At 39.0% G+C, this 1,050,396-nt stretch overlaps 3 protein-coding genes and 2 long non-coding RNA genes across 17 annotated transcripts in view; 2 read left to right on the forward strand and 3 right to left on the reverse strand.

The window, feature by feature from the left end:
• Nucleotides 1–23,355: 23,355 nt before the first annotated feature.
• On the reverse strand, nt 23,356–101,667 carry C2CD5 (C2 calcium dependent domain containing 5). 5 transcript variants are annotated; one of them, XM_067306086.1, is made up of 29 exons: nt 101,368–101,667; nt 101,067–101,182; nt 97,004–97,090; nt 95,032–95,203; nt 92,484–92,579; nt 91,751–91,906; nt 89,054–89,252; nt 85,487–85,638; nt 82,843–83,037; nt 80,258–80,343; nt 74,295–74,403; nt 56,973–57,087; nt 54,801–54,989; nt 52,893–53,084; nt 49,731–49,917; nt 48,453–48,617; nt 47,959–48,099; nt 44,827–44,890; nt 41,480–41,541; nt 40,357–40,455; nt 39,854–39,943; nt 38,964–39,051; nt 37,763–37,849; nt 30,230–30,280; nt 29,412–29,465; nt 29,122–29,223; nt 28,076–28,266; nt 25,500–25,646; nt 23,356–24,879 (listed from the first exon to the last, which is right to left on the reverse strand). In XM_067306086.1, the coding sequence occupies exons 2-29, from the start codon at nt 101,154–101,156 to the stop codon at nt 24,748–24,750; spliced, it is 3,498 nt and encodes a 1,165-aa protein (XP_067162187.1). In that variant the 5' UTR covers nt 101,157–101,182; nt 101,368–101,667; the 3' UTR covers nt 23,356–24,747. The 5 variants fall into 5 exon arrangements, with proteins under 5 accessions (XP_067162187.1, XP_067162202.1, XP_067162196.1 ...); XM_067306101.1 differs by having other exon boundaries at nt 54,894–54,989; nt 101,368–101,666; XM_067306095.1 differs by having other exon boundaries at nt 54,861–54,989; nt 101,368–101,666.
• A 1,014-nt stretch (nt 101,668–102,681) lies between these two features.
• Nucleotides 102,682–109,725, forward strand: LOC136991149 (uncharacterized). 2 transcript variants are annotated; one of them, XR_010883191.1, is made up of 4 exons: nt 102,682–102,952; nt 104,347–104,508; nt 105,095–105,328; nt 109,100–109,725. It is a non-coding gene; the product is annotated as an uncharacterized lncRNA (long non-coding RNA). The 2 variants fall into 2 exon arrangements; XR_010883190.1 differs by lacking the exon at nt 109,100–109,725 and having other exon boundaries at nt 105,095–105,465.
• Nucleotides 109,726–126,912: 17,187 nt separating this feature from the next.
• On the forward strand, nt 126,913–163,966 carry ETNK1 (ethanolamine kinase 1). Of its 2 annotated transcripts, none has more exons than XM_067306126.1 (8): nt 126,913–127,167; nt 140,768–141,027; nt 141,838–141,978; nt 143,480–143,622; nt 150,238–150,321; nt 151,668–151,828; nt 155,623–155,696; nt 156,937–163,966. In XM_067306126.1, exons 1-8 carry the CDS (start codon nt 127,012–127,014, stop codon nt 157,007–157,009), a joined length of 1,092 nt encoding a protein of 363 aa, XP_067162227.1. In that variant the 5' UTR covers nt 126,913–127,011; the 3' UTR covers nt 157,010–163,966. The 2 variants fall into 2 exon arrangements, with proteins under 2 accessions (XP_067162227.1, XP_067162236.1); XM_067306135.1 differs by having other exon boundaries at nt 126,913–127,155.
• A 260,448-nt stretch (nt 163,967–424,414) lies between these two features.
• On the reverse strand, nt 424,415–911,786 carry SOX5 (SRY-box transcription factor 5). 5 transcript variants are annotated; one of them, XM_067306169.1, is made up of 16 exons: nt 911,723–911,786; nt 878,573–878,635; nt 679,969–680,200; nt 646,862–647,072; nt 585,998–586,084; nt 571,938–572,110; nt 569,319–569,387; nt 523,353–523,473; nt 510,162–510,247; nt 480,671–480,817; nt 457,119–457,296; nt 452,027–452,199; nt 436,265–436,373; nt 435,189–435,362; nt 428,504–428,720; nt 424,415–425,137 (listed from the first exon to the last, which is right to left on the reverse strand). In XM_067306169.1, exons 3-16 carry the CDS (start codon nt 680,197–680,199, stop codon nt 424,834–424,836), a joined length of 2,280 nt encoding a protein of 759 aa, XP_067162270.1. In that variant the 5' UTR covers nt 680,200; nt 878,573–878,635; nt 911,723–911,786; the 3' UTR covers nt 424,415–424,833. The 5 variants fall into 5 exon arrangements, with proteins under 5 accessions (XP_067162270.1, XP_067162264.1, XP_067162245.1 ...); XM_067306163.1 differs by lacking the exons at nt 452,027–452,199; nt 457,119–457,296; nt 480,671–480,817; XM_067306144.1 differs by lacking the exons at nt 452,027–452,199; nt 457,119–457,296; nt 480,671–480,817 and having other exon boundaries at nt 523,353–523,476.
• A 122,697-nt stretch (nt 911,787–1,034,483) lies between these two features.
• Nucleotides 1,034,484–1,050,396, reverse strand: part of LOC106488683 (uncharacterized) — a 37,912-nt gene continuing 21,999 nt past the window's right edge. For all 3 annotated transcript variants that reach the window (XR_010885799.1, XR_010885800.1, XR_001293268.1), the window contains exons 2-4: nt 1,037,484–1,037,581; nt 1,035,488–1,035,642; nt 1,034,484–1,035,369 (exon numbers count right to left, since the gene is read on the reverse strand). This is a non-coding gene — a long non-coding RNA (uncharacterized lncRNA). The remainder of the gene's footprint in view (nt 1,035,370–1,035,487; nt 1,035,643–1,037,483; nt 1,037,582–1,050,396) is intronic.

A 1,050,396-nucleotide genomic window follows, 5' to 3' on the forward strand; every position in this document is an offset into this window, starting at 1 on the left:
TCACCTCCCCGGCCCCAGGGCGTCGCCCCCCCGGCGGTGCATCCTCCCTCCAGGCAGCTGGGGATTTTCCCCCTGTTTTATTTCCCGGCCGGGACCCCGGGCTGGGCCCGTCGCTGCCGTCTCTCACCCGACAGCTTCCCCCGTGCTCAGCGCTGGGTTCACATCGCCAGCCAGAGCACGCTCCCCTGCCACCCAGTTATTTCTGTATTTCTGGGTAAATGGGCAGTCTGATGGGTTGGGCAAGCCTCAAAGGAGAACACGGTCCAGCAGGCAGCACCTTTACCCAGGCAGCGTCTTTGCAGTTGCCTCAATGCATTCCCCTTGGTTTGGTTTGATCTTTAAGGAAAACATACTGGGGGCTGCGTCCACAGGCTTCCCACCTGCAGACCGCTGCCCGTCCTCTCAGGGTGGCCGTGCCACCAGCGTTGCCTTCCGGACTCGGCGGCCAGAGCATCGCCGCCTGGACACCCCACGTGTGATTGTTTTGTGCAAACAGAGCGACTTCAGCAGTAGAAAGCCCCTCGCGACAGTAATCAGAGAGACTGCAACGCATGAGAGGAGTGTTCAAGGCCTCTCAGAGAAAGGATCTGAGAGGCAGTCTCCTGTTTCAGGGCTCAGGGTCTAGTCCTTGGCTGTTGCGTAAATGGCAAGATCAGCTTGGACTGGTACCATCTGTTTGCCTTTAGCATCTCCAAACACATCTATCAGACCACCTGAGAAATGCTGCAAATTCCCACATACTCCTGCTAGGGTTTTCGTATGGGTTAGTAGCCAGCAACTTTCCAGACTTTCAGTTTCATGTTCACACAGAGAGTTGGTACTTCAGGTACTTTCAGGGTTGAGGGACAGGTTTGAGCGCTTTAAACTTGGGAAAACCAAGGTAGCAAGGAACCATTTACAACCTTTCAAGGAAAAGAGCAGCCTCTGCCTAAACAGAGGTATGTTAGCACAATACATCTTTTAGTGAGGTGTCTACTATGCCGTCTAATGGGGAGGGAAATACCGCCTCGCCAATCTGCTAAAATCATCTGAAGCACAGTGATAAAATTCAATACTTAGTTGCCTAGCAAAGGACAGCAAAAGAAAAATCTGTGGTTTAACATTCTTGCCATAGCAATGATTCAATTAAGCAACTTTGACTTTAACCATCCCAAATTTCAGGGTTCTTTCTCTGAATATCCAGAACTTCCCCTGGATTAATGATGAATGAAGTTCGGAAAAAAGTTTTGGGTGAAGGAAGGAAAGCAAGAAGGAACTAGTTTAATATGTCCTGACCATAAGGTAGCAATAAAATAATCCTAAATAATAGCTTGCTATCTTTACAGCATTTTCAGCTAGAGGTCCCAAACAGATAACACTTAGTTTTTGGTAAAATATAAGCTTGAAAATCTCAGTGCACTTTCAGTGCTTGAGAGAAGGAAGAATATTCTCTCTTCTGTAGTGTATTGCCATGTAAAAATATACTCTGACAAAAAGAATATTAGCAAGATGATGTCTAATGAATAAAAAATGTGAGACACATAATTGCATAAAAAACCACTGTTTTCATTCCTGCTTTACACACTAGAGCTGTCTAGAGCATTAGAGCTGTTTTCTATGAACAAAATTGGAAAAGAAATTGAGTAATGCATTTTGGCCAACCTCAGAAAAAAAGTATTTTGACCAGAATAAATATTTTCATCCTTCCCAAGCAAACCTATACCTTTTGGTGAGAAAACTATTTACCAACAGTAAAATAAAACAGAATTTATTCAGTCACCTCTATTAAAAACAAACTGAAACTATTCAATCTCTAGAGAGAGTAATTCAAAATGTAGTTAGCTAGGACTCAGTAAAAATGATTAAAATGTGCAAAACTGTATCCCAAATTAAATTCTATCACTCTGCTCCCCTCTAGCTGAGAACAGAGACAAATCAGAGTCTCAGTGCTACTTGGGAAAAAGGAAAGGGAAAAAGAACAAAGAGAAGGAGAAATGACTGTTGTTCTTTATCCAAAATGATTGAGATGAAGGATATAGAAATAAAACTGATAAAACTATTTGTTAATCTCTTCAATAATGTAATCCCTCCCTAAGTAACATAGGGAGGGGTTATTTGTTTAAAGCAGGATTTTTGGTCTTGTGCACCGAAACACACGATTTGGGGATTTTTTTTTTTTTATTTGTGAATCAATGAGATATTCCTAAGCCTTTCCTCTTGTTTTTCTGAATATATTGCAGCATCAAGCCCCCAGGCTGTTCACTGAATTTATAACAATCCACGGCCTGTCTAGTGCAATGGCCATAACTCTGTCACCATTTCCTGCCTACAAGGAGCCAGATGGATCAACACAGAGATGAGGCAGAGCTTATGTTGCTGTGCACATGTCATGGAGAACTGAAAATGCCTGGCCTCATTCTGCTCTCATACAGGTGGAAATCACAGATATGCCAGCGCAAGTGCAAACCCAAGTCTTTTGCCCTTATAGTCAAATCCATTTCTATACTGTATTTTCAGTCTCTTTCCTTTCCCTCTGTGAGTGAGCCCCAAAGAGAAGCGCACCAGTGCTTTATGTTGAGGATAACAGTTGCAGGTGGAGAATAAACTGAAGGTAAGAGTAAACTGCTAAACATAACTATTGCTTGTAAGCAAATGGCCTTAAGTATTTCAATGACAGTTTGCCATCATTGAGAAGATATAGTGATCAACAAGCCATAATGTCTTTAAATGAATAGAAACACTGAAATTCAGCTATGAGACATCTCTGTTGCCCTCCGTTTTAGTGAGAACTTGAGTGGTGAGATCTAATCTCATCTCCATGATTTTGGTCCCAAGTAAGATCCATAACTAGAAAGGCTAACTATTCTGGACACGGTTGATATGCAGCCCTACTTCAGCAAAAAAATTGTTATTGAGAGATGCCTGTAAAAAGAAGCACAGAGAAAAGCAATGAGTGAGAACACTGAACAAAAAGAATTTCAAACAACCGAAAGAAATAGTGTTATTATCCACTCATCAGAAAGAAAGCATAGTGGTATGATTATGCTGGATTTCCTGGGCTCACTGTAAATGTCGCACGAGACCTTTTCTCCAATTTTCCACTACCTGTTTGTTTGCTGCAACTGTACAAACTGTACAGCCATACAAAGACTTTTTCATTCATAGCATGTACCTACTTGAGCTATCTGTATGCCTGCCTGCCAGCTTTGCATTTCCCTGTCTGCCCCTGAGGGTGGAGCTGATACTCTGCTCAGTTACTTTGCACTGCGATTCTATCTGAGAAAGCGGTGCTGAGGAGGTCAGAGCAAAGACCTTTTCCTAGGGTTATAGAATAACACCTCCTCTTTCCCTTACCTCCAACCCAAAGCACATATGAAGAACAGAGCTGCATCCTTCCAAAAATCCAATTGTTGTCTGCTTTCATTGATAGGATCTTGTACTCCTACACGCATCTTTTGGTACCTAGACTGTGCCTCATTTCAGCCCTCTCCCGCCCTCCAAAGTAATGGGACTTTTCCTCTTCACTTCAACATCCCACTCATTTTCTACTCTGCAGATTTTAGCACAGCAGTTGCATTGGAATCAGCTTTTAGGCTGTAACATCCTTTCAGTTTATGAAAATGCTGTCATGTCATATATTTGCAAGGTAAATTGTTATTTTCTGATTGCACCCTGTCACCACCTGACTAAAATAATTTGCTTTATTCTGTGCCCTCAATTCTGTGAGTATTTCATGCTCCAATAGCACAGTCTATGTGAAGTTTGGATTTGTTTTAAGGGAGAAGGGTTACAGTTGGTATTTAGTGTATAATGGCAGCCCTTATTCCTAACTGCAGTAAATACTCCGTGCTCATTTTGTGTTTTGGCCAAATGTTCAACAGCAAAATGTTCAGAAATCCTCATCTGTATTAGATATTATTTTAAGTCAGCTTTTGCATGGTGTCACCACTCTGTATTTCTGTTACTGAAATATTACCATATGTTACACATTAACTGCACATTACCCAATAACAAGGTAGAAAACCGGCAAGTAAAAACGTGCAGGCATAAGTAACATGGAATGTATCCAGCCATTGACCACAGACGCTTTGCTTTTAGGTTTTGCATTGAAAGAAGTTTTTCTGATAAAACAAAAGAGCACAGACAATTTTTGACAACTTTGCCATCATTGCTTTATATCGTTACAGCATCACTAGGAGACCTATAAAGACAAGACTTCTTTTCTGCAGCACTGGCTTCAGAATATCTCTTTAGCAGATCTTAATATAAGCAAAAGTGCCTATGAAAGACATGGATGGGCAGGAGAATCAGTGAAGTGAAGATAAAGAAGCACAGTGAAATTCTGAGTGCACTTGCTGCCATGTGCACTACAGAAAATTCCCTTTCAAAAACAGCATATATCCATTCACAGTACACATCCAAATCTTCCTTTCACACCCAGAATACAATTACTCCCACAGTTGGTATAGTTTTAGCCAGTAGTAGTGGATGCATCCATAAAGCACAATAAGTTTAATATAATCCTTAAAGTGTTTGACCTTAAGTGTAACTGAGTCCAATAGGTCGGCCTATTGTAACAAAGGGAAAGAAATCAGTTTCCAGCCCAAACCACTATAGCATTTATTACCGAAAAGCATCAGAGCCTAGGAGAACCATTATAAAGTATACTTCCTCCAAACTGAGAGATCAGTTGCAAACAATAGCTATAAAGGTGTAGAGGAAGAGAATTATGATGCACACATAAACAAACATTACTGGAGCTAGATATGTTCAGCAGCCTCTCTGAATCCTCCCATAGGGAAAACTAATTATGAGCATGCTGTAGTGAACCTGAACTCCTATACTGCTGTAGGAATTGTCCTTATTAGTCAAAGCAATCTGCATTGAAGTTAAGGGGTTAGTCACAAGGGCCAGGGCTACTCTGAAGAGTAGGGGCTTGCTGGATTTGTGCTAATTTTGCGTTAGGACTGTCACACCAAAAGCATTGTGGCTGGAGGGGGCCTGTTTTGTTATATACTGTTTAAAACAGAAATAAAACATGCATAAAAGTAACAATGGCACTGCATACACAAATGTGCATACACATGCACAGAGACTTCAAGCAAATCTTGTAAGCAAGTAGGTGCTTACCTTACTAGTGGAGTTACTTTTCCTTTGGGACTCAGATGGATTCTGACCTCGTGTCTGACATTTGCTGAAATTTTGATCTGTGCAGTTGCTGTCAGGAAGGCATTATTCATAATTTAGCATTGTTTAAGAATGCCTGTTCCTGAGAAGGTCACGTCTGGTATAGAGAGGGACATAATAAATTTGATCTTGCAAGAAGTAATCCCTCTAGACTAGGATGAAGCATACAGAAAAAAAGTGGAGGAAAGGAAGAAGCACGCTGATATTGTTGCTGTTTCTTTTTTTCCTGTAACAAATGATCTTTAGCTATTGTTAGGAAGAAACATGAAGTTGTGTGAACCACAAGAAGTCCTTCACTGCTTCTGAGACCAGCTGAGAATTAACAGGAGGTCTAGATTACATGATTTGTTCTATTCTCCACCTCTAAGGGAAAAACAGGGTGATGCAGAAATGTGCTTAAAGAGGAGTTTCAGCAGGGATGGCTGCAACCCTCAAAGCCTAGATAGCTTGAGCATCTAAGAGGAAGCCTCACAGCTGCTCTCACCATTCATGGCTTCCTCTGGCAGGCACTTGGACCCCAAGCAGACTCTGTTGCCCTGTAGTGTGCAGGATCATGGGTAAAACCAGATCCAGCTTGCAGGGACAAATGAAAACCTGACTTAAAATGGAGAACAGGGCAAAGCATCAGGAAATTAAATAGCCTGGCTAGATGAGACTTCAGATACACAAAGAGTGCAGAAACTGCTGAGTTCTATGCTGAGTTAGGGTTGCATGTAAAATTTCCATTAGTGAAGTCTTCCATTAGCCCTTCCATTTGCCCATTGATTTAGGGCAAACTTTACATGCTGTCCTCAGAATAGTTTTCCAGATATACTAATTGGAACATACTTGCATATAGGAACAATATGCATACAGTAACTTTTATATACATTACTTATGAACCAGTACTTCTCTAGCATTTTTTAAGTAAGGCTCAAGGGGGTTTTTTTCAAAAGAAAGTTATCATTAACATTTGTCCCCATTTAACAGGGTAAACAGAGGCAGAGACCTGAAATGATCAGACTGATGACTGAGCTAGATTTATAACAGAGGCTTCTTGAAGCCCAGTGCAATAGGACACCTAATAGAGACAACTTCATTTATTACTTGAAAGTCCTGTATTCACTGACAGCTAATACTAGAGAAGAACTGCAGAATTTTTATGGATATTTTTACAGGCCTCTAAAGTTATGCAGTATCACTTCATCTTGACCCAGACAATTCAAAGTTCTGTTAAGGAGCAAAGGATGAAGAAAATTTGTTTCTTCACATATATAATCAAAATAAGAGCAAAGCTTGGCACAGAGACTGTCCATCAAAGGACAGAGGTGACGTTAGAACAAATTAAAGTATTATTCTCTGTTCTGAGTGACAACACAAAGCACAACTGAAAGAAGACAGAAGCATCCTGTGACTTACTAAGGTTTCTGAGGCAAGACAGCCTCATACAGAAGTCTGCAGTATTGCCCACGGAGCATGTCAACATTCATCACTAAAATTCCTAGCAAACAAGAACTTCGGAGCCATCACTAGAGCAACATGCACATTGCTTTGCTGAGCTTCAGCTGTGTTTAGCAGCCTCAGATCATAGTAGTTCTTTCACAGTTGTCAATTAATAATGTGATTCCCCCAATGCTACCCAGATTATATAGACTCTGGATGCACAGTCATCTTTAATTCTGGAACTCTGCCTAATATATTTTTCTCAAGTTACTCAAATGTGACTCCTTTTAAAGAAAATTAAGGACCACATTTTCAATCTGTTGCAAGGTTAGTTCTGCATAACATTTTAAAAACAAGGAAAGAACAGTTTCCTCCCTTGAGAAGAAACAGAGGAGATGGATTACTTTGTCTTACAAAGTGTCACTCTGTGACGTCTGTCATCTAGAAGGCAAGTTTCACAAGATGTTAATTCAACCAGATGGTGATATAGAGTCTAATAGATAACATAAGTTGGCTGGGAACATAAATATCAACAAACCCTTTTTGCAGACACAACATACTTTTCAACCTAGTATTGACTTGTAGGAGATGTGATGTCAAACAATTTAACTTACATTTTATCATTGCTGCACCAAGAATCATTTTTTGGGCTCAGAGGGAATAGCAAACAGTTGGCCATAGACCAGAACTGAAGCAAAGAGCAAAATCTTTGACTGGAATTAAACAGGCGCCTGTTAATGTGCCCCTTACACCAAGATGACAAGTGCAATTGTACCATCATTAACATGATCTCTGCTGAATTGGAAGGGCCAAAATATAGTTAAGTATGGAAAACACATAGCCCGAATACCAAACAATCCAGATAGATAACTCCTTATTGAGTGTCATTCAAAAACAGTTCTTAAAATAAATGAAGTCCTCATCTGCTTCATAAGATGTCTTCTGTAGACCTGAAGATTCAAATGGATCTCATATCCCTGAAAAGTGCTTGCAAAAGCCACATTGTGAAGTTCCACATGTTCCTGCATAAAATCTGCTCCACAAACAAATACTTGACTAGTTCTTTTGCCTAACTACTATACTCAGTTTAAGGCACAAAAAGGAATGAAGGTGACTACCCAAGAGGTCTGTGTATTAATACCTATCTTAAGTAGCTTAGAAAAATATCACAGAAAGATAAACTTGACTGATAAGGTTAAGTAACTTGATTTTCATTTTCATTCTTCTCCATGTCCCTCCGTTGTAGCTGAGGTAGACACAATTGCTCAACCATGAGGAAGTCTGATTCCCAGCCTACCAGTGTTTGGAAAAGCATTGGAATTTAGGCCACTTAACCAAACTGTATGAAACCACTAAAGCTTTTGATGTCAGGCCACCACAAAGCTCTAAATTCCTTGAAAGCTATTATTTATAATTATTGTAACCACAGACTGAAAAAAAAAAAGATGGAGCTTCCTTTCTAGAACTGTGCCTTTCCAAAGAAGGAAATGAAAATGAAAGCATTCTCTCTGAATCCTTAAACGGTAGTTGCCTCGAGCCTGCGGGTATAAAAGTGAAAGAGCTTGTGATTCCAAGTAAGCAAAGAGTCGAAACAAAGAAACTCCCATGTTCTGCAAGATAGAAGGCGGGTTTCTTGAGCCAGTGCTGATGTCTCTAAATATTTGTCTTCAACTTCCTCTTAGTTTGAATTCAGTTTAGATTTGAGTCCTGTTACTTGGTCATGAGTATAAAATAACCAGAAGCTCTCATAATTTTTATAGTAGCTGTTTGTTGGTGATTTTGATGGTGTCTATACTGGCTGTGGGTACCGATCATCACATACTTCCTGTTCCCAAACAAGAGAGAAAAGGTGAATATGTCAGAGAGGTTTTATTACATTATCAATTGTTAGGGTGAGCTCCCAGTTCCGGTGGCTGTGGTTTATAAGAGCCAACACAGGAAATGCTGTGCAGGATTGGTGAAACCTGTCCTTGGACAAGCTCAGTGCTTAGAGGTACAAGCCACCAAAAGGGGCTTAGTGACTGAAGTGGTGTGCTGACTGTGTGCTAACTCTTGGCTCAGAGGAGAATTTTATCTTAACGGTCCCAGTTGTCATAGCTTTGTTACAATAAGCAGTGCTCAACACTGTGATGTCCCACTAATGGCAGTGCAACCATTTCCAGAGGGTGATACGGCTGCGTACAAATCCAGATGGCATCTTCCATCTGAAGAAAAGGAGAGTAACAGAAAAGTTTTTTTATAGGAAAAGGTACTCATGCACCAGAGATTTGTGACAAACTTGAAAGCCTCTCTTCTGCAGCAAAAAGAAAAACATAGCTCTACCCACATGTAGTTATATACTGTGGATCCAGCTGTCAAAATACTTCCCACAGTTGAAACCTGGAGGAGAGGCATACACTTTATTGCTGCTTAGATGTATTACTGAAACAAATAATATGCTGTATTTTGCAGTTACAGTAATTATAAATGTCAAACATCTGCAAAGTCTGCATGTTTTTCTTCTGCAAACTTTCAAAATCCGTAAATGCTGAATAAGCAGATAATTTCTCTGATGGAAAGTTGGGAGTTTTGTTTTTTATATATTAGGGATTTTATAAAGATAAGTCAATTCTTGGAGGATGAACAGGAAATGAATGTGTATGACCAGCTAAGTAGATCTTCAAAAACATTCAACATCAGCACAAAACTGGTCTAATACAGGATGCTCTAATCATTGTGGTTGGATTCCTTATGATTGCTAGGTTTGGAACAAGGATAAGGGCTACAGTCTGGCAAAATTTCAGTCCTAGGATTTAACTGAAGGCTTTGCTATTGTCTTGGATAGCATGTTAATCTAGATTACTTCAGGTATTATTTAACTTTCTGCATGACATAAATCAGAGAAACAGATACACTTGGGGGTTTTTTGTGTCATTTTCTGCTCAGTGACTCTAAATTTTTGAGTGACCAACTCAAAATTTTCCCAACATGTCTCTAATTTCAGTGACTCATTTTATGATTATGCAACCTGAGACATCCTTGGGAGTCAGATTTCCAGAGGGGTTAATTACCTACAACTCAAATGATTCATAGTACCTCTAAAATATCATTCCAAAACATAAGAAGAGTACATTAAACCCAGAAAAATTCAGCAAGACATCCGAACTGACTACCCATCAACCCCTTTAATGAAACAAGGCTCCTGTGGACCAGACCCTACCAAGCCTATTACCTAATTTCATAAGGAACAGAAACATATCTTACAGATTGGAAAAAAATAATTGAGGAGCTTGTAGGGTTTAAATTGATTTCCAATGTGTCTATTAGGTCCTATATAAATATCTTCTTTCTCCCAACTCATAACTTCGAAGAACACAGTGAGAAATTCAGCATTTAGCATATTTACAGCTTCTCCCCTGACAAGGTTGACCCAATTCTATTCATTAATTCAGGAACATTACTCCTGGGATGATATTGTCATCAAATAGCCCTCAGGAGCACCAGGGAGTCCTGGGAACTAAACTGCAATGTAGTGTAAGCACTCAAGGACTATAAAATGGTATACCAATCTATTCATTTATCTCAATTTTGTATGATAATATGAATTAGCCCAAGCATAAGCTGTTTTAAGCATTTCAAAAAGAAAGTATTATGATATCACTCACTGCTTTTAATCACAATTTTGACTGTTTTATTTGCTTCTGTGTTGTCTCTGTAGCTGACTTGTCTTTAATTGGCAATGTCTTCCTTAAAGTCCATAATCTGGATTTCATGTGCAGCATGTCTCTGTCTCAGTTACTCTGTAAGCGATCCAGTTGTGTCTTTCAAGATGATTGCTGTATAATCATCAAATGTTAGCTAGTCTTTTATCAGTGAAAGAGCCATGAAATCAGGCTCATATCTTCGCATCTTTAGGTAAGAATTCCCACAGCAACAATATGCATGCCCATGTCGGAGTGTGCTCGTACATGTTACAATTATACATATCCAGAAATAACACATATAGGTTTGATACCCATCGATAAACTGGAGAGCTAAGGAAGAAAATAGATTTTATAAATATTTCACTGCCTCATTCTTCCATTGCACAGCTAAGACTAATGAAATTTTCAAAAGGTTCCTAAATCCCACAAATGCTAGTTCTCCAGTCTTTTATGTCCCGGATGATTTTGAAAATTTATGGCTAAGATCTCACTACTCTTTGAAGTTATATCAGTTCCTGGTTATTGCTCCTCCTTGTTATAGCCATACATGCTTTTCTCTGTGTTCTGTGTGACCCCATGTTCTTTTTCCTAAATCAGTAGCCTAAAGACCCTTCCAAGCCTTCAGGTGTCTTCAGCCCCCACTTATCTACTACAGTAGTAGTGTTTTCTAGGAACTGAGGAATATTTTTGGACGTTATGCCAGAGAACAGTCAGAAATATTTGTATTAAAGAGTCAGAGCTAATATAATATGAGAATTTCTTGAGGAAAAAATAAGCATAGCTGGTAAAGTGCAACAGAAGTGGAATTGTATATTTGATTTCCTCTTCTCTTCAGAGGTTATAGTTTTCTTTCCTCCTGGTGCCTCATTCCCCCTCATTCTGATAATCTGTAAATTACTTTATTCTGAGATATTTCCTGTGAGTTCTGGGTATTTCATTGGCTGCCAATTCAGTCTTCTGATTCTGGCACTTGTATTTGTATTTAGGCAACATAATGAAAATTAATATCATAATTATACCATTCAAGCAAATCATATGAATTAAATCTGTGTCTAGCCAGCCAAAAATATCTTTGGTTGTCATTGGAGTGTAGATTTTTTTGTCCTCAAGTAGAATCACAAGACAGTAGAAAATTGTCTCCTGTATGATTACGTTGCATAGACAATTTCTCTGCAAAGGGAGGGCAACGCTCAAACTGGTCTCCTTTTTAAATACCGTCTTTTAATTTTCCTGTTATTTCTGGTGACATATTTGCTCTGATTTCCTTGAAGCCCCTACAGAAAAATGTGACACAGTTCACTTTCAACAAACTTCTAAACAAAACAAGCTGTCAAAACCAGACCCCCATTCTGAATTGCAGAGATACCGCGCCGGGTAAGGCCCCATCATCTAACCAAGGCCAAGCAAATGCTGCGGTGAAATGGGCAGTCTTGCAGTGGAGACAAGGGAAATAGGAACCCTGTACTTCCTTGTTCATGCCTTCATTAGAAATAGTGTAGAAAACTTCTTTTGTACTTGCTCCATTGTGATAGCCATTTTGACCAAACCTTAGTGATCTTGTGTTTCATTACAGTATGAAGAACTTGCATGTTTCCTTAAATATGTGCATCATACTATAGCTTTTATTGTGATGTTTCATTAACTGGGCTTGAACCTTGCTACTAAACCCAGTCAAAAAACCTCACATAAAGGCTTCAAAAGAAGAGAGACTGATTGCAATAGCAGCTGACTTGTCACTTAAAAAGAAATATATATTCTGCACTATTCTCACTTTATATCAATTGAAAACTCTCTCATGGTGGGTATTTGAGAACTGCTGGCCATGTAAGTTTTTAATAGAATGAACTGCAGAGAAATTAATGACACATTGTTTGGGGGGTTTTTTGTTGTTTTTTCCCCCTCACACATTGGCTGTTTGGTATCAAATAAATCTATGGTTAAAGCACTGAAATCATTAATCACTCTAAGCTGCTAATGTCAGACTTCCTAATGTCTTGGGCAACTTCTTTGAAAAGTCTCAAATCATTTTCTATCAAAGAAGTTTCTCCCTTAAGTACAGCCAGGGAGCTCAAGAGATCAGCTGTTTATCCCATATACCTTTCTAATTGTAAGAAGTAATGACTTTGTGGTTCATTAAATGAGACGGTGTAATTGTTTTACTGCAGAATATCAGAAGACTTTATTTATGGACATGTATTTCAAATAATATTTTTGCTGAGATCTGAGCAACTTCTGTCCAGACTATTTCCACATGCCAATTTAACGTAAATGATTTGGACACTGATTTAATTGCTGTAGTACAGAACTCTTATTTCAGAAGGGCCTATTTTTAAATCTAAAGTATATAATGAGTTCAGACAAATCATAATAAACCTTTCTTCCTAAGACAGGAACAACTACATTGGGTTTCATGCCAGTCTAATTACGTTATTAAAAAAATGTCATTTTATTTACTGACAAGGCCACTGTAAAAAACAATGTCTGTTTCTAGCCATATATAATAAAGTCCATTACTTCCAGCCAAAAGTTACCAGAACACAAGTCAGAAGCAGCAGTTCAGACTAGAGTGAATATTTGGGAAGAAGTACCTTTTTCTTAGTTCAAAACTGAATCCATGTAAATCTACAGAGCATGGAATTCTAGGAGTAAAAAGCATCTCAGGAAGTCATCCAATTCATGCCCTGCACAAAGGCACACATGTTAAGTCCTGAAAGTTGCTTATCTAACAAGTTCTCAAAGACATTTAGTGGAGGATAACGCTAACCTCCCCAGGCAACGTGCCAGAGCTTTCTGCTCCTCATGACTGCAGGAACAGCCGTGTGCGCAGTCTACTTCTTTCCTGTTACCCTTTAAGCCCGTTACTTCCTGTGCTATCTGTTATGGATGGAGTGAAGGTTGTTAGCCAGTTCTCTCTATTTCACTAACTCCAGTTGATCAACCTTTTCTTGTAGGTCACATTTGCTGAAATTCAGAGTTCTCTGCTCTATTGGGCCCATGTTTCTTGAAGAGCAGCACTCCAAAATAGGCACAATACTCCTGTTGAGCTATGAGCAAAGCCAGAGCTACTGCTTAGGTGTGTCACAGGCTATTCTCTTTGTACGTTCCCATGTGGCATTTGTCTTCTCATCAACAGCGTGATGTTATTGACTCACATTTAGTCTGTGATCCAAAGTAAACCCCAGATTATTTTCCATAGGTATGCTTGCTACCTAAGTCTAGTCATATGCTGCCTCTAATAGACATTTCTTGCTGGAAACAACATTGCGGTCATATCCTGCCAGAATACTTCTTGCACCTGGAGATGCAAGGGAAAGCAGGAGCCCCAGGTGTTAACTTTGTGGAGTGGCACACATAAATCTTTCTGTGCCAGTGTACAAGCTAACTACAGAGTGGATGCAATTATAGATGGGTTTCATGTTTACAGACCGATCCTTAAGAGCTGGAACACTGCCAAATCTCCAGACACTCTATGAGTACATGGTCCAAAACAGATATTTCACTGGCCTGGTCAGCGAGCAGCATTTGATGGAAGAGAGAATAAATATGCTCAAGACCTGCTATGGGGCAAATTCAGGAGTGAGCCTTCAGGCATTTGTTCTGCCCGGACTGAATTAGGCGTACTCAACGCACAACAGGGTTTGCCTGTAAGTTACATACATGTACGTGCATGTGTGAAGAACTGTTGCCTAATCACACTGTGCATTTTGTAGGCAGTGGCTGGAGCACTCATTACTGCTACAGCCAAAAAGCGCTGTGTGCAGAGGTGTGAGAAGGCACATAAATAACCTTCTGCATTTAAGATGGAAACATACTATGGACACACACACAGAATATATGTCCATCAAAGACACTTATGCACATTAAAAGATTTGTTCATCGACTTCTAGAAACAAAACCTAGAAACAATGCCTAGACTTAAATCAGGCAGGGTGCTTTCTTCAGGCACAGTTGTCCACCTGGATCTTCATTCATGAGAAAATCTGGCCACTCTTCTTCAAGTAGCAGTAGTAAAAGTATGATTACATTTCACAGCGACAAAAAAGCAAAAAACTAGACATTGCTCAGTGACGTTTTACACAGTGAGACCGTGAGTCCAAGGCATGGAAGCGTAATGTGGATATCCTCAGACCATCAGCCATGTCTTTTATTTTAGTAAAACATAGTTACTCACAAAGTAGGAGTCAAGAGTTTCAATCTCATGAGTCACTCTTGTTGCCCCTAAAGAGGGACAACAATCTAGATCTTTGCAGAGTGACTCAAGCCTTACTGATGAGAAGTTTCACATGAGAGTGAGACACTACTGTATTGACTGCTGAAAATACACACTATTACACTGTATTTTCAGTATTTCTCACTTAGTTTTGTTGAGGAGTTGTTATTCATCTGTCTCTCCCATCAGTTATTTTCCATTCATTTTTTTGTTGGTAGACACTCAACTTTCCCTGTTTTTCCTATCTATATTTATTGTCCTATTTATTTATTGCATCTCTTGCCTTTGCCTTCTTTATCTCAGCCTCTCTTCCATTATCATCACTATCCCAGCCTCTCTTCTTCTGCAATGACAATAGGAAAATAATCTGGAAACCCAGAAGATATCTAACTCTTCCTGTGTCATAAGATGGCTGCAGATGTGCTCTGTTGCTATTTGTGGAGACTGTCAAAAACTATGACAGTATTGGAAACAAAAGAGCATTGCACCTTTGACAAATGATACCCTGACACTGTCAGGAGAAGCTGCCATTTGAAAGCATCGTTGCTCAGTTTCAGTCTCTTCACACAGCCTCCGAGTAAGTTTAGCGATTAATATATGTAAAATTCTGACAATTTGAAAGCCTGTTTACAGCTTTCTAGCGCAATGAAGAGATCCCTCCAGACCAGCATATTGTGATCATCCTGCACACAGCACTTTAACGGGTAAAGTAAATAGGTAACTGAGCATGTGGTACACAATGTAAAGGCAGGATGGGATCACTAGGGAAGACAGAAGAGGAAGGTTATGACAATTTGATAACAAGCGACTCTGATTTCACCTCTCAACCATTTTCACTCATGCAAATAGCACCAACCCTTGGACCGAAGCCAAAGTATAAATAGCTCTGCAATTTCAGAAAAAGCTTGAAAATTGAATTATAGCTCTGCAATGCAGATAGCTCTGCTGTCCTGTGAGCGGGGTGAACAGGATCTGCAATTTCTGAACTTAAACAAAAGGCTTGTCTCCTCTGTGCACAGCAAAAGCAGATTGAGCGCATGCACCACCGCTGACCTGTAATCAACCAAACCCTTCAGAGACAGGGCAAGGACAGAAGGAAGCGGGTAGCGCAGCCCGCGATAGGATCCTGGGAAAGGAAGGTGCCGGTTAGGGAGAGGGTATGAGACTGCCTGGGCGGAGAAGGGAGGCAGGAAGAGGAGGGGTTGGTATCTAGACATGCTTTCACTTACTTTTCGATCTTTTAGAGTGCAAACCAGAACAGAATGTTCTCTCTTCAAAACTTAGAGTGCTCATTTGCTTTCCCACACAACTTAAGAGCTCTTCAGAGGTGACTATCCACTTAAAAGATTGCAATTACCCTGCTGTTTCCAAAATCTCACAAGATTTCCAGGTGGAGACTCTCTTTGATTGAAGTATTGTAAGCATCTGATTTTAACAAAATAAAACAAATTAGAATAACTGAACACCCCAGCTCCTCCCCTCCCTGCAATTTAAGGGCAAATTTCTGTACACATTAATGAAGCTGCTTTCTCAACCAGAATAAAGGTGTGTGATTTAATGTGAATGTGCACATTTATACTAAATACTTGCAAGTCAATTGAAATGTGAAGCCTGTTTCCAAAATCACATTAACAATTTAAGACTCCAACTACTATTCAGCAATTTGCCCACTGACTGATATATGAGCAAATTCATATCTAACATCATTAACTAACTCTGTTTGTGAAGACTAAGGTCCATTTTTCAGGCAATGTATTCATTAAGGACCTACAATGACAACAGACCCCGTACCATAGAAATCTATGTTCAGTCAGTTCCTATTTTTAGCACCATATTCACATGCACAGTATTTTAATAAAACCTGAGTGAGACCTGGTTCTGTCACCAGCCCTTACTATGACCTTGGCAAACTGCTTCACACCTCTCTGTCTCAGTTACTTCACCTGTAAAGTGCCAAAATGATACCAACCTGTTCTGTAAAATACTAGAGATATACCAGTGAAAAGGGTTGTCTTGTGATGTCATTTGTAATGAAGAGGAACACCAGTCTGGCTTACTCTTGTACCAAGCACAGTTTATATAGATGACTTCTCAAAAGCCTGGGAAGAAAGCTAGATTGTTTGTGGAATAAAGAGCCCAGAAATAGGGAATGTTTCTCTGTTGCCTGAAGCCTTCATTGTGTATTTCTCATACGCACTAGACTTATCACCACTGATCTAGGTTACACAGTTCTGAAAGGAAAGAGTGTTTCATGTTTAAATTCAGTTCTTTATCCTGTTTTACCTTATTTCTCCTTTGTAGAATAAACAGTGCTTTCTCCTATCTAACAAAACTACAAATTTGCCATGGCAAGAAAGCTTTCCTTGCCATGCAGCCAAGTGACTCAAGTCTTGACACAGCCCCTCAATCCATAGGGGCTGCTGTAGCATGGTTATTCGTGATGTGTCTCCCTGTAAAATTCTGTTACGTCGGAGTTCCAGCCATCCTTCTCTGAACACTGAAAAGGAACTAAGTGCTCTCCATAAACTTCACAATAGTGACATGACATCACACTCTTCACAACTGCTTATCATTCCCTGATTTTGTCTTGCTTATATTTTCATGTATCTGCCTTCCAGTCCTTTCAGTAAGCTGCTAGCAAGATGTGTGCAGGACTATCTTTCAGTCTAACGAAAGTCAACCAGAGCTTCAAGATGTTTCATTTCCAAGCTAGTTCTAATATTGGCCAAACATCAAGAAAATACCTGTTTGGTTTCATTTGGGGAAAGAGCAGCAATCAACTAATTTCAAGCCATTCAGTAGCAAGTGTTTGCTCTCACTTAGCACCTTTCATCTATGCATATCAGAGTTCTTTCCAATTTCACAAAACAGAAGACTAACAAGGCAGAAAAGCAAGCTGGTCAGTTTTCAACCAGCTCTGAAAGCAAGCTCCCGGGAGGAAGGAAAAACAAACAACAACAAAAAGTAGGATGTTATTCCAAACCTGAGGATACGTTCCTAAAGTATCAGGCAGGCTGGGGCTCTAACTTGAAGACATATCTCTCTCCAAGTTACTTCATACACACCTCCAACATTAGTTTGGCTGGCTTAGCAAGCACTACATGTCTCTTGAAGCAATGAGGGTTAGCAAGCTGTGGAGAGAATCAGCCAACAGTAAGTGCACCTGCAGATGCTTTTCCTCAGCCTGCTGCCATCATTCACCAGAGGAGGGGATGGCTGTCCAAGCCATCAATGTTGCCCAGCCACCTGAACAGCCTGGCACAGACATGGCTTCACTGCTGCTACTGAGAGAAGCAGTGCAGCTCCTGAAGAAGAGTGGCTTTAACAGCAGCTGCTACCACTTTTTTCTAATAAAGGGTGATACCACTTGATTTGTTCACAACACTGATGTGAAGGTTTTAAAGGAGGTTAGTGGCACTTTTGAGGACTGCAGCTAGGAGCAGGGCTTGTTCACTCTACCCATCTTCAGTGCGTCCCTGCTCCCCTGTTGATTTGTGGACAGGGACTTGTCCACTTCAAAGTGCCAGCCACCACATAACATAGGACCTGAACTCATCCTCCTGCCCAACTTCTCTAGGACAGGGAAATCCCAACCCCAGCACTCACTCCTCCTCACCCATAGGACCAGCCCCGACACAGAGATCAGTTAAGCAGGTGTTGGTGACTGAAGAGTGCCACAAGTTGTGGAGGAGAAAGATGCACAGCACACCTCTGACCTCTTTCTCAATCCTACGGGGATGAAGACTGTAGAGGTAGAAAAGACTTTCTCTAGCAAAAATCTGAGAAGGCAGAGGCTTACAAGAGCTAGAAATGTCAAAACACAAGACTAGAGACAGAAATACTGAGGCATACGAAGACCTCATTTTATGTACATTTACAATCATGGTACTATCAGGGCATCAATGTATTATTATTCATCATTGTCCTTTAACCCTTCAATGCTCTGTTCTGCCAGGCAGCTGACATAATCAGGCCCTGATCCCCACCATAGTTTCCAGAATAGCAGCTATGCAGGTAGGCTCACAGATGGATCGTGAGCTGCTCAGAAGTCTGGAAGAAGGGCTTCAAAACACATTAGCAGCTTCTGCAGCAAACAGGACTAGATCATTCTTGGCTGAAGAAAAGAGCAGTGATGACAGGATGGTCATCACTGAGCAAGTAGGTGCCAGACTGAGAAACATCATTTTGATTCCTCAAGTCAAGAGGAAGCAGCATTTCATTAGCTCCTATCCTCCAACAGCTCTTCTCAGAGTGGGGCAAAATTCCTGTGATAAAGCAGCAATGTTAGACCCACAAATATCTCAAATGATACTGTTTGTCACCCCAAATCTGGAAGTCCCATTCCAAATCTGGAAGTAGAGAGTAGAGTAGCTTGCATTTTACTGCTCCTCTGTTTCAGCAACAACTTCCATGATTTTCCCATAGTCAAAACTACATGTTATTATGTCATGACTAAAGAGGTAAGTCATTAACTAACCAGGGGCCTTTGGTACCTATACAAGGCAGTATGATTTTCAGCCATTCTGAGCTCAGTAAGGAACGTGAATCAACTTAAGTTGTAGGCCCATAGCTCCTTGCAAGTGTTTTCTGCACTAATATCTTAAAATTTTAGCTAATGTGTTTTAGCTTTCCTTTCCTTAACTCCTACATCTAGAGAAGGGTTACATATTAACACAAGAAACAGAGCTGCTCACTAATGTCCACCAAACGTGCTGAAGGATACACATAGAACCCCTGGAAAAGAAATATGGAAATGCTTTCCATGGTGTTTCCCTTTGGTTTCAATTGCTTCTTTAGGCAGTTTCTGGGGTACGATCTCCTAACTGTAGCATGGTGCAGGGCTTTCTTACCTTTCGTTCACTTATTCTTTCAAATCACCATATCCACTCCTATTCATTTTGCAGTGTTTTTGATTTTCATTCTCTGCTTTGTCAGCAGGGCTCAGGAAACAGTACACACTGCTTGATCTGTCCCTTTGATGTGTCTTCAAGCAAAAAAACAAACAAAAAACCCCCCAAAGAACCCAGAAGCCAACCAACAATCTACTTGATTTAGCAAATCTAGAATCTGCTTGCCAAGTCACCTTAGGGTTAAGTGAAGCATGGAAAAGTATCCTTCTTTCCAGCGTTATATAGAAAACATCTCAGTGGCAACACAAACAGTTGCTTCCTGATACTGAGGATAGCTGAGATCAAGTAGAAAACACCCCAAGTCGATTAAGAGCAATTAATGTGAAACCTATTAGAAGAGGCCTAACCATACCAAATCCATGTACTCTAGAACTAGTAAAACCAATATTAGGTCTTAAACTCCTGCCTTAGTGAAATTAAGGATCTACACAGTAGACTTCTCCTCTGTAAAGCCTTCCAAGATGCTAGCCACTTCACCCTTTGCTACCCACCCCAGCAATGGGTCTTCTCTCTCATGAAGACCTAACAGCTCTGTCTCACCTCTTTCCCTAAGGGAATACTCTCTTTTTCTCTGTAGGGTAGTTGCAAGCAGCATGCTTGCCTCACCAGCAAACCAAGAACAGGATTTAATGCCTGCTTGAATCTTTTGTCTGTCAACTACACGCAAAGAATAAACACTTTACAAAGCTGCAAAATCATTTAACCTAATGACAAAGCAGGTGTCGAATCAGGACCTCTGAATTCCAGTTCTGACTACTGCACTGCAACTAGCAGGCACAAAATCTCTTATCTGGCTTTCCTTGCATCTCCACGTAACATCCTCAGAGTTCTTTTTTCCTAATTCGTGTTTTTCACACAAGCTTTATATATTTTATTTAAATAATAAAACGGATTTTTCCACGTCAAAACAAACTAAATACCATTGCCTGGCTCTAACTAGAATGAGCTATCCACCCAGTAGCAGATTTTCCTTGCTGTAAGTAGCACAGTAAAAGAAATTTTAGCGATGCTTTACTTTTTTATCCATTTTTGGAAACTGAAAATAATTTTGGCAATCATGTAAATTTTCCTTTTATCTGGAAACCTGCATTATTTCAGTCAGGGTTATAAAACCTGATTTCCTTTTTCTATTGGGAATGATTGTGCAGCTGAAATTAAAGTTTAGTAAAGGCAAATTTTGCTTTACCTTCTCAAATAATTCCCTGAAGTTACTGTTTTATGTTTATATGATCCTTTTTTAGTCTGAGAAATGTATTTGGCATGATCTTCCAAATGACTGTTCATTTGCATACACCTATCCCTTTCAGCTTCTTTACACTTGAAAGAAGAAACTGAACAATCAAACTTATGTAAGCATATAACTCCCTACAGGTTACATTTATCTAGCTGGACCAGTTAGGAAATTCTAAATCCCAACTAATAGCTGTTAAAAACTGTATTTGTCCTTTCTGGAATAATGATTAGAGAAGAATTAACATTTCTAGATGAGAAAGCTTTTCCTCTATATTTAATGAAAAACACTGAGAGTAGAAGAAAATGTGATTTTTTTTTTAAACAGCTGGAAATGAAATGATAGTATTAATGTTATTTCCATAGAAGCCACAAAAAAATCAAGACCAGCTACTTTATTGTGCTACTTATACCATACTGTGATCCTGAATCCTTACGCTGGGAACAACTTTTCATGCCAGATCCAAGACCTTCTGAAGCTATTAATATATTGCTATCAGCTTCAAAGGGAAAAGATTTGCCTTCCAAATAATCACGAGAGCTACAATTGCTTACAATTGATTTCATCTGTGGCAGTTTTGGTTACAACAGCTACAGAATTTAGAAAAACAATTAACTGTACAGGCATACCTCGTTTTATTGCGCTTTGCTTTATTGTACTTTGCAGATACTGCTTTTTTTACAAATTGAAGGTTTGTGGCAACCCTGCATCGAGCAAGTCTATCAGTGCCATTTTTCCAACATCATGTGCTCACTTCATGTCTCTGGGTCACATTTTGGTAATTCTTGAAATATTTCTAACTTTTTCATTATTATTATATCTGTCATGGTGATCTGTGATCAGTGATCTTGGATGTTACTATTGTAATAGTTTTGGGGTGCCACAAACTGCGCCCACATAAGATGGTGAACTTAATCGATAAATGTTGTGTGTGTTCTGACTGCTCCACCAACCAGCCGTTCCCCCGTCTCTCTCCCTCTCCTCGAGCCTCCCTGTTCCCTGAGACACAACAATAGTGAAATTAGGCCAATTAATAACCCTACAATGGCCTCTAAGTGTTCAAGTGAAGGGAAGAGTCGCATGTCCCTCACTTGAAATCAAAAGCTAGAAATGATGAAGCTTAGTGAGGAAGGCACGTTGAAAGCCGAGAGAGGCCGAAAGCGAGGCCTCTTGTGCCAGTTAGCCAAGTTGTGAATGCAAAGGAAAAGTCCTTGAAGGAAATTCAAAGTGCTACTCCAGTGAACTAACCAATGATAAGAATGTGAAACAGCCTTATTGCTGATATGGAGAAAGTTTTAGGGGTCTGGAGAGAAGATCCAACCAGCCACAACATTCCCTTAAGCCAAAGCCTAATCCAGAGCAAGGCCCTAACTCTCTTCAATTCTGTGAAGGCTGAGAGAAGTGAGGAAGCTGCAGAAAAAGTTTGAAGCTAGCAGAGGTTGGTTCATGAGGTTTAAAGAAAGAAGTTGTCTCCATAACATCGAAGTGCAAGGTGAAGCAGCAAGTGCTGATATAGAAGCCGCAGTAAGTTATCCAGAAGATCTAGCTAAGAGAATCGATGAAGGGGGCTACACTAAACAACAGATTTGCAATGTAGACCAAACAGCCTTCTATTGGAAGAAGATGCCATCTAGGACTTTCAGAGAGGAGAAGTCAATGCCTGGCTTCAAAGGACAGGCTGACTCTCTTGTTAGGGGCTAATGCAGCTGGTGACTTGAAGCTGAAGCCAATGCTCATTTACCTTTCCGAAAATCCGAGGGCCCTTAAGAATTAGGCTAAATCTACTCTGCCTGCGCTCTATAAATGGAACAACAAAGCCTGGATGGCAGCACATCTGTTACAACATGGTTTACTGAATATTTTAAGCCCACTGTTGAGACCTAGTGCTCAGAAAAAAAGATGCCTTTCAAAATATTACTGCTCATTGACAATGCACCTGGTCACCCAAGAGCTCTGATGGAGATGTATAACGACATTAATGTTTTCAGGCCTGCTAACACAACATCCATTCTGCAGCCCATGGATCAAGGAGTCATTTTGACTTTCAAGTCTTATTATTTAAGAAATACATTTCGTAATGCTATAGTTGTCATAGATAGTGATTCCTCTGATGGATCTGGGCAAAGTAAATTGAAAATCTTCGGGAAAGGATTCACCATTCTAGATGCTATTAAGAACATTCGTGATTCATGGGAGGAGGTCAAAATGTCAACATTAACAGGAGTTTGGAATAAGCTGATTCCAACCCTCATGGATGACTTTGATGGGTTCTTATTTTAAGAAATTGTCACAGCTGCCCCAACCTTCAGCAACCACCACCCTGATCAGTCAGCAGCCATCAACATCGAGGCAAGACCCTCCATCAGCAAAAAGATTATGACTCGCTGAAGGCTCAGATGATGGTTAGCATTTTTTAGCAATAAAGTGTTTTTAATTATGTACATTGGTTTTTTAGACATAATGCTATTGCACACTTAATAGACTACAGTATAGTGTAAACATAACTTTTATATGCACTGGGAAACCAAAACATTTGTGTGACTCGCTTTATTGCAACATTTACTTTATTGCAGTGGTCTGAAACTGAACCCGCAACATCTCTGAGGTATGCCTATATTAGTAGAGTGCTCTGGTAAGCACCTAATTCAAGCACTTTAAATATAAAGACAATTAATGAAGTCTGACTTTCAAATAAGCATGTCATAATACTCTATACAAAAAAAAAAGTTCCTCTGAGAAGGGGGGCACGACATCTTTAATATGCATCCAGTATACACATTTAACTATTACAACATATATAAAAAGCAAGAAATTTTATACAGAAATTTATTGTGCAAAGAATGATTTTCATGCTAATTTACAATGAAATAATTGGATTTAACAAATAATCATGCCATTGCTTAATTTCAGCACTAAGCAGAGTATTTACATTCAAGTTTACATATTTGTTCAAGTTCCATATATGATGCTGTCAGAATTAAGTAAGAATGCATCTTCAAATCAAATGTTAGCATTTTTGTGTTAACTATCAATGTCTTTCAGAGATTTGCTGGAAATGAAAACTTGTCCTTCCTTGCAGTACCCTCATTTCCCAGTTACAGTATAGGAAAAGAAAAACAACTTCCAGAAATGAACATCACAAACATACTTTAGCCCCTATTAGCCAGGCTTTTCCAACTTGCTAAATAGAAAGGAAGCTGGATTACATCTTTGTATAAGTGACTTACAGAGAACCTTGTTTATGTCACCCTTGCAAGAGGATTGTGCCCTAAGAAAAGAAAATCAGCCTCAAGACAATTTTCGCAGAATCTTCCCCCCCCCCCAAAAAAAAAGAAAAAGGAAAAAAAAAATTATAAACACTGAAATGAATTTTTTTTTAATAATAGCACCTAACCCACATTAAAAAAAAAAAAGAAAAAACCAACTTACTTTCACCATATGGATTATTACAATACAGCATCATTGTCCAGCAACTTTAAAAAAATGCTTTAAAACAGAAAATATTCAGTAGTTCACAAACAGCTGAAAAACTTTTTTAGTTTGCAGAAATTCAAACTGTGATATTTTTGGTGCTTCTTCTTCTTCTCCTCCTCCAAACTCTATGATCTAAGACAAGTTCAGACTTCATTCCACTTTTTATTAACCTGTCCACAAATCTCTTGGTCTTTCAACAGTGGCTGCTAATACAGGCTTTTCAATTATCTTCCCTTTTTATTTTTTTATTTTAATGATTTCAAAATTAATTAATACAATAAGCAAACTCAGAGACTGTTCTGAATTATAGCTCATCCTGGTCCTGTAGAACAGTTTAAAAATGCAACAGCATTTTTATTTACTTTCATAGTTCCATTTGCTGTCTACTATTTTAATCTATACTTCCATATCAGTGTTTCATCTTCTGTTTGTATTTCAAAGGGGCCTGTAATAATAAAAGAAGAATCAGAGCATCCCTGTCAATACCCTGCCCTGATTATTACATAAAGTTGAAAGACAAAGTGCAGCGATTGTCTTTGATTTTGGTCATTAATGTTGTGGAGAGATACTGATTTTGAAGATGCAGACCTAAAATTCCCACATTTTAAACAATCTTTATATTTGCCAGAGACTATTCCACTTTTTCTGACTTCATGTTGTGACATCTCCTCCAGAATTTGTGGGTTGAGAAACAGCTGTAGAAGGCTGTACTGGTAACATTTCTAACTCAGATTCACGTACAAAGATGACTGCATCTCCACTTACGTTTATTAAACACTGGGCCTGAAACAAAAAAAGGACAAGATGCAGTTACCAAACATTAAATATTTTATTATATATTTTACAATGTTTATTTATAGTCGCTAGATATAGCTACATAGCTAGTAGAAAAGTGGACAGAGATCACAGATAGACATGCAAAGAGACTCTTGTAAGACCACCACAAATGAAATATCTGGGTATCTACACTTCCCTTCACTACTGCTTTGAAAACATTTTATATACCCAAAAGACAAGAATTAGTTGCCTGCCTTATTAATAACTTTTCTCCCTTTAGAGCCAAAATAGAGCATTTTATATAAGCAACTCCACATAAGGATGAAAATACTAACATCACAACATTAGGAGAGCTAAATAAATCAGCACTACCATTTCCTGTAATTTACTTCAGTTCAGTGAATTTAGTATTTTTACCCATTTAGGTATTTAAGATGTATATTGGCATTTTCATGTTAATACAGGGGTTAAAATGCTCTCCATTTCTTTAAACAAACATTATGAAGAGAGATCCAAAAGTGGTGTGCAGACCCAGCTCTACAGCTGTTTTATATATTTATATATATATAACATGTACTTGTATCATCCTAATCATAACAGCACTATTATTTCATATCACAGTTTACCTGATTTTTGTTTGGGTTCTCCATGAAAACACACTGCTTCATTATGTATGAGACAACTGCATTCCCCCCTAAAGCTGCCACATGAGCTCTCACCATTGCAAACACTTCAGCAATAAAAGCATGGAGAAAACCACTGACACCACCCTCCTAAAATGGAAGAAAATACACAATACAAAAATATGTTATGTAAGCATCACTACAAGATGCTGAATACCTTTTTTGCATTTTATCAGTTGAATATTCCAGTGAGTCCTAACAGAACATGTACAGAACTTAAACACTACTCTCCAAGGAATACAGAAACACTGTTTAATGGGTTACTGTTAAAAATCAGATCAATGGAACTTACTATGCGAATAAAAGAAAAACTAGGTTATTCATTTTTGACTGCTATTTGCAGTCATTATATTACATATACCCACCCATACTTTTCAGACATTCCTACACCTTTGCAGGAGCATACAGTATTCCAGTGACAATTGTTTAATGCTATTTTCTTTCATCAGGGAGGATATTGTCCATTTTTTTGAAAACCGGGAGGCAGGTACAGCATAATTTCTAGTGAATTGAGGATTAAAAGGGATTTAACTTCCAGGAAATGACTGGTAGAGACTGCCCATCACCTTTGGTCAGTGTGACTTCATATCTGCTAATGACTGTCATTAGTTTTCAACCTCCACTGTAAAGAAATGAACCTTTGAAATATAACAGAGCCCAACTCTCTGCTCTGTCCCTTGCCAAGCAAGCTATTAAGAGTTTTCACTCCATGAAGCCCAACAGAACTTCTAGCCATCATGCTTTGTTATTGTTTTGACTTGACTGTGCTTGTGGGGGATTTTTGCTTGTTTGGCTATGAACTGGATGATTCAAATTGGAGTGAAGGGCGGAGAAAGAAAACAATGAAGTAAAGTTTTTCACAGACTGTCCTTATGAAAGAACATGAGCAACCATTTGTGGGGAAAAAAAAACAGGAAGGACTGAAGAAAGAAACTGATGGAACAGAGCTCACTACTGGATCCAAAGATCTGTAAAATTTCAACATGAAATTGAAAGGCAAGACCAGTAGACTTCCCACTTATGTGTGCCACTGGAGCAAATGAGTCAAGCAGTTAGAAGAAGCAACATAACTATGCTAAACTTGAACAAGTACAGGCTGCCCTGATCACTACTGGAAAGAGTATAATCCACCCTGAACAGACAGATAAAGAGATTAGGAGCCAGAAAACCATATCTTGGATGAAGATTAACAAATAAAAGGGCAAATATAATTTCATCAATGCATAAAGCACAAATGAAGTCAACTGCAGCCAGAACCCAAAATGTCAATATGAGTTTATCACTCCATATGCAATGTAGATTTTGTCAAAGTGTTTGAACAGTTACAGAAACTGGTGAAAAAAATTCAGTAATGTTATAAATCCAACACAAAATTTAATAAAGATTACAGATATCCAAATGTGAACTACAGAACCTAAAAGCAATGGATAAATTAGACTTAAAAGTGCCATTAATTTTTGAAGCACAGTGTCTTATATATACTTGTACTTATGAAAGTGTTCACAGGGCCTCAAACTTCTGTAAATTACTATAACCGAAATTACTATACAAATGCTAATTATTTTTCTGTAGAATATGAAATAAATTGCTCAAGTTGGATATAATTACCACTGTGTTTTGACTTTGTTATGGCCTCAGGGCAATACTGTGCAACTAGTATTAAAACTGGCTTGTGACCTAGCCTATGTAGCTGAAATAGATTTAAACTAGCTGCCCTAGGTGCTGAAAATAGCACACTGACAGCATCACAGACATGGCACAGGCTTCCCAACTTCATGGAGGACCTGAATAAATACTTGAGCAACCTACATCTGCTGAGATCTATCAGAGTTACAAAATTCTCATATCAGCATTTAATTGGTATCTACAGAAACTGCAGTTAGAACAGTAACTACCATGTAACCATTTCCCAGGTTGTATCATATACCCTTTTGAAAATGTCATTTTCACAGATTGCTCACATTAAAAGAGGCCATAATTTGCAAGATCCAAACAAGAAGTTTGTCTGATAAAAGTTTCTACAGAGAGCTACTTAACCCATTTTTATGAAGGCTGATCATTTTTATTAAATCTGCTATGTAATTTTATCAATGTGCAATTAGCAGCACCAGCACACCAGCTTCAGCCCTGGCAAGCCAGACAAGAGGTGCATTCCATTTCTGTGAATAGAAACTGTGGCAGAAGGATGCAGCTACTTCCCAAAATGACAGGAAAATGGTAAGGAACATATCTCAGATTTCTGCATGCTCAGGGCAATATTTATTGTCCAGATCAGGACTGGAGTTCATCATTTGAGTATCACTAGCTACCTGCTGCTGAGAAGGCACAAAATGTCAAAAGCAGTTCTTTTAGGACAAAAGCAGCACAACAGTCCCCTACTCCTCATTCAGCACCTAGCCGCAAGTCATAAAGCCTCAATTCTCTTGTGCCATACCTCAATTCAAACCTTTGCAGATACTAGATTATGTATTTTGCTTTGTTTATTAACAAAAAGTGCCAATCTCTGACATGCTGCTCACCTCACGCAAAGAAGTGGTTTCTCGTATAAAAAACATGTTGATTATCCCAAGATATTTGGTTATTTTCGCCCCAGGTATAAAAGAAAGAGGTGTCATCTTAACAACTGAGACGGTGGAATTGGTGCATGATGGAACAGAACGGTGCCGTAAGTGTCCCTCAGCCAATGGACTTGCTTTATCAAGTGAAGCAGCTAAAAAAAGGTAGAAAAGAAAGAAAAGAAAGTAACTACCACATAAGATTAATTACTTTTTCTTAAAACACAACACCTCTTCTTTATGGTTTCCAAATAGCTTGGTGACAACATTCAGCTGCCTGTGATGCTCAGCCATACCATGTGAGAAAGGAAATTATCATGCAATGCATGCAAAAGGAGACAAAAAGCTGAAATGGAATTTATTTGGAAGAGTGGCATTCCTGCAAAAGAAAACACTGAGGCGAGTAGCTGTACATACAACAATCAGTTATAAGGTGAAGGTAAAGAAAAAAGTGCCAACATTTTGAAATACATATTCTGCTGGAGGAACAAATTATTATAAGGAGAGTGTGAAAGTTGTTGTGTTTCCCCAGTGCAGCATTTTCCATTAAAACAGATATTAATCTCTGCTAATTTAAGCAAGATAGTCAGACCTGTGGCCAAAGAACTGCTGAAGAATAACTCACCACTTGCTAATTTAGTGACCATTGCCTTGACTGTCACCTTGGTGATTGCCTCCTGTTTCTCACCAATAATTTTCCAAGATCATACATACACCTACATCCATGCAGTGTATGTTACATAATTAGTAGCCGTACACATTTATCAATAACTAATTTTTACTAAGTGAACAGTGAACAGAAATACTGTATTTTGCTCTTTATGATACTAAGCTCATAATCTCTATATTAGCTTACACAGACATTAAGAATGTCTGCAGTTTTCACACTCAGATATTCATTCTACATTTGATCTGCAATACTATTGCTGGGCAGAGAACTCCACTATTCACCACTGGGAAATCAGAGATATGTCTCAGATCATCATAACGTGGTAGAAACAGCCGCCTACTTGTCTTAATTGATCCGCGCCTTATGGTCTGAGCTTTCAGTTTAATGAGCTCTATCCAGCTGTTGCATCTGTCTGCAAAGGAACTGTAATCAATTGACGTTGCTGAAAACACAGACAGAAAAACAAAAGAAAAAACAAAGAAAAAAATATGGATGATGTCTCTTGCTCATCTCAATGCTCCTTCTGAGGAAGCAATTATCTGTGTCTGAGAGAGAATGAACATCCCTTTCCAGGTCTGTTTAAAGGAAAAGTTACAGTATGGGTTTGGACACTTGTCCAAAGCAGTGTACCGATTTCTGGTGATGTCACATCTGTGAACCAACTGCCTGACTGGGACTTCATCACTGAAAAAACACGCAAATACAGTCATTAACACCTTATGCTTTTCTTTTTTTTCAGTCTGATGTTAGGTATTAAATTCTGGTTTCTGTAAGTTTATTTATGCCTTGTTTAATTTTATTTTGCACTGCTATTCTTTTTTTTCATAAAGAGCTGCAGACCATGAATTAAACCTCCTAACCACTGTTATCAATAACTAACCTACACACCAAAAAAAAGTTTGGGGGATTAGGATAAGGGTCACAAGCTGAAACAACACCTCAGTTTTAAATGGGGAAGTATTTTCCTTAAAAAATGCCATCTTCCTTCCCCCAACCTCTCCCACCCCTAACCCTCAAATTATCATGACAATGAAAACTAGAGTTGTTTCTGCTATGGCTTTTTAGTTGCATGGGTGTTTGCATATCTTTAAAAAAAGATTTGAAAACACCATTTCTTCATTATCCTGAAGAAACAAAAGGAACACATGCTATCTTCAAATTAAGACAAGATATTAAAAGCAAAAAAGCTCTCTCTCAAGAAACTGATTTTCTGTCAGATAAAGTGATAACAATATTATCTGACAGAGAGATGCTTATTATTAACAAACCTGAATTTTGCAATTAAAAAAAAAAATCAAAATACCATGATATCAATAAGCCACATCAGAGCATGCATTCTCAGTTAACTAGTAAACACTTCCTGGATTAAGACACATCCAAAAAGAGTATACCAATATCCCAAGAATGCTCATTCTGTTCTGGCATATGGCTAAATTAGGTGAACTCACCTCTCTGTGTAGCAGGAATACCTGTGTGGGAACTCGCACCCTCCAGGACCTCTGATAAGACAAAACAAATTCCACTCAGGTAACATACAAGCACCATTAATTGTAGAGTTTAGTAGTATGTGGCAACAGTTTTCTTCTTACAAACAATTTTAAAGAGTAAAATATCAGAAAAAAATCTTCTGTGTATATTATGCTAAGTAATCTAACTTGGTAGCACATTATAAATTGGTATAAATTAACTTTATTAAATCTGTCTTGCAAATTAAAATGAGATCATTTGCTACTACAGAGTTTTGTAAAGCAGTTAAGATACCAATTAAAGTAGATTGGTTTAAAAAAATAGCTCTGACTGAAGAATATCTGTATAATTAAATACAGCTGTAAAAGTAGTAAGATACAAATAACAGAGCTCAAAAAACCTAATGTGTACTTTACATGATAAGTTTCAATGGGGCTGGGGAAAAAATACATCATTTATATACATATACATACATTATATGTATGTGTGTGTGTGCGTGTGTGTGCACGCCTGTGTGCCTGCACGCGCAACAGAGATTTTTCTTTTTAAACAGGAGCTAGGTGAGTAAGACTGTATGTTCCAGATGTCAAAAAAACTTCCAAGTTTATTTGAAATAATTAAACCACTGCCTGTTTTTTTTTTTTTAATCCTCCCATCCATTACCAAAAACAAAGATTTTCGGGATGTGGGGAAAAATTGAGTTTAATTATGATTTCCCTTTGAATACAAAGCAACAGATAAGCTCTCAGCTTAGCTGTTCCTGAAACAGGAAGAAAGAGCAAGACCAAAATCATAAATCAGGCTTCCAATTATCCTTCTTTTTATAAGTAGTACACTCCATCAAGTCTACACTGGTCTTGGCACACTTCCCAATTCTACATTCAAAAGCATACAAACAATCATATAGAGCCATCACTTCCAGTAGTACATTTACTGTCATCACCCCTGACAGTAGACAATGAAGGTTGCTAGAAATAATGGCCCTATGAAGACTGTTCTTCCCACTATTCTGGTAGTTTGCATGAGAGAGATGAATTTATGGTCTGTTACTACAGTGTGCAGTTACAGAAACTGGGTCTCAATCTGACTTTTGGCTTTTCACCTTTTAGTAACTCTTAAAATACTACTTTAATGTAAAAATAAATGTCAGCTATATTGTGCCATGAGTTACTATTTAACCTTACAATAATTACTTTTTCCATTTTCTAGCATGATAACAGATTAGACTTCCAAAATGATCAGAACTTAAGACTATTTGTCATGGTAAAAATTGAGAAGCAGTGAACATAAAAGATCCTACTTGCAATGATGGGGTGTAATGAAAACTGATGACTGGGAAACCACTTTTCCTATTTGTGTCTTGAAGATATGCAAATATGCTGAGTCTCTATGAAACACAGGACGGATTTTTCCCATCCAACTTTAGATGTCAACTCATTCTTGCTCCCTTTATGAGGGGAGACAGATTTTTAGGGCACAATACACCTGATCCTAAGATTAATGTTTCTTGTAGGATAAGCTGTACTGTGTCCTAGTAATATGCATTTTTCTCCATTGGCTATAACAGGAATCAAGACAACTAGATCAGAAGTAAATAAGCACTTTTGCTCACATCAATCCCACTCATAGTGAAATATTAACTTGTTAGTTCTCAGGTGTCTTCAGAAAGCTTGGTTTTATTACTAATTGCAATTAGAGCACCAGCAGCATCATTGCCTGGTTGCTCGAGTCTGAATACATGAGCATACCCTTAACTTACTGCAAGGCCTCTAAAATTGCTACAAGTTGAGAAAAGTCCTAACAATGATTTGCTGCTGGTGTATGCCTCCTTGCCTTTGAAGGTTCTAAGGCTATCTGCAAACATGAAAAATTAACACACTGCATTAATTTACTGAGAGATTTTTAAAAAAAAAAAAAGAAAGAAAAAAAACCCCTTTGACTTAATTTGTAGATACTGCTACTTAAAAAAAATTTGGATCATGTCATCCAGGCTTCAAATTGCAACAACAGTCTTTAACATACAATGGGAATCACTTCAAAACAAGAAGTTGAAGATTACTCCTCTCTTGAAACTTGCCATCAAGAGTAGGCAAAAAAAGTGAAGCCACCCATAATACTACTAGCTTCTTTCATTTCATGGTTAAAAACTTAAAATTTACTTTAAATATCATTTCTAGATATTGATAATACCAAATAATTTTCAAAATTCAACCCCAAACCTGCTCTGAATCAGTTAAAAAAAACTAGAGATAAAACTATTAACATTAGAATAACTGCTTATTCTTCATGCATTTGGAAGCCTGCTGTTTTCATTTTCTGGGAGATTTTGCTGAGTATATGCATGCTTTCAGTGAGAGCCACTGCTGAAGTTATTTCACTTGTTTGACATAAGCTAGGACAAAATGATGGATACACAGAAATGAGGCCATATCCTTGATGAAAAGGAAGTGGGGGAGTGGAGAAGCAGGGAAGCTCCCAGGAGAGAAATCTATCACATCAGTAGTTATATGGGCTTGACTCTACATTTCAGCACATTATTTATGCTTTTGAGAAAATGGTGACAAAAGTGAAACAATAGTGATTCTTAACAGTTAACCCTGGAGGAGTTTAATATTGTAAAGAAAAGCCACCTTCTGCCCCCAGCCCAAGGTGCTTTGCTTATCAGTCTACTTAAAAAAAAAAAAAAAAAAAAAAAAAGCAGACCCACCTTTAAGAAGTATGGCAAAGATATTTCACAGGCCTATTTTTAACACTGAAAAAGGGTCTTTAATCCAGTTTCTTTCATGATGTTTTAAGTCAATATTTTGTTAGAATTTCTTGTGAAAAAATACAAAGAAGGTTAAAATGAGGATATTTCACCAAATAAAAAGCAGTTTGTTTTTAAAACCTTGTTTTGCATTTCATCACCTCTGACAGCTGCAATACTAACATGGAGTTCCAACAAAATCAAGTGAGATACTGGATGTCAGAGCAGTCCATTTATTAAATTGTGAGATCAAGTAATTAAAAACAAAACAAAACAAAGACAAAAAAAGCCCCCCCAAAACACCAACAGTGACTCATAGAACTTGCTGCTAACATCAATTTGCAGTTTCCTTGCACTCCTTTCTCTGCTGAGAGATCTTCACCAGAACTTCCTTTCAAAATGATTCATGTTTTAACAGAAATATGTTAATTTTCTAACCAAAAACTATCAGTACCATGGAAAACATACTCTCTGAAGAAGTTGCAACCATTAACAACCCTCCAAACACTAAAAATCTTTACAGAATTATTATACTGCTTCAAACTCCACCGGCCAATTATTTGAAACTGACACTTAAAACATGTTAATTGTTCTTTTAACTATAGACAGAAGAAAGTAACAAGAATGAAAATCTTTACTCTGACTCTAGTCATCTATTTTGTTGGATGCTTCCATGCTTCCTATTAACTCTAGTATCTTCCAAGACATTTCCCATGGATTCATGTCCTTGAACTACACCAGTGCAATCCTTAACCATGTCTGAAGGATTTGCAACATCAGAATCCACCTTATCTATAGAATGTCTACTGCTCTCTGACTGTCACTGTATTTCACTAGATGGTTGACCTATGCTGTAGTTTCCTACTGATCTTTGCTATTAATTCAGCAGGCTCTTATTCACTCCTTGTTCCTTTCTCTGCCCCATCTCCCTCCCTTCTAGCTTTCTCATACATACTCAGGCCTTGACCTCTAGGATTAAAACTGTTTTTAATAGTTTACCTATTACAGTAAGTGGTTTTATTATACTTGCATCTGGTTTCACACATTTTCTGGTCAATCCTCTGTATAATTTGATATTAGCAGCAGAGCAAAAAACATTTTATGGCATGCAAGCTTACCCTAACATCAAAAACAATTATTTAACAGGCTATTGGGAGACATCCAATGCTTCTCAGCACACATCATATTTGTCTCTTACTCTATACTTATTTACACACACAAGAAGAGTTCTCTGATTACAGATGGCTTTATAAACATTTTTTTTTCCTTCCCTAAAAAGAGAGAAAAGCAAAGCTCACTAAGGTAAACTCAACTACAAACAGTCCATTTGGATGCACCACAGTTTGCCCCTCTACTTTCTGCTTATATTACAGTCATGTCAGAAACTAAGATGCCAACAATATGTTACAATTTTCTCCCTCTCTTCCTATCTATACCTGGAACATGCAAATAACATTCTACTGTTAAGTACCATCAAACTTAGTATGTTCCAAGATCATATTGCTTTGGCAGTACATAAGATTTTCTGATAGAAAAAGCAACCAAACATGATAGCTTCTCTCTGTTTACTTATTCAAAAGTTATCACATGCATCTCATCTATCGCAAGGGTTTTATGGACACTTTTAAAAATTGGAGAACTTGAACTCTCTCTCTACATTTGCAGCTTAATCATGTTTAAAGTCTTACTGAGCTGCACTTGAGCTCATGCTCATCAACAAATAATATCAATAATATAATACAAAAATCAAATACCAACAAATAATGATTTCCACAGTTGTAAGGACTGACAACTAGCCCAGTAAAAGCATCAATCTTAAGTCCGTTATAAACGATGAAACTTCTCCAGTTACACTGTAGTAATTGGAGAAGTATGTACAATAGTATATACTATACTATATATTAGTATATAGTATATATTATAGTGTGTGGATACACACACACACTATGGTGTATATATACACACACACACACTATACAGTAACAATAATATCAATAAACTGTATCAAATTCACAGTAGTAGTTTTATTTAATTATATATATCTCAGTACAACATACAAGTCTTATCTAAATGCTACAGTGCACGCATGTAATCTATTTTTAAGTTTTCTATTCCTTTGAAAGTGTTTTGAAAAGCCTTTTTGCAGTACAGAAGTAAGGAAGTAAAGCAAAATTTATCTTCCTCTTTTCATGTCCCTGCCTGTTGGCCACAGCTTTAACAGCTGTAGTAAACACAAAATCCCCCAACTTACATTCTCAATGCTTTACAGCAGTGTCTTAGGGAGTGCTAAAATCCTTTAACCCTTCCAGTCTTCCTCAGGGCCCTGACAACATGCAGGCATATGAGGAAGGAAAAGGAGATTCTAGAAGTTCTTCCCCAGGCTGCTACCAAAAAACCAAAACCTCATTCCACTGTTAGGTTTCCACTTCTCAAAAAAAAAAAAAAAAAAAAAAAAAAAAAGGAACAGGACAGGACCGCAAAACTTGTAATGCCACCAGATGTGAGCAAGGCTCCCTAAAAAAAGGCTCATTCTTCAGGCTCCTAACACACAAGCTCAGCTCACGTAATAACATGTATCATCTATAAAGTACTTGCGCTTCTCCACACCAGCATGTGGGTGCGATGCCCTTTCACAGCAGTATTGAACAAGATAAGCAAGTGCTTAAAAATGAAATCAGATACATGAAGTGCTGCCAAATGCAAAAATGAGAGCAGAAAAACAAACCAAAGAACTTAACAAACAAAAAATATTCAGTAAACTAACGGTCCTAAGAATCTTACATTTTGATTTATATTTACAACAGAGTCAAAAAAACCAAAACTGTTTAGATAAAAACATGACTTTCCCATCCCACTATTTTTTTCCCCCTTTCCTTAGTATGTGATTTTAAAATGAGATAATATATAAAAATTAAAAACAACTAAGTGAACATTAACCTTTCACATTTTTACTTCTGGGACGGTAAGAGCAGCTTGTTAACTAAAGCTCATTACAGTACAAGGTTGTGTACAAATATTTAAAAGATAATAATCTTACAGAAAATTAAGTAAAATAAGGAGATCAATAGATTAAACAAGCTGCTACATAACCGTAACTACATTGAAGTCTCAGTGTCTACTTGTAAAGAAATGACTGGTGAAATAATTACCCAGGCAAAAGCCTCCAGTGATGTACAATACAGCAAGAAACGTGAAGAAAACTGGGAAAAGTGATATATATGAACAGACTACCCTCTACTGGTCAGTACCTATTATACAAATAGCATAGTGAAAAGACATTAAAGGCTTTCTTATGCTGAAGACAAATGAGACTGACATTTTTACTGACAATTCTAAATAAAATACCTGAAGCCTACAAAGCACCTCTTGGTTTGAAGATTTTACAGAAGTGTACAGATTCTTCATTTTATACAGAACTAAGACTGAGCCAAATGTTAAAATAACATAACATTACCTTTGAAGACTAGCTTCTTGCTATTTAAGTGACAAAATACTTTACTACTTTCTCAACCATAACCAATAGGCTTGAAGAAGAAAACAAAAGCAGAAAGACTGCTATACAGGGGAATAACAATAGAATTTGCCATAATATGATAGCACATGTTCACTTTTTGCATACTAAATACCCAATCTCAATATTACAGCATAATTGTAGAGCACTGAATACTGGACTCCAGGACTTCAAAGCCAAGTACTCCCTGCCTCAGTAAAAGAGAAAGTATAAATTTTGAAGCATCATTACTGCAAAAAACTTTCTTCTCTGGTACTCAAAGGGAAAGTTTATCTTGGTCAGAGTTCATAGATCTTTTCAAAAATGGAAAGGTTAACATTATGATAGTGTGACCAATTAAAAATTAAGTACACACAAATACACAAAATAAATATTTACAAAACAATGAGAATATTCTCGCTGAAATTAAACTGACCCCCGAAAATACAAGTAAATATGGTAGAAACCTTCCTTTAATAGAATTCATGCAGTCGGCAAAAGAGGAAGCTCTTTAACCATTCAGTAAAGAAAATTTTCAATAATCTACACTTACTAAATTTCCTTTATCACTAGCCATTTTACCAGATAAATTATCCAACAATGCAGAAGGAAGTAAAGACAGCTGATTACAATGAATGACCATCTGATTTTTAATATACTCATACAAGAATTGTGATAACTATTCTAGAAATGCAGCTTTACCTCAGGTAAAATAAAGCAGCTGTTTAACAGCTAGAAGTACTGCATGACTCAAGCTATTTCTCAGGTAAAAGTTTAGGCTCCTTTCAGTTCAAAAAACCTGCATGCAATTTTGTGCAGATGAACAGCTAATGTTTGTTAGATAAAATATTTCTCACCATGAGAACTATGATATGAATTATTTGAGGCTGGCTGTACATGGAGTTAATTTATACAGGCTATTTACACACGAAAAGCAGTGTGAGGCAAGCCTAATTATAAAATAATTCCTAATTCTGTAAGTTAAATGCCACCCAACACCCAGTGGCCTTTTTATGTCATTTTCAATACACTAAATGCAACAAAAGATAAAGAACTACAGGGAACTTGCAAGAGAAGATAAAAAGAAAGGTTAGTCAACCCCTCTTACCTAACTCCTGAAAATTTTGATTTAAGGACAGACCATTTCCATTACACTGAAGGTAGCACAGAATACTAAAGCATATGAAAGTATAGATATTTTAAAGCTACCGTAACAATGAAAGAGCAGTACTCAAAACTGGTGAAGAGCAGAGCTCAATGTTCTTTCATTTAACCAACCTTTAGCTGGTGAGAATGGTTGAGAGGCAAGGGGATCAGAGTAAAGTTCCAACGGAAATTGTAGCTGTTCTTCATTGTCTGTAGATGCTTCAACCAAGAAAACATACCACATTGATAATTAATTCCCCAAACAAGATCTGCCAATAATAACAAGCATTGCAGATTTAATTTAGTCAGGTCTGACTGGAACAGATTTATTCAGCATAAGCATATAGTGACATAGTTCTGTATGAACAGTTAGATGTCTAACAAATCCAGCTACAAAATTGGTTGAACAGACCTGTGTTCCACTTACTAGGATTTGATTTAATACCTTAAGAAAAAATATTAAGCCAATTCACATAGTTTACATTTGACTCTCCAGTCAGATCTGAGTTAGCTGGTGTTAAAGTAGAAAGTAACATTTATTTCACATCAGAGAAAACACAATGCATTGTTACTATTGAACAGGGTAAGATACAACCAATATTTTAGAAGCATATCACACTGTGCTCTACTACTTAATCCCATTCTTTAGAATGCAGTATTTTCCAAACTATTTGTCTAAATTCCTTTCAGATATGCAGATTACATACATACTTTTCTAGCACAAGACGGTGCTTTATTAGCAGGATAACACACACACATTGCAGTAGTCTCTTCTATTCCCTCCACAATGCTATATGCTTCACTGAGCTCCAAAAATACAACTGATCTACTTAAGGTTTTTGGGGGCTTTTTTTGTATTATAAATAATTTATTTTCTCCCTTCCTGAAGTAAGGGCAGAATGTGCTACTTATAAGCACAAGTATTCTCTAATGACTACATTGCGTGTTTCAAAATGAAGTGAAAATGTGATCATCTATTAGGCTATTAAGTCTTTAGAGAAAAATATTCAAGGAAAGATAGTGGAATAAGGAAATACCAAGCACCTCTTTCATGTTACTGTAAGTTGTTTAAGTACAAGCACATACAGGTTTAAGTGATCCTGCCACAGGACACACACATGAACTCTGAAAATCTTATCCAACTCTGCTATGAGTCTATGTTTTTACAGAACTTCCCTGTGAAAATGTCCATATTTAACTGAAATTAAATTGTAGAATCATTAGAAACACTCTCTCTCTCTCTTTTGATATATAAAAATACACACACACACACACACACACACACACACACACACACACAATCTTTTAACGTTACATGCCTCACTACATTTACCTCTTTGCTGTGATTTTTCTGTAGGGGTTTTATTAGCTTGTAATGCTTGATTTTTGTCAAAAGTAATTGCAACAGCTGTGACTGTGATCTGTAAATAAGAAATACATGGCCTATTAGTTCAAATAAAATTTCTCTTGTGCAATCTCCGAAAAGATTTTTGCAAAAAACAAGTTTTCTACAGAAAAGCAATGAAAAAATAATCTAAGTAGAAATATTAAAAACCCTTCATAGCAGAGCATAGCAACTAATACTAAGGTCAGTTGTTAAAAACATATACCTGACAGTGTTTGTCCCAAGCTTATGATTTTGTTCATCAATTCTTATATTCTTGGTGTAATGACCAAAAAAAAAAAAAAAAAATTATTTCTCACTATATCTGTAAGACAGATAAAAAATTTTTTTTTAACTGATCACAGAAATGATGCTGTATTTGTACAGAAAACATTTTCTTTAAAAATCAGGAAGTATATGACATCCTTTTGAAACCAAAAGAAAAATTCAGACAGTTATGATGGTATCATTCTTAGAATCTGGTATGCCGTACTGTGGCATATATATTATGTCCTAATATATTGCATATGTACTTTTTCTCCCTCATTTACAAGATATGTGGTAAAACCTTTACAGATATCTAGTCTTTTAGTTTCATGCCTTACTAAGATAATGGCATTTCATGAGCACAGTGTCTCTTAATACCATGTAGTCCCATGATTCTCAAAACTGATGACTCAATAGGTCACCCTTTTTCTTCATCGAACATCATGGCCTTAAGTTTTTCTTCAGAATTCACCAGACATACTAGTAACACAATCCTAGCCTAGTTTACTCACAACAGCAAATGTTAATTAAAGGCCACACTAGCACATCTACATGCTGAAATACAGAATTACCTGAACTAATTCATCCTCTGGAAGAGCAACTGTAAAATTTACATGACAAAGGCAGCAGGGAATCATAGATCGTAGTTTAAAATATAAGCTCTGTTGAAGAGAAGACATCATTTGGGTTACTCTAAGAAACGTATGGGTTATTTCAGAGAAATTTAAGAGCAGAATTCTTTTCACAGTAGAAAGCATCTAACCATACTAATATCTCTCAAAGAAGAATTAGAGGCATAAGAATTCATAGCAGAACGTAATCTACTCTGTGCAGTAGTCTTTTTATTGCTGTTTCTAGAGTGCACTACCAGTCAAAGGACTCATTCTGATTCAAAAAGCTTTGAAAATTCTTATATATTAATTTGAGTCTATCCTTAAAGCAGGTTACAGACATAGTGCAAAATAAAGTCTAATTCTGAGAAGTAATTATGAAGCAAATGTTATTTTCAGTATAGTCTGATTTGACTTTGCTTCCATTTGAATGATTTAAAATATGTTTGAAATAAGACTCTTACCTTCAACAGATTCTCACAGAGATCATTAAAGTTCTTATTAAGTGTTTGATTTGTCAGGTTTATGTTGCTTAATCTGGATACTCTTACTGCTGTGAACATCTGAATTAAAACAAACACACTGATTTTTTTTGCCCCCAAATATGTCTATATGTTACATGAAAAACAAAACAAATTTATGAAGAAGATAACTCGTAACACGGTTAAGAAAAATGAGAGAGATGGAAAGAAAAGGAAAAAAAAACTGTAGTAACAGTCAAATACAATGCTGATGAATCATGAGATTTTACAAATAAAAGGAAACATCCAAAGAATTTTTATGAATTAGTGTATATGAATACATGAAAAAGGTGATTAAGTAAATACAAAATACTGTATTTCCTTTTATTTGCCTCATAAAGGAGACATTCTATCCTGCTACATCTATACATAATTTTCAACAGCAGTAACAAAATATAAGTTGTGTACAATAATGTAGACATCAATGGAATGTTATATATAGATACACAAGCAATCCAAGCAACCTAAGAGTATGCTGTGCTGATGCAGTCATACTGTTTTCAGACCCAAGCTGTACCTCTGCGCAGCATGCTATTGCATTGTGCCAGTGAAGTGTGAAAGCTCACTTCTATTTGACTCTCTCTATATGACACACTGTTGTATTGTACAAGCCTGACTGAATGCTGAAAACTTTATTATAAAGGGAATTTCTGTTTCCTCCAGTTGGATTTATTTAATTCTTATTTATGTTAACATATTAATGTAATCATATTCACCATCTCATACTAAGTAACTAATTCAATAATCTGTTTCTTTTAAGAGGCTCTGACATCTAGCTAGGCTCTTAAAAATGCCTGATAACTTAAAATTCATATTTATTGCAATTATTTTGTAATTTTCTTATTTTTTTGTAGAGTTCTATGTTACATAACAGCATTTAAAAAACACAAAGAAACAGGCCCTCATAATAATTTTTAACTAAAGTACTACTTATATTCCTATCACAATATAGTATCCTTTTTAATTTATCTTTCAAATTGAGTATCTCTAGTATTTATTGAAATTGGTACAGAATAGTTCAAAACAATTTGGAAATAAGGCTTTTATTTTCTCTAAATAACCTTACTTGAATATCGGAAGTCCAGTTATTTATACCAGGCATAATTTCTGTGTTGCAACTGTAAAAACCTGTGAAGAAAATATTTGTGAAAATTTATGTTGAACAATGAAATATCAAAAAACTTTTTAAAAAGCATATGCAACCCTCCCTGGAAGTTTTGCAAATATTTTTCCACATATGTTTATAAAAACAGAAATAAAATAAACGAACATACTAAAAAAATACAGCACCTGAAGAATACAATATAACATACAAAAGAAATGCATATTTTCTGTTATTAATATTGCAGTGAAAAATGGATAGGAAAGATGGAACTCACCAATTCTAAAAAAATACTGTAATTCACTACAGAATTTTTATTATGAGTATTTCTTGGACTGCCAAAAAGCAAGACCAGAAGTATCATCAGATTGAGGGATATGACAGAGACTACAATTGCATGAAATGCAACAGTGACAGGAGACCTCAGTCACTCCCCATGGAGAACGGGTAACTGTCATGTCAATTGATGCTTAGACGAACTGGTGAGTTACACTCCCTGACCGATTCATGGAAGAGCTCGTCACAGAAACCACAAAAGGAGAAGAATCTCCCAATTTGGTCCTGAGCAGGGATAAGGGCATGAAGATTATCAGCTCTGATCAAGGTACACTAAGCATTCTTGTAAGAAGGGCAAACACCAACAATCTACTATGTTGTGCTTAGTTTCAAATAGAAAAAACTAAGTACAAATGAGGAAGCTTATTGAAAAGAAACTCATAGGAGAAACTAAACAGCCTAACTCTTGACAGGCAACAAAGATATTTTAAAGATAACACATTAGAGACTGACAGCAAATACACAGCACTTAGTAAAAGAAACTTGAAAAGACCAAAGTGTAATGACTGAACAGCAAGGTAAGGGAAGTCAGAAGCAACAAAAAAGGCAACCTTGAAAAACTGAACATAAATCTAAACGAGCACAGAAGAGATAAAAATCCAGTAGGGTATATGTAAATACAGTAAGCTAGAAAAGAATTTGTGGAGCAACTTGCAAAAGGATAAATATGAATAAATCTTCTTTCACAACATCAAAAGCCGGTATCCTGTTGAAGCGTTAAGCAAGATATATAAATAATATTCAGAGAAGGTAAGATGATAGCAGAAAACCTGCAATTTTTGCATCTATGTTCACCATAGTAGTAGATGTTTCCACAATGGTGGAAAAATAGTCCCTTGTTTATTTTCATCAGAGAATCAGTCTAAGTAAACGTGTCTGAAGATGATGTTACTGAACAAATAGGCAGAAAAACAAATAAACATTCACATAAACATCAGGAAATGCAAAGATGAAATAGCTGACTAAGTGGCGTTGAACTCTTAAAAATACCTCACCACCAGAGAACAGGATCCTCTAATCCTCTGGCAGTAAGGTGGTTTTAAGTAACTCAAATCTACTAATTTGCCCAGTGCACATACCAGTATCACCGGTCTGTAGAAGCTGTTTTAGAAAAAGGAATTAGTGGGCAGATGGAGAAAGAACACACTGTAGAGGAGAGATACAACTTTTGCAAACAGAAGCCATGGCTCACACACCTACTGGAGTTCTCTGAAGAAATCAACAAGCAGGTAGACAAAAGGTACGTGATATAAGCTACTTGGACAACTAAGACAAGAACATTCGTCCAGGACTCTAAGATAAAAGCTAACATACCAAAGGGTAGAACGGACGACCACTGAATGGATATATAATTGATTAAAAGACTGTAAACTGAGGGTAAGAATAAACGGACAGTTTTCACAGTGTAGTATCTAACTTAGGTCCATATGCTTAAACATATTCATAGCTTATGTGGAAGAGGGGATAAAATGAGGTGACTGTTTGCTGATGGCATTAAGTTAGCGTAGGAAAAGCAAACTGCAACAGGATCTTACAATGAATAACAAGAAGATAACAGATGAAATTCAATATAGATAAAGTGATGCATGCAGAGAACCATAACATCACATATACAATGATAGGCTCTGTGTTGACTATAATCAATGAGGAATAAAAGATTTGGCGTTAACAATAGATAACATAAAAAAGATTGATAGGGAACAAATGTTCACTGTTCTTTCCAAGATAAGAAGTGGAAATACAAAACAAAATAAGTTGGTGGTTGATACGTTTCTTATATTCTATATACTGATGTGGTTCTTATATAGGTGGGAGTCCTGACGCAAAACTCTACAAACACTAAAAGCACAGATGGGTTCAAAACACAAACAGACAAATGCACAAAAAGGTTTGCCAAAGCTATTATTTACAAAGACAATATCCTTCCTTCAGGACACTGTTGAACTACAAACTGTTAAGAGATTATCCTGAACAACTAAGTTTGTGTCTTCCTCTTAAAAAAAAAAAAACAATAAGCATTCTTGTCTGATACGTATCAGCAAGCAGACATTGAGTGAGAGGGATCTGTGCTTTGATTCAGTACACCTATATGCTGGATTCTTAAATAATTGTTAAATGCAGACAACCAAATGGACACCTTACAAAATTCTATTGCCAGTGATACAGTCCCAACTTTTGTATTGTATCAAAGTAAAAAGACATTAATTTCAAGTCTGACCACTGAATTTTGAAAATTTATTTATTTTTAATCAGTTTTATGTTCTCAAGTTGTGACACTGTTATTATGAATCTGTAAAAAGTTGAAGAAATTATGTTACTTTCTTGCCTGCTACAGAATATGACCAATACTGACTTGGATGAAAATGTTGCAGGTGATTTAAGAACTCCATCTCATTTTGAACTTTGCCTTCTCAACAGCAAAGACCAGAAATCCAGCGAAAGAAAAATACAAACGTGTCTCATGAACAAGAGCACTAGACAGGCAAATTGCTCACTTAAAATAACATTCTTGGAATAAAACATCAATGTGTCACATTACGTGGCTAAAAACACTTGAGCAACAGACTACTCTCCATACTTCCACTTTCAGTGACCCTTAAACCTACAAATCAGCCATTCAGAATCTAAAAAACTTCAGAAACCGATATTCAAGTAAAAAAGATCCAATTGCTTTAACTTGTTATACCTATATGAAGTAACAACAAATTTGCAACAACAGTACAAATCAGTAAACTACATGTCACCCAAATTCCTTTGTTGCCCCAGTGTTCAATAAGCAACAATCCCCCCAAAAGGCTTAATAACTTGTTTTTCCACAGGTATAATTGACAAAGAAAATTTTTTTTACAAGAAAATTTTTACTGTAATTCTCTAACAAAGCACTTTACAGTTCTATTCTGTCCAATATGTTGTAAACAGAAAAGTTTAGAGCCTACCGTATAAATCAGCACAAAAAAAAATTTTTTTAATTATACCTGAAGGTGGTGGAACATCCGTCAGTAGAGAATGTACATCTTCCATTGCATCTGTATCATCAATCTGGAAAAAGCAATAATTGATAAAAATCATACTACTGTTCTAGTTAAGTCTCAGAAATATTTAAATATTTATGTTATCAAGAGATCTGGCAGCAAAGTCGAATTTTTAAAAATGGGTTCTATTAACCAGACTTCTGAATCCTAGCTAGCTGCCTAAATGACTTCCTTTGAATTATTGCATGCTTACCACTTGGAAAAAATAAAAAGTTTCCTTAATTAAAACAAAAATAAAGCAACATGCACAGATCACACAGGAACTGCACATGTTAAAGTTCTCTCTTTTTATCATTATTGTCTTTTAACAACCTAAAACGCTGAACAGGGTTTCGCACAACTGTAGCTTTTTTCAACTAAGTGCCTTTGGCTATTAGAGCTCTCATAAGGTCTGTATTTTACTGACTGGATCGTCCTCGCCTCTTACAGTGGCGGAAAAAAAATCTTTCCTGAACTTTAAACCCTTGCTTGGTATAAACAGCAGAAAATCAAATGGAAAAAAGCATTATTAGTTTTAGGTTATTAGTTTTTCCTATTTAAATAATCTCTACCCCAATCCAATATTTAAAGACTTTTGTTATTTTAGATCAGACCAAGAGCATGTCTGCCCTGGTACCTTTTGTAAATATTTTTGTGTATGTATCACCAGATTCATTTTGCTTTACTGATCTGCAAGAGATCCAAATTTACCTCTACTTTCCAACATTTTTGTATCAAGTTTTTTTTGAAATTCTTTATATTTTAATTCCAGTATTAGAAAGTTCTCTGTAAGGTATCATTTCTGTTTATCTCTCTCCTTCTCCTTCTCTTTAAAAAAGAGAAAGGAGATCTTAAAAAAAAAAACAAAACAAAAAACAGAGAATTTACTTTGCATAATTGCCCTTCTAGCATCTCATAGCATTTTCTCAGCACATTAATCTTTAGCCCTTTTTCTTACATATTTTCAGTGAATAATGATTTGGTTCTTGAGAGGTCAGAGTCAGGAGCTCCATTAGAGCTCCTGAAATATTGCTTCTCTGTACTCAATTTCTTAACAAGGGAGACAGTAGTAGTAAGTGGTTATACTAGTCGATCACTTTCATAGATGGAAAATCCTTTTTTCTATAAATGAAAACTGGATTACCAGAACACAAGGACACATATTCTAGAACAGATGCACTCACATGATGTAAACCAGTAAATGTGGTCCCTAAATTCAGGGTTATTCATCTTCCAAATATCAGATCTTATTTTCCTTGCTAACTTGGAGTTTAAAGTATTCTCTCCTGTGCACTTAGGTTTTTCTCTTCCATGTGGAAATTTCCCTACCCTCAAACACATATACCACAGAAAATAAATAACATAGAGGGAAGAATTCCCCAAAACTAAAAAAACAAAACAACCCACCCACCCAAAACCCAGCAACAACCTCTGCTTGCTCTATATAATGCAGTTCTTAATTAGCTGACCTTTCATTAGAATGTATCAACCTTCTTTATAAGGCAATCTGACATAAAATAGAAGAAGTATGCTTAACTTTTTTTATTGCTATCCCTCTCCTATTTGACAGACTTTGGAAGCAATATGGAGGCTGGGCCCATGTTTCTCTCAGATTTTTTCAAAACTTGTACAGAAAGTCTCTTCCAATACCACAGTCTTTGCATTTTTTTATTCCTTGAAAAACATACTATTTTTGACAGAGGCATTAGAACCTTTTGTATTTACAGAAATATCCTTTGATTGGCTCATCCATTTCAATGCTGTTTGTCAGACAGTATCTTTCACCATGTTTGTTTGGGGGATAAAATTTCACTCCTGCTAGTCTACACAGATGTTTGGGGTTTTTTTAATTGTTAAGACCAGACACAATAACTACTTAATTAAAACAGCTCTCATTGCTTTTTAATTTAAGAGTTAACTACTATCAAAGTTTTTTACCGACTTCATAATTTGCTTTCTTTGATCCTAGTATACTTGCAATGCATTGGAGACTAAAAATTTACTCAAAGAGCAGAAGCATCAACCAAACTCAATGTATTATTCCAACCTCTCCCAGCTGCTCTTTTTTCTAGTCCCCTTTCTTACCCAACTGCATTTTCAAATGAATTGCTATTACAGTGCTCTCTTTCTCTCTCTCACTCTCCCTATCAACAACCTTTCTTTCCAGATTATTTTCTGTGAAGATACTGATTTCTGGAACTTAACATAAGGGAAGATCTTGACTGTACCTCACGATACAATTACAGGCTGTAATTTCATTCAGTTCTTTCCTTTCTTTTCTTTTTCTTAGTCTAGGACAGGTCTTTAAAAATTTTATCTACAAGAATAAGATCAAAACTCTAGCTTTCTTTGGTATCTGCTCCTTTCCTTGAAAATAGTACAATCTTAAAACCTTGCCTTGGAATTTGAGTGAAGAAAGAGGTAAAAGAAATCTATGTTCATTCTATATTTGTTGCTTTTTTTCTAGTTGTTGTAGAAAGAAATGGAGGGTATGCTTCTGTAAAGTTTTAAAATTTGTAACTCAGAAAGGTGTTGGCTAAAATTCAGAAAAGAAAAAAAAGGGTTTTTTTTATGTGGTCTCTTGACATATGTATTTTCCTGAATGTGTTTTGAATCCTATCAGTTTTAGAAACAAATAATTCTGAATATCCAAGTGTTACAATAAGAGCTTTGAAACAGGAAGAATACGCAAGCTTTTTCTTTGCTACCTGTAAAATGTGACAACACAAAATGCTGAGGTTTACATAAATATTTAAGCCTTGGGTCAGCCATAACTGTCGCTTTTTCTAAAATAGACAGAAAAGCATTTTGTACCAGCTTATTATTCTAGATACTGCTACATATTGACGAATATCAGGGCAATCTCTTTTCAGATATTGTCCCTAGGCATAGAATAGCTATGCTTTAATTAATCAGAATGAGAAAAACGGAGACAATGCAATATCTAATTTTTAACAGTTTCTACTGATACAATATGGAAACACATATATAATTTAGAAACTGTTTGTGGAAGTAAGAAAGAAACCCCTTCTATGCTTTTTACAAATGTTTCAGGAAAAAAGAAGTATGAACATGAGTACTGAAAACATTCATCACCTCCAAGACAAAAGCATCCTTTTTGCCATGTGAAAGGTCTAGCTCTGTAACTTCATCAGAGCTTTCTGACTGAGATCTTAACAGCCTGGAACGTTGCCTGGGCTCTGGAATGGGAGACCCAATGATCTCTTCAGGTAGCTCCTAAAAACAGTATCATAATAAAATTAACAGTTGTTCTACAGAGTTCATAAATCATTTGAGTTTTAAGCAATTTGCTTATAGTCCTAAGAGGCAGATCACTCTGAAAATAATTTTTATAGAGAAACAATATAGACAGTTTTGGACATTGTCCAAATATAGAGAAGCATTTGCATATGTGGATGAAGACAGCTGAGAATTCCAGGTAAGCTCATGAAGAACAGTGAAAAGTATATCTATCTTTATTAAAAAACTATGTTCTGAATGATTCAATCAGTAAGAATTCAAGTGTATACGCACATAGAAAGTGTATGTGTGTTTGACTTTATTTTCAAAAATAAAAAAGCTTTACTTACTGGAGGACTGATCTCATAAAGCTCCTTGTTTTTTGCTATTGTATCATTTATCTTTTTCTGCATGTGAGATATATGCTGTTCATAGGTGCCATCATTTGGAGTTTTCCCCGCGATCTGAATACCACCAGGTGTTGGCAAAGCTGCTAGATACACACCTGTTGCAGACTTAAAAAATAATGATAAAAAAACCACTACACTCTTCAGCATCTTCATATCTCTTATTTTAGCATGTACTTCTACTATTTTCATATAGTTTCAGTAGTGCTTAAGCTATAGTGGACAGCATTATGATGTATATATTTACAGCCTGATCTATTCCATGGTAAATTAATTCTTCTTTACTAACAGTGCAAGACGCTATGCTTTTAAAACATACTTTCTCTCCTTCTCATGGCTCTTTTCTACAACGGGTCTTTATATATAAAGTTCCAGTTAAATATGAATTAAAAACTCTGCTCTCTTCTAAAGTGTTCTGAATTTAGCTTCAGATTCAAAATGAAATACATTGCTACAGGTCCTGGCTCTAGGATATTTTGCATAGTTAAGCAACAGTTTCATGGTTTCACAGATTTAAGATTTGTCCAATCCATTTAGAGTATCACTGAAGTTGTGACAGTCCAATACATATTTACAGAAAGCAGATCATCAGTTCAGATAAGAGGTAGCCACTCAATCTTACCCAAGCACCCTCTTTACTCATTGAAGAAGAAAGCACCATACTTTACTATCCTAACCCCACATGACAGAATGAGGTTAGAAAATATTCTTAATAAACATCTCCTAACTATCTCTAGGACACTTTCAATCTATCATTTATTTCTTCACTGCCATCAAAGAAGAGGCAACAGGTCTTCCTCTTGTTGGCAATTTACCAAAACATTTACCGAGAAACTTAACTGGCAAATATCTTATTTTTCATGAGAATGAAATGAAACTTAAGAAACAGAGATCTCTATGACATGACTTTTAAAGAATATAATCATTTTCCTACAACATATGCCATTAAGCCATTTTAAACTTTTTCCCCGCCTCATCCTCTTTCTAATAACCTTGTCCTCTAACACAGTTTCAAGAGGATCCAATCTGCTTTTTCTGGTGCTGAAAGATAATCTCTTCTGCTTTGTCAATAGTTAGATATCTCATTCTTTTCCATCACCTCACTTACTCTTGAAACGACATGTTAATATCTCTAGTTACTCTGAATTCCACACTTGTCTTTGTGACCTGAAAAAATACTGTAAGAAAGCAAAAGAATCCCAAGATTAAAACCATACTTACTGCCAACCCCATTAGCATATTTTCACCCACAGTGATTTGTATCCTCAGCCCAAACAGAGCGTTCATTCCTCTGAGTTTAAGTTTATTCATCAGTTGGGTGTGCACTTCGTATTCCATAAATGGCAAGAGATTACTGATAGATGTTGCATTTGCTTCAGCTTGAGCTTTCTTCTTTAGACGGCATAACCTAACAATACGGAACAGAGTATGACATTAGCAGATAAAGATTTAACTGACTGTTGAAGATTGAAAGTGATCACAAAACATTTGATTTATTCTCATTGTATAATATAATACAATTTTTTTTTTGGTTAAGTATTTTAAAATCCTGTAAAAAACTGAAGTAAATTCTTCACAGGCAAATCAACAGTAAGCCTCAATAACTATAATCTGATCTTCATTTTAAACAGGAATGTGTATTTAAATTAACAACAAAAAAGTTTAACATTCAACTTATTAAAAAAAATACAGTCTTCATTAATATTCAAAAGCATTCCCTATCAAAGTAGAATACAAAAATTGGAAATACTGTATACTTTTCCCCCCCCCACTGAATAAAATCATATCTCCTTCCTTAAAGTACACTTAAGGATTGTTACCAGACAAACAACATGCATCAAACAGGTGTTTTTTTTCTTTAACGGTCTAACACCACCAAAAAATTATGCAACGTAAAGAAGTTATCTACAGATTCTGGATAGCCAAATACCTAGTAGAAGTGTTAAATATATTTAATCATCTATCATACAGCAGCAACTGTTAAAAATTATCTCAACTAACTTTTGACAAAGCAAATACTGAAGACAAACCAGATTTCTTTGCAAGTCCTCTGATAATCATTTAACAAATCTCCTCCCCCCTCCCGTATTTACTCCTGCCAAAGTAAAAAAAGATTATTTCAAGAGACAGTTACTGTGACTCCAGTGAGTTACCCCTTTTCAACTGAGCTACAGTAACTGATTATGTGTATTCTTCAAGATTGCTGCAGATATAAAATAAAACATGTTATTTCTTTACAGTTTGCAGCTTAACAATTACTCTTCTTTGAGACTGTCTTCTCTGAAAATTTGTAGCTTCAGCTTTTCTTCTAATAAGGCCCCAAAAGCAAATATTTCATCTGCTTCTGCACACATCGTATGTGCTTTAGTTACAAGCACAGGAAGTTACGGTTATTGGTAGAACTTTAAGAATTTCTATTAATACACTTATTCAAGGCACAACAGAGAATAAAGGGGGAAAAAAAAAAGAAAGGAAACCTGAGTGCCCTCACAGCTCAGACACTAACATTGTTAAATATATTTATCTTTAATGTACAAAAAAGTACATAGGAATTCCATCTCTGCCCAGATTATGTTACTCATATTCCACTCTTCTGGTTTAGTCCAATAAACTGAAATTAAACCCTGCACCAGTGTAATGATTCCTTTCTTTGAACAAGAAGTTTTCATTCAAAAAGAGCAAATGACAATTATAAATTTTACTGATATGAATAGACAATGGCTTCTTCAAAGGAAGAACAATTCACATTCAAATTTATTATAATAAACAGTCAAAAGAATTTATTACATGATCAAGAAAATGTAGTAATTCCCTCAATCCTAACAAATCCATCTCAAAAGTTATTCTAGCTACCACTTCAGGGTTTGTTTTCTGTGGGATCTTTTTTTTTTTTTGGGGGGGGGGGGGGGAGGGCAGGTAGAGGAAGCAAGATGTTTCAGGAATCAGCTCAAAGAAACTGTGACATCAGCAAGCACTCTAAAGACAGACCAGGCACTGCCCTGCGACACTAAAAGACAATTCCTACAGTGATGCTGGACAGAGCTTAATAATACTGAAAATACCATAGGAGGACTAGAGAACTCATCTACCATAGCTCCAGTATTTCCCCTCCAGCAGAACTCAGGAAATGATAATCATAGGATTACAAGAAAACTCATGTTGGAAGGGACCTCATGAGGTTTCTAGACCAACCTCCTGGTCAGAGCAGGGTCAGCTGACATCAGACCAAGCTGCTCAGGGCTTTACCCAGTTAGATCTTTAAAATCCCAAGGATGAAGACTGCAGAGCTTCTTGGGGCAACCTGCCCCACTGCATGAATATCCTCATGGGGAAGAAGTTTTTCTTTATATCCAGCCTGAACCTCTCTTGTTTCAACTTATGTCCATTGTCTCTTTTCCTCCCACCACGTACTTCTGTGAAGACCATGGCTTCATCTTTGCCATAACCTCCTTGAAAGGACAGGCAGGCTGCTATTAGATCCCCCTGAAGCCCTCCTTTCTCCAGCTGAAGAAGTCCAGCTCCCACAGCCTCTCCTCCCAGAGCGGGTCCTCCAACCTTCTGACGATACTGGTGGCCCTCTGCTGAGCTTGCTCTAGTTTACTGATGTCTGTCTTGTCCTAGGAGGGGGACAAGACTGGACAGGTATCATACTGACTTGTCTCCCTCAATTTGACATCATCAGTAGACTGGACGAGAGCCCATCATCCCCTCAAAGTCACTGATTAAGATATGCCACAAGATAGGTTCCACTGTAGACCCCTGCAGTACTCCACTTGTCACAGGCATCCAGGTAGATTATGAACTATAAAAATCACAATCCTCTAAGCCCAACCATCCAACTGGTTATTTACCACGTAGCTGGCCACACATACAGACTGAATAGCTAACCACTCCTTTCCCACTGCAAATCTTTGTATTCCCTTTTCAGAATTCATCAAGGACCACAGCATAAGCTGAACACAGCTGACAATTCTATGGACATGACATTCAGTCATGGACACCAGCACAGAATTAGCATAACTGACTTAAACAGTTTACTGAGTTTCCAACTGAGTAACTGTAACTGATGTTAGCAGTCCCAAAGAGCAAGGTAAAGCATGAAATGTCTTTCACCAAAGCAGACAAAATACAGGAATTTCAACAGGCATTTAAAAAAACAAAACAAAACAAAAAAACCACACAGAACTGGATCAAAGTTACCAAATGTTCATCAATGGAAGTGGCACACAACACAGTGGGAGGAGAAGGCTGAGTTTCTAACGCACTTTCTTCAACTCCTAGCCATTCAAAAATCAAAATTCAACATTTGGTATCTTATTGGATTTTAGCAACAGGAATTCGTTCAAAGATCTCCAAAATACTTCTAAGAAAATATACTGATACCTGGCTTGAATAAGACATCCCTTCCCAATAACGATGGCCTCTACAGGGAGATCAATTGTAGTGAAAAGGACATCGGGAACCTTTTGCTTCCTGCAGTTGTAACAATACGTGAGGTGGGCAGGGAATGGCATGTTCAGTTCATCATATGGTATATGACAAAATCCACAACCTGATGGTGAAGTTTCTTCAATCCTAAAAATACATTATGGAGAACACATTTAAAACATCTGCAATGTATTAACAAGAATCAATATGCACACAAGTGTATAAACACCTACAGATAACTACTTAAATCATACATTACAGCTACACTCTATTCCATTACACCTATGCCACAGGTTATTTGATTATATCAATTCAAAAAGAATGAGATTGCACACTACTAGCTAAAACGGTATACATAAAATCTGCGTTGAAACCCATTATACAGGGGTCAAGAAACAAGTGCATATAATGGTCAATTATTTATGTAAGTCTAAAACACTACTGTGCTGGCTTTAGGTTCTATGATTATGACTTTCAAAAAGTAGTCCACAGTACCCCAGTTTTGGAGAGAAATTGCTGTACCAAATACAATACAAATTCTTACACGGACTGTACCCAAAAACCTACACAAACCTAATCAGGAGAATATAAACAACAAAACAGCCATCCTACTGAGAAACAGTACAATATATGTTAACATCATAAAAAGGAAGAACAGCAAGACAATTTCCTAAGCTGTGGTATTAGGTGAAACTTGTTATTCATTTAGAACTAAGATCTCCCTTCCCCCAAGAAACATCCAGGAAAAACTGCTCTAAAAATACTAATAAGGAAAGTATTGGCTAACTGCATGCTGCAAATTTATTTTGCTCCACACAAACAATTCTTCCCAGTGAATTCTGAAGAGATGTTCAAACAAATCTCAGACTTGGAAATCTAGGTATCATAGACTTTGGGAAACATATTTTGTCTGAAATACGTGCTTAGTTTATTTGGCTGTTTTATCTTCCTTTAGCACTCCTAATCTATGTCAAGATTTTTAGCAGCACTGAAATACATATTTTGATTTAAAAAAAAAAAAAAATCTTTCCATGATGAACATGACTTCTTTCTCTCCAGCTTTTTTTTTTTTTCTCCTTTGAAAGGACATAAAGTGATATGTTGAGTTCGGAAACAAACATTTTTTTTTGGGGCTACAGTTTTGAAGAGGCTATCTACAGGATAAATAATGGCCACTTGCTAACGTAAATAAGAAACAATACTGTGTTGACAGGGTATTATGGAATAGTAATAAAAGTGTTGTGTAGTAAATAGCCTTACTTATGACTGTAATAGTCCCTTGAAATATATGATGATTATCCTGAGGAATGCATAATAAATTATCTAACTATTTTTTCCCCAAAATAACCATTTGTCAAAACTCTTTCCTCAAATTTTGTTTGCAAAAGCTGAAACAAAGGGAGGTAACAGGACACTTCATGTTTTTCCTTTTGTTTCATGGTTTTATTAATAAACTTAAATTAAAATATATATCTTGGCTAAAAATACAGCAACGTCTTTGTTTTACAACCATGGTACATTATCTTCCATACAGCTGTTAAATAGTGTATAAAGCAGTTCACATTATAGCCACAGCAACATTTGGCTTATGTAATTTATCATACATCCGTCTTTTTTTTCAATAGGGTGCTAGAAAGGTGAGAAAGATACCTGAAGAGTGGCAAAGGAGGGAGGGGAAAAAAAAAAAAAAAGGAGTTATAATCTGTGGTTAGTAGTCAAATGTGTTACCTTATTCAGACTGTTAGAAATAAAAACAGAATATCTAATTTGGTGCAGAGTTCCATTACTTCTGTTGTTGTTGTTGTTAGTGAAAAGCAGTAAAGTGGTTGGTCCCGCATCCTGCACTGTAACACTGTAACCTACCCTAATAGAGAAGAACTATCTTGGCTCTGAGGAAAAAAATCAACCTCTCCCTTCTCTGACCCTATGGAAAAGAAGCCAGGCTGCCATGACAACCTTTGTTCCAAACAGCCTTCCATGGTGCCATCCTGAAGAAACCTAGGGTTCAGTACAGCTGCTGTGCCAGACGCGGACAAAATACAGACCTCTTCACTATAAGAGAAAAGAATTACAAAGTGAATTCCTGCTACTTAGTGCTACTTTTCTTTTACTTAAAACTATTAAATTAAAAGGCTTGTTCAAAAGTCTCAATTTTGTGCATTTGTGCAATTTTATCTATTAAACCTCACAAAACTGCTCTCTTGAGGTATTTAAACTATTATATAAGAAACAGATGCAGGACGACTAAACAGCTTTGCCCAAGGCTATAAATAATATGCTATAATATCAGCACCTAACCAGGTTTAAGAAAGATTTTGAATACTACAGCTGCTAATGCTAAGAAATTCAACCAATCAACAAAAGCAAAGAAACAGAAAAAAAACAAGGCATAATTGTTTACCAAAATAAATTGGAAGTTGAAAGCCTCATCATCTTATAAACATTCACTCTCAAAATGAAGTTACAATACAACACTGACAAGGTTGCTTCTTGAAGGATAAAAAGAAGCAAAACAGTAAAATTTAAGTATGAGTAACAATTATAATGATTCATATAGCATGTAAAGTAATTGACATTATTCCTGATTTAGGAGAATTAAATTTCTCACAATGGCAAAGTGTGATCACAAAGCACTTAGTATTTCTAAAACTGCTAAATATGAAACAGATCTATAATATTCAATACTTAAAATACTACATTGAAAAAGGCATGAAGAAACCATTTCCTCCATTTTCTAGAATGATACATTTGCCTTTTTTTTTTTACTTGTCATCTCTCTCCAGACTCCTTTTTCACAGATAACATCTGGCAGGCCAGTACTTATTGACAGATCCTTGCTCTTTAAGCATGGAATCAGGCTGAACTGAAAAATAAGCATGGGAACCCCAATACACTATACCATCAATGATCAAATACTACCACACTAAACTTCTAAAGAAAAATCAAAGTGTGAAATCTCCTAGTAACTGGCTGCTATGTATATTCTGTACTTTTTTTTACCATATTATGGCAGGTTTTTTTGTTATTTTAACACATTATGTGGTTTTTTTTGTTTGTTTGTTTTTAACCAAAGCAAAGTAACAAATGTGAAGGAGCAATAGATGTGAAGCAATGAACTCTGTGGCTTTCAGACTGATCCTTTCTGGTTATCTTACTACTTTACCAATGGATTAAGAAACAGATTTCTTTCTGGAGCTGGAAAGATACAACCTTCTTTGAAGCAGGGAGAAAGAGAAGTAATTAGATGAATCCCAAATAATTTCTCCCAACCTCCAAGCCTCTCACAAAGTTTGCCATTAAGCCACTAAAATAAAGAACAAAATTTTTTTAGCCAAAGAGAATGGAGTAAGACACTGGCATTTTGGCCTGAGTGGGATGCAGGGCTAGGAAACTTAACTTCTCTCTAACACTCAATCTCAGAAAGACTACTGCAGGGCTGCAGTGTAACACATTGAATAGTACTGTAGTACTGAAAGATAAAAATAATTACTAGAAAAAAATTACAAGACTAAAATTTACAATAAAGTATTCTTGATCTAGCAGGCAGTATATTCTCCCTTAACTAACAATTAATACGTTCCTAGTAAAGAGCTTGTGTTTTAAGTTTGAAGCTTATTGTTTAAGTTCTGGACTGCCAGTTGTTACCAGGTAATAAAAGTGCAACATACATTTTTATGAACAATCTAAGTATTTAGTCAGATAAGGTTTAGAAAACTTTATAGATAAATTAATATTACTATAAAAGCAAATATGTTCATCAGAAAGTTAGAAATTGATAGCTACTAAAAATTTTGGTGTTCATTAAAAAATACAAAACCAATAAAAACCAAAAACACATTAACAAAAAGAAATGTGACACCCTGTTTAACCCTTTAAATACAATACTGAAATCTAAGCAAGTTACTTTAACAAACTCTCCAAAGTAGGTAAATTACACAGTATTACATTTGTGCTGAAATATTTCACCATTTTTAATCCACTGAAGATGAAATAAATTGTCTGTGGCATTTAGAAAATCAAAACATCATGATTTACCAAATGCTAGTTGATTCACTGTAGCCCACTACAGCGTGACAACCCAATGCCTTGGCATGGGATTTTATTTCTTGTCTGATTTCTGCCCACCACGCATCTCGTGTCTCTGGTTCATCTGAAAGACAAAGTATAAATCAGTTCCATACTATGTCAACATAAAGTTTCATGCAATTAATCTGAAAGGATACTGTGTTTGGTGGAACTTTTCATATTTAAGTACTTTGATGTATCTTGCAACTTTTTCCTTCTTAACTACTGCACCTCAAGTATTGAGCAAACACCAACTGGGTGATTCCATTAATTGTCTTGTTTATCACCAATGAAACAAATCACTGCATTCTTCTTGTTGTCCATGTGACAGCTGACACCAAAATACTGTAGATAGCATTCCAAACTTTACCCACTTGAAGACCATACTGTCAGCTTTCCAACAACATGAGAGCAGCATATAACTCCCAATACAGCACCACAGATCTTTTGTAATATCAAAAAAATTAGTAGTAGTCGAAACAATGAAGTAGTATTTGTATTAATAAAGTGATATTCTACTTCAGTATACATATGACATCCTTGAAATAACTACTTTCAATAGGAAAAACTGTTCAGGTTCTTGCTTAACCAAAATTTAAAAATATTTGTTAAAGAAAAATATTTGTAATGTTTGTGAAACGTAGCTTTGTGATCCTTAAAGCTGCAGTTTCAGTATTGCTGACTTACAGAAACCATAAGTATTTGAAAGTACTTCTACTTTAATAGCATTAAGAGGTACAAGATGTGTGTGGACTTTGTATTTGTCAATGCTTTTTTGGTTCGGTATCCTGCACAACTGCACATTTTTTTCCAAAAAGGATTCTGTATCTAATTATCTTTATTGTCTTTTAAGTAGACCTTAAATACTGAAATATATGGATTTCCTGAATTAAAAATTCAAAAATGCAATCAAGAGCGCTACTAAATAAGTTTGTGCAATCCACTTATTTCAACTGTTTAGCATTTAGTTACATGGAACTAAAGCTCTTGTCTTACAAGCTTTCTACATATGAAGTCAACAGGTATTAAGAGTTTGTAAAGTGTTTCTTCTTTCAAAATGGTGCAGCTATACCAATGAACTTAATTAGAAACTATGTTAGTTGTCAATACATAAAATAAAGGAAAAACAATAACAAACAGTAGGCACTCTGATGCTACAAAGGGATCTGAGTAGAAAAAGTCTTATACAATTCCCCTGAAATCAAATGAATTTCATATGGATATAAACTTCTACTCATTTAGATCTCCTTGCAGGATCATAATTTGAAATACCAATCTCAAAAAATGAGATTTACTGGGAACTGTTTTTGTAGTACCTGCAGTATTTATAAATATAGCATATGATAACTATGTATCATACACTAGGTCCTCTGAAAACATGACCAACAAAAAATGAGAAATGCAGCTATAAAAACATTTTGAAATTTACTGAGACAAAAGTATTGTAGGACCAGATGTATTCACTCAGGAGTTTACCTAAGCTTTCAATTTGGAGCTGAGTTTTCGTCTTTCTAAAGAAATTAATGATCATTTTCTATTAATAAAATAACAGAGATATATTCAAATATACCTAACTTTAAATGTTAATGCACGTGTAGTCATAGCATCGTATTGACTAACAACATCCTTGTCCTTGCTGGGGTTGCAGCAGCAGACAGCCAGGGCACAGGTAGACATTTATCTAACCTTTGCTCTAAGAAATATACACTCAACAGAAAAAACTACAGCATAGCTCTTTGGAAGGTTCTCCACAATCAAGACAAAAATATACACATTAAGACACAAAACAGACTAGGGATCTTTATGGATTGTATCAATGATGTTCCGTTATATCCAAGTTCACCCTCAGCAGGTTTCAATGCACTAATAGTAAAATCTCTAGGCACTACACTTTGCTGTTTCTCAAAGCAAAAACACTGTTTAAACACTTTCACTTGTTGGGAAAACCAATTGCTCAAGGTTAAATACACTAATCCTGACTCACATGGTGGATGACCTACTATCTTGCACTTCTCAGCTTTCAAAAGCTGAGAACTGTGCACAAGTAGTCCATCATATGGTGGGGTTCCCAAGTTCAGCTACAAGAACCACTTGTGGTACACACAGTAAAGGAAAGTGGGAGGCAAAATATCTTCTCTTTTGCGTGTGCAACACTGCATCTGAACAGAAGCTGTCATTGCTGCTGCCAGTTAATGGCAGTAGTGGTAGGTAAACAGAGGAATTTTGGAAACCCCTGTTTTAAGGCAAAGGCCACAAACATCTGACAAAAGGGAGAGCTGCATGGAAGATTCAAGACCACAGGCACATTCTGTAAATGCTATCGCTAACTTTTCATGGTGAAAGGGTTATGGATCTCAGGAGGAATTCCTCCTTCCCAATCCAATCACAGACAAGAAGTTTGATTATCAATATGTTTGTCTCTCTGTAATAGAAAAGTGTAAAACCTTAAAAGTAGTAAGAGACAGTGGTTCACTGTGACTCTCAACAACTCTTGTTCAGTTAGACTGGACCACAGGCAGCTGGCTAAAATCAATGATGGAACAGCCCCACACATTTTTGCATTCCACGGGGCCGGGGGGCGGGGACTGCGAAGAAGTAACTGGAGTTTCACCATCTTTTTCCAGACAGATACTGATGCAAAGGAAAGCCAATTTTACTGAATCATCAGTTTCCATTCACACTTTTAAGTGTAAGCATTTGGCAAAAATTACTCCTACTAGTCACTAACGACCCTTTTAAGACAGAAAGGGCAAAAGAAACGTGAAGTTGAGACCACGGAGTTGAAAGTGAACTACAGGTGAAGGGACTTGAGATGAAGAGGGAAAGTGCTGTGAAATAAAGAACAACATTACAACAATAACACGAAACTAAAAAGGAATGTGGCCACAGTAAAAACTGAAACTGAATGAAATACTGAAAAGGAATGAAAATACTGAAAGGGAACGGAAATGGTGGAGATAGTAGTGACGGGTCCCAACCTCAATGCAAATACATAACTTTCCTCCACAAAGAATTTATAATGTAAATCAAAGTTTAGGAACAAGTTTCCAAGAGAGTTAACACAATTTTCTCACCTAATCTACCTACAAAGCACATTATTATAAGGGAAACACATATTGTTGTGAGGTTGCTCAACACTATGTCTTGCTCAAGCAACATTTAACCCTTCATTCTTTCTGAGAGTCCGGTCAACATCAGGATTAAGAAAACCTAAAGTTATGGATCATTTTCATTCTTATTAAAGATAAAAACAATTTTACAGCCATTGTCTTCAGCGTTAACAGCATCAGGCCTAATATAGTTCAAAAAATCCAACAAATTCTCACTGCACAAGTTCAAAGGTTTCTATAAAAGTCATGCATAAACATGTGCTTGTAAAGCAGAGCGGCTCCTCTGCTTTAAACATTGTGACATTGAGTATTTTTTTCTTCCAGAAAGAGGCCAAGTAATATGAATCAATATGTTTATAAATAAATACTGTACATTCACACACAGTTTACACACTTACCTTTGCATATTAAAATACAAAATGATTGTCTACAATCAAAATCAAACACCGTGACATTGCAATAATAAATTGATACAAAACACTGAATGCAGTGCAATGTGTAGCATTCGTATTCTTCTGACAAATATTTTCACAAGCAGCCTTTTTTGACACGAGCCACACAATTCCACATGGGGAAGCCATTGTAGCATTACAAGTTTAGTAAAGCTAGGGATTTACATAAACAATTAGAGGAGTTAGGGAAGCAGGATGGCATGTGTCCAGTACACTCCATGAGGGTGTCTGTTGTTGTTTTTGGCTAAGGCAAAAGCTTAAGAACTACAGGTTTGCAAAGCAGATTCAGCAGACAGTAGCCAGAAACGGTGGGTATTTTGGCGCATGCTTGGATCAGGTGACAGTACAGACTGAAAACTATGGCAGCTCACTGAAATGGTTACAGAAAGTAATGGCCCTGGATTCTAGGTGGAAGCAAAAAGGCAAGCATACATAGCACTCAATCACAAGCTTTTCTAGCAAATCTACTGAGTAGTTTATAGCAGGGATTATCTAAAACTTTAAGCAAAAAAGTTTGCAAAAATTACACTGCTATTAAGTGCCCTTTATTGAAACCCAAAGACTGAATATTAAACCTACTTTTATTACATTTCAAAATTGACATGATATTTATAACAAAGTGGAAGCAAAGCATACTGTTTCTAGAGCCAAAGACTTAAGAAACAATGTTGTGAACAGTACAGTATTCTATAAAAATCGTGCCAACTCAAACCTCCTCCAACTGAAAATTTCCAAACTTGCTTTTATTGAAGAGTTTTAGAAGATACAAACAGCAATCATTGTTGTAAAGTACTTATCTTGCATCCCAAATGTTCTTTTGGTCAGTTCCATACACCAGCAATTCAGAACCTACCTCTTTCCTTCAAATTAAAGATTGATCTCTACCAGGCTGTACTGTCACTGGGACAAAATCCTGCCCATAACTTTCACCTGGAGATAACACTAGACACTGTAAACATTTTCTGATTCACAAGAAGCAATAACCAAGGTTATTTGCTAGAGGTTCTCTTGTTCAGGACCTTTTAAGACTTAGCCAGAATCTGGCTAGCTCCCTACAGGTTTTTAAAACTTGAAGAAAAATTACAAAGAATGATCTCTTGATTATTCGGATTGCACTTAAGAGTTATTATATCAGAACTGAATCCCTAGATATCCAGAAACAGTTACTCTGGAAAAGAAATTGTATGATTCATTTTCAACCTATTTTAATATTGAAGTTTAGTGAATATTTACCACGTAACATTCTGAAATGAGGAGGACAGACATACTACAAAGATTATCTTAATCAACAATGAGCAACTCTTTGTTCTGGTGTCTCAAAAAATGGCAGTGGAAACAGCAACACTCGTCTTCAAATTCAGTCTATGAGTCTTTCACTAGGCACAGACATAATCCACCCTGCATATAGAGCAGGCCTCGATAATCATATCTACAATAAACTCGAAGTTGCAAGAGTGGTCGCAGTTTATTCTGCTTTGATACTGCAAATAGAGCTTCACTATCTCCATTCTCAGATCTTCTCCATCAAGACCTATTAGTCAAGCTTAACATTGTGAATTTGGACAGAAGGCATTATATTCCAAACATGATCCAAATAAGTCTGCCCCTGCCCCTCTCTTCTTTTTAATCAGTAACAACTATTGTTTGAAGTTGCTTACAAAACAGCAGAAAGATTAAAAAGTGCCTTTTTTTTATTTTGTATTTAAGAGACATCTTTGTTATGTTTACAACCACACAGACCTTCATGTTTAATTTGATCCTCTCTGGTTATTCCATGAATAATGAAACTACCTATCATCATTCTAAAATATTTAGCAATTAAAATAGGTGTACAAAAAGCCCAGTCCTCTCAGCTGTAAACCCAAATATACACATAGAACGTGCGTAGTGCTAACTAACCTTACAATAGACCAATAAAAATCTAAAACTTTCCCAAGATAATCAAAGCCACTTCAGATTTTAAAAAATAACTCCTTATCTTCATCCTCAAAACTAAAAGATGTGAAAATGATAACCCCACTTATGATAGGGAAACTGAAGGTGGTAGTTTTAATTTGATAAATCCAAATAATCTAACATACACTAAATCACTAAAAAAAAAGCACTGCAAACACACCAAAGAGAAAAAGGTATGCTCATTCCTACAAAGCTTAAACTACAGATAAAACATCCAGTCTAGAGAATGGGATTTTGTCACTGCTCTTCTGTCATATAAGATGAGGTCAGAGAGCATCTCACTTTTCAAACCCAAACTGCTGAACAAGCTAAACAATAAGAAAGATTTTTGATACTGAAGAACAAATTCTTTAGTTACTGAAGAAGCAGCATTAAGAAAATCTAGGATTAAAACCATATCCAGCCTTCACGCTTTTTCAGGATGAGTTATTTCAGCTGACTGATTCAACACAAAACCATTTATTTGCAGGGTCAGTTTTCTGTTGGGCCAACCAGGCAAAGTGACTCACTTTGCAACTACATGATCACTAGACAGCTGCAAGAGCTCATGGCAGAAACGGGACAGAACAGCAGGATCACTTTTTAGTGGCAGCTCACTATTGAGGAGTGTTAGCTTCAATATGAAGATAATTCTCAAGACGGGGAGAAAGCGAAGTATTTCTCTTAGTAACACTCCCATCGCAACCACTGAATTGTTTTCCTATAATCCAAATTCCAAACAGCACTGAACCCTGTATCACTGTTGAAAGGCTACAGAATACTGTTTTTCTTACAAAAGAAATAAAAATGTTGCTTTAAGTATGAAACAATTAACAGTATCTTCATAATTTCTATATTTCTGATATGGGTGAATGTATTTGTAAATTAGACAAATACATGGAATCATACTTCCATTAAGTAATTCTATAATGGATCAGGAGATGTTTTAACTATCTCATCCCTAAAACTGAATTGTAACTTCTAATTCAAAGTTTGGCTTTTGAAATCCTACCTCAACCTCCAATCAGTTCCAACTCCCTCAGCCTTATATTCCTATCAGCCTTATATTCTCCACAGCTCCAAGCCCTGAGATGTTCCACTGCATTTGTTCCTAATCTCAACTAAATACTACTTGAACAGTTTAAATGCTCAGACACCTACAGATTAGCATCTTCTAAGCCTTATGACTGACACCATGAAACACAAGGTAGTTCATATAGTTCACTGTGTGACATAACACCTGTGACCTAAACTAATTAAACTTTGTAAATCTAAACAGAATGTCCTAGATGAAAGTAACTTCTTGGATACTGGTACTGGGGAAGAAAAAAAAAAACTCCATTTTCTACAGATGTTGTATCAGTCACACATTGCAAGTTACATATCTGTTTGATCTTAGAAATAAGCAAAAATCACTTGGACAGACCACTGCAAAATTTGATCTAGTCTAAATATTACAAGAGATCTTTGAGGGAATAGTTTTCTGTAAACTGACGCTGGTTCAACTAAACCTGCTGACAATACCACCAGCATTAACTACAGAGACATAACAGGAATACATCCTATAATTTTTGTTTTTAATCATAGATGATAGTCCGATAAGAACAGTGCTAGCTGCAAAAAAGATCTAAACTTCACCTTATTTGTTTAGCATCAAGAAAGTTCAAAAACACTGACTGGACATGAACAAATTTTAAATCCCACAAATTCATTTGGCAGATATTAAGATAGGTGCCAGGCTTAAATACATAACTTTTTTGTCACTCCTGCTTTTAGTTATTATTTAAATCAGTCATTCATCTTATAATGGTAAAGTCCCCACAGCCCTGCATACGGTTCCTCTAACAGTAAAATGAGTGAAACACAAAGAAGATATGGGAATCTGCTTTCATGGATCCTATTACAGTGTCGAGGGCAAAGCCTCCTGCTTCAGAGAGCCGGCAGGTAATGAAGAAACTACTTATTCTATCTTCTATCTGTTGCTTTGTTGTCTAGGCACAATACATACAATTAATTTTAAAACATGAGCAATCTTCAAAAGATATCTTTAAAGGACAGCAATCAAGGGGCTACTACCCAAAGCTGGAGCTACTATGCTGTGACAAGACACTGTCTTCTAAATATTACCTAGTGTATCTATCTTGTAACTAGTATAACAAAATGAATTACACATATGTTTTGAAGTTTTAAGCCCAACTAGCTGGACACCTTAGAACAAACAAGAAGCATATTCTTAGATCTAACACAACTCTTGGAAGAAACATACAGAATTTCAAACGCAAGAGGATTCATCTTCTCAACACCAAACACAGATGTTCATAGACAAAATAATTTGCGCACCAGTCAGCACGAAAGGGGCAAGCTACCTCACTGTGTAAGAAAATGAGATGAATTCATTTGGCAGGAATTTATACTGCCTCTGCATTTCCTATTCATGTTTACACCGCTCAGGCTTTTAACTGTTATATTCAGAGCCTCTACATTCATTATTTCTATACAGTCACAACTCTATTTTGTTTTAAGACAAAACAGTAAGAGAATCCTCTCTAAACTCCTGGATCCAGTAACTAATTAACAGGAGCCTTTTCTTCAGGTCCCTTTGGAGTGAGTTCAGGACCTCAATGAGAACATATTACGAGAGCCAAAAGAACTCAAATCCTTTAAAAAACACTGAAAAATATTACTGCAAAAGGCTAAAGAAACTGCATTGTCTAGTAGAATCATACCAACAAACTAAATCACAAAAAAAAATATTTTAACTATGGTATTTCTTGATGAGAAACATGGGGTACTGAAGAACTTGCTTCATAAAGTTGTATAAGAATATGCTTACATTATACATAACCTGATGAAGAAAAAAAAACAGGTGAAACAAAAAATAGGGCAGACAGACTTAACACAGAAGGAAAATCTGTTGTGCCTAATTCAACTCAGATAATGGATCTTGTCCATTAAGGTTAATTCTATAATACTGTTAAAATCAATTAGAGCTTGTGTTATCTGCCACTTAATTCCAGTTTTCTAAAATACCATCAGCAGATATTTTACAACTACACGTTTACCTGTATTTCTGTAGTATTTAGGAATGTGTCCCTTCAACTGGAATCATTCTAGTTCTTTTCTAACACAACAATATACTTTGGGCCACATCAAAATTACAATTATCTCTATACATCCAAGTGGCAGATCATAAGGCTGACCCAAATTCATTGAAATCAGTGAAGGAAATTATATCAACAAAATGATTTTAGCAGAGCCCCATACTTTGAAATCAGGAGAAGTAACATGCAAGAAAAACAATCTTCTGCAAGACCAAGGTTCTTTCTCTTATGTACTAATTACTCAAAACCAAACTGCAGTGGTGGAATAAGCAACAGCTTTATTGGAGCTTTTGTTCAGTGAAAAGTCTATGATGGTTCTCGCACCATTTGTCAAATTTTAGGGAGATTTTTCAATCAACAAACAGATTAAATAGAATTACTTATTATTAGGCAAAAAATTTTAAAATGAAGACTTTAAATGCTGAGTTTATTAATTTATGAATTCCAAAGGAAATTTATGAATACTGTTCTACACTAACAGTAATCAACACTTGCCCAGTTACATAAACATCTACTTAAAACTCCCTAAATGGAAAATAATGCATGGTAACACACACACACGACTTCATTAATTTAAGGGTGCATATGCTTCAAACTGAAACAAAAATATTCAAACATCACTCACATTAACCATAAAAATAGAAAGGGAATATTCAGTCCTCTGGGATGTCGCCTGAAAAAGTAGAGTAAAATACTACTGGAAAACCTCACATACTAATAAACCATAAAATGCAGGGATCCATTCAAGCACCATAAAGCTTTCATTATGCCTCACTCTATTCAGACAACACTCTGAGAGCTGCTTTAACATCCCATTACTGTATCAACCCATGCTGAGATCCTAAAAGCTGAATTTGGAGATTTTTCAAGGAAAGGCTAGACATGAGGCTTAAAATTTTGCATTTACTACTAGTTTGGAAAGATAGCCTCTTTAGATACTACTGAAGACATTCTGACATCTTCTATTACATTTAAGTACATTACCATTATATCCCAGATAGCAACAGGAAGCTTAATTTGCACATTCGGTGTAAGTTTGCATTTCTGTGAAAGAAAAGTGTTCAGTTATAGAACCAAAACATGTCCAAGCTTTCCTCTTCCATTTCTTCATACATAAAACTAGAGTTCTGGAGAATTCTGCACTTCAAGTATTGGGGTATCAAACTAGGGTATCAAGGAGCTCAGGGAATTTTATTAACAATCTTTTCTCATTCCATGTTTCTGACTACTGGAGCTGAAGAGCTGCTGTTGGAGCAGCTCCCTGAATGAAGAGGTTAAAAATGTAATTATTTGTGATTATTTGCAATTATTTGTTCTTACGGTGTAAGAAGACCGTATACATTATTGCTATGGGGTGGATGAAGAGCGAGTCGAGAGCTTATGGGGAAGGATTAAAGGGCAGGCTAGCATGGGTGACACTGTTGTGGGTGTTTACTACAGGCCACCTGATCAGGAAGAGGAAGTCGATGAGGCCTTCTACAGACAGCTGGAAGTAGCTTCACGATCCCAGGCCCTGGTTCTTATGGGGGACTTCAACCACCCTGATATCTGCTGGAAAGACAACACAGCTAGGCACAAACAGTCCTGGAGGTTCCTGCAGAGCGTTGGTGACAACTTCTTGACACAGGTGGTGGAGGAGCCAACAAGGAGAGGTGTGCTGCTGGACCTCGTACTAACAAACAAAGAAGGACTGGCAGAAGATGCGAAGGTTGGGGGCAGCCTTGGCTGCAGTGACCATGAGATGGTGGAGTTCAGGATCCTGCGAGGAGGAGGCAGGGCACTAAGTAGGATCGCAACCCTGGAGTTTAAGAGAGCAACCTTTGGCCTCTTCAGGGACATACTTGGAGGAATCCCACGGGTTAGGGCCCTAGAAGGAAGGGGCATTCAAGAGAGCTGGTTAATATTCAAACATCACTTCCTCCAGGCTCAAGAGCAGTGCATCCCTATGAGTAAGAAGTCAAGCAAAGGAGGTAGGAGACCTGCATGGATGAGCAAGGAGCTCCTGGCAAAACTCAACCAGAAGGAGGAAGTATACAGAAAGTGGAAAGGGGGACAGGTCACTTGGGAGGAATATAGGAATGTTGTCAGAGTATGCAGGGATGCGACGAAGAAGGCTAAGGCCCATTTGGAATTAAATCTGGCTAGAGATGTCAAGGACAGCAAGAAGGGCTTCTTCAAATACATCAGTAGCAAGAGGAAGACTAGGGAAAATGTGGGCCCTTTGCTGAATGGGGTGGGTGCCCTGGTGACAAAGAATGCAGAGAAGGCAGAATTACTGAATGCCTTCTTTGCTTCAGTCTTTACTGCTCAGGCCAGCCCTCAGGAATCCCAGACCCTGGAGGCAAGAGAGAAAGTCTGGAGAAAGGAAGACTTTCCCTTGGTCAAGGAGGATCGGTTTAGAGATCATTTAAGCAAACTTGGCACCCACAAGTCCATGAGCCCTGATGGGATGCACCCACGAGTGCTGAGGGAGCTGGCAGATGTTATTGCTAAGCCACTCTCCGTCATCTTTGAAAGGTCATGGAGAACAGGAGAGGTGCCTGAAGACTGGAAGAAAGCCAATGTCACCCCAGTCTTCAAAAAGGGCAAGAAGGAGCACCCAGGGAACTACAGGCCAGTCAGCCGTGATCACCTCCATCCCTGGAAAGGTGATGGAGCAGCTCATCCTGGAGGCCATCTCCAAGCATGTGGAGGACGAGAAGGTGATCAGGAGTAGTCAGCATGGCTTCACCAAGGGGAAATCATGCTGAACCAATCTGATAGCCTTCTATGATGGAATGACTGGCTGGGTAGATGAGGGGAGAGCAGTGGATGTTGTCTACCTAGACCTCAGCAAGGCCTTCGACACTGTCTCCCATAACATCCTCATAGGCAAGGTCAGGAAGTGTGGTTTAGATGAGTGGACAGTGAGGTGGATTGAGAACTGGCTGAATGGCAGAGCTCAGAGAGTTGTGATCAGTGGCACAGAGTCTAGTTGGAGACCTGTAGCTAGTGGTGTCCCCCAGGGGTCAGTACTGGGTCCAGTCTTGTTCAACTTCTTCATCAATGACCTGGATGAAGGGACAGAGTGCACCCTCAGCAAGTTTGCTGACGATACAAAACTGGAAGGAGTGACTGATACCCCAGAGGGCTGTGCTGCCATTCAGAGAGACCTGGACAGGCTGGAGAGGTGGGCGGAGAGGAACCTCATGAAGTTCAACAAAGGCAAGTGCAGGGTCCTGCACCTAGGGAGGAATAACCCCATGCACCAGTACAGGTTGGGAGTTGGCCTGCTGGAAAGCAGCTCTGCCGAGAAGGACCTGGGAGTGCGGGGGGACACCAAGTTAAGCATGAGGCAGCAATGTGCCCTTGTGGCCAAGAAGGCCAATGGTATCCTGGGGTGCATCAGGAAGAGTGTTGCCAGCAGGTCCAGGGAGGTGATTCTCCCCCTCTACTCAGCCCTGGTGAGGCCACATCTGGAGTACTGTGTCCAGTTCTGGGCTCCCCAGTACAAGAGGGATGTGGCACTACTGGAGCAAGTCCAGCGAAGGGCCACAAAGATGATTAGGGGACTGGAGCATCTCTCTTATGAGGAAAGGCTGAGAGAGCTGGGCCTGTTTAGCCTGGAGAAGAGAAGGCTGAGAGGGGATCTTAATATATACAAATATCTTAAGGGAGGGTGTCAAGGGGATGGAGCCAGACTCTTTTCAGTGGTGCCCAGTGACAGGACGCGAGGCAATGGGCACAAACTGAAACACAGACACTTCCATCTGAACATGAGGAAAACCTTTTTCACTGTGAGGGTGACAGAGCACTGGAACAGGTTGCCCAGAGAGGTTGTGGAGTCTCTTTCTCTGGAGATATTCAAAACCCGCCTGGACGCAATCCTGTGCAAAGTGCTCTAGGTGACCCTGCTTGAGCAGGGGGGTTGGACCAGATGATCTCCAGAGGTCCCTTCCAACCTCAACCATTCCGTGATTCTGTGATGAAACAGCAGTATGCAAAAGCAGCCTCTACTTCACAAGTTCCTTACACTTGCTAAATAACCTTCCTTCCCTGCATTTATTCTCAAGGCAAGACTTTGGCAAAGGTCCAGTCTCCTGGATACAGAACTCCTTTCAGATTTTTATACTTAGAGTACATCTTTAACAGCCTTTTTCAGAAACAGGACCGTAGCATTTCTTCCACTGTATTATGTTCCCTCTTTTCTATGAATTTAAGCTCTTGACTATCTACTTTTATTTTGCATTCTTCTTGATCATCACCTTTTTATAATTGCTTTACAAAAACATTTAAAGAATTTTGCCAAACTCTTTTTGTCATTGAAAGCAATTCCAGAAGTTTAAGCAGTTTCTTTTCTGTCTATTCTCTTCCCTTCTTCACCAAATAAAGTTAGTCTCTACTTTGGCATGTGATTTTCTGGCATCCTCAAATCACAGTTCACTCTCCGCAATTTTTCACCACCATCAGAAGGTCTTGTTGCATCTTACACTCAATTAAACAAGTCCACTTGCCAAAGGTAAAAGAAAAAAATAATAATAATAATCTTCAGATGTTACACAAGTTTGTCAGCAAACAAAAGATACCTGAATGCTTTCAAAAAGGAAAATAGTTTTAGCCTATTTACAGTTGGGAATATAGCCTTGCTAAGATGAACGGAATGTAATGATATAGTATTGTTCCCCTTAGACTGTATATATCCCTGTTCTCTTTCAGGCCAAGTATTATTAGCTGGCACATCACAGAGCTGGCAGGAAAGCTCTAAAGAGGGGAGATGAACAGAAATCTGCTTGGGCTTTTCAATGGTAATGAACCTGACAGCATAGTCATTCTTACAATCTAAGAACTGGATTAGCTTCTATGTAATTTGCAACTCTACTACAAAATTCACAATCCATCACAGGTCACTGATATAGTGACCGATCTACTGCCCTCCTTTTTTCTTGATATAGTAACACACCTAGCACTGCAAAAGAAACATACTTCCAGGCATATGAGCATGCCCTACTTAGTCCCTGCCCAGCAGGATAAATAGCAAAACCGTTACTAGAGAGCTCCTGACACATATGGAAGAAGAAGCAGGATTTTCTACAATAGGCAAGAGAAACACATACAGTTCTTAAAAGGGCATTAACTCTAAAATTAGTATATGATTTAGGCCTATTTACTCCAGAAGTTCTATATAACAACCACCTCTGGGTATAGCTGCATGCAATACAGATATGCATTCTTCTTCCTGTTTATCTCTAAACAATCTAGGTTACTGCCTTGGATAATCTGTCAAGGAATGAATTCACAATTTCTCCTTAGCTTTCTGTGGCTTACATTTCTGAATCACTTTCTAGCCTAGCTCAATATGTTTAGTGCCTGTACACATTTCATTTAGGCAACTATTCTAATAAAATTCTTCCATGGTAACATCCTCCTAGAAACTAGCTCAAAAAAGTAACAATTAAGTCAAACTTTTTGAAGTACCATACAAAATGCAAAAATTCTTCATTTAATATCTTGGAACAGGCTACGCTACACCAGTAATCTGAGAATTTCATAATACTATTCTTACACGGAAAGCAAAAATAAATTTAAAAGATTATAATAATTTAGGAAAGCAAATAAAATCCACAAAAACATAAAGCCTCAAAACTGTAATATTCCAGGACCAACAGGGATCTCAGTATAGAAAAGAATAAGGATACAAAAATGAGCCAAAGGTTTCATCTACTACCTGTGACTGAACTATTTGTAAACTGGAAAATATATAGAGACAATTTAAATTGAAGTTTAGAGAACAGCTGTTCAACTTCCAGAGACAACTGATACACAGATGCATTGCAGCAGAGAAGTAACAGGAAGGAAATTTTGTTTTGGGAAGAAATAAACCCCTACAGGTCACCTTTACATCCTTTCACTGGGTCAGCTTTAAAAACATCAGTAGTCGGCAAGCTCTACTGGCTTGCATATTCTACACAGAGAAGTTAAGTCTTTGTTTCTTCCAAGGTATCTTATGTTTCCAGAGGGAAAGGAAAAAAAATTGCCTTTATTTTCCCCCTTCCTGAAAAGGCCAGTACTTTATATAGCTTTTATGGGGACTCCATCATCAGCTCTTCCATTCTCTCTGCAGCTGTACACAGAAGTTACACACTTTGGTCCCTAAGACTGTGCAAAAATAGAACACGGGGGCTTTTTCGAGTTAGGTTTTAAAGTGATTTAGAAGTTCAAATAATAACATGGAAGTCCTGCAAGCTAATGTATTTCACAATACAAGATTTATGAACCAAGACACCCTGGACTACATATACCACTCTTCTTTCATAATAGATTGTTCTCCTCATCTGTTTTTTGTTCTCTCAGTCCATCTTTATGTCTGTTATTTAGAACAAACATGTTTATTGATTTCCTGAAATTATCAGAAGTATGGCTATTACTGAAGTGTAAGTTCATGAAAAAAAACACACCTGACAGCATCCCACTTGTATAAATGAGAATCTATTCTCTTTCCCTAAACTATTTGTTTTGCAGACACTGAGCTGAAAGCTACTAAGTAATAATCATCTGAATATTCAGCTTTCCAGATTGATATTAAATTATTCTTAATAATGCTATTTTATACTAAAACAATGTTTTACAATTTTAAAGGAAGCCTTTAAAAACATTAAAGCAAATAAGACACTGAGGTATTTGATAGTTTAACAGATTTAAATTTGAAGTATTAACCTAATATTATTCTACAGCATTTCTAAGAACTTCACTGAGCTGCCATAATTTCTGTCAGCATATGTAGTACTGAATGACTAGTAAAATACCTGAATTGAAACTATTCCAGTCTAGCAGTTTGTATGATCTTGTGTTACCCATAATTCCGACAAAGGCTGAGTTCAAAACAGCAAATTAGTAGATCAGTTATAGGAGCAGAATAGTGGGGGGGGGAGAAAAAAAAAAAAAAAACTACCAACAAGAACACAACTGACAACACCACTCCACAGGAACTGTAAAGACACAGACAGCAGAGTTAATAAGAGGCTGAAATAGAAAGGGAAAAAGGAGCATGCTATAGCAAACTAGCACTAGGCGTGATCAAAGTGTACAGTATACAGCAATTACCGTATTATTCATTGGTTTTCAAACAACTCCTTAAAGTGTTCTTTCCTCCTCTATATTTTCCTATTTATTTACTTGCCAGTTTATGTCTCCTTTAATATTTTACAGACTTGACTCAATTGGTTAGTAAGATCACCACTATACCAGAATGTTTTTCTACTTCTTCCCCTTCCATCCCATAACCATGACCTTTTATTCTCTTTTTTTTGTTTTTGTTACTGTTTTGCAATATACTGAGTTGAAGTATCATGCATCTTACATTCACTTGTCAGGAGCAATCTAAAAATTCTACAAAAGTGCTGCAAAGAGCCACTTAATTGTGCAAATACACATATGCATCTCTTATTTCTTATCTTGCTTTCAGTCAGTTGGTAAAAATAAAAGAGGGCATAATGCAAGAAATTATTTTGGCAAACTTCTGAGCATAACTGACATCTTTTTAATTTTTTCTTAAATATATTTACAATACAGTAAACTTAGTATATAACATAGAAGTTACCTGTATCAGATTCATGCCAAAATACAGAAAGCTTAAGAGGACTTTGTGGCAAAGAAATACACATATGAATTATGTCTGGACATTTCTCTTAATCTTCTCTTCATTGCAGGGTCAAGAATAAAAGTTCAGAAGTAGGAAAAAAGAACAATACTATGTATTCGGATGTTTTAAAAATCCCTTAAAGTAGTTTTCTTGAATTAAGTCTGGGATTTTATTCCATGTTCTCTCTCAGTTTATTGAGTCTTTAGATCAGCAACAATTTAACTGGTTGCAGAACTGCTTGCAGGAAGAATAAATAAATGGAAAAAAATTAAAATAGTTTTCTAAAAAGATGCATTTGCACAAACTTTATTACTCCTGGCTAGTGCATGCAAAACCACTACAGGTGTTACTTTTTTCTCTCACCTGCCCATGTTTTAAGAGTACTAATTAACTCCAACTTTCTCCAGAGTATCCCTCGCCACTTGTTCCAGTAAATATAACAAAGATTTCAGAGTCAAAAATAACTTAATTCTGATGTCAGAACTAGGACATGCAAAACATGCATGTTTCAGTACTGGAGTTCTCAAGTAAATACTAAACAAAAAATCTTAAAGCAGTGTTCTATATATGTTATTAAATAAAAATAGAAACAAAGTTGTAAAGTTTTTTTTTTTTTTCCAAATGAGGTTAAAAACACGTATTGAGCTAAACTGTAGTGATTAGTCCTTAAGGATTGCAAGGAGCTGAAAATTAGAAAACATTTGTAGTTAAGATCAAGTATTTCATCTTGCTTCTGTTCTAATGGAAAGCTTGTATCAAATTTTAATATTAAGTAGTGGTCAAAAAATAACCAACCTCTTGATAATTCAAAAATAATTTTTGGTGCAAAGTTACTGGATTCAAAGTATTTTATTCTCATTAACTTGCTAGAAAGTTCTCACTAAAAACATACTCTCTGAAAGACTAATATTTTTCAAGCTGAAATGCCTGTCTGAAAAAGATTGCCTTCAATATACACTGTTAGCAGAAGTTTTTATAATATATAAATATTTTAATAGATATAACATTTCAAGACTAGAAATACAGGGACATTGTGATAAGACTCGACTTGGGAAAAATTTATTTTGTTAACGTACCAGGATTGTGAATGCGATCCAAGAGCTTCACAGAACGTGCACTGACAACACCACCAACATGGACAAGGAAGCCTGGTGGAAAGGCCGTCAAGGTAAAAAATGGAAATTCCTGTTATGATTAAAAACAAACATCAAATGACTGCTTAAAAAACACTGCTGACTGCCAAAAAACATGCAGTGAATTGAAAATCTCCTCAAAATTCAAGCAAAGCAGTTACATGAGGCTAAATGTCCTTCAGGCTTACCAAGCACTATGTAACCATATGTTTTCATATACTCAACACAACGTAATAAAAGCAGTATTCTACAATGTAAGAATACTTTTCCCCCATAGATTTGCAGCTCAAGAGGACAGTAATTAATAATCCAAACCTTGTATGTTAGCATTAACAAAGCCCCTATTAGTCCATTTTTAAGATGGCAGCTAAACAACAATTTTACTTTCATCAGCTGATACAAAATAAAATAACATTTTTCTACATTTTCTAGGGCTGTTAAAGCTGACGGTAGGTTGATCCTGAAGAACAGAGTAAAGCTAACTGCAATTTTGCAGGAATGATGCGTTATTATATAAAAGCATACCTAAAAAAGCTGGCACACTGATCTGCTAGTGTCATAAGCTCTAAATGTAACCAGTAATTATCCATTTTCTAGAATAAAGCATAAGTCTTTGAAACCTGATTTTAAGTTCTTAATCAAATTGAGGAAATTCACCTCCAATTTCATTTCCATAAATGAGTTTTACCAATCCTTAATGAAGGAGAAGAATCAATACTCAAGTTTCAGCAACTGTTCAAAAACACAGTTCATCCAAGAAACAGAGTAAAAAACAACAGTCCTTCTTCAGGACAAACATGGTGAGAAAAACCCTTCATATTCAAAGGTAGTGGGCCCAGAATTGGGAGATTTTATTTTGCATTTCTACAGAGATGTTCTATTAACTAATAAATATTACAGCATACTTATGGGGGAAAGGCAACAGATTTATGTTTGGCAATTCTGAATGCATGGGGCAAAAAAAAAAAAAAAAAAAAAATCATGCAGTCACGGTGGGTACAGTTATGATGACTGGTTAAATGGAAAAAATAAACATCATAATTTTATATGGGAGAAAGTGCAGAATAGATTCCTTTCTCACATACTTAAGGCACTTGCAACAGCATATCATTCAACTGAGCTTCTATCCAGACAGCATACATGCTGCAGAGAAGATGATCATGTTTCTTCCAGCAATACATGACATAAAACGCCCTCTTTACAAACTAAAGCTCAATATGGATTAAACCCCCCCCAAAACAAAAAACAAAAACACCTTCAGAGGGTGTAACCCCTTGAGAGGTTACTGGAACTCTCACAACGTCCTACAAACACTTTGCCAAGAATTTTGTTGGATTTTAATTTTTAAGTCTGGAAACCAAATGAAGAGACAAACTTTGAAATCAGTAACAATAGTATGGACAAATATAAGCAAAAAACAAATAATAAAATAATAAAAAAATACTGCAGTCATGCCTTATGAAGCAATTAAAAAGCAGGAAGATTTCATCATAGGACTCTGCAAACCTGCTTGGCTAATCTGTCTTCAGGAGCACAGAAAGATCTCTAGAGAGGGCTAGGGAAAAGATGCCACCAGAAGGTTCCACCAGATCACAAAGTGCTTTTCAAATTACCAGAGCAGCCAGAAAGTCCTGACTACAACACAGCCTAGACTCCTTCTCTGTATGTCTCTCGTGACAAAAAAAGGAAAAATTCCAGTATATCATCACTTTGTTAGAACCCGCTTTCATTCCAGCTTTATAGATAAGCTTTAAGAGATTCACAAGTATACTGATATTTTTCCCTGTGTAAATCTATCGCACTCATTTAAATTAACATAAATGTTTGATCAGTCCCCTGAATACAGTTATCCCACATTAATGACATTAAAAATTAATAATTAGCTTTTCCAGAACTATAGAAATCAATAGTTTACTGCATATGCAATCTTAAATTACATTAAGCCTATACTACATTTATATACAAGTGTGTGTGTGTATATATATATATATATATATATTATATATTTATATTACACTGAAGCAATATGTAGTGAAAAATCAAAGCAAAAGATACGTCATGCTCTAAAGAATAACCAAATCTCATGCTTTTTAATCTGTCTGGAAATTCAGAAGTTACTTCTGTTTTTAATGCATTTTTGTAAGTCTGTGTACTGAAAAAATTTTAACATATTCAAACTTCCACTCCGCCTATATTTCCTATATTACAAACTACAAATAAAATTTTAAAGTAATAAATATGGTTTTGTCCCAACCAATATACTCAGACATATGGATAATTGCAAGTCTATATTATGAGATATGCTTAAATTAGACCTAAACTCTATTGGAATGATTTGGATATTGGTATTGGATATTGATATTGGAGCCACATACACAGTGTAGATAACTGACTTACTGAACCTCTGCTCTTACTCCATTAAGAACGTCTCTTTCATTCTGACACAGAGGGAATTTCGTCACTATGCATGGCGGATACCGCAGTGTGGCTTTTCCTCCCCACTTTTTTAAATCATTAGATATTTTTTTATTGTTTGCAAATACAAGTTCATCCTCAACTATGTGTGGTACTCTGTAATACTTCCAAATTTTAAAGCTATACTTATCGCATGGAAAATAGAATCTGTAAGAACCAGATGCAGTATTTCTATGCTACAGTTTTCTTCTATTCCTGCAATTTGCAATGGACTATCTTTAAAACAAAACAAAGAAAGCATAAAATAATCCCCATATTTCAGAAGACATGATAATCTGAATTTTAAAAATGTGCCACTGAAAACAGTCAATCATTTTACCAATGCCAATTCACTATGTCATCTCAGAGTCACTGACTGCAAAGATTCTGAAAGAACTGTCACTGGTTTAATTCTTGTAACAACGTAGGTATAACTGCCATTTGCAGAAAGTTTGGTAAGGTTGCAAAAAAGTCTACATTTGTTTAATACAATACTTAAAAATATTTGTGTTTACACATACATGTATTGCTAGTATTCTTTTTTAATTGCATTTTATACAAATACACACAAAATAATGAAAAAGCACATGGAACAAGGCTATACACACATTTCTTTTGGCGTTAGTGCCATCTTAAGCAATTCTCAGTCTCCCGCCTACCCAATTATTCATTCCCATCACTGCACCACTCCCTCAGATAATGCTTATAATGTTCAGATATGTTGATAGAGCTTTATGGGGTGAATCAAACAAGCAACTGATCCATATTAAAATATTATTAATTTTCTGGTTGAATTATTTTTTTTCATAACACATTCACTGAACCATCTCATGGGGTGACCAAACAATTATTTAATTGTTTTTCCAGCTGAACTGAGAGGATGGGCTTTTAGTAATAAGAAGTCGCTGGAAAGAAGAGATGCTTAAGTCAGCATTTCAGCCAAAAGAATCATACACAGAACTGCATTCTGACACAACAGCTCTCTAGCAGTGCTCTTCAGAGATGGAGATCAATGCATATACATTTTGAAAAGGAAGCAGTAAAGACTCTCTCAAGCACTTGCAGAATGCAAACACGGGAAAAAAAATAGCATTTGTCCAAGCTGAGGTCAGAGATACAAAATACAATTAAGAGCAGCATTTGGACATTTGTACAAAAACATAAGGCTAATTTTTCACCATTAAAGTAAGCTCAAATTTGCCCAATAACAGGGATATAATAAATATATTTATAGTTAAAAATATAGTCCAAGATAGCTGTGCTATAGTTACAACTACTATCAATATGCATATTGCAAATTGCTAAAAATATATTAATATAAAATGTAATGTGCATATGAGTTTTCCAAGGCTGGTGTATTTTTTCAGGAAAAAATTTAGCAAGGTTACCCTTACAACAAAATCTGTTATGATTTATAATTTGCGTTAAAAGTGATACACCAAAACCACACACTATTAAAAAAAAACTAAGGGAATGTCCAGTTAAAGGAATCATTTGTAATGTCATAACAGTATAATATACCCAAATATCTGAACGTAAGTCTCAAAAGAACTTACTGTATTTCTAATATCATGAAAATGCAATATACATTTCAAATTTATTCCTTCTTATGTTTTCCTAAACAAATGCTACCCTAGTACAGACAGATACTTAAAGTGCACTATTTATGTGCATAATATTAAAACAGACAAGTTATATTATGAACTCCAAAGACATTTTGAGCTAAATGTCTCTCTCCCTGCATCCTTGTTATTCATTCTAGTTAAGTAACTGAAAGAGAAGTAACTGTAGCAAAAGAAATATCCAGTATGAAATTTTCAGAAAAGCATTATGACCACATTTTCGGTATCAATTACAGTCCACATGCTTTGCAATGACATCATTATCTTAACATTAATAACAGATCCAATATGTTTCCAACCCATTTTACCATATTTTCTTCACGAGGCAATATAAGGTCTTAACAGAACAAGATGCAAAACATTCAAGCTCTAAAAATACCTTAAGTGTTCTTACTTTACAAATTTTAAATGTTTTTAGAAAGCTTTCTAAAGAAATAACAGATTTGCCATGAAATGTCTAAAATGCTAGCAGAGACAAGGGTACACAGAGAAAAGAATCTTTTTAAAGTGTAGGCTTATTTTCAAACTAAAACATTAAAAGCAAAAAGCCATGGATTTCTATTTAAAGAGAAATTAAAATTTTAATTGAAATGTACAAACATGCGAAATATTAGTTATGACAAAATATGCCAATTTGATAACGGTCTTTAAAAAAAGGCAGAACAAAAATATAAAAACCCTGCATGAACAAGATTGCAAAGAAATCTGTCAAAACATTACAAAAAAACAGAAACTTCAAATGATTGTTCAAAAATTAGAAATCCTCAATACAAGAAAAAAGGGCTACAAAGAAGTCACAATGTTTTGGAACATACCCGCCTTCTACAGAACCTATGAGGCGATCCTCCCTTAGCAATGGATAACACAAAAAATAAAAAGAGAATCATCCACTTACTCAAAACAGTAGTTATTCACTTATATTTCACAGATGTAGCTGATTTTGTTTTCAAAAATACATGTAGCTCTAAGTAAGTAGTTCAGATAGAGAGAAATTCTAATTAAATTAAAATTTCCAAAGGGCAACACATCCAAATTTCTTCCTTCAAGGGACTTCACTAATAACAACATTTTGACAACAACAGTATATTTTATTTATTTTTATATAAATATATATCAAGGAAACATTCCAAAATTAACAGCACTGTTTTTACTGTGCATCTATCCACTGTAGACTGACAAAATAAAAATAGATGGTGTTTCTTAATCTCGCAGAGGTTCTTCTAAAAATCTGTAACCCTTTAAAGCCCTTTTATTGTTTCAGAATCTTTTTTTTTTTTTTTTTTTTTTTTTTTTTTTTTAAGAGTCATACATAGACTACATGCACACAGTTTCATGTAACAGAATCCAGGCTGAATTATGCTACCAATTTTATTTTTTCAAAACTAAAAGTTTTCTCAACTATAAATGGAATTTTCACCTTGTTTAAAGCTACTGCAATATTTCTCAGTTCTAGTTCTATAAAATTTAATTAAATACAAGCTGGTAAAGTATTAAACTGACACGTGCATCAGTAATTTACAAAGACTAAATAACAGTAATTTTTGCTACAACTGTTTCTTACACTACCAGCTATAATCATTGGAGTGCTGTGAACATTACACTTATTTGCTCCACTCTTTTCTCAACGCTTTAGTAATGTAATAAACTTCAGTATCATTTGTATATAAAAAAGGCTATTAAATGTTCAACATATGCAGACGCAAAAGCCAGACATAGAAGTTATGCCTATTTTTCAAATAGGCTAACAAGAAACATTTACCTTACTAAAAACTAAATTTTCACTTTAGTAAATCAGAAATATAAGTATAAAATACTTCATGTATGCCTTACCCTTTGTTCCAGAGCTGACTGAGTCTGTTGTCTTAAAAGAGTTTTAAATGGCCCCCCTTCTTTTCCAGCACTCCCACTGCCCATTCCTGAAGAGTATCAGTACAAATAACATCCAAAGAAACATATGTTATAATCTGTATCAAACTTGGATTTAAAGATACACAAAATCACGATTGAAAACACAGTCAAACTATCAAAAAAAATTTAGGTTTTGTAATGAAAGTCCTGAGCATCACAGTTTAAGGTTTTTTTTGTTTGTTTTTTTTTGTTTTTTTTTTTTAAACACAACTAGCAGTGCTGTTAAGCTTTATGGATTTGGGCAAAAAAAATCCTGATCCAAGATCTTTTTTGTGCTGCCAATGTGAAGTAAAAAACTTCAATACAAAGCATTAGAAACTTGGTCTTGCAACTCTTACTTATAACATATAGCTTGATTTATTTTTTTTTGCCACTATTGGGAATTTTTGTCTATGATTTCAATAAATAAAGATCCACCTTCTCTGTTTTTCCACAGGAAGTTCCTGCACAATCAGAGTTTCAGCCCTTATGAAAAAGTATTGCAAGTCACCATTAGATTCCACACTGCTGAACAATCTCTCTTATCCAGATTCTTCTACAGTTAGGTACATCTTTCTACCTACATTATCAGTTAAAAAAAAAAAAAAAAAAACCTATCTTTTCAAGAGTTTCATAGCCACTAAATCCTCTTCCTAATCACTGGGAGAAGGCTGTACACATAATTTCAGTAGAAGCTTTATACTGCATGATTGGGACTAAACATAAAATTGCAAAAGTAACGTACATCTTTTGATTTGAAAAGTAAACTCAAAAAAAATTTTTTTTTTCCTTTAACATCCATGCAATGAAATATTCACTCATCTGTTCCATTCAGATCAGCTAAGGACTACTGCTAAGCATTTAAAACTGCCACATTTATTTCATTACTATATTTTCACACATACAACCTGCAGGGTATCTGTAAATAAAAACAAGAAATGAACTCTGATTTAGAGTAATATGGGTAATATGGGGGGATTTTTATCCCATCTCTGATCTTACTACCCTATTCCCAGTACTTCCACCAGTTGTCTTCTCCCTTTCTTTCACAACTTTTACTCCTTCCCCCAATATGGAAGCTTCTCTAAAGAGCTGGGAAGTTTATCAGATACACAGTCATATTTGCTACAGAAGGATCTGTTATCAGGGAGCTATACTTTTAAGGGGGTGTGGCGAGATGCAGGTTATATGTATGACAATACGGTATTTCTCTATGGTTACAAATAACAAAAATAAAAAATAAAAAAAACACATACCAAGATTGTGTTTTTCCTAAAATAAACACAATGCTGGCGAATCAGAATTTCTGGAAAGCATTTCATGCCTAAAAACATACTATCATTGGCATTTCTTGTATCTAAAGCCATCGGTGCTAATTTGACAAAGCAAAAACAAACACTTAAGTTATCTAGGAAAGCACTAAGAAAAGCAAAGAACAAAGAACCAAAGAAGTGTCAGGAGCAAGATGTAATACAGACACACCACAATGCAAACAGTTATAAATGAAAACAAGATTTTTTCCAAAAACTATAACTAATTTCATATAACAGTTCCTTGCTAGTTTCCTTTCTCTTCTGATTAAGCATCTAGTAAACATGAGTGAGATTTTATATGTAAACAGGAATTTATTTGTTTGTTTTTAACCAAACACAGGGAAAACTGGAAATAATACTGGACTTTATGTATGTTAATTAATTCCTAACATTTTCAAAAATGACTAACTATCATTACCATATATAAATATATATATATAAATATTGTAATTGTTATCAAATATTTTTAGCTGTTCTTGGATAAGGAAACAAAAAATTAGCATCTGGATAGTCCCATTAGACAAGATTAAATTAGTTTCTATTATTTGGTATTGATTCTAAATATCATTTTCGGGACTATATAACATTAAATACAGACAAGCATGGCATAAATACTGGATGTGAAAAACTCAAAAAAACCCCAAAACAATTAAAACAGTTTCTACAGAAAAAGAAAAGTAGTAGTATCAACTATTTAATTTAAACTTATGAAAATAATGCATGTCAGTGAAATGGAAAAGGAGGCAGTACAAATACAAAGTTTGTATGGACTCAGTTTGAAACACATTAAAGAGCAGAGTTGCTAGCCATCTGATGGCCAGATTTCAATAATTATGAATGAATTAATGAGCAAGTGCTTGTTCCATGCAAAATACAGGAACAAACTGAAGGGAATGGGGGGGGGGGAGGAGTTATTTTAGTCCAATTACCAATATGAAAGGAAATTTTGATATGGAAGCAAGAAAGTTCAGTAGGATAAACTACATATTTGTTTCAAATCCTGTAAGACAAGAAGTTCAGAAGCTGTTAAAAGCCTCTGGAGCACAGGTAAGAGGTGGTATGAATAGTCATGTAGCCAGCAGTTTTCAGAGGTTAATTTACCAAAAAAAAAAGGGGGGGGGGTTATAGAAGGCTGTGTGCTAAATGCCCCCTCATCAAATAACAACAACATTTTCTTAAAAGTCCATTTAAAAGGCCATAATACATTGATCCTACCAGAAGCAGCCAGAAGCAGCTCTTCAGTGAAAGAAACACTTTTCCTCAGAACAACTGGGCTGACATGGCTAGAATGTAGCAGGTTAAGGCTAGACCCCAAGAGGAGGAGACAGGACTTTTTAAGATGTGGGGAATCACAAGAGAGTGTAGGGGAGCTGGGAAACAGGAAAATCCTAGGTCCCTGGGGGGAAGGTGCTGTGAAGGAAAGTAACAGAGACAAAAAGATGTAGATTCAGAAGATGACTAAAGAAACGGAAGAAATCAAAATGAAGCAAATACAAAAAAAAAAAAAAAAAATTATCCAAATGAACCAACACTTACTGCTAAATCATTTCTCAGCATAGAAAGAAATGGAATGACAATACAGTTCCACAATGTGAGTGAGAAGCATGTTATCACAAATCATGAAGCAGCTGTTTTGAAATTTATTAGTTTTATTAAAAAGTCATGGTAAGCTAACATGTATTTTAGATTTGATACAAAATTTTAAAATAAATACTATGGAATAAAAGCTAAGTAACATATTCTTCTCACACACTTAACCTGATTGTTTTCCTTAATTAGATGTAAAAAGTTCTCTTTTCTGGAAAATAAGTCATGAATTTAAGTTATGCTTTTTAGAGTCTTGCATCTTGTAAATTATAAATTCACATATAAAAAAAAAAAAGGAGTTCCCATCTCAATTTCCTCCACACATATACTACTTCACGTATTACCTTGTTAAAATATGTAATGCTTTTTTTTTTTTGGTCAGTCTAGTATTTCTGTTAGTTTGCAGTGGCATAAAATATATCAATATTCACAGAAGAAATCTAACTCCAAACCAAAACAAGCTTTCTCAGCACAGAAAAATTTCCCCTCAAATTTAGACCAGATGTAGACCAGAATGGATAATGCAATCACAACTGAATTTTATAAAAGAAACTAAGGTAATATTCTCCTGATTTGGAACTACTGAAGACAAAATGCTTAAGAAGATCCAAATTTCAGTCTCTTCTATTCAGTTACTCATATTATGAAATTGTGGTATCTGTGCTCTTTTTCCAGCTTAGTCTCCATCTCATAAGCATGTAAATATAATAGCTATCTGACAAGAAATGAGGAGGAATATTGCATACTGAAAAAAAAATTAATTTAAAAAAAAAATCAGAAAATATTTGACTTTTCACATCACCTGAGTAACAGATTATCTCAAATTTGATAATGTTTTGTGTGTTACATCAGAAGTTTGATATACTTTCTTTAAACTAACATAACCAACTTTCACACGGAGATATTCCAACTTAGAAACAGTCTTTAGGACAGGACTTCAGGACCTTTAGATTTAGAGATGACCATTTACATTGCATTTAAATACTTTACAGAGCAGGATCCTTACCATGAAAATCTGGTCAAATGAAAGAAACACATTTTCAAGTACTCAGTAAAACAAACATATGAATTAATGGTATAAGCATCCAGTTTTAATTTTACATCCTTAAAACTCATGACCACCACAGGTTTTCCGCAAAACTGTCATCAATTACACAAAAGGGAAAAAAAAGTTGGTTTTGTTTTTTGGTTTTTCTTGTTTGTTTGTTTTAAGAGGATAGAGAAGATGTTACTGAGAAAGACAGCTTCCTAACTGGGAACATTTGTCAATGAAATGTTGAAGAATAACAACCTGGGTAAACTATAACTGCATTCAAATGCAACATTTAACTTCTCTGCTTGGAAAAATTCTTGAAAGAGGTGCTATCAGGTAAAGTTATCAGGATCAAATTTAATATACTTTAAAATTGTCATGAATAGATGGAGACAAGAATGTTCTGAGCTTCATATACCACAATTTAAAATACCATTTAAGAAGTAAGCCAATTTTTACAAACAATATTGCAACATATTTTGCCCTAGAGTGGAAAAACTCAAGGTACTGAGTATATAACAGAAAATAAACAGAATACAACTCTGAGTTGTGCTGACATTATCACTGACACGATTCAAACCATAAATTAAAAATCTAAAGGAGGGGAGAAGGAAAAAAAAATAAGTTAAAAAAATTATGATAAACCAATGGATAAAGAAAAACGCTTTCAGAAGATGTTCTGAGTATAATTTAAGTTACTTTCAAAATGTATACTGTGTACTTAAAGCCATTCCGTATACTAAGAAAATTAAACAGACAGCAGACGATACATTTCTAATATCACATTTGCAAAAAGGAGTTAAAAAAAAAAATCACAGAGATATGTATATAAAGATACACTTATAGTATAATAAATTAGGCTTGAAGGTTACATAGTAAGATCCCTCTCTCTCTCTTAACATATTATGGTGAGAAATAAATTCCCATAGTTTGTAATATGAAGTGGAGGAAATAAGAAAGAGACAATTGCTTAGGACTCCCTTAATACTTTGAGATGTCGTATTTCAGCTTGGATACAGTTGTGTTACGAATGTCATTTAATGCTATCCATAATAGTGGACATATAGACAAGTCATAAGTTATCAGCCTAAAGAAAGTCTTTAAAGCTCTAGTTGTGCTATCTGAAGTCTCCAATTTCCACATCACTGATAACTTAAATGCCAAAAAGCAAAAGGGGGTCAAATGAAAATATAAAGAGAGAAACACAAATTAACCAAAAAGTGGGTGGAAGCGCCTTACCAGTTTTGGGTGTCAAACTCAAATCTGTGTCAGAAGAAGAGGACTGTCGACTGTAGGACTTGGAAGGTGAAAAGGAATAGGTTTGGTTTTTCAGAGGGGTGGAGGGTCCTGATGAATGAGTATTGGGATTGGGATCTTCATTGAAGGGAATCCTGCCAGAAGAAGGTGGAAACATATTCAGTAATCCTGTGCCAAAGGACCTGGCTGACAGCAGCATGATCCAAACACCAGGATGGGATTGGGGCAGGGCCAGCAGCTATTCCTTAAGTGCAAGACTGGGGATGAGGCCATAGGCAAAGAAATGCTGTTTACCCATTCAGCATTCTATTGCTAAATGCTGTAAATCTACAATGAAACAATTAAGCCAAATGGAAGGCATGAGATGTGACCAAAAAATTATATATATGCAAAAGAAAAATTAAAAACACTTTATGGCTTAAAAATCCGATCAAATGCACAATGCTTTGAGTTAGTTTAATAAAGAAAATAATGATCTCAAATTATATTTGTGTTTATACATATTCATACATTTATGTATATACACACATATTTTTTTAAAAAGTTTCCTTATCCTATAGCATCAGCAGCATGCCACAGCTAAAAACAGCAAAGAAGAAACCCTTTTTGGGAACAACTATATTGACAGAGTTTACTTATGCACAGAATGACTTACCTGCTCTCCAGAACTATCTCTTCCACAAGTGGCACATACTCTTCCTATAACCATTTTAAAACTTAAGTACCATATCTGAATTAAGATTAAAAACAATTATGAACTCCAATCAAAACACTTCCCTCAGTAGCTGTAGAAATAACTAATGTTACCCAGATTTACCAACTTTTTTTGTTTTGTTTTTTTAATGTGCTACTTACTAAAAGAAAAAAAGAGAAGAGTGTGGCTTTGTGGAAGAGACTCTGAGGATACACTCATTTCCAAGAAACTATTGCCTTTGTTTCAGCAGCTGAACACAGTAGTTCTTCACTGACAATAGAAGGAGTCTCCATGAGAAAATGAAGGAGAAAAGATGGGTGGTACCTGCCTACACTGCCTGCCTGCCTGCACTTTGCGACCACTGTGCCTGTGGCCTGCCTCTCCCCAGCTCTTGAGTCTGAGCAGTCTCGTACCAGTGTAGATGAGAGTGGGAACAGACACAGAGAAGTTCTGAGTAAGTCGTGAGCCAGTAGCAGTGTGAATTGGGCTGTTGTGAGTCGAGCGGCATCCATGGCTTGGCGGATGAACCAGCGGAGACCTGAGAGAATTTGCAGCCAAGGTGGAAGAAAAGAAAACAATACATACAACAGGTTGCAAAGTTATGTTATAAATGATCTCAGGGAGGTTTAGCTAGAGGAGATATCTTATTTTAAGCAGACACTAAGAACTAACTCCTAGCATGCAAGAGTCCAGAGGGGGGGAGGGGAGAGGGGACAGAGCGCACGAGGGGACAGAGCGCACGAGGGGACAGAGCGCACGAGGGGACAGAGCGAGACCGAGACCGAGACAGAGGGGGGGGGGGGGGACCGAGACGGAGAGAGGGGGCGGAGACAGAGACAGGGGGGGAGGGGGCGGAGACAGAGACAGGGGGGGAGGGGGCGGAGACAGAGACAGGGGGGGAGGGGGCGGAGACAGAGACAGGGGGGAGGGGGCGGAGACAGAGACAGGGGGGGAGGGGGCGGAGACAGAGACAGGGGGGGAGGGGGCGGAGACAGAGACGGGGGGGGAGGGGGCGGAGACAGAGACGGGGGGGAGGGGGCGGAGACAGAGACAGGGGGGAGGGGGCGGAGACAGAGACAGGGGGGAGGGGGCGGAGACAGAGACGGGGGGGAGGGGGCGGAGACAGAGACAGGGGGGGAGGGGGCGGAGACAGAGACAGGGGGGGAGGGGGCGAGACAGAGACGGGGGGGAGGGGGCGAGACAGAGACGGGGGGGAGGGGGCGAGACAGAGACGGGGGGGAGGGGGGAGACAGAGACAGGGGGGGAGGGGGGAGACAGAGACAGGGGGGGAGGGGGGAGACAGAGACAGGGGGGGAGGGGGGGAGACAGAGGGGGGGAGGGGGGGAGACAGAGGGGGGGAGGGGGGGAGCCGGGGGGGGGAGGGGGGAGCCGGGGGGGGAGGGGGGGAGCCGGGGGGGGGGAGGGGGGGAGAGCGAGCGGGGGAGGGGGGGAGAGCGAGCGGGGGAGGGGGGGAGAGCGAGCGGGGGAGGGGGGGAGAGCGAGCGGGGGAGGGGGGGAGAGCGAGCGGGGGAGGGGGGGAGAGCGAGCGGGGGAGGGGGACAGACAGAGAGACAAACAGAGAGAGAGAGAGCTCTTTGGCAACAGGGCATCAAGTCAGTAAAGCCAATAATAAGTGTTAGCTGACTTTGCTGGCTTTGAGATACATTCTCACTTTTTGGACAGAAGGATAATGATTCTATCTATATTCACCACCAAGCTACTGAACATGGATAATTTGGGTGGTGGAGAGAAATTTCCACATTCTGCTCCAGAGTGAACGCTACTGATTTAGGAATACTTTAAGTTGGTGGTTACCAGGTCCACTTCATACTTTATTCCTACTGTGATTTTAATGCTGCATTGTGTCCAGAAGCTCTTTTGATGGTAGACTTTTAGAATCAAGACAAATTAAGCAAACATATGATTTGAAATAGAAACCAGTAATTTTGAGAAGTCAGAGCATACTGCTTCCTGCTCTACAAAAATGTTTTATTACCTTCATGATACAACAGTTTAAGTTAATAAAGTTGACTAATCAAAATAATACCTCTGGAAACATTACACAAGAAGTATGCTTTTTGGTTCTGTTTTATCCTTCTGGAAATTGGCTATCTCTATCAAACAGAAAATAAATAATTTGTCCAAGCAACGATGTAGTAACCATTTAGAGACTGAAAGCATTTGACTGTTTATTTCTGTACACATTAAAAATATGTATTCAAACTGTGTTTGGTGCTGCTGTAAGAGAACATGAAATTGTACTTCTCATCATGCAAAGTTTTCCGTGCAAGCATATTCTAGTCCTATTTGTGTTATTTTGCAATGGTAAAAAGCAAAGCACACAAGAAAAGTTGAGAATACTTCAGAGTCATTCTCTAAACCACTGAACTGTCTGAATTTAAATGTAAATTTATCTTTTCTTAAATGCTCAGCATTAGCAGTCAAATGTGACAATATCAAAACTGGAAAGTCTTGTACAGAAGGTATTTCATAAGAAGTCCTCACAAACAAAAATGCTTATCATACAAACACAGAGTCAAGGCAGAACTAGTTATTAGCTAGGAAACTGGTGGATCACAACCCAGTAATGTGCAATACCTCTGCTGTATAAACAGAAGAAAGTTACACTGTCATGTTAAGTTTTACCATTGCAGCTTCTTAAGAAATAACATAAGTAATCCAGCTTAAAACATTTCAAAGTTGTGGAATATAAACTGAGTTGCGGACAAATAAAACTGCAAACGAAAAACAAATTCGGGGGGGGGGGGGAATCACACTGGTTATGTAAAACCAAATGAGTATGAAAAGAAGAGAGATGAAACTTGTTCCCCTACAAACTATTAATTCATACTTACTCCTTCATTTCTTTGGATGGGGAGTTACATGCAGGTAGGAATGCTGATGTGTTACTTAATTTATCCAAGGTACAGGCTGTTCCTATGGCTCGTACTACTAGTCCAGACTCTCCTTCCAAATCAAAACACTGCAAATAACCAACAACAGCATTTCCTCTCATTTCAAGTACCTTCAAGCCAATCTTCCTTTGCAGTTCACCTATAAAACAGAAGGTAAAGAGCTCATAACTGTAGTAAACTACTTTCACTGTATCATTTTGTGGACTTTCTCCTCTCTGTTTTTGGAATTACAGAGTCAATAAAACTGCTAATAGATCCAATTTTACATAATTATGCCAAGTTGTTGGTCACAACCTCTGCTTCCTATTACATTATGTGATGTTGCCTTAGTTGCATAGCTTTTTGTTTTCAAATCTGTTTTAATTGCAACAATATATTTTTTTCAGAAATGTTCTTTCTGCTTTTAGTTTCATTAGTTTTTTTCCTTTTCCTACTATTTAAAGGAAGAGAAAGAGATGGTCAAGATGTATGTTGGAACACAGAAGTTTCTAAATACTCCTTTATATAGTTCAGACCAATGGGGAAAGGCATATATCATTTTTTCATTTAAAAAACTCTTAAAACTTAAGCATATTTCAGCCTAAACCCATGCTTTTAATTCTTTTACCATATTAAGCAACATGAATGGAAAACTCATACATGAGCAAAATGACACCCAACACCTGTCTACTATTTTTCCATTTCTCTATTAACTGCACACACGAGACTGCAAAATTAACTATAAGAAAGACAATGGCCTGCCACAGATGCTTACTTAGCAGAATGTTCTAACTTTTTTTTTTTTTTTTGAAGTTCATTGATCCATGCAGCTAGATAGCCTTGATATATTAGGTGCAAAATAAAAAATAAAAATAAAAAAATTCTTTTTTGATAAAAATGAAGGATTTCCAAAATCCGCTTTAGCAAACTGAAAAAGCTTCGCTACCACAGAGGATAGCCTAACAGTGCCAATGTCAATGATGTTAAGATATCAAGTGGAATGAAACAATCATTGCTGCATTCTAAAAGCTTGCTTTTATCCTTACCAGAACAGGGGTCCTATTGCAAGATACTTAACTACAGGCTGAAATTCTGCATGTACTGGTCTTTGAAAATGTCCAAGGTGGTAGAATATGAAAGTTTCTAGTTGAGTGAAAGGAGCTGAAAATTGCTACATATTTCATTTAAGCCAAGGTCATAACCAAATTCTTTTTAAGTATACAATACATAATATGACAGAGAGATCTATAAAGTAGCCTGTGAACATGTTGTAAATCATATATCTCAGCACAGAAATTATGGAACAATGCTCTTTCTCAGAATCCATAGCAATGGAAGACTGGCTCCCCACTTCCCCAGTCATTCTCAGAAAGTTGCAGATTTCTTCAGAAGAAGCCACCAGTAACAATGATTGCAATGTGAAGCATTACACAGTATGAAACAGTACAATGAGGTTTTTTGGGTTTTTTTTTTAATCACTACCATGACTAAAACCATTATTAATTAAAAAAACTAGCAGAACATTTTCCATGTGTGCTATTTTATTCATTTTCACCATTTACACAAGAGATATGCAAATGTTAATCCTATAAACTAACATAGCAGAGGAGCTATATCAGCAACTTACTAAAAGCTAGCTCGCATCATTTATGACTATTGATTTTTCATGTTTTTTCCCCAAAATGTGCTGTCTTCCTCCCAGTGGAGATACCTAACACCAAGTAACATCTCCATGCTCTCTTTTACATTACCTCACTTACTAAAGATGTCCGTACATGTCCACAAAGCCCAACTTACTTTTGCTTTTAGTAATCTTCCTTAAAACATAAACAACATCTACAAGAAACCGGACAACATCAAGAGCTCATTAGAGAGCTGAAAACACTGCCTATCATTCTAATGGCTATCATTTCATCATTTCCTTGTATTCCTTACATGATCAATATTGTCCACCTCTATCAACTGGTTGTTTCTCGCCTTAGTCTGTAAGTCCTCTAGTGTAGGGGCCTTTTGTTCTGCTCTACTGGCACCTGAAACATTGGGATCTTCATTCACGACTAGTGTTTATAAACATTACGGCAATACAAAGAAATCTGTGAAGATTTTTGATACCAACTGCAATTCTAATAACCGGTCTCCTCAGGAATTACAGATCTGTCCTACAGAATCAATGCAAGCATACAGATGTATGCTTGAGAAACAACGAACCAATCTCGACTCTGAAAAGATGGGATGAGTAAATTCTATTAGATTGAATCTGAGATGGTGCTTACATATGTTTGGTCACATATTCAAAGCAGTGCAAAGGATGGTGGAGTTGTTTATGTTGTTAGTTATTAGGAGCAAAATTCTAGTAATACACCTCAGATGGGTTAAAAAGAACATCTTTAGAAGAGCTCCACAGGCTTCCTTGACCTTGCTAAAAATAACCAACAGATTCAGTAAGCAGCAGCATGGCCTCACCAAGGCAAAAAAAGAATCAGCAATACTGACCATCAGTTAGGACAAAGAATCTTCAGAAACAGAATACAATGTGAACTGAAAAAATAAACATAGTTAATACCAAAATTCATATACAATCTCATCATAAATAATTTATTAAAAAGATAGATATTTTAAATTAGCAGCAATTACAACTACAGCCTACATGTTTAATACCTGACATTAGTGAAATGAGTCTTTGTCTAGCCTCATTTGATGCCCGTGGTGTACGAATTCGGTCTATCCACTGGTATTCTGGGTCTTCATTAACTACAAGTTCTTCCACAAATCCATGAATTATTACTGCTCTGTAACACTTGGGAATAGATGTAGCTGTTTAAAAAAAAAAAAAAAAAAAAAAGTAAGGATGTAAAGTATAAGTCAAAGAGCCAAGAATTCAAAGAAAATTTTAAAATTACACCTAAAAAGTGATGTGACTGATTCCAGAAAGTAATCCATACAGTTTTCTTTCTATCAGAATCCAGACATACCCAAGCAGTTTTGTTCTGGGAGACCCCTGAACACTGATAACTGTCCAGTGTATCACTTACAGCTCCGTTTCAACACATACCATTATGAAACCTTTTCACTTGTGCCTCTTGAACAGAATACATATAGAAAGTAACTTAATGCGCATACACATCATGCACTGAAGTGCAACTCCAGAAAGAAAAGAAAAAATAAATCAATTACCTAAATTTTGTGAGATATAAAGAGCAGAAATTAAATTAATCAAAAACAAACAAACAAACAAAAACCTTATATATATTTGCCATAGGCTTCAATGTAATCTGCCCCGGGGCCTACGCAGCGGGCTGGTGAGAGGAGAGAAACTGACAGAACAGGAAAGGAAGAAAAGAAGAAAAAAGCAAAAGCTTCCTGTTCAAATAAACTTTTTTCCTCTACTTACTGCAAAAAAATTTGACTCCACAGGATGACTGCCTAAATCTGTTCAAATCATTGAAGAGATCTACTTTCACCACCACATTGATCTCCCCACGTATACCTATAAATAAATAAAAAAAAACCACAAAAAATGAGAAGCTGTACCAGAAATCAATACAAAACTAACTCTTAATTATTCCCTATTAACTAATGCACTTTCTATTACCAATGACTTATTTTTTCTCCACAGAATGTATATTCCTGCCAGAACAGCCTGTTTCAATTTGCAGTTCACGTATCAATTCTAGCCCAGGCCAGAGGAGCGGGAAGACACTTCCTTGCCTTTCAGGTCTACTGCAGGGATACCCTCTCATAAGAGGAAATGAGAGGAAGCTTCTAGTCCTGCCAACGGCCTCCAAGGCAAGAGCAGCCTTTGAGCCAAAAGCCCTGCATGCAACGTTCCTCAAATACCTGCTGCCCCAAATAGGATTTTAGAGGAAGGATGGGATCGGGAAAAGAGAAGCCATCAGCCTCCTGCAATAGTAGTGGCCTCTGCTCCAGTAAGCAAGTATTCCTTCTGCTCTCTTGCCCTGCATCATCAATACAGCAAGGGTATAAAATCTAAGGACTTGGACACTGTCCCAAGATATCCTAAGCACAAAAGGGCTGAGGTACTAATTGACAAGGCACCTTAAACTGGAGTCCTGTCCACAACACAAAGCTTTAACCAACATCAAAAAGTTTTTACATTTTTCTCCCTCAAATAGTTTTGAGATCACAGTAAAGCTGCTCTCTGAAGTTCACTCTAATGAACAAATTTAAGGTTCTTTTGAGTACCACAGAGCAGGCACAGTAAATGTTTATAAAATACTCTTTCCATGAGAAGAAATACATAAAGTAAGGTACAACAGACTTTTCAGATAAAGCTTAATTTTTTGACCATAATTAAATCTTGTTAGTAAAGAAATATTTCTTCAAAATACAGCCAGTCCTCTTCGAGTTTATTATGTTTCTATCCTGAGCTCTCTCCTTTTTCCCCCACCCAGTAACAAGAAACATTTCATGTTACATTATTATAGATTCTGACATATTGAGGACTAAGCTTCTTGATGAGTCTGATCTCTAGTGACTTCAGCGGCCTTTACCACCTAAACATCCAATACTCGATAGCAAAAAAGTGAACAAAAGTATTTGTTTCGTAGATTGTCTCTGATGTTATTGCAATAAAGTCACCTAGATCTATCTTCCAAACTGTCAGTAGAAAGAAGCATTCATTTACTATAATAGGAACTACATCAGGTTCATGTATTTTCACAAACAACCATGGTAAAGTGCAAAAAGCCTTTTTCTTTTTCAAAATAAAAATTTATAAGCATTGTGCAGATTTTTTAACGAAGTGTCAGTTTCTGTCTGGCAAGAATCAAGGTAATTAGAATCTACTGATATGAACATGGAAATATAAGAATTCTTCTATTTAAATAGAAGAGAAACTGTGAAATGCAAGCATACCTAGAAAAACACACAGAAATTTAATTTCTCTCTGATACAGAAGTTGTACATATTCTAAGACAATACAGTGTTCATCTAGATTAACTTTAAAAGAAAATGTATGCTATGAAAAAAAGTATATGATAGGAAAATGTGGATAGAATAAAAGTAAAAAAAATACATGCAGCACTTCTCAAAAAAAGTTGTCAATATAACTGTTATAACAGATTCAAAATATTTTTCTATTTATGATGATCATACAGTAAATACCATTAATGCTCTCCCAACAATAATTTCTAATTAGCTTTTAATATAGTTAAATCATTGAGTTTACATTGGATAAGAAACTAGGGTGTTAATTACAGCCAAACAGATGTTCTGTAATAAGGTACTCAAGAAGTTAACTTGCTGTGAACTGACCTTGACCCTCTGGGATGAAAGCTCAGCTTCATTAAAATCAGAAGTATCACTAACTTCACCTTCTCATACCTTCAAAATATTTTGAAGAATTCTATCTAGGACTGTGAGTATTTTCTTAAGGGAAAAGGAGTGTCATGCTGTACTTTATATTGAAGATTTGTCACATCCTATCCCTCCATCTCAAGTGAAGCTTGTCTAGCATACCACAAGGGCACACCCCAAGTGACTTCAGCAAGAGTATATTCTTTAAGTAAACACACAGTAATTGGAAAAATATGTTTTTGGTTTTTTTTACCTGAATTTTGCAATAATTTTAAATACTACATGAAGACTTTTTCCATTTGTCACAAGTTCTATGAAAAGCATTCTGCAAAGCATTATTCTAAACTACTGAATTCTCATGCCAGAAATTTTAGACATCGTTCCTATATAATTGCTATTAAAATAGAAAAGAAAAATTATCCTAAAAGTATAACTTGTGACTGATTTTTAAATTGCACTCTTACTAAAAATCTAATATGGAAAAAAGCACCAAAAAGGTAGCATTCTACCTACCAAGGCTATATTATTACAAATTTCTGAAGACAGTTTAAAGAAACGAACATTTTAAGAAGTAGATTACATCTCAAACAACATTGTTTTACTTTTAAATTAGCAAGCCTTACCATGGATGGTATCATATATGGGAAACCATCCCGATATAACTGTGGCTGCTTCACTATAAAGCAAAGGATCAATATCTATGTACACTTTGCCAATGGCATCATTAGCACTGTACGTATCATGATCAAGAACTGTGATCTGGAGAGGTTCGTCTTGTAGTTCTTCATCATCTACCTAGAAACAAATGTTGACATGGAATTTGAATATAAAAAAGAAAACACAAGGAAACACTGCTGAAAAACAAATGCAAGAAGATATGAGTTAGTTATCTACAGTAACAAGACACAGATAAATCTGTAATTTTTATTTCCTGTATCTAAACAATGCATTCACTGATTTTGATTTTACCCTTCACAGAGTGATAAGAGCCTGGAACCAGAAGTTATCACCGGGAGAAAAACAGAAAAGCAAGATTATAGTGATTACACATTTTAAAATTCCATGTGATTTCTCTTTTAGGCACACTCTCTACATTGTCTATCCATCCCAAAGACATTTAATACAACCCATCACAAAAAATAAAAAATAAAATAAATAAATAATTTCATACATGCACTTTCCTAAATAAATGCAATTATCCATCTTCAGATACTTCAACTATATTTTTAGAAGAACATACAACTTTTTGTGCTGAAATTCACAAACCAAGAATCAGGTTTGCCAAACGTAATGGGATAACTCATGTAAGCGTCTGCAGAATTTTAACATGTAGTCTTGCAAACTGATCAAAATGAACACACGCACACACTTACGATGTCTTAAGCAGTTACTGTTTTTCCACTCTTTGAAATGTGGAATTCTGATTTTTTTTTTTCAATGTTGCTGTTTGGCTCTTTTCTTTCCCAAATCCATTTTTCCATGCAAAAAGATAGAATTTTGAGACTTCTGTTATTGTCAAACAAACTCTTTCTGTATGAACAGAGTCAACCCTCCACACATATCAGCTAATTCTTCCCCCCTCCCAAAAAGAAGAAGCCAGGAATTGAAAGATAAAAATGAAAAGTAAGTGAACTTTCATATCACAGTACTATTCTCTTAATGAGGCATTCCATGTTGATTAACAATCTGCCTCACTTTACTATTTTATACATTGTCTAAAATATTTTTAACATTACCAGCTATTATCACTCACTACATGTACATATATTACAAACATGTTTATACTGTCATATTATCTTAGACCACTATACAAGATAACTCAGTACTATACATTCAAATGTTTTAAAAATTCACTCCAAATACCATTGCACAGTCTTTTTCTTAACCTTTTTATTTTGGCACTAATGTAATAACAAAAAACAAACAAACAAAAAAATCAATATGTAAATACTTGTTCAGGGCAGAATGTCAAAGGGCAGCTATGATACTGCTATATTCAGTTCATTAAAATTAACCAATCAGCTTCTGGAAAGGAACAAGCAATTACAGGAAAATGCCAAGCACCCTCATTATTACGCAGCAAAAGGGAAAAGAAGGTGTCGATAAATGCTGTCCTAAATCTTTGTGGTTTTTTTTTTTTTTAAACAAAATTTCCCTGTTTTCCTTTGTTAAATACATTACTGTTCTAACTAAATATTCCAACCATATTCCAAAAACCAACTAACTTTCCTTACGCAAAATTACTCCTTTAAAAAAGCAAACATACCATACTTATATCAGAGGGCCTAATGGATAATGTTTTTTCCCCATTTTTACCTCTACCTTTTCTAGTATTACCCAGTATTCTGTTTGAGTTGGATCCAATCTGGCAAGTTTTTATCTATACAAACAGTCATAAAAAAAGCCAATGAGACACCTCTAGCAATCAAAGCCTAACTTTAGGCAAGTTTCCTGAAAAGGTTTCATGCATATTTAAACAATAACAGCCTCACTTTTCAAAACTCACATTTTCTCCTTGAAACAAAGTTAATTCACTAAGGGCATCTAAACCAGAGTGTCCCTATAATTACAGGTGATCATGTAAAGAATACTTACTTCAAATTTAAACCATTCAGAATTCCACTGAGGATTGAGTGATTTGGGATACACATCTGTCTTAAATGTCGTATTTCCAAATTTTACCTAAAAATACAAGCATTCAATTATAAAACATTAATAAATAAATTTAGAAAACTGAGTTACCCATATTAAATCTGTATGTGCAAATAATTCAAATATATATTTCAATAATATCAAGGAATCCTTTTCTTCTCAGTGAGAGTGGCTTTCTGAATCAACTCGTAACTGTTTCTATATATCATCAAAACTTCTAAAAAATTTTTTCTCTCCAACTACTTTTAAATTTGTTTTTTTTCACTTTATAGTTAAAACTATGGCTTTTTTCAGCTACTGACAGTCCCTTGGTATGCTCTCTTTGCTGTTGCTTGCTTTAGTTTTAGAAATATTTTAAGCAAAAGAATCCCTGACTATACTTGACTATTGATAGTTTAAGTGCAATAGCTGTGTCCCTAGGATTTCTAAATCGGCTTTACTGACAAGTTATAAAACAAATTCAGAACTAAAATGGCAACATTACTAAATAGATTTCTTAAAATATACTGTGTCCACAGACTCACACTACACAATAACCGAAGCTGCAGTCTTGATACACTGGATGCATATCGCTAAATTCACAGCAGCAAAGAAAGCACCTTTTTAATTTCCATCCCCTTTTTATCATATAGAAAATTCCAAAAAGCAGATAGACAAAGAAGCCAGAAGGAATATATATGTACTTTTTAATAAAGAGGCCACACACTGAAAATTAAGTATTCTACATACTTCTATTGATTAATGCAGATTCAACTTCAGAATATTCTATTTCAGGAACTTGGTCGCCATAGGAGTCTATTTCAAGACCACTACAATTGTTTAAAAAAAGGTGAAACACAGTTTCTGGGATGTTCCATATTCCAAGGAACCATGCTGTATAAATGAAAGAGCCTTTATTTCATTGTAGCTTTCATTCCAAACCACTTTTGCACACCAGTAGCTCTGTGAATCTTATCTCTCAAAATAACTAGTACTTCAACTCATACCAAAATGAACAAATACCCGACGGTAGGTTTTTGAGTTCATTTGAGATTCTTAAGAATATAATGAGTAGGCTAATTTTAAAGAAATGCTGCACTTATGATTTCTACCCCTAAAATCAGACAGTTGTGGATTTTGAAGACAGCTTTCTTTTTAAGTTTAAATAGATTTTGGAGATTAAATTTAGGCTTAGCTTTTGAAAACTATCTAGCATTTTTTTAATATTTTTATTCAAAAAGTATAAAATAAACATTTCAGATGTTTTAGTTATACGATGATTATTTTGCATAGGCACAAAGCCAAAATGTAGAGATTCTGTACATGCTTATGTACATCCAGTTAATTCAAGAAGCCTGAAGTGTCGAAAAACTGGGTCATAAGTTCACACTGAGCACAACCAACTAACAAAAACCTGAGGCCTTCAATATGACTCAATGAACAGTAATCCTTTTGGAAAATAAAGTATCTTCTAAGTAATCTTTGAAGTTAAAAGCCAGGGTGGTACAAAAACACAGGATTTAGGAAAGAATTAGCTAGCTATCGAAAAGTGTATGCAGCCTCTATGTGGATAAAGAAAGCTAACAGCACAGCTACTTAGAATTTGTACCACTATACAAAGCAGTATAATAAAGGGATACTGATGCTAGTTTTAACTGAGCTACCTCATATACCAGGAGCAGCCAACATGCAGTAGCCCAGAGCTCCACCTAGACTAATTTTGCATGTTATCTAGCAGAGTAAATTAGTTCCCTTGGAGCCCTAGGCAGCTACAACTAAACTTCTCCAGCAGTTTAGCCAGTCCATTAAAGATAGTACAGGTAATCATGCACTACACTGCAGCCTGCTATTCAAATTTAGAAGCACAGTTGCAGAGAATAATTTGCGCCAAACCATACATTTTTCTGCTGGCAAAATCCAAATTATGCATAACCTGAGCCAAGCAAGAGCTCCAAATTCTTTCCTTCCCTTTTTAATTCTAGATTTATATTAAAATATCTAATGTAGAAATTAAAGGTTAGTAACCAACCAGTACATTAACATTACAAAATATTTTCACTGGAAAAAAAAAATTAAAAGCAGAAGTAAAGTTTTTCAGTAACCATACACACATAAATAAAACCACAATTTCAAGATCAGTTTATTTTGACATAAACCTCACCTGCTGCCTCACCTACTCCCCATGTGGAAAGGGTGGTCCCCACCCTTTGAATATTTTTGCAAGTAGTGGTCCTAAAAGCAAGGCCCCATCTATGTATTTCTTCTGCCTTATTTGTGCCAAAACATTCATGAAGCTGCACAGTAAACCAGATAAGCAAATTGATCCTGGTGAAAAATAACTTTTTTTTTTTTTGGGGGGGGGGGGGGGGGAGACTAAGTTAGTGTTTAACCAGATGAATTTCCTGATCCCTTTTGCTACACAGCTACTCACACTGCAGGGTTTTCATAGATGGTGCAGGGCTGGGAACAAGTGGCCAAAAGGAGAGGAGAGACAGGTTCCTCTCAATACAGCATAAAAAACAGGCCAAATGAAACTCATCAGAGAACAGTATTTCCTATTCCTGTTTTCCTTGTCTGCCTTTTCATCAAATTTAAAATTACAAGAGAAGCTGTTTATAAATTAAACCTACTGAAACATTTGAAGCCAAACATTGTAATGCAAAGGTAAATCATTTTCACTTAATTAATACAATAGAATAATTAGGTACTATTTCAGCTCCATTAAAGACCATATCAAAAATGTATTTTTTCTTTATTAATTATCGTCCCACTAATTAATGCACGTAGTGTCTAACATCAACCAAATTTTAAGCAACAAACTAAATCAGGAATAACATGCCCAAAATCTATTCTGAGATCAATAGTAACAGACTTTTCAAATTACATAGTTCTAGAAAGACATTATATTTTCCTGCCTTAAATCCAGTATTATGCTAATCTCAATTATTATTTGCAGTATAGGCTTGTATTTTTATAATATCTCATTTTTTAATCTCCTTGTTCCTTCTTAAGGTATGATCTCCGAATCTATGGTATTTTATTGAAATTGTTCTAAATTATTTACATTGCAAATATTGAACCATAAAACAGAAGGATCATGTCAATTCATTTTACAATCCCTTGCTGAGAAACTCCTTATATACTGCCTGTTAGCTATATACAGATTGGTTAACATTAGTTACTTCCAGTACAATAAAGTGATTTAAACATGCGATTAAGGATTTGTCCTCAACAAGAATTCTCTTTCAAATAAATTTAATATTTTAAATAAAAATATGAATATTGACCTTGAAAGTGAAGCCTGTAGAACCACTCTGCACTTCATATATTGAGAGAAACAAGCGACTTAAACATGTTTTTACTACTTCTCCATTCTGCTTATAACACATCTATTGAATCCTGAAATGGATTCCATTCGGCTAGCTTGACAGCAAGAGCTGTTCACTAACCATCTTCATCAGAGAGAGGCTTTAAAAAAAAAAAGGGGTATTTCTAAAATGCTATTCTGATTTTCTATACTCTTGTGTTTAAAAAATAAAAATAAAAATCACACAACTGTAAACCAGAAAAAGCTTAGAAAAAATATCAGCAGACATGGACTCGGAGAGTCCCTTGCCATTTCTGCAGTCGCTTTTCAGATCAGGGGAACACCGGGAATGCTAACCCAGCTAGCATCGGCAAGGGACAGCCTACCTCCCCCCACTCAAAAGCGACGCAACCAACGGTAGCGGTTTACCATTAGCGGTAACGGCACGAAGCGCATCCCAGAAAGGGCCTGCTCAGGGCAGCGAGCAGCCCTGGGAGGCAGGTACGTGACCGGTGCAGCAGCCGTCACCGCAGCGCGGCCGGCCGGCCGGCGGGGGACGACCTGCGCGCAGGGAAGGGCAGGGCCGCGCCGTGCCGCAGGTGCGCAGCCGCCGCCCGCGGGACCGGCACGGCAGGTGCGCGGGGCCGGAGGCGCTTGGCGGCGGCGAGCACGCCCTCCCGCGGGGCACGGCACGGCACGGCGCCCCTCCCTCCCGCAAACCTCCACAAAGGCGTCGGTCAAGTCGCTGGCGCGATCCATCACTGGCAAATGGCGCCCTGCCACAATCTTGACCTTCAGCTTCCCCGGCATGTTCCTCCGCCGCCGCCTCCCGCCGGCTGCGAGGAGAAAACAACAGCGGGTGTCCCATGCGGGGGCGGGGGAGGAACGCGCGCATGCGCCGAGCAACAGTCCGCGGCTGCCCGCCCATGGCCTGCGCCGCCGCTGCAATAACCGCGGGGCACGCGCGGCGTGACGCAACGCGCCGGGGAGGGAACAGCCTTTGGGCGCATGCGCTACTCACCAGGTCGCTGCTGCAATCGGGCCGGCCAAACGCGCCTAGGGAGCGGCAGGGGTGGAAGCAAGCTGTCCTCCTCCGCCTCCCACCGGCCGCAGGGTCCTGCGGCGCCGCACCGTCCCCGGTGCCGGTGTCGCCCCGCCCCGCGTCAAAATGGCGCCGCGGGCTCGGAGGCCCAGCTGGGAGTCGAACACCGACTCCTCGATGGGTGCCGTGCCAGCGCCGCGGCGGTCCCGTGGAAGGAAAGTGAGGGTGCCTGAGCGCCGAGTCATCGATTCTTGGGGCGGCCGCGGTCTGGGGCGGTCCTCCCGCGTGTGCCGCCGCCCTTCGGGGCCGGCGCGCCCGCCGCGAGGGACCGCTGTCCTCGGCGCCCCGGGCCCCGCCGCCGCCTGTCTGCCGCAAGCGGGGCCTCGGCCCTGCGCCGGGCCAGGGCGGGCCGCGAGCGGCGCCCGCGGAGGCAGGCGGCGGTGGCGTTGGCTCGCGGCCGTTGCGTCTGTGGGGAAGGCGAGGGAAGAGATGCGGTCCGGGGCCTGAGGGCGTGCGGAGGGGAGCGGAGAGCTCCAGGCAGCCCTCGGTGCGCCGCGCGTGGGCATCTCTGAGTGCCCCGGGGGAGACCCCTGCAGAGGACTTAAACCAAACAAAACCCGGGGGGAGGAGTGGGGGGGGGTTGGGGTTTTTGTTTGTTTAATCGGAAAGCAAATATTTAAAGTACTCTGAGGGATTAAGAAAAGATTAAATAGAACCTAGTTATCAGAAACAGGATTTTTGTATGGTTCATGTAACTGGGTTTTGGCTTTTTTCATTCCTGAAAAGCTCTTTATTTAGGAAATAGTGCTAGCTGGAAATAAGAAGTTTGGGGAAAAGAAAAGGGACAATTGCATCAGGTGTGTGCGTGTGTGTATTGGTGGAAGCTTCTGGGATTATGAAACCAGCCCGCATTAGAATCAGCAGGTTGTGGGTCATATCTCTGGAGTGGAGGAGTACAAAAAACCCTGAGTATTTTGATTATGCAGTCCGCAGATGTTGAGCTGAATACTAGATCTGGTTGGATTATTTCCCCCTCTCTTCTAATCTTACAAAAAGACTAAATAATGTTATGGATTTGGCCATGACATTGTAAATATGAACCATATGAACAGAGTGTGATAGTCTGTGGCATAGCAAATGAATGTATAGAGGATCTTAGGCTACTTGTCCTCAAACGAACTGCATTCAGCTTCATTAATACAGTATTTCCCCTCACTAACTTGCTTTGAAGTTATCTTAATAACAATTTATATTGTTGGTAATATCCATCATACCTGAGCAAATTATAAACAAGCTAGATGCATAGTTCCTCCTCCATCCTAGACTGGAGTGATGGAATGAGGCTATTTCTAAGGCAGGGTAGGAATAAAGAGTAAAGATCCAGGGAGGGAATCAAAACCAGGGAACATATTGCTAATGTAGGAATTAGTAATTCCTATGTTAGCATTTTAGTTTGGACCAGAAACATGCTTTTGAACGGAATCTGCTGATCTCACCTACTTAATAGATTGTGGCTCATGTCATGGAGCAATCCCAGAGCATATGAACTGGATATTCCTTTTGGGTAAGATTGAACTGAAAAATATGCTGTAACAACACATCTAATACATTCCAGCTGCTCAAGGGCATTCAGTCCATGGCAGTAAATTAAGCTAGCCTGAAATTAAATCCCCTGAAATGTGTGTCGATTGTGTGGATGCTGGGTCCTCAGCTCCATTTCACCCTAAAGATCTGCCATCAGTCAACTACATTACTTGCTAACATAGTCAATTGCGTCTTAACTTTCCTATTAGAATAGAAAGTTACCTGCAGAAGGTTGTGATGACAAGAAAATGTTCTCTGTTGCATTGTTTGGCCTTTGTTATGTGATGGTACACTACTTTATGCCCCAAGATGTAGGGAGTGTAAAATCAGTTCTTGAATATATACAAGAAGGAAGAAAAAACAAAATTTGTCATGTTCCTTATGCAGTAGAACATCCACTTGTCTTCTCTTGCTACTAAATTACAATTGAACAAATCTTAGGAAATTGTGCAGTTATTGTGATCTTACTATATGTCTTGTGATATGTTGCATATTTTTTGTTTCAGCTTATGAAGTGATGTGAATACATTAAAATTTTGGCTTTAATTTGAAAGAAAGCAAGTTTTTAGCACTTTGAGGCAGAAACAATTGGAAGTATCTTGTACATTATAAACACATAAGGATACACACGTACAACTATGTGTTAAGATATACAGTATTCCCCACTGCTGTCTACACTTCTAGGAAGTTATGCACCAAGGAGTGGTTTCTGGGTCATCAATCAAGAGATGTAAATGGCTCATGTCCACATTGCTTGCTCACACCATTCATCTGTTTTCCATGTTCATGCTGGGTACCATCTCAGGCTTGTTACTGATGCCACTTTGTTTTCCAAAATGGGGCTAAGCAGGCTGCTACTCATTGCTTGAGCTGGGAGTGGAGGGAAAAAACATTGTTGCAGAACCTGAATGAAACTCCTGATAACAGCTTGTTTAACCATCACAGGTTTGTGACATTGTATTAGGATATAAACTTTTTTTGCTATCCACACCTTACCAGTTGTAAAGAGGTCTGCAGCTCAGGGAACTTCAGGGACCAGGTGTAATATGTCTACCACATAAAATTACATGATATACCTGCATGACTAGCACTGGATCCAGAAGCTCTAAATGGAGAGTGCTGTCCTCAGTGGTCTTTGCCAGGGGAACTACCATTCACCACTGAGTATCTGCCTAGCCTGTTCTAGGCAGCAGTGTTGCTTTTGGAAGCCTCCCTGTACCTACCATAGAAGAGAAGACAAGTCTGTAGTGGGCGTGATTGTGGTGGAGGTTGTTTACCCATGAGTGGCCGACACCACAAACTTCATAGAGTTGCAGGTCTTTGCTGTGGATGTATTCCCAGCTGGGGCCACTGACAGGATTTGTGTCTTCCCAGGGCCCTCAAGAGCACACACATTAATAGCAGACCACTACAGAGGAATCACAAATGGAAACGTGTTTGTGATGCCAGGGTCTTCCTAAACCCTTTTCTAGTCAGGCACGGACTCCTTGAGCCAGACCAAGATTTTGATGTTGGATCGCAGCCAAGGATGGAGAGGTAGACATGTCTTCTGTGTGCCTTTCTTTGTCACATCAGATGCTGCTCACGCAATCTTACCTAGCAATAAGAGAAAACTCATATGTGGTCATAGAGAGAAAACTCGGTACAATGTATACACTTCAACTGGGTCCCACATTTCAGTATGATCCATGTGTGGAATACATATTCAGCTGGCTGGCTGATGGTAAATGCTGAGTAACAAGCTGTCCCCAGCATCCCCACCTGCTGTTGCTTTACCTCTGAAAATGCTAGAGAGCCGTTCCGTTTAGAGCAGTCACAGCATTCTTGCTATAATAAAATTTAAATTGTTTCAAAATAATACAGAAGAAAAACTTTATATACTTCTAAAAAAGGCTGACTATCTGGAACAGTATGTGATACGCACCAGTAATATATGTGGTAGTCCTCTGTGAACATAAAATAAATTTCTGTAAATTATGCTAAAACCTTATCTTTCCAATAAATTCTACCTTGTTACTTATATTAAATTTAAAAATTTTAAAGGAATCTTAAATCTAAGTTTTTATGTCTTTTTAAAATTCTGTCATTAGCTCTTCTGTTCTTGTTTTCTTCCCTTCAATAGAAAAGCTACTGTGACAAGTTCTACAGCACTGAACAAAAAAATGGAGCTCTCTGTTGTTCTCCAAGGATCAGACAGCATGACTGACTAATGGCTACTTAATACATGGAATACCTGACTGAATATATTCCTTTGTTAAATGAGATAGCTGCAATTTGGGACAGGCCGTTGACAATTCAAGTATTATTGTGCCAGATGCTTGCTGAAAAGGAAGCATTCAAGAGAACACCTAACACAGTAAGCTCTTCCAGGCAGATTTGGGTAAACCTGTATCACTCCTGATTCTTAAAGACCTTGATTCTTAATCTTCCCAGGCAATTCACTTCAATACTTTTTATTCTCAAACTTATTTAAAAGGTTTTTCTAATGTTTAAACTGAATCTTTTGTGCTAAAATACAAATGTTTGTTTGTTTTTTCCCCTTGTCTTATTTACTGAACCTGGAGAACAGATTAGAACACTTTAGAAACATGAAATGAGCCTTACTGGATTAGACTGGTAATAACTGATACATATGCTTTTAGGTAAGCTTTTTTTAAAAAAAAAAAAATCCACAGCATCCAGGGCCAATGAGATCCACAGATCAACTACTTGCTTTGGGAAAGTTTATCTTTTCTCCTTTTTGTTTTGAACTTATCTGATTTCATTTGTGGACCCCTGTCTCTTATAAGAGAGAATGAATAATTGTTCCCTTTCAACTTTTACTCCTGCAATAGTTTTTTATGTACTGAAGGACTTATCTAAATCTTTTTTTTTTTTAGCTGTTTAAAATCAGTAGCTTTAATTTTTCCAATCTTTCTTCATCGATCTTTGTTGATGTCTCTGAACATTCTCTTGTTTTTCTCTGAAGACTGTGAACAGGCCACAGTTTTTCTTGAAATGTAGTATCCCAAACTGGAAACAAGTGTTCCAGTGAAGTTTTACCAGTGTTGGATAGTGAACATGCCTCTCTCTGTCTGGGATAATGAAATACAGGGACTGGTGCAATACATACTTGTTTCACTAAAATTTGTGTCAAAAGATTTTTGCAAAGAAAATTTTAGCAGTCAAAAAGACCAGAAACATGAAGAACGCTTGTTTTGGAGAACCAGTTCAAATCTGTTTCTTAGATTCTTGGAAGGATCAATTAGATATGATTTAATGCTCTAAGAAACCTGCTTGGTATTATACCTGTCTTAGGGCTAAGGGCTTTCTTTACTGACAGGATAAGACCTGTCTTCCCATAAATTAGCATGTGACTTAACACATTTCATCCCAATAGTGTTCCAGTTCTTAGGGCCAGAAGGGAGTTATGGAAAGGTAGAAGGTGAAAGTTTAGTCAAAGCCTTTGAATATATATATATAAACTGTGTAAGGCATCTAAAACAAGCATTAGATTTCTCTCTATTTAGGCAAATGATGTTTAATATAATGAATACGCTTAAAATTGAAGCTTTAGTATGTACTTTCTCAGTAATATGCACACCAGAAGTCCAGAGGAAATGCCATGAAGACATGTATTTTCATCATAAGGGCAAAAACTATGCGAGAAACTGACTTGGTGCTTTAGCATTTTGTCTCTTGCTAAATTTTCCCCTTCTGCTTTAAAGTGATGTTTCAGCAGGTCATGACAATAGAAGTCCATGTTTCAGAAAGATAACAAGCGTGACATGCTTGAACAGCAGTGTTATCTTATTTGACAAGATATTGTCATGTATCCTAATGCATTGTAACCCAGCTTCTACAAACCAAGAATGCTGCTGATTATAATATAAAAGACAACTTGTGTGGAACAATGAGTGTCATAAAAATAGGAGTGTTATGAGTGGGGAAGCTGAGAGCTTTTTACCATCTAAGTGCAGAGACGTGTATCCTTTCTTTCCCAAGTGTTGTGAGTATTACAGGGTTTTGTTTTGTGTTATGTTTTCTGCTTAACTGCTAGCTAAGTATATGCTTTGATTTCCAACAAAGAGGGATTTTCTTTGTGACAGATATGCATGTTGAACCCTTAGACTAGAAACTGATACTCTAAAGAACAGGTCTTCTCCCTAAATTTAGGCTGCTGACCCTTCCCGTTAGGGTATGTTTCAATATTAGCTTACTAGGCTTCTTTAAGATACAGATTAGAAGGTTGTAGCATAAACCTTCCCCAGGTTACAATGTGGTTTGAAATGTGGTGGGCTGTGTCTCAACTGTTGGTAAGAGTGCTTTTGGATTATATCACATTAAGCTGATTCAGATTAAAATGAATGAAAGCTTACTGAAACACACCGAAGAGACTTTCGTCAGGAGTCTAAAAATACTTAGTGTATCTGCTTTTGCTTATTAGCATTCACAGAAGATACTAGTTCCATTTCTGCTTCAGTTATTGTGCTAAGCAATCTCCATAACAGCAGCCTCTGCTAAACATTATCAACAGGAAAAACCATGCAGTGGTAGTTCTTGGTTTCTGGAAAAATCCCAGCATTTCTCAGAAAACCTGGGTGTTTCAAAAAAATCTGGCTGAAAGCTATGGGCCAGCAATCTGAAAATATATTTTAATAATGCTCACAGGGATCCTCCTATATTGACTGATACATATATATCACTATATATATCACTATATACGAAAATAAATAAATATATATATAGTGTGTGTGTGTATATACATACACACACACACACATATATATATATAAAGGAACTCTGCTATCCCAGAAGAAAAACCTTACATCTGCTCTGCCTGTATATATGCTGTGCTTTGTGCCCACTCCAAGGATTTAGATGGGGGCAAAATCATGATCACTACTATTCAGTATTTTTTCTTTATGTGTTTGATATGGCATTGGAACCCCTAATCCCTCTCATCAGATCAGAAGACAGGGAGTGAAATCCTGTCTCAATAAAATCAGGAGGGTGAAACCTCATCTTACTGAAATGAATAATTAGCTTTGCTATGAACTCTTGGGGGAATAAGATTTCATTGCTGAGGTTTCCAAGCTACACTGGAGACATTCACTCTAGTTACCCTGTTTAAACAAAAGATGAAGAGCACTTTTAATATCTATTGCTATCTACATGAACAAATTCCTGATACCGTAAGGCTCTTCCATATAGCAGGCAATGATATAGAAAGGATGGAAGTCTAAGTCAGACAAATTAAAACAGGAAATATGTGCACATGACTTGCAGAAAGGTGAGTTATCTTTGAAGATATCAAAGATATGTATTTTGAATTGCTCATAATCTTAAGTCATTGGGAGCACTTAGAATCTGTAGGTCCATCACTAAGACTGTTTTGTGCTGATGTATGGATAAGAGCAAAAGAAAAGACACACGGCTTTGATAAGAGAGGCGCTACATGAAGGAGGAAAGTGACTGTGGGCAGCTTCCAGTCCTCCGTTATTGTCATCTCACTGCCAGGGCAGGTCCCTACATGTTTATAAATCCCCCTAAACAAGGGAAAGCAAGCCTGGAGACAGCTCCAGAAGAAGGCCTTGAAGGCAGGCAATAAACAGTGCCTAGTAGCTGAGCCAAAAGGTTTATTCGGACTCTCAGCTACTTGGGGAGAATGTCATGGGCACAGTTTTGCTAATTTTATCCTGCTTTGCCTAAAGCTACCTCTCTCAATAATGCTTTTTTAATCTTGATATGATAGTTATCAGGTAAAATTCAGATGGTAATAATGAATGATTTCCCTTATGGAATTAAAGTATGTGATATAAGTAATAGTATACACTGATGGTTTACTTATGTCCTGAATCCATTCAAAGTAGTTCCCAGGCTAAAGGAACTAGGAAAATAAGTTGAACTGGGGATAAAATGGTCGATTCCTTTACATTATACAGGAACTGAATACAGAATTTATTGGACTTCAGAAGGAAGGCAGTATCTTGGAATTAATATTTGAAGTTGAAGATTGTCAGGAAATTTAAATAGTGTGCTAGTGATACAACAGGATATTTGCACATTTATCTGGATTTGACTATAACATGTATGAAAACTTATCCAATAAATTCCAATAATATTCTAAAATATTATTCCCATACAGGTCAACTGAATTGAATAAACCCCTGTCTTTTGAAGAAAAATAGAAGCCAAGAATTATTCTCAAATCTTGCATTAAGGAAGAAGAATAAGCCCCATAATTTCTCAGACCAAAAATTATATTTCTGAATTGTTTAGGTACATTCATTTCCTGGATAACAAATGAAGATATCCCCTTTGGACCCAAAGAATAGTACGCTGAAGTGATCTCAACGTTTTATTCTTTTGAATGTAAGGTCTTTCAAATAGTCCACTGGAGTCAGTGGCAATCTTCTATTGACTTAAGCAGTTTGGGATTTGGCCCATATCAAGCAGTTCATAAATACAGAAGGCCATTAAAATATTCCATTTCATGCTATTATTGAAATATTTGAAAGTCTCAATTTCCATACAGAGTTAAAAGAAAGTGGATAAAATAAATATGTGTTAACATGGGAATGTACGCAATTACCTACCAAGGGAATCAAACAACTGGATCTGATGTCGTGTTCTCAGCTAGTAATTGGATATCATTTATCTTTTTTACAGTTCTTTAAGGGAAATAACATTACATATAACTTTGTACATTTTATGAGCAATGAGTGGCAATGGCATAACTGGGATATAAGTTCACAGAGATTGCAGCAGAATCTTGTGTACACATGCGGTAGCAAAGATATTTAGTTACAAACAGTACAATAATAATAGCTATTAAGAATGCTTCACATTTACAAAGCCCTAGTTGATTAGTCAACACCTAGTTAATAATTTAATTAAGTGTAATTATCAGCTACAGTATTTATATCATTAGACGATAATTAGACATTCAGTGGTGCTTTCAACATTTCTGCCCTTTCTCCTTTCAGGGTTGAGTCAAAGAAACGAAACATAACTGCAATTGCAATATGCATTGGACTTGCATAGTTATTAAAACAGTTATGTTTCCTGTTTTTTTCTTTCTTCTGATTAACATTGTTGGCATTTTGTCTTCCTTTTTCCTGTGCAAATAAAATAAATAGATTTTTTTATTTATTTCCTATCCCAAAAGATTGAGATATTAATAAACATGCATTTTTATGTATTGAAATTGCTGTCAGGATCAAAGATGATGGTCCTGAAATTTCAAAGTGGGCTAGTGTTTGTAAAAGCTGTGGTCTGTGTAATTTGTCTTGTCAACAGCTATGGCACAGGCAGCAAGAGTACATGCATACTCCTCAGCCAATTGGTCTTTGTCTCAGAGGAGACTATCTTAAGTGTAGTAACTACATAAAATATATATAGAGTAGTCTTCATGATCCTTCACCAGATATGCAAGTTATTTCATGGTGCATTAAAGAGATTAAATCGGATCACAAGCAAAACAATAAATCCTTGTTTTCTAAAACTTAAAATGAACGCACTTCTTAAGAACTTTTGCTTTTGATGCTTTTGCTTTCTTGTGTTCCATTTGGAATATGCATGATGTGAGCTATTAAACATAAAAATAACTATACATTGAAGTTTTGTTGAATATATAAAAAGTACAAATTCATAAAGCAAACTCACCAAGTTTTGCTTTCAGCAGCATGCAAGGCCTTGTGTTTAGCTTCATACAGGCATGGAATGCAAGTTTGTATCTACACTGATACTCATTTGCTGTCAAAACATCTGAAACAGAGGGGTTCACATTGTTTATTTTAGGTGTTTAACTTTCATGCCAAGCCAGAGGAGACTCCTGATCTGAATTCTCTTTCCCCACTTAGTACATAGGGAGTATAAAAACTAAGCTCTCAACTCAGGCTGGTGAAGTTAGAAGTTTAAACTTGAAACCCAAAATAATACCCCTGTAATTCACTTTCCTTTTTATTTTATTTTTTATCAATTTGTTGTGAAAAGTGTTCTATGGCTGTAGAAAATATCAACGAAGCTCAACTTAACAGAAGGGTTGTGACATATCATGTGAAGAAAGTAGGAAAAACTGTGATTGCTATGATAGGAAGCACTTCACAAGCTAGATGGAAAAACTTTCTCTCCAGGCTCTCAGTGTTAGGGGGAAAAGGTGAACTAATAGAACAAACTGGCCCCTTCTTATCCAGACTCAGACGATATGAGAGGGCAAAAAAACCCAACTAGAAGTTGCAAGTTCATGTTGTATTTTCTCCTTTTGAGTGTGGGGTGGGGTGGGGTGGGGTGGGGTGGGGTGGGATGTGGTGTGGTGTGGTGTGGTAGAACTGTGCTTGCTGCTATAAGATTTAGCAGTCCATACTAGGGAGCAGATTTAGGTGGTCTTTGAGATTAAGCTTATGTTTCATATGAAGATTGACAGAAGTCCAAAGTAGAAAAGATTCTTCTTATCTGTTGCTGATGGGTTATTGAGGTGATCAGGGTGACTGCTTCTAACAAAGTGTCCTATTCCCATACATATTCCTGCTTCCCCTAGGGGTCAAGGAGGAAGTCTCCAGTCAAAGAGAAAGCATAGAAGCTCGGCACCTGCAGGAGAGCTACAACCACACAAAGCACACTTTTCCAAAATATTCCAATTTATGTATAGCCCTGGCTGCATACAACTATATTATATAGAATGGAAAGGAGAGAAGGTGGATGGCCTTAGTACTGGCCCATTAGAGTTATTGTGAATTAATCCAGTTCACTCCCTTGATTACTGGCCATTGAGTCAAACTCTTTATATTCTCTGCTTACCACCTTACTTCTTAAGTGGAAACTCTTGTACAGTAAAACCTGGCTATAAGCATAACTAAAGAAGGATGCTGAGCTCTGTCATCTTGTGCTTTTTCTCTGTGTACTATCATAATTCATTCCCAACAAAGTTGTGTTCAATGCTGCATTTGACCCTGTTAACTGCAATTTATAGAGCTCTTGAAATATGAGGGCAGTGTCTCCAAACTGCTTTCAAAGTACAAAAAATTCTCATTTATCAGACTTGTTCTGCCCTTTCTTTGCTTTTATGTACAGGAGAGTTATGATCATCACCTTGGACTGTCTTGATAGCAGCTGAGAGAGATATTGCTTTGATTTTATTAGAAAAGATGATTATGAACAGCCCAACTCCAGAAGCATATGCTAAGTGCATAACTTAATTATACTTCTTAATAATTTTGTGAGTCAACCGAGCATCTTTGGATGTGCAAAAGTTGAACACAGACTCAGGGAGCAGCGAGAGCAGCCCACTTTGCAAGGGCAGGCAAGCCAGGAGCTGGGGGCACAGCACGGCAGGTAGGAGCAGTGGCGGCAGCAGCCCCAAGGGCGCAGGCCCGCAGCACCCAAACAAGGGGAGCAGAGCGGGTCCAGCCACCAGGTGGGTCCGTGGCCACAAGGCAGGGCCAAGGCCATGCCAGGAAGACAAGGTGGCAAGGTGGTGATGTGCGCGCTGCGAGGCTGGACACAGCCAACCTGCCACAGCTCTCAGGCAAGGGCTGAGGACAGGGCCTGGGCAAATTCTGCTAAAATTAAAAGTAAATTCATATTTAACACAAAATAAGGAGAAACTACTGAATTTTTAAAAAGTAGCCCCCCCCCCAAAAAGAAATATTGCTCTCTACAGTGGTCCAGAAGAGTTTTCAACTATGCATATATGTTACAGTCATCCCATAAGAACTATATCCTACAGTTAAGGCCCTTGGAGGAAGAAGGATCTCTGATACCTGGTCATTACTAAATTTAGGGAGTGAGAACAGACCTGCCTTGGCAAATCTTAACAGTCTGAAAGAGGCAAGCTGAGATAAGAATACTCCAGCACATCCATCTATATATAATAAAGATGATAATGAATGTTATAATATTATTTATCGATTTATTAATAATAAAATACTAATTTTGTGTTTTAATTTTACAGCATCAGTCTTAAGATAACTCACAAATGATCTTCAGCAGTATGAAAATCGACTATTTTTCCTGATTTTATTGACGTGACTCCTGAACACTCTACCCAACAGACAAAGGCATGCTAGATTGATATAACAAACTTTCAAAGACAACATAAGTATCCATGTAATAGTTTACAAAGATAACTAATTCAAGAATCCGTTGCAAAATACAGCTGTGACCTGTGTGAAGACAAGGCCTTGAATTTTTTACAGCCTAATTCTAATACACCCTCTGAATCCAAAGAGTTAATCACTATTATCTTTAGTATCATATTTTATCTGTGGCCTTCCTTTCCAGTGATTTTTCATTTATGTCTGAGATTATCTCAATACACTATGTAAGTTTCAGTGCTTTAGGTCAGATTGAGCGTTTCAGCCTTCACTTCATTTTGGAGGATTGTTTTGAAATTAAGACAGACCTCATATTATTTTAACCTTGTTATTGTCTGTTTGTGTGGGGAAGCAGCATGATAACATTGATTTTCAAGTTTAAAAAAGCACTAACCATGTCAGATAACATTTGAAACATTTTCCTTGTGATATCTCCTGTTTAAGATCTTGTGTTATAAACACATGCACCTAAGTGCTTGGTTTTGGTTTTTGTCATTGGTTTGGTTTGAGTCACTGAGATATGGCAAAGCATGGACTATCTTAATAGATTAGTTATACTGCAGATGGCCTATTAAAACTAATCCATAGCCACAGATATAGTACTAGAAATTGGTGTGGTTAGATTTCTCGTAGTCTAAAAGCACAGTTGGTGGCTTAGGGTGAAACTCTGTTAGAAAAATACTGCTTGTTCTCTGCAGGCAGTAATTCTTAGGCATACGTTATTAGATGTTTGAAATGCACATGTATCAGATGTTATTGTCATGTATTCTGATATTCATCTGCACCTGAAGGTGCTCCTGAATTCTTAGGTGGGTGTCTTAGATCGGAGTGTGGATGAGGCTGAAGCAAAATCCATTTAAGACCGATGCTACTAAGCTAGGGGAACCAATAGAAAAGTGTGGAAAGTATGATGACTCCACTTGTAATTTTAAATATTTAACGGTCACTTGTAATTCACTTTTTGCAAGACTTTTCTTTGGATCATCAGCGAGTGTTTGATAAGCATTTGAAGTTGTGTCTATGGACAGCTTTTGTCATCTGCATGCAGCAATGAGCAAACAGCTTTTTCCTTCAGATGCAACCTTTGCAGCTACAGTCTTTTCCAGGTTCAGACTGAGACTTCATTATCAGAGCATGCTGTTACATTTAAAATCAATCTGTGATATTGAAAGACTCCCAGTGGAGAGGGAACTTTCAGCTCATAGACCAGTTATGCCTTCATTTTATGTTCTTGGTGGCTATACACATTTTTTCACACAATTACTTAAAACTACCCTGGTGCGTGTTAAAATGTGATCCTTACTCAGAGCTGTATTAACTGGTGATGCCTAAATTGTGATGAACCAAATCAGGTAGCTGATGCAGCTGAAAAGTAATCTGGAAAGAGTGATAGTGTTTTAGCCACATCAGATCATCATATGATACCAAAACTCAAAATTGGAGGTTGGTTGGATCTAGACTGGGTCATGCTTCTGTGCATCTTTTCTCATTCCAAACTGCCACAACTGAAAACAGCAGGACACTAAATTTAAAGTACAGCTAGCTAGCTAGCTGTTGTTCTCCACCTCCCTCTCTGATCAGAATAAACTCACTGGGAGTGTCTGATATTTCTTAAAGATGATATGCTATCAAACTTTAAAAAGTGCATTCCTTTTCATTCAGTATCAAACAGAACAAAGGTATCAAGTTTCTTGTAACTAAACTAAGCCTGTTGATCATTTCAGAGGATAATATATAGCTAGTTAACTTGTAGATAAACTCATTCTTTCTTTTTTTTTCTGGATTAAAAGGGTACATTTTGGGAAGCAGTTAGGTACATGCATAAAATGTACTGTAGCTTTAAAAAAGCAACCACTATGAAATATCCCTCTTGCTTAGGTTCAGAAAAAGATCAGTTGCTTAAACTTAATAATAAAATCAAGCTTGGACTTAAATTCAAAGACAATTCTTGTCCCTAATACTCCTACTTGAAGGCTGTTTGAGAATCTCATTGCATAGTTAGAAATTTCTAACTACAACGTCAATAGCAGCTTTTGCCTCTTTTATGCATACCAATATTGTCTTTTAGCCTAAAGAGCTCTTTTTCCTTCAGGGTGTATCTGCCCTAATGTTTTTGTAAAGGATGGTTCTGTCCATACACAGCTTTTCTTTCACTAGATAGGATGAGCCAAGCTCTTCTGGACTCCTCTTATAAGAGACTATGGGTCACCATCTGCCTAATCATGTTGTTATGCTTTATCCATACCTGTTTCAGTTCTGAACATATGGGACCAGAATTGTGCACAGTACTTCAGATGAGATCTCAACAGTGCTTTTATAAAACCCCTAATTCCTAATCTCTTCTGGGGCTACCTTGCTTGATACATTCTAGGATTCCTTTTGCCTTTTTTAGCAACCACATCATATTTGTCACTCAGTCAGACAAGATTATAAAAAAACAGAATAATGCCCTATCAGGGTGCAATTATAAAAACAGAGGAATAGAAGCTAAAAACTAGTATATGTGTGTTCCATGCTTGCAGCACCGTTGAAACACAGTTAGGTTTGTATATAAAATGACACTGAGAATTATACAGAATCCTCTAAGGACCTGGATTTCCTCAGCAGCCAGTGAAGGGCTGGGAAGCTCATTAAGGGAGAAGAAACGTTCAGTGGCAGAACTCTCTCTTTCTCTCTGATCTCCACGCTGACATTCAGAAGCATGTGTGCTGAATGCTTAATGTAGAAACAAATTCAAATTCTTAAGGTGCACTTGGCTTAGAAATTCAAAATGTACTAAAACATTTATATATGACTACATGAATGTTGTAGTACAATCAGTATATATTTCTACACACTTTTGAATATATATATAATACGAGTTGCTTTCACTATGAATGACCCTTTGTTTGTTTGCAGGCCTTATGGTTTTGCACCAAAGTCACCAAAAAATAATCTGATATCAGATGATACCAGTGATCCACTGTCCTATTGTCAGAAGTATCCAAGAACCAAAGGCTTCCAAAATTAAAAAAAAGTAAAAAAGGCTCTAATATTCACTAAGCAATATGCAATGCTGCACCTAAAATAAAGTTTGGAAGAAAAAATTCCCTCCTGTCTTTTAGACCATTGAGTTTACACCCAACAAGAATAAGATTTAATTGCCCTTATCTTAATTATCCTTATCTTGCCATGTGCTGTACCTGCAGGTATTATTATCAACCATAAAATTATTCAGCCACAGAATTTAACTAACTGCCCAAAGCAGTGTTTTCCACAGACCTATAACAGTTAAAAATGCTCTCCTTTGTTTATTTTAAATTCACTGGACATAAGTTTTATTGGAGTGAATTCCATGTTTTCCTGATAAGAGACATAAAAGTAATAATTATGTTTTTCAGAAAAAAAAGAATTCCATAGACTATGTTTATAGAAACTGCTTATCTTATTCTTGACCTGCTTGTACTGCATTCACTCACCTTGTGTCCACATGGAAACACATTTTGATTATATAAAACAGGAATTTATTTCAGGGTTCTGTAAAATTGGGTCAAAGATGTAGGAAGTGTATCTCCATAGCTACTTCTGTGGCCATTTCAGCTGTTTCTTGAACTTTGAGCCTAAGCTTCTCTACCATGCAGCTTTTCTGTTATTTACTGTTTTGTGCTTAAAATTAAGAATGGTTCCTGATTCAGTATTCAAAACCCAAACTTATAATAACTATGTTTCATAATTACTAACCTTTTTCTGATCCTGTTTGCTGATCACACCTCTTTCAAGGACAGCATCAAAAATGCACTGGGTCCTTGTATTTGCATTCTGTGATCCTTCACCATATGAAATTCAGCTTTTTCCTAGACTCTCTTCACCAGGTAAAACCTCTTATATTTGAGCTTTTCTTTCTCAGAGAAGCCTCTCTCTTTTTATGAAAACACCTACTGAATTATTAGGATCAGATCTGAACAACTAGCTGAGGAAAGAATGCTGAAAAACACCACAAAAAAAACCACAGTAGAAATATGTTGGAGAATAGCAGAAGTCCAGCAAAGTTCTGGATGCTAAGTTATAAGTTTGCTTTATAAAAGAGTAAGCAAGGGAGATGGTACTGTAGGAATAAATTTTTTCTGCCAAAGGTTTGGCTTCTGGCACTGACCTTCATGTAAACACATGATTAAGAAGAACTTTTTTTCAAACACTATGAAAGGTATGGTTGAGGAAAAGTAAATACATGACTGACAGGAAGTGAACTGCAACTAAGCCATGACCTCAAATTAATCAAAGTGTTTTAAAGATTCTTTTTTAAGGGTTCTGAAGGATCAAATGTCTGGGTTTATTCTACTTTAATCATGACAGAGTCTGGTCCATGTGTGGTACTGGCTTGTAAGACAGGATCTGGTTGGGGCTGTGGCAGAGCTGTTTTGGTGACCCCTGAAGGATCACATAGAAGTTGACCTTAAGCCCTCGAGCTGATTACTTCAAACAACTTAACTGAGCAAAGCAAAGCAAGACAATGGTTTTTGAACCAGAACTGACTATCACAGAGGAGCAATCTCATGAGTTCCACATGTCCACCCCTAAGGATCTGTGGATGATATTGCAGATGTTTTTATAAATACACAATTTAGGACAATTAATCCATGTGATTGTAGGGGCAATCAGTCTACCTTTAAAATATTCTTTGGGTATTTCTGTTTTCATATACTCATTGTGTTTGTCTACAGATTAAAGTTTCCTGTTCCCAAAGACCTTTAAATTACTGCCAGTGGGAAAAAAATACTTGTAAAGATAACCAGGGTGTTCAACTTTCATGGTAGAATAAGGTTTTAGAAATGTTTTATTCATTTGTTCATCTTAAAGAGACCAAGAGACAGTTTTTAGCATGGCTCATAGTGATACATTTGATTAAATGATCAATAACTTTATATTAAGGAATTCCTACTGTTTATTTCCAACGTAGGCAGTTGATGTTGTTGCCAGAAAGATCATTTCTCATTAAAAAAAAAATAGGAGGAACAATGATTATCAGGAAAATCTATTAGAATGTAAACTACATCAAGAAAAACTCAAGAAATCTCCCAAGTTCCCTTCTTATTGCATTACAATATTACTTGTAACAGACGTTCTGAAAAGCTGCTGACTCCTTTGTTTACTGTAAGCATTCTTTTAATTCTGTGAATTAAATAAATACATGGTTACAAAGTATGAGAACATGACTTTTGATCACAGAAGAGGGAGTTAGATCAGAAAAAAATCATTCTCCTGAGAAGTAACACCTGAAAAATATCTTTCAATACAATAAAAAAAAGACAAAATGAGTGATAATTAACAGAGCTAGTTGACACGATGTTCTTTAAAAGTAAGTTAAAGATGAACATCAGTTGGAGGCAGGATATCAAATATCAGTAGAGTGAACAGTGGGAAACCTTCCACTGGGTGAAAGGGATAAAAAGAAGAAAAACAAGTCTCAGCCTCTCAGCTGACTAAGCTCCCATCGTACTCAAAACACAGCCAATTGTAGTGAATACCAGAGAAAACAGTATCTTCTAAATAAAAATGCTACTAACTTAGATACTTAAAAGTCAAAATGAAAGTTTAAACCTCTGAACAAGACAGAAGATATATGGATCACAGAAATGAAACAAAATGTTGCGGTTGCAATGTGCTTGCAAAAGAGTCTCTGCTGTGTTCTGGGCGAACTGTGGTCTTTACAGATTGTGGGCTGGGAGGCCCAGTTAACAAAGAAATGCAAAATTCCAGCCCATGAGAAAGAACAAGAGGCAACGCTCCTCACCTCTGCTGCTACAGAGAGAGGGGGATGGAGCAGGAATGCTTATTCTTTTCCTTTTCACATGTTAAAAGTTTTGCAGATTCAGACAAGCCAGAAAAGTTGTCAGCTCTTCAAGTGTAAAGACTGCAGCAGTAAATCTGTTGTACGAACTGAAATATTTTAAGGAAATATGAGAAAGAAGAATTTAGGAAAGCCGGTAATGATTAACAGTATGTGTGTTTACACTGCAGTGAGGCTTCCAGTTCTCTTTCTAGGTGTTTTGATAAAAGTCTTAAACTCAGAATTCCACTTGCACTGTGACCTCCTAGTAAGACAGGGTGTTCCTGTATTAGCAACTTTCCTTATCCTCCTCCTCAGTGACCCTCCTGCTTATTATTTGTTGTCTATGTTGGCAGGACCCAGGCTAACAATTCTCCTCCTCTCCCTTCCTCTCTGCCTCTGACTGAACTCCACAGCCCAATACGAGGAAGACAGAGGCTTTGGCAAAAGCTGGCCCTTTTACTCTTGGTATGTTTGTTGGAGTTTTATTGTTCTTTCCTTAATACATAGTTTTATTATCTCTAAACTTTAAATTTAATTGAATTACTGCTTTAAGCTCTCCCTGAACAGAAATACAAATGAAGCTGACTAATTCTGTAATTTCCCATGCTTAGCAGCAGATGCAAACAGAGAAGACTGTAAAAGACATCTGCAGTCTGCGTGCAAGTCTCAGGTTGTTGGGAGGCAGTCTTCTCTTTCGCCCACTATACTTCTTTGGCAAACCCTCTCATCTCTGAGATTCCCAGCATCAGGAGTAAATACAGTCTGTAGGACAAATAATGAAATAAACAATTAAAACCAAAAAAATCCATAGGACTTTCAAAAGCATGATGAGAAGATGGTGTCCTATAGCTTGTAGGTTCAGAATGGAAATACGAGCCTGCCTCTCTGGAAGTAAGATTTGCTTCTCCCATGCCTCCTTGAAAGCCGGTTGTCTTGCTCCACAGTGGGACCAGTGGGGACACTGCCAGGGCCCTGTGGGCACCCCCAGCCCTGCCTCTCCCTGCCCAGCCCCGGGCCTCCCCCAGCCCCAGCCCCATCTCAACCCAGCCTGGGGCCATCAGTCCCTGACCTGCAGCTCCACAGCAGTGCCAGCTCCAGCCCTGCCTTGGCCCTGCTCAGCCATGGGCCCCCCTGACTCCCACCCCAACCCTCAGCCCCAGCTGACCCCGGTGCCCTGCTCCCTCGGGGCGGGGGACAGTCCCTGGCCATGAGGTCCAGCCCTGCCCCGCTGGGAGCCCCCCAGCACCAGCCCGGAGGTGCCCCCAGCCCATGCGGTGCCCCAAGGTGTACGCAGCCATCTGCACCACAGCTGACTGGGCCTGGGGAGAAGGGAGGGCAATAAAAGAGCTCGACTGTGAACTTTAATCCAAGCTAATGTGAGCATTCAGGTGTAGCCTGTTTCACTTTATTTTGCTCCCAATGAAGTAAATGGCAGTTTTACTAATGACTGCAGTGGAAGCTGAAATATGTTTTTGAAAGTTCTACTCTTCAGGCATAACTGATGTTAGTTAGACTGTACTAGTCCATAACATATACAACCAAGGAAACCCACTACAAAGCATAAGGCTGCAAGGAATCAGGAATTAGCTATAAACAAGAGGCAATAAAAAATAACCAGAAAGAAGGCATATAGATAGTAGAACAAAAAGAAGAGATCCAGGAAAGGAAAACGACTGAAGAATCACGGACAAATCTGGGGTGACGTTGCTTGTTCCTTGGACACAACACAAGTCCTTTGTAGAGGAGCTATTTAAAGATCTGTTATGTACTTCCACTATAGCAGTAGGAAAGGACCAAAGCATGAGGGCACTACAGGAGAAAAAAGGAATGAGAGGGCAAAATCAGGGAAAAGGAGGCAGAGTTTGGTTATCTTGAGCAGAGGATACCAAACTATAATATGCTAATCAGTTTGAATCCAGAGAAGTTAGGATTATGCACCTTTCTAAACTGAAGGGACTTCTCCTCCCCGGCAGAGACGTTGCAAAAAGTAAGCCCCAAAGCAACCAAGTATAGAGGCAAACAACAAGTAAATTACTTCTTATGCAGCAAGAGCATGGATGAAAGCTTAGCTCTACCTTCCTTTATTTTGGTAAGAAATAAGTGATTTTTTTCTCTATTCATTAATCCTCAAAGTTATAGGACTTTCAACTATCTCGGGGATTTCGAGTTGCTGTGAAGCTCTGAAGTGCCCTGCTTCTAAACTTGTTAAGGGAGGACAGATGCAGAGTTTGGTCACATGAGCCTTCATTCCTTAGGAAACAGGCTATAAACAAGGATGGAAGTAAGGCGTAGAGAAAACATGCAAACAGGGACACCTAAGAGAGCATCCAGCTTGGTCTCTACTGGACACACAGGCCCAGATATGCAAGCTGGTTAGAACAGTTAAAGGAAGAAAGGCTGCAGTGTTATTGCCCCACAGAGCCCTTGCGGTTTTCCATCAAGCTGATGCAAATGGATTAGTTAGAAGGGTAAGAAAGTAGCATAATTTCTATGATTCTTCTGTTCTTCCTGATATTGTCAACAAGAGGGTCACCTGGAGTAATTTTTTTGTGAGACAGACACCTATGCCGACCTAGTAATTTCTTCTCCCACTGACACAGAATAAAAACAACTTTGTTCTTTCCTTTCCCTCACTCCTCTCCTCTCTCCTCTTTGCCACCCTATTTTGCCTTTCCACCTTCTTTCTTTATTACTGGTTCAGGCTGAATGCGAATTGAGTCATTTGTATATAATAATCATACTCTCAGTCTCTCAAGATTCTATCACATTTTTTGTTTTAATTTAGCTCAGCTAATTCTATACACATTTTATTTATTTTAATTTAGTTCAGCTAACTCTCCCCCATGCTTTTTAAACTACGACAATAGATTAGAGATTTCACTAGGGAATACAGAATAAAAACATAAAAACAGGGAAAAAATCTTTTAGGCTTCTTTTACAAGCTTACATAAAACTAAAATGCACATTTGATGTTTTCTTTGTTCACAGAGAATGTTTCAAATTACTAAAGTTTATAACTTTTCTTCATAGCAGGATGTTTGATTAGTCAATATGTTAGGAAATATAAACTTCAAGAAGATATAAAAGTCATTCAACTCCTCTTTTATTACTGTAGATGAATTTATTCTTGCATGCAAGGCATTCTAAATCTGCTTACGTAGACTCTCTTTGGCTACTTACACAATGTGCGTACTTGTTGCCCTTGAGAAAGCTTCGGGATATGGGAAACCATTGGATGTGTGTACAGGTCAAGTTTAGTTACGGATCAGTTAACTTGTAATTACTCCTCATATTTTAAAATACAAATATTTCTAGTAAAATAAATGCAAATGCTGGTCTTAATCCTGATTTTGTGCTACTTCATTTAACCGCCATTTTTGAGTAGTATTATTGGTAGGAAATTTTTCTATTCTTTCCTTATACCCAAAGGCTATCATCCTTTATAAATAACCAAAAAACAAATATGCAATTTAGCCCCACCAGAATGGAAAAATCACACAACTCCTTACTGAACTGCTCTTATTAATTTAGCACCTGCTTAAGCATAAGCATGTATTTGGTCCTACTGATTTAGGCAGGTTTTGTTTCTTTGCTGAACTGACATTAATTTAAGTGCATGTCTAAGTGCTTTGCTTCTGCTTCGTTAAGGCCAGATTTCCTGACTTTTGCAGGATGTGTCATTGAAGAACTATTCACAGCGGTTTAGCCTGCACTTCATGGACTCACAGCCAGGGACAGAACAGAGGGAAAATGTCTGTGGATTTATCTGAAGTGACCTTGGAGGTAACCAAGCCTATTGTGTCAGATGTCCAGACTTCCACTAGAAACTTCTACGGTTTCCAGGAGAAACCCTGAAAGAGCTGAAAACCACTAAACTATTTCACATGTATTCACATCTGTTATAGTGATGACATTATGCACAGCACCACTCACATACTGGAAAAAAATAGGGGTAAGATAGTAAGAAACTAGGTTATCCTATGGAATGTGTCAAATGACTGTCACTAATTGCTAGGCTACTAAAAAATTAAGTCGTAAAACTGCAAAGAGCATTGAGGGTTTTAGTCTGCTATCATACATGGCTTTCAAAAATATACTTGAAAAAGCTATAATCTATTATTCTGTCAAGCACCTTCCAAAAGAAATGGGTTTTCACCATTTAAACAATGTACCAAGCAGCATCTATCTTAGAGACATTTATAAACTGTTAAGACTTTTATAAAATAATACATTTCAAGCTAGTATTCACCAAGATTAAAATGAAATCTGTTTACAGAGCACAATAAACATATGATAGAACTATCAACTTTCTGTGTTGCGAGTTGCAGCTGGTAAATTAATATGGATGCTAGGGTACCAGGCACTTTAAAAATCAATATAATAAATAAATATAGGAGTTGAATAACAGTTTAACAGTGTGTGTACAGAGATGTGATTCATCTTGACACAAAAAACACATGCTGGATAATCAACAGAGATGACATTCTTTAAAGCACTGAAGAAAGGTTGTGATTAAAGGACTGGACTGGAAGTCAAAAATTATTTCCAGACCCACTGACTGACTGGTCTAATGGCAGGTTTTAACCTTCTTATGACTCAGTTTTTGTATTTGTAAGTTTAGGACAATATAAAGACAGCATTTTGAGACTCTCAGGCATGCAAACTATTATTAAAATTAATTATGGCTAGAAGGGGTACACTTTCCAATTTTTAGTCACATTTATGCACTGAGTTCTTCTGAAGCAATTACTGAATTACTGGGTTTTAGAAAGCAGCCAGGAGAACTGCATCTGGGAAGTTAAAACTGGTTCAGAGCCTAACGCTTCTCTTTCTTTAGTTTTATTTTTTAAGAGCTTATAAGGCTTCTAGCACTAACCTAAAGGCAAGGTGAAGAACACAGGAGTAAATGAAATGGCAACAACCTAGTTTCTGATTAGCAGGAGAAGAAGGAAAAGAGAACGGCAATATAGCAAGTATAAGCAGGTCAAACAGGCTGTATGTAGTCAATATTGAGATTGCTTGTTGAGAGTGCAGGCCTGGGAAAGAACTAAAGCACAGTGTTTTTTTTAAATTCCATGTTGCATAAATCCATAAGGTCAGCCTTAGGATGACTTTGATTCAGTATAGTGTATCTAAAAAAATATCAAGCATTAAAAGAAAAGGCATTCTATTCATTCCCAAACTCCTACTTCATGCAACATCAGGTCTTTTTGGAACAAGCCTACAGCTGACCTGAACATCTAGCAGCCTGTGAGGACCCCATTAGACCTTAGTAATAAATTTCACAGTTTGCAGGGTGTGGATGTTAGAAAAACACTAAGAAGAAAGAATTTGTTCTTGGAAACTTTGAGAAAGAGTCCCAGGCTTCAGAAAATGTCTTCTGGGGCTTGATTTGGACACAGCAAATACTCACGGGAACAGGAAACAAAAGGCGAAGAGGGGCAGAAACAGGGCTAATAGCCAGCTATAACTTTTATTGAACTGTTTTAACACTGGAATGAAGAATTTCCCATGCATCATGAGGACAAACAAGAAGGGCATGTCTTTATGCTATGAGCAGAAAAGATGAAGGTGCTTCTGCCTAAGCATTCTTCCTTCTTTCATCTGTTAGATAAATATTTATCAGGCAGAAGTTCAGTTCCCTTAATTCCCAAACAATCTAAGCACCATGACTGCTCCAACATTCCTCCTTCTGCTTAAAATGTATTCACAGTCAACTTCTGGAAATTTAGCGAGACTTTGGTAAGTTTGCAAGGCTTCTCAGAGTCAACAACTAAAAGCAGCAGGGCTTCTGACAGGAGTAAGTGTTATGTTCAGCATTAGCAAGCTTGATCTCTGTTTAGACCAGTTCTTGTTGAATTTAGCATGTGGAAGCCAGAGCATTCAACCTTTGACATTTTCTTCTAACAAAAATGTCACTTTGCCTTAATCCATAAATAAGTCTTAGCTTATCATCTACCAAACTGCCTGAGCAGAAGTCAGGCACCATGTATTGCATGCTTGATCAGATTGAGTGATATCAAGTCACTATGGTAATACTAACTTTTAAGACTGAGCATGTATAAATATGAAATCTCTAAGTATGTTTAAAGAAATCTTTTTTATAATAAAAAAGAGTTTAAACATGAGGACAAATTTTAAGAGTTTAAAGAAGACAAAGAAGAGAAAGTGGAGTGGAATAATGGAAGAAATAGGGAAGTCCAAATAGGTGAGAGAGAAAAAAAGATTTAAAAGAAGTGGTAAGTTAGTGTATAAAAAGACAGAAGCAATATCACAGAATAGAGGGTTATAGCACCTTCAGTAGTTTCTTGTAAGGAACAGATTTAAATAAAGGTAAGCATATTATCATTAGAAATGTACTCAAGCTATACCATTTAGATCTGGAATTTTTATATTTGTGACTCTAAAATTGGATTCAGACCCCCATATTCTTACCATTTTAAACTTTGTTGGAAAAGGCTATTTATATAGAGTATTTACACTAATAACACTAACCCAAAAATGTTATATTTTCATGTCAACACAGCAGAAGGAAATTTTGTTTATTGAATGCCCACAAAGACAGATTCCTTGCTCTAAAGATTTTACACACTAGAGAAGGATCAAAATGACTGTCCAGGTGGAAGAGAATACAAGATAGTGATAACGAAGAGAGAAAAAAAAGATTTAAGAAGGAAACGACTTGAGAAATTGTTGACAAAGAGACTGTTCCAAATGTTGAATGCTGTCTGAGGTGACAGGCATGCAGGCAGGTGTATGGTGAAGAAATATTAGGGTAAGGTGAGGTGTTCAACAGAAATAGCAGGAATAGTGACAATATACATAGTCAGGTTATGCAAAACCCTTCAGTCACAGCAAGACTGCATTTCTTGCTAAAAGAGTTTCACAAGTAGATGGTAGTGCGTGAAGTGGAAAGGTTACTAACACAATGTAATCTTGGGAAGGAACATGTATGAAATTAATGAGAACTAAAACTGTAGAACTAGCTGCTTCCCTCACTGCATCATTCAATTTGAATGTATGTTATGCCAAATTCCCCTGACCTGCGTCTATTTAGAGTAAAAACTCTTTAGGGCAGAGACATGTACAATTACTCTGTTTGCATAGGTGCCCAATTCTTGTGCCTTAGGCTAACTAATAAACCTGCTTTATAACAGAGGTGCTGCTTGAATCTCCAGTGTTTCCTAGCTAAGATCACAGAATGTGCTGGGAATATTATGAGTAATATCGAAATACTCCCAAAATATCAGGATCATTAGTTCTACTTTTTTTCTAGATTAGTAAAATGCTATATTTTGGTAGAGTTTGACTTTTCTGGCAGAAAATAAGAATTCAAACTACCCCACAAAGCCTGGAAAAAACAAACAAACAAACAAACAAGGTTTACAAGATAAAACTCAAGGAAAAAAAAAAGGAAAGAGAATGACTCTTCCATACAGCTAATGCAAAGGATGATATTTCTGAGGATGTTTAAAACACGGTAGATGCATAGCACTCCACTTTATTTTATTATTATTACTATTATTTTTAGTTCTAGAGGACTACAAATGATCTCACAAGGAACGCCGGTGGAAACTGTGGAAAGCGAGTGGAGGGAGGTGGTGAGCAGGTACATAACCTGTAGGGGATTTACCAAAAAAAAAAAAAAAAGCTTACGAAGGTTGTCACAGAAATTATAAAGGCAAAAAATTAACCGCGGCAGCAGATACCTCGGAGACTGGCTGAAAGCAGCCTCTCGCCCCGCAGGGCCCCGCGGCAGCTGCCCGCTGCATTCCTTCACGCCGCGGGGCCCGCCCGTCGCCCCCGCCGCAGCAGCAGCGAGGAGCTTTTTATTAATCGTTTCCTCGGTGCCTCGCGAGCCTGGGGGGGGCGGGCGGGGGAGCAGCACCGCCGCCGGCCCCGCTCCCGGGCGCGGCGGGCAGGTGAGGGGCGGCGGAGGCTCAGCGTGGAGCGCGCCGGGGGCAGGGCGCCGGCAGGCCCCGCCCGCTCTCCCAGGCTGCTCCGCGCCGCAATCCGGGGAGGGGAGGGGGGATCGGGGAGGTGGAGCCGCTTTATCGAGAGCCGAAGTGGAAATTTCCCCCTCAGTTGCCGGCTTCACTGCTGAGGAGACGCCCGCGCGAGCTGCCCGCCCCTGTCTCGTCGCGCCCCGCCGCCATGGCCAACTACATCCACGTCCCGCCCGGCTCCCCGGAGGTGCCCAAGCTGGACATCACTGTCAGTGAGCGGGAGGGGCCCGGCTACCGCCAGGGCGCCCTGCAGCTCCTGCGCCGCCTGCGGCCCCACTGGAGACCCGAGGAGGTGACGCTGCAGGTACCGACCCGGTGGGGGAGGCTGGGCACGGCGCGGCGCGGGGCCTGGGCCCGGCTCTCCGGCGGGGGATGCAGCAGCCCGAGCCCCGGGGAGGGAAGGGGGGAGGGCGGGCGGCCATTGTGCGGGGGAGCCGCTGCCTCGCTTCCTTCCCCTCCCCCTCCCCGCTCGCCTGCTCCATGCAGCCCCCTGCGCTGAGCCCCATTTGCTAGGCAGCCTGGCGGCGGGGCGTGTCGGCGCGCAGCATCCCCTGCCCCCTCCCGGCCCTCCTCTTTCCCCGCCGCGCTCTTTCCTCTTCCTCATCCTTTCATGTTCTCCGCGCTGAAACTTGGCTCCCCGTCTCAGGGGGAGGGGAGGAGGGAGCCTCCCCCCCCCCACCCCGCTCTCGCCTCGCTTCCCCTCCGTCCTGGCGCGCGCGCGATGCCCGCTGCCGCCGTGCCGGCCCGGGAGCCGAAGGCTGCGGTGCTGGCGAGGGAGGGGAGGGCAAGGTCCCCGTGAGGTCTCGCCTGGCTGGCTCGATGCCGAGCAGGGGATTTCATGAAGCGAAGGGGAAATCTCCTCCTTCTCCCCGGGGGCAGAGACAGCCGGAGGAGGAGGCGGCGGCGGTCGGCTGCGCCGGCGATGCGCTTCGTGCGCCGCCGTTGTGCGGCGGGTGGGGGGAGGGGGCGGCCGCCGAGGTAACGGCCGCCGCCGTGCCGCGCCGGGCTGCGGCTCGCCGCCCCTGGGCGCCGCGGGCCCTGGCGGGCTCTCCCGACGCCTTCACGTGTAATAAATAAATAAAACCAAAAGCCATACATTCGCTTCATTTTTTTTCTTAATCTGACGCTATCTCAGCGTAATAAGTATCTGCTCCGTTAACGTCCTTGCTTAAAATCTTGAATATATTCGAGAGTATCACGGCTTGTGCTCTGGCGTTTAGCTAGGTGAGCAGTTATTGATGTTTATGATGAATCATCTGCTTGAGGACTGGTTGCTTTTCTGCTTTTAGAATATATTTAACCTAGCCCCGTACGAATCTTCAGTAAATTTAGCTGACAAAAATAGCAGTAGAGTTACAGCCTATGTATATTTGAGCATTTTATTATATGTTTTTAAACTGTATTACTCAAAAGTTATTAATATGCAGAAGTGTCTTATTTTAGCGAAGTTCGCTGAAGACAGCTTTGCCAGGACCTAATTTTTATAGAAAAACTGAACATATTGTGGCAATAGAACATAAATTGACAGGAATGTTCTGAAGTTTCCTGGTAGTGGAAGGAGTCTGACATATATAAATCCAGTCAGTATAAAAATGAAGCTAACATCTTCTTCCAAGTAATTTCCTTGAGGGCCACAGGCATAATTTACGTTCGCTCCCGACATACTCCCAACACACATGAGACATTATTCTTCGGGGAGGGAATGTTTTCTCTTGAGGTACAATGAAAATAGCTTTACAACAGTTTAATACCTTGTGCAGTATAAAGGATACTAAACAGAGATGTCAGAATGTATATATTTTTGTTCTTATAATTGTATGATGAAGGTAGTTCTTAACAGGATTTTTTTTTTTTCTTTCTTTCGTACAGAAAAACTAATAAATGAAACTGAAACCTTTTCCCTTAAGGAGGGCTGACCTTAACCTTTTGGGAGAGTTCTAATAGGTTAAAAAAAAATGGTACTTCCTTCTTCCACCACCCTGTTTTGAAAGAAGCAATTAACAGAATAAAAACCGCTGGTACTATTCATGTGGAACATGGGCAAAGTGCTCTTGACTGGTCCTGCAATAATAAAGTAATAAACTGCTGTCTGTGGTTAGGAATTTGTGTCTAAAAATTACCAGAAGTTTGTTTTGACCAAGTTACTTTAACTTTCTATTATTCACTTTTCTTCATTTTTTTTCCTCTTCTGTGCCTTTTGTGCAACGGAAGAGCGTTCTATTCAAGAAGCTCTTCATTAGCTTTTTATTTTTAGTCTATTTTTAAACTGCTGTGTACAAGTAATAAACAAGAATGCATGTGGTTTGAAACTAGTTTTATCCCCACCATCACTGTTGTAATGTGTTAGTTACGCACACCTCACATACAGTAAGATGCTGAAATGAAAGATTACCATTTTTGTTAAGACGTGGGGAAACAGAAGGTGTACCTTGAATTTTTCTCATTAAAGGTCCATACATTTAGGAGGGAGATGAAAATGAGAATCATGCGTTGTGTGGAAAATATGCTCGACTAATCTGAAACAGCAGCACCATAGCAAAGTAGATTAAGAACCTTGTTAGGTGAAAAGAACTGCTTATGAATATGGACTTCTTCTGTTGAATTCTGCACTTAGGTACCTTTGCTCTTAGTACTCCTTGGGTCAAAACAATTAGTAAGAAGATGAAGAGCCCAGAGGTTGACTTATAAAAGTTAATTATCTTGCAAAAATTTACTGTTATGTGTGTGTGCCAGCTTGTTTAGTCAGCTAAATAGTTCTGAAACAGTGTAGTTAAAAACTCTTCTGGTTAATCTTCACTTCTTGTAAGGTTTGTAAGTTAAAGTATATTAATATATCTTAAAAAATTTATGGTTTTTAAATCATAACATAGAATGTACCTGTAGGGCAGAGGATTAAAGTCATTTAAATCATCAGTGCTTAAATTAGCATTTTGCTGCAGCATTTATTAGAGAAACGATAGAATCCCCATTGCCTAATACTTGTTGCATCACAACCAGTGTTACTGTAACGTATCTCCTCTATCTCTAATTATATGTGAATATTATCACTACAGAACAGTACAGATACTCAAGTTATGTTATATTGGTAAGGAGAAAAAAATTTTTGCTGTCTAAATGCTGATCTTCATGTAGTTACTTTGTGTTATTGTCATCTAAGGATATACTAGGAACCATGTAGAACTGAGTGTTCTATTTTTACCTCTTACATTTTTGAGGCTTGCTTTCTTCTACTTTACAGTAATACAAACCAATATAATAAAAAAACTATGCCTTTTGCACTAGTGAGTTCTGCTCTGTGCTATCTGATTTTAGCCACAGGATCATAGACTTAATTTTGGTTGGAATGGATCTCTGAAGGCCTCTATTCCAACCTCCTGCTCAAAGCTCACTGCTTGCTTAGCTCAGAAGTTGGTTGCAGTGAATACAGGGAAAAGTTTTACAGATTTCATAAAAATAGATGCCCTTCAAAACTCAGTGGTATTCATTGTTGAACCCTGTTCTGGATTAGCGAACAGTTTAAACTGTGACAGTGGATGTTCTAGTATCTTCTGGCCAATTCATTATTAAGTAGATAGATACAAAACCTTTTATTAATCCTTACTGTCATAAAGAGGTTTTATCAGCCTTCCTAACATAAGAATGCAATCACAATTTGGAATCTTTGTTGCCTATCTTGAGGTTTGTGGGTTGTTGGGGTTTTTTTGTTTGTTTGTTTGTTTTTAATTTTTGTCTCTTATGGAGGTTTATCTGTGTTAGTACCTGAAGGAAGATCAGTGTTTGGTTCTAATACTGAAATGTTGACGATTGCTTCAGCCCATGCAAACCCAGGATTCTCTTATGCCATGACCTATTCCACATCTTGTAGATCTGTTCATAATGAAGAATTCCTTAAAGTTCAGTATATTATTCCACACTTGCCACTCTGTAGTTTAGTGTTACAAAACAGGAAAAAATAATTTGTATTTCTGTCCCTGTTGAAGTGATCTTTAATGTTTAACATTGAGAATAAGTAAAGTACGGCTGTTCTTACTAGTGAAGAGGCTTAATAGTAATTACTTACACATTGATTATTTGGATAGACTATCATGATATCTTAAATGCCTAAAATTCAGCTACATAATCATTCAGGAATCTAAAATGATAAAAATGACATTTTAGAAAACAGTAGTATTTGCCCAAATCTGAGGTGGGGAAGGAAAAATAGAAGAGTTTTGCAAAGGAGATCAAATTCTTCAATACAGCTTCCCCCCCCCGGGCAAGCTCCTGTAGAACTGTGTTCCAGATTATCTCCAAATAAGTGTTAGTGCTTTTTTTTTTTTTTTTCCTGGAAATAGTGGGACCTTGCTTTTTCTCTTGTGCTCTTTGTTACCAAGATATACATGTCTACATGTCTTAGCATTTATCAGTGTTTTGTGTGACTATAAGTACTGTTGCAGCTTTTTACTATTCTTTACAAGAACTTATTCCTGCAGTTACGGATTGTGATCATATAAGACAGGACCATGCTTATAAAGGTTTGTACTCTCACCAACAAAACAACATTACTCCTCCTTTTTTACTAGCGTGGGTCTTGGTATTTTCTTCCACGATCTGAGGCTAGGTTCAGGTTAATCTCACGGGAAACTGAAGCATTAAATAGTAACTTTTTATTTTGTATCTTAATGTTATTACATTTACAAGAGTTTTTTTTTTTAATTGCTTAGCTGTTTTTAGGACAGCGAAAAGTAGTTACTACCTAAAAGGCAAGGACTGTGACTTCAATATGCTAATCTGTGAAGAAGTCACAGATTGATGTGCTGAAGTAATAGATATATCTAAATAGAAAAGTGCTGAATGGAGAGAAAAAAAAAATCTAGAGTTTTGGAACAGACTGCCTTGCGGCTGCATTGTGAAAAAAATGCTATTTGAAGTCCACCTTGAATGCAATGTCACGATGAATGGGAAATTTAGGCAGTAATAAATGTCTTTTGAGGCTGATTAGCTTCTCCATTCTGATTATCTGATGAAGCTTGATAATCAGCAGTAGTAAAGGAGGTTTTGTGATATGAGAGGGTGGGGCAGCAATCATACATGTTGTGAAGTCTTAGGTAACCATGTGCCACATCACAGTGCATGATATCATCTGTTTGTGTGTGCCCTGGTGTGGTGTTTGGATTGATGGCTGACTCTAATTAGAGATGATCGATATGTGCTCAGACACAGCTTGTGACCTGGCTATGTAATGGTGTATAACTTATGCTATAGACTTGTAACATTGGAAAGCAAGATGGCTGTGTTAAGATGTTCCTTTTTTTTTTTTTAATTCTATTTCATTTTCACATGGCCTCTAACAGGAAGAGCAGCAAATTAGTTCTTGGAGTTGTTAGAATAAAATTTTAGACTCCTTTGAAGTCAGTGTCATTTTACAGATTTAACTGTGTTTTAATGAGTATCACAATGTCTGTAGAAAGATGTAAAACAATTCACCACTTTACAGGTCTTAAACTAGTTTCCTGATGTTGACTGTGCTTTCTTAGATAGGAGAATATTCTCCACAAGGAGGATGGAAAATACTTAATTTCTGTTTGGAGGTTTCTTCTGTCATAAACAAAAAAAACTTTCTCATCTTGTCACGCATTTAGATCAGAACCAGCCCTTTCAAGGGATGACATCATATCTATATATAGCATTTTATAATAGACTACTTGGATCTATTTTTAAATGGTCTTTGTATTGAGAATATGGAGAATGTGAAATCTAAGCTAAGAGTTTTCCAAAAAAAGAAAAATACTGAATTTTTCTTTGAGGCTGCACAGTTGGCAGCTTGGTAACAAAAAATGTTTAAGTAATACTGTTTTGCTTGGTTAGTAGTCATGTTGCTTTCTCCATTCTGCTGGTATGGCTATGTGCTGTGAGAGTTCAGTGGAAGACTGGTAGTTCAACCTGTGTCCTAATTTATCCTAGAATGGTGCTGTTAATTTACTGGCTTCCTTTTAGCCTCCGTGCTCTTAACACCAAGCAGTGCCAATTCATGATTATCTGACCACCAAAATCATGTAGACATTGGCTTTCAACTGTCAAGTGTAATGATCCAGAGGATACAGCACCAGAGTCTGGGGATCTTTGCATGACAGTTTTCTCATAAGCCAAGGTGAATATGTGAGAATTTTCTTAAGACCTACACTTTCCATTTGTCATACTCTCCTTTTTTTAAGGATAGCTACAAAAGGAAAAGGTGGAAAAATAACTAGCCTTGTTCCAAGAATTAGGTTCTTGGGAGATGTATGCTTGTGGGTGAGCCTGTATAGACTGTACTCTTCCAGAAAAGGTAAAGTATCATTTTACAATACAAACTTTAAAGAAGTGTAATGCTTGCAAAATTTTAAGAAGAATGCATTAAAAGTTTCCCATTCCGTTCTAGAGACCTTAATGTGCAGTCTGGTATGCAGAAACAAAATCGGGGAAACTGCTGCTTATTTATGCTAAAACTTCCCTATTCTGTTTCTCCAGTAGTACAGTACTGCTTTCATTGTTTCTCTTCCTATGGTTGTAACTGCCAGTTTATAAGACAATCAGCTTGGTTTCACACCTCTTCTGTGGGTGATAAGTGCTCTCTACTTTGCCCCTGTGACACAGTATTTCTCCCTGTTCTTGCTTGATCCATATGATCATAATTTGGTTTTCATAATTTTGAACACCTGGAGCAATAGGATCAGATACAAGTTTTTTTTATAACTGTTTAGTTATGAGATGGGGACATACCCATCACTTATCATTTTCAGGAATCTAATAACATGGCCAATGCTGTAAGAGTGCTTTTTTTGAGTCCACTTAATCTCAAAGATGCTTCACACCTTGGTTGAGGTTTCTCTGCTCTTCCTGGACTCGCTTGGTCTTTCTTGTTTCTACCATCTCTGCTTTCTGTGACTGCATTTGTGTAACTCATTCTTATTTACAGTTTTCTCACCTTTAGTCTGTATTTTGGTAAATGGTTTATATTTGTTCCCAAAGCCTACAAGGCCTTGATTTCAAACTTAATCTCCTCCTGTATCTCTCATCTGGATTGCAGGTCAGTGTAATATTATTTTGAGAAATGTTGTTAAAATGTGGATATAGCTTAGCCTCACTTCACCTGGAAGTATTTATCACATTGTGATAAGTAAATATTTAAATATTTTTCCAGATTACAAGAGTACCAAAACCTTGCTGCTGAATTGACTTATGCATTTCATCGTGTTCTTCACTTCTGTTGGTTATCTGTATTTCTCATTTCCAGAATTTTCTGCCTGCTATTCATAACATCCTGTAGTTTCTTCTGTATTCTTCCATGTGGCCTTGCAGAGTTTACTGATTATCTTTTCTTGTCCCTCTAGTGAGAGCTTGCTCTCTATTTATGCTGCTCTGCTGATGCTTTTATTATAGAATCACTGTTTTGCTCTAGTGCATCTCAGTTTTAACTTTCAGGCAAGACATTTTAAGCTGATTCTTCAAATACGGCACTTTCAAAGAAAGGTGCTTTGAATGAAAGAATAAAGTGAGTATTAGGTTTATGTCTTATATGAGTAGACAACATTAAATGCTTTTTCATAATGGATGATGGAAGTTGTCTATTCTGAATAATATTATTAAAAAAGTAAGCTAACTCTTCTGCCTTTTTAAGAAGCAATAAATAAAAGGCTCCTGGGTGTAAATAATTACTTAAAGCAGCATGTTACAAGTAGATGTCAATAAGAAGTAGCGTTCCGAAATTATCAGGTGAGGGAGTCCAATTTCCTTGCTGTAAATTTTATTTATTAACACTAATGAGACTTGTTTTGAGAGACTAATAGACTTGTGCAGTATGACAAACTGTGCAGTGGCCAGAAGTGTGTCTGTCTAACAATACAAGCAAATCGAGTTCATATTGCTTCTTTTTTTGTCAGTACTACTTATGCCCATGTTTTTTGGGCTGTCACTGTTTCTGATGAACACAGACCTTGGCCTTTTATGTAATGCCATTCTGTACAGGGGGAAAAGCAAGCTTCTTTTGAGGGCTGTTTAGTAAGACTTTGACAATGGTAGCAGAAATTCCCGTGATTTGGAGTGGTACCATTGTATGCTGGGAATTGTTCCCCCTCACTTGTTTTCCCTCTTTGCCATCAGAACACAGTGGACTTCAGATTGGGGGTGAGTCTAATGCTTAGGGGTTCTGATCCTTCTTCAACAGATTTTGACTTTTCTATGTCAATCCTGCAATGACAGGATAGGAACTTTAATGCTGCATCTCAGCAGTTTTCATATAACTATGGCAAACTAGATGTTTTCAGCTTCCATAACATGTTTCCTAATATTCAATAAATAACACCCCTCCCCCCTTGTTTTCACTTCCTTCCCCAAAACTATGCCATCCTAATGAACATCCTATTTCCTCTCATTCATGCCTATGATGGGACAGTGCTACTTAGACTAGCTGTCTTTTCAGAAGACTGTATCTGCTTTTTCTTATTAAGTTGTATGTGTGTGCTAGAACTTCATACAGTGTTTGAGATACTGTCAGAAACCTTATGTTCAGTTCCAAGCAACTTTTCTTTTAAAGAAAATATTTAAAGTTTGCACTCAACACTTAGATGCTTTAAGATTAGTTGGATTCTCAAATTTGGGTTCTTGGTAGTCTTAAAAACTATTTTTATATATGCTGTTCCTCAATAGTTTTATAGTGCTTAAGTATTCAGTTTTTTCTAGAATGTTTGTCCTGCGTACTTGATTTCTCAGGACTTGAGTGCAACTTCTTATTTACCTGTTCTGTTTCCTGTCTCCTGTTTCATTAATAGGATTAACTCCACTGCTACCTTCCTGCGTTACAGTTGCAAAAATTATTTTTGTTCCTCTCTTTAGTCAGGTGTTTGTTCTTAAGATGTGTTGACAGTGATCATGTTCATTTGATATGCAAGTGAGTTCATACAATCCTTTTAATGGTGGCATTCATTGTGTTTCTGAATGTGACCTGTTTATTTTATCCAGTTGAATAGGAGTGGAAAAACAGTGGAATAGTTTTGGTAACTTTTGCTGCTCAGGGCAGCAAAACAGTGGCCAGAAACTGAGCTGCTGCTCCTGGGTTTCAGGTGTGTCTGTTTTAGATTTTGATAAGGCATTCCAAAATAAGAACGCTGTACAGCAAATTTGATTTTCTGTCCTGGACTCTGTGCCCAGTTTCAGACTCTGCTGGTTCAAATATTGTCGTATTTTTAATGGCTTTATCTAGACTATTGGCCCAGATGTTGGCATACCTATACAAGACAGAAAAGATTGGAATGGAGTCCAGACATGACCCTGAATACTGTGAAAATGGGTGAGGGGGGAAGAAAAAGGCACTGTTCCAGAGCTAGATACATGGTTGCTCAGGCAACCTATATTGACACCAGCTGTGTGAAATGCTTTGGCAGTAATAGGTCCTGAATGCATTTGTGCGGAGTTACCTCTCAGAGGGTTTTCTTTGGTATAAGGTTGATCTGCTTTTGCACCAAAGATGTGTTTGTTAGAGATTCGATGTGTAATATGCTTCAAGGTACATTGTTGGACAAATCAGGGCCTACCTCTGGGCAAAGTGCTCTTTATTCTGAAAAACATCAACTCTTTAAACTAAAGGTCTTCACCCTAATTCTGCACATCTATTGTATGTATTGATGCCAGTAAGCAAGTGCTCCCACTTCTTTTTTTTTTTAAAGCACTTAGGCATGTGCTTGAGTAAGTTGCCTTAATTGGATGCTAGCTAAGAACATAAGGTGTATACTTCCAATCTTGGTGGTTTCTGAGAAGCAGATGACTCTAGATTTTGATGGTGAACTCTTCCAACTTTCTTGAGAGTTAACAATTCTGTTTTTTGCAAAAATGTGTGGGAACGGTACTTATACATTTGTTTGCTGCTATATTATACACTAAGGAAGGGGAGTTATGAATAGATGCATCATAATATGAAGGTGTAATTTATGACTTCACATAAGCCACCCCTGAAACACACTTAAATACTGTATTTGGTTACAGAAGGTAACATTCTTCAAGCACATCATCCTTATCTTGATGTAACATGCTGTATTGCAATAACATGCTTACATACTTAGAGAAAACTTAAAATGTCTGCATGTGTGTCAAGCAAAAAGATAGGGTAGTGTTAGAGTACAGTTGTATTCACTTTAATATGAAAACCTGGAGGTATGATGCTAAAAGGTACAGTTTTCTTCTTACAGTTGCAATAGTTAACATTGTACCAATTTAAAATTAATATTAGCTGTTGTGAAAACTGTGTTGAAGGCAAAGATTCTTTATTACTTGTCTCTTATTCTGGCTCTGTGCACCGTCACATGCTTATCTTTCATAAAAGATGATGATTGTGTGAAGGACTAAAAGATGTTTTCATCCAGTCTCTAGTTTAGCATGTGGAAATTACAAGTCTGTTTTAACTTCTGTTTTAGTGAAAATGACATGTGAAGATTTATCAGTGAAAGTTCACTAGTACCTTTCACTGCTAATTTTGAGTGTCTAGGGACATTTAGGGAACTTGGAAAATTCCTAGTCAAATTAATGGAATCAGAATCAATAAATCCTCTTGTTGGCTGTAAACAAGGTAACTATAGATTGATGTAGTGAAAGACGTATGTACTGAAACTGTCTATTAAGAGGCGATAGCGTTAATGGAATTAGCTGTTTTGATAAATATTTAGGAGCTGTTTTCTTTCAAAATTTTCCTTTTCAAAAAATCTCAAACCTTGTAACCTGATTCTGTTGATATAATTACTTCAAGTAAAATAATGCTATAGATGTTAACGCATCAGTTGTGACTTCTGGAACAGGCAAGTACTTTTTGTCCACACTTCTGTATAGTATTTGGTTGCTCCATAAATATGAAAGCATTGGTTCTTGCATTAAAACGTGCATTAAAACTTGTGTGGAATGGCTTTCCCAAAAGAAGACCTCTAGTTTTTATTTTAAGATAATAGCTTGCAATAAAACTTGCCCCTAAATTGTAAAGTCTTAATTTTGAGTGAATCATATAAGCAGGGTTATTTGAATTTAAGGTTGTCTTGTGTAGATGAAAAGTAAATGATCTATTGAACCTCTTTCTGCAAGACTGAGTGTTCTTAAAGGTTTAAGCAAATAGAGTGCCTTCATATTCTCTGCCTTTCTGTGTCTCTCTTCAGGGACCTTGAACTCTCTCTTGTTACTGTGCTGACAAATATAGCTCTCCCTACCCTTTTCTGCATCTATTATGGAGCATGTTCACCTCATCACATACGATATTGGGGAAAGTAAGACATAATAGCCAAAATAGAGACTTCACAGTGGAAGATGCTGTCTCTTTTCCTAAATGGAGAGACTTAACCTAGTTTCAGAATTTTTTTCTTTAGCATTTAAAAATTGCTCCTTATGTTTGATTTCTTGCAAATGAGCTTGTCAGTTGTGTTTGAATCATGGTGGTGGTGATTTTTTTCTTCAAAATAAAGCCACCTCTTGGGGGGAAAAAAAGAAAACCACAAAAAATGTCAGAGTTTTTGACTTTACTATTTGACTTTGGAAAAAAAAATTGCATCCTAAAGGACAAAGGTGTGTGTAGAGACATTGCCTGTTGTTGATGTGTATTTTAATAAAAGACAAAAAAAATACTCTTTCATTAGGCTTTAGTATGAAGTCTGAAATGCAACAGAATTCTTACCTTTGTCAGTGTTCTTGTTTTGGGTCTGGCTTCCACCTTGAGAGAAGAAAGAGAGGAAGGATGAGTGAAGAGATATCAGATAATGAGGAATTCAAGTTGTTGTCATTGAAAAATTAGTATTTTCATTCTGATAAAACACGTTTCAATATTGGGCTGCTTTTCTCACTTTTGTTACAGTTATGAATTAAAGTTATTGTCCCCAGAGCCTTCAGGTTGCCTTTAAATAAAAGCTACTTGCAGTATTAACAACATTGGGCACCTATGTAGTTTGAAAAAGGGCTAGTAAAGGTTATCAGAACACATCTCCATTTGTCTCTTGTGCATGTGCCAAAAAAGCCTGAATGAGAATTAATGATAAAGAAAGGCATTAAGTTAAAGTTGTAAGATACCCATCTGAGGGAAGATTGTTTATCTTTAGATATGTGCATTAACCAACTTGAAGCTACTTTCTGCTGCTCACCTATTTTAGTGCAGGGTCCTGAAAGGAGGCTTTGTTTTCTGTGAGGGTTTATTTTTTTAATTAAGTTTTAATTAAGGTTTTGGGGTCAACAGAGTGGGAAAAGAGGCATGCTAGGACTGTAATTAAAACACAGTAAACCCTAAAAAAAATTCTGCTTGAGTACAAGTTATAGTTGCTATGGGAACCATAACTTTAAATCATTTACCTCATGCATTTAAATCTGCGGCAGTCTTGCAAGAGGCTGTTCAGGAGTTATGAAAACCTTGGCATTCTCACTTTTCATGTAGCTTGTCCCTGAAAGTAGGTTTGTCACCTGACAGTGGTTAATGCCTTACCCCGAGTCACTTCAGTTTTTAAGAGTTCATGCATCCAGCCTTGCTACTGGAGCTGGTTCTGAGATTGTGCTTATTTTCACAGAATTCTCTTGTAACCCAAACAAGCCTGGGACAAAATACTACCTGATGTCTTAAAAGCTCAGCTATCAAGTTTATAAGCATTCAGTCTGGGCTGACAGGGTGCAAAGAGTTTGAAAGCACCAAATCTGATTTATTTTTCTGAACTGTAAAACTGTCCCAGATTGCAGGAGAGAACTGCTGTATTGCTCTTGCAGGTACAGAGTGCATATAGAAATGCTTTAAAAAATGTGGTTCTGCACATGCAGCCCATTAACTCATCCTGTATGCTTGTCTGGTGGCATCTCCTGGAGTGAAACCTGTTTATTGACTATTTAGTCCCCTGTCATCAAAGCCGAAAGAAGAAGTTTGATTGTTTTTTCCATAGCTGGGAAGCTGTAGCCTCCATACCTCCATTATTGTTTAGAAGGCAACAAATAGCTAGTCATTAGATTTAAATATAATGCCCAATTAATGTTCTTATTTTTGTGAAGAGTTGTTTGCTTCACTTTCAGCTTATTCAGTCATCAGTGAATAGTCTGATCACTGAGGCAAAGTAAATTGCAGGGCTTTAAAAACTGCTTTTCAATGTTTTTTAATGATAAGGACTCAGAATACTTGTTTGTCTTTTGAACATCATGTACCAGTTGTGAAGTGAAATGGCAGAAAACTAAGTCTTTCCTGAAACTCTTAAATTTGGAATGATGTCTGAGGCTGAAGACTGGGGTCTTGTTCTTGAAGTACTTTCTCAGATTTGTAGAGGAGCCAGAGTAAGTGACTTCAGGAGTTGTCATTCTCAAACAGTAGAATCTCAAGGCCAGTGGGAAGATAACCACTGAACTTGAACTGAGTTTCTGATCTGAATTCTGGCTTTTAAAAGGAGTAGCTTAGAACTCCAGAAATACCTTTTATACTTGTACATTGATCAGCAGATGCTGAAGTTCTCAAGTGCATCAAAACTGTCTTAGTTTTCATGTGGTGTGTATCAGCGCCAGGCAGGTTTTCCTACCTATTTTGGATACAGGATTACTGCTTTGTTGGGGCTTTTATTTCGGCCATTTTAATACACCAGTTTCGGAGTGCTTATATGAAAACTTATTTTATAATAATGAGCTTTCAGTTGCTGACTTTTGCATAAGTATATCTGTATTTCACTGTAGCGTGCTTTCCTGTCTTTCTTGTCCACCTTCATGTGTTACATGGAAAACCTTTGAAATTTTCTCCATGTTTTTTCTGTATTGCAAAGATTTCTTCTGTTAATTCTCAGTCTAGTAAACATCTGTGTTTTGTGAGCCTGCAAGAATAACCCTGCATTCTTTTCCCTCTCCTGCACATCCAAAATATAAATGCAGAACTAAGTAGCTTATGCATTATTTTTACTTTTCAGCTGTTCACTGATGGAATCACCAATAAACTTATTGGCTGCTACGTGGGTGACATAACGGATGATGTGGTTCTAGTTAGAATCTATGGAAATAAGACCGAGCTCCTAGTAGATCGAGATGAGGAGGTGAAGAGTTTCCGTGTGTTGCAGGCCCATGGCTGTGCCCCTCAACTATACTGTACTTTCAATAATGGCCTATGCTATGAGTTCATGCAGGGGGAAGCACTGGATCCAGAACATGTATGCAATCCAGATATTTTCAGGTAAGATTGTTATTTTATTGAGTTCTGCGATGCATTTATGGGGTTCTGTCAGGCCCAGATGATCTCAAAGTCAGTTTGAGAGTAGACAGAAAACAACTTACTGCAGGTTATAGTAGTATTTAATGCTCTTACTATATGACAGCTCATTATCCTCTAATCTAGTTAATCATGGTATTTCAGTTCTGAAAATATGCGGTCTTCTGGGGAAGCAGCAAGGTTCATGTTAGAGTTGGTTTTATTCCAAGATGTTTATTAACACTTGCATGTTACCATCAGGAAATTTATTTATTTAACATGGTGCATGGTTCAGCATAGGGGGCTGTATTTGATTAAAGTGAATCCTAGCTCTTGGTTCCTAGTATGCTCTGTTTTGTGTGAATAGATTCAAAATAGTCTTCCATTGAGACTTAATTTTTTTAAGGTATCAGTGGTGAACAGAAAATGTCTTAAGACTTGGCGTTTCATACATGAACTGAAATGTATTTGGTGCCCAAAAGCTGCAGCAAATTTGAGTCAACTCTTCTAAAGATATACAAGTTGAAGAATAGACTGTAAATACAGGTCAAGTGCATACTGTAACTGAACTAATTCTCTCTTCCCCCTGCCACACTTTTTAGTAGTGCTATTAAAGACCTTTGAGTCTTGCAGGAGGCTGTTTGTTGTGCTTCCATACGACTGGTCTTATGCATATCCTCCTTGGATTCACTGTTGTGCATATTGTTGTCTCCTCTTTTTGCTAGTAAAAGATATGGTAAGGACTCTCCCATCTATTGCAAATGTAACATTAAATTAAACTTTTTATTTTTTTAGACTGATTGCCAGACAGCTTGCTAAAATCCATACTATTCATGCACACAATGGATGGATCCCTAAATCTAACCTCTGGCTAAAGATGGGGAAATACTTTTCTCTTATACCCACCGAATTTACAGATGAGGAAGTAAATAAAAGGTAGATATTTCATTATCAGCTTTTCTGACTGACTCTGACCCTTCTTACTTCATACCAGGGCAAGGGATAGAAGAATTTTTATGACATAGTTTGAGTTATCACTTAAGGTTGAAAGTGTGTAAGAGTTTGGGTTTTTACTGTACTCTTAAGTAGCTTATAAATGTAAAATATGACAAGAAGAGACTTCTAATTCACTTGGTGTAGTGTGTGTGTATCTATATCTATATATCTCCATATAGTGCTTTTGTTGATTCGACACTTCATAATACATTGTGGTAGTTTTGTTTATTGTTCATAAAGAGCCAAGGCTCAGTGAAGGTGGTACTTAGGTAGGTGTGTCTGACAGCTTAGAATCTCCCATCTCCCCAAAGGCATAGAGCCATTTGTCCGGGAATAAATATTGAAAGCATGCTGTTTGTTTTTTGGGGTTGCAGTTCCTTCTAACCTGCCTCTGTTAGCTGTTCTGTGTTATTTGTTCAATTTATAGACTTTCTTATCGAAAAACTGAGATGATATAAAGTTAATGAAAGGTTGATTTGGATGATGAGAGATGCTTCCAAAGTGTTTTCCAGAAGAGGAGAAAAAGAGTCTGTGCAGTCAGATCTTTTCTGTTGTAGAATACAAATAACGGCTTCACTTGGGTTTGGGGTTTTTGAAACCATCCCCCCCCCCCCCCCCCCCCCCGGTCACTGGGAGGTTGGGATAAGAGGAACAACAATACTGGGAGCAGTGTTTAACCTAAATAAAGGTTCTGTGCTGTAATCCAAAGCTTGAGTTGAAGACATCCTTTTCAGGGAGGAAAGGGAAATCAAAGTTAAAAGATATAATTTGGAAGTGTTTGTACAGTATTGTCAAATTTCATACCTCTCAATTAGCAGATTCCAGCTTAAAACAATCTTAAAAACTTCTTTAAGAATATTGATGCCAGTTGCCCTATTTGCTGCATTTTAATTAATGCAACTTTGCTAGTGTATTCCTTATTTGATTTTCTTCTACTAGATAAAATTCTCAAGAAAACTGAAAAATTTGAGCAACTAATTGAAAATCTGAAACATAAAATAGCTACTTGAGTATTTGCTGTACTAGAGGAAAAAATGATACTCTTATTTGTATAGATACATGTAGTATTTAATCACTGTTATGTATTCTATTTGAAGAAAATAATGTAATGTTTTAAGCATTAAGTGAATGAAAATCATGCTACATCCGTTTTAATATATAGTCTTTGAAAATGTGCAGGATTGCGCTCAGTCCTGCTTCTGAGTTTTGGACTACTATTGTTTATAGCACAGACAATCTTCAGAGAATAACTTTTGGGTGGGGAGAGGGGAATAATTGTCATAATTTGACTGAAGGGTGGCAGGGGAAATAGTGCCTAGTTTGAGAGAAGGTGTATTGCATTTTTGGAAATAAGAGGGTAGAGGATAATAATAAAGTTATTTCACTGCAACTGTTTGCTGCGGAGCACCATACTAAATATTAATGTCTTATACCTAAAAAGGTTTTTGAGTGACATTCCAAGTCCTCAAGTCCTTCAGGAAGAGATGGCCTGGATGAAGGAAAGACTGTCAAATTTAGGATCGCCAGTGGTACTCTGTCACAATGACCTCTTGTGTAAGAATATTATTTACAACAAGAAACGAGGTAGGTATTGAACATAGCAGTAAGTATTGGTTTATTTTGCTTTGTTCTGTGGTTGTATTTGCTAAGTTGGTAATGTCATTTTACTGATGGCAACAAGTGAACTCATTTTGGCATTTTAAAATTCAGTATAATGGTAGCAGTATCTCTGTAAATGATTATTTGCCTAATTAGCTAATTCTCATCTATATGCTAGTGTATAAAGAAAAATCTTGGAGTTCTTGCTTTTTCCTTAATGAATTTGTTAATATATAGCCTGCCTGTATGACTGAAGGCTTCAAAGTATGTAATTGTTTACAGTAATTCTATTCTAGTGTGCAAAGTTTCTGGGGGGCGGGGAGGGAGGGGAGGATCATGCAAGCATAGAAAATAACCTGAAGATGGTATCTCCTATTTATCTGTGTATTGTTCTGGTTTGTCAGATTGTGTTGTTGCCAAGGAAGAGATTTACATGATGAAGTATCTTAGTGGTACTTAGCACTACATTCAGTGGTTCAATTTTTATTCTGTATGAGGTACATGGACATCTTAATGTTGAAAATTTCTCTTGTAAATATATGCTTGCTTTAAACTGTTGTAGACAGTACACATCTTGGCAAAGGTGAATTATGTTTTTGTTATAGTAAATTGAACTCATAAAATGATCCATTTTTATTAAAGATGCCTTAGACAGATGCTTTTTAGTTTCTGTTGAAACCCACAGTATCTTTTATTACTTGGTTTTAGTGGTTTGAGGTTCGGTTACTAAATGAAGCAGTTAAATGGGGTATTAAAACAAAAACGCAAAGCAAACTTATGACACTGAAATTGACGTGGTGCAGTAAAAATGCTTACTTTTCTAGCTTACCTGCACAACTTTTCTCCCATTTCAAATATCCAAGCTCAGCTGAGTGCAACAAATTCATCCGATAGGTATTCAAGACCTTCTTTAGAAACGAGGATGACATGTTCTTTTTAGTAGCTTTGTACGTGTTTGTAACAGTTTGGTGATCAGTTTGCCATTTAAACTAAAGTTGTGTGAAGTAAATGACTTTGGATGGAACTGTTCTTCCTCAGTCAACATTGGTCTTTTGAGCTCTTCAGCTTTTGTGCTTTAAGTTCCAAATAAAAATTAACAAAGAAAATGCTGGAGTTGGTTCTCATATGAAAATTGTCTGTGTGTGTATAACCGCTATCTGCATCAGATATACACTGAATGCATGACAGACACACACACAGACACATGCTCCTCTTTCATATCTTGTAAGCTTCCATCTGAGCAACTCCATTTTTGAAGGGAATTGCTAGTACTTCTAGTTATATGGGTCCTGTTATACCTGTACAATGTGATTACCATCAGTATTAAATTCTAGAGAATTCAATAAAAAATTTTAGTGGTTTTATTTAGGTCCAAGGGTAGATTACAGTTCTACTTAGTTTAAAAAAAAAAAAAAAACAGCTTGTGTTCTTAGACATATTGGAGTTGCAGTTTTTTAGTACCAAAAATAAATTCATTGTTACTGTGGGGTGGTGGTTGTTGTTGTTGTTTTTTAATACTGAAATTACCTTGGTTTTTAGCATTCCAGATCAAGTCCACTGAGGTAAAAGTCATTTTTTTTATGGTCACTTTTCATAGTAGAACCATTCTTCAAAGTAAAATAAAACAAGAGGAGTTCCTTTAAAAGGCTCACTGTCATGGTCAATAGGTCTAAAATTCCTACTTTTAAAACAAATGATATATGCTTTTCTTTTTGTAAACAGAATGGAGAAAAAACAATGCCAGCAGTGCTTCACTTATGAGCAATCCTACAATAACCAGTGTGTGAGTGTTTAGTGTTTGGGGACAGGGTGGGGAGGAGGGAGGTATGTAAAGCACTTTGGCCTGAAGCTAGCTGTAAATGACTGGGAAAAAGACTTGGAAATATAAAGTAGGTAGATTGTTAAACTTACATGCTTGAATGTTGCACGTGTATACTGTACTGTAAAACTTCTGCAATCCAGGTCCACCAGGTGCCATTTCTATAGTAACCAAACCTCAATGCCATTTGTAGAATATTTGTCTTGTGAAAGCTGTTTCTTGTACTGCGCTTCTTACAGAGCAAAGACTACCCTTCTGTCTGTTAGTACAATCTTAAGATGAGGAATATTATTTATGAAGTGGAAACTCAGCTTTAACTTTAAGTGTACATAAACAGAATTCAAACAGTTCCTGTTTAGCAAAGGAAAAGTTTGTATTGGTGTACAAGTAACTTTGCAAGAGCAGAAAATGCAATCTTTAAAGATGCACTTCACCATTAGGTATGACTTCTAACTGTATAAAGTTAGTTTTGGTGTTGCTGAGATCTTACTAAATTTATTCAATTCATCTAGAAAGGTTCCTGTGTATGAGAAAGATCTTGGTGACCCTAAGCTGGAGTTGAGGAGAGAAAAATCAGTATTCTAGATTAACTACTCATTTTTTTTCTCTCCCTTTTACTTGGTAAAATTTGATCAAAGCAGGTAGTGTTCATATGTTTTTTTAGAGGCTGGCAGAAACAAAATAACTCATTTATTGGTTTTAACAACACTTCATCCATTATGTTGTTTGTGAATGCTTACGACTAGGCATGGAAAAGCTACAGACTGTCAACAGATAAAAGAACTCTGGGCCAGTGAAGATACAATGATTCTGGCTTGTCCCCATGCTTTGCTTTAGATTTGTCCTCCAGATTAAGTTCATGTTAAGTTGCAAGAAAAATCATAATTGTGCCACATAATTGTTTTTAAGAAGAATCAGTCTTGTGTCCTTAAGCTATTTTTATAAGGCTGGAATAGCATATTGAGTGCTGCCTCCATTTAGTGGAGTGTGTCACTCATCTGATTTGAATTCGTTCATGCTGTGGCTCAGAGAACTGTGCCTCTTGCTGCTTTGTTAATGTCCGTTTTAAGTCACGCAGGATATGAAAACTTGCAAGTGTTACTTAACATAACTTATGAGTGTGAATTACTTTTCAAAGAAAATTCAGAGCTTCATGTTGCTCTTAATTACGATTTGAACATCAAAATAGTCTGCTTGCTGCTTGGTATTTTTTGTTTATAGACCTTGTGATGTTCTTCAAGCTTTTTTAAACTTGTGCTGGGAGTTTTGAAAGATACCTGATGTCTTAAGAGTATTCAAATACTTGCTATTCAATAAGACCAAGTATCAGTAGGGTTTTTTTTGTCTATATCTGTATGTGCTCTTTTTAAATGTATTAACATCATCTGCCAGGAAGTTAAGCGTGTAGGTAGATGGCTGGTTTTGTTTTGTTTATTCCCTCTGCCTACCCAATGTTTTCTATGATCTTTGGTAGGAGTCTGTGGGTGCTCAGTGCTTCTGAAGACTGAGGTATGTTTAAGGCTTCTGGTTTTGATCTGAAAACCTATGTTATTTTGCAAAGGTATATCGGGTATTTATAGCTAAAATTATTCTTTGAGTATGTGGCCCGTTTGTGTATTTTTAAATATGTTCATAGCATAGATGATTCTCTTAATGAAGCTGTGTTGTAGGGCCTGATTGGCTTACCTCATGAGCAGGATAGGAGAGAACTTGGGATATGTGATTCTCTTGTGACAACTACAGCTAGCACTTGCACATGGAAAGTGTTTAACTTGCTAAACCATTGAAAGTGAAGAGCAGCTAGAAAGAGGGGTCTCATCACCTCCCTACCTTTCAGTTCCCTGAAGAGATCCAGCAGATGCCCTCTTGATTACTTCTTTTGATATATTTAAAAATTGGATTTCAGATGTAAAGCACAATGTGGCTTCTGTTTTGTATCTTTGTGTAGTGTTCATACATTACATTGTATGTTGTCTACAGTAGTAGATCACTTAGTAAAAGAAATTCTTTTCAACTTAAAATGTTCAAACATTCTTGATATCTTTATTACTGTTCATGACAATAGCTTGTCCAGAGAGATGAGAGAGTGTAGTTTTAACTACTCTTTGACTTCAATAAAATAAATATGCTTTTATTAGTGTCTGTTGTTGGTCTGCCTGCTCCTGGTGATGTCGGTCGAATATAACAAATTCTTTATACTGCTATAAAACAAAAGCTACTTGATTAACTACTAGTGTAAACCATATCTCTTAGAAGTAGCTTTCCTGTATGAATTACAGTAAGTCTTAAAAGTAACGTCTAATGCTGTGGACACTTTGACATTTAATGCAAAGTTTCTCCTGTTTCTCCTAAAACAAGGTAGCTGAGATATGTACACAAAAAACTTGCGGAGTGACAGACTTAAAGTTTTTGCTTTCTTTGTGGAAGAAAGACTTGTGCATCTTTAATCTGTTTCGTGCCACAATTTAAATTTAAGGTTGAGTTCCACAGTAGCATGGTTCTGAAAGAGATCAGTAAAAATGCAGGACTTTTTCACTTTAAAGTTTTGTCTTATCAAATGTGAGTTTGCCCAATTTTCTTCATCTGCTACAGATTAGGTATGCCATTGTTGCTGCCTTGTGGCGGCGTGCACCGTGCTACTTAAACGCACTGCCTGGAGGTTTGTCACATCACTTGTTTGCATGCTCCTCCCCATAGGAGAGTGCAGAGCCTGGTAACAGCCTCATCTGTACCTTGTTATATTCAATTTATTATTTTATAATATAATTAACTATATCTGGAAATAAGATCTAAAGGCTAGCTGTATTTAAAAAAACGTACTGACACTACAGATATGTTCAAGATGAAATTTGGGCATTAAAGTAATTTATTTAAAGTATATTTTACATTGATATTTTGCAGACAGACTTTTACAACTGCAATGTTTATATTTTATATGGGAGAGAAAAACTCTGAATACAAGCAATATTAAATGATTGGGGAGGGGGTTAGTAGTTCAGTTGTGTAGCAGAATGGTAACCAGGGTTGGGCTGTGCATTTTTACTGGCTTGTAACTTACAGATGTTTGTTTAAAACAAACAAACAAAAACTAAAGAACCACTAAGAAGCACAAAAACATGCAAGTATATGAACGTGTCAGTCAAGTAGCAGGAGAAGTTAATCTGTGACTGTATCGTAAGATCTTGGCTGCAGCTGTTGTAAAATTGCTTTAGTGTTCTAGAGAACCTGAATTATGTACTGCCAACAAGATTTTCCTGGGAGCAGCTTGCTACTTTGCAGGTCAGTCCCATGTTGGTTTGTCAGAGCCTAATATGTTTAACCTCATAAGCTTGGTACACAGTCCTCTGTTTCTGTGGAGGAAAGGGTAAACTCAGAGTTGGAGGATTGTGACTAAGTGATTTTGTTCATGTTGTGGGGTTTAATTTCCATTTTAAGTGCTTACGTAAGAAGATGGATACATATAAAAACATGAAAAACATTAATGGGGTAGTGTTTCAAACATGATGAAGATGATGAACCACATAGATATGACAAACTAACACAGTTGTCCTGTGATAACTTGCTTGGGACACTTGTCTGTGGCAAAGCTATTGTATCTGGTATGTGCAATATCCATAAATCTTTTTAGCAAGTACTATATTAGAGATTTATAATCCTTACAGTCCAGGAAATAGCTAATGTAGTTCAACTTTATTCTTGCTTTTTCCACCTGGAAATCTGGTGGTTAGCATTACTATCTGTAAGACGTTTTAAGTCACGTAAATAAGGTTATTCATTGTAATAGAAGGAGTATATGTTTTTATTGAATAAATACGCAGATAGTCAGTAGAAGTAAAGTGTAGAGAGGGAGTAGTGCAAACTATGAAAGCTGTTCCTTTCAGCATAGCAGTGGGAAATACAAGATTTCTAGTTTGATTTACATTTTAAATTTCTATTATAAACAACTCTTAAGTTACCCCTCATTTCCCTTTCTGATGTTTTTAGTAATTTCACTGTGTTTCCCTTGGAATGCAAGACACTTAGTTTAATTATTCCAACTTGTTGATGTATTGACAATTTGCTGTGATACAGACCTTCCTGAGGAGGTTCAAGGCTGTACTACCTTGTATGAAGCACTTTCCCCTGCTTCCCTGTAGGTAAACACTGTATAGTGTAAAAGTTAGTAATTTGGAAGCATTTGGGGCGGCATGTTGCTGCTTTAACAGTTCTTTCTTACATAAAACTACCTAGATTCAAACACTGCAGCATTTCCTGTCACTTTCTTTTGACTAATTTAAGTCAACTAAAAAACAACAAAGCAAGACTATTCTTAAATTGTAAGTACTGTTGGGGGGATAATACCAACAAGTTACAACATGTTAATCCACCTTGGTTACACGCTTGTGAGAAAATAAACAGGGCTGTTACTTAAGTTGGGAAAAATTACTTTATTTCTACATAAAGTTTAAGTAAAGGATCCTCTATGGTGTTTCTTATTTTGAAGGGAACGGATGCCCTCATGTGGTAAAAGTTAAAATTGAACTTCTTCTATTCATAGTTTAAAAATAGAATATTGTAAGCTCCAGGTAATTATTTAAGAGCTTTCTTTAATGAATGTTCAAGATAATCTTGTATCACAAAATTCACAGCCTTACCCTGGAATGTCTGAGTACACACAACTGAGCACAAATAAGACAGTGTGTTTTGTTTTGTTTTCTTCAAAATTTCAAAGGCACCAAAGGATTAGGGCTGTGACTTCTTTGATGTGGACTCTGATGTTGCTGTTGTTGTCTCTCACATAGGTGATGTACAGTTCATAGACTATGAGTACTCTGGATACAACTACTTGGCTTATGACATTGGGAATCACTTCAATGAATTTGCAGGTAAAACTTGGATTTCCAAGGTAAAGGTCAACTTAGTAACAAAACAGTTCTCACTCCTGTACTTCACACGCCCTGTGTGCATATCTATCTATCTATATCTATATGTGTAGCTGTTCCTCTGACAGAATCAGAACGTATTAATGTCCTTCCTGCAGGCTGGTTATGCCCTTTGAATTTTTTTAAATGAAGTTCTTTACAAAATGTATTTCAAAATTTTTGATTTTTCATCTGGGACCTCTTCAAAGTCCAAGTAAGCCTTTAAGGACTAAGTACCATAAGAAGATTCTGCACACAAATAAGAAAAATATATTTTTTTGCTTCTGCAGAACAATTGTACTGGATGAGTAGAGAGTGGCAAAGGTCAAGCACAAATCTGTGGATTTTTTTGTTTGTTTGTTTTCCTCAGGAAAGAGTTCAAGTGTTAGAGGCCTACAGTGTTCATAAAATAGTATTTTATGCCTCATATAACACTACTGCTGACACATGCACATATTAAGCACAATGCTCCTGAGAAAGCACGTAGTGTACAGCACATATGTGGAAGGTGATATAATGGGAGGGAGACGAAGGGGGTCCCTGAGGGAGGGAGAGAAAGTGTGGCTAAAGCAGATTATTGAAAACAGAACAGTTTTTATCCAGCTGTGTAGACAAGATGTACTCTCAAATCCTCTGGGCAAAATAGCCAGTGGGCGTGAACTTTGATCCAGGATTGGGAGTCCTGGCAGACTATACATGGCCTGTGGTTGGGCATCACCAGTTAGGTAGATTTGGAGCTATATGCTGTAAAAGAAAAATAGGACCAAAAAGCTAGTTATAGAGATAAGACTTCTAATGCTACCAATACCCCGTGGAAGGGAGGGTAGACTTTTCGTAAAGCTTCTGTCTTGGAAATATGAGCTTAATTGGTGACAATGTGTATGTAATTGGATTCAACTTTGGATAATGTTGCATATAAGTCCATTTTCATACAAAATGCATTAATATTTGACATCTGTGGGAGGGCTTTTGGTTCACAGTGCAGATGCTTTTTCCTGAGGCCTCCCTCGACATTAAACTTGCTGAATTTCAAAGTATAAATAGAATATGTGTGTGGCTGAAAATATATACAGGATAATTCTTACTAAGTTGAATCCTGTGTGAGAAATTCTTTCCAACCTGTAACTAATAAAATCAGCTCAGAGTAAAAATACAGATACTTATGTTTGTCCACATTAATCTGTGTGTGGGGAGAGAATAGTTGACTATTGTGGTTCTGTGGTGCGTGGATGTGTGTGGTGTGTGGGTTTTTTTTGTTGTTTTAAGATGCTCTGAAATCCTGACAGGGATTTTTTTTTTTCTTTTTCTAGGAGTAAATGAGGTAGACTACAGCCTCTATCCCAACAGAGAATTACAGGAACAATGGCTGAGATCTTACCTTGAGGCCTACAAAGAATACAAAGGGTTTGGTACAGAAGTCAGTGAGAAGGAGGTTGAAGTTCTTTATGTTCAAGTCAATCAGTTTGCACTGGTAAATAACAATTTGTAAATTAAAATGTATCAAATGCTATAGAGAAGCCTGCTACTTTATAGACAAATGTAATTGCCAGTTTCTTATTCAAAGTGCTGTAGTATATGAAGAAAAACTTCTGTAGCCTGTTTTATTTAAATTTTGAGCTTTCTTTTTACTCTTGCTTTTCAGGTAACACCATGCCTATTCCTCAAATGCTGTTTACGTATGCATTAAGTGGTCACTCAAATCCGTTTTATCTCTAGCAGAAAGATAATGTTAGGTCACATATGGTTATATCTTATGACTTCATTTTCTAGGCAAAGTCATTTTTGACCGGTTTAAATGAGAATGTGTAGTCTTGATGCAGCAGACCTCTATTTACTCTGTGTGATTGTCTGTTTCCTTCTGCTCCCCCTTGACCTTTCTCCTAAGGCTGATTTTCCTTGAAAAGGCTCAGGTCAAGCATTAGTTCCGTGTGGTCAGATAGGCTGCCATTCCCCATTGTCAGAGAGAAAATTAAGTGGTATCTTGTGCCTTGATGGCTATCTAAATTAGCCAGTGAAGGTATTATGAGTGGCAAGTTCTCAACACCTCCAGTCCAGCTGATCCTTGTACTAAAAAAAAAAAAGGGGGGGGGTGGAGAACAAGGTGTGAATTGATCATTTTCACAGATTGGAAGTTGGGTTTTCTAGATTTTCTTCTTCTAACATGACTGCCAAAGGACCTCCCTTGTCTCACATTTTCCAGACCATCAGTTATACCAATACTGCTCCTTCACATAAAATTTGCTAATTCATTTTTTAGATTATTTCACATATGGAGTGTGTAGTATGTGTCTCCTTTGTGCTAAGCTTTTTAAGAAGCAATAGGATTTGGGTTTTTTAATGCTGGGTGACTGGATTTTAGACTAAGAGCACGATACTTTTTGCTTTTTAACTTTCTAGACCTCAGAGTTTATGGCAGAAAGTAGCAAGTAACTTTGCCTCAGAATTTTGATGGTGTGTTATGATACTTCTGTAGAATATTTCAAGCAAAGGGTGCAATCAGTATTTGGAAACAAGTGGAGATGAACTTTTACCAAGTATTTTCATCAGCTGTTCATTGGACAGATCCCTAAGTTGTCCAGAGCTCTTTGGTGGGTCTGCGTTGAACTTATAGTAGTAAGGAGACAGAAGAGGAAGGCAGTGATTCATAAAGACCTATAACACTTATGAATTTAAAAGCCTTTTTATTTATTTATTTTTTTTTAAGAGTAAAACTAAGATGCTTACTTTTCTAAAGATAATTTGGTCACCTTTGAGTCTTTCAGTACTGCCTCAACTCCTCTGCCTGAAGTGTCTTGACAGGCAGGGAGTTGCTTCCAGGCTTGGTTTTAGTCACTTCAGTGATTTAAATTGCAGCAAAAGTGCATGTGTGCTGTCTTGTTGTTCCTAGGAAGTTTTGTCTTTCCGTAGCCTGAGGCCTGGCTGTGTGAGTCCACTCCCTGCTCCTCCTGTCTTGTGTTCTAGAAGGTCTCTCCTCTCTGCTGTCAGTCTGTCAGCTGCAGACTCTGGATCTAAAGCCTTTGCTCCCTTGTTCCTTCCCTTTGAAAGGGCTGAGCATGTTCAGTTTTGATCCTTCTTCGGAGAATTCCACCCGATTTCGGTGCCTTGTCTTTTAGGGAAAAAAACAACATCCAGCAACAGTCAGATGTAGTTTATGAACAATAACTCAAACAGGTGTGGCATTTAATCATTGAATGCCCCCATTATGTATATACTGTTAGAAGTAATTTTAAGATGCCTCCTCTTTTTCAGGAGTTACTTAAAAGGTTGTATCTCTGCATTATTTCCAAAGCTACTTTATTATTTTGTTAGTTTTCCAGCTAATCCTGATCTTGCTTTGCATGGGAGATGTAACATGAAGTGTTATGGCAAAACTACCTTTTACCCAGCAGCTAGATAGTAAAAAGCAAAACAAGATAAAACTAAAGGATAAAATGCCAGACTATGTCTAGGACGACTACGGCTAAGCCAAATTGGCCTTATTTCAGTCCTCTTTCTGACTATCCAAGTATACTGTAGTTAACATAATGCCTTTAGTTTTCTGGCAAAAAGCTAATGGTTGCAGTGAGCAAATATTTGATTTCTAGCAAGATGATTTACTAAATAAGTCTTTACTTTAGAAAATACCAGCTTGTTTGCCATTACTCTGTTAATCTGTATTACCAACTGTTACTGTAAAATTCAGCTGTCCCATTCACTTAGGAAAGTTAGATTTGCAATTATTTAGGCTGGTGGTCTGTTTTATATATTTAGCGTTGTTTGTCAGTTCTAAACTATGGTCATGCTAATGTTTAAGAGGATAGAGTTCTGTTTAGAACTAGACCTCACATGGTGTACAAATACTGCCAAACACAAGATATAATGTTATTTAAAGTGGGAGGCTTTATTGAGGGGAAAATAAACTAAAATTAATGAATGCCGGTGTAAAACTACAAACTGCTTACCATCGGGTGAAGTTATCAAAATTAAAGGTGGAGAAGAGAGATCCACACATCCATATAATAATTGCAGTTTAAGGTGTTTTCAGGCATGTGTGCATGCATATATGTTGTATGCCTCTGGTAAAGACACGTGTAAGTACAGTGCTGTTACATGCAAGCTTTGGGAAGCAATTTAGGTAATTACTGTAAGCAGCTATTTACAGAACAGAAGTCTGAAATGTATCATGTGTAATGTGGGTGGTCCAGAAATTAAATGCATCTTTCACAAGGAGATTATCTGGCTTATGGCCGTTGTGCGTATACATGTGTATACGTGTGTGTGTATGTGTATACGTGTGTGTGTGTGTATACGTGTGTGTATTACATGAACGATATGGTTATTAATATACTTCAATAAACACTGGAACATGCATGTATATGCAGGTGTGTGTATATATACACATATATACACGTGTGTATATATACACACATATACACACATGTATCTACACATATGTATATGTGTGTATATATACATATGTGTATATACACACATGTATATGTGTAGATACATGTGTGTATATGTGTGTGTATATGTATACACGTGTATATATGTGTATATATATACACACACACCTGCATATACATGCATGTTCCAGTGTTTATTGAAGTATATTAATAACCATAACGTTCATATAACCCATAGTTTCAATCTGAAACTGAACAAAGGGGCTATGTATTTGGATTGGAAAAGCAAGTAAGGTTGGAGCAGATAAGAAATTTTTGTAAATGCTGATGACTTAGAGGTTCTCTTACACAGCTACGGATTGTATTTGTCTGTCCAAGTCAGTAGTGAAGGTGTAATCAAAGGATGTAAGGTGTAAATCTAAGGGTGTACTCAAAGAATTGGAAGGAGCTTTTATCTGTATGTATACATACATGTGCACAGGTGTGCACACACACACACACGCACACGAGTTGAATGTGTGTAGAATAATATTAGTAAAAGTTCTTTAATTGATAGCAGTGGAAATGAAATAGAATTATTCCTATGCACTTTCTAACACAATGTGTATAACTGCACAACACTATACTTGATTGATGACTATTTTACAAATACAATATCTTGGAAAATAAACTTGGGGAGTCAGGAGACCTATGGAGATAATCTGATTGCCAGTAATGAAATCTGTAATGCTTACTGAAAATGTTTTGGTAAACATATCAGACTTGCAAAAAGATTTTTTTTTTGATAGTTCTCCTGTAGATAATTTTTTTAGTCTCAATGTTAGAATATATGTTTGTTTTTATATAATGCTAATCTGTTGTTACTAACTTTTTCCTTTAGGCGTCCCACTTCTTTTGGGGATTGTGGGCTCTAATTCAAGCCAAATATTCTACCATTGACTTTGATTTCTTAGGGTAAGTATGCTTGCTACATATAGACACTTTTTTTCTGTTAGTGAATTTCATAGAATCACAGAAGAGTTGAGGTTGGAAGGAACTTCTGCAAATCATGTAGTCCAGCACCCCAGCTATCAGAAACTACTACCTCTGAGCAGCAGACCTGATCTACATGATCCTACTGGGTGGGAGTGTTTTTTAAGAGAAAAATTTGAAGATACCAAGATGATAAAAGCTGTCTGCTTTTTGTTACTGAAAGTTCTCTAGTTTAGTATGTGCCTTTGGGCTAAAACATACAGTGTAACATGCCAAAGAACTTTGAGTGGATTAAACCTGTTTTGTAGGTATTGTTTGCATTGGATAGACAAAAGCACAGAAGCCAAGTAAGTTGGTCAGTGTGGTGTAGTGGTGTAGTGTCTGTCAGACACAAGAGCTGTGTTTCCAACCCCAAAAATCAGGAGACCAAGCTCTCATACAAAAGAGCTTCTTTGTGCTGCATAGGATATTGATTTGAGAAATTCCTACCCTTTTCCTTTTTAAGGAATCTCCATAATGCCAATGAATACTTGGTTCTATTTTGAGAGACACTGGTTGATGGTTCTGTTTCAAGTGAATGTGTGTCTTGGCATATCTTTTCTTACATTCTTTCACCACAACAAACAGGAATTTATCCATTGGGGACTGGAAGAGGTGATTAAAATTAATCACCTTCGCTGAGTATAAGACTTTGCTTCAGCTTAGAATTTTTTTGCATTAATGACTGAGGCAGGTTATTAGGCTTAGTTGTGTTATGTCATTTTGTAAATGAGTTAGTATAGAAAGCTGATTTCCCAACCACCCCCACCCCAGCTCTGTGACTAATCAGTCTCAGGTAGAAGTACTTGTTAGTAACCACTAGGTGGCAGAAAAAAACAAGGTAAAGCACAGTGTGGTAGAAAACAAAAAACTTTGTTGCAGTTTTGGAACAAGTTTTGAAACAACATTCTTGAAATAAACAAGCTCAGGCTTTGGGGAAGTGCAGCTGTCCATTCACCACCTCTGATAACCCCTGAACCATAACCCTTCTGCAAACTGGAGCAAGCTGGGAGGGTGTTCTGAGGATTTACCATAATATGGTTGCTCTGTTCTTAATTTTTTCCTTCAGCAGCTGCTCCGGAAGGTGCTGGGTTAGGTGGACTTCTGATTAGTCCTAGTATGGCTCCATTTATGTAAGGAATTATCTGCTCTTACCTTAATCTCTCTGTCTCCCTTTGATTAGGTATGCAATTGTTCGTTTTAACCAGTATTTCAAAATGAAGCTGGAGGTCATGACATTAACTCTTCCTGAGTAATGAAGAGGAAGAAGCTTACCAAGTGGATAGACAACCCCCAAATCTTCTGAGAACAGATACTGGAAAAAAGCTAAACATTTGTTAAAGTTCTGTAATGCTCACTTGGTGGTTCTTGCTTTATAAATAATGCCTCTAAACAGTCCTTCAATGTTAAATTTAATATGAAGAGCATACCTACTGCTGTTGATATAAAATGGATTAGAAACTTGCTAAATCTATAAAAGGTTGTAGAAATGTCAATTTAATCCTTTTTTGTAATTTAACATATGTTGTATGTGAATTATTTATTATAAGTTTAACATGATTCCATTGCTGCTTTCATCAGTTTTTGTAAAAGTTGGGTGCAGACAGTGAAGTTGTTCCAAAGGATTTGTTTAACAACTTATTTTATTGAAGTTGAGTTAACTTATATTAGAGAACTACATGGTCAGAGAATATTAATCTGTTAGATCTATACAAGCAAAATATCAGTGATAATATACTCTTAAGATACTGATGACCTGTATGCAGTAATTGGGGAAAAAGGCTAGGAGGATCAAAAAAAAAGAGTAGCTTTCCATCTCGCGGTACTTCTCTGTTTTGTAAGAATCAACCTGTTTGCTGAAATGGTAAATAACATTTTGATTTTCCTTCTTGGTGTGTTAAGCTGTAGAAATGTGAAAGTTCTGTGGCCGTCAGATTCTTTGAGAATGTGAACCGTCACAGTGTTAGATGGGAAATGTACCATCTTTAACTTTTGTGGGAAAGCTGCTTGTTTGTTAAGAGTACTTAAAAAAAAAAAAAAAAAAAAAAAAAAAAAAAAAAGACCACTCTTCCAAAATCTGTATTCCATTTTGAAACTTGATTCAGAAATGAACACTATTCTGGTCTCTGTATTTGATGTACTTCAGCAGTATCGAACAGAACGGACTATTGAACTGAAGATTAGTAAACAGAGATCCTGTTGCACTGGGGAGCAAGACACTTAGTTTTACAGTTCATGTATTGCTGACGTCTTTCCTTCTGCTTTGTCATCTTTTAACCTTGGATCCTAGTCTTAAATGCTTGGTCTTGTAGTTGCAGGTTCTGGTATGTTCTGTTTTTTCGTCTGTGGTAGCAAATTACTTTTCAAAGTCTCCAGTTCAAAAGATAGTATGGAAGTGTATAAGATTTGAACAATGGAGCTTTGATCATCACACATTTAATATTTTCTTGTCTCTTAAAGCTATTATACCAAGAATGATCTGGATTACAAAATGTGAATTGAAAGGAAAATGTTTACTTAGCAAAATAATGTATAAGTTTAGGAGTGGAAAAGAGGCTTTAAATCTCAAAAAAAAACAAACAAAAACCAACCCAACAATGCAGTGTGGAGTTGGGCAGGCATATACTGAACCCTGATTATACTCTGAAAAACTTTGCACTTTGGTCACTTAAGTGCCCACATGTACAAAGTCTGTGTGTGTGCATGTACACATGTAAACACAAACTTACCTGAAGAGTAAATATTGTGGGGAGCCTTTTGTACAGACTCCAGCAAAAGTATTTATTCAAAATTGCTTTAGAGCACATTGTCATATGTGTGTGTACATATACATATGTATACATATATGGATATGTATACATATGTGTGTATATATACACATGCATACATCTGTGCTTTACAAAAGCTTGGACTGATTCAGGACAAAGAAAGCAATTGATGTGAATGAAAAATTTTCACCTTGAAAGACCATTTTGAATGGCATTCTGTTATTTTACAAAAGCAAGATTTGGGTTTTTTTGTTGTTTTTTTTTCTTCCCCCCTCTTAACTGGTTTATATTCATCTCTGAATGTCTCCAATTTTTTATTTCCTTCAGTCAAAACCTTGAAAGTATAATAAAAATGGGAGAATTTGGATTTTTTCTAACTTGAAATTGGGTAACAGTTTTCTTTTAGCATTTGTTAGTTGGAAGCTACTATATTGGGCAAATTCTCTTGGTAGTTAAATAGAAACAAATAGGTAAAACTGACATATTTTCCTTCTGTAGCAGTCATCAAGGATGTTGCTAGAGCTCATGAAACAGCACTGAAGACACTTATTTTCTGTTTTTTCTCCCTGTAGATGTGATCGGCAAACTCACATTGAGTAAATCCTTGCTTTCTTGGTAGTCCATTTTAAGTTCAGCAAGATCTCTTTGGAAGTAAATTTGATAAAGAGTTTTAGAACTCAATTACTGTTTTCTTCAAGTGGTGACTTTATTTCTGGCAGTATTGCTTTGTATTCATAAAATACTTGAAAGAGGCTGTGAAATTCACATAGTCTTGGGAAATCCAACACTGAGAGATGCTGTCTAGCTTTCCCAACAGTTGGTGATCCATATTCCCTCTTCAAGTACCAGTACTATTTAAGTTTGGAGTTAGTGTAATTTTTCCAGTAGTATTTTGTTTATATAGCATAAGTAGCAATAACTCTGTAAGAGTGGAAACTTGCTCCTGCAGAACCAAAGCTCTTCATGAGTGCGGCTCATCTCATTTTGTGGAGTTGTTGTGTTCCACTGAATCCCATAAAAGCACTTTGAAGCAGACAGTAAATACTGCAAGCTTTTCCTGAGCCACTTTGAAGAAGCACAAGGATTATCACAAGTTACAGTGGTCAACTTTGCAGTACTGATGGAGGCTTTCATGTTGCATGTTGAAATTCATTTTACACACTTAAATACTGCTTTGCATCAGCTTTCTTTCAAGACAAATACAGATTAAAACAATTCCTGATAAAAGTTGTTCTGAGGAAATACTGTAAAACACCATCCAGACTGAAATGCCAGTTACCTTGAGTCTTGCTCCACATCAGTTTTAGCCAGTAGCACTCAGGTATTCTTGCTTCCTAAAGAATATCTGCAGATGTGTTAAGTTTGAAGCGGTAGCTTGCAATAGCATTGCAGGATATAAGCTAGCTTGAAACTGTGAATACAGGACATCCTGAATGTAAGTTAGGTACTAAAGCACCAAACTAGAGAACGTGTACTTGTTTCAGTTCATTTATCTCAGTCTTTTTATAGCAACTTTAAGATACTTGGAGGACAAAAGAAATGACTGAGCTCTAGAAACATCCCTTAGTAGTTCTGACTGTGACTTGCCAAGAAGATACTCTGTTGCCTTTATGTTAAGCTAAGGTCATGAATGCCAAAATTAATAATTCTTTCTGTAGTTAAACCTATATTGTAAATATGAAGAGGATTGTTAGTTAATGGCATTCATGCATAAATAGCATCAAGTCAATAGACCATAGTGGCCTGGTTGCTTTTGTAAAGCAGAACAGTGTGAATTTTTTTCTTCTCATTTCTGCAGTCAGATCTGGTTAATCTGTGTCTAATTTCTTAAAGCGTTTAAGCATTAACGATTTCTAAATGATAACTAATCTGATCTCACATAACTTTAAATTCCTTCATTTACAGTTCTTAATTTGCATTTTAAAAGGAATTATCAGATTCACATTAACCGGGTCTGACTGTATATGTATATACAACAGTGTAAATAGCCATTTGTAAATTAGTGTGAATTGTACTGTATCTTGCATTTATGGACTCATGTATTGCATTGTATTCTCTCCTATTTTGTAGAAATTTTGATGTAAAGAAGAAATCTAACTCTGTGTGCTGACTTCTTTTGTTAACTTGACAGACCATAATAGCTTTATGTTAAGGTATCCATTTATAGCCTTGGGCATCCAATGTCATCTTTTTCATTAGCTTTTTTTAACATCATGCTCTTGGGAATGATTCTGCGAATAAAGGAATTTATACAGTGATAAGATTAAGAGAAAGTCTGTTCTAATATTAGAGCAAACTAAATATCAGGGGTACATGTAGTACCTGTGGTATAGGGAAGGCTGTTAAAATTGTTTGCTTACTAAACCTCCAGAAATTTCCTATATATCCTTGAATGTTGGTGACTTCTAAACTGAAACATGTAGAACTGAAGCACTCTTTTAAGGAGTGTGCTCCTGTGGTGAAAGCAATTGAATTAATTATGATAGAAGTCTCCTGACTTAAATGTTTTTAGTGGATATAGCCTTATAATAGGATTAGCTACTAACTTTTAAATGCTTATAATAAAACCTCAGATCAATAAAATAGTTCTGCTGGCCATTTTCCTCAGCACTAGAACTATTGGTAATCTCTTTAGACTATTTGAAACTTATCCGAGGTATTCCTCCTCCTCCTCCTCCTCCTCTTCTCCTCCCCCCCCCCCCCAAAAAAAAAGGACAAAACCAGCCCCAGTTCATTAGGGGGAGCATGTTAGGACTATTAACCTTGGAATATAAAAGCTTCTTTCCAGATCTGATCATCATTATCTACTTTCTTTGATTAAAATGGTCTTCTACTTTATTAATATATGAATTCTGAAAAGAAGTTTCTTTTGTTGTAGGAAGTCTGTTTCAGAAGAGACCTTTAACTTGAAGTGAAGCATAGACAGTTGCTTTCCCTAAATGCCAGATTAGATATTGTTGCCTTTCACTGCCTGTTTTTAAACTCCGTAGTGTTCTTCAGGCTGTTACTCAGTTCTTGTTCACTGCTGTGTTTAATGTTGCTGGAAAATACTGGTGCGCAAATCTCATTGTCCATCTGGCAAATTGATCTTGGTGCAGTTCGTACGTTCTGTCAGTTTACCTGCGCCTGAGGAACAGGACGCATGCTTATCAGGGCAGACACTTAAAGTTACAAGGGTTCTGGAAAGTAAGTTTCTGTCATAGAATTATTAGTCAAGGGGATGGATCGGCTCAGTAAAAATAAGTAAAAGTAAATAAGTCACATGGAAGTTCAAGTTAAGGTTTTCATGTGACAAGGTATTGGATATGCTTTCTGTTTACTTGCATAGTTTAAGGACGAGCAAATTGGAAAGAAAGAAAGAGCTTGTTTCAAAATGAAGTTGAGGTTTCTTTTAAAGCGGTTGGTAGATAACAAAAGCTTACAAAATATCCCTACCGCTCCTACTGAAAGAGATCTTAAAATTAGGTAACTACTTTGATTATGCTTCCCCCCCCCCCCCCTTCCTTTTAATATAACGATCTGGATTATAATCTCTTGTTTGGGGTAGTCTTCCCTGTAGCTTGTAGAAAAGGTTGACTACGTCCTATCTGTCTGAGTGGGAGGTGGCTGTCTCTTGATGGGTTTTAATGTTTTTGTATTGTTTAATATGTTCTTAGCTGCCTTTTGAGGTGTGCTGGAATACTAAAGTATTGGAATTAGCTATTGTCTCCTGTCATCTCTTCCGCACCAGGCAGGTTGTAATTATAGTAGCATTTGATCAGGCTTTCACTTAATACAAGGCTGGTGTTGTGCAGTCCTGCAGCTGATTTTCCCCCCCCCCCCCCTTCTTTTTAGTACAGTAGGCTGAATGCCAGTTATATTCACTGGTTGTGAAAGATAGGAAAAGCCAAGACCTTGGTCTTGTGCAAGGTAGGTATTCTGCTAGCCAACCACTCAGCTTAAAGAAAGAGGCTCTCTGCAGTGGGAAACTGCCCAAGCGCAGATGCCACATTTCAGAATAAACCAACCTCTGTGGCCTATAGAGCTGTGGAATGGAAAGGAAGATGTAAATTGTTTGCATTTGCCAGTTGTATGGTGCTGCTTTTAAGTGATGTGGTGAGACACTGGTAATAGCATTGTCTGTTTTTTTTTAAGTGATTTTTCAAAGGACCCAATCCATAAAGTTTAAGTCACTGTGACTAGGAAACCAGCCAGCTTGGGGGGAGAGAGAAGAAACATTCTAAAATTTTACTTAAAAAAAAAAGAAATAAAAAAAAAATCTGTGTGCAGTTGACTAATTTGCTGTACTTCAAGTGTGTGTTTGGCTTTTTTCGTGTTTAACCATGTAGGTGTTCTTGCACCAGATTCTTTGACAATAATGAGTTGTTTTATTCTTTCTTAAGTGTCAAAAACTGACTGAAATGGGCCTGCAGTTACAGAGTAGTCTGAACTTAGAACAGATGACTGTGGTTACCAGACTTCATGGAAATTAAAAGTTGGGTGGAAGTTTAGAAAGCACACAAGTTACTTGAAATGTAATAAAAAATAAATGCTGAAATAACTTGAGGTACTGCACCAGTCTGACCTGTTTTTGTGGTATTGCAACTGCATTTTTTTTCCTGTGTTGAAGCTTTTTTCACACAGCAAAGATCCATGCGAAACACAAGCTGCAAACCAACTGTGGAGGAGAAATGTGAAAAATGTTATACACAATGCTGTAAAATGCAGAATAAACTGGAAAAAGTAGATGATTCTAAGCTTTTGGTGGTAGTAGTTTTTAAGTATTATCAAAAATGGTAGGTGTGTAAAGTCTTTAGTGTGTGAAAGCTTGCTTTTTTGTTTTTTGTTTATTGTAGAAATGTTCCTTTTAACATTTGTATCGCAAATGTAGTCTGTGGTAGTATAAAGCTGCTTTGTACACAAGTGCTCTGAATAGTCTCAGCACTGAGAATGTATTCAATCTTTCTTAAACATGACTTAAGTAGATGCATTGGTTCTGTCTCAAGCCTCTTAATCCAGCTATCTAAAACCCTTTAAATACTTGCAGAAACAGGGCCATATTATATTAGGGATATATTCCATTTTCTGTCTTTTCACTGCATATTTTTTTGGAGGGGAGGGGTGTTTGCTTTTTCTTTGTTGTTGTTGTTGTTGGTTTTTTTTTAACATTTGAGTTCATTTATGTCCTGTGAATAAAATAAGTCTGATTTAAAAATAAGCCTTTATCATCTTCCAACACTGTCATCCCTCCAAAGACCCCATGACCCTTCTTGTATGGTATGGAGTTTAGCTGCATCATTTGTCATTTGGAGTGAATTGTATTTCTTTTGAACTAAATGTTGAAGCTATATTATAATAAGGCCGCCTACCACTGATTAAATGAAGTAATGTATCTTTCAAAGAGATTTATATTATGTAAATAATTTAAAGCTGCAACAATAAAGTTGGTTTCTAACTGCACTGTTAGCATATATTGTGATGACTTTGCTTTCCGCAGATTTAAATAGAATAGTTCAGTTTTCTTAAAGACTTTGTATTTCTATCAAAATAAATACCTTTTTCCAGGGTTAACAACACATCTATAAATAAAATACTTTGTGCCAGTATTTGGCTTGTAGAAAGTTAACGTCTTTGTTTTTCCTATTAAATGTAGACTTGGTTATTAGCAGCTAAAATTTAAAGGCTGAGAGACAGGGACTAGATGAAATACAGCTGTTGGTAGGGTTTACTGCTTTTAAGAAATTGAAGAAAAGTATATGAAAAGTTTGGGCTAGCGCACAGTATTTTTTGTGCACGTTAAGAGCTGTGTTAAATTCACAGAACCCATTTTACAGGCTGATCCATTATACTGAAGAAAGGCTCTGCATTTGGTGCTGGTGGCACAGTATTAGAAATTTGTTTTGGGGTTTAACTGAGATGTTAAAATGTGTGTCAGTAAAATTTTGTTTCCTGTATCTCATTTGTACACCTTAAGGAGAATGACTTCACCAAGATCCAGATTTTGCTTGGGATTGAGTTATCCCTGTGCAACTGCTCACAGTAAATATATTGAGGAAAACTTGTCTCCAAGTCTGCCCTCCTTTATTACCTGCCATGCTTGTCACTGGAAATAGGACTTTTCTGCACGCATTAAATACAAATTTTTGTTATTATTAGTCTTGTTTCCTAGTGGGCTTGATTTAAAAAGTACAAGAGTTTATGTGTATATCCAATAAGGGACAGATAAAACAAGCAAATAGAGCAAAACCTTAAATTTATGCTAAGTGCAAGTACAGACTAATCTTGGGTCTAAGAAAAAACATGACCCAGCATTGTGGGAGACTGGAGACTTTCATCTTTGCTTTAGTAGGTTTTTATTTATAATAATTCCTTGTGAATTTGTATAGCCTCCACCTTTTAACTTGCTGATTGTTTTCTGTAAGTGCAATGATCAATGGTAATGCTCTATATGCACAATTTCTGTGGTCTGAGGGTCTCTAGTGCTGCCAGCCTCACTGCCTCCCATTGACCTAAAAACAGGGCTTATTATTTCCATGGGGCTTTTTGCAGCCAAAATACTATTTCTGTGAAAAAATGGGTAAGTCAAAGACTAGTTTTCCTATTTAATAGAAAATACACAAACTGTGACCAGAGTTAAAGGTTTACTTGTCCCTACTGAATTGGTCATTAGAACCAAGAGCCAGTGTTTCTATGATTTCCTCTTCTGAAAGCCTCAGAACTTTCCCTACATGCTAAGTTGTGGCTGGTCTTTGCTCACTGTGAACAGGAGATCTCTTGTGCTGATGGACTAACCTATCATAACATGGAATCTTTTTCCCAGGTAAAATCACTTCATTCACAACTTGACCTCATTTTCGCAGAAAATGCAGAGCAAGCCTTTACTGAGTTAGAAGTTGTCAGTGGGAAGTAATAAAGAAATGTTTGTAGGCCAGTTCAGGAAGTATGGTTTTGAATAGGGCATTTTCCTTGAGATACAGAGCAAACTGCAGACATGTAATAAGTAAGACAATGATGTGTAGTGGACTTCAATACATATTCCATTTAAACATCAATTATATAAAGTGTGCTCTCGTAGTATTAAAAAAAAAAAAGTGTTCCCTGGGTGAAATCAAAATAGCACATTTACCCTTAATGACAATAGAAATTATACAGGATGCATATAGAATTATGTAGGATATATTAAATAGAAGACTGTATTCCTATTAGCACTACAGAGTCCAGTAGTGTGAGAGTGAACTGGAATCTAAGTGCATTGACACATGTAGACTACCTACAGTCTACTTTAAGAATCTGCACTTGCTACCAAGCAGAAGGTGCGAGCTCTCTTTAAAGTCCCCACAGTTTGCTTGTATTGTTGGCAAGCAGAGGCAAAACCATTCTTTCATCAGAAGCTGGCTTTGAGGCAGTAAGTGTGAACCTCTTGTTGCGTACTCTTTTAAGTCTTCCCTGAGTCTCTAGGCTTAAGCTGCTAAACATGACTTGTTTCCTTTCTATTAACTTGGAGGTCATCTTCATCCCACCTTTTTGCAGTGCTATTTAGAATAAAGCTGCTTGTCAGTGGGTTTTTCTCCCCCCTTTTTAGGAATGTGAAAAGAGCAATGCATAGATTTCTTCAAATGCTAGCAGTGACTTAAGAAGTCAAAGGTGTTGTCTACTTCGGATGACTTGTTGACTAATGGGCAAGTCAGAAGCACAGCTCTTACTTTGTTGTGGTTCCTTTCTGTTGATACCTTTATTCCTCTGTGCTGTGTGAAACAAAAAAGGATGGCAAACGCCAGCACTTACCCGCAGGTGGCAATGGAGCTGCAGACTGTGTCTCATTGTTCAAGAAGCTTTTCAAGACAGCATATTTTTGTAGTACAACATGTCATACATTGAGTTAAACAGGAAAAAGGGTATTCTTTTATCTCTCAATGAGTTGCAGCCAAGATCTGTAATTGCCTTGCTCTTAATGTTGCGTAACTGTTAGCAAGACTCAAGCCAAGCATTAATGAATTTCATCAGAACTTCATTTTTTAATGAGCATCATTAATCGTTAGTCATGCGTGCTACAACCCACACTTCTCTAAAGTGGGTGTTTGCCAATTGTGTTGCACTATAAAAACAGCAGTATATTTTCCCCAGATTTCATCAGTAAAATAACAACAAGAAAAGACTGTGGAGGGAGGAAAACCTCATTTATTTGACTTTTTAAATGCTTGAGATGCTCTCTGAAAGTTGGTCTGAAGCATTGGCTTGTGAGCAGCTGCTGCCCCGCTTCCTCTCTGGACTGACATAATAATGTTCTCGTGCGGACGGGTGCGAAATGAAACGGGTCTCACACATAAATCTTAGCATTGCTCCAAACCATAGTTTTGCTCCAGCCTGTTAAGGTGGAATCACTGGGCTTTCACGGACTCTTGTTACAAGCTTCCTGAAGTTTTTCAGGCAATACTTTTTTTTTTTCAGGCTAGGAAAAGTGGTGAATAGCTTTAGCTGCTGTAATCGCCTTGATCAAGTCTTTATTCTTTGGGGTTCTGGATCTGGACCTTTCTAAAAGCTGAACAAGGAATGCCGGGTCCCGACTGTCCCAGCATGCCTATCCTGATTTAGCAATTCAGGTAACTAGTCAGAGTGGTGTTTTGCCTGCACCAAAACATCTTGCAGCCCATTTGTACTTCCTCTGCAATCAAGTGAAGCTGACTAGCTTATACAGATGGGTAAATTAAGTTGTCATGTGGATGTCAGACTGTATTAGGGCTTCTTGAGAAACAAAAGCTTTTTGCTGTTGTGTATACTAGGGATAGCATGACTAATCATAACACCAGCCTAAATAGTGCAATTTCTCACTGCAGATACTGATTTGTACCAAGATTTTAGAAGCAGGTTAAAACAAACAAAATTAATTGTAATGCAGCTAATAACAATACTGCACCGTGAGGAAATGGTCTTTTCTGCATCTTATGCACTAGCCAAGAAAATACATTCCCCTGTTCTTAACTACATACATACAAATGTTTGTGGTTACAGTGGACGGGTTGTCTAAGTTACTGATGTATAGAGGGAAATGTGAAAGAGGAGATCTTCATTTGCAGGGGATCATAAAGAAGAGTGTGCTGCTGTAAGGAAAGAGGAGAAAGTGCCACAGAGAGAGAGGAGAAAGATGAGGAGAATGATATGGAGGAAGAAGAGAATACAGAGGAGGGAAAGACTGTAAAAAAAAAAAGAAAAGCTATTAATGAAAAAAGTGTACTGACATGGGGGAAAGTGGAGAGCTCACACAGAAAATGCAGGAATGAACGAAAGGGAGCAGCCAAAATGGGATGGGGTGGGGAGAGATAATAAATAGAGTGACAAGAATAAATCAGAGCTTTGCTGGAGCTAATCGGTTTGCAGCAGAGAAAAAGCATCACCACCTGTCAGTGGTGCCCAGGGACAGGATGAACAGCAATGGGCACAAACTGAAACACAGACAATTCCATTCAAACACGAGAAAACAGTTCTTTACTGTGTGGATAGTTGAATGCTGGAACAGGTGCCCAGAGAGGCTGTGGAGTCTCCATCCTTGGAGATACTCGAAATCTGACTGTACACGGTCCTGGGCAACCTGATTTAGGTGACTCTGCTTGAGCAGGGGGGTTGGACCAGGTGTTCTCCAGAGGCCCATTCCAACCTCAGCTATTCTGTGATTCTATGAAAAAATGAAGACCTCTTTATGAAGGTGCCATCTTTAATTTAATTTATTTTATTGTTTCTCTGGCGTGTATTTTTGAATGCAATAATGATTTTGGATACCTTTATGTTTGGACGCCAACTTGGAGATCTATCAGTTTTCAGGGTGTTTTTTTCCATGGTGTCCCAAAACCACAGGTCTACTTGCAAGATCTGAGCTTCGTGTTTTGTAAATGTATTTATTCATTAGACATAGGGAAGCTACACTTCAACTGCTTAGGATTCTGTAGATCAAAAAATTGAGAGGAAAAACATGGAAAAAAAACATTTCCCATTAGAGCATGCCTTAGACCTTCTGTGGGGTGATATTTATGTGGTGCTGACATGAATCTGAAGATTTCTGCCCAACTTCTACTTATCCCAGCTGATTATTGAAAAGTTTGAGGAGAAATAGTAATGCAAAAACGTTATCTCATGGGCCACCTCAAAAAAATACAAAAGACTTTGGGATACAAAAGTTTATCTCAATGTTTAGTTGGTCTCACTTGTGGCACAGAGTGGCATTGCAGGATCTCTTTGGCCCATTTTCTATGCCTAAGACAGCAAAGCTGCTGCAGTTGACTTAATGGGCTGTGAACCAGAAAGACTGATTTTAATAAGGTTCTGGTTAATGCCTATCAAGCTGTGTATGTGTGCGTGGTGGGGGAGCTGTAAATATTTCTCCTCACTTTGTTTAACCTGGTCTGCAACAAGGGAGGCCAGAGAAGAAGGGGGGGGGGGCGGGGAGATGGCTGAGCAATTCAAATTACAAGAAAAAAAAATATGGATTGCATCAATGAATTGGTGAGACCAAGGCTGCTGCAATTATTTTTTGTGCCAAGTTTTTGTAAGTCATGTCATTCAGTAGCCTGAATTAGGGCTGCCTCACTTGAAAACTACATGCTCGTGTTAGGATATTGCAATTTGAGAATCACTATGAGTGCCAAAAATAAGTGGTATTTTAAACTTTGCCACTGAGTAATATTATTGTTACTGTGTTATGTCTCATAATGCTGGACCAAATGGGATATTACTGCTGATTCAAATCTTCCTTTGTGCTGTGAACAGATATGCATATATATCAGCTGAATTCACTAGCAGACATATATATCTGTCTGAGCAAGTGATTCAATGTTACACCTTGCTGTGCTACTAACCTGTTAACTAACCTGTTTTGGACCAATCTTTTTGTTTTCTCCATTTCTCTTTTCCTGCCATCTTTTGTGTATTTAGATTATCTAGGTCCTATATTTGTATACGAACAGACAATGGCAGGAGTCCCCTCTGTCAGAGACACAAACAGTGAATAATGATTTATAAACAAAATCAAAAGCTACTATTTCCGCAACTAAAAAAAGCAAATCCTTTCCTTTATATTTCTGTATAACAAATATAACACATAAAATTAATGCAAACAATATCAACATACTATACCTGTAAATTAGGCCTATTTATATAGAATAGAATGTATATTATTCTATATGCTGCACTATTACAATATATAATGTCCATTATTATATATTATATATATTTTATAATATGATGTATATTAAAATAGCATATAATTAAATAAATGCATTAACCCCCTCCAAGTAAAATAATCAAAGACTTCTAAAACTGCAAAGCGTGTTTAGATTTTGTGAGCTGAAAGTATCAGAAGCTGATATATGGTGTTCTAACATTGTATCAGTTATTAGACTTAGTTCTGAACAATGTTCTACTAAAAAAATCAGTCCTAACCAGTATCTGTCATGTGTACATTAAATGGAGCAAAAAGCCAGCTGGCTGGCAAATGTAGTTTCCTTGCCATGGGAGATGATCTGAAATTGCAAAATGTTATCTTACTGTCATATTGTTCTACAAAGAAACACATGACATAAAATAATTCCATTTCTTCAAATAATTCAATATTTTAATATATAATATTCAAGTCATGGATGGCAGATAATATCTCTTAGTAGCAGTTTCTGTTCTAAATGTTGACTATATTTTTTAAATACAGCAGCAGAAGAACAAACATTATCTATGCTACAAATGAGCTTAGACATCCAAGCTGTTTTGCTTTTTACTTTGTGTATATATATACACACACAGCAAAAGAGACAGTCTTCCACCCAAGGACCATACAACAGCTTTAAAAGTAAAAGAAGGTCATATTCCTATTTTACAAGTAAAGAGGAACATAATAGAAATATAAATTACAAACCAAGCTTCACACAGTGAGTTTTGTAGCAAAAACAGGAATTAAACCCAGATATTAAATTGATTAAGTTTTTTTTAAAATACATGTTTTTCTTTCCCGAGAAAATGGTGCTCACTGAGACTGAAATCTTTCTACAAATGTGCTCTGTTCGCTGAAAATTTCCTGAGATCTAGGGCAATGGGAGAGGCACAGATGAAGTCCCTTCTCTTGAATCAGGAAGGAAAGCAGGTATCTAACTTGCATCTCAATGATCTCCTTACCATCAGGTCAGTTATTCTGTAATGGGTATCTCTTCTTCCTACCCCTAATGGTTAAAAAGTCAGTTTTGTTACAGTTAGTACCAAAACTCTGAAAGTTGGAAATGTTTGTGCAACATTATTTCCAGGACAGTATTTTAACTCTGGACACCCACCTTCTACCAATGTTGATGATATTGATAACAAATTCATGATTTTCGACGTAATTTAAGAATCACTGACAATTTCCCGGATATCTTCAGATTAGCTACCATGTGCAAAAACCTAAAAAGTAGATTCACACCATTTTAAGTGTGGTAGGTATTAATAGACTGCTTACTCTGATTTTTTTCCATAATTCTGGCCATATACATTTTTTCCTGCTAGCCTGAGCCAAGTGACTTGTGACTTCAGTAAACCAGCCAGCCTTGATTTAAAGAGCACCTGGAATGGAGAGCTCACCTCCTTGACAGGTCCCATGTTCCTATGGTCAGTCAGACTCGCTGTTAAAACTGTTGCCTCATTTCCCCTCTGAATTTGTCTGCCTTCAATTCCTTGTTATAACTTTCTCTGCTTAAAAAAAAGAAAAAAAAGGCCCTTTTTAACCTTTTTTTTTTCCAGTGCCCTTTCAATCTTCTTTTTGACAGGCTAAACTGACTGAACTATCATATATTAGCTTATAAATACATTTCTCATAGCACTTTTCTGTGCCTAGCGGTACTGGGCACCATATTCCTCTGTTGCTTCCCTCTTTGTATCCTACTAGCTTCTCCCTGGCGTTCACTTAGTGGTTAGTTATTTATCGATTATAAATTGTAAATCCACTTCAGAGTCCCTGCAGGGGACCAAGGCAGGGTTCCCATTTCAGTAGCAGAGTCTACATTGCTTTTGGATCACCGGTTTCCCAAGGTGATCCTGACCACATTGTGATGGCCCTGGCTGCTCTGCCAAACTCCTTATTACCTTGAAATTTGTCAAAAGTGCTTTTATATTCATTTCAGGATCACAGACGGTAATATTGAATAGCACTGGGCCATGAACCAATCCCTTCCACCATATATCTGACACACAGTCATAATTCACCACTAACAACTAATTTTTTTTGAGATCTGTGAGTTAGCCAGTTTTTAATTAGAGCTCACTGAAACAATTCTTCTGTAAAAAGAATTCTGTTTGTCAAAATCCAAATGTTTTGCGAGAATGTGTCAGTTCTGACAAATATTTTTAACAAGAAAAAGTCAAAACATTTCATTTTTACTTTCTTGATTTATTTTAATAATATTAAAACATTTTGTTTTGATATAAGATAAAAATTGTTTTGACTTTATCATGTTTTCATTTCATGTTCTTTCTATATTAAAATACCTTTAACATGCTTTGTATTTAATATACCAGCTAACACATCATATTTAACATAAAAGAAAAGCTCAAATGAAATGAGGAGACTTTATCCAAATGAAATGAGTTCCAAACCAGCTTGGGGACTATTGTTTAATCCATGAATGATTTTGAAGTTACAACATTTGCTCTGATTTGGAAACCATTTCAATCCCCCTCTCCATATCCCAGAATTTTCCGCAAGATGAGTTGGTGTTCTTGATCCATTTAAAGCCTGCTCCATAAGTGTTGAGAAGTAAGAGTGTTTTAATTATAATGTTAGTATCATTGCCTTACCTATTGAAGTGAACCCATCTCATCACTGACCAGGGTGGAAGCTGCTGCGAGTGCAGGCTCACTCCAAAAAGTCCCAAAGGGAGCTTTTGGGAGTGGCTTGTTTTCAGGCAGAGCATTTCCCTGACCCGGCTTGCGGCACGGCCACAAAAACCAACACATGGGAATGGGCTGGTACTGGAAAGAAGACCAGGGCTACACTGGTTGCTGTGCTCAGCAGCTCCCTGATGTCTGCACCGATGCCCAGCTGCGAGGTGCGGGAAGGTGGATCCTGGTGTGCTGTAGAGCCCAGGGCAAGTCTTGTCCTTCCTCAGTCTTTGCCCTGGTGGGCATTAACAGCATGATTTGCCACAGTCTGGCATGGCAAAACTGCTTTTCCACATTGCCTATGGCTGGAGTGGCAGAGAAGAAGGAAAAAAAGAGATAATCAGTTTAATGGATGGGGAATGGAGATTGCAAGAGGGTCATGGATGGAAGGAACACCGGGAAAGGGGAAAGTATGAAAGATGAAGGCACCAAGGAAAAGAAAGTTAATCGTTAGGAAAAAATGACATATATGAACAAAAATACAAACAAGGGTTATTGTTTTCCTTTGCAGCTAATTAATTTATTAGAAACTTATCATGGAAGCAGAGGAGAAGATCTGTGCTGACCCAACAGTCAGGTGCATTTATGTAAGACAAGATGCATCCCTTGGGCCTCTGGGAAGTCGCTTACATGGCCACAGATGCAGTGAAATTGCACATTATGCTCTTGGGTCTGTCATCTCTTCCACAGTAAATCTCCATGGTGGGCATGCCAGAATGAAGCTGTTCTGGATGAAACTGATAGAAACCTTCTAAAAAGGTCAAAGATCTTTCTTTTTTGTAGAGTTCAAAATAACACAGTAACTTCCAAGTAGGACACAGGTAGTGAAACTGTGGGCCAAAGTGTCCCTGGCAAAAAATTCCCCACGTGCACACCCATCATATGTAGGATACAAAAATGCTGAAACATGCTATCGGCATCTCAACGTACCTCACATATCTGGATAAACCTGTATGTATCTAAGGAACAAACAGAAGACTTGCAAATCTGTAGGCATTTCCAAATGCCATGGCCTTCCCTTGACCTAGAGAACAGATAACATTTATCATTTTGAAGTTTATACATGCGTAAACTGTGGCACAAGAGGTAGGTGGTTTGCCAAAGCTCGTGCCATGAAAGAATACAAATTGAAAGACAAATTCTGGTGGAAGCCGGTGGCAAAAGTCCAGGGGATGTGAGGCAGCCCCGGCTTGCCAGACGTCTGTTCAGGGCCTTCCTCCCTGGGTGTCCTCCCTCCCTATAGAGCTAATGGAGCGCACAAATTGTTATAACAAAGGGCCTGGTCTTCAACCACCGAGCTGCAGTGAAATCGCGGGACACTGGCAGAGTTTATACCAGCTCTCCTATACCTGTCCTTTCAGGTCCAGCGCTCCAGGCTTCATGGAGGCGGCTGGGTACCGGGGTTTTTGGGGGAGAATTAGGGCAGAATAGGCCAGAGGAAGCACAAAATGTTCATTTGCACTCTCATCCCAACCCCAAAACTGGCATCCTTACCCAAACAACGCAGTGGATCTTGTCAGACAATGTAAAAATAGACCTTCAGGCAGTATCCTGTGTTTTCTTGCAGATTTTGGCTCAAGCGTAGGTTCTTTATTTCAGCCTCTCCTTCCCCTGCCATTCCTCTTTGGCTCCCCTCCTGCCATCCCCACCACAGCCTGGTTCAATACCTGCCCGTGCACAAGCGCGTAATCCCATTGCTCGGCCCGTGCTGGCTGGTGGCGTCCAAGCCTGTCCCGGCACAGCTGGTGCTGGCAGGCAGCCGCCCACAGCCTCCCACGTGTGGCCAGCATGGAATCGGGCAATTGCTAGAAAAATCATGTTAAGCCTGTTTCCCCCTCAGGCCCTGCCGCTGCAGCAAAAGAAGGCTGCAAGGATCACGTTTGTTTTAATGCCAGCAGGTCATAGGTAGGCTTTGAGGCAAGCCCCTCTGCGACTAGTGGGCAGGTGCCTAAATTGCACTGTGTTGTAATTTCTGCCGCACATGGTCATGACATAAAGAGTAAGTAGTAATAATAGAACTAATAGAAAAATACTCATAAAACTTCCTTTCCCCTCCTACTTGTGTGTAGAAAAACAACCACTTGGTCAAAATGGGAAATGTGATGAAATGGATGTTCCTGTGGGAAATGTTTCAGTTCCCTATCAGGTACAAAGACTTGTATCTGATACTGTTTTGGTTTTCCTCAGAAAAATATATTTACTGAGGAAGGTGCTTTTCATTAAACAATTTCTTTCCAAAATACAGCTAAACTTTAAAACTTTTTAATAATAGCCATCAATTATCTAAGCTGGTGGAATATTTGGCTAAAAAACTCAAGTGCTATTTTCAGCTGGAATGTTTTAATTTTACATGTGCAAACTCTTATGGTTGAGATATTGGACAAGAAAATTCAAGAAAAAACATTGCAACGAAATTATCTTTCCTGCCAAAATTTTTCATGGAAAAAAAAAAAGAGTCTTTTACCACGTACATGTAATAGTAGTCCCCATGTAGCAGAAAGTTATGTTATACCCAGCAATATACTTTCCTTACTGTACAGTTGTGATGTTACTGGCAATGACTAGTCTCACTAGAACTGAAAGTCCCTTTCTCCATCTGTACAACTGAGAGGCCACCTCTTTGGGAGTAATTGTCTTAACCCAGGATACTTTCAAAATGCAAACACTTAGTGCTCCTAAACTCTTTGCGGGCTCAGATACTTAGATTTAAAGTGCCATTTTCCTTCATTAAGTAACTACTTAATTAAACACAAAAAAATCTCTTCTAATCAGTGCATCTTCTCTCTCTTATTCTGAGTCACATTCTGAGTGACAAAAATTTATTTTTATTGCCTTTTCTCTCATTAACGGTGCAAAGAAATAGTAGCTGTGACTGATCTAGATGTTCTTTTGCATCAGGAAGAGAATTTTTACTGAACTTTACTCTATTTCTTCCATGCAAACTCAATAAAGCAAGTTTTTAATAGAGGACCTAATTTTGCCTGAAGAAGCTTTAATGCCAGTGATGCATAAAGAAGATGCTTTGCTTTACAGCAGTCTGGCAAAAAAGAACACTGTTCTTTTCAAACTAAATCTTACAGAGACAGACAAAAAGACACCTCAGAATACTTCCTGCTTGAGTTGTCTCCCCTAAGCAATATCTAGCACACAAATGAAAAAGTAAAGAAAAGAGCAAAATAAAAAAAAATTCAACCTAAAACAAACAAACTGCTCAGGTAACAATCTATACTGAAGAAATATATAAGAAAGGAAATACAAGCAGCAGGACAACTTCAACCTCTAGAGATATTACATGTCTGGAATGCATGTGCATTACCCAGTTTGTGCTTTGTCCTCACTACAATGTGAACACATAGATATGATTTTCTTCTTTTACTCAGGAAAAACATGTAAAGAGGACACAGTTCTATAGTTAGGGCTCCATGGGTAGCCATGACATCACTCATTTCGTTAGTCTATCAGGAGACCCAAGAGTCAGCCTGTGGAGATCATCGCTGTCTATCAATCAATCAATCAGTTGCATTTTTAGAAATTGTGCTTCTGCTGCCTTTAAGCATGTTGAACCTGTCTTAAGAAAACAAAAAAATGTGGAACAGTAATATAGAACTAATGCTAAACAGAAACCCTGTCAGATACCCCCTAAGGTTTCTGGGCAATTTAAGAATAAAACCAGTAGTTTCAAATGGACATGAAAGACAGAAGTTACAAGTCAGAGGATATTTTCAGTTTAATTGACCGGAGATGTTGACTACACTTGTATACGGGACACTGCTATTGTAAGAGATATGAATATACAACCATACAACCAGGAGCATTCACCAAGCAGTGTCAAACTGGGGAAGAGCTTTTTTTTTTTTTTTTTTTAATAAAACGAGTGTACATAATTGCATGTTTAAAACAAAGTCTCTGGTTCCTTGCAGCTTTCTGAGTTACATCAGAGGTGCAGCTCAAATATATATCCCTTCAACCAAATCTTTTCTACAAATCGCTCATGGTTAGTCAAGTATGAGCACAGATAAACCATCCTGTGAGCTGTGGCGCATAAATCCTAGGGCTGTAAATCCACTGTACATCCATGTGTGTGTTGGAGAGCTGGGTGGATATAGCAGCTTGTTCCTGAAAGTATGCTCACATACACAGCGCCCTGCACCCAAGCATTGGGGCTCCTCAGCTTGGGCACAGTGTTTTGCATGCTGAATTACTAACGCTGTGCAGACCTCACCTGGTCCCAGCAATACTAGCCAGGTATAAGAGAGGTCAGAGAGCTGCAATCTTAGCAAAAGGAACCTCACTGCAAATCCTCATGCCATTTACTGTACATCTCTTCTGATACCTTCACTGAATATGGCTTGCCTTGGTATTGGCAATATTGGATATTGGCTGATGTCCACCATAGAAAATGGGTTTGATACACTTGAATGGCTGCATCTGCCTGAGGTAAGGTTGAAAGCCAGCTTTCATCTATAACTCACTTTGTCTCAAATGTCTCTAACCTTCTCAAGCTTCCATCATTTGGACTGAAATTTTCCACACCAGCTCTGGGTCCAAAGGTAATTATAAATGGTTAAAGACTGTTACACTCAAAGAAAGGAGAAAAAAATCTGTGTAATTTTTTAAGATTAAAGACAAGATTACTTTTACAATGGATAACTCTGTTCTCTGGGGAACACTACATTTTTCCTCCTCTCCATACTGACTTTTCTGGAGTTACATTTTTCATTGTTGTTCACTGCTTGTTCAAAGAGATGATTGGTTCAGGGTGCTCAGTTCAAACTGCTCTAAGAGAAGACAGGGCTTAGGACTAAAACCTGAGGAGGACTGGCTGCCCCCTCCCAGCTTCTGAAACATTTAGACAGGAATCTTTTTTTGGTACTTAATTTAAGATTTGAGTCTGAATATGCTTTTCAAATTAAGCTTTTATTCTACTTTACATAAGCTAATAATGGTTTGTGTCCTGCAATGGCTTGAACCACCTGTGGTAGGACTGTGCTGGGCTAATACTTCGCTGTATTCATTTCCTTATGTGGCGTATTCACATTTCTTACCTGTCACCCACATGCGGCTTTTAACGGGAAGTGTCCAGGGCAGCTGAGATCCTCCCTAAGTGTGTATAGCAAGCTGCACGGTGAGGTCCCTTCCCAATTATTCCTCTTAGCAGTTGTGGTTGAAAATCATTCACAAACACAACCAGAAATAAAACGGTCTGATATCTTTCTGTACTGGCTGGTGCTGGGTGCTAACTAATTGCTGTTGCCTCACGTGCTCTTTTAACTCCCACGATAAGTCACTGCTTCCTCTGCTTTACTGGGGTCATCTCAGTGGCTTTTTGTCCGGTCTCAGGATACTGATAGTAAGATTGTTCATGACACAGACATCAGATGTCTAGTCCCTCCTTTTCACTTAGGATGTTTTTTTAACAGACTCTGTGCTAGACTGCTTCAGATTGGAGCCAAAGAGCATCTTCTAAAAAGTCTTTTACAAACCTGTACTGTTTGCTCCTGTAACAAATACCTATTTAGTCAGATTGTCAAATTAAAAATTAATTGCCTAATCTGATTATTAAAGTTTATTAGGAATTTTCTGATGGAAAATGCAATATTAATTTTTTTAGGAATATATTAATATTTCAGGAGAGGTTGAAGAACATCAAAATATGATTTTAGCTGATTCAGTTCAAGTGAAAATAGTCCATGCATAATACTTTATTAGACTTACAAAGAGCACATAATTTTTCATCATGTAATAAAAAACTGAACTACATTTCTCTGTCAGCATATTGTTTTACTGGAGATGCTTAGACTCTCTCCTATTCTATGAGAAGGGCTCCCTGGAGGATCACATCTCCCACAATATATTGAATAATTCCCTGTGACCAAGCCAGATGAGGCAACACAGGAATGTAGGTCTCATGAGGATAATAGAGAAACCGTGCTCCTGAATGACTCTCATAAAGCCAGTGTGCCACAAAAGGCAAATATTGAATACACTGAATGAAGCATTACAGGTCAGTTTAATACACTAAAACAAAACAATCGATTTGGAGAATGTCAGAACAATTAGTATTTTTCTTTGAAGACCTAAAAGTACTGGGATTTTCTCAGGTACTTGCATTCTACATGTCTGTCAGCTTTATTCTGATTTGGACTGAAATACTGAGAAGTGCAACTCACTCAGCCTTGTTTGATCGTTCTCCCCAATACCTTTGCCCTGACAGATAGGTTCCTAGTAGCCTTTATTCTTGAACTCCATGTAACTGCTTTCATGGGCTTGATTGACATGATTTTTTTCCATATTTCCCCATGTGCTACTTCAGGCCCAGAATCAGAATTTTCAATAGGGATGTCAATTTGTTTTTATTAGAAACCATTTCTTTTTCTCACAGTAAGTTGTTGTTTGCTATTTCCTGCAACAGTGTTAGCAATCTTTCTCGTGAAGTGAGGATTTACCAAAATCTTTGTACAGCTGAGAGATACAAGACACACAGCGGACCCTAAGGAGGCACAGGGAGAGGTAGTTCTGGGAGTGAGTCGCAGGTAGGAGGTATCAAGATTTTCCCAAGGGGTCCTGCAAGATAGAGCCAGACATACAGCTGGGGCTTAGGACAGTCTGACAGATGATCATCTGAGCAGCCCCTGCAGGCTCATTTAGGAACATTAGGATAGCAATATTGCATCAGACCAAAAGACACTTTCTGCCTACTGTGGATGTGTAAAAAAGGAGTGTAAGAAGGGGGCTAATACATAGTGAAACCTACCCCTTCCCTGTGGCTCAGGGACTTTCTGAGCTGGAGACTTGAGGCTTTGTGTTCAGCAGCCCTTTATAGATTTTCCTGCATGAATTTGTCAAATTACTTTTTAAACCAACTTATACTTTTGGCATCCAGAGCATCTATACTTGAGCTGAATTATGTGCCACATGAACAAGTGTTTCCTCTGCTCATTCCAGTTCTGCTGCAAGGTAAATTCATTTCATGTCTTCTAGGTCTGAGGGGCTGAGAAGCAGCTATGAACCTGTTGCTCTTCTCTGCACCTGCCAATATTTTGAAGTCTTAGTTCTCTCTTTTCCAGGCTGGGGAGTCCTGTGTTCCCTGCACAGATGCTGGTCCATAACTCTGATAATCTCTATTGCCCTATCCTTTCTATATCCCATGCATCATTTTTCAGATGAATGACAAGAACTGCAAGCAGATGTGCACACAGGGCACACAGTGCACTTAGGCTTTCTGCTGTGTTTGCTCTTCCTTCCCTACTAATTCCCAGTGTCCTATTTGCCTTTTGGATGATTGTGGAGCATGGACTTGACATTCCCATGGCATTATCCACAATGACTCCAACATCTTTCCTGAGTGGTAATTACTGACTCCATGCCCAAGTGCAGTTCTTTGCTGTTCTTGGTGTTTGCTTTTCCTGGCTACCTTATCACCTATTCACCCAATAACTTTCTCCCACAGATGGGTCTTTGGATTTCCGAGAAACCGTCTGTGCCAAATAGTTCTGCTGCTGGCTTGTGACACAGTCCCAGCGTGGGAGTTGCGCTTGAACGCTTTGGGAGCTTGAGCTGGCTACCGCTGCCCTACAAGAAGTTTCCACTCTGTGCTTAGTTTTGAAATGAGCTGCACTGATTCTCAAATATCTCTTAATCCAACTCCTCAGCACCTCAGACTTCTTGCACTTCTCCACTGCTACCTCCTCGTGCTTGGGTGAGAAGATCCTTTACAGGCTTCTATGTTTTGCCCCCTTTGAAAAAGTGTGGCTGTTTCTATTTTGTATTTTCTTAGGCCTGAGCCCTTTGTGGCATGTATCAGAAAGCCGGCTTACTTACATTCCTTGCTCGCCTAGTTAAGCTTAGCCAGGATTCAAAACTCAATCTGGAACAGAACTGAACTTTGACATTTTCTTTTCCAACTGCTTTGCTGAGTTCAAAATGCCACACTACAGTGCACACGAATTCCAGAATAGAGCTTCTTTCTTCTAACCCTCAAGAAGAGACTTTATCAACACAAGGGAAAACTGCACTATTTGTAAAATTTCTCTTTCCATCTGCCAGGGTAAAATACTCCACAAACCCCTCTGCTCAGCTGACCACTCTACTCCTAAAGGAACAGCACATGCACCCTGACAGCTACCTGGGCAGAGGGAACAAAAGTCATTGAACCCACATATGAAAGAATATGTCTGAACTGTCCACATCCATTGGTCTTCTCAAATACATAGTACTTTAACATCTCAGTAATCAAAACTCTGTTTATCTTATACTATGACATGATTGCTGAAAGGAAGGCACTGGAGCGCTGTGCCAGGATTCACTGATGAAGAAGTCTCTTCCAGTATAACATTTGCTGTTATTACCTGCCATGGCAGCACTTTGATGCATATGGAAAGGACAACGATGATTTTGTGCTGTGGCCTCTTTTTTTTTCCTTTTTTTTTAAAAAAAAAGGAAAAAAACCCAGCATCCACAGGATTGTGTGGTTTTAATCAACAGAGTCTTAGATTTCATGCTACTTTTCACTGTACCCACTATTGAAGGCACAAGGTACAAGATACTGAGGATCTTACACCATGTATTTCAACCTATGTGCAAAACCAGTCTCACTGAAAGAACGTGAAAGTAGGAACAATTAATTTACTGCAACTAGTAATGTTAAGAATTCTCCTCTAAGCGTTCAGCTTATGATGTGTCCCAGCTATTGTTGCTTTCCCACATTCTAAAAACAATATAACAGTCTTTCTTCATGTTAAGCACAATAACGGTGTGACATTGCCATGACTAGGAGCAATTGTTAAACAGATCTCCTTATTATATATAATTACCTCACTGTCTAAGCAAGCAGCCACACAGAGAAGCTTAATTTTTCTTAAATTTAATTGAAACCCGACAATATTGCAAACTCTCAGAATACTGTAGCAAAAGGGCTCGGTATTCATAAAGTAATTTGTTGCTAATTTTGTTCAGTGCTTTAAAAGGCTGCTGGAAGTAGGGGACCACAAAAGCAAATATACTGCTCTAAGCTGGAATTTTTATCACTTTCTAAATGACACAGTGAATGACAGGGAAAAGCTGCACGATAGTGGCTGAGTGGGTATTGATGGCTGCTGTGGTGCTAAATGATGCATTGGCACTGAAATGTAGTGAAAGAACAAATCATCAGTGACTTTTCCATTTTATTCTTTCAGTAAGAAAAACCTACATCAAGAATTGCAAAACCTGAATTAGATTTGTTAAAAAAAATTAACTAAAGGAAACACACAGCAGACAAGCACGGTCGTGTGCCCACGCTCTCTCACCCATAGCTGCATTGGCGCAATAGGGGGGGGCTCTGAAAAGTGCAAGAACAGAATTGTGGAGATCCAGCTTGTGCTTTTAAAAAACCTGACAAACTCCGGCGTGTGGCTGGAATACTGGGGGAGGAGGTGGAAAGAGGAAGAGCATTCCTTATGCCCACCTTTGTACACCCAGTTTTGGTGCCCATACTAAAAAGCTAGTCTGCCTCAAAAATGAATGGGGACAGACTCCTCTAGCTGCTTGTGCAGAGCAGCTACCTCTGAGCTGCGCTGTCCAAAGCAGACTGAATGCATATGCATAATACGTAACATGCATAGTATGCAATACGCATAGTACCTGCTATTTTGTCTAATGGTGGGGCAGTGAACTGGGGACCTCCCAGGACATGGTGCAAGTATTTCTCCCATTCAAGTTCATACACTTCCAGTCCGAGAGGTGTGACGATCTACCTTCCCTGTGGTATAGGTACGCAGAGACATGTAACTCAAGCCAACCCGGCGCTACCAGCGTGCGCACTGGGCTTTGTGGGTCAAGCCCCTGGGCCTGCCAAGTTGTGATGCATTAACAGCACACAGTGTGCATAAAGTAGGTGGATCTTGACAAACCTAGACTTCTCTCTGAGCCGCGGGACTTGTAAATAATCTCAGCTACGGGGGCGGGCTGAGCAGCTGGGTGATTTGGAAATTCCTGACAACGCATGTCCCTTGGCTGGCAGGGCTGAGCTCACTTCCTGTTAAAACCACAGCCGCTGTGCTCCAAAAATATGAGATGTATAGGATTAGAAAGGAGATGACCTCACTGACGAGAGCTGGACTCCACCCTCCTTCCTCCATGGGGGGTGACAGCTGCAGTGCAAACAACTGCAAGTCCCCAGCACCCCAATGAGGTCTGGACACCATCAGTGACCTCATAGGCTTATTATTGCTTCTTACTTCACTTGCATTTTTTCACTTGCGTTTTTCACTTACCCATCCAATATTTTAATTCTCTCAGTATTTCTAAAGCTACCCTCGGGTCCTATTATCAGCAAAGAACAGGGGAACTAAGAATAATTTTGCTTGCACTGCTAGGGTAGAGGTGAGCCCTTGGCAGCAGAGATGTTTGTAGTTCTATTAATATAAAAAATTACTTAAAAAAAAAAGGCAATCGGAGCTCATATGTCCTAAACAAAATGAGAGTTAGTATGTAACACCCTTTGTCCAAACAGGTCTGTTTCCTGGCAAATCTTTGAGTAGACATGACAGCTCACTGTGAGAATGGTCAGAGACCAAAAGTAGAAGACGTTAAGAGCCAAAAAAATCCAGCAGTCCCAATGTACTACACTGTTCCTTGGGGCAGCTAAAGCAATGCGTCTGAAGGAACCCAAGGAACAGCACTGATGCAACGCCTACGCTGCTAGTAGCAGCAGGCTGAAAGATGAAACTGAATATGTTCAAGCTGAGCTGGAGCTGCCGGTGCTCTTTGGAGGAGGACAGCTTGGACAACCTTGGGGCGCACTCAGCCAACAAGAAGTCATGGAAATAACCACATACAGAGAAAAGGAATTTTTGTGGCACAGCTGTGACTAGAGAAAGTGATTTTAGAAATCGCTAGCTTCTACAGGGTATCCTGTTTTAATTTGACACAGTTAACTTACGTCCTCACAACAGGATTTAAGAGTATGTGTTTATAAGAGTGAATAGGCATCTACAGCTGGGGTGGGTCAAATGAACCTTTCATAAATAAATCATTATAGTTGCTCTAGTAGCATGTAGCAGCTTAGAAATGCCATGTTTTGCTTTAAAGAGCTACACAGTTAAGGAAGCCATTGACAACCCAGGGATGCGTGAACTAGCTGCATTAATAAAGAAATACTTAGTGTGTTTAGTCAAGTAAGCTCACATCAGAGCAATATACGTAAAGTCTGTGCTTTCACACCTCTCTGTTGGTTATGTGGGAATTGTATCTCTGCATTTGTGAGAGTGTGTGCATTTCTGAAAAACTAGGCATGCATTCATATGAAACTTCTGGGTTTTGCTTGTTTTGTATGTTTTTAACAACTTTTTACACAGTATGTTTTCTTGGTCACACACTTAAATGGAGGCAGGGGCAGATTTACCTTGAAGGTGAGACAAGTTTTTTGCCACATGGTTAATACCATGCAGTAAAGTGGCAGGTGAATTTGCGTATGGCTGCAATATAGCCCTGAAGAGGTCCTGGCAGGGAAGAGAAGAGAGCTAGAGCATTTAGGGACTACAGCTGTGCCTCCTTTACTTGTTTCCTAGAGAATTTATCGTTGCAGGAATCTGTGTCTGTAACCAGCAAGCTGATTCAGTACGCAAAATAAAAATGAGTCAAAGGTATTGGATGACAGTATTATCTTCTTGGCTTCAACACGAGGCAGTCTTGACTCTAAGACAACCTTCACTTTCCAGAAAAGAGAATAAATAAGGTCATATATAAATTAAAAATTGACCCCACCCCCACCCCACAGACCCACCTCTGTGGGTGGATTCTCGGCTGTATTTCTGGGCTCACAGGGCTCTTGGTTATTAGTGTTTGTTCAGCTGTGCTATCTGACTGTGCATATACTCTGTATGGTAGCAGGCCTGAAATGGTTAATAAAGGACTTGTTGCCTCCAGACCACTACTCAGAAAGCAGTTGTGGGAGCCCAGGTGGAAGGAGGACATCAGGGGGAGGAGCTGCAGCTTCCCCTGGGGAATTTTAGATATTCAGGCTGAGAGGGGTTGTGAGAGGTAGTGGTGAGAAAGGAAGGAGAGGTTTTTCTGTAGGCTGTAGCGTGGTTTCTGACCTAGAGGAGCAATAAAGGTAAAAGAAAAATTAACATGAATTTCTGCTCTCTTAGAGAGGGCATGCAGCTCCAGAAGTGAAGAGACCCTGTTCTTGATTTCTCCTCTGTGGACCCTGAGATAGGGTATTGCCCACTCCCTGTGGTGTTGGGTGTACATCATCCCAAATGGACACCACCTGTGGGACCAGCAAGAAGCTGGAGCTTGGCTGCAGATTGGGATATCCACCCATGAGCACTTGCTGCTGAAATCAGCTCTTTCAATGTTTCTACCTGGAGCACCTCCTCAAAAAACTTGTGCCCCATTTCCCAAAAGAGAACAACACTGTGAAGCTCCAAATGACTGCTCAGGGTGATCTCAGACAATGTGCATGTTTGGCTGTTGCTCTGCTTCCCCAGAGGTGATGAACCATGAGGGCTGCTGCCTAGGCAAGATGTCAGGTCTTGGAGATGCTGCTTTATCTGCTTGCATGCTAGGACGGAAAGGAAGAAGCAGCAGGAGGCACAAACATGTCAATCAGTGAGCAGCGTAGGAATATCATTAAGCAGAAGAGGTTAAAAATAGGATTTTGCAATCTAGCGAGCGGAAATATCAACCAGATGGCAGAGGAAGGAAAGAGACATTATTCCCACCCTCTAGGTAAGGATTTTTTTGTTAAATCATTAAGTATCAGAAAACTGAAGAAGAAAAAGGCATACAACCTTGTGCCAGCAGGATGCAGTGGGTTGGCATGATTTATGAGACTGTGAGCTTTCTGAGACAAGGAATGTCTCTTTATTCTTAGCACTATGGAATCATAATGTGAATAGGGCTTGTAGGAGCTGCAGTGATACAATGAAATGTGGTGAAAGAGATGTGAGAAGAAGCAAATGTTTTCTGCCTTTTGGGTCTGGGGTATTGTGTTTACCTTGTATGCCAGCTGAGCAGCAGCGGAGGAGGCAAATGATGACTTTTGGCTCGTGTGGGTCTTGTGCTTAGATGCAAATCTTTGTTTTTTCACCTGAGGCATATAGGTAGCTTCCTGGCCAATTACTGAGAAGTCCAGTCTGCTTAACTTTCAGAATCGGGTTCATTTTGCTTTGTGTAGTGGTATGTCATAGATGTTGACTTATGCTGCCAGAGGGCACTCATGGAGTAGTTTGGATCTTTCACCTCAGCTCACTACCGACAAAAGGGCCAGACCTAAGGCATGCACCTTTGCCTCTCCTTCCCACTGTCCTGCTGCCCCTTCCCATCCTTGTCCCCACTCCTGGCCTTGTGGTCCCATCTTCTGGCTGTACTTCTTCCCTTAACCCAATAGCAAGCTGATCCAAAACACTCTCATGGGACAAGGTTCATTTTGTCATCTAGGCAAATTCTGGTTTGAATTAAACTTCTCAGGTGACATTTTGGACCTAACTTTTAGCTAAAGTAAATCCTAGGAGTAAGGATGAGCTTAACGTAATGGGAAGTGGTGGAAAAAGGCAACAACTATGTATTAACTATTCATCATAGAGATACTTCTCTGTTCTCCTTAAATAAGTATGAAATAACATATTGTCATGATGTAAACTGCTGAAATAATGGGGGAGAAGTCTATTTTGGAACTCATTAGTTGTGGAAAAGGGTCGCAGTCAGAAACAGCATGATAAATTAGGTTATATTTTGAACATACTTCTTTTAATTCATAATGGATTCACTTTATACAAGTGAAGCTGTACAGCTGTGTGTGAAAAGGTGCTCTGATGAAATGAGTGTTGCCTAATGGAATCAATACAAAATATCTGATATTAATTTTCCAGCTACTAAGACAGAAAATTGTGGAAGGAGGAGGGATCCTCTTGCAGATGGGCAAACCCTATGACTCCCTCTGTTATCCCCCACTTAAAAGCTATCAATTTAGAGCTGTCCTGTGTATTGCCCTGTGAATTGAACAAGCCTTTTCAGTCTTTAATTAAGGGTGACAAACTCTTTGAACATCACAGCATTCATCTGTTCATGTGTGGAAAGCCTGGTGTAACAAAAGAATTTAATCAAACTACAAGCCTAATAAAGACTACATTGCCTGAACTAAATGATGTTATTGCTGCTGCAGCTCATAGTTTTACATTTAAAAAAGCGGGTCAGAGTGTTCATTCATCTTGATTAGCAATGCCAACCTAATTACTTCTGGAGGAAACAGTAATTAGCTGGAGTCTCACCTCATTAATCATGACATTCTTCTAGCAGACTATTTTTATCTGATAAATGGCTTGGATTGGAACAAGGTGTATATTTGAATTCTAGTTAATTGTACACAGCTTGCTGCATAACATTTCACATTTTTATCATTTAACTGCTTCCTTCCTGTGAACCTCTCAGCCATTTTTGCACACTGTTCATTTCGAATGAAAGGTGAATGACCCACTAAGATATGTCAGCTTTAATTATGGATAGAAGTAGCTGAAGGTATGTTCCAGCAGCAGTGAAATGATGGAGTCCCTGCCTGCACAGGAGACTAAAGGAACCTTTTTGTGCAATGGTAGCTGTGCGTTGGACGCCTGCCCAAAGACCGATGCTGGTTACGGCCCAGCCCAAGACTTTCAAAGGGGACTAATGATTTAACACATCCCTTACTTCTTAAAGCCATGTTCTTGGCAGTGTCTCCATTTAGGCATGTCAAAATCAGGCGACCTAAATTACCTGTCACTTTTGATAGTGTTGACTATTAGTTAGTTTCAAGATCTATTTTTTAGCAGTGTAATAGGTAAATGTAAGACTTTAAAACTTTTCTTAAAAAAAAAAAATTGTGCTTATTACTTTTACAAAAAATGATTGCTTTATTTATCTGAACTGGAAGCCTCCATCCCAGGTTCTTTATTCTAACTGAACTACCAGGTTCTAACTTTTTAGTGAGGATGATTGAGTGCATCAGTCTGGGAATGTCAGACTTTCAGAGGTATTAAATTAAATGGATCTTCAGCTACGTGCCTCTGAAACTAAGGTCCAGGGTATCTATATTATTAGACTACCATGAAGAAGGTTGTCCTGCATAAATCAATGTTTTATCCTTTTTATATGCTTAACTAAAGGATTTAAGTTTTCCTTATTGACCATCTATTGTTTTTACAAGCAGTGTGTTAATCTGAAACAATGAAAAGTGGTTAACAGGAGGGGAAAAACAAAAATAAAAGTTAATCTGCCATTTTTAGATAACAAATATTGTTAGGATTATACTTAGCATTAGTTGTATGCAGTGCTTTACACTCTCAAAGCATGCAAATAGTAACAGTATCTTTTCACTTGCTTTGAATAACTAGAGTGTGGGTTGTTTTTTTTTTCCAAAATTGATCTATTTTCTTGAAGTAGCTTACAGCTCCATGATGAAATAAATTCCTTCTTGCTAATAAAAATGGAAACTATTAGCTATTCTTGAGTACTTCCTGGAAGAATTTTACACTATAGCTACTCCACTGGCTGAGCTTCAACCCAGCAGTTATTGTGATAGTGTTAGAGCTTGCCGATACAGGAACCAAATATTGATGACAATTATTGGAAATCATCAAGTTATTTTCATTTTAACCATTTCAAAAGGAACTGTAGTCTGCATTTTTATGCAAATGTGCTTTAAAACAAAATTTCAGTTCTCATTCTCTTTCAGCTCCCTCTTTTCAACTACAAAAAGAAAAGGGAAAATCTAGGAGGGTAAAATCCAGTGTTGTTCCCCTGCCCTTCCCCCTCTCCAAAAGCTCTAAAACTGAGTAATTTCTTCGTAGAAACAAGTTAAATGCATGTTTTCCTCCCAGAAAAATAACTGTGCAAGAGAATTTTTATTCTAAAATAGCTGGAAAAATGACAAGCAGCTTCACACAGTCCTGATAAGGCAAGAAACTTCTTAACTTCTCTAGCAGGAGAACCTTTTGCCCATGCTCTTTGTAAATGTCAAGGATCTGCAGAAAACGATATACTTGACAAAAAAAAAGCCACTTACATGTAGTATGTATTTGTGAACATTAAAATTATTAGTTTAACGTCTGTTTCAATAATTGGTATTGTTTCTAATGGTTAACTCTGCAGTGATTAGGGTCCGATATGCCCTAGGCCAATATCTTTGATTGTAGGTTCTGGTTACAGTGTTATGCTAGTGGCAGTACTTGTCAGATGCATGAGTTTTGCTAATGAGCATATACTTATAAATTAATACAACCTTAGAAAATCTCTAATGAAAATCATAGACTTGTTTGCCTGCATATTACTTGAGTAGATACCATTAATATCTCATGGCATCAGTCATAGATCACTTCTAGATGATTCTGCACATCTAGAGAAAATTACTTTCCAACTTCTGATAGGTTAGGAGGAATTTATGCTCAGTTTTTAATACTTAAGTAGTACTTTTCTTCTGAGACCTCAAAGGAATTTATAAACAATTAAGCCTCTCTTGCTCTTCCTCTGTTAGAGGTTGGCATTACTGTGTCCAGCTTAGGGGAAGAATTGAAACATAAGTTGGTTGAGGACAACTCTTTCAAAAAAGGGTTAATTATGTGTGGGTTTAAGTATGTAGGCCTCAGAATAACAAATCTTGTCTACAGCTAGAGATCAAAAACTTTGAGTGTCATCAGTTTGAGCTTTGTGACTTGCCAAGTGAGTCAAGTGCAGAGCCGAGATCAGAACCCCAAAGTCCCTATTATCAACTCTGGTTCCTCAACTGTGATGAACCAAGTCAAACTTACCTCTTGCTTTTGGCCTCTCTTTAATTAAATTTCTTATGATTTCTTCTGGCAGTGGTGCTTTTGATCAAAGGGCCGAGACTATTCCTTACCCTGAAATCCATGGCAAAGGGAACCAAAGCTCAGTTGCGTTTCATTTACAAGTGCTGCAGAGAGATGGAGAGTGGCCAGCTGCTCGGTTTCCCAGCCCTCAAGACTTAGGTGGTCCGAGGTGTAGCTGAAATGCCAGACCACTGGTGCCAAGGTGCAGCTGCGTGTGGTGTGAGTGGAGACAGCATCTCTGCTTCCGTGGCCTTGGGGGCACCTCGGGGAGGGATGAGCCATGGAAAAGCAGCCAGTGGGCCAGATTCCACCCCCCCCCCCCCCACCTTGTGGGGCGGGGGCATTTCTTGCCTGCCACGGCACCTCAGCTGCTCTCTGATTGTGCTGTTTTAGTTCCTTGTAATTTATGTCTTGGTTTCCTTCTGGGAGAATAAAATGCTCCCACTGCCCTTGTAATCTGCCGGTCATAGGAAACAAATGCCATTTTTAACATATGTTATATGGACATTGTAGAAGCTTTTTCATCTATCTTGTCCCACTGTTACTTGTTACTGCATTTATAGCATGTCACTTAAAATCTGTGGTCCCAGGCACAGGTGTTGCTGGCTCCCATAAGCTCTTACCCTGGATCAACTGGAGCTTGCCTTGAAAGGCTTTTCAGAAAGCGCGGGGAAAATCTTTAATAATTAAACTCAATGGCAAACTCCACAACAATATTCAGAGCTGCTACTGCTTAGTGACCAAAAGAGAAAAACAAATGCAGATGTTTCTAGCTAGTGTGAGAGAAGGAATAAATCTGGGCCTATATGCAAGGGTAAGGGACTTGGGTGGCATAATTCATAGCACTGTCTATACCATCTGATAGCTCTGTCCTTCTAGCTAAAATTGACTACATGACAATGAAGGGATCCCTGCAAGTCTCTTCCTCTAAGCCCAATCCCATAGCTGAACAAAAAGCCAACAGAAACTAAAGCAAATTTGAAATTTTCTTTTATTTATTTATTTTTTACAATTGTTCTGCTTTTTCTAGCTGCATAAGGAAGGTGGACAAATCACAGTATTGTGAGCAACTGGTGTGTGGGGAAATTTTTTTCTAAAAAATCTCTACGTAGAGGCAGGTTGACTGTACATTTAAAAATGTGGATGTCCTTCAGGTATATTCATGCACTGGCATGACTATAATCAGACTTTCAGTATAAGACACCTTTCTCAAAAGACAGGTTATGCGATAGTTTTGCTTGCTGAAGACTTAACTCAGGTCTCTTAGTTTTGTATTGGTTTGAAGTTATCTAACCCACCTCAGAAAATACACATAGTAAAATGAATATTTTAAAACTTTCTAACACATTTTAAAATAAAATCTAAGGCACAACCTTATGATTGAAAGATTAAATTCTTTCCTAGCCAGTGAAAATAGACTAAAAAAAAATGAAACTATTTTAAGCGCAGTGTTGGCTGTACTAGACAATTTTAGTTAGGTCTGTGTCTCAGTCTTGTCAGAGATTAGCACAGTCCAGAAGGCTGCAGTCAGTACGCCGGAAAATTATAACAGCAGGGGTGATAAAAAAAAAAAAAGTATTAAAATTAATAGAAAGCCAATGTCTATAAATAAAATGAGGCAGTAAAAGTGTACCTGGAATCTAGAAGTAAGATAAAACTTGGAAAATTGTCATAAATGAAATACAGAAGAAACCCTCAAGGACAGAACCCAGTCCTACTGAATGTAATGGGAATTTTGCCACTACTATCTTTCAGGCCAGGATTTCTTCATAAAGAATATGTCCCCAACTGGCACATGTTGTTGCAGTTTGGTTTTCCATGGAATTATGACATTTCTGTAACAACAAAGAAAGGACTCGGTTCGAGGCCCTGCACCTTCTGCAATCCTTCATGTCAATGTGAAGAAGCTGTTTCACTGATCAAATTTTTTTTAAAGTGGGCCTAGCCATGGATACAGATAAAACCAAGTATCACTGCCTCCCCATGTCAGCTCTTGCCTTTGGACTGTAACATTCCTTCCCAAATTTTTAAAAATAGCTGGATTGCTTTGAAAAAAAAAAACAGACAAAAAACCCCCACCCTGAGATACCCTTGTTGCCTTGATGGTTTTCACCTGTAACTGGAAAAAAAAACCTAGTCTAAGCTTTGAATGCTTCTTACTTTTATTTTTCCTCTTATAATATTATATGTTTGCTTGCTTCTGTATTGGGGTTTTAAAGACATTTTTGCAAAGACTTTGCAGGTGATGTCTGTCTTGTAAACCACTTGTGGTGTCTAAATTTCAAAAACACTGCCACAAAGGAATATCCACGTTGCTTGAAATAGCCTCATCCATGATCAGGTCCTTGCAGCATACATCCTTAGGAAACCAAAGAGGTCTCCGCCCTAAAGATTTTTATAGTCTAAACCCAAGAGAAGAGACATGGAAGTGTCTAAAGAGCTTGCGGGGCAAAAAGATTCCATATTGATGAGTTTAGATTAATTGTGGTCTCAGCTGAGTAAGAAGTGACTGTTTTTTATGTAATGACTTTTGAGAAAATGCAACAGCTTAAGAAAAGAAAATTTTCAATCCCAGTTTGTGAGACTGTGAAGATGAACTAATTACTTCCAGTTTCTGGAGCTGCACCACTGTACCAAGGACCAATAGAGTAGTCTCACATCAGACGTGATTCCTGAAGGGCATGTTGTTGTACCATAAATCACTAGGGAAATTCCTGCTAATTGTTTCTCTTTCTAATAGTATATCTTGGCTCCAGCTTTTTTTTTCCTCTGTGAGGCAATGCATATTTTCAGTCTATCCAGGAAAGGTAAGGAAATAGTCCTTCTGCGTTCTTGATTTGCCTCATATGCAAAATGATCCTCTATGTCTTTTCTTTCTGACTTAAAAGTACCTCAGAGCCAGTGCCATACTTCTGAATTTTGGCTTGATTTGGTTATTCTGTTAATTTGTAGAGAGTATACTGTAATTATTCTTTGCCCCAGGGGTTTGTTTGTACTGAGTCACTGAAGTTGAATAGCCCTTCCTTATGCATATTTTCTTTGCAGATATAATTTGCTCGCTTGATTTATTAGTGTATTTATGCTACTTATGTTTGATCTTGATTATGAAAAGGTGCTCAGTGTTGCCCTGAGTTATAGATAATGCCTGGCATCCATTAACCAGTCTAAATTAAAGTGTAATTTTAAACTGATCTAATAAGTGGGTGGAAGAGGTGTTGTAGGTTGGAGTGGTCCAAATGAACACCTTTTGCTTGGGATTTAGCATGCCAAAGACCATGCACAAGAGCAGTAGTCTTGTGTAGTTTGGTTAGCTATTGCTAACTTGGTTGCTTTTGACTGTGTGTGCATGTTTTGGATCAAAATAGTACTAGGTATGGAATGAGGGGCAAAGGAGAAGATCTGAAATAAAACATAGTTTAATCGACACTTTCCTACAGGGCTTTGCACTTGTTCAGTTAAACTGGTTTGCAGAAGGTGGTCTGAGGCTGACTCGTACTGAAATCCAAAAACAAATTTGCCCTGGTGAACATGACCTTTTTTTTTTTCCTTGTAGTAATGCTGCCTCACGCGGCCTTGGCTTCCTTACATGCCTGGAACAGCAGGAAACAAGAGGAGCAAAAATGAGAATCAGGCTCAGCATATATAGATTTGTATATCTTTGTACACATCGGTATATCTCAATCTTTGTGTGCAATGCACATATGATTTTGAAGTGTCAGTTTGACTACAGGTAACATTCAATAATCTCTTCTTATTCCCATTTAAAATCTGGCTTAATTAAAATGTACAGAGTGTTCCCACAATGAGTATTGTTTCTAAGCTGTGTGTCTTTTTCGAATTCCCAATGTAAATAATCCTGTAAATAGGTAATTAAAGCCATCTGCTTCTTGGTAGACCAGTTACCTTTGCAGCAGCATTTGCATTCTTCCCCCTTTAACTTAGGGAATTAAACTGCCATAAATTCTTTCTTTAGTGGATGAGCTATTACAAAAAAAAATGCTTGTGGCACATAATTCATCAAGAAGAAAAGATACTTTCTTTTAAATTTTCCTTCCAAACAAACTATTGTCCTTCATGGCCACACAAAAAAAATTGTGCTGTCAGGAGATGGACATATCCTAAACCTTTAAGCCAGTGTGAGATACTTAAAATATTGCTGATACTGTATGTGATTTTTATATTCCTCCTTTTCTATGAAAACTTTTTTGTGTGTCATTTTGGGTTGGTATTCATGTCTATGGATCTACTTTGAGCTAAGGATCTGATCCAGTTTTCTTACATCTACTTTGCAGAAGAGCAAGCTAAAAGTCAGCTCTTAAAATCCATGTTACAAGTAGATAGAAGTACAATTCGGCCTCTTGGTAACCTCTTTCTAAGTAAGAGAGAATGAGCTTATCTTGCAGCACTGTCCCTGATACCATTATGCCTACAGGGAGAAGGTTTTAATGCCTTGAGACAGCTGCAGGTATCTGTAATACTGCCCAGAGGTAGTTGCTGAGACCCTCAAAGAAATGTGTGCTCATTAGCAAGAATCTGTAGACCTGGAAGCACACTGTGCTTAGTGGACATGCTGGTCTTGAGGAAGAGCTAGTTGTTGGGGATTAACTCCAGTATCTCTGCAAATCACTGAGCTGTGTTGCTAGTAAAATAACATTTTATTTCTCTGGTTAGACTAGGTATGACTTGGGTTGTATGGCAGGGGTTAGTCAAGGAGACCAGAACCCATATCCTTATCAGATGGATTAGCTGTGGCCAGGCTAAGGGAATCAGGAACAGAAGTAAGACACAGGACTCCTTTCTCCTCCTTTCTTGAAGGCCTTGCTGCTGCTGCCCTAGTTACCGTTGCCTCATGGTTCAAGGGAAGAGCTATGGAGGAGAGCTCAGGTTGCCTGCCCCTTGGGAGGTGGGAAACTAAGTCAAGGAGGAGACAAGAAGGGACTTCTCAATGCTCTAGGGAGGATCTCTGAAGCAGCCTGGCAGAAGGGACCTGTACTCTTTGAGAGAGGGCTGTAAATTACTTTCTCCCAACAGCAAAGGAGACATAATATATTCTTTAAGTTGTCTCCATATTATTTCAAGCTAGTGCAATGGTATGCCCATTTGAAAGTCTTGATCCAGCCCTTGTAAACTTATATATGTTATCTCCATGATAGGAGAAACATTGTTCCCTTTTTCTCTGCCTTCAAAATAGTCAGTTCAGTGCTGATTAGTTGCTTGTAAATTCTGGATGGACAAATACTGATGACATTGCCATATTCCCTCTAATGGGTATGGTTAAGAAGCTGCGTCTGTTTAAATGAGAGAGGAGGCTGCTTGTCATCACAACCCATGCTGAAATCTGGTAATTAATCTTCATTATCTCAACAGCACTTCCTGAATCCCTTCTTCACAACTGAGTCCAATGCACTTCCAACCACAAAGAAAAGCTATTTGAGCTTTTTGCTCATTTGCCTTCTTCCAGAGAACCAAGCAAGCAGGATTATTGCAACATTTGCTATTTAGAGGGCTTCTTTTGAAACTGAAAGAAAGAGGAGCAACTATGTTCTGTTGACTTTGAGTTTCCTTTAAAGTCCAAGGTGAATCCTGTGGGTGAAAGGAGTTGATTATGCATAGGTATGTTCTGATAAATAATTCATTGTGACTTTGGGGAGGCAACAGTGGAAAACAAGTTTCAAATGCCCCTGAGATTTAGGAATACCATGAATCACAAATGGTTGAGGTTGGAAGGGACCTCTGGTGACTGTCTAGTCCAACCCCCCCACTCAAAGCAGGGTCAACTAGAGCAGGTTGCTCAGGACCAGGCTGGGTTTGAATATCTCCAAGGCTGGAGATTCCACAACCTGTTCCAGTGTCTGGGCACCCATACAGTAGAGAAGTGTGTGTTTTTTGTTTTTTTTTTTTTTAATATTTAAATTGAATTTCTTGTGCCAATTGTCTCTTGCCCTTTCACTAGATACTATTGAGAAGAGTTTGACTCCATTTTCTTTTTTCCTTTCCATCAGATATTTATATACACGGATGAGATCCCTCTGAGTCTTCTGCTCTATAGACTGAATGGTCCCAGCTCTCTCAGCCTCTCATCATATGAGAGACGCTTCAATCCCTTAATCACCCTTATGGCACTTTGGTGGACTTGCTCCAGTATATCCATGTGTCTCTTGTACTGGGAAGCCCAGCACTGGACCCAGCACTCCAGATGCAGCCTCACCAATGCTGAGTAGAGGGGAAGGATCACCTCCCTTGACCTGCTGGAAACGCTTTGCCTAACGCAGCTGAGAAGGCTGTTGGCCACCTTTGCTGCAAAGGTGCGCTGCTGGCTTATGGTCAACTTGTCCACCAGGACCTCAGGTTCTTCTTTGAAGATCTGCTCTCCAGGTGGTCAGCCCCCAGCCTGGACTGGTGTATGAGGTTATTCCTCCCCAGGGTGCAGGACATGGCGTTTCCCTTTGCTGAACTTTTAGATTCCTGTCAGCCAAATTCTCCAGCCTGTCCAGGTCCCTCTGAGTGATGGTACAACCATCTGGTGTATCAGTCACTCCTTCCAGTTTTATATCACCTGAAAGTCTTCTTGGGGTGCACTCTGTAGCATTATCTAGGCCATGAATACAGATTTTAAACAGCATTGGCCCCAGTATTGACCCCTGGGGTATAGTGCTAGTGACTGGCCTCCAGTTGGACTTGGTGCTGCTGATCACAACCCTCTGCACCTGGCAGCTCAACCAGTTTTCAGTCCACCTCATTGTCCATTTATCTAGCCTGCACTTCATCAGTTTGTCTATAAGGATACTATGGGAGACACTGTCAAAAGGCTTATGAAGAGGAAACATTCTTCTTTTTCATTCAACATGTTCCCTTTAAAAAAAAAAAAAAGGAAAAGGCTGGTTTTTTACAAAAAGCAGAAACAGCCCACTTTACCCAAGTAAAGATTGGAGTACCTAGACTCTGAATAAGCTAAGAGAGCTAATATTTATGAGAGGGAATATCTTCCAAGGGGGGATTGGATAGGATGGCTGCAAGAGGAGAAGCACACCACTCTGACATATGATCTAAAACTTATTTACTTGGATAGAGATTCTAACATTTTTAACCTTCTACACACACTGCACACTCACATGATTTGGAGCCCCTGCCAGTTTAGACCCAGGGGACATCATGAACCCATGGGAGCAGGACTCTTGCTCCAGCTGGTTTATGTGTTGGTCCCAGCTCGTGCCCTGGCTTCCACACGTAAGCAGGTCCACCTTGGGATTGGGCTTCTGTGTGGGACATCTGTTGATGCTTCCCCTTTGCTTCATGGAACAAAGCCCCATTGCTTTCTGTAAAAGAGCATTGGCATAAGCCACCAATGGCTTTGCTAATTATGTAGCCACAGGCCAAACCCTGTTACTTTCTCCATGTCTAAGGTCATATAAGGTTCCTCCACAGGTTTTATCACCCTTTGGTTGCTGGCCCCACGTGTGTAACAAAAAGTACAAAGTTACCAACACTTTGCTATGAAAGTTAGTCTACTCATTTTGTTTTCCAGATCATAGCAGGTTAATCTAGTCAGCTAGAGCCTGTTAGATGTAGTTAAGGTCTCATTTGTTCAGGTGGTGCTTTCAGGTAGGCTATGCCCCATCACAGTCTGTAAGCCAGGATGTGCAGTTGTTGTGCCTATGGTGTCTTTAGATGCAGAGTGGTAAAATCTGGAAGGTCATCTTCCAGAGTTAGATACTTACCAAAAGAAGATTTATGTGGCAGAGATGGTAAAGTATGAAATATTCCATGCATGGATTCAATGATAGTGCTATGTGCGCACCTGAAATACTGCAGTGTTAGTGGAATCCTCCTTATCTCAATAAGGACTGGAGTGTCTTGATTTTTCTTTTGCTTGTTTATTTCTGCAGTCAAGCCAGGATTTTGTTATTAATGTGCTGGGTCACCTTGGCCCATGCCCCTTCACATTGCCTTTGTTTCTGCATCCGTAAACTGGAGATATTGATGATGCCTGCTTTTATAAAGTCTGAGATCTGTGTATTAATAGGTGCTATTAAAGCACTAGGTATTATTACTTTTATTATTTTAGAGACATCTACTTATACAGCAAGCAATACTTAGCATGACATGCTCTGGTTTTAATTATTTTGTGCTGTAGTTTGTTACTGGTACATTTCACAGATGTTTCTGTTTTTATTCAATACATACTTAAGACACCTAAAATGTGATAGTAGGTAAACACCTCTAGTAAAAGAACTTAGTACTGTTACTTATGGATGTTGTCTTAGGATGAAAACATAGCCAGGCAGGCTGAATATTCATAGTCTTAATCCTGAGTTAGTTAAACATTCTTTTAAATTAAAAAGAAAGGAGTGGGGAAAAAAAAGAAAAAAAGAAATTGTAAGGTTAACTATTTCTATTAAATAATGAAGCCCCTAACAACCTTTTTACGGTCTTATACAGTTGCATCATTGAGAGCGTTTTCTAATGACTGAGCCATTAATCCAGCATTGTACAATAAACATTGCACATGCTTTTTTGGTTATGACCAATTGAAATTAGAATTACACTTCATGTAGGTAATACAAAAATAGCCTCTGGATTTGCATTTTAAGAGCTTGTTCATGGTTGTTGGGGTTTTTTTTTTTTTTTGGTCTAGTCTTTCTGTTCCACATTCTATTTTCCATAATCATAGGATGTCTTGCAGGCACCTGGCATTTCATTTAAAGAAACCTGATCTTCCTCAACTCCAGTGGTTATAGTTTAGCTTAGAAATGGGTGGAAAGAAACATCAGAAGCATTTTTGCTTTTTGAGTTTGGAGGGTTGTTTTTTAACACTAACAGGGAGAGTGACTTGCAAAGAATTTTGGAATTTTGCCCTGCAGGACAGGTGCATCGTGAGCCTTTGTAGCACTGAGCTCCTACATAAGCATGCTTTTTGGACCCAAGGCTGCAAAGTGAGTTTTGCCCAGGAAGAATACTAGAGCAAAGTTTTTCTTCCATCACTGAATTTAGTACCAGGTGATAAAGCTGTGTAAGAACCCCCTGCCCAATTTGACCTGCTACCTGCTGCTCAGGCTTTGTGCCCACACGTGGAAGGGGCAGTTGGAGGGTGGGAGAGAGAGGAAAGCCAGTGCAGAGCTGAGCTGGCTGAGAGGCTGTAGTGAGCAAGTACAGATCATTTGATAATTATTTTCAGCCCTTGAAAGATGGGAAGAGGAAAGTAATTTTTTTCCCTGGGCTTTTAGTATCCATTTCCTAGAAGACTTGAATTAGGAGGTAATACCTCTTACTGGCAGTACAGATAAAATATGTATAGTGGGGGAGTGAAGGGATTCCTGCAGTGCTCTCCAGATGAGCACCACCTCATGCTGGAGAAGGTGTGACTCTAGGAAAGAGAAGGCAGTTCAGGTGGATGCCGGGTGCTGGAGGTGTGATATAAAAGAAAATACAGTTCTTGATTAACAGGGAGAAGTGTGCATGCACTCATGCTCTCACACATGCAGAGAAAATGAACATCTTGATTTTCTTAGGCCTGGTAGCATCTTCCTTGTATATTCAAAATTGAGATATCACTGGAAAAGAGATGAAGGATTTGGCTACCTTAAGGGTATTAAGAGGAGCAATTAGTTCATAAAACGCTCTGAAGATGAAAGTTTGTCTATAAATGCTACATCCATTATTATTTCCAGCAAGAATGCTGTTGAGATTGCTATTCTGATTGAGAGCCAGATCTTCAGCTGGTATAAATTAGCATAGCTACATGGTTTCCAGTGAAGCTACTTTGATTTGCATTCACTGAAGATCTGGCTCCCTTGATTCAGTGATGCTACAAACTTCCTTTATATGATTCCTGTTTAAAGATATTTTTCCCTTGTATACATAGCCAAAGGGTTTGTTTTCTTAGTGTACACACACAAAAATGTGGGCCAAATTCTGCCTTTCTGTTACCTCACTGTGAATCACAGTCATTGCATTGCTGTCAGTGAATTTTATCTGATATCCAGCTGTGTAGCTGAAAAGAGTTTGATCCTGTTTGTCTGTAGAGTTCCCAGTGTAGGCTTCTGCAAATACTATTTTTGCCTTGTGATCAGGGAGCTGGATTCTCAGGATTCATGCATTGGTGTAGTTCCCCTGATTACAATGGAGCTGAACCTATTTACACCAAACTTGCGTAAAGATCCTTGGTATTATCTTATAAACATAAGTGATCTAGTTTTATAACTAGAAATGGGATAAATTAAGATCTTAGAAGGGAGAGTTCTGACCTCTTTGAGTGAATTGCATGGTAAACTCACTGGTTTAAATTGTATTGTCTTGTGTATGTGAGAGAAAGACACTTTTTCTGACAGTTCATATTCAACATAATTTTCCGCTAAGGAGGCTTCAGCAGCTTGCCAGGGTTGTCACACGCCTTGATGTCTTTGAACTTCTTCCTTGGAAGCTGCTGAAATCCTTCATGCAACTGCTCCACTTGGGCATAATCCAGGAAGCTCTTTCTCCAGCTGCTTTGGTTTATTATGTATCAGCTCCCAGAATTTAAGATCACAAGTCAAGCAAAAAGACTAAATGTAAATGCATACAGAACAGCCGGCATGCTCCAAGTGTGTGCTCCAGGAAGCCCCCCTGACCTGTTCTCAATGTTAGCGTTCACCAAGTTGCTTTCAAGACTCCTGGGATTATGACAGTCAGTGATAACAGGCCACCAAATGTCATGCTGCCTTTTTATAAAACAAACAAAAAAAAGCAGTAAAAACCCCATCCTTTTCCTCTATATGCATTGTAGGGGGAGAGGAGCCTGTTTCAGATATCCTACTTCACAAGCTAGAAGTGAAGCTAAAATATTAAAATGAAGCTAACATATTAAAAATAAGAAAATGGTAAGACTGAGGTCCATCACAGTAAGAAACACATCTCTGATACTAATAGACTACCCCTAATATTGCTTTCAGCCATGCATACCCCTTCATACTCTTTGGATATTTTTCTCTCCTGCAAATCCAGGACATTCAAGCTTATCAATGTTTCCTTACGGGAGGGAAGCTCCTTCTTTCAATCCAGTAAGAAAATCGGTATTTTATTTTGATAGCAGAACGTTCAGGTAAAGAAATACAATTGAGGTAAACAGGGTTTATCCAGATTAGGAAAGGGTCTCTACTGCAGTAGCTATGCTATGGTGGCTATATATGTCCAGCCATTACTGCTACTAGTAATGCAGCAGGTGTTTTTCTGCCAGACTACTACATCTTTCACCCATCAGCCTCCAGGTCCCAGCAGTTGGATCTGCCCCAGCTTTGTCACCTGAGATAGAGGTTTGTCGGGTGCTTTTTTTGTTTGTTGTGGTTGTTGCCCATCCCTCCCTTCACAGTGCTGTGTTGTGGTATCAGCCAGGTGAAAAAGAAATAGTTGAGAGGGATGGTATTGGTTCTTCATTGTACCTGGGATCCAAGACTAAGGTATTGTAGACAACTGCAATGGAAAGGCTAAAGTTGGTTTGAATGGTGAATGAATGGGAAGTCTGCGTATGGAGGCACTAGCAGGGACACACAGCAGGAAAAGGGCCTTCCAAACGCATGTGTTCATGGCACTCAGATTAACGAGTTATCGGGGTACCACCTCATCTGCCTACAGTTTCACAGGACACCTGGACCTGGAGCCAGAGAACTGTGAACAAATCCTGTTGACCCACAGAAGTGGGACAGGATGGAGACACTGATGACTATCTTCTCCAGAAGGGTGCAAAAAAGGCACAAACCCTGCATGTGGTTACTAATGTAAGAAGAGCACAGGAGACATGAGGAGGGCTTGGCAACCACTGTCCAATGTCCTCTCTGCCATCACAACAGATCCTGGAACAAAAATCTAGACACAAGCATTGTAGTGCCTGATGGCTGGCTGGACTTCTTGGTCACTGCACGTGCTCTGGTGCGTATCTGCTTAGGTGTTGATGCACCATTGCAGCAACACTTCTTATAGCAGGAGGAGCAGCAGGAATGGAACATGTCAGGATTGCAGAGCTCCAGGACTCCAGCTCAGTCCAGCAAAGCAGTTAGGTGGATGCCTACTTTCACAGAAGTGAATAATCACAATTAATTAAGCAAATGTTAAGTGCTTCCCTGAGATGTGGCCTGAAATCAAATACACTTTCTTTCTGAAGCATGTTCTCTTTTATTTATTTTTATTCTGTCATGATTTGATGACAATGTTTGAAAAACAGCCAATCCTCTATAATTCAAATTCAAACTCAGCAATCCTAGTGTTTTTTGCTTTTTGTTCTTTTTTTTTTTTTTCCTCTCAAGGCAGGGGGTAGGAAGAATCTTTAAGATGCTATTTAAGAAAAATAAGAATTCTTCAGAAAAGAAGGAAAGTTTTTATCTTTTCACAGCTCAGGAAAGATGTCAGATTTATGTGGATAATCAAGCATCTTCTCCACACTTTTCTGAAGAATATGATTGCCTCTTTTAGTAACATCTAAACACTTTATGACTTGAAGAGTTATTGTCAAGTTTTCATATGTATCATGAGGAAGCTTAAGAGAACTAGCCTTGAACTATATATATATATTTTATATGAGAAGTTGTACAGTTTAGTTATACTAAAGTCAGTGGACCCTGATTGTGCTCTCCAGTGAATGGCATTCCAAATGCAACTGACAGAAGGAACTAGTGATGTATAATCCTTGCAAAAAATCCTATTTCATTATTGCACGGAGTTGGAGACCCTTGCATGTACTGAATTTTTTCCTTGTCATATAGTAAGTGAAACGGATTTATCTTTGGTAAATGCCCACTTTGGTATTTTCTAACTTGAAATTTTATCCCTTGGATATTGAAATTTTATATGGGACATCTCTGCATCCTAGTCTGACCTCCAGACTATTGCAGTTCTGCTGTGTGGAGGAGCCCACATATAAATTGTGTGCCTCCTGCATACTCTAGCTTCCTATATGCCACCTGTAATGGCTTTAGAAATACTAGGCAGTACTGGCTCAGAAGAACTGACATGAAGAAAGTGTGATCAGAGACAGAAGAGCAGCAGCAGTGTCTTCATGGTGGGTGGTGCAAGTCCTGTCTGCATGGGGATGTCCTCCAATGGTGAGGGAAGATATTTGCACTTACCTCTGGAAATGGAACATAGACAGAGAAGTCAAAGATACAATAGGATTGAACAAGTCCATTTCTATCTTTCTGAAACAGGGAGCATAATAAAGTGCTAATCCTGACTCCACTGAAGTCAAGGAGAGCTTTGCCATTCTCTTCTGTTGCAGCCAGATTTCATCCTTTCTGTATATTTGACTGACAACATTTTCTTTGAGACATCTATATTCACAGTTACAAGTCTGGATAGGTAGCTCATATGTTGCTAAACACTTTAAATTTTCACACTTATTTTTGCAGTCATAAAAGGCCTCCCTTCAGTTTTGGAAATAGAAACTGACATTTTGATACCCAAGGGAAGCATAAGAAATGCTACTTAGAATTTGGAAATTTGAACTTCTTTGCAGAAGATCCTGTTCATCATTTATTGCAGCTTGGATAGACCATTTTGGTCTACTTGACAGCTAGGATCAAGAGCAGTAGAGCTGAATGTTTGAATGTAGCAGGCTAAAAAGTCACTTATCAGCTAAATCCCTCTGTTCAATGTGCTTGTCCAGTGAGAGCGGAGAGCAGATTTGGCATCTAGGGATGCTGAAGCTGTTCCATCATTTCTGACTTTGGTATTTTCATCTTTGATCTGATGAAAAGGTTTTGCCCTTGGATAAATCATATCTTACTGCTAGCTTCAGTGGTTCTCATTCTCAGTGTCTGTTGATGTTCCCTTTTTGTTTCTGGTTGCAGTTGTTCAGCTCCTTTGTTACAATTATGTTTGTAGTGTTTATGGAACTGAATTCTCTTCTTGTCTTGTAACTAATAGTGCTCAAGCCCATATGGTAATGTAGATGTGCTAGTTATTGCTTCCCCCCCATTTTACTTCACAAGTTAAGGCCATCCCCCACATCTTCCTCTTCTCAAATTATGCTTAAGCACATTCCGTACCACAAGTGTGAGGACTTTGTAAGCCATTTATATTTATGATAGACAACACAATGTAGCATATGAGCACAGGTTCTGAACACGTGAATACCCACACTTTTCCCAATTCTACAACTGACTTTATTGCATCTTGGACAATTTTAGGGTCTCTGTCATGATTTTTGCTTTTGTAGAAATAACCCTTTAGTCTACAAGCCACCCAAGGTGCTATAAGCATTTCTATATATAATTATACACTAATTTCAATATGTAAAGACAGAGTGCACCAGTCATAGAGGTTTATCTTCTGGTGTACTTTCCTTAACTTTAAGACAACTTGTATATTGTTACTGAACTTCATTATTAGTGGGTTGAAACTTTTTCTTTTTTCTTATGCTCTGCTAAAGTATTTATTTTAAAGCATAGATTTATTTGAATGAGAGACCTGGAATTAATTTGTTCAACATCTATTTAGGCAAATCAGGATTCAGACCTTTTCCTGTACTTAACTGTGGGGAGGTTAATACACATTTTAGTTGTTGGCTTTGTTTTCTGAGTTTTTATTTTTTTCATGTTGCTCCACCTTTGGACTCTGGCTGAAGGGTTCCAAATATAAAGAAAAAAGCTGTTTTAAGGTTGCTTTGCTTATATTCCTTGGTAGAGAGGCTCCAGGGAGCAGGCATTATGGCCCTATTTTTGTTGTTTTCAAATAATTCAGAATTAACCTCAGAACTTTTGGTGCCAGTTCTGCATGGAGGGCTCTGAGTTATGAGGATCAAAAACTAACTGTTGACATTTCATTTACTTTTGCTTCTTTGTCATCTGGTAAAGTTGTGTGTGGGTTTTTTTTTTTTTTTTCTCCTCCTCTTCACTTCCAATATGCTTTTACCTGTGCTTATGTGACTGAGCCTTTTCCTGCATGTGGTTGGAAGAATAACTAAAAAGTATTATGCTGATGTTGTTAATTAAGGCAGTTGTTTCCAGGGACGCATTGGGAGTATTCTCTTGCTGTTGTCCACTGCAGATGAGATGGTCTTTCGGGATACAACTTCTCCCTGTTTCTAGCTGGGAGAGCAAATGCTCACCATGAGTCTTGCGCACCATAGGTGTCTTAATGAAGCTTTCTGTGTGTTCGTGAGGTCATTATTCCTTCTGTAGGGTAATCATTAGGTAAAACTGTATCTGGGAGTCAGAAAGACTGGTCTTTAGATGACAACAGAGAATGAAGCTCATGCTTCCTGATTATTGAAGGACGCAGAATCCATTACCGTAAAGATCTGTTACCTAGGAATAGGGCTAGAGTGGGCTAATAAATAAATAAATAAACAAACAAAAGAATTATGTTAACTGAAAGTAGTTGTAATCAGTGCTTATCTTTTTCTCTTTTGGCCTGAGCCTGAAGGAGTGGTCCTGTACATAGTTTTTTTTCCCCCATAAGACAAGCAAATTTTGATTTGTGTCAGCCTTGCCAATGGGTAGCGTTCTGCTCCCTGGCTTGCAAAAATGTTATGCAAAACACTTCCTGTTTTCTGCCTAGCTCTAGTTCTGATCTGGAGAAAACTTTTTGCAGTTTTTGTCTGAGGAATTCAAACAGCTTCCCAGCATGCTTTTATGACCTGCTGAATAGATAGAGACTTGGAAGCAAAAATGGATTTAAACTGTGCTTTGGGGAATCTTGTTTTACATAATTTTTTCAGCTTAGTTTTGCCTAAGCTTAAATAATAAATTTAGTGATGTGCTTTCCAGAGTTTTTCACTGCTTAGATCTTCTATTGGCTGCTGTTGGTGGCAATGCACTCCCCATTTCTAACAGCCGCTTGCAGGTCCAGCACTCAAAAAATGAGGCACTCACTCACAAAAAGGTCATTTTGAAAATAGGCACTTAGTCACTGAGAGAGTTAGGACTATCGGGGTGTGTGTGTGCGCGTGTGTCTATATGTGTATGTGTGTCCTTAAAGAATTCACTGGCTTTTCCTCTATCCCTGTAAAGCGATTTTCCATGATAGAGTAATTCTAGCCCTGCTTGAACAAGAAGTACTGAAAATCGCAGTCTCATAAGAAGTGAAGGTTTGCAAAATTTCTCTGTTGATTACCAGAACAGAGCCGTTGTTTAGAATATGTTTTATTATGTTTTTAGATAGGTATTTAGGAGGGGAGGAACTTTTTTGCTTTGACCAGCAGTCACCCATTGCAGTGTCCAGCCATGGCAGGGACAAGAACCAGATATTTCAGCAGATGATTGCAGAAACTCTCTTAGAGACAGCTGTTGAGTAGTCATGGCCATAAGAGAAACTGTCTCTTCATCCTTTTCTCTGGGTGATGGATGGCATAAACCACTAGAGCTTACCTTTATCTAACTTCTTAACTTTTTGGCCTCAGTAACACTGGTGGCAATGAGTTCCACAGAATAATTAAGTATTTTCTTTTATTTACTCTACTGTCTGGGGGACTTGCCAAACTGAACTGAACACGTGGTTTAGCCTCATGTGAGACCTCTCTGATAGAGGTGATACACTGACTAGTTTTGTTGAGAGGCCTTTAGCTACAGCTACACCGGGGTAAGTTGTGAGGCTATCCAAGTCAGTCAGAAGTTCAGAGAAAATAAGCTGTTAAAAGTTCTTCAGGATTAGTATGAATCCCAGGCTGAAATTAGGATTTGGGAGCAGTGCAAATGATTTCAGGTTGAAAATGAAAGAGGGAAAAGGTAGCATGAGCTGCAGTGGGGGATATGGTATGGATTTCCACAGCTGTTCTCCACCTTATTGGAGGTTAGCCCTTTTGTGTTATTTTATAACTTAATTATACAGTTGACCTACTAAGCCCGAGTGGCCGGCTGGAGTTGGTATATGGATTCTGAAAGTTAAAACAGCCTGCACATTAGTTTTATGGTAATGGGCCAGAGAAGAGGAGTTTGGGGGGAGGCAGGGCAACTAATACAGAGGGTGTGGGTTGCCTTTACACCTCTGTTCTTTCCTCCAGCTCCCTAGCGTGTCAATTATGCCATTGCAGAGTCCCTTGCAGTGATTTGCATATCACTAGGAGGATATAAATACTTCAAAAGAAGTCTAGCTCATTCCACTTTACCGATCACTCCCAAATTTGGCCCTCTGAATCCTTCTGCAGAGCTTTGATTTGTAAGAAGGGCTGCTGGAAAGGGGCTAGCTCTCGCTTACTGCCGAAACCACCCCCTGTGTGTTGCACAGCACGGCAGAGTAATAACTCTTGGTGGCTAAAAGTGGGTGGGGGGGCAATGCTTTTCACCAAATCTACTAAATCTATTGCTGTGACATGCTGTGACAACCCTTTTTGGAAATAGATGCACACTGACATATGCTAATCCTACAAGTCGCTTTGCTCTTTATGACAGGTTGTAGCCATTCTGCCCCATTTTAATCTTTTTGAGCATCTCCGTTTATGATTTTAATGGTATGTTACTAGGGCTAGGAATCTGACTCCTGTAAAACGGTGAACATCCACACCTGGCCTGCGCTTTCGCTCAAAGGCCGCTGTCAGGAGAGAGCAGTGTCGCAAGCTGCTTGAATACAAATAGCCCCTCTCAGCCCTGCTTGGCTAGTGATAGGGGTCCTCGTAGGGGCCGGGGTGGCCTAATGGCTCAGGCATTAGGCTAAATACAGCTGTTCAAAGGTAGTGCTTAAGTGACGGGCATGATGGATTAGCAAGAATCAGCAGAGTGAGTAGAGATGTTTCCCAAAAGTTCTTGGGACAGGTTTTGGCTAACACCTTGGCCTAATGTCCTTTCACAAATAAATTGTGAAAGCATTGCAAAGGGAGTGGGTTGCTGTCCTTGGGAACGATTTTCAGCAGCGTGTCAGAAGCTGCAAACAAATCTCGGAGCTTAGAGCAGACAGACTCCATTTGAGAGCAATATAACAACAAGTGATAAATCAGAAATTATAATCTATGTCAGAAATCGTAATCCATGCCGCTGCCTGGTGAGCGGCCTCTGGGACCCTATAAAATTGCTTTCAAAATGTTACATGAGAAAAATCATAGCTCAGACTTGCCGGTGTAAGAAGGTTGCCTTAGAAATTATGAGATTCTTTAAAATAATGAGTATGGCATTTTCCTTATTTTGAACTTGAGGTATTACTTTTCATAGTAGATTAGCATCTTCCCATTAAAACTTCTGGCAGAGGGATGAGATCGAGGTTTGCTTTATTTTTTTGGTTTTTGTCCCGCCTCCTTGCCCTGCTGAGTCTCTCACAGTGTCACATAATACAAGAGCTGGGGCTTTAGGATGGAAACTCCCTATACTGTAAGATTCATTTATAAAATTGCAAGATCAGGGAACAGTTTGAAGTCCTACGAGACAAAAACTTAACTCTTATTTTGTGTAGATTCCTCCAAAGAGGCTCCTCTACTGGTATATATGTTATGCTTCAGTTTTTGCTGGTGCATTTTTAGTTTTTAAAGTGCTGATATTTTTCTAAGGTCACTATAGCCTGTTGTAGAAATGCTAGGTTGGAGTTAAAGTGAAACTTGGGGGCTGGCAGCAAAGCAACTGTCAGACAGCAGCCTGACTTCTGGCTGCTTGGAAAGACCCCTATTTCACTGTCTTTATTGTTCATGCAACTCTCTATCTACAAGTCGGATTTACTTAATTTCAGCTTTCTAGCATCCAGTCAAAGCTAGTCACCTGGATTCCCTCTGTAGTTAATGGGAAGAGATAAGTACCTCCAGACAGTGTTTTATTTTGGAAAGGTGAGATAAATCAGCTTTTGGAGATGCATATCCCTCCCTATTGATGACAGAGGAGCCCTAGAGAGACTGCTTGGACTAGATGTCTACCTTCAGATTGTTGAAGTTAGGCAGGATGTTTACTACCCATCTTGCATGTTTTTTGAATTGCACTCGCTAGCTATGGACTGATGGAAAGGGAAACAGGGACTCTAATTTGATATGTCAAAAAAACATAGGCTTGGAGTGAAACTTCAGGCATTTCTGCCAAGCAAGCTGGGAAGTGACCATGAGCAACGGCAGCTTTGGAGAGGCAATGGATGGTGGCCCCATTACCATGTTGCCAGCTGTGATGGGAGGCAGCTGGTGATGGCTCATGCGTGGTGCTGCGGTCCGGTCCCCACAGGTGCCTGGCCGCGTCACCCCCTGGGATGTCACCTCAGCACCCTGAAGGTGTGCACCCTGGCGGTCAGGTATTGGTGACTGTGGTAGCCTGGGGGTCACTGAGCCGCTTTGTTTTTTTTCTCAGCGAAGAAATAAACATGGACTTTTCTTGAGAATACAATAAGATCAGAATACATAGAAAAGTAAGTGTGTGAATATGTAAAGATTACTACTGTATATACATCTGCTACCATTCACTCTTATGGTTGGAAGATTATCAGCTCTATATCCCCTGACATCATACAGTAGAAAGAAAATTTTCACACATTATCTTTTCACGTATTCTTTTTATCATCAGGACCTCTGTAAGCCAACAAAGCTGCTGGGAAACGGATACAGTTTCTTTACAACTTCTATGTATTATTCTGCAGTCATAGGAAACGGGAAAAAAAAAATGTGAAAAACAGGAATGTATTAAAGACTGCTCCTTCACTTTATTAACATTAAAGCAAGTGTAACTGCTCTGCAGAATGTGGAAAAAAAATAGAGCTCTACCATCTTGCAGCATCCAATAATGCTTTTTATTTCTACCTAATTTAAATGGATACTGAAAGAAAAATTCCAGAGGTGTGGGGCTTGCTTTTTTTTTTTTTCCTTTTTTTTTGGGGGGGGGGTTACAAAAGGCTAAAGAATTCTTAAAAATGAGAGTGAGTCTGAAAAGGCTGGATCTTAGACCATTTAAAACTGGATTTTCAAAAAGAATTTAATGCAAGAGGAATGCATGTCTTCCCACTTATATAATTGTGGATTACAAAGACTCCAAAAGTGTCCATTCTGAAATAAGTAAATTACTCTTGCATTACATTTAATAGTGTATAAGTATCTAATGTGGCTGGCAAGAGAGGTATATAAAAATGAACTCTTTATCAATAATCAAATTTCAAGATTCTATTAATAATATACTAGCCAAGATCACTACTGTTTCTTTGTAATTAAAATTCTTAAGTAATGTTAAATGATGTCGATGACTGCACGATTTAACACGATTTTCTTTGCACATTTTCTGTAGTACCAAAAGCTAATGCAGCAGTGAGTATTTCTAGGAAATAAAAGCAAACCAGTAGCTATGGGTAAAAATACCCACTAGATGTCACTACTAACCTGGCAAAACAGCTGCCACTACCAAGCTTCTAGACAGCATGCTATTAATTTATAATAAAAGGTATCTGACAGCTTTATTCTGATGAATTATGGGAATCCAAAGGATAATTCCAAGTCTTTGGTTTATAAATTGTCATTGATTTTAATGTTCTTTGTAAAGTTGTGGCACGCAACAAATTTTCCTGCCAAAAGCTGTTAAATAAATAGTCATCCTTTGCTCTGAATAGTACATTGAACTTGTTAGAGTGATGAGCAGAATGAATTGATGGTTATCCATAAACCATTTATGACAGAATGCACAGCAGCAATTCAAATAATTATTGAATGCATTTATTATAGTTTTTTTTTTTTTTTTAAATGCTCAACTGAACTGAGAGGAGCAGGCGCAGGTAATAGAGAGTAGCATTTCCTCACAGTTCTTTGCCTGACACTTTGTCTTGAGTGACACATGGCAAGAGCTGTGGCAGGGTTTCTGCAAGGCACATCTGCCTCCTCCCTGCAGTTGTTTTATTTCTCAATGTATGAGATCTGGCTTTATAAAAGTATTTTTCACGCCCTCCAGAAACGGAGAGCTATTGTAAAGACAAGCTTATTTTCCTTTTCAAGCATTAACTACAAACTCTTGTATTTTCATGAAAAGCTTAAAAAATGCATATAATATTTTCAGTTAATTTTAAACTTGGATTTGCGTATTTTGGATACTATTCTGTGGAGCCACAGCTGTGGAAGGTATACGTTTTGCTATGTAATGTCCATCCTTAAACAAGACAACCACATAAAATTACCTTTAAAAAAAATCCAAACCTTTCCCTAGATCTGAGATCTGAAGTGAGATCAGATTCTTTTTAGAGACTTAAACAGCTAACAAAGTGTGCGAGTGGTTTGGACGTGGAAGGACTGAAAGACTGTTTCTAAAACAAAAATCAAGTTGCTTATATGATACTGCTAGCCAAAAATAGTAAGTGGAGGTGCTAGAAATCTTGCAAGTAAGCCTTGTAAAGTTTGCAGCACCATTTTGTAGAGTCAAGGACAGATCCCCAGATTATATAAATCGATATAGCTCAGATTTTGGAAAAATAAAAATTCAGTTTACAGCAGCTGAACGCAGGGAGCTAAGTAGGTTTTATCAGCTCACTCAAGCTTCATGTCCACATGCTGGTATGCTTGCTTAAAAGAAGTAAAACCTTGAACTTTGAGATTTACATGTCTGTTTTCTAAAATAATGGTAAGCTTTCAGTTTATATGTGGAAAACCAGATGAAGCAAAGTTCTCACCTGATACTTTTTGCTTCTTGCAAAAACAGAACAGAACAAGGAATTTCCTGGGTTCTGCCTATTCACAGACATGCTAGTTACAGATGCATGACATCAGGCTTATATTTGAATATATTTTGTCCGAGAAGCTGCCACAATGTGAATAAAGTGTACGTGTTTTTTAAAGGAGGTATAACGAAAAGGTGGGAACACAAAGAAAGAAACAGCTAGAAAGTTTTTGTACAGCTGACTCCCACTGTCAGCTTCTCTGGAAGCATTGTGGTCTGACATATAAACACTGTGTTTACCAACATTTCAAAATGCAGCCTATAATCTGTGTACACTTGTTATTTTAATAATGCTTTTGATTGCAAGCTGCAGACAAACAGACAAATGTTTGAGTATAGGCTACACAGTGTGGCTCATAGGTACAGACAGATGCCGACGCACTTCAAAAGCTTTTGGTTGTATAGATTCAAAATGCGCTTGGATTTAAGTTCTGCCAGACTAAAGCAGCGAGGGAACGAGATTTGTCAGGATACATTTATGCAGATTTTTAGTGCATGGGAGGGATGGTAATTATGTGCTAAAACTGAAGGCAGCACCTTTTCCCAGCATGGATCCTTGTCGTGGCGCAGGGCAGGTACCCAGGGCGCTGGAGGTGTCGCAGTGCCAGGGAAGAGGAGATGCTTCATTTTGGGGGGAAAAAAGGGGGAAAATTTGCGCTAACACCGAACACACTGCCAGTAATTCCTCTGTGCTCAGGACTGCAACAGAGGGTAGGTTTGTGCAAGCCCTTGCTAAAATCCCTGCTAGAAAGCGCAGCCGATTCTCCCAGTTTAACATCTGAAAGCTAAATAAACGACACGTTGAAATCTGTCGACATCGAAGCAATATTAGCCAAACAAACAAAACCCCCAAAAGCAGGCAGGTTGAGTGAGACGCGATTTCTGGAATCTCCATCTCTGAGGGCTGCTTGGAAGTATTAGATCTCACTTCGCTGTGCAGCTTTTAAAGGGAACGGCTCGTGCAAGATCTGCCAGTGGTGTAAATCATCCCAGCATCTTTCAGACTAGTGGAGCTGGGATGATTTACTCTGGCTGATGCTCTGGTCCTCTGAATATAGCCAGATTTGTCCGTGTGTCTCACAAGTTCAGGGGGAAAAAAAGGAGATTAAAATCTCTCTCCACACATTTTTCCCATTGCGTGTGGAAAAAAGGAGGGGGGGAAAATGTAAGAAAAGAAACGACCAAAAACTTGAAAAAAATGCTCCACGCAATTTTTATGGGGCCTCTGAGGACCTTGAATTTTTAAGTAATCTTTTTTGATGATTTTAGGCAGACCATTAAGCTGAGGATAAAAGTCCCTCTGTTCAATATCTGGATACATTAAGCATTAGGCTTAAAATTTACAGCTTTCATTTTGACAAGGAAAATGGCACATTTGGTCTCAAGTGCTACCTTGAACTGTTTTTCAACATTAAGACAGGTTGTCAGTCCGAGGGGAGGAGGTCTGTGCACCAGTGGCAGCTGCTGCTGCTCTTGCTGTGTGTGCATGCAGGGATAGAAAGATGCGGCATTGCTGCCCGTCAAGAGCTGCAAGTTGAGAATGCTTTGTTTTTCTAAAGAAAAAAATTATGCTGATCCAGGGGAAGACAGAAAGCAAAGGGGGTGTCACTTCTGACTGCAAAAGGAGTGCTTCATCCAAATATTTGAAAGAATCAAAGACAGAGGAAGACGGAAAATCAAGAATCATATTTCCGAGAAAGCTTTGGGGATTAGAGTAATGAGGAGTTTGACTTCCAGCTTCCCTGGTGCCATTATTCCAAAATTATTTTCTCCTCCCAATATTTGTGAGGATATTTTACCAAGCAGCAACTGCTTTCAATTTTCTCTGAAAAAGAGAGAAAAGCAGACACATTTATTGGAGGCATCTTCTGCTTGCTAATCAGGAAGATTCAGTAAGATCTGAATAGGAATCTGAGGGGGATACATCCATGACATTAATTCAAAGCACAACTACATACAGCTGTTTTTAATAGCATTTTGTATGGGCAGAGAAGCAGTTTGGGCCGTTCAGTAGTGAAGGATCACATTTGCTGTCTATAGGCACGTAGACACTTCTTTCGAGGTTTACCGAGGCTAGTAGGCACTTTTGGTTTGGAGGATTATTACTGACTTGAATGATTTCAGTGATTTTACTGCAGGGATTTGGGGTTGTGACCATTTCACACAATGGTAAGCACTTGCAAGATCATGTATTCGTCTTTGGAAAGGCACAGGACTGTCTCAATTAAGATGTATACCTACCTCACTTAAAGGTGGCAAGCCAGATTTGCTGGACTACATCACAGTACTCAATGATGCCTTTCCATTTTAGCAAGACAAGTTCTGAAGTGAGTTTCCAAAATTTCTAGTTAATTGATGGTAGTGGGCAAGAAGAAAAAACTACTCCAAGAAGAGATTAGCTTTTTTTTGCCTTGCTGCAGTAAGAGGGTTTCAGGGAACAGAAGTTAATCCATTGATTGACCTTCATCCAAATGAAAGTAGAACTGGAAAGTAAAATAACAGTAAAAAAAGTGTCTCTGGGATTTTCCCGTGTGAGCAGAACTAGCAACAACTGCCAGCATATATGTCCTGGTAATGGTCACAACTCCTAGGGGAAAAGCGTTGTACTAACCACAGCCAGAGTATCTCGGAAAGATCTGAAGTACCTACAAAACTACATCCTATCTAGCTGCAGGAGACAACACATGATTAGTCTGTGTAAAAGCAAGAAGCATATGACTGGTTTGCTGGCATTAGTCTGCTTTTATTGTTCCTGTTTTTATTAACTTCAAGTGTCTTGTGATATATCTGATACTTGAAAAGAAGGACAGCAAACAAAAGGAGTTGTTGTTTGTTTATTTGTGTTTTAAAAATCTTTTTCTTGGAGGCAGTGAAATATTAACTCAGCGCAAGTACAGTAGGCTGTTGTCTGTGATTCTTCACACAGTCAAGAGAGAGCTGACCTACCACCACAAATACCACTCACATGTTTTTCAGAGACATTAAATAGGAAAATATCATCTCTCAAGTCACAAGAGAGCTGAGAAAGCGAGCCATAACAGGGTCAATTAAACAGGCTTAATTATAATGGAACTTGTGAGCACTTGCCACGCTTTGGGTTCAGGCTTGCAGCTGGATTCAGGCTTGTAGACTAGGTCAGTCTTATAAATATTTCCATGCAAAAACTGTTTTGATGATCAATAACTCAGAGTAAAGAACACTATCACTTTGTTTCAGTAATTTCTAAAAGTGGACAGAAAATACCTAGACGTTTTAAAATCAGCCACACTTGATGAGCTTCTTCCTGGGCTGCTTAACGTAGTGAACTGAAGTCATCCCAGAGCTGACAATGGTTTGTCTTTGAGAGCTATGAATGAGGCACCAAAGCACTGCAAAAGGCATATGTTGTGTCAGCATTTGCATGGGAGGAGTAAAAATAGCTAGGGAATTTTAATCATGTCATCTTAGCTTCAGTTCCCCCCCCAAAATTCTGGAATAAGTAGTCGGTCAAATGCTTTGTAAGCACAGAGAAGTTAACAAGATGAATAGTGACCAAATGGATTTGTGGAGAACAAATCATGTCAAACCAATCTAATTTCCTTTTGTGAGAGGGTATCAGATCTTGTGGATAGAGGAAAAGCAGCAGATATCATATTTTCGGTTTAGTTAGGCTTTTGACATTGTCTCTTATGACATTTAAGCAGGGGAAACCTAATATTGGCGAAATTACTGTAGATTGGGCACAAAATCAATTAGAAAACTGAATACAGAGAGTTATTAGGGGGTTGCTGTCAAAATAAAAGGATGGATTGAGGGTGTTCTGCAGAAGTCTGTCCTGGGTTCGGTACTATTCAATATTTCAGTTACAATCTGGGTAACGAAACAGAGAGTATGCTTATTAAATTCCCAGTCAACATGATGCTAGGAGAGACTGAAAGGACATTGGAGAACTGTATTAAAATTAAAAAAAAAAATGAACAAAATTGAGAAATAGTTTAAAAAAAATAAAATGCAATTTGATAGGAAGAAATGCAAGTATCATACTCAAGCTTGTATAACCAGCTGCAGAAGTACAGGGTGGGGAGCAAAGCCTTAGACAGCAGTTCTGTAGAAGAGGATCGGCGATGTACAGTAGAGCAAAAGCCAAACATGAGTCAACAGTGTCATGCTCTTGTGAAAATGGCAAACATCATACTGGGATATATAAACAGGGGCATGGCCTACATGACCCATGAAATACTCCTGCTTTATTTAGCATCAGTAAGACTTCAGCTTTAAGGCTGCATCTGATTTTGGGTAGTGCAGTCCAAGAAAGTTGTGGACCGACTGGAGAAATTCCACAAGAGAACAGTGGTAGTGATCGGAGGTCCAGGAAATGTGACCTGTGAAGGAAGAGTAAAATAAATCTCTTTTAGGGCAGAGAAGAGAGAACTGAGGGGGGAATGATGACTGCATGCAACTACATAAAAGCTGTTGCAAAGAGAAGGAGAGTAGTGCCATCTCCATGTTCAAAATGGCTAAGACAAAAAATAACGGGTATAACTTGCAGCAAGAAAAACTGTGGTTAAATGCTAGGCAACTTTGGAAACTTTAGGCAAACTTTAGGAAACTTTGTAACAGCAAGGGTTGTGGAGGGCCTGGGGAGCTTGGGGAAACACTGTTGTTCTGTCTCTTATAGAAGGTTTGGCAAATATCTACCAGGAACCATACAAAAGGAGTAGATCCTGCCTTGGAACAGGAAAAGGGGCAAGGTGACCCCACAAGGTCACTTTCAGCTCTTTGAAATTGAGCATGGTATGTTCAGAAAATTCAGAATTTGGGTTAAATAAAAAGAAATCAAAGGTATGGAGAAAGAAGAATATGCTCTGAGGACAATGACGATGATCAAAGGTTCTGGGGAAATAGCAGAGAAGGAGAGGACAGCTTAATAGGTGTCACTGTGGCTCTAACTCAGTTGGAGTTTTCCAAGGGTGGCCAAGATTTCACCCTATGTCAGTTATTTCTGTAACCCAGGAGCCCAAGCAATATTACAGCTTTTTTAGAAGGAAACAGTTCTCATATCAAGCTACCACTGCTGAATTCACTTTCTGTTAACATGAGTTGAAATGTAAGTAACCTTTTCTCTCTGAGTCTATCCATTCTTTAGATGCATACAGGTTCATAATCCTCTTTTTGTTAAGTAGAATGTACCAGACTGAGCTTAGCTGACTTCAATATATTACTGTTATATGTGGGATGGAGTAATGCTCGTTTTGCTTTTTCTTAATCTTCTCCCACAAATAATGTTTTCATTTCTTTTTAATTTTCATGTTGCAGTTGTATAGCAGCTGTGTTGTACCAGTCCTTCCTTTGCTTTTTCATAGTCTGTGAATCTTCATTGATTTCATAGAGAGCTAGCTTCTAATCACTATCTTACACCAAAAAGCCAGATGACTGTGGAACACCTGAGGTAGCCAACAGTAAAAGAGATGGGAAGGGGGCAAGTCTCTGATCAGAGACTGAAGAAACAGGCAGGAAAGCTCCCTCTAACATTGATAATACAGCAGTTAGGGGTGCTGGGGGAGTTCAGGGAGGATGGATATCAGAAGTGGCCTGGTTTGCGTGCTCCTCCTAAACAACATCATCTTGATAAGACAGTCACTGAGCATGCTCAAGAAGATCTGAATCTCAGCATCTCTTTTAATTGCAAATAATGAAGACATAAAGGTGAATCTCCTACAGCCCAGCAGTAGAGCTGTGAGGCTATTAAACAACTCCATATATTAAAATTTAACAGCCATGGGACTATATGTATATGTGCAAGCAGTCAACTTTTCTATGGCCTAAGAAATCCTGAATCTGTTTATCCAAGTTGTCCTAAGTGGCTTGATTTGTTCAGTATGCTCTGAGGACAGCTACTAGACTGGGACCTCAACATGACATAGGAATGCTCACTGACAAAGACTGGTGACTACAAATTTAGGTAAAAGCTAAACAGCAATGAGATTTCAGTCACACCTAGTTGTTGGGCATTTTAGTTTTAGGAAAGAATCACCTTTGGATTGAATCACTTGAGGATGACCCAGTTAGATCTCCTAGTTCACCTCAAAGAAAGCAGTAGACTTTTACCATGTAGGGCTTGTAAATCAGGGGAGAAGTGACATGTAAGATACATATGCACAGGGGACTAACAATAGTCTTTTATTCCCATAAAAATCCTTTACTCTGGCAGGACTGTAGCTAACAGCACAGTTTGGATGTTTCTATGTGTTTGAGCTTTATGCATTTGAATATTGCAGAATGGAAAAAAAAAATACATGAAACAGTAGTGATGTTTCCTGCAGTAGTGGTCACAGGTCTGACCTGTGCTTTGGTAATGAACAGTGACAGAAAAAAGAAAGTCCCTATTCAGAGGAGGGTAAGATTTAAAACAAGCTCCTAAATTCTCTTTTTTCAAAAGCGATTCATGCACTTAGGAACCTACAGTCCGTTGAATTTCAAGCCACTTTTGAAAGCAGGATGGAGAATCCAAAGTCACCGGGATTATCATTTATGAATGTATTGCAAGCAGTGGGAATTAGCCTCCTGCAATCCCTTTAAAGGTATGTGTTTAGTTGTCTGGAAGTCTTTATTTGCCATCCAATTCCAGACTGACTTTCACAGGAGAATAAAATAAGAGAGGATGTTAGACAGCAGAGGAGCATAGCTCAGGGCCCTAAATCACCAAAATCTGTGATGCAGTACAAAAAGTATGAGTAGTCACTACTGTCCACCTACCTGTGCTTTACAATTTGACAGTTTCCTTCTAGCCCCTGTAACAGAAGTGGTCCTTGCAGGGGATGCAACAGGAGACATGGGAAGAGCATTCCAGAGCTCCAGGGGTATTTCAAAGGAAAAGGTGAGCCTCAAGAGCAGGAGAAGACATTAAAACTGGCAGAACTGGTAAACTAAACAGATTGTAAGGAAGGAGGAATAAGAAAACGCTAGGACCTGAAGGATCAGGATTTTTGAAGTGCGGGTCCCCATAACAGTATTTTTACTATAATGTAAAGGGGAGGAAATAAGAGAAAAGCAGGTGGTTGTAAGTGAGAATGGACATAAAGGCAGCAACAGAAAGGGAGAGTCAGCTTTTTCTTGGGAAAGGAAGAAAGTGAGAAGATGAGATTTTACCTAGAGGTGATTGTTTTGAGATGGAACAAGAATCCTAGAAAATGAAAGAAAAGGAGGAGAGGAACTTGGAAAAGAAGGGACATTATGGGAAAGTCAAGAAGAGGGGAATTCAGGGCTGAAAAAGCGCTGTTTGAAACATGCAAGTTAAAATGGTCAACACACAACTCAGTGAAACAGTCGGTCCTTGTCTACCTTCTCAGGCATTTAAATATGCCATTAAACACATTTGTAAATGCCTTTCCAGCATACTGACACTGTTGTCTCTTCATTTGATGAACTGAACTGCCGTGAGTTTTCTAAAATTTGACCGATATCAGATTTCTGAAGCCAGAGAATAAATATCTGTCTCACTTACAAACATGCCAGCTTGTCAGACTGTTATTACAGCAACCAGCATGAAACCGTGTTGCTTTTCAGGGGATGTGTTTGCTGTACAGAGCTCCAGCAACTCTAGACATGACAGCAGAAGCAACAGCACATAGCCCTGTAACTTGCATTTGGATGAAGTTACCAGACTGAGCAAACCATTGTAAATTGAATCTGAATAATTTTGTTTGTCTGCTTTTCTCTGTGACTTTACTTTTTTATGGTTTCATTTAATAGGATATATTTGTGCATAGGGCAGAAAGTTGGGGTCTGCTGAAGAAGTTTTAGTGAGCTGACCATCAGTGCTAAATAGCAAAGAAAAATTATTTCCAAAGCAAAATGCATTTTCATAAGAAAATAGACAGGAACCTGGAGGAAATGAAGAGTTTACTAAGGTTGTGGAATAGGAAAGAGAGGGAAAGATACCTAGAGTAAAGGATGATTTGTTTGTAGTGTTTTGCAGTAGATAAGTCTAAAGTGTGGGAAACTGAAATTTTTAGAGGCTGTGGCCTTAACTAGTGAGAAATCATTGTTACACAGGCCAAGAAGTTTAGAAGACCAATATTAAATGATGCAGGTCTCCATCAGAATGATTAGTTTAACTCCAGGTGATTATATGAGAAACATACAACCGTATGTATTGTAACTAAATAAGTTTTACAGTATAATTCTGGGGTGTTAGAAGAAATATTCATTTATTTTATCTACATGTGAACTAAAGAAACAAGATTATATTATCCATGGTGATTCAGTCAAAAGGCCTCAATGGAAAGCAATAATGGTGACTCCTCTACTGTCCTCTTCCAGTCACTAAGCAGCTCTAACTCTCCACAGGTGTGACATGGTCCTTCAAATAAATCTGAGTTTTAAATATTATGATGGGATTTTCAAAGAAATTGCAGGAGTTAGGCAGTCATAATGCAAAGAAGTTAAAGACCATGACTCCTTTGAAATTCCCAACCTCACACTTAAAGCTAGCTGTTGTTTCATTCATTTAAAATACTAGAGGAGAATTTGTGAATCTGGATACCACACCGCACCATTAGGCTATCAATCAGAACCATTTGCTTGTCTCTATTTCTGCCCACTAATGGAAGATCTGGGCTACTGGGTATCTTTTGGGGAGGTCTTTCATTAGGCCTATCACTTTTTATTTTGCACTGTATTGTTGTTGGTGCTTTGCTTTTTTTTTTTTTAAACTGATGTTTTATCTTTAATATTGCCTATGTCATTGCCTGAGGGACATGGGAAATATTTCTTCTGATGCAAATGATAGCAGCAAAGATAACAGATTTTACTGTAAGGAATACATTTAATGATTCAGAGCCTCTCCCAGGTCAATTTAGTGCCTTATTGGTGGGTGCAAAGTGCGATTAGGATATCTGATTTAATTCTATTTACAACGGCTGGTGTTGATGCATTCAGAAGCTGGGGTGCCAGCTTTTCCCTAGGAGAGAGGTGGATCTGTATATATATGCATGTTTCTTTTTGACTGAGTGAGAATATCAATGCACTGCTTTTAGCTTTTGAACTGCAATAGCAGAGGAACCTTAAATAAAGCAGGCCCTTTGCTGGCTGGGTTACAGCCACTGCTGCTGGAACCATGATTTGCCTAGACAATAGCAAGGAGGAAAAGAAGGAGCTCCTGTAGCAGGAGTAAAAGAGAAGTGAGTGAAGAGATGGGTCTAATTTGATCCAGAAAAGACTCCTAGGTAATTTTTTTCTCAAGAAATTGATTACTGACAAGCTGGTACACATGCTGGGTGAGACAAAAGTGTCAGAGAGGACCTACTGTCATTAAGGGGATACTGGGAGAAAGCCCCAGTACAAAAATTATGTAGAACAGGAAAAGGAGATAACTGTGAAGACTCTGAAGGAGTCCACAGAGACTGCACCGTGGTAGGGAGCAACAAGCTTACCTGGATGAGTTCAACACTTAGGTGCTCCTCATTTTCCACAAATTCAGCTGTGTTTTATGGCACATTTATGATTCATTCTTCCTGGGGGTTGATGTCTACATTGATTGCTCCAAAATCTTGGTTACGATAGAGAGTATTCTAGGCTCTGTTTTCTATCTTTACACCCCTACATGCAGTAAATGTTGCTAAATCAGGTCTCTTGTTAGGGAGCAGAAGCAACAAACAGGTAGGTTTATAAGTTTTACAGGTGGGTTACAGGTCAGCCTTGGTATCATATTGCCCATATTTCTTCTCACCGTTCAGCATACCTTTTTTTCCATTTTCCCTTGAGTGTAAAATATTTAAGGGACTTTTTCTCTTCAGGTAAGTTGAACACTGTAATATCATTTCTGTTCATGGACCAGTGAACACTCCAGCTTGTCAGTATTCAAATTATTATCAAACTGTTTAGTACCTGTCTAATTAAAACAGAACTCACTTGCTGATCTCTTCATGCTAAAGCAAATTAAATCCTAATAGGAAAAGTGATATATCACTTAGATCAAAAGAAAATGAATAACAATAACATAACCACCTCTTTTCTACTTTTTTTTTTCTAGCTTTTTTTTTTCCTTTTTCTGGAAGTGGGGGAGGGAAATGGCAGGCAATTCCTGTTTTTAGATAAAAACATATGTATTGCTGTAATCTTCATACAGTTCCCAGTACTAGCAAAATTCCTGCATTTTGCTGTACTGAGATGGAAATTTCAGCAGAGGAAGGGGAGGATATTATGAGGAAAGGAGCATGGGGAGAAGAGGAGGAGGTGATGGACAGGGGATGAGAGCATACTTGAGAAAGTGAACACATCCCTAGGACGTTTAGAGCTAAATGAAGAGTTTTTGCGATTGCACCGTTGGCTGCAGGAGGGCCGATGCTCCACTGAATTCTCTGATCCTTTTGTTTTGCTTCATTAAATTTTTCAAGTGTCTTAGGGGAGGGGGCTGTCCTAGTCTGATACTCTTGGGTTATTGGTAAAAATAGACTAGAAAATATCTCCTTGTTTTCAGTCTATCTGAATAAATCTTCCAAGAGGAGAATGGTCTGTTCTTCTTCTATTAACAAAGGGACCACTTGTCTTGGGGTATTGACTTGTTCTATGAGTCCTTCAATTCTTTTTCCTTCCCTTTTTTTTTTTTTTCCTCCTCTCCCTTCCCCTGACCCTTCCTCTCACTGAGTTGTAGCACACTTGCCTCTGGCTAGGAATATTAACGAGGGTTTCTTTTCAAGAGCTTATGCAGATTCCACTCTGTGAATCAGCTGGCAAGAGATGCTGTCCAAGTAACTTACCCAGAGTAGTGCCCAGGGGCAGAGTGTGTTAGTGCATGGCATGCCTCATTCCCTGGCCTGAAAATAAAAGGTCAAAGAGTCGACTTTCAGTGTGGGGTGCCTTGTATGGTAGGGATGGCTCTGAGAGAGCTCTTCATATGGCAAAGGTTATTTAAATAACTATAAATTAGGAATGGATGCTAAAAATGTAAATTTGTGTCAGGATGGGGGAATGGGTGGCTCAGGTGTTTCATTATTAGCTGCATGAGCCTTTTCCTTTTGCTAGTTCAGATCTACTCCAGGTCAGAAGAGACACCGAACATAAAAACTGTCTGAGCAGGTTTCGCTAGCCAGCATGAAATGAATTTAGTGGGCTAAAGGGGAGAGCATTTCCCAGTAGAAGTCTTCTGACCACATTGCAACCTTCCATTGCTAGGCAACTTTGATCAGTGAAAATTTACAAAATCCTGAGCAGATTAGGTCTCAGAAACAGGGCACTCCATTCTCCTGGAACAGATGGGCCACCTGGAGTGAGGGGTGTCATCGTAGCAAGGTGGCTATATACAGAAATGCATACTGCTGATGTATAAATTTTTGTCTGTTTTTTAATGACTTAAAACCATGCTTACTCTCCTCCTCTGGATCCTTATTCACCTGTAACCTTGTCCTGGTTTTCTTGGTGGTTCAGTGCATGAGTTTTTATGTTCCAGGAGAGGCCTTTTCTCAAGTGGGGGGTTCTGCCAGCATGCTGGTGTCATTCAGCCCCCTGATTACACAAAAATTCTGAAAGAGCAAATGCTTATATAATAACGCTCTGGGAAACCTTTTTTAAAGTTGGGTCAAATCTGATTCTATGTTATGGGGCAGTTTAAACTGTCTCTGGGAATCCTTGTCACTGGGATCCTTGTCACTGGGAAGGGAGGTCAGGGATAATTTGACTACAAAAAACAGGTAAAATTTTGCCTGTACAAATAAGAGTCCAAAATAGCATGTATTAAACTGAACTGTCATGATGTATTTTACTTATAAAATGTAGCCAAGATCCTTGTTCAAACCAGCATTCTTGAAGGATTTACATTTTGTGTCCTGGGCAGGATTACGATGAAAAGCATCACTCTTTTTGCAGCAGTTTGGTATTTTTAATGGTTAGTTCTGGTGAAAATGGAAAAATTACAGAGAGAGATTTCTCTACAGGTAGGATCGCAGAAAAGCATTAAGTCTGAACTGGACTGCAAGTGCTAGAGTTTCTTGGTTTACTTTTTTTCTTTTTTCCCCTGGTGTCTGTGAATTCTGATCTAAACTCTTTACTCTGTTCCTGGGCCTAGGATGCAAAGACTTCTCCAACTTGTGTAAGGTTTTCAGAAAGCTGATAGACACATTCCTTCTTTACAGTGTTGGAAAGAGAGAAATGATGATCCAAGGGCTGGAGTACTTGGCAGGAATGTGGAAAACTAAGCTTCAGTTCCTTGTTCTGCCACAGTTTCCTGTGCAACTTCAGGCAAGTTGCTTAACTTCTTTATGCTGCTGTTCCTGTAAAATTAAGGTAATAAGATAAACAGGCATGTTTTGAGAATATATGTAAAGCTTTTGACAGGAGTTGATTGATATCAGCAAGACCCAGGCTTAAATTTAAGGAGATTTGTACTAATATATTGAAACTACACTGAAATTGGGAAAAATTAAATTTCTGTGGCTCAGTGAGTTAATTTTTTCCACTCACAAACATGAGTCATTGCTTAAAATACAGTATTATTTGGAAGAGAGAAAATAAAACTCCAACAAACTTTGTATGCCAGTGGGGGAAGCTATTGCCTTCCATTTGGGGAACCACTCCCCAGGATTCACACAAAATTAATTGGCCTAAATCTCATTACACTCTTTACACAGTTACCAAATTTCCTCTGCTTACATGACATGAGTCCTCTTTTAACAGAAATGTGTCTTGGGTGTTATGAAACAATACATGCAAAGCCGAAACATTTTAGGCTTGTCCATGGCTCTTTTTCACTGTTTCTGCCCCACTTTGCTGGCCAGCAGCACAGGGCTTCTCCAGTTTTGGACCACTTTTGCTCTGGTGTTGCTCCCCAGGGCTTTGCAGTTGCATTGGGGCTTAGCTACCTCCCCTGCCTATCCACGGTGAAGGCTTTGCAGTTGGATACTAGGGTCTTAAGGTCATCCAGCTTTAACTAGGGCAAGTATCTGGATGACTTTTTTGTTTCTTGTCCTGGTAGAGTGCTCTTTGGCAAGTCACTTAGCTTCTCTTGTCTGTTTCTGCATTTCTAAAATAGGGGCAAGGTACCCTTTTTGCAGTATTTCACAGTGCTTTGTTAAGCTCTTGAAGATGTTCTACTGTCCCCTGATTCCAGAAATTAAAACTGTTATCTTCAACTTTTTAATAGAATTTACCAGCTAGCCTGGATAGAAACTGCTTTGAAAATATTAAATATTATTCAACATATTCTGTAACAATACCAGGAGTGGAGGGTGAGTTTTTCAAAAGCCTTTAGTGTTCGCCTAATTTTTTATCCTTCTCACTTCTGTGGGAGCAGAGCTAAACCAACAGAGAACTGATTACACTAAGGAAAAAGGGTCCTTGGATTCTAGTTATTTTAGGTAGAGGGTATTACATACAAATGCAAACAAAGTGACTAAGAAACATGATAGGAGTACAGTGCAGCATGTAAACCTTAGATGCCTACTAGACAGGTGGAGATTAAACATATAAGTCGTTAGATGATGGAAAAATATCATGGATTTAACTAGCCCTTCCAAGAGCCTTTTCTGATGTTGTTGTACTTGAAAACCTTAATTTTCCTTCCCCAGCTCAGTACTTGGTTCTGTATGGAAAATTGTTTCTCTATTCCTACCCTAAATTCTTCGGTCCAAGATTCAGTTACTCTTTGTGGAGCACCAGAAGCATCTCAACTGAAAGGCACTTTTGTAGGTGCTAAGGATTTTAGCTGTCAGCGTAACATACCAGAATGAAATTACTCTAAAAATATTTCTTACATGATGTAAGTTTGCTGTAACTGATCATGACATTCAGGTCTCTCAAGTTATTGTTACTTTCTTCCACTTTGCTGAAAAGCAGTAAAAGGAAAAATGATCACTGTGATGTCTGGTAACATTTAGGGATCGTATTTTATTTTGATTCACACCCTAACGTCAATTAATGTCAGTTGAATCACACAGGTTAGAGATGGAAAACACCTATTAGATAATGGCAGGGCATGGCTGTTCCCCCAACATATTTTCAAGTGCTTCGTCTCATCTAGTTTTAAATTACTCAAGCAATTGAGGTGTCTCTAGGGAAACTATTCCACAGTCTAACGTCCCTTGCCATTAAGAAATATTTCTTCCCATTCAGACTAAATTTTTCCTTTGCTTGTTTTTGCCACACTGCTGCTAGTTCACCCCTTGCTGTTGATAAACTATTCCTGTTCCTCATAGGTGTTTACTCTTTTCAGGCTCCAGTCAGTAATTAACCCTTCCCATCCTTGTTTATTATATGTCCATATTCCTACCTACTTTTCTTTCCTTTTATTTCACCTTGTAGTTCATCCCCTCCAGTTCTGGGGCCTCTTTCTGACATGGTTATTGTAGGAGCAACCTCACCAGTGCCCTGTAAAGACAAACTATTGTGGTCTGTGGTGAGATGCCGTTTTGATCCACGTTGGTATTTTTTGTTCCCTTATCACTGCTGAATGTAGGCTCTGATTGATCATAAGCTTAAGTATCTTGATGTATTGTTGTTAGGAATATGTGAGCAAGAATAAATGTTTCAGAGTGTATGGAAGAAGCAGGGCTGGTGACTCAAAATATACAGTTGAGGATAGGAACATGATAGACATCTTTACAGTATTTTTCACTGAAAAAAAGTCAGACCATTTGAAACAAGTCAATTACGGAAAACTTCAAATGTTCTTGTGAAAGAATGAAGCATCTTATACTCATTTATAGTTGGAAAAATAATTATGCAGAGACCTCTGTCAGTGCTTGGAAAGAGACTTTGAATACTAGGTGGCCAATTGTTTGCAGGCCAAACTTGACAGTTGTTTCAGCCTGGACACCCCAAACTCATTTGCCTGAAATTGTCTGTGCAGGCCTCTGCTCTGACCAATCCTTTTTTTGGGGAGCTGCTGTCATGCACGCACCAACCATTTAACTGGGGAAGACTTTACTGAGCTCTCCTGTTGCATTTAGTCACTGGCTTGTAATGCACACCTTTAATTCTTTCCTATTAACTGTTTAAAATGCAACTCGCCTCCAAATTTAGGGCTGGAATTCTGAACTAATCATTATGGAGATTAAAAGAGAATGTGGTTGGCCTCTGAAATGACAGTTAAAGCTTAACAGCAGGTTAGGGCTAATTTTTATTAATCTTCTCTTTTATGTTTTTGTTAATGAAGGATAAATGTTTGGGAGTCATATTACTTAGTTCCTCAGATCACATAGGAGATTAGTTCTTAGACAACTGACTTTTAAAAAAAATCTAAGATGAAAAAAGAATTACAGAAATTGTTCTTTCTAGCTTTTCTCATGGTAAAAAAGATTTTTTTCTTTCTTTTTTTCTCTCGCTCCCTTTTTCTCTCTCCCTCGCTCCTTCTCTCTCTCTCTGTCTTTCTCAGTGTGCAAGTTTTTTTCTGGTACCAAGTAACAGATTTTATACTGGCCTTAAATTATTAAGCCTGGGTAAATGCCAATATATATTCTGTGCTAGCCTTTCTGTTTCCTTAAGTATGCAGAACTCTACTGAATTAAAGGAGAAATGATTATTTACACTAACAAAAAGGAAACTCTTTAGCTTTTTTAAAAAAACTTTTATTCATAGTAATGGTTAGCAATTGGAACATTTCTAAGGAGGGTCCCAAATAGTGGTGCAAAGCCCCGAGCCTGCGTTGGTGATCGTGCCACATGTTCCCATGGGCGCTCCGAAGTCTGGGCACAGACCCTGTGCTGGGGTGTGGAGAGCCAACTGCTCGACCGCTCAGTGGGAGACAGCCCCACGGCAGCTCCGTCACGGAGCTGGGCTTGAAGGACTTGCGCCTTTTCTGAGCAGCTGCACAATGAAATTCTGCTTTGAGACTGGGGACTGGAAAGAGTGGAAAAGGGTATGAAGCTGTGTGTCCTACTCATGCACGGAACGAAGAGCACTTTTGCTTTTTTATCCTCTTACTGGACCTTGGAAATGGTCTGGGAAAGTGTGCATTTATAGTGAGAGGTGACTACTGGGGTTGAATACTTTCAGTTTATTTGGTGAAAGAAAAGCAAATGTTTTTTCATGAATTTGAGTCTCTGTCTGAATGCAGGTACCTGCAAGCAGATCTTTATGCCCAGCAAAACTCTTACAACTAATGTAGTGTTTTGTTCTTTGTTGTGGTTAATTTAGGAAGAGCGTTTCATGACTCTTAACGATATTAACTTCAGCTAAAAGCTAAATTAACCATGAATTGGAGGCTCAGACATAGTGAATGAACTTTGGATAAATATTTCCACTTCTAGTTTATGTCCTGGGCCTAAAGCCATCTCTGGTCTCTATAGATTTGCCCATCACTGGTTGCTATGTTTCAGAATTAATAGGTCTTAAATTATGTTCACTGGCCTGACTTTCTGGACCTGATTTTTGACTCAGGCAGGTATCACTATGTGCAGTTCCATTAACTTCAATAATGTAGAGTAAATGGAGAAAGAATTCACTTCATCTCCTGCTCTTGGTTTGCGCTTCACGTACTCCATGTGCTGTGTAGAGGCTAGATCTAAATTCTGCATCAAGGCCCTCTTGTTTCTGTGGCACCCTGGGGAATCCTGTGATAAAATGGGAATTCTGTGGCAGCTACAAATAAATTCAGGTTCAGTTCCTTTTTACTGAATTAAATATGTACATGAATAATACAATTGGTACAGTAATCCTTGTAATTTACATTATCAAATGCAATTTTTTATGTATCCCCCTACATTTTCAACATGTCACAAAACTCTCTTATGATAATGTATGTGTACACTGTAAAAGTTTTCAGCACAAAAACTCAGGACACACTTTAGATTCATTGCATCCTATTTGTGAGATAATTTAGGTTTTGGACACCCGGCACATATGCTCTTACCGTCTTTAATTTGCTTTAAGCCAAACGCAGCTTGTTTGGCCCTGCATGAATTGACAAAATCTGAATGTTCCAGCTGCAATGTTCAATACTGTGTCTTGAATCAACATATTTTCTAATCATTCCTGCAGGTGAAAATAGTTAACGTTGACATTTAAATAGCCATTCTTCAGTTCTAGACTTAATATTGTCTATATTTTGGGATTCTTTCAGAGATGGTTGATGAAGTATTGTGCGCTATGTAGTGTAGCACAGCATGATGTTTGATACCATAGAAGCCCCAAGTCAGGGCAGAGCTTGTTCCAGCGAGTGACCCATGCATAAGAATGTTTCTGACAGAAAGTTTGTATGGAAAAGAGAAGCAATGAGAAATGTAGTGACTTGTTCAAACAACAGTTGACTTGCAGAGCTCACGGTTTCAGCGGCTTTCAACATCCAGTAGAGTGACATACTCCTTCTTGGAAGGTAGTTCCCACTCCCAGGTTTTTAAGGAAAGGTGACGTGTCCTTCACAGCTATTTAGTTAGGGACAATCCCAGAATGTCTTTTGCAGTGCTGAAATTGCAAAATATGTAGGAACATGCTTACAAGTTACAGCAGCAAGGTATATCTGCATATTTCCTACTGGAACAGACACTTCTTATCTACTGAGCCGGTGGGTGGCGAGCTAATTAATTAAATCTTTCCAGGGCTTCATAATGGGGTCTATCATTTTCTTTCTGGTTAATAAAGAAAATGGTGTAAGTCACAAAAAATTCAGCTGGAGACCTCTGGAGATGAAAGCAAAGTTCTGCGTCCTCCTTTAATGTCAACATGAATTCAGTGAAGCACAAAAGCAGAACATGCCAGTCACCGCAAGATACTCAGTGTTTTGCCTTGACCTTGTATAATATTAGACAAGTGCCATTCTCATCCTCATTCTTGTGCCAGGGCAAATTACCCATGTAAGTCTCATTCTTTTAAATTTTCTAGTCTCATAGAAGCTAAAGCTGTACAAGTCTGGTCATGTCATTTGGTTCATTTTTTTTCAGTGTGAATAGTGGTTTTAGTGGAGAACATGGTCCTCATGTAAAGAAAACAGCCTCTTTTTTGATGTTTCAAATTTTTAATATCTTTAAATGTTTTAATAAATTTTTAATAAATTTTAAAAATATCTTTAATCACTAGGTTTAGGTTTAGAGAATGAGTATAGATGGAGTTTTAAACTTGGCGCATCCAATCAGAAAGCAGAAAAGGAATATTGTTTGGTGTATATATCAGGGATGTGTATATGAGGGTGTTTATATCACAGCCAGGATATCGAGGTCCCTGCACTGGTGTTGTCGCTTAGTCACTGGCTCTGTACATATAGCTAGTTTAGGCAGCTGTCTCTCATTTACATGAGGTAGAAATCTTTATGACTGGGGGCAAATTCAGGCTTAGGCTAAGTGGGTGGAACTTCCTATGGTTTCAGCAGGAGTGCCCCTTTCCTACACCTGCATGAATTTTTTCCTTGGGGAGGAAGTTTTGGCAGAGAGTTGCAAAATTGTTTTTCTCTAAACAGAATCTTGTATAACATTTTACACTTTTTTCCTGACGTAAAAGGTTCTACTAGACAATGATACTGGCAGGACTTGCTTACACAGATGCTATTGGTAGTTTAGATAAACAGTAACACCTAGGATGCCAGATGTTGTGATTCATCCCTAGTGCTTGCCAAACTGTAATTCATATTATGTTAGGGGCTACTGTTTTTTTTATTTTTCAGTCCACTAGAAGTCTAATTGACTCTCCCTCCACCTCTTTTTCCCCCTCTCTCCCTACTCCTTCCTCCTCTCATTTACTCCTCTTCCACCTGCATTAGTGCTCACTTTGGCCCAAAGCGTGGAGAAATTCTATAGGTCATCCAGGGATCAGGTACTTTCGACCGGAGTAGTCCCATTTTACTTGATGTTTACTTGATGGTGTCCAAATCATTTTCCATTTTCCTATTGAGAGGTGGGTGAGGGGAATAGCAGAAAGCCTTTGCCAAGAAGCACTCTGTGGTGGATACTAAAATAAGTCAGGTAGCAGATGTCCAATCCAAACTTTGGTGGGTAATTAGCTGATTCAATATCCAAAAGAAGCAGGTAATTGTTGTGATTTGTGGATCCTCTGCCAGGGCAGATACTTTACAGCTTGCAGATATTTCTCTAATGAGGGAGGATATCGTGAGCTCTGAGCAGTAAAACACTGTTTTCTTAGTATTCAAAAAGAATGGCTGTTTTTTTCTTTAGGGATGTTCTTGGCATAGACTGTTCTTGTTCTTTTCTTTGTTATTTCTTGGAAGTCTTCTGAAAACTATTGATGCAGTATGCAAATTCAATGCAGGAAATGTAATGCTATATAAGTGTAATTGGCCTTTTACTCAAAGGAGTTTTTATTCCTTCTTGTATATTTTACTCCTTTCTTAAAAAAAAAAAAGGAGAGAGGGAGAAAAGGATGAAGTTTAAACACAATTATATATTTCTTTGAAAAAAAGTCATAGGAAGACACTATAAAGATCAGACTATAAAAAGAAATTGAGGAACTAGAGAACCACTAATAAAAACAAAAACATGGATATTGCAGAAAACGCATAGAACGGGGCTGTTTGGGGAAGAAAAAAAGTGTGTCTCACTGTTGACATTCTAAGAGAACTAGACACGGAAAGGAGAGAATGGAAAACAAGAGTGAAGCTCTGAAACCATCTCTCCTCTCTTCCTTTCTTTTCAGTGTCATTTCATAAGTGCTGGGGGGAGAGGGAGAAGTGAGGGGAAGGGGGCCAGGAAACCTAGCAACCAGAATACTACAGATGCAAACACCTCAGAAATGTGCAGCTCTTACAAAAGTTTAACAGGGTAGATTCACTCCTTGCATTCCCCCGCAAAGCAGAGCAGTGTAGGCTCACAGCAGTGTCGTGAGCCTTGATTTCCTCCATTTCCTACAGCTGAAATTCATTGTTTCTGCATTTGCGGTATTTTGATTACAGAGTTGCCCGTGCAGTGTTGGGGAATGCGAAAATGGCATTTTTAATAAGGGGAGATAGCTTGAGTGTAGTTATTTTGAAGAAACAGCTGGGGCAGAGCATGAGAGCGAGAACGAACGGTTTGTACTGCGCATTAGCATTTGGATTCTTTTTTATACTGTCTCAAGATTTCCTTTTCCCTTCCAAATCCCATTTACTTTCTTCCACCTCCTTTTTTTTTTGCCTGTGAGCCTCTGCTTATTGTTTTCTTTGAAAACAAAAGGCTTGACGGAAATCATGAGTAACTCCACTGAAGTCGATGGACTTTCTGCAGTGTAAGAGATCAAATTTCCTTTGCTCTTCATTGTGCCTGTTCAGTTTGCCCCATTTGTTGCTGTCCTCCCCGATCCCCATATTCCCTCCTGAATTACTTCCTTCCCCTTTCTTTCTCTTTTTCTTTTTCTCAGTATTTTGCTGCTTGTATCTCTTCTCCTTACTGCCAATACAACTGACAAGCTTCCAGTCACTGACAGGAGGAGCATTTTACAGCAGAACCAAAACCCAGCCCCCCAAAAGAGCCCACAAATGAAACTGTGACCATCATAAGCACCAGTGGCCGTGAAAGTGCCTGTTATTCAATGTGGGGGACTCGGAAGGGAAACCTTGAGCCAGAGCTCACCACTGCACTGTAACTTGACACATCTTGCCCCTATAATTTCTTTCCCAGTGCCGGTACTTTTAGTAATGGAGTGATAACATATTGTTGCCTGTAACTGCATAGAAGAAGAAGCTGAGCTACACATGCAGTGAAAATGGACACTGTAATTGCTGCTTACTCTGAACAGGGCTACAACTGTACCCATATAAAGGAAGAGACAATAGCAGATTTACATGCAAATCATTCCAGTTCAGTGTGAATGTTGGTTTACTGAAGCTAATAAGAGTTCAGCAGATTGTAACAGAGAATAATGGAAGAAATCTCTCCTGGAATGATAAAATTGAAATCTGCTATAAGCCTTTTTAGGTTATGTAAACAATGTCTGTCATACTGCTAAACTCCTCACATAATCTTCCAATCTGAATCCTAAAATTCCTGCTAGAACCCAACCCTGCATTTCAGTCATAACAATGCTTTTATGTTCTCTAATTGTATAAAAGTACAAAAAGCATGGCACTTCTGTGATTACACAAATTAATCCAGATATTTTATGCAAGTCACTCATCTAATGCCAGGTAAAAAAGAGCTAAGTTATTAAGAGTACAGTGCAGTAGAATTAGATTATTCTCGAAAGGATGAATGATCCAAAAAAAGGAAGAGGAATTTTAGCTGAAATGCTCCACTTCCCTTTGTTTTGAACCATTCTATTGCAAACAAACTCTTATAAAAAGCTAATTTTGCCTTCAAGAACAAAGCAACAGCATTGTTAGAAGCTGTCTGTTCTCCTGGCTTTCCTGCCCCCTATGTAGAAAGGTCTTCCACATGTCACTCACAGGAGGTCAAAAAATTACTGCGCTTTGCCTAAACCAACAGTAAAATGATAATATTACAGTTAAGAAACATTGTGGACAACATTAAAGTCTAACAGGACTGAGGAGAAGGGAGCAGACTGAAATGAGATTAAACCCAGGTGTGGGTTTAGACTCAGCCATGCTTTTGTCTTCTGACATGCTCTTGCTATTTGACAAAAGCTTTTCACTCTTTCTATTCTGAGTGGCTGTGAAAGAGAAGTTGAAGATTAACCACAGCACAGTTGACATGTTGAAGGCACAATACCTCCCAAATTGGTTCAGTTGCTGTGAACTGTGAAATGCTTAGAGCATTTAATTCAGCCCGGGATCCAGCAGCATAATTTTGACAAAGCAAAGGTAAAATTTGGGGTTCCTTTTTGATTTTCAGAATGTAGAAAATGAGGGAAAAAATGTTCTGGGTAACTACAGGGTAAGCATAGTTAATGCTTTAAGAGGAAGGGGAGAAAAAGAATGATTCAGGTTTTTGTGTGTTATTTTCCCCGAAAGGTGAATCTTTCCATTACTCGCCTTTTATGCAGAAAGTAGTTTTCAAACTGTGATCCACAAAAACACTCTAAAGGCATCAGTGGGACAGAAAAACTTGCAAACAAGCTGTACAAAGCATGCAAGTTTTGGATCCGTGGGAGAGGAGAAGAAAAGGGGGGCTTTCTGAAGAACCATTTTATTGACAAACTTTGTCAATAAAGTCTGAGGCAGCAGGAGGAAAGCCAGAGTGCTGATACGGGGGAGCAATTCCCTGCTCCTACAGCTCAACCATGGGCAAGAAGTGTGTTTTGCAACCATGTCGGGTTAGCTGCAGCTTTCTGGGTTCGCTCGTTATCATTCCCTGCAAAATGTGCCAAAAAGCAGGACAAGACTATGCTGAAGATATTTTCTAGGTTACAAGCATGGATTGTCTCCACACCAAACGCAAAACCAAACCTTATTAAAGTGTGTGTGTACCCGTAGTCAAGTCTTAGTGTGGTTTCACAAGCCCTGACAATCTTTCTCACATAGATTGACTCTTTGAAGTTGCAGGGTAGCTGATAGATATTTCTGTGTACACAGTTATTCTGCGCATGATGAGTGTGATTACTGCCTGGATACACTGTTTGCATTTTACAGTGCCATGTATAGGATTTGCAAAGCCCAGACTATGTCATGCACAGCCAAAGTCCAAATAAACTTTGGTTTCTCGTTTCCCGAAGCAGCAGCTTTGACAATAGGAAAAACAATTGCTTAGAAACAGTATACACTTTCTAAAAGATGTGCTGACCTACAAAAGAATATATTTCTTAAAGTTTACACTGTTTTTACAATGCTTTTGATATTTTACGCAAGCTGTCATCTAATGGAAATAATGACCTCAGGGACATGTGTTTATCTTGGTTTTAGCCCACTTAAAATACATTTAGCCTTTAGCTTTTCCTTAGGCCAAAACCACATCAAATGGGCCAAAGATGGAATAAACACACACATACACTCCTGAGGTCATTATCACTTCATTGTAGTTTTGCAGAAGAAAAGGAAAACAAACTCTGTCTTTTTGCCTTACTTTTGAGACTCAACATGCCCAAGTGATGGTGTATACACCCTTTTATAAATGTTTTCTTTTTAGAGATGTGCTTTGCTTCTCTTTTTACCCTGCCACATATTAATTGTAAATCTTTTTTGTTAATGTTTTAAATTAATCTTTAAAATATTGAGGAGCTGGTGTTGCAGAAGTTAGAACAGTAGTTGCCAGAGTACAGTATTAATAACTGGCGTTCTCCACAAACGGAGATTTTCACAAATGGAAACATTTTAAGAATAAGTGTTTAATGAGTTAACATTGAGACTCTACTCCTTTAATGAACAGAGTCCTGGAATATTAGTAGGTTATAGATGGGGTTTTGTCTGTGAAACAGTGAATGAATTTTGCACCCCAATGCTATCAGGTGGTTACTGACCAGTACAATACATACAGCCTGATGCTGCTACTCTTGCTCTCCAAAAAATGGTAATTGCAATCAAACTGTTCCCTGCCAATTTCCTGTGGGGAGAAGGGTTACTTTTTTTTCTAGAACCCTATTTTTAACATGAATATCATATAGTTTACAGCTATCATCTTCTGACCTATTAACTAAGGACTACAAGTGATAAGAAAATTTTACTAGTACTTTCACAAGCTTTAGTTTGCTTCCTAAGCTTTAGTTTGATCTTTAATGGAGACTGATTTAGGGGAAGAAGAAAAGATTTCTCTCTGAAGCATGCAACTTAAAAACAACCCCCCAAAATATTAGCCCTGTTGAAATAATTGGCAATCTTTTTCATTTATTTAATACAGCGAGGACTTCATCCTAAACCCAAAAGACACTTGGATTTGATGCTGTAAAATAGGAGAAATTTGTGGAAAGTTTCAGACCTTGTCTCAGCAAAGCCATCAGGCACAAGCTGAACTACCATTTACTTCAATGGAAATGAATTTCAAAAGGGCTGGGCTCAAGCACACACTTAAGGTTAATCATATGTTTAAGTGATTTCCTGTTTTGGAGGTTTAAAGATGGAAATAGGATATTTTGAATTCTGGGAAGGGAAGGTGACCCTGGCAGCTGTGCTTTGAATGGAAAGGATGTGTTGTGTGCACATGTATATTACTGCCACTCATGGCTGAGGCAAACTAAGTATCTTCAAAAACTTAGGGTTGAGAAGGACAGTAAGTTACCAATTCATAAGCAGATAAGCCATGTGGCCAAAAGCTGCATGCAGGTAGGAAGGTCTTCTCCAGAGCACATGGTAGCCAAGAGTTCCCTGGACCAGAATCACCACAAGGTTGCACTTAGTGTAATCCCATTAGCTTTGATGAAGTATAAACCAGTAGCAAATACATCAGTTGGTTTCTCTTGCTGGTAACCACTTATCAAAAAAGAATGCTATTTTCAAAAGGATTTACTAAGAGATCCAAACAGCTGTCTGTACTGGTCTGTATATGCAGCTACAGGGCTTTCTCACTGCTCTTGAGGCAATGCCAGGGTTTAGGCAGTTCCTTTGGGCTTCAATCCTTCTTTCTAGGTGTTATAGTCTGATAAACTCTTTCCTGTATTGTCTTAACCTCAGATCTATTATCTGTCAGTTTCTCTACTGACAATATTTTGACCGTAAAAATAATTCCTTGAGAGCTAATATCCATCTCAGTTACTAGCCTTAATTAAATTCAAAGTCTTCATGTTCATCACAGAGATGCTGGTATCAGGTAACGGGTGATCTGTGAAGTACAGATAGCAAATGTATGCAGAACAGCGCTTACCGACAGACTTGGAGGGAAAACCTCCGATTCCTTCCAAGAACCAGCTGACATATACTTCTTAATTAAAAAAAGGAAGCCATAGTACTGATATCACCTTTTTACTTGTAGCAGACTAAAGTCATCCCAGAGCCCCTCCAGAAGCCCCCTAGACCGCTTGCATCCCGCTGTGGTGCCCTTCGTGTAGGCGTTGGGGAGGTTAAAGCCCTGAAGCACTAGGGTCAGTAAGCTGAAGACCTCAGGTTGTTCAAAGCCCCCTTGACCCCGAGCCATCACCCCCGTGGTGTCCCCCACTCCTGCCCCTTTGCTTTCCACCCCTCGCTTAAGCGTGGGTTGCAGCCCCCAGCCCCCCATGTTCCTGTGGCAAAGCCCTCCCAGCCGGGCTGGCCAGCTGGACCATGAAAGCACAATGGTGGCACAAAAAAGCAGGATTCATCAGTGAGGTACAAAAAAGAGAAAGGAGAGAATACAGAGTGTAGATAAAGCTGAAGAGGGAAAATGAAGACTCAGCCCGCACAGCTGCTTGTAGCTGTGGGAGGGTTTGAAAATGACTTTACACGTCGGATTCATTTTAATTTCTAAAGTACAGTGTTTCTGGCAACACTTATTTTTAGTTTGAAATTTTGTTTAACAGTTTTCGAGATTGGGCAGTGTAATAATTTAGCAGCCCTTATGTGAAAGAGAGAAGGCTGCAGCTTCTGTACCAGTTTTAATATTTGTTTACCATTTGAGTTTTGTGACAGGCCAACATTTAAGCATGCTATTTTCTGTCATTTTGCCACCTTCCCTTTATTTACTTATTTTTGATCTGTGAAAGCATAATAAATATTGCTTGCTATTTAGAATCTGGAGATTAGAATTGAATTTTCTTTGAGAATAGAGTTGAATTTACCCGAAACACTGGTGAAGAAACTGGGCTGGGGATGGTTAGAGAGTATACTTTCTAGAGAGGTGACCAGTATTTCCTTATTCTTCATTAAGAAACATTCTAAGAACAATTTTTTTCATAGTATTTTAGCATAAGTATCTCTAGTCTAAAAGAAAAAGGGAAGTAAGAATTATTATTATTCTGTAATAATTAGAGACTTGTCAATAAACCAAATAAAGTAGATAAATTTTTCAAATGTCAAGAGAATTTGAGGGCTGATTGTCCCAATTTGGAAGATGAGTGAAACTTTAGTATGTTGCATTTTATCTGAGCCACATGGTTTGGTTTCTCTAAAACCAAATTTTGAGAACACTGTTTTTTTGTCTCAACCTTAATAGGTTATTTACATAGAACCACCTAAAACTTTGACAACAAAACCTGAAATCACACATCGATACAATCTTGAATCTCAACCCAAATGCTTGAAAGTATTTACAAGCTATAAAGCATGGCATATCTTTGCTTTTGGTCACATAATTCCAGGTGAGACCAGGTGACCTTCATGAGTAGGAAATTAGTTTTCTTCATGATTTTTTAAATCAAAATTCAAAGTAAAATTCAGGAGTGTGAAGTCAACTAAAAAACTGATATTGAAGTGATATTTACACAGCTCCCTGGGATGATCTGAAACCAGAATTGCTCAGAACTGTGTTTGAGAAAACTAATGATGGGGTCTTTAATGGCTACCAGACACATTCCCATACAGACAGTGAAAAACCCACAAGACCATTTCTTGCCTTTGTTTCATTATTTGTTTCATTTTTTCCCTTGACGTATGTTTTTGTGGCAGTGATTACCATGTTGTCACTTCTCTTTGATTTCAGTGCTTTATAAGAGCTCACCTACAGGCCATCTCTGCTTTCTCTCAAAGAGCAGCTCATTACCCTTACATCCAAGTCCTGTTGTAAGCTATTTCTGCCACAAACGAACAAATAAGTATAAGCAAGCACAGTAGTGTGTTCTGGCAGGATTACAGTACCTGGTAACAGGCTAGATCAGTGCACATCAATTATCTCTTATACAATATTTAACCATAGCTATGAAATCATTAGGTACAAAATTTAGTTCCAGAGCTCACAGAGAAAGTTGTTTGGAGCGGCAAACCCAGGTTTTGGTTTGTGGCCTGTGACTGAAAATTTCATTCCCTCTTCCTCACAGGGAAACTCTTTCCCGGCACGCAGAAGGGAATGATCATCCATGAAAGATCTTACTTTAATTTTCATGATTTTATGAATATGAATTTTTACTGCCATATGGTTTTCCACAAGGCAGTCCACATCTTTAACACGAAGATCATCTGGCACCTTTAATCTTCTTTAGGGATACATTTTCAAAGATTCACTCAGGGATTTCACTGCATGGCCTATGCAGAGTCAATAGGATCTGTACAGTTAGATCAGCTTGCTGCTTTTGAAAATCTGCCGCTTAGTGTTTTAAACTATGCTGTCTCATTACACAGCAATGAAAAGGATTTTTCTGATACCTTGTTGCGCTAACAGACCTGGGGTTTTGTGTGTTTTTGTTTTTACTGCATCGCCTTTTGATTAGCTGCCTGTTTCTTGTTAAGCAATAACAGGAAAACATTTCTTCAGGATTTTTTTTTCAGCTCCAGTCTCCTTCTCTGTGCCAGTACAAGAGAGAGAATTTAAAGAAGATCTGTCCTGTGAAACTGTTATCTCTTTGATTAACATTCAAAATTCTGCTGCTTGTTTTATCAAATTAATGTGACTTTGAAGAAGGGAAAAAGGCAATGCTGATTTGTAATAATAGATTTTAATTAGGATGAGTGTTTGAGTTGCAGGAGTCTGTCCCGCGCGCATTTTCAGATCTCTCATCATCCCCCTGTCAGAACGCTAATTACCACCCTTACAGATCAACTCATATTTTGAAGATATCACAAAATATATCATGAAAATGCTCCTTTTTAATTGCATCTTTACACCCCCTACTACATGGTTTCTATTGCCGTCGCTATTCCTCCATTGCTGTTTCTGCGTTTTCACTTCCTTTGCTATGGAGGAGCCTGTCTGGTTACCTTTGGAAGCGGAGATGTGTTTTAAGCCTCTCTGTGCTGTGCTCTTCCCAGCTCCCAGCAGCATTCACACTGCCAGGCTCCCCGTGCAATGCCTGGCACGCAGTGAGGCAGGAGATCGGTATAACCCAGCCTTGACAGGGGCTGTCTCCAGAAATCCTGTCCATATCTGACCGTGTTGTCCCAGCCCTGCTCTGCTGCTTTTGGAGCAGTGTCTGCTGTCACAGCTGGGCTTGCTGTGCCTGTCCGCAGGGCTGCTCCCTGCACAGGCAGCGCGGTTGCACGAAGCTCTCCACTTCTGCATGTGTGCTGCTGTTCACATCTGTCCATCATGTAGGGCCAGCTGGTTGCAGAGCAAAGTAGACAAGTGTCTTCATTTCTTGAGAGATTTTAACCTCCGTGTATACATTTAGTGCTCTGCAAGCACACCTATTGACACTACAGTATCTGTAGGGTTTTTTTTATATTCTTCCTGCAACTTGAATCTGCATGTTAGATGGAGAAACTTGTTATTTAACCCAGTCTTCACCTGAGGTCCAAAAGCTGTGACGATGTTCATACTGCCAACTGTCTCTAGTTTCAGAGTTGGGTGAGATGAACCAAGATAAACGCCCATAATTTTCTTAGCAAAAGTTTCACCAGAATCAGGAGGGTAATGCTACACTAGGTCACACTTATTTTCAGCAGTACAGAATAGAAATTAACATTGCTAGATGAAACCTTAATTTCTTTTCAAAGGCCCACAAGGATGTCTAAAAGAAGTGATATTATTGGCTTAATCTGATACTTGTCTACAGTGCTATGACAAGCATAACCTGATGGTAAATGGGAATATGCTGTCCATGCTACAGTGCAGAATCCTTAACTCTGGAAAATATGACCAGCAGGTTGGTCAGGCTCTCCAGCTTCTTTTTGTTAAGGGCTGAAGAGAGTACAGATTCTCTATCTCTGAACTTGTTTCCCAATTAAAAACCTTTAAAATAAGGCTGAATGTAGAAAATGCTTAACATCCACTTTCTGAAAGGCAGACTTCTTTTAGTGGGCCAGACAAAAGCTGAAGGATTGCAAATATTAGAAAAACTTGATGGCAGAATTTTTTTTTTACTTTATCATCAGTGGTCACATAATGTAAAACTATACCTACTTGAAAAGTCTAGGACCATATCATTAATCTAATCAATAGGAAACTAGGAAATTTACATTAAAAAAAAATAAAGCGAATTTTCAAAATGTATTGTAGAATTTCATGATAAATGTTTAGATATTATAAACAATTATAAATGCCTGAAGGAAATATATAGTTATAGTGGTTACCTTTTGAACATATTTTATTGGTGGTGGGTTTTGTTTTGCTTTTAAAGCCTAGCTAATGTTGCTGCTGAAATATTCATGCTGTAGTTTCAATATCTAAACAAAACTTTGAAGGATTTTAGCTGCAAACTTGGTTATGGAAAATCTTGCTTTTTCTGCTGGAAGGGTATTCATCGTAGAAGCATGTCAAATGTTTCTATTTTTTCATACAAAAAAAGAGCACATCTCGGTGTACATTTCTTTCTAGCCACACAGGTAGTGCTCTGCTTAGGAGCCCAAACCGTGGTGCAGCTGCCGATGAAGCTCTGTGTTGAGTAGGGAGCAAGTGGGAGCTTTCTGAAGCCGCACAGGGGATGGGGGATGCACGCGGTCCCAGGGGGTCCCCACTCAGCACTCCTGAGCTCCTGGCTCTTACTGGGGTACTTGGCTTCGGGGAGGAGGATGAGGGCCGCAGGACTTATGTTATGCTCCTGTGTATGCCTTGCTCACCAGTCTTCTATGCACTGGCCGCGGCAGCTTGAAAACATCTACAGAGCATCCCAAAAGGAAGAAACTGAAAACAGAGATTTAGAGAAAACAGTACTGACAAACTTTGTTATTTAAGACAGGAAAAGGTCTTTATTTCATAGTGTGCATATATACAAACTAACCCAGGTACACATTAATGATTTACAAAACCTGTTACCAGTTTCCCTTCCATGGTTTTTGACTTGATATATTTCTCAGGTCCAGGGACCATCGTTTTCTGTATTTAATTCTCAGTGAAATCAACAGGACTACCATGGGCTTTGCTAAGCATTTGTCATGCCCACAATAAACGCCTTAGTAAAAATGTTCGTCTTCCTTTAACATACGTTTTACTTCAGTTTTGTATAGTCATCTAATATTTGCAAAGCTTCTTACGAAAACAATGTGCTTTCCCAGGGAGTTGCATTTTGTTATCTAGAGGTGAAGTTTTTCTCTGAATTACAGTTCCAGTTACCTACCACAGTACTCTAGTAATCCAGAACAGTATCAGTTCTGTACATTTAATTCCTCATGCTGAGTATCCTATTGGTGAAGGTGATTTTTCAATGTAGAGAAAATAAAATATTATAATTTTCTTTGGTTATTTCTAACAGTCTATAAAAAGTGCTTAAAAAGTGGCCTATAAAGTTTTAATTAACTTGTTTTATTACGTATTGAAATGTTGCAAATGTTTCATTTGCTTTGGTCTTTTGACAATCTACATTTTCTGTGCCTTAAATGACATCATCGAGCTGCCTAGACAGTTAAATGTGTTTTGATTCATACTGAAAATTTTCCTTTCTGTCTCTATCAATTTGGTTATCTGAATATCTTTTATATAACAAGAAAATTTTATAGTAGAACATTTATTGGATTTTTCCTGGAACCTTAGTTAAGAGGGAGTCAGGACTGTACGGTTTTGGTGTCTTGGCGATAATAGTGATTTCAGCCATTATGCCTAGCCACCAGGAAGCAAACAATACATTAACTTTTTAAGTGCTGGCAGCCCTAAAGGGCTTGCCGTTTCCAGTATTTTCTCATAGCCTGCTGGAGAGATAGAGGAGTAGGGAAGGAAATTGTCCATCCAAGTAAATTAGCAACTCTGAAAGGTCAGAGTGAGTCAGGTAAAGTGCAATTTTTCACAGAAAGAAAGGAGGATTTAAAAACCTTATTCTAGGGGAAAAGATTGTAAGAAGGACAGGAAATGGCACAAGATTTGAATCTTGAGATAAGGTTGTAAGAGGAGATTAGAAAAACGGATAAAATGTCATAGGCAAAGAACAGCAATAAGAGTGTCTAACATACATTTTGGAATTGGCATGGTATCAAATTTATGTTGGATGGCAGGTTCATGTGCTAACATGGTCAGCTATTTCATTTGAACTGGTAACTAGAAAGTGGCAGTGACCACACCGCTTTTCCTTGCAAATATGTGATGTCTTTGTAAAGGTTGCTTGCGTGTGAACTTCTTACCACATATTCTTATTCTGTATGATCCTCTTACTACAGGATCTGTGCAACCCTGATGATTCTTGGACTTTTGTCAGTGTGTGTAATCACTAGTTCTTATGAGAGTGTGATTCAGATTTCCACATACCCTTTGCAAATGGATGCAATCTATGGACTAATTCTGCTAGCTTACCTGAAGTCTGGATTTGGCAAGCAGGAGTTACTCCATAGACTTCAGTGGACTTGGCATCATTTCTGGAGTGCTAATGATGACCATGAAAATATATATAAATATATATATACATATACATGGTTTTTAAGGGGGTAATACTGACTCGCTTCCTGGAGGACATTACACAGAGTCCCTTATATAACTTCCCCAGAGAAGCAGTTTTTCGTGAATAGTCAGTTACTGAACTAGAATGCAGAATTGCTCACTATAAATTGAAAAATTGGCAGACTCTAGTGGTGATGATCTATGTGCACCACCAGCCAAGGCAGAGGAAGTGCACTCTAAATTCTTGGCTTTAGAGGAAGTCAAAAGCTCTAGCTAACACGGAAGCTTGAATTCAGGAAATGTCAATCAAAATTTCCTCGATGAAAACTACAAGATGGCCATTGAAATTGTTCATGGCACCTTTTTGTCCAAACCAAACTGTTTTCCATTTTCTCTATTTTCAAGGCAAACAATATATTTCACAACAGATTTGAGTAGTCATTCATTCATATAGACTGCTCAAATAATTTCACATTGTGAACTGAGGTGCTAGTCTTGTTTTGTAAATACCAATACAGAGACAGCTCACTATGACAGTAGACTATATGAACAGTACCAAGCACTTTAAATGTGCCCAACTGTAACACCTGTAACACTGCTTCTCTAGGAAAGTAGCTCTGAGGCAGAAAGGAGCCAGGTACAGCTTATGAAGAAGTAATATTCTTATTTAGTTGTTTCTCTACCAGATTTATGTGTCTCTTGATGAAATGCGGGGGTGCAACTTGGAGAAGAGGGAAGTATAGTTTCCTCTCAGCGCTTCAAAGCCTTCATTCTTCTGCAATGGTTGTTTTATTAGAGCTATACTTTGTGGCAAAACAGGCCAGCAGAGGTGCTTTTCACTGAATGAGTAAATAAACTGATAAGCAAGAATACAGTTTGTCCTTTTATTGTAGTATTTTCTGAGTGCCTTGTTGGATTAAATCCTACATGAACTTTAAAATTAAAATACAGTGCTACAGTTCCCAGTAAGAAGTTCCTGTGCAAACATTTATTATTTTAGTGGATGTAACTGCAAAGTGAAAGTCTTGAGTCCTGAGTCTTTGGGGACATTTCTGAAATCTTTAGTGCATCTCCAGAAGGTTGATGTGTATGTCAAAATACTGAAGTTAATACCTATGCTGAATACCAGACAGGATTTAATAGATATGATAAGGCAATGTGTGCTTCATCATGTATTAAAGAAGGAAATGTACTGCTAATACACGTTGAACAAGAGTCCATTCAATTTTTCTGTCTCCCACTAACAAAAAGTAAATGCATTATTTATTCTTTAATCCTTCTTTCCAAAGGGTTTTTCTATCTTCTGTAAAATTTTTGTCCATTCACATTTTTCATTGACTGAAAAAAAGGCCTTGCCTACGTTTAGTTTAAAGAGTCAAAAACATTCACTGAAGTCAACAGAATTACAACAAAGATGCATGATCCCCTTACAAGTTGTTAGTTTTTTCTGTTATCCCATTTGACTATATTGATTGCACCCATTTATGGATGTTCTTATTAAATAAAAAGATATCCTTAATTTTAGAGTCTTAAATAAGAGGTAGAACTAGCTGTGCTTCAGATTTAAACATTTATCAGATTTAAACATTTTTGTCTTCAGATAGCTTCAGAGTTTTAAATGTATTATCAAATGATTCTCCAATTCACTGATTTCGAAGTTCTCTTATTGAGAAAACTTTCTACCCATTTGTGTTACTCTGTTCCTTTGGGATTTTCGGAGGAAGTTTAGAAGGGGGATGCTTCACAAACTCAGAGGTGAACTGGAAAGCTCCAGGTATTAAATGAAGCAAAATGTCTGATTTTGGCTCTCTTTTTCATATAGTGTAAGATATTACACAGATGGTACTGGACATTAGCCAAACTGGCTATTGCTCAAGTCCCTCCGGTGGATGCTGGCGGTGTATCTCTAGGATGCTATTCTTTCTGTCTCTTTTTCTCTTCCACATTCTGGGCCTTTCTCCCCTGCTCAACTGTTTTTTTGGCAGAGCACATCCAACATAATTAATAATATTGTTTGTGTCATGCCTAAATTTTTACTTTCATCAGGCTTTTCGTCTTTTGGAAGGTCTCATGTCTATCCAGTGGCTTTCCTGGGCAAACCTCTCTGCCAAGAAGAAAACTTTGTGCCGCTACTTGCCCACAGAACTGCTTACTTTGTTAGAAAGGGTCGGAAGGGCATTTCTAACACCCAGCTATTCAAGAAGCTGATTTGTGCCAAGAGGGTGCCATGAAACTGCAGCAAACCTGAATTCAGTTTTATGAACTACAGTTTTGGACTTCCAGGCTTTTAAGGAACTTGTTTCTAGACACCTTTTGTAGCCTCTGACTGCATTATACTCTTGCCTCCTAGACTGACTGATTAATAAACATCATTTGGGACTTTGGAAGTTAGCTTCTATTTGGCAAAAAAAAAAAGAAAAGAAAAAAGGTGACATGGATCCAGTGTATTTTCTTAGCATGACTACCCTATATATAAAATGTAAGGAAGAGTCTGATCCTCTGGACAGAAGCAGTACACTCAGCTCACAGATGGTTTTCCTCTTGCCAAAGCCTCAGGCTACACATCTTTCCCTTCTCCTACCAGACCAGTGCTGCCTGTCTTACCCGGCTTTCTCTCCAGAATCCGTGCAGGCCATGTGAAAAAACAGCATATCTGGTGATTGTTCACATAGCAGGATTTGAAGCTTGGGAAACCCTATTAGATTCGCACGCCCTCCGATTCACCTATTTGTTCTCAGAAAGAGGGCCCTTTCCCTGTACAGAGGTGCAGCACTGATGTACCTCCTTATTTAGGTAGGCCTAGGAGTCCCTACGCTGCCAAGAAAACCTCAAAGTGCCAAAGTTATTTTCTATGAGCATCATTCATCCCTTTAAGAGAGGGGACAGTTGGAATATTCAGGAGCAGTTGACACATTGCCAGTATTTTTGCCTATATGACTTTTTGACCTGAGAATCAACACAGAATTAGTTGTTTTGCAATAAAAACATCTCTATTCCAGAAAGTTCTTGGCACAGTATCTTGATTTTATTTATGGCTTTATACTGAGTTGGACTGTTTTACTCTTGTAACTTTGGAATTATTTTTATCTGTTTGTTTCATTGTAAAATGTCTAAGTTACTAGATAAGTGATGGGTAAATATTATTATTATAGATTCTTGTATATTTCTGAGTGCAAACTTGAACTTGCACTTGACAAAGAACGTTTTGTTCTACCCTTTTATTCTATTTGTTGGTATTTTCCATATATAGAAAATTTGAAAGACCAGTTAACTCTTAGTTATAAAGCCAATGTCACTGAATTATAAGCATACTAGCAGATACAGATAGTTCTACAATTGTAATGACTCATTCAAATCCTTTGCCTGTGTGAGATGTTTGATATGTGAGGTAGCTTAGATAAAATAAATCTTCCAAAACTTCAGGTAGGTTTTGGTAGAAGTTCAGAAATGCGCATGCAAATGCTGTTTTCAATAGTGCCTACAGCCATATCTCTGGGCAATGGGTAAAGAGGATGAGGACCTTATTTGGAGGCATTTATGCCACCTGAACTTAATAGGTCCATATACCTGGGGGCACTGTGGGCAGTCTGTGGGTATATTACTTACATTGCCCTAGATCAGTAAGTTCTGGCCTTTTTCAGCATTTTTTCTTCTGAAAAAGGCATCTATTTCTCAATATTCTTCAGCCCATCATCTCCTTCACTAGAACTGCATGCAAACCACCCATGAAGCCAAGAAGGTGCATAGTCAGTGGGGTGCACCTTGCGCAATCACCAAGGGGTGGCTCTGCTCCCAGCACCGCTCTTGAATGTGTTGTCCTAGGGATCTGACATAAAGACAGATCAGAGCATAATGTGGTAAAAATCTCATGGAGTTTTCAGAATTATTTTGTCAGACCGAAGTTTAATTGGTCTAACTGCACCGTGGTTGTCTCAGGGAACCCCCCAAAGCTGTTGCAGGCTAGGGTGTCACCAGTCAGCAGCACGTGTTACCCTGCGGTGTCACCATGCCCTTGTGGCTTAATCGTCACCTTTGTCAGGAGATACATAGATGAATAGAAATTCTGTATTCTAAATACAGAATCCCCTAAATCTTTGTTTAGGAGTACCTCAGACATGGCCAAACCTTTCTCTGAAGGCAAAAATATTGTGCTGGCTTTTATGAATTTTTTTATCAAAACTTTCTACAGGGGCCTCAGCAGAAGGCATTTCTTTGTGTTTTTCCTGGAAAGCTGAACAGTGTGTTAGCATATGAACCCCAAATACAGTCTGGATTTGACTTTGGTTACCTTGGACAAGTTTTCAAGGTTGAATTTGCTAAAAATAGTGACACCTAACATTACCTGAATATAATTCATGCTGTTCATTTTACTAGTAACCAAGGGAGAGATACAGGGAAGTTATTGCCCCTCTGTTACACAATAATTCAGTGCAACTAGAAAATCTGTTATTTAGGAGATAATTTTAGTTTGCCGTTGAGGTTACAAGGCAATAAATGGCTCCTTGCTGTATTCTCAGAGTTTACCCAGCACATTTATGAGGCCATTTATTGCCCAGTGTACTTAGAACCAAGTTAAATTATCACTACTGTATCAAATCGACATTTTAAAAAACCCTTTTTTCATTCATACCTTTCTTTATTTCTTTTATTTCTCTTTGCCTGCCCCTGCAACTATCAGAAATAGCAAAGAGCTTACTCCCTCCTTGCTGCTTTTTCAATAGAATTAAAACAAATCATATCAAAAGAGCAAAACATTTTGCATGTTAATTGCTGCTGGATTTTATTAGTTCCTTGATTCTAATTGGTTAAAATTTTGTAGGTTTTCTTTTCCTTAGGGGAAAAAATGTGCTCTTGCTACAATCAATTTTGTTAAAAGGATAATTAATTGCTGTAGTATATAAAGTGAAGTGGTTCACTTACTAAAATACTCTGTTTTGGATCATAACCAACTTATAAAATCCTATTTATATGAAAATCATCCAAACTTAAGATTCTCTCATATTACTGGAAAATAATATTCTAACAGTTCACACACCTTTGCTTTCTCTCAACTTAGATAAACACTGACACAGTGCAGGCAGGGTTGTGGGGGGGGTTCAGAACTGTATCATACAAAAAGTTTTTTTTATAGTTCAAAAGATATATTCTCTATATATTTTTTTTTACTGTGTGGCATGACCTTATCAGATTTATATGTGTGTTTGTGTTCAGCATGTATACCCCTAACAGAGACCATAGATTTGCTCCTTGTTTTGTATGTCTTTTATGAGGATTATCTGACACATACGTATCTAACATATCCAATTGGTATCCAAAACATAACCAGTCTTGACAGGTTTTATGAACAAGAGACACAGAGCGAACTATCAGCTCTGTCCAAATCACAGAGCTGAGTATGTGGCCTCTGCCACCCTCTGGGGCTAGGAGAGACCTGGCAGCCAGGAATCCTGGGTGTTTTAATTGCGTTTTAATTGTTAAGATGGAGACTGGGACAGCTGGAAAGCTGTACTGCATGGACATGGGAGTGCCAGGATCCCCCACTGCAGAAGCAGAGGGAAGTACGAAGCACATAATGTAGAGCAAGTCTTGTGGTCTGTGATAGATTTTCCTGTAGAGTCCTGGCTCATGTGTCCAGACTCCTTTCCTCCTGGAGTCTCCTGGACTCCTCTACCTGGGTGCGGACACCAATGTCACCTGTGGCAGAGCGCAGTGTACCTACTGAATCTTGCCCTCGCTGAGGAGCCCCTCTCCAGATGTCTTTTTGTTAACATCATCCTGCAGTGTATCCAGCACTGTTGTTTAATTTCTCCCAGCCATCCTCTGAGGTTTCCTGTGAAGCAACTCATGCAGTAATTGTGATGGGCATTGTGCCAGTGCCCTGGTAGTATTGCAGGGCTTTGGCTTTGCGTGCATGCCGCCAAAGCTATCAGGCACTGATGGGATCACCGTGCTCTAACAGTCATGGTACCAGTTTCATGTGTTGCTCTGCCTCTGGCCCAGCTCATGGTCCGGGGCTCCTGCGCTCCTTCCCTTCTCTTCCACCACCTCTTCTCTTCCTCCACCCACCCAGCATCTCTCCTTCTCCTCAGCAACGTGTTAAAGCTGAGAAGAGCTCTGGGAGGTCCCTGGGTCCCATGAAGTGGATAAGAAAGCTGCGCTGAGCTGGCAGGACCTAGGTAGCAGGGAAGTGAAAGTCCTAGTAGCCACAGTGGAAAGAAATCCTAGAAAGGCCAGTCCACCTCTAGCAAGGTATCGTGATCTTTCGTGTGAGGGGATAAGCAGGAAGAAAGACAGTTACAGCCTCTTATCTGTAATGTTTCCTGTGGTATCAGTATTGTGAAGGATTCAGCTGGGACCAGCTGTCACGAGCCCCTAAATCTTTGTTTAGGAGTACCTCAGACATGGCCAAACCTTTCTCTGAAGGCAAAAATGTTGTGCTGGCTTTTATGAATTTTTTTATCAAAACTTTCACTTTTACTTGGATGTAAAAAAAAATTTCCTCCTTCTACTCTTCCTACTCCTACTAAATAGTTCACATTTGTAAATGATTACAGCAGAGCTGCAGCTGAATCCATACCTCCTTAGATCCCCCCACCCTCTTTTAAAGCAGGTCTTAGCTGAGTTGGATGATGCTGGTCTTGACTTTTGCAATATACCCCTGACATCCAGTAAGTACTGGAATCTAATTTGTAAAAATAGGTGCTTTTTTTAACTCTGATATTTAAAGTAACATGCTATTTATAATTACACATCAGGTGGAAATAAGAATCAGGCACAGGCTTTCAGCTACTTTAATGCAGAATGTAGAAGTCCTTTCCGATAGGATCTCATGATGAGGTGTTTCAGTAACACCTTCCCCATTTCCAGATGCTGCCTCTATGGTCACTCATGATTACAGATGTATTCTGAGGTGCCCATTTCTTTTTGTAAGACCATAGTGACTTAAAAACAGTAAATTTGCCTTTGCAGTTTGTAGACTGCAACAAACATAATGTTAAACAGATGTGATTTAATTTTGAACATCATTGACGCACCACTGGGAAATGTTCCTATTGTGAATATGTTTTTGTCAAATACTCTAACCATTAAAGTGCTCACAGAAACAGCTAATGTGAACTGTCTGTGTTCACAGGGAATAAACTGAAAACACAGCAAGCATGATATGTTGGTAGGTGATACCATCTCTATTTTAGTAATGCTGCCCTGCTAATATCAGATGTACACTCTATAACACTTCTATGCAATATACACTGCTTTAATCACAGTATTTGATTTGGAGACGTGTTAGCTATTATGTTATCTCATTAGGTTGCAATATAACTTTAGCAACAGTGCAAGTTTATGTGAAATGTGATTTTTTTTTTTTTTTTTAAGGAAGTGAATAAATTCTGACTTCTAGATGATTCACTGAAGGGAACAGGGGGCTTTGTCTGCCATGGTTAGCAACCACTACTTCTCCATTTTCCTTATCTCCTGGAGAAAAAAAGACTTTCTCTTAAACACCTCAACTGTAAGTAAAGTCGTTTCTTATCTTATAAAGATCATTGAAAAAAAGACAGTATGAATATTCAAGAAGATATATTCAATAATTGTTTTTAAACTTTTACAGCAGAATATTCCATAAATTTCGCCAAGTGATATCAATGAAACTGTTAGAGAAGTTCAAAAAATACTTGTTAGAAACTTTTATTTCTTCACAGTGTCATTATGAAGAGACGAAAAAAGGAAAACAGTGACTGTGATTTAGGAAGTAACTTTAGAGGATTGCATATACAAGGTGAGGGTTATTCTCATGATTGTTAACAAAGATTGTATTGATACAGAGAGATTATTGTTGATATTATTGTATAAGAATAAATTGGTGTTTCTTGGATATCAGTTCAATCCTGACTGTCAGTTCAAGGATTATGTTAATGGTACTAGATTTCTCCTTTGGCAGCTTCTTTATGGTAGCAGCCAAGGAGAATCTGGGGTGCTGGTGGTTGTCTTCTTCAGCACAGGACTGCCTGCGAGGGAGATGCTTGAGTCAGTGCTCATGTAGTACTCGTTGCAGCAGGGACAGAAGATGTTTTTCATTGGTTGCAAAATGGAGTCGGCAAACTGAGAGGAGAAGCCGTTTCAGAACGGTTTACCTTCAGAGCCACATGAACTTTCATGTCTCAGAGTCATTCCCAACAGCTGCTGTGTTGTTAGCACCAAAACGTAAGTGTTATCACGGACCCTACTGCAGGCCCTACTGAAAGAGCAACCTAATGATTACTCATAGTAATCCATTGATTTATGTGATATTTTACAGAAGAAGAAAGAAGACCTAAGGCAAAGTCTTTGTAATAGTGCTTTAAAATATACCCACTAGGGTTGCTTCAGATCCTTTTCTGGGACCATAAAGAAGGGATTGTCATTTGCAGAAAACTGGTGTAGCTCTGCTGTTAGTTACATTATGTCAGTCTTGCAGTATCCCATTGTTCCTAGTTTTGGGGAATGGGATATTCTCAGAAATGTTCACCAGATTTTGGATACGTGAATCACCCAAAGAGCGAACAAAAGATCTTTAGAATTCCTGAAGGAGGGGCAGGCAGGGGAGCCATTATAACTGCTGCGTACTTCAGTTACTATTTTATTTCTTAAAAAACGGGTGTGATTAAGAGAAAGCAAAATTGCATGAAGGCTTTCAATAGCCAGCTGTGGTGGGGAGGTTGCATTCCAGAACACAGGCATGGATTTTTTGTCATGTCCCTGTACTCTGTAATTAAATTTTCATTGAATGGCTGAGTCTGACTATTATAATGCAGTCACTTAAAGCTCTCGCGTGTAATTCATTAGAACAATAATGAGTTTCAATGAACAGGCTCCCCACCAGTGATGAACTCTTAGTGGTTTCTGTGAAAAAAATTCATTTGAGAGAGTGGCAGAGAGAAGACAGGCCGTGGTATGCTCTGTGTACACCTATGTATAAATAATAAACATATTTTGGGAAAATGTAAAATGCTGCAGCATTTTGCAAGGTCATTGGGAGTGCAGTTTCTCTGCATACCAGTATTTTAAAACAGGAACTGTCTCAGCAGTCAAGCTCTTTACATTTGTGAATATATTATTCACCTGTAGGATTATAGGAGTACCTTTCAGTCCATAACTGACTTTGAGCTCTAAACAATGACTACTAGTGAGTAGCTGTGCTATGTAATTGGTTATCTTGGTTGCATAACACTGTTTCTGCTTTCTGCTTGGGTGATATAAAGAGCTTTCAAGATGGCCACCAAATGCCTCCAGTGCAGTCATTTTAAAATATTCTTGCTCCTTGTACAAAAAACCAAAACTGTCTTGAGAAGCTTTTGCAGAAAGTGAGAGAAGTGTGGTGCAAATACCGTCAGTGCTATCTCACAGGCAGTATCTGAGCAGGTGCTTGCAGGTCTCCCAGCCTTGGTGCATTCAGCACCTGAGGTACACGCAGAACTGCATACAAGGTAGTGGTTTCCGTACAAGTCAGCAGTTTCTTTGCTTTCCTGGTGGGAAATGGAGGGAAAAGAAATGATAGATAAAACCTGGAATATTGAACCCTATATTTAGAGGGACTGGATCAGTTCCCTGTGCTAGCGTCTGTCCCCAAAAGATTTAGCTCGTGTCCAGGACCAAAACCAGAAAGGGCCTATTATCTGATTACAGTTTCAATGTAGATATTACTTCATTACGTCCTGTTAATGATTGCTAGCTTTCGGCACAAGACAGTGAACATGCAATAAATGATGGTCCTGCAGACGGTCATATAGAAACGGGAGCTGTGTTACCACAAGACAAAGGAAAGGAAGCATCTGAGGCAACTTTTTAAACACCTCTCTGTCTTGCACAGAATTGCACTATTAGTTTGTGCCATGTGTGCTGGAAGTTTCATGCTACTACTTTAAAAAGTCTGGAGCGCTAAAATAATAGGTAACTTTCTAAAACTAGTATTGCTGGTACTGCAGCCAACTTGGGACATTCCTAATTTCATATTCTGACAGATAAAGATGAATTGATCACTGAACTAGATGGTTGCCTAGGTGCAAGCAATCATGATCTAATTTTATTTGTTTTGTGCAAACAGTATTATATTCTTGGTGCTTTAAAAAGGCCAATTTCCCAAAGTGGAAAACAATCATGAGCAAAAATGAGTGGGAGGAAAAATTTAAACACAAGAATGTGCATGATAATTAGGAATTGTTTAAGAATGCTTTATTAGATGCCAAAAAAACCCAGCTCTGCAATCAAGAAAGGTTTCTATGGTTGAAAAAAAATCCTGTTAAAGAGGGAGGTGAAGACAGTTGCAAAACACCCCAGAAAAAAACAAAAAAACCTACAAAACAACAGCATGTAGCAAAAGAAAAAAGGGGAAGCTGATCACAAACCAACATTTAGGAAATACAAAAAACTGATAGAGAAAACTAAATACATCAATATAAAGACTCTGTGGCCAACAGGTCACCAAAAATAGGAAAGAATTTTTAAAGTACATGAAGAACAAATTAAAACTGGTATATGCCCAATATTGGATGAGGATGAAGATATTTTCTAGCAATATACATAAAGATGTGATCAATAAATATAATATAATTGGAAAGAAGCAAGATGATATGTTAGTATTTTAGCATGCTACTGAAATACTTTGAGTTCCTGTAGCTAATATTTAGGCAATTAAACAGCAATGGTTTAAATGAAATGTTTTGAAATCTTCAGAACTGAGTAAGTTAATGCCAAGTCTGTTAAAAGAATTGGCCAAGGAGGCATTTTAAAGCATGATTGTCGACACTGAATTAATCTTTGAAGATGGGAAAAATTCCAGGGTATTGGAAAAAAGGTGATGTTGTTCCAGTATTTAAAAAGAATAAATTGGAATATTTAATCAGGGCAGTTAACCAGATAGTGATCCTGGAAAAAATGTGGAAAGATTGAAATATGACATTAGCATTAAAGAGTTAATGATAGGAGCCTAATTGCTGCCAGTTAGAATCATTTTTTATATGAAAAGGTTTTGTGAAGCATACCTGATGTAGTCTTCAGATAGAATCACTAGCTTAGTTGTATATTAATATAATTTAGCTGTATTGATATAATAAAGGTTATTGTAAGGTAATTGTCATAGTCCTGCAGGAAAAAAAAATCAAAAAAGCCATATTAAGTTAATTAAATTAATTACATTCTTATTAAATTAATTGCAAAACTTATTAAATTGTCTCAAAAGTAATTATAAATGGTAATCATCAGCTAAAGACGACATTTATAAGGACATATCTGACTAGTGAGTATCTTTTGTCCAGAAAACATAAAACAACTCTTGGCTGAAATTGTTAATAATACAAATGTTTGTGAAGTTAAATGCTGTAATGGAGCATGTCACCTGTTACACAGGGGTCTGGATTGCTCGGTGTAATGGGCACATTTAAATAAACACACCTTTTAGCACAGCTAAGTATATGTTCATTTGACCAAAACAAATGCAAACCATGTTTACAATTTAAGGATTTGTATACAGGATACAACAGTAATGAAAAGTCTTTAGAATTAATAATTGAAAATTAGCTCCTAGTATGAGACTTGAGTAAAGAGGGCAAAATGATCTTTGGCTGCATGAGCAGACCGTGATGTAGGAGCAGGAATGTAAAATTTCATTGTATTGGAATTAGTGAGACTATTTAAAGAAAACTGTGTTGAGCTGGAACGCTGCAGAATTGGAAGAAGTTCAAAAAGTGAGCATGCCTTTTGGTGAGAAACTTCAGAAGCATTAACTATTAGGTTATTTGAGACAAGGTTAGAGGTGATTGTTGGCTCTAAGCACTGGCATGAGGAAAAGACTTTTTCTAGGAGATAGCTGCTTAATCTAGCACAACAAAACAAAGAAATCACCAAAAGGTACTGTAAGATCTGGTAGCTAGAAAATTCAAGCCTATAACAGGCAGATTCTTAAAGTAGAGGATCAGCCATTGGAACAATGTATGTGAAGACATGATATTTCTTCATCACCTGAAGCTTTTCAGTCAAGGATGATTCTTTATAAATGTTACACTAATAGCTACAGATAGATACAGATTATACTTAAAGTTTACTGAACAAGTTTCTATGATCTGCCCGGTGCCAGAGGTTATAAGGGTATTTTCTGTCCACAAAAAGATATCTCCTACACTGCATCCTAAAAGATTTGACTGTTGATTGTTCCAAATGTTCTTATGGAAGACAGATCCTAGCATGAGCTTTGTACTAATTTAGGTTGAACTAAAAAGTCCTATCAAAACTCAACCCCTCCATCCAAATGTTGATCAATCCAAGTCCATCTGTAGTTGAAATCATACAAAGACTGTATTTTCTTCTCCATTATTATACTTAGAAAGTATACACTGTCTGTCTGTATTATACTTGTGTATATATACTTAAAAAGAGGTGTTCTGGAAACCATTTACAAAACCCAGAAGTTTTATGGATCATACAAACCTCGGAACAGCAATGCATATTCTTATATGAAATTAAATGGATCTCTTTCTATTATTTGTCTAGTACACATCTTTTCTATGTATATAACTTCAGTGACAGTCATGACCTTCAGCTTAGAACTTCAGCCCACCAAAATGAGGAAGCTGTTAGACAAAATTTCCTTTTGAGGTTTTTCTGTGGGTAGAAGAAAGAAAGAGAAGCAAGACAGACTTGTTTGCTTTCTCTCCCTTTATCCAGGAGGTGCTCTGATACTGCGACTGTGTAAGAAGCTATTTAATCGGGAAAAGGCACAGATGGGTTTCTCTAGTTGTATGTGCCTATGGAGTATGTGTCTGTGACCCGTGTAGAGGCAGTTAAGCTGATGCTGGAAGAAACTACTTGCTCCTGAGGTATCAGAAGTCTAGATGACGAAGCACACAGGTACACAGTCGTGGCCAGCTATGCCTGTACAGATATGGGGTACGTTCTTCCGCACAGAGCTTCACGATAATGGCTCTGCTGTTTGCTGCCAAAGGGAGTTCATCAAGAGCTGTTTCAGGTGCCCCTGCACAGTGCTTGCCTTAGTTATATCTTAAGCTTTCTGGAATGAGGAAGTTGTTTTTTTCACAGTGGACCATTCTACAACATATGCATTTTTCGGGATTGAGAGTGATATTGGAGTCAAGTGAAAGAAACCTAATGGTTTGGTGATAAGAATGGTATTTCAGTTTAATATTTTCTCCCTGTACAATAGTTTTTCATTTGACTGCAACAGTATACTTTGAGTTTACTTTCCTCAGACGGAACATGATTTTATCACGACTTGCCTGTGCAGTGCAAATCTTGCATTCTCCTCTGAATTTCCTTGGAAGCGATGTGGTATACAACTGCCAGCAGGGATTCTCCTGCAATCTTGGTTTCCACCACTCTCACCAGTGCATTTATTTGCAGTTATAACAGGTGCTTCATCTGGCAACCAGTCACACACTTCTCTATGACTGTGGCAAAAGCCCACTACCATACAGATGTGTATGCGTTAAACTTTTAAGTCATTGTGTATATATACTGTCCTCTTTCTAGCCTTCCCCACTTTGGTCTTCCCCTGTCTTTCAGTTATTGCCATATTCATTTAAACCTTGGTCTTACAAATAGAAAATTCATGCTGAATTTGGGGAGTGGGTGTTTGCAAGCGGCATCTGTCTTATGCATACTTATTAACAAGACTGAGACTGTAGATGACAAAACCCTTAAACTCATGCCCACCTTTTGTCAGGTGCTAAAAACATCTAAGTCGCTGGGCATGTGCCAAAATGATGGGACTGAACTTGCTCACTCAGGTGGTCCCTTGTAGTTCCTATGAAGTCAAGGGGACAAAGACTCTTGCCTAAAATTAGCCGTGTGTTTAGATGCTTTGTTGAACTGAGGACTGAAATTTTGATCAGTTAGGGGAATCAATTTGTCATTATTTATAATTTGTAGTGTTTCATGAGTCTTTATGCATCTGCAGTGCATCTCTAAGAAATAACAATAAATACAATACTGTCTCTGTTGGGTGCCTGTATATTCATTAGAGATGGGTCTGATGTAATCTCCATTATTTTAGAAAAGTATAGAAGCAGATGAAGAGCTATAGGCCCAGGATTTCTGATCTATTTGTTGAAGAGAAAATCTGTACTTTTCTTAGTAAAGTCAAAAAATAAGATGAGCAACCAAAAACTTTTTTGTGCTTAATTTGCATAGATGTTATAAAACCAAAGACTTGAGAACTAAAGCTCCGTTTTAGGAATTCCTTCTTTAATTTTCTGTCAAATATATCTTTTGATAATGTTCAGAGAGCTTTTAAACTATTTTATTTTCCTTTCAGGTCAATGTTAGGTTTGCTTAGTGGTCAGCTTTCTAAGCTATTGCACTTCCCATTTAAATGTGAACATAAAGATCATTACACTGCAATTGGCACGCACCAGGGTTCCCTGATATTCTACCACCAATTGAGATTTTAGGGATTTTGAGCCATTCAGGGGTTGAGGAGAAACCCAAAGAAGTCGTTTTATCTAGCTGAAGATAACTGATTTTTTTCCACAGGAAAGGTAAATGAAACGTATGTATTTTGCATAATGAAACAGATGACAAACTGGGCAAGCTGATCTATTAATGAGCTTCCTGTAAAGCGAGAATGCGGGAGAATGAGCAAGTAGCAGGAGGAATCACTCTGATCTTAAAATTTTAACAGCTACCTTTAATCAAACCATCTTCTAGGATATATGAATTCTTCAACTCCCTCTAATGGTCAGTATTATTTGAGTTAAAAAAGGCTTTGTAAGGTTAAAACCTAAACTTAATTACAAGCAACTTATTCAGTTATGCAATACTATTATTTGGAGGAAAACTTACCAGTGAGATGTTAAAGTACTCTGATTTAGATGTGGCAGGTTGCAATGCTAAGAGAGAGATGCAGCTGTGAAACAGTGAATGTGATTGATCTGGCTGCACAAAATACTTCCATTTCTGCCTTCTTTGAGTGTTTGTTTTGTTTGTGACACTACTTAGCCATTCACTTTACTAAAAGTCGCCTAAAAAACTGAGCCAAAGTACGCTGGAAGGGATGGGGGTCTTTCCCATGACTCAAATGGGCTTTAAATCAGGTCTGTATCAGTTTAGCTTGTAAGTTTGTACTTTGTGAGCGCTCTTGCAGAAACCTTCTTAAATGTTGGGGCTGGTTTATTTGGGTTGGCAGATTTGGGCATGGTGCCTTTTCTCCTGCTAGGCCAGCGTAAGGCTGCATACTCAGGGCATACGTGTTCACCATTGCATGGTGGGTGTGTGGATGTGCAAGGATGCCTGCAAAGCAGCTGCTGTCAGCCTTACTGAGCCACCACAGCCAGCAGGAGCTCCATGCCAGCTTGGTCCCTTTTGATTTCACAGGGACCTGGCACTTCAGAGGAGGGGTTTGCTGGCAGATGTATACCAGAAGCTGATTATAAACTTTTTCTCATCTAGGGCCTGGGGGTCTCAGTCGGGCTAGGATCCCACTGCACTCTGTGCTGTACAAATACATGGCAAATGACAGGTATTACCGTTGAGAACTTACAGCATTTAAATAGCCATGCTGCTGCCATCCCTATGGCCTCCAAGCACCTTCTAGAAAATAAAGCTATCAAGCTGATAAATCTAATCCTCAGCTTCCCTTGGGGGTGTGGGGAGATCTGATATCTGGAAATTGTTGATGCAGAAGTTAAATCCAAATATGAGTGTGTTGTCATGATTGGAAATAGAGACATTGGAGAGCTTGATTTTTTTTTTTTTTTAATTATACAACCAAATTAAGTGACAAATAATGAAACGCGTAACAATGATCAGCACCGTCAAAATACTTCACAATATGTTGCTATCAAGTCAGCTATTAGTCTGTCCAAAGAAGCAGTGTGAAAGGAAAATAGAAGACAAGAAATGCAGAAAGAAGTCAGTCAATACTGTTTGTTCTGTACAGCTATAGGCTATGTTGGCTGCCATCTTCAACGCAGATGTGGCTGCATGAATCCTCCACGAATATCTTGGATTATTTGGGTTGCTATATGGTCTATATATTATTCCTTTTAGCCCTCTGTTTTTTACACCTATGAGATCTTCTGTCTTATTTATGGCAATGCTAAAGGCCCAGAGTTCTCAATGGCACCCAAGCCTGTGTTCGGCTCTGCATGTTCAGATGGCCGAAAAAAAAGTGGCTTAGTCACAGTTGTTCAGCAACCACAAATTCCTGTTCCCCATTTCTCTGCAAGCGATGGCTCATGTCCTGCTGTTGGAGTGAGCAGGAGATGAGCCATCACTCTAGCAAGGAGCATGACGTTCCTCTCGACTGGGGCAGGAGTCTAAGGAAGCAGGGCAGGGCGCACAGTTGTGGAAGTTAGTGACAGCAAAGAGGGACAGAACCAGGAAGCCCAGTTGTGTTTGACATTATACCTTTTTGGCTGTATGCCAGTGAGCTTTGATTTAAGTACTTTGCTGTTGGGAGAAGAGCTAGCTAGATTATTTCTTCCATTTAGAAAGAAAAAGAGCAGTGGACACGGTAGGATGTCTCTCTCTATGAAAACAGCTGCTCTGTTGGAGCCCTTGCATAAGGCAAAAAGAGGGGAAGATTTTGGTTATGCATCTTCCTAGCATGAGTTTTTGAGCATTTTGACAGGATGTAGAATGTTTAAAAGCTCATGTTTTGTTCTTAGAGCATCTTGAAAACAAATCAATACCTTTGAATTTCAAAAAAATGGCATATAGAGGATAAAACAAGAGTATTTCTCCACCTCCTATGTAAACGCATACATACATACATATACACTCTTGAGTTATCGAGTTAAATATTAAGCTTAAAAATTCAATGCTGAAGTGGTATGACTGCAAAGGGAGGTGGTCACATTTAAAATTTGGATATGTTCCTATATTTTGTTAAAATAGCACACCTTTCATTCTTTTAGCTTAGACATAATTCTTTGCATGTACATATGAAGTTTGAATTAAGATTAAAGTGAAGATTAGGCAAATAGGATGTAATATATAGAATTTATAGTATTGCCTGACACTATACTGCACAATATTTTGAAAATCAAGTCCTAGAAAAGTGTGTAAAACATGTTAGTCCTAGTTAGTATTCTAAGAATTCAGTAGTGAATTTTAGAAAATTAATTTAATATTTAGAATATTGTTTTTTACAATATGGTGATAGGCTGTGTTAGGGAAAGAAGGAGAGTTAGTATCAGGTCAATAGGGAAAAGTAGTTGCTCAGAGGGACTTGATATTTCAACACATTTTAATTCACTTGTTGCATTCAGAAGACATGGTAATTTTTGCTTCTTGGTCCATTTTCCATTCAGAAAAAGAGGCAGATTGTGAATAGTTTCTAGTATTTGGATTACGGCGTTGTTTTTTTCTCCAAGACATTACACTTTTCCTGACCGAAGAGGAAACAACAATTAAAAATGGTTTTTAGTATTAGAAAACAAAAAGCCATGATCCTTTTTGCAGTACCCAATAACCAAAAATTGGTTCAGTTAATGAATATGCCTTAAAAAATGCAATACTAACTTGAACAATAGATGCTCCTGTGCACTGTAAAGGAATTATAACATCTTTAACAAAATTATGAGGGATAGAAAGTTAGCTGGCCCTGTCCAGAATTCATACTATTGTTAGGGCGGATTTGGAGAAATACTGTTCATGATTAACGTGGACAGTAACATGGATCATAATCAGCTGAATTAGCTGAAGTTTGATTACGCTTAGCCAGAAATGTGCTATGCAATGTGAACATGACTTTTCCATATCTATAACAATGAAGTCATGGTCATGCCATGTGTGTTGTCCTCACACAAAAGGGAATACCTTCCCTACTCAGATGTCTTTCAGTGCTTACTTCAGAAAACACACAGTCAACTAAGCAAATTTCAGAAAAGGTCAGCTTGTGATTCCCTTTAAGGGTTTTTTTTTTCCCTTCGGTTGTTTTTTTAAGTTTGCTTTAAGCTTCTAAATTCCTGCTCCCCACAGAAAATCAACCGTGTTTGGTCATTTTTTTTTCCGAGTGAATCTTATGTCTGTACACTTACATACACTCAAATATTCTCATTAGAGAATTATTATTTTTAGAATTATAATGCAAATTGAATCTCAGATTGGTCTGAGCCTCCAGCATAGCTGCATATTAAATGAAATGCCTCTACTTGCAGTACTGCATTTGAATATATCTTATGCTTTGTATGTGTTTAATTCTGCACGTGGAAGACCTTTTTGCTTGAAGGTGAAAGGAAATCAATTTTCACAGTGATTCCTCCATTAAAGACAGATGTATCAGAGGTCGTTCTTGATCCATATGCTGTCATTGTTTATTCATGGGGGGTAAGGTAGTTCTTAAGTTAGGAGAGAAATTTTCCATTAGGACTTAATGCAGCAGCTCAAGACATAAAAGCCTGATGTATTAGTGCACTCTGGGAAAGTGGGGAATTTAAGTCATTACAGAATCACAGAAAGGTCTTGGGGGCCTCTGTCACAATGACTTGGTGTCATCTAAGGTAAAATGGAAAGCAATTGTCCAGAGGAAGAACAAAAGAAATGAAACTCCAGTTACCAGTCTATACTGTTTACACAAAGACCCAACATTAATGGAAAGTGCAGATGAGGGACTCTGGCTCAGCTCAGCCTTTGAACCTCAGTGGGAGCAATTCTGTTTTTAAAGTCTGTATTTTTCTTTTTTCTCTCCATTCTTCCTTTAGATCTTGGTGTTTTGTTTTTATGCTTGCAGAAAAATAAAAAAGCTACAACAATTCTTGCCCATCTACAGGGAATAGAACACAGGTCATAGACCAAGGAACTATATTACAAAATTACTGCTGAATCTCACCACAATTAGTTAATTAAATAACTGAAATGAAATAAATAAGGCAGAACTTGCTGCAAGGTTTCTAAAGAAGAAATCTTGCAGCTAGCAGTGACTTTGAAGTTTGACTTCTTCTTCTTCTTCTTCTTCTTCTTCTTATTATTATTATTATTATTATTATTCTGTGCTGATGTGCTGGTGTTCTGAGTCCATGACCTATGTGCAGACCCTTGAGGATGTCAGAGATCTGAGAGCCATTGTTGTGAGTGTGTTCATTAGGCATGAAGAAAAGGATACTGATCTAAATGCAACAGAATGTCGAACCTCTCCAGATTTTGTTGTTGTTAAGGACAGAGCAAAACAACCATCCAGAACTGATAAATTTCTGCACTTCATTTTTACAGAGTAAAATTAAATGTCTCTGCTGAATTAGTTTGCTGAAAAATTCAGAAAACAGCTGAATTATTTTGAATTTGATGGCAATAATATTAAAAAAACACAGAAATGAAAAAATTCTTACTCAAAGATAAGGGTTCTAATCCTGCTCTCAGAAAAGTTCATTTCAAAACCAAAACCATTTCAGTGAAACACAGACTGGACCTAATTACTCTTGGTGTTTATAATGGCACTTTTCAAACTGCTTTGCAAATACTCAATATTGTACGGTAACTTATCTGGAAGGAGTCCCTAGGTAAAATCGTACAGCATTGTTACTGGTATTTCTGCTAATTTTCTTGTAGTGCAGTTGGCCTCAGAAATCCCTTTTTTGTTAGGCATAATACACACATATAATTATAGACAACATGCCTCAGAGGACTTAAAATCTAAGTGGATGTAACAGAGGGAGTAAGATTATCCCTAGATTATAGCTATAAATGTGAGATACAGAGCGAGTGAGACCCTCCCAGGCAAAATAATGTGTGAGATCACCACCCACAGTCCTCAGAGGTATTTATTTAGGTGTTCAGCTTACATTGGGATAAATGGGAATGAGGTGTCGTTTGAGTATCAGGTAGCAGACCTAAGAACACATGGCTAGTCAGGGGGAGAAAGAGGTCACTGTGCCTTGGATCTTGTATTAACACGTGGACTTACCCAAAGCTCCATCTGAGCAACCCAGCTCCCAAATAAGCCACATTTCTTTGGTCTGGAGCAATTTTAGCCAATTAAGGAAAATTTCCTTAAATTTTTAAACTACGTGATATGCATCATAAGCATGGATATTTGTATATCTTTCTAACTTGCTGTCTCCTAACTCTTTGGATGCACTTATTTCTTATGGTGCTCATTTAAAAATAAAATAAAATAAAAATTACTCAATGTAAACAAATGAAGAGGAAGTGTGGGTCTTCAGTAAGCTTTACTTGAACAGAAGGTAGGAAACATTAGTATCGATGCATACCAGGACTTGCTAGCAAAGCACAACTAAATTTAGCAGCCAGTGATATTGATTTGATTAAAAATGGTTTAAGACTTGTAAATGTCACTGGAACTTAGCAAAATGAACATTATTAAATCCTTCTGGTGATGGGGAAAACTAACAAAGGGATTTGCAGTGGTTTCTGTAATTAATTGCTCTGTCATGATTTATATTAACTTACAGTACAACTCCATTAGCTCAGACCTGTCATCTCTGCTCAAGGAACCACCAAGTAATCACTACCACATTAAAGAATAAATTAGTTTTTGGCTTGGAGCCTAGCTGTAGAATGTTTCATTTGTGTCTGCTGTAGACATATGTACCTAATAAAGTTGGGAAGAATGAGTTAAAGTACGTGTATATCAAAGTTGGCTGACTGTATTTTAGAGATGACACGATCAGCATTGTTCATTAGGCCTAATGAATCACTTAATTTCAGTTGCCTGCCTCCTGTTTTGGTGAACACCTTTTGATGAACTATAAAGCAGGAGATGACTGAAAATAGGTAGGTCTCCTGAGATCCTCCTTCCTTCACATTCTGCGGCCTGTGGTTGTAGTAATAACATCATATGGTTTTTGTTAACACTTCATTACCCTGGACTTGGATAAATTATTCGCTTGCTTCTTCCCCAGTTGCAGACACATGGGTGAAGCCAAAGTCTTAGCTACTACTTACAGTAGATTATGGGATTTGTGAGGTTCTGTCAAATCGTCTCTGACTTTGATAGTCTGAAGATGTTTTAAGTGGGTTTTCTGTTGGTGTGTTACAGCTTGCTCAAGAAAATGTTTTACATTTCCAAGCATGCTGTAATGGTCTTAGGAGTCTGCATGCTAAGCCTTTAACTGCTTTCTCTTTTTTCCCTGGGTCCTGGATAAACTCCTTCAGCACCCTGGAGGCATTTCGGTGCATGTCCAGCAAGGCAGCACTGGTACTTTAAACATGTGGCTGGCTTTTCTACTGAAGTGTCATGTGGATAAACAAGCATTGTGGGCAGACTTCATGACTTGTGAATGTGCATCATGTGTAAACCCTCAAAGGGTTTGTTGTGCCCTTGAAGCTTTCAGCCTTTCAACTAGCTACTGAAATTCAAAATGTATCCTTTATTAGCTCTGTTTGAACTTGTGCATTATTCCTTCTCTCTAACCAGCAATGGAAGCCACACTGTCAACCTTACTGTTTTTACTGTTTCCTGGTATTTATGAGGTGTTGCATGGGTCTCAGTTCTCCTCCTACTGACCTCAATGAGAATGTTGCACTTGGAGCCAAAATAAGGACCCATGCATCAAAAGTGAGCAGGACATGCTTCCACTACCCAATGACAAATACAACCAGGTCCTAGACACTCTTGGAGCTAGGAATATGTCAGACCTAAGCTAGTAAAGAAGAGTTAATAAGCCTCAAAGCAAGCCAGACCCAAGAGAACTGCCTGAATTAATGTGCCTGAATATGCAGATTAGGAGAAGGAGATGAGTCAGCATGGCAACCTAAGCAGAGGGAATAAACTGGCTGGACAGCAGAGATGTGGGCTATTAAGTGGGCTATTTTGATGAAGTGTCAGGGACACAATTGACAGCTTGGAGTGATGTTGCATTCCTCATGATCAGCTGCAACTTGAGATAGTTACAGCTGCAGTAGGGTCAGCTGCAGGGTGCACATACACCGAGAGTGCTTCTAAAATATGCAACATTTTCACAGGTTCTACTGGACACTGATTATAGGTAATTTTAAATAATTATATATTTTTTATTGATGGTAATTTCCTAGTGTCCTGGAGAAAAAGCGAAAGCCATCCTGGCATGTTCGCAGAAGTGGTCAGGGCACAGATTGCCCTGAGCCCTCCATCTGGTGATTCCAACTCAAGGACAGGAGTGCGAGTTTCATACTTCTTTGCTACTGAGGAATCTTTCCCATCCCTAACCATATTCATCAGATAACTGCAATAAAACTTTTTTTTTTTTTGGTGTCAGCACATTTATCAGATCTCTTGGCATGTTGACTGCCATGGCTTTATTTGAATGCCATAGCACAAGCATTAGGTTCAGTGGCAAGAGACACTGTCATTTGTAGTGTCCCAGACTGCTAATCTTTAAATATTGTCACATCAGCCAGCTCTTTTCTACACATGCCATCATGACTGGCAGTGCCAATCTACTATTTATGTGGATTACATTCAAACCATCTGTTTTAAAATAATAGTAATGATCTCTTGAATAGAAATATATATGTTGACGTAAAAGTACAAGGCAGTACTAGAAAAGCATTACAGAATGGATGGGCATTAATTTGCAAATGTTCAGTGATGGAAGAAGTGTAATATCTATTAAGTAGTCCCAGGAGGAAGAGAAAAACAGGCCAATCATGCCCCCCCATTATTCTGTTGGGCATAACTTGGATCAGAATTTGTCCCAGTGTTCGCAGACATGCCTAGTTTTATTTTCCAACTCAGAGCTAGTGGGAGTTATTTGAAGTAGAGCAGTTCAGATCTTAATATCCCCCACAAACTTGCAAAAAGCGCAGACCACTATCCAAACTTTGTGGTTTGGCCTCACATTTCTTATGCAAGTTTTCAAAACTAGCCATGAACTGAGGAAGTGCCTTTGTACAAACTAGATGGAAAGTGGGAGGTAGAAAAGCTCAAGAGAATATCAGTTGTCAGGAGATTTCAGTATGTCCTGGATTCAGTGGGGATAGAAAATCTGTGACAATACTCTTTCTTTTAAAGATAGATCTAAACCTCCAGCTACAAATCTAGTCTTCTAGACTTCTGGCTCAGACCCATCAGAAAATATTTTAGCGCTTCCCTTCCTTGTGCCAGGCAAAATCAGGCACTGTTGTCTAATTTGCATTTCCAAAGAACCTATAACTGTAGTCTCTGCAGTGAGTGTTGAAGTGCAGAGACATATAAAAACAATTTTTTTACAAATCTCAGAAAATATCATGATCAAGTTTAGGTCAGTTCTTATTTTATCTGAACACACTCATTGCTTAAGCCAACATGGTTTTTGGCTGTACTTTTCTATTGCTAAAGCTAGCTGTTTAAGTTCAGGAGCATATTTGCCAAGTTAGTGTCTGGTATGATCATAATAAGCCAAAGGGGTATTTTCTCCTTTTAGATAACTTCCATTAACATCAGAGCACCTCAGTCCTTCAAGTCTAGGGAAGCTTTGCTTAAATAAGGACTAAATGATGGCTGCAGACAGTTTGTGGTAATTTATAATTGTTTAGGCTGTCTAAGAAAGTGAGTGCTCTTGGGTGCACTATTGGAAGGAGCCTATGCTGGGTAGCCCACTCCCCCTCTTCAGTGGCCATTTCTGCCACCTGGAGAGGTTTCCTGCTAGAGCAGGAGGGACAACAGCCTAAGGTCATTTGCCACCTTCTCTAGGACCTACTTTTTTTCTCTTGTGGCTGCACTGGGAGAAGAGGAAGGCAGTAAGAGAGAGAGAGAGAGAGAGGGCCAATAGGTACTGAGGGTTTCTAATACGCAAAGTTGAGGTCTGTCTTATCTTACGCTCCTGAGAGGTTTCTCTTTTGATGCATGATTGCTTGTCAAGCCTGCTCCACTTTTATCTTCCCACCTCCCTGCGAAAATATTGGTGGAGATCATGCCAGTCTTGTAGCTAAGATCCACGTGAAATTAACAGGGCCATTTGCACAATTGTTTAGGACTCTGTATATATGGGCATTTGGCAAAATCTTGCAAGACTGATTCATGTTTTCAGGCTGTCCTTCACAATCATGAGGATTGAAACTGAGGAAAATGACGCTCACGTGAGAGTCATTGAAATGACTAAACCTGTTGAAATGGCTGTGCTTTTGACTCCAAGCCATAAGCACAGTCCCTCACTAGGTTTCCTGGTTTAAGCGTAAGCTCTCTTACGTCACCTGTCCATGGGGAAAACCCCAGAGCTCTCCCAAGGTTCAGAAAACTCTGTGCTAATCATCTGGTCAAACCAAAGTTGTCTTTAATCTTAACAGCCGGAACAAAAAATATCATAGTAAAGTATCTATACACACATCTGTTTTACCTATTGCTCTGGAAACAAGTGATTTAGTTTGTTCTCTGGGTCTCTCGTTTGCATTGTTTTGCCCATCCAAGTCTTTTGTTGTAGTCTCTCCCTCAGCGGTCTTGCTCCAGTTTCAGCAGTTACCAGTACTGAACCAATGTGATGTTGAATAGTGTAGCTAGTGGCAAAATTTCAAAGTGAATAACATTTGCATTGCCATAAGTGTTGCTAGATGGGACTATAGAAAGCTTTTGCCCCTTTCATACATGCTAGCTCCTGAATCTTTGCAAGCAACGCAGTAACAAATGAACAGCACATATAATCTTAGTAAATTATTACATCTTTCACTTTCAGATTTTAGCATACGCAGGAACTGTTCTTACAGGCAGAATAATTGATATTAATGTTGCTATTATAAATTATTATTCTGCAATCATTCCCTTTAAGAATGGGCTGCTGATTTATGCTTTCTATATAGGCATGAGTTTTTTTAAATGGAAAACAGTCAATGCAAGTCAGTCAGGTCTTGAACGTATAAATTTAATCACTCATCATGCAATAATTGATAATCTCACACATAAATATGTCATATTAGCTATTCAAAGATGCAAACTACATATGTCAAAAGAAATAGAATCCACACTGAGGGTTTAAAAAATTAATAAAGATTTTAAGTGTTCCACAATGATCCTACAGTCCAATAAAATCCTCGGCCATAACCTGATACTAGGTCCTTTTCACTTTAGAAATTGCTCATTAATGGAGCTTAGTAGTTTTCATTACATGATACAGAAATATATCATGGATCTTGTTAGATGCTTCCTCCCTTCCAAGACCAGTACCCTAATAAGTCTGAAATGAAGACGTTGCCACTTGCCCAGACCTCTGCCCTACACTTCAGACCTTTCATGAATTTACATGGTGTCTCCACCTTCCCTGTTTTGCTTCTTAAAACCAAGCTTCATTCCTAAGAAAATCAAATTTGTATGTCTTCTCAATGCATTCCTTTTGCCTTCCCCTATTCCCCCAACTGTTTCTCCAGACCTGCTTCATGGGCAGAAGCAATTTACTGTCCTTAATTAAATGTATGGATCTGTTAATTGTCTAAACATCATCAGAGGAGCTCAGCATCTAGGGAGCTCAGAGGACATGGTGCACAGTTCCAGACTAGCAGAGATGAAGTGGTGTATTCACACGACTTGGCCCAGTGCATTTTGGAAAGCAGTATTTCCAGCAGCAACATTAATTAACTTGACACAGCACTACTCTATTGCATCAACACTGCTCCAGTGCTGGATTTGGCTCAGGGTCTTAACACTTGCTATTGAACAGTCAAGGTAACCTTAATATTTCTCACCTCCAGCCAGTGGTCCAGCTTCATGGTAGTACACCTTCTTTCGTAAGGGGTCTGAATTAGGTATTATTGCCCAGACCCAACCATTGCAACCACATACTATTCCTGAAGCATTTTCATGTGCTGAGTACCCCAATTTCTGAGGGTGTCAATACCTATCAATTCTTTAAGGAACCGATCTTCTGTTCTTTCCCCTGCAAAGATGCAGATCTCTGCCAGAAGGGACTGCCAACCAAATTAGAAAAAACAACTGGGGTTGAATGCTTAAATCCAGCATTTCCAAACTTCAAACTAAACAGAGGACAAAAGCTGTAGATCATCCAAACACTCCTGAGCTTTGTGGAGGTATTTTTGCAGTGTTCTACCAGAGACTGTCAGATCAGATATTTTTGGACTTGATCTTGGAAAAATGAACTTAAAAAAATATTATAGTAACCCCGGACAGAAGCCTAAAGCTAAAATAACTGGGAACACTATGGCAAGGAGGCCTTTTAATGGTGTGTTTTACATTGCTTTATATGGATAATCTTTGGCTGGTAGAGTACAAGGAGGAAAAAAAAGTTGACACTGAGAGGCATGTACAGAATCAAAGCACAAAATCTCCACAGAGCAGCTCAGAAAAAAGCTACAAGTAGTTTGGCAAGTGATAGGGCAGTAAAGCTGTGGCAAAATTATGTGAGATGATGTCTGGAAGACTGAAGGGAAATTGGTGAGCTGGGAGAAGCCGTGCCATTCCAAGAGCAGCAGCAAACAGAGAGACAATGGTACTGGGAAATATTACAATATGTTTGAGAGACTGCGGCTGCTTCTGCTGCATGGAAAATAGTAGCTGTCTGGGAAAGAGATCTGTGAGTGGAGGGTAAAGGGCAGGAGACTGAGAGAGTTGTAGCCAACAAAGATAAACTGACACTTATGGTATTGTGGGAGCTATTGAACCAAGCAGGCTGCAGCAGAGCAGGGAAAAACTCTGTGTTGATCAGGCTGCATCCTAGGATACAGAAAGAAATATGTATTCATTCTCAAATATGCAAGAAACTGCATGCATTGAAAATTATACACTTGATCTTGGTTACTTTTGTTTGAGGGAGGTGGGGTGAGCCATGGCAGCAGGAGCTCTTTTTTCCCCCTTAAATGTTGCCACGGTGGGCAGCAATAGCACTGGCTGGGATCTGTGCAGGGACAGGCTGGACACCCTACTTTGGGGTATGATGTGCGTTTTACCCGTGCCCCTGGGCCAGCTGACAGAGGAAGACAGGAGTGTCTTAGGGAAACGCACATGCAGTACTGTAATTGTAGTGTTTTCATCACAATGTGCCTTTTTTTTTTTCTCTCTCTCTCTTTTTCCCTAGTGCTTTTATCAAAAACGACCACGCTCTTTACTAGCAGAAGAATGAGGGCATTCATGTTGCATGATACGCGCCAACATTTTGTGAGATGGTTTTCTTGTGTGCAGTATCTCCATCATCTAAAGTGCTGCAAGTCAGAACAGAAAACTGACCTATTTCGGGGCTGACTTGAAAGTCATGAGTGTTTTACAACATTAGTTACCTCAGGTTTTTTTTTTGTCTTCTTTGTGTGTACTTTTCAACAGACACATAGATCACTCTTGTAGCCTTCTCCTCTTTTGGGGGCTAAAAATCTAGCGTTTTTAACAACGAAAGTTTAGATCCTTCTATCACCCCATGACTCCAGGATTTAGAGCTCGAAGTTTTATGGTATCTAAAGCCTTGGTGGCAAAGCACATGCGTGTCCCTGGGCCTCTCCCTGTGCCCAGAGGCCCCTCCAGACCGGCAGGAAGGCGATGGCTGAGCTCTGCCCCACTGGGCTGCAGGTGTCGGGGCTGCGTCGTGGTGCTAATGGTGGGGCACGCCAGCACCCACGCCTCCTGTATGCGGCCAGGGCATTCGTGCCTGGCCTTGTCGTGGCAATAATTCCATGTTTCCAAAACTTGGTTTTGGTTTGCCCCCCCCCCCCCCCCCCCCCCCCCCCGTTTGACAGTAAGGATGAGTGGGCTCGAGTGACTCATACTGCTTGTCCCCTTCATCTGTAGATGTGCGGTTCTTGTAGGACGTAGTGCTGATCCTGAATGACAAAACTCATGTAACCTAAAGAATGTTTTTTCCCCTCAAATTCCAGCAAAGGCTTGCCTTTCCCTTTGGGTCCTGGCTAGCCCTCTTGCCACCTCGCCCCTGCCGAGGCTGCTTTCTGGGCCTGGACCCCCTTGTTGGGGAAGGGCTGCTCCCCATGGAAGTCTGGGGAGGGCAGCGGAGCCCCCTCTCGGGGCTGCTGCATGGCCCATTTGTGACACAAGAGGGAAAGTGCTCAGCACGAAGATAGGGGATGGCGAGGGGCTGGCAGCGGTACCAGGAGAGGCGGCAGGGGGGTGGGGATGGTTTTGGGTGAAGATGGCCACCGCCCCCGCGTTTGGGGTGATGCCCGCACCAGGGGCAGCCCCGGAAAGCCACGAGCCCACATGGGCAGGGCTTTAATTTCGGCTGTGTGGGTGCAAATCCTGCTGAAGCCGGGGGGGTTGCTGGGGATCGCGCCAGCGCTAGTGAGGCTGAACTCCACCTCGTGGCGTTGGCAGGCCGCTAGGGACAAAGGCAAAGCCCCACGTGGCCGGCAAGAGCCTGGCTGCGGCCGCCTGCCTAAGTCTACTGTACATGGGGCTGTAAAACATATCTTGTCAGGAAACTTGTAGCAAGCTGTGGGACAACTTGGCACCGGCTGCTGGAGTGGAAAATATTAACAGCCTGCAAGAAAGCCTGGCTTGCGCTGCGGCGGGGGAAAAGCGGCAACCAGCGGGGAGAAAGCCAGCGCGGGAAACTCCCGCGCGCCTCCACCAGCCGCCCGCTCTGGCGCGATAGGTGCTCAGCTCGGCGCGACTGTGACTTTGGCCCCGCTAAAGGTGCCCTTTGGCTGTGTTTGTACCCAGACGCTGACTCACCCACTTGGCTGGATCCTCTCCAAAAAACTTAATATCATCTTTACTTTTATAATCTGACCTAGAAACAGAAGGTTTGGTTTATTCTGTTCTCCCTCCAAGGCCAAATGCTTTAGACTTATACAAACCTTAGAAGTCAACTATTTGAGTTATTTGGCTCTTTTTGTTCTGTTACCCATCACTCATGATTATTATTGCAGTTTTGCTGGTTGGGGGTGCCTCTGTCAGTATAAAACTGTTAATTTATGGATAATTCAAGACAAGAAGAATTTTTAAAGTCCTCATGTGATCCAGTGCTTCATAAGTACTTAAGAAATACCTTCAAAGCGCATAATATGCATATTAATGCCATTCCATAATCTCTTTCTGCTCCAAAGTGTAGCAGTTCTACCTACATCATTTTCACATAGTCTTCCAAAAAAGAAAAATCTTAGTTAAGAACTTTATTAAGATCATCTTCATGTTTTCCATACACCGTCAATGTACAATAACATTATAATGTAACATTAGACACAAAAACACATACTTGAAAATTAGAAAATTTTCGTGCTGAGGTTAAAAAATAATAATAATAAAAATAACCCAACAACTAGAAATTGTTAATAGGAAAGTTGGGACACTGATTTAACAAAAAAAAAAATTGTCTGGTATAGTCACCTGATATGCTAACACGAACTTTAACAGTATTTGTAATTCTAGCCTAATTACGATTTTTTTAGGTAATGCTAATAGGCATTGAGCCAATAACTTCATTTATCTGAGTGGAACACTACAATTATCCAATGTATATTATAATCTCTCTTAGCATCAAATAAGAGACTAAGGGGAAAAAGTCAAGCCTGGCGTGCTGCTGTACCCCAGTAACCACTGGCTGCTAAACCAGTTACTTACAGATGTTTTGCACTTTCCTGGACCGTGGATCATATCCATCATAAGGCCTACTGATGAGGTGGGGCACCAAGGTGTGCAGGCACTTGTGGTATCTGTCTCATTTTGCATGTGGTATAACCCACACCTGAGGGTCTAGACCACAGAGAAGCAGCAGGGCTGGGATGATAACCACCTCTGAGCCTCTGTAGCTTGCAGTTTGTCCCTTTGGAAAACAGAGCTGTAGATACATATTCATTTTGCAAACATCTGTGTGGTTAATATGTTATGGACTTCCCAGCTGCTTGGGAGGCTGCCTACCAGCTGGACCTTCTCACTCCCGCAGACCTGCCTGGAGAAGCCGATGTGCAAGTGCACCCTGGCCAGCCTCAGTGCAAATTCAGCAAGGTCAGCTCAAGCTATCCTCAGCAGCAGATTAAACTAATCCGTCTAATTCTGTGCTGAAAAAAATGAGAAATGCTCATATGTTCCCTTCCACTGGATCTGCGGTGGAGTTGGTAATCACCAGAAAAATAATGGCAACAAGCAGCTAGGGAGCATTAATGTCTTAAGCGTCATTGACAGTGATAAACTGACTGTATATCCACAGCCTAAGCATGCTCTGTGCAGCAGCCTGTATGTAGTAGTGACTCTCTGGTCTCCGAGTACACAGTTTAATGTGGATTTCGCCACTTGCCTCCTCCACCTGCTCCTTTGCACCCTCCTGCCTTAGATATCAGGACTCTTGTCAGAGGTCAGGAACACAACAGTCAGCTTCCTCCTTGCTCTTCTGCTGACGTGTGTATAGATTAAATAATACAAATGCATGTCCTTCACCAGTCAGACTTTTTCACTCACACAGAACTGAGATTACAGACTATGGAAGTGAAAAAACAATAATCTCCATTACTATTTTCAGTGATAAGAACTTATGAATAAGGATCGGGTCATATTTTATTAGTTCTGAATGGTCTGAGAACCTGTCTTAATGTACTGCCAAACAACCACACTTCTTTATCAGGCATTTTTGCAGATTCAAGACAATTTTCATTGATTTGTTTGATTGGTTTGGTTCAGTCCACAAGACTGCAATGAACCAAGAACAACTCACACATGTGGCTAGCTGTATACATGTGGTTAGTCTACTTGAAATTAAGGGTAGTATTTAACTTCTGTGTCTAATCATTTCCACAGTGGTGTTTATACTTGTTTTCTTTCTAGTAATTATGGACTAACAGATCAGTTATAGTTTGGAAATCAAATTCTCAGAATAGTGCTAAAGAGATTTAGAATTTCCTTAAGTCCAAATTTTAAAATCTGTTATGAATTTGTATCTCAATAAAAGAGGAAAAATTATCTGACAAAAACGTGCCCAAACTACCTAGATAGTAGAAATAAGCACAAAGCCTAAAAAGAATGAAAGAAAGCAGTGAGCAGCAAAGAAAACTATATCTTAAAGGTCAGGAGTTATATCGATAAAGCAAGAATTGCCGGAAGTAAAGCTACAGTATGCTTTGCAAAGTATATTAAAACAAACAGCTAGAGGTTTTTTCAGGCATATAAACAGAATAAGACTAAGGGAAGACAAAACAGAAGTACTCCACAGTAGAATGGGATAAAGCTGAAAAATAGAGTAAGCAAGGTCCCGAAAGGGAGATAAAAAATTTGGCTTTTCCCAGTCACATAATAATGTTGAGTATGGAAGGCAAAGGCGGGTCAGCCAATGGGAACAAAGAAATGGAAATGGAGATTATCACAAGCAAGGTAACAACAAAACTCAAAGAGCTTAATTCATTCAAATCTTGGGGTACCCGATAACTTCTACTCCAGCACTCTGAAGGAATGGCCATTGATTCCTCATGTGTCGTGACAAAAAAAGCCACCAAGTCAGGATAAGTCAAGAGAATAGCTATATCCATATTTAAGAATTGGAAAAAGATTATCTGGGCAATTACAGACCTAGGAGTCTGACATCAGTTGTGGATTGGGCTTTAAAACAAATTTTGTAGAAGATAGTAAAGGTAAGGAAATAAATAGAAAATGAGATAAATACAGCATGGGTTTTCAAAAAATAGATTATGCTAGATTAAACTGAGAGCTTTTTTTGATAATATAACTGGTCTTCTAAGCAAAGGAAATGTGGTAGATTCAATCCACCTGGACTGGTATTTAATACTGCAGTAAGTAATTATGGCTGCATTAAAATTGTTTAATCATTTGTTCAACAGGAGAAAGGAGGATAAACAAAAGAACTATAGATTAAAAGAACTGAATATGGAATTTATTACAGCAAAGACAAGAAGGAGGGGTACAAGCTGAGGGAAATTATTAATGGAGTTCCTCTACAAGTGTTCAGCTGATTTTATTAAATAATGCTGGTATAAAATGTGACAACGAAACTTGTTGATGGAAAAAACATTTGTAGTGCCTTTTCAAAACAAAAGAAGACAGAAATATCTTACAGCCAGAACTGGATCCTGAAGTGTTTGGGCGTAGGGAGGGAATAAAGCTGAATGCTAGAAAATGTATGATCATACACAGTGTCCTAGCTGTCAGCTGGAAATGACTATGGATTACAATTGTCCGTGGTATCCTGACTGATCACAGGAGACCTACAGGCCACCAGTATGATGAGTTTATGGAAAGGACAAATCTGGTATTAATATGTAGTAAGAGAGGTATTCTCCACAGGAACAGCAAAGTATTTGTGCTGCTGCAGAGGCCCTGGGGAGTCCCCATCTGGAATACCCCACACTGTCCTAATAAAACTCTGGTCACGTGTACTCAAGAAAGACTAACTCCAAACTAGAGCAGGTGCAGAGAAGGATGGTCAGGCAAGCTGACACCCTACCTTAAAAGACTAAAAGACCCTGGTCTTTTTGTTTAGAGAAATGAAGGCCAAGCAGAGAGATTTCTTTCTCATCAAGCCATCAGGAAGCCTAATGGCAGGGAGAAAAAAGAAATGTGTCAACTAACACACAGTGTTAGCACACAGAGTTGGTATATAAACTGACCATGGCTAAGTGCCTTAAAGAAATGTGAGGATGACAAAGAAATGCCAGGACAAGGAAGCTCGTAGGTATTAATAAGGAGAGGTATCCAAAGTTGCTGTGCTATTTAACTGTTGAGTCTGGAGGGACTGGAAAGCATCCAGCAGCTTTTCAAAGAATACCCTATAGTCCCAGGGTCTTTTGAAAGGAGGTTTGTTATCTTTCCTGTCTTCCAGTCTTTGCTTAGAGGAAGCTCTTTTTTCTCCTTTGCCAAAGTCCTCACCACTTCTTGTTATGTGAAAAAAATAAGCAAAAATGTGTAATTCACCACCTCCTTAGAAGCAAAAATGTAGACCTAAGTGTGATTCAGTAGATAAGACCTGGCTGGAGAAAATCCTCTATTTTCTTGTTTGTTTTCATTTAAGATGTAAATATTTTAAGTAGGTGGTTTTGATTTATTTACATTTTTTTAATTAAAAGAAAATTACAGATAAAAGATGCTATAGCAATCATCTTCCTACAAAAGCAAAATATTGCAATGCAATTAAAAGGACTCCTCAAATTATAATTAGATTTGAAATTTAATTATGACTAGAATACTTCATCCCTATGCACAACTGACACCTTATTGATATATAACCTTTATTGTAATTTTATTACATTTCTACTGAGATCTTAATCTATGGACTAAATAAGATCATCAGATTTCTGCAAAGACTTAGATTTAGGTGTAGAAAGCAAAACAATATTTTCTTCTATATATTATAGTGTAGTTCTTTATTTGCATGTTTCTGTTGGAGCAAATGCCTCATTCTTTACTCAGGCTCAGCTCCTCCAGACAAAGAGAATTGGCCCCTTGTGTTCAATAACTGCAATACTTTGCCTTCAGCTATAAACTGTAAAAAAAGGAACAAATGCCAGCTGAGATGAAACTGGTTTAGCTCCTTTTTTACCTAACCTGTTACCATTTGGCTTGCTGCCTCCTGTGGCTAAACCTTATTGTGGTAATGTGTCTGTATCTGCTCCACGCACATCTTTCTTGCTCAGCTTTTTCAAATCCATATATACTTTCTTTAATCATCTCCACACATGAGATCTTGCGTTCATTGTCAAATGTGTCTTCTGCTAGGAAGAGCAGTGCAAGCTGTAGCATAGACCACTCTTAGTTGTTTTTTTTGACTGTATCTTCTAATTTTGCTCAGAACTTTATCCATTTTACAGATTATTCTGCTGTTAACTGTTAAAGCAGAGAAAAGGGCCTTGGCGATTAATCAGAGGTCCAGTTTGGACAACTGAAAACACAGCATGAAAGGATATTTCTTCTTCTCAAAAGTAAAACAGTCAGACCAGCTTCCCTGGATTTGAGTAGCCCCTGAAGGAAAGCATGCTGTTAAATGGAAGAAATTATAATTCTGGTGCCTGCTTGTAGCTCTTCACTAATAATTTACAATTCATTTTAACATCCTTATCAGCCTTTGAGTTGATATTTACCTTATTTTTATAGAAGACTATGTTCATTTTAATAGAAAATGTTGGAAGTGTCTATTAAATAACATTCAGCTATGAATTCTGGAGTAAATACAGATGTACATATTCATTAAACAACCACCCAAATCAAAACATGTCTGCAAAACATGAAGTAAAATAGGCCTGATTGATAGGCTGAAATTTATAAGCCTTTTTCCCTCAGTTGAGTTTAGTATTGATTAATAGTACTTGGAAACAAAGACCACGGCTAACCACCTGGTTTGGTCAGTCTGATTTTGGATGGGTTATATCATCTTCATTGAGGGGTACTTTGGAGCGTGTCTTTGTGTGAACAGGTCCACATATGCCAGGTTTAGGATGGTAACCACAGTCATGGAGATGTGGAAGAATGGGCCTCAGGTTAGATAATCACATGAATGGGAGCTACCTGCAGGGTACAGCCATTTCTCATTTACTTGTGCAAATATTTGTGCCACTGCCCCGAATTAGTACTGTAAACCTTACTATCTAGAATAGAGTTGGTAAGCAAAGACTTTAGCATATTGGGTATAAATTATTCAATTGTATCATCTCTCAATTTGTAGTAAAAGTTATCCACTAACTTTCAGCTGTTACTCCTAGATGTTAGTATTTCTTATGCTTGCCACAGACAATGTAATGCTGACAAGTCAGTCAGTGTAGGAGTTACATGACACTGAATGTGCTAGAAAATTGTTGATATGATTAACACAAATCATTTCTTGACATTTAGCTCATCAGATATGATACCTGTGGTACGTCCTAATAGATTTGTATTTATTTCTATGTACAGATTTCTATTATAGTGCTATCATTCTGTGTTTCCTATGTAGGCTAAACAACTACCAAAAAGTATCAATTGTGTTTTCGGTTTGTCGACTCATATGGACTCAAGAGTGAAATATAAGTGAAATATATTTGTTTTCAGCAGTAAATCTGAAAGCATTTTACATAGACGGATTATACTTTTGTTATCCATTCACAAACTGAGGAACATAAGACAAGGACCACCACCTGGCAAGTCCATGGCAGAACAGAAAGAAGTCTGAAGCAGTCTTCTTTCAGCAGTCTGAGTGCTCAGGACCGTGCTCTCCTGGGTTATTATTGCAATCTTCTGCTTAGGAGCTATGTAACAACTGCACTGGTAGTGATAATAGCTCTATTCCAAGGATATTTGGGGCAATTACCACTTGGGAAAAAACAGCTTCACATATAGTTGTACGAAGAAACTTGTTAAGAAAGTTATTAAGCCTGAGTAGAAAGAAATCACAGGAGAGTTGGCTAAAGAGCCATTAGGTCTTGTAGCGAATCCACTGTGGGCCACTGCAGAATGAATCCCAGGAATACACTTTCCATTACTGTACTTTGTCTAGGACCTAAGCAATGGCTCTGCTCCCTTTGAAAAACTCTTCAGGTGTCTGTTAAGCTTGTCTCACTATTGGGAAATTCTCCGACATAAAAGCAAAGTTGTCCTTCCCGTTCCTTCATCTTTTTTGCACCGTGGTGGGTAGGCATCAATATAAGACTCTGGATGAGAACTGAGGATAGCACAGCTTCAGTTAGCCCCATTTGTTTACTCTGTGTTCAAGACCGCCATGTCTCCATGGAAGTAGCCTATCTTGAATGGGAGGAGTGACAGAAGGAGCATTTGGGATATTGTTTTAGACAGAGCCTCATTTAAAGATTGGCAAGTTGCCCTTCTGAGGGGACTGTCAAAACACCGGGCCTGAGCTACTCTCGTGTTATATTTTAGAATGATTTATAAGAACTAAAAACATAAAACTTCCTATTACTCAGTTTAACTGATGGAAGGATGACCAAGTTTAGTATTGTTATAAGCTGACACAAATTAATTCATTTCAGCTTTAGTGTCGTTATATATCTGCAGTGAAATAGGCTATAAGGTTTTTAAATTACTTTAAACCAAAATCCAGATTTTTCAAATTTTCAACATGTTATTGAAGATTAGGTACGGACGTAAAAGTCATCATATACCTTTTACACCGAGGACTTCAAGTTTACAAACGGTTACGGACTGTAATTCATGGATGTGCATGCTAATCTCTTCATACTTGGATTAGTTTGTCTGGCCATCTCAAATTCTCGTTAATCTCTTTCTCTCTACAGTAATCCAGAAAGCAGAAGCAATACAAATGTATTTTGGGTGACCAACCACTCTAAATATGAATAGCGAACAGTCAAGAGTAATAGGCTCACCAAAAAGCCCCAAGAACATAGGCTGAAATACCTTTTTTCACAACTTATTCATCAGGCAGGATCAAATAACAAACACATTAATGAAAAATCAGTCAGTGGCAATTTGCAAACAGAAGAAAGAGTGACATTTACCAAACACATTATTTGCTAGAGAGAGTTCTCTCTGCTCTGTGCAGGAAGTGTATTGGTCTGTCCTTTGGCTTGATCTGACTCAAGGGCCACGTCTAAACTGTCAATTAAAATAGGCCAAAATGCCAGTGGGGAATGGTCCTGCCACGTGCTATTTCATAAATTGTACCTAGGTATCATCTGGGAGGCACTAGCTGTTGTGGGCCAAAGCTGTGCCAGGGAGTGTGCTAACAGCAGGGCATGTTGCGTGCTTGTGTTTCAAAGATGCCTTTGCCCTGTTTTATTTCCTCGCAGAGATGCAGCCTTGGTGACCACAGAACAGTTTATTTCTGATTAGCAAGTTGTTCTTAATCACAGGCAGTCAATGCAGGAGAGGCTTCTTTTCAACCCAGCCAATGTAACCCAGTTGTTCTTGCAATCTTCCCCTTGACTTCCTGTATGAAAAGCAGTTTTTTGGATAAAGAGAAAGAGTTGACGGTTTAATCTCTGACTCACCCTGCCTTTTGAATTCCTATTGCATCTGATAACACCTGTGCACTTAGCTTTACCTTGCCTTATAAAACATTCTCAAAAATGTCATTTCAGTCATCCATACTGCAGTGCAGAAACCAAGTCCACAAAAAAAGTAGCCTTATTGCCCATAGACAGGAGTTTAATCCAAAGTGGCCAGCCCACCTTCCGGTTAGTGTGCTAGCCATTGCAAACATTACCCTGTGTTTATTTAAATACCTTCAATAATCTCTTCTCAGACCTGTTGCTGGATCTTTATTATAATATCTACTTTCTAATTTGAGATAACCAACCATTTGAAATGATGCTATAGTAACCCTGTTGTGCTGCCCTAATTATAACCTATTTGTGTTTTCTCTGTTTTGTCCAAATTGCTCAAAAATTAATGAGCTTTCCTTTCAAAGATAATGTATTGACCCTATTTTAGTCATGGTTTTGGCCTGCCACATTGGTCTTTTCAAGGTAACCTTGATATTGTTGTAGACATACATTATAATTTTTTATGCTGCAACTATCTATATTGATTTGACTGTGGCCTTTGATCCAATAAATCACAACATATTGCTATCTAAGTTTCCCTCAATTTGGCTGAGTTTAACTACAGTAGAATGGTTCTCTGGCTACATTAGAGAGCAAACACCAGTCATTTTGTTTAATGGTGTTGAATCCGAGGTGAAAATGTTACATGCGAAGTTACCTCAGGAGCTAATTAGAGGGCTTTTACTTTTGCAGTTTTTATTAATGACCTGTAGATGCTGTATAGTTCATGAAATATTCTGTACATCTACATGCTGATGATGTGACCTTGTACACAGTAAGAGCACAGATAAGGTATCAGACCTTGACTGTTCTAACTGAGAATTTATGGAGTGATTTTCACAATTTAAAGATACAGTTTTCTGCTGAAATAAATTGGTTTAAGATCTTGGAAAAATATAAAACATAATTAGAGAGGAGGCCTCTTACACTATAAACAGCGCTAGGTGAACTGGTCTGGAAAATGGTAAGATTTCCGTCACCTCAGGAAAGAAATCAGTCACTGAAAAAGCCACAGCTATTTTCTGCCCTCCTCAAAGAAAATATTGATAAAACTGGAAAGATCGAGACCTCAGTGTTCCCAAAGACTGCAGTTCTTGGGGATCTAAGAATCTCTCTCAGCCTGCTGCTTGGAGAGTAGTTACTACACAATAAATATCTAAATGTAAACTCAGTTAAAACTCAGCAGTACAGCGCTCAGGCTCACTTATTTCTCAGGTTTCAAAATGTTCAAATAATTTAATCCTATGTCCAACAGCTAGCTGGGACAGGAATTCTAATCCTGGAACAGCAAGGGTAAAAAAGTGCAACCATGTTACATCTGCACTGGCCAGAATAACCTGTGCCCTGCAGATTGCGGGCTGGATTGTGCAGAGAGTCTCTGACCAGTGGAAGGTTCCAATACAGAGTCTCTGGCCACCCCCACCATTTGAACAGAGCACAACTGTGGACAGCCAGATCATATACTTGCTCATTGGTTCAGTCAGGAAGTGCTGCACAGTCGGGTCAAGATAGTAGGTGTTCAGCATAGGTCTAGCTACTCATAATGAACAGCATGGTAAGGGTAATATTGGTCCAAATTCAGCTCCAAAATATAATGCTGTAATCATAATAGCCTAAGTAGCCTCAGCTGGGAAGAAATGGTCTATGCCTTAGATTAGAATTTGTTTTATGGCATTTATGGCATGGTATCCAATGAGAATACAATTCAGCTATTTTGAAATCAGTGGAAATTTTGCTGTTGACTTTAGGGTTCAATGCTCTGCTTAAACATACCCATTTTGTGCCATTTCAGATATTCGAGGTTATTCTATTAGGCTTCCAGCTGCCTTTACAAAAGGAGGTGGGAGCATACGTCATACACTTCCCTCTGACATCTTTGATAAGCCAGTGCATCTCAAATGGCAGTGGTGATGATGGGTTAGCCCAATAAGTGATTTATTTGCAAAAAATATTAGGAGGACCAAGTAGTCAAAGCATATATTCAAAATGAATAAGAGAGAATGGTAAAGGGGATTGCTGTGACTTGTAACCTTCCTGATAGATGTTTTTTAAGTTGTATCTTCCTTTTCCTCCCATTGCATAAATTACATTAACCAAAGGTCAATGACGAATCAGGCCTGAACTTGGCCTGGCGCTGTTCACAATTCTAGCAACAGTTATGATCATGCTCTTGAAAAGCCAACCATGTGTTTGCAAAGCTGTTTTGAAAGCAGCCCCATTTCAGTTTTTTTTCTTCTTGGAATATAGAAACCCACAATGGCAGCATTATCACTATTAGACTATTCTGTTTGCAGAACTGCTGATAATTTAGTTTGTCTTCTTGAAATGTTTTCATTGTTACTGTTTTCAAACAGTAACATCATAAAAGCATCCTTGGTGACAAAAACAATAGTCTTGCAACCTTGGCCTAAACTGCAAGTTCACCAATTACATAGCTACGTCAGGATCACATACTGCTTGATTCTTGTGTTTGAAGACTAAGAGGAACGTCATTTTTTGAAACTCACTGGAAGCTGGGTCATTCTTTAATTCTGCTGATGATCTTGTCCATGAGCAAATCACTTAACCATGCCAGATTCATTCCCCTCTCCTCTTTCTATCTTCCCTCCCCCCTGCTCCTCCAGATTCTCAGTGGGTAAAATACTTGCCTCACTGGATTGCTGAGAGAATTATTTTATTTTTGATAGTGTCTGAAATTTAGCACATGCGTACTTTTTCCTTTGGCGTTTGGAACCTCGGGTTGCATTTTCTGGCTAAACAATTTAAGACAGTGCATCTTTTAATGATACTTTTCAGTGGAATTTCTGTTCCAATGACAATTAGGCAGTTCTGAGAGTCATATTAAATAGCTGCTTGTACAAGCGTGTAGTCGTAATGGAAGGAAGTCTTTATTTAAAAAACAGTATGCCGGTTGATATCTTCTCCAACTCATCAGTGGAGGAATCCTTAACTTTCTCATGTCTCCCAGGCCACCTGCACTCTATATAAAGATATACCTCTTTATACATATTTCAGGATTCCTGCTATAGGAAGTTTTAAAGGTTAAACAGGCAGGAGTAAGAAAGACACACTAGATAGCAGCACATGTAAGGCAATACTTGTGGAAAGAGAGGATGTCAGCCTAACAACAGTCCTCTCTTTCCCATTGACAAAAGAGCTCAACTTCTAATATTTTCAAATTGCTCAGCAGTGCTAGACTTGTCCTTGACTTCTTCCTGCTTCCTCTCCATTATCACTACTGGAAGACTGCAGTTTTACTTATTGACATGAACCTGGCCACACAATCTTGTGTGACTTCCAGGTGGCAATTCAACTCCAAACCATGAGAACTCCACCACAAAAAAAGTTTTTAAAATTTTTTTTTATTCCAGGAAAGTCATACCTTGTCATATTGTCAATAACAATTTTCAAGAGCTCAAGAGGGTGAAAACTACTTCTTCATTTCTTTCTTTAGTTCTTTCCCAGAGCTGCTGTCATAAACAGAAAAAAAAAGAAGAAAAAGAAAAAGAAAAAAGAAAAAAGAGGGAGAGAGAGAGAGGAAAAAATAAGTTGAGGAAGTGGTGTAGACATAGAAGAAAAAGAGGGAGGGAGAAAAAGAGAAGAGAAGGATGTAAATGCAGAAGTCAAATACATAGCCAAAATGACCTGGAGTAGAGGGTCCTCTGAACAATGTGGTACTAGCTCTTGAGAAAGATACTACGCTATAAGAGCTGAGACGGATCAGTGCGCTTCAGGAATAGTGTGTCTGGTTGTTCTCATAACAATGCTATCCTTGTGTAGCTCCCCTTTTCATCGTTATTTACTATAGGGTGTACAGCAGATCCTAAAAGCCCTGTCCTGGACAAAGACTCTAAGTGCCATATAGATCTATGAAAAAGCAGCCTTTGCTCCAAAAGCTGTTCAATGTTAAGTATAAGGCTCCAGTCACATGACTGAGTCACAATGGTCTAACAAGCTGCCATGATGACTCGCTGCATACCTACTCTTAGCTTTCGTAATATAAACTTATTACCTTAAACCGATTTCACTGAGGTTTAAGTTAATGCATTTTAACTTGCAATGTGCTGTGGGCTAAAACTATGCAAATGACTACCTGGGCTCAGCTAACATGTGTTACTCATTAAGCTGCGGCAATTTGATTATGCATCTGAGCCCAAGACAAGAGACAACCTATGGCTGCAGACATAACTGAGGGTATTTCAAGGAAACCAGCGACAATATTGGTCAGCATGGTATGGTGATCTCAGCACACCATTAATTTAACCATTGACAAGGTTGTATAGATTTCATGGAGGAGGAATGTTTTAAGGAGGAGTTTGAAGAACGCTGAAATAATATTTATTCAGATGACCATGAAAAACTTTTGCTTTGAAGAGTGTGAGGAGAACCTGTGGGACAAATCGTCAAAGAATTTGTTTGAAATTTTAATAGGCTAGACAGGAGTAAACATCTCATTAATGAAGGAGAGATGATAGGAAGTGTGAGTGAGATCAGCTATGAGGTTGCTTTAAAATAATGACAAGTAGTTTGTTTTTGATGTAATAGGGAAAGGATGCCAACAGATGCATGTGAAAAGAGGAGTGAAATGGTTAAAAGAAACAGGTTAGAAAATAATTTTTGCCAGGCGTGTTCTTAATGGACATGAGGATGATTGCTTTTGTCAAGGCCAGAGAAAAGAATGTTGCAGTAATCAAGATGTGCAGTGATTAGTGGATAGAAAGAGCTATATATTAGAGCTGTTACGCAGAAAGAATCTACAAGATAGAGACATAGCCCAAAGGGGTGGTTTTAGAGAGATATTCAGGTCTAGGATGAAACCATCTAATGAAAGTATAAGTTTACAGGTAAAGTATAGATTTGTATTTATGTTGGCTGTCCCACAAATGCTAATAAATCTTAGTTTAATATGCAACAGCTACTCAAACCTACTCAAACCTGCTCAAACCTGAGTTTTGCCTCTGAAGAAGAGCCTGTGATTTTTTTTTTTTTTGCTTCCTTTGTCTTTTATAAACATCTGTTTCTCTTTTTATCATAAATTACAAGGAGCTTTTCTTGCTGCTACTTTAATTCGATATCAGTCTTGTTGTGCTAATCACATGGTGGGCATAGCAATGCTAACTACCAGAGGTGTAACCCTCTGAGCATGGGTGAGTGCAGGGTCACGCTTAGGTAGACGTAACCTGAACAAATCATGCTTTGAACTGATGCTTGCAGAAAGTCTCTTCTCCCACCAAGCTACGGTGTCGCGGGCTTGGCAGGATGCATAGGGCATGTGCCCTGCATACTACACTTGCACGACACATGCAGTCCACAGAGTAGCAGACCATGATAACTATAGATGCACAGAGCCTGCGTGCTGTGGTTACTGCTTATCAGTTGACCCTGACCTACTATTGCCTGGATAAGCATTTAAAATAATGGTACATCTATTGTTCCAAGTGAGAGTGTGAGGCCAAGAGGGGGGAAATTCGAGGAGGAAGAGGCACAGGACTGGGAAGAAGGGCAGTGGAACTGGCGGGGGGAACTGGGGAGGTGGCAGGAAGAGTGGGGAAGGATGGGGAACATGAGGTTTTGAGTGAGATGGTACAGACCCCAGGTGGGGAAACCAAGCTGAAGATGGGCTTTGGTTGGCTCCCAGATGAGGAAACTATTTTTTACTTTTCAAAGAAACAGTCAAAGTTCTGCCTCCAAAACCTGTTCAGCATTCTGCCGGTCTCTATCTGGCCCTAAGGGAAGGGTAAGGCACGGAAATACAAACCATGCCAGGACCAGGGCCACAGAGCGTGTGGCTGAGGTTTCTCAGCTCTCCAGATCCGCAGCCAAAAGCCAGTCACACCAAGGTTTTGATCCAGCTCGGCATTTTTTGTTCTCAAGGTGCTCAATGTGGGTATTCACATAAATGCTTTTTAAAATGCATTTTGATTTCACTTACACTTCTTTGGAAGAAATTGTATGGAGAGGCTTATGCAGTATTCATTAATCTGAAAGTTACTGCCAGTTCCCTTCCTGTGAAGCTCACCAAAACTCACAAGGACAAGCCATGCCTCTTCATTTGTTGTCCTAGACACTTATGACTGGAATGTTTTTAAACATTCAAACCTTAACTTTCCTTGACTTAAGGACCCATGAACATGCAGAAATCATCCTTAAAAGAGCAGCTGGAAAAGGAACAGTTTTAGATAGCGCTGCTGACAAGCTCATCTTCCCAGAACTGTAATAAAACCAGCAAAGAGGCCAGGGTAGGAAGTAATTTCAACACAGACACAGAAGTGCTGTGGAATGTTCAAAACTGCTGAAATTCTGTGAAAAAGGGAAATTTAAAAAATATCTTAAAATTTTGCAATTAAATGAAACAAAGATTTAGTTCGCTAGAATATTATCATTAACAATGATATGAGTATCATGTTCAGTGTGGATCACTTTGCACAAGTCAGACAAGCAGGATTTCAGCCCATGGGGGTGAAAAACAAACTGTAATAACCATAAAAAGGTAGAAGGCTACTTATTTATAGACATGCATATTTGAAATGCAACAAAAAGTTCCAGTGCAAACTCAGTAGACAGGCTTCAAACACCCAAAATGCCCAGCTCTAAGTTGTTTCTGAATTATAGTGAGTCCTAAAGAGGGTCTAAAACCAATTAACTTCTCTCTCTCTCTCTTTTTTCTTTCTTTTTTTTTTTTTTTTACTACTTTATGCTTTAAAAATGACCAGAGAGATCTCTTTGAAAATATATTACCCCCCAAAATATACTCCTGGAATTAAACCATTTGTGAGAAGCTTCAGCCTGGAGCAAAATTTAATGGCTGAGCTATAAACACTGAAAACTATCATAAATGGGTTCATAAAGAAACACCAACTGACCCTGAACCCGAGGAGGTCTAGCAAGCTCCACAGTAATAAACACAGGGCCTAGTTAATTTTCACTTAAGGGGTGTATGACATTTGAGTAAGATGTGGTTACTTTATGTTCACTTTCACCACATATTTCCAATAGATATAAATGACAGAGGGGGATACTGCAGTCAAGAGGTCTACTGTAAGTTACGGCTAGTCCTGAATAAGGTTATAAACTCCTTAAGCCAGGGATTTTGCTTTTTCATGTGTTTGTAAGGTGCCTAACACAACTGGGCAGTGAGGCCCTGTTTATCTATATTTCCTACTTCTATACCTCTTCTAGACTGGAAATAGATACTGTGGGATGCATACATGGCTCGTTTCCAGAGCAGTTACATCAAAACATGCGAACCGCTGTTACAGCTGCTTTCACTGCTTTACTGTTCATTCCAGGGGAACTGCCAAAAATCTGGACCATGCTCTATGCTTACCTGCTTAATTGCTTTAAGTTAAATGTAACCTTTTTTAAAAAATATCCATAATTTGAATTAATTACAAATAGCAGTATACTCACTCACTCTCTCTAGAAATATATATGTTACCTATATGGAAATCTTCTATTCATGTGTTTATCTGTCTCTGTTTAATGCATATAAAAACATGTGCATTCATGAGGCAGAAATATCCTTCATTTGTATTCACTCAGACATTATGCCTGCTGTTGTAACACACTTCTTTACACCTCAAGCTGCTTCTGCTGTTAGTGGCTTCAGGACCAGTATTTCATCTAGAAGAAAGAGGCAAAACCTGTTCCAGGTCATTGCCTCCTCTTGGCCAGTGAGGGATGCTCTTGCACTAAAAGACATACATGCAAGGACTTTAAGTCTCATCCTCTCTCCCTTCTTCACCACCCCTCTCTCCTTAACCTCCCTCCTCTCGCCTTCCAACCTCAGACATTGTTGGCCTTCAGGCTAGATCTCCCAGTATAACTAAGATAGACCTTCAAAAAAGATCCCATTTTTCAAGCTTCCTACACTTATTTTTAAATTCTTCATCTGAGAATTGGTCAGAATTAGTTCCAAAAACAGGCAGAAAGGAAAGTGAAGAAGGAAAGGCAGATGTTTGTCAAGACTATATTTAGGAAGCTGTTGCTTAAATGTGAAAATCAGTTATACTTTAACTATGACTGAGAAACACAAAAGGCATATTCTTTCCTCTACATGTGTTTGCAGAACACTTCTCTTTTCTTCACCTGCAATAATGAAATGTTCCTTTACGCTCTGCCTCTGTTTGGTTATCAGTAATGTATTGTGGGTCTAACAATGGCATCTGTTTTCACAATACTTTGTGGAATAATGCCATTCATCCCCATGGAATCATTGGTTCATAAAGGTATTGATGAAAGGTGGGATAGATTTACACAACTTTTCAGCATAATATTGCTATTGTTCACTGCTAGGGCATGCATAACCATTGGCCTTTAGTGTAAACAGCTCAGCCGCTGAGTTTAGTGATTACTAAAAGGGGTCTGTTTGAGGTGGGTATTTCTAGTTCTTTGATATATGACTCATTAAACCCACTCTATTTAAGTATTGTTTACAGTGCTTGCTGTGCTGGTGGCTTGCATCTGAGTACTTGTATTTAATTTGAAAGGTATTTGCCTACACTTAGAAGAAGTCTTTAAGTGCCTAAATCACTCTTACATTTTTCATTATAAACCATTGGCAGAGGGGTGGGAAGGATCTGGGAGTTTATTACAACAAGAAAAATGACCTTTTGTCTCTACAGACTTGTCTCTGAACTCACTAACCTTCTGTCAACTGAAAGCACACAGTAGGATAATAGTCTCCTCTCAATTTCTCCAGCTTTTGTCCTCCCCAAAACGCAAGGGTTGACATTGCTCCTCAGTGCTTGTCTTGCTAATATGAGGCAGTGCTTGGAAAGATAACTACACAGCATTGTCATGTGCTAAATTTATTACATATCCTAGAGTTTATATTAACTTTTATGCTCTGACAACTGTGTTCAAATTATCTAAATTATAGATTGCCATTTTTTAAAATGTGTTGTGATTACACAGACCCATTGCTTCTCCAACATTTTACGCTCACAACCAAAACTGCTCAGATCATGATGGTGCTATAACACACAAATCCATTTAATTGGTACCTTGCTGAAATACACTCCTCCATCTCTGGCACGATTGCTGTGGAACAGAGCACGCACCATTGATTTCGTTCACCCCAATCAATGGGTAAATGGCACACCTAGTCAGTTTTAAGTGGCACACTTGTTGTCTATATTTTATTCACAATGGTTAACAACTATGAATCAATGTTTGCTACCGTAAACTTCTGTTAGCCTGGCTTTTACTAGTTTCATGCTGCTACTTTACTCAGCTACAGCTTTAACTTTGACATTGCAGTCACTCACTCTTTTTTATAGGTTTAAAAAGTAATCTAGTGTTTAGGACAGTGAGTAAAATAACAAATGAAGGGAAGCTGGAATGGTTGAAGACAAAGATTAAAAAGTATGTGCTGAGTTTTTGTTCAGTTTCTCTCTGTCCTTCACTGTGGCCAGGTTACTGAGGTATATTTGGTCTTGACATACATACCTCCTTTGACCCTGAGTCTGAGTTTAAGGCTGTCAGGATGAAGTCCCAGAGGAGTGCTCCTGCTTGGGAAATCTTTGCAAGAGAAATTTTCTGCAGCAATTGCTGTGTTATTCCCTGGTTCAGAGACTATATCCAGGTGCAAGAGAGATGACACCATCCTGGCATCCTCTGGAGCCCTGGAACATGCCCAACTTCTTCATTTATAGCCTACATCTTGCCTGTGGGCTGAGACCAGGTCTCTGTCCTCTCTTTTCTCCTTCAGACATGCTCTCTCCTACTGCTCTGTTGCTTTCAGGATTTGGGGTCACTGAGCTGTAGGTATTCTCAGAGCATGGATCACAGGCAAATTTTATCTTACACCTTCAGCAGTTCTTTCTATCAGTCTGTAAAACAGAGAAGATATTTCTTGCAAGAGTGTTGTAGAACATTTATAGTCACTGGATAAAAGGGGTGTCATAGATTCAAAATATTGTCTACTAGTATTTTATATTCCTGAATACTGTATAGATTTTAGTAAATTTGACTGTTCCTTAATTGATGTGAGTTTGTTTACTAGACAGACAATTTAACATTTCTCCTTTATGCTGTCCTTTATGTTGTTCATATGAAATGAGCATATTTGTATTTTTATGGCAGCTTCCTCCCTTCCCCCAAAATTGTATTTTCTCCCCTGAAAATTTTTATCAGCTTTAAAGAGTTAGATGTCATTAATACTATTTTTATATAACTGTATGAGCACTTTTATTATTGTGACTTACTGTTATGACTGTACACAAAGGCCACTGTTTAGGTAACTTGGGAATAACCTGTTGAAACCTTAGCTAATAACTCAAATGCCTCTGACAAATTTGTCAGCATGCATTAATTGTTGTTCAGGAGAATTGTTAGCCATACAGAACACAACATTTAGCAGAACATTCAGAAGATAAAGCCAGGAGGGAGGACTCATCTCCAAAACTAGTTTATGGATCCATGCCACAAAATCTACAAATTTTTCAAGCCCTTCTGTAAACTGGAATTTTATCTATCATCACTAGCTTAAGTTACATATTTGCTGAAGATAATGTACAGTGACGTTGTTACAAAGGCAGTACTTTTTAACAGAGATGAATCACTTTTTTACATTGCATCTCTTGTGCGCTAGCCACAGGCGGGACACTGTGTGAGTGCGTGTTTGACACCTGCACCCTGTGAAGGAGCACTCCAAAGTGGTCAATGGACTATCCCCATTAATTCACTCTTAATGCTGGATTTTCTCTCTTTCCCACTTTACCTATCCTGGGACTTTTCAGCAACTTGGGATTAGTATAGTGTTGATAAAACTCTGAGACAGGTTTCCAGGTTGCTTCAAAGCTATAGAATAAGTCTTAAATATTTATTATTTTTATAGCCAGAAATAGTTGAAGCAGTTTGGACAACATTTTTTCATTAGAACATACCAAAACTCATGGAAGTTCGAAGGTTTCTCAGGGGCAGACTGTAAATTTTAATGAAGCCCAGGTAAAATTTTGGCTTGGATATCCTTCTGGGCTGTTTGTTTTTCTTTTAATTTTGCAAGTTCTGTCCTGTGCTCCTCACCAGCCTGCTTCTGAGTCAGGAATTCCAGACTTCCCAGGATCTGCTGCTCCTTCTCATAGAAAAATATGCATTTTCTTGAGTTTTGTTTCAAATTTGTATAGGAAAGAAATATTGAATTCTCAAATCCTATGTGAAGTAGATTTACCATTCTGTGGTCATTTCTAATTATTACTCTTTATAGGTACAGTACATGTTTCTTAATACTATTGAAACAAAGGTTAGGAAACAAAAACATGATACGATTAATAGCAGCAGTGGGGGAGTCCAAATCCAGTAGTCTGATAGATCCAGGTCAACATTTCGCTCCTCATCATGTCACAGCCACTGACTGCACAACGGCAGTCTCTGTCCCAAAGAGCTTGCAGCAAGAGTCTAAGGCAAGAGTAGGGGGGACACACCTAGCACAGGTAGACACCACAGATGTTTCAGAATTATTGCAGAGTAAGCAATGCACAGAAAATATCTGTTACCAGTAGATGTTCACAGAATCATTTTTATTCTTCAGATAGTTGTCTGGTTTGTGTTATGTAGCTTTCTCTAGCTTCCGGGTGGAAAAGTAGATAAGTGGTAAAAGTATATCTAGACATTTCCTGTTCATCAGCTCTTGTAGCCATTTTATTGGAAGGTGAGACATAGGAGGTTGACTTCCCCCAACAGCAAAGGATCAGCAGAATCTGGCATCCAAGACTTACAGTTTCTTGCTCTCACATCAAGGTGCACTTCCTTAAAAGACATTTTCTTCATGATTTCATGTTTTGTCCAGAGACATCAAAAGCACCTGTATGATGTACTTTCAGAGTGTAAGCAAGACAGCATAGTAGCTGATGTTCCTTCTTGTGAACATCAGCAAGAAGCCAATGAGCTCTTGAGCTCCACTCTCTAAGAGAGGAAATGCCTTTGTTAGTGTTGTGGCTCATCTGCTCTGCAGGGGTAGTGGGGTCTGGCCATCCTGCAGTGTATTCTGGGCGCAGAATAGATCCTAAATCTGTTCCGTGATTGCCTACAGTGGCAAGAGATTGGTGCTTGATAATCCTTGATAACTCTGGGGACCCCTTTCAGATCCATATACCTATATTCCTAGTGGGTTTGTGTTTGCAGTTCCCTTATACTGCCAGAAAAGAGCAAACATCTTGCTCTCATGCAAATGATAGATCAAAACTCGTCTCTATGCTGGTTTGTGTCATTCTTTTACTTTATTTTTCCATGGCATTCCCTTTTATTTTTGTTTTGCTACCACTGAATAATATGCAGCACCACAGCTCTGGCACAGAGAACCTGATGAAAGTGAACATATAAGAAAAATATTAGTGGCCTGCTCTCTTCATTGCAGAGGTAATGGCCATTGACATTAATGGGAATTATGCATGTGTGGAAGAGGAGCATGGCCCCTTTACTTAATAGAGCCCTTAATATGTTTTAGTGAGCCATGGTGGTGTTCTAAATATCATGAAACCCAAAGGAGATAGAGAAAACAGCCTCTGGCACTGATGAGCTGGATTCATTGCTCTGAGGTGGATGGCTTTTCAGGAATATCCCGGTTTCTTCTCCACTGGAAATAGTTGTGCATGCACAACTCGTGGACATGAAAGAGGAAAAAGTAAAGAGAGTGGACAGAAAATTGAGAAAGGAAATAAAGAGCAATCCAAGTTGTCAGATGTGAGATTATCACATAAAACACAAATTCCAAAATTAAATGTTATACTCACATGTATATATATATATAATTTTACACACGCAGTATTTTTGTCTGCCTTTTATTATAATTCTAGTCTAGCCCTGCTTTACACTATGTTCTGTTTTATGAAAGTAAAATGTGAAAATCTACTGATAAGCCAAAATAATAAAAACTTTATGGCATGTTAGGGCTATTTTTTTATTATTATTTTTTAACCTTGATCGTGTTATAATAGTGAACATATGTATCCTTGGCCTTAATCACCTTGTCGAGTTAAACTGTATATTCAACTTCATTTACATGACATATGATCTAATGCTGGAGAACAACAATACCATTGTAGTGCTAATTGAAAACTGTGAGCTGAGAGCCAGAAGAAACCACTGGTCTGATTGCTGAGGGTCCCAGGGAAAGGGATTTATTCCCACACCTGCAGTTGGTCCATAACACTAACATTGTTACCAACATCTGGGTCTAATCAGCACAGAGGCCTTGATATGCTGCTCCTGTGGCACATAAATTTAGCATTATATTCATTTTAAAGGCCCCCTCTTTCAGTTTTTTAAGGACAAGATAGATTCATGGCTCCATAGAGTCTAACAAAGTAGAAACCACAAACAGAGTAAGTTACTGCCAGGTTTCTTAGACCATACCTACCTAGTATATGCCACTTAAATAATGGAATTTTATGCTCAGTTCTGGTTTTCAAAAATGCATCTCCATAGAATGCAAAGTTCAGCTGAAAAACTATATTTAAGGTAAAAAGTAAATACCCCGCCAGTTTGCATATATCAGTTTTTATTGTGACATCTAAGATATATCAGCCACATACACAGTGGTGATAGTTCAGGTAGTTCAAAGAAAAAAGTGCAGCTCTGTAGATTGGTGTCTGACCCCAAGCCCGGTGAGAGAAGGCTGCATTAGCTAACACTGTGTTTTGGGGAAAGGGTACTGTACTCTTTCCAAATGGTGGCTGCAGCTCAGAGCAGCACACTTTCAATCATCGTCCACACTTTGGATCTCAAGTTCACTTGTATAATTAAAGAAAAGTATCTATGGTACAAGCTCCTGAATATGACATTATGCATACGAAGGACGGTAGGGAACACAAAGGCAGGATGCTGCTGATGCTCCTGTGGGATCTCACCTGGGTGCTGCTTAATTCCCTCCTCACATACGTGATAACCCTGGTACTCTTGAGCTCCAAGAGATGATCTGGTGCACTGGGTGCTCTTTGGGCATGCAAGAAAACTGTGTCTCCTTTCCAACTCGGCTTCTGTGACTGTACCCTGTGCCTTGGTTTCCTAAATTTGAAATTCAGTTTGCCTCACAAGCTACTGGGAAGCTAAAGCCCCATTTCTAAAGATCATGAAGGTATCCAGATCAAATGGAAATTGTACACAGAAAGAGGGTAAAAACAGAGGACTGGAATCTAGGCTGCCTAGTCCAAAGAGCAAAATTTAATTCTTCATTTGTTGAGGATAACCAATGATTATTTTTGCTAATGCATCCCTTGGCTGTCTCTGTAACTATCTAGCTAACTGGCTGTTTGCCTTTGAATCTTCATGTATTTTCCTGGAAAGTCTATACAAACAATGGGGCTGATACAGATACCATTAAAGAAGGTGGCTATTTTTTTCTGACATTTTTCACTCTCTACATATCTTTAATATCTGTAAATGGTGAATATAATTACATAGAGAAATTTTGTTTTCATTTCCAGAAATTCATGACTTTTGATCCTACTTCTGGCACTGATCTTTTGTAGCAGCAGGCAGTTCGTTTAACTGTTGCCTTGCTTACCTACTGTGCCTTTTAGAGATAAATGATTATGTGAGGGCTGTTTACTTATGGTTTCAAGACATAAAAATGCCACAGGAGTATAATGGATCCTTAACACTGTACCACTCACTAAAGTGTAATTATATCACTTGGCCAAAATGCTGGGTTTCACCTTGGTCACTGTACTCTCAAGAAGAATGTCCATTTCATGATAAGAGTTATCATAGTGGCACAAAATGTGTTGTTTTGTAATCTCTGCAGTCTGCTCAATTCCAGTGGGGTAGGACAGTGTAAGAGAGAGGAATTTCCTTTTTTTTACAAATAACTCCTGGTGGAATTTTAAAACTGAGGAGTCATAACTTAAGAAGAGAAGATGGCAAAGGAGATATTAACATGCTGAACCAGATTCTCAGCTACCATAAATCCATGTAGCGCTATTAATTTTGGTAGAACTGCATTTCATCTCCCTTGAGGATAAGGTGCAGTATTTATGGTATGACTGAAAAATCTGTCGCTTGATTTACCATAGAAATATATTCTGGTGCTAGCAAATGGTTTTGGTAGTACGCCAGTTTGCTAGCTTTGAAGGATTTCCAGTTGCCAAAGGGGATTTTTTGCACCCGCTGCTGCCCCCCCCTGCCAGCTACGTTTCCACGAGTCAGTAGAGGATTTGTGCCATTCTCCGTTCAGGGGCATCACCTGGTTGTCGGCTTTGTCATGGTTTGGCATAGCACTGTGACCCCGCATGCCCAGGACCTGCAGAGTTTCACCCCAGGCAGCTGGAAAGAGACAGCCTGTGGGGGTTGGGGAGGATGCTTAAGGGAGAACCGTAGGGTAGGGCTGTTAGAGATGTCCAATTTGTACCATTTCTCATTCTTATTTCACTTGTCGCCACAAGAGTCAATCCCTGCTGTACCATTTTTCTGTTCCCCTGACCAACTTTGTGGCTAGAACGAGAAATTTGAATTTCAATACCTGTGGTCTAACCACAGCTCCCATACACAGGAAAACCTCCCACACTGTCAATGAAAGACACTGCAGGAGGAAGAAATAAGATTGGGGTTCCTCAATATCTGTGTGAAAGGCTCTCTCTGCAGCTGTTTGGGCTTTTTGACTTCTCTGCATTGCTGTTATTGAAAGTGGTGCACAAATGAATTAAATGCTGTTTATTGTAATAATTGACTGGTCAATTTTGGTAGGCCATTCCTCAGAAGTTGCTGTTATAAACGGGGGAAATCCAGCAAAGTTGCAAAACTGAAAAGGTCGGGGCAACGCAACTGGCTGATGAAGCTTTATTAACACAACATCTGAGCTACTCAGAGATCTCACATTTGTGCTGAACACAATAAAAATGGCATAAGCACACAACCAAGTCGTATAACTGTATGACCACTGCTTAGACATCATATAGTCCTGGCTTATATTTCAAATACTTTACAAGCACATTATTAAAAGGGTATTGTGTCTGACCTTATTGCATACTCTTCATGATGATGCAAGTAAGATATGACAGCTGTGTTAAAGAAATGTAAAAGGATAATCAGACCATGGAGAAGGTGTCTCACATCATTCCATGATTTTAAAGCAAAGCCCAAAGGTGTTGTGTTGTAAGTACAAAAAAAGAATTAAGCTTATGCCATCAGAACTTTCTGATCATTCAGTCATGTTTATTTTAATGTGTGAAATGCAAAAATATGATCAAATACTAAATATGTTGTTATTTTAATCAAAATATCTTACTTCATTTTTTATAGTCCCCTCTAATGTGGTACCAGCAGATCTAATGAGCTGTTTCGGGTTTTTTGCATTTCAAAGCATGACCTAAAAATTAGGATATTTCTTTCATCCAGGATCATTTTGCTGAAAAACACACAACTTTTCAAATATTAACATATATTTGATGTGGAAATGGACACTGGACATGTCACAACGAATGAAATGTCTTTATTGTAAAATGCAGCCATAAAATGAACAGAAAGTCACAAATATTATTCCGATACTTTCTTAAAGCACTTACGATGGTAATCTGCAGCTAAGCCCCAGTTCTGCAAGTCATAATATTGATGTCAATGAGAGTCTGCTGGGCACAGTAATATACCCACATGGTGTTGATTGCAGACTTGGAGACATTTCCCTGTGGTGTTTTCTAGAAATCACCTTTTTTTCATTATAATGAACTTATCCAACTTTTTTTTTATATTCTGTTTATGAATCATTCACAAACTGAGGCTAGTTTCTGTGACTGTATTTGCTATTTGCAAAAAAGCAAAGTAAGTTCATGAACTTTCTAGAAAAAGCTCATGTAAAGGCATGTCTGCCTATGTGATGTCCCCAAGTTACACATTCCAGTTATCTATTATGGCCAGATCTTCAAAGCTACTGGAGTCATTGTGAAAACGTTCACAGTTTGCATATATCGTCCTTTGTATTAAGAAATATGACACAGCTCATTAGAACCTGCTACTATCACCTCTTGAACCTTGAAGATCAGAGCCTCTGTGTTGCACTACTCCGATGGTTCACCTAAAACATGACTTGGCTGCTTTTCCCTCAGTGGATGACTGAAACATTTCAAGAATCAAAGTTAGGAACAGCAAGAAAATCAAGACCGCAGTGTGAATATCCAAGGCACCCAGCTCTTGTTAAATACTGTGATGACTGGGCACCCAGTTCCTCTAAGGTTTGGAAAATCCTAGTCACACTAATGATTGTTGCAAAAGGCCTTTCTTAGATTCCAAAAATAAGACAAAGAAAAGCAAATTACAGAAGTGTTTGGAAGTGAATGTTAAGTGGTATGAATATGAGCCAAATTCAGATATTCAGATACATGTTCAGAAACAGTTTTTGAAGGTATTTAGCCACTTCTAAACTTTTAATAAAAAGGATATCTACATCTGTATCTGTTCCATACAGTTAAATACCCATTGTATTTCAAAAGATCATAAAATTCTTGCATTGCATACCACTATTTTATTAACTACAAAAATATTTTTTTCTCAAGTATTCCAGCAGTTTTTGGAATACAGAAAATGACAATTTGTCTTAATTTGCAGTGTGAGTCTTCTTCAGAATTCCCTGCTTTCACACAGAACAGGTGATTAAAGGCTGAAAGACCATAATGAATCAGATCCACACTATATGATTTTTGTATTCCTCGCTTGGAATTGTGTGTAATGTATAAGTGATGGCTGATCTAATATATTGATAAGAACAGAAGAAAGCAAATGTTTCCACGTGATAATAATTTTTAAATGTGTTTTGCACTACCTCAAAGAGCCCATGCATCAGAGCTTTCATTAGGGCGGATTATAGCAAATGTTGCATTGCCAGCTTATTACGTAGTGGTTTTACTTGCGTCATATGTTTAATTACCACATTAAATCATGGTTTCTAGACATCGATTCACAGCAGCATTCTTCTCTGAAATCTCATCCTTTTTTTTTTTTTTTTTTGCCGTATAACCAATAGCAAAAAGATCTTCTCCTTTTTCGTTTGTAATCTAAATTCCAATTTTGTGTTTGTAACAGTATCCCTGCCTAGCGCAGCAACTCACTACTTGCAAGAGCACAGAAGGAAAAGTCCTTTTTTCCTTGAATGTGCATATTCCTGGTGGAGCTTAAAAACTTCCATAAATCAATAAAGTAATTGCTGCATAATGACCTATTGTTGGTGAGCGTGCCCAGAATGATGTCATTGGGGGGTAATGGAGCTACTGAATCAAAAAAATGGCAGCTGTTTCCAATTTATTTGAGAGTCAGTTGGACAGAAAATTAAATAAACACATAGACAAGCAGGACAAGGGCAAGTCCTTGCATTATTCTTATGATAGTTTTAATTCAATCGCAGAAGTCAGCAGGCAGCTGATATTGTGGCCCAGAGTTTCAGTAATTGCCTGTCTCCTATCTCGGTTGGACTGCACATGCTCATTTCATCATTTTAAGCTTTTGTGACTTGGATTAAAAAAAAAAAAAAAAAAAGACCAATGAAACAAAGATGAAACTTAGCTCTTTTTTCTCCCGTGCTCCCCTTCTGCCCTCCCTTTGCGGCATAGCAGGCTATCTAGGAGATGTATTAATAGAGAGAAATTTTCATTTCTTCCTCCATCTGCCTCTATGGGGCCTCTACCCTCCTTTCCCTAGGATACGAAGGAGAGTTTTCCTTTTTTTTAATCACTTGTATGTCCTTTGGGAAGCCCCCTAAAGTTTCATATTCGCTGGGGAGAAAAAAAAATGCCACCCGGCTTCACACTCTCTTCTCCACTGTGAATAACAGCTTTGATGTGCTCCTTTGAAGTTCCTGGCTCGAGGCTGCATTAGGAAAGCATCAAATGCAGCCCCGGCAGCGCGTGTGGCAGCCGAGAGCCTGCAGCGCGCGCACGCACTGGGCGTCGGGGGCGCCTCACAGCCGTGGGGCAGCCGAGCGTGGGGGGCAGAGCCACAGGGCTCCCTCAGTGCATACTCCCTTCTCTTGCAGCCCCTCTTCCCATCTCCTGCTGGTAATGCCTTGGGAACACGTCAACATCCTTGGCATTTCCCATGTCGTGCAGCTTCTTGTGACACCCCTGCATCCTTTAGGAGTCCAGCTATAGGTCACGGAGTGGGAACATCACATCTGATTCCAATCATACTCTGGGAAAATTTGGGTTTGGTTCTCTATTTAGTAATTCTGGGGAATATTGCTCAAAATATTGCTGTGTTAAAATAATCAAAGTGATTCCCTTGGACAGTAAAAGAAGTTGGGATCCTTGATCATTTATTTGACATGCAATGAGAATTAAAATGTTTATTCCTTATATTTTGGGTTCTTTGTATGACAGTCTTCACATTTTTAACCCAAGCATAGGTTTTAAAAATCCCTGTTCTTTCTTTACTTACAGATGGATCCTTTTATTATTATTATTATTATTATTATTATCTGTATCTGCACAACCAGACACAGTGAAGTTGATATTTGTTTCCAAGATGGAGAAATGCTTTTCCATATTTGCCATCACAGATCTCTTAAGATCAGACATCTCTTTGATTATTTTAAATGTATTTTGTGTGCTTCATAATTTCCTTGCTGAATACCTTATGTTACATGTTACTTTATAAATCAATATATAATAGCAATAATTAAAAGGGTGTTTTGTAGTAGGGAGCTGGATGAAAAAATAGGTTATTCCATTAACCTTTTACCTATGGAGACCAGAATTTCAAATCTGTGTTGGGTCACAAGAGCAAATCAGTTGGTCTCTTGTGAACTTTAGTCCACATCACTAACCACTGCATCGCTTCTGATAGTTCCTCATGATTGACAGCTTTAGTCTGGAAGAATAACAGATCTTCTGCAGCTTGTAAGGCTGAGATGCAATGGCAGAGCCAGCATATCCGCCTACTGTGCCTTGTTCTCTGAAGAACCATTTGTGAAGAAAACTTTCCAATGCATTTTATCACCCCATAAACCATGAATAAGCACATCTAATATTTTACTTCAAAATTTTCATTGACAAAAATTGCGCAAGTAGGAAAAGTTTTTTGTCCCCCCCCACCCAATAAAGTAATTCTCAGAGAGTACAAAAAGTGTATGAAAAGAAAACTAAGGGGTGAGTTGATGCTTCTGTATACCCAAAGGTAGGCAACCTTGATACATGTTAGTAAAGCGCTGTTCATTCTATCAAAGATATGGCTGATTATATAAACTAATGAACAGACATTTGGATTATTAGTGCTCTCATCTCTTTCCTTTCTGCTTCCTCCTTTTTTTGTCCATCAGTTGTTGCTGAAATTCAGTTGTCTATACTCTGAGAAAGTCTGAATGGCCAAATGAGTTATAAATGAAATAAATACTGAATATTCACGGCTGAAAGTGCCATAGCACAATAGCATTTTTACTCTGAAACCAGTTTTAAGCCCACAAAGACAAATTGTTAACTGGAATCCCAGTTTTAAGATGGACTTAGAAATAGCCAGAAAGTAGCAAGAATTTTTGAAGAATGGTTTTTATGCTAGGGAAACTGGGTTTCTACTGTCTGATTTCTTGTTTTACATGAAAATAATTGAAAACATAAAATATTTCTATTATTTATGTCATCTGAAGACCAACACAACTTTTTTTTTTTTTAAATTGAAAGAATTCTAAAAAGCAAATTTTGACCAAGACGTTTCAGCCATACCTACTTGGAACAGTACTCGCTATCAATTCTTATTCTCTCCTGTAGTTTCTCAGCTTTTAGTCCACTAAAATGCACTGGGTTCCTATTTTGTGTGGTAGGCAAGACTACTTTTGTTGAACAAAGGTTTTTCTGGTATTTGAGGTAATTATCCACTAAGATACTACTTTCGTTTACCTTGAACTTGGCAGCTATGTGTATGAACCTTTACAGATGGTGCTTCCTTAGTTTTAAGAATTTGTGTGAAGTTTCTTTTCATGAATTCCCTGAATTCTCTGAATTTTTTACTTTTTGTGTTAGCATCACATTTTCCTATTGAGAAGTACATTAAGAAATGCAGTAGGCAGAAATACTTATGATGGAGGTCCATGAAACACTACAATATTCAAAACAACTTCCTTTGTCTGAAGGTCTAATGTTCTTGTACCAAGTAGAAAGGGCAGAGTTAGGTCCTGCTATAATGACTGCATGTACTGCTGATCGTAACAAAAGACATACAGTGCTTATCATTGACACAGGCAAAAGATGACCCACATTTTCCTCTGTTCTATCCCTGGCATACAGATTTCGTAGACCACTTTACAGCTGCTTCTTGGTGAACACCGTATTTTCTTTATTATTGACTGTTTTGTATCTGGACAAGTTTATACTTGGTTTGAAATTGGGAAAATTAGTAAAATATCATTAATACAATAACTTCAGTGTGTTCTAAACCTCTTTCCTTCTGTTTGTAGTTTCTATTTTGGAAGTGTTACAGTTGCCTTGGAGGGGGGCTTCCAAAGACCCTGCTTTATGTTTTATGTTGCTGGCCACCTTAATGACAATCTTAATCACCATATAAAATCAATAAAAATAGTCTCTGTACCTTTCCATTCTCAGCATCAGAACTCTGTCTGGAATAAAGATACTGAGTTGTTTATTTGGAAGGGGAGTCTGGGTATGTTGTGGGAGGCTTGAAAAAGGCTGAGCAGGGAAGCGGAAGGAGAAGTAAGTATTCAGATTCAAGGACAAAAGTTGCTAGAAGAGAAAAGATTTTAGGAGTCAGAGAACAAGTGTGAGTAGGAAGCTAATCTGCTGCATTGCCACAAATAGTTGTCTTCATGAGGAACCAGTCCTGGTTTGCAAACATTCGGTATTCTCCCAGTATCACCCAGAACACCTTATATGAAACAAACATCTCTTAGAGAGGAAAGACTTTCTCAGAAGGAAGTTTTGCAGCATTCCTTAAGATGGCCAGGTACTAGATAACATTTGACTTTCCCTGGAAAATGGCTTCATAAGCAGGCATTACTGGAATATATTCTGTCCCCAGTTCTCATATTGTTCTGTGCCTTGTGGTCCGCGTTGCTGCAGAGCAATGCGCCTGCCACTTTGGTTCAGAAATCAAAATTCGTTCATATGGACGTGAGTCATACTTTTGAAGACTGAGACTGAAGCATTAAATAGGCATTAGAAACTGATTGAAGGTGCCAGAGGTATTACAGAACAGACCTGGCATTGCCTGTAACGTGGAGAAGGTAGGCAGCTTCTTTCCTTTCCTAGAGAAAGTACTGTGTTGCTTTCATTTTCAGCTTCAGTTGCAACACATGATAGTAACTTAAAGACAGGTGATGCAATTGTCTCCCAGGGCCTGGTCTAAAGCCTTCAAACTCCTCAACCACGTTGAAGGTATTTCTGGATACTTGATCTCCAGGCTTTGCTGAGAAGCAAATGTGCCCTGTGGCTTCAGACTTCCCCATAAGTGGGGAAATAAGCGCCTTCACTAAAGACATCATCCTGATTAGCTGTTCAGAGCACCTTCCTGTCTAAGCAACATGTCCCCAGTCTTGAGTAAATCCAGCTCTGTTTTGTGTCACCCTCCAAACTTGACTGTCAGGCCCCAAGGATGACTGAACTTGCTGATGGCTCCTTTCATATGTATTTCACCAGTCAGGGGAAACTGGAAATGGAGCAGTAATTAGACAGATATATAAAACTGAGTGCTGAGTAAATTATTACATTTTTCAAAGAGTTTGGTGGGTATTTCCAAGTATGCTTCTGACAGAAGCACGAACTTTTTCCCCTAGTAATGAATGTAGTTGCTTGCTGGCTTTTATCAGGCACATGGGTGTATAGGTGGCAGTTGTAACATTTTTCAGTGTTTTTAATATTTTTCAAAACTTGAGCTTTGTGCTAGGGCCCACATTCAGCCACATGTGGTTGGGCAGACAATACATTTGTTTGCAGCTGGCATTTTCTTTCCCAGTTAGTTCCATATGTATTCAGCTGATCTAATCAGTGAAGTACAGAGACAGCTTTTCACAACAGTTGATATTTGGGTCTATCATGTTGGTTTTGCAGTCTAGATTGATTAACTGGTTCCTTGTGTGAAATAGGTCTGCTGCCTTGATTGCAGAAGAGTACGAGGTTCAGTTTGTGTCCTTTCTGTGTGGTGCTGTAAGTGTTGGTCCTGAATCTAGTGGTGGAATTCAGAGTGCTTTTCATCACACTAGAGTTGTCTATACATAAGGTTTTTTTATTGCAGTTTACCTGTGAATTTTGTCTTTTTGTCACGGCTGATTATTTTCCTTCCAGGTTAAAAATGTGTACATTTAAACCAAAGTCTCTCTTTGATTTAAAATTATAAATCCTGCGTGTGAGATTTCCCATTTGTTTGTGAGCCTTGCCAACATTTTGCTGAAGAACTTGTGAAAAGTAAGGGAGTGCTGTTTTGCATAAAGACAGGCCCATTTGCAGGGGGTGACTCCAGAACCAAAGCTGCTTGTAAAGCCTTTTAACAGTAGCTTCATTTTCAGATGAAATTGAAACAGAAATAAAATGTACTCCTTCAAGAAGAAACCCTGTAGATTAGTGATCGGCAGCATTATTGGCAATGTGAAAAAGGCATAGCAACATCATGAAATTCTGTGATACTATTACATATTGGAGACAAAAGCCCAGAGAAATTTTGAAAGTCCAGTGCTGGTGCTGGGGATCTTGCTCTCTTTCTCTCCTTGGCCTCTAGGCAGCTTCATGTAGTGGCTCTGCCCAGCAATCCTTACCCTGGCACTAGAGCAGATGTGACACTGGGGATCTGGGACCTCCTTGTGCTGTGCCTTCCTGTTGGGGTTTGAGATCCCTTGTACTTGCCCAAACTCTACTCCAGGTGTCTCCTTGAACCTACAGCTGCCCTATAGTGGATGTATGCGACAGCACTGCTCTGCTCCAGCACACTCATGAAGAGAGGGAGCCGTGCTGTTGGCTGGAAGAAGGAATGGGAAGAGGCTCCTGCAGCTCCTCTGCTCTCCTCCTTCCTGGAGCAGGAAAACTCTGCAGGTAGCACTGTCCCAATCCCCAGGAAGAGACAGAGGAAAGAGGAGGAGGCAGAGGAGCCCACAAGGATGGCTTTGTAGGTATTGTAGTTTTGCAGCTAGCATGGTTTGACATGGCTTGGCATCATGTATGCTCAGAATCACATATGCCTGCGGTGCCAGTATATTGGCCATTACCTTTAGTAAGGTGGAGAAAAGTCGCCAGAGATTTTCAGTATCAGTAAAAATTTAGGGACTCCCTCCCCTCCCACTAAGGAGAAAGAGAAATGGGGGTGTAGTGCAATGTGGCATGAAGGCAGTCGGGACTCTCTCTCCTTTCCCACCGCCGGGAAACCAAAATGCCATGGCATCACTATGGGTAATGGGAGAGGCTGCTTTGGAAAGAGGATACCAAGCCAAAATCTCCTGCTGACATTAGGGAGCCAAGGGTCTTCTAAATGTTTGATAAAGACCTCAGAGAAAATTAGAGCTAGAGAAAAGCCCCTGGGACTCCTGTCCTGACAGAAAGACTGTGATACTCAGAAGCATCTGAATTTCTGACTCAGGCAGGAGCCAGGAGCGGGTGAGGTGTACCTGGATCACTTTCTGCACCTTAGTACCTTTTCCATCCAGGTATATACGTATCTGTGGAAACAGATTCCCAATCAGATACGCACATCGGATTGGGGCAACTGGCAAGCAAACATTCAGCACACTAATTTTAATCAGCTATAAACTAATTGGAATGGAAATGGGGCCGATTCACTGTTTTTAACAGACATTTCCTACAGGTCTTCAGGTTGGGATTTTTCATTTCCTTTCTAGTTCTGTATGTTCCTCGACTTCTTAGGATTACAGCATCTCTTCCACTACTGTAAGCAGGTTACACCTATAAAGTTTATTGAGCAAATAAAGACCTACAATCAAAATGTAGCCAAGACAAGGAATATTTCAAAAACTGGTATGAAACTTATCTTTATGGATAGCCATGATAAACTCAAGCATACCATTTAAAGCCTTTCATTATGAGTTAAAAATAGTCAAATTTCCTTGAAAAAACATTTTAGGAGTAATACTCCATGTGATCACCCCACATATGATACATCATCCTGAAGTTTCAAACATGCTTTGGTTGAAATTTTAACAGCTCTGCTTCAGAAATGCTAAACAGCAAATACTCTTTCCAGAAATACCATCCACTATAAACCTGTCAAGCTATTACTTAGCCATTAACCTTTCTCGATGAAATTGTAATAGTGCTGTTTAAAAGAATGCTGAACAACAAAAACATTTCACTAATATATAACAGATGGATACCGTATCCAGAAATATTTGTACTGTAAACTAAAGCGCTTAGCAGTTTTACACCGAGAGGTCAGAGATGGGCAGGAAACAGTTTTCCCATCCCACAAGTATTCTAGTTTTCATATTTTCCTTCTCTGATGAATACACAGAATATTAAAGAACCTGGAGTTTCTCATAATAGAGTAAACAAAGATTAATTTTTCTAGTTTTTTGTTTGTTTTTTAAACCAAGCACATTTTGCACTTATCTGACATATCTTCCCTGCATGTTGTATATTTGTTATTTAACACATCTTTCTTGGGGGCAACATCCTTATAGGGCTTTAGATTCAAGTCAATAGGTTTTCTTTTTCATCTCAGTCTCCTTGACTTAAATCCATTTTCCTAGCAGGTTAAAAGAGCAAAAGAAAGTGTTATAGCAAAACTGTGACCTAACTGAAATACAGATTCCATATGTCACATACCTTTTATAACTCTCTATATGTGAGAATAACTGATTTTTCCATCCTGTTTACACGGCTGATTTCACTGTTGGACTCGGTCCTGGGTGTAACCTTTATTTTTAAATAAATGAAGTTTGGGAAAACTTATAGCTGCTGATTTCCAACCAGTTATAGGTATGGGAGGGGGACACATACATTTGGAAAATCTTTGTGAAGATGTGTTTTTTTCCATCTTCTATAATAGTTATACCCTTGGCTTTAACTGGCAGTCATGTTGCTATAAAAGGATGGAGTATGTTTTCAAACAATTTCTTAGTTTAATATAGCTGGGCACTTCTTGTGAAATGTGGCTTCAGTTGAAAAAAAGTACACTGTGTCTTCCATTTAGGAACTAGTAGACACCCTGTTAAAAGATTATGTCACTGAGGCTGAAGATTTGGATGCAATAAAGAACAAGCTATTATCATATGAATATCTGTAATATGAGAAAATAGTACATTTTATGATTTATTTTTAATAACTATGAAGCAATATGTTTTCAGAAAATTGTGATTTGGTGGGATGGAAGCAGAAACCTTGTGTTCAAAAAATGTTTCATCCTTCTATTATGAGAATTTGATGTAGCCAAGATGTTTTAGCAATGATTTTCTACCATTGGCACTTTGTGCAAATTATCTTTCCTGATTGACAAATACATGGAAGAGTAATACGTTGCCTTGAAATTTATGTCTTTTTTTGTGAACTATCATGATAATTTCCTCTCCAGATTTCTGACCAAGGCTTTGGAATAACCAAAGTATAATTTCTTGTAAATTTTAGTTCTTCTAAAAGAAGAACTATAACTCTTCTATGCCTCTTCTTCATGAGGCATAACTTCTAACTTCACGAGCACTGAAATGATGAAGGAAAAGATGTTGTGCTTTTCTGTTAAATAAGGTCTATAAATAAAGATGGGTATCTTTGTAAGTCTATCTATATGTACATAGATAAGTGTTTGGCTTCATTTGTATCTTATATATTTTTATTCAGTAACTACAGGGTAAAATTATATGGCTATTATTATACAGACAGTCAGTCTAGCTTTCCTCAATAATCCTAAAATGAACCAACTCATATTAGGCCAACTAACATTTTTGTGTAAAAGGGTTGCCTCTATTATTTATTACTTGTGGAGTTAATTAATTGTAGGTAGGTAATCCAGTTAATGTCATTCTCTGAATAGTCTATTTTCAACTTTTTTTCCCCAAATTTGTTTTCTCAGAGGGAAAAACATTGGAAATGGCCGGAAAGAATGTTCAGGATTTTAAGGTAACAGCAGACCTGGCTACATTCTTTCAAAGGTTGAAAATGTAATTATGATTTTTTTTAAATCTGTGAAATGAGTCCTTTTTTTAATCTGTGATTCTTTTTTCTATTCTTTCGAATGGCTTTGGATTTAGTGTTCAGAGTGAAATTTCTTTGAACTAGCAAAACCAAAGAATATCATAGCTATAATCTTAAAAAAAAAGTCTGGAAAAATACTTTTTTCCAGGAAAAAAGCTATTCAGAAATATTTTTTTCCCTCCTTGACTCAAATATCCTTTCCAAAATTCCTTTTGATACCATTTAAAATTAAATTCAAACTGGTTTTTTTTTCTGAGGTTATCTTACTTCAGTAAGGACTGTTCTATATGATGAACCTACGCAGGAAAAAGCAGTGATACAATTTTAAAGCTGAAAGCTATTCCACAGTAGCTCTTATTTTTTATTATTTTATAAGAGATGCACGCTCTCATTTCACAATAAAAGTACCCCTGGCAGAAACACTTAATTCACTTTGATGTATTTTAATCTTCTTTGTTCTTGATACTGCACAGTAGCTGTGTCCACACAGGCAGGCAGTGCAAGGCAGCTATTTCACAATAACAGCCAAGCAACAAATATTTGGGCTGTGTGTTTGTGTGGACTCACTCTGAGATTACTGTGACTCAGAAGCCCTCTTAGCTTTTGTTATCACTGCAAAATTACCTGGTTTATGTTAAGTAAAAATTAGATAATCCTGCTGAAGGAAGCTTCCATTTTGTTTTGACATTATTTATAGTCTCTTCCTCAATTTTGGAGTGGAATCTTTATGTGTGAGCGGGAAATGTTTCTTTTCTGTAAAAATGTTCTCAACTATCTCTAAGCTTTGCTAACAAGTTGAGGCAGTATTTTCTGCCATTTCAGAGGTATTGTGCTGTGACTTGTTAGGCTCCTACGTTACAGCATTCAGCCAGGTGAAATTCCATAGAAATATCACTATATCATATCTTCCCCGCTTTACCTCCCGAAAGTGACGTTTTCAAATCTCTCCAAGAGTGAATTCCTCAATCCCTGCATCGCCCCCTCCCGCGGTCAGTGCCAAGCCTCGCGTCCCCATCTCTGCCCGGTCCGTGGCCATTGTTCCCTGGGGTCCCCAGGCCTCACCTTGCCTCCTCTCACCTCTCTGCAGTGTCTGCAGGTACCGTTTTCCCTAAGACCAGGCAGCCCCTCCAAGAAAACAACTATTTATGGAGAGCAAAAGCCATTTGGAAAATGGTTCATGAGAACAATAATCCTGGTCCCCGCGGACGCCTGGTCTTCCCGAGAGCTCGCCCTCCCCTCAGTGTGGGGCCAGGCCCCGCTGCCGGGGCCAGGAAATAGCACTCACTCTTGCAAGCGCTTTTCCCAAGAGAGATTTTTTTATCTCTTTGTCTATGAGTTTCCAGAATGAGGAGAACAACTGCATCATGATGGCTGGGGTAAACAAGGAGGGAAGCGGTTGCTGGTGATTGTGCCCTCAATATTTATTAGGAGGTTGCTTATCTCAAGCTAATTGTGTTGCTTCCTTGCTTGCTTTTCTCCCCTAGCTTTCTGTTAAGATAGAAGTATACATTTATACAGGGAAGTTTACAGTTATTTTCCCCTACTTCCCTAACAAAACATTAACAAAATGTTAACGCAGCGTGATACATAAAATTGCCAGTAGTTGCAGGCTTTTAATCTGATGTTGTAACAGATATTGGTCCTACCAATTCCAGCTAATTTGCACTTTGCATGTTTCCAGTATTTATGAACACAGGGAATGCTGTGTCTTTCTATCCCAGTGGATAAGGTCCCACACTAAACCCATACTGAAACACATGCCCATGCCCTGTATCATAATTGAATCATCAACAGCGGTTTTAACTGTTCCTGGCCAGCCTTGTTACCTATGTTAATCTGGATGTTAGCCTTAGAAGGGCTCAAATTCTTGAATGTGGGTCACTTTTACAGCAAGTTTTCTTTGTGAGTCAAGAGTGAAGTGCACAATCTCTCTAAAGCAGCATGGATTGCTAATTCCTTTTTTTTTTTCATGTACATATATCATTTCTCTCTCTTGCTTGCAAGTGCGTACACACAGAGACACTGTAAGCTTTTTATAGTTAATAGGGCCCTCGGCATTTTTAAGCCTTAGTCTTGACTAGACTAATTTGTTTTATTCTGCTTTCCTTCTGTTGTAGTTTGGTAAGCGTTTGAGTTTAGTTTAAGTGAAGTTTCTTGTGATCATTCTGCATGAAGGGCACCACAGAAGTACCACAAGAATGATTGAAATGATTGAATGAATATACTCCTCCCTGCTGTGTTCTCCTCTTCTCTGGTATTTAAAAGGAAGGGGGATGGATAGCTTTGTAGAAGGTATTTGGACTGCATATTTTTGTTGCGTTGCCTTGCTATCATTTCTGTACTTCAGCATCAAAACATTTAACTAAGAGAGTCATCATGAAACATCTCCTATCTGTTATTTTGCAGCTTGTTTTTAAAATGGAGAGAAGCAAAAGCAAAGATACCAGGCATATTTGTAATGCTCTTTCTCAATACACCTTTGTGGTAGGCCACCACTCTCTGACAGGGGAGGGCAAAGACCAAGGGAGATCAGTCAAGTCTTCCTGTAGCTCCCCAAGCTCAGTGAAGATTGTGGCTTGGGAAAGGTATTTATTTGTACCTTCATATGCCAAGGAACCAACCACAGGAGGCTGAGCAGGGCTGTAGGAATGAGAGGCTGCCTCTGTGGCATACATGGAGCGAGGAGAATAAGCAAGTGGGCTCTCATTTAGTACCCTGAAGGAGGTAAGTATTAACTTGATTGCAACATGTGAGAACTCACTATGAAATACTATGTACAACTGAGGTCAACCACATTAAAGCAAGATGACCTCAATACAGAGGCAGGTTCAGAGAAGGGCTACTAGGAGGGAAGCAGAGAGCCTATCTTCGAGATGATACTAAAATCCACCTGGCTTTTTTAACATAGCAAAGGGGTATTTATAAATATATGACGATGGCAAATCCCAGGGTGGGAGAAGAGCTAGTTAAACTAAATGTCAAAGATTAAATGTGTTTAACCAGTCATGAAAACTGTAGAAAGCTAGAAAATAAAAGAAGTTTTTCAAACATTAAATTAGTGAGGTTCTGAACAGCACTTCCAGAGGTGTAGTGGGAGTAAAAGTGGAACTACTTGTAAAACACAGTTCAGTTAATCTATATGTAAGAGATTATGTGATTGCTTATGATAGCTGGATGGTCGTCTGGCCTTGATCGCTCAAGAGGTCCTTTCCAATCTTACATTAATAGATACATAAAAGAAATATATTTCATAGAAAAATAGCTCCACCTGGAGTAGTAGAACAAATGGGACATTCACATTTATTGATAGCTTCTGCAATCTTTATCCATAAAATGTGAACTGTTACAATTATGCTCTGAATATTATTAACTCTGATTAAAAATTATGTCCAAAACATTTATGACTAAGTGAGCACCTCTGGATTTCTTCTGGCATCAGTCATACTGTTGTAGATTGTTATCTCATCTGAGTTCATAAATGGAGCGATTTGGGGTGGGGCTTGAAGTTGGATAATGGACATAAAGAATTGCCAAGTGAATTTTTGACCTGTCTTCTGAATCACTAATAAGCAAATGTTTTGCTGAACAAATGATATCATTGGATCTTGGCAACTGCCAAGAAGGCACATTTCCAAGTAAGACATAAAATGGACTTCTGTTTTTTTTTTCCTAGTTATAAAAATCAAGGGGTGCTTGGACATCTTACCAAGATGACCAGATTCTGTTATACGAAATGATATTCTGCATATATTCCTGTAATTTCAACTGAGCAAGGAATTTCTCTGTTCACTTTTCCTAAGCTAGTATTCTCAGGATTTTTCGACTGGTGAGCCTTTATAATGGACTTCTCAGCCTTTATAATGCCAAGTGCTTGCCTATATTAAACACACTTTTCAGTCTTAAAATAACACAGGAGCAACTATGTGTCTGTATGCTACTTGTACACCACTTATTCAGACCTTTAGATTCACTGTTATAAAGCTATTGTGTTGCATTGCTGGCACTATTAAGTGATGATTATTTTCTTCCCCAATATGGCTACACTTTGTGATTGACTGCAATATTCAGTGATTTCGTACTGTTAAAGATTTTTACTATTTTTGTATACAGATATGTATTTTGTATCTTTATTCTTTTATTTTCATAAATGTGATCGTTCACTGTTATTATCATTGTTGTTGATACTACACCAAGGAATTAAGGGGCATCCTTGGGATTGCTCACAAATAGAGTCTGCTTCATTTGTGGTCATTCCTACCTTGGTAGGAAGGGCCGTTTTTGTTGCTGGGTATTGTTTGTGTTCTTGGACAGACTGAGCGTAACTGCATAAAGAAGCGCAAGTCACAGTTGGGTCCTCAGATCTTTGATGAGCTAAAAAAGAAAAGGTAGGGAAAGTTTCTGGTGTTAATGAGCCAGGTCTGTAAGAGTCAAGAATGTTTAGTACATCTTTTAAATCTTCTTTTCCAGGCTACTTGATCAGGCTTGGCCAAATGTATCACTGGTAGAAATATTAGGCTATTGTAATACCAGAGGCTGTGGTCAGATGTAAAATTAATTTTCTCTCACCACATTCAGACAAAGTAATTCTGTATGATGCATGTGTATATTTTTCCTGCCACAAAGGGTGAGGCCAAATCCTTGTCTGGCTTACTTAATAGCCTCTATTAGATAGGTTTTGTGTGGTCCTCTCTATGAAGGTGTGGTCACATACCAGTCATCCAGTCACAAACCAGTCAGTCTTATTCTGCTATGCATGCAAAGCTGCAGACCATCATTCTTGTAATGTAGTTAACTATGTTATTAAGCAGTGTGTGCTGTTACATAGTCACTGATGTTTCAGGCAGCCACATATGCATTTGATAGACTTCCCCATCTTTCTTCTCTTCATCCCTCTTATTTAGCACAGATCTTGTTGCAAAATGCTAATATGCATACAGGAACCAACCTGGGAAGTGCTTAGTTGAACCTGAAGATGAGTCTGTGCCTGATCAGGACTCAGAATAATGTAAAGGGATCTCTCAGGGTGAGGGATGTTACACAAATGCAAGGTATTAATGCATTACCAAGCTTTGTTAAAATTCGTGCTTCTAAGACAATGACATTTAAAAATGAAAGTGCAATGCTGTATAGTTAAGTCTAATTCTTATTTCCCAACCAGCATTTAAAAGTGCATTGATTTGAAGGACGCATATTTCTCAGTAAGCATATTTTATTAAAGAAAAAAAAACTCTGACTGAGAGCAGGCTGGTTCTAGAAAGATAATCATGGACCACCCAGGCATAGTTTTTACAAGGCCCAATTTACTAAGGAATGCCAGAATGTTATCTCCTGGGGTTATCAAGGAAGAAATTAGTGTCTGTGCACTAGAGGCTGTTTGTAAAGCTATAACTCTGAAAGAAAGAAGAAGAGGGAAAAAGGGATGGTAAATTAATATCATTATATTTAAACTATGATTCTCCATTACTGTTGCCAAAATCTTTTATGGAAAGTGCAGTGTTACAAATAAAAATGCAGACAGTAGAAAAAGCCACACTACTATAACTACACCCATATGGCATGTTGCAGTATAGATTTTACTGAAAAAAGAAAAAAAACACAGAAACTGAACAATATAAGTGGCAAAGCTTATACTTCTGTAAAGATATATGCTAAGAACCAGCTATCCAAACAACTAGATGTAGATGTTGATGAGGTAGCTGACAGTCGTGTTGCACAAATGCTACTTAAACAGTATTACAGAATAAGAACAGAAGTGGCCTTTTAAAAATGCACAGTGCTGAAGTAGGGAAGCAGGCAATGTAGGAGAACAGAAGGAATTTCTTGCTGCTGCTTTTTACTTGCAGCAGTGGCTTCTCTGATTAAATTTTACTGGCTTTCATGTTGCAATAATGCTGACAAAGAGCCAGAGAGGGTATTTATTATTTTTGTTTGGAGCTGATTTGTTTTTTATTTATAAATACAAATTCCATCATTTGTAAATATAGGGTACTCCAGAGGAAAGGGCTATTGCATGCAGGGATCACACTCAAGGAGTGGGGCTTCTGGTGGAGGACTGTTATCTTCCTACCTTGTACGCCAGGAGAAAACACCTCTGGCTCTCCCTGTGCCCCTCACATCGGGGTAAGGAAACTTGCCTTCATTTTTCAGAAAAATGCAGAAAATTCAGCCTTTAACTGGGGATAAAAAGTACTTCACAGGAGACTGGCACTGTCTCCTAGGAGTGACTTCCACCACTCATGTGCCCACCACCAGCCAAGCTTCTCCAAAAAACTTCCTTTTGGGTACAGAGGGTTCCTGGAAACTTTGCAATGTGAGGGTGATTGGCTGAAAAAGTTATGAGTGATAGGGAACGAGGGGATTCTCACGGCAACTCCTTGGAAGCGTTAACTATAGTTGTCACTAGCGTCCCAGCTATGATGTATGGCCCTCTCTTATCCCATGAGCTGGGAGTGCTGACACAGTAATAACAGCATACAAGCACCTGTATTGAACTTCTTTGAAACTAGCAATTATTGAGCATCATCCAGTAAGTTTCGCAAGGAATGCTTCCCTAAAGTCCCAGCACCCAGTAAAAAAAATCACAATCCAAGCCAAAAAAATCAACCCCCAGACCAGATTATGCCTCTTCAATCACCATTCAGTTTAAAACATTCATTACAGAGAATATAGCCAGGTACAAGGGCGCGCACAGAACATTCTCCTAGCTGCAATAGCCTCTACCAAGGTTTTATTGCTACCCTGTGCAGAGTTAAGAATAAAAAAAGAAAAAGAAAAAAAAATTCCACGGCAACAAACTTACAGAACATAGGGATCAGTCTCATTAAGGAAGAAAGGGGAACTTTATGAAATATATTTACAGAAAAAGAAGGCGAGAAAAGGAAGAAAAGAGTACTGTACCAGCTCCACTAGGGAAATAAAAGAGACGGCCAGCCTTATACCAACAGAAAGAGGCATAGAATTACTAGAAAAACAACTATAAAGACATCGTAAATCAAACAGCATAGAGTTTAGAACATCAAAAAAGCAGAAATTTTCATCTATTATTAATTATGATAAAAAATTCTATCTCAGAATATTTTACACAGCAGCTGTTGCCAAGAAAATCTACATCTTCTTGAGCTGAAAAACTTTAAAATCAGAAGCAAATCTTTGAGTAGCTAGTGGAGATAGCATAGACATTAACACAGTATTTCAGTGTCTTCTTTCCATTTTCTAGTCTATTAAAAATACAAATATGAAATACAAAAACAATTTTAATTTTATTTTGATACTACTTAAACATTTAGCTGAGCCCCAATATCTTTGTGTCTATTGTGTGTGTGTGTGTGTGTGTGTGTGTGTGTGTGTGTGATGAAAATCCAGTCATCTCTCTGAAATTGAATTATGGCTGTTAATCCATATGGATTAGTAGTTCTAAAAAACAATTTAGCTGTTGTTTTATGTTTTTTCTTGTAGTAAATGAGACAAGGTTGAGACCATTTTTGAAGATAGTGCCAGAGTTAGGATGCGCCAGATTAGCTCCCTCCTGAAGCCTGTAAACCCAAACCCTAACAGTTAACCTACTGTGACAAAATTGCTATCATTAGCGTCCTATTAATGTGTGTGGATTTTCATATGTTTTAAGGAGCTGGTTCTGCACTTGGGTCCGTAAGTACAGATGCTTGCCTACATTTTCCTCAGCAAGATTTTGACCAAGGACAGGACTGAAGTTTGTATGGCCCTATTGGTATGGTTTGAGACCTCAGCCTCTGTCATCCACTGCATCTCTTTACACATTTTGTGGTGTATATTAGTTTAGACTACAAGTTCCTTGAGGCAGGAACCACATCACTGTTTCTGCGTTTTAAGTTTTAGAATAGTGGCAACACTTACAGTAATGAAATTGCCTCGTTCCTTGTTTCTTCCCAGACCAAGCTTCAAATAGCTGAAATAAAGATACAGAAATATAGCTGAAACTTTCCATGCTACTCTCTCAGCGTGTTTCAGTTTGGGCTAAAAGGATCAGTTTTAATATCAGGAGATATTCTGGCCTCCATGTACATTCAGTGCCTAGTCTCTCTTCAGGGAATAATTTATAGTCATTTAAGTGACAAATTACAGTTCTTGAAAATAGTTCTTATTTGTCTAAATAAAAAATAAGGCTTACAGAAAGGTTATTAAAAACTAACTCGATAAAACAGAATGCTCCAGTTGATGGGTGGGAGGAGAATTTTCAGGGGAAATACCAGTTACAGCAAACAGCAATAGCCAAGTCAACTTTCATGGTTAGGATTTGTCAACAGTGTAACACATTTGCATCAGTCAGGAAAGTCATCGAAGCTGTTCATTTGGAAGAATTGCAGGCTCTTGTTCTTGAAGCAGCAGCAAAATGACAACCTATAAAATGCTTGCAAAGAGTTGAAAGGAAACATTTCAGGCACTGCCTGGAAAACGTGTGACTAAGGCTGTGAGAATAATTGTTTTTTTCAGCTAGAGTGCCGAATCTAAAAAAGAGGGGGGAAAAATAAGTTAGAATCAAACCAAATGGAACTTCATTTTTTGTTTTTCTTGCCAAAATGGAAATCTGAAAACATTTATTTAGTGTAAAATGCAAACATACATTCCACTTCATCCAAAACAAAAATGTTCATTTTGAAGCATGAGGAAGGGAAGTAAAAAAAATGAAAGGCTAGTTTTTTCAAGGTTTTCAGAGGAGGCAGTGCTTTTCACCTAGCGATTGATGTGTAGTTTGTTATATATAGCCAAGGCCATTATTCGAATGGTGACCCCCCAGCTTATTATGTGACCTCCTCATAGGAACAGAGAGCACAAACCAGGCTTTTGCAGGGGCAAAAGGGTCTTCCCCAGGCATCTCTGTGCCAGAACACAGCAGACAGAAGTTGAGTTTCCTCCCATACCTGATGCAAACCTCAATGTCCTACAAGCGTGCCTGCTTCATCTGGCTGTCGGCTGTTGTGGAAATGAGTGCTCTCAATGCCCTGTTTTTGTGGCTGTTCCTTTTTGTCTCAGCGATTGTCTGGAGCAGGAAACTGAACTCAGCTGCCCCAGCCACCAGGCTAAAAAGCCATTTTCTCCATCTCCCTCTCTTGCGCTTTGCCACAGTGACTATTTAAGCACTTCATGACACTTCAGGTTCGTAATAAAATAGAACAGCTCTCTCAAGAAGGATTTAGAGCCACTTCCCTGAATATCCTACAGAGATATGGCAAGGGCACAGGCATAAGTGGCAGATCAAGTTCTCTGTCGACTCTATCCAGAGGCAGGTTAGTTCTCAGATGTGTTGGATCTACTATTTGTGTGCTGCACACATGGTAGACATATGTGCAGTGAAACAGGATGAATGGGATTTATTCTGCCAGTACAAGACATCTGCACTGTAGGTCCCACCCAGCCTGGGACTTGTACTAAGATTTCTTTCCTAGAATCACAGGCAGGGATACAGGAGCTCTAGACCGGGCAAGAGCCCACAGACTGTGCCAGCTCGTGACTGAGGACCTGATTCAGTGTCTGCTGGAGTCTGCAGAATCACAGAGTAATTCCGTTTGGAAGTGACCTAGGGAGGTCCCTAGCCTGATCTCCCGATCAAAGCAGAGTCAGCTATGAAATCAGACTAGGTTGCTCAGAGTGTTATCCTGTCAGGTCTTGAAAACACCCAAGGAAGGAAATGTTAAATGGAAAAGGATGAAAATGCCTCTTTGGACAGCCTGTTCCACCACCTGACTGTCCTCATGGAAAGAATTTTTTTCTTATATCCAGTCTGAATCTCTCCTGCTTCATGTCATGTCTGTTGTTTCCTGTCCTCCCACTATGGACCACTGAAGAACCTGGCTCCACCTTCCCCATAACCTCCTTGTACGTACTGGGGGGCTGCTGTTAGGTCTCCTGAAGCGCTCTCTTCTCCAGGCTGAACCAGCCCAGTTATTGCAACCTCTCCTCACAGGGCAGGTGCTCCAGGCCCCAACTGTCCTGGTGGCCTTCTGCTGAACTTGTACCAGTTTATCAACAGCTATCCTTATTTAAGGGGGCCCCAAAGTGGACACTGGTATTCCAGATGTGGTCTAATGAGTGAGATGATCCCTTTCTGCAACCTACTGCCTGTGCCCCTGCTCATACAGCCCAGGTGGCTGTTGGCTGTCTCTGCTGCCAGGGCCACTGCTGGCTCATGCTCAACTCGCTGCCCAACAAGGTCCCCAGGGCTTTTTCTGCAGAGCTGCTCCCCAGCAGTCAGGCCACAGCCTGTGTTGTTGCAGGGACTCTTCCTTCCCAGGGGCAGAGCTCTGCATTCACCCTTGCTGAATTTCATTAAGATCCCACTGGCCCATTCCTCTGGCCTGTCTGGGTTCCTCTGGATGGCAGCCCCTGCCCTCAAGTGTATTGAGTGGTCCCCCCAGATTGGTGCCATTGTCAGACTTGATGAGAGTGCAGTCCATCATGTCCTCCAGATCATTAATAAAAGTATTAAACAGGCCAGGTCCCATTGTAGACCTCTGTGGTACTCCATTTGTCACAGGCGGCCCAACCATCCAACCAGTTTTTTACTCATCTAGTTGTCCACCCATTCAGACACTGCTCTCTCCTCGTCCACAGATGCAGTCATTTTATCATAGAAGGCAATCAAGTTGGTCAGGCATGACTGGTAAATGAATGCTGACTGAAGTTTCTTTACTCAACTAGGCAAGATGTAGCAAGGTAAGCAGAGAAAAGAAAGGTAGAAAAAGAGGAAGTGGTTTGGCCTATACCTCACAGAAGATGAGTTGTACAACCAAGAATAAAACTCAAGGCTTCTTAAGTCTCAGTCCAGTCCCTGACCTAAATTATGTGTCTCTCTATTTTTTAACTGAAGTTAACATTTAGAAAAGTATTTAACAGATGAAAGGAAAAAACAAAACCTGGACCACATGACAGGTCCCCACAGACAACCAACAGCCAACAGGACATATTTTGAGAACTGTTGTGTTAAGCCAAATTCAGCTATGATTTGACTGGAATCTCTCTTAGAAATAAGTGTGTCCCTTTTACCTGGGGACAAAGTTTGGCCTTGGCATTTCCTAGCCCACAAATAGCTTAGGAGCTTTCAAAATTATGCTCATGTTAGGATAATAAGAAAGAATAAAAGGATCTATTTTGCTGGTAGTACGGAGAATGAAGTGTGTTGTGTGTGATTGCCTACAAATATTTGAGAGAGAGCTTGATGATATGTGTACAAGCAAATTTTAGCTTTAATCCCTGAAAGTTCAAGGCCGTGATCTCTTTGCTAGTGAAAGCACGAGATCAACAGTTCAGAGAGGCAGAAGAGGCAATATTCTCAAAGCACTCCAGTGCCAGATTTTCTAGTGCTTGGTACCCACAAGCAGAGCCATGTTTTGCCCAGACAATTTTCTATGAGAGTTGTGGTCTCATGTGTGAGAAAAATTTGCCCCATTTTCTTGGCTCTGTTGAAAAATCTGACCACTTGTTTTGTTGTCTAAATACAGGCTTTGATTGCTGTCTAGACAGAGGCTTTGATTTGTGGAGGGGTATTCTTGAAAATCTATCCTATGGAGAAAGCTGAAAACTGATGTCAGGAGGATGCAACGCATTAGGTGGTGCAGACAAAATGTAAGTTTATACAGAGATGTAATTTACATCGGAGAGTAGTGCTGCTTTCCAGAAGAACAGGATAGCAACGGTCCCAAGGGAGTCTAAGCTCCTGCTTGAATGCAGTTTTCAAGGAGGTATTCCAGAACTGTTGAGTTTCATGCATGGGCAGTAACGGCCGACCCATTCAACCACTGGGCCCATTGTGAAGCTACAGTCAAAGAGACAGAGGAATTGCAGTTAGACATTTCCTAGGAGGTGGACCGCTTGGGCAATGGATCCTCTGAAGTCTAAGGAAGAATTTATGTTCAATTTAGTATGCTATGACTTCATGCCTACCATCTATCTTTTAAATCTTTGGTATCGTTACTGTTCTTTTGTAGCAGTTCTCAAGTAGTTCAGAACTTAGCTGCAAACCAGGTCAGATGAGTGTGCTCACATTTTTGTACCATTATTCAAAGATCATGGGAACCTCCAAGGTATGCAAAATTTGCCTGAAACTCTTACAGACTCCCTGTACCATTGGCTAATAGCAACATGCTGCATCAAACCATGATGCTCCAGACTGTTTCCAAAGCTTTTGAAAATTGAGCCATGCTGCACTAAGAGAAAAGTAATTGTGCTTCTCCTGCTAAACCACTATATGTTGTTAAATACACACCCATTTTAATGTATTCATCTTCCATGACCCATTGTTAGCTTTTCATACCCCACAAGGGGATATGGCTCAGACTTTAGGAAACAATGATGTGCTGTGACTCATGTGCTTAAACCTTTTATTCATTATTTTCCATCATTCAGTTCGACCAGTTATTATTTTTTTGCTTGGCATTATTCATAATTGAATAAATAGTAATTTATGATGGGTTAACCCATAAAAAATTCAGAGGTTTGAGTGGCTTTCAGTAGACATCTCAAACCTAGTTACTGCTATAGGAAAGACAGGAAAACAGGATCTGCAGATTATGCGTACAAACCAAGAGCGGACTTGATTGCAGTAGGAATGGAAATTTGAAAATGAGTTTGCTAATTCCTCCCACCCACATAGAAATGCAAGTTTCTACATCTTTCCTTCTTACCTTCTTTTTCTTGGGAATGAGGCAGAGAGACAATATAAGGAAAAAGAAGGAAAGAAAAGTTGGAGAGGAGGAAAATTGGAAACTGTAATACAAAAAAAAAACAAACAAAAAACACAAGAGAAATGATCTTGATATTTCAAATCTGGCCTAACCAAGAAGCCTTAGGAATGTCAGGTGTCAGTCTGTTCTTGCAAAAATTCCAGCTCAGTCTGAAGAAGAAGAATCAGCTTTTTAAATTTAAGAGCACTAGGACAGGTCATGTCCTACCTCTCTGTGTGCGAAATTTCATTGCTACTGGGTTGCAGAAGGTGTAAGTCAACCAAAAACTTGGCCCACTTTTTTGATGATAAACCAAAGCTTTCTATGATCCTGTCATTGCTGTAGAAAGAAAAGATTGGAATGGGTTTCATACCACCCATGTAAACTTGCAGCAAAACTCAAGGGTTTGGTTAAATCGTAAGCCTGTTCGCAATAGCATTTTTTATTGTGCAAAACAGCATTTTGCACTGAATTCTATAGCTTCCTATAAATAGGCCCATTTCAAAAATTTTCATTAACTCTGAATTTGGCTTTATTCCTACTATTTAATACTGTTTTATGTAGTGTTTAAAGACTAGCTAGGTCAGAGATCCAATCCATACTGTGCAGTTATATAGTAAGCTACTGTGCTTCCCATATGTAGATTCATACAATGATTTAGGTCAGAGGGGACCTCTGGAGGCCACCTAGTCAAATACGCTGCTCAAAGCAGATCCAGTTAGAGCAGGTTGCTCAGGGTCATGTCCAGCTGAATATCTCCAAGAATGGAGATGTTATAGTCTTTCTGCTCCAATGGTTGATCACCCTCAGCATGAAAAATTTTTTCCTTATATGTAAATGGAATTTCCCATATTCCAGCTTGTGTCTGATGAGTCTTGTCCTATCACTGTGCACAGCTGAGAAGAGTCTGGCTCATTTTTAAAATGTCTAGAATCAGAAAAATGGCCAGAATCAGGAAAATGGATGTAGTAAAAACAGAAAAGCCACCTGTTACCTAATGAATCCTGCACGTAAAATTGATTGAAAATCCATTGGAATCAACAGCAAAACTTTTGCTGATCTCAGAAGGCTGAAATTTCCTGCAGTCACATTTCTGGCAAAAGGGAGTGGTTTCTTTTTTTCTTTTTTAATTATATAAATTCTGTAGCCTGAAAGTAGCTATGAAAAATGTGCTGGATTCTAATTTTGTATTTTGACCCTTTCTCATCATCAATGCATGTATGAACATGAGTGTAAAAATCAGAAAGAACCTGATCTGAAATTCAAAACCGCTAGCAAGTATGAGTTGCTAATAAAAGATAGATGTGTAGAAAGAGGATTTTTTGTTATGAAGTCTCTAAAATAGAATGAATGTGTCTCCCCCCATCGTCACTGTTAGCAGCACCTTTCCTTTATTGTAGCCACCTCTGGGGTAGCTTTCATTTCATTATCCTAAATCCCCTCATCATGCAGAAATTGTTTCATGCACCTGGCAGAAGTTCCTAAATAACAGTTTGTGCTGTGGGAAATTATTAAGAGAAAATATAATTTGATCAGATTACTATTTTGCCTATCAAAGAAATTAAATATGATTGTCAGATCATTGAGCCATTCCCATTGCAAGTGGATATGGTCCCAGCAGAGAATGTCTCTGATTTTCAGATGATGGTGCATTTGCAAGGAAGAGCACTATAGGACTCTCTTTGGGGAATCTGGGGAGCCTCACAGGCTGGTAGAGGAAGAGGGCTGTGGCGTGGGAGGAGGGGAGAGAGGGCTGGACAGCCATCGGGGAAGCCTTTTGGCAGTTCAGTGAGGAGTATGCAAGTAGTGCCCCATCTTTCTTTGCATACTCCAGCACTCCCCTCAAGCAAGGCAAGGCAGTGAATCTTGTCTTTGCCTTGTGGCTCATGTAATTTTCTTCTTCACTTTCTATTTCTGTCCTGATTTTACTGTATCTTTGCTCAGTTTTAATGCTCACTTTTTTAAACTTTCGCTGTGGAGGTGCTGGGCATGTAGGACCACTGCTTCTCAGGGTGAACCTGCCCCCTCTTTGCCTGGTCCTACTCACAAACACAGAGGGACACTGGGGAGAGCAGACTCATTGCTAAGCCCACTCTCCTCCTGTCACAGAGATGTCTGAGGTGTTAATCGTCATGTTCTTTTGATCTGAGTAATGATAATAGGTTGTTTTTCAATATTGTTTCTGGGTCATTAATATGTATTCTGTCTGCTCCTTTTTCTTTTTTTTTTTCCAGTAAACCCTTTGATGCTACCTTCGTAGCCTCTCTTCTGCTGCAGGCCTAACTTTGGTTTTTCCACCATTCATTGTTTTCCTCTGTGTCTCATGTTCTCACCCCGTTACAGCCACTTGGCTGCTATAGCCAGGGCTAATGCATCATCCTGTTTTATTTCAGAGGAGCAATCCAAGCAACAGCACCTTCTTCTGCAACCTTGCTCTGTGTAGTACACCAAGTCAGCTATGACCAGGCAGCACAGAGGAAGGCCTAGAAATAATCCTGGTATCTCAGGTGGTGTCTTACTGTTTTTACATTCTCTGTGAAATACTGTCCCAGACAAGAATCAGGGACGGTGCAGCAGCCAGGGCGAAAGGGTTTGAGACCCTAGCTATAAAGACAGCTGTGAAAGCTAGATGCCAGGTGCAGTGGGGCTTTCATAGGATGTGCCAGGTCTATTGCACCCATGCAGCACAGCGGATCTCTTGCATGTGCAGGGGACTGTAAGTGGCACATAAGGTAGACCCCGCACTCCCTGTTACGTGATGCAGGTCCTTTAGGACATGCTCAGCATGTGAGACGCCCACGTCCTCCTGGCTTATTCAGGTAACCCTGTCAAAGCAGGTGACAGCGTGCAGAATAAAAAATGAGACCATCGCTAGTAGCCAAAATTGCCTTTTTGGCATACATGCTTCTCCCTACAATTAGTATTGGATAAGCCATCCTTCACTATACATCTTTCACATCCTTTAATGTACTAACGCTCGCTCAGTGTTGTTTCTGGGCATACTTAAATAGTACCCTGTTAAAGGATGAAATGATAACTATCTAGCTTTAAAGGCTGCTTGGGATGAAAAGAGCATTAGATCATTTGATTGTTATTTTTCTTTTGAACACATCCTCCTACTCACCACCCTGTGGGCATCTATACTCTCTTTTGTTGAAGTTGTTTCTGTTAATATGATTTTGTGTGCTTTGGGGCATTTCAGTGTTCTTGTTGATCTTTTTTTCCCCCTGTTTTCAGTTCTGTACCCTCTCCATATTTTTGTGGTATATTTGCCAAAGCTGTAGGTTACACCCATGTTTCATTTTGTTGTTTTTGTCATGTATTCACCAACTGAGCTCAGAGGAAAGATTTGTTTTTTAGTAAAATCTGGGGACTTCTTGTTTTTTGTCTTATAATAATTTTATAGTTTTGTTGACGAGGGCACAAGAAAATTGAATGACTTGTTCATGGTCACACAGTGAGTTATTGCTTCTGTAAAATAAGAATTTAACTCAAGCTGCCATAGTTTGCATCTCCTTGTTTCAACCATTAGAGAAACACAGCTCTTCCATAATTTGTCACAGATCTAAATGAAAATTTTTTTTTTACATCACCTGTTTCTGTGGCGCCAAATAATTTTCACAGGCATAGATATTGACCACACTGTGAGATAGATTATAACAATATGAAATTCTCAGATAAATCAGAAAGTGTAGATTCCTGGCCTCCAAAATAAGTCTAGACCCATGAGACCCAGCTCTGCTCCAGTTCAGGATTCATTTGGGAGAAAATTGTGAGACAACAAAGGAAGGGGATCTGAGGATCTGGAAGTTTTGAAGTATCTTAATTATCTTAAACTGTCACATCTCGTCATGGCCCAAGACCACAGTTCCTGCTTGTGGCGCAGGCTGGAGCTGCTATCTGCACGCAGACCCCTGGATCCACCTCCTCTGGGGCTGCGGAAAGCTGAGCCCTGAAGGGAGAGGGAGCTCACTAGTGATTGCTACTTCAATACTATGAATTAAACAGCAAATAAAAAAGCAACACAGTCTGCAGAAACAAAGAAACTCTGTAGAAACAGAAACCTTAGGAGTTTACAAAATAAGCAGGGAGAACAGGGTGGGAAACATTCCCAGTATTCCCCCTATTCCATCATATTACTCTCTGGGAATTCAATCACAGAAAAAGTAAGAATAACTGACTTCAGGCATAAAAGGCTATTGAGCAAGAGACATTATTTCCCTGGGAAAATGTCTTTTCACTGATCTACTGACAACCTGGCTCTATTTAAGAGTCCTCTAGCAATTTCCAGTGATGGGTCTGCTTTTGGTACAAAATGACAGTAGGTTTGTCCTTCTCAGTTAACTTTCATGGACCCATTGACTCTCAGGGGTCCACAAACCACAATGTCTTCTTCAAAGGGACCCCAGGGAGACTAGCCACCTCCGTGAAACTTTGGCCCTTGCAGCTACCTCCTACAGCTGCTGAACCCAGCACTTCTGATTACCATTTCCAAGTCTCAACCAAAAGATACTTACAATGTTTAACAATGAAATCCTTAAAAATAAATGGAGAAGAGTATCAATGTACCTGAGCTGTTTTTATGGGCTGAAAAACGTTCAAAGGCTCCTCCAAGAATCAAAGTCACATCTCCTGGTGGTGAAGAAATGTAGGGAGGCAAGACAAAGAAATTAGAATATGGAAGGAGATATAACAGAATTATCATGGGCCAAATGAAAGACTAATTTAAGTCCTATTTATAGACAGTGGGTAACATTCAAATTTCACTTCATCTTCTTTAAGCCTTTTACTCACTAATTCTTTGAAAGGAAGGCTAATTAAGGAAAGGATCCACTTGGCAACTTATTAGTTTTAAAATCTTTCTTCTTTACAGCTTTGGTCACTATTGCTTCCATAGTCTTTTGGAAATTTTTCTTCAACTTATTGAAGAGACTTCAGTTGCCTCAAACCTTTTTATTTTAGCTCATTTAAATATATCAGTCAGTTTCAAGACTTGATAAAGATGAATGCAATTAAGCTTAGAGGCCTCATAGGTGTTAGGCAAAGAGCTTTTATTTTGACATGGCGGTAGAGCCAAATTAAAAGAATAAATATCTGGTAACTCTCTGAAAGTAGGAATGTGGGAATTTCTGCCTGTAATTAATTTTGTATGGGGATTGCAATGACTTACATTTACATCCAACAAAGAATACTAAAGAACTGATGTGACAGTTTGTGTGTGCGAGAGTATATTTGTGAGTGTATATAATGTAATACTGTAATGTGCCGATATATGTTCTATCATTAAGATTGCTACTGAGCTTCCATTGTCTCTATCCACCACTTCGATATGTCAAAGAAATGAGTACCAGCAACAAAATCAGTAGACAAGCTAAGCCCAGCATGCACTTTTCCAGCCAAACGTGAGGTCAGCTGAAATGGCAGATCCTGAATTATCATATTACACAAGATAATAGCTCTGTGAAGTAGGCTTTCCAATAACCAATCCCAAATTGCTTTATGAGGCAGGTAGTAAATATTATACCCATACCAAAAGAGAAACCAAAACACCAGGTAGAAGGAGAATCTATGATCTCTCCAGTCCGAGGCCAGTGTTCATACCAGCCTGGGAGGTCATACTGCCTCAGCATCCCCCAAGCAAAAACAGAAGTCTGGTGACTGTTTGTGCATTCTTGGCCACATCAGAAGGAGAAAAAAGCAGCAAAGCGGATTGAGACGAGGGGAACAGATTGCCCTGTAGAAGAGAGAGAGAGCTCCATCACTGAACTTCTTTAACTGAGGTTTGAGGAACAGGAGCAGAGCTGATTTGAATAAACTGTGATTTTTAAAGTTAAGAGATTTTTGAAAAGCAAACCACAAAATGGCACTCATGAACAGGGGGAAGTGGCAGACGTGGCAGATGTCATTGGATGGAGATCTAAATTTTCCTGTCTTTTTAGAAATAATGTCTCCAGCAGTTTGGCTAGGATAAAACAGAATGAGAGTGGTCTTTTTTTTAGATTTTTCTTTGGAAATAAAGGAAACAGTTTCCTCAAGAAAAATATGTTTTCTTGACAAAATCTGGTTAGAATTTGCAATATAAAATAATAATTAGCAAGCCTCTCACCCCATTGGAAGATGTGATAAGATCAGGAATTCTCACCAAACTTGTGTATGAACATCTGTCCCTTAATAAGCCTAAATAGGATCATGAAGAGACCTGGAGTCTGACTTGGTGTTTAATTTTTCTGCTTCTTAGGCATTTCAAGTTGCTGGTGATCCAGCCTTAGCTTGTTGAGGATAAAGGCTTGCAGAAGAGGAGGGGCTGTCTGGGCCCTGAAGAGCGTCCTAAGGCTAAATTGCAGTTCATTAGCATTCACACAATTTGTTAAGCACGTAGCACAATTATTATGGGAACATAGCTGTACTGCCCAGCAACTGCAGAGGAGAGGACTGAAAGAGGGGATGCATGTGCTTTCTTCTTTACTGTGCTGCTAACTAGCTCTGTGAGTGGGGGTCGGATCAATTCTTTTCTGCACCTCAAGTCCTCTAAGCCTGGCTCTCCTGACGTATAAACAAATTTGCAGCATTGTGTCTGCACTAATATCAATAAAATTACATCTGACCCAGTCCCCTGTGAATGTGCATACATTTCAGAGCTCTGTTGATACTGGGGCTAATGGCATTTGCCCACTTTTACACAGGTTCATTGAGGTCCATGAATGAAAGGCACTATAGAAGTGATGTGTCATAAGAAGCACAAAAGCAGTACAAAGCGTTAGGATTGCTTCAATCTGCTGTTTGACTTCTCACTGGCTTTAGCCTTGATTTTACTATTTAGCAACTCAGTGTGTAACAGATACATGAAAACTTAGGGAGGGAGGTTGTTGGACCGGAGTGTGGAGCAGAGCTGACCTTGAATAAGACATGCAAGCTCTGCGGAGGGCATACAAATGTGTTACACTGTATAATATGCAGAAAGGTCTTGAGGTCTCTCCCCTCTCTTTAAACATCAAAGAAGGGATAATGTATTTTCATCCTTCAACATTAAACGTTCTGTTATAGACTTGGCAAAGGAGGAGAATCGTCTCTGGGATCCACTGCCACAGGAGGTCACAGAGTCAAATAGTGTGGCTGGATGTGAAAAAGGAGAAGAATAATTTTGTGACCAGTAATAAAATGAGTAGCTACACATGCTAAAATAATGATAGGGCCATAACCTGAATGCAGCAAGAGTCAGGAAGGAATTCCCTGCTACACCATGGGGAAGCGTTGCACGCGTAGCCTGGTGGATTTGGGGGGTGAGGAGGCGGGGTCACCTTGCCCTGTGGTAGCAGATAAATCGGACTTGATGGACAACTTCACATTTCTGAGAATATTGTTTTCAAAGTGGGAGAGTGCAGGAGAAATTAAGAAGCCCTGGTAAAGTTTTACTATGCTGATGTCTCTGGGGATGCTGTTTGTTAGAAATAGGGAAGCGGAAGTGAAATCTCAGCTTTATGAGTTTTATGAAAGAGGGGTTTGATTTATGTCATAGTCAAGGAAGAAAAGGGTGGAAAGATTAGTTTTTCATAAGAGAATTGAAATGAGAGGGAGAGGTGGTGAAACAGAAATACGGATTTGCTGCTTTAGAAAGAGAGGCTTCAGTAAAAAAGGTTGCTGCCCAGTCATGTAGAGCTGTGAACAGGACCTGAGTGCTAAATAAGCAGAGATGAAACCATCAGGCACTTTGCTGAGTATGGCAAGGAGACTGTTTTGTCACTTGAGGCAGGGTGGTGGCCATGAGCATTGAAGCAGGCAATGTTGTTCTGTTGCTCCAAACTACATTCCAAACAAAGCTTTTCTATTGTTTTCTTTCCGGACCTGTTGGCAATAAATCTAGCTGCTTCATGTCCTGACATAATAATGATCAGATCTTCTCTTTGTGCTCCAGTCAGTTTTTTCCTTTCCAGTGGGATTCAGTATTAGATATTTTATCAATGTGATATTGTTGCTATACATTTTTAGACCTTAATTTCTTGGAAGAGTGCCTCCAAGAGCTGTAACATTCTGTAATTGTTCAGCACACCTGTTTCCAAATACCTCAGTGTGAAACTATTTGTTTTTTCCTGTGAGAAGACTATAGTACAAGTTCTGTTAAGTCTTTGACACCTAGCCAAAAAATACACCATTCATTTAAACTTGAGCATTAAAGGCTCTATTCACACACACACAAAATAGGATATTTCACACTTTTTCAGTCCAGCATTGCCTTAGGTAGCTATGGGATGATGTACTGAAACTGAGTACATAGAAGATGTGAGTAAATGAATATTATATATATTACATTATAATATTTCTATATAAATTTATAAAAATTAACAACATGAAGTATGAAAGCAAGATTGCGGTCTTAAGCCTCTACGTTAGGGAGTGCAAAGAAGAATAAATTTTCTTTTGGTGAGGAATACTAGAATGACCATAGTGGTTTAATGTCTGGGAAAGATCACACGGTATAATCTCCCCCATCACAAGGTACGTCCTACTGTATAGGCTGTAGAGTAGTGCTAGCATTTCCACTAAGTGCCAGACTTACTCTTCATCTAACAGAGAGTTCCTTTCATACTTTTATGCAGATTGTGAAGTTTTTAGATCCTCCCATGCAAAATATTTCATTTAAACATAAGATGGTTGTTAGTAGTAGTAATATTCATAAAGTTATCCAGCCTTTCCAATATTCAGTCATGCTGTTTTTTTTTATCAACTCCTGATATAACAGAAGAAGAAGAAAACCTGTATCTGAGAGGTTTACCATTACAGTTTTCCCAGTGTTAGGCATGCTGATGGCCAAAGGACATAAAAGGGGTTAAATACCTGCCTATATCTGCTCCTTCAGCATGGAGAAAAACGTGAGCTAATTGGCTACCAATGTTGCTTAATTGCAGAAGTTATTAGTGCAGCCGAAGCTAAACCAGGTTGCATTCTAAATGTGCTTGTTAAACACATGTATTTCTTCTGGCTGGGAGGGTGGCTATGTGTATATGATGCATATTTATATATGCCCTGAAGCTCATCCTCTTCTATAGGATAGATGGCTTGTAAGCCATCCTAAACCCAGTTACTTCACCCTGTGGAAAGTAGTTTTTTCCCTACGTTCAGTAAGCATATTTCAGTCACTTCTTGAAGACATCAAAGGTAAAAGGAACGAGGGGCTGTGGATCTTCTGTCTTCTTAGAACATAGGCATTCTAATGTTCAGTGCACAGAGAGCACATGCATATATATATATATATAGCATCACTTGAAGTGACCTTTCTTTTAGATTAAGAATGGCAAAGGAAAAAAAATGAAAGAAAGAGCAAATGTAAAACCTCTGTGGAAGAATACTTGGTAAGTATACATCTCCTTTTGCAGTCCACATTGAGCTTTTAGAATAAAATGGCTTCCCAGCTGAATGGAAATATAGAGTACAATATGCACACCAAAAGGTGTCCCAATCTGAGAGCTATATACACCTTTCTTTACACATAAAAAGAATCAGCTCAGGCCATGATCCAGGGTTAATATCCAGAAATGCAATTGAACAGCCCACCCTGATTTGGGTTGTATCCTGTACAAATTTTTAGAATGATCCTAATAAATGTCTGTCTGACAGCTAGACTTAATTCTCAGGTGTTGGTAAATTCAGGACACCCCCCAAACATTGTAGCATAACCTCGCTTAAGATTCTGGCTTTTCCACAAAACTTCAGCTTGTATTTTCTATTTATTTAAAGTAGTGTAGTTGGTTTGGGTTACAGAGGAAACCACAGAGAACTTGAATTGAGTGTAACCAATATGGAGTTGAGCTTTAAGAGAGATTAGAATGTATTTTGCATTTCTATCAGTGAGGATTTAGCTCAGAGGATCAGTATTTTAAAAATATCTCCATTGATAACAAGGTCATATCTTTTATAAGAAATTAGAGGGAGGATCACAGGCTTGTATAACATATTGCGCCTGGAGTTATTTTATGATACAAGAAGCTGGGGGAAGGGCGGATGTGAGACACCATGCATTTATTTTTTTGACTAACCAAGAAGGAGTCAAGCTCATGGAAAATGTAAGAGGGAACCAGACTCGGAGGTCTCAGGGCGAAGGTTTGAAAGACCTTGACAGCCCAAAAGGGACAGTCTGTTTCGAATGGGTGCGCTGCAGCCAGCCCCGGGATGCAGTTAATTTTTCAGAACTAATTCTTCCGTTTCCATTTCTGCACCCAGAGGAGACTCAGATACTCATAGAAAGTGTGTACTTATTAGACCCAATGCACATTTTTGCTCTGTTCTGCCATATATTTTAACCCATCCTAAAATACTGTGAGGTTAGAAAATACAAATTTGTTCCAAATAGCATGCATTTCAAATACAAGCTCATTCCAAATAGCATGCGTTTCACAGCAGTGTTTTTCGGGAACAGTCCTTCCCAAACAAATCTCCAGTAGGACGGAAACCATTTAGCAGTGATTAAAGCCAGTGTGCATTCTGTAAAAGGGTCCTGTGGCTGCTTCTATAAGGTCAGTGAGAAAGTAAGAGGAAAGCAGAAACCTCTTCATTATTCTGTATAGACTTATCATGGCTCACAAACCAAAATGCTGCTAGAGATATTTTCTGATCCTCTGTTGTGTATACCTCTGTTTTTTAAATAAATGCAAAATCCACAGCTGGAAAGAATGCAGTTTCCAAAATAAGAAAAATAAAAGTTTAGATTCTTTACTTTAAAAAAAAAAGTAAGACTCTTGAAAAGTTTTGGTACGAAGGTGATGAAAACTGAAGTCATTTGTTTAGCCCCAGCACAGGTATGGTACCGCTCCAAGAACGTACCTCACTTCTGAGTTGGAAGGACCACCTGTAGGGATGAAAGGGCACCTCAGGACCCGGGTCCGCTCAGTCCTTGGCTTCCACACTGAGCATTACTGTATGGGTGCCAGGGAATGCCAGTCAGGCTAGTGGTTTTTATGATGTGGACAGACATCCAGCAGGGAATTGACTAAATTAATATTGTTTTAATAAAATTCTCCTGGTATATAAAACTCTACTAAAAACTTACAGTGCTACAGAATGACCACTTTGAGTCTTGATGTGTCTGTGGAGAAATGAATGTTAGCACAATAGGAAAAAAGCTGCAGTTGTGCTGAAAATCTATTCAGCCTGGGATCAGATCTTTGCGCTATACCTTTATCAGATAAAACATATATAAATGTAATGTTCTTTTACACTGAAGCAGAGAATTTCTTATAGGAGAACAGCTCATTAACAAATGACAATACTTTATGATGCAGTAGAAGATGGAAAAAACCCCCAACAAGTAGTAGAGTGAGTGGGATAAAAAAAAAGATTCTTCCCAATCCCTGAAACAAGTATGTGTGCTCTGCAGCATGGGATTTGCTTGACTTTAATTTACCCAGCATAACTATGAAAATTGGTTATAGGGAATGCTTTCCTCCCTTGTGATACAGAGTTTAAAACTATTTCAGCATTCTACTCAATTAGCTTCCAGTAATCATAAATAGTAATATGTAGCATTTTTCAGCTTCAATTTATTTAGTAAACAATCATTCCTGTATCCCAGTGTGATATGGGTATCATTATATGCAGTAGGGAAACTGAGGCATAGCAGTTGTTGTCCCAGAGGGAAAAAATCTTGGAATAGAATCAGAATTTAATGCTAATCCCTCTACCCTAATTCCCTCTGAAAAGCACTGATTAAAACAACACAACAAGATTTGAGCATTTTACTGCGATGGCACTGAATTGATTTAAATTCCATTGTTCCAACTGGATGCCTCCACAACTTTAGTCAGATCACCAAATTTAGCCCTGCTGTGAGCTTGTGCAACTCCCACATAAGTCAATGGGAGTTATGGCTGGGTTATACCAGGCCTAGACTTGGCAGCGAGAAAACATCTCTCATGATAATGAAGCAAACTGATTTCGAATGAATGCTAAAAATTCCTGGCAAACTAACATTTCTCTCCTCCTGCCAAGCGTCATCAACATTATTTTTTGGGGTGGATTCGAATCTCAGAGAGCAGAGTTTTCCATTACATGCTCCTAATTGTTAAAAATTGGGTCTGTTATAACGCTTGAGAACTAGTCTGTTTAGCTGTACTCGTTACCATAACACCAGGGTGAAATATTGCTTCTTTCTCAGCTGGTTAAGCCACAGTGTACAGTAGCAGCCGGCCCAGCAATGTCAAGGCATTAGACGGAGGCAAAGCAAACCACAGTCAACAGAATGAATGGAACAATTCACACTATTGTACATAGATATAGAGGTTAAACCCAAACACATGAAAAAGTGATGCTGGAAGCACTTGGGAACAGCTGGGCCAGATGAATAACTCAATTGGATGCCATGAGGAACAAATTAAACAACTGACTGGAGACCAGGCTGCTCCTGTGACAGACACTTTAATCAGGAAGTCAAAAGCTGATTGACAAGATGAAAAGCTGGATGACATGAAAAATGGAAACAGAAGGAATAACACAAGAAAAGGGCACCCTGGGTCAGCATGCTGACAAAAATAATCAAGTACGACAGGCCATAATCCAATCTTCGAATGTTTGGCATGGTGCTAGTTATGAGAGTCTGCAGCCAAGAGGAAAGAAAACTATTATTAAGTGAAGGAAATTATCTGCCTTTCTAGACTCACTAGTATGTGTTCACCAGAGATTCGCTTTCTACCCACAATACATTTTATATATATATATATACACACTAGAAATAGCTTATGTTGAATAATATGAAATAAAATTAAAACAAATCATTTATGTAGAAATAAAGTAGTTTTGTAGCAATATTAAAATAAGTCATTGCTTTTCAAAAATCTACAGCTAAACAGGTGTTGACACTGAGTAGGTGTGAAAAGTGGAGACTATTGAAGTATACAGGCTTTTTTTCCAACAACTAAACATAAAGCTATTCCTTTCTAGTTTTCTATAGGAATCAGTTCTGACTAAGCTTTGAGACAGGTTGTGTCTGCTGCTACATCTGCAAAATGGAGGGAAATTTGAAATGCCTTTGTTTTGTACACTTAAGACGAAGTTCTGCTTTAACAGTTTGGTTACCCACCCACCAAAACTGAGCAGCAGGAGTGTGATAATTGAAGGTAGAATTTAGCCTTTCATTCACTGAAAACACAGTTCCTTAGAAGAGCAGCATCTTGAAGTTAATGTCCTAAATTCATGATTTGCTACCTAAAAAGGTAGCCCCTTTTTTCGAAAGCACTGAATAGCTCAGGTCAAAGAGGAATTTCCAGGTGCTCGGTACTTTTGGAAATCAGGTTACTTGTGAACCTTGTTTAGGGTCCCCATCTGGAGATGGATTTTATTGAGTGTTATAGGAGGTATACGAAGAGAAATTCTGCTGTACACAGGGCAAATCCAAACGAGTTTATTCAAGTATGAGAGGAGAATTTGGTCACAGCTCCAGCATGACCCATTCCAAAACCATAACGGAGGGAGATTCCAGGGGGGAATATTGTATCCCAAACTATAACGTAAAAAAGGAGGAACCAGAGGTAGGAGTGTGTGGCCTTGGCAAGCAGAACTTGTGTACCTCAGGTACTTGCATGCATCACTGTACAGAAAGGCTTGTGCATTGGCAAATAAAGTAGCATTGACCACAGTAGGGCATGCCGTACTAGGCTTTTACTGTTGTTTCAGCTTCATGCCTTCTGTCAGAAAGGCATAATATGTTGTCTACTAATCAAGCTGCTGAAATGACTTTTTGTTGCTGAAGTGCTGTTTTTTTAAATGCAATATTAAAATAATACCCTGAATGTGAGGCTGAATATGGAGCACTTTCTGCTAGAAAGATAGTTACCAGTAAAACCACCCCACCACCACCAAAAAATGGAAAAAGAAAAGAAATTCTGAAGAAGAGATTAACTGCCACTCTACTTATGCATAGGACTTTTTTTCCTATCCTCTTCTACTTCTCTTGCTTCTGTGTTTGTTTGGGATTTATGTTTTGTGTTTGTGGCTTTTCGTGTCTTGGATTATCATCTCTATCTTTTCCTTTACTTTCCTCCCTTTGACACCAGGTTTCTGTTTCAGTAAGAGCACGGACCCAGTAACTGTTTTCATTGCCTCCCCATTTGTTTGTTTTCCTAAACAGTAACAACAATTACCAGAAAAACAACAAGTCCTCTACTGGTGTTTAACTGTACCCGGGTTGATGTTTACCACGAACAGTGGTGTATAAAAGTTCCTGAAAGTCCAAAAACTGCTTTTGAAAGAGAAAATTGGTGTTTCAGAGGGCGTGGTAGATTAAATGTTTTCTGTTTTCTTCCTTATCTTTTCCTGCCTTTTCCCTGATGTCTGCCTTTATGATGTCTTTAAGACTTTCTATTCTTGCTTTTCCTGTAACGTGTTGCAGAGGCAGGACATGCTGTGCTCCCCTCTAGGAACTCTGTATTTGTTCTTTTCCTGTTTTACTGTTCTCTTACTTGAAGATAAAGGTCATCCCAACAGGAAGCATGGTATATGCTTGCTGCTGGTGTAGGTAGAACTTATGATAAATGAGCTTTATTCTTGATTTAAATTCTAGTAGTCAGATGTTTTCGCTTTAAAGAGTCCCACTGTACTTGAGACAAGTTGTTTTCCTTTCTGGATGAAGAAATCAAAGACTAGGGAATGAATAAGCTGTTTGCCCCCAGAAACAGATCTCACATCTCATGGCCATAGTGTAGAAGAAGGGATTGTGATATATTGTGCCGTATCTGTCCTGCTCTGAAGATGAGCAAGATTAAAGGAAACTGTAGGAAGGCTCTGGAAAGCAGGATTTATCATCCTGTAGCATATCCTCAGGAGTTAAACATTGCAAATCTCTAAACAAAAACTACGTAAAATTATCCCAGCCAAAGGGCTGGTGAGTATATGCTATAACAAACAATTTTTCATTGCCTGGACAGGGGGCAGAATGTCAAACTCCTATTTCCTATGTTTTTTTGGCTTATCAGTCCTGTAGCCTGAACCAGCATGAAATACATTTAAAAAAAAATTAAAGGGTCTGTATGTATGTGTGTGTGTATGCATGCATGTGTGTATGCATGTGCACTTGAGATATAAGGAGGGAAGGTAACTGTAAAGTTTTTCTGAGGATTCATCCAGACCTTGTTCACAAAAAAGAAAAGGCTCCTGACAATCATGAATTCAGCTTAGGTCAGACAGCTAGTTGTTCCCAGTTACAAAGAGGTATTTTATACAGGTGCTACATTCCAATATTTTTAGTTTTTGAATAATTTTTAGTATATTAAAGACAATAATTTCTTAGTATATGATATTTTAAAGTAATTTCCAAAAGGAGATGGGAGTTTATATTAAATTTTGGTTTATAATATATTTGCTAAAATGTATGCTTCACATACTTTTCCAAATAAGCTGTATAAAGGATATGGATATAGATCCTACGACAATCCAGTTTCAGTCCAGAAATGAAGTCACTGGAACATGGCCTGAATGCAGATGGGACCAGAGGGGTGACCAGGGAGCCGGGAGACAAAACAGTGCTGAAAGGACACAGAATCTGTGCCTAGATCAGATTAGCACTGAGCTCACAACCAGCTGGGTTACCAGCAGGCCACAGTTGTTCACACAATGAGCAGGTGAAAATGCGATGGTCAGGGAAGAGATGAGGTGTCAGAGCGGCACAGCCCTCTGCATCTTTCCTTTGATTTACAGGTGTTAGGGGCAGAATCACCAAGTCTAACTTAGCTGATGTGTAATGAAAAACATTCTAGAGATCGACAGTTGCTGAAGTGAAAAAACAGGACTATCATCCTCCAAGCATAGAGATATCATTTGATATTTTATGGGGTTTTTTTTACATTAAAACAAATAAAAGTCATGTATAGTAGTATGTATTAAGAGGTCGATGGAGATCTTTTGGCAATGGACTTGTTAGAAGTTGAAGTTTTGTGTAATCATGCTTAATTATGAAAGATCTCTCTCTCTATTTATATATCTATCTGTCTATAGATCTTTGTTTACATTAGGCAGTTATTAATATTGACCATGCATGATGAAAATGGATGCAGGAAGGCATATGTTTTATCCACTAACAAAATGCAGCCATCTCTTTGTTAGGATCTGTTCACAGCAGGACTGATCCATAGCTCTCACACAGCTTAGATGTGAAATACAAAAGTGTGTGCTATCAAAGCTAAAGGAAATATGGGTAGCCATTGCCAGTAGCAGTGCCTCTGACCCCCATCCCAAACACTTACATGTCAGACTTCCTAGAATCTCCAAAAGACCTGAATCAACTGATATGCAGAAGACTCCCTTAACCAGGGTCAAGTAGGTACAAGGAAGCAAAGAGACATAGGTTTTGCATAATAATCACATACATTGCTTCTCTGTCTTTGGTAACAAAAGAAATATATCCATGCACATGCTTCACCACCTCTGGCCCTTTCCCATGACAGGATATCCTTTAAGCTGAAGCTAGCATTGCCTAGCTTTTCTATGGCAGTGCATTATTTGTGGATTGAGGTACCTTGACTCTCGTTTTGCATGTTTCAACCTTAGACTTGAAGGTCTGCTTTTTAATCTGCCTGATCTATCTGTCTGTCTTGCACAGCCTTTGACTTGTGAGGCATTTATTTAAAAGCCACCCTCACCACTTGGATATCTTTGTTCCGCTGCTGCTAACTATCACAAGCACAAAATAGCTAGTCCACTATCCAAAGAACACTCCCTAATGACATCTTGTTGTTCCTTTCTTACCCATGCATGTCCGTGGTAGGTCAAAGCCTGGATAGTTTTCAGACTGACAGCCTCATAATATCAACCATGATTCATAAGCTGCATGATTACAGATCTCCCTCCCTAAACATTGCAACCATTACAAAATGATTTTGAAACTCCTAGCAACGCTATCACTTTGAACTCACCCATCTGCTTATTAGCTAGACACAGATCTGCCTAACTTGAGAAATCAAAGAAAAGGCAGGATGGTCCAGGATTTAGGACTCTCTGCTTGGCTTAAAATACTGTGACCTTTAGCAGGTCACTTCAAAGTGGATGCACAAAAGAGCTCAACCAACATAGCGTCCAACTGCAAGTTAATATAATGGGATCTACAATCCTGTGTTAGGTCCCTAGGTTGCCCGTGCAGTACTGCCTGTGCTCTGCATGAGAAGTGTTAGGTGTTTGAGGGCAGGAACCACAAATGTCAGCTTGTGGGGCTGGGAAAAATCTAACCTAAGTATTGTGGAGGAGTGGATCCCATACTCAGCTGTGCTACCTCAGGAGTTCAGTTCAAGGTAAGAGCAGGACACCCACCTTGGCCGACATTTGCCCCCAAATGCTCTCCAAGGGCGAGGTGTGGGGACATCTTCCACCCAAGGGAATGCAGGAGCGCTGCTAGGCCATCGTGGTGAGAACAGCACCTGGCGGTGGCAAGCCTAGCTCTGTTCCTCCTGGACCCGAACCCACCAGAGCACTAACCACCAGGTTACCCCAGACTCCAGGGTCTGAAATACTCCTATTGAAAATGTTTCACTTGGGTTGGAATAATTAAATGTTAATTGGCCAGAGAAAGTGAGAGAATAAGTATGACTTCATAGTCCAGTAATTATGGCACCCCTGAGGAGGAAGAAATCTGGGTTCCAGTCCTTGCTCTAATGCCTATTTCATATTTCTTTAATGTATGTGTGTATATATAATATGAAATGTACTGATATAATATGGTATAATCTAATGATGTAACATTAAATGGCCATTATAGCAGGGACAAAACCTAGGTCTTCCCCCTTGGGGAATGCTCTAATCACAAAGCAATGGAGTCAGGCTTATTCTCTCACTTGTACTCTCCCTGGCCCAATGAATACTTCATTATTCCAAGCACACTGAATTGCTTCAAAACAGGTTTGTAAAAGCCCTCCTTGTGTATATGATGTGGTCTCACAGTTCGAGAATTCACACAGGGAGATGTGGGTTCAAATCTTCTCAAACAGAGGGCAGACTTAAACCCGAAACTACTAAAGCCTTTGTGAATACCCCTAGCTGACCTACAGGGTCTTTGGAGGGGGTCAGACCAGTTTTTCTTCTGGCTGTTCTGTGTGGGCGGGTTGGGGAGGGTTGATCCAGGAGGACTGCTCTGAAAAGACATTCCAGTTCAAAGCTCCTTGGGAAAGACGAGGTATCCTTTGGCTGCTGGTCCCATAGTGGACCTGGCTACTTGCCACTGGGAAAGCTTTGGGAGTTCTGGGAAAGTCTGAAACAGGCTTTCAGATACTTAGAAAAGTTACTGAGAAAAAGTAGGCACTCTGTGTGCCTTTAAACTAAGTAAGGAGTAGTCGCTGTGGAGAAATTTAGTGGATAGAGACTTCATCATTCACAGAAGCAACGAGGCAAGATTTGTGTAGCTAAATCCTCTTGTAGGTCTGCCATTATGCCATGGACAGACATCAGTTTAGCAAACAACAGCAGTGCTTCAAGAAATTGCCATCACTCACCTGTTTGCTTTTATCCTGTGCTGGTATTACTACCCTCACAGGTTTGCTGGGACATTGGTTTCTGTGAGCAGTTCTTGACCTAGAACAGGCAAAATTCATCTTATATAGCTTAGAGAAGTGGTTCCAGATAATGTTGCCTTCTGTTTCCAGGAGCAGTTCCCTTCTGTGCTTAAGGGCCATAGATGGTGTGAAGAAGCAGCAGTCTGACAGTGGTGACTTTTGGATTTGGTGTGTTTGGGAGCAGCTGGGGTATGGTAAAACATCATTCCTCTGGGAAGACAGTCTGTCTGGAGCATTACTATATTGGTACCTTGGTACCTCACATGCAAAACATAATAGGTTTTTAAATTTATTTTACTTCTGAGGGGTGTTAGAATAAGTACTCTGAGACTCCTATAGTAATAATGGAGACCAATTTTAAAGAGGAAAATGGATTATAAAATAGTTTGAGATGCTGTGGAAGGAAACATTTTTTTATTCTGAATGGTTTGTATTTCGTGGAGGCTTGTGTCCTCTGTATAGAACAGGCACCACAGAGGCATCAGTAGGACAAGCTTTCACTGCCTAAATTGCCAACATGATTCAAACATTTTGTCTAGTAATCCCTCCTAAAATGCTAAAAATAGTTCAGTATATTGTTTTTTTCTGCCGAGATGCCTGCTTATTGCCAATTGTTGCTGCAGACAAGTATCTAGCGAGAGCAGGGATAACAGAGCTGCTTGTTTCAGACAGGCTCCCAGAAACCACCAAATGATTAAGATTTTCAGTCACTTTGAACCAATGACCTGCTACCCATGAATGAGAAGAAGGTACCTGGCATAGCTGCCATGGAAGAGCTCCCCTTGTGAATGCGCTGTTCTGAAATAGGCATGACTTTAGTCCAGAATAATGACTCTACCTGTGATTACTCTGGAAGAGCTAAATATAGCAGAAGAGGTGAGTAGTCTCAACAACCCTGTAAAGTCAAGGTCCTAAATGAAAAAAATCTCTCCCTCTCTGAACTTGCTTTTAATAGATGCTTTGTCTCATTAAAATCAAGAAGCATGTGGCCATTGATTTCAATAAAGGACTTGGTGTTTTGCCTGTATTGTGAATTAGCAGCAGCAAAAATTCTGGCTGATAGAGAATGGTTACAGCAAATGTAACTGACTCTAAAACAATGATTCCTGCATTATTTTAAGCATTTGCTGTAATTATTTTATAGTCTTTGAATCTCAGCGGAGGCTGGATGAAACATATGGCACAAGAGTGAGATAAGAAATACTCCGAAGGTGATATGCTTGCTAGCTTAATGAGGAGCTTTGAAAAGCTGCTGTTGTTACTCTAGCTGCAACTTCTCTATACAAAGGATTTTCTCATTCATGTTCTGCTTACAGTAGATCACTGGGAAAACCTGTGTTTGTTTAAGCCAAAAGTTTCAGAAATTGTTTCTGCTTTTAGAGGACCAACTTGAGATACCTTGGGCCTGACTTTGAAAGGTGCTGAGACCCCGCCACCCCCCCAGGCCCCTGCTATCCAGTATGAGCAGTGGGTGCTAAGACCCTCAAAAGATAGTTATTACTTGAACACTTACCTCTGTACGCACATACAGTGAAATAGCAATATTGAGAATCCATTGTAACTTTTGAGAATTTGGCAAAAAACAAGCAAGAATTGCTTAGCAATATCAGGCCCACATTCTATTTTGCTTTACTCTCCAAAATGTTCTGAACACATAAGGAAGAAGTCCTTTAGTTCTGAAAACAGATTTCTTAATTATCCACTGCAGTGGAGTCACCATTTAATTAGTTCAGAGAAAAGTAACACTAGATAGCTCAGGAGAATGAATGCAAGATTTAAATTACAGGGGCCAGGGATGTAGGAAGGCAAAGGAAGTGACCTGAATTGAAATTTTGGCCAGGACAGCTAAAGCTAACAGCCCTTTTCTTGTGAAAAAATACCACAGGACTTCTAATTGCCATTGTTGGGAGGTGGGTGATGGGATGAAGTACTCATAATCCATCTCTCTTAGCACTGTGCGAAGGCAGAGGTTCAGTACTGACTCAGGCATTACAGCATCAGTCAGCACTCGAGGCTCTATATGCCAGCCTGGCAGACCATTCTCTCTTGCTTCAAACTGTCAACAAGAAATATGCGTTACTGTGCTTGAAAAGTTTTTGCAGAAAATTACACATAGTGCAACACCCATTGGGAATGCAGCTTAACCAGAAGATGTGGAATACTGGCTTTGCTGGGCAAAGGTGTCATGACCAACAATGTGTTTAGGAACGGTGGTTATGGAACATTTACCTCCCTTGGTAAAAGCCTGACACTAAATCTGTAACTTTTTCGTGACACTGGAAATATGTCAGGAGTGAAGACAGGATCAGTGAATGTTTTGCCTTTTCTCTCCAGGTCGGAGAAATGTTGCTGCCCTGGCTTCCAGAAGAAAACTTTTGCCAAAGTTTTGAATCAAGCAGAGGTTCACACTTGTCAGCACAGCTTGTTTCTGTATGCCTGGGAGGGAATATTTATGAAAACATCACTTCAGCAATTTTCAAGTTTTAGGAGAGCCTAAAAGTTACTCAAGCAGTTCAAGAGGCTTTTTGAACTTGTGCAGCTACACAAGACCTCTGTGTGTGTTTTTCTTTTAGTACAAATTTGTCAATTGATTAGTTCATCAGATAGTATGGTCTAGCATACGCATTCTTAAACATTTTCTTAGCATGAACCACCCCTACCAGACAAAAATGTAAAAGCCACTTCCTCCCACAGCAGTTGCTTACATGGAAAAGGAACATTAGGAAAGTATTTAAGGTATTTTTAGCTGCCTTTTAATGCAGTTTAGAAGCTGGAAACAAGGAGCACTGTGGTCTAGCTATAAGATGCTGGGAGCTGATGTATAGCTACGCAGCTGCAAATAGGTGGAGATGGCCAATATCCTTAGGCAAGTATCATCTCCAGTTATTCACTGCCAGAGCGGTTTCCAAGCAGTGAGGCAGACCTCATCAGGGGAGAGTGAGCACATTGCAGCGGGCATGCGGTGTGGGCTCAGGCGGCCACGCTGTGTCTCCTGCCAGGATGAGTCGGGTGCCTTGGCCCCAGCTCCCGGGGCAGAGCAGGGTGCCGGCTTGCCTGGGAGGGCCTCTGCATGGCCTGTGTGGGTGCATCCGGTCTGTCTCAGCTCCAGAGCTATTGGAGCAGACAGCAGAGCTGGCAGGAGTGGGAAGGAGGTGACAAGAATCCCAGGGAGGAGGGACAGGTGAAGAGGCAATAGCGGTGGCATCTGTAGAGCCAGGGAGGAAAGGATCGAGCCGGCTGGACTGAGCAAGCCATGCAATTTTTTTCAAGTGATGCCTAGCTTTAACTCACTCATCTGTGAATAATTGGGGTCTGAAAGGTTAGCAGTAGCAAAATCTTGGTTTTACTAGTAAACAGAAGTGATCTGAATATATACATGGAGAAGAAAGGTAGAAGAGAAATCCCCAAATACTTCACAAAAATAGGAAACTGACTTACACATTTATCTGAATGCCACTAGCCACCTCCACATCTTCCCCAACACTTCGTCCCATCCATAGCAAAACAGTAGAAGATGACAGAAGGCAAAAAGATCCCGTGGAAACAGAAAATGGGTATTACATTAACAAAATGTAATTACCCATGTCAGAACGGACTTATAAGGCCATGGGTAGTTTTCTCAGTTCTCACCAGAGCAGCTGTGACGTCCTTTTTACAAGGTGGCCAACTCTTGCTGCATTGTATCGCATCTCAGCACATTGTGGAATTCAGTTAAAATTTTGAAGTTAATTTCTAGTTAATTCCTAACATGTTGGGAGAAAAGCTCAGAGTGGTGATGGAGTAATCCCAATAGCCTACCCAGCATGTATTATTCCTTTTTTGTTAAATCTTATGAGTTTTGAGATCAGCTGTCTAAGCTGGAGGAGGCTGAGGTTGTCTTTTTTGAATACATGGGGTTGGCAATACTTTTAGAAGATGCAAGTGCTTTTGTTTTTCTATTCTTCTCAAAGGCAGTATTTCTAGAAGCCTGGCATTTAATCCACCCACATCAGATGTTGCTGAGAGTATTGTTATTTAAGCTTCCTAGCACAGCCCAAGGGATTTTGATTCAAATAAAACTCACAAGAAATATTATTATTTACTAAATCACCAGCACCCCTTATTGCAACACCAAGGGGTATTCCAGAGTCTCATCACCAGCTTAGCTTTTGAGCCCAGATATGATGGCAGCATGTTGTGTTAATGTTCTCAGCTATGTTATGTCTGCCTTACTGCTTGTGGTCAAACATTATAGGTATCACTGCTCTGTCAAACCTATTTATTCCATCCAGTCTGCATGCAGTGCTTGAAAGAGTGAAGCCACAAACACTGAATATTAACATAGGCCTTCTATCAAGAGGGGAAAGTTATACCTTCCAGAACCTGCATCTGCAGGCTTTTCCCATTAAAGTGTTCTATCTTTTTCAAAGAAAAAGTTATTTTTCAAGTGTTCTCTTTCAAAATGAGGTGAAGGCTGAAAGTTCTTGAAGGACCTGCTACAAGGTCTTTACAAAGAGACTTTTCTGGGGTTTTCTCTGACAATACTCCTTGTAGAAGGGAAGCACGGTCTAGCAACAGCTCTTATGTTATTACAAGTATGTTATGATTGTAAACTCTGGTGATGAAGCTATAGGACTTGATAGATCAGAAACTTCTATCAATCTGCAATAGCTCTTTCCATGGCTGTCTGAAAATGGCATCAACATAAATTGGATAGGGAGGGTGGGATCACATATTCCAACAAGTTAAATTTGTCAGTCTGTAATGCACATAAATGACATAAAATATAATTGCTTTTGAATTTGGGCCCCTTCAGGCTTCATGTTGATTGAAGAAAAAAGAACCAGATGTTTCTTCAGCAGGAATCACAGAGGCAAGATAAATATTCTCTGGTCCATGACATTTTATAGAGTTTCCAAAAGAAACCAATTCATTATTTAATTATTGGGTGTGTTGATCATGTAAAATATAATTGGCCCAGGGCAAACAGCAGTACAACCCTGGGAGCTGGCTGATGGAGTTTGTATAATATACTTTTTGCCAACTTTTTTTTCTGCTGTGAAAACATTGTAAGATGAATTAATGCTACCTAATCTTTCTTCCAGTGTTTCAGAAGTAAAAAAGGCCCAAAATACAGACTTTCCTCCTTGCTGATCACCACCTTGCACTAGCAAGTAATTTAGAGACAGAAGAGCTAGTAGCAAGCATAAATATTGTGATAGGAAAGGATAGCTTTGTTTAGCTAACATCACTTTAAAGAAAAGGCAATCTGTTTAAAACAGTCACATTTAATCCTCAGCTCTGTGATGAATTCCTCATGGTACAAACAGCAAAGAACCAATTCTTTCCCTGTTAGCACCGGTGGGGTGGGTCTGGAAAAAAGAATGCAATACAGAGTTTACTGGGACATTGTGCAGTTCTAAGTAAGTGAACTAATTGAGTTGAATTATATTAATAAGGGTGAAGCTTACATAGAGTTTTCCTTTACAATGTTTTATAAGCAAATATACAAAGAATAATATATAATTTCTTTAAATCAGCAGCTACTTCTTAAATAATATCTGTTGTTTTCCAAGCTTTCTCTGTGTCTATGGATGTTCCTGTACTTATTCTGTGGTAGCTATTTTCCTGTTAAGAGGCAGGAAGTAATTGAAATGAGGATTGAAAAAAATTCATGACTCATGTCCTCATGACTCTTCCATCTTAGCTTTCTTTTGTGCTTGTTCAGCAGCTTCTGACATCTGGGAAGGGCACATTACTTTCACAGTGTTTTCAGGCAGACTGCGGGGGGGAAAGCCCACTTGTCCAGACATTAGAGAAAGAAAATCCAGAGAGAAAACAGAAACTATGATCCTAGCAAAAAACAGTTGTTTCAGATTGTAGGGATTTTCTTCTCCTTGCCATTCTTACCATAAATATCCTAAGGACTCTTTCTTTTTGCGGTCAGAGGTCATGTTGTAACCTCCCTTTTTGTCCAGTCTCCCCAGATCCAATGCTTCTCGCTAAGTGAGATTCATTCTGCAATAAGATGGTGTGCCATCAACAAAGCCACAAGTACTAGAAAAAGAAACAGCAGTCTCCACTAAGAAAATGATTGAGTTCTGAACTCCTGTAAAGAAAAACAAAAACTGTATCTGCGTGACTTTGGCCCACTGGTGTCCCTTCTTAAAATAATCTGATGGCCTATTCCTAAATTAAACAAACTTCCCCAGAAGTCAGGTATAAATGGACATCTGTATCCAAAACAAATCTGGGAGGTTTGTTAGCAGAGGACTTCAGCAAGGAGGAGGCTGAAGGCAAGGGGTTAGACTGACTGGGAGCCTAGATACCCAACTACAATTTTAGGGCATGAGTCCACAATCTAGACCCTTGAAATCCCTATTTATTACTGGAGTATACACCTGTACTTGTCCCTTGACTCCTAGAGTTGAGCATGTTGATGGCAGAGGTTTAAGGCACAAGTTTCTCCTCTGCATTTGCTATGGGGTGATTGGTAAATCTCATCGGCAGTCTCCTCGCGGTTCCTACCCTTTGCCGTCCAGGCGCCGTTGGGAGCAGTGGGTTCCCTTCGGTGTCAGGGCACCCAGGAGCTGGACGAACTGATGTTGAGCCTAACTCCCGTTCACAAAGCGAGCCTAGGTACCCTAGCCTTACTCACATATGCTCCTTTCTTCTGTTGTCTTAATAACACAGGATCGCCTTGACTGTGAATATGCAAGTAAAATGTTTTCAGTGTATGAGCTCTTTCAGGTTACATTAAAAAATGAAGTTCTTCCTTCCACAAGACTGAACTTTATTCTGCGTCTAAAATAGCTTTCATTGGCTGTGCAAATAAAATGTTTCCAGTGTAGCAGCTCTTTCAGAATGTATAAACAAGATGGAATTCTGTCTTCTAGATGACTGAATTTTATTCTCCGCCTAAAATGGCTATCATTGACTACATCATCTGCAGCTATATTGAGGAAGGAACTGCTCTCCGTTTCACCCTATATATCATCTTACAGTGACATTTTCTTAGCTGGGAATTGCTTGGTGATTTGCCAGCAGACAAATCAGCTCAGGAAAAGGGATAAATTGATCACATTCATCCAGCTCTGGAGGTAAAACCCAGATCTCAGCCAGAGCTCTGCTCACATTAAAAACCTGCTTGTCCACCTGGTAAAAATGTGTCTGAGGAGAAAAGGATATGAGAGTGGAGACAAAAATATAATCCATATTACTATAATTAATCTCCCTCCTTAAATTATAGGTCCAGCAGAAGATATTATTTATGAGTTTTGAGCAGTAGTTCATGGCATTGGGCCAGCTTTCTTCTTTTCTACATATCTTTCTTCTGAAACCTCAAAGAAATGGCACTGAGTTTACTAACTACATGTCTTTCTGTAGAACTGGTCAGTAGGCATGGAGCCAGACAGAAATAATAACTGTCTAAAGTCATTTAACTGAAAGTGAAAGTTAATTCAACCTGTTTGGGGGTAAAAGCAAAGTATATCAGCTTTAAAACTGTAGGTGTTGTTACAATTCACAAATAATCATTTTTCAGTCAGTCTATGGTCACTAAAATTCACTTAAATTAATAAAAAGGGCAGTAATTTGAATGAGAATGTTTACCATGAGTTTTAGCTGCACCTGGCCAGCCTTGCGATACTTTAAATTGAATCAAATGATCATGCTTAATAGTCAATGCTTCCAAGACACTTTGCAGATGTACCTCATTATTACCAGTCCTTGCTAAGGCAGCTAAAACTCATTGTCTCCAATTGACATGTGAGTAAACTGAGGCACACTGAAGTTCACTGATTTGTGTGCAGGCATTTAGAGATGCTGAAGCAGAGATATTTCTGGAAGGCAGCAATTCCTAGACTTCACAACTATTGGTAAAGTTCAGTAATATTAGTAGATCTCGAATTATTTTATGCAGGAGTCAGTTCCATCATCTCCAGTTTCCAAGTGTGGAAACTGAGGCACCGTACAAGAAAAAGACAGGACTAAAATCACCATGCAGTTCTGTGATATAGGCAAGCCAGGCCCTGAACACAGGTTTCCCAAATCTCAGCTCAATACTCTGTCAACATTTCTTCTCTGACTCTTGGAAACTCTTTTAGCTGAGAGATTAATATGCTTTTTGGGGAAAGTTCAGCATACAGAACTTGCACAGTCTCAGCAAAGCTTTAAATCTTATCCTGTTGCAGTAGTCAGAGGAACAGTGATTTTCCATTGGTTAAAAGGTTGACTTGCAAAACAGCCTGGTGGAAATAATGGTTCTGATTCTTCATTTTGCTAATGCTGGTGCGTGGGGGTTAGCTGCAACTCTACTGACTCCAGGGGAGTCTCACTGGTGTAAAGTCACCATAGCAGAGGATCAGGTCCCAGTGCATTCAGTAAAACAAACTGATAACAACCACCAAATCAACACTGCTTCATTCTTTGACAAATTAAGCAAGGAATCTATTTAAACTGGGAATTAAAAGAAGCTATTAAAACATTCCCTCTGGTATTTTTATTCTGTTTACTCATGAGACCTGGCTCATGCCCCTCCGATTCACATTGAGTCCATATTTGGAGAACTCTGCACTCGTTAGCATACTTACACTCAGGCAAATTTTAGATTTTTTTTGTATACACAGTGTGCTTTTCTTATTATTATTTTTCTTTTTTCTTAAACAATTTAAATCAGAAGGTTGCCCCTTTCATCTGGCTTTCAAAACATGACCAAAAAGGGATCTAACTGCTTTATTCAATTAGTTGAAACTAACATTTCTCTTGTATTTGTTATTGCTTACTGGTCATCACATTCCAGTCCACATGTCTTCTCTTAAAAAGAAAAAAGAAGTCTCTGCTGTTCTCAAGTTGCAGTGGGGTGCGGGAACCTCAAAAGTTTGGATTTGGGTTAGTTCAAATAAACAGTCCAAAGTCTGGATGCTTTTGTGAGACACAGGCCTGCAGAAATAGGCTGCAAATCTTGAGAGAGATTACTGGAAATCGCTTCAGATTTCCAGTACTTCCCGTTAAGATCCGAGGGGACACTACACCCATAGCAGCCTTTTTTGCCTGGTGGAGCTTCTACCTCTGGTCAAAAAAAACCCTAAAAATTCTCTGGGATTTCTTCCTTTGGTGTGGGATTTCTTCCTCTGGTGTGACGACTCCTTCAGTAACCTCAATGTTTTGACTGTCAATGCCTAATCCAAGTCATTCACACCTCTAAAAGACACCAGAACATTATTCAACCTAAATAAATTTGGCGTTAAAATTAATAGGATTCCTTAAGTGCTAGGCAGACCAAGGGGTATGTGTTCAAGGCTATAGTGACAGCAGTGCGAGGGGCGCATTGCTCTGCAGGCAGGAAGGGGGATTATGGACCCGGCCAGCGGCCATCTCCACAGGCAACATCTGCCCAGCCTGCCTCTGCCCTGGCTGTGCTGGCAGCCAAAAATGTTTTTGGGGCCACAGCTGGCAGACGTTGCACAGGACTGCGTTTACCTTCAATGGCAGATGGTGGCTGGCTGTCAGCCACCCCCATGCAATGTGAAGGGCCATGTAGGCAGGGGGGACCTGCGGGTCTCCGGCCAGTGGGACAAGGTGCAGCCCCACTAGCACCAGTATAAAACCCTGCCTGCCATCAGTACCTGAGACACTGGGAGGAGGGGTTGTGCTAGGAGAGCCCAGCATGGGGGCTTACCTTACCCAGAGTGCTTCATAACTCTGCACCAAATGCTACCCGGGTGAGGGACAAGGAAGAGGGGCAAGCTGTCACCCTCTCCAGGAGCCATCAAGCCTTGTGATAGCATGGGTGCAAGCACATCTCACTGATGCATTTATTAACAGAAACTGTTCTGTTACTTCCCTTCACAAAGATATTAATGTCTTCTGCACCTTCGCGTGGCTGTCACCTAACCCTAGAGGCACTTCAGGTCTGGAGGCACTTCTCTTTTCACCACTGGCATTCTGACCTCTAAATCTGTTTTCTGCTCAGGCCCAGAAGCTCCTCAGTGTGGACTGGGCTGAGCACCTGAGTGTTTAGTCCCTTCCTAAATTCAGTTTGAGTGCCTGTTGCAGGTGTGCACAGGCAGGTGATCCCAGAAAAAAGATACAGAGGCAGATTCAGTGCACAACACAGACATGGAGGCTGCTTTCTCATGAAATGCAAGTAAAGGAGTCCCCCCTCCTCCTTCCGTTCCCTGGGACAGGACTTAGAGCAGTCCATCATGGTGTGGGAAACATTTTCATTTTGCTGCTACTCTTAAGGGATTCAAGCCCACAGCTCCCTCTTCTGAGGAGAGGTCCTGACCTATCATTATCAGGGACACATTTGTGGGCAGTTTAAAGACATTCAGGGAATAATAAAAAAAATAAAAATAACTGAGAAACAGAGAATGACTGTGAATAAGCATTATATTTTATATATATATTTATGTATTTATATGTATCTATCAAAAAGAATAAGATTATATATGAAAATATTGCCCCAAGTTTGGAAGGAACAAGTCCTTGCTCATGGGAATATTTCTTTACTTATTCAATAGTAGACAAATTATTATTGGAAAAATGCTTATGGAGTCATCTAGCAGGGACAGGAATTCAGTAGCTCATATCTGGTTGTCTAGAGAGCTTAAGCCCTTCCCTCCCTCTCTGAATTTGTAGCCCAAGTGATCTCCAATTACATGCAACAGTAGTAAAATGCCAACACGGTGGAGCTGAGGATTTCTTCTCACCCCCAAATACCCCATAGTCCAGGAGCCAGAGTGCTCTCTCGGCCCGTAGAGATGTGAATCCCTCAAATCTACAGGAAGAGGCTGTTTGGAGCTGACCCCACTTCTCCCGCTCTCCCAGTCTAACCACTAAAGAGTGATGACACCTCCTTCCCCTTCACTGGTGTTTGGCAGGAATGTCTCCCCCAGCCCCTGTTTCGGATGAACAGGCTGGAGTGTGTGCCCACCTCCCGCGCAGGGAGCCAGGTGGTGATTTAGGAGGGGAAGGAGGTGCTTGCAGGTGTGTTGCTGCCTTCTGCCTGCCATACACAGCAGTCCCCAGTAGCTCCTCTTGAAGTCCATCAGCAGATACTGGAAAAAAAGAAGAAAGGTGGACATTGTGACCAACCTAGTTCTTCTGATGGGCCTTTGCAAGTAGCCCAGTCTTTAGGCTCCTTTGAAAATACTATCTGAAGTTTCCTAGCTTTTTGGGGGGAGGGGGGGTTTGAGAGCAGAATTTGACCTCTAGAATTTTTACTATTGTTCAGTTTAACTTTTATATCTGCAGGCAAGAGGAGTTTGCATAGCTGTCAGAAAAGTATCTTTCATTTATTTATTTATATATCAAACAAATTTAAGCTGATATGTACAGGGGAGTCCTCGTTTATGTGGTTTGATTGTGTGTAGAAATACATACAAGCAACCCACCTCATCCATATCATTAATATAAGGTAGCACTACACTTAATCCAAGCAAGGAATGTACATATCATATTTTCAGATGTGTTCTAACAGCCTTTACAGTTAAGGTTGTTACAGCTTAGACCAGTTATTTAATTTCATACTTATCTGCTACGATTAAGGTAGTCTCCAATTGTCTCACAATTTTGAGTGTTTTTTACTCAGATTGTTCTTTTTGTTCTGCAGAAAGGGTTTATGACTTCTCATAAGGCAAATGGTTTCCCTTGACTCAACCCGCTGCAGTCAAGAAGGAAAATGCCCACAGTATTCATATCCTGCCAATTAGGAAAAGAGGAGAGAGGCTGTGACTTGCCCAATGTCGTACAGAACATTTCTGACAGAGCAAGACACGAATTGAGGCCTTTTGAATTTAGACTTGCCAACTGGGGCAAGCTGAACCACTTTCTTCCTTCCCTTTTACTTCTTTTTTCTGTGATTTATAGACTAATTATTTTTCTTTAATAGATTGTGCAGCATAACTTGATAGGCATTGTTTTGAAAGTGTCTAAAGTAATGTAAATGACTCAGAAAGATTCAAAATGTTATTTGGGAAGAGAAGAAAAGAGATAGCAAAAGAGGTTGGAGATGCAGCAGTAGATCCGCTTGTCACGCTGACTGTCTCTGGAGTGCACGAGAAAGATGTGGCTCGTGGAAGATGCTTTTTCTACAACCTGGCACCTGAATGTCATCCAAAGAGGGAGAGAGGGAGTCAGACACTGAGATAAATTGTCTCTCTGCCACATCCATCCTTTATCGGTTAGTTGCTGAAAGCAGAGCAGGCGTGTAAGAGTGAAAAATCATGGGGGGGAGTAGAAAAGAGTTAAACACCAGCCAGCAAAAATCTTCCTCGTTTCTTCATGCTTTCCCTCTCCCCTTCCTGCCTTTCCTCTTCAAAAAGTTCAGAGAAACATCTCCAAGGGCAGAATTTAAAACTTAAAACAGAAGTAAGTAAAGTGTGATCAAAAACTGACAAAAATTTTTCCTTGTAGGAAGTGAAACAGGCAAAATCGTACAGGCAGACAGTAGTGCAAAAAGGCTGCTTGTGCTTGTGCACCCCATCCTCACAGCATCAAGTTGTATTGCCAAAAGTCCATCTTACTGTGTGTGGCGTGCTACTGTTTTTTGCATTTATTTTCCTGGGAACTCTGCTGTGTTGTGGGATGCTCACAACAGTCCACATAAATCATGAGGAGCTAAGGTGAATTCTCCAGACTCATTTTCCATTCCTTCATCCCATTTACAAAGCTGCTTAAGCTCAGGTTTATAAAAGATCTTAGCTTTCCAAAGATACAATAGACATCTAATGGAAACTAGGCTAAACACCCAGTTTCCATGGTTTTCAGTGGAAGATAGGCATCCACTGGCCTGCTTGTTTCCATAAATCTGTCTAGACATTTACTTGCACTTTTAGGCATGCACAGTATGTAAATTTTGTCCTTAATAACCTGTGAACTTAAATATCAAAGGGAATCAAGCAGATGCTTTTAATGTGCTACCTACTGCAGGTAAAAATAAACAAACAGGGAAAGCAGTAAAGTTCAGAGTATAGTTAGGAAATGTTTTTAATTGAGTGGTTCCCCACATGTGGTCCAGGAATCCTGGCCTGTTTCACCAAAACCGTTCCCTAACTTAATGTTATAAAAGTGAAAGGGGCCATACTCCAATTGTATGTAGCAAGCATCGCCTCTTTCCTTTGTATTTAGGTAATGCCATAATGCAAACAGGCTTTGCATCCTTGACTGGAGCACAGAAGCACTGTCATATTACTGCTGTTCCTACCGTTACTGCTACCTCTAAGTGAAGTCTCCCCGTCAATGCCTGAGCACCAGCTCCTACATTGTTGAGAATTGTGCTATGCCTCAGAGGAGCCGACCAATATACAGCATATAAAATGTAGATTTGCCTGATAAGGTGACAGGAAAAAAAAAATCAAATCCCTAATAAGATCACTTTCAGAGCTTTAGTACAGCAGAAAACAGTGATTTCAAAACAAAACCTCAATTAAGGATAAAAATTATTCTGAAAATAATACCATATTTACATGGGAAATATGCAAAATATCATCATGCAATTCTTAATCAACCAGAGAGCTGTCAGACACACAAAAATAAGTTAATTCTGCTGTTAATATTGCTGCACATTATAAATATTAATTGAATGCCATTCAACATCAGTTTCATTATTGTTTAGCCACTGTTTTACCTCCCCTCCCACCTTTTAAATTGTCAAATAATTGGCTTTCTTCTGCTCACATCTGTTCTCTTAAAGTGGATTAATGTGGAAAAGAAAGATCATATAAAATAACAGAATGGACCAAATAATTATGTTTCTAAACACACTGCAAGATTGCCCTTTTTACCTAAGTTTGATAAACCATGAACCAAAGCTTTGGACTGCTGGCCAGCCTCAGTCTGGCATTAGGCATACTGCCACACTGAGGAGAGGATGTGTCATCCTGCACACCTACTGTGTATCATGGGCTCTCTGACCAAAATTCATGAAATGCCTGAAGAAAACTGACAGACTGCCTGTGGGAGAAACTGTCTGGTTTTCTCATTAGCAAGAGCTAAAGGGTCTGTATCAGGGCCTTTCATGTGGTAAAAAGAACTCATTAATTGCTTAATTCTGTAGTTGCTATTTATGTCATTATTTTTTAATATTCTCAATTCTGACACTGGGGCAAATTCTAGTCTTAGTTAAATTAATCAGTTAATAGTAAATTTGAAAAGTGGCTTGGTTTCACTATTGTTCTTTTGGATTTCTTCTAATTAGAATCAAAGTCTAGTCTATTTTAGGGTTTCTTCCCCATTATCACAAGTGCATGTATCTCTTTTTATGTGTATGCAGTATTACATTGTAGCGCAAATGGCCTTGTGGGCATTAGTGACTTCATACTGGCGATAGATTGTGAGGCTGATAAATATAATATCCATTTTACACATATGAAAATGCAAGTACCTAGACAGTAACTTAACACACTAGAGGGCACCACACTGAGTCCAGGCAGAGCCTGGATACAGCAAGCCCAGGATACCAGGCCTTGCTGTAATCATCAGACACGTTTTCTTCATTATTGGACTTTATTAGATCCTTGGTAGAAATAGTTACATAGGCCAGCCTTGTACAGACATAAACAGTATTGGTCCTATTTCAAGTGTGTACAAAACATCATGTTTCAGGTTATGTATGTTTTCATATCATTGAGAAATCCAGTCATTTCTTCACCTTGAAAAGTTGATGTACGTGTAGCATTTCAGTCAGTGATCCTTACACCTCTGGGGACCTAAACCAAAGCACTGAAAAAGACTGGACAAGGAAAGATCAGCCTCATGCAAGCCAGCCGGTGTGAAACGGCACAAGGCTTGGTCCCCCACCTCCATTCCAGGAGAGATTTCACTTCAGAATTAGAATCCATTCCTTATATATGGTGGGAAACCAGGACACACAGAGCATCCTTTTGTTTTCCAATTGTTTTTCCAATTGTACTCTGTAGTCTGGAAAGATGTGATACATCCCAGAAGATATGAAAGGTTGATCAGATGTTTTTTCTTATTAAATGCTCAAAAAGGGAAGGTGTCTTGGTATGTCTACACACATTTTGCCATTGTTTTTGATATTATTGCATCATCTGGTCAGCACTGGTCATTAAGCAGAATTTCATGCATGCCTGGAACAGAATATTATGACTCTTTCCAGTCCCTCATCAAATTTCTACTACTCCACCTTCCTACTTCCCATTGGTTGGGAAGACCATTTTAAAACCTTACTAAAAAGCATGCAAAACTTCAGCAGAAAAGTTGCAGGTTTTTAATCTTTTACCTTCACCTTATCAAATAGAGTTTGCTGAGCTGAGGCACATGACTGATCCTCGTTTCCAGCTCAGCAGACACTGCTCCATGCAATCATTTTCTGCATAATTACAGGATCACAGAATAGTTGGAGTTGGAAGATGCCTCTCCACTGCTCAAGGGGGGTCACCTAGAGCAGGTTTCCCAGCACCATGTTCAGACAGCTTTTGAATATCTCCAAGGATGGAGACTCCACAACCTCTCTGGGCAACCTGTTCCAGTGCTTAGTCACTCTCACAGTAAAAGTTTTCTCTTCTCTTCTCTTCAGATCGAATACATATTCCAAGAGGACCTGTGTTAGGAGGAAGGAGTATTCCCCCCTGCAGTATGCAGGGGACCAGATGGGACAGATGTTCACCATTCCAACCTAGACTTTTCTATTATTCTGATGATTTTACTGAACAAACCACCCCTTTGAGAGTGTTACTACAGCTTCAGAGGTGTTTAACTACCCAGAGATTTTGGGTTTAGTATGGCTAAAAGTATGGCTTCAAAGTATAGCTTCGCACTGTATGATTCCTAAACATCTCTTGTGGTCAGCATTAATGATCATGTATTTTGATGATGGATGAACAACCTGGCTATTAGTGGACTCTGTTTTAGTGGAGAAAGAAAAATCAAGAATTGAAAATTACAGCCAGTCAAATGTAGATTAGAACAGAAGAGTTAATCTATAGTAAGAGGAAAATTAACCAAATAGTAAGGCATATAATAGGCTCTATATTGTTTGATATGTTGATATTTGATATGTTGATATTGATACATTGATATATTGATATATTAATATTGATATCTGATATGTTGATATTGACATGTTGATAACATATTGATATGTTTTGGGGATAGGACTGGCTATACCTTTTACAGATAATATCCTCTAACTAAATGCACGTTATTGAGTACCATACAAGAGTAACTAGATGAAAACATGATATCAACAAGTGATCTTGTTGTCCCTTGCCCCCTTCAGAACCATGAAGTGATCTTGTCTTTGCTTTATGCAGCCAAAAATGGAGACTGAGGCATATTTACACATAGTAATTTGCAGTGGTTTTGCTTTTAATTAATTCTTTTGCCTCAATTCTCTCATCATTATTATAAAGTATATGGAAGTAGTATAGAGACAAAGGCTAAGATCTCCAGGCTTAATGAAATGGCTTCTCTGGAAGAGCAGGTGATCCTTTCCATAGTCTCTTTCAATGGGTGCTGGGGTACAGCACCCATTTCAGCAGGTTTCTTTGCTTGTTCTGCTCCTGTTGTAAGGCAGCACCAGAATCTCACTGCTCACATGGTTAATAATTTCTCTTTTTGAGACCAAAATTATTCAGGTCAGATTATAGCAACTCTTTACTGTATCAGTTTTATCATTTACCTAATGAGCTCTTTCCCTCCTAGTATTTATCCTCAGATGTAGGCAGAAAGGAGTCGTCTCCCTCACAGAACTATTTTGCAAGGCAAAAAGAACCAAGATCTTAGTCTCTGTTCATATGATGCATTCTTCATTTCCCTGATCTTCCTGGCAGTCCTTCTTTGCATGTGCTTTAGTTCTTCTTTGCAGACCTTTGATGGCCAAGAGATTTGCTCTGCATCCCAGATGGAGCCTCACCAATGCCTTCTACAATGGCAATGATAATTCTCTGTCTGTCCTGGAAATGCCTCCTCTGAGACACCCAGTGATCACGTTTTTTCACTGTCCATTGCCCCTTCAGATGTTGTCCCTCCCAACCTACTGATTTTCTTACAAGTTGGGATAGGATTTCATGGTGGGAGCAACTCTTTGTTAGGAGGACAATAAACACCAGCATATTGTTTTATGTGATTGTCAAGGTTCAGCACAATAACAGACTCTGGCAAGACTGAAAGTGAACAACTTATATTTCTTTAATATAATGCAGGCCAGAATGTGCTTGGAAAGGTGAGTACAAGAGAAGGAAGACAGGGTACAGTCAGTGCCTGTGCTACAATCTGGTTAACAAATGTTTTATATGGGAGAAACTGGGAGGTACAGGAACTGATGGAAGCTTGGGCCAGGCTGGTTATCTTGCCTCCTGAATTGTCAACTCTTGCCTGAATGAGATTATTGTTTTAAGCACAGGTGGATATGGATGGCTGCTTCAGGGAGGAAAGAGCTATGCTAAGCAGTGGTGTATGTTGTGTGCAAAATGGTATTAGCATGCATTAGACCTGACTGAATCATAGTGCCTTTGCTCACTTTTGCTCTACATGAGCAATGATACAGCACTTTCAGAAAGCAGTTTAAAACACAAAAAGGTATTTCTTAAATGTATTAATGTATTTGTCTGCTTGGCATTCACTGCACAGCTCCCTGTGCAGGGTGCACAGTGGTTGTAAGGATTAGAGGTCCATGTGACCAATGTGTCTGTCAGTAGCCAACTGAGAACTTCTTATATTTTTAAATAAATCAAAGCAAGAAGAGGAAAACTGTGGTTAATGCGACAAAGATAAATGCTGCAGAAGTCACACAGCTCTTGTTGTGCGTTCTACCACAGCACAACACCACCTCACGCACGCTTTTCTCTTCTTTGGCTTGTGCTCCCTCCTCCAAGACATAAAGGATGTGCAAACAGGCCAAGGTAACTGCAGCGGTCCCCTTAGCAGCCAGCATATCCAAGTGCTGGCCAGCAGGTGCATGCCCAGCACAGAGACTTTCAGCTGTGCCCTGCACTTCTTCTGTGAGGTGCAGAGGTCAGGCATGCTGGTGTGCGCCTGGGAAGGCTCCCCAGAAGCAAGCACCAGCAGGTTTCTTCTTGACAATTTGCTGAAAAAGCCTGTTATAGGAGACATGTTAGGGATGAGGTTGGGGAGGGGATGTATCACTTATTAACTGCAGTAAGTAGCACTGAGAAATATCCAGGCAAGGAAATTTAGGAAGTTGCCAGCAACCTAGAGACCCCACATAGCAGTGTAGACTTCGCTGGGGTAAAAAGTCCTCTCCTGAGGTCCATCATTTTCTCAGGGCTTCTGTATTCACCAAAGTGCAGCGTAGATATCTTGTGTTCCTTTTTATCATGTAGACAAGCTATCAAATGCCTATGAAAGACATAAAAAGCAATAAACAAAAATGAAAGCTAAAATAAGATGCTTATTTAAACCTTCCATGTACAAATCATTGTTGATAGGATTCAGATCTCTTTCAGATGTGAGGTGCTGGAGTATTGGTTTTGTTTTTGCTTCCTCCTGTCCCACAGGTGTGAACCTCTGCAGATGAGCTGGTCTAAAGCCGATGGAGGGGGGATATGGCACTTATCCCAACAAAGCCTGGCAAGGCTTGCGAAATGCCACTTCCCTCATAGAGGCAGCCTGAGTGGGAACGGCTGGCGGCGAGGATCCCAAGACCTGATGTCACAGCCTGCCCTTTTAAAGCGTCAGGATGTGCCGTGTGCCTTCTCCGCAGCACTGTTCTCAGACACAAAGTATGCCCAATGCTGGCCTGGGAGCCATAATTGGAGTCATGAAGCAAGAAAATTAAAAGATTCCAGGACCAGGCTTAGAATGTTTTTCTTTGCTGAGACATATCGTTTATCTCCATTGCTCATGGCAGGGGAGGGGGGGAAAGCCTTCGTGGGATCGCCATAAAGTCACATGAAGCAATAAATAAAAAACTGTTGATGTGCTGGGAAACTCCATTCTTTCAACTCCCAATTAAGGACAATGATATTTTATTTTGCTAGCTCTAGCTCTTTTTATTTCTCGCCATCACACACTTTTCAGCAATATTTGCAAAAACTTTGTAGCAATATTGCTACAAATACATATTTAAGATTTGATTACTCATTCTCATCCACTAACATGTGCCAGACATGCAGCCTACTCTAACAGATTACTGTTCTTAAAGTTGTTACAGGAAGGTTAAATAAAATGTTACTTTTATGACACTGAATATCTTTATGATGTTTTAGTTAAATCATAAGCTGTTTGGTGATGCCACAGATGTGTCAGGTATTAAAATCAGACTGGCAAAATGCCATCAGTCCTTTACTCAATGTATCATGTCTCTGATCTTTTAAGCACCAATCATTTGCTCTACTGCACCTCAGGAGCACAGGCCCGCCACACTTCCTTCTGCATATTTGAGGACACAACGCAAAATCACTAATTTAGTTCAAATCTGAAGTATAAGGAAAAGGTAGGTACCACCCCAGAATGGCAAATGAGGGTAAATATAGTCCATGGAAAAAAATAATAATAATGTAAAATAAAATACTGCTTTTGGCTTCTAAGGCTAAAGTAATACCATGAAAAGAACGACTGATGCTGCAATGATAATATGAGAACAGGAACACTCAGATATCAGGAAATGCAGATTAAAGAGGGGGAAGGAAAGTTCAAAATCTTGGTTCTGCATCACTGAGCTTATTCTTTAAAATACCACTAGAGCCGGACAGAGATTTTGGGCAGGATGTTTTGACATATTTTTAGTGAAAATTTCATATTTAAATAAAAGGAACACCAGGATGAAATGTTTGCAGATATTTTATTCTATTTTCCAGCTGCTCTTGTTCTTGCTGTTAAAAATTATAAATTAATGTTTAGTTGACACACTCTAAGTGAAAACAGGATTTATTTTAAAATTGTATAGGCAAGAAACTATAATGCAAACACTCTAAGGAGATTTAGGTCTCACTAAGCTTTGCAGAGTAATTCAGGTATAATGGAAACTATCTTATTTTAAATATTTTGAAATCTTAATTTTTTTAGAATTGCTATCTATTTTGCAACACATTGGAATGTTTCAGGAGATGAAAGCATCCATTTTTTAAATCATTCACATTTGTGTGCCAACATATGTTTTTTCAAGACTCAGAGGAAACCATGGGCTGAAGCTGGCCAGATATTTAAAAAGCCATGTTAGGGAGGTACCAATGAACTGGAAAATGTGTTTTGATGTATGCTATTTTGAGAATATATGAGAGCAGCATAAGACTTGCCAGTGTAAGTATAGACTTTAAAGGTATTCTGCACCCACTTGCAGCCCTCTTCACTTGACATACTGTGTGTGAAGTGGTCTCAGTATGGATTAAAGTCAAGTCAAAAATATTTATTTGCCATCCTTAACTTAATTACATATGTTGTGTTGCCTTCAAATATTTATGATTGACTCATAGTACATACTTTCCTTAGCCAGAATAATATAGAAACATACTTTAAGTAAAAAGTTGGAACAAGTCACTTAGAGATGCATTTTCTACCTGCTGCATGGAAGTTACACCCAAATCTCTCATTAATGTTAATGCCACCTGTGCAGCTAACTCTTCACCCATGCCCCATAAATCTGTTTTTAAGGCTCCAGAAAGGATGAAAGATGCCTCACTTTTATAGGACTCTTACCAAATTTAAAGTACTGAAGCAGAGCAAGAGTAATCACGCTTTGTGTTTCAGAGTAGAAGAAAATTGCCTCATGGCCTGGAGAAGAGACTTACTTTTTTGCTTTCTCTTGCAAACTAGGAAAGGAGATGTAATTTGGGTACAGTCTGAGGGGTAAGTGAGTGCCAAAGTCTGTGTTGTTAGCGGGAGCTTTACCTGAATGAAGACACTACAGAAATGTAAACTATTTCTGGATAAATAATGGCTTATGTATTTGCCGATTATGTAGCCAAATCGATACCCAAGTTACTAGTAGCAGCAAAGGAATCATATATCTGTTTTCACAGAGGATCTTTACATTTAAGTAAAATTAAGGAAGAGAATGACAGAGAAAAATCCGGTAACAAGGTGTTAACATTGAATGGAAACTGCTTGGGTGTAACAAAGCATATGCATTTTGAGATTCTGGCAAGACCTGAAATTTAAGTTTGGGAATGATCAAGTAACTAACTTTTCCAGTATGGAAACAAGTATTTGTCATTTTGATCTATTAAATGCAGGAAGACAGATTCAGAGTTTTCTTCTAAAGGTGAGTCTTCTTTTTTTTCAGTTCAGTGTGTTGCCTTAACTCGGAATTTGCTAATTCAAAAAAATCGCAATAAACCGCTGATACAGGTTTGGCCAAGTCCGTTTCCAGCATCTCTGTTGAAGCTTCATGAGTGCTTACAATCACTTCGCAGCATTTGACACAATGCAAATTATACAGCATACACACAAAGGGAAGTCTTCCTCAGTACAGTCACTTCTCCGTGCCTGTCAGTATGTAACTTATACCGACATATTTAACCATTCTCCCAGGACAGTTCCTTGATTCAGAGAGATACTTTCTCTCCAAAGAAAATGAGAGTGATCTCAGGCACAATCTGGTCATCCAGCATTTTGCAAGTGCTCCTGTATGTGTCACCACTTAGAAATTATTTTTGACATAGGACTGGGTTTCTTGAAAAATTTTCAAAGTTGCTGCTATGATAAGAATTTCTCATCCAAATTTTGTACAAAACATATGCCCTTTTCTTGTATATTGAGTTTATGCTTCATTACACCTTGACTACATGCAAAGGTTATAATCAGGAGCCCCTCTAACACTGAGGGCAACAGGGTCTGACCCCCCCAGGACTTTACAGCCTCTGACTCAGAGCCTTATGTTGCTCTTTTTGGGGGTGCAGAGGCACATGTGCCCATGCTGAGCCCAGCACCGCAGCACAGGGGAGAGGGGAGGACACGGTGCCTGTGCAGGAGCCCTGTGTGTAGAGCAGGGAATCTACTCCTCTCCTCTTTTAGTCCCTCTGAGTTTAAATAATGCTAACCTTTGCAAAGGTTATATCCTGACGTATGACTGTCAGTGCTTTTATATGAATATAACTTAATCTAAACTAAGCATTAACCTTGTGCAACTATTTTGGTTGATACCCAGATCTCCTACATGGAATACATACAACTAGTAAGTCTCTGTGCATAGAGCAAACTTTAGTGATTTTGTCTTCTCTTTATTATTTACCATTTTGATTATCTTTTGCTTTGACTTTGCTGTAGTAAATCCCGTTTAAAATAGCTAAAATGCTGGAACATCAACGTGAAGCTCCACAATATACAGGAGAGAACTTGTGGCTTCTCCATTTTTATTTGTGTTGCTTCTCCATTAAGTTCTGTGCCCATAGACCTTGTGAGCTTGTATTAAATCTCACAATTTTCCCAAACTAATTTCAAAAAAGAAAAACATAAAGAACGAGATGCCATGTTTAGTTAACTTTGAAGCATAATCTGTTGCTTTTTCAGAAGGGGCAAATAACTGCTTCTTGCTCTAATGTGACAAAGACGCATATCCATAGCTTCCATTACAATGACAAAAAGGAGATGAGGAGAGGTAAGGCTGCTGAAGCGGGCATCTTTTGTCATTTGCAAGCAAATTTTCTCAATTTTCAGCAACTCTCACTGCATTATTAACTAGCAAAGCTTTAGCAAAGCCACAGCTATAACAAATAATACTTTGTGTACTCAAAGCCTTTCATCCAAGACTATCAAAGCACTTCCGAGAGGAGGGCACTGTTGCTCCCAGAACAAAGATGAGGAAACCGAGGCACACAATTTATGTAGCTTGATCTTGACTATAATGTAAGCTCAACCACCGATTGAAGAAACTTGGGTGTTTTGGTTTCTGGTCTACTCAGTATATCTACATGGTGTAACATTATTTACATACTAAGACTACTATGCAGATTTAGGGCTTGCTGAGTGTCTAACATAGTATATAATGAATAGGAAATTATGTGATGAAATACAAATAGTGGATGCAATAATAAATGATAGATAATTATGTATAACAGATTTGATCATTTATTGCTACAGGATGTCAGTAATAAAAATCATTATGAAAAGCTAATCAACTTTATAATTCACAAACCAGAAGATAATAGCTAGCTATTATTTATTTTCATGTTTTGTTATTAATTTTCTATTGTTATCTTCATGCAGAACACAACATTACACACAAAGCTATTTTTTCTATTTAAAAAATGCCCTTGAATTTCAGGTAGGTACATGGTTATTTAATCATACCAAACAGAGTGAATTCTATTTTTCAGAATAAAAGAAAACATTGAAATAAGGAAAAGGGAGGGGAGGGAGAAGAAATAAAGGAGCAAAAATGGTCAATAAGAAAATGAATAGAAGGGTAAAACAATGTGATATGTAGTATTTCATTGTCTTCCAAAGATCATTTGCACTATGAATTAGGGAATTAGGTTTGCATTTTTGCTTTGATCCCTTTAAACTGCTTTGGTCAAAATTAAACTTACAGTTACCTTAGCTCTACCTTACAAAGTCAATATGCTTTACACACATCTTTTTGTAAGTGAGAAATCTCATCTAAAATCTCTGCAGCTTCTATAGGGCTCTTTAGACAGCTGTCCAAAGCTGGCAGCTGAGTCATAAATTTGGGTCAAAAGAGCAGTTGTGTTTCTTCCACCTCTGCAACTCTAAATTTTTTTGGTTAAACTTCAGTATCATCAATCTAACAAGGGCCTTTTCTTCTTTTTTTATGCTCGCAGACAGCTTTTGTAACAGAATTTTTCAAACAGAACTTTTAATTAACTGTAATTTATAGCTAATATGACTAATAAAATGGTGTGAATTTATCCAGAGAGCTGCCATTTTATATTAAACATCTCTGCTTGACCATAAACACTTGGATATGAACTTGAGATCTATGAATGAAACAGCAGCTAACAGTGCAGATCTGCCCTATATTGGCTTGAGTCACCTGATTACGTAGCTTTTGCTTTAGAGTGCTTCAAGTGAAAAATGTATTGGTTACAAAATTTGGAAAGTTTTCCCATTTATGATAGAAATCCTATTAAAATTAATCACCCTTTTCATTTAAAAGTCTGATAAAAATTTAAAGCATGAAAATGCTATGCTACATTTAAACTATCATTCAGTTAGCTCATTAATGAGATCAAAAGTTACCACTTTTGTGACACTTGATCATTTGAAAGCATGTCAAGAGCTTAAATCAAAGACCTTTCATATGCAGTACATTTCAATGGAAATAGTCATATTTGAGCCAAAGCCAACACCTTTTCTCTCAAACCAGTGCATTTGTCCAGAAAATAAAATGCTGAATGGAACAGGAACTAATTCTTCATCCCAAAGCCATAAGCGCTCGGCACAACGAATATATGGCCCCAAAGTTATACACAGTTTAACACTAGCACACCTGGCGTACAATTTCTAATCAGATCTGGTTTTATAAAGAGATTGGAGCGCTCTTTCTCTTACATAGCACGTTTACCATCCTGCAAAGTGGTCATCATTATAGGAATAGTAGATGGTGGTCTCACCATTTATGAGGAGCAATTGGAGGTGACTAATAAAAATTTTCCTAATTAAGTGGTAATAATAACTTTGTACTTCATTGTCAAATACCTTATTTCTGTTATCTCTTTCCTATTTTGTCAGATCTCTGTGAAAGTCTCACTCTATTCCCCATTTAAATTGCATTAATGACTATGGAACAATTTCTACTCCGCTTTGAAATGTTCTTTATTTATTGATTAAGCGGTAGTTCAGTAGCTTAAAATGTGTAGAGGTGCCAAACTCTGACCCAGGTGAGTACTGGTGTTGCACTGGTGTGAATACCTTTTAACAACACTCTAAAATAAAGAATAGTCTTTTCTTTTCTTTTCTTTTCTTTTCTTTTCTTTTCTTTTCTTTTCTTTTCTTTTCTTTTTTTTTTGTGTCAATTTGCAGGTTATTCCACTGTCAGTGACTTATCAGTTTGCCTGAGCGCAGTGTGCGTGGGTTTGCATATATGCACAAACATGGGTTTGGTTGTTATATAGGACTGCTGCACGTCCACTCCACAGTCAGTGGGACCCTTAAGCCAGGTTATACACAAGCAGCAATCTGGGGAGATTCTCTCCTTTGCACTGACCTGTTAGGGTAAAAAGAGGGTAGCTTGAAAAGAAATAATGTGATTTTTCAATCTGTTTTGATTCAATCAATGAATGAATCAATGTGGTTTTTCAATCTGTAAAAAAATCGTTACTCCTTTCTGTCATAAGTATGCACTGAAGCATTATTCATTGTCTGCAGGCTTGAATGAAAGGCTCTAAGTACACAAAGTCTTTTGAAGCAATGCAAAATTCCATTTCTGGGAAAAATTACAGAGCACTTAACTAAAGGCACGCAAGTATGAAGAACCAGTTCACATCCTTTAAAAAAACCCACAAAACTACAGAATTGATGAGATCTCCCTAAAATCATACCATCACCTTGGTTTCTCTCTGGAGCACCTTGCAAAGAACAAACTTTGCAGCTGACTTCTAAAATGCAGGCACATACCAGAGCCATGTTGTTCAGTACATTTGTTTATCTTGGGTTCAGTTGATATGTTGCAGAAATGTGTTAGACCCTTAATCCCAGTAGGAAACTGAAACTGTGAGAAAGACAAAGTCTGGCTGACCCCCTACAAGAACAAGCAGCAAATCCTGCTGAGAAACAGCAGTAGCAAAAACAGAGGGTATTACCAGAGAGTTTTGTCTTGGAGGATGACAACTGTTTAAAAAATGCAATGACTGAAGGAGTAATTCTTCTACACCCTCCCACTTTGTCTGTATTAAGCATGTAACAAATGGTGAATTGAAATCTATACTGGTAATAGTGTCAATGAGGGATCAGGATTATACATGATACTTCCTCAATTTGTTATGCCTCATTAGCATTGTGGCTTATTAAACAGAACGACACAGTTCCCAGGCATTCCCTCATGGCCTGTCCTGATGGATAATGGAAATAAAGAAAGGAAAGGCACGGGTGACACACTGCTCTCACAACATTTATCAGGGGCATAGTTAGCTGGGTTAGGTATGCTTCACATTCTCTATCAGAGTCACATATTGATCTGAATTAATAGTTGCGCTCACTTGGTGCTTTTCCAAGGAGCACCCCATGTGGAAGGTGCTGTGGTGCTAATGAACACACAAGTTTATTCTCTGCAAAAATATTTATGGTGCCGTGAGAAAAAGCAACAAACATGGTCTTTGCATCGCACATTCAACCCCCCCTCAGTTTAAGCTGTTCCCACTGACCTGGTTTCACTGTAGGCAAAATTCTACTGGCAAGTAAATTAAAGGGATATATTTGTCTTATCTGAGCTTAAACTTTAAGTAGACCACCTAAATGAACATTTTAAAAGAAGGGGGGTGGTTTGCAGTTCGCATGGAATCCAGATTTCATTTCTGTAGCATGTCTTTGACACACCTTGGCAAATGATCTAAATACCAGTCTCAATACACAAAATTTTCGCTCAGAGGAAGTCCAGATTTTGGGAGAAATGGCAAGTCTAGTAAGAGTCCAGGGACTACAGTCCTTAATCAGACAGAATGATGTTGAAAACTAACTTGGGGTATGTTTACAACTAATTTGGACTAGGCTTCTCTCCAAATTGGAACCTTAATTTTCTGACCACCTGAACTGCTCTGACTCCCTCCCAAGGCTTTGGAGGACTATCTCTGCTTGGAAACTCACCAGGAGAAGGATGCTGGTCCAGACTTGGCCTTCCTAGGAGAGCATCAGCAACCTCGCACAGAAACTCTAGCAAGCAATACGTTGCACTTGTCCACCTATTTCTGCCTCCCAGCTGAGATTAATGCCCGACTGTGTGAACGTTTCTACAGTTTAGCCCAAACTGCCTTCGTACGAGCATCGCTCCAGCTGTCTGGATCAGCTGGCAGATGGCTTCAAAATCTTCTCACTTCCTATCTGCTGCCTCTCAGCTGAGAAGTGTGTTTGATTGTATCCTAATTTAGGAGGGATGAGACCTTTACTTAGGGCTGGGCCAGACATGCAGTTGATAGGTAAAGGTCTTGGGAGCCACCAAAAATAAGGTTTGGTATTGGTTCTTCCTTGATATTAAGTGTGCTAGAAGATGCATGATTTTACGTCTCTGATTTTTAAAATGTTAGCTAAAGTGACTAGCACAGGCAAAATAGCAAGCTAGCACAAGGTTTTCTATTTGAACTCAGTAGTTTAAAGTAGCTTGCTTTGTAGTGAGTTAAACCACCTTCAGAAAGCATACTTTCCCTCCTAGTTTGCACTGTGGTGTGGGTGTTTTTATAACAAGTCACAAAGCAAAGGATGGAGGTTTAGGAGCATGGAAATTTTGTCAGCATTTTCAAGATTTTGAGAGAACAGTAATTTGAAACTGATAAGGTTAAAATGAGTGGGAGGGGAAGAAAACCCTATAAAAAAACAGATTCATAATTAATGCTAGGTACCGGTAGACACCTTATAAGAGGAAAAAAAAAGTGGTAAGCAGTTTTTGCCTTTAGCTGTCAAAGAGGCAAAGAGCAAGATAGGTCTGAAATCCACTTTGAAGCAATGGGAATCAACCAAAAAAAGAAACTCTCATCCATCGGCAAAGAGGCTCTAAGGTAGAGAATGGAAATAAATTGAATGTATGTGAAAAGTGGACACACAAAGAATCTGTGCTCAGGCTCTTCAGCATGGTTGTCTTATACTGTACCCTTTCAGTGCTTCTGAATTTCACCTACAATTTTTTAACAACTAGGAAAGTTATGGTGTGTCCTACTGTTCTCTGTGAGATCTCAGCGCTGATAAGATGATACAAATGTCGATACTATTACCTGTTCCTCTCTTGCATGAGAAAAGAAAATGAATACTGGGAAATGGCCTTCATATCAGTGAAAAGAGTTTGGCATTTGGGAAATAGCACCTATGAAGAAAGCTAGGTCTAAAAGCTTATTGAAACGCATATGTATATTTATTGTCTGGCTGTGTGAGAGCAGAGATGAACCTCAAACAGATGCACAATTGTATCTCCATAGTCTTTTGGGCATGCCGCTTCTTTTCAGCGACTTAGCAAAGGCTAACATAGCCACCTCTCCCACCTCATGCGAGTTTTGTTGAAGCACCAGAAAGCTTGAGGTACTTTCAACAGTTCAGCTGATTTACTCACACTAGGATTAGTAAACCTTTTGATGCCGACAACGCCTGTAACCCTGAATTTATGTGGGGGATATTATTATTTCTGGGGGTAGAGTATTTGCAGTCTTCCCTTCAAGACACCTTAAAGCAACATTTGAATGTTCCTGATGTAGCAAACAACTGCTCTGCTTCTTGGCACCAATGATATTCCATAAGTTAGTCTGTCAGCAATTGGTCTGTGACTACATAGTCTGAATTGCAAAGTTTTAAAAAAGGCAATTAACACAAAATAACTAAAGTCAGTGAATGCAGACAGTGAAAAAATCTTTATTGTGCTAAAATCATCATTCAGAGCCAGTTCTAAAAGTAGCAAGAATAGCATTAAATGTATATCTATATATCTTTTTAACCTTTATACAGACAGCAGGAGCACTGCAAGCTGAATTTGCATTTCATAGTGGGAAACAAAACCATCCCACAAAGATATGATAAATCATCAGAAGAACGATGAGGTGCCCTGACACATGCATATGTTTTTCTAAAAATCACACAGAATGAAAATCCGAGACATGCCACCCAGTCTCCGTCTCAAAGGTTTATTAACCATGACCAGGCCTGATTACATCAAGCACAGTTTCACTGAAATTTGAAAAAATTACTTTTTTTTCTATCAATATCTCCCCATTCCTTTTTTTCTGTTGTTGTTTTTAGACAATTAACTGACCTAGTTTTCAAACCACAATAATTATAAGCCAGTCTTTGTTAGACAGGTGCAATGGCAACACAAATCTACTTCCAGTGATGTTTTGATTACAGTAGGGGTGAAAAGGCCTCCATTCCAGCAAACCGTGTCCTGTAAGTGGATTATTCATTCTGGTTCAACTTTGTTGACTTCAATGAACATACAGCAGATATAAATTTGGCCAAGTAAGTCTTTTAAGAGGGACCAGATGAAAATTTTTCGTAGAAATGTTGTTTTGACAGAAGAAGCAATTTCTACAAAAGAAACATAAACTGAAAAAAATTCCAAGTGAAAATTTTGATTCACTAAAAAAGTCTATTTTTCCCACAGAAAACCAAAACAAAACATTTCATTTTGGCTTTGTTTGACCCAAATTAGAGTATTTGGGGGTTTTTAAAACTGAGCCAGATTGTTTTAAATCAACTGACTTGGCATAAAACTGCATTTTCTACTGATGTATTTACTCTGCCAATCATAGTTTCAGTCCCCCATTTTTTTGGGGCCAGCCTCTCTAGAAGACCACATATTCTATAAAATAATAAACTGATTTCACTGACACATGGCTTGGCTACAAGATAATTAATTCTCAGTAAGCGAGGATATGAATTTACAGTGTACTAGCTATGCTGCACTGACTCTCCATATGGACATCCTAATTGCATTGTGGCTTACTCTATCTAAAGCACATTAAGGATATGACTATGCAGACTTGTTACTGGGAAGAAAGTGAGGATAAGGGTTTACTACTCTCCTACGGCATTAGCTGCTCTGCTTGAATTGCCTTGGTGAGCAGTCCTTTCTTGCAGTAAAGCGAGATAGCACTGAGTGTCCAAGCTGGACTTATTGCAGGCTGCTTAATATGCTGCAGATTCACATCCTGACTTACTGTCCCTTAACTGGCCTCTTCAGTTAAGTGCTGAATCGTGTGATGCATCATACTCCAAATCTTCACAGAATCTTATTTGCTCTGCTGACTCTGAATTCCCTTCTGTGTGGCAGCATATGGATGAGAGATTTCTATACAGTCGTGCCTTGTCAAGATGTGATTCAGTATGCTGTCGCCGCCAGTATTTTCACAGTTTATCAGCATGTACCGCATGAGGGCCATATTCACCACTAGTGACCTTCAGTCCTTGCTGTGATTTGATCCCAAGTACGACACTAATGTCAAAACCGTTTTGAGCAAACCTCAAAATGGAACTATTTAGGTAATTCAGTCTGGATACTGTACACTAGCTGACAGTAATCCCGGCTTCACAGATACCCTGGTTTCCAGCTATGTTGATGCAGGGAGATAGTAATACCAGCAGGTTTGGTAGGAGGCATGTATCAAAACAAGCTCACTCCTTTCGCTGATACAAACACGGCAATAGATGCTCACACTCTTAGTGCCAGGTTAGATGCTCCTGCAACAGTTGGTATTTGGCTATTTGAGTGGTTTGTGCTGCTGAAACTACCTTACTCCACCATTTCTCTGGGGAGGGAGGAGAAGGTCATCACACAGGCTGAACCCAGCTGATTTGTACAAGTCATACCATCAGGTATTAGTCATAGCTGTTACTGAATTATTTCAGCTTCTGGTGTCTGCTTTGTCAATAGGAAGTCTCACAGGAGGATTTCTTGTGATATTTCCACAAAGGTTAGTTTTTAACCAGGCCTAACCTATCCTGACATGGACTTCATTGCCACTGAAGCCTGGAGGAGCTGGGACTGGACAGCTCAGTGGTACTGGAAAGGGGGACAGACCGCCTCTAAACCACATTTGTAAGCAGAGGAGTAACAAAGCCCAGCTTCCTAAACATCTGTGCCCCCTCCCCTCATCTCCAGGAGCTGTCCCCTATTATCCAAAATGCTCCAGGTCTCCTGCATCCGCTCCGCTCTGTGCCACAAGGACCGCATTTCTCTCCCATAATCCATACATGGTTTCCTTTCTTGTGCCCAGACATATGTAATATCCACAATTACTTCCAGGTCTCCTCCCTTTTGTTTTTTTCCCTGCCAATCAAAGGACAGTAGGCATTGCACCTAGTTTGCAGCAGGATTTGCCAATGCATGTATTGCTGTTTGTCTCGTTAGTCACTGTCTCTTGGTGGCCAAACGGCACGGAAAAGGAAAGTGCTCACATCATCTGGCAGTCAGCAATGGCTGCTTTCTGCCACCGCTGATTTTTCACTATTTCAAGATCTTTAAGACTTTTGTCAGATTAGGCTGACAGTAGGTAACATGTCCAAAACTTATGGGGGAAAGACGTGGGGGTAGTGACAGACAAACAGCTGCACAGATTCATATACGGGACAATGTGATAAGCCCCATTTTCTTTGAAAATCAGACCTAAAGTTTCCAAGATTTTATTTATTCCACATGAGTTTTTTTCTTGCATGCTAGGCAGTTTTAAAAGTTTGTACATACATCCATGGCATTTTTATTTCTAGCCATGGATTTAAATATACTATCCACATAAGGCAAATGGACAACTTTCACATGGAAATGTATTTACAATGAGTGACCAGCCTAAACATACAGTCGGACCCAAACAAATATGAATTTGCAAGGTGCTTTAAATCTAAAATTAGGTCTGAATTTTAAATATATGTATGTGTGTGTGAGTGTGTGTATATATATATCTATATTCATAAAATGACAGTAGATCTTATCTATGCATGTGTGTGTGTGTATATACATGCATAGATAAGATCTACTGTCAAGTTTTGAATAACATAAAGCAGCATTTCCAAACTTTGGGACAGCAGCCTGGTATTGAAAGAAGAAACTGCAGCCAAATTCCTCAGCATCAATTCATCTCAGACTTAGGCCATCTAAAGCATGCAGCATTATGCTGAAGTGATACAATCAGATATAGTCATTTGATACAGCAAAGACTTACTACCAAATCTGAAGTTTTCTGCTGTAAGTTGATCCTTTTAGTTGAAATGGATTATAATGTTATGTTGTTTTATGGAAATAATTTACACAGTGAATATTGCACTTAGGGTTTGAAGCAAGAGATTCTTAGATAAATTAAAATCCTTTTTTTCTTGTAAAATGTAGCTCTTCAGTTTGTCAGCCTGAGGAGAAAAAAGGAGTCTCTAGGAATTAATTTCTAATGCACTTGAAGAAATTTCTGTTCATGATTCATTCATAGAGAAAGAAACAGTGAAAACCTTTTTCCACATCAACTTGCAACTCCATTCATATTTATCAACCAGTTCTTAATCCATTTAATCCAGCCAGAGTGCCTGTGAAAAGGAGAGAGGTATAGTGTGAAATGTGACAGCCACCAGAGCAGCAGGAGGAAACTGTTATTTCATACCCATCGTTCCCCATTGCAATAGTTTTGCGACTCCCAGGGCGAGATGGGGTAGGAGCCTGTGTGGCAGCAGTTCCCAGGGAGCTTGTTTCCGCGTGAAGCAGCCCCTCGGCACTTTCTACGCCGCATCCACCGCAATTTTTCTGCCACAGCTGCTGACGCAAAATCAGGCTCTGTGCCTTCGGGGGAAGGCAGGGGGTAGGCGGAGGGTGGGGAAGGCGAGAGCAGGGCTTTGTGTGGGTGCTTGGAGCTGGGAAGAATTTGCTCATATTAATTCTTTTTGCTGAATGTTGCTACTTTCACTAGCTTTTGGCTTTGGAGGTCCAAGAGAATAGCTTTGTTCCTGTGCCTGTACCACAGCCCTTTACCATGATACATCTGTACAGATCAGTTCAAAGGACGGTCTGGGTGTGAGCAAGGGCCAGCAGCAGGTTTTGCATTTTGCAGATGTGTATACATGAAGCACTGACATTAAAGATGTGTTTGAATCATGAGCCCCCATCTCAAGCCGTAATGCTTCTACGCTCAAGTCGGTGTTCTGTGCTTCAATGTCATTGCAGGGTACCTTCTAGTGTCTTAACCATACTCTGTATTTTCTTGGCCCCAAATGTGTGAAAAAATTTGGGTCGGGTTTCTTTGATGGGGAGGTGAATTTCATCTTGTAAGAGGGGAAAAGCTGAATCTTATTCTGATAATATTAATAATGGAAACTCATTAAATTTGGATGCTTGCAGCAGAATTTTAGATGACGTGTTAAATTCCCCAAGCCAGGAGAGGAAAGAGAGGAAAAAAAAAAAAAAAAGACTTGTTCTCAACCATCCAGATTCTAGTCGTGGTTAAAATCTGGAGTTGATAAATGCTTATCACAACATTACAGAATCTTTCAGAATATAGGACGTGATAGTTGTAGAAGGTCATGAAGTTCAGGGGAAGAAGTTCTACTTTTTTTTTTTTAATTTGATTTGCCCAGCATCCAACCCAACAGCAGGATTCCCTGCTTTCTGCTGAGGCTACAAACTGAGGAAACCAAGATTAATGCTTTGGCCCTGCCTATACCGGTCATCTGCTCAGTGCACTGGATCCCTTTGCTCTTCTGCTGGCCCTGCGCGGTTGAGGAGGAGAAGACTCATGGATCACCAGGCAGAGGGAAAGTCATCACTGCTTCTTCCCCGCCCTGTTCTCCAGCACAAACCCAGTGAGCGGTGAAGACAAGAGATTAAAACAGAAACTTCTCTTCATGCAAGTGTGCAATGTTTAATGTTGTTTTTCGTATAGCTATATGTAAATTCCATGTAAATTTGCCTTCAAGCTTTTCAGTGACCTAACATAGGCAGATCTTTGCTCCTTGTTTCAGTGCTTATATTTTACTAAACATAGAGGGAATATTAGTTCATCCAAATTCTCTATCAGCTGATTCTAGTGCACAGTTAAATTTTGTTTTACATATAAGCAAAAAAGATACAGATTGCTTGGAAATTTTCACCTGGGTTTCTCTTCAGCCAGTATAAAAAGGCTCAGGTGCAAACCATTGCTTGCAGCAGAAGGAGTCTGATTACAGGTTCTCTTGACTTATTTCAGTTAGCTATCCTAATACAATCCCTCACTGAACATTTCTGATCTTCAAGGTGTTGCATTTGCAATAAAGCGATAGAGTCAAGAGGAGGTATCTTTGCTTGCCAGATTAAAGAAACTAATTAGATTAGGGTTTTTTTTTTTTTAGTGCTTAAAAAACAAGAAGTGGGTGTTAGTACCATGTCATGCTACAAAACGTCAACATGGTGACCCCATTTAATTATTTTCTTCATTCACAGTTCCTAGATCTGCAAGACTTCTTGCATTTCACAGAGACAATGGACTACTCCAAAGACAAAAGATGATATTTAAAAAGAAAATAACTAATTAGATATCAAAGCTTTATTTAAAAAAATGCTCATTGGAAAAACAGTGAGAGATTTTCTCAGAAACAAACAGGAAGTTTATCCTATTAACTGTGCACTTCTCCTTTATGTATTCACCCAGTATCTAGTCATTTCATCCACGAGCCAGGCTAGGTTGCATCAAAAGGGGGCAAAGTCTGAGTCAGGGATGTGTATTTGTATGGTTTAGTAGACTTTTTTTTATATATGTGGCAACTTTTTGGTATGAATATTTTTCCCAGGATGATTATTGACATGAAAATTGGATACCACAGTATCAATCATTCTGTATGTCTGCTACCACTGCTCCTACTTCCATAATGTGGCTGAATTTTTGTTTGCAATACATATTTTTCATTGTAGTTCTGAAGCAAAGGTAGCAAGACCTAGAAAATAAGAAGGTACCAGTCACTGCCTTTCTGAGCAAGCACATACAACATGTATAATTCAAAAATTTAGTAAGACCCAAATGACAATCCACTATCATTTTAGGGCATAAAATCATGGAATAATTTTCTGCAATATTCAAGTTATGGTCATGGCAAAAACCTACAGGATGGCAAAGTACCACATCTATTATCAGAATTCTGCAGCATGGCTACAGGGAAAATTTCTTGCATGTTATTACATCGGAAGAACAAAACAGCAGCTCCCTGATACAGAAGACACTTCTAGGAAATCACCAAGGAAAGCTCCAAATGGAGGAAAACATAAAGTGAATAGTATCTTTTTTCAGAAAACAAATAAACAAAATATTACAAGTGCTTGAGACTAAGGACTTGTGAAGTGCTGGTTAAGTGTAATGCACTACATGCAGATTCAAAAGTGCAAAATGCTACCAGATAGATAGAAGATGATGGATCTTTGCTCTTGTCAGCAGAGAGACAGTGACTACAGAAAATCATTATCTCCCAAATTGTTACTGTGAAGTGTAAATAAAGCAAAAATAGCAACACTGAAGACTGTAATATTTGTTGACCAAAATTCTGAATGTTTGGAAACCAGCAACAGAAGATTCAACCAAGAAGCACCTTCATCATGAACTAGAAGCAGAGTTCAGAAGAATGGTATGTTTTATCATGAAAAGAAAAATCATCCTGTATCCAGACAGCTTGTGATAAGTCTGACATAGATAATCTAGCACTAAAGACAGTCTAAAGCAGCCAATTCAAAAGAAAAATACCTTCAAGTAGTTTTGAGTAGAACAGCTTTACAGATGAGAGATGACATCAAAGTAGAAACTGTGAAAGAGTTGTTGTCTTCTTGATGCTGAGAATTCAATCACGGTTCACTAATTATACCTATTTCAGTCACAATCTTTCCTGCACAGCATTAGCAGAAGAAAGATTTAAGCCCATCAACCATAATACTTCACTCACTTGAAGTTCTACTGCCAAGATTTAGTTTTATGTAGTTACCTGCTGAAAGAAATCCATCCACCAAAGCACATATTGCTGCAATTTATTGTTCAGTCTTTAAGAGGCAATGTAGAGCTTATTTGACTGTGATACTGCAGATTTCAGACTAAAGAGGCTGATGCAGTCCTTCATATCTATAAGCTAGAAGCAGCCTCAGCACATAGTCTGGTGCTGTCACCATACATCGTCTGCCATGTGTATGGTGTACTGGCTTGTGATAACACTGATAGACTCAAGGAGACAGTAAGCAGAGTATCACTGTTTTTCAGCCTCTATTCACTAGGTAACAGCAAGAAATCCACTGGATAATCCTTTGAAGAAAAACAGAGAACAACTACCATCACTGAAAGAGACAGTAGTGTCCAGTAAAGCACTGAAACATCTGCACAACAGAAAGAAGAAATGCCGTGATTGCAGCAGTTGAAGAGCCTGGTTTGGATACTCCCTTGCTCACACAGCAAAACAACCCCAGCCTAGTCTCAGCACTCATAGTCCACAGTTATATCTTAGTGACACGTCAAGAAAGCCTAGGTTAACCTCTTATAAAGTCCCTGCAGTGTAAATACACTGCCAGGGACATTAGGAACTAGTCGCTGACAGTCGCACAAGTCCTAGAGCTACCTGACATGACTGTGTCTGACTAATTAAGATCTTTACATATAGGCTGCTGAAATCACATGGAAGCCCTCTAGTATGTTTTAAAACATCCTCCATCAGAATGGTGACTTCCATATCATTTCCAGTCTTCTGTCTGTGGCTGGTAAATGACTCCAAGCTGCAGATTTGTGAAAGCTGTGTATAAAACTGACTTCAAGCTCAAAGAGTGATTGATACAGGAACGGAGAGACAACTGTCCAATCAGGCTCAACAAAAATCACATGTGAGGCATTTTTTAGATTAGCATAGAAATAATTTCTTCCTTGGCTACAGGATAATTACAGTGTTGATGTTGCCTGCTTGCAAGAACCCCTTAACTGTATCACAGTGTTTGTGACAAGTGTATTTTGATGATGTCTTTTATGGTTGCTCCTTTTCACAAACCTGGCATCTATTTGAAGTGTACCTCATTTACCTGAGAGATGGTGGTAATGGCAATCTACTACCATTTTTGGTTCCTTACGCTCAAATCTGGACATTACACAGAGATTAGTATTTAGGGAAAGGTGCTGATCACTACCTCGAAATGCTGTTTGCAAACATATCCCTGGACTTCTACATACGTTTGCCAATCTACTATGTACAAATGATTCATCTGATTATTAGCTATTCATTTACTCCTCTCCATCATAAAAGTGGAGAATTCTTGATTTAGACTGGTTCTCTAAATCTCTTCTGAAAAAAAACCCCAAAACACTAGATGAGATCATTGAGGAGACAATAAATAAAGATTCAAGAGATACAAAAGGATTTACTACTAAATCAAAGGCAGTCAGCAGGTACCACATTAGAGAAACATGATACAACTTCATAATTCCAGTTTAACTCAAACATGTTTTTAGATACCTAGGACTGGCTAAGACTGAGCAAATGCTGAACAGATACTTGCTGTTCTGGAAGATACCTGGGTATATACAGAGAGCATTAGCTGGACAGGTTTTGTTTATTTTTTCAACTGGTCAGCTAGCTTGTCAAATATTGTAGATAGCTTATAGATAAGTACTGAAAGCACAAAAAGTAGAGAAGCAGCCATACAGTGATTTCAAGAAGAAACTGTATTACTAATGACCTATCACCACAGAAATGTTATGACTGGTTGTCCAAGCAGAAATTTTGAATGTTTCAGACATCAGAGAAGAGAAAGGTATTACTAAGATTTCCAGAGAGGAACCCATCTACTAAGCAGATAGGAATTCATTTTGAAACTTGACTGTTGCTCAAAGCAGAGAATTTGAGATCAGAGAAATGTTGTCATACTCACTTAGATCCTGTCCCCTGGAACTGGCAGCATGGAAAAACTATGAAAAAACAAGCACTGCAAGCAACTTTGTGTACAGAGAAATAACAAAATGTGAACCCTGCTTACACCATCCTCAGGCCATCAGTCTGCATTTCTGTGGAACAAATGGTTAATACGATATTTGCAGAACTTGTGAAAAGTGTCTTATGATTAGCGCTCCTGGGCAGTGCAGAAAGCAACAGAACTGATGCACCTTTCATTATATCCTGGGAGATATCACAAAAGGTCTGAGAGAAACAGCAGAAGATCCAATGCAAGAATAAATTTCAATAATGTAACAGCTGGGCGCAACATCCAATAATGGAGAAAATGTTTGTGTAGGACAGTAAAAGACAAGTCCTATCAAATTCTTTGTTGAAGAACAGTGAAAAAAAGGATTACAGACAGGAACTACACAACAAATTTTTTCTGTTTCCCATGAGATACATACTCCATGTTTCAGCTGGTGAGGACAAGTCAGCTATAATCACTTCTGAAGACAAGTACCTTTGTACTTGCACTTCCACAGATAGCTTTATCTTGTCCAATACAGGAGAAGGTTGAAACATGGGTATAAACAAGTTCCACCACCCTCAGTAAAAGATGGTTCAGCACTGAAACAAGTATGTAAAAAAAAACCTGCACAAAGTCTGCATGCCTTTTCCATGCTTTTAGTAGTTTTATTGACAAGGGAGAGCTAGGACCCTTAAATAACTTGCAAAGACAGTATAATTATTAACAGATCTTCTCTGTGCTTGGACAAGCAATTACAGAAGTCACATGTTATCTGTCTGTCCCCAAAAGTGCCACGAGCAGTGTCAGTGAATGTCTTTATCAGTGTCACCGTACCTGGTGCGGATGAGCAGATTTCAGCCAGCTTCCTAACTGGAGATTCCTAACCATTTTTTCCAAATGGCACTGTGTGCAGACTCTCAAGCAGGCATTTGAAGATAATCTCTTCTCCATTAACCCACTTGTGTTAAGCTCTGCAGTAGTGGCCAGACAATCAATGCCAAAGGGAATCTGAACAACCCAAAGATGTCCTGAAGTCTACAGAGTGAGTGTGCCTCCTGTCCATGCCCCACCAACACATGCATGGAAACTAATAATGAATTCAAGTGCATGGGATGTGTGAGCAGCAAAGAAGATTGAAGGGGAGCTGTACACAATCATTTGATGAAGATTTAAATGAGGAAGAGATCAATGTTTTTAGAAGTATACATCTACTGTCTTATGTTTTCCTTAAAGCCTTTCCTTAAGCCAATATTCTCTCATCAAGGGAAAAGATTGTGTTATTTCTTTATGCTGTTTTTTCCTCACTTTTATTAAAAATGTTTTCAACTAATAAATAGGTGAAGTCTCATCATGCAAAATGAATTATAAATACATATATAATCACTGGACAGTCATTAAGAACAAAATTACAACTACTAAGCTACCAGTCACAGAAGATTACCATATCTAAATACAAGTAAATGGATATAGATGCCTTCAAAAAGTATTATTAGAATTTGCCACCTTACATGGCAACAACAACATGGCAACAGCAAGACTCCTAGATTTGTTCATAGGCTAATTTAGCAGATATTTCTTAAAGGCAAAAGCATATTCAGTGTAAATTAAAGGACACTAATATTCCTGTTTCTTTTAGGAAGAAGTAATGTCCATTTTTTTGAAGGCTAGCAGTACTCAAAGGAGAGGAGTACAATGCCTAAGCAGTTGTCTCAGGTAAGTTTGAATTTAAAATAATTTGATTTCTTGAAACATGGAGGGGTTTCAAAATATGTGTTCAATCTGCATCAAAATAAAATGAATATATTTTGTATTAAAACTACATCTATATTTAGAAGAGGGTGACATAATTACTACTAGGGAACTACAGGCTAGGTTCAGAGCCTGAACTCTGGGGTCCTATATATCTCTGGAAAATACTCCAATAGCTAGCATGATGGCTGCTGTAAAGCAAGGGGTTTTTTTCTTTTTCCTTTTCTCTCCCTCTTCTCCTCTTGTTTTCTTGTATCTTGGACCAGGGAAGACTTCTTAGTGGACATTTGTCAAAGCTTAAAAGGTTTAGTTTCAGCCAATCATACTTCATCACGGCAAAACCCTCCATGACTCCTTCCCATTTTTCCAGTTTTGGGTGACCTGAAGCTCTGGCAGTGCCTGGAGCGAGCGGCTGGACTCAGAAGTCTTTTGGTTTGAAAAAGGCCTGACCATGGTTTCAACCATTGCTAGTTCAAAGGTCGGCAGCACCTTAATTAAGATTATCCTGGACTCCCTGGTTTTTCAATGTCCATGTCACAGACCACCAAACACACCCCACATGACTCCTCATGAAACAAACAATGAAAATATTTGATGAAATTGAACAAGTTAGTGAAAAGCCACTTTCACATTCTGGCACAAAATCTGAATCTGTATTTTTTAATTTTCCCAAAGTTGTGATCTATTTCTAATCACTGCCAAGTTAGCTAGATTCAAACTAAAAACCCCACTGTAAAAAGAATCTTTGCTCCTTTTATCACACTTCTGAATTATCTTGACCAATGACTGTGATCATTTATAAAAAATAAGATGGAAAAGATTTCTGGTATATTTTGACTTATATTATTGTATTTATAAACTTTGTATTATGCAAGGTCTGAACAGGCTAAATTCTCAGTGGTAATAATGTCCAAGAAAGAAGTATAGAAAAGGAACATTCTACATTCATTTCTAACCTGTAGTAACAGCATTATGAATGAGTTTCAATACCACTGAAAATTTGGCTCAAAACTAATAATGGAAATGCTGACAAAACCATAGCTTGAGTAAGTGGGGGTGGCCTGCACAAACTGGTGAAGGTCTTCAGGCAAAATTATTCTAAAGATAGTTTGATGTTAATAGAAACAGTCCTTGTTTGTATCACCTATACAGAGTTAAATATAGAAACTAAGCCCTTAGGTCATATTTAGTCTAATTTAAGGCTTTTTCTGTTTCTGCTTGACAATCCTTGGAGCCACTGTAAGGTGTATCTACTTAGAATTTCTTCAAATTTTGCTGTACCTGAAACCATAGCTATTTGAACTTTCTGGGGTTTATTTCATTTCTTTTAAAGTAAACTGCCCTACTGTCTAATATATCATCAAGGAACAAAATTGTTGGAAACAAAAACAGCTGTTGAAATACTACTCTCCTTTAATTGCTCTCTCACACAGGCATTGAGATTATCATCTACTGTAACATTAACTAGTATAAACTAAAAATAGCAAAACTGTTACTTGATATGATATCTACATTAACACTGTTTTCTGATGTTATGATTTTTTTTTTCTTTTAATAATTGGAGAGTAGTGCGTAGTCAGAAGCATGAGGTTGAGTTTAATAGCTCCATAGCTCAGATACTTTGCTTCATGCATCATACCTATGCACCTCATTATCCTACATAGTAGAGTAGCAACAGTATATATTATGCTTTTTTACTACGGGTCAAGAAGTGAATGGGATATGGTATAATGTGAAATTAAGGTCCCTTGATGTGATTCAAAATTAAGGTTCCAATGTTTCAAATATTACATCTAGACTAACTTTACTTCTATTCAGAAGCCTCAGAGTCAGTAGACTTTCATTTCAGAATGACTTTCATGCCTACAGTTGCATATAGATACAAACCCTGAGATCTTATGTATATGACTAACTTGAAATCTAAGACACTTTTTATATATTGAAAATGGTACATGAGCTTTTTCTTTTTTTTAACCAATAATTATTCCTAAGAACAGAGTAGGTTTCAGGCTGATTTTTAGCAACTGCTCTTCAGCAGCTCTCAGCACTTCAAAACTAGATTTGATGTAAAAATTCATGAAATAGCATTGACAGTAAAAAGAGATAAAAACAATACAATAGACAGATGTAAGTATCTGTAAAAAAAAAAAAAAGAGCGCACACGAGAGAGAGAGAGAAAAGAAAAACAAATTATTTGTCAAGTTCATGAAGGGCAAGTTCCAATGTAGGCCCACCCAAATCAGTTACCCAGCTCCTATTTTGAACAATGCAGCATATTACTGAATCGTAATGAAAGAAGAATTACAGTGATACTGGTGTCCAAAGAAGTCAAAGCTCATCAAAAATATTGACAAAAACTCAGCAAGTCAAGCATGCAGACAAGCATATTCGTAACCTCATTGTTTATGAAGGACATAGCTGTGAAATTCTCTGTAAGATACCAATGGAAAGTAAAGCTGTAATAATTGCATCAAAATTAATCATTACTTACAACTGCAAACTTCATTCAAAGGCCATCATAGAGGATGTAAAGTCAAACACTAAAAAGCTAGGAGATGCCAGAATTAAGGCTGTCTGTGTAACCTCAGTTTAGCCCCCATAATGAATATACCATATAATGCAATCTGCAATTATGTGATAATACATTATTTTCAGTAGTATCATTGCTTCATTCAGTTCACAGCAAGGATTAAGTACATGAGAAAACCAAAAGGAATAGGATATGAAAGTTCCTCAGAGCCTGGACCCGCTTCAGCTGAACTCAACGACAAAACTTTCCAAGATTTCACCCCAGAACGGTTCTTCAATGGGACTGGTAACTTTGCTGCGCAAGCATGACTAGTAATGGCTTGGAAAAAAACAAAGATATTGAAGGGGGGGGGTGGAACTATTATCCTTCTGGCTCCTGCTGCTTTGCTTTCCCCTCTGCTGGAGTTGTTTGCCTCCTCAATTAAAACGAGCTACGCAGACAGCTGATTTGAAACTGGGCCCAACTGAGGAGGCAGAAACTTTGGAGGAAGTGCAGGGACATGTGGCGGGAGGCCAGCGGTGGGTGGGGACCTGCAGGAGGGGCTGTGCTGCCAAGCACAGTGCTGCTGTTGCATTAGCAGTTGCCGTACCTCCTCCCTCCCCATCAGCTGCTCGTTCGCTGACCTCTTTCTCCCTGACAAGGGATTTTCACACTCTCAGTTATGCCAAACGTAAATCATCTGTTTGTGTAGCTCCATCCTATTGTTGTGGCCTCATCTTGCCGCAGTAGGAATGAGCAGCTGGGGCCTGGAGCTAGGCTATAACCTCTCTAAATAATAATGCAAATATCCTACTTTGTAAAAACAATAATCAGTAGACTAATTGCTATTTCACACTGCTACTTTAAACTACCACAGATTTCAGAAACGGCAAGTGTTATTGCCATATTGGCACTCTGAGAAGAATATACCAGGAATGTGGAGTCCCATATGGTACATTATCCTACACCAGTGCAGGTAGAATGTGAGGAAAGAAGTCCTGGCTGATAAAAATAAATCCATCCTGTAAAGGGTGAATCTTGTCTGAAAGAATGCTGTGGCATTTTTTAAAAGAAGATAATGCAGTGAGCAGATAGAGGTGAAGTTTTGAACATAATCTACTTGGATTATGAAGATTAAATGGCATTTGACATAGCTGTGCATATTACACTAACACATAAAGTCAGTAAGTGCAGGACAGAAGGCACCATCCTTGAGTGCTTACAAAACTGACCGACGGCAGATTTCACTGATTAAGAGTTACAGGTTAATAAAGCAAAGAAAGACAAGGAATAGGACAGCACGAGAGTTACACTGGTTGGCATATTTAGTAAGTGCCTCTTCACCAAGATAGATGAGAGGCGCTGACTCGTGACCTGCAGACCAGCCAGGACTCCTGGTAGTGGTGTATATAAAGTTCAGTGCACATGGTTGAGGTTTGTGGATTTCTTTGGACTCAAAGGAAGAGCAAATTATTCCAAAGAAAAGGATCATATGCTGACAAACCTAAATTACTAAATTGTGCAGCTCCCAAATTTCGTTCCCTACATGCAGGTGTGAGATTATATGGTTAAGAAAGGGTGTGGAAAGGCAGAAGCTAGGTTAGCTATACGATCACAAAAAGATTTATGACAACCAGAGAGAAAAAAATGCCTTTGAATGGCAGGAAGAATAACAGGATGTTATAGAGGAAAATTTAGGGAAAATATGGGGATGTCAGACACAGATCTGGTAGGCTTTTGGACCACAGCAGTATCTGCGGCAAAAATTTTCAAAGTGAAAGCTTTAAGTTAGGTTTATCATTAATCTTCAGACCAGTATAATCAAAAAGAGGCAATTAGAACAAGGCTCTCAAAGTCAGTACAGAGGCACCTGTCAGATTTTCAAAGGGCCTGTATCTCCCTACATTTTCAGAGCACCCAGCAAACTGGTAGATATCCAAGTCTTGTGAAAAATCAGGCCACTTGTTAAGAACATAAAAAGCTAATTTTAAGCAGCCATTTTTAGAAATCTTGGCCTTTGTTTCTCCACCATTTTTTCATTTCTCCATACATCTTTAGCAACAAAATATGTTTAGCTGAAAAAAAAAGTTTCTTAACAGTAGATGGGGATTCTTCCAGAATCATTTCAGTGACAACTATGTATAGTTCTAAACATTATGAGGGCATGATTCAATGATCCAAATGAACTTTTGGGTTGAGACCGGCTGTTACAAATACATTTTTGCTCTTTTTAGGAATAAAAAGAATCTATGTGTATATTACACTCAGCCTGAGACTGGGGCTGCTTCTTGTTTGCTTTTCATCATGTTCATGCTTATTCTTGTTGTTATTGTATTGCTTTCATCTTCAATAAACAGAATATTAAAAAAAACCAAAAACCCTTCTTATATCTGCAGTTCAAGATTCCTTGTGACTTGGCATAATTCAAAGAGTTATAGTCTAAGTTGCTGACCTACCTCAGATCTGCTTGCTTTCTGGTTGCTGCTTGCATTTTTCAGTGGTAAGAAAGTGACAGTAATATATACAACCTGGGTTAGCATGTAGCTTTTTTATTCTGCTCTGCTAGTTGAGCTACCAAACAGTGAATGACAGGAAGCAAACAAAGCCAGCAAAGAAAAGGAAAAAAAAATGCATGACATAAAGTAATATGAAATGAAAAAATATGAAATTCAGGCAAGAATAATAAAAGAAAATCCAAAAATAAATGGCAGGATTTGATTTTGCAGTGCTGGCTTACAGCCAGGTAACTGTCTGTAAAGTAAAACAAGTGAAGCAGATACACCTAAGGTAAAAATTATGTGTGTATTCATTTGAGGGAAAGACGAACTAGAAGAAAATAAAAAGACCCATCAAGAATGATAGAATTTCATGACTTTAACTCCCTCCATCCCACTTTGTGTAAAAGAGTTGTTCCCATTTATCCCCATTGCTTTTGCAAGAGGCACATTAAAAGTAACATGAGAACAGTAGTATTCTGGGCACAGAGCAAATGGCTGGGAATATCTGAAGTTGGATCCCAACTCCTGTTGTGTCTTGCTGTGATTTCTACCTAAGCATGTCCTTCCAGCTCTATTTTGGGTATAACTTCTCCAGTCCTCTCAATCTGATCAACAGGCCTTATGAAACAGTTTCAGGAAGACAGATTAAAAAAAGAACTATTCTCCCACAATCCAACTACTTTTCTTCTCTTTTCAGGAAGTCCCCATGAAATGAAAAGTCTGCTGAACTGTATCCAAACACTGTTCTCAGTTACACGGGAGAAAACAAAATCTGGCCCGTAACAAGAGGAACCAGTTCATAGAAAAAGTTCTTTTTCACCCACAGACTTTCAGTAGTAGCTTGCTCGGATTTTGGCACAAATGCTCCAAGTCAATTTTATTCTTAATTCTTTTTATCCCACAGGGCTTTTATTTTTTTCACTTGATTGGGAGCTACATTTCCATGACTACGCTTCTTGAAATGCTCTTTAAAGTATTCAAAATTAAATAACTCTCATGATTTTTTTTTAGCAAAAGCCAATTCTAACATGATAGCCAAATCTAAAGCAACTGTGGCTGGGAGAGTTCCTCTCATCTAATCCTGAGAAGATGTGAATTTCCCTGCCAATGAGTCAGCTGATACAAATGGACTGGCTAGGAGGATCAAGGCAAAGATAAAATAAGGTATTCTTCAGTCATAAACTCATCCTTTACATATGTATCAATGGAGATATTAATCTTCAGTGGCTGAGCAAAGGGAAGCTCCCACAAACACCCTCCTCATAGCAGATTGTAACTCTCATTTTCTGGGTGATGTCTGGACACAGTTTTGATGCACAAAGGACACAAATCCCAAATGAGGTCCCTCCCTGAAGGAGCCTGTAAAAATACCCTTCTGCAATGAACTCTTCCTGTTGTTATTTTTCACAGTAATAACAGAGAGCAAAAGAACTCTTATGGTTCTGTTGAGCTTATATGAAATATAAACTAATTATATGTCTCAAAAACCATTTCATAGTGAAGATGGGTAAATGCCGTCCTTTTTATGGCTACTGCTGTATATATTTCTCCCCTTATCTTTATGCTGATTCTCAGCAACTTGGTGTATAAATAAAGGCAACCTATCCATTTCCCTTCCAGATTTCCAAGAAAAGTTACAAGCCAATTAGCTTTATATCATAAGCTTTACTGGCAGCAGCAAGCCAGAATCACAGGAACATTTGGTTCCCAGGAATTTGGATCTCGTAAGAGAGAGTCAGTGCCAACACTAACCAGAGTGTCTGCCAGTTGTTGTTCTTCACAACTACAGCTGGCTGCCGTTTCCAGCAATGCCGTATATTGAAGATCAATACCTGATCAGCTTCACTTTGTGAGAAATATGGAATCAGAGTTGCATTTGGGTTGCCTATGTGAAAAATAGGTGACCCTCACTCAGTCACTCTCTAAAGGCAGAAGTTGAGGAGAAGTGAACAAAGCTCCAAAACCTGGAGGGGATACTGATTTTTGAGGGAAGGGTTGCAGGGTTCCCCTTTGGGGGGATGGTGATGTGAGATCTACACTGTATAGGTTGTAAAATAAAAGGACGTTAATCCTTCAGAACCTAGTTCATGTAATTCTCAGTAGTGAATCCTGAACAATATACCTCATTCTACCTTGATATCAGGATATTTCTCCCCCCCCCCTTTTTCTCACATCTTTTTCTCTTTTTCACAAGAGTGAAATTTCTGAGACCATCATAGCATCTGAAACATATCAGAACATTGTTGTCATAATAACTGCATCTCAATATTCGTTCCTCCTGGGATATAGAAAATACTGCCTAGGAAGCCTTATTTATGTCTCTAGAGCAGAAGGACAAGATTACAGCTTAGGTACATGAAGTGCCCTTCTCCTTTTGCCTTCAGTGTCCCCAGCAATTGCCTCAACAGATGAGCATTAAGTATGAAAGCATTGAAGAAATACAAATGGCCTTGGTCTTGTTTAACTTTCAGGTTACTTTTTTGTGACATCATTATATTCAAGAGAGTATTCATCTTTGGTCCATGAGGTCCCCCATGGCCTTGCACTGTTTAAGTAGTTGCTGCATCTCCTCTGTGAAATGGGGGCAGTAAGACTTCCTCAATTCACTGAGATGTTACAAGGAAAAATTAATGAATGTATGTAGCATACTTTGAATGTGAAAATCTTTGTGCAACCACTAAAGTTTATTGGTGTTGGGTGGTTATTATTGTTGCTCGACACAGCACCAAACTGCAAGGAAGCATTTTTGTTTGTTTGGTAATACATTTATTACTCAACACTGTTAAGGCAATCCAGACAAATGAGATTTGAGTTTTGTAGATTAGTGCTGATTTTAGGAGGCCTCACTTAGCACTGTTTCAAGCTGGGTTACTTCAGTGATTTCCAGGGAACCCATCTGCCTCTGCAGCGCAGCTCCCTCAATCTCTCTTTCAGCAGCCAGGCCACCAGAATGGAGCAGGGAGCGGAAGGAGCGTGCCATTCCCCAAATGCCGTAATTGATTTAGCAGCAGTTTAAAACAATGTTGAGCATTGTCAAGGATGTTCCTTTGTGCCAGTAAATCAAGTTCCTCAAGATGGATTACATACTAACCACATACTATCTAAAAATCTCAAGGGCTGTTTATTGTTCAGCAATTTATGATAGCCTTGTTAGAGGACTGCATATCAGACATCTCTGGAGTATGAGAAGAAGCAGAGACAAATAGCATACAAACTATATTGAACAATTCATTACATTATATTGTTGAAACCTAAGCACAGCATGCAGATAACCCTTTTATGCACGCTGCCTTATTGAACAATAATCACTCTGTAATGTTTCAGATATTTAAATCATATTTATAATCACACATTTTAATGCAACATCCCTCATAAAGTTCTCAAGGCATTTTACAGGATACATAAAGCACGGAAAAATACAAAATTTTAAAATGCAGATTCACCTACCACAGGCCCTGGAGGCAGGCTAATGAGGTAGATATACAAAATTCTAAGCTGACAGTTTAACTGTTTAAGTAGCGTATATAATAATTCAAACACTTTTTAAGATATCCTTAGTTATAAACCTGTTCTTTAACTAAATATTTGGGCTAGGTTGTATAAGTGCTTATTTTCAGTTTACAATTATGGTGAGAAACAGCAACATTTTTTTGGTTCCTTATTTAGAATCTTCTCCTTTAAAAGCTTTCACGGATCCTGAGCTGGAGGATAGATTACTGTTTGTTTGTTTGTTTTTTCCCTCCAGTGTCTTTGTAGAACGGTGTCGTATAACAGCACTTTGCCAAAGAGGACCAGGCACCTGACCCTGGCGGATGGGCCACAGGGCTTGAGTCAAGCCCTCACAGTCCCAGTTCTGCCCATCATGCCCTGTGTTGTCTGGAGTGCATCATCCTGTGCCTCAGTTTCCCAGGCGATTTAAACAGATTTAATGACAGTTCTGTTTCAAGCTTTTGATACATGTGTAGGCAAGTGTGTATGGCACATCCTGTATTCACAGTCATTGACATTATTTACTGCAGAGAAAGAGATGGAAAGGCTAATGTCCAGCAGCATTGTACTAAAATTTGGTTGTATTGTTACTGGATCATACTCAGCCAAGTCTCCCATTCAGCTATTGGGAACCATCCCTCTTTAAAACAGCACTTAAGGATGCTTTCCTGAATTGGTGACTAATGCAGCTGGTGCTACAAATGAATGCGAAATGTGCAGTCAAATGGTGATCTCTTACTGCTCCACAGCACACAGGTACCTGAAGTGAACTTGTTTTGCCTGGTGGTATTTTAATTATTATTTTAGAAGTGCTGTTCTTCCTACCAGAGCAGCAAGTAGCTGGAGTACTAATGGCTGAACTCCTTCTTTTTTATTCACATTCTTTTCAGTAGACTACAACTTCCAAAAAAATCAAGATTAGGTTAATCAACTGTCATGAGAATTTGTCTGAGTAAGAACGGAAGTTTTAATCTCGTGTTTATGTCTGAAGAAAATTCTAGAGGTACTTGCAGCTTTGGAGCTTTTTGTTCTAACATATTTCACTATGACCAGAAATACTTTTTAATATGTTGTAACGTGTAAAAAGCGTAGGAGGTTTGGGATTTTTTTTCTTGATGGCACTGTGTGCATGTGTCTATATTCTTATGGCATATTTGTGGCTTGCATTCAAACTATAGTTTGATTCTCATTTCACTACTTCCAGCCTTTTCCCCCCTTCTTTTAAGTTAGCACTTTGATTAAGGAAAATAAGGATTAAATGGCAGGGAGCTTGAAGTCAAAATACATGGTATTTTGATATTTAAGGATCTCAAAAATAGGCTCTCATAGTTTGATGCGAGATAATTAGGCAAACAGACAAATGAAAGCCAAAAACATTATGGAGAAAATAGAGGCAAGGAGAGATCCTCGCGTGAAAAAAAGAGCTGGCCAATCAATAAACATGAGGAATACAAGCAAATTTGGAGGCTTAGAAAAGTTTCAGTGATTCCTTTTTAAGATTGCAAAATGATTTTTGCAAACCACATGTGCCTTGCAAGATGACTAAGGAAGTCCAGGGAATCATAGGGGATCTAGTTTTTGGCCAATGCTCCACAGGACACCTTCCCCTGGTGGCTTGCTTGGCTTGGTCAGCGGTGAAGGCGATAGCCAAGAGCTGCGGGCAAGGAAAGCTGGTCAAAGCCTTTTCCAGTTTACTACATACTTCTGAGTCAGGCTCAAACTATCGTGGTACACGGTGTCGTGCCACACCACCACATTTTTGTCTTGAACTTCAGCATCACGCTACTTTCTTTTGGCAATGGCTGTGTCTAGGATAGCAGTGGAAACTCAGCTGGAGTCATTGCCTTCCACCAAGGTGAGATACATGCGACCAGCTGTTTTGGGTCATTTCCTGCACATTCTATCAAGCAGGTTGGCTTGGGAGCAGCCATCTTTCACGAGGGTAAAACCAAGCCAGTCTGCTGTTTGGTGGTATTTTATCTCCCTGACGGACAGGGTCTTCAAAGTTTTCCTAGCTCAGCAGGAGCTAGGATCCCAAGTCAGGGTCATAACTTGTATTTAAGCCTTGGCACGTCACAAAGGTAAGGTCCTAACATATCTTACCTCCTGCACCCCCTCAAACACTATTTTTGAGTAGGCTGTTCTCATGAAAAATATGTTTGCAAAACTTCTGTATTCAAACATAGACAACGGAGAGAAGAGGAAAGGAAGCTGAGTACTGACTTTTGTTGCAACTACTGCTGGCAGAAAATAAATGAAACTTGTGCCCACAGATCCCATTGGCTCTCAGGACAGCTTGGGTTTGCCCGTACTTGAATCACCTTACAGAATGCATGAACAGTGTTGTGTTTTGGAAAGTGAAACAGGCTAAAAAGACTGTACATTTGTGTGTCTGAGTGAAGGTGCAGTTGGAATTAAAGCACAAGGCATCAATCATTTACAGGGACAAATTATGGAGACATTCTCAGATGACTTTCCACATCGTTCTGCCGACACTTCCTTCATTTCCATCTGAGTCCAAAAAACGTTGCTGTTTTGGATGCTAACCTATATTGAGTTTTCTCTCATGCTTTTTTTTGCATGTTTTTGTTTTCTCTTTTCCTGTCTAGTCATAATTTTCACCAAAAACAACATGTGAGGATGAGTTTTAGTTAGTGCGTACCCTGCGGCTTGAGCACATGGTACATTACAGAAGTGCTAGCAGTCAGAGACTGTCAGCCTTACCTAATGAATAACAGATAGAGGGAGAGAATAATAGCTCCCTTGTTTGCTAGTCTATTAATAGAGGAACCATTAATATTGCAAAATGACTGGTAATAAGAATATTTTAAGGATGGGGGTGAACCTTGGAAATAAATGAACTTTCATTGCTAACAGGATTGTTGCAGCATAAATAAAATGCTCCGAGACATAGTTTGTTTGGTTACTGGGCAGAAATATATTATCAACTGTTAGTTATTGTTATTTTTGTTATTCTGCTTTTCTAATGTTTAGTCACTCTTTTTTCCCTTTAGCATCCATGTCCAAAAAATACATAGAACTTCTGACCTAGGAATATATTTATACAACATCACAAAGCTTTTCCATGGCAACGGGCCTTGTCAAGCTGTCACAAACACCATAATGACAGACTTCCAAGCAGTTCCCAGATAAATGTGATTCTAACATGTAAATGGAGAAAAATGCTTTTCAGAAGTGATACATAGTTCTAAGCACCTGCACACTGAGATAGGGTGCAGGTAAAAGGGCTAAGAACTGATTTTGCCCTGCTAAAACTATAGTAGGAGGTTGACTACCATTATTACTAAAACTAAAGCCCATACACTTACAAAACAAAGGAGAATAAAGGCTAGTTCTTGAGACCCTTTGTCACAAGGCTAAACATGACTGACCTCAGTCAACAGGACTTCTTAGATGATTAAAGACCACTTCTCAAAAGTGGAAGGCTTTGTCCCTGTCCAGTGAAGAAAGAATCGACATTATAGCTGGCACTGGCTCTGTGTATGCATCCTCAAAAGTCCCCACAGAAGTCAAAGAATTCAGTACTGGGCACTCTGATCTAAAAAATTAACTTGAAGTCAGATTCTGCCTTTGGATGTTTTCTGCTTTTTGCTGAAATTCCACTGAAGTCAGCAGAACTAGTAGGAATAAGGACCTCGGGAAAAAATTTATTTAGAATAGAGCTACAGCTATGACTTATGAGAAGTGGGTTTAGGCTATCCCTCCTCCTCATATTTTAGGAGTGCTTACCTTAAAATAGAGTATCTCTTAATGAGGCATTCTCTTGTCCATCTATCTGTCACCGAAGTACCTGAGCTTCCCAAGTGAAGCCAGGTGATATTCTATGTATTATATTAACATAATCACCATAACAATGGAACTTTGATACTTTTTCTTACTATAGTACATTTCTTCTTCCATCTGCCTGCTCAGAATACCCTCCAATAGTATTACCTTGCTCTTTTCCTTCCCTTACTCACTCCCACTTTTATGCCTTCAGTCATGCTGCTTTCTAACACATTAAACAGTCTCCCTGACCTCATCTGTCAAACGTCCTTTTATTCACTTCCAAAAAACTCTTTAAAACCTACCTCTTCCAGGAAGCAAGCTTTCTCCTTTTGTCATTTATAATTCTGTCTGTCTTTTTTTAATTCTTGTCTCTCTTTATTTTTGCGTTGTTACAGACAGAGCTGGTAGTATCATCACTAACTAAAATTGCCTGACATTTCCCATTACAAGATTTTGTTTTTAGTTGCTTATAATTTTGCAGCTTTAAATTACTTGGACTGAATTTTTCCATGCCAGGTGTCTCAAGCAAAATTTTTCTGGAAAGTTTCAGCTAGAATGGTTTAGACAGTTCTGAAAATGCAATTAAGGAAAAATGCCATGTCTTGGCCATTTGAAAAAATTCTTACAGGCACTTTGTTGAAAAGCACTAGCAGCTCCATGTTTTGGTGCAGGGATTTGAAGGAGACAGTGAAGCCCTTGCTTTGTGCCTGGGATCTGCCTCTATCTGCAACCTCAGAAAAGTGTCAGATTATAGCCCTCCCTCCCTGGGGGAAAAAAAAAAAAAAATTCATTTAAACATGTGCTTAATGGAGATTTGTAGGAGTTTGGTAGCTAAATTCTCCAACACAGTAGGAGCTGGAGAGGAAAAAGTTAGGAAATTCCAGAATTTAGGTTGCTTCTGTAGCCTTAATTAGACCCACACCTTGTGCATAAGCCTTAGTGTACTGTATTTAGTTACATGATCACATACAGGTCTTTACCCCACTGGACCAGGCCTGATTCTCTGCACGGGATGGGCCTGTGCAATCTGCGCTGAAAAAGGGCTCATTTGTTTGCAGACCCAGAAAGGCAACTGCTCACTAGGAGCAAGCATGGGAATTCAGAAAGAGAAAAAAATTGCTTGTACTTTGTGTAGCTGATGCTTTCTGGGATCAGGATTCTGCCTCTACCCCTGCCAAAAGAGGGAAGATTTTAAGAGGTATTTAGCTGGATAGCTCCATGGAAAATATTCCATACCTACTTTTCGGTGAGTGAACCAGGGATTTTTGAAAAATTGGAATGTGATCATATGTACATGAATGCTATATCAAAGCATACACTTGAAAGAGGTCTGAATTAAAACTGCAGAGACTTCATAGCTAAGTTTTGCATGTTGCACTCCATAACTTCTAACCTTCTTTTCAATTACAAAAATGTATATTGAACTGTGAACTCTCCACAGCAAGTTAGATCAGGACCCCATCTCTAATTCCAGACAAGCCTCTCAAAAACGCTTCCCAACTAAAATGTAAATCAGGTACAGCGTTGCACTTCTGAATGACAGTTTCACTAAGTGGGGCAGCTCGCACATGTAATATATGCAAAAAATAATTATCTTCAAGATCCGGACCTTATTTAAGACCAACTGCCACAGCTGGTACACAGAAAGCAGATAATCACAAACACCAGCTAACACGAGAATTTTCACACGGAGTTAGGAGGGAAAGGTAGCAGGATGTCATGAAGAGTGAAATGAAAGTCTGATTCTCGTCTGAGCAAAAAAACCCCGTCTGGCAATGGAAAGGGATACTAAGGTGGGGTGCAAATGGTACTGCAAGGACAGTGGGATGGATCCTTACTGTGTAAATGATTTATCATTTTGCCATTTACTTCATCTTGCAGAAGTGCTCATGTCAATGAAAAACTTGGGTGAAAGAAGTAAGGAAGAAACTTGGCACTGAGGCAGAGTTCTCTAGCTAGAAAGTTTTTTAAAGTTTTCCATGAGGCCCTGATTGTGCTGCATATATAGTAAAAGAAAACAACAGCTAGTAATGTTTGGTCAGAGCAATAGCTGTATCTCAGTAGACACCAATTAGATCCCAAAAACTACTGTGCATACATGACAGAGGTTAAAATAGCTTGGAAGGCTTTATTTCTGAAGCTGTTCTCTTTATAACATAATTTATTAGTCATATCCAGTTAGCACTTCCCTAGAAGTGAAACCGACATCATCACGTTAAAAGCTGAGAGCAAGAAAGATAATTAACCAAACAAGTAAACTGTTTCCCACAATTATTTTTCAGACCCTTATTAAGGGATTTATGTTTCTAAAAACACAGTCAAAGCATTTTGTCCCAAAGTAATTTCTTTTCTTTTAGAAAAAGTAGCACAGAAAGCCTCTATATGGGTCAGACTCTCATTCCATCGAAGTCAACTCCTCATTTTAGGAAGATGCGTGGACTGATATATCCTCCACTTTCACATTTCTCTGTATACAGGAAGGCACAAGAGTTCACTTTGAATTAAGAAAAAGTAAGCCTCACGAAGGCAGAAGTTTTGTGAACCTTTGAATCTACTTCATAAATATTTTCCCTGTATTTCTCTTTGAGGATTAATTGCAAAGACAAAATTTTTAAAAAAATCTCCTGAAACTCCATCATCAAATTAACTCAAAGCCGCACTTTCTCTGTGCTCTGAAACAAAGATTCCTCATAAATGCCAGACATTTTGAGAGGGGTGGATCTTTTTAAAGAAATTATTCCTGCTGTACTTAGTATGATCTTATCTTGACTAGCATTTTTTCTCATCTCTTACACTTGCTTTCCTGAAGCTCTCCTAAGCAGAATAACAGCTTAGTGTTGGCTGAGCAATACCCTAGACTCCACAGACTTCCACTGAGTTTCAAATTAGGTTAAACATGTTCACCCACCCTTGTTCTGAATTGCCATATGCCTGCAACTTCAGTGGGGTTTGATGGATATAGCTTTGAGGAGTCACTTCATGCAGACTCCCAGCTCTTTTTTCATCTGATTTTCCCACCAACATCCATAGTATTTTGCAGTTATTGAAAATTTCCGATCAGCTGTGCTAAAACCCCTCAGACTTGTGCTGATTATCTCTGTAAGCAGGGCATGGGAAATAAAAATTTTATTAACCATGCTTTCCAGGTGACAAGACTGAGGTACAGGCAAGTTAAATGGCTTATGAAGAGTGATGTAGTACCATCATCACCAAATTTTCTGACTTCCAGGACCAGGCTCTGCTGCTACATGATTACATGCCACAGCCAGTGTCTGTTCTTTGATCATGGCAAACCAGCACTGTTGGCAAGCATGGATTTTGTTCCTGCGCTCTTCCTCCACAAAAGAGGACTCAGAAGAGCAGGACTCTAATTCCAGCTGGGACAAACATCTGTTTGTGTCAGAGGACTCAAGGTCATAACAGTTATTCCAAAAGATGGTTTCACGCTGGGTTATCTCAGATGTTTTCAAAAAAATGTTCCACATCACACACAGGCCAAAGTTCATGTAACTGTTCTTCTGGACCCTTCTGCCTGTCACATCATGTTTATCGTCACCAGTAAGCTAGCATCTCAAAGAGAGCAGTGGAGGCTGCAGTGTTTTGTGGCACATTGCGTGCATATCGGGGAAGAGAAAAGAAAGTGACACAGCTCCTGTCTCTTCATCTGAGGTGGCTTATGCACATCATTTACTTTACCTAAGGGGTGGAATACTTTTTCTGTTTGACATGGTCTTTGTTTCAACAGATTTCAAGACAGTAGGAGCCACATTTGTGCTGTGAGCTAAAACTGCTGGACTTTTACCAGGCTAGACGTTCTTTGGGAGATTTCCCTGAGCCAGGCATAATTTCTGTATCCTTACTTGGAACGTGGAAGGATCTGGAGAAGCCACATTTCCATGAAGCAGTAGAAATTGTCTCACATCAGCTCTGCAGAGAGGATTTTAACTTTAATGTATCAAGGCAAAGTATGAATAACTCAAGCTCTAAGCTGCTGAACAACCCAGCCTCTAATACTTGTGTTTGAATACTTGCAAATATTTGTGTCCTGAACCAGTACACTATTGTATAGAGTTAAATGAGCAGCTTAAAATTCAGCTCTACAAGCATTCAGGTATTTTTATTGACACCTTCCCCCCTCCCCCCCATAACACCAAGAGATTAAGTGATATGAAGTTTCTGTGGGAGCCATCCACTGAACCCAGACAGCACCTTAAACATGAGCACCCTTCCTCCTCATCTGTGAAGATGTTGCTTACATGCCCATGAGAGGGTTGATTGGACTGCCATGCTTCAGGAATAAGATGCAAATGCTGTAAAATTGTTCTTTTCCTTAACAGAGCCAATATTATCAGCCAGATGATGACAAAAGATGCCACAAAACAGTGGTAGGAGATGCTGTGCTGCTGAAGAGGACATTCTCTGTGCCATAAACAGGTCTTGACCGTGGGCTATAGAAATACGGTCCTTTCTGCACGTGCCTCCCTAAAGCCACATCCACCTGTGAGCTTCTGCCTTTTCCTTAAGTCCTGCCAGTGACTGAAGCAGCCCCTCTTATTTGTTATTTTGCATCCTATATTGCTGCATGGTTTCACCACCATTCTCCAAGTCACATTTCTCAAACATACACCAGTGTCTACTTCTTGGCCAAGTTTCACTAGGCATACACTGGGGTCCACCCCAGCCCCGCACTGGCTGAAGAAGCACACCCTGCTCACCAGGCAACGCTTTTCAGCACATGGGTCCCCAGCTCTGCAGCACCTTTGGGTCTGCCAGTATCCAGATACAGCCTCCTGCTGCAGTTCATGCAAGATTTGGGGTTTGTTTCTTGAATTTTCTTGCTGGCATGCTGGTAGGAAAGTAATCTGTGAAGGTTTTTTGAGTGTCTGCCTCATTTTTTTTTTAGAACAGGACCTTTCTTTGTGCCTCTCTGTGGCTTTTGGAAAACAGGCTGTTCCACATATGTGACTATGGTTAGGCAGGAGCCTCCCCACCATTGGCACTGTGCCTGAACAGACACCGTCCTGTTGCTGCCTGATCCAGGGTGTTCTGGGGTCTGTTTCCCAGACAGTTTTAGCGGGAGAAAAATCAGGTTTTGTTGTGTTTCCAAAGCACTTACCAGGAGAGGAGATTCCACATTTAATTTAAACACAAGGTATAAGTGGTATAACTGGCAGAAGGAGTACACACTGCCAGTGAAGACCCTTGGCCCTTGCCTCTGTCAGAAAAGTTTGGGGGGGGGGTGGCCCCTTTACACCTCCCAGCACTGCCCAGCTAAGGGGGCAAAGCAGCAGTGGGTACAGCTGGGTCTTATCCCATCCCCAGGACCACTTTGGTGTGAATTGCTGCTGTGCAAAATAACTGAGCTTGAGGCTTTGCACAGAAGGAGCACATATTTAATATATATGCGCCTTACTGTAGAATTCGTATGTATTAATGCTCTATCTATTGACATTTATTGTGATAATTCATGCTTCATAAACATGGAATTGTTCTGTTTTCTTGATTTGTGCCAGTTTCCTATAAATACAGAAATTGGGTAGTTATCCCTAAAGCTATCTGATAGAATTCAAAAATAGATAAACAAAGGCTAGGAATGCAATTCAGTCATTAAAATTCAAAAAAAACAAACAAAAAAATATATCTGCCCATTATCCTTTTGATGAATCTGGCCTTTTGCCTCAAAACCGCTACCAATTTCAGCTGGCATAAGAGGAACATTTTATGAATACTACCCAATGTTCACTGCACTGAACTGGAAATGCTAGTCAATAACAGCTCATTATCATTATCCAGATGAGAGGCAAATTAAGCATGGGAACACTATGCTAACGTAATGTAAAGGTTGAAATGCAAAGTGGCAAGAGCAAGAAAATTTTGAGCTAAGACTTTCTACACAACAACTTAAGGGCTATTGTGATTAGATCTGAATTCTTTTTTTTTTAACATTATGCAGGAACACTCTTGCGAAGAGATAGGTAGAGCCAATCATCAGATGCATTCCTACAGAATTATCTTTTTCAAAGAATGCTGATTAATCAAAATAAAAATGTTCTGCAGGAAAGATTTGCTTTCTGTGAGGCTGGGATGGAATATGGTCAAGGCTCTGTTTGAAATTGGCTTTCTTTCTCAGTAATTTGTCTGCCCACCACTTAGCAGCTCACATGAATGGCTTCTAGGGAGCCAAAAATCCTACAACCCCCCAATTTCCATAATCATAACAACCACTCCTGCAAGTCATCTCTGAGATGCTTTCAGGTTTGCATCTTAATGTTTCAACAGACCAGTGCAGCCAAGCGCTCAAAACTCAGCTTCTTCTCCAGGGTTTCAGGTGGCAGGAGCAGGAGCCGTTGGCAGCTCCCGGGGGATTGATCCTCTGCTGCCTGTGGGGTTGCTCCTGCAACGCCAATCATCCCTGCATTAGGGATCCCATGAGCTTCAAAATCTCCACATCCAGACTGAGCCTTCCAGGTAAGGCAGCCTGAAATTTATGACTCTTTTTCTTCACGATTTCAAATTTTAGAGCTTAGTTTCAAGTCAGCATGAAACCAGCTTTTCAGAAAGTGAAATATTTGAAACAGAGGCTGCAGCTTTGTCAGTCTTTTGCACCAGAACAACAGCACGGTTTGAAGCTAAACCCCCAATTGCCCCACCTTCCCTAGGGAGGAAGCTCATCCAGACGCTCCTCTTTAGTCTACGTTAAATGTATTTTGACTTCTGAAAGGACCCCACAGATCCAAACCAATGCCTGGGCTGTTGAATAGCTGCAAACCACGTGTGGGGGGGGTCATTTGGTCAAAGGGACCAGACTAAAGCTCAGCCCAAGTAAAAACACTTGCCACACGTAGCATAGCTGCATGGACCTCAGCATCAGCTGCTTCAGTCTGCTGATCTGCTCCAATTACGGCAAATTACTTGCTAATGTAGATGTAGCTAGACTTGCCTGTGTCCAGAGTTAAAACACTCTTGAGAAGAGAATAGTAAATGCTATAATGTCAGCTACAGCCAAGCTGAAGAAGGCAGAGAGCTTCAGTACTTTCCTTGATTGATTATAATTTAGATAATTACATGTTATATTTTAGAGCTTTTCATCAATAAGTACAGATACTTTGCTTTGCAAAGTAGGGCTTATGGGGAAATTTAACCTTTACAGCACTGGGGCTGCTGGAAGTTGAAGTGAGCTTTGATTTAGTGAAGAGAGCAGAATGGGCCCAAAATACACAGGAAACACTTCATTTCCCTTGGCTGCTAAAACGTGATAGCTCTAACGGAAATTACCCAACAATTTAGGATATGAAGATTTGATTGAAATTAGAAGGACTATAGAGAAAACTAGAAATTATCTTGGACCTAGAGTCTGATAATCTTAGACTTAAGAAAAATAAAGAAATGTATACAAATCAAATTAATTTGGACACGAGGCCTTCATTTTAAATGAGCATAAATCATATGAGGCCACAACTGGAGCATTTCTAGGCAGAAATGCTATACAGTTATGAAAAAATAGTAATCTATTTGCATCTCAAAAATATTACTTGCCTTGATCAGAGGTGACTAGAATTTTGCCTGGACACATACATGTGTATGTGTATATGAATGTATTGTATAGGCAATTTATTTTATTTCTGTCTGTGAAATTCAGTGAGATAGACATCCTAATCTTGGTCCCCAGTGAAGATAGAGTTGATGTTTTGATAATGAGGATTTTGGTCCAAGTTTGCTTTTCTTTTAAATAAAATAATCCAAAGGCACTAAAGCCAATGGTAGAGGGTTCACTTACGGCAAGTAAAGGAAGTGTTAATGCGGAAAAAAAAGATTAGAATATAGGGTAAATCTAAACAAAAAAGACAGTCAGTGTAACAAATGGCAACACATCACTGTGGAAGATGAGAATCAATGCAACTATTTTACATGACAGATTTTCTATTCAGTCTAAATATATTCTGTCTTGAGCATATTGTGTATTGCCCTGACATCATTTTGCCTTTATTCACATACTGTGGTAACGCTATCTACAGCATATAGACTTCCATTGACAGCATTTTGCCTTTCCTCAAATCATAACATTGTCTACACAGACATCCACTGACATTGTTTTGCCTATATTTCCCTCTATAGACTTGCAGTGACATTGTCTGGCATTTCATCATGTTACATCTCAGGAGAATCCTCTGAGGTTTTGTGCCAGTTATTAAAAGTTGTATTCAGGTTCCAGAGAGTCTTAATAACACAATAAATTGACTTTTGTTTGGCATTCAAGGATCACAAAATGGTGCTTTGTTGAGTGTTTGTATGGTTCTTAATTTTTGGTTAGCCCAGGAAGTATGTCAAGATGTGTCATGCAGTCTCGCCTACCTCCAAATCATCTGTCAAGTTATTTCTTCAGCTGCTCGTTGTTGTAGTGCTGTCATGGCCTCAATTACCTAAGTCCAGTTGCAGGCCAGGGCATTTGTCATGACAGTGCTCTAATGCCCTGGGATCGGTAAAAGAAAATTAGTAGCTAAATGAACACCGTTTTGCAAAGAGGTCTGAAGGTGGAAAGTCCCACGGATTTGAGTGTGCTGCCCTGCACAAATGAAGGTTCAGACAGGTGGATATCTGCACAGTTCGAGGTTGTGGGCTTCAGTTTAGTTCCTACCTCTGCCCAGCTGTGCAAAAGCTACTGCTGTACAGCGCAGACCACTCATAGCAAGAGGCTCCTCATTAGTCAGCTAGATCAATACTGATTATTCGTATTTCTACTTTTTAATATAGAAATTTCCAGGTGCTTGAAATAAAATATTTTACTAACCTGGGACCACTTGAACAGTATAGTTACAGTGACCATCAAAACTCTGCTAGTTTGGATGGAGTTTATACCAACAAAAGTGTGCTTTCCTTCTTGGTTAGCAAATTTTAGCCTTCATCAGTGTACCTAAACAAAACAAAAAAATGTCAGCACAGACATAATTATATTAACTATGAACTAAGAGCCTCTGCTGGCAGGTATGCCTATTGGATGGCATCTCATCTCACACCTATCTAGGCATAGCTATCCATGCAAAGGTATATAATGTAGACCTAATCTCGTTCTGCAATAGATGCACAAAATGCTTAGTGAAAGGAAGGGAATAAGATTAATACTGTAGCATATCACTATGTCTTGATTTTTTTCTGACATCACTGGAATATATTATATATATTTCTGACATCCCTTGTCATACCAGGTGTAAATGAAACAACGTGGGCAATATGAAATTAGTGGATGCAATGCAACAATGTGAGCTTGCCCTATTTTTGCTATTTTATAAAGCATATGAACTGTTATCATTGTTGGGAGCTGTCTGCATCCACGGGCTGAAAAAAGATCTCAAGTAATTTTATTTTGGAAAGTCTTCTAGGGTTTTATAATGCATTCATTCTATCTGATAAACAGAAAGCTGGTGTTACTTTTTTTTTTTTTTCCTAAGCAAGAAAGCTCTTCCAAGGTATAGAAACCATTCTGTCTTATTCAAGGTGATTTCCATACCAAGGCCATTGTCCCTCCATTGAAAGTAGGATTGTTTGGAGAGTATTTTTGTGTGTGCATGTATGTAAACCTTTTTATTGTTTCTGAATAAATTAATGAAAAAGCACACAGTAAATACAAGGAAATGGGGTTTGCCTACCTTTAAGAGCAGCATTAGTAAATAAATACATTACTGTGCTGTGTAAAAGCTGTACCTGCCCATCATTTGCTGAGCTGAAATGGTCTTCATTACGCTAGAGACAGTTTGCTCCCATAAAATACAACACAATCTGAGGCACTGTGATCATTTGTAACAAAATGAAAACTTATTATGTACAATACTGATGGCAAAATGAAAATGGTTGGAAAAGATGATTATCTATTGGAACATATATGTAGTCTAGAAGGCAAATGTTCATTCCACATATTGACAACAAACACATAACATCTTTTATTTAGAATCTCCTGTTTTCTCTGTGTCTTTAGATATCTCAGCATATGTATGCGACAGTATTTAATATATTGGCCCAGATTCTAAGCCAGCGCTAAGTGCCTTTGTTTTGTTGAATTTGTGGACACAGCCATCTTACAGCAGTTAAGAATACAGCCTGGTATTTGTGTCTTGCATGACTCAAGGTTTAAAAGAATACTCTAAACTTACACTTAAGAGCTTTTTTCTCAAAAAGTCAATATTAGTAAAATGGTTCCCCCTTTTTTTTTCAACATGGACTAGAAAGTTTTAAAATCAACCCTACAATACACTGGCACGAAAACTAGATGCAGAAGCATTGTACAGTAGTCACTTTTTTTTTATGCAGCCACATGTGATGGTGGAAGAAAAAGATTAAAACAAAGTGAAACTGTCAGGCTTTAAAGCAGGCTTTAATTTCTTTATGAGCTTTGTCTATCATCTCATTTGTAATTATTTTATTTCATACTCTCATCATATGAGGACTTGTCAAAAAGCTTTTGAAATCATAATAAGTAGGTTCACAGGGTCTTCTTTAGCCACAGTTTTATTAACCTTTTCAAAGAAGACAGAAAGCCTTTAAATTAAGCTGATCTGTAGGCAGCTAATTTTTGTAGTGTCAGAAAATCATCGACTTCTGTAGTTTGGGCTATTCTTTCATTTCTAAACATTTAAAAAATAAAACTGAAACAGCTTTTAGTGCAATCTGTGTTTACTAATGTGAGTTAATAAAATCACATAATATTACTTTGTATTGTGCTAATGGGTATTACATTATACTATATTAATGATGCTATACATCACTACAGCACTTGCTGTGCAGCATACAGGAAGAGCAATTCTCAACTTTGCTAATGTGGCAGACTTACCAAAGCCCTAAAAACCTTAGGAGACCCCAAAACATGAAAGAAGTATTTAATAGGTTTATTTGCTCTGTTTATCACCACTTTACAATAATTTGGATTCAGGATGTCATGCAAGAGAGGTGCTTGCTGTCCTGCCATGTTGGCCTTTGTAATGATAGACAGATGATCACACATGGTATGTGTAAACACATACACACATATATTTTATATAGATAGATAGATGTATATGTCATATATATGTGTGTGTGTGTATGTAAATAAGATGTGTGTATATACCCAAGTATCATCTATTCTTGCTAGTTTGGATACTGGTAGTTGCACAACTGCTGGAAGCCAAGTGCTTGGCACAGTCTACAGACCTCTCTAGAAGGGCTGGATAAATACATAGACGTCTAGCCTGCACGGGACTTGGTGCCTTTGCAACTGCAGTGTTATTATCCCCCAAAAGAGCTAGTTTAAATTGAGGTGGGATATATTTCTATGAGCTGCAGTGCTTGGAGCACAGAAAAGTCCTGCAGTTGTATCCAGCCTATCCTCAGTCTTGGGGCAATAACAGAGAGATACCAAGAGTTTATAATGATCCCCTAACGTCCATTAAGAGGATTTCTTCTTCCTTTGAAGAAAAGGAGAGCAGGACAACATGGGTTCAGCTTGAAAATTTCTCAGCAGATACATCTGTCAAAAATTTGACTGTAAGCTGTAGCTGCGGTAATGGTGCTGCTGCAGTCAGAAAGAAGCAAACTGAAGGAATAAAAAGCTGGGGCCAGGTATAACATTATCTCGAGCAGTCATTAGCATAGTCTTCAATTTATCAGATAAAACTTTAACACTGCAACAATTATCTCTGCATTGAAGCTCATCCAGGACAGATTGAACCTAGGGCAAGAAATGAGATCAGACTAAGCTTAAAAGGAATGTGGTAACTTTGTATCGTCACTTCTAGGAAGCCAAATGCTGGAGAAATAGAAATGGACCAGTAGGAAGAGGTGAAATTTGGGTTCCAGGGCCTGATTATTTGCAGAGTAAGGAAGTTAGTGAGGGGCCAGAAAGAGAGATTCTAAAATGCCACTCCCAGAAGGAATCCCAATTTATTAATGTAATAATAATAATAATAGAGAAGGATTAATGCTCTTGTGTTTTCTCATTTGCTAAAGTAAAACTTGGGAAAAAATGTTATTTCCTAATACCAGATACATCAATATAATGATTGTTATCTCAGACTAGATCAATATCCAACTCACACTAAGTACTTAAATGGGAAGAGGACAACTTAGCACACCAAAAACCCTAAGAGTATGGAGGTGACTAGAATCTATTTTATGACCCCTTCTCAATTTTGCTGCAAGCACCATTCCTATATTGTGGATTTTGAGCAAGCAATAGTTAAGCACTTTCAGGATTTTCTGAAATTCAGAGCGAGTCCAATTTAGATGCATACTTTTGGTGAATAGAATTTGAGAGCTCCTGAAAACCTATAGTGGTAATGATGAACACTGACCTATTATCTTAATAATTTTATGTGCCCCAGTATGCAATTCATGCATGGAATCACTAGCAACAATTACTGGAGCATCGGGTGAGATGTAAAATGAGGCAACATGACAGCTAAATTGTAGTTTTGTTTGTTTGTTATCTTGAAGAGTCTTTACTGAAGAAAAAACAAATCTCTTCCCACATTATTTCTGTGTAGAGCAGTGGTGACATTCAGTGACCGCTTGGATCCGTGCTTTGACCTGGATCATTAGCTGCGTAGCAGTTGCCCAACATATTTGACGTATCTCAGTACCTAAAATCGGCATTAGCTTTACCCTGTTGTTCTAATGGTAATACTTTGTTGCAATGACAACAATTTAGTTCATGGATAGTTTTACTGGGGGGCTTCCTGCCAAATTTTTAATCTTACACTCGGAACAGAAGATTACCAAAATATATCTAGATGCATATTTCATTGATTAACTTTTAAGCTGCTTAATACTCTCCTATTGTTCTGTGCAAATCTTCCAGGAAAAGGAATGGCACAGAATCATGTCACCTTTTACAGCTTCTATATATTGTCTTCTATTTAATCAGCATTTGTATTTTATTTCAGCTTACAGTCAAACTCCAGTACTTTCATAATTCTGCTTTCTATCACGCAAAGTGCCCATATCAGGACTTCATTGTGCTTGGGAGATGTGGGGGCTTCCTGGCACTGGCTGTTGGCCCAAAATGGAACAGGTTAGCCTTCTTTTTGTTGGGAGTTTCCGGAATGAAAATATGACTCTGTGAGCCCAATATTTCTGGGAACGGTCAGGCTTACTGCTCCTGAGCCACAGAGATGATCTGCACAGGGCCACTAACCCAAAGGCACCTGTAGTGTGTCAGATTTACTATACCGTGTGCCAGGAGCACTAAGGTTGATGCTTCTTCGCAGTGCCCAGCTTCCTGCAAAGGTGCAGCAGAGCTGATTTACTCATTTGGACCTTCTGAAGAGCCACCACTGCAGTGGGAACAACCACTCCGGTCAGGCCAATGGGCAGCCCTACGAAACCCCCAACTCTAGCTTTACAAATATTCTAAGTCAAAAACAAGCACCATGACCTGTAAACCTATCTATATGATAGCTCTAAACTGCATGACACCATTCCTGTACACATAAAAAAACACAACCATATTTTGGGGTATTGAGACGTTTTAGGCACCTCGAGTGAGCACAGATCCCTACACCCCAGAATGCCACTATCAAAAGAATAAGTATTTCTAAATAATTCCAAATATCCACTATTATTTTTAAAGTATTTCTGTTTTCCCCTCCCCTTCTGGCAAGAATTCTTAAGTGCAGTGTTTCCAGTTAATGATTTGGCATGTCCAATGATAAAACACAGATCTTTTCTAATTTTGTTCAGCTCTATATTATATGGTAAAGAGTAAATTAATTTTGCAGCTCCAGATCACTGATCAAATGAGCTGCAGTAAGAAAATTACAGAATCTGGAGGTCCTGGCATTATTTTTCTTTAAGTAAGCATTCCATGAAAAATACAAATACTGCCCTCAAACAGTGACTCATATTTATCCAGTTGTCATTATCTGTATCAGAAAAAATGACCGGACTTCAGACCCTCACACAAGCTATTTACTGTGTGTGTTTCATGGCCCAGGTCCTATAACTGGAGTTGTTTTGTAGTGGAGACATGAGCTAGCCCAGGGGCAAGCACTCGGATCAGTTTGCATTAAACAGCAGGATGGAGCCTGAACATCTCCAAACACTTTAAGGTGACTCTTTGGTCCCACGTGCTGAACCTGTTCTGGTGAACAAGGGATTTTTTCAAAGGTGACCATATATGTGCTCACCCTGAAGGACATCATCAGTTGGGCTATGGCAGAGGAGCATTTTAGTCTGTGACTACACCAGCCTCAGCTCTCAGCAGAGACTGCTAGCAAAATCATTATAAAGAGCTAATTTGTGTTAGGAGTTTTAGGGAGATGGTTGGCAATCCTGTGACGTCACCCCTTCCCAACCTCCAAGTAATTTAACACTGAGCATCACCTGGGGAATAACTTTGGTTTCTTTAGTGTGTATGGGTGTCTCCAAGTCTGAGGCTTTAAATATCCTCTGTGTTGGCAGTGTTCCTTCTTTTAAATAAACTTCAATAAGAAACAAAATTGTCCTTTACTTTCATAGCTATCACAGTCGTCTTCATGGGTTGTACCTGAAAACAAGGATAGGCTGCGGCCAAGACATGAATAAGCAATAATGAGAAGATCTATCGATTAATAGCTGATTAATAAGCAGGGGGATTTATGCTGCAGTTGTGAGGGCACAGGCAACTTGCATTAATGTTGACAAAAACCGCCCACATGCAGCCGCTGCAGCAGCATGTGCAGAGCGCCCACTCTCTAATGCTGCTAGTCCTCTCAGACCATTAACACAAATGCTTTGCCCTCCAACAAGTACATTTTCTGTACATGTTTCAATCACAAAAGTTCAAGACACACATTGTTCCATCTCTCTTCCAGAAAATATTAATTTTAAAGTGTTTTGTTTTGTTTCTTTTTTTCATTAAAAAAAAAAAGAGAGAGAGAAACAGGAGACAATTTTTTTTGGCTGTGGACCAATGAGAGAGAAAGAGCTAAATTAATTTGAGAAACAAATTGTGTTAAGGGGGGGGAAGCTGATAGATAAGCAGTCATGGGAAATCTATCTAGAGGGAGGACAAACGAGCACAACTTGACTTTCATGTAACCCTTAATCTATTTATAGGAGGAAGAATCGGGAAATGAAGTACCTCTCAACAGCAGTTTAAGTCAACAACTAAAATTAATTGCCTTCACTTTCAAACTACAGCACTTGTGCAGGCTGCACATGAACAGCCAATTTCACACTCCTAGAATCTGGCAAAACGTTGACAAAACAGCCTGCTCTGGAAACAGAGGAAAAGTCAACGCTGCGTTTTGTATCTTTTAATAAGCCTCCTGTTTGTAAAAGGGTGCAGAAAGTGATTTTTTGCGCTGCGGAGCAGGGATAACATCATTAGGCTCCACACAATCCTGCCTCTGCAACTCGAGAATATCAAGTGCAAATATTTGCTCGAGCTAGTGCATATACTAGCTTGCTATACAATTATAACATTACACACCTTATACCTGGAGAGTTGGGTACCACCAAAGGAAGGGCTGAGCGCACGGCTCTAACTCTGCCCATCTTGGTGGTGCTCTCTTGCACAGGGACACGTGTGGGTCCCTTTTCCTTTTCTGCCCTCCCGTAAGGCGCTGGCTGATAGGAGCACCTTCCTTTTGCGCCTAGTGGATCTCATGCCACTGAGCATCGTGTTTAAGATGTTCAGGGTCCAGGCTACAGGCCACCAGGGCCCCTGGGCAGGGTGAGCTGGACAGCTCGTGGGAGCCCTGGGGCCACCGCTAGACCTTGCACCATCAGCCTTGGTCCCTCGGCTGCTTCTCCATGCCAAGCTATAAGGCAAAAGGTGAGTTTCCACAAATAGTCTGTAAAGCTTAATCTATTTGTCCCACAGCCGCCAGTAGAACTAAGTTAACACATGAGAATTTGCAGTATTGAGTCCTCATTAAGTTTGGTGCAGTTTTTAGTTTTTATTTTGGACTGAACACCAGGAGCGTGTCTGACTTTTCTGGTCTCCATCCCTCTGCATAGCTCAGTGGCATACCCACTCACTGTGTGAGTGCTCAGCCCAGTGCTGCTGCAGCTATTTCATATTCATAACCATATCTCCCCCTTCAAAATGTTTTTGACCATGAGTAGATTAGCTGAAAGCCCAACAGCCTGGAGACTGGACTCCTGTCTTGGCGCTGTCACTCTCTTGCTGTGTAACCTTGGTCAGATCACTTAAAACCTCTGTGTTTCATTTAATATGTAGAACAAGCTTGGTTACATCAACGCTGTGCTGGGATTCAATTTTTGAACTTGGTATATTTATTTCTGCAGGGAGGGGAAATGCAAGCTGCATTTAAAATAAGGTGTTTTTGATTAGTTGAGCTTGTACCATGATCTAAAACAAGGGGAAGAAAAGGCTTGTCTGCCAGCCTGAGCCTACTTCAGATCTACTGAGTAACTCTTAATATAAATGGAAGTAAACATGGGGTATGTATATGCTTATTTATATGCTGTGTTTACAAGAAGTTTTGAATTCCATCCCATTGTTTGTAAATATTCTATATAACTCATCTGTTTTTATGTATTAATTTGTATGTGTTCATTTATTTTTGGTAACAACCTGTTTTATGGAAATATTTTAATAAAAATCTGTGAACATGAGGAAAAGTAGAGCACAATACAGATGCACAAACAAACACTCGCTGCATGACTCTGAGGAAAAAAGTGTACATAGCATTCACACATCATCTAAATAGAGAAACGTATAAAATAGAAACGCAGAACGTATAAAGCATATAAATAAAGGCTAAACAGCAACGACGACAGTCCTGCTTTCTGGCTGACTTTTGGTGGTTTATCTGTCTCACTTAAAAAAAAAAAAAAAGCTGGGAGGGAGGAGGCAGCAAGGTAAAGATGTATAGGTATCGACCTCCCCGGCGGTCCCAGGGAAAGCTTTTTTTTTTTTGCAGATACCTGCTGCGCTGGAGGGACAGCAAAAGCCCAGTGCAGGCCGCCGCTTGGCTCTGCCCATGCTGCTTTCCTCCATCGTGTGCCTGCCTCGGTTTATCAGTTTGTCTGGGTTTAATACGGCTGTCATAATATTGCCAGACTCTCTGGGCGTCACGCGTCTTTATTAAAGTTTGTTGAGCGTTTTGAGCTCCTTTGACGAACCGCGCTGTAACTGCCAGGTGTTATTTTCACTTTTTCCCAGCCATAGTTAATACAGTTGTCTGCTGTTTCGCTGATTGCTACAGTTACTGCAGATATAAAGATGTGTTAAGTAATAAGGCTATCAATCAACGGGAGGCACGGAAAGGCTCAGGGAGCCGCTCCGGAAGCGCCAGGGATTGCTGTGCTGCTCCCGGGACCCGGCCCAACACGCGGGGGAGAGCGGGATGGGGCCGGCTGCCTGCCGCCCCAGAGGCTATCCGTGGCCCAGCACGTGGCTCCCGGGCTCCCAGCGGTGCCAGAGCAGGTCAGCTCCAGCTTTGCCTTTCAGCGGGCCTTTTGCCCCGTTTTTCCCTCTCTGTCTGTCCTTAGCACTTGCGCGAGTCCCCAGCAGGGCTTTTGGGAAGACTTAAAAGGCAGAGACATGGCAGCATGGTGCCAAAAGCAGCATCTGTCCTTTTGCCTGGTTTTTCTTAAATTGTGTGATGTGGAAACGTTGCTCCGGATTTCCTCGAATGAAGCCGTGTTGCCAAACCGCACAGCCCGGCGTGATTTCTGCAGTGCTGGCTCCGGCGATTTCAACATCTCACTCTCCCGGCTTGGGCGCGAGCGAGGGGGTCCCACCTGGAGCCGAAGCAGTTACAGAAGGGAGACGGCAAGTGACCTTGAAGGTTAGCGCAAAGAGTGTTTTGGAACACAACAGCAAGTTTTGTAATGAAACGACAGAGTTGTTTACAGTTCGGAAAGGATTTTTGACAAAGTTCCACATCCAAGGTTAATAATAATGTTTCGGGTGCAGGAGTCATGGAATAAATAAAAAGTTGGCTCAGAAATTAATGATGAAGAATAGGAAAACAAAGAAAAGATGTGATATGAGATGAATTATAGCATAAGGAACTGTAAACTAGACTAGAAACTAATGCGTGAAGATACAGAAGATTGCAGTCACATCAAGGCTAATAGATAAACATAATATGAGTCCTTCAGCATGCTTGTTTGACACTGGTCTATGCGTGCCATGAAACACTGGAGAAAAAAAATGAAAGGGAACAGTCAAGAATTATGCTTTGGTCAGTATAAGTATATGTCTATTCAAAAAAAAAAAAATCTATTTGAACATTTGCCCAGAACTTAGAATGAACCCATATGCAACATTTATGAGCATCAAGAAGTTAGGTAATATTTTTGTTTTGTTTTTCAACTCCTGGGTGATAATAAAGGCGATAAATGAAGTGGGCTACATCGCTTGTGGAGAGGATTACTCTGACTGCTGGCATTGCATGGGAAAGGGCTTGAAGAGGACCAGGACCGTCCAGTGGGTGGGTAAGTCCTTCAATAGGACTTGAGTGACTCAGGTTCACATCCTTGTTTTCCCACAGATTTTCAGCTGCATCTGAGGCATGCAATATCGGTTTAGCTGAGTGTCTTCCTCCAGAAAACCCCAACTGCAAACACCTACACCTTTCCACAGCTGGCCACTGATCTCTCTCTCTTTCTCTCTCGCTGTGTCAGGTCCTCCTGGAAAATGGAGTTAAAGCTCATCATCGTCCTATCCTGAAGTGCTCAGATAAGGCCATACCAGAGAACATGAAAGTACTTTATTTGAACAGAGTGAAGCAGGCCGTGCCCACAAACTCATGCATGTGTGCAGATACACAAATGCACGTATAGAGGCATGCAAATCCTTTTGCTCTGTCAGAATATTCTCCCTCTCAAAGTGGATTCAGATGATTATACTGATAATGCTATGTAAGTTTATACAAAAGATTAGAAATTTTCACCTACCTCTGCCATTCCCAGGGGTGGTGCTTTCTAACGAATGCAGGTTTCCAGCTCCAAAAAGATACACAAGCTTGAGTTTAAACTCGTGCCTGCTGGCTGCTAAAGCAAGGTCACCAGAGGGATCAGGGAAAGAGGCAAGATCCTACCACACATTTCAGTAATATGAACTCTGCCCTTTTTGCAAATACTTAATAAAGATAGTAACCTACAGTGTGGAGGAGGTGATCATCCAAGAAGATGGGAAATTATGAAAAAAGTAAAAAAAAAAAAAAATGTTAGCAATAAAAGGCAGAAGAATAGGCAGCTGGTTGAAAACAGAACGAGAGAACCCCAATTAAAAAAAAAATAGAAATGTTTTAAAACTCCTCAGAAACTGAAAAAAAAAAAAAAACAGAACTGAGAATTTGAAAGACTTCATGTACTATCACATGGTAAGCATTTCTTGTCTATATGGTCCTAGACTTGCCATGTCTTTTTATTACTGAGCTTCAATCTCTGCAGGCCAAGACCTGCTCTATGGTAGCTGTCTGTCTGTCTTTAACTATATTGGTCCAGCACAATGGGGCCTTGGAAACCTAGACAACATCAATCATGAGGGCATGAAATGGTCAAAACAATAAAAATAAATCATGCTTTTCCACACAATACTCAGGCCGAACAAATTGATCCACTCCTGAGTTTGTTCTTAAGTCATGATAACTTCTGGAGTGAGATGACTTCTTGCATTGAAAAAAACCGTAGAAAGACACTTCCTTTGAATACAGAAAAAAACTTTTGGATGGTGTCTGTTGGAAGGGCAGAGTCTGAGATTTAGGGAATTGTACATTTCAAATCTACATACTTTTTTTTTTTTTTTAACAGAAAACTGCCTTGCAGTGCACATGCACATTCTGGCCAGCTCTCATTCAAAAAAGGAAAATATTGTGGCCTGCAGCCTACATCACTTACAGCAGGGTTAAACAGAAGTTACTCCACCAATGCTGGTTCTAAGGTTGGTGTAAATCCCATGTAAGTGAGGCCGGAGTGATTTCAGTGCAACAAAGAACGTGACAACAGCAGCTTTCAGCCAGCGTATATTGGTGGCCCCTACCAAATGGGTTTTTGGGAATCAAAGCCCAGTGTGTTTGAATCCACGTCGACTCAGATGGTAAAATAAAGCAGCCTTTCTACTCTGCTTCTCAGCGTGATAATGCTACTACAGTATTACTCTAAGGTCTTCTGAGTAGCTGCATTTAATAATGCTTTACAGTAAGGTTCCATTTATAAACACTTCATTATTAATAAAGCATGGCAATTTGTAGTATGCATAAAAATTATTTATATTCATGTGCTAACCAAGCCCATAGATTTAATAATATTGACGTCTTATAACACGCGTTGTAACAGCTTGTCACAGCATCATCTGTTAAGCATTTCTTACTAATGCATTTCATACCATGCCTTATAATAATTTGTTAAAGGATGCAGCTGCATCTATTAAGCCTTTCATAAATATGAATAGCACATTTTCTCAAATGGCACCATATATTAAATTATTGCTGGATATTCTCACTGGAAACAGAATTTCTCTTTCTCTCTTTCTGCCTATCTGTCTGTCCTTCTGTCTGTTTGTCTGTCTATATATTTTTTCAGATAGAAACTCAGCTTTCACTGTATGTTTGGCTGGAAGCTGTTTCAGTTTAGTATGGTTTCCTGTTCTGGTGTAGGGTGTAATTTGGGCACCTCAGTTTAATAGTAGCATGGGGGTAACTTCAATAAAGTCAAGTGCACGGAGTACTGTACCTTGCTGGGACCTACAAAAGAGCCTGCTCTGAAAGGAGGAGATGGGCAACCTTGACCTTCTCTCTAGTGTGGAGAGAAAAGAGACCAAAACTTGTCATCACTAAGGGCTGGGAGGCTCTTGGGCTTTCAAAGGCCTTATGGAGGTTTTTGCCCTTAACTATATGGATGTTTGGGTTTGGGTCTGGTTGTGGCTGTCTCTAACGTCCTCATCATGACGAAGGAGAAGCTACTTTGGAAAAGTCAGCCCTCGGCTGTCTTCCTCCCCATGCTGTCTCTTCCTAGACCCTGGTGTCACAAATGTAGCTTGTAAAGTTGTAGCAGAAAGGCAGGCAAAGGAATGAGGAGCAGCACAGTCCCTGCCCTTAGCCGTGGCGGGAATGGGCTGTGGCACAACGTGAAGCCTAGTCACACATGAAGACATTTGCAGTGACGGGTAGGTGGGAATATGGTAAATCATGTTATTCTTCTAAGGCAGACAAAAAACAATCAAAAACAACATTGGTAGTTCCTCTTTGCTTCTCAGGCACCACTGCTTCTTAGAAGTTGTTTTTTGTTTTTTTTTTCGCATTGGCCACAGAATATTTATTTTTTTAATGCAGAGACTGGGTATGGGAATAAAAATGAATATAATAATAAATCATCGTTGTCATGAAGGTCCATTTGAGAAAAGATTTATTCATTCATTTTCTTAGCAACAAGGGACCTTCTGCCTCTCAGGTCAGGTAAAAAACTCCATGGGTGTAAATGGAAGCAAGAACACAGCCCGAATACCGGCACAGCACATTTTGTGGCTTCTTGAAGGTAGCTAGATTTATGAAAATATTTGGGTGTTTGCAGAGGTGGTGTAAGTGGATTTACAAAAGCCATAGGGACAAGTGAGGTGTCAAACTCTCACTGTTTGCCATGGGACCCACACACATTTCTTTGTTTTGCAGTCTTTCTCCAAAATTTAGTGCTTAGGCACTTTAGTGACTTTATTCTGACCTGGTTAGTGACTTTATCCCAACCTATCACAAGATTATGTCCCCTGATGACTCTTAGATAGAGATTCCCACCCAAGTGGCAGCTCCTTGTCCCAGCTCTGACTTTGGTCCACGGCCTCTTGCTGCTGATGAAACGTTGTTGAATGCTACTGTAGAGCTCTTGGGTACATGGCTACGCACACAAACACCAAGTGCCAGGTTGTGCTGCGTGGCAGCTCTCTTTCGAGTCGTACTTTCTTTCTGCTCAGATAATACCTCTCTACGCTTTTTTCCTTTTTCTGTGATACAATCTAAAAATGTGGCACCCTGCAATGTTATTGGAGATTAAATTCTTAATTATGAATTTCCTTGCTTTTGTGAGTTTGCCTCAGATCCTTAACATTTTTAATGTCATTTTTATGCGAATTTCCATGCTATTTTAATTCATTAGTCATGGGCTATCATTTTTCGATGTAATTACTGTAATTTCATCAAGTGACATAATTACAGTAAATACTTTGAGTAATTACTATTCATATGGAAAAAGATATCTGGAGGTGTAATAATGTCATATAATAAAATATTTATGATGTGTAAAGGCAAATTATGATGACATATTTACAGCACGTAATGGCATGACAGCATTCCATATTTACCTTGGGTGAGGAGAATGACATAAAAATAAGTTTCAGTGACATCATCTGTTGGTAACGATTACAAAGAGTTGTGCAGCATCCAGGTACAGAAAATTCAATAAGTTTGCCCTTCGAAAAATAAATAATCCCCCCCCACACACACATCCCATCCCCAGAAATGCTGCAAAAAGCCAGAGGGTTGATCTCATGCCAGCTGAGGTCAAGGGAAGGATTTATGCCAATGCGGACATCAGGTGGCAGATCATCATGAAGTTGGAGAGTAGAGCATAAAGCATATGCCCAAAGAGGGCTATATCAGCTTGCACAGATAGTCTACTATTTGAGGTTTTGCTTCTGCAAATTTAGGAGTAGTCTCACAGTATCATGTTTAGGGATGCTCTACGCACCTGGTGTGCATATAGTGTTTGTGGCTATAGTGATATTTTGTTTTGCAACAACTCATTATATGTGTATGCAGTACTACTCCGTGTATGCTACAGCTGTACTCTTGGACGTGTTTCTCTAGGGGTTTCACAGGCGATGTCTCCCGGCACAGGGTAGTACCATGACACACAACCCATCCCCAGCTAGGTACAAACTGATACCTTGGTCTAAAATATGCAATCAGTCCACGCAAACAACCCACTTTATCTTGAGGACAGGGGAAGTATCACTGAGGTTCACGGCATGCAAATAAAAGAACCATTAATTGATTTATTGCAAAATAATTAGCAGCATTCTTCTTCCTTCTTTTGTATGCATTCTTGCATTCTTTTTGTATGGGTTACATATCGGTCTTAAGGGTCTCTCTCTGCCCTGTTGAAAGGGGGTGTCTCTTACTGGGACTTTACTGTAAATCAATATTTTTTTCTCTAGTTCTGGAAGAAACATTGTGAAATTGGCATTATCCTTTGTGCATCTATGACTCATAATAAAGTCACTTAGGACTAAAGCCAAAACAAGCGTTTGGGAAAAAAATAATTCTTCAGGGAATCACAGGACCCAAATGCTCAGGTTAGAAACCAAAAAAAAATTCTTTGGTTTTTTTTTTTGAAAATTGGAGGCTCTGACAGACCCTAAAAGAGTCTGATAGACTCTGTCTTTCTGTGGTTTTTAGTATGGCAAGTCTCAGTGCTACCTTTATGGTAGACAGCGAATACCTAATGTCAGGTAAATATATTTATACCTATGTCATACATACACACGTTTCATTCATATATGTCATTTGTGTTTGTATGTATTAGCAAAACCAGACCCTGTTATTTTTGGAGAATGAACCACTGCTTGATTTATAAACTTGCAGAGGTTTTGAAAGGTGTTAATAAACTTCGGTGAGATGTAGACAATATTAAATTGCTTGCCAAAGCCCCAGGCTAAATTGGTCTTGTAAAGCCTAAGCCAGATCCTTGGAACTTGCAGACAAAGCCAAACACCAAAAAAAAGGAAAAAAAATTAGAAATCAGATGCTCAAGAGAGAATATTCTTGCCAGTAACATGACAGAGTCAAGTTAATTCAAAGTGATTCAAACAAGAAAGACAAGGGTTTTTTTTTTAGGATATTGCTGGCCAGTTCTGCATCCTGAATCTGATTGACATATGATACTACTAGGCTGAATGAAGACATTTTGCACATGTTTTTGCTTTAAAGAGCAATTGCTAGGGGTAACACTGGTTGTTACAGTGTGGAGCCATGCCAAGCTATTCAGAGCGAGAGTGGGTTGCTGGCTATCTGGTGCTGCGAGGTTTGCAGGACGCGGTGGATAATTAAGCGTTCTTGACATTGCCATGCGGTCACATAAACTCAGAGGGTTGGAGCAACTAATGTGGGAGCTCAGGTTCTCACTGGCTGTGCCATCCAGCTCTCTAAACTGGGACTTGCACTACAAGGTGGAAGTTGAATGGCTTCCACAGTAGGCTTGAATATCTTTAACCATTGTTGAAATTCCAGCACAAAAATTAGCAAAGTTTTTGACATATATTTTTGGCGTTTTTGTTGTTGTTTGACATTTACTTTTTATAACCATCTCTTTCCAGTACAGCCTTAAAATTCACTCATGTACTTTGCCAAGGAGATCTATTTGTTATCAGCCTGTACCTTTTCGAATATTGTTCCCACATTTTTGGAAAGACTTTCTGAGTGCAAGCTTTTCTGCCCCACAAGGTGTTGATGCATCATTGAAAGCAAAAACCAAATTAGCTCATTAATTCTTCCCATTAGCCTAAACCTGCAGAGGCAAGTTTGGGTGGGAAAAATCCTTAAACTCCAATCAGTATTTAAGCTCTTTTTTCATCTGCTTAATTTGCAACTACCACAGCTGACCTTGGTGTTGCAGCACCTGTTCACACTTTTGAGGAATTTCAGTTTTCATTAGCCTTTTGCATTGCATCATTCAGTGACAAAATGTATGCCAGGTTCTGTTAAAAAGGAAAAAAAAAAGCAAAACCCAAACAACCTAACTTGAATTATCAACTTATTAGTGCATATCACATGTTTCTTCCCAATCAAGAAAAGCTTCCCAATCAAGAAAGAATACGAGTTTCTAAATCAGCCACTTTCCTGAGGATTACGTGACATGAGCGCAGGGAGGGAGTGGGGGAAAAACCACCCAAGTAAAACAGCTGGCTCAAACTTTGCTTGGCAAAACTTCCACAAATAGCCGAGACTGGTTAATCTCAGTTTCCAGCTATCGAAAGGGAAATTCTCCAGCCCCCATTTTGCGGCTGTGCCTTCACCAGCGCCTGTGTCCGTGCTCGGCTTTCCTGAGACACACTAGGGTGACACAGAGTTGTGGGCTGGCCCGTTTCAGCCCCTGATTATATATTTATATTTTTATACACACACACACACACACACACACATACACATATATACATATATATAAAAAACTCAGGCTGTATTTATGAATCCATGTATTCAGTGATGGGCTTTCAGCATTTGCCATTCAGTTCCACTTTGTATTTGTTTATTTGGTGCGTTCATGCGTGTCGGGGCTTCCTCTATTTTTAGCCACTCTGGGCAAATGGAGAGTCCTCCCATGCATTTGTGAGACCTGGCCGCGGCCCGACATCTCCAAGGAGCGATTCGCACCCGTGCACAAAATGTGCCAAAGCTGTGTGGCTTAATCCGGCAAGCACAGGGAAGGGGCTCCCGGTCTGGCGAGGGGCATTGCTTGGTGCTATAAATGTCAGGCAACGATCAGGGCAGCACAACAGGGGCAACAAACACGGGATGGGGAGAAAAAGTCGTTCATGGAGAAATGTGGTTGCCCTCCCTCCCCCCCCCCCGATGGCTGGTGCCCCGCAAATTGGGCCCCTGTGAAAAATACCTGTTTTTTAAGAAGTAGACAGTGCCCACTGGGCCAAACCAACCATTAACAGTTGTTTCTAGTCTTTTCCTAATTGCGGTCCATTAACTAAGCTACTAGAATTTAAACAAAAAAAAAAAAGTCTAACCGTTTATTATGGAGTGAAATCAAAGTCAGCGCTCTATTCCAATGAACTTTAAAGTGGCACTGCATTTTTTTTTTGTATTGTCTTTCGTGAAGGCATTTCTTCCAGACTGTATTAACAAAATACATTGTTTGACAGATATCATCTCGGCAGACAGGTTGCCTAATCTGTTTTATTGACAAATTGACTTATTATTTGATCAACTTGAATGTAGTCTTCAAGATATATTTCTATTATAAAAAAGTAGATGGAACAGAGAATAATGTGTTTAGTCCATCATCCTCTTTCAGCTGTCATTTAAACACTGGTGTATCTGTAAGAAAAGAAAAGAAAAGTTATATGCTGTTTTGATCATGCTGTCAGAGTTGTCTTTATTGTCTGTGGGGGAATCGCCTATGTAATTTCTTCTTCCTTGATACGATAATATATTGACCTTCCCTATTCAGTCAGAAGAAAGCAGGTTACGATGGCTCTGCCCACCACCTACATGCAGTTTCATATTCTCTCATGAGAGAAACAAAGCATCTCCGAGACCAAAATCACTTATACTTCACTTCCCCTGTCTTCTCTTTGAATGGGACCTGGAAACCAAGTAAGTTAGAAGGTTTTCCGCACCAAAAGTTGGAATACTTTAAAAAGACAAAAATAAATTTCTAGACTTAAAGCAGTTACATTACTTTCCTTTCTTCAAAGGTGGTGGTGGCGGCTGTTAGATATATTTATTTTTAAGTCAGTAAGTTGTACTTAAGAGGTTTCAAAAAGATAAAGAATATAAAATTTAGATTAATTTGGTTAGCAAGTGTTGCCCTTGTTTTATACCTGCAAATCCCTGACAGCCCAGACTCCGGAGCTGTTTTGGTTTAAGCGGAAAAGGATTGATTAATGTATCTCTGCCAGCACTGGGCCTTGCCTATGCGTAGTTTCACCAGGTCTCGCTTTTCCTCACATCTCTTGGGTGCATCCTCTGGGAGCACCTCTGTAACGGTGTTTGCACCAGGTGGAGTAGCGATACTGGGGGTAATTTAAAAAGACCCTGTTTTGTGTAGATAGCTCCCCTCTGGAGTCAAAATAATTACAAACGAACAAAATCTTACCTCGTTTAGGTCAAACTGAACAGACCGAGAGAGTAAATGCTTAAACTGAATTTAAATGAGATGCGGCCAGTCAAAATAAAGCAAAATTCCTTACTTCTTCTTGTTTAATTCAGTGGGAAAGTGTGGCTGGTTTTAGAGGGAAGCTGTACATGGTTTTGAATCATAAAGTCAGGGCTTTTGATAAACAGAAGCCCAAAGTAGGAACAGCTTTGTGCCCAGACTGGGAGCTCTAGGAGTGCGGGTAAAATCAGGCCTCGAGCTCTACCACCCCGGCCTTGGTTTTGCAAAGCACACATCTGACTAATGGAAATCTGGCCGCAGAAGAAAAACCCAAACCACTCACAATTTGCCCATCTTTGGGTTTTTTTTTTCTTCCCGTTTTTTTAAACCGCAGACACTTCATGCCATGCTTGCCTGAGAGCTTTTTCCTGTAGCTAATAATACTTTGCACTGCTGTAGTGCCTTTAATCCAAAGATCTCAAAGTGCTTTGCAGGTATTAATGAATTAAGCCTCCTAACACCCCTTTGAAGTAGGTATTATTATAGCAGCCTTAGCGAGGGGCTGAGTAATTTTCCTGAAGTTGTACGGCAAGTCTCTGACAGAGCTGGGAAGAGGCTGCCCAAGGCCCACGGCTCAGCCGCAGCTCCAACCACCAGCCCATTCCCCTGCGCTAAGTCCCTTAAATCATTTTAATTTTAAATAATTACTTTGATTTACTTACTGCATTGAAGGCCTCTCCCGGTTAAATACAACAGGAGGCACTGATCTGCCCTTGGCGGGTTAGGCATTCAGCGCCTGTGAAAGTTGTGCTGACAACGTGAAGTTAAACTGACACAAATCCCTGTGTGTGGATGCTCTTGCTGGGGGCTAGGAGGGGCTCTGGGGGGGCCTAGTCTGAGCCTCGTCTTTGTGCGCGCGTCCCCAGCACCAAAAACATCCAAGACACCCAAGCGCGGGCACCGGCACAGCAGCGCAGCTGCCTGGAAGCAGCACAGTGATGCTGCTTACTCTGGGCAATAATCTCCCCTAGTAAATGGGCCTTTATACGGATATCGCTGTTATCTATGCAAGAGGTTAAAATTATGTGTGAGACACCAGCCCTCCTTTCCCTTTCCCGATACTGTTAACTAAGACTGCAGCTCCGGACAGTCGGGACTTGAACCAAGTTTAATTTAGTTCAAAAAGCTGCAGCTTGAATTTCCACGCAGAGAAGGCATGGTTTGAACGAAAATTAAAATTCATGCTTTTAATTATATTTTCAATTATGTATGTACCATTCCAGTGTAGTTAAGACCCAGCTGCACAGAAATGCTCGCTGGCTGAAGCATTTTGGCTTTTGTGGCAGGGCATAGCTTGGTATGACTTTAACCTCTGCCTAATTGCCTTGGTTGAAGCAGGGATGGGGGCAAGGGAAAGCCTGATTTCAGCCAAAGTCACTTTCCCTGCAGCCTCTGGCAGCAATTTAAAAAAATATCCAAAAAGGTAAATTGGTGCAAATCTGCCCAGAAACAAACCCTTCATCAGTAAAGCCTTAACCTCATGCCAAGCTGTTCGCTTTGATAACGGGTCAGGAATGAGCAGTTCTTGGCACAGCTTTCTAAGGCCCTTAGGTCACACAGTGAAAGCTGCATTCACTGCATAGACCAGGTTGGGGAAGGAAGGGGGGTGTAGAGCACGCTGAGCCGAATCTCCTGTTTGAGGTGAGAGAGGACTCTTGCTAAGCATTAAATGCTCTTCCCCTCTCCCCGCCACCAAGAATCCTGCTATGCCGTGTCAACAGGAAAAAAATAGAAAAACAAAACACAAACAAAAAAACCCCAACCCCAAAAGCCCTGGTCGCTCCCTCCGAGAGGCGGGTATACATGGCCAACAATATGTTTTTTAAAGAGCCATGGTGGCGTAAGGTGAGTAACTGCATGTGTGTGCGTGTGTCTTAGACTGCAATGTGTGAGGGGAGCGAGACCCTTTGACCTGGCCGAACTGCTTCAAAGGAACAAGAGCATAACAACGGCTGCAAAGTTTGAGCCATTAGAGCCTGGAGAGCAACTCTGAAAAATGATACCAGGGAATATGAAGGCTCTTTTTCATTTGCTTGCAGATCAACTTTACAAACAAACAAACAAACAAACAAAAAGCCCTCGCGGGGAGGGTTTTTGCCGCCCAAGCAGGGCCAGCACTGGCACAGCTGCCCTTGCAACACGGGCCAGTCTCATTTCCCCTGTGCTTGGAGCCTGCGTGCAAGCAACCCCTGGTTTCCCTGGGTGTCCATCAGAGCTACCGTAACACCAACAGACGTGAGCGTCCCGGGGCCCGATGTGAGCTACTCGGGCTATCTCGGGGCCACCAGTCCTTTCGATAAAGCCTTTCAATACCTTGTTAGCATGTACTTTGCACCGGCAAAGGCATGAACTGCCTGCTCTTCTCCCATGTTGCTTTTCTACAGTATCGATGCCTATTTATTAACAGAAAGCTTATTGACAGTCTCTCATGTATTTTTTCTCACGGACCCCAACGTCACAGCACTGAGCTGCCTCATGAAGCACATTAGCTTTCCCATAACCTTTCGTGGCTTCCATTAGGGGTCTTTGCACTTTCCTACACACATATATTTGTATGTTACGTTCTCGGCAGGAATAAGATAATTGTCACAAGTCTTTCTTTTTTAAATAGATTAATGTCATAATTATCCCCATTTTCTTCCTTCCTGCTACAGGCAATTGCTGGAATGCTCTAGCAATTTTTTTGAAAAAAGAAAAGAAAAAACACAGAACTCGTCTAGGGAAAGACTTGTTACCTTTCCCAAGCCTAGACCATGATATCACATAAGCACTTTCAAAACTTAAACTAGCTGAACTCTAACTGCACATTTAATTTTTTTTTAATTTAAGTCTTCATGCCAGTTTTTGCAAAACTCCATCCTGTGCACTCATGTTACAACTTAGATATTTCCTCAGCTTAGCTTTTCTCCCATTCTCATAGGCATTCTTCCCTCTGGTTTAGGGACCATTGCTGTCCCCATTATGTATCAACCCAACCACAAAAAAAGTAAAACCAGATCACATGACCCTCCAGCTCAGTGGCTGCCTGATCAGTGAAGACAGCTATAGGCGGGCAGTGAGCGTGTTAGCAAAGGCAGGGTGCAGCGGGCTTTGGCAGAGGTGTTCCTTGCGGTGACTTTAACAGGGTTGTATCTGTTAAGAGGACAAGGGAGCTAGGTGTTCGTCTTGGCACGAGCTGTCAGGAGGGTGTCAGGAGGTGTGGTGAACACCCACTACGGTGCAACGTGACAGCCACGCTGCCTGTTGGGGCCACGACTGTTCCTCTGGCCTTTCAAGCAGCCAGGTGATACATACTGGTGATGATAGATAGTTAACAACTGAGAGATTTAAGGCGTTAAAGGATGCTGTCATTTATTGGACCGAGCCTTGCATTGCATGGCTCTGCCCGACTTCATTTCTACTCCCAGTGGCCGGGTACTGCACTGCACAGGGTTTACCGAGAGGCTGCTGGAGTGGCAGGTTTGCAGATGGGACATCGATTTGGGCGCGACCTCGCTCACAAGAAGAGCACAGTGGAGGACCTGACAAGTAGCACAAATGCATACAGGTTTGTGGGATCGCCACCAGCAAGGTACTGCCTCCTGCTTTCCCAAATATTCCCATTTCCCTTTAGGAACGTTGGAAGCACCGAATGGCATCTGTCAAGCTGGTGGCACTTGCATGTGAGCATCCTTCAGAATAATTTACTGTCAAAACCCAGGTACAAATTCATTTCATCCCACTTTGTTCCATATGCTCTGTCAAAACTTCATGAACTGTTTAGGCAGCAAGTTGGGACATGCTGGCTAACTATGAGCAGAGCTATTTTTTCCATAGTTTTATGTCATTGTTGTTTATGATAGGGTATTTCCCTGAATTTGCTTTGGTCCCTGAACTAAACAGACAAGCCTGTAGAAAATGAACCTAACCTGGGAAGATGGCATGTGCCAAACCTCTGGACTCAAACATCCCCGTTTATGAAGTGCTCTGACTCTGAGCTGGGAATTACTTGGTGAGTGACTGCACTTAGTGAGAGTACTGCGCTACACTGGTCAGGAACCAAATTTTTTCTTCTGGTTTAATACTGATATTTTAAACTGCTTCCTGTGGTTTGATGAAAACCTTGAACTTTGGAGTGGACTGGAAAGCTGAAGCTAATTTTTTGCTCCCTGAGCCCAGCTGTTTCGTTCTCCTGACAACAAAATCAAAGAGCACAACTTCTGCTGTAAGAAGTGGCAAACAGAACACAGTATAGGTAAAGAACACATTTGCTGTTTTATTGGTGCCTTGCAGGGCAATAATACTGAAAAAGGGGAATGCAAAGAAACAAACAAACAAAAAAACCCAAAAAAACAAAAACAAAAAACTCAGGATGGTGGCAACCCACATTGTATTTTTTTAAAGAGTACATCAACTCCTGGTTTTTTTTATTTATTGTGGCATGAATGATAACATAAAACCAAAACATGAAAATATACAACTTATATTACACTATGTGTTATGAACAAAATATAAATCTATAACTCTATGTTATATTTACATAATTATTTCTTTTATTAAATTTCAAGTGAGATGGTAGGTTGTACATACTTTGTTTTAAGCTCCAGGCATTTGATTGTCTCTATTTCTTTTCTATTTTCATTTCACTTGTAAAATCCAAAATGTTAGAAGGAGTAAGAGCTTTAGAGCCAATGGAGCTATATAAATACTGTTTCAGCAAACCAGTGACAAAAAACACTGGGGAGTAGAGAAATCAGTCAGTAGAAAAAACAAACTTGACATGTTCTTCAATCTGGGAAACTGACAAGTTAAGATAAAGTTGAAAAAATGTAAATATAAACCAAGCTAAACATCCAGCCCATGCCCTGTGAATTGAGGATACACTTGAATCCACATCTAGTGAATTACACACATTTCTTTGCAAAATTGAAGATATGATTCTATCAAGAAGTGGGCAGACAAAAATACTTCCTATTTGATAAATCATGCCCTTAAACGTACAAGATAGATATTATATAGTTGCCATTCTTTCTAGCAGATGAATTCTTGCTAAGTAAGGTCTATGTTTCCACGGAGTATAATTATTTTTGATGTTACAAACGTGATGTCAGAGGCTTCTTCGGGGACAATAACAGCTCATCTCTTTGGATTAAAAAGCTCTGAAAATGTGTTGTAAAAAGGTTAAAGACAATTTACTTTCTAAAAAATGATTTAATTAAAGAGAGAGTCTACTGCAGTAACCAAATCTTTGAAATGATGTCTTCGAAGAAAGAATTTCTTCCATATGCATCCGTAATAAGAGGATTTGGTTACAAAACTAATTAAATGCTATAATAATAGCTAGTGTTCTTTTCTGGGGGCCTGATTAATATAGCGGAACGGTTAAATAAAGATGTTAAATGCACTTAAAAATCCTATTTTACTAATATAAGGCATGAATAAATTGAAAAAGGATATACTCTGTGTTATTTAATTGAGCTTAGAAGCAAGTGCCTCAGCTTTTTTTTCTTTTTCTTTCTTTCTTTCCCCCTTTTCCCCACTGCTGGTACTGTTCTTCTGTGAGCTCCTGAGATGCACTGGAGTAAGAAGCTCCCCGGATTTTGGAAGAAATGGGTGGCACGACCACCGCGGCTCTGACAAGACCACCCTCGCTCGCCAGGTTCCCAGGAAAGAGGGGAAGGAGGCCCACGTAGGCACGAGGGCCCTGATGTACTTTGAGGTTAATACAATCCTAATCTCTTCTAACCTGGTTTTTCTACATGCTCCAGGGCACAGAGCCTGTGAAAAAAAAGAAACAAGACAAGCAGATCTTTTTCTTATGAATATACGTTTTGCTTTGTTTTTTAAAAAGAAATTAAAGAGGGACAAACAGGGCCACATTTTCAAATCTGGTCTTCTACTGATATGGGCGCTCATACTTTGACCCAACAAAACATTAGCGTAAGTATTTTGCTGGTTTGGGACCCCAGAGCCGTTTTTTTTTTCTTTTTCGCTTTTTTTTTTTTTCTGTTTTTTTTCTTTTAGCATTGCTGCATCAGCTTCAACGTCCAAACGCAGGAAGTGGACAGCTTGCTAAAGCCACCCCTTCGAAACACCCGGCCCCACAGCCGGGCTGACGTGCAGTCTCTCAGACAGACTTTGCGTACGTAAGAAAATCAGCGTTCCTCCGAGCCTGAGTCCTGGCAGCCCCCGCGCCAGCGCCCCTCCACCGCCACGGGGCTCCGGTCACGAGCGGCTCCAGCAGGGGGAAGCCCAGGGAGGGGGGAAGTTCGGCCCTGCTGAAGTCAAAAAGCCATTTTCCCCCTTGACTTCATCGCGGCCAGCTTCCCAGCCCTGGCGTCTAAAGTTTGCTCTAATCACACCTGCCTCAGTGGCACCTACCTGGAGCTAAAACAAAGTATCCTGGTAGCCCAAAGTTACATAATTAAACCAGAGAGTCTCTATAACATGGTGGAAAATCAAGCATCCAGCAACTGTGAGGCGAACCCACAAGAGTCAGAAGTAATTTGTTCACAAAGACAGGGAACAAATTGAAAAGTTAAAAAAAAAAAAAAAAGGAGCAAATATCTGTTTTCACATTGTACATAATAATGATATAAAAACAACTGTCTATTTTTTTTCCTTCTTATCCAAACAGAGTGCTTCAAAAAAATTGGCTCTAGATGACTGGTGTAATTAAATAACTAAAATGAGTGATGAGAGAGCAGAAGTTAATTAAGATTGAAAACAACACTCCCATTAATTCACTCCATCATAATAAACATCAGAAGTTGACATGGCTGGGGCCAAAATTAAAATAAAAGAAAGAGGAATGGTGTGAGCAGAAGAAGAAGCGATTTGTTTTCATATGTATATATATATATTTATATATATATAAAAAGGCAAGGTGGGGAGGGGTATCCATTTTAAATAGCCTAACAGCTTCATTTGCTGCACTGCCAAATTAGAACAGAATAAAATAAAGTTAAAAAAGGAGGGGGTATAAAATAAATTATACATAATTTACTAATCTGGGAACAGCTGACCATTATTATTATTATTATTATAATTACCATTACAACACTAGCAAGAAGAGGCAGTTCAACTGAAAAAAAAAATACAGTCATAAAATACAAACAAAAAAGACCCTTTCTGACATGGAGGATATGATCAGCTACTCCAAGCGTAACTCCAGAGCAAATCTTCTGAGAGAGAGAAAATAGAAAAGAAGTTTTGAGGCAGAGGTGGAAAATAAAAAGGGAAAAAGGAAAATAGGAAAAAAAAAAAACAAAACAGATGGTGCAGGGTAAAACTATCACACGTCCAAACTGCTCATCAGAGTATTGTCCTAACTCTTCAATGGCATCTGCTTGTTTGCTTTGCACAAGGTCTGTGGAGGCCAAGTTACGCTTCAAGTGGCATTTCAAGAGGCAAAGCCAGACCCTCCTCGCCCTCCTTCCCAGTCTCTCCTGCTACCCTTCCCGTCCGTCCTGCACCTGGATTTAAGTGGCTGATTACACCAAGCTCTGAATTTGCCTGGCTAAGGGACTGTTTCCAAAATCTGGGTTGCCAAACACTAAACGCCTCAGTTTTGGTAACCCCTTGGGCTGGGACCTTGCTGATGCTAACATGCGCAGGGCTTTCTCTGACGAGTTAAAGTGACAGTGGTAGCCATGAGCCTCTCCCTAGGAGCCGGGATTTACTAGTGAGCATTATGAATATTGAGGTGGCATCTTCAGTTAGAAAACGGGCTCAGAGGAAGGCTTTTTTCTGTGTACGACCATGATAGGTTACTTCCCGGGATGGAGAGGAGACACTGGATAGCTGCTGCTTGAAATTAGAGGTAGCCTTTTTGGTCGTTCGGTTGGTTTAGATCTATCGCTTCTGTCTTGCTACGTGAAACTGGGCACTCTTTTGCTAGAGGAAGATCAGAGTGAGGAAACAAAAAGAGACTCTCTGATTCACTTGTATTTACTTTCTTTTTTTCTGAAATAACAGATCAGTTACCTTTCTGAAATACAACAGCTAACTTCTGCTCAGGATTATGCTTGTGTAAATCCACTGTCCTCATCCTGGTTGCTGTTGCCCAAGGAAGGCAAAATTATGTAAGCAAGATATCCGAACACTGAAAACATTAATTTTAGCCCAGGAGAACAATCTTTTACTCGTGCGAGGCAACACCTAGGGAAAGTCAACACCTCAAAGGTTTCAGTTCTTGCACGCTCACTTTGCATACGGAAATCTCTTCCTAGCTATTAGCCTGCCTTCCTCCACAAATACCCCACTGATAAAAATGGATTTCTGCAAATGCAAAGGCAAAAACTGCCCATAAAAAAAACTTGCCTTTTGAATCGGACATCAGTACTCAGCAAACCTGTGGGTATAAATTCATTAAAACTGGACATTGTGGTAACGTAATTACACTCAGCAAGGTGTTAACATCTCCAGTTTCCCTGTCCTGTTCTGAACAAACCATATTTTGGACAATCTTTTTCTACATTCTATATGCTTCCACTTGAAGTGTAAATTAAAAGCAAAGGCTCCTTACAGACCAAGTCACTTAGAGGGTGTGGGATTTCATTCTGGAACATGCTTTTTGCTCACAATTGTCCAATATTATTCTTATTAGTACCATAAACATGCACACATGAAAATCCAAGATCATAAAATATTTTTTCTCTAAATTCTTACGTCTCTCTCTCTCTCTCTCTTTTTCACCTGAGAACGGCACCTACAGTTTCCTTTAAAAAGCAAAACCAAAGCCAAAAATATATGTCTAATCTCACCAGCTGCTGGTATATCAGGTTCTTCTAGGGATTGTCTAAGAAACAACACTGTCCTAACTTAAGACAGAGCAGGAAGCAAAACAAAAACAAAAGAAAACAACAAAAAAAGAAGAGACCAACCACAAAAAGCAAATTGGACTAGCTCAGCGCTTTAGTACAAATTTGGCACTTGCTCAAAGACTCAGTATGGTGTGCAACTGATGAAGAGAAGTCCTCTCTTGAAAGGAAATAATTGCTTGTTGGGGTTAACAGAAACAGACTCCCCACTTCCTTCCTTGCCAGACACACGCGCAGGCACACACACACATGCACACGCACACACATACACTTCTGACCCAGATTTGCCAGGGAGGAGGAGGAGGAGGAGGAGGAGGAGGAGGAGACAGAGGGGGTAAAGGAATTTTATCTTTTTTCTTTCCTGTCAGGTGCATTACCAAAAAAAAAAAATTATTTCTCTTTAAACTGTAGCACAAAACAACAAAACACATTCACAAGCCACTTGTTGGCACTGTGTACCTGAGTGAGAATTTCTAGAACATTGTAGAACAAACAGCCATAAAGTTTATTTGAAAAAAAAAAATAATAATAAAAGGTCGACGGGTAAGACTTCAGTGCTTGGGTATAGCAGCTGAATTACTGGCATTATTTTACCCATAGCTTATTTCATTCTGTTGTTGTTGTCGTCGTTGTCTTTGTTTCCTTTCTTCTGAGCCTTTTTTTTTTCTGATGCAGGCTGATGTCTATTAGTCAGCTGATGTCCCAACTAGTTAAGACTAACAGTTAAAGTAACAGTCAGTGTATGAGAAAGTTAATGTGCTTGGCCACTGGCAAGGATAAACCAGATGGGGCTTTATTTATTTTTTTCTTTTCTCCTTGAAGTCCTGTAGGTCACGAGATGTGGACCCTGATCAGTTGGCTTGCCCCGCAATGTGATTTTCACTGTCACTGCCATAGTCCACATCGGGGTCATCCTCTTCCTCATCGTATTCGTCATAGATTTCTCCGTTGACGTCATCGGTCTGCATCTCTTCCTTGATATGAGGCTCCTCACCTTTGATGCCGTAAGTGCTCTGGATGACGGGCATGCCGGGCTCCGGGCTGCTGGAGACGCTTGAGTGCTCGGAGGGCAGGTGTGGGGAAGGCATACCTGCCATGGCGATGGCTCCTGGGTAAACTACGCCTGCTGTGGCAATGGGAATCTGTGCTTGTTGCCTGCCAGGGAAGAAAAGGAAAAGGGCATTTGAATACTGGAAGGAGTAAAGGGAGGGCAAGTAAGACGGCACTTTGCAAGTCCACAGCATATGCTCTTGGCCATGCTGAGGGAGTTCCTGGACGGCCCGCACAAGACAACCCTTATACCAATACTCCAACCTCACCAACGGATGCTCTTGAAACAAACATCAAGCCTGAACCAACTTCACTGATAAAGAAACCCAGTCTCTGTAAACATCTGTATCTGTCCCTGAACTACACAGTTGCAGCTCATCTACCTGTGAGGCAAACTTCTTTACTGGGTAAACTGTGAATCCCCTGAGCCGCCAGGTACAAATAAACATCCTTTCAACTGTGGTCCAACTTAACCAAACTTCCTCTGAAATAATCACAAGCTGCTGGCAGGGCTAGAAACAAAAGTGACACACTGCCAGCAGAAGAGAGGAGGTGAGGGCTGGGGAGTTTGCACAGGAATGGGAAAGTGCTGGCAGAAAGTACCAGTGGATCAGGAGAAGGCAAAGCTGCCCCTCTCTGAAGGGGCAATGTTTACTCCATATTCATTCAGAGACCTGGCTATTACTAGGAAAAGGAACAGGGGGCTTTGGGGGGATGACAGGGGTTTGTAGGATGATCACTAAGGGCTTCCCACTGGACAGTGATCATTCCACAGAGAGTGGCACTTGTGAAAAGCAGAACCTTTCAAGGAGGGTGGATAAAATTGGGAAAAGACAGACTTAAAACAGAAGCATGTATTATATAAAAATAAATAAATCAAGCAAGCAACATGAGCGTTTGAGAAAATCCTCTACAGGATGCCTTTATGTAGCACCTAAGCCTTGGAAACCTGTCTGCAGTAATGAAAGAAGAATTATGCCAGGCCATAGAAATCCCTTTTGCATCAAGAACACTAGCTGTGCTATACCAGTGTTTGTTTCCCTGAGAAGCTTCAGGGTCCCAACAAGCCTAGAGGTTTAAAATTGATGCTCCTTTTGTTTCCTTGCTGCATGAAGTAATTCCATTGCAGTAATACTCTTCAGTACATGCTGCACATTGTAAAGTCATCAGTGGTGTGTCCATCTGCACTGAAAAGCCTTGCCACAGGAGACAGGGCAGAGTCTCTTGAGAGGAACATACTTAATTAAGAATGAAACCCTCCCCTGTTCCCCTGCCTGGCTGTGCCCTGACGATACAGTAAGTCTTGCACACTACAGTGATCCTCAAAGACCTTCCACTGCCAAAGAGCTATACAATTGTTTGGAATTGCTGGCTGTATTTTTGGATACTTCCTGCCTGCCATCCAAGGGAGACCTCTGCGCTACAGTTGTTATTTCCTTGTTTCTGAAACAAGGGTAAGGTGTCTCAGCTGAAGATACAGCTCTTAAAGTGGGCAGATGATCTAATTTGCATTTTATTCTTAATTCAATGGGAAGGCTTTGTTTTCAGGAGTCAGCATTTCTGTAACTAGGATTCAGTACACTTAAATTGCTTTAAATATTTAACAACAGGAATACTTTGCACTTAAATGGTACATTTCAGAGTGCTTTTCAAACGTTCAGTAATTTAAGAATAGTATTTTTCCACATCCATAGGATGTCCACTGCAGAGGATCTCAAAGCAGTTCTCAGCTACTGGAATATTAGGGTTCACAGTGGTCTAGTGAGGTGAGCTTACTATATCACCACTAAAGATAAGGATGCTAAGACAGAACAGCATAAAGCACAAGAATTTCCAAAAATTCCCAATCCTTCCCATTGTGATGCTTTCAGACAGGTCTTTAGTATGTTTCAGCAGCTGGCATACTGAGAGCTCTTGAAAACCCAATCCCTTATTTTGGTGCTCGAGCAGGAGCTGGATTTTTGTTTAGAAGTTAGCCCTGAATGACCTGCTCAGGGTGAAGCAGCAGATGGGGAACTAAAACCAGCAATGAAACTGCAGTGCTGGGACTCCCAGCATCAAACGCTGACCCCACTGCAGTCATTGCCCATTTTGTCAGTAACTTCTATGAAGATTTCACCCCAGGTTCTGTGCTCTAATGTCCCAGTGCAAATCATCTCCAGAAATGTCTTGATTTCAATGTCAGCCTTGCTTGGAAAGCTAAATAATATCCAGAGTGTTACAAGGTTAATTCTTTTCCCATGATGACACATGCATGTTAACCAGATAAGCAGTGTTTTGGGGGCTCTGTTGCCACCTATTCTTTTTCCAGAAGGCCCCCCTCCTCCTCTTTTTTTAATCTCTTGATGCCAAATGTTGGCTGACTTCCCTGTGTTTGTTTCAATGCTTACCATTGGGATCGCTGGACCTGCCAGCGCCACAGGGTTAAGCAGCTCAAATTTCTCTGCTGAGCTGCTTATTATAACAATGCACATTGTAGATGTTTAAAACACAGTCTGATGACGCTTAGCAGCTGCTGGACAGATATTCTCTCCTTTATTGCTACTTCCAGCCCTTAACTAGAGATACGTGCAACTCAGTTCAGTTAATACTAAAATGATTCCAAATTCAGTCTGAGCCGAAACAGAAAATTTCATCTTTTCTGAGGCTGGCTTTGTTGCTTTTTTTTTTTTTTTTTAAGGTCAGTGTGTAGCTTTTAATTTTCTGGAGTGAATACAGAATATTGTAGGATAGTTGATTACTTCTGATTCTTTTGATCTGCAGTAACCAAAACCAAGGGCTATTTGCAGAAGGAAACTACATGTGACTTTTCTAGGCAGATTTTAATCTGATCAAATAAAACTCATCTATTAGCTGTTTATCTGAACAGCTGTCTTGAAATTTGTACTCAACACAAAGCATTTAACTTACTGAATTGGAAGACACTCCTTGGCACGACTAATGCATCACGATGAACATTAGGAGACAACTTCATGCCTGATATGAGTTAACTGAGCCAAACTCGTATTCCAGCTTAAGTTCAATATGTTCAGCAGTCTTTTTGCAGACCACTTGCCACAGATTGCACTGAATACAAGCTAGTATTTGTGGCTTTTGGATCAACAGGCACTACCATAGATCCATTTGGAAATACCCTCTGAGGCCCCATCATAAATAATACTTACAAGACTTTATCGGAAGACTTATATTTCACTGGAAAAACTCAAAGATTTTTTTTTTTTGCATGATCGGAGTGGTAATGAGAAAGGTGGCTGAAGCTGTAAGATGAGTAAATAGCATAACCAACAAAAAATCCCAAACTGCCTAACTTTCTCCTACAACACATTGTTTTAAAGTATAAGTTTTGTATTCCATTAGCAATATATAATGTTCCTGCCCATAAAATACAACATTTACCCCAGTGAATTACGAATTCTCCCTGAGAAGAACAATTTTTGCTGAAATGAGCAGTAGTTTTTAAAGGTCCCATACCCAACATTAAAATACTGCCTCATCTCCTGGCGTCTGTTGCGCATGATAGCCTTGTACTCGCCAATGCGTAATTTTTTGCCATCTACAAGGCAGGTACGCTTCGGCCTTGGCTTATATTTGTAGTCTGGGTATTTCTCCAGGTGCTGTTTGCTGAGTCGGGCCTGTTCCTCATAGTATGGCTGCTTCTCTAGGTTTGTCATAGCTTTCCAGCGAGATCCTGTCACAAAAAAGAACGAGAAATGAGATCCTACTCATCTGCAAGCACTGAAAGAAGGGAAAACAAGCAGGTCACTCAGAACAAGATACCTACGGTCATATTGCTTTGGGCTGTTAATCTGTCAGAGCTTTTAGACAAGGGTCAGGACTTGCTTGTACTTGGCTGGTAAACCTCTTGGGTATGGCCATGTGGCACATAAAGATGATATTGGAAGCTCTGAGTCAATAGTTTATTGAAACTTACCTACATTATGATGTCTTCCAGGTGAGAAATAAAACCAATGAGCAATCCCTGACACTTTTTAGAAAACTAGGTAGCATATTTTAGTAGGCTGGCCAAAGACCCATTAGATGCACAGAGCCTGCTCTGCTAAGTCCCCCTACACTTTCCTTTGGCCACGGGCTTGTTTCCACATCCTGTTCCAGAGAAGGCAGCGCTCCTATGGGCTGTGACCTAATCACCGTGCTCCACCAAGGCTGGATTAAGGCATAAACTCTGCTCATATCTACAGCTTAATCTTTCCTGACAAATAATGTATCCTTCTAGCTGCCACGTTTGTGAAAAGCAGAATATGAACTGATCATAAATGCTATGCTGCTGGGTATACAAGCCTGCAAAGACCCTGGAGCAATGCCTCTAACAGCTATAAACTATCCCATATGTCTCAGTGGGGTGTTAACTCCCTCCAAGCCCCAGTCCTGATGAACACTGCCAGCTCCAGCCTAACAAAGAATTCAGTATGTGTCGTGAAGGGAAAAGCACTGGGATACTGGCACACCTCTCCATGGAGCTGCACTACAGCTTGATCGCTGCCGGCCTCCTCTCTGACATACTGCCTGTGTTAATGCAGGTATTTGAGCTAGGGAAATAATGAGGACCTTTTTTTTTTTTTTTTTTTTAAATAAACCTCCTGAAATTTATAAGCTAATATTGCTTAGAGGACATACTATGGGGGCAGAAAGTAAAATTTCTTGAACCAGTTATCCTATCTTATTTTTCCATGAACTACAGAAGAACTTCAGGGTAAGATACATTTCAAATAACAGGAATGGTCCAAGCCCAGAAGAAAAACTTGATTGGAAAATAGTCCATTTTCCAATTGGAAAAGAGTTTGAATAATTTCTCAGTTTAATGGGTTCATAACATCGTATGTCATGCTTGACTTCCTCTTGCTCTTTTTTTTTGGTTACTCATACTGTACTTAGCTCATGCTATTAGTCAGGCTGCTCTTAGCTCACTGTGCCCCCAAGACTCTCAATACAGAAAGCACAGTTATCCTTTCCTGGGGAAGCAAATAGTTTGGTTCCTTCTAAAAAGGCCCCTTCTAATTATTGATATCATTTTTCCCAGTGCTTCTTGAAGCTTTATTCCAAGCTGCAGTTTGAGCTTCTGGAATGAAAGGCTAACAGGCAGGTACCGAATACAGACCCAGCCTGACCTGACACCTACAGATAACTGATTGGAAAGTAATCATGTCTTTATGCTGAAGAGGAGCAATGGACGTCGCTTTCTTTGTAAACATTACTGTGGAGTCAAACAGGTAGCTCTTCAGGTAATGTTTACAACATATAAGATGCAGAGATCCTTCAGTTGGGTCTGGAATGGGAAAGAGTTTAACCATATTGTTACTAGCTTAGGTGCAGCACCATATTGGTGTGACTATACTGTTTCTATGCTTGAACTAAAATTCCTGCATGGCGCTTCATGTGTCCTATAGACTTTGTAACCTGTAGGTCTGGAGCTAGCACAGGCATGTCTAACATGGTACTGTTTTATATAGAGCAGCAAAGAAATTATTCCATGCTTTTTCTGGCAAGGGAAGTGACTAGAAAAAGTGACACCAACTTTCCATATGTGGTACCTCCTCGAATTTGGGCTAAATGACATAGTGATAAACATGTGGAGACTGCCAAAACACTGAACACCTCCTAATGTTGGTTTAGTGAATAAGATGGAAACAGATAGGGCCCACACTGAATGATGGTAAGAATTCAGGGTAAAGCTTATGCAGTTTGTACGGGAAGATGCCCAGATGTAGGTCTACTTTCAAATTCTACCTCTTAGCCACTGGCATACTTGGCTTTCTGGCATATGAAAAAGATCATAAAAGTTTGTCTAAATCTAGATCCTCTAACCACAAACATGCTGTAGTTCCAGTGGCTTAAAGAAACAGCTCCAGCCCCATTTCCCACTGATGAAACTGTTTTTATTTACAAATAATAAAGTTGAAAAGCTCACAGACTTTAAGCAAATCTTGACAGTTGCTTTAAATACTGTGAGGGGACCTGCAATGTAGGAACTGAGTAATAGTCAGATATATTTCCAGAGGGATAGACAGATAGAAAGAGAGAAATCCAAATCAGTGTTGCAAAATTGTTGTGTAAATGCTCTACCCCAGCCCAATTCCTCTGTCACTCTGCTAGCTCACTAGTCTCGCTCCTACAGCCAGATCTGGGCAGGCAGATCCCTACCTCCTCATGTGAAAGGGTCAGTAAACAGTGGGTGAAGTTAACCACATACCTAAGTCTTTTCAGAATATGGGCTATAAAAACTGAAATTTTGATGCACAGTATTTGTGCATACAGTTACACATACAATATTTATACATAAATGTCATTCGTCATGTTTTTTTCCTTGCTAAGCTGCAAACTCAATACAACAAAAATCCTGGCAGTCTCACCTCTCTTCCTAGCAAATTTTTAATAGCTGTCTCCTGCAGTGATACCTCTTATTACTATGACTTTATTGTTTTTACAAAATATACAAAATATAATTTACTGGTATGTTTTGAAGTATCATAAATAATTAAACAAAGCATGCTGTCAAAATAAATTTTGAAAAAGGGCACATTTTGTGATGATAAACCCTTGATTTTTTCATTTTACTGTTTTCACTTATTTTCTTACTAATATGCAAAAGCCAACTTTCTGATTGGTTTTATTATGAACTTTTGAAGAGTATGTAACTGTGATCCTTGAATTTTCAACCATAGACAAGCTAAGGGAGGTTAGGGCACCTATGCAGGTTCAGCATCTGATTGCACAGGTATGAATGGGTATCATCAATCAACATAATACAACCGGTTAAAAACATCTTGGGCTTGAACAAAATATATTTGTGACAGGTTTATCTGACAGTACTTTACATGTTTATAAATACATGCATACACAGGCATGGATACCTATGCACAGTGCTAAGCCCAAGTCCAAAAAAGATGTGATTTAAGAGTCTTGAAATTTTTTTATTCTTAAGGGAAGATTTACACCTTTTGAGTGCTTTCCACTCTCCATCTGTGTTTTAAAGCTTTGAGTGGGTCAAGTCTGCAAGGCTTTTTTCCTTGACTATGAAAGCAAGCACCAGTTCCCCTCCATATGCACCTATATAAAGTTGGGTAGAATTCTCACACAAATCTCCCTGACCTGGTAGCTGAAGCACTCAGAAAAAGATCAGGTATCCTGATACAACTGTAAGGCTTCACAACACCAAGCACAGCTCTTATCCCCCAAATGAGCGAGGGCAGTTGGTGCTGTGCCCCAAGGAGCTTTTATGATGACTGTTTCGAGCTGCAGAGGACCAGCCATCTGCAGATGCAGATCACAGTACATGACCAGCACCTACGAAAGCACCCATGAGTGCACACGCATTTGCGCATGGCCCCACACATACATGCACTAGGGTGAGGTTAGGAGCTTTGCTTACAGTTAATTTTAAGCCAAATTTCTGTGATAAGACTTTTCGTTGTTCATAATATTGCCTAACTTTTACTAACTTTTAGTCAATTAGGGTGACATTTTTCAAGCTGAGTGTCTGAATCAGGCTGATTTTGTGTTTAAAAATACACACAAACACACATACATATTATGTATATGTATGTGTATATATATGTATTCACACACACATAAACATCTCCAAGAGAATTTTGGAAGGTAATATCTAACTATCTTTTTCTAATCTTCTTATGTATATTTTCCCTGAAATAAATTATTTACAAAAGTATCTAAACAATGCATTATTAAATTGAAAGGGTCCAGCAGACCCTTTTAGCACTTTTTTTTTAACAATTTACTAAAAAAAATCATCATCCACAAGTTTAAGTTGCAATGAACAGATGGATGACAAACGTATGCACAGATGAATTTAGTGACAAATCCATGTATCTAATTTTTATGCTCAAAACATAATACCACAGTGTCAAACATAATCCCTAGAGAATTCTAATGCTGGGAAGGACATCTCTCATTTTACTATAAAAATGACCCTTGATCAGTGACAACTCCATTTAAGCTACTCCCAGTGACAATGAGCTTTCTGACCTCAATGTGTAGCAGTACTGCTGAAAAAAAAAAATGATAAGGAAATACTGTGGAGATCTAATAACGAGACCTTAATACCTGGCTAAGCTGTAAGTTTCTAGTTGCTCACCCTATGCCAGTTAATAGGGAGCTCCCTGCTGACTTCAAAAGATTGGCCTTTTGCAATTGAGGGAAGACCTTTATTACGTTTCTGTCAAGAAAGAAGACATCAGGGCATCCCTCTCTATTGCAGAGGAGGAATAAAAAAATTAAATGTGATGCTGGAAAGAAATAGAAACATCATATCTTTCTGCTTTCAAACTGCTTTCAAACCCTGCTTTTCCCCGTATCTGGCAGCAAAACAGTAAAGGAGTTTGGAGTCAGCTATACTGTCTGTCACCTCAACAAGATCTGTAATGAATTTGCACATTTTACTCCAACTACTGTATATCTAATCAGAAAAAGATGTCCCCATATCTCCCTGATTTAGCGCCAAATAGTAAAAGGTGATTCCTTATGTTAACAATTTCAGCAGAATGGCTTATTAAAACCAGATTTTAGGGTATTATAAAATGCTTAGAAGCCCTTTAAAATGTCAACCAGGATCCCCAGAGACTGCGTAAAATGTCAGCCCAACTCAAGCGCCTGTTTTAAGCAGAATGAATTAGCAGTGTGCTGTTGGAGGTTGTTATCCAAAACAATCAGTTAAGAGGGAAAACATCAAGTTCTCTTTGTACTTTCTATATGAAAAGGGCCATTCAGAGTGATCTTGTAGATTTCTGAAACTGATTATTTAAAAACAGGCTTAATCAGCCCTACTCTCAATTTAGCGACAGACCAAAACTATTACTGCCCTGTCCTCACTCTAATCACATCATACACCTGTAACCAGTATAATCCCTTTTAACCAGTATAAGGTTATTTTACCATCACCATAACCAATTTAGCTGTCTAATCCTGTTCCTATAACTAATCTAATCATCTCCTACCACCCTTTTAATCATGGGTTAACATCATCACATCTGCCATCCATAGCCAATACATTCTGCCTCTCAGACCAATTTAATCTCATTTCTGCTTGCCCCCTGCTAACTTTTCATAATGCCACTCTAATCAAGCCAAACCTTGAGCCTCTGACCAGTCTAAACTCAGCATATTTACCAGCTTTGTAAACAGTCAATGCTGCTGTTATAATCAAGCTACGGCTCTCAAGTTGTCTGCATAACCTATCAGATCTGTAGCCCAGGTAAACATGTTTCCTGCTTAAACTTTTGCCCACGGCCTGATGAAAGCTTATGGTCTATAACACAGTCTTAAACAGTAAAAACGCAACATCTCAGATTTGGTCACAGATATTTTTTTTTTCTCTCCCCATAAGGGTAATTCATTGGCCTGAGTGATCCTCACTTATTCACCTTCTATATCATTCAGCATGTCACAGAGGAATAACTTAGGACAGAATGTGTTCCTGGGAATTTGAGTAAGTAGTGAAAAGTTGGAGGACTACTGCATGTAAATTAGCAGATGATGTTCACGACAAGTATATATAGCTTGGGATGTGCAGAGTAGAGGATATGGAAATTAGTTCTGATGTTTCTATTCTGATTTCAGGAGTCTTTTCAGAATATTTAGAAAAAAAGCAGCTTGTGATAGAGATCATGTACTAAAGGGAAAATTAATATAACAGGAACGTAATAAAAATCATTTAAAACTATCAAGTGTATAAAATAAAAGGATGTATTTTAGGATTCTTCCCCTATGGCCATTGGTTTGAACAGAAAGTACTATGGTATGAATTAAATACTGTGGTGAGCTACCACACAGAATCTAGTTAGATGAAATACATGGGCAAATATATGAGAGTCATTTTCTGTCTGTTCAGCAGCCTAACAAAATGGACTAGTTTGATCTATTCAGTTAACATTTTCACACCGAAACCACCACCACACTCTGAATAATTACAAAGACACAAGAGCACTTCAGGTTATGGTTAATGTCATGTATACCACTGGGTAGCACGGTGGAAGCTTGTATTGCTGCTGTCCTTGATGCAGTCATTAAGTAGCTAAGTAGATGACCTAGAGACAGTACTGCTGTTTGATGTCAGGTGCTCAGTTCTATTCAATCAAAAGTGCCGAGTTTTGTTACAGAACGAACAGTGCTCTGTCATTCTTACCTAGTATCTTGCTGATATTGGAGTTGTGCATGTCAGGGAAGGCTTGAAGGATCTTCCTTCGTTCATCTTTAGCCCACACCATGAATGCATTCATTGGACGCTTGATATGGGGCTCATTACTACCACGCCCTCTGGATTCCCGATAAATTCGAGATTCTGAAACTCCTGCACTTCCTAAAAAGAGAGGGAAAATCATTTCCAATTTGTGTTTAATTCTACAGCTTTCACTGCCATCAGTAATCTATGTCAGGTGCAGCAAGTTCAATGAGTCAGTGTTCACTGTAAGTTAATGGTGTTTCTTCTTTTATTTGAAGCAGTAGGTAAATACCATATATTGTACATTATGTCTAATTTTTAGTTACTCTATTGATTCAGTATCACACGCTTTAAACAGACTTGATGAAGAGTTCCAATTGTTTTTTCAACACAAAGCATTAAACAGCATTTCTAAAACATCCTTTACTTCTTTATAACCTAAAATCAACTCTCATCAATGTAGATTTTCTTCCTTTCTTGTCGGCCATACTATGTTAAGCATTTTCTGCCTTTTTTGTGATGGAAATGGTGTGATATACAGCAACATCAGGTGTTTCTTCTTAAGCAAGTCTCTAACTAGCAAATGAACATTTACACATCTGCCTATTTTTGTGCTTACACCTCCACAACAACACAAGAAATGGCACAGAAAGAAAAGAACATTAGGATTGCTTCATCAAATCCAAACAAGTTCCCACAGACATACAGTGTGCATCATCCATGGATGATCAGCTCTATAATTCACGGACTCCGTGTGATCTCATTTATCCCACATCTATTTGCCTCCTTTATTCCCTTTTACCATCAGAAATACATTCTTGGCCCAGCCTTGACAAACGGAGTACACAAGAGAGAAGATTAAACATCACCTCCAGACTTAAAACACCACACGATGAATCATTTTTCCTGCCTTTTTTCGAAGCTGCTTACTGCTACCCCCTCTTTCCCCTCACACACCTCCAAAGCACTTGGATTCTCCTCCAGAGTCTGACGATATGTACACACAAAACTGGAAATAAGGGTAAGCCATTCGTACTGACCGTCAGAATCTCCACTCATGTTGAAATCCATCATTGCGTGGCTAAACTTCCCGTCTTCAGTCTGTTTTACTGCCAGTTGCTGAGTCAGGGTCTCCAGTGTTGTTTTGTCCTATATGGGGAAGACAACAGGATTTTATATGGAAAATCATTAAGTATTGTAACCACAAAGTTCATAGGTAATTTAGAAGGTTGACAGGGAAGATGGATAACAATTAATTCAGAACAGTTTACTGAGCCAGGTATTTAAGAACACACAACTATTTTTTCTGGAAAGGATATAGTTGCATACTCTACAATGCCCTTTTTAAAATGTGCTTATTAGCTAGTGATGAGCAACCTTTAGTGTTGAAAAGATTGGTTTAGTTAAGCATGATAAAATTGGATGTGCATCTGAAGAATACTTGAACTCTCTACGTCCCTGGGTCTGCAAAGCTGGACTGGAAATTTAGATGATACATGTTCTTTTGCAATATATTTATTGTTCTACTATTTTTGGCCCAAAATCAAAAGTGCAAAGACACAGGCAATTTTGCCTTTTTTTCTTTTCAAGGCAGTATTTTAGGAAGCAGCTCAGAGGAAAAAACACTTTTAGATCAAACTTCTGCAGGCCTCAGGAAAAGGTCAGCCTGAATTAAGCATAAGCTTTGTGCAGTGGTTTTTGTGTTCTTGCCCAGCCCTACTAACACCCCGTCCGTGATTCATATACTCAGAACTATCTGTGAACCCTGGATTGCAACAGGATAGTGCGTGCTGCCAATTAATCTGTCAGGCTGTAGTGGTGTCGAAAGACATTGCCAGAACAACATGCCAGGGCAATTAATTCCAAAGTTCTCCTCAAAACACCTCACCTCCTTCTGAATTGTTTAACTTTGTGAATACAAAGGTGTTCCATTCTCCAACTGTTTTTGTTTGCCCTATGCATATTACTCATAAACATACTATCTTCCTGACAATCATATGTTTAGAAATAAATCTTTCTGGAAAGCAATACTAACATTTCAAAATGTTAGGCACTGTGCCTTTTGCAAAGCTAAGAAAATGACATGATACTGAATTATCATAAAGTGGCTCCAGTTGAAAAAATCCTTTTGAGCTTCTTCCTGAAAGAAATACTGCTGTTTTGTTGATCTGTTCCATTCCTGATGACTGTAAAAGATCAGCAAGTTAAAAAACCTTCAGATTTCACATGGCAACTAGAGACTTTATAACTATTCTATGTAGCCTAATAGTGTCACAGGGTTGTATTATAGAAGAAAACAGAAAAGGGAACAATATGAACAGAGAAATGCTTGCTTGATGTGATGTCCTGCATCTGCAATTCAAAGAACAGTTCAAATTCACAGAACTCATTTCACAAAACTTTTCTTGAAAGATTCAGAAATGAGGCTAATCTGTCCAACTTTGTGCACTCACACAATTTAGGGACCATCAGGTTAACTTTCTTTCTCTGCACATCCTTTTTTTGTTGTGGTTCACCTTTGCATTCCCTGGGCTCTGTCTATAACTAGATGTATCATCACTGAAACAGTGCAGGACAGATTATTCTCTTGGTATTTTCAGGTAAATCACTTGCAGCAGAGTCAGCCTATCACAAACAAGAGGGTTGCTGAAACATTTCCACACAAAGCAGACCCAGATAGCTTGGAGACGCTTTAGATAAGCACCTGAACTTTTCAGGCATTTAGCTCCATCAAACTCTTTAATGTACTGGTTTTAATTCAGCTCTCATTTCGAAAGCAGCCTGTGAGCAGTATAAAAGTCAGAAATTGGTTGACTGTGATCTCCTCCAAATGGATCTCAGATTTATAATGCAAATCAACAGTTTTTCCTTAAAAAAAAGAAAAAAACTATTTACCATCGGCTTCATAATGATAAGAGTTGAAAAATTTTTAGGTCAGCAGCCATTTAAAAAAGTTGCCACTAACCTAAAATATAAGAGAATATACTCATTTGGTTTATGATGGGGCAGGGGAGTTATTCTTTTGCAGATTTTTCTTGAATCATGTATAAACCTCTTAGAGAAACAGAGCTGAGAGTGCAAAGGGCACAGGCTTAACAGCTTTTCTTTATGCAATAAAAGCAGCTGTTGAAGTTGGAGGCAGTTACATTCAGAACCACATCCTACCAACATGATCTGACTGAGTCTTAAGGTCAGTGAATACTCTGGCATGCTGTCTGCAAGGTACACACTGGGTACGGCTCATTTATCAGGGTATGACTTAACAAGCCTACGGATGCTCTGCTGCTATCCCTCTTATGAGAAGTTTTGCATTTTGAGGTACAGTCACATTAGACGAAGTGAGAGAGTGAAAGCATGATCGAAGAGGGGATGAGAAGCAACGCCAGAAGCATGCTGAGCCTGCAAGCCGCGCTGTTCAGTGCTATGGCGTGGAGCTGGCTCTCTAGACACTTGAAACGTGAGTGATCAGGGAGTCTATACTTCCAACAAGGTGCCAATTTACTTTGCACTTCTTAAACATACAAAATAATAAAATAATTCAGTCAATAACAATTGGGACTATACAGTGAGACTATAAAGTAGAAGTTTAAAAGAATTTCTGCAGGATGTTGCTCTTGAAACAGAGGATGTCAAAGCAGCCTACTTTACTTTTCTGTGTAAATTCAGGCTCAGACAAGAGTAAGGCCTGCTCTTTCCTAAAGCTTCTCTGCAATGGTATTAGAAAAACAGAAACAGAACAGAGACACTCACATGCTATGAAAATGGGCAAGATGTAAAAGCCAGACTATTCAAGTAGTGCTCTGATTTCCAGTCCTACACTCTTCCTATTAAATACACTGCTGCTGATTTTCCTCAAACCTGACATATAGAAATGCTTTTAAAATTACAGAATATTCAAAAGGAGTTAAGCAAAAAAAAAAAGAAAAAGAAAAGAAAAAGATTCTTGCAGCATTTCTACGTTTCATTTTGCTTAAAAGAGATGATTTGATGGGTTACAGCATTCCATTTGATGGAAGCAACTCTCTCACATCTTTCAGTTTAGGGAGAAAGTATTTATGGAAGCTTCAAAGAAACAAAGGAAAAAAACATTTCCTCCACCGACCCCAAATTAACTTACAACATGCTGACGATGCTAGACCAGCCTCCTCACACACAACCTATTTAATAACTTCAGACAGATATGCACAACGGGTTCAAGTTTATACAAAAAGAGGATCTATCTGTCCTCATTATCTTAATTTGGTTACAGATTACACATTCTGCAAACTGTCGCCACTCCTTTGTGGTGGAGTAGCAGTGTAAACAGTAGCAAGCCATGGTACCACCCAGTGATAACAGATGGACTACATGTATGTTGGGAGCAGCAGCAAACTTCTAATAAAGCAGTTGTTATATAGCATTAGAATTGAGGAGACAGTGGCACATTCCTGCACATTGTGTTGGATCGTGCCTTACATTTATCTCATCATTCTGTCGAGCGCTATGTGTGTCTACCAGGCATAGAAAGAAAGAGGGAAGAGAGTTCAGGTGATGAAATCCAAAAACAGAGAAGGAAATAAGCAGTGTGATAATCCCTACTTTTTAGCTTTGCCCCACACCCTAAAGCTACAAATGCTATTCATCACAAGAGCAATGCATGAATGAAATCAAATACAGCCTTGAACCAATAATGCTGGGGCTCTGGAAAGAACAGGCAAACCTGGTCCAGATCCAGGGAAATGGGGCAAAGGTTTGCTTGTGACACTTGCTAAAAGTCAGACTGCATAAAGCAGAGAAAAGAGACAGTAAGGAACACTTCTGCTCTTGCAGGAGAAGGAACTCTTGCTGAAGATGAAGTGATTCTCTTTCTTTTAAATTTCTGAACTTTGGATCCGTCCCCAGAAGACTGAATAGACATCTTATAAACATCTTTCTCCTCTTTAACTTCTGAGTCTATGAAGAATTTAGGCAGAGATTGAGGCAAATTGTCCTAATGGTCATTTCTATTAGACTGTAAGGACAGTGAGATCTCTGTTGTTTGTATCATTTAAAAGTTTAATAGGCAAAACAAAGAAGATAATACTGTAGAGCACAATCCTACAATATCCCAATTGTTCAAAGAATAACCAGACAGGTCTCATCAATAGTCACAATGTGATGAGAAGTTTCGAGAACTTTACTAATCAAAGTAACCTGTTGCAGAAGATTGATTTGTAGCAGAGCTCCTAGCAATTTTCTAATTATATTTAAAAAAACAAAGAAAGAAAACACAAACACACACACAGAATGCATCAGGCAGAAAATACATATATATATATGTATATATATAAAGATATAAATGACTAAGCACTGCAAGTCAGACTCAGTTTTGTGGTCAGCTACAAAAGTTACTTGGCTCTCTGTCATGGATAGCTGTCATAGTTTAACAAAACATTGATCTAAAAATGACGAGAACTTGGTTGCAGTCTCTTTCATAGAAGAAACATAAAACAAGAAGAGTCAAAACATATGTAGAACAGCCTGATAATCTTTGCCAGAACTCCTCCCACTACTATACAGACGTGAATCAAAACCTTGGAAGGCTTGATGAACAGAGACATTTGGATATATTTCCTGAATCCCTTTTCCCCTTGCTGCCCCTGCCATGCGTGGGACCTTGGTACCAAGGCTCAGCATGCACCTGAGAACGGGGGCATGCCTCCATGCCCAAAGGACTCCATAATTCTTTCCAACTACTGTGAATGCTGGACATATGGCAATGGATCCTTCCTCCCCCTCTTTGAGACATCCTTTTGGCTGGGCTATCTGGCAAACACTGACAGCGCTCTGAACTCAGTTAGAATTACATTTTGGCAACAGCTTTTTTTCCAATTGCATAATTCAAGGTTAGCAGTTTTAATGAAGCTGTCCACTCTTCACTTTTCTACTCCCCTAACCCTACCCCCATTTCCCCTGATATGAATACTTTTCATCTAAGTTTGATGCCCGCAGAGATACAGCCAGTCTAGAATACCAGCGTAGGAGTGTTCAGGCACATTGCATTGCTGGCTTTCTTATTCCAAGTGAACTGAAAGGCCAGCCTAAAAAATGCATTTGTAGAGTAACTGGCCAGAACCAAACACTGGTACATATGGACTGCAAGGAGAAACTTGCTCATCAGCTCTTGCACCTAAGAATTATGAATACACTGATGGACAGAGTGCCTGCTATCTCTGTTCCCTTTAGTGTCAAAATCTAAAATGAAACAGACGGTTTGCCCGTCACTGCCCTTTTTACAATGTCCCTTTTTTTCCCTGCAAGTTCAGTTTTTTCCAGGTATTTACCATTCTGCTCTGTGGGAGGAATTCACACATCTAGCCTCTAAAGGTGGTATTTTCAAGAAGATTGAGTTTTGAGAAGCTAGTTTTTATCTCAGATTGCTGAGTAGGGCCTGTGGCACCATCTCATGTGGTTTGCAGTGCTGAGTCAGAAGTCTTCTCTCAGCAAGTGCCAATAAATAACAAAAATTCAGACATGTAACTTGGTCAATATGCACAAAAAGTAAAGTATTAGGCAAATCAGCTGCTCAACCATGATCCTGCAATGAAAGTTCACTTCCGTTTACTACAGAAAAAACATTTTTACTTATCAGACACACTGGTGGTGCCAGTTACTATCCATTCGACATTATGGTATTTTTCTTAGCTTCCAAAAAAGGTGAAGAGTCTTATCCTACATCTGATATGAGTGAAGACTTTTTAAAACTGATCTTTCTGTGCAATTCCTCTGCCTCTAGCAATATTAAAGATCACAATAGTTTGTGTTACAAAATTTTCTTCATCCACATGCTTCCAAAATGTGGAAAATGAGGTAGGTAGGCATTGTATATGACAGAGAAGCTGGAAGAACTTACAGGAGCCGCTGGCAATATTGACAGCTGTACCCAGAAGTTTGTCCATGATCAGTTATTTGCAGGCCAGGCTCTAATCCTCTGTATTAATGCCATGGTCCTTCAAAATATATGCTGTGCATATTGTTTATGTTACAGTCCAGATCATGTCAAACCTATAATTGCTGTAAGAGAATTTTTGGCTCTTTTGGGAAGGATCTTCTATTTAGTTATAGGCTTCTATGTATAACAGATCACACTAAGTGTTTTGCATTCATCAGTGAATATATACATAATTTTGCATAGAAAAGCAGTCTTATTACCATTGTTTACCAGATGGGAAACTGAGGCACAGATTAAGTGACTTGTCAGAGGTCCCATAGTAAGTTTTTGGTAGTTTTAGGAACTGATATTAGCACTCCTGAATCTCATCTCAAAATTAGAACCTCAAGCTCATCACTTCTTTGTGATCATGGAACTGGGATTTTTGCTGAGGACGGATGTTACTAGAGAAAGCAAAATCAAATAAAAATAAGAGCAGTTACAGATCCACCATTACAGTGGACCTTACTTAAGTAACGCTTGCAGGACTGTAAAACTCATAAAAAGCACATGCATGAAATGATAAAATACAGTGAGACTTTCAAATGTTGACTCAGTAATTGTTAAACCCCTTCTGGCTGCAAATTTTATAGTCTTCTACTGTACTAATGAAAAGGGAAGAAATAACAAAGAAGGGTTTTAGCCTTCCAATTATATAAACTCTGTGGACCACCAAAGAAGATGAAAGATTATTTACAATGTCACAGCAATTTATCATTTGGGAAATTTTTTGTTGTTGTTGTTGCATCAAAGTTGAGCATGAAGAAACAATACATTCACCACCCCCTCAGCTCTTTCAGTCTTGCTTATCTGAGATCTCTCTTTTCCATGGAATAATCCACCCACAGAACCTAGAAGCAGCATCAGAAAAAAGAAAATAAAATAACATTCTCTATTTGGGGCTCTTCCTGATTTGATGGTACTTGTTTCAAAATTGTTATATTCAGTCTTAACTGGTACTACATCACTTGGTAAAGGATCACATCTTTTTGGTTTAGGGCGTATACTGAAATCCAGATTGGTTCAACATTAACTGAGAATCATTACATCTGATTTGTAATCTATATGAAGTGCTATATGGACTCAGTAGAGAGGCACCCTATTAGCTTTCTAGGGAAAAAAAATCAGATGGATTGAGTAGACCCAGACACTTAACTACTCTCCTCTTAGAAACAGATGCCCAGTCACAGGGGGATTTCACTGAAATTTGTATAGTCATTTTCTTTGCCATACTTTGTGAATGTAGATGTTCAGTTTCTAAGGGCTCTCAAGCCAACAGCTTTCAAAGCACTGAAGTCAAGACAGCACACTGAAATAAAAATGGGAAAAATCCTAAAAACTTGGAATGCCTAAGAGTCAAGTCCCCAAGACTTTTTTTTTTTTAATACTTTATTCCACAAAAGACTGACTTCCTCAGCAAAATGCATTATTTTGGAAACTTGGAAACAAACTGATAAAATGCAATATTTCTACAGGAAATGAAGACATGAAGACCCTCCTTTTCTTTGGTTATGAGCTCTGCGAGATAGTGGAAATCAAGACTTTTAAATGGAAAGGTAGGTAGGGCTGGGCCAGCCCATTACTTTAAAGAAGAAATAAAAAGGCAAGCAAAAGCAAAGCAGAACAATGAGACACTACTTCCTTCCTACAAAAGTTTTCACAGTGCTGATGTATATATCAACTTCAACCAGATCCAGCTGTAATCTGCTGATTGCAAATAGGCTAAGAGTTACATGACCCAGTTTCTCATCCAGACTGTTTTCTGGGCTGACATGCTCTCTAACTTTGTCTGAATTGTTCAGGTGCTTTGCATTTTAGTTTCCCTAGCTAAGCGGGATGAGGCTCCTGACATTTACCCACCTTCATGAAAAGTTTTGAGATCTCTGGACAAAATGTGCCATGTAAATTCAAATGAAGGATTTCGCAGCAAGTCAGAAAGTGCCATGACAGCTGGTTTGTGAGACAAGGAAGGGTTAACTGGGAAAAAGACGTGGTACACCAAAAATGAATCAAAATGGAAATCACAACCCACACAGGATATCCTGGGAAAGATGGTCTGCACATACATAAAGAAAAAGTAAAAAAAAGCAGGATCCGTGTTCCTGGCAATTGTTTACTATCAATGGGTGGCTCAACTGCATGGTAGCATTACAGAGATGTAGACTATTCTGTTCAATTTTTCCCTGGAAGGTATTAAAACAGTGAAGGTTACTGTACCTTTGCTTACAGTTCTTCCAGCCCTAACAAAGAAGTTCACATATTATTTTAGACTATCTCCTAAGAAAAAAAAAACTGCCACATTTTCTCAGTCATGAAGTAAGGCTTAGTTTGTTTACTCCCCAGCATTGGCATCAATACAATTAAAGGTAAAGTTCTGCACCCTCAAAACATACAAGACACTGTTTGGCGTTCAACTAAATGAATATTTGCATTCTAGGACTGACAGAACACGACAGGCTGGCAGGAGACTAAGTGGACGCAATTCACTTTTCAGTTACAATAGTTTGTATCCTTTGACTTCTGTGGGTTTACTTCCAACATGTGGCACCATGAGAGAAGAATCAGGCCTAGCCTCTATTACACTGCGGAGAGGTATTGCACTGAGGCTGGTACCCATGCACGTGCTTAACGCCCTGTCTTTTGGAGTCATGTGTTCATGCAAGAATATAATAAAACCCCAGGAAGAAATTAGCTCTCATGACTGTAGGGCAAAGCTTAAAACTTTTAAAAAGCTGAAAAGAATTAAAAAGAACCCCAAATCAATTGTATGATTTTGGGGGAGGAAGCTGATCCATCTTTATTGGGCTTAATAAAATGTCCTCTAAGGTATAAGCAGCTGCAGTCCTCACTTATCCACACTAGTCTGCAAATCTTTCCAATGTTTGTCCTTTGGAGGGAAAGAGTCACATTCCCATTTGGACTTTGACAGCTGCAAGGGTCCAGGGTTCTTCCCTTGCCTGGTTGCGTGCTGTTCTCCTTGACTTCAACGGGAGTTTTATGCACACATCTGTGGGCAGAATTTGTCCCTCCCTCTGTGTGTTTAATTTTTTTATTAGCTAACCCTGCCCATGCATCCCCACCATAACGATGTATTAAACACAGACCCGCATACACTCTTATTACTTGTCCTTTTAAAAACATATCTGGACATTTAGCAGATGATGCTCAATCAGAAATAAAAAAGAAGTGTTCTAAAATAAAGAACTAAAATCCCTGGGGGAATAAAAACCAATCTTCATTGCAGAGTCTCTCCCTCCCATGCGTAGGCACTTGCTAACTGTGAGTAGTGGCACTGTGACAAAAGTAGCAAAACCAAAAGCAGGCTTTACTAAAAGAAAAAAGGGGAGGGGAAGTCTTCCACTGGCCATCTGTGAAAATAAGGCATGTGGCCATTAAATGCAGAGGCTGTAAATATAAATATACACAAGCTCCACAAAGCAAATGGCAAAAAAGGGGTTAAAAAAAAAAAGAAGAAAAGAAAAGAAAAAGGAAAAAAGAATAAACTTTCAGCTGAACCAAGTCAAAATGTTTAATGCCTAGCTACCAATGCTGGGCAAAAACAATTCTGATCTTTGCAGTGTGCAAACTTGACATGTGTTTTTAATTAAATTTGAAAAAAGTTTCAAGAGAAAATACAATAGATACAGTAGCTCTGTTGAACAGAGGACTTCTTTAATATGAATGATCCTGTTGAGAGTGCTGATTGGGCTTATTGAAAGGATGACATACAGAGTGATGGATGGGTGATGACATAATATCTGCTTGCCTTGTTGTCATGCTTTTGGAAAACTGTCTGCTCTGCGTTGATAGCGTTAACAAAGGGGATTGCAACCTGCATACAAGAATTTCTGTTGGCAAAGAATCTCAGTAAGACAAAATTAAGAAGAGGGTAGGGAAAGGGTAAGAAGTGGACATGCAATAGTGGACATGCAGCTTTTCTGTTGTAGGGTGATTTAGATTTTGCAGCAGCCTATTGTCCACAGCATACTCCCTGGTCCCCACATTGTATAATCATTATTCCAAACAGAAGGATCTCTGCACAGTGTGAGAAGGGAACAAAAAAGTTTCACTGATCATCTTTCCCTGTGTTTTACAGGCCAGCGAGGAATGCAGTGGCCTACAAATTACAGGACAAATTACCTATCTGCTGAATTTGGAGGGATAAGTGTGTGTGTGTGTGTGTGTGTGTGTGTGTGTATAATGTCTGTGGATACTAGAGCCTTTGCTAGTCATTGGAAAAGCTGAAGTATTTTTCTAGTAAAATACTATGGAGATTATGAAAATTAACAGGGTTTAACTTTTACAAAGTGATTTGGTTTACAATGTTAGTACTGCATGTCTGGACTTATTTCCAGTGGGTTCCTCCCATTTGGGAAGCCCAACTTGCCCCAGGTCCCTTTCTTCCCAGTTTCAACCATCGCCACTTATTCGCTCTAGTCGGACCCAGAGACTTGCAGGGTCTGCAGCAAGCAGTGGGTTAGACTCTATTTTACCAGCCCTTCTCTTCTCCTCTCTGCCCTTCTCTCCTCCAGTTCTTTCTTGACTTTCTGGTTCAAATTTAATCATTAGAGGAAGAAAAAAAAATGTTATTGAAGTAAAATTCTCTACTGCAGGAGAAATTTAAATCCCATGTGTTAAAACAGCTCCTTCTTATGCCTTTAGTAAAGTGAGCTCCAGTGTTCTATTTCTCAAAGACAGCGGGATCTGCTGGTTTAAGAGTCTTAATATCCCCCTCCTTCCTTAGGGGAGAGCAGAGACAGAATTCATTTCAGCTCGGCAGATCATGGCAGTTTCTTAAGAGTTAACTCTGCTAGCGCCATCCATCAGGCAGCCAGTGAGGCATCAGGAAGGAATGATGGATGTAAAATTATTACAGGGCTGCCACCTGATATACTTACTGCCATTTGTAACTAACGCTGGAACTGACACACTTTTTTCATTATTAAACATCCACATTAAGTCAACATTGGTCACTGTCATTTCATGTATGGCACTCTGTTAAAGGGAAGAGGGAGAGGTGGGGGTGGCAGGGGGAAGGTGGGGGGGTTGGAAATGGGAGGAAAGGCATCCTGAACCTGGTGTTCCATAAGCATGAGTAATAAAATAGGTTCCTGCATACAATGCTGGAATAAATATTGTTACAAATAGCTCTTTAGTTATAGCCCAGCAGACAAGCGCATGTCAGAGCCTTTTAAAAGGACATGCTCCTAGCAGTAATAGAGAGAACTTGCATCCTAGCTTAAGAAACGCTTAAGCACGGGATGTGTATGTATTCACATGTACTCATCTCAGAGCATGCTATGAGTACGACTGTGTTTGTGTGCATGTTTGAAATGCTTGCGTTGCTGCATATACTTACACAACTGTGTCAGCTGCTTGCATCTTCAGCAGCAGGCACTAACATTTAAAAATCAGTACCTGTGTTTGTACCAGTGTATAAACACATGTGCTCAAATAGCTGCTTTTGTCTCCCCTTTCACCTTTTTTTACAGTTACCAGGGCACATACATAAATGTTTGAGAGTCTGAGTATAATCAGAAAATTAGGGGCTAGCCTTGCGTGTATTTGTGCTGTGCATTTGTGGAAGGGTGCACTGGAGGTTTGCATGCATGCACACTCACGCTGCTGCTTTGTGTTTGCGTACATCTCATTTGTAGCAGCACATGCAGTTTGGGGGCTGAACAAATAGCCCAGAGTCCACTTTCTGATGCTGCCCATCGTGGTGTTTGCATTAGATGACAATCTGCACTCTAAGCAACATGTATAAAAGGTAACATTGCTTATGTATAGTACATATCAAGCTATAATTAACTGTAGATGGCAATTACAAGTAAAACTATGCTCCTGGGTTTCCAAGAAACCAGAAAAACATATACATACACTTCTCGTTTATACATTGAAATGTTTCCAAGAAAAGTAAAGTAAAAATATGTTTTATTGCATTTGCAATTAAAATAGGTTTCAGTAAAATTTATGTTCATCATGATGCTCATAGTTTTTCCTGAAAGCCTCTGAAAACCAAACCACTCAAGATGGTCCAAGTTGGATGCCCATAAAGTGACTCACCCAAATCCTCCCAATCACTTAGAAAATCCTTTCCTATTTATGACTCCTTTTACACAGCATCCCTCCAGCTCCACAAAATTCCTGTTTGACTATTGCCTTACAGCTGACACATCTGGCCATCCACAGGGATAAACCCATCTTGGGAACATGAAAGCTCTAGATAATGGATCATGTACACATGTGGAAAAAAGCCTCTGGGCTTTAACAGAGAGATTCACCAAGGTGGTTTCCAGTCCTGAGCCTACCCATCCATTCCTGGTGGATACATCCCTACCAATAGTCTAATTGGCAAGTTCAGATCTGAAAACTAAGGCACCCACCTTCACTGGTCAGCTGCAGTTATGATTAATGCAACAGAAAGCTCAACAAGCCTCAGAGTGAGCTCTGTAACACTAACCATTGCAGCAAAGAAGGGAGGAAAATTCCGGATATCCCCAGACTGGTGTTTGTTGCCCATAAAGATTGGGATCACTCTCTACATGAAGTAAAGTGACCTTTCTTCTATACATCACTATGGACATAACATACATTTCTATGCATGAGTATGCCCACGTACACATAGCTACATATTAGACTAATTCTCTTTTTACTTCCTCCCACCCCCCACAAAATCTCACTGTTAGCAAGCAACCAGTGAGCAAACATAATGTCTGAAAAGCTCAGGGGGCTGCAGCCAAGCCAGCATGCAGGACTCAGCGCTTCTGAACCCAAATCCTTAGTGGCTACACTGTAACATCCTCTATTTCTCATTACCCACCTTCCCAACTATACTTTTCCTTGAAAACAGGAAAAAACACCTTTCAAAGGAAATTTAATTAAAAATGGCAACACTTGCCTTCCTCTCAGATCCTGCCCTTGACAAGAGAGAAAAATATAACTAAAGCCCTAGATCAAGAAGTCACAAGCTTTAGAGAAGCTCAGGTGTTTCTCCGGATCTGAACCTCACAGCTCGCTAGTTAGTGGAATGCCTAGAACATATGTGAGAGATAGGAACAGGTTCCCAAACTTCACTGCCTCTGACTTTTTCTTCTGTTGGGCCAAATGCAAGAGACAGATCTTTCTCAGCTTAGGAGACCCTATATATTCAGTGCAAGCATTTAACTAGTGCTTATTACCTTAAGTGGTCACCCAGCAACCCAAAATGCCATTCTCGTCTAGGAGAGCTCAGATTCAGTTCTGTCCTTCCCTGGCTCCACTTTAAATAAATAAATAAATAGATAGATAAATAATAAAAATAAATCAGTGCCTCCCTGATAAAGTTTTGGCATTTGTTTTATCAAAACCCCCAAGCCCTAGCATTGCTTTAGAAAAAATTTAAATCCAGCAAATGCAATTTTTTCTTCCTGCTACCATGTAAAAGAACTCTCTGCCCTCCACAAGCCCACCAGGAGGCATGAATTAGAGAGGAAAATAAACTTCAACTTGGGTTGAGGGTGAGAAGTAAAAACAGAAGGGGTAAGGAGAATCCCAACAATAGGGAAGTAACAGAATAAAGTGAATGCAGATGGTTCCACTCCTGTTACTTAATCAAAAGACTGTGCAGAGTCACTAGAGCCAGCATAAAGTCATGTGTTAGAACAACAGCCGATCTGTATTAAAGAAGATTAACTCGCAATGCCATGGTGGAGGGCCTGGGATTATTTTATGTACTTCCATTGCCGTACAAGCCGTCAGCACAATTACTGCCCTCCGATGTGAATGACTGATCTGTAACCACAGCTAAACAGCATGCTGCTTAGGGGCCTGGGTGCTTCATGAAGATGAATTTCCATACCATCAAAGTGCTTTTAATGGGCTTCCTGATCCAACCACAAGGCCTGCTTTGCAAGTATATAGAACTCAGGATGAAGGCTTCCTGTCCAAAAGGATTTGGTCGGTTGTCACTTGACAATTCCCAGCCAGCACAGGGGAGGAGAGGGGGGAGATAGGTAGAGTTGTCTCTGCTTTGGAGGATTAAGAAAAAAAAAAAGAAAAAAAAAAGAGGGTACAGATGCTTTCTGAATGCAACCAACTGCTGTATCCACAGCTGAATTCAATGTGCTTAACAAATAACGGCAATTTAGCTATGCTTGCGAGGAATAGCTTGAGTCACTTTGCATTAGCATCTGGCTGAGTGTTAAAGTCATTTCTACACGGGGAGCAGAGAAAAGAAATTTCTGCTCTGAGCATCCTTTCAAGAATGCTTAAATATTTGAATATAAATTCCTTTGTGCTTGTGATCACTTCTTCTTATATCTGACACTCTGCTTTTCCCTTCTGGTACTCTTCTATAAGAAATGCCGTAAACATGCTCCATTCCTCTCTTTCTTTCTCTTGCCCCATACAAAGGCTCTTATTCTTCTAAAAGAGACTGTACATAGTGCCAGATACCTATTACACTGACCTCTTTTTTCCTTCCCCTTCCTCTCAAGAAAGTGCATGAAATTGAAGTCATTTCTACATCATTTACACCCAGGATAGGCTGATGAAAAAAGTACAGTAGTGAGAGACTCACACGTACATTTAACATTCATTACCCAGACTGCTGGCTTCTCACAGCTTATTGATCAAACTCCATCTAAAAAACAGGGAAAATGGAAAGCTATCCAAATTAGCAATCTGCTCATTCTGGACAATATTGTTTGACTCACAAGCTTCCTAGGATGACTGACTTTCAAGTTTCTGCTAAATAGCTGATCATTTTTATTCATTCTATTTATCTGGCTATCTCAGTGATTCACACAAGGCCTTACGGTGAAAAGCCACTAAAAGAGGTTTCAATAAAATTCAGTTTATACCAAATGTAACAGTCATTTTAGTTGTATTGCATGATTCTGTATCATCTCAGAAAATATTGCAGGGGAAAGAGAGGAATTCAAGAAAAAGTCTTGCTAAACAAATAAAGTTGAGCTGCACACAAGAGTTTGGATATATATCTCAGGTGGCAGTATTACAAAGACATCTCACTGTAAAGGCGGCAGCTAAAGGATCAGCAGGTCCATTTACCCTCCATAAGCCAGGACAGCGCACAGAAAGACATCAGGGATTTCCAGAGAACAGCAGGAAATCACACACTCTTTGACAGGTGTGACAGTTACAGTATGTACAAGCTTTAACAAGAAAATACTCACTTTGTCTATATTTTGTTGCAGTACAGCTTAACAGGCCAACTCAAAAGTAGAAAGCGGCCAGGCCCACATATTCCACTGCTTCTAAGTTTCACTGGAAATACTTTGTGCAGTTTGTGTTGTCAATTCTCTGATTTTTTAATTTTATTAAGTCATCTAACATGACTTGACAGTGCTACATTGCGATGGTCACAAAATATCATATATGACAACATCATAAGGCTAAATACCCAGAAGCTGAGCCTGAGTATCAGCAAAGCTTATGTTCCTAAAGAAGCTTGAATATTTTCAAATCCAGCTCATCTCACAAACACATGTAAGCATTTCCATAAAGCAAGATTTCTACTTAGACCCAGAGATTTCCAAGATCACCTTGTCATAATACATATTGACAGGCTGGAACAGATAATTAGTGGCCTCCAAAGTTCTCATGAGGGTTTTAACTCTCCCCACCTCCACCACCCCCCTGTTGAATATCTCCAGGTCTCTCTCTCTTGTCAGCTTTTTGGTTGTGATTTTCATTTTGCTTCATTTTGCTTTTTTGAAGGAAGCAACTATTCTATTTGAAAGGAAAGAAGAAAACAGAGCAAGAGAAAGGAGAAAAAAGAGAGGAAGAAACTACGTATTTGTAAGTAGAGATAAATATGATCCCATTTACAAAGGGAGTGTTGGGAACTGACCTTTTCTGTCCTGCAGTTATTGAGACCCAGACTATTCACAACAGCCACTTTCCCATCAAGCACCTGTTGTTCCCTCCGAAGTTGCTCCTTCATCTGTCGGGCCTCCTGGATTGCCTTGGTAACAGCATCGTGGTCATTTAAATAACCTGACGACGTGATAGAAGAAAGGATATCTTAAAAAAAGAAAGTTACAAGAAAACACTTTAGCTTTCATCAGTGAAATTCACCAAGGTTTTATCACTATTAATGAGAAAGAGTTAAAAGCTATAGCCCATAAACCTGTCTTTGCTTGGTAATTCTGTTAAGGCTATGATAGAGCCACCTGGATATAAACCATGAGAAACATCAGTGCCAAAATCAGCATCCTGATACTTGATCCCATTAGTTTCAATATTTTCCTGACATTACAGAGGTTAGTCCTGTGGTTTGTATGCAGCAGGATGTAACTGGATAGGAGTTAGGGGAAGCTTTGATCATGCCAGCAATCCAAAACTCTTAAAAATAGACCATTTTATTCTTCCCCTTCTAAAATCTTGTGACTACATTAAAATAAACCACAGGTGGCGGTGGTTTGCTATAGATATGAAATGCATAATGGCTGGGAAGAGAAACCTCATCCACTGAATGCTCCCCACCACCACCTGTCATTCAGAAATGTATAAGAAACCACAGCTACACGGACCTACATTCCCACTCCTATTCATGCTGCTAATAGTAGGTCAAATGTCCACTGTTTTGCTGCAAATTCACAGCCTAGGGCTTAGCCTTAGTAGTCACTGAATTATTTCCTTTTAAAATGTTACAAGCATCACCGGCACAGCTAATACTATTTAATTTTAAATGTGACACTTTGTCATTTTTTTCCTTTAGCGTACTGCAGATTATACTTATTATGATCTGCATGTGATTTGTAGGATAGAATACTGATGGGAGACTCCAAGCCCCAGTCTATTTTTCAAACATTAAAGCAGAGGCTAATATCTATCAACCTCCCTCCCCCTCCCCCTCTACACGCACACACACATACACACACGCCCGCACGCACACACACTTCTTTCTGTCTTTTAACTAGGGCATAAAAATGGCATAAAATGAATCTGTAATATGAAATTGCCCAGAAAAGGGACTTCTGTTTGTGACATGAGGCTAAATCTACCCAGATCCATTGGCGAATTGTGACAGATGGAGGGACTGTGAGACAGAAGGCAGGCACTAATCACACACAAAATGACCGGCTTGCCTCAACATGTTCCATGGATTCCAGCAAACTTTACACCCTAATCCATTTTTAGAACAAAAAACATCTGGGCCATAAATCCTCTAATCTGCCAAAACACGCTATTAAATCCCATGATTTGTTGAAAAACACTAAGATTAAAGAAAGGAAATATAAAATGGCTAACTGCCGTGTAAGGAAAGTGTTATTAATACTCTTTCTTTGTCTCAATTATGAATGTTCTGTTCCTAAAGAGCCTTGTCTAATCATGTCAGATTACACATCCTTGTTGTATTGCTAGGCTCTTCCATCTGATCCACTGATTGCCAAAAAACGTAGGACATTGTCTTGCTGCTTAAAACATTTCAGTCGAAGAAGCCGATGTCAGATTAGTTCAGTGCTGCACTGCTCTACAGACTTTTTTTTGGTTTGGATTTTATTGTTGTTTCTTGTTAGATTACACACAGAACGGGACTGGCATTCTGGTCTTTGGCTGGCAGAAAGTAAAAAACAGAAGTTTCTGTGCAGTTTCAGTGCTGTTAATTGTATTAAGAGAGAGCTTTTGGCTAAATACCCGAGAACCCTGAGAGTTTTTAATGAAATTCATTTGATCCACATTGCTTTTATCAAATGACCCAGTTCAGTAATTCCAAGCCAATGGAATTCTAGTAATTCCAGCTTTCTCGGCATAAGGAAGGGTATAACCTGCACCTACACAGTGCTACTAGTTAAATTTTTTTAACTTCCATTTTAACAACTTGCTTGATTTCTTCCCCACTTTGCATTTGTTACTGATCAAGCTTGCCTGTAGTCAGAATAAATTAAAAAGGAAGCAAACAAACAAACAAACAGTAGTATTAAAAGCTGGTTGTGCTCTTGATTAGGCTAGGTATAATACTTTCAATCTGTAATGCAGCTGAATTTGCCTAGGAACTGGAATTCATGCCCTTCTCCAGACTATTTTGGCTTTTCCTGAATACTGCTATCTTTGAGACAGTTTGGCACATGACTGAATAAAAGCAAGCACTCCTTATGTTTTTCAGTAGCTGCCAAGATGCTGGTGTGCAGGGAAATGATTAATATAGAAGCGAGTTGAATGTAAATTATTGTTGTTTAGGGTAGGTGGTGAATTATTGACAGAGAGGGGAACTGCATTACATAAAATGCACTGAGTTACAAGGATTGCCAAACTAGCATAGAGATGTTGAAGATAATGGCAAAGGGTAGAGAGAAGTTGTTTCTGTTTTTAGTACATGGACATATGCCTGTTCCCAAAAAGAAATGCTTGGATTTAAAGTCATACATGAAGCCATGACATGTGTGACTGCTCAGTCTGTAGCATAATTTATATGCTATAAGGATAGCTCTAGAAGAGGGCTACGTATCTATATGCCCGACTTCAGTAGCTATACTCTTACTCACAGGAGGCTCATAGGCTTACCTCCTCCAGATACAGCTGAACAGCACATGAACATTTCTCCAAGCCACTGGAAACGAGCAGCCTGAAGAACTGCTTTCACAGAGCAGTTTTAATTTGAAGCTAGTGGCAAGGAAAGGTGACAGCTCAGCTGCATCCCAGGAAGGTGGGCCCATGCACACCTAGGACCGATAACTTCTCTTTTGCATTGACAGCCCCAACCATTCAAATGGTGCAAGTAACTGTCCAGCACTTATCTGCAGATTTCCCAAGAAGTGACCATTCCTGGAAGAACTCACCTCTCAAGGTAAAAAGGTAGCCCAACCTCTCTACCATTTTTAATCCTTAGTCCCTTTGCTAAAATTGCTATCAAGATTATCAGCAGGAGTGGGCTTTTTGTGGCATAGATCCTACTGGGGGGTAACCTCAAATGGCCTGCACAATATTTTAAGGTCACCAGAGGGTTTCTACATGGTAATGACTTTTGCTTGCTATAACTTTGGTTGGATCTGACCTAGCAGTTGGCAGAAAAAGACTCTGTAGAGTGTTTGCAAGTCTTTCGTTCTTCTAATCCTCCATAAAGGACAGACTTTTGATAGAAGTACGCTGTGTCTGTCCTGCTCCTGCACCACATTTAAAGAATGCTTATCTTATATATACAGTATGCACAGTGATACTGCTCAGCAACCTCAAAAAATCACTTTCTATATTTGTAGCTAGAAGATATACAGCAGTGAACTCTATGTCATTAACAATAACTTAAGTATGTTATCTTTTGCTCCACAGTTTTCCATGGTTTATTAATGGTATAACGCATTAATTCTTCTTACAAGAGTGACCTTTAAAGCTCCATTCATCCTCATAGCTTTTATCCAACTACATTATCACTCATTACAGGTACGGCATTTCAAAATCTGCATTTTGTTAAAAGAAGTAAATTGCAGGGGTCTCAAACCTATGAAAAATATCAGGTGTGTAGGGAAAGAAGATTGGAAAGCAGAGAACAAGAGATGTCCTGCCACTGAGATGCAGGTCAGATGCTTAACTCCACATCTAAATGTGATGCTCACTCTGCTGAAGACAAGGGAATTAATGTGAAAAAACTGAAACTCAGTCCATTGTACTCAGACAGCTGTAGGGCCAACCAAATTAAAGATGAAATACATTATCACCTACCAAGTGTAGTGTAGGGCTAATTAACATTATTAACAATTAACAATGGGACATTTATGAAACATTTATACAGTTATATAAAACATATCAAACCATATAACTTTATTTTCCTTTGTATAGGACACAGGAGCATATCCTCTGTCTGACATACGCAATGCTCATCAACATTAGTAATTACAATGTAGATACAGTGGCAGGGTAACAGAGTGGGATCTATATCTGTTTTAAACTTTGGACATAACTGTGGGTGTTCCTGGTATCTATTTAGGCAGAATACGGGCTACAAAAAGCTTGGGAGAGACCCACAGAGAAAGAAAATGTTTTCACTACATAGCACCGTGATAACACATAAATAGCTCCTGATACACCTGACCTATGCTTCCTTTTGTTCTTTTGCCATCTCTGAAAGTGGCCAACAGGAGATGTTTTAGGAGCAAGTCCCACAATAGCAAGGGTACAACAAACTGCACATTTAATTCCCTAAACAGGCTTCAATTTACATCCTGAAATCTTAATTCAGGTTATATTAAATCACTCCTTGCAATAAAATGTTTCAGTTAGAAGGATCAGGAACGGGGTGTATAAGCATTTTACTTATACAGACACAAAGAGCAGTTCCTTTAAAAATTGTACGTGTAAAATCGTCACCAGGACCATTATTATTTAGATTGTCTTTAGCCAAGAGGCAATTTTGACAGGAAGAAAAAGCAATATTGTTTTCTGGAATGATGTTCAAAACAGCCAGTCAAGACTGTTTGCAAGATACAACATCAAACTTGTTTTAAAGCGAATCTGCTGATTGTTTTTTTAGTTAGCCATTAGTATTTTCTCCGGTAGACTAAGGTAAAATAATGCCCCATGAAGTTTTTCAGTGGACTAAGCATTAAACCTGTAATTTTCTAAAGACTTATTTGCATCTGTAGACTTCTAACCAGCAGGGAAATTTTTGTTAAAGTTTATTCATCACTTGCTTTTTTTTTAGATGTCATGGTAGAATCTGTCTCTCTTTAATGTTTGCTGTTATACATACATCATTTATTGACTGTTATTGACAAAGCAGTATCTCAAATAACACAGGTTTCTGTCTCCCTAGTCTGCATACAAGGTTAAGATACTCCTCCTGCACTGTGAAGCATGTGGGAGTTTCTTCACTGATATCAATAAACGCACTATTAGGGTCAACCTGTGATGCTTATACATCACTGTCTGGCACTGGCTGATAAATGCCCACTCTTTAATAACACCTACTAGTGGATATGAAGAGGGACAAATGAAAGTGAGCTTACCTATTGTGTTAGCTCTGGCCGAAGGACTAGCTAATGTTGCTGGCACAGAGGATTTTAGTGAACTGGCCCCACTATTTATTCTCAGAGTTGGCATATGAGGAGAGGTGGGTGATGTGGGAGATTTGCCATCAGATGTCTTGGGTTTGGCTGAAAGGTTCAGAGGCTGGGCCACTTCATCCTAGGATGAGTAGAAAATAAAACAATGTTATTAAAAAACGGCTGTTGGCACAACACTACCCAAGCAAAGACAGTTGTTTTCAGTTCATATGAAGTTCTAAACCTGCAAGATTGTATGATATATATTAAGATCAAATGTGATACCACCTTGTCATAGCATTTTGGAACTGAGACGGCCAGTGGACTGGAAAATTAGCATGATAGGATTAGAGAACATTCTCTATTTGCACTTTTTATGTAAGAATTGTCCCTGAAGAAATTATTCACATCAATAAAATATATGCTTCTGTAATGAAAATAAAGAGTAATTTTACAGTTCTGTTCTATTCTATTGTTATTTTGTTTTAAACTTAAGATAGGTGAACTAAATAAAAACTAAAGAGAATTTTTACTTAAAATTCAGCAGCCCTCTACCCCCCAGCTGGGCAAAATTGTCTGAGTGTGTTTTGTGTTTTTTTAACTTCTGTTTTCCTCTGAGCTTCCCAGACTTAGAACTGCAAGCACAAAAATATCATAAGAAACATATACTTCTCCTTCAGCAGAACAAGAGAGTGGGAAGGGCCTCCCATTTCTTTCTACAAAATTTGAAATGATGGCCTGGATAATTCTGTATAAGCCTCTAGATTTTTTCATCTTTTTCTGAGCTGGACTTCAAGATTTCAATAATTATTACTATACAAACATAGAAAATTTGGGTCAATTTTTTTACGAGGTAATTGGAATTACTCATAAACCTGGCTTGATTATACACATAGTAACAGACAGTGCTATAAAATACATTAAAATTCTAAGTCATGTATTTTTGTTTGACCATCATAAAAAACAACAAGAAAAAACAGAAAAAGGAAAACACGCATTTCAGCAAAGGGGATACTTTAGAAATAATTTTAACTGATTTTTAAGTAGCCAGATATAATGCATGTGGTATTAGATTCAAGCACCACATGTTAGCTTAGCTTTCCTCTGACATTGTAACTTAGGAAAGTCATCCTTTAGCTAAAGCAAATGTTGTTACATTGCACAGTCTTGTTTCAGTTATAGGCACTGAAGAAGTTGATTCTGATCTTCGTAAGTGGTAAGTACGTTCGCTGCTATAGAACTATTCCTGACTTACAGCAATGCAAAGCAGACTGGAATTAGACTCATAATGTTTGAGTGTTTTACAGTTACTACTAAACTATCTTTAACTACTATCATATAATACTGATTCTTTTCCACAGCGGGTGGTGTGCTGCAGCACAGAAGAAATTTTATAGTTGCCTATTGTATGTGGAAGTACAATGTAGATGTATGAATGTCTCCAATCACCAGAAATTTGCTTATGTTTCTGCAAAGCACTGTCATAGAGCTTTTCAATTACCTTAAACAGGCAAACTTTGAACTAAGCACTTTCATTGTATTTGATTATTTTTACGCTTTTGTAATAGTCATAGCTAAAAACAAATTAAAGGTGAGTAAACAAATCAATCAGCAACACAGTGGACAAAACTGTCCTCTTTAAAGTGATAGCTAAGCTGTCCTAGATGCAGTTGGTGCATAACAATAAAAGGGGGGAAAATCAATGGATAAAATTGACTTCGGAGTCTATATTGTATTGTCACAAGTGACTTAGGCACTTAGCAGGCAGAGTTCTGTTGATTTTCTAGCAGACTGAAGCCTCTAGGTTATGCAGGTGTTTCAAAAATTTTCCCAGTTCAACAAGCAATTGTTGTTTTGAGAAGGTATTCTTTCCCTTACACAAACACAAATCCATCTGAGTTAGCATAAAATAGACTAATGTATTAGCCAAATGGAAGGGGACTTGCCCTGCTGTTCCATTATTTCAATTAAGAAATCCCAGAACAGTGTAACTACAATGTTGGAAAATCAGTACTGAGATAGTTTGCATAAAAGCGTAACTTCAAACCAATCGACAAAACAACCAAATGCAGCAACCCTGCGCCAGACTGGGATCCCTGAAGAGCAAAGCTGTCTATTTAGAAGACAGCACCAGAAGCTATGCAAACCTGCCCACAAACCTGTATCAGTTCAATTCAAGAGGGGTTAGTTTCCATGTATATTCAATTCTTGACCTCTGTTATAAGTGTCAACAAAAGGGGCTGTTGTTCCAGATACGGTAGTGAAAGCAGCAGTGTGCTCTGTGTCCACTACAAATCTGACTGAGAGCAGCACGTCATTTCAGACAGACCACCAAACAGTCACCGATGGGAATGGCTTTCACTCCCTACAAATGCACGTCAGATTCCAATCTGCCTCCTAGAGCTAGAAGTTTTTTTCTGTTTCGTCCTTTTTGGACAAGCAAACCACCTGGGCTATTCTGTCCCTATAAAGTTTATTTTCCTTCCCTTCTCTCATTCCTCCCTTTCCTCAATCCATTCTTCCATTCCATTTTTTTTATCCTGGTGTGAAGCCAAGGTTTTGTGCAAGTCCACTATGCAATAGGTTGTTGGTCTCATTTAACACAAGTTAGAAATGGGGGAGGTGGCCTTTCCGTTCTAGGCATCCAGTGATGAAGCTGTCCGTGCTGTAACTATTCTTGGTAGTAAGAATGCTCTTCTTCATTCAAGTCAGCACAGCCTTCTCTGGAGGCAAGAAGCACAAGGCCTTGTGGATATAATAGAAGGCGACAGTTCCACAGCTGATAAATGTCATTCCAAATTGCCTCTTCGTTCACTTTCCTTGTGTGTTCAGGCTAATGGTAAATTAATCGGAGGTCACAAAAGCTTGGTTCTTACACAGGAGAATAAGTAAACAATTTTAAGTGACTATATGTATTTATAAAATGATACTACTTCACTGTTTAGTCTTCATAACATTTTTACTTCTGTTGTTTCAAAGAGCATTTTCACATCCACATTGGAACTCAAATATATTAAAGACTCAGTCAGAGAGTTTAGAAATTCTCTGTTGGATTCTGAGATGAGAAGAATTTCAGTCATCCCCTTTACCACAACAGAACTGCACTGATTTATCCCATGGGAGTGTAAAAACTACCTGGGAGACAGGTAATAATAGACAATTGTGTTAAATGTGAACACCACTGTTAGGATCTCCATGCCTACATTCAGTGAGACATTTTACCCTTTTCTCTTTCTGCAAACATAAATTCGAAATTCTCTGGATGAGTTTCTATTCTATGCCATTCCAGTTTAAATCAAGGAGGACTGTACTGTCTTCATTATTCATTTGCACCTGCGTAACCAAGAGGAGAATTTTGTGTTGGCCTACCTTTATTTTTACTATAACTTCTTCCAGCTAACATTCTGCCACATTATAGATTAGCAAGCCTCACTCTCAGTTATATTAAGGCTGCATGTAAGCGCAGCATGAAGAGAGCTAGGGCAAATAAGAGTAATAATAAAAAAATCATATGTAGCGTGTTCACTCCAGGTCGCTTGCATCTTTAAACAGCCGGAAGAGAGATTTTATTTTGTACAGTGGGATCATAGAATCTCGAACAACTCCCTGCACTTGCTTTTTATTAAAGGAAGCCCAGTATTGATTGGTCCCTGCCTCTTCTTGACATGCAGAGTTATTCTAAGATGCCATTGATAAGAACAAGCCAGTATTTTTTAGAGTTAAACAAAGTCAGACATTTATTTGTATATCAGCCAAAATGATTATTGCTTAGAGCAGAGGACATTAAGACCCAAAAAGCTTGTAATAATATAAACACAGATGTGATGAAAGTAAAATATGATCTCGATTAAAGGTTATGAAATCTTTTCTTTAAAAAGTAGCATATTTGTCTAACAAAACAAAATACAGACAAAAAAATAAATGTAGAGAATAAAACATAAGCAAAAACATATCATGCAAGGCTAATAAAAATGAAGTACACACAGTGAAGAGCAAAGCGTTGGTACAGAGATTCCAGTCCCCCGCATCACAGCAGTATCAGGATAGTTGCTATTTTAGGCAGAGCTGGTGGTTTGCTTCCCAGGATTGGAAAGACGATCATTAACCACAACTCTGGAGCTCAGGGTCCTTGATTTCATCTAGAGGTTTTTTTCAGCTGATCTCTAGACATAGGGAAGAAAATACAAGAACCCTCCATCCGCACCAGCATTTGAGGGTAAATGGACAGCAGCAAAGACAAGATTCAAGAGTGGAATTTTGTAGCTTCATTACACCTGGATTTGTACAGCTTTGAGCTTTCATATTTAAGCATCAGACATCGGAAATCCTCAAATGGAAGGCTTTGTAAGTACCTCACAATCTTTAAGCAGAAATACTGCTGGCACACTGAGTGTGTATCACACTGCTTTTATAAGGTTTCTATGGTCCTTTGAAAATGCAAAATGCTAGGTAAACACAAAGTGCTTACTAACATGGAATGAAAAAACTGAAACAGAGAGAAAAGGAAAAAACTTGATCAAGGTCATACAGTGAAGTAGTGCAGAATTTCAGATGAACCCAGGAATTCTGCCTCAGTCATGCATATTACAAATAGTTGGCTGAAAAGGTGTCTTTTCTAATGTTTCTATGGACCAGATCAAGCTGTCTCTATTTATTCCCTCCTAAGATAAAAGGTTCATTTATGTCTGAATATGGAGAAAGAAGAGACTGAAATCTGATTTTGACAATCTTTCTAAATCAATTATTAAAAATTGCACTGTTTCAATACCAGGAACTGAACGAAAGACTGATAGCCCAGATGCATGAACCAGTCTCAGAGAAAGGAAAAAGGTGCTGATGGGTAAAAGAACCCAGATGATTTAGTTGGATTTTTAATCTGGCTTCTTTTCACATATTTTACAGATTAGTTTAGTATTAAAACACAGTTACTGAATTATTGTACCGTAATTTAAATCCAAGCACTACATCCCACTGTGGCGCACAATGAAGGTCCAGGTTGCACAATTTATTACAAAATCATGAACTATGCTGTGTATCATCTGACTGGCAATACAAATGTGCTTAAATGACCTGGCATAAGCACAGCCTAGCATGCTTTACTAAAGAGGCTTTTCATGACCTCTGGGAACACATTCGCCACATATTGCTGCCTATTTAAATGACCTTGACAGTACAAATTACAGCCAAATGAGTTAGAAACAAGAAGCTGGAGAGGGGGTTTCTAAAAGAATGCCTCTCCCACCTCTCCAGAAACAAAGCCTCATTCCCCCACCCTGTTTCTGTTTCATGGAGATCTTCATTTCAACAGAAATGCAAAATATGGAGCACTCACTGGCATGTCTGGGGCAGAAGACAATGATGCTATTGTTGTGCAATGAACAATGCAGCCAGTCAGTGCCTTACCCAGTCGGTCTCTCACTCATCCAGAAATGTCTAACCAAAATATATGAGAAGCAGAGGTGCAACAGCATATATGCAAATAAAACCCTTCAACATCACTGTCCCTCAAGACTACAGTTGTCCACGCATTCACACAAAGATGCTGGCAGCTTTCTGCCTGTCCCCTCCCCCTGCTCTGAAGCCACTCATGGTGAAATTATCAGTAGTGATAATAAGAAGCCGAGAGGTAAAGGCAGTTGTGAAACATGTTGTATAAATGAATCATGCTGCTGATATTATCCTCACTGATGAAATAATTGTATTAAATTAAGCAGGGATGTTCACATGACAGGATGAGTGAATTAGATAATGCTCATCTGCAGCTGCACCTCCTCCTGCCGCATTCTCAAGTTTTGATTAAGAATAATGTGTCCCTTCCTGCAAAGGTGGAAATTTCTCTAACTACACAGAAAGAAAGAGATGGAGACATATAAACAGACATCTTGGTCATGATATGATAATACAAACAGCGGAATTATTCTTTAGGTTCACAGAAGTCACTTTATCCTACTGTATCTTTGCCTGTGAGTTGCAGCAGAGAAAGTACAAGAGGCACGACCAGACTCTTGTCAGAAAGGAAAAGAAAAGGCCCTAAAGATAAGACAGAAGGCAAATATTAGAAAGGACTGCCTTCTTTCCTGGTCCTGCAAAGTGCACAGACCTTTCATTCTGTGCTATCTGCAGAAACATCTCAGCCCAAATTTCTGTCTATACTTGAAGCAGATTTTGTTATGGTGTTGCTTTGCTGAGTATCTTTTCCTGAATGTGTTGCTCTCAGGAGCTACATACTTTATTGACTCAGCGGACGTTACCCAACCAAAGTTAGTACTTCTAGTCTGTACTGATATTCCCCAAATACTCCTACTCGTAAGACTCAAAAGAGAGGGAGGAGCTGAGCTGCCTCATATTTGTGGCAAGCATTATGTGTTTGTTCTCTCATTAGCTTCTTTTAGGGGACTATTCAAGGAATAAATTACTCCCAAATGGTCATTAATACACTGGTGGTACGCTTTCTTTTCTTGCACAGTCTCCGTTCCTGTTCACGAGCAAAAGTGATGCAGGAACATGCAAGCGTAATCCATTCTGCTTTTTAGTATGAGGGACAGACATTCTTTTTCCAGTCCTTTTTTACAACACCGGGGGCTCTTGGTGAGGATATTCTCTAGGGACTTTGTCCTCTCAAAAAGATCCCTAACTTCTTCCCCTTTCATTTTTCTTTACTGGAAGTCTAGCTGCCAGGGAAGAGGTCTGTAGCTACAGAGACTAATTTGCTGCCCTGGAAACCCCAAGCTTTGATTTTGTCTAGTCCACATGTTGTCACAGTAAAATCAGAGAGTTACTGGATTGTTTTCCATTTGTATCTGGCATTGTTGTTTCTACAAGTTTTACACAGGATTCACAAACAGATGTAGGAAAAACAAGAGAGGAATATGCAAAATGACCTGTCTGTAAACATGGAAGGCCCTGGGAGCTGTACGTCTTCCCCCCAGCAACTTTTTTTCTGGCTGTGCAGTGCTTACTTTGTGAGTATCACTCTACTTTTAGAGCCATAGAATAGAGCTGCAGAAATAACAGAGGACCAAGCATATGATCACTTGAGTCCTCCAGTTAGCTCTGACATGGAACAACGTGGGCTATTTCAGCTGCAGAGCATGCTCAAAGCAGTGTTTGTGGAGTGCTTGTGTCTATGAAACTCCTCCTAGAAGTCTCCACCCAACGATGACCTGGGGCAACGCCATTAATTTGGTGTAGCCACCGGTCAGAATTCTGCATGCAGAACTGTAAAAGCAACTCTCAGATCTCTTCAGGAAACACAAGTGCTGCACCGGGACCTAGCCCTTTCGGGTCTCACGGAGCTGAAGGCAGCCTGTTTGGCAAACAGAATACATCAAGGCATACAATTTAGCAAAATGAGCAAACTGGTATGTGTTTACTCAAAATTCATTCATTTGGATTCTAAAATTCCTCAGAGAAGCATCCTCCAAACCATACTTCCAGCTTCTGGCTGGCTCTGGACTGCCAAAACGCCCACCATCCTTGTAAAGTCTCCTGGTAGTCTCCACAGACAAACAGCACAATGTGTTTGAGGAAAGCTGCCGGTATGATATTTCTATGCTATTTTTGCTTGATCATGAGTTTTCAGTCACACCAACCTTTAGGAAAATCTGATGACTTGTGGATGCTTTTCCCAAATCAGATCCAAACTTCAAACATACATTTTCATCCATACAAAATACAACTGACTTATTCCTATTGCCATTATTTTGCTGTTTGGGCATTTGCTCTTCTGTTAGATTGAAACAAGCAGAACTGAGAGTTGCTTGCCATGCATGGATCTGCAGTACAACATGAGGCAAAATTGCAGGAACAAAGTCCTTTCAGCATTTGCTTGCACCTCATAATGAAAAAGCTACTTCTCACGCTGCATCTCTGACTGAGCAAAAATTTAACATAGTAGTCTCATTCACAAAAAAACTTCAGTGAAACTTTTTTGAGCAAATCCTGCCAGATTTGGCCTGAACTGGGAAGGATTCATATTAAATAAAGATACATGAGCCAGTGCTGAAAGACTGGCCACTTGGGACTTTGCTAGTCCACACTTTGTGCCAAACTTGAGTCCTTTTGTTAGCTTTTCATTTCTAATAATTATTGTTCAACTGTATATCCCACACCACCACCGTTCCTATTTATTTGGTATAATACTATTAATGAAGTGCTTCTCTAAGAGGGCTCAAGTCAGCTGCTAAGCAGGAAGAGTGACTTAGGCACAGGTCAGCAGGGATTGATGCAGATACTACAAATCTTCAGGGGATGACAACAACCAATTTTTCATGCTTTTAACCATGCAAAACACTGCACAACAACTAAAAAAACATTAGAGAGGATCACAAAATTGTGAGGGACAGGAGGGAAAAGGCATCTTCCTAGAAAGAATATTTCTTCCGAACAGCCCCCACTGAAATACATGGCAAATAATAAAGTGTGAGAGAGGAAAAAAAAGTCACTTCTCCAGTTCTTCAGAGGAATATTAATTAATTAAAGCTCATAATTATCCCTACAGCTTTTGCCTTTTTTTACAAACAGGAAGAATGAGGCACAAAGTGGCTAAATGATTTGCCTAATCTCACACAGTGAGTAAATAGCTGAATCAGAACAGAGCCACTGCCACTCTTATTCAGACCCATAATTTTTTTTGGTACTCGACTGAATCTCCCTAAATGTCCAGCTGCTTCAGAAGAAGCTGCAGGACAAAGTAGGTGGCTGTCAGATAATCTGATCTGTGGCATGTATTCCTGAACTTTTGTTGGGTAGAAACTGAAGGGTCCCAGGCACACCCATAACAAGCCTGTTTGAAAAGTGGAGCTAGACTTTAGGCTGGATTTGAGTTGCTGCCTAAACTGAACTTGGAGTCACCATCCTCCAATGAATAACCCCTAGGAAACGCTAAGCAGAACGAACAGCAGTGAAAACAACAAAACCTGAAAGGATGGGGAAGGACCTGGAAGGAAGTAAAACAAGGACCTGCAAAGCCAAACAGCGTTACAAACTGGTACATTTTAAATGAACAAGAAAACAAAAGCCACACTGATCAAAGCCTCCCACCTCCTCTCTGTGGTGGATTACACCTTCACTGGGAGCACACCACCACCTCTAACCCCACACCTGCAAAAGGAATTAATTTCAAAAAGAATACAGACCAAAGCGCACCGTATCAAAACAAATTAGCAACAGACCCCTCCTCCCGCTGTGGTCAGGCAGGGGAAGCAGAAATGCTGCATGGATTGTAAGATTCAAGGGGGGAAAAAAGACAAAAGCAAACCAAAAAACAGCTGTTGAAAACTTTAGAAGAAGCAAGTCAAAAGAGCTTGAAAGAAAAGAGATTTCAAACAGCTTGGACGATTGACAGTGGACTAAGAAATTCCTTTTCAAAAACCACCTGTGTTTCCTCTGACTTTGGATATCTCTATGCAGTCTAGGTACATTTTTCACTGAGAGAGGCAGCTACATATGCAATACAACGAGTAGGTAGTGCAAAGATAAAATGCACTGGTTTTATTTATAGATATATATAAGCTGTATGAAAAGTGTCAAAATATGTTTTGTAACTGTAGATATGGCCTGCCTGCCAATTTGTTTTTCAAACTAATAGCTTTTCAAAGGGAAAATATCAACACAAAACTCATCCTTCTTTAATGCTTGCATGCTCTTAACAACATCCCAGATCACTAAAATCAAAATGATTTTTCAACTCTTGCTGTCTGTTTTTTTCATTTCACCTCATTTTAACAGTAAGACCAAATGTAATCAGCAGTTCCAGAAACCGGAGGCAGCAGAGGAGGGGTCTGAGGTACCATAAGGAGCATTTAAAGCAAACACATGCTCCATCTTTGAAAACTGCACACACAGAAAAAGAAAAAATTTGGTTGATATTTATACCCCACCCATAGTCAGATATCTGGGGCTTAACTACTTGAGAGTATACCTGCTGGGAAGGGCTGTTGCTTCTCCTATGCCACAGTCATGCCTTATTTACTGATGATTTCTTGGGTCAGGCGTGGGCACTCAAAGAGACTTGGGTTCATTTCCTGATTTTGCAACAAACATCCTCTGGGAACTTGAATGAGTCACTCAGCAGCTAATTTTCTTCTGCACATGGTCACTGACATCATTGCAAAGTGGTTACAAAATTTTACCAAATACAAATGTTAGTGTTAGTATATGGCTACAGAAAGTAAAAAGCCACCTCTTTTGCCTTAATTCTCTACTTAAAAAATGGAGAAAATACATCCTTTCATCTATGAAAAGGATTTCTTCTACGCAAAGTGAGCATCACATATATGTTCGTTTAACTGCATGAGGACCCCACCCTTTAAAGCTCTTTAAGTTTAGTATTATTGACATTATACTTACGTAATTATCCTAATGAACATATTAAACAATCATAACAATCATAATTAAAATTGAAATACATTGTAGTTCCATTTCTATTTGCTACTGTCAGTACTGAATACAGGTTACAAGCAGAACAGCGCTGAAGAAGTATTCAGCCCCCCTTGGTGAATAGACTGTTCAGATCTTATTCCTGATTCACATGAGCAAAAATGAAATCACCATCAGGACCAATATCAGGGCCAAATTGCTGGTAGGCACAATGAACCACTAACTGCTGGATTCATTAGTAAGACTCATAGTTTGTCCCCATGAGATGCTGAACACTTTCAGCTCCTTTTAAAACCTCACGTCTTAGAAATTAAAATTAACAACTACAAACTAGTATTTCTGTTACACTGTAGAAACTCAGCATGAATTTGAAGTCAGATCACAAGAATGCCAAAAATCTATTGTGTAAAATTAGGCAGATTTTTATCTACCATTTTCCTGTTAATTCCATACATACATGCATACACAATAGATATTCCATGCTGTTCCTCAAGCCTAAACAATCAGTTAAAATAGGTTTTGTAAAGCTGAAAGAAGACAACTGCCTTAAAAATACCTTTCAAATAGCCCCAGCATCACACTGCTAAGATTGGCCTATTCTTTTCAGACGTAAAACAAATGTCTATTTAAGAACACATCCAAATGCATTTCCATCACTCAGCCAGAACACATTCATCTCCCAGAAGCTAACACTGTATGATATGGAAAGAGAGAGAGAGAGAGAGAGAGAGAGAGAGAGGAGACCTTTAGTCCACCTACTGGCTTCACTAAAGGCAATGAATCCAGCCCTAGCTCATTTCAAGTAGGTTCAGTTGTGTCAAAGCTTACCCACAAGCTATTTCTTGATGATTTATAGCTGATGTCTACAGATCTCCTTTTATTTTAATGATAACTTCAATGGAGACATTAAGACATTCTTTGTCTTTACAGAAGTATACAAGAGGGAAGCTGACATCTTAAATAAAATTCCAAGAGGCCGATTCGCTATTTCTGAACAGGGCCAGCTCTGGGCAGTTTTTATATCTTGTCCAGGAGAAGGAAGACCTCCCTCCCTCCCCCATTTCTCCCATACTAAAGCTGCTATGCTTTGTGACTTACTCTGGGCACAAATCCTACAGCACTGACTCAACGTGTATGTCACCAGTTAATTAGGATCAAGACAAGACACTAGGATACTTGGTAAGCATAAGGTAGTTTCATTGCTTCACCAGTAATAGCATACTGGTTATACATACTACTTAACATATATATTTATATAGCATATTTTCTTCTGTTTGAGCCCAGAGCAATTTACAAAGTGAGTCCCAAATGATACCATAGATCACAGAAATCCTTTCACCCAACTGAACTGTAATCATTTGGGGGTGAAACACAACACTTTGCAATGGTGCAGAAAAAGCAGTAGCAAGACATACTGCATCCACTTGAAATTTAAGATGTCATGCCTGTAAAACCCTGGATAGCTGTCCAAATCTGAGATTATTTTTAGCCTGGAAATTAGGGTGTGTGTGCATGTGTGTGAGTGTGCACATGAGATCAGCGTGCATGCATGTATGTGTTTGTCGATCTTCATCTCCAAATAAATTTTGAGCTCAGCAGGCAATTTCCATCAGACTTGATGACGGAAGGAAGTCCTTGAAGAACCATGTGATTTGTGTAAAGAGCAACGTGGCAGAGGAGTGGGGCACTGTAGGCATCTCCACTTAGGAAAAGACTCCCACATTTTAATAGACAGCAGGGGATGCCCCTATGAGAAGTCTACATCTCCAGCCAGAGTCTAAATATTGTGAGACTTTACAAACACTCGTGAAACCGGGCTTCTGGCACTCTTGGAACAACTTGTTCATTTTAAAATGAAGGCAGAAGAGAAAGTCTCTATTCAGTTTCTTTGTTCTGCTCTACAGGCCGCTGAATATCTGTGCTACCTTCTCACTTTGGCTGGTGAAAGTGATGTGGCTGTAATCTTCCTCACATGCTAGCCCCAATAAACTTTATTTGTTTGGTACACCAGTGAATCTCCCAGGTCTTACAATACTGCATTATTCAGCTTATAAGCTGCAGTTCATTCTGTGTAGAGAAATTCGCATTCCTAAGGCTGTGAAATTAGGAACTGTAAATCCAGACATGAAATGTAGCGGGCAAACCGTCATGTGACACCACTTCAACTTCTGATATCACAAATGAAATGCTACTTGACATGCATTTCTCAACCAAATGCGTGTGTCAAATTTCCCTGACCCCAGATTAGGTCTGGGCCTTTTATAGAGCACATTGAAAGCACAGCTCATCTGCACGTTTATGATGAATAATAAGCAAACAGCGATGAATTAATTCATCCCAGAGTTTTAATTGCTGACTCATTATTTTCAGTGGCCATCAGAAGCTAGCATAGGAGTATCCAGAAAGGCAACAAGATAGTTTCAGGGAAGACTAAGAATATTGGAAACAGGCACAAAAGGGAGTCATTCTGATCTTCATGCAAAGCAGAAGAAACAAGAGTTTAGACTAGAAGTATTCAAGAGTTTACTGAGGCAACCAACAGCTAAATTCAAAATATATTAACTTACAGCTGTAAACTGAAGTCTACACAGCTCTTAGCATGGCTAAAGATAAAAATAATCACTGACCTGGAATGACTGCAGCCCTGAGAGAGCTACCTTTGGAAAGAGAGAAATTCACAAGAACCTGACATAATAAAAATATTCTTCAGAACTGTGATCATCATGTTGTCTTCCTAATGGCTGACTGAATTAAAACTGCTTTAGTAATTCTGTCGCTACATTACTGCTTTTTCTGGTACACTGCTTCAGAGTTTTCTCTGGAGCACTCTGGAGAGGAATAAATGTACCCCTGAAACTCAACTTTAAGAAGCTTTTTGTGCCAATTTTCCCATGGATATGTCATGTGGGGTTGTGTTTGTCACTATGTAACTCCTGTTGTGTTCTGTTAACTTGAAATCCTGTAACGCGATGTGGCTGATTCATGACGTGATATGTCACTGCCTGGCATGTCAGCTGAAAGCCTGTACGAACCCATGTGTTACACTTCTGTACACACATAGCTATTAAAAATACTCCCCATTTTTTTAAAATCTACTAGCAGGTGCTGGCACATCCACTCAAAAAAGTTTAAGAAACACTAATAACTTATGAAATGCTCTAAGTTACATTCTTTCAGTCACATCGTGACTGGAAATTGAAGAGCCTTCTCTCCAGCCTTCCCATAGCAGACAAGGTCTTCTCCTCTGTGCACTCAGTTGGTCAAGATACTGAGCAATCTTTTATCAAAGATATTTTTTCCTCAATCAATCAATTTTTTTCAAAGACATCAGTCATGATATTAACTTATCTTTCCCCCCCAAAAGAACAGGAAAAAAGTAGCAACTGAAATGAAACAAACAGAAACTAAACTGACTCATTAGTACAAAAAGGTACATTTGAAATCATAGTTTGGTACCATTAGTGGACAAAGGATCAGGATCAAAACTGTCTAACTGGTTTCATATATGAGCCCTTGTTTAATAATGTCAGAAAACAAAATGATCTGCTGTCTCAGTTTGTCTGCTACTAATTTCTACCCTCTTTGGATACTATCAAAATGTTTTTACCAGGCTTACTACAGTCAAAAAATAAAATTCTGCTGTACAATGGTTACGCCTTTGCAGAATTGCAAACACGGAGTCTTCTATGATTTGTCTCTGAAAATGAATGATAATTGATTAAAATAATAATTCTTTGATTCATTTTATTTGTTAGCTGCCCTCTAAGCCTTTGAAATACATTTATACCTGTAAGTTTCAGCCATGATGGACAGAAGCTCTTTGTTTAAAAGAGATTCTTACACTTTCACATGACTCCAGCAGCTGGGTCTTTAAAGAAACTATCCATTACAACATTACAAGACATGGCTACACTGCTTTGAGAAACCCATATACTCTAAAGTAACAGGATTTACACATAATTCTCTGAAACCCTCTTTCATGCCCCTTCCATTTTACAGCAAGCAATTTAAAATGTATGTTGTACAACAAATGTAAAGTTCTCAAAAACTTCAGTGAAACATTTGCGAAGCACTTAATATAACTCCAGAGTCCACACCAACCTATAAGAAACTGTCTCTTTGAATTTGAAAATAAAATAGATTCCTTCTCCATTCTGCTGCTAATGTTGCTTCTCTTCAACTATCCACAGCTACCAAGGATTACAGAATAAATGTTTCAGATTAAAAAAAAAGAAGTTTGTAGAGCTCCCTTGTTAAATGTTAATCATGCAGGAATGGGTACAGTAATACTTACTGCAAACTAGATTTCTTTGATGCTTAGTTTAAATTGCATTCTGTCTGAATGTGTCAAGAGCAGCTAATTTCAAATCTAGCATGTAACATGTGGAAGCAAACCACTTTCAGCAGACAAAACAAGCAGCTTCTGGAAGCTACCAGACTGATCATATTAAAATTTGATACAAGCAGCTCAGAAATTTACTTTCTGTGTTGAAAAGTGCTATGCTTGATAAAGGATGGGTACACTGCTGTCCAGTGGATGGCCCTGCCATGGCAGCCTATGGACTTTACCTGTCATTATAAACACATGCTACAAAGTACCTAAACACTTAAACCTGAACTTGTGAAAGGGAAAATTTAGTGCCTAAATTGAGGCATCTGGCTTCCTTGTAGAAGAATCTTATAGAATCAGAGTCTTTTGCTTCATTTTAGGCTGTCTCCTATTCTACGAAGGCAGTACATTGCCACTGTTTTGCACGGGCCTGTGCTCCTGGAATAAACATATTCCTTGATTTAGAGTGTCTAACAGCTCAGAGTCTAGAAAATAAATCTCTGGAATAAAAGACAGATGAACTTTACTTGAAAGGAATTTCATATTAAGAAGGAAACTAGAAATTATCGTGATACTAGTGTAACTGGCTGTTTCTGTTATCTACATTTAAACTTGGAGCTAGTATCAGTCCTTCATCTTTTCAGTGCTGTGAAAGATGCTTTGATACTTGGCAGCCCCCTATGAAGAACACTTCTCAAGCTGAACTTCACATATGAATTTCTCATGGTTGGCTTCCTTTCCACAGTAGAAACAATCTCTCCTAAGTATTTTCCAACTATCCCCCCAGAAGAAGCCCATGTGAAAGGTGAAGATTACTGACAAAAACAACAGCAACCAGAAAAATCTAATCTTTTCTGTTTCTTTATGCGGCTCCAGATTCCATGCTGTTACTCCTAAACCCTTCCACTGCTACTCTTGGGATCGAGTCCATCAGCACAACATCTATCTTAGGGACATAAAAAAAAAAAAAAAAATCCTGTGAGAGTGTTTTCTTGCTTGGGGTTCCCTAAGTCTCTTCTGAAATGCTGCTTTTTCTTATTGAAATTCCTTCTTCCAAATAACACTAGATGGGCAGTTCTGTCATAATGCCTCTACAGAAGTAAGTGCGTAGATATTTCTAAGTAACAGAATAAGACACAAAACTGAAACAAAATGTCAGGTCCCAACATTCCCGAATGTTGAGGGAAACTGAAACTGGATCTGATTTTAGTAGCTGCCTCCTGAAAATAATAGTGCATGGTGTAATGTCTCGGTCAGCAGTGTCACTGCTAAGCCAGTGTTGTGGAACAGTTATCCAGAAAGGATGAAAACTACTCCCTGTCTGCCTGTGCTCCTCCCCTCCACCCCAAACCTTTCCCACTTAGGAAAATGTGGATGGTTCATTGGTTCATACAAGGTAAGGAAGGCCCTAGCAGTAAGGAACAGTGAGGAACTTGTCAGGAGCACAGACTGCATGTTAGTCATTACCACTTTGTTTTACATCTCTGTTGTTCTCTGTCTGATTTCTGAAGACCTCTCTTTCAGAAATGCAGTGGTCTTGCTTAATTTGTGTGGCTTGCTTTTGTTTTGTGAACAACAGATTTCAGAGGGCTTTTTTCCCCCTTTTCTCTTTGTTATGTTTTCTTCTGAGTTTTCATTATTAAAAGCACTGACTGAGTCTGGCAAGGGCTGACTGGCTAGCAACTGTGCTTGAGAGACAGGCTTCTGCCAGAGAGACATGGTATCAGGAAACAGAACTGTGGAGAGTTAATCTGAAAGAGCATCCTAGGATCCCTGCCATGTATTTAATTTATTTTTAGGAAAGTGGAGAGGTATGGAAAGCAGGAAGAATGCTGTGTTAGTCCCTACTGTTGCTGCTGCTGCTGCTTTTTAAATACTGTTATTAGCACTGTTTTTACTGTTCAGAACACACTCTCTATTTTAAAAAAGAATCTTAAGAAGTTCCATTAACACACATAATTTCACTGTGCGCAGGCAAATGGTTTAAAAAGTCATTGGTTATATGCCTGGCTGGCATATATAGGGAGGAGAGCAAAGAAGAGAAAAAAAGTCTCCAAGATCCCATCACCCACTCTACATTCTGCTATTTGGGAGTAAAAACATAAGGCAGCAAACGAAAAAGGCTGCCAGGTAAAGAGATAATTAGCTACAAGCTTTACATTAAAGAATGGACACAGATATTAAAGAAGTACCAAGTACTATAGCACAAATAAAGTCTCAGTTTATAGCTCCCTATACATCATTGCATCCGTACTATCAACTCTTTTCTTAACTATTTTACAGCTATTTCTAACCTGTTAAATGGACTGAAAAGGGGATTGGGAAATGCAAGCACTGAATAATGTTTTGAATGCACTGATTTATAATGTTCTAGGTCTAACTGTTACTCTGGTGCTGAAAAGTTTAATGGATTCATTTACAAGGATTTTTAAATCAATAGCATATAAAGAATTGTGTCCAGCCCAGAAATTCACAAAAACTAAAGAGCCTTGCAAATCTTGAAGATAAACGTACTGTAAACACAGCAATGTTCCAGCAGAAATGGTGTGTCTTACATTACTTTGGGGAAACCCTTCACTCTAAAATACCCCAGTATTCTCTTTACTGAAAGTAAGAATTCCCTGCTGTCTGGAAATGCATTCAGCAGTTGCTGAGCTCTTTGATCAATAAAGAGGACAATAATTGCCATTAGTATACAAGGTCTAATATGGGCACCGTGCTAGTTTCACACAGTTCCTTTTTCTCTTCTCTAGCACTTTGCAAGCAGGAAAAAAAGAGTTTGGCCCCATCCAGCACATGCAGTCACACCATTTAATCAGCTGTATGCTGCCAAGATCAGTCCTCTTTATCATACAACTGTCCTCTTCATAGCCAAAGTACTCTGCAGTGCTGTGCAGAACAGTTAGGTCACATCTCCAAAAATATTTGATAGCATTAAATAATAAAAAAGTATTATGAGGGGGAAACACTGATATCCTTCTACATATGAATAGCAATGTATCCATCATCTGTAGAGCCAAAATTAATTACTTCCCTCTAACGTGTTTGATCATGAAAAACAAAGTGATCAAAAAAGGAACCTCTGAGGGTAAAGGCAGTCTATATGGCTACTTATCAACTAGGCCTATGCAATAGTCATAGCTTGATGTGGCAAGCAAACTGGTACAGTTATGTGCATAACGGAGATTAACTTTTTCCCCAAAATAAATTTTCACATTCTGCACTAGCATACAAAAGAGAGATGTGACGAAAAGGGAGAAAAAGACCCTCAAACAGCTGGGCTGCTTAGGGTAGTCATCTAAAATGAAGTTCAAGTCAACAATTTGCCTGAATTGAAATCAGAAATATCATTTAAATGAGTGTTCTTATTACCGAGCCATCCTGGGGCCTTGTTCTCTCTCCTTGTCTCTGGATTATTACTTTTTTGGATTATCATATTTTTAACCTGAGTCAAGAAAGCTTTCCTGCTGAAACTGGTAAGTACATTCCCATCACCAGTTTTGACTGGGAGAGCAAATTCTCAACCAGCTCCCCATAGTAAAAGGTTCTCTTTTTTTTCCTAATATGGAAACCTATGGTTGTGTCCAAATTAAAATTCCCATATCCAAAGTCTCCTTTTCTTTATTATGTCCCTGGAATTAGATGTCATTGACAGTAAAGCCAACAGTGATTCAGCTGTAGTTTCCCATTCGGACTTAGCTTGCCTGGGTGAGAAGGGAGCAAGTATACTGCTGGTCCCTTTTTACCCTACCATAAGCAAGACACAGCTGGTGCATATGGCAGCAACTGTAGCATTGTCAGCTGATACTCCTCAAATATGGAAGAAACTCCCATGGAGAATCTTTGGCCATTTCAAGGCCAATCTGTGCTGTATTAGAGAGGCAAGCTCTAAGTCTTTAAAAGGAGATTCTGTTGCTGACTATAGGCAACATGAAAGATTTTCAATCCAGTGTTTACTCTGGTGATCAGAGGATCAGATAATGTGAAAATAAAGTACCATCTTCGGTTAAGGATTCACACTGGTATTTGTCTGGATAGTGCAGCTGAGGAGAATCTGATTGTGTATATCCAACTGCTTAGTGCTGTTTCTGGCTTGTCTGAAACACATTTCCTTTCCTTGTCACAACTCCCAGGTGCTACTGCTGAGCAAACAGTAACATCACTGCCAGAAGTATTTGAAAAGAACAAAAAAATTGATTTGGACAATCTGTGTGCTGTTGCCATTGATGGAGACACAACTGTGAGCAGGGTTAGGGCTGAGGTCATAACAAGGTTAAAAGAAAAGTGCCCAGGAATTCTCTTCTGTCACATTTCACACTGAATTGCTCTTGTTTTTCAGCAGATGCTACAGACAATGCGCTGCGCTCCATCAAATCCTGGGAATCATTTAGTTACATTTACAAGCTACATTGAAAATTTACTCCAGAATTACTGTACTTGAAAGATTACATAGAAAGGGCTAAGATCTTGTAACACAGACACACACACACACGATGTTGCATTTATGTGTGTAACAAAAAGCAAGGAACAAGGACAGCAATGAACAGGACCTGTTTACTGCTGAGGGTGATATTGTTGTCCTTATTCAACAGTATGATGCACCACCTCTGAGGTCAATGAAGTTTGTACCTATTAGTAAGAATCCCAGCACCATGATAAGGGTCTCTGTCCAGACATACATATTCTTTTATCAGGTTACTTCTGTTTCCCCTGTGTGGCACTGTGCAAGCAAGAGGCTTGAAGTTAATCACAGGACTGGCGGTGGGTTATTCTGCCTAGTCCTTATCTTCATCTGTGCCTAGTCCTCTCTTACTTATTTGGGAGCATGTAACCACCTTGAACACCCATCTGAGCAGCATGCAAGTATTTACAACATCAAGGGCAAAATGTGCTTAAGACAGACTTTGGAAATCCAGCACAATTTGGCAAACTTAAGATAGTTGCCTTTCAAACGGGTTGTGGAGGAGGCCTTGGTAAATTTGAATGGTATGATTAGCATACCGGCTGTTTTTAAAACTGCTCAAGAAGAAGCTGTGTTAAAATCCATTTCCGCAAGACACACTCATTTTCTTTTGGACAGGCTCCACTAGCTCTGTTTCTTAAATCAGTTTTTCTGGCACAGAGATTTCTTCTTGGAAGAATGTACAGCACCAGCTCAGTTTCCTAACCAAAACTTGACAGAATGTGCAGCACAGCATAATGGCATCTCTGCTTCATGGTTTCCTAAAAGTTACAGCACAGAAACCTGGGAAGTGAATTTGTCTATTCCAGGTCACATCTGTTGAAAGGCAAGTGAGACAACAGAAAATGCCAGGTTAGTCTGCCCAGTGCAATGTTCAAACACTGGTGAGGGCCACTGATAAAAGGTTTGCCAACACAGGGGTTGCCAAGGTCTTAGAGGAGTTTCAGGGATGTGTTCAAGTCTTACTAGATTTAAAGGATGATCCTTGGCAAATTCCCCCTCATGCCTCTCAGCATTTCTAGAGCCAGCAGTTGTTCCATCTGCTGCTGAGGCCGACTTTGAAGAATCCTTGCAAAGAGCAGCACAGTAACTTTAACGCTATACAAGAGGGAAGAAACACAGCTTTTCAGAAGTGACCTAGATGTTTGCCAGTAGCTTGACACACTCTCAGGTAAGGCTGTCTCCTTGTCTCCAAACACTTAAGTGTATTTCCAAAGCTGCGCCAGTGTAAACTGTAGGCTGAAAGTAGAGATTCAGCAAACAGCATCTATTGAAAGCTTGCCTAAGGCATTAACTGTTCATCTGTGGAGGCTCGATGTATGGTGACTCACTGAGAAAGACCACCATGAATTAACTTCATGGATCAAGCTGCTGCCAGGGGGGAAAAAAAAGGCTGTGAAACTCAGACAGATACTCCTTAGCAACAGCTTGGAAAAAAAAATAAAAAAAATCAGCAAACACAATAAACTTTTGGAAATGTTGAACACAAACAGGCTTTGAAAAAGCAAAGGAAGATATAAACTAAGGTGCATGGTTTCAACATACAAGCTTCAGTTTCTGCAACTATCAGAGATTTACCAGTGTGTTTTCTAAGCCAGGCCATTTCATTATTGTGTAAGCTTTATTCTAATTACTGTAGGCACTATAAAGGTTTCTTTACCATTTAGTATTATAAATAATTGTGCTTCTAGGCTGGAGTTCAAAGCTCAGTATAGCATTCGCACAACACCACAGGCAGGTCAGGTGACCTTTCTCCAATTCTCCTCTCTCTGGTGCTGAGGACAGACAAAGTGATATGTCTGTCATACGCCATTACCATTAGAACAGAATCTTGTTCTTTTATTACAACTGAACTCCGCCGGATTTCTCAGCAGGAATGCTAAGTGAAATCAATGTCTTGGATTTCCAGGCTGAGCTTGGAGGTCACAGCCACTCTATCATTTCTCAGCATTATCTTTTCTCTTTCTCTCGCTCTCTCTCTGAGCCTCCAACTGGCACACAGCAGATTGAAAACAGCATGCATCACAGGGCTCATGCTGCACAATTTTACAGCTTTTTGGAGCCCCCTTCCTTTCCTTGTGGCCCACTCTTTTTTTGCAATTTGCAAATAAGTTTTGTTTGTGTCCTACAGAGCTGCAAGCCAAAGGCACTGGAACACCTATGAACACGAAAAAGCAACAAAACACAAGGGAGAACAGAGCCGATTTTGACAGCTGCCAGTAAGACGGTTATGCTTGATGTTACCAGTAGATATGGCAGGCCTACAATTGCCACAAAATAAATACTGTGTCCCCTTAAATCTCATCAGACAGGCTGTTTGTGCTGGCAAGATCCAAAAACAACACTGGAATTTTAAGTGTAGTGGATCTAGCAAGCCACTATCCACACACAAAACCCCCTTGTAAAATGCACAAAAATCTCTTGTTAACCATAGACATGAAATTTTGGAAAAAAAACATATCATCAAGCACTGCATGACTTTGCGATTCCTAGCTCTACAGTATATAAAAGAGGAGGCCAAGCCAAAGACAAACTTTGGGAAGTCAGAAAGTCTGTACTGAGGAGAGAAGAAAGAAAATGTAGACCTTAAGCTTTATTCATTAACACAACAGCCACTAGTTCCATCTCTTTTATTCTTTGTACATATATTTCACTGAGCTGACAATGGTATTATTTATTTGTCTGGTTATTTTTAATCTTTGCCACTTTACTGTTAGGGTAAAAATGAAGACACTACTGTCAATTCAAGGAATCCTTTCTGACATGATAAAGGACCTAGACAGCATGCTAGAGGACACTAACAAAAAGAAGGGACACATTTTTACCAAGCCCTTGCTGACACTTAAATGGGACTGCTTTTTTCCTGAATTCCTCAGCTAAATTCTTACTAGCTGTTTTGCAACAACTAATATGTGCCATTCAGTTGTGAATGGTTACCTAAGCTCAGTTGTGGAATATACTGAGCACATCTTATTCCACTGATTTAATGAGATGGTCTTTAGCAAAATATAGAAGCAGTTCAAAAATCAGATATATTAGAGGAATAAGTAATAGCAGGTGACATTTTCGAAAGCAAGTAACTTAGGAAAATGCATCCCGTTAAGCAGTGTGCTTCAAAATAATTTAGTGACTTCTGAAAATCTTCTTTAAAGAATTTTTATTATCTGTATAGTCCTGATTCTGCAAGTCTTCAGGCCTATTTATGTATTCAGTTAGTCCCACTTGTTGCCACAGGAGGAATTCTACTGAACCTAGAAAGTAAATTCAGTATGTTCCTTTTGGAAGCAACCTTTAATGACTAGTTCAGATTTTTCACTAGTCATCTTATAGGCGAGTACAACAAAAAAATGGGTAAAAATTGCTGAATCAAACCTATAACACTACTTTTTGGATGAGCAATAACAAAAGGCGAAAAGAAAAAAATTATTCTTGAGATTATACCACATGCATTTGTTGAGTTGATTTAGCAGAAGGGGAAGAAAATGTTTGTCTCTAATTAACTTAGAACATTGATTTCAACCAGTTTTACCCAGTCCAGATACCAACGTGTTAGAATATTGTTGTATAGGAGCTTCAATGTGCAGAGAAAACAATTATATATCTCATTGTGATAGAGCAACTGAAATCTAAACAACTTGCTGAGAAATCACAGAACCTGAATTTACCTCCTCTGGTCCAGCAAAGATAGGCTGGACATATTTTGTGTATTCCTTCACGTTATAACTAACTTGTCATCCATTGGCAGTGTTCTACAGGTGGGGCCACAAGCTGTTAACTTGACCTCTTAAATCAGTAAAGATCTAATGGCCCTACCACTACCAAGAGTCAGAGCTCATCACTTTATAAACAGGTTCAAGCCTGTCCTATGACACAACACACACTGATTTAGATACTCGTTCTTCCACAGACTCCCACTGAGTCCCAGGACAAAATCTGGCTGCTGCCGAGATGCCCCAGTGCTTCCCATCTTTCGCTGATGCATTGCTAATCTAGCTCTAGCTTTGAGGTCTGAACAGAAATGACAGTTGCATGCTAGCACAGGAGGCCTGTGACCTCAGCCAGCTACCCATTATCAAAGATGGAAGAAAAAATAGTCCAATAGCTACAACACCGCAAAGGAATCCATGGGATCTTAGTTGAGGTGATACCTGTTACTGACTTCACTGTTACTGTCCTGGGGTTCTCCCATTATAAAAATGGCACTAAAGAAATTTTCCTATTTCATAAAGTCATCATGGGAAGAAAGCTGCCTGCAACCGAGAGGCACACAGATACCATTTGGATAAAGGCTGTGCAAATACCAGCGTTGTTAGAAACATTGTGCTGCAGGGCCTGGTACAGTACCTTGCTTTTGGGTGGAGGGCTGTTTGTGCTCTTGTCTGTGTGGATGCTGGTAGGGGATACAGCAGCACCAAGGTTACCTTGGGGTATGCCAGGTATCTTGCCTCCCGGAGACACTTGCATTGCAGCAAGTTGGGCAGCATACAATTGCTGTAAAAAAAAAAAAAAAAAAAAAAAAGAGAGAGAGAAGAGAAGAGAAGAAAAAAGAAAAAAGAAAAAAGGACCGAGAAAGGGAGAAAGAGAGAGAGAGAATGAGACATCATCAATAAATAAATAATCTTCCAAAATCTTCTCCTACTGCAGATGCTGCATTTTCTTTCTGATGGGTATTTTTTATTTAGCACACTGGCATATTTCAAGTCAAGAACTGTCGTCTCAACTTTTGTGATTCATTCCTCAGGGGACAAATGACAGACGTCACCATGAGAAATGTCCCAGCTTCCATGTGTGTCCAGGGATTCAAAACAAGTAACAAAAGCTAATCTTCATGGTTTGCCTGAGCCACAGGGCAATCTTCGTCTTCCTGAGAGGCCTTAGCCATAACAACAACCCCAACAATATTATACATCAACCACTGTGAAATTCACATCATATTTGGTCTGATAGTCTCTGTGACACCATTTTATATTTCTCTATCTTACTTGCTGTGTTTGTCTCATCTGCACAGGCTGTAAGGTGTTTGGGGTTGGAAATTCAAAGCTTTATTTTTCCTTAGCACTTATTTTAAGAGGATACATTCTCAGTTGGGTCTTGAGATACCACTACAGTCAATATAAGTATATAAATATCAATGGTAATGTATTGCTCATTAGCAACTAGAAGCTCCAATAAAGGCTGAGATCTCTTTGTGAAAGACGTAAAACAGGAACGGGGTGGGATTGTGTTTCCCTCTCAAAACTAAACCAGCAAGCCACTTTAAACATATTTGATTATTAGCATGTGAATACTTGCAATCACAGCCATCTGTTGAAAGTTAAGCACTAGAGTAAGAGTTTAATGGACAGATGTCAAAAACCAAGAGAAAATAGGCAAACTGGCTGTGCCTGGAAGTTTCATTGACCTCAAAAAAAAAGGAAAGAAAAAAAGTGGAGAAAATAAATACGATGGCAGGAGAGGCAGTGATTGTTGGTGTTTTATGAATAGAGGGGAATTCAAGTGAAGTCAAATACAAGTCAGATGCCTGAGAGAGCAGGTAATGTAGTAACAAAGGCTTTCACTCCTCGGTCACAGTATCAGTTTCAAAAACTCATGCTATGTATTATTTGTGCTGTGCAGTACATTTGTAATGTGTAACACTGAACAATGGTACATTCTGCCCGCAGGTGCTAACAAAGCTTCTGAGATGCAATATGACAAGCGATAACATGCAGGAACATGGTTTTGGACGTGAAAAAACAGGGAGCATCAATACAACTAGTCTAAGACAGCCTTGTTAGTGTTATTTAGTTGTTTTGCTGGTGTTTTTTAATTAATTGTATATGCTGATAAAAGAACAAAGGTCAGATTGGAGAGCACAATGAAATGCTAACCCTACCCAGCAAGTCTGAAAGAGGAAGATAAAGATTCAGTGTGATCCGACTTACAGGGACTATTCCACAAACAGCTGTGTGAAAGGTATGGAAACACCACTAGTGTGCGTTCAGAGTACGGAAGCCCTGTAACAAACACTCACCATGACCAAATATTCAAGCTTTACTGCTCTGAGTCTAGGACAACTCATTAGGGGTGAAGAAATGAAGGTACATCATTCCAACCCTGGACATTGCCCAGTGGTTCCCTGGACAAACTCCTCCCTTCACTGGTACACAATTCTAATTCTTTTGAATAATTAAAAGAACCCCATTTCTGCTCCTCTAAGTGTAAACAGGCAGCAACTCCTTACTTATTTCTTCTCACTCTACTTTTTTCAGACTTTCTATTCTATTCAGTTTTGAATTCTTTTAATTTCTCCTCTTCTACTTTGATCACTGCTTGTTCCTTGTCTTACTGTACTTCTTAACCACCATTTATCCATTCCTTTCTGCTTATTCTCACTCTCCTTTCCTATCATCCATTCATGCATTCTCTCTCCCTGCCTCTTTCCCTAATTTACTTACTCATTTATTCTGTGTGTTATCCCCACCCAGTCAGAGCCAAATAGATGCAAATCAGACAGATAAAAATAATCAAAAACAATCCAGCCACAAATCAGTCACAGATTTAAATACATGTATTTATAAGCTGATGTTCATATCCATTCATTCTTTGAAAAGAAGACTGAATCCAGCAGTAATATAGGGAGAAGGAACAAGTGTTTGTGTGAACCAAAGACAAACTACTGTAGCATGCAGTTCAAGGAAAACAAGCCTACTTTTATTAATGAATTAATATACCAGAAAGGCAACAGCTTTTTAAGAAACAGTATACACAGCTAGGGAGCAGCTCAATATGATCAGATTCTGGTCACAACAGGCTGGATTCTAGCTTTTCCCTTTCCTTTTGCTCCCCATTCAAAAAATGACAAAATGAATTGATGCAACTATAGGAGAAAGACAAAAGAAAGTAGAATGGCTGTTGAGCAGGAAAGGTTCAGGCTTGTGAGAACCTGAAGCTGGGGGACAGCAGATCCTAAGGTGACACATAAAGTTTGAAAACACAGATTAGATATCAGAGATGATGTCTAGTCCACAAGCAGAAGTAAAAATAATGAAGTTGGTGTGGACACTTGGTAGTACTGAAGCAAATGAAGATCACTGACAGGAGAGAACTCTACATGCCACTAGTCAATCAGGGACTAGAAGAGGCCTGCTGAGGACAGAGCCTCCTGGACATGTCTAATTTCTGTAAACCTTTGGGGAAGAATTTTCAAACATATTCCTTACCCTGAACAGAAAGCAAAACCTCTGCCTCAAATATAGCTTTCAGCCTTCTGCTGAGGTCCAAATAGTGAATCACAAGCACTAGACTATAAACTATATGAAACATAGTTAGACATCATGCTGTCTGTACCATCTTACACCTGTTCAGTGATCACTGAGAAATATGTTGAAAGCCATGATCCTCTTTACAGTATTATCATCAACCACCATTTTGATAATCTATGCAAACCAGATGATGACTCCAAGCACAGCGATGGAGATGATTCTCCAAGCATGGAGAATGTATTTCCCTATGCAATGGTCCAGGAGAAAGCTGTATTTTAAGAAGAATAAGTGGAATTTCAAATGCTGCCTTACACTGATTCTCAGTTCAGAGACAAATACACCTGAAGAGAGATAACATCTTACAAGAGAGTGAAGCACACAGTACAGCGTGGAGTAATCAGGAAGGAAGGGTGGAAGAAAACCTATAAAGCCTTCTACGCTTTGTGCAAACTTAAGTCTTCCTGCTATCAGATACGACGTCTCACCTCTATTTAACTCATTTTTAGGATTAAAAACAAAGATTAAAAAAAGTCTTATAAGATGTCCCTTATAAGAATCCCCTCTTAAGAGGTCTCTTCCTACAACACAAACCAACTGTTTTACTGAAAAGCAACATCAGGTTCAACTCTAAAGTGAAAAACATCTAACTTAAGAAATTGCAAGGGTCTGGAGTCTAACTGACCATTAAGATTACTCCTATACTCCCAACCATTTCAAAGAAACGGACAGAACCATACAATATGCAGTACATTTCTTAGACTGTCAATATTTTTGAGCTTTGACATTATTGAACTTGTCTGTTCATATTTAGTTTTAGGACATGATGACCTTTAGTTTATACCCAACAAAAGGGCAATGGTGTGACCATGTGCTGTGAATCAAGATGGCTAAATGACAACAATTTAGGCACCCATCCCATAAACTAAACTCAAACAAAAGAACATTTCCACTCCTACACGCCAATAGTTTCCAATTTTGAAACGCTGCATGGGTCAGAAAGGTGTCATTAGTCTTTATGTTGAAATATTTGTGTTGATTTTAACAGCAATGAAAGCAAGGCCTCAAAAGTGAAATGAAAATGAAAACTTATTCCATATCATTGCTGTAATACACTGCTGTTCAGCCTTGTGATATGTACACCAAACAGGGAATCCTCAAGCCACTTACGCAACTTTCAGTTAACCTAAAAACCCAGACTCCAATTCTAGCACTCAGGGAGGTCATTTTGCTGTATTACAACTCACACAGGAATTTCAATGCATAGGCTCTTGACTGATTTATTATGACCAAGGCATTTAGTTGAAATCAGTGAAGCACTGCTGCTTTAAACAAGTTTATTTTTGTTATATATGACAAACAAAATAAGGATAATACCCTGCACTTAAGCAGATAGATAATACTTCTCCTTCAAAAGGCAGAATTGGGCTTCTGAAAAAGCAATTAAAATGTAATATCTATTGTTTGTTTATAACTAAATACCTCTCTTTCAGCTGCCCTGCTCATGTGCAATACTGCATGCCTTGCTAATGTTTTCCCATTAACCTCATATGAAAACCTGCATGGAAGCAAAATCATCAGAACAAAAGCACAATTTGATACACTTTAAAATGAGCAGGAGGTATAGTTATTTTTATAATGTTGCCTCTCTGTGCTTAAGCTATTAAACAAAAATTCCCGCTTCTCCCTAGGTCATCACCTAAACCATTCATAATTCTTCCAATATATTAAAGAGAAATATTCAGCTGAACTCTCCAAATGGACTAGCTCTAACCGCTCTCGGCTTGATGACTGTGACTTAAGGTTAGACCGGCTTTGAAAACTTTCCCTTGGGCATTGTTGTTACATGTTAACAATGCTCATTACTGCTTTGAGGGTTCACTAAAAATGAAATCTTGTTCTATTAATATGGAAAATGAGAATGAGATTTAATAGCAATTTTAAAAAGGGTTGAACAAAGTGTTAGGAGCTAGGTAGGTACAGATAGTTGATTCAAACACATACAGGCATTTGGTTTACAGTATCACCTTTTTATTAAAATATTTCTATTAGTGAACAGTAGAGATTAAAATCATTTCTTAAAAACAAAACAAAAAACAAACAAACAAAAAAAACAGAAAAACAGAAAAACAGGTGGTACTGGAAACCAAAGCAGTTACTGCAATAAATTTGTTTCTGATGTAAACCAGTTCTTCAGTGGAGTTACCACAGTGATGAATTCACAAACCACTGCGCTTAAATGTTTGGAACTGTTGACCGACTCAACACTTTTCTGTTTCATTCTAAGACCCATCATTAAAAATATACACATGAATGGCCCTGTTCTGACTTCACAGATTTGATAGCTTTGATTTTTGCATAATCTGGAAGAAAAAATGGTATAAATTGAGATTCTCTCACTCAGAACACATGAATTTAATTTTCTTTACCTCAAATTTTATGTTCATATAAGAAGTGCAAAGAAAAGTGTATGATTATGGCAGAAAGAAGTAGTTTTGGATCTGTTTAGTATGTTTTTTTCTAAAAGTCATAAAGAAATTAGGAAAAAGAATTAACTCAGAACAAACAATTGGCATACATCCTACCATAAAACAGGTTTTTAAAGTAGTGTAAAGGTACAAAAGATGATAACTATAGAAACTGGAATTAAGGCTGCCTTCATCAGTGATTGGTAGAAATCCTTTCTAGATCTTATATGAAAAGAGTTCTTCATCTAGCTCTTTATAATATATATGAAAGGTATAAATACCAGATTTTCATCTTTTCTGTGCCTGAGTTTCCTTCAAAGATTGTTAGCCCAGCATTTCAAAGGGCCACGCTAATCATTCAAAACTTCAAAGGCTTTAAAGTGCAATTTGTTTGCACCAACTGTGGGATTCTCAGAAAACAATGATACATGAACACAAATTCATTAAGATCCCTTAAAATCTGGCCCAAAGAATCCATTGCAGGGTGAGTTATACTCAGCTTCCATGTTTGAGCTTGCTAGTTTTCATTTCGGGCCACTTTCAGATAATGACAACAAAGCTCAAGATCCTGAGATGCACTTACAATCTTTTATTTTATTTTTTCCTTAGAATTTTGAAGAGTTGGATAATTACTATTACTCTACCTACTGTATGTCTTTGTCACACCCATTTCCTAAAAGAAATTGTCCTGGCTCCCAGTGCTGAGGCATATATAGGTCCGACAGAGTCTGTCTGCTCTTCTGGCAGGGTAACATGTCTGTACAAGAGTTTCCCTTCTTTACCAAGTAAAAAAAAAATCACAGGTTAGATGGATTTGCCTAAAAATTGTGGACCACACAGGGACTATGGAAGATACACTACATGTTGAAAAGCTACAGTGTTCTTTCCTGGCCACAGTAACCAAATAACTTCCTGTTAAAACTCCCATCCTAGGTTTGCTCTACATTTCTTTAGTCTAGGGGAGAAAGACAGGTAAGTAAATCATGAATCAAGGAACAACAATAAATATTTGGAGGTTAAGGCTGGGCAAACTGAAACTAGATGAGAAATATTCACTTTTTAACCAGAAAGTGTGGGTAACAATTTGAAGAACTAGAGAAATGGTGGAGTCTCTGTCTCTTGATGTTTCAATCAAGATCAGATGTGTTTCTGAAAGACGAACTTCAAACAAAGAATTTGTTATTCCCAGTACTAGGGTGTATGATGAAATTCTACATCTTGTTTTGTCAGACTAGACAATCTAACAGTCTCTCTAGTTTTAAAGAAATCTGAGTCTTAGAAAGAAAACTTAAGAAAAACAAGTTCTCATTAGAAAAACTGTAAAGCATTCACAAACAGAACAAGACCTCATTTATACATTTCTTGCATGCAAGTTACAAGCACAGCCTTGTAACCAGCATCTCTCATATTAGAAAAACATTGCTTTTAGAATCAGTGACCACATGTCTCCAAGAAAATATGATTCTGGTAGCTGATCACTATGGTTCCAGGGCCACAACCCTTATTCCTGATAATAATTGGCTGCAGTCAACAGGACTGCTTTGCCCATGCCAGGCTGAACGCACTTGCTCTCGTCCAATTTGGAACTTGCATGGTATGACAGCCTGGACAACCTTGGAATCCAGACACAAGGCTAAGAGTCCAGGTCACTTAAAAAGCCAAATGAGCTGTAAGCCTGTATTTGGAGTAACAAAGACTTCCATCATCACTGCAGTACATTCAAAATAATGCTGAACAGTGGATAAAGAAAAAACCTAGGGATGATCTATAGCAGCTTTGAGTTTTGCTAAAAACTAACAGAATTTCAAAGTTCAGGGCAGTCAATTTAGCTAAATTAAAGCCATGTTAAATTCAGTTTTCCTTAAAATCAGTCTTCAGTTCTGTAAATGGATAAATGGTATGCAAATGTTAGCAAGGTGAGAATCAGCACCCATGACATCAGCTGGCCAGCCTTGGTCACACAGGAAGACTGTAGAAAACTCTTGATTAGAGCCTAGACCTCGTGGCTCCTTTGTCCCATGCCTTAAAAACAAGACAATCCTTCTATAGGATGTAACTGTAGGAACTTATCAATAGACACTTCCTATCACAGACTAATAAGATCTGTTAGTTTCTGTGATAAAATATCATTCTAAACTGTGTGTTTAAGATTGCCTGCTCTTTACACATTAAGAGTTTTTAACTGGAAAACTGCCCAAGTGGCCTACATATTCATACATACCATATTCACACCATATGACAGTAATTGAAATAGAGTGACTATATGGCATGCATATTGGAGAGGAAACTTGATAAGGTCTTCTGGAAAAAGCTTGTTGGATGAAATGTTGCAGATGAATAGTGTCCCTTTCAAGGAAAGTAATAAATATTGTACATATATGAAGAAATCTACCAACAATTTATCCCTACTCTTAGTTTGTTGCGCAGCACCAGAATGTAAATGTATTCTTGCTGCCATTACCAGTATTTATTCTTATGCCAATAAAAAAATTCTTTTTTTTGGGGGGGGGGTGAAGGAGCCGGGGGGAGGGTTAGGAAAAAGATAAAAGATAGTTCCTTTAAAGTACACACTGAAAAAAGCCATCCTTCTGCAACATACTTATTAAGGAACATACAGCAAAATGGGGAGTGGTAATGCAGAAGACCAACAAACAACAGGGATGCGTAACCTAAGAAGGAGCAGACACTTGCCATGTAAACTGCAATCCCTTTATCATTAGCTGACTCTTCTGTAATGAAGATGAAGTGTTTGCATGACGGTTCCACATGGAGATTCCTATGTCTGTACAGTTTTTCTATTAGAGGCTTGAAATCAGTAAAGTGGCACAGACATTATATTCTTGTAGGAAAAGAAAACTCAGCATTGCCCATTTGTTTACAACAAGTATGTTTCCCAAGAGCTTATTTTTTGATATATCCAGATTTTTGGCAACTAACTCAGAGCACCTGACTTCAGTAAATGTAATTTCCCATTTGAGAGAGGGAAATTCTCTGAGTGGCCATTTGACAAAATACTTATTTCATATTACATTGCTTCACTTGACTGGTACTGTATATAATCATTCACTGTTATCCATTAAGTGACCAGAGTAGTTAATAAGTAAACACTGCCAGCAGATTTACTGTAAATAAGGTTCTATATATTTCAGATCGTTGAGCTATAATTAAGGCATTTCACTATTTTATATACATCTCCTTAAGCGACTCTTTCTTCAATTTTTATTTATAGATTTTCTGTTTGCATTTTAAAGTTGCTGTATTCAGTAGGGAATTAAGTCAGGAAAACTCTGTGCCTGCTTTAGGACTGATACTGAATTAATTACTTTAAATCTGAATACTCCGCTTCTCCTGAAATTAAGAGCAAAGCTCATGCTAAAACGATTAAGGTTAACAGCATTTCTTACTTTGAGAACACCGAATTGCTCACTTGAATCAGGTATCAGGTTCTTACATCTTGATGCTTACAAGATTCCCAGGTGAATTGCCCCTCCTCTTCAGGAATGAAGCAGAGAAATAGATATTTTGCCGTACCTGTGGACCACAGCACTCAGCCTGCTCTAAAAACTGTTTCATGAGAAACTATGACAGGAACAGAGTCCTAAAATACTGAAGTTCCTCATTACAGGCTGTAGAAGGAAGACAATCACCTACCAGAAGTACCAGAGCCATAACCCAGGTATAATGGGGGAAGGAGAGAGCAAGAAATGTGTGAAAGAACAAAAACAAGTTGCAAAAATTTCACTTGGATATTTTTGCCCGTGTACTTCCTAAAGCTCCTCCACAAATATATCTTCATTTGTTAATGATGATATCAAATAGCAAAATAAGAACCATATTCCTTCTACTGTTTCCCCATTGACATTAAGAATATTTCCGAGGCAGGAGAGTCAAGCAAGCGTATCTGTTGTCCTTGAAAATACAAATTAACATTGTTCCTTGGTTATCTGATGTGTATAGGCGCGCAGTGACAGCTACTCAACTCATTCAAAAGCTTAATTTGCTCTTTGAACTGAGTTGTATTATCTGGTCAAAGAGTCTGGATAAAGGTACAGGAGACAGTGACAAACTCTTACTGCATCATAAGCGACTTTCAACAGAGCTCACGCTCAGCTGTAGCTACTCTCTTCCAGTTTGAGCAGAGATTAAAGAATGTGACATTTGTGCCTTAGAGGGAACTAAGGACTGTATTTGTGCTGCTTCCCTTGTGCCAAGCCTCCCTGCAAAGAATAGAGTAAGGAGGAAGTAGGGGTAGAAGAAGAACACTGAAAGGGAGGGGTTGGTGACAGAGAGATCATCTGAATTGTAGAATAAAATTTGCTTCTTCCCTGAGAGCTAAACTAAAACAAATTGATTCCCAAAAATGGTTCTAAGGAATTATTTTCCCTTTGCCTTTTTTCTTGCCAGAGAGTGCTAATAGGATGCAACATGGCCTCTTTATTCAGCTAAAGAAGTTATTTTATTTTATTTTAGGAGGTGGAAAAAGGACAGTGAGGTTATTATTTTGGGGGAGGAGAAGAATGTCAGTCCTTCTGGAGTGCTAGCTATCCAACTTACTTTCAGCCTTTTAATGCCAGTTAAATGTGAAAGCTAAAGGCTTTTGCACTGCAGAAAACTATCAAATAAGTCTTATCAGACTTATTCAGAATCTATTTCTTAGATTCAACAGGAATCCACCTTTACCTTTCATGTAGTTTTTGTTCATCTTCATTCCTTTATACGTACATTACCAAACTCCTCCAGAAAGCTGACTAGCCCTACCTTCTCTTACGGTATCCTGTTGTGAAGTCAAAACTGGGGCTTCAGTTCACCTTCCCAGCAGCACATTGTGACCCCTTTCCGTAAGAGCAGAAGACATGACCGGAACTGTGGAAAGCTTCAACTCGCCTGTACATTTCCTTTGGCTTTAACCCACACAGACTCTCTCTTTCTCTATGACAGAGTGTTTCTTTTTATTCTAGGTATTGCTAAAAGTGAAGCTTGCAGAAAGGGTCAATCAAACTTGCTAGACCTATACAGAAACTACAGAAGCTCAGACTTATTAGACCTATAGGGAAACTGTAATTCCAACCAAAAACACAGAAACAGGTCCAAGTTTGATGTAAAATTTCTTGAGTCTCACCGAATCTTTGAGCAAATCTGGTTTGTGTTTCAAACTAGAAACCAGCTGAATTCTGCTCTGCTCCTGCTAATGTTCTGAACAGTCAGAGTCCTACCCGCTTTAATCTCACAGAGGTGCCTAACTGCAAACTAGTCCTATTGATATAAGCTGAATCACTTAGATGCTTAAAAACAAATAAATGTTTGTTGACCTGGGATGCTTGAGATTATCAGATGACAGGCTGCAAAGAGGAGATGTGTGAGAGGGGGCCTTTATTTGTAAACAAAATTTCTGGGGACAGCTGAGTAGAAACGTACTAAACTCATTTATTTTGGAGTTTGCCTCACTATATGAAAGTTCCACTTTAATGAAATGAAGTGGTAGAAACACAACTCAATAGCTGTTAAATCTTTTTATCCTTTGATTTCATGATAAAAATGGGTGTGGTCTGTAAAACTCCCCCTCCAATGCAGCCCATAAAACTCCAGAGAGCCTGAAATCTTTGTGAAGCTTTGGCAAACTTCTCAGGAAATAACATAAGAAGCTGCTTTCTGGTCCATCTCATTATTTCCATGCTTACACTGATGTAATGGGAAGAGCGACACTACATATTCCATTAGGACATGTACAGTTTAATTCTTAGGGACTTTGTTCCCTCAACAGTGGTCTCTGGAAAAAATCTGAAATCCCTCAGGATTCAGTTTCTGACTCTCACTACAATGAAACCGCAAACATTAAGGTCCAATGACACTGCATGATCAGACTTCAGCCCACGCATGAAAAGCCTTACATCTAGCCTGGAACTCATGCCAACATGCCTCTTTTGGCACTTGCTGTACTCACAGTTTAAGAAGTTCTAGGCACAATAACATGAATGAAGGTCAAAGGGAATAAAATCCTGACCTCCTTATTTTCTTCAGATTTAGCGAATGTGCTGTGCATCATCCAAGTCTAGAGATAGCTTGTATACAATGACCTTATCTGGAATTTAATGTTCACCTAAGAGGAATGCGATGGCTGCTTCTAGATTCACCAATTTATATTGATAACAAATGGCTGCTGAAGCCTCATGTCCCCATGTAAAGTGTGAGCCTTCTACTTCTTAGAATCAAACTGACCAAGGGAAAATAAATGCAGTTATAAAGAAGCATGCCAGACTGAAAGCTTTTGCAACCAAAGGATTTCTGCACAGTTGACTAACAAGTGCTACAAGGGCAGTGAGACAATGCAAGCTCCTCTGCATTTCCCCACTAGCATGCTTCCACCTTGAAGAAAGCTGTAAGGTGCAGATTCTTCCAACCTACCTGGGCTACTGTCTGGAAGTGGCTTCTCTCTCCTTTAACTATACAGCACTTTGCTCCTAAACCAGCTGTCAAAGTTAAACATTTAAATCCAGATGGGGTGAAGACACTCCTGTTTTTCAAGCAACCAGGATGCCATTCACTGGCAACAGGGCTTTAATCTTAACTCATATCTTATAGGACGCTACATAACAACATATTCTAGAATCAGTGATGCAGGGCTGTATCAACACTAGTTAACAAGATCTATAATCCATTAGCACAATTGATCCATCCAGGACTATTTATTAAAGTTGATTTTCACACCTGTTTTGAGGTACTGAGTAAATGAATAAAGACATAAAAATTGTATGCTCCTGAGTGAAAATGGTGCTTTTGAAAAATTTCTCCTTTGTGCCAATTCTTAGTATGGGGTTTTTTATAACATAACACTTTATAAAGTGGACATGCTTGTCCAAAAGCATTATATACTGAAATAACTGTGCATTCTTATGAGACATTTTTCAATTGTTAATAATGTGCCTAAGTTATAAAAGAGCTAATCTGCATTTTAAATTGTTCATCTGGAAATTTGGATTAGGAGGGAAAAAACAGCAATTTTTATGTTTTAGAAAGCAATACCAAAACACTAAACTCTTTTCAATTCAAAACAACAGCCAAAATTGATGTAAAATCGAAATTTAAATTGCTTCTGGCTGAGTAGTTGTCTGTAAAGCAGAAGGGGTGGGAGTACCATTGCAAGAGTTTGCAATGGAAATACCGAGAAACTCTTAACTGTAGCCACACTAACAAGAGCTGCTATCATGAAGTAATAACATTATCCAGAAATCTTTTTTCATTACCTCATTCCTAATGCCATCTCATTTCACTTGAGTTACTTGGGTCTGATGATGGGGTTAATGAGGGAGGAGGTGTTTGAGTGGGTGTGAATTAGGGGTGCTGCTAAAATAAAAGCTATTTTAACAGTTCTGTGTTTAATATAGTCTGAAGCTCTGTAATTATTTTTTTTTTTCAGGTAAAATACTCGCATGTTCCAAGACTGACACTGACTTTGGCAGAGCTCAGATAATACCTAGACATATTGATATTATACAGACTATTACAAACAACTCATGATACTATTCCTTTTTTCCCCTCCCCCATTCTACTCACAAGGCTAACACAACAGGAATGCTAATGCTTTCTTGCGTTCAGAAGTTTTCCTCAAAAATTTGGATATTTACAGTGACCATAACAGAAAACACCACTGATAGCTTCTCTTCCTCCCCCTTTCCTGTACTCCACAAGCCATCTTAACATACCGCATAGCAATCCATTACAATATGTTCCAGCATCTGCCTCCTCATATGATGTACGACCTATTTGATTGACCCTTTTTATGCTGCTCCAAGACTGCCTGTTCATTACAGTGGGAGGGTGAACAGCACTCAGTGCTTCTTCAGTTAGCAACTGGTAAATGTATCGCCATTTTGGGAGAAACTGGGGATGTTGGGCTGGGAACCTCATCGCTTCCCTTTGTGCAACACCAATCAGCTCCATACAGTGTCTTCCTTTATCGCTAATTACATGTCACATTTCAATCCAGAATAGGGAAGGTCTCTCGTGGGCCCACCCATCTACCGCTAATATATTAAACATTTCTGCCAATTAAATTTCTTCCATGACAAATATTAACATTACCCAATGTTTGTGACTCCAGCGTGGGAAGCATGAATAATGCAAGAAACAGTACAGTCCTCCATTACACAGGGACACATCTTGTTTTTGCCAAAGTCAGCAACTGTAAAATATCTCTCAACTACGCCAGCTAATATCATGGCATAACATAAATGCGTAGGTTTTTGGTCAAAGTGATTGTGTTCACTATAATAAAAGGAGCATCTAAGGTAGCATAAAAGCACATCTCAACATTGCAGGCGTGCAATATGGTCCTTCCTCTCACCATCTATCTTTCCGTCATGTATTTAACCGCATTAACATATTTTAGAACCACAGCTGATTGTCCAAAGGCACTTGGCAAGAAATGGAATAAATAAGTTCATGAAAACCCAGAGAAGGAATGACCCACTGACCAGCATTGTGAGATATCTCCTCTTTCCAAGAGTGAAAATCCAGGGACACAGGGCAGCTAGAGCTATGTCCATTTGGTGATTAAAAAGTTGTTTGCATCGATGTCAATTCAGCATCTTTCATAAATTCTAACCATTACAGAAAAATGGAATCAGTTGGCCTTGAGCCTGCAACTCCTACAAGCAATCACGGAAATAGTCTCTACTTAGCATTACACTTTATTTTCTACTTTTACTTACCTACTAACTGGAATTGCCTGGGCAAGTGAAAAAGGAAATTAAACCACAGTAGAAAACAGACACTGAGTGAGGGTGAGTGGGGAATTCACCTGAGCAGGTCTGAGCTAATCACCCTGGACTCCCTTTAGGAAAAACAGAAAGGAACTTGCAACTTTAGGCCAGATGAATTGTACATTTTAGGCATCTATGGCTAGGTGAGATGAATCTCACACTAACGTCCTGAGTACACACTAGGAAAAAAAAAGACTAACTACTCCGGGCTGAGCATGTCTTTCCTAGTTTTAAATTTCATGGTAGCAGCTGAATTCTTTAAAGTGAAATGTATCTGTCCTCTCTGAAGTTCATGAAAAATATAATTTTTCTTTTTTCTTGTTACATAAGTAGTATGGAAAATGACTTTTTCTTCCCCAAAGTGGTACAATCGGTAAGGCATACAGCTACACTTTCAGCACAGAACATGTGGAAGAGGGGCATATAACTCCCCAAAGTTGCCTGCAAATTACTTCAAATATGTGCAGAGAATATATATGTTAACATAAAGTAGAGTGTGAACCCAAGTAAAATGATGAGAAACAATGACAGCTGGCCAATCTTGCCCTTCTTTACTGTGTTTGCCTCAAATATAGTATGTTTGTAAGAATGTGTGAAATACTTCTGAAAATAACAGTTATATTCCATTTTGATTTAAGCAGCAAAGGAACGTACAATTTGGAATCTTCTTCAGAATGATCTGATTTACTAAAATACTAAAATTCATGGGGAGACTTCAGAAGATCCCCACCAGGAGCTGGATACCAAATATCTTAGAAATTCTGGAACACAGGTGATTCATTGTGATTTTTTTTCTCCTGTGTCCAAGTTTAAACTGATTTTATACAATGATTTCTTTTTAAATTTTATCTTAAGTTTAGATTTCCAAAAAGAATCAGAGCACTCATCATATGGTACATGGCAGCACGCCTCTGGCAGTGGCGTGTTACTAGGTTGCAGAAGGAAACTGACCACCAGCTACCTTTTGCCAACCAAGGCAGAATGTACAAGCAGGAATTTTTGCCTTCTGCATCCCAGCGGTGACCAGCAGCCAGTCTTTCTCATGTGTGATTTGGAGAAGGAGATACACACCATTAGGATATAATGGACATATCTTGCACGGGCTAATCTCCAGTTAAATAAGACCAATTATGGTAAGACAGTCCTGCATGGGTAATCTCCAGTTACATACGACCAATTATGATAAGATAGACCTTTGTCCTTCAAATTTACTACTATTCTTCAACTATTACCCCCATTCTCCCATACGGGTAGACTGCAAACATAGGAAGGATCCACTGAGGGCTTCCCATTGCAGAAGCAAGAATTATGACTGGAAGATACCAAACAATCATCCTGAAAGGCCTTTCACTTTCATTTAACATTTAGGAGGATCATACTGATTTTGATGAGTAACATCCTAAAGGATATGTGCCATAGATTTTCTCACAAAGCTGGAAATATCTTAACTTCCAGTGTTGTTTATAATTGGACCTATCATCCAAATTTTCTCTTAGAATAATTGTTCTTATAGATGATACCTATCAGTGTCATAACTGACAGCTTTTTAGATTTTTGACCCTCCTTGAAAGCAAAGCGCTGTATAAACTGTAAATTGTTTTGACTAACCATACTGACAACAGTATGAAATGTTCAGTGACGGTGAAAGATGTATCAGCAGGATTACATGGCATCTGCAGACATGGGTAAGGGAATCACTTCTTTTAGTCTTCCACAGTTAACTGTAACCTCTTTAAATTGAATTACCATTTCTGCAGTAGCACAAGTAAGCAACCCCCAAAGATGGTATCTATACTCAGAGGCCTAGAGGAAATCTAAGAAGTTGTCAGCTGCATCATCCTTCCTCCCTCTCCTCACCCTCCCTGCCTGCTTGTCTTTCATATTCTGATGACTGTTTATGAGCTCAGCTGTCATTCTTTGCACCAGGGAAAGATAGATGGGACACACCAACCCCAACCTAAGTGACCTTTGGATGTGACAAGATTTTTAGGTCAGTCCCGCTAAATGGAAGCCTTGGTGCATAGAGGCTTGCCTCAGGGTGAAATTTCCAGTGAATTTATTATCTCCCAATGCCCTTTGGACTGCTTCCCACCATCAAACACCATGGCAGCGCGTGGAACAGGAAGAAATACATTAACTGGAATCTGATCGTTTTAAAAGGTTACAGCTGCCCAAATATAATTTAATTTCATACTTGCCCTTTGAGGGTTTGGTGTATATTTTCATTTTATGACTGCAAATGATAAAGCTCTTAAGATTCCAGGCAATAAAAAGGAAAGGGGGGAGAAAGTATTTTAAGGTTTAGAAGTCTATTCAGTTCATAGTCAATGAGCAAAGTGACAAATTAGCTTTTTTTTAAATCTAAAATTTCCCCCTTTTTTTGTAACCATTCTTCATTCCTCCACTTGATCATGAACAACAATGTCTTTTACTGAAATCAAACCTATAATGCCACCCAGCGTGATATGAAAGAAACATTTAACTTGCAAGCACCTACCCATCCCACATCCATTAAGGACCTGATTCAGAGCAGCAATTAATGTGGAGCGAAATGAAATTAACTGAATGTGGACTGATGCAAAAATCAATCAGGCTTAAGAAAACAGTTAAATTTAAGCATAACCCTATGAGTTTTAACTGAGTAGGCCTTGGCTTATTTTGGAATCCCTTCTTCTTTGACTTCTTCTGTCAGATTTGTTCACATATACAGGTGCATCTACCCCCGCCCACACAGCATGATAAAAATCAGGCTATCCAGCACTGGTTTTGGGTGAGCACTCAATTTGGTAAGAGTCCCATACCTATGCAGTCATGAAATTCTAATGCAAGAGCATATGGAATACTACATTCTAGCACACAATGTCAAGGGCTAGGAAATCACACTCATTTTCTCTTTTGCCCACTTTGAGTGAAAGAAAACACCATGCACTCAAAACACAAGCTATTACACCAACCTGAGCTTGGCCAGCTTGGACTAGAGGTAGGAAGTGCTGAGTACTCATTCTTTCACTATAGCCACTGAAAACTGAGTTACAGAGTGAACACCACCTCAGGATCAAACATTTTGATCTCATTTTGGTGACTGCTTCCTTACCACAAAACTAATCACAGGAAAAATAAAACAGCTGTAGAAAGGAGGAAGGATTAAGTGTGAATGTTGCATATGCTATTTTCAAAGCCACCATAAGAAATTAATTATTGTTGAGCTCCCAAATCCCTTCAGGCCTCCTTCAAAAACTTATCCAAACATACATTGATATCTACTGTCTGAATTACTTTCACCACCAGTGTATCAGCAAGAAGTAAGGCTGCCATGATAATGGGAATGGGATGATTAGGGTTAATTAGCATAACTGGAAATAAATTCCCAGGCAGCTATTTGTGATAGACCAGGCCAGTGAGTTAAGTATACATACATGGTATACTGCTTACCCTAAACATCAATAAACCCCAGCTCTGTAAAGTAAATATTGGAAAATTGAACAACAGCAATTCAGAACTACTGTGGAGAAAGTAAGAGATATTTAAAGACAGTTTAACGCACTACAAAATGTAACATACCCATTAATGTTTCTATCATGAGTTTTCTATTTTTAAGAAGTTCAGAGTTTAACTGTAAAATCAACATCAGAGATGAAATAGGACTTCAGCCATGTTCTTTTGCCAAATTCAGCTAGATCCATTTGGTTCCCTTAATGAAATAAATATGCTGCCATATTTTATGGTAATGGCCCAAAACACTTTAATAATACTATCATAAGCCGTAATGTGTTGGTGCATTAATGGAGAACACACTGTTATAATTTGTAAAGAGTGTTTTGAGCCATGAAAAGGAAAAAGAAAAATATGGAAAAGAAAAGGCTTTGTTGCCAGACACTATTTTCACACTCCACTGTGGAGAAAAGTCTAACTTCAAGAGTGGATGCTTTGCAGCCACACGGCCAGATGCTGGCCTGGCAGAGCAGGCGTGCTGCGGGGCAGCCCTCTGCCCCGGCACAGCACCGCTGGGGAGGCACGCACAGCTGTGACTTTTCTGTCCCCTGAGCGCACCAGGCGGGGGGCTGTTAGCGGCACCCCACATCTCTGAGGGATTAAACTCATTCCCTTGCACACAAGCTGGAAGAGCTGGGCCCATTTGGGAGAAACAGATGCTGCACATCTAGGAAGGAGCTGAAAAAAGCCACTCCACAGCAGTCCCCAAAGACAATTTGACTACCTCAATATCCCACAAACAGATTGGGCCTGTCAGCTGCCGCTGGTGCAGCACGCGGCACGCGGCACAGCTGTGGTTACTAAACCAGCGGACTGTGGTGCAGTGCAAATTTTAAATAAAGAGAGTAATCATTCTAACCGGCAAGATATGGAGGTGCAGAAATAGCTGGCTACTGCTTTTAAAAAATCTGTCTTTCTGTTAGCATGAGAGCATCTAAAACTTTCCTATTGCTGTTAATAATCATAGGATAATGATTTCAAAGCTTCTCACACTCTAAAAACAAACCAAAAAAACTGGTGACTTTTTCAAATGTTTTTCTTTCTTGTTTACATGCTTTTTTATTGTGCTTTTTAGTTTGTTTGATTTATAGGTTTGTCCAACAGGGAGCGACAACTCAAGTGGTAACTTGCTGACAGCCTTGTTCTCTGTAATTCTGGAGTCTGCAAGACTGAGGTAACCTGGCTAACTTGTTGATACATTTCTGGCCACTTAACTTTACCATAATGTGCCTGGCCTCTACAGCTAAAGGGTTAAGGAATGTAAATCCACTAGTTCGTAACACTCTTCCCCTCAGATATCTGCATAATGAATGGACAGGAATAGAAGCAGACTATTGGTAAAAACAGCAAGCAAATAAGTTCCCCAAAGAGAAAGGGATGCTTAGAAGCCAGTCTAGAAATTAGACTCAAACTCAAGAGATCAGTAGCTCATTTGTGTTACACACATAAAAGCTAGTCTTGAGGACCACTAAGAGCTACAGGTAATATTGCCTCCAAATTTTCTTATTGAGATTGATCTATAAGATCCACCAGAGTGGAAAACACGAAGCACTTCTAAAAGCAGCCAAGCAATTTGTGGAAACTGAGCCTAGGTGTATAGAATTAATTGTACTCTAACCTTATCTTGGCAACAGGCTTACGCGATCCAGGCACAAAGAATGAATAAGTTCAACACTCTTAAAGTTACTTCTCCAACTGTATCTTCTATTAAATCAAGACAGTTCAATGCTGACTTGACAAATACAACAAGCATTGTCACCTCAGTGATTTGTTGTTTGATGCATAGATCTATAGTCTACAGCAACTAGGTATTTCATGGTTTCAAATTGTGCCTAATATTAGCCGCCATCCATAGAAGACACTAAAATATCTTCACTGGATACCTTTCCCTGGAAAAGAACTGTACATAAGAAAACGAAGATGAGAATAACAGCACAAGAACTTTTAATGGATTGCACTGTTTTTACTGTTGCATGTGACTTATATCACTGGCCAGTGATCCTCTCCTTGTGTATGCATTTACTAAGCTCTTTATATGTTTCTGTCCCATTCTGCCTTGTCAATTTGAAATGATCTAAAACTTCGGAGAAAAAAGAACTGTCATAAACAAGACTGTGCTAACAAATAAGATATAAATCCCAATCCTAACCCATATTTATATATTATACCAATCTGCATATAATAACACATCATGACCTAGGTACAACAAAGCTAGCAAGATTTCAAGGGAAAATTTTTTCTTGTATTAACCTTTGGGATGCATAAAATGCAATAATTTGATTTGTGGACCTAGGGTAGTAAGAAAGTGTCAGTAAGTAGTAAGTTTTCTCTAAGTCAGCTTTTTTCACTGTTGTTATTTATTATTTGTAGCTTTGCTCTGCAGGCTTTGAAGAGTGTGTATGTTAGTGATTTTCAGTTTTGCTGTGTATTTTTCTGTCATGAGGCTTTGGTGAGGCACTGTAAATATACACTATTGGCAAAGCTCAGCATGAAGACAATTCCACAAATATCCAGGAAAATTCACTAGTCTGACACAAGCTTTCATGTTTTATAGGAGGCCTATAAACCCCTAGTTTATGGTTTCAGAATGAACCCTTCCTCCCCATCAATCAGCCAAACTCCACTCAGTTTGGTTTCACATTTCTCCCCCCTCACAAACAGTTTGCTCAGGATTATATAATCTTATTTGCATGATTATATAATCTTCTTTTCAGCAACATCTCTCTGAAGAGCAAACAACATAATAGGAAAACCAGTAGTGTAAGCCAGCTCTTTCAAAACCCAATATCTGGAATGTGCAAAGGGCACAAAATAGAAAAAAATGGTTTTTGGTTTTTTTTTGGTTTTGTTACCAGATTTTTAATACAGGCATTTCTAGAGAGAATTAATTCAAAAAGAATATAAGACACGAAACACTGGTTCTGTACAACAGAAACACTTCAGATGTTTGTTCTATCCCCTATGTAAAAATGAGTTGTTTTAGTTATCTCAAGGTATATGTGCAAAGGTGACTATTTTCTTTGTTCTCTACAAGAGTTACTTTGAGGCACTATAAGACACTCGCCAGTTTTTTTTTTTCTTATTTAAGATTCTGGCAGACAGATATTGCCATTGCTGCTATTTCAGCAAAGGTTGTGTCTTGCAGCTGGCTGAGCTCATAACATTGACATCATCATTGCAACCTACTGAAATGCCAGTTATAGCACACAGAAGAATAAACAAAGTTTTAGTCGATAGATATGCCTCCACTCCTGAAGTTTTTTCTTCTTTCAGTATACTGCAAACTTTGTCCTACACAGGACATTGTATAAGTGAAGACTGCCATATTCCAATCTGCACACAGACTCTTCTGCAGACTGCTGAAGCTACTTATGATGTCAGTTACTTCAGCAATATTCATCTAAAATTAATGCCTTATAAATAATCAAGGAGTAATCTGCTTCCGTCTGTCAGGCTAACCCCAAAAAGAAAAAAGTGTAACACTTTTACAAGAGAAAAGAAATTAAGGATGACCTGAACTCACAAGTATGGTTGCCAGACAGTTATGCACTCCTGCTTGCTGACCTATTTTTCCCTGCTCACACCGCAGAGCAGATCCAAACAAATGGCTAGTAATTCAGACTGCTTACAACGCAGGGGTTGCCACCCAAACAATACAGTTGGGCATCTAAATATCATTGTCAGGTTTCCAAAAGTTTTTAGTGACTTGTTATCTCTTTTAAAGTTGTAATAGAGTTCAATTTATCAGTCAATAAAGGACTATGTCAAATGTCCTGCTGTTCCAGAGATTAGTGGACTGTGTATGTGGTGTGGCCTAAAATTTGTGTATCACAGTGTGTGAATGGCCTGTGTGAAGAAATATACAGAGTACATATATCTAATACACACAATAGTATACTTTCTGTTTCAGTTATAAGCCAAACTACCCTTCCTAGCAATTACTTACACCTAAAGCAACTAATTATAGCTAAAGTAAGCCTTCTTATAGCCTAAGTTCCAATGCTGGAATACCTTCAGCCTGAAGATACTCAAATCTATTGCCCATTAAATTCCCCTGGGATTTAGAGAACATGTTCTTCTACTGTTAGAATCACACTTTTGTATCATTATGAAGATGGTAACCACATCACCTGTAGCACGAACTATTTAGTACCTGTGACTTTCAATGTTTTTGGTTTGAGAACTCCACAAACTCCTTAGCGGAGATGAGCACCAATGTATCATGACATAAAATTTACAACAGGCTAACTTTTCTGAGTTACCTTTCAGACCCACTAGATGTATTTAATGATCCCCTATGAGAAAATGACTAACTATACTGTTATGAGATATTTAAGGTCAATACAAGAAAAAGGTATAGAAATGGTCATCTTTTTCTAACTCATAGAAGTCAAGAAGACAAGAGAAAGAGTAAAACAGAGAAAGAAAGGAAGATGGAGCCAAAACAAGAGACAAAGGAGAAAAATAGAATAAACGTGTCCTTATGCAAGACAAGAGGCAAGACAAAAATGGGCTTCTTCATCCTGGGGCTTATATGTGAAGAAACAACAATATGAAGCTGAAGGCTGGCAAATATGAAAATAGCATGAAAAAGACGTTGCTTGTGCTATTTCCATTGTCCAAATGTCAAACACCTTCTGGGAACCCTTGGGGGGGTGGAGGTGGTAACAGCTGTATAAGCATCTCATAACAGGTTCTTCCTAAAGGGGATTTATCGAAAACTGCTAGGCTCTGACGCTAGCCCATATGGGCTCAGAGAAGTCAGAGAAAATGCTGGCTGCACTTTTTCCAGGCCTATTTGCATATGTTCTTTAGTATGCAGAATGTCTCTGTATGTAATTGAATTGTTGTTTTTGCCTCTATTAATACATATGCAAATGAGTCACTACTGCAGCTGTGCTGTATTAATCATATGTGTGCTTCTGTCTGTCTGCCCTGAAGGCTCAGGGTCGGAGGGAGGGGGAAGAGGGAATGCAGTCTCTTTAACCTACAAGAAAACTCACTCATGCAGACAGGGTCTGCTAGCAAACAGCAGGCCTGAGTTACAACTGAAAGGAAGATAGGCTGGTCATTTTTCAGTCTTTTTCATTTTTCATAGATATGGATGGAAAACCAAAGTTGTACAGAAAGGACTGTTAATCCAGATAAAATGAATATGCTATCACATCTAATTCTTTCCCCTGGAGGGCAGGAGAAGCAGTTATAATCTGACAACCCACAGAGTAGCCATGATATTGTTTTACCATGTGTATTTAATGCCTGTAAATGTCTACTGTGCATATGTTCAGACACTCACAGTGCTCAATAAAATACAAGCATTTATCTATATTCTGTCACAATGATTCTGTCTTTCAGAAATGGATTGGATTCTGATAAAATGATGTGACTCGTCTTAACTTAAATTGTTTAAGTTAATATCAAAGGCAAGTATGGGCTACTTAGACATCAACTACAAAGTACATTTATCTACCATGAACAAGATTTGTTTGAGCTGATACGTTTTGTGGTTCATGCTTTCACACAATCTATCACAGTCTCTAGCTCTCAGCAGGTATCTTGAAAGTGAGGAGTGGTTATAAGCCAGTGTTCTGAAGCGTGCTTCTGAGTTAATTCGGAGAAACCTTTTTCATTTAAAAACACGGAACTTGCTCAAAACTTCCTTTGGCAATCAGTGACCCCCCAAACTAAAGCTTGCTTCTACCATTTAATGCATATTTTAAAATCATTATTAAGACTTAATAATAATAATAATAATTAAAAAATCTTGGAAAGTATCACATTTTTGAAGACAACTTCCCCCACACCATGTGGAGATCTTTACCCAGTTTAGGTGGTTGTAGCTTCACTTACATGAAGAGAACTGTGCTCCATTGCTCCAGCTGAATAAGTGGATCTTGATCTTCAGTAATCTCTTTTAAAATGGTCATCTTGGCTACTCATTTGCAGAACAGGTGGCAAACATCTTGTGGCCAACATATTTGCTTACAAAGCCAGAAATAAATGGAGGACAGAAGCAGGGAATACAGAATCTGCATGAATATAACACTTTTTACATCTATTTAAAAGGGCATCCAACAAAAATTTATACATATTATGTTGTTTTATTACTCCTATTATTATCATTATTTGTGATGGCCATGAGAAACAGCATAGCAATATGCTGAGCTAATGGCAGATGGACAACTGCCTTCTTTTGGTTATGCTAATGAGAAATGTTGCTTTTCACATACTTAGCTGTTTTTTTTCCAGATGTGTATGCAGTTAAAACCTAATTTACTTTTTTATGCTTAAGTGGATTGCATGAGTTTTATAAAATTGTAATCAAACTGTGCACTAATGATTCACTCCGTACAAATTAAGCCACAGTCCTATTAATGAGAATAGGTAAAGTAGAAAAGCAAACATTGAAAGGATACTGACTGTTAGTGTTGAAAAGCCAGTTCAGATGGTATTTAAAGGTAGACACTCCTCAGAAAATAGAAAGAATAACCTTGCAGTGCTAAGAAATGGATCATCTTCTTGTAAGCAAAGGACTGGGTACATTAATATTCCAAAGAGGTCATGAATGTAGACTGTAGATAATGGATAAGGATGTAGACTGGATAATGGATAAAGTACTGCCACCTCTTGCCTACATTCTGTAGGGACAATAACAGGACCTTACACTTTTCTTCTCAATCAGCAACAATTCAAATGTCTTTGCAGCTCTGGCAAGTTGGCATCCCAATACCAAGAACCATGGTCATCACTACAGTGTCCATACATTTTTTCAGGGTCTTCTTTCCTGGCTTTGAGATGTTGTTGTAGTAACACTGGAAGGCAACTACTTAATTTGGTCAAAACTGGTTATATCTACAGATTATAGTAAGAAATCAGAGATAAGTAAAAATGAATACATTTTAAAATGTGCTTGACAATTAATGCATGAAAATGGAGAGCTGTCTTCAAGCTGGAGGATAAGTTCCACCATCAGCAACATTTCAAATGAAACCTGAAGAGATACTTTAAAGAGATATCCTGAACTGTCAAGTGAAGAGAGTGGAGAGACATTGCTATCCCTGCAATGGTGCAGAAGCCAAAAGAAAGGTAGTATGGAAGAGAATATGGTATGTGACCAAGCAAGCAGTCCTTGTGCTTTATTTTGGTTCCACAGGCAACAAATGTTTTATGTAATATTCATACGACCATTGGAACAATCTATCTGCTCATCACAGTCACTGTCCTCTTGTTAAATAGCTCTATCCTTTCTGTTCCCTTCAGGTAAAACAAACATGAAGATCACAGATGATTATGGGACTCTTAAGACACCTAGATCCAGGGTTTTCTAAGGAAAAATTTATAAAGAGTCAGACACCTAAATAACACTAAGATGAACATCTCCAAGAGGCACTCAAACCCTGAATGAGTTTAGCTTCCCTGAAAATCTAGCCAGTTATGTCAGTGCCTAAATGTGTGCCAAATTCTTCTAAAACTGTGGTCCAGACTACGTATACTGAATTCCTCTAAAATTCAGTCCTTGGTATGCCTCTTCACACACCATTGAAAAGAATAGGTCTGTAGTAATAATAATAAAGAAAATGGGCCCAAGTACTTAACAAAGAAAGTGCAGTGTAAAAAACTTGGCAAAATTATTTTTCCAGATACACACTGCTCATCATCTTTACAAAAATAGACAAAGATAGTTTATCAGGATTCTTCAAATGACTGGTCTTCAGAATTCAGAAACCGGTTAAAATACTTTCACATCTGTATGCTGGCATAACATTCTATTCATCTGTGTAATAACAGGTTTGATTGTAATGTTGAACGCAACCAGCAAATAAGCATGATGTCCTGTTTCATGCTAAGATGAAGAGGAAACAAAGTTTGAATGCGGGCACTCAAAACTTTTTTGGTGCATTTTTCCCCAAGAGCAGATGTTTGCAGGAAGTCTGTATTACATCAGATTGCTCTATTGTTTTGAAAGGACACAAAATGTCCATACAGTAACACTACACGGGCAGCTGTCATTATGTATCCAGCATCATCTTTCAATATAGTTATGGGTATATACAGCATTTGTATTACTGCCAATTAATCAGTCCCTGTCATTATTTGGTTATCAAACAACCAATCTGGGAAATCTGAACCTTTTGCATTCCCAGTAGTGCAGATTCGTCTCTCAATTTTTAGATCAGGCTATCAGGTCCACTGTTTTGTAATGCTCAGTAAGCATTCGGGGGTTATTTTTCTCAGAAAAGAAACCACCAGATTTTATTTTATACTGAATTTGCTCAGGCTTCTGGAACCATCTATTTCACATTAGGTGTGCCCAAGATGACTGGTATTAGAATAATCACTTCAGTACCAACTTAATATTTACTTTGTGTAAAATTTGTTCCATGGCAGCTTTGAGTGCTGATCTACAAGACAAAGGAATTTAATTCCCTCATTTGCTGAACCATATAGGAAAACATCATGCTCAGATAAGGCATACAGCAGAACTTACAATTCATCAGCCTTATTTAATAAAACATTTTGGCAGGGCTCTGTTCAGTTTTGTTCTTGTTCATTTGAAACAGAATTGCTGTGCTGCATCACTCTTGAAGAACAAGACCATGTGACATTTATGGGGGGAAAAATCAGCGTAAGAAACTCACCTGCTAACCAAGAAGGATTTTACTGAAATGAGAGTATACTTGAAAGTGACACTGCACACAGAGTTTAGGCCTGAATCTTATCATTAACAGAAGAAAGCTAAAAAAATTTTTTTAATGACATTTTTGTTATTAAATGCAAATACGAGTGAATACGCAGGGATAACAGATAGCCCTTTATGCACAGAGCAGGTTCAAGCATGCATCATGTTAATTCCAGCTTCTCCAGCATGGCCCCATCCATCTACTTCTTTCCAGACATCTAACAACATAAGTTGTAGTTTCCATTCTTATTGAGCCATTAGTCTCTCTGTGGATACTGGAAATAAAGGCAATCACGTATAGCTAATTGTGGCAGATATCAGATGACAGCATCTGTATACCCCAGTGGGGACTCAAAGGCAGGGAGAGAAACGGAGAGCTTCAGATTATGAACCTGTCAGTGGGAATCAACAGGGCATTTCAAAACAGAGATTACGTTTTCACTGACAAAGGGTATCTTTGCCACAGGAAAACAATAACATGTTTCTCTACAAATACAGTGTGCACTTCATTTACTAAAGGAAAAATCAGTTCAGACAACCAGGGATAAAAAAGCACTTCCTGTTGATCTCAAAGTGCACTACAGAAGCCATGCCCTGATTAAAATTCTGTAATGAAATAACAATGGCATATTTATCACTATACAAACAAACAAGAAAAATTTCTTGGCTTTGTCTTCACTAAGATAATGTTGTGTACCAAATTCTGCTGGGAGCGACAAACTGAACATCTTGTCAGGTTCTTTGATCTCTCCTGAAAACGACTGCTTTTAGTATACAAAGTCTCAAAGATGAGTGATAGGGAGGACAGAAAAAGAAGAAAAGAAAAAACATTGTGCTTTTCTGACCTTCTACTGTGTGATGGCCAGAGGACAAAGGATTTGTAGGGAATACTAGGGTTACATACAATGTAGATGAATTTCTGAAGAAGAGTCCCTCCCTGAAAGAGACTATAAAGGCTGTACATTCACCAAGTCTTACCAAATGAGGTCAAAATAATCTCTCCTGTGATTCCCCCTCAGATTCAACTCCATTCATGCTAGCATGGGTGAGAGTCCATTTTGAATACTATACCATAAAACCTTTTGAAAAGGTTATTGGACTCTTTCACATAGCACCAGAAATTAGAGGCATGTCCAGTTTCCACTAGACAGGTTATGCTGGTAACTGAAATCATTGTTAGGCATGAGGAAATATGACTGGAATTTTTTTCTAGCATATACATATCCTTAGAGATCAAGTCTGAAAGATTTGAAGGAGTCTACAGAGTTAGTCTTTTTAACTGCTCCCACTGACCGGACGCCAAGCTCCCCCTTCAATTCCAGACTAAATGACATGTAAGCAAAACAACATAGGTGAACTTGTTCAATGCTTCCCTTTCTGCATTCCCCTTTCCACAGAAACATGAGGCCTTTGAGTTTTTCAAATTCTTCACAACCTAAACTCATTTTAAGATACTTATAAAGTCAATCATATTTGCACAAAACCCACACTTTTATGAGGAAACTGTCATTGTTATAATGCTCATTTTAATCAGAATACTTCAGCCCACCACATGCTAGGCTATAGCCCAAAGCTGGTCCTGAAATGAAAGAAAAACTCCTACCTTACTGCAGCACTGATGCATTACTTTAGGACTAGCTTGAATGACTGCTTAAATAAGACTCGAATGTCTATTTTCTCTTTCCTAACTAGCTCCATTTTTGTTTTTCCTTCCCCCCCCCCCCTCTTTCTTCCATATGTGTGTTCATGTGTGTTTGGCTATTACAAGCACTTTATCAATACTGACATTACTCCTCAAAAATCATTTCAGAGGGATGACTTTTATGGCTCCCATGATTCTTAAGCTGCCTGTGGTATTTGTAACTCACAGAATCAGAAACTAACACACAGACAGTGTAGCTTTTCATACAAAGGCACAATAGGAATGAATGTATTAACCTCTGCGGTGCATGGAATGTGTCAGCTTACACACTGGCAGCTATTTCGGTGAAACTCAGCTAACTTCCGCTGGCTGTGTTTAAAAAAAGTAAAAAAAAAAAGTCTTCCCCAGAATTGTGTCCCATGCTCTCATGTGGTGGCCAAACAACTGTAATATCTGGTGTTGTAGAGAGTCTACTTCATACTGATGCTGGCCAAACTGAGTTTGAGAATGCATTTTAGATGTGCTGTTTATAAATGCTTAGCAGTTCCAAGCAGGTAAACTGCTCTGTGTTCCATGTGACTTGGCAAATAATAATGAGCGAGGAGACAAATTAGCAACAGAGAGTATGGTTGTGGGGCTTTTCTTTGGTTTTAAATGAAAGAGTCAGTAAGTTTTTGCAGAACTAGAGAGGATTTGGATTTGGAACTCATTTTACCCCTAGTTTTTACCCAGGTTCATCCTACCAGCAAAACATATATGCCAGATTGTCAAATTCAAACTGTGGAGACAAATATCAAGTTTTCTGAAGTCCAATGATTTGGCATGAGTTGGGGGTCTGATCAGGAAGAGCTGAGGAACATCTGCCACACTGTGATTAAGACCCACGGACAGCACCCTAGTATCTACAGAATTTAGAACTATACTGGGAGTTTTGATCAGGCACATCTGGCTACAGGGCTGATTCTGTTGCATGGGTCAGAAAAGATTCTTTAGCATTCTTCCACCTGTTTTACAATTGCATATGTTAAATTAGTATAATCACTAATTATCTGGACTACAGCAGTGCCTAAAATGTGCTGCATACCATAAAACACTGTAGGAGGGGCCAGTCATTGCTCTGAAGAACTTACAGCCTAAAAGGACATAATCACTTTAAGCGACTTTTAAGCAGTTTAAAAGTGCTTGTCAGGACAGAGCTCTTCCGTCTAGCAATGTGTTTGCTTTTGCTGGTTTACGCTTAGCCAATCTTTACAACCTGTGTCAGAACACTGTAATGGAAAAGCAAAGCAAACATTTTGGTCTACTGAAATTTGAAGTACAAACCTAAAAATGAATAGTTAAACTAACAATATAAATAGAAAAATATTTCAAAAGTTCCCTAAAGGTAAGAGAAAAAATGGATACAATTTGCCATTTATTTTACTTCAGATGCAAATTTTAAATGGAGAGAATAGGCCAAAAAAACTAGTAATTTCACTATGTTCAAATGGAAGAGAAATCTGTTTTCCATATTTACTTAACCTTTGCCTCTTCGGCATTGTTTTCAGACTTACCTGCAGTTGGAGTGGGCCTAAGCCTGGTGTTGCTGCGGCAGCAGCTGCCATGGTAGTTGGGATCAGCTGAACAGGGTAAGGGTCACCTAAGTAAGAGAATAATAGAGGCGTCAGCACCTTTTATCTACTCTCCACCTGCAAATTAAAGTCCTGCATTCTCTCTTTCCAAAAGCCTTCTTTTGTGTGCCTTGTTGAGGCCTAATGAAAAGCTCTATTGTGTAGCCTTTTACTAACACTCTTTTCACAATTCTGGCTGAGAGAGGAATGTGAATAAAAGGCACAAGCAATTAAGGCGGAAACCTCATCCTTTTTCATGATGTATTTAGGGAAATGGAAAAAAAAAAGTGCACGTTGATCAGAAGGCTGCACTTCACACACAAAAAAAAAAGGAAAGAAAGAAGATGGGGGTGGAGGAGAAGAAAAGGAAAACAGTACAACCTTGATAAGATCACAGCATTAGAAGGGGACAAATTTACAAGCTTGTCCAGAATATGAAGTTAACTAAACTCAGATGATTGTTAGTAAACTGAGCCTCACACAGATCAAAAATGGCACTCCCTTGACTACTCTTTTTTTTTTTAGCTTAGAAAAAAAATCTTGCTTTACAGTTTTGCGGTTTGATCCTCTAGCATGTGAGGTTAAGTAAATCAGATAAAAGCTTCAGAAATCCCTGCACTCCATGACTTGTGATTCAATTTTGCTTCTGAGAGAAAACTATTTCAATTTTAGTAAGAACTACATTGTGTTGAACGAGATAAAGGGATCTAGTAAAAGTTGAAGAAAAAGTTGCAGGCGTTTATAAAGGAAAAATATCTGGGACGGCAAAAATCAACATGGAGACTGGCATGTTTGATTGTTATGGAGAAAACACTTTTGGTCATTTATATATCTGATCTGTTAAAATAAACTTCACATTGCCCCACTATTAAGAAAACTAGCACAACATTAACAAAAACTGTTGCATGTATTATATTCCTTCTCCAAATGATAAAACATTTGAACACTTTCCACTCAATAAATAAGGATCACTAGAGCATTTCTATAAGGCCCAATGATCTGCCAGCATGTGTGATTACTGTAGCATCAAAAGAGGCTCTTAAAGTGAGACTACGGTAAAGAGAGAACACTGTATAAGGAGAATTTAGGTAAATGTTGCTATGCATTTTATTAGGCAGGTAAACTAAAAGTTTTCCTCCTTTATTGTCCTATTTTGAGTGAACTGGGGAAAAACAGAAATTAAAAAGTCAATGCAGGCTGTTCTGTACTATCATGTTTAGTTATTACTGAACTAAAGTTTATAAAGGTATCAAGTCTAAGTCACAAGAAACATGAAACAAAGGGAAAAAATACATCATGTTTTTAAAACGTTACAAATAAGCTGTGCTTGTGTATACAGTTTCAGGAGAACTGCTGATGTTTATTTTTCCCTTTTATAACAATACCTTCTTTATACAGATCTTTTTATTCAAGGATTTTGATCTCCTGTTAAGAATTAAATACCATAGCTTCTAGAAATGGAGGCCTAGAAAAAACTGAGCTAGCAAAACATTTTAGCAGACATTTAACTTCAAGAAGACTTATGTCTGCTTATGTTTAAGAACATACTTTAATATTCTTTGCTGACTGAAGTCTCATAGTCTTTCAAGGGCATCCAGGCAAGCAATTGGACCCCAGAGCTCATCCCAGGAATCCTGATTCACAGATCTCTCTGCACCAGCACCATGCCACAATTATCTATCTATTTATTTATTTATTTATTGTCAATGGGCAACAGATTTTCTGACTTGGTTGTTATTTCTCCCACAGGATGCCCTTGTTTCACATTTTCCAATTCCCCTTTGCTTTAATTGAGGTGTCCACTTTCCATTTCATATCATGGATTGAATGAAGCAATTCTCTGACTTAAAATTTTCTAGAGAAAATCCTGTGACCCAAGCAGTGGGCCTTAAGGATGTGAAGACTGGGAGAAGAAAGAGCTGGAGGTCAAAGACTCAGGGTCAGTGGTGCTGAGCTGCTTCTACAGCATTAGTAGCTCCGAGGCTAATCCCAGCCTCATTCTGAACAACAACTCTCTGGAAGAGGACATTTTGTGCAAGTACTAGCCACAAAAGAAAACAAAACAATTATTTTCTGAATTCCAAAGAGAGGAAAGAGAAAAATGATGCTTGCTAAAATGTTGATTTCAACACAGCCCATTAAAATTTTCAATTAAAAATAAGAATTGTTTGTATGAAAACATATATATTAAAAGAGTACTTCCATGCACTGCCCCACATCCCCCTTCTCTCCACACATATGTATAAGTCTCAGCCCCTCTTCCCACAACCTCATGCATAACTCCATGAATCCCACTATTCTCAGATCCCTAAACAGCCCCACAGATTCTCTTACTCTGATGTGATGCGATAATTCAAAGACCCATTCACTGTGGTTCATTTGATAGATATACCTAGGAGGTGCTCATAGAAGAACAGGCTAATGTCCCCATGGCCACGTGCATACAGTCCTACTCTACCACATGCTGCCTATAACAGGCTTAGCCTGAGCTACCACAAACACCGGCTTTGGTGACTTAGGGAACGCCTCTGGGGCTCTTAAGGGGGCAGGCTAAATCCTGGAGCCTAGTACACCAATATAAGGCTAATGTAGTTTTAAGGGAGTTTAATTCTAGGGAAAGAAACACAAACTCATCCTCTAACACAGATTAAAACCGTCTAGGGCTAGGCTCTCCTGTCTCTCCAAGCTTTTTTTTTTTGGGTTGTTCGCTCTTTTTTGGGTTTTTCATATTTCCAGTGCTCAAAAATATTTTTAACAAACAAAAATATAAAACAAGGCTGAAGGGCTTCTGTAACCCATTATAAATCTTTGTGTCATTACGCTTCAGTAATGTCCTCTACTATCTTGCTCTTATCTCTAGGGGTTTAGCAATTCTTTTTATGAAGAACACCCTGCCAGTGCTGGGATTTTTTCACAAGTACAGCTTATATGTAGCACATCTACATTACTGCTCCCACCGATAAAAGTTGAACAGACACAGTAGAAGCGAAGAAGTTGAAGACAGACACAACGACAAGTGGAGACACCATCAGGGTTGGCATTCTGTTGCGTTTGCTGTTGTACAAATGTGTGACAAAAAAATCACCTCTGTCTTGAGGAGCTTTTGGTCCATAACAGACAAAACACAAAACAGAAAGTACACTCAAATGCCATGTCTTGCCCTAGGTCACACAGCAAGTCAGTGGAAGACCTAAGAATAAAACCCAGGATCTCAATTCTTCAGACAGTGCCCTTCCCAAGGAAGGATCCAGGCTCTATATACATGAGGAGGCCAAGCAGTTCCATGCTCACATCACGTAATGCAGGAGACAGTGCCACCTCTCAAAATGCTAGCAAAGGCTTTGAGTTTCCTCTGGTAAATACGTACCTACTTGCTCTTTGCTGCTACTCTAGAACAAGTTATCTCTTTCCACAGTCCTTAAATTTACTCCCATATTGGACTTAAGGTTTTGCCTAAGCAGTTTTAGCTAACTCTGAAGTCTGGGAAATGCATTTCTTAATTATTTCATTAGTACTTCATTAAATATCTTATTTTTAGATCTAAATAGCTGCTAAGTTTTTTCCCAAGCTCTGGGAACATTTCAGGAATGTGAGGCAAGATATACAGTTATTAGAAACAGCTATTTACCAAGCCATTCACAAGCTTGTTCCACTGAAAATATCAATGAATTCTCAAAAAACTGTATTACACTTCAATTCAAAAAATGCAGTATCAAGGTACTAATGCAGTAGAAGCAGGCTGGACTGTATCTCCCTGAATCTTTCAAACAACAAAAGAAACATTTTGTGCATTTCTTTTACGTTCCAAACTATCTGCTATTATTAGTGGACTTTTCTTACAAACATAGTATCAGAGAGAAATTTTGCTGTTTTTTATGTCTTTAGTAAGCTATATGGTAGCATCTGAAGCAGGTCAGAGGCTGAAATTTTTATTTTAACAACAAGGCAAAAATTATTTCATCAGCTGACAAATGCTTCTCTAATACATAGCTATTTCCCAGCTACCATGTGACATCATTTTGAAGAACAGAATTGTTCAAGACTGACTACATGAAAAGAACATGGAAATACACATGTACTGGTGATACAGTATGTAAAGAAGTGAAGGGTATGTGTCAGCCTAGATGAGCTATATCAAAGGTGTTGGCACACATCGTGAGCAAAGAAGAATGCCAGGAGCCAGGCATGGCTTAGGGAGGAAAGAGGACAAGGCAGAACCCTCAATTCTGGACCAGTTCTTTATTTCTCTACACCTTCTTTGGTCCATCTTCCATAAACATACTCAGAATCTTTTTCCTGATAATTTATGCCATGCCACTTCTTTTGATTTCAATTCACACCTTCATCCTTGCCCAAAATAAACTAAAATCTTGCCTACATGAGGATTTTTCATTAAGTAAAATAATATTTAAACCACTCTTTATATGAACTCTGTCTATGATCCTCCACTGAAAACACTTCTCCGCTACAGTAAGTTGTGGTACAGAGCCAAGCTGACATCCTGTCCCAGGCACCAAAATACAAAACAACAACCTTCTGTTTAGGATCTTAATTTTCAACTGACTACCTACCAAGCTTGTGGATGCTAAATAATTTGTATACTTGTGAGAGTAAGACAGAGGCTCTTAAACCGCTTATGGATTTTGCAAAACTTTATCATATGAGCTAAGTAAGTTTAAAAAAATTAAAAGACTTATTTAAAAGAGAAAAGAAAGCGTAGGAGCTAACATTATGTGTGTTGCACCATTCACCTAAACTCATAAGGCATTTTTTGTATTCCTTTTTCTGTCACTCATCTCATTTATTCTCCTTCACGGTGTAATCCCCCTAGTGCCTTGTCTTGTCTCCTGACAGGCTGCAAGCTCTTCAGAGCAGGCACAATTGTCTTACCTGCTATATAAATCAAGTTACATGCTAATGTTAAATTATAGTGTTTTGACAAGATTTTTAGGTTGAACCTGATTATATGAAACAATAGAACTCTCTTTTTCCTGAAATTTTCTTCTTTAAAAAAAATGAAACCAGAAAAGGAGAAGTAGGGGTTTTATTTCCAAACATTTTTTAACTTATTTTTTCCTTCCTACTTCTCTTTCAGGGAAAAAAGTGAAAAAAGTTGGAGGTCATGGAAGGAGAAGAAGAAAAGAAAATAGTGTAAAGAAAGTAGTGAGTAGGAAACAAAAACAGATTCTTAAATAATAATTTCCCAAACCAGAATGCTAATCAAAATTTCATGAAACATACAGGAATAAATATTTCCTCTTAGTAGATTCTGTTGAATGAAAAGGAACTCTACATTATCTTCCCCTTATTTTTGACAAGCTCTAGAAAAAGCTATAATAATTTTACACTCAATTTATTACTTAAGTATATTTATAATCAATAATTATAGATGATGGGTAACTGACAGGTAAGCCACAGCATCTCTTCTCAGCATTCATTCATTCTCATTCTCATCACCATTTTACTTTCAGTTCTCTGGTGTGGTGGTGGACGTGTAACATGAATAACAGGAGGCTTGGAAGATATGGGCGCTGTTCCCTACCTTCCAGCCTTAGGCATTGGGGGTTTAGAAAAACTAGGGGAAAGAGAATGAAGACGATACCATTAGTGGCTTCCAAAAAGGAATCCAAACTGGTTTCCTGACTGTCTTTGAAGATGGTTCCAGACAGCATTGACTGACTTCTACCTACAAGGCATTTGTTTATTTTGGATTTTATACAGCCAATTCAGCCTGCAAAAGAGATGGCTTTGGAGGGACCTAAGAGCAGCCTGCCAATTCCTGTGAGGAGGTCATCAAGAAGATGGAGCCAGGCTATACTTAGTAGTACAGGGTGAGAGGACAAGAGATAATGGACATAAACTGAAATAAGAGAGGATCAGACTTGACAAAAAGTAAAACCTTTTCCCCCTGAGGACAGTCAGACACTGGAACAGGATGTCAATAGAGGTTGTGCAGTCTCTATCCTTGGAGGTTTCCAACACCTGACTGGGTAAAGTTCTGACTAACCTGGTCTTGTCTCATAGACAACCCTGCTTTGAGCAAGAGTTTGGACTGGAGACCTTCTGAGGTCCCTTCCAACCAGAAAAATCCTATGGTCTTATAATTACTGCGGTGCCCAAATCTTCTTTTATATCTGTTGAATAAATGACTCTTTTTCAAAAGCACTGAGAAGCAAGGAAAACCAATGTATTTCCACAGAGGTTTGTACAGGCTCATGAATTTAAAAATCAGGACTTTTATTTGGTTGCCCAACTATGAATAATAGGGCCATAACATCAGACATCTATTACTGCCTAGAAACTGAACTGAAAATATCAGCCTGTTCTCACAGGACCATTACTTTTTCTATCTATATTGTGTTTATTAGCATTATCATGAGAGGCAACACATAGATTTTGGGGCTAGATTTTGGGGTTCTTTCAGCTGAAAGCAGTCTTTAGTTGTGTTGTTATTTTTTATGATCTCGATGCTTTTTGATGCATTTGCAGCATTACAAAAGTGACACATTCTCATGTATGCTAAAAGGCAAAGTTGTTACCAAAACTCCCTCATTCTTGCTATTTCCATCCACAATGCTATTATCCTTTTCTTATCCTGGGGGGGAACATGAGAGTTTAGTCATATGCTCATTCTTTTCCCAGGCATAAACAGTAGCTCTGAAAGATGACTAGCATCTTTATAAAGAAGCTACAGTATGTGGTCCTCACAACAAATGGTTCCTATTTTTGTCATTTTGATAAAAGCATACCAATGTCAATATTTTTTCTTGTGATTTGGTGACTGTCAACGACCTGTGTGTCAGCTGATACAGCTGACACAGTTAAATCAGAAATTAGCACTCAGTCTCTTTAGAAGCCAGACACATGGACACTGCATACAGAAAAGCTTATAAAACAGTCCACATGATACTCCATTAAACAATGAAACATGTGACTAACTAAAAAACAGAGATACATCAGCAAATTTCCCTGAGGAAGTTTATGGTATTTAACTCCTAAACATTAATTTTATTGTGCTGTATGAGGAACCAATTAAGTGGGAGTTTCATTTTTACTGGACATAGGAAATATTGTTCAGAAAATAGATGAACAGTAAATTCAGCACATTTTAATTTTATTAGGCTTGGTTTGTTCACCTTACATATTTTTGCCGATTTTAAAAGGTAATTAGATATTTCATCAATGACTTTCTATGTCTGATCTTATTTAGAACATTTCCAGCAGCAATGAGCTGATATGCAAGAAACATACAATGTACCTATTGTATATTCACATTTTTTCCCCTTAATTGGATATGGTTGAAATAGTGATTAAAGTGCTTTCAGAAAACCCCATGTTGATGACATCTGACTGGGAACACAATATGATTTGTTACAACAAATTATCCACAGGGGAGAGGAGGAATGGGCAAAGAAAAACAGTTCTTGTTCCTAAAATTTGGCATAATTCCATGAAAATAACATAGGTATCAGCAAATAAAAGGCTACCTAGAAGCAGGAACTTTCCTGAGAATTTTTGAATATTCAGAACAAATCCCACTTCCAGAACATTTTGAAGTACAATATTAGTAACTATTGTTTCCTGAAAAAAGAAATCAAAGCCTAAAAATTCCCACATAATTCCAATTCTTGCACATCTCAGTTTAGAAAACAAAATGTGTTGCTCTTCATCCTCTAAACAAGAAACTATCCAGAATTCAACAGCTTCAACCATACTGAAAAATGTTGACACCACTCTGCCATAAGTGGCTAGTCAACGTTTTATATCCTTTTTAAAGGGATCACCAAATGTTTAAAGAAGCAATGGCATGCAGTTTTCCTAAATAACTGTTAGTCAGCATCATTAATAGGGAGTATCTATCTTCTTTACAAAGTCTGGGCTATTCTGTGTTTTTTAGGGGAATGCTAATTGTAAACAGGACCGGAAATGTATAGCCTCAGAAGAAGCATGGGGAAGCATTCTATCTTGGAGCATTCTGCTTATATTTGTTGAAGAATATCCAATTTACCATTAATCTCAGCTTACCCCCTTCTGTGTTTTCTGTAAATAGCTCTCCAGAAGCAGGCCCCTCTGTTTTCATAAGTTTTTATTTCATTCTCTTCATTATCTCTTATATAGGGGACAATCTTACCTTAATGTCCCACATTAAATCTACACATACATGCATTCATAAAAAGATCACACTACCTACAACAGAAGAACAGCCTCTCTGAGGTGGAACTATGCAGCTTTTAGAGAGCACAACACAAAACTACTTCTCTTCAATCACTTACACTGTTTTTATGCTTTAAAAGCACTTTGCAAATATTAGTTAGCTCTAAATAAATTCTAATTATTTCTAAGAGTGGCCCTAGCAGATCTGTATCATCTGGTGTGAAATCTGGCTTTAATGAAGTCAATAGCAACAGTTCCTCAAACCTCAGTAGAGCCGACATTTCACTTGCCACTGCTAAAATGCTGGGAGTCAGGTATATTACCCAGGTAAAATCTCCCACAACAAGTACCACAAGTGGGGCTGAGCTAGTAACAGCAGTAGTAGCAGATGATAGGGTTAAGGAATGTCAGCTCACAAAAATTGGAAGGGTTAAGTGACCTGAGCCACTCTGCATAGTCTGAGAGTAGGAGAAGTTCTGCTACAATTTGGGAAATACGGTGATCTGGCTCTGTTTGGTTTCAACATCACTTGAAATGGAGGGAGATCATCTGTTGGTAAAGCCCAATTGGTTAATATAATGAGGATATTGGGGTTAACTCTTAACAACTGCACATGCTATAGGTCACTAACTTAGTTATCACCCTGCCTTGAAACATCATCTCTTTATAAAGAAATGACTTGCACAAAAATTAGAATAAATAATATTCACACGTGAATAGATAACCAGATATCTAGCAAACAGATAACCAGTATTTTTCTTGCTAGTCACGGGCAATATAGTCACATCACATACTGCCAACTTATTTTTGTAATATGGAAAAAATGCTTTGGTTGTAAATAATAATGTTAAATATTTTACACAGCCTTGTAATTATATCTAGGTATGGAGGTCAAAAATCAACTGGAACCATAGATCAAGAGTCTTTTTTCAAATAGAAATGTAATCCTAATAGAAGTTCCTCCCTTTCTCTCTGCCAACTTTACCACTACACAATATGCCGTAGGGAAAAAAAGGGGAAGTGTCAACTTGTGTAAATTGTCCCTTATGTAATGCAAACCATCTGTTTAAAAAAACAAAACAAAACAAAATGAAAACCCAAGCCACTCCCAAACACGATCTGCTATGGAGAAAAGGAAAGAAAAGGAAATCCACTACACTGAACTGGAAGTCAGAGACCATGATCTGCCATGTAACCATGAGGAAAATATTTACCCCTGTACTTCCTGTATTTATGCATTTTCACAAAATATTTTGCAAAGTGTAAATAAATAATCTGTTGTGCATATATTAGAGATTGGTATTGTTATATTTTCATTACCATTTCAGCCTTCTAGAATATTTCTAATCAGATAGGAATTGAAGTAGGTAATCCTCTCTTTTCAGCAAGGGATAAGAGTAGCTCTTACACCAAGATGCCACCACTGCATCAGAAAGTTTCTGAGCCCCTGACTGCTGGAATCTGGCAAAGCATATAGGGACAGAGTAAGGGCATACTTTTGCCCTGTTCTACTATTCTTCTTTAGCTATCTGCTATGAGAGGCATCTACACGGGCCACTGCTGTGACTTGTGATGACTATTCTTGTGTTATCTTCAGTTAAATCTTCAAAAGAGGAAGTATGCATAGAGAAAATAGTACTCTTCCCTTCCACAATCTGTCTCTGGATAAATCTCTATTCCACTGGGAAGGACTAGCTGAGGACTGGACAGAGAGGACACTCTCTGATATTGCTGTGAGACAGACATCTGACCTCTGTTGCTCTGAGATGGACAGTTGAAACAGAAAGCATTAAATAATTTAGTTTAGTTTCACTGTGGAAGCTGAATGAAACAAAAATAGCAGTATAACTAGGTATTCATCCTTTTTTCTCTTTCACTGACCTCGAGGCTTGATCACACATTCTCTTCCAGCTGCAGCTGTGCTGGCTGAGGAGGCCATCATCTACACTCACAGCCCCCTGCCAAAGGTTACCACTGTGACCAAGCCGCTTGTTTAATCACTCCCCAACATGTTTCCATTAAAATGAGCCAGCTTAGCTTAAACAGTTTAAACAGAAGTTCTTCGCTATCCCATTTTGGACAGAAACAAGGGAGGGAATGCTCAACCAAGAAGCTTGGCCAGTATGTCAGAAGTTAGAGGCACAGTGAGAAGCAACTGGAGGCAGTTATCTCTTCAACTACTTGGCCTACAGGCAGAAGAAGGCAGGTAATCCAGCTATGAGGTGTTACCAATAGCGCAAGTGACAATACATCTGGAGTGCCTTGGATGGCATGCTTCTCAGTTTGAGATGTGTTTTTGGAGATCTGATTTTTCAAAGGGGTAGGGCACAAAACAGTATAATTTCTAGGGCCCTTTAAAGGTGTCTCCAGCTGGGTGTCCATAATCAAGGAACTCAAAGTCATTAGTTAGCTACGAAAATGTAGGTTATTTGCCATGACAACTCCCCTTTCTTTCTCCCTCCAGATTTTCAAATCCCCCTTTTATTGAGAAATAGTATATGAAAATTTCCATTGTGTGCTTCTTAGTTATTTGTGACTGGAACTGAATTGTCCCGTGGAGATTTTTATTGTTTCTATGTGCAGGTTCTTAATGCTAGTAAACAATAGAATTATCACTAGGGAAGTCTATGGATCAGCCATACTAAATAATTCTGAAAATCTATCAGTGCAGGAATAAGGGCAGATTTTCCAAAAGGACCTGAAAGATGTAGAAAGTGAGGTTCCATTTTCACAAGGCACATAAACCAAATTTAAAACATACAATTGTAATCGGCTAAAGATGCAAGTGGTGGGAACTTCAGAAGTTCATTGGCAGGCTTGCTTCCAAAAAGTGAACGCTCTGAGAGTTAGGCATTTAACATGCTGAGAAGCTGAGTAAATTAATCTGCTGTGAGGTCTCTGTTGCAGTGCTACATTGGTACCCATTTTAGCTCTGTTCAAGCTAACATAGGTGACTGTCCTGGAGTTTAGAGTATAAATGTTCACTAAACATCCTTCAGTCTTAGTGTTCTTGTCACTTTTCAAATGGGGATTTAGTCTCTGAAAACATTCAGGTGCTTTAGAAAATTTTATCCAAACCTCTTTGTTTTACCATCTACCATGTCTTTGCCAAGAGGCCTGATAAACAGAAGGGCAGGCAGAAAAGTAGGAGAAATATGTTTTAATGGCCTGTCAAAAACATTACTTGATGTGACTATGTCATGGTTTTAAGGCAGCTACTTTTTTCACTGCTACAAGCTTTCTAGGTGTAGCTAAACACATACATGCTTTTGTTTACACTAAACTGTGAGTGAAGAGAAAAAACCCTTTGGACTAGTTATCACTTTCCCTCAGCTTCTCAGTCAAATTTAGTCAAACATGCCAGGGAATCACCAAACACAGAGCTGTCTTTTTCCACTGGCTTCTGCTCAGTCCTAGACCTTGGCGTGCTGTTAATTCCAAGCCTTACTGCTAGGAGCAGCAGCAGCAGCAACTTTGCTCTTTTTTTCTTTTTCATTTTCAAGGTTACTAAAATATGTGATGTCATGTGTACTTCATGGATGTGAGGTACTATAGGACCGCCTTAGATTTAATGTACTTGCAGTAAAAAGAAAGAAAAAAACAACCTCAACTCTTTCTATTTAAATCAGACTGCATTAACATGGAACTAATTTAATCTGCCAGATATGTCTAATAGGGTGCTTTCCTGACCTTTTCCAGGCCTACAGTTATGGTAGCATTCATATTCAATGTGGCTTTCAGTTAAACATTCTGTAATGTGAATCACTACTTCTCCCATCTGAGAAAGAATGAGTGTGAAATCACTGGAAGAACTGAATGAGCCTATGCTTTGGCACTGCAGCTGCTGAGGGAGGTGAAGTGTTTTGAACAATAATTTTCAGTAGTGGTCCCCATCTGTAAAGTATTAGGAAAAGGGATTAGTGGCCAAAGGAACTGAAGTTCTCACTCTAGTACTGTATCTACAATGTTGCAGAAAGAAATCTGAAATTGTGGGCTAAGCCAGTTTAACTACAGGAATCTTTTTACATTCTAATTTTAAAAAGCTGCTGCAGAAGCAAGCACTGAATAACTCAAAACAACTGATGAATTCATGAGTTAGTCAGTGATACAGATGGATACATTGACATGGACATAATAAAGCTAAACAGACATACTAGAGACAGAATGGTAGAACAAGCAAGTCCTAGCTAACTCAGTAGGAAACTGATATCAGAAGAATTAGATAAGCAAAAATGCATGAAACCAAGTCTATGAAATTCATTCTGTAGCTAAATCTATTCACTGAAATGAAGTTCCTTGATTAATCTTTAACTTGTATTTATTGGCATCTTGTTGACAGGAACATGAGATCCTATAGAAGGCTTAAATAAAATTTCCAAAAAATCTGGAGAGTGTAGAGAACAATACAAATCTTTCAAAGAGCAAAAAAGTAGATGCTATATTTTTTAGTCTTAGGCTCTCATAAATATACTCATGGTTTGTGTTAGTCCATCAAACTGAAAGGCATATGCTATCTTTGATCTCTGTGCAAAATCCCCGTTGAGATTAATGTGAGTTCTGTGTGAAGAAAGAGACTAGAATAGACCCTGAGCTCACAAACAGTAAGCAGACTGCTTCAGGAAAAAACATATTTTCTTATAACAGTGTTGAAATTCATTGGGAAGTTTCAAATAGCTTCTCTTCAGATGAATGTATGTATGTGTGGTCATGAGCATGTTCACTTGTCAGAAAGACCTATCGGAAAGAAGGTGCAGAAATCTACTTGTCCTCTGGCATGTTTCGCTGTTACATTGATAAATACACTTCTTTGTCTCTCCGAGAACCTTTTCTCATATGATCCTGACTAATTCTATATTTGAATGTCATCTGTGCAAGTTAGCGATTTTGTCCATTGGGCTAAACGAGGTGATATTTTTATACAGACTGGCATGAAATTCTGCCCTATACGTACTTCCAGCTAAAAATATCTACAGGACTTACTGCATCCCGCTTTGTAGCTGAAACCCGGAGGAAGAAGGAATCCTTGCTGAGCAGCTGCTGCTAGGGTTCGTTGGTCTGGAGGGAATACGGGAATCATTAATGGAGGCAGCTGACCCTGGACCTGCTGAACAGGAGAGGGAAAATCAAACGTGGAATTTTTTCTGGGGAAAATGTCTGCTTACACGTTTTCTCTTGCTTCTAATCTGAGAGGTCAGATCTAAATATGCTCCTCCATAATGGGGTGTTCCAGTAGCATCAACTATTCAGCCTCATCTTAATTATCATAGCACTTCATATGAATTACATTCATCCAAAATAAATCAAAAGATTGCACTAATGCATACCTATATCCCATTTAATTAGTCCCCCAGTCCCCAGTCCCATCCCCCCCCCCAGTCCATAATGCCTCAGTCCTCTTTGATTGCAGGGTGGTTTTTTTCCTGTTTTATTGTATTGTGTAACAATATTTCTAGATCTCAGTCTCAAGTAGTAACTTTCACCCTGACTAAGCCCAAACACATACCCGAAGATCCACACACACACAGAAGTAAGAATATGTGCATATGTAATGCACAGCATATGCACAGCCCATACTATCTTGCTGCCCGTACACATACACATATCCATACATGTGAAAAGATGAAGTTTCTGAGATGGTAAAAAATAAAGCTGAGACACTTTGTTCACAAGTAAAATACAGCTATGTCTAAAGTGCTAGCTGTTCAAGTTTGCACAGCAACTGTACACAACAGTGTAAGTAAGTCAGGAAATGGAAAATATTATATTGTAAGTGAATACTGCAGGGGACTTAAGACATGCAGAAATTAGTCATCTAAACTGGAAGTTGGCCATGGCACTACAGCTAATACTGTTGCTTTTACCAAGTTTTGTCAGAGCTTTTAATTACTACAAATGGACATCATCTTTGTATTTCATACAGAAGAGAAACGAATAGTTTGCTAGCTTGAACTTCTAAATGGCTGGTCTTAACCAAAAAAAAAATCTGTACTAACAAGTAAAACTTTATTTCTTAGGAGATCAGTCAGTAAAGGGAGAAAGACTCATTTTTAAAGAGAGGTCATCAAGATTTGTAATGGCACTGTAAAGCTGAGGCATTAGAGGTATAGATACATTATCACAGATTAAAATTTGGTTTGTGGTCTGTAGCCTTAAGAAACACGGGGAATTAGGGTGTTGCTAGACTAGGTTTTTTAGCCAGCAGCATAACATGATGTTACTCCCCTCGTTATTGCCTGCATAGCAGAGTTGGCAAAAGAGAACATGTGTCAGCTCCTGGGCTGCCACAGTTCAGAGTACAGCAATTTAATTTTGTTTTAACCTAATCTGCTGAAGATCCAGGAGATGTCCCAGTTCACCCAACACTTGAGGGGCAGAAGAGTGATATGGAATTTGGGAATGTAACTTCTTAATTTATGCCAGGACCTGTCAACACCTATGTGTGTGCTGACTGCACCTTCAGAGTCTGAAATAAATTGCAAGGATGGAGTTCAAGAGCGCTGTTGATGGAAATTCTTGCAGTGGGAGACTAAGATCAGGACTGAAACTACAGTAGATGTAGCTCCACTCACTGAACTAACTTGATCCATTTTTTGTTACTTCAGTATTCTCCTTTCTATTCTGATCCTGTTAACTAGAAGACGTATGTGGTTTAACTGGATTGCAGGAGAAAAAAAAACACATAAAATGTGATTTCTTCTCTGTCCCCACTCAGTCACCCTGAAATTGTCCAATGTCTGCCTTTTCCTCATGTTTTTGTTGTTTTGTGTTTTTTTTTTTAAGACAAAGACAAAGTAACTATATTCTTTTAGAACAAAAATGAACAGCCGTGTGGAATTTTTGCATAGTACTCTTCTTCGGCAAAAAGCCACAGAACTTTTTTTTAAATGGTTTCCAAGGATGAAAGTGACTTTGCCAAGCAAAGAAGCTTCAAAACAGGACTCAAAAACACTAATAGAAAGACAGATGGTTCTACTAAGAGCTTTGCTGCCAAAAAAAATGTTAAAAAAAAGTGAAAAAAATGGAGTGATGTTATTGAAGCTGACTGCAAAGTTCTCTGATGACTGCAAATACTCTTGTCCCACTGCAAGTGTTAACTCTGCCTCCAGGGCTAATATAACTAAAGCACCACACACACACAAATTGTCATTGCCAAGCCCACAATGTAGCACAAGTCTGCACTTGATTCAAAGCGACTACCAAATACACGAGCAAAACACTGCACTGAAAAATTCCCATTTAGGAAAACATTTATGAGGAAAATGCCCTTTCTTCTTAAAGCTGACTGTTACATTTTCTTTTTTCAAATCACTCTTCCTCTTTCCTTCTCCATGGGGCCTTTGGATCCACTGATTTCAAATGACAAAACCCCTGTTGTGTTAAGGAGGTAAGAACTACAGAGTGATGAGGATGGTTTGCATGGATACAGAAACAACTCAGTCAAAACAATGTGATTTTCATTCCAGCTTGGAATATATGTAGCACCACTCAAACAGCTACATATCATTTTCTCCCAAATACAAATAAGTGCAAATATTATTTTATTTTAATCAGATTACCTGACACAATGCAATACAAATTATGGACTCTTAATTTTTATAGCTCATTTAACTACTACATTTTAACTTTTGTTACGTTTATTATTATTACCTAGAATTGCTAGGATACAACTGTTTCAAGAGGTACGGAATTCAGGCCCCCCTTCTGAGTTTTACGCAAAGGGTATTTTCCTCTTTTTTTTCTTCTTTTTTAAAGCTAATATTATATTACTTGCACCTCTCAAATGTTTTTTGTTACATAGTTTACATTCTTTCCAAAGTTTTCTTGATGATAACTTCTTGATAACACATTTATAATTTGAATGCAATAGACTCCAAATCAGAGCTGTTTTCAGGCCTTTCAATTTGTTCTGCTACTGGACATAAGTAAATAATATCCAAATACATACGTAATAACGTAAAAAAATATATAGTTGTCACTAATCTTCACTTGTCAGTCTCTCTACATGATTACATACTCTTAGTTGTAAGTTCCTAAAGGTAAAGATTGTATTTTACATCCTGATAAAAATCCCAACAAAAATCCCATTGAATTTAATGGGCTATAATTCTGTGTAATTTCTTGTAACTTCTTATCTGCTTCATTGCATTAGCGTGGATGATACCAACTCAATATTCCAAATGCCTGTTATTGTCACTATATGTATTACTGTTACAATGGCAATTGATCACACAGTTCCCTGATCTGTCTTTTAATTTGAATGCCATCACTTCATATCAGATTAACCAGAAGTACTATTGTACTATATGACAAACTGTAGAGACACTTTACGCACATGAAAAAGGGATACGACATATATAAAATAACAAAGAAATGAACACAATGATATGAGAGCCATAATATTATATATAATCAATTCACTCGTCAGGGAATTAATACTTTCATTCACACAGTTTTGACAAGTAATTTGGGGGAAAAGGGAAGTCCAGGCTGCAATGAAGGAAGTAAAAACATACCACTTGATATTTAGTTTATTAGAAATAATCCCCCTAAGGAAATGGATTAAACAAGAGTTCAAACAGGCCAAGAAAGTAATAGTTCTCTAATTCATAATGAAGACAGTAAGTCATCTTCTGTAATAGCATTGTATTTTAGCAGCAGTAGACGCCACCACAGTTTCACCTGGAGCCCAAACCAAAATCAGGGACCCTTCAAATTTGCCACTGAAAATACACAAAGAAGGGGACTAGATCTAAGGAATGTATCAATGAATTATATAATATGAGCATATGGAAAGGTACTAAATATTTTATCTACTGTCCAAGGGGGAAACTGAGGCAACCACAGATGTCCAACAAAGTTTTTCAATTTTGGGACTTGCCCCTCTGTATCTTTATTTGATACAGTGCCTTTGAAAAGATGGCCTTAAATGACTTAGCCTTATCAAAAGAAATTTGCTACAAAACTTGAAACTGATTCAAGTTGCTGAAGTCCAGGCCAGCGTCTTCACAAATCTGTACACTTCCTTTAGGACATGGCCATAACAAATAAAATCACGCAAAGAAGTGCATTTAATGTAGCCACAACTAAATTCCCAGCATTCCTAGCTTCATTATAATTGTAGTACTCCCACCTAAATTTTGGTTTCCAAACCACATTTAGGAACATACTATGGTTACCACTGCTACCTAAGCAGTAAGCACTATGTTTTTACCAGTTACCCCTACTGTTTGTTACTACCTCCTGCTGTAACTTATATAAATTTAGACTGCAAACACTTAAGAATTACAGTTCTGCTCTATTTTCTGCAAAATGTCATGTGCACTTTGGATCACCATATAAATAACTACAAATACGGAATAGTTTATGGAAACATTTAAGGTTGCGAAGTTTTCAAGCATTCAAGGCTTAGAAAATGCCAGAACCAGAATGGCATGTACAACCTTATTTTGGCCCTTTACGCACATGCATGCTGACACAGTGTTTAATGAGAAGTTTTCAGTTTTTCCCCTGACATGACTCTTGCTTAATCCAGCAGGCTCATAATATTTCTCAAGTAGTATAAACCCATACTTTCAACAAATCTAGGCCCCTAACATAGGCAGCTGATACTAGTTTTATGTATTTTATCCTTATATACTTACAGCAATGTCATTTTCATAGTTGTTCGTTACATGTCTAGTGGCATACACTTTTTGTGTAAGTTTTCCTCTCTCCAAAGTAAATATTTTAATACATTTCTTTGCATCCATATGTAACACTTCACACTGAGGGGTGAATACTGATCTTCCACCTACCTCTAGTTCTTCAGAAGCAATTCTTTCCATTTCAGTAAGACAAGCCACAGAGTAATGTATTACTCAGGGTGAATAAGAATGGCAGATAAAAGCAAGACTCTCTTCCTTACAAACTGACAAAACTCTTAGCAGTAGTTTACTCTTGAGCTGTATAAAGGATGCCCTTCAGGAGCTGTATGAAAATCTTCATTTAAATGGACTCTTACATGGTTCCTTTATGTAGAAGTGTGGCTAATTTTTATTTTCATTTGAGTTATTCTCAGCTGCCTCAAAGAAGTTCAGATTTTACACTTTCAGAACAGTGGATGTGCTTAAATGATTCTTTTAACTTCAAACTGTTGTATGAACATCATCTTGCCCACTACTTGTTTAGAAGTTAAGTATCTCTTCTAGCGTACATAAAAGAAAGTAATGCACATTTATCATGCAATGACATAAATATGTCCTTCAAAAACAATGTTTAATTGCATTAGGCCCCCTCCTCCAGAAGCACTTGGCTCCTGGTGCTGCACACTATGCTGAAGGACTGGATTCTTTAATTAGCATATGTGTTGGCCATCTCTTTCTCCCTCTGTCACACCCCCCCCCCCACATCTATCTTAAGAGAAGTAAAAATATATGTCCTCATATAACTACAATCTGCTATTTTCCCTTCCAGTGACGTTTAAAATAAGAAAAGAAAATGTTGTTCTCCTCATTCCTTTCTCTGGGTCAGTTCCCTAAATCTACAGCGTGTGTCCTAAATCTATATGTCAAGGACATTTGCATATCTGTGTAATGCAGTGATCACTCTCCTAGGAAGCCTGAGGTGGCTTCTTTATGGGGTGCTCGTGGGTACTTAAGAAGCAAACATAAAGGGAGAAGAGGTGCAGAGCTGCTGGGAAGCTACTAGGGAGACAGAGTGATGCAGATTCTGCCCCATGCTCCCCAGGCTCTGAAGACCTAATACTTTGCCCTCACTACTGAGGGGCAGCTCACACCTCTGCTAGAAATAGTAGTGTAGTGGATCCCCGAGAAAAGATTTTGTGAAGGCTTTTTCTTCCTATGCACTACCTGAAAATTTTTCGGTAGTGGATAACGTGGGCCCTAAATACTATTCTTTCCTTTGCTGCATCAGAACATACCCAATGCATATCAGTACTTATTAAAATTCATCCTTTCTAAATACCCCACTTCATTCAATAGTAGCACCTCACTGTTCACGACTGTTTGCATGCAGTGCTACGGATCTTAGAAAAATATGCTTTCATACTTCAACCTTTGAAGAAGAATAAATAAGGCCATTTACGGAGAAAAAAAATCCCTCCTATTTCAATTCCACTAGCATTGGAGAGCTTTTTTGGAGTGATACTGTGGAAAAAATTATTAGTTTGCCAGAACATGGAGACAATCCTTAACAGGTAATAACTGACAGGTATGTGTCCTGGCTAACAGAAAACACAAGAAATGAACTTTCATGAAAAATGAAAAGAATCTCAAAAAATTACATAAAAGTTTTTCATTTTTAAAAAAGCAAGCAGGCTCCACCTGGAAACTTTGTCTTTGCTCAGTCCTGCAAGAGAATCCAGGTGTCAGTTCCAGCACCCATCTCAGACTCATCTCATCATAAGGACTTTAAATACTATTAAACGGACACATGCTTAGCCTTTTTAACTAAAGTGAAAAGAAGTGCCTTAAAGTGCCAAATAATAAAAGTTGCTGTTTATATGTCAATAACTTGCTTCCAAAGACTTCTCTCCTCCACTTCATACTACAGAACTAGATGAGCTGGGATAAAACAAACACGGTGAGACACCTTCAGCAGCACTTTGAAGGACATAAACCAAAAAACCTTTTCCATTAATGAACACCTCTTGGATACTTCCAAGGGAAAAAGCAATATTATTTATTCATTTATTTAACTAAAATAAAGAACTGTAGAGCACTTCTTTTATATTTGATTTGGTATAGAGAAAACATACAATGGAGGAAAAAGCAGTAACATAACAATCATCTCCATTTGGGATGATGCATAACAAGGAGTATTCATGCTCATGCCACTTAGCATGGAAGTTATCTACAGGGCAATTCTGCCCCGAAGGCATTTAAAGGCACTGGCTCGATTGAAAAATTAGAGTAGGGAGGCCACTGAAATAAAAAAAGCCTAAACTGGAATTCATTCCAAAATACAGCTGTTTTAAGTCTAAAGCCTACGACTTCAGGCAGAAATGGCTGCTCCAGGCTATGCAACACCCCAGTGGGTGGGTTGCTCAGGTAAATAAAAGACTTTTGGGGCAAGCTACTATAATTCAGGTAACAGCTACACTGGAAGAGTGAAGTGCACTTTTAGAAGAGCCCTTTCTAATCAAAGGCAGTCACAGCTCAGGAGCAAGACTCGATTTGCTCTTTCTTCTTTGTAGAGGAAAAAGATGCATTGTTTGGTTGATTGAGTAATTTGTTGCATGAAGAGGAAAAAATTAGAAGGGGGGACACAAAATAGGCCTTTGAGGAATGATCACAAGTGTTTGGGCCAAACTGACTTATTTCATCTTGTTTAAAATTCACACAAATGCTACGTTTCTTATGCCCTAGCTTCCAAGCACCTAGTCACCTTGTTTATGTTGTAGTACCCTTCCCAAAAGGATAGCCAGCACTATAAAGGTGCCACAAGCTCATGACTGTCACAACTGCTGAGTTATATGATATTTTGCCCCCTTTTTGCATATTTGCTGGCTTACAGCAACTTGTTCCCAAATGCAACTGTAACTGTGTGGCAGGAATTAATGTGCGAAGTCACTTCCTTCGAAGTGGAAAATCTATGATCTTACATTAATAACTGATTCTACCTCACAGCATATGATGGAGCACACAGTATCCAGATGCTTCTTTAATGCTTTGCCCAATGAGCTCTGGACCAGTGCTGATTGCTCTAGCAGTAAGCTATTCAGTGAAACATTTGTCAGCGAGAAGAAAACAGGTGTGAGATTTCCTGATGCGTTTTAAAAGACAGCATGTAGGATAATTTCTTGAGTTGCAAATGTGGACTCTGTTCTACGGTTAGCTGATCTATTACATATTGTTTCAATTATTCAAATTATAATGAACCTCATATTTTTTTGAACAGGCTATAAAGAATCAGAGACCAAAATTAGTATATTTGCCTTTCCACTGTTCATACTAGCATTCCAGAAGACACTTGTATACTTTTTCTTTTTGATAAGCCACTTGGTGTTCAAAGAGACTGAAGTGGCTGTTTTTTGCAAGTGTATGGTAACCCAGCTCTTTTTCTTTCCAAAGAAACTTCTTTGGAATATCCAGTGCTTATATTTGGCCAGGTCAAAATCGTTTGCTCAACAGTATCATGGACTGCTGTCAAAAGAGCCCTGGAAAGAAGGTCCAATATTAACTTCTGCTGCAGAGTAAGCAGGGAGGAGCACATACGATAGTTTGTGTCCACTTTGTGCTCAATGGTGGCTGTTTCTTTTTTTCAGGCTGTTAGAAATGAACTGACAGGTCTAACAGTATAAAGAGGTGTGTGGAATCTACAGGATTTTTCCTGTCTCTGCACAGTTATTTTAATGTATACAAGGTTGACTTTGCAAATCTTAATATTATTAATCAATGTGTACCCTGTGAGAACAAGCATGAATGGGAGCAAGGCTTAGCACTAGTGTGGGATGTAGAGGAAGAGAAAGCATCCAAAACTAATTTTGCAGGAACTTCTGTGGATGTTGCAAGTCCACAGATTCAGGTAAGGAAATAAGTTGTACTACTACACCTTGTCACAGGCAGCAAGTCTATCTTCCTTTTGACATCTAATAAATTCTGCTAGCTAGAAGAAATGCCCCATCCTGCTTTGCCTTCAGCCCTTTTGAGGCACCTTTGGGCACATCCTGACACCAAAACTATTGCTGTCAATGTTCTCACACAAAGGACGCAAGCAGGATGATCTTCCTCACCGCATTCTCTAGAATACTTGGCTATAAACCTGCCCAAGATGCTGTTTTCAGATTGGGAATGCAGCTTAAGTAAAGAAACTTGTTTATTCTAATTGTGGTTCTTACTCCGATGTAGACTGAAGTAATGCAGCTTTTGGGCTGTGAGCCTATTGACTACAGTAAGCCCCTTCATTTACATATGGCTAAGTATAGGTGTATGTTCTTGCGGAATCGGGGCAAAAATGCACACAAATTACGGAATTTAAAGATTTGCTTAGTGCATTCCCCTCAAATGATCAAATAATGAACTGCAAGAGTAATATTAAGCAGGGCTAACCAGTATTTTTCATCATATAAAGTCATTCAGAGGCATCTGTGTTATGATCAGCTACTCCTCCTCCCCCTTTACCTCTTGTTGATTTTTCCATACCTGCATATTAAAATCCCAGTAAATAATCATTTTGATGTATAAGTTGCAGCAATATTTTTCCTGTCTATTGTTCTAAAAAAGGATTCTTTTAACTTCCAAAACAGGGAGACCAGTGCTAATATGGAAGCCACCAGATTAAAACCATGTATAGACAAAGGCAAGTGCTATGACGGCATTTTTGACACAATGGTAAAGTCCGGTGTTGAATTCCAAATTCATGAATAGAACAATATCTGAGGCCTAAACCATTTAATAGTGAACTGCCTTCATTAAGGGACACATTATTTTATTAACAATGCTGAGGCAGTCCCGGATCAAGACTGGTAATCAGCCCATGGTTTGAACACTGCTTAACGAAATGAGGGACTATAAAGTAAGTGAGGATGAAATATGAAGCAAGTGGGTAGGTTGTGGTGCTTAAGTGGAAAGCAAAAGATTTGAACAGCAAGCCCATTTCTCATCCCAGTGCTCCTTCTTCCCCACTACGGCAGGCTTAGGGAGTAAAGGGAAGTGATAGCTCTCTAAAGCTTTCCTCTATTCCTGTACTGATGCCTCCCTCTTAACGCTCTTGCACTGCAGTGTTGCCACAATCTGGTCCTCTATTTCAGCTCTTCCACTGTCACTCACTATGAGTCATGTATGACACATTGCTTGTAATGATTCTATACATAACTATAGTAAAATAGTTAAATCTGATCAAACAACATGAAATAATTCTACTTTCATAGCCCTTAATGGGGAAATTTTACTTACTCAGATTGGTTGACACAGAAGACAAGGACAGCATTAGAATTCTGCCTTATAATAACTATTTACTATTTTGGTTAGGGCTTTTTGTGCTTATTTCCTTAATATGATTTAAGGTAAAATTACTATAGAGGGAGGAAGAGGTATTATTTCAGTCAAAATCCTAAGGTTTCAAGATGTATTTTGCACTCAGTATCTCTTTGACAAGTGGATTATCATTAATTAAAACAAACAGAACTCTAACGTGTAGGCAGTGGGCAAGAAATAGGGGTTATTTAATATCATGTAGTGGGCAGAAATTCAAAACCCATTCAGTTCCTGAATAGTGCAATGGTATAAATAAACATGAAAGTCTTATCAAAGTCATTTACTTAAAATCATACCATCTAGAAAGAGAGAAATTTTTATTTATATATATATATATATACACACACACACACAAAGGACACAGAAAACAAGTTAATTCTACACTAGAAGTCTGTACTTCCTCTTTGTTTCTTTAAATGGAAAGCTAGAGGGATGTAGTTAATAAAACAGTATACAATCTAATACTGTACAGGGAAAGAAACATTTTTTAGCACCTAATCAGTGTAGATTTTGGCAGAATTGGGTCTGCTCAGAAAATCTTAGACTTAAATCCACTGATTAAGCCCTCTGAATGCCCCCTCCTTTTTTGATTTTTTAAAGTATTATTAAATCAGATACATGTTTCAATATATGGCTGATCTGCAGTGACATCAGTTTCGGAGCGCTAGTTGCTACAACAACTTACTGTAATTCTTTCCTGAAGATGACATTTTATTATTATTATTATTATTATTATTAATTTATATTGAGTTTTATTCCTTTCTACATGATCTTAAAAAAGCCTGCACTTAAATATGATGGACAAATGGCCAGGAAAACTAAGACCAAATGTTAGTGGAAGCCTCTGTGAAAAACATTTCTAGTGCTGGATAGCCTCTAATTACCGCCCAGGGAAATGCACAATAAAGACCTCTTTTCAATCTTTCAGCTGTTCATACTTGTTTCTAACTGTCCCCTTTGCCAGTGGAATTGTTCCTTAATAGAGTTTAGTTTCACCATTAACAGTTCAATTTTAAAAGTAAAATGGATTCAAGTTGCAGAGGAAAGATTATTTAAATATATATGTAGCAACTCTTCTGTTCATGTTCTGGTGCTGTTTTTTCCCTCTTGATACCATAATCCTCCTCATACACAGATGTTTGTGAGAAGTTTTGTTTGGGAACTTTTTTTTTAATAGGACTGAAGACAGTCTCTCATTTTTTGCCTACAATTTTGTGACAGCAACGCATTCAAAGCACAATTAACTGTAGCTTAAATGACAGAATTTAGACAGCTGATCATCTGATTTCTGTGTGCAGTCAGGTAGCTAACCCAAATCCCGCAGCTTGTTAATGCATTGAATTTCAGGCACAAAAATTTTGATTGTCCTAAACATTTTTTTTTGCTGTCTCTTTCAGTTCCTTCTCCTCCTCCTCCTCCTCCTCTTTTAATAATAGAAATATGAAGAAAAACAACAAGAGGGGGGAAAAAAAGCAACGGTTAAAAGTGCTTGTTTCTTTGGCACTTCTAGCTATGGACCATGCAATGGAGAAGGAAATTACCTACCTAACAAGAGCACCTATCATAAATCAATTTTTAATTTTACTGGTGATTACAGCAATTGGATAAACATTTGCTGCCTGCCTCCCTTGTATATTGCTCTTTGAATCGGCTTGGGCCAAGATTTAGTTAGGTGTGGGAGTCCAACATACCTTACAACTCACAGACAATATCTGATTGGTATGCAGCAGGCAAAAATATAATGGCATTCACAAAGCAGAATACACTTATAATATACGAAGTGTAGGATCTCTCAAGAGGGGAAAAAGTATAACATAATGAAAATGAATAATCTTTGAATATTTTCTTCCTAGTCTGAAGTAGTTCTTGAATGTACAATCATTTTTCTGGTATGCCTGCCTTTAAATATACACATACCATACTCTAGTTCCATTTCTAAGCCACTATAGGTATTAGAGGACAATTTACATGTGATTTGCATTTTTTTTTTTGTGCCTGTGGTTTTGGTAAGTCTTCCAAACCTAATGACTGTTCTTTTGGCCAGCAACATAAATGCTGTAATCACACAATTATTGTGCTGGGAACAGTTTAATTCAGCATTTTGTTCTCAACCACAGAACAATTACTCAACAATTTTGGTTAACCATACTAGCTCACTGCCTGGAGAGGAAGCAGAATATTCACAAGACCTATTGTCCTACATAAAGGCAGTCAGTAGATTCTTATCTGTTACAACTTTCCAGTAACACTTTGCTCTTTGGGGTACTTCTACATACTCCCAGTTAATGAAAATAAATTACTAGCAGCATACTTTATTGGCTTATTCTTCTCTATCTGTTGAATGCTTTTAATTGTGCATTAGCATAGTAAAAGAAAAGGTGGATGCGATGTGTCTGGGAGAGAGGGATATAACAGAGCACTGCAGAAAGCTCTGAAAATACTAAAATAATGCTTTCCATCTACTCCTGTCTAAGCATAAACCACAGCCATTAGGAATTCATTTTTAAGTTTTGTTCTTAAACCATCCATTTCTCTTAAGCAATAAAAAAGGGCATTTTTTGAACAATTGATCTAATCCTACTACCTTTTATTCTGAAACACCGTTGCCTAGAAAGTACTCCTGAGAGCTCTTTTGGCACTATTTACGACAGAGAACAAAGTTTTCATCCACCATGAAGTCTGTGGGGCTGGATGTTCGGCACAACTGAAAACCAGGGGCCTACTGCTCAGGCTCACTTACGCAAAGCAGCAGTTTTATGTCATGCTAGTACGGGACAGCCATAGCCCCTGTGGAACTGACGAACCTCTTGGCTCTGGTCATGTCACAGGACATGACAGCACTTGATGCCACTGAGCAGTACTGAAGAGAGAGCAGTCTGCAGTAGTCACTCACGCACCGGCTTCACTCGCTTGCTGAGATGCACAGATTTATTCGACACTCCCACTATTCTCTCCAGACAAACAATTGCGCAAATGTTTACTGGAAGTGGGCATTTTTTAAAATTTGGTCACTAATACTTAACATGCTTTGTGTGGTAGACATGATTCACAATAAAGTGAATGAAAGTTCTGACACGTCAATAAGAACAGATTTAAGTTCTTTATTTGTTTTTAACTAAGTGTCAGAATCCTTACATATTTTCTGCTCCAAATGTCAGTTCTGGAAACATTCTACCTAAGCAAATATAAATATAAATATTTTAATAATTTCTCCTCTCCTTTTGTTTTTGTTTTGTCTTGTCAGTCACTGAGAGTATGTTCACTCAGAGCTGTGAATCTGAAAAGTGCAACTCTGGCAATGCTGCTGAACAAGCGAAATGAAACTTATCAAACAGAACTGACTCAATAAACTTAGTTTGATACTAACAAGAGATCAAAAAGGAAAACAACAGTAACATGATGAAAACATAAAGTGATATTTGATTTTATAAATGCTTTTAGCTTTTAAGTAGTATTCAGCTCATAAAGGGGTCTTTGTAATAATAATTATTTTCTTAAGGAGCAAATTTGACCTGTAGGAACTTTGTTTTGAGTTCTTGCTCTGCTGAAGTCAATACAAAATGACCCCAGTGGTACTTGCCAAAAATAACCAAACTAAAAAAAAAGCTTTAATTAAAAAAAAAAAGGCATCTGTGAAGCAGAACACAGGCTCAAATGTCATCGGCAGCAGGATATAGGGCTATGCTACTCCTTTTTTGCTCCACTTCTGACATGAACAGTGTGTCTCATTCTGCATAAAGCCCAATTTCAGCAGATTTGGAGAGAGACCTTGTCCCCAACCTAACTTTGGATTTAAGGATTCTCTCCTGGGACGTCAGAGACACACTGCATATTGCATTAAGGAAACAAAAGTCCAAATCCAGTTCTTTCCATTTCTTGGGCAACTGCTCAAGCTTCCACTAGACTACTGAACAAAAAAGCAAGGACTACCCCTTCTTTTACTGTTGCAAGTTAGAAAGAAAGCAGGTACATTTTCTGGTCCTGTCGCTGTGCCTCAGGTGCCATGCCTGGTGGTTGAGCCTTTCAGGTGATGTGACTGTTGCTCTGCCTTGCTGCCGGATCCTGACGAGCCTTAGGCAGGAGCGAAGCATTTCGGTGTTTAGACTGCAGCAGTTAGAGCATGCACAGAAGGAGAACTGCAGAAAACGGTCAGATCAAATCAGCCAGTGCTATCTATGTAAGTTTAGATAGCTCCAGAGCTTCAGATCACAAATTTGAACTAAAGCTCTTAGTGGCTCAGTCTACATTATGGCTGAACAGGATGTGCATGCAAACTTGGGAAGCTCTCTTGGGTCCCCCAATTTAGATGTTTCCAAAGGCTAAGTCCTTAAAAAATCCCTTTTTTCTGATTTGACCCTAAGTCATCCAGGTAAGAATTCTACAGAGAATGACTTCACTAACCAACGTCGCAACTACATTATAGATCCTAATAGAGTTCTCATATTCTTGGCAGGCAAGAAAGTAAAAAGACAGTAGTGCTATATAACAACACATTGCTTGTGTATGTGCATGGACATCATTAATGAAAAACAGCTGCATTCCTGCAGCCAAATAGTTCTGGATAAAAAAAATCATGGGGCCCTTTGGCACCTAAAGGAATGATTTAGGATATAAAATGTTGGCTTACTGACTGGCCTTGAAACCTGTTATGTTTACATGAGCATATTAGTAACACCTTAACATCCTATAACAAATTAGTAACTACAAATATGTCTAACATGTGGTAAGGCAAATGAAAATGTACCTAAAGTCTTTGTGTATGACATCTTTCTTTAAAAGCAAAAGGATTATTTTAGCAATACAAAACCAAAATATTTTTCCAGTGAGTTTGTTCATTAAAATGTGATCAATTTTAAACACATCAGGTCCCTTTAAGACTAAAAGTCAGAGCTGTGCGCTCTGAGCCTTTTTATCAAGATGGCTCATTCATTCTTGGGAAGCATGGCTTGTATGGCTGGCTTATGGTAGCACTCTAAATTAGTACTCACACAGTGGAGAGCTTATACAATTGCAGTAGTCCATATCCAGTAAAACTGCCGTAGTGCCTTGAATAATGGGCTTCGCTAAGTCCCTAACAGTTCTGTAAGAACCTCTAAACAGCTGCACCCAACACATGACCTGTGCCATCTTTACAATGCCTGCTAACCATGAAAGGAAGCTTTGGGAACGGCTTCCTCTGCACCCTCACCATTGGACAGCACCAATCCCTTCGCTTTTAACAGAACAAGGGGATTTTTTCTTTCTCCCCTCTTTCTTTCTTACTTTTTTTTTTCTTTCCAATCAGCTCTCCACTGATCATCCTTCACATTTTAGCCTCTGCCCTAGAATACTCTGGACAATAGTACTGATTCCATCTGTGCTCTCCATTAAAGCCCTAGTAATCCTTCTAAGAACAGCTGGACATTCGGATTCCACACACAGAAACTCCTTCTGTGGAATTGCTTGGCTACAATTACGCTGAGGCTGCGCTTGTTTCAAGGTCTCATCTGCAAATGTCTTTTGTAGGGTCCTCCAGGGCTGCACAGTAATGTCCTGACACAGCAAATTTAACAATACAGCTGGACAGACACAGGCTCCGACGGTAACGCGGCGCTTGGTCACCTCAGTGCCAAGCAGCACTCAGAAGGCATTTTTCAGACAAATGACAATATGAATGACAAGCTTAAAACTCCCACCACGTCATTAAATAATCATGAAGTAGCATCTTCAGTTAATCAAATGATTTCAGTATCTTTTTTTTTTAACATAGGAAGCCGTGCAATGCCTAGTTTTTGCTTGCAAGCCTTTTTAAAGAACTCTACAGTAGTTTGGCACTTTCCTGGAACAGCAGAAATTCAAGAGAATGATCTGACAATAACTTTCATGGCTTGAACTGACTGAGTATTAGGGAAGGTCCAGTAGGGCGCACCCACAGGGTAGCATAGCTGCATACCTTGATTTTTCCAGGGACTTAACTCTCCTCAGTGTCAATCAGTGGAGTAAATCTCCATTACATCTCACTTCAGCCCAGAAATATTTTAAATATATATTCAGAAAAAAGAAAGAATAACTCAAAGTTAATGATTTTTACAAGAAGCCTATGCTGATATTCTAACAGAAGTCAGTAGAGAGTCCTACAGATCTAAGTGGTTCTAATGTATCGCAATTTGAGTGTATGTTTGTCTGTGCCTGTATACACACACGCATCATCTGTGCCCATACAGAACTATAAACACACACATTTTTCCAGTAGATGTGTGTGCACACATCTCACACACCACACAAGCAAGTGAGGGAAGCTATCTATAAATCTCATTTCTGGTATTTATTTTAAAATGTAAATGTGTGTGTATGTGCACATGTACTGATATTTACACATATATATATATACACAGAGTACCCACGAAACAGATGCCCCCCACACAAGAGTCCACACACATATGCATGCATATAGGCATGCACCATACGAGAGACGGTGATACCCAAGAGAAAATTTCAAATAGAACGCAAACAGTATTTATCACACACCTTTGGAAATTTCACTTGCACGGTATGCACTCGCCTGGGTGAACAGGGACAGTGTTCTACCTCAGATATCTCAGAAACTTATTTTCTGTAAAGCCAATTGACAGACCTGCGTCTTTTTCTTCCCAACTTTTCACATAATATGACTGAGCTGCAGTATTATCCACATTCAGTCCTAGGCCAAAGGGAGTCCTAAGGGTCTATATTTTGTAACCTCCGAGAGCCAAAATGAAAGATTTCTTTATTCACAGAGGGGGAAGATTCACCGTTTCCTAATGTGACCCAAAGTGCCTGCTTCCAGCCTAGAAACAACTCAAGATATTAGACTTCAATCATAACATTATTTATGGAAAAGCTGTTTTAGGTGATTTTTTTGTAAGTAAGCTCATTGGACCCATGGTATGAAGCATTTTTACAAGCAGACAGACTCCAAAATACATACTAATAATTTTTTTTGAGTACTCCAAAACATTTTTACACTGATTTTTTTTTAATATATGGCTTATATACAATACTTTATAGTCTAAGGCAGAATAAAGGATTTACTGCCATTAGTTTGAGACATCATGCATAACATGCAAGTGGCAAGTAACATGCTTCTCCTAAACAAGCCAGTAAACCCTACCTACCACATTGGGCCAGCACATATTTACTGCTCTCTCACATGTATTATGTATGAGAATTCAGATAGGCTGTCCATAGTTAAGCCCAAGATATGCTTTCTACTATAAAACCAAGTATTCAAAGCACATGGTTGAGAACACAGATAAATGCCTAGATTAGATAGTTTCTGACTAGCTCCCCCATCTCACAAGAGGTCATTTATCCTTCAAAGTCGTCACGGGTGGTCAGTTGTCAGAGAACATACTTTTAGCTGAATTGGAGGTGATTTGGCCAAGATGTTTTTGTGATATGGGACTTAGAAAGAGGTGCTAATCGTATTTTGAAAATTCTTCTATGGTTCCTTTTTGCTACATCGGTTTGTCCTAGAAACTTCAATGAGTTTTATCTGAAAGATCTTGGCAAGATCTAGCATTAGGGAAGGCATATTTTGGAAGTTACTCTCAGGTGCATTAAAAACGTCAGAATAGTCCGTCAGGCTCCAGCAGATTTTAAGGAGTGCCAAATATCTGAGAAGGAACTAAGTTTTTATTAAAAAAAAAAAAAAAAGAAAGTGTTCTCTCAAGGTTTTTCTTGAAGAGATTTCCTTAACAATATAAATGGATTCTTAAGAGTTTTGTCTCAGCATTTTTTCTGGAAGTCTTTTCTTAGTTGCTAACCTTTCTTTTTTTCCTTGCTTATCCTTATCATCTCTGGAGGATAATCCTCACTTCATCAGAAATAAAAGCACCTAATAAAATAACCTGCAGTCTTCCTTTTTTTCTCACACTCACTGGTCAAATGGACACCAATATTAACACTAATTCCAGTAATTCCCATTCAAACATTATTCTCTACCTTCAGTGATTTCAACACTATTAAGAAACTTATGGTTATGAGAAAGGTATGGAAGAGTAAGCTTCAATCTGGGCACATAGGAGGAGAAATTGGGAAGAAAAAGGAATAATTATTGGTTTTCCCCTACCTTCATTTACATGGCCTGAAATATCATGTTTAATCCTGCAGAATTAATATGAAGATCAATCCGGCAGCAACTCAGTCTCAGGTGGATACTTTTAGAGAGTTTCAATCCACCACTTCCTGCCCTAGACCTCCCTCTCCTACCTTTCAGAATTTAGGTTCTTCAGGACATGGGCCACCTACAAAGTGTTTGTAAAGTGTCTTTCATAACAGACCTCCATTCTTGGCTAGTTGTTAGACACTACCACAGAAAATATTTGCAGAGAAAGCATCTTGTATTTCCCAGTGACAGAGTTTTCAGCAGTCACTTTGACATCATGGAGGTTGAAAGACAAAAAAGGACAGTCACAGAGCTCAAGAAATAAACCACAGACTTAAAGGATTCATTGCTTTTGAGAGCAGCTTTACAAAATCATTTTCATCTTAATGGCAATCCTGCTTTGGGGCTTATGATGCATCTCTAGTGTAAAAATCATTTCTGGGAAGGTGGCTGTACATACAGCAATAGAACTCAACATAAGCAATTGCATTCCAAATTCCTCTTATTTTGGTAATTACTTTAACCTTATGTTTCCATCTCTGCCTGCACCATAATTCGTCCCTCCCTTTAGCATCTGCTCTTCAGAAACTTTTCCTTCTCTCCCATCCCTCCATCTCTTCTCTTTTTACTTTTTTGTTCCTATTGCCTCACTCTTAAAGAGCACCTTCAGTCTAACTGTCCACACAGGCTCTCCAAGTTCCCTTTCTCATTGTTCTTAAGATAAGGGTTCCCAGCCACAGCCCTGTAATGCTGAAAGAGTTTCCCAACAAACGTTCTTCAGCCAAGCCCCACTTCAGTTATTTGTATAAAATATCAATATTTGGTTGCTAGACGGTGCTGCTATTTTGGAAATGTTTGAAGTTTATCAAGAAGAGGCTTTTTGAGGTAGACAGTGAGTGCTCTATGCAGTGATAGCAGGCTCTCTTAATATGGATCTAAAAGGCAAAATTCAAAACTTGATCCAAATCTCCACAATGAGTTCAGATCTGGCATTTAGGTTCAGCCTTTCATAAAAACAGACAGATATCTAAGGTCAGCTGCCAAACAAGCTGCACCAGAGTTTGGAGGTTTGGGTTCAAACCTTCTCTAGACAAAATGACAGATAATAACATTTCAATACGATCTGTCCAGTAGATGCAACACCCCATGCTCCTTTTGTTTCAAACGAGTTGGAGTCTCAACGAACAGAACACCAAATAGTCACAACTCCGAGGCCACTGATGAGAATTAGCTTTTTGAACTCATTTGTAATTTCTTTCAAATTGAAAACTCATCTCTGACCTAAAATAATTCATTGCTAGATTTACTCTACATGCTTTACTCATATTATATAACATAGCCACTGACAACATGAGCTGTGTGCCAAGAGATTTGGAATCCTTCCTCTCCCACCTTTTGTATTTCACTTGTCTTCACGGTTTTGAATCACCTCAGAGCAAGATAAACTCCCTCCTCCCAACCCCTGAACTTTGTATAATATGAACTGGACATTATAATGTACAATCACAATTATAATATTTTTATTAAACGATACTCATATTTTATAGCCCAAGAAACACCAGAAGTAAAAACACCTGTAAAGATTATCTATTATGGCCCAACTAAATGTCTGTTTACTTCAGTTTTACTAAGAACTGTATTCAATGTGTTTAATAACAACACTGGAATTATACTGAAGTAGACCTGCAGTAACACAGAAAGGAACCCAATCTAACACTCTCAGGCTGTAAAACAATGCACAGGATGTTGTGGGAAACAATGTTTTTATTTTCAGTAAATCTTTTCTTTTGGTTTCACATGTTCTGTGTTTTCTCCCATACTTTACGGCCAAATTCTGCACTGAGGTATACAGAAACAGTTCATACTGACATTGGTAGGAAGTGCACGTGTGTACAGGACAGGAGAGAATTAGTCTCTCTCAATTATGAAATTATCTTACTTAATTCATCTGTGTTTTCTCTAATACTTTAACTAGCATGGAGAGAAACCCTAATGTATATAATGTGCATGCAAATAAGAATAAGATAGCCATATGGCAGTTTTCGGTACGCATTTTTTGAATAGAGTTAACTAGACCACAACTCAAAACAAACCTTTTATTTATAATGTCAAGGTAGCCCAAAAGCTTATAGAATTCAAAGCTTTTAGCCCATGGGGAAACAGAAACAGATCTTTTTTTCAATATGGACTGAATTCTTACATATGGAAGATTGCAGGCTCCTCTTTCTGCTGATAAAAATGAATAGGATTTCACATAGATTCACCTTATCTTGGATAAAAATCATTTCTTTAAGAACTTCAGAAAATCTAGGACCAGCTCAGCAGATAGTGGAAGTGTAGTTATGTTGATTTAGGCTAGATGATGATCTGACACACTCTTAAGATCCCTAGCTAAAACAGTCAGTTCTGTAACATCCCATACTGTACATACAACATTAAGCAGCAGCAGTAGTCAATTGTCCTTGATTTCCATGTGGGTGTTCTGTTGGTATTCATAAAATTCTTCATGCAAGTCAAGGACAGTATTTTATCTTCAGAAGACACCACATTTTTCTGGGTTTTATGAGAATATGCATTATTCTGGAGTGTGAAAAGGGATCACTGAGAATTTTGGAAAGAAGTAACAGACTGAATCCCATGAAATTGTCTGTTTTAGGCTGTGAATCTGAATGATCTGATTCGCTGTACTTACATCGAGGCCAGGACAAATCAGTGAATCCATCCATACAAAGCTCATTGAAGGTTAGGCCCTTGGACATTGAGAATGCAGAGAAACAAAATCAACAGAGAGCATCCTTGCCAGGCACTGAAAAGGCCTTGGGACACCCAGTAGAAAAGCATAAGGAGTGATAAAGTAGGCAAAGAGCTAGAATTGAGTGAGGGAAGGAAGAAAATGAGTATCCATTTTGGTAAGTGGTCTTGTAGTCCAAATTACAAATGAATTACAATTCACCTCGCAGAAAAGACCTCAATGTAAGCTCTGCAAAATATTTTAGGAAAATCAGGAACTCCTTATAAACTCACAATTGTCCAGGAGTAACCAAGTATGTTTTTGAATTCCTGAAAGACTGAATCTTGTAAAGAGAACAAGATAGGGCCATATTAAAACTTTTAATGACTTTAGTTAAAAAAAAAAAAAAAGGTGGAACTTTGCAGCCAGCTGGCTCCATACCGAAAGCCAGGCTGCACAGCTTGAACTTAAAGCTATCTTAACATAATGAATAAGTGCCAATAATTAGCATATGTAGTGTGAACAGGTTTGCTGGCACAAGCAAGTGAAAAACTCCAAGGTAAAGTTATTATTAGGGAGTAATTAGCTCTGTGAAGTAAATGAGTGAAACAATAGCTGCCAGCACTGACAATATGGCTAACATCTGACTATGTGGAAGATAACATTGTAAAGTATTGCTCCCTGAGCTAGAATCTGTTAATAACCATATGTTAGTGTAATTAATGCAGAGTCTTTCTGACCTGTTGTCACATAAGAACAATACTTTCTTGGAAACATTCAAACAGGCAGCCCTATGCTCGTGGATGGCAAAAAATAATTCAGGAAGTTGCTTACAAACACCTTTTCTTCTGCATTTCTTTAAAAAGAACTAGAAAACAGTAAATGAAGGAAAAATAAGAAATATATTTGTGAACCAACTGCTTCCAAGGTTGGTGGCAAGGATTCCAAACCCTGGGGTCAAGGCTTTGCAGACAGACTATATCAAACTCTAAAGATTATTCTTGCATTTCAGGGGTGCTTACAATTCATGTCCAGACCAAATTCTGTAATTTCATTATTTATATGGAGTGGCTTAAAACTTTTATTCAAAAATCCTCAAACCCTGGAGCGTTCAAAACTGAGACTGGGTTCTGAATTTTTTGGCTTAAGCCCATTTCTAAATTGAATAGATCTCCAGGTGTCTGGCATTCATCAGACATTTTGCCAAGGTCTTAATATATGGCTAGATAGGGAGGGTCTCTGCTTGTCCCCCACACAGGACATCTTCACCTCTAAATGAGAAGACCCCATGATTACAAAGTGCAAGGCTAAAGATAATTTCTCTGGAGAAGAAGGTTCTAAAAACCATGCACAGAAGTTTTAAATTTTCATAATAAATGGCACAGATGCAATATTTTCCTCCCTTCGTATCAACAACTCAAAATGTTTCAAAGAGGTCTAGCAAATACAGTTTGCTCAGCAAACCTTACATACTCAGAGTATTTTCAAATCACTGTATGCATATCCCATACCAAACACCCTGTCTCTGAAGGTGTCTGGTATGAAGACCTTTGCAATTTAATTTGAATATATCTCCATTGCAGTTGAATATCTCATATGCACCTTGTTAGAGCATGCACACTTATTGGCTCACAACAATTTTATAGAGAGGGTAAATTGTGGTCACACATTGCAAAAGAATAGCCTACATTTCCTAAAGAAAAAAGTTTAACAACTTTAAGATCCTGGCTATATCTAATTTCAATTAAAAAAAATCCAAAATTTAATGGAAGCTTGTTAATACTTTCCTTTTTTCCTTTTGAGTGGGGCAGCTTAAAAAAAAAGGGGGGGGGGCAGGGGGAGATTTTTAATGCTTCACAGGCTGTAATGGCCAGGCAAAGGAGCCCTGCATGTTTGAGATCTCACACATTCATGTTCTCACTAAACATCTGTTTAAGGCTTGTGTGATCTACCTGTCAGCACCAGTGATCCATAAAGTGTTTGAACCTCCTGTCACAAACCTCAGTGCTGGTTTGATCAGAGGCTTTGTGCACACTAATCACCCCCTTTATCTTTTCTAATGTTAGGAGAAAAAAAACACAGCAAGGCTGTCTTCCAAACCTGACTGTAATTAATCTTTCCATGGGGGAACCTGCCTGGTTTGAAAAAGCAAGATCTGATGGGCTGCTGCTCTTTTTCTGCAAGGGCCTTATTTTTCCTACCAGGCATCTTTACACTTGAGTGGTACCCTTTACAAAATATTTTAACTACATCCCAGTGACAGTGAAACAACCTTCAAGATCATCTCATGAATGAAACCACTGGTAACTTTGCTCAGAAGAAGAGACCAGTGAAAGGAGTTTGACAGATCCATGTTTAAACAATTCTCTCTTTTTAACCGCATGGGAAAAAAGGGAACCAGAATAAGAACTGGTCCCCTTTTCATGTCTCTCTTAAGCTTTTCTCTTCACTAATAATCCCACTGCTACCTTCATTTCACTCAGCTGCACACAAACATACTGAAAGCTGCAGGAGTTTCCAAGAGGGAATAGATAACATCAGGTGCCTTTTGGTTTTATTACAGCTTGCCTTTTACCACTATTTGCTTTCTACGGCATAAGAGAAATGAATGCTGTGCACGATCTGGACTACAATTCAAAGTGCACTTTAGATCAGGCCCATACTGAATGGGAATGGGACAAATAAGTTTAAACTTAATCACATCTTCTCTGACATAGGAAGCTTCCTTTGCTCCCTAGCATCCCTGAGTCCAGGCATTAGCCACATTTTAAAGCCTACTGAGTGGACAGTAAGAAGCAGAGAGAAACAGAGTGAAACCAAATTTGGGCACATATTTCATAGTAATTCTCATTCTAAAGAATGTCAAAAACCCTTAACATACATGGATTGGTTGACCCATGAGCAGTTAGACAGATAATAGAGCTCATTTTGGTAATTATTATCTAACCACAAGAAAGGACTTTAGGGACTTAACCAAGAAAGGAGTGGTTAACTGGAGGGAAGCGACTACCATGATCACACCCACGCCTCATATGAGCCAAAGCGCCTTCACCCAAGGCTGTGTCACACAAGAACACACGCAAATGACAACTCTCAGAATCCAGGTAAATTCAGAAAGGGACATAAGACTGTTAAGTGAATCTTTCTACCGCTGTCATCATTTATTAGTTATATTGTGAAAAAGCCCTAAGGACACCAGAGGTCCAACACCTGACTGCGCACGATCAAAGACAATCCTGCACATGCTTGTATCATTTTTAAGACAAGATACCACAAGTGTGAAACATGGTAAGGTAGAAAGCAGTAAATGTATACTAAGACTATTTAGGGTGCTATATATGTATATATATATGTATATGTATATATTTATTTATACACACACACACACACACACACACATACAAACACACATACACACACACAGAAGTGAATGGATGATGGTCAGTGTTTATGGGATGCCCTGCCAGGGAAGCAGGGGGACAATGGAAGTGTAATGAAAGCAGAAGACTCAGCAGTCAAGTCATGAGCTTGACAAAGACATGGTCGAGAGTCTTACTAGGTGGAAGAAAATAAAAAGTTTGATTTTAGAAATGTTATACCAAAATAATCAAGATTTGGGAAAGGATGCAGTGGAAAAAGGAGGAATCGAAATGGCTTCTTGGAATAAGAATCTGCTTGATAGGGAGGAAGATGATGTTGTTACCAATAATAAAGAAAAGAAGCAGAGAGACTTTGGGAAGACAGCTAATGAGTTCATTTGAGATTGGTGTCTCTGTCTAAGATTGATGCTACTTCTCACTAGAGATTTTGGCACTTGGTTCATAGCTAATTTATCATCTTTCTTACTTGCTGGCCAAGGAGAAACACCTGGTATTCCGGACTGATGCCCTGTACTCGAGCCGGACAATGAACTGCTGCAGAGTTCTTCTAAATTTGACAAAGGACATAGGTCAACATCCAGATAAACTTTGAACCATATAAACTTTATAAGGTCATGTTCTGCTTTGATTATAGAGTGAGGACAGGACTAAACAAGTATCTTATCTGGTACACAATCCTATTGGTTTAAATCTAAATCTCATTGAGTAATTAAGAGTCCAGAGGCTCTGAGACTCCATAGAGGATGTAACATGCTGTAAACAATATCCTGGGCATGGATAGAATTACAATAATATTAAAGAACATCTGAAGCAACCTATGTATTTCAGGAAAGAAAGGAAAGATACACAATTCTTTACACTGAGATTAAAAAGATGATACAATCAATAGAAGAGACCTAATTCTCTTCTGTTTTGCTGCATTGTGCTAACTAACCCTGTCTCAACATGATATCAGATCACATTGCTGACAAAAGAAAAAGACATGCTTTGTATAAAAAAAATTTCTCTGTCAGAGATCATTTAGATCTTCCAATTGGTCATGCCCGAGGACAGAGACGGTCTTGTCTTGCTTAGCTGTAAGAGTCAGGTTTGTACGTTTCAACTTAAACAAGATGACTAACGCCCTCACATTCACCTTCCCCTACACATAAAGGGAATAATGCCTATGTCCAAAGATGCTGTGGGACGTTAAAAGTGGTTTTGCCTTTGCAGAGTTCGTGCATATGCACACACACACTTGAAGAAAACAGGGCTCTATTGCCTAGAACCCTATGAAATTCATTCTCTGGAGGTTTATTAGCTTTGGATGTGTAGCCAGAAAGCACTTACCCCAAACTCACATCTGAATTAGTATTCTCTAACATAAAGCCTGCCCACAGCACGTCTAAGGAGAACTGCTGGGGAAAGGTGGCTGAGGGCTTGCCTGCAGTGATACAAACAGCCAGCCAAACTGGATCATGTAGTAGTAGTAGCAGTGGTAGTAGTGGTCACAGTAATAGCACTAGTAGCAGTAGTAGTAGTAGTAGGCGTAGTAGTATAAAAAGCAGACATGTTCCTGCAGGATTCAGTGCATAAAGAAGTTACAAATATTGGTCCTTCTACAGATCCTCCCTTCCACAAGGCCTTTGCAGACCTTCCAGTCTTATGCAACAGAAATAAACTCTGCAAAAAGCCATTCTGCAGTGTTATCATATCCAAGAAATATGTGAACCAATAACAATTATAATTTTATTACATTGCAACCTAAGAAGAAACTAAGCAAACAGCACTTGACTCACTGAAAATGATTACAGACACTTGTGTCCTAGTAGTCTGAACTGTCAATGCCAACTTGCACATACACACAAAAAATGCTTAGTATAGAGACTCTAGTCCAGCCAAAGCAAACTGCATTATGTTGACGACTTTTTTTTTTTTTTTTAGCAGCAGTGATGAATAAAGCACTCATGAGTGAATCTCGAAAGACTGGAAATTTGAGTAAACATCTAAGCCTCCTCTAAAATCAAACAGACAGTCTAAGAAGATCCCAATTTCTTTTATATGTCTAGCTGTTTCTGACACCAACTGAACAAGAAATTAATTCTCATCCTGCATTTCCTCTGAAGCCCATGAGCACTTTCATCCTTTCACAGTATATGATGCTGCTAAGTAAAATCAGCATATGTTGTACAGTAATATAACTGAACTCCAGAAATGCAGAGAAGTATGTTTGTGAGTATGTATGTATGGAGGGGAAGGCAAAGAGAATTCAAAGGAGGTTAAAGAAGATAATAAACTTCAGCTAACTCCCAAAGGTTTTTGACTTGATCACTTGTTTTATTGAAATTTATTCTCCCAAAACATCATCTGCTAAAAAGACAAGGGATTTTATTACTCCTTTTAGCTGGTGCTGTAACACTTCCCCATTTTCTAACATTTCATGCTTAAGATGCTAATGGGTAAATAATCTCATTCTTTCACTGAAAAACACCAAACAGTTAAAATGAAAAATTTTATCAATGAAACAACTTTTTATGCTTTAGCCTGCTTATCACACCATTGTAAAGCAAATATTGAATCACTCAGTTTCACACTGCACAAACTTAGTGAAATTTTTTTTTACCTAAGAAAAACTGATACTTCTACAGTGTTTTAGCAAGACAGGCAAAACTGTCTTGTGAAGAGAGACTTGCCTATCCTGTGAACACCTATTTCCCATGGCAGCATGAGATCAGAATAACTGTGGAAACTGGAAGAAAAGGGGAAAAAAAGGAAGAGCCCACTATAGTCTCTCATTCCAGAGGGTTAACAATTTTATCTGGAGTTAGAGCTAAGTTCTGGTCAATAGCAACATTTTTAGTTGTAGTAGGTAGAGATGAAATTACTCAGTTTTCATAAGGCTCATTAAGGAAGGATATGTTTGAAGTAAAAAGTAATCCCATCCTTTCACTTACAAAAGTTTAGAACTTTATAAAGCACTATCACCATTATTTCTGAATACTAATTTTCTACACACTTTCTGCAACAGTGGCTAGTGGCCTTTGCTGAGGGTAGAGTTTCTTGTCTGTCAGATATGGAGTCCCTATCTAGAAAAGCAGCATATGAAGCAGGTAGAGAGACTGAAAAGTAGAAAGTATTGTGTCAGCCTCAATAATCATTCCAAAGGCTGGAACTATTTTTTATTTTATTTTATTTGCCTTTCAACAGCTTAACTTCAAATAGGTGTTTAATTAACTCAGAGTGGCAGTCTCAACGTTTAGCCTGAAGCAGACTGACAAAGAAAAAAGTATCTACATATTGCATTTGCAGATTCAGTGCGTCAGGCACGAGAAGAAACTGTTAATTGCACAATGGAGAGAATCCTTACGGCACACGCACAAAAAAGTGCAAAGATGGAACTCCCAACACAGCAAAGTCTCTATTATGCCAGGAACTTTATACTAAAGTATAAACAGCCTAAACGACAGAAAATGAGGGCAAAGATGCCTAAAACCTGTTTATTGCCACAAAATAAAATTCCAATTGAAATGAAGTAATTTCATATGAAAAATGAGCTTGATAAAACTTATTCCTTTCATTAAAAAAAGAGAAATCAAATCTAGAAGACAATTTTTACCAAAATACTGTATGTTCAGTTGAGGATGAAAAGGATTAAGGATTTTTAAAACTCAACCAATATCCTCTTAACAGTGGTATAAGAACGGAAAAGGGCTCACAATTGCCTAACACAGGCTGGACAGCTTACTAGGAAGATGGGAAAAACAAGGAAGGCAACATATGTCTTGCCTCCACTACTTGACATCCTATTCAATGACAGAGGCAAAGATTTAGACAGTCCCCCCTCTTGTTTCTTGGGGACTTAGGAGGGACTGTGTCAAATTAGAAAGAAATGAATGTTCTGGCAGCTGACTAATTACTTTGAATATTTGACTTCCTGCCCATTACCTTGCAAAACAGGTATATTCCTGGCATGTAGTGATACATGGTATCCCTTAAAATCAGATGGTCCTTCCCAAATCTTTTCTGTTAAGGTATACTCAAAGCCTTGGCAATGCCATAACCCACCTCCCTCTTTAGTTTATTATGAAAAAAAGATGTCACACTGTGACTGTTTTAATCAGTGAATACACAAAGTGCCCAGCACCTGTCTTGGCTTTTATTATCATAATAATCCTGTTTTGTTTTTTAATTCTAAAACATCAGCAGCTCTCCCGTAGGTGAGCATGTGTTTATGCCGCCCCTACTGTTGCCTTTGCGGTTTCATTATTAGCAAGCCATTAAATGAAAAACAGAAGAAGAAGGGGGAGAGAGGGGAAAAGCAGGCCTGAGGCACAGCCATTTGTGTGTGTTAAATACAACAAGCTGGGCTTAGGTAACCAGAGCTGTGAGACTGTCATGAAAGCAGGTTAAGTATCCAGAAACTGAAAAGAAAGAAAATCAGTGAATGAACCCCTCTGAGTTGGAGCAGATCAATTCAGGCAAAAAACATGGGCAGGCATCCCACTGGCATTTAGCACAGCCAGGATGGAACAAAAACCCAACAGTAGTCAAGGTGAGGAGAGGGTTGGTGGATAACGACTGGTAAGTGCCTTACACTGTGATTTGTTTAGGCAGTTTTCATGGAATCATGAAAACATAGGATGCTTGAAAAAGAAATGTATGTGCTGACAAAGTCTTGGCCTTGTTACAATGAATAGATTGGAAAAAAATTTAAAGGCAAGAAATATCAAAAATGCAAGGAAAAATTGTTTTCTCACTTTGATGAGAATTTGACCCTTACAGACTTTTCACCATTTATTCACTTACTTTTTCCAGAGTTGTGACGGATCAGGTCAAAGTTTCTGCATTAAACTCTACTGATGTCAGTGGAATGACACCAACAAATGTGATTCTGAAACTAGGCTGGGCTGTTTCATGTGTGCTTCTCTGCCTCATCCTCACACCCCACAGCCATTACATTGTCTCTTCAATTTCTACCACTGAAATGGGAAATTCCATACAAAAACAGTAAAAATGGAGATGGAAGAGAAAAACCTAGAAGACCTGAATCTCTGATAACTCCGCACTTCAGTTCACATTTTGTACTGTGACCCAGTGGGAGACAGCTGCCAATATGGATTCTGCTCCTGGTTCTGGCAGTGAGCCACATCATGCCAATGTGCAAGCTGCTCCCCCTCTATCCTCAATTCCCCTGGTCTGAAAAACAGGATGCTTAAAAAGAAGAGAAACTATAACAAGATCCAGTGATAGCAGTGCTATATAAGATCTGGGTCATACACTAATAATAATATCAGTGTAAACAGAGTGTGAAATGCTAGTAAAAAAGAGTGATTGAATGTTATTTTGTACAGCTATAAGTAACCACATGAGATAAAAAGGCAGAGAAGAATCGCACCCAGCAGTTATGAAACTGGGGATGATTCCAGATCAAAGTTTCCATGCCTATGCAGTAACATTTGAATTTTAAGTCACTACAGTGCTTTGGCATCCTTTCCACTATTTAATAGGCAGGAACAACAATTTATCATAGTTCCTCTAAGATATGTAAAAAAACAGCCAAGCATTGTGGGAAATCTACATTGCCGAAGCTTTCTGAAATAATCTGAGTGAAGACAAATCAGGAGTTCAAGAAAGTGTCCTTCATGTAAGTATTTCAGTTTCCTCCTGAAGCAATAAGAACCTTAGAGATAAGGACCAAACTTCCTACCCTAATCTTTATTTCTAAAAAAAGGGATTGGGCAAATAGGCACAACATCTTAAGGCCCACTTTTCCCAGGGACTGGATAGAATTAGATCTGAGTAGGTTTATCTCAATCGAACTAGGATAGTTTTTATTAAAAAAAAATCCATATTTTAACCAGCAAAGTTTAATCCCTTCTTTTCCTGTGAAAACTCAGATAAGTTTGATTTTGCTCCTCTCGCTGTCTCCATATTCCAGGTATTATGTCAGCGCACATTAGACTGTGTCAACACACTGTGACTTCGTCCCCACTAATGCAAAACCTCAGAAAACATGGAGCCAGCAGATAATTTCAGAGCTCTTTTTTTTCTCTTTTAAATGTAACTTGGTATTTATCCTTCCATATTTTTGACATTTCCACTGAGCGATAGCCCCAAAATGAAGAAAATCAGTCTTTCGAATGCAAAGCCGTCTTAAAGAAGACTGTCGAGTGGCAATCGTTCTGGGCAGGTGAGCTTCACACATGGCTCAGGAAGCACCACTGTCTTGCCAAATCCAAGAACAGCAATGACAGGCTTCCAAGGGAGCCTCGGCAAGTCCCCTGATGGTGCAAAGAAGGCTTAACCTCGCCTAAAAGGGCACTTCCTGAGGGAATGGGGAGATGATGGCTGGAAGAAAAATAGGTGTGGGGCTTTCAGAAAGTGTTCCTATAAAAGAGTTGCCTGTGAGCTAAGTTTGCATGACTGAAATTAAGAAATGGTGGCTTTTAGAACAGTTTGTTCTTTTAAAACAGCCTATTTTTTGTATTTACTTATTAAAACAGTGCCACAGGTTTCTTAAAAATAAAGGAAATTAACACAGAGAAGGAGTTGTGTGGAACATGTTAAAATAGTTACATCGTGTTAGTCTCATCCTTTCCCTTTCTGCATCTTGTTCATTTATTTCAGCACAAAGTGGCTGTAAATGCTCATGTTCTGATTTAAGGATGTTTGACATCAGTGCAGGCTGAAGGAAGTTCAAGCCCCAGTCATCTCAGACATGTGTTACGAAAAAATAAAACTTCATAGTTTTTGAGTCAAATAATGTAATTAATTATGTTTATTGCACTAGGTAGCCAAATGCTAACAAACTAAGGCAACAACTTTTATGAGAAAAGAGCAATTATGGAAACTTTATTATATAGCATTATTAAAGTTCCATCTTCTTCTATTAACTACTGCATGCTAAAATAAATGTCAAGATAGGGGAGTTTACTGTTTCTAAGTTGAACACCCTTCAAACACTCTTTCTGACAGTTATCTTCATGTTTTCCACAGATGCTGCCACTGCCACCAAGTTAGGCACTAAAATAGATAGAACGCTAGTATCCTTTCTAGGCTGTGCTGATACCCTGCCATTGCAACTATCGGTCAGTCTGCACCAGGAAGAAAAAACACACTTAATACAAACAGGAGGCACTGTAGATGACATTCGGGAAGTTCTTCCAATCGATCAAACAACAGAAAGTCCTCACATAAGGTAGCTCTCAGACTGAAAGACAGAGCCCATCCATATTAGTTCACTGGGTATGTACTAACTCAGGTAGATTGCAACGGCGCAAGTTATTCCACTTCTGCAGATTCACAGAGCAGCCTGTACAGATATAGCAATCTCTGGAGCTTTTGCTCACCCTGTAAATCATTACCCCCATATTCTTTAATTGTTTGGCACAGCTCCCAGGACATACATTACATCTATACTGACTAACACATATTTGTATTGGTTCACCCCCATGGTTTTTAACTAATAAATGTCCTGGCATAAGGAGAAGAGCATGAAAAGAACGACCACAGGTGAGCAATATCTCCTCAAGATACCCAAACAGCATGGGCCATCTGAGCTACTAAGGCAAGTGTTACCAGCCTTTGGCCCTTTTTTGGTCTGTATTGCTTCTTTGGCTGTCCTAAGACCAAGAGAGACAAGGGAATCATACTGGAGTATATGGTAGTACCATTCTAAACAAAACCACAAAGATGATTAAACGTATGTTACACAGTTGGGTACCATGAGGTACAGATTCTTATTTACACATACCTTCTGCCTACAATATGCCAAGCACTTGGCACACTTGACCAGAACTCCCCAAAGTATTCCCCTGCCCATGCCAGGAAAGCCAGTTTGTTAGCAGTGGGCGCCCTCAACAACAAGTGAAACTGCATGGAGGAAAGAAGGCAAAATGGACAGAAAAATATCCATCCTCCCTATAAAATTGATCAAGTAATACAGAAAAGGTACCTAGATGCTGACCCTTGGTCTCCGCATGAGAAAAGCTGAGGAAGGCATTCTCAGCAATCTGGCAATGACATCTGTGGAGGCAGGAACACGAAACACTGGAAAAAAAGGGAGTTCTTTTTGCAGAAACACTTTGCTCTTTTTAAACTATTCCCATGGCTGCACCCAGGCTCTGAGGGGAGTGCAGTATCAGGAAGGTAAAAAGGAATCAGTTATGTGGCGAAAGCCAGGAAAAAAGGCAAACACGCGTACCAAAAGAGAGACCAACTTCAGCAATGAGGGCAGAGAGATGGAGGGCATTTGTGCAAATACAGATTACATGTGCAATTCATTTAAAGGCAGTGGCATTTTTATGACAAAGAAGAGTTTAATCAAAGTCTCAAGAGATCTGTGGTAAAGGAAGCCCTTGCCTTGCCGCCTTGGCTGCATGAAAGAAACACCTGTTACGCACAACAAAAAAAGACAAAACAAACAATAGGTATAGAAGAGAGGCCATGGTTCAAACAATGTGAATTGGAGCAACACAGTTTTCGCTAAATGAAGGGCTAGAATCCTATCAAATGAACAGCTGGGGAAAGCACACTTCTTTATATTTGAAGGGAAGTTGCACAGATTATATGATGGCGACAAATACAATATACATATCTGAGCTCTGCTTCCTAGGCACCAGAAAGGACAGGAACCTCCTAAAATATCCCTGAGTGGAAGAATAAACTTGCTTGAGACCAGCCCCAGGAAAAAAGATAGCTTGCTTTCAGAAGAACACAATGGACAATTTTCGTCCCATGGGGTCTTTGCAAGAGTTCCTGCTCAGAGGACACCGAGCCTCGCCAACAACCTGAACCAAACAACCCATACAAAAGAGACAGAAAGCCAACTCGGGGTTTCAACAGATCCACCTTGATACACTCAGGGAATATAAGCTATACCTACAATGGATGCATTTCTTTGTAAATAAGTGTAAACAGTATTACCATAGGATACAGAATTTTATACCAGTAAATTGATTACAATCTGAATTTCATTATTCTGATTGAACCAAAAAGACAGAAATTCTTTACTGTACAAAAAGAAAAAATAAAAGGAAAGCAGATTTAAATAACAGCCTGAAGCTCATGAGACAGAAACTAAAATGCTCAGAAAATGACATTTCTTATCTGACTTTCTTCTCGAGTAAGGAATACAAGAAATACAGTATCACTCTAATTCCAGACACTAGAAGGTATCAGCTCTCCAAACCTTTGCTTCCTACCACGAGGGCAAGGAAATACCTGGACTGATCCCGTATCTGGGCACCATCCTACCCAGGGAATCTTCCTGCTGCCAGAACCAGGTTCTGTAGAAAAACAGGGGCGACCTTTATTGAGGTGTCTAGTTAGCGAGCGAAGAGTCACAGAAGGGGAAAAGAAAGAAGCTTAGAAGTTTTATTTCCCTAAAGCTTTCTAATTTCAAATAATTTGAATCCATCTCTGTTTAGCTGGTCTGTCTCGCTCAGTGCCTGCATCAGTCTGCTTGCATCACTGGGAAATACTGCTGTCATTGACATCTTGACCTAAACTAAGGATTCAATCTATTTGCTGTGATTTCAGCTGAAGAGGAACTGTCAACAGAGCTAAAGAAATCATAAAGCATTGAAGAATTCACATCTAAGATCAGCAAAAATTTGGTACTTGGGAAAAATCTATGCCCCCCACAAGGAAAACAATCCTACTCCTTCCTCCTTTAGTCTCTTTAAAGATACTAGAAGTTCACGTATAGAAAATTACTCCTGTTTGTAAATGGTATCCAAATCAGGATTTTCCAAACACATGCATGCACATGTGCACATATATGTATATGTGACTATTAAGTTAGCTTACTTATGTATATAAGGTATGAATGTAATTAATCATCTGTTTAATGTAAGTTACTTGTTCCTGGACTACAAATTCTGACTTCTGAGTTACTAAGAGACTAGAAATTATTCATAATTTATACTTAAGTAATTCTTAAGGAATCTAAGAACTTAAAACTTGTTACATGCAGGATATTAAAAAACCCGCTCACTGATTCACTTATTATTGCTTAAAGTGCAGACCGGATTCTGCATGCATTATGGAAGATAAGAAAACATTATAACCACACAGAGCTTAAAGGGCTAGACACTTAAATGGCCTTCCATCAAATACTCAGAGCAGATACTTCTTAAAAGATCTGTGGCTTTAAATTCTATACCTTCAGCCTTTATTTTGTTGCTAAGACATAAAGAGCATGGTAAATTAGAAGGAAAGAATTGATTAGTGATAACTTGCGATTATACCTAATCTTGTCCTATCCCCACTGAGGGAGAACAGGGGGAGCAAGTGCAGGGTGTTGCAAAGAGAGAATCAAACTGCATTTTCAACATAACCAGCCCAAAGTCAACCAAGGCACCCAAGTAATCTGTCTTCCTCTCTAAGGAGGGCAGCAAGAGAACAAGGTCTTCTTTATTTTGATGGAGACAAAAAAAAAAAGAAAAAAAAAGAAAGGGAGAGAAAGGAAAAGTAAACAAGATGCAGAAAGAAAGGGGCATCATAGTTATAGGCTCCTATCCACCACATCCAGGGAACTGCCTTCTTTTGCCAGCATTTAGCATAACCAGTCCTGTAACTCAAGCGAAATTTGGCTCTTCTCCCATGCTGACATTTCAGGGTTCAGGCTTGCTGACAATACATTCTGAATGGTTGGTACATGAGTATTATTTGCTTTTATGGCCATCAAAACCATATAGAAACACAGTAAAAAAACAGGATGAAAAGACAAGGATTCCAAATTAGAAAAATGCCAGAATTCAAATTGTCCACATAATTTTAATTTTGCCTGTCATGGGTACAGTCTACAATTATATGATCACGTAATTCTGCTTCCCCAGGACATCATTTCTTATTCAAAATGTATGAGAGAGGTAAAACAGGGATAAACTAAAGGTACCTATTTAACCTAATTCTGCCATTTCTAACTTTCAAATGTCTTACTTCATTATTTAACTAATATATTTCTTTGTATACAATTTTCATAGCATACAAAAATACAGAAACCTTGACCATTTCTGTTAATTTTAAATTGTTATCTAATGAACAATTGTCTTGAAACTATCCATGTTTCAACTTCAGAATAATTTGTTGAATGCTATCACAAGCAATTTTCCTTAAAAGAATTCAAATCTGATAAAAGCTATTTTCTAATAAATACAATTTAAAATGAGTTTAAAATTCACTGTGTTGAATTTTTATAAACTCCAAGTACTGCAAATTAAATTTGGCCCATTTAATTCTTACTAGTACCTTTCACATAAGTCTTCATTTTATTTTTATAACCTTAATATGTTTATCTTTGAACTTTTTTTATTTAACTTGTAAAAACAAAAAAATCTGACATATACTTCTTAGCCTCCCCAATGCAAATTTCAAACCAATTTGTACAAAAATCTGAAATGGTTCCTTAAAATTATTTATCCATTATGCATTTTATTAATCTTTCTTATGTGAATGAGGTACTAAATACATACTAAATACAATACATAAAATGAAGAAAGCTGGCATGAGATCCAGAACGATCCAGTTTATCTTTGCTCAGGAGAGATTTCCACTAGACAACTATCCCATTTCCTTCTCTTTCTCCAATTTCTAAGCCAGGCTTCGCTCACATTGTCCCTTCCAATCACTACCATTTCAAATGATTAAACCATTTTATTTTCTATTCTTAAAAATACCAAGCATAAACAATTCTCCTACCGCTTTAACACAGTTCAGTAGCAGATCACTGACAGAAAGTGGACAACAAAAATAAAGCAATTCCCCTTGGCCTCTTGCATGTTGTTACCACCAATGGTGAGCTCATCTTGACTCCTAAACTATGCAGGGTAAGGCATCATCAGCTTTTGGATGACAGATGTCTGAAGAAAATCCAAGGTGATGAAGACAGTGGTGTTGGTTCAGTAGGTGGAACCATACTTTTCCCTCTGAATCATTTTGAGCCATTATTCTAGCAGAGAGTTTGAAGTACTCTATTTTGAATGAGCTGTCAAACTGAAGTCGTGACCACTTAACATGGCAAGAGATGAATCAGAAAAGCAAGGAATTGTCAGCAGAAACTAAATGATCCCCAGATTTCTCCCTCTTGATAATATAGGTATGTGGGCTAGCAGCAACTTTGGCATGCTCAGTATAACCTGCCAGTTATAGCTACTTTGGTTAAAAAAGCAACCATTTTAGCTAGAACAAGTCGGGCAGAATTAGATGCCCAGATGCAGTGCTTAGAATCACAACAACAGATAATGGTCCTTAAACACCAGTGTTCCCAGGGTTGCTAGGGCAAGAGATGCAAACTTTGTAGCAGCCATGAGAACTTTTTTGTTTAAGTATTACTGTTGGGCACAGGTCAACACTATGTATCTCCTGTTCAAATTCCAGTGTAGGAATTTATACACTTCTTGCTTTTATCAACTTGTTCTACCATTTTACATGAAGACCCACCTCCCATCTCAGCTCTTGACTGGGTATAAAGTGTTTTTGTATTTACATGCAATGCTTGCAGGAGGGGCTCTGACAAGTTAACCCCTATGATGCCTTGCTAAGGCAGGTTAAAACATTATTACCTCCAGGGGACCAACACAACCTTACGCTGGCTGCTACTGCTGTCATTACAGAGTCAGCACAGGAAAAGCTCCTCAGCTCCTGTAGGTCAGACTCTGGTAATATTAGCACTGCCAACAAAAATGCACCAAACAAAGTTTCTGTGTTCTGTTCATGCTGTATATCACTGAAAAGCATAGTAACTCCTAAATAACGCTAATAACCAATTTGTTATTTTAGTTAAAGCTAGGCAATCCCTATACATTCCATAATACTGAACAGGCAACACATGAGATAAGAATTTGGCTCAGAGTTTCTATATTTTCGGGATCTTTCAGGATAGCATGTGCTATATAAACCAAATATTGCTTGGCCAACAAGGGTGAAAACCCACAATTTAGAGAAATCACTAGAATGATATGTGGCTGTGAATTTTCAGATTTAGGTTTGTTCCGAGGGGGTAAGACCCTATAATAAATGCTCTCAAATTATGTAGCTATCTGAGCCATTTTGCAACTGGTGACCCTTATAATGATGTTTTTGTTTTCAGAGCCAATGTGATGCTACACAATGATTTCTCTGTTAAATTGAATCTTTGCCTCTAGATAGATAGATAGATACAAAGTTTATTTTGAAATGTCTTCTAGTGCCTCTGAGTCTGACAGATGTGAGATGTTATTTTGAACATGCCAAAGCATCTGAACGACTCCAGTCCTTTCTTTTCAGCGTGCATTCCTTGATAAGTGGCAAAGCTTCCCACTTATCAGTCACTCAAAGTGACTGTGGCTGTCAGTTGTGTACAAAGCGCAATCAGTTTGGAAGCAGAGACACCAGCATTTTTCTTCTCAGCTTGAAGCAAACACGTTTTGACTGCTAGTCATTCAATTTTAAAGCATCTTCAATTAGGGGCGGATGAAGATATAAAGAAAACACATCCTAAACACCTCTGCCAGCCAGCAGTAAAAAATTTATTGTTATCTCCTGCTTTACCTTAGTGCAGAGGCAGCAGCAGCAGCCTTTTTTGGCTGCACAGCAGAAGTGCTCACGACTGCACACACTCCATATGGACAAGATCACAGCCACAAGGAGTTCACGTTCACCCTCTGAGGCCACTTATACAAACTACTGGGGTACCTTCTTTTTTGATCCTGTACCTCAGCTGCATCCTGTGTAAATACCTGTACGGTCACATGAATGTGAGCATAGGTGCCCACACAGATAAGTATGCCCCCACATGCATTATAAACAAAAACATTCACAAAATGACATATGCACTCTCTATAGCCACTAAAGCTTTGATAAAAAAACATTAAAAAGACCATGCAAATACTGACAAGGAGAAAAGAAAAGAAAAGAAAAGAAAAGAAAAGAAAAGAAAAGAAAAGAAAAGAAAAGAGAAAAAAGAAGAGAAGAGAAGAGAAGAGAAGAGAAGAAAAGAAAAAGACTGCTGGCAGAAAGGAGGAGTTGAGGAAAAGGGTGGGCAGCTGTATGAGGAAGATTGCTTAGTAACGCAGAAGTGGAAGGGAGTTGTAGAAGTTGTGGGGTGCCTCAGAGAGCAGCAGAAATTGGAGAGGGGATCTGGAAAAGAAAAGAAAGGAAAGATGGGGCATTGGAAAGAGAGGTCTCAGAGAGAACACTTGCTGGCAACCTTAGTGGAGAGAGACCAAGACAAGGCCTTGGTGTACAATGCTGCCAGCTCTGAGGTAGTGTGAACACTGGTATTTTTCTTATAGTCCTAACTGCTGGGTCATTTTTGTTGTTTCAGGCTTCAGTGTTTTGTTTTGCTTCTAATAAAAGTAAGTTTCTAGCTCTCCCTCATGATTACGTGAGAGAACTGGAAAATGTGAATACTGAAACTTCCAGTATCAAAAAGGAAATTAAGAAAAAATGCTAAATTACAAGAAAAAAGCCATGAAGTTTAAAACAATCTCATGATTTCTGAATGTTTGGATGGGCAACATTGGGGAAAGCTTTATTTCAGTGAGTGCTCTTGCAATAGTATAGCTAAGCATAGGCAAAAAGCTGATTTCTCTGATCAAAATGTACCCTTGAAATCTTAATAAATTCAAGTTGTACAAATGCCAAACAGCTTCTCCCTGTCTCTATTTAAGATCACCACTGATGCAACCACACCAGTTAGCAAGTTGGATTGTATCAGAGTGTAGGAAAGACCTGAGACTGAAGTGGATGCTTGTTCTAGAGGCAATCTTTGGAGATAAAATATTGGTGCAGAATGTTGCTCTGCACATAATAAGTGTAGATGAATAAATCACCAATCTGCAATCTTTCACTTTTATATGACTTAACTTGTATAATAATGGGAGGAAGTGAAGGCCCATAGGTAAAGTATATGCATCATATTCTTCAGCAAAACACGTACATTATTTGCTGTGCTTGAGAGGACGGAAAGCAATTAGCTCATTCTGACTTCTAGCCTAGTGTTTTTCCTTTTTCACTCCTCCCTTTCCCTGTCTCCTCCCCCAGCCTTGTCTCTTTCTTTTTTCTTTTTTTGTTTTTTGCATAAACAATTTCCCAAGGGCTTTTTCCTGCTCCAGGGACAGGCAAGTTATTCTGATAACTGATAGGACATCAGCTGCAGCACTTTTGTGAGAAACAATTGTTTAACCTCTGCCGGCACCCTCAGTTGTTTGGGAAGAGGTTGCAAAATCATGGGAAAGGCTGCAGTGTGACTCTGTCTTGGGCCTGTCTTACTGAATCCAGTATGCCCATGTTTATAAGTTTCAGAAAAACAGCTGCTCCTGACACATGACGAATTTGGACAAAATGTCCCCAATCTACGAGCCCGTTCAGTTTGACTCTGCAGTCACAGTTTATCATATCCACACCGGTAAAAAACAAAACAAAAACCAAGCAGGCTCAGTGGACAGAGCCAGTTCTAAAAACATTTTGCAGAGTGAGAAGGAAGACACTTTCTCACAGTTTCCTACTGAAGAAAGGTCTTAATAAACTCCCACTATATACAAATAGGAGCCTTTTCACTATGTTCAGTGGGAGCTGGATCAGGCCCTCACTTCAACAGCTTTATTGTCTACCAAGGAAACCTTTTGTCCTCACCTCTCTCTGATATGCAAAGAGGACTCCAATTACAGAAGAACTAATACTGTTCTGCTGTGCAACAGCTTGCAAAGGGTTCGCAGCACCACGAAAGACTGCTCTGCCATCACTGACTTCTCAGGAAAGCAGAATTCCCAGGGAAAATGCTAACACAGAATCAACAGACATTACTAAATCTGCAACTGAGCACTTGTGTATTGATTGCTCATTTTTGTATCATCTTCAGCTCTTTAAAGCCTCCTAGAGAAATCTGGGTTACAGGCACATGAGAAGCTAGGAACCAAGAATAAAATTTCCCAAGTCCTTAAGGCTGCACTGAGGACATACCAACAGGGCAAGGATTAAAGGTAAGGGTCTCTACACTCCTCATTTAAGGCACAAAGTACTCAAGTATTTAGCTCACATAGTGCACTGCTGGAGTTTGCTTTCCAGCAGGACACAGCATATGAAAGGATGAGCTGTGTTGGAAGTATAATTTACAGTGCAAACTTTCGGGGGCAGGGAACAAATCTTCACTTTTCTCATGAACAATGAAACACTTGCCACCTGCTTACAACAACAAGGAGCAACTGGTGCTTTTTACAACTGAGTCCAAATTGCCTACATTTCTTCTGAAAAAGGTTAGCATGCTAATCAAAATCTCTTTTTTTTTTTTTTTAAGAAAAAGAGAGGGAGAAAGAGAGAGAGAGGGAGAGAGAATGCAAACAGGCCTGAGCATCATTCAGCCAGCTCTGGATAACAGATGCTTGCTCACCTAAGCAGTTCAACAACAACAACAAATTAAATAACAACAAAAAATTATCACCATAGGTAACTGTGTGGATAAATCATGATATCTAAATCCCTTCAGAAGCAAGTTTCTTTAGCAATATTTTGGAAGGCTGGAATCAAAACAGAGCTACTTTGTGTTTGGAAAGTTTTGAAAATAACAACTCTGTGTCATTTCTAACTTACATGTTAAGCTTAAGAAATGTTTTTTCTGAACTTCTGCGTAACTCAGAAACCAAATCCTTCTCTCTTTCCCCCCTCAAAAAGATAGACTTTGAAAAAATGCATCTGGTTACAAAAAGGACTAACCATTTTGCAGAAAATTCCAAGCGTTCGAGATTTTACTACATTCCAAATCGGAACAACACCTTTAAACCTCAAGACTTAATGAGAATGGGAATATTCTGACTTGGGAACATTAGTGCAGCCAGGCCTCTCCACTCCCCAATACAACTCATGGGGAAGGGATACAGCCAGCTGACAATGGGTGAGGAAGATGGAAATCTGGATCCAAGCTTGTAGAGAAAGCCTTATTTGGAGTTGAATTGAGAAGACACTCAGGGTAGCTGAGGGATTCAAAAAATTCAGGAAGTCTGTAAGCCCAAGAGGCAAGGAGTCTGGAAGGCCATGGCACGCAACCTCTCTGCCGGACAAGCTGTGAAGGGCCTGGAAAGCTTGAGGCAATCAAGACCTCAGTAAGCCTTAAGCCTGGGAGCAGGGGCTCCTGGAAGGCCTGGGCTCTGGAACTCAGGAGCATGTCTCAGCCACCACCAGGTTCAGGAGTTGGGTGGGTGATCTGGCAGGATGCCAAGCAGAAGACACGACCTGCCTGGCAGGCAGAGCACATTACAAGCACACCTTTCTAGCTTTACATCAGGTTGACTGTAGTCAGAATCAACCCATTCTTCAGAACATTTTGACTTCTATGAATTCATATTTTCTAGCAGAAAGGATGTTCCATTAGAACATCTTCTGACATGTCTCTGTTTCTGAAGGAAAAAGAAAACCCTGTATTAAAACAGAGTCATCAAATGACCGATATCTGACAGCAATTGCTCTGAAATTTCAGATGGCATTCAGCTCTTGGGCTAAGTACATCACCCAGAAGTGACTAAAATTTAGTAACCAAATATCTGTAGTATTAAACTAAAAAGTCAAAAAAAATGTGGCCCAAATGTTAGAGACACTGCAAAGTAGTGCTGTTGCTTCTTGCAGCTTCAACTTCTTAAGATTGCTAGTAATGTAAAACTAAGTGCTCCAAAATCTTCAGGTGGGCTCTCCAAAAAGAATTTTGACTAAAAATCAGAATGGTTTAAAAAACATTTGGCCTCCTTTTTGTTTGCCTTCTAATTTTGGAATGTAATGTTCATGGTTTCAAACTTTCCCCAGAAACATGAGAGCTGGAAGTTTATATTTTGAATAAATGAAAGCTGGCATTTTCATGTCATCACATGACTCCAAGAGCTGGGGCTTGAGGAAAAAAACACTAAACTTTCTCAGGTTCTCTACAGAATTGTAAGAGATTAGCAACATTGGTTTAATCACATTTTAGGCTGCAAGTTTGACCTATTTTATCAACAGTGCCCTACTGAATATGAATTGCCTTATGAATTTTAACAACCATATTTCATTTTAAATATAGTTCAATTAAAATGATAGTAGTCACTGAGCTTCAAAGCAAACCATTCAAACACCAACCTGGGCTAGACAGTTTCTCTGAGCAACTGAAAGGTATAAACTGCACCATCCTACAAAACCTTGCATCCCAGGAATGACACCATGCATGCTCATTGCCTGTATTAGGGACCAGATCATTGACATGGGGAAAAAAAAAAAAAGAGTCTTCACGTTTCTTTCACTCTCTGCCCATTTGATGGGACATCCACAGAGCCCCAGCTTTTAACATGTTCTGAAGCAAGAACATCAGAAAGTGGATTATGCCTGCACAAAAGAAGATGGGGAGGTGACTACGAGAGTTCCCAAGGCCCTGAAGTAACTAAACTAGATTTAGTCCAAAAAGTAACATAGCAGTATTTTGCATTTGCATGCTTCTTCCACAGCCTGTTCCATAACTGCAGATCACTAAGGGGCTGATCTGAAAATAAAACAAATGGAAATCTTCAGGCCTGCTGATGCACAATCGCAAGAGCAAACAGACCAGAACAGGCACTTCAGTTCCACTGCTGTTAAAAGACCAAGACCAAGGTGTGCAGGAGAAAAGGCCCTAAATACTCTGCAGGCAAAAACTGGTGAAGTGAAAACCTTTTCATTGTGACAGTCTTCACACACATGAAGATTAAACCGAACTGAAAACAGTGTGTATGGGAGCATGCATTCCGAAGTGGCATAAAATAAGACGGGGGGAGGTTTCATTAATTATTCAGAGAAAACCCTTTACAAATTAGGTCTAGAACATCCTGACGAGCAAATAAAAATGATCATAACCATTTGCCAAAACATAAAATCCTGTGCAGATCACATTATAGCATTCTGAGGTCATTCAGATTCTTAAATTTAATCTAATCAGCATTTTCTCTTCAACATTCTCTCTTTACTGAAGTCTCTATATGAAGACAAGCTCTTGGTCTTCTGCATTAGTGAAACCTCACTGCTGTCAGTTCAGAAGAGATGGACTTGACAAAGACATAATGTCAATTAGAGACTTGTGCCAGGTACATTTTCTAAGCTCAAGTAGCTAACAAGTCTTTCTTCAGCATCACAAAAGTGGCTAGTTTAATTGAGCTGTAGTTATACTTAGCATTCCCAGTCCTCTAAGGAGGAGAGATACGTTGTAATCTCTCCCTGCTTGTGTATTGTGTGTGTCTTGGTGATTGTTTGCTGGGGTAAGGAGAGAGGGAAGTGTTTCCAAGTTAGCGCACTTAGAGAAAGGAGTCATAAATCAGGGGGTCAGTCTTTTTTTTTTTTTTAACCCTCCTGTATTATGTTTTCAATACGATATTTCAATAGCTTTTTTTTTGTGTCGTAATTTATCTGGAATTACGGCAACTCTTACAAGCCTACAAAAATTTGGCTCAAGTAAAATGAATCCTTCGTCATAAATAGGTTGTGTTCATAACTGCAGCCTAATCATTCAATTGCACATAAGTCAAATAGGAATATTTCCCTGTCAATAAATCTCACACTATTTAAAAACTCTGGGCCAATGTGACAGAAGCCTGTTAGATTAATTAAGGCAAGGTCAGAAAATCGGAACTCACAGCTATTTTCATGTCACAGTTTTGTTCCACCTACCATAACCTGCTTGTAAACTCACAGACCATTTTAAACGTGTATGTTAGGGTGACTTTATTGTCTTCATTTATACACAATGGCAGATTTCTTCAGTATCCTTCTCTCTGACAACAGTCAACTATGTGTGCAACTGAGAAAAAAAATTTCTCTTGCTATTCATTGTCAATATGTTTTTTATTTTAAAGGAGTTTTTTTTCTATCTGTGACTTCACAGTCTAATCTTGGATTGCAACCAGGATTCAAGAAACTACAAGACTATACAAACTGTGGAACTGACCAGAGGCAGGCAGTATAATCTAAGTTTCACTACAAATAGATCATCCATATGAGAATGAGAGGACATTACTGTCTCTAGGCCTGTTCAATTCTTGACCTTTATCATGTGACCATCGAAAAGGAGGGTGCCCCAAATCTGATGGGTTTTGTGTGAAGTGGACCCTAGAGGTGAAATTCTGACCTTGACAGGGTCAATATTTCATCCAAAATTCCTTGAGACAGGCCTCCAAATCATTTCTTAGGCTTGCAGCTTGTATCAGATGGTAGCTAGCTGACGTTCATTTACTACGGACTTAGGTCAAACCTGGATGAGGGATCAAGAGATGAAAGGCTCTACATCTCATTATCAATAATCAGTGTTCTTCAGTGCCCGAAAAAAAGACATACTTCATTCTTATCTACAAGGCCTTCAAACTTAAAAGGGATGGGGTCAAATTATGTTACTTCAATTTATTTCTATTCACTGCTTATAAAACAACTTTCTCTTTCACTCTTATAGCTAAAAGCTAAAAATGTAAATACTTTCCATGATATTGCAGAGGCTCTACTATTGCTTTTTTTATAAGTTTTATTAGACATAGCAATAAAGAATTAAAAAAAAAATTCCTTCCACATACAAATTTAAAGAAGAAGAAAAAAATGCAGAGGTCAAGGCCAAGCCTGGCCTTACCATTCCCAAAACTCTTTTCAACAAAGCATGTGTCTTTTATATGTTGCCTTATAATAGAGGATTGGAACTTCCCCAGAAGTTTTTCATAGTTACAGAAGTCCTGATACTGAAAGAATATCCTCTGAAATGATAAAGACAGTTTCTCCATTAGTGTGAAGCCATACAACTCCTCCAATTTCAGCAGAATTATGTTTTAATAAACCAGCTAAGGATATAGCCCATAAGTTTATGCAACTAATTCTAAAACATTAAAGAGAAGTTTTAGAAGGAAAATCCTGATGTTACTGAACAAACAGAACATAACATCCACTTCCCACAGTGACTTGCAATGCTCTATAAATAAATGCATACTCAAACAGCCAGAGATTTCACCGTGACTGTAAATATCTGTAAAATGTCAAACCCATCATTTGTTATTCTGTGAAAATTTTCATGGCCAAACTGATTTGCATTATTCCCAAAACAGGAGTATGCATACATACACATGGAAGAAAAGTAATGAAACACAGCCAATGGCATAAAAAGAGACTTCTGAATACTTTAATGAAAAAAGAAGTTAAATAAAGTTTACTGCTTACATTGGGTTAACAACTTTTTTTGTACCAGGAACAAACATGTAGGTACCCAAGACCTCGATAGTTGCTCTCCAGAACCTAACCAATCTTTCAAACAGTTTCTCATTCAGACAAGACTTCACCAAAAGTGTCAAAAGTCTCCAGACTTTTAACACCTTGAGCAGAGCAAAGGAGAGACACTTAATTACAAATGACTGAAGAGAACTGCTTCAGCAAAATATCAGAAACATAACTGTAGGAGATCTGTTCCAATCCAACATTTTCTGTTTTTTTGCGAGTCCCAATCTACAGCTGGAAGACACTTTCAGAGGATCTGATCCTGCAAACCCTTGCTTAAGTGACTAGCTCCTCTGTCATCTGCTTCTTGATCCCTATATGAGCGGTGTTAATCATAAGAAGGCTTTCAGAAACTGACCTTTCTTTGCTTAATGACAGGTAACGTCCTCATGTGTTTTCATAAATAAGATGTCAAGCTATCTGCAGAGATTCTTAAGAAACTATGACAATAACGTCCAAGAGAAAGCGAGGAGGAGGTGGGGGAATGGAAAAGTAGAGAAAAGAGATAATAGGGACATGGGTGGAGATGCAGTCTCTGACCTGGATCTGTTGCTGAAGAAGGTTAATTTTGTGTTGTTGCTGCAGGAGCTGCTGCTGTTGTCTTGCAATCTGTGGAGAAATTGCACAGAAGAAATGTGAGATATGTATCATCATTCCTGGAATTGGTACATAGGAATTTTCCACCCTGCTTGGTTCTTTAAACTGCTCTATTAAGCTAAAAACCTTCAAGTGTGGGTGGTAGCAGCTGGGACTGCCACTGAAGCAGGAGGCTCATATTCAGGAGCAATTCATAGCTGATACTCATGTGAAAGGGAATCTTATGGACAATGATGTGCTGGATATTAAGAGAAAGACTGATGCAAAAATCTCTTCTCTCTTGTTACCTTATGGAATGGCACTGCTGAAGCCACAAAAACATGAGCCTTCATCTGCTCATCCCTGCTGGAGGAAGAAGGACACAGGCAGAGAAGATGGCAAATAGGAGGAGAAGGCAGAAGAGGCAGAAAAAAGTAGGAATGACAGTAATAATCTTTTCAAGTTTGGTACCACCTAATCAAAGATTTGAAGAGAGAAAGTGTGACACCCAGGAGAAAGTTATTAGTGTGTGCATTTCATTGATGGAGAAACAGATACAAAGAGACTGGAGCTGGGTTTGGGAAAATCACTTTGCCACTCAGCGCCTCTGTGTGTGTATCAGCTGAACAAAACTAAGGGGCTAGTGCAAGTCAGCGTAGCTCTACACTGAAATCAATTTACAGAAGTTGATGAAGTAGTTCTAAGTCTTCTAACTCAAAGTCACATGTATTTTCTGTAAGAACTTCCTCTCTCTCCATTGGCTAAATGTTTGGGAAGCCTACCGTGGATATTATTTTATATACAGTGAAGGAAGAAGCAGATAGTACTGTAATCAGATTAGAGTTCTCAGAGGACTGAGGGAGATAAACCAACATACACCTCAAAATTGAGAAACAAACTTAAAATCTTTCATTTGAATCACCACAAAAGCTCTGCTCTAACTGATAGCTAGCACAGCAGTACAAACATTAGAAGGAGGATTGCTCTTCCCCTGTGATATGTGTGCATATCTCAGGGTCAGATGGGACTTTTGACATACTTAAGGGGAAGAATTTTGAGCATTATTCCCCTCAGGTATTTTTTTTTTCATTTCTATTATTAAATTATTAGCATAAAAAACACTCACTCATAGTTAACTCCACATCTAAAAGATTAACAAAGTGTTTTCTTTCTAGAGCCTCTCTTTAAATGACCAAAAATAGTTTTTGTTGATACCTTTTTTTGAATTCAGTTAATTTCTATATAACACCAGCTTATAAACAATTTCTTAAATTAAAAGAAATCCTAATTATCCTAATAATAAACTTGCAGATTTTTTTCCTGCTTTCCTCCATTCGCTCCATTTTCTTTTTCACTTGTAGATCATTCAGCCATCCTAAAACAATAGTGACTTTAGTAGGCAGAGCAAAGAAAATAGGTCCTGCAGGATGTCTCTTCATAGAGGAATCTTGCCAATTCCACCTTCACACACCTCTGTGTAAGCAAGTGTGATACAACTTCTCTAGTTTAAGTCACTTCTTCTGTTGTCTCCAGGTGGGATTTTAGGTGTGAGGCCAAACAGTATTTAAGATAAGGTCTTTAAATAACCAAGAATTGAGAAATACAAGACTACAGTGCCTGAAGATGTCAGCAGTGTTTTAGATTCTCAAGGCTTATTTGCTACAATACAAACATGGAGGTATGACAGCTAGAATTGAACATGCAGAATTTTGTTAACTTCATAAAAATTCATGTAACTGCAAGTATGCAGGCATTCAAATAAATGCTAAAAAAAAAAGCTTACCTCCATGATATAAATGCAAATTTGATTACGATAATATTCAGAAAAGCAGAGATATATGCTCAGACAGGCCAATATGCTTCCAGGTAAGAGGCATGAGAATGTACTATTGACAAAATATTAAGCCAGATGTCTAAGCATTCTCTTCTCATGTTCAGGTACATAAATGGACATTCATTTCTGCTAAAACCTGCATGTTACAAATTTTTTAGAAAAACTGTGCTCTTGCATAAAATGTTGGGTACACATGTACATGTTTGAACTGTTCACATGTGAAGACATTTTTGCACCTCCAGTGGAGGGCATATTTGCAAGAGCTGAAAATCAAGCCTCTAAAGTGCAGAAGAAAAAAAATCACATTTGTTCATTGATTTTATATTCTTCCCCACTTTTTTCCAGAGTTGGCAAAAAGACCCCTTTCTTTTATCATGTTACAATCCAAATGCCATGTTTTGTTCCTTCTGTACCTATTCAGCATGCTTGAATCCAAGCAGTATTGGAAGATTACTCAGGAGAGTTGAATTTGCACACTTATTTGCACTTATGAAAAACAAACCAGTTTTGAAAGAGAATCCCCCAAACTGTAGGGTATTCCTTTAAAAGACAAAGAGCGCCATTTTACACATTACAACTTAAGGCATTGTTCCGATATATTTTTGTTCAAAATTTTCCCCTAAGAAAATGAATGAACAAAAATTCTGGGTGGAGAACAAACTTGAGAAGTATCAACCCTAAAAGATAAGCTATTGGAAAGTCCTCCTAGAAAAGGATTTAAGCTGAAAGCCACTATAATAATCACTCACCTGTTCTTGTTGCTGCTTAGCCAGCTCCATTTGTTGGCGTTGTTTCTCGATCTGTGATGCAGCCAGCTTCTTCTGTTCATCATGAGCTGCTAACAGCTGTTCTCGCAAACTGGTCAGCTGATTGATCATACCCATGAGCTGCCTTTCTTTCTCAGCGAGGCTTTCTGGAGTCCCTGGGCATCATATGGTGAAAAAAAGGTAAAGAGGAGAGAGGAAATTTAGAGCTAGTTAAGTTTTATTTTGCAGCTTCACTGTAAGCAAAGTTTTAGCAGAACCAAAGTGCAGCAGCATATTGCAATATACTGCATATTAAAGGCCTGTCCCTCTACAGGAAAATGAGCCAGGAAGGATGATCTGTATGCAGGCTTTGATTTGGTGTCCCCCTTCAATGCTTCCTTGCCCTTTCATCTATTTTCTATTGCCTTTTTTTTCAGGATTGATAGAAAAAAAACCCAGTCTGTTTTGTAAGAGTTTCAAATTCTAAAAATTGTTTATGTATCATGGGGATCAAAATCAACATTTTCATTGTCAAAAGACTGTAACATTTTTTGTCAGAAACTTATGACAAAAAGATGTCAATGTTTTTTTGCTTACAGAAACTGTCAGGTGTGTATCAGCATCTCCCTATAACCAACGGGAAGCAGAGAAGTCTCCTCAGTGTTGGACACCCCTGTGTCTCCCCACCCCCAGTATTCTCACCATTACTAGCGCAACGTACAACAGCTGTCAGAAGGCTAGCTGCTATGTCATCTAGAGCTACCTGGATGAGCGTGAAATGATAGAGTGTTTAAATTGTCAATAGCTGGTATCGCTGGTGTTGCTGATGACAAGAATTTTTAAAGGAAAAAAGCTTGCATAAACATATTACAAAAACGAAGTGAGTTAAAGGCAACTCAGTGTCTCTGTTATTTTTACTGTCATTAGATGCTTCTTATATGAGAGTTCAACAGACAACTACCTCTATCTCATAATCATTCTGCAAAAAGGTCTCCTTCCACCCAGAATGACAGCGGTTATAAGGGAAGGGAAGGGAAAAGGGAAGGGAAGGGGAAAGGGAGGGGAAGGGGAAGGGGAAGGGAAGGGGAAAGGGAAGGGAAGGGGAAAGGGAAGGGAAGGGGAAAGGGAAGGGGAAAGGGAAGGGGAAAGGGAAGGGGAAAGGGAAGGGGAAAGGGAAGGGGAAAGGGAAGGGGAAAGGGAAGGGGGAAGGGAAGGGGGAAGGGAAGGGGGAAGGGAAGGGAAGGGAAGGGAAGGGAAGGGAAGGGAAGGGAAGGGAAGGGAAGGGAAGGGAAGGGAAGGGAAGGGAAGGGAAGGAAGAAGTCCAAAGAAAAAAATCAAAACCTATGACTCATACCCTGAAAATAAAAATGCCAGTATTAGTATATCTAATATCCTTTTACCGTGAATTTAAAAGACAGAAAATATGTGTAGCAGCTAATCCACAGATATCTCCAATACCACCACACCCTCTTATATGAGTCAGGTCCTATGAAATCCTTTCTCAAAAAGCTTTAGGAAACAATTAGGGCTATCTGTCGCTATGCCTCCTCTGAAAATAGTCTGCTTTTGGGACAATTCAGCCACAGAAACCTTTCTCAAACATAGGAAGTGTTCTTCTGCCAATGTCACCAATGCTCTCCAAGTGGAAAAAAAAAAAATTGGCTACTATACTAAACATGTTCCTAGCCAACTATCAGTCAGACATGGAAAAGAGCTACTGGTAATAGCTCATTTAGGCTAACCCCCTGCCAGTGCAGGAATGTTCCCTACAATATATTTACTACAGCTTTCTAGATTGGATTGAAATGTCTGAAATGGTGAGTCATCCACTGCTTTCTTTGGAAGATTATACCACAGTCTTAGAGGTGTCACTGTTAGGGATATTTGCTTGATATTTAGTCTAATTTACATTCACTTAATTTCATCCTTGCACTCCCAAGCGGTATCCCATTTGCTACTTTAAACAGCTCCAAGCCCTTTAATGCATTTGTAGACAGTTATATACAACTGGGAAAACACAAAGAATGAAGCTTTTTGTATAAAGGAAATGTCACTTGATTGAACTTTTTATTAAGGTGCCAGAGATCTACGTGAAAATATTCTCATTATATAACAAAGATCTACAGCAGAATATTCTCAGATATTTATCAAAAAAACTGTGATATAAGCAGGAAACTTCAGAAACACCCTGAAACAGAAAGCACAGGACTTTAAAACTGCTTTGTTAAAATCTATGAGAAAGATTAGAAGACAGCAGTAAAACAGTACTAGTGGTGAGGAGAACACTTTTAACTTATAACTTTCATTTCAAGCTTTGGAGGCAGAGAAGTAGTTTAAGTAATGCATTTGCCACCTGGTCACACAAGTAGTTAGAAGTGTCTATTACAGCTCCTCCATCCTTCAATTGCTTTCTTTAGAGGAAAAAAAGGGTGCAGCATTTCCAAATGGCATAGAAGAATTATTCTAAAACACAGCTCCTGTCTCGTTCTATCAGCTGCTAGTATTTTAAATTACTGTAACATTCATTTGCTGATGATTTGTTGGGTTTACCTAGTATCGTTGGCAGTGTAATACTTTGCATACACTGAAATGTCTGAAGATTGAAAAATATTTGCAGATATTTTATTCTAAGTTTTTAACTGAGTGTGTGTGTGTGTGTGTGTGTGAAAGAGAGACAGAACTAGAGAGAGAAGAAATATACAGTACTGGACTAGTTCTAAAGTAAGTGCAAGCAAAAACAAATCACTGTCAAATAAACTGTTCAACAAATACAGTGACACACATCAAAGATACTCAGCTAGTATTGGTTAATCAGTGTATTTTGAGCTCCTACAGTAGCTTTCAGTTGGGAATCAAAAAGCACTTTGTAAAGTTAAATTAATCCCGACCACACCTCTGAAAGGTGGAAAAATGTTTCCATATGTGTAAACTGACAGACAGATGGGTCACAGAGTTAGTCAGCAACAGCCACAGGAAAAGAAATCTTGATATCCAGGCTGGTGCCCTGAACCTCGGGCTGCACTTCCTCAGAGAGGATGAAACACGCCAAGTGTTACTGCCCTGACGCCACTGACAAGAAACAACTGCAGAACTGCAGGCCCATCCAACTTCGGGAAATTCTTTCTTTAATCTTATTTACCTACAGAGGAGCAAAAAACCTTTCCCACTGGGAAAACAACAGCTTTATTTAAGTCACAGGAAGAAGATGAAATTATGGATGAATGACGAGCAAGAGGTCAGGGCAGTGACCTGACAGCAAAGAAACGTGTGTTCTAGCCACACTATTACCGTGCAACTGGGAAGGAGTTCACCAAACTCAATTTCTTCATTATTATTTATTTTTAAAATAACCTTTGAGATGCCCAAAGGGGAAGCTTCACGTACTAACTGTTACCAAGCACAACACCTGATTCCGCTGGCTTTCGCTCTGGAGCGGCAGCAGTCTCCCACAAAAGCAAGCCCTCCTGCACTGTTCTTCTTGAGCTATTTCAGTCTGGCAAGAAACTGAAATGGGGAACTTATGACCGGCAACTTAAAAAAAAATGCTGCTGCTGGAGAATATTTTTGGTAAATATAGCTAAGTAGGTACTTTATTTTCACGTGACTAGCCTGTCCTTCCAAGAGCCAACATTCGTTCCTTGAAAAATGAGTTCTCAGATAGCCATACTCTCAAATAACCTGTGCGAAACCAGAAGTAGGGGAGATCAGAAGTGGAGCACTACTGGGCGATGGTGAGTTCTGGGGTAATTCCCCCTTGCCTTACCCACTTATACACATAAGCCACACTAATGATGAATCACAGGTGGGTGAGGGTATTTTTGCAGACAACCTGTGGCTTATAAAAGTGTGAAAATGTGAAAATTTAAAAGAAAAACACTTAAATCAGACTCTTTTGATCCTGATGGAAAATGTTTGATTTCCTAATGAAAAGTGACCAACAGCTTTGGTCACTACAACAGTACGGTCAGTGATAGCAATTTTTCCCAGTGTCTTAAAAGGCACTGCAGAATTAGAGAATGGCCATTTTTCTAACCATTTCTAGATGCTGTAAATCGTAGGCAGGCAGGGATGGCAGACTTCTGTCCTATCACCACTCTTTCCTCTCTGTAAACCCACCTGAGAAGACCTAAGCTTTTATCGCTGCACCAAGTGTCCGGGCAATGACGGCATTACCTTTCACAGTTCTGTAGCTTACAGCACAAAGTGTGTTAATGTTTTAAGCAACTACCATACTGATTGCATACCGACAGTCACTTAAGGTAGGCTACTCTTTGGGATCAAGAAACTAGCCCTGCTGCCGCTAACGGGTACGTGCACCCCGGGCAGGGGTGCACAAACCTCAGCGCGGATCAGTCAGCAGCCCCAGGAGCTGCCTTCAGCGACTTCGTTATTAAACTTACTTAGAGTTGATCTAATTAATACAGAGTTGGAAATGGCTGTGGAGCTAGTCTGGACTCTACCCACGCTGTTCACCTGGTCGCAGTGCTTCCACTCTGGCCATGCAGCATCACTTGGAGGAAAGAAAAAAGCGCCCATGATGGCAGTGCAGAGCCTGGCAGTAAGCTGCAGCACTTCACCCAGGTATCGAGTGAGGAGTAAAAGGAGAGAGGCTTGCATCAATAGCTGCCTCAAAAATTACTTTTAATTACTGTCATATCCACAACAAATTGTTATTGCACATTTAATGTTTAACACGGCTCTCAACCACAAGGCCACCTGCCTTTCAGGAGATTGCTCTAGGTGCTCACACAGTTCTCTCCAGGTGCTACCACTGCCATGACAAAATGTGGATTTTTCACAATAAACTTATCAAAACAACTCAGGCAACAAAGCGTCAAAGTACACACTACGATTTGATACAGTGAATGGCCCAAGAAAAGATGCTTTCCAGAGGCATCAGCTTATTTGCTACCACCACAAAAAGGGATCCGGAAAAAACATGTTTGTGGATGCAACACTCGCAGCAGATGGTAATAAAGGAAGACTCAAATTAGTGGCGTTCTGTATCGCCAAACCTAAACTTCATCTCAGATCAACACTACCCATAATAGTGTTTAAGTATTAAAAGAAATTTACTTGAATGTGAAATAAACTATTACACATTCTTAGTTCTGATTCACAGTCTCAGACTGGCAGTGACAGTAACATTTTAATAAACATTAGAGTGCAGACACCAATATGACCAAATGACACACTTAAAGTGAGAAAATGAACAGGAGAAACCTTGGCATATTCATCCAAAACAGAACCAAAAAAAAAAAAAAAAAAACACCCAGCAGAGAAACTGCTTTTGCCATCAAAACAGCAAATATTTTATTTTAATTTATTACAGAGAATGAGAGTGTAAATGAGAAATTGGGATCACCAGTATTTTCTTAAATAGATATTTTAAGCTTTTGCCGCTAATGTTCGAGTGATCAGCGTGTTTGCTCGCAGCCACGCAGCACTTAACATATTATATAAGGGGCAGCGGGTGGGAGCACCACGAAGAGCCGTGGCTTGGTTTCTCAGAAGCTCTCTGTGGCATATCTGAGGCAAATAACTAGGCATATTATCAATCAGCAGCGCACGCGTGCACACTCACACACACCCGTACAGACAGTGAAATTTATCCCCCAAGTCAGTTTACTGTCAAAGTAATTACCTAAATAGCTTTTGAACTGTCAGCATCTGTCTTTCAAAGAAAAATCAGAGAAAACAATGTGCTAGTATAAAGCCTGGAAGACACAATAATATTGTATTACGTTCATATCATTAACTGTAGTTACCAAATAAAAAAATCCTTCCTGCTTCTACAAAGCTCTGTAGGAGGAAAAAAAAAAAACATTAAATGGAAATAAGAATATTTTGAAGTACTCTGTGTATTTCAAATGATGATAAGATAAAATAATAATAATTAGGGCATGCAGTATAAAGCATTTTTTAATTTCAAAGCATTTGCTAATTGTTCTTCATAAAGACTGTTAGCAGGCAGAAAAGCACTGTTATGTAGTACTTTTATATGTGAGAAAACTGAGGTGTGACATCTTAGAAACTTGCCTAAAGTCATTCTTAACTTTACACACTGTAAGCAGTTTTATTGCAGGCCTTGCTGAAGGCACCAGCAGAACTACTGCAGTAAAACCAAGGATTTCACCATTGACTTTAAGAGGGATACATGCTATATAAATATATAAATCTTTGCTAGATCAGGTTCAATACCAGGTAGGGTTCTCCCTAAAGGAACCCTGGGAATGAAGAAAGTATTGACACTATACAGCTAACAGAGGGACAGAACCACGCTACAACACAGTTATTGGTTAATTTAGGGATAATGTAGAAGTAGGGTAGTAAGGACATAACTACAATCCACAAACCAGCTGAAAACTGAGTCATGTCCAAGCATTTACTGCAGTGATGTGTTTTGCTCAGTGAGATTTTAGGCATGTAAGAGTTTAAATACAAAACTGAAAAAGAGATGATAAGGAGGTTTATCAAACTGAACAGCCTATTAACTAGGCAGTCCTTGGAAGAGTTAAACTCCTACTAGCAATAACATTTTTATATCCAAAGAATAAATAAAAATATCAGGGCAGCAGTCCACAAAATAAGTATCTTTTCTTGAGAGTTTTATTCCAGTCTCTTTTCTTGATAGTTTTTTTCTCATCCATTTTGAACTACTTTTATCTCCACCCCCACTCCCTAAAGTTAACTTTGGCACATTAAATATCCAAACCTGATATTACTATGCTCGGTAAGGGAATCAGGAAAGTGAAACAGAGAAGCCACCTAGCTTTCTTCCATTTAAAAGCAAAATAGTCTTAGTCATGCCCCCTTTAAAAACATCAAATTAAAACCTGATATTAATTTTTGAGAGGACTGCTCTCCCCTTGATGCACACACGGACTTGCTGCTGACATCACCCAAAGTACTATATGTGAGGACATGGGGAGCTGACATTAGGTTCGTTCAGCAAATGTAGTCTCGTAAACAGATCTGACTGGCTGAGGTAAGTTCAGAATTTAAACTCTTCTTTTCGCTGTCTTTTAACAGAAATGTCAGGCGTTTATTACCAAGCAATCAGTATATAGTTTAAACAATGTACTGATACGATATTACTGGTATGTATTTGTGGTGGATGTGGATATGTGCTTGTGCACATGTGCGAACTCCCTTGATACTTCCCTAATCAGTGCTACAGAGTGTTTTATTATGAACTGGCATGTAGCTTTTCAAGTCAGTAAATCTTGGAGCTGCCAGGACATAAACATCTAAAAAATGGCATTTTTCATTAAGCATTTAAGCCAACTTTACTACACAATGACTGTCATCACTTACAGCTACCTACCTTGCTAAATTAAATGACTTCATCTGCTTGATATGGGAAGTCAGCGTAATAAAAGGAAACTTTCTGACTGCTTTTTACTCACTAAGCCACAGCCACCAGAAAAAACAAATAAAATAAGAAAAAGGCCCAGAATTCAAACCTACTTGTCTGTACCTACAGATTTATGTAATGAATCTTCTGTGTCTGACAAATAAAAGTCCTTTTTAGAACAGCACGCTAAAAGGAAGTTAGCTATTTCAGCATGTGGACTGTCTCAGTCTTGCAGGCTTCGCTGGAAGACTTTGCAGAATGAATAAAAACAAATGATGAACAATTACCATCTTTTGCCATTACTACCCTCAAGAATTAATATTCTGTGGGGACAAAAACTCAGCCGTCTGCTCTGTAACAGACCAACACATTACTATTTCGCAATGCTGGAAAAAAGTTGTCAGTGAATATTCTTTATTTGCTGTCATAAAAAGTTTTGGTACAGTAGACAGCAAACAAAGCTTGGTATCTAACCAGGTTAGTAACTTATTGTCAAGGTTACAAAAGGAATAGACAACATTTGTACTAAGACTACTTCTCAGAGGCTATTCATTGCTTTACTGTCTAGACAACAAGCTAGAACTACTAGGCTGGAGAGCTAGCATTTGCTAGCGGAATTAATGCAGCAGCAGCAGCAGTAAAAAAAAAGCAGTAAAAACTATGTATGTGTATGTATATATACTTCATTTTGACAGACTGGTAATTGTAGCTCAGCAACATTCATCACTCTCAGCAAATCTCTGAGGTACTTTTAGTACAAAGAAGAACTGGTTTAAGTCCCTTTTGTCATCCAACACTCTGGACGATGTTTAAATATAGTAGTTCGGCCTCCATACGTTCAAACAAAATAAAGCCACTGGCATTTGCTATTTTAATTAGTTCAATTTCAGTATATTTTCCTCTATTAATAATCTTTCTCTTTTTTTAGTAAAAGATGTATTTGATTTAAATAGAACCTCATTTTTATTTCTGGTCAAACTAAGTATCTTCACTTGGAAAAAAAGAAAAAAAAAAAGAGAGAGAGATTCCAGAACAGTCTGATTTTGCTGCTTTGTCATAAATTCTAATTTTTTGTATTTTTGATGCTTTCAAAAAGTTTCCTCCAATCCTCCTTTCAAAGATATTGCCCCCAACTGACCTCCTATTCTAGGGTCAAATAGGAGCAGCCCCGTCCAGGCACAGTCTCCACTTCAGACTTGCAGCTGGTCTGTAAGATGTTCTGCGTTGGTGTGCCTCAACTGGCGCTGTCTACTTCTCTGCAGCCTGAGAGTATCGCATTGCGCTGTGATCAACCTCCACGACTTCAGTAGCTGCCAAATTCCCTCTCAAAACTTAGCTTCCCCTGTATGCCACTGGGCAGGTTCCCCCTCTAGCACTTTAGAAATATTAGCAAAGGACTAAAGCTCACTGTCAGCAAATTGTTCCTATTAAACACCCCCAAAAAATAAACAGAGAAGAAGATACTAAATAGGCTGCAATAAATATTGAATTTATCACAGTTAAAAGCCAACAACCACACATAGCTTACCTCCTTCACTTTTGACTCTCTCACCCTCCTCCTCTCCCCACTCCAAATACAATACTATCCACAAAAAGTAATGCAAAATGTCTACATCTGACATAAGTTTGCAAATCTTTTTCAACCATTAATTTGCAAATGCAAAATTGACACAGCTCCTAAGAAAGCGTGCATCTTTCACACATCTCCTGGGGGTCTGTGCTTTATTAGTCAAAGGTTTAAAGCCAGTGTTTTCCCCGTGAATAAACTCTCTCCCCTTCCCCCGCCTTCTCACTCTCCCCATCTACACGCAGAATCCCTAGCTTTCTTGTCTTCAGTTTACAGATTATGAGATCCAGCGTGTCACTCACTGGATTACCGCACATAACCTGAGCACTACTCAAAGCTTACTTGTCTTCAACTTGTCCAGTGTTACTTAAATGAAATTATTCGTCACAATCCATATACCGAATCTGCATAGCCCACTTATCTCAAGATTCTGTGTGTCACCTACCAGATTATCCGTTTTAATCCATACACCGAATCTACATAACATATGTCTTTAATTCATGGGCTCTGATGAGCTATAGTATCACTGAATGGATTATTTCTCTTTATCCATTATTGGCATTCGTAAAACTGTTCAGTGCATACTCTCTCATGCCCCATCTTCTAAACATATAAGCAAGATTAAAGTCTTCAGCAAACACAGCTCTATCGTACATCAAACACAGTTTGATATAAATACCTGCACTGATACTTCATGCAACTTGGAACATAGATTCTTGGACAAAATAAATGTCTGTGTCATAATGCCTTAAACATTAGGCCTGGTGGGCTCATATTCCTTTCCATAACACTCACACATCTGGAGCTACTGCAGTAAACTCCTTGGAGTCACCTAGATTTAAGGGGATACAAGGGAGAGTTAAATCTGCCCTAATGATGATCCCTTTTATGGCGGGCACAGAAAACAGTTCATCAGCGTTGTTTAGGAACTGACCTGTACAATGGAGAAGGATTTTCAAACAAACAAAAACCATATCAGGTTCGGGCTTGCCCAGCCGTTCCTGAGAGATTCAGGCGCAGTCGCGCTTAACAATGCCTTCGCTTCAACAGAAAACCAACGTGCAAAGATTAGAAATCCGAGGCAGGTTAGCCTATTGTTCTGCATGCCCATGCACAGTCAGCTAAGGGGAACATATAAAATATGCATTCTTATTTCTTGACAACCCTTGATAAGTGCGAGATGAACGAGATTAACAAAAAGGCCTTGTGTGCACTGCGGCAGTTTTAGAAAGATTTCTCATCATGGTTAAAGCTGCTCTAGTCACATCAGCATTAGGGAGACTGAGCACCTCACAGGGCACATAAACCACTGAAGGCCACCCGAAGGGCCACCGCTGCACCCTGAAGCCTGCTCAGAAGGGACCCAACATCAGTGAAACACAAGTCTCATGTCCATCTTCTACATATGGGGATGGCCACTGTTACTGCCGGATGTGGAATATATTTCTTATATCCCAGTCATATCAGTGGTCCATCCTACGTGTTGCATCTGCTGTGGTCAGTAACGTTGCTTTGGAGGAAAGCAACCACCTTCACCTTGAAGTTCGGAGCTATCAGAAGGCTCCACTGAAAGCAGAAAGAGAGCATAACTCTCCTTCCTGTAGATGATCAGTTTGAGACCTGATGCACTCTCTGCTTCACTGAATATATAAACTACATTATCCATGAATAATCCAGAGGCCTTCTGAGGCCTGTTCTCAAATATGACAGATATAGGTAATTTTGAATAAGTTTTAACCAATTCAATATATAGTTTTACCATTTTAAAGTATTTCAATTTAACTGCATATTTTGTGTGTTTGACTAGAGACTGACTTGTTCTGAACAGAATAAAAATTGCATGGTTTTCAAAATAAAATTTCTTAAGAAATCTCCATTGCCAAGCTTGTATTACTTATTTAGCGTCATACTATCTCACTAAATACACAGGCACATTTGAATTACATTTCTACAGATACAACAGCTTCTAGATTTTGCCCCATTTTAAGTATAAAGGTATTCCCTTGGAATACATTTCAATCAAGCCCTGGAATGTAACATTATATTTCCTTTTTCTTTAGCAACTAGACATCGACAGATTCTTTTAACTGAGATCTTAAAGTCTATAACCAGACCTCCGTAGACTCTGTGATGGTTCTTCCATTTTACAGGCACACAAATGAAGAAAAGGGGGCTTAAAATAGCTGCTCAAAGTACCAAAACAAGTAAGAGGAAGAGCTGAATACAAAACTAGGGAGTCTGGTTGCTTATTCCAGCCATTCATAAACTCCCCCACCTTTAATAAAATATTACTGTTTTCTAACTTAAAAGAAATAACACTAATAGAAAATAAAGGCTTCCATTTAATCTCCCTTCTTTTAATCTCTAGCAGAGAATAAAATTCTATGGTAATAACATAGACTTGGGCATTAACAATATGTAGCCTAGTGCTGAGACTTTAGCACATGACGTACTAAAACTCCCCCAGATCTAATGAAAAACACAATAAAATTTTGAACAGTTAGATGGAAAAAAATATTCAGTGCATAAGACAGCTGGACAGTACAGCTTCTAGTGCTGTCCACATTCCAGGGTGTTTTAATAATAAGACACTACTTGTGCAGTGTTTCAAAATATCACTAATAGAGAAATGAAAAAAGAAAGAAAAAAAAAAAGCCGCTGCCAAGCCAAATATAGAGAGAAGTTAATCACAACTGGAAAACTTAATAACTCCACATTCATATAGGACAAAAACATTTTCTGGCATAATATATGTGTGTTTGCTGCCGCATATGTGAGAATAAAACAGCTCCACTTGCACACCTTTCATGTTGTCTCACTAAATACAGCTGCAGTACAGCTGACCCATTGTTTGGGGGCCGCTCGTGGCTGGCGGTGCCATGAAAACCACATTCCGGGGCACTAAATAATCAGCTGCTGTGACACCCCAAGAACCTGTAAGTCAAATTCATTTACCCCCAGAGGGCAATGCCCTATTGTACCCTCCCTCCTTTCCAGCCACCTAGGAACAATGGACAATAATTGCAACTGTCACGGCAGTCAGGAGGAAAAATAAACCAGTGCCTGTTTTCACAGCTTACTGCCAAACCTGATCCAAACACCTAATAACCATGCTCCCAACCATAGAAGCACAGTTGCACTGAAAAGCCTCAGATGTGAGGCTTTGAACAGAGCTACAGAACAATAACTCAACTTGTGCTCAAAATATGAAGCTAAAAAACAAAAATTAAAGCAAAGCAAACTCTTCTTTGAGGCTGTACTGTTGCTCCCCATTGTCCCCCCAGGCAAGACTGAAAGGACTGTTGAATTTCTTTCGTGCTAGCATATAGCTGCCGCTGCCGCTTTCAAGTTTAACTTGTGAAGAGGAAAGAGAGGAAGGGAGAAAAAAGATTGCCCTCCAACAGAACAAGATCACAGGTCCGTGGAGCAGCCTGCTTTCTCAGCACACCGCTCTCTGCGGAGCAGCTTTTCGTAGAGTCCAAAGGGAGAGGAGACTCACCGGGAGTACTTTTAAGCTTCCAGCAGATCAAGAGTTAAAGAAGCTCTGCCAATGTGCAAGAACTGCTGAAACACGCACCCAGAAGTGGAAATTAAAGCTGCCTGCGTACCTTAGGCTTCCAACATCTTAAAGATTAATCAGCTCGTTGCAGATAATGATGTTATATTAAAACAATACACTTTTAAAAACCAGCAGTCACCAGGAAGCCCAGTGGCTACCCTACCTCTTTATGACCGGTTACTTTACACACATGAAGAAAATATGCTCTGTGGGAATAAAGAACTCTGGGTTGGCCCTCTGTTATAACAATAATATCTCAGCCTATTTGGGGCTGAAGCACCATATTCTGTTGTAAAGTTATCCTACATATGTAACAAATATATATTTTTAAATTACAGCCTCTTAGGGAGAAGCTAGAGGAAGTAAGTGGCATACTTTCCCGCTTGTGTAAGTCAGTGGACTAGAGCAAACTAATGCTGGTGGCTTATTTGTGACAAGTTGTAAGGCACATAGAATTAAAATAACACTAAGTTTGCACATCTACCAATATATTAGCCTCTCAGAGCAGACTACAGATCAATTCCACAGATTTGGTTTCATGTTGTGTGCTTTACTGAATGTTGCCATCTCCTGTGCAGAAGGTCCTTAAACCTTTCAGGCACAAGCTTTGGGAGCTTATCTGAATAAGGATCTTGGCATTGGGGCCAGCCCTAGTAAACAGACAAACTAAAAATAATGAGAGAAATACAATCCAGTCTAAAAACAAAAAAGTAGAGTTCAATTTTAATCTCATACCACTTTAACATTTCCAAAAAACATTGGCTTTGATTGTGCTACTCCAGATGTACACTGATATAAATGGGAGAAGAATCAGTCACTGTTTCTTTTCAGAGGGATAATGGCTGCTCTAAAAGCTATGTATTTTTGACACACATGTATTTTGAGTCAGTTCTTCATCACAAGTAAGGAGAAAGAATTACAAAAATATTAAATTACATGAAAACAACTACAGGTTCCCTACAATGACCTCACATATATAAAATGGGGAAGTATCTTGGCAAAGCAGAAGCTACTGCTGCTGGAGAGTGGTCAAATTTTGTCATTTTCCTTCTGGAGCAGGGCTTTAAAAGAACATGCTTCAGTGCACAGATGTTGTACGCTGTCTTTTAAAATCTGCACTGACTAATTTCAGTACCTAGAGGTACCGTTACACAAACTTTGCTCTTTTTTTCCTACACACAGAAAAGTCAAAAGGATCTACATCACCAAAATCTGTACCAAAAATAGCAAGGACTTCTGGCCACCCTCAGATTTCAGAAGCTGAGTTCTACTATAGTTCGACACCACATAAGCCTACATTTGATATGTGAATTGACTTTTATTTCAGCCTAACAATAGGATGCGTCCTGTAACACAGAACAAAATATGCAACAAAAGCCTCGTATAAGTTCACTCACTCAGGACAACATGGCATTTTGTTTCTTTCTATTAATTACAGACAGAGAGCAGACACTTCATTTAAGTCCCAAATTAAGATGTTTCAAGGGGAGGGGAAGAGGAACAAACAAACAAAGTTCCATAAAGGCAGTGATAGATGTATTTTTCATTCTCAATTTGCTTTAGCACAGAAACAGTGTTACCTTTTATTTCTCCAAAGTTCCCTGATCCCATGGCAAGAAGCTTGTCTTTCCAGTCCTTTGATAGTAGCTTTTCAATACTGGGAGTTTCTGAGTGAAGGGGGGGAAAAAAATGTAAGCAAATCAACATGACTGTCTTCACAATAGAACTCATTAAAAGTCTATCTGCTAAAAATAAGGCCAACCCTATTCTGGGCCCCAGTTTGTAATGACTTCATCAACAAACTGATAAGAGGGGAGGGGAAGAAAGGGAAAAAAATAAAAAAGAATGTGTTTTGTCACCTGCTGTTTCAAAACCATTAGCTTTTTCCTCTTGTGGAACAAAGCCATAGTAATTCCCTGTGACAATGGGCACATATAAACCTGCAGTTCATTGTTTTTCAATTTGGTGAACAAGTTCCTGCTTATAAAGGATGCTTGTCAAATTCAGGGTGTTCGGCTGCAGTCAAAAAATAATTATGTTGATAAAATGCAGAGTAAAGAGAGAGAGAGAGAGAGAGAGAGAGAGAAGCAAAGAATTAGCTCCTAAATCTGCTACATGTAATTATATCCCTCTGAGTGTTTACAATTACATCCACTTTATAATGTGTGTTTAAACATCGCGCGGTGGTAAGCATACTGTGGCAAGATTTTCCAGTAACACGCACATTATAAATAATAATAAAAAGTTGGGTATGAAAAATGCTTTAAAAGATTGCAAAATCCAGAAAGAGAAAAGGCATTGCTTAGAATGGAAACCCATTATTTGCTCATTTCAGATTCTATCACTTCCTTTAAAAATAAAATAAAATAAAATAAAATAAAATAAAATAAATTTGTTCAGTATTTTCAAGAAAAATGCAGTGAGGGTGTGGATGGGTCTGATATTCATGTCTACAACTCTTGTATTCTGACCTTTTTTTATGTAGAATTTTAATGCATAAGTAAATATAAATGCTAATAAAATTCAGAGAACATTAAACTCAATTCCAAACAATGTAATTGTATATTCTTGTCAGCATTTAGATGGGTACACAATTACAATAGCTTTCAATCCCACGATTAGCACTGCATTCAGTTAGAAAATGGAGTGTACTAAAAGATAAGTGTCCCAGTATGTGCCATCTAAATAACAATACCCACACTTATTATCTGGATCTAAGACATATACTGCTATTCTCCACATTTGTGTTTATGTGTATTTGTATTTGTTCAGGCATTTGTTTACCCCCTACTAGGAGCATAAAGGGAGTACATGTTAACTTATCAAAGGGACCGTCTGGCCTAGAGACCATACAATTATTAGCAACTGGTTAATTTTCCCCATAGTAAAAACCATTATGAGGAACCTTCATTATCTCGTTTGGCTAATTCTATCTACTTTCTTGAACCCCCAACTTAAAGCTCTAAGGAAGCAGCGCTGCAAAATCTTTGTGCCGATTTTAATAGAATTGTATCATCGGGCTTTTTCCCCTCTCACTTTCTTTCTTTAAATGCTAGTAACGTATCCTTTTTTGCCTCTTTACAAAGCATTTGTCGAATACAATGAAATGAGCCAGCCCAAATTCCTGTTGAATACAACAATGCAGGCGTACCCGTACGTGCACACACACACACACACACACACACACAGAGTATCACACTACTGTACAAATAACTACACTGACATAGGCACAGGGATGCCCTCTTGCTTCACACGCCCCTCCCATGCTCACTTGCACATGCGTGCAAGCACAAATACACGCACACCCATACACACGCCTGCACCCTGAGAGGTGCTGAGCACATAGCAGCCAGCAGGAACCAACTGCCAGCAGACGAGAAATTTTCCGTGACATGTATACACACTTTGTAACACCCAGGCTCCAATTTTCTCTCGGAAAAGTGTAACTGGAAGTTTCCTGCTCTCTGAGCGGTAGCTTGAATTAAGGTTTGTTCCTATCACTACGCAAGGATTCGGTAACCATGGATTCCATTCATACGGGTTTGTTGCTATAAAGCCTAAAAGTGCAATTAAGTATAATGGCAGAGACGTGAGAAGCTGCCCTGCGATGAGCATTTCCGAGGCAGAGGTCACGGCAGAAGATTCCACTGCGCTCTAGACGCTGCCTCCAATACTTCCAAAGTTTGCACGGGCCCTGCAAGCACTCCCGAAGGAAACCATTTTTTAAAACACATCTGAATAGGTCAAATAAACACTGCTGTTTTCTTTTTTTCCTGCGCTTTTCAGAAATTCTCGAGGAGCACGTAAACAGACCCGAGCGAAGGCGGCCGGTGCAGGAGAAGGCCGGCTGTCAGTCATTAAGAGCTAACAAACCTTCGCAAGGCAGGAATGCGGCCCCGGGCGCCCATCGGGGCTGACAATAGGCTCCCGAAGCTGCAGGCACCGAGGGCAGGCCGCTTTACTTTTAGGGCTATTGTCAGCGAAGTCCAGGACAAAGCTTTTCCCCTGCAGCTAGACAAAATATGCGCCGTAGTGCGTTCGTACAGGAACAGAAGTCCTCTGTTTCGCCCGCCGCGTTAAAGCCGCAGGAACGGCTGGCAGTGCCGCGGCCAGGCCGCCCCGGCGGGAGCCGCCGCGGCCCGGCCCGGCCCGGCCCAACAGGGTGCGGCGCGGCCCGGCGCGGCGCGGCCCGGCCCGGCCCCAGGAGCGGCTCCTGCCGCACCGCGGTACCGCAAGGCGCTGCGGCGGCGAGCGGCCTCAGCACCTACGGCCAGGCTGGGAGCGCCCGTGATTCAGCCGAATGTGACTTCTTTAGGGGCTGGGGTTGGGTTTTTTCTTTTTCTTTTTTCTTTCCCGGCCTGGTCAATAAATATCCGATCGAGCCGGCGGCCCCATCCACAGCCGCGCGCCTCACGTTCCCCATCGCGGCGCCTGCAACCCGATGCCGCCACTAAGTCGGGAAGGGCTACAACAAACGAGCGAAGAATAATGAAGGCGAGGGATGGCCCATGTATCAATGACGGAGTTTCTGCTCGCCTGGTGAAGAGCTCAGTAGGAAATCATGATTAGACATGTGAAAGGCCAAATGGCAAAATCCCAATAGTAACAATGCATCTGTTCATTAATGTGTGAGTATGAGTAATATGAAAATTTAACACAATTATAAACCCCTCTGCAATCCCGATGGCATAAAATAGATTGTGGTGATCTAATCAGCATTTCCCCTGTTGAAATACTGTATGTTAACTATTTAAAATAATATTATATAGATTTTTGTTTTTTAGAAAAAACATGTAATCATATTTAATTGATGTACTAACTTAGTTTTAAACCTCTCCTGACTTGAACTGCAATTTTTACATATGGCACTTCAACAGAATTTTGACAGAGAATCAGCAAACAACTGTTTTTCACCTAACATTAAAAAAGCTTTACTTCTTAAAGACAATAGATTCCCCACCCCTACAGCTGCATAGGCCTAGACATCTATATTAAATTAAAGCTTGTTTAATTCTATTACATACCATGTTAACATATTGTACTTACATAAAATACTCTATTCATACATTCAACCTATCACATTTCAGTGCTGCTTGTGAAAGACATTATGCACCACATCTTGGAAACAAACACTTATTATGTCATTTATGCACTCCATTAAAAAAAGATTTGAAATTTACACATATTAAATAAAAATAGCTGTTTAAAAGGTTACAACTGTAGAGCTTTCATGAATTATACAGAAACAAAGCAGTCTTTTGTTTTGTTTTTTTCCTAGACTACATTGGGAAGATGATGCTCACAAATTAAGAAAAGAAATAAACATTGTATCTGCTTTGTGAAGCACTCATTCTCAGCATTCATTAGAAAGTCAATAAAACTTTTAATGCTTGCACATGTAACGTACAGCTGAAAACTGGAAAGGTGGTCTGCACATTGGAACCGCTTTTAACCCCTACCCAACACATATTCTCCCCTTGGATTTTACTGAACTATTTTGCTATGTCTGAGCCATATTGTGACAAATCCTGGATACAAGCTACATACCAGGGCAACTATTATTATAGTGTGTATTTGCATTTCCAGAAAGCTACACACTGTTTGCTCTGCCGTTCCAAGTATCACAACTGTTCAGAACGTCTCTTGATGCCATTTGCATGGGAACCCAGGATTCAGTCGCTTGAGCTAAGACGACCCTCCATCACCTATTTGTGATGTAGGTCCTATGACACACAGCAAACCACTTTAAAGTCTATCCACAGCACAGTATGACCACATCTACAAAACAGTTGTGAACAAGTTGTTTGTGAACAGTAATTCATTAATGTTTGTGAAACATCTTAGTTCCAGCAATGCTTTTTTTAAGTGTTATTATAAAAGAAAGTTATGGATAGGGCAGCAAAGAGAAAGACCGAGACAGAGAGAATAGAAATCATTATGTAAATGGTGGCAAAAAGGAGACCGCCTGAATTAATAGAAATACAAACTAATCCACAAAAAAGATTTCTCCCATTTCCGTTCAGCACAGCTATCAGTCATTAGCTCTTGCTAGAGATACTTAGGGTGCATTTTGCTCTTCTTGTTTCACTCCTGCCTCTGTTGCTTGCATATGCTTCTTTGCACGGCTGCGGATGGCAATACTCCAGGTGAACGGCCGTCCAGCCGTGCCAGCGTCATTGCAGCAGTACAGCGGCCCTTCAGCGCCTGGCATTGCCAGCCGCTCGCCTGCTTCCCTGCCCTCAGGTGCCAAGCATGCTCAAGATTCACTCCCTCATCTGCCTGTTGCTCTGACAGTACTAAAAAGCAAAGAAGCTAAGTATATCAACAGCAAGCCACTTTTTGTCTAACTTTTTGCATGCTAACAAGTCCCTCTATTTCTGTATTTGACCTTTAAATGTGGCTTCATTGACTTATTTGCTTAAAATCCTTCAAGTTTCACATTAAGAAAGGAGCAGTTTGTTTGCAGGAAGTGACCTATACTACAAAGCTGGAGTAAGAATCACTGTTTTTAGCACTGTCTGGTAGACTTGTATTTAATTTAGCCTCCTTCTAAAAGCTGCATTATTTTTTTCTGGCATTGTACCTCCCCTTTGGGAATGATTTAACCCTACTCTGGATGCAGCGGCAGCACAGATGTACGTGCACCCGAACCTGCCGCAGCAGGCTGCCAAACGCAGCCCCACAGCGCAACCTTCCCTGCAGGCCCAACCTCTCCAGTAGCTCTTTTGAATTCATGCTCCCGGGTCAGAGTCCTGGAAATCCACTTATAAAAGCTTAGTATGGTCTTCACTGCCAAATCTCTTCCTATTACCTCTTTCTGTTCCTACTGATTATTTACTAAAAGCAAGACCCTGGTCTTTCAGTCTCACACGGCTGCCTGCTTCGAGAGAAAGGGACGTAATTCCATCACGCTGCAACAAGGTGCGGGGCAGGCAGGGGGTGTTCACAGCCAAGGCACTCCCAGAAGAACTGTATTTGAAGAGGGAAGGAGATAGCAAAGCTCTGACATTATAAAGAAAAGACCACTGCTACAGAAGGGAAAGAGGCTGAGATAAGTCAACCGCAAGTTAAAGAGCAAGTTAAATATGAGTTCTGGTGCCGCCAGCTTGCACCGGGTCTGAGCTTGCACCGGGTCTGAGCTTGGGTGCTCCGTAACTACTGTGAACGCTTCTCTTCCTGGGATGAAAGAGAGAGGCTCCTTAGGACAAAGTAAAAGAAAGATGTTTGGCCTCAAGAAGGATGATGACATGAAGAGTAGCAGAGTGGAGAGAAGCCAGGAGTTGCTCAATACCTAGCCAGACCACCAGACATTTCCTGCCAACACATGTCATTCCTAGAGGAAGGAGTATTTGGTCGGCACAAATGATCATGAATAAACTTTAACATTGGCTGATATACCCTCCACTTCTGGCAAGCACCTTCCTTTATATTATGAAAGAGCTGGCAGACAAATATCATCCATCCATTATTCATCCTTTTCTTCTGCTACAGTCTACTTTACACCTGCTGGCCACAGTTCCACCCACCATTTCCACAAACCTCACCTATCAAAGTGCCATCACACTGCTCTCTGTTCATGCACTACAGTGAGCCTTTTCTGGTTTAAATCAGGAAACGAGATGAAGGGTTCCTTTAAAATAACAGAGAGCACATGCAGACACAAGAAATTTTTCTTTTTGTATGCCCTTTTTATTACAAAAGTCTTACTTATACAAAATAATAAACAATTTTCATAGCAAAGAAAATAAAGCACCATTATGAAGAAATGGTTGATATCAGCAGGTTACATAGACATACAGCATCTGCATACACATATGCTTCTCCATCAACAGAATCGTGCTTTTAAGGAACTACATGCAGCTAGGCAAGACACTATGAATCATGAGCAGGCACAACACAGAATCTATTTAAGTTTGGAAATCAAAGATGACAGAACATACAGTTTTCTCTTGCAATCCAGGCACTACTGCAATTTTTCATTGGTCTAAAGGCATTTTAGGCTTCTGGAAAGATAGTAGGAAACACCTCTGCAAAGGTAAATATTGTACAAATGTAAGATAGTTGTCACAACAGGAAAAGAGTCTGACTGTAAAAAAATTCAGGTGTGTTAAATAAAAATGTGATGCTAGGTGAAAGACTAAGTGGGGCTTCTATGACTTGCCACAGAGTAGCATGTTGCTGGCTTTTTTTTTTTAATACAAAATGCTTTTTGGTCTTTGCGCACAAATTCAATTTGTGCCCAAAGATTTGAACAAAATATTCAAGTTTTGATGAGATATGATGAAGTTATGGTGCTTTGGCTAACACACCATAGTATGACTCTTACTACACCACTCCATCATGACCACAGTGCAGAAAACAGCTGGGCTACATATGTCCATGGGTGGCTTCCAAACCTACTAAAAGCTCCCTTCTCTGGCAGGAATAACCAGGCTTCCTACTCTTGCAATCTCCAATCCCAACCCCAGCCACATGTTAGTTCCCATAGCATTTTATTTCAGAGGACAAAAACAACTGCTCTATACAGAGGTGACCATGGTCACCTATGGTGCACAACAACATCAGGTCACCGTAGTATTCTTGTTGCACACGCTTGCATAGTTTTGCGTACACTTAATATCAGGAGACTTGTTTGCAAGTTGCTGGTTCTGTTTTGCAATACCCATCATGCTGTGTTAATGAAGTATACACTATTTGAATGATAAGATACCTATATTGTGATTTCTGGCACAAGAGTACTGCTTCTTGTGCTAAAAAAAATAATTCACAAAACTAGAAAAGTTTCTGTAGCACAGTAAAAAAATTATTCAAGACCTTTAAATCAAAATCAGTAGTCTGTGAATGCCACAAAAAACATGATTTTACTCAATCTACAAATATACAAGCAGCTATTTTAACAACTGCTCACCAGTACATACTCCCAGTCTTGCAAGAAAATATTTCCTAAAAATACAAATACATTTGTTAGGAAGAAAAGGTTTGAGTAGTATCCCTTAGGATGCAAGCGAGGAGCCAGCAAACCACAGCACAAGGCAAGAACACATGGCTAAGCCAGACAGGGGGAGGGCATGGGGATGCCTTAAGCTAGGTTTGTGGCCAAAACCAGCATCTCACTGAACTACACCCTCAGGAACAGTCAGGCTATTGTCTGAAATTTTTATAGTTTCCATCACCTGAATGTACTGGCAGTTGTACTGTTAACTGTGTACTTTTCAGGCTGTTTCATTTCAACAAATGGTCACTTCACTCATTCACTCCAGGAGCAGGATCACACTCTGGATACGACATACACAACGCAATGAAATCAGGTTTGTCATGTAATACCTTCCATCAGCCCTTCACTCTCCCAGCAGCAGACTCCATGTTCATTTTGGAAATACACAGGTAATAATCAAAATTTTCTCAGCTTCCATTCTCTTTGTTGATATAAAGCTTCATGACAGAGTTTGTTTTCAGGGTGTAAAAAATGCTAGTATTTCTAAAAGTCTGTCTGTCATGCACTTTTCTGGATGGACAATGTTTACATCAATAAAATTTCTATGAAGCCCTTCTGAGGCCTGCAGAACCAACAAAAACACCTCTTGATTAACACAGTGTTGAGCCAGGGAACAAGCGTGCGTCCCCACTATCGGTCAGAACAACAGGGAATCCCAGGTCATTCAACCTCTCCGTTATTTCCAGCGCACTAACTTGTAGAGTACACGCTTTATTACCTCGCATACCTTCGTGACAACAGACCCCTTCGAGGCTCCTAAGAGCACACTGATTACCCTCCAAGCAATGATAATGTAGGGTTGCAAGCTGCTATCCGATAATTGCCACCTGTTCCTCTATTGTCAGGGTGGTATTCGTATTTGTGTGCCTGCGCAGCTGGAGAGTGGTGTGCTTCGCACGCTCCTCTAAGAACCTGGCCTTCTCCATCAAGCCTGGAAGCTGCTGTTGCTGGTCTCAGATTTGTATGAAGATGTGGCTGCATTATTCACAGGACAGTCACAAAAGCACCGTTCCTCTCAGTTTAATTATTCTGAAAAAAGACTGGAAGAGCGTAGGGTTTATAGTCACTGCTCGGCTACCCTCCATCTAAATCCTTGTCCTGGCAAATACAATAGTAGGGCACAGTCAGTCCTTAGAGTGGAGAATTCATTCAGTCTCTGCCTTTCCAGTTCTGCAGCAGAGCAAGCGAGTCCCCCCAGAGAAGGCCACACCGAGGCACTGCGAATGGTACTGGATACCATGCACAGAACAATGTATCTTTTGTTACTGAAATTGGTTGGGACTCAGTGTTTTGGATGCCCAAAGGCATTCAGGAGCATAAATCTCATTCTGGAAAGGAATTACGCTCCCAACGGCCTTTGCAGATCCAGGCCAGGGAGCTGGCCGAAAGAGCTGACTGTGAACACGTTCTGCCAAAAGTGGCATTTCGCTGGCAGAACTTTTGCTGGAACATCTTTTTCAGGATAGTATATGCAATCTTTAGAATGATCCCAATTCCCCATTACCACCATTTTCTTCATCTCCAATTAAATAAACAGACAAGAAGGAAGCAAGTTATTTAACCTTACTACAATTTTAATCCAGGATCAATTAAAAAAACCCCCACAAACTAAAATTAAATTTAAAAAACATTCCCTACACTCTTCCCTGACATCCAAGAAAACAGATTAATAAATGAAACGGAATAACTCATTTACAAGCAACTGAACAGCAACCTTTTCCTTTTTCATTGATGTTACAATTACATAAGCAGTAATCTTTGGAAAAGAAGGGCAATAGGGAAATAAAAAATTCTCCTATGGATGAAAAAAGAGAACTTTGCCTTAATATGTGTCCTTCAACTTTTTAATGCCCCTTTAGTACCAGGCATCTCTACATGAAAGAAGGAATTGATTTTCTCAAGAGTGGTCCACCCAGCAAAAAAACTGTGTTCAGTTGACAGAAGGAGGCACTACACCAAGCCTGAGCATCACTGGAACTCTGAAACCACAAAGATGTTTTAATATTTCCAGAAACTATTTCAAGAGTAACAACATATAAACAGAGACATCTGGAATTAAATACCGTTAAATTTCAGTTCAGCTTTATTTTTCTGTCTCTGTTAGACAAAGATATTCCACTGAAATACATATTCCTCTGAAACAGATTTTTGTATTATTGCGATCAGCATACCCAGTTTCTAATCAAAGGGCCATAATAGCTTGTTAATATTAACAGAAAGCAATGCTTTTGGTCTAATTTTTTGCATCTTCAGAACATCCTTAGTAAACAAGAGGGCTTAAAAAAGCATTTAACAAGACGGCTATCCACTAACTTTTTATGGGTATTGACACTGAATATTAAAGATGTTCTAGGGAGATTCCAGAGTTTATCCCTAGGTAGAAATGATCTCTTGTGCCAAACTTTCTTGTTTTTAAGTAAATAAAGTTTTCTTTCTCAGAAAGCACTCAAAAATAAGTAAGAAGTATATCATCTAAATAATCCTAAAATATGTATCTAAAATCAGTTTTTGGCTAGAATTTCAAGGAAATCCTTCCCAAACCCAAGCCACTCCACTTAAAATACTGCAATTCAACAGCAACAAAGTAACACTTTATACACTGTTACTATAGCATTTTTACCTGAAAATCTCAAAACAACTTCTAAAAAATAGAAAAAAAAAGAGGCCTGAAGTCCTCATAGTTTTCCCCAAAAACACCAAAGCAAGGACTGCATGTGATGAAGCGAAGGAGACAACCTTCTAAATAGCGTATGCCTCAGCCCCTGCCACAGCCATTGTCTCATGCTACCAAAAAATATGTAACTTTGGCCCCTAGATTACAAGCTGTAAAAGGGGCAGTTGATACTCGGAGCTCCTTACTTCTAAGCCTTTCTTACATGTCACCTTTACATTGACAAAGAGGAAAGAACAGCCTTAATTGCCAACTTGAGAGCAATTAAAAAGAAAAAAGTAAAACAATCTTTTCAAAAAGCCACAGCTTCCGCTGCTGAGGCTTGGCTTGGGGCTCTTTTTTTTTTTTTTTTGTTAGCTATCACTATTCTCAGAGCATGGCACATACTCATCAGTTCGTTTTGCCTGGCGTTCCTGTAAATTTTTGGCTCAGGTTCATGGTGTGCTCTTCTTGTGAGCTCAGGGAAGAAGAGTCTTCTGCTCTGGGGAAACAGGGGTTGGAGAACCAGGGAGGAGAGAGAGCGCACCTCTGAATTCAAGTCAGGAGATGTCCTAGCGCAGCTGCACCAAAGTACATGTGCCTGAACTGATCATCGGTTTCCACTCTCCTCCCCCACTCTCTTTTTTCCTTTTTTTTTCTTTCTTTTTTTTTTTGACAGCTGTCTTCCTATCTTCCCAACAGGTGCTATTAGGCCCTGAACAATGGCTAAGGCTTTTAAGCCACTGCTGTTGACAAGTGAAAGGGAACAACAAATGGCTTGGTAGTGCTCTTCTCTCCGGGTCACTCAACCAATGGTAATAGTTATTATTTTTATTTATTAGCGCTGCAGCACTGTCCTCCATTGTGCCTCCCCCAGCTTCTCCTTTCCGTGACAGCCAGGAGCTTTTTAACTTTTAATAAAAATGGGCGAGAGCTTAGCTCCTGAGCTAGCTCTTTCCATAAAGTGCACAGCTAATGAATGCTGGCCATTTAAATGTGGATAATTTATGATGCCAGCCAAGTGTAGCTGGGGCAGGGGCAATCACGATATGACCATTAGTTAAACCGCGAGGAGTGACAGAGAGAGTAAGGGGAAGTGCAAGTTGGAGAGAACGCAAGCTTTTTCCCCCCCCCCTCTCTTTTTCCAGAGGATTTGTTTTTGCAGGATAATTACAAGGTTGGGCAATAAATAAGACATTCCCTCTTTTAAGGTTAACATAATTTTTCCTTACCATTCTTAGCATTTCACCCACCCATATTATGATCCGCTTCAGAGAACAATGGCAGATGGAAGAAAGGTTAATTTCCCCTTAAATGAAAATGAACTGCACCCATTTAAAAATAGTATTATTTATACTAAAGAGGATCTTAAATGATGCACTCAAACTTTTTACCGCTAGGACAAAAAAATATGCCAAGGATGTTCTTAGCCTAGTGATGAACACACGTGTTCAACAAATGTATTTACTAGCTGAGGTTAATCAGTTAGTAAACTGTATATAACAGAGAAGCTTCATCAAAGACAAATCCTGTACTGCCACGGTACTGGCAAACCAGGTAAACAGGCAGGCAAATCAAGCAATTCCATGTTTAATAAAACCAGTGAATGAGCCAGTAAGTCACCTGGAAGCACAAATATGCTTGAAAGTTGAAAATATAATACTAAAAAACATCAAAATATTGACATATCATGGAACTAGTTCATTTTGAGTCATATGTTATCAGTCAAACCAAGGTAATAGTGTATCCAGCTTTTGATCATCTGGACCTATTTATTTAAATTACAAGTTGACATAATTGTATAGTGAAAGGACTATAGTCATCAAATTGATTGTGTACTACTTAGATTAAGTGTGTACTATTAGAATTTGAGCCTAGTGATAACACTGAAAGAATTTCAAAATATTCATTTGGGATTTTAACAAAACAATAAAAAGGATTAAAAAAATTGAGAACAGAAAACTAAAAAGGATATCCCCCCAAAACAACCAAGAAAATATGCAGTATGCTCGGATTTCTATTCTCTTTAAAAATATGACAGACTGTTTTACCACTGGAAGTGAGAATTAAAGCACATACGCCTGATGCTAAACAACTACACATCCTGAACTCCTCTTGCACAACATATGTGAAAACAAAATCTCAATCGTCGATTGCCAGATGCCAGAAAGATATGAAGAATAATAAAAAAAAGATGCACATTATAAATCAGAGCTTCTGAAGTGCAGGTAGTTTCACAGTAAATCAGAATGCTAGTTGGGATGTAAATGATATTTGCATGGAATCATTATGTCAAATTAAGTAGAAATTATTAAAGCTAATGTCATCTTTCAATTTGCTTAAAATAATCTTCCAAGATTTGCACACAGGCTTCTCCACCAAAGTACAGCATTCCATCTGCCTTGACAACTTGTTCTGTTTGTTCTCACTTGTCTCCATTCATGGATTTTTTGGACTCTGTTATTTTCGGCGTAAATAGGGAAGGAAATACGCTGGGTTTCCTTTTGATCTAGCATTTTTCTTCCTTAGTTAGGGAATAAAATCAAGATCATAAGTGGTTCAGCTATGTAACAGTTCTGACAAGCTATCCCCAAATAAATGAAGAGAAACCAGAGGAAGTCTGTTATGTATAGTTCTTTAATATAATAGTTCTGGACAAGAGAAAGGAAAGTCGGAAAGAAAAAGTAGAAAAGGCAAAGACAGAAGGAAAGAAAAGAGAGACAAAGAAAACAATACAGAGAAAAGGGAAAGGACAAGACTAAGAAAAGGGACTCATTTGTCAAAATCCAAAATGTACCTATATTACACAATGCACTGAAAGAGTAGGACAGTCAGTGCAACTCTCCAGCCACTCCCTGACTATTGCAAATGAATACAACCATTGACCTCCCCCATCACCCAGCCCTCCAACAGATAACTGGAGCAGTCTAGGTAAACACGGGAGAAAAGGGCCAAAGAACAGTAACACTAAACTTCTGCTGTCAGAAAAGACAACAGGATTTGGATTCAGACAAGCCATTGCCTTCAAGTCATTGCCACTGCTTGAAAGGGACAAAATCTTATTTCCTTTTTGCCAGAAAGGAATTTTACTCATGCCCTGCAGCAGAGCTTTTTCAGACTATTTTAGGGAGCTTGGACTACCTCCATTCACCTCAGAATACTACAGCCTTCTCCGCAAATAGTTAGCCAATTCTGCAAGAAAGATCATCTGCATTCAAGATGGCTTCATGAATCACCAAAGACCAGTAAGAGCATGAACAGAACAACTTCTTCCCAAGAATTAAGGTCCTTCACTGGAAAAGTAGCTCTCGACACAACGACGACAATCAAGAATCACTAAACTCTTTTGGCCTGGTAAAATGAACACAGTCCCCTCAGAAATATGGAGAATGTCAACATTTCCTCTGCTGAAGGGAAGTTACTTTAAAAGGAGAAATGGTCCTCTCACCTGTGTGCTACCAGTCTCATCAACTGCCACCTACAGTTAACCGTCTCCTACTTTGTCCAGGAAACTTGCCCTTGTCACTCTGGGAGCTAATATGTTCCAAGTTAGAACAAGGAAGGAGTAGGTGTATTCATTCTCCCAGATTTCTCAGAATACCTGCTCCCAGGTAATGCTTGGGATGACTGAAATGAGACCTTTCTCACAAACAAACCCAGCAACTTCTGCACTTCCAAAGCATTCTCCTGTACAGTTCCAAAAGATCAGCGAAGAGGAGGTTGAAATTGAACTGAAGCTGGATGAAGATGAAGTTCAGATGAATAAAGAACCATTTGGAAGGGACCATTTTCTCTGCAGTATCTGCAATTTAGCACCCTATTCATTCTTCATTTCTCAGGTGTGGTGGCAAGTAACATTTCAATTCTGCTGTAAATGAACAGAAGCTGCACCTTGTTTTATCACATAGAAATCTGGTCCCAGTGATCTTTATATCTGTGATCTCTTGTCATGATTATTTCTACCTTCCATGGCTACAAAAAGAATGAGGCAACTTCTGAAAAGCCCTGACTGGTACAGAAGGAAGCAAATCATCTAGGTCAACAACAAGATACTTGAAGAATATGAAGTTCTCATCTCTGCTCTGCCTCTCCCCAAACTCTGTCTTCATATTCAAAGCCCACAATGGGACCATATCTACCTATCCAAAAAAACAGACTTCCCCCTTTGACTAAAACCTCAAGCATTGACTAAGTTATAACTGAATAAAGGAACGGGACACAGAAACCATAATGGGTTGCCTGAGAATTGGTGAGACAAATCCTTAAGAGGAGGTGGACCTACACTCAGGAAAGTGATCCTCCAAGACATAAAAATGATCCTCAGCCAACAATAGAAGTGGATGTTTTTTTCTACAAGTACTGGGATAGCTACTTCAAAAAAAGACCTAATATGTAAATGAAGAACATGCTGAATGAAAGAGCAGATCTGTGAAAAACTGCAGTTTTACTGCTGGAATTCCTGGGGATATCTTCTTGTGTCTATCTATATAGGGTAACTCTGAGTTTGGGTTCAAGCTAACTCCAAGTCTCTAACAAACTCAGCTAAGTTTTTAATTTGGTTTGCATTGAAATCACTTCAGTCAGAGAACTGTTAGAGTTGCTTTGAAAGGAAAAATCAAGCCAAGTTTACAAGCAACTGTACCTCAATTTTAACATTCACACACCTGAAATATGTTAATGAACTTTGTCTTAATGATATCATTATCAAACTGGCATCATAACAAATCATACCTTTTTTGTGATCTGATTTCATGGCTAACGTTAACTCCTCATGTACAGCACATACCTTTCTTGCAGACACAGCACTCAGCAATATGTCGTTTACACACAGATTTATTTAGTATCTAGTGAGAGATGTTTGGAAAAAGAACCACAAGCAATTCTGCTTTTCTTTTTCAACCTTGACATAAAAATGGGCCTCAGATTTTTTCTTTAAACCTACCTCTCTGAATAAAGAATAGATAAGTCTTTGCATAAACATCTTAAAAGGTTTGTGTGGTATGTGTGCATGAAGGAGAGGAATACCAAATACATATGAGTACCCCAAGCACAGAAAAGGACACAGTCAATATCAAAAGTGGGGTGGGGAAACAGAGGGATGTGGGGATCCTGTGGAGTGAGGCAAAGGACAAGGGCAAATTCCCAGATTGCTTGAGAACAGGGGGTCTGGGAAGGTGGTGTGTGGAGTAATTGTAGAATGGTGTAACAGGGAATTTAATAGATCAGAAAAGGCTGAATAGGATAACAGGCTCATTGTTCAGAAAGTTCGCTTTTGTGAGCTGGCTTTAAGAGAATGCCAGGGCAACAAATGACTTAATCCTGGGGGGATGCTATGGCATAAATGAAAGCACTCTATACCTTGAAAGCCGATGGAATAAATTTCTGTATCACATAACCACACTGACGACTGCAGCTCTCAGCAAAGTCTTAAGAGTTGCAATTGGCAAAAACCACACATTCGTGCCCTCCCATCTCCCCCCTTCCCTCTTCAGCAGCATTTTCCAATGTACTCAGGAGAGCGGGGGGAGGGAATAAGCCACATGAATGACAAATAGACATGGGCAAATGCCACGTAAAATATAATGGTTACAGAGAAGAACAGAAAAGAAAGAAAGAATTATTCTGTGCTGGCCTCCCTTCTCTCCTATGTTCTAACCATTGAACTAAACTCGGAGCCTCCTGGTTATATGAACAGAGCCATTAAGCACTACACCACCAATTTACACAGCTTCCGCTCCCTTGCTAAAGAAATGGAAGTGCCTTAACAGACATTTCGTGTAAAATGGAGGCTAACCTTTCAAGTCTCTCACAGAGCACCTTACGTCTTTGGGAAACTTTCCTGTTTGCTCATGCTTAAGCCCCGTTTACAGCAGATGATGGAGCTAGAGAGTCCCATCTAATTCCTGTTACAGTCAAAGAGAGCATCTTTCCACTTATTTCAGCACAGGTTCAATCAAGAATACAGAGAAGGAAGCCTAATTAAAAATGTAGAGGTTGCATCTAGGGCATGATATAGAATATGTTATGCCTATCCTTGCTATGATGGAGGGCAGGTAGTGGAATGGAAACATGTTAAAAATGGCACTATCAGCTTTTGCTTAGCATATAAGAGAACTGGCAGGATATTATTTATTATATGGCTACAGGATTAAGGAAAATTTAAAATAACTGTTTTTCACAGAAAAGGTGGAATAAGATTCTCAATCAACTAGAATATTTCTTCATGTAAATAGAGGCTCTTATTTGAAAGAAATTCTTGATCTCATTCTAACTCAGGCAGAAAACTGAAATAGAGAAACGTAACCCCCAAATCAAACTTTTTCCAGATCTTAATTAAAGTTGGCCTCTAAACTTTCAAATCCTGACTGTATCTAGATGGAGCCTCTCAGCGGGTTCTACATCTGGCAGCATGGATTCTGCAGTCCTGGGAGAGTCTTGTGAATGATGTTCAATGCTGGGAAAATGTTGTGAATGATTTTCAATTTTAAACTTTTGATAGAATAAAATTATTTTGCTTTCCAAGACTTCAGAGTTGGGGGAATGTAGCTAAGCTGTGATCTGTGGGTTACTTGGTAGACAGAGCATGTTACACTTTTTTCCCCTCTTCCCTCTCCCATTTATCCAGAGGGGGGGGGAAAAAAGGAGCACCATAGGCGCGTATTGCTACAGCACTCTGCACAGAAGCTAGGCTTCTGAAAAGCCTTGATCTGAGTTTAATTGAAACACTTGTTTCCATATATGTTTCAGATATTTTTTGTAAATTTAAAGCATATAAAATCAGCTGTTACCAGTGACTTTGAACATTTCTAGTGTGGAGAAAATAAAGGAATAAAAAGTTTCCTCCATCCTATTTAAATTACATTTGGGCAGTTCTCTGTGGGGCTACTACAAAATCCTTTAAGCCCACTAGTCTCTTAGCTACATTAAATTAATGAGGCATCTCAAGCGTTCATTCTTCTACGCCCTCTGTAGGCTCTCCAGTCGGACACCTACAATTCACTAAACTGGAAACATTGACCTAAAGGAGACATCAGTGCATTATCCCTGCATACAATATTGCATTGTAATGTAAAACATAGATAATATTTGGGGGATTAAGAAGACGAGGTGTATGTTGAGTGGATTTTCTAATGTCAATAGGGACAGGCTTCAATGGACTCAGTGCAGTTCTCCTGCCCACTAAACCATTCTAGTTTCACCAGCAAGATATATAATACAATGTCCTTCCTCAGAGAAACACCCAAAACACCCAAACTACAAGAGTCCCTGCTATAATGTATTCCTGCTATCCCATACAATACTTTGATTAAGGCTGAGCTACATTAAGTATGATTATTAAAAATATATATGTTTCCATAATGCCACCCTCTCTCCACTGTTATAACTCTTCGCTCCCAAGGCTATATTTATAATGAGATGGCGTGGTGTATTTTCCATTAAAAGCCTCGGCAGGAGTTTCTGTAGTTTTTCTCATGTATCGCAAGTTCAATACTCTTTCTGCATTTGCTTCACAATAACCAGTCCTTTTCCAAGTGATTAATTTTCTATTCTAAAACAATGCATTCCTTTCCCCTCTCATTTTGCTGGGTTTTTTTTTCTTACCAAAAGAAAAAAAAATTCTTTTTCAATGACATCATGGTATAAAATTTTCAAAGCAGGCTTTAGCGGGAGATACGCAGATTGCTTTGAAAAGTTACCCTCATAAATAACAACAAAGTACTGAATTATCAAGGCTGTAACTCCGTCAAGAGGTGCTGTAACCATTTATATTATATGACCTCAGCAGAACCTCCTGATTGAATTGCAGCCTTTCATTAAATCGGGCACTCTGTATTATTTTCTCTGAACTAGAGTAAATCAGAATGGCAAAGAGATTAGCCCCAAGCCCATCTCTTTGTGATGTAGGGGCATATAATTTTTAACCATTACCTCAATCTTATTTCATAACTTAAAAAGATTGTGCATAATCTGTTGTGTCAATAATTCCTTTCTCTCTGAGGTGATATCGCCTGATGACATGACAAAAATAATAGTACATCCTAGGTACACTTAGAAACTACAATGCTTATGAACAGCAAGATCGAACTACTGAAAGCTATAGAAAAGCGGAAGAAAAAGGGAGGGAAAAGGGAAAATCAAAACCGTAGATTCATAGCACTGCAGATTCATTCACAAAAAGTTTTAATTCAGAAGGGACCATTAGCTCATCCATGCTCATCTTCTATATTTATTACTGAATATTCATTATTTCATCAGCCCAAATCAAACCTTCTTCTGATTTATTTCTAACTAGCATTTTACTAGAAGAGAAACAGCTGGCCTCTGAGTCAGGACATTCCATAAATATCTCCCTGCTTTTACTGGAAAGTTACGTGTGGAGGGATGAGAGTGGAGGGAATTGGGGTACTTCTAACATACTGTCTGTTCATCTCCAGCTGGCTTATACAACGTTGCCCGTAATGTGAGGGACAACCTCTATACCAGTGGTTCTCAAACAACCCCCTGATGATGACATCCACATTTTAAATCCTTTTACAGAGCAGGTCCACCCAGAAGTTCTGGTGCCTGTGTACGTGGCCATCACGGTGGGCCACAGGAATCATTTCTCTTGAATATGCATCCCAAGCTGCTCGGCACATGTTGGGAGTCAATTCCACATGCAGAAGTGAGTATTTTGAAACCAAGCAGGAGAACATTGCCCTGGATATACAGTTTGTTTTTCGTATTATGTATTTTTCTCCACACAGTTTGTATTGTACATTACGCTTTCCTTATCTAGCCCTAACTTTTCACAGTATGCTTCAGTTTTCCGTATTGCTTGGACTTTGCCTCCTTTTCAAAGCCTCTACATTTAACTCAGTAAGAGAAAAGCTACAGTAAGTCCCTTTTCCTATTTTCTTATATTTGTGTAGCTGTTAGACATTCTGCAAAGGAGGGGAGTACCAGCCAGCCTTTCACAACAAAAGGGCTACTGTCACCGCGCCAGTCCCAGACATGGTGGAAACCAGCCCACAGGAAAAGGCCTGGCTCCAGTGTTAGGCCCCGGCCGAGTACAGTCACTGCATTCACTCAAATTGGCAACAGGTCTCAGTGTTCCTGGCTTTGAGCTGTGAACAAGGGTCGGGATTGAATAACCAATTATACAACTGCTGACTGAGTTTATCCAAGGTTTGCAAACTGCTATAATAGCCCAGTATTCACTGACTGTTTTATCCTTTTCCAGATATAGTGTCATATCTCCCCTTGTGCTCCATTTACATGTCACTTTATTACATACATCCATTAAAAAGGTTAATACAATGTCACAGTCAATGCCTAAATGTTGCCATTCAGTATCCTTGCCTTGCTCACTGGTACATTTCATACAGGCACATTTCTTTCTCTCCCGCTCTCTCTCTCTCTCTCTCTCTCTCTCTCTCTCTCACACACACACACACACACACACCCATGCAGACCCTTTCCTGCTGCAAGTTAAATCAATTTGCTATCAAGAATACAGACCGGTGTATGAACAAAACAGTAGCCAAGAGTCAACAGAGTAAAAACTGCACACTCTCTATGTTGCCAGTCACTGTAAACATATTGCACTGTTAGTGAAGGGAATAACCTTTAAAACTTTGAAAGTTCAGATAATTATTTAAAATTGTAGACATTACTGAGACTGCCTGAATCACCTGGGTCTCTTAAACTATCATGAAAGTTCACTTACTAGAACAGACTTTTGAATGGTTCTTCTTACTTTTGCTAAATGTTGAACATACTAAAAATTGTTCTTCTCTAATTTTTAACACTTCCCAATCTGACCGCACCTATAACTCAGACGGGTAGGAGTTTGGAAAAGACTAAAAAAACTAGAACTGAAGTCCCCTTAATCTTCCTGTGAACGACTGATGGAGATTTTGCTTAAAAATTTTTTTTGTGAAAGATTATTTTATCTGATCAAATTGATCATCCTCATATAAAAGTTTCTGTTTCTGACAACAGCAAGAAAGAAAAATGACTGAAGTTCTTCTGCAGATCCACTTTGGGGGTAAAGGCATTCCTGTCATTTTTTTTCATTTCTGTTTCCTACTGCCCTGCTAATAGAAAACAGTACAAGAGACCAAAGACAATTTTTTCCCTTATGATTTTATACTATACAGCATATGAAAGCTGCTTTGATTCAGTGTGAAGATATTCTACCAGTGATCAGACTGCACCTCCAAGCACACAGTCCTGTGAAGGGCAACACGTAGTCACTGCCATTTACTTATACACTAATATTACTGGGAGAAAGGCACGACTGTTAAGTTGATCAGTATGATCTCTGACGGTACCACAGTGAAGCTAGATTTATTACACGAAACACAATTCGATCCCTGATCACAAAAGTTGATTTTCATTTAACATGGTAGGTTTTTACAGTTAGGAAATAGTAGATCAAGTAAAAGATTTTGATCCTTACATAAAAGCTCATGGACGTTTTTTTTCTCTCTCACTTTTCTGTAGCTTAAGACTTCATCGTTTTGGCCCAGACCAAATGTACTAAAGTACTGCAAAAATCCCCCTATTTCTCTGGCATGTCTGACCATGCAAATCAACAGACACAGAGGAAACATTTTTAAAAAGACTACTTTTGTGGAATCTACATATTTATTTATAGATTATCACAGTCAGAAAAGTGCATAAATATATGAATATTATCAAAACTGAGGGTCATATCAACTCATCATTCTGTGAGGTCTTTTTGACTGTGACAATGGAAACCAGAAGATTTTTTCCATTGTGCCTCACTTCAAAAGAACATGAAATACACTATTCATGTAAACAGCACCCTGGGTCCTAAAGAGAACAAGCCCAGTAAGTCAAGAGAAAGTCATTCATCTGAGTAAGACTTTCCAAAAATGGTTTGGTTTGCTTTTTTAAAAAATCCACACAGGTTTTGGATAATCTGTATTTCCTTTCTGAAGACTGATAAGGCTTCTGATACCAACCCCTGATACTTAAAAACTAAGTTGAATCTGATGGCACCAAATTGTGATGCAGTGCGCTTAAATTATCTTATTTCCTCATTCCTCAGTTTCGGAAGTATTAGGGATATGTGAAGCACTGAGATGCACTGGTAAAGGAGAACAGCTAATGACTGCAAGGAAAGTGTAGAGCATAGAGAAATATTAGGAATCCTGTATCGATGAAGCAAACCACAGACCTGACATACCACATGGAAAGACAGCCCAACGTCACATCATTTCTTTGACTCTCAGTAAAAAATGAAAATGTTGAGGAAGCTCTATTACTCAGTTTAGGATATTAAATAAGAAATTCATAGCCAAAAACTGCTTCGAAGCATTCACTTTCCCATCCAAAAGCCTGTATTTAAAGAAAAGTTCCTTCTTTTGTTCTTTTTTTTATGTCATGCCTTTTGAAACATGCACAATGCAACTGCCCACTTTTGCATCATAAAAGATCTGTAGGCACCACATTGTTCAGCTATTAGTAATAGACTCTTGATTGAGTTGGACCCTGAATGACACACAGTAGCAGCAAATGACAGAAAAGAGAGACTGGAGAAAAACCCTCCCATCAATTTACTCCTAAGCAAATTATCTGCATGCTATGTGCACTACGAGGTTCCACTAGAAACAAATCATATTAGCACTGTTTATTAAAGCTATGGCAAGTTGTTATCCAAAAATGTGAATTACCTCTGAACAGAAGAGAGGAATGTGACAATTCTTTTGGCAAGTGGAGAGGCTGGTATTTCTCCTTCTGTTTCCTTCTCTTGTCTAATTGTTCTAAAGAAAAAAAATTGAGGCTAAATTTTGTTACCACAGTTTCTTACAACTTCTTACAACTTCATAACTTGACTTTCTACTAATCTAACTGAGCCTGAAGCAAGAAGCTTCAGAATTACTTAAGGAAGAGCAAGTCAGATGAGCCCCTTCGGAAAAGGACTTTCTCTGGACCTCGACTTCTTTTTCCTGCTCAGTCAAGCATGAAAAGGAGAAAATGAGGCTGGAATTTCTATGACAAAAAAAAAACAAAACAACAAATCAGAACATGACACATCTTGGCAAGTTTACAGGAGTTCAAATGGAGAGGGATGCAATATTGCATCATATTTGAAAAAGACTTGCAGCAAAGAAAAAAAACAGCTCTGAAAACACTGTTATGAAAAAAATGCCCTTTTTTGGGAAATTTTGCAAGTGAAAATTTCCACCTACCACGAGTTTTATTCACAAATTAGTATCTTACAAATACTTGAAGGTCTGATCACTGCACAAGATACTCCCAGATGTTCAGTAGGGAGATGTACTACTTTATGCAAAGTCTTGGCCTCAGTGTTATTTTCACAGCGCTAGGATCTCAAATTATGTTTCTCAATCAGTATGGCTTGATACAGAGATGTCAGAAGATGATAGTCTGCTGCTCCTAATGCATAATGCTCCCCAGTCTGTACGTCTGCATTTGGAGGAAACTGATGCTTCCCGAAAGATGGTAGATCTCAAATAAAGTCATCATTAGTGGAGCAGTGTTTTCATTACACTGATAGATGGCTTCTTGCAAACACTTCAGTTATATATAACTGGAGAAGGAGGACTTAGACCAGGACTTACTGATTGCTAACTAACATTTTTGTCTCAAACCTCAGAGGAGGTCTCTTGAAAGATGAATACGAACCATTCAGATTTCATGAATTTGAACACTAATCTAGAAATGTTATTGGCTTAGTCTGTCCCACAGTCCACAGACTCTGAAAGAAAGGGAAACACTCCAGTGAATGATCAAAGTATTTTGTAGGATATTTTAAACTGTCTTAAAAAATAATGGCTTCATTTCTTTCTCAGTGTCAGGAGAAATTTTGATTGTTAGTGTTCAACCTTCTCAGAACTTCTCCTCCCAAGACCTATTTATTGTGCTCACACAAATAACTTTCATTAATATTCCAAGTGAGGTATTAATTAATATCTAGCTATTCAGCCCTTGACAGAAAAAAAAAGTCATTTTGATTTACTGACTCCTGACTCCTTGAAACAGACTCTTATGGGAACTAAAGAAATTCAGAGATTAGAACAAATTGTACCGGATGAAACACATTTTTATGGTCACTCTGGAGTTTTTCTATTTATAATTGTGCTTTTTGGTGTTCATGCTAATTTCCTGCCCTCCTCAAAAGAGAAGTGCAAAGCAGCAAACGAGTGGGCAAAATTTTTCTTCCATCAATTCAGCTGGCCAGGTGCCCTAATACAGCACATCTGTATTTCTGTTACACTTCACTTCTTAGCCTAGTGTTAGCAATAGCCAGCTTTAAGGCAAGTTCAATAATTCTAGCTTGCTAATTGTTCATTTCAGGAACATGTTATTACACTCAAGAATCTGAATGCTGCTGCTTTCATTTTTAATCTCTGTTTAAAAAACAAAGATATGAATTTCTACTTCTTCAGTTTTGAGACTGCAGCAAAGTGCTGAACAGCCAGTGGTTGGTAGATAGCTTCTATTTCAAATACATATTTATCTGTGTTAACTGCAAAATGATAGGGCTGTACTGAAGTAAAGACTCACTTGTTTCATGTTCCTAATCTTTTGCTGAATATTCCTTCGTAACTTGACTGTAAAGGGATGGTTTATTTGAATTTGAATTTTGAATTTGTGATGTCATGCAGATTTAAGAGCATTCCTAAACATATGAAATAAAAGAAAATCTTTTAAAACTTTATGCTCTGAACAGGCAATAGGTATAATGAAACAGCCAGGAACAGTGAAACTCAGAGAAATGTAACTTAATTTTAACCTATCAGACTTTTAGCACTTTAACCACTCTCAGTCACATTCATGTTGTTATGGTTTTTTTTAATTATTTTCCTTTACAAGAAACATGAACACAAGTTCCTCTGATATTTTCAGCCCTGACTGGAAAGTGTTTTAATCTCCCTCCATTCTAGTGTTAACTGACTAATAGCTCTGCAGCTGTGGAAGAAAACATCTCTCATCTCCCCCATGGCCCAGCACCTTCCATTTACGGTCAGAATGATTTCATTACTTTTTGCCACTGCTGGCTGCCATATTTTTCCCCTTGCTCTCTCTCAGCCCACTGCTAACTGTTATAACCCTCAGAAAGGATTTGGGAAGCTATCACTCAGTGCACTACTGAGCAAGAGCCAATCGCCAAGGAAGGGGAAGCCTTCTTACCTAAACAAACCATTATCGGCTCATCTCATGTCTTTGTACTCTTTTTTTGCTATTACCTCACAGGATTAATTTTTATCTCTAATCTCTGCTCTGGCCAACTGTCAGGGAGCCTAAAAGCTGCCTGTCTTTTAATCTGTGTGTAATAATACTGCTGTTACTAACAGATAACTGTGAAACAACATGGAAGGAAGGAAAACACACAAACACACAAGGGCTGATTGTTCAAAGCCGCTGTGCCAGCTTCTACCTGAAAGGAGAGAGAGATGATGCATGATGTCCATATTGCATTCCCTTCCTTTTCCCTTTCATATTTTCCTTTGCATTCCAAACCCCATTGAAGTGTTTCCATTTGGGGGGATCTGTTCTTATTAACCAGTTTAATCTGCTGTTCAACTTGATATGGCCCCATCTCTAGGACTCTTGAGAAAATCCTCACATACTTGTAACTCTTCATTAAAATGAAATTAGGGCGGAGAACATGACAGAAAATAAAAAAGGAAAAAGAAAATTAATGATCCCACTGTAAAGGAGACTTCCAAGGCTTCAAAACAGCCAACATTTTTAAAGTTACCTTAAATAAGTCTCTTATTGGGTGGCATGTTTACCATGCAGTCAGTCTCTACTTTACTTGAAGTTAATTCTTTTATAAGCTCCCCCCAATACTACATTACACCTTGTTTTGGAAAACAAGGCTAAGACTGAAAGAAAAACAGAGAGTACTTAATTATGGCCAGGTGTGTAGGGAAGCAGTACCCAGAAAATGGGGTCTTGTGGGGTTAGAGCAGGGAGGCAAACCCTCATAAAAACTGCTCTTGTAGGGGTGTTGGCAGCATTTTTTCAGATTTTATTAAAAGCTTACTAAAGTCAAAGACAGGCCCTTTGATTTAAATTTAGTCCTTGAAAGAGTTTGAAAATCAACAGGGGAGAGGAATAAAGGAGGCACACAAAAAATCTCAGCAGGAGAGCTATGGATACAGTATTTTAAGGTAGTAGTTGTAAGGACAGAAAGGATACAAATCTCATAGGGGACAGCAATAGCAATTAAACCAAGAGTGTTAGTGATAAATATAATTTACCTGTTGCAGTATGCAACTCCCAGGATTTCAGCTCAGTACCTTAGTATACCTGTAAAGAGCTACAAAGCAAACTGATATACTCCAGTCACTCTCCTGATATAAAAACTTAAGAAAAGACTTGGGCCTTGCACTGTAACTTGAATAACTGGCGAACTCAGACTCAGGGAAATTGGGACAAATAAAACCAGCACATGTCAAAATTTCCTGCTGGTAGGTCCAAGACAAGTACATTGAGGGCCGTTACTCTGAGAGTCCCAATTAGGACTGACAAGGCAGTTTAGGAGAGAATAACACTAATACTCAGCTCTTGTATAGTGCTTTTCATCATCAGGTCTCAATGCTTTACAAAAGAGGTCATTATCATTACAGTAGTAGTGTTGTTGTAGCTGCATGGTCCAAGGGTATATGTGAAGTAAGATTTATAAGGAATGGTAAAGTCCTTCATTAGATCAGCTGGTGTGACACTGCTTGCTTGGCTGTGTCAGACCTGATGAAGACCCTGTATGTCCTCATAGTTGTGCTGTGTTCCAGCTTTAGCTGGAAAGACATCATCATTTCCTAGTGGGGAAAACAGGGCAGAAGATGAAATGGCTTGCCCCAGGTCACCTGAGAAGGCCAGCAGCAGAGCCAAGGTCTTCTGTTCTAGAGCTGAGCCAGGTGCAATTAGAGCCAATTTGGGCTTTATGTCAACTGCCAGCACCTGTTTGAGCTGCACTGGAAAATGAATGAGAAGCCAGTGAAGGTGTCAAACAACAGGTCCAGCGTGTCCCTTGTGGCTAATGTCATCCACAAGAAAGCAGATGCATTCTGCAAGACTGATTATCTTCTTTGTGGTTGCTAAATATCAACCCTCTGCACAATGTGTTGTAATAATCTCAGTTACAAATCACAGTGATGGGGGTTACAGTGGTTGGGTCCAGATCTGAAGGGAAATGCTGCAATATTCCAGCCAAGTACAGACAAGCAAAGGCAATTTTAGCTACTAATGCCACCTGAAACTCCGGGAATAGATAACAGATCAGAGGCAGTCCCAAGTATGAACTTCTTGGCAAAGGAGGGAAAAAGCCCATCATGAATGCGGTAGGGGGGCTGGAATAGCCCTTAATCATGCCTAAAATCCTTTCCAAATGTCTGACACTCCTCTCCTGTCTAAATTAATTTTTCAGGTTTTGCTCTTAACTCTATACTTGACCTACTTGAGCAACCTGACCAGAGCACAAAGGTGTCCAGCAGCCAGAGCTAATTTTCCTTTCGTTACAACACGAGCTAGCTCTGGCTTTTTTAAGTCATAACCTCCACAACATTTTGAACTCCAAAGGGGAAAAACAACAAAAATATTACATTCAAAAATATCACAAATTCTCCAGCCACCACTATGTTGATGAGATCGGTCTGCATACCGCGGTTGTTACCACAGACTACCCATCTCCAAAAGGTTTCCCATGAATTCTGAACAGGTAACATGAGTAAATTTATGGCCTCCCTCATGCCAAATGAACAACCGACCACAACTGTCTGGGATTACTTAGGAAAGAAAATAGGGAAGCACCCAAGAGCCATCCACCTTGGGAAGGGATCAGAGATGATTTAACAACACCTGCTGTGGAAGTATCAAAGGCTGCTGTTAGATCTAAACATGGACTACGTCGGTAAAGGAGATCTTCAGACAGCCAGGGTAGGAGCATTCCCTGTCATTCCACATCTTGAAACTAGGCTAAGAGGGACAAGAAAATCTCGGGAATCCAGACTGTTCAAAAACTCATCTCTCCCACCATTTTCACCTGAGAACCTGATGAGCCTTAAGAATAAAATAAATATGAAGTCTGAAGATATGCCCATCTCACGTTAACAGGCTTAGACTCAGCCCCCAAATATAAGAACTTTGCAAGCATTACAGTATTTATTCCTTGGGTCAGATTTGAAAATGAAAACAAACAGCTATATCCTCTCACTGCCACCTTTGAAATACTTCTTCCTACTACTGTCAGTTTTGGTCCCCCATTCCATTTCATCAGAGTAAAAATCTGTTCAACATTTAAGATACAACATTCACAGTTTTTCAGACTGTCAGCACCAAAAACTAACAACCAAGTTTTAATGAGTGACAGGGATGCGCCTACACTTGCTGCCCACTCCCACTAAAATAAGGAATTGGGGACATGAACACTAGCTTTGACCCAAGTACCCAGATTAGCAACCTCCCACTTGTCCCCCTCCCCCCAAAATCAATATATTACTCTGTTTAAAAATGGTTTGCTGAAAATCTCTCAGAAGCAGCCTGGTGAGGGTGATTATCTGGGGATCTTAAGTGAGGTTTTAATAAGGTTCTACTGTATACAGTACATCAAAAAAAACCCCACTAAAAATAACAATGAGAGGAGATGACTGTAGAGGATCTCACTCTCTAAGCAACATTTCTAGCTTTTGCCCACATGACTACGCTAAAGATATCTTGTCAGGCCATGAGGGCTTGACAGGCCTAATCAATAGCTGTTATTTTTTCACAAGTGCCAACAAAAGAAAAATATAATTTATGCTACCCAAGATGCTGGTAATAATTCATACTAATGGGATTGCCTAAAATTCCCCTTTCTGCCTTTCTGTTTTCAATGGCTTTTAACTTTGCAAACTTCAACTGTCCAGACTAAAATGCTCAGCCTCAGAGCTAGGGAAAACAATAAGAACACAAGAATAACAAGGGCAATATTATTTTCCTGCTATCTGACAGTTTAAGCTCTCATTTCTAAACATAATTTGCACTGGATTTTAGTGTCTAACCTCCTTTGACTCTTTTGTAAATGACAGCTCTACTGCTTGATAATGCAAAACTCTGTCAAGTGAACAGGGAATGAGTACAGGCCTCTTTCAGTACTGTCTTCAGAGAGAGTTAAGAAAATGCAGACAACTGTGATACATTTCAATATTTGTAATACATATTTTACTATCATACATTCTTATTAATCCCTGGGATTTATAATAGCCCTTTGGATGCAGACTCATTAAATCCCATGGCTTGTTGATTTTGTTTCTTTTCGTTATTGCATACAAATATTACACAGCAGTACAGGGCTGCAAGGGGCCTTTGAGGTCACCAGGTTTGTCCCTCTGATTTTACAGCCAGCATGGCAGGTGATGCTTTCCATTAGCTTACAGAGCTCTTCTGTGAAAAGTTTGGTTTTTTGTTTCGACATACTGATCAAAGGCTTTCTCCAGAGCCCCACTGCTCGAATGACTAAAAACCTTCTAATTTCCCAACCACTTTTATTCATGGCCAGTCTTTCTTGTTTTAGGGCCACTGCCTTGCTCCGTAATGAAACTGAAGTTTCCCTGTGTCTACTGGGAATGGACAGAACCAGGGACAGCATTTCCTAACTTCGTTTAAGTCATTCCGAGGACAAATTTGGCTTATTAGGTGACCAACATTTGAGTCTACGGGCAGAATTTGCCTGGTATTTGCTTCAGTGCACATTTCCTGTAGCTGACAAACACCGCCTCCTGAAACTACAGTCATCAGACACATTATTATCCCTTATATAGGGAACATAAAGAAAAAGCTAACATAGCAATTGCAAGTTACTAATAAAGGGAAGACTCAGCTAGGTAATAAAATCTTTATTTCAGAAAAAAAGCTCCACTGCCCATGGTATACTAATCCATAAAATGTGCTTTCATATATTGAGTATCCCATTTAAAAAACAAACAACAACAAAAAAAGAAATCACTACCAATAACTACTATTCATGTTATTACAGTAAAAGGTTCGTTTCCATTCTCCATCCTGTTTGGAGAGCTCTGGGTCTAGCCTACAGCTGTCTATCAAGATACGAGCAACAGTGTTTAAATGTTTTTTTTTCTCATACTTTAATGGCGGTAACGCAAACAAAAGGTCAGATGCTCTCCCAAAACAAATGAAGAACCCTAAAACACAGGGTATAAACTACAAAAGAAACACAGCAGGCTGACAAGCCAAAGCTGTTACTGAGGGAACAGACAGGTATGGGGAAACTGTCGGGGGGACGGACTGGTAACAAGCCCTGCCTGGCGGGATGAAGGATGACCAAAAGTGCTGCTGAAGAAAGGTGATCCCACAGCTGGCAGGCGATCGGGGGCTTGCGGCTGGGAGGGAGCGCATGGAAACTGTGCTCGGTCCGGGCCTCAGCCCCGACAAGGTGCGAGCGCCACTGCCCGCCAGCTGAACAGGGGATGAGGGTTTTGCAGCCGATGGGAGCGGGACTTGCGGGCTTCGAATTGCTGACTGGATTCAGAGGCTGCAAAGGAGTTAGGGAATTAGTGATGTTTGAATTTGAAAGGTTGCCCGCGGTTTAATTATCTGATCATGTGTATGCTTTAGGGAGAGTGGTGTTTCCAAAGGGCACTTGCTGCAGACTGAACTGTAGCTGGCAGGCGTTTAGCATGGTCACTCACTACAGTATTTTGAGCATGAATCTATCTGTCACTTGCCTTTGAAGAATTATGTGTTTGATAAAAGTAATAGAGCTAGAAAAGAAGTTCAGGATGCAGAGATCTTCTGATGAAAAGAAAGTGAGAAAAAATTTATAAAAACATTACAAAAAATATTTTAAGATTTCCAACCAACTCTTGTAGTGGGGATCACAGCATTACAGCAAAACAAGTGGTTCTGCTCACTGGATTTTTATGAAAAGTCCCTATTTCTTTAGCATTTTACATAATCCTACTGCAACTGAGCAGAAATATGACCAGTAAATATTATGGAATCTGCGGCTGGGGCTTTTTTGTTTTTAAGGCTTGAGCCTTACAGATCTAGGTCCGGCTGTAGCCAAGCTGTCAACAGGAGCAGTATTTCAGCGTGAGCCAGTCCCATCCTTGACACACTTGGACGGCAAGTTGGCTGCTCCACAGTAAAATGAAAGGGAGAACCAATATTTAGGTAGTAGAGAGAACCAGGGAGTATGGGCTCAAGTGTTACTTTAAGCCTTGAACTAACCTGACAGAATATATGTCCCTAAAGTTTCTAAGTTAATTAGATCAAGGGCCAGATGACCATCCTAGGATGTACAGCATGGTTCACCTGTAACAACATGCATGTGAAAATATGGCAGGGACAGAAACAAATTTTCACATAGGAAATGCGCTACCTCAGGCTTTAGTCTAATATGCGGATACCCTGTTAGGATACAGGCAGCATAAGAATTCATGCATAGTCCAATGTAGAAGCATTTTTACATTCACTGTTAAGTTTATTCCATTTTCAAAATTCATCCTGTTCTTCTGTCCAAAATTCATATACACACTGCTAATAGATTATTAATGCTGATCATCAAGAATAAGGAAAATAAGTATGATAAATAACACTAACCTGTACCTCTATCCCAACCTGAAGCGTTTAATAAATATGAAATACACAACCCTCACAGTGCAGTAATAATCATCCCCTGTGTGCAAGAGGGAAAAACAAAAGCACATTTTTGTAGTTTTTTTTTTCATACACTGAGACCTCAAAAGACATCACTAACCATGTATGCGTATATAGAAAAAACCTCTCTAGTCTTCTGATGACTTTAAAATTCAAGCAGGGCAAATAGAGAATATTGCTTTAAAAAGGGAGCGTTTTAGAAAAAAAGTAATTATGACTGAAAACATTCCTTTGTGGCTTTGTGGAGTTACTCTACCCAATTTTGTAATGGAGTAAAAAATTCCTACAGAAACACAGGCTGGTGACCAATTAAATTCACATCTCAGGAATGGGTAGAGTATCTCTTCATTCAGTTCTCACCCAAATATTGAATCCTCTGGCAGAACTTCTCCGTATCTCTAGGAAGCAAAGCTTGCTCTTTGTCAATTATATTAAATACAATTAGCTGAATGATAAATCCATACACAGGAGTACAGTGGAATTATTAACTCAGAACTCTGAAAAATTCTTGTATCCATACCCCACTGTGTTGATTTTGCCAAAGTCACTGTTTGAATTGCAGGTTAATTTACCTACAGAGAAAATCAACTTTCAAAAGATCCAAGAAAGAAAATCATATTTACAAACGTTCCAACTTCAATTTCAAGGTCTACAAGACGATTGCAGAAAAATATAATAAAAACACAAGATAAGTTTTTCTACTCTTTGAACATATACAACAAATCAAATCTTCCAGATCTAGACAGTGCTATAGATATGTATGAGAATGAAAATAAGATAGATAACCACATACATTGAAGAAGAGATAGGAATCATCAAATGCATTACCATAGTTTTGAACGATGACAAAAATTGCACTCAAACAAGATATTACCCTCTAGCTTCATCACACTTAACAACACATTTAATGTAAGAGTAAAATTCATATCATATTAAAGCAAAGAAAACCATGTTTAAAGCAATGGTAATGTTACTTTGGTGTTTACACACAAACTGTCAGAAATCTGCAAATTTAAACTTGACATGTAGGCCTTGATCTGATTTATAAACACAAGTAGCAAAACCAATCGTGTAGAGAGTGGTGCATCTTCGGCGCAATTTTTAACTTTGAATATGGTTTTCAACTTTAGCTTTTCATTTCCTTGTTCAGGTTGCTTGGCACTTGTTTTTACTGACAAGATACTACAGAGTAAAATATTGTGGCTGGTAGGCTATCCAAAGGATCTAGAAACTTTATGACCAATAATAATATTTGAAGGTATGTGTGCTAAGATAAAAGTGATTAAGTCATACACTTTAGGCATAAATTGTTTCCAAGGAGCAGGTTGGAATTCTTCCCACCAACATGAAACGGTGCCTACGCCTATTCAGGCGCATTAAGCCTTTATTTCATTAACTTTTTTGCCCTCCATTTTCCTTCTCCGAAAGGTCTCCCTGCTCATCTCCAGTAATTATATATTATAAGAGGCAAAAGACAAGACGTAAAAGACACTTGATTTGAACTAATATGGCAACTCTATTGTTTCCAGTAAATGCAACGAAGTACTTCTTTTAATGTAGCAACTGATATATGGATAATGCATATTTCAAAGTTAAATTGCTCGTTTTTTAATTATTCGGCTCCATCTATACTATATGAAAACATGTACCAACACTCTTACTGCTGAGAAGTATTTGTTGCCCTAATTCAGAAATTCATTTAGTATGCGCTTAACTTTTAATGTCTGCTTAACTGCATATTTGTAAAGCAGGGCCTAAGAGCCTCCAGCTTAAGTGAATTTTATGCTTAAGCTAAGATTGTCATAAAAAGGTTTTTTAATTAAAACACTGATCAAATCTGGATTATTATAAAGTGGTTTGAAAAACACCACTCTAGTATTTTAAGAAGCCACTCATTTAAAAGTGTTGTATATTTATAAAGTAGGATTTGGGGAATTTAAAGAAACTCTTTTTTAAAATGCTAAGTCTTAATTTACAGAAATAAAAAAGGAAACAGAAAAAGAGAAAGAAATTACATAAACAGGTTTTCCAGTCCGCTGTTGTACGAAGTGGGCCAAATTCTACTTTGCTGTTGAATACTTCATTCTGTTAACTCAAATGGGATCGTCTTGGAATAAGCAAGAGCAGAATCGATATGTGCTATTTATACCCATAATGCCCCAGTTCAACTCGTTTCATTAGCCAAACGCCACAGGGATTTTATGAGAAAAATGTGGCCCACAATTAAAAGCAAGTTCACTTTTAAATTATTTAATGTGTCTTACTCTTCTTACTTGGATTACAACTACAGCAAAGATAGAAACACCAAAGCTTTGTTTTGTCACCTCTCACAAAAACTTGGTTAATTAGTGTAGCACTGAGCGATGCCCCAGTACACATATGACAATATACACCCACACACCAACTCACTGCCACAGTCAGACTTAATTAGGGGTAGGCCCAAGCTGCCAAGTTCAAATCCATAACTAGGTATCCAGGGTGCTGGCGAGGATACTGGAGTGAGCTTGAGATGGTCCAGCCTCAGGCGCCCACCCTGCCCTTTCACTGTTCTTTTCCCCGGCTCAGACTTTCTCTGCCAGGCCACCTTTAGGCTAAGGTCTTCGAGGCAGGGTCTTCTTTTATAGCTTGTCTGTAGAAAACCTAGCACAAAAGATCCCAGTCTGAGTTTATACCTCTCAGGACTACTGCACCAGGGATTAAATAACGATAATGATAATACTGAGGTTGTGTGACAGTTTTCTCTTCCAAAACATGGGAGACTGTAGACCTGAAACACTGCAATGGCCCAGAATATTTGCTATTATTAGCTAATTATTATAGCAATAGAATCACTACTCTAGAACAGTGCTGATTTTAAAATACTGTTTGAAAATATGTTTCACAATTTTATTTCTGTTTATCCTGATACAAGTGAAAGACATGCAAAACAGCACATTTGCTTGAAATAAATAGTAAAGAACTACTGGAATAGAAGATTCAAACATTTAAATCACATAGGAGACTATGTTCAGTTTCAAGGTACAGGAGATACTTATGGTTTTAAGTCTCACTGAATGTTGATATGGCTTGATTATGTCCTTCAGTCTTACTTGAAAACAGGACATAGCCTTCTAAATCATTATCTATTTCCAAAATATTCAATATCACTTCAGTTTGCTTTTCTTTGAAGTTCTATTTTTTTCTCCAAGGGTGAAAACAAGCTGTTTGCATTATATTCTCTGTACTTTCAGCTGGAAATGTTACTTTGCTGCAAATTTATGATGAGCCTTCTTGTGCTTGCGTGCAGCAGCACCATGTATTAATGCAGTTCTATAACATGTGATGTGCCTGCACAACAACACCAGGAGAACACTGTGCAGTTAAGTTGTCCTGACGTTTTGGATTTTAAACTATGGAACAGTCCTACAGAAAATCAGCACTGCCCAATTTTCTTTCCTAGAATTGCTTGAAAGGAGAAGGTGGCCATTCAACCCATGGGCTCTGTTGCTCCTACTATGGGCAGAATAAAGCAGATCAGAACTGGAAATTTCGCTACAGGCAGATGTTGAGCAGAGGAAAAGATGAGCCTCAACATGCACGCCATTTTGACTTTCCACGCTGCACAAATAGACAGAGAGAGACCACATGGAGCAAAAAGTCTCAAGAGAAATCAAAACAAAACATGGAACTATTTGTGATATATCATCAGATTAAAGTTTACTTCTCCCCAAACCAATTTGGAGAAAGTATCACTTTAGCATTTAAATAGCAGATGTGGGGTTTCACTAACACACAAACAAACCCAAAATATTCTAGAGTCTGACAAGTGAGTGCTAACAAGAGGAGTGTAATCTAATAGTCTAAAGCTGCCTGCTATACAGTCTGAGCATACCCACATTAAAGGAAAAGTTGTAAACCCCAAACTGTTACTTATCTGTACCCAATGGCTCACCAAATCCTTTTAACTACAACTCATTTTGGTTAAATCATTTCAAGGTAAAATTAGTCCATGTTGTTTACAACAGAAATTATACACTATCATTCCATTCAAAGCTTTCTTACTCAAGGTCTTGCCTAGCACATTATTTGCATTTATGTATTTTTCCAAAGTACAGTTGTCCAGAAATTGCCTCACAACCATAATGACTGGAGCTGGTCAAGTTTGAAAATTTATGCACAATATTATTTTTCTTATCTAGCATTATTTCTTATCCTCACCCCTTAAGCCTGCTCACCTCACCACGGTGGCCAAGCTCATCAAACAAGAGCTTCTTCCCTAGAGCGATTTTGAACAGGTGCAATGCATTTGCTCCTTGAGCTATACACTGGGTGAAGGCTATAACCCTGATATAGAGGAGACCTTTCCAAAGAGAAGAGAAGGCATAAAAGACTTAGGGGCTCATAGAGCTCTTCACGAAACACAAGCAAGTTTCAGCAGCTAATGTGCTAGGGTTCACATCCAAAGTTTGCTGGCTTCCATTGATTTCAGTAGGTTTAGATGACCACCAAATCATATATCACTATTAATTAATGAAACCAATTTTGCTGAAATCCTGAAAGTGTCAAAGAATAAAATTCTCCATTTTATTCACTGAGAAGAAGCAACCAAACAACACTGTAATTTCTAGCACTGAATGTCCCTGGAGCAGTGCACCTTAGGAGAGGACACAACACAGCATCCCTAGAACATTTTTTTCTTCTCCCCAACAAATGTGCCAAATAGGCTCAATTGTTATGGTTTTATTAAACATGGATACTTCTTCTAGCACCATGAGCCAGCATGATGCCATCATTCAGTGACGTATGACCAACCTATGGTTCACCTGTTTCTCTGTCACTAACAGCTAAATAAAAAATAAAAAAACACAAATTAAAAAAAAAAACCTCCTAAAGGACCCACTGTTCTCTTAAAAAAAGAAAAGACTCAGAGAAAGTCAATGCGATCAATACCCCACATTCTCTGGTAACTCTAGGACAGGTTTATTTCATTCTTTTTTGTCTTTTAACACTAGGAAAACTGTCAACAAATGAGCTGAAGTTACCTGTCAGAGAAGATAAAACACAACATTGTTCATGTTCAGACACATCTGCAAAAGAAAGAATATTTCTGGATTTTCAACTATTATTTTCTATCAAGCAGTCTCAACATGCCTCTCAAACATTAACCACACTTCATAACCTCTGTGGAAAGGTAGGGTTAGGAAAGAAGAAAACGCAGGGAACCAAACCAGCAGCCAGATGCTCTAAGCCTTACACAGAAGAGGCAGAAGATAGACTTCCATTAGATGCAGCGCTCTGGTTTCTGGAGCACTGCCAGCTTAGCCTTTGGCCTTAAGGAGTCTGGGTGCTTGTGTCCTACAACTACCATTTAAGATGTGGAAGGGGAAGTTATACCAAGTTTAGTTTGCCCTGCAGGCAAAACTTAAAAGTCAAGCTGCCTGCATTGTAATATTGTCTCATCATATCATAATGAAATGTCATGGCACAATGCATTACACTGGCTCTGAAAATGTTTCAAGATCTTTCATTTCCTCTTGGTCACAATCATCCTGTCTGACCGATCCAATCTGCATTTGCCACGCATATATAAGGCAAATTTAAAGTTCAGAACTACAGTTATGAGACATAATGGTATTTCAAGGTAGGTGCTTAGGTTTCCCATGGAGTTGATGAAGTGGGGCAGATGTTTTCAGAGCTTGAATCAGTTTACTTAAGTTAGATGCCTAGTGGTACATGGTATAGATACCATTCTTAAACTAGGAAAGAGAAATAGTAAGTCAGAATTTTCCTGTGAAGCAACTTCAGCTTATAACAGTTTTTAATCCTTCAGGGAAGGGGTTAAATGGCTTCTCCTGAACCACAAAAGCAGTTACCATTAATTTGACTGAATATAATGGAAGTGGGGAAAAAGAAAGAAGGTACAGGGAAGGGGCATGAGCAGGTTTAAGGGGAGAAATTCAAGTCTAGAAAGGCTTGCAATTAACATTTTTTATTTACCATTAAATCTCTATCGAAAGTTAATTCCAACAAAAGTGGGGAGGGCATTCTGACTAGATAAAATGCAAGCTGTTAAACAGTCCTGAGAGTAAGGACAAAGCCGAATGCCTGCATTTTACTGTTCATATTTCCTGTATTTCACAGTTGCACACGAATGTTCTCGTTCCTATGGTTTCTCCTTCTATTCACACTGCTCAGAGACCACTGGAGGAAATCTCTAACCAGGACAATTAACTAAGCCTCCTAAAACTATGTTCTAGTCACACTCCCTATAGTTGTAAGTGTTGACAAATCTTAGAATACATATGCTCAATATACACGTTTAAAAACAAAGACACGACAATTTTAAAAGTGCCAATGAGAGGAAGATAGTAAATAGGAAACAGTTCATACAAAAGAGCTAAGCTAGTCTACTGATCCTCTAACAGGAAAAAAAAAGGAACTGAACAGTGTGCATTAAAGAAGAGCATCATTAATCTTGAGAGTTTCATCTGGTTGAGAAATCTCTCACCTTGCTAGGAAAGCAGCCTGTGTTAGTATGATAAAGCAACCTCACAGGGAAATACCCCTAAAGTACCCAAGGACCTTGTCCAAGGAAAGAGCATCTGAACATCTTCCTGCAAGGCAGACTGCAACATAAACTAGCAGCACGCTGGCCACTCATAGCTAACTGTTTGTGCACCCACTCTTATTCAGCAGTAAAAGACATATTAACTTTTCACCAATGAAAGAAGATAACACTACATCACTTTACAACAGGTAAAGGCAAACATACAGGCAATAACTAGAAGTAGTTGACAAGCTGCGAATTCCTATGTTAGTAGGAATAATTTGCTCATGCCCATACTCTGTAACTGCAGAAACTGCAATAATTGAACATAAAAATTGTTTTAAAATAGTTTTGTTGAACGGGGGCAAAAAGCTGCATATGCTCTCCTATCTTAGTTTAAAAGTGACTGCCTCTAATTTCTTTAACTTGAGATGAAGTATTTACAGGCATTTCTCTTATTGAAAAATACCCTATGGATAAGTCCAGAACTTTTGACTGTGGAAAAAGGCAGACAGAAATGGGATGGAAGAGAATTCACTTCCAATTACATATTTTGTTGTATCTTCACAATTTGAAAATAATATCTACTTTAAAAACAGATGATACTGAAGATAGAAGTCCATTCCTTCATCACATCAACTGCTTAGAAGACTTAAGGATTTGGGAAATTCTAAAGTAGAATTTTGAAGGAAATCACAAAGAAATATAACCTTTACTAGTGTGCATTATGTGAGCTGAGCTAGCTTTTTAAAGTAATTGTTAAATACTAACATTACATTTACTGGTACAGAAAACACAAAGTAAACATGGCCTCCGCCTCAATGAATTTAGAATATATCAAGTCGTAAAAAATAGTGTAACCTGGGGCTTTGTCTTTCTTGCCCTCCATAGAAAAACAGAAATAGAGATCAATACATTTTAGCTCTTTACAGGTAGATAAGCACATGTGCGTGTGTACAAAAACACACACACACACAGAAATACACAACCCTAGTCTTAGCTCTGTTGACTTTGTTAATGACAGTCCATGAATGCCACATAAATTCTCTATCTCCTGCTTTTTCTCAAAGCACTGAAAAATGTCATCTTCCATGACCTTGATGGAATTGGAAAAATCTACAGACACATGATTATTGACAAGCAGTCCAACTCAAGAGGAGAGAAATACTTAACTGTCCTGTATCATCCAGGCCATGCATCAACGGTGGGTAAGGAAAGTTTTGTTCAAAGATACCAAAACAAACACTTTTAATAAAAAGCCCCAAACACCTATTTTCTCACGTTGAAAACAAATCATATTGGCACACTGAAAACAGGTGCAGCTCTTTGAACGCACTTACTTTGAGGTATATCAATCAAAGGTAGTTGGCAGTAGTTAGCAGGACACAATTTTTGTTTGTCTCTTTGGGAAAGTTTCATCAATCTAACCAATACACTTACTGATACAACTCTGAATGCAAATGAGTATTTTTTTCAGCTTAGCTTAAACTCCTTCCTAAACAACAAACTAAACGGAAAATGTCACTCTTCTATCAAAATAAGAACATCCACACAGGGGGTCATGGCAATATACTGATAATTTTAAATTTGCACTTTTGGTTGTATGAAATACGAACTTCGTAAGTGAACCTCAACATAGATTGGGGTTAGAGATCCATAAGAACAGTCAAGAAATTGGATTTAATATCTCATCTAACAGAAATCACAGCTTAATTAAGAGCCTAGCAATATTCTGCACTATACTGACATTGCGGTGCACTTTACTTAGTCATGTCCTGTTGATATCAAATTTTCACTATTATTTCTGCTATTACTGTCACTTTTTTTGCCTGCTTTGGAGATGCTTGTTCATGCTCGTCAAATCTAGTTAATGGATGTTAATGAGCTCTTTCAGGATTACAAATGGAAAGATGGGAAAAGAAGGTAAGAAGGGAAAATAAAATATGGAACTGGAAGATGAAGACTAAAGTAAAGAGGAATAAATGACAGAGTCTGTTTTTCCTCATGTTGTATGTTTTTCTGCCGAGAAAAGTGATGGAGCAGCCTTTCTCTCCTCTCAAAAACCAGGCCTCAGGTAAACCTTCCTCGATGACATACTACAGTCACACAAAGCAGAAACAGATGGGTGCGGGCGTGCTCCCGTGAGCATCGCAGCTCCCTAGAAATCTGGGGCCCTGCAGAACCTCCGTTGTCCCCGAGCCTGGGAACCAGTTTCCTGAATTCAGCAGCAGGAATAGCTGTGTGCTGCAGGCTACCCTGCCAAGCTGGAGCACTGCACAGCCCCCACCCCTCCTGTGTGTGTTCCAGCTATCTTCAGAGAGATGATACAATACATAGGTATCTCTTACACCTTTGGATTGTCAAACATAAAGCAGTTGGCTAAAACTACTAAATGCAAAGTCAAAGAAATTTAAATATTGACTCGAGTTGCAAAATTCAGATTTTGAATACCCCCAAATTTAGACAGGTAGGGTCAAGAGTTTAGGTTCAGTCCATCACCCAAACAGACGCCAGCTGAAAAATGTGCTTACCTGTTAACTCCCAGAATCATTAGTGTGAATTGACAAGGTTTTACTACATATAGATAAGATTAATGGACCCTTTCAAGTTGCACAAAAGCCTCAAAGGTTTGGAAGTATCTTTTAATTTGAGTAAGCAAAGTAGACACACATTTATGTGTTGAAGGCACTGGGCACCGATTCAGTCTTGCTTACTTCGATTTTACACACAGATAATTTCACTGATGCCATTGGAATTACCTGCCTTTTACAATGGTGTCATGCCAAAGCAGATTCAAGATATGCATCTGCAAGGAAAGGAACTTGCAAGAGAGAAAAGACAAAGAGAATAATATGTGTAAATTAGCATTTGCAGCATTAAGTTAACCATCATCTAATTTTAAGAAATGCTGTACCTTTAACAGTATTCGGCAGCAAGGAGGTGGTGACAGTTTGTTGTAGAAGCCACGAGTCAAAGGTCAGTTCTGGTGTGAACGGTGGTGGGGGCGAGATGTGGGGATGGAAGGAGTAAGGAAGTAGCATTCCACTTCAGGAGCTGTAAGCTAATCTGGCTTCGAAATTTAGTTGCTTTACAAACAGCTAGGGGCATCTTGCAAAGCAGAAAATAAACCCTTACTGATAAATCCTTGCAGGCAGGAACATTTGACAATGCACCTTCCAGCAGGGCTCAATGCAGGTTTAAACAATAAACAAAGTAAAACATACACCATAAATGACTGGATAAAACTGAATCAGAATCTAAACATTTTAATCTCACTAAAACAAAATGTTTGGATATTAAATAGAAGCAAGATTTCCATAGTAATATGTTTTTTCTTTTTTGGAATTTTCAATCACTTTGGTTTGTTTTTCAAAAAGCAGTATTTTATAGGAAAGACTTGCTTTGATCTAATGACATTCTTGCCCAGTAGCAGCTTCTGTGAAATCAGAATTTTAGATGAATACATTACTGATTAAATTCTTACTCTAATTTCCTTTTAAAACAATTTATGTTAGACTATCTACTAAAATATTCCTAGCACACCACTGTAGCTCCAATATTTATGCATACAGTATATGAGACATATCAGAATTTAGGATAAGCAACCACAGCTTCTGCTACTGCTAGGAGCAATATTAGTTGTGTGTGTGTATGTATGTATGTATGTATGTATGTAATTTTGTCCTACATATTCACAAACTCCTGTTCCCAACATGCACAGATAAATTCTTCATGAACAGTATTCCAGATTCTATTAATACTAAATAGCACCTTCAATAATCATTCCACATCTAACTGAAAAATACTAAAATTGTTTAGTAAGGCATGGGAAATTTGAGGAAGTCGCTTCATTGCCTGCTTAAATGGTAGCAGTGTTTGAAAATAAAATAGTAACAGCAGCTCACCCAAATATGTGAACACAGTAATTTCATAAAGAATTCAAAACTTCTCTAGAAAGATATTATTGTGGGGACCTTCAAAAATGGCTACAACTGTATAGGAATTTAAGATGCTGCTCAGATAGCTACAATTCTGTATTATAGTGTGAACATGCCAAAAAGCAGAGATGCATTTTAAAGGTGGAAATGGGATCAGTACTTGGCCTGCTGCATTAGATGGTACTTCAGCATCCAAATCTTCCTTTTTCTCTCTCATATAATTCCTGAAATTTGGGGGTTCTTTTTTTTCTTGAATAATAAAATTCTTCATCAAAGGTTAAGAATGCATAGTGGAAGGAAAAGAACTGTATTAAAATTCTTCGGGGAATATTTCCTGTTTTATTAGAATATTCTTTAAGAAATTCTAAACTAAAAGATAATGAAAACCTTAAGGAATGAGGTTCCAAATCTGAAGTCTTCATTTTACTGCAGGATATAGGAACAGTACCTGTGTTTAAGTAACAGACAGATAATACAAAGCATGACTTTATAAAGAATCCCTTTTACTGGGCTACCTGAAACTTAAAATCATCTGTAGTCTGTTGACAAACACATTACCTACAGCCACTTTTTAAGTATGTCCTTTTCCTAGGAACATTCAAAACAATACCTAAATAATCCTTTCCACTGTTGTAAGGACAGCTTGCAAAGTAAGTCAACGGAACTATGTCAGTTTTATACTAGTTGAAAATCTGGCCACACAACTGTAATGAGCAAAACCCTTAAAGGCACAGAAAGCCCTCCTTGTCACAATTCAGGTTTGTGTAAGCCACAAGTGCTATCTGACTCTGAAGCCCTGCTAATGGACTATAGATCCTGACCCCATAGGAATAAGTCACATTAGAGAGTGTCTACTGAAATCGATAACATGTACCCAATCTATGATTTTTTCCCCCTACAATTCCTAAGGCCACCATGCGTATGCCATTAATCTAAAATTTTTAAAATATCTAAAAATATTTTTAATACTAAGTCCCTCCTGTTAATACCAGATATTAAAACTACCTGTATGTTGAGGCAGAAGGGAAAAAAAGTACTTCTGAAAAGGAGGCCTTATTTTTGGCAATAAAAATTTAAGCCCCCTCTTCCTCCCTCCCCAAACCCTCAGGTTGATTCATCTCTCATTCAAATTTAAAATGCACAGAGAGGCTGCAACAAACCCACAGAAGATTGATATGCGCTGCACTCCACACATGGTTTAGCTCTTTATTCCAAAGTCTGGCATGACGATGTTGGGTTTTGTGATATTATTATTTCAAATATATAATAAACAGGGACTGATATAAAAACAGTGCAATGCAAGTCCCCTTTAAAAAAATACAAATTGTTACTATAGCGCTTTGAGAGAAAGGGAGAGAGAGATTCACAATGCAGGCTCAGAACTTGGCAACCTGTAAAAGTGCCCAGTCGAAAATTACTAACAGCTGGAGATGACAGTTGTTTTAACAGCTGAGCTGACAGGATTAATTTAAATGCACTGAAATCAAAAGTAGATAACACCTGTTTAGTCTTCCAGGGCCATTCGACAAGGTAGGCCAAAGGAAAAATGCAGAGCCAGGATTGTGTGTATGCACGCGTGTGTATATGTGCGTGCATGTGTGTATGTATGTGTGTGCATGTGTCTCCCTCCCTCCCCGCGTCCGTCTGCAGAGGACAGAAGGACTTCAGGAAAGGATGGGGCACTTTCTGTGTGCAGGGAAGAGCAGGGGCTTGTCACACCGTGACAGAGAAGCTAACCCCCGTCAGCTTGAAACATCTGGTTCCCATTGTGCCCACCCCCACCCCCGCTCACCCTTTTTCCTCCCCCCTCCTTCTCTTATCCAAGGTCTTTGACCCAAACCCAACAATGAATAAAGATCACTGGATTTTAAAGCTGCAGTTTCTCACTCCAGCATCCCAGCAATCCTCCTGGGTTAATTAATGCATTCTCTTTGAGCTTCTTGCCACTAAAGCTCCCACACTCTCCCTCCCACCCTCCTCTTCCCCAAACTAAAAACAAAACAAAAAATTCCTCACCTTCTTGCCATGCCAGAGCTTGTAACTCATGCATTCATAAAATAAATAAATAAATTCTACAAGGCGAGTGGGGAAAACATGTAAAACAGCAAGAAAAATTTTTGTGGCAAGGAAAGAAGGGATGATTTTGTGTTCTCCTCTGTGGTTATGAACCTCTGCTCTGCGTGTGTGTTGTTCAGTGTTGTGTGCCACAGACTGAAAGCTCAGAGGGCCCTCGCTCAAGGTGAGAACAGAGGTACCTCTCGCTGACCGTGAAGTAAGAGATTCAAGAAGGAGAATTGTCTAATCTAGGAAAGCAGAATCTAGAAGAAAGGATGGAAACCAAATCTTTTCCTCATATTATAACTCTTTTATGTTACCTAGTAGTGTAACTCTTTTATGTTACCACACAAAGCTACAGTGCCAACCTTGCATTGCACAACAGCCCTACTGGCCCAGTTCTGCGGCTGCTTCACTTGCAGAAATCCCATTGAGGCAAGGGCAAGTTCTGCTCACAAGGAAGCTACTGAATCCAGGTCAAAGGCTTCCAAACCAAACCTAACACGCTCATTTCTGGTTAGGCAGACAAATGGGGCTGAGGTGTAACAGACAGTATTTCCAGTCAGCTTGTTTCCCCAGACCTATGTCTAGTCCGTTCTTGTAAGTAGGACCACTGTCCGGCTCCTTCTCCAAGCAGGAATTGAATTTTCCCACTGTGAAGAAGTGTATAGCTACTGTTGTCAGCCATGCTCTAAAAACTGAGGGCTTGAACACAGAGAAGGAAGGTCACGTGGGAAATCCGGGGAAAAAACAGAAGAAATTGGATCTTCTGACTCTCTGTTCTGCATTTTTAGCCACAAGACCAATCTTTCCTTCTTGTATTCCTTCAGGGATGAAAAAATAGCCATATAGTTGGTATTATGATGAAGCAGCTATACTGCTTCATAGAACAAAAGACTGTATTCACTTCTTCCTTCCTGTTCCACATCTCTTCAGCAGAAAAAAGGTGAACTGAAAAGCTCACATTCTCATTTGAGTTAATAGTAAGCCTATTCACTCTGCTGTCATATCAATATCAAAGCATGGTTGGCACCTTTACTTTTCTTAGTTTAAAAAAAATCTGTTCAATAAGAATGCTTCAGAAAATGTTTGATTCATTGATATCAAAAGTCAGGAGAATCACAGATATCCTCAGTTACAGCATTAATCCATGCCAAAAAGAAAAAGAGAAAGAAAACAGCCTATTGGTAGCTTGCTTTTCACCGCAGTTCTCGGTGTAGCGTAGGGACTCCAGTCAGTACTCTCCTTGAGTTCCTAGTCACTAAAGGTCCCACACGCTCCCTCCCACCTTCTTCTTCCCCAAACAGCACTAAGCTTCATATAGGCTAATTCCTCATGCCAAGAAAAAAAGAAAAAGCATTACCTAAATTGCGTCTATAGTTCGATATTTACTAATTTCAGAATCTCAAGTCCTCTTTCAGCATTTATTGTCCAGGTAAAACTATTTACCTGGACAAAGGTAGACATGAACAGCAATTCTGTCAGAAGAAAGAAAATCCAAGCGTATCTCTCAGGTCTAGGCCCTGAATGTAGTTAAGTTAATCTGGAATCAGCACTGATTTACCTAGAAAAGTTCAAGTTTGGGTTCTAAAACTGTGTTCATTTTGTTTCACAAGAAAATGCCAAGATAATTCAAAACTCAAGTCACATGAACTTTTGTCTAGAGGGCATGCTTTAGATACTAAATTAATTTTAATGAAGCTGTGAAATACCTTGTAATGGAGTGTACTTGGGTTTGACTAGTAGAAGCTAGTCTATACAAGAGAGGATCACAGTGATCTTAGTGTACCACCAGCATACAGCTCCCTGTTGCCAATTTTGCCAGCTCCGTATCCACAGTAGGAGAGCTATACCAAAATAAGGATACCTACACCTGTGAAGAAAGTGGAGAACTTTTCTAATGAAATATTAATCTTTCTTATCCAGAAAAGAACTGAGCTTTTTTAACAAATAAACCTAAAGATTTCCAATATGTTACTAAAATATTTGGCTAATACCAGAGGGCATTTTCCCTGTTATTTTTCATGCCCATGAACCTCTGCATTTCTGGATTCTGGCCAAGTCTGGAAACAGAACTGCCAAATAACATGTGAGAGGCTGTTCTCCTGACAATTCCAATTTGGCTGGTAGTTGGAAATGACAGAAATCCCCCGAGAAAACCAGCACTAACGATAGTTCAATGCTGAATATGCAGACACAAGAATCTTAATGTTTACTACAAAAAATGAAGAAATATCTCAAAGATAGAAAAGAAATAGTGGAATAAAATTGAAAAAAAAAAAAGTGTATTTAAAAAATAAACAAACTCTCTATCCCTCACCAACAAACCCCAAATAAAATAGTAGCAGTAGTAATAATCATGTCAGGCAGGCAGGATCACCATTGCTTTTACTCATACTTCATTCTTACAAATTTTATAAAATCTATCTGCACTTCTAAATCATTCACTTCCATTAATATTTCTTTAAAAATCTTTTTGTTGCTTTTTTAAGGGCTATTTCAAAGTTTTCAGTCTGTTGGGCATGTGATAATTGCGGTTCTGTTCTGCCTAATGATAGAGTCCTCTCCTTGAACAAAATAAGAAGCAGTTTCTTCCCCGCTTTTTATTTCTTTACACAACTCAGAGGCTCAAAGAAGATAATTACAAACAATGCCTGAAGAATGGTTCAGTTAATGTTAATTTATACAACAAACTAATTACTACCAAATGGTAAAAAATCACATGTGGAAGTTCCTGTCTCCCACGCACACAACTAAACCAGCAGCCATCTGTCTCAGCCTGGGAGCTCTCAGTGACAACCAAGGAAAGCAAGGCAAAGGATGAATCCAGATACACTAGCTTTTCCTTCTGACATAAAATCATGTCATTTAAACACCAGGCTCTGTATAGTGATCTGAGCAGTGGCATTTCTTTCCTTTCATTTATAAAACAAACAAACAAAGTACTGGCGCCTATAACTACCTCTCTATCTAAATTTTACCTCAGTCTCAAGAACTAAGGAGAGTTCTTACATACCTCCAACAACTTTAATCCTTCCTCTTGGCAATTTCTATACAATACTCTTTATAACATCCTTAGCTAGTGCCTATAAGAAAGCATGAGGTGAAACATTCTTTGAATTGGCTTACAGTAAGTTAGACATCACGAAGAAAAAATGTGCTTTTTTGTTTCAACATTTTTTTCACAACCTGAGAAGGCAATTTTCTCCAAAAACTTGAAATATCAAAGCCAGTACAATTGTTAAACACCTTTATGGGATGCTCATTAAAAACTGACAGGGAAAAATAGCTGGGGACAAATTCTGAAGCCTTTGTTCGGTTTAAAGTCTCATTGAATTCAATGCAAGTGTTACCTTACTGAGGACTTCAATACCAGATCCTTTACATGAATAAGAACCTTGGCATTTTGACTGTTAATTATTCCCTGATTAGCTTGCATCTAGTGCAACAAGCTAAACACAATATTATCCCCCGAGCTCAGTACAAGAAATCTCAACTCCAATATTCTCCTCTCCCTGTGAGACCAGAACTCCAACTGTCATCAAAGAAAGTGCTGCACATGAATAGGAGCAAAATATCAGAGTTTAGATTCACAGTATTGATTTCAGAGGAGAATTTTCTCACTAGTACTAAAAACTTACAAACCTTTCCAGATTTGAACATAAGGCAAAATTCTTGTACTGGAAAATGGTCTCTGTGTATCTCATTTAGATCAGTGCCCTCTTATGTTTACACGAATCCCACACCAATGTCAAAATGGAGCCTTATGACTTTATTAGAAAGAGACAGACAGGACAGGGTAAAGACTGAATGTCTTTTAGTAAAGACTAGAAGTCTATGAATTTGTGTTTCTGAGTATTTAACCTTCCAGGAAGAACGAACATGTTTCAGATGGTCTGAAATGATCACAAGTGTCAGAGCAATTTAAAACAAGGTCCCTGTAATCTCACATGCCCTCAATAACAGTCATTATTTCTACACGGCAGGAACAGTTTCGACAGTTTAAATGAAGTAAACAAGAAGAGAGCACAAGAGAATCTGCATAACCAAACAATAATACCTAATTATTCTCCATTTATAGCCCGTATCAGAACGATATTAAAAAAAAAAAATTACCAAAAAATGGTTCCTACATACAGCCAAGAAAATAAAATTTTATGTAATGAAGTATATTCAACAAAGTGAAGGAGGAAGAAGCAATTTTCCACAGTCGCTCAGTCATATTTCTCCTAATCGTTCTTTTACCACTAAGTTATGGCACCAAGAGCTGGTTTTCTATAAACAGACAATTTAGAATCCTTAGTATTGTTATATGTTCTCACTTTTTTTTAGGCGCATGTCATCAAAGATTAGCTACTATTTATTTTTAAGTTTTCCTTCCTCTTTTAGAGTGGAAAAAAAAAATCATACTTTCAAAAGGGACTCCCCCTTCCCACTGTACCGAGAACTGGACTTTGCTGTAACAAGTGAACTCTGGCAGCTTTCAACAAGGACTTAGCGTGTGAAATGAATCATGGAGTGCTGTATCAGTGAGTGGGATGTGACAAAAAAAGAAGGGTCATTCACTACAATGCGTGTTGCAAAAAAATGCTGTACCTGAGGCGATGCTTTGGCCTTCCTGCAGTCTCTAGCCTGTGACTGACATCAGGCCTCTTCCCTTCTCTTTCACCCCACGTAGCCTCAAGCAGCTCTCACAGCCAAAAGTCTGCCTCTAATTTTAGTTCCTTTTCCTGACACGTTGTGTCCTAGATCACTGAAAGCCTTGAATTAATACAGTAAGATCTGGTATTAAGCTAAAGAACCGACAGCTTTATGGGATGCATTCAGCCTGTGAGGAAGGCTACCTGGAATTGCCTAAATAATCTGAATGTCCTGTTCTAGTATGAACAAGATTTCGTGAGAAAAGAAAGCAATCAATCAAACCAATCCCCATGAGTAGTTCTTCTATTTTGACTATTCCAGGATCAATCAGATTCCAAGGGCGCATCATAAGGGAGAAGAGAAGGTCTGAAGACTACTATAGCACATCCTTTAACATCCCTCAGAGTTCAAAATGTTATACTGAGAAGTTTACAAAAATTGTGTCTCCCTTTCATCTTGCCACGGTGGGGCCTGTTTATTCAAGGGCAAACAGCATCTTCATTTTTCTCCTCTTGCTGCTTTTTCACCTTTCTTTACATCTACTAAAAGAGCTGAAGTAGATGACTTAAAAAATAGCTGTACGCTGCATCGCATTTGCTCCTAAAAATACTTGGGAGTGCGGTGTTTGTCGATTTTGTCTAATTTTTGGTGGACATTTACAATGTTAATATGGAAGCAGAGCAATTGTTAGCAAACCCTGTGAGAAAGCAAGGATGAAATGGAACTGAAGACTGAACTCTCACCAGCACCTTAATGGCAGCTTGCTTCATGCTACATTTAAGGCATAAGTTCAGGACAGAAGGGTGACTGCTTACCATTCTGCTTACCACTGATAAGAGCTGTCCATTTTGTACTAGTTACAAAAAAAAGGAGAGGAAAAAAAAAAAGAATTACATTACAAAAATTGGGAAAATGTTTGGCAATGTGAGAAAGTATCTTAATTTTGCTGTCTTCTGTATGAACCAATATTTTAAAATATTGTATAACGTGTGTAATATCCACTGTGTACTGTGTTCCCTCTTTCAGTGACTGGTATAGCAACAAAATACTGGTAACATCACGATCAGCATCTCAAAAAGGCTGCATTTTTTTGCAGCAGAAAGAACAGGTTCTAGCTTAAACCCCCACATCATGTGTATTATTCATCTAATAATTTTATGGTTAGTTACAGAATCATGCCCAATGACAGCTTCTTAATTCCTCTGAACTCAGAGAGGATTGACTTGGCCAAACTTGTAAAGGAAGAATGCATTGTGCCTGCATGAGCATCCCATACCCCAAAGCTTCGCAAGAACTATGAATCAATTAGATGACACAGCAAGAGGACACGCATAAAAAAGACTTAACATAAAATAAAATAATCTTCAGTGAAATGTCTTCAGATTTAGTTAAACATCATTGCTGATTAAGGCTGTACATGAGCTCAGTGTGGAATCCAGAACTGTTGCAGCTGAAAATCATTAGCAGAAGCCTGCTGTCCTCTGGTTTTATCTTCATATAGTAATTTCACTTACAAGAAAAAGGAACTATTTGGAAATACATTGTTTTAAGTCTAGTGTATAGATATCTCAGCAAAAATACATTAACATGTTTTACACTTTGGGACAAGACAGTGTCCCAGTATCATAGGATTTGAGTGAATATATAGTAATGACTACAGTTGAAACATAGCTTTTCTGCTTAGTCGTTGAGTTTTTTGCTTTATTTTTTTTCTAATTTCTGACTCTGTGGGAGATAAGATGTTCAGTTACTGAAACGGGATGTGTGTTGTGGGCAAAATAGAAAAATAAAAAGGCTTAGCAAAAAAAGATTGAGGATGCATACAAAACCAAGAGGCTTTTTCTTCTTCCATGTAATCTTTGTCTCTAGACTATTTAGCTTTGTACTTTTGTTGATTGTGTATCCTAATCTACAGTACAAAACTAATGTAAAATTCCAAACTGTCCTGGAAAAACAGGATACTTGGATAACCTCTTTCAAGTTTGGAGAGAGGCTTTCCTTTCTGATAACATATTTGGACACCAATAGTAACTTCGGGGCTATATAAATCTGTAGCTATGATCATTCTTGCTTATTGCCAGAGCAATACAATAACTGCTTTTTTGTGACGTGGGAAGGAAACTTCCCCTTGGGCATAAGGGCTGGGCCTTTGGAATTGCATTTCCTAGATATTTAGAAAAGATTTACAAGTAACAGCCAAGTAGCATATCCCACACATAACCAGTTGTCTGTGATTGCAGGCATGGGTAAAAACATTGCTGGACTTTAGCTCCCGTCGTAGCTGTCTTCTCCTGTGTTCCTATTTATTCAGAACTTCAATAATTTAACTAATTTTTGCTAAAAAGCTCAGATGGACAGTTCAGGTTCATATTCTTCCCTGTGTGTTGCAGAATATGTACATGTATGCTAAATTGCTATTTCTACCTGGCAGGAATCTGACTGGCCTTCCCTGTCACAGGTTTGGGGCTCTCCTTCCTTATACTACATAAGCCAGTACTTCCTATACCTCCAAAAGGCAAGTCTGTGGGTGCTCCTACCTCATCTGACTATACTGCACTATATTGCTTAGATACAAGGTATCTTACTATCTAGTAAATGTAAACTTCTAGCAATTAATGACTGCCAGACTTTGGTGTTGTTACCCTTCAGTTCTCTTAATAATGCTCTTCCTAGGAACACGGATAATCCATATCTGTATGGGGATAATAAACCAATTCACATTGGGTTCTTTTCAACTCCTGTATTGGGTCAAATGTTGCCTTCTTAAAGCTATTGCTGTAATCAGGGAGAGTTGTAAACTTACATTTGAGAGCAAAATTTGGCCCACAACATTCTGAAGTGTCTATTAACTCTCCCACACTCAGAAATAAATCAAGATGAGATTCCTCTCAAGCACAATGAGCCTAAAATATAAACCATACTGCTCACAACAGGGAGACCAGGAATTCAACTTCAGTCATATGGTTCTCTCTTCCTCTCTCAGACTCACATCAGTAAAAAGGAGAAAAGGGCAGAAGCCTCATTAAATCACAGGATGTGGCCTGCACAGGGCCTGACTAGAGTGCAATCCAGCAAAGATGACAAAAGGTGTGGGTTCCTTCTTTCAAAAGCATCATAGTTGAGACATGCAGTGGTACATCTAATTCCAGCTCTGTTTGCTTTGAAATTAATCATTTTCCTCAAAAGTTGAACAGGGTTTCCTCCCCCCATTCTTTCTTGCACAAACTTGGGAGCAACCACTCCTATTTACCCTGTGCTGCAACCCTATGTTGCCACCTGTCAATCAGAGCTCCATTCATCTCTGGGAGGCTGAATCAGGAGGAGGGGGAAGAAAGAAAGCAGGAGGACCTTTGCATTGATCCAAACTGTCTGGGGAGGAAAAAGGGGGAGAGACAGAAGGAGAGAGAAAGAGAGAGAGAGAAAGGAAGAGAGAGAGAAAGAGAAGGAGAAAGAGAGAGAGAGAGAGATTAGAGGGTAACAAAACTAGAGAGGAAGATAAACAGAGCCAAAAAGAAAAATGTCCTTTGTTCATTTAAATGGCTCTCTGCTCCCAAGTCCTCTGCATGACTAATGCCACGCTGTGGTGTGTAAACCTCTTGGGCACATAACACAAACAAAGCATAACTCGGCCTGAACAAACAAAGGCCTAAGCAACAGTGATTGAATTCATCTTAAAACAACAAATCAATTCTTCCCTATTAATGCCCTAAATACCAACGTAGGAGCACTGTCCTGTTGTAATAAACAGCCATGTGTTCAATTACCGTCTGTTTTCCCAACTACTGCTCTCTGCAGTAATTACACCATGCAATGCATTCTACATTGACATTATATTAATGTGCTGGGAGGAGAGATCTTAAATACGAATTAAATCAAGGCTAAACATTTCAGAAAGCCTTGCAGAGTCGCACAAGTGCTAACAGGACATTATTCAGTAGAAAGCACAAACTCATTTTGCTGTTCAATCACTTTTCACTTTGGTCCCCAGACTAAATAAATAAATAAAAAGCAAGCTTGAAAGAACTAGATTGCCCTAGAAGATTGTCACAGTGAACCTTTCGTATTAGCTCTCTAAATGTCCACTTCACCTGTACAAGATCCCTGCTCAGTAAGTAGTGTTTCATAAATATGACCTTATGTCACATCAGCAAAAGAGCAACAACAAAAATCCTTCAACAACAGACAGATGACAACAACAACAACAGCAAAAGAAAAACTGAAAGCAGAAAACTTTCTGTACTCAGACAAATGCAGGAGAATAAAAGTTTAAGAAAAGGTTTCTTACCCTTCTGCAGAACTGTCAAACCACTGCTATTGACTACTGAATAGCACACAGCAAACAGACCAAACAAAAGATATGATGAAAAATGTATTTACTTGTACAGGGCTCCTTCCCCCCACCTCAACCTTTCTTTCCATTTCACATACACCCACACTGCACAGTTTGCATTGTGTTGTTAAATAACCAATAGCAACCCAGATGAAACACTGGAAGGGTTTCTATGATGCTGTCAAGCACCAGACAGATGCTTGGCAGTGTCAATATGGTTCTTTACGTTTGGGTTGTGCCAAGGTTTGAAATGAAAAATAAAATAGGAATAACAAGAATGCTTAAAAAAAAGAGCGAAAGATGGCAAAGAGTTAGTGCACGGACGTGCAATAAATTTTGAAATCAATGGAATATCATCCTACCTGCTGGGTTTTACTTCAACAGTTTGAACAATTATGGAAACAGATAAATAAAGCTTTGCTTTCTGCCTGTGTACTGGATTGCAAGAATTTTAATAGAAAGCAAAATCAAATTCTGGGGGTGTAATGACCATAGGCTTCCAGGCCCCCCAGAACATGCTCATAGGCTTCTGCTCTAGAGGCATGCCAAGCAGGTCTGACACAGGAAGTCTGATAGACTTCCAACAAAACTATTTCAAAATAAAATGACCTCGGTGCGGCAAAACTTTTCTGACTGAGGCTTCAGAAGATGTAGAAATTCCCACATTTGGAGGAAATCAAATTTTGAAAGCTTTTCTGACTAAAATATTACAGTTTACCCTCAAAACCATAAAGTGCAACACTCAGATACATTTAAATGACTTTATAAGAACTGCTCATTTGTCCTTCTCTTTGGGTCATTAGATACAAAAACATCCCCAAAACTTTTACAAGTAATCTTTTGAAACGCATTTTCATGTGATTAGTATTTTTTTTTTCATTTCAGTTGCCAAACCAAGTCAGGGAAAAGCTGTTTCCACCTGACCCAAAATGTTTTATTTAATCCTAATTGAAATGTTTTCATTTCTCTTTCAGATTAATCATCTTAAACATCTAAAAACAAAAAATACCATTTCCAATGAAACATTTCGTCTAAAAATGTTGACCGTTCCAAATTTCCTACTATTTTTTGGCCAAAATTAAGTTGATGAATTGCTAAATGGTATCAGCCCTGAACTACTGTTTAACAGGCTTGAGGTTTCCCCCCGCTCAACTTTCCTTTTCTCTGTTTTGAGTGCTTTTTGAATTTCTGTATTACAGTATATAAATCACACACCTATAGCATGTTTTCTCCTGGGGCAACACAGAACAATACGATGAAAGTGTAAGAGAAGAGAAGATAACAAAAGTAGTTCTGCCTTCCCAGTATAGCTAATTTGCAAGGCAGGAGATGCATATATTTGTGAAAAATTGTCAACTCAAAACGGCAACACGTAAAGCACTTTAAATATATCAAACGTACACACAACCAATAAAAGTAACCAACTGCTTCAAACTTAAGAGTGTTTTTACCAGGCTACTTCATTAGCTAAACAAGCAAGTGGGAGCTGCTGCAAATGCCACTCCTCGCCATACTGGAGGCTTTCCCTCGCTGCTGGTAAACAGAAGACCGGAGACAGCCCTGTGAATAGCTCAAGGCGCAGACGAAGAGCCAAAGCTAATCAGACGGTATGATAGGTCATCTTAATCAACTTTGAGAAGCCAGCGCACATGCTCATGCCAGCTCCCAGCTTCCTCGTCCCTGCTCATTCTCTCACTCAGCTGGCCGTGTTTCCCCCTTCCAGCTCCGCCGCTCACGCGCCACGAGTTGCGCTGTTAAGCAAGAACACGGGGAGCCCTTCAGGGCCCAGTATTCTGGGCGCAGGTGGCAAAGAAAACTTTGAAGTGAGCTCTCCACTAACTCCAGTGCTGGCAGTGCCTCCTCCACAAGCAGCTCTTATTAAAAAAAAAACCAAGCATCCACTAGAAGAAAACCAAGCAGGCCTATTTAATTAGGGCAAACGCTTGATATCCACTTCTTCATGTTAAACCACACAGCCACACAAGCCTGGAAGGTCTGATTAATTTTAATATGCACGGTCGTGACAAGCGTCTCGGGGGTAAGAGAGAGGGGGAAGAAATCCCACAAACCCTGCCAGCTTGACAAATAGGTTTCAGCTAAATGTTGTGTATGTCGCCCAGATTAAGATGTTACTATTCAGCAAGGGCTTGGACCTTTAATATGAGGGACAAGAGGCCTGAGAAACAGGTGGCTTGCTCTTCACTTTTGAATAAATGACATCCCCAAAAGCTGTGGCACATAGGCATACAAAAAGAGCTGGCACACTCCCTCATGTATATTTGTGTATTAACAGTCTGAGTCAGAGGTTTCTCCAGCAGTGATCCAAGGACTGAAATGAAGCTCAGAAAGCTAATGTATTTTTCAGGAAAAAGAAAAAGAAAACAATAAAGATAAGAAAAAAGAAAAAAAGGAAAAAGGAAAAAAGAAAAAAGAAAAAAGAAAAAAAGGAAAAAGGAAAAAAGAAAAAAGAAAAAAAAGAAAAGAAAAAAGAAAAGGAAGGCAGACTGCAAACTCATCTAGCTGGACTACAACAGGCACACTGAAATGGACTGGGGGTAAGGGGGGAGCAAATTTTGAAAACACCCATTGAAATGAATCATGACTATTGAAGAGTCTGGCTAACAGGGGATTTAGGGGCAGGCGGGAGCCCATATTATTATATTATGTATATTGTATATATATTTTATCCAATATTATGGAGTGAATGTACCCTGGAAGAAAATCTTAATTATGGGACCCATCAGAGAAGATTTTCATTTTAAAACAGGGAGGGGGAGAGGGACTGCACCTTCTCTCCAAAAGCACAAGCTTCCTGAATCTCACTTGACCACAGGGCTTTCTTCTATACTTAAGATGCTGTATCAGCACCTCAGATGCCTTTACCAAAAGAGAAAAGAAAAATCCAAAAGCTATAAAACTTTGAGGATGTAAGCAATAGAGACTTGGAAGGCAATCTAAGCACATTTTGAAAACATCCATTTAAATAAACCATGACTGTCGGGCTAAACTATTAGGAAGGAAAACACTTAGAAACTGAAGGTGACAAATGAACAAACTTCACTCTGAGCAAGTAAGAGCTGGCAGAGCTTCAAACTAGGCTACCTCTGTTCTAAAGTTAAAGCACTTGTTAATAAAGGTTTAAGCCACCACAGCATTAAAGAGTGCCTTCTCTTCACATAGGCTTGTTTCATAAACTTTATCTTTTTTTCTTCTTTTTTTTTTTTCATCAGCAGTATATGAATGCATATTTCCATATGGTGGTGTCTTTGAAAGAAGTGCATGGAGGTTTGATGCTGGCTTGCTCTACAAGATAAGACATATTTTCTGGTGACAGGCTGCACAGAGAACATGCAACCACAATGCACTTGAAGCATCTTTGCACAGCAGCAGGAGTGTATGGAACAAAACTTAAAAGTACTCAGCTGAAAGTATCCTTGTTTGTCCTTCAGTAGAACAGCATTACAAAGCCTCTTCAACACGTACTTTGTCAAAAGGACAGTGAAGAACCAAACAAAAGAAATTCAAACCTCATCCAATTAGAATATCCTTAGGCTTTTCCCCTGGATCTGTTGACTTTATTTTTTCCCACCTCATCAGATGTGATTTAAAACAAGAGCCTGAATTTCAAAGGCTTCTCTTCTCGTGCCCATTAATGGTCTGCTTTGGAATTTACGGCTTAAGAAGAGGGAGACCTCTTGATTTCTTTACAAGAGATGTGATTAAAAGTTTGATAATATTAGGAGATATTCTGGGATCTTATTTCAACTAGAGATCCTGAATCCAATACCGTTCACTTTTATAGACTACAGAACTGCTTAAACAACAGCCATTTAAATTACCACAAGAACAGGTGTTGTGATTTATAATGTAAACTTAAACATCAAACACAAATAGCCTATGGGGGACGTTCAGAAGACAAAAATCATGCCTGAGAGGCCTTATCACTTTCTTTTCTAAAAAATAATTACTTATATTATTGAAGCATACTAGAATAGATGAGACTGAAATAGTCACATTACCTATTAAAGCCCTGCAAACATATGTCCCAGTAACCCTTTTAACTGTAGGCACATTATATATTTACATCTATCTAACAAAATATTATCTATTTATTTATTTGCAATAGCACCCAGAATACACTACTTGCTTTCTAAACACTTGAGATTAATTGTTGCTGCTCAGAAGAGAGGATTAGAAGAGAGGATTAAAGCAGGACTAGCAGACAGAAATGTTGGAGTGGGAACAATATTAAACACTGTATATACCTATATATAATCCTTTTGTGTGCATGCATGTATATATATGTACATTGTATATAAAAATACATACACTTTATAGATATGTGTCTATGTACATGTATTTATACAAAATTCAAAGCCCTCATTCAAAACAGCAAAACACAGAACTGAGTTTCATAAGTTCTTTGCACAGAAGGAGAATGAGCCATGCAGATGAATGAGCATACACACACATGAGCAGTTTCTGTGATCAAGTAGATGCCCATATGACCCCTTTTATCCAGGCATACTATAAATTCTGTACAACAACATAGACCTGACCTCAGAAGATACAGCATGGAAGTTTTAGAGACAGACAGATAGATAGCCTGTTGCATACACAGACCGCTAAAATTGAAAATGACAATTGATTCTTAACTAAAAGTTAGAAATGTAAAGAGCAAGTCAGTACTCTAGCCTATTCTAAAAATAGCAGAGAATTTGCTTGTTTGCCTTTTTTTTTTTCCCTCTTCTCCCCCCAGAAGCCAAGCCATACGTTTAGAGGAATGGCTATACAGATTTCAGAGATTTAATTTTCCACAAGCACAGGCCATAAATTAAAATACGGCAATCCAATCCCATTAATAGTGCAAGAAAAAGCTAAGTGGCTGCTTTGGCCTTTGCTTTCATGAACTTGTGTCAAGTTCAGTGACTTCAAAGAGATTTCCATTTCATTTCTACAAATGAAGAGAACAGACAGACAGAAAGTCTCTATCATCCTCTGATGCCTTAAGAAAATAGAAGAAAAACATGCCCGTATCTCATTCGCCTAATGATTTTAGCTGCAAAAGGAATCCCATGGTCGGCAGACGACCCTCAGGGCAAGGGCTTGAAGTCTGTCACAGTATATAAGGCTTCTCCAAACCCACTCCATTATCTTCATTATTGTATACCAGGAATAAAAGGGGACTGACTCCTCTTCTGAAGTCCAAGTTAGAAAGGACAGAATGTTTCATATAAAATAACATTGTGTGACTTTGGTAATAGGTTTATGCCTGTGGGGGCCTAAATAGTAAAGCAGCATACAAGGATTTTCTGCAGAATTTGAGATGAGGAAAATGAACACTCTATCAGCAATGAGTAAAATTCCACAAATTTTAGATTCACTAAAACACTCCATGCCCCAGTGTCACCATGACTCATTCTCAATCACATCATTTCATGAAGCAAGAGTAAAATGGCCAGTTTAGAAAAAAAAGAGCACAGGGCTTTAGGAACTAAGGAGAAATGCCTGAGAAAACCAACACCACATACAAATACAAGGAAAAAAAAGAAGTGACAGGCTTTTAGAAAGTTCTTAGGAATGAGTAGGTAGCATATAGGGGACTTTAACCAAGGGCATATATGCAACAAATCAACATGGAAACCATTTATATGAACAGTGATGCTTCCCTTGTGGTGCATGTGTGGGTATGTGTCCACAAATGTGCATACATACATGTGCACATTCATACACTCTGAGCAGTAGGTTTTGTAACATTGTAAAAAAATCCTTGCCATTTACTGACACGATTTACTCAGTATTAACCCTTACTTTCTAACAAACATTATTTAAGAAAACCATTTGCCTTAGGTTAGTAAAGTCCCTTAATAACGGTCAGTCCTGTATCAATATTTTGGAGCATCTGGCTTGTCCTCAAAACTCATTTAAGAAAAGAGAAGTCCTTTCACTGGCTCAGTTGAGGTTTGGATCAAGACCTAAAGTTGTCCATCCAGTACTTTTCTGTTTTTCAGTTTTGAAGAAATAGTCCGTTTGAAAGAATGTTTTAAAAGCACACTTCCCACAGTAATTTAGAAGACAATTTCAAACAATAAAAAAAACAGAGCAAATACAGCAGCCCACTGTAAGAGTTAAATAATATATAAACTTTTGAGTACATAGAGAAATAGGCATCTGGCTCATATCTGGTCTTAGAAAGATTCAAGGAAAATTGATTTAATTAAACCTCAGTTATTGGTGCAAATGTTTCCCTTTCCTCCCAAAGAGAAACAAACTACTGTATTATTGTTGTTGATATAATACAGCAATGCTTAACCAAGATTCTTGGCCTTATCCTACAGAGCTCCACAAATTAGTAAGACTAAAAATTACTGAAAAACACAGTGATCATTCATCACTGAATTGTTACCTACATGTGCTATTAAAGATTACCACTTGTAACTTATCTTATTCATGGCGGAAATCATTAATATGCTAATTACCCAACTTGCAACCCGTGATGACTGACATCTCCACTTTCGCACTATATGAAGAAGACACGACAATAAGATTTTCTGCAAGAGTTCAAATAGAAAAAACATTGTGTTTGTGACAATACATTCTTCTTTTAGGAAAGAGGCTTGTATTTGTGGAGGATCTCTAAGAACAAACTTGCCTTCTTCATCCAGAAATATGTATTTTTAATTAGCCACTCTAAAAACAATCATGCTGACTGAAGGAAGGGGGAGGGAGACTTGTCAAGATGATGCATTTGTCCCTCAACACCTTTCAATGCCTCTGTGCAAGTCTAATTTTCTTCCTAGCTAGTTCATCTCTCTGGCCTCCTTTTGTTTCAGGTCCCATTTCCCATTCTCTTGAAACTTCTGAACTTTTGTTAGTTCGCTTTTTAAGGAGAAAGGGAGAAAAAAACCCTTTCCTAATCTTTTTTTTTTTCTTTTCTGGATGGGGAGTAAGAAGAGACATGAATATGGCATCCTCATAATGATTTAACTAGGGCTTAATGAAATTTTCATCACAACCTGCTGTTCATTTTAATGGCCTTTGAAAGACAATAGAACAATGGCTAGAGGGAAGAAAAGATTTTCTGTTGCATGCATTTGCAAAGCCCAACATTCAGTTGCTCCCCCTCCCCTCTCTTCCAATCTCTTCGCAAAGCTGTAGATCTTTTGTTTGTACTGTATATTTTCATTTTAGCAGAGCTGGGATAATGCACAGGCTCTGTAACCATTCTCATGTCTATCTGTGGCCTTTCCCTAATGGAGTCTGTGCAGCATGTACAACCTCCCACTCAACACAGTATTTATATATTGCCCAGAAACCCCTGCTCTTTATTCTCTCTTAAATATAATCTCATCTCTTTTCCCCCACTGCACCATACACAGGGAAGATCTTTCCCATTCAAAGGCACAAGGTAGGTCATGGCATTGACCAGTAAGTCAATGTAAAGGCAAAACATAATGCTCTGATTAACTGTAATATTTTAAAAAATGCTTAGACAAAGAATTGTTTCCCAGCAGCCCCTTATTGTGTGTTCCATTAAGGAAGGGAAAATTAATTTATAATACTGTCATGCTTGTGTATGTGATAGTATGCCTGTGTTTGCACCTAGTTTTGTTCCAGTATAGAGGTTGTCCTAAAATTTTCTTGTAGGTGTTGTTGATTCATGCTTAAACACTTAGGTGGCTTAGAGGGCCACGCTTTTAAACAGCTGAAGCAGATTTCTACAAAAAAAAAGGTAGGTATAAAAGAAAATATAGTATTATTGTTGTGTGTTAGGGAATAAGGCTCAGTGAGTTCACACAACATCAACAGGACCACGGTCCCCTCCCTGGAGATCTAGCTGTAAAATGCTGGATACCTATGGAGAGTATAGCAAGAACCTTGCCTTTCAGCCAGCGGTTTGAATCTACCCCAAATAGGCAGGGATTGAAAATCTTACTTAAAGGAAAACTGTTCTATGGCTTCCAAGAGATGAGATGTTTGGTCTTAGTCTCAGTCCAGAGAGGACAAGTGGCATCATCACTGACTGGACATACAGTCTCAAAAAGAAACCAGTTCTCCAGAGGTGATCGCTAGATGCCAGAGCTGAAACTTGTTGACCAGACACAATACAGAAAAACACTGTATTGTATCTGCTTGCATGGCACTTGCACTATAGATAAATAGTGAGTGACATGATAGAACACATTCGATCCAAAAGCTTTCTTGAATTCCAAATTTAACATTTTACCTTGTAAATAATGGCATATCTACTACATGTTTTTAGTAAAAGAACATCATTGCTTATAACATTGCTTTTTGCTCTAGAACGTTGTCAGCAGTGGGGGGGGAATGTCATGGTGTAAATGACCCCCAGACTATCACAAATACAATGTTCATTGTGCCCACCTTGAGGATGGTAACAGGATGCTTGTGCTTATTGTAACTGTGACAAAAAGACCATATGTGTCAGACAAAGGCTCTCATTTAGGAAAAGCTAAAAACGTTAGCAATAATAGGAGACTGTTAAAATTCATCTTTAATATAGGCAAGAACTATGAGTTCTTTACTTCAATTTTGCTAGCAAGAAAAAGCAAATAGAGCAGAAAATGGGAAGATTAAAAAGTATATGTATCCAAAGAATCTGGAGAAAAAACAAAACGGAAAATTTTGGCCAGTTTCCCAGGCCTTACCTTCTGGCTCATTTTTGATGAGCTCTTCCATTTTTCTTTGCTTAAGGGTGTCTACTACATCCGCTAGGCTCCCTTTGCGCCTTTCAGGGGTTCCCAGGGCTGTGCTGGACAATGATTCTCCACTCTGACGCCCACCTTCTTCTGCCTTCAAGGGTGAGGTAGATGAGTTGTGTGGGGCAAATGAAGACATCACTTTATTGCCATCAACTTCCTGAAAGAGGAGAAAAATGAGATAAAACATTTTTTTTCTTTTTTTAGAGAAGAAAAAAAAAGATGGAAAAAAAAGAATACTCCTTTGTTCTTTTGAGTTCATTGCTGTTTGTTCTTCTGTTGAAACCTTAAAAAGGCATGCAATGCTTCAAAAACACTTGGAACAAAGCCTATCCATGAAGCATAAACCAAGATTACAGGCTGAAGCGAGCAAAGATCAGCTTGCAATAGATGCACATAAAATGCAGTTTTTCCCTAATTGAGAAGAAGTGTTCTACTCACAGGTTTTCTAATAACAATGATATTGATTATCTTTAATTGTTTGCTCTTTTAAAGTTTTCTTTAGAAAAAAATCTTCAATTTTCACAAGGACCATTAATTTCCTGACTTTTAAAAATACTTAATACTATGATGGCTAGTTACTGTAAGAAATGAAATAGTAATCAAATATTAAATGCCCTTCACTACATGATTTAACTCTCAACTCAAGTAGTTTGCCCATCACTAAGGAAGAAACAATTGTTTTCTGGCTTCTAATACACTTTCTATTCTCCTCTTCCATCTTATACCTACCTCCATTCCTTGTAGAGACAATATTTTTCACAAAGGTGGTCCTAATGACTCTCACAGGTAGCACCATGACAAAACTGTAATTTCCTGGAACATACACACCATCCTCCTCAGATGAGAGTCCACATAGGTCTACTCATTAATTTTAATAGAAGCCAAAACTCTTCCAACATCTGTAAACTTCCATTCACTAATGTGAGAGCCTTCTCCCCTGAACCTCCTATGATATTCTCTCACATATTCCTTCCCCCTTTTATGTCTCTTTTATACCCTTCTGTATACATCTCTGAACCCCTTTTTTTTTCTGCTAATGTATGCCATCTAGATCTTGCAAAAACTTAGGTCAATGTCTCCAGACAAGGCTTGCTATAGAATATATACAATGCATGATATAATGCTGCCCAAAGTATTACTTCCATCAGTCATTATTACGAGTTTTTATTTTGAACCAATTCTCCAGCCATTTTTTTCTTTTTTCTTCTCATATTCCCTTATATTTTCGTTTTCCAGATGTTTAATTATTATTATTTCTAATAAAGTTACTAGATCATCTTGTGATTTGAGCTACAGAGTTGGCTGAAAAAGTCTAAATGATTTTTAAATTGTTTTCATTTCACAGGGTTTGAAATAGATACATGTTCAATTTTTAGTGATGCGCTATATTTTTATCGATCTTTTTCCTGAGTAATTGTTGGTGTCCCTAGTTTACTAAACCCCAATATTTCAGCAAGAAATAGGGCTTTTCATAAATAAAATGTAAATTGACAAAAATGATCTTGATAAAATTTGAATTAAGCAACATGGTAGATATGAAGTAAAGAATATATTTGTTTTCACAGATTATTTCATTTTGGCAAAAAGATTACTTTTGGTTAAGAAAGCTTTTAGTGCAAACAATTTTGAGCAGCTTGAATGTGTTATACTAGTGAATAAATTCCCTAACAGAATCAGATTTAACTAAGATTACAATCTGGGCCATCATATGCCCCAAAAGCCAAACCCAGTGATGTTAATGAGGGACTTTCTACTGACGTCAATGAGCTTTTGACCAGGCCTTAAAAAAAATATTCTGACTGTAGTCAACAGAACTGCTCCCCTTCTTGAAAATCCCTCCATGTTTGTTCGGCGCTTGGAAAATTACCAGTTGCTAACAATGGACTTCAAAAATGAGTTGGAGCTGAATATATTTTTTAACACGTATAGACCAGAACAAACTATGTTTTTTTAAGCAGTGATATAGATTAGCTGACTCACTTCAGTTCAAACTTTAACATTCAAACCTATTATCACCAAGTGGTAATTTCTCTCTCACAAACAAGGCCAAAAGAGGAAATATCTTCAAAAATATATCTTTGAATATCTTCACTCTTCCAAGACAGAGAAACCAACTGCCTTAGTTACAGTTCTTAAATCCGTCTATATCATCAATTATTTATAGGAACAATATCACTCCTAATTTTACAAGGAACTAGTTCCTTGGTTTTGTTCCAAAGCAGGACCAAAGACACTCGCTTGTATTTCTGTGCATGTCACGCATTGGACACAGAGAGACACAAAGTATTTGCAACAGGCCCCTAAAATGCAGGAATCATCATTGCTGTTTCCATGCATATTTTGTGTACAGGTAAATGTTTTTATATGTACAAATATATTCTGAGTATATATTATTTTTAAAAAAGCAAACTTGAGTTTGTTTTGTAGATACAGCTGTTTAATAACAACTTTGTCGTAAGAGAAGGAATATAAGAACAAAAGGATTGAAGGGATATGTAAGGTAATACAAGGCGATTTTCAAAATATGTATTTTACAAATTGCTGGGTGTTCAAATGGAACTCCCCAGTATTTTTAAGACTAGTAGAATTTCACTGCCTCTAACTCCGGGGAAAAGGAAGTATGAAGGGAGAGGACAAGAGGGTAGTTTGTAGGTAAAGCATTATGAAAGAACTCTGGATACTTGATTCCTTGGTCTTTTAGATGTTCTGTGTAACCGTGGGCAAAGTCATTTTTTTTCTGCATTTCAGTTTCCTACCTGTAAAACAGGCACAAAAGAAGTAACTTCTTACATGGTAAAGGTCTTGGAGTGATAAACTCATTAATAACACAGAGACTGCAGCACTGGCTGAAAGCTATATGTATACTGTACCACAGTTAAGACTTCATAGCTGGACAAAAAAGGAAAGGGACATGTTCTGTGTAGATTCCTAAAAGATAAATTACATATTAAACTACATGTCTAAGTAATCATCCCTCAAATAAATTGTTTCCTTAGACTGCTCTTGTTATGTGTGCATGTATGCAGTGTTTGCGTATCACATACATGGGCTATTTATACACTTGTGGTATTTAACATACACTCCACTTAATCAAAACACATACAGTAGGGGAACAGCTGCAATCCCATCTCAGTGGGCTAAATTACGGTACACCAGTGAATTATTCATTCAAAAAGATCTGTAGCAATCACACATTCATTGCGTGATTTGCAATCTAAGAGGAATCCTCTCTTTCCATGCCAGGGGATTGAGTACATACATCAGCTATTGGTGCCGATAAGAGTTTGACGTGTAAACTCTAGCACATCAGCTCAAGAATATACCTTCCCCACATAGCCATGATCTTTTTAATCTGTCATTGTTTAGAACAACAACCTGAAATACTCAGCTACTCTCTTGGCTTTCATTCACTTTACTCATCCCCATTTTATTTTGTTCTTTCTCATGTCATTATCAGGGAAAAAAAGAAAAAGAATTTTCAGTCGTTTGGGGTTTTTACTTTAGTCACATAAAAAGAAAGAAAAAGGTACTTCCATACAGAACCTACTCATGTCAATGGTTATAAAAGCTAAGAAATTTTTAGCAAGAAAACTCCTGAGAAATTATGTATGAGAGTTTAACTATGCCCCCAAAAACTTTCAGAGAAACCCTTAATGGCAAGAAAAGAGACTTGAGCAACAGTCTAAAATTAATGCCCTGGGAAAGAAGTTCCCCCCAAACAAGTGGGATTTAGCAGGTTACTTTTCTGTAAAGACAAATTCACATGACTTTGTTCAGTTAACTGAGAGAAAAGCACTTTACAATACTGCAATGAGTGCTACTAGAAAACCTAAATATCTATTAATGACATTTTAAAATGAGGCCCATTAAGGCACACAAAAATTCTGTAGCTCAGTTACCAAAACAATAGGAAGAGAGACTCTCTTTTACCGAAGCACAGTCCCTCTCAGCTGTGTAACCATTTCACCTGTTCAAGTTTGATTACATTCCAGCCTCTGGCAACGTTAATCCTGGTAACAGTTTTATGCAGTTAGCAGCTGCTTCATGGATGGGGCTCTATTGTGCATTTGCATTGCGAATCGCTCTGCTAATGCGTGCTGGCACAATATTTCATCGAACTCTGAACTGGGATTGTACTCACCAACACCTGATGCTGTTGCTTCTTGCTTTTCCCGCTTCACAAAGGCAGGCAAGAACCTACAAAGATCCTGCTGACGGAAACCCCCTAGGCCCTTTTTTCCCCCTCAACAAAGAAAAACAGATTGACCCACATTTTGTGTCTTCTGCTTCTGTTCCAGTCCACCGGAAGACATGTTCATTTATAAGAAAGTTGCCACTATATTGCCAAACAGCTTTCCACCTATGGAGGAAATATCTCTTCCAAGGTTTAATGATAAAACTGGCTTCTGCCCTTTCAGGATGAGGTCAATAATCTTCCTTTGTTAATCTTGGGCAAGCTTTACTTAATCTAGCCCCCTTGTCACCTTTGTGATTGACAGGAAAAGTCATGTCACTGCACAATGGACTTATCCTCACTGAGCAATACCTTTTTTTAAAGGTTACACAATGTTACCCTTGCTCTCATAAAAAGTGCAAACATTTTGCTGTGAAAAGAACCTATTCATTCCACCTGTATCTTTCAAATTGTCTCTCTCCATTTCCAGGGTCCAACTCAGACCTTTTTCAATTCTAAAAAGGGATGGTAAAATGTTTAATGGAAAGAAACAGGTTGCACTTTGTGAGATTTCTAAAATATCTTAATGCTCTAAATAGATCTCAGCTTCTCCTTCCTTATCTAGAGATGCACATTGCTCTTGATCTGCAATTAGACCAAAACCTGTTTTTGTGACATTAATATTTTGTCCCAAATCAATGAATAATCGAAGCAGAAGAAAACTCAGAACTAAGTCTGAAACTGTTAATTACCACCATATGGTATGCAAGGAGGCGGCATCTGCAGCATCAAAATTATTATGTGAATAAGGCTCTGGGCTTTGCAGCCAAAAACACCTGGAATAAAATACTTGTGCTATTAAAACAAGCACTGATATTGTCTGATTTTAAGGGGCTTGTCATCCTAAAAGCAACCTAACAGATTCTTCTTTCGAAGCTGGAATTTTGCCCATACTTCGCTCTTTAACAATGGGTAAGGAAGATAAGAAAGCAAGTTTTTTGTTCTGTTTTTTACATTAAACATTTAGGCCTATCTGTTTTATAATCCCCAAAGTGACCAGGAAGCTGGTAAGAGTATGATATAAGATATAATCAAAAGACCGAATACTTCACACCTCTGAAGGCAAATGATTCTTAGGCAGTTTAGTAATGTTGGCTATTTGTTTTTATTTATTTTAGCTACTAAACTTTTTGGCAACTAATATCTATGTTAAAGATCCAACAGCATTACTACCTCAAGTGCAAATCTCAAAGCTAATAAAAACACTCACAATGTCCACTGAAGGTCCACCAACAATTATGAGAAAGACCAAACTTGACATTTCCAGCATTTTTAAGGTTTAAAAGAAATAAAAAATTCACAGATATTCAAAACCAAGAATGATCTTTTATTATTTCTTAACCTTTCATGGACAGTCTTTGCCTTAATGTAATCAACTTACTCAGGAGCATATATGCCATCAACTTTTAGTGGGAATCATATCTTTAAATCACTTAACTGAGTTTGAAAATTCCCTCCTAAAGAAACCTATTCTAAGTCATAGCAGCTGTAGTGCAGATACTGTCATAAACCTGCATGTTTTATGCTGGCTGTCAACCTGGCACCTGCAAGAAGATGGAATACATATTCCACATCGCTTCCCAGTGAACATTGTTCTCTTTAAACTGTAGAATTTCTTTGCTTCTAGCTTACATTTAAAGAGATCTTTTGTCTATAGGTTTCCTTCATGGAGCAAAGTTATCAATCAGTAATGGAAAGGAATAATCCCAAGGAGATTTAAAAAAACACAATGGAGGATATATGGAGAAAAGGGGAGACTGTATGTAAAAGTACATAAAGAAAAAAAAGTGAAAGGGGAAAAATACACTATTAGGAAGTAAGAACTGACAAAAACACATAACCTAATGGGGGATTAAAGAGTCGCTGAAAGCTGTTACATTAGCAAACCTAGAAAGGTGTACATCCTCCGGCTCTGGTTCTTCATCAGATCCACACAAACTGACAGCTATTCCTATATAGGTATTTGTTTGTAGGACTAGGGCTTTAATGACAAAGAGGAGCTGAAACATAATGGAGAATGGAGAAGTTGACAAACAGATCTGAAGAGATGGTTGAAGAGGTCATCACAGTGAAAAAGTAAGAATTTAACTAAATTATTCTGGATATAGGTGGGCTACATACTGTAAATAGAGATGCATATTTTTTCTTATTACTAAGGTCATACTACAATCAAGCAAAATATACTCAAGTCAAAATTTTTTTTAGCCTTGCTGATATAATGTATTTGGGATTCTGTGGTCCATATTTTGGAAATATTGTCAAGAAGTTCAATTCCATCTAGTTCTCTATCTAAAGCATTAATATATCGCTTGGCAAACATTGGTACCTACTAACCTTGGGGTTGTATTTATTTGATGTCAAGTGCTGTATCTAGTTAATGACCTCTTTTTGATGAAGCAGAAGATATACTGGCAGAGATTTGAATGAGATGACTAACAGGTATTTCCAGTGTCTGACACCTATGAACCTGGTTGAAAATGGTTTGAAGCTCAAATATAAGACTATCTGCTCTGTGAATTCTGCTACATAAGGCACTTTTCTTCTACCTTTTTCCTCCATATACAAAACTGAGACAATTATTAATATTTTTCCTGCAGCTTGGGGCATTTTACATAACTGATGCAAAAAGCCTCGAGATTATTGGACAAAAAACTCATAGTAGTAATATTTTGATTTTTATCGATGCAATAACTATTCAGCCTTTATTTTACTCCATGGTACGCTACAGTCCAATCATCTGAAAACAGAAATTGGGAACTCTCTAATATATCAAACACCACGCTACAATGTCTGAGAGTAATACTGAAATTAACTTTGTTTTTTTCCAAATTCCATGATCCTTAGATGGCTGCCATAACTGCACTAGCAGAAGATTTCAAGTGTTTCCAAGCTTTGGAGACGAGTTTTAAGAAACTGCTCTGGTGTGTTCCCACAGGACTAACTTACCTGTTTTGCATCGATTTCTAACTTCATCCTCTCTGATATATAGAGCATAAGAACATATTTTTTCAATGATTTAAAGTGTACAAAGAAACAGGGAGGTGCCTAGTGGAATTTTTGAAATGCATAGCAATATAGATTCATTTAATTCCCACTGATTTCATTAGAGGTTCCTGGAAATAAAGAGGAGGAACCAGCGTCATGTAACTAGCTGACTCTGCACATCTTACACACCATTAACAAGCTATCTACAGTACAGAGCACAATCTGATAACCAGCGCTTTAAGACAAACATTTCTTCTCCTCTTGCAGTTCTGCATTCCAGCCTGCTCCAAAACATACAGCACAAATTTAGTAATTCTTACTGCTTATCCCACTATTTCTATGGGATATATTGCAAATATAAGAGGTATATGCAAATTATATATCTGTTTATAGTAAAAAGCAAATGAGAAAATGTTGAGTGAAGTTCTAAAGCCTTTTTATACTGGATGCCTAATAGGCTTTTTTGGTTTTATTTTATTTGGGTTTACAGATGTTTGGTTTATTTTTAACCCACCTCTTTGTCCCACTTCTTGCCATAATATGTTCCCTGCATATAGAAGTAAACTGTAAATCTTTCTACAGAATGAAGATACTAAATATAGTAAAATAATAACAACTTTATTTTGGGTAAATGTGGTTAGTGACATAATTCCTGTCAGAAATCCTCAAACCAGACCTCTCCTACTGCTTTTTTTTTTTTCTAGAAAAACTCATCTTAAGAATGCAATATAGGTTTACATCTATTTGCTCTCAAAATACTTAACAAACAAAAGTGGCATTTTGAGAACTCCTAATATGTTAGCTATAACCTGCAAAAACAAAGAACATGTTGTACTATGACAGCCTTGTTATCTTCTTGCTAGTAATCTTTATGCTTAAAAATAATAAATACAACTCTGCAAAAGCACTTTTAAGACTTTTATGATCTCTTTAAGACTTTTATGATTTAGTCCCTGTGGGACTAAAGATCACCCTTAAGACCTTGCTAAACAAAAAATAAGACTACTTATCAAAACAGCTTGGTAGTGTCTTCAGCATGCATTAAATCCTTTTAATAGTTTGGAAATCCTGTGGTATAAAATGATTATCTTTGTAAAAATATGAGATTACTAACCACATACAACAATTCCATTTTCATAAGTGTTACAAAATCTATGTTGACTGTCAAACCAGTTTTGTCACCTACTTTTTACTAAGAAACAAACCCGGTTTCTGTGCTAACTCCTTGAAAGAATGGGAGAAGACCATCTGAATAGAATTTAGTGATATAAATAAAAGGAATGCCATAGGCTAGCAATGACTTGAGGGCTGTTCTCAGCCACTCTGCTTTCCTGCTATGATTTACTACAGTTTTCAGATGGGAAAACGATGTGAAATCATCTCATCTGTTCTCCAGTGGCCCACAGAAAATCGTACCAAACAGACATATTTCACTTCATTTCTTTGTGAGGGTGGCTGAGAGGAGAATGGAGTAAAGAACTTTGCTCACAAGCCATGCAAGGTTTGGTCAAAACTCTGTCCTCTGTGTTGGGGATGATCTGTAGGATACCCTGATTTGAGAGAACAACCATATTTGGGAACAAATGAAAAGAAAATATCCAGTACCCATAAGGGCATATGTTCATGTCCATACCTCTAATCCTTCTCCTCAAGCAGGGAGATTCTGTCAAGTACCTAAAGCAGGTATGTAAAACAACGGCATATTCTTAATCCTCCGGTTTGTTCTCAGTTGTTTCATTCAGCCTAGGAAAATGTCTCTAACAGACAATAAGGCTTCCATTCCTCTTGTGAAATATTCTACACACTATAAAATTTCATTGCTCAGAAACATTCCCTTATATTTGCTTCATTTCAGCCCGGTACTCTTTTTATACAGCTTCTTCTTCCAGTGCTCTGAGCTATTCCTCTTCTACATCAGAGCTTGTACCTTCCATTCTTTTTTGGACACAACATATATTTACTCAGTTACTACTGGCCCATATTCAGCTTTTCCTTATGTAGTTAGCTCTTTCAGTTTTCCCTCACAAATCAGCTTCTACAGCTCTTTAATCATTTGTTGCTTGCATCTGAAATCCCTCCAATTTGTGGACTTCTCTAAGGTGGCCAAAACTGAACACAGTATTTCACGTGTAATCTTAGCAAAGTTATGAGAAGGACAATTACCACCTTGTTACTGCCTTTTTTGCTGCCTTGCTGCGTCCCAAGCTCATCTCTAATTTGTTTTAACACACCTAAATCTTTTGCAGCATTACTGTTTTCCAAGCACCTCACTCCCATTGATTATCTGTGTTTTGTATTACTTTCTCCAGCTGTATCTGTTTGTAATTTTACATTTGATTATTTCCTGCCATGCAGTATGCCCTTGATCCCTTTGATATTATGATTCTATTCGCCCTAGTGCGCCATTGGAAACTTTAATGAGTGCATTATAATTCACTTGTTCAAACTTCTAGAATAATGTATTTATTTCTCCACATTTCTAAGATGCTGTTGTAAGTACTTGCTGCCCTGTGTATACCTTAACAAGAATTAAAAAGCTTACAACAGGCAAAGAACTCCCATAACCATATTCACTTCAACCCACGTTTTTTTCCAGCTACCTCAGATTAGTGCAAAAGATGGATTTTACTACATGACTAGAAGGCTCTGATAGGCCAGGCCAAGCCAAAAGGTACTGTAATGAAGGTGCCTGCACAGAGAATGAGGTCCTAGGAATTCTTTCTCATTCCTGCTGATGGAATTCCTCTGATGATATCTTTGACTGAGGTATTGCAAAGAAGATGCCCACCTTTTTCCAACATGTCTTATTGCTGCCTCTTTCTGGTTGTTAAATAAAACCCTATTGTACAATGTCATTCTAACTGTCTCCCAACAACATAATGCATTACTATTTTCCTTTGTTTATAGTTATTTCACCTGCTTTTAATTAATGTGTCAACACTCATATCCAAGGTAATTGGAATATTCAAATGAGATGCCTGAAACACCTTATGAAGAAAGCACCTTGTAATGCACACACACCTATGGACTGAATTCCACGCAGCTATCAAAGATTGACTCTTTCTGGAACGACTTGTTCTTTATATTTTTGAAGGTCCTAGCCCATGCATTTAATGTCAGGAATTTTGCACATACCCTACATCAAGGGCAGGTGTGTGGCTAAATCCATTACATTTTTTTAAATAATCATGTTCTGTTTTATACACATTGCATATATGATGATTCTTATTTCCTAGCTATTTATTTGCTTTCACCCTGTATTTGTTCTATTGCTTTTCAAAGGATTACAACTAGACTTAAAGGATAACTGTCAAAATCATCTTTTCCTCCGTTCTTTTTGAGAGATTAGTATCACTTTATTTCTTTTTCTGAAAGCAATCTTCTGAAAGTTCTCAGACTCCAAAAGGGCCAGAAAACACTACTTTACTAAAATTGAAGAGCTGTTTGGGAAGTAGCCCCATTGTCTCCACTGGGGTTAACTGTAGCATAAGATATCACACTCAGAATAAGAATTTTTCAAAATGAACTATTGTGGTTCAGAAATACGTTTGACTAGTTCGTTTCTATGTTGAAAGGCGTACCTTCTAGCATTCTGTCTTCCATTCTCTTACCTCCTTTTTATAGACATCACCAGTTACTCTTCATCTACTACTTATTCTCTTATACTTCTTAAGTAATGACTATACAGACAATCCAGTAATTTATAGACTTTTCTAGGGAAGAACTGTTTTTGTCCTCTTCAACAGTTAAGAGACCTAAGTTCTTTCCAGAATTTATTTTGCCTTCTCTCCTCTTTATGTCCTTTATAACTTAATTCTCCTTCTATCAAGCACTGTTTCACAATTTTAGTGAAACAGAATTTGGAATTCTGATATAAACCAAAGTAGTTTTTTCAGCTTTGGAAGAAAGATCACACAAGAAATGTTAATGAGGTATTAGTAAGGTGTTAAAAAAACCCAAAACTTTATAAACATAGAATAAATACATTCACAAAAAGTCAGTTCCACAGAAAATGTCTACAGAGTAGGATTCAATTATATTTCGATCTTACATACTTCCCACAATGGATGGTGTTTAATCAGAGAATGCCAAATTTATCAGAATAATTAATAAAAATTAATATGTCATAAGTCAATCCACATAGCTCTAATGTATATTGCACTTATGTATCAATGCTAGTCTAACAACCATTAATTAATCCCCATAAAATCCCTGCATGATATTACATATGTATAGGGCAAATTAGGAAACGAAACAACCTGACTTGCCAGGTTCCAAACAAGATAATGGCAGAGTATATTCAGCATCCAAGGGCTACTAAGTACCAATTCTTTCTTCACTCTTCTAGATCTCAGCAAACCTCAGATGGTAACATTACATCCTGCTCTGGGGAGTAGCATAATGTCATTTCATCATTTAAGTCCCATTCCAATGCTTGTTCAAGCAGAGCTTAAGTAAGATTTAAAATGCACACAGACCCAGCACACTGTTTAGGCTGTGGCTGAGTGACGCAAAAAGAAGATAAATTCTAATTAAAGACAGATTCAAAGATCTTCTTGCTCTGCATATCAGTTATTCTTTCTTCTGTTCCTTTAAACTGCAATCTGTAGCATACACAGCCTATTATGAAGAGAGTTCTGTGATAAGATGATATCAAGGGATGTTGTAACACTCTTGATTAGGAATTATATAGTAACCAAACCATACAGAAATGATAATTTCCCGCCCCTTTCACATCACCTACCTAAATTATTCTGAGTAATACAAATGATCTTTCTTAGCTTTAAGGCAGTTCATTTTCATTGTTTTCTGCCATTTTCTTTTAAGAAATCATATCCCTGTAGTTGATTAGGCCCACTACACATTTTCCTTACCAACTAATCCTGTCCACTGTTGTATGTTATGTTCACAAACAAACAAAAAACAACAACATCTATTCTTCTTAAGTCATACAAGGTATGAATAACTATGGCTGGAATTAGCCCTTCTTCTCCAAGCTCCTCTCTGAATCACTGAGCTCTGAGTTTTCACTGCAGTTTTCAGTCATCATGGGGGGATACTGAAAAATCCACAGAATTGCCCAGCCCAAGTAAGAGAGACACAATTCTCCCCACTTTGACTAGAAAGAATCTAAGCCTACCTTGTGATGAGGAAATATTGGTTGACTAACAGAGTTTGGTTTTAAACAATCTGTTTTTTTCTGACCTTAAATTTATCACAACAGAGTCTCAGGATGTGATCCTGTCAGGTATCACTGTGCCTACTAGCACTGAGCTGAAGTACAGAAGGTTTCTACAAAGAAGTTCTCTGCAATCTGTTCATTACACTTAGCAACATCAAACAGGGAAAAATAACTTAAAAACTCCTATTGATCACCTAGAGACCTTGAAAATAGGTAGGCTGTGAACGCAGCAACAGGTATTTGGTTACAAGAGTCACACTTCATCTTCTTGATTATTTTTTTACAGTAGATTTTGGAGGGTTTACTTATTTTCCTTCCACCCTTCTATTCTCATAGATGTGTGTCTACACTTATGGCATATGTATTTATACATATGTAACAGAATTAGATAAGAGTTCTTGATTTCAGTTTTCATAATTTTCAGATGTATACATGTGTGGAGACGACATATTTTAAAAATAAATTGCCTGAATAAATTCAATTATCTGAAGTAGCAGTGAAAATTATATGTAAATGACATTATATGCAGGAACTGTGCCAAGAGCTTATTTTTATTGTCCAAGGCACAAGCAGACAAAAGCTAGTGTCTAACACATAAGTCCAGTCCATTTGAAAGGCATCCAATCTTCCTTATATTATCTCTGACATTACTGGAAGTTGCACTTACATATTCATATAAAGCTCATCTCAATATGGCTTGGTATTACATTTCTGTTATTCAAACATCTTATAGTGTCCCACAGTTAAGGTTCAAAGAAACTTAAAAATAGAGTGCAGAAAAAAGACGATATAATGACAGTATTTTGCAACATTGGATATACCCAACTTCTGACTGCTTCCTTGAATAGCTAATGCAACACATGATAGTCATGTTCATGACTATTAATATTAGTAAGGTTATAATATCACCATTCTGCTTCTTTCATCAGTATCATGCATTACTTTGAAAGCATGTTTGTTATCCAGAGATATGTAAGGTACTTTCTTCATTCCTTCAAGGTTGTATGTTGAAGAAAAGTTAAAAAACTTGCGAAGGAATGCATACATACTCTCCCAGTTGTTTCGTCTTTCAACCAGGCTTTATACAACTTTATCATCTTTATCAAAATAAATGGGAAAATATACAGCAGCTAGAACCTTTGGAAATTCCTAGCCATTTTTTGCTGCAAAGGTTACATTAATTTTAGATTTATACAAATTAGTATAAGTTTAATGTGGAAACACTTTAACTCTGCTTCTATAACAGGTGAACCTCCAACAATGTACGGGGATAAGCAGAAAAGTAACTGTAAAATGTCATCATTATTCAACATACTTGTTCCCCATTTATTTTCTGAGTCATGTCTATCTGCTTACTTTATTGACTAAAACAATTTTTTTTACTGCCATTAGCGCTGAAGAGTCAATACAGCTATAAAAGAAGGAACCAGATAGACTCGGCTTTGCCACACATATCATCAACAAAATAGTCAGTTAAGTACCATTTGCAAAATGTTTATTACTAGGGATGAGTGAAGCAAAAAGGACACAGCTTTATTTTCAAACCCCAGGTTAAGTTTGCATTATAGGCAATTAATAAAAATATCATATTTTTATGCAACTAAATTTGACCTCTAAAGCCACAGCAAGACAGAAAACATGGGACCCTGTAATGTCATTTTTACAGTCATTTATCCAACTATAACCACACTTTAAAGCGTTAAGGTCAGCTGGTCACGAAGCATGAGCTACACTTCTAACTAGCATGCACCACATTTGACTTGAGAGTAAATAAGGGACTGACACTCCATTAACCTTCACAAGCACAATTATTTATCAAAACAGTTCAAAAGAGTACCCGACAGAGAACTGATAAATCTGGAAGCAAAAAACGAAACCGTAGCAGAACAAACTGATCCCTTGCCAGTGACAAAGAGCTATTTCCCATCACAGTTCCTGGGGCAAGTCCTCCAGTCAGTTTTCCAACAGTGCTATTCATTTTAACTGACTGTCCCTTAATTCAAGTCATTTTTGACAAAAACGCAGAGCTTTTTAGCGTTTTTTTATTTATATTTATATCTTTCTAGGAAATAATGTATGCTAATATCCTATATTTATAGGCATCTTTAAAGACTTTCTTCAGATCTCACACATAAAATTCAGAAGAGTTCTGACATGTTTGGTCATATGAACTATTCTGTGCTTTCAGCAAAGACTGCGCCTGTTCAAGATCCTGGTGAGCTGACCATCATCTTCCTATCACCTTATAAACTTTTCCTGCTTTATTACAGCACCTATGCAGGTTTATATCCATGTAGTCTTCAAATTTTGTTAATTCTATAAGATTTCTATAATATCCTTATGTTGCGAAATTTTATCTGACTTCCCCACTGAAGCACGATGTTCATCTGTTCCTCAGCAGATGTCATCTGCCATCCATTACTTTGACTGTTTGACTGCAGCAGCTCTGCGCTTCCAAAGAAAAGGGAATTTGCCCAAAATCTTCCACGAAAAAGTGGTACGAGGAAGAACAAAAAGAAGAGGGTCCTTTTTGCGAGGGGAGAGAAGGAAGAGAAAGGGAAATCAGTGATCACTGCCATCTTGTCCCTCCTACTTGTTTTCCTTTGGCAGGAAAGCGCACACCTTTATTCCACTGTAGCCTAGACTGATCTCCAGCCTCTCTCCAACGCACGCAGGGGAAGAAATCACTAAGTATTCACTATTGGAGTTGCAGTTACCATGCTAGAGCTCCAAAGGAAGCAGTGGTGGGTAGCAGATGAACTATTTCCTTATTTGTTATTCTCCCTTTAAGATCAGTACCAATCTCGCTGCTTTGTAAAATGCATTAAGCTCCATGAGTAAAAACAGCTATGGTTTTCAGATGACTCATTTGTATAAGCTCTTTCTGGTGGTCACAAGACAAATTTTTAAAACCTAAGAATAGACAGACAAGGGAGAGAGATTCACCTTAAGGGGAAAGTGGTTCTTCTCCTATCAAGCAGCCCAAAACATAGTAAAAAGATGAGAACTGCTGATTCATACAGCAGTCAATTTTCCCTGTCTGCTAAAAGGTGGGAAAGTTGACTTGATAACTCCTTTTAACAGAGGCTTTTTAAATCCATAAAATACAGAAAAGCACCACCCTCATTATAGTAGTTACCTTCTTATTTCTGCTTGTACAAACAGTGAATTACTCAAAGATCATAGAAAGAACTGGACTTTGATTTTACACCTGTTGCACACTTTATTTTGTACACGTGAAAACAACTATATTCAGAGAACTGAATACTTTTTCAATGTGACTCAAATCATTGATATCATGAGGGCTAATGTTTATTTTCCCCATTAACTTCCAGATTAAATGTCTTAAATTTAAAAGATTTCCTCCCTGCCAACTCCTAATCTTGGAAAGTCAGTCTAGGATCTGAGATTTGGAGAACGTTCCTTTTTCCTTCCTAAAAGGGAAGATCCCGCAGTCAGACTTCACTGTCAATGCTTGTGATATACAGGAGGAACTATTATCCATTTTGTTATTCCACAGCTCTGCAGTCAGAGCTCTACAAAGCTAACAAGCCCCCAAAACTTCACTTTTGCCAGAGAACTAATCAAAAGACAGTGAGACACAAAACTTCCTTCCATTAGAGAATTCACCCTTGGCGAACGATACAGACTAGTACCAGAGGGGGTTTAATTGCAAATTAATTGGATGAAACTACTCAGCGTCATTCATGAAATAGTGACTGAGCCACCTTGAGTCTGTTTATACTTGGAATTACACTTTTTCTCTGTAGCATCTCACACGCACCTGTTGTTGACATCATTGTCATTAATAGGAAAATACAGTAAGCAGAAGACATAGCTGTTAAAATGTGAATGTTTCCACTACTTTTATTTTCAGGGGAGTGACAAAACAGTAGAAGTTTTTAAGAAAAATATGATGGAGACACAACTTCCACATAGCAAAAGAAGAAAAGCTTGACAAGAGGAGATGCGATATCAGAGCTTAAACTCAAAAACAGTTGCCAAAAAGGGGAATATATATTTCTTCTTGCAATTGTAGCTAGGACACATATTAATGAGCTAAAAGTGAAGCAGGAAAGATTTCGGTTATGCATTAGTAATAGCTTTCTAATGGTAAAGATATTCATACACTGGGACAGATTGCCTGGTAGGGTTTAAGTCTCCATCATTGAGTAACTTTCAGAAGTTGGAGTATTATCTGACGGAAATGGCATTGGTACAGTTGATCCCTGGACTGAAGCTGGGACTGGGTGACCTCTTGCAACTCCTCACAGCCTTACAATTCTGTAAAATGCAGTGCTCACATGCACTGAGGAACAGACGGACTCATTCAGTAGAGGCTCTATAGATCTGTAAGGGACTTACTCACTAAGCTGAATCAGGGTTTTTTGGTTATGTTTTGCTTTGGATATTTTTTATTTTTTCAAATAAATCAATAGGCTTGGGCCATTTTCCAACAATGTGATTTGGTAAGTTTCAAGCCAAACCTCTCAAGCTTTACTCAGGAGATAAGTGCTAAACAAAGCGCCAGATTCATCAAAGCTTTACAGATTTACTTAAAAGAGAAAGAAACCGATTCAGCCAACTCATTTAAAATCAAATCAGGCAGTTGAAAATCTATTCCTGAGATTCGGAAAATCTGTCTTTTCTTCTTAATTATTTTTTAGAAATGTTCCAAGAGTCCCTCTTTTGGAAGGTACTTCAGGGGGCTCGGGCAACTCTCTTTCAAGAATCCTTTTTTTTCCTGCCTGATTAGGAGCAGTACATTTCTCATCACTGTAAGAGGTAGTTAAAAATATACATATATTTTCTTACCTTCCTCTCAGGTCCCTTTTTATTTTAAAAGGGTGACTTTGGTTAGCTTTTAAGGACTTAAAAAATATTTTGAATTTTGCACCAAAGGTTTGGCAAATTAAAGCAGTGTTTCGGCTTTTCAAAAAAAAAAAAAAAAAAAAAAGAATAGGGAATTTGTTTAGTTTATTTGTTTAGAAGTTTATGAGCCCCAGAACATACTTCTTAGTTTTCTCCCTTAGAGTACTTCCTAGGGACAGATTAGTTCCCATGTTTATTTAGCTCTTGGTATCTTTGTCAATAAGGATAACAACTTGGGCCAACTGAGCTAGTTCTTGGGTACACCCCACAAAAACCAAACTGAAATCACCAAAGTATTTGGTCACCTCCCCAGACATCTTGTAACTTCACTGGTAAAATCAACTTTCAGTTGGTGAAAGTTGCTGATCCTACAGCCATGGGGAAACATTTAACACTGTAAACCATTTAGGTGGTAGCCCCTCCAGCCCAATATCAAGCCTTTATTGTAAGTGTATACGTCAAAGCAAAGAGAAAATGTTCAAAACCTAGCCATGCTCTCTTTTTCTGTTTCCTCTTTGCAAGAAAACTACTCCTTCCAAGAACACAAAAAGACCATGTGACTTTGAACTGGAAAACCTAAAGATCAGTGAGTCCACCTGCTAATGAGCAACTTGCTACTGAAATGAGCTCATTAGCTTTCATTTTTGCTGGCTGCTGATCGATTCATGAGCCACTTACGTGGCCTCTGTAAGCTGTACATAAATTATCAAACGCATTGATTCCTAAAAATACTAAATCAGGAAGTCCGTCTTTTCCGTATCTCTAATATAAGTGCTTAGCTCGATGGCCTTCAAAATTCCTCCAAAGAAAACAATGTTAACATCAGTGTTCACAGATACACTGCATCTCAAATGGCAAATATTCTGCCTGTAATAAGTTTTGCTGGCACCTCAGAGAAGTGAATAAAAGCTTGCCGCTGCAAATGTTACATACAAAATGTACAATACAAAATGCACAGAATTTTGCATGAATCTGTGTAGGTGGCAGCTCAAAAAAGTCACAGTAAGGAACAATTGTCTGCAGCAAGGCAAATTCCAAGCTAGATGATCTATAAAGTCTTTTTCATCTTAGATCATTCCATTTCCATGACCTTCTTCATATGACTAAAGTAGTGAAACTTCTACGGCATCCCAGAGTTGGTGCCGAGTTTTAGAAATAAAAGTGTTTTCACTTGTCAATTGATAGTCTACATGTAGGAACAGAAGCTGCTAAATACTAGAAGACTCAACAAAGGAAGATGTAGGGAAGGATTCCTTATCCTAAAGAAAGATGCAGCCATAATGTCATGATTTTTGGTACGTATTGCTGTCTCTAACGCTACCCTGGTCAGCCAGACTTCACCTGGACTCCCAGCTGCTTATAAAAATTCTAGCAAAAATTGGTATTTTGGACTTGCATGCCTGCAAATTCCAGAGCACTTTATAACACTGATTTGCAATAATTTGCCCAAGGTGATGTGGGCCTTGATCCAAAACATATTAAAGACAAAGCAGTCTTTATATTAACTTCAAAGAGCTTTGGACCAGACCCATAGTGAATTGCTGCACAGTAAATCAGGAACAGAAATCCCGGTCTGAAGAAGAGCTGGCATTCTCTCCTTCATTGCTTCAGTTTACTGAGGGGGAAAAACAAACAAACAAACAAACAAACAAACAAACAAAAACCCCAGGAAAGTGGGATTTATTTATCCTATTTTTCTGTATCACCTTGCCAGCCCAATGAAATGGTTATTGCCCTTTTCTCCATAGCAGTACTTCTAGGAGAACGACTTAACTCTAAAAGCCCTCCGACAGAGCCTACCGCCACAGCCCAGCTCCATTTCAGGGCTCTCTCCATCACCTTGCCCCTCAGTAACGGCAGGATGGCGGCGACCAGCGCAGGGCAGCGCTACCTGAAAGCGCTGTGCCCGCGGTGCCAGCCCAGGAAGGTGCTAGGAGAGTCTGCCGGCATACTCGCTCCTCAGTAACCACGAGCATAAGACACAACGCCATAACAGTAAGGAGTTAAAACGCACAGACCAAAGAACAGTGCTTAATCCCAGTTTACTGAAAGGACATGTCATTTTTAGAAAGTTGTCCAAACAACCGTCTTAATATTCTCCACCAAAGTGGCTATTAATCAAACAACAAAGGCCCAATTAACACATAGCTGTTGTCACCTTGATGTTAAAAGCCTCTCCCCTCCCCCTCTCTTTCTTTCTTTTTGTCTTTAATGTTACAACCTAACCCCAAAATGCCTCAGGGCCCTACCGGGGAAAAAAAGACAAGATAAAGAGGAAGAGGGAGGGAGGGAGAGAGAGGGGGAAAAAAGAGGGGGGAGAGAGAGAGAGAAAGAGAGAGTGTCTTAAATACCATCTCTCCTCTAGGCAGCAATTTCCACAGATGAAGAGGTCACCACTGTTTAACAGTGTGCTGCCACGTTAATTTAGTATGACAAGATAAAGCAGTAATCTCTGCTCGAAGAGGCTGTAAACCGCCTGCTATCCAGGGACATGCTCGAGTCGATTTGCACTGTATATCACTTTATACAATTGCCATGACAAAGCCCCCTGAGTTCCCTCATGTAAATCTCTCCCGCTCCCTCTCAAGCCGCCTGCCAGTCAGGCAGCCCCGCTCGGCGGTAAGCTCCGCAAACTTGCCGGCTTACGCGCGCCCCCGGCCCGCCCGGCCCCCTCCCTGCAAGAGGAGATGTTTACGACTTTGATAATCCATTGATCCCACTTCCATATCGGCTTGTATTTTTCAATCTGTCGTGTTAAGTTGTCAGAGAGGGCGATTAAACCGATGTTTCATGTTCCGAGATTTGCGTTCCTGGGAATGATAGTTTTCAAAGCCTTTCTTGCTAGGTTCTGCTTAAAGATTATCCCTAAGAAAGCTGATGTGAATATTATTACTGGCATAAACCTGGTAATAAAACCATAAAGTGTTTTAGGTAAAGACATTTTAGAGATATTCAGGGTTATAAACATAAGAGTTTAAAGCTGGATAGAATTTGGAGTGCTTTAAAAAAAAAAAAAAAAGGGGGAGAAGAGAAAAAAGCCCTGTCAAGCTGTGGAGTTTTCTCTTCATGAAGCAAAACAACATATGTAAAAGGAAAAAGGAAACTCATATGTCTGTGTAAAATAAATATAATTACAGAATCGCAGAAGAGGGCACAGGAGAACGCTGACCTGTGTAGTTAGATGGGAAGAAGAAGATGACAGCCTGTGTGGTAGCAGCCGTCAGCATACTGCCTCCAATAAAACACAGTGACAGCTACATAGAGCGGACAGCCAAGAGAACTGCCTATGTCTCCAGCCACTGCACAGCTGAAAACATGGTATTCTTGTTGGGGAAATAGGGTGGATTCTTTGCAATATGTTGCAACTCTCATATGCCATACTGCATCTGTAGAACACGCAAGTTTTAAATTATGTCTCCTCTCTATTTCACATCTAATTTGTGTCATTTTCCTATGGCCTGCAGGCATGATACAAGTCACAGCACACAACATAACAAATTGGGTGCCAAAATGTGAAACTGTGCACATGCACATGCACCCACATTCTGGATTAAACATACGTGAGGGAATAAATAGCATTAAGACAAGCACAGTAGACAGGTTTCTACAAAATAAGGTTGAAACATACCACAGTTTCACAACTAATATATTGCTAGGTCTATCAACTATGCCTATCTATGGCATTTGGACTTGCCAGTAAAGCTATAAAAATGACTGAGTAAGGCTAAATCAAACCTTTCTGACGCAGCAGGTTAGACACACTGTGTTCTCTTTACTGAATTAAATTCAAAAATAAATTTTGACATTCATTGATTAATAGCTGATAGTAAGAATAATGAATGCTTTATTAAACACAAAAGTTTCTAATAGTAATTGAGAAGTATTCACTAAATTTAAAATGGGGGAAACCACTGGAATCAATGTCATTTTTCAAAACTGAATCTTTTCAAAGTAACCTTTTAAAGGCACGTTGGATTGCTTCTGCTCTCCAATACATATTGCTAACCAACAAAGTGCAAACTGTATATTTAAATTGAAAGTTTATTATTTGATCTTAACATTGCTAGCTGGATATACAGCTAAAGGTTTGTTTTTACAGAATATCCAGTTGTTAACACCTCACTTAATATCATCAGTGCTGGTGAAAAAACAATTGTTTGCTAGAATGTTCATGAAAAAAGAAATAAAAGATGAGCTTGAACATGGTTACTTCTTCTACAAAAATATAAAAGAATAAGTACACAGTAACGTGTGCTACTTCTTTAACGCCACTGTGTACTGTGAATGGGAATACTCTCACCTAATTTTAGCCCCAAATTAGACATTTAGTTTAAACTAGTCATCAAGGCTCCCTCTATAGTCAATAGACAAGCACTTTCAGGGGGTAATTCATCTTTCTTGTCTTAGATGCTTATTTTAAGACTGGAAAGGTTGTTCTCTGAGGGTGGTTATCTTTTTCTATAAACTATGAAGAGAGCCTAGACAACTAACTTTTATGTGCCTAAACTTTGGTGATCTGAACACCCACTTCACTGTAGGGCATTCACAAATCTGTGAGGGTGACAGAGCACTGGAACAGGTTGCCCACAGAGGCTGTGGAATCTCCATCCTTGGAGATATTCGAAAGCCGTCTGGACACGATCCTGGGCAACGTGCTCTGGGTGACCTTGCTTGAGCAGGGGGGTTGCACTAGGTGATCTCCAGAGGTGCCTTCCAACCTCAACCATTCTGTGATCCTGTGAATCTCCATCAGTTTGGAAACACTAATTAAACCACAGGCCATCATGGAAGAAAGACAAGTATAATTTCCATTGTACTAGTGTGTAAATTAAGGCACTGACAAGAGAAGTGAATTGTCAATGGTAAATCAGCAACTCAGCTGGGAATGCAGTCTAATTTCAGTAAACTGATCACTGGAAAACTTACCATTTCTGTTAGTATTTATAAAATTACAAATACAGAGTCCCATGACAGTTTGTGGTATTTTACATAGCAAAATAAAGATACAGGCCCTAAATATACAAAAGTAAGATTTCAGTCAAATTGGTTTATCCACACAGACAACCAGGGAATTCACTGTGGCCTTGTGTCAGAATATTGCCCAATACTCCTGTTGACAGCTTCAAAGCTGAAGTTACAGTCTCTGCCCAAAAGCTAAGTTTACACTGGCCACAAGCAAACAGGAAAAGTACATCATCTACCACAGATGTATTCTTTGCAGAATTGAATCACTCTGTTTTCAATTCTGCTTGCAGATATATAAAATCCTGAAAACTGTTTTCCAACAAAATTTGTCTAATTGGTTTAAAAATAGTTTAAATAATTCTTTTACATGGAAACTATTATGAAAGATCAACCTGCTCTCCCTCACACTCTACTTGCATTACTGTTTCAAGACAGTATAAATTTAAGAATAAATAGATGGTTAGGGTAGTTTCAGACTGTCTGTTTATAAAATTGAAGATAAACCACGGACTCACACTGCTAACATCAGCCAGATGCAGGACCCAAACTCAAGTGAGTCAAGCGTTCTGAGCTCTGTGATGCAGAATGCTTTACACTCCCAGTATAGCTAAGTACCATATACTAAATACTTATTTACAAAAAAAAAAAAAAAAAAGTAAATTCCTTGCCAGGCAATTACCTCTCACTCCAGGCCCTTTTGGTTGAAATTATTTAACTACAGATGTCCATACTACAGGTATCAACAGCTGAACTCATCACTTTAAACTCCAGATATAACCAGTGAAGAAAAATAGGCACTTCTAGGGTGTGATTCTTCTGACCTATCTAGAAGCTATATTAGGACAAAATAAATCACATCCTGCTATTGCCTATTTACTTCCATTAAGCATAAAGGGAACCTAATGTGACTGACTAGCTTACCTCTAGACATATACTTTGCAAGCATTTAATCCGATGAATCCTCACCCTTTATTACTAAAAAGGGACATTGTACTTGACATGACACTGCTTAATGTGTTCGCGACCACATCAATAACTTACTTCGTATGTAAGAGAAAGCCAAAATGTCCAAGAGACCTATAATCAATAGAAATTTGCTATTCAGACTGCTGTCATATATCATAAAAACAAAGATTTAATTGAAAATCAGACAAGAAACAAACCCTCTCTCCTACAGAGTTCTAAACCCAGAAAGCTAAACATTTGTATACGGGTGTTTTGTGGAGACCCACAGACCCTCGGAAGCTAGATGCTCACCTCAAAGAATGCTTTTGCCTTTGAAAAAGAAGGATCCAAATTTGAGCAACTCTCCTGATTATAACTGCAGCAGTTTAAAATGAAAAGAATTATGATTTCTCAAGAAGGCAGGGAGTTTCACTTACAATTTCATAGATGAAAACCCACACTTTAAATTTAATCTGAAAATCAGCACAGATTGATAGGCCAAACAAGCAGGGCCTGAAGCACAGATATTTTGTACTATTTCTAGGTAGCAATATTAATAAGCAATGCAAGCTTCCACTTCTGATATGACTTAGTGTGTAGGTCCACATACAATCTATTGCAGTAATTCAGACTTGAGATGTCAGAAGTATTTTACCTTTTGCTATAATATTTCTTATTTTGTGTCATCAAATTCCAATCCTACAAAAAGATATGTGCAGAAAGAGTTATAGTCAGTGACCTCTCCTCCCCTCCCTCTTGCTATCATCAGCATTAGGTTCCAATCAGCCAGATTATTTTGCAGGAACAGGGTCATAAGCTAAGCATTCTGGGGCAGGAATGTTTCTTTTTCTGTCTCTGTAAAAATAAACCATGCTCTGGGCACAATATAGATAAAGATAATAACAGTCTGATGTTAGGTTTTATTGGTCTATGTTTTGAACAATCTATAATTTGCCTGTTGCCTTTACAAACTACAAACAGTTAATTTTCATAGTCATTTTTTACCTTATGGTGGACTGAGTTTTAAAAACATAAAAAAGGATGCTGAAGCAGACGCTCCTTCCATACATAAGGATAGTATTGGTTATGGTGCTGTGGCAAAAATTATACTTGGTTAAACTGGGCACAAACTCTGCTCAGTTATGCCCAATTGCTTTAATCCAGTGATGCTAAGTTCACAGGATTCACTGAGGCTACTTCTCCTTTGCTAAGAGCAAAGATGCCCTATCTGTTCACACAAACTGTACATCAACAGTAAAAAGAAACAAAGAACTTAACAGTATTACAATGAATTTGGAAATGAGGCTGGCCAAGCTATTCAGGCAAGCTTGCTACTCCAGTCATAAAGGACTATTCTTACTTAAGAAAATTTGTTTCCTCCATTTAATTCTTCTGAAACACTTTTGAGCATTGGTTGGTTTAGTGACATTGCAGCATGTCAAACCTCTCCCTCAGTTAGGTTTCTGCATGTGTCTTAGGAATTAACCCACCTATGTTAAATGCACACGCTTAAGCAACTTGTTGTTTCAACACACTCGTTGAAATTTGGAATCTCTGTTTTGCCACAGGTTCTTCTCCAGCTATAAAACTCCAGTGAAAATTAATAAATCCATTTAATCCAAGATTCTAGTGGAGAAGGTGACATTTCACTGATATACTAAAGACAAGAGAAAGTAGCTAGCTCCATGACAGAAAAAAAACATGAGTGGATGATATGACACTTTAAATGCTAGCAGCTGCCTGAAGCCGCATTTTCATTATGACTTTAACCATTATTACTCTTGGTGAACCTGCAAAAGCATTAGCAATCTCGAGAAAAATTAAAGAGGGAATGCTGGCCTAGGCACAGCCTAATGGAACTTAATTTGTGTAACCTGAGAAGACATACTTGAAGGAGACAAAGTCAAAAAACACGGTGCAGCATTTCGCTGAGCCATTAAAAGGACAGGAAGCAAAGAAATACTTAAAAATGTCACTATGATGGGCAACATCCTAACTATGGGCACAAACCTTCGTTAATGGGAGAGCACAGGCTAAAACATGATTGTGAAGCAGAAGGTTCTGGCACTTCTAAGAGGCAGAGTTGATAAGCACAGAGATTCCTTGCAACCTTGAAATTCAAGAAACCGTGACCAACACCTCATAGTGCACTTCAGTTTTGGAATACTTCAATTGAAAGTAGAGATGCGTATCAAAAAACAACAATCTTTAGCCTACTGACATTCTGTACAAGCAAATAACGCACTACATTCTTTTACTGTGTAATGTCTTCATATGAGCTATTTACTAAAAGGCTTTAAAATGGATTAAATAATAAAAATGACTAAGTTATATAAAGACTACAAGGAGAGAAAGAAAAGGCGTAAGGAAGAAACAGGTTTTCAGAGAGTAACTGAAAGTAGATAAAAAGTGGTATTGTAACAGTATTGTTCTTGTAAAGCTGGAAGTAGAGAAGAAGGCTTTCTCACCCGCAGTGAAAAGGAAGGGAGGAAGCCACATCAGCTACTGGCAGGAAATCAGGCAGATATAAAAAGAGCATGGAGCAGAGAGAATGCACAAGGGCAAAAATGTTCTCCAAGTTCTAAAATGAATGGGCAACCACTGGAGCAAAAGGGAGTGAAGGTGGTGTGCAAAGGCAAAAGAACTACATATGGTGCAAAATACAATCAACTTAGATACCTGTGTGCCTTGCCTTGATGCATGTGTCAGATAAATGTATGCAAGTCTGCTAAACGGCACTCTAATCGGGTAGTAGTTGCAGAGCCAGTCAAAGGCCACAAAATTCCTAAAAGCAGTGAACAAGTTTGGCCAAAGGAGATAATCTCACTGGTTGAAAGGGAAAGCATGAAAAGTAACCAAATTTCTGTTGCCTTTTCTTTCCAGAACCATGAAGAACTGGGTGTTGTACTTGTAGAAGAACCTCTGTCTCGCTGCAGTGCTGTGAAGATACTCATTTTCAACAGAGAAAAGACAAAGACAGTATAAATTTGGACAGAGTGCCACAGGTGATGGATCTGGACAGGAGAAACTATACAAAGTCCTCAGCTATTGTTTGAGTTCTGGTAGAAAGGAAATACCATAGATCCTACCTAGGTTACGTCACAGCTGGGGATCAACTGTTGAAAACAAAAGCAGAAGGAAGAACACTGAAATACAGTCTCTCTACATTGTCACATTTAAACAAATCTTGCAGTCCTGCAGAGGCTTTCTGCATACCCTAGTCTTCATCTTCAGCAGCACTCCTCAACTGGTAGCTCCAAAATTTTGTCTTGACCTTACTAATGTTCCACACCTGTGATACATCCCACCTCCCTCTGGAAGACCTCCTTGTTCTCATCGTCGTTTCTGTCTTCTGGGTGCCAGCTGCAGCGTACTGCTGCAGGCATGCTGCTGCAGTTCCCAGCCACAAAAGCTGCATGTACCACTAGGCTGACTGGGCAGATCTGAAGCCAATGCACTCTTGCCAGGAAGAAACGTACAAACCTCAGTGAAACTGCCTAGCACATCTCAGTAAATGTCTGTAATCCTGAACAGAGCTACTTCCTAAAGGCAGTCTGGATTGAGATATCAATTTGGAATGAGGCCACCATGTCCACTGTGGAGGTCCTGGGGCAGACCACTTTGCTTAGAAAGATGACCAAGTTTTTTATTTTAAGTATTTCTTTGAAAGGGCAGTTAATAGTTCTTTTTATTTCATCAGAAGAGAGAACATCTGGTACAAATATTCCTAAGGACTGCAGGTTGTATGATTTTACCTGTTTTTTTTCTGTGTAATTTTTCAGTTATTCACGTGAATTAGATTTTGCTAGTATTTATGCAAGAAGATTAGAGGAAGATATTTTCCAGTATGAAGTCAATGAATTGATTCCTAGGCATATAATCATTTGCAAACAATGGATACATACAGTTCCCAGCACTTCTATAAAACAAAGGTGTTTACTTTTCTGTTGACTATTTTCTGCTTAACTGCATTCAAATGAATCCATTAGAAACGTGACTGCTTCACAGTAAGATGATCTTCAGCAAAAACAAACAACTGCTGTTTCCACTTCTCTTCCTGGCCTTTAAAAACTACAGTCATCTGCACCCTGTATTTCATGCAGTTTATAAATGATAAAGCTGGTTTTGATTTGTACATTTATTGTTTTAAATGTAGTTCTAACTCTCCTGCTTAGAAAAAAAGAGAGGTGATTTCCTACTTCATTTCTTATTTATTGTCCTCTAACAAACCTTTGGACCTTTTAGAGTCTGATCAAAACACCGATGGGCTATTTCAGACTTCAGCTAGCCTTTCTGGCCATTTACTTCAGCCAGAGGAATAATATATCCACCCTTGCTTTCCATGGCCACAAGTAATCAAAACTCACCGTATTAACAGACTGGTACAACAAACCAAGGGAACTTGCCCAAACTAACGGATTACCTCTGAATTGCACTATGGCTTTAACCTCTGCCTCATCTGAAGAATGAAAATATTTAATTGGTTTACCTGCCCTCCATAGGATGAGTATGACAAGTAGTTTGCAAGTAAATGTTAAATAATATAGGCATTACTTACAGAAATAGATAGGACAGGATGGAGAGCCTGTCATGTCAAATCATGACAAGGAGGACAGGCAGGTTCTAATAACTTAAATGTAAGATATTTTCTCATGCAGATACCAAATGCATCCAAGGTTTTTCTGGCTCCCTCACTACTGGTTCCCATGGACTGTACAGAGTTTTCTAGAGTCAGGACAAAATGATGCAACAGGCAACTTCTGCAGCTGTTTGACGGGTCTTGGCTGATTCTTCTTTATTTGTTCCCTTTCCTAATAGCCCTCACAGTCATTCTCTGATATGGTACAAGTGTAAAGATTGAAAAGATCAAACTGTGATACAAGCCTGAAATTATATCTGTGGAAACAGCTTTCATGTGCTACTTTTGTGATGACATTTATAATGCAATGTTTGTAACAATGCAATTTCATCATCTTATAAATATCAATTTACCATGAAGAGAAGACGGAAAGAACAAAAAAAGACAAATGCAAACTTATCACCATTTCTGCTTTGTTTTAATTGAACTAGTCTTGTTCAGATAAGCCTGTCTCTTACAAAAACAACAGTTTACAGTTTAAACTGTGAAACTCTCTGTGTATGTGTGCTTGTGTGTGTGTGCGTGTGTGTAATTATGGTGCCTGCTAACAATTTCATACTGCCACATTGCACATATGGCTTCCAAGCTAGCTTTATCTGAATCTCTGTGAATCTATTCTCCGTGCTATTAAACTGAGCACATTCCACATCGTTCAAAAGTAATTACACTTTTGTCTAGAGTGTAGGAGACTGCTCTCCCCAAACAATGAAATTCTCATTATTAGAGCTGGCACAATAACGGCACTGGTGTTCACAACACTGTGCATTGTACCATCACAATAACTTATCCTAAGCTTGATGCACAAAGGTACACTGGAAATTAAAATTTCTCTAAAACCACTGTGTTTTTTTTTTTAATAGGCATTCTTTTGCTCAGTATAATTAGAGTCCTATTTTGACTTTTTAAAAAGCTATACACATTCAGATTTCCATTCTCTTCACAACTTCTGAGCAGTAGCTAAGTGCTCTAGCTGCACGTTGTTCTGATCTGATAATATTCACATGTTGATGACCCCAGACCAACTGGTGAAGTGTAGATCAGGATGTACGTGAAGATTAAATTCAAATGTAGCATTAAACAACTTTTTATTTTGGGCAAGTGGAGGAAAGGCATGAAATAATGTGTAGGTATGCTCTTTGAGCAGTACTACTGTTGTTCTTAATATGACCAAAAATTTTTAATATACTTCCCAAGTTACAGAGGAATGACTTCATGCACCACAGAAATGCAGCAATTTTTAGTGAGAAGCAACAAGGCTATTTAACAGTGCACTAAAATATTTCATATCAATTTAAAGCACAGCTGAAAATGAATACTAAATCCCACTGAAAGTATAGGCCAAATGTGGGCTAGCAAATGCAGTCAGTTTGGAATATGAAAAGACAATGACACAACAACACTTTACCAATACAATCTTTTGGTCAGAACTTGCCTTTTCTACCTCATCTGGCATTTGAATGGTATTCTATCGTTATTAAAAATGGTCAAAGTTAACCACAGTATACCATGTCCACAACATACATTAATCAACTACTATGCTTTTAGCCTTCCCATCTCTTATGTTCAGAAATCAGTGCACAGACACTGCCGGTGACATCAGCACTCTTGAGAGGTGGTGAAAGCACAAAGCACAAGGCGGGCAAAAACAAATAAATAAAATAAACCCTCAGAACTTAGATGAACTAACAACTATCTCTGCTAATCTCTTTACTATAACTATCCCTGAAAATACTGCAGCCTTAATAAGTTTCTTCAAAAAGGTATTAATTGATACTATAATCCTCAAGTGTTTCCCAGCTAAGCTTATGGCCTGCTATTAACATTCTAAGTGGACACTCATATATATTGTAGGGCAAATTATGTGTCTTACACTTTCTTCCAAGTTTTTGGTTTAAATCTGATAAATTAGCTCTTCCACTAGTAAGAAAAGAAATACTCTCCTACTTAGAATAAGTATCTAGTTTCTTTTTCAACAGGAAGGGAGTTTGGGATACAGTTGCCCCTGCCTTTGAAAGACCTCTTTCTGGTTGCAGTTCCAGCAGCCTCAGAAATACACTGTTCGCTTTGATGGAAAGATGGAAGGTGTGGTTTTGCAGCTTTTTTGCTGATATGGTTAGGTTTAAAGACCTCTTTCTTGGCTTTTGCCCTCCTTTATAGAAAGAACTTTCCCAGTATTAAGAGCTTTGGCTCTAAACTGGCTGTCAAAGACAGGAGCTGTTACAACCTGGGCTACAGGAATAGGGGAAATTTTGGAAAATCTAAGTTTCGCGAATTGTTGAGTTGTTATTCTGCTGCAATTAGCCCTTTAGCCTAAGGCTCCTAGGATGTCCCAGCTGGCAGGACTTGTAAAAGGAAGCACAGCTGGAAGTAACCCATGAAACAGAGGGCCAGTTAGCAGCTAGAAAAAGGAGGCCAAGAAATTGATTCTCAAGGCTGAAACTGTTTTCCTAGCTGTCTCTTTGCAATCCAGTGTTGAGGCAGAGTATGAGGAGACGGGGACGGTTGTGGTGGCAAGAGGAATTCAACCATGCAGCCTACCAAAGAGACAAAGCTGTGTAACTCCACACCTTTCCCAGACCCCTTCCTTGGCTGTGATTTTCTTCTGCTGGGTTCACTCTCTAAGCCCAACGGGAGTTATATATGTAGCCTACATGGAAAAATCTCGGTGGATCTAAAGGTCCATCTAAAAATCATTTGGGAGAAACATCTTAGCCAACAAAACGTGCACGGAGCGGTCTGGTTTAGAAGTGTTCAGTCGAGTGATGCACTGCATGATTTCCAGCTAGCTGCATATCTGATCGTGTCTTATTGGACACTGAAGAGATCTGAAAAGGTATACCCTGCTAAGGACAGCATATGGCTGCAAACTGAGAACCCCACAGTCACTTGGAGACTCAGTCAGTAGGTGCAGTACAGCTGACAAGCTATTAACAAGTGTGAAGCACACTGCTGGAGCTTTGTCAATAAAACTGTATTGGACTGCACTGTGTGGTTGTGTGTGCATCTGCATACACCTGGACTGGCTTTCCAGAGACAGTAAAACATCACAGAATGTCAGTTCAAACAGTATAAAAATGACTTCTGTGATGCTACCAAGGTGAAAATATTCTTTGGGAATTACTTTTGTAAATAATAATCACACAAAGCCATCTAAAAGTTATCCAACCTCTAGATTCAGACAGTTCCTTCTTTTAAGATACAACTATATACCACAAGAACAGAGGGAGGGATTACGTGTATTTTGCTCACTTATACAATCACTTCCTTCTGTCTGGAAACATACAGACTATATCCTTTCTGACCTACCTGGATGATCATTTTTACACGACGCTCTTCACTAAAAGAGAAATATTACCAAAATGTCACATGCATTCAAACTGGCAATTTTTTATGTATATATGAAACCAAAACCTGTCCCCACAACCCCCAAAAAATGCTTCAAATCAACCTACAGTATCTCATTATGACAATGAAATTGCCTAAGACATACAATACCTTGTATTATTAAGAGACATCATACACTGTTTTGATATCAGATTAAATACAGTCTATATAGCAGGAAGTCACACTAGATGATCAGCTAAATTTCTTGGTCTTAAAACCTATAAATGAATAGAAAAGCTTGTTAAAATCAGTTAAAGAGCAGTCAAATGTTTCAGTGAGGTGCAGTTAGAATATTCCTGCTGGGCTCCTTAGAAGACAATGAGTTTTTCTTTCATTAGGGTCTAGTTCTACAGATGGAGTCATCAAAAGTTTGACTGTCAACTTACATGTCCTAAGGAACAGCCCCTTTTCTTTAATATGCTCTCTTAAGACAGGCCAAAACACAGCAAAGCTCATACACCAGTAACAACCTAACATCCCATTTAGTGGAACTGCATAAAATGCATAATAAGGGATCAGAGGCAAACCAGTTAGAAAAAGATGATAATGACAACCCTGCCCATAAGTAATCTTTGCAAGAGGGTTCTTTCTTCATTTAAAGTTGCAATAGCTCAAAATAAAATTAAATATTCCAAATCACTGCATGAACTTAAGCATTAGAGCAACAAGGGGCAGGGGGGGAAGGAATGGGATGAGTGAGTCACTTTGTCTAGGAAAGCAGCTTCAGTGAATATCCAGTGACTTTGTCCAATGAGAAATAATAATCCCTAAGGCTTTTTATACAGAGCTTGTTACATATGCGTAATGAGCTGTAAGGGCTTAAATAGCACTATGGAGTTGTTGCAGGCTTTTATGAGAATAAACTATCACCTATTTCGGGATTCCTTTTTAAAAGCCTTCAAATACACAGGTCCATTCATTATCTTCACTTAGAGTGAAACTGTCAGTGCCCTTGTCAAAATGGGGGACTAACAGAAAAGTTACAGTCAATTTGTACACGTCCAAGAACTGTGCAAGCATGTTCACAATAGACAGCTTTGCCAAGGTGCCTAAGTCCTGGGGTTTCAATGGCTTTTCCTGCACCTTTCAACCTTTATAAAAATGTATCACAGTACTCTACATTAAATGTTCAAACATTGCACTTTACAGCAGTGACACTACAGTACTAGTGAGGAACACTGCATTGTTTTCTTGTTCTTGTTGTCTGTCTGTTTTTATACAAAGCCAGTTCTGGACTATCAGTGGGCTGCTAAATAAGTGAATTAAGTGCACACTATCATTTGTAAAGTGCATAAAGAGGTGGTAACTCACAAGTGAAAAAGTAGTAGGCTGATATAATTCTGTAAACATAGTAAATTTTCTCTTAAGTATCTGTGGCATGTAAAATACACATCAGAGTTGAATTTTTAAAAACAGCAAAATGCAAAGTTGCTTTTTATACCTTTCAGGCAGACTTGTGTGCTTTACTATTGCACAAACTTGGCATTGGGGTGATACTTCAGACACCACGCCAAACATGACTCTCACTTGCAGTGTTCCAAAACCATTTACTGCTTGCTGAATACATACACTTCAAATTTACATCACTGTAACTAAAAAGTTTTAGCACCCTAAATGCCAGCAGGCAAAGGTGAGGAAAAGGGGAATTTGCACCATAAGTGATTTAGCATTTGTAGTGGAGGGTGAAGGCAGTCCAGCTAGGTCAAAGCTTTCACATTATTGTAGCATGTTCTGTACGTGTAACTATGCATTGTATACTCCATAAAGTACAGATCTGGATGCCAAACTACTGTAGAGGCAGAACTGAAAGAATGGATGTAAGCACAATAGACCATTAGCAAACCTACCATTGTGTTGTGCTGAGAAGTGGGAGTCCTATGGCCACAGTTCTCTTGCGTCAGCAGAGAAACTGGCTGAAATTCCTCAGAGTGAGGCTTGTTGGGAAAACTCACATGCAAGGGAAGGTGAAAGGCTGGGAGCCCGTCACTCTCCTCTTCTCCCACTTTCTGTCTGCTTGTCACCATGGCTACCTCTCCATCTGCTTCCCCATACGGAGAGGCTGGTCGCTTGGAAGACATCCTGGAAGGAACAAAAGAGGAGAAAATAATGAAACCTCCAAATAAATCCTTAATGCCGTCATTGTGTGGTTAGGGGCCATTGTAACAGAAATGCCTTTTTTGTGCTGGCAGAGAGCAGGAAACCATCCAAATACCACTGCAAAGCATACACAATTGGGAACAATGGCCAAGCAGGTAGCAACAGAACAGTGGCTTGTTTGTTGTGAGAATAATACACTAATATAGCACTCTCTTGTATTCTGGCTTCTTAAACATGAAAATTCACCTAAGACAACTGTATAATGAAATGCAATTCCTTTAAAAATATATCCATCTAGTTTTGTATTTGCAAGAGATTGTAGAAGACAGAATGTCTCCCGATGCAAGCTATTGTCAACTCAGCTTTTAAGGAATAATCATCTGCATGTATTTAATAGTATCTAATAAAATAACATAAAATAAAAAAGCTTGTTGTCAAGACAAAATGTCTGTGTTTATAAAACTTCACCTATGTGAATGATAGAACATTATAGTTACATTGCAATAATCTTTTAAGGTTCACAGATCTGTGATAGTTAAGCAATTAAACATTTGGACATTAATAATCAAAGCTTTTTGACAGCATAAATTCAAGGTTGTAATGACTGACTGAAGACTTGCTGTCAAGATAGTCTATATTTCCTACCTATAGCCATATCAGGGAAAAAAACATGTAAATATAAAATACATCTATATGAAACAGGATACACAAGGAACACACATAGGGCATGTAATGTAAAATCATGCACAAATCTTTATGCAAAATTTGGGCCCACTTTCCAAATTTTTTGAGATTGCCTGATAATACTGTTCTGACAATATCTGTACATCACCTTACAGAAAGACTGAAAGAATCCTTATGTCATTGGAAAGGTCAGTTTTCATCCAAGACGGTCACAATAAAAAATCTTACAACACAGTATGAACTCAGAACACTTCAGTTTGGTCTTCAGAATACAAAGGTCCAGCTAAATACTAAAATGTTGGGGACTCTGGGGATTAATTACAACAGCATTGTTCATGAAAATCAGGATATGTGCATGGAAGGCATAATGGGCCACCGTGCTAAGCAGGAGCATCTGTTACAAGGAGTGGAATGAAAAGTAAGAAACCCTATAGACATAGTCAAAAGAAGAAAAATAAAAAAGAAAAATATTCAACGGAAAATAAGAAGTTATGAACAAGGAAACTGAAGACTATTGTACATAAAAGTTGAAAAGAGAGGCTGAAGTAATACTGCTCCTCCTCAAAAATCTAGCGTTTATGATTCTAATTACCCCATTTTGATTTTCCACTTCACAGTTAAAGGACTGCGTTTCAAAAGCCCAGCAGCCTCTTGAACCATGTGTGGGGCTGCTGTGAGGTGGAGCATGTCCATGCGATTTGGCATATTGAGCACGAAATGGTTCTTAGTGGCAGTCAACTGGGTCTGAAAACAAACAGTGACTTTAAACAGCCCTTTGTTAGAACTTATTTTGTTTCTAATGATCTCATTTTGAGCTTTGCCTCCTGAGCCAAGTTAGATTATATTAAAAAAAAAAAAACTCAATCAAAAAAAAGAAGCCTACCAGAACCAATACTCAGTTGCACATTGCCTGTTCTTCTGAACACTACCTATTGTCTGTACATAGAGAAGCAATCTGTATTTGCTATTAATGTTTGACTCAGTCCAACAGACTAACACTTCATACATCCTACCTGAATTCTGTTTTTTAGGCTTTCCCACCTACGTGTCTGCAGAGAAGCATATGTATAAAGACCAAGATCACCAGATAGATTCTAACTGGCAGTTTTCTATTAGCCCACTGAATTCAGAATTTTACAGCTATGCTTGATGTAACAGAACCCAAGCTTTTCTTCTGCAGAAACTATCTAACTCTGTCCTTAAGTTAATGTGAATTATTCATATTCTGCACTGATATACACACATCACACCAAGGTATACATTTTCTATTCATTCTGAGTGTAACATTTTGGTTACTTGTTTCAGGGCTGCCTTAATAGAAGCTTGCTTTTTAGAAAATCTCTCTTTCTGAAAATCAGCACTAAGTGGTTGTCTCAATTTTGGCAAACAAAAAGGGAGGGACACAAAATCATTAGTCAGGTTTTCCACAGTAAGGCTCTATGCTTCAGGACATTTATATTTGACAAGATGACTGAAAACACTGTAAACCACCTACAAAATTCTCCACTACAATTCACTTTGACAATATAATATAGAGAGAGGATGCCTTCTTCTGTAATGAAGATTTGTATTGTATACTCTATACTCAAGTTGTGTGAAAAACTCCCACTGATGTTAATTCAGAATAACCACAGATTCTGTCACATTACTTCGCAAGGAGAGTTCAACTATCATTTCGAAGTAAAGCTCTTCTGCTAAACTTTATCTGTGAATATATGGTTTCCACTATAGTGTTCAGTTAGCATGCTGCAAAACATCATCACCTTCTGCTTGTCGCTGTTCCCAAAAGGGATGATATCATTTTCTGCAGGGAATTTATAAAAAACAGGCAAGGAAGGCAATAGAGGTGACCACCTCTATATACTAGCAAGAGAGATTATCATATTTTTGATCCAAAACTAAAACCTGTGGGCTAGACTGTGGGCCATAGTGAAACTAGGGAAGGAGAAGAACCTTCTTCCTACCTCACACAGCTCTTATGAGATCCAGCTCAAATTGCAAGCCGTGTGCCCATCATAATGCTAGAGGGCTAAGAAATGACTAAGGTGGCTAAGAGGACTAAGTTACTCTTCTAGTCTGCATTACTCTTTCAAGTGACTAGGACATTCGGAGAAGTGGCTGCACAACCCTAGGGAAGGGTCACAGAGCTCAGAAGATGATTGCACTTTGCTTTCAGGTAAATCTCACCACCACCTTTAACATCAAACACAAACATCACAGTTTCACAGAAGACTTACTCCTTATGAACATCTGGAAAATTTCCAAAAGAAAATGCAAGATTAAAAAAAAAAAAAAAATCAAATCTACTTCAACCTGAAATAGCCTCCAAAAAGGACTGAAAGTACCAAAGCCTATAGCAGCAAATTACTTTGATAGGTTCACAAGCAGAAAACAACACGATACAAGGTAAATCCATTCACAGTTAGTCTTTCATTATTTCTACAGTTTTACTGGTCCTTCCTCTGAATTTTAAATGCTCCCACACTCCATATCCTTGAATGCTCTTCTTTTCACACATCTTCATTTTCCTGAGCTAATGTTAACGAAACTCAGTATTAACTGAGATTCCATATCTGAGATGCAAGTAAAGTTGAGTTCCTGTTACAAACAATAAATGAAAGGAAACAGCTAGATTCTGAGTCACCATGTTCTCTGAAACTGAGCTCTTTTCAACAGATCTAGGTTTAATTTTTAAAAAGCGAGGGACTCACATTATTCCATCTTCACAGAGGACTGCAAACATCTTGGAACTACCCTCAGTCATAACACAACAGTTTACAATTTACATGACTTGAATATCTTTTCCTTAAACGATCTGAAACTATGAAGGGTTTTCAATTGCACCACTGTGAAGGAAAAGGTTTACTATCAGAGAGGAAATGTCAGCTTCCTCAAACATCAACTTATGGATAAGATTAAAAAAAAAAAAAAAAGTCAAGACAGCTCACAGAAAAGTTGCTACACAGTGCACCAGACTCTGAAGCTAAAACAGTGCCTCTGCAGCTGGAATCTCTTACAATTTAATACCTGCAAGAAGAGTTGAATTTTTAACTGTCAATAATCCATTCTGCTGAATATCAACTCAAGATCTAAGTATTAATTTTTTAGACAACCTAAAACTACCAAGTTCAGCTGCAGTAGAATGCAGCCAGTACCCAGCTCTGCACAGACACATCTGAGTTGTGAAACAAGTACCCGAACTTGATTTTTATCAAAAGGTCAGGATGAAACTGAAGACTTAGTTCTAGGGAGGAATTCCAATACCACCCTATTTCTTGTAAGGGTACTCTTCTGTTTTAGGAAGTGCTCCTTAATATGCAGAAAATGTGGGGAAAAAATTACACAATTAAAAATATATTTCTTCTATTAAATAAACACAGGTTCTGGTAGTAGGTATGGTTTTTCAGGGCAGTCAAATTGCATTCTTCAAACTCCCTCTTGTCCTGCAAATACTTGATGTGATTCCTCTCCCACTAAAAGCTTCCTGTCTTCGGCTCCACACGTTCCTTTACACCCCCTCAACTTCCAGGAGACCCTCTGTGGGCTTAAAGCGCTACCCTGGGCCCACCGATCCCTGCCTTTGCCACTGACTGCTGAACGGCTGCCTTTTCCACAACCTACGCTGCATCTGCATAAATTGTTTCCTCACACCATATAAAAATATTGGTTCCACCCAAATAATTTCAGGCTACCAAATGACACTAGTTTATTTTTTTTCCATGAGTTTAGTGCCTCAGAAAAGTGATCTTTCCACAGGTCTGTTTTTTTTCATTATTTTTAACAGAACCTCATTTAAGAGTCCCCACTAGATTTCCATTTGTTCATTGGTTTTGGTTCATTCGGTGCATGATTGCATACCCAAAATAAATCTAAACCAGTATCCAGTATTCAAGGAGATAGTGCCCTCTAGCACACAACCAGCATCCATTCCAATTTGATTGCTTATGCCATAAAATTTCATAAATTTTATGTCATAAAATCCTAATCTTGTTACATTAAGCAAAATACCTCAGAAACATTTCAAATATCCACAAAAGCTTTTGGAGAAATGGCTTATCCATGTCTTTAAAAGTGACAAACACAGATGTGTCAGGAGAAAAAGATATGAGGCCATAAATCTTAACTTGTTGGGAGTTAATTAAGGGATTCATCAATCATTACAGAGCTAACACTATATATATACAGGCAAAATCCCATCAGCTGCCACAACCTACAGCAAGCTACAGGTTAAAAATTCCCAAAGTCCTTCTGTTCTGACTATTTATAAATGACTTTGTATAATCTAGCATTAAGACCTGTAATTATAAAACAGCATTAAAATAGGCCTGCATAGTTATGGATAATTATAGTTGGTACACTTTTTAAAGAAATAAAAAGCTTTTCCATTCAAACACAGGCTTTGCCTTTTTGACAGCTCCAAGTCCACAGGACGCAGAGAGATGATTTAAATTGTATGTCAAAATTTTGACTGTGCAATACTTTGTTTTTTCCCTTCTCAAGAGAGGCATTGTTGTTTTTGCACCATAACCAGGCGTGACAGAGCCTCACTGCAGTTGTATAGCCAGCTTCTGAATCAGCATGAAAACGCTCACCTCTTGAGTTTCTCTGGCAGCTACAAACTCAGGCTTTCTCACGGGCAGAGTTTAAATCGCTCAGCCCCGCACGCGGGAGATGGGTGAGGAGATGCATGCTGAACAGATGCGCGAGGACAGACATGCAGACACGACTACCGGATCTGGCCCTGCAGCAGCAGCGGGGAGGATAACGCAAACTAATGAGAGAACAGTGAAGTTGCTCTCCCATGGGGCCGGACTCCAACCCAGCGCTACAAACTACTCCCGTGAACTTCAGTGGGATTTCAGTCTGACTCTTCCCTTGATCTGCAGCAACATTTTTCTTTAATGAAAGTACACACTGGAAATCCTGTAGATTCTGCTTTTCCACAGAAAATACATGATTACAGACAGCAGCAGTATTATATATGAGCATATATATATATTTATATATACTTATACATACATATGCTTGTACACATAGAGTCACACACACACAAATGCAAGCTTCTCCAAACTCTCAGCCACATATCTGCCTCATCTCTGAGCATGTCTAGGAGTTCATATTCCCAGCTTTACTGAAGCTATGATCTCTCTACAAAGAGGCCAATCAAAAGGTGCTAATTAATATTAGCGACTCTCTCCAGTTTGGCCCCAAATTCATTCATATTTACTTACACTGAATAACTAGTACCTCTCTAAAAAAACAACTTTGTTCATTTTGACAGGATTACTTGTGTAATAAGGTATTACTCAACATGAGTAAGGGTGGCAGACTCCCACACTCTGTCCCACTGGGAACTGCAAGCCCGACTTGTTTCTACACATACCACTAAAAACAGACTTCACTTGGCAATATCTTTGAGTCATTTACAGCCTGACTTGGAATTATTTACTGAAGTAATTTTACATTCAAAAAAAAAAACACCACCCTCTAATCTGCTAATCAATAAAAATATGTGCATGAAATGTGCCCTCAGCTGTCACTCACAGTGAGATGTAATAATCTGTTAATTATTACTTTCTAAGACCATATCAATCAGCCATCTTTTCAAATGCACATATGCTAAAAATAAGTTATGTTATTCACAAAAAGTTTTGGTGAATAAGTCAACTCCATTAATATAGACTAAACTTACCATGATTATAAACTGTGCAATGTTTCTGTGCAGTTGTCTATTATTATACCAGCGACAAGTAATCCTATGGTTAAGGTCACCCAACAACTTCCAATTCACCGAACTCAACTTTATCCCTATTTTCCCCTCACTTCTGCCTTTCAGGTTGCTTTCTGACTGAAGTAACTTTTTTTTTTTTTTTTAAGAAAAAAAAGAAAATTGAATATAAAATAGGCATGGAATGTGCTATCCCCCATTCATTTTAAAGTTTGCATTTTAAAATATAGTAATATGTCCACAGCAGCTTGGCTGATAATCCTGATACATATTGTAGAAACTTTTTTTTTCTGAGAAGAGAATTTTTCAGAATTCCAGTGGCAAATGGTTTCATTCCGACAATTTTTTAAACCCGCAAATAAGAAAGTCACTGCAAGAGTCTTTCAATAAAATGTTAAAAATATTTTAGAATTTTTCTCTTCTCATTAGAAAACTAAAAAACATACTTATTATGAACTCTGTGCTCTCAACCAAAAATTTATCATCTCCATTTTCTTGCATTTTCTACAACAAGTTTTCATGCAGGAAAAAACACTGTAAAATCAAGTCTAGGAAAAATACATTGTGCAAAAAAATGCATGGTGAATATTCCCTACATGTTTTGTGCATAAATTTTCATTGACCTTTTGAAGCAGGTAACTGAGAAAGATTCATTGTGCATGACTAAGTTATTGAGGGAAAGACTCCAGGCTGGAACAGACCAAGCCTCCACCAGAACAGACTTTGCAAGGTGACAGAGGAACTTGCTATCAAGACACCATGTCCTATTCCTGCAAAGAATATTGCATAATTCATTTGTAGATCTCAAAGAGGACTTCTCATTACTATCCTGCTTTGCACCCTAACTAGCAGCTGTTAAGCAGAAAGTTTAGCGGGTTACCCAAAGACACACAGTCAAAACTCAGAACCTAGTCTCTTATTCTTGTTTGGTATCTGTCAAACTTATAAGCCTTTTTTTTCAGTAGTTTGTATGTTAATTACAACAGCCAAAAATCTAATATTATGTTCACAGAACAGAAACTACAGGATCAGATCTTCCTTCGGCAGAAAAGTATGGTTCTAAAAGACCAGAATTCAAAACTTGGATGTTTTGAGAACTTCTCAAAAGGAGAAGAAAACCGTAGTGAAAATGTGGTTACGGTACCGGCAACATCCAAATGCAATGGCGCAGTGTCAAAGGCGATGAGCATATATCAGCACAAACTCTGAAACAGCAGGATGCAGCCATTGTTGATGTTTCAAGTAAACTGAGCCTGATCACTAGCTTCTTTCATGCAAAAGACTCTGCTTGGATGATTCTGAATTAAAACCACAAGCTCATTTATTTTCCGGTACATCTTCAAATTAACTCTGCCTTCCCCCCCCTTTTTTTTTTTCTCCCCAACATTTTAGAAATATACCTCTCCTCACTCTTCAGCTCCTAATACATCATCTTGCTTTCTTACTTTTTTTTTTTTGGATATTTGTTCTCATGCATATCAGAATAGCAGAGTTCTTGTTTTTTATTTCCCTGTGAAGTTTTAGGAACTGCTCACCACTGGAACTACTGAGCATCATAATCACCACAGCATTGGGTAATCATCACACTTCTGCCAGCTGAACTACAAACAGGGATCTCATCAAATAATTAGAGATTTAAAGCCTCGGACCCTTATTGTACAAACTAATTCTTGAAAATGATAGAAAAGAAGTCAGTCAGTCTCCAGACGCTGAGTGGGAGAGATGTGCTGCGTGTTACAAGGAATCCATACATCATACACAGACGCGCATATCTAATTTCCACTGACATTGAGTGAGATGAAGGCAGGGAGTTAAAAAAGCCTTAAAATTATGACAATTATGAATGACTTATTACAAAGAAATCTGAGGAAGTACAGACTCATCCTGAAAAGTTAGCTAATACTAAAACTTTTGCAATTTAGGGAGCTTATTCTTGGTCATTCATATTCCTTGTTTAATCAAGCTGACACAGAATTTTCTTCAAGCATAATACTAAATGATGATTTACTTTCAGTGGAATCAACATTAATAATAGAAATTCTCTTGCAAAAGAAGTCCAGAGTTTGATATGAGAAGCCATTCTTTTGATTGAGATCTAGCTAAACTGTGACAGTTTTTCCCACTATTCTGTCAGGCCATTGCTTAACGTGAGTGCCAAGGAAACAGCTATCCAAGTTTGGGCCCTCTCTCTTCCCTCTTCCTTACTACATTTCAACCCAATAAAGGATTTTTATATTTATTTTTAAAATTACAATATTCCCTAACCAGAGATTGTGTATAATCAGAAATGAAACAAGGAAATAAAATACCTTTATGTTTTTTCCACTTCTCTCTGAATTTAATTACAAGTAAGGTCAATTTAAGAAGTTTCTATTGCAAGTATGCTTAATTCTAACAAGTATACACATAATTGAACTTCTAAAATTATTTTCAATACACCCACTGATGTCTATGCATAGTAACTTGAAGTACTGTTCTCCCATTACCGTATAACCGTTCCAAAAATCATTCAGGCATACATGTGTCTGCATCATGCATACCACCCTATAACAACAACAACAACAAAAAAAACCACAGAAAAGCACATATAACCATACACATACTATGTATTCGCTAGTAAAATTAATAATGCTAATACAGCAAACACAGTCACAGCCTGAACTCACATCAGTGAAATACTGGGCCTCTAACTGATTTTAGTGGGAGCAGAACTGGGGTCGCAGTGCACCTGTGTATTCCTTTAAGAATGACTGGCACAGTGAAAAGTGTTCTCTGTGTGTGTGTGCGCACGCACGCGTGTGCGTGTGCATGTGCATGTGTGCGCGTGCAGAAATACACTTAGGCAGAGCAATGCCTCTAATGGATGTAAACATTTTCTAACAGGTTAATTCCAGCTGCAGAGAATTTTTTATCATTTTTGTTTCACATGCACATTCTCCCCTCTCCCCCTTTTTACATAGGTTTACATAGGACAGGTGCATTCTTAGCCCGGGAACAAATAATACTGGAGAGTCTGAGAAAGAAAAATCAAACTGTATTTGATGACAAAATGACCGGGAATAAATACATTATTGCCTTTCTATTATGTTAAAAAACAAAACCCCAAAATTTTGAACATCTATAATGTCTAAGCAATTCAAGGTAGAATTTTCAAAGCTGAAAAGAAATTGTTCCAAAGCCCAGATGTTGTCTTTCAGAAACCAATGAAAATTGCTGCTTCTGAAAGCTACTGTAAAATACAAATAGAGTAAAACAAAAATTGTTTAAATAAAAATAATTTTACTCAGACATTCTGATATTTCAAAAGAGACAAACTCTTTTCAAGTGGTTTTGCACACATATATCGTACTTCAGATTACCCACAGAGTCAGGCCATCTCTGTTCCAATAGGCGGATCGCGCGAGGGATAAAACAGAAAGAGTTTATGGAAGGATACAATGTGGTTCCTGCTCCACTGACTGGGCATACTGTACTGTGAAGCCTTCTTATGCTGTCTTGTGAAACATTCACAGTTGTTATGTTATTTTCCTAGTGCTTATTCATAAAACTGTAAGAATTAAGAAGTTACATTAATAAATGTGCAGTGCAGTCATCCATCCCAGTAAAGCACATGCCAATTCAGTTGCAGTAATATCTATCTGTACAAGCCACTAATTCTGTAATTTTCTGATTTCTGAATGCCCATGTTCAGTTTAAAGTGCTACTGAACGCTTTTCAAAATTGCTGATTTCACATATGCACGTGTTTCCTCACCCTTATAACTGCACTCCTAGGTATGTGGATTGACTTCAGCTCACTGCTGTCTAAAAGCTGCATTTTTGCTGTATCCAATTCAAGAACCGCCTGTCAAATTTCTACAGAAAAAGCAATATTTATTAGAAGTTGTAAACAGCTGATAATCATTCCTCTTAACAAACCTTAACTCTAGATTTTGCTGGAGCTGTTACATAACTAAACTGTGACTACTAATAACATAACACACATATACCCATGTATTAGCACAAACAAAATGCATACTGGTATTCTAAATAAAAACAAATCCACAAATAAGAAAATGAGAGACCATTCTAAAAGACAACATACCTTTAGGACCGTAAGGAGTCTCAAAATTTATTTTAGAGAGGCTGCAGTGGCAGGCGCTAAAACACAGTTGTAAAAAAAAGTCCACTTCAAAAATCTTGGAGAGGGGGGGAAGGAGGAAAAAACCCTGCAACCAGTATCTTGCCCTCCAGGGAACCTCGGGGGGAGCCTGCCATTCACCCTTCCATAGGTACTTTGTCTACCTTCATGTCTGTTGTTCAATAGCAATTCCCATAAAGCTCCACAAAGACCCAGCTGTACAAACCAATGCTGTCAAAGAACACAGTTAGGGATGGATAAAACAGGGAGGGGTGTCTAACATGCTGACCACTGACTGAGCTTGCAAGGATAAAGAAGCCTTGATGGAGAGAAGTAATCATCCATTGCTGTTTGTTTATTTTACCTCCTCCACCACATACTGGAACCTTTTTTGTTTTTTCCATTACCAAAACCATCCCCCACTGAGAGGCCTTTGTGATCTAAAAGGGGCAGAGTCCCTCTTTCTTAACACTGGCAAGTTTATGTAGGCAGATTCATTCAAACACATCTTAAAATAAACATTTGGCTCTTCTCCTACATCACACTGTCCACACACTGCCTTCAAACACACTTAAAAAAAAAATCACCATTAAAATGTACTTGCATGGGATTATTTTTAACAAGATGTATTAAAACAGTTTAGCAGCCTAAGACCCATATTGCTGTGGAGGTTCAACTTCAGAAGACAGCTCTAGTCTTCTGAAAAAAATAAATATACATTACAGTAAAGTAAACCTGGCTGCTATTGCCATAACAAGTGGTATAATAGCTTTCTTGAAAAGACCACTTCCATAAAAAAACCTTCTTCCCTTTGGGGATATACCTAATTATAATACAAGTGAATCTGAATCCAGATGTTCAGATCTAAAACGTATGTCGCAAGTGTTACGAGGAAAATGACCACTGCGTGGAGAATTGGGAATTCAGAGGGCATCCTTGGCCTGAGCTCTGCAGGAACTGAGGACCTGCAGATCCCTTCAGGCACAAGAAAGGTAGTGCTGAGCATCTTCGAAAATTAAAGTACCTGTTAGACAATCTTTCTTACTTCCCCACTTTTCACTTTTTCCATGCTCTACCCCCTTTTCTTTTTCTAAGTACATGGATTTGGCAGTGAGAACAACTCAAGAATGAGTAGACCTATTTGCCCTGTATCCCTAGAAAAAGGTGGCAGAAAGTAGATCTCCTGGAAAGCTCTTTGATGTATCTGAAGATTACACTGGAAAGAACACTTCTCTACCGGAAGCGGATGCCCACTCGCTCCATGGGCTACCTATTCCAATCAAGCAATGGATCAGGAATAATTACAGTCACATTAAACTAGGTCATTGAGAAAAAACACTGATTCATTCCTATTAGCCACTGACAGCCATTTCCTAGTTTTATTGCCAGAGCTGATGATCAGTTAATGTTTCCATTGTTCCCAGCCTGAACCAAGTGGCAGCACAGGCAAACTGCAGCAAGAAAGGTCCACCGTCCCATTTTTAGTTTCGAAAAGGTAATAATAGCTTTTAATTTGGTAAGTAGTCATCTGGCAAGCTCTGCCATTGCTTGAATGACATCTTGGGCAGAGGACTGGTTTAACGATTGTAATACATCAGAGAAATTTAATTCTGCGGTATGGCAACATCCTTTGGAGTTGGTCAGTGCTGTAGTGAGAAGCAGAAACACTGAAATTGGGTGACAGCAGCAAACTGCCTCAAGCCCCTCGGCCTGAGCCGGGGCTGCCGAAGAGGGAGCCAGCAATGAGGACTGCAGAGAGTGTCCTTCAGCACCCAGCGGGCGGCAGCCTCCTGTGTCACCCCACGGCACTAAGCGAACCTTTCGGGTGCACTGTTTGTTCTAGTTCTATCCAAGAGATAAGAACACCTAAAATCCTTTATAGAAAGCTTTGCAAGGTCCGATTTCCTTTTTTTTTTTTTTTTAAAGAAAACATTTTATTAGTGATTACTGTTCTAGTTTTGAGACTGAAGAGAGAAAATCTTGTTTGTTTCATTAATTTACTTGATACTTTTGTGTATACTGACATGTGAGCAAAGGGAAAAAATTAAGTACTCCATTCAGCTACTTGAATACTGCAAAATTAAGTTTCTTCATAGAGTCCTGCCAACAAACTTAAAGAATCTTTTGTGTGTGTGTATGTGTGTGTGGACCATATTTATATAGAAATCTATTCATCTTGCTTTCTATGGGCAGCGATAATGCAAAAAAAAAATAATAATAATAGGAGTATTTCACTGAATGCTTTTCACTGTACAGTCCAGTTTCACTGGATCACCTTCTCCATCCCTCACACTAGATTAAAACTCACACCTTGCCAGTGATGGTAATTTGCAATCATTGAGTGCTTTTTACTCAGTACAATTAATTTAAATAAATCCCACAAGCCTTCATCATAAAACATTAATGACTGCACCCATTTCACAGATGAACAGAGTTATAAATGCCTGTTTGGTTCTTGCTTACACAGGACTGCCTAGTGCTGGCACTTAAGCGAAAGCTGGATCCCTAACCCACCCTCACCCAGCAAATCGGGGCCAGGCTGGGAGAGCAGTCCACAAACTCTGACTTCAGTTTCCTCTGTTATTCCATATCTCTTAGGATAATTCCTTAGTAGAGGAAAAATGAGGGATACTGTGTTCATCAGACGCACTATCAAGGTAATGACAGAAAGCTAAAAAAAGCCCCCTTTCCAACCTTTGCCCTGGATAACTAATAATATGGGCCTATTAAAAAGACACAATTCCCTAGAAAGGATGGCTTTTGTAATACAACATCTTGCATCTAGCAACCCCCCCCCCTTCATTTACAAACTGAAAGCAAAGATCCTTCTGTTTATTTTTCCTTTCTCTTTCAAATGGCCCATACAGGTATCTCAGATTTTAGGTTTCAAAAATCTCAGCCCTAACATAAAGTCTCCAAAATGTCTGACTCTTCCCAGGGGAAGGTTTTTAACCGACCAGCAGGCTTCTGGTTCCATCAGTCTGCTCACCACATGGATGACCCACACAGCTGTAGGCTGGGTTTCCTGCTGGCATTTTCCAAGAGTTTTCAGAACACCCCCAGTAAGGCTGTACACAAGTTTGTGGCTGTTGTCTCCTCCTCCCTTCTCACCCGGTCCACGGGGTGGAGATCAGACAGTGCCACTGTTACTAGGCCTTCACACCCCTTTCCCCATACTCCCTTCCCCCTGCTCATGTCATGGATATACAGCATAAGCCAGATTTATGAAGATATTTAAGTGCCAAAAAATGGAGTTTGCTTTACTGTACAAGATTTTCAAATATGCCTCCAGTATTAAAATACCTGAGCACTTCTGAAAATCTGACTCTGAGCCCATCTATGTCTCTAAATACCTACATACCTCTACAAATCTCATCCTACTTCTCTCCTCTTCTTCCTTTATACCATTTACTAAAGAGCTTTTATACTTGCACTACTCTTTTCATCTTTAAAAGCACTTACAAACACTAATTACTCTTCACATATCCTTTCTGTGAAGTAAATAAGGATTATCTCCTCTGAAGTAAATAAGGATTACTAACTCCTTTTTACACACTGGGGACCTACAGAAGAGAATTTAAGTGGTCTGCACACCACAACGTAAGTTCTCCATGCTGTGCTCAGACTATGACATTCTACATCTTATCCCTCTATTTGCAAATGATACTCTTCAGCCCAATTGTTTCTACCTGCTGGTTGATGATCAAATATCTAACGTATCCCATAAAAGGAAAAATACAAACTCTACCACGGTGCCTCTTATTTGTCATGCCCCATTACTTAAACTGGGTGGTAACATGTGCCTATATGACGGTTTTCAATTTTATTATAGTCTCTATTTGCTCACTTACTTAAGATGTTTAAAGAAGAGTTATATGGATTATCAGACAGTCTGAAAAGTTCAATTCCGAGCTCTTCAAACACGGTCATTTTCATCTTATTAGCACAAGTAAAGTAAAAGCCTTAGGCAGGTAATTTAACATCCAGTTTATCCAAAGGGACTTCTAAAGAAAAAGTCAACCTTTGTAAATTGTTTGTGATAATCTCCAAATTGATCATTAATTATCAGCTGCTAGTGAGTGTTTCTTCCATCGGTGGCACTGTGAAGATTTTTCTCAGAAAATCTACTACTGTTGATATTGCAACCTGTGTAATCTGCCATTATTGGAAATAACAAAGTTACAAAACAGGCAGCAGCCTAGCTAAGCGAATCCTGTTCGGCAACTTGGTCTTCCAGGCAGTTTAGAAATAGTTATCCACCAACAGGAAAGCAGATTACAATCTTCATTATTAATGTTGTATTCTATATTCTATAATACCCTCCCACTTACAGTAGTAGTCACAATTAATTTAGATCAGTTCAGTCGTGCTTAATAAAATACACATTAATTTGTACTGCCAAGTAACTTTGAGTTGATGTACAGAAACTTCACTTTCCTTTCTGCAGTTTCCTGATTTTCTTCCACTAGAAGTGAATGCCTAAAATCTGAAAGTAAAATCTAAAAAGATTTTTCCACACGTTTTTGTGAAAAGAGTTGACAAATAGATAGCTGTAGGTAAGGCATATTAGTGCTAGTTAGCCTCAGATAGGAACAACTGAGGTCCTTTTGGTACAAAAGACTACTTAAAATAATGCAGTTGAGATACCTAATATAAAAAGCTCTGAGCAACATTTTCCAGAGTTATCAAGCATGACACACTACACAAAATTTAGCAGAATTTTTGACTATATTATGACAAACGTATAACATCTGACATTCTCATAGTTCCTAATGCAACTCTTAATGCTGAACTTAATGGAGAGTCTCCGTTAACTTTAATAGAATGGGTCCGGATGTCAGGTGCCTTGCATCTCCAGTGGGGTCAAACACACTTGACAAATGATGTTTTAAAAAAGTCCTTCACCAACTAGGAAATACAACCACGGCAGCCATAAACTGCAAGCTTGTCAACTGGTTAGTTGTGTATAGCAATGCACAGAACATCTCAAGGAAATAAAGAATTGACATTAAACAGAAGATATAGACAGGTAATATTTGAGTACCAAAAATGGTTTTGATTAGAGCAGTGAAAATACATTAAAAAAAAAAAAGTATCCTTGGAAAAGGCTACATGAGCACCCACCACCGTGGGTTTTACGTATACCACAACAGCAGCTGAAGCCTTTTACAATTGACAATGGCAATCCTAGCAGTGCTTTTAATTTATTTCTCAGGGTTTTTTTTTAATAGATGAAATGCATGATACTCCCCCCCAGTAAAAGAGGGTTTTTTTTTCATATTAAAATATTCCCTTCTCATTTGGTTCATAACACAGGTCCATTGGCAGTGACAACACTTTGATTCTTGAAGATACTAAATGCAACTGTATTACAGTTGTAAAGATGGGAAAAGGCAAAAGCACCCCAGCTGAAAGAACCATCCCTCAAAGACAGTTTTGCTCAGATTCTCTCAAATTTATATAATTTAGGCTTACAATTGTAGCACAGGATTTTTTTAAAGAACGCATATGAAAATTCTATTGCAAAAGGCAGAAAGCCTGAAATTGCATAGTTTCTTATGGATAGATGATGTGCAATTCTTCTAAAAAGCAATGGAATGGACTTACATTTTTTTCTATGAGACGGTGCCAATGAATGGGCCACTGCTCCTGAGGGAACATGAGCATTAAGCACTGCCATCTTTAGCAGGGAAAACAGTGAGACCTCAACTATTCAGGTAGAAATCTGTAATAAATGGTGGTAATGGCAAAAGACACTTTCTCACTAGACAGTCCTGAGCCCTAGAGGCATTAAGCAGCATATGCATCATTTTGTTTTGTTTCATTTTCTAATTTAAGGCTTTTTTCTTACTACTTCTACTTTATTAAGTTCTGCAGAACCAACTACTCCATAGGCCACTGACTAGCATTTTATTCTAGCCAAATGCCATAGAATAATGCACGAATTGCAGAACCAGATTTAGTCCCCACTGGAATCTGCGTAACTTCCAAGATCTATCCTGATTGTAAAAGGGCACAAAATAAACGTTTTGTAGAAAGGCGGGTATCATCAGGAGAGGAACTCAACCTGCAGAATTTAAGGTTGGTGGCCATCCAAGAGCATGAGAGAAATCAGCCTGACTGTGAGATTTTGGGCTTAACCTGTGAGACTGAAAATTAAAAAATGCGCTCATAAGTGAAAACAAAACACAATTTACGGAAATATGATAAATTCTGTGATGCCATTTATAACTAGTCCTTTTCAGCAGAACTGCACTAATACTCTCAATACATGCTTAATATTGAAAGCAAGCTTTATCATTAGTGAACAATTTAATAATCCAGTTACATAAGCAGCAACAGTTCCTTGAATAATAATGAACAGTATGATATCAAAGTTGTCATCTCTTAAATAGACTATTGGTTGATTTTGTGTACGCGGGTAGCCTTGATTAATTCAGTTGTGTCTTCAATGCGTTTACTGTGTTGTACAGGAAAAAGACTCTTGCAAAGGTCTCTCTGAGGATTGAGTGAGCTTTGAAATTCCAGTTTCTATGATGTTATATGAAATAAGAGTCCAGCTCACTTGCCAGAAAGCAATAAAAGTGAACTCAGTGAGACTGCTCATGTGAATACATCTTAGCAGAATCAGGGCCCACGTGAGCCACAAGGGAGGATAAACTTAAAGAAAGCATTTCAGCATAACCATTCTTTCAGCAGTCTTTAGTCTGTAGTAGTAGCTAACATCTGAGGAAAGGAAAGGTTTGCTGCTTGGCAATAGTGTGGTGTTAATGTAACACAATCTGTTAAATGAAAAAGCAAAATTAATTCCAATTTGGTGTCTTCACATTTCACACTCCAGAGACTCTTACGGACTGAATGAAAGACAGGAAGGGGTAAGAAAAAAAATATTTTTTTAATGAATTTTTCCATACCGAATTATCTATTTCTTTGAATTTCACTTAATTAAGTCAAGAGGTGATTTGAGGGAAAACTAACAAACGTGTTTCGTTTATGTAGGTATTCCTCAAGGTGTGCCGACAACAACATAGGAAATGTCTGTCTCCTGTCCATCTTTCTCTCCATACTCCCTCTTTTCCCCTGTCCCCTCCACAATTCAAATGTTTCTCCTTACTTCATCCTTGCATTAAGGAATGGATTAAGCAGAACTACTTACTGCCATGCCAGTTAAGGAGGGATTAATTATAACTTTGCCTCCTGTCCCTCTAAAGTTGCAAGTTTCTTCAGCAAAATAAAAATGAACTTAGTTAAATGGACAGCTGCAAATGTTCAGGAAGACACACAAACTAAGTTTTTCTCTTGCCATGTTCAAACCTTTGGCTGCAGTGGGGTGATGACTTATGTAAGTCCCTAACTCTAGGGAAACGGGCTGCACACCTGAGCTGTTAACTGCTCAGTACTTCGATTCTCCAGACGTGTATAAGGGGATGGTAATAATACCTATTTGTCAGTGGCATTGTGCAAGTTAATCCCTTAAATATTTGTAAAGCACCTTGAGATCTTAGCACAGAGGGCACAACATAAGTACAAAGTATTATCATCATTATAATAAATTGGGGCATGTTCCAATTAGACTGTTTCTAGTGAATTCTTTTTAGACTTCGACTCAGGATGTCTTTGGCTTCTTGAAGTACATATATACACTGTCCAAACCAGAAAATTGGAAAGCGATACAGGACTTTTTTCTTCGCCAGCCCATTTCCTTCTTATTTATTTTTTCAGAAGAAATACTTCTCTATACCACCCACCACTCACATTCACTTCCAAGCTAATTATGCTTTGAAAGACAACCGGCATAAAGACGATTACAGTATACTGAGTTAAGGAAGGCCTATTCAAATAAACAGGATAACTTCCCTTAGTCTGTTCCTCTCTTTTTTCCACTGGATGATGAATCCCAAAACCCATATAGCCTGAACCTTAAAAAAGACTAAAGCAACCTCCTTTGTCCCCCCCCTCCCTTTTCCCCCCCTTTTTCTTTTTGCCACCCCCAAACATTTCCAGCTGCACCCTCTCCCCAACCTACAAATTGCCAATCAAACCTTCCTGTTCAGCCTGGTCACAAAACAAAATGAAACAATCGAAAAAGACTCACCACAACTACTAAAAAACCCAAACATCCAAGAACAAGAACAGAGTCCCTAATATCATGCTACCATCCACTTTCAATGCAAAAAGCTAGCCTCTTTCATACAAACTTACACATGCATGTAGTTTTTGCTTCCTCCCCTGCCTATATCTACGTTTCTCCTATTCTCCTTTTCATCATGCCACAAGACTGTGGATATTCTGCAGACAAGTGTTTCATAGCAAAGCCTTATCACCTTTAAGAGTTAAAAGCTCCCTTCAACTTTAGCACCTCCTGAAGTACGTGCAAGAAAGATGCCTAAACCTGCAAAGTTCTCAGCATTTTCAGCTGCCACTGATTCCAACAGCAACTTTGGATCAATCATTATACAAAGCAGAAAAAAAGGGACAGCCAGAGAATGTACCCCACTGATTTGGCTAAAGCATCCTTAAAGACATTTTTGATGTAATTGTTCTCAGACTGTATTTTTGTAATAGTCTACCCATTTTAACACACCAAAAAGAACCAATATTTACCTACAGCAAAATATTTTAGTTCAGTTCTTTGCCATTACATCTTTTAGGCAGTTTGTCATATCTATACAGCTTATATCATTATTGACACAGCTAGATGAGCAGTAGTATCATGCCTCTCTTTCCGTATACAACTCATACAAAGGAGATAGTTCAGCTAAACAAATAATTATTTAGGGTACACTTTCTGAAACCAGAAGTCAATTGTTCATCACAGAAATTGACTGTGGTCATTCATTACATCGCTGCTGTAGATCCCACTCTGCGTTGTAACAGATGTCCTAACAACAGGCATTACAAAAAACCTGCACAAGTTTCAACTCTCTAAAACATATATCCGTTAGAGTGGTCTTTCGCAAGGTGTGATAAAAACTAGGTGAAACAGTGACAGATAAAAAAAAGGAGGATGAATCAAGCAAAAGTGCTGCTTCACTGATACAGTGACATACTGTTTCAATACAGCTGTTTTGGGACCTGTTTTTCATACAATCTGATAACATTTATTACTGGGGCTCTCTCTGACTCCTACTAAACATTTAGAGGTTCTGGCTTGATTATCGAGTATGATGGAAGACACCAAACGCAGATGAAGCAGAGCTTTTAAACTGAAGCACCCATGTACCTAACAGGGACACAAAACTGTCTTGGATAATAAGCAGTTTTCCATACCCAAAGCTTGGGAGAGTCAAAGTCATATTGTGTTGCTTTAATTCTATTCCTTTAATAAACTAAAAAAAATTTAAACAGTCATGATTCAAGCTTTAAGGCTAGTAATGCCCATTAATTAAAAAGGAATTAAAGAAGAAACAAAAGCAGGTTGCTGTAAATGCAGATGTAATCAAAAGTTCAAAAATTAATTTCAAATCTTTCAGTCAGCATAGCTGGAAAACAGGAGCTCAGCCTGCCCAGCCTACATGTGTAAACGGACTCTGTGAATCTCTTCCTATTCATTCGGCCGAGTGCCTTACCTCTTAACTCTTGCTGAGAAGATAGATTCTGCCTATCTAGGTACTTAGATAGCCTTTGGTGACTATATTACGTAAAGTGCAAGATATTACGTTTGTCCCATTCTTTATCCTATGTCAGCATCCAGCAGCCATGTTATTCTTTGGTTAATGTTGTCTCCATTTCCCATGACAAAATAAAAACACACAATGAAACTTAGATTATTAGCATTACAAAATACATCCCACTACCAACAATATGTACCGCATAGTAATTATACTAAAAAAAACCCAAAACACTAAGGCATTTATGCTAAAATGGGCCAAAATCTATTTTTTATGTCATGTGCAGCCATTTAAGTTTTGCACAATTGCTTCTTCATTCCTGACTCATGAAATCAGTCCAAGGGGACTCCACGCTATGCTGTATTTTCCATGTTTCACTTCAATAAAATATTACAAATACGTTACCATGTATCTGGGATTTTTTCTGCAGTCATCATAACAAACCAATGTTTTCATAATGTCGCCACAAACCGCAGCTATTACCTCATACAAGAGTACAATGTTTTGGCAATGCAGTGAGAATAGTAGGAACAACTTCACCGTCATTTTCTAAAATATTTCTTTGAACACATTTCCACCAAAACGGTAGCAACAAATGTTCTGGCACTTCATTCTTTCCCTCCACCCCCTCGATGAATGAAAAGAAAGTAGGGGAACAAGTGGTGCCCTCTGCCACCTTCTTGTTCTTAAAAGGATCCAGATCACAGTCATCCACAGCTAAATCACACTGAAGTCAACAGAAAACATTCCAAAAAGTGGAGAAAAGACATACATAATGGGACCTGAAAACTCCAGAGGAAGGCTTAAGCCATGTTCTTAACATGTGTTCTACCTTAGTCTTGGGATGGTCTGGGGCAAAATCTACATTATACCAAAAACAGGAGCAGTACTCCATCTTAATGTGCAAATGACATTGTCAGTTACAGGGGAAAAATGTGGAAAAAGGTGAAAATTCATATGTTAGTGTCCTGATCTTGTAACAAGTCCAAAACCTACAGAACTTTAAAGGAGTCAAAGCCACTCAGAGCCAAACAGCACTGGGCTCCCTTTGTGTGTTCAACCCACCATACTCCTTTTCACATTCTACCACAAATGGTTTCAAGAGACTGACTGTTAGTAAGGGTTAAACCTACTTATCTAAACTATTTCCAGAGATCACATCACCATCAGGCCTAATTAATGGGCCTCAAAGTCTACAGCAGATAGGTTGCATTCTTTGTATCTTCTAAATAAGACTATATACTCGCATTCTGGATTCTTTCTCAGTCAAAACTGGCGCATGCAAAATAAATTCCACAGTCCCACATTTTGTATACAAAGGGCATCACACATATCCTGTGACTTAAGCTATTCTCCTGAAATTATCTTAGTCTCACACAATCACACTTCAAACACCCCATATGTCCAGTTTGGTTATTCCTCCTTTAAAAAGCTAATAAATGTAATACTGAAATGTAACGGTATTTCATCTAAAAACAAAGCCTTAATAAGAATCATTAACACCGCTTCCATTTTATTTTCTTCCTTTTTAATGGGCCCAATCCAACCCCCAAGTTAAGCCAATATGAGTCTTATGATTGTTTTCAGCAAGAGCTGGACAGAGCCTTACGATTATAAATGACTGTAGGGCTTGTGAAAGGAGAGAGAATGACAAGCATATCCTCTGTTTATTCACACAGTAATACTGCAAAGACAGAGGAAGAACAAACTTCCCATGATGTTCCTACCCAGGGTTGCGTAGAAGCCAATAATAAAAGCTTTGGAGGTGAGGGGGAATCAGTGCTCCCTGGTCTTATTCAGTCCTTGGCCTCTTTTCCAAGACTGACAAAAAGGCCATCAAACTTTGCCAAATGTAATGAAAACTTTCATTTGTTGAAAACTGGACTGACACAAGACACTCAGTGTGTATCGTCTATTGGGCAGTGCCTGGTGAGAAACAACTTTTAGCTGTTACTTTATTGAAGTGTTTTTGAGCATTTAAAGATGCAACAAAAACATCTGTCTCTTGGTGCTATATATACCATCTTACTCAACTAGGTTTTTTCATCTTAAAGAAAAACCAAGTGTGCAAACCTGCACAATAGTCCACAATTACAAAGCATGTGCATTGCTTTAGTCAGCTTTACTTGATAAATGATTCTAGAACTGTATATCAATCTATTCCAAGCACTCATTTTAATATTTCATACAAACAAAAAAAAAGGACAAACAAGCTTCAATTTTCCCCCCAAACATCCCTTGAAGTCATTTATCTCAAAACAGATTAGAGGTATGAGCCAAAACATTAAAAACAGTCCAATGCCCCAAAATCCTAAAAGGACACACACATTTTTGTACTAGCTGGATCACATGCACTTCTTTCACAAACAGCTGTTGATTTCTTTATGAAAATCACACACACTACCTATACACACGTCTTCATCCTTTCTCCCCTTTTCAATGTTAAATATTACATCAGAATCTTTGAAAATTCAGATGCTATATATTCTTTGAAATGTACGACTCAACTAAATTCTGGAGGCTTTCAAAACTTTAGCCAGGGCTTCCTGGAAGGCACAAGCAACATACAGGCTTCGAGGGATTTCCGAAGTCCTGTACTGACATGTGCCTGACCTCACTTTTCCTCATACACTGGAGCTAGACAGTCAAAGAAACTGGCAGATTGATATTCTATTGCAATTTGGGCACCTGAATATTATGAAACTCATTTTATTTTGGAATATAACAATGACAGGCAAAGAAGAAAGTTAAAGTGCAACCTTTGAACCTAGTCATTCACACCCAGCTTTAATGCAAATGCACCCATAACCTAATGGTAACATTGAGCTGGCCAAAAATCAGGAGAACAAGACACATCTGATCTGCCAGTGCATCCTCCTCTGCCAATCCTCCCCTCTCCATCTTAAACTTTTCATAAGTCTGATGTGGAAACTGAATGGGAAGGGTGACACAATGCAGCAGTTTCTTTAAAACAAACAGTAAATGACACGTAGAATTTCAGTGGTGGAAAGAAAAAAACACGGGGCGGGAGGGGTGGAGAAGAGAGCAAACTATTTGTTCACTCCTCATCAACAGCATAAGGGAACTTAGGTTTAACAGGGTAAATCAAATTAAACAGTTCAGGGACATGGCTTGAAAGTTGTCATTTTAATAAAAAGAGGGACAATTGGCAGGTTGTTTAAAACTGTAGTTACTCTCTCCTACCAACTCCCCCGGCTTCCTACCTGAGCCTCCCTCCCACACCACCAACTGCTATCTCAAATTTAACTTGTCCTGCACTCACTTGGGAATGTCCTTCAAACCACAGTGGATTGGAGGACTCCACAGAAAATAAATTGACAATAAATATAACTATATTACCTAAAGGGAGGAGGGGAAGAAGCAAAGAAAAATGACCAAATTGTTGACATTGGGCAAGTAGCCTTTCCCCTCTAAAATTTCCAAGAACACGAGAACTGAAGGGTAAAGGTTTCATTATGAATCCATTCATAGTGTTTCTTACAGAATTTCACCTCACCCATCCCTGAATACAGGAGCTCCTTCTTGTGCAATCATTAATGCTGAACAGCAGACAGGCTGTTATTTCCCACTCCTGAAGAAACCCATTTTATGGTATGCAATATGAAGAACTGTTTCACTAATAAGATGGTTAAATAACTTCAGTACAGTTGCTATGGGAAGACATGGTGATGTAGTGGCTGGAGAACTAGCTTTTTTGCTTTCCATTAGGATCACAATTTAAATGTCCTCAAAATTTTCTTAAGCTTAATAGGTTTAATGTTTTAATCTCTACCTATGAGAATAACAGTTCTCCCTGTAAAAATGCACAACTGCTTGTGGGGGTGGAGGTGAAAGGAGAAGAGATGAGGAGGGAAGAGACAGGACAGGAATAATAGACAGGGCTGGGAGTCTATTAGCTTGTTAGGGCTATAACCTTAATACTGTTAAGGCTTATTTCACACACACTTTAAAAAAAAGTTGGATTTTTGCTGTCTGTACACTATAATTGGTGTAAAACTATGCAGAAGCTTTTAAGTTTCCTACATTATCTTCATTTTATCCAGAGAGATCTAACTTTATCTTCCTTTCATCATCTCACATGTTCTCCGCAAAAAGACAGACTCAAGCAAATAAAATGTAATACCTAAAAGCAGCACTTTCTGAAGACCACATAAAGTAGAGAAAAGGAAATCTTTATAAAATCAGAGCATAAATAACAATTATTTCTTTTATTTACTCTCCTGACATCTCAGAAGCAAAAAAAAAAAAAAAAAAGCCCTACTTTTTTATAGAGAAGTAAATTTATTGAAAAAAGCATTTAGCAACATTATGATCTGACATAGGCAGCTCTCTAGACACAGCAGCAAGAAACCTTTAGCCTTGTCCAAAGGTGTTAACAACGCAGTACTAATGTGACACGGCACTAAATGGATGGCCAAACACAGAGGCGTTGTTACATGTGGGAGGCTGCATTTTCCTCCTCTTTTTCCAAACATGCACCTAAGGAAAATACTATCAAATAGTGCTATATTAAAAGCACTAGAAGCAAAGAAGAAACATATTTTGTCCTGCGTATTTTTCAGATAAATCTAGCAGAAGCAAAGAAATAATACCTAAATTGTGAACAAAAGAGTGAAAACTCCAAAATCTTTTTCTTTTTTCTATAGTACATTTTATTCTGCTTAGCTTATTAAGAGTTAAACTTGGACTGGTCAGAGTATCAAATTAATACATACTCAAACGTACTCCTAAGTTTCAATTTTCTGTATGCTTCATGAATAGCCTTTTACCAAAAATTGTATATAGTATCATTCACTCTAAATGTTTTGACAGAAGAATTGGGAAAAAATGATTGTATTATATGCCTGTAATTTGTGCCATCAACTTTGTTTTCTGCCACTGCACCAGTAAAGGAAAAGTGTGGTCCTGATTTAAAGCTGTAAATTCAGATCAAATGGGAAAGTGTTAAATTCAGAAGTGTTTTTGGTCCATTAACTTCCATGCTGATTTGACACGCTCTGCAGTGCTTGGGCAACAGACTCTGCTATACAGCGTATTCCTAAGCAAACAGTGCTTTGTGTCATAAACCATCTGGGGTGTCAGTTCTAAGGGCCACTCATCTAAACTCCTCTAATACATTTGGAAATGCTGAGGTACAGAACGGAAACTTTTCTTCGCTACAAAATCCCTTTCGCATGGATAAGGAGACATCGCCGTCAGAGGAATGATGGAAGGAACAAAATTTTGGCTAAGGCAGTTGTTTTCTTTATTCGGCTGAAGAAAACCATTGGATACATAAGCTTTCTAAAAGCACTATGATTTTTCAAAGGTACCAATAAAAGTGATACCATTCATAACCTGGACAGTACTCCCTTTCATATTAGAGCCTATAGTCGCAAAGCTAAGTGCCAAGCAGATGGTTGAAATCTGTTTTGTATAAAAAGTGTTTGTGCGCGCGTTTTTTTAGATTGAGTTCTTTGTATTCATATTCAGGCCTAGGTTCTAGCCATCAAAACACTGGCACTGAAGCAAACATTAGCAGCATTTTAGACAACTGGCAACTAAGGTATTCACAGTTCTCCACAAAATGTTCAGCTAATATCTCCCAGATGTACAATTAAGGCAAAAGATCATCTTCTTAAATTGGTATCAGTGCTTTGGGTGGCCTTTCAAAAGACTGCGTATACATGTAAAAAGCTATTTTATTTATCTTTTTTTTTAAATGTTCTAACTTTTATTCTGCTCCGATTTTTTACAGCTGCTTTTAAAAATATAGGCTTCCATATCAGACTCTACCAAACTACATCAATAGCAACTTCATTCATCTTGTGTTCATGTTTCTAATAAACATCAAGAAGGAAATTCTATAAATTATTTTAATAATAAGGCTTTGTCCTTCTTATTTTATAAACTATTAAATAATAGGCTTTATTAAATTTATTTGACTGAACATAAAAATACAAGTAAGATAAGCATAATACTGTGCTGTTCTGGAGGAACTAGAGCAGTGTGCCCTTCAGCAATCTAATGATGACTCTGCTACTGCTACACTAGACAACCCCTGGCAAGCCACCTCTGTTACAGGTACCTCAGTTAACTGATTTGTAAATAGATTGTTTATTATTACAAACAGCAAGATCAAAAATGCTTACCAGCATGGGGTTCTGCTCTCTGTCCGGGGTTCTCATGGAATCTAGGAATTGTTGACAATAATTTGCCTGGTGACAAATTAACAGAGGTCACAATTTTGACAACCGAGGTTATCAAACTAATGTATATTTGGAAGAATGAATTTTTGTGCAGTGGTCTCACTTAGGACCTTTGTGGCCACAAATGGGAATTGCTACCTTAGAAAACACAAAGTTTCAAAACAAAGATTAATTCCGTGTACAGTGCCCAGTCCACTAAGGCCTAGACTTTAGCCCTGTAAGTGTTCAGGCAAATTTTCATCACTGCTGTTTTAATCATTATGATCTGCCAGAGACACAAAGTTGTTTCAGAGGACTAGTTAGTTAGCCCATCTTTAAAGCACACCAATAAAAAACTTCCGAGATCTACAGATGTCAGAACTTGCAGAAACCTCTCGCAGCACTTCAGAAAACCTGGCTGCGTTTTAACTGATGGAGGTTTGCTGCAGATTAAGGGAAGTCAGGATTCTGCTCAGTGATCTTCTCACTAGTCCCTCTATCAAACCACCCTGCTTTACCGATGTGAAAATCATCAGCCTTTTTCAGAGTGGTGAGCAGAAACTTAATTAATTAGGCCTACATTTTTAGGACCTGACTCTGAACTTGAGTGCCAGTGAGTCCAAACACTCAGAATGAATGGGCTCTTTTTTTACATGATGCCTTGACTGGCCCCATCACAAAATAAGGTCTTTGCAAACACACTGCTGAACAACTACCACTGAAATACTATGCAACATGTTCAATTATAATCAATTATTTTGAAAGTAGTCCCCCTCTTAAAAAGCGTATAAAAGAAAATAACTTAATAGCCCAGTCATAATATTCATAGGCTACATACATCAAATCCACACAGGGACTCCTTAGTTTATACCCATTTTCTCAACAGTATGTAGTAAGAGATGCAACATAGAGACTAGATCTAAATCTACCTGCAGACCCTACTGATGCTGTTCTATCTACTGAGGATATAGCTGGAAAAGAAAAAAGTACTGAAACAGAACTTTTAACATAAGTAACAAAATAATTCCTCCCTTTTAATAAGCTTGTATCATTTCCTTCATTTTGGACTTTTGACACACATTTAAAAAACAGATGTCAAATATGTGGGTCCTGAATGGGTAAGAAATGCTGCATTTTGTGTTTTATAACATGCTTTTTGCTTTTAAGCTGCTTGGTTTGCTCATAGGGGCTGTCTGTGTTGCTGCTTTTAGTAGAGTCTGTTCCTCACATTAATACTCTCCATGCAAAGAATTTTTCCTGGACTCCCCTAGGGCCTGGTCCTCAGGTTATAAACATATGACAGCTCTTGTTCATATGGCTGAAGATGATGATAATTGTTCTGCAGGATGAATCCTTTACCTGGCCGTTAGTTACACACAGAGTCTTTCAATTCACTGCTTAAACACTGCACGTGCTGCTACCTAACTCCAGTTCTCAGAACTTGCCTTCAGGTAGGGAGTTAGTTTAAAAGCACATTTAAATAATTGGAGGGGCTAAAGCTTCCCTCCCAGCCCTAATCAGTGTGGCCGAGGCCGTAAATATTTCTGGACTTAATGCTATTAATTATACTCCAAAGTCCCTATTTTACATATTTAAGTAATTTAAATATTATATTTCATCTTGCTAGAGTGAGACCCTTAGAAATTATAATTGGGCAGCTAAAAATCTGTAATTTGCAGTTCTTAGGATCTTAAGAAGGAAAAAGATGGTGTTGAGGTTAAAACACAGGACTAGCAACCAGTATCTCCACTTTCTATACCCACACTTGCAAATGATTTCGTGACACTGTCCCTCAGTTTTCTCATCTCATCATCATATAGGTGAAGGCTAATCTTGCTTCTCAATCTAGAGAGCACAGAAACCTTCACAACTTGGACGTGAATGCTTTCTGAATGCTCTGAATTCCTAACCGAACGGCATTATACGAAGTATAAATATATTATTAATATTATCAGTACTGCTAACAATAAATCAATTTCTACATATATACATGTAGAAAGTACGTATAAATAGAATATGCAAGCACATTTCTTACTCTATTTATAAATTTCAAAACATGATTTCAGGATTGAAATCTCATTCATGAACCATGCCAGGGATCTCTTACCTATTCTGCGATTCTGAATTTTTCCCATACAAGGACACATTGATATTAGTCTAAGCTCTAAGCACAAAGCCTGCTCTGTGGAAAGGAAAGAAACCTTCTTTTTTGCGTTTGTACAATGACAAGCATAATGGGGTCCTGATTCAGGATGCCTGCACTCTACAAAAACACAATCAATGACACTAATACACATGCAGATTATCTATAAAAGAGACACATGGCATAGTTGAGAGTAGTACAGTATTTTCCCCATCCTCTGCATGGTATTTCATACAAACACCATAGCCCTATATGGTTTACTGCCACATAATTAGTTACAGAGTTTAGGTACAAACAGCAAAACTGAGCAGAACTTACAAAAGGCAAAGGAGGAGAGTCTTCCACTGGAAATTCTGCCAAATTCTAATCTCAGTTGCAAAAACAGAATCAACTTGATGTTCATACAGGTTCAACAAAGATGAGGGTCAACAATCTTCTTTACAACAGATTGCCCAGAAATATCTACTTAAATCTCCAAAATCCAAGAGCAAAAGAAAAAACAAAGGCTGAACCTGAAAAGAGAGCTGCATTTTCTATGTCCCTCTGAATTTCAAACTCAGAAGCCTGGATATTTTTAACAGAAGTGGAAAAGGAACCTATTTGGCTTTATTCAACAACTGCAGAAGGAAACTATACCAGAACAATAATGTTACATGTTCTCTTTTCATTCCATCTCATTTAGCCTTTCAGTTCTATTTCAGTTTTATTTCATTTAGCCTGTTTTTTTTAAATAATCATCATGTTTGGTGATTCACATTTCACACCAGCACAGGAACAAGTCATCTAAATACAACACAACAAAATGACCCAGTTTGCTAATAGACATGCCAAGTGGGTAAGAACATCCTTCTCCTCCGCCCTTACCAACCATCACCTTCCCACACATCTCATTTCTATCCAAAAAAGCCTCTGCCCCTCTGAGGCCACAGCATCAAAATTTAGGGAGAATACCCTATGAATAGAAACTTGACTGAAGCTTTGGAGAAAATGTTTTCAATCTTGCTTTACAAAGTGAATGTTATGAGGCTGCTAAGGGAATTTCTCCGAAAACAGAAGACTTCTCTGCAGTCAAATACAGCATGGGCAGCACTACAGCAAGCCAATCTTCCCTCCCAGCAGAAAGCTCTGCTGAAGCACCGCAACCCTCACACAGGCTGGCCACTTCAAAGGGTGAAAGGACACTGTACACTTCATGCCCTTCATTAAACAGTCTCTCTTTTGAGACAACGAATACCCACAAATTGACCACATTATGCAAATTGTATGCACAGTTCCATTTTGGTCTTTCAGACTCTGATAAATTTTAGTCTCATCACACTATTAAAACACAGCCTCTTTGGGATTCTCAGCAAACCAAAGATAATGCAACTTAATGCAATCCAGTAATGGGATATATCAAAGTGTAGAGAATTAACATGAATGCATCTGTATGCATGTGTTCACACACACTGCTATTTTTTTAGTCTGTTTTAATTGGCCAGAGAAGTTTGCTGAAATCTTTTCAAGTAACTGTGGTAAAAAAAGTAATAACAACATTCAAAATTGTTTAGAACTAACAACATTTTCCTTACTCTTGGTCTTACTCTATTTATTGTGTTGGCAATGACATGCAACTCCAGTTCACTCTCAAACAGATTATCTTTGCCCATGTCTAACCTGTGAGATGAATGATTGAAATATGGGACATTTTTTCGCTCCTACATTCTTACCAAAAAAAAAAAAAAAATCAAGAAATGACAAGCTCAGCACCAAAGAAACCATGAGGACGATAAATTGTATGGGCTTCTCTTTACATAAACTACATTCCTATTTTTTTTTCTCCAGAGCTACAAAGCTTCATGAAGTACATTACACATAGACAATGGTCTTAACTATGCAATAATAACGTATATCCACACACGCAGTTCCTCACCACTAGAAAGATCTCTGATTATTCAGACAAGAAAACTAAATTTCTATTCACTCTGTTTATATTTTTGCCCCAGAAGTAATAGAATTACGTTAAGATTAATAAGAAAGAAACAAATACTTAGTAATAGGACTAAAATACAACCACACAGAAAAATTAGCACCAAGGTAACATTTTATGATATATTTAGATCAAAGAGCACATAGACGCCCACATCCTAAAAAAACAAGCAACGAAGACAGTCTATATGAACTTGAGAGAACACGAAAGGAGAAGTACATAGCAAACCAAAAATAAAATTATTAAAATTCTCAAAGAGCAGTTGCCGATACATATTTCAATACTTGCTCTTTCAAAAAAAAGTATAAAAAGGAAATCTAGAATTCCAAACATCAATTTTTAAAATAACAAATACAATTAAAATATAGCCTTTACATTTATGTACAAAATGACTGAGAAATATTAATTAATTAATTCCACAATACTTTTAAGGAAAACAAGGTCAATGCCAATTTCAAATTTAAAACGAGCCCCAAGCTTTTTCTCATTTTCACTTTAACTCACAGTGTTCTACAATTCAAAAATTATATCGTCATGTTGAAAAATTTTCTCTTTCTTAAACAAGGTGACAAAAGGACAAGTTGAAGAGAAGTGCCATAACAGACCAAAAATAGGGGGGAGGAAAATGTTCACAAATTTCTTTACAAGCAAACAACCCCCCCCCCCCAACAATATCATGGGCAACCTCTAACACTCCTGAACTACATATTAATAGCTGATACTTCTAGCAGCTAGAATTCAATCCAGGTCTTCCTTTTTTTTTTTTTCTCCTTTTTAAATCTTGCTCCAACACTAAAAAAGACATACAACTTCTCTGAATTACCACTGCACATTTCACAATTCCATTCACTCCTTACATTCTTTTAAAATACCATGGTCCCTGCAAGCAGTGCTCACCAAATTCTTCAAAATCTTGTCTAAATTTGCTCTCTCTCTCAACAACTAGTGTGCGCAGAACTTCACACTGTCACAAGGACATGTGGGCTCAGGAACAACTTTTAGAGACTCTGGCTTCTCAGGCTGGCAAAGGCTGGGATCAGCGCGGAGGTGACACGCTCAGTCTCTCGAGTGGAGGATGCAGTGCATATTGCTCTCAAGTGCCCCCCTAGCGGCTGGCTGCAAGCAGGCATAGCACCAGCACCAGATGAAAGGCGAAATGTAAAAAACTTTTACTACATACATTACGCAGCTCTGTAGAGTATGGCAAAGAGAGGATGTATGGCAGAATGCAGGTTAAAATGATAACCCTGAATAAAAGAACAGAAGAAAACTTCATAGTCTCTTACTGTAGCGGGATTTTGCCAAGTGTCTCAAGGACAAGATGTAAAATGTATAAATACTGTAAAGTCATATCAACTACGGCACACACAATTCCTTACTGTAGCCTGCTGCCCAAACCAGAAAGTTAAAGTGCAAAATAAGACTCATTTCAAGAGTTCTAGGAGAAATAAGTTCTGCTACTTCAGTTAACCTAATAATCTGACAAGGATCTGCTTAATTTGCAATGTAATTTTTAGCATACTCAAATACAATGTAGTTTTACCTTCTTAACAAGTACAGGAGACATCACACATTTTCCATGTTGGATAAAAATTCATGAATGTTTTAAAAAGGAAAAACGCTTTGCTTCTAAGGATGCTACTTGTTAGACAAACTCCTTACCATCAGCAGAGAACTACAGTTATTGATTAATTGCTGTGAGCATTTCTTTTCTCCTGACTACAGTGGCAGGTATTCACAGGCATTGAATATTTCCAGTGTGCATAGGTACAACATAAAAACATGTTTTTTGTCCCACCATTTACTAGTTAATTATATTTAAATCAGGCCTGAGCAAGAAATTAATAAAAAAGAGAAAGCCAAGAAGATGTCAATTTCCCTTCGGAAAGAGTTGTGGAGGCAAAGGTATCTGACACACAAACTTGTAGATATACTATTCAACATTAACAGTTTTTTTTTTAAAAAAGTACAGCGTGAAAAGCATGTAATAAAGCTATAAATCTACCTTTAAAGATATTCTTTCTCCTGTATAGATACTGCAAAAGTATATATTATACAGATACAGATATATCATATTACACAGACATGTAAGCCTATCCTATCAGGGAGCTTCACGTCTAAGTCACTCAACCAGATACTATATGCCTCTTACATGATAAAGCCATAAATGCTCGTTAAAAGCTCTCTGAGAAGTAGTAAATATTTTGTAAACTAGTTATATATTTAAGATCTCTGGACAACAAGAGAAGCAAAAACAATTTCTCTCCTATCTAAAGGTACCAATCAAACACACTATGCACATAAACATCGCAAGATGCTTGGTGGGAGAGTGTGTGTATGTGTTTCTGTGTGTTTTAATTAACTCCTTGAATGCATATGATGAGCCAGCCACCCAGAATCTAGTAATGCCAAACTCCTGATTTGATTCAAATGCAATGAATACAACAGTCGAATTGTGCAGTCTGATGTGTCACTCATCAGCTCTCTCATTTGTGCTTTTGCGTTCCAAGTCTAGTTCACAATTTCAGCAACTGGTAAATTATTGAGACGTTCATTAAAATCTATAATCTGTAACAGTCAACTTCTTCCTCACTAAGCATAAGAACAACACACGAAATTAGCACACACAGGACGTTAATGAGTAGTCTGCAAATGTATTAATTCCTTCAGCCTCATCTCAGACAAATAAAAACGTGTCAATTTTTGTCACAGCAAAGAATCACTATCTGAAACTTTTAACTGGAACTGTATTCATTGTTCTGATCCCAAACTCCTAGACCTAAATACGTAAGCAATAAAGTCATTTTCTGAAAACATTTCAGTGGAATGTAAACACTGTTCAGCCCAATATTAAAGCAATCTCATCATTTTCTTTTAAATGAAGGAATAATCATTCTTCTTACTTCTACAGGTAGATTTTAGGAGAGTGGGATATCATTCTGAGCAAGCCGGTTAATATAAAGGTGTTACTCTTTCTCCAAAATTCTCAGCAAACGCAGTAGAAGAGGAGAGCTTTTAGGGTAACTTTAGCTAAGAAAAGCACTTAGGAATACGCAAAGTTTCCTTTTAGGAAAATGATTTCTCCATTTGACAGTGTTGGTACAACCCCAAAATAAATTCAGTAGGAGTCTGAAATGACTCGTGCAGCGCGGCAGTTAAGCAGCTAGGTATATTTTTTCCTCCAAGCAGAGCCTTGCTTTACATCCTTGAGCCTTTCCTTTCTACAAGCTATTCACGAGCTCACAGAATTTTTCTAGTGCACAGAAACGATGACTGTAAATGTTAAACTTGTTCTACTGTCCCCATCCCCACTGTTCCTACCCATGCTTTTTGTCTTTTCTAGCTCTTCCTTTTTTCCTGTGGAAACACTAGCCTATCCTTCCTTCTTCCACAAACACTGCATACTTCTTTACCTTGAATTGGCACATAAAAAAGAGAGAGAGAGAGAAAGAGAAAGAGAAAAGATGTCATTCTGTCCTGATGCCTAGCTTAGCCTCTCTCAGTCTACAGAGAAATGTAAATATGCAGTAATTAATTTGGGTTTAAGAACATTCCATACACTGGGGACATTGTTAAGCAGTCACTTTATCTATTTTTCATTTACCAGATTTTATTAAGACATTAAAACTTTATGTTGGGCATTTCTGAGATTCTGTAAATTTTATAGCTTTCTGCGATGGTTCTGGCCACATTATCTCTACCTTTTCCTCAAAGAAGTAAACTTTCTTTCTATTGTGGTCATTCTTTTTATATTTAAATATATCTAAGCATGATCTTCCTTGTCTTAAAAAAAAAAAAAAAGTTATTCTTTTTGAGACCTTCAAAGTCAATTCAGAGTGCCACAGGTACATCACAAAGTACATCCCAAAGTTATCCTTTCCTTTGCAACAAATGGAACAGACTCCAGCTACAATTCCTTCATACAACCTTTCTTCAAACATCATCCCCCTCAGTATGTTCATTCTGATGCTCCTCTCAATAAAACAATTGAACCACCACAAACAGAAATAAAGAAGTGCAAGCAACTTCCCGGGAAAGCATGAAAACCCTCACATTTTTGGTATGATAATTAACTATACATGCTAATTCACAAAACCTAGTGCAATCTACTACTGATGCTGAATGAATTAATGAATGTTTATTTGTCTGACACTGAGGATCATTTTCATTCTAAATGTGTGTCACAAATGCCTATGATAATGTCCGCAGACAAACAAGAGAAGCCCCCCTTGATTCAGATCTTCAGCGTCTTTAGAAAGTTGGGGTGACTCGAAGTTTCTGAACTGTCCGCAGTTTACCAGGATACACTGAAACATCGTGGGAAAGATGACAGAAAGAAGAATAACCTTCTGAGATAAATACAAACACTCTTGAGATCTGAATGGCAAACAACTTTGCTTGATAAATCTTTACCTCCTTGCAATTCGCTATTTAAGTTTAATAGGAAATAATGGGAGATGGCTATTAATAACAAAATTAAAAGTTGGTCATGCAGATATGACATGAGGGATCCTAGTGAGTGCAGAAATGTGCTCCAAGCACTGTGCTTGTTGAGAATCTAAGAAAATAACCTGCTATAAAAGTCTAAAAAGCAACCTTCTACACATTGTGCATATATGCACATGTGATCCCTGCGACCATGTGTGTGTCTGTGCATCTGTGTGAGAGAAAGCGTGTCCTCATGCCTGTCTTTTGATAAATATAAATATATTACATGGACAGTATCTACTCTGTGTATGTGTGTGCAACTATAGACAAACATGCGCAATGTAAACAAATGGTAATGATTAACAAAGATATTGGTTTGTATTACCAATTTCAACTGCAGAGGAAAAATTGTAAAAAAAAAAAAATCCTATATCCTGAGGTTCATTTTTATTGCTTCCCATTTCTACTGCTTACTATTATCTGCATAGCAAAAGCAGAGCAGTTTATTGATTATTTAACTAGAATGTTTACAAGAGCAAAGCTCTGGATCTCTGAAAAAGAAATGTATGCCCAGGAAAAAAAAAAAAAAAAAGAGCAGAGAAGCTCATTTTATTTCTAAGGAACATATTTTGTCCAGAATGATTTATTTATATATAAAATTTATATAAATACATATATAGTGCAGAGATACTTCAGAGAAAAAGGAAGTCCATCAACAGAAAAATTAAAGGGCTTCCATTCTGCCTAACAGACTTTATAAGTATTGTGTTCATCACAAAGTTCAAAGAATAATCTAAATAGCTTGCTTACAAATTTCTATATATAATCTGGGTGAAGCAAATGAAATACTTCAATCCAGTAATTTTATGAACAAGACAACTATATTATTGTGATGTTAGATCAGGCTCAACACCAGAAACAGTAACAGTTTCCTCAGGTAGTTGAACTAATTTAATACAATACATGTGAACAAAAACAACCTTTTTTTCCTATTACTGTAATAATAACAAAGCCAAAGAAAAATGCCAAGTATTCTAAGCAAGTCTGGAAAATTAATTGTATTAAATAAGACGTTGGAACAGTTCGACAATGCCAATTCCACTCTCTAGTAAGGAAGTGTTTAGTTGCAGAAAGAGGACTGAAAGCGTTAAAACAGTTCTTTTCAGATTTTCCCAATTTTATTTTTCTCCAATCTTTTAATTCAAGCATTCTTTCCTGTCCTTTCTCTGCAAGCGTGTTTCTCAGCCCACTTAAAATGTTTTTATCTTGCCTTCTTTTCCATGCCTTTACTATCAAATGCAGTAGGTTTGAACGATGAACAGCTTGACTTAGCATATTTTTAACCAGCTGGTCTAGCACCTAGCTTGTATTGCATAGTCAGATACAACCAAATGTTTATACAGGAGGTAGCTTTCATGAAAATGAAAAAAAAAAAACCTAAGTAACACGCATCCTGGCATTCTTTTATTTACCACTTCAAAATGAAAAGTTTGAATTGTTTATTGCAGCTAAACAAGGGACTACTAATAATGTTTAAAAATCAAGCCGGAGGGAAAGGATGCTGGATCATCAATGGATGCGTGTACAAATGTCTGAGAAAAGGCTTCAAAACATTTTAGAAAGGCTAGATCATATTAAAGGAGGACTAAACTCTCGGAGGTCACTAGCCCTTGCCAGTGACAGAAAAAACTCAATTCCAAACATGCAAGGCTCCTGCCTCGCAAAGAGGGAGATGAACGCGTATACGTCACAAATCAAAATCCCGCTTTTGACACTTAGCGAGCGAGGCAACAGCTCAAACTTAGAACCAAGAGTTTCACTTTTTCGAAGCCAAAAGGATGTTCTCTTGACGGAGGGCTGGGATGTTAATTTGCCTAAAAATAATCACTTGTGCTAGATCAACAAAAGGTCATGTGCTTTACTGAGCGCCTTCCAAAGTTTTACAGAAGGATCGAATTGGAAGTTAAACCCACCGCTTCCCCCGCCACCAGGCATCTTGCTGTCACCCTGGAAATCACTCTCGGAGGACAGGGAGATGCTGACAACGAAGGCACTCCGCACCCAGCGTCGCCTCCTGTATTTTCATGGGCTGATTCAGGGAAGGGGTTGGGGCGGGGGGAAAGGAGGCGAGCGAAAAGCGAGAGGGCATGGCAGTGTCCGCGAAGATCTCCTCCACCCGGGAGCTGAACAAAGCTAAGCACCGGGGCAGCATCACCGGCGCGGCGGGGCGCCGGCGGCGGCACGGAGGGATCCCCCGCCCCACCCCCACCCCCGCGCGTCCGGCTAACTGACACGCGATTTGAATAGCCAAGGTAACGCTCCGCGGGGAGGAAGCGGGGGGGGGGGAGGGGGGGAGAGCATCTCCCCGCCGAGCGCCGGAGTTGCGCGCCCCTCTGCTCTGCGTGTGTGTGTGTGTGTGTGTGTGTGTGTGTGTACCGCGGACATCGGCTCTCTCACACACACGCGCGCGCGCAAACACGCGTACTCAAAACCAAAAAACCCACAAAACCTACAAAACCAAAAAGAAAGGGGGGGGGGAACAAAACAAAACAAAAAAACCCAAAACACAACCCTCCCCCCCCCCCCCCACACACACTCCCAACTCGACTCACCTTTCAAACTCCTGAGGTAAATCAGGGTCAGTTAGCATGCTGGAAAAGCACAATTTCCCTTTGTCACAGCAGCCACCTATGATCGCCTCCAACTGAACCTGTCAAGTGAGTCCAAACCTTCTAAACCGATTGATTTTCTCTCTCTCTCTCTCTCTCCCTCCCTGACTCGCTCTCTCTCTGAGCTAGGACTCCTTGACCAGTCTCTTAAAGGGGTAGCACACTTCGCAGCAGACTGTTTATAAAGCTCCCCCCACAGCGGAGCAGCGTGCTGCGGCTGCAAGGCACTAGACAACCTCAGGGTGCCTGTCCTTTCCTTTTAATTCTGCTCTCCAGCCACCACAAAATGTGAAAAGTCAACTCATTTAATGCCCTAAAAACGAGAGGAAAAAAAGAAAAGAAAAGGGGGTTGAAAAAAAAATAGCCCAACAATCCACCTAAACCCAGCAAACCAGGAGCAAATCCCCTGCGCTGAGGAAGATCAGTGGAGAAAGAAGATAAAACAAGAGCAGACTGATTAAATTGAAACAGTTATCAACTCTCTCAGAGTTGAAATAGGGGAGAAAAGATTAGACACATAAAAATGTTACCAAAGGCATTTGTACTCGAAAGAATTTTCATTCCTTTCTTCCTCCCCCCCCCCCCCGTTTTAGTCTCTCTTTCTCTCCCTCTTTCTCTCTGAGGAAAAAAAAAACCCACAACAATCAGGCATTGTTCTGAGGGAAGAAAAGCAACTTTGACAGATTGAAATATAGCAGAGGCCCCTTCAAGGAAACCTGTAAACAACTTGTCACTCACTCTGTCGGTCTCACTGTTAGCTCTTGCTTTCCACAAAGTGCTACGAACCGTCCTGGCAACAAAACCAAAGTTTCCTCAGCTCCAAACTCCATCAAACAGCCCTGTTGTGTGGAAGGGGAAAGGTATCCACATGCCAAAACAGCGTGCGCGCACACACACACACGCACACACGCACACACGCGCGCAAACAATAACAAAAATAAACTTTCAGTTTGTCTTCTAGTTTTTTTTTTTTTAATTCCCCCCCCCCCCTTTCTCTGAGCAAGCAAAAGGAGCCCCTCAGCCGCGGATCTGTGCGACTTCCTCCGCCCAGGCACCGCGGATAACGAGGCGGACAAACCGCGGGAGAGGTCTGGGAGAGCCCGGCGCTGGCTGGCCGCGCACCGCCTCCGCGGCGCTCCCCGTTACGCGGGCAGAGCCCCGGCCGGCGGGGAAGGGATCAGAGACTGAACGGACCTTTGACACGAAGTTACAGCGGCGCGCAGGCACGCAGCGCCCGCGGCCGGCCCGGGCACGGCAGCATCTGCTCAAACGGCGCGGCCGCGGGCACGGGCACGGGCACGGGCACGGGCATGGCCGCGGGCGCGCACCCGCAGGGGAAGGCGGCGTGAATCCCGCCGCGCCGCACGCCCGGCGAGGCGGCGAGCGGAGGCAGGGGGGGGACCCGCTCTCCACTCCTACTGGGAGGGCTCAGGCTGCACAAAAGGCGACCGCGCAGAGCCCGCCCCGCCGCCGCGGCGGAGCCGGGGACGGGGGGGCAGCGGCTGCGGGGAGCCTGCCATTGTCGCCGGGGCAGGTCACTGGATTAGGTCTGCTGCGGAGAATCCCACGAGGAAATTCCCTTCAAAGCCCGAGCGATTAACTGGGGGCTATTCTGGAAGCGGAGCAGACAATGGCTCAATAGTCTGCACGGCCAATGTCCAGCCTGGCACTGAACTCGCATGGGGGGGGGGGGGGGGAGGAAAAAAAAAGAGAAAAAAAAAGGAAAAACTAAGTCTGCCTGTTCTTTAACACACACATGCACACACACCCACACACAAGCACATATCTATACTCCGTTCTTTCCAGTTCCCCAACCCTAATTCCTTTCTCTCGCTCTCTCGCTCTCTCTCTCTTTTTTTTTTTTAATTTGCAGCTGGATAACATTAAGGGCCTTTAAAAACCATGAGGTTTTGACCCCACCACAGTCTGATTAGGTCCACTGCCCCCTCTCTTCCCCACTTACCCCCACCTCCCAGTCACACAGAGAAAGCAAGTTTACTTTTTAAAATACGTACAAGTGCACGCACACATACTGATACAGAGCAGCCATAAAACGCTCAACATTTTCATGCCCACTGGCTTAAAAAAATTTTCAAAAAGAAAAGATTATTTTTATTAATATCCAACAGCTATGCTGTTTAATTTGTTTCTATTTACTCTCAACGCACATGCAAAACGGCAGGCTCACACAGGGGCCAGTCAGTCCTGTGTGGCATAAAGGCATTATCAGCTCAAGCTCCAGGATGATCGTTTTAATCACAAATAGCAAAGCCACTTGCAAGTTACACACATCGTCCCAAAAGAGCACTATACCATTCATGAAACAAAACACTGCAGCTAAGTTTGCAAAGGCGCCTTCATTATCGTTCACAAAAGAGTATCTGCAAAGACTGTCTCTGCAGCCTGCCTTATCCCAGTGCTCAGAGCAGAGTCACAGAATCTGTCAACTTCTGGCGTGAGGTAGATCTAATGGCTCCTCACTGTGGGGCAGGGTAAACTGATTTCCTTCAGTAGCCCCCAGCATATCATATTTTCCACAGAGGTTCATTCACAGCAGACTGACAAACCTAGTTAATATGTACAAGGATTTTTTATTTGTTGTGTAGAAGCCAGCCCTTTTAGGGTAGTTATGAAGTAGACATTGAAAAGGCAGCAGATGATTAAAAAGAACAATTCCAAATACTTTCTTTCAGCTGAGGGTCTCAAACCATGTTAAGTCTCACATTACTCCTCTGCAGGTAATAAATATAATTAAGGCCTATTCCAAAACTTTATTTGTATTGAAAAGTATCTCACTCCACAGGGGCTCTATTCAAATCAGCAAATCTGTGTGGAGTAGGGGGCTACTTAGTAGGAGAATTTGGCCTCAAATAAGGAAACTAAGATGCAGACAGGTTAAGTAGCTTGCCCATGCCGACACAGTTAGCCAACTGCAGTAAAAGGATGAGAAACAAAGATCTCATGCACCCCGCAGTTGGCAAGAGTCTTTACGTGGCTGAAACATGCTCTTTCCCTGTGTCCAACAGTATATTTTAGCTGCTTTTTTTCTACAAAGGCACGATTTTTACATCCAATTGTTTGGTTAAAATGCACTTCAGAGATTTATTCACACTTTTCAACATTTGTGAGGCCCCTTTTTCTTGGGCTTTCGTTTTCCCTTTGATGCTCCATTGCCCCTCAGTACTTCCACAATGCTGTTTCTCTCTGCCACTTTTCACTTTGCTTCCCCTGCTTCCTCACATATGGCCTTGGCAGAAGTCTGAAAAGAGAAGCTAGTCAGAAACCCCAGCTAGGGGAAAATGAAGATGATCTCTTATTCAGAGAATTGTCAACAGTTTTGGCAGAACAGGACTATTGTATTTTGTCTGCATGTTAGCGCCACTCAGCTCTCTAACCTCATAGTCTTTTTTCATCTCACCTCTGCCCTGCAACTGCCCTTTTTCTACCATGTCCTTCCATGCTCTGTTCACATTATGTGAGCTATAAGATCTTCTGGGCAACGATGATGTACTCCTCCAAGTTTGTGTCACGCAGTGACACAGTGGGGCTCCTTCTTGGCTGGCTCTCAGCTACTATCATTACAAACATGAACAATCACCATCAATATCAGGAAGTATGGAACAAGACTTAGGCTAGACTAGAAAACATACAAAGAGCCATAATAAAAGGAAAAAAAAGCTAAGAAACATGCAGGGGAGAAGTCTGAAAGATAACTGAGCAAGAGGGGGAGCTTAGAAGGAGAGAGGAAATGGAAGAAAGGAAGCAGAGACCATTCCTCTGAATGCTTCTGACCTGAACCCATTTTTTTCTCTCCTTACCTTAGTTTATAACACTTACCCTTACCCCATTACGCTTTCTGCTAAGCTACCTCTTCTTCTTCCTGGTTTCCTTCATCTTATGTTTTCTGCAACTACTGAGCTCACTCCCTCAGCTCCATGGGAGGAAACCAAGTTGGGTCCAAAAGGAGAAAAAAAAATCCTGTTACTGTTACCATTGTATTTCTAGCTATAAAATTATGTTCTCGTAAGTATGTCAAACTGCAGTTGCAAGAGGGAGAAAAAAGAAGGCCAAACAAATGGTTTTAGAGAATCTTTGAAACCTTACTACAAATCATATTGCCTTAACTTTAAGGACTTGCTTTTTAGAAATGGCAAGGACATATAAAGAAGGTTGCTATCTTATCAGAAAGTAGAAAAACTAAGGAATTCAGATAAATGAACATTGACTGAGAAATAAGAAAATGTATGCAACGTGCAACTATCCAATTTTTAACATACGAAGTTCTACCTTGTCCTGAAACTTTTCACTGGTAATAGCAAGTCCTGATGCCTGCCCCCTTTTTACTGAGTAGGTCAGTAGCTTGAAAATTCACTTGCAGTGCAGGAGATCTATGCCCAATTGTCTTCTTAAATTCAGAAATCTGGATATATAAGTTCAAATATCTTCAACTGATGAGAAAATTAAGCCTTTTTTCTCACAGCAGTTTAGCGAATCTCCATTTCTCTTGCTTTGTTTCCCTTGTGCCCAACACAAAAAGGTCCACATAAAACAAGACAATTTGTGTTGAATTAATCAAAAATCTCCGAGCTTCATTTAGATGAAGGAAATAACTCAAATTATAAACTCTTACATGAGTTTTTATACTTAGCTGAATTTCTGTTGCTATTGTGGTTCTCCAGTTCAAGAGGTGAACCAAAAAAATCCATTAACCACCCTGCTCAAGTTAGAAATACCATAACTCTGAAATATTAGATATATCTAATCCACAGGTTTTTATACAAGCATACTGGCAGAAAAAAAACTTTAAACTAAACAAAAAAAAATTCTTAAAATCATCAAATGATAATACTTCAGCCTAGTGCCTTTGGCAGATGCTACAATACAGTAAGTGAAGGAAGTGCTGGAAAAAAAAGTGAGCTTTTTGGGTTTTGTTGTTTCCACTGTAAGGTTTAATAATAGAGACCTACAAAGTCCAAGGAAATGTAAGATGTTCCACAGAATGATTTACCGGAAAATTCTGACAGAAAATATGCAAAACTCTGAAGACCCTTTCTTTTTAAGGCATGTATCCAAAACAACTACAGCATTAAAAAGAATCTGTAAAGTTTCTACGAAAGGATGTTTTGGAACAGGTTGAGAGAGAATGGAGGGAGAATGGAGTGGGGTTGATGCATTTACTGTGAAGAATATCTTGCAAATAATGAGTGCTTACTTCAGAGTATGGAAATGTTTAGCTATAATGCAGTTTGGATCATATGCTTAGGAACAGATTTTTCCTTTCAGTGTGCATGTCTAACTGCCATTTCCATTAATGGGAATTAAGTACATGTGTCAAGAGAAGTTAACTCTTAGAAATATAACCAATTTATGCTTAAAAAAAAAAATTTAATTGCCACATCAGGCATGTTTGGTGTTGGCAAAACTGAGTGCTGAATATAGTATAGCAAAATCTGAGAAGGAGAAGGCAGTCTGGAGAACTGAAATTCCTGTGCTATTTAGAGTTTTTCAATTTACTGAATTTCTTCAAGTAAAAATAAAACCATCTCATTTGCAAATGGGAAGCCCTAATTTAGCAGCTATTTACATGCAATTTCAGCACTGGCCTATCATCTGCAAACTTCCCTGTAAAAGAGAATTGACACTACTCTAAAGGAGAAATCCAAATCTTTAGCTAAAATTTGAATTCAAACTTCCCTAAGGGTCACTAAACCTTACAATAAAGATCTAATCATTTTTTTAAATCAAGTCAGCTCACTTTGATTCTGTCCACTCCATACCCACCAGGGTAAAGGAACCTCAAAATTAATATACATATGAATTAAACTATAATCTATTTTTTTTTTAGAAAAAAACAGTATATATAAACACACACAAAATTAAATTTTATATATATCCTCCTGTGGCAAAAAAAAAAAAAACTTTGAAAATGAGAAAATTGTGAAAATTGTGAAAATGAGAGAAATCAGGGACAAATTTCTGATCTTTTTTCAGTTTCTTTGTTCTGTGTACAGTCTGCTTCATTATTTCTCTATACTGTCAGTTAGCTAGCAAGGTCCTTTTACTGTCTGTCTGAGTAGACTTGGTCTGCAGAGAAGCAACTTGAGGGGAAAAAAAAGAAAAAACAGGACAGTTTGTTTGTAAAATCACAAAGAATAGATGGGCATGTCCATGGATAGGAGCTGGGCTTGAAACAGTTTAAGAAACAAACTAGATTTCAAATTTGCAGTTTCTCATTAAGGTTTTGTACATAAAATATTACTACTATAGGAACCTGTTGCTCTAAATATTTTTTTCTATGTTATTTTCTGAGCACTTCTTTTTCCCCCACAGAAAATGTATTGTCCTGCTAGGAGACCAAAAGCCTCACCTTACATAGAGTCTTCTTATTCCGCCTCCATCCTGACTAGGAGGATTACTTTCTGAGTGACAGGCCTGTTTACTATCAGTGCCCACCCAATCTTCAGCCTCTTGGATGACAATGCCAACAAGGATGTTCCTTCTCAGTGTCATTTCTAATGACTGTTAGGAAAATGTAAATACCTGCCCACAATATACCAGACAAGGAGCTTAGCTCAGCTCATATAGATAACCAACTCCCCTCAGATGGAAATTACTCCCTCTTTCCCTTGTATGTGTGGAGGAGGAGTTGGTAGACCCCAAGCCTCTTTTGAACAGGCAGCCTAAGTTTTATAGCCAAACACAAGCTTCTCAGACTAAGTATCCTACTAATACAACTCTGATCTATTTATAAATGTAGATAATAATTGTTGAGCATGATTCAAAGTGCACTGAAACTTATAGAGATCTTCCTGCTTAATCCAAGGGGCTTGTCTGAGTGTCTCTCAACAGAATTCTTGCAGGTTTTATCACAGCATTCTTGTCCCTTCCCCAATAACTATCCTGTCTCTTTTTTTAAACCACTGAATAGGGTTAGAGTCATCATATTTTGGCTCTGTATTTCTATTCTAACCATTCTTTCCACTATATTATGCTATTACTAACCTGTGCGCCAAGGACCCTGGATTTAAAACAGATTTGCTTCCGTTGATTGACTGTCTGATATAAAACAAGCACCATGTAATTTAAAGTACAAAGGTGTTTTGGAATAATCCCTGGCACCTAGTCCTATACATTTTGTGAAGGCATTCCAGATTTCCTGTTGTGATCCTGAGGTTTACCCTGGTATTTGCAATCAAAAATCTCCAAGCCCACAGCTGTACATCTACTGTCTGCCTCTCTACACTAGAAGTGGTTGTCTTTTAGTGCTGTTATGATAGTTTATGACACTTTTTCCATAGGGCTAGCAGCCACCTTCAGCTTGAGCTCTTCTGTGGTGGGCATGATACAAACACATAGATCTCAATTCATAATTGCCCTTCATTTTATATACTTGGACAAGAAAAAAAGTAAGACTATAAAATACTTCTAAATAATATTAGCATTTTCTGCTCACTTTGAACTGGAAGAACAGTGAAGAATTAGGTCTTTTGTAAGAAATACCCTCTATCCAAACCAGTCTATAATTCAGAGTATAATTGTAAATAGACGAAGAACTCAGAAATGGTAATATCCTTACATTCTCTAAATTACTTATCTGTTTTATTCCTTTTTACTCTGTATAATCATAAGAATTCCTTTAAACACTATATAGAAAATACAGGCTTCAAAAAAATACGGATACTGAAATGTCCATTTTTAAAATGCAGAACAAATTTGTATATATATTCCCTTTTCACTCTACCACACATGCAAGTTCCCTATATTATATATACAGTCTATGATAAAGCTAATACACCTTAGTGTTTATTAAACACACTGTACTGGTATTTAACTTGTTATACATGTCACTGGCAAGATCGAATTGTAGATTAAGCAATGATTCTAATGACATTATATGCATCTCTGTAGGAGGAGTTATAAAACATGTTGCTATTTTACACCTCGCAACACTGAAACAGTAACCAGTGAGTTTGTAGTTATGTTTCATTTATAAAGTTACAAAAGCATACTATGTCCATTCCTTTATTTTAATGGTGCTCCAATGCAGTGTTATCAGCAATTTGCCACTTTTGGGTAAAAGCAAAACTAACATCATTTGGGTTTTTTTCCGAAGTAAAAAGCTGAATTCCTGCTTCTGAAAGACAGACTCCAAACAGAAGATTCAGCCACTATTATAGAGAAATACATACATAGCTACAGTATAAAACAGACCATGGCTTGTTGTTATTGCTAGTTCTGTGGAAGCTTAACTCTTGCTTCTCGTCTCTCATTACGTGAGACAGCTATAGGCTGGAAGCATTGCTTGGGGTAGCATGCTGAGGACCCCGCGTATGCCACTGCACCTTGCAGAAAAAGGCACACAAAATGCTGGTACAGTATTCTGAAGCATAAGTATGGGAAAAAAATCAGAATATCTAGCAGCATGCAGCAAAAGCCCTAATGCAATCTAGGTACAGGGCTGACTACCTTCCATTGCCAATTAGCTTTTAAGCAGGACAGATCTTTAACAGTGGAGATTAAAGTATATTCAGAATATAAAAGAATCAGAAAGGAGATATAAAAAACTATGGCCGACACAAAACCCCACTGGACTGAAGCAAACATTCATTAAGATTAAAACACAACCTCGTTTCTCAGGAATGTTTATCAAAGAAAAGTTACGCCATAAATTTTCCTCTGCCTGGAGAAGATCCAAAGCTGAGTGTCTCTTCTCTTGCCATGTAACTTTGTACTGAATCCAGACTGCACATTTGGTCACCCACTTTTCCCCTTAAATAACAGTTTCTATTTCTGATGTGGCTTTTGTTTTGTTTAACAAAGTTTAATTTCTCTTTCTTTGCTGATGCATTTTCCTTTTGTCATTATTTCAAAGTTGTGTAGAAGTAATTAGTGACACCATGCCAAGGACTGAACTTCACAAGCAACCTAAATATTTTGATTCACTGAGAATGCAGTCCATAATTTCCGAAGTGTCTGACCCCTGTCCAATAAATAAAATAAAATAAATTAGATAACTTCTGCATGTTAACAGCCTTAAGCATATGCAGAAACATGTCAAAATACAGAAACACTGAATGCCACCATATCGGATATCAGAGATACTCTTGACACCTTTTCAAGAAACACAATCAAATTCTTACATACCTTTTTAGCATTTGACCCCATACAATCAATCCTGTCAACCATCTCTCCTGGTATTTGCATATAGCCACTGCCCTTTCTTGAGAGCAATATGGTTCAAAATCTGGGCAAAGATCTCACATGTGAGAATGTCACAGGTGAAACTTGTTTTCTAATGAATTCTGAGATAGCAAAAAATGGCAGCAGGTATCTCCAGGACTGCAGATTGCTTGGAAAAATAAAGGAGACAGGGCCACCTACCTTTTTCTTATAACTTGCCTTTTTATATAACTTGCCATAAATTTCTCAGAAGGCCCCAGTATCGTAGTGAAAATTAACCTGGTGCATACGGCCAGGACAGTCCTTTGGCACAAAAGCAACTACACAGAGCTTCATGACTACAATCTCTAGAAAGGTCGCAACTGTAAAGTGATTTGTGGGCCATGACACACTGGTTACTAAGCAAATGCCCATGACATTACCAGGGTTTTGTGTTTAATTGCATGAAAAAGTTGGGCATTATGTAATAAAAATAAACTTAATTTTAACTGATAGTTCAAAAAATCATCACAGAATTTAAGAGAGAACTCTGTCTCAAACGCACATACTACAGAGTGGTTCACAAAGGAAAAAGTTCTCCATTATACTGTGTCCTGGATGTCTTGAAGGGAGGGGATTCAGACTGGACAAACAACCTATACCAAGAGAGGCAAGTTTATTCCTAGCCCTCATCTTCTGGTGGCTGGCTTTAACTCTGAGGTAGACGTTACTTAATACAGCATCGGCCTAAGTGTAAAGTGTCCTCAACTATAAAGTAAACCAAATTTTAAGTGTAAAATGGCCTCAACTATAAAGTAAACCAAATTTTATAAGGTAGAAAAAATCAATACACAAAAGAGAAATGGGCAAGCGCACTACTGAGCTTGCCACAATAACCAAGACACAGCATGTCCTGGTACTATCCCAACAGTGCGCTTTAATGACCACAGCTGGCTGGTGCAGCTGCCCAGGCCCCCCAGCTGCAGCTCAGGGCTTCGCAGGCCAGGTCAGATGGACAGAGCCTGCAGTCATTTACAGAGTCCTACCTGTTAGAGGCATGGTCTGCAACGACTGGGTGAGAGCAAACTTTTTTCATGGCTAACTCCAAAATCTTGTATTAGAGCAAATAATGCAGATATAAACACAAGTCTTTTTTAAATTTATTTCTCAGATATAGAAATCCTACAGGAAACTGGTCCAAAAGTCAAGTTGTATAAAAGAGTTTCCTATTTTGTCTTTTGTATTTGTTACCTTTTGTATTTGTTACCTTTCCATTTGGCTGAATGACTTGTTTGTGTAATAGCTGAAGAAGTAAAAAGGAATAATAGATCTTCCTTTCTTATGCTACACATTATTTTGTAAACCTCTGTTTTTTATTATTCATCTTTTCTCTAAACAGTCCTTTAGCTTTTTCTTCATATAGAAGTCTCTTTAAAGTCAAATTGTACACTGCCTCCTTGATTTTTTTCTATTTCTGCTATATACATCTTTTAGCATAACCCACACAGAACTCAGTATTACAGGAAAGGGCTTACTGTTGACATATATCACTCTAGTATTTTCAGCATTATTTATTATTCCATTTTCAACAACTAAATCTCATGTTTGAATCATTCCATCCACTTTGATTAAGTATTCCATAAGGAAACACAAACCTTCTTCCTTTCCAATCCCAAGTGATTATAGTTACAACAGAGCAGAGAGTATCATTAAGTCAAATTTTCTGCCCAATGTGCAATACTTAGCATTTGTCAACACCACACTTGTGCAACCAACCTGTCCGTCCTCCTACCCCGCAAGAAGTCCCCGTGGAGTCCTCCACAATCTTCTCCAGCCCTGACTTGAATGATTCTACATCAGCGGCAAATGTTTCTGTACCACTGTTGTTCACCTCCATTTTAGGTTCATTAATACATACATGAAACACCACCTACAACACTCAGACTTTGGATACCCCTTCTGTAGCGTTTTCCTACACTGAACATTGATCATACACTTTTGGTTTTGTCTTCTGTCCCTTAGGCACTATCTAATTCTTGAAAGTGCTCCTACCCCATAACCACTTTTCTAATAGTCCCTTGTGAAGATCTTTGTCCAAAGCTTTCTTATAAGGCCAAATAAATAATATTTAATGGATGTCTTCTACTATTTGCTGACAAGCTCAAGGAATTACCATTAGACATCATTTTTCTTTACAAAAACTATGTTGATTGGTAGCTGCAGTATCACAATACTCATCCATATGTCTCCTAATTTTATTTTTTATTACTATTTCGACCAATTTATCAAGCAGGGAAAGAAAATTCATTAGACTAATTCTCAGCATCAATTTTACTGTTTCATTAAAGAGAGGCAGAAAAATTGCTTTCTCCAACCTTACAGGTTAGAAGCCAATGTTAAAAGAATGACTGCATATTAAGTTTGCAGCCATATTTGAGCTCACCATCGGTTTCCAGTAGCACATTTTAATGTATCCATCTTTACTTGGTACTCTGTTGTTCTTCATTTGATGGGTTTAGCACCTCCTTTTCCTGCACTTTTGTCTTTGACGGTATAAGCGCATCCTTAACATTGCAAAAGAATGGTTACAGGTTAGATCTCCCTCTTCAGTCTTCTGTGAGAGTATGACAAAGAAGTAATTTGGTTTCTAAGCAAAATCCTTATCCTCTTTAACTCTTACTCTGTGTTACAGTACCGAGAGAGGAAAAAAAAAAGTGGTTTACAAACTTGATACAGACAGCATTTTAGAAAACATCTGAATTTACTCTGTGTAATTTCTGCAGACCAACCCATTCTCAAGACACTGTGCTATTGTTTGGGATAGGGTTCTCTTCTATTTCTAGCTAGCAATGAGCATGAGATACTGCAGTTTTAAGCCACACCTATCCAACAGCACACTTCCTCCTCTAATACTGCCTGCTTGGCCACTCAAACCAAGTTTTCCAACCATTTGGAACCAAATCTATCCCCTGGACTTGTTAATCCCTCAGGGGTTAGCATCCTTACATCATACATCGATTTTCTGAGGCAGCAAGTAAAACCAGAGCCTCCCTTTTTCAATGAGGTATGAAATAGCATCAACTCTCTACAGCTGAGAGGGAACCATAGCTTCCTGTGTCAGGAAATTGCACTAAGGATTTTGTGAGATTAAGCCACCATGCAAGGCTTTTGATTGTCTCTGTTCTTGGTTGGACTAGCCCATGTAAGGAGAAATACAGTATTTTTTAGCAATAATCCAATGGCCAGCATTTACAAATCTGATTGCAGAGTTCTGTGTGACTACTATAAAAGCCTTCACTACTTTTACAGTTGGGGAAAGAAAGCACATGAAATGAGTATGGAAACATTTCAACAGTAAACAAAACAGAAAGTTTTTTTTTTTTTAATACATACTTCTTATAAACCTTACAAAGTATTTGCTCGAGTTAGAATTTTGGGAGAATTGGTTACTTAATACTTGCTACGAGAACTAGTTTCATTAGTGGTTAATATAAACAGTGTCCTTGCCTCTCTCTCTGGTATCCATACAGGATCTGTAAAGTAACCTATCCCTAAAATACAGGCTATTTAACAAAAGGTTCCAAATACTGTATTTTTAAAGGTTACTATACATAAAATCTGTGTACCATAATAGTCCTTCATATATGAATATTCAGTTATTAATACAACCCAGTGAGTACCTTACATGAGGAGGACTACCGTCAGCAAACCTCTTAGGAACAATGTGGTGGTCTATCTGGATTCACAGGTTAACGAAAAACAGGAAACCACAGAAAGCAGGAGCACACCCACCTACGTGGGCAGTACAAAAGCAATAGGCTCACCACATATGCTTAATGGGATACTACACCATGCGGACACTGAATCCCATGCATCTTTGTTGCATTAGCTTGACTGCACACAGTTACTATTTGCATAAACCAGGAGCACCTGTCTAGGACTTTCAGGTATTTAGCATTTGCTGCTGAAGAGTCAGATGTTGCTGAGCAGTTGCTGGCTGTCCAAAAATCTCATAGATCACTGCACAAAGCAATGAGGCAGTAGATTATCACTAAAAGCCATAGTATGTTGCCCAGTTCTTTACAGTTTGCATCTCTAGAGAAGCTTTCAAACTTACGATGTTCACTCAGTCAGTTATGATATAGAAGAAGATTCCTATCAGCAATAAAATACAGGTCTTCTGACATCATTCTCGAATGGAAGCTAAGACTGACCATTTCCATTCCCATAGCAGTGAGTAAAAGTTTCTTCACGTGTAGGCAGCAGGCAATTCTTATTTCTGGTGATGTAAAATACGCCTGAAATATTTTAGGTCATCTCCCTAACGATGTGACCAGGCTGTACGTACTTACACCTTTTTTCACATGTAACCACATAAGTTTCATTTTGTTCTCAGTATTTAAATCCCTAGAGCTGAATGAAAGAATTATTCCCTGGAAGTATGCAGTTTGTGATCCATTTTAAACATCAAAAAACACAAAACAAACAAAATCATGAAGAGATAAGTGTGAAGTGTCTTTATGAATATAAAGAATCTATAAAGCCGTCACTAGGTGGGTCCATAGCAATGGGTTAGACTTTGAGAGATGTTACATGCAAAACATTAATGCTTAAAACAGATGCAATGCAGACCGAAAGAGATAGTTGGGAAACGGGAAACCGGAAAACTAAGTGGGAGAGAGTGTTTTCTCCAGCTACATAGCTATCAGGGCTGGAACAAAAGGGCTGAGTGGCTGTAATCTGCCCTGGCTGCCCACTCTTGAAGACACTCCAGTTAGGACGACTACAATGCAAACGAATAAAGTTATTCATGTTCTCTGGGAGGGAAATCCACGTGCTCATATAAAAGTGCTATTTCTCCTTCCTGTAGGAATAAGACTGAGGACGAAGGATGGTATTTTGACAGCCCCAAATCTCTGCATCTTCAAGCCAAAGGAGGAGGGTTCCAAATTCATCCTGGAAAGTATTTCTCTGGGGCAGTAAGTGGAAGTGTCATTTCTTTCCTCTCTAACTGCCATAAAAATAGGGTGTGGGTTCCAGTCAGAAAATCCATTAATTTTGGTCTCATTTACTCAGATTTGGCAACAATTTAGCCAAGAAGGAAACTGCCCCAGTGTGACCACAAGAAAGGAACAACAGGTACTTTCTCATTTCTGCTAAGCAGAAGCTCCTATCAGAATACAAAGATGATGGAAAATGTGGGTGGATTATGGCTCCAGCTGGCTCCACATCACACAGTGAGGAAATGCCATGATCTTTGACAGGTTCACGTTAGCAAAAATCAAGCAAAAGATTATGGGAAAGCTTCCCATTCCATTATCAAATAATTTGGGGGAGGGAGCAGGATGGAAGACTAGCAGTTTTTCTTTTTAAGCTCTTCAGGAACTCTCTATTTTTATGACCCTTTTAGTGTTGAAAGCATTGTCTGAAATAAAGACTAATCTCAAAGGATGTGAAAGCAAACCTATCGTTAGACCATTCAGAAAATGTAAAGCAGGAAGAAATGAACCATTTGCATTTGGTGGAGCTGCTAAGCAGCAGGTCTAACTTACAGACCAGCAATAGGTGTCAGGGCCCCGAGGGCACTCCCAGCCCTGCCTGTCTCTGCCCACCCCTGGGCCTTCCCCCCTGCCCAGCCCCGTCCCCCATTTTGGCCCAGCCTGGGGCCATCAGTCCCTGCCCTGTAACACCACAGCAGTGCCGGCTCCAGCCCCGCCACGGTCCCTGTCCCAGTGCAGTGGCTGCCCCAGCCGCCCCCAGTGCCCTGCCCCCTCGGGCTGGTGGGATGGGCCCTTGCAGCCAGACCCAGACCTGCCCTGCTGGGAGCCCTCCCAGCCCCAGGGATCCCCTGGCCCGCGCAGTGCCCTAAAAATAGGCCCTACAACATAACCCACCCATAACACAACCAATAAGCAAATGCCAATAACATAACCTACCCAATAACCTAGTCAAATGCAGAAAATCTCATGTCCCTCCATAAAAGCTGCTACAAAATGCAGAAAACTTACTTTGGCTGGAAAGGAAGTAGCATGATGATGACCCACTAACATGGTAGGTAAGATACCCAACCGAGAAGATGGTTCCCAGGATTCCAGACCCTTTTCCATGGCCTTTTTCTTCATTTTATTTTAAATGGCCATGGACAAACTACTAGAATTATCTCATTACCTACCTCATTAAGCTAGGAGAGGAATCACTTTCTGGAACCAAATTAATCTTTTATTCTTTCTGGCCAATATGAAAAATTTCATTAAGAGAGTAACAAATCTCAGCCAATCCCAGACTCTCCTACATTCTGGTGTTTGGGCCACTCTCCTAAGAAGTAGGAAATGTACATCTGAACCCCCTTCAGACAGAGGAGAGACTAACCTACACAGAACAGCATTTTCTTTGTGGATCCTGAGCGATTTCTGAGGAAGATAGATGCTATACCGTTCATTTCCACCAAGACAGCAGCACTTCCGGATGTGCTTTATTTTAAGTTAAAAAAAACTCATGTAACTGTGAAGTTTAGGCACAATCAGGGTAGACAGAAACTGAGAAGAGGTTCTTGGAATCACAAGATTTCATTTAGGCACTTGAGCCCTGTCACTATTCCACTTTAAATACTTGCAGATCTGAGCCTAAGTGCAGTTCCAATTAAAGAGAACAAAATATTCCCGATGTAAAGAAAATGCATGTGGTTGGAATAAACCTCTCAGACTGGAAAAAGGCTGGAAATACAGGTAAACTCAAGAGTTTGAACTTGATATTTAGCAGTTTCTTAAAATTAATATCTTTGTTTTCCAAAAATACATATTTTCTAGAACTTTAATATCTCCCCAAAGCCATTCAAATGTTCAAGGTGTGGCAACAGTTAACTTTTGTTAAGTATTACCGTCAAACTGAACTAAGATATATTCAGAACTCTTGTCATGTGATTCTCTCAGTACAGTTAAACAACACACTCAGCCAAGACAACATAAGATAGAAGCACTATAGTACGAGCTAAGTATTATTATATTCTCAGGACACTCTTAAATGAACACTCTAAAGACAGTTAGCAATTTCTGAGCAATTTCAGCTATAAAATTAACCCTTTTTTGATTTCAACATATATCACTGAAAAAATTACAAAATACATCTAACCTCTTGATTTAGAAACTATAATTGAGATAAAGATGAATTGCCTAATAGTCTGAACAGGGAACTATAGGGTAGGAATTCCCCAACTTATAATGCCAGTGCTGATCTAGCTTCTCTGAGATCTTTAAGTAATGTCTTATCAAGTCTAGCACTAGTGTCCCAACTCTAAAAAAGGTTAGTATCTATTTTGTGGGGCTTCCAAGAGAATCAGCCAGATAATGTTTTCAGAGCACTTTCAAGATATAGAATACTGTGTAAGAGTGCAGAATCGTTAAAAACCTGACAACAGATCTGGAGTTTTCCTTTGGTGAAATGGTGGTTTCAACATCCACAATTTCTCTCACTGAGTAACTCTATTTTCTTTAAATCACTGCTAGTATGTTATTAACTTCTCTGAATAGATGGCAAAGATTTGCAGAAACCAAGATACAAGTTCAGAATACAGGTGGATCTCACAGGGGCTATATTCTGCAACTTCCTCTGGAGTCCTCTCATAAATCTCCTGTTACTAAGAAGGCAGAGATGGTGGAAGAGATGGAATACTACTTACTGGATGACCTGGAAGTCTAGTGAACATTCTTTTGAGGAAAACTCAATGTTTTCTCCTACTCGGTTTGTATTCTTTTGGATTTATGGCTCTTCTAAAGAGATGAGGCTAACAGTGGGGGCCATTGCACCTGGTATGCTGTTTGGTGTGGCATTTGGATTTAGGTCAATTGAGGATTTTGCTTTATATTAATATCAAATATCCAAGATATTGAAAAATGTGGATAAACCAGAAAAAAGTTTGGTAACAAATCTGCTATAATCCATGTCAATAATGCTGCAAAAAAGCCTCTCATCTAGTATTGCATACTATTTGCTCCCAATTAAGCTGATAAGAAAAAAGCAGAGGAAAGAGGAAAAAAGACCAACAACACTCAGAACTTTCTGAGTTCTTCAAAAAGGCTCTGTTCAAACAGCAGTTCAAAGTGTAGACTGGTTCTTATTTTATCCTGAGTTGGCTTATCTATCCACCATAAGGACTTCTTTAATTCCTGTAAAACAACTGTGTTCAGGAGAGTGTCTATTCTGAAAATGTTTCTATTCATAAAAACGGTCTTGCTGAATTCTAGCTTTCCAGTATGTTTGCAACTCAATGTGAGATTTACTGGCTGACAGATAAAAGATGTCTTTTTCAAGCACCAGTCCTGAACACTCAGTAAGGGATCATAAAATCAATCTGGTTACCTAGTGGCTCATGCAGCAACAATGGGAATAGACAATTTGTTCACTGTCAACACGTGGACAACTCCATTGCCTTTGCTGTCTTCAGTGCGGTTGCAGAGTTTAGGCACAGTACAGTCTCGTGGAAGAATGACATTCAGACGTCTGCTCCTGATGCACAAAACAAAGGAAGTTTCATACAACTGTTCTCAGAGGCTGCCGATCATACAGGGTAGAGCAGGGGTCGGCAACCTTCCAATGGTGATGTGCCAGATTGTAATTTTCTTTCCCAAATTAGAGTTTAAGAATGCTGGCAGGAACTTTGCAGGAGCCAACAGACGCTGCCTCTCAAAGAGGCAACATGCTGCCAATCAGCTGATTGGCAGTATCTTGCCTCTGTGTGAGGCTGGGGCTCTGGGTTCCCAGGGAATTAGGATCTCAGTAGGAGCCACTGCCTCTCAGAGATACCTCCTGCATTGGCCTTCCTATGTGCCATTCAAAATCTGCCCCATGATACTGATGCCATATGTGGCCAGTCCCTAGTACCTACCCGAGAAATCTGTCCAGAATTCAAAGCCATATCCCAGCTTGGGCACCGATTTTAGTACAGAGGCAAAAGACCAAAAGAAAATAGAATTTAACTCTCCCTGAAGACTCCAAAGTCATGGGAAATAATACACACTTCCTCAGTTGTGCAAATTTATTTGCAACTCTAAGTTTATATTCTGGGGCATGTGGGCAATTCCAATGTCCAAACACACATTTTAAAGAAAATTTCACTTAAAATAACTACATGTACAATAACTTTCACTTGCTTTAAATTCATATACTTCTTTCACCGTCAGGAATCCCCAGACACATTTTCAAATACACTGAGAGGAAACATGCGTAAATGCGACTGACTCTGTTTAGGACAGAATAGATATCTGCAAGCAACTCAACACATTTTTTCATGGAAGGTATGTGAGAAGAGAACAGTAATTTTCTGAGATAGTTTGGGCAACAGAAGGAATTATCTGAGCTTAACTGACACACAGATGACGCACATCTCTACCTTTTCTTTCAACAAGCTGAAAAGCAGACAAGAGCCTTCCCATCTCTTCCAGCTTTTGCGCGAGTTGTTGTGCTCTGAAGGCATTCAATCTTGGTGCGTAACCAGTGGCACTGCCATCAGCCACAGGGAAAGGGTATCAGCGTGGAACCGTGTTTTCCCCACTTCGACACTAACCAGCCAAACCGAGCAGTGGCAGAGTTGATGGAGCTGCCACTGTGTCCCCTTTGGGGCATTTTAAGAGCAGTGCTGGCTACGTCCCTTCTTCCTACTCCCTTTTCTGGGTGGGCTGTAGTTCATGATCTTTCTCAAAGAATGGCAGTGGTCTAACTTCTGCATAGCTGGCAGTACTTTACTGGGTTTTGTTCAGTAAATAGTCTAATTCTGCTGAGTTGGTAGCAACTGCGATTGTAAATGATATATTGTCTTAGCATTAGAAACACTGTCACCTGGCAGGATGATTGACTAGAGTCTGAATCTTGGCAGAACAGTGTTTTGCAGTTAGTTTGGCATTTCTTTATTAAGTTCAGGTTAGATTCACTTAAGGAATGTGCTTGCCAGCTATGCCATGTTTTAGACTTTTTATCCATCATGATGATTAATGGTCTATTTATAAAGATATTCATAATGAAATTCTTACCTTCTTTTCCCAGCCCAACATAAAACACGCCTATCATTGTATTCTGTTGAAGCCAAATTCTATTACAAACATTTTCAGACCTCAGCACAGGATCTTTCCGTACTCTACACAAGCCCCAAACCTTCTAACAGCAAGTATGTTTTTAGGAGATTGGCATTGCTCAAAAATGACACACATTATACACAAACATTGTTAACTCTTCTTTTTTTCTCTTGTCTTTGCCTCTATGGTCTCCCAGTTCAGTGAGCCATCTAAGAAGAGATGAAACTTTGAGCATCTGTCTCTATACCTATGTGATTATCACAACAGAATTATTATAATATAACAGGAGTGCCTAGGAACCTCAGCCAGGGACTGAGGTCCTCCAGTGGATGCTCGTTGCTACATAAACACAGAGAAAAGCATAGTTCCTGGCCCAGGCAGTTTGCAGGTTATGAAACAGGAGGCAGCAGTTAGACTGGAGCAGTATGGAAGCAATGAAATATATTTACTCCAGATAATTATGCACTGGTCTCAGAGGCCTATCAAGCTTTTTTTAAAATATTAAGACAAAGAAGACTTCAAGAAAAGATGTGAAGAAAGAGACTGCAGATATTTATGGGGAGCATCTCCCAAGCGTTAGACTCTGCATGGCATAACCACAGAGTCCTGTCTGACAATTTAGCAAGTGGGCAATGGGGCTTTTCTTCACAGGCCAAAAAGAAGTGGAAGATGATCCTTTGACACTGAGGAAGAAATATTAGAAAGGATGAGCCCACATTGCAAAATACATTTTTGCTCTGAAATGGTCAACTGCTTGTCTATTTTTCACTGTCTTGTTTCTGCCAAACTGAGAGAGAAGACACTATTATGTAAATACACCCACCATTTCTTTGGTGGAGGGTTGCTGCTCCAAATCATCTCCTAGTGCTTTAGCTTCTTTTAAATCACCACCTGAGAAGACTTCCACTATTTTTCTATGAAAGGTGATTGTACAAATGGACAGTAAGTCTCAAAAGCATTGAAAAGCGCTCAAAGTCCAACAGTCCAAAGTGATACGGACTCTTAAAACATTTAAGCTTTCTATCTTTAAAAACTTTTCTTGACTGTCAGTCCAAATTCTGAATACACACTTAATTACACCCTATTTCTCCAGATATAACCATCTGTGTCACACTCTTTGTTAACCTTCACTAAAAACCTGCTTAGATTTTTCTATCATTTTAATAAAGATGGTATTTCAATTGTCAGACTAGCTTTTTTCCCCTCTTACAATTAAGATAAAAAAATTGAAATACCAGGACTGCAACAATAACTCTCCCAGTAAATCTATAATGTTGCAAATGCCAGTCTAAGAAGGTTGCTAAAAGACCTCCTACCATTGGTTCCCAGAAATTTGGACTTGCCAAGTCGAAAGATGGGCCACTGTCAATTCAGTGAATCATCAGCGCAGCCACAGTGTTGACAACATCATACATCCCATTGTTAAACTTTGCAGACCATTAACCATTGTTTTGTGATTTACTGTCTAGGAACGGCTCCACTGTACCATTTCTCCTTCTGCATTAATGGATTTCCATCCAGAACTGTCACTGCTACTTGGAAAGTTGAGAGTACAGACTGAAAGACACAGCTGTGCTATGAAGCAGTTACGAAGTAAAGAAGTTATTAATCCCTACAAGCATATAAATCACCATGCCACAATGCAGTACAGTTTCTCTAGTATATTTTACTCCCACTCTGAAATATAAATTTCTCTTGCTCATCCTCCCTTATGGTATCGGTAGATATTTTTCAAAAGGACATGGGGCCAGATTCTCAAAAATGCCTTATTAAAATGTAACTAGAAGCTCATTCTGTAGTATTCAAGACTACTTATAGAAGTAGTGCTTAGGCACCTTGGAAAACCCCAGCTGACACTTTTATGAACCTTCCAGTGCCTAAATATGGGCACTGGCCCATCATGCTAAAACAAAGAACATTTGCTCAAAAGTTCTCCCTCTCCCCATGCACAGCTCAGTGCTCTGTGACAATAATAGACCCTTCTGTCTTGCTGGGTTAAATCTGGCAGCAGCCAACTTTTCCTTTTCAGTGTTTAATTAATCGTATTGCCAAAGTATTCTTCTTGAAACCTTGATAAAGAGCCACTTAGCACTCAGAATTAAGATTTGTGGGAAAGAGAGCTTGGATGTGATTTATCTTACCTAACTTCACACATCTTCAGCATAGCCATTAATATCTGAGCTAGGCTCTATCTGCAGTCAGTGCAGAGAAATAGGTATTCATAGGATACAATTCATTTGACCCATTCTAAATGTCTACTAAAGTATTAGGTGAATTGTATCTCAGAAGTGCCTCTATCTCTGCATTGCCCAAAGAGGAAGAACAAGACAACTAACTTGAGCATAATATCTATGCTGAAGACATCTGAAGTTAGGTGAGATGAACTGCACCAGTGTGTCTGGAGGTTAAAATAGGATGTTGATAGTCCAGTTTTATGAATTCTTTCCTTTCCGTCACTGACTCTAAATATAACCATCAGCAAATCATTTAACTTCTCCATGTTTCAGTTTATATATCTATAAAAAAGTATATTATAGTGCTATTACATTCTAGATGCACTGCAGAGTCATAGCAAGGCAAAACTAGCCCTTGAAAGTGTGTTGAGATCCTCGAAGGGAATATATTAAATATGTGCAAACCATATTAAAGAGACTACTAAAGAATGGGGAAAACAACTGACAAGACTTGGAGCAAGAAATAAAAGAGATTAAATTCCACTTGCTGCACATAAACGTTGTGAATAGTCTATCTTACAAATGTTTAGCATGTTGCACATACTCAAGAGATCTAGTATTTCAAGGTGGATTTTCTCCCCACCATGAAGAGAAGCAAAGGACTTGGTTAAATTGTCATCTAGAGTTACGAAGCGTATGCAAGCTTGGAGAGTTTATTGTGCCGCTAAGCCTTGCAACAGTGTAAATGAAGCTCTTGTTGCAGGGTGCTAATCTCCTCAGAATTCTTAATAAAAATGGATGATTGCATGTACTTGCAAACAGCCGGGCATCAGTTATTGATTTACTAAGCCCACAAGCATTGCTCCCAGTGCATTTTTGCAAGCTTTTTATAAAAATGAAAGGAAAAAGTTTGAGGGTTAAGGTGACCATTAGAATGGATTTTTCTTCTCTTTTCTTCCCACCTAAGAAAGTCCAAAGCAGACATGCTAGTTTTTAGCCAGGGCATCACAGCAAATTTTGTTTCTTGACTTGCACTTTCCCAGTCTGTGTCTGGAAGCAAATGGTTAATGCTCCACACACAGCCAGAGGTGCCATAAAGGAGGGAGGAATCCAGCACCCGAGGTGATTATAGCTGAAAACATGACTCTAATGTAGGGAAATAATTCATATTTAAATAATTGATTATTATCTACAAAGTTATCATTATAATCATGTTTATAATGAATGCATGTTTTACCAATTTGAAATAACTAAGTATTCTAATCTTAGCAAGCTTAAAGAAAGTCTGTTAAAGAGATAAGAATATTTTCCTTTCTGCATATGTATTAACTGCTCCTTTTTTTTTTTTTAGTTCAGAAAAGATGCTTGCAAATGGATTACTCTTACTCTGGGATGCGTTCTCACTAATTCACCAGTGTGAGTGCAGGTAGTATCAAGAGGGGACACTGCTGGGAAAATCTAGATAGCTGCAGGTTTTAATTGTTCCTACTACTTCAGCTTGATATAGGCTTTTCCTTCAGTTCATTGTGTAATGATGTCTTCACTTCTTTATTTCATTAGTGGCTGAGCCAACTCCCTCTCTTGAATATCTGTGAATCAGATTGAATATCCTTATTGTAGTGGGAACTGAGGATGCTCTCACAGTACCATACCCTTTGAGTTCCCTCTGTGGTATTTATTTTTCCCAGGTAGAGTACAACCTTTCATTTCAGATGAAACCTGTACTATAAATATCAACACTGTAGTCACTTAGAAACTTAGGCTTATGCTATGGAAGGTGTTAACTTTCACCAAAATCAATCGAATTCAGAAATTTAAATCTCTTTAAGGACTAGGGCCTTAGGCTAATATAATGAAATCTGAAAGTATTATACTTTGAAATCAAACGGCAGATACAGTCATCACAGGATGTTTCTGCTTACTTTACAAACAGGGCTTCACACAGTTTATACTTTACATAAAGTTGGGAATCACTTACGGCTTAGGAACACCTATGCATTTATGCTGCACAGTAAATACATGGCAGCAGACACTTTCCCCAGGTGCAAACCTCACGGCTGTGATCAACAGAAGGATCTGAATTCAACATTTATTTGGTTGGGAAAGGTGGAAGACTGGCAACAGGTATTTTCCAGATGTGTACTCAGGACTCCTTCATCTGATTCCCTAATAGGTCATTTTAGTGTGTGGAATCATTCTCTTCAGGTCGCAATGCAAAGGACACCTTTTCTTCCTCCTGAGTTCATTTCAGATCAAAATTAGCATTAAGGTGCAGAGATCACCCTTTAGGTTACTATGTATCCAATTAGATGGACTATGATGGATTTTCTGTTGTGTATGTTTAGTAATCCAATTTTTTGAACCTATAAAGTTTTGAAGCTTTTTTAAAATAAATGTTTTGGCTATATTTTCCAGATACGCAGAACTTAAAATGCCAGCTTTTGCCACATGGCAAGACATTGATTACCAGTAATAAATGGATCCTTCAGGTGAAGAACAAGTTTTCTTGCTACAGTACTTCTGTTGTTGAGGCATAAGTTCCCTTGACAACTATAATCAGCACTTGATGTTCCAGTTAACACTACTGAACATCCTTTCTTCAGGAGTATGTAAACTGAAGCAGAGAACTTTTACTATATTTACACTGTGTTTTTACTCATTTAGGTATTTTAGCTCAAAATAAGAATCTGAAGTAAATTTACATTTGTCAAAATTTCTGGAGTTCAGCTCTGGTTGCAGATTACACATTGCATGTCCCCATGTGTGAGAGAGCAAATGGAAAAGCAATGGGAAGATGGGAAGCAGAGCCATTTCTAGAGTCACATCCATTCTTTCTCTCCTCTTGCTTTCCCTCCCCTATTTTACAAGCTCCTTGAAAGAGGAAGCCTAGGGACAGGCCTCCTCAAGCAGCTGGGCTGCTGTGGAGTCCACAAATACCAGGAAATAAAATAGAAACCCTGTGGTCTAATAAACAACATGCAGTCTCTGTGGACTTTTAGCCACTTAGAATGATTATTTTAACAGCATCCAAAAGGCTAGTATATATACTGATATGGGCTACAGTAGTAGGGACTATTTCTTTGCCTCCACAATGAGCATATGGAGAAGCAGTAGCCTTCTATATGGTCTGTGGAGGCAAGGAGAAGACACACATTAGGCACGTCTCAGGCCCACAGCCAATCCCTCTTCCAACCTGCTAGCTACCCCGTGCTTTCTTTGACTTCAGGGTAATGAACTTCTCCTACTGTCTAGTTCTTAGACTGTATAAAGTAGATGCTTACATGAAGAGCAGTATAATATCAGTGTCCTGCAGTCTCAGTCCAAATATACGTCTTAGTGGCTGTTAATTGGTAGCTTGTCATCCCAGCCCCTTCCCAAAATAGTAATACCCATCTTCAAATATCCTTAAAATTGTCTTTAAAAATGAGTTCACATTGCTGCCATTGTTAGTTCAGAAGGTCTATCCAATTTCAGGCTTTTCATGTTTATTTATTAAAAGGTGACTGAAAATGACATTATCAAAGCCTGCATTAAATTGCTCTCTTTGTTTTATGATGGTTAGAGGTCCCCAAATGGAATTGAAAAGGCCACATGTGTTACAATTTTTTTTTTTAAGCATACACCACTTTGTCATCATATACTAAATTCAAAGCTAGAGGCCATAGTCAAACACACAAAAGAATAGCTGGCTTTTTTGTCTTTCAAATTATTGACATGTAAGAGAGAGGACAGAGTAATTGTTTAATCACTGGCACATTGCTTTAAATCTAATTCTCAGCACACACAGAGAAAACACAAATGGATGGAAAGGGCACTGAGGCATTTGAGTTGATTGATGGCAGGTCAGTGGCCAATGCACAATAGTTTAGATATAAAACCTAGCAAATTAAGAGCATCACATTCCAAAAGCATTATATGAAGCTGATCTCAAACAGAGAGATGGTTAATATTAATAAAATGTGGAAATACTAGCAAATTTTATCTGCCTAGTCCCAGCTTAAATGTGTAATATTACATAATGGATCATGCTGGGAAAGAAAAGGTAGGAAAGTGAGGATGGGATGTATTTTGCTGCTCTTTAGAACACTGAGTTTCAAGCAATATTTGTTTCATTGAATTCTGGAGTATTATGCTCCAGAAGTTGACCCCTTCAACTGCAGAAAATGATACTGTTACTCATCAAAAGTAGTCCCACTGGCCTCGAAGAGGACAAGCTAGCCATCCAGCTTTCAGGTTAAATTCATGTACATCCTAATAGCATAGGATAATCCCACCTATACAGCAGGTAATTTTTTACATAGCTAACATTTTTATACCTACTTGACATGCGCAGCGCTATACTAATCTAGCCAACCCACTTGGTCTCCATTAAAAAGCAGGAAGAAAGACTCCATGGTTATTACACACTGTCAGATTTCCTAACCGCTTCAGGTAATTAGTTCTGAGGAGTTTCAAAATGCATCTTTCTCTCCTCCTCCTGTGATATGCATTAGATTTTTTAATGTAAATATTTCATGTTTGCAAATCACAGGAGACCATATAGGTGAACAGAGTATAAAACATAGTACAGTTTAGTACAAAACATAGTATACAAGCAGCAGGCACTCCCAGAGGTTTGAGGACAACAAGCTCCTGCTTTTCTGATCATCCTCTGTGGATTTCTGTGCCAGAGTAGCACAAAATAGCATTCTGAAGTTTTGAAAATGTATTATTAGGCTCTGGTTTGCATAGGTAATAGAGGAGAAAGTCGCTGTCAACAGATGGAGAGTTAGCAACTGAGAGACAAAAGAATCAACAGAGCTCTGGAAAACCTCTGGAAGTGCAGCTGAAATCTGGATCACTTACAGAGCTGCACAAGTTAACTCTGGGAACTTGGGGGATAAATTTTTTACATCATAAAAATAAGGTGTCACTGCTCATGGCTACAGTCCCAGCTACTTTTTATATCCACATGAAACACCGTGCTGGAACTTGAGCACTGTTCCAGTACTCAGACTTGAGAACTCATGTTTTCAGTCAGCTACAGACTTTCATGCGTGGATACAACATGGTTTAAGAATTTCTTCAAATTAAACTTCTTGTGAATCAATTTGTGTAGATGTAACCAATTTGGCTACTTACCAAAATTGTACCAGAATGCGCTCTTAGGTTGCCAGACAGGAAAGATCAGGCAGGTCATTGCATGATACAGTGATTTGTTACAACCTAATTGTATATTTTGATGTAAATGTTGCATTTGGATTTGTCTGTGAGGACACAGTTTGACCCTTTCTTTTCCTTCGAGCTGAAATGGAATTACACCTAAGTAACACATCAAAATATTTAGGATTTTGCACCTGGTACCATTTAAAGGTTAGTATTATCTACTGACAGAACTTTAATCAGATATTCCTCCTGTTCAAATGGTTCAAATTTGTTGTTTGCTTTTCTGAGGAAAAAGAAAAGCAACACTGGACTTCTACTGGAAAGTAGGATGGATGTGACCCAGCCTTCAGCAGCAGCTTTTGTTCTTCTCTTGCCACCAGCTAGCACGAATGAGAGGATGGTGAGAAAACCCACCTAATAATACTCCTAGGTCAGGGAAAAGTTTCAAAGCACTATAGCTCTCTTTGGGTTGATAATTCTAAGTAGTGACTTCAATAGGATTGTTGCTTAGTATATAAACCACATTCAGCAAATTATATTCAGGACTGGGACTGATAATCCTGACTTACTCCAAGGAACTAAAGAGGTCAAGGAATGAATCGACTGTAGAACTACACATTTTGATTATAGTAGAAATCCATCATAAAAACATGGCATCCTGTAATACAATGTGGCTGAACTTTGCTGTTGACTGTCATACAGCAGCTCTGTGAACAGAGGATTTCAGTCTCTAGAGTCCAATTCATTAGCCTGCACAAGCATTAAAATTATTTCCTTGAAACAGAGGAAGAATGGGAGTATTTCACAAGTACTACTGACTCCATATACATGTGCAACATGATAAGAGAACATACTACATTTATATGTTCTAGTTGGAGATATCCAGCTATTATCAGAAAACATTTCAGATCAGAAATATATTTCTCTCCCCCCAAAAGTTCAGGCTTAGCAAGTGAAGACTGGTTTCATGATGCCTGGAAGTCCAATAGCCAGGGCCAAATTATCTCAGATCAATAATATTTTCTTCTATAATGGCTAACCACTACCCATTTTTAAAATAATGCTTTTCTTAAGAGCATTAAGTCCAAGCTACAAGTTGCAGATTTACTCCCTAGATGCAATGTTTTTCTTTGCAACCAAAAATGCAGAGAAAGTAAATACTGTCAAATCAGACAGTGCTCCAGACAGCCATCATGACAACTTCATCTTAGTATGTCAACATACCAAGTATTTCTCCTAGATACCTCTGTGGATCAGATTCAATGACCCCAGAGCCAGAGTAACTTTCAGCAGTAGAAGCAGCTCGTCCTGCTGGCTTGATAACAATAACAACAAAAAAAGTTGTTCCTTAGAGAAAATAAGGAAGACTGAAAGAACCAAAGGAAGAGAAAGAAGAATGGATGTGCAGAGGGGGATGCTGAGAGGAGGCAAAATGGAAAGGGAGAAAGAAAGAGGGTAAAGAAAACCACAGAATATGCAGATAACAAGGGAGGAAGGGAAAAGAATTTGAGCTGCAAGTGAGTTCATATCCAAAGCCTTCAAATTCCCAATCAGTCTCTTATTATTCAAACTCTTAAACATATACAGCTCAGTCTGCCATTCTGCTGTCTGACAGGACTGGCTCTTCCCAAAGAGATCCCCTACGCTCCATCCAGAGAAACTGAGGCTACCCAACATCATCTTTTGCTGCAGATCCAACTCTCTTTGAGCAGTTTTCTTTTGTATTGTGCCCTTGCCTTCTTTGGGTTTGCCTTTTTTGTCATACCATTAGACTCCTACAGCCATTCTTTATTAACTTGCCAGCCACTACAGGCCCATAAATGGAGTATGGAGGAAGGAGGGGGCACATCAGAAAGAAGTCATGTAAAAATACTACCTTTTTCCTGACACACCTTTAGAGATGCAACCACTAACTGCCACCACTTCTAGTCAAGAAAGACCCTAGCAGACAACTCTTGCCAATAAAAGCCACCACAATAATTTTTAAACTGCTACAGATATGGAAAAGCCCAAAAGATCAGAAAGCATTTTTGTTTTTTTGTTTGTTTGATCCAAGGAGACAAGCTGTTATTTTATTGCTCTGTCCATATTGATGGACAAAATGTCTAGAATAACTGGACCACAAAGTGACATAAATCCCAACAGAATAAAAATATATCCATTAAATACAGTATGTCCAGAATCAATCTCTGTGAGGGATGATTATGGTATTGACCTGAGATCTGTCAGTACATTTTCCTCTGAGAAGTCCCTAGTGCTTGTAGACGCAGCCCCTGTGGGGGTTATCTTTCATGCACATCAATATGAACTGAATACTAAAAACTAGCCTTGTGCTTTTCTTATCCATATTATAGCAATTAATGTCTACTGAATTGTTAGCTGGATACAAGTTGAGCTAGAAGGGGAGCATGAAGGAAATGAATACATATAGTAGAAAAAAAATATATCATCAAGTACTTAGCGACTGAGACAGCCAATTATTCCACAAAATAAGCCTTCTCACTTCAGCGCTCTGTCCACCTGGACAAATTCCAGTCAATATCTGAACAAATATGGTAATCAGGATGGCAGCAGAAAGGAACCAAAAGCTGAAGAGGGAATAATCAACAAAAGAAAACCCTCTTGCTTAATGAATATAACTTAATGTATAATTATTAGAAAGACCCTCAGGTTCACCTGGAATTATTATTATCAGTTTACTCAAACAATCATCTGGTCTTTGAGAAAAACTTAGAAGACAGTTGTTGTATCTCCTCTGGCAAAGGAAGATGCTTCCAATTTGAGTGAAAAAATTGCAAATGGACTAACCACACAGAATTGCCTTCAAACATCACATCACCACCCAGACCCAAATAACCCATCCAAAACCAAAGAATTAATTCATGTACAAAAGCAGAGTTCTGCTGGAGGGGAAAAAAGCCTACAAAACACAAACCTTGTCATGTAACCCAGCACAATGTAGTCAGAAGAATCACTCACCTTGTTCTCCTGGACACAAACCAAAATAAAGTCAGGAATTTTAGTACACTGCTGACTAACAGGATTAAAACCAGGTACATGAAATTTGAGAATGTCTCCCAACACTTAAGGCTGTCTTGGCAGTCTGCTCATCACACACAAGCTAAACCATGATATGAGAAGCAATGTAACAAGCTGAATGCCATAGCCCAAGGCCTCCACGCAATCAGAATACCTCCATCATCCTGTTGTTTTCTAGTATATAGAGGAAAACTGAGATCAACTAAACAGTCCACAACAAAATACTCACAAGAAATACAGGCGCTGCTTCATTCTTAAAAGAATCAAAATTCTAACTCTCCTTGAGAATAAATGGGAAATTCAAAGCAAGTTACTCTGCTCTTGACGCACATTGTTGCAAGAGTGGCTGGGATCTTGCCCCTAAAATCATTACGCACCAAAAATCCTTATCTGGTTCTTCTTTGGTGCTTCTAAAAGACCTTCAACACTCATAGCACATAGTTTGAGAATCAGAGAGAGGAGAAACACACAGATGGGAGATGACAAAGTTTCCTTAGACATCCCAGCACCCTATCCCATGTCAGGAGAGGGTTAAGTGTGTGTTATAGTCCCAAAGAAACTTGGTAATGACAGCGCCTGGCTCAATTCCTCTCATATCTGGAGATTTTGACTGCCTTCAGACCTCGTGATAGTACCTCCTTGTGGCTGATCTCATGCCATAGTTCAGGCACTAAGGTCACACTTCAACTTTCCAAGAACCACTGGTTAGCCCACCCTCTTCCATGGACACAGGAGCACTTGGGGGACACCAAATTCCTGTGTAGTTGTTTTTTTTAAGCAGTTTAAGTCTGTCACTCAAGGTTTTAATTGAAGCACTTGCCATAGAGCAGATCAGAGTACACATGCATACCTCCCAAAATCCTTAAACATGGCCTAAGAAGAATTTTATCTTGTATTCTGCAGCCATTCCGAGCTTTAACATTATGGGATGTGTATAGCAGCTTATGGTATGGGGCATGGATTGCATGTTACAGTGTTTGATACGTTAAAAAATTTTTTAGTCAATACGCAATATGCAATCTGCAGGAGACAATTTTCAAGCTGGGACGATGACTACATCAAATTGGAATAAATACATATTTTGCATGCCTATAAACACACATACACAAAGTACAAACATGTATATTGGATACTTCTCTGTAGGAACTCAAAGAATTTTTCAGACATCAGCTGATTAGTCAAAGAAGATCCCAGAAATGGACACAAATGTTCCCACACCCATTTTACAGGGGAGTAAAGTGAGGTAAATCCCCAACAGCATTTGACTCCCTGGTCCCAGACTGCCAGTCATCGGGAATACTGAGTGCCAGCCCTCAGCGCATACTGGTTCCTCTATACGGCTTGCTTCTGCCCCAGCACTCTAGCTGAAGAGCCTGCAAAGTACTTACTTGTCTTTAATCATGTAAGTACTCTGGACTTTGCAAGATAAAGCCTCTATGAAATATTTAACAGACACGCACACCAAAGGTAACTGACATCAGGAATAACCAAGGAGTCTACGGAATTACTTTAAAAGAAAAGAAATCTTTATAATTACATGAAGAGAAAAAGCAGCTTCTGAGGGTGTGTAATTAGGAAAGAAATAGTCAAGCATTTTTATTTTTTGATCTGCGATAGAAAATGTGTGCTCAAAACCTGAAATTCTGTATGATAAACATCACTGGAGAGGAAGTGTGGACAGCGGAAGTAATTATATGAAAACATCAGTTACAGTGGGAAGCGCTAAGGTAACTTCAGCTACAGTGGCACAAAGGTTGCTCCTGTTTACAAAGTCCCATATAGATCTCATCAAGCCACTGTTAATTCAAGAGTGTTTTATCACAGCTGGGAAGAATTCATACCATAGAAACCTTGGCTTTACAAAAACAGTGTTTTTTGAAGTATGCTAATTATTTTATAAGTATACAGTGACTGAAAATACTTTAAAGGTAAACAGAAACAAGAGTGGATTGAGGCTGTGGTTTAAAATTGAGGTGGGAGACCTTTCAGTAGAAGCATGCGAACATTTTCAGCACAGCTTTTTATGGATTAACACATGATATTTCCTCTTCTTTTTCCCCATAGAGCAACATCAAAATTTAATGAGCAAGAAAATGTAAGGAAAGGCAAAAATAGTTACGGAATCACTTAGACAACAAAGATTTACTAGTCATAAAAAGTCCTGAATTGAAGTTGTCATTATTACTATTTATATAACACTAGTATGCAAAATATAATGCACACTTTACAGACACAGAGAAAGATATCATCTCTGTCCTAAAAAAATGTGCTCTCTAAAGTCAATGAGAACTGAGGACCTGTACCCCCTTGCAGGATGTATCTTGTCAGGCTGGGTTTCTAGTCCACAGCTATGGCTTTATTCACCGGCCAGTTGTGGAGCCACACAAATGAGCTTTGCAATTGTACACAGGCATAGTTTTAGAGCATGGTTGTTTCCGTCAGGGAAATACATTAATTCAGATATGAGACATCAATTCCTAAATATTTTTGAACTAGTTTGCTTTTCTTGTTTCTTTCATGCTCTTGTGAGAGAGAAAAGCTCCCAAAGTCCCTGCATTTCTATAGACGATATATGGGAAAGGAAATAAACTAATTTAAAAGCAAATTCAGACTTTTTAAGACTACAGATTACCCTCAGTGCTGAGGCTTATTAGTCGTTGCCACCAGCCTTCTGCTCCTCCCCCCCCCCCCAAAAGTGGAGGGTAAAACAAGTCACCTGCATAAGTGGAGGCACTCCTCATGCAGACTGCCCTCACCTTTGCCTGGGGGCCCAAGCCTTGGACTATCTCGGTCAGTTTGAGAGAGATGATTATAGAAATGATGATTTTATCCCTTTGCTCATGTTGACTTTTCTTGGCCAGCTTTAATTTCATTTGCATTGTCTGGAGCAAGGTACTATTCAGTAAACTGGAAACTCAGCAGGAATATGGCCTGGGAAAAGAAAGGTGCAAACAGGGAATGCTCCACGAGCCCACATATGCAATATCTTACTTATTCAGCAACTCTGATGAACGCAGCTATAGGCATGCCGTGTAACCATGACACATGGAGAGACTCCTGCCTGACCAGTCATAATGTATATGAACACTTGACAGACCAGATCTGCCCAGAGATGGCACTTTGGGGGGAAGACAGAGATTGCTGCTGCTGCTGAAATGCACAAAAGGAGACAGAGATCACAAACTGGTCATGCGGTTTGTGGCTATCCATCCCCTGCTGCAGCCCCCCCCCTCTTCAGCAACACCTCGAGGAAACTGGAATGGGGGCCACTGGTCAGACATGATGATCTTCAATGTCCAAACAACAGCCAACAAACAATTTAATTCAAGCTACACTACAGGGCATGTTTGCAGCATTTTTTCACAGTGCTTAGGGATTTCACTGCAAAACTCCCATTATTAACAGAAGTCACACAGCTAAATCTTCACATACTATACTGAAAATATTGCCTTACATTTCTCTCTGGTACCCCTCCTGATCTGTCCTGACAGCTCTCTCATCATGAATAACATTATGTCAGGCTGCCCAATGATTCCTCAAACTGTCAACAATGCTTAAAGTCAAGTTCTCTAAACTTTTTAAAACTTAATCATCTTCACTCTGGAAGCGTAAAAGTTGTATGTAATAGAAAATGTGCAGATCCACAGCAAGTTTTATTGACTTGATGACCAAAGGCTTCATCTAACTGCTGAAACATTCACAGAATACAGAGTCTAAAGACAGACTGCCCTTAAAGGCCAGAATATACCTGAGATGGCAGAAAGAATTCAGAAAATATGAAGAATGGTGTATAATGCGCTTGATTTTTACAATAATTATCAAAGCCTTCAGTCATCCTATGTATGCAGTCAGGCCAGTTTGGGGAATTTTGTAACACTGTATACAAACATAGCTGAGGAAGAAAAAGGCTTGCGAAATCTTAATTTCCTTGCCTTTTTCCGTTTCAATCTGATTTATACTATCCGTCTTCAGAGTGTGGAAGACCTTCAGTCCTTCTACTTCCTTTCATTTATTTTTTTAATTACTGATCATCAGTGTGATGAAAAGTTTCAGACTGAAAGCTTGAGGAAAGAGTAAGCGATGTATGCAGGTCCACAGGGGGCACTAGTAAAGAAAATACCACCAAACAATCTCCTGAAAGGAAGCCAATCAACTTGACATTTTTAAACCGCTCAATTAAAAATAAATACATGTATAAAATGTTTCAAATCGAGTGCCTGGTAAATGTTGTATACACTTTAAACGTCTGTGTTTTACATTCCTTTTTGTTACTTTCGCATTCCCCTTTTGTCGTCTGTAATGGTCTTTTCAGCAAGAATGACATTAGCTGGTACCCCAGACCTGCAAACTATTGACCTACATACAGCCAAGCACACATTTAAATGTTAGCACGATCAGGAGGAGAATAAAATCTCTCAAAAGAGTATGCAACAAACAAACAAATAGCAACCAATAGAGAAAACTATTTTTTCCTGCTCACTCCGTTATTCATTCTACATGAATTATGGCAGGTGCAATATTCTGAAATGAAAAAAAAAAAAAAAAAGATTTGCAACTCTTTAAACCTGCTGAAGGGGAACCACTGCAGGAGGGGACCGAAACAGAGCACCATGGAACATCTATAGCAAAGAACTCAACGGCTACTTTTCTCCTACCCACATTTTTTTGGGGGAAAAGGGGGTAATCATGGTACTTCTGTGAGAACGAATGCTTTCTCCTGTCTTCATCTATCCCAGAAGGTGTGTGTGTGCTGGTAAACACTAAGCAGGAGATACAATCCTGGCAAGCTCATAGGAAAACCTGCTCGACTCTGAATTGTATAGACAGTCACTCAAGATTTAAGGAGTTGGTCCAAACTGAACTGAATTTCTGAGTCTCCTAGGATTCACCCTTCATTACTCACAAATCTTGCAATGTCTGTGCTTCTCTCAAAGCTACAACTCCTGGGATTGAGTGATCATGTTAGAATTTTGGACTTCACTTTTTCAAATTTGAGATTTAGTTTTAATGCCCAGAATGCATCATTTGAATGCAATAAAAAAGTTCAGAAACAAAAAGGCAAAGAAGAAGGGATGCAAGATGTATTAATTTTCAATACCATGATTATTATGCCTAGTTTACATTTTAGGACTTAATTTATGATTTTTGAATAATCTGTGCTGGCAACACTTCGATTTAATTCCACTGATTGATAAACCAAACGGGATTAACTAAGCAGCCAATAAAATCCCTGCACATGGTATTGAAGTCCTCTTCAAAGATCTCTGACATATGTTTCATGAAGAAATAGAAGGTGTACCTGTCAGCTTCTCTCAGGATCTAATAGAGAAAAATTTCATTTGCAGAGGAAAGAACAGAGTTGTTCTGCTGATTCTGTATTAACCTGAGAAACCCTTTATAGCAAGGATATTTCCCGAAAATCTGTTTACTGGTCTTTTTCACTTCTGAAGGAGCAGAAAGGGGTTGAAGTAGAATGGACAGTCTCAAAGAGTGCCCACACGATAGGACCTGTTTTGAAAAAAGTTCTTATCTGCAGGAAGTTTATTCAGTCATGAAAATCTAAACATAGTTCTGTCTTCACAGAAAAAATAAAAATGATATACAAAAGAAGAAGTCCTCTCATTTTGGCACTGGATAACCATGGATGAAAATAAAGTAAGGAAGAAGTAAAAGTGATTTGTGACTGTTTCCTCTAACTCCTTTTCATTTTAGTACCTCCAGTCAAGAAACTGATGTGCTGTATTCTAGAAAGGGATGAACCAAATGGCTATCTACAGCTTATATGTATTTAGCACACTGATGTTTTATGTTGTATTTGCTAGCTAGGTAATAGAAGATGGATTCTCTCTCTCTTTTCCTCCCCTCCTTTTCTTTCTTCCTTTTTGTCAGAAAAGATATAGCTGTATTAGTAAGAGACAGAGAGAAAGAAGGTTACTCATTGGCGCTGTGTTTTCTGATAACCAACATGCACCAACAATTCTGCTGTTTCAGGGGGTCCAGCCACAGCGTCTTCCATGTTCGCAGATAACTGCGCTAGTACTCAATCCTGTACCATGTAAATACCATGTATATGGAGCAAACAGATAGGAGATTTACCATTGTCCTGAAATGTGGCTGAATGATTTTTAGATCCAGTCTATGCCGTTAAATAGAACTAATAACAATGGAAATTCCAGTTAGATATATGGAAAAAAATCTTGGTGGTACAGCACTGGATCAGGTGCCCAGAAACCGAATAAGGCCTTGAACAACCTGATCTAATTTTAGAGTTGGCCCTGCTTTGAGCAAACAGTTGGACCAGATGACTTTCAGAGGTCCTTTCCAACCTTAATTATTCTATGACTTTAACTATGGTTTAAACAGCCAGATTGTCCATTGCTAGTGGTGAGTTGTGGAGTTGCTATTGCAGTAGACTGGGCACACACTTGCATGCAATACATGCTGTTCTCTGAGAGAAATTTCTCATTAAGTTAAAAGAGAAGGTAAATTTGTCTAAAGAAGTGCTAGACCAAGAAGCACAAACTACTGTATCTTGCCTCTCTGTGTTCCTCACATCTTCTCAAATTTCCACATGAAAAATAATTACCAATTCTTTACTGTAGAACAATGCAAAAAATAGCACAGCTCTTGTCCTTGGAATGTTTATGCAGGAAGTGATTTGGTAAAGGAGGGGGTTTGCCAAGACAAAACTCATTCAGGGGCTTCTCCAAGCTCTGCTGAATGTTTGTATCAGTTCTTATGCAATCTGACATCCCCAGAAAGAACTGACAGTAATGGACTGGAAAGGCAGGGAAATCACTACACAACACACGAAAAAAAAAAAAAAGAGAGAGAGTTTCAAAAGAAAAGGGATTTAAAAGCTAAATTTCTTAAACTGGCTGTGATAAGGGACTGGAAACCCTTTGAGAAACCTTCAGAGACACTGACAGCTTCTTCAGACAACACTGTATTGCTCCAAAATGCAACACAAAAGGTGTAATGTACTTCCCTCTGCGTGTTATTTTGTCAGATTTCACAGACCCAAGCAGACTTTACACCAAACAGCAATCAAGACAGGAAATGTCCTGGGGAAGGATCAGAGCCTCCCAGAGCCACGTCTGTGACACTCCTCCCTGGAAACCTCCCTGGTGCCATGATCCAGGTTTGAGTTTGGTGGCAGCAGTCCATAGGTGCTGCAGCTGGTGAGATTGCTAGCTGCAGTGCAGAGCATCTCACATTCACTGTTGCAAAAACACCAGCTGGCTGGGGCATTAAGAATGGCCAAATGGGTCTATACCAGTAGACAAGTCTATACATTCTCATGGGTCCATACAAGTATACAATAATGCAGATTTTAGTAACAACACCAGGATGTGAGAGGAAAGAGGGCCTTCTGCAGTTCCCTTCCTAGGAACAACAGGTGTCCTCCATTTGCAAGAAAAGGAAGCAGATCTAAGCCTATACTTTACATGGAAACAGAACTGCTTGTTGTTATGACAATAGCATGAAATTACCAATAAATGCTCCAACTTTTATATTGGGCTGAAGCAGATGTTGACCTTTCCTGAAAATTTGGTTCCATATTTTTCACTCCATGATGTCTGTTTAACAAGTTATGGGCTCTGTCTGTACTCCATCACTGTCCACCTTTTCCACAAGATGTAAAACTAGCCTTGGCCACCTAATATTATTAATCGTCCCCTTCTCTAAGAACAGGAAGGGTAACCCTGAAGTCCCTTCAAACAATAATTTAGTTCAAAGTAAACATCTTTGTCTAACATGTTACATGGTGTCATCCTGGTTCTCTCTAATAATGGGTGAAGAATTTTTTTCTACATTTTGGAAAGTCCTTTATGATTCCTTCAGAATGAACACTGCTACTAAAATATAAGATGTTATTTAAACCAACATGTAAAATATCCCTGTTCCTTTCTTTATACAGCTAACAGTCTCTATGCACTATTTCACTCCTCAAACGGTACCCAATTGTGTACTGAAGAGTAGGGTCCCTTCTCTCTTTCTCATACACACAGACTGCATATACCCATCTTTCCTCCCCTGTTTCATTTTAACACATTCAGCCAGTGCAAAATTGCTGAGGAAATTCTCTTCAAAACTTGTGAAATGTCGACCTGCACTAATTGTCTGTGAGGTGACAACTGCTCCATCCAAATTTCTGCAACACGGCTCAGCAAGTCTCATCAAATAACAAAGGCAAATATGACTGATTTAATTTTAATTTGAAAGTTCTTCTCAGAAGAACTGGTTCAGGTATGCCCAACAAGGCATTTATGGAAATAGAACAGGTAAGAATTAAATTTTTTGCATTTATACAAAACCTTTGCACCCAGGACCTCAAACTCTTCATGAGTCCTTAATCAGTTAAGCCTCATGTTATCCTCTGAGGTAGAGAAATAGAGATTTGTCCATTTTATAGGTCAAGGTCTGAGGCAGAAACAAGCGAGACGAATTGGCCAAGATCCCACGGAAAACATGTGGCAAAACAGGAAAATCAAATGGCTTCAATTCCAAGACACCTCACGCTGTTCACACGGAAGAGCTGGGGTACCTTTCTTTATCCTTTCCTCCTGAATAGTCTTAATTTTTAAACACGACAACTGTCATTCCCAGTCAGAGGGAGCAATGCACCATCCGTGAAGCAGCTTCTTCAGAGGAAGAAAATACAAGAACAGTACTTCAGAGCAATGCAGAAGAGGGGATTTAGGGTTGTTAACCTGATACTTGTTCTGATTTTATCAGCACAGTCCAGGTTTGGAAAGCTCAGATAAGCTAAAATTGGTAACTTCAACATTTTTGTGACTTTATGTCATCATCCATAACGCTACCAGATAGCAAAACGTTATACGTGATGACATAACACCTGGAGAAAGCATTATACTTATCAAAAGACTGTGGATTTAGCCAATTCAGTAGAAGAGCTCCTGAGCATTTCTGAGCTTTTAGCCAGGCTCTATCAGCTCTGGTTATTACCTCAGTCCTTTTTCTGGCAAGCTACATAATAAGAAGCAAATAATGTGGCTACATTGTCTATCCTGCGCAAAAGACACACAAAGGTTTAATAGCCTGACGCACAACTGGAAAGATACAGGTTGCTGCCGTCTGTTAAACCATGACCTTGCAAAGGTAACCGAAAAGGAACAAAAAAAAAAAAAAAGGGACCAGACTGCCCTGCCTTCACAGACCTCTACCTTTTGTGTGAAGAGAGTTATAAAACACGTGTCAGGGAAGCCACAATGCTGCTAACAAGAGGCAGCGGAAGAAAAGTTGTCTTGCTCGCTCGGAAAAAAGCAGCACATCCACCAGAGAAGCTCCACGCCACAGACTGTTTAGTCAGAAGTTTTAAACAACTCCTTAAATTCCCAATCTCGGAGGCCTTGCTGCCTAATAAAGACTCTGGGGTGTTGAGCAGCACAGTATATTATTTCATTAAGTGCTTTTCGGGAGCAGGGGATTTAGAAGTAAAACTGCTGGCTTTGTGTGGCAAGGTTACGACCTTTGACAACTTTGGAGCTTATCTCTTTCATCTTCCCACTCCCCCGAGACCCCTAAACTTGCCGAGGAACCGAAGCTGGTGAGCTGGGGCCGGGCTGAATCCAGCATTGTTGTGGGGCTACCTCCCCTCTCCCTCTCTCTCCCTCTCTCTCCTCCTTTCTCTCTCTCTCCCTCTCTCTCTTTTTTTCCCCCTAAACAAAACAGATCTGAACTGAGCCAAGGAAACAAAAATGTATTGTTCCTCGCAGATGGAAGCGAGTGTCGCCTAGGTAACCAGATTAATCTCCTTTTTCTCTCCCTTCCTCTCTTGTAGTGCGGTAATCGGTGGGCTCTTTTCACAAAAAAGCCAGCCTCAAAGCTGGGGCTCTAACTAGGTTCCTAATTAGCTGCAATTTACAATGAAGACAACATGATGAGATAATAGAAATTTGCAAAATAATGACATACCTCAGCAAAATATTCCTCCTCCTAAGAACCATTTTTATACAAAAACAATAAAGAGGGCCCTTCTAAAGCAAAGCTGGAAAATGGTGGTGTATTATGTGACACAGAACATTATTGTTCGCCTCTTGTTCCCCCAATCAACAGCTTATTGTTTGGCATCTTAAATAAAAATGACTCAAATACAGGCCACATAATGATCTCCATTGCGCTAATACACTGTATATACAGAGTAGTCAAAAATGTACCCAAGCCAAGGCCAGTGGAGTTGATAAAGTACTGGGGCCCAGAAAGGTAATTTACAATACAATGCAGTAAGTATTATTACTGGTCTTAATCACACATATCTCCCTGATTTCTGTCAGGATGCGCTCCGACATCAAAAAAGGGCACCCGAACAGGGGGCAGCTAGTTAATGAAATATGATGGATCGCATTTGTTTTCATGTGGTGGTGAGCTCAAACGAAGCAGCCTCCAGACTGTTAGCCAACAGTATTCTCTTGTGCGACATCAAAGGCCACCATTCAACGGGGCGCAGGAAGGGGGGCGCTGGGAGGGGGGCGCCGGCAGACGGCACACGGGGAGGAGCTCCCAGAAGCTAAAAGAGCCATTAATAGTAATCTCTACCTTATGTCCGAAAGGGGCGAGCCGAAAAAATAATGGGACCCCTTGGCACCAGTTTTGGGAGAAGGAACGTCAGCACCTCCGCACATTTCGGAGGAGCAGTGCCGCTGGCCTCCAGCAGCTGAAATGGAGCAGTTTGCTGCACAAGGACGAGCTGTCGTTGCAGACATGGGGATCACATCCCCATGCAGTCTGGATGGAGAGGAGAGGAGAAGAGAGGAGAGGAGGAGGACAGTTTGGATCTCGACAGAAATGGTTCATCAATAGCAACAGATTGTCTGAAACCATCAAGAATAACAGCAGCAACAAAGGTTCTTCCTCATTTATTTGTGGACAAGTCATGGTGACTGTTACAGGGGCTGCTACAGCTGCATGTATTCAAGAACTACTGATCAATGGACTGGCCTTGAAATAACTGCAGACTAAAGCCACTTTGGGCAAGGAGAGGAAAGGCATCATCACACACACCCCCAACCCGCTCCTTTGGTTCCCCAGCATGGCAAGAAGCCTAACTCCTTCACAGAAGAATTAAAAGGAATCAGAAACATCTATTACAGAGAGAGCAAACCAACTGTTGATAACTATTGAAACGATATCTGGTTCTATCTGTACAGTAAGGCTCTGCAAAAGAGTTCACAAAGAGGTTTAACCACCCAAAGAAGCATTATAAGAACAGCATCATAGTTTCATACAACTTCTTTCATCTTTAAGGATCTCAAAGCACTTAAATTGTATGTCAAACTGCTGAGAAAAGCAGCTGAATACACTAATGGTGAATGAGAATGAGTAAAAGAAGCAAGTTTTAGAAGAACTCCAAACATTCCTGTTGCAATGAACACTGTCATGAGGTTTTTAAACAGGAGACAGAGCAGACTGGACATTGGGTTTCAAGATCTTATTCAAAACACACGAGAAACACATGGGGGTACCATTCATTCTGAGACCGACTGCAAATGTAATGTGACACCTTTAAATCAATGACAGTGAACCTTGAAACAATAATTAAAAAAGAAACACACTGAGAACTAGGACACACAGAACTGCATTCAAAATAGGTTTTAATTCTGGAATTGTGTCTGTTAAATAAACATACCATGGCCTGCACACATTTCTAGGAAAAAGAGAACAAGGCAGACAAATGTGAAGTGTTTAGTCTTCAAATGAAAATAAAATAAAAAATAAATAATTGAGGGTCTAATTCTGACGTGCTTACTCAAGGTTAATACTCTGAGTATTAGTATGTGTAAGAGCATCAAAACTGGCCCTAAAAGACAAAATGATGCAAAGGGTGTCTGAACTGACTTTCAGGAAGCCCTATTCTAACAAAATCTGTCCAAAAAATGCTGAGCACCTTCTTATCCCATTGACTTCTCTCTGCATGGGAGTTTGCAACCTACCAGGAGTATCCTGACAGACAGGATCAGGCAATACCTAAGAAAAAGAGCAGGAAAATCAAGAATAGGTCTTTGAACATACAAACTCAGTGCGACGTGAATGCTGTGCTGACATGACTGAGCATGAAATTGAAATGGAGTTGCTGGTACCTACTTGCACCAGTTGAAAGCCAGACCTACAGATTTGTGTGTTAGTTTGTTTTTGTTTCCAGATAGCATATATATTTCTATGGAAGTCTGAATATATAAACTGTTCTTTTCAGGTTCATCTGAAAAAGCAGACTCAGTTTACAATCTAGATTTCTCAAATAGAGACATAAGCTTTTACCTGGAGCATTTTCTCCTTTAAAGCTCATACCCTACTTTTGATTAATCTGTCTAGAGGTTCTATCATTGCATCCACAGATAATCCTGCATGAAACAGCCATAGAGTTCAGAAAAGCAAGGACAGTACTGATCTTCTATGTATCCCACATCAGGATGGGAATGTTAGTTCTGTATCTGTACAGCCTTGTATAATTAACACTAACATGCCATTTTGTAGAGAAACATGAACTACTCCATACAAGCACTTTCCCCCATGTCAGCTCTTTGGATGGATGAAGTAACTCAGAAAGTTAGTTTTCCACAATTACAGAGCTCTATTTGATATTGCAGGCTCACAGCACAAATTGAATTCAGTGGGATTTCTGTATATTCAGTAACTGAAGGTTTGGGTCCTTAAATATTAACCTTTCTCCGTAAACAATCATATCCAATGTCTGCACCACAGGAGGCCAAAACACTGGGCCTGATCCTGCAACATTAATCCAGTCATCTTTTTTTTCCTTTTTTTTTTTTTAGTTGGAACTATTTGTGCAAGTAAATGTTGCAGGGCTAGGTGCTAAGTGCATTTTCTTTTCCAGCACCCTGAGTGGTTGGCACAGATTGAGCTATATATACAGAATGAATCTAACTGAGATCATCTACACCATTTCCCTGGAGTAGCACCTGCGTCTTTGTGGCCCTGAACTGTTCCAACAATAAAAATTTACAAACAGCTTTTGAAACATGACTCAAACATCTTTCAGAATGAATAAAATCTGGTGTGTGACACAACTGGCTTGCCTTTATTTTATTACCATTATTACTACTCCCAAGCTTTAGAGAGCTTCGCCTCTCTCAACACATTTCTTTAGTATCTGTGATAGCCTTCAATTTTCCTGCATTTTCTACCTTTGAATCATTAGCAAACAGCAAGAAAAAACTACATAAACAAATGGGTTCAAACAGGATACAAGAAAATCCATGTAGCTAACTTAAGTTTAATGTTCTTCAAATCTTTTCCTTCTTCCTCTACCCTTGCCCCCCCCCCCCCAGGGGAGGTAGAAGGAATGGTTTAAATCAATAACCAAAGGCTTCAATTTTACAAACCCTTAAGCCATTAGAGCTCTGAGTCCTCATTGCAACCGTCATAACCTCCCCCACCCCAGCACACATACATACATACACACACACAACACACATATAAAAGAAATACTCCCAGCCTGGCATTAACAACATTCACTCAATGCTCTTTACTTAAAGGAAGAAAACAATTAAGTGAAACCTTGAAGTAATCTCATTCTGCCTATTTAGCCTCTTCATCCCTCAATGTGTGGTTAGTAAGTGTTGCAATCAGGGGCTAAGGCCTGCTATCATTCGGCCTTAATTAAAAAAGACACAAGCAGTGGAGCTGTGAATTAGAAATGTAACAACGCACTACCCCTGATTAATTCGAGGCTCATGTTGGATTAATAACTCCAAACAAAGAACAAAAGGAAATTGTTATGCGAATTGCAGCCCTCCCAGGCCAGACAAAGGTCAAATCACAGGATTTCAATTTCATCCGGAGTCGCTTAATCAACTCCCTCGGAAGGAAGACCATATGCAGTTCTGAAAGCTGCCCATTGTAGTCGTGTTGTCACTGGACCTGAGAGACAGCACAGAGATAATCCCAACTATTCCCAATCTTTTCTCCCTTTTTGCTGTTTCTTTTTTCTTTTTCTTTTCTTTCTCAGTTTTTTCTTTTTTCTTTTTTTTAATGACAAAACCCCCTCATTATGTCTAATAATTAAGGAATAAGGACACTATCCGGCAGAAAGCAGCTTCTGCAGCTGCTGCCCATGGAAGCACCCTGGATCTCCCCACCCATGAGCTGCAGGGGCAGATCCTCATTTTGAGGGGGGTCTCCTCTGACAGTGGAAGCCACATACTGCTGTGCCGAGGCATTGTGCAGCCACTTGTAAGAAACAGCACTTGGAGGGGTGCGGGGAGGCAGAATGCACACATTCAGTGTACTGCCTCCATCTTAATACAGAGGTCCTGAGGCTAAATTAGCTGGGGAAGAAGGATATTACCGCCCTGAAGACCTATCTCTGGCTGAAATTAGGCCACAGGGAATAGAGCCACTTATTCTCTTGCTGTTCACCCTCAACAAAATGATGATGGTGCAAAGGAGCCCTCAGTTTTGATGGTCTAAAATATGTTCCCCCTTCAGTGAGCAGACACAGAGCATGCTCCCCACTCCCACCAAACATGACTTCTCAAGTAACTAGAATGGGACAACTCCACAAAATTTATCCTATATAAAGAATAAGGAAAGCCCAGGTCTGCCTAGGAACCTGGCACCTCACCCCCAAGAGCAAGTATAAAAGCTTATATGGATTGAAAAGGAGCAAGTGAAGAGGCTTCAGTGTCAGGATCTGATGCAGAGTACATCACAGACCTCATTCCCATCCTGAAGGGTTCTGCCCATCACCCCAGTAAAGCCAGTCTGCCACGCAGCTGTCTGCAGCTGGCCCCAGCGTGAATGGGGCAGGTAGCCTCTCTCGTGGCCAGATTCCTACTGTCCAACCACAGCAATTCAAAGGGCATGCTGGCATTTCTCAGATTTCTTTCATCTGTAACAGCAGCATAGTTCAGGACCAAAACCTACCTGATGCCATGCATCAGTTCCAGCAAAAGGCCAAAAGCCAACTACACCTACCACCTTGATGTAGACCTCTTACTTACCTCAGACAAACTTCTGCTTTTCATGGAAATGAGATATGAGGATTTAAGAAACTGCTTTGGTTTATTCTTGGACATGCTTCTGGCTTTCTGAGTGAGGGTACATCAGTCTGAAGTCTCAAATTCTGGTCCCAGTAGTATTCTACATATGCATTCATTACTATAGATAGGATTGCTGATACAAGTAGCGGAGTGCTCTGACACAATTATGAGAAAAGAGAAATGTTAGGGCCCAAGGAAACTACCAAAAACTTGGTACTGAGACCTGGGTCTATGCTGGTAGTTTCAAAATCTGAAACCAATGAATAAGGCTTAGGATTCACGTATTCTAATGCTTTGGGAAATTTAGGTCCAGATTCTGTAGAAGCACCTTGCCTATATTAGGGCCTGGAATAAAATTCCAGATCACCTGCTTAACTTAAAAGAAGATCCTGTTTTGACTTTCAGCTTGGGATCATCTCCACTCAATTCTGTCACAAACTACACTTGGTCTTTTTTCCAAGGGACTGCTTACATGTCTGCTGTCACTGAATTAGCTGTTGAAGGGGGAAGAAGTGGTTTGTGAACTGCCCCAGTTCTGAAATCCTTTCTCACTCATAAGTGTATGCCAGCTTTCAGTAACAACCCAGTAATCACTATTCAACTTCTCTGATGCTTTTCTTTTCAATATCTGTTCACTTTTGCTTTACACGTTGATTTCTTAGTATGCAACTAAAAATTAAGATGAAATACCTACTGTGCCATGGAAATGGAGAGTCACATACTCAGAAACCCTTTTGCCTGTATAACACTGACTCATCAAATCCAAATTACATGGAATGCAAATTCTGTTAGGCATAAATCCCTCAAACATTCCACCAGCTCCAAAACATATGCATAATTTTTGAAATCTGCTCAGATAACAAATGATTTTACATGCATTACCAGCTATGGTAGATACTTCCGCTCTTCAGTGCAAAAACAAGATCTAAGCTTTAAACATGCAGCTCCAAAACTTTAGCCAACTTACTAGTCTGTAAAACATGGCAACCTGTGTAAGAAGAAATGGGAGGGCAGTATTGCCTTTTCCACTATTTCTATTACAAGATTGCAAGTTCTATTGTGCAGTTCTTCATCTCCTTGTTACTAAAGAGAGACAGGGGCTTGCCAGGGACACCACCCTCTTGGAAAACTCTCCTAATTTACTGTAAATTCTGAAGCTGAATTTGTTATTATCCTTTGATGTAAAACAATAATTCATTGCCATATAAATAAATAACTGTAGTCTTAGAGTACAGCCAAAGACTTTACAGGGCTTAACTTCACTGTAAAACTGTACTGGGAAATACTCAGAAGCACCTTTTGGAAAAATGACTGTCAGGTGTTGGTGTCCATTCGTGTTATTTCTTCATGACAAGCAAAGGCTCACTTCCATAAAGTTCAAATGGACATTCCTCGGGCTTACGCAGGGTCTTGCAATGCTGTTTTACATCAAGCCTCAACTCCTTGAGTCAGGTAAATATATGTAAGAAGTTCATCTTTCATGTTTAAAACAAGTAAGTTTCTAGCTTTCAGTGTTGTGGGGGAGAGACTGGCCACACGCTCCCAATGCATTCTAACTACTCAAAACCAGCAGTCAAAGGCATACAAGATATTTCCTAATGGTTAGGACAGCCTCATGAATAGTAGGGCCTAATTTCGTAGCCCTGGCCCCCAGGCCCATCCTCACTCTGTGACATGATGTGCAAAAAGAAGAGGTCACTATCTTGCTGGTACCAGGCAGGCATCTCTCGCTGATCAGACTCCTACTTCTTACCCGCCTCTGACTGCTGAGAATGGTATGTGGACAAACATGATGCAAAAACTGATGTGTAAAGAAAAAATAGCTAATATTGACAGAGATCACTGTAGTGACCGAACACATCCAATACTTCTGTGATACAAACAAGACACTTAAGACAATTTTTCTTGCACTTTCCACAGTGCAACACAAGGAACGTGTAGCTACTGTGGCATCTGATCCACCTCCAAACTGAATGCCAGTGCAGGTCAGGTAGCCATCAGCTCCTGTAATTTTCATCAGACAAAAACGAGCTACAAACTTGCTGAGGAGGGAGAGGAAAAGAACTGATCTAAATGGCTGCAGACCCAACCAGCCAGTACCACCAAGTTTGGCACATGCATCCTGGGTCTGGAAATCCACCCTGGCCCATTTCATAGCACCCAAACATGCTGCTGAGGAAAAAAAATCCCACTAACTAACTCTCAGCTGGGATAAGGGTAGCCTAAGACCTTCCCCATACGACTTCCAGTACAAGTGTCTCCATCTCTGACAACAACTATCCTGAGGCATTTGGGCATAGGGGCAGGCCCCAGTTCAGCTACACACAGGCCCCAGCAAACTGCCTTGTATTTCTGCGCAATCCCTCCAAACCACAGGCGGTTTATAGCCCACCCTGTTCACTTGGCTTCTCTCAGCCACTTCCACAGATAGAAAGGGCCAACAAAGCTTTATTGATCCCAAAGCACCAACAGCAGTCAAACATTTAAAGCTGCCCTCAGACAACTGGACTTGCTTTCTTCTTCTCAGGAATCATCTCAAAGGCGTGTTCCAGTTTCTTTAAGAAAAAAACCCTGCAAATTAGCCTGATTTTACTTGACATTTTTTCCAATAGTATTCCTTCACTTTGAAGCCGCCTCTTTCTCTTCCCTTCCACTCAACCGAGCTGCAGTGAGAGATACTCCTCCCTCTGCAGCTCCCACCACGTGGGCGGTAGCTTTCATAGCCCTCTTCCTCACTGACCCTTCAGCTCTTCTTGAAAATGGAACTAATTGAGAAAATGAGAAAAAATAATTGAGAAAAACAAGAAAAATTTACAATAAAAAATTTCCTGCTAAAAAGAATTAAAATGCAGCAAAACAAAAAGTTATCAAGAAAATACCTAAGTTTTGACAAAATCTTCCTGAGAGATAAGAAACATAGAGAGGAGAATTCAACAGCAGCTAGAGGTTGGACCTCTAAATCAGGCAGAATAGAAATTTAATGTGTCTCTACCACATCATCATGGAATACTCTAGTTCCTGGACTCTTGGGTTCTTTTGAGAATTTTCACAATTTCTTTGAAAGATCTGATTTTCATCCCAAGACGTAAAAATATTTCATAAAACAAATTATTGGTTTCAGGCCAGCTTTAAGAGTAACTACATAGGATGGCCAATTACTGCTATAAATCCAAAAACGCAATAAGGTTTTTCTTTCAAGGTCATTAAATGCAACTTCCTTGCAAAAAAAATCTATAATACTTTCAGACGCTGATCAGAAATCTTAGCTAATTCTTCATTTCTATGATGGGAAATTACATAGAGCAGTAAGGCAAGGAGTCCATTAATGTTACTTAAAAAGAAAGAGCCTGGATGGAGGTTCCAAAGGCTTGACGGAACTGGATCCCATTTAGCCTTATTTCACCTTTGTCTTTTTTTTTCTTTTAAAATCTGCCTCCTTTGCTGTGATGCATTGGATTGAGAGGTATTATGTAAGTGACTCGCAGTTGCGCAGCTCAGAAACATTAGCACTGATAAAAGCCAAAACATACAATTTGGTATATGTGCTTGCTGACTAAACACTTTTTCTTCCATCTTTCTCTGCTTGGAGAGTAAATTGTTAGTTTCAAAGCTGAATGACTGCTTCAGTGAGTTGGTAGCAGACTATTGGTACAGTGTGATAATTAAGGGATCTCAGTTCTCAAACAACGCTGATAAAACAGAAATCCCTCTCCCTTTTTTCTGGATTACCTTTAGAACTGAAATCAGAGCACACTAAATGAATAATAATTTGCACCTTCTGTGAATGATAGAAGATTGAATCAAATTTTAACTAGACTCTATTTGTAAATCCCTCAGGATGACATAATTACTATTCAACACATACTTTAATTAGCTGTACACATCTATTTCATAGTATTTAACAGGTTTAAAACAGCTTTTATTGTCTGTTGAATGAATGTTCCTTTCTTATTAAGAAGAAAATAATCCTAAATTCCTCAACTATAAAGAATTTGCTTACAGAAGTCAGGAAATGCCCCATGAATTACTGTCCTTTTAGTCAAATTTTTCTTTTTTTTAAGTAACTTTAATTTTGTTTTAAATTCATTATTGGTACAAGAAGTTGACAATGCACTGATGTAGGCTTTTGTTGTTGCTGTTGTTTTTTTCTTCTTGACAAAAAAGATCTCGATTGCATGTATATTGAGCTGTCTGGGGAAACAATTTCTCAAATACTCAAAGTTTTGCACAGAATTTGGACTGAATTCAAGCCAAGTTGGGGCACAATTTTTTTTCTGGTTGGGGTTACAGCACGACATTACCTCCGGAAAGAACTAGTGCTAGTGATCCTGCAGCAGCTCTGCTCCATCACGCATCAGAACCAGAAACTGAAAAATTACCATTTGAGATCCTGACTCTCTTTTGGGTCAAAAGCAGATAGTTGCTCACACACAGAGGCCATTCCTAAAACTAATGGGCTCTGCAGAGAAACAGCGCTCAGCTCAGATGGCACAAGCTGCTGCTTCAGAGACGGGGTACCCCTGCCACGAGGTCAGGCTTCTGGCTGAACCGCAGGCACAACCGGCCCTAAAATGCTCTCCTGCTTCATCCTGCTGACAACGGCAGCCAACAACGATCGTGTGCACATGCATGTTTGTATGCGGCATGTTTTCATTATTTTGTCAAACTATCCCAAGTGAGATTGAAACGTTTGCTAAAGTACTTATTGTATACTCCGCGCCACTTGTTTTTTGTGCTCTTTAAAGTTTTAAACTTTAAATAAAGGGCTGGCAGCTCATCAACACTCTCTTCCTGGGGTCAAACCCAGATGAAGCTGCACAATACATGCAGAAACAACGGAGGCTAAACCTACATGACAAGACCTCTCCAGTCACAGTCAAGGAACAGAGCTGGCACCTCTGAGCACGGTGAATGGAGAAGACTGTGCGGGATGATGCACAGCGTTCTGGCATGGAAGGAGAAACCCCTTGGTCTGAAGAATATTTTAGGTTCCACCAGCCCCAAACACTCAAAAATCATCAGAGCAGTACTTAAAGTCATCAGATTTCCCATAAATAGTGATGTTAAAATACAAAACAACAAAGCATAGCCAAATTCCTTCCAAAAGCAGCTGAGATCCTTTGGTTTTAACTTTCTCTTACTCCTTCAGGGTGCCCCCATGTCACACTTTCGAGCTTTTCTCTGCAATCCATTGAAGTAAAAATTTACTTTTACAAAAGTGGAGGTTGAGATTCTCACACATTCACGTAATCCCAGAATGGGGCTTTACGAGACACATCAGGTATGGTAAGCTTTGTGATAAAAGGGCAGGCACAGTGTTCGGCACCGATCTGTTTCATCACTGAAACAGAATCAGGTAAAATAAAATAAAAATAAATTTATGTAGTCGAGAATTCCTCTTACTTGACAGTTATGTTTCTTCCAATACATATGATTTTCATCATATATATTGGAACAGATGCCCAATCATTATAAGATATAGCTACAGATGCCCAATCATTAAAAATTAAAAAGATAAGGGCAACTCTTAAATATATCAATCTGACCCTACATCCTCCTCAGCAGATATGAGATTGGAAAAGAAAAAGAACGAATGAAGAAGGAAAAGGCTTTTCTTCATGCCTAGATGCCTAGATGCTTTATACCTTACCAGCACCTTCCCTGGCATCTAAGAGCAGAGTATCAGCCTAGCCCTTACTCTGGTCTGAGCCATAGTAGTGTTTCCTGCAAGAGACAGGTACCTGGGTCCCAAAGCTTTCTGGGAACCTTATAGGCCAGAGCCATCATCTCCAAATCTCCGGTAACTCCTGGAAGCTCATTGGAAGTCGGTGCAGGCAGGAAGCAAGGGGCGGCTCAGCTCCCTTGGTGCGACTCTGCACACAAAGCCACCTGCAATCGCCCAGGGCCCTCGGGGTCCTACTGGGCCGCACGCTGCAGGGACCTTGTTTGGAGGTGAAAAAAGATGGACCTCATGTCGCTGCGCTGAGCATCTATCTCAAGTCATTATCCTGGAAAAGAGAAAAGCTATTTGTGCTCTCCCCAGTAAACTCGCTCTTCTAGTTTTTCCTAATGTTACAATGAAACTTTCATGCCCGTCAATTCAGTCACAGGCTTTGTACTGGAGTTACTGCAAATCACAGAGAGCAAAAGAGCTGCCAAATGTAATAACTGCATAGCATTAAAATAGTACTGGACACTCTCTAGCCGCATAGAGTACTCTTGGCATGTGTATCCAAAAAAAAAGATCATATCGATTACTTATATATCACACTGGAAAGAGAAGTGGCTGGAACTCGGTTGGCTACCCAGGAAAAACTACAGGAGGCCAAAGAAGGATTTACAATTCTTTTCCGCTTAAATGACTTCACCTGTGAAGAACCATGTACTTTGAGGGAGTACATTATAGAATATTGTGAGGGTAAAACACAGTGATACAGGCAGCAAAAGCATGAGATTTTGTGTGTCATAAAAAGGACTCTCGTACCAATTCCTGTGGATTACTCACTACTTGCGGTCCCTAAATGAATCCTACTGCCTTACAATATTCATGCTATATTATTTGCATTGCAGTATTCACAGCAAGGCATCTAAGAAACCTAGTAGGAATATTTTCATGTTTGGCTGATTAATTTTGCACCTGAATAAAAGTATTTGCCTTGCTGCCTGAAACCTTGATTTCAGCGTGGAAATGCATGAAAACCAGGAAGTATATCTGATCATTCTGGTTTCCATCTCCAGGTTAATACAATTTTTAATTAATTTATATTAATTAAAAATGAAATTAGTAATAAAAAGAAAGTCTTAAAAATACATTCAATGTGTCAAATTTCCAAAAGCATTTCTGCTTAAGTCCTACTGAAAGACCATGTAACCAAAATCCTGTTGACCTGAGAGCACAGGCACCTGAACTATATATAGCCATTTAAAATTTTACTTAAAATCTCTGTGGAATACATTACAATAAAAACCAGATAAGATAATATCTGTCATGTGAGACTGTGATTTCACCATGAACACAACAGCACATATTTGGGAAACACATTCTGTGGGTAACACTAGAAAAAAAACGCATATACATCTCCAGAGGAAAGAAAAATTGACAAAAAATGTCAAACTTGAAGGGTGGGTTTTCTAATCATGAATTATTTTAAGTGGAGACAGCATCTCAACATATTGCATGTTGGCACGAGCACAGTTCAAACAGGGCATTCTTGTGTAAATAATGTGTGATAGCATCACACAAATTGCAAATATGGCACTTAATATTACTAAAGAGAACAACTGATGGAATAGTAGCTACAGCAAAATTAGGATGGTAAATAATTAGTTTAATTTTATTAAATTTGCTTTTCCTTGGGCCTTTTGGGCAGTTAATAAAGGTACTTTAAGGCAGCCATATTCTGTATATATTAATTATGTCAATCCAACCAGGTTCAACAGAGTAGGAGACACTACAGTCCTACAGTAGGAAAGGTGGATACACCTAACTAAGCAATTTGGCTTTGTTACTTCCTTCAAGGGAATCTGAGAGGAATTCTCAGACTTCAGTTAATTTGGACCTGGAATACCAAGATCTTTGCATGAAGAAGTCAGTCCAACATTCAAGAAAGAATGTAGCAGACTAATTCTTAGCAGCCATTTGCACTGGTGAGCTCCAGCTGACAGGGATCACCCCATAGTTAAAAAGTTGAATTTTTTTAAGTGGGAGATGCCGTGCAGGGGCAAAAAGTGAACTGGCATGTTTGGCATTTGGTAGGCAGAATTATATTTGAAAAAAAAAAAAATCTGGCCCTAACTCCCAAAGTATAGCAAATTTGTGCCATGATTAGCTTATATTCACCCAAACCACTTTCTGTGCAATCTATGCCCTGTGCTTACACACAACCTATTTTCTGTTTATGTGACATCTGCTCCGCTTTGAGATTGCAAGCAAGAACATTTCCAGGCTCCAAAGCAGGATGAGATTACAGATTGGCAAACTGAGCTGGATAAAATAAGGTTGGAGCCACAAGATTTATGTTCAGCTGAGATTATTTAAGATTCTAAAAATGTCATTGTTTCACTTTAATATCAATGGTTTTCCATGTTTATACCTCCTTGCAGTTTCGAGAAGGAAGGGAAACAGAACACTTGATTAGTCCAAGTTCATCTAGTGCTGTTCTCTCACATGACCAAAGTGATAAATCTCATGAATATCATGCGTGGTGCCGTAATTAAAGTTTCAGTCCTGCTTATTTAGAACTTGGAGAATCACCTAAGCTTTCTCACCCAACCATCTTAAAGACCTGTTATCACTAGAAAGAAGCAGCAGGATGTCCCGGCACAGACAACGCTAGTGAGAAAAACTGCTACCTAGTTGGAACATTTCAGGGAGCAAGAGGAGGAAGAAGCGGCAGTGCTGCTGAACCAGGAGGGACAGGAGAGGACATCCCTACAGCCCCATGCTCTCCTCGATATTAAAAGTCCAAAGGAAAAGGAAGGGGGCTCTTTTCTTCTAAGGAGCAACGAGTAATGTTTGTGGTATGTCTGCAGGAAAATGAACGCTGGTTCCTGTGAAAATCATCTCTGTGAGCAGCAAGACCACAATTTGGTCTGCAGCAGCAACAGCCGCTATGTGTGGAAGATTTTTGTTTTAAATAGCAACATGCGGTAGGCTAGAAATCTGATCAAGATGCCAACCTCAGGACTGATGGACATGACCACAGAGCTTTTCTTATCTTTCTGTTGGACTTGGCTTCACTGTACACAGCTCGCATTCACTAGCAAAGTAAATGTGAACTAAGGAGATGCTGCTTCTCCTTGAACTAACAGTTCAAGAGCCCTGCCAAAACTCTGTGAGCCCACAAGCTCACCAAAAAATCAACTCAACTCCATGAGCTAGCCCAAAAGATAGGGGCTTCCCAGTTTGATTAGCCAAATACTTTCAGCTGGGCTCAGTGGAAGAATAGTTCACTGATAGCCTTAAAAAAAAAAAAAGAAAGAAAGAAAAAAGAAAATCTCTTTACTTGGCTATGATTGAGGGTTTTTTTCCTTCCTTGGAGGAGGCTGTAAGACAAGGAATTCCATTCAGCTAATGGGGACTGACTGTATCCGAAAGCAGCCAGGGCTTCTCCCTCTCTCTATTCTTCCCCTCCCCAACACAATAGCCCTCAAAACAAAAGGCAGATTATTAGGTTTAAGTATGTGGCCCATTCTCCGTATATCCCTTCCCCCCTACTCCCACCCCTTCTTCGGCACATCTGGTAACCATGTGCGGCAAGTGCTAATGAAGACTTTCCTGAGCGAGCTACAATTAGTTCCGACTGCTGTTCGGCTCTCTTGGCTGCACTGAGGATAAGGAAAAAACAAAACAAAACAAAACAAAATCTTCCCTTCACTGTTACTGAAACCTCCTCCTGCCCCTGGGATTCCCCCTTCTCATCATGCTGCTGAAATTAAAACAAAAAAGTGTAAGCAAATACTTTAAGGCTCTCTTCCGCCTGATTTTTTTTTTAAATCAGCATTTTATTCATTTTGATTGAACACGACAGGCAGGCAACAGTGTTTCTATGATCCTGTCTACAATAGAGAATTGTTAAACAGATGTCCATTTTTTTTTTCCTTCTAGCCTGGCAATATTATACACATAGCAGTTTTATCTGCTTGAGCAGATCAAATTTGTGTGCGTGTGTGTGTGTGTTGCCATTTGGAGTGATTAGAATAAGCCGCACAGAGGAAAGACGCATTGTGTACAATTAAGCCCATCTCTAGACCGCACATTTTTGTTTACTCTCAGTCTCTTCTCCTCTCCCCAATCAAGCTACTAATAGAGCTGTTTTAAGTTTCAACAAGGACCACATTAACTGCTGGTCTCCACATGAAACAGAATGCTAAACCCCGGCGTCTCCCGAAGATCTAAGCACAAACCTCCCCAAACTGCTTTACATTTCTCTCTGAAATCACTGTGGCCCTCACCTTCAAAATTCCTAATGATCCCTCCTCGCAGACAGTCTCAGCATAACATAGAATTTCCCAGTGTGAGACTTTACATATTCTTTGTTGTTTTTCTCAGCTATGTCACATGACGTGATTGCCACTGACCAAACCCTACTTTAAAGTATGTTCCCACTAAACAAACAATCCGGATAATTACAGTAGAAGTGATGATATCTGCATACATCATATTTCAATTATACCTTATTCACATAAAAAATGGGTATGACCCTCCTCCTCTTTTTGAACAGTGCAGTATATTGAAATGCAAAAAACTAAGTTCTAAAAGCAGAACAAAAGCAAAACTGATTCTTTAGAGGACTTATTCTCTTAAAATATACATGTATCTACTTGCCAAATGATTTCTCAGAGAAGATGATAGGCTGGAGTAATGCAGGGAGGAAGGAACAAAAGGGGTTTTAATCATGGTTTGGATTAAAGAGTTGTATAACAATTGCTCTCCCTCCAGGCACAAATACTGTACGCGCTCACTGTAAATGATCAGTATTTAAAGAAACAAAGTGCACCATGAAGCATTTAACATAAAGACAGCTGCATATACGTTAACACTTTATCAATCAAATAAAGTGCATCTTTCTCACTTGCCATATGAGGAAAGGGCACCCGTGCAGGGCTGACAGGCAAAGCTGGGCGGGAATGCGACTTCTCCCCTAACCCCCTTTTACATACATAAACCTCACACAAAATGAACAAGCAGCCTAACCTGCCCCCACGTCCCCGGAAACCACCATACCATCAGACTCTTTCCAGTTTGACACCCTCTTAATTTTGATCGCCTCTTTTTGGACAAAAAAAAATACTGCTTCACTTCCACACACTCTTGTTTTCATCTGCACCAACCAGGGAGTACAGGAAAGATATTGCGCTCCTAATTGTATTTTTCTATAAAATATAAATTTTACACTTCGAAAAAAGGCTAATTTTACTGGTAATGAATACCAGCAATAACTTAATGAGTCACCGCAGCACACACTTTAAGGAGGAGCTGGTGCTAATGCGTGAATAATTATTGACCCAATTAAGTGCCCAACGCTGGGCCTGTTAAACTGCTTCTGGCACGTGAGGCCTCCTTAATGGTTCTAGAGTATTGTACAATGACCCTAAAAAGGTTTTAAAGTGGAGAGAGCTCCTCTTTGCTACCACAAGGGATGCTCGGGTCTAAAACCCGTGCGGCGTTGGCTCACGTTGAATTGCCGCGGATTTAGGTCCCATGCAGGGTTTCGCCCTGTTGCTGAGCTGAATAATTAGCTATTTACAGATTCAGTAAACAGTAAGCTCACCCTCTGACCTTCCTTGGTGTCGACTGTCTGGTTTGTAACCCTGCGAGGGACTTCTGCCTGCCTAATGGTCTTTTTGTGACCGGGGGGGACTGCTGTAAATCAGGCTGCTCCCTTCTCATCCATGTTGCTGAAACGCAGAAATAAGCGTCCCACCGTTACACTGGCAATCTAATCCTTAATGTCTGGGGTGGGGGGCGGGATTCATCTTCAACTCATCCCCCCAAAACATGCTTGAAATTTAAGAAGAGTACTCAGTGTCCAACTTGAAAACAAGTTGCCAAGTGACACATTTCCAAGCTACTCCATTATGCCGTACATCTAACAGACCCCATGGCGCATGCACACACACACACTCTCTCAAAACCCTTTAGCCAGTGTTACAAGACGACTTCTCCTTTTCTTTATTCTACAGCGTGTGCGCACGTACAGATGTTCCAATTAAGCACAAAGGCAGCGCTGGAGCCCTCCACACATTCCTTACTTATCTCGGGCCAGTTCAGCAGAATCGCTGGAGATACGTGCAGGGCAACATTATCATTGGAGCAGCCGTAAAAAAGTCACCTCTGGTGAGTAACTCTTTGCTGGGTTTCACGAGAAGGGCATTCACATCCTCCGAACGGATGGGGCTGTCTCTTTAAATTGAAATGCTGTGCCAAGACGCCTCATCAGTTAGCTTGAGAAACACATGCACACACACAAAAATTGACCTTTTTTCTGTCATTCTGAACTCCCACTGACCTTCCCCAAGCTATTCCAGCATGTGCGTAGGGCAATTAGATAGATGGACAGATAGACAGATGGGCAAAGAGACAGACATCATAATATTTTATGTTAAAATCTGCTACAACCCAAGTACTGAATCTATAGTGTTATCACTAAAGGAGTCTCCAGTTCAGGGACAGTAATAGTGCTTTAGACTTTGTAACTCTGTGGTTATAGGCTGGCCGTAAAGCAGCTATCACATCTGAGTGATGCTGCTTGCAAAAGGAGAAAGGAATAATCCTGTCTGATAGCATAACCTTTTTGGTCCTTCAGATATAAAAACATCATTAATAGGGGAGGAGGCAGCAAGAAAAATTACAACAAGGAAGTTCACAATTAAGTAAGTTATAATCAAATTCTGTACGCAGTTATCCTGAGGAACAGACTGTATGGTAAACAACCGGCTGATGACTAAAGCATGGGAGACCCCTGTGCTTCAGAGCTACTCCAGTGTGCAGTGGTGGGGACAGCACACCTCCAAAGGAAGGACAGACCCTAGGGACAGACAATGTCCACAGCGGGTGCTAAGAGAATCCTTCCTCCTTCTGCCATTGTTTTCCTGTGTGGCCTTAGTAAATCACTTGATCACTCTGTGAAATGCAAATAAAAGACTCCCTTCTTTGGGAAGGTCTTCAAAAGGTCTTGTCAGACCTTTTGGGGCACCTATTCACTTTAAAATGGGGTGCTGTACTGTAATGAACAAGAACGCTTGACTGAGCTGAAAAATACACACCCTGAGTTAGAAACTACTGAACACTCAGTCTAATACAAGAAAAGTCTTGAGAGTGAGCTATTTCTACAAAAAATAAATAGCTCCATTCACTTTCTTTTACAAAACTAGAGCTATAAACCCCAGTCCTTGTACCTGACTCCACAATGTCAGGCACCACAAGCCATCATGCAGCTTACTAGAACCTAGACTACAGTTACAGGTGTACCCTCACCTAGGCATTGACACATTCCCATTGATGCAATTCCACACCTTCCTCATCCCAGGGCTGTATCCAAATCACCAGGAAACAGCAGAATTTGGGCAGAAGTTTGCCAGTGCATATGATGAAGCTCTGGCACCATGCAGAAAAGGAATCAAGATTTATTGGGCCACAAGAGGATCAGGTTGGCCTTGACAACAGCTTAGCAGTTAGCAAACCCACTACAAGAGGAGCCGCCCATTCCCTGCTCCCATGGTTGTAAATCATCAAACAGGCATTGGGGCAGCGACCGGGGAAGAGATCCCAGTTCTCCTCAACCTAGGAGCCAGACACCCAGAGGTCTGGCACTGACGGACATCAAAATCCTTCCATGGATTTGACATCAATTTAACAATGGTCACAAAGGAAGTCTGTGCCTGAGTCAGATATAAACCTAAACCTCCTCAGTACCTAGTCAGAAGAGGGCTACAAATCTTCCTCCTACCCAAGAGGTCCTACAAATCACTGAACAGCAGCAATGCAATGCATCTTCAAAAGTATTTCAGTTTTTCCAAAAAAGCTGCATGAGCTATTTGAGGAAAAAAAGCTGTTTTTCGGTTCAAACACCAAAAGTTACCAAGAAGTGAAGCTGTAGTGGGCTTTGGCATTTGGAAATCAATGATTTGCCAGTGAGTTTCACTAGTAGCTACGTTGTACTAGCTTGGTGGTAGGAGACCCTTCATAAACCACTCCTGACCTCTTACCCTAAACTTGCCACAGAAGACAGGGGCTCTTACAAGAGCAGCCCTGCAAACCAAGCTTGAAAGGGTTTGCATATCCGTATCAGGGCAGGATTTCACCACAGCCCTCCGGTTGTCAACCCCAGGGGTTGTCAGTGCTGCTGAGACCCAGCCCTGGGTAACTTCCAGGCTGCCCTTTCTTTTCTGTAACAAATCAAATGCGCGACAAAATATTTCCACATCCCATGAGTATGTTGAAACAATTGGGACTTCAACCCGAATTTTGCTTTGTGTTTTTCAAACGGCTTTGTTTATCTTAAGATAAAGCACATGTACTTTACCAATATGCTTAGGGCCTGATCCAGGGGCCAGCCGTGTCAGGAATTGGAGTCAGGGAATATACTGGGCACTGGGTCGTGTGAGGACGGGGCCCCTCCTGAGAGGTGTTGAACTTTGGCTCAGCTGCAACAGGAGTTAGGGAACCCTAAGACACTTACAGAATTAGTTCTCTAGAAAAAGAGAGAGATAATGAATTTTTTATTACTTGCAGCACTAAATGAATGTTTTAAAGTCAGCTGGTGGGAAAACTGCAGGGAAAATGAATCAAACTTTAAGCTGTTGGTCATAGGTTTTTATAAAGTGAAACAGAAAAAACAGACATTGTGTTTGCATTCTATTTCTGGGCCTTTTAAGCTGTAACAGCATGAGTGGTATTTGCATCAGGAGTTACCATATATCATTGCAAGCAACATATGCATAGATGGAAAAAAGATGACGGCAGCAGCAGGTTCAGTGAAATCTCAGGATCTCTCTGTGATAGGGACCTGCTAAAGGTTTGGTTTTATTTAGCGTAGCTTAAAATGTCATTGGCATATGTGTTTCTCAATTAACACTCATTTAATACACTCCAGAAGTGTTCTATTCTGAGAATAGTCTTTGGAGTTTACAAAGGAGCTAACCTGACATTTCAGCCCCATTTACAATCGGGAAAGCACATTATGAAGGTTGTATTTTTTACTTTGGCATTGTGTAATGTTGCTTCTAATGATAAATACAAAAGTCACAAAATCCTAGCAAACAGTGCTGTAGTATGGAAATTATGAGTTCCTCCAACCTCTGTGAGTCACTCGTATCCCCAGATGAAATGGTACCTCTCAGCACATGCAGAGATTCAGCAAGTGGATGGTTGATTTGTCTTCTCACTGCCTCACCAATGCTGTACAATTTGCTAAACAACTTCTCAATTGATAAACTGCAACTCCCCAATAGAACAGGCAACATTAAAAAAAGAACTAAACAAGAAATAGCCAATAATCTTGAAAACCCTGGGCTTTCTGTCAAAAATCTTAAAAGAGAAAGATTTACTGGGGATGGCTTCCTAAATGATAAATACAGATGTCCAACAGGATCCCAGAAAACAATGACTGAAATGCTGAAGGATTATTTATTAACTAAAAGGATGAATAAAGAATAGGACAGTAACATTTCACATGAACTTTACACAGACTATATGAATGTCTACAATGTATTTAAAAAGAGCACCTGGCATTATTAATATTGATTTTGGAGTACACAACTCATTAGATATAATGGGCCAAATTCAAGTCTGATGAAACTCTAGTAACTTCATAGCAGCTGTACTAGAGATTAATATATCTCTTCAGATCTAGTGAAGTGTTTATTCTGAAATCAATAACAACAGAGTGTACATTCAAAAAATATTGGAAAAAAAGGTTGTCAAGCATTTCAAAATTAGGAAACACTAGTATTCAGCTTGCCCATTAATTCTGTCCTGTGATGCGTCCATTCTCTGCACAGAAGAGGGAAAACTAGTCCAGTTTCTTGCAATTGAAAAGTGTATCACAGGGCATTCACACAAGAGGGCAGAAGTGTGATTGGAGGGACAACCTTAATCTGGCCTTAATTGTAAATGTTTGGCTTTGCAATTTGCTTTAAACATTGTTTTTGCATGAACTTTCCTCCTTTTCTAAAGAAAAAAGATAAAAACTAAATGTTTTACATGCGACTGCTGAAGCTTTCCAAATCACTCCGCCCTGGCAAACTTTAACCTCTGAACCTCTGAACAGAACTCTACTATTTGAGTATATTTGAGTATACTTTTAGGATATGAGTGGGAATCTGCAGAAAGCTTTTCTCCGAATAAAGGTACATTATGGTCTGTGGCCAGGAGAGCTCAACTCTGTCTCTTTTCCTATCTATGTTTTTGGAGGAACTCAAGTAAATGCCAGTCTGGAGTGGGAGAGAAACGGAAAATTCAAGGTCCGGGGAGGAGGTTGGGAGAAGCCTTTTTTTCCTGTTCTGCTACAGCCGCTCTGGCAAATTCCACGTGTTCCTACTGCAATATCTGTGGCAGGAGCTGATGCTGTTTGGTAGCAGCGTGGGCTCAGCTCCTGGGAACATTCATCTTCTGTTAATATTGTGACACACTGACAACATTTCACAGACAATGAAAATGAAAATAAAAGAGAAATGGTGGCTTTGGGGAGTTTGTATCACCACCAAATTTGAACAGAGTTTCATGAGACAACAAAATTATACTTTTGTAATCTGGGAATTTTTTTCACTACTAAATATTAAAGCATGCTGAAAATAGAGCAAACATTAACACTTTTCAGTTAAACAGAATCTTTTATAATGCAGTATCTGAGGCAGGGGACTACTGCTGCCTCTTGTAAAAAATAACTCGGATGTTCTTTCTTTGCAACAGCATACTCACCTACACACTCTCTGGAGCATGTATGTGTGTGTGGATTTATATATACCCATATACATAAATATGTCCTTGCATACACACAGTTGCAAAGACTTCAGCCTGAGCAATACTTGCCAGGGAATCTGGAGAATGCTAGTATATAAGAGGTTAATATTTTAACAGATATCCCATGCACATTCAGAATGAGAATTTAATCCTTAATTTGATCAGGAAGGATATTGACCTTGGCTATAGGGAACACAGAAATTCAGGATGATTATCCAAGATCTTTCTCATTCTTTAAATCAGAGGAAATCTTGTGCTTCAGAGCTCCAGAAGCATTCCTGGTTTAGGTGCAAGACTAGATTCTGGCATGTTGTTCTCGTCCATGGAAAACTCTGAACTCAAACAGCGTAACTCATTCACTAAGCATCCAAGGGAATATTCACACTACCTAACTTTTGGCATCTAACTGGGCTGTGGATACAGTCAATGGAAGTCCCTAGCTTAGCTGCTCTGAATCATCCTCTGGAGAAGCCTCCCTCTCTGTATTGACTATACAGATGGCTTTGGCTCCTAATTTAGGTACCTAAATTAGAGGAGGATAAATGGTATGATAATATCACCCTAAGCCTCCATATATACATGCGTGCAAGTCAGGCATGAGCTAGTTCAAGCCCAAATGAATGGGGTCAGAGATAAATTCAAGTTTTGGCTAAATATGGGCCTAAATGAGAACAGATCTAGATGCCCTCAAGCTCTAGGAATCGAAGATCATATTCTAGATGCAAATATCTCTGGCCTACCTCTAGCTGGAAATTTGGATTATTTTTTTCCTGGAAGAAGCTATAAACCCAAAGATTCCCTATATGTTTGTTCCTATGATACTGTAATGTTAACATACCCATACATACTTTCAGAAGGTTCAACTATAATTACTGAATAGTTTTATATTATAGTTCATAGAACCTTACAGAGGTACAGATACCATATCTAATATTGGTATATCACTCCCATTTAAATGGTTTGTCTCCCTTCCTTCTCCCCCCTCAACTGCACAGCACATAGCAGTGGGAAGTGTAGTAGGCTACTACATACTGTCAAAGCTGCAAAGCAAATCCAGCCAGCACAACACAGCTATCCTGCTGAAACAGAGGAAGTACAAGTTCTCCCCATCTGCACTGGATTTGCAGCACATGGAAGGGTTAATACAGTAAGGAGAGCTTTTAGAAGTACCTAGAAACAAGGATACCTGCAGGGTGTGCATCGTTTGTTTTGAAGACGTGTTGTTCGAACATGGTGTTTCACTGGTTCAGTATATTGCTATTTGATACCCCCCTAGACAGCTCTGCGGCTGAAGTTTTGTGTAAGATCAGCCAAGCTTTCCTTCAGGATGTTCATTTCGGTGATGATCAGACCCTGGGCTTGTCCATACAGGCAAGTCCACACAATAAACTGCGGGGTGAATTTACTCCATGCCAGCCACCCTGTGTCAGCTCCCTGTTTGGGTAGCAGTGCCTTCCTGGGATGCCTGGGCAGGAGGGAGCTCCCCTCACCCTTATGGGAGCAAGCAGCACCTGCCTGCGGCACAAGGACCAGCCAGCTCCCCAGGAGAAAACAGAGCACCAAAACTAGTGTGCTACATACTCACACACCGCTTATCCTTATTTCTAGCCTAAACTAGTCCTGCTCCTGACAGCCCCTTCCTTTTATGTCTTTTCATGCCTTTTCGGGGGGGGGGGGCTCCTTTTTTTTTTTTTTAACAGAAAATAGGTGCGTAAGATGCCCTCCTCAAGTCAATGCTCAGCCTGCCTCCTAGGAGGAAAGCAAAAGGAGTCAGATCCTGCCAGTTCCCCTCTGTAACCGTTCGACTTGACTTAGGGGCAATGTTTCCCCTCCGCTCCTGAAAATGGAGTTGAAGGACAAACTCAGCTAGAGTGTTTCACTAATCTCCCTCCCCTTTATTGAATTCATCCAAACATATTTCATGACAGAAAATTTTGCCTCTCAAATATGTTGTCAAGACCTGCTTTGAACTCTTAGATTTATAATTGAGGTACTCAAATATTATCTTTGTCCATAATAAAATGGAATGTTCTTTGCTTCCTGTCTCTTCACCACAAAGGACCTTTCTTCACATCCTAAAGTAACTGCATTTTCTCAACAGCCTCCTGTGAGGAACTTCATACAAAGCATTTCAGCACTTAAATAAATCATATCCACAGTTGCTCCCTGACCACTATTTTGCTAACTCTTCCTAAGAAGGAGGAAAAGCAATTTAATTAGTTTTGTACAGTACTTTGAAGGAGAAAAGTGCTCTGTGTGTTTAAACATTATTACAGTACCTGGTGTGTTGCCTTCAGCCCACTCTCCCAAATTGATGGTGATCCAATATCAGACCAGATGGGAACCATCTCCGGGTCCCAGCCACTCCCCGTGCTTTCTAACTCGTCGGGATGCTGCTCAGATGCTGTCGCGCTCCACACACACATCAACACTCTTTCCACAGAGAAAACCCCCAAAGCTCCAACTCCTAAACTTGTCAGCTTGACTGCTTATCACAAACCTTTTTAAATAAATAACCACACACTCAAACTCTTACTCACTTGGGGACTGATCCTGAACTCCTTACTTATATACGCACTAATAGTCACCACTTTTAACAGTGCTGGAGTAATGTCTTGTTGTTGCGATAACAGATTCACAGTCTAAAACCTAAATAATTTTGGAAGTGTCACCATTATGCAAACCAGCCTGACAGTTATTAAAACCAAGCCAAACCAAAACAGCAACAACTTCTAATCAGTGAGTCTCAGTTCTGGAAGGGAGGGTGGTAAAGAAGGAAGTCAGAATAAGATCAGCTCTCCAACTTACAATCCAAAACATGAATTGAATCAATTAATTAAAAAGACAATTACTATCTTGTACAGTAGCAGGAAATTCAGACCCCACTTGCGCAGCACATGCAGCGGGTTTGGAAGCTGGCTGGGCCCCACATTGTGCGGTTTTTATTGTTGAGTAGCTGGTATTATTTCTCTTTCATCCAATGCTTTGCTTTTTGTTTTCTGTTTTTAAGTGAGGGCTGTGGTTGTTTCTAACCCATATGTCTCTAGTTTTGAGCCGCGTGGTTTGCCCCCTCTGTCTCTCATCATTGCTTTTGGCCCAGTTTCTTGACAGGAAATGCGAGATTTATTTTATCTGGCCTGAACTACATTGTTCCTTCCTGACTACTGGTGTTACTTCACTCCAAATAACATGACTTTGTGCTCACTGCCTGCACAAGGTCAGCGCCTGAGGGTAATAGGCATATTTAAGAGCAACGGGAAGAGAAGGGGATAGGGCTTGAGGGGAAGAAAAAAGAATAAAAGGCAGAGGGGAGGGGGAGAAATTTAAAATATAGTAAGTTGTGATGTGAAGTTTTGTTTGGAGGAGATTCCCCTTTTTCCTTCAGCCAGTAATAACCTAAACTGCTGCTACAGAATAACTCTTCTGGACACTGATTCAAAAACAAGTCAGTAACTCTAATGCTGTCGATTAAAGCAGAACTTTATCAAGCCATTCAGATTGCAGGGAAGAAAACAGTTATCAAACTCGATACAAGATCTTCAGAAATGTTGCTGAAAAATTTTTAACCTTTCTATGGTCATGTAGGAGAACGGTGCAGAAGTGTGAAATACGTCAGTGTTTAAGAGGAAAGAAAGCTGAAAGCGTGCAAACATATAAATGCTGAAAACCAAACAGTAGTTTTTAAATGAATTACATTCGAGTTCATCTGGTTGTAAAAGGTGGGACAGGGTCTGAGCAGGGCGTTACAGCTCTGCTGACACCAACGGCATTCCAGCTAACCAAGCGCACAACATCGTACTGCAGTTGCCAAACTTCTTTTTGACTCATCAAAGAGCTAAAAAAAAAATCTCTCTCCACATACCTGACCTAAAATGAATCCAAAGCTACAAACAGAGCTATTCTTGAGCCAGCAGAGAATCGTACCTCGCCAGCATCCCAGCCGGTAGGGCATTTACTCTGCGCGTGGAATACAACTGCAGAATTCAACTCCATTGAAATAGGACTGAAACAAGATGTTCACAGCTTCAAATAAGCACTTTTGTCTAAAACACCCCCAAACCCAAACACTAGGTTAAGTGCCTTTTTTTTTTACTTGAATTCTTCATCTTAGGTTGATCAAGAATTTTGCTTTGTAAGCAACTTCTGGGGAAGTCATTCCCTACAGCGTATTTACCATGATGGCCCAGAAGGAACTCAAATCCCTGCCGAAAGCCCACTGTCACAAATTAGCTACTAACTACCAAGTCTATGGAGGCTCAAAAATCTTTGGATGACTAATGCAAGGCAAACCTCTGAAACTGTTGTGACTTTTTGCCAATGCTAGTCAAAACAAATCCTTCAGGATGGGGTCGGGGGCCTGGGTGGAGAAGGGAAGGACGACTCTTCAAACAACCCGCGCTGGCATTAACAGGACTGCAAGCCAATAGCAAAAAGTGATTCCACCTTAACCTCTGGTGGCCTTTTGCTGCCTCAAATGCTAAGGCACACAACTGGGTCAATATTGCACCCCTCAAACAAGCACCGGCTGGCTGTGCATGGCGCTGAAAGGCAGTGCTCCGGTGCTTTTCATGTTCTGATCTGCACAAATGAGACCCTGAACAGGCAAAGTCCCGGACCTCTGCCCCCTGAAGCATCACGTAACGCTCCCACCAGCAGCCACCTTCCTTCGCCCCTCAGGGAAAAAGGCTTTCTGTAGAAGCTGGAAGGTGATGTCTGGAAAGACAGTTCTTGCTCCTTGTGCCAGAAACACAAGGAGAGGCTGTGCACTCATTCAAGTATCTTATATAGTCGGTCACAGCTCAGAAGAGGGTCTGACAAATGTCAGAACTGGGATGAGGAAGAGGATGGGACCAGATGGCTGCCAGCAGGGAGGATCAGGGCCTCCCCTTTTGGGAGCTGGGAGTTGTTATAGTGGCTGAGTTGCATGTTGAACCCTACCCTTACATAATGAGCTGGGTAGCAGAGAGATGGTCCTGTGCTGTTTGGGAATAACAGTTAATTAAGTGGGGTCCAAATCTCTACTTGAGGTGCCAGGATATTATTTTACTGCAGTAAATGACATTAGCAGCACCCTGACTTCCCAAAGATTCTCTCCTTTTCTGCACCATTCTTGCCCAAAATTGCTCATCCTCCTGCAATGGTGAGTCTCTGGGCATCCTGGCTTGAAAACACAGAACCAAGCTTTATGGCCTAGTTCTGTTCCTGTTTCACTGAGGTCTGAAGACTGAAAAGCTTATCAAATTAGAATGGCCATTTAGTAAAAACGGAATTAAAAATGGGATTAATGTTGGCAGGAGCTTTACAACAGTGTGGCGAGGCAAACATGCACAATGTAGTGCTCCTAAAGCTCACCCCTGCCACTCTTAGAGGCAGAGACTAAAACCTGTGGGTTGTCTTCGGCAATGTTTTGTACCCTTCAGAGCCTATTTATTTCATTGCAATTAGGTTTTAGTGGTGTTTAACATTCCACAGTTGCCCTACTTTACAGTCCCTTCATTTTCCTAGCTTAAAAAATAGAGATGTTGCAACACTGTAGTGTTTCTGTTGTGATTGTCATGATGGAAGCAGAGCCAATGCAATTTGCCCATGTTTTACTAACCGCCATCTGGCAGGGATATGGTGACATGCGAATCTTCACAGGACTCTTGTTTTTCAACTATCTGCTGGACAACTAAGGAGATCACCAGGCTGCTGGGATGAATGCCAGATGGGAGGCAGGTATGTTTATGAGTTTAAGATTCTTATTTTCTTTCAGTGATTTCACATGCTGTTCATGGAGTGGCAGGAAAAGTGGAAAGGGGGAGGAGGGGATGAGTCAGTGACTAGACTACAACTGTTCAAAATCACTTTGAAGTTCTGCAAAATGCAATTGTTTTACAGTTCACCTCTTATTTGCTATTTCCTCCCTTGGCCTCAAGGTTTGGGCGGAATTTTGGGGGTTCTTTTCAGTGCTTTGCCCAATGCCCCCGGTCTTTGAAAGGTGAACATGCTGCTGAGCATACATGCCATATCCAGTCAAACGGCCGCACTTGCCTCTCTGCCGACTCCTTATAGGGGTGAAGGAAGTACAGTCATACGCTGTCTCCCCAGTAATTTCAGGCAGCTGACAGTCATAGCACAGTGATCTTGATCAGAAAACACAGAAACAGAGAGTTATAGTAGCTTTGTGTCAAAAGGAGGGCTCTCTAAGATGGGAAGAGAGTCTTCACTCTCCTCCATTGACTTCAGGGCTCTACAACGGGAAAACTGTTGTGACAAAATGGAGATAGAGTCTTTTGGATTATAAATGCCTACATCACCCAAAAGATAATACTGACATCAACACTACATAATTACTTCCAAGTTTACTTAAAATTTCCACAAGAAAAAACAGCAACTTCTGAATGGTGAAAGTACAACAACTGAGGACAGTGGTCAAAGGTAGGTCTCCGCTCCTCAAGTGATGGACCTCGCAGCCAGACCATAAGTCAACTTTGTCTGGAACTTGCTACAGTTTCAGCCATGCGACACCTCTTACATGCCCCCCTCGGGGGCATCTTAAAGAGGGGCTGCAGCTCGCTGCTGCCAGTTGCAGCCAGGAGATGGTGGGCAGCACCTGGCAGGCTCACCACAGCCAGAGCCAATGCTGTCTCCTGTTGACATCTCAGAAAAAAGTAGGAGCTTCAGTAAATTCAGCTAACAGACCCCGCGATAAATTAATTCAGTGGCTTTGAAGTAAATATTAAGCCCTGTCACATCATGCATACCTATACCTAATGTCTTACCCTGACTCACCTTCTCAGAGCAGAGGCAGAAACAGTCTTGTTTCAGCCACTGTAATGACTAACATCTTTAACGCAGAACTTTGGTAGCTAAAAACACAAGCTGCTTTAGCTCAAACTAAACAGCCATGGCTCACCAACTAGGGCTGTGAGATTCATATTCAGACCAAACGTAGGGGAGTAACTCTAGCACACACTCACCAGCCTGTTACATTAACACAACTATGTGCAATAAATCCTTATTACAGGAGGCTTCTCATAACAAAGATTTCTGATGAGGGGGCTGGCTTGGAAGAGCCCTGTGTTGCATCAATTAAGCAAAACAAACAACTCCTCACAAATTCTCCCCTCTAAAAAAAAAATATACTGAAAAAAACAGAGTACAAACAAACAAAAAATCTTTCACCTGTCACACTCCGGTTGGAAATCAACATGTGGTTACTGCTGAGGGTACAGTCCTGCAACATATATATCTTAAATACATGCATATCTTTTTTTTTCCTCACCCTAGGTAGGGCAATTACTCTGGAAATTATGTGCTCGATTATTAATTAAATATCTATAAATTCACACACTCACAGACAGTCTCTCAATAGGTCTTGGCATAAGGGAGCACACAGAAATTTGGCAACAGGCTGACAGTGGAAGAGGCTGCAGAACCTAGACATGCCCAAGCCTTCTTGACACAGGAACAGCTTCTCTCTCCTATGCCAGTGGTTCGCTTGGTGCCAGCTCCAATGCACACCCCCTTCCAGGAATGGCTCTCATCCATACTGGCAAACAAAATGATAGAGAAGAAAATATGAAATTACTCTTCAAAATGTAAGTGGAAGGATGAGCACTGAGCCAAGTGAGAAGTATCCAAATGTGAGATCCCACACTGCTACATGTCAGTCGGAAATATGACACACATACAGAAAGTCAAGCAAACAGGCTCGTCCACAAAGGGAAGCTAAAGGAGCATTTTGGATAATAAAATATTTAAAGCAGCACTGCACAAATTATAAATAAAAACAGTAACTGCAGTCACCAAGAATGCAAGCACCCTATGTGGAAGCTGGCCAGCAAACCCCTTCACTAAATACAATACGATCACAAGGAAATAGAAAAGCGGCTACAGACCTCTGAAGGCCAGCAGGTAATGCAAGCCAATTGGTTATTCAGTTCTAATTAAAGGATCCAATACTTATTTTGGACTACTCACAGAAGAATAAAGCAAGAGTTCAGGGTGAAGTAAAGTCTACTTTATTTAGCAATCTGTGACTGATTATAAGGGAGCAGCAAGTCCCAGATGGGTGGGAGCGCTTACAAAAAAACTCTATTTTGCTACAACTCACAATCAATGCTTTTCGTTTCCACGCATTGTAACATTGCCACTTAACACTACAAGAACAGCAGAACAAAGAAACGTGAAACCAACTTTGCACCAAAATTGCAGACTAAACAGGACACACTCTCCCACTCAACAGAAAATGTAGATCAGGCTTCTAATTTTAGCATCTTATTCAAGACAATAGCTGATTTAGATTGTTCCTTGGTCCAAGCCTTAGCTCTGACCTAGCACTAAGAAACTTTTTAATTCTGTTGTGTAAATTATGCATGCTTTTTGGGGCAGTGATCACGCCTGCTTCTGTGCTGTAGAAAAATCACCATGCAGATAATAATTTAAAATAACATTCACTCCAGCTATTATTTAACTGTTTTTAAGAGCTACTATCATTTTGAAATGAACAATTGTTTTGCTTTTTAATTTCATCTTATTCATGTCCCTGTAACCACTCAGATTCATTGCTGCTGTTGTGCAAATCGTACTGAAGCACAGACATCCCAACAGTCTGTGAAAAACATACAGACTCTTTGCTGTTATAACTGCAAGTTCAAGAAACTCTTTATTTTTATATTCAGAAAAGGCAACTCCCTCTAACACTGCGATTCACGTTATGTGCCTTTGCCCACCCCAAACCTAATCCCCACCATCTTGGCACAGCAGTGGGAAAGCAGCAGGACCACAGAGAATGGTAAAAGCCTGGAACTTAGCAGCCTTAGTTGATTCATAGTCTCTGAAAATCTGAAAAGAAAAAGAAAAGGTCTAAGCTTGTGTCCTTGCAGAGCTCCCAAGGAAGCTCTGCCAGGCAGAGTACGTGCATTAGACTCGCCATCCTTTTGCTGCTCAGCAGAGCTAGGTAAGACAACATAATACAACTTGCATCAACAAGGCTTTCCCTAGGCAGCTTCTGTAAAAGGGTTAATGACTGATGTTTCCATTAAATCTGACCTACCTCTTAGTCTTGCAGGAGCCCGATATAATCCTTGTTTTGTGCCTATTTGCATGGACAAATGCAGTCACTCCATAACAAGTAACACACAACCCTCACTCTAACAAAAGGTCAATTCATTTTAAATGGACGCACACTATTATTTCTAGTTACAGTTAAAACAAATAAAACAGAGTAAAGCCTTCCTACACACCATGCTGCTATTTACCAAGAATTAAAAGCTCTGCATTCAGAGCCTAATGGACACCGACTGCATCTGTAGGCATCCATGTGTACTTTGAACAGAAATCAATACTATCACCTCGCAGCTGCCAACCAGAACGATATTCAGCCTCTCTGAACTCTCCCATCCAAAATGACAATCATCTCAATTCTAAACTTTCAAGGGCCAGTTATAGTCTCCTTTACTGGGAATTCATTGTCTGGTAAGAACAAGAGCAACAATAAAAAGCTCTCAAAACCTACCTATAAGGAAGCTATTCTTTTCTCTACCTATTTTTAAATCTCAACCTTAAATTTGTTCCCAACACAGTAAGATTGAGGCTAGACGCCTCCAAGGATTGATTATAGGATGTGGATAACTTTGGCCAGCTGTTTGAACATCCTGAAGGTCAGAACGGGCTGAATGATGGGACATGAGCTGATAATCGTAACACAAAACTGCGAGGAACGGAACGAACACTGCAAAAATCATTGTGATTAATATTAGCTGACCTTAACTCTGAAAGTCTCTGCAGGGAGACCAAATAAAGAAAATAGTCTTACTGTGAGAGGGTGTTCCACCAAATCAGGTTTGTGGTAGTGCTTGTGAAAAAGCGCCTTTGAGAGACACTATTTGGGGAAGATGCAATGAAAAGATACTGATATTGAACAGTACACAGTTTAATACTCCAGCATATATTTACTAAATATGTTTTACTAGGAGATTTTAACCCTCTCATTAAAATCAGAATTAATTCTTATAGATCTAAAATACAAATTGCTCAGAGGCTGAAATTACCATAAGTTATATATTCTTTAGTTATGGATGTTCAGGAACTTTCTGTTATGCTTTCTTTGATGGAAAAATAGTTTTCACAAAATCAAATTGTTCTACAAAAAATTCTGATTGTGGCAAAATATTTTGATGAAATTGAATATTTTGGGGCAAAATCAACTCAATGTGAATCACTTCAGTATATTTAAACTACATGCAAGTGGCTAATCCTGACAAAATTTATCCCAAGATACTTCTGCAGGCAATTGAAGTAATCACAGAGAAATTAGTGTAGAACTTATGGAGGACAGGGAAAGTATGGGTAGAAAAGAACAAAAATAGTACCTGGCTTTAAAAAAATGAAAATCAGGGGAATTATAAATTTCAGTTTACCTTCAATTCCCAGAATATCTGAAACAAACTAAACTTTTTGTAAGCACATTGGCAGTAAAGAGATTAATAATACATATCCACATTGATCTGTCAAGAAAATATCTTGTCAAATGAATCCCATTTCCTTCTGTAACTTACAGTTCTTTGTAGAGCACAGAAGTAGTAGCTGCCATACTTTGATTTTAGTTAGGTTTTTAAAACTGTCTGACACAACCTTCATGTAAATAAACTATGTGAGTGTCAAGAAAGATGGTCTTGATGGAATTATTACGAGGTAGGTTGGAAAACAATACACTATTATAATAATACACTATTAATGGCTCATTACTAAAATGAAAGAATGCATTAAGCAGGGTTCTGCAAGGGTCTGCCCTAGGTCTGGTGGTGCTCAATATTTTCACTGACAGCTTGGATGACGGAATAGAGAGTATTCTTACTAAATTTGCAGATAACATGGAACTGACAGAGAATGTGAGTAGGAAGACAGAACGGGAATTCAAAATGATCTTGACAAATTGGAGGAACAGACTGAAAAGGATGTAGTCGGGACAAGAAGATGTTACTATAATTAGGTAGGAACAATTAACTGCATACATATATGATTGGGAACAACTAATTAATGAACAGTTCTTTGGGAGAGGATCTGGGTATTACAGTCAATCACAAGTCAACAATGCGATGGTATTTCACACTGGGATGCATACCAGGGGCATGGTACCTGAAGAAAATCTTCCACTCTATCCAGCATTGGTAAGACCTCTGTAGAGACCTATTTTGGGGCACATCTCTTTAAAAGAGAAGTGGTCTACCTGTAGATAGCTTCTAATTTCCACCCTAAATTTACTGAATACTGTACAAACACATTTTTTTTTCTTGTACTTTAACTTAAATTGCTCTTCTCTCTCTTGGTGTATTCATACCAGATAAATCATACAACTACTTGATCTTTGCTAGGTTAAATGAATCAAACCTTCAGTCTTTTTCTATCAAACAGACTGTCCAATCCCTAGATCATCTTCGTACCCATTCTTTATCTAGTTCCAGTTTATATTAATCTGTTTAAACACAAATAAACAGAGCTGTAAATAATATTCTAGACACTTTGTGCAAGGGGATTCTTTCCTCCTTTTGCTGGAAATACCAGACCTGAAACATCCTGGACTCATTTCCTTTTTCAGAGTAATCCTATGATCACCTAAATGTCTAGGTCTTTCCTCTCACTCTTTTGAACTGAGGAGATGACAAGGTATGGCAAACATTCGTGTCATTAGTCCTTAACCAAATGACCTTGCTGTTTATGCTGTAAAATTTTATCTGATTGCTAATCCCCTGTTCCTCAAAGTCTTCTAATTTTTCATTATGGCATTTTGATCTTTTTCTAAAATGATAGTGCCTCTCAAATTTGTACTGCTGGTTTGTGTTTAAAAAAACTATATGAGCGTTGAAGTTCCCTCTTTATTGTTGCTCTTTCCCCCTTTTATTTAGATATATAACAGAATGATGAAAATCATGGTGTAAATCATGGTTTGGTTTTTTTTTAAAACAGAAAGCAACCATAAGAAGTTGTGAGTCATTAATTCCATAACTGTCATGACCCAACCCTCTCACTGCTGAAAGACTGGTAGGTTGTTTATTCCTTTTAACCCCTGTGATAGGTTTATATTGATTGAACATTTTCAAAGCTGACAGTGCAAGGGAAAAAAAAGAAAAGCTGAAAATTGCAGTTCCCAATCAGGCAATAGGCTTTGCCAAAGGTCATCTGTATACTAGAGTTCAACAGTCTGATATATTATTTTCTGTCTAATTAACATGCAAGATATTATTCATGAACTACAATGTTCGTGCTTTTCAGAATGTTATAACTAAAATAAACACTTTTCTAAAAATGTATTTCTCAAATACATATTGCACCTGAGAGAACAGTTCTGTTCTAGGTTTGATCATAAAACTATCACCTGAAATTTTATGGTCTGTCCTACAGAGGACATCAGGCTAGAAGAATGTACAGTCTAGATGCTGGTTCTTTCTGGTTATCAAAACCTATGCACTGATTTCTAGAGCTCCCTATACTCACTGATTAATAAGGACAAATGCATCATCCAAAACAGATTAAACGAACAATATTTGAAACTTTATTATCATTATTAAAATATGTTTTGAATGTTGAGCTACTTAAAAAAATGAATTAGATATATTTTTATCAATATTTCAATAAAGAATAAGTGTGTGTGTGTGTGTGTGAAGGGATGGCTAGGGAAGGTTGGGCTTCATTACAGATGCTCTTTTACGATCTTGTGATTCAAGGTCTTCTACAGTCTTCTGAAGCAAGTATTTCAGATCAGGCTACTGCACATGCCCAGTGCCTAGTTCTCATCACAAGTTTCCTGAGGACTCTCAGCAGACAGATGGAAATGATACACATGCCCAACAGCCACTACGACACAATAGAACCACTGTGTCCGTAATGTGGGAATTATAGCATCCCTCCATCCTTAAGCAGGCTTTAATGCAATGGATTATAACAGCTCCAAAGAAGTGTGGTCTACTGAGTCAATCGTCTGTACATTAAAAAGCCATAGTTGGCACTACCATCTTTTTGGCACAACACTTAAAAATTCAGTTAAAAAGGAAAATAAAAAAGGAACACACCAAAGCCACACGAAACTCAGAGTGATGTAGTTACTTGTGCCCAGCAAAGCACGTAAATAACTGCTTAGCTTGATTCTGGTGCAAGTGAAGAATAGGCTTATGCTTCTTGCTGAGTCAGGATCTTATTGCTGAACGTTACCTAAAATTGCTCTACTGTTGAACACACTAGGTACTTTCCTAATTTAAAATTGACACCACACCATGTATCCCGCAATTGGCAATAACAGAGTAATATCCTCTCCACAAACTAAGATACACTTTCATGTATTTCAATGGCATACTTCTGAGAGAATCTCATGCATTTTGTTACAGGCTGACATTAGCAGTAGTGGTTTCTTGTGCTTGTGCAAATAGCTGTTAGTAAAACATAGACGAGAACGTGCCCAAGCACAGCTTGTCCAGCCAGCATGACTGAACTAGGCAAAACCGGACTCTGAGTAGAACTGAGATGTCCATCACATAATGACCAAAAATCAGACTTCAACTGGACAGTCGGGTCGGATACCCTCCCTGCCCACGTTACTCCCCGGCATCTGTGGTGGCCTCGGGTGGTCTGGGGGAGAGGACAAAGCAGAAGTGCTGTCCCACAGATCGCTGCTCTTCTGGTGGCATTGCTTCCGCCACCAGAAGGGGTGGAGGAGGACACAGGAGCAACCATTTGCCATCATGTTCAGCAACCTCTTTAAAACATTTACATCGATTATTTTCAAGGATGAAGAATTCCTCCCAAGGTTGGCAGATTTTTTTCCAGCTCACAAGTGCTGCTGTGAGGCTAAAGGAATGGATGGGGGCAGCATCTTCCAGTCTACAAACTGACTGTGTGTAGCCTCCAACATCATGTGTCTGAGGCATTAAAAAAAAAAAAAGAAGAAAAAAAAGACCACCTACGCTAGAAAACAGCAGGATTTGTTCTTCCCATTGCTTTGAGAAAAGGACCTCACAAGACAGAGAAAAAGGAAAAAGGCAAAAAGGAAGGGCTAATGCAGATATCAGAGCAGTCAGGGTGAGGAGCTCAAAAATATTCCATACTGGTTGTCTGCTTTCCGTATATACAATGGCAATAGTGACTTTGAAAACAAATAATCAAATTTCAGAGTTGACTTAGTCCTTGCTTAATTACAGGAGACATATAACTTTGAAGGAAGGTACTATGTGATTATAAATAGAAGTGGTCTTTCACTGAACTATTTCAGAGCCTTAAGAGTCAAAGACAGCAGCTCAGGAATTAATGGTACTGAACTTGGTGCAATAATACCAGCCATCAAACTTTGAGCAGAACCTGTTTGATACTTGGAAATTTTATATCCACCTAATAAGACTGATTAACTCCTCTTAGTCCTCGGCCGGGGAAGGCACTTCAGGACATGCTTAAATATAACTGTATCTAGGAACGTACTTAAACACATACTCAAACAAAAGGGTATTTCTCTGAACTGAAGTCTTAGTTTATCAGAGCTGTTGCCACTGTAGCCTATGAAAAATTGGGCTTCCCATATAGTCTTGATGTTATGACTGATCATTTATGAATACCAAACCTTGAAAATTTGTAATCCGGCCAATTTTTGGATTATGTATTTACATACACAGACACAGAGAAGCAGAGTAACACTTTAAATTTGTGTGTAACAAATGAAAAAATATTCATGCTGAGAATAAAGAGTCAAAATATTCACTGTTTTTAAATAAAGAACTGTATACAAAAGTATCTCTGGATGCTTTTAAGTTTTCCACAGAAAGTGCATAAGATTAGCAAAGTTTGTACAGCTAACTTTCCTTGGAAAGTATTAGGTGCCAGCAATCTACCCCATTTAACACATCAAGTCATTACTGTTAACCCCTTCCCCCACTGAAAAACTCCATTAGCTTGGAAAGTGATGGTTGTTTTAAGGGAAAACAAAATAATCTGAGAAAGAAACCCTCCTGGAAATGAGAGCATTTGGCCCACTGCTGATGGTGAATACAGACCAGCACTGTATGCCCATACCTCTGCAAAGGGGCGATACTCCTGCAAAATCCCGGCTGGCTGGAGAAGCCTTGGAGAACTCTCTTGAGATAAGTTGCACGCATGCCCTCTTTGCCAGTGCTGAAGTATAGCCTCAACAGCTACATATTATGTGGGAAGAAAAAGTATTTTTACACCTCCATCCTGCCTCAAATGGGTCAGAAAGGGAACTGTGCTCAGTGTAGTGAACAGGGCTTTCTTTGGAAATGAAAGTCGCAGATCGCTGCGTACTTGGGGTAAAGCAGCTGAACTGGATAGTGAAATTAGAGAGGAGCTGCAGAGGATCACAACACAGTAAAGATGGATTGTGCTCCAGATGTGGCACCAAGGTTATTAAAGTCCTCTTTATCAGATTGCTCAAACACATGGCCACATATAATTGTTTACAGCTCTGTCAAAGATACCTGAGGCTCAGGATCCTGCAAAACACGGAGGAAGAAAGGTTCTTTATTGACTGAACAAGTGGTGACCTGTTACTGAGTGTGTTTGTTAGCACTTCCAACGTGATCGTGTGTCTTGAGCCACGATATGAAATAAAGGGCCCTTTCTGCTAAAGAAAACTCTTCTCTGTCCTGGAATTTGTAATAACACTTTTTTTCTACAGTTAGGATTCATTACATCTGGCTGTTCTCTTTCTGCCTCACATACTTGTAAGGCTATATTCAGGGTACTTTTGCTTCCTAAACAGATTTGAGGTTTCCTTTATATTTTGAAATAAGAATCAATGAATTCTCACTATTTTCGGTGATCCCCCATACTTCAGTCCATAGTGTTTTGTTTTCGTTTGTTGACTCGGTCTGGAGCTTTTTTAGGTGCTGTAATGCTATTAAAGTACAAATTACTGTACATGTTATTTGCTAACATTACAAGCTGCGATCTGGCATTGAAAGCAACTTAACTGAGCTGAGATAGTGGCATGTACTCTGTGACAGATTAGTGCGCCCGCAAAAGGAAAAGCTCTTATTTAGGTAACACAGCAGGGTTCTGTCCATCATATTACATGTTAATTCGGTGAACTGAAGCTCTTGACGATTCCTTGGCAGTTAAAGCAAACTGCTAGCATCCTAATGCTTTTACAGTGCTAACTTCTCCTTTCCAGTCCCCTTCCTCCTTTTTTTCTACCTCAATACTTTGCAACATGAAAAAGGATAGAAGCAAAAGTTAACATGCTTTCCCAGTCCCCACAGGCTGCTTAAATAAATACTGTGATTGCAGTTTAGGCAATCTGGAGTCCATTCAGTATTAAATTCCCATCCCCAGCTACAACGGCCAAACAAATAAAGAATTCCTGGAGTACTTTGCACTGTCATTGACTACCACAGCCATTGTCACTTGACAACCAAGAGGAGGAGCCTGCAAGGTCCGATACTGCACCAGCCACATCTGTCAACAAGAAGATAGAGAGCTCCGCTGAGCAAACAGGCTTGATCCCAATTTACACAGGCTCCCTTTGTCTTGCCCTGGCCGAGCCTCTCCTAATCTGCTCAGATCATCTTCAGCAGCGCAAGGGAGAACTTCTGCTCGAACCAGACGTACAAAAGATGCCTTTCTTCATCACTGCATCCTGTTTAAAAGTTTGCGCCATCCCACCCCTGTCCCCCACCTTTATCCCCTGTTCCCACCCACAGCACAACTGGAATGAACGCAGACACATTATATTCTTTGGGACAGCAAATGATACCAATGTTTGTCATGTCAGAGGAAAAAAACAAATCACCTAATGAGATTATCAAAACAAAAACTTTGAAGGTCTAGGGTTGAACTGCATGGCACATTTTACTTTCCCTCAGCTGCAAGTTATTTCAGTTACTTATTCTGAAGTGGCACATATAGATCTCCATCAAAGATCAAGCTCCCATTGTGCTGCTACACATCAGGATGAACTAGTTTGTTTAGGAACCTCTCATTTTTCTCCTGTAGAAATCCATTGCCATTAGGAATATTCACCACCTCCAAAAATTGAATCCACTTGGAGACATCTAGGTGAAAGCTTTCACAGTACCTTACTCTAGATGTCCAGGTTGGAAAATACTAGCTTCAGAAGTCCAGCACTGAATACCTTTTTCCATAGCCAGACATCTGCAATAAATAGTACATAAGCAGTGTGATCAGGTAAACCCACAGGACACACTTCATCTCAAGGAAAACAAATGAATGCAAGATTTCCAGCTGTTTCAGCATCAGGAACTGCAATATTTATTCTGGAAGAAGCAAACAACAGATGCAGTTGGATAGCAAGAGTTCATCAACCACACTTGAAAAAAACCTCAATTTGCCATCATCATGTCAAAAACATTTGATAAATTTCAGGCATTTTGGGAAAATCCTAATGTGTAAACCTTATCCTCCAATTGCTTACCCAGGTTAGAGAAGGCCTCACAGGACAAAGTCCATTATCAATATCTGCTAAAATAACTATTAAGAAAAACTGGGTGAGGTGGTTTCCTTAACTTGTGAAATTCACATAAACTGATTTTGTGAATTTTTTCTTCATTCAGTTATGAGTCTTCTCAGTCTGCCACCTTTAACAGATCTTAATAGGGACATGCTCCTGCATAACTTTGGGTAAGGTCCCAGCTGACGCAAGGTTGGGCTGCAGAGTCTGGATTGGCATTGGCAGGGCTGTTGTGGTGATCACTTCATAAAAACTGGAGAGAGAGATTTTCATAAATGAAAGGAGTGCTAACACAGAAACACCTTCCGGCAATGCCACCTCTAGCTGCCAATTGCCCGTACCAGGTGCCAAGAAGAGTTGACCGCAGGGAGCACGTGCCGGAGAGGCAGGCATCCAACGTGCCGCAGGAGACGGCTGCCACAACGCAGAGGGCAGCACTTCTCCGCGTTAGCCAGCACTGAGCCAGCACTCTACTGCGCTGCAGAGGAAACTACCGTTCAAGGTGCCACTTTTAAAATAGGCAAATAAACCAGCGCGTTCAACACATTCTGTCCAAAACAGAAGTTGTTTGGAATATTTCCTTCAAAAATGTAACAGATTGCAACCGATGCATAACCCAAAGTCAAAGCTGGATGACTTTGCTAACTATCCACCACTACTCCATGTCTTGGGAAATTACTGTTTTCTCCCCACATACATAATTGCATTTGGTTAGCAATTGCACTGATGCAATATATCAGACCCGACTGACAGAAAAATCGGTAGAGATACAAAGGCAAAAAAAAGAGAAAAAAATCACTGGGTAAAACCTGATGTAAATGGGCCTGCGCCAAGAGTGAATCTGGCTGCTTAAATATATATTAAAATCTGAATATCTCTTTCAATATCTCATTCATCCCTCCACAAAAAGGAAGCAAGAAATTCCATTATCTCAATGGTATTTGCTGTCAGCAGCATTATCCTCTACTAGTATGAGAGCCACATAGCTACCCTTTTCCTCATTATGAAGTATACTAGGAACTTTATATCCAATTCTGTTTAGCTGTGTTTTGATTCCAGTGTCTCTGCAACAGCAACTGATGTATTTTTTTCTTTGCATGTGAATATATATTGTACAACACAAATGGATTTGATCCTTGATCTTGCCCAAGCCTAATTTCCTAACAAATAAATAATTCAGAATAACAATTTACCTCCATTCCCCTAGTGCTGGCACTCTCACTTTTTAATCCTGTAAGCTTAACAACATCAGAAATAACAAATTTTTAAGGCCAAGGTTACAATATATATATATTAAGGGAACAAATTCCGCATTCATTCTAAGCTTCTTGCCTCCCCTGCTCTTTGGTGTCCTGTCCCTCATTTGAGGTATTTGTCACACATTTTTAAAGGCCTGTGTCATGCATTTGGGTCTTGGCAGGTTATGAGTTATAACCAGCAGACTGCGTGACCTGTACAAACCCACTTCTACCCCCCATCTGATTTCTTTTCTTGTTGCTCTCCAAATACCATCTTGTCTGCCCCTGCTGAGATATCACAGAAATGTTCTTCATCAACATACAGTGTCATCTAACACATGGAGCCTGCCAAGTTTTCATGTTGTTACATCAAGAAAATATCCCTCAGGGGCAAGGGGAGAGGAAGAGGTCATTTTTCATCTATGGAAGAGTGAGTAACCCTTCTCCTTTGGGACGAAGAGGCTCTTAATTTAACAAACCTTCTTTCCTGTCACAACGCTGCTGCTCGCTTGAGGCTCACAAGAAGCTAGGCAGTGCTGGAGCAGGCGAATGCCGAATACTTGCATAAGTATAAGTAGCAGTTAAACTTGGCTTGGTATGCTGGAATTCAAAATAATTAAATGCAGAATGGGAGAGAAGCCAAAAGTATAGGAGTTTCCAGCTCAGAGGAGGGAAATTTGTCTGGTTTCCAGGTGCGATGAGCAATTCTCAGAAGGCTCTCATCGGTTCAAAGAAGGAAGCCCAAAATGTGGATTCTTAGGAGAACTTTAGTCAAACTATATAAATCTTCTGAATCTTCAAAAAGGACCTGGGAATCGCTCAGAAACAGGCTTCTGGAGAGACAGAGGGTTTTTTTTTTTCTTTGGTATTTTCTTTTGTGAGCCAATGGACAATACCACAGGGAAGTTTTCCATGATAACCTAACCCTTTTTTTTTCCCATGGCACTAGCCAGAAAAGGATGAGCAGGATGAATGAATGCTCATTTTAACTACAGACATTCAGACTGGGACTGATACTTACTCTGCCTTAAGGCTTAGTTTCTCCTATTCCTAGCTGAAAACAAGGTAAGCTAAGCTGCAATCAGAAGGGTTTACACACAAAATATATGCTTGATGAGAAGTGTCTGCTGGTTGGTTTCATTTTCAGAGGCATCTCTGATGACTCCAAGGAAAAATCAAGCCCAGTGGTGCACTGGACATTTTAAGTGAAATGGTGCCTGGCAGTTTTTTGGAATGAAGCTGTTGAAAACTACCATTTCACTAGCAGAAGCAGAACAGGTCAGAGCCAACCAGACAGTTAAAGTCAGAATTCACAATTTAGACTTCATAGAATTAAAGAGGGTTTACACTAACGGCCCACAATATGAGCTTTTCGCTACTATACTGAATGCAGATTATATCCAAGCTCAAAATAGCTTCTTTTTCCAGCACTGGTACAGATGCAGAAGGAATTTTCCTCTCATAAATGCTCATCCCAAAACTGCAGAATTTGTCTTAAATTGGTAGTTCTGAAGACTTTCAGTCAGAGTCAAAAATTCTACCTTTTTCAGCTCCAAACCAGTTCTACGTTTGAGGCAGTACTGACTGCTTATCTAAACCAAACCTTCAACTTTACTCAGATTTAAAATTGTCCTCCTAGCTCATTTCTGTAACACAGTCTTGTTTGATTTAGAAACATTAGGCAACAACACTCTGCAAATACTTGTCACTAGTGACCTGTCTATAAAGATGATAAGATACAGTATGCAGAACTCCAGTCACTGCTTTTTTCCCCTCTTTCATGCAAGCTACACAGCAATCACTAGAAATGGTGAACACTGTATTGCTTTAAACATAGACTGATGTTTTTGGTTACTTCATTTTTCACATCCCGTGGACAGGAACCGAAATGTTCCAACAATTCTAAACGTGACTGGAGATTTTGTATAAAAACCTGTAAAAGCTTTCAAGACTTTTTTCCTTCCCATTTTGAGTCACCTTTTGTAAGTCTCAGAGATGACGTGGAGAAAAAAATTTCTACATTAGAAATGGACTCAGATTCCTCAGTAACAAGCTGTGCTTTGTGCTTCTTTAATTACACCTGAATATACCCCTTGGGAGACAGACTGGCCTTCCTCATTCTGCAAGTGGTGCAAACTGCATTTCACTGAATATTGGATTGAGTCTCTGGGCATTACTCTGCTGTTCCCAAGCCCACTTCATTTTGATGCCTGCAGGTTCACAGCCTGAGGAACTCTGACCAGCGAGTTAGTTAAAAAGAGTAAAAAACAAAACAAAACAAAACAGCCCACCATCCTCCACTCAAAGAATTTTTTTTTCTACAAAGTACAGGGTAGAGCAAAGGATAACATAAGCAGCACATGCACAGATCTTTCTTACTTTACTCCACCTCCTCCTGTTAATTCCTTTCTGTTCATGAAAGCCCTTATCTTCTCGTAGGAAGAGCAAACTGATCTGACTCATTCCTTTTGCTGATGCTCCTTGAGCATCTTCACCCAAATAGCTCAATCCTTGCTTTTTTTAAAGTATATTAGAGATGCTTACCACATGACAAGGGTTGGTGTAGTGGCTAAAACAGTGTAAGAGCAGATTTTCCTTCTTTTTTTCAAAAGCCTTCCCTTTACCCTTCTGGTAACTTTCTAGATCATGTCAATCAGGAAGGAAAGCCAAATACTCAAAGCAAGTTTTCTGGAGACAATAAAACAGCAATCATGTTCAAGTTGTGTTGCACCTGCAGGTCTACTTTCTTGAAGTGCAGCTCATTTAAAAGCTCAGCAGATTAGAGACCCTTGTTTCCAAGCTCAAAACTATCTGCCCTTAAAACAATTTCACCTTCACTGAGACTATTATCAAAATATCCAAACTGGGCTCCGGATAGAGCAATAATGCCCCTTGCTTTCATTCACATTCTGTTTGCTTCTTGCATCAACCTACTTTGCCTTCATCACAACATCCTCTACATGGGAGTGATTTAATGGATAGGCTCACACACTTTCAGTTCTGTTTAATTTCTCAATGTAACAGTCCCCTCCATACATGTATTTGAGAAACGCTGACACCCTTAACCCAAAGATTCATTCAAAATTTGAATCCCAGTCTTCAGATGGGTTCTTACCACTCCAAACAGTACCCATCACAAACACCGTAATGAGGAACCTCTTCCTTTTTTGACAATAGCAAGAAGAGAAAAACACCAACAAATAATCCATTACTTTTCAGATACCAGCCAGCTAGTCCCACTTGATAAACACAGAGAATGAGGCAGAGTAAGGGGACTGAGCAATCTAGCACATCCACCAAGGGAGTCACAAAATCAGTGCAGCGCTTTGAACGCAATCGTTCACGATTCTCAGCCCTATTGTCACAAGTGAAAGTGTGACTGACATGCTCTTATAAATGACCTTTGTGCATTAATGCCACTCTGCATGCAATCAACAGGTACTAGATATTTTTTAAAAACACCTCCTGAAATTATCAGTTATATTCTCATGGCATCAGATCAGAACATGTCGAGACTCTGAGAGATTCTTTTGGATACTCCTTTGCTAAGGAATCACCAAAACCTTGAGATTTTCCGCTCTGTCTAAATTTGCAACCTGTGCAGAAAGTGTTCTTCACTGTAGGATGGACTTTCACACTTTGGGGGAAAAAGTGACATAGTTTCCCTGCTTTCTTTTACATAAAGGATCTCTTTATCTTTTACTTGCATTATATTAACCCTTCTGGAAAAACTTATTATACATCAGGTGTTAAAACTAAAATATAAATATTGAAAAAATAGTCCCAAATTAGATTACTTGGAGTATTGGTAACAGGAAAGAAATCATCATGCTCCTGGTACACAAAATACAATATGCATGCTTAATTCTCAGAAAGTCCCACCTTTTAACAAATATTCAATAAAACATCAAAGCCTCCTATTACTTCAAAAATCCACATCAGATTCAAGCACTGATATGCAATTAAAAGAAAGAGCTAATTTCTGTAAGGAGGTGCTCTACTTTTAAAGACATCTTTATGTAAGTGATATTTTTTTCTTCCAAATTCAAACCTTAACTCTGTGTTAAGTGAACAGTAAAATCTCTAGCTTGGCTTCAAAACGGCAATTTTAAGTCTTAATGACCTTCACATAGCACTTTTGAACATTACATTAAAAAGATAAGCCTTTGAAAACTTTAAAATGTGGGTAAGTAGGAAATATTTGAATAAGTAATTATGCAGGCTAAAGAGAAGAATGATACATATCATCACTAGGCCATATTCATAGAAATATTTTAGAACTTGGAGATTCAATGGCTTTTAAAAAGATTTGCATTTGTGTAAGTGTGTGTTGCAGGTAATGGGCATCTGCATGTTATAATTCCTAAAACTCCTGTCAGGATAACACTCGCAAAACAGTAGTGTTAATGCTCCTGATTCAGCAAAGCACTTTTGTTTCGGCATAATTAACCATATGAAGTCCTGATTAAATCAACTGTCTCATTCAGCGAGTGCTATCTAAAATAACTACACATATGCCAAAAATGGATGACAATAGGGTTATTTTATATATATATATTTATTTATTTATTTATATTTTTATATATCAATATAAGTTTTAACATGCTAGTTCTAAGGATTCAAGACCTAGCTCATAAGAAGTATTTTGGAAAGAAGAAAATCGTCCTTCACTTCTTGAATATGAAAAGCTGAGTTTTTCAGAGCTGCCTGGGGAATTTTGTATCTAAATTCCCATTTAATTTAAAGAGGGGCTGTGACTTCAAATTCCCTGGGTGACTCTGGAAATTTCAGCCACAATTCCTGGAAAGTTAAAGTCAACACAGCTAAGGTTTATTTTAAGGCACTGGGTGCGCTGTGATTTGTTAGACTTGCAAGTTGCAACCTCTCTAAAAGGAATCGAGATATCTGCATAAGATGGATTTTAAAAAAGTCCCTTCTGAACAACATTACCAGTCATAATTTAAGGGTGAAAAAGAAAGCAAAGTTCAAAGCAAGAGCAAATATTTATTTCAATCTGCAAGCTACTGTGCTACCACAACAGAGTACAACAAAAAGCGCACACAAAATCTTCCATATTCCTCAGTTAGGGGGTCCTATGTATGATAGGGTCTTTTTGGTTTTGGTAACAGTAGAGCTTTAACAGGGTCAACTAAATAAGGTTTTAATCATGACCTCCAGGAATGTCTAACCCGTGCTACCTATCTGCATTTCCTGTATGTGCTCTTTTTTTCTTTTTACAAACTCAAAAATGTTCAGAAAATAATGACTAGATAAAAAGAAGAAGAAAGAATATTGCAGTTATGGTTAATCAATACCTCCCACATGGGAAACGGTGAGTTCCTATAATATTTATTTTGGGATGCAAAACATACAAAAGCAATCTAAACTCCTGAAAGAAGGGTAGTCTACTATCAGCTCATGCATTAAACCTTATGCCTAAAAATCATGTAGTTCTCTGTGTCATAAAAAAACCCAAGCAGACAGGATTTCTCTAGTAACCTTAAGTCTTGAATGTCTTTACAGAGTGGGCTTAACTCTCTTATACAAGGTCTGAGCTTTAAATAAAGTTTGGCTTGTTTTTGGTGGTAGAGATATGGCTGCATTGAGAGGGAGCATTATGAAAGAAAAATGTTCTGCTTAATTTTAAAGTATAATGGATCAAATATTTTTGATACAGCTTATCTGACTTTATTTGGTGAACTGGGACACTGAATTATTTTATTATCTCGTATTTTTTAAATTGTTGCCAAGAGCCAGACTCCATTTATGCAGAGGGAGCTGTACCTATTTACACCGGCTAAGGATTCTATCTAATAATATTTCTGAAGAGACATGAATAAGCTGCACATGAAAAAGAATGTGAAGTAGTGGATATAAATTTTGCATGCGGGGAACTGGCTCCTTGATTTGAAAATGTAACAATGTAACTTTATTCACAATGCTCATAATTAATAATTACAGCGTTGCCTAACTTCCTATCTTTCTTGTGTGAACACTTCTGAACTTGGGGCTGCTGAGAATTCAAACCTAGACCAACCCCAAATTTTGCAGTTGGGTTAATAATTAGCATATTAATTCATTTTAGCATTTACAGCAAACACAGTGGCATTGCTGAAAATCCTAATTATAGATTCAACCAAAATTGCAGCACAATAGTTGTCTCCTTCTAGTCTGAGCCAAATCATTAATGGCTTCTCCCACATAATCTCAACGGATTGCCCAGGCCTCCCCTCAGCCTTCTCTTCTAAATATCTGAGGATCATAGCGGTGAGGTCATTTCATCACTCTTTCGGAGGGAGGGGGAAAGGAAAAAGAAAAGGAAAAAGAAAAGGAAAAAGAAAAGGAAAAAGAAAAGGAAAAAGAAAAGGAAAAAGAAAAGGAAAAAGAAAAGGAAAAAGAAAAGGAAAAAGAAAAGGAAAAAGAAAAGGAAAAAGAAAAGGAAAAAGAAAAGGAAAAAGAAAAGGAAAGAAAAGGAAAGAAAAGGAAAGAAAAGGAAAGAAAAGGAAAGAAAAGGAAAGCGTCTGCTAAAATCTGACTTCATTTGATTTACTCTCCAAGACTGTTTTTTATTAAATATGTTTGACTGCTATCTCTAATTAAATGTAGAATTAATTTTGGCAAACTAACCACAGATGCAGTTTATGTTCAATTTTATCAGACAGATTTATTTATAAGCTGTCAACTTCTTGAAAGACTTCATTTTGGAGCAGTTTTAAATTGCTAACAGTAGCTGTAAATGGGGCTACTGTTCTCTCAAAGACTAAAGAAGAAGTATGCTATAAATGTCCATTCCATCTGTGAGGAATCATAAAACAATCACATTCCTTTATTTTTTCTTTTTTTCTCTCCCCCCCCTCCTCCTTCCTTCTTAGGACCTTTATTAAATTAGTTCAACTCAATTAAAAATAACTTCAAAACCGTTTCGGGGCCCTTTGTTTCAGGGAATACTTGGAAGGCTCGGCACGGAACAGCACCCTTTTAACTAATCCCTTGTGCGCCCGGGAGGAGAATGGTGGCATTGTCACTTGAGACAGTGCTTTCAAGGGTCCCTACTGTACCGAATTGAGGTCAGCACGAGACAATGCCCGGCACCCCAGCGCCATTCAGGCCGTCTTCACAACTCTATCAAGCGTGCCTTTCTTCCTGGCGCGCGCTTTCTCCCGTGGCAGAGCCACTGGACAATGGGAAAAGCTGCCAGCGCCATTTACGGGCACCATATTTGCACATGACAAAGTCTATTCTTCCTGGTTTGCCAGTCCTGGGCGGCAAAAGAATGAACCCGGGTGAGATTTTCCCACCGTTGCAGTTGTTCCAACTTAGTTCAGATTAAAAAAAAACAAAAAAAAACCCTAAAAACAACAAAAAGCCCGTCTAGGAACAGTAAGTGCTGTTTGAGAGAGTAACTGCTCAAGTCCTTGCTACTTGGCTATATATAGAAAAGAAGCAGAGACCAAGAGGAAGATTAAATATGCTACGTTATAACCTACATATGCTGAGTACATGGCTGAGTATACAGTTGAGTGCAAAATGGAAGCACATGATAAAACAGGAGCTATTATTTCTCATCGCATTGTTCGCCACTAGCACCGTTCCAAAACTTCCTGTTTGCACAACAACGCTCAGGCTCACAGGCACGATTCAGCTTTGCTCAGAAAGGTTTAACTGCCTCCACTGCAAACAACAACAGCCACAGCACCAGCAAATCAATTACGGCGCGTTCGCGCTGGCTACTGCTGCTGTTCCTGCAGACGCACCTCCGCGGTTGTGCTCCTCTAACAAGAGGATGAGGGAGAGACAGAGCGAGAACGTTGCACTAGATACGGGAAGCTTGCTGCCAGAAAGATTTTTATTTTACATCTGAGTTACAGATACAGTATTCTTCACAGCCTGCAAAGATCTGAATGAAAATGTGCTGCTGTTTAGAAAGGCTGTTTATAACTGGTACTTAACTTGACATTTGCACCGCCTCACCCACGCACCTCCAAAACGCACACATCTTTTTTTAGTTAATCAGGAACCATGAACCCCCTGCCTGACAACAGGGAGCACAGCAACCTGACCTGCAGACAGTCAAATGCCATTAAGCTCATTGTTAGAGAATAATTTCAGCGTCTACGTCCTAAAACGAGACCAAGCTTCTTCTTCCTTCCTTTCTATTTCTGACCTTTAGGGCAAATTTTTCCCTCTGCTTTGGACCGCGCTCTTTTCACGGCATGAAGCTGCCGCAGGCTCCTGGCTTCCCTGCCCAAGGAAAAAGCCCCTCAAGCTCCGGCCACAAACCCTGTCAGTGTTCAGAGGGGCCGCGGCCACAGCCGGCGCTCTGCTTCCCCCTCTGCGCCTCTCGGCCCACCAGAACAGAGCCCGATCTGTGCCAGAGCAGCGCAAGGGTCACGGCTAGCCCTCCTCAAAAGCCCCAGTGTGCAGCAAGCGCGCTCAGCCACTGCCGCAGCGCACAGCCGGGCAGCATGGCGGAGGACGACAGAGCGAGGCCCGCAACTGCATGGCTGGCTTTTTCCACCAGGGTCGAATGTATTTTAAAACCAAACGGTAATACTAAAGCTCCCTGGAACAGTTACCTCAAAGAACTAGCGTGATGCTGGGGACCAAATCCTGCTTACACTCACGAGGGAAACAAACAAGCACTTAATTCCAGCCTACTCCAGGAAATCCCATAAGTTCGTGCTTAATTTTAAGAACCTTCCCCAGGATGAATGTTCAGCTGAATCAGAGACAAAACATACAATCCAGGCTGAAACCAATGGCATATTAATGTCTAGGAGAATCTCGGGATTTATCGGGAATGAGTTACTCACCCAACTGGTAAACCTGCATGAGAGCTGAAGATGAAAAGTTCTACAGAATGATAAAACATATTGTTAATATATAAAAAATAACCATAGCATATTATATTTAAACAGCAAAAATGTACATGTTGGAGTACTGACTCATGGGTTCCAGACATGTGGAAAAGACAGCCAACTTTTTAATGCCACTAAGTTACTTCCAAATTTGCTCCCCACATTTTGATTGTACACAGACTCAGAAATGAGTGAGTCAGTACCATTAGTGCATTCTTATCTGACAGAGTAAAACTTAGCTATCTGATTGTACACACGCACACATCATGTAGGGGCTGATAGCCCAGGGTTGCTGCCTACTAATGGCAGCTTATGCCAGAATGCAGAAACAAATTTAAAGGCCAGAAAGAGGATTTCTTGAAAGTTTGTCTTTCAATAGCATTTTTAAACACAGAAAAAGATGACATTAAGGAAACACATTTAATATAGGACTCTCCCATGAAGAAATAAAAGAATAAATAAAAACATATATTGAAATACAAGACAACAATATTTAGAATATGTATTTACTTTATTGAACCTGCCTTTGAAATGGCTCAGCTAGATAAATATATACTTAAGTGGGGGTTTTATATGTTTTACTTCAGGTTCGTCACTCTTCATAATAAAAAACGTGGCAATATCTTCATGAGATGGACCATACTTACTATGCTCTTCCGAAGCTTCGCTTCTGGAGGTCTTATTAAATCTTATTTTAAGGCACATTAAGGGCTTTTGTTCACTACCTAGTGGATAAGTTGCCTTTAAAATCTCTCCTGAACCCCCAAAACACATGGTAAAATCATAATTTCTCACCACTACTCTTTGTGATCTAAGCTGTTACTAAATCTGATGTACTTACAGCAAAGACCTGTTCTACTCCATTAAGATAATCTGGCTCCTAGAAGAAACTTTTGCAGCTAATGCCCCATCTAATGATCCAAAAACACAGGAAGAAAGGAAGGAAAATACAGAAATAGATAGAGCATGATAATGAGCCCACTATAAATGCACACTTTTTTCGGATGCTGATCTAAAATATCACAAGAGGAATTTGAAAATACTTAACTAGAAGTACACAACCAGTCATTTTACATGGAGCTATGCATCACAGCTCAGTCTAGCCCTGCTTGTTTTCAGCAACCATCAGTGCAAGATAAGCTGACACCACAGACAGGAGGTGCTTATTTGATTAGCAGCTGCTGGTACCATGCATACTCTCAACCCTGAAGATTACTGAAGCCTTCCAGGTGATGGCCTCTTAGTTATGGCCTCCTAGTTACGGCTTGACAAGCTGAAATGTTTTATCCTGGAAAACCCCACTGTCAGGTGGGCTGAGAAAGTACCACTCTCAAAGAAACTGCTGCATCTACTGAATTTGATATTATTTATTCTACAATTGCAAGTTAATGTGAACCACATTCATATTTCAATCAAAAGTGTTTTCAAAAAAAAGATGCAACCAATTAAAACCAATTACACATGAACTAAACACAGTATATAGCCCCTCATCAAGGCTGTAACTGCCTTTGTATTGCAAATTTAAATTTTGTTGTTTCGGAGGGAACTGTTCCTTTTGCTATATGACAGCACATCCCAAAGGGGAGGAGGCAGGTGTGAGAGGTCCAGCTTTGGCTTCTGGCAGGAGAGCTCCCTTTAGCCTCAATTTTTTTAACCACGTGAAGTGCACATTATTAGCTTAGCAACAGAAGCAGCTGCTCGAATGAATGCATAATATGAAGATACAGGCATGGATGATCGTTAGGCCAAAATTTTACATGGCCTTCTGTAGTTGCACATATGCGGGCTAATTAGAGTGTTGCTGAAAGAATCCCTCAATCCTTTACAGCTCATATCCTATAGCTATCCCGCAGACCACGGGTTGGGTGCTCGTCTGCTCAACGTGTCTTTGGAAAGGCTGGGGCTGGGAGGCAGAGGAGGTTGCTCGCCTCGCTGTCCTTCCTGTCCTGCTCCTGCTCCGGCTGCTGCTCAGAGACTGCTCAAAGGCAAGGCAAGGGCTTTGTCTCTTTTTAAGTAAAACCTGGAGACAGACTTTAAAAAAGCCTTTTCTGTGCTTTTGAGGAGCTCTCTAAAGTAAAATCCACCTCCAGACTCTAGCCAAGTTGCAGTCCACCGAGCATGTGATGCAAGGCAGGACTGCGGGCAAGGGTTGCACAACGCCACAGCTGCCCACTGGTTGCAGCAGCCAAGGCCAATGCGGGAGTGTTGCGGGAGCGTTACAGCCTTCTCGGTGGCCACCAAGAAAAGGGGTGAACTCTGGGTGCTCTTCTACCAGGCAAGACATGTATGAGCACCCTGCTGATCTACAGTACAGTTGGAGCCAGTGCTATTTAGCGTGCCCTGGGACCAAGGTTGTTTGATACAACCACTGTATGTCAGTTGTTTAGCTTCCAGTAGGGATCACTCCTATGAAAGCAAAAGTGTGATGCACGTAGTTGAGAAGGCAGCATTTTCTCTGTATATTTGAAGGGAGAGGGAAGTTGTTTATTCATGGATAAGTGTTTCCAGGAGCCTAAACAGGAATACAATCAGTAACACTTGAAAAGTATTGCCTATTCCAGCGGTAGAAACATGTAGGGGAGGACAACAGGGACTGAACTATATTTCCTTTACGTTGTTCATAATAATCTATTTAGAGACACCTTGGAAACCACTGAAATGGAGTCAGAATTTTTATTGCCCTTTTAAACTTGGATTAGACTGAAGAGCCTCTATACTTACTCCTTTATTATTACGGGGTTCAGGCACCTTTTTGACATGCCCTTTATGAAAAAAAAAATGGAAACACTCTTTTACTTAAAACACAGTCAGCAAAATCTACAAGTGTGTCAAGCACCAACCAGACGGTAGATAAATAGACAGAATGACTGATGTGGATTTTTTTTGACTGTCTACATCCACAATTTTAGTTTAATATAGGTCACTGAGGCACCTTCAAAATCACACAAGCACAATAGAGAGTGATAAAGAAAAGTACATGCTAAATTATAAATTTATCATGATTTCTGAGATGTTAAAGTGCAATCAAACTTCTAAGGGCTCCTGGATACATAAGTCCACCAGCCAAGCTAAAGCAAAATGATTTGCAGCCCTCCCTGACTGAAAGGTAACAAAACTGAGCTTAAACTGCTGCCACTCCAGGACGTTTCATGTCCTTGCACCTGGGACAGGCTGCCATAGCCAGACATGCAGCAGCAACAGCCTTCGTTAGGCACCAGCTCAGCACGGCAACCCGTTGAGATGCAGCAAACCAGCTGTATCTGCAGACTTAGATATTGTTATGCTCCTGTATTTAGCTGATGTCTTGGAGTCTCAGTTTCTCTCCCTTCCGCTCTCTCTCTCTCTTTTTTTTTTTTTATTAAGTCCCTTTGCATTTCCACAATGAGGCCCTGATCCTAAAAGTTCAGACTGAAAGGGAGAGTCCAGTTCCCACACCGATGCTTGATTTCAGTGCTCCCATGTCCTGATATCACTGGAGCTCCACAGGGACGGTAGGATCAGCCCTTAGTTAATAAACACATCTTTATCAGTCTGTTTTTAGACTCCTGAAGAGTTCTTTTTTGCTGCTGGATAATACAATGCAGTGCTCATTTCTGGTTTGATAGCATCCAAAGAACTTTTGGAATCACTTTTATGTTTCTAGAAAGCATCTATTACGGGAGACCTTATAAATATAAATTAATGTGATCCCCTGTAGAGAAAGCACATGAGATCATGAGTCCCCTTAATAACATAAAGGGGATACCTGAACATAAGTATAAAGATATATTAGTGCTATGTTTTCTTTTTTATGAGAACAATTTAGTTTTCCCCTGTCCTTCCAGCCAGACTTGGCCTGTGCGATATTGAGAGAGAAGAATCATATACTTTCCGAATGGCTGACAGCCTGCTTTAGGCATTATATCTGAAAGCAAATCATCAGAAGCAAGGAAATTGACATTTAGAGAGAGAATAAATTACAGGACATTGAAATATCTGAACTAGAGCTGTAAAAGGTAGCAAAGAAATAAAATAGAATCACCCACTACGGGTGGGGGAGACAAGAGAGGGGAAGAAGAGGCTGAAAGGGAGAAGAAAGTTTTGTTTTATACACCATGCCAAGCCTAAAAAGACCAAATATTATGCATGCAAAATATACCTTAACAATGCTATGAAGGCTTGAAAATCTAATGCTCAAAAGTTAGGACATGCCAGAAGCATAGCTGCCTGTACAATCTTTCTTTGGCCCCATTAAGTAGATGAATTAGGATACAACTACATGGTCACAGATTATTTTTCCCCAAGATCCCCGTACCAGTGCAACAAACATTCTCCTGCACTGAATCAGGTATGGCTTGTTAGTGAGGATGCAGTTTGGGGGTTTTGCTTCATTTGTTGCAGATTTTGAAGGCCTGTAGCGAATGAGGGAAGAGATGGAAGGCAGGATGGAAGGCAGGGCACTCCTGAGTGAACAGACAGGCAGATGTTGCTGTGGAGGACCGGATCCCCTCCTGGTCACAGCCCAGGCGCAGCCAGCCATGTAAACAAAACTTTCATGGTATCCCTGACTCGACCTTCCTCATTTTCTGGGTGTGAGACTTGAAACTGAAACGCAGAACTACTGACCACTCACAGATGCCACCTGAGGCATTTGATGCCTTACTCTGAAGACAAAAGTGCTCGATAAGGTTTACTGTTGAAAACAAATACACAAACCAACATGATTTTTAGTTTCTTAAATTGCCTTGGATGTACCACATCAGTAAAAACTCTGCTCCCTAGTTTCCTCTGTAAAGTGGAGATATCCCCCTTCCTCAGCTTCCCAGCACACCTATTGCGTAGATAAATTAGAAGTTTGTGATGTACTCAGATATTCTCTTGAACAGAGCCATACAAAAGGCTATGAGAAAATAAATAATTCTCTTTTCAGAGCAAGAACGATAGGTAATGGTATGGTGCTACACACTGTACAGCAAGGAATAATGCAACATTGAACAGTTGCTCATTAATTGACCATCTTCGTCCCGTGTGCTGAATGAGGCTCTGTGTAGAAAAAACATTGTACATGATCATATAATTGTAGACTGTATCGTATGTACAGACAGAAGAATCCCAAAATGAAATTACCCAAACAACACAGTATCGAGCAATGTAATTAGAGTGTTTGACTTTGCAAGTAATGTTATTTTAAAACAGCTTTTGTGCACATAATTTCCTATGCTTTTCAAAAGGGCAAACAGAGAAAACAACAGTTTCATTGTATTTATCACACTGACAACCACATATTCGTCATCTGGCTTTGAACCTCCGGGTCCACCTCCTGTACCTCTGCTCTTCTGCTAATGGGAGTAACCAAAAGCAAAAATAAATTGCTACCTGTACCTTTACCTGCACAGTAAACCTACCCAAGTTTCAGAGGTATTTGATGGTAGGAAAGGGGGCTTCCCTTCCAGATAACAGCGTGCTTGTTCTGCCTTTTTCCCTCAACCCTTCGTGCTGTACCTAATTCTATCTTTTCTCCGCTATCTCTCACTTCAGTCCTAGTCTCATTGTCTATCCTTACTGCCTGGGACAGGGGATATCACTGAAAAGAAGAAATAAGCTGCTCACTTTCAGGTCCAGTATTTTTTCAGCAATGGCCTGGAGATAAGACACTCTGCCTCGTACCTCCAGCCCTGCTCTATGAATATCTCCATGTGTGGGTAGCACATGCAAAGCGGTCCTGCACATGCAAAGCAGTCCCATGCAGTAGATGAATTAGGATCACCAGATTGTGAGGACAGTCTGTGTGTAGCCCGTTTAGCACTAAGGGCAATGGGAAGTTTCAGCTTACTCTCAACAGAGGTTTTGGAGAATCTGGCTGTTAAAATCCAAGCCTCTACAATGTGCATGCAATTTCAGATTTTTCAAAAGTATATAATTTAGATATACATGGGCACATAATCAAGGGCACGAGAGAGGCACATCCCTCACTCAGAGACTACCCATTGGGAAATTCCAAGTCTTTGCTCCATTGCTCTGGAGTTTTAAGACTATTCGAATAAAAGGCTATCAGATTCTCTTTTTTTTTCAAATGGGTAGACCAGGATTTTTCTCTCACATCATTCAACTTAAGAACACTAAACACACAAGAATGTTCTGTACATGCTCAGACCAAAGGTCCATCTTGCCCAGGATCTGCTCTACAACAGTGACCAAAGCGGATGCCTAGGAAACAGTAAATTTAAATAAGCCAATAAATCTGCCTGGGGCAGATATTCAGCACTTTACAGTCTTACAACAAGAAGCATTTGTCAACTTCATTTTTTTCTTTTGTAGCTCCTGTAAATCTAAATTATATTCCTGAAATTTCACTGGGGATATTATAATTGCTGACACCAACTAAAAACCTAAGATAGGAGACAATGGACAATTCCTAAAGAAATATAAACAACGTTATCAGCACATCACCTTTCCAGATTTGTCTGTCTCAGTTTTTCAGTTTGTGCAGAATGCTGGTAGGAAATTCACTGTTACCAGAACTTATATTCTCCCTCCCCAACACACATTAACAATCTCCCATCTCCTCTTTATACTCCCATGCAATTCATGTGGACTTGAGTTTAATGAAAAAAGGCTTGTTTGTCAAAGGTTGAGGCCATCTTGTGGTTTTATATTTTTTGTTCTTACATTGAAGAAGCACACTCACCCACACTGTTAAGTGTTATAATTGCAAGCTTGAGCTACCTCCATCAGATGGTTCCCAAAGGTCCTAGGTTCTTGGTTAACTTGGACTGATTTCTGACTGACCCTGAACTTTGTAAAAACTGCCATTTCCTCTGAGTTTCTGATTTGGTCACATAATGCCTCCCCAAAAAAAGAGAGAGAGAAAAGAAAAGAAAAGAAAAGAAAAGAAAAGAAAAGAAAAGAAAAGAAAAGAAAAGAAAAGAAAAGAAAAGAAAAGAAAAGAAAAGAAGTATTTTTTCAACATTTATTATGAACTACTGAATATTCTTTACGATCACCAGAAATATGAGAAATAAGAAATAGGAAAAAATAAAGCAAAAAGAAAGGGGGGGAGGGGGAAGAGAAGAACCACAGATAAAATAAGAACAGCATAGTCAAAAGATAAAGTACATGTATTCTCAGCAGAGCTGTGGATTCTTTCCCCAGTGGCTGCTTCCCCACAGCCCTTCAGACAAAGCCGCTGACCCATGCGCCACGGTTTGCGGTGGCAGCAGCCACACGAGCACACTGGCCTTTGATTCTGCGCTGGCTGGTGGTAGCCACACTGTTCTGGGGCTTCAAAAGAGAGAAGGGTTAGAAATATTTGGAGAGAGAGGAGGAGAGGCTAAGCAGCACAAAAAGCACACATATGAAAGGCAAGAGAGTTTCTCAACATCTCTTGTGCTGCAGACTCAATGTTTTATAAAGACTGAGACCACCCTTATGAAGAAAATATGAGAAACTTCCCATGAAAAAGCAACTTTACTTTGTGCCTTCTTTTCCTGTTCTCCCCCATGGAGCCTGCTGGTGTAAAGTCCTGCGTTTTTGCTTCTCACACAGGCCCTACCTACGGCCACGGTTCTTCAACCATGACACTACCCCAGCTCCTAAGCAAATGCCAGCTGTGGGTCCAAATAAGAGAATGATTACAGGACCAGCAGATGAAGGGCAGATCAAAAACTTATGCTTCATACCTACAAGAGGTTCCTGAAATCTTCTCCATACATTAATAAACGTTGGCCCATATTTCAAGAAGCCAAAGCTGTCAACAGTGGGATATCTGTGATTTCATTGTCAAATTGTATCACATCTACTCTTGTGAACAGCTGAGAGGCTCTGTTTTATAAGGTCTTATCCAAGCAAAGTCTGAATATCAACTTCTGTTAATTTTTTTTAGAACTGGAAAAATTTAAGGACCAGGCTCTTCTGTCAAGAGCTGAACATATGTCTCCAGGGAGTCCAGGTGTTTTGAGTCTGTGGTCTGCAATGCATTTGATGAAAAAGGAGAAAATTCATGTTACCTTTTATGAACTTATGTAGATCACAGTGTCACTATTTATTGTTATGCTGCCTAACTGCAAACAGTTAAACCAAAGGAAACTAACAGGGGAAAATACAGGAAATGAAGCAATAGTAAAGATTATTTGTTAAAAACAATAACAGTGCCCTGGAGGAAACAATAGAAAAGTTATTAATTGGAGAATGCCTACTTGCCTGTCTGAATCTAAGCTCACAAAGTTTATTCTTTCCAGGACTGAATATGGGATCAAAGGGGATACTAAAAGTCCACAGCCTTAAGAGAAAGGGCAGTCAAGCAGATATTGGAAGAGGACAGAGAAAAATGCTACTAAGGGACTCTCTGCTTCTCTTGGGCAAAGAACAGAGATTCTAGGTTGAGAGGGATTTATCCCAAATTTCCCTTTTTGCCTTAACATTTTTGTCTGCTTGATTTTTACCTTTCTGTGCAAAAATAATGCTTTGCTTTTGAAAAGCTGTTTTGAGTCACTTCAAACAGAAATTAAACATATGCTGCAGTTGGAAATGGGAGAAATAGAGGAACATGTAAACATGATAGTTCCTTGTTTAAAAGAAGTTTCTGGATCTGTCAATGAAGGATGTACTGAAAAAAACCAAGTACAGCTCTTTTTGCAAAACTTGGAAATAAGAAAGCTTTATTTTAAAGGTTTTCAAGGAGCTTACATATACTTCTGTACATTTATACGTACAACAACAAAAACACTGAACAAATTTAAAATCTGGCCCGGCCTTTGTGGTTTTGTCCCATCCTTAAAATAAAACAAAGCAAAGCAATACAAAACCTGAACAACCTCCACTTGTGCCAGTACAAAGTCCTGGACTTGAGCTTTGTGATGTGAAACTAGGTCCCAGCTGGTTCAGCTGGGCACCTGAACTGAGGCAATCTTTTCAGGTCCATTCTCCTCTGCTCTCCCACACTTCTGATTGATATTTCACAACTATCAGTCTGTGAGATATTATCTATGTAACAGTGGATGTGGCCACCAACTTGCTTTTCTGTAATCTCTCCCCTTTTTTCCTATGTAAGAGCCTTAAATGAAGTTTGTTCCAGACTATTAACCTATGACAGAAGACTGCAGAGATAAGATTTCACTGACATATAGAACAAAGAAAAAGAAAGGGTGTGAAAATTGCGATGACAAGGTTGCCTTGGTAGTTTGAGATGTATGAAATGAAATGAAATAAAATATCTGACAAATGTCTGGATAACACAGGTAGGGCACTATAAGCAAATCACTTTGGTTAGTGAGTCAGAACTGGATTTAACAGAAAGCACAAGAGACTTCATTTAAGAACTCAATTCCTTAACTATACCATCTAAAATTTATCCAATACTGTGCTGCTTTAAAGAATAAACTATATCAGTCCTGCCACAAAGAAATATGTTCTCAAACTAAAGCACTTCTAAAACAGGCAGAATAAATATTAAATTGCACTGAAACCTTTTCAGATTCTATCTACAATAGGAAAAGCTGTGGCTTTGGGAAAGCTACCTGTGTTACATTTAAACTGCTCAAACTAGTCTCATGGGTTAGAGAGGATCAAGCCATGTTTTAATTGAGTGCCAAAACTAAACTTTCATCTTTGGTTGGGCAAAAAGGTTTAGCACATTCTGGAGTGAAGACGGTTTAAAGCTCAACAAGCCACAATTCTGCAGAAAAAGGAGGAGGACTGAAATTACATCACGACTGAGGGGAGTTATTTTCATACTTACTGTTGTTGGGCAAGAGCAAAACATCAAAAGCAAAACCAAGGAAAAAAAATGTAAAGGCTTACATGCAAATATCATCCTCTGTGGAGAGTTTTACTAAAGTGCCTGTGGTAGCGCCTAGTTTGACACCAACTTGGCAAAATTCTCAAGCTGTATTTCCTTCTGTGCAGTTTAACCTAACGCAAACACACAGCACAAAATCATCAAGAACAGTGCTTACATTTCCCCCAAATTTCTCTGCTCTTACTTCTGGTCAAGGGAATAACATCCTTCCGTTCAACTGCTAAGCAGGTATAGGTTCAAAATTTTCTAATTAGCCAGCTAATGTCTTTCAACCCTAGCTGGAAGCACACTATATTACTGTTTACCACAACGGGACCTCCTCTGAGGAGCACCAGGAGTGATGGGATACTTCAGGGATTTGCAATTTCCTCCAGCGAGTGCCAGAATACCGGTACACCCCTTGCATCCACAGAGTTTCAGCATACCCAGCTCCACACTGTATTTCAGACTGTATGTTCCAAGCATTACCATACAGTAAATATATGTTACCCCCTGGAAACACGCATGAAACAGGAAACAACAAGGAAAGTACAGTGCAAACAGGATAGGGGAAATGCAGCATTGTTTGTTTTTGCTAGAGTCCCAAAGACAATCTTTTGCTTGGGTCAAAAAAGGAAAAAATCTAAATGAACGGGTCTTTTTTTTCCCGTTGTTGTTTATAACCATAATTTAGCAACGCATTTGCTAGCCATTGTAATCATCAAATAGGCCCTGACAATTGACAAAGGGACCATGAAAATGAAAGTAGTGAAATGGAAATGAATCACAGCTTCACCACAGCAGAAAATATCTTTCCGAAGAAAGACAGACTAGAATGAACACTACTCCAAGTAAATTACATATTAATTAAATGAATTAGCAGTGTTACTATTGTCTCACTTGGCTACTCGCACACATTTCACAAAAGGACCCTTGCAGCTTTATAAAATTCCATCTTTTCACCGCATACTTCTGTAATGCCTACTTCCTAACTGGGATTCCTATTTCCAATATCTATAGAAGACAGTAAATCCCTATACATATATCCCACAGCAAATCAACCTTATGCAGTCAATCTCCAGCAGTTATTTCAAAGTCACAATGTCCTTCCATCATGCCAACCTATCTATTTTTGCCACAGGATCTGTCTAGTACTGCTTCCATCTGACAAGGAACAGGATAATACTTTAAGACAGAGAATAAATGTATTATGTTCCTGCTGCTCCTCTTTGCAGATTCCCTTTTAGACACCAGAAGCGAGTTGGACTGACTGCAGGTACGTCCGATATTTTCAAAGGCATGACATAAAGTTAAGTTCCCAATTCCCAACTCCAAAAAGAATTCTCAAAACTGAAAAGTGTCCAACAACTTCCAAGGGAGATGGGCCAACAATTTAAACAGCTGCATATGGATTTGAGGACCTACTTGCCCAGCAGTTTAAAAAAATCCTAGGTTGTGAAAAGCAAAAGCACGACTCCCAAGTTTCTTTCCTCCCTCTGAAGCATGTGGCAGGCTTCTAGAGCATGAGCTTACCAGGACAGACACACATGTTGTGTGCCAATTGTGTGCTATGGAACAAGGCTGGTTGCTTTGGATCATAAGACAGGGCAGGACCACAGAGTTAAGGCATTTGAGAGCAGGGTCCCACGAGAAGTCACATTCTCAGCTGCGGTTCACAGTCCTCCTTCCAGCTCCAGGACTCAAAACCTTGGATGCAGCTGGTCAGCAAATCATGGATCAAGGACAGGTCATTGCACTTCAGATGTATGAAACCGAACCATAGCTGTGGGTGAGCAGGAGGCAGGAGCTGACTACAGAATCTGATGCTCAGTGCATGAAACCTGATTGCCTGAAAAAACTGGATGTAGAGCTTTAGCTCTACATGCTTTTGTTGGAAATTCTTATTATACAGGACAAAAAGTATATAAAGCTAAACTCAATTTCAAGTGTCTTAAATGTGCAGTGTGCTCTCAAGATCTTTCTGCTTAAACAAATATACAGTCAGATTTATATTAACTAAAAAGTGGCAAATGACCTTCTGAAATCGACCAATATGCTCCCTTGTATGATTGCTAAGTATCTTTTTTATGAATTACAAAGAAGGAAAAGACAGGATTTCAGAATTTGCAAACAAGTCTAGAAGCAGTACTTCAATGGTGCTGAACAGGCACTGTGGTCTTTGAACACTGAGATGTATTATGTTAAAGAACCTGACCTAAGGACCTTTGCAGTAGCTGACAAAAATCAGGTGCTTAACAGGAATGACCTTAAAGAAAATGTAAGAAAGAACCTGGGATCCTAGTACTAGAATGTGGCCCTATCTCCTTGGCATGTATATTGTCAACTACAAAGGACATACCAAATAGTGTTTGGAGGAAAAGGAAATAAAGGTGTAAATTGAATATGTAACTTAGAATGAAATTTTCAAGCACTGTGGCTTAGCAGCTGACAGTTCTCACAGGGAAATTGGCCTCCTGATGTTGAGGAAATGGGTGGTCAAATTACTAACCTATTCAAATTATTTTCATTACAAAATATTGGAATAATCACTGTCATAATGGAGCAAGCATCCAACATCAAATGACTTGCAATAAAAACCCCAGAAGCACATAGATGCTCTTTATAGAAGAGGTGTGAGTAGTTTTGCCCTTTCGGATACAAACCCTACAAAAAAGGCTCAGTGTAGATGAGCTCAGATTAAGATAAAATGTATTGACCAAGCATGTAGTACCAAATTAAGCTGAGGCTTATGTTCTGCACTTTATTACAGCACACAGCACTGCTCTCTGTGGTTTTGTTCCTGGAATAAAGAAAGTCACAAACCACTATTGTTTAAAATTATTAAAGTCTGTCTGCATCAGTATTATTACTAGGACTTTGGTTTAAATGAATAGTCTTCCATTTTTCAGCTACAGTCAAATAAATGAGATCCCAAATTCTGCTGGGAAAGGAAACCCCACACTGTCTCACTTGAATAGAAGGCCAACATGCATTTTTGGCTGTGCTTGTCAGTTCTCCCTGACTTGATACAGAAAATTCAAATGCCTACAGAAAAACTAAAGTGGGAGCATAATGCACCAAAAGATTACTTGTGGGATGTTGACATCCAGATACGGACTTCACACTTTCACTTTATCCTCACGATGCAGCAAAACACAGTCCCACATCTTGAAAGCCAACAAACTCTTGGCAAGTTCGCTAGGGCTTCTACTGTGCAGCTCAAGACCACTATTGAGTGTTAGGATATAGATATCACAGAATCACACAATAGTTGGGGTTGGAAGGCAGCTCTGGAGATCATCTGGTCCAACCCCTGCTCAAGTAGGGTCACCTAGAGCAGGTTGCCCAGGACCATGTCCAGACAGCTTCTGAATATCTCCAAGGATGGAGACCCCACAACCTCTCCGGGCACCTGTTCCAATGCTTGACCACCTTCACCATAAAGGGCTGGTCAAGCACATCCCATCTACTTACTCTTCTGCATTGCTTCATCTGAGATGGAAATTCTTGCCTGAACTGGCAAGAGAGTTACTATAATGGTAAAACCTGCATAAAGGAAGGTCTTTCTATCTTATTAAGACCTGATAGGCCTGGGTAAGAAACATTTTTATATAAACTCGCCTGTATTGTATACTTTAAGACTATTTCATACAGAAGAAAATCTGTGTGTAGACATGCAATTGTTCTAAATACTTACCAGGCCCACACTGCTAGCGCATTAAAAAAGGATTGCATCTGTTTTACAGGTAATAGAAGAGCAGATTTGTGGACTATGATAGGGTCAGCCAGTCTTCTCAGCCTCAGTTCAGGTTGCTGATAGCAGAAAAAAAATTTCCATCTTTCCTTCCAAAAACTACAAAATATTCAGTAGTATTTTAGATGGTTTTGTCTTCCTCTTAAGTATCAGATACTGACAACTGCCCAAGAAAGAGTATTTACATGATGGACAGAGTGATCTGAACCTAACAGACCATCTGACAAATTCTGTGTTTCTGTTTTACATTTCAGTAGAAAAAATGCTAAGGAAAGAAACAATGTGCACCATATACAAAGCAATCCCTGACTCCAAATGTAAATCCTGCCTCATCAGATAGGTGGGCTCTACAGTTAAAATAATTATTTTTTGAATGTTGTGAATGCTTTAAGAATGATGCATTTCATATATATAAATTACCTCCTGCCTTGTAAGGTTATCACTAAAATGAGACCTTGCTCCAACTCAAGCAAGCCTACAGATAAAGGAGACAACAACAAAGACTATCAACCCTTCCATCTCGCTGTACAAATAGTTTGAATAGCCTACTGCATTTCAAGGGTTCTTGTCGCTGACTATCTTTAGGATCTTGTAGCCGAACTCTTCACTTCAGCAATGAGGACATCCAGTGGCAATCACCAGTTAACTTATGTGATGCAAGTGCTTTCTGTAAGTCTGAATTTGATATCTGAGACTTTTTTTTTTTTACTTGCGCTGGTACAGGATGAATTATATCCCTTTTCTTGTTTAGTGACTTTTTCTGGAGTGAAATTGCCTATTGACTCTAGCCTGAAGCTAAGCAAAAAGGGCAGACAGTACAGCAGAAGCCATTAATGTGTTTTTTGCCTATCATTAACATGAATACCATGCACAATTTCAATCCCTAAAGAAAAACCATAACAATCCCTGACATCGGCAGGCTGCAATTGTTGATGAAGACTGACTGCTGTAACTAGTTCTTCCTTATAAAATATTTTATGCATTAAAATACCTGGACAAAGCACAATTATTTCATACAACAGGTGAACAGCAATTCCTATTGCTATTTTAGAAGAGAGGAACTAAGGGAGAAAGGTGAGATTATTTGTGAGTCAACGGCTGAACTGGGATTAAAAGGCAGGAGACTTCTTCCCAAGTCAAACTCATCCTAGCTGTAACCGTCCTATTTGTTTAGCAATGATTGTGCTATATTTAAATGGTGCAAGGTGACAGGAGGTTGGAAGTATTTATGCCTACATTTTATAAGCATATACTTTTCTGGATACCTTGAACAAATCCCTGCTTAACACTGCTGCTGAGATTGTTTTCAGCATCGGCAAGTCAGAAGTTTCTCACCACCTGCAGGATGTTCGTTCCTTTGTACCCACATCGTTAATGGAGAAGATAGAGTTGAGTCCCTCGGAAACCACCCCAGCTTGCAGTCCCCAAGGAAGGCTCTGAAAAGAGTCGCTGCTTCTTTAATCTAACCAGAGGCAAGACCTTGATAGCAATGAAGGACAAAGCTAACACTGCTGAGAAAAGAATAGAATTGAAAACAATTAGTGTGTTGATGTCAGCTTAAAGAGGGTCACTGAGAGATCAGCTTTCCCTGCATCTGTTCTTTAATTAAAAAGAGAAAGGTGGCAGTGTCCACCACTCATCACTATAGTAACATTTAAATATCATACAACTTGAATTGGCTGCCCACTCGCTCAGGAGGGAGGTGGACTGAGGAGCAGAACAGGTACTCAGGGCGCAGGAAAGGGCCAACGAAGCCCGTCAATGGCCTGGTGACATCTGACAAACGTGCTCTGCGTCGCATGGGATCCGGGAGGAGTTTTAAGCCAAAGCAAAGCGTTTGGCGTGTTTGCCTGTGCGTGTTATGCACTGTGCACCACTTCAGCTCAGAAGCAGTGACAGAAGCAGCCCAGGGATGAGAAAACCAGAAGTGCCACGTCGGGAAGAGAGGAGACCAGGGTGAGGAGGAGGCGAGATTAAGACGCGTTTCCAGCAGATTGCCGTTGTGCTTGCGTACCAATTACCCTCCGCTGACTGCTGCCTTTGATCAGCACGGTACACTCAGAGCTCCACCTACAATGATTGCTTATCATCTTTATTGCTGATTTAAGTTGCTGCAAAAATACTTGCCAAAATAATTTTTTGATTTGTTCTAATAATAGTTATTATATTATTCCTTTAACTAATTACAAACAGCTGCTTCCCTCCCCCCTCCCTGTTATTTCCTACTTTTTTTGAGGTACTTTTTGCATTGTCAGCACTGACAAGGGAGTTCTGTCCACAGACACACGTAGGTCTTTCCCCCCCCCCCCCTTTCTGGTTTCACTAATTATTTGTGTTCCGTTGCATGATCCTCAAACTGCAGCACTACAACTACAGCATAAAAATGATACTAAACCAAAATAATATAAGGACAGTGCAATTAGAGTTAGAAAATGTCTATATACATTTTGTAAATTAACGTACAGTCCTGCAATTGAGACCCCATCAAGTATTTTACTGTAGAACTGAAAAAGTCTAAGTATTTCATTCCTTGAAAACTACTTCTGAACATCATTTTTCCTCTCAGCTTGAAATTTGTCTGTATCAGAGTCAACTGTGCTGCACTTATGTGTCCAAAAACCTCTAGACACTTCACCATTTAGAGTCTGTATACTCAAGGAACAGGAAATAAGATTCATTATAGGTTTGCCAACCTAGCAAACATCCTTCTGTTCCTATATTTTCATACGCAGTTTCAACGTTTTGTCTTTTAACAATATATCAAGATTATGCAGATGTATATTATCCTATATTATTATGTGAACAAAGCACAAATGGTATTCCCTTCAGAAAAGGACCTGTTAAAAGCCCCTATTACATCAGAAGCAGAATCATGAACAATTGAGTTAATCACTAAGTAAAAAATAAAAGACACACTTTCAGTCAAGCAATGAAATGTCCTATTAATGTAGATGTTTTTAATGAGCTATTTTAACTTATACCTGGCCTCTCTCAGCTTAGATCTCTCTTAGATCTCCTAGTCATTTATCTTTGGTGCTCTAACAACCTCTTGGATCTAATCCTTGATTAGTTCACATTTCTTGGCTGTGGCTATTATAACACATTCAGCCATCAAAACAAATCATTTAACTTTTAGTCTATATGCATTGCATTATGTTTGAAGCATCTAACCTTCCAAACAAATAAGGGTGCAGCAGAAGTTGAAAGATAATTTAGTCTAACAAATTTACTTTTAGTTAAAGGTGCCATGCTACCTATATGCCATTGGTGCTTCTCTGACTAGGCAAAGGACTTATAGGAAAGGAGTTTGAAGGAGTTAGACGGCTCACTGTCCCATTGAAATAGGTTTCATGTTCCTTCAAGAATCCCAACCATTGCTCACAGAAACAGGAGAAAGTGTAGGGAAAATATGTAACACAACTTCTATTTGAACAACTTAGATCATGCTTAAGCTAAAAGAAAGAGAAAGAGATGATCTAGCTCCATTGACATCAACTGGAAAATGGTCACTGTTTTCAGCAAGACTAGGAGTATAGTATTTCCACTCAGGAAGCATCTAGAGTCTGGTAAATGGAAATCTACTGAATTTCTCAGCAGCTTTGGCTCTATGTATGGTTAGGGTGACCCTCTCCATAACACAGTTCCTGCACCTCTGGCATCCAGATGCTGGGGCAGTAGGTTCTGTGAAGTTCATGGAGAAAGGAAAGTTTTTAGCTCAGCTTTCAAATGATAAAGGGATCAAAGTGCTGAAAACCCAGTGAATTCTGCTTGAAACGACTGAACAGGCAACTACAGGATGACCATGGAAGAACTCTGTTACCAGGAGGACACCAATGAGACATTGTCCCTACTTGCGCATTCCTACACTTTTACAGGTCTTAAGCTTCCTTTCCTGCCAAGCCCCCAAATCGGCAGGTCTGTATTTCCTTCCTGTCTGCAGACTGGCAAATTAAGGACTTTCAATATGCATGTGCACTCTAGTCGCTGACACTTGCATAAAATTATACAACAAGAACAACTGTACCAGATCAGGCCAGAGACTGTTCAGATTAGCTCTGCCTTCCATCCTTCACAGTGGCCACAAGAAGATGCCTCATGGAGAATGCAAAAATAGGGCAACTGCAGAGCAGTGTTTCCTCAGTGTATTCTCCTACCCTACAGCAACTTGCTGGTGGCATGTTGGTGTCCTTGATGACTTTTTCATCCCATGAGTTTTTCTAATCCCCCTCCTTGACCCCGTGTCAGCACTTGGCATCCATGACACGCTGTGGCAATGAGTTCTACAGTTTAACTACATGTTGCAGGAAAAAAAACCTGTGATGAATCTGCGACGTGGCAGGTCCGTTTGCTATCACCAAGTTCCACACTAGAAGTGCAAACAAGCATTGCCTATTCACTTTCTCTGAGCCACTCATAATTTTACAGACCTCTATCATTTCTTCCCTGTAGGTTTAAGGATCTTAATCTGTGGAATTCATGTGGAATTCTCTCCACACCTTTGATTTTATTCACTATCCCTTTTAATATATCTTTTCTGCTTTGGAGATGGGGGTTTGGTGGACAGAACAACCAGAAGCGCACGGAGTATTCCATATGTAGCTGAACCATATTTACAACACTAATGACATAATAATAAAATCGTACAGTGGTGTAACACCATTCTCTGTTCCTTTCCTAACAACAACTAGTATTCTGCTTGCTCTATTCCTTGGTACTAAGCATTGAGCTGATATTTTCAAAAAACAGTGTTACTGTTCCAAAACCTCTTGAGTGGTGAGATTGTTTACAGCACTATTTTGTATGCAAAATTAAGATTTTTTTCCCCCACATGCACTACCGCACAACTTATATACATGGAATTTTACCAGCTATTTCTTTTACTGTCCAGTCACTCAGTAATGGGAGGTCCTTCATCTGCTTTGGTTTTAGCACTTTGTTATTATCAGCTTCAACCTTTTTTCAATTTCCCTTTCCCATATCATTTAAGATATATTGAATGACAGATATCCTAAGCAGCATACAGATCCTGCGAGACTATACCACTGGCTTCCCTACACTATGAAAACTACCCATTTATTCCTGCCCTTTGTTTCCTACCTTCTAGACAATTATTTATCCATAGAGGCTCTTTCTTCTTATCTCATGACAGCTAAGTTTTTCTAGAAGCCTTTGGCAAGGGACCTGTTGAATGCCTTTTCAAATCAAAGTAGATGATAACACCAGGAACTCTCACGGACTCCTTTACAGAACTGTAGTAATCTGTGAAACATGACTTCTGTTAACAGAAACCACATTTAACTCTTCTGCAATGTAACATATTTATCTTTGTGTTTACTAACCCTATTCTCTCCTGTTGTTTCTTCCAATTTGTCTGTTCTGGTATCTATTTCCTATTTGAATTCCTTTAGAACTTGTGGCTGAATACTGTCTGGTCCTGGCAATTTGATACTCCACATTTTGTTGATTTGTTCTGTATCCTTTTCTACTGACATCTGAATTTAAGTCAGATCCCTTGACACATCCCCCATCCCTCATCTTCCCAATAAAGAAGGGTTCTGGCAGACAACGTCCAGAGTATTTTTTGTTAGCAGTACAAGCAGGTTTGTGTTTAAATGATCATCCTGTATAGTCTCATCTGGTGCATCCCACACACATTTAGATAAACAGACAAGACCTTCCCCAATACAGACAAAACCAAATCTGGATGTTCAAGATCTAAGCCTAAACATAAAACTCAAATTTTAAAATGACTCCTGTCTTTTGAACAAGCCAAACATGCTGTATGCAAGCTTCCTGCACTGATCAGAAAAGCTTAATGCTCGGCAGGTTTTGTCATCCAGATTCCAGCTCCGTACTTTGCACCAGCTTTAATTCACAAAGTTCCTCCACTTTCACCAGAGCACCTACTGCAAAACAACACTGAGCAGACCGTATATTAGAAAGCCATCCCATGCATATTTATAACTAATTTATTCTTCATGTCTTATGTGTTGAATAAAACAGTGGCTCAGTAACCCCTTTTAGTTTAGGAAAGGGCAGCAGCTTCATTTGAGCAATATTTTAGCCCAATTAGTCCATTAGTCTCCTGTGGAGACCAGAGCGGAACGGAGACCAGCGAAACAAGAGTCCTGCAGGATTCCTTTTAAGTAACAGACCTCTGACTCATCGGATATCATCTGGCAGCCCTCCTGATCCCCTCAGAGATATTTTGTATTTTCCAAGTGTTCCACAGAGACGCTAAGTAGACATGTGCAAGGAAGAGGCAAGGTATTAACTCATGCCATTGCTGATGAATCCTTCCTATAAAAGAGTCCCAAACTATTACTGTGCTGAAGGAGCTTCAAAGTATCCAAGGACCTTGACTCCTATCCTTTTCCAAACTCTGCAGCATGGGTTAGTTTCATAACATCACCCTATCTTTCCAGAAGGATGTTGCCCAAGTGGACTTTCTGTGCATAGTTGCGTAATTCAGGTTTTGAGATAAGTTTAATGGAAAAATGGCCAAAATAAAAAATATATATTTTCCTGTCTCAAAAACCAAACAATTTTAAAATCTGTTTTAGACTCTTTGCCTTGTAATATATATGTGGCAGTTACATAATACTACAAATACAGGTGAAGACTCAAGATGAAGAATCTGAAGGACTTTTCTGGTCCTGTCTAACTTCAGCCATCTGAAAGCTAGCATCTAGTTTAAATCAATCATCACTTCAATGAATGGAGAGAGACTCCAGAAAATGGGTATCTAAGATAGGTGGGAAACACTGTCCACTTCAGGTACCTACCTGTTCCCATTCACTACAAAATAAGTTTAAATGATTAGCTTCGATCAATCAAGCACTAAAAATAAAAGTTGATAAATTGATGAGAGGTGACTCCTACTTGTTAAGTAACGTTTGCACAATCTACATGTATGTGGTACTACGGAAAATCTCTGCATCCCTTTCAACTTGGAGCCTTAAAAAACACAAGACCGACAATATTTTCTGTTGATACAGGAGAGAATTCAAAGTCCCTGAAAGTTGTGAAAAAGATGCTTTGCATTCTTAGTAAGATTCTGCCCTGTTACACCTTTCATCCCACCGAAACCCCAAAGACCTTACAGAAAAAATGCCTGCCATCCAAGTCATCTACTCTTAGAAAGCAACCTTAAGCCAGCGTGTACATACATACATACATAAAAGAATATGTACATGTGCATACTTTAATTAATATTCTCACCTATAACTACAAGAGTAATACTCTTGAAATTGCTCTTTATTCCTTTAACACTTCTTTAAAAAAAGTTACCCCTGTGGCCATCAGAGACACCTACCTATCCACCACACCTAGACCGGTACCAGTTCTGAAGTAATGCTAGCTTGAATATGTACAGTACAGCACCACAGTGACTGAAGACATGCTTTAGCATAGGGTTGTTTTACATTTTTGTGTTTCTATTAAAGTTAGATGTGCAGAGCTTAAATGAGTAGTCACTGGCAAAAGACTGCATTTCACAATGAGAATGAATTTTCAGTTGGTCTCATGTTTTACATACATAATTTAATATTACACTACATCTTTTCATCTGAACAAATGTGAAGTATTTTGCAAATATATACAGCACATATACAACCACTGAAATAAAACTCTCAGTTAGTATAAGGAAGAAGATCTGTTAGTCCCCAAAACAAAAATAATCATTGTTAAAATAAAATATCGAGTTGTCTGCTGTCCATGCATGAAAGACAGGACATTGATTTATAACCCTTATCCAGAAGAGACACATGCAGTAAGCTGTATGATATTCAATTTAGCTGTCTCATAGGGATGAAAGGATAAGTCTAAATCTATAGTGCTGGGATTTGAGTTTGGATTTTCATGCGGAGTTTATTTCTGATTTCCAAGTAGCCTTTTCACTACATGTTTTGTCATTTTTTTTCTTATATTGTTGTTTGGCACTGCAAGCAGGGAGATAAAGAGATACTCTGCAAATAAAATCATTGTTATAACTTACTGTTGGGTATTCACAAGTCTGAACTGCACGTGTGAAGCTGCTTCCCCAGATTCCTGACGTTATGTGACAGCACAAGAGGAAGAAAACACTCAGCCTGCATCTCCCATTGGACTAACAGCCACTGAATAACGGCTTTAAACAACAAAAACATTAATCTAGCTCTAGTCACCAGCCAGCAAGTGTATGGGCTCCACACCTGAAGTTCCTCTGCACATGGAATTGCTGCTCATTTTACTAACAGATACACATGTAGAAAGGACAGCTTCAGTTTGAATTTCTCTAAGGACTTGACCCAAATCTCACTGAAGTTGAAAAAGACAGGCCTGCCACCATCACTTGTATTGGCATAGAGAACCTGTTGTTTCTCCGTCTTTAAAATGATAAAATTGTATCCTTCTATGGCACTGCTCATCCTAAAGAAATGCAAAGTGCTGTGCAGCACTTTACATAATGATGTATAAGTTATCATTTTCCCAACATACTGAAAGGAAGCTGCTCTTTACCAGAGTGCTGCTACATATGACAGGAAGAAAGAGGTAACATTTTAGGCAACAGAATTAAGATATACAGCTTACAGTCTGGAAATTAAGGAAAAAAAGCTGAATTTAATAACCAGTACCACAAGAGCTGTAATGACCACAAGTAAGATCGTGAGCAGAATCGACTACTCAACCACATACAGCTTAAAAGTAATACTTTATTTAATAATAACCTTTTCGTTTGCTTAGTGGCGTATGCCAAAAGTACAAACTACAGCAAAAACTTTTTTCAGTATTCTTTGTGGAAATGTGGAAAACAATTGTAATATTTCTTTCCTCATTACAAAAGATAGTTTAATGTGTTGAACTACTTTTAGAATTTTTTTATTACTTATCTCTCCTCTCGTGAAAGCCACAGAGGGATGTCTGCACTTCCCTGGATATTGGGCATTATATACTTCCTGATTATCTGGAAGCCTCTCAAGAAGGAAATCTCACGTCTGCTCTGTTAACATCACTTGACCACTAGTTGGACACCAGTATCTCAGGGGATGCAGATGATGTGGTGTGGGGCTCCTAGCTCCTTTTAAGCATATTCCCTGATTTATGGCAACAGATAAATGGACAAAACAATAGCAGCACAGTCTGAAGAAGCTGTACATATACAACTTACATTATTTCCCTTTGCCTGTACAGAAGTGAAGTAAATAAAAGCAAGACAGATTGGCTGAAAAAAAAAAAATGTTTCTTGCAGATATAAAAGCCAGCCAGAAGTGAACAACAGCTACTGGTGAATTTTCTTAATGCCTGTACATCAGTATTTTTCATATACGTTTCTGTATTTCCATGGAGGTATCCAATGCAATTGGATAGGAGCCCTGCAATGAAATCCGATCCCGCAGGAAGGACGTCAGTCCTCACGCCTAAGCAGAGATAATGACCCAATCTACATATTAGGTTGACAGGAGACGCAGAAGAATACATTGGGTAAAAGAGGTGAGCAGGCATATACATATACACATTAAGGCACGTGAATCTGTACATCAATAAGGTTTTTAAAATCAGATTAACTTCTACACAATTAACAAGGCTGTTGAAAGATCTGTTTTACAGCTGCTGCTGCTGCCGCCAGGAGATGATGACAACTAAGGAAATGAAAATCAAAGGAGGAAACAATTACAACAATACTCACTGAAACTATTTAGAGTTCTCTTAATAAGTCACAGAAACAAGTAATTGAAAGAATGTATTTTATTGCTGATTAAGATAATACTTAATTTAGGTCTTATTTTTAAAAAGAGATCAAATTAACAATTCAGTTCTTCCATTCAAGGGCTTTCTAGTCATGATACCCTCCTGCCTCAATCCAGAGGGAGGGAGGGCGCTGTGAGAGCACAAAGAAGAGAAGGAGCTAGGACACACTCAGGGAGAAATGTCAGCTGGAAGGAGAGATGTGCCAAAATACATTTATATATAAAATATTAATTCTTATTCATTTAAATCTAAAAATCCAACAATAAATATGCCTTGTTTTTCTAATCACTAAGTTGTACTAGCTTTTCCTGTTCTGTAACCATTGTAAAATGGATAATATCAAGCATTTTGAAGGCCAGTATCTAAACCTATGAAACAAGGAAAGTTTTTTTTTTAATGCAATACATGTTTTATGAGCATAAACACTGCCAGCATCTTCTTTAACAACAACAAAATCCATATACCTTTTACTTAATTTTTTTAATGTGATCTTGCTAAAATGCTCAATCTCTAAATATTATCACTGAGAGATCTTGAAATACAAAACAGTTAGAAAAGTTATTTCTTTGAAAGAAAGTGTGGTAACCTAGCTAGTTGCCACATTACAAGTACAACATGGGCCAGTACAAATTTTCCCATAGGTACCCTGAAAATTTCAGATTCTGCCTCAGTGTTTTTTATTCTTCTTCTGAAGAAAGAAATAAAAGAAGAACTGAAATGTAAACAGGATATGACAAGACTTTCAGTTTTGGTAAAGAAAAGTAGTATTAATAAAAAAGATGAATTTGGGCTTTTAAACAGAATGTTATAGCCTGATAGTGTTCTGAAAAATTCAGGCATAAAACAGTTAATCACAAAAACACTGGTAAACTTGCCTTTGAAGAGAAGGCAGCAAAAACTTACAGAAATCAGAGCTCAGAGGGAAAGGTAGAAAGAATTGTAAAAGGGTTAAAATGACTAAGATTAAGAAAGTGTATGACAACCATTCTCAAAGACCTGATCTGCGCTAACAAAACCATATCCTATGCTTTTGATGAGACACTCACAAATGATTTAGCAAGTGGTGCTTTTGAATTATACCAGTGCTTTTTGGCAATAAAATGTCTTTTTTCGGGTTTTCATTTGTATCTGCCCTAAGCTGAAAATATCTTTGCTAGAAAATAAGATAGGAAATAAGCAAAACCAGGTTGAAGGTTTTTTTTAAAGCAAGATTCCCTAAAAAGGAATTTATTCCAAATGTTAGCAAAGATTGATTAAAATAAATTTAAGAATTCAGGAAGTGCTAAATCTAAACAGTTAAATATAATGCAAAAGAAGGCCCAGATTTTAAGCTATTTAAATCAAGATAACATGGAATGAATTTCAATAGAGCTATGAAGCTTATAAAGGCCAAAGTTCTACCTAAAATTCAGTGAGTTCATTAGTTTTTTGTTTTAAAATAACCACTTCAGCATATAACAAACGCCTGTCCGAAACTGCATGTTAATCAAAGTTCATTCTGCCTTTGACATATAAGCTTCAGACAGTTTACAATTAATTGCATTGAGGTCTGTTCTCCAGTGTCAGTTAGCTGGCTTGCTCTAAAGCCTAAGGTCCCATCGTGCTCCATAAAATGACATGGTCCATAAAAAGTCACTTTGCACCATACAAAAGTGCAAAATTTACCCTCCTTGGGGAGAAGAGAGTGATGATTTTGCTGGTCCTGCATTGACTTCCTCCCTTTTCAAGAATAAAGAACATATGCAGGATGGGGAGGAGGGGTAGGGGAGCAGGACTACGGACCGTGTTTTACCAGATCCTCAACAAGAAAAAACCATGGCAGACCCGCTACTGCTCTAATTCATGTGGATTTGAAGAGCTGTGTCTTTGGAGTGAAGTGGCATGCTCTCCTTTCTACTTTGTATGTCAACAACGCAGAATCCACAATCCAAAACACTGCAGCTTTAATAGCAAAGCTCCCATTTTTCTCAGACACCCTGATTCTGGGCCTAAGCTGTAACTAGGTAGACATCTTCAAGGAACATCTTCTGCCTCCAAGAAATACACAGCCGACTAGTATTCAGGTTCCACCTGTGAAACCAAATGCTCAAATATAGCAAAGGAATTCAGTTTTCCCTCTCTGACAGGTATCCAAGAAAGAGTTAGGTATGTGATATATATCTCTTTTGAATAAGGAAGGATGCTGCTGCATCCCACTCACTTTCTGGTAACGTGCTGAATCCTTCCCCCTCTGTTTCACAAGATTGATAAGCTAGAGTCTGAAAATGTATTTCAGGTTGAAAACAGCCAAAATCAAACAAATAGGCACTGGCCTTGCTTCTGCTGAAGCGAATAGAAAGACTTCACTGGACTTAACCATGGACTTCAGTTAAAAGAGAATAAAAGATGTTCATGGTAAGTGAAGTAAGTACACATAAGACAGACAAGCACAATGTGACCATGAACCTAAAACAGTATATTGGAAGAAACCACCTATTTTGGGGTAAAGAAAATCAGAGAATGAAATCATCCCCTAACACCTCAAAACATCAAAGTCCAAGAAATGTCAAGAAACAAACACGGTATTCAAGCGCAAGTAGGTATAAAATGAATAAACAAGCATACAAGCGTTCATGTGCTAACAGGGATCTTCTTAGCCTGCAACAATTCTGCTGGCCAGCACCGTCAGGCTGGGCCCTCCCTGACAGGGAAGACTCACACCTACCTGAGCACCAGTGCAGACCAAACAGCACGCAAAGTCCTTATGTCTGATTACAAAGCCCATTTTCACTTGGCTATGCAACCCACCTCACCATTCAGGATGGGCAAGCTCCCGGCGAGGCAGCTGCCTCCTGCACATGCTCTCTCCCCACGCAGCAAGCCACCTCACACACAGACCAGTTCCTGCAGCCTGGGGACCAGAGCTCCCACCACAGGTCTTGGTTTGATGCCGAGGTCAGTATGAGCTCTGCGTGTGAAGGGAGCACTTGCTGAACATGCAAGGGTGGTGACACAGCCCAAAATGTCCTTCTGCCAGCGCAGGACATGGCTGGAGCCCAGGAAGTTTAATCCCAGCAATGTGGTGGGAAGATCTGATATCTCACAAACCAAAAACGCTAAGAGAAAGCTACTGAACATCATTGCATGAGTGGGATTTCCAGCTTTCCAGTGGGGAAATATGAGGGAGGTTTTAGCTCTAAGGACCAAAAGGTTCCATATGTTCACAGGCCTTCAGAATAGGCCATGACAGGTCATTTATCATAGGCCAGCATTACAGCACCCATAGCTGTGTGACCCATAAGAACACTGGGAATGCAGATCGAGTACAATTTCTACAACTTTGTCTCACTGAAAAACTGTATTAACTTAACAAGATGGCTACTGAAACCAATTCAGACGAATGACAGAAACCCTTTGTATGACAATCTTTTTTTCCTTCCTAAGCGCTATGTACCAATTTAGCCGAAGATGATTCTTTATCAACTTGAGATAAATCCGCACTGAGCAGTTTCCGAGGGCCCACAAAAGGAAGCTGCATTTGATTTAGGCTTGCCAATTTGAAACTGGTTTTGATCACTTAGTGCAATTTTCTCCCATTGCCGAGGTCTACCTCGCTGCAGAGTGCATGCTGCAAGACCTGTATCAGTGCGCTACTCCAAGGCCTCACAAAGAAATAACAAAAGCTCCTGCTCATTACACTGCAAAAGATGTTGCTCCAGGAAAGAACCTGTGAGCCATGGAACATGTCGGCATACACCAATGCTTTTGTTGGGTCAAGACAATCAAGGAAAATAATTAGCAGCAAGATACTGGATCTTCCCGCTCTAAGGAAGTGGTTCAATTTGGTACAGCACGCTCCCCGGAGGGAGGCTGTAACCACCAAACACAAAGAAATTAGGAGTGAGGAAAAAAAAAATGTGGAGGATTCCTTTCAAAAATGTCGTGCCAGATAATTGTTTTATTAATTGTGAAATTAGAAGACGTATTAAGTACTGTGTGGCCCAGGAGTGAGAAATTCAAGAGTATCTCCCGTCTTTGGGAAGATAAAGAGGAGATGACTATGGTGTGAAATCGGGAGGAATAAGAAACCGGCTTCCCCTTTTAAGAGCAGCATCAATTAAACCCAGGGGAGGCGGGTGCAGTTTACTAGTTAATTAGTCCAGGGATGTGGTCCTTTCATGTGTAATTCAGAACAGGAACACCTGGTGTGCGGCACTTCAAAGCACGGGGGAGGAAGAAAAAAAAAAAAGCCAAACAATGCCCAATAGGTCACAAAAGAAAGCAACAGCACAAGAACAAAAAACTGTTTATATGTGACCTTCACCCTGCTGTAAATAAAGCGAGGCACTCGGGCCCCCTGCTCCAGCCCAGCGCGAACAAACAGCTCCGGGCTCACCGGGGGAGGCTCCAAAAGCAGACCAGGGAGGGGGAGCGAGGGAGAGAGACGCAGCGGTAACTAATTGTTTTACAACCTAATTAAAAGGAAAACAGACAGCAAGATATAGATAGGGATATAATGATTATAATCACGTCCTGATACGCCAAAACCCAAAAGGCGGGGAAGGGGAAAGCCATCGGGGGCACCGCTCCTCCACGCTGGCGGCAACGCTGCCTGCCGCCAAGGAAGGCGGCACAGCTTGGGTATGGCAAAACCATCAACGGGCCCAAATCTAAAGGTTTTTTTGAGTTGGCTACAAATTCTGGTCGAGTTACAAACTTCAGTCTAGAAAGGAATCAGCTCTAGTGTGCCTGGCTCTTGCTGAAACTGGAAGCAGAAGCACCATGATAAAACTTTTATAGTGTTTTACCTCATCAAAACCAATGCTACTCATTAAACCTCACACACCAAGAAAGTAGGTGTTACTTTCTGTTTTACAGGAGGAAAACCAATACCAATACAGAGGTTAATTTAGCAGCCAAAAGCCACAGAATAATCAGCGGCAGTGATTGGCCTCGTACCCAACTTCTTAAGTTATTTTGCTGCTCAGTTAGCACCTCCACCAAAAGACAGCCAAATCTTACAATGTGAACAGTATTTTACTGGGAGTCATTAATACAGGGAAATCTCTGAAGGGGATAACTCCAGAAGAGTACAAGCCTGCTTTTAGAGGTGTAAGAATCTCAGGCAAGTCTGACAACTTCCAAATAAAAATCCAAATTTCTGGAAGTATATTTGAACCAGGTCCATTTATGATATTAGCGATCATTTTATTCACTCATCACTAAGATTGATCCAGCACAGGAAAGAGAGATGCTATTATTTTCAAACACTGGACTGCAATTTAAGGAACATGATTTATTTCTTAATCTGCTGCTATCTTTCGGTGAGTCTTAAAGTAACTAGGCCAAGTCTTATTTTTGCCATCTGTAAAACAGAAGTGGTGCAGAGAAACCGGATTTGTGAAAGATGTCCCACTCAATGGAAATATTGTTAGAGGAGAAAGCTCACCGTGATGTTGAAATAGCAATTTCTGTGCTTCGTGGACTATGGAAAGTTGTGAAGCCACCACATTTAGTTCTAAACCAGTTTCTATTCCCCAAATTATTTAAACAAATTAAAAGATGACATGCAGCCACAAGGACATGTTGGAAAACTCGCATTTAGGGAACAAGGCTTTGGACAAAACAATAAAAAGCATTTGAAAACTTCTTGGACACAGCACACTGAACATCACCATGTTAATACAGGAAACGGCATAAACCTTGTGTGGCTGATGGTTTGGGGAACTATGGGAAAAGAAGAAAAATAATCCCTCCTCTTCTCCCCTCTCCTCCTTCAATCAATACAAAAGTTCTACCTTGTCTGTAGGTAGAAAATAGTTATCTCAGGGGAAAGGTGCATGAAAATGTATTTCAAAATGGGCCAAGTAATAACTGGGAATTAAATATAAAAGAAGATTTAAGCATACTTGGTAAATTGCTTTTGCTTGCTTCTATCTTTTATATCCAGGCTGGAGAGGAATTTATTTATTTACATTAATGATTACAAATATGGCAGCATTTTCCAGAATGAGTTTTGCAGAACAGCCTGGGAGCTTCTCAAAGTGTTTCTCTTTACCCTTGCTCAGTTGTGAAGGAACAAGATCCCCTGACTTAAGAAAAAAAGGGTTCTAGCTGATGAACTGGGACCACTCCAGAAGCTGTATTTGTCTTAAGGAATCAAGGCCATCATTCAAGCTGGCACCTTGCAGTAGCTCAGTGCTGAAAGATGTTTTGTGTGTTGGTTGGTTTTTTGTTTTTTTTAGGTTTGGAAAGAAACATTGTCCAGCATAAGTCTCAACGATGGTAGTGATAATGAGATGAAATCTAAGCTGACTGAGCTTTTACTAAGCAAAGGTATTTGACAAAAATCATGATGCTATAATGACAAAAATCACGATGATACAGATTCCTCCATATGCTTCTCTACGCAGCCCCTGTGCACCACACAAGGCCAAAACTAGCACAAAATGCATCCTCCACAATTGGGTGCCCACAAGATAGAACGCACTTTCACCAGTTCTTCCCAGAAAATCATTCCCGTTCAACTATGCATAGGAAGTAATTAGCATCACCTACACCCTAGCTGGTCAACAGGGCTGCACGGCCAACGTTCCTCAGACAACACAGCTGGCCCAACTCAATTCACAGCCCTTGACACCAGCCTTCTCATTCAACCCAAAAAAGCGGAAACAGCACTGGAAACCAGGTCGGAGCTGCCACAGCAGTACGGAGCAGCAGTGTACAGGGGGAAAGGCAGACCTACATTCACAGACCTATGGTCAGCCAGAGGACTCGCTAACCAGTTGTTTCATCTGATGAATAAGAGCAGTAACATCTGGTCTCCAAAACACCAGGGTTTAAGAACATAATAGACTATATATATGTGTGTGTGTGTGTATATATATAGATAGATATACTGATAAAACCAATTTTATGTATAATCCTTAACACGAATACATATATAGCTCTATAAAGGGAATAGGTAAGACTTGGTGGAAAGCAGACAGTCAGCTCCAAGCTAAAGGAGGACAAAGGGTTTTTTGCATTCGCGTAGTTCCTAGATATCCTTGGTTAGTAGGTGTGAAGCAAGAGAAATCAGTGTTAAATACCTAGAACTGTTAAAAACCACAAGCCCCACAGTGGTTAACCCAACCTCCAATTCCAAACCAGAGTAAGAGGGGAAGGAGGAATACAAGATGAGGTCACTGAAAACTGAAGAAAACACTCACAGATCATGCGATATTGCTGAGAATCTTGAATTCTCACCCATTTGGGATCTGTTTTAGTGATTCCAGGTAAAGACAAGCAGCCACAAAAATATCCATATATACACAATATAAGTCATATATATCCAATATATAAAAATACCCAACTGTTAAGTTTAAGATAGAATTGCAGCATTTATTTGTCTTTTTTTCCCCCAACCAGACTTTGTCTTACCATGAAATTTGTCTCCTGCTGTGATGCAAAAAGAACTGGAAGAAAACTGGCAATCTCTAGGTACTCTCATCTTCCTAAGTGCAGTGTCTCAGTACAGAGCAAGAAGAACATGTTCTCAGGAAAGAGGTCTGAGCAGTGTTTCCTTACAAGCAGCAAAGAGTGAATAAAAGAGCAGAAAGTGCTAGATGACAGTGTTTAGGACAGGTTTCTCCAAGGCAGGAACAAATTACAGCCTTTCCTGCAAGGAAAAAAATGAAAACTCAAAGGCAAGCCCCAAGAGCTGCACTTGGTCTGGCATATAAGTAATGCCCATAGCAAGTGAGATTTTTGTATATTATTTTATTATGCCAGTGAAAGAGACTCTCCCTCATCATGCAGCACTTGACTCACTGCAATTGGAAATATAACCTTTACTGGTTTAAAAAAGAGGGGACATCTTCAGGGGAAAGATTCAACTTTCTTTGTTCTCTTTGGTCCCTATAGACAGGATTCATCTGACTTGTAGATTTTGGTAACATCAATGTCTATATCTGCATTAGCTGGAAAAATTTCCCATGTAGTTAAAAGGGAGAGAAATTAATTTTTCTGGGGTATGATTCACCTGGGTGTCTACCTCCAATAAGATAACAGTAGTTGTGAGCTGCCTATTCTCCCCATTGCTGAGCAGGGAGCCTGGCCGAGGAGCTCAGAGCAGGCGTTTCCGCTGTGGAGGTGGCACCGTGAAGCCACCAGCGAGTCTAGGGCAGGTGACACCTGTCCTGTCCTCCCAGGCTCACCTGGTGAGCCCTGTGAGGCAGTGGAGCAGCCCACTGGGAAACACCTTGTGCTCCTGCTGTGCCAGCTGGGAACCATTTCTTTCCTTACCCTTCTTGACTTTAACTTTGATGTTGTTGATGAAACCACTGTGCAGATCTAAATAAGTTAGTGACAGATAGGGTTTGGGATCTCTGGCCATGGATTGTTGTCAGTGAAATCTGATTTACAGAGGCCTGCTCACAGACATACTGCCTTGCACAAGGATTCCCCGGACCCCATCAGTCATACCATTTCTCAAAGTCCTGGACTCTCTAAAGGCGTTTACTGGGATGAAACCAGCAGTGGTTTTCCCTTTCCCAGTAGCTTCCTAGTGCAAGCTGAGCCCCACTGTGCTACAATGGCTGCTAGCACCCTCCTTACAGAGCTATTGGGCGATTTACCTAGTCAAGGTGGCCTCTACACACAAAGAGACCTCTAGGAGCTTGGAAGATGAGTTACTCTCTGGTTCAAAATCAGACAAAAAACAAGCAGTCTTGAATTCACAGACTTTTGAATGACTTATCGAGCTTCAGCAATAACCCAGATTGTAACCAGGACATATATCAGGGCTAGCACATTACACTTTGGAGGAATAAATATTTCTGAGCCATTGTATCTTCACATGCCAAGTACTGGCATCAACAAAAGCTCTTCAGTGTCTTACAGGAAAGAGTAGCACCTTCTAAACCATTAGCACCCTTCAAGCTAGTGCAACTATGATAAGTCACTGGGAATAAAAGTAAGCACAGTGTTGTTTTATTTGTGGCATTTCCATTTCCTTTAATGTGTGTCTGATAAAATGTTTTCTAAGCACTGCCTTTAGTATGTGTTTATCCCAAAGGGACCATTCCAGGAGGACAAAAAATGCAGCACCCACTATTGCCAGGTTTGCCTTCAAAGCCATGAAAACACACTTCATTCACTTGAATAAATTTCCTTTTTATCTAATACTTTCAGTGACGCTTCAGGCTTGTGCTTGATGAACATGTCCTACCTTTCAGCAGAAACTCTGAAGCAGAAGTTAAGTTAGCTAAGAACAAAGTCACCCTCATGAAAATATTTGTCATGAAAGCTCACATTCAATAACAGGTGTCTTATTTTTAAATATTCTCATTGTAAAAGACCATTAACTTTTTGAGGGGTCAGTCCCTAGTGGTTGAGAGGTGCAAAGTGCCTTCAACTGTCATTTATTTTGGTGAGAAAGAGAACACATTGAAACAGGATAAGCCTGCTTATTGGGAGCTGAAATCAACACTTCTCCTCCACCTGCATTTGCATTAAAGGCAAAAAAATAAGCGAGGCCAAAGAGGACGAATAACGTTACCTCGCTTTCAGCTTTAATAATTTGCAAAGTAATGCAGAGAATCCCTTCCTCAGCCTCAGATAGACCAAAATAATTCCCCCATACTCTGACAGCAGATCCGTTGCTGCATGTGTGTCCCCAGCTATACAATTGATTATACTCCCCACTCCTTTAAAGAGCACCCTGATAATATGCAGGGCTAAAATGTCAGAAGCTATTAGAAACTCTCAGACACACAATATATCTCCATTCCCACGTTTTCCCCTTACACTGTGCAACAACAGACAACAGGCATGCAAACTGCTCAGCTGCAACTGTTCCAAGTCGAATAATTACAACTTGTCAGAAAGAATTAATTTTCCCATTTCTCATAAAGATGTGTAAAAATTACCATGTTATTATACACTGACACTCTCTGGAGGCAGACACAAAATTTAATTTTGAATTCTTTCCGCATATTAAATTAAATCCATAAATAAGAGTTTAGGCATTCACTCGGAAGCATATGTTCATTGGGAGCGAAAGCCAACACGAGCCTGGCTGTAATGGTTGTTGTAATGTTTTAATAGCTCGCTTCTTCTAAGCACCAATAAATTTACATGATCATAACAGTCGTGGGCATACAAGAAGCCCATTACTGTCTGGGCACAGGCAGCAGCGTTAACAGGATGGAAAAATGGAAAGAGGGGGGGAAAAAAAAGAACCCTTAAATAAAATTAGGAACTGCACTTGTCAGCTGCTCCATGATTGAATTTTTTATATTGTGGTCAATTGGTCAAAACAAATAATGGGATAAAATATTTTAATGTATTTAAAACCTGCTTCTGTGGTTAACAGAGTTTATCTATCTCTTTCTATATCCAGCTTGAGACCTGTCAGGCTGCATTTCTGTTCTGCAAAGGCAGAGACAGGAGGAAGGCTCAGTCGCCCTAGCCGCGGGGTGGCCAAGGGCCTTGACACAGCGGCCAGTGGCCCCGCTAGGCATGCTGCTCCTTTGCGCAGAGGTCGGTGAAGCCAGGTGGGTGGGAACTGCTCTCAGCCGACACCAATGGACATTAAAATGAAATACTATGGTATGGTAGCGGACCCTGCCAGCGACAGCGTTTGGCTCCGCGTGGAGGTTCGCTGTCCGTGCCGTTCAGCGCAGGTCAAGCAGAGACCGAGGACGGCTCCTTCATTTATTTGCTCCCAGCCCTAAGACAGAACTAAGTGCCATGCAACAGCTCACTATCTCCTCTCCTCTTCACCTGGCTAATCCCAGGATAACGCTAATGGATTGACTCCGGATCCCATTCTGGGGTGGGCCTGCACAAAGCAGCCATGTATTTGCTCTTTTTGTTGAGACTGGTTTTGAACTATATGCCTACAAGCAAGCAGGGTATCTCCCTGATATTGCCTCCTTTCTATATTTCTAATGATTTATCATTTAGATACATTCATAAGTTGAGTTTCCCAACATGAAATTTAAACGTAATACAAAGGTTAGCTGTAAAGACAGCTTCCTGAAACTAGTTTTTAAATATTGGCAATGAACGGTAACAGCTAACCTTACGCTCTGCTCAGATTAAACTACCACACACTGTCTCTGCCTTTCTTGCACATATATTGAGACGATTCTTTGAAACCTTAATTACTTTAAAAAAAAAGTCCCAGTTATCTCCAAACCTCCACTCACTACCAGTGACACTGAGAATATATGTATATGTAGTATGTGTGTGTGTGTGTATACAATATGCATATATGCAAGCTACACACTTCCAATGAATCACACTACAGCATGGAAGGCAATCCAACTCTTAAAAAAACCTGTGTATATTGCAAGTCTTCAGAATTTTGTTTCCTACCAGGATATATAAAATACATACAGAAGTCAGCATTATCTCTACAATCATGTATTTCTTTAAATGCATATTTACAAGATAAATATTGTCCAGATCCTTACCCACAGCAAAATATATGGCCATAGCTAGCCAAGCACTTACAAACTGAAATCATACCAAATCTTAAAAAGAGGCACTGAAAACCCATCTCCCACTAAAGGCAAAGGAAGACTCTCAATGACTGCTGTGGGAGTTGAATTGGTTCCTAAATTCTCAGTTATCTACCCTATAATTCACTGATTTCCAAAACACCATTCCAGAGTATTCACATCTGTGCAACTTGCTCAGGAACGAGGCAGCCCCAGACCCGAGGAGGCATTGGACCTTGCCGCCGCGGCCACAGCGGGGCAACACGTGCAGCCGCATTCACTCCTGGCTCTGGTGAGGAGAGGCCAGCAGCTGGCAAGATGCAGGCATCCTTCATTGGTACTATCAGTCTCAGACTTTCACTTCTCAGAGAGAGTCTGCATCCAGCTCAGGTCAACTGTAAGCAAAAAATATTGCAGTCTGAAATCTGCTGGGTGATTTACAGCATGCAACGCAAATCGGTGCTGTCAGTCTAACTTCTAGGTGACACCACCATAAATGTCAACTCAAGCAGACTGCTACAGGTGATGCTCACACTAACAGCAACTGTGCATTGCCTAGCTTGTGGGTGCTCCCAGAGCTTATGTTTGCCAAAATTTCACAGCACCAAATTCAGTCTTTAATAATCAGAGATAACGGGGTGTTGCAAAAGACAGTAGCAGTGGGATTTTGGTGGGGTTTAAAAAGTTCACCAGCAAGTGGCAATAGCTTTGCACAGATGCTTCATTTAGAGGTAGAGACAATTTACAAACTGAGTATGAAAATTAAAAAAAAAAAAAGTAGCTCTTTGAAGCAGAGAAAGTCTGGGGGATTTTGTGTGTGCTGCATTTTGACATTGTATTATTAGTGCATTAGACAGGAGACTGAAGTCTGAAACCAAAACTTTGCAGAAGCTTTCAAGAAAAACTCTTTTGGTGGTGTGGCGGTGCTAGTCAAGAAAACTGAGATCTGAATCTCTCACCTTTCGTTGACTAATCTCATTCTTGCTCAGAGCTGCAGTGATTGAAACTCTTGTCACTGACTGTGTAGTGGCTTCTCTGAAATGAATTTGTAGCCTCAGTCTAGATCCTAGCGGACAAAAAACCAACCCCAAACCCCCTAAAGCATTTGGTATTAATTGGCCATCCTTGCTGGTGGTCTCAGGACAGAGGCCATGGGCATGGAAAATGAACAAGCTCCTGACCTTCTTCTGATCCTCTCCACGAGGGCTGAGACAATGACTGGGCTATGCACTGCCATTTCCTATTTAATTAAATGGCTAAATGGAAGATTTCCTCTGTGGCTAAATGGGAGGGTTTTTTTCTAGTGCTCTCAGTCTACCAACTCTTACAGTCACTTAAGTTGACTGTAACATTTAAAGAAAATAATTTCCCCCTTCGGTTTTCCAGCACAAAGAAAAGAACACTGCACCACTGTTGCAGCTCAATTGATGTAGAGAGAGATTTATACATATGTCTTTCAATTTGCAATTTTTTTTTTAAAGGGACAATCCATGTCATTATTCCCTTTAAACTATATGACACATTTACCTCTAATCCGACTTTAGAGAAAACTTCTTAAAGGTGAGAAAAAGTTGTTTCCATGTAAGATGTATAAACTTCAGCTACCTGATGGTGATGATATATGCACATTATATAATATATATATGTGGAAAACAGCCTTGATGTGACAGCTGAGTCCTGAGGCATCGTAGTAGTCGCTCTGTGTTTGAAAGACAACTTCTCTACCAAACCACTCAAACAGTAAAATGAACACAATATACTCTCCAGCTAGAACTATGCCCTTAAGCTTCGGTTGGAAGAGGAAAAGAAAACTTCTCATTGAAGTCTATTTTAATTAGGGCTGCAGAGAAGCAGTTTGAATGAAAGCCTGCTTCCCCCCCACCCCCTCCTTTTCTTCTTGAAACCCAAGCTAGAGTTTAAAAAATTCTTGGGTAGGGGTGAAAACCAAGTGAAAAGCTGAAGTAAACTTGCATTTGAAGGTCCTTTAGCTGAAGAAATCCCCTACAAAAACTTGGATTTGGGGATGACAAGGAAAGGATGGGTTCTTATATTCAGTCTGCTTCTCCCATATGATCTGCAGACTGGCTCTGTCATAAAAGCTAGAAAACACTAAACAAGTTATACAGCATTTGCTTAACTGACAAAATATTCACTGATTATTACTGCCATTAGCCTGTTCTTTTTGATTTCCCCATGTATTTGTTTCTCAGCATTTTGGATGTTTAGTATCCTGACATGATGTGTCTCCAAAGCTTTGTCAGATGCTATCATTCTAGATTAAATACATACGCAAGGATATGCTTTATATTTGTCTGTGACAGGTGCCTTGTTTAATAACAGACTTCCTGGAAGGTCACAGAACCTGGGTCCATCTGCTTATCCGGCATCGGCACTGCGCTACCTGACTGTCTCCACTTACCCTAGATTCAATAATTATAAAAAGTTGCACTCGTGGCACAAAGAGATGGAAAGCAGACGTTGCCTATGCCACCCGCGCCCACCTGCCAGCCGTCCTGGTTGTCTAGCATGCCCTCAAACATTTCCACTGAGGGGGCTCTTCCTATTTCCCTGACTGCGTACCGAGCCTTACCATATGCCACAGGGGCACATACTCTTATTTTAAATATACGGAGCTTTGATCAAAGATGATGAGTTTGTTTCCAGACAAGGTGAATACAAAGCCCATTCAAGCAGATGAAAAAATTACACTGAAACAATGCTGCTGTGGAATTAAATTGGGAAAGGGAACGCGAGAGCTTCAGTACAAATCCAGCAGGGGCATAAGGAAACCGTAATCATATCTAATTAGAGTTAAAATAATGTTTCCCTTTGAAATGTTTAATTAGCTCTGTTTTATTACATAAACATTCGCGATGCAGAGCACACTGAGCTCAAAGTGTCTGACGAGTTAAACAGTGCAAAGTGCTTGGGCGCCCAGTGTGGGGCAAAACCCGACAAGGAGTGGCTGTTGTTACCAGATGTCCGGACCATCAGCGGAGCCATGATGCTTGCTGCAAACAGCAGGCTATCATTTCAACCTTTGTTGCTTCCACTGAAGCCTCCCATCGCGCTGTCAATTTAACAGCATCACAAGGAGACAAAGAAATTTCTTACAATATGCCTTTCAGTTCAGAGACAAAATCCCATTTAAACTTGCTCAACCTCTCCTAACGTATTAGTTATTGTTGCCAGTCTGCATGTCCTCTGGCAATGCGCGCTGCTTGTTCTGGAGGAGGGGGAGCTTTTTTCTTTTCTTTTTTTTTTTTTGGCTTTTTGCTTTTCTTTCCTTCTTTTTTCTTTTTTCCTTTTTTCTTTTTTTTTTTTTTAGTTCTTGCCCTTCAGTTTGATAAAGCAAGACCAGATTTACTGGCAAACTTACAGCATGCTTGTCACAAGCTTGCAGCAAATTTAATTAACCTTATTACAAATATGGTTTTCTTGAAGATTACATCACAATCTGGTTTCACATCGCCTGCTGCTGATTCAACATATTCTGTGCTTTGGAGAATATGTTCATTTTCTGAAAAAGGTCAAAATGTTAAAATATTTAAAACTTCACTGATTTCTTCTGAGTTCCTGTTCAAATGTGGTGGTGTACCAACACTTTTGTCTTACGAGCAGTGCTGTTTGCTTGCCACATGCCAACTGCAGACAGGTTTATTTCACAATACTGTTTACATCTCTTAACAACAGGGATGGCCAGACAATAGAAAATTTGCTGCTAGTTTAACCCCTCATCAGCACACCAGGACAAGATCACTATAAATACGTAACCAAAATGAGGTTTTGCCCAGCAAGCTAGAAATGGATAAAAGCTACCAGCATAAAGTTTTGGCTGCATAGTGACTGAGTGAATTAAAATATTACTTTTGGTCAAGAACATTGACTGCGAAGATGCATTAATTGGTTTAGAGCAGCAAAATGAAATAATAACTTTTTAGAGTCATTACTAGTTTTTAAACCCTGAAGTGTTTGGTTACAAGGATTTTTTACTCTCAGTTTCCAGAAATTGGAACACGAAATTTCCTGTGACAGAAAATGTTGGCATAAGATTTCTATCAGCGTACTCCAAACTGTAAAGAGCTGGGTAAAAATCTTGATTGCTTACTTGAACCGTACCTGAATTTAGAACCTTTAACTATTTGCACAGCCCTAGCTAGTTTCCCTGAACGTGTGCACTCTCAGCTAAAACTCTGGAAGAAAAATGATTCCTTACATACGCATTTATTTTTTCATTTAATATCTAGAAAACGAACGCCCTTGTCCATATTCATGTGATAACAAAGAAGACTTCACAGGCTGAAACTCTGTTATTGGTGTGGGAGGAAGTAGGGGGAAAAAAGTCACAGCATCTATACTAAAATCCTCTTTGATAAAGCATACACAGAGAAGAGGGTGTAAAATATGGACGCCTTTGGCAATCACTAACTGTGCAATTCTATTAGCATGCAGGTGTTATCAGATGGGTGGGCAGCAGATGAAAAAAAGATTATAAAGAAAAAACAAAGCAAAAAAAAAAAAAGGCAAGCCTCAGTACAATAGCAGTGATTTAAAACCTTGGCATATTCAATAACTGTGTGGCTCACACATGCTATACGGATAAGGTGGTTGACCAACACAGCACAAGCTCATCAAAGACATTACATGAAAAACATCTACACTCTGGAGAGGAGAATTTGCAATAGCAGAGTAACTAGCTGGGGGCTAAAGGTGTGGCTATTGTGTATTAGCTTTTGTAGGACACCAAGGTGCTGACTCCCAGATGACAAAGGATGCTTTTTCCATTTACACCTATGTGTATATACTATATAGTTTCATATTTACTTTTTTTATTTTTATATGCTTAAAAAGAGAGGTTTGAAAACTCGAGTGAGAGTACTTGTCCAAGAAAGACAAAAAGGCTCTGGCTACCAAGGTCACTTTTTTCCCTGCATGAGAAAAACAAAACAAAACAAGCAAAACTCTCCATCCCATTCCAATAACCAAAACCTTTCACACCGTTCTGCTAAACTTAACTAATCTGTAGGTCACGCGAACACTACCATGTGTGGAGGTTGCACATTATTTTACTGATTCTCTTTACAATAACTAACACAATGAAAATATTAAATTACTTAAACAGAACAAAAGTCCTTGATTCCCTGGGGAATACACATACTATTAGGGACATGCTTTGAAACTTTCTGCATAACATCCAAAGACCTCATTAAAAATGTACAAGCCAACCAGAAAAGATGCTCTGCTGAAGCTGTTATTCAAGAACAAGGAAGAACTGACCAAAAATATGAAGGTCGAGGGAAACCTTGGCTGCACTGACCATGAGACTGTGAAGTTTAAAATCCTGAGAGAAGTGAGCCAGACATAGTGGAATCACAGCCTGGACTTCAAGAGCAGATTTCAGCTTGTTCAGTGATCTGCTTGTCAGGATCCCCGCCGAGACTGCCCTGGAAGGCAAGGGGCTCGAGACAGCTGGTTGATCTTCAAAGACAACCTCCTCAAAGCCCCAGTCGATTCCGATGTGCAGAAAGTTGATCAAGCATGGTAGAAGGCCAGTATGGGTGAACAGGGAACTCCTTAGCGAGCTCAAACACAAAAAAGAAATCTATAGAAAGTGGAAGAAGGCATAGGTTACCCAGGACAAATAGAGACATTGCCCGAGCATGCAAGGATGGAGCTCAGAAAGCCAGAGCTCAGCTGGAGATGGAACTTGCAAAGGATGTGAAGGGCAATTAGAATAGTTTCTGTAAGCACATGGAAGCAAAGGGAAGGCTCCTGTTCAGTGGGGCACAGGAGCTAGTGACATGGAAGAGTGAGGTACCCGAAGCTTTTTTGCCTCACTTTTACTGGTAACATTTGCCCTCAGACCTCCCAGGCCCCCAAGCCTACTAGCAGAGTCTGTGGGAATGAGGCAGTAGCCACAGCAGAGGAAGACTGAGCCAGGGATCACTTAAGACAATTTGACAGATACAACAGGACCAAACAGGCTCCATTCGAGTGACCTAAGGGAGCTGGCTGATGTTGCTGTGAGAGTGCGCTCTACCAGCTTTGAAAGGTCATGGAGATCGGGCAAGCCAGACTCGTGCAAGCCGAGCATGAGCCACGGGTGGCCCTGGCAGCAATGTCGGCCAGCAGCCTCGCAGGCTGCATGAACAGGGGCACAGCCAGGAGGCACTTGTGAGACCACACCTGGAGTACCATGTCCTGCTTTGGGCTCTCCAGTACAAGACAGACATTGACATACTGGAGTGAGTCCAGTGGAGGGCTGCCAAGATGGCTGGGGGGCTGAAGCACACAACGTGCAAGGAGAGGCTCAAGGAAGGGGGTCTGTTCAGTCTTAAGAAGGGAAAGCGAAGGAGAGATTGGAGGCAGAGTTGCCATCTACAACTACTCAGTGAGAAGGTATGGAGAAGATGGAGCCAGACTCTTCTCAGAGGTGCACAGTGATAGGAAAAGAGGCAACAGAAATGCCTGTTAGGTATAAGAAAGCAATTTATTACCATTAGGGTGGTCAAACACTGGAGCCCAGAAAAGTTGTGGAGTCTCCATCCTTGGAAACATTCAAAACCCGACTGGACAGCCCTGAGCAACTTGCTCCAGGTGATCCTGCTTTGAGCAGGGGGGTTGGACTAGATGATATCCCAAGGTCCCTTCCAACCTATAATCTTTGCTGGAGTGACTGCTTCACGCTCTTCCTCTCCTGGTCCCGGCAAAGTTAAAGCTTTGCAAACAGGATAGGTATAGGAAGATGTCTGAAAAACTCGGAGTACATGGGAGTTCATATTAATTTTGCTTCCTTCACAGTACTTTTTGAGCCCTACTTTCTTCTCCTTCCTCTATTCCAGTTAGTCTGATAGAAGGGAATATGAGAGAAGGGAATTAATGCAAACTGAATAAATTCACTAATGTGGTGATCAGAGATTAATTCCTTTTTGCAATGAAACTCAAAATGAAGATTCTGACTCTGGCATTTTTCAAAAAACAAGGGTTAGTAACCCAGAAGCCTGAAAAAAGGTAGGAGAGGTAATTACCTTTTGTTCATCCAAAATTCTTGCCCTGTCCTGCCATGCAGTGTTGTATGCTATTGAATGGTCTCTGCATCACACTCCAGAGGTAACTGTTTTTCTTTGGAAAAGGAAATGATCACTGCCCATAGGTTCTCTTTTTATTGTGGGGGGGGAAGGAAGGGAGGGGTTTTCTGTCTATTATGTCTGTAAAGTGCTTTGGGATGCTATCGGATGAAAGGTGCTATATATAAAGGCACGATATTTTTATAAAAACACTAACATCAGATCCAAAAGAAATACTTTAAGATTTATAACATTTCTGAACTCTCACTCTTAGGACACAACCGGAGACCTTTTGATGACTTGCTCTCTACCACTGTTACCAAAAATCCTGAGAGAAAAGATAACACTGCTACTGATTGCATATAAAATAGGAAAACTTGAAAGCTTTATAGCAGACAGGTCCCTTATCAGAATCCTCCATGGACAAAACACCTGTTTATACTGGCAACAAATGAAAAAAATGTACTTCTGTTTAGTAGGTCCATGTATTATTACAGCACATAAGAGACCTGCATACATTTTTTTTCAAAATTCTCAAATTCAGCTGAGCGGGAAATAGTTTTCCCACCCTTGAAAAATCAGCGTAATTTCAAACTATTTTCCTGTTCCAGAAAGGGACAAAGCCAGCACCATTAGAAGTATGACATCCCGGAGCAAGCAGATGAATCAACTGCATCAACTGAGCAGTGGTTAGAACATTCACTTTGAATGCGTGACAAAAGTTTCAAATTCCTGCTGTAATCAATTCAGATGAAGGTCTTTACCACAGTCTCTCAAATGCCGTATGAGCAAGTTTCCCAACAGGCTGCTAGGAGCACACTTCTGGTTTCTCAGTCACTCTTACTACAGCCAGACAACAAAACAAGTGGTAATGTCTTTCCTCTGTCATGAACGAAGCTGAGATACAAGTCTAAAATCTAAATCAGTAGGACAACAATTTTAAGATCAATAAACACAAAACTGAGTTCTCATATCTATAAACTATTCTGGATTTGGGGTGGAAAGGTGGAACAGATAAAGTCATTGGTATGAGTATGGTTTTGCTGAGAAAATACAACCTGGAGATAAGAAACCTTTCTCTACAAAAGTTTCATTGAACTTGACATTCCAACAAAAACTTATGGTTTATTAGAAAAATTCCAGAGGAAAATGTGTTTTACAGATTAAAAAAAAAAAAAAGTGATTTGGCTCTATGCTTTAATCACAGTAAAAATACAGACACTGCACTGATTATGCCTGCACTGATACAAAGAATAAAATGGAAGTGAAAATTAAGTAGTATGTAAGTAGTCTTTCATAACTTGCTGAAATGAAGGTAGAGAAAGAGATAAATTGGAATTTTCAATGAACGTACATGGCAAATTCAAAATGTATTACTCAAATTCATGATCATGGTGTTGTGGACTAGAAACAGGAAGCCTAAGATGAAGCACTCTCCTTAGCTAGATGTCTCAGTTTGTATGAAAAATCACCTGATGGGAGACTGGAGTTCAGAAGCAAAGGGAGAATCCCATGACACTGGCCAGCTTGAAAAACTTGTGCCCAGAACACTATCTTCTAAAACAGCACTGCCCAATCTTGCAGCTGGGTAAGTGATTGAGCTTCTTCTAATAAAGATAGTGGGTCATATGCTACAAGTTTCTTCTGCTGCATGGCAACTATCACCACCAAAATAATTTATCCAGTGTGCAGCCCGCCCCTGAAACAGACTCAGCGCACAAAGAGGCCCATGGGTCAGAGGAATTGTCCTGCATGTATCCCACGGACTACAGATTGGTTAATTCCACTATGGGCAGAGCAAAACACTGTTTTGCAAAGCTCACTGATGTCTAGTTTTCTTCAGTGATGATGCATCTCATAACAGCTCCTCTACTCTAAATTTTTAAAAAGTTTAAAAAGTTTGGCACATACCAACACACTCCTTTAGGGGGAAGTTCTAGGCAAAACTTTCTCTTGTTCCTTTTGCAACACCAGCGTAAACATTTATTGCCCCCATCCTAATCTGAATGGTGCCTATGCTTGTGGCATGTGGCACTAGAGGTAACTCAAGCAACAAGAAAAGACTAAAATCTTGCCCAGTGCTTTCTGCCTTCATTTGGTCCTCCCATGAGTCAGGCAGACGTGGTCCCAGAGTTCTTCAACAAAGAGCCAGACTCCTTTATCAAAGGTGGAAGTAACAGGCTGGTTGCAAAGACCAGCAGCAACCCAATATCTAATAAAAGAAGAATATCTACTCAGCATCTACTTAAAAGAAACACCTCATCACCCAGTTACCTTTAATACCTTTTCCAGCTAATGAAAGTGCAATATAAACAAAAAGTGATTGGGTAGCTATGGAGAATTGTTTATGCGACATCTGTTGCACATAAAAACTAGGGGCTAAAACTGAAGTTAGCAACAGATGAATTAATGATGAGAATCACAAAGTCAGCCTCAAAAATTAGGAAATGCCTGTGCAACTTCAGTTTGGGCTCTGCGCAACTTTATTTTAGTCTCTTAATCATGTGAGTAGGCTGTTTTCTTCTATGCTTAAACTTTCTTAGTTGTAGTAAATGGATGGTACACACCCAGTCCAGGAACAAGTGGAAACTGTTCAGTTCGAACAATTCGAATATCTTTAGCTACTATCAGGGAATGACATGTTTGAGGTTTGGTTACCTACTGTAACTAAGAAATAGTTCATAATCTATTGCCCTGGGAGGCTGATGGAGATGCAAATGTCACTGCTGTGACCTATGCAAGGCTTGAGCAAGCTTTGCAAGAGTGGATTTAGTGGACACTGAACTGCTAAAATGGAAATCTCTAATGAACATTTGCAAATTGATTGTTACAGGTTGACTAAGTAGGGTTATTAAATATGGCAAAAATGGTTAAATACAAGTTAAAAGTGGATTATACACTAATAGGAGGTGAGAAAGGAACATATCACTGACATAGAGGCCACACATCTATGCACAGACAACACAACTATTAAATTTTGAGTTACTGTTTCAAAAGGTAAGGATGACAATTATGCGAATAAATGCTTTCCAAAATTGAACAACAGCAAACAAATTATTTTTCCCTAGTCCTCTTCTCTGTCATGTCTTGGATGAACTTTTCAAAATAAAAGAAAATTGGAGTAGAGTAGAAGTAGCTTTGCACAAAGTTACAAATGATTGAATTTCCTACTGTTCAGAGCTTTATAATGCAAACAGCCAAAAAGTCAGCCAAAGAGGTGCTTTACCCACCTTCAAATAAAGAAAATCCAAATTTTGCCTTCTTTTCTTCACATCCATCAGTTTTTTCATCAAAAATGCTAATTCAAACTTTCTCTCAAAATTTGACATGGTTCTATCTTGACATTTCAAAAAGAAAACTATCCCTCTAAGAAAGACTTCATTTTTAATGGTCTCTCATTTCTATATTTACAGGAGAATAAGTAGCAAAAAGATTCAGATGTAATGAAATTGTTTTTTTTCCCCCATGGTATACATATATAAACTGAAAGATTTCTCTAAAAACTGTATGTCAGGAAAGCACAACAGGTCTAAGGGAAAAACTCTCCTCTTAAGATTTCTGGTCCAGTTCTTCAGGATCATGAGATTTAAATAGTTTAAATAAGGGTTGGATATCCATAAGATTACTGATCTCTGTTACACATAGATATTAATCTTCAAGCACTTCTCATTAACAAAACAACTACATCACCAGAGCTTAATACTTACATAATTCTAATTGTTCCATTTTGCTGAATAAAAATGTCATAACATCAGTATTACTTCAGATTTACATGACATCTCTCATTGCAAAGGGATTCTAACATGCTTTAAAAAATATATGCATTATACATCGTTATCAACTCAACAATGAAATGAGCCACCTGTGGTGGGCAGGTGAACAGCTGAAGCACAACACAATGCATAAATGAAGTGGGGAGATAATGGAAATTTTGCCTGGTATTAAAGCATGACCTCCACCTTACAGAACAGGTCAAGGATTTGTTCAGTTCTCCCCAGAGAACTAAAGTCATAGTCTGAAAACCTGAACACAGTACACAGAGAAAACAAAACAGCTGAGTCACAAATGAAAGATAAATCACAAAGATGACTCACTCTTGTTGGAATCTGGGGTTTGCTCCAAAGATCCTGGACCTTGCTTTAGGATGCACTGACATAACTTGACTTGACAAAATGAAACTAATTAAAATAAACTAAACAAACTACTCCCTATATTCTACAGTTAGTCTAAGAAAGTGGGAATGGGAACTATAAGATCATCCACATAAGTCCTTGACATACCGGGCATGCTATAACAGTGGCACATACCTTCACTTCTCACTGACTTCAGTAGTCCCTCTGCTTTAAAACCACTTACTCAAAGCCATGGACCAAGCATAATATCACAGCAGCTGCAGCCCTGAAAGGGCTTGGATAAAGCATTTCAAGTTACTCAACTACAAGGACAGCATTCAGGCCTTGCCATGTGAGACACCAACTCGGTGAGGACCATATTGCTCAGATCATGGATACTGACAAACTCAACCGTTTATTGCTCAAGAAGGATTTTTTTAAAGCTTTTTGTGGCTAATGTAGGCAAATGAGGTCTGCAAATATTCACTAGAATCAGGCATGCTGTGAGCATCCTCTTAATGAGACCATAAGGATGCAAGCAGGAAGAGCTATTTCAGCAGGTCTAAAAGGTAATACCCGACAGTTAGATTTCTTAATTTCACCTAAGTGTGAGCAGCAGAAAAGTAGAAGCACAAAGCATTTATAATGAGGAAAGAGGTAACACCATACCTGCCACAACAGATTTTAGAGAAGACAGGATAGCTTTCAAGAGTGGGCTGAATCAAGTAAAAACAAAAAACAATAATTACGCAAATAATCACATGGTATAAAGTTGCTGGCCTTACTTCCCCCTTTGCTCTTTTTGGCACAGTTCGTCTTTAAGATAGTCTTCTGTTTAAGAAACACATTGAATACTCCCATCCACACTACCAAACTCTACATTTAATGTCTCTTAACAACAGTCAGGGATACACTTTTGTATGTTAGGAATCATATTTACTAGTCAATAAGATGAACAACTGTATCAGTAAGTTTCTCAGAAGAACTTTTTGAAAATAAAGTTGTGAGATGCAGAGTAACAAAACTAAACCAACCCCTCCAAAGAGTTCACAGAATCACTCACAGAATAATTTTGGCTGGAAGAGACCTCAGGAGGTGGTGAGGATAGAGACTGCACGGTCTCTCAGAGCAACCTTCCCCACTGCCTGGCTGTTCTCATGGGGGAAATAGGTTTATCTTACAAGGAGTCTGAACCTCTCTGGTTTGCATACATGTCCATTGTATCTCATCCTCCCAGTATGCTTCAGTATGAAGATCCTGGCTGCATCTTCTCAAAAACCTCCCCCATAGGGACAGGCAGGCTGCTGTTAGGTCCCCTGAAGTCATGTCTGCTCAAGGCTGAGCCAGCCCAGCTCCTACAGCCTCCTCACCCATGCAGGTGCTCCAGCCCCAAACCATCCCGGTGGCCCTCTGCTGAGCTTGTGCCAGTTTGTCAATGCCTTTCTTGTACTGGGGGGGCCAAAAATAGACACGGTATTCCAGTTGTGCTCTAATGAGTGCTGAGTAGAGGGGGACGATCCCTTACCATGACCTACCCTGTGCCCGTGCTCCCACAGCCCATGAGGCTGTTGGCCATCTCTGCTGTCAGGGCCACTGCTGGCTGGTGCTCAGCTCACTGCCCACCACAGTCCCCAGGGCCTTTCCTGCAGAGCTGTTCCCTGGCAGTCAGGCCCCAGCCTGCGTCGTTGCAGGGGCTCTTCCTTCTCAGCAGCAGGGCTCTGCCTTCCGCCTTGCTGAATTTCACTGGGTTCCTGTTGGCCTGTTTTTCTGGCCTGCCTGGGTCCCTCTGGATGGCAGCCTATGCCCTCACATGTATTGAGCAGTCTTCCCCAAATTGGTGTAATTTGCAAACTTGGTAAGAGTGCACTCCATCACCTTCTCCAGGTCCTTAATAGAGATGCAGCCCCTCTGGTCCCATGAATTTGTACAGGTCGAGTTCTTGCAAGTAATCCCTGATGTGGTCTGCAGCTGCTGCTGGTATTTCTTCTTCTAAAACCCTGCCTGTAGGCACAGGGGCCTAGGAGACCTTGCTAGTGAAGGCTGGGGCAACAAAGACATTGAGTACCTCAGCCTTTTCTCTTTCGTTATCACTAAATCACCCACTCCCATTCAGCAACAGACCCACATTCTCCTTGCTCAGCCTTTTGCTACTTATGCAATGGTAGCAGCTCTTCGTGCAGCCCTTGACACTCCTTGCAAGTCTCAAGCCTAGCTGAGCTTCCAGCTTTCTGGACATCATCCCTACATACCCTGGCAATGTCTCTATTATTTCTCCTTTGTAGTTTCCAAAGCTGTAGTTAATTAGAGCTGATTGGAATAACTTCATATTTTTAAAAAGTAGTTAAATTAATGGATTAGTTAAAGTACAGTTAGTAGTATCTAGTAGTTATAAGTAGTTAAAAATTAATTTTTGGTAGAATTAAGAATTTAATGAAATTCTCTTTCCACTATAAATGTTCACATTTTCATCAAAAACTCTCCTAGATCTCACCTACCTTTCTATCAAGAATAAGAAAAGAAATCTGAGTTTTCATTTGCAAAATATTTTATCAAGGAAATTAACTACTAATTTTGCAAGGTAATTCATAAAGTAATTGTAGTATAGATTGTTTTCTGCTCAAGGATCTGTGGCACTTCCCAAACAGCACATCTCACATTTTGCAGTGAGAGTAATGACAGCAGACAGGAGTATGGGTCTGGCACAAGGTCACACGACACGGCTGTGGCAAAGTCAGATGTGGGGCAAGGTGATGGTCTGCCATGTCCTTTGACTTAAAGATAGTATCATCTTTTCTCCAGGTATTACAGCAGAACTTGGTTTAGATTTTTCTCCCAAGACAGTATTTTACTCAGTTTAAGAACCAGAGATTCTCATCGACATCCTTCCTTAAACAGAGAAGGAATGGCATCTCTGTGTTCCTGAAACAACACATCACATTTATAGCAAAACGTTTCAGGTTGTGATCAGGTTAAAATCAGACTCTGACTGTGCAAGTTTATCACAGATGTAAAGAACAGGTGTTTTCTTGATGACTTAATAAATAAAAAGGGAATCAGGGAAGGCTTTTTCAAAAAACATACCTTAATTTCTGAGATATTCTAAAATACTAACTGGAAATGATACAGTATATAGTATGAAATGCTGAAAAGCCATATAACTGATGCTGCAAGCAGTTCTTGCTGTAATATGGAGAAGTGAGAATCGCTGTCAAAGTGGGGAAAATCCCAAGCAGCTATATTTTTTCCTCTCTACGACTAATACTGTATCCTTCCCGCTGGACCTGTGATACCCATTTCAATGTGGAAACCATAACTGCCAAGGAAGGCTGCAGCACTAAGGACTAATTTTCAGACTTGAGAGGGAGGAAACAATCTTGTAGACAAATATTAACTTTCCCTAATTCAGTAAAACTACCGAAAGCTTTCACACAACTGTATCAATTAGCAACTAACAGCGTGCTAGAACACCTTCATGAAGCAGCACTTACATTTTATGGTCAAGTACCTTAAACTTACCACAATAAGAAAGGCTTGGTGGATCCCTGCAAAGCATTTAGGACAAAGCATATATTTCTAAGCACAACTCTCAGACCCAGTTCCAGAAAAACATCTTTCAATCTCTGTCTTATTTTTTCAGTTCTTAATTAACTTGACGAAGCTGCAAACAGAAAGCCAACATACAAACTGTGCCAGATAGGTAATATAGCTGCTTTTTAAATGAATAACTGCAGAGGAACAATTTCTATTTACTCTCTTAACCTGTCGCCAACTAACTACAAATAAATTCTGTCTGCTATAAACATCCAAATATTATGGGAGAGCCCATAATAACTATTTGAGATAATTTGTTTCAAAAAGGTTCTCCAGCTCTCATAGTGTTGGACTCTATATTGCTGACTTTAAATTACCACTATTGAAACTAAGCTTAGTTTTTGAAAAGCTTCTTACTCATTTAAAAATAATTCCTGCCTTGATTTTGGCACAGTTAGGGACTATATAACCAGAGCAGCAGAAATCATTATATTCTGATTGTAAAAAAATTCTCTAAAAAATTCTCAAAGCGTTCTCAAAATCCAGAATTTTAAGTTTGAAACTTATGCAAAATAAAATCTCATTTTGCCCTATTACTACTTGGAAGACACACAAAATTAAGGTAAATGTTGCTTTGATCAAGCTCTTCCCCCTGCCCCCCCCCCCAACAAAAAAAAACCACTTTCAAATATAGGCCAGCGATGTCTCTAAATTCTCTCTGAATGATATTTCCCTATGAGGTTACTGGTGACAAGGGAGCATTCAGCTAGTGGCTTGGACAACTTTACAGTAAATAAAACTATTTGAAAGTCATTAGTAAATTAAACCCGGGACCTTCCCAGTAAACAGCCTTATTTCCTCATTACGTAGTCAATAAGCCCGCGCCAACGCTGTGGCTGCGCTGTTTTGCAAAGAGGAACCTTTTACCACTTGTTGCTTCACCTTCTGCTCGAGTTACTTACATGCACGTTGAAAAAAAATGCATGAAGAGGTTAACTAGGACTAGACAAAAGGCTGCAAAGCTCAGTCAAGGCAGGCATGGATCACTGTCTTCTCAATAACATCTCTGCTCCCCCCCCCGCTGCCCGCCGCCGCCACACACACGCACGTGCTCCAGCTTCGAGCCATAAATCTTACCAAGTCATCAGCTGACAGCCTAATAACATGAAAGAGGTATCTGCAAACAAGATGGTTTCAAACCACTGCTGGTGACCCTGAACAAATCAGGGCCCAGTTTCTTTTGCAGCCTGCAAGTCTCCCCTTCAATCACTTAACTGGGCAGATTGATGTGACACCGCAGAAATAAACTGAGCTCCCGCTCACACACTCGCTCCTTCCGCTGTTCTCCTCCTCTCTAGCATTCACTAATGATTACATCTGTCTGTCCATACATGGCAGAAGTCCAGTGTTCAGAGTCATTTGGGTGTCAGAAATACAGCTTCCTAACAACATCCAAAAAAACCCAACCACCCCACCACAAAAAACACGTCTCGCTGTCTTTGTGTTTTCATTTATTATTTAAGAATTCCTTCCTTAAGAAAATATAAAAAGCAAACATGAAACAATACAACCCATCCCTCCATGAATGTAATGGTCTAAAGCTTTGTGAAAACATCATTGCAAATTGCACCCTTTGGGAATGTAACTAGAATACTGTAGTATTTTGCACAAAATCAGAGAGGGGAGCATTTGTTTTAAACCTCTGAAACACCTCCAACCTCCACTTCCCTCTGATGCCTCTCCTACCCCTTAACAGGAGTGCAAGCATAAAAATAAGAAGTGATTTTAGCCCCCTAACATGGCCCAAAGGAACAAAGACTTTAAATGATTTAACAAGGGTTGTGCTTTTAACAGCAGAGAATGACTATCAATGCAGATATCCTAAATTCTGGGCTAATAACTTCTTTGAAGCAGGTGAAAGGAAAATTAAATGGCCGGCACAAACAAGAGCAGATATAGCCACCAAAGCAATCAACTGATTGAGCCTCTGCCTGCTATCCTACTCATGCAGGTTTCTTCAGGACATTATATAAAAATATGGGCAGAGGAGGTAGAAGTATACATATGCATTCATTAAAAATATTTTTGTACTCGTACAAAATTCAACTACTTGTATTATTACTTTTGCTTCTACTATCCCACTCTTATTTCTTTAAGGAAGCTAACCAGACAAATCATTTCAAGATTGAGAACCATATAAGCAGTGCTCATGACAGAAAAGCTAAATGAAGAAAAGTTGGGAATTTAAACTATTACATCGATAGATTTGAAGCAGTGTCCCTGCTGCCGATCACACTGAATCTTCTGGTTCTCATTCACTACTACAATGTTATTGCATCTGGGCAGCAGACTAGTTTTGTTTTTGGTCATCACTAAGGAACAGTGGCTTTAATACCACACCTAGCAGCAAACCATCTGGTATTCTCCCCAAAACAATTTGATGGATTTTTTTTTTTTTTTGATGATTGGACCTACAGGGCAGTCCTAGAGTGAATAAATAATATTTTTCAGAAAAACATAGGAAAAAAAAAAATCTTTCCTACATTTTGCTTTCACTGTGTTTTTCAAAGCTGTCTTAACAGCTTAAGGGCTCGCAAGGCAACCTTATAAAACAAACAAAACAAACCAAAACTTCAAAACAGATATTAACATCAACTTTTGGAAGGCCCCAAACTCCTGAGCTAAAGGAGATGGACACAACTGCTAACACTACAGGTCAAAGGACAGTGCACGTTACACTTTCCTGAAGAACGTAGTGTTATGCAGAGAAAGCTGAAATAGCTGTAGAAAACTAACTGGGACACCAGAAGTCACTGCTGGCTGATCACTTTACTGAGTAGTGTATGCATTTTTTCATCTATGCAGTCAGCACCAGTAGTTATCTAAAATTGATGGCAAGTGACAGGGAGCCAAAACAGGAGGTCCCATTTGTATTATTTATGTGCCATCAGTGGTCTCTATGAAAAACTTCTAAGATAACAGGAACCACAAGCTTAAATAAATGTATGTGTAACTAGTATCTGGAATGATATTTTATAATAAAAATGTTTCAGAAACCTCTAGGAAGCAAGGCTATGAGCAGTCACCTGGGAAACAACTATTTTGTGTCCAAAGCAGCCAGCTCCAGAAAGTCCCTTTAATGTCATTTGCACCATCCGTGTACCTCCTCGCTAATGAGTTGTGAACCATCAAACCTTCCATTAAATACCGAAGAGGGCTGACTCCAGAAAAGCCATTATAAGCACTTATATTTGTACTCCAAAAGTATATAACCAAGAAAAGAGAGCCATAAAACCAGTTTCCAAAACCAGGGAGGCATGCAAGTGAGGAAAAGATAGTGTTGCCAACCTTGAACTCCCAAGTTTAGGCAAGAAAGGCTCACAAATAGAGAATTACTAGGATTGTGTTTCATGTTCAGACTAGCTGTAATCTTTGTTTCCAGTCTTAGGTCTAAAAGCCTGGTGTTTAGGGACTGGTATGGCTACAAGATTAATGTTGGGAAGGAGTTGTCTCTAGCTAGCACCTCTTCTCCAGCAGCAGGTGACTGAGGTAGCTCTCACTGCTTCATCAAGTATCACACCAGGACTGGAAATGCTGATTTAATATTTCCTACTGAAATTGCACAAGAATAATATTGGTTATAAAGCTCACATAACATTGAAATCCCTAAATCTGGTGCCTGAACTGTGCAACATTTCCATTAAAAAGTTTACTAAATGTAGAGCTGATGTGATTCCTATGCAACCTTTACTCCTGTGGGGATTTGCACTTAGATATTCTGATGCAAGTTTGAAACAGTTCTACTCATAAATATTTTAAAATCAAGAGTTTTCTCATCTCTCTCCTCCTTTTGCCTCTTTTACAGCAGAAATCACAACATATTGATAGTTTTTTATTAAAAGTAGTTAAACTTACTTTGCTCTCTGGAGTGCAATTTTGACCTACTTACTTGCACCCTTACAGTTTCTTCTCATACTGCTCAGCTGGGTCACACAACTTATTTCATTTGCTAGCACACATTACTAACCTCCTGGTCACGGGATACTGTGAAATCTTTCCCATTTTCTCATATTGTCTCAAGGTTGTTTTCCCCACATCCCCTCTCCCCCCAAAAAAGAACAAAACCCAGAAGAGAGCTATCAGGAAGATAACAAAGCCATTATAACCAATAATAAGAATAGAAGAATGTTCAAGTAGCTTGCTGTACACAAAAAAATCAACAGAAATAACTAAAGGACATATACTGTATATGTAGCTTGCTGAGAATGCTATTTTTCAAATGTCCACAGCCCAGGATGGCCTATTTGCTGCTTTGAACTTATTTAATAACATTAAGCAAGAACACTTAACTATCTAAAAGAAGGATCAGTGGCATAAATCAGACATCATTTCACATATTTCAGGATCAAAGCTGTAAGGCAAAATGATTTGTGAAGACATTTGAACAGCTCTAATATATCATAGTTCCTTTTGAAGGATACTTAGGCATATTAGTTGCCCAAATGATGATTTCTTTGCATAGTTGTAGCCAAAAAGAAAAGAAAATTGAAACTTTTCATTCACGAATTGGTTTTGTCTATAACCTTGATTTATGTATAGCATCAAACAAAGCAGATGAAGAACACCATGAATTTGAATTATCAAAATTAAAGCCAGGAGAGTGAATTGATTTTTTTCAAATGATCAAGACTAATCAAAGTGACCGACACAGAAATTGCATAATCAGTAGCCAATACAAGTTAGAAGTAGCTATATAACCAATGTTCAAGATTATACTCATATTTCATTTAAAATTTCCAAAACCTGTGGGGTTGGAGCATGACCTATAGTATTGTTTGGCTTAAAGATAAGCACTGTGGTGTTCAATTTTAAAGATCATTTTTCTTCACGGAGCACAACGCTTTGCCATGGTGATTTGGTCAAGAAACACATCAGCGTACAATTCCCTAATGAGAAAAATGGCTGTCATACAACCTTCCCACAAACTTATAATCAGAATCAAACTTTTCAGGCTTTCAGATATTGAAGATGTAGATATATCAAAAAGAACTTCAACTTATTCTAACACATACACACCCCAAAACGATATAAAAAAAAAAGTCAACCCCTTCTTTGGACTGCTGGTCTAGAAAACATAAGTGAAACAGACTGATGTGTATCAGTCCCTAGAGCTGAACACCTGTTACCGATTTTCCCTAAAAATTAAATAAAGATTATCAGTATTATCTCATCATCTTCCCGGGCTGGTGTTTGGGGTTTAGAGCTAGCTACCTATGAAATTCAGCAAGACCCAGGGTCACAGCCATTAGAGAACCACACTCAAGGTTAAAGTTATCACCAAGGATACTAGGTTGCTGCAAACTCATTACCAGTTGGCAGCCTCATCCTGAACCAGTGCAGAAGGGTAACAACTACTGTTCATGAGGACAGAGGGAAAACCCATAGGAAAGAGCTAGAGTACAGTTAAAACCAGGCATCGGAGCAGTCTCAGAAGCTCCCTACCTCTGGTGTGCGGCAGATGGCTGATCATCCACTTCTGAATCAAAAGCAGCAAGAGGGAGGTAAGAAAACCAATAGGAAATTAATATTTCTGGGAAATGTGTTTAATGTTTATAAGACATAATTGTATTTAATGCTTCATAAAAATCTGTTTAGTCAGAAAGTAATTTAAATCAACAAATCTAGAGCCACAGTTCTAATTCCCTGTGAAAAGGAATTCTACTTCCTTCTGAAAAAGTGACCCATCATCCTTCTCCTAAGACATGTGCATATGCATGTCACCATAACTGGCATTATTCAGTAATCACAGCAAGGAGGTTAGGAATACCTATTCTCTTGTGGTCTCCATTCCATTAGGAAGCAAAAAACGCTACATTCCATTAAACAGCCAAACGTATTTGCCAAAATAAATCTAAATACCCTTAGGATGTTCCACATTCTCAAACTAATAGCCAACTTCAGCAGGAAACAAACTTCATAGACAGAGCTTCTCTGTCATCATATTGAGAGCATTCTTACAATTACTCTTATTTTCTATTATTACTTGCTGTATTCTTTTTATGTCTATTCTGTAGATTCTTTGAGGTCAAGGTCACATTTTTTAAAGAATTATTGATTAGTTCAGGGTTCAATATGCACTGAAATCTAGTGGAAGACTATTATGAATTATGTGCACCCTGAATCAGGATCTCATAGGCCCAAAACATATCAGACATTCATAGAAAAACGCATTCTTGTGCATATGCGTATATGCACAAACATGGAATCCAGATGACAGACTGGGCAGGAAACATTTATTACAGTACACATTACGAGAACAAGACATGGGTATGAAACCAAATTAAAGTTTTCACCCATCTGATAATTATAGACATATGTTTCATAACTGTTTTAAAAAGAAGCCTCCTGGTGAGCTCAAAGGGCACCTAGCCCAGTGCGCTGTCTCTGACAGTGTTGAATAGTGATATTCAAGGAAGAGACAAGCATGTAGTGATACTTAATGTACCTTCTACAAGCATGGAGGGATATCTGACCCAGGAACTTCCAAAGCCATAGGGTGTATTTCTATGTTTAATAGTCCTGGTTGGATCCTGGGGAGAACTTTTAATACTCATAATATCCCATGGCAAAAAGTTCCACAATTTAAGTATGAGAAAGTAAGCTCGCCTAATACTTCTAGATGTTTCTACAGACAACACAAAGAAATAGACTTATAAAGGAAGATACATAGAGAAACCTGACTTAAATGTTTAACAAAACAAGAACACACAGTTTTGGTATTTGTCTAAATAACAGTATTTGAAAAAGCTTCACTGCCATAAACTTAGTAGATTAAACTCTGCCCTTTGCTAAGCATCAGATCTGAAAAGGGATTACTGTAGAATAGATCTCAGTTGCATGTTTAAAATATGCCTGACATATGGGGAAATTTTCCACAGATTAAATGATACAGAAAATGACTAAACACTGACTCAGAAAAAAGTAATGAGAACATATACGCATCCCCTCCATCCATCCACTCACCCACCCTAAGAAAGATGTTGGGTAAAGAAAAGATAAATTGCACTATTCCATAGATTATAAGAATTGCAGAAAGGTCAGATATCTAAAAAGAGAAACGATATGCTGTGAAAGAACTGAAACACTGTATAGCTCTAAGAGGGCAGTTAATATTTTATGTTACAATAACTCAGAAATGTAGGAACCATAACTTTATCTGGAAATACAGCTCTCTGGACTCAAGAAAAATACTGAAAGCATCATCAGTTTGATTTTCTTTCTTTTTCAATAGGATCGTATCAGAGGACAGATTCTGATCCTCTGCTGTATAATACTTCAGAACCTAAGTAGTCTCACTCAGTAGGAATGCCTGTAAAGCAAAATCCCTGTCAGGAAAGCACTTCTATTTTGGAAATCAATTTAGCACAAACATAATGCTAATTGGTTTTGAGTCAGGGCTCAGCATAAAAAAAGGTAGATGAATCTGTCCTAAAAGCAGTAAAGTTATATGATATTCCAAGAATGAAATGGTGACACTATTGAAGGCAATGGTATTTCTGCATTTAGCTTCCAAAAGACATATTTTTGGACAGATTTTATGAGGTATTCATAGTAATGGAAAGGAAAGAAGAACTTCAGTATCTTAATATAGTAATAACTTTAGTAAATTAATTCATCAGCACTAGCAATACAAACTTGGAGAGGTAATCAGGCAAAAAAAATCACAAAATATCTGAATCTTTGCAAATGCAGATAAAAGTGAAAATATTTTCAGTTAAAAAATTAAGTATTTTTAAAGTTAAGATGATGTATTTTGCCATTTTCTAAAAGTCAGATTAAAAAATGTTTCATTTAGAAATTCTGTGAAATGTAACTCAATTTTTAATGAAAGGTGCCTAGCTGACACTGATATTTCTTTTAGAAAATTTCAGGACAACTTTCAGAAAATATAACTGGGGAAACTGTGTTATTTGCAATTAAAAAAAAAGTCCTTCTGCCATTTAACAAATGTCTAGTTGCGTTTACAAACGCAATTTGCAAAAACAATTTCACAAAGATGGCAGAGATTTCCTGGAGACCAACAGCAAAAGGCTGGGAAGATCCCAGCTTTGGCAGGGAGGTGCTCACCCTTCCCAACAACCCAGGGCTGTCCAGGGCACCTGGGGGAGGTGGGTTTGCCCCTGGGACGGTGCTCTGCACTGAGGCAAGGGGGAGTGTGGCTTTCCAAGCAGAGAGCCCCAGCTGCCGCCCTCTCTGGCTGCCAGCGTGCTTGGAAGAGAAGGCAACCGGGTTCAAAGCCGAGAAGGTAAGAGCAGTAACAAGAAGTTCTGAGATTAAAAAAAAAGTGGCGTTGAGGTGGAGAGTCTGGAAACAGAAACTGGGAAGGACGGAGAGCAGGAACGGTAAGGTGAGGAAATTATTTCATGTGGTGGGTGAGAAAAATATGAGTTGCTAGAAACAACAGTGGAACACAGTGCTGGGGCAATACTGCTACAATCAAACTGAAGGGACTGAGGGACCAGGGGAGAGAAGGATACTGAGATCTGGAGCTAGGGGAGATGAAAAACATGAGCAGGTATCTGAAGGCTGCAGCTGGGCAGTAGTGGGGCAAACTGGGAATATGAAAAACTAACTGATAGTCTGGAAGGGTAAGACAAGGACAAGCAGGGAGCGCTGAGATCCACTGGAAAGCGGAGACCAGAGTCGACTTAGTGGGGAAAACAGCACTAAGGCGAGAAGACCATTAACAGTATAGATAAGATGCAAATTGATTAGAGGAGATGGGGAAACAGGGAAAACCGCTTAGGAAAAACTGGCAAGATGTTCTCTCCAGCACCCCACCAATTCTTCCTCCCTCTGGCCTGATTAAAGGGCAGCAACCTTTAGTTAGACTCATTTCTCCAAGCAGGCAGAGGCAGAAGTCTCTGCAGCTGGATGTGAGCTTCTGGCACTGATAATGAATCATGTAGAGTCAGTATGATGAACGCGATGACATTTCTGGGTTTTTCAGGAAATCATACACACATACAAACACTATTGAGGTTGCAAAGCAAAGAACTGAAAAAGAGAAATGTGAGATCTAAGTTGACTATGCAATCTTAATTCAGTTGTCTTGTGAATATGCATTATGGCAGTCTATAAATACATGATGCCAATCTTTTCTCCATAAAATGTCACCCACAGGATGGATTCTGCTTGCTTAATGAACAGTCATTTGATATTTTGCTTATTCTCAGCATTTGGCGTAAATGCCTTCCCTTATTTACTTTATGTTACTCAGACCCTTTTTCAGAAAACACAACTGCCCTCTTTTCAGCTTTTCTGTGGTCTCCTATCTACAGAATCACCGTGCTGTATCAGCACTGTACAAACAAGAATATCTGCAAGAGGACCAAATTAAGTTTGCACAAGTTACCTTGATTCACACTTTTTTTTTTTTTTAAACTTTCTCAGTGCTTGGTTTTCTGCATTACTAGTGTACTCTGCATTGTCTTTTTTGGTTGATACTTGAACTTCATTGCAACACAAAAGTTGTGGCTTGTCTAGCTACTGTAAGTTTTAATTAAAATAAATATTGCATTAAGATATGTAAAACAGAAAGGACAAATAAAAGCAGAAATTAGAAATCTAAACTATATCCTTCCAATCTACACATGAATAAAATAATTAGTACAATCATCATGACTATTTATTGTCATTATAGTCTTTGGAGAATGTACCTATAAAGAAATGTAAAAGCAGCACTGAGTTCAAGAGTTTCTGGTCTAAACGCATTAAATTCACAACAGATGGGAGGCAAACAGAAACAGAGGAAAATTAAGAAAAAAATCCCCCCACACACACACTCAAAGAGCACTCCCATAGCAAGTCATTGGCAGAAGCAGGTCTCCTCAGTCCCAGGCAGGGCTGAGCCCCTGAGACCACGCAGCCTCTCTCTGAATTGCAGGATAGAGCCAAATTAATCTGAGAGTGTTTCGTGGAAAATGATGAATACAAATCAAAGTCTCCTTTATTTTAATACGTTTGCAGTGCTAAAATTCACTTTCAGTTTTAATGTACTGGTATTAAACTTATCATTTTATCATTAAGATTATTGTTTTCCCTATGCGTTTGCAAGAGCATCTACCATAATAGTATTGGAGAGCTTTCAACATCTCCATTTCAGTTAAATGAATTGCATAAATTCTCCTATTTCTGCAGAAGGCAAGAGGCACAGAGGTTCTTAGCAGGGCTTCTGTAGAGTTAAAGACGCTTAGAGCTGCACAGTTAAAGATGCATACTTTGCCTGAATCTGATTCATTATCTTCAGTAATACTAAGCAGCAAGTATTAATGTAAAATCTTTTTTAAAAAATCTTTACCAGCAAAAAGCAGTATGTAACTTTGGCTGTTTTTATGGATTTTAATTGATTTTTAATCTGCTGATGGTAGATTGTAAATAACTGCTCAAAGCACATACAAGTGCAAGTCAATAGGAAGTTTTATTAGTTTGCTTTCAAAGAATTATAGCAATGATCGAAGGACTCTGAAGCATGCAGAGGCCCACAAGCTGAATGGTTTCTCTTCTCCTCACAGGTTGTTTGAACATCGCTTCCATAAGGGCCCAATTCAGCCAGAATTTACATTTGACTTCCGCACCACGGAAGCCTGGGTGGCTGCAAAGAAAGTCCTAACGTTTTTTTTATGTAGAATAGGGCCCTAATTCATTGCCAAGGCAGGCAGTAAAAGCTCTTGTATACAGCTCACCTTTTCTATAAATCATTTCACAGAGTGTCAGAAAAGGTTTTGAAACAAATTATCTTTTTTTCCCCCCTCTCCTGTAGCGAAAGGGAAGGAAAAGGCTGTGCATGTGAAATTTACTTTTTTTCCACTTCTTTTCATCCCTTTAAATGGGCTACTGTTTATATTTTTATACACGTAGGCTCAGCAAGCATTCCCAACACCATATTCCCATGTTTTTCTTCACATCAATTGTCTGGCTGACCTTTAGCTTGAACTATCTGTATACAATGGAAAATTAGGACCCCTGAAATATTCTTCTCAGCTGGCACCCAAACCTTCTCCCTTTCCACATACCTCTGATTTCATCCTGCCATTTGAAAAAACATTGACAGATAAATCAAATTTTAAAAGCCAAGCCATGAAATGCCTTTTTTTTGGTGAATCCAGGCTAGCAAAGCAGGAGAGGAAAAGGACAGCACACCCTTCTTCACAACCAGCCTGGGCAACACCTCTTCTTCTAGCCCTTCTCCCTAACAATGCACCAAGCAATCAACAGCTTCTAGCACCACATCTATTTTATCATCAACATCCTCGATGTTTTGGAAAAGTCCTGAGAAGAATTTTCTCATGCTTCATTCTTAGTCCAACCGCCTGATGCTAAAAATTGATGCAACTCACCCAGAAGTGGAAAAGTAACAGAACGGTATGCAGCAGATATGCGGCAGAGTAAGCCATCAACTCCCTGACCAACACAGCCCCACATGCATTTTGGAGGCTGTTTAGCCTAGGCATGTTTTGCCTGTATTCTGCCTGAAGATCTAAATTTACATTGACTACGAAAGAAGTGTGTGCATATTAAAAAATAAAAGCAGTAGTCAGTTCTCTTAGCAAACCTGAAAGTTGTTTGTAAGGAAGGTGGCATCATCATCTTCTGCTCATCTGCTCATGTAAAAAAATTGGGAAGCATTTCACTTGAACTTAAAACTCATAACTGCTCAGCATAGGAGAAAGGAAATGGCAAAACCTAGTCATGAGGTTATATACATATCCACCATGGGACCGTTCTTCAAGAGAAATTTGGCAGTTATAAAAAAAAAAAAATACACAGAAATGATTCACTTCACTGTCCATCCTTGAAATACAGTCAACTCTACTTCATTCATGAGCCCTGTGCATTATCAAATTTGTGGATTAACTACGCACTAAGGAAAGATAGCTGACCTCACCCAGTTTTACTTGTACCTCTCACGGTCATTGATACAGTAAGTATATGATTATGTATCCCTTGTGGTGGTGGAACATGATATACATTTTACAACACATTACAAAGGCACAGCATTCTTCAAGGTGGAAAGGAAATCACAGCATTACAGAAGAAACACTGAAAGGAAAAACAAAAGCTACGGAGATTAGAATATTACCCATTTTATCATCTGTGTCCAGATAAATGTGTTACTTAATCACATAAAAAGACAGCACCTCACTTTCATGCTAAATTTGGGGAAAAAATTAACATACATAATATTTAGGAAGACATATCTGGCCCCAATTCCACTAGGCTCTCATGAGGGTCTTAGGATGCTTCTAACATTAATTACAAAGAGAAATCCCAGTGACATCAAACAGAGCTCTTCCTCACATACTTGAATAATTTGCCCTGTTGAACCTCTTGAGAAATTTTTTTTTTTTATTTGGTCATTGTTAATACATCTCACCTACAAAATCCAGCACACAGATTGCTGACAAAAGTATTTACTTTGGCGATTATCTACAGGCCATGATCAGTCACGTAGTATTATCTCTGACTCATGACTGGTTAACACACGCATTCAAAAGTGTTACGTACAATTCCAGTTCAGATATTTTCCAAGAAAATGCTGATTGTGCAAAAATCCACAGCAGTTTTAGGGATGGTAGCTGTTGTAATGATCATTAGACAGTTGCCTACACCCTCCCAAACAGCGAGTTGCTTGATCACACACATAAGAAGAGAGCTAAACTCTTGGGACTTCTTTCCAAAATAACTTTCCAATGATGTTCCGCATTATTTGACCATCTCAGGTTAACTCCTTGGATAGATTCAAAAACATAAAGCCGTATTTCAGCAAGACAATCATTATTCTGTTCTGTTTTGACTACTAAATAAATGGTTAAATCCACTAGTCACTGGCTCATAAAACAATTTGTTGAAATAATGAATTCAAATATACTAATAGGATACAGAGGTTCACCATTAATTGTTTAATCCATAGCTGCATAATACTGTACTGAATTATTTTCCCCCTTTTACCCCTGCTAGGAACTGACACAAGTACAATAATTAAAATAAATTTCGGCACAACCATTTGGAAAATTGCCAACATTTTCCAGAACTTATAATTTTCTTTTTTTTTTTTCTCCCCCTTTCCCCAAGATAAAATACAGTTTTGACATCTTGGTAAAAAAACAGTTGCTAACTGTTAACTTACAATTTAGGGAGAAATCACTGTTTTAATCATGACCTTTCATCTGCCCTTGATTAGGAGGGAAAGGGTGGGGGAAATTGGCCACTTACAGAAATAATCCTACTGGGCTTTCATCTCACTGACTGACAGCCTCATGTGGCTAAACGCATTCACAATTATAAATAAAAACTACCCCTCTCAAAATGGCAGAACTTATCCTCCATCAAGCAAGATGTGCTTGAAGCAAGTATAGCTTTTAGTGGAGGTGGTGAAAATGACCTTTGAAGCATGTGACAAATATCAGCTCCCCTATATTGTCCATCCCCAGCCACATTTGACAAAAAGATACTCCTGATTATTTATGTAATGCCTGGAATAGCTGGGCATGTCATGATTACAAGACTGAAAACCCCCAAAATAAAAGTTAATTTTAATAGCATGGTAATAATTTATGCCAATGGGTTCTCTTCAATTTCAGACTATATGTGAATACGGGGTATTTGAAGAAAAGTACAGGCAAACTATTGGTTGCAGAGTCCTTAGAGATATTTTCAAAATGTGATGGATTCCTTAGTGCTCACTGTTTAAGATGGTACAAAGAACAGTGTCTCACTGGCATTCGTCTGACCTCATGATGAAGCAGTTCAGAAAGCTAAACCAGCAGAAAACTATTCTCTGTTTTCCAAAGTTAATCTTCTGTCCATTTAACTTTCTGAACAGGCTCCCTGTGGGAGCACAGTGCTGGCTCAAGGGAAACAGGGCAAGTGTGTAGCCCTGGCAGGAGGGAGAGGGAGCCGGGCTGCCCCTTTCAGCAGCATCTCCCATTAGATCAGGTTATGTGCATCACCAAACCACATCCCAAAGCACGTTTCCGAGTGACTTTCGGTTCTGCTACTGAAACCTTCCGCAGTCGCTTCCTTGTGCCTTAATTTCTTCAAAGATAAAATGAGTACAGAAACACATGCAAACATGTATATACACACATGCTCACTTTTATATATATGGACTATACTTACTTTTCTAAAGTGTTCTGAGATCAATGAAGCAACTAGTTAGAGCACCAATAAAACCTACCATGACATGAGCCTTGGGTTTTTTTTGACCAGCTCCCTACTGTAGACCTTTCTAGTGATACCTTGAATATCACGCAACTCTGCAAGAGGCAGAAAGGTGGATGCCTGTGTGAATGCATTGCAGAGCAGAGCCTCTAAGCTGCAAAGATGATCTGTGAATCTGGAGAGAAGGAAAAACAAAACAAAAAACTATGTCATGCCCCTTTATACCTTTTCCTGAAGACTTATTTCCAAGATCAAAACTCAAAACCAGAGCAATTTGACTGAAAATGCTGTGTAATGATCACAGAAGCTCCAGGCACTTTGGAGGAGAGAAGACCCACTCTCTTCCCTCTTCTGCAGACTTCTCTACCAGCTTCTGCTTCTGTACTGCAACCGCACCCAAGTTACCAAGTGATAGGACACACAGACTCTTCTTACATGCAGGCACAGTACATATTGTCACAAGCGCCTTCTCCTTCAAATGGACTTAATAAATCAATCACTGCATTACTAATAACATTCCCATAAAAGCTTGTTTTTAGAGAGCTAATATAAACTACAAGTTTTACTATCTTGAAATCTACTCAGAACTTCCACAAGTCTCCTGAAGTGAGGTAGGGCTTTCCCCTCTCCCCCTGCAGCACACCATTTCCTGAAAGCTGGAGAGAAACAGGGCTGAGTGACTTGGAACAGAACCTGCAGCAGCAGATTGGGCTGGGCAGAAATAACACGAGTCTGTCTAGGTAAGAGCAGCGCCAGCGTTTCCTCTAAAATTAGAAAATGGGCAACAGCACCTTGGCTCCTGTCGCTTGCTGGAGACAAATCTTTAGCTCCTTCCGCAGCCAGACGATGGCATTTCGATTCCTGCCTGCCAGCTCTAAATAGCTACGCAACCTTGGTCTTAGGCGAGCTCTTTGGCTGGCGAGGCAGCACCAGTCCCACCTTGCCGCAGAGCGGCGCCAGCTCTGCCAGCGCCGGTAGTTGGCCTGTCTGCCTTGTGTGCCAGCTCCCGGGCAGGAGGGCCACCTTGCTCCAAACGGCAGAGCCAAAGAAAACAAGTCAAGGGTCAGGATTGCTTGAAAAAAACCTGATAAAACTGATAAAACTTTCCGAAGGCGGGACAAAAGTTGTTATTTGTTGCAGATGAAAATTCTAGCGTGGGTAGGCGAACAAGTAAAATTCAGTGTGAAAGCAGACGCTTTAATAACTTGCACAGTTATAACAGTATCACTTTTTAATCAAAAAATCTGAAACACTTTGACATTTCTTGCCAATACTAAGCATCACAATTTTCCCGTGACAGAGAGATGAATTGTGTCCACTTTTATTAAAAGTATTTAAATTGATCTATTACTAATATAAGTTACAGACATATCCTACTGTCACAATCTTAAACACACTGATCCTCACAAATCTTCTGTGAAGTAGGGAAATGCTATTTTCTCCATTTTGGGTAACTGGAAACTCTAGCACAGACAGGCCATGGCCAGATGTAAATGACCTAAAAATCCACTTAATCCCTGTGCCTCTGCTTCCTGCTGGCTAGCCGTTTTTGAAGGCCTAGAGATACCAGGTAGGAAACACGAGGTTAGAGACTTGGGCAGAATTTAGGCCCCATACCATTAGGTTGAAAACTGCACTTAATGCACTCAGGCATCTTTCCTGTCATATATCCTTATAGTCAAACTGTGCCATAGCCCTACCAGCTAGAAGCAAAAGCTGCAACACAGCACTTACAGGCGATAACTGTACGCAGACTTAGCTATGCAGTCAGTGCCTTAGATTGTAAATTCTCAAGGCAACAATCCCTTTTTCCTCCATGACTGAAATATAAAATGCACAAATATTCATAATATGAATACAAAATACTAAATTTTCATTGAAGCAGAATGCCCATTCTCTCAGTGAAAGATCTGATAAAGAAAAAGAGAAGTTACTTCTTGAAGAAAACTTAGAAGTTGCTTTCCTTTTCCTCTTTTAGTTACTTTGTCTTCCTTATAATAAACCATTTTGTGACCATTTGAGAGGGTTACACTGCACAGATAGTTCTGAGATGACGAACAGCGAATACAGGCTAAATTTTTCATTTCATTTTTGGAAGTGAAAAATCTCTCAGGTAAAAGTGACACCTCAGCTTTTTCTGAGCTAAATATGGGTTGAAGCACTGAGTGTTTGGCTATGTTTGCATGTATTTTATAACGTTCCCACGCAGTTATGGTTATTATTGACAAACGTTTTCAAAGAATTGTGTTTCTGCTAACTGTGAAATGCAGTATGTTTACACAAAATAGAAAATAAGAAAATGCTCGTCACCCTACTGTTCTAAGCTGGTCCCATAAATCAAGTCCACAGTTTAGGAAACTATCATTAGATTGTTATATTACTATAAAAATGTTGGAAAATAAAATATTGTTCACAAAAAATAAGTTACAAAACCCATGTTTATATGTATATACAGGTTCCATTTACCCTTATATTTGACAGAAATGAAAATAAAACAGCATTTTAAGCTCATGGAAATGACAATATTATGTTATCTAGATAAGTAACACAAAGCTATTATTGAAATTGTGATAGCATTTGCTTACTGGTAAAGGAAAATTACCTGTAATGCATAGTTTAAATAATTACTTTTAAACAAAAGCTTCTTTTCTACATTGCTTATTTATCTTCTGAGACCAGCTCAGCAGGGCTATGTATTTTATTAAAATTGCCTTCAGACTGCTAATGACAGGGCGTATGTTAGCACAGGAGAAGTGATGGCCGTTTGACTCCTATTTCTGGTGTTGGGAGTCAGTCCAGACACTTAAGAGCCAGAACTCTGCTGTGCATTTGACTACGTTATCAACACTTTGCTTGCTAATGATACTGGTGACAGCATTTCAGTACGATGGGTCAGGCTTAAACTGGAAAGCTTATAATTGTGCGCACAATAACAACAAAAACTAAATTCTGAAATCCTGTTTTACAGATGCTTCATTTTATATTAAGCCTTGTGACTGGAAATTTTTTTCTGAGCTCTTGTTCAATATTTCTGCCTTCTCTTGCCCTCAGCCTTGCCCATACAGGCCCATTCTAGCACCTGAGGTTCCCTGCACCATGTCAGGAAATGGTCTAACAACTGTGAGCTACTCTGTGGTGAGCTTACATGGCAGATAACCAACACAAATCATCCAGATAACTTTCTGGTAGATCTCGTTTCCCTCAGAGGAAGCCACAGTCAAAGCACACTTTGATCCATGAAGCATAAGCACTAAAAACTGAAGTTCTCCTTCCGGAGAAGCTGTAGAGCAACCAAACACCTGCATCAGCAACAGGAGCTAAAATCCTTGGGGCAGGTCTTACCCTGTATGCAGGAACAAGAAGGTTGAGCCCTCCTTGGTCACTTCTTTCGGTGACCAAAACCCCAAAGCTTTCACATAGAAAGCGTGCACATGTACATTCTCACTTACATTAAGCAAGTTCATTTGCTTGAATAAATCAATCTATGTTTATAACGTGCTTACTTATTCACGTGGTTAAGTTAATCTGTGTTTAATATCTCTTTCTTTAAGGTGATTAAGACTCCAGAAATGAAAAACAATAAGATATTTCACATGGGCAAACACCATGAATGCTACTTGCACCTCAGAACTGAATTTGAAAACTAAGGTAGCCTCTTTCCTTCACTGAGCAGCTACCTTACTGGAGGCAGGAACAGGGACAAAAACTTCCTGCAGGTCTGCAAATGATCAGTCATGGCCAGAGATGAAGCAGGAATAATTTGTCCACTGCATTGACCAGGATTTTGGTGAAGATTAGCAGCTCCATAGCACTGATTTTTCTTTCTTTTTTTTTTTTTTTTTTTGAATTTTAACTAACTTCACAATGATGCTTAAGGAAAACTGAAAATTTTTTCACTTAGCTGATTTTCACAGGTTCTGAGGTGCCCACACACATCAGCTTCAAAAACAGACTTATCACCTCTTAAAAACAGTCCAGATGTACACTGCTTCCAGGTAAGCTGGAATTACACCTCCCAGTTAAAAAATAAAAATAAAAATTAATAAACATGCATGAAAAGCAGAAAAGCCAGATAAAAGCTCTTGACTCCTTTTTCCCCTACACAAAGAGTATTTTCCCTTTCAGGAAAAAAAAAAAAACAAAAAAAACCCACGAACATGAAGTTAACACCCACACGTAAGCCTCAAAGCCAAAGGAAGGGAAACCTTTTCAGAAACCCTGTCCTGTCTGCTCTCAGGGCAGACATGGGCTGATTGCCGAGCTGGCCCAGCCGTGCCAGGGCTGGTTGGGACTCCTGATTTGGCCAGTGAGGCCTGGAAACAGCGGCTGAACCTCCCATGGGGATGCGTGAATGAATACTCGAGCTTTTAAGTACTGATTCACTTACTCCTGTTATCTGGTTTTCAGAAAGAAAATCATGCTCCTATCAAAAAGTGTATCCCCGTGCAAGACACATTTAAAAAAAAATACTTGCTCACAGGAGGAAGGAAAGTAATAGGAAGGCAAAGAAATAGCTTATCTTCAGGTGTGATTTAGCAATGGTTTTTTGATCACTGGAGTTTTTATTAACGAGCATTTATAAAAAGGAGGCAAAATTTGTTAGCAGAAAAATGGCCAGGAACACTCTGACGTAATGAAAGATGAAAACAGAATCCAGCTACACGCATATATAATTAGCTCACTGACAAGATGAAATCAGAAGCAGTTTTATAAGCCACTGGATTACAATTTCAGATCCCAAGTATCGCTGTTTCAAGGCATTTCTAGGTTTATAACATTTCTCTCAGATTTTAGTACCACCTTCTTGCTCCCCATCCCATCACACCTACCCTAGCAATATACTGCTTTTAGGAAGATGTAACATTTGACCAGTCATCTACTCTGCTGCTTCTTAGAGCCACTAAATTTACATTGCTTGCAATATTTAGACAAGAGGTTACCACTCATCCTACTTAACATGATCCCCAAATCCATCAGGTCTACTTTAGAAGAGCTTTTCTTGGTTGCATTGAAACTTAAAAAAAAGGAAAGAAAAAACAAAAGCTTCTGCTTCTCAGAGCAGGACATGCAAAAAGAACATTTCACACGTGTTTTCTGCTGTACGCAGCTTCTTTAGTTATCATTTCCCAGTTTTCTGTTTGGTCCTATTCTCTTGGATATATCAGTGGAGGATGTGCATGGTTTTAATTTGGGTCATCTAGGAACAGTCATCCACTGATTCTTAACTCCTGGAGTGACTGCCAGATGCAAAGCAAAGGGACAAGGAAGAAAGTTCCCCAAAGTCTCTTCAGTGCTATAAAATCATCCTAATCTCCTCCTCAGGCAACACAGAGGTTCCTGCAGTTGAAATCCACCACAATACAATAGTAACCTCCTCAGCATATGAACACTCTGAAAAAAACATTACAAAATACAATGCAGACTTGCTCCTTTGACACAAACATGACACTCTTTACAGCAGGCGAGCCTACTGATCGGTCTCCCGTGGAAGCACCCCCTCACAAACCACTCCTGCAAATAAGCCCCGGCCATGGATTTTTACGAAAACCAGCACAAAACAAAACAAAACTAAAGCTATCCATGCAAATAAAAGATTCAGATCTCGATATTCAGGATGACACAGAAAGTAAGTGGTGTACAAGAATGGGGGCTTCCTCCCTCTCCCACCCACAGTCAGAACTGCATGCAAATATTGCGAGCTTGCACATTACCACTGTAGCAGTTGGTTTCATTTTGAGATCTTTTTGGAGGGGAAGTAATATAATAACAGCAATTCCTCCCGACCCACTTCCCACCATTGCCACACACAACACAGACCCAAATCCTCAAGTTGACCAAAAACATATCTGCAACAGATAATTGGACCATAATGAGAATTTGGCTGAGCACATCTTTGTTATTTACCAAACTAGAAGCCAGCATACAAACTCAGACTAACTCCTTTTCATCATCTCAAAAAAGCTATGCTCTCCAGCCTACAACAGCTGTCCAAATTGCAGACTGCAGATTTAACATGCCTTACCACATCTGCATGGAGGAAGTTTCTGCAACTGTAGTGATACTCATTCTTTCTCATCAAAATCATATAAGAAGAAAAACTTCCCCCCCCCTTTCAATCTCTGGCTGCTTTTCATTTTCATCAGTAAAACAAGTCTGGTCACATGGTTCAATTTTTTTATACATTAATCTTTCTCCTGTCTTTTTTTAATATAACAAAGAAAGGATGTTAAATTAAACTGCAGGGATAACAAAGCTGTGTATATCTATACATATATTTGCATATACATGAAAATGCTGGTTTTGACAGTTGTCTTCACCTTTTCTATGTCAGCTGTTACCACTTAAGCTGTAAACTCTTTGTAGCGAGATTGCGTCTCTGTATTCTTACTTGCACTTACAGTCCGAATTTGATTGGAGTTTACAGTAACACAACATTTATATGCTAAGGAATGATAATAAGAAATCCCTAACTATTTCTACTGTGTGGATGGGTACATTGGTGAAAAAAGTAACATGTGAAAAGATAATTTAGAAGTATTTGGGAGCTGAATGCATTCTGATCAAAGGCAATGGAAACAGAGGCTGAAGAATTATCTGAAGTCTGCCATACTTTAACTACCAGTTCCTAGCAGACATGTAAACTGTTATGAAAAAGCACAGAAACCGAACTTTAATATTAAACATATGACCTAGCATACACAGTGAGACAACCTGATGCATTACACTGGTTTGCTCTGAGATGATGTAACTTCACAGCAAAAACCAGATGCCATTATACAGTTTTGAAAATTTCAAGAAACCATTTGCAAATTAAAAAAAAAAACTCAGAAAATAACTTCCTCTAAACCAAACAACACATCCCTAATCATCTCCCTGTCTAGCTTGTGTCAGAGGCCTATTAATATACATACACAGTGAAAACAAACACTTCATTCTCATACTGAAAATTCTGCACTAAAAATTTATTCTTACAATACTGCAGTTTAGTTGGTATTGATGAGTTTTATTATAAATGTTAGGGACCAAATTATTTCAGATTAGGAAATGATTTATTCTCTATCAGCAAAAAACTTCCTTTGACCTTTGGGAGTGAATCAAGCTTGCTTTATGCGCCTGCAAACTCTCAGTCACAGCAGTTATGTATTTCTCATGTTCTACGGCGCTTAAGAGCCCCTCCAAAAACCAGCACAGCACCACTACACCAAGTGCAGGGCAGATGAATAACGAAGGCACTTGCTGCCCCACTGAGCTGCTTATCTATATGTCAGACAACGCACGACAGGTGAACACAGCAGGCAATATCAAACGTGGCAAAACTCATTTTGGTGTTATTTGCATCTTCTGGATGTCTGAATATTGAAATTAAAATATATTCTCTCAAATTTGTTGGAGGGAGAGAAAATCAAGCATGCTTGCTGTCACAGTGTGCTATGAAAAGAAGCTACAGAAGCACAAACATCAGTCATTCCTAAAGCAGAAACCTTGGCTGTTTATATAAGCTATATCTTTTAGGACAGTTTCATGGGGCCACACACTGCAATCTCACCCATAAAAGTCTTATGTATCAATAGCTTTGCCTCAGTAAGAACTTACAAAAGACTGCAGGACAGTTTATATAATTGACTGGATCAGTAGCTACACCTGTTATTAAGATTACTTGACACAGCCCATTAAATATGCTACCTGCAGTTGTTCATAACCCGCCAATATTTTGCCATTTAGGTTGATCTATCTGTGACACATGACTGCCTCAGGCCGAACGTTTTGGAAATGGTACAACTTTTTCCAACAACAAGGTTCAGGAATATTACGCTTCAAAGTCTTTGAGCTCTTCCTCTGAAAAACTCCAGCAGTGCAAGCTTTGGAGGAAGGCTGGAAATTTGGCAGCCTGGCTGTGGCTTTTGTCCCTGAGAAAAGCCTTTTGTCCTCGGATCTGCCTCAAGTAAACCTTTAAAGAGCTGCAGTTCACAAAGACAGTTCCTAACTATGAGTGCTTGACTTCCCAAACTTATTGTGCTTTCAACACAGGTTTTCATATGAAGGCAAGTGTTGCATGTTGATTATATAGTTTTTCACCTCCACCCTATTTACAAACCGTGTAGAACAGGAAATGAGACTAAAATAATCAAATGAGACTTCAAATAAGAAAATGCAGGGAAGCTATAGATATCGCACAAGGGACTTTTTAAAACGTTTCTTACAAGAGTGCAAACAACCACCCAGTCGTCCACACAACGCAGTTCTTACACTGGCATCGGGCGACTTTGGACAAGGAACCGACACGTGCTGTCACCTCGTACAACGTCTCAGCCTTTATTGCGTTCCTCGCAAACCACCCCAAGTTATGGCAGTAGCTCTGCCCCCCTTTCGCAGATGAGGGAGGGAGGAGGGCACGGCGCAGTGAGGTGTTTGCCTGCAGTCGGCGCAGGAACAGGCAGCCAAGCCCAACTTGGCAAGCCCCAAGCCAGCCGGATGCCCAGAGCCGAGCCAGCCGGCTTCCCGTTCGCACGAGCCCTTCCAGAAACGCACCCCCCTGCAAGCAAGAAAATATACCTCCTACCTGCCAAGTCTCCCAGTTTAAATTCTCAACTTCTCTTCTTGCTGTTTTCTTCTGCTTGCCACACTGAAGGGAGGGGAAAAAAAAGAAAACGTGTATCAAAGCACAAGCCACAATTACCTCACGCAGAACCTTTCCTGTATGCACTACGGCAAGGAAACAAGCGGGGTTTCTCCATTCATTTTTACAGAAGTCGGATCAGGCCCTTAGCAAAGTTACAGCATGGGCCAGCGAGACTCGCAGCATCTAGAGGAGAGGAGGATGCCGTCCAAGGGAAAACCAAACGGAGGGAGGCAAGGGGTATTAAGGAAAAGAGAGGGATGGGGTCCCAGTACAGGGTGAGGTGCTTATACATGGAAGCACAGAAAAATGTGTAATTTTAATTAGAATCAGTTGTTTCTGCTAAGACAGAAACAAGCTGGCATGGGAACCTCTGGGGTCTCGAGAGGGGAGAAAAGGAGGAAGGGGCAGGCAGGAAACTGATCCACGGCCACCAAGAGCACTAGGGCTGACATCAGTTCCCATGGGCTTTGGATCTCACCCAAAGCAGCGGTGGGGGGGAGACACAGCAGGAACAGTGAGAAAAGAAGAGAGACCAAATAAATAAATCCGAGAAGTGTTATTACTACACTTAATAATAGCTGGGGGATTGCAAGAAGAGGGTTAGGTTCTGCTTTTTAGGCTGGTAAACCCTGGTTTGTCCCATCAAAAAATCAATGGAGTAGCTTTAGATTTACATCAGCGTAACTAAGAACAAAATCAAATTAAAGAGTACAGAGTAACTGGAGAAAAACCAAGCAGTATTGAGCATTCCAACACTGGGAGGCACTCAGATACTATAGTGCTGAAGGCCATGTTAGTAGATTGATTAAATGATTGATCCATCAGTCGGAGCTTTATCCAATATGGGGAAGAAACCAAGAGCTTTAAGTCAAGACTACTAATCAGCTATTATTTATATTTCCTGCACACTATACATACAAAGGAGATGCTTTATAGAATGTGTAGTAATAACAACGTCCACTTATTTCCCACTCTTGACATTAATTCTAAAATATTTCTTCAAAGTATTAAAGGTGTTTTGCAAAGAATTTTCTGAAAAAAAAATTCCATACGCAGATCCCAGGACTTTCATGTTCTTATTTGTATCATCTCTCCTTCTTTGAGTCTTACAGATTGATACCAAACTGTAAAAGAGTTAAACCCAGAGCCATTTATGCTAGAAGTCATGTGCTATTTTTCTTGGAGGAACAATTGAGACTTTCTTTACACTTCAGTGCTAAGCTCATCATGAGTTTTGTATATGACAGTGTGAAAGTAGCAGTTTCTTTTCAACAGTTTCACGCTCTCATACACAAAGACTACTTACTTTTAAAGATGTACTTCCACTAATGTGTTGTCATTCCTTATACCATAGTGCATATTGCCTCTCTTCTAAAAAACACAAATCACAGTAAAAATTAAAGCTCTGATTTGAGTTAATCTTTCTTAAATGATATTTCCTTTTTATTTCCTTCTAAAACCACTGCAATTATCACATTGTACATAAGTCCACTGGGATTTCAAATGACTCGTACATTATCTATTTTTATCTGAAAAAAAAATCCATCCAATCTCCCTTTCATTTCCACGTTTACTCCACAAAATTCAATCATTTCCACTGATACTTTCACCAAAAACAGTCACATTCTGTGACATGTCTGTCACATACACATGCACTTGATCTTTTTTAGTAGATGGCCTACATGCACAGAGAAGATAAGGTTATAACTGGTAAACTGGGGAGATTATTTAATCTCAGATTATAGAGATTTAAATTTACGTAATGAAAGAAGGGGTTCTAGTTCCTGCTCTCACAGGATGACTTTGATTAACAATGACAGCTGCAGTGCCTAAATCCCAAATAGTAAAGTAATTAGACCATATAAAGAAAACTGCATTTTTTCCCCCAAAGTCCTTCTAAAAGGAGAATACTGGTTTTATCTCAGACGAGGTGATGCCATTGGCTAAATTCCTTTCCAATAGGATGTATCCAGACTTTTCAAAATGTAAGGCAATTTTAATCAGAACAACAGGGAATATTTCCTACAGTCTGTTAGACTGTGGAGCAGTAAGGTGAAAGCTACGCTTTCCCCTACAGAAGGTAAATTTGTGTTTCATACACTTGTATTTATAACAGGGTTGTGTCAAACATAACATGACATATAAAACACCATCGAACTCAGCATTCTTCTAGTAGTTTGTATATCACTGATGTGTGAAGAGACCTGGGTCCTGTTCCAAGGTCTAATGAGCACAAGTGCAATTCTTATTATACATCAACCTATTCTTAAATCCAGTCTATAAAAGACTAAAAAACACCACTTTTATAGCATTTCCAGAGAAGTTATGTCTGTTTTTATCCCAAAAATTTGGTGCTAGGAGAAGCAGAACTATATGACCTAAAACGCTATTTTCATTTTCAGATCTGGATTTGCAAATCATTGCAGTAGAAAGAGGGAACTTGAGAAGGTTCTACCTGGAGCTTTATTTGAGTGTGTTTGTACAACTTTACTCAGAGATTAGGCTTGTAACTATATTGTAGCAAGTTTATTGCAAACTACAAACTAGGAAAAAGGCAATCAGTGGATCTACCTGCAGCCATAAATTAGGCCACAGTGTTTTGGGGATAACAGTACAGTATCTGTATTTGTGAGTTATCATCTGCTGCATAGAGGAAATGGAGCAGAAAATTTGTCTTTCAGTTATCATTTCCCTTTCTTCCATCTCCCCAAACTAAACAAATTAAAGACAAAATTGTGAAAGGTTTACAGTAAGACCCATGCAAAACTTTCACCACAAAATGTAAAAATTCCTCATGCTTCATTACAAATCTGAAAAACAAGGCAGTCTATTGGCGAACAACTTTCACACAATGATTAGGGTATTAAAAAGAAAAACAGAAACTAAAGACAAGCTCTGAGATGAAAGGAGAATTATGATTTTAAGAAGAAATGATTTAAGTAGAGTGTTTTCATATGTTGTGGCCAAAAGCCAGGGAGTATTAATATTTTCAGAAACTGAAAACCATCTTGATGAGCAAGAGCTCTTTCAAACTGGGGGGGGGGGGGGGGGAGTATCTTACATACTCTTCTCAGGCATCCCAAAGCTTCTGTTTAATAGTGGTCTATCTTTATCTTTGGGTGCAAACAAAGAACTCGCCTCGACAGTTGTGAAAACTTTACAATTCACACAGATTTCAGAGTGTTATGGGAATCTTTTAGGATTGGGCTAGAATCTATTATACTGGGACTTGGTCATGAAATGCCTACAGCTGTGAGTCTCCAATTCCTACCTGCAGTTCTTCTGTGCTGTCACCGCAGAAACAAAGATTCAAATCATCTGAGATGCTACAGCACAACACATTAACATCCCTCAAACTTTTATCTTTTTCTCCAGCATTGACAATGTCTGGTTAAGGAAAAACAGCACAAAGCTGGACACTTGAGCCTACTACAGAAGCCTGGAAGAGCAGCTCCAAGAGGTACAAACTGCTCCGCTCACCTGAGGGAGGTGTTAACACAGATACCCAATAATGATAATAACAGGGATGAAGTTTAGACTTTTTCATTGCTTACGTACAGAAAAAAGAGACTGCGAACAGTTTGTACAAAGTGCTATATGACTTTTCATTCAGGTATTGTAGGCATGTGGCGTTTGAGAGATAACCTGTTTGCTTTCCTCCCAACCAGTAAGGAACCAACCTCAAAGAGTCCAACATAGCTAAACAATCACCGTACTAAGAGAGGGCTGGATTCAAGTGACTCTGAGTCAAAAATAACATCTCACTTAATGTGACTCATATGAGTGGAGGTGGTTTTGTAGGCAACCTCAGAAGGGTATTTACACCCTTTTCTCCAGTCTCACTACATTATTGGACAGAACATTTCTTAAATCAGATATGGCAGAACCACCAATAATCCGTTTGCGCTCTGCGTGATCTTGGCTAATGAATTCAAATGAGAACAAAAGCAAGCCAGATTTTAATATCCTCATATTTTCCAATGATGGTGTAATTGTAATTAATGTTTACTTTGTTATGTATTTTATTGTTGAGTCTTTAAAGTCCTCTGGGATCCTTTTGGGATATACAGCACTATATAATGTAACTTATTATTATTAAATAACAAACACTGGCCATTTAAATTATACAATAGCTACCTGATTATACTTAAGCAAGTTAAAGCTTTCATAAAAATGATTATATATATTCTAAATTAAAGATATTTTTACTCCAGTTCAAGGAACCTAAAGTTCTTTGAATTAAGTGGGTAAGTGCTCTGCCACACCTGGAGCTTGATCCTGCAATACTGAAATCAGTAGGACTTTCACCATTGTTTTCAATGGAAAGATGATAAGACACCTCGCAAAGTTAAACATCTTGACAATTCTTCCCTTCTCAAATGGAAAAATTGAGATTTCTTTTGCAATATCATTTGAAGGTGTACTTACCCTTATCTCTAGTATTGATCCTGAAGCATCTAAAAGAGTCATTTTGACTGTAGCACAGGTTGTGTATGTACTGCACTCTAAGAAATTATTTCCATGTAACACAGATTTACCTGAGCTGAAATTAAACCAGTTAACTTAGTGCTGCCGTAGTCAACCAGGGGCATCATGAATCCAAGGGAGAAAACTGACTCTTATCCTCTGTGGTCAGAAATAATCCTGACCTAGCCCTCTTTGATACATCCCCAGAGATACAGCCTCCAAAATATTTGCCCTAAGTCTTGGTCATGAAAAGTCTGTGTAACCATAGAGGGTATTTTAGGATGCAATAGATTCTGGAAACATTACTGCCAGGCACAGGTCAGAACCCCAAAATCATAGGATTAGCAATAATGTATATCGAAATTTTATACAAGAACTCTTGGAGGGGATTATTTACTTGGTTCCAGACAATTAGAAATCACATCTTCGAGCTTTTAATCCATAAGGGTAAAGAAAGAATTTAGCTGAAAGTCTATCACAGGAAAACATGACTCCAGGAGTTAAGGGCAGAGAAAAACCTCCTTTTGCTCTGTCCCGACAAACAATGTGGGCCAGGGGCAAGGGGGAAGAGCAGAGGAGAAGTGGCCTTGCCATCACTGCTTTTCAAACTCTGTTGCACAGGCTTAAATACCACCTAGGGCACCATGTGGTGGCTTGGGAGAGATCTAAAATCTAGTCAAAACCTGCCAATGCCTTTTTTGGCTGACCTTTGCCAAGTCATTTCCCTTGCTTCAGGTTTCTCATCTGTGGAAGGGGGGTAATGGCATTAACCTCATTACTGATGAATAGCATCGTAGATGAGTCAGGTATTACCAATATATTCCTATGATAACATATTATCAGGTCTTACAGACCTTTTAGCATCAATAAAAAGCTCATTCCAGAATCAGTGACTGTTGGCAGGTGAGGTCTAACCCAACCTTAAATTCAGCTGTACAGGTAAGAACATTGTCACCCCAGGACCCCTCTGGTGGAGATGGACAGACTGCCCAAGAGGACATTAGGCTCTAATAAGGGCTGAAATGGTTTTCTCTCTGCATTGACTACAAAGAAAGGCTCAGGTGACAACGTTCAAAAGTCAGTGACCTCAGATAAGTGTCTAAAGTTAGTTACGATGAGCCCAGAGCCACGAGCTTGATTTCATCAATCAGTTATGAGTTTTTCTGAAATTTTCTTTGAAAACTCTGAATTTTGATCCAAACTTCCCTCCTTTTGTTCCCTCTTCCCCGAAATAATATTTTAAATTGAGAAATGACAGCAGGTTGATTTTTATGTGAAAAATCCATTACAAAACATTGCAAATGCAGCCTTATTAATTTCCTCGCCAGAAATAGAAAATTTTTTTTTCAAAAACTGATATTTCAAAACAGAAATATTTAATTTTATTTTAAAACAGCTCTTTTTCATTTTAAATGAAAAAAAGTGAAATGAGAAAAAGAGAATTAGACTTTAATGGAAGCTAAGATCATACTAGCTGAAGATGCATCTCTCCAGCAATGCAAACATCAACGATGATATGCGATAGACCTCTCACACACACTTAATGACTGTGGTGGAGCTCAGCCAATTTACACCAGCTGAGAATCTGGGACAGAAGCCCCAGCTGAAATCAGGGCTTCCTTGCAAGAGCCTCTGTACACATGCAAAGCAAGAGACAGCCCTTGCAACATCGTTTATAATTTAAAAGGACAGCAAAGTAAAAAGGTGAGAAGTAGGGATTATTATTAAAAGGAGAGTGAGTGATCTTCTCAAAGTCACAAAGAAATCTGTAGCAGAGCAAGGCCTGAAATTTGTGAGTTTGGATCCCCTGACTAATAGTTTCTTCCTTAATACCATTTCTTGCAGTCAGGACGGAAGTAAAATAAAACAACAACATTTATCAATAGTGGTTATGTACAGTAATCACCCTCTAACATCAAAATTCAAGATATATTTGCTAACTTTGATTTGGAAGCATTACCTACTGACCTTTCCTGCTTCACTGAACATACTGTAGGTGCAGGCTGTGAACAGCAAGAGAAGGGGGATGCTCACACACGTGTGCACGCTGAAGTACGAGCAGCCTGTCAGCACCGAGGCTTCGTGAGCCGCCACAAAGCGCGGCCTTCTGTTTGACACATATCTCTTTATAGCGTGTCAGCGGAAGAGTGCCGGGCGCCGTCCATCTGTCCAGCCACGACACATCCCGACACGCGTGTTAGCAGGCAGGAGCTAGAAGGCCAAGTCAGGGGTGACATCTCCAAGTGGGAAAAGGATCTGGGAGGTGCGAGGAGGACAGGGCAGCCGGGGCAGGGGTGTTGCGAGATCCATATTGTTGTTTCACGGGAAGGACACAGCGTGTCATAACGAATTACCGTTAATTTGCACCAGCAGTACAGTTAGATTGAGACCGGCAAGCGACGATGACAAACAGCACTTACAAGATCACATAATGAGGGGGCAAGGCTGCTTTGCTGGAGCCGCTTCACTCAATTAGTGGACAAGGCTTTTAATGCTGCAATGCACAACCAAAGCAATTTTGATTACTTAGAGCTAAGTCTCCATTTAGAATGAGTCAGAAGCTGAAACAGGTTTTTTTCTTTTAATATAATTTATCTAGAGTATTCGAATGATAATAAGCTATCTGAAAGCTAGACACATTAGCCTCTGCTTGTGCCTAAGTAATGTTGAAATATACTTTTTAAAATAAGTTCAAATAGTATCTATTGTATCAAATAAAACCTATAAATAACATAGCAAGCAATCAATACTATGCAGAAAGTGGGAACCAAATCTTGCTCTAACTTACTCTGATTTAACTCTGAAACTTTGGCAATTTTAGTAGAACTGCAAGAGGTTTGTGACGGCACACAATCATATAGGTGCTGAGATGCAGACCAGCATGGTTTGCTTATGCCTTTTGGTGCTAGGTTTACCATTAACGATTTGATTGATTCTGGGGATAAAGAACAAAACTGTGTTGCCTCCTGTATAGTATAGAAACTTTTAAAATTTTATTTCTTAATTTCTATAATGCAGGTTTGGGGTAAAGTTTAGGAAGTGTGATTTGTTTCTGAGAAACTCACAAAACCTGAGCAAAATCTGTTAATGTTCATTAAATGACTCTGAGTTATTTCTCCTTGCTTAAGTTCAAGCCTTATTTTCCACTGTTGAAAGTAGAGTTGTGCAAATGGCTGCTGTTTAAGGACACTTTCTCCAGGCAAGAGGAGGCAGCGCTGGCAGTTCCAAAAGTCGGCACTGTCTGCAAGCTGCAGCTATCAAATCCCCCTCACCATGGCGTCTTAGAGATTGAAGTACTCAAAGATAAGGATTTAAATTCCTAACCTGCTTGGGAGCAAGGACTTGAACCCTTGTGTATCACATCTTAAGTGTCATAATCAGAGGTATATGATCTACTTATCAGTCTTCCTGGGTGAAGCTCTGCCTGAGCATTTCTGTATTCATTGGCAGAGGCATTTGTCCCCAGTTACCTACTTCCGCATGGATCCACCGGCTCCCAAGACTAGAGAATTACTCCTTTTCTCCCTCAATGAATGTATATGTATGAGCGCCTGTATACATAGGTTAAGAATGGAATGTGAGAAGGAAAGCTATATTTGAGACCTTCCTTCAGTTTAGGTAGAGATAGGATTAGAAGTCTGACCTCCTACATGCTTTTCACGAGGCTATGTAGTTACTAAGTCTTCTGGGAAATCCCAAAAAATCAAAATGCTTTATTTCATAAGTACTGAAATGAATCATTCTCATGTTCAGAAATGTATTTTCATCTTTATTTTGGCTGAAATTACTTATCAGATTTGACCCAAATTTCTGAACAATTTCAGCTGCTTAGAAACTGAATTTCGGGATGCATAAATTTCGTGCTGTTGGGAAAAAAAACCCTACCCAAATATGCAACATTTCAGTATTTTGTTGGGATTTTTCACAAGTGGGTGGAGGGGATTTGGAGGGGGATAGTTAAGAGAAAGGGATTCTTTGTCAAAGAACCAGAGAGAGATTGTTTATCACCCACACTTTTCCCCATAGCTGGTCTAGCACAAAGCTGGATTTCTCCATTGGTCTCTGAAGCACCAGGTACTGCCCAATTTTTGTGGCAGGATACCCAAACCGACAGCTCAAATGTCAGATGCTTTAAGGACATGGAGTGGATATAGGCTTTGCCTAAAGCACAGAACAGGAACATTTTAAACTGTTTCATTTCTCAACTCCAGTACAGCTATACATGTATAATTTAAGATTTGACTCGGCAGGGTAGCTGCATGCAATCAGCATATTGTTTTTGTGAAGGTTCCCCCCTATTGCCCCTTAGACATGTTTTAACTGTCAGTATATTGGCCTTTTGAATTTTTGTTTTCATAACACCATTAGCTATTTGAACATACATTATTATATACTAATCATTGCTTGTCCAATTTTTCTGAGTCTTACAGGCGACAGAAGAGAACAAGAAATGAAATTTAGTTAGAACTTCAAAGCAGTGTTTCGTTACCATCCAAACTGGGACTGTTTATGCCTCTCTCACTATTTGGTTTTAAAAGTGAAAGGAAATCAGTTGCTTAAATTTGTTCTTTTAAATTTCCACGCACCTCTTCCCTCTCTCAAAGGAGGGACTTTATGATAATAGATTAGCTGATCTTGAGATCAGTGAGAGATAGATATACACTTACAGTCCTCAAATAGTCATGATATTGCTTACATTCACATGAATTAAAGATTGACCAAATCCTGCATCTGAACATTTCCAAACTTTAAAAAGACAGATTTCTTTGAATTTCATATTCATCTCATATCTCTATAGTGGGATGAACAAAAATACTGATTCAGTCACACCTGAACTCTATAAAAATTGGATCTTTCAAGATATGATGTCTTCCTGTGAACTTGTCTACATAAAGAGCTATCCTTGAAAAACAACTGCAGAACAGCTCAACTCCACAGGCATCCTTATTTCATTTTAGTAGTGCCTTTGTATGGCTTACCTTTGCTTTTGAAGTGGATTAAGCTAAACTCCATAAGGTACTTTCAGTGGTGAAGCAAAATGTCCACAAGAGAAGTGAATGCAAGAATAGTATTGCACTTTCAATACATTTCCAGGCTTGTTGTACAAACATGACCTAACACAGGGAAAGCCTGAAAAATCTGCTTTGGTGTAACAAAATGCTAGGTGCTTGATGAAAAAAATTATAGTGCAAAATTCAATAGTTTACATTATACAGAAGGTCAGATTACTGTAGACAGCAGCAATGGTTCTGTTATAAATTAGAATCCATATCTCTAAACTTAAATCCCAGCCTTGAAAATCCCAATTATACAGGTGCAGTAGGGACAGCATCTTAGTCAGGACATACAGGATTTGAAAGATGGACTTCCACACTACACATAATAGCTCTCCAACCATTACTGATGGTCCTGGTTACTCTTCCTCCCTCATCTTCTCTTCCTTTCCCTTCCCCCTTTCTTTTTGACTAAAAGAATCGAGCCTGGACCTAAGACAACTTTTGTTAAGAACCATTTGGTTCCATGAAAAGAAAAAGAAAAACTCCCTCAAACAAAGCAAGCACAGAAAGCAAACCCACAGTATCTTCAACATTTAACTATAAAAGTCCTCTACCAAAAATAGTAAAAAGTATTTTAAACTTTCACATAATGGGAAAAGTTCAGTGGAGAGAGCAGTTGGTAGTGGAGCAGAGAACTAGAAACTGAAAAAGGTTAAGAAACATCTTTCTTCTTTATGAAAATGGTAACTCAAATAAACACTCAGGGGGACAGTTATACATATGTTTTTGAACTAAAACTCTAACCTGGCATGATTAATTTTGGCCTTAGTTTTGTCAAAATATTGGAGTCCATATGGCACAAAGCTAGTAATTTTACATTTTTATATTAAACCGCTATGTGTTTTTCTCATCTATTCCCTTCTCTTCCACCACACACTGGCAACTGCTACCAATACGCCAAATGCCAAATCAACCCTGCAAGCTGGCTGGCACAAGCACTCTACAATACTGGCACACGATTCTTTTTGCAGAGGGATTCTCTCCGAAACCCTGTGGCACATCCAAGCATCCCTGCTTAGCAGCTGAGGACCCTGTCTACCCCAGTCATGTCAGCAACAGGGTGCCTTGACTTTGAATACGCTGCCTATTTCATTATGCTTAAATCAGATAATAACAATGACACTTTGCATCGGTACATCTATTCCCGCCCCCCACCCCCCAAGAAGCAGAGAGTGCTTTATAATGAATGAACATATGGATCTTTTACATCCAGCAATGCAGAAATTTGCTGCTGTGGACAGAGAGGATGGAAATCACTGCAAAATGAGTAACAACAAAAAGAAACATCACTTAAGCCAGCTGAGCAAATTTATGCACCTATAAAAGGTCTCACAGAACCTAGATGTCTATATTGAACAAAACCACGTCACTCCTTCAGGTCTTGTCCATAAAACCTTTAGCGAGCAAAAGGAAAATCAGAAACACGGAAGGCTTTGTTGACCCTGTCAAGATTCAAACTTGTGTCTGAGGCTCGAACACTAAGCCATTCCCTTCGCTGCTCTGCTTGAAGCTTTTTTTCTGTGCTTGTCCCTTTCACCCACAGCACAATTTTTTTTTTCCTTTTAAGATGTTAGTTGTTCATTCACAGAGTAAGAAGACAAGTAATACTATTTTTAGACAAAGACCCAGAGTGAGGATTAGAAAGTCAAACACTTAATGTACTGAACTCAAGGCGTATATACCTTTGAGTTAATCTTAATGTAAATTTGTAGAAGACTATCGAAAGTGGTGAATCCAGCCTCCCAATGCAATACACATCCAACGTAATACACAGTTACGGGAACTCTGTCCAGGTGATGGTAAGATCAAAATAGCATCCCTTTTTCACTTATAGCAGAAAACAGTGAATCGCTCCTTTGTGACAGCCTCTATTTCTAGGGAGTTTTTGGAACATTTCTACAAAAAGTCCATCTCTTGTGCTGTTTTGTGTTGCGTCGAACAGGCTAGCGCAGCTATCAACCGGAGGCAGTGGGGAGACCATTGCGCAGCTGGTCACTCTGGGGTCCTCACAGGAACCCAATAGCTACAAATGCAGAAGGAGCCCCACACTGCTCGCTCTTTGACATGCAATGAGGAGCCTAGAGGACCAGGTCAGTAACCAGAGGCAGCTGGGGATGCTGAGGACACAGCCTGTCCCATTGTGCTGGAGGCTCCATGCTCAGCTACAGCACATTGCTCTAGCCCAGCTGAGAGTAGAGCACAAACAGGCAACAACTAATGATTTGATTACTCCCTGCCACAGTGTAATGGTCAATCAAGCCCACTTAATTCAGTTATCTCAACAAAGCTAGAAAGTTTCCCATGTAATAGCCTCGTGCTTGCTCACTGGTGAGAAAAGGAAACTTTGGTGCATTACATCCACAAGACACTGGGCTGTCTGCTGCTTCCCACATTACTAAGTTTCTGTTGGAGCAGCAACTCCTATTCCTAACAAATGTAACTTTAACAACACTAAAACAACCTAATAGCTTAGCATGCCAGGGGGCTAATGTGGTGGGCCATTTAACGATGCACTAAATAGCCCTGGTTTGATTCGCATTGCCAAGTGCTGAACTGAGAATTGCAACTGCAGGAGCAGTTCCTAATTCATTAGTTAAAGGGGGTCATTGCTCATAGGGTGGGGAAGAGGAAAGGAGGGGGAGGAAAAAAAGAAAATCAGACAACTCTAAACATTCAAAGTCGACAGAAGGTTGCACTCCTGAGAGATTCAGTATTTAGCTGAAAGCCTGACAAAGCTCTGCAGCTGGGAGGCCTGTGGTGGTTTTACTCAACACTAAAAAAGTTGCCATAAGACACTTGTAACCTGTATAATAGGCTTGGTGGGAACAGGGAAGCTGAGAATGAAAGGAAGGTGAAAACATCTTGCTAATAACACTGCCATTTCATTTCAACTGGCCCTCAAAACTGTACACCATGCAGGCTGCCAGCATGGCAAAGCAGCAGCAAAATAAATAACTGCCTCTCCATCCACACCTCCTAAAAAATACAAACCCCCAAAAGAGACCTGATTGCAAAGGAGATTACTTAAAAATTTTAAATGATACAATGAGATAAAGAAACAATCTCAAATTTACAGGACCCCTCTGCAAAAGGACAGCTTTATTCCTGAACATTAGAACCCTAAAACAACCGATTTCTCTAATTTCTGCCATCACTCAGATTGGCCTTGAATTACCTCCTGATAGGCCTCCCATGTGCTTGCAGATGAGAGAGTGTAATGGGGATCTGTTAATTAACTAGAAGCAAAGTTGCACGGTGGGGATCAAACACTGGATGCGTCCTAAAACTCCCACAGAGAAGATGAAATGCAGCGCAAACTTTAAAGACTTCCCGTCATTAGCCAAGACCTTGGCTGCTCCTGGCCCAGACCCCTCCTGTTTCAGAGAACAATGAGGACAATGATGGCAGAAATGAAATAGTGCAGCAAGGAACAAAGGAATTAGCTATTTACCCACCGAGCAAGAAAGGAAAAGAGGGGCAGGGGGAGGGGGAAGGGAACTTGCCTTTTTTCTTCTTCTTCTTCCCCCTATGGTTTCTGTCTACTTTTAATTAATTTACGGCTGCCAGGGACTTGCACACAGAGCACGCCCAAGAGCATTGTGCTGGAGTGTAGTGTTAATACATGTAACATCTACTGTTTACTCCCAGGCAGAATGGAGAAGTAGCTGGGGCAAAGGGGGCAGTGGGGAAGGAGGAGAAGAAATCTTCCCTCTTTAAAGCAGCCTGAAAGAAATGGACAGAGAGGACCAAGAGGTTAGGCTGATCCGTAATGTCTATGAAGCGGCTCCCATGCGGACTATTACTCTTAAAGAGAGTTCCAGGTAGAATAAATCATTGTGGGTAAGACCCACACCTGGATATTAAAGTGAAAAGGGGTGATGCTAGGACAGAAATATCTGATTTAGGTGATAGTGAGTACCACACTGGCAACTCAGCAGAAGCTGAAGGGTCAGGTTTAAGGGGCTTGATCTGGTAGTCTGGATCAAGGGAAGGACTCTCAGGGTAGGTCCACAGCAAAGCACAGCGCTGTGCAGATTCACACAGCATCAGTTTACTGCATTTCCAAGGCACTTAGTCTGAGCTAATAAGCTTGTCTTCTCAGCAAGGCTAATTGGGCCAGGAAGAGTGCAGCACTTCCATGACTACAGCAGTAGCTACCTTGTTCAGCAGGGCTCTGTATTTTGCCATAGATAAATACTGCCTCTCACTTCACTGACCTGAAAACCCAGCTATCACTGAAGTTTTCCTACCCCTCGGACCCTAAGGACATACTCAGTTGCCTAAACAGAAGTGCTTAGTGCAGTTTGAGATGCCCAGGTTACTTGAAGCATACCTGCAGGTCAGGCAGGTACAAAACAGGAGCTATGGGACCCCAGACTGGTACCTTACCAGAAAGGCAACTGGATGAAAGACAAGGCACTATAGAACATCTAAAATAGCATTATAAGCCTATTTTTAAGCAACTGACTTGATCACCTATTAATAATTTATTTTACCTTACTTTTCATCTAGAAAAACCTTCTTCAAATAACAATTTTCATGAAACTTAGACCCCAGGATGGGAAGAAGCATTGTATTTTCCATTGTAAGGCTGGAGGAGGAGAAGGCACAGCAAAGCCACACCATGAGTGAAGAGCCCTGCATTAGAAGTCCACAGTCTACCCATAAAACCACAAGACCTTAGATATCATGCCAATGGATGAAGTACAAGAACCTGAATGAAACAGAATAATTCTTCTGATAGGAGCATACCACAAAAATAGAAGTACTCTGTCAGTGCTTTCTTGTGCTTTTGTCTTCCTTGGAAGAGGAAGAGAAATGGAGACTCCTTTGAAAAATACGAGTTCTCAGCTGATCAGATTTATTCTCAGCCTAGACAATGGCTTTAGGCAGAAATAGTTTCAGTCCATATTTTGCATATCATTGCTTTTGATAGGGAATGGAGACAGGAACAGAGGCTAAGAAATCCTAAGGCTGGATACCGGCCCCAGGTAAGAATAAAGTATTTGCAGTATTTTCGGGTTGCTCAGGACAACTGTTGGCTGTGGGGTTTTTCTTTTTAAAAGGTGAGATTAAAAAAAAAATACGACTATATACTTCTTAAAACTAAGAGGAATAAGCATTCTTTTTCTAGGCCACCCGTTCAGGAAAATCAGCATGTGTTTCGCAGTTCAGTGCAACAGACAAATCCTTCTACACTTACAGTTAACAAGAGCAAAACAGCGGCTAAAAAGCCCATTGCAGATCAGGCACATTTTGATATGTGGGAGAGCAGCAGAGAAAACTTACTGGCACTAGGTGCAAGGCACCAAACCATAAACGCCTCTGACTCATCAGGTGGACAGCAAGGGAAAGTCCCTTGATATCATTACCAATGTCTCAACATCGTACTACATTACCTAGCTCCAGCGAAGGAAGAGACATAAGGTGAAAGGAGGTTTTGGGTGCTTTATATCTTGTTTGGAAGATCTATAAAGGCAGCTACACGTTCAGGGGTTGGAGTGATGCCACCTGTTCCAGAGAGGGCTCACTCCTGTGCCAGATAGCTGAATTTTCATGTAACAGGCAGCGTTCTCCAGACTTTGCTGCCCACATATCGCTTACTCCTAAATGAACTTGACCAAAATATCCGGGAATGCATCCGTTTGCTCTTTCACTCCTCTCTCTTCCAGCACCTCTTGCTTCTTCCTCCAAAGATTGCTTCTCACTGTTTGGAAACCACTGCTGTGCTGTGACTTGCATGCAATTGCATTGTCCTCTACCATCAAGGTCCAGATACTTACCTGACCCTCCAGAGATGACCAAATTGTCTGTCTGTCTGGGGCACTGATATGGCCCACATGACTGTGGTATAGCCCACTCAAGTGCTGCACAATCATTTAAGATACCTGTCTTCATAGCTCTCCTTCCAAGTAGTGCTATTATTTACTTTTTACATACAGATGAATGGAGAAACATTATTTATTGTGCCTGTGGTCAGCCAGGAAAGTCTGTGGCAAAGCAGGGAACTGAACCTCAGTTCCAGATTATTATTACTGGGGTGCCTGTATTCTTCTCTATAAGTGTTAATCCCCTGTGTATATTTTAGAAACTGGTGTTCGCCTTGTTTAAAGCTCCTGGACTTATCTGATAGCTGTTTGTGACATTTCTGTGTGTGCAGGCACTGTTTTCCCCATTCTTGTTGTATTCCTGAACCTCTGCTGATGTTCATAGAGACCACAAAGACTGAGCAATTGTAGAACAGAACAAGTTTGAGAAGAAAAGAGGAGGTAACTTTGGGTCAGAACTGAAGTATATTAAGAATACAGTTGGTGGTAAACCTGCTTTCAGCCGTTGTCTTTTTTTTGGTAAACAGACACTGATTTCAAGAGCAAGCACCATCACCACTCCCATTACCTGACTTCAAACCAAATCTTGCTCATCTTATTTATCCAGGCAGATTTGTTTGGACCTTGACTTTTGAACTGCAAGAAGTCACTTGGAAATTTTATAAGAAGAGAGAGAATAAAGAGAACTCAGTTCCTGAGATTTGTTCAGATCTCAAGCAAAATGCACAAGATTATAGCTCCAAAGAAAAAACTGCTCTGATTCATTAACATGGTGTAAATACATTAGCTTGATCCTTACAAAAAGGTCTAAAGTGTGAAGTGACAATGTCCAGGTTTCGATTCTTTGCTTTTATGCACCTCTGACAACAAAATTACCGTGTTAGAATAAGTGATTTTTAAAAATCTGTTTTATTAATTCATTTGGCTTATATCACAGAGAGGAAATCATCCCATCACTGTTTTTCACCAAAACCAGCTGAGATCCTGAGGTTCACAAAAAGGATACTGCACATGCTCAGAAATTTGCCTGTCGTGAAGATTTTTAGTTACATATTTGACATTAGTGGTCCCCAGTGTAAAATCTGTATTATTTGTTAGGCCCACATCGCACAGAGACTTCATCAAGCAACACATCAGTAGTCTTGCTGAAGTAAGAGGGACTATTCAAATGCATCAGCTAGCATGCAAGCTTGCTAAGTCTTCACAAAAGCAGAGCCTTAGACTCTATCCCACTGAACACTGTAGAGCTTGTCCCAACTGTCTGACATAAAGTTTCTGTTAAATATATTTCTTTTAAAAATAAATTTAACAGAGAACGTGCTGGGTCTCTTCTATTCTAGTCTTTAAAATATTATCAAAACTGATATCCAAACACTGTAGTACTGTACAATCCTCAAAGTTTTATATAGCACCTCCTTCCTTGAAGTTAGTTCAAGGAAGTTAGGAGGAGTCGTCCCAAAAAGTGAAGTGACTTGATTTCTGCTACCCCCCAGTAACTTTCTGCTGCTGCTCTGATTTCTTCAGACAACAGCATCCTGGTATAGTGCAATTTAAAACAGGCATTCTCTACTCCAATTTATTCTGGAAGCAAAAGGAGGGAGAACAGCCCTTGACACTGGGTCAAGGGCTGAAGTTCAGCAAGTTGAATCAGCTCAGTGTGTGGTCAAACCACCGCCAGAGCTGGCTCACGCAAGAGAAGCAAGGCCTGAGCTGGCAGCAGCAGCCAGGGGAGCCAGGCGCCCCTTTTCAAGAGAAGCTGCAAGCTGTTAAATCAGCGCAGCCATAACATACAGCTCTGGTCGGCAGGGTTTTTTTCCAGCAGGGAAAACCTTAACGGATTAATTTTAAACAATTCATTTTATTTTGACAATTTGCCTCCTACAAACACTTGTTGATAAAGAGTTGAAATCAGCTGTATAAATATATATACATATAAAAAATATATAACAACACCACAAAGCACAGTGATACAGAAAGCTTTTCCTGGGAAAAGGCCACCACTCCCACAGGCATCCTCCTCAGCCTGATTACATGATTCCAGCAGCTGAGGAGCAGCCTCATTCCTCACAACATGGACATGCACAGCCAAGTTAGGTGTTGCCTGAAGCAACAGAGGAATGAGAGTGGCATGCAAGGGAGCAAGTCAGAAGCAACTGGGCTTTACAAGATTACTGGTATAGGGATCTCTTTCCATCTATAACAGACCAAGTCACTAAAATGCAAGTCATACAAAACACTGTTCTCAATTTCAGGATTATTTCTTATCCAGCCACAGCAATTCACCCAAATCTAAGGAAGATATTTTCCTGGCTGGTTCAAAAGACAGCCCCTCATTCCACTTTATATGCTGAGGCAAAGCAATGCTATAAAGGTACCAACATCAGGACAAAAAGTGCTATGCTCTCCCATAGCACAGATGGATAGCGATAGGCCTAAGCTTTCACCTAACTTTTTACAAGACTTGCACCAACCTGTTAAGTTTGGAAGAAATGGACTACAAACTTACAAGAACTGTCTTTCTTGAAACAAAATAATGGAAATTTCACTAAAGGTGAGCAAAGAATACTGCCAAATGAGAGAGAACTGGATTTTAAGCAGACTCGCATTTTCAATCCCCTTTATTTCCCCCTAAAAGCTTCTTTCAAAGCAGTGCATTCCCATGAAAAGTTTCCATTTTGACAAACAAGTATTTTCAAAGAAAAAGGTTCTGTTGGAAAAATTCCTGACCACACTAATTGACAATATTGCTTTTACAGCATTACCATAGGCTCACTTCAGCTATGTGTGGCCTATAGCTAAATACAGACTTCAGCATTTGGAGCTGTCAGTGCCTACCACTTTGTCTGCTCTTAAATGGGGAGGTGAACACACACATAACTTCGTGAACTAGGTGCTATACACAGTACGTGTATTATACGTACAGGGCCTAGTACCGCATAGCTCTAGTGACTTGTTCCAAACCGTAATCTTAGCCTATGTCTCATTTTTATAGGGCTGCTGAAACTAAGAAACACTTACAAGCACGGGGAGAGACTATTAAAGGCAGAGGTCTCTCATATAAGCACAACATGCGATCGGATAATATTGTCTGGATTAGCAGCTTTATAATTTAGCCAAGCCCCAGGGCTACAATTATCTGGTTGCATTAAACTGAAATCACCTGCAAAACCTCACAGTGAAGAAGTCCTTGGAAGTGTCTAATCTGCTGGTTTACACTTGCAAGAGAAAACAAAATACAGCAATGGCAAAGAGACGAACAAACATCACAGCGCGAGATTTTCCAACTAATGGTTCTAATTTTGCTTCAAAAGAAAGGTCTTTCCATCACTTTTGGCTCTTGTTCCTACACTTTCCAAATATAGTAACACTAATATAAGCAAAGAATAATAAGATAAGAGTCACAATAATAGTTAATACTAACTTGCACCTGGATAAAACTTCCCACACTGTTAGTTTTGATGCAGAAAATCAGCGAGGGCAATTCTAAGGCCACTGCTGTAGAAGGAACCCAATTTGATGCGCACTCCTCTGATCCCTTTGGCCCCAGAACCTATTAATAATTTGGAGGGTCTTAAACTACATTGTGATATTAAAGAAGCACTTTTCAAAACTACTTCTTTGTACTTCCACTATTTTCTCCTAGCCCTTCACCAAAATGGGAAAATGTTACAGGTAGTTACAAATAAGCAGGACAGCTGTGCCACAAGTATTTAACTAGTACCTGAGGGTTGTGCTCCACAAAGCTTCTGCAGCCTTGCAGTAAATTAAACCAAAAAAAAAAGAATGATCATTTTAAACTCTGAAAACCTACCATTTCAGGCATTTAGTTCTGCCTGTCTACATTTCCTTCTGATTATGCAGATGGACATGATGAGCACATATCTTCAGCTGCTGTAAATCAAGTTTTATCAGGAGTTTTCCTAGAAGAAAACTATTGAGTTGACGGAATTATACTCGGGTTAAATTGATAAGAACAAACAGTTCCATCACCTCAAAATCGTGGGGGCTAGCAGGTTGCCTAAAAGATTGCAACTGCTCTGCCCTAGGAATGGCCATCATCCTCACGCATGTAAGGAGAGTCCTGTATTTTAGGATAGTGCATATACAGTGAGCTACCTCTAAGTCTTCTACTAGCAAAAGACACTTATTGGAAGAAAATTGCTATATAAACGTAAAACCGTCAATAAATTCATGTGGATGAACACCTAAAGCTCATCAGACAAGGCAGAGTGGTGTGGCTTTGCTACATATCATGGAAAAAGGAGCTCTGTTAAAAACCAAATAAAATGCTAATAAATACATAGAAAGTGACATTTGAAGAACTACTCAGGTAGTACTGTGTGGGAATTAATGGTACTATTTTCACTGGCGATCTTTGCAAATCTTCAGCTATCTTATTCTCTAGGCTGGAACATACAAGTGGGAAGAAACTTCTAACTAATTTTCATGTAAAGTTTAGAGACAATCTGGAAGATGTTCTTTAAAAAACTAACAATGAAATTTGAAAAGACTTAAAGTGAACTAATTGATTTTGGATTTTATCCATGTTGGAAGCTATTTTCTGATATAGTGGTGGGGAGAAATGTTTAACATGGATATGGCTGTAAATGCTACTAAACCTTAAATTAAAATCAAGCATTTTCAAAAATTAATTTCTTTCCTGAAAAGGATTAAAATAATTTTATTTTAAAGGCAGTTTCACTTGACTGCTGCTCTATACTTCACCATCCAGTTGTGTATTTGTGTCATGACTTGCAAAAGCTTTTCAAGGCACAACTAAATGTACTTTGAACAGATGGGAAAAGGTAATGCATGCCATTTTGTCAGGACAGAAACACGCCGATTCTGACGCAAAAAATGACATAGTGGTATATTGATTTTACATACATTTCCATATGCTTAAATAGCTCCAGACTGTATAGTACTGAAGCATTTGTTTTTAAATAACACCATTTAGTTTTTCCTTCTTTTATCTGCCTGTTATCAGAGTCCGTATTCCATTCCAAATATAACTTCTTGTGTATGCAGTAAAGAAATAAAAAGATTCAGCCTTCCGAGAGTCTAAACATATTGACAAAACAGATAATTTCTAAACAAAACCAGAATTCAAGAATTCAGGCCAGGATAACTGCCTGATGATTTTCTGGCTACTTAACCCAACTCAAGCCTTCCTTGTAGTCTTTGGTGCCCCAAGAGCTCCTTTCCTCGGGTCCACATATTCAAAACTCCATTTCTCACTCTCCAAACCAGCTTATTTCCCCCTCACTAATCTCTTGGTACCTCAATGAGGCAGACTGAGCATATCCTTAATTAATTCTCTCCTGGAAGGTTTAATGCCTGCCCCCAGAATGGGGTGTTTCAAGCAAATCCCAGGTGCCCATTACTACAGGCGATGGCCACGCTCCCTTCGCTGCAACAAGTTCCACTAGATGTATCTGTACGCACATTCCTAACTATACAAAAAGCAGTAGAGTTATCCTCTACCTCTGCCAGACACTTACTCAATCTAATTTCTCTTCCACAGTTCAGTATTAGTCTTTCCCTTTTACTCTCTCTGTATTTCTGACCTCAACTGCAGGAGGAAAAAAACACATCTCCTCTGGACTACATAAAACAGTTCAATTTAGGCCAAGCTTCGCTGGCAAGACCCTTAAGCTAACTCTATGATTCGAATCCAACTTGAGCTATAGCTCAGTATGGTAGGATTGTGGCAATGACATTATCCTCTGTTTAAAGCAGAAAAATTGGTCGAGTTAGATCAGCTAACTTGTTCTAGCTAAGCTCAACCTAACCATTACCTGCTGCCCTGCTATCCCAGAGAGAAGTGCATCAATAGCGACACACGAACCAGCTGGTTCAGTCTAGCAAGGGACTCCACAAGTTGCTTAATCCCAGTGAGCTGTATCACACAAGTTCCTGCTTGACTCAAGAAAGTTAGCTTGAGGCTAACTAGCAAAGAGACTTGAAACTTGGGAGCTTCCCATTGAAAGAGTGGGAAGAATACTTTTAACATAAGCAAAACAACTTATTTTTCTCTCAGCTTGGGAACAGCTGAGCCATTTTGGCTGAAAATTTCTTAAAAAAAAAAATCTATTTTTTTTTCAAAAGTGGCTGAGGCAAACACCCAAAATGGAAAATATCAGCCAAAGCTGAAATCATTTGGCAAAGATATAAACAGCTGAAAAGCGAGTTTTAGGATGGAAAGTGTCAAGCAATCTTCAACACAGACAAAACTGCCTGCACTGCACACTGCCTATTTCCCAGTGATCCTGTGATCATCAGGAACAGCGGCTTCTCCACCAGCTCTGTGACGCTGGGCCACAGCAGGACCGAGCTTAGGGGACATGTTTCACTCCTTTCACCCAACTCCCTGCCGTAGTACTCCATGCTATATGATGCCATGGAAGCTTATGGCTTAGTAAGTCAAAGAGGGATAACTACCAACATACAGGAATTAGCAACAAATTTATATCTATAACAATAAATAAAATCATAGGAAATTAATGAAGGTTGTATGCTATCAGTATCTATGCTAGTAGGAAGAGTTTGACAGTCCAGAAGGTTATTTCTAGGCCCAGGTTCTTAAATAGCCATGAGTATGCCAAGAGTTTTAAGAACGCTTCCTAACAGCACGTTTCCAAAGGTACATAAATTGCTGTGTAAGATAAGCCAGTGTGCAACTGCTAAAGAAGAGTCCCATGGGAGAGGACTGCTCCTGATAGTGGGTTTTCAGATCTTCCTCTAAACCTGTTGAAAAGGGGCGATGAGCTAGACAGACGCTGGGTGCAAGTTAGAACAGCAAAGCCCTCAGCACCAACCGTCTAGGAGCAGCAGCCAAACAAGGAGACCACAGTCAGTATTCACCACACAGAATCCATCTTTATTTGCAGTGAGTTTTGACTATTACGGTTTTTGTGTAAAAAATACATTCATTTTTACAGGTAATTGTTAGCCTTGAGCAAGTGTAGCTTACAATCACTGGAGGAAAAAATTTGCTTTGGTGAATTAAAATCATGAGGTTATTTCACTAGAAATGCAAGAAAGCACAAAGCTAAAAAGAATTAGTAAGTGAACATTTTTTTTCCCCTCCTTTTCAGTTAGTGACATGAAAGCTCAGGACCACTTATAAATACCAAATGAGATTTCACAAGTTTACATGGTTGAGCTTTGAACTGAGAAACATTTTGGAGTGCAAGCCAAATACTCCATGTTAAGGAAAGAAAAGAAAAAAAAAGAAAGAAAAAAAAAAAAAAAGGTTGACCATAACCTGAGGCCTTGGCTCCAGCCAAGTGCCTGTTGTTATGAAAGCAAGGTACTCCACACGATCTAATCATAGCACTAAACCTTGTTACAAGCCCTTTTACAGCTCCAATATCTGGGTTACATGGGAACACGCTGGAGAGCCTCCTTGTACTATGAAATAAATGTCATTCTGACTGGCATCCTCTCTTCCAGCGAGTAATTTCCCTCTGCTGATAAATCGATACAGGAAAAACAAATGAGCGCGCACAATGGGCACACTGAGGATTACATTTTTATTCATTTCAGAGCCCCTGCAGCAGAGTTTTTTAAACACAATAGCAGAAAATGATGCACTTGAGTGGAGGGGAAAAGAGGAGAGAGCGCACCTTACAGAGGAAGAGAAAAGGAAAAGAGCAAGAAAGGAAGAAAGGAAGAGAAGGGGAGGAAGAACAATAACCTCAGAATTTAGAATACAAGTTTAGATTTGAAAGCCTCTAAAGTTCAGGGTGGTTTGGGGTTCAGTTTAGTTAGGCTCCTTTGTAAGTTCCTGTTATTTGTTACAGCAACAATAACTTGCCTTTTTTACACCCCCCCCCCCCATAATTTTGATCTTGACTATTCCATGTTTTGCTTCAAGGAACCCTTTTTACAAAAGGGGCTGCTCCTTCTGCCACAGAAGCTGTACTGATACAAACAGGTCACCACCAGCACTGCCCACATCTACAACATGCTGTACCAAAACAGTTATGTCAGAAGGCATATATTTGCTATAGGAGAGATGCAATTATAGGAAAACATGCTAGAACATCTGGACTTCAGGGTTGCAACTCAGGGAACTGATCCAGCATCCAGTGGGGTCAGGAAAGATATTTCCAGGGACTTGTAGCAGGCTCTGAATCAACCCTAAGGTAAGAGACCCAGCCTGGTCACCTTTAATTATATATGTGCAGCTCTGAAACTTAAGGCTGGGATCCTCTCAGGCTTTTGTAGATAAGAAGCAGAAGTGAAAAGGGTTAAACTGCTTTTTCCCCCAGGACACTTAGCCAAAGAGGGTACAACCATGGGTTTACATATGTGCAAACCCAGAGGAAGGAATCCAAGGTTTTGAGAAACTGTCTGGCAAGCACAGATCTCAAGATAAACTGAAGAGCAAATCAGGACACCAGTAGCATGAATGAAACTCCAGGGCTTTGGGTGTTCACCCAGTACCTGTGAAAGGCCTGACTGACAGCTCCAAAGACTGGAGACCTCTACATGCCTACAGGAGACCTGGCACTGGGACAGCAAAGGAAGAGAATGGTGCAAGATGCCATTGCATTACAGCCTAGCTCTGACTTGAAGGAGATCCACTCCAACGGCAGGAAGTCCAGAGGACATCCAATCCTTTGCCCTGAAGAGGGACAACCAGCAAATGCCAGTAGGGCTTTCATTTCATGACTATATATCCACCTGGACCTGGACTGAGGAGACAAAGCACTGCACATTTACTGCCACATGACTGCTGGTTTGTGGCCACTTTCAGTCACAACATGCTCTAGGTTTGAATCTGCAACCTCAAGGTGAGAGGCTGTTGTATCTCATTACTAGTTCCTACGCCTCATTAAATTTGCATTTATTTGGTTCTCAGTGTTAGTGGTTTTTACAATGACCAGCTAGAAATTAGAGAAATGTGCCTTTTTCTTTCTCTCTTAAGTCTTAGCACAACAGCAACATAATGCAAAGTGAAATCCTTTTACAACCCTGGGAAGGCCAAGATGTGTGCCCAATAAATGTAAGCAGACATGATATCCTTTATAATCACAGCAAGATGAAGATGTGAACTGAATAAATGCTTTAAAAACATCATAGATTCTATTAGATGCAAAAGATTGAAGCGTTAGGCACCTTTTAGCTCAACTTTCATTTAATTTACTGCTTGCTGTACTGTAGTCTAAAGGGAGTGAAAAAATCCTCTCTAATTTTTTTTTTCCTTTTCATGAGCTGACCAAGGAGATGAAATCTGGGTACTTTAATTACCATTCAGAGCCAAAGGCCTGGCCTTTGATATGGAAATCCCACTTCAACTCCAGCTTGCTGCTGCCTTTCCCTGTCCCCTTCGCCTTCCAATCTCCCAACATGAATTTTAAGTAGCCTTGTCAACACCTGATGGCAAAAGCTAACAGAAGCCTGTGCCACCAAGTTTGCACTCTTGTTTTTCTTCAGGAGGGAAGCACCGAGGGGGAAGGGACAGGAGGGACTGAAACAGGCCAGGCCCAAGCAACAGGATCTCAGTGTCTTCCCTTTTCTCGTCAGTGTGGCGCGGGCCTTGCTGCACACAGCAGCTCGCATTAAAGGGCAGAAGAAAGAAGCTGGGGGGGGGGGAGGAACGGATGAAAGCTGTCATGTACAGTTACCCTGTTATTGTCATCTGCCTGCTGCATGACTCCCGGCTTTTCTATAATTATTAATTGCACTTGTCAACTGTCATTAACTCCTCTTTAGCATCCCTGTCTTGGAGTAATTAGACAGAACAGCCTCACTGCACTCATTGTTTTGAGAGGCCCCTGAAAGAGCCCAATGGGCTCTGAGAAGAGACAACCATCATTAATACAATAGCGTACCTCGGCGTTAACCCTTTCACAGGTGCACGAAGCAGAAGGAATCAGCTCTCCTGGCTCACCTTTGCATCGCCAGACTCTGGTTCTTCCTTTCCCTTTTACGATTCCTGTCCGAAGATTCGAAAGCAGCTCGCAATTTCCAGTGCTTCGGTTTGGGGCACCCCGTCTGAGATGCTGTCACAAGGCCTGGTTTTCCAAGGATGGGCACTCAGCATGCCCTAGCTGTCAGCCAGCACCTTGTCTTCCTGTCGTGTACCCAGCCCTGAAGAGGAAGGGACACCAAGCCACTGGACCGTTTATAAAATTATGGTCTTTGTGTTTTACCTTTTTCTTCTAAGCTTAGAAGTCCACAAAAAAAGTGACTGTGGGATATCAGTCATCTTTGATTCTCACTGACTCCCCCGCCACCACCCTTTAACTGAGCAAAATGATGCAGAATATTTGGTCTGATTGCTAGTGCTGAAAATTCAGTCTGAGATCTGAAAGTCCACCTTTGCTAGGCTAGCACGTGGGACAGTAATAGCAATGAGACCCCTGACAATATGCTTCCCTTTTCTAGATTATGCAATACAGCTGTCCTGAAATTTTCCAGCTCCCAAACCCAGTCATCTCCATGGCTATTACACAGGTATGAGTGACGACACAATCTGGCTAATGCTCGGCATTTACTTAGCGGCTGCACAGACTGTGCATGGCAGGCAGTAGAACTCTGTTCACTTTCTCAGATTTGCAATGCTAGAAGGAGTAAAAGCTTACATATGTGAATAAGGTACAGTAAGAAGACATAATTCTGACCACATGCAGAAGGGACAAATCGTGAGTGGGAAGATACTGTATTTGTGTCATCTGTCCTGAGAACAAAGATGTGCTTCATGTTGGAAGCATCAAGCTGCTGCTGGAAAAATAAACAAAAAAGTACTCACTCTCAACTTTTCTTTTTTTCCTCTAGTGCCTGACTGATGGTTGGGGATAGTAAAAAAAAAAATTGGGGAGGAACCAGAGCATCCTGTTGCTGCAATAGGGAAAACTTCTGCAGTTCTACTCTTGGCTTATTGCTTATGTTAACCAAATTCACTCCTCTCCAGCTAACCCACTGTCTTTTCTAATACTTTGTTTCTTTTCAATTATGATGTTGGAATTCAAGCCTCCTAAATCAAAAAGGAAAACCAGCTAGGCGATGGCCAGATTTCATTCTAGTTCTGCTTGGCAAAACTGAGGAGCAACAAGGCTACCGCATAGAGCTGTCTGCAGCCTCAGGAAGACAATATTGCACAATCACACTCACAAACCCACAGCTGGGAATGGAGGGAGTACAGATTTTCCTGTGAAAACCCAGGAAAGACTTGTATTCACAACCAAGAAGCAGCTTTGCCAAACCTAATCACATGAGGTAACATCTTCAGTACCACTATTCCTTCAACAAATCATTTTAATAAAACTATATTTTCCTAGTTTTAAATTGAAACTTAGAATATTGAAGAAAATCTGCTTTCCCTGTCTGTTAACCTACCTGCAACAAGAGAATTTTGTGAGAAGCTCTTTGCCATTAAATTTTCCCTATCTTTTCAATGCTTACCCAACCAGGATCAAAGCCACAAATTAATGAAGCAAATATATTCTAAAACAGAGCTTCAGAATCATAAAATGTTAAAGAGTTTTATTCAGAGCTTCACCTTCTTCGGATCTGGCTTAGTAGCTTGTGATTTACTGAAATAACAGTGAGCTTTGTATAAAGCCATGTGGAATATATTTATAGTACATATAGAACCAGAAAAATCTTTCATAAGCATATGCATCAGATTTTTGGCACTGCGCATCCTGCATCAGAAATAGGAATTTGGCCATAAATGTGATCAGCAAACACTTCTTTGCCTTCCTCTATTGTGGCTATAATCAACCAATGCAAAAATTACTACAATGATTTTTCCACAACAGGGCCCAATTCAGCTGTGTGTTAAGTACCATCACTGATTAAATCCCTTCAGCAATTTTCAAGATGGATTTCAGCCTCCCACAGAACTGGCCCTGTCTTTTACAGTTACTCAGTTGAAGTCAAATCTCACTGTTACCTGATTAGCGAGAAGGTCTGCTAAGCCACCTCTAAATTGCACACAATGTCAAACTTACCTAAAGGCCAACAGACTTACTACAGTTTAAGCATTTTATTACAACATCCTGAATGGCTGGTGATACTAGTTCCTCAGGTAAATAATACAAATAGGAATAAATAGAGTTTACTTTGTTAATGGCAGATGTTCATCCTCACCTTCTTACCCAAATACGATCTTGGGACAGATGTAAAACAATCCTGATTGCTGTCAATGGAGGCACCCTAGGATAAAGTTGGCTTAACTCACTGATGATTTCAGGCCTTCAGCAGGATCTGCTGAGACACTTTTGGGATTCTGCCAGGAGCAGAATGCAGTGTAGCATTACCTCCAATTACTTCAGAAAGGTGAAAAGCAATAGGTGTTTAACAGCCGTTTTAGTGTGAATTCATGTGCTTTCTGTAGTGAGCTACTGTCACTAGTATTTTGATGCACGGTTGGGAAGTTTTGCCAGTTTAAGAGTGCAGTTCAGTGAGCAGCTCTTTATCAAATGGATTCAGCTGCAGATCCATGCATTCCTCTAACTGTTAACACCTGACCCCTGCATAGCAGATATTCCCAAATCACTCTGAACCCACAGAACTCCTCCTCCCACCCATTTTACAGATCACACTCACTAAAGAAGCAATTAACAGGAGTGAAGCACATACAACATGTGCACAACCTTAACAAACACACCAATATCATTAGAGATAATAAATTCTCTGTTCCACAGTCTCTCCAATGAAGACTGCTCAAGTGATGATTAACCAACAAGCTAAGTGTTCAGCTGTGATTTCAGCCCATTTTAAATGGTTTGTGCTCACGGCAAACCAAAGCAGAAGATTAAAAAAACTCCCCCCAAATGGAATAAAAACACAGTTAAATTACCATCTTTGAGGGCACTATAGCAATAAGTAATATCTTTTTATACATATATACATATATAATAGACCTCAGCCAATCCTTCGAGAGGATTACTCCAACACTTTTGACTTCAGAAAGACTGAAACTGATTCTACTAAGAAAGCAGCTTTAACCTAAATCAGAACTCACCTCTCAGCCAATGAGAAATAAGCTTTTTCAAAAACTTGTAGTTCCTAATAGTTATATGGGCCTTAATCCTCTTGGAAACAGTTTTAGGTCATTATTCTGCGAGTTATTAGGTTGGAAAACAGCTTCTAGGCAAATGATACTATTCACAAACCTTTTACACCAGAAATAATGGTTGGATTATTTCTGCCTCAAAAGTAGTCTTGAGGTCTGATTTCGGATTTTATTTCGGGAGTTCCTGAGCAAAGGCACTGCTACTTGCTGTTAAATAATAATACCGAACAATTTAAGCACATAAAAGTAATTTTATAGGGATTATAATGGCAGTAATGAGAGCAAGTTTGGATTTTAAAATATTATTTTTGACCTCCATTTATCTCCTGACTCCCATTGCTGTTGTATGCGTCCTGTTGTATGTTTCCAAGGGTATGTGACTGTTCTAATGTTTCCCCAAAATACCAGTTTCAAAGGCTTTTCAGACATCTTGATTATCTTTCCTCATGTCTTCTACAGGGCTATTCCTTTTCCACATCCATTGGTGTCTCACAGCAATGAAGAAAAATAAAAAAGGATCTATCTTGAGATCTATTCCTTGCACAGCAGATCACAGAAAGATGACCACACGCCTTCGAGTACGGGAGTGCCCCTGTTCCCAGAGCCTTTGCAAGAGTGCCTGCTGTTTCCACCAAGACATATGCTTTGCCTTCAGCTGTCAGTGCTCTGCAGAATGGGCCAGCTGAGGAGTCACCATGCAGCTGAGCAGTCAGCATAGGCATCAGACAAGCAAAATCCTCCTGTGCTTGCATATTCAAGAATTATCCATTGAATTCTCCTCTTGAGCACAGCAAGTAAATGAGAAATAGGGAATTCAGCCCCCCCCCATCAGTTTCCTTTTTCCATTTCCAAAAAATTAATATGTTATACATGAATTTTCAGCAACAAATGGATATTTAAAAAGTTGTTAACAATGGAATCTGACCTTTTTCTTCTATTATATTTTCTTTGTCTCTCAACTCTCACGCATGCAATGAAAAAAAAAAACCCTCATCATGGAGCTAGATCAAGTTGACTTTGCAATCCTGACACCACTTACTTAGTTGTGCAGGTCTAGATTATTTAAGAGATCTCTAAAAGACCTTGGAGTCTGTGCTCACACGAAGTTGCGCCTGAGAACTTGAACCCTGCAGAACTGCAAGCACTTCTACCAGCCTCTCAGCATCCGCTCTCGCTGGTTTTTAACATGCACAGACACTCAGAATCCAGCCCAAAAGTTTTAATATGCCTACTTCTTAAATATGACCTTAAATGTGATAACTGTAAAATGTACTCTAAGTTATTTCTTCCTGTAAAAATAAGCATAGACTCTCCTGAAAAGCTGACCATTGCTCCAGTTTATAGTGAAAATCATAAGTAGAACAGAAAAACAACATCGCTAACAGTAAGTCCACAGACATTAATCTGTGCTGTGAATATTGTTTCCTTCATGCAAGCCCAAATACTGAAATCCCAATGGTGATCCCTCAGGACTTAGCCCCCACCACTTTCCACATGTAACTGCATAAACCTATCAACTATCCACAATTTTTTCTTTTTCAAATAAAATAATCCAGTCAAAACCTTAGAAGCCTTCTTGTTGTAAACTAGTTATTAGTAAATTCATGTCCTTTAATTCTTACCCCAAAGGCAGCAATTCTATTCTTTGCAGAACAAGGGAGTCATACCTCGTTGAAGTAAAAATTCAGCATCACAAAAACCACAGCACAAATAAAGAGCAAAGCATCTCTTACTAAATGCTTCACTGAGGAAATGATATCACAGAATCAGGTGGCATAAAGGATTCTGTGGTATTACTTTCTGAAGTATATTAAAAATGTATTAATTTGCCTAGATGGGATCATCATCATTATTGCTCAGGAAAATTACAAAAAAAAAAAAAGACAAGACAAAAAAGGCCTTCTGAGGTAATCAAAAGTTAAAGAGATGTAATATAATTAAAAAGAAGAAAAGAAAAAAAAATGTTGTATTTGTTCTCCTTAGTTATGTTAGGAATAAAAAACAAAACTAATGTAATAATGTATCCCAGCAGTTCAAATCTTCTAATTTATGTAGAATGGATTATTACTTAGACAATCTGACCCTGGGCAAAACTTCCTCAGTTGAGAAGATTTACAATCTAATTATGCAGGAAGTTCTGCTGAGACAGTTTGGGTGCAATGGTCTTCTATTACATTAGCTTAGCTAAAATAGCTGCTTCTTTACTTGCTTGGTGTTCCAAGCACTCATATGAAAAGAGAAAAAAATCTTTCATTTGCATCCTTTATTTCCTTTTAGTTTTTCTCACCGTTACCGTGTGCAGAAGCACTCATTCTCAACTGCAAATAGCAGCAATGGACTTCGGTTGTTAATGTCAAAGCACGAGCTGCCTTTCAGGCTTTTGCTTTGGCCCCTGTTTAGTGAACTGACTTTAAAAGGACCATCAAAGTGCTCTTCATAATTTTTACAATGACAGTTGCTGGGTTATTTCTCCCCTCCTTTATTGTAAATGCCTATATGGAAAGCCTGCAGCTGAAATCTGTTTCTGTATGCTTTCCTCTTCATCCTGCATATGCAAAGCTAAGTTATTCTTTGTAGGGTGGCTCATAGATGTTTTGTTGATGTCCCTGTCACCTGAATATTTTTAGTGATGTATTTCATTAGATTGAAAAAGATCCCTCAACACATAAAAAAAGTGAGAGCTTTACAAGCCATAGTGTCAGAGAGGAGAATATAGGAAAGTTGGATCTAACACATAATGTAAAGTATCTTTTTCACTAGCAATACTGTGGAGTGTTGATATAGTTGAATACACAGACTTGTCCTGTATTAGCATAGCTGGGGAAATCGGTCCTTTTTTTCTTTACAGCGAGTGTTTTGATTTCAAAAGGTCAACGGATCATGTCATGGCCTTCAGTCTTGATAATTATCATGCGTAGTAATGCACATTTTTATCTACAGGTGGCAGACCTTTTAAAATCATCTTCAATCAAATTCATTATAAATTTTTGTTGATACCACCACCCACATTAAAAAGTAAGGATCTGTAGCATGAAGTTCTAATTAATGCTGTTCAATTTAGAGGACAGATTTGTCAACGAAGTGGCTCACTCGCAGAGGCTGGTGACCCCTTCTCAGAATGAAAGCCTTAAGGAAGAAGAAAAACAAAAACAAACAAAAACAACAACAAGAAGTAGCCCAGTACATGGTAAGCTTTTATACCCCCCCCCCCCCCAAAAAAAATCATTCAGCAACTTGGTAAGACTGCTTTTTTCTCTTAAGTACAAGTTTCACTTCCTTGGTTATTAAGCACTGGTTGGTAAATTAGCAATTTCTTGTTTGATAAGCTTACTTAGATGAGGAAGAAATGCAAGAATTTCACAACTGACTTCTGGCAGTTAAAAAGAGAAAAGTGAATCATAAAACTTTTTGTGGATAAATCAATCATTTTAAAATGCCATGATTTAGACTGTGATCTCATATGTATTTAAGGTCTCACTAAGCAGAAAAATGCCAATTTACACAAGAAAATTTCCTATCAATCTGATAACCCTGCATTCAGACTTAATCAGAAGTTTCACCCTGACAAGAACTGCAGAATAGCCCACCACATGTGGACAAATCCATATGGAAATCAAGGCGGCTGTCCCACAGTTTTCATTTCTAGCTGGCCCTAAATCCTTAGATACATTGGGCCTGTTTCTCTCTGGCCTTCCATACCTTTTCCTTATCCCCTCCCATGAAAACTAGATATTAGTAGCATCTGTCACTCCAGCTGGATTTAGATTTATATTTTGGTAGCATTTTCCACTCCCCTTGTCAAGGCACAAACTATACCAGAACACACAAATACAACAGGACCCTGGTCAAAGCAGGTGAAGCCTAACCCGAGGATAATCAACATTGCACTCACAGAAATCACAGAATCGCTGAGGTTGGAAGGGACCTCTGGAGATCACCTAGTCCACTCACTCAGAAGCATTTGACATGTCCCACTCTTCCTGAAGTCAATGACAACAAGCTAAAAAGCACACTACCCTCAAGGAGGTGCTTGTCTTTGAAGCCTTAATTCTACAAACATTTACGATTCACAGCAGTCAGGTTAAGCACAAAGACTACTAGGGGATCAAGCTGATGCATTAACTGTGGAATTACCTACATCTAAGTCACCTGTCAGGCCAACAACAACGTTTAAGTGAATTGCTCTCCAACTACTTTCCCTAGCATAAAAAAAATGTCATTTTATGAAGTATTTGTAAAAATGTAGTATTTAAAATAGGTATACTTACAAATCAGTCCTAATCAGATATTGCACACATACCCAGAAGTTTATAGCAATTGGGAGATAATTTTTGTCTTGCCAATAAACTTTAAAAAACAAAAAAACAGAAAAACCCAAATCTTTCAAACTCATCTTTCTTAGGTTTTGAATACATTAAACTATAACTGCAAAACTGCTTGAATGAGTACCAGAAAGTATGGCCAAACTTAAAATAGTTATACATATACTGGAGAATATCCTTATTTACTTACTGATATGCCCCCTCCTCCCCCTCTTCCCTAGTCCAAAATAAGTGGGTGAGAAAAATTATGTACACTAATGTCTTTTGTGGTAACCTAGTAACCTTCTTTTTCTCCACAAGCTCTTCCTTCATACCACACAGTCCCATACTGCTAGCCCTCCAAAGTGATAGCAGTACATCTTTATATGGTTTTGTTTTCCTACCCAATGCAGAGGAGTTGGGGTTATTTTCAATCTTCAGAAGCTTGTAAACAGGATCAAACAGGAACCCGGTCATCAGCAAGAGGAAGGCTAGAAAAATAAAAGCAAATGCATATCAACAATTTTATTTTAAAAAGAAAATGCACCCAAAACATGAAACAAAAGCCTGGGCTCTGCTAGACATCCCCCCTCCCCATTTCTTTTCATTTAGTTCGTGAACTCTTTTTTGCAGAACAGAGGCTGGTGTAAATTAATGTGTGACCCAAAATACATCACATGCAAAAGCTGCCGTAGCAATATGTAATAGCAAAAAAAAAAAAGTAGACATTATTAGGAGTAAAGTGGCATCTATTATCATCATAAATCAATATGAAGCTCAAACTAGCAGAAAGAGAGGACTATACATTCCTGTTTCTCTCGAGTGTAGAAAATGGCTAACCTGCACTCATCGATTCTGCTTTTATACCTTCAGTATCACATTTGTGCACGCTGAGAGGTTTTGCATGGTCAGCGGGGCGAGTAAGGGAGCAGGAGCAAGAAGCCCTCGCGCCCCAGCTCCGCTTCTAACTGCTGCCCTGGGCCTGGGAGGGTTATTCACAGGCTTACCCTGTGATTCAGGTGCAATCCAGAGACCCTACAGTCGGAGTCCAATTTCCCACCCGGCCGAGGCAGCGGGGTTTCGCTCCAGCCACTACTGGAGGCCCCGAAGCGGGACGCCGGCCGCGGGAACCCCCAGCGCTGCGAGAGCCGCGCGGCTTGGAGGGGCCATGCCCCCGCACTTCTCCTGGCATGCGTTGTGCCTGCGGCCGCTGTGGTTTTATTCCCCAGCCCGAAAGGCGCTGCAGAGGGTGGGAAGCATTTTGTGCCATGGGGACCCCTCTGCAGAGGCCAGGGACATCGGTGCATGGAAGCTGTGGGGCTGGGCTTGTCGGTCCAGTGGCCCTCACTAGGCACAGGTTCCTGGTTCCCGCCTTGCACCTCAGTTTACCCAGTTTTAAAACTGGGAAAATAAGCTTTACACCACTTCCAAGTGCACCTTGAAGCAGTGATTTGAAAATACAAAATATTTGATACTGTCATTATTTGGCTGTATCACATGAATGCAGCTACAGAAGCAAGTCTGAGACCACACTTGTGACATAATGTGTCGCATTCACACAAGTCTAAGACCACACCATTTCAGGTATCATGTATCTGTCATTTCAGTCGTGTTTTGCATCCAAGATATGCATTATTATATTTTAATGTTATAAATTAATATTAATACTAATCTAGTCTAACCAAAACAATTGATTTGGAATAAGAAACATTGCTGAATACAAATAAATAAAAATTCCGTTAAAAAAAAAAATCCAAACTCTGAAATCAATATTAAAATACAAAGCCAGACACTTTCCGCACTGGTTTAACCCGACAGAGTTACTTTGCCAGCCCTACAGCTCTGATAATACTCAGCGAAAATGAGAGGCACATAAGATGACTAGCGAGAACAGGCTGGAGCGTACAAAAGATGACTATCCCTGGTTCATACTGAGCTCTGCATGCAAGCAAAACTTTGTGAGGATAAAACTTGATTTTCTGTATTGTTTTTGAGCAATCAGCTGAACAAACAGAAATGCGCTTTCTATATTTTTGTATATAAATTTCCTCAAATGTGAAATTGTGCTCTTAGCAAGGTTACTATCTATGTGGGTTTTTCAAATAAATGTATGTTTAAGTAAGGAAAAGAAAGAAAGTCAAGTTCTGTAGGACCCATCAGACTACCTGGTTAACAGTATCTCAAAGAACCAGAAAATATAAACTGCTTAACTTATGCTTTGGACTGGTTATCTTATTAAGCATTCATCAACTAATTAGCACAACATCAAATTTGTCCTTTATCTTTCTTCCCTAACACATTATTAATTCTATTGACACCATGGGGAGCTGAGAAGCCAACAAGCCCCACTCCACTCATTCATTCCTCCTCAGGATCAGACCCCAGAATAATCACAGAGGCTAAAGCTAGATAATGTCAGGTGAAGATCAGACCTGAAAGGCTTGTTTACAGTAATCAAACATTCCCATGAGTTTGTCTTTCCCTGCAGCCTAGAAACAAGGCACAGTGATACCCCCCCCCGCCCACTCCACAAGTAGAATTACAAAGAAAAAGTAATACTAATTTCATTTATTTTTGTATTTTCTGCTACAATCTTTGATCGCCGAGACTATTAGCTCTCATAATCCAGCATAACCTTTCAGATATAAAATATTGCAATTACAAGCATCTGTTGGATTGTTCTGTGGGCTAAAAATCAAATGTCCAGCCCACCACACAACGTGCACAGAAAACACAACCATTTACAGTCACTGTGACTCGCATTTCTCCTCGTTTCACCCGTGCGGTGGATAAAGCTGCTTCCAGTTATGCATGACACAGTGCACTATAGAGAACAGAATGAAACACAGAAACATGAGGTTTTCTGCTTATTCTTTCATTTTTACATGAACTTGCTGAGGCTTAGGGCTGTTAGTTCTTAATTCCTCAGGTCTTAAGCCTGCCCATTAAGGTTGAGGGGAATTAGTGGAGCAGCATTAAAGGGAATTGTGTTGCTACATCTTCTGTGCAACTGTTCTGCATATGAGGTCTTCAGAGTCATGGGCTGTAATCCGGCAAATTTTTATTCACACTTTAAAAACTGAATGCATATGAGAAAAAAGCATAAACGCTTTTTAAAATTCTGTTGTCTTCAGAAAGACCCTTCCTTCCACTTCAAAATGATGGGTTCTCATTTCACCAGCCAAAATATGATTATTATATGGGCCTTTCAGAATACTTCTTTTGACCAGGTGAACTAGGAAGAATCAGAAGCTTTGGTTATTTTTCCTACTCCAAACCAAAACAATCAAAAACTAATCTAAACAGAGGATAAAAAAAAACTTTTCTGCTAGAAAAATACCAGCAGACTTGTACAAAATTACCACCTCTCTGTCTATCTGTTCATTACCTTTATGGTTGAGGAATAAGAGACAAGTCTGAAGGTTTTCTTTTTCTTTTACTTTTTTTTTTTAAATCTATTTGCCAACCAGAGTCATTTATTCCCTATTAGATAAAGTATAATAGGCTATACCGAAAGGGTCACTGGCCTTCCATTTAATGATATTGCCAGCACCAATCTACATTTTCCCGACAGTGTCCCTCAACACAGAATAAATGGCTGATCTCTTCACAATAACAGCTGATTTCTATTTATTAAGCTAAAAAGGTCACCATTTTCTACGGCTGGGCCGCCCTGCACTATTGATAATTTTATGCATAAACAAATGGCAAATTTGTGCCACATAAATATGCATTAGCAATTACTTTTTCCTCGGGCAACGCTCGCCGCATGCAAATGTGTCCCTCACAGGGCCTGGTGGCTTTTGTTTTAGCTCTTCAACAGCTAAACAAAAGAGCACAATAAACAGTTTAAAAATTGCCAATCAATAGGAAATGCAAATACAAAGGTAAATGGCAAGAAACTTGCCCAAACAAATAAAACTAAACCAAAAAAGCAAAACAAAGATCATATAGAGGAAAAAAAAATCCATAGCAAGGACTACCTCTTCTCTCCTGAAACACATTTTCACCTCTATTTTATTTCTTTTCTGTTTGATATGGAGAAGGCTAAGGTACTCTTCACACTGCAACAGTCAGGCTGGTACTAAAGCAGACACCAGATGGGGAAACACAAAAAGTACACACAGGTTGAGTAAACACTGAAGAGGACCCACACTCAGATCCAAAGGAAGGAGGCAAAAGAAACAGTGGTTTAGCTTTCTGAGATTATACATTGCCATCAAGGATTAATTTATTTATTTTAATAAAGAAAAGCTACATGTGAAGTTGCTGAAAAAAACTTAACAGATGAAATACCTCTCTAAACAGTGATTTGGGATTTTATTAATGGCAGTGCACAGAAAGTACTAACTTATTTGTGCTTATGAACAGATAGCTATAGCAACAACCTAATGAATGATGTCACTCAAGAAAGTGGAGCCACATCCCATTTCCTTCGCCTCAAGGATATGGTCTTCCATTGTCTTCCACCTGGACGACTCATTTCAGATGCAAGACCATGGTTGTATATAAGATGCAGGATAATGGTAAATGAGACACAGATACTAAACCAGTGAGAACAGGGAAACCAAAACTGATGATTTTAGGGGAACTGATTGATTGCTTAGAAGTCCCCCAGGCAATAGAGAAGTTTCAGTGCTTTTGAGAACGGTGAGAGACACGTAATTATTATTGCTTGTCAACCAGCTACTACGTGTGGACAGTGAATCCCGTTCAGTAACTCGGTAACAGCAGATTGCATACAAACATATGCCAAGGCCAGCTGTTGGACCCATCCAAGCAACCAGCTTGCCTTCTCCATAACTTTCTGAAAGAATAACTGTTTTTCATGACCAGAATTGGGAAATGAAGAGTGGCACGAAACATACCCAGCAGAGTAAGTTGCACCTCATTCTACAAATATTTATGAAAAAGACAAACTTAAAAGTTGTGGGCTTATTTTTGAAAAAATAATTATTTCAACAGAAATTAAAGAGATTAATCATGTGCTTCAAGGGTTTGCCAGACAGGGGCTGTAATACAGCAGGTAACCTACATACACTAATTTCTAAGCTATTAGCAGCCAATGTTTTTAAGTTTTAATGAATGGGAAGGTTATCTTCAATGTAAAAATTCAGCAGTGATCCTAAGCTTCTTCCACCCAGCCAGCCTTCACAGATTGCATGAAATATAGTATAACCAACAACCTAATAAGTATATTTTTTTCCTCTAATTAATTCAGTTAATTTCTTGCCTTTTGACTTCCTTGTTTTGTGGCTTGGATGGTTTTATAACAACACTTCGAAGTATGACATTTGATTCTGATAGTGGCTGATACAGGGGATAGCAACTATTGTGCCAGTGCTAATTTGTTTTAGCCTTTCTCATCCTAAAAGCACCCTTATACATGGTCAAATATAGGAGAAGCTATACCAACCACAGGACAAAACATATCCTCATGAAAGCAAAGTCATAATTTCAGGCTTTTATCCAACAGCACTCCCACACCAGTAGCACATTTTAGCCACAAATCCATAATCTTCAAAATCTCTAAACAACAGTTTATAAAATGATCCTTACAACAGGCTAGATTAAGATACATATTATTTTTATATATGTGTGTATATATATATATATATACACATATACATATATACACACATAAATAACCCCCTCCCATCAACCCTTTTTCTTCCTGTTTTTTCCATTATCACACCCCCCCACACAAAAGATTTACTGATAGCATAATTTGTACAGCACTTCCTGCTTGGGAGGTAAAGGGTACATATCCCCCAAATTGCATACTCTTAACAGAGAGCATCTTCAGCCAGACACCCTGCCTTGGAGCTACTCAGCAGCTGCTATTTAAACATGCCCAGGGAGGCAAGGGGTGCCCACCTGACAGCATATACACTGCAAATCCCAAAGAGTGCAGAAGTGACACATTACAAAATGGTATGAAAATTTCTGTGAAGTTAAATGTGATTGAAAGACCCATGATTATACACAAAGCTCTCCCAAGGTCGACAACAGAGTAGAAAAGGCATGAGCAGGTATGCTAAAGCAAGATCAAATAAATTGTTTAAATGTCACTGCAAAGGTAGTTCTCACGAATGTCTCTATGGCCAGTCTACTGCCATTAACATAGTTAGACAACCTGTAATAGGAAGAAAATTATTACTACATAAAATATTACTGCAAAGAAACGCTGCTGCAGAATTGAAATGAAAAGATGTAGCTCAGTCTGCTAATGCCCATCCCACGTGTGTGAATGATGAACAGTGGAGAATGAAATGACTGTTAAAACTCCGTTAAGGAGTGTATTTCAACTAACATACATGGATTTTTCTATACCGGTAGTACGTTTTAACTAGCTCTGATGGGGCTATTCACGTTAATCCCCCAAACTACTCTGGTAGGACTATCAAATCAAAACCTCCAGAAAAGATATCAAGAACAGTCCATCACCTATGAAAGTGGATAGTGGTGTCTGTGTGAGAAGTATGTAGCTCAAGAGGATGAGATAGGAATATAAAAGAATATTTTGTTAAATTGAAGCTCTCTTTTTCTCTCCCCCAATGAGCTCAGTTTCTACTCTTCTTTCCTAACCCCCATTTTTTATGAAGAAAATTATTGTAGCTAGTGGTTCAAAGAAATCTGTGGGGCTTTTTCTTTACTTTTGTTTATCTTTATTTTTAAGAAGTGAGAACTCATGCAACTGTAATCTGCATAGAACCATGCATTTAATATCATGGATTTCATTTTTCTTTCTACATTGTTTACAGCTTCCCTGAAAAGCTAAAATTTTCTGATAGAAGTATTCTATTTCTTACATGATTCCACATGCAAGAGTGATGTTAAGAACTGTAATACTGAACAGAGCTGTCACTGATAGTATCTACATACTCTATTTATATATATGCTATACCCTTGGAAAAAGACAGCTGGATGATATACAGATGTTAGCACATCTGTATGATAGGCTTTTAGCATGATTTAGTCATACCCCAATTCTTTTCGTGACATGATAGATATTTATTAGATCATTACACATGTGCACACATGCCCACACACACACACTAACCTATGAGGACTGAAAACAGACACTTTTCAGGCATTACAAATTAATCCCACCCTTGCTTTCCCATATTAAGTATTAACACTTCAAGTTGTGTTCTTCTAATATGCTACACTCCTCTTCTTTGAGTCTCTACTCTTCTGATGCTTTCAGTTGTTTTGAACTCAGAAACATGGGAAAGCATCAGTGAGAGGTTTAGCATGAATTAGTATTCAGAAAATTAGCTTTTTTCTTAGTGAAAGAAAATGTGTTGTTCTCCCTATCTCCTCCTTCTTCTCACCCCCCCTCCCCCCAAAATAACCAAAACTTGTCTCTGCAATCAATCTAGCGTCTGAAAAGCAAGCTGGATTTCTTCTGCCTCCTGCATTTTCACTACCAGTAATAGCTCCATGATTAAGACTCAGCTGACAGTTCTTATGCCACAGAAGCTGAGAAAAATCCAGTTCACTCCTTCAGTAAGCTGAATTGGTCCTGTAGTATTGGGGCGGGGGGTGGGGGGGGAGAAGGCTTTCATCAGTCAGATAAACAAATCTGATCTGAAGACATCCACAGTAAGGAAACGTTCCCTTCTCAAAGCTACAAAAGCATCCATCATGGGCAGCTACAGACTCTTAGCAGACAACAGATTTAAGCATTCCACTCAAAATAGTAAGAAAAATTCTGAAGGTTTCCATATGAACCCAGCAGAATTGACCAAATGTATCCATCTGTTCGCTTTCATATAAGCAATATGTATGCTGCCAGTATTGGACCTCTTCTAGGGCAGGGCCCTGGGACTTAAATTACATCTGCCACTTCTCCGGTTTACAGCAGCCTCATCAGCAAAGCATGATTTTTATTTTTTTTTAAAGCCTCAAAATAGCATCCTGAGGAAACACACAAGAAAATGACTGTTTCTATATCTCCTCCCTTTTCTACCTGATGACTTTGCCTCAGTACCTAATATTAATATCAAATGTGATGTTCTGAGCTGAGAAACATGGAAGCATTTCAAGAAAGCCTTTTAGTGTCTCATTTCCATCTCCTTAGCTCAGAAGGGACTATGTCATAAGCAAATTTGAACACCTCCAAGCAACTCATCATGAGACCGTCCAGAATTGAATTAGTTACCTCACCTCTATTAAAAATGCCAAGGAAGCAAATCTCCAACCCTCCTCACAGTATATAATCACAAGTACAACAGGCTTACTGGATCCTCCAAATATGGCTGTATCTTATATACCCCAAATGATTTTTTTTTAACATTAGTTTGTTTAATGTGAATTTTTTGAAAACTGATATTTCTAATAATTTTGATACAGTTTAGCTTATTTCACCTATGACGATTTTTTTCAGATGCAACCATGAAAATCCACTTCCTTGAATGCAAAGCAGCATTTCTTACTACTGTAGCAACCAGTAAGCACAAGCAACTCCACAGTAAAAGGCAAAGTTAAATTTAGATAATTCACTAAATCTCTAAAACAGTCCTCTTTAAAGGACAGACTCTTCTTCAATCTACACTGTAAACCTATTACACAGTTTGCATTTCTCCCCAAATATTTGCTATGAATATCAGCAGGAAATGCACTGCTACTGGTCATATTTCCAACATCACTTCACCAGAAATGCCCCACTCCTAATTGGGGATAGCTGAATATTAAATATTTTATATATAATAAAACAAATGCGGTAGCCAATACTGTCTCAACAGTGGGTGCACAAACTGAAAACCTTGAATAGCATTACCATTCATCACCTAGCCACATGCATTTTATTAGGTTGTCCTAACTGTCAAGTGACTTAGCTTAAGCCATTATTGAACAGCCTTGAAATATGGCTGCAGGAAGGTGACACATTTGTGACATGCCCTTCACTATCCACCTGAAAGTCGTCCAGGTCTGGGGGAGAGGGGGATCTCAATTCGCACGCATGCAGGAAAGATCTGTTGAAAAACACCATAAGGGACTGACTGGTCTATTATGTTAAGCATGCTTCATCCCACGCAGCCCTGCATGCTAACGCTACCATGCCAAGTATACCTGCTTCACCCTAAGGGCCCCTTGGAACAAGCCTTTCCTCCAACAGCTCTTTTGAGTTATCAGAAACCTTCCAAGTGTTAGAAATGAGCACTGGAAAGCACTAGAAAGAAAGTGAAACCTCATACCCTACTGCTTCCTTCCAAATCGTAAAGAAAGCAGCAACCTGATTTTACGAGAAGACCTAAAAAGTAAACACAGAAAAGTAGTATGAAGGAAAGAGCAGCAATGAGACTTGTAGGAGCTGAGGAGCAAGACTCATGGGTGAAGATAAGCAAGCCAAAAATAAGTTAAGACTACATAGCAGAATGAGTCAGATCTGCTGAGGACACTCAGTGTCAGAGGACACTACCCCCAGTATCTGGGAGTAAATACCAGACTTCTGACCAAGTATCTCACGTTCCTCTTAGTGGCCAGTACCTTCAGCAGTAATAGCCTACTAACTAGCAATTACTCCACCAGCTCAGGTGGCAGTGATCTATACTGAGTATCTGTAAGTAACAACACCCTGGTGACCTAAGTCAGGAGGAAAGGCCAGTAGAGTTCCACATGATAGAATTCTGATTTTTCAGTTTTACATTTAATAAAATTATGACACTACCTACAAAAATGTTCATGTTAAATAAGGCTGAATAAAAGCCAGCATTCAGCAGTTACAAAATACTGTGCTTAAGATTGTACAGTCATTCCTAATTTACTCCTTGAAAGAGTAAGCTAAGATGCATACACATGGTGAAACTCTAATTATATGATCACATTCCAATTTTTTCTAGGATATCACCCAAGAAGCACTATCTCTGGGAACAAACATGAGTTGCATACTTAAAAACACAGTTGCCTTTTGGACCATAAAGTAATTCATTGCAGGTACTAGAACATGAGTATTTAATAAAGCAGAGATTTGCAAGCCAAAAGAAGGTCATTTCGGCAGGAATTAAAAAACTTAGCAAGAAGTCCTTAGTTGACTTTCCAACCTGGTACACTTTAACAGGTACTTATGGGTATATATTTGTAGGTGCTATATTTTTCAGATGCTACATTTTAAAGATACAAACAGCTATAATAAAGTGAAAGCAACACTTTGAAAAGTCAGATTTAGACAGATGCCTTTAGCAACCTGGCATAGGGGTTAACTTCCCGAAACATCCAATGGAGGAGGAGGTACCTCTGAAGACACAAAGGGAGAAGTCTAGTCCAACAAAATTCTGCATTTTCCTCTCTCCACTGACTGGACAGAGACCTTCAGAGAGATTCCTTCACGCTTAAGTTAAATATCTTCTGTTCTATTGAGATCATGCAAAACCAACAGAAAAGGTTAAATGTCTATATCTACATGGGATCAATCAATCCGTCAAAAATCTACTCCCTCTCCGAGTACCTAGCTACTAGGCTAAGCCCAGGCTTGCTTGGTCTCTGGCTTCCCACATGACTCTTGCCTGAATGAACGATAGCTTTGCTTCAGAAGAGGGGTAGAGAGTGATTTTGCTCAGGATACCCCAAAGCCGCATGGCAAAGGCATTTTTCTGGGGTATAGGTGTTCAAACCCCTTCAGGCTAAGCAAATCCCCAAACTTTCTGGATGAGTGCTGGAATCGTTAGATCACAGCACAATCTGAGCACCATTACTACTGCTCAAGTTAGCTGACATCCTGAATCATCTTATTTTCTGAAGCAGGGTGCAAGATGACTTAGGTGTCCACCTGAACACAGGCCACAACAGAGCTTTTGCTGGGAGGTGGGTCTCCATCCATCCAGAACAGGAACTGACAAGCACGCTGAGGACACTGAGCTTAGATGGCCCAGGGTCTTCCAGACTAATAAATATACAGAATTAGGCAGACTTGGATGGACTGGACTGTTGCCAGGATTTAGGTGGATTATAGGTACCCTGGTAGGATTTGAGTAGACTGGACTGTTCTCTCCCCCTTGAATAACTTTTTTCCTTATCCGTAAAATGGATATAATATCACCAAGAAGGATGTGGTGAGAATCAATTAACATCTGTAAAAATATTCAGATACCATAGCAATAAACATTACAAAATAAGTTCCTTCAGAAGTTAGTAATTTTTGCATGTATTTATTATACTAGTAATATTTTGGAATTGAGTTTTTAAGGCAGGGTTTGAATGCATGCAGAATGTGCCTGCCACAGGGCCACACAAACAATAAAGATTAAACATTATATTGAATATCTCCTCATTCTGTCAGCACCATCATTTCAGTGGACTGATATGTGATCATGTAATTAAAGACTGTATCATAATGCATGTGCACAAAGGGGCTGAATTAAGGTTGTGCAGGCAAATCTAATTCTGGCATTTCCCATGCTTTGAGAGCCTGACTTCACAATCTTAGTGTTCATTTAACAAACAGTTTCTGTATGTAATACCATACATTATATGTGTGTTTTATATACGTTTGTTAGTAACATCTTCCATGTTGCTACGTATTCTGATTCTGCAGGGTATATTTGCACACATATGAACAAACATACGCATACCGCAAAGCAGAATAATATGCAGTCATACTGTGCCTATTGCCCTTTTCCCCTTGTGCAGCACATTCTTGCCGTTATATTTACCGCCATCAGGAATAAGCTGCTCAGGGGTGCCTACAATTAAAGTGTTCTTTTACTTTTTACTTCTAAGTACACGAAATGTGTCAACACTTCCAGTTCCTTACCTAGCAGTAAAAACATTTTAAATAGCCTCTACTGTGCATGAGCCATTTCTGGAGTAGAGCACATGTGCACAAATACGTGGCCCTCTTACTCCAGGGCCTGAACAGAGCCTCTCCTGTTAACAAGAGTCTGCAGAGGTGACCACTCCCTGGACTTTTAAGAAGGTAGGATTAGAGCAGACATTGGTTTTGGCTCCGGGCTACACACAGCTCTTCGGCCTGCTGTGGACACCTGAGAAGGCTTTGGCTTCCAAGGCCAGAGAAAGAATTGCTCTCCACATGCTGTATAAGACTTTCCACTGCTGCCAAAGAGATGCATGAAAGGCTTGACCATCTCCCTTTTTAACTTGTCGGCATAACTCCCATCAGTTTAACCATGAGTATGAACAGATTCTTCCTCTTACACTTTATAGTTTAATTTGTTTTATCCTTGGAAAATACACCTTTTTTCCTCTCCCGATTTCAGCATTTTTTCTACTTACTGAGCAGAACTTTCATCCCAGCCTTAAAAGGGCTCACAGAAAGCGCTCCATCAAGACACTTTTCTGTGCCATCTTGCTCCAACACTGTCTGTTTTGTCTGCCAAGTGCTGGTCAGACACTAGTGCTACTTAGCCAGTTAAGGGATTTTCTGCTTTGCGGTTGTACGTATCCCCAGTTTGCTGTGTGTACTCCAGCATCAGTTTTGATTGGGATTTTTACAACACGTAGGTAGTTTTGCCAGATAATCCCTGAGGAAGATGCTTCATTCTCAGCTAGGAGAAGATTTATGTCAACTCAGTGTATACTCCACCATCTATTCCCCAACCACTGTCCATTACTTTACAGCACTCATTCACTAGATACCTCAAATACATCTTTCTTGTTATCTATACGCTGTGTTACAATACACATGCGCTGGTCTACAGCTCTCTACCAGCGGTTCTCAGACACACTTTCGCTCCACCCATGCATAACAAGATGCAGTGGTTGGATTTTAACATGTATGCTCTGGCACACAATAAATACTGCACTATTAGACCTCATGAGGTGGGCAAACGTGCCCTCACTGAGGGAAAAATCACACTGGTTTGTACTAATGATAGCTACAGTGACCTCCAGGATTGAAATAATGGGAACTTCCTCTTACACAGTTTCATGAAAACAATACTGAGCATTCATAAACACTAAAACCACCTTGATTCTAAGCTCCCCGAGAGGCAGTTTGCAGTCTCACACAGTTAACAGTCTAGATCCTTTCCTCCTCCTCACACCAGTTTTCTCTCTCAATTTCATAGAATCCAACCTACAGTTGTCCTAGAATTTCAGAAAGTGATAATTTTCTGTAGAGGTAGTTTATCTGACATTGGGCCTACAGCACAGGAGGGCACTTGTAGCTTCTAATCATCCTCTCCATCTGTTCACCATAAGCAATGTTGATCTTCAAATTACACAACCTACACAATCCTGAAAGTGTCTCTTACTTTCTGGTAGGACAATCTGCTCCTTCCTTTTCCCCGTTTATTGCAATCTGCAGGATCCTTGCACTGCCGCACATACGGAGAATGAGAACATATCAATCCACCCCAAGTGACCTCAAAAGGCTGAATCAGTTAACTAAAATAGGCAGAAACTGCAGCTTTCCAGTAGACTTTTTTCCCCCCACATCAAAGTTATTTGTAAATTCCTCTCTTTTTAATGCAGACACTGCAATAATACTGTGATTCTAAGCGCACATGATCCCAGGCAATGCCAAAATTGCACATCAATGTCACTGTGGTTTCTGAAAAACTATTCATGTACCCTGCTCTGACCTGTTCAGCCTGGTGCAGCCTGGTCCTGCTTTGCTCACCTGGCCTGGCAGCTTTCCTGGCTTGGTACCGCTCCTCCCACACCTCTCCCCACAGCCTGCAAGGTTTCTCTGCGGCAGCAATGATGGACTGGAGGGGCTAAAAGTAAGCCGACAGCACTCCTTTGGCTGCCCAACAGACCACATCAGACCCAAGATGTGGTGAGGGAGGTTTGTGAGAGAGAAGACAGGAGACAGCGATGGAGGGGGGCGAGAGACGAGGAAGGAGAGGGCCCAGCTGCTCTGAAGCCACAACACAAGGGCTCCGGCATTCTCAAATCAAATGGGAAGCCGAGTTAACAAGCAGAGGAGAGGAGAAGCAGGAACAGCTACCTAGCTATAGCCCTCCAAAACCTCACAGACCCCTTGTTGAGAAGATCTGGTGGTGATAGACCATCTTCAGATATTTTTCTCCAGCACAAATACTGTGAAAGATACAAATGGCGCTGCCCACCATACTCCTCCTGCTGGCAGCATTTGAAAGCTGAATGGTAAAGGACAGCTGAAATACCAGTTCCTTGTCAGAAACATGGTCACCACAGCATCTGGTCTCTATATTACCCTCACACCTCACCATTGCTCTAACATTGTGATGTCTAACCTGGGAGCTGAAGGCCAGATGTCATCAGAGAAACCTTCTGAGATCCTCACAGCAACCACACTTCACCATCAGCTACTCCCGTGGCGGAGAGAGACAACAGAGAAAGATGCTGCCCATGCTATGCCACTCCTTCTGTGGCCACGAGTCCATAGTGATAAGTAGCACAAGAAACTGCCAGATACGTTAAGTAAAATAGGTCCATCTGCCCTGTAGTCAAAAGATGCTCCACTGCACGGAGCTCAGCAAGGCAGGGTAAATTAACCTAAGGAGCCACAAGTAGATAATTAATGATACTTAACAGCAGCTAGTATACAGCTAAGTGGCTGCCCTAACTTTTGCAGCATTATCACATCCCAATGGTTACTGCACACCATAAACTGCAAGTCTGTAATAAGACTGTTGATGTTAACTCACAAGCCATCATATCTGCACTTCTCTTAAAGCTCTATCTCCTAGACACCTGTGAATACATCAAAATTCAGCTTGCATTACATTTTTTATTAGGTTTCTATTCCTCTTGTTTCTGGAGAAAGCTTGTATAAGTACTACTGCAGACTCAAGACCTGAAGCAAAACAAAACAAAAAAAAAAGAATCAGAATCCTATTGTTTATATATCAATCTTCAAATTATTTTATGCAAGGCTTGTACTTTTCTTTTAGGTATTCTGGGCTGGTATTACTAGAAAGTGTAGGTATTTGGGGCTTCAGGCATAAACATCCAAGGATACCAGGCACAAGTGCAAAGGAATGATTAGGACTGCCTTGCTCCCATGTATGCCCCCAATCAGACAAGCAGGCCTGAAGATGTGGCTCTATGACTTTTCGCTCCTCTCAATATCATTTGTTAACGATATTAAAACACACTATTCGTAGCTTCTTCTGCCTCACTAATGGAGTTTTATACACAAATCCCTGCAAGAAACAAAACTTTGAGACACACTTTAGTCTCAGTTAGGCAAACTTATCCCAGGCATAAGAAAGAGTGTACTCATTCTAACACTGGGCAGAGGTGGGGAGCAAGCTGTGCACTACACTACAGCAATAGTGTTTGACGTCTCTAATTCAACAAACATTGTAATGAGTAAGGACCTGATGTTTTCCTTCCAAAACATTTGCTTATTTATCTGTATTGTTGTTACATATTCACTCCTGCTGGCTAATGTGCTTATGGATCCTCCTGGATTACAATCGAAGGTAGTGAGCGTTCAGGTTTGTAAAAAAGAAGCAAGATAGAATATACATTTCATTACTCTTTGCCTCATGTACATAGATGTTCGTGTGCTTTATTTATGTGATCAAAGGTAACTAAACCACTCAGGTAGCTGTACAAAGCAATTCTGAAGGTATTTAAATCAATATCAAGATTTTCACCTTGTCAAAAGAACCGGATTTTTTTAAACCATCTCAGGAGGACTAAAATTCATAATGGGTCAGAGTGGATTTAGTTCTCTGGAGTGCTAATTTCCACAAGTGGCAAGCACTGACAGCTCCTATTGCCTTCCGAGGGACAGATACGGGTATATGGCATTTGCAGGCATAGTCTAAGCAGCAGTTTGTAACTGCTTGCTAGCTTGAGCTGCAGCAACAAGAAAGAAATAGAAGATATAGATGAACCTCAGCTACAATGGAACAAGTTCCTGTACAGCAAGCTTTTCAGTTCTTTTCCTGGAAAAAGTTGACTGCAATTTTAAGAAATTACAGGCAATAATAAATGGGCCACAGCATGAGAACTGTACCCAAGGGACTACTTCATAGTTATAATTCGAACTTGTAGAAGACAGCATAGTGCCTAGAACAGGTATATATACTGTTCTTAGGAGATATGGTCACTGTGTTGGGTCACCAGCCTTAACATCCCTTTGCCTCCATTTCCACCACTCACATAGCGAACACAGCGATATTTATGGGTTCTGTGCACAGCAGGGCAGACAACACCTTTGATGTCTCCTAATCTCTTGAGGCACCCCCACTACACCAAGCTTGTCTATTCATCACCTGAATCAACCAACTATTCCATACTCAAATTTGGTTATGGTCTCAGGTCCTTTAGTTTCTAGTCACAATCACCTTGGTAGGCCCAACTCCATCCCGATCTTAACATTCCCCTTTCCTTCAGGGGCAACGGCAGGCATATCCAGCAATAAAATTACTTCTTAACATATACTGAATATATAAAGTACTATAATACTTACTAGATTAGATGCTAAGTATATTAATACTGTAATACTTCTTAGAATTAAAGCATTTCAGTGTAAAACTTTTTTTTAAGCTACAGAGGAAAAAAGTGACGTAGACGTGTAGTCTACAAGATACTAATTTTTTCCATGGAGTTCCTGGGATATCCACAGACTCCTTAAATGTCCTGAGACCTCCAAGATGTGATTCTTTCAAGCTGCAAAGTATCTGAACTCCCCTGCTTGAGGGAAAATTCCTTCCTTAAAAAAAACTATTGAGTCTTTCTGATCATCCTTCTGTCCTACAAGACCAAATCATTTCCTAACTTTGTCATTCCATGCTCTTTCTGTAGCTGCCAACCCTGGCAGAACAGGGCCATCGCAGATACAATCTGCTGCCTTACTGGAAACGATGCCTTCTTCCTATTTCTGTCCCACACAACCCATTCTAAGACCAATACATTCCAGTGAAGAAAACTCATAACCCAAGATAGAATACTTTCCGCTGACTAACCACGTCACATGCAGTATTCATAAAATTTTTTGTCTTTCAACATTCCTAATAACGCACAACTCTTACAATCCTCATAATGCCATAACCCAGAAAAATATTCCTAGACTGTTACCTATGAGTCCAAGTTGTATGGCATATGGCTGCATCTTCTGCTCATGCAATCAATACACTGTTACTTTTAACTATATAGTACCCTGAGTGAAGGGTAAGTAGAAGTAACAAGGCATAAAACTGGGTGAGGAAAACACACTACTGTTCCACTAAGCAAAAGCATGTGCCTGTGTGTGTAGGGGGGGTAATCCTAGATATAAGCAGTAGCAAGATGCAATTCAAATTCAGAGATTCGTTTAAGCAGCTTGAATATGATGTTGTAACAGAAGCCAGTGAAGTACATTCAGAATATCTTTACCATACTGGGATGCCTCCGTGTGCTGGTGACGCTGGCAATATGATTAATATCGCAGATACAAAAGAACAAGAAAGTGGGTTCCAGTGTGTTTTTTAACTCAAGACCCTGGGGGGGAAGGAATAAGTTCAAGCCTGGAACAAATCTCTGGAAATTAATGATAAATCAGACACAGGGGTCAACATACTATAAGGGACACATCTAAAGCCATTATTTTATAACAGCTGATGGCAATAGCTGCTCAGGAGGGAAAAAATAAAAATGCTGATTTTACAGATATTCAGGGGGTGGGAATTAACACTCTAGGGAAAAAGAGCAGAAAAGATGGCAGGATGCAAGTGCACCAAGATTTATTGGAAACCAGAGGGGAAATGTAAGCTAAGGGAAATGAACATTCAGAGCACACAAAACAGACATTGCAGAGCACATTAATTAGATAGAATCGTAAAGTAGCCTCTTAAGAAAAACAAAAAAACAAAAAAACACACACCTCGCCAACAGAAACAAAACCATCTCTGAAGGTATGCAGAGCAAGGAGCACTGGGATCCCAGTCACAGTCCAGCCATACTGACCAGATATTCCCCCCCCCCCGCCCCCGACTGCCTTTTTCTGCTGCTATCTACCACTGGCTATGTAATAGTAAGCTTAATACATCTAGATTTATGACTAAAGAGTACTTAGAAAAGATTGATTTGCCCTGCCTGACAGCAAACATGAATAGCCTAGAAAAAAGAAATAAAAGGTTAGAAATCACAGTCTTCATAAGACGTGAAAAGGGACAAAAGTGCTGGCCCTAGTGGCTTTTATTTGAAAAATAAGTCCACCCCCAAGCTTCAGATTATATACCCCTTTGTAGCAGAGAGAGGATAATAAAATGCTATGTTGAGTGATATCACCATGAATCTTGCCCAGGAAGAAATCACTGAATTCATAAACAAACTTTTATATCCTTATACCTCTTACATCTTACATACTTTAAATACGTGCATAAAGCCTAAGAAAACTTCTGTGGAGCAGGTTAAAGCATGTTCATAGGGCACCACACGCTATTATTTACTTGTCAAACAGCACATTGACTCACGGCGGGGTTGCTTTCAGAGAAGTTGGATAATATTCAACATCAGGATTTAGCTCATAATAAACGGTATCTAAATGCAACAAGACACAACCCCACTAAGAACACAACTCTCCTGTTTGGCCATAATCAAAATACACAAGAAGTACTATATCTTGACACCTGAATGTAGCACTTCTTACATATTTTGATTCATGCATTCCTTGAATACGGGCTCAAGAACACCATCACTGCTAGTGACAGAGTCCACAGCTTCTGCAGGCCTCCTTGCACAACCAGGGCGGTGACAACCATTGCTGTGGACTGACGCGTGCTGACAAACACTGCCCAGAAAAATAAGAGGAAGATGTCAGGTATTTGCTACTAGCCAGTTGTCTCTGCAAAATAAGACATAGTTCCTCTGTTGATGAGAAGGGAAGGAGCAAAACTGTTCAGCCTCTCATTTACAGAGTGATCTTCAACTTAGTTTTGAGAGGGAGCTGAGTAATGTGAAGCAGGCTCAATGTTCTGCAGTCCCCTACCTATCATGTGCTATGACTATCCAGGACTTCATCCCAAGCAGCTGTCAACTCAACATTTTCAAGAGCAACACATTCATTAAAATTATATAATTATGCCTGAAACTTTCCAGGATATCCAGGACATTTAATTATACAGCTCGGATTCAAAGTAATGAAGTCTTAAATACTCCAACTGGTCTTAAAAATCTCAAACTACACATCTATAGATTTGTCATATGCTACAAATTATTCAGATTATTAAAAAGTTTATTCCTTAAGTTATTCTTCTACTTTAAAAATTCAGTTCCCAAAATAACAAAACTTCAAGTGAAAATAATTCAGAAGAACAAAATTAAAATAAAAAATCTACCAAATCAATGCAGCTTAAGCACCTGATTCGTTTCTCAGCAGTACAAGGCTATATGCTATAATGCTGATCTTTCAAGAGAGATTAGGCATTAAAAAGTAAATACTGTTGGGAACCAGTCATCTGTGAATTAAAATCAAAATAAGCAAAAACCCCAGCAAAGCATGGCAACACATATGGGTACATAAGAGGAGAAATCATCTAGGCCACAAAGGGACACGACTCAAAGCACCAATTTAGCCACATTAGAACTGGCCAAAAACACAGAACAAACAAGTCAGACAGTAGGAAAATACAAAACAAACTTCTCACCCAAATGATACCTGCCAACCAAATCTCCAATTCATGATGTGCTCTGTAATTTTTAAGATGGAAATTTCCTGCCTTCCAGCAGTACAAACTCCTCTTTTGCAGTCTTCCAAGCACCGGCCACTAAAACTTGCTCTTAGAAAAGCTGACAGTGGTTCTCACAATTTATTTGCTCTTAAACTCAAGCAGAAATCACTATGTGAAATTTCATATTTGGAAAAGATAAAAGATACCTGAGGCAAGTCGGGATAAAATAAACCGGTGGTTACCTGTAGTGGCTCAGGAGCATAGGAAACATTGGAGTAAATGGAGTCAGGCGTGGTGGCGGGGGGTGTTAGTGAGCAGAGTGAGGGTAAGACTGCTGAAGATGCATGAGAAATTATCACACAGGGTTTTTAATTTACCTCATCAACATCACTGTGGGGCATACAGTATGTATAGAAACAAAACAGACCTGTTACCCCTTAAATTCTGCCCTCTGGAATTCAGTAACATAACCAAATTTTACCATCCCCTTTTTGTTACTGTTATTGCAATTATTCACATGCAGACTATACAGCTTATGTCAGCCTGCTATCCCAGTGTTCCTTATACAGTTTTTTTCCCAGGGTGGAACTGGTTGCATTACTTTTTCCCTTTCCCTCCCTTCTTCCTTGGGGAGCCTTCATCTCAAACTAAATTTTGAATAGAAGCCACTAGCTTTTCATTGCAATCTGATTATCAATTTGCACCTCAGCAAAGGAAGGCTAGAACTCTATTGTTTTGTTAATTGTCAATTTGCATCTTCGAAAGGTGTTGTGCATTTTCTTCTTTTGGCAGGTTAGGACTAATTCTGTATGTTAAGATATATGTGGGTGTGGGTAAAAACTCTTTTCCTTGGAATGCAGTTTGTTAAAAATGTGCTGCTTATTTCCTTTTGCTAAGCTGCTTAATTTTCTTGGGCAAACCTAGTGCAAAAGTTAAGCTCTTTTTCCAACAAATATTTAGATAAACTGCTAAAAACTACCTTCAAAAAGGAAAAGTTGCAAATGAAAATTTAGTTATACTTTCCAGTTGCAAGTAACAACAGACAAAGCATCTGGCAAAAATTTTTCTTCCTTTCAAAGGTAGCTGGATAGTTGTAGAGATCATTCTTCATATTGATTTCATTTAAGTCTGATACTGTTTTTAAAAGTGCCTATTTATTTATTTATTTTTAAGTTAAGTATATATGTAAAAATGACACATGTTAAGTCAATGGGCTCCAGAAAACTCCACAGATAGAGCCACTCACTGGACTGATACAGATCTGGTATTGCCATCTAACCCCATAAACAGGTCTGCGAGTCGAAGCAGTTTTTTATTCATGTCAGTATTGCTCCGTACAGATGCAGCCATCCAGCCCTCTCAATCGGATTACAGGCTGATTGAGCCCGAGATACGAGTCTCCACATCTCCAGACAAGGCACACTCCTGGACACATATATCTGCCTGGGTACGTTCAGATTCAGGGGAATCTGCAAGCACCAGTTTTTAAAACTGGTGACCAAAAAGCTTCTGCTGCGGTTTATTCCTTTTACCCCTGCAGAGCCACTTTCCTGCATTAAGGATACCATCTCAACTGATTCATCAACCCCATGATTGTTAATTAATTTTCAAACACAGAATGGTTGGAGACATGAGATTTTCAAATTCCAAGTTACAGATGAAGAGGTGGCCAAAAATATACCTCTTAATGAATAACGGAACAGACCTCATCGCATAGACAATAAGAATACACCTAGAACCACAAAATATCAGTCTTGCAACTCATAATTCAAGGTAGTACTGCATGGAAAGAATTTTTTTTAAATCCAAGCCACAAAAGCTAGGAAAGGGCTGAAAAACCCAGCCCACAAAGTATTCTAAACAATGCTTAACTAACAAAAACAGGCAGAAATTCATGCTAGAATATTAGATAATCCTTGCGACAAACACTCTAGCTGAGACTACAGTCTATTCAAATACGGGAAAAAATTAAACCCAACAACAGCATTAATACCTAATGAGAACAGAGACCCTCTCTTTTATTCTAACATAGTTTCAGATTAAGTCTGTGTCTTATTATTGGTTTCACTTAAAGTTGGACAAAGGCAGAGGGAGGGAGAGAAAGAGAATCAGAGTATTACATATTTTATTTATATACTTGTCAATGCTTCACTTGGCAAATTACTTAGGTTCATATTTATTTCCTTATGATAGGACTGACCAGTGTTAACTTCTTCTGCCGGCATACGCTAAGGTTTTCAGCTGGGGATTAACCAAAAAACAATAAAATACACCAACCTATTTTAAGTCAAAAAATGAAACAAACTGAAAATCCTGACAACTGGATCTCTGGCCGACCCACGGATCTCACAGAGCGAGATCAAAGGGGAAGATTTCATGAAATTTCTATTACTAGTCCTAGAGAGATGAATCCCAAGCTTTAATGACAAAAGTATCTCCAATAATAGTTTTCCATATACTTTAACTACGTGAACAGTCTAAGTCCTGACCATCAATTAAGGCCTGCAGAATCTCGACCACTCCAATTCAGTTGTACTCGTACAACTTTAAATTTGATTTCCAAAGAAACATGGAAAGCAGGCACTGGAGGAAACATAGAAAGGAGGCACTGGAACCCTGAATGTCTGTTAAAAGTATATAAAGGAGCAGGGAAGTATTTTATTATCCACATCGGAAAATAGTTTTAGTTTTTACAGACTTCTGTCAGCAAGCTGAGACTTGTTATAACGCCCACCAGCTATATATTTGTGAAGATCAAGGACATTTACACCTATCATACGGGAAGATATATAATAGCAGGAAGAGAAAGCGCCTCTGGCTTTGGGGAAGCCTCTGTAATCAAACCATCCTGATTTACATGTGAAAGTATGCCCAAAAGTTAAAGGACTGTGTAAATTTGAGAATACGAGAGTCAACAGTATGAGGAAAACACCAAACTTAGTTCTGTTAAATCACTGAAAAAATTCGGAGTCTCATTGTAATCCTAAGCAAACTATGAAAATCAATTCCTGTAACTGGGGTTGCAATACCACACAACTACTTTCATGAAATTCCCAAAGCTTCTCGTTTTCATATGACAAGAACGACAAAAGCAGCTTCCTATGTAGTCTTTAAATAAGAGCTGGGATGAAGCCAAAGATTAGATTTGGATCTAGCCTCCATCATAGCTTCAGCTTGAGCCCCTTTATTACTCTTTTTCAACTCCCAATTGCAGAAAACTTAGAAAGCAGTGAAAATAAATATTGAAAGCCTCCTTTTGAACCTAAAAATAAATAAATAAATATGTGTGTGTGTGTGTGTATATATAAAATATATATAATCCTTCAACTGATAGCCCAATCACATAGGCAGATCCAAGCAAATCATCTAGACAAAAAGGCCTAATATGGAGATGGCATCTTAGTCTGAGATAGAGATAAAGTCTGGGAAGAAGTAGAGAGACCGTTTTACTCAAAATGGCTGAACTCATCCCTTCAGGATGTAAAAGCATAGGATAGACACAAAACAGCCTGAATTTGTGCATCAACAAGCTTCACCACATAACACAGCTGAGACATATTGAGGTTCTCAGACTGTGGACATGAGTTAAGAGACCAAAAAGCTATTTTGTCAAATGTCCTCCTTGATAACAAAACCAAACCTTTTCCTGTTTGATGGTTGATCAAGTATAGCTTTGCTTTGTGTTTGACCTAAATTTATGTTACTCTTATTAAAGTTTCAGAACTGTTAAGATAGTGTTTCAGCAACTTGACACTTCTCACATGCACAAACTGAATTATCTCATCTAGTCTCTCTGTGTTATACCCTGGAAAAGGGAAAAGAAAAACTCCTTAACCAGAACATAACATTTCAGCCAGTGGCATTCTCTGTTGTGAGCAGTGCAGCAAAAATCATCTCTTGGTTGCCACGATCGTGTGTATGTAGGGATCTTATAATCAGTATCTTTTATTGAGATAGAAATCTCAATATCTAATGCACATAGACGAGAGATTGTACCCAATCACAAAAGCACAGTGGCCAAGATTTGACGAAATGTGTTATGAAGTCTTTCAAATAATCCACAGATCATTCATAACTACCAGGGGCCTTTAAGTATGTGGGAACACGTTTTCTGACTCAGAAGGTGAAAGGTGAACACAAGACATCAAAATTAAGCTAATCATGACCTGATACACTTTTTATATATATATATATATATATATATATATATATTTTTTTTTTTTTTTTTTCCCCAAGCACATCTCTTCCTGGTCTTTTTCTTCTCCTCTACTACTCCAGACCAATAGTTCAAATGTATTAACTATCCTACTTATCCTGTGTTTCACTCCACTGCAAGGACCTCTGTGTTCTCCAGCCCTCAGAGTAAGTTGTAGCAGGTCTATTTTCCTGTAGTGCCATTTTTTTTTAAATCTATTTCTCCTGATAATTTTGGCCACATGAGAAATATCCTAAACCTCTTACCTCATTTCTTTCTCCCTCACGCTTGAAACAGTGAAAAGCTATGCAACCAGTCTGTGGCTATCTTTCTTTGCAGACCAGATGGAAATGGCAAGCAAATTTTGCACTGCTGCACTGTTTCCCCTGAAGTTTCTATTGCTTTCTGCCACATCCTCAGGGTCCTTACAAGAAAGCAGGCAATTCAGTAAGGTCAGAAGCAGAGGTAGCCTCAAACCTCCCACTTATCTCTACAGCAGCTGTTACTGGTAGGAAGACACCAGATCTCATCAGACGCAACCCCAGAAAATCTCATCCAATGTGAGGTGCAAATGGGAACAACCAACAAGACCACCTATCAGAAGAGTCTTTGAAATCCTCTGAAAGATGGAAGCCCAATTTCCACTCTGAAATCCAATAATAAGTTTCTAGTAATCTCATGGAGTCAAGAATTTCACCAGACCAAAACCCAAAGGATTTCCATTATTATCCTTCAGATAAACCAGTATGGCTTGACAATAATTCTCACAGCATCAGACCAAAAGATTAAATGTGGTTCAGGCAGAGAATTTTTGAGAACATTTTTAAAAGTGGATCAGCACATTGACAGATCAGAGAGAGGAGAAGCACTTGACTCTGACCTCCACAGAATGCAGGTTCTCTGGTTAGAAACTCCCTTTCTCACTTGCACACTTCATACTACAGTGACCTGCCAGTCTTCTTTTCATTGTAGTAATAACAATAAATAAGAAGGCAGGACTGAATTTTTCCGTGGAAAAGTATTTGAATCTATTAAGGGGACAAAGATAGAATGGATGGATGAGGGGAAAACAGAAGAGCCACAGGAGTTGCAAAGAGAAGTTACTCTCCTGCTACATCTAGGGGCTGAATTCCCCCCATGTCACTGCACTGGTTTCAAATTGCGTCAACTTTAATAACAGTCACATTAACGCAAGAGCTCTATTCTATTACTTCTCATGGTCCAAACCATGAAACCATCATCCTTCATGATGCTCAGGGGAATGAGACCTTTTCAAGATCTGACAGGAGGAGTCTAACAGAATATCAGGACAATCAGAGGGCATCTTTTCTTCTGTTTATCTTTGTCCTATAAACACTCAGTAAAACATTACCCTGAATATATCTGCAGTGAGCAAATACTTTTTGTTGGTTTTAAAACAGTCTGTCAAAGCCAGTGGAAGTGCCTGCTGGAACATCACTCCCACCACTTCCTCTGAGAACTACTTCACAGTACTGTTATTTAGCATTCAAGTATTTTATGATATTCATGACCTACAGGTTTAAGTTCCTTTCTAACAGAACCCAGCATCAGAAAATTTCAAATTATTCTTCTGATACTTTCTTCTCTTCACTTCATCCTATTGCATCTAAATTATACCTTAAAAATTAAAGTATTGCCACATCTAATCACCTTGCTAATTGACTTACTATTCTGTCTTCGCTTCAGAGAAGGAGGCAGGAAGCCCTATGCTAAAAAAGTGAGGATTAGTCCATCCTCTTACAAAGTCCAGTCATCATCCTAAAGCCTCTAGTTGTGTTATTCCAAGATGGGCAGACTAGTGCCATATGCATTATCTCAAATAAGCGTGTACCTCTGGCAAATTTCTGTGCTGTCCTCTTTTCCCATTCTTTATGCATTTAACATCTCAATTACTTCTTTGACAGCACCTGCCCATTGTGCATGCATCTTAGCTGAGGAGACCTTAGTGATTTCACTTCCCTTTCCCAAATTGGTGAAGTTCACTTAAACCCCCTAAAAGCTATACAGGTGCTTGATACTTGCTCTCTTCAGCATCCATATTCTCCTTTTTAGTTGTCATTCTTCTCAAACATTTGTCCCACTGTTATTTAACCAAGCTATGCATAGCAAAGAAAAGCAGGGTGAAGTGCTGGGGGAAAAAAGAAAGAAAGAAAAAGTAAAAAAGGTAAAACCCGCATCATATTCCAGAGAGAAACATCTCCCTCCCCTCTTGAGCACTCATTTCACATCTCCAGTTTCTCCACCTGGAGACTTGCTGGGGACTAGCATGGTAGAATATGTTTCTACTGGAGCTCATCTAAGGAACAATCAGCTTAAGCAGTTGTATTCAAATAGTATTAATGTTTTCAAATTGACTTCCTATTTTCCTACTGGAAACCCTGCCAAACACTCTTCAACAGACACTAAAATAATTTGGATAGTTGATATGCAATCCAAATTTTTAGTGGAAGACTGCCAGATTCGACATCTGTGAGAAAGTGGGTAATTTTTATTATCCACAGAGAGCATGCACTCCGTCCGATATTTTCTACCTCTACACATCTCTTTCTACTGGAACTGCTTTATGGTTTTACATGATCAACAGACTGCCAAAAATGATTTAACCCCTTTATTGCTACCAGAATCCAAGAATGCGCTGGAGCTGTTTCAAAAGGGTATCCATCTAGAGGGATATTGTTACATAAATATTTTCAACAGCAGGATGTTCTTATTTGTTACCTCTGTCCCCTTTGCTTACAGCAAATACAGATTTTGTTGGGGTTTTTTTTTCGCTTTTTTTTTTAAACCAACACTTTTTGAACATTATTTGCTAACTATGAGGTGGAGAAGTGGCTATATCCTCATCTCTTGTAAGCTAAGGGTTAACTCCCTGTTCCTCTTGTCCCTTGCCTCGCTTGAGAGAGGGTCTATCAGAATAGCTGCTGGGGAGGCGAGGATGGGAAAATGCCTTTGGGAAAGTAGGCCTTCCTGCTGAGGACTGAGCTGAACCCCTGGCTGGTCAGGTATTTTTTCTTGCATTAGGTTTGGCTTAGGGGTACCTCTTAATTTACTACTGGTTATAAATATTTGCTTCTGCCTCCACATCACCTAACAGGTCAGATCCTCCAGGCCACTGAGGTCTGTGGATTTGGGCTGATTTGTACCAGCTGCAAACACTGGTTCTGCTTTAACTTCTCATTTGAGCCCAGGAAGTCTGGCTTGTCAGTGAAATTCAGTCTAAACCAGGAATGAAACTACCTCATTTGCAAGCAGTAGGTTTTCCATCACAAAATGGAAAAGCAGAATACTAAAAATAAAATACAGGAAAGGAAAAGGTATTACACAGACCTTCTTAGTTTCTTTTGTTTTACAAAACAAGAGCTGAAGACTTCCTGTTCTAAGCTGTCTACTGAGGTTCTTTCAAATAAATGAAAACAATCACTGGCTGTTATGGCTGCACTAAATAAGCTCATTCTCTGAATGAACTGTGACATTGGAAAGGTTTATCTCCTTTGCTAAAGAAATTATTGAAGTTCACTTCATAAGTGCATGCGTATACTTCTTTACTGGAAAAATTACAAGTTTTCTTCTTATTCCTACACAGTCCTGTTGGGAACATATGGTAGAAATCCTGGCACCAAAGCAGTCTCAGCATGTATATTAAATGGGGGTAAGTTTGATTATAAAAACAAAACACAAAACCACAGCCGCTCCTCCCCACAAACCAACCACCTATACCACCAGATCCAAAGTGAGCGAGTGGTGCAACCCCTGCGCCACCAATAGATTTTACACTGGGCAAATACCAGTGAAAGGGCCCCAGTGCCCAGTCTCCAATGCAGAAATCCTATCAGTGCTAACAGTCATCCCAACAAACCTACACCACAAGACAGGTCTATTGAAAGATTTTCAGCAGTAGATCTTTTGATCTTTATTTTTTTCTTGGCCTCAAAATGCTGTAAAATTATGAAGAAGGTAGGGACTGAAAACTTAAGCAAAGCATCCTGTTGCGGCAATTTCAGAGGACATAAAATAATGTCTATTTTACAACTGTATAACCTTTTCTCCTATCCCCCCCCAGTCCCCCTCCCACTTTTTTTTTAATTACATGTTCTTGCTGTGTTATGTCTAATTTAGACTGTTCATAGCTAGGGTCAAGGACTCTTCATTTGAATTCATCTTCTCACTGTAACACTGTGCAAATAGTAGTAATTCTTCATATTTCAAAACTGTTTTCATTTAAGGATTTCAAAGGATTCAAACAACATTGGTGAACTGAAGGTCTAGTTCAAAAACATACATGTGGATGAAAAGTCTCCCATTAACTTCAACAGAGTTAAAATCAGGCTGCAAGTCTGCAGCAAAATTTAATTATCAATATTACCATTTTACAGACAGATAAATCGAGACAAATAAATAATGCTGACATTACAGGAGAATCAGAACCAAAACCCACGAATTCAGACTCCCAGACTTTGGTCTGAAACAGCTTTTACAGCTCCTGAGTAAGTTGTATTTGTTTAGCAAGAGAAAAGTACAGAACAGGCTAAAAAACACACAAACAAACAAAAAACCCACAGCGGGCATAACTGAAGTCTAGTACCAGAATCTTTGCCGAAAGCATGAAAATTTTAGGAACTACTGTTCTCTGAAAATAGTCTTTCTTAGCTTCCCCCCTAAAACTCTGACCAATAAATAAAGCACTATGGTGATTTTCAAAAGTGCAATAGTGTTAAGAGATTGAAAAGTCTCAGAATGACAGACAATGAATAGAAAAGCCCCTGAGAACCAAGACCCATTTTAGCAAGTGTAAAAATAAAAGCGGGTGTTCATTTTCCTGTATGCAACATACTTTCCCTTTTGGATATAAAATGCTGTGTTTGAAGCACAATTGACAAAATTACTTCCTCAGGCAAGAAAAAAAACAAAAAGCCAATCCATAAAAAACAAGGATTAAGTTTGCTTGAAAGTGTTTTAAACTCTTGCATTGACCCCCTTTGTCTCTTTAACAAATCTTATAGATAGCCATTTTTTAACCTAAAACACTAGCAGAATAGCCAATATAATGTAAAGCCTCTATTCCTTTAAGTCCATTGGAAAACTATCATTGCTTTTGGTGAAAGATGAATTAGGCCTTTAATTTGAATGTTATTTTCACATACAGGATCCCACAGTGTCACCTTTACTTAATATATCACCTGATGAGATCCATTCCTTATAGATAAAAACACGTAAGAAGGAATAATTTCAATTGCCAAACTGCTTTGAAATATTTTTTTAGCATCATCCTGTAATGAATCTCATAGTATTTTCCCAGACAGTTATATTTTAGTTTTATACATATACACACACAAACACACATTTATAGACACATACAAATGTATCTTACATACACAAACACACGTGCTTTTTAAAATTTCACATGTGTCTGGTTCTGGGGTCCAGCGTGGGTGAGACTGAGGAGCTCTGGCAGGTTATGAGAAAAGCTGTTGCTGACAGCACTTCTGGGTTTCTTTGAGATATTCCCCAAAAGTTCCAGCTCTTTAGACTTCCAGCTTATTAGACTAGAGATATTCAGAAAACCTGGCACATGCATTTTGGGGGGCTTGAGGGGGAGAAGGGTCAAGTGGCAAAATACGTGGCAGCGGCAGGGTGAGGAGAAGGTAAGTCAGGCCCCAGCAACTGCAACAGTCTACAGAAAGAACAAGCTAAGAGGAAAATCAGGTTTACTATTAGAGTATGAAGAAATTAATTCCAAGATGGAGATTCACTGTCAAAAAGCAGCATTGATCTGTATGTTGTCCTTTTGCATGGCATTCCCAAAGAAAGCAAGAGTTTCAGAGGGACCACTGATTTTTTTTTTTTTTAAACAATGAAAACATGATTTCATTACTTAAAATTACTGATAGAATACCTATGGTTTAGTCTTAACTTAGAGATATCAATGTTCCCCAGAAGACTGATACCTTAATATTTTCCTGTTGCACAAAGTTATCCTCAGATCTACCTGTATCAAAAAAAAAAAAAAAAAACCACCCCACACTCCACAACTACTCCTTTTACTTAAACCACTAAGAATATATATCCAAACAACAGAAGTTATTTCCTTGGCAAACTTGTAAGTCTTCTATGTTAACAACTTTGGGATGCGGACACTGTATTCACTAAGAACTGCCGACGTTAAGCACAGTATTAGATACTTGACTGCAGACTTGTGAGCCTCAGACCTCCAAGGTTTCTTGTTTCAGAACTGATGAACTACTCTGACCTCAGAAAAGTTACATATAGGCTCTGAAACCTTTCATTCCTTTGGCATTAATACTGTTTAATTGCTAAAAGCAGCAAGACGCTAAAATATAATCATAATGAACAGTCTGTAAAGACTTATATACAGCAATGTTCTTATATTTCTTCCATTTTGAGATCATGTAATTAAGTATTACTATAAGGGACTACACTGAATTCTGGAAAAATTCTGAAGACTTTCAGAAAGCCAGAAATTAATGATGTCTCAGCAATTACATACGTCCAGTGCAGGTTAATATACATTTCCAGTTCACAGTTCTTCATGGGAATGTTACCCTTTCATAAACATACATATATATTTTTTAAAAGTCTTCTCTTTTCAAATGTATCTATACCCATACAAACAACTGATCAGATAACTTAGTTTAATAAGAAACAAAATATCCAGCACAATCATGGAGAAGTGTGCTCACAATGTCTACTGAGAAACTTGACAGTTTTATTACAATTCATAGAATATTTTTGAGTGAGCAATAACTTCATAAAAATCTCAGATTTAACTAAAACAGAAAAATATTTCTGCCCTGGTGGCAATATAACATACCTTGAAAGCAGCACAGAAGGTTCTGATTTCTAATTAAAATCAGAACTAATAATGCAACACTTATCTTGAAATCTTACAATTTTATAACTTTTAAATTTGGAGGAAGGGTTGGTTGGTATGAATTTTTAATCCTAGGAGTCAGCAGAAGTGCCAGAAGAAAACCTGTGAACAGCGACAATTAAAGAAAGTTATGAGACCTTATGATGTCAGAACCTTACACTGATAGTCATCTGTGTTTAATGAGGAAACCGATTTATGTCATTGATAAACAGTTGGATTTTTAATATTAAAACATAATTACAAAAGGCTTCTATTGCAGAACCCTTCTTTTACTTCCATAAAAGAAAAAAATCAAGAACAGAACATCAGTATTGCATAATTAGGCATTCAGAAGTAAGGGAATACTAATGTTAGATAGGTGTGCAAAACTACATCTGCCCCTTTCTGTGTAAACATTGCTGTAATAGTTTTCTACCACATTATTCTTCTGTATAATAAAATAGCATTTCCCTATAAACATCTGAGTAAAATCTTGTAATTTTATACATTTATATTCACTTTGCTATTGTAATAGTCAAGTATGCACATGCATAAGTCTCTTAACATACCACAAATACAGATATATATGTATTTGTGCGTATACATATACACAGAGCGTGTGCATAGATATGGAACTTCAGAGATACAGCAACAAGCTCATCCACAATAATGATTTCTGTGCCCACCTAAAGTTCCGTTACCTTTAAAGGCACTTCTCATGCATGACCTGTATTTTGTATTTTTAACAATATCTTTAAAATTATTTTACCAGATACCATCATATTCTTACTACAGAAATAATGGAAAAGAACAGTAAGCATGATAAATACATCAGCTAATGAGCAGTAGGCCGTACTCTATGGCTCTACAGAAAAATTATTACAGGCACAATGCCACATATTTATTTATGGCTTAAAGTAGTGTGTGTCATAAGCACACAGTTTTAGTGGATGGAGTCATCTAACCCAATCTGGCAGAGCTTTCACATGGGAATGGCAAGGACTCCTCATTACCAACGAATTAATGCTTTTTTTGGCAAAATTGTCTCCTATGCATATTCTTGACTGAGAACAATGTGAAGTGGCTTCCAATTATGCACGTAAACTTTTTCCTTTTGAAAAACAGGCTGACTAACACTGTCACTTCCTCTTCTGGTTCTACTTCGGTTCTTTACTCCTCCCAACAATACAAACTTGCACACTGGGATCATTTGCCCACCCCAGCAAAGAATCTCAATTCAGCAGTGAAACACAGTTATCATTTCATATTGAGCTACTGTGATAGCTTAGCATAGAAAGTTAATTTGAGCCTGCATCAGGATCATATGCAAAATTTAAATATGAAGATACAATTACTTGTCTCTGTAGTTCAGCAGACATTAGTAATGCTGCTATAGCTCTGAAATGAAGCATGTGCTTTTTAAACAAACCGTGCATTTTGCATCTTTTTGGAAACAAGGACTCTGTAGCAGCTCAGGTCTCTCTGACACTACAATGGTCAACCCACTCAGTTCTCGTATCGCGGAAGCACCAGCTCCGTTTGTCTCAAGTCACTGGAAATCTCTAATTGAAGCTTTGAACAGATACTGGTCTCAACCTCTTGCATCTCCTGAGACCACAGAGCTTGGGGACACGGCTGTACACATACCAGGTAGGATCCACAGATTTGACTTTGTTTACATTAAGAGTTATATTACTGTATTCCACTGTCACGTTTCTGAAGTCTGTGGATTAGGTTCAGGCTTTATGCTTTTTAGTTACCCATATGGTGACACTCACAAAGAAATAACACTTCATTCCAATGGCATTAAGCCCGAGCACCTCTAATTTCATAAAGAGCTGAGCTTCAGTCCCATTATAAAGCTAGTAAGAACTATTCTAAGCACATGACTGCTCCACTGTCAAGCATCGCAGTCTCGTCTCCCTCTTATCCACTTGCCACAGCAAAAAATCGTTTTAGTCCATTGCTTCCATCATTGCATCTCTGTTTTTGAAACCTTTCTTTGGCTTCCCTTTTCCATCACATCAGGTATCTGCGTCTTGTTCTGACTTTCAAGGCTCCTGACAGCCTAATTCCATCCTGTTTTGTTCTCACCAATTCTGCGCAACCAGACTGAGTCTTTCCTCAAGGCAGCCAGTGACAACACTACCCAGCACCACCCATTTATTTATATTTTCAGAAAAAGTACATTGGGCACTTCTCATACTTCCTCTCATAACCAAGAACTTCCCCAAAAACGTTGCAAAGCTGCTACTTCATTCTCTTTTGAGACTTCTTAAAACTCTCCTCCACTGAAATGATTACAGAGAAAATGACAACTTTCTGGCTGTGAGCATACTGCAAACACTAAACCATGCTGAATGCCATGGTATCACTCTTTTGTTATTTTAGCCATTTGTCTGTTTGTATCGAAGCTATTGTCTTTTGCATTAATATTTAAACAGGAACCTCTCTGGAAGCGAGAACAATATATCTCAGTCCATATTTGCATAGCTCCTAGCTGTCCTAGTCCAAGATTGAGCTTCAGAAGTGTAACCGTAACACTAGTACTACTAATCTGACGACTTAAGGAAATTTTTAAAGAGAGTAATAGATAAGTAAAACCAAGAATTACAGGATTCAAGTGGCTTTTACTGAAATATGCAGTAAGAAATTTCTATTTGCATACAACACAAAACGATGCTATGCTCAAGGAAAATCCATTTTTACTGTGGCTAACTCTGAAACTCAGAAACCTTATGAAGTTGCATGATATGACAGCGGCTTTATGTGAAAAAGATTGTGGCCCCATAACTCTACTGCCAACAACAAGCAATACTCAAAGCTCTCTTCTAAATCAATACTGCACAACCTCAGATTTAATCCAAACGGCCAGTCCCCTTCCCAGTAAGGGCACCGTCCTTTTCCTTGATGAACAAGAGTTAGAATGAAAGGAGAGGGCTTTTCTTTCTTTTCTTCCCTTTTTGTTTCCCAAGAATAAAGCCAGCATAACCAACAACATGTTCCCCCTGAGTTTGGAACACTTCAGCTTAGCCAGGTATTTTGGATAAATGCTATCTGGGCTCTACATCTCCAAAACACTGTTTGGAAGGTGCTTCACCTGGGTGTGCGAAAGCAAATTCCACCTTCCACAGCAGGACTAAGTCTTTTTTCTGCCAGCCAGTATGATTAATAAGGTAGCGAGAACAAAATGTCATCTTTGAGTAAAGTACAGGAATAGTATGCATTATCCTCTTCTCTGTGGCTACTGAACCAAACATTCTTTGATGTATTTAAAAAAAATAAAAAAATACTCTTGCTCTGTTTCCATGCAATGAAAATAATACATAATATTGGCTACATCTTAAAAATACTTCTCTTATGAAAAGCATTCAATTTGTACTAACTTCAGTGGAAGGTGCGTGGGTGTGTGTGAAAGAAGAATTAAGTCCCTAGACACTCATATCTCTCTGTATATTTAATAAAGCACCAAATCAAACCTTGTTTGTTTAAAAAAAAAAGTCCAGCTACAGACACTTTGTAAAACAATATGAAAAAATTGCCTGAATTCCAAGATCTTAAATTCCAGAAAAGCCAATTCCATCTCATTGAGTTTAGATCCCAGTTCAGCAAAACACTCGACTTCAGCAGGACCTGAGATCATAGTCAAGCGCCTTGCTGACTCAGAGCCTAAGTACTACTGTAATAAAATTAATATAGTAGAATAAAGCTAACATGCACAGTGTACTAGAACATTCATTATCTCTACCAGTTTCATTGCAGGACTGGAGGAGAGAGGAAGTTTGAGTAGAGGGGGAGAATTTGGTAATTTGTGTACAAGTGACCATTATGCCTCTGCACCCTGCTAATCTTTCCCAGTTTTCCTTTCTTTCTGACTCCACAGCACCTTTGTTTCCTTCCATTTATCCTCCTCCTTTCCTCCCTCCCTTTTCCTCACTCTCTCTTGGTGGCCATTAACTACGCTGACAGTTTGACAGGCTGAAATAAGGAAATAAAACACTTAAACATTGTTTCCTGATGTATGCATTCATCTCCTCTGCCAAACACAGATATTGAGGAGATACTTCACTCCTCCTGTCAGCTTGCTAAATTATAGCCCAGCTCACACAGCAACACAACTCTCAGGTCTTGCACATTCACTTGATCTGTCTTCCTATCAGGAGACCATACAAGTGCCATTTCCACATCTTTAGTAGAAGCTTCTTATATTTATATTTTTAATACCAACTTTTCACATGCCTAAGGTTGAACTTCCGTTAAAAACAAAATCTCATGCTTCTACTGAACACGTTCACATTGTCACAATAGTTACACTTCTTGCTTAAATTATAGGAAAAGTACTTCAGGAATTAAGCTAGATTGCATTAAAACTTTGTGTCATTCTCATAACCTATTTCAGTAGCTGAGTAAGCCAAAACTCAACTTTGTTTTGACCAGGTTTATTAGATTTATTTAAACATTTATTTAAGCATTTTCCCCTGGTTGACAGAAAACATGTTGGCAACCCAACCTATGGATAAAAACACTGCTTACAGCATTAACTTAGAGCAGCCAACGTCGAAGGGCTCCCTAGGGGGGAAAGCTGCAGCGATACTGTCACTGCTCATTACCTCCAGTGGGTGTTGCTGTGAACAAGCCTATGGGAAAAAGGCAAGGGGAAAGGGGAAAGAGGAGGGAAAAAAAAGAAAAAAAAAGTAGTATTACAGAAGCTCCTAACAAGCTGCATGTCCTGAAAGTCTGCCTGATCCATAAAGCCAGAAAGAAACCACAGTTTGGTAAGAAACTAAATAATTATACTTCTTTGCCATTTGATGACTGCATTTCAAACCAATTAGGCAAACGCAAATGTTTCATACCTTGTCCGCTGTGCTAGAGTAAGGCCAGGATGGAGTTAAATCATCTTTTCTTGATTTCAGTAGCTCCCAAGTCCTACGTGGAGAGGCACAGTGCCATAGCAGTAGCCTCTCAGGGATGCTTGACAGCTAACACCTGTCACAGCAGAACCATCTTGCATCTTCATCATCCCAAAAGAGGAGGAGTTGGGGCAAACAAGGCACAGAAATCCCAGATTCACCACATGCCACATCTTGGAAAGTTACAAGTGTAGTAAACAAAACATATTGACATCACCAAACATAGTCACTTTTTCCTTTGGCTGATGGGGAAGGTTAGCTCAGGTTTCAACTATCAACTAGAGGCACGGCAAAGTAGGTGGTAGATTTTGGACCCCGAAACATGACAAAAACTCTTTACGCTCCAAGACTATAAATCTTTGGCACAAGTTTACTCTGTTGTTTGCCTCCCATTTTCTCATTATTTCAGATATCTCTAAACACGACCCAAAGAAACAGTCTTTGAACTATATAATTCCACTGATATGTAGATTTAATTGCAGGTAGAATTTTTTTTAAAAAAGTCTACAAGGAAAAGGCTGTGTACAATGATGTTGCTGAGCTTTCATTCTCTCTAAACACTTTTTCCTCTTTGTAAGAGTTTCTATTAAGAAGCAGAGAGGATTCAAATTCAATCACTCTAAAGAGCTAGCAGAGCCTGAGTGGAAAAGTAATCCATTCACTCATGTAGAGATGGTAAGGGCTTTGCTACTCCCTTCCAATATTGACTGTCCAAGCGCAGTATTTCAACTGCTTATACCCAGTGCCCTCTTTAGCCCCCAAACATGCGTTAATAAAAGCAACAGCATGTTATGTGCCATTATTTAACTCAGCGGTTTTGAATTTCATGAATGAAAATGAAAGAAAACATCAATAAAGCAAGAGGAAACATAAGTTCCTCACTACTTCCTTCACACAACTGTATAAAAGAGGCAGTCAAGCAAAAACTACCGTTACCTCTTTACTGACAATATGCACAGAACTTCCTAAAAATGTTAAAGATAAGCTTTGTTTTCATCACTGGAAAAAATCATGAAAAGCTCCCAGTGTGCTGTCAGGGGACACTGTTCTATTGGCTCCATCATTATTTCATACGAGCTGAGAAAACAGGATTCCGTCCACTGAAGATTGCAATAAATCCCACGATACTTTTCTTGAGTATTAGCTACTGATTTTTGCATATTGTTGAAATTTCAGTTCATATAATTACTACTGTCTAAAGTTTTCTCTGATGTTTCACCCATTATATATGTTGCCATTCCACAGTTCTTAGTGCAGACTAAGTTATTCTATCCACGGCCTTGCAATTTTGTCTCTATTTTAGAGTGAAAGTAGAATAAAATATGGTCACTTTTGCAAATGTAGCTTTTCAGATTATATGAAACATTTCTGTTTGGCAAAACATTTCAACTCCTCACAGAGGATTGAAATATTTTTAGTTTTTATGAAAATCCATTCTACTTTTCCTTTTTTTTTTTTTTTAATCTGTGCTCCTCTTCTCTCTTAACTTTTTCTTTCCTCTACTAGGAAAGGGTGAGAGAACCCACAAATATTAATCAATATAAAATATATTCTAATGTTAATATATTAAAGTCAAATTAAACAAAAATGCATAGGATATGGAAAAAATTCATTGATATTTTAATGGAAGAGTTTCATTTCCTTTAACAGTGTTTACAGGAACAACTATTTTAATTTTCTTCAGCTTTTTATTTTTTTCTTCTTTCTTATTATGACATAGTAGATTATGATTTTTCTGACTTCACTTATCTATGTGTTTCCCCACCCCACCCCCAGTCTGTTCTTTGCTCCCTCCTAGTAAAAAGACATCCAGCTGCTATCACTGAACCTGGCTGGAAATACTCCTATTTTAAACCTGTATACCACAGGACCATGTATGCTTGAAATGGTGGACTCTTCCAGAAACTGGAAGCCACAAGTGTATGGTTACCACAATAATTTGCATTAGCATCCAGAACAGAAAAATCTCAACTTTTAAAGACCTCTTGTCTATCATACCCAAGCAGTTCATTCACATTGTAGGTGAGGTATTACGGGGAGTCCTACAGCTTGCTACTCCTCCCACATATCTAGCGCTTCTTTCCTCAAAAGGAATGTGACTTTTTTGCTACCAAGACCAGCCCATCAGGCAGGTTTGAAAATACTGCTCTGAAGCCTGAGACCCATCCAACAATAAATAGCAATCATTAATTAGTTTTGTAGTATGAAGAAAGTCCATTTCTTTTACAAAGACTGTGACAGTGTATCTGCTGGGGATTACAGCCTGAGCATTAGGTTGGCAATTACTGTTCTGCAAAAGGCTACGTACCTTGCTGCAACCATCAACACAGCAATCATCCAGATTATCCTGAACAACAGGTCACTCCTTCACCACATGTAAGCAAGGACCATGCATATATAGCAAGGAGGGACTCATTCACACAGAACAGTAAAGTCCTGCATATCAAACTTCTTTCCTAATAGAGCAGAATTTGTTCTCCAATATTTTTATGTGAAAATTCCCTTTTGGGGGTGTGTGTGCACACATGCATCTCATTTTCCTAGAAAAGCAGCTGGCTGTCACAGTGCTAGAGAAATTGCAAGTTGTTACCTATGTAGTAGGTACTGTATCTGATTATGGTTACAAGGTTTTTTTCACAGCCAGGTAGGAAGAAACATTTGAAAAAGCAAGAAAAACAAAAAACAAAAAGAAATTCCTATACCCACCAAATTTCAAAATTCTTATACTACATGCTTCTGCAGGACACAGTCAGGCTTGCTAGTCTTAGATTTTTAACCTGATGTTCATTTTTCCTGATGTTTCTCAAATATCACGCCCACTGGTACAAAAATTTCAAATGTGACACGGAGTACGATGTGCACGTAGGCTTCTAAAATGACCCTTCAGAGTCCTCCATTGTTCAAGTTTACTTTATCCTAAGTGGAAACATCAGTAACTACTGAGCTGTAAATTCGGAAAAAAAAATGCAATTGGAGAAAAACACCAGACATTTAAGAAGCCACAAAGGAAAAATATATGCCTTTCATATTCCTATATTTGGAAGGTATCTTTAGAGGCAAACAAATCGGATACAGCAGCTCTTCAGCCACCTGTAAATTGATGAACCTGACCTCAAGGAAGAACAATTGCTATCACTGTGTTTCAAAGGCACCAGGCAGGAACATAAAACATAGGCGACAGCTAGAAGGTGGAAAGTAGCAGGGAGCCCTTTGCCATCTACCCGGTGGCTCAGGACAGAGTGCCATTGGCAGGAGAGGGATTACAGCTGACCATAATGATCTTCCACAAGGTCACCCATCACCATGATTCAGTGCACCAGAGCACTGCACTTCAAAAACAACTGTGCAGCTGTCCCCTTAAGCACTACACATCTACAGCATATGCACAGAAAAAGCCAAAAAAATAAAAATAAAATCAACTCCCCATTTGACTATTATAGTCAGGGAGGTACTTTTGGAGTACATCTGTATCAATACGCAGAGGATCTCAAATAGGCACATTTAAAATGAGTAAGATAGTTTATTGGCTGTCTTAGCTTATTTTGATCCCTCCATAAATTAAATAACTATTTAAAATAAAATTCCATCTGAAAAATAAAACCTTATTGAAAGAGGCATTTATTAAAAATCAACACTTTTTTTCCTTCCCTACAAAGGTCAGCTTTATACCAAGGCCTTCTTTTTAACCTGAAACATGCCATGGTTAACATCTATCTTCCACCACTCAAGATAAGGACAAAGTGATGGTTCTGCTACCTCTGAGCATTCCAGCCCCGGCTGCTTGTGAAGGAAGTTCTTAACTACAACCATTATTTACAGAAGGATGTTTATGAGAAGAACTAATCGTGTATTTTCCTGCACACTGGAAATCAGGTGTTCTTTACAAAGAAAAAGCCTCAGGAACACAAGTTATTGCCCTTTCCATCCCCAACATGGCAGAAAGCCAAAAATTTAAACTTGAAAGCACTTCTATAAGTGTCTCAGTAAAACCATCCCTTGTCTGTCTCATGCCGACAGTTATCCTTAAGGGCTGGGATCCCTAGATAGATTACGTCTTCCATGATGCTTGAAAATATTGACTCTTCATAAACTGTCACAGCATGGGATTTTTTTGTACAGTCAGTGGTTTTTAGAAGTGCTTCATTTCATTTTCTTTCTAGTTTTATCTCAACATCAATAAAATCAAAAGAGGTATCACCAAAAAAAAAACACACCTAAAAACAAGATAATAGAATTTGATTAGGAAGAGCCATATGAGTAAAAGGAGCAAAAAATAAATAAATAAAATAAATAAATCATTTTGACAAATGAAAATAACATTAAATTCAAAAAGAACAATTCCTAACACTCACTTATTCAAAAACAGTGTTCTATAACTACTGCAAGAATGCTCTGCTCATCTTCTATGCCAAATGGATTTTAAGTCAAAATGGTGAGGTAAATAAGTATTGTAAAGTAAGACTTTACAATCCATGCCAAAGTCAACACTACTTTCTGCAGCAACTATCAGCAATTCACAGTAGCAAACCCCCCAAACCATGGGAGAACAAAACCCATGCAGTTTGGAACAGTAATGCATAAAGCTAAGATAAGCCTTAGATGATGGAATCTGTGAAACTGCAGGAGCTTTTTTTGCCACTCTGTCTTCAAGAACAAGCATGTAATTCTTTCACTTATTCCCTAGGATTTCTCTCAACTGCTTTTACTCCCTTCTTTCCACTACACAGCTTATCCCTGCTGCTCCTCTACCTTTTTTTTATTTCCACTTCTTTTTATCCCAAAGCTGCTCAAATTGCTGAACAGGACTGGAAAAAGTAACCTAGGACCAGTCAGCTCCTTCCTACTTCTTCACATGGTAAAAGTTTTGGATGCAAGGGAAAAACCAAATCATCTCCCAGGTGGAGCAGCTGAGCTCTCCTCGCCAGACCTGGGAGATCGCACCATGCAGTGATGGGATCTGCTTGCAGGTTAACTGCCTCTAGGGACCTGCAATCTGGGGTCAGGCTCTTAGTCCCGATGCCACTGGAGCCACAAATCCTACCAGACATCCTGAGCAGACCACAGTTCTGCATGCTGCACAGCTGAAGAGACCAGCATGCTTTAAGAACAGATGTAAGGCAAATAAAAATCCAGAGACTTATAAGACAATATACATAAAATAAAAAGAAGCTGTTCGTTTCTCACTCAGTGGCCTGTTTTATATGCTCACAAGTATTTAAAATTAATGCATCTGCTGGAGTAATGAGAACCAGGTAGAAGATGGCACTTCCCTCCAACACCAGGATAATTAAAAGGGCAAGGTATTAACTAGCTTTGAAAAAAGTGATATCGGCTGTTCTGAGGATTATGGCTCTGCCTTGATCCTACCTCCACTAATCATTGCATTCATCATTAGACACTTTGCCCATTCCCTGGAATCCATATCTGCTGATTACTGTTTGCTGATCCACTCTTCAGCTAAGATTTGAAACACAGGCATAGTGATAAAATGCCCTTTAGAAAGGCCAGATAATGCCATTTCAGGTTTGTACTACAAGAAAGAGATTCTTTCACACATACTGGTGTCAGCCACATCTTCATCTTTTCACTAATGTGCGCCTGTGGAATGCTGCACATCAGATTCTGCTCAGTTGGTCAAATCCGTATTTGCTACCTTATTTTTTAAAATACCTGAAAAATCATAACTCCCCAGAAAATTCTGAAATAAATGTTACATAATGATTACATGGAAAGAAAACACAAGTCACAGGATGATTATTGGTAAAAGATATTAATATTAGTATACTTCCTCCTAGTTAATATATACTTTACTAGCATATGTTTAGCTGTGATCAGAAAACATGCTATATTTTATGCAAATCAGATGCAGATCTCAAGGCTTCTGAAAAACAGCCATTAGCGCCTTTGGTATTGCAAAATTTAGGCACTCCTTCTCATAGCTAGTATATGCAATAATATTTCCAAAAGTAAGCTGTTGGAGTTAATGAAGTTACATAAGGGATGCACCTAGCCCACAGCATATAAAGGAAAGATAGTATGACAGGTCTTTGTGTTCCTACTGGCTACATTATATAAAATATATAACCAACTGCTGAATTTGTAGCAATAACATTTATGTCTTGTATTACTCCATGAACAACCTAATTTATAAAATGCCTATTGTGTATATACACAAAAAAGTATCATAAATCTTGAACACTAAACAGTGTCAATGAATGAAAACCAACTTTCCCACAAGATTCTGCCTGCTGAACTTAATGTGTGCTTAATGTGTGTTTAAAAGAAAAGCAGTTGCAGAACTGGCTCCTCTGAATCCAGCTATTTACTGATGTTGAAAACACACTTAAATTGGTACTGGTGTTGGCAGCAAATCTCTGAATTTTTTTTTCTTCATAATAAAAAGACATTCTTAAGGTGACCTGGAATTATGGCACCCACCAGAAATATTATCATTTTTAGCATTACATTTATTTATTCTTTATAGAAGATCTGATTAGGAAAAAAAAAACATTCTAGGCAGAATCCTATCAGATACAACTTCTTGCCTATGTGCTTTGCTCTATTGGCAGGAAAGGCAGGTCAGTGGAAAAGAATATATACTCATCCTTATCTATCACCCTGGATTAATAACTTCTGAAAAAATGTGAGGAAATGAGTACAGCCAGCTGACTGTACCCAAACATGTAGTTTGTCTCCATGCTGCTTGAAGTACCTGGATGCTGTTATGCAGAATGGGCTGCTTTCACTGAATTCATATAGATTAGCTGCCTCCCCCACCCCGTAAGGGATACAGAAGCCACCAACTCACTCCAACTTTAGCAAATATACTGCCAAAGTAGGTTTTTTTTCCCCCTTTTATTTTTTTTAATCACAACATTTGGTCCGAATACAAGTTACTGCAATACGCAGCCCATAGTGGCACTGATCTGTTTGTCTGTACCAGGCTGCTGCTCAGGGAAGCTGGTCCTCTTATGGGATCGCTCCCAGAGAAGCAACAGCTTGGCAGAAACACAGACCTAAACTACTTGGCCACTTAATATCAGCATACTGTTTACTTCATGATTACTAGTGGCTGTGTTCAGAAAGCAGTATTTCTATCTACACTCTGACTGTTTCTCAATATTTTCTCACTAGACTGTCTTAATAAAGTTTTTAAGGGTTTGGTTCTGTTCTTCAGAGCAATTCAAGTCTTATGTGACCACCACCACTTCTCTTAGAAACTTATTTTTAAATACATTACCGGACAAGGATGCTTTCTGTTCCAAGATGTTCCAGAGACGCCTGTCCAGTCCAATGGCTCACTCAACTATCTAGTCTTAACAAAGGAGACCTTACAGGGACAAGCTTTCTCTCAGGAGTTTTTAAGTATTGGCTCTCTGTTTCCAGGCCAGAAACACTTCAAGAGAGGCTGTTCTTGCCTCACGTTAGCATGACAGCCACTTTCTTGGCCAACAGGCTGGGGCCTGGACCAAGGGTCTCTGAAACCGAACGCAGGAGCTGCCTAGAGCCAGTGCACAGAGCCAAGGCTCCCTCACTCGGAGGCTGACACAGCTGATAGCTTCTCTGATCAGCGCAGAGGGTGGGAACCTGCAACATACACATGCCAGTGGGTTGTATTAATTAATGTATTTATTAGTTTTAGTACTGGCATCTTTCTCTTCAGTTCCCAAATAGATCCAGACAGAGCAGCATATGTTTAAATGAAAGGGTCTGAGTTTTGTTCTTAACTTCATGTGTATTTTGAGCACTTCATTCAAGACACTGGTTGTAACCAAACAAGTTTGCCTACTTCCGGTTTTACACCATATCTTGTTGTAGCAGAGAAATATCTAATATATCAGTGAAAGCATAAAGCCTTGTAGTAGTAGTATAGGCATGATCTAAGACAAAACATATCAGATAAAGTTCATGAATGGGGCAAATGGCAACAGAACCAGTCAAGTTTCAAGCAATGCTAAGGACCAGGGCTTGGGGTTAGGCTAACACTCTGGTGACTGAGTCTTAATATGCAAAACCAGCCTCTTAGCATTCTTAACAGATGTTTCTCTACAACTTTCCCTCCATCACCTTGTTTATTGTTAATGAAACACTATTGACTTAAAACTGCCCTGGGAACAGCCAAAATGCTATCTAGCCTGTACCTGTGTACAGTTAACTGTGCTCAATCACAAGGCAAAGATACACTGAGGACTGCTTGTAAACTGTAGCAGTCTACTACCTGGAAGTCGAATAATCACTATTACACCCTTACTATTTGCAGGCTTTGTATTTTATAAAAAGTTACTACTATGATTTCCAAAACAAATTCAAGGAGAATTAGGAGCTTGGATCACATGCTTACAATCAGATTTAAGTGCCTAGATCCCACTGTCTCATTCAGGAGAGCTTTTACTTCCTCAATCTGCAATGCTCATCCTTCTTTGAAAAGCAAGCAATTAGCATCTGGAGACTGAAGCAATGTTCACATCACCCAGATGCCACCTAATGAGACAAAGCACTTGCACAAGTACTGCTCCTCACCACATATTGGGCACATCCATGCACAGAAGTGCAAATGGTCTTGAACCTATTATTGCTTGTACCTTAGTATGAGCATGATAGCTAGTGGAAGCAGAGGCAAACACCACAAAGAAAACCAGGATAAGAGACAGGCAGTGATAATACTGCTTAGGTCTTTGGTGATATAAATGCTGATAAAGATTTCTGTGTGACCTCTTGAAACAATATTGTTAATACAGCTATTTAAAAAAGGAAAAACGTGCTATGCTCCACCAGACAAAGTAACTGCTCGTCCAGTACCCTGGCAGAGGCCAGAATCTCATAGCTCATAAGTATAAGAGATCAGGTACACTATAGTAATGTAACAGCCTACCATATGGGAAATTTTTTCCTGACCATAAGCAAATACTGGCTGGCATATGCCATGAAATGTGCACCTTATAAATCTGTATATAATATGATATATGTTAGTGTTTAATCCTTTCTTAATCTGGTCTACTCCTAAGAATACAGTATTCATCTACATGAGACGTGTTTTATTAAAATGTTTTATATCTATATATATATCAAAAATGGCAGGGAAAATAGTTTTACTTATTATTATAAAATAAGGAATGTGCCAAATGTTCAACTATACTTTGGATGATGTGGCAACATCTTAAATATAATACAGCCTGAGGTGCTTACTATATCAGTGACATAAAATTTGTGCAGGATACACCAATTTCTTTATATATAACGTACAGGAAAGGTGACAACTATATTTTACTCCTTAGTAATGAAATCGGATATCAAAAGTACTTGTTTAAGCATTTATTACAACATTAATTTCAATACATTTTTCCTTTATCAACATAAAACAACTTCATTCAGCAGTTCTATTTTTTTCCAGTTACCTGATAAGCAGAGTACCTCCCCATTTAGCAATGTCTTTACATTGAGTTTCTAAGTCTTTATGGGGGCTCGATGCTGACTTGCCCCAGGAAACACAGGGGGAGGGAATTCTGATTCACACATCTTGAGTTCTTCCCTGCTTCTCACTCCCTACCAAGGAAGATGTTTACTGCAGTTCTGGAAGAAAGCAATTTACTGTCCCCCTAAATTTTATGGTTTCAGTAGGAAAGGAAGTTTTGGTGTCACCTTTTTCTTCACAAAGGAAGCAGAGATCAGTTATCAAGGTCATGGTTCTACCAGGAGTCCTAGCACAGTTAAACAGGAAGAATGCAGTCATGACATTAGTAATTATAATGCAGCTTATATTTGTACTGCTTTATTAAACATTTTAAAGTTACATTCCATGCATTCCACTCACATGAGAGATCTTAACATTTCCAAAAAAAGGAACTGGATATAATTAAACACAACATATCATTCAAATCCTGAGGTTTGTGCTCTCATCTTTTTGAATGATCCCAATCTCCTGTCAATGCTTATTTTGGAAAAGTTTAATGTTCTTTACCATTTTGAGGCTACGCTGTCTACCATCAGCAAGTCTAATGATGTAAGAGGTGAGGGTCAGACCCAAGAAGTATTTAGGCACCTAAAGCTAGATTTAAGAAAGCTTCAGCTGTAGAAGTTAAGAACCATGCCTTGCTTATCTGCCACCAGATGGGAACTCACCCTTCACACCAGGCACGCTAGCCAAAGTACTAGCAGTCTTTAGCAACCTATTTGAACCCCTGTTGAATAGTGCTCAAGAGGGCTAGCCCAGAACTGGAAGGTACAGCACCCTAAGAGGGCAGGGAAACACAATGTAGCAGATCATCCTTGAATATCGCTATGTTTGTTCAAGCCCTGGTCTTTCTGTTTTTCCTTTCTGTCACAGTGAAGCACAATTTCCCTTCCCGCTGTAAAAAATAACAGCACCCAAAGAGGGGCAGTACCTCTGCACACTGCCAGTGCGGGGTAGCCACAGACTGCTCCCTGCACAGTGGGCACCTCAAACAGCTCCCTTTCAGAGACAATTCCCTCTCTCTGCACTTTCCATGGGATTCTGGGTACCACTGTGCTTGCCACATTTAAAGACCTTTTTGAAATTTAGCTCCTAACTTGTGTTACCTGACAACAAGCATCCTTGCTGTGCCGTTATTCTTGCACTGATGTTAGCAGTTGTCTTGACTGAGAAATCCAATTATCATCATACTTCTGAAAATAAAGTTTAATTATAGGTAAGTGTGATGAACCTATAAATTCTTATGATCATCTGCATCAACAGTAGCATAACCAATAGCATTGAGTATATGATATCAAACTATTTTTAGAGGACCCGGTTCAAATCTCTGAAGTCAGTGAAGAAATTCCCATTGATGCTAATGGTCTTTGGACTTGATTAATAAGAGACAGTGACTTCAAGGAACTACTAAAGTGCAAATAAACATATTCTCAGTATTGATACTATTCTTAACAAATTTACTTCATTAAGGATTCTTTAAATAAAGAAAATAAAACCAAGTAACAAGCATAATCTTAAGAAAAGTACAATAACATGGTAACCTGACAATATGACAGTGTCAATCTTTTGCAACAATAAAAAGCTGTTCCAGTTATTTACATAATATTTTCCTATTCATTTTTTTTAAACTGGAAGAGTTGCAGTAAGGAAGAAGTCAATAAAATATTTAACATTTAAACACCAAAATCCCTTTTTTATGATTGCTGAACTAAAATGGAGGCTTTGGTTTTTATTTGTTTATTTTTACAGTCTGACATTGTGTTCCCACATTGCTAGTGAAAACTTCTCCAGCTAAATAAATTCAGTTGAGATTTACTCTCACTCCGTTTGTTCCCCAAAACATAACTGATGTTTGCTGGACAAAAAAAAAAAAAGGAAAAAAATCCAAAGGAAGGATCCATCTTCTTATCTTTTTTTAGTTAATGAGAAAATGTAACTATGACTCTATTGAGAGAGAAAGAGAGGCAGAGAGCCCCTCTCAATAAACTGTTGCACACGGTACGACTAATAGTGTACTGTCTCACAGTCATCATTAGGCTAGCTAGTAAGTAGTACATTATCTTTGGTTTTTTCTTTCTCCAGGGCACAGTCATGTAGTTACTGTTTCTCATTATCCTTGGAAGCTGTAAATTTAAGTGTAAACTCATTGTCTCTGCAGGGGTTGCAGGTGAGTAGTGTGTAATGTCATTTACTCCGTTTTCTCTACTGAATTTTGTAGAACTGTGTTTTAAAAAAAAGACATCCTCCTCACCCCCAAATCACAGTTGCTAAATGCTACATGTTTGGATCTGCACTGTAACCCCTCCGGTTTGGCTGGAAAAGTTGCTTGCTGCATTCAAGGAACCCACATCTGTGTGGCCCCCAAAATGATGTGTGGCCACTACAGAATCTCATAATTCAAACCAAGGTGCTCCCAGGCAGTGGTGGGACAGCAGCCAGGCAGCTTCAGGCCCCAAGGGAATGTATTACATCCACTTTTATTACCCATTGCTCCACCGCTGCCTGCAGTTCCCCAATTATGGCTAGCCAGCCTACCTCAGAAGCTGAGGGAGGGAAGGATGTTCTTTCCTGCTTATGGGAGCTGCAAATACATTAAAAAAAAATATTGACCTGAATCCAAACTCCACATTGAGCCTGAGGTTTCCAGTTCAGCTTCTCTGTCTGCTTTATTTTTCAGTTAAGTTTTCTGGGTAGCCAGCAGTGGCGTGCAGTAAAATATATAATATGGAAGTAATTATGGCATTAGAACACAAGTCCCTGAAATACAAAGGGCTAGACCATGTCAAGTGACTTAAAGTCCCACATTTGATCCATCCACATCTAACTTGCACAAAAAGGGTTTGGGAGGAAATCAAAGTTGCACATTAACTGCTTTTCCACTTCTGTGCAGATTGGAAGAATAGAAGAGGGAAGGGAACCCAGTGCAAGTATGAAGACAGATGTAAGTTATTAATTATCAACACCAAAGGTGAGTCAAAGAGAAGGGGTTGTGAGAAGCTGTCAGTCTGAGAAAGACTGAGTTAATGACTAAGTACAAAAGGCCATATTTGAAATCTCAAAGATTTCAAGAAGGAACAAAGGTTTGCTGATCTGCAACGTATGGGGTAAGATATGGAGATTAACTCACAGAGTACAGTCTCCCCTAGTCACCTCATGACTAGCTAAAAATCTACCAAAAGGAAAGTATGTGTTACCTATATTTCTAGGGACAAAAACAAAAAAACCCAACCACTGTTCCTCCCCTCTGAGATGTCACAAGTTCTTGCGATCAAAGGAAAACAGATGGTTTCAACTATACACTTAATTCATTAACAAGAATAAAGCACCAATCAGTTAACATGGGTATTGTAATTCTCCAGAGCAGAAAGCATACCCAGGCAGAACAGCCTTACTGTATGCAGCTGGTTCAGAGAAGGAGTCATGCAAGCTCATCAGACAGCAATAGCAAATCTCACAGGCTTCAAAACAAAACAGAGGAGGGAGTCAAGTTTTCCAGTGCTATTGAAACACAGCAGTGTTACAGATATAATTGGCTGGGGTTTACATTCAGAAAGCAAAATACAGTTTTGACCTTTTTAATTGCTAATGAACCTAATTCAAAGTGATCATAAACTATTTCACATATGAAGTTCTTCTATAGCCTTTGATTTTTTCACATAAATACATTTATATAAGTTAGCAATTGTCTCAAAAAGGTCTATAAACAGGGAAGGTTTTAGAAAAATATTTTTGTATTTTTAGCTTGTGAACACACTTTATTAGTAGAGCCATTTTGAAAATTATTAACCTAATGATAGTTCATATAGGGACTACTCCTTTAAAGAAAGGCTGCTAGGACTGGGTGAAAACATGGTAACTTGTCTGTTTAAGAAATTCCACAGCATTGACAGTATTGTTTTCAAAAGCACTATGTTCATACAATTCAAAAAGTTACTGCAAGAATATATTAAAATATTTTTATTTGCTGTTTTAGAAGAAAAAAGAAATCAATCAAGGCAGCATTAGTAGCAATTTTGATGTTTAGTCTAGACCATATTAAGACTGCTGTTAAATATACTGAAAAAATGGTGTTGCAGCTCTGAAGCATCAGTGTCAACCAACTGACATTAGGAAATACTCTCAATAAAATGAAACTGATAGCAAATGACTGACTTTGTTGTATTGTCAAGCTTTGATAGTCTTCCATATTTAGCCAAACTGACATACTACCCCTTGAAGAGCCTTATGTTTTGTAATTATTAATCCTTTAGTGGATTCACTAATTACCTGTATTTTGTTATTTCAGCAAAGCCCAGTTGTACTGCACTCAGCTTAAGATTGGCAGCGACTGCAAGGAAGAGACATCTAGCAGTTCTGACTTCTTACCTTGCACCTCCTTGCTTGGATTCAAACAGAGAGGAAGCCAGCTGCAGGTCATAGCAACTGGACAGATTATTACAGGCAATCAAGAACTCGGTTATATCACAAAAACTATCATATAACTTAGTCTCAAATTAGATTCTCATAATGAACTAAATTCACAGTTCTAAGACTTTTTTAAAAGACCTCCAAATAATTAAAACCCATTCTTGCCTAGGATAAAGCATTCAAATTTAGGAACTAATACCAAAGTTAATTTCCAATTTTAACAAAATGTATCATAGCTGCACTTCTTAAGCTTTGCATAATACTTCGATGATTTCATATGCAAATCCAATCAATAAGGCAGCCCTATGAAGCCATTAATGTATACAGTAGTATGTGTCTTGGATCTAAGAGCTGGAGAATCCACTGATGAGTATATTTAAAGTGTACCAATTGCAACCTGCTAAGATCAAGACACTTGTTCTTAGAATTTTGCAATAAAATTTATTATTACCTATGCAAATATAACACCAGTATTTTCTTTTTTAAAAATGTCATATATATCAAAGTAAAAAAAATGAATTAACTACAGAAGAAATTATGGTCCTTGAACAACTTTAAAAAGCTCACAGCATTGCATAAACAATAAATACAATACTTCAGGTTACGTACATAGTCAGACATTTACTATAGAAAGGCAAGGGATAAGATTTTGGAAGGGACAGGGCATTTAACTGACTTGAGAAAGCACAGAAGGAATCTGATTTTCAGAGAGTACTGATAATCTAACTGAAATGCAGTTTCAATTCCTGAGTTTTCTCCCCATCACCACCTTAATGAAAGGACGGATGCTTTTTCAAACCTAGCTGGATCTTGAAATATAAAAGGACTTACTAGGTCCCCACTGGAGAGCCCATTGTTGTACAGATATCCACATTATTGGAATTACTACCTTTTCTCATATATTATATATGTATGCACACACATATCCCATTCTTTCTAGAAACATAGATCGGTCAAAATATTAGCCAAATAAAACAATGCATTCATCTTGAAAATATTACTTATGCAATAAATATAATACCAGTGCTGCCCTATAAACAAAGAAAAAGAAAAAAAATTTTCAAAGTACCTTTTTGTCCAGATGCATTATTTTTTCAATGAGGCTTAGGTTCCCAAATGTCCAAGTTATTTTGGGGATGGGATTTGGGCTTAAGTCACACTGGTACTTTGAAAGTGCCATTCTTAGCTCCTTCTCCAAATAATTTGCCATTTGATTAAAGCAAAAAACAGAGGAGAAAAAAAAAGGAAGAATGACATGGGAGAAGGAGGATCTCTGTTCATAAGTACAAGTACACTGCAACATACAGGTACTTAAAAAGAGTTGCAAGTATGTCAAGCTCAACTACAATCTTATAACTTTCTTTAGCTTACAGGACTACAGCTGCATTAAGAAAATACAAGTTAACATAATCATGTCAATATGCTTATACTGACATGCTGTAATCAGGACAGAAAACCTGCACTAGCTCAGGTTAATCTCATCACATACTGAAGTAACATGTTCCCAGATAAGTGTCACATTAATGAAAATGCTAGGGTACAAAAGTGCCCTGTATAGAGAGGGCTGGATGTTCATAAATAGCAAGTATTTCCTGGATCTTCCTACTATAAGCTGTGATCAAGCACAGCACCTTCTTAAAAGGACAAGCAATTATTCTTCCATTGAAGGGCATTAGTAACCTGCACTTTTCTCAGGCAAAATAACTCTGAAGTACCAAGAGTTCTGCCCTCAGCCAGAAGGAGCGATGCTCAAACACTCAAGGCACATCAAGGAAGTCTGTCTTTCCTACCGGCAACAATAGTACATTGAGTAAATCAATACATCCCAGGACTATTCCAGAATCACATATGGGGGGTGGAGGGGAAATCACTTCACTCCCCGCCCCCCCCGATTTTTTTTTTTTAAACAGGGTTTTTAGAGTTTTTTCAGGGAAAAACAATACAAAAAAAACACCCACCACAAGCCACAATACACACATGGACTCTCCTTACTCCTACCAATACACTGAAGCACAACACACAGGGTGAAAGTCATGATCAGAAAAGCCACTGTGACTCCAGGAAATGACCCAAGTACCATAAGAAGTGGTTAAGTTTAGCCTCATTCTTAGTGGACAACCTTCCACTGGGGAACATTAGACCATTCCCTAGTTTGTGTTGGCAGTCCCAGGAGTAAGATAATCAGAGCCTAAACCGTGGTCTAATTCCAAGTTTTCAGCATTGCACTTGAGATGGTTACAGGACAGAAACATATGACGTATTCCAGCTCTTGCTCAGCTGAACCTTTGTTTATCCACAAAGCATCAACTTTCAAGGATGCCAATCAACTAAATTTTAGTGAAGGTAACAAACTAAAATGATTATATAAAAAAAATCCAGAAAAAGAGAAACAGAGGGAGATGAGCATTCCTCAGTCATGTTTATTGATAAAATTTAGTCCCTTGTTTGGATGAAGTTTCTCCATATCACAGCTGCTGAATAAAAACTGAATGGAGAACCTACTTGGATGGATGGACATGTAAAATTTTTCTTCAAAGACAGGCCAACTCAGTGACTGCAAAGGTTATGCAGACACAGGAGCTGCTTTACCCAAGTCAGTTTGCATCAAGGAGTTTCCAGCTCTTCTTACAGGCCCTCAGCTCACGCTGCAGTTGCGGGAAACAGTACTGGCACAGCAGCCAGATCCCTCAGTTCCCTTTTGGTTTTCATCTACTTTTATTCTACCCACATTGACCTACAAAACACAGCTCTATATAGTGGCAGCAATTTTCACTTTCTTTATTCAAAACTAGGCTTCAGGAATGAAGTATTTGGTGGCTTGCTAGTATCTTCAGGGTGTTATTTAAAGTCCCTCATTCCACAGGTATCTTGTAACCTCTCTGCTTTGGTCTTCTCGGGGAGAACTCGTACACAGATTTGACCACATCAAAGACCACAGACTTGCTGCAAAGTTCAAAAGGGTATTAAGAGTATTGCTCCTGCAGCAGAGGCACCTATCTTTGCACAGTGCTTACAGAAAGCAATCAAACACTGGGACTTTGGGGTTCTTCCTCCAGCTCCACTTTCAAAATTGCCAAGAATAGCAAAGAATAGCAAAGAAACAAACCTCCAAGGATACTGTGGTTTGGGTGCCACAGGCCATTTCTGACAACTCCAGCTGCTAGTGTTCAGCGCACTTTGTACACTTGTAAGGAGGGCAAGGGAGGCCTCTATCTCAGAGGACGCAAGCAGCTTGGTGTGATGCCTGCCAAGTGCTCCCAGGACCTCAGATGAAAAGCGCTGTAGAAGGGCAAATCTCATCTACTCTAAGTTCAACACCAGACTACACTTCCAAGCCCTTTTAATCGGGAATAAATGTTTCTTTCCATTATTAGTTTAGGCAACGGTTATGAAGAAAACCTTTTTAAAATATATATAGCAGATAAAATTTGCAATTCAAATTGATATTTTTAATCTTAAAAGTATTTTGGTGGAATGGAGTGAAAAATAGAAAGAAGAACAAGTCCCATAAATCTGTCACTCGCATAGCGCATCACTCAGTTTTCCCCAGCCTGCCGAGGAGGAGAGACATACAGCTTTAAAATGACTTCATTCCCATATTTACATATTTTTTAATAGGGCTATGATGAATCTCCTTCCGCTTGACTCCTATTTTGAGCTGTGATATTTTAATCTCCATTCTTGCTGCAACTTAGCAGATGAATGTGCAGTGTGACAGAGCTCAGAGGAAATAGTATAAATAAAGCAAAGTGGAGCTATGACATCTCACATTTTATAGCTTTTTTATTGTAGCCTAAGCATAAACAGAGCACAGCTGTGTTATACTTACTGCTGTGAGCACTCCCCCAGCTCCAACCCCCTACTGCTTTTAAAGAGACACTGCCCCTACGCAGGATCCTCCGCATACAAGCGCTGCTGTTAAAGGCATCACTAACAGAAGCAAAATCCCCCCACCCCTTGCTTCCCTTCCTTTGTTTTCACTTTTTCCTCCTGTTACCAATTTGCCTCCTTGCCTTCCTCTCCCCTCTCATCCCCAAGTGCCACAGGATATGACCCCACAGTCCCCAGTGTGTACATACATAAAGCGCTGGGCTGCTACCTACTGAAAAATGCCTTTCTTCTTTTGGTCTTATAATTTGCTCTAAGAACACATACATGCAGGCAGAGCACAAATAATTTGCAAAAACAACACTTTGCTAAAAGACATACAGCTAGTTGGAAGTACTCAAAATATTGCCATCTTTTAATCGTGGTATTTTACAGAAAGGGTGCTTGCATTTCTCATCATTTTTTGATAGTTCCTCCCCCTGCCCCCAGAAGTCAGTTGAAAAAAAAGACACCAACTTTACTCCTGCCTATTTAAAAACAAACCATGAGAACCATGATCACTTCCTAGACAGTGAAACCTCATTCCACCTCAGGAATTTATGAGATACCACAAAAGATCTCATCATAACCACCACTACACAGTCATCAGAAAGAGCTCCCATTTGAAGCTTTGGACAATGCACCTGGACACTTTTATGACTATAAAAAGATGAGGGCATGGAAACCCAATAGCCAGCAATTTCCCCCACAGAGTCCACAATGCTATTTACCTTTACGGCATGTTGAAAAGTGCTCTAAAGTGCTCTTTCATCTCCAACTTCAGTGTTATAAACACAAGTGCATACAACATGCGAGCGTATAAGACTCTTCTGTCATCCGTAAAACAAACAGCAACAACATAAAAACCAAGGCTTACCAATGGTTTCACTGCACTTGAAAACTGCATCCATCTTTCCCAAATATAGGGCCATGGGACATGCAGGGAGCATTTTGGCTTAAGGAAGATGACGCTGCATGTCCGTCAACCCACTAACTTGCTGTTAACAATTTTCAACAGGGAAGGGAGCTTCAGTGACGACTGAAGCTACCTCCGAGCTCTAGTCTCTGCTAGCTGGTAATTACAGCCACCCTCTGCTCTCCCTCTGCACTGTTCTGTGCTCCAACGATCCACCGGGGTGGGGGGAGGGGGGGGCGCATTACTTTACCACTACCAGAAACATTTTCTTCCACTATCCCCCCCCCCCCACCTCCCAATCAGGATTCAGTACAACCTAGAGTAAGTCTGCTCTAGTTTCTTTAATGGACAGGTAGCATCAAACAGTTCTCATGCAAGCCAAAGGAAAGGATTAGAAATAAAAATAAAACTACGCTAGACATGCCTCAGCAGTTGTATTTAAAAATTAAAAATAAATTTAAAAAGCCACCCGGAAAGCATGCTGAAATTGCTTTCAAGTGGAGAGCTGACCAAACTAACAAGGTTTCAGTGTTGGGATATCAGGATTCCCAAGTCTGTCCAAAATCATTCCTCTGCTAAACTCCGTGCCTACCAAGCCACAAGCCTAATATAAAGATTAGATTAGCAAACCACATTTTCTAGAGGATTAGTAGAATTCCCTTGTTTTGCTGTTGGATTATCACATCTTTAGAAAAGTGCAACTTCATCAAGATTCATGAGTCTATTTGCTGAAATTCCCTTCAGCCTGTTCAACTTTACTCCATTAACTTTACTCCTTTAACTTCATAAAGACTTGTTCTGTGTGTGCGTGTGATGGTTGTAATGCAAACCTCAGAAGTTTTTTTTTTTTGGGGGGGGGGTATATTTTGTACTTGTATTCAGTCTTTGCACAGAAGTTAAGGAAACCTTAATTTTGGCCCAAGAGTTAAATGCCAGGGAGAAGAGTAAGAAAGACATATCTCTACCAATACTGAGGCGACTAGGATCTCCCCCATCAGCCAGAGCTGTTGTACCAGCAGGTGCTATTCGAAGCCATCCAGAGCAGGCGCCTCATTTGCGAAAACAAACTCTTCCACGCCTTGGTCAGAGGGACACCTCACCCCTGCTGCCTGGGCAATACAGTTGCAGAAGGAAGGGGCAGGAGGTGGGAAGCCAGGACCAGGACACTGGGAAACCGCAGCTGTTTGCACTCAAGGCCCTGAAAACAGGCCCATAAATGCCCACCACACAGTACGATGTGAGAAGGAAAAAGACTGACCTCATACCCAGAAGTTCAACAGGGCCTAGCAAAGCCACCAATACTTTAGGTTGTTACAGGTTTCTTTCTTTCCCATTTAGACAGGAAGCAGTATGTACTCCATGCTGACCAGAAGACCGATCCTATTTAACAGTATAGTCTAGAGTTTGCTCGCTCCAAGTAAAGACTAAAAGATAGGGGTCATAAATTACTGTTTGCTGGGAGATAAAATGGACAATAGGAAACATAAGGAAGAAGGGAAAAAAATATAGCCGCAAAACAATACATTTTCTCACTACCCTCACCGCCTGTAGTTTGACTATATCCTTTCAAATTCACACGTCTTCCATGATAATAGTACCACAAACTTCACTTCCCAGTGGATGGCTCCTCGGTACGGTTTAGAGCTGCTAAGAACCTCAGTATATACCCAGTGCCGTAAATCAACACTAGAATTATTGGGATGAGAAACTCAAGATATTTCCAATTAAGTCTGAAAACTTAGACTGACTTATAGCCCTTTACACCTCTTCTGTCTCCACTGCAAAAAGATCCTGAAGATGTTCATAAACACAATGCTAAGTGCATATTGAAGGAAGAATGTGACAACATCATGGAACAGATTTCATGAGAACAGTGGGAAGTGACTCCCTGGCTATAACATTAAATGCTATTTATGACAGAGATGCTCAAATTGGAAATGTTATTCCGAGACAAATAGTCTGCAGCTACAAGTTAGGCCTCCCTCTTTAGAGTTGGCCTACTGAGAAATTACAACCAGAGTTTTAACTTTATGGGATAAAACCCACCATTAACTTCCAGTTAACACCACTGTCCCCCAAATTCCTATGCACAAACTTTCTGCCCCTTTATGGAAATTCAAACAAGCAGCTGTGGCAGATGCAACCATGGCACGTGCAATGACACAGTCTATCAACACACACGCAACATCAAGGCATCACCGACTCATTTGCAGGCTTGTGCAATACTAATTAATGACAAAGTAGCTCTCACCTACTGACTAAAGGCTAAATATCACTAAGACACCAGTTTCTGGAAGAAACTTCTTACACCCCGAAAGGCATTTTCCTTACAGACCACCGCTTCTCTCACTGCCAGCTTTCAGCCAAATCGAATGGAACAGGCTGCAGGCGGAGCTGTAGGGTACCTGCTTCGACAAACAAAGACAGGTAGCAATGGCGTTTTTCTTTTTTTCCTTCTTGTTTAGTTTTCAGTCACAACAAATGAATAAAATGAACCAAAGGAAAGAACTAAGCTGAGAAAAAAAACAAAGTAAAATTAGTAACAGGCTAACAACATATACCCACTGCCTGGGGCAACATACGGCTGATGGATGATGACAGCCAACAGACGAATCCTTGTTCCCTGTCTACTAAACAAATTAGCAATCTCATCAATACCGTCACTACACTCACCTTCTGCAGCAGCTGCTGCTGCAACACGACTGCTGTTAAGCTTTAGGGGGAAAGTCTGGCTTTGTCTCATAGCGTGCCAATTCCTGTGGGCAGTCAGGGTTGCCACCCTTTGGAAAATGCAATTAACCTGCCAACAAGATTTTTTTATTATTATTATTATTTTTTTTTTAAAAAGGCCTGCAGAGCTGTGTAGGGAAGTGATGGTCACCCACATGCTGAATTCCTAGGAATCTGCAGAACTCGCACCTTCTGGGTCTTCTCAGCTGCCAGGGGGTCCTCAATTAGAATATGAGTTCAGTGTTCTTAAACTTGAAGAGGCTCCCAGGACTTCTGCTCAAGACTACACTGCCCACTTCCCTTATATAACCCAAGATCTGCTCCTACACTCCAGTTCCCCCTTGACTCCTGAAGTTTCTACCTGTTTTTAAGAGCAACTGCTAGCCACGATTTTCAAAAATTAGTCATTTTTGGATATCTAACACCTTGATTTTTGTACTGGCTCAGTTCTGAGCCCCATATAGTACTAGCACTTCCAACACTGCCAGAAAGAGACAACATTACTCTCTCTCACTTCCAAAAGTCTCATCAGAAAATGACCCTATTCAAACAGATCCCAGTCCAGAAAGATCAAATATAAGAACTATGACAAATCATCTGTTGTAAAAAGTCTATTACAAAGCAAAAATAAAAATAAAAATAAAAAAACCCAAAATCCTTTAAGCACGACAACTTAAAAAGATGCAGAGTTCTGCTGCTGCGCAAATCGAAATATGCATATATGTTCACATGCACAAGCATTGCTCCATCCTTCAATACTCCTGACGAGGTTGAATGTTTTTCATAATGTCTAATAATTTCTCTGAAAGCTATTCATACAGTAGAGCTAGTGAAGTACAATAATAAAGTCAATAGAATATCTGCACTTATCGGTATCCTGCATTACTAGCTAAAAATATTTGCCATTTATTTCAACCACTCAATCAGTTTCTAATTGAAAACATGCAATGCTATGGAATAGCTTCTTTATAAAGGAGCCCACTGTACACATCTGCATATGAATGTGTGTATGTATATATATACATATATATATACACACACATATGTATGTTACAGGAATTCACTAAGTATTCACTAGAAGGCTTGTGGTTACATCAGAATTCTTCCATCCATGTAAAATCTCAAGAAGGGGTTCAGAGTAGCCACATGATTATTAATCCCACCCTGACTCAGTCTTTCTACTAGTTAACAGCTGAAATCCTAACTGAATATCAGGACCAGTGTCTTCTCTTGGGGTCAACTAAGCCAACAGAATATATGTTTTCTCTTGTTTGCTTCCATAATTGACTCTATGAAAAATTCACAGTGCTTCTTTGTGCTCAGGTAAAACATGCACCTTCCTCCTGTATCACAGAATAGCTGATAGAGACATGTTCCTGAAACTCATGTAGACGCAGTTTTATGTTAAGTCTTCCAAAATGTATAATGCATTAATTTACTAATTAAAATGCATAATAAAGGTTGCCAGAAAAACTTAAATACTGAAGGATCTCAATCAGCCACAAAGAATTTTTTCACTTTTTTTTTTTAAAACCACAACACTCCTTGATACAATTCCCATTTATCTATTTTTCACCATTAATTATCTTGTTGCCTAAACAGCTGCTTGCTTCAGCCTTCTCCCCTACATAATATTAAAGAAACCAAACAAAACTTGCTAACTCTCATCAGGTAACAACAGAAATTTTTCTACCAGCTGCGATTTGTTCTTTTCCACCCCAACCCACTTTTTTTTATTATTAATTTAACCATATCATAGGAACAGTCCCTTTGGCACTTAATCATCCACAAAAACCTTTCTATTGCTTCATAAACTCCATCACAATGAACCTAATCCCTTAGTTAAGTGCCAATTAATTATTAAAAACATTCATTGAGGATTAACAATCATGAAATAGATACAGTTCTATTATGTAGTTGTTAATCCTCAATAAATCTACTTGTAATAGACAGCATTTTAGTATGAGTGCTAGCCTATTTAATCTAATGCTTTATATTTAATTAGATAATTATTGCATGTTAAAAAATACATTCATTAGGTTTAATAACTATGTAATAAGTGTACATCTAGTAGACAGATTATTAAAAATCTCCTTTTCCGAGGATTACTAATCACTTTTATTAGCATCCAAGAGCCACTCTCCAATGCAAAGACCAGTATATTATGTCTTCCCTGCCTACACAAATGCACAGGCCAAAAGACTGGTTAACATCCCCCATTGATGCTCTGCATGTCCCCACAGAGATGATGTGGGAGCCTGAATTTCACCTGCCTACAACTTCCATATTCCCCTCAAAGCACCTGACATCACACTTTTCCAGAAAGCAGTCCAGACAATTTGTTTTCCTGAAGTCAACTATGTGATGCTGCCAGATAGCAGCCTAGTCTTTAAGATGGAGGACTTGGACAGGAAGGCATAAGGAGATGCAAAAAGATAAATCTCTTAAAAATGAAAAACTCACTGGAATTCCCAGGTCCTATGGAATACTAAATGCATACCCAGCCATACAGAGATGTATTTCTTACCATTTTATTTCTCATATATTCTTTCGAGTACCTTCTTCAAAGAAGTTCTAAGGAGACATGCATATCCTGTTACTCATCTAACACCTATCTCCAGTTAGCCACCAGGCTATAGGCATGATGCCTGTTTCTAGAACTGGAACCATGAGAGATATTTATAACATAAGGGTCAAGCACAGAGTGGCCTTTTTAGGAAATAAACTTAACACAATCACTAATCCTTTAGCTGAAGCTGCAAGGCCTATCTCATGGAACAGCAAGAACACAAACTTAAGCTCTGCACCTCTGAACATCTATCAGTTCCAGCTGATAGCCTGCATCATTAACTAACACAGTAGACTTGAGATACAGTGTTTCAGAGGACCCCCTAAAAACCCCTATAGTCTAATTTCTGTCTTGTCTTTTTCTCTTGCACTTCAATAATGAGCTGATTTTAGTGACTGCTCTCTTTGAAGAGGTGTTAGCTCTTGAACCAATGCCAGCACATTGCATCTCAAGAATGGTAGACCTTGTTTTCTGATGGTGTAAGAAATACATCTGTAACTCTGCAAATCTGTGACTGCTTACACTCCTTTCTGGAACTGAAAGTGAGGAAAAGGAAAGATGGTAGTCAGAGAGAATCAAAAAAGCACAGATTTTGGCTACTATTTTAAGTCTTGTATTGACACCATAAGTGATCCGTGTTCCTTCTTTAAAGTGAAGCTTCAGCAGCTCAGAGTTAACTACAGAGTATGTTGGGGGGGAGGGGGGGCAGGCAGCTAAGCATCACAGAAGTCCACTTGGCAACTGTAGTTACTCTTTAACATGAAAAAGGAACAGCTCGGGATTTCAGCTTTGGAATTATACTGGCTGGACCTCTCATTTGGATGCAAGAATGATTTGAAGCAGTGGCAAATATTCATTTCCTCCACTTTACAAGCTTCCTAAATTTTAATAATTAACATTCATTAATAAAAACTGGTAAATATTAAGTGATGCTATATATATCAGCATATTCTAATTTTTCAGAACAGCGAGTGTTCTGACAAGATCAAACAAACTCTTCCAGGATCAATAATTTCTGTAAGTTCTGGTCTTAGCTCAACAATTGGAAAGAAACTGCTTCTTTGGTAGGACAAAACTATTGCCCTTAACATGAAAGGAAAGAATGTGCCTGTCTACGTGATGGGGAATAAAATTGTGGAGAAACACAGCCTTGGCCTGTCTCCTTTGCACAGTGCCCTGCCTACCCAAACGGGTGACTCCCCGTGCATGGCAAGAGCCCAGCAGGAATAACACGCAGCTAGAGCAACTAGCGGGGGACAGAGGTGGGCGCAAGGATGCTTGCGGGCGCCTTTGTGCTGCTCCCCGGGCAGGCCCCGGCGGCTGGTTCAAGGAAGAAGGGTGAAGCATGGTCACCTCTGGGAGGAAGGCCATGAGGGCCTACGCCACAGTGTGGAGGAGATGCATTAACATCCCTCGCACTTACCTGAGAGGTGCGTCACGCCACACCAAATTCCTGCTCTGCCTTCCCCAGCAGTGAATAATCCATATTCTTCTCAAAAGGAAAATAAATAAATAAAAATAGACCTTCTCTTTCTAAATGCATGACAACAGATGAGGACCATAAATGTTTAAATTCTCCAGTGGCCTAAAACCCTGCAGCTTAGCTCTGGTCTAAGAGATGAGAGGAGAGGGAGGGGAGGAAAAAAATAAAAATAAAATAGCAGGTCTGGGATACTGCCGGAACAAACAAAGTAGGCTTAAATTTACAGCAGGAGGAGGGCAGGAACGGGCAAACGGAGTTCAACAAATGTTCACAGAGTTCACTGCAGGCAGGGACCACAGGGAAGTGGTGGGGTGCTCGCAAGCACCGACTCCCAGGGAGAGCCAGCTCCATCCCAGCCCACGTGAAGAAGCCAGGCTGCCCCTATGGCAGCACACCTTCCCGCCTGGAGATACCACAGGTTTCTACCTCATTCACACAAGCTGGAGGGCAGCCCCCCTGCAGGAAGCTGTGTGGCAGCCGGGGGGCACAGGGACCCTGCTGTGGCAGCCGCCAGGCCTGGGTGCCCGGGTCTCCCCCCCCTGCCGGGACCACAGGGCCTCACCGGCATCACCGCTGCCTCCGAACAGGACCCCGCTTTCCTGCAGAAAAGTGGAAGCAGCTCTGAGATGGGAGCGCGAGGGGGGGGGGGGGGAGCGTTATCGGTTACAGCTGTTTGAAGGAGTCTAGTAATTGCAGCTGGGGGTCCTTCGTCTTATGTCATGCAGAGTAGGAAAGTGGGTCAGACATAATGCATTTGGTTAAGTATCTAAGCTGAAAAGGTACTATTTTCTTTTAAATTATATAGTCTTTACTGGAAGTAAGGTTAGCGGTGCAAGGCTTTCTAGCTTTAAAATCTAACAGGGACATGCCCTCAGAGGGTCAGGCTTTCATTTGCTGATGTTAATTCTCAGCTGCCTGTTATTCGTCCTTCATTGTAGCCTCTGTCTTAGCTGGGCACGCTCCCGATTCCCTGCTATAGCCAGACTGTCCATGTAAATAGTGTTTATGTTAAGGAAGTCATGTTCTGTGTGACTGGAGCACACAGAAACTGATGTTGTTGTCACTTTAGATTAAGCTCTCGTTTTAGCAAAGGAGGCAATTGGAGCAGGCAGCTGAGCGGCCGAATGAAATATTCAGCTCATTCCGTTTAAAGCTGCCCCCGTCTCCATTGTTCACGCTGGCAAGGCTGATTAACCCTTGCTGGTGCCTGCCCGGCAACTGCACTGCTCACTCTGGGGCTCGCCGCTGCGCCGGCGGGCAAAACCGAGCCCCAAACAGTCAGGCAGATTTCAGAGATCAGCAAGATATTTCCCGATTCTTGACCCCCCCCCCCCCCCCCCGCCAATTAGCAAACTTTCAGGAAAACTAAAATTAACTCTTAAGACTCACACCACTTCTCCACTACAGAGAAGAGAGAAATAAAGCAATATCTGGCAACAATCAAGGATATTCTAAGTACTTCATGCAGGCAAGGGCACAGCTTCCATTAACGAGAGTTTAGCACCTAATTCAGTGGGAATCCTACCTGCGACTTCTTCTAACCTTGAGTTAACCCCAAGCACTTTATTAACTTTTACTCATGGAGAATTACACATTTTATGTTTTTGCAGGAATAGTAATAATATGTCAAAGTAAATGTAAAGCCTAGGAAATAAAAACAAATGGCTAACACTGTTATAAGCTTTCAGCTGTTATTGATGCATGCAGACAGTCTACAGCTATCTAGAGTACAGCAGCCCAAGGCTTCGAGCACGCTGCTGCCATGGGGCAGCTTGCCTACAGCTCTTTAGAAACCTACTTTTTGAAGGCTTTGGCTGCAGTTGCTTACCACTGCACTGGGCCAAGTGCTGTCCTTCCTCCCAGGAAACAATCTTAAGTAGCCTTCTAAGGTAAACCATCGTTTCAGGAAAAACGGTGAATGCTGAAGCATGCAATGCCTGATGTACCAAAAGGGGAGAAAGGTATTAACTGGTCTGCCTTTAACTTGAATTATCACAAAGGTGCTATTTATAGAAAGGCCAGATGCTGTTTCACGACAAGCATTTTCACATCGAGCCCCACTTTTGCCACTGTTAAGTGCTGTGTCACTTACTACCTTGTACTAACGGGGCTGATACTTCAGGGAGTTGAGTACTACCAGCTCCCACTGAAGGGCTTCAATTACTTTGCCCAATAGAGAGTTAGAATCAAAGCACACCACTCTTCTGTTAAAAGTACTAGTAACAGCTCAAAATACCATAGTAGAGTAACACTACGAAGTTACAGTACTGAGGGTAATAGCATTTTGTTTTTACGGAGAGAGCCTGTTATTTTAAGGCAACAGCCTAAGCACATGACAAGCTTTCTTATAATCACAAAGACAAGCATCACACCGATTTCTCTTTGATCTGCATTTTGCACTATATTGCCCAAAGAAGTTACACCTATTAAAAATATCGGTACTTATAAGAACTACAGTCATACCAACCAAAGACAACTACCAAAATAATTCTGCTTGAGTAGAATTCAGATTTTTTTTTTCCTGAGAGACTGAACTGTAAATATATATACAAATGTCTATCTCCTGCTAAGTTATTTCTGTAGGACACAACAGAATTGGAAAGTACTGATAAACAGATAAACCATGTAAAATAATATTTAATTTACCTAAATGACTAATTTCAAATAGCCTTGCAGCAACATTTTACCCTGACATTTTACAGTATAGTTCGTATGAGAATATTCTGTAAGACCACTTACACTAGTACTGCCTGCTTGTATACATAGGATGAAATTCCAGCTTCATTGTAATGATTTTAGAGCCAAAAATCTCATCAATTGTATGTTTGCTTTACTAGTTATCTGGATAAATACACAGCTATCTATGAATGGCTCATGAATGCAGATAATAGTAAAGTTAATAAGAAAATGTAAACATTAAACATGATATCTTGAGTGTAATTATTGTACACACAGTTTAATTATTAGCACTTTTTTAATTTGCTGTCTTTGAGAGTATACCTACCTGACTCCAATACTTTATGTGTCTGCTTAATATTAAACAGTATTCAAGGATATTCTTGAATTGGACCGTATATGCATAAGGGTCCAAAGTCCTGCATACATACTATTCATTTGTCATAACAAAACAAACATGTTCCACAGGTTATAATGAGATGTTTCTTCAGGACTAACCTCTTAAGTCTCAGAAGCAATGAAAGAAATACTCCTTTTCACAAATTTTTTTTTCCAGACTTTCCTGACCAAGGAGTCATGCAAGAAGTACACAGATGTAGTTCAGCTCCTATAATCAGTCTAAATGCGAGTGGTTGTAAAACCAAGTTTATGTTATGCACACATATTTTAGACCTCTGCAATGGGAACAGTGAAGTGCTTGACATCTGGAGTTAGGCAGTGGTGAATTGCTGCACGCACACATTACGCTCGTCTGCATAAATATCTATTTCAAATCACCAGGGCTCATAAATGCCCCCAGTCTTTCTGCTAATTTAAAATCATCACTCCTTCGAACTATTAGGATAAAGCCTAACAGGTAAATTAGGCCCAGAACTCAGTTTAGGAAATACTATACTTCCACCTTTCCCCTCCCCCTCTTTTTAATAAAAAAAAACAAAAAAACCCAAACCCAAGAAGTAATAAACCCAGAAAACAACACCACAAACACATCCTATTACCCTGATATCTGACCAACCCACATCTCAGAAGGGGATAACAGGATGGGTCAGTATGAAGAGGGACAGCCTCTAAGGAAGGGGCAGGGGGTGGGGGTGGGGGGTGAAGAGGGGGGAAGGTCCTGCAGATAGTATGGCTAATTCAATAGGTGGCACTCTTCCCACTGGTTGACGTGGAGTCGGCACACTGGCACCAGGCAGACAGACAGAGGGTCAGTATGGGATGAGAGCCTAAGAAGAGGTCCCAAGGACCATGGTCATTAGAACTGCAGCACCTTTTGAAGGAATTGAGTTATTAACCTAAGTGACCCCAGACAAATTTAACCTTGACTAACTGCAGATTTCTCTGAGGAATCAAGGTACATGTTTGTAAATTGCTTGGACAGTCAGTGTGATGAAGATATTACATAAATGAAAGTTATATTAATATAATAGGGGCAAACAGGTCAGGAGGAAGATTTCAATACTGACTTTGGCTGGGGTTTCTATCCAACATCAAATATTGGTGAAGGTTTGGATACTGATGTTTTGCAAGAAGAATCAAACATGATATTCACCTTTTTAAAATTGCAAATCCAATACAAATCATAGGTTATGTTTCTCTGGTTTGGAAAAAATTTGAGCTTACTTAGAAGATTTTGCTTCAAGATCAAAACGGTTCTAATTTCTTATATTAGGGACAGGCAGGGGTTAGAGATTTGAGTTGACTGTAGTGTTGCCATCTACTGAATTACTGCCAAAGAAATCCCCCAGCAACATTAGCAAAGCCGGTTTTCCCAAATCAAAGAGAAACACACCTGGAAATGCATGGTATGCCCATTGCTCAGAGGATACTGTAAGAAATAAATCAACTATCATTTTCTAAAGGGAAACAAATGGATAAAAGCAACTTGAAATATACTTCAGGAATGAAGTTCCTCATGACAACCCACCTAGAGATCTTGTGTCCCTGCATAGCATTCCACCGTCATACATGAAAACGCAAAAGGAGAAGCTCACCATCTGAATTCAGTGATCTTTAACAAAGATCCTAGCTGTTACACTTCACAAGCCCTAATGTTATAAGCTTCATTAAGAATGTTACTTGGCCAAGTCCAACTATATATAAACATACGTATATGAACATATGCATCCACAGACACAGAGGCTGACTTCTCTGCAAGCTAGAGCACCCAGCAATCACTTACAGACTCTGAACAGGCATCACTTCCCCTGCTGCTACTCGGAGGCAGCCCTCTTCTAAAATAGACTGTAACAACCAAGCATCGGCACCACTTCAGAACAAGAAATGAAGTGGAATTACTCCCAGATTTGAAGTCAAAGAAGATATCAAAAGTAAACAGTATGTAATTACCCAAATGGCAATTTGCCAGAACACATCACAAATTGCCTGAGCCAGTTGCTCCCAATTCAGAGGTGGAAGCCTTGACAATTGGGGTCACAAGCCTAACCAAAATTAAATCAAAGTAGTTAGGCTCACAAACAGAAGTGCGACTCCTGAGCCCAGAAGTAGGGTCAACAGGTGAAAACTCTGGAAACTGTTTAAAAGTAAAGGTCTGGATTTTTAAGAATTTAAAGTGTTTCAGGTAGCTTCTGAAAAATAAAGCACTAACTGGTTATACACACAGAGAGCGCATCTTTGTTCACACTTCTCATAGAACGGGTATCCAAAACTACCAGCCGTCTGGTAACAATTGACATTTCCCAAAATAAAATAATACAAGAACGATCCTCACTTGTCAAACTGAAAACACGAATTCCCAAATTACAGTAATGTTTATGCTATTAACCCCTCCAGCAACCATGCCATGTTCCTCAGGTCCTTACCTCCCCTCAAGAATTTGGTGTACCTTGCCCCCCAAAACCTATGATGATCCAGAGGAACATTTAAGAGCCTGCACATAGCTCCCTTCATATCACAGCAACAGGACAAGGTGCTTTTTTCTGTTTATTGTATTCCTGGCAAACTATACAAGAAAGAAAGAGGAACTTCAGATACATATTTCAGGTCAGCTTAAGTGATTTCATAGGTCAAAACCAGAACCCTATGCTCCCCTAAAGTCATCACAGATCCTGATTAGTCCCAAAGTTTTGTGACTATACTCAAGCCTGAAAGTAGTATATCAAGCCATACGGAATCCTAAGGAATCAGGGAGCAATTTTATAGAAAACTGCAGTAAGGCTTCAGTAACTTTTTGGTGTATCCAGGCCAAATTTAGAGTGAACCTGGGTCAATTTATGGTTTTTTTGGTGGAAACTATGCAAAACGTGGTGGTTTCAGCAGAGTTTCACGTAGGGTTTGGGGTTTTATTCAAAACCTAAACTCCAAGAGAAACTAAAAAGGACATGAAACCATGCAACATGAAACTTAAACAAAGTTTTGCATGAACACTTAAAAGAAGGTCTCAGTTTTATGAAGCAGGGAGAAGGGCAAAAACCCCAACCAACAAACAGACCTGGGGCATAAAAATAACCCTATTATAATACTAATTCTAAATTTCGCTCTTGCTATCCTTGAAGATTCATTCCTCATCAGTTCACCTGATCCATAGAAATCTGAAGTTGAGAGAAATTACTTTTGATTCATGAAGCCTTCCAGACTTTTAGTTAGAAGGACATTGTCCCATATCATCCATTTATATTTTCAGTCACATGCTATGATTGAAATAACAGCATTTTACTTAATCAGGCTTAAAACCATGATCATTTATACTTTTACGCATCTCTTTCCTTTGATATGTACCCCAGTATTATCATCCTTGACTACACACAAAAACAATGCATCATGAATCTATAAGAACTTCATCTGGTTTGCAGCATGAGCTTTTGTTTGGTTAAATGTCTAAATCACTCCCACTTACAGGTTATCCACATGTGGATTGAGAGCTGAACCCATTTGAGAATTAGCTTTTAACAGCTGACCTGGTGCCGCAGCAAGTGTTATGCACAGTCCCTTGGGAAAAAGCACGTTCATAAGCAAGCCTGGAATCACGAACCTTATGCCAGAAGAGGCTAAGTGTGTTAATACTTTTGACACAGTGAGTTCAACTGCCCTAGTGCTACAACACTGCTTAGTGGCCAAGTGACAGAACAGCATTAAGTATTATTTGCAGAGAGAGCCATCTGTCTGCCATTGCACAGGAGGGCGAAATCGCCTACCAGCAAGCGAGAAAGGAAAGAGATGATAGAGTTTAAAATAAGAAATAAAAAGGAAGGCGAGAGGAAGGCCAGAAAAAACAACAAATGGTAAAAAAAAAAAAAATTATTTAGAGTTACATTGCAGCTTACTATTGAATCTATTAACATCATATCCCAATAATTACAGGGTTTCCCCGCTACCCCCACACTAACTGCTACTGTATTCTTACAAATTGCTACATTATATAAAATACTGTGTATTTTTAATGGCCCTGTAGTATCTGAGCAATTATATGCACTTATAGTTCTGTATTTTCACATCATTGTGGAATAATGGCTTCAATTCCCCACCTCTGTGCTGATGACTCCCACATCTCATTCCCAACCAATCTTGTTCTATCTAAACACACATTTCAGCCAGTTTTGCTTCATCTTACAACTGTTAAAGCCTTCTTCCGTCTGTTACTGAAGACTCAACAACAGTGACTTCAGACATAAAGATAGGATTTTTTTTTTTTTTGCACTTACCTTTAAAAAAAGAGACAGCCTATAAAATAACTAATATAATTGCTTCATATCTACAGTTAAAGTCAAAGACATTATAAGAGAGCATAGAGTGCTTCTATGGCTCACCATGCAAACTCCTCAACAGCTGACTTAGAAAAGTCTTCATAGGTTTTAAGATTAAAAAAAAAAAAAAAGCTGTTCCTTCCCTTCAAATGTTAAAACTGCTGTCCAGTTCAGTTTGTTGCAATAATAGGCCAACCCCAAAACTTACACCTCCTAGCTTTAATAGTTATCAAACAGAATATAAGAACTTTAAGAGACCAACAGTAAATTATATCAAAAGAAACTATGAGAATCTTAAATACTTGCAACCCATATAGGTCCTGTAGCCCCCTCCCATACTCCCCTCCATGCCCCCACAGCACACCTACCTACTAAAGAGTCTCAGCTGCTACAGGGACTGCCTTTCTTGATTCACTCTCTGAGTGATTAGTATCTCCTGGCTCAGGTGTTAGTATTTAGCTAGCTCAGTACTTGCAATCCTTGCTACTTTCATTTTCCACAGAGGTAGCTAGGGACAATACAGAGGTGGTGGTGGTGGTTTTCAAAGGATGTTTGGAAGAGGTGGAGTTAAAAGTAGTCAAGATATAGCTAGTTGTTGGGGCACTGAAGCTGTGAGAATGTGGGGTAGATATAAAAACAAACTGGGGTGGTGGTTGTTAGCCTGAGCAACTCAAAGCCCATTCAGAGCAGTAATGGTCACTTGGTAAAGAAGAAATGCAGCCCTGGTGCTATAGTTTTTATTTCATCAACCAACTGCTCAGTGCCACTGTGGGGTGCCCTGGTGCTCCATTTGACATGCCAGTGCTCCAGGGGTGTGCCATGCACATTGTGGCAGATCCTCCCATCTAGCTAGTTATCCTATAGGTCTTCCATAGCATGGAATATACTGGCAGTACTAACCAAAACATATGAGGTAGTTGCTGGAATTTCAGTTCCTTTCTAGGAATGTTTATTTTGTTCATTTATCAATCCCACAATCCAGAACTTCCTTAGGTGTTCACCCTGTGATTGCTGACGGAAGGACTAACTCAATAAGGTTTGGAGGTTTTGTTCAAATGGATAAAAAGAGAGAATTCAAGCTTCACATAAACATCTTATCTAAATGATCCAAAACTACTTCTAGAAAAAAAAAGGGAGAAAAAATACATAAAACCCTCTGGACTTTCACACAATTTTTATACCACTCCCGTCTGTTAGGCAGACTAGACATTTTGCAGATTTCTTGGAGAACTTCCTGGCAACCACCAGCAATCACCAGGGCAGGACGCATATGTGTTAAACTGAACCCTTAAACAAAATCATCTTTTTGAGCTTCAAACATTCTTGCTGTGAATTCTGAAAAATGCTTTAGCATTATTTTATTTCACTGCAACTAGTCCAACCATGCCCCTCATTAGGAACAATGGTGCAGCAAAGGTCTAGAGTGATGGGTTTACATGACCCTTCCAGGAAGAAATTGTACAGGTCTTTTTTCTAGACATCTTGTTATTTGCATTAGAGTTAGTATCTGTCACAGGATGCCATTGTGATTCAGATCTTTACGAAAATCACAACTGTTTGGTTTTTTTTCAGGTACACCCAGCTAAACAGACAGACTCTTTCCAATTATTAAGTCAAGGTAAAACAAACTGGGGTCCATGAGGGCAATGGCTCAGCTTGTTCCAGAGTTGTTAATCAAGCAAGAACTAATACACTGAGCATAGCAGAAATTGTTAGTTAAGAGTCCATATAGGGACTTCATCTCTTTGTGAATCCCTAATAGCTTAAGAGCTTTCTCTTGCATGGATGGCAGGTGCCATGACACAGGCAAGTATGACCCCACATCACTGCTAATTTGCAGTTAGTTAGTTTTTTGTTCAAGGACGTAGTGGAAGTTTACAGGTTTTACCAAGCTTTCTTCTTTACAAATGATACTGGAAGCACACACTTTGAGGGAGTTCAAGGGACATGAGGTATGGATCGGCAGTAACTCATATCACATAAACTCCTTCCCATTTCACTGACAATAACTTAAAACTGCTGTTTTTATTTCTGCATAGCAGGCCACGAATAACACAAAATACCTCACAGTGCTGCAAAAGCTGGAGGGTTATCAAAGTGCATTTTTGTAAAATTACTTAGCACCATTATTATATATGTTATTAATTCATGAAACAAATTACTTTAAAAACTCTGACTAATCTATGTTTGTTAACCTTTTAATCAATAAATGTGTTCTCAGTATGCTGTTACTCACTCCACAGTATAAATAGGTAAATAATGAGGTAAACTTATTTCCTTTAACTACCCCTAAGGTAGGCAAATTTTAGACACACTTACATCCCACTTGTACTAAAGACAGAAAATGAGGCTCAATTAAGCTGCTTACAGAAAGCCGGTGTCTGTAATAGGAAAAGTACTCAAACGGTAACTCTGTGCCCATTCTGGATGACTATATTTCTCTCAGGAAATATGCATTCCAAAAAAAAGAAAATCTGAAAGTGTTAAAAGCAAGTATAAGCTGAGGCTACAGAATCAGAAATAGTCTCCACTGTAGAGCAGAAGAGCAATGAACCAAGAAGGGAGAAAACAAGAGTCACCATGAACTCACTAGGAAGACCAAAGGAGGGTCTGAGATGAAGTAACACGCTATAATTACTTGAAATCCAACCGCTAAATCTTGCATTGCTTTCCAAAGTAAATTGCTGACAGAGGAAGTCAAATTCTAGATTAGTGAAGTGGCACATCTGTACACTTGATACAAACAGAGAACTGGGAACAGTGAAGTCAGTGGGAGTTGTAAGTGTTCAGCATCTCCTAGGGGATATATATTCTGCAATCAGAAGCGTGCCTGCAGCATGTTTAGGCACAACCATGGAAGTCTGAACTGAACTGCCTCAAATAACGGCATTCACAGTGCAGAGATCTTGGCTTTAGTAAGCCTTTACAGGCACCTTTTTTTTCCTACAAACAAAATCCCTACAAATATTATGCATTACAAGAAACTACTGTGTTGAAACAAGGAAATTCCCAATCTTAAATATCACCTCTGTCAACCAGGGACAGAGGAAATATCATGAGACCTGTGGTGGAGCCAGTAAAATCTAACAAGTCCCAAACTTAAAAATGTAAATGCTGAGTACTCCTAGACTTCTCCTCAAAGCCAATAACTGGCCAGTAAGTAAACTTTATTAACTAATGGAAATGAAGCAAGTTAAAACCAGGTGGTCAATAATTTTTTGCTGAAAGGAAAGCAGGACAAAAAATAATTTATGTACATTCTCTGTGATCCTGCCATAAAAATCTCAAGCAAAATACACAAACCATTATTTTATTTAAAAGAAAGAGGGGAGAAAAAGGTAATAATCATAGCTGTTTGATCTAATTATTCCTAAAGGATTTCATAAGAGACTAGTAAGTGTATAAAAACCACCACTCCTGGTCTGCTACCTGGGGAGAATAGAAAACATTCTAGTAGGAAACGTAGGTGAAAAAATAATGAAATTAGCATCTCCAAATTGTTTAAAAAAGGATCCTCAGCCTAAAGAGAATCGACAGCATAGCTTTAAGGATAGATAAATGGCTGCCTCAAGGATCTGTCTTACCTCCTTTTTTTTTTTAAGTAATACCTTAATTTGCATAGTAATAACCCAATTATTGTAAGATTAGATGACAGAAATCTCATTATTACTGTTCCTACAAAACAGTTGATATTCCATTCAGTACCTTTTAATGTTACACACCTTAAAACATAATTATTCCAATATATGCTCATTCATCTTTAATGCAATTTCTTTAATAATAATAAAAAAGACTCTTCCTGTAATTGTTAGGGGTTTTTGGTTGAATATATTAGTGTTAAAACACGATTTTTCTCGTTCAGGCTGCTATAGAAACAAGCAAAGCCAACCAACTGCTTAGGGGCATGCTCCCTCCCCTCTTCCCAAGAGGGAGTCCACCAAGAGGCCTAAAGCACATATGTTAAAATATGTTGCAACAACTCCCCCTCCACATCTCCTCCACTCCCTGCTTCTTCCCACACTGAGAGTTGGTCATGAGACAAGCTTGCAAACAAAATCAAATATATGTTAGCATCAGGCTTCTGTGAGTTATTTATTTGTGCTTCGGGTTTGCCGTCAATGGCAGTGGGGGAAGGGTTGTGGTTTTAGGGCCGAGGAAAGAAGAAATCAGAGCGCGCGCACAGAGACACGGGGTTTACCTGCCACAGGCTTTCTCAGTTTCAATTACAGAGATAATAAATGTGATAAGTGGGCAGTTACCAGATTAACAGGAGAGAGGAAACGGGGGCAAGAGATAGGGCTGGCTCCAGGGGGAGAGCACAGAGCCGCACATGTTACCCTTCAAAAGGATGTCATGAACAGTTAAGAGAGGGGAAACAGCAGCTCCTCTTTTGCCAGTTTCTCTGGTGCCCGTGACTGCAAGGTAAGGATACGGAGCCTGTCACAGGCAAATCTTCCAGACCTCCGTTTCAAATCCAAGAGAGGCTGGAAACCACTGAGAGCTGCTACCACCGCGTAGCTGGCTGAGGCCCCTACAGAAGCAATCGGTGCCCTAAGCACAGTGCTTAGTGGGTAGGGCATTTCAAAGTCACTTATAGAGCCCAGGAATAAAAGGCCTGCTTATAGCTTATAGCTATTTATGGACACAGTCCCCCTTGCAAGCTACATGGGGCGTGTAGACGGGTCACTGCAGAAGTTGGTGGAAGCTGCTCTGTGCACAAACACACAAATTCAGCTCGCAGGCTTTCAGTTTAGCACTTACCCAGCATCGCTAAAAGCAGTAAATACAAGATGCAATTTCACATGAGTTATTTACTGTTTAATTTTTGTGAAAGCCTTCTGTCAAAATGGCACGAAGGAGAAGTAATTTGGCCAAGTTCCGATTTTCAAAGTCTCTCTCAAAGTCCTTTATAACCACTGAGCTATCGCAGGTCCTGTTAAAAAGGAAAAGTGTGCTAAGCCGGAAACCATCGCTATGCAGAAGACTTCCAGAATTTTTCAGCGATTGTAAATACAGTTTGCTGATACTGGGGCTAGGCACCCCTGCCCCCAATCACTATAGGGCTAAACACAAGTGCGAACTGCAGGACTGGCTCTTTAGGCTGCCCACAATTTTACAGAAGGGGAAAATACCACATGCCAGCAAAAAAATCTGAAGGCAAAAGGATCATTGCACGCCTGCAGGAAGGACAAGCTCCAGTGCAGAATGTTTGGACCTTTTCTCTGAAGATTTTGACCACTTGCCTAATAGTTCTGTTTTTGAAAAGTTTCCAATTATACCATGTTCCACAGAAAGCAAATTAAAATGACTGTTTTTACTTGAAAAAAAATTAAAGCAGGGAATATGCTAATGATTTTTCCTTACATTCTTATCATCTCATTTCAAGCCTTTAAACACAAAACCTTGTGAATCTTACTATGAAAATTATCAACAAAGGAGAAACAGCCTTCCATCTCACACTAAAACTTGGGAGGGCTGAGTTTATACCATCCTGACCCAATCTGACTGAAATTGAAAACTTTTCCTCTTCCATTAATAGCTTTTGCAATTCAGCAGTTCAAAGCTGCAACCCCTCACAGCCTATGCAAGGATTTGGGATCATTTTATAAATCTGTGTAGCAAATGAACACAAAAGAGAAACTCTCCTTATGGCTAGGAACTATCCTTTGGGGGGAAAAATGTTATTAGCTTTTTAGAAAGCATTTGCAAGGATAATTTGCACTACAACATCTCTTTCATTGGCCTTGCAAGCAAGTGTTGAAACAATTTGTCTTATCATATATATTCACTTTGAAGAGGGACCTAATATGAAAGCTCCCCTTGAAACAAGGAACAACAGTTTGGAAAACCGAAACCAAAAAAGGTTTAGCGTATGGCAATAATTTATTTCAAAAAAGAAATTCTGAAAGGAAAGGGAAAGGGGAACAGGAAAAGATAAAGGAAAAAGGAAAATGGAAAGGAAAAGCTACAGATTAAGTCTGACATAACTTAAGGCAGCTAGGCCAAAGCTCCCAGTTTGGTCCAAGGGTAATCACTACTCCTGGGTGTTATCTGGATTTCATTACCAGGGCCCTACCACGCGAAACTCCGCACAAGCAATCCATCAATAAACAGCTTCACCACCCCCAAACAATTCACAACATACACAGGTAAGTCAGACAAAGCCTGTGACAAAAGGCATCACTATCATCACCTGCAAAGAAGAGCAGCACAGGACAGAGAGGTATAAGGAGTACAGGAGTCAGTGGAAATCTTTGCACCCCTTCAGTGTGCTTTGCCTCGCGGAAGCAAAGCCTCAGATCACCCCAGAAAAAATTCACTTCCACTGAAGCCTCCCAGCCACTTCCCCTTGCTTGGTGGGATGGTTCTTCAGACGCAGATGACTGAGCAAAGGGAACGGATCTCCGTTATGCTTTGGTCCAGCATAAGGCTTACTGTGGATCCCTGATTCTGACAGCAGCATTTCATTCTGCCAGGGCAAACAATTTCAATATTAAGGAAGCAAAAAAACACACGACGAGGAAATACTACTACATTTGCAGTGAAGTTACATATCGTTTAAAGGGGAAAATCAGGGAAAGTACTTTCTTCCAAATAAAATCGGTAACAAAAAAACGCTATGAAAGTGTAACAAGAAATAATAAAATCAAAGGTCACAAGTTACATATGTTTCTAGTGCTGATTCTTCCCTGCAGCAAAAATTCAATTTGCAGATGACAGCCCTGTAGGAGAGTTTGCTAGTGTAGATCCTTTCCCCCTCTACTGGAGTTCAAGGGATTCCCAATGGGCATAAGAGTCTTTTCCTCACAGGCTAAAATGATTCACTTGTTCAGCTGCTGCAGCTTTTCCTTCTCCCATCTTAGCACTGGATTTGCTACGCTAACCAGAATTGACCCAGCAATAGCACTTATTCTGACTTCTTCGATTAAATGTGTCTTAATAGGAAAATGTTGAGTCACTGGAATTTTAATGAAAACTGGTTAGTGTCAATAGCAAAATTCTTCAATCCTAGAATAACTGAGCTGAAGAAGACAGGAAAAAAACACCCCCCAAACAGCTCGCAAGTCAGCAGGACGGACACTCACCCAAGCTGCAAGTTCAAACTCCTGTTTCAAATCAGAGTCCTGAAACTGGCTTCCACATGTTTAGGGGAGTACCTAACCGTCTGGGATATGAGCTGCTCTGAAGTGCTGTCTTTCTCTCAAGGTTTGATTTGATTCCTGGGAAGGTGGGCTTTTTTTTAAGTGAAAATTCCTGAAAGCTTCCCTTTTCATTCAGATTCAGAAAAAGCCAAAAACAGAGGTTTTTTGAAAGGTTATTGAAAAGTACAATGGGCCAGCACTTCAACTTTTGCAGATCAACACAGCTGCATTTAAATCAGTGTAACCCACTTGACTTGACTAGCTTTCAACTTGACCCAACAGAAACAGAAATGATGTACGTTTTTTATGTTCAATGAAAACGACGAAATGAAGCTGACTAGCAACAAAGAGCAATTTATTCCTCCAAAATCCTTGCCTAAGATAAGCAAAGGCAAAAAGTAAATTCCTTGTAAAACACATGCATTCAATTTTTTAAAACATTTGTCCATGCAGAGCTATGGATACAAGTTTGTCCCATTCCTTAGTGAAATTCTCACTGGTTCATAAGCTAGTTCTGTGACAGTTTCTTCCCATCAAAGATGCCACTTCACTGCATGAATACTGTACACATATCATAAGGCCAAACTCTGTTTCACTTGCTCATGACACATCTGCCACTTGTCTACTCACATTAGTAAGGTAAGCCTATTTGGCCTACTGTCATCAGTCTGGAATGCAATGTATTTTGTAATATAATATTCTTATCAATATTCACTTCAGAGGTAGAACTTGTCTATTTTGAACTGACCATATAGAAGAAATCTTAGACCAAAAAAACTGCACAGGTATCAATACAGGAAAAGAAAGATAGAATTAGTAAAATAAATAAATAAATAGAACTCAAACCATAGATTGTACAAAGTTCTCGTTCATGCTTTTGTCAGCACTACGCACCATCATAAACTGAACAAAGCGATTTCTGGCAGCTTTGAACAGCAATTTCAGTCCAAAGCTTACTTACAACTCATGTTAAAAGTTAAATTTCAGCTTAAAAGCACATGACTACATTTTTAACCAAGCCTGGGATACACTATTCTAAGCGCATGAACTATTTCTTCCCACTTATCACAGGCATAATCACAACTTGATATTCAGCTGCTTGCTGGACTTTGTAGTGTTTCCAACTGAAAATGCAGTTTATGATATAGATGTAGCTATCATACATACAAGTCCATCTGGTTGCTGCCGATATAACACACTTGTTAAATACTGCATTACTATTTAACTGTGACGTAAACAGATATATTCAGCAAGTGCCCAGCTTTAAGCATTTGAGTAAGTGCTTACAGAAGTCCTTAAAGTTAGCCAGGTGTTTAAGCACTAAGTTGAATCAGGACCAAAAGCAGAATAAGTGTTGACATGGTATAATATAAAGGCTTAATATTGGATGAATAATGAGGCCAACATAAAGCTCATTCAGCTAAATTTCACTGTCATGAAGCTACACACACACACACATAATTCCTGGAGACATCTGATCTAATGGAACTCTAAGGTCAAGCAGAATGATAGTTCTCATTTATGTCAACGTGAAAACAAAATTACTGGTTTGTGAATACTAAAGTTCTCTTAAAAGTACAGCAGTTTAAGAAACATTTGTCCAAAGATATAACATGGATGTAAATCTTTCTTTACCTAAAAATCTGAGTTAAAAATCTACCTATGACCCTAAAGATCTGTGACAAAAAGTGTAGAAGAATTCATGAAATTCTATTTAACACTTCATTTAAAACTGCAAATGACTTGATAACAATCTGGATATCTTTCCACTGTATCTCTCTTCTCAGATGACTTGATTATGAAAAAGCACGAAAAATGCCTGTTCATTAAACATTTCAATGAAAACTGAACAGCTAATAGAGGAACATGAGCTCTGACTTTTCTGAATGTCCACGGTATTTGTAAGTTGTGCTTTAATATTTAACATTCTTTAGTTTTAACTACTTGCTTGTGATTGAAACATTAGAAGTGTAGGTTTGCATCACACAAAGATCAAGTTTTGATGCAATATATGTTCTTAACAGTGTGTGGCTTACATTAAAGTCTGGGGAGTCTGGCATCACATAATGTGTCACTTTATATAAAATAAAATCTGGGAATTATTGAAGTCATTGTCATTTCATATGACAAAAATATCAATGTTAAACGTGCCTTTAAAACATTTATCAGTCACATGTGTCAAGAAGCAAGAGATAAGGAATACTTCATGTGAGTAAAATGCAGATAAGTTAACTTGACAAGAAAATGTATTCACTTAAGGACGGGATATGTCCCTCTTGGCATGGACATCATACTGTGCAGAGACTCCAAGAATTTAATTAGAGCTTGTAATATAGTAATTAACTACTGTATATTGAAACCTTTTGTGATTTTTTTATTATTTTTTTCAATAGTGGGTGAGGAAAGAGAAATGATCATGCTGGAAAAAACAATGGCACTGGAAACCAGAAGCTACTGCAAATCTACAGGCATTAAAATGTGCATGGCAGGCTTCGTCATCACCTTGTTCTATTACTGACCTCACCTTGGACCTGACCACTTATGACACTTTCTCTGAGTTACATAAATGATACATTAAAATTTTATTTGTTTTTGACAGGTCTCCAGAAATAATTTCACTTCTTTTAAGAAAAGATCATTGGTGCTTACCAAATTCAATAGGGAAAACTCCCCTAGTCTTTAATGTGTATAGGTATCTTTTACAACTTGTCAACCATAAGTATTACTGTTTATAAGCAGAAAATAAAAATCATCCCAACTCCTGGTCCAAAAATAAAAATCAAACACTTGCAAGCACTGAAAATACTGCCTTTCATAACATACATGTCTCTTAGGGCTCTGTATCGCTCCCACAAATAGCAATATAAAGTCTTGTGGAGATTTTTTTAAATAATCTAGACCAAGTCAGGAAGTGGGGGTGGACCTAAACTGAGATCCTTCCACCATCACCTCTTCACACACAGATAGCAGGGCCAAGTACAGGAGAACAGGAGAAACTGTTCAAGCACACACGTGGCATACGCTCCCACATATGTGTTTACTGATGCAGGGGAGAGGAGGGGACGGATTTTACAAGGTGATGAGCCTAATAATCATCTCCTCCCCTATGAATCTATAACTAAACACTGAATCTTAGAGATTTTTAGTTTCAGCTCTGATCCCCCAAGAAGTTACCACATCCTGAATCCCGTTCTTTATCAGGAACTCTTCAAAATTTCATGTTTCTAAGAACGATATTAGGATCCAATGGGTAGCAAATATAACCCAGAGTAAAAACATACACATATATTATTCCAGCTTGATCTTTGTTTGGGTGGGTGATCTTAACCACTTTTGTTGTCATTTCTCCACTGATAAAAATGGGAATAATAGTAACCTACTTCTTTGATAAAGTACTTTGAAATCTGTGAGTCAAAAGCACTATGTAACAGCTGCATGTTATAATTAGGTATTATTATAATCTAAGTAGTATTTGGCAAAAATAAGGAGGATATAAAAGCATCCAAGCTTTGATTTATTGTTACTTAGTTCCTGGGGAGAGTCTTTCAGACTACCTTTGCCTACTTTACTCAGCTGTACTAAGCATAAACTCAATATTACGAAAAACGAATGTTAGTAGGGGCAGGACAAATGCATCTATGAAGCACTCGCAGGCGCGACTGACCAAGCTTAATGGGTTACCACATGTCAGCTGAGCCACAATAACTTTCTGTGTGGATGTGCTTAGCCTGCTCCAACTGCCTTTGAAAATCTTTTAAACTGTGATAACTCAATCACTTGGAAAAAGTAGCTCATGTCACAATTTTCAAAACCAGAATTCTCTTTTATTGTAGAAACTTACTTCATAATTCTTCTTTTGGGATGGATGTTCTTCAGCCTTCACTTGTACTTTGAATGAGCTTGGCTGGTGAAGCAGGGGCTGAATAAAAAACAAAAAATCTAGCCAGTTTCCCCACGCTGCTTCCTATGACTCTTCTTATGTTTGCTTGAGATTTGGTTTCCTGGAGTCAGAATAGGATATAGCAGTTATCATGGAGAAGAAAACTCACTTTCACAGCACAGTGAATTGAGGTCTTCCTAAACTCTGCTGGACAGCCCCAAGGATCTCCCTCAACTCCTCAAACCAGCAAGGCAGGAGCGAGGGCAGAAGAAGGACAAAAGCCCGAAGGGACAGGCTGGAATCACTGGCTCCATCTTCCTTTGTAAAAATGGGCCAGGTCTTGTTCTTTGGTGCAGAGGGCAAGTGGCGCAAGAGGGTTTGCATCCATGTGCCTAAATGCTCCTTCCTCCCCCAAGATGGAGTAAAATCCACACTGCCTGGTGGCAATATGGCTGGTGCTATCCCCCTAACAACACCGAGATATTGTCTGGGATGGTAGCAGTTGCCATGGGTCAAAACCATGCCAGAAAGCATACCAACAAACGCTATAAACAGCAACATGTTAGTGCTGAAGTCCCTCCCCTAGTCCTGCTTACTTTATTAGTATGGGTGTAGCCATTTGGCTACATCAATATTAGTAGCAAAACAGGCCAGGAACCTTCCTCTGGCCCTAAAAGCAAATGGCAAAAAAACACTCACACCAATAAAGGTTAAATATCAAAATTGCCAACTGGGAGTAGTGCCTGGCCTATGATAACTCCCAAACCATGCCTAAGCACTGTTGGAGTAAATGCTATTTGGCCTGGGCCAAAACTATGCAAGCTCTAACAGCATAGACATACGGACAGCAGCGTGCCTGTGCGTGGCCCCACAACCTGCCCTGCTCAGGGTGCACACACAGACGCTAAAGCAGAGGGGTGACAGGAGCCAGGACGCCTTGCAAGGACCCCGGTCCAAAACGGTGGTGTCAGTAATGACAGATCAAACGCAGACACCGACAATGCCCCTTGGAGTTAAGACCAGCCTTTCTTTGAGGGCCTTTCTCCGACGGCCCCCGCACTGCGCAGTGCGACAGGCAGCAGGCGCCGTGCAGGGCCCTCTACTCCACACACACTCCTGCTTCACTTGCGGCCATGTTGGTGGATTCAAAATATTACCATGAACTGTGTGCAAGGAGGGCTAGAAGTGTGAGGAGGGCCGTCGCCCATAATTTCACCTCGCCTCCCTCCTGCGTGTCAGACCCGCTGACTTAGACCGAACCTCCGACCTTGTGCCATCCGCTCCTCTCTGCCTGTCCCTGCAGAGGACAGTACAGCCAGCCCATTCCCACCCATCAGTGTGCATAGGAACTGACTGACTCAGGTCACAACTCTACCCTCTCCCAGCTCCCTGTTGTAATCCTTCAGCTAATACCTAAACAGAGCACGGGTCAGTCTCCCCATACTGCCTCCTTCCTTCTCACCTCTTCCGTAACCCAGGTCTTTCCTACATCAGAAGAAAATCCCTCCTCTAATATAGGAAATGCAAAAAATATGAGATGGTAATATATTTCTGATGTTTTCCACAAGGATCAAAACCGCTGCAGTTCTCTCTCTTTTACATCAAAAGATAATCCTCCCACCTCCTCCTTGTATACATCCTAATTCTCCATCCTCTTCTCTCATTACATAAGGTACATGCATAATCCTTCTCCTCCCACAGAACATCTCGAGAAACACAATCCTCCTCCTCCCCCTCAATCACACAAAGTTTAATCCCAACACTTTTGACATTACCAGCTAAATAGCCATCAGTATAGTGAGAACAAATAGAACAAATCGCAAAACATACACAGTATTTAAACTAGATCCTCGTGACTGATGACTTCAGTTTTCCACTCAGGCTTCATGTTCCGCTTTATACTTGCAATCAAAAATTGTTTTTTCCATATGAATTCTGTATTCTTTATTTTAGTGAGGGATGAGAGAGAGACTGGGCATTGTTCTTTTATTAGTGAATAGAGGATTTTGTTTTGTTTTGTCGGTGGCATTTTATGGCCATATTTTACAGACAAGTTCATGGTAAGTTCAGGGGAAAGGAATTTTCAAAGAAAATCCAGCACAAAGCATTGTGGGGAATGATATGGAAAGTTGACAAAATGATGACAAACAATGAAAAAAAGAAATAATTAAGTGTGTTGAAGCACTGCATCAGTATTTATCACATTGTTAACTTTTCTTAGGCAAAATGTTTTATTGTGTGCAGTTTCAGAGAGAGATCTTAAGACAGGCTTTGGAAGCAGAATGCTGCATATATAATAGTTTTGAAACATCATTTTATATATATATAGAAAAAAAAGAAAATGGCAAATATGTCTGTATGAGATAAGGCTTTCAGAACAAAATATAATACATGGAAATCCTTTCTTGAAGTGCTTTGTGGTCTTAAGGAGGTAGGAAACTTGAAACAGTAGAGTTACAGTAAACACAAGTCTAAACAAGGTGTGAAAAATTGGGGCATAGGCAGAAACGAAAACTCAGAAGAAAGAGGCTAAGAGAACCGAGGGAAGTGATGTCTTACATGGACATAGCTAAGCTATTTACAGCTACTTTAAAATCCATTTAAGAACTCAGTTGCAAATAAATAGAGAAGGCCTATGCCCAGCATTTAGAAAAGCTAGTAAGAAAATGAAGAATAAGTAGAGAGCTTGGCACGCAGAACTCCTAGCTCTAATTCCAGTCTGCCGATGTCAAATTGGTTAAGCCATGCCATCTCTTACACCAATTCCCTTCATGTCTAATGGGGTGATAATATTTTCCTCTCAAGTGTGCTATCAAGATTAAGTAGCTAAATTATATTAATTAAGGCTATCTCACTGTCCTCCTCCTGCAAATCTTTTCTCCAGTCTCTTCCTTGCCTTGATGTCTACAAAGAATATATTGACTGCGGGGCAGCTGGTGTACTGAGATATCTGCCTATTATAAGTATGTCTACATTAGCAATTAATTTGGTGCAATAGAGGCAGACCAGCAGACTATAGAAGACAAGGCCATGGCCCCTATATCTACATTATCTGGCGTTCAGGGCTGCTATGGACTAGATTCAGTTGCGTCTTCTGTACTGAATGTCCGCATCATGGCTACAGTCCAAAGCTGTTTCAAGGGACTGACCATTGGTTCAGACCCTTATGGGTTAGTGCCCAAAGCACCTGTGGTGTATTTCTGGAAAGAAGTTTCTGCTTTATTTTCCTTCAGAGGAATCTAGATCAACAGGCACCAAAACTGTTCTTGAAACTGAGCTAACATGGGCTAAGTAAAGACAAATTTGCTTCAAAACTGCTGCTCCAAGTCAAAATGCTAATACAGGTGCAACCCATGATGCCTACTGTTATCACATTACTTTTTTATGCACCCTTTCTATCTCTCTATCCATATTCTGTTTTTTTTTGTTTGTTTTTAATACTTGAGATATGTTGTAATTTCACACTATGTAAGTTTTGTTGGTGAGGCCACTCTGAAAAGATATTGCTCATGGATGCAGTTTACGTGGACTCACAAACAGTTGTAATGGCACAAGTACAAGTAATTGAGGTGCAAAGACAGAAACAAACATCTGGTGCTCAGACATTTTAAACCAGTTTCACCACCACGGACTCGCCTAAGACAGTAAACTTTTGGAGTAGCACTTAACACAATAAGGTCTTACTCCATCATGCGGCTCCTATTACAGTATCTTTTTACTTATGCGGCGATACTATGCTGAAGAGTTACTTGGCTCAGAGTCTGTACTACAAAATCAATTTTCTTAACAATAATGTATTTAAATATTAGTGTTAATCATTTGTCTTCATTTATTTTTTGCTGGTACATTTTATCTTCCAATTTATTATCCATCTGAAAGAACACTGTAGCTACTGATATAAACCATGTTTTTCTGAAGGAACAGATAACATTTCTAACTGTTTGAAGTATGCTTAGCTATGTTCTATTTTGTATATGAAACTATTATTCAGAGAGTGACTGTATAAAAGACATTTGATAAGGACAATGTTGAGAGTGTTTAGTAAGCAAAGAAAAAAGATAACATCTTGATACAGGCCAAGCAATATTTTAAGTAAGAAGACTTCAATTTTGATGTTACTGCATATTTTAACTGCAAGAGGTGGAGACTTCTACTCTTCTTGTGGAAAAATCAGTCCGGAATCAACAGTGAAAATAAGGATTATATTCTCAAAGGGTAACTTCAAGCACCAGAAGCCAATCTTCCTTGGCTACTCATAATGAGTGGAGAAAAGCTACTCCAAGGAATAATTCAGAGCACCTAAGCTAAACACTTATGCTGAATCACCATTTACCAATCATCTCCTTCACTACCAAGAGAGGAACAGAGGAAGACCACCCTTGGAAAGCTTAAGTTAGCCTTTCTGAATAACCCCAGTCTGTGAACAGCACTCCCATACATATATAATCCTTTTGAATGGAGGATTTAAAATACATTGTTTTATTTTGCATTGTGGGTGCACAAATTTTGCCAGCCAAATCACACTCAGTTTTCCCAAATTTTAACATTGCATTTGGACTTGTCAATAAAAATGCTTCAGTATCCATTTAAAGTAGTACCATTTTGGCTACAAGCAGCATTGATTTGAATTCCATTTGAAGAATAATATGATTTGATTTATTGACATTCTTCTGGACTCTGGCTACTTATATTCAGTTAAGGACCTCATATACCCATTCAGTATAAGACAAATCAGAACTGACCAGAAATTACAACAACCAGATTTCAATGCTACTTTGGTGTTACTACTTTTAGTCAGTCCCACTAGATAGGCATGCACATTACAAGGTTAAAGAGATGAATGATATGCTAATACCCCATACTTTAAAGGCCAGGGGTAAAAGACAAGTAAAGTTTGAAGAGATATTCATAGTGTGCATACACTGTGCAAAAAATTCACAGTGAAGAGATTCCTGTTCATTTGTACTAGTTAAGTCCAACCAGCTGGATGCTGCACTGTGCAAATGGGTCTGGGAACACCCCAGGGAGCATTACAGACATGACTGTACAGCATTGTGTACAAGTTAATAAGACCTTGTAGAAAAACACATTCACTTATCACCAAATCCTAGCTACTGTGGTCAGTAGGAATACTGAGAGGTCATTGAGTCCTTCCCTCTGTCCCAAGTTAGACCAACACTATCTAAACTATTCCAAACGATGAAGAGATGCTTCAGGTCCATAGCTGGCTCTGTAAAAGCCAACTTGGGTGTGTTTATTTTGTGCTCACTAGCACTTCCAGTTCCAAGCACAAGTGACACACAACCCACTACAGTGTCTTTCCACCCATGGTGGTGATAAGCCTGAGCTGGACTTAACGTCAGTCTGGAATTCTTAACGTCAGTCTGGAACTATCAAGTCAAAAGGTGAATGGCTTTGTGCAAATAAGGATGAGGTTTTGCTCACTCAACAACCATAGTGATAAGCAGACAGCCTTAAACTCTTAGAAATATTAGTTTTTAGTTTGTCCTGTTCTTCTGTTTTTTTGTATCAAGTTCTTTGTAAACAACAATAAATGATATTATTTAAAGAAGCTTCTAAGCTAACCACTACTAATCTCCTAAGGAACTGGAAAGTCTGAAAAAGCATAAGAGTTTAAAAAAGTAAGAGAGGCTTTTACTTTCATGTTTCTGATTATCATTGTCTTTCTGCTTCTAAAATCAACCCAGTTTCGTTCATCATTTCTTGGGTTCTCGAAATGAAATCATTGCTGACACCAAAATCTCTGTGACCCAGAAACATCACTACTTTCCAAAAATATAATGACATGCTAACCTCTTAATACAAACCTGATGATTTACATCCCTTTCAGTAAATCACACCAAAATGTTCCATCATGACAATCTCATTGAACATGTTGCCAAACTACCTTTATTCACAAAAATGACCCTTTCAAGTGAGTATTAGATAATTATCTCCTTATCATCATGTTGGTTTTTTTTTTAATTAACATGTTTGCTTAGTTACAATAAGTACTTAAAATAGTTATTGGTTTTTAAGGGCATACTTCTTCAACCTATGTTTACTTTAAGTAATAGAGAGTCCAGTTGACTTCCATGCCTTTTGTGAGACTCTCAGCATGATGCAGTTTCACTAAATGTGAGTAAGGACTGAAAAATCTGGCCTTAGGTGTCCAGCTATGTACTTCTCCCACAATGTATAAAACTTTCCCTCCTTTGAATTAATGTCAGAGCTGAGTTTTTAATGCATGGCCTTGGCTTGATTTATGAGTACATTTAAGGAATGTGAGGTCACTCAAGTTAGCAAACCAGCTGGCTTCTATGCAACAGAACAAAACAAAAACTTAGAACTCAAAATCTCACCGCACTTGCTTCAAAGAATGTATAAAATAATGTTCTTTTAAATTTTATTTTAAAACCCATAAATAAAGCCATACTGTCATTTTCTAAAATGCTAAACTATTTTAGCATAAGTAGCAGCCAGAGATGCACCAGAGGAAATGTTTCTTTTACAGTTCTTTCTTCACATAGCAATACTTCCAACAGTGGATACCTTATTCTTATCAGCTTGGAAAAAGAACAGCTAAGGGAAAGAGATTTCCTTTAAATTAAAAATGAATAAAACCCTGTCAATGATGTCATGTAATATGTCATTTGGAATGGAGGACAAAAGACCTTCCATAAAACTAATATAAAAAGCTTTTAATGCTGCTATCTACAAAGCTTTTGTTAGGTGAATGTTCTGTGGATACCAAAGAGATATTTGTTGTACACAACTGCTAACGTATCATTTCACTGGCAGTTTGGGAAAAAACAGGGTTAATCTAAAAGGACCATGGGACAGGCTACAGGAGGCCAGTATTCATGGACTCCTTCACAGTCAGTGAAGAAAGTATGAAGGGAACATCATTTTTTAACCTTCTTCAATTTACAGATACTTGACAGTATTTCAGTTAAGTGCAGATACCTTACAGCAGATTTGCCTTCATCTTTGCAATACCTCCTAAGACAACAGTCAGACTTTGCCAGCTTCCTGATAAATCAGCCATACCTGGTCAGGCACTCAGGAGCTATACCTTGCCATTCAGTGAAACAGTAGGATAGGTCAGATAACCATGTTTCTCCAGGGATGAAGCCTTGCAAAGAAACATACTTATTTATACAGACCTAGTGTTCCCAAATACTGTGATTTTATCACGAGATTCGTAATTACTATTTCTCTTAAAGTTCTGTCCTACTTATTGGAGAAAATCAGCCTAATTTAACAAAGAAATTGAGTTACTAGCTCTTATGCTTAAAAAAAAAAAGAAAAAGCAACCATCCTTGAAAGTGTGAACTTTGATAGTTCAAAAGCAAGAAAATAAATAGAGGATTTTTTTAATCTTATGATTTATAAATCATTTTGTGTCCTGCTTCAACTGTTAATATTCACACTGAAGGGTTAAATGTCATTCTGCACTCTGAATTAACATTCCTAAAATCTGTTCTTAAAGCCTTGTCACTCACCTGAATAATCCCTACTGGTTTGAAATGGGCCTCCACAAGTGACCAGACAAGTCTACTTCTGCATGCTGCTGAGTGTTACGTAGGAGGTGCTGATACTCCCACATCCCTTTAAAAAGAAGATTAGGCACTAAGATAAGTGAAAACTTCTGTTCAAATTGGCTCATATCCTTCTCCCATTTAAATTGGTGGCAGAACTCCCACTAACTTCAAAGGTCCAGGACAGGCACACTGTATTAATTAGGACAGTGCAAAAATTCTCATTACAAAACTAAAGCATGTGACACTCACCTGATTTAAAACAAAACCAAAAAACACAGTCTTGGATTTGCATCTTTGTGAACACTGGGCACTATACAGTTTGGTGCAGAAGTCCCGGGGAATTTGGAGTTTGAATCAAAAGCAGGTAATAATGAGATACTTTCATGCACTACTTGCTCCGTATAAGCTTCAACAGCATAGCACCCCTTTACGGCAGGGTCAGAAAAAGCCTTTGCACCAGCCTCTGCAATCCAGTGTACTTCAACAGCAGCTCTTCGTCTGCTAAAGGGAAAGTGCCGCTTTTGGCCTAAACTAGATATAAATCTAGTGTTGCCACATCGGGTGTCTCTCACAGCAAAGCCCCATGTGGGGCATATACACCTCTTTTAATTCACCCTTCTGGTTCATGTCTGCTCCCTTCTAGAAGACGGTTATGTCAGGCTAGCCTGTCTGAAAATAACCTATCTGCCACATCAATTAAACCTGAAAAATCCACTTCACAGCCCAGTGGCAATTTCTGCTCAGTTGTGATGGTGCAGGGGGCTGAGACTCAACTTCTGCTCGCCAGACCAATAGGCTCTGAATTTGCTCCAAATTAAATTCAGCCCTTTTTTAAGCAATGGGGGAGGAAGCAGGCTAATGTCAGACTGAATATTTTTAATATTTATAATGAATAAAATTATATGCTTGGAATGCAACCTTCAGCATAACAGTATTAAAAACTAAATTTTTATTTTGATTATATTCATGGTAGTAACAACTAATGTAGGGTTTTTTTGTGACATAGGTTAAAAAGTCTGTAACCTCTAATTTGACAGGAACTCTATTATCACTCTCTGGAAAATTAGACAAGATAGAATATTAAGACATCCAAAAACTGACACAAATAGAAAACTAGGTCTCTCACTTGCTCTTCTTTCTTTAAACAAGGAAGATGATTATATGCTGTTTGACATTCCATTTTCAGGGCAACTAAAGAGATGCTGGGAGTCACACTTCATTTATTCTTCCAAATGCCACCACTGAAAAAAAATGTGTTGGTATTTGAAGGCACCATACTCCCACAAACAGCGGCCAGAATTAACCTTGTCTGCCTGATGGTTTCATTTGAGAAGTCCCTCAGTTTAGTTTCTCAAAATGAAATTAAAGATATCCTCATGGCTGAGTGTAAGCACTTAATGCATATACTACATGGTGGGCCAAAACTCCCCAGGGTGTAACCTTGCTGAACTCATTGTATTAGACAAGTCAAGGGGAAATATGTTCTTGTAGAGATTTCCAGCCTAAAGATATTTGGATTTGCTTAAGGTTAGCATCTGAACTTTTACATAACTATTCAGACTGGACCTGAAGACTTTTTGAGGTTCTCGACCAACTCCGACACTAAGAGCTAAAGAATTACTTTAATAAATCTGTCATGATTCCCAGCCAGATATTTTGTTTTTCAGTGGGACCAACTTAAACAAAGCAGTGTTGTTTATTCCCTGTCATACAAGGGAGCAAAGGCATAATGTTACACACATTTACTTAAATGAACAAACAAACAAACAGCCCCTCCATGTTTTCTGTTGAAATTTTCTCAATCCAAAATCAAAAAATGTAAATTCTTTTCTTAAATCTACTTAAAACTGATATAAAAAATGAGAGTCATAGTGAGTTTTTAGCCTGTTCTTACTCAGGCAAAAGTCCCATTGAAAAGAAGCCAACATTACTTCAGGATCTGAATACTGTTTCATTCAGCTTTTCAGCACAAAGACGAAGCTTTAGTTACAACCATCTGTCATGGGTATAATCTCATAGCACTGATACCCATTTTTCTTAAATATAACCTTTCTTCATAAACTCTTTATCCACCCTTGGGGTGTGTACAAAGCTCAAGAATACAAATGAAAAATCAATATTATCGCTATTATTGTACATAAACAATAACTACACCTCGCACTGTAATGAAAATTCATCCTGGATAGCTTAGCTAGGCTGAAATATGCACTAAAACACAGTATTTTGACAACAGAGATTAAGACTTGTATTGGCACACCTTGAAAGAAGGTATTAACCAAAGGGATGGCAGAGAAGGAGACAATGTAATAATTTAGGATCCCAATGCACTGTGAGATTTTCAAATGGCAGTTCCCTCCACTACCGTTAAAAATCCACCGAAGACGTATTACTGGCTATTAATAAGACAGTGTTTACAAAGTGTTTTCAACAGGAAAATTACAGCAGACATGTAAAAATATTATTATATTTTTGCTCAGTAAGAAAACATAGTCATCCCTGAGAGCTAGCATCCCTCAGTATTCAAATATTTCACCCTGGCCTTGCTACTGTGTGACAAAAAAACTCAAAATTATGGTCAAAATAGAGAAACAGGGGTTGATGACGACTGAAATGAGGAAACAGCACAGTCTACTGGTTAAGGCATTGAACTGGGTATCAAGCTCCCTGGGGTTGCGTTTCTAGCTCTGCTGTGGAAACACTTCTCCTTGGGACAAGCCTGGAGCCAGGGAGGCCAAGCTCTGCCATACGAATGCCTGCACAGGTCAAGGTGCTGACAGAGGAGCCGACCGGCGCCCTGCTCTGACCAAAATCCCTACCGGTCCCCACAGCAACCTTAGCGTCACACGCCAGCCACCTGAAATGCAGCATACACCAACTCCGGCTCAGGGACGCATTCATTGAGTTTCTTGCCCTCCAAACTGGTCTGACTTCCCTGCAGACATGCCCCTTCCTACCAAATATAATGTGTCAAGGTCACACTGGGAATTCCAAGTTGTATGATATTAAATATTATATTAATTGATAGCCTTTTATTTTCACATGTAAAACCTTCTATAATGTATACCTCTTTCAAAGTATCAAAACTGGAAAGTCATCTAACTGCACAAAACGAAAAGCAGGGAAGATGTTCAGTTAGAGGGAAGACGACTTGTGACTTTTGATATGTGTCTAAAATTTTTGACTTGAGTCAGATTTTTGACATCAGACTCATGACTTCTGAAGACCTGGAGTGACTATGTTGTTAATCAAACATTCTTTCAATCTTAAACGCCTGCCTTTCATCTTCAGTGACGATGCAATACTAAGTGGTAGATCTTTTCTCTTTTGCTTGCCTTTTTTTGCAAGGAAGTTCATTTAAAAGCAGTCCAGATACTTCCAACTCTTGAATATAAGCTGTAACAAAAAATTAATCGCATACACTGTGCTTTAATTTTAGAAGTCCATATTAGGCATTCTATACTTCTTGAGGATTCTGGGAACTGTAGTTTCCCAGCTTAATCGTCTCTTGAAATATAACAAATTTTAGACAAGACATCCAGATGTTTCTGCTCATAAAAACGAGGTAGGTGTTGCACCCTGAAAATATCTCCACAACTGAAAGAAAGAAAAACAAGTGAGCCTATTTCTCTAGTGTAAACAGATTATTCCCTTGCTTAAAGTGATGAAGCTGTCTCTCCCTGTTGCACAAATATATAAAACAATATATCTTATCTATTTGCCAGGATACTGGGTAATGTCTCCAGGGCTGACTATCAGCTGGTTTAATTGTAAGACAGCTTTATGTTAGGCATAGGAGATGGGAATTTGGTAAGCATTGTGAAGGGGGCAGGAGAAGAAAATAGGTCAGACAGCTTACAAACATGCCAGAAACGGAGACTAATAGTTCTACTTTTTATTCTATAATAAAATTAATGTTGCCCCAGCAGCATGCTGTTCAGTGCATCCATCTAATTTATTAAACAAACAAGAAGACAAAGGATTTGCTGAAGATAGTATTCCCGTGTATTTGTGAACTAGTTTCTTGTAATTAATAAAATTGATGATAAATATAATTTTGTTTTTACTTTCTCTTTGTTTTCACATACAAACATATAATATTATATATCAACTGGAATAAGATCTGCTAAACTGATTATGAAACTACCACTTCATGATTTATTTATATGTTTAGTAACAGCATCTTCCCTTCGCTGGTTCCTTCACATAGTAAAAACAAAGGCCAAAATAGGAGGCTATGCACAATTTCACCCATCAGATTTTTACATTAAAGCTCACAATGTGCACACGAGCCAGGCTATATGTTAACATGCAGCAAAGCAAACTGTAAAAAAATAAAAGGGGAGAAAGCACTGGACAACTCTGAACAAAAGCAATCTCAAATACAAAGGCTTGAGATCTTTTTAAGATCTTTGCAAGCAGAGAGGAAAATAAGTGCTTCAAAATGGGGGCAAAGTAAAAAGGGTTCTTTATAAACACAGGCGCAAATCCTTCAGACATTAAAGGCTCACATTATAGACTAACATTATAAACCTCCCCCAAAACTCATCTGTCTAAATGCTTGACTTTATTTTTCCTGTTGCCACTGGGAATTAAGTTTATCGGTCACTCACAAATCTGTCCACTTCTATGCAAAATTTTTCAGCCTTTAGTAGAGCTTGTTGAAGCAGCCCTGCAGAATGGGGCCTTTGGAGTTACGTTTATAAGAGAAGACAGAGGTAAACAGACCTACTGCAGCTGGGAGAGTCCTGCAGAGAGGAAACCCAACAAAAGATGCATTATGATATTAATAATAAGAAAACAGCTTTATGATTTCCTCTTATTTTTAATATTTATATTGGCTTGGTGCCCCAAAACCCCAGCACTCCTCCTGCATCTCAAAATCTGAATGAAGCTTACAGTCTGAATTAAAAGACTGCAGGTAAAATATTTTTCTCTGAAAGTAGCACTTCTGACATTTGAAAAATGTATCCTTTTTCCTGCTTAGTCTCACAGGCATAGTGGACAGGTGTGTTCAGTTTAAGACTCCCAAATTTATCATATATGCTGCCATGACCAAATACTCACATGATAACCATAGCCAAGACGCCTGTGCATGATTCATATCTGCATGAAACTGATTCTTCAGTTCATAAGTTTCTCCTAATCTCTTTGCTAAGTTTGAGGTTTGATGGAATCTAAAAGCTTAACATGAAAAACTCACAGCATGTATTTATTTTGGGGCTGAACTGGAACAAAAGACTGAAACGGACAGTTCCACAGCTTTCCCCCCAAACAGTAACACATTTGGTTTTATTTATAACTCTTAACTACTTTGGAAATTTCTGCGAACCTGGCCCGAGCTGCCACTTGGTAATACAAGTTAAAGCTAGGTGAGACTCCTCTCCTTTTACACCTCCGTACAACTGTTTTGAGAAGCAGTAAAAGCCATACAAAACAAACATACTAACAGCATACCCTGACATGAATACTTGAATGTCTCAGAGTAACTATTTAATTTTAAAAAGGAGAGGTAAAGAGGCAGAACCCACTATGAACTGTTTCCTTTAAACAGCAAACACAAGAAGAAATAGAGAAAGACAGTGTTTATATGTTGGGGGCGTAAAAGGCTCTGAAAACTGCAGCATGACTTCGGTATGGGTGACACAGGATTGTTCACACTCTCAAGGAGGTCCCAACAGATTTTAAAGATAGAGATCCTCTTTCAAATCTGTCTACTTCTTTTTAATCTTCTTTCTTTTTGTTTTTGCTTGGGAGAAAACAATAAGAAATGATTCTATGGGAGAAATGCCAATATGCAGCTCCTGCTGAGAAAACAAAATTGTGTTGGAGCTGGAGCTGCCGAATTGTGCTCACGTTGTGCAATGAAATTAAACAGTCTCCTTCAGTGGCTAAATAGGACAAAGAAGCTTTACCAGGGTGGGATAGTGTCTTTCACTGATGGTGCAAAATAAATACTCAAAATAAAATGATGCACTTTGAGGTAGAAAAGAGTCAGTTCAACTCCACTGCTGCCACGGGCATCACCGAGGGCCCCCAAGGGCTCTGCACAAGGTACTCAGGGAGGTGAGGAGTTGCAGCAGCTCCTCCATGGACTGAAAGATCTTGATTGCTCAAACCTTGAGCCACAGACAAGCTTTTGGTGACACAAGGGCACTGCGGAGGGCACAAGGTTTTGCGCACACACACACACACACACACACACACTGAAGTTTCACCCAAATAAATCCCTTTGTTGTTGAAAGGACACACTGACAAGATGTCTCTTTTTCAAGCAAAGATTTGGGATATTGTAAGAAAAGGGATTTTCAGAACTTGGCTTTTAATTTTCTGCACCTGTTTCAATTTTTTTATATACTGCTTATAACTGAGAGGATGACACAGAAGACATCTGAAAGAAGCTGTCTGTTGTTCTCCAGTCTCTGCTACGGAGTATGGCTTAGAGCTCACAAAGCTAATATTCCTACCACATGGCAAAACAGCTCAGAAGAGAAAGCCCCAAATTCAATATTTAGTGTTAAACCTATTTTCCTCAAAAAGTACTTCATAAATAACAAAAATTAACAATACCAGTCATTTACCCCTAAGGGACTCAAAGTGCTTTTGCATACAAAACCAAGTATCATGATCCATATTAAAGAACAAAAAAGTAAACCACACAGACAAGGAGAACTGAAGTCTTGTCTCTTAATCTGATGTTTCCTCCAGGGTCCCACACTTTCTTTATCGCCAAATACATAATCAAAGTTCAAGTAATTTTGAAAGTTTTGGTGCATTTGAAACATTTCTGCAGAAGAATTCACATTTTGTGGGAGTCCTCAGTGTCTATGTTTATACTCTATGAATATTAGCATTCTATTCAAAAGGAAAATTGATCACTTTCCTCTAAAACTGATCTCCTTTCCAAACAATGGACTGAGCAAGCAGAGAAAGTGATAGCAATAGCTTGTCAAAACCACACACACACACACTATTGAGAGCTAATCCTCTTTCTTACAAACCCAGGCCAAGATGATACAATACTTCCAAAGCTGTGAGCAGGATCCTGATTTTTGCACACCCCCATGAGCCACTGTCAAGGCTCATCTAATGCCAAACTCCTCCTCCCTCTGTGGGTATGGTGACAATTTGCATGGCTAAGCACAAATATTCACCAGCTGCTGGATTTCACATCCGGCTTTTCCCCTTCACCTACAGTCCCAAGGCAAGGCCACAGCAAAAAGCAAGTGGGTTAGACAAAATCATGCTGCAGGCCACCAGCTGGATTGCTCCAAGTTATTGCAGCTTAAAGATATTTTTTTAGCTTATTCTTTGACGAAGGAAGTTGCTTCCTTTTCTCTCTCCTTCTCAATTTTCTTCCGCCTTGCTCTGGTTTCCATTAGTTATCCATGCAACTTTCTGGAGGTGAAGGAAGAAGGGAGTCAAGAGAAGCGGTGCTCTGGGGAAGGACCAGTGAGTGTTGCACCCACTGTGTGGGCTTGTGTCTCACCTCTGGTGGCCACTCCACAGGCAGTGTACACGTAATTCAGATAACCGAATTACAGCTCGCAGCCAGGTCACTTGCTCCTTCACCTCCATTGCCAACGAAGCCCTCAGCTTGAAGGCTGCCATTCAAGCCCTACCCCTCCTCTGTGAGACGCACGGGGATCCAAGGATGTATTTTCCCCCTGAAGCCCTTCCTCCAGACGAGGCCCCTCTGCATCTGCCTGCCCCAGCGGGGATGCCGCTGCCCAAGGACAGCGGCGCCTCCTCGGGCATTTGCACGCTGCCCTGCGCCCCACCATGCTCACCCTGAGGGGGACATGTCTAACATCTGGGAGACGGTGGCCCTGATGTTAGACACTGCGTGCCATAAGGAGGAGAGCAGAAGTAAGAAGCAGAAATGAAGTATTACATTCCACCTTTCTGAAGTATGTGTGACTTACACACTGGATATTGCTACACGCCAGCCAGTATATGGGCTCCAGCACTGGAGCTTACTTCACACTCCTTCAGTTCTCCTTTCCAAAAAGAAAGGAATTTAATTGGAAGCTCAGTTCAGGCAGGGAAGAAAAACAGTCCTTCAACAGCAAAGTCTTTTAAGCCATACGCAGTACTTTGCGTTTGCAGTTTTTCCTTGCATCGTTTACCCTGTGGCTGGACAAACATTTTCTCTCCCTTGACCTTTCAGGGCCTCTGCCTTACCAACCTACTTGCTGTTCTTCGTTTGCCTGCTTTAATGAGCGTTCATTAGATTCTTCCCTTCCTACCAAGCAGCTTTAATATTTCTGATTTATTCATTTTTTAATTTCCCTCCAACCCCCAAACTAAGCAAACTTGGAAACCCAATGGCAGAACTATTATTTAGAACTGGTAAGCTCAAAATAAAGTTTCTCACTGTTTTCAGAATGAACATCTGACATATTTTTAAAAAGCTAACTGCAAGACTCTTACCTTAAGGTTTGACCAAACTATCCAGGAGAAATCTTAACTTCGGACAACATGCTATATGCAAATTTCAAGATGCTATTTTAACTGATATTGAAGCATGTGACTGAAAACCTGGTTTATAGCAAAAAGCTAGCTTGTTGGCATGATTTGTGTTCCCGGCTTTACAAAACTGAATTTCTAGAGATGTGCACAGAAGAGATATCCTAGGTTCTGTAATACCTAAATAAACAGACCTAATTTATCTGAGTCCTTGACAGTCCACACAGTACAAAGTAGGGGTCTCAGGGCACTGGGAGGGGGAAGCCTTGATAAATATAGTGCAATTATTGTACCTGTGTATCCTGCAGATGTGCAGTATCACTTTCGAAGTTAAAATGCATTTGCTAGTTACTGAAGAATACCACAGTAGTGCTTTTATTTTGCTTACCGTTAATGAAATTGTGTGTATAAATGATCCTTACTTTGGCCCATGTCTTCTTTGGTGTCTCCCATCCCAATGCGCTGAAAAATTTATTTTACACTTGTTGCATAATCAGCAAATACCAGACCAGCTAGAAGGAGTCTGCCCAAAAGGGAATACTCTGCACTCAGCTCACACTAATTACCAGTCTCGAGGAAGTCAGCAGGCAGATATTATACACCCTGTGGGTAAAAGAGATTGTGTAAAAGACATGGCTGTCCTCCTTCAAATATGGTTGCTAGTGTTAGAGAGTACACTCATTTTTATTTATTTGGGGGGAGCATATGTCAGGAAGAGAAACAAATCCTTTTTTTTTTTTTTTTTTTTTAAGTACTACAGAATCATATGAGGAAACTGTAGGTTAGCACAGCTCCAAACTGTTGCTGCATTAGCTTTGCTTTGACTGTGGAACACTGTGGGGTAAAACCTTAATTTTCCTCTGAAAAAAACCCAGCTCTATTGATAACAGAAAAGGGTCGGGGGGAGGGGGGGAGAAAAATGACAGCCCCTGGGCTGCCCTTTAACCTTTCTAAGGGAGCTGGTGGCCACAATGAAGCTTAATCAATGCAATGGAAGTGACATTTTGCAGTCAAATCAAATTAAATGGAAATGAAAGGAAAATCTGAGGTCCAACCTACAGGCTGTTCCCTCTTGCACTGAGGTCATTGCCATGGCAACTAAACGCTACAAATGTGTAGAGCAAATCCTTAACAAATCTGGAGAAAGCATGTCCAATTGAATATGATAGTTTCTGTCACTGTACTTTGTACCTTTCAAAAGAAAGGGAGAAAAATAAAACAAAACACATCTCTCAGGCTGCGTAACAGGCAAGAAGTTCTGCCAGGAACTACGCAGCACAACCGCATGCTTGATCCTTCCCTTCTGCTTGGGCATGGAGAAACTTAAGAGCTTTACGGCTGGCTGTAAGGTGGCAAGTGGGCATCTACAGACAGAGACCGTATTAAGTGGATTAGGGCACGAAGCATTACATTTTTCAGTCTTGTGGTCCCTGCAAAAACGTCCTTGTATTGCTGTGAATGCATTTAGCCGCGGCTGGGAGCAATTGCTATTGCCCACTGCCCGTGGCTCCGATGAGCCCACCTGGCTTCAAAACGTACCTCCCTCAGCCCGGCGAGGAGCGCCTCCGTGCAGCGACGGCCCCTCTTGCCCCCTGAAAGCAGCTGGCCGCGGGCGCAAGGAGGCGGCGATAGCCTGTTTGGCTGCCTGCACAGCCCCCGTTCGAGGGCGGCCCTCACTCCCTCTGCCACACCGGCAAGCGCCCCCACCTCTGCACGCCCCTGCAGAGAACTGCGCGTAACATCCTGGCCCTGCCGCCGCTCACGGAGCGTGTCTCGCTCCTCAACCTAACAGCTCCTGACAACCAGGGCAATTTAAGAACCGCAACATACGATAGCCACACGCTTGCCTTTCCAAGCACCTGTTTCACCCTAACGTCCCCACCCATGTAAGCAGCTGCTGTGGGGGGAGGCACCGCGCAGAACATGGGATTTTTCCTCTTCCTGGGAAGATGCGGCCGACTTTATGTGCTGAGCTGTGACCTTCCCCAAACTTGTCATTTATCTGAGCTGCACAGGGTGGCAACCATTACACTCTCCTTGAGCGCGGCGAAGGTTTGGCTCAGCTGTAGTGCTGCAGTCACTGCGCGTTATGGAAGATCTCAGGAGATGATGTGCCCTGGGCCAGTGCGGCCTGGGAGTATTACAAATCTGATACGAGGTGACATTTCTACTCAAATACATACAGCCGCAGGACATCACACACCTTCCTGCATGAATAGCAATACACACTAATGAACTAATTTCTGGGGGGAAATCGTTACTGCCCAGGCAGGTGGGGGGAGGAGACTACTGTGCTACTCCAGCCAGACGGGATTCTGTTTTTCTTGCCACCTTTAACTGTATTTCCACCTTTTCTGGACAGTGCTACTTCCCAGAGCTATACACAGCTTCTCCACGCGAGGCCATTTAGTTGGGAGCTCTGTGTGACATCTCCTACGTTACGTACATTAAATCGCAGAGGCGCGCACAGGGCTATACGCTCATCTGCAAATGAACAGTTCTAAGTATGCATACTGCCAAGTCAAACACACAGCAAACCGCAGAGATATGTAGGGAAATTTACTCTGAATTTATTTGGCTAAGCATTGTATTCACTAAATACTGCTGGATATTTTAAGTTTGGATAACCGTGCCCTCCTTTTTACCACACGAAACAGTGATATTTACAGATCATTTCACATTTCTTTTACCCTTTAGATGCTGCTGTATGCTTGTGCTCACTAATTCACACTCCCATTAACTGAAAATACACTGAAAACATTTGGCTGGCGCTCCAGAGAAGAAGCTTGTGCTGCAGGAGTTGCAGGGACGATTCACTGTAAAATCTGCCTAAGCTTCTACTCAGAACCACAAAAGACTGAGGAAAATTGCTTTTCCATGACTACTATCATGGCCTCTCCTGGGCTTCCATGGTAAAATAGAGGGAATATATATTTCAGAGGATCAGGTACATCAGGTAATCAGTAAATTAATTTATGGAGAGGGGAGATACTGAGATGCAGCTGCAGGTGTGACCACTGGATGGTGAGGCTAGCATTTTACCCATGCAAGGGATTTCCTAAACTTGTAAGTGGAAACCTCATGTACCTCCGTTTATATCAACCCTAAATTTCAGAGCATTTGTAAACTAGAAATCTATGCACTCTTATAGTAAGTATCTGTGAAACACGGGTGGGGTGGCAGTTGGTTGAATAAGGTCACTCACATCCCATCAGAATATTTTATCACAGCATAATACAATATTTAACCCTCCGGTCTTTAATGTTTGCATTGGGTTAAAGGAAATAAATCATGCTTTACACAGTATGGAATACTGCAGGACAGATCCAGGAACAAAAAGAGAGAGGAAATACAAAAGGTACTCCTAAATAAAGAGATGAAACACTGAGATAAAAGAGCAGTAAGTCTAATAAACATATGAACATTATTTTCAGTCCATTCTTCTTATTTAAAATAGAACCAAAGTCCAGTAGAAAGTAATAGATAATGATAATCCTTCTAACTTGGTATGTAAGAAAAACATTGAACAGAATATGGTAGTTTCATTACAGTATTCAGTGTGAATAATAAATGAATAAAACTTTTTAAGAATTTACTGAATTTTTATATAAATATCTGTGGAATCTTACTTAATATAGCTTGTTTTTGACTTTATATATTAATGAAGCTTTTCAAAAGGCAGAATCTGCAATATGATGGGCAATTACAAGCAAGTAAGGATTTTAAAACAATTTTTATGTGTTTTTGCAATACTGTTTGATGCACATTTTTTTATGTTATTTCTTTTATATTATTTTTGAGCTCTAACAACTGCTTTTAATAAGCAACTGTTATTGCAAACATATAATTATACTAGGCCACAATCCAACAAAGCACTTAAGGGCACAGATTAAAGACACTGAAAACAATGGGATTATTTATGTGCTTAAGGTTAAGCATCTGCTGAAGCACTCAGATGGATCAAAGCCCCAATTCTATCACATCTACAGAAAAAATATTATATATGTTAATTAAATGTAAAATGTATGTAAATTAACTAGCACATGAAAAATACCAATTGCATAAATTTTATACCCCTATACAATCTGTAATAGTACAGTAGTCCAGTTAACCCACATGATGAACAACTGCTAATATTAGCCATTTCATCAAAAGGTGGAAAATTCCTGCAACTGAACAATTATGAAATAACTTGCCATAGGAGACTTTTCTCCATAAACATCTCCTAACTAGTACATGTTCTGAAGAATAAAGGATAAAATAAAGGGACAACAACCACATCTGATTTATCTCCAGTCTTTCATATAAAAGCTTAATTTGTTAATTTGCACTTTTATGAAAATAAATTTCATTAATAAGCTCCACAAGTTTTTTGTATTTAGTGTCCATTATTCTTATTTTATCCAAGTTTTTTTCTTGTCATTTTCACTGACTGATTCCTTGTTCTTGAATCAAGCATGAAATGGACCCAAGTGCTTGCCTTCTATTCTCTACTGAATCATTTATTTTGTTTCCCCTTATTATGTTTCTTATCCTTCTACTCTCTATAACAAAAGCAGATCTACTCAAAAATGTCCAAATAATATTTCCACTGGAAACTGTTGTTTCATCTAAACTGAACATTTTCAATGAGTACACCAGTATTTATAATAGTTCATTTTGAAAAAGAAAAGAACCTCTTGATAAGGCCAAAAAAAAATCCCATTTGAATCATCAGTTCCCAAAGCTCCATCTGATATTTAAAGAAAAATTACGATCTCAAAATTTCTTTTACCTGATGTTTCTTTAGATTTCATAGTGTTAAAACGGCAAAGGAACCCTTTATTTTATTTCAATACAATGTTCTGACAGATCAAAGCAAAAAACTTTATGAAAATCCTTTTCCACTGGGAATTTCAAATTTCTTTCATTTCTGTTTCATTTGGAAATTAAAAGTGCAACAACTACAAATATCTGTATCTATCAGAGCATCACTAAAACTTCCAGTTTCTTCAACTGGTTTTCATACTGACTTTCTTCAGTCTTTTTTTCTTCCCACAAGTCTATACAGACTTTCTATTCCACGGAACAATCAGAATATTATTACTCCAGTCTTCTGTAATAGCAATTAAATTTTCTTCAATATTTTTGTATGGAATTGTATATGGTTTAATACTCAAGTACAACCAAGTGAAAAAGTACCAGTTGTCTTATCTATTTAAACTAAACATGTACTTGGAGAATCATAACTAAGAATTACACTCAATGCAAAGTTTTAAATGAAACCAAAACCCATAAAATGATCTAATCACACTTTGTTTTAAACAAATTTATGCTGGCTTGCTGACTTTGCTTATGACTTGACTTCAATTTTGATTTTCTCTATGCAAATAAGGATTTCACTTGAACCCTTCAATAGTGACCAACTGATAAAAAGGCAGAGAAATAATGACATACCTGAATAATCAGCTACACTTAGAAATATTGCGTCAGTTAGGCCTTGTATCAGTATACGGAAAAGTTAACAACAAAATGGCTAGCTAAGGAAGCAGCAGGAACATGAGCGGTTGGGATATGTGCATTCAAATGAAAGTAAGTTCTGGAAACCATCCTGCAGTTCCCAGTTCTCCAATGGTGAAAGAGTAAATGACCTTCTGAGGAATGACCAATTCTACATTTCTGCTAGTTCTAATCACTGTTTTAATGGCAATTAAAAGTTAGCACATAGAAGGTAAAAAACAGACCTTTAAAATGTCTGAAATGAGCACCTTCCCTCCAAAAATAATAATCACAATGATAAAAAAGAAGGCACTCAAAATTCTCATTTATTCTCATTATTAAAATGTCTTTTCATTCACAAGGACAAGCTGTCATTCATATTAAGTTGGTAAGGTCTAGAGATAAGACTAGAGATGGTTGAGAGTCAAACTCTCACAGCTTATCACCAACTATTGTATGCTTTTTCTTTCCAAAACCAAGCAAGAAAGCACTGATGCGTTGTTGTGAGGATCTTTTTTCAGATATAAATGAATAGCAGGCACTAATGGAGGCAGGAAAAGAATTAAGGACCTGCCCTTATTCTCGTTTTAAGGGATGACAGAACATCCAGTCTCCCCATGAGGACAACAGCATTACAAAGTTAGCAACGAAACATCTGAATGAGACTAGAAAACTACATCTCAACTGTTCTGCGTGCTGCAAAGGTACTGTTTAATTAAGCCATCAAAAAAACGAAGGAAAATGGAAAAAAGGGGATACAAAAGAGAGGGAAACTTCTTCAGCAAGTTAAAGCACTCTTAATAAGTAACAACATGACATTAGTCATTAAGAAACAAGAACTCTAAATAATGCATTCAGAACCTATAGATCTAAACCAGAAGATAACAAAGCCTCATAAATCTGTTTGTTCATTAAGTTAAAAAAAACCTAGACTTTGTGTTGCTATCATGTCAGCTGGCACCAAACTGTACGCAATTTAGTGCAACTACAAAGTGAAACCCATAGTCTACAATGGCAGGGTTTTTGATCACGCTAATTAACAGCCATTTTGTTTAAAATAAACAGATACGACTCTAATTGCCTTTTTTACATAAGAAAGGGAAGATCTTAAAAGTGAAAGCATGCAAAAGGAAAGATCAGACAGTCGCCTTTCAGACTGATAAGCAAACTCTGTGTGAAAGGAGCGCAAATGAAGTTTGAGACACTCTCTAGATTGACAGCAGGGAGAGCAAAGCAAGAGGATGAATGTTTTGAGAAGGTGAACAGGCACGGCCACATTTCCTTTGGGTGGGAAAATGTTGTATATGATATCCCTATTTTCTCCAGTCTCCCCATCTTCTGAGCATCTGCCCACAGGGAGTTTAATCTTCTGTAGGGCCAAGGGGGCACCAGTGGCATCCAATTTTGTGAAATCTTCAGATCATACAATAAGCCTAGTTAGTATCTGTGTACACAGTCTGAAACGAAAATAAAAATGCTGTAGAAAAGGAAGTGAAGAAATAAGAAAAAGGCATTTCCATCTCTATGTCTGTACTTAGTCCTGGAACCAGAAGTGGGGGTAGGCAACTCTGCACTGCTAAATTTGCCAACTTTTAGGGTATTCAGAAAGAACATTCAGGTCCCTGAAAAGTCCTGGCAGGTAATGTACAAGGCAAGTACAGAGATGCAAACCAGTTTGCTGGCTAACTTCACTGAGCCTGAAATTCAAACTGGGGTTGCAGTGAAGACAAAGGGTTTTTTTATTTTTTGTGCCAATGTTATGCAATGTAGTTACTCCTGCCATCACCACAGATACTACTGCATTTGAGTAATGGGTAGAGCTATTTAAATCTTAATCTTACTGTGAGCTCCATAAAAATGGATCCTTGCAACATCGTGGAGCTTGCCACAGAATCAGGCTACTTTTCTAGACAAATTCCATGCATCACTTTTCAAATGAAGCACGGAAGTTGTTTTATAAGTGCATTAAAACAGGTAACACTGCAGAGGAATTCAATGAAGCAAAAACATTATTCTGGTTATGTGAAAAAGTGCCTCACCTTGCTCCCCTACTAATGAAATTCTTTAACCCTCTCCCAAAAAACTAGATGTTTCAGGCTGCAAACAAAAAAATAAAATAACAATTCAGAAATGCAGCCCGGTATTTCAAGTGTGTAATCTGCCCACACTTCTCTTAATGAAAAGTCTTTCAGTAGAGCAAGATGTAGCATACTTCCTCAGCATCGCAAATTATCATATGTGTAACAGCATGTTTTGACTCATCTACATGGGCTTCCACAGAACTTCAGATCTAAGAAAAAGGTCTCAGTCCTTATTTTCAGGACACTGCATGGGCTGTATGTTTTTGGCACATATCATTTAAAGTTCCAAAATGACAGCCAATTGCTCCACTTGGGCACTGAAGGCCTTTATGCCATCATGGGAAGGGTACTACAGGAGGCAGAAATGTTTGCAGGAGCTGGTCCAAACCGTGGCACCAGCTCTCACTGGAACGAGGGGCAATGAAAAACTTCACCACTTCCCATTGCATCTGATGAATGAACTTCAACCTTATTTTCCTAATGCTATAGGTCACAGTTTGTATATTTAAGACAACAAAGCAAACCCTACTCAAAAAGAATCTGAAGACTTGGGCTGTACACAGTATTTTCTCTGAAGAAACAAAAAGGGAGGAAGAACGCTGTGACAGGTGTTAGTCACATTAACGAAAGTGCTGCTGGAAAAAAAGCAGACACTGCAGTGAGAAAGACAGTACAGAACTGACAGAACAAATTACATCTTCACACATGTTCATAGTCCCTCTTTTTTCTGGGACTACAGGAATCAATGATTATGGGCACTCTGGGATGCACAGGAAAGCCAGGGCACTGAACACACAGATCTACAGGGTGCAGTTGACCTAAAATTCCCATGAGGCACCACAACAGCATTCACATACAAAGATTTTTCTGTTTTCCACTGAAACTGCAAAGTCAAAATTGTCCTACATACATTTCTCAGAACTCAGCTTTCCGAACCCAGTTGAAATGGAACATTTTTAGTTGGCTTTAAAGATAACAGCATCAGAGAAGAACTTCATCACAAGAGCAATCTCCCTGGCCTTCAAATATTTTGTTAATATAACTCTGAACATCAGACATATTCCGTATCAAAAACAAGCATCAGTATATACTGTAGGGGAATTTCATTACTACTGAAACAGTACAATGTATTGTGCTACTGGCTGGGAATCTCAGACTGAATGACTTCAGCTTTCAGATCAGCAGCCAGAATAGACTACAGCTGGGCTAATTCGATTTAGAAGAGGCCATGTTGTTGGTTTTCAAACATTAAAACCCCATAGAGTCATAAAACAGCCATGGTGTTGTTGCCTGAAAAAGGACAGACAGAAAGATGCAGCAGCTTTCCAAGAAGAACAAGCCAAGGTTGCCAAAATATGCCTACAAGAATCGCTGTGGGAAATAAGACATAAAAAGGAAAAAAAGTCAGAAAATAAGCTGGATATTAGCATTATCTTACTGCTAACATAACGTCAGCAACAATACAAGAGAGCAATGAGTGATATACATGCAGCTGGTTTATCAGCTCAGTAAGGCCAAAGCGATATTTTTAAATTCAGTCCATATTTATATTACCAGTTTTTTCACTGAGTCTTAAGGGTGGTAATTACTTTACTAACTCTATTGGCAAAATCTGCCATGATTTTTGTACTAAAAGAGTACCTACACAAGGAAACAATAATTTTGCTTAGTTCTGGTCTGTATGAAAATTGTTTCAAATAACTAAAATTACTACTACAGCTCTTAATTTTCAAAAGTAGCTGTTGGACCTTTGAATCTAAAACTTACTAACTTTTCAATTAGATCTTAGTTCCTCCTGTCTAAGTTATACTTGACCAAAAAAAAAAAAAAAAAAGTTAAGGTTTGGCTCTCCAAAACAAAACCCAGTATTTCGTCTTACCTAAAAGGACAATTTTAGCAAATGTAAACCAAATCCATAAAATAAGCATCAAAATAAACATCAAACTTTACACATACTCTCCTCTATGCCCCCTATATACTTCTCCCTTCTATATGTTTAAAAGGACAACTCTGCTTTAAAATCAAATGTTAATTTCTAACTACTGATATCATCTGCTGGTATATCGGTAGTAAGGCTTTCAACAACATTTTTACACAATACAATAGAGGACAGAAACCATTTGCCTACAAAGATCCAACTACCCTTGTTAATTATCATACTCCTTCCAAAGGGGACATGCAAAAAAATAAATATAACAATCTAATTCCTCAAAATTAAGTTTCAAAAAACTTGTTTCAAATCTAGGCACATTAAAAAAATTGGAAAACCAAAGGCATTTTCATTTAAATACATATAGAAGTGAGGTCCCAAGTACACTTTATTGTAATTCTGTATTAGTAATTCTTGTTAAAATCAAATATATAATTTACCTAAGGAGTGTGGCAACAACTGGGAATATAATCTCAAGTAGGACAAGAATAAGATAAACTAGAGACAATCAATAAACAATAACAAACACTTTGATGTAGTTTTTTTCATCTAAAAGGATTTCAAAGATTTTACACAGCAGCCTGTCAAAGGAGCAGAAACACTGTGTGGCAACTTACAACAAGAAATGAAGATATAACATATGTTTGGAGCTTTATGGAAACTTCATATGCTGGAATTTGGAAGTCCTAAGGATCTTTAATATATTTTATTTTCCACTAAAAAAAGCTTTGGTTTCACTTTTCATCCAAACACAGAAGTACTAAATTATGTTTTCATTCCAATACCTAAATAAGACGACTTTATCAAATACAGAACAGTAAATGTGATTTTATGAAGTTATATTATGCCACAATGTTATATCTCTGTCAAGTTTTACATAGAGACTTGAGATACTGTGCCTATTTCTGTAATGGCTATTTTCATACTGTGCTTGAATAAATCCATCTGGATGACACACCCATCATAGTACGGTTTCAAAAAGTGGAATAGAACTAAATTAGTGCACTCAGTTGAGTCATGAGGAAAACCTATTTTCACATCAGAACTATAACCGGACAGTTATTGAGCCATGATGATCTACAACATGTAAATCATTAGTGTAGAGAGACAAATGAAGGAAGAAACCATTCCATCTATCCAACTTGCATGCCCTGTATTCTGAATTCATTAAAAGAAAATACCTGAGTAATATTATGGCATAAAGCCAAGACATGCAGTGTTAATAGTTACAGCTTTACACCAGGGTACAACTCGGCCCAGATTAAAAAAAAGGTGCAGTCTTTGTTGTTGGATTGGGTAAGCACCACACCAGGCTACTACATATGGAACTAGTTGAAGGGGACCCTTCTGTACCTCTGACTATGCTCTTTTTTACATCTTGCTAATACAAATACTGCAGGATTGCATTGCTGCTTGCATTAGTGGAAGCTTATATTACTGTACTGTGGTATTTGTTATCATAAATATGTATCCTCAGATATATCATTCAGGCTGTTTTTTCCACTGAACATGAGCTTTTGGCATAAGACAAAAGAAAAGAAGCAGGGAGCTTAAAGTGTACAGACTAAATTCTTTCATGGCAACAGTGGCAGGATCAGCAATGGAAGCAGCAGGTTTCATCTGCGAACCAAGACATTCAGAGCAGTGAGTTATGGAAGGGGGGATTTCATTGTAAACCCTCTACTGGAGTTATATTCCAGCTCACCACTATTGTTTAGTGAGCAGGCTTTTTTATGAAGGAGCAATTCAACAGAGAGACTCCAATGAACCCTTTGAAGATGGTATCTTACACTAGGGAGCAGAGTGTCCTATCAGAGCTTTATTCCTAAGCTCATATGCAGTATGTAAAGAAAAAAACACCCCATACCATTACTGATGCCTGGATTCATGAAGCATATTGTTGAATCAGGCTCAAACTCCATACTTTACAGTAAGTTTATTCACTAGTAATTCCTCTTAACCTTTAGTGTTTGGAATTTTTAATGAAACATTCGATTCCTCTCCAGTGGTTTCCCTCTGCTGAGCTTACTAAACCCAGCATATTCTAGCCACTTTTCCTCACAGTGTCCCTTCCACTTTACAAGTCTCTCCAGCAGTCTGAATTACTCAAACATATAAACTGATGGGTCTTCTGTTTTCTTGGAGATGCAGCTCCAAATTCAAGTCACGCACTCAAGTATGCAGTCAAATTCAGTATGGGACTTCTGCTCTCATCATTAATTCAAGTAAAAAATAAAGAATCTGAACACAAAATTTCCCCATAAGCCTTTCTTTTCTGAAGGAAAATAGACACAAAAAAGAAATTAAACAGCATGGTCAGGAAATGCTTTTTGTCAGGAATACATCTTTGGGGCTTCTGCTACATAGTTGGGCAAGAATAACAGGTGGCTAAAAGGGACGCTTAGGAAGGAAAATTTTAATTTTAGCGAAGAATAACAAATTTGGCTTTGTTTTATTCATTGCAACTATATAATCTTTTCTCAAATACTTCTTATCCCTTTTACTCATATAATTTTGATTAGAATTCCTAAACATTCTGGCATTTCAGATAGATAGTCTTCATTTGGATTTAAAAAAAAGACTTAAATATGAACATCTGAGGAGATTCATATCCTTAGATCACAGTGCAGCAAAATTAGCTTTCATAGATTTTCAGGATGCCTACATCACACAGAATAACCCCAGTAAAATTACAAATGCCAAAATAATAGGTATCTCTGTCCATGTGTATATATATATATACACATATACACGTACACACACATACACATAATATTATAAGCACACAGGTTTCTTGTATGTTCTTCCATGAGATGTTCACAAACCTCAGAAACTGATTTATACTTTTAAGACATATGAAAATAGGCTTAATCACGATGCTCTAAAGCTCACCTGAATGACAGTTAAATAGACAAACTGAAAATTCATTCTTAAAGCACTCCAACACAATCTCAAAGGTCTCAGAAAAGATCCTTCTAACGAAGGTCTCAAATGCTCTCTTTTAAAAGAACATGTGCATATAACATAACATAGGAGGACTCTGCAGCATGTGAAGTCTCTCATCAGTTTGGAGCTTAATTTAGTTTCAATACTTTCACTGTATATGAAGCAATAAAAAAGGGGCATACCTTCTGTTGGCATAACACATAAGCATAAACATTGTTTTCTTAATGCATTTCTGGCCACATGGAAAGATTTCTAATATAAAATAGTGAAACTATACATACTACTCTTTCTCATGAATATCATTCCTAACAATAATATGCATCATATTAAAATGGATTAAATATTTTAACCTAATGAATTTATTGATTATAATTATACATTCACCTTTCAGGCTGCAGAATTTCCAAAGTGTTTCATCACTGAAAATGCAGCAACTTCTAGAGAGGAATCCAGTAGCTGACCAACAGCACACAACAGTGTTATAGCACAGTTCACAGTAAGAAATTAAGAAATTATATCTAATTAAAAAAAAATTTACCAACTGACTGAAGAGAATCTAAGCCTATGTCCTCATCTCTCAAAAACACAATAGGCTTTAAAGTAAGCATCCCGAGGAAGATGAAACATAGTTGACTTTATCATAGATGGCTGTATGCCAGCAGCTCTGCATGACCTCTGTTTAGCCTCCAACAGCATTTGCATGCACCTAAAAATTATGGTCCAAGTTCTGCCCTTGAATGTGTACATGCAGCTCCCACTGAAGTCAATGGCAGCTGTGTCTGTACAGCTGAGGGCAGAATTCAACCTTATGTACTGCTCATTATCAGACAGATGAAGTCAGCTCTTTTGAAAACTCAGCGAGTCTTGAAACCACCCAAGAAAATGTTCCTTCCCAGAAAGAGAATCCCTAGCAACAACAAAAAGCAAAGAACTCACGTTTTAGTCATTCTAGTGGTATGTCTGCAAGGTAGAAAAATCAAATGGAGAGTGCTATGTTCATATAGTTCATCCTCATAAAATGTAATTGGTACTGCTGTACTATATATATATATATATATATACAGATATATGTATGCATGCATGTATTTTTCTGAGTGGGAGAGGTTGTACTGCAGATGTACTCAAAGTCTCAACTCTGAAATGACTGACACTCACCAGCTTACCTCAGACCCTTTACACTTTCAAGCACCATTTATTGTAGTCAATATTAAAATGTGTGGTTTGCAGAAAGAACAGCTTTTTCCTCTTCTCATTAAAATTACTAATGAAGAGATAAAAATCTTCCAGCTTCTCTTTTTCACTATATTTATTTATTTTTTATTTTTACAGGGAAGTCAAAAGGGATGGTGACCCCACTGACAACTCACCCAAAGTCAAACAAGAACTGCATGGCAAATCAGGCATAGAAAATAGATGTTCTCATTCCCTGTTGAGTTTTAGCCCACAAGAGACAAATGCTAAGCTTTATGCGGGGAACATGAGACACACAGCTAGCTCCCTCCTTATGCTCTCCTGTCACTAGCCAGTTTCTCATGCATTTGAAGCACAGGTCCATGGTCTGTCCTTCTCTGGGACACCACATATGTCTGTCCAGCCCCATCTGTGAACCAGGAGAGGGAGCGGGCAGGAGGCCATGGCACTGTGCTGTTGCCAGAAAAAGGGTCACCTAGCAAGACCCTGTCTTCAAAGAAGCGAGAGCAAATCTCTGCAGCTGGTGCTTTACTCTGTGAGCACCCCCTTGCTGCTGGGGCAGGGGGAGGCTGACACCCAAAATGCCATGCAAACAACAGATGTCTGTCAACTGACCTGATGTGATGACAGCTCCACAATGCCATCTTTCTCCTGAATGGCAGTGGTGCTGAAGGGGACACATTTTAGAATTCTTCCCAATATTGTAAATTGAGACATTTGGAGAGTATGGTGCTAGATGCTCACAGGTGCTACTAAATATGTGGCTTGTACATGTCAGGTAAATCTAAGATACCATGTTCCATTTATTCTCTTTGCACACCAACTATATAGATCACTATGGGGCATGGAAGAAAGCCAGTGTCACCCCAGTCTTCAAAAAGGGCAAGAAGGAGGACCTACAGGCCAGTCAGCCTCACCTCCATCCCTTGAAAGGTGATGGAGCAGCTCATCCTGGAGGCCATCTCCAAGCATGTGGAGGACAAGAAGGTGATCAGGAGTAGTCAGCATGGCTTCACCAAGGGGAAATCATGCCTAACCATTCTGATAGCCTTCTATGATGGAATGACTGGCTGGGTAGATGAGGGGAGAGCAGTGGATGTTGTCTACCTTGACTTCAGCCAGGCTTTTGATACTGTCTCCCATAACATCCTCAGAGACAAGCTCAGGAAGTGTGGGCTAGATGAGTGGACAGTGAGATGGATTGAGAACTGGCTGAATGGCAGAGCTCAGAGAGTTGTCTAGTTGGAGGCCTGTAGCTAGCGGTGTCCCCCAGGGGTCAGTCCTGGGTCCAGTCTTGTTCAACTTCTTCATCAATGACCTGGATGAAGACACAGAGTGCACCCTCAGCAAGTTTGCTGACGATACAAAACTGGGAGGAGTGGCTGATACACCAGAGGGCTGTGCTGCCATTCAGAGAGACCTGGACAGGCTGGAGAGGTGGGCGGAGAGGAACCTCATGAAGTTCAACAAAGGCAAGTGCAGGGTCCTGCACCTAGGGAGGAATAACCCCATGCACCAGTACAAGCTGGGGGTTGACCCGCTGGAAAGCAGCTCTGCAGAGAAGGACCTGGGAGTGCTGGTGGGCACCAAGTTAAGCATGAGGCAGCAATGTGCCCTTGTGGCCAAGAAGGCCAATGGTATGCTGGGGTGCATCAGGAAGAGTGTTGCCAGCAGGTCGAGGGAGGTGATTCTCCCCCTCTACTCAGCCCTGCTGAGGCCACATCTGGAGTACTGCGTCCAGTTCTGGGCTCCCCAGTACAAGAGGGATGTGGCACTACTGGAGCAAGTCCAGCGAAGGGCTACAAAGATGATTAGGGGACTGGAGCATCTCTCTTATGAGGAAAGACTGGGAGAGCTGGGCCTGTTTAGCCTGGAGAAGAGAAGGCTGAGAGGGGATCTTATTAATGTGTACAAGTATCTGAAGGGAGGGTGTCAAGAGGATGAGACCAGACTCTTTTCAGTGGTGCCCAGCAACAGGATGCGAAGCAACAGGCACAAACTGAAACACAGACAATTCCATCTGAACATGAGGAAAAACTTTTTCACTGTGAGGGTGACAGCGCACTGGAACAGGTTGCCCAGAGAGGTTGTGGAGTCTTCTTCTCTGGAGATATTCAAAAGCCGCCTGGATGTGATCCTGTGCAATGTGCTCTAGGCGACCCTGCTTGAGCAGGGTGGTTGGACTAGATGATCTCCAGAGGTCCCTTCCAACTTCAACCATTCTGTGATTCTGTGATGGGATGTCCAGTTGCTGAACGGCACTGGAACTTCATTGAAGTCTGTGGAATTAATATGTTTACACTGGCTACAGAACTGGTTCTTTCAATCATTAGAAAAAGATGTTTCAGTTGTCAGCATGATGGTTATAGTAATGCTAATATATTCCACCTCTTAAAACCGACTAAGTGGCGGCCTGTTGTCTTTAACGTCAGGATGTAGAAAGAACAACCTTTTGCAGCATACTGCAAGTTCCAAATGAATTTTAAAGGCTTTTCACTTATACCAAGTACTCAGTATATGTATTTCTCTGTCAGTAGCTGCTGACCCATGTTCAAGAGATCTATTAAAAGGCATGTTCCTGATCTCCAGCCTCAGCACTGCATCCCTCTGGCATGTAATCCCCATTGCAAAGTTCTGGTTACTAGGAACAAAATTTAGATAACTGCAAAAATTGACACAGGGCCCAGATTTTTAGTGTCCAATATCCGTATTTTAAACCAGATTCTTAGAGGGTCTGCTCAGTTACTTAAACAAGGCTCAGACTTTTAAATCTTCTCTCCATTTAAGAGCTCCCATTGTGCACATCTGCCCAACTACTTGAAAGTTTGAAATCTCAATGTGTGAAATTCTGTTTATTAAATCTAGCCTCACAGTAGATGCCAAATTCTTTCAAAAGAGGGCCAAACCTAAGAACTGCAAGTATCAGCCAAGTAGAGTTAACCACCTTCAATTCATATTCCTATCAGCACACACTGACATAGTTTATATCTTGTCTACATATAAAAACTGCAGTGATTTATCTGTATTGATATAGTTAAAGCAACACACATCCATGGCAGAATACCCACTTATCTACTGCCCACCTCCTTGCAAGTATAGATATAGTTCTGCACACACAACTGTCTTTAAACCAGTGCAACATTTCTGTAAGCTCTGTATGTGTAACCCTCCATAGTGCTATCGGTACATGCACCTTGAGTCCATGGTAATGGCATTTTCACTAGGACTAGGTCTTGCATGACCACAAGTAAGATGTCACATCCTTATCCAGAATTGCAATGCACATAGAAAAATCATGTGTATCTTGAGCACATTGGAGAATGAGCTTGCATTAAGAGTAAGGAATCAATGTGAATTTGCACACAGGTCATTTCAGTACCTTCCCCTCAACTTCTTTGAAAAGAAAGAGTTTCTCTTCTGTTCTCTTCTGTTAAATCCTTTTTCTGGATTTACGTCCATTGGTCTTCTCCTGCCATGCCCCTCCAGTTATTTCTTGAAATAAAGACACAGGCTTCCAGTAAGGCCAAAGCAGAAACGAGGCACGTGTGAGCCCAGCTCATACTCTTCAACTTCCTGTTTCAGTGCAAATTCTGTACAGCTATTCTGGGACTGCCAGAGCCGCGCAGAAGAAAACCATCAAACATTCAGGGGAATCCCCTTCTGTCACTTTTATTATTCTGGCAAAAAGTTAGTAATGATGTGTCTTCTTAGACACGGTACTGGGCAGCAGGGTGTTCTTTATTTTAGGTAAAGGCAGGAAATGAGTAATAGATTTCCTCTGCAGTCATACTGGAGCTTTAGGTTGGCTAGTTGAAATAGCTTTAGCCTCTCAATATTTCAGGTTTGTTCTAAATGAGGAATAGTGACAACCCCTACCACTTTCACCGCTTTCGCAAATCTAAAGTTTAAAAATATTAACTACCTGTAAGCCTCATAGTACATCTCTGGAAGGAGTATCCAGATCTTACAGACTGAGAAACTGAGGCAAGGAGAGGCCTACAGACTGGCATGGAGAGAATGAGAACTCGTCACTTCCTGGCGTGACACTAACTTATTTTCCCCGTCATTTCCCACTGTTATTAAAACCAGTTGTGTTCCCCCAGTGGTAGAAATGATGGGATTAAATATATATATATAGCTTTGTTCAGAACAGGTCCAGATGCCCTTGCGATAAAAACCCCACACGGCCACCTGTGCTTTGTTTACATGAGGCCTCCTCCTACCATCATTCCCACTGATGAAGCTACACCACTGTTAATAAGGTTTTAGTGGGGGAAGATGTTTTTGTAGGCAAAGCAGCTGTTAGTTTGTAGCACCAGTTCATGTTTAAGACTATCCTTTACCTGTATGAAAGTAGCTCAGTTTCTGTATCGGTTTAATTTTTCAGCAGTATTGACAACACAAGCTTTCTGCCTATTAGGGCTGAAGTCATTTCAGCAAACTTCTCCATGCAGAAAAACAAGTGAAAAGAAGAATTAAGACTGAAGAGGCCAGCAACAAAAATGGGCCGTACAGCTTAACAATACACACTCAGTAGAATCAGATGGATGGGAGAACAAATCTGCAAACAAACCTGGAAAAAATGAAGTTGTTTCCATTTCAAGGGAATTCAAAAATGTTTACTGAACTAGTATTTTAACTGTTTGGACAACAAATTAAAACAATGTAATAAAATGCCACTGTAGGGCAACAATTAATTGCTTTAGCACAGATTTTCTACTGTGACTCTACTTAAAGTGATTTGCACTACCTAAGATGACACTCTTCCACGCTGAAAGGTCATTTTGACAGCTTTGCAGTCTCTTTCGGGTCCTGACTGCTTACCTCCACAACTTTTGTTGACTACCTTTCTGAATTTGACACCACACTTACCCTACAGGCAATGAGACCAGGTAATATTGCTGTGATGTTACTTTTGTTTTATTTCCAATTTGGCAATTTTTTTTATTCTTTTCTGTTGAAGTTCATGTAAAACACATAGCTTGGGAAACATATTAGGCCAGTAACAGTTTGACTGAATTCTTCTCAGAAAAGCAGTCTTGCTTTCGAACATCTATAGCCAAGGTGATAGTCTCATTTTCCACCCTCATTCTGTTTTAGTCTTCTTTGCTGGCACAGCCAATTGGGTTCTGCGGAGACGTACTTGCCCCATTTCCCTCAGATGGGCAATTGATGCTAGAGAGCAGAACTCCAGCTTCTTCTAAGTGTTTGTATTGGATCTGCTCTCCTGCCACTGACTGGCCTTTCCTCAAACTCAAAGAACACACTCCCAATACCTCTAACTAAACAATGTCACCAACTTTCAGCTTTTTCCCATCATCAAGAAACCCCCTGAAGTCTCTCAACTAACCTAAATCTCTTGTTGACCTCAAGCTACCAAACTTCTCCTCTTCTTCCCCCTGCTGCTGCTATCCCCAAACCCTGGCTTACTGTAAGGATGCCAAACAGCATCAAGAATGCACTTTATAGGTCAAGTGAGCTTATGGAGTCCAGCTACCCTTGCTGTTGTCCATCCAGTCCTTTTGGTCCCTTCCTTCAGTAGGCGTCTTAGAAGGTGAATAAGCTAAGAGAAGGGTCACCCATTAATAAAAAACTGCCTTTTCATATATTAACTATTCAGCCTGTTTAAGTAACAAATACATCAGAAAATATGGGAATACACTTTGTCTCCTAGAACCAAGCACAGCAATGCAGACTACGAGCAAGACCTCTAGCCAGGACACAGTGCCGCACTAAGACAAGTTACATGGCTTTGCGTGTTGAGGGACAGGGGGAGACTGCTGCCAGGCAACCAAGAGCATAGGACACTTTCCCCCCACGCATATGCAAACATGTCTCTGGACTCCAGTAAATTTAAAAGCTGTTGTGTATATATTTTGTATTGCGCTGAATGACTGCAATGTGCAGAAGCAATGGAGAATCCAGCCTCAGAAGGAGGCTGTTTGAAGTTTCACTTTCTGCTTCTTGGCCTCTAGCACAAGTGAATAATGCGTCTTCCCCAGCTAAAGAGAATTTTCATTCAACTCTTGCTCCTCCCTCAATTGCCATCTCCCTCCTGTTCTCTCTTTCAACCTCTTATATGCTCGCTGCATAATTAGAGCTCAAACAACTCATAAAACTCCACTGGTGAGGCTGTCTCATCTGTTTTTTGCCCAGTTAACAGAAGCTGCCCTCATTAACAAGTTTGTTCTCCCTCTTTATTTGCCTTGATATTTCTACTTGGTTCTACATAATCAACGACTCGGATATTTCTGAGAATCACCTTTTCTCCCACCGGCACCGTTCTTGTGTCAGCTTTCTTCAGCTTTGACTTCAGTGAATCCTGCTGCTCTAGACATTCCTCTTGGTCTGTTAGTCGAGTTCCCAAATCTATTGCTTTCTACAGTACTTTAAAGAGGTTTCCACTCCCCAAACTGATCAACAAAAGTAGTCATCTGTAATCAAATTTGTAAATGTTTCTATCATACCTGCACCAAATGTTTCTTAGTTTCTTACTCATGAGTGAAATTTACTTTTAGTAAGTACAACTTTAGCTCCACTTAAAACTTCCATACACTGTTCGTAAAACAAAATGAATATAATTTTTACCAAGCTATCCCTGCTCAACATTACCATCTAAAATTGAGGGCTTAAAACAACTCAACAGTGGCCTATTAGAAAAGCAGGAACTCAAGAATATTAAGCAAAATTACAGAGAAGAAAAGTTGGATTTAATGAAGACATTCAAATGCAAAAATAATGTGTACTATATAAAAACTGGTTTCTAAGAACAAGAACCTATGACTCAGAGACCAGGAACAGGCTCAAGACCATTTATCTGCCTTACGTTGTCCAAGCATGAACACAGCAAACAACAGACTAACCCATGAAATATCCTGCACTGATCACAATTTCACTAATTCAGTAGCAAAATACCCATTGGCACCAGTGACATGGGATTAGGTTCATGGCCCAATATGTCATTAAAAACCAAAAGCCCAACATAGGAGCACTGACCTGTGGTAGTGTGGGTGCTAGTAGGAGCAATGAAACGGTGTCCCCTGCCCAGATAACTACACTATATGCTCCTTGTAGCTTGGATGCGGTTGGACTGTCGGCATAATCAATAACTATGCCCCTCTCTGTAAAGACTGGAGGGGAGTGAGAGTAAGGATCATATTAATTTTCCCTCAGTTTTTTTCTTGTAAAAAAATTTGCATACTGTCTCTACTTCAAAGAGCTCATTTGAAAATCCACATCTAAAACCCATTTAAAAAGAAAGTTAGAAATTACCAGCGAAGCAGAAATCCTCAGTCTCACCACCATGCTGGTGTCGTTTCCCCGTTTGTACTGCTGACCCAAGTCTTTTTTTTCCTTCCCCCTTCTCACATAGTGAATGCTTGACTGTGGTTGCTAGTCAAACATATCCTCAGGGCTTCTACTGTTGTTCTAAAAGGATGAACAATCAAAAGAGAGAGATCAGCAAACCCACCTCAGGAGTTCTGGGAGGGCCAACAAGATGAGTACCCCATTCTAACTGATTAATTTTGAGTAAAATATTAAAAAAAAAAAGAAAAGTGAGATTGAGAATGGCCAGAAGGAATTTGCAGTTTCTAGCAGCCTTGTCTACTAAATAAATGGAGTCGAGGCTTCCTAAGCTGAGAACGAGGCATACACAGTCATAATGTCTGAAAAAAAAATACTGAAAAATTCTCTAAGGGTGAATCCCCTCCTGGAGTGAAAGACCAGCATAAAAGAGCACTCCCAACTTTTGTGATTTCTTATCAGAAGTCTGTCAATATTGAGTCTTTTTCTTGAATCCCCAGTTTCTAGAGTCACATGATTGTCTCAGCTTCCATTGAAAGAAAAAAAAAAAGTGCCAACAACCTGTAAGTGTTTGCAGGATTACATCTGTAAGGTTCACATGAAATTTAAATAATACAGGTCTTGTGTAGTCCCTTTAGATGTAGAACAGCCTGAGTTTAGACATTATTAAAGTCCTACTTTTCAAAAGTACTTTCTTATGTTCCACTAACTTTTACATTGTTTTCTCTTTTTCTCTGTTTAACTATAGAATCTTAAGCAGCCAGAAACATTAGTAATTCCTAAAAATAGCCATCCCATCCTCCCTTCCAAATTTAGAAATATATGGCATTTCTCAGGAAAATGGAGAATTAAAGCACTCACTAAAATAAAGGTAGAGTGTCCTATTTTTTGCCTTTTCAGTCAGCCTTTTTTTCTCTCAACTCCTTCTTTCATCTTCATATCCCTAATCCTCATTTCCTCGTTCCTATTTTTACTCTGGGAAGTAACTCACCATTACTCACATTGTCCAACTCTTCAGCTTTCCCTCATTTTCAGTTCATTCATCCCTTGCTTCCTTCCACTTTTAAGGCCCTTCTCCCCAGCTCAGCTTTTCCCTAATAAAACTGCCCAGAGCAAAGGGCTGGCACACTTCTCCAGCTCTATTTAAATCCCACTTCAGCGATCACAATAGGGCATAAATGTGTAGCCAGGGAAAAAATTTTGAGACCACTATAGCGGATGAAAAAACAATTTTGGATGACTAGTTTATATATAAAATAAGGTCAGATTCAGTTGGCAGTCTAATCCAAAACCAAGCAACAAAAATTCTGGAGGTGTGAAAAGGGTTATTTCAACTTAAAGTATTTCAATTTTTCATTTCCAAAGGTTTTGCTTAAAAACATTTTACTTAAAATATACTTAATAAGGATGCAAAAGATCCTAAGATCCTAAAAACAAAAGAAAACTTTCATTTACGGTTCTATAAAATAGCCTCTGTTCAGTTGAAACAAAATTTTTTTCGCCCATCACAAAACTTTCTCCAAAATGTTCTTTATTTAACCAAAAAGCAACCATAATCCTCAGATCGATCAGCAAATTGAGAAATCTACTTGTTTATCAAGTGTTCTGAATTCCTTTGGGATGAAGAGCACTGTATCAGCCCTAGAAATAATTAACCAACATTTAAGGAATGCCAAATGAGCCTCTGCATTAGATGATCTTACCTTCCAAGCCCTATTAATGTTAAGAAAGCCATCTCTGTGACTTTAATGGAAGACATTTCTCCCTTAATGTTTTTGCCACTATGCAAGGACAACCCTTGATCTTCTCTCTTTCCACCACCACCATCTCTTCCTTCCTTCAGGGGTTTATTGCCTGTGTGACAGTGACATCTCTTCCCTCATCCCCCGACACACCTTTACCCAGGTCTCTAGAAGGATATCCTACTGCCCACCTCCTTTCTCCATCCCTTTAGAGAAGCTACTATGCCCTATCCATCTTTTTTCTTTTCTCCTCCCCTCAGTTATCTCCCGTCTCCTGTTAGCACCCACTTCCCTTTCTTCCACTGCTCTGCCTGAACGCGGGGCTGCGTAGGCAGCCCAAAGAGGGAGCAGGCTGTGCTGCCGGCTGGCTGAGCCATGGCCTGAGAGTCCCCAGCAGAAATGCCAGTGTTCCCACCCTGATGCAGCAACTTGTGATGCGCTTTCAGGTCCTGGGATCAATTTGCATTTTGGCGGCTAGCTTCATGACAACACAGCTGGGAAACCTTAATTCTAAAATAAAAATGAAAGCAGAGATAAGTGCTGGCACTTCATTTCCCTAAACGGAAGTCAAAGTGCCAATGTCCATTCCTACTTTTCCTGATGTAAATAGAAAGAACCTCACCTTTAATTTCCAGGGTAATTACCCTTGTTTTACATGCTAAGAAAGCTCATCAAACAAAAGGTATACTTACCAACACCAGTCCTTAACTGTTTGTCCCTTTGACTCCCTTTCCTCTGCTCTTACAGGAGACCTGTCTTGCAATGTCTGCTGACCATCCCCTCCTTCCCTGACACACACTTCATCCAGCCCACTTTGAGCAGATGAGTACAAAATCCTGTCCCTGAACGGATGGAAATTTACTGTATAGCCAGTAATTGTCAGTGAATATTATCAATCTCAGAGAGGGCAAAGAAATCTCCGTTACAAAATCAAAGCATGAAAATGCAGTCCTTTGTGTAAAAGAGGGAAAAGTAACAATTTAATTGAAAATTAAAGCAAGAAGCATGATACTAGCAAAGTATATTTATTGTGTTAACGTACCATTTGTCTTCTGGGCAAGTTACTAAAGGTCATTTGTTCTTCATGGCAAGTGTTGAAAATAGTTTATGTTGTGGGTCTAACTTAAAGGAACAATGTCAAAACCCTCAGGCCCAAAATGACCTTTTTATGCCAACACAGAGATCTAAATCTTTTACTGAGGATAGTGGTGATGTTTGCATTTCACTCTCCCCCCTTCTCTTCTCTTTCTAACCCCTCTCCCTTCACATGAAATACCTTAAGAAAGAGAGAACGGACTACAAAGTTAAAGCACCCCCTCTACACTTCTGACTCTCATCCCCAGCTCTACCCATGCTGCCAGCCATCAAAGACAAGCAGCTTCCTGATGTGGTTCTCAAATCTCTCTCTAACTCAGTGAAAGGCAGTGTGAGAGAGAGAAAAGGGAGGGGAAAATACCAAACCTACCCTTGCCTCCCAGAAGAAAAGGCACACATGCTGCCATGTGCTGGAGGAGGCAGGAGATAGCTGGTTCTTGTTTCCAAAACCTACAGTGATGCTGTTCTGCTGACTAAACAGAGTGCTTCTTGGGGGTACGCTTAGCTGCCTCTCTCCGAAGGCCCTGGTTGTAACAGGGGGAAGGACTGGTGTTGCTATGGTACTTCCAATGATATCAAAAAATACATATGTACACGCATATGTGTTAGACACACAGAGAGACAGACAGATACACAGATGGATGCAGTATGAAGTTTAAGGCCTCTGAATGGTTGCAGACTAGCAAAACACCTGGAGTCTCACATGACGATTTAAAACACAGCCCACCTTTACCACTGCACAGATGCTATCCCTTAGGTGTTAGTTTTAGACTAATTTAATGGCCTTGTTCTCATGCTCAGTGGTGTCAAATTATCCTCAAGTCTCTTTAGTCTGAGCATATTGTGAGCTCCTGTAGACGTGGGACACAAAAAGACACTAAACAGCATGTTAGAAAAAGAAACTATGATAAACACATCATGGAATTTTAAACACCTTTTCAATTCCAAGGAAAAAATCCTGCCACATTGTGTGAGAAACTGTCCTGGAAATGCAGAATAAACTACACTGTTGCTGTCTACACTGTCCTTGCCCTCTTCTATGGGTAAAGAGAGACTTTCTGTCTCCACAATTGTCATTCCCATGCTTCCAAACCACACCTGTGATTTATGATATATATCATATATATGAGATATATGAGAGTTTAGGGAACATCACATGTTCTCCTAACCCACACATCCTTCATAGAGTTCCATGTAGCGGATACACATTTTACAGGTTGAATCCCACAAGGTGAACATCTCCAGCGAACTAATGCTGAATGGGCTTAGCATAACCTTTTCAAAAGGCACTCAGCACTTTGCAGGATTTAAATGCAAAAGCCTCAAAAAGGCAGATCTCATTTTCCTGAATTTCCAGCTCTGGCTGCCATTTGTGACAGACTTCACACATTTATGTGCTGCCCTGTCACATTTGGGTGGCAAAAAAATGGCAAAGTATAGATGCCGTGACAAGTAGATGAGATATGTTTTTCCTCTTTAATGTTCTTAGGCTCAGATTTCCCTTCAACACATAGTGGAAGAGAAGAAACCCTTGGGGCAGGCAAAAACAGTTTATCAGTTTAGTTACTTGGTAATTGTTAAAAAGATTTCAAAAAATTAAAAAATAAAACTTTATGAAATATAAAGCAACGTGGTTTTTTTTGAAATTCTAAGTGTAAACTTTCAATAGACCGCTGTATTAAATAAGAATATGCACAGGCATATATTCTAACATATATTTTTACACACAGATCTTATGAGTGAATTTCTATATTAGACTCATGAACTACATTAAAGAGCGCTCTGGATGCCTTTTTTCTATTTCAGTTGGTTGAAAAGACTGTTGTTGTAAAGAAAAATATAGTAACAATACAGATAAGATTATGGTTCTTGATTATGGTTCATACCAAATCTGGTGTTTATGTTCCTTGATGTAGGGAATCAGGAACAAACTAGTTACCTGGGCATCTAATAGATTCTCTTAGAAGGCTGTAGTGGAAATCTGACTATATTTAACACTAGTCATACACTTAAAGTGTTATATGGGTAAGGGCTGGGAGACATAAGCAGGATAACATATTCATATCAAGTCGTATATAGTTGTGAATCCTGTTTCGATATTGCATTTAGAGGTAGCTATCAAAGTTACAAGATTATTACTCAGTTCATAGATGGAAAATCTTTTAGGACTCCTAGAAAGGTTCTACCAGAGTATGCAATCATCAGACTTTTCAGGGTTTCTTTGACTAGCTCACAAAAGTATGAAATGCTGCCACTTAAAATACATATAAATAAATAAACATGCAACTAGATTAAGAAAAAATTATGCTGATTGTTTCCTTTTTGCAGTGAGTATATGCACTTTTATTATTAAAAGCAAGTATCCACACAACAAGATTTAAAGTCAGAGTTACCACTTGGGTGGTATCCCTTTGGCTCAGACATGTCTTCAATGCAGCAGACTTTCCTTTAATGGGCAAATTACACGCTTTAGTGAATTCTGTCCTACACAGCTGTAGTTAACAGCAAGTATCTACTAGTAACTGACCTTAATCAAGCATCAGTATGGAAATTTCCTTTCATCTTCATCACCTGTGTCTGTATCAAAGCAGAATGTCCAAGTCAAGTTCAAGAGCTTTAAACAGGTTATTCTAAACTGTGTGATATTAAATATTCTAGCTGAAATCCTGGCTCCTTTGAATTCTACAGCAAATATCCCATTGACTTCAATAGTGCCAAGATTTTTACCATGGAGAATAGCATGGAATTCAGTTTGCAAAGGTGAAGCAAATACAGTCTGAATCAACTCCCGCTGAAGTCCATGGAACGACTCCTATTCATATCAATGGAGTGGATCAGACTCTAAACTCGTCTTGGCAGCACTAGGAGCCATACCCTTACAGATAGTGAAAGAATTGTTGTAAATGCCAGACAGAATTAGGAAGTACAAGAACACCCAGTACTTTATACAGTGTTTTACAAGAAGTTCAAAGCTCTCAGCTGGCCATAAAGTTAAACAAATTGCAATTAGATTAAAAATCAGTCATTTCAATGTATTAAAAACCCAAGCTAAGTTTTCCTGTAATGCTTGAAGTACGCAGAGCAGAATAACAATTTACTTAAATGTAAAAGTAAACCTGTAAGAAAGAGAGAGAGAGAGAAGGAGCAAGGTGACAGAGATAAAGACAAAAAACAGAATGGTCTCAGCAAACATGCCTCACACAAAAAAAACAAACCTAAATTACAGAAGTAACCACAGCTTTCAGTGATGGATCAAAGATTTCATCTGTTTTTGGCTTCTATGTACACAGTAGTGAATCGTACTGTACTGACATATGAAAAATGGTCACAACTGGACTAGAAAGCACGATACGCTTTTGAAGTCGCTATGAAAAATCTTAACATAGGATCAGGTGTCCAACCTTGGCCTATTAGTTTAATCTAAAGCACAGAAAGAGCTATCAAGAACATTTCACTTAGATCAGTTTCCCTTGCAAGGGTTTCCCTGGGGCAGGGTAGACTCTTCTGTTGTGTTAGTTTATGGGATCCGCTTTGATATGGGCAAGATTGCATTCAAAACTATGACCCAGCAAGGGTCCACAGGCTTGGAATTTGTTTATTGATTTTTTATCCTACTCTCCACAGCAAGTTAATTGCTCTGAGACAACGAGTTACAAACAGCAAGGGCCACAGTATGCAGCTGACACTCAACAGCACTCTCTTCCCCCTACTTTATGGAAATCTTTAAACTCAGAATGCAAGTTCAAAAACTTGTACGACAGCTTTAACTAACAGGATGCTAACTTCCAATCATACCTTTAAATTCCTAGCCCCCAAACATAAAGCAGAATAGTCTCACCAAACTTGTAGCAAGCAGAGTGTCACTGATGTGCAACTGCTGATTGCAAGCTCAGCACATTTCAGAATCTGAAGGCGAAAACTCCATTAACTTGCATACAGTCAATTTACTGTGAGATAGTCATTGTTTATTATTCATTTCAGCTATTCAAACTCCAGAAGACAAACATGGACTCACACCTTTTCCAGCATGGAACCAAAGGAAGCAAGTGCTCCCAACAAAAAAAGTTTTGTTTGTCGTGAAAAAGAACCTGCTCCCAGTGGCATTTCTGCCACAACTAAACACTAAAGACACTGTCTCTGTAGTAAGCAACAAAACCCATACATGAAACAATAATTGCCTGAGAATTAAATTTATTGAGAACAAAATTTATTGAGAACTTACTGAGGATTGAAATTGAAAACTTATTGAGAATTGAAATTTATTGAGACTTGTCAATGCTAAGGCACCAAAATAAAAATAAAAAATAGGCAAACAATCAAGAAGGCTTTCTTACTGCATCATAAAAGAATCTCTTTTTGTTTTCAACAGGTTCTGACAGCGATATGCAAGCCTTTCAGGATTCATATATTCATTAGGTTCAGGTAAGCTTAAGGAAATGTAAATGTTTCTTAGCAAATGACACAAACCTTGTGAAGTCATATACCTCCCTCCCGTTTCCTGCATTCCATCTGTCTCTCTGCTACAGATCAGCTACCTGATTACCTTTTGTGCCATTTTCTTCCCTTCTTCTCTAAATCTGCTCTTGATGTTACTGCCTTCAAACAACTAGACTCCTAGCGATTCCTCTGGATTGAACTCTTCTGATTGTATTCTAAGCTTCTCACATTACAGAAAGTTTCTATACATTTTAACATTCCACCACTAATTTTCTTAGTCAACAAGCAAACAGTAAGGTAAGAAAAATATCAGTATCACAGAATAATGAAAATCTGAACTAGCAGAACAAGTATCTTCCAGTGGAGAATGAAGGAGTTATGCAGATTATTTTTCATAAATATCACAGGGAGTTCAGTTTACATGTATGATTTTATCCCGTCCAAACACACCAAAGGAACCTGCAGGGGGAAGAGGCAAACAGGAGCTGAAAATGGCAGCTACAAGGTGAAGTTGTAAAGAATAGCAAGGCTCTTTGGGGAACAATGGAAGAATTATGAAGCCAGAGACACTACTGACCTGGCATACATTAGCAGGATGCACTCTTCCCACACTGAAACTATGAACAATAGCTCTTCTTATCCTGTGAAGATGCTAGCTTAGGTCAAGCCTACATATATGCGAGTAGACTGTCAGAAGTGATGCTGAAGCAGTACAGTATGTTTTCTTCCAGCCTAGGGACAGAGATAGTTGGGCTGAGGGTAAACATCACATGCTTGCAGGGAAAGATTAAGAAGAAGGTGAGAAGAAACATGCGGACAGCCATTTTTTGTTTTATCCCCTCATCAGCTTGCTATGTAGCTCTACATAAAAAAGAATTAAAATGTTTTGTTCCAAGTAAACTGGTTTTAAATCACTTTCACCAAATCATGGGTCACTGATGTGATGAAGTACCTCAGAAATGAAAGATATGTCGAAGGAGAATGGACTGAAGGAAGTGAAGGACATAATACTATGAATGCCAAGTCTATCATTTGTACTTATTAGGAAATTTATGATCTCTATGAAGACCTAACATGTGTGTACAAAGAATACTTCTCTCTGAACGTGCTGTACGCAGCCAAGTAAACTATGTCAGCTAGGATCAATGTGCTGATTAGAGACCACGGAAGGACCAGAAAGTCCTATCAGCCCATAGACAGGGGAGAGCAAGGACCCCACTCACTTCCTTTGCACTGAGCAGCAGCACAACCCACGGAGATCGCTCTGCAGAAAGCCTGGTGAAAGGAAATCCCACCCGACGTGAAAGCAGAGCAAAGATGTACTACAAGTGAATCTTTCAGGGCTAGCCGTACTGGTGGGGACTAGATTGCCAGTCCTCACATTAACCTGGGCACTGTTGCGAGTAAGGAGGAAATGTGGCTGTGAATATAATGTAGAAGTGCATTTTACTGCTTCCCCCGTTTTGCTGGTAACTTAGTTTCCAGTTTTGTAATCCAGAATTTTACCCAAAGCTCTGTTAGAGCAAATGAGAATGTTCTTCCTGTTAAAGCTCATCCAAGGCTTAAAATGAGTGCTGGTCAACTTGAGAATTTGGATACTTTCATTTTCTTTAAAGGTAACAAGCATATATAAAAGCAGCATTGCAGACAAAACCTTTGAGAGCCTGTAACATGAGAGAAGCGTAGAATCCCAGGAATCTGAGTATATTATCCGCTAAGCTGTGAGATTCAGACAAAAGCCCAGCAGTATCAAGAATCACAACATGCAAAGAAGTTTCCTCTGGCAGGCTTTAACCAACAGCCCTCCTGTAAGAGGGACAGCTTAGTACCTTGATCCCCCATGTTGTCATCATCACTCCCTAGGGAAGCCCGATTTCGAATTAAAGAGACAGCACACAGTGCTACCCAGAATGACACATACACAGCCAATACTCCCATCTGAGGAATCCATTCAAGGACAAAAAATTGAAAACAGAACTCCATAAAAGAAAGGTACACTGCTAATGAAGTCAACCAGAAAGGGCACAGAGGAAATCTAGATGGTTAAAATGGAATCTGAAGAGTACATGGTTGGAGAGGTTAAAAAAGAAAAAAAAAGAAAAAAATAAGTCAATCTACAAATAAATTTAAATATTGAAAACATTTCCTTTCCCCAGTGGACAAAACAATTTTCAAGGAAATTACTTAGCCTAACAATTTTGAATTAAATTTTAGCAAAAGGGAAAGGGTAAACTTTTTTGTAAACTCAAAATGTAAGCAAGATTTTGAGTTACAGTTATTTGAAATTCCAACCTCTGGACCTGAGGAAGTACTGTACCCCAAGAGTCCAAATGCATTTTATGTTCATTTTTTAGAACACTGACACACCAAGAAGGCAAGGAAGGATGCTCTCTCATCTGCTAAGTGCACTTCGCAAAAAACAAATGAAGAAACAAAAAAAGAAAACACAAAACTCCTCCCCATGCATAATGGAAGGGGAAATGGTGAGAGGGCAAGTTGTTTATTTGGGGTCCTACATCTTCTGAGCTGCAATCTGGCAGCTGTTGTACTCGTTGCTTATATTTGAGACTAACCTCTATTGCGGCAGTGGTGCAACGCATACGAGGCTCATCATGAGACTTCTAGGGTGGGGATTTCCAAGCATTCAGCCTGTGGCACAGTTCATCTGCCTCTGAAGTAAAGAAGAGCTTTAGTATTTAATTCCATAGCAGCAGAGAGAAATCACAAGCACTTTTAAATCAAACCCCTCCCACTACAAAACAAGACGACCAGAAACTGATAACTGCTCAAAAAAATTGCAGAACAAAGCTGTATTTGTCTGCATAAAACTACCCAGGGGGACTGGTCCGGGGTTTGGACTATTTCTTTGCTGAAATGACTGTCTAATCTGCCTTTAACAACTCTGGGAGGGCATTTCTACAGAACTTCCAAACTTTTAGCACTGACTACAGCAAGATCTTGCTATCAGACAGTGCTGAGAGAAATAAAAATGATGAATCAATAAGAAATGCAGTAGAGAGGAAATAAATGCGAGTTGTGCAGGCTCTCCCCACATTCAGTCACTACAAATTATTTAGGCTGGAAACAGACCAAATCTACTGGCTACCCAGACGTATTAACTGAGTATCTGCTAAACAACCGAGAGATACCTGGAAGAAAGATTTATCTGGAGGATGCTGGTTTTCAATTGTATTGGCCAATTCTGCTGCTCTTACATATGGGGAACGGAGAAGGAAAGAGAAGGGCTGCTTTACAAGAGCACCCCATCATACCGAAATGTTTTCTTAGATCAAAAACAAAAGGAAATGAGGACAGACTCCAGCATCGATACCCCTGTTATGTATCTCTTTAAGCCATACAAATCTGGTTTTATCTGCCCCTAATGGGGGCAGAATGTCTTTTTAACTAATTAGGGTCAAGAAAGTAAATTCTAGGGTGATGCTACCAAAAGCAGTCACAGCTGATTTAATTTTGCTGGCACTGAAGTCAGTGGAGATTTCAACACTGACTGCAGAGGCAGCAGAATTCAATTAAAGGCAAGGACTTTTGACAGTATGTGAAATACATTCAGTAGCACCCACCCTCCTGCCTAAGCAGTCCTGCTGAACTTAGTGGAGCTAACAGCAAAGTATGGTGCTACTCAGTCTGTATTATGGTAGCACAGCCTGGCTCTGAGTAAATAATACTAAACAGTAATTCTTGGTTAAGAATTCACTACACAAAAGGTTCAAAATAAAAAAAGAGAAAGAGAAAAAAAGTCTCTAAAACATAGCCATTTACAGTTGTGTACATTTAAAATCACATTTACTAAAGCTGCATGAGTTAAAGCAAATAATAATAATAATAATCTGAATTAAACTAAATAAAATATTTGTCAGAATGGGAAGAAAACAAATCCAAAGTCTTGACAGCAACATAAAACCAGAATTCTGCCCATTCCCTTCATAATGGCTTTTCTACTGAGCCTCATTCTGACCTTTTATTACTTTCCCAACATTGAAGAATATCGTTTTTCAAAATTCTTCATGTCTTTGCTACCCCTGCCATTATTCCTGCTCCTATTGTTAAGAGTGTTAGTCACCGTTGTTCCAAGGTGCACAGTAGTGCTGTATCTTAAGATGCAAAAACATAAACACCTTTTGAGAAATCTTTTTTACCAAAATGTTTCCCATTCTTCCTTCTAGAGACCAAACCCACATTTTAAATAAAATTAAATAATAAAGTAACTGAATGAATAAATAATAGTTTAATCAATATGCCAAGAGATTGAAAAGCATGAAATCAATTTCCTGTTGGAAGGGATGAAAAAAAGATACTTTTATACAACTTGACTGAGCTTAAATAGACATTGTCCTGATCCTGTAATTGTTCCATGCTCAGAACATCTATTGAATTTGCTGGGAGCTCCAAAACCAGATCAATTAGAGGATCAGAGTTGTTTGGGAAAGGCCTGCCCATCACTTTGAGAAAACAAACCAGACAGACATTGGAAAAGAATGTAAGCCTATTACTAGTCGAAGGGATTAAACAAATGAAGCTATGCAAATCCTGCGGCCCAGAAAGAAGCACAGGCACATCCAAGCCCAATGATAATTCTTAAAACCAAGTCCTGCTCACAGCAAAGAACAACTTTATCACTAACTTTAATGGGAGGATGAACTTTAATGGGAGTATGACCAGGCTTTAGGAGCAAAAGTCAAAGCGCTAAGAGTAAGTTAGGGATATTACTTAATTTGCATTATATGTTTAAAACACACTGGATCAGCATACAGCCCAGCAGCTCTTTGCACCGGCAGAAGGCCTGTCAGAGTACAAGCTTGCCCTTAAGCAGAGGCGAAACTTTGGCTCCAGTCCAGAGCAACTAAGACCAACACACAAACAAAGTCTCATTCCAGGCTTGCAGCTGGGGCCTAGTGGACAAACCTCTGTGCTGCTGTGGAGCCCTGCTGATTTAAGTGGAGCTCAACAAAAGCACAGAGACCTAACTGCAAGATCTGAACACTTAATTCCCCAAAACCACTGTTACAGCTATTTTGAAAATGGGATACATACATAAAGGGAGAGTTTATAAAAACGCTTAAGTTTAGTTTTTTTCCCTACTGTTTGCAAATGACATCTAAAAATGCATTCATTAATCCAGTATCAGTATTATTTTCCCAGCCCCCACAGTCAACTCTGTACATCAGTTTTGCACACTAGAAGAGTCTCATAAAGTCTCATCTAGCTTTTTGTTAAGGTCTCAAAGGAACAGTCTCAAAGGAAGAGTTTCACAGTTGTATGAAAAAAATACTAGTCCCTACTGGGTCCAAAGTACTACCTGAGCATACTTCAGTCTGATGTAGGACATTCAGTCTAAAAGAGGTTCTCACTTCAGCAGTCAGGATCTCCATTTGCTTTACCATGACAGATTTTTCTGCAAACAGAAGTCTAATAATAAAAAACAATGGTGATATCTAGCATGTTTATTGCTGAGTTTTTTAAATGGCAACACAAGTCATCAACTAGTTCAAAGCTAGTTTGACCCCAAGCAGCAAATTCTCACCGCACAAAGAGTATCAGCAGTCTAGTTACACTCTGCAGTTCACACAACCATGTAAAATAGTTTTCAAAAGGACTTCAAGGGATTGTATGAATGGTCATACTAAGCCAGATGAAAGGCCAATCCATCCCATTCTCTGGCAGTAATCAGGATCAAATACCCACAGAGAGCCTACAGGGGAGAGTCAGATACACAGTGATACTTCGCCCAGGATACCTTCCCAACTCCTGGCAACACCGAGCTCACAGACTTTCCAAGTATCCCAACAGTCTTGATGGACTTTTCTTCTATTCACTTGTCTAATTGCTTTCTAATACATTTATACTTTAGGTCATCTCCTGTGGCAAAGAGTTTCACAGCTGTATGAAAAAATATTAGTCCCTACTGGGTCCAAAGAGGAAGCAACTATACATGTGCCATTCTGGACAGAATAAACCCCCACAATGAGGTTTCCCCAATGCCTTTGCCCTAGTTGTCAGCCTAAAGCAGACATTCATGGCTCCTGCTGGGCAGCTCCAACCCCACCACTAGCTTCAGTCTCTGTATATTCCTCTTCTAACTCTAAGGTGCAGTGAGGGCAGTGATGTAGCACACATGAAGTCAGGTCACATACACGGGATGGTTGCCTTCTCTGAGAAGCAAATTCTATGACCAGAATCCATGTTTTTACCCAGCTGCCCGAAAAACAGAAAACTCCCTCCTCCAGTTAATTTAAATATTTAAGCTGAAAAAAAAAAAAAAAAAAGACTGAGATATTTAAAAAAGATGCTGCAGTTCCACGATTGCTTTCATAGGATCATAGGAAAATTCAGGCTGGAGGGGACCTCAGGAAGTCTCTAGTCCAATCTCCTGCTCAAAGCAGTGTCAGCTATGAGCCAATATAAAAGCCAGTATCCGCTAAAAGACAATTTTTTCCCCTTTACCCTCAGTCATATATTCCTGCTACATCATTGCCACAGTCACTGATAATTATGTGACAAGATGTGTCATTTAAAAACTAACCAAACATTAGTCTTCAGCCAGATCAGTCCCTTGCTCTGGCTCCCCACAAAACTGCCAAGCACTAAAAAGGGCACATGACCACCCTATACCATGACATCCCATACTGGTGCCACTTTAAAGTGGTAATACAGGTGCAGTTTGAGTTTTTCACTTTTAGCCCTTTGATTCTAAGACATATTAGTATCTACCAAAACGTGCTATGACCTTTTTCACTTTGTAGAAAACTTAGAACTTCCCAATAAAAACTGAGACCCATGCATAACAAATTCAAGTCTGTTGAGAATCACTTGCTTTTCTCAGCTACTTTTCACAGACTCTTCAAAGTAGTCTACAATCACTTGGCCTTGGTTGAAAAGGCTGAAGAAAGAACTCCTGTAACAAATGGTACTTTGCTGAAATAAAAGAACTGGCAGATCTTCCCATCAAAACCTCAGTGGATTGAGTCCCTTATTTTAAAAAACAATGCTTGCCACTGTTTAAGTTCTGATTATTCCATCTTAAAAAAGGATAAATCAGAAAGAGTCTCTTTACTCTTACTCTAAGTCCACACTTAGAGGCATGGAATAATTTTACATGACATTCTGAAAAAGGAAAACTCTTCAGTTTATGGAGAATATTAATGTGAAATCATGAATGTTATAGAGATGATTTGCTCATATTTACTTCTTTTCATAGCAGAAGACACAGTAAAATGGCATATAATATATTTAAAATTAAAATGCTTTTTCAAGAAATAAAAGCGTTCCAAACACCTTCTAACATATAATTAACTTGAGAAACAAGCTAAAAGAAATTGGCAGGACTCAAAAAGATCAACGCATGTATGCATGAAAACATCTATGCTTGCATTAGAAATAAAATCTCCTCCTGTAAGCAAGCTAGCTGTTACATTTCAGTTGTGGATTTTTTTTAAATTGCTACTAAAGAGCCGGGTCCCCAAGAGCCACAGCGCTCTCATGAGATCAGATGCTGGAAGCCCTTGGCCCTCACGCACAGGCTGAGCTCTCCTTTGCAGCCTGGGCAGGGAGCACACACAGAGAGCAGCCCTCTGGCAACTCCTTCAGCTCTCCTTCACTGTGCTGGTTTTAGCTGTGAATGTTGAAGCTCATGTGGCCAGGCTGTGTGCAGAAAGTTTGTACAACCATACTTTGCCTGTTTGGTGCGTAAGCGGCAATGCTGCTTGGTATGCTTCATGACCCTGAGCAACCTCATTTAACTTTATAATAGGATCTAACTTCAAAGCTGGTATTGCTTTCAGTGCGGGGTTGAACCACATGCCCTCCATGCTACAAGCATCAAGAAGTCAACAGAAAAATAAGGATTATTAAGACCATGAAACAGAGTGCACTGTACATTTTAATGTATGCTAATGGCAGATTAATGATTGAAATGTTTGTGACTTGCTATTGTATTTGCACCAAAGTAGTTATTTCAAAAAGAGGTATAATCACGGGGTCCTTTTACACTTGCAGATATGTTACAGATACGTAACATGGCAAGGATGGCAAAAAATCACAAGTCAGCTTTGCATCTCTTTAAGGCCACTAACATTCTCTGAGAAGTAAAAAAGAATAACCTTGAAAAATAATCATATTGAACAATAGTTCTTATTAACACTATCAGACACAGAGCACTGGAAGAATAAAAATTGATTTAAAAATATGCATACAGTTTCAAAATGGAACAGTTTCTCATCTCCCTCCCATCACCACTGCTTAATGGTGTGAATTTGGTTTCCAGTATAAAAAGAGAACAGCAAAATCCATTCAAACAATGCAGTCAGGATTCCATTTCTCTGAGTGTATATCCACCTTGATGAGTGGATTACAAACCCAAGCAAACTGAGCCCAAGGCTAAACCAAATGCAGTGAAATTACTATATAGCTAACCATCAGTGCTGTTCCTCTCACTTCTTTTATTCATTCTGCACTGAAGATAGGATTAGGTTCAGGTGAGAGAGTGGAAAAAAGCCAAACTTGTAGCTATTTAAAGTATTAACTTCCAGCGCCACAACTTGCAGAGTATGTGTGCTTCTGAGGATAATTTATGTTACCACCAGCAAGAGGGGGGATGAAAAACAGGAGTAAAGAAAAGAATGGAAGCAGAATATCAGATGTATAAATTTGGTACACAGTTGGGTCATCTGAAGTGGTTATCAAGTTCTTTAGTATTTGAAATCATTAGTATTTACTGTGCATATTTGGGAGGAGGGAGGGGAAGAAGCATGTAAAGATAGGAAAAATTTCTCAGAGTACTGGTTCAAGTCAATAGTTGCAAATTATCTGTAGCAGGCTAGACCCAACTTGAGCAAAAAGATCAGACATGGAAAACTTTAGGTATATGTGGCATAAGGAGCAGATGCCACAGAAGCAGAGGAGACAACGAAGTGGAAGCTGGTAGGTGAAGGAGAGCAATACATCAGCATAGGTACAACAGAAACTCGCACACAACGCCAAACCGAGGTCTGGGGGAGGGTTTTTCCAGTCCTGACTTAATACTTTTTTTCCTTCAAAAATCTGACCCTTCATTCCTTCCTTTGAAGAACTGCTGCAGAATTTTAACTATTTACCATCATCCTTTAGTAAATAAAGTAGGGTATTTGCTAAATAATAACAGACCTGAACGCATGCTGTTTTTCATGTAACTGCTCTCCTTCAGCTCTCCTCACAAACAGGGCCATTGCTCCAAGAGCTTTTTAAAACACTGAACTAGCCTGAATATAGTGCTGTCAACTGTAAAGCAACACGCACTTTTGCAAGAGCAGAAGTAAAAGTGGCATAAAAAAATTTAACAGTCGTCTTCCCCACAAGCTCCATCACTGCCCATCTCCTCCCTGCTCACCCTGTCCCATCCCCACCGAGCTCCACATCAGGCACACATCTGAAGTCACCCCGCGACTGTAAGGATGGGGAGCAAAGGAGCTGCGAGAAGGCTACAGCTCTTGCAGCCCCCTTGGTTTTATCGACCAAGGGACGTCCTCCTTATCTACTGCTCAGCTGTGAGCCTCGCACTTGTTGCTTGCCCCAGTCCCCACTGCTCTTGTTACCACACCAGCCAGCACAGGGCATTCCCTGGCACCTCCCCAGGACACTGAAGGGTGCAGGCCATGGCTGGAAAGGAGGCGGATTTTTTTTCCCCCAGATATTAAATTCTGAGGCAAATACCACTTTTCATTCAAGCCAAGCAACAGTACTTCTCCTATAGGTCATATTACAGCTCTTGCCCTAAGAAAATTTTTTGGGATAGCCTGTGGGTCCAGGGTAGTCCTGTCAACAGGACCATGCACGAAACACAGCATTTTCCAGTATGAACAAAAGGAAGAACCTGGCTTTAGAAGTAGTTACTAAATTATTAGGCTTTAGATGAAAAGGAAGTGTATTATTTTTCTCCACTCATGATTTACTAAAAAATGAATTTGCAAGCAATTTATCCACTGGGGATGCATTCTGGCCCAAATACTTTTTTGTTCTCTGTGACCTTTTCTTTACTGGTTTAGAAACAATCGGCACGTAATCTTGCAGCTACTCAGGTGGTGATCTGAGACATGGAAACTGTTGATGGCAGCATTACTGTCAAGCCAGCTGCCATCACTGGGATCTCAGGCAGAACACAAGTGATGCCGCCTTTGCAGTAATGAGGCGGCGGCCAGCACCCCAAACGCTGTCAGGAGCCATGTGAAGCAGAGCGCACACCCAGGGCCTTCCCTGGCACATCTGCCACTACTCATTTGCTCTGACTTTGCACATCACAGTCATTTACGTGGTGCCAGGTGAAGGCAAAACATTGTGAAATCGAGGCTGCAGCAGTTGTCCGCATCCCATCAAAGCACAACACAGTGCACCACACTGCGCGATGGCAAAGAAAGGGAGAACAAGGTGAGTCAGATTCAGCAATACACAAGCTCAGAACTAAGTTCCAGTCCATGAGGTTTCCTGTGGATTCCAAGATGACTATTTACATGCTGAAAGTTGGGTTTTTATTTTGGCTTGGATATACCAGTACCTGTGACACCATGATAGCTGGTATACGAAAATCCACCAGGCGATGTATTGGAACTGTATGTGCCCAGGACTCACTTGCCAGGCCCTTGTAAGTTCCAGTGATGCAACATATGTGCACTAGTATTACGTACCCTTTCAAAACCAAAAAAAATCCTGTTACCTCTCCCTTCTTTAGTAACAGTCAGTGCTTGTGCTAAATATGACAGACCAGAAAGACTGTTAGCCAAATTTAACTTCTAACACTAAACTTACTGATTTGAAAATTTAAAAAGAACCTTGAACTGCAGTAATATGCATCATTTTTTGTTTTGTGTGGTATCTTTCAAGTGATATAATTGGTTTTTTTGAAAAAAGGTTCATTAAATCATTATGAAATACAATTACATAGTACCAAAAAGCTTCTTACCAAACATAAGGTATCCACAGTGGTGTTAAATATTTTAACCTATTGTCAGCTTACTACAGAAAGATTTTAACCTTTAACTAATTTATCCTCACGTTTGATTGTTATCCACTCTGGTGCAATAAGCAAGAAATCAGAGTTTCCCTGCGCTGCTTGTCTTTCTTTCTAAACTAAAGCACCTCAGACTCTACCTTAACTCCTCTGCAGTTTAAAGTGAAATGAATGTGTGAAGCTATTCTAATACCCTCAGAAGTCAACAGCCAATAAGGAGCAATATGAGCCTCATCACTTTAAGGTTTTAGTCCCAGCACTTTTACTATGGCTTTTGTTTTAATTGGGCATTTTGGTTTAAATCCTGCTTTCTGACTGATGAATTTTTCGATTAATGCAACTCATTTTCATCTTGGTATTTTGCCTAGTTCCCTTCAAATTGAAGCAATTATAGAAAAAATTAAGTGCTCCAATAATTTTAAACCTCTCTACACTCTGCAATATTATCAGTGTACTTCACTTTTTTCCTTTTTTTTTTAAAGGTGCAAGCTCTTCAGAAGTGCTTACTACTCAAGCTTGCGCAGTATACGAACTGATTAGACATTGTCAGACAATTTAAAATCTTTATGAGAGCTTTGGCTTTCCAGCATTGAAAGAACTGCAAATGCTGTGATAAATTCAGATGATGCTATGACAGGGTATACTCCAAACAAAAGAAACACCAAAAGTATTTTCAAACAAAGACAATCCCAGGGTCTATATATAAAACAGCCAAAAAACTTGTCTCTTTGCATTTGAAGGACGAGCTCTTTCTTCTCAGATCACAAGCCAGAGAACTGAACCCGAAGGCCTACCAGACGTGTGTAGACCACTGCATGCAAAGCCTCATCAATTTCCACGCTCTTATGACAGCAGCGGTAAAGGTCTTCCTCTTGCAAAACAATTTGCATGACTGGGTTTAATGAATGCATTTTTCACTTTGAAAAAGATTCACTGCAGGTAAATGGAAACATGCGAAGGTTTGAAATGGCTACCAGCTTTGCAGTACAGCAGCCAGACTTCTGCAGCTCCTCTTCTATCAAGAGTTCGTGTGTATCATTAAATGAGCTCTGAAGCAAAAGTTTTCTCATCCTACAGATGTAAATGGTATATTAGAGAGTCCACTTTTATAAGTCTACTGCATTTACTCATAATTCTAGTGCTGTTTTCACCTAAGGATTTCAGAGTAGATATGAAGGTGATAAACCTCCACAGGTACACCTTATTATCTCTTTCTAGCAGAAGAAGAAACTGAGGCAAAGAGAAGGTTTGTTTTGGCCAGTATTGCTTAAAGAATTACACTCAAAGAAATATACAGAACACAAATCAATGAAATGTGTGCTTTTAGTGCAAGACCGCTTCTTCCCATATGTTACACTGCATTTATAATTTCAGCAAATACTGTATTATGCATGATCGTACATGACTACTTAACAATAGTCTTACTGTATCCCCTAAATTATCTGTACTAAGACTATCCCCTCATAAGAACTTTTAAACCATCCAGTTAAAAACAACAAAACTTCAATATGAGAGACTCCTGTCAGTGCTGAACGTTTATTATTCTCCACTTAAAGAGTGGGGAAAAAAAGCAACACAGGTTATCTTTTCTTTCTGTTAAATACCACAAGAGCAGTTTGTAGGCTCAAGGGTAAGTTTTTGATTGCTCAACAAATGCCATTACATTCCACACAGATTTCTCCTTATTGACCTAAAAAGCAAACCCCTGGAGATGGGGCAAAAGCTGATTGGCCTAATCATTTTTTTGTCCCACATACCATATTTTTTTTCCCCCCACATACCACTAAAACACTTCTCTGTTGCAGCATCTGAGAATATATACAGTCAAGTGGCTAAAGTTTGTGGAGGTAACTTCCAATCCCACCCTCAGTCATCCGACTGAGTAGGAATTCTCCAAATTTAAATCTACCACATATTGCCTAATCCAAAATACTTCTAAAGTCAGCACTTCAACTGTTAAACAAACTCTTATTACTATGTATTTCAATACATACTTAATCAGTAGTGCAGGATAGAGGAAAAAATGGATGGCAAGAGAGGGACGGAGAGATTACTAATCAGCATTTACAGGGACATATTTTGTGTGTTCTCCCTAGATCCATTTTCAAGCCTGTTTCCCCTTTTTTTGTTCTTTGGAGTCATCCTTCATCCTCAGGTGTAGCAGAGTGAGAGATTAGCTTCAGTGCTAGGACCAGTAAGCCCTAGGTCTAAATAGCCCTTCTACACGCATATGTATTGCCCATTGTCACATCAATGAATTTTAGACGTATGGCTCAAGGGATAACACACATCACACTGCAAAGGTTTCACCATGGACCAGGCTGTCAAAATGCTCCAAGGAAAAACTGTGTTCTTTCTGCATCCCACCCCAAACACACAAACTTATAAGGGGGTGCTAGGCTTCAGGTGGACAACATAAATTGGAATTCAAAGGGCCAAATTCTTCTCTTCTCTCATTTACAGTGAGGTAAATCAGGAGCTCATCAGTAGAACTGTTCCCAATTTTCTTGTGTCACAGAGGGTGGACTTTGATAATGTCCTCTAGGGAGGAATGATGCTCAAAGCAATAGTGTCATACTAAAATCCAGTCAAATCTGAAACACAAGTTAACAGCAGTCCCAAGCCCCACAGCTGCCCCCAAAGTCTCGCTGACAATTTTGTGGTTTCACAATCATAACTTGTCTTTCTTAAGCATTATTTTCTCCTTCTTGCTCTGTGTAAGACCCGCAAAAATATCAGGGAGAACAATGAAACTGACTGTACACTAGGGACAGGATTTGAAAAAAAGCAGTTAGCATCAGTCTCATTCTGCTCCCACTGACGTCAGCTATAAAATTCCCATTGCCTTCCTGGAAGCCAAGAGAGGCCACTGCTGATCACTTTTGAAAATAACAGTTCAAGAGCAGGCAAATGCACAAAGATAGCAGACTGAATGAGAGAGTTGTCTTTTCCTTCCTGTTGCTTCTATCTGTAGTTCTGTGTAACTGTACACCTCTGATCCACGTGCTATTTGAGAGAGGGGCTCCCCAAGACTGAATGGAGAGGTCAAGCTCCTTTTTAGGTATGTTTAAATCGATGGTGTCTCTCCAAGACAGCTTTCTCATTTAGCCTTCAATCTTATGGGTGTGTTCACACTGTTTATTTAGCTTACTTCCTATTTTATTCCTGCACTCAGGTGCCCTTATTGTCTACACTGCACAAAATCTAGGTTGTTTCCTGGCTTCCTTCTGAAAGCCATGGGGTCCCCTCCAAGGAGAAACAGTCTGACAGCAGAGTTATCCAGTACGCATGCTACACAAAGTACGTCCACATATCATGCCAAATGTGGTACCTTCCACCCTCCTGGCAGACATTTCATCCTCAGACATCCCCAAATTTATTCAACCAACATTCCAGAACATGAAACACACAACCTCAGTGCTAGGTCCCAGAAAAATCCCCTCCATGGTCTGCCATGCTATCCACTCAGTATTTCTGGCATTTTGAATTGAAAACCCACAGCAATAATTATAGCTATGCCTCAGAACTGTCCCAGGGACACCATGTGGGACCAAGAAAAAATACAGGCCACAAGCTTTGCAGCAGTGACATGATTAGTCTGATGTAGAAAGTGTCAGCCCTGACCATTAACGGCCCACAAAAGCTGGTCTAAGAGTCAGGGATCTCTGCCTGGTATGACCCACACTGAAGTGCAGACACAGTTGAGTGTGGAAGGAGCTGTATTCTTGATTTGGAGAAGTCTAGTCAATAATCACAAGGTGGTAGTAAGAGGAACACAGTGACAACCTGGTTCAAAACCAGAAAAAAAAAATCCTAACCACATGTATAAAACAATGGCCCAAGTAGGCACTGAGTATTTTAACAGATATGTTAGACAGAGGCTTTCTTATTTATTCCTTCATTCCCTCCCTCAACCCCAAAGCCAGACAGCTCTACAACTGAAGCCATTCTGTAATATTTTTCACTAGTCTTCATGTCCTCTTCCTGAGTCCTCAACTACATTAAACATATTGTGCAGGGTATAGCAGAGTTTTAAACAGCCTAACAACAGGAATACACGGTGAGATGTAGATGTACATTCTCAAGTTAGGAAACAGCATTTTAAGAAGGAAGAAAAAGGGAGTTAACAGTATAAATTGACACACTCATGCCATGATTGAATCCCATTATGAAGACACTATGAAGAGGGTTAAGGATCAAATGCAAGAACTTCAAACAGGAACAGTGTAGAGTAAATTAATTCTGGAGTCTGAATCCCAAGAACCACAGAGTTCTGCTGTATTTGATTCTAGCCAGGACTACAAAAGTGCTCAGTAACATACACTATAACCTAGAGAAAGAAAAAAAAAAGACAAAAACAATGAAACTCCTTCTGGAATAAAGAACTCAAATCCCAAGGTTCAAGGAATCTATTAATAATATTAACATGAATTCACTTATACTGTTTAAGCCCTACACCTGCTTTTATAAGACAAAGACATTTCTTTTCA

The sequence above is a fragment of the Apteryx mantelli genome, chromosome 1 (assembly GCF_036417845.1).
Source record: "Apteryx mantelli isolate bAptMan1 chromosome 1, bAptMan1.hap1, whole genome shotgun sequence".
NCBI classification, from domain to species: Eukaryota; Metazoa; Chordata; class Aves; order Apterygiformes; family Apterygidae; genus Apteryx; species Apteryx mantelli.

Coding starts and splice junctions, on each gene's coding strand:
- C2CD5 (XM_067306086.1), bottom strand. CDS start 101,156: ATGCCGGGGAAGCTGAAGGTCAAGATTGTGGCAGGGCGCCATTTGCCA. Junction 25,647..28,075: donor AAACCACTTCTTTGCGTGAG/GTGAGCAGCATG, acceptor CTTCCATTTTAG/GAGGGTGGTGTCAGTGGTTT. Junction 24,880..25,499: donor AGAACCCAAACAAAAATCAG/GTAAACTGTGAT, acceptor TTTTTGTTTCAG/GCCCAGTGTTTAATAAACGT.
- ETNK1 (XM_067306126.1), top strand. CDS start 127,012: ATGGCCAACTACATCCACGTCCCGCCCGGCTCCCCGGAGGTGCCCAAG. Junction 127,168..140,767: donor CCGAGGAGGTGACGCTGCAG/GTACCGACCCGG, acceptor TTTACTTTTCAG/CTGTTCACTGATGGAATCAC. Junction 143,623..150,237: donor TATTTACAACAAGAAACGAG/GTAGGTATTGAA, acceptor TCTCTCACATAG/GTGATGTACAGTTCATAGAC.
- SOX5 (XM_067306169.1), bottom strand. CDS start 680,199: ATGTCTTCCAAGCGACCAGCCTCTCCGTATGGGGAAGCAGATGGAGAG. Junction 586,085..646,861: donor CATCAAAAATGAGCCAGAAG/GTAAGGCCTGGG, acceptor CCCTTCACTCAG/AAACTCCCAGTATTGAAAAG. Junction 428,721..435,188: donor CAATATCAGCAAGATACTAG/GTAAGAATGACA, acceptor TTTTTGTGACAG/GATCTCGCTGGAAAGCTATG.